Below are 1,153,433 nucleotides of genomic sequence, written 5' to 3' on the forward strand. Positions count from 1 at the left end.
CTCTTCCTCACATATCAAATGTGTCACCACTGCCTGACACAAGGTTACATGGCTGTGCCAGGTCAGAGGTGGCAGCCAAACCCATAGGTGTGGGGAGAAGAGGCTGCAGAGCCTGCAGGTGCAGTCAAGGCGATCGCAAGCTGGACAAAATGGAGATAGATATGAAGCTTTTTAGCTATCACACTGGATAAAGGGGACGATAATGATAGTGTCTACTGGGGTGAGAACGGCTGGGCTGAAAGAAGGATGTGAGAAGAATCAGGTAAGGACTCATCCGGGAACCAATATCATTTAATATTTTCATGACCTTTGAATAAAAGTGAGAGGGTTTTTTAATGATATTTTCTGATAAAATAATATCAGGGAAGACCAATGTATATATTATACATTTATACATTTATGTATATGTATATACATTGTGAATGTAAACAATTTTTATTCTTAATGACTGACGTATAGAAAATTAGAAATTCCTAAATACCACAAGATTCAGGGTGATGAATATAAGGACTAACGGTAACAGTTTCTTATGAGAATTAATGATAGAGATTATGACCCAGATCTCCTGAGTGGAAGTCAGTGAGTCACATGGCATTTTTGAGTCACCAGAGTGACGCAGCTATGAAATAGGCAAGTAGTGCCTAGGATACAAAGGCCTAGGATCAGAAAAAATATTTCCAGTGAAGATCTGAAAATTAATACTGTTGTACTGTTGCATCCCACCTAGGATATAATGGGGAATTATGATCATGCATGCTGAAGAAGAATTAATTTGGACTTAAACAGAGCAGACACCTCTAGGGTATGGAGAGCTTGAGACACATAGATTTGAAGGGTTTGATTTGTTTAACCTAGGAAAATAAGATGTGAGATGGTTCTAAGCATATGACAGATGTCAATGGATGGAATTGTCACAAAAGGAAATGAGGGTAACCAAGATACAAATCAATATAGGCTGGAAAACTAGAAGATGGTTTCTAAACATTGTGTAAAAACAGCCTTCTGTTAGGAGAGCAGAGTGAGAAAATTTAATTTTAAATTTTTAAAAGTTAAGCTTGGCAGGTTTGTGAAAGTGGTTCCATGATAAACTTGCCTGCAAAATACAGGAAGAGTGGATTTGATGACTTGTGCAAACCTGTCCAATGTTCTTAAGAGGACTGTAATCAAACTATAAAGCAAATAAACATGAAAAGGAGATTTAAAGCATAAAGAGAAGAATCATATACAGCACTTAGAAAGAATTGAAATATATGAATCATAATAATCAAAGAATTAACCCATTTTAGGGGCAAGATGAGACATGGTGTCTGATTTGGACCCAAATCAGGAGGAACCAGAAGTGTCCTTGTGCCAGAGTTGTGTTCATCCAAAGCAGGCATTAGGGAAGAGGCTGGCAAAAGACAAGATAAAGAAAGACAAGAAATAAAAAATTGAAATACATAATTAGGAATCAATATCAAAGCAGGGAACAGAACTCATGATCAAAATAGTCAAATGAGACATGATGAGAAGGAAGAATCTTAACATTGATAGAAAGGCATTCTTGTGAGGCCCTCTGTTTCTGGGGTCACTAAATATTGTCGTTTAAGGCTGATGCCTTATGCTAGCGTATGCAGATAACTCCTGCTCAGGAAGCGATCCTGTAAAATTAAAGGGGGAAAGAAAGGAAAAATAATCAAAAGAATGCGGGGAGAATAGGATACACCTGGGTCTAGGTAATAAAGAGCAGGTAAATACAATAATTTGACAGGACAGGCTGCGAAGAGAAGGATGACAACAATAGCAGTCACTGCATCCTGAAGAAGATAAAAGTCAAGAGCAGAGTTGTTAGTTTGATGAGCTACAAATGGCATCAGGATGGAACGCATTTCAGAACCCAGCTCATTCTGTTTCAAACCCTCTATTTTGCCTTGCTCACCACCCCTGTAATTAGTCTGACTGAATCTCATGCACCCAACCCGCCTACTGCCATTGTGTTGCATATTAACTCTTACAAAGCTAAATACTCATCTATTAATACCTTGCTATTGGTACTTAGGCATAAGGAACAGGTAGGAGTTACGGTCTTGTTTGATACTGGATTCTATGTGTCATTTGCAAGCATCACTAATTTCTTGTCTTGACTTCCAATTTCCTTTTAAGCCATTGTCCTTTCTGACTATGCTGCTATTTTAAGTGGCTTTTGTTTTAATTTTGGTCCCATGAGAAGAAACAATTTGGAGAGAAATGGCAGCAACGTTATGTTAGTTTATGTTTAGCTAAGAATATGAAGCAGAAAGCAAATAGAGTTGTTCAGCCCATAATTAATTTTTACAGCCAAAGCCTTTATATATTCTCCATAAATAATGTACCTGTTGCAAAGCATTTTGTAGCTCTATTTTCAGAGAATCGGAGAGCTGCCAAAAAAGATTTACTGATTTTAATAGCTAGTCATTACCAAAAACCTAGAACTTACTCTGAAATGGCACGTAATTGTTTCAGTTTTAGAATGCATTTAAAAATAGTCTTTATCATTCATTTATTTAGGACGTCTGTTGCGTGTGAGAAACTGCCAATATTGTTAGAACCGATAAATAAGAAGAGTTAATATCTACTAATTTTGCCCTGAAGTATAACTTTGCCTCTCATGGAACGGAGATGAGGATTGTTTGGCTGAATCATCAGTGTGGGTTTTATGTTTCCCTGCCAGTCGTTAATGAATTGTAAAAAATAAAAATTAAATAATAATAATAAAACAGAAGATTAAACCAATTCTGTAGAATTAGATTGACTTGCCTTCCTAAAAATGGATATTACTGCAAAATATGCAGACAGGGAGAGAAACAGATGGATGATATCTGACAAATAAAATTTCCAGATACTGCTCCATCTGTTTGCTTCTACACATTTCAGCTATAAGCTTTTTAGCATTATAGGGTTGCTTAGGTGATATTCCTCTTTGCGACAACATCACACCCAAAGACTAGCAAAAGCAGGTTGATGCAGTAATATGAGAGCAAGGATCAGTTCACCAGATTATTACCAATTTATATCCTGAAAAATACAGGCATTAAATTTCCTTCTTTTGTAATGGAAAGTCTTTATCTTAATAAATTGTTTGGTAAACTCTTTGGTTTGCTTTTGAAATTGTTTTCCAGAAATAGTAAGACCAGCAAAATTAGAAAAATATCAAAATGTGCAGAAAATATTGCTTCACAGAAATAGTAAAAAATATGTGCTTATAAGTGCATTGGAGACATTAGATAATTGTTGGACAACATGTGAGGCATTTCTCATGATCTGTAGATTTGAAGGCCATATTACTTTACCTGATAATACCTAAATTTTTAGCTCCTCTGCCTAAAGTTTATTATGTTTTCTTCACTCCCTGGTACATTTCTAAACAAAGTTTAGGTTTCCTCTCTGAGACTCTCAGTGACTTCATTTATGAAAGAAACATGTGTTATGAATACTGCTACATTTTACAAAACCAGAATTCATTAACTAGGAAGTATCATGGCCCTAAGGAGGATAACCATACAGACTATCCAAAAGGCAACAGTCCATACTCATCCCACTGACTCTGATGAACCTAAAATGAGCTTCAGTCTCGCAAATTGTTTAGAGATTTATCTTTCAGCACCTGGGTATTCATGGAGACAACAGAAATGAGTATGAAGTGTTAGAAGCAGTAAAATCAGATATATGATTAAAGTTACACATCTTACTGAGCTCACTGTACTGTGGTTTGGTACACTAAGGAAAAACCTATGGCATTTTTCTGGATCAAGGCTTTTAGAACTCTGTATCATAGTGTAACTGAAACTGATGACAATTTTGGCTTAGAATAGAGAAGCTTGTAAATAACTAGAAAGCAAGTTATCAAAAAAGAAAGAGAAAGAAAGAAAGGAAAGGAAGGGAAGGAAGGGAGGAAGGAAACAAATACCTTAAAATACTGCTGAGTTTTTCTCAGCTATTTTACTCCCAAATATAAAGGGCCAAACAAGAAATCGTCTTTAAAAAGTTATTTCATGCAGCTGCTCTGCAAAGTGACAGACACTAAGTGTATTCTTCCCTATTTTGAAGAAAACTCAATCTGTATATTTTGTTCATTAGGAAACCCTGGAGAATATCATAAAAGAGGAGTGAAGGTGACATTTTCTTCAAATTATATATTTGTGTACATGGCTAAAAGTGAACTGCTTAATTTAAGATGTAGCATAATTCAATAAAGAAGCCTCTAGGTCTCATCCACAGCCTTAAAATGGGACTTTAGAAGTAGTTGCAGAGTAGAGGTTTTTTGACTCACTTGAGTTTTAGTTCCTATTCCTGGAGTAAAAAATGTGAAAATCTAGAAACCAGAAATGCACAAAAGGAAGACTTTTTTGTCACGTACTATCTAGCAATTGCTTCTGTGTACATCTACAAAAACATCTGTCAAAGGCTCAGTATCTGTACTGATTGAATACTTTCCTTTTAGCAATCTTAAAATGTAAAATTAAAGGATATTTCTAATGTGTATGTATACCTCAAAAAGACATGCAACTTGGTGCCATCAGTAAATTATTTTTTTACAATTTTATAATCTTTTTGAAATACAATTTGAAATGGCCAGGGTAAACAAGCATCTAATTTAAACAAATATCTAATTACCCAATATTATTGATAGGTTCACTGTATCATTGTGGGCTGGACAATTATTTTAGTAAAAATTAGTCTGTGGCATGAACTCTAAATGCTTTCGTTACTGGCATACCTTTCCATCCGTTATCCTGCATACACTGTGCATACTGTGCATACACTACAGAAGTATATCCTACCTATTCCAGACATCCAAAATACCACTTCTGAACAGAACCAATAAAACATAGGAAGAAACAGGCACATGGAAAGTAATTCTGTTAATAAAACAGTTGCTCTTGTTCTATCTTTATAGGCAAGCAACTGAATGTCTTACTGATCATCTCTCATCAAGCTTTAACTTGACAGCTTGACTAAGATAAACAAGATACGTTCCTACATTTGTTTTATATGAGGCTGGTGACTGCATGTTCAGAAGAACAGAAGGCTTTTCATTATGTTTCTTCTCCTCAGTCCAAGGTTGTAGCCTTCTAGATCTTGCTCCAAAATCTGCTTCTTCATGAAAGAAATGAGAAAAAAATGAGAAGAAATCTGTTTTACCTTTAACCTGGACAAAATATATTTTGTATATTTTATATCAGACATTTTTTTGCTGTCTTTTCAGATTATTATCCGAAAGTTGTTGAGCTACCATTATTTGACTTCTTTGCCATGCGCAGCTGGCTTGCAGAGAGTTCATTTGCTTGAGCATTTGTTTCAATTTTAGACACTATATTTGTTTATAGATAGTAAGGAATTGCTTGACACATAGGGAGTAACACGGTAAAATATGACTATATGCACTGGGCAATTGCAGGTATTTTTACTTCTCTTTGCTGTCATTTGTTGACATTTGTTGGATGTTACATACTTTCATTAAGTAAGACTTTTGACATCATCTCCTACAGGGTTCTTAATGGAAACCTGAAGACATATGAGGTGGAAGAATCGACAGTTAGATGGGCTGAGAATTGCCTGGACTTAATAATTGATTGGTTTAAACTGAAGGATTTGAGGGGGAGGGATCCAATGTGGCACCGCTCATACTAACTGGGGAATAAGCCAGGACAACCAGAGCAGCGATACAAGATCCTTAGCTGCCTCCCAAGATGAGTATCAATAAGGCCAGCTACCTCAGGGGTGTGTGGGACTATGGTGGATCGTCTTGCACCCCTCCTGCAGAACCTGTGTGCTTGATTACCTCTCTGAAATGCCTGTACACCAATGCAAGCAAAATGAGGAATAAACAGGAAGAATTATATCTGTGTGCAGTCCCAGGGACATGTTCTCATTGCACTTACAGACACCTGGTAGGACAGCTCACATGACTGGAATGTTGTCATGGATGGCTAGGTACTTTTTAGGAAAGACAGGTCAGTAAGGAGAGGTGGTGGAGTTGGTCTTTATGTGAGGGAGCGACGGGAATGTGTTGACCTGTCCCTCGGGGTGGATTCAGAATGAGTGGAGAGCTTATGGGTAAAGATTAAGGGGCAGGCCAACGTGGGGGACACTGTGGTGGGTGTTTACTACAGGCCACGTGATCAGGAAGAGGAAGTCGATGAGGCCTCCTACAGGCCTCACGGTCCCAGGCCCCGTTTCTCGTGGGGGACTTCAACCTCCTTGATGTCTGCGGGAAAGACGGCTCAGCTAGGCTAGTGCCGTGCAGGAGGTTCCTGCAGAGCATTGCTCTCTTTTTGACACAGGTGGTGGAGTTGGTGGAATTCAGGATCCTGCATGGAGGAAGCAGGGCAACAAGTAGGATTGCAAGCCTGGACTTCAGCAGAGCTAATTTTGTCCTGTTCAGGGACCTACTTGGAGGAATGCCACACGTTAGGGCTCGAGAAGGGAGGGGGGTCTAAGAGAGTGGGCTGATGTTCAAGCATCGCTTCCTCCAGGCTCAGGATAGGTGCATCCCTATGAATAAGAAACAAGGCAAGGGGGGCAGGAGGCCTGCACGGATGAGCAAGGAGCTTGTGGCAAAACTCAAACAGAAGAAGGAAGTTGATGGGATGTGGAAAAAGGGACAGGCCACTTGGGAGGTATATGGGGATGTTGTCAGAACATGGAGAGAGGCGATGAGGATGGGTAACGCCCGTTTGGAATTACATCTGATGAGGGATGTGAAGGACAACGAGAAAGCCTTCTTCAAGTACATCAGCAGGAAAAGGATGACTAGGAAAAATGTGGGTCCGCTGCTGAATGAGGTGGATGGCCTGGTGATGAAGGACGCAGGGACTCAGAGTTACTGAATGCCGCCTTTTCTTCAGTTTTTACTGCCAGAGTCGGCCCTCAGGTTTCCCAGAGCCTGGAGGCAAGAGAGGAAGTCTGGAGAATGGAAACCTTTCTCTTGCTTAGAGGAGGATCGTGTTAGAGATCACTTAAACCTGACATTCGCAACTCCATGGGCCCCAATGGGATGCATCCCTGAGTGCTGAGGGATCTGGCAGATGTTACTGCCAAGCCACTCTCCATCATTTTTTAAAAGGTCATGGAGGACAGGAGAGGTGCCTGAGGACTGGAGGAAAGGCAGTGTCACTGCAGTCTTCACAAAGAAAAGAAGACTGAGAGGGGACCTTATCAATGCATACAAATATCTTAAGGGTGAGTGTCAAGAGGATGGAGCTGGGCTCTTTTCAGTGGTGCCCAGCGAGAGGACAAGGGCCAATGGGCACAAACTGCAGCACAGAAAGTTCCATCTGAACGTGAGGAAAATCTGCTTTACCTTGAGGGTGACAGAGCCCTGGCACAGGCTGCCTGGAGAGGCTGTGGGGCCTCCTTCTCCAGAGACTTTCAAACCCCACCTGGATGTGACTCTGCAACCTGCTGTAGGTGCACCTGCTTTGGCAGGAGGCTGGAGTTGGTGATCTCCAGAGGTGCCTTCCAACCCTGACCGTTCTGTGATTCTGTGGACTGCCAGGCTCAGTATGTTGCAGTCAGTGGCTTGGCTCCAAATGGCTTCCAGTAGCAAAATAAGCAAGGGGTTGCAACTGGGGCATATAATGCTTAATTCATTCATCAAAATAGATTTGCAGATGACACTAAACTAGTTGAAGTGCCTGACAAAACAGCTGGTAGAGCTCCAGTACAGAGGGACTTGGAGAAATTCAGGGTCTAACAAAGGCTGGACAGAGCCACAGCAGATAACATTCGCAAAAGGGCTCCATCAGGCAGGAGGCTGGACTAATGGACCTCTGAGCATCTCATCCAACGAAAATTTCTGTCTGTGATTTCTGTGACCTTTGTATGGCATGCTTTCTGTTGCTCAAAGAATATGATTCTTTCCTTTATAAATTATGAATGATCTTGTAAAAAAATAGAGAGACTCATAAATTGAGAGAGGCAGGAAAAAGTACTTTTCCTTGGCAGATTTTAGTTAATGTATTGCAAACCATTCCCTTTATAACTAGTTTTCAAACTTGTATTTTCCATCATCTTATCCAGTTACTGCATTTGTAAGAGACTTGTTTTTACAAATGGATAATGAGGTATTTGACATAACTGTTTGCTGTGTTTGGAATATTAAACTCAATATAATCTTAAAATACATATGAAATTAGTATTAAAACCATGCATTATGCTTTAATAACATCAAATATAATACTAAAATAACAATATTAAAAGTGTACATATAAATGTGCTTCTAACAGGTGCTATATATGGTTTCAATTTTCTGCTGATATGTATACACCCACTTGCTGTATGTTGAATACTACTTTTTAATGAAAGTCACATCCATTAATTTATGTAAATTAATTATATATATTTGTCATAAACACTATCCATAGTATTAAATTACTATAGATTACTATATAAAAATAGATAAATTAAAATTTAGTAATATCATTGGTGTAAAATTTACTTGAGTGGAATTGGAAAAAAACTTAAAGTTGTTTGAAAACTACCTGCAATTCCAGACTTAAGGAGGCTGATAAATTAGTGCAGGCAACTGTCTCCTAGCCCCATATTTTTATTTTCTTCTATAAACTTTAAAACATCTCACTAGGGACTCGTCAAGATTAATCTATTGTTTATGAAATCACTTCAAGCCTCCCAGTTCAGATTATTAAATATAAATAAATAAAAAACCAATTTCATATGTTAAAACATAAATCCTATCTCAAAACTCTAAGAGGAGATTGCTCATTCCTTACTGCTACGGTAAAGAATATTGAAGTAATATTTAGGATGTCCTTTTCTGCGGGATGTACATACATACAGAATGCAACAACACTGTCAGGTCAGTTCAGCTTCCTAATCTCTGGATTAATATGAAATGGGTTCACACTCCAAAATGGACTAAATCTGTTAATTCCAAGGACAGCTGGAAACTACCAGCATGCACTCTCCCCCATCCTGAGAATCTGGCTGCCTGGATTCAGGGCCAGCTCTGATACGGTGAAGCCTTGTGGAAAGCTGTGAGAAGCCTCTTTGGGAAGTCTTCCCCCACTTCTCCTGGGACCAGGACTTAAGCTTAGGCTGTTGTCCTGGTTCTGTGCCTGAGTCATGCTGCAGGTATGGTTGCGCATACCTCTCCGATTCTGACCCTGACCTGCAGACTTGGCTCTCTGGCCTGGTCCCAGACCTGTCTTGGCACTACAGACTTGTTCAGTGATCACTGGACTGTCTGGCCATGGCTACAGTCACAGGACCTAATCTGCTTTCCTTGTTCAGGTACTTGGTTCTTGTCAATAAAGCCGTTGCTCTCCCTGCCTTGGTGTTGTCCTCAGCTTCAGGACTGCCTTTCCTTGAAGCCACCTCACCTTCTGCTGCTTCCTAACACTGATAGGATAACGTGCATAAGGATTCAAACTCTGCATACAGGAGGAAAGTGACCTGGGAAAGCCCAGCCCACTATGGTTCTCCAAGGATGTCCCGGGAAGCCTTGTATCTCCAAATCAGGGATTAGGAACAGGTCACAATACACTTCCATGGATGGAATACCTATATTGTTGCAGTGCAGGGGACGATGAAGCAGCCCTTGAATCACAGTGCTCTCCTGCTGTTACATCCTACTGGAATGGATGTGGATCCTTAATCCAAAGGACTTGAACGATAAACAGTATAGATACAAACTCATTTACATTACTCAGCATAGAGAGTGTTTTCCAGCATGATGACTGAAGGCAGTACAGCTTTGATGAGAGACAGCCTTTACCTTCTAGACTTTATGAATGAAGAGAGGTAAGATAAAAAGAGATGGGGAAAAGGAAAAAAAAAAAGCCTCGCATTTTGCCAAAGCAGATTCTTAACAGCTGAGACCTTTGAAGTATTTTTAAATATATGTATTTACCGCCATAGCAATTTGTTGCAGAATATATCGTATGCATTTGCCAGGTACTATCAATAGCCAGTGCTGCAGTCATTTAGGGCAGTCTATGCTAGCTTTAACCCTCAGCAAGAGCTGTTCAGACAGCCTAAACATTATTGGAAGTCTCAAAATATGTTTTTTTCTTTAAAGGTCCACTTCCTGGAGGTAAGCAATTTCCTGTGCCTATCAGCTTAATTTTATAAACAAAATATTAATTTATAGGCATATTGATTGCAGAGGAAAACTTGATCTAGGTGCTTGATCTGAAAGAATGAGAAAAAAAGTAAAGGAAATAACACAATAAAATCTTGGATTCTTATAAGTTTGGAATTTGGTTGTGAATGCCGGGTGCTTATAATTGAGCCTTTTTTCAATCAAAATGTATTTGGGTTAGGATTTGGGGACTGGGATTGGATGTGAAGAAGCAAGACAAAGCATTCTTCAAGCAGGCAAATGTTCCAGTTGAAAAACTTGGTCCTCGCTCGTGCTTAAAAAAAATTGAGTAGGATCAGAGATTTACCGGGAAGACATTCAACTTAACTCCTTTCTCCCTTGTGCAGTAACCAGGAGAGCTTCTCCCAGCTCACACAGCACCATCACCATCATCTGACCCAAGGTGACATGCCTGCATCATGTCAGAGCTAGCCTTGAGCACAGGCAGCCTACTGCCTAGGAAGGTGTGTGGCAGGCTGCACTCAGAGCTTTGACAAGGACTGAGAAAAGATGTTGCCTTTTTCTATTTGGTGCATGTAGTCTAACTGTGTGTCAGCACAATTAACTTGTTTCAGGGTTTTCTTTAGTGTGGTTTGACACTGAGATTTTTGGGGGGCTTTGTGCGTAGGACTGTTAAGTACTGAATAAAGGCTCTTGATCTGTACTAAAGTGTCACGGCAGAAATCACAGAGGTTTTGCAAAGGATAGCAAAAAAAACCCTTTTTGATTTACTGTCACTGTTACTATCAATAAAGGAAATATGAAATCTATGAAAAATATATGTTGATTTCTACCCACAGATATAATGAAATTGCAAAATAAGACTTACACTGGTATGTCACCTGAAATCACCAGGCCTTTTTCATTTCTTAATCATGGAATCCAGTAGCCTGAATCATCAATAAAACAGATGAAAGAAAATCAGAGTGAAATTAGCACTGTCAAAAATAAAGAAAATTTGGCTTTGTTTTATCCCTGTGTCACCTGTGAACCTGATTCTGAAAAACTAATTCTCTTAGTAGGATCAGAATGAACAACATTAAAGGTTACAATCAGTATAAGTAAAAAAATACTAAATTTTTTGCCTTCCCTCATAAATGAAAAAGAAAAATATGGTTTAGAAAGTACACATACGAAAGTTTAGGTTTCTGAGTAGCAAGCAAGGATTACTTTGGCAAGATGTGTAGGCATTTATATCTGAAAAGCAAATGGAATTTAATTGTTTTGACAAGCCACGGTGGTTTTCAAAATTCATTGCTCATGAAGAAAAGTTAATATGCTTAATGAGTGATCATTCTTGTTCCAGCCTAGTAGTTCCCAACTTGTAAGTGCTCTTTCCTTAATTCTAGTTAGCATATTAAGCATGGAATTATTTGATTTTCAAAATATCATTTGATCTATAGTTATTTATTTAGGAAATGTGTTGTGGTCCTGATATGAGCTGTTTCATCTTCTCTGCTACCAGGTGTTAGTCTTAGCTTCAGCTGTGTTTTCAAGCAATGTGAATTCCCTCATTGTCTGGATGCATTTCACCTCAGTCTTTGTCACGGTGAGCTCCTACCTCACCTTCCATTGTGGCACAGCCTACTGTTGGTGCTCCTCAACAGTTCTTATCAGAAAGCTACTGTATTTTGTAGCTAGATTGTGTGACACTTGAACAACTGCAACACAGAGATCTATGTCTACATTTACAGTGTTCTCCTGGATCTGTTCCAATGGCTGTCCTAACAAGAATATTTTGGGGGACTGACAGCTTCATTCACATCCATACTTGACATTTCTGGGGCCTCTCTGTGTATCATACCTGATGTGACTTCACAGTCCTGATTGATAGGAACTGTCCTGGTTTCAGCTGAGGTAAAATTAATTTTCTTCTTAGTAGCTGGTGCAGTCCTGTGTTTTGGATTTGGTATGAGAGTAATGTTGATGGTAACACACTGATGTCTTAGTTGCTGCTAAATAGTGCTTACTCTAAATCAAGGACCTTTCAAGTTTTCCACACTCTGCCAATGAGGAGGTGGACAAGAAGCTGGGAGGGAATGTAGCCAGGCCAGCTGACCTGAACTAGCCAAAGGGATATTCCATACCACAGAATGTCATGCTCAGTATATAAACAGAGGGGACATTTGGAGTCATGGTGTGTGCCTTCCCAAATAATGGTTATGCGTGATGGAGCCCTGCTTTCTTGGAGGTGGCTGAACACCTGCCTGCCAATGGGAAGTAATGAATTCATCATTTTGCTTTGCTTGCACAGACAGCTTTTGCTTTACCTATGAAACAGTCTCTATCTCAGCCCACGAGTTTTCTCACTTTTACTCTTCTGATTATCTCCCCAGTCCCAACAGGGAGGAGTGAGCGAGCAGCTGGGTGGTGCTTAGTCTCTGGCTGGGGCCAACCCATGACAGAAGCTAAAGTATTAAAGTTTACTGATAGTACCATTTCATTTTCGGAATTCTGAGGTGATCAACAGTGAGCTAATAATTTCAATATATCCAGCTCCCTCTTCCTTTAATACTAGGTCTGGTTATTTCTGGTCCCCCATTTGAAACCTAAGACAACGTTATCATGTTCCAATGCGGAAACATGCCCAGCTGTTCTCAGCTTTAGGCAGATACACATTCCTTCCAACATCCATGGGGAAGAATCTATATGACTAGTATAACTAACTGAGAGACAGCTGCTCACTATACTCAGTCACATCCCATCAGCATTACACACGTCAGCCATGTTTATGATGCCCAAGATTTTTGAAATGCCAGACACCCTACTGTGTTGATATTCATTGCATGACAGTTCTTACCTTCATTGCCATCATTGATACTTATTTGCCATTGCTGAATATTTAAAGTGTTAATGTCCACTAGAGCTGCATGTGATATTAGTTTGATGACAAAGTCCTTTACAACCTACAGAAAGCAAATGAGTCATTCTCACTCATAGTTCCAGTAAGAATGAACATTTCCCAGATCTTTTCCTACCTGATGCTGTATTAATTGCCTTGTGCATCTGGTTCCGTGAGGAAAACACTATCCATAACATCATTTGCACTTACACTGATTCCGCATGCCCTAAATTACTATAGAGGCCTCCTATTTCCTTCTTTTCCATATCTCTCCTCCTATCCTTTATCACTCTCTCTTCCTGAAGACACTAAATTTATTTATTTCTTCTCCTTATAACAGGCAGTAAATTGACTGGGCTGGCTAGAGTAGGGGAAAACCACTTCTATCCTAAGTGATAACTCTCTGCTTTACTCTCACTTGTAAAATAAGTTTCACAGCACCAAGTCCAAAGTCCCTCTTACATCCATATGTAGCATCCTGCTGTTGCGCATGCCCTTTAGAGTCTTTTTGGAGAAGCCCAGGTCCTATGAGAGTTGAATGAAAAATGTCATTCTATTCAGTGCCTAACATAAGGCATAGTGGGTGGCTGCCCACACATGCAGCAAGTGCAAAAATCTGTCCACAGGATGCTTCCCACACATTTCCCAATCTTCCCTTGCTCCCCTGCTACTACCCTGAACCTGGAGCCTAGAGTCAGGACATGTTACCCTACCTTCTATTCTTTTATCACCATCTCTGAGGTCTCTACTTCCAGGCTAAAAACTGCTAGAATGTGCAGAGCTTTCCATCACTCAGCAAAAAGCCATGGAAGACTTGTCTCCTGTTGCAGGGACTACAAGAAGGGACAGAGAGATGAGCTTTTAAGCATCAGTGCAGGAATTGCAGGCTTACGTCCCTTTTCTGTCTCCAGGTAATCTGTTTCATTTTATAGCACCTCTCTACATAAGCACAGAACAGTTGTTAGTGTTAGAATCCCTTCCTCTGCTAAAACTTGTCTCCTCAGAAGAACAAATTACTTTCCGTATCAGTCTATGCATGCAATTTGAAAGAAGAGACAGCAACCCAAGACGCAGCAGTGGTGCCTCACTTTCTCTTGGGGGCCTTCTGATGGAAAGAGAATATTTGCCTGCTTAAAAGCCCAGTTTCAGGCTGGTGGCAATTGTCCTTAATGGGTATTGGCAGAGTAACAGCTCTGGAAAGATGATGATTTCTGGCCATCAAATGTCAGCCTGGCTTTGGTAGTGAATTACCTCTAGTGACTGAAGGCCTGAGGAACTTGGTTCCTTTCTTCTCTACATTTCCTTTTGGGTGCTTTTCTGGGATGGCCTGACACTCTTACACAGCGTACCAAGAAATAAACACTTGATGAGTGGAGTGAGGAGGAGGATGATCTCCTCATCATCTGCTTGACAGGGAAATGGAAGGGTTGAAGAAATACAGGTTTCCAAGGCAGAAGACAGCTCCGTTAAGGACTGTGAAAAAAATGTCAGAAACATCTTTCTGTCTTTCTGTGCAGGACAACGGTAGGTGTCTACTAGCCCAGTTCATGCTTATGGTGTGGTATTTTAAGCAAGAATCAGTAGCGAGGTGTTTCTTCTCTGGCACAGAAAAGTAACTTTATGTTAGGCTGTGTAGCGGCAGCTCACAACCATTTCTTCAGGAAAAAGAAAACCATCTTATTTTGTGAAATAAGAAACTCAGTGGGACAAGAATGAACATCAGAAACAAATGATTTATATGAATTTTAATTTGTCACTAACTTCTATATTGTTTCCATGTGTTAAATGAACTAAATCATATCATAAATAAATGATTGGGTTACCATGATCCATCTCTGCCTTGCTTTAGAAGCAGTACTGTGAAGGGAATATTCAGCCTCCTTTTAAAAGGAAGTTTCTAGCCCAATTGTTTGCAATGATAGAGTTTAAAATATGTTTAGGTGCTACTACTGAATCACTAGATTTAAGGAAACGAGCAACCAAACTTTACCTCTGTGTCAAGATACAATTAATTTTACCCTTGTGTCAAGATACAGTACATACAGCTTTGTGTGAGGTCAGAAGTACCTCTGGACACATCTTATTTCTAATCCCTAGTCCTCTTCAGAAGAAGATCTTTAGCCAGGTCTTTTCATAATTAGCATTATAGGTGAGCAGGAGTTGCTGAGGGGGGAATAGTGAGAGCAGAACACACAGAAATTATTAGAGAGGGGAAAAATGTTTGCTTTGCAAATCCATCTCAGAAGGCCAGATTTTACTGTAAAGTAAACAGACATTGTATGACCTATACCAACACAACCATTTTTAGTAAAAGTAAATATTTTTCCTGGTCTCTGTCTAGGAGAAGATAGTTGGGTTATTCACATTGTATTTTCAGTATTCATGACTTACTCTTTTCCAGTGAAAATCCATGATACAGATAATAGGGATACTTACACTATGCTGTGGTTTTATTACCTTAAATCAACAGCAATTTACTTTAACAACTTTTCATTATAGATTTTCTGCATACACCAGGAAATCTTCCCTTTGTTACAAATCAATAATAAGAAGTGTCTTATTAAAAATCTGAGAAATTGAGAATATCTGCCAGACAAAACAGCCATATGTCCTGATCATGTCAATAGGTAATTTTTTCCTATTCCTCTCGTTTAAATGAAACATTTTGTGAAACCAAATATTGCTTTTCAACCCTTCTTCCTCTTGGTTGCAGCTAACAATCTCTGGTTGGGAAAACTGATGACGGTAACATTTAAGGATTTTTGTGTATTGTGCTCATCAGTTCTTAATTCTCTTGTCTTCTCTCTTGTCTTCTTTTTTCTCAGCATGCAGTGCTTCTTGCTCAACTTTGCCTATCTCTATCAGCAAACGCTTTGTGGGAGACATGCAACACACAAATTCAGTCCTGTTATAACTATGGTAGTAACAGTTGGAGTTCTTGCTAGAATATATGTTTTAACTTTACATTTTTTATTTCCACATAAGGAAGAAGCTAAAAGGTTCTGGCTGTGATTTTTCATTAATCCATCAGTTCCTTGCTGTAAAGCAAGTGCTGTTTGAAAAGTAATATGTGTCTTTAAAAGCAAACAAAAAAAGGTCTTTTGTGCTTGTTGAAATACTGATTTTTACAATATAGACCAGTTACGAGTATATAACAAAGAGTTGTAATCTGGGTAATATAAATTAAATGCATCTATTGTTGTGCATATATCATCTATGTAGCTACTGAAATGATTATTAATCTGCAAACCAAGAACACATACAAAAACTGAAAATTAAAATCATCAGGGTAACAAAAATGCACTAAGAAAGGCTTTATGTATCTTAAAGGATGAAACACATGAATTTGAAGACAGGGTTAACAGAAATGGAGTGGAACTTGAGTATGAAGTACAGTGTTATGCACATAGGGCTAACAAAAATGTCTGCAGTGAGAGAGTTGAAGAATACAACGGAAATGGTGAGACAGTTGTACATGTTAGTCAGTCATATGATGTATATGATTCACAGATGTGATGACATCACAAAAAAGAAAAATATAGCCTTCTGTCTCAAACATTTCCCACAAAAGAAGGCAAGATTGGCAGCACTGTTCAAGCTTTGAGAGATTTCATGTGAGGTACTGTGTACAATTCTGATTATCCACGTTCCAAAAATATTAATTCAAAATGCAATGAGACAAAAGATTATTAGATTAATCTATGGGAAAATACTTAAGAGACACTGATTTCTTTAAGGAAAAATAATTTAAAAGCTGTATGACTTCTGTCTAAGAAAACATTTGTGTTAGGGCAAAAGCACGCAGCTGATTCTTGTTACTATAAATTGGTATAAGTTAAGTAAAAATAAATGTAAGGTAGAAATAACAGTGCAATTTCAGTGCAATACCCATTAAGGACAATTGCCGCCAGCCTGAAACTGGGCTTTCAAACAGGCAGATATTCTCTTTCCATCAGAAGGCCCCCAAGAGATAGTAAGGCACCACTACTTCATCTTGGGGTGTCATTTCTTCTTCCAAATTACACAATTGAACTGATATGGAAAATAACTTGTTCTTCTCAGGAGGCAAAAGGAAGACTCGGAAAAATATAGGCCCATTACTCAATGAGACAGGGGACCTGGTCACATAGGACACGGAAAACGCTGAAATAATGCGTCCCACCTTTGCCTCAGTCTTTTACTAGCAAGGCCAGCCTTCAGGAGTCCCAGGTCTCAGAGATGATGTGAAGAGGCTGGAGCAAAAAAGGTCTGTCATTGGTGGAGGAGGATCAGGTCAAGCAATACTTAAGAAAACTGGACATGCATAAGTCCATGGGCCCTGATGAGGTGTACCCACAAATTCTGAGGGAGCTGGCTGATGCCATTGCAAAGTCTCTTGAAAATCTTTGATTAATCACAGTAACAGTGAGAAGTACCTGAAGACTGGAGGAAAGCACATGTCACCTGTATCTTCAAGAAGAGCAAGGGGGACCCAGGCAACCACAGGCCAATCAGCCTCATCTTGATCCCTGCAAAGACAGTGCAGTAGTTAATCCTGGAAACTATTTCCAGGCACATGAACAAGAAAATCATCAGGAGGAGTCAGCATGGCTTCACCAAGTGCAAGTCATGCTTGACCAACTTGATACAGTTCTACAGTGAAATGTCTGGCCTGATAGATGGGGTAGAGCAGTAGATATTGTCTACCTGGACTTTAGTAAGACCTTAGACACTGTCTCCTGCAAGATACTCATAAGTAGACTGTTGGTGTACAAGGTGGATGAGCAGACAGTGAGCTGGATTGAAAACTGACTGAATGGACACAGCCAGAGGGTGCTGGTGACTAGAACAAAGTCTAGTTGATGGTATCCCAGGGGTCCAGTACCTTTTAACATCTTCAATAATGATCTCCATGATGGGGCAGAGAGTATCCTCAGCAAGTTTGCTGATCACACCAAACTGGGAGGAGTGGCTGATACACCAGAGAAACATGCTGCCATCCAGAGGCTCCTCAACAGACTGGAGAAATGAGGTGATAGGAACCTCACAAAGCTCAACAAGGAGAAGTGTCAAGTTCTGCACCTGGGGAGGAACAACCCTATGCATTGCAATACACTAGGAGCCACCCAGCTGGACCATGTTGAACATGAGTTAGCAATGTGCCCTGGGGGCAAAAAAAAAAAAGGCTAATGTTATCCTGGACTACATTAGACAAAGTATTGCCAGCAGGTCAAGGGAAGCCATCCTTCCCCTTTATTCAGCACTGGTGAGGGCAAACCTGGAGAGCTGGGACTGTTTAGCCTGGTGAAGAGAAGGCTCAGGGGGGATCTTGTTAATGTATATAAATACCTAAAAAAAGGGTGCAAAGAGGATGGAGCTAGGTTCTTTTCAGTGGTGCCCAATGAAAGGATCAGAGGCAATGGGCAAGAACTGAAACACAGCAGGTTCCATCAGAACATCAGGAAACACTTTTTTACCATAAGGGTGACCAAGCACTGGCACAGGTTGCCCAGGAGTCTCTATCCTTGGAGATATTCAGAAGCCATCTGAACATGATCCTGGGCAACTGGCTGTAGATGGCTCTGCTTGAGCAGTGGGGTCTAACCCAGTGATCTCCAGAGGTCCACTCCAACCTCAACCATTCTGTAATTCTGTGATTCTTCTCAGAGGAATAATTTAGACAAGAAACCTTAGAAGTTTAAAATCAAATTTGATCAACAGATTACATGAGAAATTTGTCCATAATAAGACTAGTACTGATCATAGTGGAAGTCTCCCATTCATATATGTCCTACTTTGAAGTTGCCCTAAAAAATTCAGTAATACCTCTCATTGAAAATACTGATAGAAGCAGAGATAAGATATTGCAAACATTAGGAACTTATTTGTGTTGTTTAATCATGCAGTGATATGTGTGCTATGCATAGTTTAGGATGCTTTTTTACCTAACAAATAATGAGCTAGGTATTTTACACACACAGCCACAAGAAATCTTCCCTGTAATCAAACCACTATGTCAACTCTGTTTACATTTAATGAGCTGGTTCACTTAGAATATACAGCAATATCCTTTTTATGGCTAGATATATAATATAAAGGATCTTGATAACAAAGAAAAAGCTGCAGGAGTTGGCCAAATGTGAGTTTCAGCAGAGGGACTCACTGTAGGGACTGTTACTTCCATTCTTAGTTCTAACTTCCAATGCTATCCCTCCTACCCTGCTCAGATTCAGAGCTTGTTCAGCTCCCTTCTATAAATCTGGAGTCAGAAGATGTATGTTGTATATACCCAGCCCTCTCATGAGCCTTGATTATTTTATCATCTTATGGACTGACCCTAAGTGTCATGTGCTTGTGACTCAAAGGGAATTGTTCATGAGGGTCTGCAATCTAGCAAAAAGTGCTCAGTAATTCTGTGTTTAAAATATGAATAACTTCTTTATGCACAATCTTAGAATTAACAATAAGTCTATTGTATTGTTATTACAATGTGTTGTAACACAGCTGTTCTTGTTTACAACATGAGAAAAACTTTCATAAAGGCTTATGTTTAAACAGAAAACATATCATATATTCCGCTCATGCTATAAACACGTAATTCTTATGAACGATCATATGAGCTAACCATACTATTTGATGATCACTTAGATCTAATTAGGTTGTGGTTAAATAAACCTTGATCTTATATTCTCCATATATATCTGTGCATGTCTATATATATATATACATTTACAGATTTAACTTAGAAATAATGTTTATTACTATGCTTGCTCTACTAAACAAGTAGTAAGGTGCTAATATCACTATGTAGAATTAATTGCTTTGGTTTAATTAACCAAGTTAATTTGCATCTTCTTCTGTTTTCTCAAAATCAGCCTACTTTTTTATCTAAAAGACTGTCGACATGTGCAATATGTAGAGTGCCCTACTATTTATGTAATACTGGTAATAAGCCACCACACAATTCCTCTTAAGTTCTCAGTAATGAAGTGCTGGCATGTGTCTGATTTTTCTCCACATGATTCTAACGAAGAGCTTTTCAGTTTTACTAGTACATAATTAGAATATATGCATAAATTCCACTCTATTGCTCCAATGTAATTAAAGATCTTTCTTCAAGAAGAAAATTGTAAAGCTTTTTTAAACAGAGTTGCTGAAACTTGAAATCCTTGACTAAATGTATTTTTATGCATGATTCTAGCTTCTGAAATAGTTTTGAAAATAATTAATAATGGTCTGCTTAAGAGAAACCTCAGTTTTTTAATGTGAGAAAGGAGTTTCTCAACATTGTCTTCTACACAACTTTTTTAACAGTGTTGAGGCATTCTGCTCATGTAGAAGATGCAAAATCCCTTTGTCATAATTAACTTAATTAAATCTTACAGGTGAAGTTATTTACCTATCTGGATGCCTCACACTGTATAGTCCAGTAAAATATAAAGCAGAAGACTAAATCTTACCCAAAAAATAGGTATTATAGGGCTATAGAAGTAATAATAATTTATTTAAACTTCATGTCCTTTGCCCAGGATGCAGCAAACAGACGCAGCTAACAGACACAACACTTTGCACAGCAATTTCTGGGCTTCTTTTACTGCCTGGGATTGTTAGAGGACTTCCTTTGTCTTAAGAATTTTGGAGTGCCTACTGCTCCTGGAAAAGTGTGGGTACTAGAAGCTTTTGCTTCTGGCAAACTCAGCTTGTAAAAATGTCTGCTTGTCTTTCCTGCTTGAAAGGTGCTTAGCCTTTTCTGTCTGCAGCTGACTCCTGGTTACGGAGCGTGAAACATCACTGAGCTAGTGCTGGCAAAAGATCTCTATATAACTACATATATATATATATATATGTACATATACTACTACATATATATCTAACTACAACACCTACAGTGCCTACAGTGCAGCAAGGAGTAGCTGATAGACACAGTAGTTTGTGCAGAAGAGTGATGGAAGGGAGCTGGAAGGCTGCTTAAAACAGCGTAAATCTACTCTATGAACATGGGCATGTGCCACAAGCCGCAGTCCCTAGCATCAGCTGGGCCAACTGGTGGTGCAGCAGAGGCCTTGACTCAGAGCTCTGAAGGGCAGATATGGGCATCCAAGTCTGGGACTACTGGAAGGGTCTGGTGCCTCTCCCTGGGCTGGGGCAGGAGAAGATGGTGTCCTTGCCTCCAGGGTGCATGCCCTGGCTGAAGACCTGTGTTGGCAATAGGAGAAGATAAAAAGACTGTGTAGTATCAGAAAATGTGAAAAGGATTGACAGGATCTTCACAGAGATCCTGCAGAGACAAAGGCTCAAATCATCCAGCTGCACAAGAGAAACAGCAGCCAGAGACCTGTACTTGTTTAAGCAGGAAATGAGACTTCCAAGATAGAGACTAATTGGGGAGCAGCTCTGCAAGGAGGGCTTGAGCATCCTGGTGGGCAGCAAACTGAACATGAGCCAAGTGGCTGAGGGAGCAGGGCCTGTTAAGTCTGGAAAAGGGAAAGCTCCATAGGTTCTGGGGAGAGGGAGAGCCTATCAGTAGACTTCCCATGCCTATGGGGAGATTATCAAGAAGATGAAGGCAGTCTCTTTGCTGTGTTACGTGACGGGAAGTCAACAGGCATAAAATGAAACAAGAAAATATCTTCAAACTGGCTATAAAGAGGAACTTTCCTCCCATGAAGAAAGTTTAGCAGTGGAGTAGGTTGCCCAGAGAGGTTATGTAGTCTCCATCTTTTTAGCCTCAGCTGGAAAGAGCCCCAAGCAATCTTGTCTGACCTAACAGCTGACCTGACTTTGAGCAGTAGTTTGGACTAGAGACCTCCTGAAGTCCCTTCTGACCTAAATTATTATAGAATCATGGAATCATGGAATAGTTGGGGTTGGAAGGGACCTCAAAGTTCCAAACCCCCTGCCATGGTCACGGACACCTTCCACTAGACCAAGTTGCTCAAAGCCACAGCCAACCTGGCCTGGAACACTTCCAGGGATGGGGCATCCACAGCTTCTCTAGGAAACCTGTTCCAATGCCTCACCACCCTCACAGGAAAGAATTTCTCCCTAATATGCAATCTAAATCTACCCACTTTCAGTTTAAAGCCATTCCGCCTTGTCCTATCACTACAGGCCCTTGCAAAAAGTCCCTCTCCTGCTTCTTGTAGGTCCCCTTTAGGTACTAGAAGCTGCTATAAGGTCTCCCCAGAGCCTTCTCTTCTCCAGGCTGAACAATGGCAACTCTCTCAGGCTGTCTTCACAGGAGGGGCTCCAGCCCATTGATTGTTTTTGTAGCCCTCCTCTGGACTTGTTCCAACAGATCCATGTCCTTTTTCATGTAGGGGGCCCCAGAGCTGAATGCAGTACTCCGGGTGCGATCTCACAAAAGTGGAGTATAGGGCAAAAATCACCTCCCTCAGCCTGCTGGTCACGCTTCTTCTGATGCAGCCCAGGGTACAGTTGGTTTTATGAGCTTGCAAGCACACGTTGCTGGGTCATGTTGAGCTTCTCATCTACTAACACCCTCAAGTCCTTCTCCTCAAGCTGCTCTCAGTGCATTCTCTGCCCATCCTGTATTTGTGCTTGGGATTGCCCTGACCCGCATGCAGGACGTTGCACTTGGCTTTGTTGAACTTCATGAGATTCACATGGGCCCACCTCTCAAGCCTGTCAAAGCCCCTGTCAATGGCATCCCTTCCCTCCAGTGTGTCAACCACACCACGCAGCTTGGTGTTGTTGGCAAACTTGCTGAGGGTGCACTCAATCACACTGTCTGTGTCACCGACAAAGATGTTAAACAGCACCAGTCCCATACTGACCCCTGAGGAGCACCACTCATCACTGGTCTCCACTTGGACATCAAGCTGTTGAGGGCAACACTTTGAGGGTGACCATCTGGCCAATTCCTTCTCCACCAAGTGGTCCATCCGTCAAATCCACATCTCTCTAAATTTAGAGACAAGGATGTTGTGCCGGACAGTTTTTGTGATTTAATCCCAGATAGTAGCTAAGTACTATCCAGCCATTTGCTCACTCCTTCCTCACCCAGAGGGGTGAGGAGGAGAATTGGAAAGGAACGTAAAACTCAAGGGTTGAGATAAGAATAATTTAATAAGTAACCAAAGCAAAACAAGGAATTAATTCACTACTTCCCATTGGCAGGGAGATATTCAGCCATCTGCAGGAAAGCAAGGCTCCATCACACTTAATGGTTACTTGGGGAGACTAATGCCATAATGCCAGATGTCCCCACCTTCTTTCTTCTCCCCCCAGCTTATATACTCAGCATGACATTATATGGTATGGAATATCCCTTTGTCTAGTTCAGGTCAGCTGTCCTGGCTGTGTCCCCTCCCAATTTCCCATGTCCCTCCAGCCCTCTTGCTGGTAGGGCCTGAGAACCTGAAAAATTTTTGACTTACTATAAACATTACCTAATTACAAAAACATCAGCATTGTTCTCACACTAAATCCAAAACACAGCACAGAAGAAAATTAACCAGACTGCCATGACTTCCCAAAATTATGGATACTGGCATAGCAACCTCATCCGTCATTTCCTTCAGAGCCTGCAGAGGCATCTCATCAGGTCCTATGGCCTTGTGCACCTTCATGTTCCTTAAGTGGTCTCAAATCTCATCTCCTGCAGTGGGTGGTTCTTCATTCTTCCAGCCTGTGCCTTTGCCTTCTGGAAATTGGGTGGTGTGGCTGGAGTGCTTGCCATGAAGGCAAAAAAGGTCATTGAGTACCTCAGCCTTCTCCATATCCTGGGTAACCAGGTCTCCCATTTCCTTCCAGAGAGGGCTCACATTTTCCCTAGTCTTTTATCACTGATGTACCTATAGAAGCTTTTCTTGTTGCCCTTGACAACCCTGGCCAGATTTAATTCTCTCAGGGCTTTAGCTTTCCTAATCTGATCCCTGGCTGCTCGAACAATTTCTCTGTATTCTTTCCAGGCTACCTGTCCAGGTTGTTTCCAACCTCTGCAGGCTTTTTTTTTTTGTGTTTGAGTTTATCCAGGAGCTCCTTGTTCATCCCTGCAGGCCTCCTAGCATTTTTGCCCATCTTCCTCTTTGTTGGGATGCATTGCTTCTGAGCTTGGAGGAGGTGATCCTTGAATATTAATGAGCTTTCTTGAGCCCCTCTTCCCTCTAGGGCTTTATCGCATGGTACTCTGCCAAGCAGATCCCTGAAGAGGCCAAAGCCTGTTCTCTTAAAATCCAAGATTATGAGCTTGCTGTGCACCCTCCTTGCTGCTCTAACGGTCTTGAAGTCCCCCATTTAAAGGTCACTGCAGCCAGGGATGCCCCTGAGCTTCACATTCCCTACCAGCCCCTCTTTGATAGTGAGAGCATGGTCCAACATAGCACCTCTCCTTGTTGGGTCCTCTATCACTTAGAGAAGGAAGTTATTATCAATTTATTCCAGGAACCTTCTGGATTGCTTATGCCCTGCTGTATTGTCACTCCAACAGGTATTGGGGTGGTTGAAGTTCTCCCTGAGAACCAGGACTTGTGAACACGAGGCTGCTCCTATTTGTCTATAGAGGGCCTCAACCACTTGGTCTTCCTGGTTGGGCAGCCTGTAGCTGTCCCTGCCCTCCCTTTAATCCTGACCCATAAGATCTCGGTCAGCTCCTCATTCATCCCCAGGTGAAGATCCATGCACTCCAGCTGGTCATTGACATAGGGGACAACACCTGCTCCTTGTCTCCCCTGCCTGTCCTTCCTGAAGACTGTTCATTCCAACACTCCGGTTACAGAAGCCATGCCACCACATCTCTGTGATGCCAGCAAGATCACAGCCCTGCAGGCGTGCACACATTTCTTAGCTCCTCTTGTTTATACCCCATGCTACGTGCATTTGCATAGAAGCATTTAAGTTGGACCCCGATGAAGCTGATGTACTGGCTGGAGTGGCTGGGATTTCTTTGTGCTGCCCTTCAGGTGTTCTCCTGCTGACCTGCGATCCCTCTTCAGGCTCTGGGCATCTATTGCTGGCACTAGCATCAAAACAGGAGTGAGGTGGATTGAGGCTCCCCTCATCTGGCAGCTTTAGTTTAAGTTACTTTAGAATTTAGTTTGAGTTAGTTAAATTTAGATTCAATTATTCTATGCTCCCATTTTGAATAAAATATTTCATTTGTCATGTGCTCTGACCATTACTTGCACAAAATGTGAAAATATGAAGATTTCATATGGTAACTCTTCAAGCACAGATACTTCAATGGTCCTGCATTTGGTGTTTATATTTAATCAGAAATGCCTCTTGGCATTGGACACTGTCACTTCCCAAAGGAGCAGTGGTTTAAAAAAAAAAAAAATCATTAAAAGCTTAAAAGATGAGATAAAAAGAAATAAAATACATTGGTTTTTACTTGAGTTCTTGAAGAAAGATCACTGCTGAAAGGAAAAAACAAAAGATATGAATGACCTATGAAGCTTGATATATTTCTAATCTAAAGCCCAGAGCACAGCAGTTTTATTTTAAGGAACAACAGAGGTCTATTCAGCTGTTTTCTGCACCTTTTGTTTTCTCTGTTTATTCTGATTTAACTAGCCGTAACATTTTCTATTATTTTGATTTAATTACTGCATACTGTTTATTCTAATCTGGAGAAGCTGATATTTAATCTCTTTTGGAAAATACAATCAAGCTTACAGCCTCAGAGCCTTTGTTTACCTGTGAAAGAAAAGGACGATTATATGTTTTACAGGTTTTTTATTTCTTCATATTTTACATTTTTATTTCTTCATATATATCTACAATGATGGATGTCTATGTTGTGATATTATATGATTTCACAATTTATCTACATATTTTAAATTGGTATCAAAAAAGTAAATGTAAGAGACTGTGAGAAAAGTCACAGGACTAGACTAACGTTTCACCTAATCATCCTTCAAAGTCTAAGATGCATCTTACCAAAAATGAGAATAAAATATTTTGTTTCCAAATGACTGTAAGCATCACAACACTAAGTCATCTCCTCTGTTAACTGCAGCTACTCCTAAAAGTAACAGTTTCCATGGATAACACTAAATGAAATGCACAGACAGATGACAATAATGCTATGCATATAAATTACACCTGTATCTTCCTGTATAGGATTTCTTGAAGAAAATACCTATAATGAAGACATATAATAACTGAAGAACCTCTTCCTCTAAATAATGAATTCTTGAATATAGAGGCTATAGATGAGAACTGAGGGAGCAGAACTTGCTAATGAAGCAATACAGTTGGGCCTGTGAGACTACAAATAAACACAGAAAATTGCAGTTCTGATGGAGACATATTTTCTTTCCTGAAGGCAAAGTAAAAAACCTATTATGCTGTGGAACATATGTAAAAAAATATCTAGCAAGGTTTTCATGTTGTACATCTCAATTATTTCTAAAGAAGTGGAAATAATAATGTTATGTGCTACATAAGGAATTGCTTATGTCTGCTTGTCTTCATTATCATGACAATTTTTTTTCTCAACAACTGTCTCAACTTGAATCATAGACATCAGCTTCACCTTTTATCTGTAGGTATGCTTCACCCTAAGCAGCAGATTACTTCATCTGGATGTTACATTTTCAGTTAGCAAACTCTTGATCTTTTCCTCTTCACAGTTCATTTCATAAGGAAGTGGAGCCGTGGATATTAGTATCTATCCACTGTCCGCTCACCTACATCACTGAATTTTTTCAGACATGACAGACTGTGTATTAGTCTTTGTGTGTGCCATTATTATATGGGTTGCTGGATAAAAGGGCAGAAAGTTGGGCTTGATAGTTCTTTTACCATTAGAATATAAATACTTATCTGTAAAACTGTCATTTGAATTCAGCAGAACAAGAACAAACCTGAGTTAACTTACTTCCTACTATTGTGACTAAAGTTTAAATTGAAATTTGTGTTATTTTATCTATCCAGTAAAGGAATTATGCCACTGAATCACTGTATAGGTACAGTTTTTTGCATGAGCTGTATGACAGATGCTTGGCATATTCCCCAAAACTTGAGATCCTTTTCTAGTTCTATGAAGACAAGTGCACCTCTGCAGGATGGTGTATGCTGAGAATTGTTTAAAAAGTAAACCTGAAAAGGGAATGCTGAAGAGCTGTAAATAGTATTTATTATTTGCTATTGTAATCCTAATTTAGCTCCTTTAAGCATCATTATGATAGTAATTTACCACATAATCATGTATTTTCACCCTTATCTTACCTTGTGCTCAAGGGATGGTCTCAACATAACAGACATAACATTCAGAATCTCTTTTTAACTCTCTTTCTCACTGTGGAACCTCATTCAGAACAGAGTGCACTACCTGAAATATGCACCCTGAACACAGAATCATAAAATTCCTACTATCCATAAGGCTATAATTTAAGAAATGTAAGCATCTAACTTTCTATATCAATAAGAGCAAACTACTTCAAAATAAATCAGGTTTAAAAACTCAACCTTATTTCTTTAAAAAAGGAGTAATCTCTTTCCACTATAATATTTAGCAAGAGGGTTAATTATTTTCATTTACATATATATTTGCATGTCTGAAAAAAAGCACAGTTTATCAGCAAAAAATGCCAAATATGGTGATGAATTTGAATGCCAAATTTAATCAGTATCTGGTGAGAGCATTAATATGGGCTACATTGCAGCAGCAGTTATTCACAAATTGAAATGAGCATTCAGGAAATGTGTAGTATGGGATCCACCTCACCTACCCTCACGTGACTATAGTACAGATAGGTATATAACTCCACGCGGGTGATCCCACATTTCCCTTTTCGTCTGTATATGAGGGGGGAAATGGTCAATTTTATGGCACTGACCTATGTATGGCACCTGACCTTCTTCAGATGTCAGCTGTAGGCTGAGACAAACCATTCTCTAGAAGCACCTGCTTTATTCTACTATGTATATGAAAGAGGCTTAAATGGGTAGCTCAGAAAATTTCTCTGCTGCTCAGAGGAATCTAATCCATATTAAACCGTGTAAAAACTATGGTGCAAATCACCAAGCTGTAACTTGGTGTTGCAATCAGAAAGAAAACACGTTTCTCTATTAGGTACAAGACTACCTTGTCTTGATCACCAATCATCTTAGCGCCATAATACTAATTCATTCCTACATAATGGTGATTTCTCTTCAATGAGCTAGCCGATGGGAAGAAATAAACCTCTATACAGTTAAGGACTACATCATAATGCATGTGTACAAATGGCCTGAATTAAGGTTAATGCCTCCTTCTGGAATTTGCATCTTCTGTGAGCTTGACTTGGAGACCATATATTCCTTGAGGGTCATCTCTGGGATATGTTTAAATAGCCACTCCTGATGAAGTATCTTTCTGTCTTTTTCCTTGGTACTCTCTGATCCTCAAAAATTACCTTTCTTTTTCCAACAGAATATCCTTAACTGAAAATTGCCAGAACTGATTCTCTTTCCCTCTATTGCAAGAAATAGAAATAATCTCAGCATAACGCAATTTTGAGAAACTCGGAAAAGAATTCACAATTCCGGTTACATATGGAGATTTTTGTGACATGTCGTAGGCAGTATTCTATGTAAATAAGTGATAAAGTTCTTCATACTATGACATCCTGCCTTTGAACTTGATCTTTCCAGTTTCCTTTCTGTCTCTATGCCTGTTCTTATTTTCTCTTACCTATACCACGCAGATACATGTTTCTTACAATCCTCTTTCCTACTGTTTTCTTTATCCCTCCAGTATTGGCTTAATTCCTTTCATGTCCCTTAGGCTTTGAATAGCTCCTTCTGCTTCTTTGGCAAGAACTGTTCTCTACAAAATCTGGCCAATGATCAAATTATTTCAATAAACTTTCCAGTACTGATCTGTTCAGTGTTAACCACTTCATTCTTTCCTTTTTGTTTTAAATCAATACCACATTAATTCTTTTCTGTCTGGATTAGAGTATGTCTTCTTAGGGGATGGAACTTATCTTCCATGCACCTCTAAAGTGTTACACACATTTCCAGTCATACATATATTTGCATGCATGATCATAATTTTTAATAACTGTTTAAAGAGTTGTCAGAGTAATATTCATAGAGCAAGCAACAATACAGAAAAACTTACAAAAGCATACAAATTAAGTGAATGCAAAGAAACCTTTCCACAAACATACAATCAACTACTAATATTATCTTTCATCATGGACTATGCCTTCTCTGTGTCTGCTTTTCAAATTTGTACAATTGGCAGAAATGCCTGGAGAAGATGTATTTTGGTAAGAAACCTGAGCATTCATAAGAAGCATCAGGTACAAGTGTGAAAAAATGTTGTGATGTTTGTATTAGGGATCCATAGTACCAAAACTTGAATCCTTATTTCACTACAAAAGAATTACTTATCTCAGTCACCATTAACCTACACAAGGCAAAGAGTTGCTGGGTAGTCTGGAATATATTTTCTGGATATGCCTGTCAAACTGAACACTGTTTAGCTTCAGGTATTTTCTCATTTTGCACTGTCATCTCTGTTTTAGTTTATAGTCATTCAGGCAGTACTGAAAGCTAAATTAATACCAAAAAAAGAGCTTCTGTACCAAAAAGGACCCTATTGAGTTTGTGCTGGAGGGTAGGATAGCCACGATGGTCTTAAACTGTGCACCATGAGCACTCAGCAGTGCACCTTCATTCCTGGTTGCTCCATCATACAGCTTCAGGGTTCTGTGGGGATACACCACAGTGGCATCTCTGCCAAATTCTCAAATTTTCATGCTCTTGGACCCGGGTTTGCACATAGGCCTAGTGCATTGACATGGAAAGACTGAAAAAGCCTTTTAGTTTTAAACTGATCCCATTATGGGAAGCAATAGCAGTGCATATCCTCTAAGCAGACATTTATTCTAGAGAAAATGTCTTACACTCCTAGAAGTGCTATTACTTGCCCCAGCTAGCCTTATGACTAAGAATGGTGACTAGTTAGCATACCTTTCTTGCGGAGAGAGATCTTCCCTGTGAAAGAGTATGCTAAGCAGCTGTAACATGCTACTACTCCAGTCCTAGAACCAAACCATGTCCTACGGTGACAGTAAGATTATAAAGAAGAGATAGGTTTGAACATTATATAAAAAGATCTGTAAATACATTGCTATGTAAGATAAAAGCACACAGGGTTGAGAAACTATTTTGTTGACCTGCTTTTCATTGCTGTTCTGAAACACTGTCCTTGAAGTGTGTAACTGAGGGCTCCTACAGTCAAATACATTTTGAAGAGAGCATGGCCAAAGCAAGTGGCAGCTCTGAAGACCACATTCCCTCAGGTATAAGCAGCTGCACTATGAAATCTGACTGACCAAGAAAGCTGTCTTTTCCAAGCCTGTCCACCCAATCTTCCTGTTCCTGAAATTCAGCCCTGTCAAGCTTATGAATCACAGTGACAGTCTGCTGCTTTAGAAGGAGAAAATTTTAATCTCAATTTAGGTACTGAAATAGAAATTAGGTGAATAGGTGATGAGGACAATGATAACCATGCCTACAGACCTACCATGAATGAGAATGTTTTACCTAAGACAAGATATAAAGTTTAATTAAATATGTAATATTGGCTTGTGTGGATAAAGAACATCTGTAGAAAGAATGTCTAGCAGAAGTAGTGCATGGGAAAAATGAAGAACTGGAGTACACTTTGACTGAATCCAGTTCTCATTTCTTGCCTTTACTGTTTATTTCCGATGGCCTGGAAGTAGCACAATAAATATGAAATTTGCTGCAGTCATCTAGACAGCAGTTTTTAATGCAATAATAAAACAAGATTTGATATATCTTCCTTTGCTCATTATTTATGTCAGTGAAACAGCCAGTAGATATACAGTGATGTAACTAAGATCATAATTTGTCCTACTGACTGCAAAAATCAAAGCTGCAGATAATATACAGAATGAAAAATCCATGCCCAGTAGACACAGAGGGATAGAGTCCCAGATTGCCGAGTCTCTGCCTGTCTTCTCTTGTTAAACTGCAAAGCTTCTATAAAGAAGCTGTCTCCTACTATTTGATTTTAAGACACTTAATCCAAAGGTGGCTGCTAGGATCTCTAAGCAGTATTATAAATAAATAATCATAAATATTGTTCAATTATAATCTGTGTTGTCCTGTGCTATGCTGTATGTCAGAGATTAATAATGATATTTCATTGAAACAAATAGTCCCAACAGTATACTAAGCTTGGGAGTTCTAACATAAAATTCAGATATTTCTGGAAACTTACAGACTTACTTGCATTTATATTTGGTAGTTATCAGTGAAGTGGGGAATTTAAAGCAACAAAAAGTTATTTTTTAGACTAGATTTTATATTAGTTTTGAAGTTATTTTGTGTAACGGTGAAAGAACATTTTAAACTATTATTTAATTTTTCTGACTTCCAGATGTGATGTGTCTGGCAGGTAAGAGACCTGAAAATGGGATTCTTTTCATTGCTGTTAGAGGGCCTTGGGTGAAACTGGACAATTCCTCTCTAACCATGTACAGGCAAATGAAATGGTTCTATAACCAGAGGTATCCCTCTGTTCCTAAACTTTTTTACACTTCCCTTGATTAAGACAGCTGCATGCAGCCCTAACTAATTTACGAGGAAAACCAAACAAGCAAAAACCCACCACAAAAGAACACAAAACACACCAAGCAGCACTGATTGCCGACTCAATAAATTCTTTTAGATAGAAAAATATTCAACAAACACCAGATAAACAATACAGTTTCTTATGTAGTGCACCATTTGTAAAAGAACAACTTTTGCATTTGATGTAATTCAGTCCCTCAGGATGTCAAAATTGTTATCTGTATTTAATAAATTGCAAAATGGCTTTTGAAATGCTAGTTGTGTGTCCCATAAGGTTACACCTTTCACATAGAATAAAGTCAATGACAACAATGTTTGTGTCCAGAAATGTAAACATCTACAGAAGTAAGGCTTAAGAATAGACCAAAAGTACATAGTAATATTTACCACTTCCCATGGTTCCATTTGTGTATGCCAGACCATTCTTTATATATTAGCAAAACCAACCTTGTCAGTTTTATGTTATCATTTTCACTCTGTAGATATTGTTACTAGGCTTACTGAATGTGAGCAATACATGCACCTATCACAGTTCCCTTCAGAAATCTGCCTGAAGCTTTCTTTTGGAATGGCTTTGATGAGAGTAGGACTAAACTGAGGTCAAAATTTGCCGTAAAAGCCATTGTTTTATTTTCAAGCACCTTCCAGATCACTCCAGGAGATCATGATATGTTTGTGGGATTAGTAACATTCACTTTGGTCTTCAGAAATACCAGTAAATGGATATTTTGACAAGCAAGAGCCACTTGTTGTTCAGCTCGAGTCAACATTAGTAGATTTCACGATGTATAAAATAACTACTCTAGAGCATCCAGCAATTAACCCATGGACCTGGCACATACAGGTGTAAGTGATGAAGCTTGAAGAAGGTAGGCACAGGAACATAATGGTAGATTTTGGAAAGATTTCTACTTCTTAAAACAGATGGATAAACTGTGAAGAACTTCAGAATATTAGGTATGTGATGAGAACAAAAGAATTTTCAGTGGCTGATCATAAAAGAACAGTGAAGGGTGTCTCCATGTTTGTTTAATCCTGAGCACTTAAGAAAAAACAGACAGCAAGGCCTGCATGAAGGATGTTTAATTTTGGAAATGGGCAAGACCTGAGAGTTGCTAGTGAGTCGGCAGTTCATATATCTGGCAGAGAAGTCATCAGTTCAGAATTCTAGTTCAGAAATATGAGTTTCTAAATTTATTTTGAGAATTCCTGAAATTTCAGCTAACAGGAAGCTTGTACATGCTAGTACAAGCAAGGACTACAATTGATCTCTTATGGTCCAATTTAGACCCTTTATAAGCAAATAATTTTTTAAACATGATCAGCAGTGTTGTACCAGTTATTCTGTTGTTAATGTAGAAATATAGCTGTTTAAACCCAGTAATCATAATGAAGAACCAAAGATGGAAGAGGAACATAGGGCAGGCAGGGAAAAAACAAAAGAAAATGGGCATAAATAATGCTACAAGTATGCAACTCAGCTCTCTCTCTTTACCTTTATTTCACAAATTCCATGGCCCATACAAGGAAAGGATACTTCTGTAAACATTATTTTTAGGATTTTGCAGTGTGAATAATCATAATGTATCACCATTTACATCCATACAGTAAACACATAATCACAGCTCTATATCATTCCCCTGACACCAGCATATAGTTATCAACAAGCTACTTTTTTGTTTTCTTGAAACTCTGAGCTTTTTTAAGAACATTTTTAAAGTTCTACTGACCTCTGTAGACACTAAAACACAGCAGAAAATTCTCACATCTGGAAAAATGAACTTGTTTGCATGCATTTACTTAGCAGTCAGTCCATCAGCTCTAGTTTTTAATGAAGCATTTTTTTGCCTTTTGGCAGAACTGTATATTTGTATTAGAAGCATGTATAATTTCTGGGAAGAGATTCTTGCAGCCACCTGTAGATGCTTCATGAATGACTGATCCACATAAATACCATAGGTAAAAGGAAAAGGAACTGAATTGTAAATTGCAGCTTGCAGACTACTGGATCTCACTGCAGACTACTCTGGGCAGTATGTTGAAGATCCTGGAGATATTTCTTCAGCTGGCATATGAAAATAGCACAAATAAATGAAGTGAGGACCACAAATTCTGTTAATCACAGCTACAATATCAAGGGTAACTTAACAAAAGGGTTAACAATGTACAACTGCTGAAAAAAAAATAAAGACAAGTAAGGGAAGATTTTATTTTAATATTCAATATTCAGGATGGCTCACCTGAAGCAGACTTTTTCATCTCTTTTCAACTGCTTTAAGGAAACACCATCTCTCTTTTGGGGAATGATGAGATGGGATAGCTGCCTAGACACCGATGAAGAACACGTGAATTTTGCTAAAAGAGATGAACTGAACAGAGCTCACAGTGAGGAGAGAGAGGAACCAGATGGACTCCTGAACTTTGAGCTCGATGTTTGCCACCAGGATCCAGAATACAAGTCCCCAGCTTCCCTGCCACGTGCCCAGGTTAAACTGATTACCAGCTGGGAAGCAGGATGGAATGTAACAAATGCCATTCAGGTAACATTTTAATTCCCCACTCATTAAAAGTATCTTTGAAAAAACTGGTCATCATTTAGCCTGCTTTATTTTACTTAAGTGTACCATCATTGTGCAATATTCTAAAAGATTTCTATTAATTTAATGTTAGCATATTTCAACCTTTCTGCATAAGAATAGCACTCAAACAATAAAGTTCCAAAGGGAAAAAAAAGAGGTAGACACGTTAGCTGAAGTTTAAAAACTATTTCAACTAGGTGAAAATTAAAAGGTGGTGATTGCACCTGTTTTGGAAGTGCAGACATTTTCTTAAGTAAGTATATTTTAATTCAGTGACAGAGATGTTTGATAGAAATGTGAGGTAAACAACTAATAAAAAGTGGATAGCAAGAGCCAGACTGACATCAGACATAAATTTACTGACATGTATAGACTAGATATAAACTGGAGCATGAGGCACAAAAAGTGTAATAATACTTGTCAGTGTTAAAGAAAATAGTCAGATTGAGAAGACTGAAAGCATTTGGTCCCAGCATTCTGTGTGGAATTTTAGTCTCTTTCTGATTCCTTAAATTTAGCACTAAATGTTTCAGATTCTTTTTCTCACTTTTCATGATTCATTTCCTTACATAATTCTATCGTTACCACTAACTTTCTGTCTGACATGGTAAGAAGAAAGCAGCATCCACAGACACATCTAGTCCCAGTAACTGTTACTTAAACACTTTTTATACCACTTTAATTATAGAAAAGTAATCTTTCCAGTGTCACACGTCTGTGATTATGCTGATGAACAGTTGTTTATTGTATCCAGTTCATCCCTCAGCTCTGTAAAGGAGGAGAAAAAGGACATATTCCTAACCCTGCTGTATTTTCAAACATGAGCACTACCACACAAGAGCCAATGCAACAACGGGGCACAGTACCATATCATACTTGGAAAGGATTCAGCTGTGAATAAAAGCGTGAAGTCCTAAAATACCCCAACTGCATTCTAGTAACACATTTTATCTTCAGTCTCCCTCAGCAGCATCTAATCAGGACAAGAGTCTGGGATGAGAGCCCGTTCTTGTCTCTGCGTTTTGCCTTTGATTTCACCAAAGCCAAGATTTTGTTCTGGAAGTCAATTTTGTCAATATTTGCTCTATGACTTTTTGGCAAGTCACATCCTCTCTCACCCATTGTTTTCCTTTCTGAAAAACAAAAGTAATAATGCCTCTGTAAATACACCAAAGTGCCTAAAAATTCCTGAATGTCATTATGTACACAATTACGATTAATTATTAATATTATAGCTTCCAGTTAAAAAATAGACTGGTAACACAGTGTAAAAGCACAATCAAACATGCAGTTGCCTATTTAAAAACAGAACAAATTTAAGCTAAATTATCCAATCAGATCAGTAACTATGGTCTTAGTCAAAACTCTCAGCATGCTGAGTGTTGCATGCTGCTATTTGATCTCATTTGGTCAAATGTTTTAGAAATCACCATTTAAAGAGCAGTTGGCTACAGCTGCATTGAGCTTTCCTCCTAAGGCAAGCTGAGGATGTCAACGCCTGGGAGCTGTAGTTCTGTTAATAGTACAAATGAAATGTCCTAATAAAACATTGTGAAACTGGGTGGATATATGAGCACATACATGAATCTATGTACACATGTGTGTATTTTTCCTATTTCCCAATACCTTGGCATTTGGTTTAGGAACGAGGACAGAGAGCAGAGAAAGGGAAGGGGAAAGGCAGGAAAGGAGAATAGAATACTGAATGGGCACCTGTCAGTAAAAATCCAACAGTTTGAGGAAATTTCTATGAATAGCTTTGAAGGGCAAGTCAGAGTTATGAACAGAATGATTAAAACAATCGAAACATTCTTGATTGGTGAAGAAAATCTATGCTAAAATGACAGTTGGTTTTGCCCTACCCAGAGGAAAGTGCAGAAGTGTTTTGCATGGCAATTAGAGGTAAACATTTCATCAGAATTCTGAAATGTTCTAAACAGTTATTCCAGTGAATACAATTAGTCTAAAAGTGAAATGATTTCACAATCCAGATTTATTATGGGAACAATTAATTCTGTGATCTCTGAAATTAAATGCAAGGTTTTCTTACACTGTTTTAAATGAAAGTATTTTCAAACAAACAGGTAGAGATTTTTATGTTGTTTTTAACTTCAACTGAAAAAATGTGTACTTTTGGTGATGATACTGTATGTGTAAATGATTGCTTCAGTCATTTAAAGTTTCCAGGGAAACATGCTTTGTATTCCAACACCACACAGGCAAATGAAAACCTATATCCAGTTAATCTAGGTAAGGACAGAGACCATAAAGCTGACTTAATTCAAAAGGGAAAATAAACAGCATCATCTGGCAGAGCGAGGCAAGTTGCATTTGTTTGTATATAGCAGTGAAAGGCCAAAAAAATTTGGTACTGACTTCTACAGTAGTGCTGCATAGAGAAGCAAAGCAACAGTCACAAGGAAGAAGGTAGCTAAATTCTAATGGTACATCATTTCACAGTAGAACCAAAGGACAATAAAGTTTATTTATTTGTCAGCCATATGTGGGAGGATTGTTGCAAACAGTATGACAAACGTTTGTCCAGGAAAGAAAAAGCCAAGGTAAAAGAAAATGGCATTCAGTCTATTGCATCATGAAGGGGTACAAGACAACAACAAATGGAAAAAATCCAAGAGAGAGAAAGAGAAGGAATAAAATAACAGCAAGAAGTGAAATAATCTTCATCTCAGAATAACTGTATTCTACACCACTGTGAGTCTATCTCCACTTAGGTCTCAAGAGCACAAACAAGTTTAACAGTGCAAAAAAGTCAGCCACTTTACCAGGCAGCTTTCAACTTTACCAAAGTGCTTTCAGTATTATGATGCTTGTACAGTCTTTAAAGTACACTGTAATATAAGTGCACAATTCATCCAGTAAAATATGATGTGTAAAAGCATAATGAATATGACGTTTGATTCGATGCATCTGATACCTAATGTAGCCATCGTTTGTCTCCTGTCTTTATGAGAGATTAAGCTGTACAAAGATTAGAAATACCTACAGCAGAGACAATTTTCTTGTTTCATGATCAGAATAATACAATAAAGTGCTTGTCTATTGTGAGTGCTTCTAGGAATACAGTAATGTAATTAGTATTATTAATAATTATTTTAAAATGTGTCGATAATAAGTTAATAATTGTTACACTAGTGATCATACATATGCTCATTATATTTATATTCTGTATATTACACATTAATTTAGAAAAAAACTCATCACTTCAATAATCACCATTTTTAAAAATGAAAGCGTATATCTGTATATCCTTGATGCTGTGCCATTATAGATAGATTTCCATATTGGGTTCCAGTTTGGCTCCTTTTTATTTATGTAACTCTAAAAGATTCACTTGAGAATGTCTCATAGTCAATATTTATTTTTCTATGATGTTTTCTCTGAGTTACCTGCCTTCATCTCCCTAATACAGACTGAATCATTCAAGTGCTTACTGAGTGTCAACAACTCCCAAAGTTTTAAGTGGAAAACAGCGCGGCTGAGAAACAGAATGAGCAGACATACCCTTAAAGATATAAAGGCAAACATGTTTTTAAGGTGTCTAAACACCCCTCCCATTAAGCTTTACTGACACCATATTTTACCATTTTCTAAATGTAAATATGTACATGCTAGTGTGCTTAGAAAGCTAAACGTTTTTGCCATCATGTCATTAGATGTTCCACAATACAAATCTTCCCATCCTCAACCTTAAACAATTTAGTCACATTTAACTAAATAATAATTTCGATCTTAACTGCAGTACTTGATCTTAAGTATTTATTTTCCAGACTTGAGAACAAGGGTCAATCATTTCTGGTGCTCAGAGCAGTAACTTCCTTGAATTATACATTGAAGCTAAAGTCATACTCTGAACTAAATTACAGACATCTAAGGGAAACAAACTCCCACATTTCATATCAAGAAGTGGAACTAAGAATTAGAGATGCCCAGTGCTGATATTTAATCTAGGAACAGTAAGTAATTCAAGTTTCCAAATGCAGCTAGTCAAAAAATGACAGCACAAAGTAAAATTCCAAGACTGTAGGACTATTGTGGTGCACATAAAAATGCTAATTAATATGATATTAGCTGAAATATACCTTCAATACTGGACAAATTAATTTTTCATAGGTTTGCAACCACAAAGCCTTATAGCCACAACTGGAGACCCCCCCAAAAAAAAAGCCTAGAGCCTGGTGAGAGCCATCTAAACTCAGATCTGTTTTGCTTATGACAAAATGTCACCATTATGCAATGCAATTGATAGAAGATGTATTTTAGGGAAGAAGACTCTGTAACTAATGTTTGTCCTCTGGTTTTCTCCTTGGATTTTCTCTTGAGGGAAAAAAACATTCCAGACATATGTCACTACTTTGTATAACATTTTATTTCAGCTCAGAGCCTGCAGTAGATTTCTTTAGTTTTGTGCATCTATTCATATAGCCAGAGAAGGCTGCATACAGGATATATATTCTTTCTTTTCCCAACCCTACTTTTTATCACATAACCTTTTTATCAAAAATGTGTTATCTTGCAACAATGAAATTATATCTACTTCACAAAAATCTCTTTATTTGACATGTGAGCACTGTGCAGTGGACTGATTTTAACTAACTGCCATTCCCATAAATCTCATTAGAGAACGCACTGTATCAGTCTACCTTTCCCTTGGTCAGCTGCCAACACTAAAAATGTTATGAAGACAGAACTCCTAAACATAGAGAGGTGGATCATCTAAAATTGTTTCATGTTCCAGGAGAAATATTTCGTTTGTTTTCATAGGATTCAAGTTGCTCTTTGCATTTTATATTGCTTGTTATATCATTTGTGCAATGAACAGATGGAGGGTGCACTGAATGGATTTACATCGGTATATTCTACTGTGACTATTATGGAAATGTTAGGAGTGGCAAACCAGTTTTTCATAGCCCCTCTGTGTCAGATTTTCCAATAAGTAGGAGCTGTGATATAACATAACCACTCCACAGATTATTCCCTGGACGTACAGACCGACCCAACATATGGACAATTGGTTCAGAAAGAACCATGCTAGCTCTTGAAGCATCCCAGAAACAAGTACGTGGGTTACACAAGTAATGGAACAAAGTATTGCAGTTATAGCATCCTTCTAGATATTAAATTGACATGAAAAATCTTTAGAAGTTAAAGCTGTCCTTAGATTATGCTTGCCCACACTATGGGCCCAAAATTACAGTTCCTAATAAATGAGTTGCAAGAGTTACACGAGGTATCCGTCTCTGTCTCCTTCATAAATGACTCTAATAGCCTCAGTAGTTTGGCTATTACTGATATACAGTGGTCTATAATTTATTATGTTGATATATTTTAAGCTAATTACCATATGAGATAATTATCTTCTTCAAGATGAGAGAGACATTCTGAAGCATAATATGCAACACAAACATAGAATTCAACATGCAACCTCAGCCTTAAATCTGAGTATGTTGATTACACTGGGTAGAAGATAGATATATTTTTAAATATTTATTCTTAACCAATATCTTTCTTTTATATCTTTAACTGATTTTTACCTGAGCTTTACTGCCTCTAATATTATATCCTTTTTATAACAGTAACGAGAAGTGCTGCGGTGTTTAAAGAAATCAGAACAATTCTGTTCAGAACCTCAAATTATAACCTTACATTTCAAGAAAGTATTTATTTGACACTTGATTTTTAGCAGTGCCAATTATCTATAATTTCCAACAACTTTAGCTGAAACTCTTCTTGGCTAGTACTTTTCAAATCTGTATATTTCTAAATGTCAAAACCACCGTATTATCTTACAATTTATTTTTAGAAACAGTAGTTAAATCACTGCAATGCTTAGTAAACTTATCCTGGGGTTGATGTCCAGTTTATCACAGTCTGGTCAGGAAGGTCTGGCAGAATTTGCAAGTGTCTGTTCTTGTAAGCGGAGACTTCCTGATTGTTCACTTGCCATGTATGTTTGAAATATTTTTCATCTGGAAAATCTGCTATTATTAATCTTTTAGAATAGTTATTTTATAGGTGTGAGCCTACAGTCTTCCTACATGAAATAGCTGGTAGTTGGAATTTGTGCATGTAAAAGGACAAATGAACTAGCAAGTAAGCACCGAGAAGTGTGGCAGGTTAGCCTTGGCTAACAGCCATGCTCCCACCCAGCTGCTCACTCATTCCCACCCACCCCCAGCTGGGCAAGGCAGAGCACATAGGACAGGAACGAGAAGGCGTGTGGGCTGAGATAAGGACAGGGAACTCGCTTACCAGTTACACTTGTGGGCAAAACAGACACAAGTTGGGGAAAAATTAACTTTATTGCTAATTAATATATGTATGCTTAATTACTGTATCTGGTAATGGGAAACAAAAAGAGAAATGCTAGAGTAATACCCTTCCGCCTGCCTTTCCCATGCTCGACTTCACTCTCTCGCTCCAGACTCCTCCATGGCCCCCTTCCTTCTCTCTCTCTGTGACATTTCCAGCCCTTTTTTACACAGGCTTTCCCTGAGGCGCTGCCATCTTGTCTGAGTGGCCCAGGCTGCCCTGCAGCGGGTCTGCTGGAGCCGGCGGGAGCCGGCTGTGCCTGGCACAGGGCAGCCCCGACCGCTCCTCACAGAGCCGGCCCTGCAGCCCCTGCCAGCTCCTGGGCATGGGCACCCCATGCGAGTAGTAGAGCACATTGATCTTGATGGTGCTTTTCCTAACTGCAGCACTCCGGATCAAAATGGCAGTTTTGTCGCTACCCAGTGTGTGTTTGAGGACAGAGCAGAGGAGAAGTGCACAGACACAGCTCAGTACTTGGGCACTGATTTTCAACCACCTTTCTAACTCATTTGCCAGTAAAGGCCATAAATAAAGCTTTCATGGTCAAAGGCAAACCTGGCAGTTGCTAACCCTGAGCTGTTTGCCCTTGAAATGTGTATAGCTATTCTTTTAATAAGAATGTTTTAATCACATTTTTAAATGTAATAATTGGATCATGCACAATCAGGGCATGTCTGCACTAAGCAGCCTTTTGAACCCCCTGCCTGTAAGGCAGGTGGCTGCTTTCCAAGCTGTAGGAGGTAGCAGAGCAGACTCGCTTAAGGGGCAGGAGCTGTGACCTGTGTACTGCATGGTCCTCACGCTGCAGACCCTCCCACTTGCTCTCTCTGGCCCTTCTCCTCCTGCCCCACAGCAAGGGGGGGCTCCCCAGGGTCTGAGGGAGCCAGAGCAGTTAATGGGCACCAAGGTCCTGGTGTGGTGTTCAGTGGAGGAGCTGGGAGAGATCAACCCACATCTTACAGTGGTGCTTCTGGCCAGTAATAACATGAACCTTTGCATTAATTGGAATTTGCAAGTTGGTTTGGCATGCTGCCCAACAGGGACCCTTATGGGGACATCAGTATTTCTACTATTTTATATCTTAGTCGCCTTAAGTATAGTTACATGAATGAAGTAAAAGCACATCTCCACCTAAAAGCTTTAAACCCTGCCATTCTTCATAGGCCAACTACTAGCAATGGTGTTGCTAGAGTTTAATATTGTCACACTCAAAGTGTTACTATTAACAGCTCAATGTCCAAGTGGAGACCAGTGATGAGTGGTGTTCCTCAGGGGTCAGTATGGGACTGGTGCTGTTTAACATCTTTGCCGGTGACACAGACAGTGTGATTGAGTGCACCCTCAGCAAGTTTGCCAACAACACCAAGCTGCGTGGTGTGGTTGACACACTGGAGGGAAGGGATGCCATTGACAGGGGCCTTGACAGGCTTGAGAGGTGGGCCCATGTGAATCTCATGAAGTTCAACAAAGCCAAGTGCAACGTCCTGCATGCGGGTCAGGGCAATCCCAAGCACAAATACAGGATGGGCAGAGAATGCACTGAGAGCAGCTTGAGGAGAAGGACTTGAGGGTGTTAGTAGATGAGAAGCTCAACATGACCCAGCAACGTGTGCTTGCAAGCTCATAAAGCCAACTGTACCCTGGGCTGCATCAGAAGAAGCGTGACCAGCAGGCTGAGGGAGGTGATTTTTGCCCTATACTCCGCTCTCGTGAGATCCCACATGGAGTACTATGTCCAGGTACGGGGCTGTCAACACAAGAATGACATGGACCTGTTGGAGTGAGTCTAGAGGAAGGCCATAAAGATGATCATAGGGCTGGAGCCCCTCTCCTGTGAAGACAGCCTGAGAGAGTTGCCATTGTTCAGCCTGGAGAAGAGAAGGCTCTGGGGAGACCTTATAGCAGCTTCTAGTACCTAAAGGGGACCTACAAGAAGCAGGAGAGGGACTTTTTGCAAGGGCCTGTAGTGATAGGACAAGGGGGAATGGTTTTAAACTGAAAGTGGGTAGATTTAGATTGGATATTAGGGAGAAATTTTTTCCTGTGAGGATGGCAAGGCACTGGCACAGGTTTCCTAGAGAAGCTGTGGATGCCCCATCCCTGGAAGTGTTCCAGGCCAGGTTGGCTGTGGCTTTGAGCAACTTGGTCTAGTGGAAAGTGTCCCTGCCCGTGGCAGGGGGATTGGAACTAAATGATCTTTAAGGCCCTTTCCAACCCAGACCATTCTATGATTCTATGATCGTAATAGACATCCTGCTGAGTGACAGAGTTGTGATTTACATGCACATTTACATGTATTTGTAAAAAGGTTGTGTCAGTTTGCATTTCTCCCATGACATTTAAAAAATAAATGGAATGTGCGACTAACATTTCAGAAACCTCAGTATTGTGTTTCTGCCTCCCAGACCTTTTTTTCTTTCACTTCATCATTAGGAAACCTTCAGATCACCCAGGAGATGGCCTGCTCTGGCGGGTGTTAATGCCTAAAAACCTATTTTGTATCGATGGGTAGATAACTACAAGCACACACATACTACACCACTTTATCTGTATTTTTCATTGAAACATTTTTTTTTAAGGAAATTTATTACATTAATTGATATACATCTTCCTCTGCTCTATACTGCTGTCCATAATCCTGCACACAGCAAAAGCTGGTGATCCCTCCTGAATGTTTGCCTCGCACCTTCCTCCCTGAGGTCATCACTTGCAGCAGACTCAGGCTCTCAGGGCTGCTGATAGACATCCTTCACCACCTGTGGGAGGGTGTGATGACACAGAGTGTGTTTTCCTTGGCTGGTTCAAATTCACATCTTATTTAGATCCCTCTGCTGCCCATATAAAATACTGGTGTGTCTGTTCAGCATCAGTAGAAGCAGCTAAACAGAACTCCTTGTCTTCCATCCAGAGGCTGCCCATATCAACCTTTCTTCACTGCCTGTGAATGGCTTTGTCCTTGCTGCCATGCAAGCCTATCATCTAGCATCATCTTTCAATCAGGCCTCTGTCTAAATTCTCACACTCAGACTACATCCATATTCTGCTTATTTTTACTGTAAAACCTCACTAATACATACTCCGATTTACCAATCCACACAAGGCTAAAACTCTTATCTGAGTAATAAGAATTCCCCATCTAGGTCATAGTAGTCTTCCTTGACCTTACTAAGCTCACCCCATGACACCCACCTGGAAAGCTGGTGCAGTTCCATACCCTGTATGTGCACCAGCTCTTGCAAGCACTTCTTCAACCATCAAATCAAATGTAAGCTGCTCATCTCTTCTTTAACAGTCTACCATGTGTCTTTCTGCATCTATTGACTCTGATCTCTGTTCTTCCAGTTACAATTACCATTGTCAATTTTTTAAATATTTAATCAAGCATTCCCATGAACTTATATGAAGATATTTATTTGTACTCCTCTGCTCCTCTTAGAAATGTCCTTTTGCTGAAAATTTCACAGTTACAAGCTACATTGAAACCATTTACTCTCTACTCACAGTTTCCGGTATTGACTCAAGGTTTGCTTCATTCCCCTGCCTACCTATATTTGTTTCCCTTTGTCTTACCCCTAGATTTTAAATTCTTTGGAGAAGAGACCATCTTTTTGTACTTTGTTTGCACAGTGCCCTACACAATGGAATTCCAATCAAGGACTTCCAGGTGCTCCAATAATGAAAACAATTTTGAAAGTAAGTCTCAAAATGTTTTGTGTTTTACAGAAACTCTTTACAAACTAATGATTGTTTAAATGTGGCCTGTGATAAATTAGCTTGACATTTGATTTAATTTCCTTTCTTTTTTTCTGTATAGAATGGATCCTCCTTGCTATTAAGACCCATTATAGGGTCTGAGCCCAAGATAAATCAGCAGATGAATGTGATAAAAGTACCTTTAGAATATTCAGCCATTAAAATTGGCATCCTATCTTAAAAATCCAGATGGTCAAGAAAGAGAATGACAGAACCATAATATCAAAGATAAATGGATAGTAGCATTATGAAAATTATACCCTTTGAAATAGTAAATGTTACCAAATAGGATCAAGTAACTGTCAGCTGCTTGAAAGCAACGATCAGTTTATTCCATGGAAGAACCCAATGCACCACAACTTGCTGCAGAACAAGGATCTCTGGCTCCCTCCGGTGAAGGGAACAGCTGATGTACTTTTCCGCTACACTAAAACCAAATTAATCTACCATGGTTTTTGGTCTCATCAATCCCTGAGAGCATTTTTAACAAACTGAATGAAAACAGATGGTATAATTTCTCCTTTTTTAATTCATGGCAGGTCACATGGTATTTAAAAATACTATTGTTAGGCAACTTTAAATTTCTATAGCTCTTATATATTCTTACTTTATTGTTGTAGCATTATGTTTGACAGTTACCTTTCAAAACAAAGCCCAAATTACCTATTATAATTATTTACCATCCTTCTGTGGATCAGATCATTTGTACACTTGTGTCTTTCTATAGCACATGACATTAAGCAGCTATTACTGATGCAAAATACTCTTCTTGAAAACATCCTTTTTGTCCCTATTCTTAAACTCATGAGGTGTGTAACCTCAGTGAATTTTCTTTTATATACCATATTTAGACATATAACTCCTTCCAAGACAACATTCCTCCCAAGACAGCAAGAACACAGTGATAGGCAGCAGAAAGTAAAATATTTTGTCAGATACCATTCCTTTCCTGTTTTTTCTAAACGTCCTTCACTTCCATTGGCAAATTTTCAGAAGAGAGCTAATTTTTTTTAAAAAAAGAAAGAGTGAGCCTTAGGGTTCATCAAGGAATAAAGGTCAACAAGCTCAACTTCTGCAGGTGTATTTCATAATTTCATGTTGAAAGTAAAGGACATATGAAATGTTATAATGTACTGATAAAATGAGAAATAGTAATGTTTCTGTAGCAGACTTTCCAAATGGTAAAGCTTGTTCCACACAATCCATAGATGGTTAATCTACAGTTTACTTGAATGTGTGTAATTCCTGACAGCAGGAGATTCACTGAAACGGCACAAGCTCTGTCTGAATGAGCAAACGGAGCTATTTGAGAAAATAAAAAGCCCTAAACACTGATTACACACAGTGCTGAAGATGATGTATTGTAACCTAGTTTTAGCACAGTAAGCTCTAGAAAACGTTTTGCCCCTAAAGCTAAATTAAAGAAATTGACTTATATTTGCATGTATTCTCCCTCTTCTCCCCACACACACCATGTTTCCTGGAAGGCAATGTTTCTCTGTATTCTTGGCCAGTGGCACTAGTTTTGCCATATGTACAATACTGTGTTCACTAAATTGCTAACAAAAAAAATTTCAAATTTAATATTTACTTCTCAAAAATGTAAACATATGAGTCAAAGTGAGGAAACATTCACTTCAGCTCATACACACATAGTCTGCTATCCATTTCAATTTTTCTCCGTCCATTTCTTGAATTGACACAAATAACAGCATCAGCAGATTATGTTTTGTAGGTCCCTAGAGCAAGCATTTTTGGTTGTTTTATGTGATCAATAGCAAGGGTAGCTTCAGCCTTTGCCTTTACTGTACATGAGTATTTCCATTCATGATAGGTTTTTTTATTGCTGTTTTCCCCTCCAGAAATATTTTTGATTCAGGCTAGTTCCTCCCTGATAAGTAGAGGATTTTTTTTTCGGTTTTAAAGCCCATTCTAGTTTGATTACTTCAAACTAAATCTGGATATTTCAGAAATTACAAATAGTTCTACTGAGTCTTGAAAAAAATGTGAGTATAAGAATTACATGATGCAAGATATTTTCTATTATAAGAAAGTTATCTTCTTTATATTTATAAGAAATTATTTTTTCTTTTAACATGATTTAATTCTTTCATTTTATGGGTTGTGTCATATTTAGAAGTTGACACTGAGGTCTATTCTATTTCGCTACATTTTAAAGCCATTCTCTTTTCTCATTGTCTGCATGATTTCTGCAACTCCAAATGACATCTCCTCAGCCATATTCCCTTAAGGGACTTAAAAATCTTTTTCCAAGCTTTAATTGGGATCTGGAGTTTAAAAGGAGTTCTCCACTCCTGCTCTTGTTGCTTTTGCTTGCCTGCTGACTTTTTTCACTTTTGCTGGGAAACCAGCTGCTCTCAGAGCTTTTCCTTTTGTACTTTTTATTGTTGTCATCTCAAGTTAAAAATAAATTCCTGCACAAAACTGTAGGCTTCCTTCTGCTGCTTGGATGGGATTTCAGAGACTCTTTACTGTGTCCTAAATTCTGAGGAGCTGCCATTCCACCCCTGAAGGTTTCCTTTCCTAATCAGAAAGGATAACCAACTGCATAATGCATACTTTCCCCTCTAGCTTTTTACTTGCTCATGTCTTATGCCTATAGTTAGATATTTCTCATATCCAATCATTTTTTCTCAGAGCCTCTTGCCCATCATATTCTCCTACTCCTTGTTTCTACCTCATATGGTTCACAACCTTCTGTTCTGGTGTCTTCCAGTTTAACTAATGACTTTTCCTGCCTCCCCCGGTGCAGTCATGTTCCTAAGTTATCCAGCTCCCTGTTCTTCCTTTGCTCTTCCCAGGCACTCACAGTCTCATGGTCTTCGTAAAGGAATTCATCTGACTCTACAGATGACATAGAGAGATAGGCATCTCTGGTGGAGATTCACAAATCCTAAAATAAGTGCCCTACACTGTTGGAATGAATAGTCTTCTGGTGATTCTTATTTCTATCCATACTTTCCAGAGCTAGCAGCTTAATTTGACTTTTTGCTGTATTTAGATAGGGAAAGTTAGGAACCTCATTCCTAGTAAGTGTGCATCACAGCGAGGTAGATTTGTCATGAATGTCTTTTCTGCTAGTGTGTGTCTGTTATAGACAGAAGTTTGGTGAGGTTAATCCAATTCATAGATGTTAAGGAGCGATCATTTCTCCGGGTACCAAAGAAAGTTTTAAAAAGTAGTCACTTTAGTAACATTAGTAATAAACACTGTGCTTTCAACTAAAATCCATTTTTTTTACCTCATGAAAAAATTGGAATTTTGCCTAAAAATCTGAATGTGAGAAATGAAAGTTAAGAGAAAGGAACAGAAACTAAATGTAGGCCTAAAATAAATTTCTCAAATATGAAAGCACTACAGCTCTCAACACTGAGTTATGAACAAAGGAAATATCCACTAGAGCTGAGAAATTTTCCCTGCACTGTCAGAATGGCTCAGGTTAAGAAAAAAGAAATTAAACTAATTTTTAAAATATACAAACTTTTACAGCAATTACTTAAATAACTTTGGTTTAATAATGGAAGAAGTGTTCTTATCTCTATCCATGCAGACAGTATTTGTATCTGAAAGTTAAGAATAATCCTGAAGTCTTTATCAAAAGTCAAGAATAATCAAGGTTCTCAGTTTGTTTATCCAGAGATCCTCAGCTGTTGTTTCCAGACAGTATCCTGTCTCCAAATCTTTCCAGTGTGGCTGCAGACCAAGAATTTTTTTTTAAAAAAAAAAAAAAGAGGAAAATAAAAAGGGAAAAAAAAACCCCACAGAAAAGGAATATGACTTCCTCTATAACTCCAGTACTTTTGTTTGTGGGCCAGTAGAGGTCAAGAACCACTGTGTCACAATCTGTACAAACAGAATGAGAAATACCTCCTCAAGTAGTAATACTTTAAGTATTTTACATCTACAGACCTTAAAAAGACATCTTCAGCATGCATTTTATATGCCATATGCTGTGTTTCACAATGCATAACTATATTCAAAATCTAAGTGTTTTTTAAAATAGGAGAGCCTAAATAACTTTGTTTTTATGCTGAGTACTCAGGGCATGCCAGAAAATTCAGTCACATTTCTTTTCTGATCTTTAGTTTTTTCTTTTTGTTATTAATTATACACATTTAGGAATGTTTGTCTAATCTACTTGGAGTTAGAGGAATTATTCTACTTTGTTGAATTTTAAGAATGATATCCCCTTTTATGTCATTGTAGGAGAGAGCTTCCTTCATTATGGGAATACATTTGCAACCTCAACTTTCCGTGTATCTGTGCATGATGAAATATCAGCGGTAAAATCAGTTGCTGCTTCTTGTATCCTAAAGGTAGTAGCCTCCAGGGCTGTCACTTTAGTTTAACTGAGGTTAAGAGAGGAAAAGCAGTAGAGATTTGTGCCTATACACAGCCTAATTTTAAGACAGCATCTTCTCTCACGTATTCCGGAAGAACATACTATGATACTCTGTATCAGTTTGCTGATTCCTAGAGACCAAAAATAATAGTATACCACTATATACGTCTTTCATCCAGACTATCAACTGTATTGTCTCCAGGCAGTGCTCTAAAACAAATTTCCGGTTTATATGCCGAGCTCTGGGAGTCATTATAGCTTGAGCGAGAGTCCACCTAAAACTCGTAGTTGGGTCTGTGCAGAGGAAAGAACAGGACAGTATTAGCCAGGGGAGGTTTCAGTCACTTTTTATTCCACATGCAATCACGACAAATCCTACACCAGTTTTCAGAAAAGATAACCCAGCTTCCAGAAGATGTAACTTGGCTTCCTTTTCCCCTCTCAGAAGTGCATAAGGTTTGTCCTAGTGGAAGTTCTTTGTAGTATGACTCTGTGTTATTCCATTTCTTCTTCAGCCTTACTTGTTAAAAGTAACAAGAACTGTGTCTTGTCCCATGCAGGCAGCATTCAAGAAAAACTCCTAACAAGCCAAATACTTTCTCCCAGCCTGAGTTTGAACTTTCTCTGCACTTAACTCTTCCTTTTGTTATGTCAGTGCACACTCAAATAAAGTTATTTGGCTCCCCCCTGCTTTGCTTTGCTTCTAGTCTCCCGAAGTCCTCTGTCTGCCTCCCCTCAAGCTCTTTTGACTACATTTTCATGTAAACTCACTCTCATGTTGATGTACTGGACATTTTGAGTACTTGCCTGCCTTCAGGTGAAAACCTGAGAATCTGTGATGAGCTATAATGTGAGAAACAGGTAAGCAGCCAGTGAGTCCATGTTGCTCACTACTACTAACTTCCAAATTAATATTTGTTTTAGTTTTGATTGCCTGACTTTTTTCCATCTTTTCCTTCTCTGCTACATAACACATAATAAAAGCCCTCATTCTTTTACCAAAGCCTGCTTTCTCCTTTGGGATCAAGCAAAATAGTATGTTTTCTTAAAAGGTAATTTGCTTGGGAGATTTACTTTGTGTGATTCAGTGTATTCTTGCAGAAAGCTCTGAATTTGTGCAAACTAACATTTTCTGTTAAACCATGCAGAGAATTAAACATCAAGCATATTATTCCAGTTATGGAACAAATATTTAAACCAGTAGCAAAGCCAGTGGGATCAGCTTTGACACTCAATAGCAGCAATTCCTTTTTGTTGAGACATTTTCTTTCCTCTGTTTCCTTTTCTAATCTTTAGAAGATTCTGAAGACTAACCTGGCCACTAAAAGGAGAATAAAATCAGTAGCTTCTGTAAGTCAAGTGGACACATACATTTTGTAGTGCAGGCCATGCAACTTCCTTACTTGTTTATCAGCATGTTCTGAACAGTCTATCTTCCTTATCATCTGCTTATGAGACCTGAAGCATTGACAGAACACTTCTAAAGTTTCTTTCAGTATATAAGGTGATTGCAGGCATTAACCACAGAATAAACACCTTAGCCACTATCCTCCCTGCAGCTAAACCAGGCTGGCATAAGGAAAACCAACTGAATAAAGTTGATAGAGAAGGTATGTGTTAACTGCTACAGAGTATCATATATGTGATTTCATTCAAATGGAAAGGTAGAAAAACTGACCTATAGGTAAGCGTTAAGGGAATGATGTAGGGGACAGTATCTATAAAACACAGGTAAGAAAAGCAAGAGTACTTAAAATTCAGGAATTTCACCTAATATTTATGAAGGATGAGACAAAATAATGAGGAAAAAGATCCAAAACTGCATCCATTCCAGAAGTGTATAGAAGGTAAATCCAGAATCTGTCATCAATAGTCAAGATGAACAGCAGGGACATAGTGAGTTCTTGACTGCCACATCCCTTGTCCTTCTTGGTGCACACAAGTGATGCTGGCCAAGCCCCTAGGACACACACCCCCCAGTGCTGTTGAGTATGTGGATATGAGGGTGGGAATAATCGACTTTCATTTCTAATGTGAGTTCACCTTCCTTTTATCTGGGATCTCTCACTGAACTTTGCTACACTTTTCCTACATTAACAGTAGAGGGAGGTTCTTACATTGTTCTTAACTCTGAAAAAAAGGATGCAACTGTTCATAAGTAGTCTCTGTAGAGAATCAGGAGGATGTGCTTATAGTACAGAACAGTGGGCCATTTCGTAATTTTTCAGGATGGGCATCATGCCATTCTGCATAAGACATAAGGCATTCAAAAGTTAGCTCTCAGAGTTTCTAAGCTGTGTGTCTGCACTCCATTTTGTATATATTCTCTTGCCCAGCAAAGAGAAACAAGCATCTCTGAAAGGAAATTCACCTCAGCTCTACTAATGACCTATCCTATTTTAAGATGGGTGTGAGTTATAAATTGAGGTGCCTATTTTTTCCAAGCTTAGACTTGGACAATTAACTATTAGATAACTATAATTACTATTTAAAATGAATGTTAAAATGTATCTCACTGATATTTTCAAAGCAGAATGCCCAGCAAATTTGCAGTTGAGTGGTGTAACATAAGATACATCTGACCTGATAATACTCTTACTCAATCAGTATTACATGTGGAATTTTCAGTGGATTGTGGATATCATTCCAATATTTTAAAAGCCAGTTAAATCCTCACTAGTGAAACCTGGCAACAGTTCTGAGGAAAAGAATGTTATTGTTAATAAAGGTTTTAATTGACACAGAATAAAAAGCTAGGAATATAATTAGTGTCAATCGTTATGGGTTTGGAGAAAGAGTCCTTATAATTCTTATTAAACACACTTGATATAATTCTTTTATGATATTGTGATATAGGCAGTGAAAGATAAATAATATATTTAGACATTCAAAAGGAATTTTGACACATTAATACACAACATTCTGATTTAAAAATTAGTGCAACAATAGAATACATTTTAAATGGATTAACAACTACCTAAGTGACAGATCCCAAGAAAGTAACTGTCAATGTGGATCTGTTGTCAAAGGAATGAGTTTCTAGTAGGGTTAGGAGGTTATCTAGTAGAATAATTGGCATCTGGTCCAGTATTAGTCAATGTAGTCAACAGTGATCTGGAAGAAGATATAAAATCACCATTGATCACAGTGTTGGCTGAGAAAGAAAAAAGACGGTGGAGGTCAACAAGCAAGGTCTGTTATCATGGTATGAGATTAAGGGATTTGCTATATTTTTTAATTTAGTGTTAATAAAGTTGTATCTTCATATAAATACTATGGCAACACAAGCTTGCGTTGCTTCAGGAAAATTATTTATTTTAAATTACAACAAATACACAACATATTTAAATATTTTGTGAAAGTATACCGAAAGGCAGGGTTCTTGAATTTATCTCTCTACTTTTCCAAGAAGATCCGTAAAGGAGGCTTTTCTGCAGTTTCTATGCCTAACCCAAGTTCATGCAGGGAATCAAATACAAAGTTGGGAGGAAAGTTAGGCTTCCAGTGGAGCAAGTACAGATGGTGAGAAAGGCAATCAGAGCTAATTCAGTGGTCTGGCATATTAGCATGTGTTCTGCATATAGGACACCTGTGCTAACTGAATAATTTTCAGTTAAATTCTTCTTAATTTATTTTTCCATCTCATTAAGTCTTAAGGTGAAATTTTTCTCTCTCTCTTTTCTTTTAACTTTGCTTTTTACTCTATTTTATTTAATTGTCTTTTGGCACGTCTCAACTCTGACCATAATTTGATCTTACTTTTTAATTACTGTTCAATCTGCTTTGTTTTTCAAAGTCTCATATTTCAGCTTAAAACAGCCTGTGAAATGAAGCATTTTACCTGGGACTAAAAAGTCTTAAAATTGAACATTAAGGTATTTTGATATTTTCTCAGAGTGCTTGACTGTGCTCATTTGTGCATTTTTCTAATCACATTTTATTCCTTGGGGGGTGATTGCCTTGAGGGGAAGTAGTGTCTAACAGTGGTATGGTAGCAGAAGGCCTGCTTTTTGCATTCTACACTAATCGGGATGCCTAGTAGTTTTAAACAAGCAGCCACCCTTGCTGGTGTGAGAAACACTCCCATGCAGTTCAAATATTGCAGTCAAACCACTGACAAATGCAAAAATGTTTTAACGTACAGATGTAATTTGGAAATCCGGATCTGCTGGTTTTGTATTGTAGGTAGAATAGTAATTTTTTTGTGGTAGCTGTCATACCTGGCTGCTTCCGCTTGGGGGTATTCTGACAAGGCTAATAAATAGCTTCTAGCTGAGACTGACCTTTCTTTACATGCCCTTTCTACTTTTTTTCCTTGCATTTCTTCAAAGGCTGACCACCATTTCAGCCCTTAGTCCTTGCTTCTTTCTAGGCCCAGGTGCCTATGATTAAGCCTGCTCTGGATGTTTGACAAGGACCTCCACCCAAACACCTGTATTCACTCATTGACAAAGAACAGTAAGTCTGCTTCCATCCTCATTCTAGTGTGTAAATACCCAAGTCTTGAAAACGTCTTGAGAGACAAGGGAAGATGCAGCCCACTGGGCAACCTTGGGCCCCTCCCTGTACAAGGTGGATGGAGTGATGGCAAATGACAGAACTGCTCAAGCTGAGCCATGATAGAAGACTGTTGCAAAAACTCCGTCTTTCCTGTACTCAACTGTCTGAGTGTTTTTGCCCTGTACTATTCTATTTTGTAAACAGAGCACCTTAAAACAGCATATTTAGAACTAACATATTTGACTTTGCACTAGAACGGCTGGAAATAAAACCACTCATACAGGAATACTTCCCAGTCAGAATGCTAAAACCAAGAGCTGGGAGGCAACTTAAGAAACAGTTCCTTTTGTTGCTCATTTTTAATTGATGCCTGACAGCTAAGGCTGGCTGTGCCATAATTTGGACATGAGAACACAGGATAAGAAGGCTCAATAAAAGCAAGAGCTGGGGCCAAGCTGGACCAAATGTGCATTGACAAATGGTACAGGAATTACCTGTGTCCCTCTTCCACTAGCAAAGAATCAGTGAAATGTTGACATGTTCTGCCTATATTCTCTGTACACTGACTCTTCATGAAAGGGGCACAAAAGCCACCTTCAGCAACATCCGTGAAAGGATTTCTGTATGGAGGCAGAATTTTCCACAGGTAAGTCATCTGAAGCAATGCTCTAAAATCGCTCAGCAGCTTTAAACCGGAGAACTCTGCTTGATACCTGTACTGTTACATTACATTAGCAGCAAAATAAATGCTTATTAAAGATATCTTTTTCTTTGAAACTGAACTATTTAAACTTGTTGACATTCAGGAAATGGAACAGCAAGTATTGCTTTTGGAAAGGTAAAACCAGAAGATGAAATCAAAAATGGGTTTTGAAGTATGACAAATGGTCTCTTGTTCTTTGAATTCTCATGGCCATCACTTTTTTGTGTAGAAACTTGTCAATGTGATGATACATGAAACCATATCTTTCCCCGCCGCCACCACCCCCCCCCCACCCCCCCCCTTTTAAATGGGAAAACATTTCTGTCAAGGCAGGAAAAGCACTGTCGTTTTACCATATACACACTTACCATATTGGCACATTCAGAGTTCTCCCATTTCTGTCTAGTAACCATGCTTTGCATCCAAAAAGCTGTAAAACCAGTTATGTCCACAATGTTTGCTTTCTATTATTAACTGAAAGGTGAATTTTACAAACTCGGGGTAAAAGATGTCAAAGACATCAGGTGAAAGGCAATCTTTCACTTTCTGTAGAAAGATTCAGTTTAGAAATGCTAAACTCTAAACTTTGAAATTGGCAGTCACTGATACATAATTTTAAGAAAGAATATATCTAATGCAAAAATATATTTGTTTAATAAGGTCTGAATTCAGAAGATGAAAAAAAAGAAAATCAAGCCAAGAAATCCCACCTCTATCATTCTGTGGTCTGTGTTAGGTACCAAGCAAAATTATTTGATATGAACAACAGCAAGGAGTTGTTACAGGTTAGAATTATGTTATGCTCTGATTAAACTAACAATTAAGCATGGAAAAGCAGACACCTGTGGGGAGGACTGTAAATGGCTGTCTAATGTGATAACATCTCTGAAAGACTTATGCTTTGGTTTAGGTTGAGGCTAGTCATATAAACGTTAATAGACCAAATTCAGCAGGGGAGAAGCCATTGTGTGGGTAACACTTGTGCTGACACCTTCAGTTTAATTATACAGTGACCCTCTGGGTCAGCAGACATCGTTAGAATTCCCAAATGCAGGTTAAGGGACAAAATAATAATGCTGTGAGTACAGAACAAATGAGATGAGCTTGCTACAAACTGCAAGGAACTAAGAAAGCATCATTGTTCTTATGTTAATATGGAAGATGACTCTGTGGCTTTTATCTTCCCGATTTTTTCATAGATTTGGTTTATTTATGATGCTCTTGAACTCAGTCTGTTATGTAAATATTCTCCAAGGATTGTTTTCATAGGAAATAAATCATCACATTTTGTTCTTTAGGCAACTACCTAACTTGCCAGTTGGTGAAAGCCACAATTAAAAATGGCATGATATCAAAAGCTACTCTTAGATGTGTGCTACCTGCAGTCTGGATACAGCCAGATGTCTAGTGTTTTTGAGAAAGTAGACAGTTAGATGGTAGAAATTATAGAGTTTTGAACACTTCTGTGAAGCTCATATACAAAAGAAATGCTAATGACACTGCAAGCTAATTGGATCATGAGACCTGTATTAGAAGGAGCTAAGCCATTGGGGTGGGGAGACTTGGGTGACTGAAGTACCACAGGCTGTGCAGCTGAACGTCCCAGCTCCTAAATGTAATGGTACCTGTGACTTATATGAAACCATTACTGTAAATTAAGTCATTGACAACAACCAAAAAGTGGTACCCAGTCAGTAGCTTTATTATTATATCAGTAACAATAACTGAGGACCTTTTTAATCAAAATGTACTAAAGCATGTATTTAATATGATTATTTCAGCTCTCATTCAGCTGAAAGCTGAAGATATCTGCATCTACAGTGAAGCCTGGTGAAACAGGTAGTGCAGCTTGTTCATATGAGGGGCACTTTGCTTTTCTCATTCACTTAGAGAAAAAATATTACTCTAATTTAAGGACTTAAAACCTTTCTTTTCTGGCTGATGCTCATCCCACAATATGCCCAAAAAAGACTGCTATTTTGTGGCTGGAAGAAAAGGAGAATACTTTTTATACACTGATAATTATTTAGAGTTTGAAAAGTTGCCTCTCTTCAGAACCTTCCTTATGAATCAGGCCTGGCAGTACTTGTATCACTTAGAAGCGGGGTGCTAGGTATAAACCCTACAAAGCTGAGATAGGCAACTGCCTTCTTGATGACCTCCAGCAGAGCTGGGCTCCTAGACTGCCCTCACAGAAACTGTCTGCCGGGTATAAAACCTGGGGGAGTTGATACAAAACACCAAAGACAGAAACATGTCTGAAACACTTGTCTTCTGCATGACCTCATGTCCACGATTGTGGATGGAAAAGTCTGAAATTAGGATTTAGGCCATTAAACTCACCTCTTCTGCTTTGGCGCCTGAAAGCAGTCAGTGGCAGTACCCACTCAGGACATGAGAGAAGAAGAGTGGGTCGCCCCTTCTGCAAGGAGGCCTGTTTTTCTCAGGATTCATGAGTTTTGCAGAGCAGATGGGGTTGCTCAGGTTTGGTCAGAAATAGAGTTGAGATGGGTTTGATCCAAATCAAGTCCTTCTGCCAGGCCAGAATAGCAAACATGAGCACATGTAAAAAATATTCAAGTAAAAATTTCTGTGGAACTAGTTAACTGTGTTCTGTTTCCTCCCTACTGTTCTTCAGTCATCAAGAACAAAAATGCCTGACCAGCCTGACTGATTTGCATTGCTTAATTTCAGCTTTGTAGCATAAAAGGAGAAATGTCAGAGAAGCATCTTTCCTAAATTGGATCTTTTTATGAATAACTGTTGTTCAAGAGTTTTGTTGGGTTTGTGCTGATGGAAATTAAACCACATGAAAGTGTTGTTTGCCCTTAAATATAGAGAAGAAAGAGGAAAAAGACAAAGAAATACACACAGTATTCTGTGAAAGTAAAATGTCTTTTTTTTTTTTTACTGGATAAATGAAGTATAATTCTTCTCCCTTCAGAAACAGTTTAGAAAAAGGTATGTTTATATGTTTTACATGTATTTTTAAACACCTAAATAAGTTTTCGCACTCTAGAATCTCAGCTGAAGGAACAATCACTTTATCAGTGGGCTTAATAAGAGCAAAGGCTGCATGAGACATACAGAAGCCACAGAGGAAACACAAGCAAAGTCTGATGTCACTCAAATGCCGTTTCTTTCCAGAGGTCTGTTAACAATTGTTAGACTGAAGAAAATCATCATTACTGGATCTGTCTACAGTGTTATTTTTAATTTGAATGAAGCTTGTACAGATGATACTACAGTTGATTAATTTTACTGATATTGAACCTGTTTCATTAATATGCATGTTGACTGAATAACTGCCTAAGAACCTTCTAAAATGTGCTTCTAATCACATCAGCGTTAAATATTAACTAGGAACCTGACTATATCATTCAGTCACGTTCTCTTTTTCCTAGCTTATCATTACATGTGTGTCGATAGGAGCCATAATTTTTTGCCAATAATTTCATTTATCATAAATAAACACATTTCTTATGATTGTTCCTTACTTAGCTGAATGTAGCAGTACTTCCACCATGCAGTTAGGTGAAAGCAATATTCACTGGAGGGTAGGTTTGGGAGCATGGCTTCTAGTAAACATTTTGCCTCGGGGATTTTGTGCTATCTTTTCTTTCTCTTTTTTCTCTTCAGGGAATATTTGTCCTAGGATTGCCGTATGCTCTTCTCCACAGTGGATACAGTGGCCTATTTCTTATTATCTTGGCTGCAGCATTATGCTGTTACACAGGCAAAATTCTAATTGCTTGCCTGTATGAAGAAAATGAAGATGGACAGCTTATAAGAGTGAGACACACATATGAAGATATTGCGAATGCCTGCTGCAAAAAAATATCTCCCAGACTAGGTGGCATCATTGTCAACATGACCCAAGTGATGGAACTGATCATGACATGTGTTTTGTACCTGGTTGTTAGTGGGAACTTGCTGTCACATAGTTTTCCATATGTACCAGTGACTGAGAAAACTTGGTCTGTAATTGCATTTGTTATACTGCTGCCTTGTGTATTTATCAAGACTCTCAAAATTGTTTCCAAACTCAGCCAGCTTTGCTCCTTGGTCCATTTCATTATCATCCTTGTAGTGATGACTTACTGTCTCACGCAAATGCATCAGTGGTCCTGGGCAAAATTCAGACTCTCCATTGAGTTTGAGGACTTCTTAGTCTCTGTAGGGGTGATCATTTTCAGTTACACTTCGCAAATATTTCTTCCCACACTCGAAGGTAACATGAAAAACCCGGGGGAATTTAGGTGTATGATGAATTGGACTCACTTTTTTGCTTGTGTCTTGAAAACAACCTTTGCACTGACTGCATTCTTGACCTGGGGTGAAGAGACAAAGGAAGTTATTACTGACAACCTGCCATCATTTCTTGAAACCCTAGTGAATTTGTGTCTCTTAACCAAGGCTCTTCTTTCTTACCCTTTGCCCTTTTTTGCAGCCACAGAAATTTTGTATGCTTGTATTTCTAGAGGCAACCATTCTAATTACACATCTCCACTGTTTGCTCTGGGTGTAAGAGGCTCATTTCTCTTGTTAACTCTGCTGATGGCCATGTTCATACCACATTTTGCCTTGTTGATGGGTTTCACAGGCAGTATAACAGGTGCTGCTATGACTTTTCTTCTTCCTTCTCTCTTCCATTTAAAACTGAAATGGAAAAAACTATCCTTCTTAGAGATATGTGCAGATATCTCTGTTTTTATTTTGGGTTTCCTTTGTAGTCTTGCAGGCATAGTTTGCTCAATAAAAGGGCTGCTTGAGGTATTTGGAGGAGTGTAAAAATATTTCCTAAAAGCCAAATAAGGCCCAAATCTTATAAACATTTTACCCCTTTAGTCAGTATATAACAGATTTTGTCACTAGGTAACATTAAGCATATGCTTAAATATTTGCAGGATTAGGGTTTCAACTGTAAAAATATGTGACTCTAAGCAAATTGGAAAATAACCTTTATAGCCAAAAAGTACAAAATTATCCTTATTTAAAATGTTGAGAGAAAAAGTGTGAGAGATGGTTTAGCATGAAAGTAATTTGAAACTAATCCTATATGGTTTTGTTCATATATGACATGCACATCCTAAAATGGTTAGTGCAAGTGATTCCACCAACTTAACCAGAATTTCTCATGGGGTTAGGTGCTGTTCAGCCTCAAAGGTATCAAATCTAGCTTACAGGATATGGTAGAGTTTGAGAGAGCTATCATTGCAAAGGGATGAAATGTAATCTCACATTATTGGCAGAATGTAATTCAACATGTGAACAGAACAAATCAGTGTATTTCATTATTTATGTAAGACGAGTTCTACTAGTTGTTTTTTAAATGAGTAGGCCAAAAGAGAACTCAGTTTACAACAGCTTTGAAAGCCTGCTTTTATCATGAGTTCAACTGGGAATATAGTTTGAGTTGAACAGGCATTCTAACAGCTCACAGTCATGGAAAAGGGAATTTGTTCTGAAAGAAGCTATAGCCAATGACTGCAGCGTTTCTGCAAGTCTTAATTCCTAAGATTCATGCCTCTGCAATGCAGTTATTCTATTGGTTGGGTTACAAGAAGTCTCACTGGTAACATGAAAAAGTTAATATGCAGTTCACTTTCCCTCTTAGGCAGGAAATTTCTTTGATCTGTGTATTTTATCTGATGATATTAAAAGCTCAATGAAGTAAATCAAGTTCAATAAGCAGACACACAGTTAACTTCCTGTATGACTTGATAGATCTTTAGCTTTAAAAGATATTGGCTTAATAAAAAGATCAACTTTGCAATGTATTTCACATTAGTGATAAAACATTGACAAGAAGCAATCTAATCAGAGTACTCTAATGAATACATATCATCTTATTGTACTAAATCTATGTTATATTAGGTAAAGTAATGATTTGAAAGAATAAAGTTTACGTTTTTGTAATGAACAATTACACACAAATTCCTACTGTGTCATATGAAAAATTCTTTGCATGTCAACATAAGACTAGATTATAGAGTAAAAAGCCTAGAGGTAACTGCTTGACTAAACAATTTTTCTAGGTAGTACCTTAGCATTAATGCTTCCGTCCTGCATGAGCAACAGTGACCTCTCAAGGCTAATTTGCTGAATGATAAATAACATGCAATTAAGAGAGGAGTTCTGCTAAGCCTTGTATGTCACCCTGTTCCTTTCTTTGTTTCCTAATGTACGTTTGTCATGTGGAATAGTGATGAAAAATTTATTACAACAGATTAATTGTGTAATAACAAAACTATTAAGAAAACTGAGGAAATAACTATTATCTTAGAATTTCTATTACTTCTTTGGTACAATGGGTCAAATTCTGCACTCAAATCCACAACAGTTTAATTTATTGATATTAAGGTTTGTACTGGAACAAACAGGAGGCATGTACTTTTTTAAAGAGTCTTTATTTTTATGTAAAATATCAAAAATACATTACTCATTGAAGTACATGAAAGCTTGTTATTACCCTACGACACAGTCAGAAGGATATTATTACTTGGATGATGTCAATGAAAGGGTATCATTATTTTTTGTGTGGAGAAGTTTCACAGACAAACAAACATGCAAGAACAGTATTTGTTCTATTTAACCTATATAAACATCCGAGGACAGAGGGAGGTTGTCCAAAGAGTTTTGCAAAAGCTCTCAGATACTTAAAAACTTTCCACAAACAATTCACCATTTTTTCCCATCTCCTACTTTTATTTAATGTATTTTCTTTCAAACTCTTCAGAAACTCTTGGGTTTGCCCCAGTGCATTTGCTGTTGAGGACAGCCTGGAATCAGGATATAGACTTTATTGCATGACAGTTTTAGGGATTCCCTGGCTCATCAGTGTCATTGAGAACTGGCTTCAGCTGGACTTTCTTCTCTCAACCTTTTCAAGAAGCCAATGCCTATTTCTTTTAAGCCAAGGATGGTCATTCCACCCCACAATCATGCTCTCTCACTTATGTAAGATCTTTCCTACAAAGGAAGATGATTCATGCTTAATAAGACATACAGTATTAATGTTCTTATTTAATCATTTACATAATCACAGTTAACATCAGGGAACAGCGAGGACTATGATTAACAATGCAACTGTAAATCCACGAAACTGAAAGTCATCCAAGTGCAAGGCCTTGAGAAGTCACTTAGCAGAGGCCACTTGATTAAGAGAGAAAACATAGTTCAAGATTCCTTTTTTGTGGCCAGCACTCAGCAATTTTGAAGTATGTCATTGCTGTGGGACACAAAAGCTGTATGAGCTTCCTTTTAAAGCCATGGCCAGACATCTTCATGAGAAACTATCTTCTGGGGTCAAGATTAATTGAACCTTCCGACTCAGACAGGCAGAGATACACTTACACACCCTACAGTTCAAACCTGAATGTCGTGCTCAGCACATGATAAAGACAAAAATAAATATTCATGATATCAGGCTGACTCACTGGATTTCATTTCCTAAAACAGACAACAGCATATTCTATTAATAACATGTATAAAATATTTGAAGTGTCTATATTAGACATTAAAAGATACCATCTATAGAATATGTTCAGAAAACCTGGAAAGGTGGCATTACTATCAATTACAAACCAGGAGGCACTGTATTTATCAGTATAATGACTATTGGGAACTTTTGTCACTAGATTCATACTACCAATTGTTAGAATCACTGAAGGTAGAAAAGTAAAAGACTGGCTAAATATTTATTATGTTGGCCATTCATGGATTATTCATTGTAATATGATAGTATTTTATCAAAATTAATTCTGAAAGCAAACAACCAACAGTAGTGAACATGAAGAAGATGCTAAGGAACAAATTACGTGCTGAAATAAAACATATTCAAACAGTCTTGCTTCATTTATTGTGCCAGCAAAAGTATGAGTAAAGGAACCTGCTTCCTTTCAGCAAGAATATCACAGGCATTGCTCAAAGTGCTTCTTCCATTCTATAGGGATTGTAGCATCAACACCAAACCCTAAATTTCTAGTTTTGACAGTCGGTATGCAGATTTAAGTCAGGTTACTCTAAAATTAAAATGCAGGCTTAACTAAAGTATCTCTTGCAGGTAAACTGAGAAACTTCAAGTGTTTATTTATGAAGGATTTCAAAAGCTTAATTCTGAAGTTAGTGTGAAAACCTTGCTCTCACTGACTCGGTGGGAGTATAATCATTGACTTCAGGCTTTAACATCTGACCAAGGCTTTAACATCTATAGTCCATTAACAATGCCTAATTTACTTTTACACCAAAGCTTGGCTGTCACTTTAGTTTGTAACTAGAGGGGTTTTTCCACATTATCACATCCTTTCCTTTTTTTCCAGCAGTGAGATAAATGTTTTCCTTGTTGATACTACTAAAATGTTAGAGACATATCAGAAAAGCTATTGGAATAAGTTCTTGAGGCTGACACTGTTTCATTAACTCTTTGTCCTTGATTATTCACTTAATTTTTATTTTGTGAAGTAAATTCTGAAATACATATACAAAATTCATTTTGCATTAGCTAGTTAGTCTGCATATGTGGTTGTACAAAAATGGAACAAATAAGATGCCCTGCAGACATTTCATTAAATCAATTTTCAATTTTCAGTATTTCTTTTCAGAACTGCAGTGTTTTAAGAAACTGATAGCTGATTTCTAGAAATCATTTATCCAGTTCTTCTGCATTATAATTAATTATCTGGATGATATATTGGTCTTAGAAAATATTTATCTTCCAAAATTGAGTAGAAAAGGGAATGTATCTCAAAAAATATTTTGATGGTATGATGAGATTCAGTTGTCCCAAGAGCTCATGTGTTGGAAAATTTGTGTTCTGTAGTAGCTAGCAATTAATTTGAAATACACAGTTTGAAAACTGAAAACTACTGAAGTATTTTTTTCCACTGGTAAAGTATTTGTCAAGACATTGCCACTTTGAAGTTAACTGTTTTTCATTCTTCCATGGTGTCATTATATTTTTATGTGGTCACCCCTCAATCTGCTATTATATTTGTCTTCACACTGTCTCTTTGAGGGAGGGAGATTCCAGAATCTTCATTTTACAGTTACAAAGCCAATACTCAGAGCATAGATTAACCCACAAGGGAATCCCAAGGAAGTTCTAGGTTACTACTGTAGCTTAATAACATAGCACACCTTCCTGGTGATCCTGACAGTCAACACTTGGGTTTTTTTCTCTTTCATCCTTCATTTTATCTGCTCTGTCAGTTTGTGCCAGGATAACATGAACATGTATAACACAGCAAGCAGCCCATTACGCAGCTTAAATATTTAACTGAAACCTGCCTTTCCCATGTAACTTTTTTGTCTTTCAAGGTACAAATATAAAGAGATTCAGGTAAATGAAGTAGCTAAATAAGTATATGTAGAGGGAAGAAGCAAGTGATATGAAAGAAAAAAGGCACATTGGAGAGGAATTATAGAGTAAATGCAGCAAAAAGGCAAAAGGGGAGAGGAGGAGAGAAAGTGTGGCGAGGGAGTGGAAGAGGAAAACTGGGGACTAGTAAAATTGAGAAGTTGCCAGCAAGTAAAAAGGAAAAGAAAGATCATAGAAAAGAAAAAGCTCAGAAGGAGAGAAAGGGAAGGCAAAGCAGGGGAAATCATCTGATGTAAGAATAACATTGCCTGTAAACATTTTCCAGTTTTGCACAAGCAGTAATTCAAGCTCCTCTAGTTGATGTAAGTCGATATATTCTGTGCATGAACAGTTTTCATTGCTTTCACTTGCCCAAACCTCTCATGAATTCAAAACATTTAAAATAAAATCCTTCTCATTTCTCTGGAATTATCACTATGCTTAATGTTTTCTGTTTCCCAAAGGAATTTGAAAAAAATGCTAAATATATAATATTATAAACAAATTCTATTTCTCTGCGTATCCTTATCTATTCCTATTTCTAACCTCTCCCACAGCACTGTTTCAAAGATATGCACTGCTCCTAGGCAGTTATTGCCTTGCAGCCCCAAAGCCAGTGCAAAAAGACCTTAAAATGGAGAAAGTCCTCTTACAATGATCACCACAGAGGTGGTGACCTGACCCTCAGGCCAGGATCGAAGCTACTGTCCCTGCAGAACTCCCAGTTTGGGAATAGTTTAGATCCACTTAGGTGTCTGTTACCAAATCTGGTCAAACAGGAGTTGGGAAAAGGTAACACTGTACCTTACCTCTCTTGCTCCTCAGGTAACCCAACACGTAAAATGGCAATTTCTACTAGGCTACAATTTAAAGTATCCCTGTGAGCTCCTTCATATGGTAATAGGGACCTAATTAGCCTGTCAGTTCCCCCAAAATCAGGAATGTGTGGGAGCAAGATCCAGTTCCCTCCAGAGAGTATGGAATACACCAGCAGGAGATCAGGCTGCCTTTGGATATAACCTGTGTACTAATCCAAATTCTGCATGGATGCTTCAGAGAAAAGATTTGCTCCAACCTCAAGAGGTTTTACTGCACACTTTCTGTGCTAAAGCACTAATAATGGCATAATGATAAAAGAGAAAGGATTTATTAATATCTAATTAAATAAATAAATGCAATAGGAAAAAGGGTGGGCTAAGGAACCTGAGGAACAAACTTGGAATTGACTGGAGAAACAAAGCAGAAGAAGAAAAAAGAAACACTAAGAGTGCAATGGAAAAGAAATGGAAAGGTATAAGGTTAATCTTAATTTCACTCTGTGCAAAACTGAACGTAATTTAAATAATAGCTGAAATTTAAGTATTCCATCAAGGTTCTTTTACCTTTGTCTTCTGGCTTCAGCAATAGATTCGAAAGGGACTGAGTTCAATAATTAAGCCTTGCATCAGGTTCTTGTGTCATGGGCTACCATTTAAAATGCTATTTACCCACAAGGCTCTTGACACCGTAAAATTGTTCCTACTCAAAGTGGAAAGCAAAGCAAAAACAAAACAAAAAAGAAAAGTAATAATTAGCAATGAGTGCAGAGTGTAGTCTACATTAGGCCAGGAACCCAGAGAACACAGGACATAGGGCTACAACAACAGGTTGCTGTATTGTCAGTGCTTTAGCAATGATCATCAGTTGTAATAATAATGTAATGAGCAAAGAGAAGGTGAAGGCAGAAGGATTAAAGGAGAGCACTCAGCACACATAAGCCATGCTACATCTACCAAATTCCCAGTGCAGCTGCTTCAGGGATACTAAGCCTCATGCAGACAGCTGCAACCCCTTGGTGCCATCTGTGGCTCGCATCTCTGGTGCTACTACTCATGACAATCTGCACAGTTGCGAAGGCATAACCCTCCATCAGCAGAAAATATCTGCTCCCACACCTGCTTGCAGGGAGCATGGCTATCACCCAATCCATAGGATACAAGGGCTTTCCTGAGATTTAATCAGTTGTTAACTAATCCTAGGAGTGATGGCTAGAGAGAGGAATGTCTTGCCAGCTGAGGCATCAGATGGGAACCCAATGCAGGCATTAAGTTATCAGTTTTATTAGACAACACTAATCTCATTGGTACAGACTTGCTAATTACACTTCAGGAGAAAGTTTTATTAGGAATGGTGTGATGGGAATCTGAAATGGGTCAAATTTTAAAGGTGGGTCAACATAAAGCAATCCAAATCAAAGCTGGGTCAAGCTTTGTGTGAGTGTTCCCAGAACTCCTGGAGCACCAGTTTCCAAAAGCTGTCTTATTGGAGAGCAGGAACTTAAACAAACAGTGAAGTAGATCAGAAACAGATTTATAAGCAAATTTCTCCTCTGCCTCAGATGTCATCAGTGGGTAGACCCATTCCTTCAGTCTCATCCTCAGTCCTGAAAATAAGAGCCTTACTTGGTTGCAACAAATTCCACTGTCTCTCCTTGTTCCCCAGCAAAAAAATTTTCCACCACAGTTAAGTCCCAGTGAGATGTCTGCTCCCTGTTCTTGCTGGATATCCCCTCATTCTCTGCTTGTGCTGTTCATCCCTGCCTCTCTCACTTGCACGTCACGTGTGTTTTCAGCAGCTTTCACGAAAGAAACAATTTCCCCAAACCTCCACAGCTGCTCTTAACCTGGTGTAGCAGCCAGGGCAAGGGAAAAGTCAGTGGGCAGCCTTCTCTCCTAGTTCAATGGTGCCAGTTCAATGTGCTGCTTTTACATGATGATCTGCAAACAGCTAACTAAAGTCATAGGCTGCTTAACACAGGTGGTGCATTTGAATTAAAACAAAAAAGAAGTGAATGCTCCCATCTTCTTTCTGATCATATCAGTCATACACCTTGTTATTGTAGGCCTAAAGTTAATCCTCTAGGAATGGAAGTCATGCAAAATGAGAGAAGTTGCTACCAAATAAAATATATCTGCTTTAGTTATTGCAGGTAAACCCAGTCTGAGCTTGATACATTTCACAGTGACTATGTGAATGAAACATGAGACAGACATGTGAGACAATTCAAATCAGTTAAGCATCAGGGGTTTTTATGCTTTCAAACTCTGTTAGTCACCCAAACAAACAAACAAACAAACAAAAATCAACATCATGGAAGTCTAATTGTGAATCTTGCCATACAGAGATCTCCAGGCCAGTGTGTAACGCGTTAGTGGAGTCAGGAGTACAGCACAGCTATTTTCAGAGCACTGGAGCAGCACCAAACAGAATGAGACAACACAAATTACAGGAGTTTTGAGAGCTGTTAAGGCTATAGATCTCAAAGAGGGAAGGGCTAGATCAGAAGACCTGAAGAGGTCCTATACTCCTATGATGAATGAACAGCTCTGAAGGACACTTCTTAAATAAATGTCTAATGCAAAGCGCCATCCCTGGATATTGTCCACCCAGGCTCATCTTGCAGATCCAAACCCTTGAATTCAAGGCTCCAAGCTAAGACTTACTTGCAGGCCTAACTTGATTGCCTACCTGGGAACAAAAGACTAATCTTGATTTTCAATGACACTTCTATTTTAACTCCAGCAGTTGGAAATGCAGTTATTTGGCGAGGCTATCCACTGAAATGTGACATCTTACTTGCTGTCCGGCTTTTCTGTCAATGCAGCATTTTATCCTAAGGCCTGATTAGGATTCTTTTAGGGTGATTGGACACGCTAAGCTTCTGGAATAGTGTTAAGCCAGTACAATTGAAAGATGTTCTTAGAAGAGATCTAGCCTCTTAAAGACATATGGTTAAAAGGTTACATTGAAAACCAAAAAGTCTTTCTGCCTTCATTTTTCAGGTCTATGGGTTTCTTCTTGGCTGAACCTGGGGATGTGGCTCTGAGACTTTGTTCTAAAGATAGAAGGGAAGCAAAGCCTTTGCATACTGACTTTGTATGGTAGAAATGGTGTATTACAGTTGAACATAGCATTTTAATGCCTGGCTGTACTGTATTTTACTGCTTAATGTTATTAAAACTACTGATAAAAGATTGCCTGATCTCAATGGTTAATTTCTAATATATATTACATAATATATCATATATAAGAACCAGTACTTCATTCACCATTGAACTGAAACAATCTTAGAATATGTAAAGTGCAGGATGGAATTGGATAAGACAGGACAGGTAAGAAAAAATAGTTTTGTGTCATCCTGAAACTGGACACCATTGATATTTTAGGAAGGGGCAATTGTAAGACAATGAGTATTGCTAACATCGATCACATTGAAAAGTATGATTGAATCACAATATGATCAGAAGCTTGTTTTTATGCAAGAATGGCTGTGTAGAGTAAAATTCAGAAATTATTATTTAATTACTATTTAGATAATTATTTAATTACTATTTAGAAATTATAGACCTAAGTCACATTTATTTCACTGAAGGCTCCCACCACCTCCACCCCCTTCCCCCCCGCCCAATTAAATAGCAGAAGCAGGGAGCTCTGGAGGGAGAAAGGTACAACAAATCCATAAACCAAGGCAGAGGACTTTGAGGGAATATGGAATTTCCCTGCCCACAGTACAAATCATAATCTTTGAAAACCTTAGCTTTATGGAAAAATACTAATTCATTCCATATAAGAAACCTATAATATATTCTACTTTTAAGCTCTTGAACAAAAACAGGTGACAAAATCATCCAGAGCTGTTTTGTGATACAGCCTACTATATGAAAGGCAAAACAGGGAGCAATCTGCTGTTTTAATGACATGCTCAGAGCAAATGCAATATCTGCAGCTTTAATAAACATTGACCCTTTAACTGAATGTGCCCTACAAACACATTAATGCCCATCTGGGAAATAATCCAATGAAATAATCCAATCATACCAACAGGGAACGACTGTTAGATTGGCAAGTGAGGGCTCATATACTTTGGGCTGTAGCAGACTGTTCCCTATTAGCTTGTTGCCAGAGCTGTCCACCTTTCAAAGAATTTTTCATCTTTTAAAAGCAACTTGAAAAAACAGTTGCCATTAAATGAGTCAAACCAACATCACTGTGAAACTAAGCCCTCTTGGGCTGCACAGGCCTTAGTTGGAAGAGAAAAATGTAAACTGAATTCCTCTTTCCTATCTTCACCTTTTGCTTCAGAGTGCTTTTTTCCCAGCAAAAGAGAGTTTTGTTGCTATTGTTTGCCTTCTCTTTAGCAAGTATGCTGAATAGGGGCTGTGGTTAGAGAGAAAAAATAAATTTAATTGAGGAGATTTTTCAGAAAATTTATTGAATCCAGAAAATATCCCAACTGCCTGGAAGGACCCAGCCTGGCCTCAGGAGCAAAGGCTTACCCACTTATCCCCTCTGAGACTCAGAAACCATGATGAAAATTTTCTCTCCGTTTACCACACTGATGCTTATTGCCATCAGTTGTGACCAAACCACACTGAGAGATTCAAAACTTCTAATTTTGATGTTATAATGGGATACAAGGTTGTATCTGGCTAGCGTCTCATAGCTGGGTGAAATCTCTCTGAATCACTGAGACCCAGCCAGACCAATATTGATCATTGTATTAATTTAGAGCTACTGCATCCTGATAGGTATCAGGAATTTTTGAAGTGCAGAGAAGGGGTTATGCTGCTGGCAATATAGATCTACTGGCATAAATATAAAGGTGGCAAAAAAGTAAAGAGAAAAAGAGATTAACAGATAGGTGATTTGCCCAGAGTTGGAGAAAGAAATTTTTTCTATTTCCTGCCCAAATAATCTATTCATTCTTCCTATAATAGAATACTTTGAAACTGCATGTATGGGTCACTACCTACTGGTCCATGTAACTTTTTTTTAATATGGATTGTCACCAATGAAAAAAGTGAGATCAGACTCTAGTGATTTGATCCACAGCAACTGGGGGCTGCTAGAAAAGTTTGCATTCATGCTAGGTTTTTTTGTTTGATTGTTTGAATGTTGATTTTAGGAACTAAAAAACATGCAATTAATTCCTGTAAGTATTCAAGCAACGTCCGGAAGGTAGTAGTTTGCATTCATTTTTACCCTTAAAAAAGCAAGGCTTGTCATGAACGTTAAATGCTTACCAGCAAAGTGCCAACTTGTGAGGGAGCATTTTATACCTACTACCTTCATCAGGAACTCTGTGTGGAAGATGGCCATGCTTAAGGCACATGAAGATCACTTTCTAATTTAAAATTCCAGCCCTGGTCTGGCACTCATAAATCCCTTTCCTGTTAAGAGTGGAACTGTGTAATGTGTACAGATACTGTGCCTTAAAAGAGAACTAATTTTGTTCCATGTTGAAAAGAAATCCAACTACAGGAAAGATTTAAAATTTTTGATTTCTTCTTATTTTTCACCCTCACTCAAATGATACCTGGGCACAGATTTTCCTTATGGAGATTTTGGAATATTTTATTTTTGCTCTATCTTCTCTTCAAAATAATTCCACAGAATTTCACACATTTCCTCAGAGATATGGTTTTGTGTGCAATTAATAAAAGAATTAATGTATTATTTCAGGCCAACACTTTTTTTTCCCCATTTCCTCAAGATCTGATGAAGTAGTTGCCTTCTTGAGAGGCCAAATATTAGTAGCAGCCATGCCATTCCCTTCATACCTAAAATCTAGTCACAGTCATGCCTAAGAGAAACAGAAGATTCTGGCTGAGACTCTGCCCACACACCAGGGCGTAAAGGACTTCAGAAATCAACCTTGAGATCCCTTATAAGCTTGCATGTGGTATTCCTATATGGAAATGAGGGACTATAAGTATAGCTTACTGTATAAGATCAGAAGTCCATCCAGAAATGTAACACCTCTTTGACAGTGGCCAAAAACAGATATCTTGGCAATGACAACAATGGAAAAACAAAGCCAGAATACTCCAATACTACCCCACAATTATTTTTCAATCTCCAGTGACTAGCAGTTCATCAAATTCCTGAATAAGAGGTATTATCTTTATATGTATAGTATCTGGTAGATTTTTCCTATGTTAATTAGCTTTCCAAACAGCTGTACAACTGTAATATCAAAATATCCTATGGGAAAGAGTTCCACAGTATATCTAATTTCATTCATTTTCAGCTTACCCTTCAAAAATATCATCTGAGCTCTCACTAGCTATTGTAGGAAAAACTTCGTTGGCTGTTCACCTTCTCCAGGCCATGTAAAAGCTGTAAAAAATTGTCTCTCTCTGGCTGAACAATTTAGCTGTTCCTCTTATGGAAGTTGTTTCATCTTTTTGACCACTGTTTTTGTCCTTCTTTAAATCTTTTCTAGTCCTGCCCTATCCCTTCTGGGGATGAGAGATAGGAGGGAAGACCAGAAACGTAACACAGTATTTGGAAGTGGACATAGCTTGACATGCTTTTTTGTTCTCTAGTCCTGCAGTAAAAATTTCCTTCTCTCATATTGGTAGCATTGTTCTTGCTGTGGTGGCCCAAGGACATATCAAAGCAAGTGGCTTGGAAATAGAAGTAATATGTCTATCAGAATAAATGGAAAAAAACCCCAACCCAAAACAAACAACTCTTGGCATGTGTTTTGCAAAGGAACACATATGCTGAAGAACAAGTGCAAAACCTAAAAATTGTCTTATTTTGTAGCTGCTTCTAACTTTTACTGAACATGAAGCTGATGTCTTTACAGAATTATGTTACATGTCCAAGACCTTTCTTTTCTGAGCGGTAGCAGCTAGTACCGAGTTATCACCCTGCATGTAAATTAGGATTAGTTTTCCACACGGTGTGTTACTTACCTAAATCAAAAGAACTGGTCTATAATCCCAGAATCTCTAATTGAGTTTGTAAAAAGTTATTGTCAATAGTTGCCACCTTCTACATCTTTAGTATAGAGGCAGTTTTCAGGAAGACAGTAGTTCAGCTATTTCATCCTCAGTCTCCTGTAGATCTCCTGGGGAAATACCATATGGTCCTGGCAGTTTGCTACTGTTCATTTTGTAAATTTGTTCTATAACCTCCTCCACAGACATTTCAGTTTAAAACAGCTCTTCTGATACGTCCTTGTAAAGACGACTTCTGGAGTGTGAATCTCTTCGATCTTCCAGGAGGAGGAAACTTGCAAAAAACCCTTTGTCTTTTCTGCGGTAATTTATCCTTTCATTGATATGCCAATTGACCTTAATGACTCCAGGGGAGCCTCCCTACTCCCCGTGGCTTTGAGGAAGAGTTTGCTGTTAGTTTTTATGCATTTAGCAAATAGTCCCTAAAACATTTATTGTTGGCCTTTGATTTGTGTCGTTATACTTAATTTGCCACTTTTGACTCCTCTTCTCTTTTGCTTGCTTGGACAGGGATTCAGGTTTTTTGAAGGATACTTTCTTACCTATTTCAGCGTTTTTTAGAATCACTTTCTGTCCAAATCAAGATAATAAAACTATATATTTAGAGGGAAAAAAGGACAAAACTATTTTGTGACTCATTGTTTTAAAAAAATATTTTAAACTCTTTCTTTTATTGTCTTCACCACTTTTTAAAGACTGATTTATTAATTGCTTTCCTTTTTGCCATGTCATATACTTACTCTCAGCTCATTTATTGTTCTGTACATGCTTTCTGTCCCTCTGAATTCTTCCTGGTCGTAATTTCGTATAAACTGCTGCATCTCTTTAGTCTCTGGCTTATTTTTTTCCATTGGCTGGAATCCATGAGGCACATTTTTAGGTTCACCTGTCTCACATGCTGACTGCAAATGCTAAAAAGTCAGATAATTGTAATTAGCATGCAAACATTAATGCATCAGAAGAAAAATGCATCATGTAAGCAATAATTTTTCTGAGCTGATCTACAGAGTTTAAGTATATGCTATGATCTACACACGTAAATGAAAATCGATAGACAGCAATGAAAAGAAAATACCTCCGGGAGATTCAGGTTATACTGAGAGCATTCTCTTGGGGGAATGCAAACATTTCAGACACGAACAAAAGCCATTAACTGAGAGCTGAAAAGGAACAGAAGTACCAAAAGTTCTTTATAGGAGGCTTATTCTGTCCTGTATCCTGAGCACCCTACAGATAAGCATCGGGTAGCTTAACGTTTTTCTTCAATTGGCTTAGCCACAGAGAAGAATCGCTGTCCCAAGAAAACATGTGTGAAATGTCCAGCATAAGATGACTCACCTACTTCGAAGAGAAGACCTATAGATCTTACCTTTATCAGAGCAACAGAAAACAAATTTTCAAAGGATGGAGTGTCTTGGATGACTGATGTAATGAATTACTTAATTTTCTGCTGAAGGACAAGGCAATTTCCTGTCTAGACTGTATTGTAGAAGTTTTAATTTTCAGCAAGCAAAAGAATGGCTGTCTGTGACTATTTTCTGTTCACACAAAGCCTGCAGAAGGCTCTGCAAGTTTTTAGAAGTAATACTGAGCTGACTAAAAAACAGGATGCACAATAAAACCCAACATCCTGCTCTCTTCAGTGTTTCTGTTGAGAGCAGACAGCATTTATTTCCAACTTATAAATTGAAAAAAAAAAAAGTGATACTACAGCTAACCTTGCCTCAGGCCTTCACTCACAACCTCAAGGCTGCATGACTTAATTGTGATACTCTCCTATCTGTTATATCAAATTAATAGAACTATTTGTGAAATAAAGTGGCTTTTGAAAGTAAAGTTATCACAATTTGACTGATAGGTTGCTTCCCTTGGTTGGCCGTTTTTGTCTTTGTTGTTAAACTACAATTTGAAGGATAAACTGAAACAATTACTTTTGTTTCTGGACTGGATTTGATTCACTAAATATGCTATTACTTTGCTAACAAGTTCATTATTTGCCATATACTTGTTACCACTATATATTTGTTATTAGGTACTTGATGCATCTCTGGTATAGGGAAATCACCTTTTTTAACGTTAGTCTTGGTAGTTTCTTGGAACTATTGATTCAAAAATTGCAGCACTCCAATATATCTTTGTTGGTAACATATGTTCTCCTAATGGCATAACATAAAAAATGCCTCAAAAGCCAGGTGGCTTAGGAGCACTGTGGTCTTGCTTAAAGACATGCATACTCCATTTCATTCAGACTTCAGGAGCTGATTTTTATGTCAAACCAGTAAGATTTTCAGAAGAAAAGGCAAAGAGAAATATTTGCCATTAATCTAGGGCTGAAGAACTGAGCAGTAGAAATGCTCTGAAATTTCTTTTGAATGCTGATAATATCCAATAACTATAAGTAGGTGCTACATGGGAAATTGTTCATGCTTTTCAAATGAATCACACTGCAAAGCAGTTTTTTGCATAAACCCAAGAAGTCATAAGCAACCTGCGTTGGAAGAGGCGTTGTCCAGTCTCCTGCTCAAAGCAGGGCCAAAGTGGATCTCACTCTATCTTTTCTGCATCCTGAGCTGACGTACTCAGCTCTTCATCGCCTCTGCCCTTCTGGCCTCGCAGCTCTGCCCCCTGAAAGGACGGGCTTGGGGACACAAAGCACTGAGATGGGGATCATGAATGGAAAGGGAAGAGGGACCAGACGGGATGGCAGATTCTGCCAAACTCTGCAGTCCTGGGAACAACAACCTTTGTCTCAGGATCCAAGGAAACCTGCGCCAGGGCTGCCTCAGAGCTGTGCTGGAGAACCTCCCCACAATCTAAAACGTGGTAAGGAGGTAATTTTTTTCATTGCTTCAGGGATCTTTCTTTTTCTAGCATATTACTTTATTTAAATCCTTAGTAGCACAGTGTCACATACGCTTTGTTAAGTGAACTTCATATGAGATGAACTGACAGGTTTATAATTTAAGTTTTGAGTTCATTTTCCATAGGAAGATTTTTGCTATTCAGTAGGTTCTGAATTTCAGCTTTTGTTTCCTTGTTTTTGCAATAATTTAATTTCACAATTAGAAAAAAGAAATCCCACCTAGGGTTTCATTGTAGTACCAAGTGAGGAGGGGGGGGGGGGGGGCAGGGAAGAGCGAGAGAGAGATCACTGTTCATCAAGGTTTTGAAATCCCATCCTGAAATTATGGTTATTGCTATGCCGCTACAAAAAATCTGAAAGAGTCTTTCATCAAAAAATGTGGAGTTATTGGAGTTAGTCTATAGACACTGGACTATCCAAAACATTTTAAATGTTTGAGATGGAAACAATTACATACTTGACAGTACTGAACACACATTTGGCACTAAACAAATACAGATCTAATTCTTGACATGTTTCATCAGTCCTATTCAGAAAAAATCTTTTGACTTTAGGGAGAAACGTACTGGAATAAAAAGCATGTACAGACTTCAGGGTCTAACCTTATATTAACAAACAGATAAAATGTCCACCGTGTAGCCATTGGTACACTAGGACAGCTGGAAGGCGAGTAGCTCTCTACTATCTCAGCACAAGCAAAGAAGCTGGATTTCTGACTGTAAAAGTATTTCTGCAGCTCTAAAGATCAAGTTGAAAGAGAATCTGAGGTTTTCCAAACTTAATTACTTTGTTTGGTTATGACAGAAGGGGTAACATAGGCTGTCAGCATACATCTCAAAATTAAATCTGCATGCTATGTAAAATAATACTCTCCTGCTTCCATGACACTACTGTGGACTTCCTGAAATAAGATATGACAGAAATAGCACAGTTAATCGTATTCTGATGTCAGAATTTTTCAGAAGAGGTGATTTTAAGAGTCAGACTTTCGACACTGTGTACATAGTGAAAATCCTTTCCTAGTTATAACTTTCCTTTTAAAAAGAGAGATCACACTAACGAGCTACCTATACACATCTCACCCTTGTATCACAGGTGCAGGAACGGTAGTTGCTTAATGCCAGAATGAACGTGGCTGCAATTACCTGTGGAATGAAAGCTGAACTATGGTTGACTGGTACAGCTCAGATTTCTACCCATCTTCAGGCCAAACCTGTTCAAGGCAAATTGATTTCAAATTTCAGAGTTTGTAGGTTTACAGGTCTTTCAAATATTATTTCAAACTGCCTGCCTGCTAATGCAGTGGTGATACAGCATGCCAGAACATACTCCACTTGCTGAAAGGTGGCAGGGGTGTTAAAAATATGGTGCTGTGTACGCAGAAGGCAAATTGGCTGGTAAGTCAGTGCCAATGACAAGGCTTTACCTTGCATTTAGCACATCGAGACCTTGCCTGGGCTTAGCAGTGCTGCAGCAGCTCCAGCATTCCAGTGGCAATGGTATGTTTTGCAGCTTATGATCACAAGAAATAGTTAAATTATCCTTTTGTCTTGGTGCCTTATGCAGTCATTTAAATCCGCTCCATTGAGCACAAACCCGAATTAGAGCAGTGGTGGTGCAAGTACACACACCTGCACCAGAGCAGGGCAGTTAGAAAGTTTGCATCCGCTGAGTCATCTCAAGAAGCTGCCACCCCTTCCTCCCCAGGTGCTTGCTCCCAACCCCTTGACTTTCCCACCACCACGCTGGCATGAGTATTTCTACAGCCCAAGGATCCAGGAATCTGTGCTGGATCCAGCTAAAAAAATGGGCCTTTGATGCTGGGGTGGGATTTATTTTTAAACCAGGTCAGTTCCCCCCACCGTTCCCATGCAGAGCTGTGCAGGCTCCGGCGTTCGCACAGAAAGCAGAGGCAGCAGCACTGCCGCAGACTGTCAGATCGCAGCCTGAGGGGCAGTGCCTTGTTCCAGCAAAAGGTGCGTCCAATAGTCGAATACCAATTACAGAAAAACCTGTCAAAACTGGAATTACATATGACATTTCCCATAACAGCAGGGAAAATTACTGGAATCTCTCACCGCAGGCAGTAGTCATGCGGCCGATACCATCGCCCCTCACATCTCCAGACCTGCATTCCTGCAGGCTGGCATCACTGAACTTACATTCATGTGTCGAAAATCTTGTAAAACTGCCTTAGGAGAACAGGCATGCACGTGTGCACACACATACATGCAAATATGTGCATGCTTTCCACCAGAGGAAGACACCATACAAAACCTTTGAGAGCTGCAAAGCTCTGTAAGACTGTTGACGAAAGGTTGGAAAACAAACCTCAGTCACTTGTCCACTTTAGCCTTTGCATTCTGACTGACTGGTTGCGAATTTCTGCACTTTTAGAAGGAGGAAAGGCATAGCATTTTTTGTTGCCAAAAACCAGTGCAATGCTCATACTTAACTGCCGTTTCCCTGACCGCACCAAGTATTTTATCCTCTCTGCATGAAACAGTAGTAGTACATTAGGTGTGTTAGTACAACACCTGTCTTCAGTAGGAGGGAATATAGGCTCTTGTCTTGCGTTGGGAAAAGGCTATAAATTAAGCTATTTTAACTACCAGCCAGCCAGTTTGAAGAAAATACCTGTTATATAAGTAAAAACAGAAACTAAGGAATAACCAGTGCATTATCATGTATACAGAATTTTTCAGCCATCAGTATTCATTTTATTCTGTACTAGTTAGTTTTCTCTTCTATGTTAATGCAATTCTGTGTCTTTGTCAGATACAAAGCTATATGCAGACATATATGTTTCATCCTGATGGCAGTACAGATGATACTAGATGATACTAGTATAGATAGCAGTATACGATATCTCTGGGCCAGATCAGAAGCTGGAGGAAATTGGCCTCAATGTATCCCTGACAGTTTATACCAGCTGAGAATCAAGATTGTTATTTCTATGTGAAATGGAGTTTCAAAGACACATCAGAGCACTTTTATAAAATGGTTTAAGTTCCTTCAGCAAAGAATAGTCTTTATACTCACCAGCTCTCCAGTAGGTAGTTTCCTGCTTTTTCTTCCACTTATTCTACGCTGATCTTTTTCTCTTCAGTTTTTGTGATACAAAGTTGAATTTGACTTGCCGTGTTAAGATGGTTACTTCAGGCACTTACAAATAGATGTAAAAAATTATTTAGGCATCAGCAAGTAAGACACGTACCCAGAACTGTACTCTCTATAGCCTACACAGGATCATTATACACTCCAGATGATTATCAAGAGATGTCATACACTGAACCTGGAATTGTCTATACACCAAAACCCACTAAGTCCTAAGGAGTATCTGAAATACCCACCTCTCTAACCATAGAATTATAGAATGGTTTGGGTTGGAAAGGACCTCAAAGATCAGCTAGTTCCAAACCTCCTGCCATGGGCAGGGACACCTTCCACTAGACCAGGTTGCTCAAAGCCCCATCCAGCCTGGCCTGGAACACTTCCAGGGATGGGGCATCCATAACTTCTCTGGGAAACTTGTTCCAGTGCCTCACCACCCTCACAGTAAATAATTTCTGCCTTATATCTAATCTAAATCTACCCTCTTCCAGTTTGAAGCCATTCCCCCTTGTCCTATCACTACAGGCCCTTGTAAAAAGTCCATCTCCTGCTTCTTGTAGGCCCCATTTAGGTACTAGAAGCTGCTATAAGGTCTCCCTGGAGCCTTCTCTTCTCCAGGCTGAACAATACCAAGACTCTCAGGCTGTCTTCATAGGAGAGGTGCTCCAGCCCTCTTATCATTTTCATGGCCCTCCTCTGGACTTGTTCCAACAGATCCATGTCCTTTTTATGTTGGGGGCTCCAGAGCTGAATGCAGTACTCCAGGTGGGGTCTCATGAGAGCGGAGCAGAGGGGGAACACCACCTCCCTTGACCTAAATGTTCAGGATCTAACCAGGACTCACAGTCTCAAAACCTCCACAAGAAGAAGCCCTTACTTGTAGGTTTCTTAAATAACTCATTCTCTCAGGAAATAGACATATTTGGTGTGACACCTCCTCAGTTAGAGGTTTCAGACCTGCAACTCCCACCACTAAAGGAAGTGCTCTGGTCAGGCTAGCGAGGCTGGATGGTGCAGCTGGGATGGCTGTGTGTCCCCTGCACTGCTGGTGGAAGCGGGGCACTACACTAAGGGACACACAGTCCCTGTGGGGCTGGGGGCACATTGCTCTATAGTTGAGAGGTAAGGCACACAACTGTGGGAGAGGGTCCAGGGGAATTTCCTCCTTCCTGAATCAGTGATTCCTCATTTTGTGAGGGACTCCCAGCCTGCCAGACGTGCCTATTCAATGGGGTACCTCAAGGCAGCAGGTCCTGGAGCCTGGCTCACTCTGCCTAGAGCACGGCTGCTCCAGAGCAGAAGTACAGGACTCTGTGCTATTTCCAGGTCTAACAGAAAGACAGGAACTCACACTATATTGGGTGCCTTCAGAACTAGGAAGCAGTCTGCACAGGAATGTTTCTGAAGCAAGATTTTCAATTTGAGCTTTCTCATTTGAGACCTATTCACTTTCCATAGGTAGATACCTTCATGTAACAGGAGACTGAACGGCTTGTTTTATGATCTAGATTAAAGAATTTTATTTGTCCATCACACATGATTTTACTACCTTTGGTACCACATTTCTAAAAAAAGATTCAGTGTTTTATTTTTTATTGGCCTATGCTCGTTACATGAGAGAGCCATTTCTCAAATGCAATTAATGACTTGCCCAAATCCTTCTAATTTCTGGACTTATGCCAAAATGTTTTAAATTCTTTAAAGTACTAAGGTTCACCAAAGTACTTGAGCACATTTGAACCTTAAGCATACTCTCAAGGCAATCTCTCTTTAGACACACTCTTAAACAACACCTTTTAAGTGTATGTTAACAACTGGTTTGCTGACAAGAGGATATACTGCATCAGATCCCATCCTGATCTGGTTGAATCCAGTATAAAAGGAGATCATAAAAAGCAGTGACTATTGGATTAGGCTGTAACCTCGCTGCTTTGAGACTAATCTGGGAAAAAGTCTGATGCGTTTAGTTCTATAGTAACTTCTTCCTTACATGTTAAAATACAAGGTATTTTATATTACAAAAAAGAATTTGTACCCTCAATTTCTTTAATGCAATTTCATTACTAAAAAGAAATAAAACCAGCAACAATATACAGGGAAGCTTCTTTCACTTTGGAGGTCTAAAACCACTTAAAATAATTAATGATATTAATTTATGTCATCTTTGTCAAACATATATATTAGAACAAATTATGTGCCGTGGCCTGTTTGGAACAGAATGATTAATCTCAGGCACACTGGCTGAGATCACTGACACAAGCTGCACTGACAGTACAGCACCATTTATGACTTGAGAACATTTAAAGGCTTCTGATAAATAAATGGGGTGTTAGATTAATTAATACTTGTGAAGAGCTTTGACTTCCTAAGATGAAATGTGTCAAAAGTGCACATGCTTATTTCTTATTATTTTGCACTAATGAAAGGCAAAGAAATTTACAGAATTGCAAAGAAGTGGCTGTTAAGCAAGGGTTTTAATTAATGCAAAATAATGGGAATTTTCTGTACTATGTCTGGAAATATCTGCACATGCACCAAACATTTGGGTTTCTATGCACAGCTGTTGATCTCTGACTGGTGCTGGGCAAGCACTGTGCTGGAAGGCAAGCTCAGAGGGAAGGCTTCCTAGTGAGGAGGCTGCTGCCCTGGTACGTGATGCTAAACCTGGATCCTGCACCATGGACTCTGGTGCTACCAGAGGTGTCATGGGCTTCTTAGGTCTACCCTCATTTCTCCTTAGCTACAGCCTGGTTTTCAGAGGAAGTGTAAGAGGTTCCAAGTCTGAATTAAAGAGACTGACCTCTGTATCTGAGTGTGCAGTTTTCACCGCAGGGTATGTGGATTTAAGGTATGGATTTTACAGTCATTTTATGTTTGTCTACGGCCAAGTCCAAAGAACTATTTTTGTCAGTCTTCTCAATGCATTAATAATGTCTGTTTTATTTTTGTAAAAGATTAGATTTTCTCTGGAGAACATAGTCACATGTTCTTTTTCCCTTTCCCCACCCCCTCATTTCAAGGTTCAGACAATAGGCTTCACCTTAGAGTGCCTGTTTTGTACACACAGATAAGATATACTAAAAAGATAACAGACCATCACATCATATCATCTAATCTTGTCATCATTCTTTGAATTCTACAGGATGAAGGTGAGAATGGCTGTAAAGCAGGCTGCCTGTGAACCTGCAGTCCACCTCAGAACTGATAGTCTGTGCATCTGGATTCTGAGACAAATGTGGCGTGGTTTTTTTTTTTATTTTTAAAGTTTTTCTTAGACTATACGAGAGACATAGTACTCAATCTTCAATGCTGGCTCTCTTCGACCAACACCACAGAAGTTATGGAAACCTCCTGTCCTTGACAGCACATACCACTGATGTGGTCTCTGTTTCTTTACCGTGATGTGTATGAGATACAATAGAGATTGTAACCACTGATAGGAAGCAGACCTTGCTTTTGTTCACTGCTATTATGCTTGGTCTTCCAAGAACGGTGCAGATTATTATGCTGCATTTAAACTTGAAGAGGTATTTTTTCCAGAATTTAGGAAGGTAACAGGTGGCCAGTGCAGTCTACTAGACAATAGAGTTTTGCTCTAGACACAATCTACCTCCTAACTGCAACAGTCTGGGGAAGATCAAAATAAAGGTGAAAAAATTCCTAATACTCACTGTAGAGGGAGAAAAAAGGCTACAACTGCTTTTCTCAAAATACCACAGATACGTTTTTATCTCTGTTAGTTAGGAAGAGGGAAGAATTTGGCAAGCTAGTGTACAATGGCCTGCAAAGAATTTACTGCCTGTACAGAAATTTCCCACAGGGAAAGTTCAGACTTTCAAGAAGAAATCCTGCAGGAAATAGCTCCTTATCCGCCACAAGCACCACTCACAAAGTGACGCTCTGTTGCCAAAGGAATCCAACAGTAGAGAGAAATTTCACTTTTATAGAGATTTTCTTACCTCTTACTGTTTTCTGCAGATCTGTGCAACTTTTTGTGTATCTGTGGGTTAAAGGAATCTTGGCACTTGCTGTACCAACAGCCTAACTTTCAAGCTTCAGCTCTGTTATCTAAAACCCATTTTCTAACTGCAACCTAGCTATTTATATATATATTGATCCTATATGGGAAGAAAAATGGCCAGTGTAGTTTCAAATAGCGCAAGTGCTCCTTCCTTTGATAGATTAGTCAACAGAATAGTAGATTGCAATGTAAGATCTTTTTTTTTTTTTTTTCTCCTGTGGGTTAATTTTGCTCAGTTTTGTTCAATATTATTAGTATTGTTACCACTGCATCTGATGTATGGTCTGTGATAGCTCACTAACAGAGTGCCTATCATGTGTGTATGTGTGCATGAAGATTGGCTACTTTATCTACTGTTGCATATCAGATTTAAAAATAAACATGGAGCATTGCTTCTCTTGCAGCTGCATGGACCACAGGCTCTTATTTCATCCTGAAATCTTTGGAAAGGTGAAGTCAACAGAAGGTTTAACCTTCTGAAGTTAGGAATCTTGATTTCACAGCCTCATTGCTTATAAACTGTGTTTGGAGCATGTAGGGTTGCACTCTGAGCCGCTCTGCAATCATAATGTTGAGATTATATTAGGGTTTGGTGAGCACAAGATTTGGCTGCAAAATTCCAAAATCTTTAGCAGCCTTTAGCTCTAGTAAGACACGGTAACATTAGCAATGACTTTCCACCGTTATATTGGAAGCAGGTTCTCCCTTGTGTGTCTTATTAAAATAATATATAACCAGACATAGCCTCGCTTGCAGAATTTCATTGCCACCTTGTTCATGCTTTTTCATGTCAGTCCATTTTCTCTCATGCCACTGGAACTCATTACTTAGATTTTTTTCTACAAGTTGAGTGTTTATGAGGTGAGATACACTTCAGATTTTAAGTGGGAAATTAATTAATTAAGAATATTCTGCTTTTGAAAAAACACTGCTTTTTTTATCTGGTTTTATGTCCATGTTTTAGACCCTCTTTTCTCTTGTAGTGTAATTACCAAGACCCGAGGGTGTCACTTTAGTTCAACTAAGGATGCTGGAGGGTACCACTTAGTTCAACTTTTAAGCATGAAGATCACTTACACTCTCTCATCCTATCCACTTAAAGTCTGTGGCAAAACTCTTTGTTTTCTACAAAAATCAGTAGAATTTGAAAGTCAGGTGTTCCCTGTCCCAAATTATGGCTTTTACTAAGCCTGATCACGTTGGTTTTCTGGAATTGTGTCTAATGCAAGCAACAGGCAAAGGAGAGACAGAAGTGATCCCTCTAATTACATCATTAGTGCCATTAGAACATTTACCTGCAAGGAAGGCACAGGCCTGGGTACAATCTTGATCTCCATGGGAAACTGGCAGCTCCAACTGCACTTGGCAATACCAGGATATATGCCACGCCCCTGGCAGTAAGGGGAGAAGCTATTTCCCACTACTAACTCTCTTAACGCCCAGTAAGTCAACATACTTAAAATGCACAGAGAACTTTCATTCTTGCTTGATTGTTGGTCTCTTAATTTGTCATTAAGCATATTTTTCACTAGGCTATAGTGGTTTCCAAAGTTGGTCTCTCCTGCTCTCTTGCTTGAAGATTTTCTTTTGTGCATAGATGTGGAAATGTGTTTGGTCAGAGAGCATGAACTGCAGCCCACCTGACAGGACCCATAGACCTCCTTGCCTGGGAGGTTTGGATCGCTCTATAGCCCGTGGTTAACACATTTATCTGAGAAACTGAAACAACCTTCAGGTTCCTGCTTCAGCCCAGGCAGACAACTGATCTGTACGTTGCGTGCTGTCCCCAGTGATTACCCTCATCACAGTACCATCAGCTCGCAGATGTAGTAAAGAGGGAAACAGCACATCTCTGCTTTCTCTGACATAGTGAAGGGCTTGGTTCCCAGGTCCTTACCATTGTGCAGGATTTCTAGCTGGGAAAAATGCTCATCTCTGTGAAAGAAGGAAAGAGTAAGTCCTATTTCTGTCTTTGAGATTTCCTTCCAGTTAAGTTTTGTGACTGTACAGCGAGCCAAGGCATCTTAGAGCTGCTGCTTTCCCCAGGTTACAGCCATGTTACCGTTACTGCAGGCACCCCCCAAGCACCGCTCACACTGTGCTCCTCGAGTCCCTCTGCGAGTGGGGCTCTCAATCTCTTCAATTCTCTGCTGTGTTAGAAGTCACTGAAAATTATAGGCTTCAGATTTCTTCAGGAAGTTATGAAATGTTTTGGATGTCATGTTGCTCATCATAGGCAAAACCTTTGGGACTCAAAACAGAGTAGCAATAAAAAAGATGTTTTACGCTCCATGTTCTCTAATAAAAAAAGAGGTAATATCTGCTTTGGAATTAAGGTTTCAGAGAAGTAACCTGAGATGCTTCAGGGAAGGAATACAGATAGAGGCATGTTGCTCGTTGGTAAGGTCCAATTTAAGCCGCAAGAGCAGTCTCACCACCGCAACAATTCCCAACACGAATGAGCTTCTTGACAGAGGATGGGTGAGGCCACAAGAATCACCATCTGCTGTCTCTCCACAAGGCAGTTTACAAACCCTTTTGGGAGTCCTAGACTCCTTGAAGGCACACGACACTCCTCCTGACCTGGGGAAAGCCTCAGTGGAATATATTTGAGTCAAGACTGGCCTAGATTTCTCTCTGGTGCTTTCACTGTATGATTTTGTCTCAAATGGAATTCATGGGAGAATGAGCTATACTCCTTCTCCCTTCTGTCTGAGATAATATCCAGGCCTATTTCCTTTAGCAAATAACTTCACAGAGGGAGCTCAACTTCCTTGTTTTCCAGATTAACTCAGGTTAATTAATAACAAATTCTTAGTCATTAAACTGAGGATAATTCCTTAGGGAAAAATCCCCTTTTGTTTCATCTCATTCTTTTATCATCGTCCAAAGAGAATTTCCGTTTCGTAATGACAAACTCCAAATAATTCTCTTTCAATTAAAATCAAAAAATCTTACCATACATATTTTCATACATTTGCCATTCCTGCAAAACTCTGCAGGTACCACCCCCCACCTCCCCCCGCCTCCCTCAAACAGCCCCAACCCCAACAAATGGTGAAATCTACTTCTTTCACCTCCCCCTTCTCTCCTTACACAGACTGAGGACTATTCGTATCTGACATGTCAGCACAGGCTATGAATCAGGTGTTCAGAGATCTGAATCTAGATTTTGTATTCAGAGGCAACTCATTAGGGGAACCAGGGCATTCAGTTTCAAAACATACATTTTTCCCTACAGTACTTTTGGAGGATCACAATCAGGGAATACTTATGGAGTACCTCAAGTGAGTTAAAGTGTCCCAAGTTGCTTATTTGTGATCTCAGTTCAATAGATTTAGTGACAATTTGGCAGTGACTGACAATCTAGGTATTTAACCTGTCTAGACAGAGCATGGCGAAGGTCATGTTAATCAGCAAGGTAAATGGTGAATTTGATGCACTATAGGGGCTGCAAATATGTTATTGACTAAAAGATGCCAGCCTTAGTTTATTTTAAATTACTCCAGTTCCAGGAACCTCCAGCAACAGGGATATGGCTGTACATAGATAGGTATGTGTGTTTGTAGAGGAGGATCAGAAACATTGCGTTAAAGCAGGCTGTCTCCTACTACAGTGTACCTTAATGCTCAGGAGCATATAAAACAGAGCCCTGTTCCTAATGGCTTTATCCACAAAAACCCCCCCAAAAAACAACAAACAAACAAAAAAATCTAATCACTTTGTGTTGATTGCTTGCTCCAGACACCAAAACTCCCTCTAAAAAGAAGCAATTAAAGTTTTCGATTTTTGTGTTTCCTGTCAAGGCACCAAGGGAGGAGGTGAACTGTCTCAAAGCTTGTTACATAGGAAGTGAGGCAATTCACAGGGCAGAATACTTTGTACCTCCTAGCAGCTCTATCTTTCCTTGTTTAAAACTGCCTTGTTTGCAAAAGGGCTACGCATGGGTGTACATGAAAGCAGCCAAAGCTGCTGTTCACAAGGTTCCCTAAATACATTAACCTTGTCTTGGAATGGGGCAGGGATTTAGTTTAATGGTTACAGCAGGGGCAATGAGATTCTTGAATTGAACTGTAGCTTACATCAATATTTAACTTTGAGGAAGGCTAGAATTCAAAGAGCTATTGCTTTTTTCCCCTTGGTTTAATTGGTATCATCCTCCTCTCCCAAGATATTTGAAGGTTGTAAAGAGAAATATTTAGATCCCTCTTTCCATATTCATTGAATATACTGATATTATATTTTATTAAAGAATCTCAAATAGCTTACAACCCACTCTTAATAACCCTATGCATTACAAGCTTCTGTTTCCTCAAGCTACAGACAAATCCTATTACAGGGAGTAGATTAAACTGGGCCTTGACAGATCTTTGCAATTCACTGACAAAAAAGGACAAGTTGTCTTACTAATAAGACGACATCATGATCACACTAATATGCATCTCAGTGCTCTCAGATGCAAAAACTTTTATGCACACATCCTCCAGCAGGCACATTACCCAAATAACACTGAAGCAATTTTCTTTTAACAATAAGCTAAACTATCTGGTAGAAAGAATTAGTTCAGATTCACATTGTGCGAACGAGCCATCAGTCAACAACTGCATGCTTGATCATGCCCTCTGGCTCCACATCCACAAGGGACCTAGCTCATCCAGATTTGCTTCTGCCACTGTGAATTATGTGTATGCTTTTGTGTACAAACACGAGCCTGGAACAGAGGGCAGAGCCAGGGCTGAAGGCAGAGAGCACAAAGGAGCATTTTGTTCGACTTTCTCTTAGGCTTCACAGTGTAGCAGACGATGGACCTCGAGTTATGAATGCAAGGGAAAAGGATCACAGTGCATAGAAAAACAGTTGTATCCCTTTAAAATGCCCTGAGCTCTCTAATCATCCCAAATACACAGCCATATTTTTAATCAAAAGAAACTAGCCTGAGTGGTCAGGTGCTTGTAATCAGATTTTAAAAGGGGCCATGTGATTTTTTCACATTATTTTGATGAGTGAAAGGATAAAGGAAACTGGTGGCACCACCAACAGAGTAGCAGACCAGCATTCAAGACTACAGCCTGAGAAGAATATGCCCTCCAGCAGCAGCCATGTTATCCAGGATTTCCCACTCTTGGAGAACACCCATGATGATTAGTAATCCTAGATTCCTTGGATACTGCTGCAGAAAAGTTTATAAAACCATCAACAGCATGTACTGAACTGGGAAACTGGAACTCTTACTGTTTCCCCAAAGACAGATTTATCAACAGACTTACTAAAAAATACCTGAAAATTATTCTTGCTCTGTTTCTTGGTAAAGGTAGCTTACAACAAAACCTTAAATGTTATGCTGTCCAAGAGAAAGTAACAGAATAGATCAATCACAAGTGGTTGCCTGGAAGAGGGAATTTAAAATCTTGCCCAGGCTTGTTTAAGTACAGTCTTAAGATGGATGTTCTTCAAGGAGAAATGTGACCACAAGGCTAACCATGGTTAGACACTGCTGCACAGCCTGCATGGGAAAGAAAGGGTCTTAGACAGCAAACGTGACCATGGTTCATGGGTATCTTGAATGGTTGCAATAGATTACTTCAGCTTTATACCAGACAAAACTGGCACTGTCCCTTTCGTTCACATAGAGATCTGTTCCTAGAGAAAACATGAAGAGATAAGCACAGTACTGGATATTATTTGTGTATTTTTTATGTACTCAACCTACAGTATACTTGCCAAAATAGATCCATGATGCCACTAAAGAAATGTAGAACCCAGTAGCTATTGCATGTGACCTAAACTCTTCAGAGTGTTTGGTACAGACATGCAATATCTGCATATTCTCCCAAATACTATTTTGATACTAATAAACTGTTGTCCACAAAAATGTTATAATGCATTTCTCAGCTTTGTAAGCAGACCATGCATATTTTCCAGTAACCTTTAAGCACATTTAAGTTTTTGTATTGTTTTATATTAAAGGTTGTGTTTATCTCCAAGGATTTGGTGACACCACCATCCAGCAAAGCACAGAAGTAATAAAGCACTAGTTTTCTGTGATCTGTCAGTTATAGTCATGCAGTATAGAGGGATCAACTAGTATGTTTCTGATAGTTTGTAAAATAGCTTATTCACTGTAAATAGTTATTCACTGTGTTTCACAAACTCTCAGAAACCAGACAAAGCACAGCAAGGTCACTGCATGTTTGTCCAGTGTTTGTAAATAACATCTTCTGAGATACTACGTCAGACTTTCTTCATGTCGCTGTCAACTCTATAAGGCATAAAAATCACACAGATGGAGTTATGTCAGTCAGGGATTATGGCTTGATGGAAATCAAAGACCCAGCAATGAACTTTCTCCATCGGTATAAGCCCCTTCCTTTGGAGAGATTAGAGACGTTATAGGTCTCAGGTACTATTTCCCTGGAGCCCACAGGATGGTAGTGAAACCTCCAATTTCCAGACAGTCTGAATATGCAGCTGAAAGAAGAATCTCCTCCTTAATGACCAACAGCAAGTGTAAAAGTGTCTATTAATCTATCTACTGCTGTGTCTTTATTTTTGTAGTTACAAAATGGTACAGCAGTCATAACACTCTTTCTTTACATGCTACAGTGTAGACTGTGCAATAAAGACAGAATAGACTGCCTCAGGATAAATACGTTTTGACAGAGAAAAAAGAATTTTTTTAAAAATCAACATATATAAAATTAACCTTTTACCATGTTCAGCAGTTAGGGCTCAATCTCCACACAGGAGTATAGATCAATTTTTTCTGTTCCTTTTGATAGCTATTTGTTTTGCCATTGCAACAGACTGGCAGAAAAATGGTCACGCTCAGGTGCTAGTTCAATAAAATTTGGGGCAGATATATAAAATCTGAGACATATATATGCAGCAGCATAGGATCCTGTTGCCAGATCCATTTAGTTGTATTCCAGTTCATCATGTTTTGTCAAGTATAATTTTGTTTACTAATTAAAAGTGATAATATTTTAGATTAGTTATTCTCCTCCTGATGCTCATCATACCAGTGTAGCACTGACTAGAGTTTTGTCCAATGTTTTTTTGTCCATGATCTTTCTGTACATTTTTTTTTTTTGATAAAACATAGTAGGACAAAAAAAGAATGCATAAAAAGTCAGGAATTCAAAGTTATGGTTCCCATGGCAACATTAAGTCCCTCATGTTGCGTTGTACATGCACTAAAAATAAACATGTAATGAAGTACCATATTTTGTATGTCAAGGGGAGCAAGTGACTGCGACTTTAATTTTACTTGCCCGAGTTTCATAGTTTTAAGTTCTCAGCCCCAATATTGCAGGAATGTGGTTTTACACTGACAGAGATGTAACGCCCAGCATCTATTTACAGCAAGTACATACAGTCTGCCGGATGGGCAGCACTGATTTACACCAGCTGAGCTTGGGGCCATCTGTGTGTATACATTTGGGGGTGCACTGAGTCTGTGGAGGGGTGGGAACAGCATGTTCCTGTGTGCTGCACAGACATGCTGGGGGGTTCCCTTACAGCTTCAGCAGTGCCAGAAAGAGGGGGCAGGGGCACCACAGACCTTACCCAACCTGTTATTGGCGTCTCATCACAAATACCAGCAGGAACAGCAACAAACTGATATGCCATCCTGCTTTTCTCTACAATTTGCAGACCATTCCTTGGCAATTTGAACATTTTTCTATACGGAAAAGTATTTTTTAAAAAAAAATTCCATGTAAATCGAAAGCTAAAGCGACTGGGAGTGCAAAATAAGGAACAGCAGCACAAGCAAAGAGCTCCCTTTCATATTAGGAAATGAAGTATTTTGTAAATACTTCTGTTCTTCAAAGGAATGTAAATGCAATCAAGAACTTGTAGGTGCAGATAAATCTGCTTCTAAGCTATTTTTCCCCTCCAGAGAATGTGAAAACCAGAACTCAAAGTACATAAGCAGTTCCAAAATTTCTTTGATATGAAGGTCTCCTCAAAACCAACTGGGCAACTGGTGTTCAGTCACTAAGACATTTCCTTTTACCTCCAGACCTGTTTGTACGTGATTGGTGTCCTTCGTCCTAGACCATCTCATCTTCGAAGGAGGGATTATTTTCTCCTGCACTGAGCATGCAGCGTGAAACACCACATGGCTGTAACTCATGATCAGGCTGCAACACTACTAATGCATCCCACAAGCCACAATAATACAGTTTTGTTCGACCTGTAGTTACTAAATTAATAATATCCCCTACATAGCTCAATTTAAAACAAATGGATATCTGATGGGTAACTGTGGCATGAGATGAGTTTAGCTAAAAAACAAATAACTCTTTGGGTTTGAGGATGGTTTTTGGTTGGTTGGTTTGTTTCAAATGATCCTAAAAACCAGCATTCAAAGAAAGACATACAAATATGCATGGCGTAAATGCTTGCAGTAAGGATCACAGGCAACAGGCAGAAAAACTGGTTATGTTTGATTCTGGAAGAGGACAGAGGCAATAGCTCTATTACTGCACCTTTTCCTGCATTTTGGAAGGAGAAAATCCAGATGTACCTCTAACTTCCCTAATACTTACATAATGAAATTAGTTTAATGTAATGACTGTGTCTTAAAAATATGATTTCAGTCCTACAGGGTAAAAAGTTTCTGAAACATTTTCATATGAATGGTATGATGTTTGTATGTTTAGTAAGTTGTGATTTACTAAATACTGTAATGTGTGAAATTTAAATGCAGGAAATCCTTTGCTCTGAGTCATCAGAAAAGAGAACTGACTTTGGAGTCACCCATCAGTGGGTGCTTGTGCTAATGATGGTGGGAGATCCTCTCTCAGAATGTGTTGAGGTGGCACACCTGTGAAACAATACATTTCAACAGAAAAAAAGTAATGTTGAAATGCTGTGACCAGCTCAATTGAAGAACCATGACATCCACTTCTACGGTAATTCTAAAACTACTCCTTATACGGTAATCCTTATCATAAAAACTTGAATTCTGGAAAGTTCATGACTTTTCACAATCTTTGTCATTTAATTTATTTAACTTAAGTTTATTATCCCTTCCATGAAACCACAGAATTCTCTGATCAGTTTTATATGACAGTAAAAATTGAGCGAGGACAGGAATGCCAGGAGCATATGTCTATGTCATCTAAACCTATGGGGTCAAAAATTTCATTTGTTTCATGGAAAGCACACACCAAATACTTAGTGCAGTGTCACTCTATATAGCGAACTTTACTGATACATCTGAGGTCTTACTGATGATTGGCATAAGTTTTCAGAAAAAATAATGCTAGAACTGGCCCCTCTGGAGTGCATACCTCAGGTGAACTAAGATGTAGAAACATATTTTTCTATTTCCAAAGAGAAAACTGTAATGGCAGCTGGATGGCAGAGCTGTTTCATACAGATGTTATTGAAGGCAGGGTTTGCATCCTAGCTGCAAATCAACATATGGTATACTGACTACAATTTTATTTTTTGATCTTTACTGCTACTGACTAATGTTATTTAATACTGGCTATTGCAAGACTGAAAGAGGAACAAACCAGAAAGTATTCCACCACCACAACTACCGTGTAAGACACAGATATACATTCACTTTCAAATGGTTGAATTATTTTAAGACACCTCCTGGCACCCTACAGAGCTGGTGCCATGGATCAAGGGGACATGCCTCACCTGCTTCCCTGCAAACTGGGTCTGCTTCAGGTGACTATGAGATAAGACTTACCTGAATGCCTTTGGACTGCAGTGAAGTAGAGAATGCAGTTATTTTCTGTTAGTGTTTGGCAGTGGGTAGCGAGAAGTGGTGTTATCTTTCTGCTCCAGTTAGGTATGTCCTGACAGAGGTCCATGCAAGCAGCCACTTAAGCAGAGTAAAACTCAAAAAACACGAGAATGTTTTGTGTTTATCTGTCAGATTTTTTTAACTGTATGACCTCTATCAGGCTAACTGTAGGTGTAAATGCAGTGTAATTAAATGCATTTTAACACTTCTCACTTAATACTTTTACATCCTCTAGAACAAGGATATCACCAGTTGGAGGGATGGAGGGAAAATGAACACAAAAGCCTATGCAGTCAGGATGTTTCTGTCAGTTAAGGCAGTGCAAACACTTGACACAGAGACAGGTTTCTGACAGGACTAATCAGTCTGAACTTGGCTTGCAATTCCCTTGATTAACCATAGACAAAATGACATCTTAACAAACTCTTTGCACAGTTCTTTGGAAGGGCAATTCTCCATCCAGTGCTCCCCCACCACTACAGCATACACATCAGCTATAGGGCATTCCCGCTGTCCCTGTGTCCTGTTCTGCTCTTAAGTACTCTGTCACAACAGGTCTTTTCAATCTTTTGACTTCCTGGTTATTCCACATGAAATTCTCCAGGCCTTTCCCCTTGGAAATTATCTCATTTGTCTCTTCTTTGCACCCAGGCCCTCAGTCCTTACTGGCCATCCAGCTCCACAGCAGAAAAAGAGTGAAAAGCCACAGGTTGACACTCTGCCCTCATCTTGCTGCAGCCTTCCCAACTTCTGCTGTTTGCTGCCATTTCATTTTCTTCCATCCCTCTGGAAAATCTGGTAAGCTTTTTTTGTTTCTTCCAGCTCTCATTTTTTTATGGCGTCCTATCTATTCAGATAGAACATCCTTTAGAAGACTCTTGCAAACATCTCAGTCTCTTACTCCCAAGTTCCTTACAATTCCTAGTAAGAAAATGTGTGCATTAGAGCATATACTTATCAATTCACTGATGCCTGTGCACTTTTAATTCTTTTGTACATTTAATTCTTTCTTTCTGTATATCTAACCGTCTCTTTTCTCTGTAGTTCTTAAGGAATATCTCATTTTTTATGAGATCTGTACCAAGGACTACTTATTCTAGTTCAGATCAGCTGATGCTTGCTAATTACTTAAGGGTAAGTGATCATGTAAGAAACACTTGGAAAGAGGCAGAGATGAACTACTGGACCCCAAACGAATATTTCAGAATATTATAATTAAGCAATGTACATTTGTGACATATCAATCCTAGTAATTATGTAAGTGCCAAAGTTAGATCCTTTTACATAAAAAGGACTAATACAAATGTTACACGTTTTTCATTTCAAAATAGTTGAGGAAATACATGTTCTTTGCACCACATACAAAGAATGAGAAACCTCTAAAGGAAGAGATAAGTGGCAGAATCAAAGTTTCTGTATTGAGGATTAGCTGCTGTTACAGAGATTCAGACTGGAGTAATAAGGTCATTAATGCTATCTTTCTTCAGTTTCTATGCTTTGTGGGTTCGTGTTTTCATACAGATTTGCACAGTAGCCAGGACCAGTGGGTGCTTCTACAAAACAGTTTACTATTCATAATGGATACCTGAGGGGAGGGCAATGTAGAGAGAAGAAATTATAAACAACTCATGCATCTAATATGTTGACTATTAATTAACATGAGTGATTCATACAGTGCTATATCCAGACAGAAAACCAGGCTGAAAGATGAAGGGGCAATTTAGAAAAAGACTCTGACTTGCACAGTTATCAGCTGCAGTATCTGAGACCTCAAATAATGGACTAATTACAGCCCATCTGAAAGGTGTCAGGGCCTTATCCTCTATGGGAAGTATTAATGGAAAATTACTTCATTTTCAAAACCAATAAACCCATCTGCAGGTTCCATATCAGCTCCTGCCAGACATATATCTTTTTACACATGGGTGGTCTGTCACATAATGATTGACTCAATCTTGACAGGAAAAGGGATAGAAAAATTATCATTTTGTGCAGATATGACCACTTCTAACTTTGCCAAGTGAGGCAGTCAGGATTGCCCAACACCAACCTAATTACAGAAGATAATATTTTCTTCAGTTCTTCCATTTTTATAAGCACCAGTTGACACATCTACCCTCCCTGTGTTAACTAATCCCCTCTCAGATTATGACTTCTCCCATATTTTGTCCATTGGGACCCACCATATAGGTAACACTTTTATTCAGTAGTACTAAATGCTACTGAGTATTCCTTTGCATAGCAAAGCAGTGCTGAGTAGCACTTTGCTACACAAATGCAGCTATTTGTAGCTTAAGGTACTTGTCATTGTAAGCAAGTACATCACATTTCTGCCCTTTTACTAAGGTGATATGTATGATCAAAGACAAATGAAATACTGTTCTGCCAGGATACTAGGGATTATAAGCAGAAATAGTGATGCACAGGTGGTTTGAATACAAAGATGTGAGCAAGCTCAAAAATAAAAATAAAAATAATATATATATATTTGCCCAGGATTAGCATGTTAAAAACAGTTACCAAGGCTGACAGTCCCTAGGACCTTGGGATGCAATCCAATTCTGAAGTGAGTCACTAGGGTATTCAAATATCCTCAGACAATAAGTTGATCGCATTCTCCTGCCCTCCCACAAAGGCTGGCCATTCACCATTTGATCAAGGCGTTCGATACAGTGGTGTAGCTGGTCACACAAATTATGACTAAACTTGCTCAACCTTGATTCTGTTGTGAAGGAATTCATGCCTTGTGAATACAGAATTCATTGGAAACCCAAAGCAGGAGGTGCTGCTACCCTGAACGGCTCCAATGCTTAGTCACGTGTATTTATTTACAAAACAGATGCTTTCCAAAAGGAAGGTACAAGAAGGAATACAACTAGTTACCAGATCAGTCTCTAGGCTATGTTTTAAAATACCTTTCAGTGCACCTGAATGTCACTGAAGCTGGAAAAAAAATAATAAATCAACGACTACAGCCTCACTTGAATAGTAAAGAGCCGTCAGATGTGGAAACTGAATATTCAGTAACTACTAAGCAGAAACAGTAAGTCTCTCAGTGTGGGACGTTTTTTTGTTTGTGTTAATTATACTAATTAGAATTAGAACTTCCACCACTCCAATTTCGTGCAGCTGTGTGGTGCTAGCTATTGTTAGCACTCATGGAAAATACTCCAACAGAGGGCACCAAGAAAATTACGAACACCCACACAATCCTGTCACATTGGAAAGACTGCAGACAGCATAACTAATAAAGTTATTGTGCTATTTTGAAAGAATAATAGCATGTTTGAAGAGACCATATTAACCCTGTTGTAAAGTATTGATTGCACTCTGTAGTAAAGGAAATGAAACAACAAAGACATAGTGTTTTAATTCTTTTCCTGTTTGCTCTTGCTAGTTTTACTCTGTTTCAATTTACACCTATGTTTGAGAATACAGAAAATGTATCACCTATGGTTCACAAAGACAGTTTTATTTTCATAGACACTCTTTCAGCAGCTTGATGTTCTTGAGATTGTACTGCTTGCTATTCAAGCAATCGGTTGTGAATATGAAAGAAATCCCCATGTAAAACTGCTTGAATCTTGTTTGTCAGGTTTATTTCTGTGTTAAAAAAAATAATTGACAAAAATGTCAAATGATGGCACCTGACTGGCTCCGGATATTTCAGTTTAAACATGTCACCAAAAAAAAAGGTATAGTTATCATTTCAGTCTCTAAGGAAATGCTTTAATTCCATACCGGTGCAATACAAACAAGCAAAACAAGTAGTGTGTCTTTGTTAACAATTTGCTGTTGTTTTGAAAGCACATCTGTGTGTGTACATCTAACAATACAATGCCACTGTATAAAGCTGTTCTAGATGAGGCTGAGGCAAATATTTACTAAGATTTTAAGATTTAACATTTTCACAGCATTTAAAGTACTCCTAAATAATCCAAAAAAGTCCACTCACGAAAGTAATCGGTCTCAGTTAGTTCTACTAGATTAGTTGAAACTTGATTAAAGCTGTCTTCTTATTCTGTGCTAAACTGTAAGTTTAAAGGCAAGAGGACAGCTGAATTAGTAGAGAATGATGGACATTTCAAGCATCATCTTTTATACACACCAATACATAAAAATCAGTTATCACTCTTTTCTATTGTAAATGAACATAATTTGTAATCATTCTCTAAGGTGATCTAGTATATATAAAATCACTTCACCTTTTTTTTTTTTTTTCTCAAATACTGCTTTTAAGAGCATGAATCCTGTAACTGCATTTCCTTCCTTTTCTATGAGAGTATCTGTAAAGACATTTGGCATCTCATCGGCAAAAACAGCAGATGGAGAAAGGCCTTCCTACGTGCTCTGTCAAGGGAATTGCAAGTTTAGGTGGGGTTTTAATAGACATCAAGGATTTAGTGACATGCCAAAAATTGCATGCCTTTACTGTACCTATTATTTGTGCCTTTCTCTTTTAATAGAAATGAAAACAATTACTGTGCAGAAAAGGTTTAGCTTCTCTTTGGGAGTATCATACCATATGGTATGGGGGATGTATAGCTGACAATATGAGGTACATACACTTCAGATGATGCTAGTTGAACTAAATTTATGTTGCAAATTGTAACTGAACTGATAGAGAAGTTTACAAATAGCAAAAAGCTTCATATGCTAATAGCAATTAAAAAAAGACATAAAAATACTTGTTACTGACTTTGACTTTATATAAAAATGGCCTTGGGGACCAAAGAACATTTCAGCAGACAACTAAGCACTGTAATGATAAGAATGAAAATCAACAGTTTTTCCACATAACAGTACTGTTATCACATGATAGCACATGAAATGGCAAACAGAGCAAATATTTTTCTCGGTTACTGAGAAAAGAGATTTTCCTGGTAGGATGTGATGTTAATAGATGAGGCATGAAGATATTTATACTGGGCATTCACGTAGGAAAAAAATTTTGGTAGGAGAACAAACTCATAGTCTGTGTCTTGCATAGTTCTCAGGGAACCATTAAGAAAAGCTGTATCTGATGAGTTAAATCCTCAGCAAAACCAAAAAATAAACCCCCAGCTATCCTGAATTTGCACTTTTTGTGAGTAACTAAATGTGCTCCCAGAAAGCTCCTTAATATTCTCAAAATCCTGGAGTACATGAAAGCAGTGTCAAAATTCTCTGTCAGGCATATATGTGAAATGTCTGGGCTTGCACAGATTCTAGAGCTGGATGAAAAGATTTTGTAAAGGTCCTTCGACAGCCCAAACTGTTTCAATCTTTCATGGTATGAGTTCCCTCCTTGTCTTGGAGGACAGAGGGAATGGTCATCATGCTCTAGAATTCAGTGTGGAAATACAGAAATAACAGCTCAGCATTAGGTAGACCTTCATTGAAACGGAGAGAATATTCACATCCTTGCAGCAAACGTTATTTGTAGAACATGGGAAAAAAAGAAAAAAAAAAGGTTGACATAAGATTTGGGGACTTTGGGAACAGAAGAGCATTGAAATATTAGTTACGGTGTTATAAAAGCACAGGGGAGTTGTACCAAGAACACTGCAGCTGCAGCAAGATCGCTTGAATCAGGTTTCAGACAGCTCAGTATCTGGGTGCACAGGGGAGAAACATGAGCTATTAATTGCAATATTAATCATATACTGCCACCGTAGCAGTGCAAGGTAGCACTTCACTGCGTGATCACAAAGACCAAATGTCCCCTCAGTAATTTCTGCATCTGCTGAATTCCTTGCACCAGGCCTCTACAGAACCTTATTTTCACGAGGGGAAAAAAAAAGTTAAAAAAGTGTATTTCACTTGGGCTGCCTGAGCAGATCCCTGACCAAAATTCATTACAGTCACATAATGTTAAATTCACTTTCTGAGTACTAAACACTGGGCGCAGGACATGAAGAAAGACCCTGAGGATTTTCTTTGGTCACCTTTCCTCTGCGTGTTTTTTCCACATTGACTTTTTTTTCTCTTTGATCATAAAAGTATTCCTGCCCCAATCTCATCCTCTCTCTCACCAACACCTGCTGTCTTGAGACAGCCGTATGCCCAGCCAATGTGCTCCTTTTCCTATCCCCACCACAGAATGCTGGTTTAATTTTGGCTTCCTTGAAACAGGAATGTGCCAAGAAACCAATCATTAACAATATCCCCTCATTTACATCTCCAGTGTACCACTTCCCAAAATGGTACTAAAGCATTTTACAACCTATAATCCTCCTAGTCTGCATCTGTGAAAATCTCTTCCAGTAATCAGTGTGCAAATAACCGCCCATTCTCTATGTTATTCACTGTCACATGCTCAGGATGCTCCCCTAGCTATGCTGTCTGAACTCACTGAATTTTATAGTCACGCAAGAAGAGTCGTAAAAACCTCATGGCGTATCCCCATCAGTTTCAAAGAGGCACCAAAGCACTGGAATGAATATGATCAGCCCCATATATCATCAGCTAAGATCCCTTTCCCCAGTCAAACAAATGCAAAATATAACCTCTTTTTCTTTCAAGCAAGGAGCATTCAGAGTAGCTGGAAGGCTCAGATGATTGGAAACAAGACATTAAGGCATTTATCTATGAAACACAGTTCAAATTCAGACCAGTTCAGTCTTAAATGAAAGTCACTACCATGTGATGACTGCTCAATGGAAGCCGATGTTCTCAGATGTCCAGATCACAGAAACTGCCATCACAATGGTGGGTAGCATTGGCAAAGACAAAGGACTGTATAGCCTGTATAACTAAAATAACCCCTAGTGTCCTGAATATTTCCCTGGCCACGTACATCGGGGCTGAAATACATTGGCAGGGTAGCTCATGGAAAGTTGCATTTTTAGTAGTTGAGCTGTATCTGTACTGGGGATAAACAGAGGGCTTTCAGTCTCCCAGGGCTGTCAATCTGTCATCTTACACACACACAGAGAACAGGTTTTGCCTTTTAAAAGAAAGAACACTGTGAACAGAAACTCATCATTAATCAAGGCTTATTTCTCCCTGTGATAAAAAAAAAAAAAAAAAAAAAAAAGCAGAGTCAAGTCACCATCTCCACATTTGGAACTCTATTCCACTTCACAAGCTGTGGATAAAGAATATAAAGTAGAATCCAAAAGTTTGTCCTTAGAGAAAGGAAAAAAACACACTTCGGTCTCTGTGTGGGATATGCTGGTCTGTGGAAGTTGAATAAACTGGTACAATATACAGTGCTATGTATGACTCACAGTGCTGGATGGAAGAGCATTGTATGCTATCCATCAAACATTTGCTTCAAGACAATCCTTAAAACTTTGAACACAGCAGGATGAGAAGATCACAAACCTCTCTGGAATCCATGCATGCTGCTAGGCACTCTACCTGCCTTGTAGCAACCATGGTTATGAAAACGCCTTCATGTGCTAACCTGAAATAAATTAATGAGACGACTTATAATTTATGACTGGATTGGTAGGCTTCAACTTTGTGATCCCAAAGACTTGCTGGAGTACTCTTTGTTAGCATAAGCCAATCGAATAACCTATCTTCTCCCGGTGTTAGAAATGCAGATTTCCTTGTAAATCAGGGATGACTCAAATCCCTGACAGCTGAATGATTAAAGAATCACAGAAAAAATAATTTTAACTTAAATGCTTGCTTACAATATATTTTTAATAATTTTATTACTGACAACCCCCTCTGAGATTTATAGTATATAGATAAAATAATAATCAGTATAGCCAAAAGTAAAAATTAATTTAGGGAGTTATTGTCAAGAACAATTTTCAGAACTTAAAGCTTGACACATTTTCAAAATTAAGTTGCTTAGTCATTGAAATCCATTGCGAGGCAAAGAGTTGAGTAAAGACTTAGACTCTTCAAAAATAAAGACTGAATGAATTTTCAGACCTTTGATTTAGTTCAGCACAAGTGTGGTCACTTTACAGATGGTATTGTTGGATGAGACTTACTGACCATGTTATACAGAAAGCCAACAAACGATCCCTTCTAGTAGCCTTAAAAGCAAAATCTTGACATCTCATCAATTTTTATGGGTACTTTGTATTTTTATCAGTTTGAGTGTTTTGGTATACATTTTTCTCTTCCAAATGGTTTGAAAACACCCTCAGAATGTAGGTGGGTGGGTGGGGGAGGGTAAATATGAGATCTAACCCAATCTAGCAAGCCGTTATCATCAGGCATGATGAATGAGCCTCTGATTTCAGTGGGACTATTCACAGTACCACGTGGAAAGCCAGTGTTGCTGGACAGGGCTCTCATTGATTATATAAAGAAAACAACCAAATAACTAGACCTGAAGTGCTTATAAATGCATCATGTGAGCACACCGAAAAATCAGGGGAACACATACTCTTTAATCTCTCAGGTACAATAATTTGTAGATTGTAACTTGTAACCTCAAGTGTAAAAATGTAGGCAGCAGTGAGAATTTAAGCAGACTATACTCCTTATTAAATGAAATATTTAGCAATTTAGAATTAACAATTCTAATCATAAATGCCAGGCAACCACTTTTGAACTGCTACCATAGCTAATTACTCCAGTGGGAAAGGAAACAGGAGAAAGGGCATTTCAGCTGTGCAAGGACAGATTCTCTCTGAACTATATTTTGTCCAAATAAAACTTGTAGTTAGATGGACTTTGTGGGAATCTTAACCCTTTATTTGTAGGAACTGCAGGGTTTCTGATAATTGTTGTCTTTTTCTTCCTGCTGAATAAACTAGCGATTTTCTGCAAGACTAGCATCATTTATATTTACAGTTTTCTTCTTTTACTTCATCATTGTCTATCATCTCCTCTGGGAAAATGATTTAATGATATTGTTGTTTTAGTGCTGTTATTGCCAGTGCTGTCATTATAGTGGTGCCACGTAGTCAGCAGTCCTTAAGTGCTGGCACTCAGGTGGGCACTGTAAGAGGAGTAAAAAGGTAGCCACTGCCTCTCATTTGGACACCAAAAATTAGACAAACCTGCCAAATTATTATGAACAGGACCTAAAATGTATTTTGGGATTTCCTGGAGACAAAAATCTTTCCTGGAGATCAAAGGCTCTGCAGAGGGATCTGGGCAGGCTGGACTGATGGGCTGAGGCCCGTTGTGCGAGGTTCAACAAGGAGAAGTGCCGGGTCCTGCACTTGGGTCACAACAACCCCACGCAGCGCTACAGGCTTGGGGAAGAACTGGCTGGAAAGCTGCCTGGTGGAAAAGGACCTGGGGGTGCTGGTCAACAGCCGGCTGAGTATGAGCCAGCAGTGTGCCCAGGTGGACAAGAAGGCCAGCAGCACCCTGGCTTGTGTCAGAACCAGTGTGGCCAGCAGGACTGGGGAAGGGATCGTCCCCCTGTACCCAGCACTGGTGAAGCTGCCCCTCAGATACTGTGTTCAGTTTTGGGCCTCTCACTGCAAGACAGACATTGAGGTGCTGGAATGTGTTGAGAGAAGGGCGACAAAGCTGGTGAAGGGTCTGGAGCACAAGTGTTAAGAGGAACAGCTGAGGGAACTGGGGTTGTTTATCCTGGAGAGGAGTTGGCTCAGGGAAGACTTTATTGCTCTCTACAACTACATGAAAGGAGATTGTAGGCAGATGGAGGTAGGTCTCCTCCCAAATTAACAAGTGACAGGACAAGAGGAAATGGCCTCAAGTTTTACCAAGGGAGATTTAGATTGGATGTTAGGAAAAATTTCTTCATTGAAAGGGTGGTCAAGTGTTGGAACAGGCTGCCCAGGGAGGTGGTGAAATCATCATCCCTGGAAGTGTTCAAAAAATGCATAGATGTGGTGCTTAGGGACATGGTTTAGTGATGGACATGGCAGTCCTGGGTTAATGGTTGGACTTGATGATCTCAAAGATCTTTTCCAACCTAAAAGATTCTATGATTCTATCTTGCTGACTTAGAAAGACTCGAGATCAGGTCCAGTAGAAGTTATGATGATACAGTTTTTTGGGATCAGATTAATTCTTAAACATCTCGTTGAGGGTCTGAGCCTAGAAGAGAACCCTGCCCTTCTTCTCTGGAGGATGAGCAGCCAAGAGGGGAGAGGAATAGACTAGAATGTGGAGAAAAACAGGCTCAGCTCCCACAGATTCCCTCAGGTCTCCGGGGTGGTTTTGATTTAGGATGATAATAAGCTACCCAAACACAAGCTCAAGGTGAAAAATGGCCAGCCCTTTAGACAGGAACACCACTTTGAAAACTGTATCCATACTACTACTGCTATCAGTACTACAAAGATGTAGGGTTCCTGTTTGTGTCTGAAATCCCCCTATCCAGAAGAGATGGCAGTTCAAGAGCAGCACGGGGTAATGCAGAGTGCAACAATAAAATGTATCAATCCAGTTGTTTAACCTGGAGAAACTACCTTCTGGGAGGTTAAAGGAAGATCCATAAATATATTTCAATCTGCAAGCAAATATTGCTGAGAAGCTGAGGACTGTGATTTGATTGAGGGAAGTGACATCTGGAAGGAGTTAGGCAAAACAAAGGATGTGGGCTTATACACAGCACATAAGAGGATGGTGGTGTGGTACAATTTATTTTTCACAGCTGGTGAAGGTTGGCATTGCATTTGCCATAAGTATTTTTGAACTGTTCTTCTGTCCCCTAATCTGTCATCATTGAGATAAAATGGACAGTAATATGGCTCAGCTGAGTAAGCGATAGCCATGATAATAAAGAATCAGCCCAGTACAGACAGAAAAAAAGCAGCCAAGTTCATTACAAAAGCTGCCTGATTATTCTACATAAAATGTAAAGACATTTTTCTTGGACCTGCATTAAAATGAAAAGAATTTCAGAAGCCAGTGGAGATATATTTTTAAAATGAAAAAGAACAATCAGGCCAGGTAAAACATTTTTCTCACATAAATGTCTGTGTGAACCTTTTTTTCAGGAAATAACAAATTCTATAACAAGCTTCCAGGTAAACCCCACTAATTCTGCTCTACAAAGTTTTTACTTTCCAACACTCTCCAGACTCTAATTAAAATTATTATTAAATGTATTTACAGTATCCTGTCTCAGATAGCATTGTCTTTTGCAGTGCTCTTTTCTCTAACTTTTATGATTTGCTCCTATAAACTTATCCTAGAGAAAGACAAAATATTCGAGGTATTACACAACTGTCATGGTTTAACCTCAGCCGGCAGCGAGCACCGCCCAGCCTCTCACTCGCTCCCCCTGCGGTGGGATGGGGGACAGAATCGAAGGAGTAAAAGTGAGGAAACTCGTGGGCTGAGATAAAGACAGTTTAATAGGTAAAGCCAAAGCCGTGCACGCAAGCAAAGCAAAAGAAGGAATTGATTCACCACTTCCCATGGGCAGGCAGGTGTTCAGCCATCCCCAGGAAGGCAGGGCTCCGTCATGTGTAACGGTTACTTGGGAAGGCAAAAGGCTGTAACTCTAAATGTGTCCCACTTCCTTCTTCTTCCCCCAGATTTATATGCTGAGCATGACATCATAGGGTACGGAATATCCCTTTGGCCGGTCGGGGTCAGCTGTCCCGGCTGTGTCCCCTCCCCACCTCTTGTGCACCCCCAGCCTCCTCGCTGGCGGGGTGGGGTGAGGAGCAGAAAAGCCCTTGGCCCTGCGTAAGCGCTGCCCAGCAACAGCTAAAACATCCCTGTGTTATCAGCACTGTTTTCAGCACAAATCCAAAACATAGCCCCATACCAGCTACTATGAAGAAAATTAACTTCAAATCCTGCCAAACCCAGCACAACTTAAAGAACATATAAGAAATGCAAGTTTTAAATTTAGAACTAAAAAAAGGGGAAAAAAAGAACAGAATAACTTTACACATGGCTCCAACATCCTGACATACAGTAATTCAGAGTGAGTCACTTGCCATCCAGCAAAGACAGAGTATGGTAATTCAGCTGCCGGTAAACTCTCCGGGCAGAAGTTAACCTACTTTGGATAAGATATATACACATCTATTCTTGGAGTAAGTAGCCTTTTCCATTTTAGTAACTTATTTTAAAAACTGGGAATTGAAAAGAATACTTCAGCTCTGAGATGAAGGAATGTAAAAGTGGAAACATAGGGCTTTATGGAAGATATCAGAAAGTCACACTGAAATCTTGGAGTTAAAGTACACAGAACTGAGGCAGTAATATTCTAAGAGTAACCAGAAAATAGCTGTTGGACCCCAGAGACAAAGTCTTTATGAGTTCGTAAGATTTATCTGATGAGACTTTACACTTTGGAAGAGAAGTTTAGTAGCAGCTTATGAAAGACTGTTCTAATAGAGAAAGCTTTTGTGGAATGACATGAGCAATCACTATACCAGACGTCAGTTATGACTTGTGAGTCTGCTGAGTGTGTATTAATGTGGCTTGATTAATTTCCCTCGGGGACAAAATGTGCCTAGGACAAGATGGCACCCATGAATTTTTAGCAATTGTTTCTGCAAAAGTATCTTCAGAGCGTTAACAGTTCCTCAGTTTTATATGAGATCAAGAAATAATTCAATATCTATTCCTCTTTCTTTGAGAGGTCATATATCCCTACCCCAGCCAAGAAATTATGGTAGGCTGAAGAAGAGAGAGCTTTGTTTAGTGTCTTTCCCTGCCCTGTTGCAGGTCATGCCAGAAAATCTCTGCCAGATGTGACCTTTCCTTTTCAGGTGGGCTGTCACTGATCAGCAGTGTAGCCACAGGTATGAAGTGCACATAACAGGCCCCCAGTTTTGCTTTCAGTTAGTAGCCAGTGAAATTGCAAAAATAAATGTGAGTATAGTGCTGGACTTGAAATGTCTTTAATCACATTCTCATTCCCTTGAGTATAGACGGATTGATTGCAGATTCCAATTTTCATTCCAGGCTATCATTAAAATTTGTGAAGGTAAGGCTGAATCATGTACTGGGCTTCTTGAGCTTCTTTTTCTTATTCAAATCATAGCCATCTCTTGGTTAACAGCAAGAACCTGAATATATTCCTTTTTAATGGATAAATGTGCCGGAGGAATGGGTAATGTTTTTTATATTGTCACTTAACTTGTGCTTGTTTATGCTTAGGGTTGTTTTCTTTAGATCATTTTATATTCAGGCAGACTCCTCAGCTACCCGCATATGTATCAATTTCCAATTAACAAGAAGAGGTGGAAACATGTAAGAATTCGGGTCTCATAAAAGTTTTGAATACACCACTGTAATACCAACAATTATTACAGGGAGAGTAATTGCTCTCCTCCAAGCCAAGCCTAGCTTTCTTTAATTTCAGTAACAGGTTTTGCAGTAATCTATATTGGACATTTATGCCTGGATAAACCAAACAAAGTCACTACCAATCCCAGCAGACCTGCTAAACACTACAGAGCTCTACGTTACTTAAAAGTAGTTTTTGATTTATAAGCTTTATTTATTTCACTTCAAGGTTTTCTCAAACAGGTCTTCTTTCAGATAAGAGTTCAGCAATGCCTGGTATTGAGGACTTAATGGTAATCTCAAGAACGTTACTTCCATTAAGGGAGGGAAGACTGAATTCTCAATTTATTCTACTTCTAAATAATTAATTTGCCTCCAAGGCCCCTTAATAAACTGATCACTGGATGCAGCACAACTGGATGTAACAGCACCGTGAAAGGTCTTGAGGCTATGGACAACTTGCATGTCATTACTCTCCCTAGATGAATCACACCAGTCAAATGAACTTGTTGAATTTTTTGTCGGTAATGGGGCCAGGGGTTTGACATTTACAAATGCATTTCTGATGTCTGTTTTGTATTAGATGTCTCCTCTGTGACCTCCAAATCACTTAAACCTTGTAAAAAAAATTCTAGGAAAGAGATATTTAAGTGTTTCCAGGCCTACGACTTGACAATGTTCACAAACTGCATGCTCTTTAAAGGTTCTCAAGAGGAAATTACCCAGCTCGGCATTTCTTTTTATGTAAAAAATATCGCCATGTTGCTAGTGCCAATGACAACATGCTAAGACTGGGTAAAAGCTGGATGAAAACTACAATGTGTTTTTGCATCACATTGGTTTTACTTTCAGTTTCTTTCTTTAATCCATTAGCATTTTACGAACATTCCACTCACTGAATTTTGAATGTGCATTTATCCAATTAAGCCACAAATATATGCAGATTTACCTAATATGGGAACAGAAGCAAAACATTGTGATTTATCTACTGATTAGCCAACTATTTAGCCCCAAAAGCCCCTGCTAAAATGATCTCTTTAGATGGCTGATCTATATGTTATCCTTTTATATTAATTTTTCTATCAGTCTCTAGTTTTCACTGCATCAGATTAACACTGGCAAGACCTCATCCAACTCAACTGTTCTCTACTGCCGGATCTCTTGGTCTGCTCTACTTCAGTGACAATGCGTGCCCAGAGGTCATGTGTCCATTTTTCTCCCATTTTCTTATAAATCTTTGAAGAACAGCCTTTGGATGAATCTTTGGAACAGCCTTTCAGAGCTGTTCCAAAATCTGAAGGAACACCTTCAACTGAGTTCAAGATCAGCTTTAGTGTTGTGGACTTTAAAGCTCTACATGCTTTCAAACCATTGCAAGCAGCAGGTACAGGTACAACAATCTAAAAAGAATTGGCTAATCAGTACAGAAATGCAATGTACCTCTGCAAGTCCTTAGAAACTTCTTAGGTCTTGTTGGCATCTTCCCCAATGGCACAAAATCATGTTTCCTCCCATGCTTCATTCATTCATGATGCATTCATAATCACTGATATGCTGTGCTTCACCTATAAGCTGCCTCCTACAGATCAGCTCTTGATGTCCCTTGCTTTAGCCAAATAGTGTCATACAGAACCAGACTCTATTAAAATAGAGACTTTTACAGAACATTTTCTTTGATGTTTAGACAAATTGAGAGACCTTTTTTTTTTTTTCTGGGCTGGACCCTGACATAAAGAATGCACACTACAATGTAATTTTGAAGGGATGGAATTCAGTAAAACAATTTATTTCAGAGTAAGACCATGCCTCAGTCCTTCTTGAAGGCTATTCGCATGCTAGATTTCAGTTGTTAACTCTTTTGTCTGCTCAAAGGAAAAATAAGACAGGATTTGGTCAATAATAGGGAATGAGCTCTTTTTTAAAAAATCAATGGCTCTTTTATCAAAACTGCAGAAATGACAAACAGACCAAAGTAATACCCCATCTCTGGGTAAAGAATGGAAAATTCTAGCCTGAAGGGTGGACACTGTCGAGAATGGTGGTCAAGTGAGAACAGGAGGCTCAGGATGGGAAACGCCACACAGCTCTCTGTAATCACACACCTGCCACCAGCTCTGATGACAAGGGGGCTGGAGAATGTGAGCAAGAGCTGCGAAGGTGCCCCTGGGGACCAACAGTCACAGGACAGTTCTCCTGTTGCGTGCCTTCTTCCCACCATATACCACAAGTAGCTGGGTGAATGTGGGGTGCTCCTTTTTGGAAGCTATAACCCTAGTCCACCTCACGATATGCAGCAGTGAATCCCCGTCCTTTTTAGACCCTCTACCTGCCCCACATTTGCATCAGACAAGCAGCTGTATGAGGTGGGACTGTTCAAAGGCATCAGTAAGACTCTCATCATTGTCTCCTTCTTTCCAGTCCATGGGCAGATGGTTTGTTACAACAAGAGCATTGGCTGCTGGTTCTCTCTGGAATTAGTATGGTCTAAAAAAGCCTCTGTGAGCACTAGACAGTAAAACAATATGTTTAATTGAATTTTACATGGCATTTTACTGAGGTATTTTTTTCAGAAGTCAAAACACAATGCAGACCCTGCCGTGGGCATTATTGGATAACACCAAGAAAACCTGAGTCAATACAATGCTCAATTTTGTCTAGGATCTCCAACCTTGAAGAGCCAGATCGTCAAGGCCTTGGATCTTGCTAAGGCTCATAAAATAAGCGAGCAGATTTTTACAAAGGAAGCAAAAGTACAGAGCAGTGGAAAGTTGGATGGGAGAAGCAGGACAATAAGAATCCTTGACTATCTGATCTTTTGGCTAGAAAAATATCATTTAAATCTCTCAAAATCCCTTTGTGCTCTAGCAGAATGGTTAAAAGTTCCTGAAAAAAAAGAGGGAAGAGGGAAATATTTTTGCTGGTTAGGAATATGTATTTCACTATAACATATTTTACATACTATTTAAACCCACGGGAAAATACCATGTTAGAAATGAATTATATCATACAGCACTGAAATATTGCTAATTTAAGATATTTTACTGTGAGATGATATATTATGCTAGACATCTGTCAGTCATTATGAACAAAATTAAATGATAGCCTGTGTTTAAAAATATGTTATGAAGGGCTTGGCAACATCCAAAAGTATAATGGGAAAGTTTTAAAAGGGAATGCAAAGAGGGTAGAGGCACCTAGCAGAGTTTCAGAACCAAATTTTCTTGAATTTGACAGAGATTTATTTGACACTTTGAGGTTTTAATTATCAGGATAAAGACACTACCTTAAGTTCCAAATACCCCTTGGACTGCAGGGAAAGATGACATTACCATGGGGTCTCTCCATCTTGTTGCTGTTAAATATGGCTTGCATTTAGCATACATATTGTTAGCTCAGACAGTTTTTAAAAGATGTACGAGAGGTAATATAAATATGCTTTGCTCTTAATTGAAAATGCAAAAGACTGTAAAACATTCAGAGCTCTGAAAATGTAAAAGCTGGAACAAAAATAAATCCATTCATGTCACGTATCATAAAAATGATCTCAAACCTGATGTGTAAGTTTAAGTATTTGTCAGGCTGCCAAGTATGGTAGAACATATAGAGTGAACTACACTTAAGAGTCCAACAGACACATACCTGAAGGAAAAGTGGGGTCACGTGCGCATCTCGCCTATACCTCTCAAGCCTGAAGTTTCCAGTCCAGAAAAGAACAGCAATCAAAATCCTCTTTGTTGCTTTTTTTAAATAGGAATGTGAATAATGGGAAAGGATGAAATCCCAGGAGACTCTCAGTGGAAGATACAGAAACTGTCTGGGTTGCCTGTGCATCAGTGGGACCCATCACCTCGCAGCAGTGCAATGGAGCAGCGACCTGATGCTGCACATCCGCCACCACCTGACAACCTCTCACACTCTGGACGTGGCAATCTGTAGTGGCGGCCACTGTGAGACTGCCGGGGAGGTTAAGGGGAAGCAGGCATTAGTCCTCCTCCCCCTTGCCCTCCCAAACCATTCACAAGTTATCTGGCTTGAAGTCGTTTTTACAGTGTTAGTTCTATAGCTCCCAGCACGAAGGACAGCATCAGATACCCGTGTACTCCCCCACCCCAACACCAAGATGACTTGGTATGGCTTTTTCATTAAAACTTTCCACATAACGACAGAAATTACGATATAGCCTAACACATCAGAAGCTGGGCCAGCACACAGCTTTAGTTCACCTTGCTCGGAAGGATTTCCCTTGTTTACTTGGACCCAGTACGTGGCCCATCCTTCCTGAAACACCAGGTGTCACGAGATCCGCCTCGCACAGCTCCCATCCTTCTCCACGTTCAAACAAAGAGCCAGTGTTCACTGAAGCACATCGCTTTATAGTTCACAGTACGCATGCAAGTTGGTTTTCAACCATTCCACCCAAATGAAGTACAGGGGTTTCCAGGCGTAGAGCTCCTGTAGTGTTTGTTGTTTGGGTTTTTTTGGGTTTGTTTGTTTTGGGTTTTTTTGGGGTGGCGAAGTACATGTCAGTTTGTATGACAAATCAAACTGTTGTGTTTAATCCTTTTCTTTTTTTTTTTTTTTTCCCCTGTGAAAGCATGAGGGTTGGTGGGGTTTGGAGGCAAACCTATCACTTACCAGACACTACCTGGAAAGGATTTTGAATCACAGCAAACCTTTGGTGAACCTGGGTTGAATTTCGAATTTGCAATGAAACCTGTGAGCTTCCAGTGGTTTCAGGTTCTGTTGTAATCATTATACAACATCTCTAATTACAAGTTGCCACGCAAAAAAACCCCAAACCAAAAACACTACTAAAAAACAGGTTAAAAACTGTGGAGGAGATTATGCTTATCTAGTGCCTTATCTGTTATTCCAAATGCTTTTTAGGGCCCTAAGCCCTGGAAGCACACGGACCTGCAGTGCTTTCAGAGGTGGAGAATGGGGACTTTATTATATCGCATACCTGGGGTCTGGGTCCGGCGAGGTCCTGCTGCACCGCCCACGGTGCCGGAGCCACACAGCCGCGTACAGACCGCTCTGAAAATGTGTTACGTGTGGAAATGACAGCGGTAACGGCAATACTGTTTATTGCAATTTCAGTTCCGATCACTGAGACCTTACAGGCATTGCGAGCCAGGCAAGTGTTGCCAAAGAAAGGGGAGCAGCGGAAAAACACAGACCCCGACTCGAAGATGCAGCCAGGCTGCCTGATGCACGATGATAAGGCAACGCTGGCCGCCCGACCTGTAACGCGTCTGTGACACCGGGAGCAGCCGGCAAATCCCACCCGGGGCGGCCGGGCTTTTCCCCGCAAACACCGCCCGGGACCCGCCGCCGCCGACCCCGCGCCCTGCCCCGACCTCCCCGCCCCGCCAGCGCAGCCGGCGCCGGCTCCCGTTCGCCCCTCTTCGCCTCCTCCGCCTCCTCCAGGAGCGGCAGGTTCCCCCGGGCGGGGGGCTCGCAGCGCCGCCGGTAGCGGCCCCAGGGCCGTGCGTGCCGAGCCGCTCCGCGCCGCGCCAGGCTGCGCTGTGCCGGAGGGAGCGGAGAAGAGAAGCGCCGCGCCGAGCCGTGCCGTGCCGGGGAAAGCCGCGCCAGGGAGAGCGGCGCCGAGCCGAGCCGAGCCGCGCCGCGCCGATCCGAGGCGGTGCTGGCCCCCGCGCCTGCAGCAGGAGGCGCTGCCGGGCGCCGCTGCGCCCGCGCCGGGCTGCGGGCCGGAGTCCCACATTCCCCCTGCCAAGTGCCGGGGAGCGGGGGTTGGCCGCGCGCGCTCGGCTCCTCCCCCCCTCCCCGCTCGCCCAGCAGCAAAGTAACTCCGGAGTGCGGAGGGAGCCGGTGCCGCCGCGCTCCTCGCGCCGCAGACGGCTGCCCCAGCGGGCGGCCCCGGGGCCAGCGGGCGCCCCTCGGCGCGGGGGTCTCCCGGCGAGGCGCCGGAGCGGGAGGGGCGGGCGAGGCGAGCTCCGCCCGCCGCCGCGGGCCGGGGCAGCCCCGGCCTCTTTCGGAAACTTCTCCGCAAGTCGGCATGGGCAGGGGGGCCGGCGCCGCCGCCTCGCTGCCGCTGCTGGCGGCGCTCGCCCTGCTGGCCGGCCGCTCGCCCGCTCTGCTCGGAGCGGCCCGGGCCCAGCTCTCCGCAGGTGAGTGGTCGCTCGGCGCCCAGGTGAGGGCGGGCGGCGCGGCGGGGTCGCGGCGCGCGCGGGGTGCCCGCCGGGGACGGGAGGCGGGGTCGCTGGGGTGGCGGCGGCACCGCGCCGGGCCCCGGCTCCGGGCCCCGAGGAGCGGCGGAGGGGCCGCCCCGTGGGGCGCGGGGCGGCGGGGGGACCCGCCTGTGCCCGCGGGCTGCCGGCGTGGGGCTCGCAGGGCGGGCAGGGCGCGGGCTCCGGGCGCCTCACGAGCTCCCCTTCCTCCTCCTGCTCTTAACTCCTTCTCTGCCCCGGCCGCTTCCCAGGTGGCGGCGGTGCCGGCGGCGGTGCCGCGCTGCTGCCGCCCCTTCCCCCGCTCAAACTTTTCCCGGCGTTTCCGTGCCCGGCGCGGGGGGCGCAGCCTCGGGGCGCCCCGGCCGCTTCCCCGTCCGAGCGGGGCGCGGCGCTGAGCTCCCCTCGCCCCCGGCGCGGGGCGGCATGCACGGCCGGCACGGCGCCGGCTACCGGGATCCCCCCGCCCCCCCCCCCCCCCCCGGTAAACGCGCGGTGGGCGAGAAAGGGGAGGGAAAGCAGCATATGGGGCCGGCGTCTGTTTTGTTTGAAATCCGCGAATTTCTCGCCCCTGCCTCCCCCCCCCCGCCCCACGCCGCGGGGTTTCGCTGATAAAAGCCGGCGGGGCCGGGCGGTGGGAGCTGCGGCCGGTGCGGCGGTGAGTTGTTGGCCGGGGGGCGCGGGGCAGAGCCCGCGGCGGGGCCGGGGCGGGCGGTGGCGGCGGTGGGGCCGGGGCAGCGCCTCGCCGTGCCGGACCCCGGACCTTCCCTCCGCTGCGGTTTGCGGAGCGTCCTGCCTTCGCTGGGCGTGAAGCGGTGTCGGGAACGTGGTCGTGTTTGCGGTGCGAAGTATTCCGTGAAGGACTAGCTGAAGTAGACTTTGGGCTTTTTTTTTTTTTTTTTAAAGTAGTACTTGCAATTGCACCGGGTGCATCAGTTGGATAAATGTTCGAAGCTTTTCTCATAGGAAACTGATTAGAAAACTGCCATTAATGAAAGTATCTACATTCGTGAGACCTGGAAGCACGATTTTGTAAGAACCGATGTGTAGTTAGGCGGCTTTTATTTCCCCCCCCTCCCTAGTCCGTCTGAAATTAGTTTTTAATTGAGACATTTCAGATGTGTCGTCGATTAAGAAATGTCCTGAAGCAGTAAGAGAAATTGTGCTGGTCTGAACAGATTACATTCCCCCTATGTGGCTGACTTCGGTGTGTGTAATTTAATGTCTGCGTATCAGAATTGTAAGATTACGTAAGCACCTACCAGCCTTTTACCAGGGGAAGGGAAGTGTACCGTATATGCAGCTGTTAAGTCGTGTGAATAGCTAAAAAAATAAGCCCAACTGTAATATCTTTTCATTCAAAATCATACTGAAATCAGACAAGTGATTTTTGCTTTACTGTAATTTGTCAGGCTAATGTGGACACCAAAAGTAACTCTTACATAAAAGATTTTTTATGCACTTATTCACTGTTGTAAGATGAGTAGGAAGTCCTGATAACTTATATGGTCCATGGTATTTTATGTTGAAAATATGGCATGCAGCCCTCTTTGGAATTGCAAGTACAAGAAGCCAGGTTGGTACCATGGGGTACATTAGGTAAGTGGAGAAGAACATTCGATATCCTTCTGACCAGAGTAGATTAAGCTTGTCAAGGAGTTGAACATTGCATCTAGGAAACATGATTATTATTATTTTTTTTTATTAGCACGTTAGCAGCTAGAGAGTTTAGTTTCTATTACCAAGCATCAAAAATACTGATGTGTTGTATTAGTCAGAGGTTCATTAATTGGAGACTAGCTCAGACTTTCTTGAAGGTTTGGAGAAACAAATTCCTTAGTAGCTGGTGCTTTTGGTGTACTTGGTTCGAGGTATGGTGCTCGGGCTCTTACTAAATACATTGAATATCCACATGTAGAGCTGAACACTTAGGGTTTATCTTGGTTTGAAGGCTCAGGTTTTGATAACCATCAGAAACTTGTATTTTTTTTCCTTATTCTAAACCAGTCCCTGAAGCAGGCGTGTGTGTCTCTGTTAATGAGACATCTTTATCCTGGTGTCAGTAGATGCAGGACACAAAAGTTGGGGTTCGATGTCTGTTCCAGTAAGGGCCTTTCTGCAGCCTACAATGAGATATTTCTGTTCGGTGCACACAGAAGCATCTGTTTTCTTCATAGTGGTCACCTCTTGTTTAACAGGGGTACCTGTTCTTCAAGCATCCTCCTTGGACTGCTTTCCCTCCTCACCTTAATACAATGACCTGTACTTTTCCATGTTAAACTGAACCTAACTAATTTTCAGCTTCATCTTTATTAGTATTCTTATTGTCTGAATTGTAAGAATTTAAATCTGTTAATTTTTCTTTGCCATTAATGAGGCTATTAATTCAGTCTGGACCTTTCACAAATCTCTCTCATTGTAATTTGATTTTAATTTCCTTTTCACTATGCTTTGTCCTACTCCTGAGTGTGAACACTGGCCATATCCAAAATTCTTCATAAAATTTTTTGTATGTTTATTAAGGATCTAATCAAATTACAGGGTATGAATTTCTTGAAAGTTGGCCTTCTTCAGGAGCGTGTGTGTCAGGGTTATCTATCTCATAACATTCTATGAAAGCAAATGAGAAGGCAAGAGAAGGAGCAGCAGCAAGTTAGGAAAAGGAACCAGATACATCTTGTAATTTGTTGCTGTCTTGAAAATTGTGCTTGTATATCCGTTCGACCCCCTTTGCACATAATTGAAACACTGTGTATTTTGTCTTTCCCCACAGATCTCAAATGAAAAAAAAACCCCGAGCAGCTTCTCTCTGCCTCCTCAACCCAGCCATAATCCACAGTGTAATCTTTTCTGGTCTCTGTAGATTGTTTCTTTACACCGCTGCTTTCCATGACCCTTCAACTTGGGTGCGTGCCTGTCAGAATCTAGGCCAAAATGTTTTGGCAGTGTGTTCTCTGTTGAAGTCTAGCTATTCCTTATATAGCACCTTCTTTCATCTACAACTCCTACAGTTCGATAAAGAACAAGTTCAGCTTGTTTTCACAACTTGATCACTTTAAACTTGTATTTTTGAATATTATATTTAGCAATTTGCATGTTTGCAGATTTTTTTTGAGAAAAAAAGCAAAGGAAATATTTCAAAATTTTGTTTTTGAGGAGCGCTGCTGGCTCATCAGCTAGCTGATGGAAATATGCATTGCACTGCCTCTGATGGTGTCTGTGCAAGTGTGTGGGTTTTTTTAATACTAAATGAAAAGTATGAGGCTAAAAATTCTAGTAATGCATCAGCTTACCTGAAGTTATTTAAGTGTGGTATTTCACACTGTAGGGATAGTTAATCATAAAAAGGAGGACTGTATGTTTTACAAGTGGAAGTCTGCTATTAGAGTAGTTATTCCTCAGGCTTTCTCATGCAAAGCGGTTACGGTGTCACAAATGAACAGGCAAGAGTAAATATTTCTGGTTTAACACCCCCCACCCCCCCACGCCCCCTAAAGCAGTTATAGTCTGTCTTTTGGAGAGAATCTAACTCAGAAATTTGGTATTTTAAAGTAGAAGGTATTATTTGTTTTATAAGGATTTTGTAAGTTAACTTACTTAAAATATATGAAAATCATAATAAGCATAACTAGTTTTTTTCATTTGTAGTAGAAGAAATAAAGGGTTTTTTGAAAATGTTTAAAAATACTTTTAAGTAATTAAAATCAAATTAGCCCTTTGCTGTCAGAACAGCAAAAGTGCTTCAGTCATATTTCATCCTTGGATGTGCTACAATTTGTATGTGGTATACAAGAGACACTTGTGCAGGTAGGCGTGTATGGATAAGAGACTTCTCAGTAGCTATTTTTTCCACCAAGCTGTTAAAATGTATTGACAAATTGTATGGAAGATGAGTGGAATGAAAAGTAAAGTTCTTTTCTCACTTTCACCCCCTCCTTCCCAAACATTTTCCTTTCCTTTAAACATTCATCTCCTTCCTTGGCACTGTTGGTTCACTGATCACTTGTCTATTTGTATTTTCAGATGCACTATTACAGTTATAAATCATATATAAATTTTCAAAGTGGCACTTGACTGGTTGAGATGGAATTGAAAGCACCCAGAACACAGTGATGACAGAAAGCTTGTTTGGTCCCTTTTGTCTGAGAAATCATGGTACTGCTTGATCAGCTTGGTAGTGATGTAAACAGGGCATCTTAAACCAGGTAGATGTCTTGCCCTTAAGATCTGCTTAAGATAACTAAAAATAAATAAATAAAACTCCAAAACAAACAAAGAAAAAGTGGGGGTTCGGGGTAGGTAAGCAGTCTGCACAAGGTCAGGGCATAGGTCTACCTAGCTCAGTATCTGACAAGGGACACTCGGGGAAGAGGGATTTTGGCAAGGTGAGTGACTTCCTCTGGGTACTGTCTGTCCACAGAGGCAATATGTTGGTATTTAATGTTGCAACTGGATTTTTGTGACCATGATTGTGCCTAATAACATCTTCAGCTTGTATTGGTTTTAGCATTTGCTTTACTTTGTGACAAGGAATCTATATGTTGTATGGAAAAAGATATGGCCTTTTGTTCTTTGAAATTGCTGGTTGGATTTTATGTCTCCTAGCTCTTACATTAAGAGATTGTTAATAATTTCTCCCAACTTACCTTCTTCATGTCATGCAGGACTTTTCCACCCTCTCTCAACTGTTCCTTTTCTAGTTGGGAAAGTCCAGTTGTAGCCACTTGCTAAAAAGGTACCATTCCATATCTTCTTTTCATCATTTATCAGCCTTCTCTTTTCCAGTTCTACACTACACAGAGTATCCAAGAGACAGCTGCCTGATGTATTTATGCAGTGCTTAATGATGATTTCTGTAGTGTTCCCTATCCATAGTGTGATCCTGACATTTGCTTTGCTTTTTTTGACCATTTGTCCCACTCCTGGTTGTGAGCGGATGCTTTGTTGGAACTATGTATTTCATTACTGGCCAGCTGAGATCTTGCAGTTAAATGATGGTCTGTGGGGTGTCTGTGTCAGTGAACAGCAGGACTCTTGAAAAGGAGAGTCCGTAACCAGCCCTTTTGGGGTGGGGAGAACTTTTAAGCAAGGCTCTTGAGGGACCTGTGACCTTGTGTTGGAAGTCTAGGGGAGTTAACCTGTTTAATACTCACCACTGTGATTTGTCCTCTTTCTGAAATGGTGTTAATACAAGTGAGTTAAAAAGAGTTTATCCCCTTAAATGTAAAGATGGGCAGTATCTGGATTAACATGCAGAGTTCTGCAATGCTGCTATATAGTTGTTGCTTGCTCTGAAGTCTTTTTGATGTCTTTGTATGACCTCTAGCTGGAAGACCTTTAGGTCATCTTACCTCTCAGGAGTTGGATACATCACTGTCAGCTTTGCTTTGTTTTGGTGAAATCCCAGCTCTACCTTTTGCAACACAAATCCTGTTGGTTGTGTAATAGGAAGCTTCCAAAACTATTGCTTTAGTCCTGATAACTGAGTCAGTCGGGACCTTCCTTGTGTTTTCATGTGCTGATGGTATCCCATCTGTCATAGGTTATTACTGTCATGGAAAGATGCCTTTGGACTGCTGCTCCCAGAAGTGCGCACTCGGATTTGGAGCTTCAATTACAATCTGCCAATGCCATTAAGCTAACTTAACTTACTGCTGCTGCAGAAGGGGGCATTTTCATTACTTGAATGGCTCTTGGGTCTTTGCCTGTGCTAGATCTGGCCACCGTGTGGCCTGTGGGTGAGTTGGTTTAGCTTTATGTCAGTTGTCTTGGAGGAAAGATAAGTTTCCTTTAGCTGACTTGCATATGTGTGGCCACATGAATTTGATGTATGAGAGGATGAGGGCTGGTGGTGGGATGGCTCGGTTTGACAGCAAGCTGTAATTGCAGTGCAGCTCATGTCAGGTGAACCTGTGCTGTTTTGAGTCACGTTGGCTCTACACTCTGCTCTCCATGCAGCACTTTGTTCACCTGAGGAAGTGTAAAGAGCGGGAGGGCACGGAGCGGGGTGGGAAGAGAGGCCCAGCGTTCCCTCTGGAGCTGGAGGGGTTAGGCTGGGTGAAGGTGGCTGAGGCTTCGTTCCGGCTGACTGCATGCAAACTGATGACACAGTGCTAGTGTCTCTTGCTGACACACATCTTTGAGTAAACTGGCCTTAAACATGTTATTTCATTATAATAGATAGCTCAGGCATTTGTTACATAAATTTATAAGCAAGAAGTGGCCTTCTAATGGCACGTAATAGAGAGCAGGTGTGATGGCAGGCAGTAGAGGGCTCGGAGGAGGTGACGCCTGGCTAGAATTAGAGGATGTTGTGACACCTGGTTTTAAGGTGCAGCAGGAACTGGTTTAAAGCCAGGTTCTGCAGTTTCACTTTTTAGTCTGTGTGATCTGTCCTTCCCCATCCTGTGGGCTGTTTAAGAAGGATTGCCCATGAGATGTGGATGTGGCTAGAAGAGGAAAAATGGTCATGGTTTCCAAAGGCCAGAATGAGCCGGAGTGGTAAATGGCACCAGTGACAATGTTGTAGCATCTGGCTGAGCATAAAGTCTTGCTGCACATAGTTTTGTAGGTCAGAAAGGCCTTGTGCTGCTTCTTGGTAAGCCTTGACTACAGGTGACTTTAAAGTATGCAGTCTAAAACTATGCAAACTACCCACTTTGTAGTCACCTATAGTGCATGCTTGCCATGTAGTTTAGAGTCACTTACAGTCTGTTCCTTCACTAGGAAGCTCTATAATTGAAAGTCATGTTTGCATTTTCCAGAAGTTTCATAAATATCAGAGCTAACAGAAACATACTGAAATCTTTTCCTGAGCGAGAAGTTATTAGTATTTGTGTCAACTCAGTGGTGTGTCTAAACAAAGAAACAAGCAAAAAAGTTGCATGCTGCCCCAGCCCCCAAAACACTGAATACGACAAAAGACAGCTTTTTATTCTAGAGTTTTTTGTACGTACATGCACATACACCCCTCAGATTTCAAAAGCTGACGTTCGTGGCATGTGAAACGACTTGATATCTTTTTTTTTCTTTCTGAATATTGACCTGCTTATAACCATTAAAGTTGTGGAAATAAGCTTAAAATTATCCAGTATAAAGAATATTTATGCATTTAAGGAGCTCCTTTTAGTTGACTTAGTATCTGATGTATTTCTCTGGAAATAAGCTGCATTTTCAATTTGCATTGAAAGGCAAAACCTAAATATTGACCAGTGAATTTGAAACAACAAAAGTTTTTAGGTTTGCATTTTGTTACTGAAATTTAATTTCTATAAAAGTTGGGGTTTTTATTAACAAACCTCAACTCTTATTTTAGTTAGGAACCATTTATTTGTTGACCTAACCAAATCTATTTTGTGATTTCTGTCATGGCCAAATCTTTGCCTTGACAGTCTTTGCACTGTTTTATTTGAAACAGTCTAAAAATATTCATCAGCAGCTAATAGATTACCTAGTATGAAAACAATGAACTAATGGCACAGTGCTGCAACTTGGTTTATTTGAAGGACTGCAGATGAAAAGTTCTGTGAAATTTGTTAATCAAGGTAATTTCTGCTGTTGATAAAGTGGTTGTAGAATTCGGGCTGCTGAATTGAGCCTCAACGGGGCCATGTGTCCTTAAAGCACTGAGTGGATGATCGGGGATTTGAGTAAATGTATTCGTTGAAACATCTGTAACATGTAGCTGTATTCTGGGGTAAGAACATAGCATAAGCATATAGCAGCAGGACTTGCTATAGAGCAATAACACAATGTATAAATGATACACTAGTCTGGTTAAAAACATTTGAGGCTCCTTATAGAGGAGGGAGAGGTGCTGGCCACTGCCGAAAGGAAGGAGGCCCTCCCAAAAGTCACAGCAAATGTTGCAGCAATGGGGCAACCTTGTGCTGATAACGTTGAACTGCTCTCTCAAGCAGAATAAGCCATAATTGTAAACTTTTTTCCCTGTATGTTTAAAACTTGGGATTGCATTAGGATTTCTTGCTGGCATAGCTATATTTACTAGTAAGTTTGTGTGGGTGTTTTTCTTCCCCCCCAAATTACTTAATGGTAGGCATGCAAACAAAAGGAACCTTTGAGTGTGAATGAGGTCTGAAAGAGATTCGCTGCTCTAATAAGTACGGAGAACCCCCTCCCCCCACGAGTATTTTCCAAAAGCATGAATTAACTTTAACATGTAAAAACTTGTTTTAAGCTAGAAAGCACTGTGTGCATGGGCTTGTCAGGCATTTGTTCTTTTTAAGAAGATTGTATGTATATGGAATTGGCTGATATTTACAGTAATACATAAAGTATATGCTTCAGTAAAAGATTTGAGAGACTTAATTGCTTGAGGATTGGTGCTGTGTAAAGATTAAATTTGTTGCTCAGTACTGTGGGTAATATGAGGCTATTTGCATTAGCCAGTGTATGAAAGATTGGACCCTTCAATTTGTCGGCAAGTCATTTATTTCTGCTACCACTTACTAAAAACATGTGATTATATTTATTAAGTAGCAACATAAGCCATTTCTCAATTACCATGTCATGAACTTAATTCTACTGACTTACAAGACACTGTTGTATGCTTTAAAACCAAGTTCTGCTGCAATTAAATTATGGTATGTTCATTCTAATTATTACACACTGGTTACTCTATTCTGAGTTGGAATTGTATACTTTCTTTTGTAAACACTTCTTCTCTAACAGTAAAAATGACTGATGAATATTAACCAAAAGAGAAAAATGTTATGAAGAATAATCGTGGCTGTAGTTCGAATGAATTCAGAGGAGCTCAGAATGAAAATTTTGATGGATAGCTACTTAATTGAACTACAATTTATGTTTTTTTTGGTTACTTCCAAATACAGGTCATGTTTGTGAATCCTATAGTGTGATTTAGGATACCTGTTGCTTTTAAAATAATTTAAGGATTTAAGTAATTAAAGAAAAAAATACATTGAAGTTCTGAAACTTAAGGCTGCTTTTGTTATCTTTGATACAGTTAAAATTTGAAATTATAAGACCTAGTAGAGCCTTGCCCAATAGCTATTAATTAGAAGAATGTTCTGATTTGATATTTTATCACTTCACTATATCTGTATCATCTCTGTGTGGTATTAGGCTGAAATAAGATCAAAATGGGGAACATAATTTGTCTTGGTTCTCCTCGTCTTACTCTGCCTGTTCTCTGTAAATTTGAAAGCACTTATCAGCCATGAGAGTGCTGAAGAAAGAAAGCTGAGTTCATGACTTCATGCAGCAGAGATAAGTTCTGAGTGCTGACTGTCACCACTGTACTTAAAATGCTTTAAAGGGACAATTTGTTAAAACCTATTAACCCAAAATACTGATGATAGTTTTATATTTCGTTCAATCTCTGATTCCTTTGAAGAAATGCTTTTTTATATTTGCAGAAGAAATTTCTTCGGTTATCTCTAAAATTAGTCTGCTGAAATCTGAGTATTGTATATGTATTAAGGAGACAATACATTAAAACATGGGGGTATTAGCTTTTCAGTGCTTTCTGTCATAGGTTTTACAGAGGAGATAAGTGTTCGTTTAAAAATAATATGAAATAAACAAAAAACCCCAAACCAAACTCAGAACCACAGAACCATCCCATAATCCCTTCCCTTGTCCCTGAAAAAAAGACATGGATTGTCATTTGCCCACTATTCTTCTTATCCTACATCTTGCTGTCAAGTTGTCCCGTGTCGTGTCCCCCCCGCCCCATCTCTTTGACTCTTCTTTTTTCTTGGGCGAGTTTTAAGTCAATGTTAGGGGTTTCATGCCATAATTGAAGGTGTATGAGGTAAGTTATATGAGATTCCTTTCTCAAGAATGGTTAATGAGTATAAATATCATTAGACTTTTCAGGAAGCTTTAATATGTTTTTGTATGTTCTTTCACTGAACTACAGACTTCATCTGTCTTCACGTGGCAGCATTGTTTGATGTGTTCAGCGTTCAGTTTTTTCAGGCTAGAAAATTTCCAGTGAAAGAGGCTTTCCTCTTTTTCTCAACAGAAATGCAATAAAATTGACTTTCCTTATTAAATTCGGATTGACAAACAAATACTCTTTTTGCAGTTTTTACTAGTAATCCATGCTGACCCAACTTGTGAAAATACTAGAAATTGCAAACTACTTCCACAGGCTTTCCAGCTCTTCAGCATATGAATACTTTGTGTGTGTGATCTTTTTTTAGTGCAAAAGGTCTATTTAGGCTTCTTGCATTTGTGTATCTGTGGCGTGTGCTTTCCAATTCCTTACTACCTTTTCTTTCAGATACTATGACAAACTATTAACGACCCCCACCCCCAAGAAAACCCTTCACCTCCTTGTTGCATACATGCATAAAGCTATAATGTGTTACTATTTCCAGGTGAGAGCAAAACCTGTAGTGTGTAATGGTTTGGATTTCTGAATCTGTTGAAACAAAGCTTGGTAATTAAAGGGAATATAATTTCCCTGGTAAACACAGACTAAATAGATGGGTGTAATGCTATAGAATGTAAAGATGACTCCCCCCCCCCCAGCTAAGGTGGCTGAAATACGGCAATGAGAAGTTGTCAGTCAAATAACTTTTCTTTTAAATATCAAGTTTTAATATTTTTAAAACAATTCTGTTAGTAGTTGCTGAGTCTGAATGCTGTTAATAGCCCAACTGTTTAGCCTTTTTCTTTGATAAAGTGGGTTTAACACTTTGATTCATCTTGCCTAAGTGGGAAGGTGTTGCATTATTAGGTGGTGTGTTATTCTCGGTACTTTTTTTTCCCCCTTCCCTTTCCTTTTGAAACCCCTGTGTACTGATTTGGTTAAATACTGCAGGGTAGGTTAACAGCTCCTTCTGAGTCATATGGAAGGCATGAAGTGCTTCCAGGTCTGCAGTCCTTTCCAGGGATGAGTGAGGAGTTCTTCATCCTTTGTGTATCCTGTGTCTGCACAGCAGCAAACTACCAGGTTCAGTTTATAGGTTGTTTTAAACACATTGCAGTAGATAGACTAAACGGCTTTTTTGGGGGGTGGTGGTTGTTCCCCCTGGCTTGCTCCTTTGTATTTCTTTGAGTTTATACTCCAGATGTTCAGTTCTTCTGGTGATTCATTGGTGTTTCTGTCAACTGTTGAACAAGGAGCTGTGTTAAGTGACCGGCACTGGGGAAGGGCAAGATTATGCTCTCGTTTAGACAGACTGCACAGATGTTCTTTATGACCGTTCAGAAGGGGGGAGACTGTACATTACTTTCAATTTGACAGAAACCATGCATTTGAAAATCTTCGGTCTGAGCTTTATGAGCTACGTGATGAGGCTGTGAACCTGGAAGGAGTAGCATTTGTGATTAATAGTGACATTTGCAGACCCTAGGAATACTGAAATAATCTGTTGGATGGCTTTGCTTGGATATTGATAGTATCTAGATGCAAACTATAAACACCTCTCTCTGTTTACTTGATCATGGAAAGGGGAATGAAAACAAGTGTTAGATAGTTTGTGTTTCAGGGAAATAATTTGTCCATCCCTCTCTTAAAACACCTATTTTTTACTTGTCACCTGAAAGCAACCTTAAGTAATTTATAGGTTAGTCTTACTCTATGACGTTGGAGTTAAACAGATTTTTTTCCTCATTCTCTTAATGGAAGTGAATGCATGATTAAAAACCAAACACACACACGGAGCACTTGGGTGTGAAGTGTCTGCATTGTGAGCCGAAACCTGAAAAAAAAACATTAGGCCAAATGCCGAAGAAAATGTTCAAATTACTTAGTAAGTTTATGTATTAGGCAGTCCCTAAAGGACACAGGCACAGGTGAATGAAATTGGCAAATGTTTATTTGTCTTTGAAACAAAGTAGCAGTATGTTTCACTTTGGGGGCCAATGTTGATGACCAAATGGATACTTTGTTACATTTTTGCTAAATACTGTTCCCTGGGCAGGGCAGGAGCCATACTGGCAACAAAACTGTAATGAAGGCAGTTTTTGCCCTGAATGCTACTTTTAAAAGGGGGGAGGGGGAATTATATAATCTTACTTTGATTTATGAAATATAGGAGAGGCATAAGTGCACTACTTGTTTTCATGTTTTGGCCACAAAATCCATGTAATAATAATAATAATTATTCATTATATAATACAGAATAACATATGTAATATGGCACCATATATTAATATTTCTATTATACAATAATATATTATTGTTTTTAAAGGACTTCTGTCAAAGGAAAAAAATAGGTCCTGGGATCAAAATTTTATCATTAAAAAAATGCCCTTAAACCATAAAGATCTTAAATCCTTTTCCATATTCTTCCACATTGCAGAAGTTACTGTCTTGCAGTTGAGATTTGAGTCGTGAGATGGTGGCAGCCTTGCAGCTACACAGCCAAACCAAAGGTTTGAAGAAGGAAGTGTCATATTAAAAAGTGGCAGAAGGGTCTGGAAATCTATTGACAAAGTCTTGAAGCCGATGAGTTTTTCTTCAGCAGCGTGCCGTCCGTGAGGAGGATGGCATTATTCTGTGAGACGCAAAATGTGGACTGACAATCAAAAGAAGTGAAACTCATGCTTGTTGCTGCTCTTCAGCTTTTGGTACTTGAAGAATAACTCCTGTTTTATCATCATTATGTTACTCTGACAGTTGTAGGTGTGTGGGCAGTAATAAGTTAAATTCCAAACCACTCTACTCATGCTGTGTGTTGACTGTATTGCCAGATGAAACGGGACACAAAACCAAACCAGTGTACTCGCCTGGTGGATGAATACCTTCTTGCAGAGATCTCACTTTTTTTTGCTCTCAGCTGCAAGTCAGGGGGTTTTGGTAACTTTCCTGATAATTCTCTAGTTTTGCCCTTGCTTCTGCTCAGCCTTTGTTTTATTGGTGCGGGGTTTTTTGAACTCCCAGATCATGATATCTGTATCTTCCAGTTTACTGTATTAAAAAGGCTTCGTTGAGGAGGAATCCAGGTGAAACTGGTTTCTGTTTACTTCCTAATCCTTTTCTGAGAAATTCTGCATCACAGCTGACTGTCATTTGTCACAGTATCCTTCCTGCCTTTCTTTTAAGTTCTCTCACCTGCTTGTTTACTGTATTCCAACTATAGTAATCAAGCATCTGATTAAATTTACATTTCTTTGTGTAAGGATTAAGAAAGAGAAGGCTGCATGTGGCCTTGGTATTTAAGCAAAATGGGGCCTTCTTATGTGAAAGATTACTTTGGCTATGTTTAGCCCCAGAGAAGCTGCTATTTCCTTACACTTCTGAGGTTCAGAGCCCAATTTAAAAAGGAAAAAAGACGGAGATTGGACCTCAGAATTTCTGTCATTTTGGGAAGGGGAAAAAAGTGTAACAACTTTAAGAACATTGGAGCTGCACATATTGAAAATTTCTAAATAAGTTATAATAAAGAGGATTTGCCTTTAGCAGTATATAAGATAAACTACCAATGATTTTATCTCCTATGTAAATGTTCAGTAATTGATGTATAGCTCATAAATGGACCCAATGGCTGTTTGAGGAATGTGTTTATACATGGCAAAATATATAAACACTTCTAGGTTCCCTGGAGTATTTTTGATTTCTTTCATACATGACTCATCAGTTTACCTAAGACAGAGTAGTTTGTTCTCAGACACAGTTTACAGATTCTGGCATGATGGAATGTTATAATAGCAGGAGATGAAGCACATGGGCAAAGAAGATTTTCTTAAAGGGAGACTGTAATCAGTGTTTGAAAACAGGCTAATGGATTGCAGAAGATAGTAGCATAGCAGCCAGCCAGCCATAAGGACTGTGTATATAAATGAAAATGCATGGTAAAATTAAATGAAATCAAAGCTCGGATAAGTGTTCTGAAGTGTTAATTCAGTTTGCTTTCCAAAAAGTTTTGAATAGAAGACTTGGAAAATCCACTCAGCTGGATAAGTAGGAAGGCTTCCTTTTTTAATTTAAGCTTTTAATTTGAATGGCTGTGAATAGAAACATTTTAAAAAATCTTTTTCCAAAGGCAAAATAAGGTTATGTTTGGGTGGATTTCTCTGCACATTTAGCTGCACTGCCTTTTTGCTGCTGAAGTTTTATGACCTGCTATGGTGAGAACTTTAGAAGGATCTTGGCAGTTTTATCTGTGACACTAGTAACTGTCATACAATTCTGCTTTGCTGTGTCTTAGGAGGACTGTGGCTGTATCTACGTTGGCAAGCAATTCGGTGCAATAAATGCTGGTCAATGAACTGAAGCGTTATGAAAAGTGAAGCTCTTGCTTAAAGATTGCTTACCTCAGATTAGATGTTTCTTTCCTATAGGCCAGCTGTCACTGCTGTGTTGCATTCCTTGGAATCTCACTGTACATAGTCTACTAACTCCAAGCCAAGCTTCCCCTTGGAGCACTTCAGGTGTGGAGCTTCTGGTTTGATCTCTGAATGTGGTGCTGTAGCTCATTTGTATAAGAACTGTGCTGAGAAACAAACTAGTGCTTGGTAAATGGAAGCAACCAGGGCATTCATTTTTTTACCTGCTCTTTTGAACCAAATTCCTAACACAGGTACAGCTTATTTTAAAAAAAAAAAATGATAGGACATTAGAAAGGCTTCCTGCAAGAGAGTGTATAAAAATACAGTGGGACAAAAAAATGAAGAGTAACATATTCTGAAACAGTAGTGATATTTTTGAAATTATGTCTGTTGCCCTTTTTAAAAACATGGCCTCTATGTGTTGTGGATTTAACCATCAGTGTTAACAGTGGTGTTTCCCAGGGCTCAGTATTGGGGACAGTTCTGTTCAATATTTTTGGCAGTGATGAGGATGAGGGGATTGAGTGCACCTTCAGTAAGTTTCCAGGTGATACCAAGCTGGGGGGGAGTGTTGATCTGCTGGAGGGCAGGAAGCCTATGCAGAGGGATCTGGGCAGAGGGACAGGACAAGAGGAAATGGCCTCGAGTTTTACCAAGGGAGATTTAGATTGGATGTTAGGAAAAATTTCTTCATCGAAAGGGTGGTCAAGCGTTGGAACAGGCTGCCCAGGGAGGTGGCGGAATCACCATCCCTGGAAGTGTTTAAAAAAAATGCATAGATGTGGTGCTTAGGGACGTAGTTTTGTGATGGACATGGCAGTCCTGGGTAAGTGGTTGGACTTGATCTCAAAGACCTTTTCCAACCTAAAAGATTTTATGATTCTATTCTATGATTCTCTGATTTGGTAGTAGTTTTTTCAAGTGGTAACAAATGGGAGATGAAGAGGATGTTTATATGGTAATCTGTTGATGAGAAGCAAACCTAGCAGGGAAAACTGAAAGCTTGTTTAGATAGTGAAATTGGATACTGTATTCATACAGCAGTCTATATTCAGTGGGAAGAACAAAGATAGGGTGTCAAACATTTTGAGGCCAGATATCATACAGGCTGAAGATCTCTGGTTCTGTCTTGTTCCAAGATTCTGTTGCCCCTGTTGCCTGACTAATATTTGAGAGACCTGAACTACTTTAGCCTCATGATGTTCCTGTGAAGCCTGTTTACTACACCCCTTATTTTGCAGGAAGACTGTGTGCCCAGAGACCTGACTGTCAATCAGAAAGTCTATGATAAGGCATTATACTTTAAATTCTATTGTTTTAACTAGTATGTTACCTAGGTGTGGCTTATCCCATCCTGAAACAGGCAAGTGAAATTTTATATGAAGCAAGGCTGCATAATTAAACCCCACTGAGGAAACTAGTCCTTAATAAGGCAAGCATTATCAGTATGTTTGCAAGTAATATTGATGGTAAGACGCTTACTAACGATAATACCAATAACATCTGCACCTGTCAGTAACACCAAAAACATCTACCATGGTTCTGAGTTTTCCTGTGGAAAATTTCTGAAGAGAAGCAGGAGACTTGTTGAGAAGAGCAAAGTAGAATATTTTAAGCTTGAAAGAGGAATATAAATCACAGGAAATTGGAATTAAAATAAGAATTGACCAGAAGGGGGGGAGCTGTGCACTAAGGCCAGCTGAGATGTCTGCCCCTATAGAGATTAATACCTTGCGATGTGTGAAGGCTCTGATCTGGAAATGAGATTAAAACAAGAATTGACCAGAACCAGGAGATGAACCATTGCATCTTCACAGAGGTGTCCACCCCATGGAGATTAATGTCACGCAGAATAACGAAAATCTGATTTGGAAAGAAGATAAACATGCATTCTCCATACCAAGGGGATGATCTTATAGCACTTGCATAGTAAATAGCCCTGACTTTCTTTCGGAGACTAATGCTCTGTTGTCAAATAGATTCTTCCAAGGCCATTTGAACATTTTACTTCAGCAGACTTAGCAACAAAACTACTATTGAACGCTTTATTAATGTAGCAGAACAAATCATGGCAAGCTCACTCTTCTCATATTTAATCCTCTTTGTTACATAGTAAGTAATAAGCAAATAAGGTTTCTGCTTAAGCAATGGAGGATCAATGTCATTATTGACATATCAAACAGTTCTTTCTACCTCTGTCGTTTCAACAGCTCCTGAAAGCATAGAGTTTCAGAAGTTAGGCTTCCCTTGGGGAGGAGGGAACTGCAAACTCGCAGTCTATGTTTATCTGTTAGAAAACTGTATAATATATTTCTGTATTTAAACACTTCAATGTTAAGGCACAACCTTTTTTTAGGAAAAAGGTGGGTGTGTGCTTATGCTTGGTTTTCCTTAAACTTTAGCTTATTAGGATGAATGTGTTCCTTTGATACTTTTCTTTAAATGCTTGCAGAAATTGACTTTGAGCCAGCTCTTATTCAAAATATTAATATTACGGTTCATATTATGGATGAATCAGGTTAGGAATGCTGATCACTTGAAAGACACTTCTTAAAAATCCAGACTCTAAAGATTAGTTGTCCCTGTTTCTCCAAGTTCTCCCTAGAGCGTGTTTTCACTCAAAAAGTCAGGGAAGTATTAGTATATCAAACTAGTGATCTCAAAGTACAGTTCCAGTTGAGATATATTTGATTGCACACTGTGCAAATCTGAAGACGTGGAAAAATTTTGAAATCCTCCTCTAGGCCCTGAACTTTTAATTGCAATACTGTCAGGTGTCTAGCTTTGGTTTTGCTAGAAGTCATGCAGATGTCAGTTCTCAAAGGTATGCATCTTACTAGGCACTCAGAAGAAAAGCGTGATGGTAATTCATGTTATAGTAACAATACCTACTCTACCACTTCATTTTCAATACCAGTTTCTTAACAGAGTATGACCAGTGCTCCTAACTGTTTCTGATAGGGACTGTCTGTTGTTGAAATTGCATGATTTGCAAAGTGAGCTATGGCGTCTTGTTGTTCTGCTATGGTAGTCATGACACATGATATGTTACCATGAGCCAGAATAGTTTGGGGTTGATAATTTAATTTTTAATGGAGTCGTGAAGGGCATCTGGACCAAGTGCATGGGCCAGTCTCAGCAGAAGGAATACCCCTGCCTGGGTGCAGGCTGGATAGTAGCCCTGCCAGAAAGGGATATGGGATCGATACCTGGCTGTGTATGAGCCAGTTCTGTTGGTTTTTGGTTGCTTGTGTGTGTGTGGTTTTACAAAGCAAATGGCATACCGGGCTGCACTGGGAGGAGTCTAGCCAACAGATTGGGGGAAGCTGTTGTCCCCTGCTACTCGGTGTTAGTGAGATATTTCTGAAGTATTTTGTTGGGTATTGGGCCTCTTGGTCTCTCCCAGGTCATGAAGAATGTGGGGAAACTGGAGTGTGTTGAGAAGCTGATGAGGCTGAGAAGCCAGGATAGTTGGGGCCTGGATGGTGTGACCTACAAGGGGTACCTGATGGGACCTGGATTTGTTTGGTCCCAAGATGAAGAGTAAGGCGATAGTCTTGAGACGAGCTTGCAAGAACTTGAAGGGCAGTTATGAAGATGACAGAACTGATCTCTTGTTTGATAGCAGCAAACCATACAGCAAGGGGTAGTAGGCCCAAATTGCAGCTTGGGAGACACAGACTGGTGCTATGAAACAGTGCTCATGTGGAGTATGGTGGTGGAGCAGAACAGGCTGCCCTGGGGAATACCTGTCCATGCAGGCTTCCAAGTCTCAGCTAGACAAAGCCACGGCTGATGTTATGGTGTTGGTGGTAGCTCTGCTTTGAAGAGGGTATTTGGCCTAGATGGCCTCCAGAGGTTCCTTACAAGCAATGCTTCTTTGATTCTGGTAGAACTGTAGCCTGCAGCTTCATGGGGTGTGGGAACAGGTCGATGCAGGCTGAAAATGCTCCAGCTTGGCAGAATGGCAGGTTGGTCTTTGCTCCAGAGAGACTTTTTCATAAACTTCATAACCTTTGCTCCTTCTATGAACAGTCAGACCAGATTTTTTGTGTGTGTGAAGTGGTGCGTTTCCAGCTAGCCCAGTATCAAAGAATATTGAAAAGTTTTGTTGCTGATAGGGAATGGCTTTGCAGAAATATTGACACTTGTTTCCTTTTTTTCTTTCGTGCTGTGAATTGGGCAGGACTTATGGTTCTTAATTCAGACTGATTCACAAACTTACATTACTCTGCAAGTCAAGCATGAAGTCAGCTAGGATTTGGAGTTGAACTGCTTATTTCTGTTCTTTAATAAGCGTAGCTAGGAAGGGGATGTCTGCAAGTTCTTCCATATGACTTTCACTGTTCCACAAAAAAGGAGTCTTACAGTTGAATACAACTGTAAATTGAGGTGAAACCCCTCATGGCTGTTTAACCATTGGCTTTGTAAGGAGGTGGCCAAATGAGAAGCTGCCTTTGTGAAGTTTTCTGCCTGGCTTAGCAGTGTCTGTAGATACGTTGTCCCATGTTGTCAGGTCTTTTTTCAAAGTATGGGTGAAGGTAACTTGTCTATATATGACAATAAGGTCACATTCAAATTAAAAATTTAAAACAGTTAAATAGTGTTAAACTTTTGTGTGGGTTGCTTTCATTCAGTATTAAAACGACATATTAAAATTCAGTTTAGTATAATTCACCTTAGGAATGGATTAGGGTAAATTGGATTAAAGAAGACTAATTCTGAAAAAAGCTACACAAATTTTTCAAAGTGAAATAAATGATATTAGAGTTAATTCAGAGTAATTTTCATTGTTCCAATGTGTCACCCTAAGGTATATATACGTTATTTTAATCTTGATGAAAGAGTGTTTATGATCTAGCCCTTCCTTGCCTCTGCTGGACATAAATCTCAAATCACTTTTTTTAATGTTGAGCCTCAGTTTTATCACTTCTCTGTTGGGAAGCCCCTGAAGGCCCTGTTGAGCCACCACCTTCGGTGTATCAGGGAGGTACATTTTAATGTTTAAAGTTAAGGTTAGTTTGGAGGAAGAATGAACTCAGTTGATATATTTCACTTATTCATGTTGAGCTGGGTAGCTTTCAGGACAAAGCTGCTTTTCAGGATATCAGTAAGGAAATATGTATGAAGGGGTATCCCCAACAAAACAAGTCACTTAACTAAAGATACGGCATTAAGGTCTGTCAGCAAGGGTGCATTACGTGTTTGTGCATGCTGTGATTGAGACTTGGTTGACTCTAGCCTCAGAGGTAATTCAGGTAGTGAGGCTTCCCGAGGTGTCTGGGGATTTGTTCTGGGGCGATTTAAGGAGCTGTTATCCTTGACTGTCTGATCCAGTAACCCCCATCAGAGCTTGAAACTAAAATGCAGATCACAGAGGGAAGTGCTTCCACTCCTTGGTGGCTGCAGTTGACAGCCCAGGAGGGGTGATGGTTACAGGTGATGTGCTGGGCTGTGGCCTCTCAGGCTCCTGTTCCCAATTTCTGTGGGCCTTTGCTCAGCAAAGGAGGGAATTAACTCCTTCAGCTGCTTTAACCAAATCCAGTGGGAGCTGGAGAGTGCACTGTGTTGGCAGATTCTGAAAGGGATTAGTTCAAGTCTCCTTGAAGCTGTGTGCTCTGAACTTATTATAGGCAACCTTCTTACGGTTAAAAACCAAGAAACAGGCTGCTGCTTACCAAGGAAAACATGCCCCCTTTCCCAAACCCTCAAAACTGAACAACCCACAGAATAGCAGCTTTGTATGCGATGCATTTGATGTGATGTATACTAATATTTGGGAAACAAGCTTTATTCATAATGCCAAAACCTTTTGAGCTAGTATATTCAGAATATTTGATATCTGGGAAAAGTAGTTTACCTGTTTATATTGGTTTTGATTTATGATAAATTGAGTAATTTTTTGTTTAAAGTTAGAAACAGAAGCAGTTTCTGTTCTAAAAGTGTGGGGTACAGGTTTTTAATTTTTTTTTTTAAAGGAAGCCCCTCTCATGGTGTTAACTTTAAGCATGCATTAAGTATGTGTTAGGGTACTGACATCTTGTTCCAGCTGCGTTGCAACTTAATTCACTAGTTCAGATAGAAGCTGATTCTAAACGGTACCATAGCTAAGACTGCAAATTATTTCATGGTGCTTTTTTTTTTTAACAGAAGCATTCAACTTTTAACCATTTTATGATCCCAAAATCCTATCCTTGTACCAGAATTCTGAGCTGTTCCTAGAGCAACCAAAGCTTCAGTCGTTGTTTTGTATAAGATCAGTACAAAACTTTGTAGTGTACGGACAATTCGGTGTAAATTCAGTGTGTAGTTTTAGTATCAGAGCAAGTAATTTTGAGTGGTTATTGTATTGCTTGGTGCTTAATTAGAATATTAAAAAAGCGGATTAAGACTTCTCTTTTGTTTAGCTGGCACAGAATTCTTCAGCAATTTCTATGGACAAGATGCCTTCTGTCATGAGACACTTGCTATATGTAAAGATCACTCTTAATGTCATTAAGACTGCAATTAATCTTGTATTTACCATATTTGAAGGACTATTATGTCACTTATAAAACTCATTTGGTTCAGGGTTACATAATGCTAGTCTTGATACCACTGTGACTGCAGGGTTTTGCTCTTACTTTTGTATCCCCTGTATATATTGTGTGTTGCCTTGCTTTGTTGCTCTCTGTCCTCATTTGTGTGCTGCATTTTCAGCCTGATAAGGAATTTGATGCATACTCCAGAAAACTGCACAGGACTAGCAACCTGTTGTCGTAAAAATATACTCTGAAAGCTAATATGTAGATAATCACAAAATGCTTGCTTTAAAGTTTTGCCTTGAGAGATAAGGAGCTTTAGCTGTTTTAGATGTAGACACCACCCCCACCCCCCGCCCCACCCTTGTTGCTAACATCTCTCTTTGAAATGATAGTGCAGTTGACTCAGATATGTTTTATGGGTTTTTTTTTTGGTTTTTGTACAAGTACGTCACTCCTGATGACTCCTTGCCATTACAAAATCCAGGAATAATTATTATTGAAATTATTTTTAAATAGGAAAGCCACAGTATTAATGGAAACGAAAGAAAGAGAAGCCAACAAACAATGGAAGCACCAAAGCAAAGAGATTGTGTTTAGTAAGGTGGTTGATTACCGCTTCCCCCCCCACCCCCCTTCTGTTTTTCAGATACATGACATAGCACTGTAAGAGGAAGATTTAAAAAAAAAATAAAATGTTGGCTTAGATCTCTGAATCCCACTTGAAAATACTGGCAGTGTTAAATCTTGTTGAACATACTTGAAACTTTTACAGTTCTCTGGGATTTCTGGGAAAATGCTTCAGCTGTTAAGGGTGTTTATTACTTATTCTTTTTAAATCGGCTGTGCTTAGGAAAGTTAAGCAACCCTATTCAGAGAATACTTCAGGACTACCCAAAGCAATTAACGTAAAGTTTGTGGTTTCCAGTTAAACCTTCTCTTCCTGTTCCCAAGAAAATCTAAACCCGTTTTGGCTTACTATTTTGAGTGAAACAAAAATTCTTAAGCCTTCAGGACTGCATTTGTAAAATAATTTCAAATATAGTGTGCAGGCTTCCAACTTGCTAGTGGAAGCTGGTTTGTTTAGAGGATATCAAAACCAATTAAATTTAAATTCTCTGTGGTTTTTTTATTGGAGAATGTCCTGTGTAGGATCTAGAGCTTTCCTTGGATTCTCTAGTGGTAATATGTGCTGCTTGAATGAGTTGATTAACACTGCTGGTAGTTCAAGTAGGGAAAAAAAAAAACCTGAGGAGAAATTATGTTCAAGTGGGTAGCCACTTGCAATATGATACCAGTCTTTAAATTCCTAGAGCCAGATTAGTATGATCTGCTTTATTCTTACAAATGCGGGCCTTGGGGCTTTCTTCGTTGTCAAGTAAGTAGGTTAAAGTCACAGTTCACTGCGGAGCCATGTGTTATGGATATTGTATACTTCCAACTTGAATGAGGAGGGGAAGAATGAGAAGTGTGAATATTGTTTTCAGGCTAGGTTGATGCAAGCTTCTAATGTAGAGAGAGGCAATTTTATAGAGCATTTGGCACTGTTAGATGAAAACCTCAAAAATCTGCTTACATTCAGAGAAATTAGTACTTTTATTTCCCTCTTTGTGTTTCTAGGAACGCCTTAATTAAGCAAGAAATCTTTCAAGCGTTGCCGAAGCAATGCTGCAAGATTGTTATACCTGTTTTCAGTGAAGCTATGCCTGCCTCTCTGAAGCAAATTTGTGAATTAAACATGACTCACTCTCCTCTTCTTAGGTGAGACAAGGGCCGTTTTAGAAGTCATCAGTAAAGTGCATGTATGTATCACTATATAATTTTTTCTTATTTTTGCATAGTTGATTATTATTAAGACCCTCCCTTTGTTTTCTAATTCTTGCACACTCATTCCAGTTGCTTTTACTAATGCAAACAGAAGGGAAACTGGGAGAGAAACCATGAGTAAATTGGAAGTGTTACTTTTCATGCTGGCAGGTTGAAATAATTTTACTCGGGGGCTGTATTTCTCAGTTTTTCTGGTATAATCAACTGCAAGATGGACTCCATCGTGTGATTATAGATTTGTCTGGCCTAACGTAGAATTTGGAGCTGATGTTTTACAGTGCTTCTTTGGGGGGCTAGTTGGACAGTTGCTCCAGCCAGGCTTAAGTTTTCCAGCTCCTGGAGGCAAGTGCTTGAGGGTCTTGGAGTTCCTCTGAAACAGAAACTCCAGGAGGTGTGGGGCTGCCCTGGGACCAGGAGTTTGTGCTTTTGCCTGTCTCCTTCAGTATTTCTGTGACCTTCCTGCTCGACCTGCTCTGAGGATGGTAACCAACTTCCCTGTTGAAGGCTCTGGAAAAAAGTGGGAAGAGACTGACTGAAGCTTCTGACTTGAGCTGTGGAAGACAATATTACTCATGGTAGCTTTAGGCTGTCATGGGATAGAGTTTGGGCTGAACTTTACATAAAAGTTTAGTGCTCTGAAGAGTAGGTGGTTATGGTAATTGCGTCTCCAAGTCTACTTCATTTCTATGAATGGAGTGTGGAAGTAAGGGTATTTTTTACTTCTCATGCTTGAGTAGGTTTTGTCTGTTGTCTAAAAAACTTAAAAAAATTTTAGTAACACATTTGGGTTAAGATGGCAAGCAGTTTTTCTTTTCCTGGTTTCAGTGAGGTAAAGTTAGGAGTTGGTTCCTCGCCAGCTGACCTGAATTGACGCTTCCCTGGTGCCTTTCTTCTCCTTTCCTTGGCATGAACCTGCCTGTTCCTGGTTTGCCAGTCCAGCCTGATAATCCAGCAGGAAACTATTCCCCAAGGTGCCACGCAGGTGGAAGGAAGGGCCAGGAGAAGTGCTGAGCTGCAGGAAGGCACTGGGGCCAGCGGTAATCCTGGGAGCACGGGGTCAAGCCCTGATCTTGGCGAGCTCTGGAACCCTGGCTTTGTGACTGAGGTGAGCACGAGTACTGGCACGAAGGGTAGAGGCCAAAGCTGAGGTGGCCACTAGGTAAGGGTGATCAATGTTAAATCGTGCCCCTAGGGTTTCCCTCCATCTGGCTGCCTGTTTACTGACAACTTTCAATTTTTTCCTCATCAAACATGGCTGGGTAGCTTTTTAGGGCTTCAGTTTATGCCGTGTGTGTTGGTTGGCAAGGGTGAATTGCCTACTCCTTGTCCGTGGGCTCCCCACAGTTACAGCTGCAGCTGAAAGGTTGGAAATCCTCCAGAATCCTCCATCCACTTCTGGGGAAAGGATGCTATTTATTTCGTCCTGAAACACTGTGCAGTGCGTGTTGCCACCAGTCCTACATGCACATCAATAAACTGTTTGCTCCCATATTAAGCCGTATGCTGGCTTGACCAACTCAAATGCCATATCCTCTGTAAGCCCCCTCTATGAAAAGATCCCCTAGTTCCTGTGTTATGTCTCCTGTGGCCTCTTTGACACTTATTAATAAATCTGTTTTCAACTGCTTACAAAGGTTATAATGTTACCTTAAGGTTTTGCATGCTTGTAGTTGTAATGCTATTTTTCTTCTGTGATTTGAAGTGGTAAAAGGTCAGAATTGGTAATCAAATCCGCATCCCTTTCTGGACTCAAAATGTATGCTTCCCCTATTATAAATCATTTAGTAGTCAGACTGTTTGTAACTTTCCTTGGATAGTATCTGGAAACCTTTTTATAAACATGAGCACGCTATAGTTACTACGTCAGCATGTTGGATGCATTTTTCCTATCGCAATTTTAGTTTTTTTCCCCTGAAGTAGTCCTCTTTTAGTGTTAGGGAAATAGGGGGGGCATTCTCTTACTGATGTTACTAATTTCATGCTGAAAGACTTGAAAAGGGCAGGCTAATGAAATAGTGAAAGTAAAAATTTTAGTGTGTGTTGTGGGTTTTTTTGGGGTTTTTTTTTTAGTTAAGGTAACTGAGATCCCTCTGGATGGCATTAGTCCAATCTGAAGGTTTCCACGGTGATTTCTGTTCAGAAATTTGAAGTGAGAGCATTCTTGTAAAAGCACATCTGTAGTTTGCCATTGTAGGTTAGTACCTTCTTTTTCATAAAAGTTGAAAAATGCTACCTATTCTAGATAAATCATCCTAATTATATCCTTCGACTATAATTATATGTGTAGTACTGTTAGGTGGCATTAAAGATGTAAATGACCAATGTTTGTCTGCAGATTTATTCTTTTTATTGTCATTTCAAGGCTCTGTTTTCTGAATTGTTGGTCCTGACAGTGTCGTGTGGTGGTATAGTCTGCTTCTTCTAATCAGAGTTGTATTTTATGGGTTTCATGTACCACTTGATATAGATACAAACCAAGCTGTAACTCCTGTAACACTTTGAACAGGTCTGTATTTTTATTGGAGGGATCAAGGAGGGGTAGTGTCATGCGATTAAAACCCCAGAGCTTATTAGCTACACAGTGCAGAAACTGTGACTGTCTCTAACTGTAGGATTTTATCCATGACATTCTGGCTCTTTGAAGTGGGTTGGAGCAGACAAGTGATACTAATTAAAGTAATCTTGATAGTCCTATTAACGGGAATACGTGGTTAGGGAATGCTCTATACAGCCTTTTTGTGTTACCAGCAGCAGTATTACCCATTAATATGTTACCACATTTGCATTTACTAGAGCTACGGGGTTTTCTGTTGTTGTTTATTTTATTTATTTTTTAAATAAAAAAGCCATTTGCCACTGGCCGCTGTGGCCTTTAAAGTTTACTTTGTAGAAGATTAGTCAGGAAATAACTTGTGTCATATTCAGTACTGACCTTGGGGTTGTAAATATACAAGTATCTGATTTTGACCAACTGCTGCTATTTTTTTAAATCTCTTTTTTTCCCCTGACTTAATCACCTAGATTTTAGCATTGTATGTTCTTATGTCTAAGCTCAGAATCATATTTTGTTCTTCAAGGGCATTTAGAAAAGAATCCTTTTGTAGAAACTTCCCAATGACCTCATTGCAAATAGGGAAGGTGGAATTGAAGATGCAGATTTGAAACTCTTCTCACTTTTTTGTTTTGTTTAACTAGTGCTGGCTGTATCTAGAACAAACAGTAGAAAGATTTCATGTTATCATTCTGTATTGTGCAGGTGAACTAGAATCTGTGGTGTTGACTTATTTTTATGGTTGAGTCATTCATCTCCAGTTTGCAGTTGTGGAAAATAAAGGGGTTCTCTGGGAGGAGATAAACTTAGCTTGGAGAGGTTGCTATGCTTGTCAGTACAGTCTGGTTTTTGGCTGTCTTTACAGGAGGGACAGGGAGCACTGTGATGTGTCTGAGAGGTGTTGAGTTTGTGACAGTCTGTTCCACAGCAGCAATAGTATATTCATGTGCTGTTAAATATGGTTTTGCCCATAACTGTTTCAAGACACAATGCTTGGTTGATGTTTAGTCCTTATAATGCCTGAAGACTTAACTCTGAGTTAGTTAACTCAGTGTTCATCAGAACATTAATTGTTCTACCAGTTGGACTCCTAAGAAAACGGGCTCTCGGGCAACAGTTGCAAAAGGGCTGTGAGGTAGGTGAGGTCAGTCTGGGTAGACAGAACAGCAAGCATTTTGAGTATGACCTTGTTAACTAATATTTTGCTACAAAATTACTTCTAGAGGTAAAATTTTAGACTGTCATCATCTTGAATCTTGTTGAAAGGTCAAAATTGGCTCTAGATCTTGTAAGAGTTAAGTTTTACAATATTGTCTGCTACTACTAAGTAAGGTGTTTAATGCTCCTGGGAGATCTCAGAAGAGATACCTGCATTTTTTCACCCTTCCTGTTTAATTAATTTTTGTTGGTCATTAAGTTATGTAGTTCCCTTTGTTCAGGTCCTAGAAGGAGGATGAGACCAGTAGGATTTACTTGAATTATTTGTAGTGTTCCCATGGCCATCAATATAATAGCTTTATAAAGCTATGAAATTTGATGTTACATCTTCCCTGTTTTTAAATAAGGGTTATGGGATTTAGTATCTTCTCTTAGAAAATGTCTGCAAATGAGTAGTAGAATGCATGGCAGAAATAAATAAAATTGATCACACTTTACACAAATGCATTTTGTAATCTCACACATTACAAATGCAAAGTGTTTGTTGGAGGCAAGAGAAAACATAAAATTGCAGGTGCTTACAAGCCTTGGTTACAAACTTTGGAATTTAGAAGCAAAGGCTATTTATCTTTTTTGAAAAGTAGTCACTTTAAGATACCTAATTTTGATTAATGTGCTGGTGCTGTGCTTAATGGTAGGCAGGCCATTCTCTCTTATGGGTCTGCAGTGGGAAAACCTCTAACTGAGACCACTGAAGAAGTAATCTTCCTCTTCACTGACTGCTACACTTTATCTGTGGAAGAAACCCTTCGAGAACATGCTTTTTATGTTCCTCTTGATTTATGTATCTTTTGACCCATCCATTTGACATCTGTTCTTGCAGATAATGGAGTAAAATTTTCAAGTTACCAAGTTTCATAACTTCTGAGCAGTAGTACAAAATCTGAGGACTTAACTATTAGTGGTGATGACAGCAAAGAGTGAACCTAAACTGCATTAATACTAAGTTTTGGCACAGATTGAGACTTGTAATTTGTTTAAACCTTTGTTTAAAGCAATTTGTGAGGGGAATTTGTATGCATGCTGTTTGTTGTTTCTGTAGAGCTGTGAATGTGAATGGCACTCTTTTCTATACAACAAATGAGTCTAATTTCACTTCTCTAAAAAGCTTACTATCTGAGACACAGGGCAAACTGTGGACCAGTAGGTTAAATTGAGGTAAAAGAGTGAGCAGGAAAAAAGTTACATTTTGCATCTGAGTTAAGAGATTATTTTATTTTCAGTTTTATTTATTTTTTTTTTTTAAATCAAAGCTTAGTGGAAAACCTCTACCTGCCCATTATAAGTAACAATTTTTATGGGAAATGGGAAAGCCAGACATACAGCAGGTTATGAGCCAATGATTTATGATCCAGTGTGCAAGCACATACAACGGCAAAAGTGCCATCTTTCATAGTGGTTGAATCTACAGGATAGCATTAACTTTGTAAACATTTTAGTGAAGGTCAATGTTAACTAAGCAGTGATTTATAAGGAGTGGCATAATTTTTTTGGTCAACACCCAAAGTAAGGTTTAACTTCAATCCACATTCACTTATTACTTGCTGGTGTTTCTTCCACTCCCTTCTGGTCCCTCACCCCCCTCCCCACAAGCATTCCAAAGATAGCCCAGAAATACTTTTGGGTAAAATCAAATTGAAGGCTCTGGAGCACTTGTTGTAAGGAAGAGATTAGATTTGTTTGGACAGGAATGTAGAGTTGAGTTGCTCATAGTGTGGTGTCACGCAAGTGCATGTAAATTGTTCTAACAAACAAAGTTGGTCACATTTTATTTTGCATGCAATGTTGTTATACGATCTGTTTCTATAAGCAGCCTATGTTGGAGTTACTAGAAAACATTAGGCAATTTCAGATGCTTGTAAACCATGTTTATAAATGGGTTTTTTTTGTGAGTAGTGGGTAATTTATTTTTTTTAAAAAACCTCTTTTGTGTAATTATATGTGCACTAATTATAAATGCAACATTAACTTGAAATGTAACCACAAAATAAATGTTTTGCCAGATGTTTAAATAGTGTGATTTCACAGGTGTTGCACATGTGAATTCACATCTTCTTTCTGTTGACATAAGGTCTTGGGTGGTAGTCTAAAGTACAATTAGGTACAACCACAAGAAATGTGTCAGAAAAACTTTGTTCTTGATTTTTGTACATAGCACATACAATTTCATAGATTAATTTTTTGACTGTGAGCTTTAATTTGTCTTGGAATTTCAAGCTTCATACATGCTGCAATTTTCTTTAAAGCTGTGCCCGGCTTATTTGCAGAAGCACATCCTTTTTGTCAATAACCAGTAACCAAGTGTAAGGAAGTAAAATGTTTAAAAAGCATTGGAGAAGAAGCCTTAAGAAAAGACTTGAGGTGAATGCTTTGTTTCTCCCCACCTTGCACAAGAGTACTTATTTCTTCTCTAGCCATTTGAGTATGGGCCTGAAGGGACTCGTGGTGTTTCCAGATTCTTACCCCACCAAGCTGGGACCTATCTGAAGGATGGGGGAGATGTTTCCTGCTACTGTGAGGTTTACACTGTCTGCTGGATGATCTCGTGTAGCCATGAAGTTGGTGGAAGGTGTGGAGGTTGTCAGCGTACGGTATCTCCTCCTGGTAGTGCAACCCATGAAGATGCTGTGTGAGGGGGCACTTTTGGGTCCTTCAGGAAGACAGGTGGCAAGATGACTCAGCAGATGGGTTAATGTTCAGGTGAGCTCTCCCCAGCTTGCAGAGCTGAGGCTCTTAGGCAGGAATTTTGTAGGTACTTCATACCTATATTTTTGGGGGGACGCGGATGAAGATGCTTTATTGTTTTCCATTTCAATAAAAACTAACGCAGTCTGGGGGAGACTGTTGTGGTCTTACGCTTTGCTGCCTCGCCGCGGTGTTGGGACTTGGCCGGCCTGAGGCGGTCAGGTCCCAGGCTCTGAGTCTCTGCTTCCCTCAGCCTGGCAGCGTCTCCTCCGGCCTCCGCCGAGGCTTTTTTACCCTCTTTGGTGGGGGGAGCAAAAGAAACTTAAAAAACCCAACGTTCGAACTCCCTCAAATATTGGTGTGGGTTTTGGGGTTTTCTTGTGGGTTGTTTTTTTTCCTTCCGTTTGGCTTTGTGCTCGCTGCTCTTGAGTTTCTCTCCAGACCGCCCTGCACGCCCCCTCCCTTCACCCGCCGCCCCCCAGCCACCCGCCTTCTGAGCCGCTCCGGGTGCCGCAGGCCCGGCCTCGGCCGGCAGGTGGCGGTAGAGGACACGCGCGGCGCCGCCGGTTCCCCAGGCCCCGAGCCCGGCGCTGCGACGGGGCCTGAGCCCCGCACGGACCGTGCCCGTTCAGTTCAGCCCGTGTCCTTTCGCTTACCTCTGCGCCTGAGAACCGCTGTTTAAGTGGTGTATGCATGAAAGGCATTTTTTTGTTTGTTTTGAGATTTTTACTAGCCTAGACTTAGGGAGGAGAGAGGCGATAAAGCAGCGGTGCGTGTGTCTGGATTTTAACACGTGCGTTCCGTCGCAGCCGGAGCGTGGTGTGGGCAGGTAGTGACTGATCTGCTGAAGGCTCTGTGAACTTCCCTAAATTCCTTATCTATCGCCTGCAAAATTACAATATTTTGAATTTCATTTTACCAGGCATCCTCTTTTCCCAAAGGTTTATAGGAATTCATGCGTCTGAGGTGCGAAGAAATACTAAAAAAAAAAAAAAAAAAAAAAAGGAAAGCCTATTAGTTTTATTAAAAGGCTGATGGAGCTCAAATTGGGAGTTTGAATGTGGTAACACAGCAGTGAAATACCTCCTCCCCTCCCACTCCTATCTCCACATTGTCATGAAAGCATAAATTTTATTTGACCAGTTTACAAGCCTGTGCAACTACTTTGTGCTGTACGAGTAGAAGTTCGTGCACCCTGGCTTTCCCAAGCCCCCAGCGTGCCTGGCAAGCGTCATCTTGGGTGTGATTTTTACCAGCTCAGGCTGACAACTCCCGTCAGTCAGTCAAAGGTGTGCCTGGCTGGTGGCAGGGGCTCCCTGTGCAAATGTGCCTGGTAAAGGAGAGCATCACACTGTCCTGCTGCTAAATTCGAATTTCTGAGTTCTGCAGCTGGTCTGGGGACGGGCATGAGGGAGGTGACACGGGTGGCACCAGGCTCGCTGCCCTCGGTGTGGTGAGGCGCCCGCAGCCTCAGGTATGTGCCTGTGCCTCCCAAGCCTGGGGGGGCTGCGGCCGACCTCCAACTCTTGGTGGGTGAATTGCAAAGGCATCCCCTCCGGCTGCCCAAGTACTTCTTAATTATCTTAGTTATTAGATATTGGGACCACATGCGCTAATTTTTAAAAAAGTTGTGCATATCAAATGATATCAGTCATTTACAATCACTTCAAGGAAACAGTATGTACAAACAATAACTTCAGTACTAACTTCCATAGAAATGTTACTTTAAGCAGTATGTCTGTTTGACTCCTGGGACTCTGGAAGTACTTTCCTATTCAAAGTCATAATTAGCATAACCTGTTGTTATTAAATAATTGTGATGTCTTATGTTTTCTCTGTCATCTGTATCTCTAGTGTTGAATCACTTATCTGCAGAAGAGCAAAGCAGTTCAGTTTTCATAGTTCCCCTTTCCTGCCTCTTTCCCTCAATGCTGAAGTTCCAAAATGCTCTAAAAGGCTCTTCTGGAAAATCGATTTGCTCTTTGTGTTGGTTTAATGCTTAACACTCACTGCGTGTCCTTTGTACCAGCAGCTGTGGAATGCTTTGCTGCACTTGAATTTGTGTGTTTTCTGACATGTAAATGCAGTGAGAAACTTCCTTATGAGAGGAAGGAATTTAGATCTGTTTTCAGTACTTAAATTTTTTTTGAAAGATTAGTGTTTCAAGAGTAACTTTTCCATAGATCTGTTCACAAACATTTTATGCATTCATGTACAACTTTTCCTATGTTGCACTTCGATAATTAATTTTATATTGCACTTAGTAAGCCTGCAACTATTTTAAAACAATTTAAAGCAGAACTGCATTTATATTGCTGCCTGGGAAGCCTGAGATAGGAAGGAACAGAAGTTGAAATGTACCAGGTATTGTAGACATTGTATATAGCTTATTTTCTTGACTGTTATTTATGTTTGTTTTCCACACTGTAGGGAAGAGTTACTGTCCTGAAAACTTACCAATTAATACTTCTATACTTAGTATAGTACAGCAAGTCTGACAGGCCTCTTTGTGAACTTTCTATGCATCTTTAGTAGATGTTTTCAGGAGTCTTGCTCATGTAGAATCTACTTTGTGAAAAGGAGTAAAGGGAGTTCAGGGAGGTATTAGGAATACTTCATGGTTATCTTGAGCTGCAGTCACTATTCAGCTGGAAAAAAGTCCCCTAACTTTTTTTTTTTTTTTTTTTGGGGGGGGGGGGGGGGAGAGGAGGATTTTGTTTTCCTTAGTAATCTTGTTTTACAAAGTAGGAAAATAATCTAGCAGCTTTTTTTCCTTAGCTGTATTTTCCAAACTTCTTTCTCAGCAGCTTCTAAATATGAATCTTGCTGATGATTTCAGAAGGACCATCAACTGTCCTTTAGAAAACTGTACAAGGAGTAATGTTAGGTTAGGAGACCACAAAAGGAAACCTTGTAGTTATTGGCACGCTTCTCAGGACTAGCTGAATATGTAACTGGGAGGGACAATGCCTAGTGGCAAGGCTTTGAATAATATTGTGAGAAGTTAGTTTAATTTAAATTGGAATTTAATTTGGCAATTGATAAGGGACATCCACAAATCTTGATAAGAAAACAAGCTTTCTTTACAGGGAGGTATGCAAAATTGCAAGTAGAGAAATTAAAATTAAGTTTTTTTTTAAAAGGGGGGAAAAAAGCTGGATACTAACTGACTCTAATTACTTTAAGGAATTTAGTGAAATTGATAAAAATAAGAGACATGCTTTTAAGCCACTGGGAAGAATTCTGTGGGTCAGAGATGGTCTTCTGGGTGCTCTTAGGCCAGATGAAACTTTCAGGGTAGAAGCAAAGACCATGAAGGTAAAACTGCCCATAGAGAAGTTTTACCAGTAAAACAAATTTTGAGCTGAGGGCTATTATCAGCAGCCACTAACAAAAAAGAAGAGTATGTATTTGAGACATGACTGGAAAATTTCCAAAGCCTTCTGGTGTGGATGTGTGTGTACGGGAAATGTACCATAGACATTAGTTGGTTTCAGTGCTGGCAGCTGAGATCAAAACAAAGAATTTGTGATTTATTTTTTTTTTTTCTTGATGCTTGTAGTGACTGGCATTTTCAAGGGTTGTATCTGGAGTTTAATCCAGTATGCGCAAGAGGTCCTAGGGTATAAATAGAACGATTGTGTGGTATTGAGACACAGAGCTGCATGCTAATAAGGGCAAGCTTGGACTTTGAAGGACCATTTTTGTGACCTCTGATGTGCCTGTAGGGAGATGCTACACATATTTGTGCAGTGTTTTGAACTAATCAGGCCTGTGCAATAAGACCTTCTAAAGCATTACACTGTTGTAGTGAACCTGCCAGGATGTTTCAGTCCTGAAATGCCTTGTCAGCATTGTTTAGTGGAGCTCTGGTGCTAGGAGAAAAACAGGTTTTGGCTGAGAGCAATTATAACATAGTTAACAAGGAGGGTGCAGTTTAAACCCAGACCTTGAGGGTACAGTCCACTGTAAAAAGATTTTGAAAGTTTGTCAGAAGATACGAGATGAAAAGGTATCCTATTGATGGAGGCTTTTGTAGCAGTTAATCAAAGGAGGTAGTTGCCATGAAGAGCAGCTGCATATACAGAATGAGCTCAGAGACAAATGAAGAGGTCAAACTGTGCTATGAAGGGTAATGTACCCTTTAAGCTGGGCAAGTGGTTCCTTCAAGACATTATTACCAGTCCTGGGTTAGATAGTGGAGAAAAAGTGTTAAACCGAAGATGGCCTAGTTCAGCAATATTCACCATATTCACATGCCATGGAGTTTGGAGACTTTAATATATTTTGGGTGTGAAATGATACCTAGGTACTTTTTCTCTGAAGACATACTTCATGAAGTGCAAGGAGCAAAACATTTATCAAGTTTTTGTTTATTCCAGTTTAGAATATCCTCAGAAGTGTTTTCATAGCATGGAGGGAGGACTAAAGCAAGAACCTGGGTTATCTGTGTATGCAGTGACTTCATTTTTTGGCATGAGATGAATAACATAGAGTTTCAGGGTTATTTAAAAAGGTTTTGTGGTAGGGGCTGCCTTTTGCTTCCTGTAAACTAAGTTGCCATAGTTTGCTCTCATTATTAGTGAGATGAGTCTGTTTTACCACTGAATGTGAGAAAGTTTTGTTTCTCATAAACCTGGAGAAAGTATGTAGCTAGTGAATTCACAAATCTGTGTGTTTCAAAGCCTAGGAGCAGTGAGTGACTTAGAGGAGGGGAGCACTGAAAGGCTTTTAACCCCTGGGAGAAGACTTCATGGCAGCATTTGCCAATGTTGTGCTAGTCCACTCGTAGTCATCAGTGCTGCTTTAAAGGCTGCTGAAAACATGTTGCACAGATTTTAATGAGACCATAAATTAAATGGGCAAAATTATACTTGGAATCAGTTGTGGAGGCAGAGTAGATCTGCTGTGTTCTGTCTCCTAGAAAGTGAAGTTTAGTTGTAGAGCACTGTTTTCTTGTAGAGCCTACAGCCGCAGGGAGAAGGCCTTGTTAGTGCCAAAGGATTCATAGTTCAGAGTTACGTTTACAGGTGAAATATAGTTACAGATCTCTTTGACTGTAGGAGTTCAGCTGTGTGAAAACAATAAGAAGCAGCAATTTTGATACCAGACAGCATCACATCAGAAGAGTGATAACTCAGCATCTCTGAAAAAGAAAGGCCGAGAGCGAGATGGTGCAGAGCAGTCTTAGTTATTCTTAGTACATTTGGTGACAGGATGTCCACATATTTGTCACTTCAACTACTATTTCAGTGGAAAAAGTAGCTCACTATTTTTGAGAAAATATTTTTAACATATCCACAAAATTATTGCCACTAGGGTGACTCTGTAGGTTTAAGCCTTGGGTATGTAAAGTTGGCTTTCATATTTGCCCAATATATGGAAAACCCTGTACACATGGGTTTACAATGCAATCAGACAAATCGTTCTGTGGTTGGTCATGTTGCGTTATTCTGTGCTTGCAACAGTGTTTGGTGGTATGTCCCAATCTCGTTGGTTCTCCTAAAAGGAGAAAAAAATTGATGGAATTAGGAGTGAAGTGGTAGCTCTCTTCCAATAAAGTTTACCATAGTCCGTTTAGAAGAATTTAATTCAAATGCTTGTTGTATGTAGCAGAACATGTAAACAGACAGGATTACCAGGCCTGTTTCATCGGTGGGCGATAGCATGTCTCAGTATAAGAATGAATTCTTGAAATTCCTTTGCTAGTCACTGTGAAAATATGAAAAAATATGGTGCTTAGTAACCAAGCAACATAAAGTTGACATCCTGTTATTTGTACTTTGATCTATTATATAAGCTGGTTGATTGTAATAGGAAATGAAGTAAAGTTGTTTAAAACTTAATCCCAGAGAGACTATACCTTGTTCCAGAGACAGTCTTCAAGGATTGTCAGCAATGTTTCTGCTTTGTCACCTGACAGAGGAAGCAATGTAATGAAATGGCTGAAAACAGTGTATCTCTTCTGTGATCAGTTAAGTCTCAGGCCATTGAAATATAAAAAGATTTGTGTTAGTGTTGCTCATCTTTTTGAAAAGGGTAAGCGATGTACTTAATTTTTAAAATATGGTAAGCCTAAAATTTTTTGAGCTTGGACCAAGAATCATAGGTAGTTGACAATGTAATGCACAGGAGATAGTTTCTTGTCTACAAATTAATGGAAAACAAGAGTGACTTCGGTAAACAAGAGTGTTGTACAGCACAGTACAGCAAAACATGCTATAGAGCAGCAGACATTTGATTGCAACTTACAGGAGATGATTGCTTTTGTCAGTCTTGAGTATATGGAAATACAGAGGTGTACTTCAATAAGCTGTATGTATCCTGCAACTGAAAGGCTTTTATTAGATAGTCCAGATAACAATTACTTTTGTACCTGATAGGAGAGCCTTCCAATTATGGCTTCTAACAGCCTTTTAAAAAACAAGTGAAATTAGAATAATAATGGGTAGAAAAATTGATTGACCAAATACTATTTTTTATTATTATGGTGCACTAATTTTATAGTCTTAAGTGATGTATACTGAAACATGACATACAAAGATTGCTTGTTGTGTTACTTGAGAGGTGAAACAGGTGATTAAGTCAGAAATGTAACTGTTCTGTCATGCTGTATTTCCAAGGTAAAACAAAAAAGAGAGGGCTCATCAGTAAAAAACAAACAAAACCCAAAAATTAACTGTTGTCATAGTTTGATTCTAGTAAAACAAACCAACAAAACCCCAAACCTACTGTGACCTTACTCAGTCACCTCCTCTAAACGATTTTTTTATTACATGCATTATTGAAGGGCTGAAGTCTGATATACCTCTGATGTACCTTTAGATACAGATTTTTAGAGTGATATTGGAAGACTCGCAAAAAAGTTTATGCAACCTTCAAAAACGTTGTCTTGGGAAGTACCTTGGTGTTGTGTATTTGAATAATAGTTCTTTTAATTTGTCATGTCCTTTTCTACCCTGGATGCATCGGTCAATCATATTTGTGTAAATATATGGGAACAGACTGCAGCAATTTGTTACCTATAGGTTAAGGTTTAGCTTTAAATTACTGATTTTAAATTGCATCTTTGAACAGATGAAAAAAAATCTTTAAAACAAAACAAAAAAATGTGAACACAATCCGTATATGAATTGGAATGCCTCAATAGTTATGTTTATCACTGTAGACCATATATCTTTATCATCCTCAGTTATATAGATGGTAAGCTAGGAAAATAATGTTGCATTGGTACCTCCATTTAGGAAAAAAGACCTTTCCCCCTGTCCTGCCCTCACTCCATCACACCCCCAAATATGTCTCCTGTCCATTATGTTAATATGTAAAATTAATCATTGGATGTAGATTTGCAGAGAGCATTCTGCCTGTGATGAAGCAGTAGACATTCTTTACCTGGAAGGAATGAAGATGGAAGATACCTGGAAAGAAAAGTGTATTCAGGTTCAAGTTCTGTACTGAAGTCAGCTTCAAACTGGGTTGAGGTTTTTAATTGCTTGCTCTGAATTTTATTTAATTATGTTAGTCAAGGAATAACTGAAGAATAGCTAACTATTAAGCTGACCTAATGGCTATTCTACTAATAACTAAGGGCTAACAGCAGTTAGCTTGCTGATTTATTTTTTCTTATTTTTCTCGCCAAGCTGTGTCTCTTTCCCCTTGCTTCTTTTGTGCTCTATGTGGCTAGTCCCACTAGAGATAGTGCTTAGAAAATTTTAAAGAAGCCTAGAACCAGATTTCTACATTGTATAAATCAACCCTTTAAAATTAGCAGAATGTTTTCCAATAGAATTGAAATACCTGTCACAATTGCCTGAGTGTGTAGATATACTTATCTCCCTGTAACTACAAAAGATGAGTCATAGGTCAAAAAGGTGCTTGTATATGCTGTGCATGTGGTTCACGGGCTTGTTATAAAATGGAGAAAGCATAAACCAAGAAATGTTGTTGATGGTACTCTTAAATACTGAGTTTTCTCTTTGTATTTCTTAGACTTTTGTTAGCTTGTTGGTTAGTGAATCAGATTCCCATTCTGTGCTCAAGCTAAAATCTTTGGATCTTGAAAAATAATCTTTCAGTATACCAGTAATGGGCTTGTCCTTCCTATGGATGCTTTAAAAATGCATTTTTAAAATTTGTGGGATCTTTAATATAGCATCACTGCTGTTGAGCCAATTGTTGAGCAAGAGTTAGGAAACTTTACACATTCTGTTACCGGTGCAGTTAAGCCTTTTGATGCTTGGATTATCAGAACAAGGAAATTGTCTGATTCCATTTGTAAAATAGCCGTGACTAAAGGCTGGCTTTTGGGAAAAGGTTAAAGTTCTTTAGCATTAGGAAGTGTTGTGCCCTTCAACACAGATGTAATATTTGCTGAAAGGAATTAATGTTTGCTTCTGGTGGAATCCTCAGCTAGGCTGAAGTCCACTTACACTCATGGTGGATTAAGAAGGAGTCTGGGAGACTAGTCTGGCTGCTACTTATCACAGTTGGATGAATACAATCTCCAGATGTTAGTTCCACCTTCCAACTCTCAAATCCTCTGGTGTTACTTGGCTGCTTGTGCACTAATCTTGTGAAATATAGATTTTAAAAAAAAAAAAGTTGTTTCTTTAAGAAAATCTGGTGTAGGGAACACTCAGCTTTGTTCTTCTTGTGATATAGATTAGGAAATGAGACTTAAGTGATTTATTAACTCAGCCAAGGGCCAGTGATGAAGATAGGCTTGGCAGTCCACAATCCAGGTGTAGAGTATGTAGAGTCAGGTATGCTGAAATCGGGCCACCTTCCTCACTATCTCTTGGAGCTGTCTACTCCCAGTGATTATCTTTCAGATGACTTTGCTGTTCTGTACTTGCATGTACGTGACTTGTGTTTTTCCCTTAATAAAAAACATGAAAGAACTTGTAGGCCTACAAAAGGAAAGCTTTGTGTTGTTTGTAAGTGGCTCTTTCCTCTTTATAACAACAAACCCAACATAGGAGGTTTTATGGGATCAGGAAATTTACTGGGAACATGGTGGTACTGGTGGAGAAGGAGCCCGAAGGATGTTTTCTGTTCTTATTGTGTAATAAAAACTTGTTGTTTCCTCATACTGTGTATTGCTGCCAGGAGGGGAGGATTTTGACTTCTGTCCTGATCATTCGTATCACTTCTCTGATGCCCATGAAAGGATGGATGTCTGAGGACAGGGCTACCATTTCAGGATAATACTTTTTTATGCTTGTTGGCTTTGCCAGAACCAAAGTGTAGGTCTTGTGTAGACAAATGCAACTTGTGTATAGGTCTTGACAGGCTTGAATGCTTGTCACTGATTTCCTTTTATTCAGATTTGGCAACTAATGCATTAGAAGATATGCTGGCAGATCATCTAATTGAGAGTTCTGTATTTGCTTGGTTATAAAGACTTGCTGCAATAGGATATGTTTGTCGTATTGGTTGCAGACCTCCTAGAGGGAGAGATGCCATTATCAGTGGTTTAAATGCCAAGATGTAAGAGTGTATAGGGTAGCTGTAAATACTGATGTATTTTTATCACATCTTGTATTAAGAAGGATTTAGGCCATGATTTCAGTCAGAAATTAAAAAAGAAAATATTGGCATTTTCCTGATAAAATGGGAAATTTTAACTATTCAGATCTATAGTAATTAAGTTTAACCTGTGCTATTTCCATTATTTTGTGCTCAGGATGAGTGAATATTGCAAATTGGGAATCAGAAGTGGTAGTTGTAGGTATTTTAATGGCTTTAGTCATGGTCTTCAAGCATACAAAATACAGTCTAAATTTATCTGATTGTATTTCAGTTTGGTGACTTCAGGGAAGTTGAGGAACTGTTTGAGGATTAAGACAAAGTTTGGTAAAACACCTTTGGAGGCAGAATCTCCCTTTTTTGTAGACTGCAGTTATTTCACTTCTGTCACATAGTTTCAAAGGAGAACCGGTATGCTTAGCTTGACAGCCAATTATTTGCTTTTGTGGGATTGCTAAGTAAAATTGACTAATTGTTAATGAGACTACTTATTCTTGCCTATACAGTTGCTCTGTAATAACTGTTGTAAGAGGTTTGGGACGTTTAATTCTTGTAATGAATATAGATAAGAAGGTACTTGCCGTTCTTGCTTCAAATGCTGTCAGTCTTCAGAAACTACTTTTTCAGTAATCATAGATGTGAGACCAGGGTGTAGCAAAGCTACTTTGTGTAAATCTGAGACTTAATTTCAATAGACAAAAGCAACTAAACAAAACTATGGTGAACTATTGTGAAATTTGCTTACAGTAAATTTTCATGAAAACATACAGGTAATGGGTTATTTGGCTTTTCACTTTGAGGTCAAAGCTGCTTATGTGGTTCTGGTTCAGGAGTCCAAAAGTCATTGACATATGACATGGAAAATGAGGTAATGCAAAATGCTGAAATGGTTAATCCAAATTTGTTTAATTGCTGAAGAATGGAAGAACAAATACACAAAGAGAGGCTGAATCATCCTCTTGGTTTTGTGAGTAGCCTCTTCCCAGAAGCCATATTAGCACAATCACACATGGAGTTCCCATGTTGTTTTAGTTTTTAAGGAAAGTATGAATGAATCTCACTGTCACTCTCATGACTGGAAATACTAAATTACAATTTAAAAGGTTTCTTGTGTAAACAAACACATTTGGACACTAGCGGATAACGCGATGTCCAACCTTACAATAAACTTTTATCATATTATTGTTGAAATCTGTATTAAATTTTTCTGATACCACATACCATGAACTATTAAAACCTGGTTTTTTTCCTCTAGTTTTTTCCTTTTGAGTCTAGGAGGAGGAATCAATTAATAATCACGTGCTGTCAAAAAATTCAAGGCAGAATGCAGTTATGAAAGCCTTCTGTATAGATATTTAGAGAGTGAAGAGGCACTAGTGTTGCCTCACAGATAGCATAATTGACTCTCACATAACACAATTTTCCTCTTTTTTTCATTCCCCCAGGCCTTGCAAAATTATTTTGTATCTTGAAACATGTTTAATGGAGCTATTAAAAAGTAATATTTTTTTTTAGGAGCTGCACTGGTATCCTGGGTTGCCACCAATGAACCAAAATCGTGAAGATCAGAGTCTAGTCCTAAATATTTAAAAACAACTACTAAGATCATTGATTTTCTTCTTTTTTTTTGAGATGATTTAATATACAGAAGATCTTACTGGGTCAAAATGTCAGTTTGAGGCTTTGTGGATAAATTTAGGCTCTTAGAATCACAGTTTCTCAAATCGTAAAATATTCTGGTGTCACAGCTGTAGTAATGCTTTGGCCAAAATAAAGTCATTAGAGATGATTAGACCTCAAACTGTGAATGTAGTACTAGACACACTGTTCCTCATTGTGATGCCCTTTTGGAAGAGGAAAAGGCCAATTCTAAATGTTTACATGCTTACACAAAAAAAAAAAAAAAAAAAAAGTGGGATGAGGGAATTGTGCCTTGATACTGCATTTGATGTTTGACTGTTCTTCTAGCAATTACTGAGTACAAGTGGGTTAGGTTGTGTCCCATTTGTTTAAAGGTAAGTGCTGATTTCTGTTTGAGTGTTCAGATTGCCCTGACTGGGTTTGCTTTCAGCATTTAGGCATCAGGGAAGTGCAAGCCAACCATGTTTTTGTCACTAGATAGGCTTGAATAAAAAATATGTAGGGTTTTCTTTCTACTCACCTGTCTGAGAGGCAGAGAGGTGCTGTAGTGGGAAAGGGCAGCATCTGCCAAGCACTGCGTTCTGCATATCTGTGGTAACTTGTATTGTGGATCAGTACAGCTTGAATTCTATATAACTTTCTCAGGTAAAAAGAAATGATTAGTAAATTAAGTTAAGTTTCTTTTTTTTTATCTCCCTCCTTAGTAGCACTTCATTTCCAACTTCCCTGTGTAGCTAAAGGCATAGGTATTTGAACAAGTTGCCACAGGATAAGGTAGGGCACGAACTTAAAGCATGCCAATGACTGTAGCAACTATCAACTCTGTGTATGTTGTGATACATGTGGAAAGAACCTAGTGCTTAAGTTACAGAATCATGAGAGTTTTTCAGGTTGGAAAAGACCTTTGACATCATTGAGTCCAACATGTTGAAATAGGATTTAATGGATAGTCGAGGAAGCAGGAACAGAAGCACTGGGAACTGTTTTCTTCATTGCAGTGTAGCATGAAGTTGAACAGGAGCTACTAAGCAGCGGCAGCGGTAGATAAGGGGAAGGCCTGGGACTGTACTTGCTGTGCCTGATCCTGCATTGGGGGTAGTAGCAGTGCCCCCAATTATTGCAGCTGTGAAATGGAGGTTATTTGAAGACATGGGTTTAAAAACAGTTGGATGCTTCCATAATCAAATACAAAATGGCATTGCCTTTGTGGTCTACTAAGGAAATGGTTGGGGAAGGAGGTCTGTTAGAAAGTAACCTGGGTAAAATATCTTTCAAGTTCTTTGGGATGCATTGAAAACGGGGAGAAAAATAGTGTGAATTTATATGATAGTTATAGGTGTCAGCAGAAAGACTTGTGTCTGTCCTCTTGGACCCAAAATACTTAGATATGGAATGTTTTTTATAGTACAAGATTGATTTGTAAAACACAGCGGGGGGAAAAAAATGCAAGTGATCATTAACACATGTTTCTAAGTGCTTGTAATCTCTCCTTTATCTCACCAGTGTGCTTGGATAAAGTAACTACAGCTCTACTTCCTCATATGTAAGAAAACGTGAGGTGTGAAGAAATAAGTGTAGTGGTGATAGCAGAAGGGGATGGTGTGTGGCTTCAAAAAAAGTCTTCTGAGCAACCTGTAATGTGTACAAAAAATTCGGTGTTACAAAGTCTTGATGTAGCTACATCTGTGATGTAAATTCAGACTTCTCAGAAGGTAATTTAAAACAGCCTTGTATCTGGACAGTATTTCATGTGAGGATTTGCTTTTAAAGTGTAAATTCACATGTCTTTGTCACACTTGTCCTGTTACTTTTCCACCAGATTACTGGAAGATGATTTTGACTGTTTGTTTCTTGGAAGAACTGATGCTGTGCTTAGCTGTTGGTTTTTTATTTTGGTTTTTTGGGGTTTGGTTTTTGTGTTGGGTTTTTTTTTTTGGTTTTTGTTTGGGTTTTTTGTGTTTTGTTTGGCGTTTTCCCCGCTACTGACAGTTTAAACTTTCAGAGTAGTTAAAACCAACCTTTTTTGGTGGCCTTTCCAAGCCAGGAAGTGTTACTAGATTAGATTGACTCTTGTCAGGTTACCAAATCTTTTTTGTCAGGATGCATACATTTGTTTGTTGTAAAAAATGGTTAGGTTTGTTTTCATCAAAAGGTCTTTAATACTTAAGAGTTATGGTACTGCTGCCAGTAGGAAAAGCTTAGAGAACTCTTGTGCATAGAAACTTAACATAATCTCAGAGAACAACAGCAAATGGGATGTTTTTTCATTGCTGTTTGTTACATCCTTCCCTTCTCTAGTGGTCCTCAATCAATTTTATGATGCCTACGCTAAGTCAGTGTCTCCTATCTTGTCTTAGTTGACTTGTTACCAAAATGTCTGGCTACTAGCAAGGCTGAGTGTTATTTTCCAGGTAGGAAAACATAATTCAATATGCATTTCTATAATAGGTGTTTGAATTCTAAGGACTGTAGAAATTTGGCAAGTGCTTTCCTGTGTTTTGCCTTGAACCCTAATTATTGTACCTTTTCTGAAAGGAGTCTTCCTGAAAGACTCAGTGATGCGCTAGCAGATAATGTTGAGTGAAAATTTGCTGTTGAAGTGGTAGGATTTTACTTTATGTACAGAATCTTGAAAAGCATCAAGACTTGTACTGCTTTCACTGCTGAGTATATTTCTCTTCTATTTTCTGGTTCACTGAGAGACCTTGATACTTTACAGTGCTTAAGTACAGTTCAAATATTTTGTCAAGAATTTTGAGTTCTGTTTTAAATTCAAATATTAATGGATACTTGCTTTCAAAATCAAGCAGTGCAAGATTACGTGTTGTATGGCGCTGTGTGTTGGGGAGATAATGAAATACTAAAGAGATGCTTAGCATTCCATGTATACTTACTTAATCAGACTGTATGACTGCCAAATGTTTCAAGGGAATAATCTTTCTGAAGTTTGACTTCTCTAGTTAGCTTTTGGGGTGAGAGGAAATGGTCTATGTTGTTAACCTTTGATGGTATGTATTACACTTGACATAACAAGGCAGTTAAGTTATTGACAATGCTTTTTTAATGCCAGAGATGTGTGCCACCCAGAAACAAAACCTCTCTGTTTGGGGATATAGATATGTTTCTTTGCAAGGTAGCACAAGAGTGTCAGTACACAGAGCTATACTGTCTGTAGGAGCTTGTGGAAATCCTGGAGGGTGCATGCCAGCATTTTTCTACACTTGGTCAACAGGAGGTAAATAACAGTTAGAAGGAAGAGTGGTTTTATAGGCATAAAAACCAGTGGTGGTAGTTTTCATGCTATGTGTAACAGAAGGCGTTTAATTAGATTGCAAGTTTGCACTGGGGTTTTTGGCAATTTGTTTCTCATCAAGCCATAAATCCCTTTCTTCATGTAAAACTAAAGCGAGTTTCGTTTGTGCTTTAATGAGCTACAGTTTATGCGACAACAAAACTGCCTTGGTTCACTTACTTCTGAATGACAATGTTCTCGAAGGGGAGAGGGGAAGAATTGTTCTCTCTCTTTTTTTCTTTTTTTTTTAAGAATTACTGATGCTGGGATACCTGGTTTATACCAAGTATATACTGGCTACAGGATTTGTGTGTGGACTGTTTTTGTGAGCAAATGGGAGGTACATATGGGGAAGGGTGCACTGCTGCAGGGATCTGCCTCTTAAGCAAACACAACTGTTATTTTACTAGTAAAATATAAATATTTTGTTTATGTTAACTATAAAGATTTGTGTTATAAATGGAAGTAAGAGAAATAATAGGATAGTTAGTAAACTTTCTCTTACGTTATGGAACACACTTGGTTTTGCAGCATTTATTTTTCATATATTTGTTGGAGATAATCTCGCAACACTTTCAGGCTTGTGGTGTCAAAATGGCTTTTGAAAGGAAAAGAGTCTGCTGAACACCTCTACATAATTGATAAATACAGATTATGTACTTTCTGTCCTACAACTTAAGTTAATGGATTGCCTGGTTAATAAAGTTACCTAATGACTTACCCTGGCCTTGCTGTTGACCATGAGTGGAAGGGAACATGTTAAATGACAGCAGTCATTGTGTGAGATCCTCCTCTCTGTGGGCTAGTGTTGATGTTTGGTACTTTTCCATGAGCTGGAAGGGCAGTTACGGCTGTCATAGCACTGAATGCTGGGCTATACATTTTTATGTCAATGATAGGAAAGCGCCTCAGAGAATAGAAACAAGTGCAGTGCTACATGAAGTGTCTTGCTCAGTGTATCCCTGACCTTACTGCCTAGGAGTCCCTGAATCGGAGCCAGCCTCCTCCTCTGGTAGTTTCACTGAGCTGTGGCTGTATTAAGGTTTGTTCTGCATAGGCAAGGTTTGTGTAAGGCACTACTGAATAGTGGGATGAAATCTGGATGGTGTTGGCCAAGCATTTAGCATTTCTTCATTTGCAGTTACCTAATTGAAGTAACTTAATGCTTTTTTTTTTTTTTTCCTTCCCCTTTGAGTCGTTTTTTTTTTTTGCTAAAAAGGTCAGGAGAAATGTAGTGATGTTTCTAACTTCTGTATGAATGCTAAGAATACCTGTGTAGTTTGTTCCTAAATTTTAAATGATAAGCAAAGGTAAGTGTAACGTTTTAGTAAAGAAAGCATGTAATAGTTTTATTTTTGTCCATATCCCATCCACACGTCCTGGTGTTGATTTTTGATGGGGAGCTGAGGGCAGAGATATTGACAGTAATTGGGCTCAACTCACCTTTGCTTTCTTCCTTTCCTCTGTGTCCCAGTTTGTTCCCTGTGACCTGTGCTTTTGCTGTTCTACAGATGAACAGAAATGTCCTTTTGAGCAGTGTCTGTAAGATGAAGTATTCTCTTATTTCTGGCTCTCCCCTTTCCAGCCTCCACCATGCCTTGTTTAAAAAAAAAAATGACAAAAAACAACAACAATAAAAAAAAAACCCAAACCAAAAAATAAGATTAAACCTAAGCCTATGACATATAGCAGAAACAGGAATCTATAAATAAGCGTTAATAAAACTATCTGGCTGAGCAATGTGAAGTGATAAATGTGTAAGGATTTTTTCTTTCACTTTGGTGTAATGGTTATGAGTAGCAAGTACTTTTTTTAATGAAAACAATTTCTAAACTGGAATGTGCCTTTGTAATAGGGATTTTGTATCACAGCGTTACAAATGAGAATGCTTCTAAAGGGGAAGAGGGGAGGGAAATACAAAACATCCCAGATGTGTTTAAAGTTAGATACAAGTTTTCTAACTTTTAAAGCTGTAAAAGAAAATCCTTAAAAGTTGTGAGGATCCAGACAAGTGTTCCCTTCTTGCTGAAGCTTTGCTAGCTGAAGAGGCTGCTGCATGTAACTGCTGCCATGCAGAGATGGCTGCCCTCTCATGTCTTCTGCTTCCCTTCTTCATGTGTTCAGTCTTCAGTTCACTTGTTGATATTAGCTGGGTGAATGGCTTTCTATGCAATTTTATCTGAGAGATAGAAGTTAAATAACCTTATCGTTTGATGGATCTGGGAGGGAGCAGGGAATGATGGTCTTCAGTGGAAAGGTGCAAACTCTTGAACCCAGGCTGTTGACATTGAGCAAGATAGTGCAGGGCTTGGACAAAGTCCTGCGCTGTCTGCCTGCTCCTGAAGTACTTCGTGCCCCAAAGTGACTGTTTTATTTTTAGTTGGGAAAAGCAAACAAGGAATTTGAAGTGGCAATGTTCTTAAATGTTCTGCCTTATTTGGGGGTGGGGGTGGTGTGGGGGGGGAAGAAGAGGGTTTGGGGATCTTGTGAAGACCTTTCCCAGCACATGTGGTACCTACTGGGTAGTGTCTCCCACCTGGGGGACAGATGGTAGTTTGTGTGCTGTCTAGTCTAGTAGATGGGCCAGGGTGTGTTTGCTTTAGAGAAGTGGAAGGGGTGCAAGGGGGTGTTCTGTTTTCCAAAAGCTGGAGAAACCCTGCTTTTGAACGCAAGGCTGTATATCTCCTGTTTCTCAAGGAAGGCTTTAACTCGAGATTCAGCGATTTCTGACCGCTGTGGAGAGACGCAGCATGCTTGATACAAGCGGTGCTAAGTTGCATAGACTGCCTCCTCCTTTGTGTGCGTGCCCATGATTGATGTTTTTCATTGCTGATCCTGACAACTGGCACTATTGTACAGAGGTGAGGTAGAGAGAAGTTGTCAGATTGCTTAAATCCCCGTGAAGCCTGGCAGCAGAGCTGTGGTGGAGGAAGAGGGAATACAAATAATGTGAGGCTCGTTTCCACCCCCCCCACCCCCACCTTCTGCCCAGCCTGTGTCTTGCCAGTACGAGGGCAACACAAGGCAGTTCCATGTGGGAAAGTTAAGGAATTAATGTGCCATGTCTCAGTGTTACTGTACTGGGGCTAAACAGATGGTGTAATTAGCCTACAGCGGTGAAGAGCTATTTTTCTGATAAGATAAAAGGAAGTAGTTGTGGGTGGTAGAAGAAGTGTCTCTTAAATTGGCAGGGTTTACAATGTGTTTATACAAATGTATGAAGTGTATGGGTATTATAGTTCCTTCCCAAGTGCAGTCCTTTCTTCTTTATATTTTTGTTTATTGAGTAGCTTGTAAAAGAAAAATATTTTGTTGAATTATTTTTCAACACTTTTACCAAGCTTATTTGGAAGAGTGAAGGAATCAAAACCAGGCATTCTCTTTTCTTGGCTGACAGTGATTGTATCGCTTTGGAGCAATAGGGAAAGAAATCTCCCTTTCATTTCTTCCCACCATATGTACTGGGACGCTGTTGGAGGATGGTGAGAGTCTAATTAAGAGGTCTGTTCTTGACTAGCCCCACATGTTCTAGGATTTTAACTTGTTCACTTTTCATCTCTGTTTCTGGCTCCCCCTTAATTTATTTTGCTTGTGATATATCAGAAAGGATAGGTGCAATTATAAGCAAAAGTTACAAGAAATAAATGATACTAAACTTGGCTTGCACTGTTTGAAAAAGAAAGCTTAAATGAAATCAGTGGAAAAATGAAGGCATGGCAACAGGAAGAGAGGCTAAAAAGGGTTATACTGGGAGAAAAGACATGTACAAGTGGATCAAGGTTCAGGTTCTGTTCATTTAAGTCCTTTGAATCACTTCTGCTTCCTTATGAAAGGATAACAGGTATGCTTGCTTTATAAGCTTAGCTGTTCATCTTTTGACCCTAAATGAGTAGTATCTGGTCTACTAATGGGTTCGTAATTCTGAGTTTTGGATGGTTTGGTTAAAAATGGCTTCTCAGATGTATTTTATAGAACACATAGTATTGGTGAATAGAAAATGTAGGAAAAGCAGTTGCTTTGCAGATATATTTCCCCTTAATATTTTAATGTTCTTTTTCCCAGGAAGCAGTTAGGTTTGGTACATTAGTTTTATTTGCCTTTGCTGATACAGGCTGCTTTCTGTTGTGCAGTTGTAGGTCCTGCCTGTCTTCAGAGGATTTAGTTTCTCCTGTTTACTTGCAGGAATCTGCACCCTTCTTCATCCACTTGAGAGAATATTAAGTCTCTCAATATGTTGGATTTTTTATTTTTCACCCAAAAAATCCCAAACCCAACCCAAACAACACTCCAATCTAATTGTAAGCCTTATTTCACAGGTTTCCTTTTATGCATCCTCTTTCCTGGGAGAGGAGGTGCGTGGGGAGGGCTGTGTTTGGGTGGTGGTCTGTATTAAAGCTTAAAATATGTAGCCGTGGAAAAACGGGCACACCTGAGTGGATGCAGCCTCTCGGCACCACTTACTAAGAAAATTTCGTCTAGTTTTGAGTGCTCCCAAACAGGCAAAGGAGCCAAAGGATCCAAGAAGCAGCCTTAAGGTCAAACTGCAGCCCCTCACTGTAGCAGGTGCCAGCTGCCTGCTTTCCTTGGCTTGGCTGTATTCTGTGAATGCCTTGCTCCTGGAAGGTGAGACAGGTTAGAGCACTTAGGGGTAATGGAAGTAGTTTTTAAAATTTACCACTCCCCTATACTGACTCAATTGCTCCTTCAGGAAGCACTAAAGGTTAAATAGGATGAGGATGGATGAATAGGAAAGAGAGTAAGAATGCAGTTTTTCTTCCCTGAAATACCTGTTGTTTTCAGGGAATTATATATAAAGTAATAATGTTATGGATGTTTTTGAGAATTTACTTAATTCTTAGTTTTGGAGAAGGCTTTAGCGCTGCAGCTGACATTTAAGTACAGAGTTTTAATGAAAAAGAGGTGGTTGGATTTAGGTTAAATATCATTCCAAGTCAGCTCCTCTATTCGTTTAACAAAAGCACGTGTGTTTATATAAATAAATATATGTGCATTTCTTTTTATTTTTTTTTTACCATAATACATGTTACAGTATGTTTCGGGGAGGGAGTCTACTCCTCCACCCCCTGGGCTTGATCTCAGTATTGCAAACACTCTGTTCATATTGCTGAACCTGCAGTTCTCAAACTACACAAAAAATTCAGAGAATATTTTTTCCACCACTGGATATATATTAGGTTGTGCCCCTATTTCAGCTATTGAATTTTATTTTATACTGTGTGTAGCTGCTTCAAATGAAGATTATTATGAATGAGAAAAAGTTTTAATTGATAAGTCTGGCTTTGAATCCCTTCTAGACTGAAAAAAAAACATTTAGGAAAAACCAAATATTTTTGAGTTCAGAATTCTCCAGTGTTCAAACCTGCAAGAAAATACGCAGTGGCATTATCCTTCTCGCTTGAAGGTGTATGGACTAGAGGCTTACAGACAGATAATGGATATATGGTGAAAAAGGAACCTGTTAGTGTAGTTGTATTCTCTGTGAAGAATAGAATAGTCTGATTAGTTTATATTTTTGGCCTCAAATAGTGTCCCTATTTCTCTTTTTATTTGCCTGAGAAGTGTTTCTATATTAGTGTCTTTCCACTAAAAAGCAAGTCTTTAGAAAGCAGTAGTAAAAACTAGTCTCTATTACATTTCTCTAGAACTGAACAAATTCTTTAATTCACTAGAAACTGCCTTTCCTTATATCTTAATGCTCTCCAGATAAGCCTTCCTGCTTGTCATGAAATAGAGGGATAGCAGACCCAAGTTCGAAAAACTTTTTCCCCCCCTTCCATGGAATGATTCTTAGCAGCACTTAAAAAATCTGAAGCTGAATCTTGGAGGTTTATGGCACATAGGAAGCAATAGGAAGGCAAAAAATATTGCTTTTTGGTATGTAACACAACTATTCAGAAAAATTTATGGACTGAGGCATGTAGTATCTTCTTATCAAAAAGTGCTCCTAAAGGTGAATGGTAGTCATGTTTTATGATGGAATATGGAAACTTTCTTTTTGTAGACAACTAAAGTTGTATGACAGTGACTTAAATGTTTATTACATTTTTTCAAGTAACTATAATGTTTACTTCATTGGATTTCTGCTTGGTTCCATATGAGATATATTTATCCTTTTTTTGAAATGTGTTTTTTGATTTTCAGCCCATGGGGCATAACTTGGGATATGACTTGACTACTTATCTCATTGCAGACGACAAATACTTTTGTGGACTGGAGTAGGTCCTCTGCAGTAACTCTACAGCACTCTTAATGTTGTTTTAGAATGAGGTTGTTTTCTCTGCTGCCCATTTTGGACAAGGCTGAAGAGTGTTGTGGAAGCTTTTGTGTGTCTGAGTTAATGAGGTCATTGAGAGGTGATATGCTTAGGCTGGAGAGATCAGAATTAATCCTTGCCTAATCATTTATTGTTTAAATGCATCTTTCAAGCTTATCTGAAATTAATAGAATCTCTTGATTTAAATATTGTGTAACTGTTGTCTTTTCTTTTTCTTCCTTAATTCAGTAAAAGACAGGTGTCTGCTTTGACAAACAGAAAAAAATTAAAGCAAATTTTCAAGGCTGAAGGACTGTCCTTAAGTTGATCTGTTCTGCATTTGATTGTGTAGTGCTTTTTGTGGCACTACAATGAAACTGTCAGCTTTTGGGTAGCAAATACCCTGGCTGTCTTTTTCAAAACACAAATACATACCACCTTGCAAATCATACAGTCTTACATGAGTTTAGAGATACTGAATGGTAATTCCAGTGTTACTTTTGTTTGATGTCTTTTTATCTTTAAATAGATTGAGGGGCGGGACCAGATCACAACTGGCTGCGATAGCGTGATGCACTGGAAACACTCATTGAAGCCCTATATTAGGCCATAGTTGAAGACAATGTATTTCCTTTTTAGTAGCTATTGCACGCTCTTAAGTATGTGTACAAGCTAGTTTGGAGCAAATGTTTCCATTTTGTTGCTGTTTTGATATATTTACCTTGGGGTAGTTTCTCTGCCTGGGGAGTCTTCCCTCCCACCCCGGCTAACACGAGAAGAAAATTATAGTCACAAAACCAACTTTGTAGTTAAATATATTTGCCTGTAGAGGAAGTAACTTAAGTGTGATAAATGTTTGTTGCATAATGCTTGATTTATTTCACAAAAATTACTGTATCCCTGTGCAGCTTTGCTCAAGTTAGCAAAGCTGTGTTTGGAGGCCACGGTGGTCCCAGAAAGTTAGAGGTCATCTGCAGCTGGCAGATGTGGACATGCTTTTACCAGTATTGTACAGCATCCTTTCATCAGCACATGGACAACAGAAAAGGTTTAGAAGGTTTTAATTTACAAATGTCCTCTCCCTAGAAAGGCACCAAGATTACCTACCTTGGCAGAAATTCCCCAATATATTGGGATGTAACTGTGTGACAGATTATTTAAGGCACTTTGAAGAGATTTAAGATCACTTGGTGGTAAATTTCTCATATCTTTAAACTTTAGTTGAGAATTGAAGCAAGTGCTGATCTTCTGTGGTATATATCTTGTGTTCTCATTCACACCTAAAGGTGCATCTCAAAGGAAAACCTGAAGCTTTGCTATGGTTGTGTATCAAATAGACTGAACACTCTGCTTTCTGTCCTCCCCTGACAAAGTATTTTAGGAATTTTGAGTAATCAGCCATGATTCATTCAAAAAATTGCTTGTAAACGTCTGGGATTATCATATTTGAGAGGATAACAGAGATGGTGGTGTGTTAATCTAGGACTACCCAACTAACTTTTATATAAAGCAATGCAGTAGCTCTCATTTTAGCTGGGCTGTCACTGCTATTTGCTGTTCTCCTGTCTGGGCACCTGCAGCAGCACATTGTTACTGTTCTCCAAGAGACTGGGAAATGTTAAAAGAATTCTTGGAAAAATGTGGAAAACGCTGGCTGCAGTCTTGCGTAGAAGACTGACAAAATCTCCAAGGTCCAAATGGCCTGAGCATTTGAATTGCCCAGGTTTTAAAATGTGATACTTTTAAAAAATGTGGGTTTTTTTTGTTTTAGAACCAACTCATATTTTCTAAACAAAATGCTCCTGCCACCCAACACCCCCTTCCCTGTAGTCAGTTTAAAGCCTCAGAAAAAACAGAACACCAGACCAGGATGTTGATGCTAAGCTTTCATCATTGTAACTGTCTTTTTTTTTTTTTTTTTTTTTTTTTTTGTGGGGGACACAAATGTAACATAGCCTTTCAATGCAACATCAGGCCTGTTTAAAAACATATGTGATGGACCACTTGTGGGGTAAAGATTTTAGTTCTTATTCATATTTATAAATATTTCAATTTAAATGATGGTGGTGATAATGTGTTTTTTCATCTTTGCATGCACTGAAAGCAGTTGGGAGGGAGCTTTTCATGTGACTTGAACTCTTCTTCCCCTGTTGGTTTGTGGTTGATGTGTTGCTTAAACATTGCTGAGGAGGGAGTGGGTTGGAGTGAATGATTGTGCCGCAGGACACCTGTATATCCCAATCCCTCATTCTAATTAGGTTTTAAAGTATTGATACACTGAATTTCATAAACTAAAAACAACTGATGGGTGGCAGGGGGAGTGTGTGAGATAAAGCATGAACTTCTTTTGTGTCTTGAGGGTAGGGAATAAGGGTGTTAAATTTTGGGCAGACCCCAGAAATGTGGACAACTGGAACAGCAAGATTTTTTGAGACAGAAATAAAAAGAGGATGATTCATAGGGCAGGTTGTCTGGAATAGAGAACAAAAAGGATGAATCAGCAGGAAAAAGAAAAGCGATGAGGTTTACAGAGATCACAGCTTTAGAGTGAATGTCATGGGGATTATAAGGAAGTTTGGGCTGGGAGGGAGGAGAAGTAATATAGCCAGGTATATAGTATTGACTTTATCAACAGAAATTATGAAAGAACAATCTGGCCTTGTAAGCACTCGGCTAAAGTATTGCCTATTTTTCTAACACAGAAAAGGAAGCATTTCTCCCCCACCTCCTCCTGCTCCCCTTCTGTGTGCCTGTTGTCTTTGCAGATAGTGCACTGGGCTTCCAGTCAACCTTAGTAGTCACTGGCAGGATGCCAGAATTTCCTTAGGAGCTTTAATAGTGATGTCATAGTGTCTTGAAAGTAGGTATACCTATTTATGGAAATTCTAAAATAGGCTCAGGGTTTGACAAAGGGAAGTTTGTAATTTGTGTGTTAGCTTTGGGTTGAACAAACAGTGAGAAACAGTCTTGCAGGTACTCATTTGGTACTAAAAGGCCTTCTTGAACTTAATTTAGACACGTGTCTAATGTTTGAACTAAGGACACTTCAAACCTATAGAAACATCTGTACAGATTTAATTTATTTGAGATTTGTGTTCAGAATTGTGCATTCTATTTTCTAAGTATCTTGGGTAGGAGCAGCTTGATGGGTGGGTAGAGTATAGTAATCTTGGTTTGAATGGCTGTAGTTTACAGTGATGCTCTTGCTATTTTTGGTTGGAGGCAGATTTCTGTATAAGTGGCTTAAAAACACAACATTGCACATGTTCACATTTTGAATGCTGTTTGCATTTTTCATATTCTTTTTATATCATCTTCTATCTTGCAAAATCGAATGCTTTCGCTTTTCTTGAGACTACGTAGGAAAACTATTTTTAAAACTTACTTTCCATCTGTTGGTTTCTCTTATTAATAGAGAAGAGACAGTGAGGGAGGTGGAAGAAGCTGCAGCAGTGCAAGCTGGTATTTAATTGAGCTCAACAAATAAGAAAATTTTTAATTATTTGTATGTAGCTACTTCATTCAAAATTCTCTTAAACAAAAGCTTCCTTCTGTTTTGAAAAGCCTAAAATTGTCGAAGCATGTCAGTGCCGTCTTGACTTACATTAGTGGTTGTTAAAATAAGAAGTGAGACTACTTTACTGGTGATTCTTCCTCTTCCTCTCTGTGGGGAACATAGGAACAAAACTGTTCCTAATCCTCCAGGATTTTTTTGTTGTAGAAGAGAAAGGTCCTTTTAGGTGACATTTCATGACAATTTAAATTGAATTAATAGCAAACATGCTGAAAGTTTGCCTCTAGGTATTTTCTGGCAGAATTTCAGAATGCTGTTTAGAACGAGGGGAAAGCAAGTCACTAAACCTTTCCTGTTAAAATTGGCTGATGTTGATTTACCCCCATCTTAAGCCAATATGTGTATGCATGCAAGATGGAAGCAATATTTGCGTTTCTACTAATTCTGTATAGTGACAGATTTTAAGTGAGTGTAATTTCAGCGAGTTGTTGAGCACTCATCCACTTCAGCCTTGTTTAAAATTTGAATTAATGATGGAAAAAGGGACTGTGTGCTTGTTGACATATGGTAGTTTTCTCAGTGCCCCTTCACAGTGCTTCTTATCATTAACGCTAGTGTGCTGATTTTGGTTTCCTGGGGGAAGATACAGTCATATTTGTGAGTCAATATGTTTGCTTGTTTTTAGATAAGTCAAAGGAAATGGGGAAGGCCTTGGAAGTTGATTAATTGACAGAAACTGGGGGGAAATGGTCTGCAGCAAGAGCTTCGTCATTTTCCTATGGTGAGTGCCAGTGGGCTAGCTCTTTCCCCCCCAGGTTCTGCTGGATTCCTTGGCAGGAACTGGATAGCCTGCTTTTGGACTATTGAAGCAGTATACAACGGGTATTACGTAGAAGCAGGATGACAGCTGAGCATGTGTGTGCGCCTGGAGGTGGGAAAGGACTGCACTGGGTTAAACAACCTTTGATCAAGCCAGGCCTTTTATTTTTTGTTACTGGAAGCTAGTCGAGTCTATGCACTATTATATGTATAGCACGTATGTTGCTAGTCAAACAGTGTTTATGAGATGGAATCCTTAAATTAAGGAAAGAAAGTAATTCTACATCTTGTAATAAATATTGGAAAATGGTAGGATTTGGGAAATTACATTCTATTCCTGGAGATACATCAAAATCTAATGTCTTGATGCTTTTAACTAACGCCTGGGAATGGTGATGTGAAGGTGGCAAGTGTTGTAGAGTGTATAGTTGGGCACATTTTGGGTTCCCTCCCCCACCCCACCCCCAGCGACTTGCATTTAGTCAAAATATTTCTGAGAAACACTGAGCTTAAAATTACATGGCTCTCTCTAAACTGGTGATGAAAACTCTACATGTGCTGCTATCAGAAGGTGCATTTTAATTATACTGCCTGCCTGTCCCCAGTTTCGAATAGCATAGCTGGGAGATAAGTGGGAGTAAGGCAAATGGGAGGTAGGTGGTTGTCACAGAAGTTTGTGAGACTTTTTCCTGGAAACTGTTTTGCAGAATTCTTCACATCAATAGTAAAGATGGAAAACTTCTGTCTCCTGTTTGAGATCCTGCATCCTTTCTGTGGTAGTGAGGAGCAGCTTCCATGACTGAGGGAAGTTGCTTGCTAGGTGAGGGCTTTTTCCATGTTCTCCTGTCTGTGTGTTAGTGCCTTGTTCAGAGGGGCCGTGCTCCCCTAGATGTTACTGCTCCAAGTGGTATCCGTTCTGGCACCAGGATGACCCCTACTCTAATGGGGCTCTCTTCAGGCACTGCCAGAACGGTGTCTTTTTTTGTTGTGACAAAGTAATGGCACTACGGGTTTTCTTATTATTCCTTGATCTTTATCTATTTCACTTTGGATGTCTTCATGTGTGTTCTGAGTTACTGTCTGTTCAGCTTAGTCCTTTATGATGTGCCAGAAGCTTCTGTAAAAGTTTGTTTAATCACACTGGAAAGATAATTGTATGAAATTATGAAGATGTAGTTAAATGTCTTCACCCACCCACCCCCCACATAGCCACCCCTACCAATTTTTTTCATGCTTTTTCTTTCTAACGTGTTTTTTGAAATACAAAACCTAAAGAAAGCACCAGCAGGGTGGATGCTCATGGAGCAGCAATATGTAGTATATGGAGGCGGACCCATTCGGGTTAGGTCATAGTTTGCAATACAGTACACAGATTGTGGGAGTGGAGTGGGTCTGTGCTTAGGGGTGTGTGCTCTCACAAACTCTGGGTTAGCACAATATAATTAAAAGTGAGTGTGTAGTCAACCCCTTCATTTACAATAGTTTGTATCATTTTCTGCATAGAGCAGCCTTTTAATAGGGTGAATCAGCTGAGTGCAAGATTAGTGTTCAGGGAAGGTGAAGGTTGTGAAGTCACTGCTCTTCCTCTGCCTGTCCTGTTGATGCTCTTTGTGTAGTTTGATCCATTCCATCAGGCCTAAGACAGCTTTTACAGAACTCTAGAAAACTAGAAAGCATTTACATTGCACAGACTTCCTCTTATGGAGTAAGTATATCTAAAGTAAAACTTTGTGATAGTGATTGTGGAAGATGAGATTTGTAAACCTAGTTATTTGAGGTCACTTGGAAAATCTTCCCCCAGTTTTGTGTGTCTGTTACCATCTGAATGTAGAATTTACTCTTAAGTAAAACAAGGCCTCTCTATAAAGATCTAAATGGACGACTTAGTCTAGTTTTGCATCTGGTTATTTACAAGTTACAATTTACAGGTATTAAAGTTGATGGGGAATAACTTCAGGGTCACAAAATGTGGCTAACTTCAAACCTTGTAACTTAGTTTAAACTGAACTTAACTGCATTTAGGTAGATGGGCTTCCAATTTATTTTCTATCAGAGACATAGCAGCCTTCTGCTATTTGTTGCCTGTATTAAAGCTTTCTCGGTGCTGGAGTTTGACAGCTTGCTTGCATGTGGCCAGCATAGTGCAGCATTACTTGCTTACAAGCCTTTCTTCTCGATGCAGCTATGTGAAGTATTCTACACGTGTTCAGTAACTTAGAATTTGGTTTTTGTAGGATTAATCATCGTAGGTTAAAATTCAGGCCTGTGCATGCTTTGCTTTCTCTGTCACTGTGCAAAGTGGCACTTCTTTGTGAAGGAGAGGGTACAGGCTATGGATGCTGGAGGGATGGCCGGGGGGAGGCCAGGGTTGGGGGATGCTGAGCACCCACAGCTGCCTTTCCAGTGCAGAAGGATCTAGAGGGACTTTAGGAAGTTCAGATTGCAAATTTGTACTGCAGCAGCAGCAGAGGCTGTTGAAGCCTTGTGGGGTTTTTGTTCTGGGTGGTCAGGAATTGCGTGTGGATTCCCCCTCTCAGATCAAGTCTGGTCTGGTCACCTGGCCAGACTCTGGAGGCTCCACAAATGTGCCAACATTTCTGCACAAGTTTTTGTTGCCACAGCTCCAGTGCCTGCAGCCTTAGCATAGGGTTGTCTCCCCCACAATGGTTTCTTAAAAAATTTGCAAGTGGCCAATGTGTATTGGTGCCAGCCCTCAGTAGCCTTCAGGCTCATTGAGAAGGAAATGTTAAGCAAAACACCACCCTAGATGATTACTATGTACAAGACAGTGGTGGAGGTGAATACCTGCTATGGGGGAAGGAGTGGCTCATCACACAGTAAAAGTTTTCTGAAGAGCCGAGAGGCTTAGATTTCAAGTACTGTTTGTCTTTGTTTCAGGGCTACATCCTCCCTTAAGTTTAATCACTTACTGTACGAATACAAGTAGAGGGCACTTTCAAAACAAAGATGATTCTCTAAATGAAGAAACATGCTATTTCAGTTTCTTAATATAGAATTTTTTTTCTTTTCTTGTACTTAATGTTCTCTCAAGAACACTTGCCTGCTGCACTTTGCCAGTTCCTGTTCCTTGCAGTTGATTTTTGGATTAAAAAAAAGTATGTTCAGATATATTAAAAAAATCAGGATGGAAAAATAATTCTGATGCCTGCTAGCTTAATATTTGAGTTTGCTAGAACAGTGAAAAATATCTGTGCTGCCTTTGCGGTATATACTGTATGCTTGCAGTGTTTTCTAATAGGCTTGAAGCTTTGAGCTTGTGAAATAACTTTGAGTGACTAGTGATCTCTAAAAAGTTCATGTGTATCCTGCTGGTATGAGTTTAAACTGATACCAGTATAAATGAATACTGTTGTGAGTATTGGTTTTTTTTCCCCATACAAAAATAAGGATGCCTTATCTGAGCTTAACTTTTGATTTATAATATTGATATTAATTTTGATGTGGTTTTTTTGCAGTTGAGCATTTGAAAATAAACTTGGACTAAATAAGTCCTGATTTTACTCAGGCCAAAAGCCTCTGTGTTCTGTCGTCTCCCCCTTTCTCCCTCCCTTTGCCCATACTGGCAGTTCAAGGCTTTACTCTGTCCCTTGTGATAAAGGTAGTCTTTTTAGTACTTCATGTGGGTTTTCTGCATTTCCTCCCATTGCCTCCAGACTTCTATAATTTTTTTCTATCCTGTACTACTTTCTCAAACTTACGCTTTTCTTGTCTATTCCTACATTGTTGTCAGAGTAGCACATTCTAATACTTCTCTTTGTCATTTATAGAACAAAGCATGTCATGTTATATATTAAACAGTTATGCTTGTCATTTAATATGAGCTTTATATATAGGAAGGAAAAAAAAAAAACATTTCAAGGAATCTTACCCTTGCTTGTATTGGGAGGAGCATAGCTCTTGCATGTGCGTGCTTATGACTTGACCCTTCTGACTTAAAAGACTGTATTCTCAAGTTTGGGTATGTAGGTGTTTAATGAATGTAAATCCTATACAGATGAAAGCTGAAGAAATGTACATGAAGATGAGCCCGTAATTCATATTTCATCTCGGGAAAGGCTTGCACAGGCCCTTGAGAAATTTGTTACTCGCTATTACGCTTAATGGGAATACAACAGACTTCAACTAGCTTGCTTTGTTAGCTGTTCTGTGATGTATTCACTGCAATATGGAAAACAGATACATAGAGCTGGCCAAGTCTGATCTGGAGTTTGTAATATCTATCTTAATTTCATCCTGAGCCTTAAAGATAGGACTCCGTGTTTCACAGTCATGTGGACTCAGCTGTTTAACCGGAAAAGGTAGTCCGTCATGTCAAAGATAAATCGGTCTTGTATCTTTTACTAGTGAGTTAAGGATGATGTTTTTCTCGGTGTGCTTCTAGTTCCTCTTTGCTTTTAGTAGCAGGGGACTGTCATGGTACTTAATTTTCTTTCCCTTCCTAGTTAAAACGACTCTATTTAGTTGAGAATTGTGAAGTCATGTTCACTAAGCAAAGCAGCATTTTTATTTTTATTTTTTTAAGACTGGTACTGGATGGAATCCTTTGTTGGGGTTCTCTTTGCTAGTCTGCTGCAAAGAGACAGCTTTGTTAGAACCTGGTTATGGATAGAAATTGTTGGGAAGGTTTGCATGCTTTTAAGGGTATGTGAGTTAGGCTTTGAAGGAACTTTTACTAAATGAGTTCATTTTCTTAGACACAATAGGCTGGCTTAAATGCATTTTTGTTTTCCTGCGTTATTCTTCCGAGTAAAATTTTAATGCTGAAAATGGATTATTCGACCACAGAAAGAGATGATGTGGTCAGTTGGCTTCCAGGTGGAGTTGCTGTTACCAGGGTTATATGAGTGCATGAAGTGGTGGTACACAGTCACAACAGTGTCTTTTGAGTTGGAGTATTCCACAGCGCCAATACCAAATACACTGCTGAGGTGCTGCCATCCCTGCTGGGTGAGGAGGCAACAGGAACGGGCTTTGAAGATGCATGCTATGGGTAACGTGGGGGCTTTGTGAGTGGGCCTTCAGGAACCCAGGAACCCTCCTGGTTTCCTGCTTTTCTCCCCCCTCCCCCCCGCCCCTTTACTTTGCTTTCTGTCTCAGCGTAATCCTCAGGCCCCTCACGTGGCAAACATCAGTGTTTTTTCCAGAGAGGGGGGCAGTGAGCATTACTTGCCCTGAACCTGTGCCCTCCCTTGGGCCCAAAAGAGGTAAGGGCACAGTCAGACCCTGGGGCTGGAGGGGCAGGAGTTTGAGGGAGTAGCGCTGCATGCAGCTGCGAGTGCTGCAAATCCTTACTATCCTTTATGTCCTGAATCATACTAGTACAGGGGTATTGATGTATAATCACCCATAGAGCAGGAAACAGTGTTAATGTTTATTGGCTTTGTCTTTACTCAGTTTGTTCGTGCCAATTCTCATCTATAATATAGCATGCATAAAGACGTAAAAATGCGTAATGAATACTGAACATCTGTACAGAGTGCTTTTGAGCACTTCTGGTGAGAGCATTTGAAATGCTGGCTGACTATTTAAAATACCCACAAAGGAATCTTGTGATCTTACAATGTTTTATATGTCCTAAATATTTAAAGACAATTTTGGCCTTTGCAAAATAGCTTTATCTGGTGTTAGTTCAACTTCTGGGTTTGAAATATGTTTTTTCCAGTAAGCATGCATTTGAGAAAAAAAAGTAAGCCAAAATGATTATTTGTGACAAAACTTACCTTAGCTGTAACATGTTCAGTATTTTTCCTTTGCTCACTTGAATTTGAATCCCTTCCACAATAAATCTTTTTTTTTTTCCTTCCCAATTAGCCATTAGGCGTACAGATCATTATTTAATGGACAGTGTATTAATGGACTTCCCACCCTAATTACTAAAATGAGTGCCTTGCAAATGCACTAGTCAATCAATGATTGAATGTGTGTGCTGGATCTTGAGCTCTCTTCTTTTTCACTGAACTGCCTCAGCTGTTTAGAACAGAGATATCCTGGGAATCTGTCTTCTGAATTTGTCACACCTCAATGATACATAGACATAGCAGTTGTAAACATTTTGTCATTGAACTCAATGCTATTGTGAAGTTGTTACTATTAACTGGGGTTTTTTTCTTATGCTAATTGGAGATGGTGATTTTGTTGAATGAATACAGCCTTTTTTGGTCCTGTCCCATAGGTCTTAAAATTCTATTATTAATGGTAAGGTATGAGTTGGAAATGTGTGAATGTATGTATTGGTATCTCTGTCAATTAGATACATATAAAGGCACTCATCTATATGTTTATATACAATGTTTAAGGCTTTGGCCTTAATTGTTTTAAGCTGCATTAATGTAAAACCCTTACTCTAAACTCGAATAAGATACGCAACTTGACAAAAATGTGTTGCGTTTATATCAAGGTTCAAGCTGCAGAATAGTTGTTTTAAGCTATTTTATTGAAATCAATCAAAAGATGCACATCAGACGTGGTAGCAATAACACATGATCAGGGCTATTGTTCTGAGTGCTTTTCTCCTTCTAAATGCTTAGGTTATATGCCAGAGACCAGGCTTGAAAACTCATCTTCCAGGAACTGGAACGAGGAAAGTGGAAGCTCATTGAAGAACTTGAAATTCAGTATGAGGCTTAGTAGTGTGGCTTGTAAACAGCAATAACAACAAAAAATGGTGTGTTACTTAAGCAACCTGTGCTGCTTTTGACTTTGCATACTAAAGCTGTTGTCTCTTCTGAATGCTCTTGGCTCATCCCAAGGTTTGGGCAGTGAGAGGCTGTTGCGTGTATACTGCCTGCAATGAGCCTATTCGGCTCATTAGTCTTCTGGGTCAGGTGTCTGGCTGGAAAATCGCAGTGCAAACTGGATCAAAGAAAAAAATCTGTTTTAAGTTGAAATCATTGAGTGATAAAACACTGTGAATATAATAAACTTGCTGGTGAAAATACTGGGAGCTGGTAAAGCCTTGTTTTCACCTGTGTCCTTGCTGCTGAGCCAGTGGCCACACAGGTAGCTAAAGAGGTGTGGGTTTTGTGTAGGGCCTTGTGTATTAAGTTGCTGAACACTTCTGTCTTTTTTTTTTTTTTTTCCTCATTGCTAAGAATGTTAATAATCGTTGCGGAAGAGTTACTGACACACACATGCACACACCCCCACCCCCACCCCCCAACAATTCCAGGTAAACAGACTTAAAAGAGGCTAGCTATGGTGCAAGGCTGGATGACAATAGTGCAGTGAGGCTGTATAATCCTAGCTTTCAAAAGACATCCATTTTCTGTCCCTCTCATGTGGATTGCTCTAAAGTGCTGAATAGCTTCTTAATGAGTCAGAGGTTGCAACCCAGGCTGTGCTGTGTGCGTAACCCTCTTTCTCCCTTTGGCCACTTTATCACAGAGCTGACACAACATGACTCTTTCAACATAGCTTCCAGTCAATTATTTTGAGGCCTTGGAGACAGCCAATATCAAGAGATACTGATAAGAGTGCAGGCATTGCAAAAAACATTAATGGTAGATAGGAGTGCATGTTTTCCCCTCCAGGCAACCTGCCTCCTTCAACCCCTGCTGTCTTCTGCTGCTGCTACTAGGAAGGAGAAAATGACCCTTGTAATTTACCGAGTTTTTGTTACTGAAGTTATGTGTTTATGTTTCGCTTCTTAGGCAAGCTTTTGAATTTAGAATAAGCATGCTAGTGTTTCATAAGCAGGCTTCAAAGACTCTGTTGGTTTTAGAAATGAAATGTTTCCAGTGTTTGGCTCTTCTGTGTGCACTGTTGAGTCTAGTCTCTAAAATTACTATACCTAGCTAGCATGGCCCAGCCAGAGTTAACTTGATGTATCTATCGGCAGCTCCTTTTTTTTTTCTTTTTTTTTTTTCTTTTTTTTTAAGGAACACATTAAGGTGATATTTAGGTGTTTTTGCATGTTCTGAGGTTTTCCTTTTAGAACAGGACTACCTACCAATAGCACTGGAGACAGTAATATCTCTTAATATTATCAAGAAGTTACATCTCTGTATCCTAAATAAATATGATAACCACTTTCAGTGGCTTTGATAGGCCAGTTGAAAAAAATATGCATGTAACATTACAGACTAAAAAGATTATGCATATAGCTACATAGTCTGAACAAATGTGAAAGAAAAACATCGGTGTTGCAGTAAGTAATCTGCTATTGGTTCGTTGGCTTCTTGTAGTTCCAGAATCAAGGGTTTGTGTACATGAAACAAGCAGACCTGCACTGAGGAGTTTAAACTGTTGTAAAAGCTACTTAATTTTTTGGCATTAATCTGTTGGAGAAAATACCTAGTAAGTTGAACTTCTGGACTTCATGTAAGTAAAAAATAATAATCACATATTGTGAAACATGGATATAAAGTTGAAAAACATTCATGTATATGTAAAGTAAGCAGGTTTATTCAATAAGAATATCGTGGAAGGAGATTAACTTTTGATGTGAATACAAAGAACAATGCCAGGATAAAGCAGTTTGGCAGAGTTGTAGTATAAACCTTTTGTGATTCAAGGTGGGCATTTTCATTTGTGATCCTCTATGCATGGCTGATGGCTTCTGTTGCAGTGAAGCTCCCCAGATTTTACACTTGTGTTATAGGGGATACTGTTGTATGACCATTTAACTCAATCTTCTCCAGCTGGTTTTAGAAGTAGTTTGTGTGAGATAAGGTAGTCTCTTATACCAACAGCAATATACCAGATGACAAAGTGTGCACAGTTATAGAGACTTGCCATGCTAAGGTGATTATCATCTCAGAGTGTTACTTAACCCCTGTAGGCTACTTTTTAATAATCTTTTTAATGGTTTAATCTGAATGTTTCTCATCAGATTCCTTTGCTTACATGAAGAAAGTCTGGTTTACTCTGAGATGGAAATGACAAGGAAGGGCTTCTTCATCTAAGATCACAACAACCTAGTGGAAGGAAATGTAACTATATATGGAAAGGTTTAGTGACATAACTGTGACAAAAATGTCGTGGACCTTGATTAGGGTCTAATGTACTAATTAAATATTTGAAGCATGTTTTGACATAGAGCAAAAGTTTAAATAAACTACAAATCTTTTCTGCAAATCTCTTCTGCATTGTTCCCCCCCCCCCCCCCCCCCCCCGTGTCCTTCAAGGAGTGTCGTTGGCTTTCAAAATACTTCAGCTTTCTGAAGTTTGATTACCTGCTATGAAAGTGGTATTTGCTCTGAAAAAATCTCCTGTGAGACTTGTAGTGACAGTATGTTGGACAAGGAACTGACTGTCAGCTGTGCAGACTTCAATAACTGCTTCTTAGGTACTGCAGTTCTAGACACGTTATTTAAGAAATACAAGAAGCATGGAAAGGCAATTTTTTAAAGCCATGGTGAAGTCCAAAAATTATATGCTTCAAAGTTTTCTGTTGTCAACAGGACAAAATTGAATTATTCCATGTAAAGAGCTGTAAATCATATCTTCTTCCCCCTTCCCCCCATTTTGAGGCACAGAACACTTTGAAATTTAATTGTCATTTTAAGGTGCTCAGTGTAGTTTTATATCTCTGTATTTAATGTTGTATGGTGAATCTTCTGATGGTTTTTAAGTTTTGTCTGGTTTTTTTTTGTTGTTGTCATGAGAATCTCTTCTCTATTCTCGTTACATGTACCAGCAGGGCTGGGTTTGGGGATCTCTGGCTGGTGCCAGAAGCAGCAGCTGAATATCACTTTTTAATTTCTTCCCAGGGCATCTGAGATGGCTTATTTTGCCTTTGGGGCTGTATGCATTGAGAATTTTCCAACCAGTTTTAAAACTGGTTGGAGCAGTAGTGTAGATCACCCTCTCTTTTCTTCAACAGTGCTGGTTTGTCTGACCTGTTTTCTGTTGAAATAGCTCAGTAAAATGCCCACAGACTACAGGGTTAATACACTGCTTACTGCTCTTCAAAGGCATTAGGAGTTTCTTGTTCTACTTAGAGCTGTTCATATACAATTTTAGGTTTGAAATCACTTTGCATTTATTTCTTTTGTTTCAGTAAAGTATGCTGTTGTCAAGCTTGCCGCCTTAAAGGTCAAAATGATTTGTGGGTGTGAGCACAAATTTGAGACTGGTAATTTGGGAAACAAATGTAGAAGATGTCTATTTGATGCATTTATCTGCTACTAAATTTAGCTTGAGTTGCGTTGAATTGCATATAAATTTAGGTCAGACCTGCAAAACTACTGACAAAAGGTTTGTTCATAAATCTGGTATTTAACTGATAGTATAGTACTCTGTATTGGGAGGTCAGGGTTCACTTCTCTCCAATGTCATTTATTGCTAATGTAAACCTGGTCGTTTTTCTATGTCATGTTGTCCATTTGCTCTGGTTAAACTTTTTTTTTTCCACCTGAAGTTGCAGCCTGCATCAGAACGTTTTACAACTTCGAGCAGAATGCTCTAAGCTTGTGTCTCCTGCTGACAGGGAAGGATACTTCCCATTGAGTCCTCATGGCAAGGAAGCATCATGGCTTTTGAGGCTTTTTCTCGGTTCCTTCTCCATGGAAAACAAAGCGCAAGAAGTCACTGTGACTATAAACGTTTTGGGCTAGGCTCTGATATAAAACTATTGTTGTGTACTGGTTTTACGGTTTCATCTGAAGCACTTAAAATGCTGTCTTATTTAGGAGTGTTTAACATACCGCATAAGAACTGAACGCTCGCCCGCCCGCCCGCCCCCACTTTAATTTCTAGTATTTACCTCCTTATGGCCGTTTTTCAGAAGTGCCTACAGCTCTCTGCTGCAGCGTTGGCCATGCAGGTGACTGATAACACTGGCCACGGCGGGTGGGGTGTGAGAGCTGGCCGGGCAGCGGTTGCGGAGGTCAGCCGGAGGAGCCTGGGCTGTGAGGACTCCTTGCCCAGCAGAGCTTGTCACTTCAGGCTGGCCGCCACGTTAACGCAGCTACAAACCTTTCCAGCGGTTCGGAACGCTGGTGGGGCAAACCTGCATCTGCTGTGGAGCTGGGGCAGAGAGAGGCCCTCTGCCCGGTGTGGATGTGCTGACGGTGTTTGGCGAGCCTGACACATCACTGCTTTCTGTAACCTCATGTTCTGCGGTTGCACCGAATAGCAGAAGCTGGAGGAGAGCCTGCAGGGACGAGGCTGAAGCGACAGCAGCAGTTTCATCCCTTGAATAGTTAATGGACAGCCCACCTACTTTTGGAGAAGCAGGGATTAATTTTGTGTGTGTTACTTAGGATGCAATAACTGGAACACTTGATAATGGGAAGATGGTTTTTCGCATTAGAAAAGGGAATCTTTTATGTTTGTGCTCGTTAGAGAAAGATTTTACTGTTCTTTCTGGACTTGGCTTTGTTTCTTTGAAAAGACTGTAGAATTCAGTAATTAGTGGGATTTGCACATTAATGTGAGTAGATGGCTTTCAGGTAACGGTGACAAACCTTTATCATTCTAATTAATAAAGGACATAATTAGGCTCTGTTCTTTAGTCCATTAGCCAAGTTCTAGCCTCAGAAACCAAAGTGGGGAAGCTGCTCCTGTTCCTTAAACATGGGCTGTCAAAGAAAATAAATGTAACAAGTCATCACTACAGTACTTGTACTGCATGCTTTCATTGTTGGTTGCTTTTATTTTTGATATTTATAAATATTCCCCCCTCCCCCCCCCCAGCAGGTTTTTGGAGCATTCCACCCCCCACCCAAGCAACACCATAAACCCCCCACTTTACTTTAAAAACTTCAGAGTTTTGCAATTGGAAAAGTACTAACACGGAGCTGCTGAGAGACCAAATTTGCTTTCATCACAGGACAAAGCACAAAAATACCTTCTGGAGAAGTGATAAACATCAATAAACACTTCTATAGTTCACAAAAAGTCTTAGAAATATTGTGTAGAACTCATTTGTTTGTCATAGGAGAACTTTCTTGCTCATTGCTATTTGTTAGCAGTAGGTCAATGTATCTTCACTTCTAGGCTGACTTGATACTAACCTTTTAATCAAAAGCTAATGCCAGCTGATAATATGCTCTAGAATGAGAGATTGCTGTTCTGGGTGCCCACATTTTGCTTGTAGGACAAAATAAACTCCAGGTATTATCTGTTTTGTAGTTTTGCATTTAATTTGCTGCTATTTAAAGAATAAATTATAGAAGGAAAATTACAGTTCTTAGCATACAGACAAAAAAGATGAAAGACAATTACAAGTGCTAGGAGTAGAGGAAAAAGTCAAATTGGAGAAAACTATAAGAGGGATGGATATGTTATCAAAGCTCTTTGACCCCCCTGTCAGCTCATGTATTATAGAGAGATTGTGAAACACTGTTAGAAAGTAATGGCTACTCCCTGGTGCTCACTTCCCTTCCAAATTTATGCTTTCCTTTCTCTGCTTAGTAAGCAAGAAGGAAGTGCTGAGTGCAGAGCAAGTTTGGTTTGAGTCCTTTAATGACCAGTCAGTTGCTTTGACTTACTGACCAGAAGAGTGGGTGGTGAAGGAGGAGGTGGTTATATTGATACTACTGTATGTAGTGAAGCTTCATGTTCTCACTTTCTTCCAGGAAGGTTTTATACTTGTGACATGATATCCAAGCATCCTGATCATCTAGAATATATAAAAAAAATTATGTGGTTCCATAAAAATATAAAAAATATTTGGTCCTGTTTTTCTGTCAATTTAAAGCTGACTATCTGCTGCTCTTTTCTCAGCTAGCAAATTGTGAAGCTGTAATAAATGACTGATGCATAGCTGAAAGTGTGGCAGTGACAATCATCACTGGAAATTTAATGTTCTGACGCTCCAGAAAACCTGATTAGTAACAGCAGTGGCCCAGCAAGGAGCTGTTGCAGTAGTTAAAGGCAGCAAACCTCATGATGTATCATAGGCTCAGAGACAAACTGTGAGTCAAAACTTTGGTTGTTTAGGAATTGTTAACCCATCCTATCTTAGAGCTTCCTCGGAAGCAGATAGTGCCTACCAATTTCCCAAGAGAGATTCTGAAGACAACTGAATCTGAAAGAATAACTTTTTTTTTTTAAGCACAGTGCTATGTTATTGTAGCTGGAAAACTGTGGTACAGGTAGTGCTTAATAAAAGCTGGAACTGTTCTGTTTTTTACTGTACTTGGTTTTCAAGAAAATAAAATGAAGTAGAAAGAATTAGAACAGTGTGCTTCAAATGGGGAAGGTGAAAATTTCCAAGCCTTTTACAGTAAAGCCCAAATAAGAGTAGTGCTATATCGCACCAAAGCAGTAGCTGCTCTTGTCTGATCACCAGCCCTTTATGTTACAGAGCAAGGGGAGCGAAACATTGAGCAGTGGCATTTGTCAGGGCTACAAAACGTGACTTATTGCCAGTGCCCTTGAGTGTATTCTGTTCTGTTGAGTATATAAGTGTTAAGTGTATTTGTAAATATTTCTATTAATTCTAATATTATATATTTGATTAACAAAAGCATAAATTTTACAGCTATTTGATACCCTGTTTATATTAGGAGGATATACAAAGGATTTCTTTCTGCAGAACAGTACTTGAAGACTTCTTAGTATAAATGAGTTGGCCTAAACTTGACTAAAGCTATTTATTACTTTTGTAGTTGGTATCTTTAGGCACTGAATGACTTCAGACTTGCTCCCTGAATTGGAAGTTTGATGTTTTACCATGATAATTTGTCATGAAGTAATTAGCAACAGCAATTCTAACTAGAAATATTCTTTATTGATTTTTTCCAAGTATTCATTCTCCTTGATTTGTATTGATGGTTTCTATAAAAATAACTCAATAACAAGTCTTTTTTTTTTCTTGGAGAAAAATAATAGTATAATATGTAATGCTTATTCACTGTTATCCTTCTTTTTCACATTTAATACTTAATTTTCCTTTTTTCCTTTCATCCTACCCATTTAAAGTAAGATGCTGTTGAGAAAGAGGGGCACCTCCCCTACCCATTCCCTTCTATTTTTAACAGCCTGAGTTGAAAAACTCAGCATTAACATGTGTGTAAATAGCCCTTGTATGCATAACTTCATGACTCAAAAAACCCAAAAAATCTGTGTTATAAAGTTCTTGTAAATTTAGCATCAGTCTGCACTTCTATATTACTACTGTATTTAATCCTCAGTAACAGCTAAAGTTTGCTTCATGTTTCTTGTACATATTTCAGGCACAGGTGATGAGAAGAGAGTGTGAGAGGGTTCTGTCCTAGGGCAGAACTGTGTCACTCCAGTGCTGCTCCTTGGCTTCTTACGCTTCTTGAACTGATCTTTTAACTTCTTCAATTCTTTACATCAGCAACAATATTCAGTGGTTCTTCCCATAGGCCAAGTAGTATATTTGTCCAGAATTCAGACTACTTTGTCAGCTAGTTGCTAAAAGATTAGAGCACTGATGTTTGCATCTTGTAGAAATGTAAAAGCATTTAATTTTAATGATTAAATAACAGTGTGAAGTGCCAGCTGGTAAGAGGTCTAAACTATAGGTATTCTGGCAGTTACCTCAGACTATGCTGCGTGATAATTCACTAATGAGTTTTGGATGTCAGTGGGGTGGCAGTTTTGGGGGCTTACATAGTCAGTGGCCAGCTGGAATAATTTATCTGTCACTACTTACTGTGTGGGCTTTGAAGATGATGATATCATTTGCAGTTCTTAAATGACAGGTTTTTTAATAGAGTTTTGTCTTCCCATTACTTTTATCATATTAATCTTGTCTGATGTAATATTTAAAAGTGCTTAAAAGTATAAATTGACAATAAGATTTTAAATTGCAACTTGTGTGGATTTAATAGAAACATTAGAAACTTAAGGTTTGGTTTTTTTGGTTGGTTTTTTTTTTTTTTTTTTCTTTCCCCTGGAAAGAGTACAAACTGAATACTGTTTTGAGGCTTTAAAAGAAGCAAAAATGAGTTCATCCTCCTTCTGTTTTTCAAGGTCTACAGCAACAATTATGAATTTCCTCTTCAGAGGAAAGAAAAATGAAACTGAAGCAATTAGTCTAGCATAAGAATTGGTAGCAGGAGGTTTAAAGGTGACCTGAAAATGTTGATTGAATAAACATAGTCTTAATTCATTTAGGGCTGTTTAATTTAAAACCAACTCAAATTAGATCCTCCTCTGCTTATTTTCTGAAATTGGAGTTGTGAATTTCTTGTTTGCTAGACCTAAAAGCAGCAAATTAATGTATCAAAGGTTGAAGACGTCCGCTTGATCCTGAGGGCAACAAAACACAGGATTTTGAACCTTCATCAGAGTAGCATTGATACTAAAACCTATTTGGCATGAGGTAAAATGTCCTTAGTTCCACTACTTGTTGTCTTCTATCTTACCTGTTTCTAATTGTATTTCAAAATTTCTAAAAAATGATTATTTTTGGTGGTACAGCATTAGTATATTCTTTTCTATTTCCTCTGTACAATATACGGATATAAAGATGATGGGATGAGGTGGGGGGAATTGTCTTGCCTTATCAACCTGCTGAAAGCTGCTTTTTCTAAAACGCGCTGTATCCTAGTAGTGCTATTCCTACTGTGGCAAAGGAGTTCTGAGGACTGGATGAAATCTGAGTTTTTAGTGGTTGTTATTTGCTGTTTAATTCAGAGTCAGTGAAGACTCTCTCTTTTGTTATTTTTGGTATTATTAATTGCGTAATTGAAAGTGAAAGGTAGTTACTTGTTTTGAATAATATTTGAGAACACTTGCCTTGCCTAATATTTTCTTTACAAAGTATGGCAGTGGAGTATGAGCCTTTCTTTAACTGAATGCTGAAGGGATTAAAATGTTTTCTGGAAGTCAGTTGTCTTAATTTTGTGTTTCCTGTTAACTAGTATTTTTTTTTATTTCTAACATTTTTCTTCTTTGATATTTTCTAGTTTATGGATTGAATATAGTAGTATTGAGTGGTTTGAAGTAGATAGATTAGGAGGGAGGTAGCAAAATATGTCTGTTAATGAAGTTTCAGATTTTATTACTACTGCTGTTGATGTATGTACGAAAACCAAGCCACAGCAGTTTTGAAAATGAAATTTCTTGCATTAGCTTGTGACTGCCTTGGGTTGAAGCCTGCCTTCTGTGAGGCTGCCACTCACCTTATCTGCATGTAGATGTGCTGGGAATCCAGCCGGCTTCTGCACTGCCTCCTTGCACCAAGGGCCGCTCTAGCTGGCACGCAGGCAATTTGGAAGTATCCTGAATTAGTGAGGCAGAGAAAAACTTGGTTTCTGATTGGTATGTTATCCTCTTCTAGTGAGATGCCTCTGAGAAACAGCAATGCAACAAAGCTGGCGGTGAGAAAAAATTGAGGTTTGATACCAAAACAGATATGGGTACAATAAGTCAGATGAGCTTTCAGTCTCTGTGACTATTTTAGCAAATGCGTATTCAAAGTGAACAAATGGCAGAGCAGTATGACTCAGCAGTGGCAGCTGGGGTAGAGATGCCATCTGTAGTCTGAAATGACACTCCATAGTAGTGTGGAGTTGCATGACAGCAAACTACATGTAAGGTAGGTAGGCCCAGAGTGATACGTAATATTGAGGCTGTGGAGTAGCAGCACTCAAGAGCAGATGTCCAGAGCGTATGAGTGATCCCTGGGTAGGTCCAATATTGCTGCTGTGTAGACTATTATTGTGATTTTTTTGGGCTTGCGTGAAGGGTGTTGCATCCAGTTTTATCAGATGGCCATGGTAAGTCAGAGACCTACTGAGAGTGATGCTGAGAGAGAACAGATGTGGATTGTTTTGGTAGAGCTCTTTTTTGGAAACGCTCTGCTATCGAGTCGCAAAAGCATTACCAGAGATGGAAAATATGCCAGCTGCAGTAAGAGTCTGCTGTAATTGCCAGTTTGCAATTCCTGGTTCCCTCAGGATTAGAAAAGGATTGAGATTAGGTACCCAGGCAGCTGTCATCAGCATCATAGGTGTTACAACACATGTCTTCCTGAGTAACCATTGCATGTGATGCAGGCCTGCTTTCCTGAAGATGGCTAAAAACCTGCTTGCCCATGGGAAGCAGTGGACAAATTCCTTGTTCTTTGTTTTACTTTGCTTGTGTGTGCAGCTTTTTCTTTACTAATTGAATTGCTCTTATCTCAACCCTTGAGTTTTACATTCCTTTCTGATTCTCCTCCCCATGCCTCTGGCTGAGGGGTCAGTGAGTTAGTGGCTGTGTGGTACTTAGTTACTGACTGGGGTTAAACCGTGACATACATGTATATAATACAAATTGAGACATTCAGAACAAAGCCAGTACTAAAAACTAGTTCTGTCTTGTTGGCTACTCCATGAGATGGGTTGTTAAGGGTACCTTGCAGCAAATTCTGAGCAGTGATTTAGTTTTACGAAATATAACTGATCCTTATCCTGATTTGAAGGTGATTATTTCTGTTGCCAGAAGGTGATTGCTCGGTGTAGTGAGGGCTGTGGACAAGCAAGAAGTTGAGCTAATGAGATCAAAATGGTGTTGATACAGCCCAACTTCCCCCTGCTCCTATGCAGCATAGATTCCTCCCTGGATCACAAAAATGAAGACTGTCTCTCAGAGCTTGCATATGTAATGCTGTGTCTGCCAGCTTAACTCTAGGAGGAACTAATTTGTACTGGAAGATGAAGAGTGTTTTCCATATAACTGGACTATACAAGGAAGAAGACAAAGGTGTCGTGGTCCTTGGGTGCCACAGTCACTGCTAGGCAGAAGACCTCACTTGCTATCCAAGGACAGACTGATTACTGTTGAATTGTGCCTTCCCTGAAATCTGATATGTGAGCATTAAATGAATGTAAACATTACAAGGATTTGTCTTGTATGAGAAGGTGCTGACAATGTCTCTCCCTTGTCTTTGCCTAGTGAAAAACATGTGCTGGCAAAGTTGGTCTTTTCTGGTTCCCTTTGCTCTGTAGCTGGTAGGAGATGCAAGCAGCACAAGACTACAGAATAATGCTATTGTGCTGCGGGCATTTCGGGCGAGCGGGAGTCAGATTCAAATACTCACAGAGTTCAAGATCTGATCCGTTTATTGTACAAACCAGGTAGACTTTTATAAGGCATTCTATAAGCGTGCAATAATGTGGTTGGCTATTTTACAAGCGTATAATAATATGATTGGTTAACAATTGTTTACTGGGAAGATTTCTGTTTCTGCTTGTTCTGGCACGTAGGCTCCTTTCTGCGGTTTCCCAGCTCCTCTTATCACGTCCCGTTGGCCTTGGTTTTGAGCAAACATCTGCAATTTGCTCCTTTTTCTTCATCCCACTGTTCTGGCCGTAACCTCGTCTTATTTCTTCAGTATTTTTCCACTTGCTTCAGAGTTCAGTATAATCATTCAATACAGCAAGAGCCCCAACACTATTGGCCTTTCAACTTGGCTCTGAGTTTTGAGATAGACTAGCACTTCTCCGTGCTCAACCTCAGAGATGGTATCACGGCACCTATAAATAAATTCTCTCTTTAAAGAACAAGTTGTAGTTTGCTAGCTACCTGCAACACTTGTGCCTTTGCCAGACTGGCCATTCTTATTCTAAGTAGGTGGTGTTGGCAACTTAGATGAGTGGGGTAGTGTGTGATTTTTTTTCTATTTTTTTTTTTTTCATTGGAGACCTATGGGCAGCCAAAAGCAGAAACCCAGCCAATCAAATGGTTTGCTTGCCCATGCTCAGTACTCCATGTTTTCTCATTTTCCTCTGCACACATCTGCCTTACTTCTTTATTCTAGCAATGAACTCATGATCTCATTTTTTTGGTACTTGTTTGACCCCTCAATCCCCTCCCCCCTTAACGCTCTGGGTTGTTTTAACCAGCTAAACCAGAGGAAACCAAATCCAACAGCAACAAAGGAATATGTTTCTGCCAGTTGCTGCCATGAGTTCTGTTGAGTTGAATTGGCTGGCTTTCCAGAAATGGGCATAAACAGTGAATGGTTACAAAAATAAGTTTGTTCTGTGAAAATGGAGAGAGAGGAAGTAAAAGTGGAAGGCAGCCAAAGCGATGGGCTGTAAGAGAGTCTTTTCAGCAGTACTGTGAATAGATAACAGTGGGAGAAGACTGATTTGTCAAGGGCAGAGAGGAGACACCAAAATGATTGGGTTAAGGGGAGATGAAAGCTGGGAAAGACTTGCAGAGAAAGTGTGTCTCGGAAGGTTTTTAGTTACCCTTCAAAAATCAGGCAGAGTTGTAGTGAAGGACACAAGAAGAGGCTTGAATGCGAATGTGAATGATGGATGATGGTGTCTGTAATACTTGAAAAGAGGTGCTGACCTGAGATCAAGATTGGAGTGAAAAAGTAAAAGGGTTATTGTAACTGGGTTGAGCTGTTCATGATAGCCAGACATCAGAAAGGTAGGCTGACGCTCAGTTTAGGCAGAATTGACACCACTTTAGATCACTGGTGTGATGGAGTAAACCCTGCAGAGAAAATATCTGCAAATGCATTTGTAGGTAAGGATACCCAGAGAAGTGATGCAGATGAGATGACCTGGAGTCCCATCTTTGTGCCTTTTTAAGTGTATGCAAATATTAACAATTACAGGGATCAAAAGAGGACAGAACCTCGCTGTGCCAGTTGGTGACATGAATTTGTGCTTGAACTTAAACCAGCAATTCTCAATAGTATATACCTGTTACTTCTTGTTCCTTATGAAATTGTGATTGCCTACTGGTGTGGGTGATATGAACAAAACATTTCTTTTTTTCCACTGTCTCAGACTTTTGTGGGGTGGACTATGATATGGCAAAAAATAGGAGGGGGCAGGGGAGTGCTTTTGGTCACACCTTGAGGCTGTTATTTTATTACAAATTACATATACCCCCCTGGTACTACCGTGTTTCAGTTCAAAATCAGCAAAATTTTATTATGCTTGTTGCTTTATTCATTGCATCCAGATTATGTGTGTGTTATTAAATATTGATTAAATATTTATTTAATTAAATTTAATTAATTTAATTAAATATTGATTTAAATATTAAATATTGATTTTTATATTGTATTAAACATATTTATGTTTGGGGGGGGGCTCTTGGTATTTATGAAGTATTTTCTTCTGACTGTATTGCTCTGCATTGTATTTTGTATTTTAATTTCAAAATGTTAACTTGGTAGCATAGAGCCAATTCTTAGCTTTTTTTTTTTGCTATCGTACAGAAAAAAAACCCAAAATGGCCAGAGAAGGATGCTTCTTTTGTGGAGGGGTTGGGATTGATTTTTGTGTGTGTCTCACATTGCCCACTGAAAAAAAATAATCACATTTATTCTCCTGGTTTTAAAAACCGAAACAACCTCCAAATACAAAACTTTAGATGTTTTCATTGTCAGATGAGATATACTACGAATTTTAATTTAGCTGATATTCTTTAGAAGCTTATCCTGCTGCCATCTCTTTCCTTTCGCTAGCACACTGCCCCTTTTCAGGTAATGGCATACCAAAAAGTGAGTACTTTGTCATATACACGTGTTTGTGTCTACACTAGCAAAGGTTGACTGAAAAGGTGTTGTGGAAACATGTGCATGTAATATTTGCACAAGTTCTAGTTGCATGTGTAAATGCCTTGAAAAAGAGAAGCTAGTATAAGAGCAAAGTTTAAGACTTCCCTGCCTCCCACCCCAGGAATGGGGAGTACCGAACACACTTTAGTCCTCTGAAGAGTGAATCATAAAATGCATCTCTTCCAGAGTCTAGTTTGATTGCAGCCTCAGTTGCTAAGTTTTCAAGTGCTGTGTAAGGAAAAAAAAATTACTAGGGGGTTTATACATATGTGGTTGACAATTGCTGAGAAAACCACTGCATGCATAACTTTTATCACATCAGGAGTACATCTGCATTGTTAACTTATTCTCAGAGCTCTGCATTTCCTCGCAGAGACCCGCATGCGCTTCCCTGGTCAATACTTGGACTAATGGAGCCCATTGGTGATTGCATATGGTAGGAGAGAGTAGAGCAATGGGGAGTTACCAGCCCAAACCTTCCCATATTTGGCTACTTATAACAGTGCATATTCAGGATGTGATGTCTTGAGGCTCTTTCACTACTGATTTGCATTGTAGTCCTCCTTTTAGTGTATCTTGTTCTCTTCCATTCAAAATAATATCCATCCCTTTCCCTACTTAATTCTTAGTGTCCAGTTTTTAGCCTCCGAGATAGCTTAGCCTCATAATTACATCAAATAGTTATGGCTTTATTTTGTTGTACATCTTATGTGTTTACTTCTTATTTGATACAGTGTGACGGTCCAAAGACTGATAAGAGCTCAGTATCTTTTCTCCCAATGCCCTGATTTTATTCTTTCTTCTAGTCATTGGCAAGTCTGTAGGTATGCTTCGCCAAAATACTGTCTTAGCAGCAAGTAGCCACATGAGCCAAAGGTGCGCAGTTAGTATTTCTCAGCAGATACCAGTGATTCCGTCCAGACCCCACCCCCACATATCTGTAGCAGCCATAGCATCCTGTGGCAAGGAGTCCCACAACCAAACGCTGTGGTGTTTAATTTGATCATGATACCCCATTGCCTCATTTGAAGGCCCATAATGTTTTCACAGACAAAAAAGTGATTAATATCTATTCTTCTCTTCATGTTGCTAAGGATGCAGCTGTCCTATTTCCTATGTCATCTCTGGCTGGAAATTCCTAGTCTGTTCAGTTATATTTATTACTTTAAGCATCCTATGATCATCTTTATTGGATGTTCTCTAAGCCTTTTTAATTTATGCTATAACCATTAGGAGGTGGAAAACCAGAACAGCACATAGTGTCTGGATGTGGCTTATAATGTTGCAAAGAAATGTTGACTATTCTTTTCTAATTTTTTTTCCTTGTAACTCTAACTTTTGAATTACCTTCTAACTGCTGTTTAGCATCAAGCTGATGTTTTCATGAAAATATCCAATTCTGTCTTAAAATCTTCAGTCTAAATGGTCAATATCTGCAAAGGCTTATTGGCACCCTATCAGTGTCTACTCGGAACAGTTTTCAGCTATAGTTTTTCCTGTACTTGATTTCTGTGAAATGTATAACATCAAGGGATGCATTTTTGCTTGTGTGCTGAAACTGTAAAGATTGTAGGAATTGTGTTTCTCTGTTCTCCATAGTGTGCTTTGGGCAGCATGCCTTCAGGAGACGGACCAGGTGGTTGGCTCCAAAATGCTACAACTTCATTGCACAGTCTGAAGTAGGATTCATCTGACCTTCAGGCTTATCTATTGCATCATTTCACAAAGCCATCTCAAATAAAGAAATACTCTCACTAAGAAGTGGAGGGATTAAATACAACTTGAATCTGCTTGAAAAATACTATAATACACCTAAGTATTCTTGCAGTAGTTACTTCTATTGAAAGTAAAGTGCAGATTTGCAGATAAAAATAAGAGTTTCAAGTCCTTGAGCTCAGTTCCCTGAGGACTCGGGAAATAACATTTCCTCTGTTTGTTAAATTGTAGTAGAAATAGAATTCTGATTGTAAATATTTCTACCCTAAAATAGTGATTTCTTGCTACAGCTTTACATGGCTATTGCACTTAGTCTGGAGAGGGTATTTTTATGGCACAAATAAAGCTGTTTGATGCCATATCAGTAAGCTTTGCCCAAAATGATGTGATGACTTGTTTTGTTGTTTGTTCATCAGAGGTCTTGTTGAGGACTTAATTGTGGATGAGAGAAGAGACACATTATATGTTTATATGCACAATTTATATGTTAAATCATTTCAACTGTAAGCAGTGATTTACCTGCAAGATGTGAAGGGAGTTGTTAGCGTCTTCTTTTTATGTGTGTGCGCTCTGAGTGTGTTAAATAGCTCTGCTGTCAGATGGCTCTTTCCTAATGAAATCTATCTAAAATATTTTCCTGATATTCTATGAAATATTTTGATAAATCTTACTGTGCTGAAGAATGAAGTAGAAACCAATACAAAGAATAGCATGTGAAATGAATCATCTGTTTAACGTTCATTTGATTCTATGGAGCACCTTTAACTAAAGGCTTAGATTTGTAAGACTAAAGAGGAAAGGTAAGACATATCAGAAAGACAGATCTCTCTTTCTGTGTGTTTGCAGCTCTCCGTTTATTGTATATGAAAACTTTTCATATTATTCTGGTTTTTATCTCAGCTTTTCCTCTGATACTTTATAGTCCGTGTTTACGCATGATATTGCAGAGGGCAATGTTATACTTGCCTGTGTGATTGAATAGAAGGTGAGCTTCATTTTGATAACAGAAAATATGAAGTATTTCATACTGAAATGCTCTGAAAAAGTTTGAGATGATATCTGAATATGAGGTTGGGCAAGACTGAGAACCTAGGGGAGGACAGGCTAGTCAGTCTAACTTTGGTCTTGGGAAGGTAGTAGCTCATCCTTGAAACCATTTCCAGGCACATAAAGGACAGCAGCAAGTATCATCTGCCTAGATATCAGTAAGACTTTTGACACTGTCTCCCACACAATGAGGGTCCCTCTCTGAACATCAGGGAACACTTGTTTTTGGTGTGTATGGTTTTTTTGTTTTGTTTTTGTTGTGTTTTTTTTTTTTTTTTTTTTAAACTGTGCAAATGGCTGAGCATTGGTGCAGGTTGCCCAGGGAGGTTGTGGAGTCTCCGTCCTTGGAGATACTTGAAACTGTCTGGACATGGTTCTGGGCAACCATCTGTAGATAGCCCTGCTTGAACAGAGGGGCTGGAGCAGATGACCTCCAGAGGTCCCTTCCAAACTCAACTGTTCTCTGATTCTGTAGATTGTGGGCCAGTACATCTGAAATCTGTTGTTTGTTGGTCTGTATCTCGGCAGGTCTTTAAGTTGGGGAGCTTTGTTGTCTCCTATGGGTACAGAAACCTTCACTGAGTTTTCAAAATACATTTACATTGTTCTTCTTTCTGGCCTTCCTTTCATGAGTTTTTCTAGATTGCATGAAATGATATGACAGTTATTAAAATGCTTGTGACTCTTTTCTTAGTATAAAATAAGAAACTAGAGCAGTAGCTGCACTTCTGATACAAAAGGATTTGGCTTGTAGTTCATCAGTGCCTGTATGTGTGAAGATATATTTTTGTTCTCGATACTGCATGTTACCGCTCTCATTCATGTGCCAGAGTTGTGTATTCACCAGCAGCTTAATTCATATACCTTGATGTCAATGCTTGAAAGAACTCTTCTGAGAAGTTCTTGTCATCCTCTGGTGACTCTGGATTTATACCATGACTGAACTCTTCAATCATCTCTCCACCTTCTTGGACTTATCTCTTTCTGTGGCTTCAAAAATGACCTTTTGTAACAGCTTCTGTCATTTTTCAACATCACAGCTTTTCCCATTTCCTTGCATTTAATTTGATCTTCCTTTTTGCATGACCATTTAAAATTTTATGCACAGTCTTAAGCTCACCTCCCCCTAGGAAATCCTCAGCTTTCATGTTGGCCGTATTCCTCTTTGGCCCCCTGTTCCTTGAGCTCCTTTTATAGTTTAGTCTGTAACTTACACACTCTTCCCTCATTTCCTTATTTGTTTGTCCAGCTTTTGAGGTGGTAACTTGCAATAATTTATTGTCCTCAAATGAGACTCCTTTTAATTTTTTAATGGCTGCTCCTACTGTGCAGCTGGAAACTCTCACTTTCATCTGCTGAACAAAATTGATACCTGATATTGAGAGATGGTTTTCAGAACAGACTTTGAATACCTGTCCTGGTTTTGGTGGGAATAGAGTTCATTTTCTTCCTAGTAGCAGGTGCAATGCTGTGTTCTGGATTTAGTATGGGAATAATGTTGATACTAAACTGATGTTGTAGTTGTTGCAAAGTAGTACTTACCCTAAGTCAAGGACATTTCGGTTTCCCATGCTCTGCCAGCGAGCAAGTGCACAAGAAGTCGGGAGGGAGCAGAACCAGGGCAGCTGACCCCAACTAGCCAAAGGGATATTCCATACCATGGAAGGTCATGCCAACTGTATATAAACTGGGGGAAGTTGGCTGGGAGCTACTGATGGTGCTTCAGGATCTGGCTGGGCATTGGTAAGCAGTTGTATTGTGCACCTCTTGTCTTTTTTCTTTTTTTTTTCTCTCCTGTCTCTTCTTAGTTACAATTGTTATTATTATTGTTATTGTCGTTATATTTCAATTATTAAACTGTTATCTCAACCCATGAGTTGGACCTTCTTTCCTGTTCTGCTCCCCATCCACTGGGGGTGGGGCTGGGTAGTGAGCGAGTGGCTGTGTGGTACTTCAGTTGCTGGCTGGTGTTAAACCCTGACAATAACCTGTTTTTCCCAGTCATCTCGTTTTATGGTTAAACTGTCAAAGTTGTAGTAGGGTGGCTAGTGTAGTTGTTAGGCCTCTTTTTGTGGTTGAATGGCTGATGTGATTAGTAGAGATAAAAGTTTAGCCGTAAACTTTTTTCTTCCAAGTCCTTGTTTCAGCTTTTTTTTTCCTCTTTTTTTTTTTTTTTTTTTTTTCTTCTCCTTTTGGAGAGTAGGTTACACAATAACCTAGCATTCTGAAACTATAGAAAATTTAGTGATTTAATGTAATGGTTGTAGGGCTGTCTTCATTCAGCACTCCTACTGAGTTTAATCGCATTCTTATCCATTAACTTTTAACAGCATATTGTAAGAACATCTAGGAGAAATGCCAGTGATTGTGGTATCTACATAAGAATTTCTATAAATAAGCACTATCAGTGTCTTGGAAAAAGGTGTTTTCAGAAGCTGTGTTGTAGGACCACATATCCATAAATAATCAAAGTGATTAATTCTGGAGCTCTCAATTGTGTCCTTGAAATCATAGAATGTGCTTGCTAGTGTTTTCGTTTAGTCATGAAAATATTTATTAATCTCAGGTACATGATTCTACCTGTCACCACCACCTCCCCCCCCCCCCCCCCCTTATTGGTATTCAAACGGTGTAACGCCTTGTCACCAGTGCAATTGGTCAGAAGTCTGCTCAGTGCACCAGAAGAATACTAAAGTTTGCAGCCTATGAGCTGAAATATGAAATAGCTTTTGGTGTTTTGTGGATGTTGCCGCTGGTGTATTGATGAAGGTCTGTCCAGAATTTCACAAAACTGCTGAATCTCTTAATGATTTCAGAAATATCTTGTGAACTGAAATGGAATTTGCCTTGGTAGCTTCAGTTATAAAAAGTAATCTGCATATACAGGGGGCAGTTTACTCTCTATGCTTTGCCCATGCCAAGGAAGGATGAAGAATCTGTGAAAAAGGCATTCAGCAACCGTGACTCTTCACAGCTACCTGTTGTCACCTCTCCAGTAAAGAAGAGAAAACCTCCCTTTCCCTGGAGAACGGGAGGAAATGTAAGGACACTTTTGTTTAGATTTTGCTTAGTTTGGAAACTGGAAGACAGTGTAATAGAGAATGATCTCCTCCTTTCATCTCTTTCCTTCTTCCATCCTGTTCACTGCTGGTAAAGCACGGAAAGGTCTCCTGTTGCCCACCAATACAAAGCTTTATGAAATCAGAGATGAAGAAGCCTTTTCCAGGCCTGGTATAGAGGGAATGAACCTAATTTAGTAGAAGAAATCTAATAAATGGCATGGCCAGGTAGACCACATCTAATTGTGCATATTTATGCTCTCACAAAATCTGGCATTAGGATAAATGCTGAGATTAAAAGCAAGGTCTTTCCCTGAAGATTGCAGGAAAGCATGTCCACATGAGGCTTCCTGCATTCTTGGTAACTTATACCTAATATTTTTCAAGTTTCCATCTTCCCATTCTAAAATAAGCTACTATGTTTTATTAATAAGAAATATGGAACACAGATACAAAATGGAAAAAAAAACCCAAACAGTATAGATTGGACTTGATTATGACCTGTTCAGTTTCTTGGATATGGTACTACTGTATGGCTATTGAGGGGTGGGATTGGTTTTTAATGCCAGGGTGATCTATAGCATGTAGTGATTTAGGAGCAGTTTTGTCCACTTCCTTTTCAGAAAAGTTTATATTTATAGGTATGTTTAGATTATTTGACTGTTCTAACAGTACCAACAAAAGACCTACAATGAAAATAATGCTAATTTAGGAGTAATCAGGCATATTTCCTATTAAATTGTTGGTGTTTTCACTCCATTGGTGCTTTTGGATGAGGCTTGGAGTTCCATGTAAGTTAATAAGCTAAGAGGATGATTAAAACATACTGATAGAGGGAACAAGGCTAGAAATTTTTTAATAGGTGTTTGGAGGTAATTGAATTTGCTTGGCTTTTATATTGCTCTTAACTATAATCAGTTGTGTTTCGTGTAATGAATTCTAGTACTACAAAATAAGATACCACTGCAAAAAAAGATAAATATTCTTAGTATGCTTTCTCCCTGTAGTGAAGGACAATCTGTCATTTTCCTAAGTGCTGCTGTTTTCATGGTTATGTTTTTAAAATTAAACAGTGCCTCTGACTTTTTGCTTTTCTAGATTCCATAGGTTAATTAAGGTTATTTCAGAGTTAAATTTCAGTAGGCAATACTGAACATAAGCATTTTAACATAAGTCATTAAAATTTATTCTCAAACTGCATTGATAGCAGTTCATAGTATATTCTTAATAGGTATCTGAATGCTCTGCAATCAATGTGTGTTAAAGTGCTCGTAACAGGAATAACGTAGTGCCTGTGGAAGATAAAAACATCCTGTGCTTCGAGGCATGCTGTGATAGAAACAGATAAATTAATGCAGTAGGTGGGTGATTTTACAAGCAGAACCTGTTCCTGGATATATGACTGACAAGAGACCTGCTGTAGCACCTTTATACTCTTCAAGCTTTGAATTCACCAATCAACATGAGGAGAAAAATTAAATTTTCACAGGACTTTTACCTGACATCCCAGACAAACATAATTTTGTACTGGGTTCCTACCATGGAGCTATCTACTTTGATAGATTTAGAGCTAGTCATTATGCTTTTACAGCAGGTGGTGCAGCAAAATAAAAGCATGCTGTTGAATAAAAGGAGCAGATTGTTCCGACTAGTCATTTGAGCTGGATGAGAAAATTGTATTTCATTTCTGGTGTGACACCTTCATAAATATGAGCCCCAGAGAAACCATTGGTAATGGAGCCCTGTGTAAGGGGAAAGTTGTGATGACAGAAGTTTGTTGTGTGCCTGTAGTACAACTCTCATGCTAGACTTGATTTTTTTTTTTTTTCCTCCTGTATTTGTCGTCTGCTCGTTCTTAGTGGATGAATTTCTGGGCTTATAACCAGATCCTTAAAAGGGAGGAGCATGAAATTTAGGATGTTACTAGTGTGTTTTGCATTTTGTATAACTCCAGAAGTAGTCAGGTGCAAGAACAGATCTGGGAAATGAACTGTAAAGTTGTGTTCTTTCAACTGTCCTTCTATACATGCCGCTCTGTGGCTGAAAAAAATCCTTTGCAATGCTGACAGGTTATAGAAATAGAATTCGGGAATGAGAACACTTGTAAAATAAATTTGTTTCAGAAACCTAATCAGGTACTGCAGTTTCCCTTCTCTCTACCTCTGCTCCAAACCCAGAAGATGCAGATCTTTCACTGCTTTCCCTTATTGGTTTCTGAAACTTAGTGCCAGATTTTGGTAAGAATGTACTTGGGAGTTCTGTAGGATAGATATTGTAACTATAGGAGACTTAAAAGTGCGTGCCTTGTTCCTATTGTTGCATATAATTTGTTATACTATTTTTTTCTTTATTTTTAATTATGTAGAAAGTGTGACGTAAGAGAAAGAAATAGATTCTTTGTTGCATTTAGAAAAGTGAATGCCAGCTGTTCCCTTCTCATACCCCTGATGTTGTCTTTTTGTAAAGATGGTATAAGGCATGGCCAGTAAATATGTGTTATTCTTCATCAGCTAGTTTTATCAATAGGTATTTAATTTTTTGCAATTTAGTAGTTTTCTGAACATTTTAAATTGTTTTTTTACTGTCATTTTTCTGAGTGTGTTTTAAGGGGCACTGGAGTTACTGAGGTCTAATAAAATTGACATACAGAATTTTTAGGTGATATGTGGAAAGTGTCTTTTATCAGGAAGTCAGTAGATCTCCAGTATCACATCCCTATAATGCCATTCATAATAAATGTTATGGATATCCTAAATTTCATGTAATATTTGTGTGCAATTGACAGTTTCCATTCTAAACGGTAAAAGTGGCATGATCTCTAGGAAGTATAGTGAGAGCACTGGTTATAATAATTGTAATGATTAAAGATAATTAGTTCAAACTCTGAATCAGTTTTCCTTTCTGTCCTGAGCTGATGAGCTGGGAGGCCACCCCAAAGTTGTAGTGGATGTCAATTTATCAGTGGGAGTTTGACACATGCTTTTCTTAGGCTTAATCTTTTTTATAATTTAACCTGGTGGGGAAAAATCCATTCAGCTCTTTTTCCTGGGTTTGTATGAAAGGATGTAGGATAATGCCAGAATCAGAGCAGTGTCAGTAACTGAGTGTTGGTGCTAAGGAAATAATCATGATAACATTTCAAAACATACAGTTTGTCTTTAAATTCAAGCATCTTCCAAATAACTTCTTATGGATGTACTGAGTTTCCATTTCAAGTTTTTGGTAGCAGGGGGGCTTACAGGGGTGGCTTCCATGAGGAGGTGCCAGAAGCTTCCCCCACGTCCAGTGGAGCCAATGCCAGCCGGCTCCAAGAGGGACCCACTGCTGGCCAAGGCTGAGCCCATCAGTGATGGTGCTAGCACCTCTGGGATAATGTGTTTAAGAAAGGGGGGGGGAAACTGTGTGACTGCAGCCAGAGAGGAGTGAGACTCTGTGAGAGCAACAGCTCTGCAGACACCCAGGGCAGTGACAAAGGAGAGGGGATGAGGTGCTCCAGGCGCCAGAGCAGAGATGCCCCTGCAGCCTGTGGTGAAGCCCATGGTGAGGCAGGCTGTGCCCCTCAGCCCACGGAGGGTAACGCTGGAGCAGGTACCCACCTGCAGCCCGTGGAGGACCCCGCGCTGGAGCAGGGGGATGTCCGAAGGAGGCTGTGACCCGTGGGAAGCCTGTGCTGGAGCAGGCTCCTGGCAGGACCTGTGGATGCCCAGAGAGAGGATCACGCGCTATGGAGTGGGTTTGCTGGCAGGACTTGTGACCCCACGGGGGACCTACGCTGGAGCAGTCTGTTCCTGAAGGACTGAGCTCCATGGAAGGGGAACCCACGCTGGAGCGGTTTGTGTAGAACTGCAGCCCACGGGAAGGACTCATGTTGGAGGATTCCATGGAGAGCTGCCTCCTGTGGGAGGGAGGGAACCCACACTGGAGCAGGGGGAGCGTGTAAGGAGTCCTCCCCGTGAGGAGGAAGGAGAGGCAGAGACTACGTGTGATGAATTGACCAGAACCCCCTTTCCCCATCCCCCTGTGCAGCTTGGCAGGAGGAGGTAGAGAATTCGGGAATGAAGTTGAGCCCAGGAAGAAGGGAGGGGTGGAGGGAAGGTGTTTTAATGTATAGGTTTTTTTATCATTATCTTACTGTAGTTTCACTGGTAATAAATCAAACTGATTTTCCCCAAGTCAGAGTCTGTTTTGCCCATGACTAATCAGTAAGTGATCTTGCTGTCCTTGTCTTGACCCATAGGTGTATAGTTACATTTTCTCTCCCCTGTCCAGCCAAGGAGGGGAGTGATGGAGTGGCTTTGTTGGACACCTGGCATCCAGCAGGGTCAACCCACCACAACAGGTGATGTGTAAACATTGACTATGTGATCTTTATTAAATTTAGGTTAATCTTAATGACCTTGTTATTTAGTGGAGCTTTAATTTCTGAAAGTTTGGTGTGGGATATTCATATGTTTGTTTTTATAATGAACACTTAAGATTGTTTCTTTTATGAATGAAAGTGCATGTCAGGAAATTTTTATGAGGCTAGTATGATTTGTCACTTACCATTTAGAAGGATGTGGAAGAAGAATGCATGAGAGTTCTAGGTGTGTTTAAGCTGATGTTAATAATGTCGTGAAGAGTATGGGAAAAGATAGTGGAAACAGTCCATGGTTTGTGTAGAATGTGTTTCCCAAATACTACTTCCAACAGCTGAACAAATTTGATTGACCCAAAATACAGTTATGTTTGACAAAATGACCATACAGACTTAAAATTACTTCTGTTTTCCTAGTTTACAATTTCAGCTGTCTGTAGGGTGTTTTTTTCTGATGGATCACCTGATTTTTCTTTTGAAGTTGATTGTTGAGGCTTACTTGATGGCTGCTGCAGGTGTGGCAAGTCATGGCTCTGGTTGGTGTTGCCTTTCAGCAGAGTGTGCTGCTTATTCCCATCTGGCCCTTCTGGGCCATGTTTGATGGCAGCATTATTTTGAAGGGATGAAATGCTGGCTGCCTTGCATGCCAGTCCCCAAGCTCACATCAGGCTGTTGGGGTTGGACCAGTCTGGTGTATTGCTTTGGATGTCATAGCATCATAGAGTCATTTAATTTGGAAAAGACCTTTGAGACTGTCAAGTCCAGCCGTTAACCCAGTACTGCCAAGGCCACCACTAAACCATGTCCCTAAGCACCACATCCACACATTTATTTTAAACATGTCCAGGGATGGTGATTTCACCACATCAGATGGGCAGCCTGTTCCAATGCTTGAGCACCTTTTCAGTAGACAATTTTTTCCTAACATCCGATCTAAACCTTCCCTGGTATAAATTGAGGCCATTTCTTCTTCTCCTATTGCTTGTTACATGGGAGATGAGACCAACCCCTGCCTGTCTACAACCTCCTTTCAGGTTGTGGTAAAGAGCAATAAGATCCCACTGGAGTCTTCTCCAGGCTAAACAACCCTAGTTCCCTTAGCTGCTTCTCTTAACACATGTGCTCCAGACGCTTCACCAGCTCCGTTCCCCATCTGTGGACACGCTCCAGCACCTCAATGTCTGTCTGGCAGTGAGGGGCCCAAAACTGAACACAGGATTCAAGGTGTGCCATCACCAGTGCTCAGTAGAGCAGAACAATCCTTTTCCTAGTCATGCTGGCCACACTGTTTCTGATGCAAGCCAGGATGCTGTTGGCCTTCCTGGCCACCTGGGCACACTGCTGGCTCATGTTCAGCTGGCCATGAACTAGCATCCCCAGGTCCTTTTCCACTGGGAAGCTTCCCAGCTACTCTTCTCCAAGTCTGTAGTGTTGCATGGGGTTGCTGTGACCCAAATGCAAATGTGACCCGGTGCTTCTTGTTTAACTTCATACAACTGGCCTCGGCCCATGGGTCCAGATCCCTCTGCAGAGCCTTCTTGCCCTCCAGCACATCAACACTCCCCCTCAACTTGGTGTTGTCTGCAAACTTACTGAGGGTGCGCTTGATCCTCTTGTCCAGATTATCAGTGTCAGTGTGGTGTGCTTCCAGCTGGGAGATTGACCAGATGGGCAGAAATTGCTTTTAGTGGCATGGCATGTGTTGGTAGTTAACGCACAAATTCCAGTGGCGGGGTAGTGTTGAAGATAAATTTCAGGTTATGTATCACCTGTACCTAAAGGAGTGTGATGGTGATACCTAACAGGGCAGTGGTTGTTACTGAAGTACCTTTTTATTTGGTTTTGGTTTGTAGTTACAAATGGCTGAGTTGGAGATTCCTAACTCATTGTTTGTTGGGTATTAGCAGACTGTTCTCAAAATGTTGGGCAACAAATGTGAACATGTATTTGAGATGAGCTGCTGAACCTCGTTGGAAGGTACTAAACATTCATCAAGCCAATCCATGTTCTTCCTTGAACAGTGCTGTTAGGTTATTGTGGGGAGTGGCCCAGTAGCTGAGTGAGGGTGCTAACCAGTCCTAGTCCTGACCTACAGTGTACTTTTCAGATGTTTGAGTGGTTGAAGACTGATTTAAAATACATATAGTTTTGAAAAAATGACTGGGAATAAAATACATTACTGCAGATTTCACCCACTCACCATCTCTTCTTGTGTTTTCCACACAGCATGTCACACTAGTTTGGTCTCTTAGTACCCAGAGTTACTGAAATAGCATGCAGGCAGTTGACTGTTAAAACAGAGGAGAGATCCAGATTTGCTCATGTTTTAAGTCATAAAGAGTAGTCTGCAGGCAGTTTAAAATGCTTAGTCTGTCTCATTTTCTTAAACCGGATGAATCACTACAGCATTGGCTTTTACTTTACTTGCCTTTAAATGTCACGATACATTGGTAAGAGGTGGTGTGCTCCGTGATTTAAGCAGTTGTTACAGGGTTGATTTTGTTTAGGGTTGATAATCTGTCCTGATAATCTTTGTTCAATGTGCATGCAATAAATGGGCACTTGCTTGTTCTATGGATGCAGCACTGATGCACTATGCACAAGGAGGTTTGGATTTCTTGTTCTATATTAACAGGCATGTTGTTAGTGCTAATCAGAACCCTGATAACTAAAATTAATAGTGGGAGCAAAGATGAGCAATTAAGGACATTCATCTTCCAAATGAGTCCACAAGATTCATTGGTAGTTTAAATTTATATACTGAGGGCACTTAAACCATTAAAAAGGGTAATGGGTGCCCTGCAGGCGTGTGCTTCAAAGCCATATGTCATTTTGGTGCTGGGACAACAGACAGTGATAGCTTCCCTTTAAGGGAAACTGCTATTCATTTATCAATTAAATGTCAAAGGAAACGTACATTTTTGCTGTAGAGTGATCATAGCAGGGTATTGTAAGTTAAATCAAACCCCAAGTTTTACGTTTTAAGCCCTTCTGGCTTTATCACAATATATGTTAATTAGAAGAGTCTCCCAGTGGTAATAGGGCATTGGAGTTGGGACTTTTAAAGGCATAAATATTTCTTTGATGCACAAATACTTCTTTTTTTTTGTGCCTTGCAGGCTTCAGCAGTGATGTAGTAACAAACGCAGTGCTGACTATGAAATGTTGGGACTTTGGTGCTGTTGGTGATGCTGTGCTTATGTTGTCACAGGGGTATCATTTGAGAAGGTTTTGCGAACATGGAGCTGAATATGATGCTTCAAGGTTTTATGGAACAAGGACTCAGCAGAGATTTTGCTACAGTGTAGAGTTCTCTTTGGCTGTTGTTCTTGGCAGCCAAAGCACTGGTTAAGAAGTGGTTCTGGAAGTGCTTGGGAATGAGTATCTGGCAACGGTTTTTAGTGAAGCAGAATTAGCTAAAACTTGTTTTTGTCATTTATTTAAAATGACAAATACTTAATGCAGAACTATGAGAATTATTTGAGTTGTCTGTAACTGAAGATGAAACAGTCTGTTTGGGACACAGTCTAGATTTGCTGATGAAATTTTGTAAAAGGGACTTCTTCCCCAAATATGAGCACTGTTTTTACAAACTCTGCCTGTTGTGTAACATTTGAATATTCCATTCTGGGTAGGTAAAAAAAAAAATAAAAATTATCCTCAATTTGTTTACGTACATGCCTGTTCCTCCTTTCCTTATCCTCTGGTCTGCCCTAGTTACAGGCCACGTATGTCTTGTATGGTCTTCAGTCTCCTGTTCCCCACCTCCAGCCCATTCTCCTCCAGGGTGTAGTGTGGGCTGCTGAGAGCCTGGCAGGCTTGGGAGGGTGTTTGCTGTTGATGTGGTGCTGTTGACTCATGGTGACACTAGAATGTATCACCGTGAGGGTTTTTCATTTGTTCTTCGGACTTGCAGTATTTGTCCCATATTTTGTTTTCACAAAGTCAGACAATAATGTCAACAAAAATGCTCCTGTCTAGAGATGTCTTCGTAATGAGGAATTTTTGTTGTAATGACAGTTGTTAATTGGACTGATAGGCCCAAACTACTTAGGACTGGGAGGATGTGAGAAATATCTTCCTTGATTTCCAAGGGTTGTTCATAATCTAATACTTGAGTTCTTATGTAACTTCTATTCTGGATTTAAATATACTGCATAAATAAAGATGAATGCACTGTGTTCTCGCTCTTTTCATTCTTTCCTGGTCTTGCCTTTTATTTTTGAGCAGAAGGAAACTCATGGACTGTGTGCCATAAATGGAGATAACTGATACCGCAGTTGTATGCGTGACATCTGTGTTTTCTTGTATTTATGCTTTACTTTTTCTTTGACCAGGATCTTTTGATTCCTTTGTTTCTTCTTTCTGAAACCTTGATCTCTTTCCATGATCATCAGGTTTTCTTCTCTTTCTTCCCCAGCCTTCTTAATTGCCTTGAGTTAAGAATGCAATAAAAATTTACTGAATGAGACAGGGCAGATGTTGCTGTGTTACATAGCAATTTTGTGTGTCTGTCCGTCTGTGTCCCTGTCGTTCCCTCCCCCCCCCCTTTACATTCCTCCCATTCTTATTTCTCCCTGTCACTTCTCACAACTTTTCTTGCAAGGTTTTTGTATCCATTGTTTTTGTCACTCAGAAAAAGCACCCTGAATTTGTGTACTGTTATGCTAGACTTAACAAAGCAAGATTATCCAATTCTGCAGCAATTGTTTCATTTCTAAGTAATTTTAATTATTTTGTTTTGGGCACATTATTTATGCTCGTTGTTGGTTTTAGGACAACTTATGCATTCAGTGCATCAGACTTGTTGATTTCCAGCTTTTATTTTTGAGCCTAGTCCACTATTTTCTGTTTCCTTCTTGGTTTAGATAGTGTGTTGCTTTTTGTCACAGAGGCACTGGGCCAGGTTTCACTTGGGCTGAGTGACTCATCCTGTGATCTCCTGCTCTGAAAGAAGGTGCTCTTGGGGGAAATTGGTTGTGTGAAGCACAGACATTTTAAAAAAGAGGGGAACAATGATGGGTGAGCTCCTTGTGAGTTTTAACTTTGCACAGGCAAGCCTGTGAACTATGCCACAGGTTGCTTGGGCTTTGTAGGTGTGGTATGCTCAGGAGGAATACCTCTGCTTTTTAAATAAACTAATTACGAGTTTCTTTCCTAGGGGGATGCACGTTTGATGATGGTCCTGGACCCTGCGACTACCACCAAGACTTGTACGATGACTTCGACTGGGTACATGTCAGTGCTCAGGAGCCTCACTATTTGCCACCCGAGATGCCTCAAGGTGAGAAACTCCACAGATACTAGAGGGATAAGTTTATTAAGAAACTCTAAGCCTCACTGAATATGGCCTCAAGGCCATACTCTGTGATCTCCACTTTAACCTTTATAACAGAGGTAATAAAAAGAAAAAAAAATTAGAAATGTAACAGGCTTGGTAATGGAGACACCTTCTTAGATCAAATTTGCCTTTGAAGTTGTGGGGCATAAGGGGAGAAAGGGAGCCATAACCTCTTTTTCATTCTGCATGGAATTCCTGTTGACTCACAGTGAAATTCTGCATCTTAAATGACAGCTACTATATCGATTGAATTATTCAGGTTTGCATTAGAAGAAATGGTGAAAAAAAGGATACATGCAAAACCCCATATGCTAATTCCTTCCTTTCCCACTCCCCAACCGCGCATCATCTGAAGGTAATCAGAAAAACTTTGATTTATGGAAATATTGCTGCTGTTAATTACTATTTAGGACAGGTAATGAATAACTGAAGAGGTGCAGCCTACATGACCTTGCCTGCTCACCTTTGATGAACAGCTTAATCGTCGCTTCCCAGACAGCATGATATGCTGAGAAAATGAAAGCATTTGAAATTCAGCTACATTTTCCAATTAATAATACACTAAGTAATTAATCATGCAGAGGAGGAAAAAAGGTCGTGGCTATTTTATTTGTATGTAAAAGGTTTTGTGAAGTGAGGTGTGTGTGTGGAGAAGGAGGGGGAAATGTTGCCACACAGAAGTAACCTAACCTCTTTGCTGTTCCTTCCCCTGCCTTTTATACATTATTGTGCATTAATAGTGGTGGTTAGCGTATGTAATTCTACTTAACTGCTAACTAGCTGAGTTCCCCCTACTTTGGAGTCACTGATATGAGCAGCTGTTACTATGCCCTGTGTCTGAAAGTAGGTTAATTAAGATCTACACTTTATTTAATGGACTGCTTGGTGCTTCAAGTTCGCATACGGAAGAGTAAATTTAAGCCCTGAAGTCTCAGCATTCATGATGGTCTTGTATTAATAAATCCAAAACAGTATCTCTCCTAGAAAGGCTGAAATGAGCTACTTTTCAGTTTGCATTTCGCAGAGCCTATGTGGGTTGTTAAAATTCTTGGAGGTATTTTAATTGTGATGGAAGCACCATTTTGTATAAATTTGGGTGTTCTCAGACCTCAGGCACACCTTGTATAGGGAGAACAGCAATCTGAGGAACTGTATTTTGAATGGATCTAAATGACAAGATAGCTGCTTCTTCCTTCTCCCAGATAACATACCTGTCATCCTTAGGCAGATTTCAGAGTTAAATGACACAATGCTTTCTGACTTTGGCACCTGGTTTCTGTTCAGTTCTGCTACAGATCCTTTTCCTCTGAGTGTAACACGTGGACTCTTCTAGAAGACATTCTCTTTTCACATCTGTGTGAAATTGTGGCTGCCAAATAAAATCTAGCAGAATAAAGGGATGTTTCAGAGATAGTCCAAAACAAATACAGAAGCAGCTCTGATTACTATTATTATTTTTAATACCTCTGGTTAGAATTCTAGACTACGTGGATCACTGTTCAAAAGCTTAATGTTTGGTAATTGAGATCTAGACTAAAAGTGAGCAGTCTCATCTGATGAGCTGCCCTTAAGAAGTTCAGTCTTCATATTCTGAACATCTGTACTGTATCTAAATACTTAGAGTTGTGCTATTTCAAACACAAAAGTGCTCGAGTCTAAGAATGTAACAGTTCTAAAATGAGTGCTGAATTCCTCTGGTGGTTCTGCAGGAAGTGGAGCAGCAAAAGGTTCATACAAAAGCAGAAGGGAAATAACTGTGTGCTGTCATCTGTTGTGCAGTTTTTTAATACTGCTGACCCTGCCTTATTGCTGTTGAAACTGTAGGTTAGAAAGCGGTCCACTGCTCGTGGAGAAGTTATCCAAGTAGAATAAGATGTGGTAATGAAGGTATTAGTGAAATTAAACTACTGCTGTTTCCACTTTGGAAAATGCTGGCTTTCCTAACTTGTAGAAGCCGGGGATCTCCTAGGGACCAGAGTCAGCCCACTTTTTCCTGCTCTGTCAAACAACAATAGGAGAGAAAAGGTACCCAGAAAAACGCAGAGGCACAGAAACTGAAGTGCTGGGGCAGGGACTGTTTTCTCTCCATCTCTTCTTCTCAGGCTGTATAATCCTTCAGCTAGGCATAAGTCTCAGTGCATCTAACGCACGTGTTGATGTCTTCTCTGTGGACACCCTTTGTAGTGTTTGCAGCCCTTGTCTCTTACATTTCTCTGGAATACAATACAATGTCCTGCCTTGACCTTAGTAAGGGAAATGTGTATTCCAGTACAGCTTTGTCGCAGAAGGAACACTGTTTTACCAGTATGCCGAAAAGATAATTCCCTTATGCTTAGTGTGTGGCTTTCAGGACTCTAACTTTACCAGATTCACCCAGAACCATCTTAGTCATAAAGGATTATATTCAGTTTTCAAATGTGAATTTTTAGACTTCAGTAGCTTTGGAAAGTGGGGGTTTTGTTTGGTTTGTTTGGCAGTTAAAAATAGGGAAAAAATGACAACTGACTTCAAGTTTTACTCTTGATTCAAGGGAGGAGTTTAACTTAACATTGTGCTTTGGACAGGGACAAATCATGGGAAATTTCGGACCTAATGGCACATGCTTTGAAGTGCTATGAAAATGTGAAAACTTGTCCTAATGGAAAGCATTTTGCAGGTATAGCGATAGTAAATACTATTGGTAAGGCAAGTGTAATTACCTCTGAGTAATTAATGCGACTTCAGAATTTTTTTATACTGACATAAATTGTATTTCTCAAATTATGAGCAGAGGCAAAAGCCACTTATGTTCTGTTATGGGAAAAATAAATGCAGTACATAATGATTAATTTTGAAATAAAGTGAACACTTAGAGCAGGTGCTTGTGTACAGCTTTAAATACCAACTTGTAAATTGTTTGAACTGCAGCTTACATGATAAAACCTTTGGATTACTTATTAAAACCTTGGAAAACACCTGGTGTCCAACATGAGGTTTCTAAGAGCATATAAAAGTGACTGTACTAGATCAAGCTAAAGGTCCGGTTGTTTTGAGAATAGCCATTAGCAGTTGTCCAGGGAAAAATGCAGAGGTAGGACAAATGAGTGGTGATCATGCCCTCAGCACTCTTCCAGTTTCAGGCTGTTTGGCCTTTAGGAATCTCCTCAGCTAGAAGAAGCCTTTATTTGTGATGTTCTCAATGAATTCATGTTCTTGCCCTGTCAGCTTTGTCTTTATTGTGTGTGGGCTCCTTGAAGACTTCTCGTATCTGCTGTGTCCTATAACAGTGCCAATGTTTGTTACAAGTCATGGGAAGACGCAGCTATTCTTGTTCTGAATTTGTGCATGACTTCTGTTTGGTACATGTTGGTCTTCTGTACAGGAAGTGAGCAAAGCAGATTCCTTGTCACCTTCCCCAACCCATTCAAATTCTTTTTGTACACCAAAAGTAAAACTGCACCCTTCTTCTGACATCATTCTAGGTCGAATGGTCCAAGACTATTGAGTTGTTCCTTATGTAGAAATGATTCTGCAGCTGTGGGATTTGCATTTTGTGTGGGGCACAGTTGGTAATCAAGTGTTACTTTTGTAGACATGGTGACAAAACTTAAGTCAAAATATTTACCTGAGGGGTCTTTGTACCTCTGAAGACAGGCATATATATCTTGAAGCAAACTCTTTAAACTTGCATTATGTTTTCCAGTGTATGATTTTTATACATTATACAATACAAAATAGAAATTAGAGAATGCTATTAAGATGAAGTTCAATTCTGGCTATGGATTTTTTCAGTTATTTTAGGGGACTATTCATTGTGTGTCGATAACTTTGTTTTGCAGAACACAAAGCAAATAATAGTGCTTTCTTATATCACTGAGAACATGCAAAGGGGTGATTTTATCCATATTAGTAATACATTTACTGGTGTTTTTACCCTTTGATAGAGAAGATAGTTTATTTACTGTGTTTGATTTGCCTGTTAAAAGCAGCATTATTTTGAGGCTATGCAGGGCTGGGGCGTGAGAGCCTGTAATGGGCTGTGTGATGGGGAGCCACTTAATGAAGGGCGTTTTTAATACAAGGGCTATTACCCTCCTGGATACAAATGCATTTTGAAGAATGTCTAAATTACAGTGGACAATAGTGACATGCTGAGATGGACATCTTGTTTCTGATCTCTCAGATGGATAATGTGCCCAGAGTGGATGTGTGCTATTTTTTTTTAATTGGTTTTCTAGAAATCTGAGGAAAATAAATTAACAGTACTGGGGTAAGTCCTTACTTGTCATGACTTAAAGTCATCTAGCATGACTGAAGGAGAACAGATTAAATCTGTAAAGATGTTCCTTAGTATTAGAGTGTGTTTTGCAAACGCAAACTTTAATTTTTTTACAGTGAAGAGTATTGCAGAAATTATTTTTTTTTTTACTTTGCAGAAATTACGTATATGACCTTACCTGTTGCCCCACTTTAAAGGATAAAACTAAGCTCACGACTCCGAAAAAAAGGAAAAGAAACAGTCCTGAAAAGAAAAGTGTTACGTATTCTGGTTTAGGCTGACATTTTTGGGTTGCTAATGGAAGACTATACGGTTATTTCAGAGTGGAGAACATACATGGTGATAGGTAATGGAGGTGAGAGAAGTGTGTTGACAAGTAATCTTAGGCCACACTTTGATGGAAGTTTCTTCTATATGGGTTTTAGACAGACTGTCTCTGACTGCTCTTTCCCGTGTCCTGTCTTTCCCAGGGGCATATTGTTATCTTGCTGCCTCTTCCCAGTTGCTCTGATGTGCCTGTGTTTGCGAACTGGTGTGGATTGAAATTAATGACACGGGGAAAACAAAAGTATGCAGCATGGGTCACTTTGTTAATCCTGCTCATCGTGCAGCACTAAGAGTTGTTATACTGGTGCAACTGATGAGGACCATGGGAGCTAATGGCATGGGTGGGTACGGGGGTGGTATAAAAATCTGGGGCATCTGAAAGTAATATGAAAATTACACCCTTAGGTTGGTGTGCAGCTTTAATTTTCCTGTACAAATAGTGCTGAGTATTTGTTGCGTCTGAAAGGTCAGTTGTGCACTATATAAATTTTAACTTGTACAGAAAAGAAATAACTTTTGTGTCACCTGCATGACCCAAAATGAATTTCAGCACAGGTCCAATATAAGTGTTTATGAAGTGTATGAATGAGAGAGGAGAGCCAGGTGGTCATGAAATTTGTGTTTTAATATAGATTTCCTGTGAGTGTGGCTCAGGAAGGAAAGCTGTAATGTAGGTGTCATATAGATGAGACTTTGGGCTTTTTACTTCACTTACACTTGAATTTTTCTCCTGGAGAAATGAAGCCACCATCCCATGAATAAATTTAAATTCTATGAATGCATATGGGTACAGTCAGACAGAAGTTACCGGGGAAGCAGTGTCTGGTGAAAGATGGGTGTTTCTTGAGGTGTTGGAAAGATGAGATCTTGTCGAACAGCAGGAGAACCCTCACCATGTCTGGACTTACTGAGCTCTTGTACAGACATGCTGCTCCACACATGATGCACCAGCTTATTGTTTTGCACTGCAGAAGGGTGAAGTTTAAATAGAATGCTTTCTGGGTCTCTTTATTTTAATAGACTAATAATGTTTACCAGTCTAGTGAACAGCGGAGAACGCGCTTTTCAAAGTTTTGCTTGCATGGCTGTATGACTTGCATTGCTAGTATAAAGGTACTAGATCAGAGAAACTGTGCACAAGGGGAATTTGTTGACTAGTTCATGGATTGGCAAATGCAATTCAGGAAGGTAGTATTTTAAAGTTTGATCATTGAAAGCTTATCTGGGTTATTACATTACGAAAATAATTGTGAAAGCTTGGATATGTGTTTGGGGCCACTAAAGGAATGTGAAAGGAAGTGAGACAACCAGAATTTCTTATGTGATGGTCTAGATGAGTTTTATTTAAGGTGACTGAGCGAATTTTTTTTTCTCCTCTTTAGATACTTCAGTTTTCATATACTCCTTGGCCCCAGAAGGTGACTGATACTGTTTCCTGTTAAACTTGTCAATATATTACAGGGCTGAATTTATTTGAAGTACTTCCCTGATCAGAAAAACATATTTTACTGCTTTTCTTGTTCAGTAAGCCTTGTGGCTGGTTTCTTGTCTCTGGTATTTGTAGCATCTTTAACAGAAAGAAGCCTACCTTGTTAGTGCAGTGCAATTATTGTCTACCTTAAAAGAACAGCTGTAAACATCCTAATCCTAGTTGGCTGGCTCAGTACAGTGTACTGATCAATCTATTGACTAATTCCAAGGATTCCCTGTTGTTCCCAAGCACACTTCACTTGGTATAAAGTGAAGCGAGGAGGGGGTGCAGGGGAAAGCTTTTTAGATAATGCACAGTGCAGCAGTGCTTTTGTACATTCAGATAAGCCATTTTTTAAAATCAAGAAATTTAGGCACAGGGTTAGTAAAAGCAAGTTTTTTGTATAAATAGAGATGACTTTCTCATATAATACTGATGTGTTGGTTTTTCATTCATTGGCATGGATGGATTTATTCTGTTTCGTTTGGGTGGTGAAAGACTGAACACTTAAAAGATTACTTGCTGTATTTGCACAAAATATACTTCACCTTCAAGGCTAGCTGCTATACTTGATTACATAGACTGATATTTGGCTGGTTGTGGTTTGGTTTGTCCCCGTCCCCCCGCCCTTGAAAATTCTAATACTATTTTGTTCAGCCATATCTCTTATATGCAATATAGATTTCCAAAAAGCTGCTCATTTCTTCTTGAATAGCTTATCTTTTTAATGGCTTGTACATGTCAAATGAGTGTATTTTATTGATATCAATTATGTTTTAGAAAATCTGTCAGATTATTGTTTTGAGTATAGCATATCCAAACTCCAGTGGAAGCTGTATAAAATGCTGCCTACTGAGAAACTGTTCCCTCTGTTTCTTTTTTTTTTCTTTCCTAGTTTAGTATTTGAAGCCTATTAGTTTATTACTCTTAATCGGGAGTAGTAAATCAAAGCAAGGTGAGAAATCCATTTGCTATAGATAAAGTTCCAAAGTAGTAGGTGTGTTTTGAGCAAATCCACCTTTGCCGTGCTGGTACCATCAGAGCATTCATAATAGTATTCTTGCTCATGATGCAGCCGCCTTTGCATGGTGCAGCTTTCTAGCCTCCAGTATCTGCATTGTGAGATGTTCAAATGGTATTGGCACAGTGTAGCACTGTTGCGGGGTGAGGAAATGTCTAATTCTTGTCAACCCTTACCACAATTAGTCAGGAGCCCGGGCTGTAAGTGGAAGTGTTCCGTTGCTTATATGAAGTCAGCTGCTCCTCGAGGAACTCTGAATGTCAGCAAGAGGCATTACCTGAAGCTGCTGTTTAGGTAGCATTGTGAAGAATGTACAAAAAGCGAGATGGTACTATGCTAGTCTTTCAGAGTTGCAGGGAAAACAGGGTTTAAATAACACCTTGTTAGCGTGGAAGGTGTTCCAGATTATTTGATTTATTTAGCGTTCAGAGTGTGCAAGTCTGGAAGCCTGAAGCACAGCTGAGGAGTAGGGCTTGTTTGATTTCTCCCAGCTTCCCTGTGTGGACAGGAGCAAGCTAGCCCTGCTTTTGAGTACTGTATCTGCATGCTGTGTCATTGTCCTACCATTGTTTTCAGTCTCAGCCTGTGCACGTGTGTCTGTGTGTATCTGTGTGTCCCACCCCCGAGATAACAGCAGTTGGCCTTGTCTTCAAATTTTCTGGCTATCTTAGAGTGTAGTGGAGGGCCAGACGTGAGCTCATGTACTTCTGCTGCTCATGTGGCTTCATCCGGCTCAGAGCATGGACACTGCTCATGTGCTTCTGCCCATAGAGCGTGCCATAGGGTCAGCCCATCTGGTGACTTTGTACCCTCTGTTTGGCATCCTTTGGCTGGACCCTTTCACAGAAAAGATAAAAAGCAGACAAGTGTACGTGAACTTATTTTATGTTTATATGGTTGCTTCAATTTGCTACAAGTGTAGGTGGCTCCCTTCCCCATATTTCTGGCTGCTCCTATTCTTTAGCTTTGACATTTTTGTTGGTTGCCCTTACTGGAAACCTTATCGCTCTGGTTTCCACTCCCTCTCGCCTGTGTGCAATTTTTAGCAGTCCAATGGATGAATGCCAGGTTCAAGCAACAATATAACTACAGGCTGTCATGCAGGAGCTGTAGAAGAGGCCATCTTAGAAGTAGGGGGGAAAAAGTAAAAAAAATTTACTACTTAGAAGAGGGAAATTAAAAACAGGGCCTTGGAATTATTTGGGGGAGTAAGTGAAGGAAGAACATCATGGCATATGAAAAGAATGGTGTTCAGACAAGATGGAAAAAAGCCCCATAATAGAATGAGGAATGTACAGTGGTGGTTAATGCAGATTATTATTTCTGAAGCAATAAGCTTCAGAAATACTATGTATTTCTGCAGTCAGAGTGCTGTGGTAACTCTTTGTGCATGAGTAGCTCATGATCTGAGAGACTATCTCCCCTTCCCCATACTATATTCTCACTTTTGTCACATTGGAAGCAAAGCCTCTTATTAGTGGAAGCGAATCAGTGAGATGCCTTGAATTCACTGCACAGTAAGGGTATTCCCAGTCCCACTTTTAATACAGGACCTATTATACAACTGGAAACTAGTATCTGAATTACCTACACCTCTATAACCTGAGCAATGACAACCCCAACAACAGAAGCAATGCCTGTAAAAACAAACAAAAAACCTTGGAAGTAAGATGAGGTGAAATTCAGTAAGCCACATAATGGCAAGAAAACCAAGGCAAGTGATGCTTTCATCCATATTTTTTTCACGTAGAGCGCCTGAAATTTTCCTGTCTGCTTAAATATGGATTTTTGAGCTCTCACCCTTTTGCTGCTCTGTATGTAATTTATGTTCCCTTATTGTGCTTTTGCTGCAAGTCTGTGCTGATGCAGCAGTCATTGACGTTTGTTCATAGTGATTAAAGCTGTGGTAATAATAAAACTTATATTATTTTCAGAACAGTTTTGAATCAACTGAATAGATTCAAACATATTTCTTAAGTTGTGGTGAACTAATGTAACAACTGTGTTGAGGAAACAGTAAGATTTTTTTAATTTGGCCATTTCTATCATTTACTTGTAGAGATACTTGTTCAAGTTGCTGTTACTGAGCTAATTATGATCAGTAAGGCTTGTTTCATATCTCCCCCCTGTTCCCATCCTTGCTGGGATTATTTTGTTTCCTTTCCCACCTCTCTTTATAGAGATTCTTTGAAAAGACAAGTGTTGAGGGTCACACAAACCTCATTTACAAGTATGTAGGCTGTGAAGAGGCAATTGCTTAGGTGGATGTATTAGAGGAGGAGGTTTATGTCAGGTGTGGGAACAGGTTCAGTTGTGTTACTTTGCCTCATAGGTGATGTTTTGTGTTTGTTTATGAATCTTGCTTAATCATTAGCATGGGTAATGTTGCTGCCACGGTTACGGTGTCATCTGAAGCTGTCTTCATTTCTTCTCATCTCCTCCTGAACTTGAAAGTGTAGTCTCCTTTAAACATGTTTTAGTGTAGATTTTAGATTATTATTCAGAAATTAAACCCATGATGAACATGACCCGCTTGAAAAACATAGTCCTTTAAAAATGTATTGCATTATTTTATTCCAAAATATGTTGCTTCTGTCCACAAGTGGGTGGATTTTAAACGGATTTGAACTGTAGTTAAAACTAGCAAGCAAGATAACTTGAATTAGATCATACATTTTAAACTTTGATTTGCATTTTATATAGTATATGTTTTGGACAAGACAAAAGTAACTTTGTGGGTTTTTTCCCATTGTATCCTTTCTCTTAAAGGACTTTTTGTCTCCTTCAAGAGGTCATTCACCAGAGCTGTCAGCCATGTCACAGGCTCAGATAGCTTAGCTATCACAAGTTACGTGGTCTTCTGCTTTCCTGGGGGAGGTACAAGTGGGATTATGTGCTGTACAGTGGGCCAGCACTTGCAGCTATACAAAGGGAGATGATGCGTGTTTTACAGGGCAGCTTGTGTGTGATTTGGGAAAGGATATGTACCTCTTTGCATCCCCTCTTTTCAGTTTGCATACTCACAGTGTTAGTTTGGTTTACTCCCATTTCCCTACAAGAGCTTGAGCCCTTTTCATTGTCAACATAGCAGACATGCTGGTTTCTTCAGGGTTTATGGCTGGAGTGAGCCATTGAGTTTCTTCTGAGAAGAAACCTGGGTCTAGGTGCTGACAACTTGGGATATTTAGGTAGCGACCATGTTGCCTCAAATTTACTGCTTCTCAAATTGGGCCATCTTCTAATGCTATTGCAGCTTTGCTTGTGCTGTGTCCCCTCATGTCCTGCAGTTTACAATGCATGTGCTGTGCCTGAGACATTACGCTGTAAATACATTTCTCAGGTGGATGCAGAATGTCCCTTTTACTATTTCTGGTAGTGTAAACCGAAGGAAAAATGTAATGTGGACAGCAGTTGTTAACAGGGCTCCAGAGGAGAGCTGGGGCAGGTATGATGAGGTGCAGGTGTGTGCCAGGTATGAGCCTGTCTTCTCCAGAAGGTGTTGAACCTGGTCTACATGGGCAAAGCCAGCTGTCACCAGCTGGCTTGGAAACTGAGGCTCATTCTCCTTGCCATCCACAATAGCAGAATAGACGCAGTGATACTGAATCCAGGTCAAGTTACCAAGAACAGAAAGAACAGAGGTTCCAGGTAAGCTGGGGAATAAATTGCTTGTAGCAGTGTCTGTGCGTCAGTGGAAAAGTATAGAGAAGGCAGATGTCCTACCAGACAGCTATGGAAACACCAGTCTGCTTTTTCACTGAATGTTTTACACTTGTCCTACTGGACTTGAAAAAAAAAAACCAACACCTATCAGGACTCTACTTTGGCGAGGTGTAATTACAAAATACTCTTGACTAATAAAAGCCCAAGGGCATGATTCCTTTCCTTTTTTCCACTTTTTTTTTTTTTGTGCACTCTTGATTTTGTTCTTTGTTTCATGAAGCGAAGATGCATTTAGCTCTTATTTTGTTTCAGAGGAAATAGCTTTTAAAGCTCACAGTCTATTCTACAGTATAATCACAGCTTCAGAAAAAATGGATAGAAGTGCAGAACTTAAACATACACTTACAATGTACAGTGCTGGACTATCTGGAGATATTCCAGCTAACCTTGTGTTCCTGAGGTAGGAAAGATGGCCCCACTCTCTCCCTGGGTTTGAGTTAGCTTGGTTGTATGCTGCACTGGGGCAGCTGTTACTGGTTTAGGGACATGTGTATTTCACAGCGCTGGGAAGACCTGCTTGTGTTCACGCATCTAATGTAATGTTAGAACCATGTATGCACCAAAATGGTGATTAACAGGGGATTAGTGAGTACTTTCTCAATGCTTCAGTATTTTGCCATTCAAAAATTCACAAAACACCATCTTAAAAACCCAAATATAAATTTCTTCCTTCTCTTTTGTCTTCCTAAAGAGCAGCTGTCAGGATATAACAGCTTTTTACTCCATTTTGGATCAAACCATTTTTAACTCCCTTGAGGAAGAAAACCTAGCTATATATAAACATAGATCAGACATACCTTACTACTATAGAGAAAGTCAACAAACAGTATGAACTAAGCATTTCTGATGTGCATTTGGTTTCTCTTAACTAATTCCCATGAATGAGGGATCAGCAAGCACATAGCATTCACACAGAAGAAACTGTTGTCAGCTATACCAAAGAGGAAAGTTAATGACATCTGCCAACCTAGCCTTTACCTTCTATTGGCTTTTCCCACTGCGTGTATGTTTGTGCCAAGCTTATGGATTGCTTTGAGATCTCCAAACTTGTGGACTTCCTTAAAAGAAATAAAGAAAATGTGCAGCTGAGTGACATCTGTAGTGCCAGCATGTGTCCCTTGTGTAGGCAGTAGAGCGCTCTTTGTGCCTGTTGGTCTCAGTGACTTGGGAACAGGTTACTTAGGCTCCAGGTTTTGTAGGTGGGCTCCTACCACTTTCCTCCAGACTGGTGGTAACAGCTCTGCCTTCTAATTAGGCTGTGGTTGCAGGTAGATATTAAGCCAATATAAGTTCCCAAATAGGCTGCAGTTTCACAGGTCACAGTGAGCCAGCGTAATACCTTGCTGTTGAGTAAAGGGATTATTCTGCTCTTCTTTACTCACTCTCCTCCCTTGCTTTCATGCTTCAGCTAGCTTACCTAGCTAGCTTTACTCACTAGAACTTACTGAGAGCTGATACAACTCATTATCCCAGAGAAAATATTGTTGTTTTTCTGGATTTGGCTGGCTTAGCGAATTGGGTTGACTCATGGAAAGGTCTGACAAGTGTCAGAGCCAGCAGCACACAGGAATGAAAGAGCTGGAAGGAGGAGTGGCATGAAATAAGAGGAGAAGCAGGCAGGGAAGTTTAGGTCATGACACCTGTAAGCTGTGAACAGCAGCTTATGTTTTGGGTTCTGTGATAAATACCATCTAATTTCCACCCAGTCAGCCCCAGGCTTTTCATTGCATGGTCCTGCCAATGCCCTTGTATTGGATCTTGTGTTGAAACCAAGAGATGAGCCTGTCCGTCTTGTGAGTCAGACAATGGATATATGCATTTGTGTGTAAGTGCCCTCTCCAAACATAGAGAACCATGTAAGTAGCTTCTTTGGAGGTTTCAGTCAGGTATGTAGTCCAGACCTTTTGAGTGTATTGATAGCGCATTGTTGCAAAACTTTCTCCACTGGACTTCATTTTGTATATCAGGAAGATGAGGTTATCGCCAATTAAAAAGTGATCATTACCTAGGAGCAGGTGATTGCACAGAGAGGACTGCTACATCAAGCAAATGCAGCCTACTCAATAAAAAGGTTAGTGTACCATAGCTTAAAGCAATCATGGACAAAAGTGTACAAGGAACTTTTTAGACAAAAAAAACCCACACCCAAATTTGTTTCCTTAAGAATAAATAGATGTTGCAATCTGATCAGCTGATCTAGTATCAAAAAAAACCCATCCTTAAAATTACCATGTAAATTTACTTACACTTTGTATAAAAAGCATATTACTCATAATATACACAGTTCAATTTACATATATAATTTATATTTATATAAAATTATATTCATGCAATATTCATGTAGAATTTATATAAAGATTTTAAGGAGGCTAAAAGAATCAAAGCTACAAAACAGTAGACAGTTTGTGGGTAAGGATCAGAGGATAAGTCAGCACAGGTGCTATTGCAGTAAGTGACTGCTACAGCCTGTCAAGAGCATGAGATAGATGAAGTCCTCTTTATGCAGCTGGTGAAAGCTCACAGGATCTGAGAAGTGCTGCCTCCACAAACAAGAACTGTTGGAGTATGGTTGAGGGCAGCCTCAGCTGATATGCCCATGAGACTTGAGGTTAAGATCCTGAGAGGAGTCACCAAGATGAACAGCAGAATTACAGCCTTGGACTTTGGAAGAACAGATTTTGACCTGTTCAGGGACCTGCTTGGCAGCATCCCACTGGGAGGTGCCCTGAAGGGCAAAGGGGCCCAGGAGAGCTGGTTGATCAAGAGAAGCCTCTTGGAGCACAAGGATGGACTGCTGCATTGTGTGAAGAGTTGAGCAGGTATGGGAGAAAGTCATGATGTGTGAACATGGTGACCCTGGCTGAGCCCAAGTACAAAAACAGAGTGCACTAAAATGGAAGCAGGGACAGGCTGCTTGGGAGAATACAAAGGCATTGCCTGTTTGTGTAGGGACAGAGCCAGGAAAGCAAAGCTCATCTGGAATTGAAGCTAGCAAGGGAGGTGGAGGGCTACAGGAAATGTTTCCTCCATAAATATGCTGGCAGCAAGAGGGAGGCTAGGGAGGGTGTGCGTTGGTTGCCTAGTGAGATTGGGGACCTAGTAACCAAGGAAAAGTGGATACACTTGATGCCTTTTTTGTCACAATTTTTGCAGGTAAGGCTTATTCCCAAACCTGGCAGTGTCTGTGGAAGTGAGGCCACACTTGTAGGAGAGGAGGACAGAGTTAGGGATCGCTTACCCACTTAGATATGCACAAGTTTGTGGGACCAGCTGGGATGCATCCAAGAGCTTGCTGATGTCATTGTGAGGCTGCTCTTTGTTATCTTCAAAAGGTCATGGCACTTGGGAGAGGCTTCTCAGAACTGGAAGAAGGCAGTACAACACCAGTCATCAAGGTGGATGAGAAAAAGGATACAGGGAACTGGTCTGCAGCTTTCCACTATGAAGATAATGGAGCAGATCATTGGAGAAATGATATAGTTGCCAAACACATGAAGGACGAGGAAGGGGTTGGTGGGAGCAGCCAAAATGGGTTTGAAAAGGGCAGATCATACCTGATCAGCCTTACTGCTTTCTGTGATGTGAGATGGAGAAGGAAAAGGTAGTCTGTGTTGTATACCTTGGCTTTAGCTAGGCCTTTGACACAGTCTCTCATAGCTTACTTATCACTGAATTGTGAGATAGGGGCTCTGCAAGCAGATGATTAATGGAAAATTGGCTGGATTCTCGGACTCCAAGTTGTGATCAGGGGTGCAAAGTCTTGCTGGTGGTCAGTTTAATGTCTTCAGCATGCTGGAGGGCAGGGCTGTGCTTGGAGGGTCGTGGGCAGTTGCAGCAGGAACAGGTTGCAGAGACGGGCTGATGGGCCATCCAGAGATGGGCAGGAACTTCATGAAGTTTAACAAAGGGAGATGGGAGGTTCTGGCCGTGGGGAGGAGTAGCATCTTCATACACCAGTATGTGCTGGAGCCAGCTAGCTGGAAATCAGTTTTGCAGAACCTGGGAGTCCTGGTGGACTATGAGCCGGCAATGCATCTTTGCAACAAAGGTGCCTAACAGCCCTTTGGGCAGGTGATCCATTCTCCCCTGCTCAGCACTGGTGAGACACATCTGGAGTGCTGTCTGGTTCTGGGCTTGCCAGCAGAAGAGGCATGGACATACTGGGATGAGTCCAGCAAACTGCTACCAAGCTGGTCAGGGACTGAAGTGCAGGACATCTAAGGAGAGACTGAGAGCACTGGGCCTTTTCAGCCTGGAGAAGAGAAGGCCCAGGGGACACCTTGTTTGCTGTCTAGAGCTGCCTGATTGGAAGATACAGAAAAGGTGGAGCCACGCTCTTTTCTCATGGTGATGGGATGAGGGTCAGTGGATGTAAATTGGAATATGGGTAATTCTGGTTAGATACTAGAAGATACTTTTTACTATCAGAGTGGTCAAATACTGGAGCAGGTGCTTAGAGAGGTTGTGGCACCTTTATCCTTGGAGGTGTCAAAGACCTGATAGGCCTGCTGTGTAATTTAGCCCGATTTGAGCAGTGAGTTGGATGAGAATGACCTCCAAAGATCCCTTCTGACCTGAACTCTGTGATTGCATGAAAGCAGGTATGTGAGGATGCTGATTAAGAATGAATATAAACCAATGATTAGGTAATTGAGATGATGAAAACTAAATGGGGAAAAATAGACTAGCAAGTTGGACAAAATAGAAGGAAAACGATGTGGGTTTCTGCCTGCCACAAATCAGTACAGATCTGAGCAAGTTGGGAGTTCTGCTCAGGAACAAGCAGGGTGCGGTACTCCTTAGTTGGGTAATAACATACTTCTCCCATGGGTAACTGGGATATCAGATGGAAACTGCTGAAAGATAAATACGTTAAATCATTTGCATGCAGGACCCCTTGAATCAAACCCTTGATACAAGACTTTTCCAAACAATTGGTACTAATTTTTTAAGATGATCTAGTTTTTTTTTTTTTTAAAAGACCGTTTATTATTCCAAGTTTTTGTACTTATCTCTTTAAATCTGATTGTGAGCTTGTTAATGTGATGTTGTCATTGTATTAGCTAGGCTTCTGTGTTTTGGTTGTTTTTTTAAGACTAGAAATGAAGCAAAACTTTTGGTGCCATTAAAATAATCTGCTTGGGAGGCAGTTGATATACTGTCAGCAGAACAATATCATCGGATGAATGAGGCTTGAAGGTGGTAGTATAAGTAGATATTATTTTTTGTAAATGAAGGTAGTGCTTTATTCACAGGGTATTCTTTGTTTTGGTACCTGTGCTCAGTCAGCCATTTGTGACTAAATGCATTTGTGGGACTATGGCTTGACAAGCAATGGCTCAAAAGACTTTGGCGGTCACAGGCAGTCTTACAGATATAAGTACAGTTGGAGTATAAATTGTTGGTGGGCAGATGCAGTTGTGTCTGCAGTGAGTGTTTGCCCTTGTGATACTGTCCTTTTCAAAACCAGATGCTGACAAATGGGAAAGAACAGAGAACAGAGCAGTGAGCAAGGTTAAGGGTTTAGTAAGTGCTTCTTGGTGAAATGGAAGTGTGTTGGTCTCCAGTCGATCTGAAAGAAATTTCAGCTTTTGTGAGGATGGCCAGAAAGTGGCTGCATGAGGAAAAAGTTTAATTTGGGATAGCTATTTAAGCCAGCCAACAAAGAGATTGTAGTATCTAGTGGTGGTAAGCAGAAGTGATATAAATTATCCTCAGCGCTATTTTAAACATTTCTGCTCCTATAGAGGGAAGCTAACATTAAAACAATTCTGGTTAGTTTAGATTTTCTTTTGTTGCTTGTTTTGTCACTTTTTAGTTTTCAGTGACTGTAATTGGCCTACTTCGGATCTTGTTTTTGTAGCTTGTTTACGTATTTACTAGTTTCCACATGTGCAATCTGAAAACAGCTACCTGTTCAGTCTGAAGCAGGGAAGTGATTGCCTCAGTGCGTGCTATGAAGGTGCAGGATGAGTAATGAGCTGGAATGCAAAACCCTGAAGGCGGCTAGGCCTGTCCTTGTCTGTCTTGGTGAGAATTTAGTTTATTCAGTTTCCAGGAAGTTGCTTGGTTGAAAGATTTATTTTTTTCTTTTACCTATTTTTATATATTCAGGGTCTGGCAGCCTGTTAAAATCCGCACTGGGGATGTCCAAAATTTTCAGATTTGCAAGTTGGGAAGTTGTGGTATGGCCAAGAGTTCAGCACCATCTCCCTGGGCCAGGATTCACCCCTCACCAGCCCAGCACTCCTCCACTCTGCCAGCCTGTCCCTCCCATCTCCTAAAACCAACCACCCCCTCCATATTCCTTCGCCACTTCACTGAGACTGGTTCCTTTTGCTCCAAGCCTTATTCAGGTTGAAGGTCTCAGAGAACGGCACTACCTGCTCAGTCATGTACCAGCAAGCAGGTCCTGAGAGTGGGGTCTGGACCTAGTGCTACAGCTGTGGTCACTCTTGAAACCATATATAGTTTGAAACTGTATAGCGTTTCAGCTGCTCTTTCTCCATGATCCAGTGTAGCTGGCCATTACAGGTGTGATCCCCAGATGTGGGAGGTTGCAGCGCTGCTGGAGGGAGACATGCATGTGTCCTTAAGGGACCTGCAATATTTGTATGTTGTTATATATTATTTGAATAACATCTATATAAATAAAGGCATGCTCTGGTAGGATTTTAATAAAGAAACATCATATGAAACTGCTTATTAAACCTATACAAAATTGTTCAAGCAGTACTCCTAGCTTTTTGGTTCTGGAGCTTCACGTACAATAGAGAGTCTGTTTTAGACGTAGTAATATTTTTCAATTTCAACGTTTTTAAGATAGAGGAGCAAGCAGAGTATTTTATTTGCCTTCATGACAGCTGTGGCAGGTGTGTATTTTGGTGAGCAGGCCTTTAAGTCAGGGATTTTACGAGATCTCTCAGGTAGGGTTCCCAGTGTCAGCTTACTGGTTACAAGAAAGCAGGTGACAATTGCAGTCAGGGGTTAGCAAGGGTTGTAATTTTCCATGAATGAATCAGAAATAGTAGCTTTGGATGGAGAGCAACATGTTGCTGCAATGCAGCATTCGGTGTTTTCTGCTTAATGTGAGCAACAAACAGTGATAGCATTAAGAAGAGGGAAACAGTACTGGTACAGATCTTTGCTAAGTGTTTCCTATTGACTTGTGAAAAGGCAACTGGGAAAAATCTTTGTTGCTCTTTGAGTCATGTGCTGACTGTTACTGGATTGCTTGCAGACTTTAGTTGACTCTCCTGCTGGGAGAAACTTTCAAATAGATCTGACTTAAATAGATGAACACTTATCTTCCATGTGCTCTGATAGGTCCTGTTAAGTTTCCTGTTAACAAAGATATTTGCATTTAAATATTTGTCTCTTGCATCCCATCTGCTCCATCTCTTTGATCCTTAACTGAAGTTGTAATTATGGTAGCATTTATGATTGTTCCCCAAGTAAAGTGTGATATCACTCATGCAGGATTCTAACATCACTACAGCAACATTTGAAAAGGTAAAGTTGAAGTTTTGCTTGTTTGTTTTTTTTAATAAAAATTTGATCTCTACAAGGAATCAAATCTCATGTTTAAGAATGTAAACGGGGAATATAAAAGTATTGATTCAACATTCACCTTTATTCAACAGTATTTTACTGAACTGGAGAGGGATGTAGTGTAATGCATGGTTGCTATAATGAATAGGTACTGAATTTAACAGATGAATGAAGTTTGTTCATTACCAATCTTAATGTTTTTGAAGTGCGGAGTAGGTTACCTTGTTTTATTCAGGTGTGCTGCATTGAGTCTTCACTTAGAAAGTTAAGTAAAAAAGAAAAAAAACAATAAAGAATTAGTTGTAAAAACAATGAGTAACACCCCCCCCCCTTTCTTTTTTTGGGGGGGAAATAAAATAAAACTATGCAAGCCAGAATCTTGTGGAACTAAAACCTGTGATACTTTCAGAGTAGCCTAGAAAATGATAATTTGTTTAAAGATTTGCATAAGGGTTTTTATAATTTAGCTACCCACAATCCTATAGATGACTGCTCAGGGTACTGCAGCATGTTTGCAGAAGATATCATATAGCCTTTAGAATGTAATTTCCTTTTTTTTTTGGTCACTGTGTTAGTCCTGTTGAAGATGAACAAATATGAAAACACCTATCCCAAAATCAGTGATATATAAAATCTGTTGGGGGTATAGAGGATGTTACATCTGCATGGTCTGCTTGTCTTCCTTCGATTTGAGACTCAGCATGACTTGTTAGAAATGTACTGAAATCTTTTGGGGGTATGTGGGAGTTACAATGAAGAAAATTAGAAGAACAGAAAACTAAGTATCAGCTGAAAGTTAAGTGCTCTCATTCTTTCCTCCAAACAGAGACTGTAAATGTGGGACTAAAACCTCTTTGGTGATTTACTTGTTGTGGTGGGTTGACCCTGGCTGAATGCCAGGTGCCCACCAGAACTGCTCTGTCACTCCCCTCCTCAGCTGCACAAGGGAGAGAAAATACAACAAAAGGTTCAGGGGTGGTGATAAGGACAGGGAGATCACGCAGCAATTACTGTCACAGACAAAACAGACTTGACTTGGGGAATTGAATTTAATTTATTTTTACCATTCAAATCAGAAAAAAAACACCTTCCCTCCACCCCTCCCTTCTTCCTGGGCTCAACTTCATTCCCGAATTCTCTACCTCCTCCTGCCAAGCTGCACAGGGGGATGGGGAAAGGGGGTTCTGGTCAATTCATCACACGTAGTCTCTGCCGCTCCTTCCTCCTCACGGGGAGGACTCCTTACACGCTCCCGCTGCTCCAGTGTGGGTTCCCTCCCTCCCACAGGAGGCAGCTCTCCATGGAATCCTCCAACATGAGTCCTTCCCGTGGGCTGCAGTTCTACACAAACCGCTCCAGCGTGGGTTCCCCTTCCATGGAGCTCAGTCCTTCAGGAACAGACTGCTCCAGCGTAGGTCCCCCGTGGGGTCACAAGTCCTGCCAGCAAACCCACTCCATAGCGCGTGATCCTCTCTCCGGGCATCCACAGGTCCTGCCAGGAGCCTGCTCCAGCACAGGCTTCCCACGGGTCACAGCCTCCTTCGGACATCCCCCTGCTCCAGCGCGGGGTCCTCCACGGGCTGCAGGTGGGTACCTGCTCCAGCGTTACCCTCCGTGGGCTGAGGGGCACAGCCTGCCTCACCATGGGCTTCACTGTGGGCTGCAGGGGCATCTCTGCTCTGGCGCCTGGAGCACCTCATCCCCTCTCCTTTGTCACTGCCCTGGGTGTCTGCAGAGCTGTTGCTCTCACAGAGTCTCACTCCTCTCTGGCTGCAGTCACACAGTTTCTCCCCCCCGTTCTTAAACACATTATCCCAGAGGTACTAGCACCATCACTGATGGGCTCAGCCTTGGCCAGCAGTGGGTCCCTCTTGGAGCCGGCTGGCATTGGCTCCACTGGACGTGGGGGAAGCTTCTGGCACCTCCTCATGGAAGCCACCCCCTGTAAGCCCCCCTGCTACCAAAAACTTGAAATGGAAACCCAGTACGTAAGTAGGAAAAGAAAATCCAGAGTTAATGTGGAAGTAGTTAGGTAATTTTATTGACAAGATTATAAGATATGAAGCTGATGGACTGAATGTTTAAATTATTTGTCATGTTTCATAAATTTTATAATTTTTTTAACGTTTTTAAATATACTTTGTATTTTTTTTATTTTAGAAGTGCTCAACTTTTGTATGTTTCATTACTAAATTCAGCTCCTATACCAGTCAGCACTCACATCATTTCCAAGAATATTAGGGAATATTTTATGCTGAATATTGGACAAAAGTTGCTTTTAATTCATAATTTACCACAACAAAGTTTTCATTCTGTAATGTCATCAGCATATTAGTTTTCTGTAAGATCTTAAATTCTATGGAAAAGCAGACTTTGGTCAGAGATCTTAACTTGAAATATGTATATAATCCTTCCCATGTTTGGAGTTGATAGGATAGTGAACATTTTTTGCATTAAATAAGCATGTAAATTTTAATATTTTTAAAAACCTACGGTAATTTGCATGCTTATATAACGCCTCTGTAGTTGATTGACATTTGTAACAGGAAGAAAAACTACATATAATGACGTTTCTTTGACCTTCCATGTTAATTAAAATGGTGACTATCTCTAGTTCTATTTCATCACCTAAATGATGAAAAACATTGATTTTGTACGTTGTCAGTCCCTAGCCATTCTTCCCCGTTTTTGCTCTGACTCTTCTCTGTTCCTCTTCCACTCAGCTGAAAAGCTTTAACCTAACCTTACATATATAGGTACAAAGTCATACAATGAAAGGACATCGAAAACATTGGCAACATGCCTTTAGTGGTTTACAGTCAGCTTGTTTGCTTACATTAATACATAATTACATTAATACATATGCAGAAGATCTTTAAGGATTCTGCTGTTGCCTTCATGTCTTTCCCTCCCCCAAGTTCCTTCCTATGTGCTAAACGAGACTAAGTGATGCACTAAGGAAGCCTGAGGCAAAAGAACAAGCAAGCATCTTTCATACATATTTGCACTGCTTATAAAAAAAAAAAAAATGTAATGACTCAAGTTTTAATCATCTCTCAATTTGATGAGATGCCAGCCATTTGCACAACTCTTAATTGACCTTTGAGATATAAATCAAGCAGTTATTCACTAAATGATTTCTTCTGAAAAGAAGTCCTGAAGGCGAAAGTTTCCATAGAGTAGGTGGGCATGTTGGAATACAGTATAAATAAGGAGTACGTAAAAAGACCCAGTGTTTGTTTGTTTGCTTTTTACTTACAGAAGACTGACTTAACATATAATGTTACAGAATTGCTCTTGTTGTTTTACAAACCAGAGCGTAAAGAGCATTAATGTTGCCATGTTATAAGGCAAAATTTAGGTCAAATGTATTTGATTTGCAATTTGTGGCCCTATCGTGAGGGAGAACAGAGACTGAATGTCTCTGATTTTGTTCTGGTAAAATTGGTGCAATGAATGCTAAGACTCCTGATGCTTTGAGCTTCAGAAGATCACAGCTGATCTTCTACATCTGAACGAAATAAAAGCTAGATCAGCAATGAAAACAACTGTGTGTTTTTAGCAAAAGATATTTTTGCTTTTAAAAGTGTTTTTCTACGCAAGGGTTTTCTCTTGATGGCCTTCTTAAATATACAGTTTTTACATGATGCTTCATTTTCAGTTCTGGGCTTTCTTTCATTTGGCAGGCTCCATGCCAAACAGTAGTGCTATGTTACTTTTCTCTAAATCTGGCTAAATGTGTAGTCTTGCGCATCAGTGACCTAGAAAATTGGGGAATCTTATTGATAGATGTAAATACCTGCAGGGAGAGTGTAACGACTAAGCCAGGCTCTTTGTGGTGGTGCCCACTTGACAGGAGGCAGTGGGCACAAACTGCAATGCAGGAGGTTCTATGGGAACATCAGGAAACACTTTTTTACTGTGGCGGTGACTGAGCAGTCAGGTACAGGTTGCCTAGGGAGGCTGCGAGGTCTCCATTCTTGGATAATACTCAGAAGCTGTCTGAACACATGGCCCTGGGCAAGTAGCTCTCTCTAGCCCTGCATGCATGGGAGATCTGGACCACATGAACTCCTGAAGTCCCTTCCAACCTCGACCTTCTCTTATTCTGTGAAATCTTTGAATGGTTTTCTTATTTTCTGTAACCGTGGAGTGCTTTTAAAATAAGAATTTCTGCTTATGAGCAGCAAGACAAAGGAACTTCCCAGCTCTGAAATTACTGTCCAGCTTTTTTTATTGTTTTCATCTGTATGTATGTAAGCAGATTTGGTTTCGTCTAGACTTCTCTTGGGAAGAAAACTAGAAGATCATTGGAAAAGCCATTCCCTTCTTAATATTGTGAAACTATTATGATTCCTGTGTTACTTCTATCAGATACAGGCACTATTGCTCACAGTAAGCGTAACTCAAGAAAAACGTCTTTATCTTAGACTTTTTTTTTTTAATAATCACAAGTTCAGCATGATTTTTATGATGGATTTCTCATGTTGGCAGTGTTAATTTATATACAGTTTCCTGGGGCAACACAGACTGTTTTATTACTGTAACAGCTTTTCATTATACTGAAAATTCTACAAATAAGTACCATGCATGTCAATATTGGAGTTTTATGAGACAGAGAGAAAGGAGGAAAGAGTAGATTTGTTGAAATTTTCTTCAATTTTTGACTTTTTAAAAATTAAATATAGCTGTAAAATTTTCAAAGATTTAATCTAATCTGAGATAGTACAAGTTTGTAAAATAGCAGAAGGTAAGTATAATTTATTTTAGTGTTTTTAAAGTTTGAGGTTTATGATTTGCCATATTGTATTAAGTGCAGGCATAAATTGCAGTGCATTGTGCTGTTAACTGGCACAATACGGTAATTTCAACTCTTTAAGCACTTTGTTAAGGGATGGAGAAACTGGAGATTTTTTTGCTATCCTAGAGAAGAGAACATAATTAAAGGAGGTGTGCAAACCCACATTTATAAGATATATGGCACATCTGGCAGCTTGTGTGAAGATAATATGTTTGTTTAGCTGTGGGAATGTCTGCAATTGTATCTGCCAACCTGACACAGTAGGAGTTTAGCTAATGAGGTTGCCTAGCAAAAAGTGCATCAGGAGGAAGTCAGGGTTAAAAATAAGCATACATATGAAGAGGGAAAAAAGATTTATAATGGATGTAGGACTGTTCCAAGTTGTTATGGCAACTAACATTTTAGACCCATAACTACATAATAACAATGCTGCCAATCCTAAATAGATTGCGTTTTTGTTACATGGCTGTGTTCAATATTTTTTTAAATTTTCAAAATTTTTAAAAATCACTATTTGAAATACTTCATCAATGATTACATAAAGTCCATATATTTTAATTTCTTTAGAATTACAGTGAACAGAGTAATAAAATACAGAAAAACTACGTATGATTTTGTACCAAAGCAATTTTTTTACTAAAACATGCAAAATATATATAAAGGTTAAATCCTAGTACTATTTATTAGTTTAGACTTAAAGCATGGATTTTTCTAACTTTTTAAAATCAAGCTAATAATGCTGTTTACTCTCTTGGGACTATTTGTAGGAAAATCTTTGGAAACATACAGAAATAATAACCACAATGCCTAGTGTAGTTATTTGCCGTAATGGTCCCGAAAGGGAGAATAAATCTAATTTGTTCCTGCCACCTCTTGAAGCCATTTTTTTCAGAAAGTCTATGTAACAGATGATATGAGAAATTAAATATAATAGAGTTAGAGTTGCAGCTCTTCCAAGAGTGAAGAAAAAAATTAAGTATGAGGTTTTTTTCATAGAAGGATTCAACTGTTCCTTGTCTCTTAAGAGCTTACTGTGCCATAGCATTGTTTTAAGATTTGGTATAAAAATTACTAGGTTTGATGAAATCATAATAGAAGTAATAATGACATAGACATTTACTATATAGAACCCACCTTGGAGTGGTCATAATGTGGCAGGCGTAGTCTGCCTCGAAGCTGTTCTCATTTTAGGGTTTATTTTTTAGTTGAGGGAAGCAGAATTCTAGCTCCCCTTCCCTCTGGTGCAATATAGAAAACCTCCTGCATCATTTGTGTAAAGAGATGAGACAAAAGAAGGTAGTTGCTGTAATTCAGAATTTGCAATTTTTATATAATCAAGTGGGCTTAAGCAAGATGGTACTTCAGTTATTTGAAAAGTGTGTGAAGGTGTTGAAGACCACCCAAGGAAAGTAAATTGTTCCAAAATCACACCTAGGTACAGCCCTCTAAATTTCCTCCAGGAGGAGCTCTGACAAAGCACTGGATATTTAAGGAAAGGTGTCATTCTGCCCATCTCAAAAATTGTCTCAGCTTAATTAAGTGCTTTTGTGACACTTGGAGCACTGCCTTGCTCACTGTCTGGCAAGTTTTTCTTGACTAAGAAACAAGCAACACAGGTGGTGTTAATTCATCTTCCAGCTTGCATTACCCCATGGTGGTGTGTCTTCAGTTCTTTAACCCTTCCGTTTTTCACATGCATGCAAGGACTGAGTTGTGTAAGTTGCTTCGAAAATCAGTGGGACTTAAATTATTTAAGCCTTGCATAAAATTCATGTACTGTCGAAGGAGACTGGATCATCTTCTGTGATTTGTGAAGGTCTTTACTAGTGTTGCTGAACTATTGGTTTTACAGTCATTCCTGCCATGGCAAGGACAAGCATTTGCTTAATAATCCTGAGTCCAGATTCATAAGCATTACTTAATATAATGCGAAGGCTATTTACTTTCCTACCTTTCTAACAAGGGCATATTTACAATAAGATTAAGAGATTTGCTGTTGGTAAGGGTGGTGTTTGTCATGTCGTAGGTATGTGTGCATAAAATGGTGACATCAGGTTTTCTGATAATTTGAGAAGTGGGAAACTAAGCTGGAAAGAAAGCTGACAGCCTAACAGAAGGCTTGAGGTGCGAATTCAGGCTTTGTTAGCCATAATTGAGGAATGAGGTTACCGGTAATTCTCAAGGTCTCATTTTTTTTTTTTTTTTAATCAAATATATTAGGAGCGTAAATTTTGTGCCAACGAGGAAAGCAGGAAAGAGTACAAAGCCTGGAACATTAAATGCAATGCTGCAATATGGCTGTCCAAGAGATTTTTAGTAGGAACTTGCTAAAAGCTTAGTATTTAATTAAAATCCCAACTTTTTGTGAGACATTAGAAGCTAAGAGCTTGGAGGTGGCTGTGGGGGGAAGAGATATTGAAGGATTAAAAAGAACGTTCCTGGTCACCTTATTACAGGGAAGCTGAATGTGTTATTTGAATGGTATATACATAGCAGAGGAACTATTTTGTCTGAGAACATCTATGGGTGTGTTTGTAGGAAGTCTTCATAGCAGATACTGTCGATTGCAAGGAATCACTGGCAGCAGCCAATAATGTTCCAGACATCTGAAAGAAACTCGAGTGTGAAATTGTGCAAGTATCAGCCAGTGTCCTGACCACTGGTGACACTGCAGCGTGACAAGTCTGGTGCTAGCCTTTGGAAAGGGCTGGAGTAGGAAGTAGAAAAAATATCCAGTCTTCACAGTGGGAGAAGTTATCAGTAATAATTCTGAAGTACATCCTGTGATCTTTACTGTCCCATGTCAGAAGTGTTTTGCGAAATGGTGTGTATTCTGGGACTTAAAAGTTACTGTGTAAAATAAAGTTATTTAGGATATTTAAACTTGTAGCTTACTCCAGAGAGCTGCTGAAGACTTTCATTGAGTGGCTGGATGATAGCAAACAAAGTATTAAAGTGTGTGAAGCACAATGCACTGATTTATCCGAACTATGGAATAAGACTTCATTCACTGTAAAAAGTGCCAGGCAAACAGTCAAATAGTGTGTTACTGTGGAAGTTATTAGGTGGAAAAATGGAAAGCATTTGTAAGCTACAAGGAAACTGCAGTCTTGTGCTGCACGTGGACCTTGCCCAGTGCAGGGTAGATGCAGTGGAGACTGATTGTGTTAGAACTTCTTTTGCTAGACAGGGGGGGCGGGAAACCTGATGGTTGCTGGTACTCCCTTGTCTAGGCAATTTTAGGTAGTTCTTCTGTGCATGTCAGTATGTCCGTGGTCAATGCTTGCTTACGCAGATGGCATGATCTTCCAGTCCAACTCAGTTTTAGTAGAATTACCTTTGCAGATACACATTGGTATGCATACTGCTAATACAGATCTGTTAAAATACTGCTCTTTGAAAGAGCCTTAGCTTTGCAGTAGTTTGTAAACCTTCTTGCCCAGCGTTTGTTTTTGCTAATTTGCTCTGTTATTGTGAATGTTCAGGAGATTTATTATATGCTTAAGGAGAGTGTGATCACGTGATAGGCCTGGGTTGATGGAATTTTCTTTACCAAAGTGGTTGTATAATGCAGTGGTGCTTTCGTCTGTTCACATGATCAGGACTGGATTGAGTAGTATTTGAAAGGATATAACACATCTGAAAAAGAGGCAGAATTTAGAATGAAAAAGGGATAGAGAGTGATGGCTCTGTTCCTGCCATTCCCGGAAACGCGATGCATTTTGAAAAACAGCAAGTTGTGTAGAACAGCTTGAACAAGAGAGTGAGAGAGCATGTATGTTAGACAATACATACAATCATGAAGCAAACAGTATATCTGAATACAGAATATTTTTTCTTAGAATACTGGTAATAGGATGAGACAATGGAAACAAGCGGCACATCATAATGAAGGTTGATACATATGTTTCAACATAATGACTTTTTTTTTTTTTTTTGACAGATGAAAGTACAGGTAGATTAAAACAAGTGCTGGATAAATTAATGAATGATAGGACTCTTAACACAAGAATTCAGTTATAAAGTGTGGCTAGTGAAGTTCCTGATCTGCTTTCTGGAAGAATGAACATGGGAAAAGATCAGTCCTTTTCTTGTGCTATTCCTTAAACATCCCAAATGGCCACTGTCACAATATGTTCTTTTTATGAAAGGATGTAGGTGATTTCAGAAGCTCCTGCCTACTGCTTTCTCCAGCTCTGTCCTGACATGACTTGGAGAGAAAGTGGCTGGTTCTGTATTACCTTTGAGAAACAGGCATTGGCATGATGGGTTAGCATTCAACTTTTGATTTTTACCAGGAGATGGACCTGGTGTGGAGCCTGGCCCGCAAATGTTATCAAAGGGTATGAAAAATAGCTTTTAAGTAGCTTGTGAAGCTGCCCCTTTAAGCACCTTCCTGCAAGTTCTGCTCTTTTCCGAACAAGAGGGATGGATATTATTGTAAAACTATGAGTGTTTCTGTGGTAGGTAATAAGAGGACCGGAGTATTCTCAGTTTCATGCTGAAGGGTTTAGTGGCAGCTGGAAGAGGTGTGCTGCCAACTAGCTTGTAGTCACAGATGTTGCTGAAAAGGTTGGCTGTTACAGTTAAGTAAGGAGAACTGACTCGGATTCTGCTCTTTAGAGGAAACCTGGATTATTGCAGGACTGGTTTTGTTTGAACACACCTTCTGAAAGGTGTGGAGCCTTTTTGGATTTAGTGATTGTTAATTTGCGTAACAGCTTTCGCATGTTGGATTAGGATTTCTTCAAGTAGAAGAAGCTCAGAAGGGAACTGTGAGGCTGCATTCATTTTATGAAACAACCTGTCATTTATTTCCAGAGTGGGTGAGTTATGTAGTTCTGTGGTGTCTTCTTCAAATTAGAAGGAATCATGTTGAGTAATCAGAAAAATGTGAATCACTGATTAGCATCTTTATATAGTCAAGAGTACTGTTTTCTGTCTAGAACTGATTAAAAATATATTTTTACGGTAACAGGATGTAATTGAAACAAAACATAATTAATTTCTAAAGTGCATTTAAAAGCATTCTCTTTCTGTCTTTCTCTTTTTGCACTGGAAAGCAGGAAAGCAACACTCAGCTTTGTTTTTCATTCCTTTAAGCTGTGAATTTTGATTCAGACAAAAAATATTCTATAAAAAAGTAACAAACAGAAGTGTTGACAAGCTGTCTAGCTGTAAATGGACAATCATGGTTTTGCATCCCATTCTACTAAATGAAATATTTGATTGTCTTATAAAGGGTTTATGGGAAATAACTCCGGATGCTGTTTTTCTGCCTGTGAGCGTTCTCCAGAAACAGACAGGTCTTGAAATTAGGAATGCTGGAGATACGCATCTTTAATCTCGGCATTGCTAGCAGTAGAGTTACCAACAAGGGAGAGGAGTCTGGTAGCCAGTTTGTAGGAAGCAGTGCACAGTGTAGTCAGCTCATTTATATATCTCAGGCATTTCCCTTCGTAGGCTTTCAAAAATGGGGGTCTTCTGTGGATATACTACCTATTCTTTTGCACTGAGGAAACAAAAAATAGTATCTTTCCCTTGTAAGTTATATGGTCTTCCTAAATAATGCTTTTATCTCTTTGTTTTGGTACATTTTTCCTGTTACTACACTTCTCCCTATATTTAGACTGTAGTTTCTTTAGGTTAAGGAACAAGTTTATATGTACAGAAATAGCATATCCACTCAGACTCTCATGTAATTAATTTTCTAAATAAATATTTTTAAGCTGAGTTGCGTGGACTGGAGAGGATACCTCGTTAAAATGTGGGAAACTGTTAGCAAACATCTTAAGCGTAGAACTAGCAAGCTGAATGGTAACTCACTGGAGATGATTCTCTAGTAAATCTGCTTAGTAACATGAGCTCAAGCAGCTCATTGCTTTTAGACACGTGCATGTGTGTTATGAAGGATTTGTCTCGTTTCTTAACTTATTAAAACATATTGATTGGTCAACTGGAAGTACTAAATTGTATGGAAAAGTAAATTAAAATACACAGCTTTTTGCGTTCAGTGAGCACTTGAAAAACTGGAATGTTTTCCTTCCTTATCATTTGTAGCAGTTTGGAGGGTGTTCGTGCTCGACAAGATTTATTTTTTATATTTTTCTTTTACAAATGGTAATTTCACAGGTTCTTAGTTTCACTATTTTTGCAAAAAGACTTTATCCAGTAATAAAATTAAGCTGTAATCAGTTATTCTATTAGATCCAAAGGTTTTTATAGACTTGGTCAATGTCTTGTTCTGCCCCCACTTTCCACTGAGGTGCAATTTCTTACATAGTCTTGAGAGGACAAATTCTTCAATATTTTTCAGAAGGAGCTGAATTTCAGCAGGGAGTCCATTTTTGGCAAAACAGTTTGAAGTTTAATGTGAATAGTCTTTTATGCGTTTTATGGCTAGGATGGATATGGGCTAATATTTGTCTAGCCTTGTGTGGAATACATTTTTCAAGGGATGCTAATAATTTGATTTATTTGTTGAATGTAGGGCCCTGTTCAGTGCCATATTGCATCTGCCTTCACAAGAAAAGCACTGTGTATTGAGCAGGCTGTATTAGGGAAGCAGCGTACATGGACAAAATCTTTTTGTAAGAGACCTGGTGCAATTTGTAAGAACCAGAAAGGAGGTGTGGCAGGTTGAATCACTTCAGCAGCATGGCACAGCATTGCTTAGCAAAAAATGGTAGCACGATGTATTTGCTGGAGAGCAGGAAGAAGGTGTAAGAGAAAACTGAAACTTTGTCAGTGGTGGAAGAGATTTTATCTGTCTCACAAAAAGGGAATCTAGGAGTAAGTGGGAAAGGTCGCATTAATAGTCAAAGGTCTGGTGACAAACAGAATTAAGGGGACCAGGGCTGTGTTTGCTGGGCCGTGCTGTCCATTTCTCCAACTGCAGTTCCTGTGTATTTCACTATTAGTGCTCACAGGTCTCACTGTTGTTGACATTTACTTTTTCTTGGTGGAAGGTGAATGATAGCATAGTTTAAAGGCTTGGTAGTGTTTCAGTAGGATTGGTTGATGTTGGAGGAATGAACAATGAGTTTTCATTACTGCCACCCCCCATCCAAAGCTGGATATGGGGATTTCTTGTGAATGTGTGTTGGGTATAAGGCATGTTAAATTTGAAGAATTTACAACAAATAACACCCCTCATTCCCCTCACATCCCTTCCCCACCAGACCCAGAAAAAAAAGGCAGTTCCTCAAGATCTGATTTATTATAGTGTCTTAATCAAGAATTTAAAATTACACATTTTTATGGAAAATATTCATCATACAGGAGGGTGCCAGTTTGCTTCATAAAATTCATTTAATACTGCACATCATAACTGTATCAAATGTGTGATTTGGTTACACATCCACCAAGGGTCTTTTTTCTGTTGTTATTTTCCCTTGGCATTTACAAGACTGAACCTTCTTTCTAAACCCTCAGAATTATTAAAACTCCAATACTCAGAATTATTTCTGGATGTGGTGAAAGTTTCTCTTCGGCCATGCAGTTAACTCCTGTTCTCTGCCCTCTGTTGTAGCCTGTTCTACTTACTGGACACTTCTTTACCTCTCTACGTTTTGGATTTACAGTTTTATTTTGTATGATTATCAAATCTTAAAAGGAGACATAAGACACTGGAGAGGCAAACTGGGAATCTTTGTGATTTTATTTCAACAATGTTAAACACTTTATTTCTCCCCTACTACTCTGTTAAGATATCCATACCCTCCTTTTATATATTCTCTATAGCTAAGCCCTTTATAGAAGTATATATCAACATCAGTTAATATGAAAACCAAGAAATTGTTTGGGGTTTTTTTCTTCCTAAAACGGAGCTAGAAGTGGAATAAATGATGAAATTTTTCACTTGCACATGTACCCCCAAAATAAATTACGTACCCCTGAAATAAATCCACAGGAATGTTACAGGCTTTGCTTATCTGTATCTGAACAAGCAGATCAGAGATTCTTAAGAGAAATAGAAACAGTTTAGTGAGGAGAGAAAAAATAAAAAAGAAAATCTCCAAATGTCATGTTAATCTCCAAATGAGGTGCTGCAAAGCAAGCCTGGCAGCCTTTCAACAATTGCTTCTGCAGCCTTTTCACAAGGACTTGGAGAGGGACAGAGAGCTTCAGAAAACCTGCATCTATGTCAGTGTGTACGTTCTCATCCATTCAGTCCTTCCTCGGGGAAGGTTGAGGAGAGCTCCAAGTGGGGCGCTTATTTTTTTTTTTTTTTTTTTTAAGGCTGTTTTTACTGCTTGTGAAATACTTGAAGTTTTTCGTAGTCTGAAGGCCTAATTATCTAGCTATCCACAGATACAGACTGGAAGAGTTGTTCCCAGTCTAGACTTCTGTGTGTTGCTTGTGTGCCTACTTACGTGGAACAAAACCCCTTAAGTACTTCATTCTTATTGCTTATTCACTTAATGACTTCTGTTCTGAAATTAAAGTAATAGTGGTTTTTTGTGAGCAGATACTGGCTGTAAGTGTATTGAATTCAATAAATTGATGCTATTTATTGAAGGATTATATTATCAGAGATTTGCTACAACAACAATCCTGTTCTTGAATTGGTAGTCTAAAAGCGGAAGGTTTTGCTTTCTAAACATGAGCAAGATCTATGTATAAGAAAAATGTATCCTGGAACTCTTAGAGTGTTCCAAGGGCATGTTGTTCTGGGGAAGAGATCCTCCCCAGGTTTAATGAACTTTAACTAAATGATTTTGCAGTGAAGCCAGAACTTCAGGATCATGTAGCATCATCTCTCAGCCACCCATAGTGTCTAGCTGGACTTTGAAGTTGTACACTGGTTAGCGCTGTTTGTACTATAGCTGGCTCTCTCTGCAGCCCCTCTTTTCCTGCTTCTCTGTCATTTCAGCTGCTGGAGTCTTACATCTGAAGTCTTTAATTCCTGACATCTCATGTTTTACAACTGTGTTTCTCTCCTCTACTTCGATACCCCTTCTTTGGTTGTAATGTTGCTGTTCTCCGTTACTTTGAAATGTCTCCCAATGTTGTATTGCAAGCAGTCTTGCAGAACATTACTGCTTTTTTTTTTTTCTTGCAGATATATTCTGGAGCTGTTGTTAGAACAGCTCTTTAGAGCCTTTAGAACTCTGTTGTTAACCTCTTTGTAGCCTAATGGTTGCCCTTTTAACAAAGTGTAGTGTTTTTTAGTCTACCTGTTCTTCCCTTTCACATATTTATATTAATTTTCATCTCGGCTGTTCCATCTGGGTTTGTGATACTTTTTTTCCACCAGTATATTTGGTGTGATTTTTATGAAGAGTTTCAGGGTGATGAAAGCCATATTTATATGTTAATGTCTACAGAATTTGCTCTTCAGTTTTGTGTCCCCCCCCCCCCCCTTGCATTTATTTTGTTCTGGGCCATAAGGTTTCTGCCATAGGAATGTGAACTAGGTAGCAGAATAGGGTTTAAATGTAAAGAAGAATTTTTTGCCTACTTAACTCGTAGTGATAAGTGGTCCTGAGTAGAAATGAATAAACCTAAGAGAGAATAGTGTAGCATTACATTTGTCTATTAAATTGGCTAACTCGGAAATAATTCAGAGCAATATTGAAGTGTCTGCCTATGTAATTGTGTGTAGGTATGTATGTTACTGTCTTGTTCCTTCCTCAACTTAATTATACAGCACCCAAAATGATTCATGGAAGGTGAAGATGGTTTCTGTTGAATCTGATGGGGCAATTACATGTTTGGAGGTGATGTAGGATTACTCCAGCGCTTCTCATTACATTGGGTACCACACGTTAGTGTGTATTTAGTTTGAAATGAAAGGGTAAGAGTAAGAGCCTTGTTATATGACTCACTATTAAATCAAATGGAAATTTTCCAGTATGCCACTTAAAGTGAATCTCTCTGGCAGCACAGCACTTACAATAGTGTTATGATTTGTCAGTATAGAATCCTCTTATCATACCAATGTGATGTCCCTATCAGTCTGGAGTAAGTAATCAAATTTTTAAGGCTTTGACTGGAGGTGAAACTTTATAACCTTTGCTTCTTTGAAGACTGAAGCAATTTTTTTAATTGTTAGAGATGATAAATAGCTGTCCAAGTAATTGTACCTTATAAAGACAGTAAGGCACTGATCACTCAGGGTAGCAAATGTGCTTGCTGACCTTTGAATTAAAGACATTGTGGCAGATATTAAAAATTATGGTCTGTTGGTAGTTTTCCTTCTCCAAAGTTATACCTATCTGTGATTTTAAACTCGAGTAGCATGGTTTCGATAACATTATCATTCTTTCTTTTCACGGAAACTGTTGATTCATTGGATATCATGTAATGTGAAAGTGCTAGCACTTTCAAGCAAATGCTAATTTGCCAAAAATTAATATATTCTCTGAATATAAATTACAAAAATAAACTGGCAGTTCATTAGTTGCTATGAAACACAGAACAGAATAAGTTCTGGCAAAGGAGAAGCGTAAAATTAAGGACAGTTTGGAGTAATTGTTTGAGAGAGACTACTGATGTCTGGCATTACATAGGTGTAGATATTATGTGAATTCAGTATATGCTTTTATTTGTTTCTGTTGGCTTCGCCCTCCCCATATATCCCTGTATACCCACAATCTCTAAAGGTGCCTTTTGTGGAGAAAAATGAAACCTTGCAGGAGAGAGGCATTTCTCTTGATAATTCCAGCAATATGCATCATTTTATATGCTGATTTTATCCTACATTGTTCAAATTGGTTCATTAAAATTAAACATTATTGAATACTTCCGTAGCCACCTGCACTGCCTTAATTCGTGTTTTGCTAAACAACTGAGCCATACAGTTGCTGCAAGCCTTGCCTCACTGTTATGTTGCATATTACAAAAATGCTTGATTATATTAAAGAAAAAAAATATTTGCTTTCAAAATATAACTTGCATTTCTCAATGTATTATTTTTATTCTGATAAGTTTCTTAGTAGATTTACACTGAAATGGTGATTAGTACCTGACACTGAAAGAAATAAATGGTCTCTATTAGCTATGTAGACTTCAAAAAGTATTTTTAGCTTTTAAAGGTATTTTAAGTGTTTACTTGTTTTGCTTTTTGTTCAGACAAAGGACTTATCCCAACCCAGGCTGTGCAGCCTAATTGTTCCTGTAGGTCCCTGAATTGCTGGGCATTTATTTATTTGTGTTTCATGTAATAATCGGAACATTGCAGAAGGGAATGGGGGAAATTGAGATTGCAGATTTATAGAGTCAGAATGGCTTTTTGCATTTATAGTCACTGGAATCCTTTTCCACCTTGCCTTTCTCAGCCTGTACTTAATGCACTTGGCTACTAGTAGTTTTCCTGAAACCAACCAAATAATAAGTCCCAAACCCAACAGCTGATTCCTATATGAAGTAGATGATGAGAATGTATAACGAGCTTCTGTTGTTGGTCTCTAATTTTTGCTTGATGAATTAACATTCAAAATAGAGATAGCTGTGTCACAGTAAACTTCGCTTTAATAGGGGCAAACACTTTCCATATCTGTGGGTGTCTTCACTTGCATTCATACTGTAGTCTGTAGTTGAGTAAGATGCACCTAAAGATGATGTGGTGTGTTTATGCTGTCAGCTGACCTCCTTCCCTCGTGGTTCCTGGCTGTGCAGCCCTTTGCGCTGGCCTGGTGTTACCTGACCCCCAAGTCCTCGAGGTGCAGTTCTGGGCACTGCTTGGCTGGCAGCACGGGTGTTGTGCTCTCTTGCAGTTCATGCCTCATGTTGCCTTCCAGCATTTCATCATGTCTTCTCCTTCCAAAAGGCTAGCCTGAGTTGTGCAGCCGTAGCCTTTGCATCATGCTACAAAAGCTACTGAATTGCAGCCCCCCTTCCTTCCATCCCCTACCCTTAGTATTTTGAAGCACAAAGAGGGATGTGGGGGCAGTTGTGTCTTGGAGTTGTGGAGGTTACACACAGGGCTTGGGGGGCGAGCAAGCCAGGTGTGCAGAAACTGGATAGCCTGGATGGAGTTACCTGTGGGTGTCCTGGCTGGGCCCTGGGGGACAGGGCGTAGCTGCTTCTGCTGCTGACCTGACTGGACAGCTGAGAGCTAGGCACTGAAACAGTGTCTTCTGTCCAGCAAAGCTGATGATCTTCAGCTCCTTAACCACCTCTCAATGTGACGGTATATTTGTTGTGGTAGTGAGCCAGTGTACACATGCTGGGGAGTATGGAGAAGGAAGTTCCATAATATTTAATGAAGTGCAGATGTATTTCTCTAAATATATGAGGAGAAAAGAGGGAAGCAGTACATACAACATGTCACTCTGCAATGCTTGCTCTATTAAGCTTAGGGAAGAAACTCCTTGATGAAACGGAAACTGCTTTATGGTAGGTGAAAAGCTGTTTCAAAAACACATAGTATCCAGCCGTTCTTAATATTTTTGTCAGTGCCACGGTTGATGGAAGAACAAGTGTCATTTGAACTTGCTGAAAATATCGAGGTTACTGCGCCTGTGAACCTGTTTGAGGGTAATCTGGGTTCAAAATGACTGTGGTGTATTGGGGTACCACTAATCAAGAAGAACTGAAAGAAAAATGAAAAAGAAATTATTTTGTGAAACTGTGCATGCAGGCTTGCAACTAAACTTGAGTGGAATGATCCGCAGCTTGAGTGTAAGGTGAAGCAGTAGATTTGCAGTGGATGGTTTTTGTGGTTGCAGTGAACAACTGATCAAATGTGAATCCGCATTGTTGCACTGTTGTAGAAAAGGCAGCTGTTGTGACTGCTTTGTGTAGGATATTCTGTATTAAAATTACATAAAGTAGTCTTACTGGTTTGTTGTTTTTTTTCCTTAGTGCAGTTAGAAGAATAGGTACCTGTATTCAGTTTGGAGCATGGAAGGAGCATTCCTATTCTGGGAAAGCTCAGAGGAAAGCAGCAGAAATTACAGAGGGCTGGATAGCAACATATCCTTTCTGGAAAGCCTAAAGAAATTATGATTGTATTTTCTACAGGAGAGAAAAAGGAAATGGAAGCTTTCAAAAGGTAAAAGGTTAGTGTAAAGAAGGTGGTAACCTAGTCTTCATGTTGGCTGGTAATAGGTTAAGCAGTAATAATCTTAAATTGCAGTAAGAGAGATTCAGGTTGGTGATTAGCTAAAATGTTAATTGGATCCTGGAATTGATGCTTAATAACTGTCTCTTACCAGAATCTAAGTGCTCTCCTGTCTACTGTCACAGTTTTCCCCTCTGCAATGTCCGTATGTGCATAAATGCCAGGAAAAGTTGTGTGTCTTCTGTCTGTGAGAGAAGAACCTGTCAGCTAACAATACTCATACTTTATTTCCTATTTTTATCTCTTTGTTGGAAAGAGTCTACATTTCTTTTTCTTTCCCTATTTGTTGTGGATTTCCATTCTGAATAGGGGAGATTCTGGTTAGCTCTTAATCAGTCTTAGGAGCACTGATAGGTAAAGCATAAGAAGAAATAAATATTTTATCTTTATTTTAAAAGCTTTTTTTTTTTAAAAAAAAAACAACAAAACCCCAGAAACAACCCACAACCTACTTTGTTGTGATTAATACTTGTGCTTGTTTTCTAAATTTGTTTGATATTGCCTTCGTAGGAAGAGATGTTTTTTTTTAAAAAAAAAGTTTAGTGTTAGAAGATGATGCTATAAAATTTATCTCTTTGTTTTCTGAGATGCTTCTTGACACTTGACTCTATATATCTTACTTGGACATTTAAGATATTTGAAGACAGAATTAAGAGCTATCAGATTTTCTTTACAGTTTCAGCAAATTCTAATGCTGGAAGAAAAGTTTTAGAGACTGGAATTACACTTTTAGTTGAGGATAAATTATACATTCCCTTAGGAAGCACAAGTGCAAAAACTTCTTTTAAAAGATTAATTGTAGTTCAAAAAATTAAATAGCTCTTTCGATGACTTTGTACCATGGTATCTGTACTGTCATTGGAGAAACAAAATGTGAAATAACTCAATTGCAAAAGAAATTTGGAACATGGGTTCAATTCCTAGTTCTTACGATTAAGTACAGTGTTTGACTAATGAATATTAGTGTTTGGTTAATGAATATCAGTGTTAAAAGTTCACAAGTTCTTTGAAACGGAGACTAGGTTCTCGTCCATCATATGGTATATCTTTGGTAGATTTCTTAGTTTTGTATTTTTTAGACCTTTATGTTAATCACATTAGTTGGTGTCTAGCATTAGCTAGTAACCTCATGCAGGTAGGATAATGTTTTAAGGGCTTGGATGAATATGCTTAGTGTTTTTGTTGGCATTGTGTACTTCAGTATTCAAAACAGGAGGATTTAAATAGCATTAGCATGTATGAACTAGCTATTTGGAAGCAAAAAGCTGTTTCAAATCTTATTAATTGGAAAGTGTGCTATCAAGAGGAAAGATGCTGATCTTCATAAACCGAGATGTGTTCTGAGACCAAAACAAAAATCCCCCGAACAACAAGGAAAACTACCAAACCGCGTTAATAGCTGTGAACTTCCAAGTTTTCTGTAAAACAGCAGTCCTAGTTTATATGCAGTCTTTCTCCTTGCTGCTGTTCCTATTGCTGAACACTGAGCCCAATTATTTCTTTCAAAACACCATAAAAAAATGCTAGTATGTTAGCATGAGTGATTTTTATAATAGATAGGGTTGTTTCCATCCATCTCAAAAGTATTTCCCTGTAGAAGAAAGATGGTGTGTACTAGAGTGTAAACCCAATTGAGCTGCTAATATAATTTGAAAGGCAAGGATTTTATATGGAGAGCTTATTTATTTATCTATTCATTTTTTTAAAACAACTAATTCTGCTGGAAAATGTGATGACCTCTCAGATGTCCTAGCCTCCATCATGCCTGATGGAGATGCAGCAAACATCAGACTAAGCACAGGTTATAATCATTGCTCTGGATGTAATGTTTTAATGCTAATCAGTTTAAGCATTTGGGAGAGAAGAGTAGTTGACGTGTGGAACGGAGGGCTGTTAGCAAGAGGTGAAGCATGACGAGAGTTGTCACACACCATAAAACCCGTGTGTCTGTTTTAACTGTGAGCTCCAGCATCTAAGAGAGAAAGGAATTCTAATTTCTGAACTTAAGTTTTTGTATGTATTTTCTAAGCCTGCTTAGAGGATCAAGACAAATGCTTCAACTGTGTTTTGGGTGGGTTTCTTGTCTGTTTCAGTTAGTTTTATTGCCTGTATGAATTTTTTCTGGTGTACAGCAGATATTTAGGATTTTTCATCTTGTTTCCATGGTATTTAATGTGATGGATTATGAATCCCTCTTATTCTTGGATAGGATTCCTCAATGCATTTTTTGGATATGTAGGATCTGTGGATTTTTCCTGTTCTCGTTACGTGGTGTTGAGTATTTATTACGGTTATCATAGAGATGCATTATAGGGTTGCTTGCACTTGCAATATCAACATCACAGTCAGTAACTGGAAAATGAAAAGAAATTCCAAAAGTAGCTGTCTGTAGATGTTCCTTTTTTAACCTTTTCCTTTCCATCTCTAAAATTCGTACCTTTCTGGGGCATTCAGTTTTATTGTACCACACTTGTTAAATTGCTTGAGATTTTATTTCAGTTATATGCATATCTGTATGTAGTTGGTGGTATGAAGAGAGACTGAAGACTTCAAATAATAAACTTAAAGGTTTCCAGCTTTTTTTTCTTAGGCAAGTACTTAAGTTCACTAAATAGTACTGCAGTGGTATTGATAAAGACATGACTGCTGGTTATTCTCAACTGGAGCATGAATCAAGGCAAAGTAAGATACGTACTTCAGAGGGGGCGATGGATGGGTGATATTCTGAAGAAGAGGTAGTAATTTGCTGTTAGACCTATCTTCTGAATATATAAGTAAGTATTATTTCCACAACTTAAATATTGTTCTATATTGTTTCTCAAAACTCTTATCAGTGGTAACTCTTAGCAGTTGCTGGTTCTTAATTCATGTCATGCATTTAATCAAGGGATATACAGCTCCTTAAGTGTAAGTCCTACACCTGTAAAAGGAATAAAACCTGAAAGTAAAAGATGATTCTTCAGGTTGCTGTTGCATAAAGCAAAGGTCTGAGGAAAATTGTTTTAATAGCAGGAAAAACTATTATTTGTTGCCAAGAAAAAGTGATCCAAAGTAAAGGAATGCATATTCTTCCACTTACCAACCCCCCCCCCCCCCCCCCCCCCCGCAAAACCTAATGAAACTTATTTTATAAACCTCCCATGCTTTAAGTAAATTCTAACACTGCTTTCAAGAAATACAGGGCATAAAATGGCCTCTTTTAAAAGGTCTATAATAACAATTATAATCTGCTATCATATATGGTAATGTTACAGCTTTTGAGCCCTTACTTAACTGTTGGTGATCCGTGGGAGTGGTATTCTCATCAGATTGTTAATTCTTATTGTCTGCTGTCACACCCTCATCCAAGGAACGACTACTTTAATTTCTGTCTTAACATGCTCTAAATAATGTTTCTTTTGGAAGAATGATTAGTATGTTAAAGACACTCTGAATATGAATGCTGCAGTTTCCTCTGGTATCTCCACCTTGCTGTGGTGCTTGTTGGCCCATTCCAGGAGTCAGTTATTTTCCTCACCTGGGAAGAAATCAAACTTTGCTGTCCCCTTACTTCTCTCAAGAGGGGACAAGAAACTCTTGATGATTTTTTCTGGATCAGATGTTGATTTGCCTGATGCAAGGGTCCAGTGAGCACAGATGGAGGAGGATATGGGGTGTATCTGTGTGCTGGGAGGAAAAGCCTTTTGTGTTTCAGTGGCAGTGAGCTTCCAGGTCACCCCGGCTGACATTGGTGAACGTGAACTCCATGAACTTGCTTTTGTGCACCACAGCAAACACACGTTACACCGAAGGCTTACGCAAATGCTCAGCACTTATATTTTCTATAAGACTGTCTACCTTCAGAATACATATATTATTTTGAAATTTCAATTTATTTCCAAATAAATAATATTCTTCAGAGGAAGTGGCTAATTTGATCTTTGCTTGTAACCATCTCAGTAAAGAAAAGTGTGTCCCTTTAACCAGCATTTGAAAAATCTAAATACCCCTTGGGCTGAAGGTCTGTTTGGGTGATCAGTTTACGTTTAGTAGTGGTGATGATATGGTGTGATTGTAGTCCTATAGGTGGACACAGAACAGCTAACATTGGCCTTTCATCCTGGAAAGTTTGCCACAAAAATAGGTGGAACAAAACTAACGTGCAGGGAGATGATGTCTGTCTGTGCATTATGGCTCATCTTATCCAGTCAAGTAATATCAGAACAGTTTACAGCCATGGTGGAGCAAAATGGCTTTCAACTCTTTTCTGCACCTGTATTTCATACAGTGAAGTTGTTGCAAGTGTTTGTAGGTGTCTGTGTCTTCATGGGACTGAATTTTCCCCAGGAGGTGCAGAATGCCATGAGGTTTGGCAGTGTCAGCTGCCACTCTGGGAGCAGCTGCACATTGGAACATCTTACTGGCTTTAGGCTGTGCAGACCCAGTTATTTGATGTCCCAGTTGGCTAACTTTCTATTGAGTTGGTACTGTTGTAGAGTTAGTAGGTTTTTTGGAAGTTTTGCTTAAAATACACATTTTCTTCCAGACAGATAGCTGACCAATATATGCTGCTTTTTGGGCAGCAAAAAACAGCCCCTTGGGTGATTTAAGTGTCATAGAGTTGCTGTGCCACGACTTGTGCAATATTTACGAGTTTACAACAACATTTCAGATGGCTTGAAGCTGCTGTTACTTTCATCTTAGCCATCCATTCACAGATGCTGATGTTACAAATGCATGATCGAGTGCCTTGATTAATTCTCCCAAAAATATGAAATGATTCTATGTGCCTTTTGGTTACTTAAATGCAGCTTACTGTTCAGTAACATTGTCCTTTCGTAAACTTGCCTGATGCACCGTATCAAATGTCATTTTCTGAATACTTTTTTGGAAGAGACTGTTCAAAGGAGCACACTGTAAGATAAATGCTCTTTTGTATACATGCTGCAAACTTGCATTACAAATTTTGGTTGCTGACGTTTTTCTGTCTCAGATTTTGGAGTGCTTAAAGCCTATGTATTTGCTAAAGATCTATCAAAAGAAAAAAACAGGGTGAAAAGACTTAAATTATCCTACTCAGAAACTTCTCTCTCATAGTTTTCTTTATCTGCATCAGTACAAACAAATCCACAGGAAGCTGCCATTATGTATAAGAAAACCAGAAATTCAAACACTTCAAAAGTGTGTATTTTTCATGTTTATTCATATGTAAAATGTTGATAAGGGGAGCAGAACTTTTGTAGCTGCTTATAGCCTGAGGAATGATTTTCAGTCAAAACTTTATTAATAAATTTTGTTCCAAATAGTAGCATACCTTTGAAGCGTGGGGTTTTGGGTTTTTTCTTTCCCTTTTTCCCCTTTTAATCGGTAAACATTTTGTTGTTACAGAATAGACAAGTCATGAGTGATAATAGTATGCCAGTAGTATCATAATTGTGAATTATGTGAAAAAAGTGAACTGTTGTGGCACCTGTGATACTAATTCTGTGGCTGACCTGGTGCTGCTTTTATTTACCTTGCTTACATTGGTCTTATCCTGTGCTGCCTTGTCAAGCTGTCTCCCTGTTGCTTGACTTCCATGGATGTGAAAACTGGGGGAATCCCAGTTACTTGACCTTGCTGGAGAGTAGTGCTTTTGGCATCATCAAGTACGAGCTGGAAGGCAGGACACCTTTTCTTGTCAGATGATTGCAGTGTCTGTGCAAAACTAATGAGCTATTGCAGTCCATTAGGCTGAGTTTCTGACTGAATGAGTAAGTACTCGCCTTTATTTACGTGATGTAGCTTAAATGGCCTGTTTGGGGTTGGTTATTCTAATAATTCTCATTCTCTAAGGGAAGTAGAAAAAAAGCGCCTTCCGTTCTCAAGAAAAGATTCACGTGTCTTCATGTTGTGTTTGTTGGTTTTTTTAATCTTTGTAGTAAATTCAGACTTGTCTGTCTTGCATTTGAGTTGTGTTGCACTGGCAACGAAATATGCAGGGAAGTTGAAATTGGTGATCCTTATTTTTTCCTTCTTTCATTTTGACAGTTTCTAAAGGAACTGAAACAAGCCTTCAACAATTTGAGTCTTGTGTAGGGAATAATACTGCAAGCAAGTGAAGTGTGTGGAAAGACACCTCTGAATTGTAGCCATTTAGAGAGATTTTGGAGAACTGTGTTGTTGTTAATACCAGTAATGTTATTTTGGAAGTTTTTTAAATGAAGGCAGCTGACTGTCAAAGAAACCAGACAAGAATGATATTGCATGTTTTGTACATGTATGGAGTAATGCATTTTAAGTGGGATTATAGTGTCTTTGTGTTTAAGTTCTAGATATATTCCTTAAGGCGTGAAACTGAACTGATGGGGCAGGGCACTAAAATTGGAAAGCTTAATGTTGTCTCTAGTTTTTCTTCATAATTTCTTTGATACTGTTTTTAATCTGTCCTAGGGTGGCAGATGTTCACTATGTGTTGGGTAATGGAAGGAGAAAGGAAGAGGAGGAGGGTATAATGGTGAAGTGTTGGTGTGTGGGTTTTTTTGGTTGGTTGTTTTTTTAGTTTTTTTTTTTGTTTGTTTTAACCCAAACAGATGGAGTTTTACTTTGAGTATATTTAATTTACTCATTGGGGTTTTTTTCTTTCTCTTTTTATTTTTTTTTAATAATATCCTTCCTGCAAGAAGAAAAAAATAATAGCTTTTGAGGTTTTATCATAAGCCTTTACTTTTTGCCTTCTTGCAAATTACAGAAATACATGCAAAGTGCCTTCTGTGAAATGATCAGTGTTCTCTGAAGAACAAAATAAGCATAGATACTAGTGTGTGGAGAAAGTAAATTTTCTGTGAGTTAATATAGATGTTTCTGAACTTTTTCTGCTTGCGGTCTACTACCAGTTTCAAGCTTATTTCTGTGTTTTGGTGCCAGTTTATTGCCCACTGTCTCCATAAAGGTTGCCTGAAACCTAATTGGGGACTATAACATTACATAGTTGTGAAAAAATTAAATAAAAAGATTATATAGCCCTAAGCTTTAGGATAATGCACTTAAGTACCTTGACTCTCCACCTCATGCCATTGACAGTTGTCATGAAGTAAACACAACCCCTTCTTTTAACTTTATGGGGAAGACTTCTTTTTCCATGATCTTTTTCTATGAATCTATTTAAGCATTTTCATATTACTCCCTTCTGCAGCGGGTCGTGTATTGGAGTTTTTTCCCCCATCAGCAAACCATGAAGTTGAAGCCACTTCTGTAGCCATAAATCTAGTTGCATATAAAATTAAGAACTTGCTGAATTCTTCCTCCCGCCCCCTCCACCTGAAGGTGACATGATTGTGCCCTAGTAACTGAAGGAGCATACCTACAGGCAGAGAAGTTACCACAGTGTGCACTCAAAAAGGAGATGGTTTGACAGTAAGTACTACTTTGGAGAAAAGAAGATTTGCAGGAGCTGAAGACCAGCCTGCTGAAAATTGCAAGTTTCACACTTCAAATAGAAACCTGTTTTTCAGGGAGCAAGGAAGTGAGAGAAAATAATTTTATTGGGAAACTGATCTGCCACATTGATATATTACAGCAGGCATATTTTATTTAAGGATTATTAATTTTTAAAAAATCTTAGCATGATTTCTTACCTGCAATTAACTGCTAGATGATAAGCGTGGTTTTCAGTAGGGGATAAAAACTAAGGCTTTTCACAACTAATTAGTTAAGGATTTAATTTATTCTGAAATGATCTGTCCTTGCCACTGAGCTAGGACATCAAATGCAATGCTTATCAAAATAAACAACACATGGTGAAAGCTGGGAGGGTTATAAAGATATATTTAATAATAAGGCTAAGGAAAAGTCTGTCTTGTGTTTACTTTTAGCGAGTTCATGAATAAGCGCTGAATAGGCATCAAAATTTCCCTGAAAATCAGATCCTAAAGTTAAATGCTTGACATGAGCTGGGTAAGGGCATAGGAAGCAGTGCTGTTTAGCTGTTTCATACTCTGATGTTTCTATTCTGTGCAGGAGAGAATTGGATTGACCTTTTACATCAGGAGTAATACTAGGATCTCTTAACTGGCAAATAAATAGCAGGCACTTCAGAGAAGAAAAGCAAAAATGAGAAGGTGGAATTTGATTTGGATTAAAGATTAATCCATTAAAGATGGATTATAGATAAACTATAACTAGGAAAAATTAAAACATGTTGGGGGGAAGAGAACGTGCTTTATAGATTTTAAAGATTGTAAACTCACAAGGATAAGGAAGACTCTTTTGGGAATTATTGAAAGGAGAGTGAAGCAACATCAGTGTCAAACTGCATGTTTCAAGAAAAACATGACTGATGAGTTGTGAAGCGTTTGGAGCTGCCCTACTACCAGAGTAACTAAAGACTGTGCTTAGGCATGGTGAAAAAATAGACTGAAAAGAATAGCTAAGAGCTCTGGCTCTTTGTCCAGGTATAAACAATGGGTTTGGATACATTTCACCCTGAATTTCTTACAGCAAATTCATCCTTTCTGCCTTGTAAGAAGAAAAAAAAACCATATGTACTTTTGCTTTTTCATGTTAAGTTTCTTTTTCTTCATTGCCCAAGATATAAGCAGACCTCCCCTTCCACCCCTTTTTGCTTTTAACAAGGCAACTCACTTGCATTGACTTCTTGTAAATTCCTAGTGGAAACAGAGCACAGGTCAGTGGTTTTGTTTTTTATTTTTCTTGTCTGCAAAAAACACAGGTGTGCATAGTGTAATACATCTGTTTGTTCTTGATCTGTTAGGCCAGCAACAATGGGGAAAAAAAAATCACAGAGCCGTCTTCACTGATTTAATAAAACATATATATGCAGTATCTAACACTATCTAACTGCTACTCTTTACCTTTTTGGCAATCACCTTTTGTGGTGGGTTGACCTTGGCCAAACCCCCACCCTGCTGCTCTTTTGCTCCCTTCCTCAACAGCACAAGGGGAGAAAATAAGGTGGAAAATCTCAGGGATCAAGGCAGAGACAGGGTGATCATTTCTTTGCTGTATCACCAGTTACTGTCACAGGCAAAACAGACTCAACTTGGGGGAAAATTAACTTCATTTCCACCTGGCTCCAGCCCACAGCATGAGGGAATGGGTACTGGGGGCTGTGGGCAATCCATGACACTTGTTCTCTGCTGCCCTTTCCTCCTCAGTCTGTTCCCCTGCTCCAGCCTGGAGCGCCACTGTGAATACTTAGCTCTAACATTTAGAGCAAATGTTTGAAAATATCAAATAGCTAGTTAATCTTGGGGATTAATAAGATTGTGAGCATTTCCCTCATTTATATTTTGCATTTCTGCAAAGTCCAACAATATCTTACTGTCTAGCTTAAGACTGACTGTCCTCTCATTATTTCCCTTTGTTTTAACATTAAATACTTGGCTGATTGTTCCCTGTTGCTTGAAGTTTGATGAGGTTTGCACACCACTTCTTGATTGTGTACCTTGCCCATATTACAAATAATAACGATCAAAGTTGTTGGTTAGCTCTGCCAAGTGGCCTCTTGTCTGCTTTGTAATGTCTTTATTAAATACAGCTATTAATGGAAAACTTTTGACTTGGTAATAATACAGTATTACAGATTTATTTCCTGTGTGTGATCCTCTTCCCACTCCCCACCCCTCCCGCAGTTATGCCTATTTTTCATAATTTGTACATACATGTTCTCTGCCTGTTTTACGCGGTCAGCTGGGCGTTGCATTAGCTGTACGTGACAACAGGTCAGATGTTTGCCTGACCACCTGGGACCTGGGATCTCTGTGTGGCCATATCTGCATACGCTTGGAGTGTACATTACCTGTGAAAGTCTTGTTTTTAATACCCATATATTTTGACGTTTATTTGGATAGTGTTATAAATTGCTTTCTACCTCAAATCAACACAGTTTCTGTTTTCTGTAGCTAATGAATTATTTAAAAAACAAAGGCAAATCTTCTGGCACTGGTTTATTTCTTTTACTTCATATCTAATAACATTTATGAAATATGTGTATTTTGGTATGTGAAAGGAATATCTGGTGCTAATACTGTGAGTACTTATTTTCATAGGGGTGCATCCCCACTGTGATCCTTCTTCTACTGGGTGCTACTTTATAGAAGTAAACTAGCATCAGTCAATACCTTTCAAATGTGAAAACTTTATAGCTTAGTCTTATCAATGCTATGCTACCTTCAACCTTGCTGGATATCTAATTATAAAGCTTTTGTTTCTAACACTATCCTTTCTAAAATGTCTACTGTTTGTCTTTGAGGCCTCTTTTTTTTTTTTTTTTTTTTTTTTTTTAAGATTGCACAGAAACTTGTGCTACATGCATAGTACTACAAAATAGTTTTCAATGTCAAAGGAAATACTGGCTTCAAAAAAACACCGGAGAGTATTTAGAGTTTAAGTTCTGCTTAAGGTTTTAAATTTTTGGCTTAAGATATTACAGGCATGTATAAATTGGGGGAAACTCGCTAACTCTTTCAATCCTATAGTATTTCTTTACAAATAAAGAATTACTTTTATAAGCAAGCTATTAGAAAATATTTTTTTGTCACTTTCAGCTACATAAATTTGATGTACGCCTTACTTTGGCTTTGGCTTTTGATTTTGTTGGAGTAGGTAGACAACTGAGGAAGGAGTGGAGTTGTGTACATTCATCAGATATAGCCTTTTAAGTTTAGAAAAAAAGGGGAGTGAGGGAAATAGTTTGTGAGATGCTGAACAGATGCTTTGGCTTTGTGATAAATGGTTTATGAATGTTGTCTGGAGCATTTAATGAAATGCTGTAGGACTAACACATGTAGATATATGCAAATTTACTGCTAAGTATTTTTAAATGATGAAAAATGAGCCTGAAAAAGTGGAGTACTATAAAATGTGTTGATGCAGAGAAAAATGTATGTTGGAGCTTCCAAAGACTACAGCAGATTACCTTACTATAGGAACAAGATCTTGAAATAATTCTAGTTCATTTGTTATAATTTATTGTGGTTTTATTTTCTTCCCAATGGTTTTATCTTAAGATAAGTTGAAAGAAAAAACATTTCAAAAGTTCTGCAAAGGTCAATTTTTACATTTAGTTCCTTTCTTCCCCCACCCCAGATTCCCTTCAGAAAAAGTTGTGAGGTTTATCAGCTTCCTGATCTTAGCTTTAGAAATGTTAAAAGTAACTTTATTTTGTATAGGGAAAGATCAGTTTCTTTCTGTGTATTGCTTAAAAATGTTTGTAAGATAAATTTAACAAAGGCTACGAGGCAATGTAGACAGCTGTGGAGAATCAGTGCTAACAGCGTGGAAAGGACTCTTCGTAATTTTTCCCTCATCCTTTTCAGTTTTCTAAATTATTTAGGAAAAAATCCTGATTTGCTGACATGCAGCTTTCCCCTGCCATATGCGTAGTATTTATTAAGAAAAAATTGAAAATACTGTCCTGTAGTGTGTCAGTTATGAATAATCAGGTGCTTAGAAGAGCATATGTATTAAGATAGAGCTCACCACAAGCATACTACCAAGTTTATTGTAGAGTTGAGGGGCATAAAAACGGCACACCAGTGGACATGGTTTACAAATGCTTTTCTGAGCAGCTATCGTGAAATCATCAATTGATTCTAGACCGTAATCATTAAAGAATTCTGATAGCAGCAAACCTAAATAGTATAATGATTCCTTTGTGTCTTCATAAATGGGTATTAATGATGAAGAGATGATCCTGTGCCAAATTTTCTAATAAAAATATCAATCAAATAATGGATTCTGCATGTAATTCTAAGTACGAACTAGTTATGTTACATTGTAGTAGAATTTTCTTTAAGCACCACCCCCTTTTTTTAAGATTGGTATCAAAAATGAAGATCTCAGCACTGTACTTCCTTTCTGTAATGTTGCCTTTTCTTGCGTTATAAATTTTTTAGCACAGAATTGCTTTACAGACTACTAAATTAGCATGTCACACAGATAACTTAATCCACATACATAAATTTTCATCTTTTCCTGAGCAACAGCTTGTCAGCAATTTTCAGAATGGTTAATACAACTGTTTAGAACATAGTGGAACACAGTAGTTCCTTGTTGCCTAAAAATCAAATGACAATGCTCAATATACAGAATGGTAATAATTTATACAAATATATTAGGTGCAACCTAAGAGTTTTTGCACCAATGAATGCTCATTCATGTACATACTCGCAGGACTTCTGTGAGAGTACTCATTTGGGCAAGTTCTCACAGACCTATGATTTCTGTAAAATTTAAGTTAATTTTTGAACTGTTTTTTGATGGATCTCATCTGAATCTTCTTCAGGAGGAATGTTTCTTTATTGTGGTGCTCTTTAGGCCTGAAAGTAGAACAGAAATTTGTCAACACAAAGCTGCTCAAATCGTTAAGCGGAGGGTAGGTAAGTTGAGGTTAGGAAACTTTTCTGCAGCAAGGATTCAGATTATATACAGAGTTGGGTTTTCTCACTTGTTTGTAAAGTTTTGCTTGGCATGCTGTCTTGGAAGCTTTGTTCTGTGGGGTTCATTCGTTAGGTAGTACCTAGTGCGGAGTTGTTGCTCTTGAAGAAATGGGGCTGCTCTAGGGCTGGGATAGCTGGTAGCCCTTTCTTTACAGTCCATTCTGCAGAACAGCAGGACAAACTGTTTTATCACTATGTCCTGTGTAACCTGTTTAAATATCTGATTTCTGCTTTCTACCTTTGTAGCTGGACAGGCTCAGCTTGTTCTTTCTTCTGTATACTTGTAAAATAAATTTACAAGGTGGGCTGTCTTCCAGCTATAGAAACTTCTGTTATCCCCTCAAATCCATTGGCAAACAGAGCAGCAAACCCAACTTTTCAGGACAAATGTGGTTTGGTGTCCTAAGTGAGCTATTTCTATTGCTAATGTATCTAAAATCAAGTCTGTCTCGCTTTCTGGGTAGAAGAAGGTGTGGTAAAGCTGCATTGAAGAATGTCGACTTCATTATTCCATATTTTTCATTTTCAGGAAACCTGTGGAGCAAGTTGAGAGAATTGTAGCCTCAGTGATCTCAGGATAATGATGATGCTTTGCTCCTCATTATTCTTATTCAGTCCATCTGTGATCATATTTCCAATTATCTTATCCTAAAGCAGGAGAGAGAAAAGTTTGTAGGTGGAAACATCTATGTAGGTCCTCAGAGATATGTAATGTCTTCTGTAGATACTGCTTCAGTGTTGTTCCTAGATATTTTATAGCTTGCTGGATTTTCTTGGATTTTGAGGTTTTGGGATATGAAAGCCTATGCATTCCATCTTTTTTCACAGTGAACAATCAGTTTCTTAGGATTTATTTTTTTCTTTACTACTGTTGTGTGTCTTTTTTCCTTTCCCACTCCCTCCTTGTTTAGGATCATACATGATAGTGATTTCTTCAGACCATGACCCTGGAGAAAAGACTCGACTCCAGCTTCCAACGATGAAAGAAAATGATACTCACTGCATCGATTTCAGCTACCTTCTGTACAGCAAGAATGGAGCAAACCCAGGCACTTTGAACATCCTGGTTAGGGTGAACAAGGGGCCGCTGGCAAATCCCATCTGGAACGTCACTGGCTCCACTGGCAAAGACTGGCTTCGAGCAGAGTTGGCTGTCAGCACTTTCTGGCCTAACGAGTATCAGGTAAGCTTGCAATAAGTTCTCACCGCTTTATAACGTTTACGGCGAGGTCCTATACAGTTTGTGTTCATTTTGGTCGATTCTGAGAGTATTTTCCCAATGTTCTTAACTAAAGTGTTCTGTTCAGAATAAATAATTATTTGGGATTGGATATTTTATATAGGAGTGATTGTTTAAAGTTACCTGTTACTGTATAATAGGAAAAAAATAAGATGAAAACAAGACTAATTAAAAGAAATGGTAAGGTTAAAGTCCAGGAACATAAAAAAAAAATGATAAAAACCCTCCCAGAAATAAATTGCCTGTGTAACTGTAATTTGTACCTGTGTTCCCTCCTCTTTTGGATATGCCTGTGTTACCATGTATAATTACATGACCGTAAACTCTGGGTTTTTTTCCACATGACATTTGCTTCATTTGCTGTGCAGGCAGAATGGTGCTCACCTAATGAGCAGCTGCTCAGGATGTGTTTTTCTCCTGTTTGCTTGCTATGGGACAAAACCACCTGCAGTGTAGGGCTGTTGTTTAGAGAGAGAAATTGTCTTGTTATTACTAGATGCTGTTATTTGATTTGTTTGATTAACCTGAGAAGGTACCTGCAGCTGTTTTGCTCAGTGGGTATTTGATGTGAAGGATGAATCTCACATGCAGGCATTTTTGTCCTGGTGTATAGGAGTGGGAAGAGTTGGATTAGATGCAGTCATCTGTGTTGTTACACCATGAGGTGTTGTCATTGTTGTATCTAGTGCTTACAGGCCCCTCTCTAAGGATGCTTCAGTTCATTAGGGTTCTTGCAAACAGTTTGGATGTCCAGACTAATTATCAAATAAAGCAAAGTGGCCTCTTTATTAATGGTTTTCCCGAATAGTGATATTGTAGGAAGGTTTTGTAAAGTGCCTTTTCTAAAGTTCTTTGCAATTGTCCACCATCAAAATAATGTCCATAAAAAACCAAATATCATTGCAAGCAGCTTTACTTATGTAGTGAAACTGATGTCATTTACTATAATTTTATGGTTTTCTTCGGTTTTTGTTTCCCTGTTTTTAATATTTTTATTTATAAAGGAATTGAATCTATCAGTGACACTGAAACTGGGTAAAATTTGATTTAAAATTCTGAAACTTGGTTTCATAAAGCTTGGCTTCTGAGGAGGTGTTTTATTAACCCTTTTATGTTGCTAGAAAGTAGCTTTTGGTGTGCTTAGAAAAACAGGAGCCTTCTATAGCAGTACAGTAGTAATCAAATATAGTAGTATTATATGCAGTAAATCAGGTTTCTGCTGACAGATGGCTGGGCTTGACAACGAAATTGGTGGTTGGGGCCTTATCTTAGCAACATGGCCATTTTTCACATATGTTATAGCCTTCACGTTATCTCTCTATAGACTGCACTTAAATTCATTCTTTCCCTTGCTTGGTCATCCAGCAGAATATTGAAATCACGTGTAACAGAGTTTATTTTTAAATTAAAAATAAATCTGGAGTAGGACTGGAGAACTGCTAATGGAACTTGCTGTTTTGAGTATAACGCGCACAATTGCTTCTATAAACAGGGTGGGAAATCTGCATGCTCTTCATGCACACCTGCTTGTTTGCACGAAGAGGGCTAGTATTTTTGTGGGTTTAGATGGTCCTTTGAGGTCTTAAAGTCAATATTGCTCTTCATTATTCCTTTTTTTTTTTTTAATGTCTAATGTTAGTTTTGAGTTGAGGGTTTTTTTGGCATGGAAATATTTTTTTTCATTTTTCTCATAGGAATTTTTTGCTATAGACCTCTAGCTCATGATTTTGGCTCTTTGATCTACCTATTGGTCAATGAGGCTAGCTAGCACTGGTTTTTATAACAAGATGGAAGTGGTTCTTTACTAAACTGGGAATTGGATCCTGGCCTGTACAAGCAAACTCACTGCTAAAGATCACTGTGGAGCACAACTGTTTGCATATACTTTGTTATTCAGGTCAACTTCATTGCCATTTCCTTCACTTGTAAGTGAGGGAAGAGAGTGGAGATGAGTGGGGGCTGCATAGCATGGGTTAAATTATAAGGAAGTCTCATATGGTGACTTGGAAGTTAGCAGGATGGCCATGTTAATAGTACTAATGAAGTGCTGCACCTAGGCTAATTAGCTTCTGAACAGCATTTCTGTGTTCTGCTGTGCTCTGTTGAAGCTTTATTGCTTCCTGTTCAAAACTAGCACAGTGTTTTTGCATGTTGCTGTAATATATATTTATATATACAGTAATAAGTATATAAAGAGTTTATGCGTTTTTGGATGGACATAACATTTCCCTTTACTTCCAGGATTACTATTTTTTTAATCCATTTACTTGCCTTTCTTTAACTGTGTTCTGTTGAATGATTATTTTTTTTTTAAATTTCCTCTCTCTGTTTTTAAAAAATACTTGTTTTATGACAAAACATAGTACAGTTTATTACAGTAGCTTTGCTGGATCAAGCTGAATTTTTGTTTAGCTTCGTATCCTGTCTCTCATGGCAGATGACAGTGGAAGCTTGTGGAAGAGTTCACAAACAGGACAAACTCATGGTCATACCTTCCCCAGAATATGCTTCCAGCCTTAAGCCTATTCGTGGTTCAAAATCTTTGAACTTCAGAACCACTGTGGTGCCTTTCTATATTCCTGGTAGTCCATGGATTTTTTGTGGTGGTGGGTTTTTTTTTCCTTCTTTTTTTTCTTTGTTTGGGGGTTTTGTTGGTTTTTTTTTTGTTTTGGTTTTTTTTTTTTTTTTTTTGTGGGGGTGGGGAATGATTTAAACTTCTAGTGTCTACAGTATATATGACTTGAAATTCTAATGTCAGTTCAATGTTAGGACCATTCCTGTGGGTTTCTCCAAGCATAGGGCCTGCAATTCTTCAATTGTCATATTTTGCACTTGGGGAGTTTTGGCAGCCCTGTAATGATACAATCTGTCTTTTCTCTCCTGCCAGCAAGGCATCTGCATCTTCTATTCTGCTTGTTTTAACATGTGGATGAACTGTTGAGCAATAGGGTTTCATTAGAGAATCCCTTGTGATCAAGGTTATGATTTGATTTTGATCCTTGTTAATTCTGGAATCTTTTTTTTATCACTGTGTTGGAAATATTGCCAGGTTTGACCTGCTTTAAGTTTGCTTCAAAGGAAAAAATATTTGGGACTTGTGTTTAAACTTTGTAACTGGCTGGGAGTTTTGTGTCTCTGTTGTCTGTGTTGGTTACTATTATAACTCATCAATTTATTTTGATGAGTTACAGGATGCTTATTCCTGTCTAGATGCATTGTTTTGTCTAATGCTTCTTTTCATTTCCCTGTTCTTTCCTGCTTTGCACAGTAGGAGTTATCCAACTGCTGAAGGCTGTCTCTTCCTTTCTGGCTCTGTCACTTCCCTTGCTACCTATGTCATCCTTTTTGAATTTGGGGTTTGGGCTTGTGTGAAGTTTTTTGTTTGTTTGTTTTTGAACACTGTGTCGCAAAAGTCCCTTATATCCTATTTTTTGTGTTTCCCTCCAGCAATTTTTTTTTTGCTCCCACAGGGTCACATCCTTGCTTAATCAAGCATGCGGTCCACTTTGCAATGTGCACCATGGGCTTTCCAGTTTTGGTTTTTTGTTACACCACTCTGTTTTTTGTAGCCTTTGAGCAGAAACTGGTAAAGAAACTCTGACTTGGAACTATAAATCTCAAACTTGTAAAAAATTAATTATTTGGTTTCTTTATGGCTCTCTGAAATGTCATTATGCAGTAACAGTGCTCTGTAGTTTAAAAAAATAGGCTGACTAGTATACAGGCTTGATAGGAGTGATGGTTACACTTTAAAGTATATCAAAGTAAGAACGGTGAACTGCACCACACAGAAGTTTTTATCAGTTCAGAAAGGCTAATGATGCATAACAATTTAAAAAACTAACAGAAGACTCTAGGAAGCCAAATAATTTTCTTGCTGAATTGTGAATCCTCATTTGGGTAATTAATCTGTTCTTTATTTTAATATTGATAATTTACAGGTTTCATAAAAGTTTGAATTGCTCAAAGATTTTGGAAGGTTATTTTCCTTTATGAAAGGTCTGAAAAATGTAATAGAAGTACTACAGGAGTATGGTAGGCTGATTGAAGAATCAATAATGGTGTGTACATATGTCGGATAAAGTACTAAATATTTCTTGAGAAATAAGAGGATTTGTTGCCTTTTTGGATATCAGATCACTTCTAAACTTGCAGACATGAGGCTGTAAACAACCTGCATGCAGAAAAGTTGGGAAAGCAGGGGATTAGGTTTGGTTTAGTCAGTTGGTAATAGCTAAGAAAGGAATGGAACAAGTTAAATGCTAGCGGAAAACACAGAAAGTATGTACAACCTGTGTGAACTTGATAGAACTGAGTTACAGGCCAACTTAAGAAGAAAAACCCATCCTCCCAACATCTCACTGCCTATTTACAAGACAAATGTCCTTGATTGTATATGGCCTGTAACCTTGAAACACTATGTAGCACCACAAAAATGCAAAGAAGCTCTTTAAAACCAGAAGGCAGTAAAATGTCTTAGGAAAAGATTGGCTAGCTTTATAATTAAAGAAAGCTAAGTTAATATTTATTCAACTGAGACAGCTTTTTTTTCTTCCCCCTTAAACTTGGAACAGTTTGTGTTTGGTAGGTAGTATAAGTCACCAAAATGCTCCTTGTATAGGTGCATCATTCTTTACCACTCCTTTTGGGAATAACTCCTTTGAGAATACTTTGTGGCTTTTAAGAACTTAAGGTGACAATTTATAACCTATTTTGTACCTAGATCATTAGTACACGATGAAAGGGCTTATACATCCATTTCTTTCTGTCTTTCTCCATCTTTCCCTCATAGTTTTCACCAGTTAAAAGCACTTTTGACTGTCTTGTTGCTTACCGGTATCACTAATGCTTGAAAATTGGAACCCTTTGGAAATATCTCCAAATAGGAATGATGTTGCTTTCTTGTCAGAAATGCTTTGTAAACCCCAAAGTGTTCTCCTGACTGTTACTTGCTAGACAGCACTTAATCAATAAAATGTATAATGAAAGAAAATCTTCTGAAGACTTAGTCAGATAAATGCTTTTTTTATAATGAACTTTCTTATTGCTTCTCTAAGACTTGTTAGTACAAACAAGACACCATCTCCATCTTTTTTTTTTTTTTTTAAACTGTTAGGATAAACATGGAAATGTGCAAGCATATCTGTCACATTTCTGTCTAATTTCTTCTGAGATGTTTGTCAATTCGCTAAGGACAAAGAAAAATTTTAAGTTCCAACAGAGTGATTAGCAGCCACATTTTAATAATTTAGTTTTGTAGATCACAAAGCACTTGCAGCTCTCAAGGGACTGCTACAAATACTGTCTTGTTCCAGTCTTCAAACTGGAAAATCATAGTGCACAGAGTCAAAGTGAGCATTGCTCAGACAGGCCCCCTCATGGCTGAGGTGCCAGCTTCCAGGTTTCCAGTCCCACCGTAAGTATTGGAGATTTCATGGAAGCTCGCTCTTGTTTCTTAGAAACAGTGCTGGTTTTGCCTGTTAGTTCTGGGCTGTGACATTGTTTCAGTAAGGTATGTCCTGCAGGTTGGCCACAATGTGTTTTTTTTCCCATCCAGTTTGTTCATTTATGCGCACAGGAAGTTCCTGAGGGATAGGGGAATGATGGTGGTGGGAGAGCAAAGAAATGTTGGTGATACAAGCTGTTGTCTTCTCCCCTGTCTGTTGTGTCTCCCCCCCCCCCCCCCCCCCCCCCTTGTTTTTTTTTCTTGCCTTTCTTTTTTTCTTAAGAACTTTTACATTGTCATATGGAGATGTATATAATATTTTTCCTAGATTGGTGGATTCAATTTTTCTTACCCTGTTTTGGAGATAATTTGTTTTGGGGTCTGCTACATTAAAAAAGGTGAAATATAATACATTAGTATCAAAATTTTTTTACAATTAGAAATAGCAGAGATTATTTTTAATCAGGTAAAAGCTGTCAACCTTGTCTAAATCAGTGACCCAAGCCATATTCCTCCGTTGCAAGCAGAGAACACTGAGAACACCATCCCAGCATTCCAGGGGCATAGAAGAAATGACTTTGGACACCTTGGATTTCACAGGCTAAGGAACCTATGGAGTCTGAGCAATCACTTAAATTGATCTATCCTTAGTACTGTGCTGAAGAAAATGATATTGCAGGACTTTGAAGCTAAATGGCTTGTATGTCTAAAAGGCAACTTTTAGCTGTAATGTAGCTCTTCAGAAATAACATGCTTTTCTAAGTTTGCTCCTTTCCTTTTCCTTTGTTTAAGTTTTCAACACTGTCTTTTCCACTGCTTTGCTTTCTGTTATATTACAGTCTGTGAACAACTTTATTTTGTTCTGCTGTTTTCTGGATTTCCTTTGTTAAATGTATGATCTGAACTTAAAACTAAGGTAGAAATGTCATACTTGATGCACTGGAGTATTGTAAGGAACTGCATGGCTATACATGCAAGTGTTCAGTTTTCTTTCTTCTGAGTAATGTAGTGTCAATGAAGCTAATGAGCATTTTGACTTTATTCTCTGCAAGGTAGTCGTTATCTTCAGGGTGAGATGACAAAACTTTAGTAGGTCTGTGGCATTTCCAGAGGCAGTGAAAGGTTTGGAGTTAATGTGCTGTATGAGTCCATGTTATAAATTATCTTTAATTACCTGAGAGTCTCAGGTGGAAAAGTGACTGACTGTAAACTCATAGTTACTCTGAAATAAATATGCAAAATTTTTAGCCAGTGCTTAATTTCTGATGAAATATATGTGACTAACCTCAGTGCTTTTCTAGGAAACATTCTACTCATCAACAAGGTGGTATGCAAATTTTATTAACCTTGATTACGAAGATTGTGAAAAGCCTGTAGCATTCCCCTCCCCATCATACAGCAGGCACTGTCAGGCAGTGAAGTATAAAACACACTATTGCTAATCAGCCACCTTGGTGTGCTTAATTCACTTCCCTTTTTCAGAAACAGAAGATTGACTTAAATCACGGTGTGTAAATAGAGAAGTTCTGGATGGTTCCTTTTGTCAAGGCTTCTTTTTTTTTAGGATTTTTGTATATAGTTGGAAAGCATAATTGTTATGTAAGAACCTCAGATTTTGTCATATTTTTGTCAGCTTCTGCAAGATCCCATCCCTTTCTGAGAAAAACTGTGAATATCATGTTATCAAGGAGTTGGCAATGATACACTCTTCCACTCAGCTTGTCTTAAAATATGTTTTTATTCACGTGAAAAGTGAAATGAATGAAAGAGGGTTATGGCAGAGATCAGTGATACATGCTTGAAGAAGATGCTTAAAGGAAAACAGAAGTTGATAATACTTTATTTCATTATACAGGTTCTGAAAAGATTGAGTAATGAATTGTGCTCTGCTAGGGGTTTCCAGATTACCCCTAAGTGAAAGTAAATAAAAGGAAAAGTTTAGTAGTGCAGTATTACATCATTATCAAAAAGTTTACTAAAATCTCCGCAATTCAAAAATTGGAAACCAATTAACCTCCAAATTTGTGGCCTTGACGAGTCAGGGACTTAAAAGACCGAACTCGTCAATTCATCACTAGTAAGGTGTATTGTTAAGTAATTTCTGCTGTGAAGCATTGTATGATGTCTGGATTTTTTCCTGACACTCCGTCTCCCACCAACAATGCCTATGTTGATAAAAAGTAATACTGAGAATTATGCAGCCACTTTAACTTTCTCTTTGTCCTTTTCTGCCTTTTATTATTAGGGCAAGATGAAATGCTCTAGAAGAATTTTTTTTTGTAGTCTGTGCACACTATACTGCAATATGTTGGTTGTTTTGATGGATTTTTTGAATATTTTCTTTTTCTAATGCTAAATGGTGAACAAGCCTGAGGCTTGGAGTAAAGTCAAAAGGTTTTCTTCATCCAGAGTAATATGTAATAGGAATCCCATGTTGACTGGTGATACGACCTCCTCATAGGGAAATAAATGAATGCCTTTATAATTCTTTCTACCCTGTATGTACTTCTTTTCTTTAGTTTAGACTTTGTTTGAGGTGACATTGAAAAAACAGCTGAGATGGTTGCTCTGAAGGAAAAAATTGTCAAAATTCAAAGATGGGGGAGAAGTGTATCAATTATTTTGCATGAGTATCCCATTCTGATAATTATGCAAGGTATGTGTATTAAAACAAATAAACGAGCAAGCAAACAGACCAGTATTGTTGAATTTTCCCCTTTGACCAAAAGATATTACAAAGCATTTTACAGACGCCCTCACCCTCCTTGCCCGCTTCTGCTAGAGTGAAGTAAATTTTACCCCTATTCTGGATATTCTGAAAATTCATCTAAAGCAGAATAATCTGGCTGTAAGGTAGTAATGGGAAGTTTGCAAACTAGTAATTGCCCTGCGGGATGCAGGGTGATGGTGCAATCAGGCAGATAGTGCTCTGGGCTCAAAGCCAGGGACTGTTGCATTGTAGTCTTTGCAGACATATTTTTTTCTTCTTTGAGAGCTCTCCGAGTCAGTTGTGGAGCTCCTTCGCTATTTGCTTTAAATGTCTTTATGTGCAACTCCCAGAAGATTTAAAGAATTGGTATAGAACTTGTTGGAGTGGATTACTTCAGCAAAGTACTTTGGCTGTCTAGAAGAAACCCTCTGCAATCCTGTGAGCCAAGCTGGTTTTTTTCCTGGTGTGTGGTGGTTGGTGGGGTGGTTCTGTTTGTTTTGGTTTTGTTTGTTTCCCCCGTTGGTTTTTTGTTTGGTTGGGTTTTTTTGTATTTTTGTCGGGGTGGGAGCCCAGGGTCTTGAGTCTTTTTTGCATGTGGTCCACGAGACCTTTTCTCATACCGTTGATTTGCTGGAATGGGTTCTGTGGCTGGAAACCTTTTTGGTTTTAGGGTTTAAAGTTGCTCTCTGAGGTTTTGTTGCTGCACATAACAGGATCACTGCATCTCTGTCAGCATCAGAAACAAGCAACAGCAAATGGAAACGCAGCCAAGACAGTGGATTAGCACTTGTTCACTGCAAGGCAGAGCGAAGACATGTTTTCCACCGCAGTGGAGGGGACAGATCATGTGGGCATCCCTGCTAATGCAGAGCAGAGGAATTCATGGGGTTGTGGCAGTGTCATTTTACTGTCTTGTTACAGTATGAACATTGCATTTACTGGGGGTGGTTGTGTGTGCCAGTTTGGTCCTTTGTGTGAATTACCTGTAAAATTTCATAATGTTGATTTTTAGTCTTGAGTCAACTTTTTGGCTTGAGTAACAAGATTGACAATTACGGCACAATGTAGTCTTTGCTATGCTTGCCAGGCAATGAATGCATCTCACAGGCTGTGCACTCTTCAGTAGGTGTTGTCTTTTGGAAGAAAATAACTTGTCAATTCTCTTCTTAAAACTGTGGTGATGATGATGATGATGATGATGATGATTATTATTATTATTATTATTGTGCTGTATTCGGTGATTAAATGCTGCAAGTTTTTAGCTCTTCAAATATAAGAGACATGCATCTGTCACCTGGAAGTAATAGAGGTTTTCTGCTGTTTATGGAATGAAGTAATTTACAAGCAAGGAAAAGATACTTGTTCAATTTGAATGATTTTATGATAAGCCTTTAACAACAACAACAACAAAAAAAAAATAATCCTGTAATGCCAGCATTCCCAGTGCATTGTTGAAGTACTGGAAGAGGAATCAAGTATTAGGGATTTTGGGGGAACACTCAAGTGGTGGTGGTCTTGAGCTGTAAGACAGAACAAGCTTTATAACTCAGTGCAGATGTTGGTTTCTGTGGGGGGTGTGTGTATCATCCTGTCACTGGCTTATGGGAAAGGGGGAAGAAAGAAGCAGTGGTTGTGCCAGATTCAGAAGGAGATACCTGAAGGAGCTGCCTGCTAGAGCATTTCTAGATTGCTCTGCCAGCAACAGAAGAGAAGGAGAAAGGAACTAGTGAGTATACTGTATCATCCAGCTGCCAAACAGCAGCCAAATACCTTTTATCTGGAGCATGTATGTGGCTGCCCTTTGGGCATGCATTGTGCTAATGTCATGTAAATATGGTAGGCCTGATTGTTAGTTGACTTGGTTGGACCTGATTAGCTTCAAATTTGGGAGCTGAAGGGTTAACTTCAGAGTAGGATTTTACCTGGAAATGCAAAAAAACCCCACACTAACTTTGTGGAATGGAGACAGATAATCTTTCTTTCCTCTGACCTTTTTCTTTCTTTTTGTGAATATAAAGGCACACATGCTCATGTACACCACCTTCTCTCATGTGAGTGAACCCTTGTTTTTCACCCCCATCTTCTCTACCATGTTTAGGTGATGACTGTAAACTTTCCAGCCTTCACAAAATGAATTAACAAACAGTTGTAACCAGTCCCTTTACACGACCCCCCCCCTTTTTTTTTCTTCCTTTTGACCTGTGTTACCTTTTGTATCAAATACAGACACACAAGGGTGCACTTGTGTTGCCAATTGGTTCACTCTTTCAGAGGTTTTGTGGTTTAAAAAAAAAGAATCAATTTCAGCTAGTGATGTGCTTGAATTGCCATGTTGAACTTTTGAGTTGAACTTTGGCATTTCTCTAATTCTGGTTCTTTACAGCACAGCCACTGTGTGGTGAGTCTGAAAAGGAAGCCAAGGAGCACTGAAGTCTTCCCTTAATTTCAGACTTGCCTTCAGAAGGGCAGGGAGGGCTCGGCACTGTGGTCCTTGCTTCCATCTCCTGCTGCACCCATGGCTGCAGGCAAGAGGACTACAACGCTGGTTGTCCCCCTGCTGCCACCCCTTTTCCAGCTCTTCCCGCTGCTGCCCTTGGAAAGGGTCTAGGGAAGTCAGCGTCAGTCTTAGCTCTTCACTAGCACAAATCCCTACCCTGCTGTGTAAGTGCACACTTCCAGGGTGATATTTGGTCTTCTCCTTTGGCAGAATGAATATGTGCTGCCCTTTACACTGCACTTGTACTTGTGAAGAACACATGAACCCGAATAACATCATGTTTCTTAAAAACAAATAAAATAATAATTAATAATACTACCAACAAAATAAACCACCCACGTCCCTTTTTCCATAATGGTAAGCCAAGGGGATGACAAGTTCCTGTTAACATGCTTCCAGTGTTTTTTAATGTAAATTTTAAAAATGTGATATCAATCTGTTGTTCGGTTTTATACTGCTTTTAATGATAGAAGTGTGAGCCTACCATGCTGAACAAATTTCTCTCCGATGTGAAGTGAATTATTAAACTATTTTGTAATGTACTGCAGACTGTGGTAAGTTATCAAAATATGGTGAAGTTTTTTGGTTTTGTTTTGGTTGTGTGTTTTTTTTTTTTATACAGGTAAAAATATTAAGCAGATTGCAATGCATTTGCAAGTTACAAAGAATATTTGCTGTCATAGATCTTGAACAAGAAATGAGTTGGTTTTTGTGCAGCTGAGCATAGGAATCTGAACAAATGTGGAATTTGCTTGGTTGGCACATTTCTATTTTAACCAAAAGTGGATAACACCAAACCTGACAGTAGGTGTACATGGGATGGTGTTTGTGTGTCTGTGAGCATGTGTCTGCCTGTGCCTAGGTTTTTTGCTTCTGTTTTCATAAGGATAAAAATGAACCTTGAAGTGTCATCTTTGGTCCTGGATTTAATTATGAGATCTTAACAGCAGATATTTTAGAACAATGAAAGGGTATAGAGTTTAGCAGCACCTGTCTGGTTTTCCATTAAGAGATGGAACATCAAATATACTTCTTTCAGTAGCATTGAAATCAGTCTGAATTACATTGCTGAACTGTTGATTTATTACTAATTTGTCTGAAGTATAATGTGCAGTATAACCAATATTTTTCAAAAAAACTGTAAGTAGTTTCAGTTTTATGTTTGCCTTCATTCAGAATGCCTGGTGAAATAGAACATGGCATGCATTTCAGTACATTATTTATTTACATGTTAGATAAGTACTGCATAGTGGTTGAAATGGAAAAATATTTAAGTGGGTATTTTGTCACAACAAAACAGTTAAACCAGACACACACGCTTTCTTTGGCTGCAGCTTTACAGAACCATCAGTTAGGTTCAGTGTATTTGACTGAAGAACTGCCCTCCAAATTAGAAAGAATTTGTTCTTTTATTTTTAAAATTGTAACAGTAAAGCTTTCATTTTCAATAAATTTACTTTCTCTTTTTTCCTTTCTTTAACCCTATGTTTTTCTCTTGTCGAGGGTATTGTGTGGCAAGATAGGACTGAAAAAATTATGTGCTTCAAGATCTTGTTGACTGTGGTCAGATCTGTAATGGGGAATTCTGCTGAAATACTGTTAGTGTGTTTTATTCTGAGCATATGTGTGTGTTGCTCGTTCTCAAAAAGGGGTGGCAAGATCAGTAGTACAGGCAATAAGCTTAGTTTCTCTTTCTGAATCTGAAAATGACAGTGTAATCCAGGTACAGATATTCTTAGTAACCACATAGAGGGTTATAATTTTACTCAAAAAGTAAAGTCATAACAAAGATAGTTTTCTTCTCCAGTTTAATTAGATCCTTAATTAAATTGGTAAAACTAGCTTGTCCAGTTTTAAATCCATAGTAATTTTGCTGCGGTAAGCCTGCTGTAGTGTTAAAACTGGTTCTGCAAGTGCTGTGTACTGGCTGAGATTGCAGAGTAGTTTTCCTGCTACAGAACACCTCTGATGCAAACTCTGCAGAAACCACCTTGGTAGCTTCATTTAACAGACGGTATTTGGCTACTGCATACCAAACAACTGCACTTTCACAACAATCTTTTCTGACAGATGTGAGGAAAAAATACTTCAGGTTTGGCCAGGATGGGGGCAAAGCACAACACAAGAAAAATACATTAATTGTGTCATTTTGCAAATGCTGCCTCTTCCCCTTGGTGCTCCTTGGCTGCTTTCTCCCGGAGCAGGTTCTTGTTATGTCACTGGGGAAAAAAAAAATAAAAAAAAGATATGAAGAACTAAAAAACTGCAAGCCCCCAAACAAAGCCTAACCAAACTACGCAGCAAAAATCAAAATCTTTGCACATGAGGCTGGTGAGTTGCCTAGGGTCACTGAGGAGTGTGATGCTTCCCTGCATTCCCTTCCTGCTTCCCTACAGAAGAGGGGGAAGGGGGGATGTGAGGAGGCAGTTGGGGGACCAGGAGGCTCCATCACTTTTTAGCCCATAGGTCTGCACAGCGCAGTGCTGCCTTTGATGCTGTGACCTGCACTTTCTTAACCAGGGCTGCAGCAAAACTACGTGGGACTTTTAACTTGATGCACCCTGCAAGCCAGCCCTATTGATTAGTGGGGAAACAAATTTCCATTTAAGATCTGGGAGGTTTTTTTTAGTGGTGGCTGGGAGAAAAGCTTGCACCTGGAGTCTTTAGGCAGGTTTCCTGTCTTCATGTTCGGGAAAGGAAATTTTCTGAACCCATAATAAATGCAAAGTGTTGTAGGGCCTTTTTCTTGGAAATTTGCAGGTGGACCTGAGAGGGATAAATTGGAGAGAAGGCTCCAAATGTGAGCATCAGCAGAGCACAAGCTGCTGGAGCAGTCAACACCAAGAAGGCAAAGGCTGGGAGGATGGTGGGAAGTTGTCACTTCAGATGCGACTTTCTGGATCTTGGACATCAGTAATAGGCAACAAATCTTTCTGGAGCCATTATTTAATGGCGAGTTAAGTTGCCTCTGGAACACTGATGGTGAGAGGAGGTGAATGGACAAATATTTCTATGGAGAATTTATTTTTGGCAAAAATTATTAACTATTAGATACTTGTTTTCAGAAAATAGATGTCAAAATAAGAGCAGGATCTGCTTCCTTAGCTGTAGTCAACAGGTTCAGTGTGTTCGTTTGGCAAAAGAAGGAATTTTAATGTTTTTTTAAATAGTAACAAAAAAATCAAGTACATTTTTTTCATAAAATGGAAAACCAGTTTAGTTTTAAGTTACATAAATTGGGAAATTTAATCATTTGAGTGTTGTTTGGTAGAATAAATTTATTCCCCAGAGAGAATAGGGCCAAATACTTAATGTCTCCAAAGATCACGTAGGAGAGGGGTGCAGCTCCAAATGGAACTTGTCTGTGGAAAAGCTGTAAGCTGAAATAGTAGTGTTTTTTGGTGTTTTGTTGTTGGTTTTTTTTCCTAGCACTTCTCTGACAGTGCTAGATGAGGCTAAAGCTGAACATCTGAAAAATGATCGAAGAAAACTTACCAAGCATAGAAACTGGACTTCAGATTTTCCATTGATATCACTCATATAGTTTAAAATCAGAGTAGTATATTAAAGAAAATGAAACGGTTTTTAAGTTAAATGTGCCTTCATGTGACTGCTTCAATTTTATTAGTTCAAATACTGTAATTGTAAATGTAGTAAATTTTCATGGGGTACAAAGGAGCATTATAGCAGATCTTATTTGCTTTTCTAAATTCTTTAGTTTCATATAAATATTATGATTCAAGTTGATAAGTAATTTTTATCTGTTATTTAATGTTGAGGCTTTTACAGGTGTTTCCTCCTTTAGTTCCACAGTGATGATATTTAAGATATAATTAAAGTTTACAATTTAGAGCTGTAGGAGCTGTTTTATCTTTGCTCTAATATAGTTACAAAATAAAGTTGGCTGTGTAGAGAATAGGAGTAAAATTTGGTTGCAAAATTGGTACAGATTGCCTGCAGAACTATGCTGGAGTATTCAGGAAAGAAAGTTTTGTAGAATTTATTGTGTACAGTATCTTCAAATAAGTAATGAAGAAATGGTGCTAAATGAATCTGTAGCCTAGAAGCTGTTCTGGTATAAAATTTTTCAGGAAAGGGTTGATGTTCTTCTGACATTACCCAGGGAGAATTTTCACACACCCTATTTAAAATAAAGCTAGGATCTGTGGGTTTTGTTAGTAAATGCAGATGTGGTTATTAGTGGGCTTTAATATGTTTTAATTTACTGTTGTTTCTTATGCTAGCTAATGTACTTAAGTCTTCCTAAAACTAAGAGAATCAAAGCTTATCAAGTGGCTGCCACTGAATGCAAGTTTCCACATAGCAGTGGGAATAGTATTTCCTATTTACTTACTCTTATTGCCATGGCAGGTAACAGTAATTAAAGGCCACTTTAAAAGATGGTGTTTTAGTTTCTCTTTCAAGTTTTCTTTCCCAAGCTAATTAAAATGACAAATAGCCCCTCCCCTCCATTCTGCAATTGTGAGTTTGCTTTTATGCCTCTTCTCTTCCACAGTGCTTGGTAGTAGCTTTGTAGGCAGCATGAGACACCTCTTCTGCCACATTACAGAAGATTCATGCTTCTGGCAACTTTCTTCTACCCCATCATCATCTACTCAATATGTAAATTCATCATCCGTGTCACAGTGCTTATTATTTTAAATTTACAAATTAATCTTTGCTATTTTTCTCAAAGAAGTAATTGGTTCTTTCAGACTTGTTTCCTTTCCTGTAAATGAGCTGTTGGTATTGTGCTGGTTGTAAATTGTGCTTTCTAAGGATGATTGATATTGAGCCAATATGCCATGGCTGGTGCAGACCAAGGAAAACAGTGGTCCTGAAAACAAGTAACAATGACTTAGTTTGAACATGAATTGGTCTGTCTCTTCTGGTTAGCTGCAGCATCCCAGGACATGTATTTCCTGAAGTGAAATTGCAAACAGTTTTTCAGAACAGGTTCTTGATAACTGATTTGGGTATTTTGTGCACCATTAATCTTTGTCATGTCTTGCAGGCATGTATCCATCACAGAAATCAGCCCATTAAGAGTTTTGGTAACAGAGATGCAGTATCTACATGTGTCACTGCAGCAGCTCTGTGTTGTCAGCGTTACACAGAAAAGAGGATGAGGTCTATTAAGTAAGCAGTGTACTATGAAGTTAAAGATCATTTGTGTGTGGTGTGTTAAAAGTGATCTACTGGCACCTTCAAACCTGACCACTTAGGTGTATATAAGCCCAAGTCAGCAATAAAAACACGGCCAGAATGCAGTACAGTGACTGCTGACAGACAGTTGTAGTTGTACAGTGGAACTGTAGGCTCATGAAGTCCACTGCGCTCTGTTCAGCCTCTTGGGTGCAAATTTGTAAAGCAGTCAGCAGTTTCAGTTTGCTTAGCATCACAGTGGAGGTGGAGATACTGTCCATGCTACATGGACAGTCTCAGTCTGTCAAAGGACTCAGGTACGGATGTAATGAGCGTAATGCACAGCTGGTGAATAAAGGGATTATTCATAATGCTAAGGCAAACCTGCACAATTTTTTTTGGTAATAGACATCATGTTAACTTTGCATGCATACAATAAACAATGAGAATTCGTGAGATACTTTACTTGAAAATAACACGATGGGCCTGTTTTATATGTTCAGCTGCTGTATGGAACTGGAGTCCGAGGAACGAAGCTAATACTGCCATACGTAATGTCAGTTAGCAGTGTGAGGCTTTTTTTTGTTGTCTTCAGCGATTATTTCTCATACAAGAATTAAAGTTAAACAATATTTGTTTGTATTAGTCTACTAATGTATTTTCCTCACTTATGAACATTTGAGACAAACGTAATTCACACTTAGCAGGTATATACTTTAAACTACTATGTAGTCTGATATTCCTGTGTGCCTTTTGAACATGCAGATGTTAAAAATAGTTAGCCTTCCTGTCCAGATAGGCTGTTTCTGGGCTGCTTTCAGGAGAGGCTGACTTTGTGAGTCAGGGCCATATTGACTGACTTTTACTTGGGATGAGTTTACCCCAGCAGTGCTCTCTGTTGTGGCTTTTGTTGTTCTTGTTGAACGGCAATTTCAGGAGAAAACTGAAAAGAATCTCACAAGGCTGCAATTGTCATCTTTCATCTTAAAATCACTTCAACCAGAAATAAAAGGTCGTTACTCCCAGTATGTAGTTATAGGTAGTATACTATCATGTCATCTTACTTCAGAGTATTTTCACTTATTCAAGAGGCCAAGGCAGGAAGAATCCAAGATGATAGTGGTGCTAAACTGAGCTCATTGAAGCTGTGAAATTTTTAGTTGTTCTGCCAAAAAGGCAGCTGAACTACAGTGAAAAAGCAATTACATTTCTCAGGAGAAAACAGTCTTTTGATAGAGATGTGGTTTAATCCAGCTTCCTAAATTAATATGAAACATAACAGTAAAAAGGTTCTGCATCTGTCTGCCTAGCTACACTTGTTAGACATGTAATTTCTTCTTCTCCTTCTGATCTCTGAAGGACAGGACTGTGCTAGCAGATTCTGCATTGTGTAGATAGCCGTGAGCATATAAGTAGACTCTATTGTGATGAATCCTCTGGACTGGTTCATGTTTAGTTATTCGTAAGCACCCGCTGTTGAATAGTTCTTTATTTAGATGTTCTCATTTCAAAATACCGTATTTCTGTGGACTCTTAACTACTGGTTCTGTAAGAATGCTCTTACCTTGGATTTGTTCATGAGCAGCTGTACTGAGTAACTGCATGTAGACAAGACTGTAATCTTTCCTGGTGAGTATAAATACATATTTATTCAAGTAGCTGAAACTGTTAACAGATGGCAGATGGAAGTAAAAACATACTGTGTGCACTGCTCCTTCTTTCTGCATTTCTTCCCCCCTCCTCTATTTGGGGAAACCAGAGAGAGAATTATCATGTATTCTTGAAAAGTGGATGTAACTGCTCTGCCAATGAGCTTTCAAACATTCTGCTTCCAACAAAAGAGTTTTAATGTTCTCATGCCTTTGTGGAGTTGGAACATGTTTAACAGTTCTGAGAAAACCATCATAGCAACTTCTTGTCATCTATTTAGAGCAGAACATAGGTATTTGCAAGGCAGAATGTCAATCAGCATTTGAAGTGATTTTTTTTTGTCCATTTGAATAGAGAAGTTCTTAGTTCTGCTGATGTTATAAAGATCTTAAAACACTTAGCTTACTATGTAGAACAGTGATTTTTAAACAATTTTGAGGGTGTTACAGAATCTTAAACCACTGATTATTTTTGTAAGATGATAAGAGAAAACCTTCCTTCCTTGCAATATACCTGCTCCTTAATTACTCAGCCCAAAGGGTCATTTTTCTGTACCTTGCAGCAACTCAATGAAATCCTCTACAATTTTGGAATTTTTCATTTTTTTATTTTTGTTAATTATTATTTTTATTAAACATTTGCCCCAGTAAAAACTAGGGAAATACTTTCTGTTTTCAAGGTATATCTGAAGCCATTGGTTGTTTAGAAGTATGTCTGTCTTTTTTAAAGTTAGAGCGAGGTACAGTAACAGTAGTTAATTTTCAGCAAGTTGCATAGGGTTAGCTGTCAGAGGTGAGGTGTGGAAACCCTGTCACTTCCATGCAGTTCTTCTTTTTCGATTTTTACTAGGGATTCATTTGCTTTTTTGGAAGTATTTCGGGTTTATATTGCCTTATTATTCTCTCCCCATGGTAACCTTTTTCATTTGAAGTTAGGGTTAGTAATGGGTTCAGTATATGATACTGGGTAAAAATGGTAGGAAACATTCAATGATTTATCTGCTCAGCTTCTTACCTGAATTTCAGCACATCTTCAGAGGAGTAACTATATTCTGTTGGAAGAACTCATTCACCCACTTTCTGCATCTGAAGAATAGGAAACCTTGTGCGTAGGATCTACAGGAGGGCAGTACAGACAGATTAAAACTGTCAGAAGACTGATATTTGGAAATTCCAGGAACTACAGTTTGAACTGGAGACAATAAAATAACTTCACTTAACTGAAGAAGTGGAAAATGGAAAATGGTTGTAAGATGAGGCAGTCAAGCTTGCCTGCAGTTTCACACAAGTTTATGAATGTGTTCCCCTCTCCACTGTCCCTAGTGCAGATCAGTCAGAGTCCCCTTGGCCCCAGCTTCCCACTGTTTAGTAGAGGAGATACTACCTGGTCACAGGAAAATATGAAGTATGATTTCGGTTTTGTTATTGCCCTGAGAATATGAGCTTGTTACAATTCTAATGTATTTAATGTACTTTTTTCCTACATGGGTAGACCTGTATTTGCGTAAGCGTTGAAAGAAAGCAGGGCTGGAGATGAGGGCATTGTTGTCAGCCCTGGAGCCCCGTGAGGGTGTCTCCCTGTGTTTGTGTCTGTGCAAGGCCACTGTGTGCACTCTGCGCGTTTTAGGACTCATTGGACCAACCAACTGGTTTAACCCATTAGCCTGGCAGAAAAACCTAACTCTGCAATAAAAGTCAGTAGAGCGGAGCTCCCTTGGCTCCTGGAAAGATCTGATGAGGTTTGATGCTGGGAGAAGGCCAGACATGGACCGTGCAGGTAGGGGCAGTGAGATTAAGAGGGAAACCTGCTCATGCTGATGGGAAAGTGCTAATTTGGTCAGCTGCTTGTTAAAATGTTGCCAAAGCTATCCAAATTTCAGGAAAGTAATCTTTCCTGCCTTTGAAGTTTGTGTGTTATAAATTATTAGCCCATTTAAAACACTTATCATGAGGTATCTGTGAACCCCAAATGTTTCTTAACATGATCAAAAGCTGAAAATTATGAATTGTTGCAATACAGATGCTTGTTAAAAACCAAATGTATGAGGAATCTGAAAACAACCCTATGATTAGCATCTGTGTTTTTTTCATAGTTCTTTACAGTGTTTCTGGAAGAAGTAGGGATCTGTTCTTGGGGTTCTGAAAGAAAATGAAATGTGATTTCATGAATTTATGTTTTAAACCCTGAGCATTCTGTGTTGACTTAAAAGAAGGAAGTCACCTGTCATGTGTGCTGTGTCGCAGAGATCCCTTTAATCAATCAGTGTCAGCCACTGTTTATTGTAGAGTGCTCGCTTTCAAAATATGGCTCATTGTTTAAATGGGTTTCACAATGCAGTTTGACTGGTTACTCTAAAAAAATTTCATTTACATCTGCTGCATCAAATTGATACCAAATTGTGTATATTGGTCTGGAAAAACATAGTCTTCACTTTCCACTTTGAAGCTCAAATCCTCATTACCCTCTAGTAACTACCCTAATAGTAACCACTACTATCTAAATATGGTTATTTTTTTTAAAAAAAAGTTATTTAAATTGATTATTTTTATATATTTTTAAATTATAAATATAATTTAAATTTTAAAATTCAAATTATAAATAAATATAAAAAAATAATTTAAATAGAAATTAAATTATTGAAAAACTGAAAACCTTTTAAAGCATTTGGAAGTAGCACTTACTATGTACTAAAGATGTGAAATCCGATATGGAATAAGCTATAATTAACAGCTTATTCTGTAAGTTTTCAAAAGACAGCTTTAAGTACGTTTTTCGTATTAGAATGTAAAGAGACAATCCCCAATGATAAAGCCAATTTATTAAATGTAGAGAAATTGCATTCCTGTTCTGTGAGGAATACTTGAAGGATTGAAAACCAGAGTTTTGCACTGGACAGCTGTTTTGTCTTGCTTGTGGTAGATGAGACATCAAGTCGAGTTTAGTGTAAGCATCACTGGTGATTCAAGGAATGTTAGAGAATACAACTGAAAAGCAGCTTTTGTTGTGACCTTTCAGAGAAGTTAATTATTATTAGCTATGGTATCTAATGACCTTTTATCATTGTGGCCTGTTATGCTACCTTCTCCAGTGCACAGCAGTTTTTATTTTGCTTCCAACCATATTAATTATAATAATCTTTGTCATAGCAACCAAGTCTTACAGTGTTTGGTTGCCAAGGGTTTTGTTAAAATGAAGATTAAGTACACTTAATTGGGGGATTTTTTTTTTTGTGAAAATGAAGGCAAAGTACACTTAATTGGAGATTTTTTTTTTAATTAGTGTGACTACATGAGGTTTTTTTCCTGAGTCTTCTGACAAGCTCAGAATCTTCTATTCTGCTGAATCTGTAGGTTCATTTGTATTGTTTATTTCCTGTAGTAAAGTTTTAATAAAAGGTAAGATATGCAGAAGAGGAAAAAAATTAAAGTTTTTAAGAAATATTCCAGTAATATTTTGTCTTTGGGGATACTGGAAGAATCTTTTGCTTTGAAGCAAATAACTCACCAAAGGCGTGTAACTGGGTGCAGGGGTTCTGTACCAGTTTCTTCACAGGGCAGAATCAGGCCCTTAAAAAAACTGAGTCAAACCCATAAAAGCATGAAAACTGTGATTATTTTTTTTTTTTCAGAGAAAATCCCTCAAAAAAATGAAAGACATTGTGAACCTGATCAGAAGTATTATCCTGGGACTGTGCTCCTGACCTGGCCAGGATGGTAACTCTTCATAGGTTATACCTATGCCAGTAATACTGGTTGGTGGAGTAAATATTAAGGTGCAATGTGGAGAATAAGGTTTCACTTCAGTTATTGTTTGAGGTAACTAGCTAGGAAACCTACCGAAAAGAAACCTCTGTCTGGTAGAGGAAAATACAAATTATCTCTATAGCTTTTCCATAGGAGCGATCCTGTTGCATTCCACAGGAGAAGTCTCAGAAGTCTCAGAAGTAGAGACGTTTCTACAGCAAAACAAAAAAAGAGATTGAAAGGAGCAGCTGAAAGGCTGAAGCAGTTGTGTGTAACATGGAATGACCTTCCTGTATAAAGTGGGTCAGGAAGAATAAATGTAAGAGGACCAAGAACATCCCAACACCACTAAAACCAAAAGCTGATGAGATATAAGACCAGAGTGAAGGTGACTATTACAAGGAGAGGACATCTTTTAAACAGTGAAAGTCATGTTCTAATGAGAGTAATAAAAAAGGGGCTTGAGAATGTAAAACAGTAACACACCAGGTGCAAAACATTGATTAGTGAAACAAAAATAAAGCTACTTCCCCGCATCCCGGACCTTCCCCCTTCTTGCCCCCAGCTTTTGTTACTGAGGATGATGTCATGTGACATGCGATATCCCTTTGGTCATCGGGGGTCAGCTCTCCTGGTCATAGCCCCTCCAAACCTCACCTACTCGCTGGTGTGACAGCATGAGAAACAGAGAAAGCCTTGATACTGCGCAAGCACTGCTCATCAACAGCTAAAACATTCTTGTGTAATCAACACTGGTTTGGTTACAAATGCAAAATGCAGCACTATATGAGCTACTATGAAGAAAATAAACTTCATCCTCACCAAAGCCGGTACGTGTGTTGTGTACAAAAATGGAGTATGCCAAAGTCTTCATCCACTTTATGGAAATCAGTGATTCTTCATAGATCCTTGAGTTCCTAGAAAAGAATCTTGCGAGGAAATGTGTAAGGATGATTCAGTTGATATTTTTGGGGATTCAGTATGAAAAGTTTTGACTAAAGTTTCTTTGCCAAGGCTTAGATTTGCATCTTGAAATATGTCAAAAAGGTAACTTACAGGTCAGTTCCTTCTAAAATAGGAAATCATGGATAGGAGTAAAATTTGTGGTCGTGGATTGTGAAGGTGAAAGAAAAACTGTTACTGGAGCTTTTAAAAGATCTCTTCTGGAAGGTGTATAATTCAATATCTTCACAAATGAATTAGAAAATGGATGGTTAAGTGAGTGGTAATCTTTTCCAGATTTTTTTGGATAGTCAAAACTATAATTGTCTACAAAGAGATATGAGTCTCTTCCAGGGCAAGAGTGAACCATATAAATTTAATAAGAAAAGTATTATAGAATAAATAATGAGTTTGAGGGGGAATTCCAACTAATCATTTGTATCTCCTGATGATCATGGATGATGGAAAAGAAAGTGTTGCAAGGAGGAAAGATATTGCTATCATTGTGGACAGTTATGGGGAATTTCATTGCTCAAAAAGGTAATCATAAAGAAAAATGGAACATGAGAAATTGATGAGAGGAACAATACATAAAGAATGAAGCAGAAAGCATTATAGGAATAGTCCTAATAGTATCAGATTTTGGCTATCCTGAAATAGTGCCTGCCATACAGCTACGTAAACTCTGGGTTTTTTATTGGTTTTGTTTTGGTTCTTTTTTTTTATTTTTTTTTTAAAGGTAACTGTACAAAGAGAAAACTCCCTGAACTTTCAGGATAGGAAAAGATCCTTAAAGAGCAGGAAATAATGTGAATATATGGTTTCATGAAATATACATTTCATGAATGTATGTCATGAAATATATATTTCATGATAATTGAAAAAAGAGTATTTTCTTACTGTTTATTGTACATCGGGTAAACGCTCCTATAAATATATTTTGGTGTAGTATTGTGTAATACAGGACAATTGAATTCAAGGTAGGTGTCCTGGCCCCCCCCCCCCCCTTAATATTTTGTAACTTTAACAACAGTTGGTTAACTCACAGTTTTATGAATAAATGTAACGTTGGTCAAAGTGTTAAAAGCGATGTTAAAATCCATATTTAATTTTGGAATACAGATTTTGACAATGAAACTGATACTTTGGGTCAAAATACAAGAATTTTGGAGCTTCTGCTTCAGAAAGAACATAATAGGATACTTTCTTTTATAAAATGATATTCTTACAGAGGTAAGAGACACCAATGCCATAGGTATTGCAGTGATACAAACGGGGGTACTTTAGCATAGTTTTTTGGTTTTAAGCTGTGTAGAGGAAAGGCAAGGTTGTCTACTCTCAATCTATTCAACTTTCCAACGCTTCAGAATAACTTCTAATCTAAGGGGTTCTTCAGATATCAGATGCTATCTATGTTGCTAAGTGTTATCATTTCTTCCTAACTTTTCTTTAGTACATTAAAGAAGTCTTCTTACAGACTATAGGTTTTGGTCTTCTGTTTTAGCTATCTTTGACCCTGAGAGGGCAAGCAATAAAATGGAGGTTCCTATCATTTAGTGGCCCTTAAATAATCATGCCAAGAAGGAAAAAAAATGTATGGATATCATCAACTCTTCTCACTGTCATCTTGTTGACAATGTTTTCTGGCTAAGGAAACATGCATCTCATTAGGTAGAAGATGGAAACGACTGAACTGCTGCTTGAAAAGGCACATGTTATTAAAAAATTAATCTAACTTGGAACTCTTCTTCTAATAATGAGAAATCTGTGGACAGAAGGCTTCCTTTTTCTTGTGGGTAGAATTGGATTCTGACCATCTTTTCCTCTTTCTGCGATGGGCTTTCATGAAGTATACCTGTGAGTGGATAAGCATATAGATATATGGCATACTTGCCAAAAGTATGTGGAAAAGCAAGCTGCAAGTCAAATAGATGTAAGTATCTAAAGTTCCCAGTGCTGACCTTGAACCTACTGCCTGAAGGATGTTAAAGAGAAGATGAAACTGTATTCTTCTGAGAGGTTCATGGTAAGGTGATAAGAGGCAGCTGTTATGAGTTTCTGACTGGGTGTAGTGAGAAATGAGCAGTTAAGTGGTGGAGCAAGTAGCCTGGAGTGGTGGTGGAAAATGTCTCAAAACTTGATTGCATGATCAGGTTGCTTGTGTCCTAAACTTTGAAGTTGGCTTGCTTTGAGCATGTGGTTGGACTAGATAATCTCCAGAGGTCCCTTCTGACATAAATTATTCTATGAATTATAGAAACAAGTCTACTTACAGCACCTCTGTCTACCTGCACTTTTATTTTTGTGGGAGGAGGCAGTGACATACAAAATGATAAACTTGCAAGTACTGTGTTCTAGTAGAACATTCTTAAATAAGTAAGGTCAAAATAAGATACTATAAGATCTTAAATAAGATAGTCAAAAGCAACTACGGTTTGGCTTTGGAAGCTTTTATAAGGAATACTGTCACTCTTCTACCCGTTAATGGGCAGTCTGTTGGTGGATTAGACAATTCCTTGTATTGTCCCAGCATTTCATGTATGGAGTCTCATGCCCTGCTACTGAAGTCACCCAAAGGCAGCTATTTGCTGCAGAAAATTTTGTCTGCTTAGTTTTGGGTGAAATGAAAATGGGATGATTATATAGGGTGCATGGTTGGAAGCAGTGGAGGAAATTTTTATGAAATGTTTACATTTGGGAATAATCCCATTCATTTCTTTATGGGACTGTGTTAGCATCAGAATGGTTCAGTTCTAGACTTGTTACATTCATGCCAGCATTTATATATTTAACTATATCAATTTCCCAGTTTGCACTTTGCACACCATCCTGACTGTACAGATGCGGTGCGTCACTGGGACATATTTCACAAGCACAGCTTGTCCTGTAAAAGCAAGGGCCAACTCTTAACACATGAACAAAAGCAGCTGCTCTTACCTGCAGGGGAATGACTCAAAGCTTTCAGGGCAGCTTTCAAGGAAGAAGAAATCAAGGAGTTCCTCACTTGCGTGATGGATTTAAAAAATAGAAAGGGGAGGAAAATAATGAAGGCAAAAGACCTCTTTATGTATGGAATGTAGCAATTGAAAAAGAGGTGCAAAAGCACTAGCTGACTCGTAAAAAGTAGTAGTTTACAACAGACATGTTTGAGCAGGGTATGAGGTGGCAAGAGTGCAAGCTGTGTGTGGTCTTTGTGGGTGGGCTGAAAACGGAAATGCGAGACAGTGCTCTTCGCAGTTGTTGACACGTGATGGCTCTTTGATTTATATAAAATAGATGTATATTTTATTGATTCATAGCAGGCATGTTGTTATAGCAGCAAGCAGCTTATTCACAAAGGGAAAATGTGTAATGTAAATGACATTGAATCAAAAGAAGCATTACAGAAACGTGAGCAGCCTGATATTGCTAAGTAAACACTGAAACAAACAAAGCAATGCCAGGAAAATAAATACTGTCGTGTTTGCTTGCAGTATATTCTGAAGCGTACACATTAGACCTTTGGAGGTAAGGAGGAAAAATTCTGGATAGGTGGTATTCCACACAGATTATGAACTGTTCTTTAAAGAATGTGATCTGGGATTTAAAAGTAAGAGCAAACCCAATATTTGAACAAACTTCAGTGATTTAACTGATAATATGGTCGTTAATATGCATATGTATATTTATAGCACTCTAAAAACTGTATCACTTACGGATAAATGTTACCAAGTAAAATAATTGCTCTCTTAGATAGAGGCATTGTGAATTCTTTTATGATAAAAAATACTCTTTATTTTCAAGAATAATTATGTACTTCTGGAAAGATAGGTGATTTGGTGCATCAAGTATGAATTTCTATAAAGATTTTTGCTTGGACTCTACTTTTGAAAGGCTTCGTATCAGTGTGATTGCCTTCCATGTTTCTTCTTTTCTAGTTGTTTTTTTATTATTTTTTTTAATTTTAAAATGCCTTTTTAGTGATTATTGTGAAGTACAATTAGACTGTATGATTTGACTCAGTACTCTAACCCAATGACTCTGGCAGATCAGTTTCCATTTTGGAGGGAGAAATATGGCACTTGTTAGATTCTTTGCTGCTATAGTAATGCTATCTGATCACTTCCTCTTTATCCCAGTTTTATTTTTTTTAACCTGTATGTAGGAGAGATTTGAAAAATTCAGCATTAAGTTAGTGTCACAGCTAAGTTCGGTACATTTATTTCAAATGGCAAAATATGCTACATCTAGGGTGGGAAAGTATATTTCCTTGCCTGTAGTGCAATACTTATCTTTGAAACACAGACTGAAATAAGTATATTAAATAATCTCACTTTTTTCTGGCTTGCAGGTGCAATACTTGAGGAGATGAAGCATTCTTTATGTAACTTGTAATTCAAAAGCAGAGTGCATGAGGGTTATTTAAAGGATCAAGGAAGACTTTATGGTCCAGAATACAACAAATGTCATGCTTCATCACATATGTTCTCTGTGTCTGTGGGCAAAGTGGCAGACCTGCTCCTTTAACAAATCCTGCCCCGTCTATCAGCAGCAGTGTCCGAGGCTGCATTTTCAAGCCTTAGCCAGGCAAACTGCTTAGTGTCCTGCTAAGCAAGTCTGAATTTCAGACCTGTCTTAAGAAGCGTTATCATGTTTGGTGAATGTGAGCATGGATAATAGATGCGAAATCAGAACAAACAAAAAAGATAATTGAAAGGTCCTGTTTGTACAAACCTGTGTAGTTCTAGAAGGTAGGACTACAAAGCAAACCAGTGATAGTTGCAGATATAGCCAGGATAAGCGCAAAAAAGGTTTTAAGATTTGACTGTAAACAGAGGTGTGAATATCTGACTATGCACCAGTGAGAAAAAAGTGGAGAATATGGTCATCCTTGTGTCATGTCAACAGGTGATGCACAACAGGTGGTGTAGAAGGAGGGAAAAAATTGTTTCAAATCCTGTGAGATTTTGCTGCAGTTGTACAAGTTTGTTATGCTTAGCAAGATCCTTTAATTAACAACATAAGGAAATGGCTAAGAAATGCTTGCCCAACATTCAGTCATACTGCATGCACATTGCTTTTTGTTTTGCATGTGTTTTATTTTGTCTTTTAGAAGTGGGTTAAGTGCTTTGGTCTTGGAGATGTATGTAATTGCTGGATTTGCTGAAGTCACTTAGTGAATTGGTTGTTCAGTCATTTAGAAATTTGCCCAGTAAACACTGAAGGCTTTTTATTTCAGTGGAGTATTTAGCAACATCTGTCTTTGAAAAGTAACTTTAAGGTAAATTGGTTTTACTGGTTAGATCAGACAAAGCATATGCTTTGCTGTGAGGGACAACCACAAATTATAAATTACAAAACTTCCTCACCTCCCAAGGAGAAAGGTGGGGTTTTTTTAGCAAAGATGCTTAACTTTTATACACATACTCCAGTCTCAGTGAATTAAAGTGACATTAAACCAGGTATTTTCAGATAAGCATGTGACTTAAAAGTATTGATTTATTTTGGCTTTAAGTAATTTAAGTTTCTGTTCCAGACTTTTGCTGCCAGCTGTGGGACATTTTCAGCTTCTGGCTTTATTTTTATTGTACTATCTTACAAATTATGATATTGTCTATGTAAGAAGATTTCATGCATCTATTTAAAATATATATCAGTAGCCTTGGATAGAAGTCTCATGGCTTTTTATGAATGAAGTGGAACACTTTAAATGGAGGGAATCAAACTACTACCCTTGAAGATGTTTTCAGAGGATAGCAAAAGATACTTTATCTTATGCAGAAAGGAGAAGAGAGAGAGGAGATGGTCAGGGAAATTTTAGAGAGGGAAAAAAAAAGATAAAGAACATTTTGGGAAGTAATCTTTCTTAAAAAAATAATATGTACATCTCTCTTTGTGCACTTTGACTTGTTGAACTGGGCAAAATTACATATGAAGACTTCATCTTGAATATAACTGTTGCTTTTCTTATGGAATGTTTTTATGAAGTGACTACAATTGATTTGGCCACTAACCTATGAAAAGGGATGATAACAAATTGTCAAGTGACTTGATCTTTTTTTTATTGCCAAAAGTATTTATTAATGGTCTAGGTGTTTTGTTTCTTTTCCCGCTTTAGTCATAGTGGTCAAAAAGGCAGCTAAGTAGAAAGAGACAACAAATTATGGACTGTGCAAATTCAGTATAAGAAATGTTCATTTTTGAGTGTTAGATATTATTTAAATTTTAAAAGATCTTGTAAATCTGTCTATTAGTATTGAAGTTGTTACTTCATGTAGTTTAGTTCAGGTGTAAAATTCTTTGTATCGATCTGTGTTGGTAGCCCTTGTTATAAACAGGGCTATTAAAATGGTGTTTTCCTCAACTTTTAGATGTTGTATAAAGCGTAGTATTTACTTGTCTAGCCCCTGTTACCTGACATGAGTAATAGTCTTACTCACATGTTAAGTACTGGAATACGCTCTTCATTGGTTAGTTTTTAGAGATGACATCAAAATCTGTATAGGTGTAATATTTCATTTCTTCTTTATTTTCTGCTTTCCTCGGGGCATGTTCACTAAAAAACTTAATTTCAGCTAACTGCTGTGAGCTTGATTTCACATTGCATCAATTTTTAAGAACTGTTGCTGCAGAGACAATTTCTATCCAATCTGCTCATTATCTTTTTTTCAGTAAAAGCACTGCTGGAAATATGGAAAAAATAAAAAACAACTCACGCTAACCCCAACCCTCTAAAACCCCTCAAAACACAAACACTGAATTTTTTTTCTGAGTTATCTTTGATTACCACGTCCTCTGTTCACTGAGTAGGAGAAGGGTTTGAAACTAAATAAAAATTGAACAGCTGAGATGACATAGTAAATATTTACTGGTTTTGATGTATGGATGTTTAAGAGCATGTGTTTGAGTATGCACTGGAAGAAGCACCTCAAAAATTGTCTTCAGAATGAATGAGCTGTTTTTGCATGCTGGTTAGTGTAATGGTTTATGTTACAGCTCTCTAAACTGGTAAATGCATGAGATGCTGAGTAACTTAATCACAGAGGCACAGTGGTTTGCTGAAGAAAAGCTGCATGGAAATAAGCACACTGTGTCTGTCAGGAATGTTCCCTTTTCTAAAAAAATTACTTTTTTTTTTTTGTATCATTAAAAATGGCATTACTAAATGAAGGGTTTTCCCTCTTTTAAAAAGTTTGGTAATTATAAATCGGCTTTTTTTGTATTTCTTACGTATTTCCATTACAGTTAAGTACTTCTACATCACCAGTTGTCTGGTTTTGGTACCTGGTAAGTATATATTCAGTTAGTTTCTTTCATGTGGATCAAAAATAGCCTTTTAACGTATGTCCAGCTTATCTATTTTTGTATTTCTTTAACTTGTAATAGCAGCAGAATGGTATTTGAGGCATAGTGAGAGATGCTGGTAAATCTCTGTTTTTTGCAGTCTGTAGAATTGTCCTTTAAAGCCGTAGAACTTCTTAATGACTTTCAACTGAGTACCTCAGTCTTACCTTCTGGAACTCATGAAAAGTTTTCTTTGGATATAAGATAGAAAGTTTTTTGTGGGTGGAAATCAGACATTTCTAAAACGTCCTACTATAAATGAATTGTACTTGATTATTATATACTGCCTGTTCATGTTTCCTTGTATTCAGAAAGTTAATTTTGATTAAAACGGTGTACTTTCTTTTTCCTCTGGACCTTTATATAGTGTATGGATGAAATTTTTAGAACAAACACAGAAATCTTCCTTGAAGCTCTCTTGAATTGTCTTGGAATCTTCTGTCTTGCCAGGGACAGTGGCAGTAAGACAGTAAGGGGGGGAAAAGGAAACACCTGTGTTCACCTGGACACATGTGTCTTAATACCTGGACACATATGTAATAAATTACTAAGCTTACAACAAAAGTGTGGTGGGTTTTTTTGTTTGTTTGTTTTTTTTTTTTTCAGAAATGCATCCTGGCTTTAAATATTGAGACATTCAGCAGCTTACAGTAAGGTAGTAAAAGATAAAGAGGAAGGAGGAAAAAAAGTCATGACTGTAAGGGATTGTTCTACATACCTTTCAGGTACAAGATGAATAGCACCTGAGTTGCCTAGACATTCTGACATCCACAAAATTTATTGTTCTACAAATACCTTGAATTTTTTCACATCCAAAGACCTGTTTACAGCGCAGAGATGGATCACTCGGGTTTTTCTCCTTTAGTTTGTATTGTCCTTATTCATCACTTACTTTTGTCAGGACCATGATGTTTGACTTTCTTTGTGCACAGGATTGCCTAAACTTAAAGCAAGGATGGCTGGATATGCCAAAGGACAAAATGACTATTACTCAGTTTGTCATGTTTGCCATTATTAAACAGTAATCATTGTAAGGGAGCATAACAGAAATGCTTTGGATAGCTCTGTCCTATCACAGTTTGCCATGATGGAAATGGAAGTCAGCTTTACAGAGGTACACTGCTGATTTCCCATTCAAATTACAGAGGAGAAACCATCTTCTGGAATATCACTGTGTTATAGGCATTAGCAAATGCTGATAAAGTAAAGGTGATCTTTGAACGTTTTGTAGTATTTTGGTGTGTTAGTCTATGAAACATTTTCCCTTTACCGTGTGTAAAGGAGCCAGCCATAAAAGTTATTGAATCATATTTATGGTTCTCTAAGCAAAGTGTGCAAAAGCACATTATGAAATAAATTAAAAAGGATAGGTTTTGTGTGGCGTTTGTTTTAAAATAATTAAATCTGGGTAGAGCCTTCTGTGCTCAAATGTCAGGAGTTGAGGTCTAAAGTAAACCTGGGCAATGAGCTAAATCTGCTGTTCAGGTTTACAGTTCCAGATTGCTTTTCAGAAGTAATAAAGTCTTGCTGCTTTAGCTGATGCATGACTGACTTGAATCTCTCTTGAGCATTACACCACCATGAGACAGAAAATCTAATCACACCAGTTTTATTAAATCTCCCAAGTGCTTCTAATTTTAATATTTTAGAAGTATTTGGTTACTCTTTGTGTTATGTGTTATGTTTCCTTAACCAAAACAGAATTTACCTGAGTGATTAAATACAAAATTTAATGGTTGGCATTTCAGGTCACATTAGTTGAGGAAAAAGTGCAATGCAGGAGACTGCATGTTTCCCATGCAAGTGTGTGTGTGTTCTGGTATCAGGTTTCCAATAATGGAGACTTTATCAACCTTCTGCAATTGACACTCTCAAGCCCTCGTTTGTGACAGGACGGTGTAGACAAACTCCTGAGCCAATATAATTGTTAGTGCTGTATAAACACCTCGAGGAGATAAGATCTGTTTGGAGGCTCTGGAATCCAAAAAGATGGGGGAGGTAACCGGAAAGTCTTAAACCTCAGGCTGAGGTTTGGATAAGGAGGTTGGCACATCTGGTCTGCAACCACAGGAAGAGAGGGTCTGAAATGCAGGGGTGAGGTACTTGGAAGCAAAGAGAAGTCCTGGAAGTCTTATTTATCAAACTGTTTTTTTCAGATTATTCTGCTATGTTAAGTTTTATCCTCGTGGTCTGATCATATCAAGTGAGGGTAGAATTTGCTTTTCTTATATGCAGTGTATAGTGGGGTGAATTCAGGTTACATTTGTGGATGAAATAGAAATGGGCAGAATAACTTAGAAAAGTACCATCATTTGAGAAAGTGTTAGAGAAGCAGCAGCAAAATAAGTACAGCATTTTGATTTCCAAACTGTTTTGAGACAGATCATTAGAAAGGAATCTGAAGAATGTGAACAAAAAAGAACTGGTGCAATCTGTGGCTATCTTTTTCCAAAAATTCTTTAGGTACTGAATATTGTATTAATGGATGTTTTGGAAGTGAAGTAAAACCTTGGACTATCTCTAGTGTGATCTGGGGATGTTCTGTGTGTATCTTTTTCCACCCTATTTAGTGATGCACGTTTTCATGACAGCAGTGGATGTCACCAGATGTGATGGTGATGCCCATCACACCACATGTGACACTAATTAGTTGCAGTTTGGGATTAGTGCTAACTGCATCTTACTTTGTTGCCTTGTGATGCCTCAGTGCTCGTGTTTCTGGTCTCATTGTCCCATTTATTTTATTCATGCACTGGCCTTTCGCTTAGCTGCTTGAGATGGAACAAGCTCGTTTACTGCACGAGAAACTTCCCCACTATTTTAGTTTTCTGTTTCAAAATTACTAGAAATACATTCCAGTATATAACTACTTTAGTGCCTGAGGGTGTCAGTACTCTAACAGTTGATGTGCCTGTTTCATTGGCTGTTCTCAGCAATGTGGTCCAACTGATGGAGCACATCTCTTTGATAGAGCTCTGCACTTTGACTAGTTTGCCACGTTTTCCTCAGAGAAGGTAGCAAATGGCTTTTCAGTCAGTGTGTGCTGACAATGAGCTAATACTTTCTGTAGTTCTTTCTGGGATTTATCACCATATCAAGGTGGTTCATCAGAGGTAGGAAATGGAAGGAATGTTAAAAGAAGGAAGTTGTGCTGCAACTGTCCAGATTGTATGTATCTCACGGATGGTACTCAATCTTCAGCTTTGCTACTGCTGCATTCTATCTCATAGTTTATGCTTCTAAGCTAGACATTTGTTCCCACTTAAATACTTCAGGAGCTTATGCTGTTACATAAGTTCTATTTCCATCTGGATATAAACTTAAGTTCTAGATTTTCCATTGCCTTCTCTTGATAGAGGCGGAATAACATGTACCCCCTGTCAAAGGTAGGAAGGAAATTGGGGGGTGTGGGGGGGTGAGAAAGGAATGAATAAGACTGACAAAGGCTTAATAAAGCTTCTGTGAAGCCCCAGTGCTACAGGAGCAAGAGAAACCTCAGGTGATATCCGAAGAGAAGACCTAAAAGAAAATAATGCTGCGGGAGCCAAGTGCAGTCAATTTTTGAAGAGAGGACAGTAAGACAACTTGTCAGATGAGGTTGAAAGTTGATTTTTTTCATTGGAAGATAGATTTTATTGATGGTGTTTTTGCTGGGAAAGATGAACCAAGGAAATGGAGTTGTGAAATGACACATTTGGAGACAACTTCATTGAAAAAAGAAACTGAGAGAATTATGGAAGATGGAGCTATAGTTGGAGGGAGCCTTGTTTTCAATTGGGCAAACTGAGTGTATTCTTTTGGGAAAGAGCAAGGAGGACAAGATGGGTGAGTTAGCAGGTAAAGGCAGATGAGGAGAGAGTCAGGAAAACACAAGAAATGTCTGATAGATGGGAATACTGTGATTAGGAAAGGAAAAAAGAGGAGAAATAAAGTTTGCATAAGGCAAAAGTTGTACATTATTTTTCCCCCTGAAATTCTCCTATTTCCTAGGAAGGCTGTTGGGAAACCTGATTTTTACTAATTTTTAAAAATAAAATTTTTAAATTAAAATTTAAAACTAAAAGAAATAAATAATTGAGGATGTATTAAAGGTTGTATTGATATAAAGCATGCATGGAAGGTTACTTTAGGATCATACAATCATAGAATAGTTTGGGTTGGAAGGGACCTTAAAGATCATCTAGATCCAACCCCTGCCATGGGCAGGGACACCTTCCTTCACATTGCTCAAAGCCCCATCCAGCCTGGCCTGGAACACTTCCGGGGATCGGGCAACCACAGATGCTCTGGGTAACCTGTTCCAGTGTGGCACCACCCTCACAGAAAAGATTTTCTTCTTAATATACAATCTAAATCTACACCCTTTCAGTTTAAAAACATTCGCCCTTGTCCTATGACTACATGATAGAATCCACATGTTTATTTTGGTAGACTATTGTGCAATGTGCCTTTGAGTTAAGTGAGTGTTACTTTTGTGGAGTGGAAGAGCTTACTCAGTGCTGTAGGTCAAACACAGGTATAAAACCATACAATGCGTAGTCATTAATCCAAAGCTGCCAGGATGTGAGGCGAGGAGAGCCGGGAGTTAGGTGGAAAAGGACTGGGTCTGCTGTAACTGAGGGAGAGGAGAGAGGAACCTGAGAATTCCATGTGGATCAGTTGAGCAATTAGAGAAAGCTTGATTTTGATACCTCTTTACGGAAGGCTTTTATGAAATCCACATTACTTGCTGCAGTTGCCATGCTGCTGAATGTATAAGACAATATCTGAAACTGTTGCTACCTAAGAATGGTATCAGTAGTCCGACAGTTTATCAGTGTTCTTTGGACAGACACTGTTAATGTTTGCTAGGACACAATGCCCTGTTAAATGTGTGTGATCAATACCTTGTCAAAATTCAGAGTACGTATAGGCACATGTAAGCACATGCATGCATACATCTATATATCAATTACTAAATGCAGAAATGTTTTAGATGCTATAATCAGGTGCCTTGTTCTTCTCTAATATATAGATGTTGCATGTATATATATATCTTGTTGAACTTTGCATTACGGTTTTGGCTTGTGCTTTTATTTAAAGGTTTTGTGAGACTTGGTGTCCAGAAGAAATTTTGTAAGCAGATGAAGGCCTGTGGTCTTTCACACAGAGACAGATTAAGCATTGTTTTTGTAGCTTGTCTTAAGCAAAAATAATTATTTTCACAATTTTTATCTGTTTAAGTGTGAGCATAAAGTAAATGTGTATTCTGTGATGGTCATTGTTACTTTAAATTTACATTGATTTTCCAGTAGGAAACAGTAGAGAATTTATCACAGAGACATTGGCGCTACCTTCAGTATCTATAGTGGTGGAGCAACGTACTCTTGGCGCTTGCCTGGGATTTGTCTGTGGTTGTTAATGTTGTGGTTTAATGTTGGGAATTTCTTGTGGCCTGTGGTGAGTGTAACAGATGATCTGCTAAGCTTTGTGAAATTAATGGAATGGTAGTTGCCTGTGACTGGAGAAGCCTGAATCTGTTGAGGAGGGAATCACCATTTCAAGCCCGATCTCTTATTTACTCCCACTTAAGAATCATCATTGTCATCTTTCATAAAATACCGTGTGACAGGTGCCATGTTAACATAATGCAGCATGCTGTGATATGGATATAAGTGGGTCCTCTGGTGGGACAGTGCCTCTGCCCTCCTGTTGGAAAGAAGAGCAGCTTAAATAGGTTTTTACTCTCCTGTAATTGTCAGTAGCACATTCTTTAATAACTTAACAATGGTTTGCAATAGTCAACAATGAACTTTGAGAGCAGAGATCGTAAAATGTGTTTGTTTTGGGATTGAAGTTTATCTTTAGAAGGTTACTTGTAAGGATGTCCTTCTCTCTTATCTGCTTATTGTAGATAAAAATTGTAATTTTATGAGGTGAAGGGTTAGTATTCATCTGTGCAATCTTTTTCTGCCATTTAATAATTCATCTGTTAGAAAATGATTTTATAGGAACATTAAAAATGGATGTCTCAAATTAAAAGAAGATACGGTAGGTTTGTTTGGCTAGTTATAAAACCTAAGCTGTTTTAGGATAGTAATTGCTTGGTGCTTCATAGCTATTTTTCTGAACAATTTAAAAAAAATTTTTGTGCTTTATCCTGAAAAAGTTTAAAGAATGTGTGTATGAATGCTTATTTATGTATTTCCAGAGGCAGTATTCATTCTGGTGATGAGTATTTTTGCCTTCCTCTTTCTATGGAGAAAAATGATAAATTTATGCACAGTACCAGAAATTATAAGCATTAATCTCTTTGGTAGCCAAAATGGCTGAAATAGCTTATGTGGTATACCCATAGAAGAAAAAAAGAATGTCTGCTCTGTATAAGTCTTCAGCACTTAAAAAATGAAAATGTATTTGTTTCAGAATGGAGAGACCATGTTCTCTTGAATTTAGGTATCATCGTTCCTTTGTTTGACTTTTTAGTTTATTTGCTCAAAGACCAGTTGATGTATCAATGTCTTTGCAGATTGATCAATAGAGGGGAAAAGGACTAATAAGATTTTAGTAGGTATATTCAAGGTAAGGGTTTTAAGGGGGACAGAGGACAATCCTTGCCCCCAAGTCTCTGTCTTGTTGATTTTTATCTTCCTGTGATGTGCCTGACTTGATTTGTCAGTAACTTGTCATCTCTGCTCTGATCCAGTTGCATTTGTTCAGTTCCTTAATAGTATCTAGGTCTTTTGTACTTCTTCCTGCAAACTGAGAATATAAGATGAACAACTGTAGCTTTCTGCTCCAAATAAATGTAAGAAACTATAAAGATTCTGTATTTAATTATTTTACTATTAATTTTATTATTATTCATATATAATATGTTATATAATATTAGTAAAATATTATTGATTATGTAATGCCTGAAAGCTCTGAAATATCCCAGAAAAGTATATCTGGAAAATCCCTTCTCAGTTAATATAACATACTGGCCTCTGCCACTGCTGGGGTAAACTAAATCTGTATCACTCCTTACTGATGTTTATCTTCTTGATATTACGGAGAGATTCCACAGCCATTACTTTTTGTCCTTCATCATCTTTACTACTCTTTTCTGATGTAGCACTTCGAAAAGGAAATATTTCACTGTCACAATTTCAAATGCAAGTTTCTGCGTTAACTGGGAAATTAGGAAATTAATCTGACTTGTCTGGTTTCATTAAGCAAGGCATGGGATATTACTTACAACCAAATAATACTGACAGTTTAAATGGTTTCAATGTTACTGGTCTGATGTTTACAGAAGTAGGAAGATAATTTTCAGAGAGACTTATTGAAATTCAATCTGAGTATCTGGAGGTCTAGCATATCTGGTATATACCTGGAGGCCTTTTCAAGGTCTTTCTCTTTGTAGTCTTGCTGAATGCAGAATTCCCAAGATTTTGTCCCAGGTATATACCCTAGACATGACACGTACAAGAATGTCAGTTAATATACTTTGTAAGATTTAATTAGTGATTTTATTTTGGTGATTGTGGTTTGGTTTTTTGTTTTTTTTTTTTCTGTTGGGTTGGTTGGTGGCTTTTTTGGTTCTTTGGTCTTGGAGGTGTATTTTTTATTTTGGGTGTTGTGGGATTTTTGATGTGGGTTTTTTGGGGGGTTTTGGGTTTTTTTGTGTGTGTAGTCTACAAAGCCATCTTATATTTAAACAGAAAAAAGTTGTGGATACCATTGTGTATCTATGGAGATGTATTGTGATTTTTTTTTAAAGGGATATTAGCAGAAGTTAAAGGTCTTTCTTCTGTTTCTCGTATTTTCAATGCATTATGCTTTTCAGAACCACTTGTTCTTTTGCTTTTTCACTCACAGATGTGAATGTGATAGGCTTCATTGTCACTTTGCTATCCATGAGCAATTTATTTCTTTCAGTTGTGGTGGGAACAGAAAAAAGGAGTCAAACCAGTTATTATGTTGTTCTATCCCAACCCTATGTGGCAATTATGCTACTTGTGCTAAAGGTGTTGCTTGTCGAACTGATTTGTGCAAAACTACTATGTAGCAATTAATTAGTGTTGGCATGGGTAACAGAATTTAGCTTGCATTCTGTTGCCTCACTGTGACAAAAGCCATTTTATACTTGATTGCTTTGCTGTAATGTGCTTCTAGAGACCTTGTATGTGCTGACTTCTCCATGCAATTGTTCCACCTGTAAGCTACAGTCCTGTGATTATCCTTCATATATATATTTGGGTTTCTTGGGTCTGTAGTCGTTACTGATAAATGGTTGTCTCAGAAAAGGTAGTAACAACTGCTCTCTTAAACTTTTGGTGCATTAAGCCAAAATGCAGAATAGCTTTGATGTGCAAATAACAAGCAAGAAGTTATCAAAAAGAGCATACAAGGTGATTTAGGAGGTACTGTAGGTACAGTAGGTCTGCATTCTCACATGGAAACAAATGGGAATCAACACAATAGGTTTTGGGCTTTTTGTTTTAAAACCCCTGCCTTATAATGGCTATGCAGATGTCAGCATTTGGCAACCAAGTCTCTGGGAGCTCACTCAATGAGCACAGAGGGTAGGGAAGATTGTCAGAGGTATATCGCATTGTCCCTAGAAAGAGGCTCTTCTCCATGGACTTCAGCTGTTAAGTCTGAGTGGTTATGGACAACACCTGTTGTGGCTAAAAATGGTTGCTGGTGAATCTCTCATAGCTCAAAACTTTTCTTTCTTGATACATTATACCATGTTTTTACTAGGTTTTAGTGTAATGGAATAGCAAACGTTTCTGAGTTTGGTAGTCCAGTTGGCTTATACAAATAGTGCTTCTATCACCCCACAAATTATTCATCAGCAGGAATTATCCTAAATGAGCAGGTATTAGTCAGGGGCTGGCATTCTGGCAGAATAGATCTAGGAAGTATTAATAACTGTAAAATGCGTACATGAAAATCTTCTATTTACACTTTCTAAAGAGAAAGGGGTTATATGCAATCCAAGCTGCAGTGAATGTCTGGAAGGAATATCAGCCTTTTATTTAATATCAAGTGAAATCAAATGATTTTGGGGGTCGACAGTTTCACAAAACCACAGAATGGTCATGGTTGAAGGTACTTCTGGAGGTCATTTGGTCCAGCTCTCCTGCTGAAGCAGGGCCACCTAGATCCAGCTGCCCAGGACCGTGTCCACATGGCTTTTGAATATCTTCAAGGATGGAGACTCCATAACCTCCCTGGGCAACCTGTGCCAGTGCTTGGTCACCTTCATAGTAAAGAGTGTTTCCTGATGTTTGGAGGGAACTTGCCATCTTTCAGTTTGTGTTCATTGCCTCTGATACTGGCACTGGGCACCACTGAAAAGAGCCTGGCTCTGTCCTCTTTGCACCCTCCCTTCAGGTATTTATACATACTGATGGAATCTCCCTGAGCCTCCTCTTCTCCAGGCTGACTGGTCCCAGCTCTCTCAGCCTTTCCTCACAGGAGAGGTGTTCCAGTCGCTTCATCATCTTTGTGGTCCCTTCACTGGACTCTATCCAGTATGTTCATGTCTCTTGTACTGGGGAGCTCAGCAGTGGACCCAGCCCTCCATGTGTGGCCTCAGCAGTGCTGAGTAGAGGGAAAGGATCACCTCCCTCAGCCCACTAGCAACACTTTATCTTATGCAGCCCAGGATACCATTAGCTTTCTTTGCCACAAGGGCACATTGCTCGCTCATGTTCAACATGGTGTCTACCAGGACCCGCAGGTCTTTTTCTGTCAACTGCTTCCCATCTGGGTGGCCCCCAGTATACGCTGGTCCTCAGGCATGTCTTCCGTGCTCCAGACTTTCCTCTTGGTCTCTGGGTCCTTGGATTTCTGAAGGTTGGTCTTGCTAGCAAAGACTGAGGTGATGAAGGCAATCAGTATTTCAGTTTTTCCATGTCTTGTGCCACCAGGGCCCTTGTCCCTTCTCCCATTTAGTAGCAAACCAACATTTTCCGTAGTCTTCCTTTTGCTATATACTTACAGAAGTCTTTCTTGTTGCCCTTGACATCTCTTGCCAGCTTGAGCTCTGCCAGATTCAGTTCAGCTTAGTGGATATTGTAGAAGGCTGAGAGCAAGGAAATGTTTTGATATCATACCTCCTCAGTCTTTAGACATGAGCTGTTTGGACAGATGGCTGTCGTCATTTGTGTTTGCCCAGCACCAACGTGTTGTGATTAATGCAAAAATAGAGAAGGTGAAATAGGGTGGTATACAGAATTTGTGGATAGAACTACTGCTGTTGCATCTTGAAGTACAGTTTGGAAAGAACATGTCAGAATAATTTTCTACACAAACAGTGCTAGTTTCAGTATTGGTGTAGGCAGGTGCTGATGAATGTCTCCACAGTACAGTTTGACATAATCTGTCTGTTACTTTGAGTTGATTTTTTAATATTTTTTTCCCTTGGCATTATTTGATGTGTATTTATTAAATATCTTAGTGCCCTCCACTTGCGTTAGAACATAGTTTGTCCTAACTTTCCTGAGTTGAAGATGTGTTGACATTATTCCGTACTGTTCGTGGTGACACAGAATTAGGAGATACTGTGTGGTTTTGCCATTTTTTGATTTTTTATTTTTTCCAATTTACTTCCTTCCTGATGCTAGCAACTGTTGTAATTTAGAACTACTGGATGTCTTTGGCCACTGAATTCTGCTTGCAGCTGTTCTCATATCAGGAAAAGCTTATGCTCAGGGCTTTTAAAAAATATCTTTTTAAAGTATTTTTGTCAAGATATGTCTCTGAAATATCCTAGGTACTATTTTATTTTCTGAAAAAAAGCTCGTATTCTTCTGCATTCTGATGTGAATAGACCCCTTAGAATTTGAATGAGCAATCATTCTTGTATCTTCTCACTGTGTGTTTTTATACTTTAATTCCTTTCTGGGAGCAAGCAGGCTGAATGTGAACCCTTTTGGAAGAAGTGGCAGTGTGAAAGCTTCAGTTATAGCTCACGTGAGTTTTATTATGGAGGAGCAGAAGAGAAAAAGGAGAGGAAAGGAAGCAAGGTGCCTGTCAGCACCCTGATTGGTCATTGCTGAAATTAAAAACATTTTAAGCACCATCTTTTTCTAGAGCAAGGAAATGCAAGGATATGGATTGGACTCTCTGCATAGGTGCTTCAGATTGTTTTGGCTGCTGTTATGAAAATACAAAATTTTAGATATTTTTCTCTGATACGGACTGGAAACAGTTGCTTTAGAAAGCAATATGTAGCATGCAACATGCCCCAATGAATTTTGTCTGCTGTTTTTAGTCTGCCCTGCTTAGCTTGTTTTTTGCAGTTCTTTATATCTAGTCCTATTAAGTTGATTTCATTTTTGGTTTTGGTTTTTTTTGTGGATTTTTATTTTTTGTGGTGTTTGGTTTGGGGTTTTTTTGTGTTGTTGTGGTGTTTGGTTTGGGTTTTTTTCGGGGTTTTTTTTTGTCTTTGGATTGAATATGGAAAAGATCCTGTGGTTAGAAAACTGAGAATTTTATTTATCTGTATATTATTAATGCAGATATTACTTTAAAGGATAATGGTTATCATTACTATGTGTCTTAAAATGTATCAGTAATTTGGCTGGGCATATATTTGGTTTGAGATGCAGCATATTAAAAAAAATAGATAAAATTTCTCACATGGTAGAGAATTTGCAAGGGTCACTGGAAGTGAAAAAGGACTGACCTCTCCTCTAGGTTTAGAAAAGTACGTGGCATCATGCCAGACTTGTACTGCTGTGTTTTCTAGTAACTACCTGCGTTCAAAAGGACTGCATCTGTCTACTGGAAAGTACATTCTGAGTCTATCACAAAAATAAGTGAAGCTTTAAGTATTTCATATTGATTCTTAACTTGTCTCTTATTGCGACTGTCCCAGTTTTAGCATTTAAACATCATGATCTACAATGCTATCAAGGTTTATGTTTCCCATAGTTAAAAGTCTTGCCTTTGCATGCAGTCTTATTATTTTTAAATCTCAATCATTTAAGAACTTTCACGCTTGGGAAACAAATGTTTTGGTTTATTGAAGATCTTGTGTTCACAAACTATGTAAGAATGTTTTTTCTTCAACTTAGTTAATCAAGAGCAGGGTAGGTTTTTGATGAACTACCACTGCTCCAAAGCCAGAGCAGCTGTAACTTTTCTGTGTGGTGTTTCGTCAAGACATTTTCTAGGCATTAGCTTAGAAACATTTGGCATAAGCAATTGGAAAGAAGTGATCACAGATAAGTGGAAGGATGCAAGTATTTTCCTGGTGTTCCTAACTAACATAGGGGTCTCCAGGGTCACTGTGTCTAGTCTCTAGCTTCCTCCTCATCAGATAACTGTGTCATACAGGCCTTTTCAAAGGTTTATTATGCTTCATTTTAATTATGTTTTTTCCTGCAACATGTATGTCATTGAAGTATAATATTGTTACTAACTCCTCTTGTGTTTAAATGGTGTAGCTCAACTAAAGCTCACCTACAGTTCTTGCTTACGTGTGAAGAGACAGTTTCAGGGTTGGGGTGGTTGGGTTTTTTTCCCTGCACCCCATTCCAGTTCCCTCATCCCCCTCCCCTGGGAATTGAGTAGTGGAGCTAGCTCGCTTACAAATAATAAATTTGCTGAACCATTACCATTTGGGACCCTTGATAAGCATGTTTTCTGGGTGGTTCCTCACCAGAGAGTGTGAACTGAGGTGAATCTTGGGAGTATGTTGGGTAGACCTTTAAATAGGAATTTGGGGATGAGAAAAGGTCTGTCTGTCAGGCTTTCCTGCGGGTGACTGCGATGGTTGAGGAATCTGTGAGCTGTCCAGCTCTGCTGGTAGGGATACTAATGACAAGATAGCCTTAACTCCTTTGGTTTTCAATCCCAGGAGGTGTGTTATTGAGGAAAAAAGAACTATAATAAGGTGTTAGCTGCCTTGGCAGAATTGAGATCCCGATAATTCTCCTGGGTCCTGTCGGCAGCAAAGGCTGCCTCACAGCATTACTTAACTATTTGAATGGAAGTAATTATGTTTTCATGGTTTCTGAATTAGTTCAGAAAAATTATCTATAACTTTCACAAGGGAAATGCTTTTTATTATGTCAACAACATTTTTGTTAGGTAAAAATTCATTTAGCTGTCCCTTTCAGCTAGCTTCAATTAAGTATTTCTTTTGTAACATGATGCTATTTCCATGTTTATGTTAATTTTTAGTTTCTTGGTAAGTAAAAACTTTGCTTTAGTATTATAAAATGCCTTCACTGCAAAAACATTGGATAGAAATAGATAGATAGAAACTTGTCAGTGAATGATTCATTAGTGTTTTATCTTATGTATAGCTGGTCTTGCTGTTCATGGCTTTTCATTTGCAGAAAGTTATTTTACTACAAAACGAACTTGCCTCTATGTGCTGTTTAGCCTTAAACAATTCTAGTGTAAGTATGTCACAAAAGGAGTGGTAGGTTAAAGAGTTTAAAGAATGATCACTGAAGAGTTTAAGGGAAATAGCTTTAATATGAATGTGTGGAAGTACAACTACACAAGATTCGATGGCAAGACTCTGTTACTTGGAGTAAATGCACAGAGTTATATCAAGTTAAAAACAAATTAAACTAAAGGTAGATAGAAACGTTCATAAAGATCAAAGTTATAAAAGATAAAGGAGATCCTCCCGCTGAGTCACAAGGTTCAGAGTATACCCCCTTGCTTTCTAAACTCTCACAGCATTTAGGAGTGGCTGGATCAATTCCTTGTCTCAGACTTGGACAATGGATTAGATCTAAAGGTGGGAGGAGGGCAGGAAGAAAGTTTATTAACATTTCTTAAGATTTTAGCAGGAAATTAATTGGTTTCATATCAAAAATTACATAATTAACCCAACTATTTCAAGTTTGCAATATATATTACAGCAAAGGTAATACCTACTGAAAGTTTGCCCTCGAGTTCAGTGAAATACTCACGTGTTATGCCTTTGCTTTCCCCGGTGGGCGATGGGTTGAGCCTTGAGGAGCAGGGGTAGCAGCCCAGGCCCCGCTGTCGGCTTTCACTGGCAGTCCCCCAGTACCACTGACTTACTGGTGTTGTGAGCGAGACGCCGCTCAGAGCTCAAGAGTGATGCTGGCCACAGCCTACTGCTGCCCACAGCTCAAAAAAGTCTCACTTTTATGACTGCTCTTTATAAGGCTGTAAGATCATTGGCTTTAGTCACCAGCAAATTCCCATCCCAACTGCAAGCTGACCTGATAATTTTCTACAAAATTCCAGGGACAATGTATTTTTCCACTTTGTTGCCACTCAGGCTGTGATCTGGTGAGAACATTCCAGGGTTGTCAGGGAATAACTGATTATTTCCATTCTTCTTTTCTGATTTGACCAGTTAACAGGAGTTCCAGCATAGGCAGTGCCATTCTCTGCCTCAGTCGAGTAGGAGTTACTGGTACAGTCGAGGGGTGCTCAACTGCCCAACTCATCCCTCAGGGTGTCGAGCTGACAGTTCCCAGTACAGGCAGTGCTGTTATCCACCTTAACTGAGCAAGAGCTGCTCATCAGCCAAGGGGTGCTTGGCTGTTGGACTCACTGAAGCTGGCACCAAGGCATAGCCAGCAGCTCCTGAGGTCATAGGACAGCCCAGAGAAGGGGGAGAGCTGCACCACCACCAAATATTAGGTTCAAGTATACTTGGAGTCATCCTACTGTGCTTTTACAAAAATTAAAATGAATCAGTGAAGGAGGTGTATATGAGAAAGAACCGAAAGAAGCGGCGGAGTTCTACTATTTAAACTCACCAGATGTGAAGTGTTAAAGTCTTTCATAAGAATATAAAAAGAAAACATTTTTAATAATTTATTTTTTCTAAGTAATGTATTCTTTTATTTTATTCACAAGTTGAATAGAAATTGTGGGAGGTGCCAAAAACAGATCAAGATGCACAGCATCAGGGTTATGCATACTGGAACAGTGAGGGAAGAGCACAAAGTTTCCAGTAATTCTGGACTCTAGTTGAAGTTTTGGTGTTTTTGTTGTTGAGTTTGGAGGGGGTTTTTGCACTGCAGTTTCACAGACATGATACCTTCTGTTTGCTTATAGCTCTCTAATACACCTTTCCACCAAACCTTGGAACGGATGTATTTACAGATTTGATTTCAGATAATTAAACCAGTGGACCCCCTCCTATAGCTGAACAGAGATGTGTTGCAAGTTGAATGATCTAGACAAATTACAAGATAAACTATTTTTTTTCCTATTTCCATCTCAAATGTCTTTTAATATCTCTCTAATTATGTGTATTAGAGCCTAACAGGGGAAAAAAAAAGGAAGTGAAACACTACATTTCTGTTGTAACTAAACCTTTTAATGTTTGCTTTATATATGTGATGGTCTGACGTGACTACTGTCAGAACTATGAAAGATTCTCACCTTCTTCAGTACCACGAGTAGTCAGAACTAGGCAAGCAGGGGAAGGACAAGGAAAGGTCTCAAGCTGTACTGAAAATACCATGCTTGGTGACAGTGGTTTATAGTTTACAAAAAACCAGCTTTTATAAAATGTAGGGAGACTTATGGTCTAAGGGTAGGCTTTGGGCTACAGAATTGGTCTCCCTCTTTCCTGGCCACATTTTGTTCTTAATTGACTAAGTAAGTATTCTTTGGAAATGCTTGCTTTGATCAGTGACTCAGTTGAGCTAGTAATGAGGATACACTTTTGGATCCTGACAAGAATTAAGAATTCAGTGAAGTTGTATATTTTGTGTATTCCTGTAAGTGCAGCTTAGTCTTCATGGTGATTACAGGATGCAATTTTAGGTCTGTGTAGAAGTGTGAAGATTTGAGTATTTCTTAAGCATGAAACTTCAGCAACTAAATCCTTTAGTGGTCTCTGCTGTAATAATTCCTACTTTTTCCGTTGCAGTCAAATACTGTTGACTATTTAAGTTGTTCACAAACATTTATTTCTGCAACAATATTAGGTGAAGAGTGATCGGCATAATCTGCATCTTGGAGCTCAGATGTTAAAATGAAGTATGTGCTGTTTTGCAGTGCTTGACACAAAACAATCAGATACTTCCTTTCCACCCCCACCCCCTTTTTTTCTGTATGTTGCATGTCATACACTTAATTCGCAACCTTGGAGCCCTTTAGAGGGGTCAGCAAGCATATAAATGAGTGATTTGCTTTGATACAGGCTAATTAGGTTTCCAAAAGGCTTTTGACCATGTCCTTCAACAAAAGCTTGTAGTGAAGCTAAGCTGCCATTGTGTGAGAAGAAAGGTACTTCCATAGATAAATAATCATTTAAGATGAAAAATGAAAGTAGGAATAAATTCTTGACATGTCCAGAAGTAGCCACCAAGGCGTTCTGCAGAGATTTTTGCCTTTCAGCATGTTCATAAGGTACCAGAGTGGGGGCCAAGAACAGTGTGAAGACAGAAGTTTGTAGGTGCAGGCTACTTTGGAATAGCAGGGACATTATGTGATTTTGAGGACCTGTAGAAGGACCATTACAGTATCGCCAACTGTGAATGATTTGCAGTAAAGTAGCAGGCACATTTTAGTGTCGATAATAAGATACAAAACAATGCACAGTGCGTAAAATCCTAATTTCACACGCAGAACGATGGACTCTGAGCTTGCCATTGGCACTCTGCAGTATGATCGTGGTTCATAAAAATATCAGCTTAGAGCCCAGTGATGGTCAAAAAAAGTAAATGAAGTTTTAAGAGTGGTTAAGGAAGTTTGGTATAAATTAGATAATGGTATTATGCTGTTGTATAAATTATGTCTCACCCACAGCTTGATTACTCGGTGCCAGCTCTGCTCTTGTTATCTTCAAAGAATATAGCATGGTTAGAAAGAGCTTTAGAGAAGGATAATGAAAGAATAGGGAATGGTTTCTATACAAGATTGACTGAATAATCTGGGCCTCTTCAAATGCAAGGCAATATTACTTGGGGACATACAGTAGAGGTCTACAAAGTTGTGACTAATATAGCAAGATGATTGGGATTCATTTGTTACTTATTTGGGTCATTGAAGGAAGCCAGGTACAAAACAGACAAATGGAAATGGCTCTTAATGCTGCCAGTAGGAAACCCATGGATTTTTCCCAAATGGTACTGCATTCACTAAAAGCTTGCGTGATTTTAGGGGGGAAATGGACAAATGATGCATTAGGGTTAGCTAATTACGTAGGAGCATGTCCAGTTCAAAGAGTTCTGACCCTGATACTTCATTTGCATCTGAATGGAGGTGCTTCATGAACAAGGACATGGCATTAATTTGGAGAAGTAACTAAATTTTGGAGTATCACCTTTGAACTGTGTAGAAAATTCAGGGATCAAATCTAATTCTCCTCAGTAGCATTTGAGTTACCTGAGCTATTCAGCATTTTCCATTCTCATTCATTGTGGTGATGCTGGTACAAACGAGACAGGATAGCCGTCTCCACAGCCCTGCTCTGTGCAAGCCCAATTCATCCCCCAAAACAGTCTCTCCATTAAGGGAGGCAAGCATCTCTCAGAAGTGCACTAGATGAGCATGCAATTAAATTGTAATAACGGGAAGGACATTTACAGTTGCACAGACAACTAATATTTCCTGGCTACAGTGATAATCTGAATTATTTTCCAGCTAAAATGAAAACATTTAAGCCATTCTTTCTAGGACTGTAAACTGAACAGCAGTGCAGGCCAAGTGCAGGATTCACTCCCAGAGCACCGGTGTCTTGTTGGGATAAATCTTCTCTGGTGAAAGGAATAGCCCAATAGTCTGTTTTTTCTCAGAAGCAGTGTGTGCATATGTGAGGAAAAGAACTACCTCAGGTTCTGGTCTGACTTGTCAGCATTTTCAATTGCTGTTTGCATCTATACACAATTCCCTTTTTCCATTTCCCCTTTTAAATGTGAACAGATGTTATCAAATTAAAGCCTGATAAGAATTTTTTTTAACTGAGCTGCACCTTTTGCTTTAAAGTCTCTATAGTTATGAATGCTTCATAGCTGTATTTATACCAGTTATGAATGTAAATAAAAATATTTTAGCATTACATATATGAAATCTCAACTCTCTAATATATCTGGTTTTTTAATTGCTTTATTTTTCCTTTATTTACCTGATCAACATTGCTCGTTATAACACTTTGTAGGCTTCTTACATTTCTGTATTTCTTCATGTTTTTTTGTTTTGTTGTGCTGTGGGGTTTTTTTTCCTACTCATGGATCTCCATGCCTTAATCTCACTCTCTCCTGTGAACTTCTCTTTTTTGATAACTTCCTACTCTTGGAGGGTGGGAATTAATTAAATTAATCTGGAAGAGGTATAAAAAACCCAAGCAAATTCATTCCTAGATCTGTCCCAAGAAAGGTAACTTTCTCCCCTCTGCCCCTGGTGCAAGAAGGTATCAGTATCCAAGGGAAGAACACACTTACATGAGGTCAAGCTTCAGTGGAAATTGAATATAATTTATTTACAAATGAATTAATAACAGCACAATTCAGAGTCCAGTTCTTAACACTGATGCTCAGACTTCTTATCTGGACTTTGAGAAGCAAAGTGTTTTCAGAGTTTGTGTATGTGGTAGAAGTGTATTGCGTTGTACAAAAATTGGTCTGTCAGAAAGACTTTAAATATCATATTTATTTTTTACTGAGTTGTTAGTCTTCCACACCAGACAAGCATTTAAAAATTAATCCAAATTATTCAAGAATTGAAGATATTCATGGTGATGTTCCTTACTGGGAATGACAGCCGGCTCTCTGAAGATGCCTGAGGAGCTGGTAGACATTGTCAAATAGTGCTCTGTTCAGAGATGTCATTAGTCAAGGGAGTGTAGGTAGGACCCCCAGACACTAAATTCTTTTCTTTCAAGCTATTGTTGGCCAAGGCAGGATGAGGAAGTAGAGAATTAAATGGTTTCTGCAACTTAAATATATTGAGGTGCACATAAAATTAAAAGGGGGGTGGGGGGGGGGGGGTGGGGAAAGAAGTGCGGAACTTTTGGAGAGGTCAGAAGAGGGATTGTAGCCTGGTGCTGCCGAAGTATATATTTGCTCCACAGGCTTCCTCTTTCTGTACTTATAGCACAAGCTGTGTGACCCTGTGAACCACATCATGAACATCCCCATATCCACCTTTCCTTGAAAGTTTTCCTTACTTTTTCGCTCTTTGAGGTTGTGGAACTAGTTCTGAGTATAAACAGACAACCTGGGATCCCTGTCTCCTTTGGTGGGAAGATAAAATGTGCTTTGTGTCTGGGTGGGATGTAAGGGTAAGGAAATGTAGTGAGTGGAGCATATGCACACAGATGCGTTCCTGGTGCAGCATTCAGAGCCAAGCTGTGTGAATGCCAGGTGTCTTGCCAAAGAGGGTACTTTTTATGAATTCTCAGGTCCCAAAGGAGCTCTGGACAGAGGTGGGAGCTGCTTGCTCCCAGTACTCCCTTGAGACAGAAGAATGCAGTGGTCATTACTTCCTAGCAAGGTGCCACGCAGATCCCCTAGTAAGAAGACCTGAGAAAGTGCTTGATGGAGACAGCGTTCTCCCACTCACCTGCAGGAACGTTGGGTTGTTAATCCACTGCCTTTGCTGCTCCCTTACATTGTCCGCAGGAATGGGAAATGAAAGTGCTTGAAAAGGTTTATGTATAGAGCAGCTGACTTGCTCTAAGCCTGTCTTGCGCAGAAGACCCCAACAGACAGTTATTTTGGGCAGTCACGACTGCAAGTTTATATCATATCACTTGACTCAGTCTTTACCCGTATGCTTTCCTCTTTCATATATTCCTTTTAGTTTAGACATTCATGCTTCATCTCTTATCTTTTTTTCTTCTAATTGTTTTCCTTTTACTGTCACTATATTCTGCCTCTTTTCGTGCATACAAAGAAGCATGGATCTCGATGATAAACGTGTTCTGGTCAGCTGGCATTATTTTGCAGCATCAGTACCAAAAGACAGCTCTGTGCTCTGGAGCACTCCAAGATCAACTCTTTGTGGTTACTGCCCATTTGGGGTGGGACAAGAAGGTGGATGTGAAGACACTCTCTACTTTTCCTTCAGACAGCAATTTCCCCATTGCCTTTCAAGAATGAAGAATGAAGTTCACGACTACTACATAAATCTCATGCTACAGCTGTTCTTTTCGTTGCCACTGGGGAGTGCTGCACTATTTCTGTGCTGCTGCGTGTTTTCCTGTGCAATTATGCTGCAGAAGGTTACAGGAGACTTTGGACTATGCTGTGACCCCTGACAAGAATATAAATTTTGTTAAAATTGGCTGATCAGTTGTGTGCTGTGATGTTGAATCTGTGTGAAAGTAATGGCATTTTTTCCAGAATTGAATCATGTTTATACATTTAGCAGAGTGAAAGCAGTATGCTGTTAATTGAGGTAATAAACATGCTTTTCTGGTGTGCCATAAGCAGCAAATCCAAAGAAAGTCATGTATATGAATGGTATGGAACTGCAATACATTGAGTAATAAATATTCCATTCGGTCGTCAAACCTTGTAGGAACTTCAACTAAATGAAAAAGGCAATGTGTCTTATATCTACACGCTTGCCACTGTGGGAATTCTGTAGAAATGAGTCTTGCAAACATTTTTTCTTACATTTTGACAGGTAATATTTGAAGCTGAAGTCTCAGATGGGAGAAATGGCTACATTGCCATTGATGACATCCAGGTTCTGAGTTACCCTTGTGGTAAGTAATGATTAAGAGCTGCATTTTTCTCTGTCTTTTCAGGACATATTTGATATCATTGTAGACTGCTGAGGTTTCATCACTTTATCACTGATGTTCTTTGTTCTTTCAATAGTATTTTTGTTGCAGTTTCCAGGGGAAAATGTAGTGTTGCAATAGTGATTTACCTGGGTAAAATCTGTGTTGCCAGAAATGAAGTATACAGGAGTACAAAAGCAGAAATTCTTCAGTATCTTTTTAGTCATACTGTAGTCAGTGTACATGATCAAAATGGGTGTTAATGTGTATACTCACTGATTAAAGAAAACTGAATTGACAGATGCATGTAGGAATTTTATCAGATTTCATGGCTTTGTTCTTCTTTCTCTCTTTTTTTTTTTTCCCCTCCTTCCCTCAAACACAACAGATTAAAAAAAAAAAGGCATCTGGCTATTGAACTACTGAAGGATTGGGTTTTGTTGTTTGCTGTTCTGTTTTTTGTGGACAGACTTCAGGCATTTGTTTGCCTTTCCCTGCTTAATCCTGGTAAAGAATTACATACATGCAAACACAAGTTGTGATAAAGAATATTCTACAAATAAAAAGTTGTGAGGAAGAAATTATTACTGTGCATTTCTGTCATTTGTTACCACATTTTTTTTTGGTAATTTGACTCTATTAAATTCTTCTGATCTTCCTCTAGACACCCAGACTTCCCTGTTCTAAAATGTGATTTCATTGTAATGTATGCTATGGCTGATAATTTAATTGCTTTCTGAAATCATCAAGTTTTAACAACTCTCTCCTGCAAATTTGCAAAACTATGCCAACTCACAAAGTTGCAATGGCAACCTTACATTTTGTTTTCTTCTACCCCGAACCCGTTAAGACCATAGCTCTTAGGGGCTAGCAAGCTTACAGGATATTTGAGTGAGTTACCTCTTCATATTTCAACCAGCCCAGCTATCTGATGTCTCTATTCAGCAAAGCTCTGCTCAGATTCAGTATCTGGCTTTCATTTTCTTTTCTTCTATTGCTGGTTGCGTTGTTGTGTCCCCTTCACCTTTGTGGTTTGGTTTTTTGTGTTTTGTTTTGTTTGTTTTTTTTAAGTGTCAAAACAAAAGACACTTGGTACAGCCATGGTGGCAGATTATCAGCATGATACAGTATTCAGATAAGATCTTTTTCGTTACTGATGTTTAAAAAACATGTTTGTTCAAATTTGCTGTTTTTTCCTCCATGGTTGGCGCTTTTGTTTGTTTGGGGGTTTTAGTAAGCACAAAGAAGTAACAGTTCAGCTACTGTTTTCATTAGCAGCTCTTAAGAAAGAAATGGACGAGAGCTGTGTAAGGTACCTATTCCTCATGTGTCTGTCAGCATGTCTAATAAATCCTTCAGGTGGTTGTGCCACTGAGCTTTCCTAGGGGCTTTGTCAGTGCAGGAAATAGATTTGTCAGCTCCTGAAATGCTATATTCAACAGCACAGATGATTTAATACAGTAAAACAATAGACTTTGAATTACATTGCAAATAATCTGAATAGTATACCCCTATCTGCCTGAACAGTATCCTGTTAATTGGGTTTTTTCTCAGTATGCTGGGTTTCACACAATAGAAAGTGTTTGGAATAATTTTTGTAAAGTGCTGCTGACATTCTGGTGTTTGATCTCCTTCTCTTGGCTTTGATTTTTAAAAGACTTCATTATAACTCATGTATAACATAAAGTTAGAAGAATGACCAGAGTAGAAGGGAAAGGACTGAAAGCACTCTTTCGTCTCGAAGAGAGATGAAACAAATAATTTTCTCTCTTCTGTTCCTGTTTTTTAGCCAAAGGCAGTTAAAATATGCATCTTCAGGGAGACAATAATGTTACTGGCACCTTTTTTAGCAATAAGCGTTACTTATAATTTTTGTTTTCCCCCTCTGCAGATAAATCTCCACATTTCTTGAGGCTGGGGGATGTAGAGGTCAATGCAGGGCAGAATGCTACGTTTCAATGCATCGCTACGGGGAGAGATGCAGTGAATAACAAGTTATGGCTCCAGGTAAGGCTAACTCATGCAAGTCTATTTGGCTAGAGGACAAGCTGCTTTCTGGAGGTGAAATATTTAATTTCCTAAGCCTTTTTTCCTACTGCATGCAAAATATTTAGTTTAAATACAGTTTTATCTCTGTTAAATGGAGAAACTTGTAATCAATTTTGTAATTTTAAAAAACTTGGATTAAAAATTCGAACAACCGGTGTGGACAGTGGAGGAGCATTGGTCTTTAAGGTACTGTGGGCCTTCTCTCCTTGTAAACCAGCTCTTCTGTATCAAAATTTATTAACATTAAGTGGAGATAATTGGCATTTGGGATCTAGTAAAACGCAGATATAACACAGCTGTCATAAATTTTGAGGATTATTTTTGTCATATAAATTGCAACTAATTCTTTGTTCAAGCAGGTGGCTGGAGGGTTGTAGCTGTACTTCTGTGTGCATAGCAGTTTTACTCAGCAGCATAATTAATGGGACAACATAAAAGGACTGTTGCATGTCCTTTTTCTCTGTTTCCGTAATAGGAGGGACTTCAACTTTTATGTGTGTAATTGTGAGTAGCATGTATGTTAGAATCTAAGCAAAGACTAAAACCAGAAAATAACCCTTCTCATAAAAAAAAAACCAAAAAAACCCAACACAAAACACAAAAAACAAAACACCATGAAGAAAGAAGACATTAACACCACCGTCCCCCCCAAAAAACCACTTTGTTTTGTGATGTGGTGAAGACCACCAGTTAAGTAGAAGGATGGCAAAGTTTCACAGTTGCTCCTTAAAAAAAAATAAATTTTGCCATTTAATAAGGATTAAAATAATCACTGTAGTTGTATGTGTACCTTTTATGCATATGCTTTAGTTTATACAAAAACTTAAGCACCAACAGTCCTCTAGAATGGTTTCTAAATATGCCCTTTAAAACTTTATTTTTGTAAAGCGTTTATTTCAGTAAATTTTCAGAACTGTAAAGTAAATACTTTTTGGGAAACATTGTACTTTGAACTATAATCAGAACTTCAAAATAATCTTTTTTTGGCAAGCATTGTACTTTGAAATGAACTATAAACAGTTAGTTCAGTCCATTTGATTTTTCTTTTAATAGAGAGCGGAGCTGACAAACCTTGAGTAACAGTTGCATATAGGCATGAGATAAAATTTAAAGAGATTTTTTTAATAGATAGAATGAGATTAGAAAAACCCCAATATTCAAAATGGTATTACTGGACAAATATGCCACAATATTAAAAAAGGAACAGAAATCCAGCAGCAACTGCATTGCATTTAGTGAAAAGGTATCATAGCAGTAGGACTGATTTGTACTTCATGTCTTTGAGTAGTAACTTGTTTAAAATGAGCAAACATGTAATGTATTCATTGAGGAAGAGGAGTTTGATTTCAGAAACTTGCCAAATAGAGCGCACTAAGAACATAAAATGAAGGTGAGCTGGGCTTTGCTTTATCAAAGGCAGGACTACAGCAATAGAAGCATACTGGCAAACCTGTGAAGCACCGCCTGCAGCTGATCATGGGGTCAGAAGGGCCCGATGGAGACAGCCAGCTGGAAATCTTCCCTATCACTCACTCCTTGGCATCAGATAACTTTGACAGATTATCCTTTCTAACTTTCACTCCCCTGAGAAGCCTGGTTAGCAGCCAGAGCAACTCAGAAAACATATGTTTTGTCCCTCCATATACTTTCATAGGTGGTCTGTTTATCACAGATGTGGTAGTTGCTCACAGTGGGAAAGGTAAGGTACCTTTAAGGTTATAACTCTGCTTGCTTGTGCTTATGAAGTGCCTTGATAGTCTTGAAGATACCTTGCTACTAAAATTGTATACTTTAACTTCTGTTCCATTTCTCGTTCTCCCTTAAACAGTGCCAAATTTTCACCAATTTAAAGGTGACTCATTTTTTTCTTTCTCCGTCGTCATTCCACCCCTCCATCCTACTTGCCTAACATAAGCATTAATCAGCAACTATCCCTCTCTGAATTCTCTTCTTTAGATAACACAGCAAGTTATGTGCAGCTAATAGTGAATTTAATACTTTGCCTTAAAACATGGGGTGGGTATGTATGTGCCTCGTGAGGCTCCAGAGTGTGACTTGAAAAAGGTTCACTTTAACCTTTGACCAAACTGGAGATTCATAAAGCCCAGATACCCAGAAAGGAAGAACTGGCAGATCAAATCAAATGCCTAAGTAATTGTTTTTGAGAGCCCTGAGCTGAAACATTCCAGGAATGTATTTTTGTCATAACAAGAAAGGCCATTGGAAAAAAAAAAAAAGTGCAAAAATGAAAAATGTAGGAGTGGGGGAGAAGACACTTTCCAAGTACACTGTGTTAGAGAAAATAGCTTTTGGTTATATCCTTATTGAAAAAGAAAAGATATTTCCTTGGAAAACAAGAATAAAAAGCAGCAAACAATTTGCTATTAAAACCCGTTCTTTAATAAGGAAAGATCTGAGGTGCAATTGGAGATACTAGGGCTTTTTGTGTCTGAGATAATGTAAGATCTCATTTGCTTACACTGAAGTAATAGAGATTTGCAGGCACAGATTTTCTTATGGGCTCTACCAGCGCTCTCTGGCTCCCTCAGACCTCAGTTTTAGAGAAGGGCTACAGTATATTCAGCAGCAGGAGGAAAAAAAAACCAACAAAACCCCACTGCATTCTGTGCTCAGTCGTGCGGTCCCACAGCTGCTTCAGCCAGGCTTGGTGTGAGCTACCGTGACCTGGCTTCGGCCTCCTCATGCCTCTGCAATGATGCTGGAGTTTTTGCAGCTTGCCAGTAAGTCAGTTCAGAAAAGTGATCTGGCTGAAAAAGATTTTGGTCCAAATTGGATTTTTGTTGTTGGGGATGAGGAGGACTGTTTGGTGAGGGTTTGTTTTGGTTTGTTTTTTATTTATTGGGTTTTTTTTAGCTTGATTCATGTCTGAATTACCTATGTACATAGTCCCAGCAGGTAGAAGAAGGTGAGGATGTATGGTTAAAAGCAGGCAAGAGGGAAAGATTATAACGATCTGAAGTAAAAGTGGCTCTTGGTAGCATGTCTCATTGTGGTGTCCTGTGTAAACTTCAATTTTATTTGATTTTTTAGATATTGGGGAAAAAGCCCTGATCATATACTAGATGATTTATGTGCATGCGCATTTCCATGCTTATGTTTTTATTAATGTATATATAATTAAGTACACCACATATTTTTGCCTGTCTGAAAATAAAAATGGATAAAAATAGGCACAGCATTTCAATAGTTTCCTGTGTGTTTACTGCTGTAATGACAGTCTTTTCATCAACTCAATTTTCTATAAATGTATGTCTGTAAACATTTCAGACAAATAGGAATTAACATTGAATTGAACTTCTCCTGACTTTCATGGCTGCAGATTTTGCTCTTGTTTGCCTTTAGATTATATGTGATCTCTTGTCCCCTTTCATACCCCTCCCTCCCAACCCTGCATATTGCAGCCCCACTGGACCAGGGTCTGGAACAGTCAGAGCTCTGGCACTGAAAGATAAACAGTAAAGATAACACAAGTCTTTAAAAATTACAGCTGCATTAATACAAAACAAATATTTGTGTAGATCAAGAGATTTAACTGGTTGAACAAGATGATCTGAAACACACCTTTTGTGACTGTGGGAGCAGGACAGAAATGCAGCTATCACATTTTTTTGTTCTTCACCTTTTCAACCTAACCTGCCATTGAATCTATTATGGTTGTGAGCTGAAGAATTCTCTTTGTGACCTGCAATTATTAGCAAATTCTAAAACAGTTTCAAAATCCTTAGTTTTTTAAGGTGAGCATTAGTGGTGTTTCCAAAATACGTGCAGTCTTGGTGTGGTGTTTTTTTGGTTTTTTTGTTGTGGTTTTTTTTTTCCCCTCCCATCCCCTTCTGAATGTAATGCTGTGGAGTTTTTTTCTCGGTATTTCCTCCCCTCCTCTTAAAATTTCCACTGCAATATGCCACATACCAACAGCTGTAGTTTGGTGCCACTGTACACACTGCAGCAGTTGGGTTGTGTGATAGGAATCTCCAAACCCAAGGTGGTAAGGTAGCTTTTCTGCCTGTTAAGCTTTGATATGCTCTGTCTTATAGGTTTCAGGAGTTAGCAGAAGTTCTTGCTGAAAAATTCTTCCCTGTAGGAGGTGAACATGTTTGTGTGTGTGTGTGTGTAATTTTAGAAGATTGAATATGGCATATATAGACGTCATAATTGATCAGTTGTTGCCTACTTTGCTGATTTTCTTTTCTCTAAAGTCTATGAATTGTCTCTTTGAAAAGACACTTCAAGAATAAGGATTCTTTGATTTATTAATGTTTGATGCACCTTGCTGCTTTGTGCACGTTGATTTGCTGAATTAGTATAAATAGGACCTCTTTTTTACTCTGTTTTTTCCTCTGTGAAATGCCATGCATTCCAGTGGAGTTATGTCAGTAAATAACCTTGCGAACAAGTCACTTATGCATGTTAATCCTGTGCTTGGGGTGGATACGTGTTAAGTATTAAATATTTGAAAGAATAGTGCACACGGGGCTTTGTACACATGAAATGCAAGGCTGGAGTGGGGGCATCTGTTTTCTCATTTGATTTGGATTTTTCCAAATGTGGAGAAAGCTTCCACCATTTTAAGCTTCATTTCTTTGCTAAGACAGTGGAGAAATAGAATTGACTGAATAGAATAAATAACATTTGGGTACACAAAGACTTCAGAAAGCAGTGTATGTATTGTCCAGCATTTGTTCTGTGGATCTAATTGGGATATCACAGCAATCGGGTTTTTTGCATAATCAGGCTGTGTTTAACAGCTTCCTGAGCTGGGAACAATTGTGGCTCCCAGCAGCCCAATACGATTTTCAGTGTCTTATCAATGTCCAGTTTAACTGGACACTTGCACAGTGCAGAGAATAGAGCTTTTTGCTACAACATCTGTTAAACCATATGTCTTGGCACCTGGTTCAGATGGCGATAACTGCAGCACTAATGAATCCATCCATCATGGCTGAGCTTTGCATTAACATAGCATTGGATTAGGGAAAGCGGCTTGTCCTGGCTTTTCAGTCGGATGTGTTTTGCTGCTGCGGTCTGCAGTGGTACCATTTGCTTGGGCGAATCTGAAATTCAAAGGGGGGACCGCATGCATTTAAAATTTCAATACATGCCTGGTAATCCTGTGCAGATTGCCATCAGAGTGGTGGCGAGCAGGCCAATCTGTCAGCAATAGCTGTGGGTGCTGGCTAACCGCCGCTCCACTTGGGCTGCCAAGGCTGGCAAGGCAGCCCCGCTCTCGCCCGTGGAGAGGCTTGTCAGCGTTAATGCGGTCTGATGCAGCCCCTCTCTCCGCCAGAGGAAAATGTCGTTCCTTGTGGAATAACAGATAATTAAAGCAATTGCCTGAGAGTAATAATTGAAAAAGTGAAATTAAACAGCATTATGGAAAATAAAATGCAAATTGCTGTAAAAACAATGGAGTTGGGCTGACCTCCCAGTGGTACCAACTGTTACCAGAGGATGAACAAGTGTCTGCGCAGTTCTCTGTTCAGGCTCAACAACTGGCCGTTTCCTGCTCCGCTTCTTGAGGAAACCGCCATAACCCTTAATGCCCTGTTTAGCAGCATCTTGGGTTTTGGTGCTGGTTGCCATGGAATGTAATCTGATATTTAGCATTCCTTTTTCTTGCTAGATACTGTGCCTGCATGCTCTTTAACAAGTCTTTGGACTGGGTGCATGCAGATGGTGTCCTGTGATCATGCATTTGGGCAGAACGTTGTGCAGGATCTGTACAGTATTTCAGGAATTTCGACTGGAGAGTGTATATGAGATCGGTGCCTCTGGCAGGGGGCTGAGGGACGCAACACTGACTGTTTTGTTTTGCTTTTGGAAGGGGAGTGTTTTCTCTCAGAGGAAAGAAGTTGTGCCGTACAAGTCCTTTCTTCCCGCTGTACCTAGAAGGTGAAGGCAGGGATCAATATTCAGCAGGAGGGTTTGAGTATGGGCTGTGGGCCTTTGGGGTAAACCATTTAGCTGCAGTGAAGTGCCGAGAGGCTCGCTCATGGTCTCACAAACAAATGTATCTGTAATAGGAGAGTCATGTCCAGTTTAACTTTGGTTTAGGTAGTATGCATGTTTTTTCTACTTTGATTTTTTTTCACCGTTTTCTTAATGTAACCTTGCCTTTTGAGATCCTGTTACATTTTGATACAGTTAATTAACTGCTAAAGATACCGTTTCTTTAGTTTGATGATAAAATATTTGCTGTTCTAGTGCACCTGCCTGTTCACCATTTTCAATGTATTTGAAGAATGTTTTTTGTTGGTTTGCACAGATTTTATGATCCCTGAAAGTTAAAGGGAGCTGAGTATACCATGGATGTTAGAAAAGCTTTGTTATTTTGCTTTTTCTTTTGTGGGCCCTAGAGAAATTTCAGAGAAGGTGCCTTGTTGGCACGTGCAGAGTTTCAGCCATGGAACTGTGATGGAGAATTTTGGTCCCCTTTTTTGGTTTTAGTCAACTGTCAGGTTTGATGCTTTTTGGTATTGAACTGAAAGAAGTCACTCAGTCCTGCTTGCCCTAAGGAGGAGTTGAAGGTATGATGTGTGGAGGCTGTGTGAGGGGAGAGGACCGATCGCTCTGGGGTTGTTCTTCTTTGGTGGCAGGAGTGACGGGTGAACCTTGGACAAGCCTCTGGGGAGACAGCAGGCTTTTTGGATCATCAGGATCATCTGCCCAAAACAAGTACTAATTTGTACAACAAATTGGGCTGTTTATACCAAACCCTCTTTCCTCAGCCAGTAAAATGCTGCTTAAGCCTACATTTTACTTTATCATGATTAACACTAATAGCCATACAGCATGTAAGTTCTTTGCACTTGAGGCTTTTACAGAAACTTCACTTCACTCATTTATCTCATCATTGGTTGTTTTTACTTACAGAAAATATGTTTTTGAAAGTGAGCAACAGAATAGGGTAGAATAGAGGACAAGGCTCCTCTTTTGCTATTACTTGTCTATTTTACCTGCACTTTCACCTCATCGTATTTATGTTCTGTGATAGATGTTCTAATTTTCCAAACATTTTTTCAAAAATATATGAAAAACTGCCTTTAAGTGATATATCAAGCTCCTTGTAAATGACTCGACTTTTAGCTTATTCTGTATCACACACTACTGACTCTGACACGGTAATAAAGAATATTCACCAAAGAAAAATACAGTATTCATAACTTCATATTTGAGATTCTCCTTCTAACTTGTTTGTTTCACAAAGGTTTTTCCCTGCCTTTTTTTTTTTTTTTACTCTGTATTCACCTTTGATGCTATCTGTGTCATTTAACTCTGTTCTCTCTCTCTCACTCCTCAATTTATCAGTTTCTTCCATAAATATGGCAGTTCTCCCTAGATCCCCAGTCATTTTAGGTTTCGGCAACATGAAGCACTGTAATCCTTCTGGTTTTAATTTAATTCTGCCCTAGTTAACTACATCCTCCAGCCTGCATAGCTACTAGTCATATAGTTTACATGGCAGCCTTTGGGATTGTCATCCCTGTAGGTCTTCCTTGGGGATGCTGCTGCTCCTGAGGCAGCTGGAGCATCATCAGGTGCTGTGGCCTGTGCCACTGCCTGTGCCCTCGGTGGTGCTGGGGGCAGCTCGCTGACCACTGTGACACTGGGCACCGCCTGCTCCTGCTGCTGTTTTGTAGTTTACAGCTGGACCAGCTGTGGTGGAAGCTTGGTCACTCGGTGAAGTCCTGGTAGTATTTCCTCAGCCAGCCAGTGGCTTAAACCCATAATATGGGTTTAAGAAATAAGACATAAATGAGACATCTGAAATTAAAGTGATGTTTATAAAAACATATATTGCTATAAATTCCTACTGTTGACTCCTGTGAGTCATGTCTATTAATGACTGTGTTCAGGTCTGCATGTGAGACTTGATGAATTACAGAAGAATAAGAGCAGCTGGTGTACTTGGCTGCTTTTAGAAAAGGGTAAAGTTGTCTGCTGAGAAGTGTCTGAGGAACTGTCTTGTGTGGTGTTGGTCTTCAGTAATTGCTTTTTTCTGCAACATTTTTCCTTCATTTTCTTCTCTGAACAAATCAGATTTTTTTGTTTTGAGCTGCAGAATGAATGCTGGAGTTCAACGTGCACTGCTCAAGGTGATAGAGATCTTTAATCACTGTGTTCCCCAATTTGTATTTTTGTGAATTGTGATTGGGTTTTTTTTGTTTCTGGTTTTGTTTTTGTTTTGTTTTGTTTTTGTTTTTTTTTTTTAATTGACAACACTGCATTCAAGAACAATGGGTTTATGAAAAGCTTGAAAAGCTTATTTATTTTTTTTTTTTTATGTAGATACCTTTTTTTTTTGGTAGCATGTGTTACATGCTTAGGTTCAAAATAACAGGCTTTGAAACATCCAGAGAAAGAGTGCGTCATTTTTATTTGTGTAGAGGAATGGCCAGGGACACTGTAGTATTGCTACTTTACCTCTGGTGGATTTTATTATAATAAAATAAATTAGAATGGCCACCTCTGAAGGGCTAGCTGGCTCTCAATTAGATTATTTCTTGAGAACCCTTGCTTTCTTCAGTAGGAGTCTCAGTGCAGTGTGAGAGCAACTGAGCTACCTCAATGCGGACAAGTAATGTAACCAAGACATGTAAAGTAATAATGAATTTTACTGTACTGTAGGGCTGCATGCAGGATAAAACTTGGCTTGTCACATTTATTCAAGATCTTCAATATATGTTTGCGTGGGAAAAGCTGTGTTACTTTTCCTGCTAATAAAATGAATGTTTAATTCATTGGAAAGTAGAATCTGTCTGCTTTGCCGTGCATGTAGGGAAACCAGTAAGTTCAAGCAAGTTGTATTAATTTCTTATTAAAAAATAAAGTTTAACTACATGCTTTCTCATAAAAATCAATCAAACAAAAGAAATTGCTACTTCACCTTCTTGTGTACTAAGAACAAGATAGGACTATGTAGGCATATTATTTAAGGTATAGATCTAAGTCATGCTGTGTTTGAAAAAATATTACTTAGGCTTAAATCATGTATTAGTAAATAAAATTTACTAGAAAAAACATCCCACTTGCTCAGTCATTTGCTTTTTTGTGGGTGGGGAAAAAATTGAAATTTCACTTATAGTGTCTTATGATAAATAATGTCATGTTTTATTATGTTTCTAGTACATCTAATAAGTTTTCAAGTCACAATAATATATTGAGACGCTTGTGTAAAAGAATAAAAATAAAATTAATAATAAAGAATTTTTTTTAGAAAGGTAGATTTTTCTCCATTTGGAATTGTGTCCCAAATGCTGTAAAAGCATATGCTATGTGTGCTGAAAAGTGCCAGACTTCTATGTAAGTAAAATTTTAAAAGTACAGTTATTTGTTATTCTCATGTTTTTTTATTTTTTTAAAACATCTTTTGGCAGAGATTGCCTGTTATCGCTGCTATTCAAACTATTCACATTCAACCCTTTTCCCTCTTGCAAAAAATGACATTTCTCCCTTTACATGATGAGTAAAACCAGGAATGTTTTGGAGCATTTGATTTACAAATGCCTTTTTCCTTAGGGCAGCAGAGGTTTAATTCCCTGGGCTGCTGGGGACAATCCTTCCAGCCCTTCTGCTGGCCAGTGAGGTTTTGATTGCACCTTTGGGGACCGAGTTGCTTATACAAAGTCTCTGCTAGCACTCTGCTCCCCGTATGGATCCTGCCCTCTCCTCTGCTTCCTGTGGCTGTGCAGTGAATCTGATCACGAGCTAATCCGTTTGGTGGTGAAAGTACATGGGGAAGAAACAAGTTTTCCAGGAAGGTGGTGTTTTGTGGGTTTTTGTTTGTTTGTTTGTTTTTAAATTCCAGGTCAGTTTTCTGCATGAATACAAGAATGAAGGTGAGGAGGGGGCAAGTGGGGGCCAGCAGAAGTGGGCGCTGCTGCCAGAGTAATGTGTGTGTCAATGCAGCCAAAGTGTTGACATCTTTTGATCTCTGGAGGCATCCTGGCATCCAGCTGAGAGCTAGAGAAGGCAACTAGAGTTGACTGTAATTATTAGCAGTGGAGTGGACTTACTTTAAGGTGTTTATACTAAGAAAGGGATGGGGATGTGTAAGGTTGAACTGTCCAGGCTGATAAAAATCACAGGTATGGAAAAAAAAAAAAAAGTTCAGGAAAATTTAGAGGGTATATCACTGCAGAAAGTTATGGCATCTTATTGCTGTTTAAACAAAAAAGCAAACACCACCACTTTTTAACGTGAAAAGCTGAGAAAGAAATGCAGATAAATTTTAAATTTGTATTACGTAATAAGAAATGCACCTAAATTCTACCAATTAAATAAGATGCTGGGGTATAAATGTTTCTGGTTCTATTCAGGTTCTGGAAGATCACTAAAATTTCATTTCATATTTATTGAATGCTTGATTTCTTTCATGAGACAGAAAAGAGAAGTTTAAGGCTAATTGTTAATTTGCCTATGATTGTTTTTTAAGCTGCATAGGCTTTATTGTTGACTTTGTTTAAAATATAGATGAAGTAATTTCATTGCCTGAATGTTTTTTAATAAAATCATGTTCCTATCAAATTAAAAATAACCTTGAAGTCATAGGGGCTTATTTAAGATAATAATTTTAAATGCCTGAAATACCAGAATTAAGGAGCGTTTTCCACATGCTTGTATTTCTTTTAATCAAGTGTTTATAGAGGGTAGTTCTCTGTGAAGCCCAGAGTTATTTTCACAAAAGGAGAACTGCCTGATGGTGACCTCTCCTAAATGAGCAATTTAGGGTTATCAAATCAGACAGCAAGGGACTTGGAGGAACCAAGGATCACACAGGGTACAGCCATTACCTATTAGTATAACCTCACATTAATTTTAAATTGAATTTTTAAAACCTAATTGAGCAGCATTTTCAAGCTCTGTTCAGTGTGAGCAGGACATAAATTGAAACAGTATGTACCAGGAACCATCTAATAAGCAGAGAGCACTGCTGCCTTTCTTTCCTTTCTTTTAAAATTAGTAGTAATGCCCTGACATTAAAAAGAAGAATTTAATTAAGAGATCATGGCAGTGCATCTGAACTCTGACTGGCTAATGGCTTACCAGTGTAAAGGATATGCATGAAAATGAATGCAGAGTATTTTCTTTAACATTCATTTTTAAGTGAGAACTCTCTTCTGTTTGAACTTGTCATCATTTTAATGATGGGAAAATATTTTAATGGATAAGCTGTACGTGAAGATAGACTTTGAAGATGTAATTGTGCAGTTGGACTCCCAAGAAACAAATCCTAATACAGAGAAATTTGAGCAACTACTCTAAGCCTTATAAGATAAAGTGGTAGGAAATCACTGATGTAAATAGAAAAGAAAATCTTAGGCTTTGTTGTTGGAGTAGAACTGTAAAGCTTGTTAAATTTCATTTTGATTAATTGCTCTGAAAGTACATTAATATTTCATTTTAAGTAGTAGCCCCGTTCACTTTGTTTCTCACGGTGAAGCATGCAGACGAGCTTAAGTAAGCAAGTTCCGAGCTTTGGAGGGTAAATTATTTCACACAGCAAGCTTGGATGTGCTTCTCTGCTGCAGATTGAGCACTTGGCATTCAAATTTAAAGCGCTGGACTTACTGAAGGGGTGGGGGGGGGGGTGGGGGGTGGGGTGGGGAGTCCTTCATTTTAGAAAACTCCCTAATATTTATTTTTCCCTTCACAACAGAGCAGGAATGACTGCATAGGTTACATAGGTTACTTGTCAAGTCTGCTGTCATACTATTTTTAAAAATATGCCTTCCATTTGTTATATGCTGTTTGGTCAATTTTAACGATTACATGGCGAGTTTGTGTTTAGTGGGGGAGCCTGGCTTTCCCTGGCTGGCTGGGAGTGGTGATGAGTGCACGTGCTGTGCGAGGGCACAGACAAGCACAAGAGGAAGAAAGTGCCATGAAGTCTGCTTATTTTGGTTACTTCAAGGCACTAGATACAAGTTTTATATTAAGATATCGTTCCAGAGAGTTCAAGTCTTTGGTCAAGACTGAACCGGGGCCAGGGGGGGGAAAGTAGCTTTGACAATCCTGCTTTAGGATTTTCTGGCCTGGCCCTGCAGGCAGAGCTCACCTCTGGGCAGCAGCTCCCTGATGTTTCAGCTGTAATAGCAAAGAGGGTGGGTGGAGGGAAAAAAATGGCTGGTGTCCTCATGAAATAAGGAAGAGTCACACCAATAAGCCTGATGCTGATAAAGGTGATGGCATGGTCTTTGTAGTGGAATACCAGTGACTAAAATCTGCCAGGTTTGTGTAAATGAATGTTTTCACCCAAGGCTTGCAGTGAGGTATTGGATGGTGCTTTGACTGCTGCAAGAAGGATGGCAGAAACTAAAATTCATCTGTTAAAACATATTAATAGTTAAATTATAATTTATTATATATATATATATATATATAAAAGAAGTTAATAGTTAAAATGAATATTTGTTTCGGTGAGTTTGAAGCTGTGCTGCCCCCCTGGCTAATCTACTGCAAAACTGTTTAGAGACTGACTAACCCATGCTAAGATCATGAAGGGTAGATGTAAAATGAAGTGTCTGAGTATTATGAAGTACTCCTGCCTGTGACAGGAGGCCGGCTAATACACACATACAGCATTAAATCATCTCCTTTTTCTCCCCTTTGTATTTTGCCACAGGCTTTCAGGTTATTAAATTCTGTGGCTCAGCAGTAGTGCCTCTTGTGTTAGAGAGAAAGCTCGTAGCATATAGACCTCAATGAAGTTTCTCATTCCAGGGATTGATTAGAGCTAAAAATGTCTGTGGAGGTCGCATTTTGCTATGTATCAAGCAGAGCAGGTGATGTAGTTACAAAGAAATTATCATGTCTTTCTAGGGACTGAGCAAAGCTGAGTGCTCAGAAACTGTATCCTGATCAGGGAATAACATGAGGCTGGTCCATGAGAGAGTGCAGTGACACAGGTTGTTCACCTGGTGCATGTTTCTGCATTATTTTTTTTTTTTTAAATACTAAATTTTGGTGTAAGGTCTGGTTTTTGATTAAAATCAAAATTGAGCATTTAATGTGAATGGTAATAATGAAAAAGGATCACAAAACAGCTCAAACTGTTCCTACCTTACTGACCTCTTACCCTGCCCTGCAGCTCCAGACAGATTAAATTTTTCAGTGATTTGTGATAGCTATGATTTTTTTTTTTGGAACTCTTTAAGCTCCTTCCTTTAAATGAGGTATATATTATTCCTCTTTTAGCAGCTTCCTTCCCTTCCCTTTTTATTTCAACTAGCTTTAGGTAGATAGGTAGTGCTTAGTATAATAAAAGGTACAATTTTAGAAGGTATTGAATTTGGACAGATAAGAGCTTGCATTAAAAAGGAAACATTGTCTGTTTGCTAAAAAAGAGTTGCTGAAAACTTGTGAAATCCCTCAATGCCAGGCTTGTTTAAATATTTCTTACAATACACCTGGTGTATCTGTTATAATTCTACTTAAATTTGAATGACTCTCTATAGGAGTTCAACTGCTACTGCTGGGCTCTCCTAGGATGGTTCCAGCTATGAAGCAGGGGTAATTGAGTATGCTGTGGTGCTGATGTGAGCCTGGTGGTGCTTTTCACCCCCAAACTTGAGTCTGAAATGCTTTGGAGTACTGCTTGTCTTTTGATGGGACCTCAGCACTCAGCTCTTCTACCATGAAAATTCAGCATGGGCTGAATGCATTTAGGTTTGTTCTTTTTTAGTGTATTATCATGAGATAACTCTGCCTTGGTTACTCTTATTTTCAGAGAAGAAATGGGGAAGATATACCAGTTGCTCAGACTAAAAACATCAACCACAGAAGATTTGCTGCTACCTTTAAGTTGCAAGAGGTGACAAAAACCGACCAGGATTTATACCGCTGTGTAACTCAATCAGAGAGAGGTTCTGGAGTGTCAAATTTTGCTCAACTCATTGTTCGAGGTAAAGTTTGAATTGCTTTCATTTTATCCAGCGAAATGCTCCTAATACTAGTGCTTTCTACTTAAGTCTTTTATTTAGCCTACAGGTGCCTGATCTGAAATGTTCATACAAAGATAGCTCTGTGAAGCTTCTGAAGTTGTTGTAAAATGAAAGACTGGTTTGCCAAACTTCATACGATTGCTTTCCATAGAATGCATATGAGTAAAAGCTCTGATCCTGCAATGTGTGTAACATGCCTGTATGATTTTCTTTGGATGCTGTTTGTTGAACTTAAGGTGTAAACTGTTTAACTTGTCATAAATGGTTTTACAGATAAGAGAGATTCTACTGTACTTAGTTAACAACCCCTTTTAAAATCTGTTGCCTCAAGCAGCCTGGCTGTACAGCAAATAATATGTTGTTCTGTTACCTGGGAGACAGGTACATAAAAAATAGTTGCAAATTTTCACCTGCCCAAGGACTGAGAGTATTATGGAGATGTTCTGTGGTGATTTCAACCTTTGAAGTAGGAGGAAGAAAAAGAAAATCTTGCTTCTTTCCACTTTTTGTTGTTGTTGTTGTTTTTGTTGTAACTTATTCAGAAGTCTGTTGAGGTGCAACCATAGCTTGTGTGTGGCAATGTCGAGTTGGTGATTTTTTTAATTTGTGCATTTTGTGTTCGGGAAGCATGTGATCTTGACTGGCAAAGGATGTGGTTGAATATTAGTGTTCATTTTTCACCTCCAAAAGTCGCTTGCTGTTTGGCCTCAGGTAAGCTATTAAGCCTCTCCTTGCTTAATTGTGTCACTTGTAAAATTGCCCGTTTCACTTTTAGTTGTGATGAGGATTAATGCTTTTAAATTGGGAAAATTAGTTGTACAAAATCTGTCTGTGGTGCTGCTGCCCATCGCAGGGGCTGTTTTGGCCAGTAAGCGCAGGAGTCAGGCACACAGTGGGCTCTTGCTTGACTCGTTGGTCCAGCAATGGGCTGTTTGGTCAGTTGGCATCTAGAAGTCAGCCACTGCTTTTGGAGCCAGGACAGGGACAGCAAGTTTGTCCCCAGTTTGTAGAAATAAAAGTAGCATAGGAAATTCTCGGAGGTATGTGGTATCTGGCATTTGCTGGCAGAGGTCTTTTCCCTGGGAGACCAGTTGATTGGGGTCAACTAGGTTTTATGTCTTCCATGTAACACCAATAAAAATGTGTTTTGCTGACCATACGAGGATTTAGACTGTATGTTAACAGCTTTTTTTTTTCTTTTACTCTTTCACATGTACATTTTGTCTAGCAAAGTGCAAGACTCATCCTAATAAAATTAAATTAGTCCTGTTACAGCATGAAAACAGACTTTGTTTTGTTGTTAGAAAAGCAGGGCAAATCAATGTATTTATCCAACAAATGAGTTGTGCTGGTTTTTTTCTAGTATAATAGAGCAGTAAAATGGTGTTTAAAACACGATTCCTCTCAAAAACTGAGATAACAGTATCAAACTTCATAGTACTCTGTTTTTAAATGCAATGTATTGTCCTGCTGAGAAGCTTAGGTCATTTGATAGAGAATACCATCTTTATGGCTTGAAACATAAACTTGATAACTAGCTATCTATGCAACTGCTATATAGGTTTTATATTTTAAGGTTATGTTAATTTTACTTTTTGTGAGATTTTTGGATTGGAAGCCCAAGAATTTTAATTCTTAAAAAAAAAAGAAAAGAACAGGTAGGTTTGTGTGTAGATATATATAAATATAGATATATAAATAAAAAAAAAATAAAAAGGTTAGTCTTCTAAAAACATTTTCATCTATTTGACATCATGGTAGAAAACAGATTTATGTTTTATAATAGGATTTATCGCTTGCTGTTATATTTGAAAAGCAATATACAGTAATATATTTTCTTGTTTGTCTGGATAACCACTAAATAAATCTTGTTAGCCAAAAAAGCATACCCATACCCTTAGGGATCAGCTACCCCGGTGTTAAAACTGTACTGAAAATTAACCATAATGACAGGTCCTATATCTCAGTGGCACTTTAAAGCTGACATCCTGCTATATGGATACAAAAGATGATAATTTTAAAGGAAATTTTTGGGCCACTGATACGAATTGCCTTTAATAAGAGCTGGCATAGTATTGCCCGTTGTCAAAGATGACCCGGGGGAAGAGTTTATTAGTGCATTTTCTTCTAAACTGGAAGTGACAGGGCATGCTTGGGGCCCTTTTGTTACTGTTTGTAACAAATGAAAATTTCGCTGCAGAATTCTCATGCTGAAGTGTATTGATCTGTGTGTTCTCACAGCCAGAGGAGGGGAAAAAAAAATGATGAAACACAATTTACTTTGTCATGGCTTTAGTATTGCTTCCAGATCATTTTGAGTAATGATAAGGTCTTCAGTTTGTAGAAGCCAAACCTTATTGACAGCACTGGTTATTAGAGAGCGAGGGATGAGGAACAATTGTTGCCCAGTAATTCAAAACCTGGGTGTTTAGGTATGTGGCAGAGATCCTTACATCTTCCACGTCTACAGACCCATGGTACCATAATATAGGTGTAGAGGCATCTGATACTTTTCTGATTGGCAGTCCATAAATTACTCTTGGTAATGAAAATTTCCGGCTGTATAATGTACATCATGTTGAATCATCATTATTTCATTCTGAGCTGCAACAAAAGAATTACTTTTAGTGGAGTTCTGAACTTTATTACAAATGTAGTTACCTGGGAGGGATGGCGTACATTTAAAGACCCTGAGAGGGGATAACTCAATCACTGTGATAAAATTTTTTTTGTAGAAAAATCAGACTAGGGTAGGATTTGCAATTCACTTACGACATTTTACCAAAAGTAGTTCCAGTCAATGTTGTAATGTCTCATCTTTGCTTAGAGCTGGTTTTCAGCTTCCAACTCAGTGGCTGCATTGTAGTGATTGTTTTTACATGGTTTCTATGGCATTGCTGTCATTCTTGGATAGTGTAGAAGCACGTTCCCTTTCCCATTCCCTTTACAAGAAGCTTGGTGCTGCCATTACTGACTTATCCTCCTGAATATGTCCATCTAATTAATCATCTATTTGTATTTTCCCTTGGTGGCTGTAAAATTGGGGATTTCTGGGAAGGTAACTTCTTGAAGTCTTCAGAGTTGTCTGCACTGGAACTTGAGGGAGATGCTGGGAGGAACAGTAGCTGTGATGGGCAAGAGTGAACAAGAAGACACTGACAGTTCTTTTTACTGGTTTCTTACTTCCTTTTGAAAACAAGTGTATCACGATCTCAAAGTCCTTAAAGTCTTCTAAAACTTCTAAAAAGTCCTTTTGCTACCTAACATGGAATTGTAGAAATTAAGTGCCCAAAGACAACACCTGTTCCCCGGCTCATGTGTTTACTTGATATATACAGTTGTGTACACATTCCAAGTTACAGTACCAAATGCGGTAATCCTCAATCAGTTAAGAACTTAGCCCTGTAATCAGTTCTTTTACTCTGTCATTGCTCAGAGCTCTTAAACACAGACTAGAATATTTGTCTAAAGTTGGCAATATTTATCAGAAAAGTAGTCTTGTGCATCAGGAAGCGAGGTAGTTTTAATCACAGCAATTGTGGTCAATTTCTGGATTGACTTGGCATGTTAAAAGTGGCTGTCAGGAGGAGATGAAGCTGATGTTGCATTGTTGTGTTGTTTGTTATCAGAACTTTGTAAAATAATCCAAATTCAGTTTGTCTCTGATTGGAACCTCTTAAACTCTGGCAGTCCTGCAGGGACCATGAATAAAATCACTATTTACTTTGGCTGCAGTGTACCTGGAAGATCCACATGAGTCATAATTTTCTATTTTGTTTTATTTTCAGAAAACAGCACTTTGTTGCTTCGATTGTCAAAAAAAAAAAGCAGCAGACCAGTCTCTCAAATGATATGATAATGGATTATGCTTTGTCAAGTGTTTGTATGCTTTCCCGAGTTTCTTTTCCTTTAAAGTAGCTACATGTTGTTAGCAGACTAATTGTACAAAACCTTATATTATGCCATTAAATACTACAATATCAGCAGGAAATGTGGTGTGTTTTATGTAGTGGATCTTACATAGATACTTGGAAGAAAATGTGGATTAGTGTTAAAGACAGGGAAGAAAAATAAGGGGGAAAAAATATCCGTGAATAGCTCTACCATGTGTCTGGTTCCACTGGTAAGTTCCTAAGTTTTATTTGAGTTGTAAATTATAAATTGTTTTTAATGTTTTTACTAGGTGGATGTGGCTTTTCTTTTTAAATTTTCTTCATCCAACCCAAACAGCTCTTTTGTGGTGGTGTCAAAGCAAGGGGAGGCCTACACCTTGTTTTATCATTCCAGTATGGAATTATATTCATGTCCCTGATGAATGCAAGTTAGAAACAGAAAGGAAAAGAAAAGCAGTTTTTCTCTACTGTCTTCTGACTGTTCTTCCAGAAATCACAAGTTCTGGTAAACTGACCTGTTTCTATGAGTTTATTAACGCGAAAGGGGCTATTTTGTTTCTTGTATTTGCTTTGACGTGGCAAGCACTCTCTCCTCTACGGCTGTTTTAGGGGCCAGGCATGTGTGTGTGTGTCATTATATTCTTCTTGGTTTCCCTTCCTGGACTTAGTTTGCCATCAGGAGCAGTTCTTACTATGTAAGTCTGTCAGTGACATTTCTGCCTTTCGTGTTAGAAATCCTTTTAGGGATTTTATATAGGAAAACCAACAATTTGGCTGGTCCCTGGTGATGCCAGAACACTGTGAAGATGGAGCTTGCCCCGGCGGCAAGTATTTCTCACAGGAGCATTATTTTTTTATCTTACAAGAAGTCTCTGAAGTACTTCCATTTGAGAAAGTTGTGGACCAAAGTTCACTTTCCAAATTTCACTAATACTTATTTTGTTTGGGAAAAAACTTGAACTCTCCAGACTTGCTCCAGATAAGTGTCCTCAGTTTTGATACCTGGTTTATTTGTTCAGTATAATAGCAGACTAAAAAATATGCCAAGGAGAGCACTAGGTGGAAGATAAAAGTAAATAAAATTCAGTAGTCTGAATATATACTCTCTTCTTGCAAATACGCTGGCTCTTTCTGTACCAGTTTTGCAAAATGACCCACGTCTGTTATCCAGTATTAAGTTCTCTGAATAGTAGATTTTATGTTTTTTGCACTTCTGATCATATCAGCTGCCATCATAAATGCTAGACAGATCAGGTTATTAGTGATACTTTGTAACGTGTTCAGAAATTCAGTCTCCAGAGACTGGTGATAGGTAACAGGGCTTTGGACTGTATCTTTGAAGAGTCTTAAGCTGCATCTTTGGGTGTGCATGTCTCTGAATTGACTAAATTTCAGAGCAAAGGGGAAACTAGAGAGAGAGAGATTCCACAGTCCAAGTTGTTGAAATCTGTGGCATTTACATCATTATCTTGGCTAAGTGCCCCTTTGAATCATCACCAGACTTCTATAGGAGTAAGCAAACATTTCAATTGTGACTTGGAAAATGCATGTGGTTGCTATGCTTGGTTAAGAAGATGCATTCCTGGAGTACAAATTTTAATACTGTTACTTATTTTGGACCCCCAGCCCACCTTCAGTACTATTTTATATTCCAAGTTTTCCCATTAGTGGAAGCCTAATGCTCTCACGATTGTACCCCTGTAGGAAAAGCAGATGTCAATGTCTTAATGACTTTGCTGCAGTTGAAAAAATAATGAAATGACTTTGTGGAGGTTTTCTAAACTTTGCTGATACACACCTGAAATATAACTTGTGTTTTAAAGTGTAAGCATCCTTCAGAGAGTCCAGGATCCAATTAACTTAATCTCTTTGTGGCATTGTCTGGTTTTCATTTCGCTACTGTATTAAGATCTTATCCTCCTTAAACAGGTTTAACACAGGAATCTTCCTATTTTCAATCCTCTGTTTCTTAAGCTGGTAAGGAGGGACTGTCACCCTGAAGTCAAGTCCTGCCTCCTTTACATAAGAAGAATGAAACAAGAATGTAGGAAAATACTTCGGTAAGTCTATACGTTCACAGATAATAAATTGAGCCAGATAGTAGTCCCAAGCTCTTCATAAATCTACCATACCAGAAAGAGTAGCAGCCTCACTTTCTTCTCAGGCAACTCTTCAGTGCAAGTAACTCTGCTTGCCCTAAGGCAACTTTGTCTCTGGTTTATGTAATTAATAGGTGCATTGCTTATTTTCTTTAGAAAGCATGGGAAAGTTGCTTTTCCTGGAGAAACACAAGGAAATACTTTTCTACTAGATTTTTGAAAGAAGCCGAAGAGACTTAGATTTGGGGTTATACTTGAAATGATGGAATTGGGGAATGGTTGCGGTGGAAGGGATCTCTGGAGGTCATCTGGTCCAGCCCCCTTGCTTAAGCAGAACCACCTAGGGACAGTTTCTTGGGACTGTGTGACTTCTGAATATCTCCAAGGATGGAGACTCAACAACCTCCCTGGGGCATTCTGTGCCAGTGCTTGGTCACCCTTACAGTGGAAAAGCATTTTTTTGGTGTTCAGACAACCCTCCCATGTTCCAGTTTATGCCCATTGCCACTGGCACTGGGCACTACTGAAAAGAGTGTAGCTCCGTCTTCTTTGCACCCTTCCTTCAGATGTTTATACATATTGGCACCCCCTGAGTCTTTTCTTCTACAAGCTGACCAGTACCAGCTCTCTCAGCCTTTCCTCACAGGAGAGGTGCTCCAGCCCTTCAGCATCTTTGGACATCCCTTCACTGGACTCCCTTCAGTATGTCCATGTCTCTCTTGTAGTGGGGAGTTCAGCACTGGAACCAGCACTTGATCTGTAGCCTCACCAGTGCTGAGAGGATCACCTCCCTCAACTTGCTGGCAATAGTTTCTCTAAGGCACCCCAGGATACCATTAGCCTTTTTTTTTTCTGCCCCAAGCGGCACATTGCTGGCTCATGTTCAACATGGTGTCTACCAGAACCCCTGGGTCGTCTTCTGTCAACTGCTTTCCAGCCGGGTGGCCCCCAGCATATGCTGGTGCATGGGGTTGTTCCTCCCCTGGTATAGGACTTTGCACTTACCCTTGCTGAACTTTAACTCTTCTCAACCCATTTCTCCAGCCTGTCGAGATCCCTCTGGATGACAGTGTGACCCTCTGGCTTATCAGCCACTCCTCCCAGTTTGACGTCAAATTTGTTGAGGGTGTACTGTGTCCCATCATCCAGATCACTAATGGACATGTTAAACATGATATGCTGCAACGCTTTGTGGCAGTCAGTTTGATTGTTTACTTTTTTACAAGGGAGGAGCAAGGTGCTTTCATTTCAAAGTCCTTTCATATGTATATGACTTTTCAAAGTTTGTGTGGTACTGTCACTAAAAGTAAAACCTTGTATTCTTGACAAAGATTAGTCTCCTGTTTGGTGTGGTGGACTCTGCTTAGCCAACAGATTCATTGCAGTGTTGGCTTAGTTTGGGTGGAGAGTGTTTCTATGTCCTCATAATCCTCTTGAAGTCTTTAATATGAATTGTTGCTTTATTGTAGTGCTGTGATTTGTTCTCCAGGAAGATCTGAAACATGTAAGGTAAAGCACACATTTTGCTTTTCTCTCATAAGACATGAGTTTTTTACTGCTTGATGTAGTCTAAATCAATATTCTCATTAGGCAAAAGCTAGCCTTTTCACTGCTGGTACACATCGTTTTACTGTATTGCCTGAACTTTAAGGTGACTGATCTGGATCAGAGCAAAAGCCAAAGTCCTGTAGCCCAGTGTCCTGCCTGTGGCTGAGCTCAGTAGCTGGTGTTTGGGGCAGGGTATCAGAGAAGAGCATACGTAGAGGTGTCCCTTGTTGGCACAGGAGTGTACCTTTGCAGGGGTCTGTGCTTCAGACATCTTTCAAGGAAGGGGCAATACTTTCTGAGCTTAGACGTCAGCATTATGCCTCAGTTTCTCATTCAGGGAGATGGGCGAGTGTAGAGCAGAGGGGCGAAGTACAGAGGCAGAGATTACTGCTTGTCTTAACTCGTTTCTTCTTGAAAGTATGTTGTTTGCTCTACAGATGAAACCACAGAGCCTGTGAAAAGCGTTAAGCAGATACTAACAAAATACAAAATTAATGGTTACATCAAAAAGTGACCGTGCAAGGTGATTGAGCTGATATGAGGTGCCTTTTTTCAATCATTATTTTAATTAGATCCTCTCCTAACCAGTCAAACTCAATCCTGTTATCACTCACAGGTAGGAGTGGATAATGTATAACCTCTTGCGTTAAAGCATAGATTTATGACCTCTGTAGAGTTTTGCATAACTGCTGAATTTCTTTGCATATCGATCATAACTTAAAAAGTGCCTAATAAAAAAATAACCGTGCAGAAACCAAACTAGACTCACAGTTAACTAATTAACTGATTTGGTGCAAGGGACATTATTTACATTTTTCATTGCCTGATGTATACTGTCTCCTGACATCTGTGGTGGATGCTGATGCTGTGTGGCACTTTGGTTTGTGAGTGCAAGCAACGAGCAGTTCCTTTTGTGTTTCTTCCAAGGCTTCATCCCACCTGTATGAGAGCACGTGGGATAGCAAACCCTGTGGAAGTCCTCTTACCTTCTCTCTCCTCCATGCGCTTCTCAGTGGACACCATGATGGGAACTCTTTTTCCATAGGGTCTGAGTGGGAACCAGCAGGACAAAGGGAAAAAAGATGAGGAGGAAGACTGGGGATGCTGGTAATTAGCCAGACCAATGTTTACTGGGATATTTTTATTTATTTTTTGAGTATTGCTTTTGTATACCTTAAGCTGATACGTTTCTAGGCATTTGACCACTTTTCGAACTACAAAAAGTGTTTCTTATCTATTTCCTAATTATTAGGTGCAACACTATTTTGTGTGCCATTAGGTGTGACGCTGTTTTATGTCCAAGAATGAACATGTAGTTAGGCCTGACTGGTTTTCTGATGGTTGTCTTTGACCGGGTACATTAATGAACATTCAGACAGGAATGTGCTTTCAAAGCAAATCTTCAGATTGTCCCAACTTCCTGACCCTCAGCTCTTGTCAGACCAAGGGAACTACCTTTCAGAGGGAAGTAAACCAAAAGGCAGGCGCACGTAATGCTTTCCAGCTGCCGGTAGGCTTTCAGTCATGACTAATGCTCATCTCTGGCAAAACTAACTGAAGCACCATAGAGGGGGTTGCTGGGTCCTTATCACTGACTCCTTCGCTCTGCAGGTCTGCTCCTGTTCTCCCACACCACTTGCTGACACAGTATTAGAGAAATCCCACCAGTTCATGAAACGTTTTTTTTTTTCTCGCCTCCACCAAGATTAACCCAGAAAAAGAACTTTTGAAGTTAGGTTTGTAATCCTGGTCCCTCTTGCCACGTGGAGGAGGAATGCCTATGCTGGCCCAAGAGGTAGCTGTCCAGGACCAGGGAGGGCTGAGGCTGGGCAGGGCTTCAAGGGATCACTGGTCATTTTTCAGGTGAAGTGACGGTGAAAGGGCAGCTGTTGGCAGGAGCCTTTGCTCCTCTCCCGTGTCCCTAGCCGTGCACAATCCCTCTCCTCCTTCTCTTGGCTCTAGGGCTCATGTCACTTCAGTGGCCTGGTTCAACAAGCAAAATGGGCATCGAGCTACTCCCTCTCAGCCTGGCTGGGACACCTGTGCCTTACTGGGGAGCACAGTCAGCTCGCCAGAGCTGGGCCGGGAGCCCAGAGTGGGAAGAGGGCAGGAAAAGGCTCTGTGCCTGCTTACCAGGCAATGGGCTGCTACTTGTCCTTGTCAGGTCTTGTGGAGACCTCACCATGGTTTGGCAGTAAAATAAATACAGCTGTAGGGTTAATCAAAGTCAGTGGAAGCCTATAATAGGAAGTAGTGACCTGGGATGAACTTGGCCAGGCAGCTCGTGGTTGCAGAGGAGTTAACTGTGTGCAGCAGGCTTAGTGCCGGCTTTAGGTAATGGGTCTTCTTCCTCTGTGGCAGAGCAGGTATTATCAGCCCCTCTACAGGCAGCATAAGCTGGGTATCACCTGCTCTGCCTAATCCAGCAAAGCCAAGATACGATGCGGCTTCAACTCAACCCTGTTCAAAATTGTGTTGCTGGTGATACCACATGTGGTATTAATGATTTATTGCGTGAGTATGGTCTCACCATTTAGGTGTTGTCCTGTACCGCTGTCATTTTCTTATGTGCTGCTTTATTAGGAAAGTACACAGGTGAATCCAACCAGCAAATAAAACATTTGGGAAATTAAAATGTAATCACTCTCAACAGTGGGATCCCTGTTTGCCTTTAGATTTGATGGGAGGAAGTGCAAAGAAAAGAAAGAGGCGAAGAAAAAACACTTGGCAGGTGTCACTTCAGGGAAGAAATGAGAGGGTTTCTTTGTTTCTTATATCTCCGTTCTATCCAAGTACAATGATATGAAAATCGTTTGCAGTAACGTGATTTTTCTCATCTTAATTAGAGGTGTCTCCAGACTGCCCCACCACATCAGTGCTGTATTTCACTTGGATAATTTCCCTTCCAGTATCTGGTCTGTCTCTACGTTTGTTTAAATCAAATGTTTCATTTGAATACTGCAGCTCAGGATGGTCTGTCTCAGTTTAAATGCCATTGACGTTAGCAGGGAGGTTAAGCAAATATTTACTTAAGGGTAGACAAAGTTCCCTTACCTGCCATCATTTTCCAGTTTGGGGGAGGGGAAAACCCCTCTAGGTTTGACATCTCTGTGTATTGTGCAGGGTTTTTAAAAAGTGTGCCGATGAGTAGATGCATGGTAATGATGAAAAGGAGTGCATTTGGAATTCAACATAGATGGCAGAAAATGCAGGATGTCAGCGAAGCCATATATTAAAGGGAATTTGAATTGGAAACTGAATCCCAGCCTGCCACTGGGGGCATTTTGATCATTTTGATTTATTAAACTTTTATAGCAGCATTCAGATGAAGCTGAATTAAAACGCTTAGTCTTGGGTGGTTTATGGTACACAAGTCATCATGCTAGTGAAGTCTTGCCATGATCAATGGAGAGTTAATCTAAGTTCCTTTTTGAATGCAGGTGCACCTGTGTGCTTTAGTATGTATTTAAAAATCTAATAGTGTTCTGATACTGAATCACTTAACAAAAATACAAAGTGAAGCCACCACTGACATTAATTTTCAGCTGCATTTGAGTGAATCTTGCTATTAAATTGTAGATGAACTGCAGAAACACAAACTGCATATATATTCCTATACCGATTTTATATTTTAATAATTATGAGTTGTGAAATACCTAGCTATGGAAAAATAGCAATATTTCCTTGGAAATGGATCATATTCCTAAAGGCATAAGATGCCTGCACTGTAGTACTGTCCTGACCATCTGCCGGCTTCAGCAGCTGTACATAGTCTTACTGAGCACTGTCTCTGCAATAAAAAGAGATCAATTACTATTAGAGTGGCACTGCAGGTTAAAGGCATTACAGGTTCGCACTCAGTTTTCCAGCAGAGAGATGATGCTTAGCTGCAAATGGGGAATGATGCAAAAGATGGATGAGGCAGAGTTCAAGGAGCAGTAATGTGAGGGTCCGGCACTATCATTCCAAGCTGTCTCAGAGACATGATGGATGGTTCAGTGGCAAGAAGCAATAATACCAGGTGATGAGAGATTCATCTCCAGATCTTGAGCCCACTGCATGCTGTCTACCTGTTGGTGTTCTAGTGGCATAATGATTCCTGATGCGTTATGAAGAGCTAAATTACTGTACTTAAGCAACTAAACTGGTATGTTGAATTTAGTAACCCAGATTTTTTGGCAGCTGCTAGAAAAGCAAGTAGCATATCAAATGCTCCTGCACATTGTAAATTTAATTACCTCATATTTATGCATAGTACTTGTTGACAGGATCTTGTAAGCTATGCTAATATGGTAGGTAATTTGTTACCTCCAGAAATCACTTTCCATGTGCCTTCTGATCATTATCATGAAACATGATAAATGATCTAGCCCATGAGGTGTAAAGGAAAATGAAATGGATAATTAGATTCTATGTCTAAATTGTAGCTGGAATAGTTGTTGCAATTATTGGAATTTATCTCATAAAAATATGCTTTGCGATATACTAGTGACCTTCAATCATCTTGGTTGGGGCATTATTTGAGGATAATTTTAAAGAGATTACAAAAAGTTTACTCAGAGTAGTTTGGATATAAGTGTTTTTTCTTTCCTAAAGAGTTTTAAATATTTGTCTGTTTAATAAATCATATCACAGGATTATCCTGCAGTGTTAACTGCTAGAAGATAGTCTATTTGCAGAATTCTACAGAAAATGGTGAGAACCTTATCTGCCCCTCCTGAAGAAGAGGGAAGCTTAGTTACGTAGAGAAAGGAAGTTTTCTTCCTGCTGAGATGCAGTGTTGAATTTGAATGTGATGGTTTGCTAGAGAGCTTGTCATTGAGACTGATAGAACTGCAAACAGGCACGTCTTGGAGAAGGTTTAAGGAGTGTTATAAGGAAAATGAATGTGTTTCCCCTGTTCCCCAGGTATGGGAATGCTGCTAGTGGCAAGAGTTTGTGCCCTGCCTTCTTGGAGAGGAAGGATGACACTGTTGTGCGGGGACTGAAATTTGAGTTTTCAGCTCTTCCCTAAATGTAGTGTGATTTTGAAGTGTGTGTGTTATTTTTGGTTGGTTGGTTAGTTTGGGTTTTTTAAACTGCTTTGTGCCCAGGACCTCTTCTGTAACTTTTCATGTAGTTATTCTCTGTCCCTTTTTCTTAGCCATTTAACTTCTATAACTTGTAGTGTATATTGTATTGCCAAACATTTTGAGTTTACCATCCCAGTTGATATCTGTATGTGGTAATAAGTGCAGTTTTTCACTTTCCAGATTGTTTATTAGTAAATGAAAGAGAAAATTTCCACTCATGAGCTTGTGGACCAAACAGATGCAAACCTCAGTGAACCGTGTTAGCAAAAAGTGAGAGTACCTTCTTAGGAATCAAAAACTGCATAGAATTTGCCTATATTAGAAACCTTACAGCCTAATAAAAATGATTAGTAGGGATAGTAGGGAAAATCTTTCAACACTCACTTTACATGCATTACCTTTATCCTCCTGGAAAGGAGGATTTAAGTACAAAATATGTTCTTAAACAATGTGATCTGAAAGGCTCAGATCTTGCATGTTGTTGGGTCAAGGCTTGTAAAATAGGGTTGACATCCAATGAGGACTTCTTGTATTATTAAGAATTATAGTCCTAACTTTGTGTAAATTACTGAATTTGAATAAAGAAATAACAGTAAAGATACTTTGCTCAATTTAGAGGTTTTGTTTAGCTATTTTCCCCAAATAAATTAATTATACCTTCACTGAATTTAAGCTTTTTTTGTAATTGCCAAGCATCTTATAAGTTAGTTTCTGTAGCCCAGTGCAATGTTTTATTCAGTTTTTTCAGTATTTATATTAACTTTTTGCTCCTTGTGTCTGTTTTGTAGTAGATTCCGTAAGCCATATGGAACTGTACCTGTTTGTGGACACGGAAGAATACTACAAAGTGTCAATGCCATACATGTTTTTTGTAAAGCTGTCTGTAGACCAGCTTACTCATTTCCTGGGGAAATCAAGATTAGTGTATTGTATTGATTTCCAGATCTATTTCACTATCTAATTCTTATATATATATATATATACACATACATATATATATATATGTGTGTGTGTATATATATATATACACTTTTTTTTTTTACCCTGAAGTTGTAGTTCACAGTTTATGTGGAAATCTCAGGTTTATTCTTACATTTACAACCTTGTGGTAACATAAGGTGATTGTTAGGTGTTTTTTTTTGTTTTTGAGGTTTCTTCAAACAACTAGAGATGTAAAGGCTACTGCTTTTGAAGGGAGATATGAGTAAACCAGATACTTTGCTTTGGCTTAAAAGTTGAGATTGTAGTCTCATGATTGTTTGTGCTTGCTTTGAACTTCACTCTAACTTTGAAATGTGGTGACAGTAGTTAGAATTATCTTGACTAATGATATATTCTTTGAATTTCCACTTCTCTTGGACTGGGTGACTTGTATGTCCTAGAGAAAACAAGATACACTCAGTGTGATCAAGCTTCTGATCTATGGGTTGCATCACCAGCCATGGGAGTATTTTCCCCTTCTCTTTATTGGGAATAGAAAGGAGCAGCTGTCTGGGAGTATACAAAGCACTGCTTCATGATGGCAAACATATACTTCCAAGGTTCATTTGTAGGGTGGATTTATTTTAATATGTGGGGTTGTGGCACAGTTCTTCCTTTGGACATACGCAGCGTAGCACTTGGTCACCTTAGTGGACTGAGGAAGAGGTCTCTTGTATTTCTGTAGCTGAAGGCTTGGGTCATCTTACAGTATAGAGGTTTTCCCCTTGCAAGCCAGACAGGAACATCCTGTAGCATTTCTGTGTCTTTTTGCCCCTTTCTAGTCTAGTCCACCCCTGTCCCAAGGCAAGGGGAAAGGTGTTGATTCAGAATATAAGAAGAAAAGCAGCATTTCTGCAGGTGACCCTCCCATGCTCTCAAACCAGCTTCTGATTTCTGTGGTGTCTGAAGACAAAAGAGTGAGCAAAGCCAGTACAGTTTTTCCAAGTATAGTGGTGACTGAAGCAACAACTGCTTAGTTCTTTAACAAGTTAAAGGAGTTTGGGTGAAATCAATGGAGCTCGACATTTTTATAGTGGACAAGCCAGAGTCGTGCCTGTGATGTTTTTTTCCATTTTGCTTTTACTTAGGTGAAACATGGCATATGTTCCAAGAAGCTGGTAAAGTAGACAACTGTGGGGAAAAAACCTTGCTGCAAACTCACTATTGGTATTTCTGCAGAGATACTTTTCTTCCCGTTGTTCCAGGAGCAGCTTTAGACTGTTATTTGAAGCAAGGGACTCAAACCTTACTCCTGTGATGACTCTGCTAGCTCACTGCCTGCTGCCTGCAAAGTTCACTTGTCCTCTCAAACCAAGGCATTTGGCCTATGCTCCCATCCAAGAAACCAAATCAGCTTTGCTACTAATTTTTTAGTTGGCATCATGTTAATGCATCGTCCAGACTATGTGCCTCTCCTCTGTCTGGTTCTGCAGGGGAGCAACTTGTCTCGCCAGATTTCTCATGCCTCTTGACTCTTGCGTTGGCTGTCCTTCAGCAAGTTAACGAAGTGATGTGACACACATTCACAGGTTGCCATTAATACCCTTCTCTGCTAGTTCTCATGAGTATGGCATGCTGCAATCCTCTCTTTTGACATTGCCTTCTCTCTCTGATTTTTTAATTTTGTACCAGTAGACCCTCTGTTAGACTTTCTGCAATATGATTTAACTCTGCCATCTTTTGTGCGCTACCTGCAGGTTGTCACTTTCATCAGTGGAGCTGCAAAAAAGCTGTCAGGTTGAATGCGCCAATAAATGACAATGAGGTAATTGAAAGATGGTTAAAAAGTCTATTTTACTAGAAAGAGTAACTTGTTTCCTAAAAGGTTTTGTAAAAGCCATATAATTGGACACTTCAAGAAAAAGATAGAACTGTGCCAACTTTCTCGCTGGCTGTAGACATGTTCACGATATATTTTGAGTTCAGGCTTAGAGACTGCTCTTCTTCCCTGAGATTTGTCTTTGGTTTATGTGAGAACCTGCCTCCACCTTCTCATTTTTTCTTTTCACTGCTGAAGTTCTTTAATTTCAGCTATTTCTTAATGCCGTTTTAGGAATCTGTTTGACCTTCCTCTTGCATTTTTCATTCAACATGGCTGCTTAAAGAAATATTTCATGAGTTTTATTTTTCCTGGGAACACCTCCAATACTTGACCTCCAAGTATGTGGACTTTGCAACAGAAAGAATTGTGCCCCAGTGACACTTCTCTTCCCCCTAAATTACCCTTGTTATCAGTGACATTTTCACGAGTAGAAACAAAGTGATCCTCCTGTTTTACTTATAGTTGTTCCAGGAGCAGCTTTAGCCTGTTCTTTGAATAATATAAAAGGTTAAAGAATTGATTGAGAGAGCGCAGGCTGTTTTTTTTGTTCAGGCCAAGCCAAATGGCTTTCAAAAGTTTATCAAGCAACTTTTTGGAGTTGCAGACAGATAAGAAGGGTTTAATTCATGTTTTGTTTTGACCACATTTTGTTGCCCTTTATGTATAAACAAAATGAACCCCAAAAGAGTAATTTAATGGTATGTCAGTGCTTCCAGGCTGGAACAAAGAGTTTGTTAAAAATATGTAATGAAAGGAGGAGAATGCTCTTGCTTTGAAGCTGAACGTTTGTACAGCTGCTAGTGCTTACATCAAAAAGGTGAGATGCAGGGGGGCTGGGAATTGTGTTCCAAACAGTACATGGTATGTGCAAACTGTCACCTTTATTAAGGAGACTGTCCCCTAAGACATTTGCACCATTAGGACTTCTGATAATTAAAACGAACTATATTTCAGCAAAAAGACAACCTTCTGGCCAACTGACTAAGCAGATGCCAAGTGGAAGCAAATGAAACTAAGTTGAGCTCTCAGGCAATTAACAAAAATTAATGGACCAGGTACCTACAGTCTGTTTCCTGCGGATGTCGGTTCGGTGTCCTTGCACTTCCAGCTCTGCTGACTTTCAGGGGTTTGGTACCTGAGGTTTCCTTACTGAAACTTGCTGGGATTTATCACCTCCTTAGCAAAGCTCATGGGATTCCTGTGGGGGATTAAAAACTTGACAGGATTCCGGAATTTTAAGCAATTGAGGAGGAAATATTGAAGTGATCCTTTGATAGCAAGAATCCTGTTTTGACTCACAGCGTTGGGGTACGGAGGAGGCCTTCCAGAGGCACTTGTGCTCATTAAAGAGCTGAAGCATATCAGTCACTCTTTGGTCTCGTTTCAACGTGAATTCTGAAAGGTGCATCTCCATACTGCTGTAATTAATGAAGTTTTCTAATCTGTGAAGGATTTTTTTGCCTATTCTGTTTTTGACTGATTCTGTGCCTCTTGAACAGATTCATACACTGATTGTTTATTTGTTGGACCTTTCATGAAATATTTATGTAGGCATGGACAACTGCTCTATGCGTGCATCACTGTTTGATGCAGATACACCAAAAGGCACGGTCCTACTTCTCTTTTCCCTCTCCCACTCCCAGTGACACTATTCCTGCTTCTTTGCCAGCACAACTGTATTTGTATTTCTCTGCAGTGAGCTGACCGAGGCCCTAAACTAACAAAACCCCCCAGACATGGTAGGAAGAACTGGGTATTTCATGTTTGGGTGGTTTTCTAACAGTGGAACCACTGGTCTGGAAAAGATGGAAAGACAAGGGAAGAGGTGATAGTTCGCTCCCAGCGGTGGCATGGTCGTGTTAGGTTGGCTTAGCTATAATGTGAAACTGCATCCTCAATCTGCTTTGCAAGTGTATTACACTACACTGCAAAAATCTTCATGCCTACAGGGAACTGTGGTGTGGAATGGTTCCTGAGATAAACACCGGTGTCTTGGTGGTTTTGGTTGTGGGTTTGTTTTTTTGGGTTTTTTTTTTCTGTAGCAGCTTCCTTGTATGAACATGCCCTTAGAGGAGTTGATATGACAGAAGGGGGTTGACAGGAGATACTAGTATGTTCCCTCAAGCCCACATTATCTTGTCATAGTAGAGGAGATAACCAGATACCAGAATGATGTGCCTTAATGTCATAGCCCTGAACAGAAAAACCTGCAGTAAACCTCATCTTCAGATTGTTAAGAAGAACAGTTGGACTTGGTATGGAAGAGGAGACAATCTACCAAACCCCTAAAAGTAAATAAAAAGAAAAAAAAAAAAAAAAAAGTTAGGTAAGTAAAATATCTCTTTCAAACTGAATGTCTGATTCAATTCCAGTTCAAAATGCTAATCAGGACATTTGAATACATAAATACAATACACTTGGAGTGACTTTTCCACAGTATACTAATGAAGTAAGCTAGTATGATTTGTGTGGGTATAATTAAAGTGTAAAAAAGCAAACATGTGTAGTTGTTGTGCCAGTAGTAACCAACGAATAATAGGATAGTGCAGTGATGTGTGCATAGCTGTTTGCTATGAAGTGTATTTGAAATATTCACCCACAATAAACCCTTAAAAAGAAAAAAAAAGTAGGGATGAAATGCACTCTTGTCAAATGATCTGTTGAGTCTAAATTAAAAATTTTCTTCTGCTGAAGAAAAAGTGACTTGCGACATTAGAAGTAATTAAAGTTGCTCAAAAGACTTTTAAAAGGAGGGAGGCAACCAGAGAGCAAAAGTAGTATACTGAAAAGCAAAGGATTATGAACCTGGATGACAAAAGTGCCACTAAAGACTCTTAGGTGGAATTACAGGTGGTGGTGGTGTTTGGGGTTTTTTAATATTCAGTTAATATATGGTGTAAATGACATAGGACATGAGCAGAAACACTTTATTAAATAAATTGAGTAAATTAGACAACATATCAAGGGATAATATCTAGGTTGCTTTAGTGTTTTCAAAGGGTACCTTGAGCTGCAGCAATGTTACTGGCCCCCTTCCATTACCCGTTTTTTTCTTTTATGTGTTGTTGAGAAAGAAATGATAAGTAATTCAGACCAAGGAAAGTATAAACACCACAGGGTTAGAATACTTTACCAGTGGGGGTACTGTTTATACTGACTGTGAAACAAAGGGAGACAGCAGGGCAAAACATTTTGGCTTGGCAGGAGAGGCTGTGTAGGCAAGTGGTAATTTTATCTTCTTTTAAGGTATTTAAGAATTGTAAGCCCCAGTAATACTCATGGATTGGTCTGCGGTGAGAGGAAGAGTTAAAGAGTTCAAACAAGCTATTTTACTTGCTGACTTTGTTTATTTTCCCTGTTTATTTTCCCACACACATTAAAGGGGTGATAGGATGGGAGAAAGATTTTTATACTATGTACATGGGATGACTTAGTGCAGGTACAATATAATTATACCCTTCATATTACATCTGTATTATGTTAACTTTCAGGAGTGTATATCAACAGAAAATTAGTATTTTTTTTTCAATTGGTTAGCTTATACTGCTTTAATTTGGTGAAGTAGCTTTCCATACAAGCATTGCAAAAAAAGAAACTTGATCATCTGTAATGAAATGGAAAGGAAATGTGGCTGTAAAACCATGCACCATTCACACCCTGAAATAAGAGGTGAGTTGGAGCATTTATAGTTTTATGCAGAGGGCACTCACCTAGCATTAATTGAAGCCAGTGTTTGTCTCTTTGTCCAACATTCAATCGGTAACGTGACCACTGCTGGTTTGGTTTTGGTTGTTATTTTTTCCTTCTGGAGAACACGATAATAACCTCAGAAAACACTGCTACTGGGCCAAAAATCTACTTACTTTAGTATATAAGCTTAGGGGAGGATGTAAGAATGGGAGAGGCGCACAGTGATATACAACCTTTATACATCATCATAGCATCTAGCAATCTGCAGCTCAAGATTTATCAAGCCAAAGACTATACCAACGTATTTGTGTGTAATATCCTTGATGAACCTTGTATGAATTTGTCAAACGATTTTTGAACTTGTGTTTTTGCCCATCATCCTGCAGCTATGAATTCCCATGCTTAACTCAAGTTAAAGTACTTCCCTCTGAAGCTGCAGGCCACTTTTTTTTTTTTTTAAAATTATTATTCACCATCTTTTTTCCAGTGGAAGATATAGCAAAAGTAGTTCTATATTAATCTTTTTTATGCCACTTGTCATTTCATAAACATCTAGCATGTATTCCTTCAATCATTATTATTTCATGTTAAGTAATCCAAAGTTATTTAGTAACTCCACAAACTGAAGTTGTCCTAGGTCTTTAATAACTTCCCTTTGGCCTTTTCTGTGTCTTGTCTTCTAGCCCATCCAGCAGGAGATAGAAAGAGCAGATCTATGTCTTTTAGTTTAGATGAGAGAACATACACAGTAGCACAAGATACTGTATTTTCTTTTGTGTTCTTTTCCTAATAACCACTGATACCTTATCTGTCTGGGGTTTTGTCTGAATTGAGGTGATATGGTTATGAAATTCCCCACAGAGATATTATTCCTGTCTGATTGTACTGATTTAGAGTCCATAAGGGATTTACCCGCCTCACATGCACTGCTTTGTGTTTATCAGCTTTGACTATTTGCCATTTTATTTCTTAAATCTTTAGTATCTTAAGGGAAACGAGATAAGCTGGATGCATCTATTCACAAAATACTACCACTGCAGATAAAAACATTGCTGTGCTAATTGGAGCCATGACTAAACCCTATGTTTTCTTCCTGACCTTCTAGGTGGACACATGACTTAATGAATGTGTTGCAGGAAACGGTTCAGCTTCAATAGGAGGGATGTAGAGACTCTCCTGAGAATCCCTGAACCTGTAGGTTAAGGTGCTGTCCTGGGAAATGGGAAGTCTTTGCTCAAATCTTTGTTCCAGTTCAGTCAGACAAGAGGAATGGGTATGGAATGCCCTTCTGCTGAGAGACTGAACAAGCCACTTCTCTATAGACACGATCCTGAACTACGCTCGGAATGCCCCGTGTTATTATCTAGTGCCCCCATGCAGCTAGGCTGAAAACTCAAAACATGTCATTTTGGCAATGCTATCATAAATGCTTTTTATTGCAGCTATTTGTTGAATTTGGATTAATTATTAATTTTTTTTATCTTAACCCTCTCAACTTATAATGAGTGCTTTGCTTTCCCACTCCCAGAAAACAACCAACCTCAGCCTATATAGCCATTTCATTCCTAGAGAGAAGGAAGATTTATTTTATTTTTTTATGTGGAGTTATTCTGTTTTCAGTTCCTAAGCCTCCACACTTAGGAAGGTATGAAATATGTGTGTGTGAGAGATTGGTTTGTGGTACCCTATATTCTTGACTGTAACTAAAGTTAACTATAAAATAGGTTTCCTGCACTTGTGTGGCCCTGAGAAAGGGATTATTTGAGGGCTGGAGAAAAAGCTGGAATTGGCTTTGTGCTCAGAGTTGTTTAGCCTCTGAATTTTCACCAGCTGGATGTGGGTACTAAAAAGAAGGATTTGCACCCTGGGAACATGCCTCAGAAGTCAGGAAAACAGCCTGTGCCAGCATGTCAGTGGTGAGAGCTTAGAGATATACATCTAGCGGATCGCTGACAGTTCTCAGTTCGGTGGCCAAAGTAAAACTCATGTGGATTTTGGAAGGAAAAACTATTTTAAATAAAAAGGGGAAGGTTTAGGGGACTTTTAAAATGTCAAAATGCTGTGTTGTGGCTTGTTATGTTTGGAAAAAAGTTGTGTACACCTATTCTGAATGTTTCTGTAAACCCAGCTTGCCTTTCCTGTTACAGGGTGGGGAGAGGAGGGTGAATACCAGGCAGAGACTTTCTTGAAAGCAGGCAAGATAATTATTTGGATCCAGAGGTAGAAGCTTAAATACAGTTCACTGGGGCAACTTCACCAGTCCTCTGACTGAATTGGCAGAACTGCTTTCTTTTCTTGAAACCACATTTATCAGAAGAGTAGCGAGTCCCAGGAGAGAGGTTTCCTGGTGTTTGCAGTTATTTAAAACCAACCAACCAAACAAAAAAAATCTTTCAAAGAATACTCACATCAAAAGTTTGAGGCAGGACTTTGGGATCTGGCAGGAAGAGTCATGACATTCCTTGTCATGACATTCATGAAAAGCAGCATTTAAAGTTCCTGAAAAAGTGCTACTAGCTTTGTGTACTGCGGCCAGCAGAGTTTGCTGATAAAATTATGCAACATTTGTTCTCCATGGTTACATGTTTTTGTTACCAATACTTATGTTAAATGTGAAGGCTTCTTTAAGGTAGCGATCCCATTTGTTTAATTGGTAATATAGTGACATCTGATTTATTTTTGTCTCCAAATACTATTGTAACGTGTTCTTAGCAGCTTGGTTCAACTTGCAGATCCAGCAAACAGTCTCAGACAAAATGCCCATATACACAGGCAATCTGAATTTAATAATGAATATAGTTTACTTGTGTAATCTTTGAAGGTAGCAATCTCCATAATGGTGTATTATTTTAAACTTTATTATTAGCAGCAATCTTGTATTGGGAGAGGAAAGCTGTACTGTCCAATTTCTGCTCTAGTAATTTTTTTCTCTCATTTTTTTCTGTAGTGTTGTTGATTTTGTTTGCCTTTCCTATGTGAATACACAAGCCTAGTTACTGAACTTTCAATGTCCTAGCTCAGCGTGAAGAGATGTTGATTAGCATCATAATCAAGAATTAAAACATGCAGTAGTAGAATAGGAAGCTGTATGTTCTCAGGTTTGTTCATCAAAAAAATAATAAGAGAACTTAAAGTGATTAAGGTAGCAAAAAATAATGGAATTATTCTTTTAATTTTACTATTATAGAAGCATATTTTATTTCAGGTATTAAAACTTTGATGAGATGGGAATCAGCTCAGTTGCCTGAATTAGGGCAGTGTATAAAAATTATCATTTATCTTGCCCCATATTTGATATCCCTGTCTTTGGTTTAGCCATTAACTATCAAAATTCCTGAATTTAAATAGAGAATAACAGAATACAGGAGCACAACAAGGGACAGTGACAACTGTTCAAACCAAGGATTCGACTAAATCAGGATTCTTAAGCAGTGGCCAGAGGAGGACTTCTCAGGAGGAGAAAAAGCTTAATAAGCATACATGACCTCCCCTGATACCTTCTTAGTATCTGATTCCTCTCAGCAATGGTGCTGAGCCTGGTGGGTGTCTGATTAGTAAGGAGTAACCTTCATTTGCCCACAGCACAATTTAGTAATGAGTCTGCTACTTTTTTCAGCATGAAGAGTGCTTCCTTCCTCCTTTAATTTTTAGTCTGCCTTCTGCTAGCTTCACTTAATGATGTGTATTTGCTCTATTGGAAAAGGCAAAGATTAATTGAATCCTAACGTCTCTCTGGTGTGTCATTTTTGTAGAGCTCTGTCACAATATTACCCCTAGATCATCTCTTTTCCAACATGAAGATCCCTACCCTGCTCAGTTGTTTCTCGTATCAGGGGTGTTCCATGTTTTCAGCCACCAGTGTTGCCTTTTACTGAAACCCAACCATAAATAGGCAGATGCCTCGACGTTAACAGGCAGATCGGGAGGGTGTTCAGGAGGGTACTCTTTAGCTGATGAGCACAGTGTTTAACAACAGTGTTGCCACATCCTCCCACCTGGTGGACGTGCAGACTGGATTTCAAAGCCAAGCTTCCCCAGTTGTCTGCCATCATGTTGTCCATTTGTTCTGAGGGTACACTTCTATAAACTCAAGTGCAAGAGCTTCTGCCTCTCAGTTGAGTGGTATACTATGGTATGCAACCCGTATCTTAAGGTACAGTTAACTTTTAATTGCTAATTAGTGAACGTCAAGCACTGTGGATTAGTTGTGCTGTGTAGATCTACAGACACTTAAGCTGGCTTTTATTGATTGTCCTCTTAAGTTATGATTGAATGGGTCTATTTCTTGTGAAATGAGAAAGACAATCAGTGACTTCCGATTCAGATTTTTCCCAGTGTAAGCAGTCATGCTAATCACCTAAATGTTACTACAGAAAAGCAAATGTTTGTGTCAGTAGAAATAAGCTGCAACACTTGGACTCTGTTACTGTACTCAGGGAGCTAGTATTCCAGAGTAAATGGTGGGGTTTTGTCATATTGGTACTTCCAATCTTTGTGGTAACAAAGTGAAGATAACAGGATGTTATCAACTCATAAGAAGCATCTATGAACTGTTCTTCAAAACATAGTTTTATAATCCAAATCACCTAATGCACATGCTCATTTTTAAGATGTCTATGCTTTTATGTCCTGTAGTGAACTTGGGATTCAGTGCACTGGGTATCAATTATAAGGACACCTCTTCATAGCAATACTATCATACTTTACATTATACATATTTTCAAACTCTTTAACAGAACACCTCCACTGAAAAGTACATTATAAAAACATGGTAGTGAAACCAGTCTAAATACTTTTTAGGTCAAAAAGCTACCCTATTTTTCATTGATCTAGTGTGCTGCTTTTTCTTTCAAAGGCCAATATTCTCATTCCCCTTTTTTTGTTGTACCAGCTGAGAAAAAGGTCCTTAACCCTGGCCTCTCAGAAGGGAAGCTTGATTCATTCATGATATAAATAAAATGGTCACCCCTCTCTGTGGACTACGTAAGAATTTCATCATCATCTTCACTCTTCCTTTTCTACTTCACAACACTGCATTATCAAAACTCTTACTAAATCATTATATTATGTTCATTCCTTTAAAGAAATGTATATCATGACAACATATAATAACAATACCATAATTCTTATTATCATGCAGAAGAAGTGCTGAGGATTTTTGTTCTGGTTTGTTTTTCTGGAAAGATCTTCCAGGCTTTTCATCACAGTCAAAAATCCATTTGGAAGCAGGACGCTGTTACCTATTCACTTCATTTCACAGATACTTCTTACCATCTCTCTAGATGCTGTGGCAAGGACGTTGGTTACTTTTGGCTGCTTCTGTCCTCCCTGCCCCTTTCTGAAGGTGGCTTTTGTGGTAAAAAGCTAAGTGAGTTTAATGGCCAGCGCCTACTGAAAAGGCAGTCTCAGTCCTTGCTTTCCCTTTACCTCTCCCTCAAGCACCTGGACTTGTGCTCCTGCTTCTGGGCTGACACCAGCTCGTGCCTGAAGCCACTGAGAGCTGCTTCAGGCACCCAGGAAAGCAGGAAACCTCTATGCACGCACCCCCAAGATCAGTCTTAAACCTAAACAGCCTTGCATGCGTGATAGATGACTGGCCCTGCAAGCAACACTGACAGTGAGAAGTGGAGGAGCAGGCTTGCCCTTTCAGGTGGGCGTTAGATGATGTGTAATTCACATCTGTGATGTAAAACTGGTGTAAAAATTGACAAAGTGGGTTTCCATTTTGGTTTCTGTTGGTTCATTGCATAGATTGAGGGAAGTGTCTCATTGCCTCCTAAAATTAGTCCCCTTCTCTGTCATTCCAGTGGGCTGCCTTCTGGGATTTTTGGCAAGAAATATTTGGGCGTGCTGTAATAAAAAAATGTGAAGACATTGCCGATGGGAACATGTAAATGTGTCTTGGAAAAGGTTATGAATAGAAATACAGGGATTTAAATACAGGGATTTGAGCAAGGAGACAGTCGCTCAAAAGTAAGTTTGCTCAGAAGTGATGGATTCTGTCATTTTCCCCGTAGACTTGAATAGTCTGAGAGCACACAAAATCTCTAGATAATCATTAATGTGTAACCCATATACTAAATTGTATCCGTTTTTGCTTTGATGATACGTTTGAAGTGCTGACAGAAAGCTTTCAACTTCAATGAAATGGAATACCTGAGGAAGAACTTTGAAGAAGGGAGACATTATTTATCTTGTTCTACAGGCATTCCTGGATGACCTGCTGATCTGAACGGGAAGGTTTTAAGTTCATCTCTGTCCTCTGTGCATTTGTAAAGGTCTTGCTACAATAATTTGGTGTGTGAGCTGCTTGCTTGCTTTCCTTCTCCCACCTCCGTGCATCAAGCCCATGTTTTGGGTTAACGCTTACAGTAAAATCAGTCCTTAAAAGTCTGTAACTTCCTTCAATTGATGGATGAAATGATCAGAAATAGAAGCAGAGACACAGGAGGAAGAATTGGGGCTGTCTAGATGGGTCCCAGGGTACTGCTGGGCAGTTGAGGGAGAATGATGCAAGGTGATGGGGTAGGAGCAGCCTTAAGCAGGTGATTTGGCATGTGGCTCTGTAGGTGTGCATCAGCCTGCAGCAGCTTGGCTGTCATACTGAAAAACCTGCACGAGTACTATGTGGCAGTGAGCAGTTCTGGGAATAATAATGGTATCTCCAGTGCCAGGTGAGCAGGTATATTACAGAGGATGGGCAAGGCTGGGAAGCTATGTCCGTGACTCACCTCTTACAAGCTTGAAATTTCTGTAATTACCAATAAATAAAACTAAATGCTTGGAAACCAAGGCCGTGCCAGCTATTCCTCTTAGCTGCAGGTACTTTGTATTTCAGTACCCTCACGATTACAGCAACGTGTACAGCTCATTACACTTAAAGACCGTGATACAGTTTTGAATTTTGCCTGGCCATGATACTCTTCCAACAGCACATGAAACGTATTTCTCTGTCATTTAAAAGGCATGCAGGAAAGCCGATGATAAAAATTCAAATTAGCGCCAGCTGGATATAATGTGACTTCCAAAGTGAAGGAGTCTTCCCCGACAGACAAACACCCCGGGAGGAGGGTCAGTCAGTACAGGACAGTGCAGATCTTGCAGGTGACACAGTCATGTCACCACTTGACAAAAGCTCCACCACCTTACCCTGAGAGAGAGATGGGCTGTGTGTAGCCTTGTGCAGGTAGGGTAGATGGCTTTCACGGAACTCCAGGAGTGCCTTCTAGGGTGAAGTATTTTTACCTTTCAAGTTTTATAGAGATGTAGAGCTAGTAAGGTGTAAACCTGTGGGTTTTTTTTTTTTTTTTATTGTTCCCCCCCTCCTTTTTGTCACTGAATTCTACTGAATTATTCTAGTTTTATTGCAGGATGTTTGAAGTATTTGAGTTTGATTATAAATATGTCACTGTAACATTTGTCTAACAAAGTTGCTGTGCTTTGTTTAGGCGGTAAACTGAACGTGAGTGTGACTATAGCATCAACAGATATAACAACAATGCAAAGATCTTTGCAATATCAGTTTATTTGGCCCATTTAAACCTGAATAAAAAAAAAAAAAAAAAACCAACGAAAACCAAAAAACCACAAAAACAACAAACCCACCAAAATAAATCCAAGTACTTAAGAAGCAGGAAGAAAACCAAAATTACGTTCTCATTACATAACCATGTAAAAGAAAAACCTGGAGCTCCTAAATATTATTTTGTCTTTTTTCAGGCACTCTTTCTCTAATCTCTAGTTTTATTCCTTTTCATCATTGACAGCATGTGGATGTGCATGTGGAATGCAGTATTGTCAAACATCCCATTGCGTTGAGAGTAGTTCTTTCTGAATGCCTTCTTCAAAAATTACTTCTCAATTTTGTTCTTAACCTGCTGGTTCCTGACAATGAAGCAGATAAAATAATTTCTTTCCAACAATAATCTCAGCATTGAGATCTCAAGGGAATTACTGATACATGTAGATAATGAAACCGTTTTTATCAGGTCCTTGCCTGAGATGTTTCTATACCTGACTCATTTATATTGAGCAGGGTTTTTCTCTGTGTTTCATTGTTTTTTTTGGTTTTGTGTTTTGTTTTTTTTTAAGATTTGAATGTTTTCTGATTACAGGCACCTCTTTTTCTTACATCAATTCATTTTTCCTGTAGGAGTGTACTGCAGAAATGTCTGTAGCACAATGCAATCTTTTTGAGAAAATATGTCATACTTGTCTAATTGATTCCCAAAGCAGCATGGCCTACCATCATTCAATAATTAGGCATGTGTTCTGTTTATGAATTGTGTAGCGTGATGACATGCTCCAATTTTTAGAAAGACCTTTTTTTTTTCTTTACATGTAAGCTGGGCATGAGCTTAACCTTGTTTACAGTTTGTGCTGACAATGCTAAAGCTGCACACTGGTCCTTTAATTTAAAGGAAGTTAATAAAGTGAATGCATTGGTGTTTCAAATCAAGGTGAATAAAATGCCACAGTGATGCATAGGATATAAAATCACTATGCAGAAGTTAGCAGTTTTCACTGTTGAAATAATTCTTATTTCAGCTCTTCAGATGGTCAGTAACTGCCACGTCACTTAAATTAAATACATTTTAGCTGCATGAGCTTGCAGATTTTGTTGTACAAACCACGCAAATTTGATATATTAGGCAGATGCTTAGAGATAAATCAGTAGTTTGAGGTGAGCTTGCGGCAGAGCATGCCTGTTTGCAGACCCAAAATTAGAGATGATATTACAGTGAAATATGTCGGTATCCTACCTAAGCCAGTGTCATGAGCTCGCTGTTCAATTTGCCATTTCTGTTTGTTGCTGGTTTTTTTCTCCCGTAACTGATCCTCTAGGTAATAACCTGAATCTCACTGTGTTATAGTTATTTATTTTGAATGTTTGTTTAAAATAGATTCTTTCAGTTCTTCAATTCCAAGTTATAAAAGACAATGAAAATAGTCTTGCAGACTCTCCAAAGTGAGTTGGATAAATCACTTGATATGACCCGGTCACTAAGCTATTGCTTGGAATGAGTTCTTTTGTTCCAGACAACTAACTCTCTTAATTAAAATGTAACATTTTGTAGGTATTGTATCTCAACCTTGGGACTAGCAACTAGTGCCAGATAACAAGCATTTGTGATAAATTGTATTTTAAAGTTACAGAGAGAATGTTTCTGGAGTCACAGGTATTAAGTCTGCATAAGCATCATTAAAAAGATAAAGAGGTGGAGAAAAAGCTTTGTGTCAGAATACTAGTTCACAAAGCTGTTCAAGTTTCTCCGTGCTGCCACCATCGCTTACAGTCACAGGACAGCAGCTGAGATAAGTCTGAATTAGCTTTTGATTGTTTTTTTGAAAAAAGTATAAAGGGAGGGTTATGGCTATTCGGAATGCTTAACTATAAAAACCTGCCAATTTCTGCATGATTTCCTACATGAAGTCATTACATGGTGTAATATATAAAGGCCAGTTATTCGCTGACAAGGTTTTTGCTGCCTTCTCAGTATACGTTTAGGGGGGAGATGATAACTTACATGAGCAGCAGGAACCCACAATAAATGCTTCCTCCAGGTTATCTGCAGAAGACAAGGGTGGTGGAAGCAAGAGAAACTTTTCTATTTAGAAAAAAACACAGCACCCTAACAACGTAGAAAAATAAAGCAGCTGTTCAAATGAGTTGAAACTTAATGAACAGAAAGAAGTTTTTGACCATTGGGGAAAACAAAATCATTTCTTGCAAAAATGGTAAATGAGTTTATGAACAAATAGAGAAGCCAAGCAATGACTTGGGGAAATATTTATTAAATTTGAAGAATGGTCAAGGCTTGTGGCAACTTCAAAGGGCTTGCAGCTGGCGGGGTTTTTATCGTATGAATCTACAACCAGTACCTGGTCTTGGAGTAGAGGTGGTGATTCTAAAACTCCTCTGAGGTTTCTGTGTGTTCTTTTGAGTGTTACAGCTGGTTTAAGCATGCAGCCTTCACAATACGTGCTGCTTACAATCAAGCTCATCCTGCTGAAACCAGTTTCCGACTGCCACTGTGCCTGGGTATCTTTTAAGGTGAGACACAGGACCAAGCGTGTGGGTTGTGGTGGTTTGTGCCTAGCTGGTGGTATGTAACCAGTACAATCTTCCCAACTGGGTGTAAGAAGGTGGTAGATCAAAGTGTAATCCGTGGGGGAAAAAAGAGGTTAGGAGCTGGCTGGGAACAGAAAAGGTTGCTGTGGCAGCTGCCTGTCACTCCAACCCTCCTTTTCCATGGGCAACCCTACAGCAATTGGAGACTTGCTTATGCATCTGTTCCTTTATTGTGATTTTCAGATGCATCATGTGTTTGGGGCAGGAGTAATCTCTGTAGCTGATGCATAGTATGTCTGGCCAAGAACAGGCTTACATTTACTCTCCTCCTTTTCCACAAGAATAAGCTGGGCTGCTCAGCTAAGAAAATCAAGTAGCACTGTACAGTGAGCAAGCAAGAATCCCATGCACTAAGCCCTTAACAACAGCATTTCTCTATTTAAGCTTATGTGTGTGTCTGCATCTTTGAATTGGTTAGTTAAGGTTGTCCTGATGTCACTTTTGTTTGTTGAACTTCCCACATGAAGTTTTGGCTAGAGGTTAGAAGGTCTCAGAACAATGTACATCTAGAGATATGTTTTTAGTAATGCAGAAAAATGAGTGACTGGGTTTTTTCTATTTTTTTTTCTCTCTTTTCTTTGTTCTTCTTTCTTTTCAGAAGCCCAGTAGAGTACTCAAGTCCCATTAATGAACTGTCCTCAGTGTGCTGGGCAGTCTTGTTGATGAATAGGCTGTTGGAATTTTTTATGTGTCTTCTGTGTGTTATACAACAAAACCATTAAGGACCTAACTACTCACTAGAGATGCCATGTATAGGGTGACAGACTGAGCTGTGAGTGTAGTCTGTCATACAGAGGAAGTGAAAATTTGAGATCTTGTTGGAAATTTAAAAATAAACTGCAGAGGGTTTCTGTGACTCTGAGATTCATGATACCTGTGCTTTCAGCTTGGGATCATTCAATCCTCTGCATTAACCTGCTTTTTTAACTGAGTAGAATTTCTCATCAGGCAAGTACTGCTGTCGGTAATGCTTCTCCCCTTAGTTGGCAAAGCCCCCTGTTTATGTTAATACAGCTTCTGTTGGCGCTGAGGGTGACAGGTCTTGTCAGGCTGCTGTCAGCACAGAAGACAGCCAGGTGTCCTTTCAGGCAGGCACAAGTCCAAAATAAACCTTTTTATCTTAAATTCTGATTTTTTTTATTTTTTTTTTCCTAGCAGAGCAGTACTTCCTAACTGTTTTGGAGAGCTGAATGAAAATATTTCTAGTTCCCATTAAGGATATGCCACATGTAGAATGATATTTCCAGAAATAAAAGAAACCCAGTATTTGTGCTGAAAGTCTCCATGGTTTGTTTTTATCCTCAAACTTTTCATAGCTCATTTTGTGACCACCTTCATGACTGCATAATTGCTTTCAGTTGTACCTCTTCAGAGCCTTATGTATTGTTATCATCTTCTATTTTTTCCCCCTAACATATAATTTATAAGACGACATCCAGCCTTGACTGAAAACACTCAGAGATTGCAGAATTTCTTACAGCATTACCAGTTATTGTTCTTCAGTTGCTATTCTCACTGTTAAATTTGTGACTTAATACCATATTTGAATTTAAGCTTTCAGGCTCTGTTTCCTGCTAATTCTTTTTTTTTTCCATTGGATTAACCAGCTTTTAAGACCAAGAATTTTGTTTCTCTGCTAGTACTTGACTGCCATAATTCCTTCTGCTAAATCTCATACATTTTTCCCAACTTTTAAACAGATGTTCCTGGTTCTTTATTTTTTCAATATTTTTTAAAATGTGTGAATCCCTAAAGTCATATGTAATCTTCCAGTACAGGAAGAGTACTGAAGCAGTATAGCTGTTGCATGGGCTCGGCAGCCTGCTTTTGCCCACACTTTTCTGGCTCCGTGCTGTGGGTCTTCTGCTGCAGCTTTGCCACATCTCCGTGTACATTCCGGAGCCCAGCGTAGAGGCAGCAGCATGCTTCTGCATAGGTCCAGCTCCTGGCAAGCAGGGTTCTCCGCTTGGCCTATATGCCTTGGGTGTCTCAGGCTGTACTCCCTAGGGCCCCTGCTCCCAGGGGGCTTCGTATGGCCAGGGCTGCACTCTAACAATGCATAGCCAGTGTAAGCCAGGCACTGAACCTCAACTGGAAACCCAGAGTACTTGAGGAAATGTGCAGACATACTTAAACAGCTTTCCAAGAAATTTCCCCAGAAGAGGAAATGAGTGATCTAGATAGGAGCTGAGTCAGTCTTGAGTCATTTGTGGAGGCTTCTCTGCTGTGCTCCCTGCAACATCCAGTATTAACTCTATTTATGTGATTTATTTGTTTGTTTCTCTGCATTGCGAAAAACTTTAAAGGAAATGTGTATTCTTTTGATTTATCTGCTTTCATGACAGTTTATGGAGTAGTTAAGACATACTGGTTTTAATTTCTGGAGGTGTGAGACTGATGTTGGGCTTTTACTGAATGAATGCTTTGTTATACTTGTAAAAATTAAGGTTTTTTATGATTACCCCTGTTGTATGTATTGGGTTAGACTGTTGATACCAACTATATAGCTTTGTGTAAGGTATTTGACAGAGAAGGTTGAACGCGCCCTCAGCAGAGGGAAGCACATTGAGCTTACAGGCTATTAGTGCAGAGTGTTAACATGTGGAGGCTCCGTACGAGGCAGGGGTGGGATGGAGAGTAGCAAGAATGAGGGTTTGCACCTGTCTTCCGTGTTCGGGCTCTGTGGTGACCAGTCCTCTCCTCCCTGTCTCCCCAGCTCCTTCTGCTGTGAGCAAGGCAACAGTCTCCTGTGACTGGTGCATGTTATGCTCAGTAAAACATGACTTCATGTAAATAAATAAGATTTTATCAAACATGCATCCAGTGTCAGCTTTTCCTCCAGATTGGAACAACTTGTAGGATTCTGGTTTCTTTCGATCTTTTTCATTACTTTTTTTCCTTCCCTGTTTTGAACTGATCTTTAACAGTGTATGATAGCCACTAAGGTACTAATGAAACTCCCTTCCTTTATTTTAGACTAAGCAAGGTGTTTAGTCTTGGAGGGCAGCATAACAGGCATATTGTCACTCAGGCTTGGTAAATAGTATTAAGCAACATAGTATGCATATGTTACTTGGGAATATAAGAAGTTTTATGCTAATAGTTATTGTAGTAATAATACTAGTGGCCTTTTCTGGTGTTTTTTTTTACTGTCTATGAATATGTAAGTATTTGCATGCAAAGTTAATATTAAGAATATGACACAACTACTTAACTGTAGGAAGACTTATAGCTGGGATTGATGCTGCATGCTTATTCTAGTCATTGGTGCCTAAATATCACAGTACATTTAATATATAATGTCATATACATACTGATGTGAGTAATGTACTGCTAGTAGCTCAGCAGAATGGGAACTTTGTACTGATGAAATGTCAGTCTTAATTTTTTATTAACTTAGCTGTGGGCATTTTATGTCAAAACCAGAAATGACCAAATACTGCAAAATGCTATGCATGAAAATAGTTTCATTTCTTTAATGTCTTGCAGATGTACAAGTGGTCTTTTTATATGGTCTTTCAGAGATCCTAGTGACCGTGCATACTGGAAGGGACTTCATCAGATTTAACACTTTCAAGCAGTGGCTAAAATATATAGTCAGAACATGAGTCAGTAATTAAACTAGTTACACTGGAAAAGGAATTCTAAATTTTGTGCTTAGCAAAGGAAGAAATGAAACTCACCATGCAAGGCCTTCATTCAAACTGTTTAGTGTGTTTTAAACACTTATTGAAATAGTGATTCTACTAATGAGCTAATAAACCATCCATGGGTTGAAATATTTTTTCATAAAATGTTGTTTAGAACCTTTATGGCTGGCTATTCATAGAGGGGTTCATGGCCAGGAGAACCGTGCTCAATGAAAATTGCTTGCTGGGAATACTATGTGCCTTAGCTACATCTGCTTGTAACAATTGAGAGGGGTAGGTAGTTTTTTGGCAGAAATGGAAGGTGCAGTTCCCCAGCTGAGTTGCAGTGAGGAGGACAGTGAGGGATGGAGGGACGTCACCGTGCTGCCTCACCTGGCTGGCGGTCTGGCTGACTGAAAGCCACAAAATGCCTTTTGAGTGGCAGCCGCCCACAGGCAGTGGGGTGGCAGGGCCAGGCAGGAGGGGGCTGCCGGGCTGGGGAACCTTGAGGCCCTGGCTCCGGAGCTGTCACTCGGCTTGGCTGAAGCTGAGTTTTTATATTGTTTCTAAACCACACTGAAGTGTAGGAGTCATTTTCTTTGGGGTTCCCTTTCATGCATCTTCTTTTTTCATCTTCCTTCCCCCCACACCCACACCCCTACTCCCCATATAAGAGGTCTTTCATTTTTGGTAGACTGTCTTCTCAGGACACTCTGAAAACGTATTATTTACCACAAGGTGGATCCAGGTTGCTAGAGTGAAAAGCTGGCAATATCACTTCCTTGATGGATTTAAATGTCATTTAAAAACTCACTGAAAGAGGGCTACTGTCGGTACGTGTTATATTTGCTACAGGAATGGCACCCAAAACATTAACAATGACTTTATTTTGTCTTCTACTTATCAATGGCAATTTTTAAACAGTAGAAGTTTCAGGTTGCTGTATATATAAAAGGAAATGATGTGATTTCAAATTATAATTGGGGAATATTTGATGTATGCGGTTATGGAATAACAAATGAGAATAATTAATAGAAAGTTAATTGGGTAACATCAGAAAAGTTTATCCTGGTGTATTGGGATTGCATGCTTCAGTTGATACTTAGTGTACTTTTGGGATTTCTGGTTGCACCTCACCTCTGGTTCTGATAGTATCTTGTATTATGAAGAATATTAATAATGCTGCAGAACAATTACTTGTTCATTTGCTGACTGATTAAAATTCATGCATAATTTATTGTAACTGGAAGAGACTTTATAAATAAGTCTCCTTGTCCTCAAGAGCTTAAAAACAAAATGCATATGCTAATATAAGAATATGCTTTACCTCTTAACATAAAAATTTAATATGCAATGGTATATTAGTCTCATTAATGTGAGGTTTTATTTGTGATAATCGTGCTCTTAATCAAAGTGTAGACTTCTAAACATAGCCTTATGCTTTAGACGTTTATAACTCGGAGTTGGTAGTGAATCATGCTCATCAACATTTATGTTTTCTGCCGTGATATACACTGGCCTTAGAATTCATTAGTTTGACATTTAATGTGTTAATTCCACAGCAAATAAACTGCCCTCGTTAAAACCAGCTGCATTTCTGAGCTTTGATGCAGGTAGGGATCTAAATTAGTTCATATGCACTTTTCTTGCCAAAATGAGGTAAAACATGTTAATAATTAATTGAGATACTTTCTAGAGTTTTGTATATCCCCAAGCAGAAACGGGAACACCTCAGAGTGTTCACCTTTTCACTCTGGGAGGAGAAAATCACCTCTGCTTGCAGCCACTATAGCACGTTTACAGATCCCCTGGTCTCCAAACTGAGTGGCTTGAGATGCAGCTAATTCAGAAAAAAATCTGCAAGAAATCCTGTTGCACCAAAATGTGGGAAAATTTGTTGGTTACAGAGCTCATAATTATACTGTTGGGAGCCAGCTCTGGTATCTGGAGGCTGAACTTTACTACTGGATGTAGAGAACCAGGGAGCTGTTAGCCAAACCACCATGCAGGGAAGGTGAGATGTCAAAGGTGGTCTGGAGGCCCCTGCGAGCCCCTCCATCACGACTCCCCCTCCACAGGCACTGTCTGTGACACTGGTGGGGTCATTCCCAGGAGGCAGAATATATGCAGTGCTTCTGTGTCTTAACTTCCCTTGTGTGGAGGTGTGAGGGGAGCCATGATAAGAAGACACCACCGCCACCACCCCCTGGAAATCTTACGGTCTGTGGTTAAATGCTATTTTTAATGTACTGGCCATCAGATCCCCTCTACCTGCTCAAGAGTTGCTGCGTTGTTAGTTCTGCATCGTTGCTGTGTGAAACCCCTGTGTGCATTGAATTTAGCATTGTTGCCTAATTAACTGAAACAAATTAGTTGAAATATGAGCCATCTGGAATGAAAATGAACCTTCCATGTTTATCAGTGGGTTCATTTTACTGGAAAAGTACATGTTGCTTGTGATTTGTTTCTTAAAATAAATCACGCCAATGCAATGTGCTGCTTCTCTACATAAACATTTCTCAGGGTAAGGGGGACCTCACCTTCCCATTTGGTCCATCGTTACCTTTTCACTTTGCAGCTGTGTTGAAATATTTAGGCAGCCAGAAGAGAAAGACAAAAGGCAACTTACATCCTATTGTTTGAGTTTCTAAATCAGTATTAAGTTACTGAAGAATAAAATATTGTATGTCGGTGCTATACATCTTTATTTGGTCATTCTCCTGGCAATTTTGCTCAGTTCTGAGTATTCTGAATGCCCGTAATAAGCACTTGTATCTTTTATCCTAATTGCTTCGGGTAGGTTTCAAATGAACTGCAGCGATACGCATTTTTAAAAATCTGTGGAGGACAAGTGTATCAATTATTGCAACTGTCAATAAAAGAAAATCAGTTATGTTTATGAAAATCTCAAGTTATTGCCAGAGTTAATGATATAAATGAGCATGAACCCAGATTTTTTTCAGAAAAAATGTTAAGAAGTAGCAATGTATAAGTGAGGTAGGATTTTGTGATCCCTCGCTGAGATTTTTAAATTGAAAAAACTAGCATTGGGCAGATGCCAGTGGTGCACCACTTGCTTCCATCAGCTGAAATTCTCCTCAGCTCTTCTTCACTGATGCCAGTTTGATTTTGCTTTTGAGTTTTGAAATCTTTGCTGACCAAAACCAGACAACTTTCTATAGAAAGAGCCCTCTACTTAATGGGTTTTGCAGCTTTTGTTTTATCACTGGCTTTTTTATGTGTGTGTCTTCCTTACAGAGCCACCTCGGCCAATAGCACCCCCACAGCTGCTGGGTGTCGGGCCCACGTACTTGCTCATCCAGCTGAATGCCAACTCAATCATTGGGGATGGACCCATCATCCTGAAAGAAGTGGAGTACCGAATGACATCTGGGACCTGGACCGAAACACATGCTGTGAATGCACCGACTTACAAGCTCTGGCACTTGGACCCCGACACCGAATATGAGATTCGGGTCCTGCTCACCAGACCGGGTGAAGGTGGAACTGGACAGCCAGGACCACCACTCATCACCAGGACCAAATGTGCTGGTAAGTGCTACTTTGGAAAAATGAAGAAACAAAACTATTTAATTATTTCGTTGGTTGGCAGGCTTGTTGGCTGTAATTAAATTTAGCAGAACTGAAGGTTTCCCTTGGCAGCCACAGGATCCCTACATTTCTGAGCCAATAAGGATTTGCTGTGTCCACTTCTTTGCCTGGTCACTGTCTAGGTGGCTCTTTACTACCCCTGGGAGGGTATGTTAGGAGACGGGAAGTCAGAAAGCTAAGAAAACATTTTACTTCTCCTCACGCAAGGAAGGAGACCTCATTATTTCTGGAAAGAACAAACCACCTGTTTTTTCACTTAGATTTTAAACAAACTTGCACATAAAGAAGCTTGCATGAGGGGAAAAAAAAAAAAGATCTGTTTAAGAAATAGAATTTTACAAAATTGTGGTGTACTTCTGCAAAATATTTCTTTTTCCAAGTAGACATGCATGGCCTGCCAGAGTCTCCAAGAAGTAAAATAAAACTACTTAAATCTCTAACTCCTAACATAAAATTGCAAATATTAATATAGAGTGGGTTTTTTCCATTTTTCGATTACCACCACCAAAATCATGTGCTGCTGAATCCTGCAGTCTGCTTCTGGTTTTTCAGAGTTCCCCTGCCTGGCCAGCACCAAGAAGATTTAAGCGTTACCAACTTGTGTTATATGCTGTTCCTTCTAAAACTATTTAAAGTTATTTTAATCTCAGCTTTCATAAGAAGAAAGATAATACCTATGTCTCATAGTTGCAGAGGAGAAAAATTATAGATTTGAACATCAGACTGGGAGGCAAATAAGCGGAAATTAAATTGTGTGGGTTTTTTCCCCTAATCTCAGGACTTTTAGAGCCTGACAGTATTTTAAAGTTTGTACTATATTAGATTTAGCACAGAGTGCTGATAACCATCTATTCAAAACTGAATAAAAAGAAAGAACTGCAGTTGCAGATTTCCATGTGTCATGTATATGTGTGCATATATAAATGAATTTTTTTTTCACGAATAGCTGTCCCACTGAAGTCTGTCACCAATTTAAGTGCTCATCTAAGCACGGATGACCACTCATTTTGTTTGGTTAAGGAAGAGGGCCAGGGTCTGGATCAGAAGTCAGAACTTCAGGTGGATTAGGTCAATAGGTATGAATCCCAGAAAATTAGATAGTCTTTTCTGAAACTGGGCCATAGTACTGTCAGAAGCTGAGGCACACAGCTGGAGCAAGACTAAAGCGAAGGAGGTTTTTTTGAATTTGTGGTCTTATTTATAATTTAGTCTGTCTTTCCTGTGAAATAAAAAGATCTGTGTGTCCATCTCAGTTAAGATGACAGTTGTTGAGATCTAAGTAAGGTTAAAACATTGATTCATTGTAGTGAATTGGTTTAGACATTGTTCTGAAAAAGTAGGAATTTGAAAACAGCTTCTCTTTTGAAGAGACTGAGCGGAGACTAACAAATCCCAAATGTTCAGGTTCTTTTTCCCAGCTCTTGAAAAAACATGCTTTCATTTACCCAGTTGTGACAGACTAAAGCTTTTTAATGGGAAAGGAAAAGAAAGGAAGTCATGTTTATGTGACTTATTTTTAGAAACCAGTTAAGGGAAATGTTATTGTGGGTGTGATTTTATTTTTAATTTGTTTTTAACTTAACACTCACATATAAGGCTTCAAAATCTAGTCTGGCTTGAGACAAATTTTCCACTCAATTTAATCCACTATGAAATGAACCAGATCATAAAAATACTTGAAAAGAAAATTCTGAACTTCCATGACAATATTACTTTAATAATAATAATAAAGTTCCAAGCTGTTTGCCTTGTAATAACACTGGTTCTTTTTATTTCATGGAAGTGAAGGCAAATAAATGTTGCTATTAAACAGTTTCAATTAGAAAAACGTGAATCAGCAAGGGTTTTTAGAGACTAAAGGATTTACTCATCCCTGATGCTGGGCTCAGGGACAGTACCAGGCTGAGCAGCAGGTCACTCTGCTGCCACCTCACCTGTCTGGAAAATGGGGACAGACCTTTCTTTTCCACAGTGTTCTCCCAAGGTTTCTGTAAGCTAACTGCAAGCCCAAGTCAATATGAATATTATTTTTATAAAATATTTTGCTTGTAAAAGGCAAACTGTAAACATAAAAATTAGTCTTCTCCGAAGAGAAGATTGATAAGGTAAAGGTAGTAATGGAATAGCTCACCCTGCACTCTCTGCTGCTGCTGGTGTTATACGAGTGACTGGCAGGTGATTTACAGTGCTATATTAGAAGACATCTCTGTGACAGTATCTTCCTTCTGGAGATTCTTAAATTATTCCTAATTCTTGTTTCTGACAAGATCACTTATTTTCCAGACAGATACTCTCTTTTCTGTCAATGTTCTTTGTCAATTTTGTCTTCCCATAAGTTTTGAATGTATTAGTTCAAATTCTGAAACAAGTTATAATTGATTATCTGCTCAGCATCAAATGGAGTGGCGGGAAACAAATGAATTTTCAGCATGAAGTTTGACTGCTCTCTGTATGGATTAAAAAGCACACATTAGCAAACGTTGATCTGATGAGTTTTTAATGTTTATGTTCCAAGTAGCAGCAATAGCAAACTCGGTGACACATCAATAAGAATAGGTTACTGTTCTGCTTTCTGTTTGTTTGATATCTAAGCAAGTACTAGTGTTGTTTTCAGAGGAAGATTGAAAATTATTTTTTCCGTAATTCCTTCAGTATTTATAATTTCATGACATTTCTTAATAACATGGTATTGATCAGTTGACCTGTCCTTTGCTGGAGATGTATCCTACTTCTGAACAATTTTTGTGATGATTGTACTTACCCTCAGTATAAGACATGCACTTTTATTATTAGGTATTTAAATCATTTTCTGACTTTCTCATAGCAAAACCAGTGCCTGGTGACTCATTTAATAAATGTTTCCGCTAATTCTAAACAAAATTTTTTTTCTAATGAGGAAATAATTCTTCCACTAATTAAAAGTCCTCTGACAGGACTGATTGTCTACCTGGCATTTCCTAGGTAGCCTGTCCTGTGCTGAAGCTGGTGATGGCATTTTGCTAGAAAACTTGCATGTTGTTTTATCAGTCTGCAATTAAAGATAGTGCTGAGCAGTCAGATATGTGAAATCACTGAGTGTTTTTAAACAACTGAAGTAAGGCTAAAAGATGTGAAGCAAAACATTATTTTCTGACGTTATCCTCCTTAATATCCAGGTGTTTGCTTTGTGTTTCCATTCCTAAGCACAGCTGATGTCAGTGCCGACTGCAGCATTGTGTTCCTGGCTGCATGTGGTTAGGCAGAAATAATTTCAAGCTGCTGATGCTGAAGGCATCTTCCTCCCCATCAGTTCTCACGAGGCACCTGGGCTTTATTTCAGTATGACTATGCCTCTTGTCTGGTGTCATTGCTCAAATTATTCACATCTCAGGCATTTTTAAAACCAAAACAAAAGGCAGAGGGTAACACCTTAATCAGAAGTAATCCTTAAGGCGGTTTTCTGTGTCTTAGGGGTATGTTGTCCTTCTGAGCATATCCTCTGTGTTGTGATTGTCTTTCCTTTGAGGGGGTGTATAAAATATGTGGCAATCTAAAATTGTCCACTTAGCCTGCTTTATCAACTGTAAGTTAGAAGTTACTCTCTTACATAGGCTGCTGTTTCTGAGTAACAGCTCACAGCTCAGTTTTATGATTAACTGATATTTTAGTGGGAAAGGAGGTCAATAGTTCAGCCTGTCCAGAGCTTAATATATGTACACAGTGGAATTGCTTGTTCCTACTTTACTGAAGTTAAGTGCAAGGATGTGATTTTCAGTAAAACATGAAGAATTGTAGAGCAGTTGGAGGAGGAGTCCTGTGTGGTTTCAGTTTTTTTTTCCAAAGGACTGAATTTTAGGAAACTGTTGCCTGTATTATTTGATTTTGATAATAAAATAAGTAAGGGGGAGGGGAAGCTTTTACAGCTTTATCAGAGTTGAGGATGGAACAATATACATTGGTGATTATGATATTGTTATTATTGTTACTGTTATTATATTTCATTGTTCAAAACCATTATCTGTCACAGAGACCTAGCTATTAGTAACAGTTAGGCTCAAGCCATGATATTGGAGATGCTGGTTCAGCGGTGCAGCACTGGTGTTGATCGCCTGCAGTTGAAGACTTGGGAGCTGGCCTGCTTTTTGCCTGCCTTTTACAAATGCAGAATGTTTGTTTCAGTTTGCCCGTCTATGACATTTAGAAACAATATACACAGAATATAGGATACTGCTGAATTCACCTCTGGGGGGGTGGGGGGAAAGCAAAACATGGGGAAACACTGAAAACAAAAACAAGGTTAAGGTTTTTGTTAATTTTCTTGGGATTTTAAAGAGAGAGACCCCAGTGATGTAGCCATTGAGAAAGTGACCTTGCATGGCCATCGGGAGAATTAAAATCTTGTTCTGGTTACATAAAAACTGTAATTGATGTTTTTAAAGGAGTGGAATGAAAGGAACGGTGCAGTATAGAATTTGCGTGTGCTGATGTGGAATGCGTACAGTGATACTTCTTCACTCGGTGTTGTTTGCCTTTTACACTTGCAGAGTGGAGGTGGAGGGTCAAAGTGGGGAGCTGGATTTATAGGCTTTGCTGTATGCTGTACGTGAGAATTTAGGATGTCGGTATGTGTGGAAATGGGCTTATAAAATTTGGTACAGTGAACATCGCAAGAGGGTTCTGGAAAATATGGCACTGAATGGATGAGCTGTGGTCTTTGTGTCTCTTGCAGTAGTGCATCTGAAATTATTTAAATCTTTGAAAGCTAATAAAAGTACAGCTACATGTGCAATTTTCATTATTTTTTTTTAAAGTGGACAGAGAAAAAATATATACCTTTATTTATATTTACTTGACAAGAAAGCAGTTACCTTAATGTTTCAAACAGAATCTTCACATTTTTCCCTCAAAATAGATATCATTAGAGACTTACAATACATATAGCTTAAATACATTTTGAGTACTTAAATTACATGGTTTTGTTACTCATATTTTTTGTTTACAAGTCAACTGCTTTTTTTTAGAAAAAAAAAAAAAAACGAACCCGAACAATTCAAACTAAATTAATGTGATACTTTTAAAATTTAAATTATTTTACATTTGTCATTGCAGAAGAATCCACATTACACCAATATTTGTAAGTTGCTGCTGTTTTTACAGGTGCGTTTGGCACTCGTGATCGTTTCTGAGCTTTTGGCCAGGTAGTGATTGAAAACTTTAAGCAGACACCAAATGCACCAGTCTCTTGTTCCATATAGGTTTACCAGTTGACTATGGTATGGGGATATAATGCCAAACAAACTTATTTAAACAATGGAGAAAGTCTGGACTAAGGAACTTCATTGTGCTCCCTTTAGGACTGAATAGCGGAATTGTTATTGAGAGAGCATCCTGTAGAAGAGCTGTCTGATTTGGGCCATTGGTTGGCACATGTGACCATGCTCTGTTTATTGTGCTGCTTTGCACTATTCAGATACTCATACCACATATAGAATCCTAATGGTGCTTATATCCATAAGAAAGAACTGTAGCGCAGCTGACTTACCTAGCAGGAGACCAGGCAGACTGCCTAGCCAAGTTTTTGTCAGATTGTGTAAAATTAAGCGTGGTATCCTCTTTTTCAAAGGAGCACAATGCTGATGAGTCAGTTGAATTGGCAGTAACTGCAAGTTCAGACATTGACCTCCTCTAAATTAGTTTTCAACTTTTTTTGTTTGCTATATTCAGCCTTGCTTAGTATCATTTTTTTGCTATTTGCAGCTGCAAGCTCCCTCTGCACTAACTGGAAACTTTCTTCCTGCGACGTTGTGAGTGCCATGTTGTACAATGAGACACGGGCTTTCTGAATTCTTTCATGCTTTATTTTTGGGATAAGCTTTGTTCATGGCTAGTTCTTTATTGTGTGGTGTTGTATGCGGCAGTAAATCACACCGATGCTCTTCACTTAGAGTTAGGGTAGCAGACCTGGGTCAGTGGGTTCCTCTAATGTGGCCACCCACTTTTCAAAGCCTCTGCTGTGTGCAGTGACCTCTTCCTTTGCTTGCTTTCTGAAGTCTCTACCAACAGGCAGGGCAGGACAAGTTACCTACAGCAAGATATGGTTATGGTCATTGACTCCTAACATGCTGGTGGGTCAGGGCTTCAGTGCAAAGTCCACTGAGTTGAGTGAGGTCCTTCAGTTGAAGTTAGTAGCTCTCTTTCTAGTGGAGGAGATTAGGTGAGGATACCACTTTGGCTGTGTGATGGAGGCTGGGGGAGGAAAAGGAGCAGTTGCCAGCCCCAGCCAGGGCTTCTGTCTTGCAAGTGATTCTTCCATCTGTCTCACCTCGGCTTGTTCGGCAGTTTTTCCCACAGCAGAGCATGCCACAGCACTGAGACCGTCATGATTTATCCAAAGTGCATGTAACTAGTCAATAGATCACACTTGCGAGAGAAGCACTGTCTGTGGCAAGAAAACGTATTGCAGTACATTAATCCACGGCACCCATTCCAGCTGTAAAAGAATGGACATGGGCAATAATTCATATTGCAGCACTTGAAAATGCTATGGGTGCACCCAGGCCAGATAATTCAGAGCCTGGTTATAGCTTCTGCAGAGTCTGCAGGCTGATGTTCACAGATTTTTGGTCTGTTTGCTTCCAAAGAATGTGACTGCAGGTTGAGATGATCTTACTCTTTCAGAAGACTGGAGCTCTTTTTTGAACTGCAACTTCTATTTTTAATTTCAACTGAAATACATATTTTCTAGTACGATTCATTAGTGTGCTTGATACTTTAATTGAGTTTGCTTTCATAATTAAGGTCTCTCAACTGTTTAGAAGCGCAGTGCTACTTTTATAGTGTTTGAGAATTGGCAAGTACCTAAACAAAACAAAGTTTTATAGAGCTGTCTTTTATTGTACTTTCCTTTGTCATTCTATTAAAAAATCAACGGAAATTTTTAGTAAGGTTTTGAAAGTTGCTCTGGTCATTGCAGCACTTAAGTGTATGCTTTTGGAAGCACACCAATTTTTCACTATTGGCAGAATAGTGCGGAGTAGGTAGGAAAGGCTGTGAGTAGCAGGACTGGTGATCTGAAAGGGTGGAAGTGGAAAGCAGTACCAGCAGCCTGTGCTGCAGGGAGGGATGTTGATGAGATTTCCCAAATCCATTCGTTATTCTTTCTCTCTCTCCCCCATATGGCTTTCCCCTCCAAAACCATAACAGAGAAACAGCATGTCATTCATACTAGTGTGAGATCTGGATAAAGTTCAGATGAACATCCTCCCAAGGTTAGGACACACTTCCCAAAAGTCCTGGTTCTTCTTGGCAAACTGATTGTTTGCTTTTTTATTTTTTTCACCTTTGTTTAATTTTAAAAGTGAGCAGCATAATTTTTTTCCTCCTACTTTTTGACTGTGTGAGGCAGAACTGAGTGAATTTAACTTTATTCATTTTATTTCTCAGTAAATCCTCCTGCTGGTGCTGAGAGGGGAAAATGGACCACGTGATGCTTTTGTATGGTATGATAATGAAATAGCTTCCTTTATAACAATAAGCTGCAGAGCATATTAAGCAGCAGCTAATGTCAAGTTATACCTCAGGTGATTAGTAGGTCCAGAATCGTAAAATGGCTTGTCAAGACTCTTAAAGTTACCTGGTTTTGTTTGCTGTTTAAAAAAAAAAAATTAATCTGGAGCGTCTCAGAAAGTTCTGGATTACTTGAAAACAAATATTGAAAATACTGACATGAAGGATCAGGATCAGCCTATTAATTAAAAGCTTGTCATCTTGACTTTAATTCTAAACAGAATAATGGAACAGCCAATACAGGGGTTGATTAATGAAGAATTAAGAAAGTAATATAATTAGAGACAGTCAACAGGTTTATAGACTACTGATCTTGTCAGAATAACTTGATTTTTTTTAAATTAGATTACAGATTTGGTTAATAAAGGCGATATTGTTCTTCTTTAATGCATTTAATTTGACACAAAGCATTTTGATTAAGAAACCAGAATAAAATCAACTCAAATGGAGAAGAACTGGCTGATATATTTAAAACTGTTTTTATGAATTAATTGAATAAACATTTGTAGTTGGGTCCTATCAGGAACAGTTCCATGTGATTTATAAGGAAAATGTAACTGTGATAAAGCTGGCAAATTGCAAAAGATTATGAAAGTGGTAGGGGAAAAAACACTCCAAAAAAGAATTGGGTTGCTCTTTTACAGTGGTTTGAATTGAGCAATACTAATTTATGTGTCAGGTAGGCCAGCTGCAGTATAATAAAAACAAAGTAGCTTTTGTACAGTGGGATAAGGAGGGGCTCAGGCCCTAGGCATGGGCTGACACAACGTAGACATCACTGACTGTTGGGGCTGTCTGTTTTTTTTTTTTTTTTTAGGGCACTGAAACTAAAAAGAGCTCCCGTAGTCCCTGGCTGTGTAAACCAGAGCAAAATTTCTTACCCTTTCCTTAGTTTTGGAGAATGTTCTAAAGGTTTTGAAGGTGCATATTTGAAGTTGCTTACCAAATCAATTTCCTCCTGACTCAAGCCCTTTATCCCCATCTCTCCAACTCCTCCCCAAATCTGTGTAGCATCCTGTTCTATAGAATTAAAGGTATAATGTTGTACAAGAGGTTGTTCTCAAGAGGATTAGGAAACCAAAATAAAAGAATTCTGGCAAAAACTTAAAATCTGGAAACAAAATAATGTTGTTAAGGTGTGACATGATCAGAATTAATACCGGTTCTAGAGATGCGGATGTGATTTAGGCGATGGTTTCTCATGTGATTGAAACTTATTTTCCTTGTTTCACATCTCCAACCGCACTGCATAAACAGCCTACCATTTCATTTTTTATACTAGTATTTTCCATTTCATATTACCTTTTAAATTTATTTTATTTTATACATTTTTTTCCAGGTCATTAATTGCTGAAAGCTATTTCATTACTCTTGGAAATGGCAACATGTTTAATTATCATTCAGATAATTAAACATTTCAGATACTAACAGCACACATTTTTCAGTTTATTACCTTTATTTTAGAGAATTATGCTCAGTGTGAGAGACTGGTGAAAATATATTTGGCAATGTACGAGTACCTTTTTTGTCTGTAAAATGAACTCTACCAATTAGGCTGAAATGTCAGAGCATGGGCTCCCACTGGGAATGCAATGTGCTGCATTCACAGTTTACAACTTGTAGCAGCTTAGATGATTACAAATAAGTAAACTAGTTCAGTGACACTGTATTTCCTTCAAGTAATGACCTTCGAAGACAGTGCTGAACTGCAATTCAAGAAACCTGCTTTTTGTTTGTGGCTGGTTTGTCACCTTTGGCAAATCAGTTCTCAAATTAGTGTCTCAGTGCCATTGGAAAAGCAGGGTTAATATGCATGTTTCCCCAGCAATTTCTCTCATGTTCATTTACCACATGGTTTTTCTTTTGTTGGGTGTTTTTTGAGTTGGTTTGGGTTTTTTTCAGAGCAAACGCTTCTCTTACTGTGCTGGCTGCAATGAGATCTTGGTTTTATCTGTCTAAATGCTTTCCACAGATATATAGTTTGTAATCAGTGTTTAGTATAATAAAGATCATATGTTAGAGAAGAAATTTTTATTTGTTCAGTGACAAATTTTGTTACTGATATGATTTTGTGGTCTTGTGGACAGATACACTCCCCCCACTCCTACCCCCCGTGAAAATAAACAAGTACAAGGGCTCTACATTCAGGTCTTAAGGGTGACCAACATTGCCTTGCGTCTGTCCACGCAGAGCCTACTCTTGGTGTTCACTTGATACAGTAGGGAGTGGGATGGGGAGTGGGAAGAATGCAGCCATCATTCTGTAGAGAAGTCAGTGGAGATCAATTTATTCTTGAACTTCATTTTCTTTTGGCTGTCTTAGCACTTGTATCTTATCCTCTGAACAGCCATAATTAAGGAATATGCTATCTGAGCATATGCCGTGTGTGTGTGTGCACCACTTCACCTCTAAGACTTCTTAGGTTGCCATTACCAAGTTTTTTTTTCCTGTTGCTTAGCTTTTTCTTTTTCTGAAATACAACCATACCCACAACCCCAGCTAGTCCTTTCCTTCAGCCATGAAATGCAATTTAAAAGTTAGAAGCAGAAATACATGTCTGAAATGTTCTGTCTAAACATTCGATGAGGGAATGAATAATAGGTTGTAGAAATTATTCACCTTGAGTAATGTGCTTGTAGAAGGTTCATAGATTATACAGTGATGAATACAGTATAAGAACCTATACAGAAAAGAAGTAAAAAGGTTCATAGATATGACTTATCTTGACTAGTGATAATTGGAAAAGGTGGTGAATGCATATTTGAAAGACAGATTAAGATGGTAGACATTTTTCATTGTCAGTTTACTGATGGTCGTATTCAGAGCATATACCCGTAGTTTATACAATGAGAAAAAAAAATACAACAGTAATATTGTATAGAAATCAGTAAACATATATAACCATGATCTTTATGTCTTACTGTGAATTATTTAGTCCTGAATTTACTAGTTGCCATGTGCTTTAAATAAAGTCAGTTCACTAACTTAGGCTTTTTTCCCCTGTGTTAATTTGATCTGGCTCCCGTGGTGGAAACAAAAGTGCTACCACTCCTCAGTATTGCCTTCACAAATCAGCTTACTGTCTCTATGTTTAAGAAAGGATTTGCAAGTTTAAGGTGGGAATTCTGAGTCTGTACAGTGATTTCTGCGATGACTCTAGGTGATTTAAAGATCTCTAGGAAACGGCTGTGCTGTGCGTTCCAAGGGGTGAGGCTTCAGCTGGGCTGCTGCACCCCACGGGGAGCAGTTTCTGTGGAAGCCGTGCTCTTTCAGCACACTCTGGAAGTCTGCCTTGTGGACAGACTTAAATTAGTAAGTGTCAGGTGCTTCTGTTGTACACTTTGTTCTCCTAAAACTAATCTCTTAGATGGTTTACATATTTTCTCAGTGGACACATATGTGCCTATGTGTGTTTTTTTCCAGCCTCTGAAGAGCAGCCATCCCACACCAGTAGTTCCATGTAAGGCTCTCAGGTGTGGTGGGAATACTTCCTTCCACCTGTCTATAAAGTAATTCAGGCTCGGAAGCAAATACACAGCAATTGTAGTAAAGAACAACAACTACAAAAAACTTGTGGCCTTTACAATATGGTTTTTCAACCCTGGGTTGCAAAAAATCTGGTTTTAAATATCCTACTATTACTCTCACCACCCTTCTTTCTGCATTTCATCCTGAGCCTTACTCCAGCTGCTGTGGGCTTGTAGGGGAGGTTAAAGTACTGCATAGCACTGACAGCTTGTGATGAAACTATTTTGTCTCTGGTGCTGAAAGTCTATTTTTTTGGAATGGGGTTTGTTGGTTCGTTTTATGCATAAGATAATTGATGGTGAGAGAAAATGGGGTACTCGAAGCCGTGCAACTTCTGTAGTAGAAGTTTTTCTCAGTGGATGTGATGGCATTTAAAATAACGTGGAAGTTGTGTATCATTTTTCAGTTTGTTTGAAATTTTAATAATTGAATCCATCTCTTTGAATTTAGCCATGTTAGGGGTTAGTCCTCTTAATGAGGAACAAGAACACAAAGGAAGGCACAAGCCTGGGTTGCTACAGAGTAAGATGCCTTGATGCTGGGGCGCTCAGCTTCCTTGCAGATGGGCAGTGTTGGGAAGCAGAGCTCTAACACAGTGGCCAGCCTGTAATGTTTTAATTTCTGCAAGTGTAACTTTTCATCCTTGGTAAAGTGTCTAGCTATTTAGCAAGGGACAAAGCATAATGTCATCATTGGAGAGATGTATTGTCAACTTGGACAGGTGATATTTAAGGAGCCTGAAGAGAGAGATGACCTGGCAGGGTAACAAGACATATCACAAGTGACTGTCTCGGAAAGAATGAGAACAAGACAGACAATTTCCATTACTTCTCAGTGTTAAGGTGCTAGCGTTATCCCCTAAACAACCACATGCTCCAAGCAATAATCATGCACTGTCTTCTTCTGTACTAATATGAAAGTGGAATTCAATCTCTTTGACACATATTGCTTCAGCTTCTGACTTGTCAAGTTGTTTCTCTGGTGGAGCTCAGCTGATATATAGTGAATGAGCTCTGTATACTGACTGAAATGGGGAGATAGTTATCCAGTTTCCTTTGAAGCTGGCTGCAGAGGTGCCTAGAATATGCGAGAAGAGAGAGGCTTTGTTCCCGGTAGCGTGTAAGTTACTGTCGGTTAGAAAACTGTGAAACCTCAAGCCCTTCTTCAAACTGGCTGCTTCTTTTGGAGTCTGTTGTCCAGTCTGAACTGCGTAGCCTGTTAGCTGTGTGCTAATTCCCATCATAGCTTGGAGAGAGGCAGTCATTCTTTTTCCACTGTCTTCCCAGGAGGGAGGGGTGGGGGAAAGAGAGAGTGAAAGCTTGTGTGTGTGTGCGTGCGCTGGCGTTTATGGCAGAATTTCATGCCTTTTTTTTTTCTTTTTTTTTTTTTTTTCTTTGCTTCTGAATATGAACCTATGTTTGCAGTAGCTGGTAGAGAGGCTCTGCATGTTTTGTATTGGTCAAGTCCTGTCCTTCAATGGCAATATTCGCTATCATTATGATATTCTGCATATTGATGAAATACATTTTATAGTAAACTTGCCTTAATCACGAACTAATAGATACTACTGTTGCAATTGCTAGATTTCTGTATATGTCAGAAAAAATTATCCTCTATAAAAAAAGAGGAAAATAAAAAACATCCTTCAGTAATAGTCATCGCCATCCTGGAACTTGCTGCTTTTTTTTAACCTGTGGTGTGGTGGAACAACCCACTACTTCAATTTTTGAAGAATTTAAAAATTTAAAATACTTGATCTGATTCAGATAAAAGGAAACTTAAATAAATCAGTATCTTATGCATAACCAGATTAAGTTTTCTAATAACCTAATATCTAGTATGCCTGTGTCTCTGTTCTTTTCATTTTAAAGCAGTAGTGTAAGCTTTTCTTAGCTGCAATTACAACCTCAATTTGTTAGGATAACTGGATTTTTTTTAGATTTACAGAACAAACTGAGGACACTTTTTCTATGGTGTGACTGCATCAGTACAGGATATGGATAAACTACCCTAGCATGGGCTGTATCAAATGGTGGGTTGTGAAGCTAATGTTATGACAAACATCAGTAGCTCACAGACCAGGCAAACCTTTCAGGATATTCTCTGATGAATGCGTAGTGGACTATGTGTGCCTATGTACAAAATGTGTGTGAGGGCTCATGCGGTAAGATGCCGATGCTGCTGCACTTAATTTTTCCTACAGTTATCAGCAATGCGTGTTCTCTGATATGCCTTTTGTGATCTAGTTTGATTATTTAAAAGCTGTGTATAAGGAATACAGGGAAACTACATACATAGCTGTATTTATTGCTTTTTTTCAGCCTGTGCCACCTGCATTAGTTGATATTACATTTTATGTATAGATTTTCTCATGTTGCCTTAAGGAAAATCATGTGTTTAAACATAATAATCATAATGCATATGTATAAGGAAATTGAATTAAGCTTGCTACTGATACCTCAAAGGGGGCAATTTTAACTTTTGAATATTTTGTTTTGCTCTCTTACTGTAATATACCTTTTGTGCATATAATTTGCTATAAACAGCAGAAAAGAACATCCTTCAAATTCTTTCACCTGAAAAGTTTCTGCTGGCAGTTAGAGAAAAAGAAAATTAATAAAAAATGCATTTTGACATTTAAAAGAGAATTATTTGCCTTAAAATACATAAAACATGCAAGCACTTAGGTTGCTTGAGTTTTCACATTTTAGAGCATTTACTCTGGCTGATGTTTAGTAGCTAGGTTAAAGCATGTGTAGCAGATTTCTGTGCTTCACCATTGTTTCATAAGCTAAATTGCATTATAAGCAATAGCTTTCCAATTCTGTGAAGGCAACAGAAATTTTTTTGTCATCAACATGTCTTTCCCTATCTTATTTAGATCTTGATTGTAAAGCCAGACACAACCAAGTCTGTTTCCCTGTGTCCTCTTACCTTTTGAACTTGCATCATCAGGGCCCACCTCATTAATCCCTAGTTCTTTTGTTGCTGTTTTGTCCTGTTCTTGGAGCAGCTGTAAATCAGTTTCTTTGTAGCAGTCAGTAACCTCTGGGTTTGTATTTGTGGTATTGCTGTGTGTGTGCTAAGAGTTAACAGCCTGCATGCTCTGTAGCTGCTGGCCCACAGGCCTTTTGCTTTGTCTGAAGGATCCTTCTGCTCCCTTGACAGTTACACACTGACAGAGCAAATCTCAGAAGTGGTGAGGCCAGCGTTTGCTTACCAAAAATCCTTCCTCCCCATCCTCTACTATGTCAGCATCAACTGAAGTCCTTATACAAGAGGACAGCTTTTCGTATTTAAAAATAAAAATAATAAAAAAGGGGGGGGGGGGGGGGCGGAGAGGAGGGAGAGAGAGGTCTTGAAATGCTCACTGCTCTGTTAGATTTTCTTAGGAATGAAGTAGTTGATAGACTTTACCATCAAATAGCTACTGAAACTCTCCTTTCCCAGCTGCTTCTAGACCAGGTAGTTCAGCTCAGGTTGCCTGACAAGGTGAACTCCGTTTCTTCCTCCACGAGGCCACTAACATGAAGAGGCAGTTCTGGCTTTCCAGGTTCTTCATGGGAAGATACATAAGGTACAGACTCATATAGGCTGAAGGGATCAGAGGAGGTGAAGAAGGCAAGACCCAGATTTAGCAGCTAAGATCTACTGTATTGGAAAGCAGGAGAAAGAGATCAAGGCACTGCAGGACACAAGAACAAACCTGTCCCTTGCAAATCCTTGCTGCTCTCTTGCTGTTGAAAGTCTGGCGTGCACTGCTGTGAGTGAGTGACAGGAGCAGGTGAGGGGCAGCTCATCCTGCTGGTAGGTTCATGTCAGGAAACAGCACGTGGCAATGAGGGATGGTATGTTTTCTCATCTGCCTTTTGCATGGAAATTGTCCAAGGTGCAGAGAGAAGAACCAGCGTGAACAATTCCTGAAGGAGTCATGGTGAAATACATATTTCAAAATCAGTCATTCTTTCTCAGCTGCTTTTAAAAAACCACAAAAAAACCAAAACAAACAAAATAAAACCAAACCCCCAAAACAATATTCTGTGCTGTGTTCAAGGACAGGAAAAGATCTAGCTTTGTTTGGACTTTGGTGTTGAATTGAAATCTTGTGATCCCCGATTGCTTACAGCAATGTCCATCACCGTTCATAAGTGTTGCTAGCAATGTTCTCTGCAAAAAGATTTGAAAGAAATAGAGAAACTTCTGCTTTGAGATTTAAAACTGTATATGTACACAAACACATAGATGTGTTGAAATATATACTAATTTCAAGAAAAAATTCTGATAGCTTTGTAAAAAAAACCAACCACTTGGTTTCAGCTTACTGAAACATTTTTATAATATTTTTCATAACTACTCAGATGGTTAGAATTATTTTCTTCAGTGTGTTACAATAGATATGAGGGGGAAAAATCCACACCTGCAGTATTTTATGAATTTGAAAAAAATAGACAAAACTGTATGTTCCTGCCAGGTATTATTTGCAAAGAAGCAGCCACTTATTTTCAGTGCGTTTTTCCAAATTGTCGTCTCTGCATCATAGTCATGTCTTGGTCTCAGTCACTCATGGGAGAGGGGTACATAAATTACACCAGCTACCTCGATGTTTGCAGCAACCTGAATTCACCTTGCTATTTCGAAACCCCTGCATTGTAAGGATAGGTGAGAGAAACAGCTACTTATTCTTAACAGTTGTGTCAGAGAATTACATTAGGAGTAAAAAGAAAACAACAGCAACAAAAAAAAGGTCATATAGATTATAAATAAATGTCTAGTAGTTATAAAAAATTCATATAAGCATCCAAGAAACAGAATTCAAAATTTGTTTTTCCAATTAAAGATGGGGATGGAAGGAACCTACCTTTTTTTTAAGATCTTTTTAAAGTTTATGGAAAGGATTTTGGAGAAAACTTACAAGAATTGCTTAAGATAGAAAATTATGCTTGTGGCCTGACTGTTTGGATATCCCAGTCAGATACCAAAGAGACTGGCTTTCCTTGCATTATACATGTGTTGTAGCAATCCCGTGTGTCAAGATTGCTGCTCATCTCTGCTGGGGCCAAGCGTGTCTGCCCTTTCTCCTCCCCTCAGCCCCCTTCGTGCATAATTTGCTTTTTAGGTGTTCTGCTTTTAATCTTTCCCAGTAGTATTTGTCACTGGTTTTCTGTTCCCATCTGGCATCGTTGGGACTGAACCAGTCTTTGGATCTATGGTCAGAAGGTCAAACTGTTATTAAGGGTAGACTCAAGTATTCCATCGGTGGTATAGCTGGTAGCTCCTGAATGCTTACTGAAAGGCACCTGCTTCTGTCTGGAGGGTAAATGGGTCAAGGCGGGCTAGCAGAATTTTTTAGTTGTTGCTATTGCGAGTAATTTCAGTTTTCCAAGTACATGTTTAATGATGTTTCCCTTGTGAGTGGTGTTTAGTGATCTCAAAACCAAGCTCCCACTGAGGCATGGCCAGTGAAAACCTGACCTTGAAATGATAATGCAAGCTGTGCTGAAAATTAATTGCTGGTAGCATTCTCTCTGCTGTTTGATTTTTAATGAATAAAGAGTTGCTGCACTTTTTAAAGTTTTTATAGACAGGATGCAAATTTGCTCTTTTTTATTTTTTTTTTATTTCAAATTGATAGCTTGGTTGCTCTTGGTGCAGATTATTGAAGACCTCTTTTAAGAAGTGTTTTGCTTTTTAAACTATCATTATAAAATAAAAAGGAAATGCAATGGTTTAATGGCCTTTAGAAGCTTACTTTATCAGTTTACAATTATACTTTCAAAACACATAAACACAATACCAATTTTGCATTACTGTAAATTTAATTTAACAGTGTTCTTAGAAAAAATTGTGCAAGTCTAATTTATGTTGACAAAGGCAATACAAAAGTATTTTGTAATAAGCAAGGCACTAATACAGCACACAAGAAATCGATTTCATATTACACTTTTGTATAATTAAGTAAAGTGCTAACTTCAAGCTATTTCTTACGACAGCCCATAAGGCCGTATTTTTTTGCACTCTTGCAGTTAGTGTTTATGTCGAAAAGCACATTTCATTTAAAAATGTTTGTTACCAAGTATGCTAATATAATTGGCACTGAAGTAATTTATCTTTATATATTTTATTATTAAGTAGAAATAATTCTGTATAGATTTTGTTTCCTTGTTGCTGTAATTTTAATTACAGTATTGCAAATATCCCACACTTGAAACATTACTCAACTTTATCTCGTCCAGACTGAAGGGATGTAAGATAAAGTCATCTGCACTTTGTTTCACCCTGTATTCCTCTCAAGCATTTGTGTTACCACACAGCCTTTTCCTCTTACTCAGTGTTGCTTGTTTTCATATACTTCCCTATTTCTTTTAAGAGTAGATTTATTAACTTCATAAATTTATCTCCCAGAAGTGAGTTAAGGAAGCCTTTGGGAAGGTCTTATCCCAAACACCCAGTCCTTTGTCCCTTTTGCCTGGAAGATAAAAGTTGAGGCGTTTTGCGATGAGTGGGTTAGTGGTTTCTCTGGGGAGGCTGTGTTTTTTGTTATTTTGTTTTTCATTTGAAAATACAAAACAAGGCAGAGGATGGAAGGCTTTTGGACTTTTCTTCCTTTCAGCCATTTTTTCCTAGTGCTGATGGCAATGAATTGGACGTGCTTTACCACTTCACATGTATTTCTCATCAGCTGGCTGAGCCTCGGGTATTCACTTTCCACCTTTCTGTTGTATCAGAATTTCAATTTCCAGTTAAGAACCTGGAAATTGAAATACGTCTATGGATGTGGACTACTGTGAATCAAAGGAAGGCTGTAGTTCTGTACTACCAGCATCAGTGTCTGCGTTTATTCCTCTCGTACCCACTCTTCTCTGTAACACCTGTCCCAAACCTTGGCATTACATATAATTTTATGGTTGTGTTTTTCTTGTGCATGTATGTCTTTTGTCCTCTGCTGACAAGGCAGAAAAAAACAAATTATTGGAAGAAGATGGGAGGCCAACCCTATCATTTCTCGTTAATAAACTTCCAGTGAAAAAGAAACAAAGAAATAACCATATTCAACATGAAATACTGAACGGAGATTTACTGTTCATTTTATTATTCAGTCGGAGTATCTTAAGTTGTGCCTGATTTTTAATGGATGTGTTCAGCACTTGTTGAAAATAAAGAGAAGAAGCTTCCCAAGGCACAACTTCCTGAGCTTCTTGTAACATGATTCTTATTTTTATTACTTGCTTTAAGCATCAATAGGATAAAAACACATGCTTGGTTTAAAATCTGACATAAACCTATTGGACACTTTATGCCCTGCAGTGGCCACAGAATTCTTGGTGTAACCAAAGCTCTGGCAAATTGGGATGACGTCAGTGCATAACAGTGCCATCAGGTATTACCTGTTAGTTTTCAAATTTTATTTAGAAACACAATCTCATTATATTTGGACTAGGTAGAAAACTTAGTATGTGGAGAATATTGCATTCCTTGGGTAGAACGTTCAGCCGATGATTTAGGCTTATTATTAATATTTAAGTCTGTTCAGCAGTTCAGCTTTCAGCATGCAAACCTTGGGTCAGAAAATTGCATATATTCTCAAAATGTAGAGACTGAACCACCAGGATTACTCGAGATGTACTATCCTATGTTTCCTGTTAGGAAGAAGATACTCTGTAATGGTATGAATTTTACTTCTGTGTTGTCTCCATATATACACAATGAAGAAATTTTACCTTAGTATGCTTCTGAAAAACCATTGGCTCTGCTATTTATAATTGTAAAATCTTTGTGTTAAGTTGGTAAGTTCCAAAAAGCCATTTTTTGCCTTTCTAAATAACTCAGTTCAGGCTGTTGAAAGAAAATCTTAAAGATAACTAGTTTGTTTTTCCTAAAGTTCCCATTGCTGCAGTGCTATTTCCACAGAAGTGCTGAAACAAGGGCATAGAACAACACCAAGGTTCAGTTATCTCAAGAAACTAATAATGCAGATAATTGAAAGAGAACAGATTGAATTACTGTAGATGTGATATAGGTAATAAATGAGTGCAGTCATTTCCTGCATAAGAAGCCTACCTTTTGAAAGACAAAGTTTGCTTATTCTACTGAAAAGTGAAAATAGCAAAAGTTAAATAACACCTTTGAGTCACATTTCCTTTTGTCAAAAATGAAAAAAACCCAGTATTCTCAAGTGTCATAAAAACAAAATAGCTGGAAAAATCAACTTCCAAGTTATTACCAGGACCTAACAACAAGTACTAATAATATTTGATGCCTAGAAAAAGTGGAAAATGCATAATAAAGTACTGTATGATATTATTGTACCAATGTACCTGATGTTTGAGAATTTAAATACTCAAATATTTTGAGCTTTTTAATTAAATTTTCTCCTTTCCAATCCCAAAGAGCTAGAGTGCTTGCAAAGCCTTATGACAGCAGCATGATGTACACCACATAAAATGGTCCCTGAGTTCTGTAATGAAAGAAGTAATGTGGGATTTGCCACATGAGTGCTTGAGGCAGCCTAACTCAGTCCAGGGGCCTCCAGAGTGTGATATTTTTTTTTTTAGAAGTGTGGAGGTACATCAATTGGATGGACATAATTAGAATTATGTGTTTTTTAAAGACTTCTGAAAATCCCATTGTGTTCCTGTACACTATTTTATCTCAGAATATTTTTCTGAGTACTGGTGAGTTTGTTCCTTAAAACCAGACAACATTTTACATGACTTAACTTGCTTCTAATAATTTTACCTTATTTTGTTGCTGTATGTTGATTGCAAGTTTTGCCTTATATCTGGATGGCCTGAGGCATCATTGACCCTCATCTTACCATTGCATCTCTCATGGATGGTATGGTACCACCTTGGCTTCGCCAGCCTTCCCTTTGGCAGGGAGAGTGGAAAAGATCACATGAGGCCTCTTTGCCTACTGCCATGCAAAGCCAGTCATGCATATTAACTGGAATCCCCCTTGTAGGCAATTTAATTGGAGCTGCTTGACTTTTTCACTGAAGAAAATGAGATCTCCTCATTGTACTGGCGGAGGTTTTTGGGGAGAGAATTGCTGGCTGACAGGCATTAATTAACTAACTGCTGGAGTGCTAATACTTTCAAGGCAATACCAAGTTTTTGATTATCTGTCTGTCCTTACCTTGGACATATATCTGCAAAAGTATATTCTGTCTATATTGTGAGATGTAACTATTTTAAAATTACCTGTGAGAGAGCAGTACAGGCCAACTTGCCTGTAAACACTAAACAAACACTAAAACTGGAATTACAGGTCAGGCTTCTTGTTCCCAGCTTCATGCTGAATCCACCAGCAGAAGTAAGTTATATTAATGTTAATATAAGGCATAAGGTCAGATTCTTTCATAACCATTAACTACTGTGTTGGGTTTTTGATGTGTTTGCAGTGATGCTAAGCCTCCTGCCTTAAGGTAACTGCAGAATCTTCCCAAGAGAGCTGGTGTCTTGACATGCACTGCAAAACCCAGAAAATTATTTGGCTGGGTAAAGAAATGTCATATTTGTGAAACAGGATCTGATGTCTAAGCTGTAGACATCCAGCTCGTATCAAACCATCTGATTTAGTCTGTAAACCAGCCACTGCCCCTGAAACTGTTCAAAGTTAATGATTGTCTGTAATTTTTTCACTGCTAGTTTAAAAATAATAAATGCACAGTGCTTAGAAACAATTAGCTGCGTAATGCTGAACTTTACTACTTTCATTTCTGTAGCATGTAGGAGATGATTTGTTTTTTTCTTGGGTTGAATTATGCTGTGCCATAAAGGACTATAATAGTACTAATTTGCTTGAAATGTAGTTGAATTTATCACAGCCAGCACAAGCTTGTATGTTTTCTTTCCTGTCTGATTTCACAAACACAAAAGCAAATAAGAATTAATTTCCCCCCTCTGTTTTTGCAGTTTCTCCCTCTCCAACCTGTATGAAAAGTTGTCTTTTGGAGCATGTTCTAAATTCACATTAGTAATACAACTTACTGTGTGTTTTATTCTTAAATACATAACAAAAAGGCTGGGTGGGTGTCTGGTGTGTATGGGGGTTGTTTATTTTATTTAGCTATAAGAGAAACTATAAAAGCATTTTTCTAATGGGTGGCATATGAAGAAAGAGTATTTCTGAAAGCCAGCCTCTTCGGTATCCACCCCAGCAGTCTGTGACAGCACACTGTCGTTTAACTATCTAACCTGCTTCCCCTTCTCACTGTAGACATTAACCTTTATCAGCCTGTAGTATTTAGAAGTTAATGGCCTGTTATACAAGTCTAAGCATTCATGGTGATGGGATATTAAGTTATTAAATGTATTTTGCTGTGTAACTAAACCTCAAGTCGTGCTCGTAAATAATCGCTTAATTTGTTAGTTTAAATTGAGCGCATCTATTTTTCTGCTTCTGTAGTCCTTGTTGTTTTAGGAGTAGTATTAAAATGCAAGTCTGGTAAACATCAGCATAAATCTCTTACCTTCCCAGAGATAGTGAAAGAAGTGTGTATCATCAGGTTTTTCCCCCTGAGAACAGAAATTTCAAAATTAACAGATTAAAGAAGATAAATTCAGTAGCAGTTTGTTCTGTCAAGACCCTTGCATGTCCCCCTCAAGCCTCACTGAATTTCATTTTACATTTTGAAAATTTTGAAGAGTTAAATTTGAATTGAAGCTAATGTTACTGACAAGAGGAAAATAGAAGCAATTGGTTTGCACTAAACAAGTTTGAATGGTTGTTAATGTGAATGACTTTCAGGCAGCGAATGTCAGAGAACAGTAGATTACTTTCTTTACCTCGGGCACTTTAAACCATCTCCTGTGGTAAGCCTGACATATTTTTTTTTCTCTTGAACATGGGAAGCAAAGTAATTGGAGTCTGGTAATTTCAGCCCGTGGCTGATGAAGATAAATCATAACGAGCTACTGGAATGCACGGTGACAATCCACATAGGGCTACTAGAACATGAACTCTCACTAATGCATTATTCAGATTTTGTTTCCTTCTGATTCATATTATAGAAGGCCCCTGAAACTGTTAATTATGAAGCCAATTGTCATTTGTTATTCTGCAGAAATTTCATGCCAGAAACCAATTGCTTCAAAATATCTTCGCTTTGTTTCCAGGACTTGGGCACCTGAGCAGCGTGCTGCTTACTTGCCGGTGCCAGGGCAGGTGCGCAGGCTTGGCTTATTTATCTGCAGGGAGCGAGAGCTCATTTGGTTGCTTCTGAGCAAGGTTGCCCTCCACCCAAAACTGGCCAACTGCTCCTCCTGGCAAATGGTGACATCATTCCATCCTGGCATTTGTTTCCATTAAGGTGTTAACTGGCGGGCTGCAGAAACTCATCCCAGGCAACACAGCTAAAGGCTAGCCGTGCAGCCTCCCCTCCCTGGGCTTCAGCTGGATTCACCTGGTCACTTGGGATTAATGCTTGACCCAAGGGAAGGAATGTGAAACTGGCTGCAGGGCGGGAATGTGGCAGTGCAGTTTTAGGTTGGGTTCTGCTTCCAGGGAACTGCAGCCTTTGTGACTTTGTGCCTTCTCAACCCTTCTAGCTGACAATCCTGTCCTAGCCTTGATCTTCATGGCTGCTCTGGGAAGTCTTCAGTAGTAGGGATTTTCCAACAGTATATGATGGTTCTGGCTCTGTCCTTCTTTGGGAAGAAAAAGCAGATACATCCCAAATATTTTCCACATAAAAACTCTCCATCCTGTTGTTTCAGCTAGTTAAAGCAGACACTGAATGACAGTGCTGCATCAAAGCGGATGGGGGGAAGGTGAGGGGTGGGGACCAGTTTGAATGTCATTGTCTCTTCGACTGCTCCATCTCTGGTCCCTGCATTTAAGCAATGGCATAGTTTGCATCCCACAGCAAATTACCCAGTAGGCAACTGGCTTAGTTCTGTGGTCTCGATTGCACTCATAGTAATGCTTGCTGAAATTGTTTATGCAAATAGTGTATTAACCAAAAGACACGGTGCTGTATTGATCAAAGCTATTTTCTTGTTTTGATGCAACTCATGCAGTAGTTTCAGCTGAGGAGGATTATTGGGAGCCTAAATATTTCATTTCAGTGGTTTCAAAATGAAATGGCTTCACTTCTGTGATTTTGACACAATGTTTTGTTTTGAAATTGAGCTAAGCTAAATTTTTAAAAGGATAAAAACTACCTGGCAACAATAATATTATGAGACATACAGAGAAAAAGTTATACTACACGTTTACTGAAAGAAGTTTTTCCTCCCCCCCCTTTTTCTTTCTTTTTCTAATTTTTTTTGGCTTTTGAACTGAAAGTACCTCACAACTCTGTATGTGAGCATTCCTTAGGGTTGCACAGAGAATAGTTTCATTTGACATCACAGTACCTTGTTTCCTTCCACTGCATTTCACAGCTAGGGAATAGTTCACTGCCACTGGTAATTTTCAGGAGACCTGAAAACACAGAGGAGGAGAATGAGTGCGTTTCTCTCAGGGGAAGCCTTCTCCTCTGATTGAGGACCAAGTGTGTCTCTGTTTCTGATTTAAGATTTTACCTGCCACTTGCTATCAAAAGCCCTATCTATATCCAAAGAAGATATTTACATGAAGAACTACTTTTCTTTTGAAAGAAAAGAAGGAAATCACCCATCGTGTTTCACAAAAATACTGAGAAATGCTTTACAAGTCTGCTGACTTCCCTGCCAAATTTGGCATTTCACTTGTGCCTGGGTAATTTGGCCATGAGCCTTGCGAGATTTGTTCTCCCAGGGGAGCTGTGCTGGTGCAGAACAGCTCTCCCAGTTAGTTTGTCCCTTTCCAACACCACTGTTTTGTGGCTGAGAAGTTGAAATTTGGTATTGAACTCTTGATCTTGCCTGTAGAATCACACTGTGTTTGCTTCTGATGTTGCCATGTGCTTCAGGGGACCACTTGTACCTATGTGAACCTGGATTTCCAGGCTTGTGGTAGGAAAAGGAAGACCCTGGAGCAGCAGGAGGGGAGATTTTGGGGGATTCTGAAGCCTAAAAGGTTTTTCAGCATCAGAGGTCATGTACCAGGGGGAAGAGTGCATGCTGACTGGAGCATTCAGCCTAGGCCTTGAAAATGTTAGCTAAGTAGCGAATTTTCCTCATAGCTCTGTGTTTATAAACCTTATTACAGTTGCAGAGGTTGTACGCAGGCTAATTCAGTGGTCATGTTCCATTAGTGGTCTCTGACCATGAAACCAATGTTTAACTGGTAGTAAAAATTTGGTGCTTCCATGTAGATCTAGTATTGCTTTCTGGCTAATAATTAATTGATAGCTTCATCTGACATGTATCTGAGGATGTTTTATTACTCCAGCATGGATAGCTTGCCAAGTGAGATAAGGGACTCTGACCAGAAAGAAATTTGGTCTTAACATTTGCAGCTTTTCTCTGCAGAGATCTTAAGACCATCTGGACAATGAGTATGATTTTATAGCCCTTTTGGTTGAATCATTTTATTTGAAGCCTTCGAACTTCAAATTGTTGTGAAGGACTGCTGCTTGCTAGAAAAAAAATCATATTTTAACTGCCAGTATTTTAACAGTTGCTAAAAAATGTCATGTGAACCAAGAATAGTCAAGGCCCATTTTCAAAGTGACTGTCATCAGGAGGGAAATTTGCATCATAAATCTCAAATGTGCTTTTGTCTAGCCAACAATTTCTTCAAAATGTTTCACTGTATCATATTGAAAAGAAATCAGTATTTTTAAACAGTATGTAATTAACACTGTATTGACTACTTCTTGAGAGGTTCTAAAGGCCCTTTTAAAAGTTTTTTCTAGTATATTACTTTTAAAATTATTTGTTATGTTATGAAAATTTGGGAAAATCGGCTCATTATATGGGAAGACATGAATTAATGCAAATTTTAATGCCAGGCTCATGAGCCTGTATTGCTTCATGCTTAGCCAAACACTTTAGTGCTTAAGAACAACATTACAGTGAACACAAAAACAAACATAAAGGGAAGAAGTTAGAAAAAGAAACAATAATTAACAAACAAACCATGTGTCTCGTAATTCAGTAATGGATTCACTTTCTTAATGGCTGGTACTAGGCTAAATGATTATAACAAACCCCAGTAAACAATGAGGACACTGTACCATTTAAAACAAAAGATAAAATATAGTAGTGTTTTAAATTGCTTCTGACTGTAATCAGAAAGCATAATTATCTAGTAGGCATACATGGAGAAGTAGGGTGAGTGAAAAATGGGAAAAATATTTTTTGCTTGCGTTTGTGTACAAACTGGGGATTTCCAAAATCTATCATATCAATTGTCAGCCTTCAAAAGGAGGCTTTTATCATAAGACCTACTGCTCACACATGCAGAAAAGGATAATCACAAGTTGATTAGATCGTCTCAGTCTTTGGTTTTTATTCTGTTATTCTAAAATGTTGGATCTGAATAAGGGAGCTTCTGGATTATATGTGTAGTAGTAGTAGTAAGAGTATTTTATGTATTTATTATTTATTATCATAATTATTATTATGGGGGTGGTTAGGTTTGGGGTTTTTTTTTATTTACCCTGGTCTCTTCTACTGTATAAATTTAACTGGCAATGGAAAGTCTTGTGTTTGATCTCTCATCTATTGCTATGGTAATGAAGGGTATTTCAGAAATTCTAGCTTTCTGCTTTTGTTGACTGATTCAGAAGGGAGAAAAGGTGAAAAAACCCATATCTTTGATAAAGAAGGGGGAGAAAGATTGTTGGAAGTGTGGTATTAAGGTGACTATTTTGCATTTTTAAAAACACTGCATTTAAATTCACATGTGGTTTTTAGTGCTATGTGTAGTACCGATTCTAACTTTTAAATTATATTTTAACATTAGCTGATAGTGGAATTTCAGCATTAATTGTGCATTCATTCGTGACTTTTAATACGTGATTAACTACTTCACTCATGCATTTGAGTGCTAGTCAGCATTTGAGTCAGCAGAAATATTAAAGATTTGTAATGATGTCTGACTTCTAAGGTAACTAGCTAGAATTAGTCACGTTATACAACTTCTTATGTTAAGCAGGGCTTCAGTTAAACTTCAGCATTAAGTGATGCCTATTTCTCCCAAATTTCTTGATTCCAAGCAATTTCTGCATAGAATGGGAAATCATGAGTGAACTCAGTCAGCATAAATAATAGAAAAATTCAGATCTTACAAGTCCAGCCCAGACAAAGGCTAATGGAAATGGAGACAACTAGCAGGTTTCAAGCATTTTGTTTTATAACTGCAGTCAAGGGTTGCAGTAGGAAGCAGTCATGGAGATGGGGAATTACGGAGAAAAAGTGTATTTCAGGAACATGGAGTACCCAGCACTCATACAAGATATGCTGCAGCTCCGAAAGAGAGCACAGCAGGAAGGCAAAGCGTAGAGGATTTGGCTGTACTTAGCTGCCTACTTTTTTTCTTTTTACATAGTGGAGAAGAATATCACAAGAGGGAAATGGGCTTTGACTAGAAACCACAGACCACGGCCAGCTTAGACTGGTAAACTATTAGGCAACTTGCAGTTAACCCCAGATAAAGTAGCAAATGTGTCAAATAAAATATGACACTGTGAGCAAACCAAAACTTGTGGACAGTGCTAGAGAAAACCCCAAGTTTTGGTGGTTCTTGAGAAAGAAAGGCAAGCAGGCTCTTAGGTCCAGTTCCCAGAAACAGCAAGGACAGTTGTGTGCAAGCGGTATTACCTGTAAGTGTAGTGGTAGACCAGAACTGTGGTTGCGAAGACATGCAAAAACATTTCTTCCATCTACCTTTGGAGCACTGTGGGATACTGCAAAGCGCACTCCAGACATTAACAGCAAAGTCAAAAAGAGGGAAACACGATTATATAATACATAGGTGCTTCCTCCTACACTGGGCTAGCAATCAAAATCCGAAAGTAGAAAAAAGCAAACAATACCTGAAGTTTAGCCTGCTTTGCATATCAGAGTGAGCAGGAGTCCTAGCACAGTACCATGTGCAAAGCAGTCTGTAGAGGTTTCCCTGTCCCCGGTCTCCTCCCTGCAAGAGTCCAGGGAATTTTTGGATAATCTAATTAAAAAACCTTTCCTCTTAGCCTCAAGCATTTGATAAAAATTCAGGACAGTGAAATCTGGCACTAAATGACACAAAGATAAATTTGGGAAGAGGTAGCTACAGTTGTGATTTCTCTCAAGTAGCTGCTGATCATTTCTTCATGCTGTGTCCACAGTCAGGGTTTTGTGGGATAGCCTGTGTGTTGTACGATGCTGCTCTCAGGCTGATGGCCTCACAGGATGCATGTTGGAACTAAGTTCTAAAGAGACAGATAAATACTGCACAGCTATGTTCACGGGGATAACAGTGGTGTGTGGAAGAGATCGGTGTGATAATTGTTTGGCAGCACCTATTCCTGAACAGACTAGTGGATTAAGGAAAAGCTGTGGATTTTGTCTACCTGGACCTTAGTAAAGCCTTTGACACAGTCTCCCACAGCATTCTCCTGGAGAAACTGACTGCTTATGGTTTAGACAGGTGTACTCTTTACTGGGTAAAAAGCTGGCTGGTCAGCTGAGCCCAAAGAGTGGTGGTGAATGGAGTTACATCCAGCTGGTGGCTGGTCACAAGTGATGTTTCCCAGGGCTCAGTACTGGCACCAGTTCTGTTCAATATCTTTATTAATGGCCTGGATGAGGGAATCAAGTGCACCCTCAGTAAGTCTGCAGATGACACCAAGTTGGGTGGGGATGCTGATCTGCTTGAGGGCAGGAAGGTTCTGCAGAGGGATCTGGACAAGCTGGATTGATGGATTGAGGCCAGTTGTGTGAGGTTCAACAAGGAGAAGTGCTGGGTCCTGCACTTGGGTCACAACAACCCCACGCAGCGCTACAGGCTTGGGGAAGGGTGGCTGGAAAGCTGCTGAGTGGAAAATGGACCTGGGAGTGCTGGTCGACAACTGGCTGAATATAAGCCAGTAGTGTGCCCAGGTGGCTAAGAAGGCCAACATGCAGCATCCTGGCTTGTGTCAGAAAACCAGTGTGGCCAGCAGGACTAGGGAAGGGATCGTCCCCCTGTACCCAGCACTGGTGAAGCTGCTCCTCAGATACTGCGTTCAGTTTTGGGTCCCTCACTGCAAGACAGACATTGAGGTGCTGGAGTGTGTCCCAGAGAAGGGCAACGAAGCTGTTGGAAGGTCTGGAGCACAAGTGTTAAGAGGAGCAGTTGAGGGAACCGGAGTTGTTTAGCTCAGGGGAGACCTTATTGCTCTCTACAATGACCTGAAAGGAAGGTACAGACAGGTGAGGGTGGGTCCCTTCTCTCGGATAAGAAGTGACAGGACAAGAGTGAATGGCCTTAAGTACACCGGGGGAGGTTTAGATTGGATATTGGGAAAAATTTGTCCACTGAAAGGGTGGGCAAACATTGCAACAGGCTGCCCAGGGAGGTGTTGGAGTCACCATCCCTGGACATGTTTAAAAAATGCATAGATGTGGTGCTTAAGGATGTGGTTCAGTGGTGGACTTGGCAGTCCTGGCTTAACGGTTGGACTTGATGGTCTTAAAGCTCTTTTCCAACCTAAATGGTTCTATGATTCTATGATTTGTTCAGTAAGCAGCCTCATTCCTAGGCAATGCCTGACTTGCTCTATTTGTGAGGTCTTTCTCCCTCCCTGTTCTTTTTGTCTTTGTGTATCTCTTTTGCTATCCAGCCAGGGAATTGCTGTGAATAAAGGGTCATAAGAGAAGAGAACCTAATTTGCTCTGCCCACAAGAGATGCTCTGTGTAAATAAAGAGAGATAATGGAAAACTACCTTCTGTCCTGAAAAGTTAATGTGAATGACTCACAGGTGGAAACACAACCAGTATTTGAAAGAGAATTTTGTGACAGTGACTAATCTTCTTTTCCTTGTGTAGGAAGACAGGGATGCCATACAGAATACTGAGGCTCCCTCAGAATTTTTCTATTTTTTTTTTTTCTTTCTTCTTGTTTAGTTCTAAAGTGAGGAGGACTGGAAGACTGGAACATAAACCTTTTGTAAACTGTTGTTATTAAGCCCTGGCAAAGTGCTGTTTTGATTATGCTGGTGCTTCTTCTTTTCAAAATTGAATGCGTTGTGTTTCAGAGCCCCACGTTACATGCTTACACTGAGGAATAAGAAATACATGGGGAACTTGCAAGGTCAGACACAGTACAGTGTAGAAATCTGCTGGTTTCGTTTCAGAATCTTAAGTATATATTTCCTGCCTCTTCTGCCTCTTTCCTTATTCAGGGGAGATACATAAAAGCTAAAATTAGCAGAAATTGAGCTTAGAGCAAGCTTCAAACATAAAAACACAGATTTATAATAGAACTTGGCAAGTGGATGTTATCTTTCATCCAGAGATCACAATCTACAATATGTACTTTGGGGATTGCAGCCGTGTCTGGCCGGACAGAGGATTCAGAGTTCTCCTCTGTCTTTCCTCTTTTTTAAGAAAGCCCTCATCGGTTTGATTGCTTTTGACCAAAGGATACATGTGTAAAAACTTTCACTTTTTTTTGAGAGGGAAAAAAAAGGTACTCAAAGGCTAGTGGCTACACTACTTGCATTTGAAGAAAAAAGGAAGGAAATTCATTTCACTTGCTGCAAAACACACATCAGCCAGACATTAAATCCGCTTTCTTTTCCTAATCCTGCCATGAGCATCAGGCACACTGCATGCTTTATATACGTATGAACAATGTATTTGATGTAGCAGGAGCAGCAAGCTGCCATTTTTACCTCAGTTAAAACCAGAATGCCAATATTAAAACTGCTTTATGGCTAGCAGGCACCTATATTGTTTGCAAAGCAGCAGTTACTATAAACCCACATTGGGGAGGTGGCGGGGGGGGGGTGCTTTAGCTTTGTGATTTTGGTTCTGAGGTTCGCTTGTGGAATTGAGAGGTTTGTTAGTAAGTAGCACAGTATACTGAGTATGTATCTTACTATTTGGAAGGCTGTCGATGTTGAGCTGAGCAAAGAAAAACTTGCGGTGAGTTCCTGGCTCCCAGCCACGATTTTTTTAAAGTGGCTCTGTAATTTCTAAATATGCTTATGCTACTCCCTGAACTGATTGTTCTGAAGTTTTTAGTTTATCTGTTTCCAACAGATTCCTTAGATGGAGATATTATCTGAATGGTCTGTTAGATGTCCTCTTCCCTGGTAAGTAACTCCAGAAATCTCTGACTTTCAGCAGGGAGGAGGAAGAGAGCAGCTTGGTCTGTGCGTAAGCCAGGATCAAAGGCAGGTCAGTTGCTCAGGACCGCGCATGCTCATCCAAGCTGAACTGCCTTGAGGTCTGCCAGGGCTCGTCTCATCCTCCATCTGGGGGACAGGGGGAAGCTGCCTGTTTAGTGGGTTTCTTGGCATACAAATGAAGTTTGGTGAAACTGCATTGTGTTAGGAGCAGGTACTGGGGCCAATTATAGCATGGCCATGGAATTAATATTTAAAGTTGTCAACGCAGCCTGTTTTTCAGCGTTCATCACTATATTGGGATTTTGCCCCTGCCAAAGGAGGTCGGACTTCAAACCAATTGATACACACTGTATACTGGTGCAAACTGCCCAAGGAATCAGCAGAAGAAAGTGACCTCCTTTACCATGCATTGCAGGTGTATCTTAAATGATTGTTCTCTGACACAGTGTTCCAAGCATTTATTGATGAGTCTGCAAAATTTTGATCACATAGTGTTTTACAGGAGGAAACATTTCTCAGGAACAGACTTTAGGGGCCAGCCAGTGATTTAAATACCTTCTTGGCTGGCAACATTCTAAAAATATTGTTTATTTCTTGAGATTTTTCACCTGTATTGTGTAATATCAGTTATGCTGGCTGTAACATAATTGAGTGTCACAGTAATTCTTGTATATCTAGTCCATGAGGCATGCTAGTATGCAATTTTTTTTGAGAAATCTTTTATAATTGCAAGACATTATTTCCATTAGATCATGGTTCTGAAACATTTTTTAAGCCTTGAAGTCAGTCTACAAGTGTAGGTAATTTCTGTCAGGGTGGGGGTGCTACAGGGGTGAAGGCTGGAGCAGTAGGAATGGGACAGCCATGCAGAAGGTGAAACTAGCGTTGCCCTCAGACGCTTTTGATATTTGTGCAAATATCTGCCCAAGAGAACTGAAGTCCTTTCTCCATTGTCATAGCTGTATGCTTGGCTCTGAGACCAAAATGAAGCCCTGTATTTCTACCATAGAATAGGTAAAGTCCGTGAGGAGCTGTAAGTCATTAGAAAGTTCTTTCCAGGGAGCAAATAATCGGTTCTTCAGCTGCAGGTTGTTGTTCTGGTTGTGGTGGCTGGTCTGTTTTAAGGAGGCCATGACCTGCTCCAGGAGCAATAGAGCAAAGAATACTTTGATGCTCTTGTCTGAACTGTAATGAAACGCAACCTTCTGCAGGTTGCTGCTTTTGGAGAGAGAGATACATAAAAGTGAACATCTCCCAGGTGCTATAGATACTGTGCTGGATTGTTGAGGGATTTGAATGTCTTGTGCATAAGCTGGCTTCAAAATTATCCCTTTGTTCAGTAATCACACACGTCTGAGCAAAAGGGAATTGAAGGACAAATATGCAGAAGGTGGCCTGGTGGTGGAGTTTCATAGCAAAGTGTTTGGTGTCAATACTCTTTAAGGTACAGGAGTGCAGGTCTTTGATTACTGATTTTTAAAAGTCAGACGAGTTCCTTGACTGGGTTTGCAGCACAACATAAACACAGTTATATCAGCACCTCGCAGAGTGGGGAGTGATTTCTGAAATGCAGGAACTGTGGTGGGTGGCCATGTGTGCAGGCAAGATCTCTGTAGACTTGTATCAGGCTGAAGGTCCATGTAGCATTTCACCCTGAGTGTGGAGGGACAGAACAAGAGCAGACATTTACAAACTCCCATGGGAAAGAAAAGTGGGAGATGTTCAATATTCCCAATTAGTTTTCTGTTTTAGGAACAACCTGAGGTACAGAATCTCAGTTATTGCTACAAAACCTTTCCTGGAAGGAAAACAGCCTTGCGGGTGGGCAGAGGGAGTTGTTGCGGAGGGAGGAGCTGAAGGAAGGAGACTGAGAAAATGGTTATGGGTGTTTACCTGCAGTTTTCACAACTAGTTTTTACAACTAGTTATACACAGCACAAGTAATTTTTTAAAAATCTGGTATTCCAGCAGCAGTGCTTATTACATAGGTGGATATCTCGTGGTGCCTTTTTCAGGTGGGTGAAAACTTCTGAGTTGAGCTGAACAATGAACCATTAGTACGTTCCTGGAAAGTGATTATTCACCAAAATGCCCAGTGAAACTGTATTTGGCAGTATGCAAACCTATTTTTTGTTGTTGTTTTGTTTTGTTCAGAGGTCCCTTATTCTGAGACGAGTAAAATCTTATTTTGTTCAACTGTTGCTATTGCAATATTGCTGCTGCTTGATCTTGATCTGCTTAGAAGTTACTTTTCTTCAGAAACGTGCCAGAGCTACAGAAGCTTAAACCTAAATTGCAACATACAGAGTAATAACTTTGCAGTAGAATTTAAATTGGTTGAGTTATAATGAACAATTGCTGCTCACTTGTATCAAATGAAACTACAAAGCGTAGCACTGAGCGTATTTGAAGAAGAAAATGCCTTACTGTTGTTTTCATTCTTTCAGCTGGACCTACGGAGAAAACACTCTGGTGTTTTTTCCTGTGCGCGGTGTGGTCGGCTGGCCATCTGCTGTTAGGAGAGTCACAAAATGGTTACAGGATGGGACAGAGGACTTTTCAACCTTAAAAATTTGTCAGTCTGTGTTTAGTGAATGCTAAAGTTTACTTTTATCACCCATAATGCTTAACTTAATAAAAGGATTACAGGGATCTCAACAGAGAAGATTCTGCCTTTTGGATCATCTTCAGAACTGGTGAACTGGCCTTGATTTATGCACAAGAAATAGTTACGGACTTATAGGATATGACTGGACATAGCTTCGTGCAGCAGAGTGAATGTATATTGTGCATGCTGAGAGTAGTTGTAGGAGAGCTGTACAACTGCAATAAATAACAAGTAAATCCATGGGGGTTTTTGTTTTGGTTTGGTTTTTCTACTGAAAGCTACACTGTTTTCTGACTGTTCAGAAACCAATGCCTGGCATGTGTTATTGCTTAATTATATCCTGTTGGGTGATTTACAATACACACAACCTGATCCTGGAAAGAAATGGTCTTTCAAAATTATACCGTGTTCCTCATCCTTATTAAATCTTTGGATTTTATTGGAATGTGAGTATGGCCTGCTTTCACTCTATTCCATTTGCCCTTGTAAAAATTAAAACATTTTTTTGTAGTCTGGTTCTAATGGTAGATCTTCCCTTATCGGGCTGTCAGCTATTCCAAACCCTTAAAATCCCTGAACAAATTTAATTACAAATGTTTCTGTGATTGTTCATTTCCAACATGCTTCTGTTATCTTTCCATCTGTAACTTTATTAAGGGACATTACCCTGTAATTCCTTGCTTCTTGCTCCCCCTCTGGCTGAGTCAGAATCTTAGAGGTGCAAAAATGTGTAACCCCTTCTCTGCTGAATCTTTTGAGGAGATTTTGAAAAACTATGACATTAAGGTGGAATACATAAACAGTTTCTTTCTAAAAACAAACAAAAAAAATCAAAAAACGCCACCCCCAAAAAACCCACATGAAAAATCCAAACAAAAAAACACCCAAAACTCAAACAAAAACTCTCTGAAACTCCGAAGACCTTTTACTCGACTGTTGAGTGTTGTAATGCTTTTAGCAGTATTTTGAATAGGATTTTATAGCTTCTTAGTAGTATCTTTGGCTCTTACAGGCTACTTCTAAGGCTACCAACAGTGCAGTTTGAGTATTTGCTATGTTACGGAAACTAGGCTAGCTGTTATGTTCTGCAGGCTATTTTCCTTCATGTTTCTTAATTGTGAATGGTTAGCTTGAGTGGGCTGTGTTTTTCACAGCCTTCAGAAGAATATTGCAAAAAAGTCATTCCAAAGTCCCTGTCTGAATGTGGTACAGACTACAGGGATACGACTTCTCTTTTGTGTTGTTTGTTATTGAATTTCTCAGCCTTCACTAACTGATCCTGTTTTTCACGGTGCAGGCAACTTTGATGTGGTCTCTGTCATATAAAACAAAAGTATAGAATTTAATACAAAAGCTGTAGGGTAGCTGAAAAAGCACCTTCGTGACACCAAAGCCCCAAGTGTCTGAACTGCTTTTGAAATATTTTTTCACGTTTGTCAGACTTTCTTTAGTGTTAGCTCTGATTATTCTAAAAATTCAGGTGACATTATCGTTACATCCCAGCCCTCCAAATAAAAATGTCCGTAACTATTCATTTCAGTATTCCCAACAGAATTACAGCAATTCAGCTGAACCGTGTTTGCGTGCAAGGTTAAGGCCAAAGAGACTAAAGATGTTGCTAGCCATGTTGAAGGGTTTATTTTATGGACCAAGAAATGGATTATGAAAGGGTAAACCTTCATTTAGGATCCTATCAGGGTTGTCTGAATGACAATCTGCATAAATAAGAAATCGTGGACACACTCAAAATGAAAGAAGAAAAGGTAGATACTAATAGTATGTATCAGTTTCCTAATCTCTTTTTCATGCTGCGGCACTGACTTTTTGTTCTGGTCCTTGGCCATCCTTAAATGCCAAACTGGCAAGTTTTATCATGGTTTTACTTTGCACATGAAATGGTGACTAAGTTACCTAAATGGTGACTAAACAGTAGCATTTTTCATGAGATCTATGTTTTGTAACATTACTTTCTGAAAATGTTCTAACAAATGTTACTTCTTGAAGACAGTGCGCAGTATTTGAGAGATAGGAGAGAGCACACACAGCCTGCCCCAGGGGGTCAGGAGAAGCCCATGAGATTTTTCTCTTGCACTTCCTCCTGTGCTGTTACTACCAGAGAACAGAACATCTGTACAGGGGTTTTCATGGGAAAAGGAGGAGGTGGGCGGTCTTCTCTGGGTTTGCCAATATTTTCATGGTATTAGTTTAATTTTATTTTCATGGTATTTCACTACTTTCTTTCAGACCTCAAAGGCATAAAATACAGTTGTGAAAGTACAAAAGACGGGAAAAAATGATATTATGCCAAGCTTTTCAGAAGCGAACATCTAGACCATGTTTGCTGCTTCTTTCACCTCTGCCCCAAATTGCACGGCTCATCGTTGCTTTAAAATGTCTTCTGTGTCTGCTATTCCTAATTTGGTTTAAGTAGCCCAGATTAACTTCAAGCACCAACATCAGACTTTTGGGGGACTGCACATAGTGTGGAGCTGGGAAGGAAACCCCCCTTTGGTCTGCCCTGCCTGCCCAGCCTCCATTACACAGGGCCCCTTCTCCTTTCCGCTGGATACTGGAAAAAGCTGTGCTGCAGGGCTACTGCCAGGGACGTGGTGAAACATACCAACCTGCTTCAGAGTGCCCTTGGCTTTTTTGTGGTTTTGGAGCCGGCTTATCAGATCCAGCTGGTTAATGGGCTAATGAGTCTGTGAAGTGAGAGTCGGGAGAATGAGCAAGCTGCTTCTGTTGTGGCAAGAGAGGAGGAAATAAGACCCAAGGGAAGGCTAAGCTTCCTGCGCTGGAGTCATGCCTGCCTTGGATTACACGTTTTAGTTTAACAGTCCTGTAGATCAGGCTTAAGGTTCAGCAGGCTTGGTAATTTTTGGTCCAGTCGAGTTTGAAAGCAGTATGAAATTCTGTGTTACAGAGGTTGGATGATCCATAAAGGATAGAATTATAGTTTTCTGTACATAAAGCCTAAACAACCTTTTTTAATATATACAGTTGTTACTGAGTGTGACATTTGGGTAAATTCAGAAACCACTGGGCACAAAAAAAGACATTATACAAAGGATTTTAACATTATGTTTTGCACTGAGTGTCCCAATTTGTCTGCTTAAAGAGCGAAAAGAATGAAAATAGGGTAAGAAATGTGGAACTTAATGAATATTTAGGCTCTTTAACCTATTTTGTTGGCTGACTGCTGAGAATTTTCTCTGTCTTAATCTGAGATCTGTAACTTGCGTCCATCTTCTTTCCTGCACTTTTTGTTATTTTGGAATATGGTTTACGGTCATGCTTTGGACTGTATAGTTGCAAACAGGTCCACAGGGAGGAATGGTCTTGGTACAGAATTGTTGATGGTTTGTTTTCGTAATGATTACTAGAACTACAAAAAGATCTGAGACAGGATAGTCTCTCCATTTTTTTCCTTCATCATTCCTTGCAAAATACACCCTTTCCACTGCAACCTTTGTCCTTCTGTTGAGTTTATAACATTTGGGGAGCCACTAAATTGCTTTACGTTGTCTAGCATTCTTTCTTTTTTCCTTCTTACATTGTAAGTAACAGTTTTCTATATGGCTGCACATAACTAACCTCAGCTAGATGTGCATGGCAGGTCAGACAGTCATGCAGACCAACTTTGGCCAAACCTCCCATGGCCTTTTGCTGTTGCCCAACACAGATCTCTGATTTCATTAGTCTCTGAAATACCTATGTGTTGTCTCACCATCAAAACCAGAGCTGGTGACTCCCCATGTTTTTGTGCCACCTAGTTCTCAGGTTTACGTTTCAAGTTATTTTATCAGTATCTTTTGACCTAGACTCTTAAGGGAAAGCAGAAACAAAGACTGAGGTCACTTCAGGGAGAACAACTTTCTTGTAATGATAGCACATACGCAGGCAACTGGTGCCAAGCAGAGCTTATGTCTGAGTAGTATTTCGGAAATCATGGCCTCATGTAAAATGTGGAGGCAGGAGTCCAGAGTTGTCCTGCAAGGAAAGGACATGATGGATCTCTGTTCTCAGAAATCAGGGAGAAATGCTGCCAGGTTGTCGGCACAACCCCTCTGCAGAATACAGGCAGCTGCAAGTAATTTGCTTCGCCAAAGGGGATGGATGCACTTGCTGATTGAGCTACAGAGCTGTATTTACCATGACTAGAGCTGTTAGTTAAGCCAAAATCCTGTGCAAAAAAAAAAAGTGTATTAGCACACTGAACTCACTGGGAGAGAAGAGAAAGGTTAAGGCTGGTTATGAGGCATAAACATAGTATGTGCCCCTACAGACCACATCATATTTCAGGGTAACTTAAGAAAGCCTGAAGGTTTGGGAATGCTTAGAAGTATTGACTGTTAAGTAGAGAGAAATTCTTAACCTTCGTATTAAAGGAAACTATAACACACTAAAATGAATATTATACTTAAGTGTGGTTGCCATCCTTTCAGGGCTTTCTCTCCAGGTTCTTATTCAGGATATATCTGCCTGGCAGACATACGTAATGTTGAAACTTGTGTAAATCTGTGCAGATTTTGAACTAGCCGCCTTACATACTCGTATGAGTATTGCTAAAGGAGCAGAGCGCTCTGCAAAAGCTGGAAAACCTGCCTGGGTATCTGAGCAAGCTCGGAGGGTCCCTGCCTGCTCTGAGCTCAGTGCTGCCTCACCTCTGGCCCTACATAAATACTTGTGCTGCTGGCATAAAAATAGGATGTAGCCAAGCAGCATCACGTGTTTTATTGTGGCATGGATATTACCTGAGTTTTCAAATAAAGATGAGCTATTATTAATGTTTTATATGGAAACTATTAAGATAACTTGAGGCCCCCCAAAACATTCATGATCTTAACCTTCCATCTAAATCTTCAATCCACAACTTATAATCATGAAAGTCTTTTCTGTCACACTCACCAACATCTTTCTGATGCAAGAATTATCTTGGTGTTTATTACTTTTTTTAAAATCTATTCACTATTGGGCCATTCTTAGAACAGGTGTTTTTAAGTAGTGCCAATACCTTTCCATTGCCAATACCTTTCCACTTAATTATGTCTAATTTGGGAGGGAAAAGGGCAGTTTATGAGGCGAATGAAAATTGTGAATATACGCTAAAACAGAATTGATTCAGAGCTGAGAATCTGAAACCCAAATCTGCTCTTTTGGTGAACTTCTGGAGTATTTGCTCATTTGTATGCAACAGTTAAATTTCAGCTTAGATTGAAGGAACACAAAAACTGTATCTCAAAAGGTAACAGTGGTACTGAGCTAAAGTAAGTGATTTGCTAATTATAACAAAACAGGGAGAATGTTTCCATTTTGCCCCTCTGGTAAATGTTTCTTAAACTGTTCATTTGTATTGAAAAATGTTCATTTGCATTTGCAATTGCACCACTGCAGGTAGATTTTGTAAATAAGATATGAAACTAGTTTCACTGCTGAAGAAAGAATATTAAAGTATTAATTTTACAGCTTGCCATTGCTCCAGTACACATTTGCAAATGCAGCAGTAAAGAAGCACTAGTTTTCTGAGAATTTGCCCATATGTAGTGAGCCCAAAATAACAAATTTAATGCAACAGAATTACAGCCGATGCTAATTTAGACTCAGACTCACTTACCATATAATTTTTTCCTGAAATGTATTCCTATTTTTGAAATGGCTTAAGAGTATCAAAATACTTTAGAGTATTTGCTAATATGCTGTGAATTATCACAGTGAACAACATTCACTAATGTTTATTCCAACTAATTATACATATTTTTTCTTTTTTAACTCATTTGCTTCCAGTGTTAAGATATTTAAAAATTGTCTCATCCATGTTGCACAAAATCACCAGTTTTCCTCTGAAATAGCATAGGGCTCATCTCTGCTGTATTCAGTGTAAGGGGTGGGAAGGCGGAAAGGCAATCTTTGCTGTAAATAATTTAGAAGCTGAGATTAAAACAAGGGACTGACAGAAATGGAGGTCAAAATACAAGGAAACATGGGCCATTGTTGGATTAGCCACCTTATCTTAATGGTTGATTTTTAATTTTTATTATTATTATTATTATTATTATTATTATTATTATTTAGTCATTGTGGTCAGGAAAGGTTTTTAGATAAGGATTAAAGAGCTGTAAATTTCTTCAGGAGGAACTGGACCAAAGCCAACAGGAGAAAGCACCCAGAAATTTGAATAACACTGTCACCTCCATCATGGCTGTGGTCCTGCCAGAGACAGAGGTGTTACATGAAAGTGCATGACAATCTTGAATGTATACGAGTTGCAATAAATAAGCATTTATTCAAGCAGGCCAGAGTGAGATCGAGTTTTTTGTTAGTTTGGAGGAGTTGTCCTAAGAGTGAGGTGCAGACCAACAAGCAACAAGATGGGGCGTCTGCAAACAAACTGGGATCATCAGGGCAGGCTTCTCTAGTCCCAGGAGCCTTCCTGGTCCCCCTCCACCCTCAACAGCAGCAACAGCAGCTTCACTGTTTGGGATAGGCCTCACCTGCCTCTTCCTCTCCTGTTTTATAACTCCTGGGCCTTGGTAAGTGCAGTGATGCTGGGTTAGATGGGGCAGCTTCAAGTGTGTGCAGTGAGGATGGACCGGTGCTGGTTAAAGGACTGGAGAGGACAAGCTGCCATTGGTAGAGGGGCAGGATGAGATGAGGAGGAGAGATGCAAAGGGAAGTACACCTTCATTAAAACACCAATCCAATCCTTCTGACGCATTAGACTGGACCACTTTCTTAGAGTTATAATTACTCTGGTTTTATTGCCAGTTCCCAAAGCTCTCACAGTATAATTGGTGTTCAGCAGACAAAGCAGCACCTCTACATGGCGTAATTGCAGGGCGCTTTTTAGAAATTCTCTCCAGTTTTGTGGAAGAAGGGATGAATGTGACTATTCATTCCTTGATTCCATTGCACTTTGGTGTGTTAGCAATTTGCTGTAGTGCATTTCACTCCAGTGTTGATCAGATGAAATACAATAGCAAAAAATATGCAAAATATAGCACTGTTTTAATATTAGAAAAACCTGGATTTGTTAACATTTAGTCTTCTTGCCATGCTACAGCAAATTAACAAAAAATGGTGTTTATTATGACGTTTGTTGATTTAAAGTAAGAAATCCATTATTAAAACTATTTTGATCTTGAAAAATACCATGTGAGACACTCTTGAGTTTGACTAATACGTTCTTCACGTTACTTGATAAATCAGAATTCCCCCAGAATTTTTGCAGGATTTACCATGGACATTACATATTTTCCTATTGTCAAACTGTAATCTGTTACTGGAAAAAAACCCCAAACTCAACCAAACATGGAAATACAAATACTGAAACAGTTGTTCTTCCAGATTTTAAAAATTTCGTTTATATACATACGCAGTATGATACACGTGCCTGGGATACTGGGTCTTTTTCAGATCTAAGCTCTGGTTCAACATTCATATTTTCATGGAGCAAAGAAGTTTAGGACATTGTCAGATTGTCATGTGTACAACTTGGCAACTGTATAGAATGAATATTAATGTTTCTTCTTGGTTGATTGCTGTAGCTTAGCCTATTAGCTGTAATTAAAAAGAAACAAACAAAAACTAAACAAACACCAACAAACCCTACATCAAACAAAACCCCAAAATCAAACACATTTTTAATTCATTTTTCAACTAACTCATCTATAAAGTGGGAATGTAAGCACTGATTCTGAAGAAATCCAGTGTTTTGAAATAAATTAAGAGTGATTTATCTTGGTCTAAAGATAAATGCTGTGCAGAAGTTATATGAGTACTGACTGTTATGGCTGATTGGCTAACAGACTGCTTGTAGAAAAAGACAGAGTGACCACCTCTTTCTCATGTTTGGGTTTTTGGGGTTTTTTTCCTTAAAAAAATGCTGAGAACTGTGTCATTTTATGCTCCTCAACTTACCTCTTTTAAAAAATTTCCTTACTGCTGCTTGTCAGTCTTTGTTAACCCAACAGTTGAAGAAGACTCCTTACCTTTTGCTTTATGTTCTCCTAAAAATATAATGTGTACCGTAGAACTCCATTTTACTCAGAACTCTAAGGCAAATTCTTGTAAATGTAATGTTTGTATACTCTTTGAGATATTTATATTCATAACTCTGGCTGCATTTTGTGCTTTGTTTTGCTTGCATGGGTAAGAGTTGTGATGGATTCGTTCACCCTAGATGGTATTTATTCCTTTTACTTCATTACACATAATCCACCTGTGCTAGATCTTAAGGTCTGTGTACACTTTATACTCTACTAGAGAGCTTATCAGCTTCTCTGCAGGCAGTTCAATTTGAATTTTAAAACTAAAAATGAATGAATTTGTGTTGCTTCTTGAGCTTCTGCACAGAGCTGCTCTTGCGCCCTCCTATTGGTGTGTTAACTGGAGGATATCAAGCTTGCAGGCTGTTGTTGATTTTGGCTGAAGGGTTTGTGATTTCATTCTCATCAGCAGCTACTTCTACTATTATTTTTTCTGGACTCCCCCACATCTTTCCCCTGATGAGAAAGTCTGAGATTAGCCAGCTGGAATAAAGACATCAGAAAGAACAAGAGCAATTGGTACTTTTCATTTTAGACAGAATTGAAGTCCAGACCCAAGGGTACAAATAATGTCCATGTAAATACTTCATTGTCCTGTAAGACAAATGTGGACTCACACTTGGCTTCCAAGTCAGGTAGGTGTTTAAGAAGTTACTGAACATTGTTGGAATTTCTTACTGGTAGCCTAAGTTTATGCACTTTCTTTACAAGGCACATCTAAAGTCACGATAACACCAGATTTTAAAATCAAGTCAAATTCCATCTATGAATGCATCTTTTTTTTTTTTTTTTTTTAACTTGTCAGTGTACCATGATCCACTCAAGCTAATCTTCCTTAAAACATCCTAGAGGTTGTATATATTCTAGCATTCTACAGCATATAGTGGACAAGTACCTTTCCTGGTAAATCAGGTGTTTCAAGAAAGGAATAATTGATCAAACCAGTACATACAATTCTTTTTAAAAATGACTTTTTCTGCCTAACCTTATTGCATATAAAGTATACGGCTTAATTGGACTCATAAAATATTTGTTCTTTGCCCTGACAATATCAGTGTTACGCTGTCTTTACTAAGGAGTCGGGTTGTTTTTTTAATATGTATTTTCTAAGAAAATGCGACTAATTTATCCTGATCTTTCACTTCATAAATTTAAAGCTACAAAGACAGTTATAGAAGGCAGATGCTTGTTCTTGATGGTGGTTTTTGGGGGTTGATTTTTCGGTAGACTTTTTGTTTGTTTTCCAGTGGTGTCTAACTTTTTTAGCTAGTTGTCCAGAACTTGGGTTTGTGTCCTTGAGGAACTGGAATACTGGTACTTCCTTTTTTGTTCTGATGGGCTTCCTAGTGCTCATGAATGGGTTTCCCACTCCAGTCAATGTGCACTAAGCAAGGGAGAGAGAAGTCTGCTACAAAACGTTTTTTTGCTCTTCTTCAACATCTACAATCTAATAACTGAGCTGCAAGCATTATTTTTAGTGTATGGTTTGCTATATAGAGTGATCCTTATTGAGTGAATGTCAGTCAAATAGCACTGTCTGTTTGGGTCAACCTATTCTGTGAATATAGAGTCACAGAATGATTTGGGTTGAAAGAGACCTAAAAAGATCATCTATTCCAACCCCCCTGCCAAGGGCAGGGACATCTTTCACTACGTCAGGTTTCTCAAAGCCCCTTCCAGCCTGGCCTTGAACACAGCCACGGATGGGGTATCCACAACTCTGGGGAACCTGTGCCAATGTCTCACCACCCTTTCAATATTGAAAGAAGCATTTGCAAACTATTGCTCCTCCTATGGGTTAGACAATGACTCTCTTCCTACAGAAATTTTAAGTTACTTAAAGGAGGGTGGTGTTCAAGTATAAAATTTTCTGTAGTCCCTTATTTTGATTCCTAAAAAAAGATACTTCTATCAACTCTTAGGAGACACTATAAAACAATGGGCAGAGAGAAACAGGGAGAAGATAGACCATGAGAATGAAAGATACATAGTAAGCATCCAGTTCTTTTCATAGCAAATTGTAATATCTTGAAGAAATACAGAAGTAGAGATAAGTGCTTTTTTGTTTAACTAGAAATTATTTTTATCATCAAATATTCTGTCCAATATGTTTGGACACTGTAAAATTCATGGCTTTGTTTCCAGTTTTCTCAAATAACATATCCATTATTTTGAAATACATTTTTAGTTTTATATTGTCTAAATTTGTTTCTTAAAACATCTAAAGCTCTATTAAATACAGACCTGACTATAACCAAAGCTACTTATGATGAAGGGTAACAATTATGTTTTTGTTGGAATTAATGGAATTAATACAACTGTTTCCTTACCTGTAGTTGTGGGAAAGGTGGAAGATGACATTTCTTGACAATTATTATCAATTCTTTCTTACAGAGCCACGCTACTTCTGTTTCTTGACTCCAGTTTTTATCTACTATGGACATAGTTTTGAGGTTTTCACTTAAATTAAATCTTTCCCTTCTTTTTCATCTTGGTGCTCAGACAATTTTTCTTTCAGTGTTTAACTTGGTTTACACTCATCAATACACTTGCATATGTTAACTAGTGATATTCTTCCTTTTTTGTCATGTTAAGGTGAAAGCAAGAAATGTTAAAGAAATGTAGACACATTTTATGGTGCCCTTTTAAACTTTGCTTCTTGGAGGTTTGTGTATATTTCTTATTGTTTTAATCCTAATCCCATTAATGTATTTGAAGGTGCAGCTGGATATTTTTTTCTTCACATTTGAAACCTATACCATTTTATTTGAGCTGCAAATAATAGCTATCCTGTTTCTCTTTTACATTACAGAACTTAGAAAGATACAAAATCATAGGATAGAGATCAATCGGTTTACATTCATGTTAATGCCTAAAAGAGGCTATGTGTATGGTGTCTGTTTCATCTTAAGTGGCTAATGATTGAAGGAATCTGCAGTAACTGAAGGAACTTCTTTAACTTGGTGCACCAGTGCTGAGTTACGTGATGGAATACCTTCCCTTTTGTACAGCATAATTTTGTTGAGGAGATAAATTGCAGGGTACATTTTGTCATGTTGTGTTTTCATGTTAGTTGATTATAATTATTGTTCATGGGGTTACTGAAGTTAATTTTTATATGAGAGAGATATGTAATTTTCCTAGCTATATAATGCAAAACATGTTCAGCTGTCACTAATACATTTAAGTTTCATTAGAGTGAATTGTTTATCCTGATTAGACAGAACCATAGCATGCTGAAAGATAAGCGGAGAGGTTATAGGATATGATTATAGCTATGCACCCTGCAATGGCACAAGTTTTTAAAACAAAACATTCTCCAAAGTTTAAATAAATCAAGTGGCCAACATTGACCTTTCCAGCTGTCCACAGTCGTAGTGTGCTTTCATTGATTTTTTTATTACTTTTTTTTTCCGCTCCTACTTTCCTTTTGACTGCTGGCTACCAGTTGCTTTCCATGCCATACATAAATAGGAAGATGATGCATTAGTTCTTGGACATTTCTGGTGTCACTCTCTTTTTATGCCCTTATTTTCTGAGCACTGTGGCTTGTACCTTCTGATATTAGATCTGTAGAATTTGAAGAACAAATTACACAGCTGTTGGCAAAATAAATTGGGTGTGACGCAGGCTGCACATAAGATGCCTCAGAATTTTCCTTCTAGACCGAAAGGGAATCTAAAATAATGGTGGCCTTCAAGTAAAATCACAAGCACCTGTTTGGGGAATACAAAGAGCTTTTGAGAGAGTGAACTTAAATTTAAAACTAAGTTGCATTAGCCAATGCTAGATGGCAGTTGCAAGCAGTTATGTATTATTTGCACAGCCATGGCATTCAAGAATCCTGATCACAGGTTGTCTACCCTGCTACCTGCCATACAAGCATGCGTACAACATGGTGCATATTCTTTGAAAATTAAGAGAAGGATGAGTCTGATTTCTGCTTTTCCCCAGTGCACTCATGTTTATCCCCTGAAGAGGTGAGACATACTTTTCCCGAGGAAAGCAAAAATCCTGACATGGTGGATATTTGAACAAAAGGGACTCATTGTAGTATCCCTTGGTAGCTACTAGGGGTTGCTGTGGTGGACGTGCTGATATGAACAGCTATGGAAATCTGTTTGGACTATATGGCGTTAGCTTTTTTGGAAGCCTAGCAGCTGTCTAGATGTTATAGTTGGCCTTATGGTGAGTCAGTTCTGTATTGGAAGAGTTCTTCCTCCCTGGTGAGTAGAAAGTGAGAAGAAAGTTAATAAAGGAAATGCTGTTCCCTTTTTCTGCAGGTCACATTTCCATTAAAAAGAACTGTATTTGTATCATTTTGTAACAAGATCTTTGAAGGGAGCATTTTGTTTACTCAAAATGTAGTAGAGCTCTATAATTTTGTTGATGTTTTCTGTCAACAGGGAAAGCTCCGCAGGCACTTCAAATGTCACATGCTACACTTGCCTCTTAAACAGCAGGCCAAGGGAGGGGATCAAATCTTAACATCTTTCTTACGGACCTTTGTTTAATATCACTGTTTCCTATGTCTTTGTTATTTTGGCAATAAGGCAGGTTTTTGGCTGATTGGTGGGACTCCAAGGTAAAAATGAAATTGCCGTTCTAAGTAAATCTACCTTTTTACTCAAGAATGTTGAGGTAATGAAGTAAAAAGTCTGCTCTGGTCAGAATAATTACAAATATTACTTGTACATATCTATCAAGCCCAGACTCATTATAGTTGCACTGTAAATGTCAGCAAAGGGTTTTTCAGTTATTTCTCTCTGCACTCTTGTCATGTTGACTCTGCATCTGGTTATAGACCTGTTTCTTCTTCATTAGTCATGCAATAACACTGAAAATAAATCCATGTTAAAACTTCAAGCAGTCTGGTGCCAAACATTAACTTTCAGGAAAACCACATGTATAGAGTTTAACCAGTGGGTGAACTTAAGTATTAGCCAGCATCCCTCTCTGTCCTTCCTTACCCCTATCCAAAATCATGTAGTCATGGTTTATTTTTCCTTAGTTTTTCAAGTTCTATGGGGAAATATACCTTTGAAAAATACACTTTAAGGATTTTAAACATCTGTAACATTGTCCTTTAACTGTGCACAAATTCTGTTGTGGGATTCTGTTGGGGTTTTTTGCATTGTCTTAAATTACCATAGTAAATTATAACAACATAAGTGCTTTATCATTTTTGAATGAATAAAAGCCCTAATTTTATCCTTAGAGAAAGGATGCATATGCATAAATGAGTGATTTATTTAAATGTTTTGTGTATGAACTACACAGCGTAATTATCTACTTTGGGGAAAAGATCAGAATAAAAAAAAGAGTAGCTAATAACAGCACTTACAACTTCTGAATCACAGCATTAGTTACCACTAATTTGACGTAATGAGGAAGTGGTAGAGAGAAATTCTTTGTGTTTAAATGGTTAACTAGACTTTGTTTGTAAGAGAAGAGGAAGGAAATTGTCGTCTTTGTACAGAATTCAGTTACATGCATATTGCTTATGTATACACTATATAGGCATTTTTATCACAAAATTGTGCTGTGGCACCTTCCTGTCAAGTTCCTTTTTTTTCTTTTTTTTTTTTTTTTTAATCCCTTAGTAACTGGAAGCTCTTCAACTCTATCTTCAATGAGATAGGAATGCTGTTATCTATTACAGAGGTCAGAGTTGAAAGAAGTTTTCAGGAGAAAACCAGTGAATTTCAACAGTGCTGCCTAATTGATTACGTGTATCTAAATGACTGTCCATCCTGACAAGGACAGAGCACAACGCATACCTAATCTACCAAAGTTTCCTATTGATCTCCATTAGGTCAGGTTTCCTTTCAAAACCCCACCATTACTAGTTCATGTTTAGTTTAGTTACCAAGCCAAGGAGTTATTCCTGTCAGGCACAGCTCGAATTTGGAAAACTGCCATAATTACAGACACTTGCTCGTCTTCCAGTGCTTGAAAGAATGCCAGAATTAGATCTGCTTTTAATTATACAAAGGGTGCTGTGATTGCTTGTTCTTTTGCATAGCATATCCATTGTAGATTTCTACTTTAAAGTAGCATGGAGTTTCTCCAAAGAGGAGGAGGTTTTACTCATCACTGTATTTCCTAATTTATCCGTGCGGAGCAGTAAACTGTCCTTACCTCTGAGCAAAGATTTAATGGTGAATGACTGACATGAAAGTTCCTATTATTGCAAGATTTTCTGGCTCTTCCAAAATACTCTACAAACTTTCTTTGGAACTTAAAGCTATGCTGTATTTGTTCAGTGAGAACAGTATATTTTATGATGCATTACCCCTGCTGCTTCATTAATTTTAGGACTGCTTCCCCAAAACGTAGCTTGAGTGAGTAAGATTCTGCTAAGGTCCATTTTAGTGAAAAGTATAAATGTATTTATTTATGCAAGCTCGAAGGAAGCTGAAAAGTGAAAGTTAGTGCAACAGCTCTTCTAAAATAGCACTTCCACCTTCAGTCCCATGAATAACACTGATTTATGAATCTGTAAGATTATATGAGGGCAAATATTAATAAACACTTTGTTAATTCTTAGGTGTATATTCTCACACCTCTAAATTTCTTCCTTTCCCTTGCTTCTTGCAGTTTATTCTGATGATAAATTAAGACAGTAACTTGTGGAATAATCCATTCTGCAGCTTTTTTTAATGGTGATATTGGAAAGTATTTTTCCACTGATCAAATCATACTCACAAAAAGCAGCGTTTAGGCTGTGATGTCAGTTAGTTAGAAATGGATCCTCAGTGGTGATAAAAAGCAGGTGGATGAAAAAGTTCCTATTCTCTTAAATATACTCAAGAAACTTGGTACGTAAATTTAAGTTAAAAACCAAACTGCATTGAGAAAGTACTACTGAATGGTTCCAACCTCTTTCAGGGCAGCTGGTGTCAAGCTCTATATTCAGGATTGGCAAGACAATTGTCTGGATGTGGCATTATCTGATGACACTCAGTAAACCCTTACACATGAAAAGATATGAAGAAATGTTTCACTGGTTGTCTTTGATGGTGGGGGTTTTTTCTTCTTTCAGTGTGAACATGATTAAAGTACTCAACTAACTTGTCTAACATCAGAAAACATCAAGACAAAAGGGAAGATAGGTGTGGGCAAAAGAGGTGTAACAGATCTTGAAAAAATATACAGACTTTTCCTAGCATTCCTGGTTTTTACTATAGATCATGAAACTTGATTTAGAATTCTGTGTGGTAGTATCTGCGTGTGAGAAGTTACAGGTCTTGATTGAACTTGATAAAACTCAATTTTATAAATGGAGACCATTTATTTAACAAGACTGAGAGTAGAATTGTGCAGACTGTGGGATTGGCTGTGTTTACCAAGCTTGCTGCCCTTTCCTATTAGTTACAGAAATGTGTATTGCTTGCCCTGTTCTCAGATGCATGTAACATTCACTTGAAATTTTCAGTACCCGGCATTAGAGTTTTAAGTGTCCTTAGCATGGGAAGAAACTCAACACAAAAATCTCAGAGATTTCTGAAAGCAACAGCTAAGGGTTATATATTTTGTCTGCATTAAAAATACAGAAACAGTGTGATGTCCCTAAGCTTTCAAGCAAGGACTTGACTCTTCACGAGGAATTTGTGTCAAGGGATTGGCTTTTTCTATTCCTGTGAGAATCCTGTAGGAGTTGTAAGCCTTTGAAATATCACATCTCAGCAAAGACTTGTTAAGAGCTCAAAGTCTAATTCCCTGTAGATTCTGTCTACTTTAGCACATTGCTGACCAGTACTGTAAGAGGCTGAGCAGATCTTTATTGCTGTCGTTCTGGACTGTTAAAAGCAGTTTCCATGTAGACACCAGAGCAGAGCAGGACACGTGTGCCCCTCTGTGCTCTTCATAGTCTGGTAATTTTCTGGCATCATGGGAAGGGAGTGAAAAAAGGAAAAAGAGATGAACCTGCAAAATGGGAAAAAAACTTGGCAGAAAGTGTATGAGGGAGAGAACAGAGACTGAAGGTCAGTTCAACAGTGTAGGTTGAATAGGATCTGGAAAGCAGCCAGGGGTAGGGGCTGGAAACAGCTGGACAAGAGCCAAAGGGAGTGGGATCTGCTAGGAAAGAAAAAACGGTTATAGAATTGGGGCAGACAGCAAAGATGAGAGTAAAAAGAGGAAGCTCATGGGATGGCTAGTGCCACAAAGACTGGAGTATCTGAGAGAGCAGGCAGTATTTAGTCTGGAGAAGTGAAGGTTCAGGGGGGTCTTACCCATGTCTACCAGCAATACCTGCTGGGGGGAATGAAGATGATGGAGCCAGGCTCTTTTCAGTGGTGTGCATTGAAAGTGCAAGAGACAGTAGGCACAAACTGCAATAAAGGAAATACATAAGAAGAAGCTTTACTGTGAGAGGGATTGAACATGCAGATATTGCACACGTGACTGGATAGCGCCCTGAACAACCTGCTCCAGCTGACCCCACTTCAGCCAGAGAGGTTGGACTAGATGACCTCCAGAGGTGCCTTCTGACCTCAGCCATCCTGTGATTTCGTGAGTTGGGCAGACTGGGAAGTAAGTACTGTGAGGAGAAGCCTGGAATCAAAACAAAGGAACCTATGTGGAAGAAGTAATACTGGTAAGAGGAGTGAAGTCAGGGGAAAATTAGATGTGGGTCATGGACAGCCTAGAGGGTAGATAAGAAAGGACCAGATTTAGAGAAAGCTGAGAATTGAGCCTGAAGTGTAGTCCAGGATCACTGCATGTCACTACTTTTTAAAATGCCAGCATAAACCTGCAAAACTGACAACAAAATATTTCATCCCTCCAAAGTGATGTTCCATGTATCTGCTCTAGGTTGTCAATCCTTCCCTGTTACCCCATTGCCTCAATGCTGCAGTTGTCCCTGCTGGGGACTGGAAAGCTCAAAAGCTATTGATAATTCTGGTGGATATCTGCATAATAGCACAAATTGTTCTGTGAAGGAAAAGAAGTTGCACACAGATGTCAGAGTCAAGCCTTTGTTAGTTAGGAAATGCCAGGTGTTGATTGCCAGTGCAATCTCTGATTGGTTCCTCTTCAAGGTATGCACTGAGATAATGTGCAGTTGTCTCATTAGCAGTAATCTTTAGCTCATTCAGTGAAGAGGATGGTTGTGCTCTGGGGTGTCTCATAAAGAATCAGTTATTTAATAAGGGGTCTCTTGGCAAAAAAACCCTTACTGGATTTGCAGAAAGTTGAGACTCACTGGCAAACAAGGCAAAAAACTTCAGGAAGAGAAAGACTCCCTTTTTGATGAAAGAAATTGAGCTCTGCTCTCAAAAACCTTGATTCTCTGGAAATTTCTGAGTGTTTCTAGGTACGTCCTATTAAACCAGATATTTCACAAGTGGCCATTGATAGAATTTAATCTGGGCCCCTGCACTGCGGTCCTGGGGAGCAACCTACAGACTGCTTGTTTTTCTCAGCTACGACTGGAGTCAATGGGAACTTTACTCTGCAAAATATTTAGGAATAGTAGCACTGCTGTATTAGTGATGGCAAATGATATAAGGGAGGTAGCTTTATGGGGGAAACTGATATAATTTATTAGAGTCAGTGGTGCACCTGAAAAAAAAGCAAGCAAACTTTAGGGCATGGAGGCCCATGCTGAAAATGAGCAGCTTTGTCTGCAGAACAGCCCTTGGACCACGTGCGGCTCGCCAGGCCAGGCAAAAGGCATGGCTCAGCCCACACAAGCTGTGAGGGAGGTGTATGCTGGGAAAAAAGGAGTTCTTGAGTGGAAAATTAGTGATATTGCTAGTGTGTTTAATACACTATTGATATGGTTAGTTATGTGCCTGCATGACTTGCAAATGTGAGAGTAATGCATAGTTATCTGCTTTGGCATATGGAAGGAAATAATAGGCAATAAGCAGTTTAGCATCAAATTTAGTTATTGATTACCAAGATGTCTAAGCAGAGAAAGTAGTTCAATTCTAAGCTCAATAACTTTTCTTGAATTCATTTACAGTTTTATTGTCTTTAACAATATGAAAAATACTCATGGTGATTCGTGATCAAAACTTGTCTACTTTCACTTGAGCTACTTGTGTGTACTGTAAGTATATTTAAATGGATCCTGTGGTTCTATCCGTGCCACACTGATTTTTGCCCGCCTTCCCTGAATCTCCAGTTTTGAGGCAGTTTTCTTTTTTCTCCTTCTGAATCGGTGTTCAGACCATTGCCTTTTTCTCTTTCTCAGCTGCCTCTGAGCATTCATAGCCCTTGGCAGAGTGCCTGGCAGTGCTTGTCCTCTCTAAATACCGTTTGCATGCTTTTAAAGTGACACTTGCTTGAGAAAAAGGGAAAAATAGTATAAAAATAAATGCTAAGATCAATACGGGCATAGCTAGAATATTAGATCTTGAGCCCGTAGCTCTTGATGATATATCTATGCCTCCTGATGAAATCCTCTTAATTTTTTTAATCCTTGCTGAAAAAGTCACAGTGTGTGACTTCGATTTATTTCTCAGTTCTCTAGAGAAAGTTGATGTTTTAGCAGGTTGCCTTTACATAGGGAACCTCCAAGCAATGGGGAGAGACAGTTATGGTCTAGGGTTTGTTTTACACCCAGGCATCCCTTCAACGCATTTTTTTAAGTTACTTGCTGGCCTCTTTAGTAATTGCAACATTTGAGTTAATCATAACTGATTCAAATAAAATGTACTTATTTTTCTTCTAATTTCTATAGAGACATCATTTGCCTATCTAAAGAAGTTTTCAAAGGTATCTGAGGTCTCTCCTGCGTGCACAGAAAGATGGCGTCTGTGTGCTTGGGGGCCTAAGCTGTGAGGCCTCGCCCAGTCCTCCCCAGGAGTTCCCCACCACTCTGAGCCCTCAGACCCCCTAACACCCTGATGTGACCACAGGTAGCTTTTCGTTGACTTTTTTCAAGGACAGCATCCCCTATCCTGCCTTTTCTAGTCCCTTTCCTCCTCCTGGAAGAAGGGGGATGGATGTGTGTTTCAACTGACCCTTGGCTCCAGCCCCATGCGTTGCTGTTCTGCCTGGGAAGTGCGATGGCGTATTGCTGCTACTTCCCAGAAGAAGTGAGGAAGCTTGAGCAATACAGGGTCCTCACTAGAAATGAAGTAGATACCACATGTCTTTTGTCTTTCCAAGCAAAAAATGCACTTGTGGTCCTCATCTAAGCAAGATTCTGTTTTTTGTAGCCCATTTCTGGGTATTATGAACAATAAAATAACTCGCTGCATTTTCTGTCTAGAGGATTCAACAGATATTATTAATCAATCAGGAGATATGCAAAGTAGCCACAAATTAGAGTAAGGAGATTTCTCTGAACTTGTTTCTTGTAGTTATGAATTGAATTGTTAGAAAAAAACTACTTTTACATTACAAGAACATCTCGGCTTGTGTCCAGCCTAAGGGTGCTGCTGATTTTCTGCAAGCTGTATTTGCATTTGTCACACCAAATATACCACGATTTCCCAGTTAGGCAGAGCTGCTCTCTTGTAGGGTAGCAATGACCATGAGTTGTACCTGTCCCAGTGTCTCCCGGGTTTCTGAGGCCAACCAGGTTATATTCCCTGAGTCTGTGCAGCTGCTATCCCACCACCACCACCACACCAGGATGGAAACATTGTCCCAGTTATTTGAACCTGATCACCAGCAGTGTCCAGCTGTGAGTTCCGGATTAATGTTCAAGCAGCAGAGGAAATTTTTAGGCAGCTTTAGGAAAGGTCAGCAGTTTTGAGCAGTGTGGAATATAACCAGCTGTGAAGACGAAGAGATAAGATGGGGCTCACTTTGTTATACCAGGTTATAAATTGATTTTGGTGAGATGACAGCTATCCTCACGCTTGCATGAATTTTTATGCATGTTTCTTACCTGCTTTTAGTTTTAATGATACACTGATACAAAGGTGTTTTTTTAAAAAAGTTGTATTTTCCTTAATTAAAGATCAGGGGTTTTTCTCCAAGATAGAAAGAAGTGAGGATATGTGCATATGCATGAAAATACTACCTGTTAAAATAGTTTTTTAAATGTGTAAATTATAAGAGCCTGCCTTAAGTTTTGTTTGTTTGTTTGTTTTTTACTTGGGGACACCTTTTCTTGCAGTGCTGTGTAAGCAGCAGTGCTTTGGTTTGCATTGTAATGGTTCTGTATTTGCAGCAGAAACTCTTAAGAGGTAATCTTGGAGACATTAAAATTTGCATCAAAAGTTTCAGAGTAATGTAGGCTGCTGATCTCCAAAATATGCATGCACAGCACCATTTTCTTCTGTCCCTGATATTAAAGCAATTTCCAGGAAAATCATGCTACATGTTCCAGCAAGTTGTTTTGTTTTCTTTTTTGCTAGATTCATGTAGCCGGACAGTTTGCTAGTGACAAGACGGCTGCAGATGCAGGCAGGGTAGGAAGCTGTCTAAAACATCTTGGAAACCTGGTGTGGTTGTGGAATTACTATCTTCATTCCCTCCTTTGCTTCAGTTACTATCCAAGGCTGAGAGCATGAGTTGTGTTAATGGGGGGAACCTTGGCTTACGTGTCCTTTCTCCCTCCCTTACTCAGAGCACAGGGAGACAGGTCAGGGTCTGCTTTTCCTTCCTCCTACCTTGCTCATGCTTTTAGTACCACTGGGAGCCAGAGGGAAGCAGAATGGAGCTTATTAGGATAGGAAGATGCTTGTGTCAAGTCAGTAAGCTGTAGGAAGTCTGAAGGAACTTGCTCTGAGGTCCGAGGGAGGTGTTCTCATTGGAGATCGCCTCCAAAGGCCCCCTCCACCGCTACAGCAAGGGTGATGCAAGTTGTACCTCCTCTTATCCTTGGAGAACAGCAAAAATTCAGTTTTGTCTGCAGTTCTGTGATGTTTTAAAGCAGCCTCACCTGGACAACACTGGTAGGTGCTTTAGAAGCACTAGAGAGGACAGAGAGCTCAGTGCCAAAGCCATGATGTGGTTCATATGTTGTGGACATACCGCTTAACGTTTTGCACGGGTGCCTTATCTCTCGGTGTTCAGAAGCAGCAATGATTAACCTAAAGAACACTTGGGCAGCTTTCTTAGTAAGCCAGGCTGTACTGTCACTCCCTCCACATCCCAACCTGCCAGCTTCTTCCCTTCTCCCCTGGGTCTTCACTCCAGCCATTCTTGTTGCTGGCAAACGATGGCCCCGCTTCCACTGGTAACCCCCCCCGCTGGTCCCTGCAGCTGTTCGCCAGCACGGGCAGGCTGGGGAGATGCCTGGCACTAACTGCCTGCCTGCTCATCTCATCGAGCTGCTGCAAAATCTGGCCTCGTGTATAACTGTCATTTCCTTGTGGGACACATAAACAGTGACTTAGTTCTGCCTGAGCGCCAGGATAGCTTTTGTATAAGCTATTTAAAAGTTTGTAGATGTCAAGTAAATGTATATGATTAAATAAGCGATTCAACTAGTATAATTAACAGATGGCAGGAACAATTATATATTCATATTTCAGGCCAACAACATTTGGTGGATATAATTACTTTACAGGTGTTAACTGCCCTTTATCGTGAAACGAGGTGTCTCTAAACACTAGAGGTACTCTGCAAAGTGACTTGTGGTTATGAACCTACAAGGAGGTTAATGGCTCACCTTTACTATGTGATGTAGGAAAGCTAAATTGAGCTCCTTGATCTGATACCAAGCCTAAGAAAGTCGAGGGAAAGATAGGAGCAGGTGTTATATAATCTGATTTCTGGAAAAAGCCACCAAACATTACAATGGGTTTAAAATTCACTTTGACGTTTGAGAGAACCAAAGTCCAGATAGGCAGGCATTCAGGGAGAAAGAGACAGCCGGTAGGAAGAACTCCTTTGATTTTTTTCAAAATTACTTCTTCCCCCCCCTCCTCCCCCATATGTAGAAGAGTAAATTGCATGTAATTTGGATTGGATTCCAGTACAGATTGTGATGACTTGTGGCCAGAAGAGCAAAAAGGAATAAGCAGGTTGTAAGTTTATGCTCATTTTGTAACTGATTTTTTTTTAATAGAACCAAAAAGTGTTAATTCACTGTAAGCTTTACATAACAAGTGCTGCCAAAGATGTTAAGTTGCATATACAGAATTACAGAAACAATAAATTGTATTTTTTGAAGGTTCTTTGTTTTATGCCTTACATCTAACATTTGCATTAAAAAAAAAAACTAAAAGAATCCATGGAAAATGAAATACTGTTCATTGGCAGATAAATAGGAAGTTAATAGAATTTTAACATTTTCACAGATGAAGGGGTTAAGGTATGAAATCAAGAGCAAAGGCTAAGCCCTAATTTTCACCTACCTAGAACTATCATAACCTAAAATTTATTTCAATATTATTAGTTCAGCATTGCATTATTTTGATTAGGGCAGTTAGGTTTGTAGCCTAATTTATTTTTGTTTGGCATCAAAGACTGTGCTTCGTTAAACAATGTAGCTTAAACATGAGCTTACAAGATCATGCTTGATATGTCCACATTGAAAGTCATATATACAAAGTTTTTCTTCTTGTATTGATGCTGGTCATGGATACCCACTGCATTTGTCAGGGACACCAGTTGTTCTCTTCAAGGTGCCAGAAGATGCATGTTAGGGGAGAAGGAGCAGAAAGAGTGTTGAAGGGGGGAAAGAAACAAGTCTGGGAACTTTTCTCTGATATAAACTGAAATAAAGTGGGAAACTTTAATGTCTCTAGGCACTCCCAGCTGAATTCTGTAGCACAGGTTGCATACATTTGTGCAGTATAAAAAGCCTGCTGTGATGCTTACAAGAATTGGGAGGGCCTGGGTGGTGTGCAGCGCTCAAGATATGGGCTCTGCTGCCTATGCTGGGCATGGTATGTGTTGCATGGCCACAGTCATGTCCTTCTCAATGGGTGCTCGAATCTCAAGACCTGGAGCGTAAAGAAACCTTCCTAATCAATAAAATGTTTATCTCTTTCGTTAAGTTTTCCTGTAGTAAAAATGTCACATGAATTATTTTTGTTATGCAAAATCCCAGCAAATGGCAAAAGGTCAACAGTAGCTGTCAAAATTATCAGAGAGTAATTGTAGCAGCTTCATGGTGTATCAGATGTGAAGGCTTTTGTTTAATAATAATTCACATGGAGTTGCTGGGAAGTAAATATCAAATAACAAATGCTATGCGAAAGGGATGTAAGAGGTTTATTTTTTGCACTTTGTGGTTTTATTTCTCTTGCTCACTCAATCATTTTGAGTCCCTCTTGCTGCAGCAGAGTTTTCATCCTCCCCATCTCTGATTATGTATTTTTGACAGTTTTGAAATCTCTGAACGTGAGCACTGATTATATCTTAATTTCTTTTATAACCTTCAAACAATTTTTTCTTTTTCAATTTAGAGTGTGGAAATACACCATTTCAGCAAAAAGACGTTCTATACTGAAGTGGTTTTATAACATGGCATACTTCAAAAATGAAAGGCTGTCCTGAGCATACAGAATTAGATCTTCTTGGAACAGTTTTGACAAATGCTGCTTGACTTACTAGTTGTGCATAGGAGGCAAACAGGATTGTTGATAGTTTGCTGTTTTCTTACTGAAGTGTCATATATGCAAGAATAAAATAATGCTGTGGACTTGATCCTATATGGCTGAGGGAAGGGAAAGAATCCTAAAAATACAGGACATGAAATAAAAGGAAAACCTGAAAAAAATAATTTAAAATAAAATACGCCATGTGCATCCCAAAGTTTAGTAAAAATAAGAAATGTATAAAACATTTTCCTCTTTTTTCCTGTTTTCTATTAAGAAAGTATGAAATTAAATATTTGGATTGCTTTTTAAATTTATTCATTTACTATCATAAGTGATGATAAACTGTTGATGGCAGCTGGTTCATTATGCAGTGGGTAGATAGAATTAACCAGTTAAAGCTTGGTTTAAGCAACTTGGCTTGCTGTGTGCTAATTGTTTCCTACTGTTTTAGCATTGAGTCCATCTGTTGAACCCACTTGCAGGGTCAGGAAGCACTTTCCTGCTTTTCAGTACTGTATATCCTGAACTGCAGATTTTGCCTTATATGGATTGTACTTTTACCTCTTTCATAATTCCAGTAATTATTTTGTTTTAAAATTAGTTTAGGTGGAGGTCTCTTGCAATAGAAAACAGCGTTCAGCCTTTCACTTCTGAGTTTATTGGGCTGGTTTTCAGAGACAGAATTGGCTAGCAAAACATAACCGGTTTTAGAAAAACAATACCAGAGCTTTAACAGTGATTTATTAATTCTGACACTATCCCAGGGAATTAATGAATTTTCTATAACTGTTATGTAATATGGGTTGCTGTCTATGTTGTGCGTTATTGCTATTAGGAAATTTAGAACCTGCTTGCATTTCTGAAAGTATCTTTACCATTTTCTTACCAAAACATTCTTTTTGCAAAGTATTATTTTGTTCTGTGTGTTTGTCGGGGGGCAGGTGGTGGAAAGATGTAATTCTCATGTTTTCCTTATTTAGTGTACATCACACCTGAGAAGGAAGCTAACTGTACAATATTTGTGTACAGAACTGGGGGCTGATATTGCAGTGACAAATGCAGAAGTGTGTTGGAGAAGGCTTTCCAGGACATTTGATAACTGTGACTTGAGATACATCTGTTAACAGCTGAACGATACAGATGGAAATATATACCTCACCTTTATATAGCAAGAAGTTGATTCTGAAATGTGTTAATTAATAAATTTGATAATAAGTGTTCAATACACTGATTACCTACAGAGGAATTGTAAAAGCTTACTTTTAAAGGTTAGCTGTTATCAGTATATCAACAAATGAAGTTCAAAGGTAGGGGGGAAATAAAGTACAACGAATAATTTAAAGGACTTGTATGCTGTGTTATGTATTTAGCCATAACCACAACTCACAGAATTTTCCTTCAGGTACTTGGAAAGTTTATAGTGTGCCATTATTATGGATTTTGTCTTGATGTACCTGGACTTCAGCTTCTAGTGTAAAGTAAGAGAGTGAAAATTTGGGGAACCTTTTCACTGTGTTAATTCAATTCAGACTGTGAAATTTCCGCTGCTGGATTTCTGTTTTATTGAAGGCTTAGTTAATTCAGCACCTAATGTCTTGACCAAAACAAAAAAAAAAATTCACAGCTTGTCTATTGATTTATAGTATTCAATTGCAAGACTGAAGGAAAATGGATGAGGAGGCAGTCCACTCCATCACACAGCATGGACCTAAGGCTGGCTGGACCCAAGATGTTTCCTCTCGGTTAGCATGTCTCATTTTAATGTGGAAGGGAGATTGGCAGAAGGGAATGGTAGGCTGGCATCCTAGTTGGAATTGTGGGTGGTGCTGCACCCCATCTGTTTTTGTCTGTACAAGACATGAGCTTTTTAGTGATGCCCCATTCAGGTCAAAGCCTGGGCAACACAGAGAAGGTAGGAGAGGTCCTAGCAGTGGTGGAGAGCAGGTAGAGAGTCTGAAGTATATTAATCCTGATTTTTAAATTTTATTTTTTTTATTGTTGTGAAGTCTATAAGCACATTTTGTGACATCTTTGTCTTCACAATGAATGCCTCAGTTCTGTATCTCTTGTTTGCAAGTAATAAAATGCAAGATACCTTAGATTTTTGCCTTGGTGGGGGACGCAAGTATCTGGAATTGCTGTACCTGTATTTGGAGCAAAACAAGGGCAGGAAAATATTTTTTCAGCTATGGTAGGAGAATTCAACACACCTGAGACTTTGATGGAGCATTTTGGGAGTGTAGGGATAAAGGGAGCCAGGTGGAGCAGGGGAAAGAAGAGTGTTTAAGGAGAAAGTGAAGAGAGATCAGGTACGTGGAGTCTGCTGGAGACCCCAGTGAGCTATTAGATGTGTCCAGAAAGACCCTGAACAGTTCCTTCTTCTGTGATGGGCAAAGACTCTGGTAAAATGGTTTTCTGAATTAAGTCTTTTTTTGGTTTTGTCCAGATGATGTATAAATGCTTTCCTTGCTCTAATTATTTACTGCTTCAATTTTTCTGTAGAACTAATCTACGAACAAATTTGGCTGGGTCTTATAGGGTACTAGTGTCAGCAAATGTGTTATGCTTTCAGACTCAGCCTAAGTCTGAAAAGACATGGGGGTCATTCTTAATACCTAAATCCATGCCTGGCAGGAGTATCTCAGAAGGATGGTGGAAAAGCAAGCAACTAGGAATCCACTTTTGTATAAACCCACAGAAGTAACACTTAAATTTCCAATGCATTTTTGTCTTTTAAATACTGTTATGTTGATGGTGCCAGAAGATAGTATTTTGGAAGGGAAAAAATCTGATCTAGAGTGGCAAAAGCTGTTTTTGATTTAAGTGTATTGGTACCTGTTCAGATATTTGAGTGAGTTGGTTTTGAAAACACTCAAGAAAACCAAGCGAAACTGCCTGTGCAATCCCAGTGGTGTGTTTTCCTGAGCAGAAGCTGCAGGAGCATTTCAAATGGGCAAGAGGTTTAAGTTTGAGAGGTGTCTTTATGTTTGGCCTCTGACTCTAATTCGAGTTGTCCTTGGGGAAGATTCAGTGACTTTCAGTAAGACGCTAGTCTTTAAGAAAAAATTGTATGATTATTGTTTGTAGTCAAGCAAAACATGTGTGTATGGTTTATATAGGGAGATAGTGTAACCCACTTTCCCGCTGCATTGGCATTCTTTTCTGGTTTTGTTTTATTTTTCTCTGCAGTTGATAATATGACATAATTGTCACTTTAATTCAGACAAACACATGCGTACATAGTCTTCATTTAGGGCAACGAGCAAAGTCAGTTAGTAAAGATGTTTGCAGATGAGGTTTACTGCCCTTCACTTCAGTCTGTTGTGTTTACCTTTAAAATTTTGCATCTTTTGATTGTAAAATGCAATCAAAATTGTATTTTGAGCTATGACGTGAGAATCTGTAAAGGCGAGATAGCTTATATGTAAGTTTATGATGTTACACTTGTTAGAATTTTGTACGTGCTTTGAGATTTAAACTTGGGGTTTGATTTTTGCTCTGATAGTTTAGAGATCATATGGATAATATGGCTTACTGTCTACACACAAATGTAAATAAATGCATGTATTTGGAAGAAGTAGTACAGAAGCACAAAAAAAATTCAGGGAACAAAGGCCAGCAATCAGCAGTAGTTCTTTGTGTGTAGCCCTATGACAAAAACCAGGGTCATAGCTAGGAGGAAAGATGTGATTTTGTGAGTATGACCAATATTGATATACTGTACGCACATCTGGTGTCCGTGCTTTCAATACACTGATGAAGATTTGGGAGAACTGGAGAAAAAATGCCACAGAAAGTCGTGGCTTAAGATGCAGTCTTACAAAAGATGACTTAAAGATCTCAGTCATTTAAGTCTATCAGAGGGAAGGTGGGAGGTGAATATACAGTACGTATGTAAGGGAAAAATAAAACCCGGTACAAAAGGCCTCTTCCCTCTACAGGAAGAAAAACGTAAGAACCTCAAACGGCTGCATGCTGAGGTCAGGCTCATTTAAATTAGAAGGAAGGCACAATTATTTATCTTTAGGAGTGAAGCTATTAATCACTGGAACAAATTACTGAGAAAAGTGGTGGGAACAGACAATTGCCATAAATTATAACTCCCTGAGGAATTACCACTGGATTCAGTTATTGGTTTCACCAAAGAGGCATATTATGGAATCCAAATACCTTATCTGAAGGAAATCGAACTCAAGCAGCAGCACAAGCCACGTAACACTAGGATATTATCAGCTGTGCAGTACCAACGCATAGTCATAATTGTAATCGTAGCTGCAGCTCCATCATTTGTTTTTACTTCATAACAGTATCATTAACATGATTTCTCACCCTCTTGTCTTTTTTCAAGGAAAATTAAGGAAATGAAAGGTGTTGGATTTTCATACTCTAATGAAGATGAGGGTAACACAAATTTTACAACTTTACTATCTTTGCAAGGAGTCAGTATCATGTTGTTGTCAATATAATCTGGTTTCTTTTGGCTTTATTACATGTCATTCTCAAATGCCAAATGCTGATTGTTATAATCGAGCTCTTAATCCACTGTATAAACAGCAAGCTGCACAGAACTCTGTTTCCAACCAGTTCTGTTAAAGACAAAATAGTTTCATTTGTGGGCTATTTGATTTAATTTCTTACAAGTCTATGGATAACTTCTTCTTCTGATAGTTTATATTTAGGTAAATTTGCATTTATGTAGGATCTGTTATAATGATAAAAATAATTAAAACTAACTCAGCATATTTTGGATCCTTTCTAAGATAGCAGTTTTCCTAGCATGCTACTCAGTCATGACCTGATCAAGATAGCTAGGCAAGAATGAGGATTCAGAGCCAGCAACAACAAAGAAACCAACCAGACATATCGAATAAACTTCCTTGAGGATTTTTGTGTCTAGAAAAAAAATATCTGAATTTAAATCGTGAGGAGCTTAAAAACAAATGCACCAAACTCCTTAGCAACTGAAGGGAACTTCATTTTGTACGGCCTGCTTTAATTAGGCAGTAGCATTTGTGTCCAAAAGAAGACAAGCAGTCTGTTGTCCCTTTGGGATGAATGCCTACTGGGCGGGTTTCTTGAGGGACACATTCCTCGGAAGCCAAACTGCAAGTAGAGCATGGATTACATTCTTTGCTTAGAAATTTCTATAGTTGTGGTAACTCGTTCTCTGAAACCACTCAGGAGTTTTATGCTTGAAAAACAGCCTGTGCTCTTTCTTTTCAGATTATGTTCCCCCTTTGCTGCAGACTGTGTGTCACTTAGATAAGCTAGTCCTGCAGCCCTGGCAGAAATATCTGATGATAGACCTCATTATTAAATAAACCAATTCACCCTCTCAGTAACTGGCTTGATTTAAATGCTTAGCTGTGAAAATCATATATTCTATCAGCCTTTTCAATCACTGCATAAAGCCTTCGCTCAAAGCTAGTTAATACAGATTACTCATTTTGTTGTAATGCTGAAAATAGCACTGCACTACCATGGTACTATAGCAGTTAGAACAGAGACTGAAAGCATTAATTTCATTAATCGTACAGGTGATTACAATGGCAGTACAGATGACAGAAGTGTAAGGATGTTAGCCAGTTTCTTACAAGACTTGGATATGCATGATTTTGTCTAGATGTCAAAACATTGGCTTCTGTGCAATGTACGTTCAAATTTAAACTGTTGGCCTTTCCCATCTTTCTTTCAATTTCATTAAGAAGCAAAGGCAATGAACTTAGATCCATCACTGCACACTTGTGATGATTCAGTTCTGTTCTTGGATTCTATTATAATGTCCAGTAGAAGTAAAATCCAACCCAGTCCCTCTAAACAAAACAAAACAGTGACAAATTTCTAGTAGATACGTATAGTAACTTAAGGGTCATTAAACAGGAAAACCCCAACCCATTTTGTTTAGACAGCGGCCCCTTGCCAACTGTCTCTAAATGATGGTGGGAAATAAGCAGAACAGACTACAGTAGATTGGTTGGTTCTGTTCTCTAGCATCAGGTGATTTGCAAAGAGCAGAGCTGAATTCCTCTTTTCAACATTATTTTTTTTTGCAGATTTAACTTAAATACTGCAGTTAAAAATAATACATTTTTATAGGAAGCAATGCTTCTGATATTCTGCAAACTGCAAAGCTGTATGTCAAACAAAGTGAAGCAAGATGAAATTTAGGTGAAGTGCTTGCAGCTAACAGAGGTCAGTGCCAGATGCTGTGAAGCAAAATTGAAAAAAATTTTTTTAGGGAGTTGTGGCATTCTCTGATTTTCTGTCTTGTTGCAAACACCAAATAATTAGATATCAGCTCAAGACTTGAAGTTGCATGTATATCTCCTATATATCTTCCATGCCTGCGGTCCTGAGAGGATGTAGAATTCCCTTCTTTGGAGATACCCAGAAATAGGCTGGACAAGTTCCTGAGCAACCTAATATAATAGCTTTGAGCAGGAGGTTGGGTTATATGAGCTCCAGAGGTTTCTTCCAAGCTGAATTGTTCTGTGATGCTGTGATTCAACCTGCCTTCCAGATACCCAAGTCAAAAGCAGCAAGTGAAGGGCTGCTGGGAAAGGCAAACATGTACTTGGTTGTTTTGCTTGGGTTTTGCCTGTTAGCACATGTCCTTGTTGCAGCTCAAATGGATAAAAATATTAGAATTTTGCCTAAATATTAAAGTAGCAGGGGAATTTGGGAAGGCAAGAGCTGCTACAATTTAAAGGTTCGAATCAAGGAGAAAGGGAAAAGATGGTTATCGAGAACATGGCCAGTGGGAGATTAAGGCTGGCATCACTAGCTGCTGTGAATGAATATGAATATGAATGGAATGACCACAAAAGGAAATGCAAAAGCTGTCAAGAATCAGGTATATTTGGAATTTAAGTAAAAAATAGCTTCATTACCAGTCATAAAAGTCTTCAACTCTGAGGAATTTTATATTTCTAGGCATTGTACAGCAGATTCATAATCCTGCAAACTATCATGTTGTCATGGTTGTCAGTAAAGGTTATGAGCTAGTGGGTTGGTTGTGATGACAAGAAGGGATGGTAATAGATTACATGTGTGCTCATTAGCCACTCTCCAAAAGGTTAACAGTTAGATGGGGGATGGAAACAAAAAAATAGACTTTTACCAGTCCTTTGGTAGTAAGTTAGGAGGAAGGGTTGTTTGTTCTTTGTATTTTTAAGCATTTATTACACTCGGCAGTAAATCTGGTTTAAGTGACTTAATGCTGGTATCCAGCAATTAGCCTGCACTTGCAAATTAATACTGTGTTTGCCAGTGTGGCCTTGACTTGACTAATTGGCTGCCTTTCCTTTTTGTATTCTGTTGTGATTGTATGATGACAGTGATTCAGCATGTACAACATAGGCATAAAAAAAATAATTTAATGCTCCACTTAGCGAGTGTGATTGACACTCTTGGGCGACTGTTACGGTAGTGCTGGTTGTAGAGGCACGTTGGCAGTTGCTTTGCAGTAACAGTGAAGCCAAGCGAACTGTGCTAGAACAATATCTTTTTGTAAGTCACAATGTGGTAAAATTATTGAATATGATTGGCAGCTTGAACTAGATCAATCTCTATAAGAGAACACATAGTAAAGAGTGGTGCCTCCTGCAAGTGAAGAGCTAATCCTTTACATTTGCATGAGTGAAAAGTAGGTTTGTTGGGTTTGCATTTAACACCACCATCTGTTCTGTGTAAGGCAAGATCAATTGCTCATTATTAATCACTTCTTATAAACCCACCTTATTTTAAAACAAGTATAAGTTATTATCAACAACATCTAAATTTATTTTTTTCTTTTGCTGCTCCCAGTAAGCTGCTGGGTTTGCCACCTTTTTCTGTTATCACTCATCCAGCTTTGCTGTTGACTGAAAATACTATGGGATCATTTTTCAGGCACATTTTTGTGTCTTGGAATCATGGAATAAACCAGAAACGTTCAGAGGAATTTTGCAAAGAGAAAATTGCTTCTAGAATAAATTACCTTCTTTTACTGTAGGGTGAGTTATTTTATGTTTTCCAAGTTTCTGCTTAGACAGGAAACAATAGCTTTGCAAAACACTAGCTGGCTCAAAGTGAAGCAGCAGGGCAATTTCTTTAGAGTATGTTATGTAGCTAAATGTTAAATGGAAATGTATTCTTTAGATTTCATGGTCTATTTTAGAAAGCACTTTCCCAGCTTCCTAGTGCCTCCATTTGCAAGCAAGGCCTTTTTTGTCACAAGGATTCTGTTTCATGGTAAAGGTGCTCGTGAGCTCACTTCTGCGCAGCATTGCTCCTTTTGAGCAAAGGCAAGTCCAGGAACAAAAGGTTTGCAGGATTAGGTCCCCATTCCCAAAATGGCCTTGCAAACCTTCACAGTCAGATGGTGGTGGGAAAAGAATTGCTAGCATGTGCTTTCAACCCAGACTGGGCGAGTTGACCTGAAGAGCAAATATGCCTTATCATGCCTTTCCTTTCTGAAAGCAAGCATTTTAAAGAACTTCTGAGCAAAAAACTTGTCTTTGGGAGTTAACCTTGGACTGTAGTTTCTAATGACAATTTCACAACTGTTCCATTAGTAAATCAAACAGTGCTTTGCCTCTTTACCCAAGAATACTTTTTTTTACTCATAGTTAGGTCAAGGGACAGTTGGATGGAAATTGGACTGCTTAAAAATGCGCAGAAAGTTTTTTGTTTTGTTAAAATATCTGTAAAGAAATGCCAGCTTAAGATGTGCTAGAAGCATAAGGACAAAGGATTCTTTATACTGGGACACGTAGTGCATTTCGATAGTTACATGGCATTGGTCATTGACCTATAGATTGAGAAGTTTTTTTAGTCACATTTAGTCAGGTTTTCGCAGGTGGCTGAGTGACACAAGTAACAGAATTTCATCAAAATTCAAAGGTGGTAAAAATTTATGGTAATCCGATATCCAAATTAAAAATTATTTGCCTGTTGGTACTGTACCAGCATTTTCAGAGTATTAAGTAGCTTTGAAAATGATTTCTGATTTTCTTCAAGATTTTAATGTCAGACGAATTCTTCTTTGCCCACCTTTGTTATTTTTGTCTGTATTTTTGATGAAAGCAAGCTTGCTTATTTTTTCAGCTTGTGTTCTTAACTTTTTATTAACCAATAAAGAAAATTAAGCCAATTTACTAATTAAATATCCAAGTGCTTAAGGAAGACTTTTCTGTACAATAGAAGCTACAGATTTGTTCATTTGGAGTAAAAAAGAAAACAAAAGGGATAAAACACCAGGATTTTTTCACTGACAAGTCAAGAGGCATACAACAGATGCATTGTATGATCCAGTGTCATTTCTGGTTTTAAGCCACTTAATGAATTTGTGTTTCAGCCAAGGTTTATCATATACATTATATATCACTATACAATATATACATTGTATGATATATAATGGTATATATTGAGTTTGTGGAAGGGGCAGAGCCAGAGCCACTGTAACATGCAATTACTTGGCTTTACCACACAAACACAGCACTGGAAGGGCAGGTCTGTGGGGTGTGACCCCAGTTGAAATGCAAGGCTTTGCTGGTTGCGGGGAGAGGACTGGAGGATAGGTGGTTTCAGCCAGGGCCCCAGGGGATACAGAAACCAGATGGGCTGAAATGGGAACAGAGGGAAGTCAGATCATCGAGAACATTTCAGTAGCTGCGCAAAGAGAGAGGATGCGTTTTGATGTGTATTTTATCTCCATGTGGGGAAATGCCTGTATGGGCACAAGTATCTGTGTGTATGTGTGTGTACCTAAACACGGACATATGAATATGTAAAAGTTTTTAGTGGGTATCATAATTACTGCTTGCAATTTTCATTTCCTGGTCATCAGAGATGAATGTGGCCCTAACTTTATTCACAGTTTGAGTCTCTCTTCTGTGCTTACTATTTATTTATTATAGACTGTGTTCCACATTTGGTCACTTTATTTCGTATGGTGGTATTTATACTTTCTGACTTGGAGGACTGACATTTTTATATACAGGAAAAAGAAACTGAAGCTTTAACGATATCCATAGAAAATCCTTGTTTTGCTTATTCACTCTACTCCAACTTAGGCATTCTGCATAATACTCATAATGTCCTAAGCTCCCAAATATATTGTTTGTAAACAACACCATAAAAAGATGTTTATGAATGTGCATTGGAGAGAAATGAAAAATGTATCATCTCAACAAACCGATGACTTATATTCAAATAAATGTTCATAAATGCTCTCTTCGTAGTATTGAATGGTTAGGTTCCCTGTTAAGGTGGATAAAAAGTGTATATGTATGTATAAATTCATATTATAGTTTCTCTTTTAATATATTCTTTATAATAGAATTGTTACTGGTTTTGATTATGGATCTTCTGTTCTTAAGAGATCCATGCCACTAATACTGTAATCAAAGCTTCATTTTTTCCCCCCCATCACTATTAATTTTGTAATTGACTACACAATTAAACTTCACCATTGCAGTCCTGGACAGATTTCCTAGGAATTTTGTAATGTCAGGCTTTCCCTGTGTTTACTTGCGCACTCTTATGCTTGTTGACATGCTGATTCACGTTTTACACCACCAGAGAGGTTTTGCTCATGTAGAGGAATGAGGGTGAAGAGGTCATGCCAGCTTTTCCTCTCTCCTTCTAGACAATATATCTCCTTTTAATTTAAACTGGGGGGGGGGTGGGGTGGGAAATGTATTTCTGCAGCTAACCTAAGATGGAGAAATCAGTAGAATTTATTATCAAGAGATGTCTAATCTCTAAAGCTAATACAAGACTTCACAGCTATTGATTACATGCTAAGGATACACAAACTGTTAATCATGCATGGAGGCAAAAGAATAAACATACTATCAAGAGGGAATGGGCAAATAATTGTGAGTAGTGCAGGTATATTCATCTCCTCATTATATCTCTGAAGCAGGGACAGCTATATTTTGCATCCAAAAAGATACGTCCTAAAGTACATTGCTACTGAAACTAGTAGAGTACAGCTGATTATCTATGTCATAATTCACGTGTTTTCTTCAGCTCCCTGAGGTATGTGGTCAGTAAGAAGTTTGTAAGCTGTCTTAAGTCAGTTGCTAGATGAAATGAAAAGAGAAAAGGCTCATAGATTTTCATGCAATTGCATTACAACCTTCATTTGCAACAGAATGAATCTGTAGTGCTAGTACAGTATAAATGCCATTGTTTCATTTATTCTGGGTTCATATTTCACATTGCAAATAGATGGACATACACAGTCTGGGTTCTTTTTGTGTTTGGATCCAAATTTGTTTTGTATTCTGTATGTGTTGCATGTGGAAAAGGAGATTCCCAGTAATCCCTTCAATTTTTATTATGGGAATACGTACCTGGTAATTTTTCATTTTCTGTCAGACTGCTGATATGACTTCAAATTTTGTGACTTCTGTCAATTTAATTTGATTTCTCTTTCTTTGATATTCACTAATTTTTAATGCTTCTATGTTTAAAAAGATTGAAGCCTGAGGTTTCAAATTTGGCTGCCTGAAGTCAGGCCTCTAAACTGCTGACATGGATTTGGAAAAACAAACAAAAAACCAACCCCCCAAAAAAAGAGTACCTCAGACTTTCCAACCCCTTTTTACATACATGGCAGGTGTCCTGTTTTTTGTATGTTCTGAGTATGAGGGAATGCAGATACTTCAACACTGGAATATCTGGAGTAATAACTTATTCCAGTAACATACAGAAAGTCTATATTGATCCAGATCCAGTTGGTAATATGATGTTGTGTAGATTTGTCTTGCAATGTGCATAAGTAGGAGGAAAGAGTCTCTGACTGAAGATAAATAGTTATGAATTGTCATTAAGTAGTCGTTAAAGGATTGAGGCCAGTGCTGTTAACTGATTTTTGCCTTTAACTCTAAGCTGGCCTTTAACTCTATTTAGAAATGGTCAAAAATCTGCCAGTTACAGACAGGAAACTTGAGTAGGATTTACAAGAATTGTTCTGTCATAAAGGCAGATTGGTTCAAAGAAATTGGACTGAAATGCACATCGTTCTTGGGATGTCTGAGTAAATTGGATAGTCCTGTATTATCATCATCTTGTTAAATAATGGACTTACTGGGAGAAAGTGTGAACTAAATTCTTTTGGATTTGTAGACTAATAATCCTTGACACACAGGAGTTTCATCATGGATATTCTAGGACAGCTTGCCTCATCTAGGGATCGTTGTTACCTTTGTTCATAACATAACTTAATTATAGGGTGTTCCTTTGACAGGCAACAAAGCACCTGCAGAAGTGCAGAAGTGATCATAATGTGTATAGTTCTTGCTCAGACTTGGGTTTTCTTTTGAAATGTGTAACTCTAGCCCACTCCTTTTCAGTGAGAGATACACTTATATATACAGCAATCTTAGCCAAGTTTATGGTGAGGGAACTTGGTATCTATATAAAACCTTTCTATGTGATTCATCGTTCACTAATAAAGGAAGTAATAATTGGGAGTAATGCAACTGAAACGAGCAAGTGAGGAACCTTTGTTTATTTTTTTCTTACTGCACATTGACAGTTATTCTGATTTTGGTTGTACTTTCTTTGGTGTTCTTCACTATTTCCATTCTTCCATGTGCTTATCAGGGGTCTTTTTAGAAGAGTTCTTTACAGCAGCAGGACTGTAACTTTTTTTTTTTTTTTTAAGTTTTGGGAACACTTTGTTTTTGTAGGACCTTGTATGAACTGACAAAACAGCAGGAGCCACACTAACATCTTCGAATAATCCTCTTATTTCCCACACGCCAAAGAGAGACCTATTCTGGAAAGGTCAGGAAAAGCCACATGACAGAGAGGTTCATGTTCTCATAGAAGTAAAGTCTGGGGAATTCCAGTGGCTGTTCAGACTGAGAATATTAGCAGAAAAATGAGGACTTCCCCCCCCCCCCCCCCCCCCATGTCTTTTGTTTTAAAATGTTAGGGTAAGATAATTAAAGGAGCCTCTGCGAGAAACACTGTTTTAAATTACAGCATTACTATCTTAAACCAAATTTACTCTACTTCTTTAATATACATTTGCTTTTGTATATCAGAGGGTTTATGTAATATAAACCCAGCATCTCTCTGCAGTTCCCAAAACCTTATGCAAATTTATGCCTTATCTCACCCTCCAAGTCCAGTTAGTTTTCACCTTCTGTCACCAATGGAGGCAACCTGGGTCACTCTTAAACTTGATATGAATTTCAGTCAGCGTGGTTAAAGCAGAAATTTGAAGTAATCTCCTCAGTGTAATGCCATACTAAGAGTTCAAGGGTGTGGTGGGGAAGGGTCCAAAAGTCTACTCCGATTAAAGAACTGTATATAGAAACAGTAGACAGTATATGGTGGTGTTCAAGAAGCACTCTCTTTATCGGTAATGTTTGTGCTTTAAAGTTTCTCTGATTGTTTTCCATTTTGTGCGAATCAATGTGTGTTCTGTCTGCTGATCAGAAGATGCAATTCTCCCTCCCCTATCAGGTTTTACCTGGAAATGAAAATGGAAATGAAACTCTGTCCTGCAATCAACGTTTAGGATATCTAAGGAAAAGCAGTGTGATGGGTTGACCTTGGCTGGATGCCAGGTCCCCACCAAGCCTCTGTATTGCTCCGCTCCTCAGCAGAAGGGGTGGGGGGCATTAGGGCGCAGAAAATAAGATGTAAAAACCCCAAACTTGTGGGTCAAGGTAAAGGCAGTTTAATGAAGTGATAGCAAAAGCCATGCATGCAGAAGTGAAGGAAAACAAAAGATGTTCTCTACTCCTCATCAGCAGGCGATGTTCAGCTGCTTCCCAGGAGGCCGGGCTTCAGTATGCGTAGCCCACTAGTAGGAGTGGGCTAGATGTTTGTTATGACAAACAATTGTCATAAATAATTAATGCCCCGCTTCCTCCTTCCTTCTCTTAGGTTTAATATCTGAGCAGGCATCATGGTATCGAATATCCCTTTGGTTGCTTTGGGTCAGCTGTCCTGGCTCTGTCCCTTCCCAAGACCTTGCCACCCCCAGGCTGCTGGTGAGGAGGAAGGTTTTACAGCCGTGATGCTGTGAGCTCTGCTCAGCAGGAGCCAAACCCCCGGGGTGTTATCACCACCTTTCCAGATGCCAATGCAAGTGCAGCACTGTGAGGGCAGCGGTGGGGCTCAGCCAGACCCAATACAGGCAGCAAAAGCAAAGGACTTGTTATGCCTTACTAGCTGCCTCCTGTGGGATATTTTGTCACAGTTTCAGGACAGCTGTTTGTTTCTGACATACCTATTATCATTAAGAATAGGTTCTGAGGAAGTGCATTCTCTCACCTTGCTGCTTCTGCAAATGGGAAGACTTGTTTTCACTGCCATCTCTGTGTAAGTGAAGATAATCTCTACAAAGAGGCTCTATATTCAGCTGTCATATCACATGTTGCTTATCAAGCAATAAAGAAATTGAGCTTCATTTTATCTGTTATCTGGAGTGTCTTACTAAATCATCCTGCAGTTGGGAGGTGGTATGGGGTCAACAGGTTCTGTCTCTTTTGCCATCTATCCCTAGATTATTAACCTTTGGAGAATTACTAAAGCTATTCTTTATTTTATCCCATAAAGTTAGGTTAAATCTTCTTGATCCATAAACTGTTGCGAGTGAATGTGCATGTAATTCTTTTACTTAATGCAGTTTCTAGATAAAGAATGAGGCCTTCATAATCTGCATAAGTGTAGACACCTCTCATTATTCTGATCTTTTCTGTTCTTTTGTTATTTTCCCTGTGCCTCTGGTTTTAATTGGTTCAGTGAAGAGTAAAAAGCAGTCAGATCAGATGATGGATTTGTGTCAGCAAGTGCTTGGAATTATTCGTTTGCCAAGAGATAAAGGGAGGGTGAGGAGAAGGAAGATAACAGAGCTTGGTATTGCCAAGCATTGAGAGCAAAAGGCAGAGAGAAAAGCCGGTGGCCATAAGCAGAAGTGGGAATGGAGTGGATGTTGTAGCAACAGCCCATGGGCAGAAAGGGTCTGGGAGAAGGGAGCCTACCATCAGCAGACGGGCTCAGGAGTAGCTAAAGGTCAACCTTGCTGCCACCACCCCCAAATCCGCCATATGACTTGTATTTCTGTTGAATGATGTGACTCTGCCAGTCAGGATGTTCACATTTAAGAGCTTGATACTGTCACAGGATATTGAATTTTGCGCAAAAGCAGAAGCCCTGGGTACTTTCTGCTATCACCACAAGGAAACTCCTGCAGTCTTAAATATATTTTCCACTCAAGAAAAAGGCTTAAAAAAATAAATTATGAATACCTCCTCCCCAAAATTTTAGCTTTAAATACAAGATTTAATGCAAAAATCACACTGTTTCACTCAAACTTGAAGCTCTCAACCAAGAAATCTTTTTAAATGAATAAGCCACACTATTGTTTTTCAAACAACTTGTCCTTATGCTCAGATATTCACTTAGCGTCTGGGCACTGTTATGCTTTTTTCAAACATTTTCTAAGAAAACCTGCAAAAAAGTCTTTCAAAAAAGAACTGAAGCTGAAAAGTAGAGTTAGCATTTTGGTGGAGGCGTTGGCAAATAGTATAAAAGAACTCTCTGAATTGCTGCTGCTAGCTGATGCTGTCTGGTGGCCAGAGCACCAGTGACCTGGTCGCTGCTTACCACTTGGTGTTCTTGTGGCCCTGGCAGTAAATCACCCTGTAGCTCTGAACAAGCTGTTAAACTTTTTGTGTCTTTTTCTCCTCACAGAAGTAGTTTAACACCACTTACCTGTCTCACATTGGTAATTGGTAGATTAATATTTGGAAAATATTAAGTGCTTTCTGCAATTATTATTGAAACCCCAGCTCATGTGTTAAGGAATGAATAGATATTTTGAAAGTGCCTTATTTGCTCCCTCTGACGTAGGATGTCAATTTGGCCATGAGTAATTCAACTAAGAGTTGAGAAGTCATGGGCTTTAATGTCCATGTATTTTGGATAAAAGTTCTAGCTGTAACTGAAAGAGAAAAGGTGGGAAGACAACAACTGGGAAGACAACATGCGAATCGATGAACTGGGGTTAGCAGTACTGAAAAAGTATGCAAAGATCAGAAGAGAATGCATAAACTGAAATTAAATCCCAGTAGGATTAAGGAAATGTTTTAATGAAATGCAAACCCTGAAGTGTGATGGGGAAAGGGAAAAATGGCAGATGAACACTTCTTTTTGCCCCCATTGAGAACAAAGTTATTCTTAATAAGATGATGAGAATTTTGGGAAGCCTACTCAAAAATTCAATAGTGTTGTATCTGAGAAAAATAATTATTTGAAGATTGTTTTCTACTGAGGTGTTACAGATGGAGGCTTTGTGGTGTGGTAGTTTAAAACAATTGGTCTTTACCTCTAGAGATCGCTGAGATGAATGTCGCCCAGAAGCGAGAGTAAAATTGTGTTTTTAAAGCATCATTTTAGGAGCAGTGGGGACAGTTGGCAGCATTTGCCAAAGCTGTTGAGAGACTCTGCAGACTTTAATTACCATCTCAATATTGCAGAAGTTGTTTAATTTCTGCCAAAGAAGGGAATAGTTGTGAGAAAGCGAGATCACACTCTGTCTTTCATTCTTTTCTTTTTGACAGGTGAATAAAGGATGCTTTTCAGTATCTCCTCTGATACTGTGACACATTTGTAAAATTTGCATAGAATTGTAAAATAATTTTTCTTTAAGATTAACAACGCTTTTTTTTCTTCTCTTTTGAAAGTACCATACAGCATAGTGTGAATGCAGTTTAAGTCTTGCCATGAAAGAAGCAAGATGCAAATGCAGTGCATTTTCTGTTACTGATTAGTCAGCTTCAGACATTAATTGTTTCAACCTTCATGGCCAGACAACGTGTCTGTGTTTATGTTTTTATGTTGTGTTTGTTTTAGAGACTCCAACAAATTTTAAATTCAGGTTTGAGTTCCATCTCTGATGTGGGTGGTTGAAGGCACAACCTGGATTAGTAGAATAAAGACAAAATTATTAAAATGAGAAGCAGCGTTCCATTTTAGAACTAAAATTAAGCCTATAATACAAAACTTCCTTGGTGAAAGATATGTTTACTCTTTTAGGCCTCAAACTCTAAATCAGAGTACGTGTTTTCACTGTCACCCATGTGAGAAAAAGGCTGATATTATGTATATTTTTTCTCTTTTAGCAGGCCTCTTCCTTTGCGACACACACACACACACAGCCAAGGAAATACTGATTCTTTGAAGACTCTTACCAGCTCCTTCAGTAAATCTACTGTGTTGCTACTTTTTTTTTTTTGACTGCCTCACACCTGTCTGTACTTGCTAAAGCACCAGCCATTGTTTACGCTATAAAACCCCTTTTTTTCCTCCTTCTCTTCAAGTCTCTTAAGTCTCAAGAACCTTTTCAATGCTACGTTTCAGCTTCAGATCTCTATTGTCACAGTATACAATATGTTCAGAAAGCTACTGCCCAGGAAGTCTACTTATTCATTTGTATTTTTTGCCATATATATGATAAATCAGTACTTTAGGGCAAAGGGAACATGGTTGTTCAAAATCCAGAAAGGGAAGTATAGGTCATGGCAACAAATAGGCACAATGTTTAATCCTTAACACTCATCATGTTACTAGGAATACCTTTATGTTATATTTAGAATTTGGTTGTTTTGATGTTTGAAACTAACTGTTTGCGGTTTGTCTGGCAAACTGCGTGCTGAATAGATTACACTGATTCACATTTCCTTATTTCAATATACCATCTGTGCTTTTGGCTGAGTGTTAGCCTGGTTGGGACTCATCATTTCATAAATGCAAGTTACAAAGAACTGTTATGCTCAGAAAGAGAAATCCTATATTTCACTTCCTTGCATAATCTCAATTGTTTTGAACTTACATCCGCAAGGACACAAAGCTGAAGCTGTACCTACAGCAGACTTTATTTTCTCTGGTGAAGAAGGATGTATTAGCAGGGTATAAAGATCCCCTTGGTATATTTCCAGTGAAACTCTAGTATATATAGTCATGGTCATGATTTTCATTGTGTAATCATTTTAATTAAGTTCAACAATAAAAGTTAGTCTTGCATGAGGAATGAATGCACTAGAGAGACAATGAAAGATTGATGACAGCTTGGGGAGCATCACGTACTGTGCTGGTGGATATGCATATGTGGAGAGCAGCTGAGCTTGGGTAGCAGGTCACAGATTACCCATGCAGAGCAATGTCCAGGCAAAGTTTTGGGGATCCAAAAGAAGTAGGATACAATGGGAATATCCAAAAGCTCTTGTTGTACTATTTCAAAGGGGGTTTGCTTGAATGAATAGCTTCATTACTAAAATAATAAACATTAATATCTGCATCATTTTTGTAAATGCTAGCTTTGTAAGGTAATTAGTATACAGCATTGCTTGGTGGCATGATAAATCATAGTGTAGTGAATGTTGACTCTTTACCACTATGATGTATTATCTAATTTATGCAGGTAAAAAAAGGGGGGGGGCGGGGGCGGGGAGGGAATTAGGAAGGGAAGCCAGCGGTGACAGCTGGGTGGCCTTTTGGTCACTCTTCTTGCATCTGCTGGCTGTATTCTCAATTGCTTTGAATCACTGAACTGTTAATTAACAATTCTTTTTCTCACTGTTGTGAAGTCTTAATCACTGATTGAAATCTGCAAAGAGAGAAACCAGAGAGAAGAATGAAGTAAAAAAACAGAGACTGGTGGTTTTTTTCCCTGTAGGGTACCTGCACAAATGATGATACTTCTAGTAATAAGTCTGTCTTTGTTGGGTGCCTCCTTTACTTTCACGTTCCTGGAGGTATTATCTACCAGCTATGGTTCAGTGCAAGAATGAAGAATGTTAATGATGTTTTTCTTTATTATACTCTGTTTTCTAGAACCTATGAGAACACCGAAAACACTGAAGATTGCTGAGATCCAGGCCAGACACATTGCTGTGGATTGGGAGTCTCTGGGTTACAACATCACTCGTTGCCATACTTTCAATGTCACTATATGCTACCACTACTTCTGCGGACACAATGAGAGCAAGGCGGACTGCTTGGACATGGATCCCAAAGCACCCCAGCATGTCGTGGATCACTTGCCTCCCTACACAAATGTCAGCCTCAAAATGATCCTAACCAACCCAGAAGGGAGGAAGGAGAGTGAGGAGACCATTATCCAGACAGATGAAGACGGTATGCATAAATGCTGTTACGGAAATTACATCCAAGTGCAGTGTAGACAGGTGGAAGGAAGTGACTTTGTGTGGTACAATATGTGTATGTCCCAAAGGATGGAAGTTCTCTTCTATTCATGTATTAATTACCCCCAAAATGGTAGCTATAGTAGCATTATAGCTGTCACCCTGCACATACAGCCAAAACTGTCCGTGTAGCACAAATCAAACTGAATCTCTCTCTTGCAAGAAAAAGGAGGGTGGCTTCTCAGTCATCCCAAAAATGTGCTAATGCAGGTGATGAGAAATACATGGTGATGTTAGGTGAAGGCTTCTTCACAGTATCAGGTGTAGTATTTGAAAATTAATTCAGTACTGTTAATTATATGTAAATACCAAGTTCAGTGCTTAAAGACTCTATTCAAGGTTTAAAACCTCCTTGGCAAGTACATTTGCCCAATAACTTATGTTGCAAGTTATAGTAGATAGTATCTGTTAATTATGTGAAAGCCACCCGTCAGACTGAAGAATTATTTTGACAAGTTGGGCATTGGACTTGATCATCCTTATGGGTCCTTTCCAACTCACGATATTCTATGATCCTTCTTTAAAATGCTTTTGATGAAGTTTCATTGACAAGACAGTTGAACTTAACTTGGGAAGAAATAAATAATAGATGTAGATGTGTTAAGGTGACATTCAGTGGTTAGGTTATGAATCTTGGTATGAAAGAGATTAAAATAGGTATTTTTCCCTAATAGTATTTAAAATGTGGTAGTAAAGAGACATTTTAGTCTCCTTTCCTTATATTTAGATTTCATGAAAATATTGACAACAACAACGTGAAAATAGATACAGCTATAGGTAACCAAAAATAAAAAGAATACTACTTGGATTAATGTAAGACTGTAGATACAGAAAAAGGTAAAATGGTTTGTTTACCTGTGAAATAAAGGATTGGGGAGTATAGCTTTATATATGGATAGCAGTGAAGATCAGAATCTAGAGGCACTTTTTTTTTTCATGTATTTTCAATTGTACAAGAAGTAGAAAAGGAATATGCTTACTCTTGCAATAAAGGAGAACAGTATTAAATAGGTAGAATACAAGGAGCTGTAGGAAACTATAGAAACATAGATGCATCGTGTGAAGATTTATTAACATACAGAATTACAATATTTCATGCACTTCAAATTTTAGCATTACTTTTTAAAAAACATATAAATATAATCCATGATTAATTATTTCTGTATCTGTGTTTATATTAGAAATATTTGTGATTGCTCTTTTTTCCCTGAGGTTAAAAAAATATTAGTAATATTGTTATGTACGTGGAGAATGCATTTCTTTTCCTTTTTAACTGAGTTTTCAAGAAATGTTATGGTTTCTGATAGCTGTTATCTAGTTAGATGTGGGGATGCAGGGATGGTGGCTGGTCACTATAGCAGTGCTTGTCAGGAGCCAAGTCAAGTGCATAAATTTTGTCTTCTGGTTTTGTTGAAGATTATTCTTGGAAAATGATGCACACAACATAGGTTTTGGTCTCAGGGTGGCACACCAGTGTACTCTTAGTGAACTTGTTTAGACTCAGCTTTAGTGTCAGAGGTACAATAGTGTAGAAGAAGCCTCATCCAGTGAACAAAAGTTGCTAAGCAAACTATGTCAAGCAGATGTTGTTTTTAAGGAGGCATTAATACTTTTTTAAAAGTACCTATATTTAGACACATTACTGGTAGCAGTGCTTGTGCCCTGAAAATAGCCTCTTGTGAGATCCATCCAGTGATACTGATGGGTTTTTAATTATACGCTACTGATTTACTTTAAAGTCTAGGTCCGTTTTGTCGTGTATTCCAAAATACAGGGCATGCAGGCAATGTGCAATACTGAGGGCTTTCAGCCATCTTGGAGGACCAAGGTGCATTCACACCTATGGCTTTCCTTGAGCTGTCATTCTGTAGTTGACTGCTTATGTGTATGATGCTAGTTTAGTCTCATGTCCGAGTGACCAAGAATCTGATGAAACTGTTTTAGTGTACATGGTTCGCAACCTAAAGCAGGAACTCAGGATGAGAGCTGCACTAAGATACGTGATCCTGTGCTCCGCATTGCACGTGTGGTCAGATGTAGCCTCATTATCTTCATGATTTTTGCAGGTTTTGTGGAATAAGCATATTAATTACGTTGTGGGAGTGTTATCAGTGATTCATTTAGGAGATGAAAAATAGACAGATTGCAGTATTTTCCTACATTTTTGAAAATAACATTAATTGGAAATAGCCACTAATCACATGGTTAACGGAAACTGTGCACTTTTCATAAATAGAAACTTTGAAAACTCCAGATGACAGGCAGATACTGACTTTTTGATAGCTTTTCTGTAGTGCAGTATTCTTTCCAATACCATCCTTTCTTACAAGGATCCGCTAATCAAGTAAAAACTTCATAGACTGTTGGAGTTAGAGGTGTCTACCCCACATTTTTTTGTTTCTCTTCCTCTCTGCCATTGTGCCCTCATCTTCCTCACTTTATCCATCTTCCTCATGCTTCCAGCACTCTGTCCCTTTCTTCCCTTTTGTTGCTGTTTTGTTTTAATCTTTCTCTTCACTGCTCTACTTCTATAGTCTCACCTCCAACCTTCTGCCAGGAGCTTTACACATTTTTGAACTTCTGGGATTCCCTAAATGCAGAGGAACTCAGACTTCTGTGAGGCTCTAGTTTGAGACGGTGAGGACTTCTGGTTGCCTTTCACAAAGGCTCACACTTACGTAAGGCTGCACAAATGGATTGGGGTCTTCCAGAAATGGCCAGACCTGCCAAAGAGCTAACTGAGCCATGTATGGTACCAGGAGCAGAATTAACTGAAGAAACAATTAGTAGAGGAACGGGGTAAGATTCAAGAAGCTATGCTTCAGTCCTTTGGAGCCATAACTAACAAATGAAGGTTTTAATAGCTTGTAATTCAGTACCTGCAAGAAAGCAAAGCCCAGGAATATTAAACAGTCGGAAAATAGCCTCTTTTTTGACCAGAGCTAGATCTGAATACTTGGTGGTTTAAGTATTTCTATTTAACTTGGGTAGATGGAATTAATAATTTGGATAAAGCTGTATTCCACATAAAAATAAAGCCCTTGAGCAATATGCTCTTAAACAAGGTGAGCAAAGAGAAGATGAAAACAAGGGACTTTGTGTTTTATAGATGAAACTCCATTATGCACTTTGGGGAGAGACCACACCGTTATTAAGGTTTGGAAGAAAGCTCTTCTGAGTGCCCAGAGAAAGCAAATCACGAAGCTCAAAGTGTTCAGTGATTTTGTAACTAGTAAGTGAGTGTGTCAGCTAACTGCAGGCAAACAAATAATTAAAGAGATTACTTGGAATAGGATAAGTACCCATTTTGGGGCTAAAAGTATACCAAAGCTTTGGTCTGAGCCAAAGGACATGCTCACTGGGCACAAATGAGATCCCCTGATCTTCAGAGAGAGTGGCTCACTCAGCTCCATGCAGAGATACCTGGAGCTACAAGGCAGGGTTGAGGCACCAACTGTCCAACCATCATTACTTATGCTCCTGGGAAAACTTCAGCAGGCTTAGGCTTACCACTCTGCAGAACAGCCGAGGAAGGGGAAAAGTTATTAGAGCACCAAAAAAAAAATATAAAAAATCAAAAGTTAAATACTTTGTGTACTGACTAAATGTGTGAAGAGGAAATATCTTCCACCAACTTCACAAGAGAGGATTTTATGGAAATAATTGACATTTAGTGTTTTTCTGTGATGGACAGTAGTATGTTCTGTTAGTTGCCTTTACACATACACACCCCTCCCTTGTTATTTGCAATGAGAACCGTTTTTTCCTTTGTGCTTTTTCAAGTTGTTCTGGCACTCTAGGAGAGTACTGGGAGGTGGAAGAAAAGGTAGAAAATATGCTTCATCAAAGGAAACAAACAAACAATGCTTCAAGGAGCTCTGAAAATCATACACATAAAACTCTTCTAGTAGCATTTTTAAAGTAACAAAAATAGCCCACCTGGGAGCATGCAGCAAGATGAGCAGGCGCTATGTCCAATGCAGCAAAGGAGGGCTGCAGAGATTGCCTGAAATGTCAAACTGTCTCAAAAAATATGTAACTGCTGTAGCTAAGTGACACATGTGTAGATGTCAAGTGAACCAGGTATACTAATCCTGTCAGGAAAATGGTTACAGTTAATAAAGAGAAACCCATGATTAAGATAAAAGTTTCAATGTGAAGTTGCCCATAAATGCTGCTGCTAAAGGGGTTGACCTCAGTCCTTACTCTAGAATGTGAGACTAGTGACCTATGTGTCATGAGCAGCAGCAAAATTTAGTGTTAATATAGTCAAATAAGGGAGGAATTTTTATGTCTTTAGTGGCAGTGAACTGAAAATTATTATAACTGACCTACTGTCATTGATAAAAGGAGCCTTGAAAAACCTATTTGTCATTCAGCTTGTGAAAATAATCCCAATTCTTTTTTTTAGATGCTAGGTAAGATTTGCTATCAGCATATCATCGAGTGAGAGAAAAAGTGGTTGCAGAAAGGCATGTGAGCACTTTTTGTTAAAGACATCAGAAAAGTTAGTTTGTGAGAAAGTAAGAAAAAAAATGAAATCATTAGCAGAGATCTATTTTAAGCTTACACTGAACAAATGACAAATGAAGTAAGATGTTTTAAGGTATTGCAGAGATTAGAAATACAAGCTAGATTTTATGTTAATAGGGAGAAAAGTTCATGCCGCAAGATAAGCAGGAAAAATTGGCCCTGAAATGCAGAATTATTCACCCTGGCTGAAACAACTTTCTACTTTGATTCCCTTTCAGTCTCTATATTAGAAGCTTTAGAGCTGAAAAGTGATATTGCATATGACATTCTTTGTTGAAACAGTGTGTTTGGACATAATGATCCCTGCAAATAGGCCAGAATTAGTGGCTATTTCAGCAGTTTGCCGTGGAATGAGGGTTTACATGTGGGCCCCCATGAGTTTCCACTATTCCCAAGACATGCAGTAGCTGAAACCTCTCTTCGAATATTGATTTGCATATTTTTAGAACGGTGTAAATGTATGTGAGTACGTGAGGTTATTTCATCCTGACATGGAGAAACATTTTGAAATCCCACAAATGAGGAGTACTAAAGTCAGCATTTGGTGTAAAAAAGGCTTTAAACAAAATACCAGTGTTAGGTGCCTGAGCCCCGAAATTCAGCAAATCCAGAACTCGTGGATTTAACCCCACTTTATATTCGCACCAATATCTACAGTGATTGCTGCCGCTGCTGAGACTTATTAGCCTCTGTCAGCTTGCTTAATAGCTTGATTGTACGCATTTGTTTGTTATGTTAGTAATTTTATACAGGCTGGAAGGTACGGGGACCTTCACAGGCACGAGCGGGTCAGCGCCTGTGCAGTGCAGCAGTGGCCAGGGGGACACGCAGACCTGTGCAGGGCTTTTGCCTGGGGCACAGGACCCAGCCTGGCAGCAGCCCTGCCACCTCCCGCAGCGCCCACCCTGGGGAACACCTGTGTCAAAAGAGACTGTTAGCATGCAATCGGTTTTCTTCACAGTACCACTCAATAACATTTTGTTCCTGGCTGCAAATGGTCCAACTTGAGCAATTGCCAAAGAAATTGGTTTTGTCACCACCTTTGGTATAAATACCCTTTACGGTAAAGACTAGTAATAGCACTTCTGATATTTTCTTTCCTTTTTATTATATGAAATTTCCTTCTGTTTAAGCCTTAGTCTTGAGTTGTAACAAAGCATAAAGTGAAAAAGGTAGATCCCTCAGGAAAAGCCAATGGCAAGGTGGGCCATTTTAATTGATTGTAACGTTTAAACAGTAGAAGAGATTGACTGTCACCATCTCCTGAAAATGAGCATCTGCCTTTGGACAAAGGCTGTAAGTTTGCTGCTGATACATTTTACTTTGAGTACCACAAAGGAATTCTTCCCAGTAGAACTGCATATATCTGCACATAGCCTTTACCTATATAGGATAAGAATACTGTGCACGGCTTTCACATAATAAAAAAAAATACTCTGTTTACATGCACTTTCATTATTTTGTAGCAGGAAAACTGAAGCAATATAAATTCATTTTTATAGTGGTTGGTGTCAGTTAATACATTGTTCTTCCAGTAGTAATGTATTGTAATATAAATTTCCCATTAAGTTAGCGCAGAACAAGGTTTAAGTGACACTATTTGTGAATAACAATTTATTTGTGACTGTGGTATAATTTAATGCAAATATTGCTCTAAAATGAATTGGTCTGATGTCAGATTGACGGTTTGTACTTTTGTTAGGCACAGCATTTATAGAAGTCCACTATTCCACACGTATGTGGAAGAAAAGGTTATCAGCTATTCACTATATGAATATATAGCTTCATTAAAAGGGCTCTGAAGATGCGTGTAAATCATGAAAGAAGAGTTTGTGATGTTTCCACACTAAAACCTTGCTGAAATTCCCTTCAAATTTGTTTTATGTTACTTTTAAATACATGTGTGGTTTATGTTTTTATACTTTTTTATAGGAAAATTTCTTTTTTTTCCCCCTTGAAGTTCAAAATCTCTTCTGAAACCCATACAGTAAAACCCACCTAAATGATTTCACTTCTGCAGATAAGTGTAAATCTTGACTTGTTGGAACTTTAGCGTAGAATAGTGCATGTGAAAGAAAGACTGTTTACTGTTATCATCACTGAGGGATGGTGGGGTCACACTTCACAAGGCCAGCAGATGGAAGGAAAATCAATGGGACCAGAATCTTTCTAAGGAGAGGATGCAGAGGCCAAAAGGTCTGAGTCCAACCCCTCTAGCAGCTACTTACGCTTTTTGAATTATTCAAATACTTGGCCATTGATAGAGAATCTTAAATAACATACTTTACCTTAATATACGCTTGTAATAGTCTTGAGTGTTTTGATTGAGTGTAGACTGTCCATCAATCCAGTGGGGAGACTGAGAGCTCACATAGGAACAATGGGAGTTGAGAAGACAGCAGAGAGTCACTGTGGTGAGCAATGAGGCTTCTGGAGATGTGCACATAACCCTGAAGAAAGCCTTTGGGGCTGTTCACGAGGTTTCCAAAAGCCGTTATTGAACACAAGGATGATGCTTACCTGGCTGTTTTCCACCTGTGTCCTTGCTAAATATTGTGTAAAAGGGAAGACTCTGAACACTGCTTTGGAAAGAGGACATTTAAGGTATTTCTTAAGTCCTTAGAGTCCTGCTGGGAGTTGTAGGGAATAGACAGCAACGGCTGTCTACATGGAGAGATGCAGTTTGAGTCTTCAAAGTAGTGTTATCAACAGTTTACTTTGCTGTTTGTTCTTTTGTTGTTGGGGTTTTGTTTGGTTGGGGTTTTTTTTTACTAATATCATCTCTTTTAAAATTTCTGTTTGTAACTAATAGTGACCTGGAAAAAAGACATAAAAACAGAAATGAGGATGTTTAGGCATTATTTTGAATAACCTGACTGATGAATCCATGGGCCTGCTCACAGATAATCTGTTCTTTAATTCCTTTGCTTCTGCTTTTCTCTTTCCTTGTTTCCCTTTGCCCATTTGCTAAAACTATGGAATTAGAAGACATTTTTACTGCAGTTGAACTGTCAAATGGGAAAAAATAATTTCAAAACATATCCTTCAAACTACAATTAATTTATTTTCCTTTTTCTAGGCATTTGAACTTTTATTTGTTTCTTTGTTGTTATTCCAGTTCAGCTCTCAAATACTTTAAGCTGAGCCCAGGCTTCATTTTTGGTGAATTTCTGGGAGTGGGTGAGATTTGTGGGAATTACTGTTGTCTTTTTATAGATGCTCTCCTTTACTTTCTGACCTTATTTTTACTGGGATTCCCAGCAAGCCCCTCATAGCTTTGCGAGCTTCTGCTCTTGTGCCCTTCCCATGCCAGTGGGAAGAGAAGCATGAAACTAACTGGGTTCATGTAGTTTAGTCAGTTTAACACAGCTGCTGCTGCTACAAGCAACAAATTTTATATTGCAGAAGAAAACACAGTCATGCAACGTGATGAGCCTAGAGGCTTCTCCCACTTGGGTATTTTAACAGAAAATGTAGGTTTTTTGCAACCCTCAAAAGTAGAGCCCTGCACCCAGCTGCAATTGAATATGAAACACGTTTTTTAAAAGCACCACATAAAAAGTATTTCACAGGTTTTTGAGTAATTGTGTCTGTTTTCTTCTTACCTTGCATGTTTTAATATGCTTTAATGTCAGGTGTCATATTCTGTGTACCTGCTTTGGTGCATTCCTCTGTTCTCTGCAAACACATGTACATTCACTTGCATACACACAAAGATGTATGTGTTTTACAGGGAAAATGTGTGCATAGGGGTATATTCAAACCTCATTTGAGATGCAAAGAAGAAAAACAGCAGAGCATTCCCATGAAAAACAAAGTGTTGCCTACAGCAAGTCTCTCAGTGCCTTGAACATCACACGGGCTGTCATGATTTGTCAGCCTTAATCCATTGCCCCCTCTGTATTGGGACACTTTAGCAAAGCAACAGTCTGTGATTTTAGTTAACTTCTCCTAAGTCTATGTTTGACAGATCATAGAATGGTTGGGGTTGGAAGGGACCTTAAAGATCATTTAGTTCCAACCCACCTGCCATGGGCAGGGACACCTTCCACTAGACCAGGTTGCTCACAGCCCCATCCAGCCTGGCCTGGAACACTGCCAGGGATGGGGCATCCACAGCTCCTCTGGGCAGCCTACGCCAGTGCCTCACTGCCCTCACAGGAAAGAATTTCTTCCTAATATCTAATCTAAATCTACCCTCTTTCAGTTTAAAACCATTCCCCCTTGTCCTATCACTACAGGCCCTTGTAAAAAGTTCCTCTGCTGCTTCTTTAGGTCCCCTTTAGGTACTAGAAGGCTGCTATAAGGTCTCCCTGGAGCCTTCTCTTCTCCAGGCTGAACAACGCCAACTCTCTCTTCATAGGAGAGGTGCTCCAGCCCAATGGTCATCTTTATGGTCCTCCTCTAGACTCACTCCGACAGGTCCGTGTCATTCTTGTGTTGAGCCCCCCGTACCTGGACATAGTACTCCGGGTGGGATATCATGAGAGTGGAGTATAGGGCAAAAATCACCTCCCTCAGCCTGCTGGTCACGCTTCTTCTGATGCAGCCCAGGGTACAGTTGGCTTTATGAGCTTGCAAGCACATGTTGCTGGGTCATGTTGAGCTTCTCGTCCACCAACACCCCCAAGTCCTTCTCCTCAGGCTGCTCTCAGTACATTCTCTGCCCATCCTGTATTTGTGCTTGGGATTGCCCTGACCCGCATGCAGGACCTTGCACTTGGCTTTGTTGAACTTCAGGAGATTCACGTGGACCCACCTCTCAAGCCTGTCAAGGTCCCTCTTGATGGCACCCCTTCCCTCCAGTGTTGACCACACCACGCAGCTTGGTGTTGTTGGCAAACTTGCTGAGGGTGCGCTCAATCACACTGTCTGTGTCACCAACAAAGATGTTAAACAGCACCAGTCCCATACTGACCCCTGAGGGTGGATGAGCAGTTTCTGTGAAACTCTGTCTGACAGTTTACTTGCTTTTTTGACTCCATGAATTTATTATGCCAAATTGTGTTGTTTGTACCAAGGGTCAGACCGTCATTTATAGCTTCCATGTAGATGGAAATATATCCCACTGTTGGGACAAACCACTCACTTCTTGGTGCTGCTAGCACAGTGCCTGGCACTTCCTTTGATCCAGCAGATTTTAATTTGTTTTTACTTTTTGTAAAACTTTAGTCTGCTTTGGTAATGAATACCCAAGAAATGTCATGCATGAGATTCACAGAAAGTTGCGTTGAAGAAAACGGGCTGATTAAGAAGGGAGAGAAATAAATGTCAATACATTAAGTAGAAGTAACATTTCAGCTTGAGAGACTGCAGATTTAGGCAACTTTGGCTTTTTGAAGGAGGAGGGTATTTCTTTGGATTTAGGGTTTCTTCAGGCACTCTCTTATCCTCATCCTCTTCTTTCAGCATGTACGTGTTCACATCTAGGTGAACTGCTGTGATTAAAAAGGAACTGTATATGTAGGCAAAAATATCTTGTAAGCTGAAATGGGAGATAACTAAGCGCTCCTGCCTGCTGTTGATGGGATTACCAGGTACTGTGAATCATTCAGGTAAAGAGGCCTGAGGTGGCGCTTCAGACTTGTTATTACACCAGGGATATTGGTTCCATTTCAAATAAGAAAGTAGGTTCATCTCAGTGTGGTTCAGTTCAAAGTCTGAAAATGTCTCTTATTGGAAAGATTTGAAGTGAGCAGTTTTGATCCCTCTGCAGCAACAAGACGTCGGTGGCGGAAAGAAGTGGCAGCTGAGCTGGTGTGTTCGCTCTGTGCCCAGCCCCCTCTTTAAATGAGGATTTATTTTGAAACAACAAATCATGAGAAGGGGTGACTGAAAACTATTTTGTAAGCATGTATCTCGTTTGGAAGATGCTGTATAACAGAGGCTCTTCCTTGCCTTTGATTTTTCATTTTAAAAGGATTTTAAAACCATGTAGTCCTTGTCCTAAGATAGGCTTATTACAGAGTTCAGTGATGTTCCCTGAAGTCAGAGTCTAGCTTGAACTGTTTCCCCTGGCTATATTATGAGACAATTTGACTTTGCGTGAAGTTTTGAAAACCGTATGTGAGGGTAACGTTTCAACTTCATGCTCTCTTTGCACTGTGAATGACAAAATACACTTTGAAGTGCTTTTTCATACTCTGTACTACTGCCTTTTGCATGGAAATGAATATTAATAAAAGTAGACCGGTGCTCCCTTTTGGTTTTAATGGGTTGTTCTGTCATTTCTTTAATTTTTCTGTCTCTTGAATTTCATATTTTTAAAAGTTTTATTTTGTTTGTAGTGCCAGGCCCTATACCTGCCAAGTCAGTGAAAGGCACTCCTTTTGAAGATAAGATCTTCCTCAACTGGAAGGAACCTGTGGATCCAAATGGCATCATCACTCAGTATGAGGTAATTATTAAGCAGGTAACAAGCATAGGGTAGGGCAAGGGAAGTACGGCAAGAGGGGTGGTTGATGGTGAATATTTAGCCTCTGTAGGCAGCTATTCAATTATATGCTGCTTTCATTTACAGCACACAAGGTTTTGTGTATTGATTAGATATCAAAAATCATAATTGTGATGTGTATGTTGTTGGCTGGTTGGCCCTGTCAAGTGGCTTTGGCATGCGAGTATAACAATACTGCAGGAGCATAACAATACTGCAGTCCACATGGGAGGTGCTAGTTTTAAAAACCTTGCATCATTACTATACACCCTTCCAAGGCCATGACAGCCATGATCTATGAAATCTTCCTTGTTGGAAGTAGAGGTTACATGAAAAGTAAGGCAGTTATTTAAATTTGGAGCAGTGTTTTTTAGCTTTGTCAGATCTTTAGATATCACCCTTCAAGGAAACCTCCATACATATTCTGTTTAAAATGTATTTAATATAAGAGCTTTCTGGGGACCTCCCCAGGAGGTTGGCAGGAAACAAAGGCTGATTTAGGAACAAATGCCACCCTCTCCAGCACTCCTTTTTTAAAGGAACAGAGGGTATAATTTTGTGTGCTATAGTGAATTATAGGACAAAGACAAACCAACTAAGCAAACAAAACCCCTGAAACCAGTATTTTTTATCTAGTTAACACTAAAAAAGTTCTTTAAATAGTGTGGGTTAACCCTGGTGGGCAGCTGAGCCCCACCCAGCGACTTGCTCACTCCCCTGCAGTGGGATGGGGGGAGAATCGAAAGGGCAAATGTGTGAGCTTTTGTGTTTTAATCACAAATCTAATAAAACACAGCACTATACAAGCTGCTATGAAGAAAATTAACTCCATCCCAATCAAACCCAGTACATTAAGATATCGTTGCTGGCTTTAAATATATTAGTTCGGTTTGGACAGCATTTGAATATGAACTTTAGAAGAGGAAAGGGTAATGTATTACAGAAAATTAAAAATAAATGGTTTTGGTGGAGATGGGGAGGATGGTGGGGGAGCCCTACCTTTAAATTGAATAGTGACGTTTTCCATATGTGAACTAAAATCACAAAGAAAGAGAGGTGAAGAGCACCTGAATAGCCTTTTAATAATATATATATATATGTAATAATATATATATACCATAATACACATCAAGTCCTCATGGTATCGCCAAGATAACTGGGTAACTAGATGAGCATGTGTCTTTTGTTTCCTTTCCAGTCAAGCTAATCTAATACCCTAGTGCCAAAACCTGTAACAATTGTTACAAAAATAATTGTTTTCACAGGTCAGCTATAGCAGTATACGGTCGTTTGATCCTGCAGTTCCAGTCGCAGGGCCTCCACAAACCGTGTCGAAGCTGTGGAACAGCACGCACCACGTCTTCTCACACTTGCATCCTGGTACTACTTACCAGTTCTTTATACGTGCAAGCACTGTTAAAGGGTTTGGACCAGCAACCACAATCAATGTAACAACCAACATCTCAGGTAAAACCAACAAAACAACAACTGCAAAAAATTAAAAGGGCAGGAATGTTTTTTCAATTTTTTTTTTTTTAAACTTGGAAAATCATGAAATGGGAAAGAACCCCCCCCCCCCCCAAAAAAAAAAAAAAAAATCCTATCATGTTGTGAAACTATTACTGAAAATGCTTTTGAGTGTATTTGCCAAACAGTAGCATAAACTCAGGGGTAAATCCTTGCATGAGGTGGAAATTGCATACCTGTAGTTGTTAACTGTTTGGTTTTGTGTAATCTTGTACTTTCATCAAAAGGTTTTGAAGTGCTGTATAAACCTTAACTAATTAAGCCTTACAGCACTCTATAGGTCACTAAGTACTGTATTTGTTTTGCAGATTACTAAAGGCAGATGCAGAAAATTAACTGACTTACTCAAGGTGACATCACTTAGCTATAACAGAATTGGAGTGGTTGAGAGCAAGTGTGAATTTCTTTTGCCAGATTCATATAGGTCTGCTTTCTTGTGCCTTTCTTCACTTACTGCAATGCACCAAGATTGACAGTATTTGTCTTAATAATGCACTGCAAACTCTAGAAGAAAGTAACATCAAATGGAATGCTTTAGTATTTTTATTTTCTTAAATTTCAGTATTAATGTTGAAAGATAAGATAGTAGCTTATACAGTTGGTAGCAGAAGATAAGTTGATGCTATATCTAGAGAGGCTGCTGATTTTATGACATGGCGACTTCAGAGCTTGGCGGAGATCAAAGAAATCAGTCATTTAGAAATTTAAAAAGCACCAAGCAAGCTATTTTCCTTATTATCTGCCATAATGAAACTTAAATTGTCCTGTAAAGGGAAGTTAAAAGTATATTTGGAATGCACCTACCATTTCTATGGAGACCTACTCACACATTCTCCTCACCCCATTCTCAAAAATGTGCACATAAATCAAAATATGCATGAATTCAAGGCAAAACTCTTTGAATTATGTAGCAAATGAAACGCTGTAGTCATAGTTAACTGGAACAATTGGTTGAATTCCATTCCAGCACATAAGCACTAGCACTGCTCATACCGCAGCCCCTTCAAAAAAAACCAACCAAACCGCCAAAAACCCCCAACCGACATGTCCCATTCTGTTTGCCTAAATATGAGGTTGTTTTTAAGTCTAATATTTTACTCAGGTTGATTTAAGGTCCTTTCACTAGAAATTCCAGTTCATAAATTTTCAGGGATAAAGGTGATGTAGCACTTGCATTCTTGTCTTCTAACTTCTTTGCAGGAGGAAAAAAAAGGTGTAACTATGTAATATCTTGCTAGTATGTCTACCCCCCGGACATTTCAATATTTTGAGAAATAAGTACCTCAACGTGTCCGGATTATTTAGGACTACAGTGTGTTCAAGCTTCTTCAGATATGTCCTCTTTTTCCACCCAGAAATTCTGGGAATTTCACCCAGAATCCAGTCTACCACACTTTCTATACACAGTATGGGTCTCTTAGTTGGCAAAACACAGTTAATACTGGGATAGCTTAAAGGCAGGCTGTGACACCTCTTGTGTCTGAAATTCCGCCTGGTGTTCTGTGGTTTTTTTTCATCTTGCTTTATGCTGAATTGTTGTCTAGTTTTGCTCAGCATAACTGATACTTTGTACGAAGCAATGCCTATGTTTCAGGAAATGCTAGCTTTATTTTAATGGAGTGAAATTATTCCTTTTAACCAAGCTTACAAGTGGTTGCTGTAATCCTGTGGAATATGGTGTAAACAGTAATTTATAAATGAACATTAAATGAACATTATTTCTATAAAATAATATTTCCAGAAATAAGAGCAATTTTTGCATTCATCTAGGATCTAGGATGAATCTTACAGTGTCCTTCAATTGATATATTCTTGTAAAATTATTGCCACTTAAATGATTGACATCCTGCTAGGAAACATCTTTATTGTGAAAGTACATTTTGAAATATACAGGCGTCATTAATGATTTTATAAAGGTACAGCCACATATAAAAAAATCCCACACAGATAGTTTTCAAGCTTAAAGATTAGTAATTAACAGGAATTACTATTTTCTGAATCACAGAAAATCCTTTTTCTTTCTTTGCACTAGAGTTGAAGTCAGCAACAGTATTCCAGTGAGGACTGTGACAGGTTTGTGGCAGCAGACTGAAGTGGGGTGGTTGAAGCAATCGCCACCACCAGGCATCCAACCCACAACAAACATTGCTGCCATGAAGGCCTGACAGCCAGTCCAGTAGTGAATCAGTTCCTGAACTTCATATAGTTTTGACTTAGATTTTGTATTTTCTTAATACCCTGGGCTGAAAACTACTGTTGTTCAGAAACTGATTAATGAGCAGCTTGGCCATCCGTTTTTAGAAATGGAAGGAGGAATGGACATGGGAATAGACTCTCCTATCCAGTTCTAGCCCACAGATGTATGTCTATCCAAACCCAATTTTCCTGCACCATCATTAGTATTGGCAAGGTCTCTCATTATGTTTAAAAGGAAATGTGGAAGGTTCTTAAATTGTTAGAGGAGGAAGAATAGAGGTAGTAGAGGTTGGGTCTTCAAGATGGTGAATATAGTTGTAAGGTCGAAAAAGCAAAGCCAAAATGGGTTTTTGTAGTCTTAGGGTTTCTTGGCAGTCACCTCCTCCCTCTATTTCTGTCCTTCTTGAATAAACCTGTTTAACTTGATAGGTATCATGATTTGAGGGGGAGCAGTTAGGGGTGGAGTTACCAATTTCTATTGAAGTTCCATTGATGCTCTGGTAAAAGATTGTGCCTGACTGGAAAATCATTCAGACAGACTCATGTAGCTGATGAAGATTGTGGGTTTGTACTATACTGCAAGCAGCCACAATCTCATGAATATTCAGAATGTTTTCACTGATTTGTTTCTCGTTCTTTTCCTTCTCACTAAACATTAATCAGCTCCCACTTTACCGGACTACGAAGGAGTTGATGCATCTCTCAATGAAACTGCTACTACAATAACTGTACTCTTGAGACCGGCACAGGCCAAAGGTGCACCTATCAGGTAAAAAACAAAACAACAAAAACCCAAAACCCAAAATTAACAAAAAATCAAGAAGATGTTTTAGAGTTGATTATATGCCATCTCGCAGCTCATAGAGCTGTTAATTTGCAAGCGATATTCATTTGACATTGCTACTGTTTCTCTTAGCTAGACTGAGCTTGCCAATAGATCTGTAATTAAAAAGAAAATAATCTTTGGTTTATTTTATTGTGGTTTTGTTTTGTGGTTTTTTAATGGTAGTCATGACCTGAATCATCCAGCTGTCTGTCCTGTTTGATTTAGGGTCCCAAGGACCACCTCCTGTCCGTTATGATTTCATTTTACTTTCTCATAGTGTCTTTGAAATAAGAGTTTGAGAGTTGTTTGTCAGAAAGTGGATTTGAAAATAACTCTTCCTCTCCAGTGCTTCAAATCAGCTATTCTATAGCATATATGTATGATTGGAAAATTGGAAGCTCAGAGGAAATGGGAGAATAATAGTGATGAATACAAACTATTTGACCTTTTTCCTCTCAGAGTGCTTCTTACTAGAAATCATGTAGCAAGCTATTAAATTTTATTTGGCATGTCCCATAATCATATTAAAATGTTTCATTTATGTTAACTTGAAGGGGTCTTTCCCTTTTTGCTCTCCATCAAGAGATAATTTAATTCTGTTTGCAAAGATTAGTCCACATCCTGCTCTTCACTTGTTAGTGCAAAAATTCTGTGATATTATTTTCTTCCATTTGTGTTTTAATGATGTGGCTGCATCAGCAATATTCAGGGACAGGGTTGACTAGTTGGTGGTTAATTAGCTGCTGAGCATCAGAACGTTTTCATGCACTTAGCCTTGTGATATTTTAGAGAAATACGAGCTAATGCATTTCTTTCTGTGCTACATTAGGTCAGTTACAGTGGCTCAGCTGATGTCAAGTAATATACCCGAGCCCAAAAAGTAGAGAAAAAATAACTATTATTTAAGCCTGTTTCCATTAAGAGGAATGTATGTTTGACATGGATGTTGTGGGGATGAGTCACGTACCTATAAGCATTTATATATGCTTATCACATAGTTACCCTTATGATTGATATGATCTAATTATTTATTTATCTTCCGTCATAGAATCCAGATTTGTCCCCTTTATAGGAGATATTAATGGTTTATATTCACAAATAAAATTGTACCCCCATATATCATTAGTTTCTGAATGATTGCCCTGGAGAAAATTTTGGATTTTTTGGGGTGTGAAGAGTGGTAAAATGTACAGGACTACATTTAGTACAAGACATGGATTCCTAAAATAGGGGGTTTGTTGAATTAATACAGTAGAAGCCAGACCTGTGATCTGAAAATGCTCCCAAGTTATTCAGGTGCTTAACCTCACTATACACCTTTGCAGGTGCTTTTAAAGCCTTCCAGGCATCCTGCTGCTGGCCATGCTCAAAGCTCCCTGTTGGAGAAATGTGATACCCATCTCTCATCTAATCCATGCCAAATCCTTTCAGTTTGTGCTTGGTCCCCCAAGGAGGCTGACGCGTAGGCTGGCCCAGAGCACGCCTGCCAGACACCACTGGGATCTGCTGACAGTGGTGCACATCTGCTTTACAGCAGCTGTCACAGGGCAGCTACATCCATGTAGACAGCAGCAGGGTCCTGCCACTGACCCTGACGGGGGTCAGTCTCACATGCTGGGATTCTCTCCTGGGGGTTCTCTTCCGTGAACTGGTAGTGTGATGGGATGTGGCTAGAGGATTACTGGTAGCTAGCTCAGGGAGCTCTTGTTCCTCTGCACTGTACTGGCAAGTGAGTAACTTGCTGTGGAGTAGATCTGCACCGCACCCCTCACATTTATTCTCTCAGTTTTCCTTACAGCATCCTCAGTTCTATGGCATGAGCTTGCCACTGTGGCCTATGAAGGTGGCAAAAAGGATGTATGTACTAAATGTTAATAGACAGTTTGATAGGGACAGTTTGATAAAGTATTAGTAACTATTGTTTCAGTATGTTCTCAAAAAAGTGTATGTCTGGCTTCCTGTCTCCCACCTTCCCACTCCACTTTAATTGATTTCTAAAACCTAAGAGATTTCATTAAATTTCTAACATCTAGAGGCCAAGGAAATAAGTCCTTCACCATGACCGGAAAGCTGGGTTTTATTCTTAAAACGAACCAGGTGTTTTATTCTTTAATGGGAGTGAGGAGCATTCTCCAGGGGAATGCAGAAGACAGGGTCCTGTTCCCTTTCCCAAAGTTATGTGTATTGCAGTCAGGTATTTTTCAGCAGCTTCTTAATAGGAGAGATAAATGTAGCACACTGAAATTCTGAATTGACTGAATGCATTCCGCTAAACGTTATGATGTGTTTTAGTGAAGCTTCGCTCCTTCCATGCTGCAGTTGTGTTTCTGCTGCAAGCTGGCTTGCTGCCGTAATGAATGTTACAATGTAGGTGGGAAAAAATGCATCACCATGCCTGCAGCTGTGATTGAGTAGAACAGATGTTCAAATGCTGTCCCTTAGCCTGACACTGAAGAATACAATTTTCTTTTTGAAAAAGTCTGTTTGCACCCAGTCCTCTAATCCCTGGAGCTGTCGATGGTCAAAAAAATAATTTTAATTAATAGCAGTAGATCCATGATTTAAAAACAAACAAAACACAAACAAAGAAGACAACTTAGTCTGATACTCTTTTGCTTTTACAAACAGAATTTTACTATGATCAGCCTCTCCATCAGCGCACACCCCCAGGAAACAGGTGTTCCTTAACTCAAGTATAATCTACATGTGGCTGTCAATCATTTCTTTAAGACACTGGATGCCATAGTCATCACAATTTAAACATGATTCTAATCATATCTTCCCTGTCAAGTGTTATTGTATAATCTCTAGCATTCTTTATGGCCTCCTGGAGTTTTAAACCAAATTGCAAACTAGAAATGCAGAGGAAGACAGGGCTGGATGGCTCGGGCTCACTGTGAAGCGCATACCGTGTCACCATCAACCTCATGGCTGAGATCCCAGTCAGTAGAATCGACGGTGCTTCAGTGATTCACTGGGAGATGTGATTTGTTACTGTAGTTTTTCTGAAGGATCCTAACTGAGCACCAGCAAAACAGTCTTGTTTTTGAAATCCTACTGCAGATGAGGATTAGAGAGAGCATATGTCAGAATCGGCATAGACAACTTTTTAATGATAAAATTTATTTTATTTGACTGCTAAATTGTTTTTCTTATACTGCCATATGCAAAATCAGGTTGGTTTTGGTTTGCAACAAGGATAATTAAGTGAAACATGGCAGGGAGCAGCTAAGACTTCGTTGTCAGTCAGAATTCCAAGAGCTGGGTTTGTGACTTGGGCTGTCAGTCCAGCTGGCACCTGTCAGAGGACTCTGTGTCTCCACGAGATGTATAGAAGGAAATCTCTAGCTGGTATTGCAGCCTAGTCAGAATAGCACTGAAGTATGAACAACATGTTCATGACTGCCATACCTCTCTGGGAGCCTGAATTTTTAGGGAGAGGTGAAAAGGCAGATCTGTTGGCACGTGCCTCCTTTGGCTGTTTATGATTGTCTTGGTCAATAGGGAGGTACTGTGATGGTTTCTTAGGTAAAAACCAACCAAACAAAAAACAAAACAAAACATAAAAAATATTTTCAGACCTGAAAAGTAATTTCTTCATGCAAAATATTAGCTGAGGAGCTCTTCACCTGCTATCTTCAACACTTTGTCTGCTTACCTGGCTGTCTTAGGCAACTGTTTGGCCTTTATGATCCTGATGACTTACGTAGCAGGTTCTGAAATTTGTATTACACTTCAGAATAGCTTAGAATTTATTTTAGTTGTCAGGGAGAAGGGATATTGTCATCTAGGTTTTTCACTCCTCTCTATTTATTTCTCTCTTTTATTACTACTTCGTTGTATGCGAAGACTGGAAAAAAATTGCTATTGCAGGAATTCCGTCAGCTCTGGTCACAAGAAGGCTCTCTCAGTAATTGAATTCCCACCATTACATAAAAAACGTGCAGAAAACATAAGATAATTGAAACTAGGATTAGTAATATGTAAAAATGCAAGGATAAGCAGAGTACATAGTCTTTAATTTGTCACTTATGGCCTGATACCAAACCACATTTGCAGCCAGTGAACACCCTGCTTAACAAGTTGCAAATTTAACTTTTGCTGCTTTGTTCACATCTTACAGCTGGGTGTCCTTTCCGAATGCTATTATGTGTACATAGAGTAACAGTGCTGCTGTGGAGCCTCTATGTTGTTCCGTAAATGGGTTTAAACAGATGGTATCACAAAGGGCCCAGAGGTAAATGACTGTCTTCCTCCGTGTCTTGTTAGCCTATAATGTTGCACAAAAAATACTGCCAGATCCCCTTTCCAAAGTGGGTAGGAGGCACATCTTTTATTTTAAAAAATACTTTGTGAAAAATTATATATAAATAAATATATGTCTATAAGAAATAGAACCTCGTTGGAGACTAAAGATTTTCTGTTATTTGCTATTTTTTCTTTAGCTAAAAGTAATTGTATAAATGCAGATGGCTACAATGTGTGTATCTGTTTCTTATTGCCACATTTTGTAGCTTTTCAGATGTAGGGGCCCAAAAAGCATTTATTTTGAAAGCACATTTTATGCAAATTAGTGTATTTGAAAATTTTTCAGAACTGTCACATTTTATTGTGATATGCTTAAAATTTTGCCTTACCTTTTATATTACATTCAAAAATTACTGTGTTTTTAAAGAATACTATGAGAAGAGACTTTCCTAATATTTAACTCTCATGCTATTAACCTTTGATTTTTGGTTGATTTTGTCTTCAGAGAGACTTGACCCTTACAAAAGATATGTGCCTTAAAAAATAGATACCTCATTTACCTCTTCTTCTATAACATGGGGTAGAGGGGAGTTAATTTGATAACTGTGGTGGACTCAGCTTGTGAGCTGGGTGACAAATTGTGCTGTTCTAGAGGATGGTTGCAGGCGTTGCATTATCCTTCTGCTCTCCCTGCTGGCTTTCTTCTCCTTAGATGGCAGGGTGTCATGGATGACAAGCTTCCTGCTTTCCTGGCACTTTGGAGAGCAGAACTTGTGTCGGTCACAGTCCTTTGGCAGCTCGTGAGAGAAGACTGCAGGATGGAGGGAGCAGAGACCCAGTCTCTGTGGTTGGCTGCCCAGCTCAGGAGTGGTGGGGTTAACCCTGCCTGGGGCCAGGGCCACACCGCGGGTGGGGAATGAGTGCCCATAGTAATTTCATCCCTTGGGACAGTATAAACAAAAATTATTTTAAATATTTTTATATCCTTTCAAGTTTGTAAAATATCGATGCTTTTAGGGTTTTTTGCTAGTACATTAATTGTGAAGCATAAAGAAAGATTCTGGGTGCACAGGGGTCTTGTGGAAGTGATTTGTTGGTGCAGGTCACGTTAACTGGACATGATTAATAAACAGAGTTTGCCACAGAAGGTGATTTATAACCAAGCTCAGTTCACAGATGGTTTACGAGAAACAGAGATCCCTGGAACTAACTCATCATTTTTGTTGTTTACATTCTTCTTTTTACCTGGAGTTTCAAAAATGAGGTGACTTTGTATATTCCTCTTGGACACTTTGAAAGGGAAGAGGCTTTCCTCAAGTATTTAGGTGCTAGGAAAAGGGGATGCTAACTTTTTTGTTCAGCTCAAGAAAAATGTGAAACCAATTTTGTATTTTTTCATCTCTCCTTTCTTCTTTTCCCCAGTATCGTACTTCATCTCTGCCAATACAGTTACTGTGTTTTCTGGGTAGTAGTTGCAGAGAAAATGTTTTAAAGCTGCCCCATAAGTTCTGAAAGAAGGAGGATTGTCTTTGTCTTTGCCTTTTGAAGTCCCTGCAGCAATGCAATGGCTCTTCAAGAGCTCCATTCAATTTTACTTTTTCTGTTCAGAAAGCTTTAAAATGAAATCAAGACAGGCAATTCTGCCAGTCTAGTTGAATAACTTCAGGTCTTGCTTATATGCATAGGCATATTTTTTTGCTAACCTTTCATAAGGTCATGAAACGTATCTGCATATAAACGAAAAATTGTGTACATGTAAACATGTGTGTGTATACATGCATATGCATACATATAGTTCTTAAAACTTAAAAAACTCTCTTTTTTTTATAAACCGAAGAGTTGCATCCTGCTCTCAGTATGTAAGTTCTGTACTTCTGCAGAGCAGAGGAAGCTGATAATGAGTTGGTAGCATCCTGCAGTTAGGTAGTTCCCCTAAAGGAGAAAGAAGAATTATAATTACCTGTTCTATTTTGAGCAGGTGATTTTGAAAAGTGACCAAGCCATGGACCATTTCAAGAGAGGTATTGGGAGGTTGGGATAGGGTTTTAATAGGCCAAATGCCATCTGCTTCAGCAATTTGTAATGTTCTATCATTGACAACTGTAGAGGAATGAGGCAGTCTATTTTAGTGGAATGGACAGATTTCTGTCCATCTGTGCTTGTATTACAGCATGTCACTTGTACTTTAGATCTGCATAGCTCTGAGCCAAGATAGAAGCCACAGCAAGGTCAAGAGGTGGAGAAGCCTGTCAGCACATTCTGTCTCTAATGATATGACAACTGCAAATTGGTGCTTCAAGCACAGCCTGGAGGCAGTCATTACATTGGGCCTTGAAGCTCAGCTTTCTCTAATACCATTTCAAGGAAAACGCTAACTTCAGATGCTTCCGATTAGCCAAGAGTTTAATTTATTGTAGTTTAAAGTCAGATCCATTCCTGTGTTTTGTCAAAAGAAAAAAGCCTGGGGGGAAAAATAATAATAGTTAGATTGTGTATAGGTTTGTATTGTTTGTTTTTCCTGAAAAAAATGGGTGCTGCTTCTTTCCAGTGGCTGAATTAGATAGCTTTGCTGTATTTCAAGCCTTTGTTTCTTCACTACATCCATGCATTTGCTGTCTTTTCCTTTTTTTCTTTTCTTTGTTTTCTTGTTAAGAATTGCAATTGGGTTCATATTTTTATGAGACTAGAGATTTGACCCTAGCAGGTGACTTCAAAGTTATGCTGGTTTTCATTTGTCTCTAGTGCTTACCAGATTGTTGTTGAGGAGCTGCATCCACACCGAACAAAGCGAGAAACAGGTGCCATGGAGTGCTACCAAATCCCTGTCACCTATCAGACCGCTCTTAGCGGAGGGTCACCGTATTACTTTGCTGCTGAGCTGCCCCCAGGAAACCTGCCGGAGCCAGCCCCCTTTACTGTGGGTGACAACAGGACATACCAGGGTTTCTGGAACCCGCCACTGGCTCCTCGGAAAGGCTACAACATCTATTTCCAGGCCATGAGCAGCGTCGAGAAGGTAAGTGCCAACCACACCTTTTTCCTGGAAGGAGTCAAAGACGTGGCCATGGTGACAATTAGGACTGTCGGGGTTGGATGTAGTGGATGTTGGCAATGGCATGGCTGTGATGCCTTCCATGCTGTGACAGCATGGCAGTACGCCATTCACATTTCACACCGCCCTTGTATCATAGTAACTGCTACTAGATGAGAGTTCAATACATCTCGTAGTAATTGTCTGAGCAAAGTAATTTCAGTGCTGTGACTCTGCCTCCTCAGTAAATAACATCCACAGTCCTTTCCCCAGTTCTCAGTACTTGTACACTTCAGAAGATTAAATTACCGTAGGATAAACAGAATGCGGGCTGCTCAGCAGGCTAATAAAAAAACATCCCAAACTTTTTGAGACTCTCACACTGAACGTTGAATAAAAAACAAAAGTTTGCTTGAGCAAAAGTAACCCCAGGCCCGTGCTGTGTTTACCAGAGCCCTTGTGTAAAGGTGGACCTCAGGCTTGCTCCACTGCTGTGCAGTAGTAGAAGTATGGGTCTCGGTCACCTTTATTACCTCCTTGGTGTTTCATTTTTAACTCCATCACTGACTACTGCTGCTGGCTCTGTATGCATATGAAAGAGGGAAAAGCACCAGGGAGGAAGGTTCCAGGTGGGAAGAACTGTGGCTCTGCAAGTCCTGTGCTGTTGCTCTTGAGTGGATCTTCCTCTTCCAAATGAAAAATGAGGGACGGGGAAATGTTCAGTGAGGAGGGAAAACGTGGTAGACACAGATGATTCAGATGTTTAAACATTTAAAATTTTGATTTCTAGTTTAGAAAATGGAAGGAAATTGCAGGATTATGTCTGTAGGAGTGTCCATACAAAATGTTCAGTCAGGTCAGAAAGGAACCAGAAAGGACAGTCTGATAGATGCTGAGATGAACCAGAGCCATCAGAAAGGAGCAGAAGCTGTTTACCCTTCCTTACATTTGGGTCTCTGCAGTGAGTAAACAAATCCTAGCGAACAGGTAGCCTTGCCTTAGAGCCTTTTGAAGAAAATCTCACCTTCTACCTATGGTTTTGAAAATTGCATATGCATCGAGTCTGAATGGGGACAAAGCAGGAGCTAATGAAACTGCATTGGAGCTGCTTGAGAACTGGATGCTTTTTCTGATGAAGGGCCCATTCCCTCTTTTTAGTTCTTATCTAAAGACTGCTATGAAGCAAACAAAGCAAAATAAATGTAACTGCTAGGCACTCATTCATATTTCCGTCACCTGCTACAAATAATTCCTTTTGCTTTTGTTGGCTTCCAGCAGACTAAATTGTAAGGAAATTTGTTTCATACCCAAAGAAATAAGTGGGAGGGAAAAGTAAAATAAAAATATTAAATAGAAAAATACATCTTTAATTTAGCTTTTACATTTTGACAGATAAGTAGTTGAGGGTAGAACACATTGTTTTTTACTTTACCTTGATTTCAGTTTGTGAGAGAGTTTAATCCTACAGTGTTTTTTTCTGGTATGATTTAAAACTTTGGATCAAATTTCTGTTCCTAGAGGGATTTTGGGGGAAGTTTTGGGAGGACTACACTGCATTCTGCTGGAACAGAGATCTCATGGTTGTAAGAGAACCTCTGAGCTGCAGAATATTTAAACAGGTGTTTTACTATAAACTAGTGGGACCACCAAAATAGTCGAGGGAAAGTTAAGTATGCTCTGAAATACACTGTAGGGTTGGGTTGAGGGTTACTTTGTGATCCTCACAGACATTTTGAATATGAAAGTGGAGAAGTAAAACCGGTAACTGGGGAGAATGCTAATTAGGTAAGATTATATCGATAAACTTTGTGAAGCTTTCATTTAATTTGAAAAATTGTCCTCATGGAACACTTATGGGAAGCCTCAACTCACAGCTTTGCTCATTCTTTACAAGCTGTGTTTACAAAATAGCATCGACATATTTTACAGGTTGCTCGGGAATCTTCAGGAGGAGAGAGATCCCAGGGGATATATTTGGGGATGGCGTGCTGGTGGGTGCAGGACTAGAGGGAGCATATTTTAAAAATGAAACTGTCATTATTATATTTTCTAATTATATTCTAATATTGTTTAGAGTGATCTAATTAATACAACAGCAGCTGCATCCTCTCATGCAACCTTATGCTGTTTCAATATGTTTGCCTTTAAAATGACTGCACATTGTACAAAAAGGTCAGAAAAACTATTTATGACTGACCCTCGTCTGTTCAAGATGTCCAAACTGTGCCTAACCAAGTCATTTTTCTGTTCATTTCTTTCAATTGCTGACCAAACTTCTGAAGGAGCTTGGGGGATGGGGGGAGTAAAATACATGTAAATTGGCTTTGCTTGTGCGACTCCTTCTGAAGCACATCACTGTCAAATCACTGTCTTACCTGGGCAGATTATGTAGGTTTATCTGTGTGCGTCACGTGTGAAGGGATACCTGAGCGGCTTTGGTGCTCATTCCACGCTCAGAAGCATGAGGGAGCGCATTGCTGATGTGCTTCAGGTGACTGTTCAAGACTGTCAGGATGCAGCAAGAGATAAGTTTGGAGACAGTGCTGAGCAAATGTACCTTCTTTGCTGCACAGTGCTGTTGGAGCTCAACTAGCTCAGGATTTCTGTGCCGTGACATAAATAGGAGCAGCAGTCCTCCCCTTTTCTTCCAGTACACCCTCTGTCTGCATTCTAATGGCATGCTTCCCATTTGATTTGAATAATCTGAAATTTTTCTGCATTTGGGCTGTCCTGCACTTTTTCTCCTCATTGTTATCCTGGGTAGTACAGACCAATATCTAGGTTTCATCCAGCTTTTTTAAAGGCAAAATCACACAGCCTCCACCCCTGCTAAACCCAGAGCCCTGAGCCACCTTGTTGGGTTGCCCCAGCTGATCAGCAGATCTAGATGAATTTATGGAGCGGGGAGGACAAGAAAAAGCAATCTGGTCTGACTGGTTTCTTTACTTTGCTCTCAACAGGAAACCAAAACTCAGTGTGTCCGAATAGCTACAAAAGGTAAGAGGTTCATCCCTTCATGCAAAGTAGTTTTTCTGATGAAATGTGGCATTTCTATTAAATGTCTGAACCAAAGCCAGTACAATCCCTCTATTTTGAACCATTTGATTGTCTTATAATGTAATGGGCTACTGCCTTTTATTCTTTGATATTTGGCTAAGAGAGTACTGTTCTAGCAATACTTAGAATTTGGACAAAATAAGTAAAGCTTTTTTTGTTCCCCTGTCATTTTCAAGCTCTGTTTTAGGCTGCTGGAGCGTTGCAGGTGGCGGATAGATGGACTTGAGACTAGAAAGCACACTTGGTTAAACCGTCTGTTATCCTAACAATTATTTCCAAGCAGAAGTGGAAATAATTTAAATGAAGGACATGACAGTTAATTTTCCTAAGAGCTCTGAATGTTAGCTAGACATAGGGGAGGGATGATTTGAGGAAGGCACGTGTCTTTGATAGCAAGCAAGGCCCAGGGCTAAGGCTGACTGCATAGCTGTGAGAATAAATCATATTGACCCTACATACAGCAGGTTAATCACATACCACTCACTCAAATATGCTGTTTCATCTTGAAATTAGGACTTAGTTGTTCTGCTTGTTGTTATCTCTTGCTTTGACTGTAGTTGTAGCCATTCATTTTGGTTGCTTGATTGTGTCATCATGAGAGTTGTTTGATAGTCTCTGGCAGCATAAACAAGAAGGGAGCTTACAAATGCTGAAAGGGTACTCTGCAGAGGCCCAGCACTACTTACATTGTCTCTTTCTAATTGCATGTTGATATTCAGTGTAAAAACAACTTTAGATATGAGCAAGCAGGCATTTAAAGACTGCAGTGGCACATCAGCACCATTTTTTCAATTGCTTCTTTCAATTTAAAACTTGTTCCAATTAAAAGCTGATGCCTCTAATGAGGTAGTAGCAACCAAACGTTTTCTTGAGAAACCAGAAAATAAAATGTAGTTCTCAAGATGTGTTAACATTTTCGTCAAGTGAGGTAAGCTAATAAAAAAACGGAACTTAAAACCGTGAGCTAAGTCTTCTGTGAAAAGTACATCAGCATTATCTTCCTTATGTTTACCTGGCAAGATTAAATGTTTGAATTAAAATATATTTGCATAAACAAATATTTATGTACCACAAGCCTGTATTGCTAGGATTTGAGTCAAGGGAGAGTCTTGAAAGGCTCAGAAATTACTTAAAATATTACAGGAATGAGGAAGTGGAAAGCAGTGGTCTCTCATCATAAATTTTCTGCATAGTAATAACCAAACAGGGAAGGAATTCACCTGGCTTATGAGGAAATAATTTTTTACTTAACTATACTCAGTCCATTGATCTCGAAGTAATGTTCACAAGAGCAATAGTCCCGTGGGTGATTGTTTGTATGCCTTCCTCTGCTGTAACAGTCAAGTTCACTCCAGTGGCTGTAGTCTGAAGGAAGGGGGAAATGAGTAGCCGGTTTCTTACCACCGTGCCATAAATCTTGTCTTTACCACTCTGGCTAAAGACGGGCTTTCCTGAAGTAACTGCATTGCCTGATGTATCAGTGCTATACTCCTTGAATTTGGAACTAAAACCTGAAATATTTTCTCTAACTTTATTTTAATTGATAGGTGGGAAATGTGGAGGGAGGCAACATTAGGAGCAAATGCTTTCTGTTGCTCTGAAGGAATGCATTTAATAGGACATCATCGCTTCAAAGTCATAGAGATACATTCATGTCTTTTAAACGAGTTATACTGGTATTCTGAATAATTTTTTAAAACCTGATACTGAAATTTTCTCCCATGTTTTCATTGTAAAAATAATACCACAATTTGTTGTGCTTGAAGAAAAGTATACTGCATATATTGGTTTATGTATGTGTTCATCTGGTTATGCTGGCGTTTTTTCATAGCGTGTACGTTTGCTTTGACCTAGGAGACATCTGGTTACATTTGTAATATATTCATAAGGGAAAAGAGGACTGTCTTACCTTACCTAATGCATCCCAGTAAAGCAAACATAACCTTTTAAAATCCAGCGAATTGTCTAAACTATGTATTCAGTTATAAAAGTAGTGTGTAGTTCTGTGTCATCTTCTGTGACCTGAAGCAGCCTACAGCTGGCCAAACTGAATCTTGTCATGAACACGTTGAAAAGGCATTAAAAACCATAAAGACCTGGCAGGGAAGGGGGTGAGGTAACAACATTAAAGGCGCATGTAAAAGCAAGAAGAAATTTCCCTGGTAGTGAAGTTCAGTATTACCAGCAAAGGTATTCTCTCATTTTTGTCTTATTCAAGGGTCTGGTGTTATCTACTACATATATTCACACCGCTAAGATGTAAAGATAGAAAAAGATATGGTAGTAATGTCATGGTTTGGTGCTTGAGAAGTTCATGTCCTTGAAAGCATAACCTTGATAACTTAACTTTCTTAGATGCATTATTTCCCTGACTAATTTTTTGTTTGCTTGGACAGTTCCCTATTAACATAATTTAAATGTATTTTAATGCTTAAGGGGTTTTGAACATATCATTCCCATGGGTTGCCTTCTACTTTTGAGAACTGATGGAATAGTTTGTTTATTGGTGTCAAGGTAATGAAAGTCAGCAAATTTTAATTGAAGCACTCATACTTTCCAGTCTGTGTACTCCAGGTGCAATCTTCTCATGCACTTTTGGTAACAAAATGCACTGAAGTGTGAACTCATCTAAGAGATCGTGCCAAATCATGACTAAAGTATGTTGCTGCTTTTGGTGCGTTTTGAAAAAATGTTTTTAGAGTAAGCTGAGATGCTTACTAATGTCTAGTATATTAAAATACACAGAGTAAATTCTTCATGGAAGCGAATATTGGAACAGCACCATATTAAAAAGTAGTCTCCTGAACAGTTCCTGCATACTTGCAGCTGAAGGATGAATGTCAGAGTGATTCTTTGATGGCCCTGTTTTAGTGTAATAATAGGATTCCTTCTTTATCTGGACACCCAGTTGCACAAAGCTTGTAATAGTTTAATGGCATTGTGACTTTGCCCTTCTGCAGATTGGACTGAATTGGCCAAGAGCATCCCAAGTTATTTAATGTGGCGAGAGGGTATGAAAGTTGCACACATATACACAGTCTGTTCACATAAGCTTTGATTCTTGAGGAAACCAGGTTAAAAATAACTGCTTGTCACAGTTATTCCTTGGATACTTTTAACCAATATTGCCTTCCTCTGTCAACCTGAATTCCCTTCCCATTCAGATCCTCTTAGTAACCAGTGATCAGTATCAATTTAAAAAAAAAAAACAAAAAAACAACCAACAACAAACAGTTAACTTTCTCTACCTCATTATTTTTCGAGTCTAGGTAGTAGCTTTACCCAGTCAATAATAATCTGGCTTCCCACACATAGTAACTGAAGAAGGAGAAAAAAGTCGTTTTCTGAAGTGCAGAGAAGAGTACAGGGGCTGAGGTAATAGGTCAGATTTCCATTAGGAATGGGAAGAAGGCATTATGCTAGAAAATGTGGGTTTTTGACAAAAACGTGTTACATATAATTTCCTAAAGAAAGTTCTCAAACTTCCTGAAAAGTGATTTGGGAAGGCAAAGTTCAACCAATCCATAACATTCTCATGTAACGGTGAATACATGATAACGTAACCTGCCCAAGAAAAGTATTGACACAGGAGTGTGTAAAAGATGCACAGTTTCTATAGCATGTACTTCAGAGTAACACACGATGTTGGTGACTGATCAGTCACATCTTGGAGTCGACTTTGACTGTGTAAAATTCTGAATGGCTTTCCACTTGCACACAACATTGGCATTTCATTTTACAGTCTAAAATGTTATCAACTGCTGAGGGAATGAAACTAGATTAACATGGTCAGAGAAGAGTGATGCTTCAAATTATTTAGCATGTAAATAGACATTTAAGAGGACAGAAGGGACAGCAGAGCTGTTATTAAGCAGTGAGTATATGAAGCTGACATTTCTGACAGTTTTTAGGCTGCCAAGTTTGGGGCTAATGCTGATTTACATGTATTCTTTTGTTTTGTTTAGGAGACCAGAGAAAAATACTGAAAATTTAATTAGAAGTAATCTACTGTGGCAGTAAATAAAGAAGTGGTGGGCCTGGCAGCTCTGTCCCAGAGTAGTTGGAAGGAATAAATGAAGTCCAAGGTTTCTCATTCTGCATTTAAAACATGAACTTCATCACCTCCAAAATTATTTTCCCTTGTGGTTTTCATTTGTATGATTAGTTCAGGCAGTGTAGAACCTCTGTGTCTCTGTGCACGTTTGGTTCATACAGATGGATGAAAATGCCATTTGAGATGATGCGCATCTGGAAGTAATTGTGAAATAGCAGAAAATGACTTTTTAATCTGATTTGAGGAATAAAAAGGTCTGGGTGGTAACATTTCAACTGCAAGTGTGCATTTAGTCCACCATCATTATTGCTCTGAATTCATTCCCACAGCAGTTGGGGATTGATCCAAAGGCCTTTGATGTCAATGGAAGTCCTTCCACTGACATTAATGTGCTTTGGATTAGGTCTTTAGAAGTCGTAAATCTGTCTAGACCATAATTATTTCCTTGAAATTGTTCCTGATGATGTTTCTGCTTTAGGGAAATTTGTGAAAGTCAAATCACCTCCTGTAGCAGGATGCTCAAATATGTCTGCTACTGATTAATGCACAAATGAAGGGAAGATGTCAGATGTTAAATGTATATGAAACAAACTTTCTCTTATGTTGTTTTTATGTTTGGATCAATGCTCCTACAAGGTCTTTTAGCCATACCATCATAATAGGCACTGGAGGCCTAAGTGGCAATATAAATTCAGAGAAGAATGCAAGAGTTGCCTAAGTCACATCTATCTTTTCACTCATTCACAGGAAAAAGCTATTAATATGTTTAAACTTCAGTGGTCTTTTGCGTAACGTCTTTTATCTCACAGAGAGGAGATGTTAACTGACTTGCTGAGCTTTCCAAAGGTGGCAACAGGATATTAGCATGGCATATTTTCCTCTTTTGTATGTGAAATTGCAGTAGCTCACTGAGCAACCACATCTGCTAGTTCCGATAAGTGATACCTTTGGTTGTAAGTAAAAAATTGAATGATCTTTTGATGGAATATTTGATGATGGTTGTAAAAAAAGCAGTTTGCTGAGGAACACCTCCATATTTCCAGACACAAAACCTATAATGTGGGTATTTCTGTATATGTGCAGAGAGTAACAAAGTCATGGAATTCAATTACAGAAATTTGATTTGAGTAAAAAGGAATTCAAGGTAACAACATAATTTATTAGGTGAAGCTACCTGATTGATATGCATGGGACAACAATTTTCAGAGGACGTGTTTCCCATTCTGTATTATAAGGCACCAAAGAGAAGTACCCTTTTCTCCTTGTTGCTTGGCATGTCTAAGAAATAAGGGGTATCTCAGAGTAACAGTAAAAAACTCTGAATTACCTAGTATTTTTTTATGTTTAAGACATGGCCTGAGCTGAATCATTTTTTTTAACTATATCTGAAGATAATTTTGATCAGAAGTATTTTCCAGTTTCTAGCCCCTTTCCTAAGTCTTCAGGATTTCAGGTTTATTACTATGTTTTGAAAGAGTAGTTGACTGCTTTTGAAAAGAAAAGTTTCATGGATGAGTAAATCTAGTAAATAAAATGAGTAAATCTAATTGCTTTACTAAAGAACTTTATTTTTAAATACATGGCTTAATGAATAAGTTTATTACATGCAAATATTCTTATTAAATTCAGTTTGGTTCTGAAAGTTGGCTATTTTAAAATTCATAAGTTTTTAAGAGGAAATGGTAATGATAGGTATGTTTCAGTGTTTTTAAAAAAATCAGCCATTGGAATGACGAAATTTTGAGGGCAAAGATATAATAAATATTAGCTTTTCTTGATTTTGAAATGGTTCGATATGTCTTTTGGCCTAGATAATTAACAGATTATTTTGTGCAGATGCTATAAGCAGATTGAAATCTTAAGAACCTTAAAGAATTCCTACAGAATAAGAATTTTAAAAGTAAGAATTTAGGTAGAGGATTCCATTTAAATATTAGAGAATGAATGTTGGTAAGTTACCTGCTCTAAGTGAAGGGTCAGCATCTTGGCATGCTTTTGAGCAATAAAGCTGCTCACGGTTTACCTGGACAGGAAGGACAAGCAGGAATTTATCTCAGAAAAGAATGATGCCCAAGGAACACAGAAGGACTTCAGCAACATCTAAATCAGGAATGTGCTTATTGATTTTTATGAAAACCATTTATGGCCCTAAAATCAGCATCACTGTGTTTCTCTGTATGTAATCAAATGCTTTTAACTAAATGAAAAGAAGTTCCACCTCATTGTCTTGAACATTACAAGGGTTTATTAAACCATTTGCTTGTCATCTCTGACAGCATGCTAAGTGAAGTTCTACAGCTAGTCATCTAGAAACAAGGAGCAGCATTGCCAAGCATAGTAGCACTTTCCAAACACTGTCAAATGTGTTGCAGAGCAAGTCAGTATGGTTGATTGGCACTGCTGCCAAATCACTCGAATACAGAGATTGATGCTTTGTCAGCTGTGTAAGGAGACAAGGGCTCTGAAGTTTAGGAGCACAAACTGCTTTCTGCTCTGATGGGAAGGTTTGTGTGAACCACTCTATTTCTGGAAAGATCCTGGCCAGAAGGGTATGCAGACAGACATTGCAGGAGGGACAACTTTTCTAAAAATCATGTGGTTATCGCACATCTGTCTGTCAGAGCAGGAGGTAGTTACAGACACTGTTAAAGAGATTTTTGTAGCCAGGTAAATTCAAAGCATAGGGAACAGAATTACAACCCTGTGTGTGGTTTTCAACACTATTGCCTTTGGAAGGGTGTGGAGGCTCTAGTGCAAATTCAGCAGTCTGAAAAGGACTGGGAATATTCTCCGTGCTTCACATGATGAAGGTTCTCGATCAGGATGGACTCCCAGAAAGCTTTGCTGTCAAAGAGGTCATGAAACAGATTGCATCCTTTGCCGCTTCTGATTAACATTTACTTTGTTGAGTCAACAGGAAAGGTAACCACATTCAATACCATATAGATGCCAGAATGTTTAACCTGAACATTAAATCAGAGGTCCCATATCTGCTGACTTGTGTTACTTGCTCTTTGCTGATGACTGAGTATTGGTTATTCATATATATGTAAGCAGACTACATATTATTGACTGTTTCAGCCCCTCTGCCAAGTGGTTTGGCCAGACCATTAGCATAGAGGAAAAAGAGGTCCTGCTCTAACCTTGCTGTGGTGGAAAATAGCCTGAGGCAGTAGTCTGCACTGACAATACACTACTGAAATTTGTGAGAACAGCAATGCTACTTCAGCAACATACTTTTTCCAAAATGCCACAGTTAATAGCGAAGTCATGCAGGGAACAGCAAAAGCCAATACAGTATTTAGGACATTAAAGCAGCATGTCTGAAATAAGAGACATCTGGATTCAAATAAAAGTAAACATCTATTGTGCATTAGTTGTTGCCACTCTTTGTAAGGCTACAAAACTTGGACTGTTTATGGTCTCCACATCAAGCATCCAAACCATTTCCAACACACTACTTTCATGCCCTTGCTGCCATAAAACTACAGGATGTTACCTTGAATGCTGCAATCCTACATTGCTGTCACATTGTCAGCAATGAAGCAGGATTACAGGATGCCCAGTTATGCCAGACCTAGTTCTTATGTTGGACAACATACTGCCAAAAGCAGGTTTTCTATGGGCAGTTGAAATGCAGAGAAAAGCTCAGAGGTAGCATAATGAGGTGGTTAATGGGCAAGTTTAAGGCAAATCCTCAGTTATATAAGATTTTCTGCTCCGGCAAAGAATAGGTGCTTATGCCATCATAACATGCATATAAAGTCAGAATGGTGCTATATGGTATAAGTGAGGGGTCCTCAAACTACAGCCCGTGGGCCGGATACAGCCCCCGAGGGTCCTCAATCCGGCCCCCGGTATTTACAGACCCCCCTGCCCCGCCCCCGCCGGGGATTGGGGGGGAAACCAAGCAGCCGCAGATGGCTGCCTGCCACTGCATCCGCGCGCCGGCCCCCTGGTTAAAAAGTTTGAGGACCCCTGGTATAAGTGAATATGGTAGCAAAACAAATTATAAGCGTGCCTCACAGTATCGTGAAAATGGGCATCTTTCTGGGACAGTAAAACCAAGTCCTGATATACTAGTGGAAAACAGGTGTCATAATCACTCTCTTTCCATCCTTGGTGCAATTATATTTCTGACTTCGCCATTTTAAAGGGCTACTTATGGAAGATGTAAATCATATATTTTGTAAATACTGGCACAGGTTGCCCAGAGAGGTGGTAGATGCCCCATCCCTGGGAACATTCAAGGTTTATTCAAGGACCGCAGGATATGGCCCCTGTCACTGCTGAGGTGGGGTCATGCTGCCAGAGCAATAGAGCCTTGATTGCTACAATTGCTCGTTCTGAGATCTGGGGAAATTAGAATGTGTTGGACAAGGCTTTGAGCAACCTGATCTCACTGAAGGTGTCCGTGCTCATTGCAGGGGGGTTGGACTAGCTGACCTTTAAAGGTCCCTTCCAACCCAAACTATTTGATGATATGAAGATACATTTTTTGGTACATCTTTTTTACATCTTATTGTTGGGACCATTAGATAGTGACAGGAGAAACAATTGTTGACTATTTGCTGGAACTGTTGCAGGAGTTTTTGCTATTATATCCATGTTTTTAACAACAGTGAAAGGATGAGTCTTTTTCCGTATGAGAGAGAGGGTAGGATTCTACAATTACTGTAATTGGCATTCAAATTGCCTCAACATATGGAAGGCAGTTGATTTGCACAAGTAGAGGCATTTTTTAATGTGAACCTTAATTTTTATGTGCACTAACACCATCCAGATTGTCTGAATTGCCTGCTTGTTTTGTTGACCCATTACAATAGAAAATATGTAGTGAAGCAAATCTCAAATTAATCCCTGATCTGTTTCTAATTTCTCAGATTTTGCTGAATTCAGACTGTCGTTCCTGTTTTGAAATGACAGGGCTGCATTCCCTAGAATTTTGTAACAGATTTTATAAGGACTGGTAATTCAATATGCTGACATTATTTTCTGCAGATGTAAACAGATTTTTTCATAGTTCTTTAGTGTTTTTCACTTCTGCTAGTTCATAAAGATGTAATCCTGAAGGGCTTAGTATCTGATATTATTCCAAAATTTGGAAAGGTTGTCAGCTAGTTCCCATTCTGTTTGAAATCACTGAGCCATAATGTTTATACATGAATTTACATCCATGTGTTCATCTTTTGTAGTACTTCCTTTTGTACACCTAATGGAAAAGGGGTACCATTCCTTGCTCTGGTTGTAAAGTTTTTTAAGATACTGGACTGTGAAATTTGGCCACCGGGTGCTTCGTCTGCTCTGTGAAACCTCTAGAAGAAGCTTCTGTCCTCTGTATCTCAGATGTGATCAAAGATGATGATTGCTGTATGTAAGAATGCATTTAATTTTCTACTCACACATTTACAGAAAATGTTGCTATAGATATCAGATAGGAAGGTTGATTTTTTTTTTTCCTGATTACTGTGTTTATTGAGGAATATATGTCACAAGTCCCCACAAATAGCCATCAGATATTAACCATCAGGGTTAGAATGGATTTGTGATCAGTAACTTGTACTGCAGAGCATGCCATTGCTGTTACCAACCGCTTGCGTGATTCAGCCTAGATCATGCACTAAAATGGGAAAGGCTGGTGGCTATTTGCAGCAGTCACTACCTATTTGTAAATCTACCAAGTTCTTATTTTTGCTTTTGAACAGAATTTAGAAGCCCTCATTGTCTGTAAGTAGCTGGCAGTTTAGGGACTGAGAGATGGCAAACTGAATCTCATTATATGCTTGTCCAAACATGAAAGCTGGTAATCTGGTTGCCTTTGTCTAAAAGGATATTGCTTACTCGGCGTAAGCTCTGAAGCATGATGCTACTTAGCCAAATCAAGTAGCTTTACTCATATGGATTGAATTCATACTGAACTGAAGAGTTTTCTCGGACTCGGAAAGTGAAATAGATTTGTGCATGAGAATTGAGCAACAGAAGCCATAACTTCCTGGGCGTCCCCTTCTGAGCAGTGGTGGTGAAATTTATTCATTTTATACCCTTGGAACAGAACCAGCTGAAAGTACTTTTCCAGATCATTTCAGGAAGCAGACATCTTTTATACTTTATTTTTAGTAACTCATTCAAGGAATCGTTTTGGATGAATGCAAACAATTAGGTGAAACAATTTGGTTTGCTGGAGGAGGAGATCTGCAGTGCTTGGGTAGATCATAGTGTGGCGTAATAGATGGGAGGTATGGAGTGCTGCAGTGCTTGGAGGACAGTGGGTTGACTTTCAGAAGCTCAGCTGAAAGAAAGCCTGTTTAGTTGTTCATGGCAGGCCTCCTGAGTCGTCTTCTGTTTGTGATCAGAAAAGCTCAGCAGAACCTTTGTTCTTCGGAGACAGCACAGCTGCATTGTGTTTCGAGTGCAGTCTGAGGATCTGGCACTTCTGGATATAACGGCTGACTGCCGACCCAGCTGTTGGACAAGAACCTGATGGACTTTCATATGAACTAATGCCTAGAACTTGGAGGAGAAGAGGAGCAGCCACCTGGGTACTGTTGCTGCCTGAGCCTACAGCAAGTGTGTGCTGCCTCGCCTGCTGCCAGCCAGCCCGTAGAGGGGACAGACTGGGCAGATATGCAGCACGTTGTAGGTAGTTGGGCCCCGGTCAGGGACCCGACCGCAGGATATGGCCCCTGTCACTGCTGAGGTGGGGTCATGCTGCCAGAGCAATAGAGCCCTGATTGCTACAATTGCTCGTTCTGAGATCTGGGGAAATTAGAATGTATCCATATGCTGATCAAGACACTTCGCTAGTATGTCAAAACTATAAAACCAAGTGACAGCTGCTTTTTATCAAGTGATAAAATTTCTTAAAATATTACTCCTTCCACATTTGAGGTTTTTGCTCAACCTCTCTTCAAAGCAAAACACATCAGCTGTATGGCATACTCCATTCACTGGTGTATGGAGGCTCCTTGAGCCCTACCCAACACAGAAGTGTTTAATCAGGCTAAATTTTGTCATTGCCATACATGGCCATGATATAAGAAGAAATGCAAGATTTGCAACAAATCATCTTAACACTTGTTAGGCTAAAGGGGAAATATATTCATGGAGGATAAGCTGACTGTAAGTCTTTTATCTTTTTCTCTCCCTTCTCAAAACATAGCTACTCCCTGTTTGAACACAGTTAAGGTAGTTGGAACCAATTTGTACGACGGTATAAGTGTATGAGACAGAAACATATACGAAACATCCCTAAACCATAAGCTTCTCATTTTTTATGAGAACAAATACTGTCAGTCATTTTCCTATCCTGCTGGTGTTTGTATAACATTAATTTTGAGAACTATGTGATCTTTGTCTCCTGATTGAATGTCTAACTAGAGGTTTTACAGCAAAGTGAAAAAAAGATATCATCATCATGAACACTGAAAAATACTTCATCTGTAAGCATAATGGGTAGCTTGTGAAATTTACAGTCTCGCAATTTTTACCTTGGTTAAAAAAACTTTGAGAACTTGTTTCCGGTTTGGGGTAGGGCATATGAAATATGAATGCGTGCTTTCATGTTCGTGCTGAGGCCTTTCCACTGTCTCTTCCATTTTGTTATTATTACTGTCCAGTTTAATATGAGGTATTCCAACTTTTCTGGTGGGGAGACCTTTTTTAAGGAGAAAGGTCTTGGTTCCTCTGTGATGTACAGCATTGCCTTTGCTAGTTGTGCCTGTGCTGTCTGCATAGTGTATCAGAGCTGCTTTTCTGCAAACAGCATAGCTCATTTCTTTAGCAGCACAGTCATACAAAAATTAATATTTTAACTTTCAGCAAGCAAACAATGGCAAATGAACAAGTGTTCAATTCACAAATCTTGCCCCATTTCTCTGTGTAGCTATAGATTTCTGTCTTGGAACCAGGCATCTCATTGGGATCAGAGTGTGAGATTTTGGTTGGAGGATTGCTCTCCTCTGTTTTTTAACTATGGAGTAAAGGGAAGAAATGCAGATATTTCATCTGTATAGAGTAAGCATAGTTATTGCAGTTGTGTATATGTTTGTTAAAGAGTAACTTGCAAAAAAAAGAATAACCAAATGGTTTTTTTCTATGTTCTGAGGACTTTTTTTCATTTTAAAGACTGGCTTTTATTCCACATACTCAATTTCTCTACTATCCTCTAAAAATGTGATTATTAGTAAATTCCCATGAGTAGTGTTGAAGGAAGATGCTGTCTTAGGGATATTCTAAGTTTTTCAAGACAAAAAGGACTAGGTATCAGAATTATTATTGATTTCCAGTCACTGTAAAGTACACACACATCACAATAAAGGTTAAGTGCCTAGAAGAATGTAAAAGAGCAGAGACTTTAAGTAAAAAGAAATTCCAGATTAAAAAGAAATCAGATTAAAGTAAATGCAGTGAACTACTTTCTTTATGAGTAAGTCTGGAATGTTTTCTTATACAGCTACTGTAAACAGGATGTTTTCTCTTTTTCTTCTTAATGCAGACATGAATGCATCAATATTTAATTTGACCACAAACAGTATATTTTTTGCTTTTAACCCCAAATATATTTCAGACTTTGTGTGTTTTTATAACGATGATACAAATTTATAAATCCTTAATGCCTTTAATGCTGCCCATATGTTGTGCTGAAATCCTTAGGAATCTGTAAAAATAAAAATCAAGAAGATAGTTATGGACTCTGAAAGCTGAAAACAGACCTAAGCCAGTCTAACAGCTAAAGATTTGTCAGCTGGATCCTAATGCTCCTAAACCTTTAGCATAACAAATGCTGCGTTTGAGAACTTATCCCATTATATCTGGGCATCTTAAATCACTCCACAGAAAAAATATAAAATAAAACAAAATAAAATGCTCTACGAAGGCATGATCTGGCATCTGTGCTTCTGCCCCAAGTGCTGTCCTTCTGTGCCACAATCAGCATGAGCTGTTCTTAGGTTTATGCTTGTGGGCATATGGACAACTGGAAGTCATTTGGAGATGTCAGTTGTCCTCTTTTCTTTTTTTTTTTTTTTTTTTTTCTTTTACCCTTATCCACTGTGAATTGCTAAGGATGCTGCTAGTTTTACTCCAAAGCAGTATGCACTCCGATTGCTTCATGTGTGGTTTTGAATTTCAGAAGCAGAGAGCAAGACAAAGCCATTCTAAGGACGAGCGTGTGTGCATATACAGGTATCTTCCACCAACAGAATAGAGAGTTGATTCCTCAGCCTGTGCAAAAGCTCTGTCTCAGGGTTTTACACACACTTGCCCCATACCTGCCAAAGATTAATCAGGCAGAAGCAATTGGAGGCTCTCATCAATGTATAGACTTTCCATGCCCATTTGAAACCCAAGACTTTTAAAAGCTAGGGGTCATTACTAGTTCGGAGGCTACCCTGCCCGTGGGACCAAGAAATTCTGCTAGTCGGCCTATCTTTTGTTGGTAGCCTTTTGTTAAGTGACAATTGCTTTCCTCCTTTCACAGCAACTATTCATGTTGCTGGGTTTTGTTTTCCCATCCACTCATAGTAAACTGATGCACCAGCACAGCATTATAATGAATTTCTATTTGGTTAGGCAAAAGTTGGATTATCGTGAGTAATCAAATTACTCCTCTGGAGACAGGATTTCTAAGTGAAGTGATGAGGTGAAGCGATTACAGCTGTAACCCTTACAAGCATAAAAAGATGTGTTATGCTAATCCTTTGTGAATGGATTGAATTGAAAGTGAGGGGAATAAAAAAGAATGCTCTTGGAAGAAGAAGGGGGTATGAAAGGACTACTGTGTCATTTATTCCCTTTTCATTCATCCTTTGTTGCTATAGAGAAAAAAAAGTAGTGGTAAACTGGAGTGCTTTACCTTTCAACTCTGTCATTCAAATCATTTAATCTTAAGCTGCCTGAAATACTGTGTAAAAAAATCAAGGCAGGGAGAAGTAAGGAGGAAGGATAGGTACAGTGAAAAGAAATGTGTGGGGGAAGTGCCAGTAAGTGTAGGTTTTAAGATTTCTAGACCTGGTATGACCTTATCTTACTTTACTGTAAAACCAGCAGAGTGAGGAGGGGGAAGAAGACACTGCAGAAAGTAAGTTATGCCAAACATTGCCTTTATCTGCAAACATTTATAGCTCAACTGTGAGGTCCTTGTTACCCCTAGGCTTGTTTATTTTCTGTTTCAGCTTTTTTCAGCTGTAAGATAGGAGTGTTCTGTTTCAAATTAATACCTGAAAAGACTTGTAAAGGCTTAGCTAGAAGGAGAGATGGCATGCAAATTACAGTGTAGTAATTAACTGAATAGAGCAGCATAAATATGTTTTCTTAATTGGAGAAGAAGAAATAATTTACTTGGTTTTAGTTGACCAACCTGAATAAAAATGGCCAATGGTGTAAGTTGTTTCTTCTTTTGTTTTGTTTTGTTTTTTAAGATTTCAGGTAGTTCTCATTGTTGCTTTTTTTTTCCCCTTTCTGTATACTTTTTGGAGGGTGGGGACATTGACCCTGGCCAGCAACCAAGCACCCACCCAGCCACTCACTCACTGCCCACCAGCAAAACAGGGAAGAGAATCAGCTAAAAAACTAATTCTTCTAGGGCTACAGGATGAGGAATATGTGGCGGCTTAAAAAATAAAAAAAAAATAGTTTTAATTGGGCTGTTGCTGTCACTGGGTTTTCAATCAGCAATTGTAATTAAAGTTTCCTAAATATTAATGGCACTTTTTACCAAAAAGTCAAGATCAGTGTAAGATGGTTCAATGCAATGAAACTTCTTTTGAATTTACAGTCACTAAGTAAACATTAAGTCAATGAGCTGAGTAAGAATGAAATTTAGTTAGTGTATTGCTATGCAGTAAAACATTTCATGTATCCTGCTGTTTCCTGAAAAGGGTTTTATAAGCACTCAATAAACAGATAGAAAATTGATATTATATAAAAAAATCTTTTGGTGATGGAACTGATTTAATAAATACCTGCAATATCTATGAATATTTAATAAAGTGGGGTTTTGTTAGTAGGCATAAATACATTTTGCTGTAAATGAATGAAAATAAGTTTTTTTATGTGTGTGTATTGTTCTGCTGGGAGCTTAGAGCCAATACATCTAACAAATTGTTGGAAAATTTTCCAGTAGGTATTGCTTTTATGTAAACTGAAAGTCCTTAAATTGTCATCTTTATTCACTACGGTTCATGAAGCAGAAGACAAAGAGACTTGAAATAAGGGTTTTCTTTCAGTAGTTTGTATTAAGATTGGTTGAACTACTATTCCGTTTGTCCATCCGGGCTAGCCCTGCTGATTTCACCTGCAGGTCCGCTCTCAGATGCATATGGAGTTCTTTGATTTTGCAGGTCTCAACAGTAGCTGAAGGTACAGAAGATTTGAAGCAAACGAAAACATTTTTAGTTTAAAAATCTGTTCACGCTTTCTAAAAAACACCTGTGTTAACAGTACTAATAACAAAAAAAATTAAAAGGAAGAAATGGACTCTGAAATTTGGTCCTTGCTTTGCTTATATTTAGGCTTAATCTGATTTCAAGTCATTTATATGGTCAGTGAAGATTACTTTAAGAAGTAATTCTTTATGCTTAGGAAAAATTTCAGGCTTAAAAATCTTATAAGAAGCATTAAGAGTATAGAAACAGCGCAATAGTTTGAAACAGGAATTGATTGATTTGGAGGGGGGGAAGGCAGTTGAATGATGATGTTTGCACTGGTATTTTTCTGTCAAGTAGGTGACACCACTTCCCTCACTTCAGTGACGTTGGTTAGTTTGTTTTTACCTGCACAGTAAGAAATCAAAAGGAACGTATTTGCTACAACTAGAGTTGAAGACTTAGTATCACTGACCCAAGATAATATATATCACAAGGAGGTTGATCTGTAAATCACTCCGTGCAGATTTGACAGTGCATTTCAGTCATGATTTGTAATGCTATTTACGTTCTCGTTCTGCCCATCTCACAAAAAGGCAGGCAGTTTATGCAGAGTTATATGGTACTTTTGTGTGGTGGCAGCACATGTAGGAGTTCCATTGCTGACCAGCACAGGGAATGGCCTTTCTAGAGTGCGCAAAGTAGTGTTTGTAAGAGGTCTGGGATTCTGCCTTTGGAAAGAAGGAAGGAATGAAGCCATCTCTTTTGCTCACAAAGATCCACATTTGGGTTTGCTCCACTTTTTGTTGGCATGTATCACTCAGATTCATGCAGCAAGGGAGCAGAATTCAAGTCCAATGTAAATTGACATTTACAAGCAAAAATTATTGATTTCATAAAAAGTCATTTATTTTCAGTGATAATTTTAAACACTTTCTATATCAACCATAATGATTTCTTCTTTTTTTTATGTATTTTATGCTCCCTTTTTTTTATTTTCTTTTTTGCTGGTTTTTTTTTTCAATTTTTGTTTTCCTAATACTCCAAGTCTTTTTTCATTGTGTTTTTCCTGTTCTCTGCATGTCTGTTTTCCAGACCCTTTTGCTTTTCATTTCTCATTTTCCTTGCCACGTCTCTGTATTTTGATTCTCCTGTCAGACCTAGGGCAGCTCTTTTAAGACAAGCTGTCTTTCTGCTGCTAAACCCTGAATCATCCCTCTTCTATATCCGCACTCTTTCTTACAGCAGGGTTTCTCCAGCCCTGGTGGGGGGCTGGGGAGAGGGCCACAAGCAAATGAGGGGAGTGTTTCAGGGAGGAAAGCAATCACATGCTATATATTTGTTTACCCAGTATGTAGCCATATTAATAGCAGCTTGAAAGGGTGCTCTTTATCCCTTCTCTCAGTTAATGAAACGTCAGCTGATCCAGATGCTTTCTGGTAAGCAAGGACTGGCTCATCTAATGTCTCTTCTCCACTGGGTTGAGAGGCAGTACCTGAAAAGCAGTCTTCATTTTTATAGGCAATCAGTGGTCGCTGAGATTCTTTCAGCGAAGCAGAGCATGAGCTTTTTTCTTAAATACTCAGGGCCATGTGCTTAAAGCTAAATCAACTCTAAAAAGTGCTTGGGAGCCAGCTCCAGTTGAATCTCAGGGGGGTGTTTTTGAAATTGCAATAGCCTTAGAAAAAAAGCCTCAAACGTGAATCTCAGTGAAATACTGAAACCGGAAGAAATACAGAGTTAAAACTGCATTCCTTGCATTTCAGAAAATACTGCTTCATGAATTTATTGACTTATGAGAACAAGGCAATAATAACTACTTAGAGTGATGAGATTAACAGAGTCTTAGTTGGTGTCTTCATGTATGAAGTAGGAATCTTGGAATAATTCAGGTTGAAAGGGACGTCTGGAGATTACCTGGTCACACTCTTACTCAGAGCAGGTGCAGCTTAGTTGGATCTAAATTGCAAGTTAAATTAGGTTGTTCAGGGCCTTGTGAAGCAGAGTTTTTAATGTCTCCAAGGACAGAGATTCCTCTTTGGGCACCTGTCCCGGCATTTGACCACCCTCATTGTGATTTTTCATTGTGATTTTTTTTTTTTTTTTGTGCACCCCTATGCTATCTGCTTTGTGATTTCCCTCGTTGCAAGTTGTGTCTGTTGCCCCTAGTCCTTTTCCTGTGTATCTTTCCAAGCAGAGTCTGGCTGTGCCTTCTCTACATCCATCCATCCATGAGGCAGCTGAAGATGGCAACAACATCAATTCTCTCCTTCCTCGTTTTCTGCAAAGCTGCTTTCTGCACCCAGGCTGTACTGTGTTATGGTATTACCATGCCAAGTACAGGGTGTTGCACTTGTCTTTGTAGGTGAAAGAAGGTAGAGTTATTTTCCAGAGAATGTCATATGTAGCTGAGTGGAATTATATCAGCCCCAGTGCAAGATTGAGAGCACAGAATCAAACATTTATTTTTACCAGTAAACACCCTATGGTCTACAAAATTGCATGACTAGGTCCCTTCTCCTTTCTCAGTGCGGTAGTGGTAGGTGTATTTACCCCTAAGTGATCATTGAGATAACAGAGACTGTTGACCCTTAATACTTCAGATTTTCTAATATTTATGTTTATTGCATGGTAAAACAAGTTAGTGTTATGTGTGATTTTAGATCAAATTATATTCTGTTTCTTGCTTTTCCTTTTCAGCATTTTTACCTGCTAAAAAAGTGATAAATATTTACCTTCTGAAGTGTTTTAGTGATCAAAAAACACCTTTATAGTTTTCTTATGAAGTTTAATGTAATACCAAGGTTTTTTAATTTTGGTTCAGAAATACTTTATTATTCTCCACTTTGTTTCTTAAATGCTGGAGGTATGCAAATAGTTTTGTATTTAACTTTACTTTGGGGATTTTTTGTAAGTAGTAGACATGACGATACAGGATTGCTTTATGTTTTCATGCAATAATTTCTAGCCTTGTTATTACACAGAATCAGGCAAGAGGACATCTTATCTGGAGACATTGTCATTGCATTGATGGGCTAATGTTTCTTTTCAAGCACTTTAACAGTACTTTTGATTTATGAGAGGTGCTCATTCCATCTGAAATTCATCCGTATTGGTGCTGCCTGAATATGTCAGGGTGACTTCCTCTACCCAAGTTTGAAAATTTTGGCTAGCTGTCTCTAAGAAAGCTGATGGATAAAACTGCCTGAGTTTTAAGGAATACGAAGCTGAAGTGAGTCATTCATTAAAGTCATATCAAGTTAGTCACCAAGGAGGTGAAAAATGGCTTTATTTGAAGAGAAGAAAGGCCATTTTCACTGTGGACAGTCAGGAATACCTGCTTATAAATGGGAGCTTGCGCTGTGGAGTAGCCTGTGTGTTTCAAATTGCAATTCACATTTTGCCGAAGGGGCAATTTAAATGAGATAACATACAGATGTGTCTTAGCCTGTGTCTCTGAACAATAGAGCACTTTGTTTTCATGTCAGTCAATGTTTAGTTCAATTTTTTTCTTATTTTAAAATGCAAATTTGTTTTTGCTTGTTGTTAGGCAAAGCTTGTGTAGATATTTTTGCCACCTCATCTGCAAGAGTTCTTGGCACTCCTTCAGTTTAAGGTGATTTTCTCTTCCAAATCAGTCACATTTTAATCAGATCACAACTGACTCAAAACCTTAAAACCGGATTTAAAGCATAAATACCAGTACAGTAATCTTCTTTGCCAGCAACCCATTACATAAATCATAATACAACATTTGCATGTTATAGTTGGCTTCATTTATTTTGACTTCCATGTGAATTTGAACCTTTGTTAGTAGTATTCTTTTTTTCCTTTGGTACAGTTGTATTTTCCTGGAGAAGCTAGCTGGGAAAGCAACAGCCCAAGGCATATCCAATACAGAGCAACTGATTTCATCCTCTGGATAAAACCAAGTAGATGCTTCACTACCCACAAAACATGCAGCCAAGGGGGGCCACAAATCCACTTTTAAACTGATACTTTTTAGTTCTGCATACTACTTTTCCTACAGCCTGGCTTCCTTCTGTCAGAGTAAAGCTTTTTGCAAGTAAAAACAGATTCATCTTTACTTTTTATGAACCACTGTAATACCAGATATAAAAAGTTCATCTAACTTTAATCATGGAGGATTTGTATTACATCTCGTTCCCCCATCACAGTTTTGTGTATTTACTTGAATAATGGAAATAACAGCAAGTCCTTTATTTCTCTGAGAAGAGAGAAACTGATTAGAGTTTAAGGTTTGAAAGCAACAAGACTTCTGTATGAAAAGAGAAAAATGTGAAAAAGCGAAGACAAATGTTCAGAAAGTGGCAATACACATTAACAGTCTTTCTTGCAGGCATGTTTCATCCTGTAGTCTGCAGGGCTGCCACCTCTGCCTCCTGCCTTAAAGTTTCTTTGAAATACTAGTAATATAGGAATATGTAGAAAGAGAGGCAATGACACAATATGAAAGGCTTTTAATGTCATTACAGGTCCTGATTTGAACTCGGTCGTCAATGGCAATCAACCCAGAGCTGCGAACATCAATGTGGTTTTTTCCTACCATTGTCATTGCATTAGCTGCATGTTGTTGCAGTGCCATTACAGCTGTGTTTCTAGATGTCAGATGTGGTAAACAAGCCTATAAACAGGCTCGTGACTTACACAGGGTTTAAGGCTTAGGTAATGTATTTGTGTTGCAAATGGTTGGTGTAGCAGAAGATGTCAAAGCTTTCAGTCAGCTAAAGGCTGTTGCCTTCATCTCGCAGCTGGTAGACTAACATGGATAAGCACCGCCGCTTTGATGTTTCAATGCAAAATCGGGTGGCCTAGCTTAAAGCGCTGCCATAAGACCTTTCAGATGTATTTGGATAAGTAGATTTAGGAGCGACTGCAAAATTAGGGTAATGACTGAGACAGTACTTGCAGCCCACTGCAGTGTGTGGCTGGGTGATACCCAGCTGGTTTGGAAGAGGATATTTGCCTTTCCTTCATGCTCCCAGATCTCCAGTTGTTTGGATACCTATTAGAGCTAAGGAGTTCAGGAGAACCTCGAGAGTGTTGACCCATGTAGCTTTCTGAGAGTGGATGCTCTTCAGATGGGAAGATTTTAAAGAGAAGGAAAGCTTTCTGCCATGGGTGTTGCACACTAGTGTATTCTGTGTTGGTGCCCAGCTAGTCCAGCGGACTCCTGGAGACACAGAATCATGTCAGGAAAGTATGATATACCTGAAGAAGTTGCAAAAAAATTCTCTAGATGGAAGAGTAGAGTTCATGAGAAAGCATTTTTCTTCTTTTGGGAGATATATATATATATTTTTACTCTTTCACTTTATTTGAAAAAGGACCAAATTTTACAGTAAACAAAATATTGAAGACTGGCAGTCATGACAGTAAGAATCTGGGATACTAATAACAGCTGATGGGTGCTGTTAAAGACTAGGTTTTGCACTGTTACAAACTCTTATCTACATGGGTTTGGAAAAACTGGGACCTAACTCCAAAGGAAGAATTAACCATTTGTTTTCTTGTAGGGGATTCTGTGTATTTTCTCAACTTTTGCCATTCTGAAGGGCAAATAATAAGTGATGGGTGCTATTAAAGACTAGTTTTAGCACTGTGTAAGGATGAAGGAAAAACTATTTCAGTTCCTCCTCATTGCCTTTGTCTTTTGATTCTGTCCTCAGTGTTATTAGCACTGCATTTCATCTAAGATAATTTTTCATCTTGGGAGTTTCTGTGTTTTGAGCTAGTGTGAGTGTAGTTTGGGTTGCGTTTGCAGTTTTGTGGTGGAGGAGAGTTGCTTCCTTCAGTGTAATTGCACAGGTCTGCAATAACTCTGCAACTCCTACGCTACCAGTAAATTCTCACTTATGATTTTATAGTTGCTTAAATTAGCAGAAGTTATTCACAGAATATTATTTTCAATAAATATAGCAAAATGGAACTTCAGACATTTGAGAGTAATATTTTTGCCCATAAACCATGTTGTGTGCATATATAAATGAGAACGCTCATTATAATGTACTTTGTCTGCTAAACTTCTTAACTGTTACCTGGTGGAAAGGCACATAAAGATGAAGTATTTTGTATATTTCTTACCAAACACTGATAGTAATTTTCTTTTCAGGTTTAATTCTGAGCTAACAAGCCATATAGGAGTCATTGTCAAAACCAGAGTATTTCTTAATGCAGTGTTCTGCATAGCTGAAATTTTATAACTAACATGAAGTGAGAATTTATTTTTTAAAATGCATGTTTTCAAAAGCAGGCTGTTTGTTCAGACTAAAACTTGAAAGTTGATTAATTTGTAATGTGGCCAAAAAGTAACACTTTTTTTCCTCTCCCTAAAAAAACTTCATAAATGATCTCATTACCAAAAGGCTGGCTGGCTTTATATGTTCTCAGGAAAATATACTACAACAGGTCTGACAACAGACCCATTGTACTTAGGAAGTAATCGCAGTGACTTTGAGAAATGGTAACAGTCCATCCAACAGGTCATTGCTAAATGGTTGTGATCAGGTGGCTCAGAGGGTTAGGGGACCATTCTCAACCAATAGCCATTTCCAGAAGATCAGGGAGAAAGTGGCTTAGATATCGTTGTTTCAGTTCATACTTTACAGCATGCATGTTATGTATTTCTGCAACTTTTTTTTTTTTTTTTACATACCCTTTCAGGGTCTGTTAGTGCACATGCAATGAAAAACTTGGTTTGAGTCTTTAGATCTTTTCTTCCATATTGGCTACTGAAAGAAGTGCATCAAGTGGCTCCAAGAAAGTCTTACTGTGAAAACTGATTTTTTTTCCAAGACATAGAAAATTAACCAGATTTCAAAATAAAAGTAGATTGCATTAGGTATTTCTCTCAATTTTTCCAACATTTCAAACGTTCACCTGTTATGGGATGAGATGTGGTGTTTTGAAACAAGTATATAGTATTGTCCACTATTTATATTTTGAGGGATCCTGTAGCTTTCTAAAACCTGAGTTCTCACACAGATTAGGATTTTTTCAGGGTAAGTCTCTAACTTTTGCACTGTTGGTGACAATTTTGAAATGGTGACCTGAGAGGGAACTTGTAATATTTTAAAAACACAGTGCCAAACCCTTGAAATACAGTATTCCAATTCCTGTCAAATATTTCTCATTTGTTTTGAAGATAAGGGAGGCCAGAGGGAGAGGGGAGAAAAAAAGTTGTCATGGATTTTTAAGTCTCAAACAGACTAATGTATAGACACTAATTATCCATGGAATATATTTCCGGTGCATAAACCAAACAACATCATTTGTTCTGTGCTTTTTGGAGTTGATGGTTCCCGAGGCAAGCACAGCTCTGCTACCTGGACCTGTCATGGGCCACAGCCAGGAGGAGCCTCCTCTCCCTTGGGCAGTGCTGCTGCAACACGGGGAAGGGACATGTTCCTCTGGCCTTGCAGTTTGCTCTTTGCTTGGAGAGGTGCCTTTTCAGAAGCCTTAGCCCACATTTTTAATTTGTGTCCTGTTGTGGTTAAAACAGCTAAACTGGAAGCTGACAGTGTAACTTCAGCTTACACCCCTGTGTAAAATACTTCGTCACTGTCGCCATCCGCATTCACCCAGAGCTTTTTGTGTCCTGGGGGCACAGTTGCATCACTGAGCTAGCACACTTAAAGCTAGCTTAGTTATCTCTACCTAAACAGCTGTTTCTTGCATGACGATGGTAACTTGCAAATCAAAAGCCGTACAACAGCTGTAGATTATAAGATGCACATTCCCTATAGCTGAATCCTATCCTTGCCATACTTTGAAAGACAGTGAAGTGCCTACAAAGTACACACACAAGTAGAACATCTTAGTGGCAGGAGAAATGCACTGAAGGCCCTAGTCTGCTCTTTCAGTGTGACCTGTGGACAGCAGGGCAGAGTGCTGCTGGAACATTGTCTCCTCAGCATTGTTCCTGCTTTGGCTTTCTTCTTCTGCACATGTCCAAGGTCTCACAGCTAGTGAGGTAAACGGATTCAGCAATTTCTTCACTTGATACTTCTGAATCTTTTAAGGTCAACTCTTTTATAATTGGTTATAAATTCATGGATGTTACTGCTTGCAGAGTAGTCGTTGTGAATTTAAATTGCTTCTCAGTGGAACATTGCAAAAGTCCTCATTAATTTCAGTTTCGGTCCCTAGTAGCAGCAGACACTTGGTTCACCTGATTCTGTTTTCCTTGTAGTTTCCTACCAAAGTAGTACCACTCAATGGACTGATTTGAAAGTTCCGGAGAGTAGTAAAGATGGGGTTGATTTTTTTTATTATATATGATTTAGGTACACTTGTGAAGGCTTAACAATACCACTCAGGAACTGATGATTTTATATAAATGTATATAATATACTGGAATTTCCAGGTAGCATTCTCATTATTATATGGCAAGATATGCTGTGCTAGTTGGCTTAATTAATTAAAATGCATATGAATATTTATAAGCTGCATTTTCATAATTTAAAAAAACATCCAGTAGCATAAGCTCAGGATATTTTTCTGTGCTATCTGGAAGCAGGATCTGTGAGCAGGTGTTCACAGTATAAGCTGTTTACCTGGTACCATATCTGCATGCAGAGCCACCTGTGGGACTTCCTGTGCTTAACTTCCATAGCATCTCATACCATCCCAAATCTGACTAGAGATTAGCCTGAAGCTATATTTATTTCATTTTGGTACATAAGCCATCCTTTGAGAGGGATGCTCTTTCAGAAGCTCTTTCAGAAGGAGCTGTAGGGGCCCATGAAACAGGTCTCTATCCATTTCTGTGGCAATGACCTTTTATGTAGAGAACTAATTTTTTTCGTACAAGGGCTTAACTTGTAATAACACAAAGCTCTGGGGCATGGAGGACCCCCCCCTGTTAGGCATAGCTGGTAGTATCTGTGATGCCTCCCCATTTCCTCCAGCGAGGGACACACATGAGGACAAAGATGGGTGCAGTATGTTGCAACACAAAGTGAGGCAGCAGATTTTACCTACGCATCACCTCGCTACCCTCCTCTTTTAGGACGGGTGTGCAGAAGAGGCTGGTGGTGCCGGGCAGCCTGCTTTTCACCAGCAGAGCCTGTTAAATGCTGCTCCTTGGGGCAGCTGCGGACCCTGGTTACCATGGCGACAGGGATGCACCTGACACTTCAAAGCACAGCTCAGGCAATCACGTTTTTGGTTCATAATCAAATAGAAGTTTTCTTTTTAATAATGCTACCCTAAAAAGCTGTAATTTAGAGTCTTGGAAGCAACAGCTTAGATTACCCAAACTCTAGTGAATTTCTGGCGTGCCTTCATCTCCCAGAAGCTGTACTCCGAGAGAAGAAGCTCTTCTGGAAGATGTAGAGAAGGGAGAATTGTGGGGATTCCTTTCCCTGTAAATGTATCTCCAGCTTTCAAGCTCAAAAAGAAAATCTTAGAGAGGCCAGCAGCATACCAACGTGACTCACATGCGGACATCTCTAAGACCTCATGAATCATGTGCATTGCTTGCTGGAACAAGTTGCACATCTCCTCTCCCCCATCCCTGCAAAAGCACATTCAAGTGTTTTCATCAAATAGAATCAGCAGAGAATTTGGGGGTTTTTAACATAATTAAGCTAAAAGGGGTTACGGATCTTCTCTCTCTGAACTTGAATTAATTAACTTTCAGACTTCTAAAAATTTCCTTAATTGCACAATGATTATCATTCTAGCAAAGCAGTAACAAAACTGATGGAGATGGAATGGTCTTTCTGGGTAGATGATTAAAACACAGGGCAGACCAGTCTAAAAGAAAATATTCATCAGAGAATCTTGCTTAGTTTCTCAAAGAGCCCTTTTCTCAGGTGGTAGACTGACATATCTCCAGAGCTGGCTGGAACTCCAGTTTCATTTGATGTTATCCTGATGTTACTTTGCTTAGCTCATTCAGACATCATTCCAGGTTTTAATTAAAAGTTTTTGAATGCCACATAACAAAGGTGCAGAACAGATTATCTTGAGCAGAGCTATTTTGAATATCAAGCTATGCAGCAATAACATCAGTTTGTGAGAATTCAAAGATTTGCCATAAACAGAAATTAACGTTCAAAGAAAATGCAGTATAATAAAATAGCAGCTTTAATCATGCATAAAACAGCTTCTTCCCTTGCTCACACAAAGGAAACCCAGCATAAAATGCTGTGAATGTTAAGAGAGTCAAATGGTGTGGTGAGAAGGTTACGTATAATATCGTGTTCAGGACTTCTGATCTAAAAGCTGTGTTTTAGAAGGCTGGCTGTTCTCTAAGTGGTACCATACAAGCAGCCCTGTGAAATCCTATCAGAATCTTCTGCTTGAAGAATTTTGTTTGGATGAGCAAGTAGAATGTGATTATCTTGATTCCAACACCATCTCCTTAGGAAAGTATAGGTGAATAAATTTTGTGCTGAATCTCATAAATTCTCTGACAATTTTGCAAGGTTGTGTGTAAATTCTGAACCACAGAAGGAAGAAGACAGGAAAGCAGTATGTGCCACTACTGGATTCCTTATGCCACAGTCTGTTAAGAATTAAGTATGAATACTATGCATACACTCAAATTAGAAGTGGGTGTTGGATTTTTAGGTGTATTTGATTAAAAACAATAATAAAAAAGAGGAATTAAGTACATCAGGAAACTGTGAGAATAAGATGGAATCTACCTCACTAACTGTTTAGGTTATTACTGTCCCTGAGAGTGTTAGCAATCCTAGCCTAATTTAGAGCTGTTCACAGCTGAACTTCATGCTATTGATCATAGAAGTCAACTGGTTGAATATTGTCCTTTAGTTTCTATGAAAACAAGGAAAACAAGTTTATATATGGTACCTGTTACTGGCAATGTGCAGAGCCAGAATCACTGGATTGAGTTGTTTTATGAACTTTGTGAATGGGACTGTGGAATATGATTGCTGTTACTGCTCATTAGTTCAGAAGAAAGGGGAGTGGATAAGTTGCTAAATCCAGTGTTCTCCTACAAATCTAGCTCATAAATCTTCTGTGTATGCAGCTGTTTTTATGGGGGTAAAAAATGTAGTTAACTCTCAGTTTCAGATGAGAAACTCTTCTTGCAAATTTTATGCAAAATTGGTTTGCACTGGTTGAAAACTGTAGAATTATCTCTTAGACTTACAGGAACAAATTGTGAAAAACATAGTAATATGCATGGATATTGTAAAAATTAACACTTAATTGAACATCTATTAGAGTAAGAACTGGCCAGAGGAATGAACAGCCAACAGAGTCCATTTTCATACGATCATCATTCTGTTACCACACAAGGTGGTTCTTCAAATCAGTAAATTACCTTTTACTTTTTTAATTACTGTAGCTCTCCAATTTAGAGAAAAGGATATTGAGGGGGACCATGTCAAAGACTTAGAGAAGTCAAGGCAGATTACATCAGAAGGTCTTCCTTTGTCCGCTGATGTAGTCACTCCATCATAGAAGGCCACTAGGCTGGTTAGGAAAGGTTTGCCATTGCTGAAGCCTTGGTTAGTTGAGTTGCTAGCTTTGGCAAAACCAGCAGTTCAGCCTATAGAAGAACCAATTCAGAGAAAGAAACATCCTGACAATCTTGTAGTCTAGAGGATAGAAAAGGCATATTCTCAGAGTAAGCAGAATTTTGCTTGCTACTGCAGTCCTTGTGCAATCAGCAACCAGGAGACACTGGTTTACGCACATAAGTTTAACCCATAGGTTCAAGGTTTCTGTGGTTTTGTTCTTTCATCATGTATGTGTAAGCTCACACCTGCATACTACAATACACTTTGAACTATCAAAATTAAAACACAAGTAATATCAGATACTTTCAAATTCATAAGTTTTGTTAAATGGTTCTGTGCTACATTCAATGGCTTCCTCAAGATAATATACTTTATTGCATACAGTGCACATATACATAAATAATAGATTACAGTGTGATTTATACCTGTAATTGCTGTTGTATAGTCCCCATATGTAACATTTAGTCTAGAGAATGCATATATTATCGGTTGCTGGAAACATACATACAATAATCCTGGCTTCATTTAAGTCAACAACAATTTTTCTGTTGCTAGTAGGGAGAGTGGTAGTGTTTTGCCCATAGAGTTTAGCATTTCAGATATAGGAGGCTCAACTACTGGTTATGCACTTGCTTAGTCTATGACTACTCAATATAATTTTTCTCCACTAATTTAGGACTCTATGGTATGTTTCTAGTGGGCACCAGCTTTATCTCATAAGCAACGTTAAAGTTCATAGAATGAGTTACTGTCTCTTGTAAGGAACCGAGCAAAAATGGACAAGCAGGTTATATCCTCCTGTCTTTTCACCGTTGTTCTAAAAACTTGGTCAGAGCGCTGCATTTTGAACAGTTACTGGTAATGCAAACTCAATAATTTCTCACAGAATACATGATAAAGCACCAGTGCCTAAGTTAGGTGAATAACTCCCTCAGTAACCTTTCCTTCAGATTTTCTGAGAAGTGTATAGTTGTTCCTCTAAAGTAACTTTTCTGAATGAAATAAGATTGTGAGTAGCCAAGCAATAATTTTAAACACGACTCTGAGAAGCACTTGCATTGCAGCTTGCTCTATCAAGTAGTAGGGTCCTATTTTTCTCCCGGGAAGTGAGAGACAGGTCTCTCATTCTTTCCTTTCTGCTCCCATCTCTCACTAATGCTCCTGTGAAAATACCACCGTCCTGATCAAGGCTCAAAGGCTGTACTTTTGGATGTATTTTTGAGTTTTCAACTTTTGAAGCGCATCTTCAGGTCACATCCAATCCTTGTGATTTGTATTTTGAAGTCTCTCAAAGACCTGGCCTTAAATCTCCATCCACTCAACTAAATCTCTTGCTTGAGCCTTAGTTATTTTGCAGCTTGAGCAGTTCTTACCTTTGCTAGGTCAGAGCTACCCAACTGTGCTCACATTGTACTCATGGTGATTCCACACAGTGACTATCCCACTCCTGCATGTTCCCCTCTCCACCCTTCCTTGTCCTTGCTTTTTCTCAGTACCCCATGTAGCAAATGTGAGGTTTTTTTCCCATTGGCATATAAAGCCATTTATATTTTAGCTTCGACTGGTCTTTTGACTTGACTGATTGGCCTTTTGGCTTTACTGCTCATCAAATGTTCATTCGTATTTGTCACATCCAGCCCAGCTAATAGTAGACTGGGAGTTGATTCATTTTTTAAGCATTAGGAATCTCAAACACCTTCTTCTTCCAGTTCCATCTCAAAAGTCATCCCCCTCATTTCCTTTGTTAGTGTCATATGTGTATCTTTACATTAATTGTGGCTTATGTGTGAATGTGTGGTGTGTATGCAACTACACATGCACACACCACTTACCTGATCCTGACGCTTACCCCTAGACATTTTAACAACACACATAATAATAATTAAAAATAATAATAATATATATAGTATTGAATCCATGCATGTTATGTATGCAAGTGTGTGTGCAGGCACATATTTACACAAAGGAGGAAGCATTTACTATTTCTCAGCAGATAGTTCAAGCCTTAGTGGAGAGGGATGATTATGATGATGAAGTCTTATGATGATGATTAAGTTTTATGATTAAAGCACTGCCTGATCTCTCACTGTCTGCCTAGCTCTTGCATGGGTGTCTGGAAGAGAGCACGTTCCTGACTCAGAAGGTTGTTCTGTGGGTAAATTGTTAGTAAGTGGTTCAGACACTGCTGAGATGAGAGGTACAGAAACAAGTAATAAAGAGTGATTTTTAAACAGTAGCATGATCCTTTCCTCAAAAGATGATATGGGTTCCTGCATATGGAACCTGAATAGAAACAGTCTGAGTAACACAGTTAAAACCAGAATGTATTAGATACCAGTTACCGCTGGTACTGACTACACTGGCTTTCTGAAAGGCCTATGGAACAGGTTTTCAGGGGATCAGTAGTGTGTTTCTATGGTGTGGCTTCACCTCAGTTTTTGTTCTGCATTTTTTTGGTGGTCTGTTCAGAAGCATCCTAGTTTCAGAGTAAAGGACATTTTCTGTGTAACGACATAGGCAGGATGATACCAACATCTTGTAGCTACTCCACATGCAGCTGCTGTGAGGGGGGAGAGGTTAAGTGGCATGTGCTGCATGCTGGTGGAAAGTGAGGGGAGAAGGGTCAGAGGGAAAGCAAGCACATGTACCCATCTATGCTTGTGAGCAGGGGAAAGGCAAAATGCTAAGCCACAGCCTTAGAAAGTAAGAACTAGAGAACTGAAGAGCCGTTTCCTGTCTTACAAGTAAACAACTCATGTGATTTTACCCCCGGCTGAAACCTATTTATATTTTCTGATGTTTTTGCCAGGCCTGGAAACCCCCATGTTCCTGATCCTTTGTACACCAGGCTGTGATGCAGAGAGGTGCAGACTGAACGGCTGTGCGTTTCCATAAATATTCCATAAATATTCTGTTTTCCTCTCTGCTGTAACCTGTGGCCTCAGCCCACTCAGCTGTGTTGCGGAGTGGTTCCATCTCTGTGTAGAACAGCAATTTTTAATTATTTTTTTTTTTCAGGGCCTATAACCAGAAATAAAACTACTGCTGACTTTAGGCTTGGCGTTGTGGATAACCTTATTTGGAGAATCAAAATTCCCAGTAGAATGCAAATCTCAGGCCAGATGCTGTGAGGTGAATTAATATACAAGGGTGGACTGAAACTGAGTGAAGGAGAGAAGGACTAAAGTTTAGAGTGCCGGCTGTGGCTTGGAAAAGAGAGTTTAATTTACTGTTTGTGAGTTAATTTCACTAGTCAGTGTTAAATACTCGGTATTTAGTATGTGAAAAAATAACATTAAAGGAAGTAATGGTGATTTAGTTGATAGTATCTGCTTTGTCTTCTGCTTTGTAATACAGTAACTTGTTTGGAAATGCAGGTGCATATACACCTGCGTTCATGAAGTTTTATATATATGTATATGCACCTGTATACACACATATGTAGTCATATACTTGGTGTTGAAAATGTATGGCACAGATTGAAATTTATAGTGTGTCTATATACATATGTGTACATGTATAAACACATGATATATGTATCTGTATCCTGGCTACTGTATTAAAACACCCATGTGTTTGGAAATTATCTGGAAATTATCACCAATTATGATATTCTTGTCTCTAGTGCTTACACATTTAAGCAATTTCTTTTTTGATTCGTTTAGCAGCAGCAACAGAAGAACCTGAGGTGATTCCAGATCCAGCTAAACAAACGGATCGAGTGGTGAAAATAGCAGGAATAAGTGCTGGAATTCTGGTATTCATCCTACTTCTCCTTGTTGTTGTATTGATCGTCAAAAAAAGGTAAGAAAATGATCTGTGCTGATCCCTCTTTTTTTTTTTTTTTTTCCCCTCCATATCAAACAATAACTAAATGGGTATTTTTTACAGGTCTTTAAAAATAAAAGTTTCAGATCCGGTAGCTTACATCAGTTTTTGTATGAGTTCTTTGTGTTTCATGTTGGTTTTGCTGTGATTCTTATGATGGATTTAAAGAGAGGATTTCTTTGTGTTTGGGCTCCAGTAGCAATACATTTTCTCATACTGACTTATTTCCAAGTAGTTTTAAGTTGCAGTTGGAAGAATATACAGAATATTAAAGTGGGTGGTGTTGAAATTCATGGAGTTGTTTGGTTGTTTTTTGTTTGTTTTTTTTTTTAAAGCAAAGCAAGAAAGAATAACTTATGGCACTTTTCATGTTGTAATCAATTTAATGAATTTGATTTTCTATATGCAGCTCTAACAAGTCATTTGTATCTGTATGTTATCCAACTTGCAAAATAATGTAATTTTATACCTCTATTTATGCTCTTGTAAACCTGGAGTTTTTCCTTAAAAGTCATACCACATCACTGTAAAATTATCTAGCGACTCCTTAGTGCATGAAATTGTTTGGAAGTGTATTAATTTGAATGAATTTTAATTTTTTCAGTGCTTTCTTAGACAGTAAGCAATATCGCCATCTTCTGGCGTTGTACAATGCTAACTCCGCATGCCAATGCTCCTACCTATAGTAAATTGTGCTACCCTATTGCTCAGTTTTTAAGTCTCGACTTCTCAGTGGTTGCAACTCTTTTAACCTGGCATGAAAGTTCATCATATGGCTCCATAAATCCGTAGTTATAGCACTGAAACCAATTCGTCTCTTTCTGTGCCCTCCCCTCCCTGACGGGTCCCCTTCACAGAGCACAAGCTGCTTTCTCTTGGGTAGAATGAGATCTTTGTCTTCCAGTGGTGTGTGCATTGCGTTCCCTTGCCTTTTGCAGAAGTCTTAATGAAAAGTGTATTTGTAAATGTTGCAAATGTTCCTCTGAAACGCAGCTCGCTAGTATTTTTAAAGATTAAAAAAAAAAATTAGAATTGTGCCTAAGATCATTCTATATGTTATAATTACTGGTTTGCATTAGATTTTTTTAATTTATTGCCTCTTTACAATTATTCCTGGAGATATATAACTTGGAGGAGAAACGTCTGCATTAGAAACATTAGGTATGCTTATAGTGTTCTGTGTTAGTTAGCTACATATGTGATTTTTCCCAAAAGTGCTTTTACTTTTCTCTGTTGTTTACCTCTGTGATTGAGAATTAACACATATGCAAAAGGTCCAACTCATCATATACAAAAAAGACATACAGTCAGACAATTTTCTTTATTTACACAATTTTTGAAAAACAACAAAAAAAATGGTTTTCAGCTTTTAGGAAGAAATCTCTATTTTATAGCTTTATTGCAAGATATGTGCTGGGAAGTACCATCTTCTCAGTGCGTGTTGCAGTGGTCCCGTTATTTTTAATAGAAGACTCTGTGTGTGTGCACGTATGTGTGTGTGAGAGAGAGACTGTCTACCACTACGTAATGTCGGTCACTTCCAGATGGGATTGACTAGTTTTGCAGGCAACAACAACAACAAAAGCTTTAAATTCAATGTGTTCATTTTTCCTATCCTTTTTACCTCTTGCATTCAGAGTCCTTTATACTCGTACTTTCACTATTGAATTGTTTGATGTAAGTAAGTTAATGACGTCCATGAAATGATATTTTAAAATTTCCCCTTTTTCCCCCTTCCCTCCTGAACCTGTGAAGGCAGTACCCTCTTAGGAATGATACTTGATCACCATTCTAAAGCAGATAACATTTCTAAACTCCTGTACTATTTTATATTCAAAATAGGTCAGAAATTAACCTGTTTAATGAATCTTTAATGTTTGGCAATTTTTCATCATGATAGTTTAATTGGTTGTCTATTGCGTATGTTATAGGTGTGCCATTCTCCCTTCCTCACCTCCCTCCACTTAGGGGAAGTGGGCAAGTTTGTTTTTTTTAATATCAGGTTTAGTCAAGGTCTCTTACAAAAAGCGTAGAAAACCTTTGTATACCCGAGTTAATTCAGTCCATCTAGTGAATCAGGGCAATTCATGTCACAAAGCCAGGAACAGCTGTAAAAACCCTGACACATTCACACATACATAAGCACACTTCACTTAGTTGTGGTGGGACTGAAAACCGATCCGTTTGAATCATCTTCTGTAGTGTACATATTTAGTGATCCATTATGTAGTATCCCTTTTGGTATCTGAATTGACCACAGCTTATTACATGGAAAAGTCGATAAAACAATGGTTTCCGCATTTTCATTGGTTTATTAAAACGTATGCACAGCCATCACTATCTCAAACTGATTAAATGCCAACATTACATTTTATTGAAAAATGGAGTGCTAAGCAGTTTTGTTCATGAGCTTGAGATGTTTTAGGCTTTGCCTGATCATTTTGTACAAATTGGTTTGAAGTTTTCCCAAATGAAGCTCTTAACAGCTCTTACAGAGTTTTACTGGAGTAATCAAACCAGCTAAGAAAAGGGATACTGCATCTTTAACAAGCAATGCCATTTTTATTTTCAAAGTCATTGTTGGACTATTGCCAAATGTCCTTCATTTCCTTCCATTTGTTTACGTTCCATGTTTTTAATGCTTAGCATGACTACATCAGCATTTCCAATTGTAAGATTTTAAAATAGAAAGCATATGTTTGCATTCAGGAAATGTGTGGTATATATGTCAGTACACACATATCTGTTGTAAATGTGCATTCTTTAAAATGTGTGTACTCATATAGCTACACATAGTACACATACAAACATATATGTATACACCTGTGTACCGATAAAGATGTTAAAATGAATGACCTAAAATTTGTTTCCTGATTAAACGTATTTATTAATGGAATCTTTAGTTTTTGTAACTGAAAAGTAAAAAGCCTATTTACTGCACAAGATTTGTACACAGCTGTTCATTTGTCATGACATCTAGGTGGTAATCACTATATTATGCTGAAGTGCATGTTGAAAATACACAATCCATTTAATTTTCAAAATTTTTTGCAATAAATGAAATCTCAGCATGTAATTTTCTCAAGTGATCTTTCTAAAAAACAAATCATTTTTATATGCTAGTGTATTTTTTTTTAATTGCATGGCAAAGTAAGGCTAGTTTGTGCATGAGCAAGTTGAAATGCTAACCAAAGAAACATAATTTTTTCAATTTTTTTTTTTTTTAAATGCACATTTCTCTGCTTTATTGAATGTGACAGAGTCACGCTTTTCATTCACCATTGCTTCTCTTTTTCCACTGTCTGTGATTTGCTTGCCAGGAGGAGCTACTATTCTTACTCCTACTATCTGTAAGTAGAATATGGGTGACTTACTATTTTACATGTTTTAAAGATGCAGTATCCCTTTTTAAAAAAGAAAAAACAGTCTCTATAATTTTCCTGAACTTTTATTGATACTTTTCTTTATCCTCAGGCTTGAAAAATTGCTTGTATCATTGTTCATGTTATTCTTACCCTGTTTTTTTTTAAAGGGATATTGTATTTCTAACTGTATATTGAGACTTTTGCTTTTTGCTACAGTTCTTCCCATAACTATCATTTTACTTTATTGTAATCATAATTTATTTGCGTTATGATTCACAGTGACACATCACACTACAGAAAAAAACTCTTTTCCCATTTCCTGGCTAGGGAACTGTGCTCGTAAATCACAAATTGTTCTTTCCTAACATATCAGCTCAGGAGTGATCCTATGCACTACTTCTCCTACGCGGATCGTAGACAGATGCCAAACCTTTAAAAAATAGGTCTGTGCCCTACAAGTGACAGAGCAACCCATCTGCCTCTGCACTACCAACCTTTTTTTTTATTCAGAGAAATATTTTTTGTGAAGTGGTCTGCATTTGTTGTTTGTGAGGTGCTTTGCATATACATTTTAAAGTGTGGATCTTTATGACATTGGTTTGCACGAGCAAAACTGACTTTTTTTTATACATCTTGACCAAGTGAGTTTTTGTGAGGTCTGCAGCAGTTTTGGCTGTGCTTGAGCAAAGGAGTTACACACGTTCTTAATTTTAAATAAATGCATAAAGCCCTTGACTTCAGAGGGGATCTAAGAGTGTACTCAAGTGCCTTGATGAACTGGTGGTGTCTGATGATGCTTTTCCACATTTTTAAGCAGATTAGTTGACTTCTTTAAACAAACTTAAAATAAAATATTTTAAAAAAAAAAGCTAAGCTGGCTTAGCTATCTGCCATTCTCCAGCTTATTGTGATAAATTATAATTTCCTTGTTAAATTTGCTTCAGCTCAAGATAATTAACCGCACGGTTTCATCCTATGATGGAGCACTTTTCCCCTCCAGCTCCCACTGAAACACCCACCTGCACAGGTTCACCCAACTGGATCCTTTAGCAGATAATGAGAATCATTTAAGCTTTCTGTCAGCCTCGAGTACTTTAACCTAACCATTTGCTTAACTATCATGAAGCATAGATTGTATGTGCCTTTGGCTGAGTGAGGAAAGGAAAAAGAAGTCAAACCCCGAGGGAGCCTGGTGCTGTTGAACAATAAAGCTGTCCTCCCATTTCGCAGCAGCTTTGGGTTGCGGTGCTACAGCACAATGGGCCCTTTTAGGAGTTGAAGCAGAGCATAAGAAACTAGCTACTGTAATAAGCTAATCGCTTGAAAGTCTTAATAGCTGTTGATCTATTTAGCATAGCTAGCAAGTTCGATTACAAATTGATGCTTCAAAGTAAGGCTTAATATAGTCAAGAGATGAGATGTAATAGTCTTTTGTTCCATTTCTGAGGTGGCTAGAAAAAGGTGATCTTTAGTGTATAGAGACTGAAATACTTTGAAGTATAGTGACTGAAAGGCTTTGAAACTTAAAAAACCAGTTTGAACTAGCAATGCCGGTTTTGTGAAAGCTTTGATAGTATTGGGAACGAGTTATAAAGCTCAAGCAGTTTCACTTCTGGAAGTTCTGATGGTCTTCATTTGTTTGACCAGAGTATTGTTTTAAACCAGCTTTTCTTAAGTAATCTTTGGAGTAAGTTTATAAAATAAAGCATTTTAGTGAGGGCATCCCACTGTCACTGTTGGTTTTTTTTCAGTTCTTACTGAACAGCTGATACACACAGAACCCTCATGCATACCACAAGGGTTTGATAAAAAAAAAAGATAGTTATAGAGACCACCTTTGGGATTTTTGTAGTGAGGGCATTATTGAGTAGTAATTTTCCAACTAATCAATTTGTAAATGGGGAGGGGGGGGAAGTGGGGGGTGGAGTGGACAGTAGACAGGACAACAACATAAGGAGATGAGTCTGGTGAAAGAATCTTTGTTATTTTCCAAAGTGCTTTGTCCCTCTATATCCAACTTTGTGGTCCCTTACTGTGAGCCAAGACTATTAAGAAACAGTCCTCTAACATTTTCTTAAATATGAAACAACATGAAGTGTTCCTGCCCTAGAGAGTGGTGTAGGTCTTTTCTGGTAGATGTTCCCAAGACTTAACAGGTAAATGGATGGGTAATTTACACTAATATTCCTCTTATCTACTATTAGAATGCAGTACAGAATATCAAAAGTTATTGGAGAATAGAGGAAGAACAAGCAGTCTGTTTAGTCAGAAAAACGTAAGATAAAAACTGTCTAAAGAGTTAACAGGACATTTGATGATATTTTATGCAGAAAAAGCTTGTGAAGCTAAGCTATGGTTTAAACATACATTTTCAAGAACCCGGTATTTTCAATGATGATTGTGCCTCTCCCACTTGGTGTCAGATTTATCCAAATAAGCAGGTTGGCTACCGACTATATTGCAGTCACAACTTCAGATGAAAACAAGGAGATTTCAGAACAGTCTAATATATGTCAGAGGTTCCTGCAGAACCAAGGTGCACTTCATGCTGCTCTGCATACTTCTTATTACTTGAGATATATGCTTTAAGAGGAGTAGACTTTAACTGATAATTAAAATATATTATCTGCTTCCGTCTGACTTTTGGAGACAGTGAAAATCACTTCAAGTTCTTTGTCAAAAGGAAAGCATAAAGATATATTTCTGAAGCGTGCACTTTAAGGGCATTGGCTGTTAATTTGGGGATTTAGTCATACAGATTAGGTTGCTGTTTAACTGTGATACATTCAGAGTGTAAGACTGTTAATGTCAAAATTTAAGATGTTCCCAACTGCATGCAAGGATGGAGTAGTGAGGAGGTGTGTGTTCATTTTTTAAAGAACCAAAGTTTAGTGTCGGGAACAAAGTATGGTATCATGTTGTATCTTGTGTACTGAATGGGAAGAACAACTTTTAACATAAAAGGTAATATGAATCCGTATTAAATAATTATGTTTCTTTTGTTATTTCATAGAGGTTTTGCCTAACAAAGTAATTCAGAAGGTTAAATAATTTCTTCCTAACAAGGCAAGCAAGGGGAATGAATTATCCATTTATGAAATCAAAACATGATTTAAATGGAGATGGTTGATAAAACTGCATGCGCAGATGCTTGTTATTTATCATTTCAGTTAAAATGTAATTATATTCTGTAATTTGTTTATATTAGTGTAATTACACTGCAGGAAAAAAAAATATCACCAGGGTACAGAAGCTAGCACTTCTATTACAGCATTTGTGTATGTACAGAAAACACACAATTGTGACTTTTTCATAGCAGGGTGCGGAGTTTTATCAATTTCACTCTGGAAAAGTTGTACACAGGAAAATCAGCCAAATTTTTCAGTCACTCAGGATTGTAGATAATGATTACTGTAGACATCAATGTTCATCAAATATTAAGGTGGTTTGGGTGTTTGTTTTTTTTTGGCTGGGCAGCAAACTTGCAAAGAAGCGCAAGGATGCCATGGGGACCACCCGCCAGGAGATGACACACATGGTGAATGCAATGGATCGGAGTTACGCTGACCAGAGCACCCTGCATGCAGAGGATCCCCTTTCAATCACATTTATGGACTCTCATAACTTCAGCCCCAGATGTAAGTATGACAGTGGCAGATTTTCTGGAGTGCAGGTGAATTTGGAAACATGGAAAACAATTATACTCTTTAAGGAAAATTATTGTAAGCTCCAGGTTTTCTAGAAACACTGGTAAACCCACAGGTTGAGTAGAGATGTTCTTATGTTATCCTTATTGGTATGTGACCAATTATTTAAATGTTTACATGTACTTCAGTATGCATTGATACATGTCCTAGGGAAAATATTACACCTCTAGAGTATCTCAATTAAAATCTGAAATTGAGTTTTCCATCATGAGGATTTTTAATACCAACATGTGAAATATTACAACATAACACCATGTCTGCAATGAATAATAATATGAAGTCCAAATTAATTTCTTTCTTTTGGCAGTAAGAATGTTATAACAGAAGGAAACATTGACAATTTTCATTGCTGTTTGTGAAGTTTAGGAACAAGCTTGTTAATGTATCTGCAAATTTGCTCTATATTTGTATCCCTTTTTTGTAGATTTTCCAACTGTCTGGTTTTTACAAAGTTTGGCAGTTTGGATTGCTGACTGTTAAGTGTCTGAATTATAACTAGCACTGTCCAGTATGCTTGCCTGCTAGCATCTGCACTGTGCCTTGCACAAAGACAAGATACTCCACTGGCAGACTCTAAATATCTCAAAACTAGTGTGTTTTGATTTAACAAAGGGACACAGTTCTGCCATGGAGCTGGCGGGAAGCTGACCTTCTCAGAGCCACATGGCCTTGTGGCTTGGCTTCAAACAGATCTGGGCAGCTTGAGCCGCTTCTGAATTGCCATCTTTTGGGAATGGCACTCCATCTCCCTTCTCTTGCCTCCCAATACTGCTTACCATGCTTGAGCAGAATAAACCCCTTAAGGCTCTTAAGTTCTTTCCTGATTGTTATAAGGGAAATGGATTTTGGAGGAGGATTTATTGCTCAGTTTATTGAAGCTTACCAAACTGTGGTGCGCTAACATTTTAAGTGTCTCGTAACCAATTATAAATAGGAGTTTAATATCAGCCGGTGAGTTTTTCTCCACAGTTTTGGCTGGAGTCATTTGAAAGTTCTCCGAAGTTTGATGTCTTATTGGTGTTGAAATTTGTGGAGGCAGGTTTGCAAAGACAGCTTGTTTTGGACTAAGTTATGGTGAATCCCAGGGAAAGTACCCATCAGGAACCTACAGGGCTATTAGTGAGCCCTGGCTGCCAGGCACTTGGACAGTTTTCCAAGTAGCCTGACGTGATGTCAAGAGCCCATGAGCCCCAGCCACCACAGCTGTCCTAGTTGGTTGGCAAAGAAGTATGGCATCACTGTTTTCCAGTATCTGATTTTTTGGGTGTTGGAGGATTCAGTCCTGACCATCATCTGTGCTGAAGCAAAGAACCTTCCAAGCTTACGGAGTTTCCTGCTATGCAACAAACTTCTAGACAGATTGCTTGAGAACGGGAGCTCAGTTTTGTCACAGAGCTGTTGATATTTTAAATTTATGTTCCAGGTTGGAACAAAAACAAATTTTGGATTCTGCCATTTCCTGCCCAAAACTACATTTGTCTCTGCACAGTTCTAGTGATAACTTAATTCTATTAATTCTATTAATTTCATTTGAACATCTGCATCTCTATATCTGTAATTTTGCTCTACTCATTAAGAGTAATATCTTTGGCACTGCACATAAAAAAGCTATTAACTGTAAATATGTATATTTTTTTAATTACCTGAAGACTTTAAAGAAATACCATTCTCTTTTGAGATGAGCTATTCAAGTACATGAGAGAATGGGTTTAAAAATAAAGAGTTGGTTCTATGAAAGTGAATCTTTACTGTGAAGCAACCGAACTATAGTGAAAGAGGAGCCCTTTCATAAACTAAATTGCATGTAATGGATTCTTTATTTCATTTCAGTAAGAATCTCTTTGCCTTTATCATTACATTTCTGAAGTCCAAAATCATTGCCTTTCATTCCTCTTTTATTCAGGATGCTTTCTGGAACTGTGTATTCATTCTGTTTTCTGTTGTAACAAAATTAATGGGTTTTAGTTATCATTTGGTTATATTGTGAAGTATATTGGTTTTATTCATAAAAATACACAAATTGAGGGTAATGTATTTCTTCATGAGCTTTGTTTTCCTACAGTGCCCAATGATCCACTTGTGCCGACAGCTGTGTTAGGTGAGGACCCTAGTCCTTCATTATCCATTCCTGCATGAGTTTCATCTCCTTGCATGGCTGAACGTTGAAACAGCTTTTTTTTTTATGTAAGAGATAGCTATGCTGTTGTCAGGAAATAACTCTACACTCAGTTTATCAATTCAGAATTAAACTGACACTGCTTTTAGAATAAAAATTATTTTATGTTCTCATTAGGAAGTTTTTCCTAGTCCATGCTAACTGAAGAGTAAATAAGGAAATAGGTAAATGGAAAATACTAAAACTTTTCTCCCTAGAGCGTTCAAACTGAGTTCCAATGAACTGACATGTGAAACTAGACCTCTGTTGAGATACATAAAAATAAAATTCAGATCCTTATTAGCATTATTTGACACAGAAAGCTCAATTTTCTAATGAAGTAACAAGAATTAAAAGAAAAATAGAAAAGTGAAAAAATTCCATAATATCCAAGAAGAAACAACTTTGTAAATTCTGTACAAATATTCCCATATACCTATATTAATTACATATTTCAATTGACCTTAACTAGTAAGTTTTTCAGCTTGTGCCTACTTTAAAAAGAACCGATGTTGGGAGTGGCCAAGCTGCTTATTTCTGTTGCATCTACACTAAATGCATGTATTGGGTGGGGTTTAAAAAAAAAAAAATAAATACAAAGATAAAAGTATCATTTGTGCCCGAGTTCTTGGTTTGAGAAACACAATGTGCAGTACTGAGTTTCAGTCAGTTGCTGAGGTTGGTTTAGGATAAAAGACAAGTATCAAGAAGTGGACATAAATATAAACTAAAGCTGAAAATTAGATTCCTAGAAGTAAAGCTTAAAGGGACCTGAGGCAATTTAATCCCTCCTCTTTTTTTGAGATGAGACATTATATGTATAATGCGGACTCTTCCGGCAGTTGATTGTCTATTGTGTTTTAAAAATTCATAGTGAAGAGAATTCTGTTCTTGCAGTGGTATGTTCCAGTGCCTTACTTCTCCTAAGTAAAAATAAAATTCACATGCATATTAGTGTTAATGGGGACCCAAAGCTCAATTTTCTGAATATTAATTACTACTAAGTGGGTGTTACGACTGAGTATTAGCACTGCTCACTCCTAGTTTTTCCTAACTAGACTAATCTAGACTAAATCTTCTTTGCTATGGATTGAGACATTTGCTTTTGAGACACTCATAGAAAATATGGAGAACTGAGTCACTCTTGTCCTTTTAAAACAGTCTTTTAACCATCAAAAGGCTTATGTGTCCTCAGTTGTCTCTCTTCTAGTTGAGTTTAACTGAGTTCTTTCACTCGCGTCTTGTAGCTGACATTTTCTAAACTTGTTATCATTCTTTTCCTCTAAACACTTTCCAACTCATAGGTTGAATTTTTAAATAGTGGTGCCCCAAATCACATACAGTTCTTAGAAGTTGTTTCAATGCTGAGATGAATGGAATAGGTACCTCCATGCCCTACTTGTAGCGTTCCTGCTACCTGAACTGTATTTTGTCCTTTTTATTGCACTCATATTGCTGATTTGTATTGAGTTACCCGCTAAAATCCCAGTTATCATTACTCAGTCCATTACTCCATTTTGTAGTTATGTATTTGACTTCCCTTTCCTACATACAGTATGTTGCATTCACTGTTTAATGCACCTTGTTGAGTTTTGCATTGTCTCCCAAATAATCATGATAACTTTGAAATCTGATCCTGTACTTGTGAAGTGCGTGTGAGGCTTTACCACTCAGTGCCCTCTGCCCGTACTGTCAGGGCATTTTCTATCCCACTGTGCGAGCTGTGGGTAAAAATATTGATAAAAATATACCCAGGAGGAGTCTTTGCAGATCTTCATGTAAAGCGTCCTCTGAGACCAACAGCAAATTGCTATTTGTGAGTAGTCTTTGGTCTTTGTCAGGCTGGGTATACTCAGCATGTAAGAGATTTATCAAGTCATATTCTGCCCATTTCCTTTTGATAATGTTGCAAATGCCATTCTCTTGACTACAGTAGTGTCTTAGAAAGTTTATAACCATCAGAGCAGTTAGATGCTGGAGCCTTCCACTTTGGGTCCAAGGAAGCCTAACCAGGTGGTTTAAGAAGTTTATGAGGGGTGGTGGAATAGATGACTCTGAAAGAGCAAAGGGTTAGACTCAGTAATTCTGAATACTTACTGAAAGTAAATCAATGGATTTATAAAAAATGGATGTTTTCCTGAAGTTCTTCTAAGATCTTCTTGTCTCTTTTAGCTTCATTTCAGGCACTTACAAGCTACAGAGATACTATCTGGTGATACTTGTCAAGCTATTCCTAATAGCTCATTCAGGCTATAAGCATATTCCAAAGGTCAGTGTGTTGCCACTACATTGTGGCAGATGCAGATACAGGCAGCTGTGCACAGCAAGGGCAAGGAATTAATTGAAGAACATTTTAATAGTTCCTGTCTGCATTTCCATCTACTGGTAATGGTGTTTTGGGCATGACAGTCTCCTGGAATAAGCAGAACAATGCTAGTTGGAAGAAGTAATATTTTTCATGGCATGGACTGAAATAGTGGAGAGAAGTAGATGAGCTTTTGGACACACCACAGAGAAGGGGTTGGGTACCCACCTGCAATCTTGTTCCATTGGAACTAGACCATTCAGCCTACTCTATCTCCACATAGCTCTCACTTGGCCCAGCATCACCAAACAGTTTTCCTCTGTTTTATTTAGAGATGAACAAAATTTTATGGGCACTACATTGTAGAACATGTTATTTATATGAAGCTCTTATTTGTAGCTGTACCAGGTTCCTTTTTCTTCCTGTATAGGTTATTAATGCTACTTTCCATTCTGTGTACATTAGCACTAAGTTAGTATGACAATTTTGTTTTTCTCAACTCCCTGTCATTTCAGTGATGGCATAATAATGTGGCCCTTATATTTTTAAAATGGCTTTCATTGTTACCTATTGTGAAGCTTTAACAATTTTTAATGACATTTTTTTTAGTCATTTTCTAATATAGTCCTGAAATAAATTTCTTATGTTCTGTTCACTCACTGTTTTTTGCTGCTTCAATGGGTTAAAGTGCCTATTACTGGTAAGTATTCTGCGAGGAATGGGGAGAACTGCAAATCCTGAAGTAGTTTAGAATGTGTATGTTTTAATATGGGTTACACTACAATAAAAAGTGACTGCTGCATGCCACTCACATTATTAAGCAGTTTAGTGAGGCATGCATGTACTGAAATTAGCAACTTGTGTGACAGCTTAAAGAGTCTTTACTCCTAGTCTTTACTAGGAGATCTCATTTCAGAAAGCATTAATGGGGTTTGCATTTGGCGAACTGTAGAAAACACAACCCTTGAGGTGTTCATTTTTTTCCTAGAGTGTTTTACTTCCTAATCTGAATCCTTTGCAAGGAAGACGGTAGACTGATTTCAAAGAAGTGTAGGAGGGGTCAGCTATCCAATTCTAATTTCAGTAGGTACTTTCCAAAAAGGCTTCAATTAGATTTTTTTTTTATCTCTTTAAGTTCATTTGAACTGCTGATTGCTAATTTAAACAAACAAACAACACCCCCACCCCCCCCCAAAAAAAAAAAAAAAACCAACCAAAAAAAACCACAAACAAACACTGTTTCACAGAAAGGATTGACAAAATGTAATCACTTCATGCCGTTTTGACATTTGGTTTTGATAACAGGATTGGTGTAGCATAGGGCATTAGTAGATACTTCTTTGTTTATACAGAGCAAAAACTGCAGCTGAAATCAGCACACTCAACATTTTCATTTCTCTACTAAAATACCTGGGTTAAAATGACCACTCTGAAGTGCTGATTCGTCTTCCTAAATGGAGGTGGTGTTCTGAAGCAGTAACGCAATTGCTTCTCTTTTTTACTGGGATCTCAATTTACTGTTTGTTGGCTTCAGACAAATGATGTGCTGATACCACTACAGAGTTATTCTAATTTATTGTTTAAGGTGTAGTATTGCTGTTGATACATATTAGCTATTAAAAGAGTTACTTTAGGTGATAGAGGCTGGAGTTCCCATGTACATTAACGTCATAAAGTTTTGTAGCTTCAAATAAAATGCCCTTCAGACATCTTTATTGCGGGATGAAGGATTGCAAACTTTTGTATGTGTTTGCAGTTAAATTCCTTTATGTACTTCACAGTGTTTATGTGCTTGAGAGTAAGTGCTCTGCATTCTCAGAAATTAGACATGTTTTTGAAGGAAGACGTTGAAAATAGATGGTGATATGTGTAGCAGCAGGTGTTATTGCTCTGCAGGTACCTAACGCATTGATTTCTTGTGAATACAGATGAAAACCACAGTGCAACAGCAGAGTCCAGCCGGCTCCTGGATGTCCCTCGTTACCTCTGCGAAGGCACAGAATCCCCATACCAGACTGGGCAGCTGCACCCTGCCATCAGGGTGGCTGATCTCCTGCAGCATATTAACCTGATGAAGACCTCTGACAGCTATGGATTTAAAGAGGAGTATGAGGTGAGATCTTCAGTGGTGGATTTTTGCTAGGAAAAATCCCTTTGAAAGGGGCATCCTTTTGTTTGCATTGCATTGCAAAAGGATGCAACTAAATGTCATGGTTTTAAGTGAAAAACAGAGAAAAATAAGCAGGCATAAGATTCCTATGCATGTAACCCAAAAGTGAAATAGTGAAGTAGTCTAATGGTCTGAGCCTTTACAAATGCCTGGAGAAAGAACTACGTATGTTCCCTAGGGTATAAGAACATGTGCCCTGCTGAATTTTTTCAACATACTGTAAGAAGTTGCCACCCTTTTATTGCTGCTTTTTAGTTGAAATGCTGTAATTAGTTATGTGAGCTTTCTGAGCCACCTTCAGTGCAGATATCCTGGATTAGGTTAAAGATTTAACCTGGCTGGTTTTGCGCAAAGCACTGACTGGAAGCACTCTCATGATTTATTATAGCATCCCAGTAGGACAATACTGGGACTAAACTCCAGCTAAGAAGTAGTGAAAACATGCTGAGGGTAGTAACATCTTGGAAGTTCTAATTAGACCTGCCTGAGCATGTCTACTTACAACTTTAATGTTAAAATGAAGCAAAAAATTCCCTGCACGGGATGTAGAAGATGAGTACAGATTCATTTTGCTTCTGATCTCTGAATCTGTTGTGATTCTTTGGGATTAGAGTATCAGGCAGGACACACAGTAAAGATGGGAATGGTAATGGCAAGGTCACTTGCAATACAGCTAGGTTTAAAATGAGTTTTCTCTGAGTAAGTAATCTCTTCTGACTCAGTTTTCAACCTTCTCTCCTTTCTGCAGCTGTCTCTACTGTAACATAATCACTGGAATAAATAAATGTGTGGTTTTTAAAAGAATATTCTCTTTTCCTCTCTTTTACTTAAATACGCTTTGTTATGCTCTGCCTAACTTCAGGGCTGAGCCCAAGTGTCAACCAGTGCTGGGGGGAGGGTGGTCCCTGGTGCCACATCAGGTGCTTTCCTGCTTGCTGCTGCTTCTATTACCATATACGACATCTTTGCCCGGGCTTGGGCTTCTGAATGTACATTAAAGTTTTGTTTCCATGGCTACTGTGTACTTTCTGGAGGTAACTTACCCAGATCAGGATAAGAGAGCATCTGGAAGGAAAGAATAGCATAGACATGCAACAGCTGTACAATATCTACGGGCAATGAAGAAAAAGCCGAGGAGGAATAAAAGCTGCTTCTATCACTTCTGAGACTTCAAACTCTTAAGAAGGGTTTAAAAATGTAGAATAATTTTGCTAGTGGCCAGAGGGAGGGATATGAGGAAAACTAACATTAACAATAAACATTGGCAGAGTAGGCTTCCTGAGGGTTCTGTAGGAAGAAAAGCCATTTTACTAAGCAATATGAGGAAAGCAATGTAATGCTGTAGTAAGCAGGCTGTATATTATGGTGCCTTGTAAGAAAGGTGGTCGGTCTCCCTGTGCTTTCACAGCTTACTGTTGTTCCTCCATAGCAAGTATGTCCAAGCAAGTTTAGCCTTCCAGCGTTTCCAGGATTTGAAATCCCTCTGGAGTCCCTCAGTGACATGCCCATTTGACCTGTAGCAGTCAGAGGGAGAGGGCCTCCCTTCTTCTCTAGATACGTTTCTGCACCATGGTCCCGCCTGGGTGACCAGAGTGGACGAGCAAAGCTGAGCTGACTTTGTGGTAGGGCAGTTCTTTTAAACTGTTATTTTTGGAGATAAATTAATGGTCAGAATGTTTTCTTTCGGAACATTTTTATTTATAGAGTTTCTTTGAGGGGCAGTCAGCTTCTTGGGATGTCGCTAAGAAGGATCAAAACAGAACAAAGAACCGCTATGGAAACATTATAGCATGTGAGTATCGGTGTGCTTGGTTTGAGCGATATAGCTGTAGTCATGTGTTACTTGTGCCGTGTTCTCTCTTTCTTTACAAGTCTCCAGTGGCGTGCTGCTTAATACCCCAAGCGGACGAGGAGGACAGTGCCTTTTCCAGCATGTTTTTGTCCTTCACAGTTCAACTTTCTTCCTTTTATAACTCAGACTGAATTTCACATTTGCATCTCTGTTGTGCAAGCTGTGGTAAGCATGTTAACAGCGACAAGCTAGCACTCATTTGGATGTTAATTCTGTAATTCGCAATTTGTTACTGTTTTACAAATGCAATTGAACACGCAGGAATGAAGCTACCGGAGAAGTGCGTGTAGAGTTACCTCTTCATCAAATCCCAAGTGCATTGTTAACCTCTATGTTGTGACTTCCTTGGTTTTCTTATTGTCTCAGTATGAACTTATGCAGGCTGGGTCAGAAATAAGGAAACAGTAATCAGGATTTTTGTTTTTCTAGATTACCATCAGTGGAGCTGATGTTAAAAGGGACTTTGAGCAAGTAACCTGGTTTCTTTGTGTCTTTTTAACCATGTGTAACAGTGTGATACCTTTCAGGTAACTTAATGAAGTTTAGTGAATGTTTTTGAAGTAATTGGAGACCTCAGACAAACTGGTTCTTTGTAATTCTGTGTAAACGCTTACTACTTAAGGGTTGTAAATGGTGAGGTGCTTGTGCCAGCCGATTTTGCTTTTCTAGATGACTTACCGTAAAATCTTACTTAAAATCACACTTCAAAAAGGCACCGTAACCACTTGGTTTTTACAGATGACCACTCCAGGGTGATTTTGCAACCTGTTGAAGATGACCCATCTTCAGATTACATTAATGCCAACTACATAGATGTGAGTGGATTGCACAGCTTTCTCCCTCTCAATTTACCAGCTTCTCTATGTGAAACTATTGCATGTTATGCCTACAAAGTTATTGAAAGCTTTCTTTTATTAAGAACAAAATGTACACTTTCCTTGTTCTACGTCCTAGTACTCACTGACATTGTTGTGCTTTCTTTCACATCTGACTTTGGTTTGGGCTGTAGATTTGGCTGTACAGGGATGTAAGTACCACTATATGTGAATAACAGCATCCTATTGTAAATATGTAATATAGATATTGTAATTAATTAATTTCCTCTTCTATTTTTATCAGTTGATAACTATGCATGCCTCATCTAATTTCTCTCATCTGTTCCTTTAAAAATTTCCTTTTGTGTGAATATTTTTTGTATCTGTTTTGAAAAAATAATTTAGCCTTTTAACATAGCTCTGAATATTATTAGATATTGTTACATACCTCAGATGAACCTGTCTGTTAAAGAGAATTTGCTGTTTGCTTTTTTTTTTTTTATGATGATTTTGGCCACTAGCTTTTCTTTTCCCCTTCTCATTTATATGTGAGAAGCTGGATAGTGTGCTGTACTGTAGTTGTCTGAAAATGTACCTGTGAAGTAGTCTTAATATATGTTTGGCAAAAAGGGAAGGATGATGGCCTTTGGCAGGGGGGTGGTGTTTGTTTTTAACAATGATTTAGACAAACAATATTTAGCTGACGTTTCTCTTCAGGTGCTAATTTAGGTATTACAAAGTATATACACGTATATAGATAGATAAAAATATTTTAATTTAGTAGAAATTTCCTCATTACTGCAGAAAGCCTCTAAAGTTTGAAACTCCAGACTTTGATTAAAATAGAAATTAAATTATAAACTTAAAAAAAATTGGTATAAACAGGAAATCTGAACAAATTCTGCCAGGTGTTTTGATTAACAAAATACAACTTTTACCTAATTAACACCATAGAAATAAATAAATTGTTGTATTCAAAGTAATTCGAAAGATACTGGAATAGCCAGTACAAGCATTTCTAAAATACATGGCTTTGGTTACCTTTCCTTATAATTACACCTTACTAATTTTTCCTGTCCACTGTTAGTTGTTAAATTATTTAAGACCCTCTCAACTTTCCAGGATATAAGGATTTAGCTCCAGGTATATTGCTTTCTTTTTATTTCGATATTTTAACATGGCCATCTGTGTGAAGTGTTAGGCCTGTGATACTTTGCCTGGGGCCTTAAAAAAGAAAACTCTCCCAGATTTGTAATATATCCAGTACCTTGAGGATGTTGTTTCTCTTATTTAGGAGTGAATTTAATCTCATTATAACCAGACAGGAAAGCTACAAGTTAAAACTGGCACTTTGCAATTTTAAAGTGACACTTTTACCTTCTTCTGGAAAGCATTACTGAGTTTAAAACAGTGTAGCACAGGTTCCACTTGCATAATTTGAAGCTGGGACTTGATATTAAGGACTCCAGGAGAAATTTTTGAGCCATCTGATACAATTTTGGTCTCTTGTAAAGCCAAGAGTGAGATACTCAGAAGTTTTTTTTCATAAGCCCCAGAGGAAGGTGCTCTCACTCTAGATAGGATAATGAAGCAGTCTGTGGAAAAGGATATAAACTCCTTGGGTACATCGAAATCCTTCACTTTAATAGCGCCCTGTGAATACCAGGAATCCAAGGACTTGTGCTCCCCTGTAATATGATACTTGAATCAAGTGGCCTAATAAAACTGTAACCTAGAAAATAATTGGAGTTATTTCTTCACTATTTGCACATTGTTGAATTCTGTATTGTCTTCCCACCAGCAATACTCAAGTTTCCTTCCTCTTTGTAGCTAATGTTGCTGGCACTGGTCAAAATATATTCTGAATTATTTCCTCAAGGGCAGCAGCTTTGTGTCTTGTAGTTTGCATGCAGACAAGTAATGCTGTACAGTACCGATAGCACTACTAGAGACCCAACTAACTGGAAAGGTTTAGTTGTGTAGAGTAATCTATCTATATATGTATGTGTATATACTTCTGTGCATCATGTCCAGTATAACTGATGTGCACTTTGTGCAGTAGCACAAAATATTTTCAGAAGAATCCACTGCGGTAGGACCTCGATTCTGTACGCACACCGCAGTGTCCAGCTCTGTTCCCATTAGTTATGGCTCGAGTACATACCTCTTTGTGCCTTGCAATTGCTCTGTTTAGAAGAAAACAAAAGGTGTGTACTTTTCCATATCAAATAAGCTGGGAACACAGATGAACTATTGAGATAATTTGGTGGCAAAGACAAGTTTTACAAAATCTCAAATAATGTATTTGGCTGGGGAGAGAATATCAATAGAGAACTAATTTTTAGGCCCAAGGGACCCCTCTAGAATACTCCTTCCCGGTACACTGCAATGTCTGTTCAAGTCAGATGTTCTTATTTCCATTTTATCTGTTATCATTCAAACCTTTTCAGTATTAACCGTTTTTTTAGGTTTTGAGCTTCATGCTGCTCTTAAATATTGGTTTGTTCTAAAAATTTTGTCTAGAGATAAGAATTCTGTAGTACCGTTATGCTTGTATTTTCCCCTTTCTGTTAGTAATATGGTACTCAAACCAACTTACATTGCTGTTTTAGGGATATCAGAGACCAAGTCACTACATCGCAACCCAAGGTAAGAATCTGCCAGCGTGAAGTATTCTCGGTAGTGTCCAGCAGTGTTTTTGTAAAATGGAAGTAGATGAAAATAAAGCATATCCAATATTGTGAGTTGTCATCTTGTGTTATGGTAAATTAACATAGCATGTTCAGGTGGAATGTGAATAAATGCAAAAATAGCACTAATTTGTCATGTTGATTAGCTATTGAGCAATTCTTTCAGTGATAAATTCAGCTGAAAAAGACAGAAGCTACTACCATGATTTCCAGTTATGAAGATGAATAGAGAAAAGTGGCGTGTGGACAGAGAAGAGAACAGTTTCAAGCTGCCTTGAGGCATTTTTCTTTCCATATTACAATATGTTAGAGTATTGTTAGGGTTTAGTCCGGGATGCAGACAGTGAAGATAGTAATGATAAATTAAATGCTATCTGAGAAAATCTGGGTAAAGTAAGGCCAGAGAAAGACAAAGCCTCTTTGTAGGAAGAGGTGTGGAAAATCTTTATCATATAACATCTTGCTAATAAAAAGGGGAGTTAGAGGAAAAAATTGAATTTCTATGGAAATTATTCATTGTGTATTTCTGATAAAACTCCTCACTGAGGAAAAACAAATAGATTAGTCTAAGATTGCACTGAAATATCAAAGGCCATGAATTAAAGTAAAAATAACTAGATTTAGATGTGTCATTATTTGATCTGTGAGTATAATCAGACAGCTGGCTGGAAACATCCAGTTATTTGTGCCCTTGGTTGATTGTAGCTGCACACAGGAAAGACAAACTAAAGGCTTGTTTTAAAGCAGGATGCTCGAATTTCTGTCCACGTTTTTTTTATTTTTGTGTAAGAGCTGTCTAAACAGGTCTCTCTGTGGCAGTTAAGTCCACATTTGTATTTTATTTCTGGTTTACTATGTAAATCATTGCACATAATAGTGCGTAAAGGACGCAAAAATGTATTGCTGCTTTTGTATGCAGCCTTCGATCAAGCATAAGGAATATGGTTGAGTCTTCAGATGTGTGTTATATACAGTAATATTTATGCTGCTGCTGGACCATGGTCAGGGAGCTGTTTCTGAGATGAATGTAACAGGGTAAAAGCCTCTGTTACTCAATGGAATGTGTCTCATCTCTGCAGAAGAGCAGGAGGCAAAGCTTAAACAAGTGCTTCTTGTCTGCTTCACAGAAAAGTAGTTTAGTTTAAATGTCCTTCAGTGGGAAGTTTATGGCTCAGCACCTATTCATGCTTGTGCAATTTGATGGGAGCTAGATGGTAAGTGTGCCGGATCTGTACCACCGGCCCTCCTGACTGATGCTTCACCCCAGTGTGGGCATCTCCTCAGTGAACATCTGAAGAAACTCAAGCTCAACGCATTATATTTAACAAATGTAAAACAAACCTAGAAATGTGACTACAGATGTAGTCACACATTGCTGTGTCCTTGTAGTTTTCAAGCAATCTGGCATTTCGCTACATGAAACACGTGCTATTAATTTATTTCAAGTGGCAATTCTGTTAAACTAAGAAGATTCAGCATTGGTTAGCAATAACAATAGTCTGGAAACTTGCATAATGGAATGATGATGTGGTTTCATGAAGCTTTCATCTTTAAGCAAGTGTGTATCAGCTCTGTAAAGCACTGGATTTTATTTTTTGTGTTTGCTTTGACTGTTATTCTTTTGCAGAGCATTACCTGGAATCTTTTCTTACAGGTCCAGTTCATGAAACTGTGTATGACTTTTGGAGAATGATATGGCAGGAGCAATCAGCTTGTGTTGTCATGGTCACAAATTTAGTGGAAGTTGGGAGAGTAAGTTTTTGGTTTGATTTTCTTTTAAAGCTACAAACCTAAAAAACCTGTTGCCAAGACACACTATCAGCAGAATGTAGAAGAGTCTTGCTGAAAGACAACCCTGCATCCTGAGAGCAGGGGAAGGGGGACAGTCTAGACATTGTTGCAGTCGCAGTATTGTATAAAACCAAAGCTAACTTCTGAAATAGACTGGTGCTGTGTTGCTTTCATGAGTAGTGACAAATTGTCTGAATCCAAAATTCATATTTCAGCAAAATAGATTTTTATATTGTCACTCAAATGAGCAGAGTAAGTGGACTAGTGAGCAAATATCCTTCTATATCGGTGGCTAGAAATCAGCAAATTATTTACAGTTTAGCAGTAACACATCCCTCAGGGAGAAATATAAAGTGTCTGGGATTACTTGCAACAGTTTGATTGCTGATATGAAATGCATCCCAGTTTAACATAAGTGGAAATGTATTCCTAGCTCAGCACTAAAAAAAATATAAATGCTCATTTAGAAATGAATTTGACTTCTAAGTACAGCTGTGTAAAGCAGTGAAAACTCCTTTTAGCTAGCGCTTAACTTGACAGCACAGCCATTAGCCATGACAAGGTACACGAGTGCCTGGTCATTCTGGAAATAAATGTGGTGTAATGCAGTACGTGCAGTAGTGTATCCTCAAGCTTTTATTTTCCTTTGGTGTAAAATGCATTTCCGTTTTGTATTTAGGTCAAGTGTTACAAGTACTGGCCTGATGACACAGAAGTTTATGGGGACTTCAAAGTGACTTGTGTAGAGATGGAACCCCTTGCAGAGTATGTCGTCAGGACCTTCACTCTCGGAAGGGTGAGTACATTTTGAAAGGGCTCAGCAAAACACTATTCCCTGGTACCAAGGGGTATGGAGGAGGCTGTGCTCGCACGTGTTGCTGTACAATACCAAATGCCTCTTTCTGGTTAGCAGGTCCACAGTGTGTAGGCAGCCTTACCTCACCATGGGAGTGATGCATTGCATCAGCACTACCCAAGCATGTGTCTGACTGTGGGATTTTGAATTTCCCCAGAAATGTTATTGACTGCTACCCTCCCCTCTCTGTCTCCTCTTCTCTGTAGCCACACTTCTGAGCTGACTCAAACACTGGATTATGAATCATGGCTGGCATTCATCTCTGTTCACTCCGTCCTGAATGCCGCTAAGTCAATCTCACTTAAAGAATAAAGTCTGTGAATGCAATATATGCGATACAGTTGTGGTCTTCTGGTAAATCATTATACTTGCCTGTAAATGTAGCAGGCCATTGCCTTAATTAGCAAAACTTCTGAAAGTTGATGCAAATTGCATCTAAGACTATGAAAAAAAATTAGAGGCAAAACTAGCATACTTAATGATAAAAGTAAAACTTACAAAATTCAAAAGGGAAAAAAACCCAGAATGACATCTTTAAGCTTCGTACATTCATTGCTTTAAATAATTGGTGAAATGATGAAACCAGCATGTAGATCCTATCAGTGTGATAATGATTTGACTCAGAGAATATCTAGTCTATGAAATATTTGAATTTCATAAGTTATTTATTTTTTCCTTTTACAGAGGGGCTACAACGAAATCCGTGAAGTTAAACAGTTTCATTTTACTGGCTGGCCAGATCATGGAGTTCCTTACAATGCCACAGGCCTGCTTTCCTTTATACGGAGAGTCAAATTATCCAACCCTCCTAGTGCAGGGCCTATTGTTGTCCATTGCAGGTGTGTACAAAAGAGGTAGATTGTTTTTTTCCACAACTATGTAGGTGATTATTTACAGTAGTCTCTTGTGAAACATCCATCACTTTGAAGTGTTTTGGTTTTGTTGTTCCCTTTTTGAATTGCCTAATTCACACTGCGGTAGAATTTGCCTGTCTACAGCAGTGTTTGGAAATAACCAGATTCTAGTGCACTTTTCCTAAATAGAATAGGCAGAGATTTTCTTTTTCCTGCAAGAGCAGCACCAGCTAAATCATATGATACTTCAAGTTATCATTTTAGGTAGCCTACAACATTTTGTGACAGCATTCGAGAATAAGTGTAGTTACAGCTGCTTTGACAGCTTGGTGTTGCATATAATGTCTGTTCAGATTATTAATTATGAAAATCTGTTCAGATTATTAATTTAAATCAAAGTAAGCAAGTAAATACAGAATGTTGGTTTTCCTCTGCAAGTTTTGCAAGGTTTGCGTTGTTGGGACACAGTCCCTTAAAAAATAAAATTTTCTTTCAGCATCATCAGATGTTTAATTGTATTCTGTAGATATTCGGCCTTTACAGATTTTAAGAATTCACTGTGCAAAACCTGTCCGTGGCTTTATTTAAAAATGAAATAAATCAAGAAAGATTCTTCTGGATACTGTTGAATGTGCTGCCTGAACCAGCTTAAAGCTTGGCTGGTAACACACGCTTCAGTTTCTTACTGTAATATATCACTTAAAAAACATCTTTAATCTTATTAAAAAAAAAAAAAAAAAAACAAGATCTGTCTTTATTTTGAAGTGCGTAAGCTTAATCTTCCTCCAGATTTCAGTTTAACTTTTCTGTTTTACTTGAAGTATTGATCACATGAAGGGTGATAAAAGGAGAAAAGAAATTTATTGGGGTTTTTTGCTGTTAGTAGGTCAGATCTGATGGGAAAAAGTTGTTTGGGGCACATTGAAAGGTTTAAAGGACATTACGAAGAGGAAAGAAGATAAAAATTAGATGATGGTTGTGATGAAAGAACTTAGTGACTTTATAAAAATGCTGTCAGTAATGAGTTTTGAAAGTTTGAGTCTATTCCTAACAGTATTCACTAATTTTTTGTAGTGCTGGTGCTGGACGGACAGGTTGTTATATTGTGATTGATATCATGTTAGATATGGCAGAAAGAGAAGGTGTTGTGGATATCTACAACTGTGTCAAAGCCTTACGGTCCCGTCGCATCAACATGGTACAGACAGAGGTATGGAAGTTTACCTTCAAAGCGCCTGATGCTTTCTGAAACGTGCGAGGTCAGAATTTCACTGTTACTCCGAAAAGCCCTGTTGAGGGGTTATGTCCACTGGGGAGCATAGCTCAATGCAGACAGTGCCCAGGACCAGGATGGTGCAACAAACCTGCCAGCTCTTTCATTCTTCACACAAACAAGTGCTCACCTAATTTTGTACCAAAAGGAAAGCAAAGGTGATTTTTTAGGGAGCACCTAAAAAGTGCTCCTTTTTAGGTAGGAGCAAAAAAAATACTTTTACAGTAGGCCTGTCTGGCATGTCTCTCTCCAGCTCTGGTATCAGCAATTCCAAGGACCCAAAGTTGGAATTTCAACAAGTTGCCACTGGTTTTAGATTGTCTCAAATCACTTTGTCCATAATTTGACTTACCTGTGGAACTTTATGTCCATTTCACTCTCCCTTTTCAACTCTGCTTTTATTTGCTTTATTAACCTCATCACCAAGCCTTTTCCTTTTTCTATCCTTTTTGTCTTTTGTCATGCCTTCAGCAACTCCACAGTAAAACTATTGTCTTAGTGATGAAGCTAGAACAGCTCCCATTCTGCCACCTGAGAGTCATTGAGCTTCCACAGAAACATAGTTTATTGATACATATTAAGACAGGTTACCTGAAGTGGTTTGCCAGACCTCTCTCCTGTCCTCCATGTGGACATCTGCCTGAGAAGTTATTTCACCTGTGACCATGTGGAAATCTCTGCAGCTGGCAGCCAGGCATATCAATGCAATTTGGTGCAGGTTTTATTCCATGCTGCAGCCTGTGGCCGTTGAACAAATCAATGTTCCTGATCAACTACGGGGCCTTTGGGAAGTGCCTGTGGTGGAGCGTTTCAGTGCGACTGCTTCAACCATCCCAGTTTAATTTGCTCTTGCATGTGAATTAACACCCCTGCTGCAGTTCCTTTCTCTTTGTCGCACTTTTGCCTCTTACCTCTCATCATCTCTCAGGAGTTCATACTCACGCAGCTAAATAAAGCTGTAATTGCAGCAAATTCTTGTGATGCTCATCTAGACAACAGTGATGGCGATAGCTCCATAGCTGTGGCAATAGCTCCATAGCTATGAGGGTAAGGCGGCACAGGCTGTAAAGCCAGAATATGACCATGGTCCCTGGGCATGTGCTGTTGTTACAGGCACATGTTAAATTTTGTGCTGTTAATAACCTCATTGGTATCCACAATAGCTAGGTGAGGCTGGCACAGTTCTCGCAAGTTGCTGTGTAGACACAATTTACATCTATTACTCTTGGGGTAAATATAATAGGTGTTGTGTAAAAATTGACAGGAGGCCTGACTGAAATAGTAATGCAATTGTCTAGGGCTCAGGATATCTCAAGGCAAGTCAAAGGAAAAAAAAAAAATAGGAAAAAATGTTGTTCCTGTTGGGACGCACTTGAATTTATTACTGGCCTGGAGCCCGCTATCAGACAATTGGTGTACTAGCTTGCACACGCATAAGGAAAACGCAGTGTGCCAAATAATTGCTAATCACACTAATAGTGCTTGAAGCAATTTACACTTTCTGCTAGTATTGTAAGACTGAAAGCTATTTTTAAAAGAACAAAATGAGTAAAGCCAACAAGTCACTGGCATACACACAGAAACCTTCGAGCACCACAACTGAAAACCTCCCATTAAATAAATTGCTATGCCTGTTCTGTTAAGTTTTACTGAATTTAAATTAGTTCTGAACTAAACATCCTTGTTAACTGCATACCAATTAGGACAAGATTGTGTTTGTACTAAAGTGTTACTTAATGGGTTGATGGACACTACCTTGAATGACTCTTACAGTGTGCAGGAGATCTGTTTATCCTAAAAGAAGGAAAAATCAGTTGGTTTTAAATGGCTATAATTTCTGTTTCTTTGCCTAATTTGGTAGGAGCAGTACATCTTTATTCATGATGCCATTCTAGAAGCTTGCCTGTGTGGAGAAACTGCCATTCCTGTCTGCGAATTCAAAGCTGCTTATTTTGATATGATTAGAATAGACTCTCAGACAAACTCTTCACATCTCAAAGATGAGTTTCAGGTATTCACAGTTCCTACTAACTCTTCATGTGACAACAGTGTTTTTGCCTCTAGATACATTTAATTTAATTGAAGGGAAAGGGTTTTCATATCATATTTATAACATTTGGTCCCTTTTAGTCCACAAAATAAAGCATCCATGTTTACATCCTTTGCAAAGTTGTTTTAAGTATGGAGTATCATCCTTTGAATAAAATAGCAGTAAATATTTGGAATAAAGAGCTCTAACTGGGAACCGCAGAGAGTATTGTTTTCATTTGCACAGCTCTTTAGAGGTCCAAAGTATCCTCTTTGTTTTATTCCTTTTGGAGAGGATAGTGTCATGTGGAATCTGTTCAGTGGTACATGGAGCTCCTTTTACACCTGCAGCTTAACCCGCCTTGAAAAGACTCAGCACATCCATCAGATAGATAGGAGCTCTTATTTGCTAATGTCTTCTTGCTAATGTCTCATGTTTTTCCATATTGCAATATTTTAAATGAAAACGTGGGGAATCTAGAGTCCATTGTTTGTTAGTTCAGTGTGCTAAAGCAAGCATCCTCTCTCCCTTAGACCCTGAATTCTGTGACCCCTCGCCTGCAAGCAGAGGACTGCAGCATAGCCTGCTTGCCAAGGAACCATGACAAGAACCGCTTCATGGATATGCTGCCACCTGACAGATGTCTGCCTTTCCTAATTACTATTGATGGGGAGAGCAGCAACTACATCAATGCTGCTCTTATGGACGTAAGAGACTATCTTCTTTGTCTGCATAGTGTGCTATGAAAAACTGTGTAACATGAGAGAGAGCACTTGCTGATTTAGGAAAGGGTAATTCTTTCTTAGTGTAGTGCCCAGTAAAACTGTCCTAACAAGGAAGGGTGGAGCGAATGGGTAAGAAACCCCACCAGCTTGTGTTGCTTGTTCAGAAGGTTTGTTATCTTTAGTCTTCTGCATCCTTGTGGGACCCACTGGAAATCTCCCCTTTTCAACAGCATTATGTAAAGCTCTAGTCTCCAGTCCTCCAAATCTCAGCAGAATCTCAAAAGTCTGCTCGTTGTTGAGAAGTGAATGTTACATACTTGAGCATGAGGTTACTATTGCTATTTTAGGAAAAAGCCTACATATATCAAAGCAGGAGAGACAGGGGAAGAATGAAGCAAAAAAATGTTTCTTTGGCATATTTGGGGGTAGAGTTGGGGGTTTTTTTGTTCATATTTTGAGTTGCAGCTCTTTAAAGTTGAAGTTTGAGCGACAGATATACTGTCAGGGGAAAAGGTGAATTAATGGGAAAAATACAGGTGAACCTGCTTATAGGTGTCTGATTGATAAAGCAGTTAATCATATGTGCTGTCATATACCTGCCTGTGCCTGCCATTAGCATTTCCAAAGTTAGGCCCCTAAAGCCACCTTTACAGTAAATATTTAAATTAAATTAAAAAAATAGCCTGATTTTCAGGACCATCTCCTTTCCTCAAAAATGAAGCACTGTCAGAAACTGCAGTGTCAAGAAGAGATGCTGGAATAAAATGGCAAATAGCAGCACAAATCATCAGGACTGAATGATGTATTCATCCCAGAGCTCTGCCTGAGCTAGTGCAGGAAACATTTGAACTGCTAGCAAAATGCAGTCCCTAATCTCACAATTAGCTATTGTGCCAGAAAAATAGAGGACTAGCATTGTGTGAGACTAATCTATTATGGAGTCACTGGGGCTGAATGGATAAATTAGAGCAGTGAGCAGAATTTTGGTAGCAACTAAAATTGTTTAGAATTGCAGTTAAAATCACATTAAGCACCTGGATAAATTTGATGTGCTGTGGACCAACCAACACAGCTGCATAGAGGAGTGTGGTTTGGGGAGGAAGGAAGACGATGCAGGCTGAACGGCTGGGTGGCAGGAGGGCTCTGAGTGCGTAGCAGCGTGTGGCAGGCAGCGACAGGAACCAAGCAATGTATTAATGGATGAGCAGTCAGAGGCAAGTAAGGAAAGGCAGAAATGGTAGTAATAAAAGGAAAAAAGCAGCAGAAAAAAAGTAATATACTACAATGAAGTCATGTACCAAGGCTGATAGTACAGCGTTAAAACTGGAGGATAAAAGCTTTTTCTTGTCCTTTCTCTTCTGGGTTTTTTTTGGTTTTATTTTTAAGACCGATTTATTCAGAGAGGGGGACCCCACTGCTGGGCAAGGAAAGGGACTTTCAATAACAAAACAGAAATGGAAACTTTCCCCTTTCCACAATGTACTTGTCCCTGTGTTCCCACAAGGTGTCTGCTTCCCAGTGTGACAGTGGGTCTCCTGCCTCTTCTTTTTGAAAACCTCATCATCTCAGAACTCAGTACATTCTCTCATCTCAGAAAAGACCAGAAATCATGGGGAAGAGGGTCAGGAAACATGTACAAAACTAGTACAAAACTAGTACATAATTTATTTCTTAAAAATACAAGGGAAGAACCGATATTGGTTGTTACTCTTCGCTTCCTGGGCAGATCTAGGAAGTAGGACACAAGCCACTACTACCCCAATATGCTGCTTCCCACATTAAAAAAGCATAGCAAACATAGATTAAAAATTTGTCAGCCACCTTTTTCTGTTGTCAAACAAGTACTGATGCTCAAGACATTCATTTTTTTTATCTTCACAATTTACAGCAAGTAGAAGGGTGAAAAGAATTGTATTTTTTCCTTCTGGGCCTCGCACTATGCTCTTCAAGGGTATGTCAATATATCGCACATGAAGATCCCTCATATCAATCTTCAAACAAGCAAGTTTCCATACCAAAAGTGGTTTAGCTGTGCTACCAGGTCTTTCTCCTAGGATAATTTACTTAATTCAATAAAAAACAGCCAAAGTGCTTTTGGTACCAGCATGGGTGCTAAACACAGGGATCTTTGCATTGCATACAGCAGTCCTAGCACTTCATCTTCAAACTGGTGACTTACAATCCCATCCACCTACAGGGATATTCACCATCTTACTATGTTTCTCAGATGAACCTGTTGGTGCTTCCTTGCCTGTTCATACCTGTATTCCTTCACCGCAGAACTCTTCGGTGCATAGTTGCAAACTGGCTGAAAACAACCTTCTGATATCTTCTTTTCTGCTTGGTGCTCATAACATATGTGCTGCAGGGAATTAGCCCCGCTGCTATTAGTTGCATCTCAGCTAACCTAAAGGCTGGAAGTCCCTATGTGCAGTTGTGTCTAACACAGCACACAGAAAATGGAATCTCCTGCCATGACAGGAAATACTATTTTCCTGTTTAACTTCTCCTTTCAGCTAGAAATGGGCCCCAGTAATCCTGAAGGTCAGTTCCATGGGTGACCTTGTGGCCGTGGCACTGAAAAAGAATTTGGGATTGAACATAGTCCCAGCTTCAGTTACAGAGCTCACGTGTAACCTGCTGTGGATGGGGTGACCTGAGACCTCTGCTCCCCTCTCTGCAACATAGGGAGAAGGCTTCCTGCTCGGTCTCTGGGACATTGTGCCTGGAGCGGAGTTGCTTGAGCCTCAGGTCAATGGAGTCCTGAAGAGCATCTTCAGTGCCCCGTGCATGTCTGAACTGAAACAGGGCTTGGCCTGTGACAAAGCAGAAGGTAGATGTGAGCAGAGTAACCTCTTTGTTCTTACCGGAGATGATAATGTATTTTTAACTTCAACAGCTTTGGTGAAATCTTGTGCAATTGATGTCACAGCTTTGTTTTATTTTTAAGTTTTTTTCTGTTGCAGTGTTTGAGTGGAAGTTATTAAGTACTTCCTCTACCAGTGCTAATAAAATCGTTTGTGTTTACAGAGCTACAGGCAGCCAGCAGCTTTTATTGTCACACAACATCCTTTACCAAACACTGTGAAAGATTTCTGGAGATTAGTATACGACTACGGCTGTACTTCTCTTGTGATGTTAAATGAAGTCGACTTAGCACAGGTTAGTTTGGGGCTGGAGTTTTCCACATACCGTCGCATGCTTTAATCACTCTGGATCCACTACATGATCAAAATGTAGAGCAGTGCCATGACTTTACAGTTATTCTCTGCTTTACAGCAACTAATTAACACTAGTTGCTCAGTAAAGTTTAGGTGAGAGATCTGCAGTGGAATAAGGCAGCGCTCCAGTTGTAACATACCATTTAATTATGCCTGTTTTGCTTTGGTGCAGGGCTGCCCGCAATACTGGCCTGAGGAAGGGATACTGCGGTACGGTCCCATCCAAGTGGAATGCATGTCGTGTTCAATGGACTGCGATGTCATAAACCGAATTTTCAGGATATGCAATCTAACAAGAGTGAGCATTTTCATAACAATATATAATGGAAGAATATGTCATTTCTAATGCTCTCTAGGCTCTTGTGGGTTTTAATTTGGAATAATGGTAAAATAACTAATGTTCTTAAGATATTACCCAGAAAAGAAGCAGTCGGGCATCAATATCTAATACTAATTTCTAGTACTTTTCTATAGCTACACACTAAGCAGAGAGCAGTAAGGTGAATGGCTGTTGTTCTGTGGTGTTCTCCCGGATGAGTAGAAAATGTATGACAAGTACACTGTTTGCTCTGTGTGCAGGGAAAGAAATATCCTTGTAAGGAACATATAGTGACAGGTATTTAATTCATAGCTTCTGTAAGACATTTTCTGTGGTGAATCAGAAACAGGAGCACTGGGGCTGGTTATGCAGCCAGCACCTTCTCAGCTTAAGGTGCAAGAACCGCAACATAAAAGGAGGATTATGGCACCCTGCAAAGCGGGGTATGAAAAAAAACTCCAAAAGCTCCTCTGCCTCTGAAGGGCTCTGCACCACTGTGCCTCGACCTACATTTCTCATCTTTTTCTCAACTTCAGTAGCAGTGGCGGTCTTGAGCTCTTGTCTGCTCTTTCACACTTTACACCATCTTGTCATTTTGCTGTTCTGTAGCGTCTTACACGGTCACAGCATCTTCTCAAACCCTGTTTGCCATGCAGTGTTTCCTCCTTTAGCTCACCCCTATAAATCATTTATGTTGCCTGCGTGTAAAGAGTTACAGATGTTTGTGCCACCATTGTATGTACAGTTAAGCAGCAGCCCCTGTTTTACTTACAACTTTGTATCTTTCATGCAATACTGTACTTCCACGCCACCAAGTACTACTTGGAGTGTCCGTTTAACTTTCATTAATGCTGAAGAACAGTTGTGGGGAAAATGGATTACAGAGCATACGAAGATTTATTTATTTTTTCTTTTCCTTTGGTCACATTTTCATTTTTCAAAGGGGAAAGATCAGTTTGCATACGACGAATATTTTATCCAAACTTATTTTGCTTATATTCAGAGATAAGAAAAACATTTTCAACTCTCCATACCTTGTTTGGTAACTACAGGAAGCTAAGATGTAGGCACACTGAACCATAGTGTGCTTTTTTTGTTGTATTTTGAGACTTCCTCTCTTTTTTTGGGGGGGTTGTGTGGGGAGTGTTGTGTCTAATGTCTTATTTTCACTTTTTCCATTTCTCCTTTCTTACAATGTTTTGGTTTTCTACTTCTCTACTTCTCTTTGCCTCCCATGCCTTTTCACCTTTATGTCTTGCTTCTGAATATCTCTCTGCTCTGTTCTTCCTTTTCTAAAATCCACATTCCTACTCCTTTTTGAATACTTCAGTTCCAAGAAACTGAAACATTCTTCCAAATATTGAGGCCTTTCTTGTGACAGTCTAATTCTATTCAAAGCTCTCCCTGTGTAGCATCTAGCACATGGAAGACTCAGAGACTGGCAGCAAGGCTCTCATTATCAGTCTGGCAAAAAAGGAAGACTTCAAGGAAAATAGTCATATTTGTCCACCAATATTACTTGTTTATTTATAATGGGGTCAGTTTATGCATGGGAGCCAAAGCTATGTCTCTTCCATTCTGTAGGTCTAAGAATTTAACAGTGATATTTTTAATTGACGGTTGATGTTAAGAATAAAAACCCTTGACACGTAGAATCTGGGGGATTTGTCCATTTAGAAGTCAGGATAGGTTACCTTAGTGATTGATAAACTGATGTTGTCTTCAATGTAGCTCCCTTTTTTTCCTTTTTTGACACCTTCCTTGAGCTCAAGTGATACAAATTAATGGTGACCCTACGGTGGAATGTATATACATGTTGGAATCTGTCCATAACATAAACACTTAGGGTTTGTGTCAGTTTTATATTTTGGTTTTCTAAACCAAGATGTAAAGGTGCCATATTTACCTAAAGCTCTTTGGTTTCCCTCAGCCACAAGAGGGCTATCTGATGGTGCAGCAGTTCCAGTATTTGGGTTGGGCTTCTCACAGAGATGTGCCAGCTTCCAAGAGATCATTTTTGAAGTTGATTCTCCAAGTTGAAAAATGGCAAGAGGAATGTGAAGAGGGGGAGGGCCGGACCATCATCCATTGCCTGTGAGTAACTGGGAGAAAGTCAAATTGTTGTTATTTCAAATAAATGCTTATAAACTCTTGTTCTAAGTTGAAGCAGCATTCTTACAGCTACATTCTTTTGCACATGTCCTTGTTTCTTTTATAAAAACCAAACAAACAAAATGTACCACTTCTACTGTGGGTTGGCTTTTGGTCAACTTTCTGATTTGTCTCTGTTGGGTCAAGGTACCATGGGAACGAGCATTTTGGGCATGATACTACAGTGATACAGCGTATTGTCTCCCTCTGTACATAATAGCATGTTTTCCAGGTAGAAAATATGTACAGATCAATTTCTTCTGTATGGTTTCAGTAAGGAAGTCTTTTATGCTGGCTGCCAAATAATTATTTCCTATGTATCTCTTGCATGTCGTGTGTTGCATTTTTTTCCAGAAGGTCTACTATATTTTGAATGTTTTAGATTGAAAACTATGGATATAGGAAATCAGATAAAAGTTCTGTGATACAGTACATGATCCTAAAACTTGTTGATAAATGACCGCTGGCTGCTTATCTGAGCCTGATATTTAAATTGGAGCTGGTTTGTGAGTTTTGCAAAGGCAGCATCTTTGTCTCCGTAAGCAGAGAATGACCAACCTCTATCCTACCTTATTTAAATATAAAATTTAAAACTTAGAAATTTAATTATCATTTCTCCTTACTTTTTAAAAAAGCTTCTGTTTAAATGTTCAGGATTAACTTTTGGCCCCTTTCTGCCCACCCCTCCTCATTATCCATGGAACCTTCTGCCTAATTTACACTTAATAAGAAGAAATGCCTGCCTTAATTTCTTTGAAATGAAGATTAAAATACTTCAGAAGTGTCCCCAGAGGTCAACAAGATATCAAATCAGTGATGCCTTGGCATTACTCTGGCTTAGATAATACTCATACTGTAGGATAACTCGAGTCTCTTTCCAGAACTAAGTGGAAATTATTTTACTTGCATTTCAACTTATTTTTTTATTTCTAATGTTGTAATTGCCATTGAACTTAGGGTTTTATTTCTAATGCCTATGTAAATTAAGCTATAGCATAGCTGGGTGGCGTGGTGGGCTGTAAGGGCAGAATTCAAAAGAAGTAATTGAGAGGAAGGTCAGGAACAGCAAACATCTCAGACCAAACCCACTGGAGCTGCAAGGAGATTGCTAAAGCCTGGTCTCCCCGTGGGACTCGGGAATCAGTCGTGCTCACAGAGTGAAAGAACAGAAACACATTTTGGATGCTCTCATACACCATAGTGACATTTAACCAGCTCTTTTTCTTGCACACAGAAATGGCGGTGGCCGTAGCGGGATGTTCTGTGCCATCGGCATTGTGGTTGAGATGGTGAAAAGGCAGAACGTGGTGGATGTTTTCCACGCCGTCAAGACTTTGCGGAACAGTAAGCCCAACATGGTAGAAACTCCGGTAAGCATGAGCCCTTTGGGGCTACTGCAAACAACCAGGGAGCCAGAGGCTCTCTTGTGTGAGTTGCATTCTCAGTCCTGAGCCCACAAAACAGAGCAAACTGATGTTGTGCCACAAGAGGAAAGGGACACTTTTGAGTCACACACATCAGCATTGTGAGAGGCCAGGCTAAGCATTTTATGCTACTTTTCTTGTAGAAGTACTGTGGCTTTTCACAGAAAACGTTCTGAGTGAACAGAATGCACTTTAAACTCCAAAAATAACCTATCTATTTGAAGAGAAGTTGCAGCAGGTTGTGTTCACACAAACCATCCTGAAATTTTACAGAGCAAGGCAGATCTTGGTAGGAATAAGCTATGAAGTCCAGATTAGTAGCTGGAGATGTGAACATTTTGCTTCTTAATAACAACTGCTGCTTTGGAAGCTGTATTGAATAATGATAATGTTTGTTATTCAGACTTGTAGTAATCAAAATGATACCTCAGAACTTTAAAAATCAAAGACTTGGATCTAGTATGTTGCATATTAACACATAGTATCATAGAACCATTTGGGTTGGAAAAAAACATTAAGATCATTGAGTCCAACAGTTAACCTAAATAATAAAGCAATATAAAAAATAAACTAATATAAACTATATGAGCCTGAGTTAGCAAAACTACAAGACCAAATATTTGCACGTACATTGCCAGAACTTAAAATAACCTTCACTCTTCTGGTCAGTCTTTATGTGTACAGTATGAGCGCATATCCATTTGAGTGATCTGTCATGAAAGCTGAATATTGTGGGAAGTCCTTAAAAAAATTCTCCCAAGTGGATTTTTTTTTTCCTTTCTGTAGGTGAATGTGAAAGCAGGTTAGACACTGTTAGGGAGTTTCTGCCACTTGACTCTCACACTGCCAGCAGCCAGTGTCACTTTTCAGCCAGATGGCTGCCTACAGCATAAAAATCAGGGATGCCAATTGAAATTAAAAATGTTTTGCAGTGTATGCACAGTGAAAATTGCTTCCGACCTTGTGAACTTGCGTATTGAGCAAAATGGCTGTAGCTGCCTCTTCCCATATTGCCCTTTTTTCCAGGTGTCAGTGTTTGCTTAGGATCAAGGAGCTTCTGTGGCATGATTTGCCTAATTATTGTGCCTCGCTTCCATCCCTTGCGACCACATAAATTAGGAAGATGGTTAAAATATTAATAGATAGAGCATCCTGTAGCAGCAGTGACATGGGGCTATGTATTGCTGGTTTTGCCGCAAGTACTTTGCAGTCTGCTGTGCCATAGATGTCTGAGACACAACATATTGAATTGCTGCCTGGATTTCAGTTCACTGCTGTGAAGAAAACAGGTCAGATCACATGGAAAATTACTTGTGTCACTGTAAAGGGAGGCCAAGGTAGATTGTGTGTGTTTCTGATAAATGGGCTGTAAACTTACATTTCATTTCAAAATGCCCCTGAATTCCATTGTAGCTTTAATCTGCAATTACTGAATTTCCATAGTTCTGTGTTTCTGTTGTGTGGGTTTTTATTCAGAACTCTTGAACAGCAGCAGCTGTTGAGTCGTTAGTTAGAGCACAAACCAGGAAAACCAATATATAACACTGTCATGTGCCCTACATTCAGCAACATGATCAGATAACAAAAATGAGCAGCGCAATAAAGCCTTTAAGATATCCCCACCACTTCCTGCTAATGGATCACGCTGGCTTCCTTTGCGAACAAAAATAAATCACAAAAGCAAATTTGTTTTGTTAGGTTACAAGGACAATAGAGATCGAATTAGTTTTGTTGTTTCCTCTTCTTGCCCTCTCCTCCTTCCTCCTCCTTCTCCCCCAGTATCAGCTCTGAACAGCAGCCTTGTTACGGAGAAATACTAACCACGATGGAGTTTGAGCTTTAACGTCTCTTTTAAATGTGCATCTGATCTCTTGGACATTGCATCGACATGACTGTACAAATGGGCTGTGAGCCCAGAGCAGCTTTGTGTCACAGCTCAGTATTCCTGAGGCATTCACTGGCTGTCCGAGCAGCAGGCGCGAGTTAACTGCTCAGTATCAGCTAACTTAAATATAAATGTTATATCAGAGTCAAGGTGCTTTCACTGCAAGAATGCTCTGACTGACAGAACTTTTCATGTTTGATAAACCAGTTTGTTCAGAAGCTGAAAAAATCAGAGAATCAAATCATTGCATTTCATGGTCAGAGTTTTTTTCCAGTTCATTGGTTAGGATGAGATTTTAAATCAGAGCTGGTAATATATTTTACTTGTGTAGTAGGAAAAAAAAAAAAAACAAACAGAAACAAAACCCAAAGCATGTCAGGCTTGAGGTTAAAATTGCGTAGTAGTTAGCAACTACTATTCTTGTTTGTAGATATTGCTGCTAAGACTTTAGAATCGTAGTTTAACTTCTCTTCCTGTCCCCAACCCCCTTTTGCCTTTACAGGAGCAATATCGCTTCTGCTATGATGTTGCACTGGAGTACCTGGAATCCTCTTAGTCGGAATGGATGTGACAAAGTTCACCAAATACATGAATCTCAATAAGCTGTTTTGACAACAGTTCTTGATCCTGTGAAGAAAGATTTTAGGGGAAAAGGGGGGTGGGAGGGATTTTAAATTTTAAATGCAAAGTATTTTTCTTATGAAGTTGTGTATCTTAATAAAATAACTCAATCTGTTTCTATGCTTGTATACAGTATCAACATTTAGTGCCACAGAAATACTATTTAATGAAAACCAGAGTCAGAAGAGATTTGCGCAAATTAGGACTTTTCAGTGTTTGTATATGCAGCCGTCTCTCAATTACAGTAAAGCGACCATCTGTTGCATGTATCAATATTTCCTATATGGTATTAATTTTTCTTTTTTTTTTCTTTTGATACATTGTTGAAGTACAATAACAGTGCAAATTGATAGTAAGGTTCATTCTTTATACGTTTCAAGTGTTGCATATATATACTATATATAGTAAAACAAACTGGCTTATTTTGTTTTAATGTGCAATGATGGCTGGATCACATAAAGGTCTTTATAAAGAAACTTAAACATAAGCCAAAGACTCAAGTGTAAATATGTCTATATGGAGAAAGCACATGTATTTATTGTTTACTTGCATTCCTTTTTTGATGGCTGAAAAAAGAAGAATCATTTTTCTTGAAGAAAGCTTTTTTTGCTGAAATCAAGTGTAAACAATTTTTGTAGTTTATTTTTTGTATGTTTTAGTGTAAGTAGAAGACATACTTTTTATGCATAGACCAAGAAACATTGGTATAGTGGTTTTGTTGTGTACATGCTTGTGATTCAAATCCATGTAAACAACTCAGTTATAGAAGGTCTTTAACTACAAGACCAAAATCAAAACATTTTCCTGAAAATGTATAGTTTTTCACAGTTGCATTAGTTATGTACTGATCAAAAAAATATGTAAGGAAGGGCACACATCAGAATGGCCTTGCCTATGACTTGCACAATATTGGAAGAAATTCTTAAGCACCATTAAAAAGGTAAAGGAACCAATTGTTTTCAAAAATATTGAAGCACAGGTCAACAGGAGAACTGTAAGACATATAGATGGCTCTGCGTATGCCCTTCAGGGTAAAAAAGTATTTGTTTAGCAAATTGTACAATTAAGCAATGTTTACTTTTATGTTTACGGACATGTAAGCTTTGCTTCCAAGAAAGCAAAATTTGAATAAACCAATGCCAGATTCTGACTATAGTTGTGGTCTACAAAATACTACTGTGCTTTCACTTAGCTTGTATCCATTTGTTCGGAAGGTTTCCTAGATTTTACCAGCTAAAATCATATTCTGGTCACTTGGTCTTTTTTAGAACTGACAGTAAAATGATAAGGTGCTTTTAAACATTCTGTAAAGTAAGAGTGAATTAAACTTTTATTTAAAGATTAATTTATATTATTTCCTATTTTGATACCCTCTCACTTACTGTCCTTGTTAGGGAGTCATTCTTGTCTGGAAGACTGATATATTTGGGTAAGGAAAATCTCAAAAGGATATTGTTTGTGAAGGTTCCATGTCATCTGCATGCTCTAGTTTCTTCCGTCAGACACATGGAATTACCCATCCATCACTATAAATGACAGAAACGTTTAAAGAAATTCTGCTTCTCAGACTTTTTTGAGTGCCTCCATCCATATTGCATAGCTCCACCTCTTCCAGATTTTAAAAAAGTGTTTTTCTTTTGTCACCCATTGTTAGTTTCTACCTATGAGCAGCAAGGTAAACAAATCAAGTTTAAAAATGTTCACTGGGTCTGGATTCTTAATACTCAAAATTGCTCTTTTTTCCTTTTGCCACGTTGGAAAAGGGATTGTAAGCTGCATGCAACAGCACTGCAACATTCCCAGATTTCTCTGTGAGGTCATGGCATTCAGCTACCTCTGGCGTGCATCATCTACAGCTCACTATCTGGTCACCATGTTTTATGGAAACAACACACCATCTCCACAGACTGATGCGTCCTGCCTGTTAGACCTGTGTCTGGGACGAAATGGATTGGACTCTGGAAGAGCCTTACTCTGTTGTCCATAAGGGGTGTTTGGAAGATTAGTCTAGAAATCTAGATACAATTTTTGACAGATGAGTAGCTCTTAGAGTTGTAGAATTTGAAAGCCACATTCCATTCTGACCAGAGTGATTTTAATGTGGGGTTTGTGGGGGCTTTTTCCTGATCAAAAATGTATCATTACCATTAGGCTGAATTAATAGTTATTTTCAGGGAGGGCTGCTGTGCTGGTGGCAGTGGGGTTCATCCCCATCAGTATTTCATAATCCTTGGTAAGATCTTTATGCCCTGTTTCCCCTATGCGGTAAGTATGACTGGTGCAAATGCCGGTATGAATCCTGGCATTGCAGCACACTGTGCCTGAGCATCCCCTGCAGCTAGAAGGTATTGTAGCTGCCGGTGGTTATTCTGCAAATGGGAACTACTCTGCCTGTTGTTCACGTAGCTGACTGTGCTGACCTAATGAGTTTTTGCAATAGCTCATGACTGAAAAAGCTTGTGGGAAGTTCTTGCAAGGCCAGGGAAAAGTATGCAGAGGGAATGTGATGTGTAAGAAGCAGATCAGAAATATCATTCTCCAGTAATGGTATACCTTGGGGATCTCTTAGGCAAAAGACAATAACAGAACCAGCTTTTTAGTATAAAGTCAGGAAGAGACAGTTGGCTTTCCTTGTGGCAGCTCTTTCCCCTCCCTTACCTCATCCCGTGGCAGCAAATGCCAGCTTTGTTTTCTGGGAGCACTAGCTCTGTTCCCCTTAATAGGTGCTGCCCTAGTGTCCTTTCCTTACACTTGTGCACAAAGAAAGAGAAGTGGAGGGACTATGAAAACCTGCCCCAGAGGTATTTCTCATAAAGAGAGTGTGCAGTGGAGGGAGAGAAGTATTCCCAACCTTGGGCACTCAAAGAGGGAAATATTTTACTCCCTGAGGAAGTGAAAAACCACCGGCACCAGTATTGCAATGTGTCAGCTCCAGCTCCGGCCCTGGAGCAGTCCATAGTTGTTTCCAGACTCCTCAAAATCTTTCTGCTGGCTACCACCCTTGCTGAAATATTAGCACAGACTCAGTCAAGTGGCTTCAGCCTGCAAGGTACACAGGTTCTGCCTTCCTCAGCAGCATAAACATAAACTGGACCAACAGAAGCAGTAAATACAGAGAGAGCAAATGGGCATCAAGTCAGAATACAAAGAAGTGTGAAAGAGTTCATCCACGGAGGAGTGTGAGATGATTCAAATTTGGAATGAATTAAGTTGAAACTGGTCTAATGTCACATAATGAAAGGAACTAAAGGAGTGTAAAAATTTCCAAAAGTTTTTTAGAGCTCTGTGCTCTAAAACTGAGAAGTGATGACTCATGTCCTAGTCTCCATAGCCACTAGTGGAAGGAGTTCCAAGTGTCGCTTTGATGGCTTTAGTTCATTTTCTATAGAACAGTAATCAAAGAGGTACCTTACAGATGTGTTCGAACTATCTAAATTTTCTCTAAATAAACAGAGCTTAGGATCCAACACTGAATGACTGTATCAGACCCTGATATCCTTGGAATCACCTTAAATCCTTGGAAGTGTCTAAAGCAATATCATGGAGACTGAAGTTTGCTAAAACAAGAGCTACTAAACCTCAGCACCCTGTATGGAGAGAGGTTGCATGCTCTTTTTTTTTTTTTTTTTTTTTTTTTTTTTTAGACCTGGAATCTGCCTTCCCTGTTCATAGTGATCCAGCTCCAGCAGATGGAGGTGTGAAGAGACCCAGTTTTTGAACTTTTATCTGGGTCCTGAGAGATCAGACCCTAGCTGGTCGATGAGATTCTAGAATTTATGTTTCCTGCTTCTTGGGCTAATTCTGCTGTCAGGAAACAACAGCTTTGAAAGAGGCTTTGCCTTCCTGGGTAAGTCACAGACATGAGTGAAGCTCGAAGCTTAGTATCCTCAGTATATGCAAGCAGTTACTGGTATTTATTTCACTCAAGAAGTTGCTCAGATAATAGAATTATGTAGTTTATGGTACATCCTAGCCTTGCACAATGTGCTACATTAAGAAACACAACATTCCTTAGAGGAACGTGAAAGCAAAAGCTACTGCAGGAGTGTGCTCTTGCAAAGGAGTTAACAATTTCCAAAATCAAAGGTCTGAAAAAGCAAAGTGGGGAAGCAATGGTAGGCAAGTGCTATGTGTTTGAGACTCCGATGCAAATTGAAATGTTAAAGGACAAGGAAGGAGCAGCCCGAGAAAAAATGTTGCAGAATCATTGCGTGGCCAGGCCACCTGGACTGACAAATGACTGCATAAAGGGCCTCTTTTAAGCTTCATTCTGCTGCTGTGTCAGATGAAACCCTGAGATCTTGAAATAAATGTAAAAGCTGCTTTTATAGTGCCCTGCTTCTGTACTGAAAAGAAAAGTAACTCATTTTCTGCTGCACTTTCCTGTGTCACCTAGAAGTCTGAATTGAGTTAAGTGATCCTAATCTCACAAAGGAACCTTTGTGGTGGTTTATTGCTAGTGCTCTTGCTTTGTTAAACAGTCAAAGGTCTTGTAACCTCTGCAGATCCAGGATAGTCAAGGATATCTGTGAATTTTCACTTATGTCTTTCCCTTCTGGGGTGAATAACCTGCTAGGAACAGATTGTGTATACTGAGGATGAGACTTTCAGAATATGCAGAGGTTTAGTCCCATAAATGTCCCCTCAACTTTAGGCAGCAAAACCTTGTCTTTGTTTATTTTTTAACTAGAGGCTGTGTTTGAGCAAAATTTGAGATGCTGATAATATAGAAGTGTTTCTAAATTATTTTAAGCTTGCTGGATGCTTTTTCTTTAAGACTGAGTAAAAGAATGCTGTGAGATGTGGTGGTGGTTGACAGGCATAAGCATTGTTTTGGCCCATACTTCTCAGAAATTAATGCTTTCCCTGCTGTTGGGTTTAGAGTCCTAATTTATGCAGAGATTGACATGTATGATGACAGGCACAATAGGATGCTTACCTAATAATAATGTTTATTAACTGTGCCTTGGCCAACAATGAACAGATGTTTTTGTGCCTTGTTGATATACAAAAGCTTGATTTCAACAGTCTTTTGTAACCCCATCTAGCTTCCATCTGGATCAGAAAATAGTCCTGACTTCACAAATTACATCAAGATAAATTTGAAATCCTCATATGCTCAGAGATTTTTCAATGTCCACTAAGCAAGCAGAAAAAAATTAAGTCTATGTTAAAAAAAAAGAAACAAACAAACAAAAAAAAAACCTCTTTCCTGGACATGGAACCAAAACATGATCTTTCTGCAAGCTTTGGAATACCCTGGAGCTTTTTGGTAATGAGCACAAAAATGGCATCTGGCAAAACACGATATCTCCAGATTGTGATACTATGTGATAATATTTTCCTGCCAGGTGCAAACCAGTGCGAGCTCTTTCCATTTCATGGTGGAAAACTTTTGTCTCTCTTTTGTGTATCTAATCTTTTGTAGACTGGTAACTGAAAGGGCACGGTATTTTTCCAAGTCCCAACATTTTGAAGAAAGTTGCTGTCTTTTTGCACTCCTATAGCAAACACGAAACCAAAGATTTTAGTGTCCATAGAGTTTCTCTCTCAAAGTAAACAGAGCGAGTTGTTTTCTGTAGTGGCCATAAAGCCAAACTGGTAAGTTTCAGAAAAGGCTTGAAAGATATTTCTTTTGCTGAAGTCCCAGCAGGTGAAATCCCAGTCCATTTGCAGCCAAGAACAATAAGTCTCGCTGCTCGTGTGTTGTTATTCTTTCTGATCCACTTGCTGTGTCCATGAGTGGGCACAAATAGCCCATTTGGACTCACAGTCCAAACTCCCTTCAGCACAGAACCTGCTGCTGTAGTCTTTTCCTCCAGCTTCAGGATGAAGTTATGAAACTTGCTGATGATACAGATTAGCAACACAAAATTGCCTCTATTTACTGAAAATGGTTGAAACCACCTGCTGAAGCAGTGTGTGCCTTCATTTTGTGTGAGGTAGAAATCATAGACTTAGGAAGCTGTGGCACTGCTGCAACCTTTTCTGTTGCACAAAATCGTATCATTGAAGCTTCAGTTGATGCAGTTTAACCTGTACAAATAGGTTGCTGCCTAGTTTCATCTTCTGAAACGATCAAGGTTTCCAGCTTACCTTGTATTAAGAAACACAACAGTGTTTGAGCAGTAGTTCTCACAGGTCAGACAGCTTCAGGGATGGGGATAAAAATGGAGCATAAAAGCACTAGGCACAGTATAGGTTTTTCTAATATTTCCTCTCCAGCATGACAAGCTGGTTCAGCTAGTGTGACAATGAGCTGTAATTACAGCTGTGAGAAAATAGCAGTGTGGTTCTGTCTGTGGCAAAGGCTTTTAAAAATGCCTTTTAAAAAAACTGGGAAGAAGTGCGGGCTTTGTTTCTGCTTCAGTGTGTCTTCCTTTCAGGCACTTGTTTACTTCAAATAATAGCCCTGCTTAACACAGACCCTTTCGAAGGTGATAGTCCTTCCAGCAGTCAGTCACAGCCTGCAGCACTCTCTGGCCTTAAATACAAGTAAACTGTTGGTATGTGGGTTAAAGGTAGCAGGTACAGGTACGATGGATGCTATAGTGCATTAAGGTAGGGGAACTGCAAAGGGCAGAGGCCTGAGGAATACGCCTCTTGCTTTTGCACAGGGGGATTTATAAACTTTGTGCAAGAGAAAGAGAATGAAACACTCAGTGAACTGACTGGGACCAGCATGAAGATAGGAATCTTGTTTGCTGGTTATTTGGGCAACAACATAGAAAGAACAGGCTTTGGATGTAAGAATAGGCAGGATGGACAGTACAAAAAATCTAGGCAAGATGGGAACTTCCCAAAAAAGCATGCAGTTATGAAATATATGGAAGGAAATAAAAATCCTAAAAGCCCCAGTCAGTGAAATAGTTTCAAATATTGAGTATATGTCGTGCCTGTGGTCAAGCAAGGTTGTTGAATAGATGGTTTAGGCCACTGAGGATGAAAGAAACTGAGCAAGGGCCAGTGTCAAAGAACTGGGCAGTTTATGTGAGCAGCTCCTTCAATAAAGGAGAGATATAACTATGAGTAGGTCTCATGAAAGATTTAAAAAATTATAATCCCTCAAAACCAGGCTTAGTACAGGCAAGAGACTTAGGATCAGCTCACTTACCTCATTTTATGACCTCTAAACTCCACTTGATTTTTGGACTCCAGCAGTTAGCTGCCTCAAAGCCCAAGAAGTGCAGCTTTGGTGGTACCATATTTATCATTGCTGATCAAGAAAATGAGAACAATACTGCTGCAGTGCTGAACATGATCATTCAGATAGTCCTTATCTTAGTTTTGAGGACAAGCAACAAATGAGAAGTAAAGTAAATGTGACAGTAAGTGACAGGTGTGATTTCACAGGCATCTCAGCCCCCACTCCACTGTTAATCGAGAGCCAAATGCTACTTTGCAGATTTCTTTCTGATGCTTGGTTTTTGAAATTATGGTTTGGTTTTGGTTTTCCTTTCTTAGAAGAAGAAAATTTATACTGAGAAAAGCAACGTTAGACATTGTGGGGGTGAAATGAGAAGCATTGTGGGACAGTGTGAGGGGCAGCTGCCTGGCTATGGCCAAGGGGAGCCACTGTAAAGGAAGATTTTGAAGACTGAAAAGAGTTCTGAGTGTCTTGAAAATGTAAGTCAACTTGACAAATGAAATAGCTTCAGAGTCCTACACCATTTAGTGTTTGGGGAAAACTGCAAAAAATGGGTGGGAGAAGAGCACATGCCCTGCAAGCTTTTATCTGTGTTTACAATCCAGCGTGGCAAAACAAAAATTGAATTAGCAGATGGGCTTGGGAAAATCAGAGAACAAAACATGACAATTACTTTGATAATACACACATTCAAGCATGCATTTTCCACATTCTTCACTTGTAAGGCTTTAAGTAACACACTTACTTGGTCATGAAAAGTCTCATCACGGTATCGTGATGTCCTGATCTTGCTCATTACTTAGAGTTTGCTGGTGAGGTGTCTATTCTGGACTTGGCACAGGCCACACAAACATTTAAGGAAGACAGATACTCATCTTTTTTCAGGACTGTGTTGTTCAGATTAGACGCTCTACTCTTACCTGATTATTTTTCTTCTTCTTCCAGTGGTCTTTCCCTTTCCAAAACACAGTACAGATTGTGCAGTTTTGTTGTTTTCATTGGGATTTTTTAATTCTTGTTTTCACCCACATTTTTTTCCTCTACTCTTTCATCTTCTACATCTTAGCACAGGCTGAAGCTAAGCAGGCAGGGATGGGATGTGGTATTATTTCCATAACACATTTCAACTTTTCAGCAGAACGGACCTCAAGGAGTAGTTTCAAATTCACACTAAATGGCTGGACCAGCACATCCCGCCCTCTGATCTCGCCTGAGCCAGGATCAGCTGGCATCTCTGAAAGCAAGCTTATTGCTGTTTGTCACTCAAAGTCTGCTGAGTGCGTTAAGCAGGATGACAGTGACTTAGTTACAAAGTGAAACAACTGCAACTGCTCTTTTGTTCCTTCCAGTGCTTCTCTGGGGTGGGGAGGAGGTGAAAAACCTGCTCCCTTCCAATTCTTTCAAGGTCTGTGGGCCTTAAAAGCAATGTGAAACAGCACAGGAAGAGATTTGGTTAGTGATGTGTTTAGGCGTGTTTGATTTGTGAAAGATTAACACAACAATGTATGGGAGGGGTTGGTTAACTTAGTAGAAGGTCCTAGGTGTTAAGGGAAGGGAAATAGGAATATCTGGGTGTATAGTATGTACACCCGTGTGTTTGGTGTAACTGACTTTCTGTCGTGGCAGGTCCTGAAATGTGCTACCATGATGTGAATTTGAAATGAGACTTAAACATGCACTAGTAAAGGAAGAATGGCAAAAATCAGTTTTCCCACACCCAACTTCCAATAACATTACCGTAGCTGATGTCCACATGGAAGTGGGGAGGCATGCTCTTGACTCTTTGGCATGAAGCTGGGTTAAAACACATGGCCTAGGGACAGTATTCAGAAATACAATGTTCTGAGAAGACCAGAACCGAGCAAATTGAGGTTAAGCACCCCAAGTTACAAGCATCTCTTGAGCCAGTTCTTATTTTTGCAAGCAAGAAGAAAGAACAAGTCCAGGAAGCAGCATCTTGATGAATGCCTGTCCTAGGGCAGGCTTGGATGAGCAAGGGGCTCTCGTTATCTGCTAGTTTTAGGATGCTGTACAGCATCCTCAGCTGCGTGTTAAAACAAGAATCAGCAAATTTTCTCCAGCATTTTTGTTCAATCTTTGTGCTGTTTTTTGCTGCTGCTCTACTTGCTTTGATTTGATTTTGTTCTCTTTTCTATGAAGACTTTGAGTATTTGGATTGGATGTGGTTTTTTCCCCCTTTTTAAAGTCCTTTCTGTTATATGTTGTATTAAATCTTCTTTGGCAAGCATACTGTGTTCCCGGGTTTTGTAGGTGAGCAGAGAGCAGAATGCAGAAGAAGAAATAAGCAAAATATGTTTGTGAAACTGACTTTGGTGCAAGTGATGGCTTTGCAGATTGCAGATTTCATCCTCTAGCCATGGCAAGTCTGTTTGAATTAATTTGTTGACATAATTCTGCAAGAACACTTATAAATACATTCCTCAGATAGATGTGAAGGGAGCTGTAAACTTTCATTTTTCAAAATGTATCTGTCTATTCATGCTGGCTGATTGTTAGATCTCACAATGTGCTCAGCACCAGAAGGTCCAGGATGCTGTAGTGCCCCCACAGGCTCTCAACACCCTCTGGCTTGGGGTCTCTGGCAGTATGGTGAGGAGAAGGAAGGAGAAGGGTCTAACTGCTGCACTGTATGCTTCACCCAGGAGAACATGTGCTAGGAACACATTGAAGGAGATGCCCAAGGGACACAAATGCTCTTGTATGTCAAATAAATGTAGATGCAACAAACTGAAAAAAAGATGAAAGGCTGGCAGAAGGACTTAAACTCCGAAGTGAGAACCCAAGGATGTTTCTTACAGACTCTTTGATATCTTAGATAATTTAAATTAAGTTTGCAGAGAAGGACAAGTTTAAAGAGCCTTGGCTGGATCATAGCACATGTTCCATACTGCCAGGCTGCCTACAAGAAGAAATGGATGCTCAGTGTTACCACTCTACATGAGAAGTAACGAGATTTATTTAGCTTTGAAAAAGCAGACAAAATAGGTAAGAAAACACATGGTGAAGCTTCTGGATTGAGCATTTTAACAGGAAAGGGCTAAAATACACACTAGAAAAAATAAAATAAATGCTACCTATAGGTTCTTCTTTTGCAGTGTTTTTACAGGTTGTTCTGGAGAAGAGCTCCTGTGCTCTTTCCTCCTCCACAGCTGGGAAGACAGGCTTATTGACCAAATTGATAAAGAAATACAGTTGTTTTCCAGCACTTTTCCAAAGCAAGTCTCTAAAGGCATAGCTTGTCAGAGTGGGAAGTGTGCTGCATGCTCTTAGTGATCTCACTGTTTGTTGCAGTCTACCACAAAGATGGTGAAGGGTGTGGAGGATTCAAAATAGATGTTGGCCAGCAGCTACTGAAAGTACTGCATTTGTCTCTTGTGTGAGGTAGAGGATGGGACGTGTGCTGCCCTCAAGGGCATTAGAGGGATCTTGGTGACCACCCTGTTTATGTTCATGATACCAGGCATGGTGCAAAAGGCAACACTCTGCTCTTGGGAAAGGAGAAATAGGACTGGAAGAGGAAAAGAGTGGGATGCTTATCTTTGCTTCATATGAAGCAAATGTACATTGCTTATGCTGCTCACAGAATTTTTTATGGCCAAGTGTACCAGATTCTGCATTAATCAACAAAACCAATCTCTATTTAAATTGCACTTTCCTGGAACCAAATAACTTTATGGCTAGTAAGTAAAAACAAACAAACAAATAAAAAAAAAATCCAACAACATAAATAGTGCACTAGTTGTATCTTTGCCTGTGATGAAATGCAGATGTGTACTGGCCTCCAACCCCACCATCCCTAGGGATGAGGGATCATGAGGGAAGGCTGAGAACTCCCTGGGCACCGTCTTCTCCCACGGGCTGAAACTCTGGCGGGTGCCAGCCCAGGAGTCTGGCTGCCTCTGCAAATAAAATGACCCTTTATTTCAGATCTTAGCTTTCCCACAGCTTGCTCAGACTTTTTCAAATCCCTTCATCTAAGTTCAATTCTCCTGTGTATTTCCAAAAAATACCCACAACCCTCCAAGAAAGAGGTCCAATTACTGAAATCTTTATACTGCTTCTCCTTAAGAAAAAGCAAGGGACACCTGGAACAAGCCCATAAACGCAGATCCCTTAAGCAGCAAATGCATCTAAGCTTTCATATAGGAAAATAACAATGATAACCAAAATGCCTTGCAGCAAGGTAATATCAATGCCTTGAAAAAGGTAGGAAATCAGAATCAATTTAACTGATATGTTGGCAAGTGTTAACTGCATTTCATCTGGAGTCTTTATTCTTTGAAGAAACTCAATTTTCCTGCAGAAACACTTTGCATATAGATTCAACTTCATACACTGAGTAGAAGTAACTGCAATTAAGTTTGTTCTCAAACTTTCTGAAGCTGTTTCTGAAAATCAGGCCAATTGGATTGTGTGCTTGGCAGACTATCTTTCTGTGTACCTTTTTAGAAAGGTTCCTATTAATGGTTTTAAAAAAAGCAACAAAAAAAAAAAAAAAAAGAGAGGAATGCTTGGTTCTGTATGTATTTTAAAATGACAGCTGATATTTCAGTTGCAATAAGAACAGGAAAACATATTCAGTGCCACTGCTTTATCATTAATTTGAAAGTCAGACAACATATCTGTCATTTAAAATAAATATTAAGGATGACAAAAAAATTCAAGGTAACCATTATTAAAATAAATGTTTTGTTGATTTCTTTTCCCAGCTGCTTAGACTAAACTCTGGGTTCTAATGCTCACATAAAAAGGGATTATTAGTGCTCGTTCTTCTGGTAACGTAGACATTAGAGAGTTAAGGAGTGCAAGATGCCAGTTTTAATTCTAGTTCTGTTAAAGCTCTTTGCTGTCAGGGAAAGTCAAACTGTTTTGCTTCTCTTATGTAGAAAATTGTGAGTTGATAGGTGAAACTTCAGGAATAATTAGTGAAAGTAGATGTGTAAATTCCATTGGGGGAATCAATCTTTCCAAAATATATTTAAATTAATTCAGTGTCCTATTCTTTGAACAGTGGCATGGTGCAAAAAAAAATTATTTTGGATTCCTTTAACAGCATCTAGAAACCTACATTGCCTCTTTAAAAATAAATTACAGCACACCCCACTCAAGAAATCACAAAGGGAGAAAGTGATATTTAAAATTAATTCAAAAAAAATCTGCAACATGTCTTCAACTGTCAAAAATGCACTGAAGATATGCCAACCATATTTCAAAACACTTTTTGTAATTTGAAGATATCTCAAGTAATTTTGACTCCCAAAGTAAATCTTTAATGGACCTGTACTTCTCCCTAAAACTGTGGGATTTCTTTTTTTTTTTTTTTTTTTTTTGTGTCCCTGCCTTCCTTTCTTTTACCTCCTCAAAGAAACCAACAACCCACAGAAACTAGGTATTTAATGAAATCTGCAGAGATGGTTAGGTTTGACTTTTTTCTTTTACTTTTTCTTTTTTTTTTCAGAGAGAGTAGATAGTTCTGTGCTAGGAGTAGTCAAGTTGGGCTTTGGAGATTTGGACCTAAGCCAGGGCTTTGCCATAGATAATCCATGTAGCCCTGGATAAATTGTAAATTCTCTGCTTTCAGTCTGCTTTGGCAAAATGATGGAAGATAGAGACCGAAATTGCTTAATATTCGCTTAGCTATTGGAATGCTCCAGGTTGGTCAACTGCCTGGATTGACTTTACAGTGTGACACCATGTACAGAGATATTAATATTCTCATGGGAATACTGAATTCATGTTCTGTGCTGTTAAATTAAAAGCCTTAACACCAGCTGAGGATCACCAGGATGGCTCATTTTGTATAAGCACCCATTTTGACAGGTTCCTCTTTGTATTGTAAAGGCCCAGAGCTCCTACTGTATTAAACATTTGCAACTGGCTTTACTTTCAAAATATTTTATAAACATTTAAGGATCAATCATCTTAATATATTTATAAAGATAGGTGCCATTAATTAATACCTGTCAACAGACGGAGGAATTTTTAGCTTGAGCTTTTGAGTCTATACTAGTGCAGAACTTAGAAATCTCAGATCATGTCCTTTTCTCTGTGGTTGAACAAAACAGCAGCACTTGAACCTTTCAGGGCTTTGAATGTCCAATTCATACACAGTACCAAAACTTTAAATGTATTTATTAAGGCCATGGTGTTAATCCCACTTACCGGCAGCTGGAGAGAGAGTTCTGGAAATACATTTCCTATAGTTTACTGCTGTATGTAAACCTATTACTCTTTCTTGAAGAAGTTTGGGAAAGATGCATGTCAATATTCTTTGCAAGACTGTAACTTAAAATGCCATTATCAGCACAGTGTTTATATGGGAAGCCACAACCAACCGAAAGCCATAACTCTTCCTTATTAAAAGCCTACTCCAACCCCTGTTAAAATCAATGGAGGGACCTTTCTGACTCCAACAGGTACAGAACTGCTCAATAAAATGTAGAAAATCCCCACAGGTTATTGTTTAGTCCATAAAAAGTCAGCCAAAAACTTACTGTTTTTCAAAATCTGATGTGTGTACATATGCTTCGGTTCTTTTAAAAGCACTAGGGGATCCTGGTTCTTCAATAGACCATTCACTCGAGTCAAACACTGGCAAACAACCCTCTGGGCTCAGGAGCTTTTTACTAACAGCCTTTTGTTCACACCTGCTAAGCCATTTAAATTTCATATGAAGAGCACGTCTAAGATCTCTCTGCCGAGCTGTAAGGAAATGTCAAAGAACCCAAAACGTAGTTCCTGGAAACGTAAAGGAAAGTTCACAGTACAATCACAGGGCATTAAAATGTTCCAAGATTTTAAAGCCAGGAGCTATCACAATTCACTGGGGTGAGCGCCTGCTTTGTGAGGGTGTTAGGATTTTCAACCCAATCATTTTTGTACCAGGTCCAAAAACTTGGAGCTGAGCAAGATAATATCTTTAGAAGGGCAGATTTTATCTTTATCTATGGGCTTCAGCGGATGGTGAAATAGTATAAATATCTGTGGGTAATCATCCTTACTTTTTAACACAGCTCCTTATTTTAAATTTCAGCAGAATCTTGCTATGCTTTTGTCTGCAGGATTAAAAAGTCGTCTAACCACACTGACTCATACTAGGGGGAGTTTGAGCAGAGGCTGCCCATGGAAGCCAGAATGCTAAAAAAACCCCATCTTTAGGGGGTTATTGAAATATGCTGTGCAATTAGTGCTTTCTATTTTCAGGTGACATTAGAAGAAATTGTTGCAGGTGCTGGAGGATAAGTTATGCAAATATTAGGCTAACAAAGCTAGGTTCCTTTGGAAGGAATGATTTCAATGTTTAAGAGGTGATCATTTTGGCTTTACTGGGCAATTGATCCCATCCACCTATAGCAGTAAAACAAGCTTTTACACAAAGATCTACCCATCACATTGCAACTCATGTTTTGTTTCATTTAGGTCTTTGGCCAATTGAAACCCTGTCTCTGTGGAGATAAATCCAGGGGTACTATTGTAGGGGTTGGATTTTTTTGCTCGTGATGGGACAACTTGTTCAAGCTGCTGAGACCATCAGTTTACATCCCAAAGGCCAATGAAAATGCATGGTTGTCAGCAGAGGGTCAGGTGCTTCTTGAGTGAGTTGTCCAAAACCTGAGTGACGCTACTACAGGGGTCCTCAAACTTTTTAACCAGGGGGCCGGCGCGCGGATGCAGTGGCAGGCAGCCATCTGCGGCTGCTTGGTTTTTCCCCCCCCCCAACCCCCGGCGGGGGGATCTGTAAATACCGGGGGCCAGATTGAGGACCCTGGGGGGCCGTATCCGGCCCGTGGGCCATAGTTTGAGGACCCCTGCGCTACTAGAACTGGTGCTGACTAGGAGAGGAAGATCCCAGCTCCTGAAGTCTTCACAGCTTCTTTTCATGCTAGGGTTCACCTCTGGAGCAGTTTCAGTATAACACTGTTCACCTGACTTAGTTATTGAGCCAGTAGATTCCTATAATGAAGGGTGACATTACAGCCCATCACCTATAGGAATAGATGACCTATCTCCCTTTCTTTATCATAATTGTTCTTGATGTGTCCTATAGTCCTATATTTATTCAGAGCCTAAACATCCCAAGTGTCCACTTGTTCCCCTGGGAGATTATTTCACAGCTCAATGCACCTGTGTCAGGGAGGATTCCCTACAGTTTAGCCTGACTTTATTTTTAATGACAGGTGGAGTTCCCACCTTACACTGGAAAAAATATGTAAGTGAATTGAACTTCCTGCAGTACCTTGAGTTTGATTCAAAGACAGCATAACCATTCAATATAAACCTCACTCACACCCGCCTTCCAGGGCTTCATTGTTCCCAGTTTCCCTAAAGCATCTTCCTCTCTGGAATTACAGTTCTGCCAGCTCAAGCATCAAATATATTTCCCTTGTGTATATAAGCTCAATAAATGGGGCGTGTCTTCCTGTAGACATAATGCTTGGTTTCATATTTACAAGATCGTTTTAAAAAGTCCCTTCAACCAGCGCAACTAATGGCTGCATTTATCTGGAGAATGGTCTGAGCTTAAAAAAAAACCAACAAACCTTCACAGGCTTATTTGGAAACTTGAAACACTTTATTGGCTTCCTGAAAACCAGTGAGTAAAACAAGTGAGTATTCATCAGCATGGTAGAAAAATATTCTTAGAAATAGTTTTCAGAATTCTCTGTTTTGCCATTCATCCATTCTTCTGAATTAGCTGATGTCACTTTTCAGGCACATTCCCCTACAGCTGCTCCCTGGCCACCCCCGTGGGGGAATGCGCAGGGGCTTTTCCACGTGGGGAGATGTGGGTCCCTGTTTGTGCACGTCTTTCAGAGCAGCTGGAGCTGCTGGCACCATGGCTGCATGAGGGCTTATGGCCGCTTTGGCTTTTGCAGATTTCCCTGCCTGGCTTCACCTTCAGCCCGTTGTTGGCGGTAGGAGGTGCGGTGGCCAAACCAAATGCTGCCTGCAGACTCCTGCAGGGCATAGGTAATGTGGAGGTCCCGGTAAGCTCTCTGTCAATAACACAGTAACTCAGAAATGGAGGTGTGGTAAGGAGAGGTTTGTGGTCTCTGGTGTTTCAGTATGGGAAGAACAAGCTCAGATACCGCATCCTTTTAGTACAGTATACATGCATTTTTCAGCAGCTTGTCTTCATCTTCAATACTGAAACTTGGAGGAAGCAAAGGGAATTTTTCCAAGTCAAGATCCTCCTGAGGATTTAATCTCCAATAGAATAATCCCCGCAAATGGTCCCTTATTACCAGCAGTCCATGATGGGGTGTGTTAATCTTCCATTACGGGATTAAGGATGGTTTGGAGATGGCAAATTATTTTTCTCTGCACTTAGCATTGCACATCAAACTGGAAAAAGCTCCTGCAGAGCATTTGGGAGAACAAATCAGTGGTTCTCACTTACCAGTCTAGGTGCTAGCAGAGACACGGATGGCTCTGATAACGTGTGAGCAGCGGGTAGCATTCCTGATTTGGACTGCAATTTCAGACAACTGCATATAATGCTCCTTCATTGCACCTAAGACGACTGGTTTTGCTGGGTTGTGTGATAAAAAGCTGATCTCTGCACACACAGAGGGGCTCAAAGGAACAACAGCAGGTGGGGGAACCCCAGAGGTACCCTGCCCAGGGTACTTCCAGGCACGTTACAGGAGAGCCATCAGCCCATTAATGGCTCATCTGAGGAAGCACAGAGGCATGGCACCAGCAGGGCACCCCGATAACCCATCAGAGAAAGGGGCCCTTCCCAGAGCCCCCCAGGGCATTGCAGAAGGGTGATCACATCTTGAGCTGGCCATGACACCCAGCACATGAGTTGAGGGGAGAGGCTTTCCAGAGCACCTTACAGACTGACAGGGACTATACTTAGAGTTATGGGACTCATTATGGGATGCAGGGCTATAGCCAAGTATAAGACTTGCTATGGGATGTTTGGGAGATGAACCAAAGATGGGGAAAGGGAGGGATGATGATAGTTTTGGGAGGAACGAGGGTGGGAAAATACCTTAAGGGCTTAAGGGGATAAAAGGAGCTTGTCACACATAAGCAGGCTGGGGGTCAGTACGCTTGTCTGGCCATGCCCTGTGCCACATCAGCACAGCCCACCCTGGCTTCTTATTCAGCTCCATTCCTGATTATTTTCCTGTGTGCACATGCACGCTGTGTGTATGGGGGTCTGAGTGCCAGCAGCTGGAGTGGGATGATGGGTCACAGGGCCATGTGGGTGCCAGCAGGGCAAGTGGCTTGGGAGCCAGGGGGTGTGGGGTGGGGAAGGGTGCTTACGTGTGCTAGGGGACTTTGTACCAGCCACGGTCATGGGGCTCTGGGCCCTGAGGGCTGCTGACATGCCCAGTGGCAGGAGGATGAGAGGCCAGTTACCAGGTGCACTGTGCCTAAGCCCAGCTCCTGGAAGGATCCCCACCGCATCTATACATATGTGTATGTTTCCCACTAACAGACTCATCCAGATCAGCCAGAGGGGGGCACAGGATGAGGCTGTTGGTGGTTGTGTAAGTGCTGTGGTTTCTCCATAGGTTGAGCTGATTTATGTGTATAGGTGCTGTATACGTGCGTGTGCATCCGTGCCTATAGGGAACACATGCTGCTGGTTGACCCTGGGAACATGGAGCTGCAGCTGCCTTCTCCATGCTGTTGGGCTGCTGCATTCAGCAACATAAAACAAGTTTTGTTCTGATTTTTCTTGTATGAAATCCACACCTGGTTGGATTCAAGCAAATTTGAAAGCAGTTATTAATTTTTATGTGTGTTTGCAGTTTATGTTAAATGTTTTTTGTGGTACTGTTCCTGGCAACCTTATCAAAGTGAAGAGCCAAATACAAGTGAATTCAGGAGCAGTAGAAATGGGCTTAAAGGCTTTTTATCCATAGGCCAAAATGACCAAACCAATGTGGACAGGTAAAGTCCAGCTGCCATCACCAACACAATACCTGATAATTTGGGGAGCTGGTACATGAAGAAAATTTGCTGTGATTTCCTAGAGTAACACACATCATTTTAAAATGTATAAAGATGTCCCACTGAAATAGCTGGAACCACTCACACATTTCAATGCTCTGTGCCCTGTAAGAACCAGCTTTTTACAATATGGCTCTTTTGATTACCACTGAATGCATGTGATTTCCCCAGCTCTCTCCCAGATCAATCATATTTGCTTAGTTTCAAGTATGTGTTGTTGGGAGTAGAGAAGGAAGGATCTTTTATATTAAAATACTTGATGAGTCGTTGGCTGTGCATGTTCTCTAGTATGGCTTTCAATAACACCTGTCACACTGAGACCCAAAGTCCTGTTATTCAGCTTGCCTGCAGCACCTGCAACATTAACAAAAGGTAATAGTGAGCTCTGCACCTGCAGGCTCCCCCCTTATAAAACCTATTTCACATTCCCTAGAGCAATATTTGTTAAGCCCAAGCTAACAAACTCTTCAAACCCCATAGCTAGCCTGGCACCTCAAAAGCCCGGACACCCACTCCGTTTTGAATTTTAATATGTGAGTTATATTGTCTCCTGTAAATTAATAAATACAGATGAAATGCAGCTACCATGCTTTTTGAAAACAAACACTTGGTTATCTCACTCACTGTTTTGTCCCAGCATCATGCTTCCTACTTTTCCTGACACCTTAGGGAAGCACGAGACCAGTGTAAGGGAACATGAAATCACAGTCACTTCAGTTTTCCTGGTGATCTGAGTCTGCTGCTTGTTTGCTCTTTGGTCTTGCTTTTCAGAAGACTGCTGCTGCAATAACAGCACTTGATCAGGCTCAGAACAGCAGAGTTGGGACCAGTGCTGGGGATCTGCCCTCAGCACAATCTGATTTTCACTTGGTACCATGCAGTAGCCTCTTGAAATTCATTCCCAGTTGCAGCATCTCAAATTCAAATCTCCACTGGTGACATTAACAGATCTTGGCCGTTTTGCATAACACCATGGTGGTTTAATGTCCATTTACATGATGAAGTAATTTGTATTCTATTTCTATGTCTTAAATCCAGGTACAATTTTTAAGACAGCAAAAAACATCAGAACAAAATGGTTTAATTTCTTTTCTTCCAAGGTTGTTTGTGGTTTTGAAGAGAACAGACACCAAACTATTTTGCTGTGCTCCAAGGGAAAAAAAGAAAAACCCACCCCCCACCCAGACATAATGTCTTCCCCCTCTTTAGGCAGGGCTGATATTCATGAAATATCTTCTTTTCACAGGGTCAATAACCATCACCAATGAGATGGAGTTTTGTGACAGATCCTCTGGCCCCCTCCGAAGCCCAGCACCACAGCACCCCCTACACCTCTCCCAGCTTGGCACAGACCCTCAGCGGGTACGGGTACCCCAACCTGGTGGCAGGGCCACCTGCTCAGCATCCCCCTGCCTCACCCCACTCCAGCTGCAGCCGTGGGAGGAAGTGGCCATTAAGGGGAAAAAGCAGAAGTACCGCCCCGTGCCACTCCCCCCGGGTGCAGCATGCACCAGGCTGCAAGAGTTGCTGCTTCGAAAGCTTTTCACTCGTCTTTATGTGCCAAACCCACATGCTGCCTTGCTGCAGACCATGGCATCTACTCTGGAGAAGTTCATTCATTCTCTGGACCCCAGAGCCCTTCCCAGGGTCCTCCAAATCCAGGCAGGCATCTATTTCCAAGGTGAGCATTGGGTACTTTCTGGCAGGGCTTTGCAAGTCCCTCTGACAACAGGTCTCCATTGGGACTGGGATGGGGGGGGCAGCAGGAGGATGGTGACAGAGCTGTCTCCCAGCAGTTTCCCACCAGCTGCAATTTTCCCTGTGAAGAACTAGCATAATGATCAATGGCTTTGAAAATATCTTTGGTATGGTGTGCATCTGGTTTTGTCACAGGCAGTGAGCAAGGAGCTGTAATTAGTCCTCATCATATCCTGGAAAGAATACTGGAATGAGTCATGAATTTGGTTTGCACTCATGCAGAGCCATCAGTCCAGCAATCACAAATCACCTCACAGAGGTTAATTGCTTAAGCCTAGCTCTGCTCTTCTGGGGTTGGCATGGAGAGGTGCTGTCTCAGAAATAAAGAACCAGGGAGTCTGGAAAGTGACTGTGAGGGACCATAACGTTTTCCTGAAGTTCTGCCCTGCATTTGGGGATACTTCAAGCGGTGCAACAATACAAAGGGATGGGTATGAGCCAGACAGGGTTTTCCTGCTGTGAATCTTTTTCTGATGTTTTTAGTTCTAGGCTTTCCTTGTGCTCAAAACACAGTGGAAGGGTGGTAAAGAGGCTTGCACTGGAGGGAAAAGTTCTGCACTCGGTCAGGGCATGGACTTTGTTTAATGACAGTGAAAACAGCATGTCAAGCCCATGTACCAACCTATGAAAAGAAAGTTACCTCCCTGCCATGGCAAGGGAAAATGTGGGGTCACATTAAATAAAACAGAGAGGGCTTCATGAAATGAACTGAAGCCTGTTTCAGCTTCAGCCAAATACCCACTTCAGGATCCACAATATCTATCTTTACATTAGTCTAAAAATCCCCATAGTGCCTCATAGTAGGAAAAGAGAGGAGGTGGCCGCTGTTCGCTGTGGCCGTGGAAGGTTTGAGCTGTGATCAGCAGCTGTGGCCGGAGTGGGTGATTCTTCCCTGTATAAGAACAACCTCTTGGGATGGAAAGAAAATGGGAATGGGCAGAATTAAGCTGAGATGGTAGCGTACTGTCCATGTTCTCCTGATTGCCCATCCTGGCTGCTCTGGAAACTGCCTAGGATGCACGAATAGTACTGATACACAAAAATACATTCTGGGAAATAAACAGCCAAAATTACCAAAAACTTTTGAAAATATGCTTTTCCCAACCTTTGACATGTGGCCTGTCTAAATTTTACATTTTAAACTGGCCCGAGAACTTGAACAGAATTAAGTTCTTGGTAAGGAGGCTATTACCTCAGTGATGAAGAGGGGAATTTAAAAAATAGGAAGATCACCTCCTTAAGTTAGAGTAGCCACCATATTTGTCTCTTTCCACACACCTAGGAAGCAGAGGTAATATAAATAGAGACTGTATGTATATGTACATGTATATATGTGTATATGTGTACACAAAATACTGTGAGATATATATGTATATACAAAATGCTATGACAAAATTATGGTAGCCCAGCTGTCGTCAGGTTTCTGAGTTCCTACAGTCTGCATCCTACTGCTAGTGGATGGTAAAACTCATACCAGTGCATCTGTGGAGCCAGGGTATTCAGCTTGTGGTTCAATTTACTGTGTAAACCCTTACACACAAGCCAAAAAAAACCCCCAGTGAAGACAGCCCACAGATCATTCTGCAGCAATGTCCTTGCATGTGAGAGACAGCTGATGAATGTCTACAATAAAAGAGCCTGCACAGCCCTGGGAGGGGGTGGTATGTGCTCTAGAGCCAGGAAAGTTTGCACTAAAAGCCAGAGCCATTGTGCTGCCCCGATGCTTCTTCAGTCTTCAGCAGCACACCTCTTCCTGTCCTCTGCTCCTGGTGGCTTCCTCTCAGCTGTGCTCCTAGGTGTTTTCACCAGCAGGCTAGATGCAGCACTAACATACATGCAAGTGTTTCTTGCTTATACAACGAGTAAGGCTGAATCAGACATGTCACTTGGGCCTTTGCCCTCACAGTCTGTGTATCCCCAGAATGCTTGCAAGTACCTAGAAACACCAACATCCACTAGCAGGTTGTGTTGGTTCCTCTCTCTTCTTCTTTGCTTCAGAGGAAGCTTGAGATGCTTGAGGCACTGTGCCTGATAAGTTTGCAGGATCTAGGGCTGCAGAAGACCTTCTCAGGCCAAACTCTCCCTTTTCCTCCCTTCCTCCTTCCCTGAGATCTCTGTCCATGTCAGACCTCTCCCGAACACTTTTCTCCCCTCCATACCTGGCAGCAGGGGTGAACACACTGTTCTGTGATTGCATTATGATTTATGTTGCATTTGCTGAAGCGAGAGTAGTACTTCAGACAGAGTCTGAGGTAACTCCTGTTATATTGCTAAACAGCAGAGTGGACCACTTTGTGCACTTTGAATTTCCATTAGGACCATTCTTTGGTCCTTCCTCAGGCAGATCCTCCTGTGCCCCCAACAACCCTTTTGATTTCTCTTACCACATGCAGTACACCGGCAATCACATTGCGGGTAATGGCAGGTCTATTGACAGAGAACACAGGTTTATTGCTATGGTTGCAGGGACCAAATCAGAGCATTTGTGCACTGATTGTAGTAGCTCCCACACAGCTACAAAGTCAGCCTTGTCAGCTGAGTCCTACTTGGATTAGTGGTTTTATCAAGTTGGATTTCATAGGAATCTTTAACCATTCTTAGCACAACAGGCAGATAGTGAGGGAGAATATTCATTTTTAAAGCATTACATGGGATTTTTTGAAACTGGTCAGTCACAAGAGATAATTAATTTTCTGGTGTAAGAATTTAAAATAGCGAGAATTTTTACATATGTACATGCTATGTATATTCCCCTCTCAACAACCCCAGAAAAAAAGTGCTAGGTTTCTTAATGTCAGCTTAACCAGGTCCATAGAATGGCTAATGGAGTAAATAACGGTCTACTAAATCCATTAGAGCTGTCACGTCAAAGTTGTACAGCCAACCAAAGAAAGCTATAGTAATTATGTGGTAAGATGACAGCAGTGTAATTCATTCACTGGTCTTCTGTGGTGGACTATGTCCTGTGGGGATGAAACTCTTCATTTACTCTATCTGGAAGCAACATTTTGCACACGCTGCACTTAGGTCTAAATGAATTTGCAAATATAGGACCTGCAAATTAGCCACACTTTTCTTGATAGTTTTTCAGTACCTCTGGAAGCATAAGGAAAGCATAATGCTGGAAGTCTTTGTAAGGATGGATGCATCTTTTTCCGTGTGGTGAGGTATTTTTATTAGAAGCTGCAAAGTCAAGCTCTAGGGAAAGAGTGGGAATTTGCTTGCTTTGGGCAAGGTGAAAGGTCTAAAAGATCCTATTCTTCCTTCATACCCATGTCACACCAAATGTAATCCAGGACTCTGTTTTGAGACCCAAGTCTTCCTGATGCAGTTCCTGGTGGAGAGTAAGTTGAAAACATATTGCTGCATGCACCCATTCCACCATTAATCTACTGGCCAACAAAAAATTATGTTCCTGCTGCTATTAATGGAATTGTGATATATTTAACTGTAGCTCCCCAAACTGCAAATGCACAGGACTTGTTTCCATTCAAAACACTTTCAGCTAGAGAAGCTGCAGGCAATTGACCTTTTGCTGTTGGTAGTGAATACTATGACCAAGACACCTTTCTGAGGAAGTTCTGTTCCTGTTCACCTCGCTGTTCCTGCCCTGAAACAGAGGAAAGGGTTTCTCTAGGATGACATCAGTGTTTTTCAAGCTATGCCTGGACTTTGGGGGTTGGTTAAATCCTTATCCTTGTCTCAGGCAGGATAGTCAAGGTTTGAGAAGATTCTTCATACTCCCATGTTCCTCCTCCCCTTTCCATCCAGCGGTGTGTGGCTGCATAGTCAGTGCCCCAGCCTGCAGTCACCACCTACAACTGTCTGACACTATGCAGAGTCAGGAGCATGGAAGGTTAGTAATAGCCCCAAGTTCTTCTGAAGTGCTTTTCATTCATCACACTCAAAGGACCATACAGAAGTAGAGAAATTATTGTCATCTCTGGTTTGAAAGCAGAAACATGGGTGAAAGAATAGGGTGGTTCTGCAAACACCAGGGATGCCTCTCAGAGCAGTTGTTTAGGACTTTGCAGTCATAACATCATTGCTACAGAAACTGGACTGTTGAATTTCTGGAGGGAATAGGGAGTCTGATTATAAAATGAGAGCTAGTTTGCCAGATACAAATATCTTGGTAATCAGCACTGATTAGAAAAGAACTACAGTGCAGACTGAAGTACGTGACAATTTAATAGCTCATTAGAATATATTATTAAAAAAATTAAACTACTGAAAATCCATTGGAAACTGATTTGATTGATTGAATATCTTTCTTTGAACATTTTAGTAAATATTGATGCTTAGTGAGCTGAGTACTGTATGACCACTGATTTTTACAGATAGCATGCAAATATAGGCTTTCATCTTTATGTTGCAAAAATTATGTCTGTTTTAATACTGATATAATTATTTTATGGGTAATTGAATTTAATATTATGCAGGCTTAATTTAACCAGTGGCAGGACAGTAAAGAGTGTCAGATTTTAATCGTGAAAAATGCAAAACTGCTCAAGGTACCTATTCTGTTGGTGTTTCTTGCCATTAGCCATGTTCCCTACCCACAGCCTTCCCATTTTTGCTCCACCTAAATAGAAATCCCACATTGCCTTTTTTTATTCCCCTAAAGCTAAATGCACACATCAGCAATGGGATTAGGGCCCCAAGGACTGGGGCTTGCCAGAGTACAGCAAGATTTGGTAGCTCCTCTCTGCAGTTCAGCTGTTCAAAACCAGCATGTGTTGTGTAAATCCCAGTGCCAGGACATGTCCTTATGACAGCCCCGTGAAGCACATCAGGAAGGCGTACGCTCTGCCCTCGTTCTCTGAGGAGAAGGGAACTCTAAGCCAGCATGCTCCACCTCTGCAGGTTGGGAGTGCAGTGAAGCAGCATGCTGCGAATGTGGTGTTCCCCTCTCTGCTGCATCTCCTGGGGCTCTGGAAAGTGCCAGGTCTCTCCACACAGGGAGAAAATGGTGGGAAGAGGCAACAGTGGGGTCACATGCACACCTCTGGTTAATGACCTTCCAGACCTAAGGGAGTTAAAGATGCTTAGTATTGCCAGGTGGGGATCCCCCCTCTGGGCAGCTGCTTGGTGCTCTCTGACAGCTGCGTGAGGGGCAATGCCAAACAAAACCGCTTGGTATTTTCTCCTTCTTTGGTAACAATGAACAGTTCCATTTCAAAACTCCCTTTGGTGAACCATAAAGAACATGAACATGCTTAGGCTCGTGGTTCCTCTTGACTCTCCTTTGCTGGCTGTGTATCCATGTCTGCTCACCCTCTCTGCAGTTTCAATTTCACTCTTTCTGCTTCTGTTACTGGGAAATGGCATCTTTCCAGCATGTGCTTCTGTGAGCCTTTCAGGGGAGTGATGGGTTCTGCTGGCCATCAGCAGACTGCAGGAACCACTTGCGAAAGTCCTGTTAACCCTGTGACTGCAGCTAGGCAAACTGAATAGAAGAACACTTGTATATCAGGTCCCAGCTGCCCAAGTCCTAATTTAGACAAGAATAGCTCTCAACACTAGAAAACGATCATGTACGATTGTTGCGACGGAGGGAAGACACAGTCACTCAATATGAGTGATCAGCAGACTTCGTTTATTGTCTCTTACAGTCACCTTTTATGCCTTGTTATAATTAGCTCATACATATTACAAAAGTTAAGCTCATTATTGGTTAGTTGCCTAAATACCAAGACCGCCCCTAGTTTCTCTTCTGTAGTTATCTGTTCCCACCTGCAACATTCTTTTCCCACCGCAATCTTCCTGTTACTGTGTAACAAGAACAGCCAGGGATAGTGTATTTTTGCTTTACTTCAGATAAGCTGAGAGCGATGTGCATTTTTGCCCAGCCAGCTGGACTATGTCTATGTGACCCTTTTCAGCTAGCCAGTTACCCACATACGATGGAATGATGTTTTACTGTTTTTAAGACAACCTGAAGGGAACAAATTCTGCTCCCTTATCAGTGTGAAAAGCCAGTGAGTCAATGACAGCTAGAATATGCACTCTGTAATACATACGAATATAACAAGCAAGCTGCCTCTTTAGGATTAATAAAGGCACTTTTACTTATAAAAAGCAACAAGATAATTTAAATATAGGCTAAGGCATGGACAACTTTGAATGGCTTTGATGAAGATAGTTAGGGTTATATTCCTTAGAGGTGGAAGATCAGTAAAAATGACCTATGCATTTACTGGGGGAACTCTCAGCTGAATGCATGCCAAAGGGAGAATTGCACATGAAATTGGTGACATTTGTGATACAATGTTTGCACTTGCTAATTTGTCTCATTTTTTTAGAGACAGAAGCCAAATGTGTCTGTAAAAATGAAAGGGTTTTTCCCTTGAACATAGTTGTTTCCCTTCCTCTTGATTGAGCAGTTAGGAGCAAGAGTTCTAGGTACAGTCAGAGTAACAGATAGTTTGGATTCTTTTTTGCGGTCAGCAGCTGGAACATATTGGTAAATTTTCTCTATTAATATGTACCACTGAAACTCTCCTGCACTTTTTCAGGCTGATTCAAAAACATGTTTTATTCTGAACAAGAAGGAAAGTGCCCTTCAGTGAATGCAATATGAGAACAAAACCTGACTTTTATGGGTCAAATATTGCTCGTTTTATTCATGCCGCTGCCCTCAATGGATGACTCATCCAGACACAGTGAGAAAAATCTGACCCTGGGTAGCTGGTGCTGAGGGCAAAGCTGTTTCGAGGATCTCCTTGTGGGGATTTCCTTTCTGTGACATTAAACTTTGGGCCTTTCTGTGGATAGCATAGGAGATGGGCAGAATACCCAAACTGCCTGGCTTGCCTCAAAGCAGGGGTCAATCCTCTGCCTTGGCTTACTGAAGCTGCCCTCAATGTCCTGGGTTCCTGCAGTGCAGACGGCTCCCCAGCTGTTGCACTTTGGCCTCCAGGGATGCAAGGAAGAGGTCTGCAGCAGGAGGAGCCATGTTTTCCTACACATGAACCTGCTATTCTATAAAACCACCAAGACAATTTTCACAGACTTGGGCTCTAGGAAGATAAGGGGACAACTATATCAAATGACAGAGTAGGGAAGATCCTGGGATAAACATCTCATGATACACAAGCCTATGACCATGCACCATTTCTGAGTCTCAGGGCTTTTTGTAGGGTATTTTTTTCTTCCGTTACCTGGAGATCTATGCACATTGGAACATGGCATTAATCCAGGTTCACTGTTTCTGGTTAGCTCTGTTGGACGCACAGTAATGGTACAAGAGGCAGCATGCTGTGACCTCAGAAGGGCAAGATGCTTAAATATATTTCCAGTTCTGGGCTTCACGTGTGAAGTGCTCAACACTCTGGTCTGATCCTGCAACTTAATTTAAGCAGTCTTCTTAAACCTAGTACAACAAATCACAGATTTTCTGTTAAACATATACTTCAATAAACATCCTTTAGGTCAAAGTAATCAACGCTGCAATGAAAATGAAGAAAACTAAATAAATCACAAACAGTGAAAACAGTGACTAATGCTGTTCAAAATCAGCTTTTAGCATTCTCTTGTCTGCTGCAGTAATTCTGACTTGTGTGGGTAAACCCAAACAAAAGGTCAAGGGTGTTGCATTTGGAGTTGTGGTTTCACTTGCTCTTTCTATTATAGTGGGTGCTGCACGCACAGAGTTCTGCTGCCACATGCAGAGTGTGAGCCCTCTGGATAGATGAGAATCAGAAGGAAGTATAAAAAAAAAAAAGCATAAACCTATCAGGAAAGCAATAAATCAGAAACTGCAGAAGTAATTTTTTAAAAAATTCCATTATGATTGAAATGGCTTAAAGCACTTGACATTTAAAGTTTGACTCTATATGGCTAAAGATAAATCTTACAGCTTTTGTTTTTTGATGGTTTCGTGCTGGCAAAAATCAGACCCTCTGCAGCCTAATTAGATATGATCAAGACAAGATGCCTTCTTTGCGCAGAGCCTTTTGAAGGGAGTTTACCCCCATGGCAATTCAGCAGCTGAACTCCTCGGAGGATTTGTGTCCCAGACTGACCAAACCTGCACATTTTTGTTGCTTAGGACATGTTAGAGAGAGGAGAGCTGTTACAAACCCCAGTAAGTTGCTCTGTCACTTGATCGAGGATCTTGACGCAGATTCCTACCGACTTCATGACCACTGCTAGCCCTGGGCCTCTGGAGCACCATGTGGGCATGGGGCAGCTGGGCTCACTGGGGTCTGGATGGGTGCACCTTCTAGGAGTAGGGAGGAAGGGGTGGATAAGAGCCATACACGTACTTTATACTATTTGCAGCCACCCTCACAGCCTGGAATTGGAGAAAGAAGCTAGGGCATGCTTCCTGCTTTGCCTGCCTTGTGCGTGTGATAGTCAGCTTCTTTGTATCTTCCCCACAAGGTGTTAGTTCATTCAAGTTTAGTGGGGAAAGGCCAGTGTGCTGATTAGCATCTTTGGTTCGCAGGAGGTATCTGACTGAAAAACAAGGACACCTAACTTCTCACCATCAGACATCGGTTGCTTTTCCCTACTGCTTAATCACAGGATAATATGATTAAAGTTATTAAGCAAAACTCTCCTCCCTGAAACTTTAAAATAGGTCTCTCTTCTTGCCAAAGAGCATAAACTCTGAACAACTGGCTAACCCCCAAATAATGTCCATAAAGAATGATATCTTTTTTATTGACGCTAATTATAGATACATTATGCCCTTCATATTACTTTGGGAGCCTGCAGCAGCCTCAATAAAACTGTGATTTCAGCTGAGCTACGTCGTAGGGGAAAGCATGCTATTGCAATTCTGGCTGAATGGCTGCACCAGTGGGTCGTGCCTTTATGCCAAAGCAGAACCATTTCACCAGCCCCTGAAACAAAGCCATCTCTGATCTGGGAATACAGCACCCATATGGGCAACCGATGACAACTTAATAGTGGAGAAAGGAGCACTGGGAAACGGATGTTGGGACAAAGTTCTACTCTTTCAGGACACAGAGGGAGATCTTTCATCTCCCTGCAAAGCAGCCAGGTTCCCGATTCTTTGGATCTTTTTTCAAAGACCGCTCAGCCTGCCAGCTGCAATGAATTCAGTGGGTGCTACCGAGAGATGAAAGGGAGAATTTTCTCCTTCAAGGATTCAAGCTCACGGGGCTAGGGAGTCAATGCCTAGTGTTTGGCCTGCAAAGTCATTTGTTTTTGTTAGGAGAAAAGCTTGGTCTTTGTTAAAAAAGAAAAAGAGAACGGGGGATATTTGGAAGTGCTTAGCAGTACCCTGTAGCAGACAGATGGTTAGACTGGGAGTCAGCCAGCCTGGGCTTGAGCTGCTCCAGCCCTGCTGAATGATCCTCTGTGCCACCTTAGTCAAGCCTTTTGTCTTGTTTGCATTGCTCTCCCCAGCCCTCCTCGCTAAACTGCCCAGAGGCGTGCAGCGCGAGAGGGATATATTATTGCTGTTTAGTCATGGGCCTGATTTTGAGCCATACTTGCTATCAGCATCAGTGAAGCGTTCACTCTGAGAGCAGTCACCGAATGGGCCTCTAAGCTTCTGCAAAGGAAAAGGGCCATATGACTGATATATTTGCTGTTCTATCAACCATTATAAAATATTTCTTTCAATGGTACTGTCATCCGCCCTGACATGAAGAATGACATTCTCCATCTCAGGCTTTCACTGTATTTTTGTTTTATATTGTTGTTTTTAATACAGAAAGACCCTTCTCGTACCTATAATGAGAAATAAAGGCTCATGTTAGGGCTCATGTTAGGGAGCATGGTGGTATGGCTGCTTAGCATTTTAGGAAAGATGGAGGAAAAAAGTATTGAACAAATTGTTATGGTTGCTTTGATGTGATCACAGCAGTTGCTAATATGGATTGTCAAAGTAGAGATGAGCTTATGAAGGGATAGAAATGTGTTTTTTATTGAACAAAGTAGCAATCCAGAAAAGGTGGTTTCAAAGGCAACAAACTCTTTAATTACAGCCTTCAGGGGCATTGCTTGATCATTGTAAATAAGCTGCTTTATTCTGGGTTCTGCTAAGATGTTTTTTTTGCATTACATTGCATACCTCTTTCTCAAATCAAAAAGATTCAGTCCTTAAGGTTACTCGATTTACATTTTCAACATCTTACACTTTCTTTGTGGCTTGAGTGGGAAAAACAACAGTTACCATTGTGCAACAACAAATATATGTGCTAAAAGGTCCGTTTTGATTTTAATTTTATTTTTCATTATATTGTGTTTATCAGTCCACGTCACACAGCTGAAGTAAAATCTTTCAGGGTCACATTGTCACACAGTGGGTATTTTCACAATGTTTTAAGACTAATTATCATGGTTCTTAAAGGAAAAAGAATTTTTATTGTCTCTTTTGAAAATCATGCAATTTCCCTCCTTCTCTTTTATCAGCAGAAATATCTGCTGCAAATGCCTAGATGACAAATCACACAGGTAACATTTTTCTTGTCTGAATGTAATCTTCATTGTACTATTCCAGGCAAACTGCCAAGCAATGGCTAAAATAAGGGCTAAGGCAAGCTAGCTGCAGAAAAATACATAATTACAATCAATAATGTAAGTGAAATTGCACCCCAAAAAATGAATCTGTTCTAGTATGGCTAGCAGAGTTTCATTTTTTAATGGGGGGGGGGTGTGTGTGTTGGTTTTTTTTGTCATTGTTGTTTTGTTATCCTGGTATGGTTAAAAATGAGGCTTCTGCAGTCACGGTCTCAGGCCATTAGCCATCCTCCTCCCAATCTCGCACCCTCATAATCTTTCAAACTTTTGGTCTATTTCAAATGAATCTAATAAAGGAGGAGGTAATTAAAACACTACAAATTGCCCATGAAAATGGTCATCTAGGTAGATATCTATCTACGTGTATATATATATACATCTATCTGTCTGTCTGTCCACTCATATGTATGTTTTACTTCTGATAAGCTGTTGGAGGTTGGTCTCTGACTCCTTTAATTGGATGAAAAATGTGGTGGCATACCTCTGTTACTCAGTGGTTATATGAATAATTTGTCCAATTTCTCTTCTGGGATGAAAATTACCATCCTATGTCCATGAGTCCTGGGATTCTTGGGCACTCTCCGTTTGTATTCTGCTAAAAGCTTTCCTCTCTGCTAGAAGACTTAAAACATCCTTCCTAGCTGCTTAATACCATTTCCCTTCTTGATGATGCCAAAATATGCATATTTTTTTTCTTTCTTCTTCTTCTTTTAATTCTAGAAGGCGTTCACTTTCCTTGGTATTATTACAAAGCATTATCTCAGCCAGTGCATTATGTACCCATATAATAGTTTGCAATGTAATTTCTTTGACGGTAAGACAACCAGCTCCCTCGATTTACTTTTTTTGTTTCATTTTAATCAAAACCATGACTTTCTTTTGTAAGTTCTAATTTTATCTCACTTTTTCCTAGAACTGATACTTTTAGATATATGATCCATTTGTTTTCCTCAACAATGTTATGTTTTGTTCTCATGAAAGACCCTGAGAGTTAAGGTGCTGTGACAGCCTTGTGTGTCTATTCTGTGCACACTCTTCTGTGGCTTGCAGTGTGGCATTTATAATCCATCTTTTTTCTGAATGCATTATCTTGGCCCTTGATGTTTCAAACAGAGCCTGCAGCTCCATGTAATGCTTTTTGTAGACTCCAGCTTGCACTCCATATGCTTGCCTGCCTCAGGTACTTTCTCTCTTTTATGAGTGCAGATTTTCTTTTCTTGTGTATTTTACCCTTTTCTTGTAGTGTTTTAGATTCCCCATCATCTGTACAGTGCTAGGCTACTGTTTACCCTGTGTAGGTTGTTACCTGCATTTCTCATGGTTCGCAAATTTGGATTGCTTTGTCAAAAGCTAATTTTGGTGTCATCCAATCATCTATTTTTGAGCGTTTAGCAGAGCTAGTCTCTTCTCATGCGTATTGCCAGGCTGGATCTTCAGTCTTGGACCTGTCACTAACTGATCAGTGTTTTTACTTTTCTGCAAACTCCATTTATACTTTTTAATTTGCAATGGAGAGCAGGACTACTCAAACTCTCTGCCGTACAATTTGTAGTTAAGCTATTGTGTCTGAGGAAAAGTAAATCTGATAGAAGCAGTAAGTCCTTCAGAACCATCCATGATCAGAGACAGGGTACTCCTCTGATTTCTCTATTTAGAGGAGTCTATATAGAGATGACCACTCTGCTGCAGGTATAGACTGAAGTAGTGGCTAAGTATTCTTCAATCACACCATTGTTTTGAGTGGTGCAGCCTCTTAACTGCTCCCTTCTTCCCCTCGGGGCCGTTGCTTGGGTTGCTCTGCTCCAATTACCATGTTATTTGGAAATCAGCCAGAGCAGGGAGGTGGGGAACCCGCCTGGCTCAGTGCCTGTGTGGTATGGAGCAGCACCGCCTGCACCCAGCTGCATCAAGGGGAAAGCTTGCAAAGTCTGTCTAGCAGAGATGAAAGCAAACGTGCCCGAAACCCATAATTAGCGTAGCTACTGTCACATGTTAAATGATTTCTAGGGGTCTATTTTCAAGTGAGGTGATCTGGAGAAACTGCATCTAAACCTGCACTGAAGAAAAAAAGCCTCTAGAAGCCATGAGCTCCCATTTTGACTAGATTTTCACAAATGTTTTTTCAGAGGTGAGAATATTGGAATTCTTTGCTCATCTCTCCATGTTTCTATAATGCAGAGCTCATTGCGCTGGGTCCTCTGGGATTCCCTAATAATATGGTTGCTTGTGATCTCTACTGTGTCTGATGTGAGGAGCGAGGTGGTTCAGCACAAAAGGAATATTACCCTCTTCACGGCTGCTCAATCTTTATCTCCCTCTCACTCTAATATGAAATCAGTATTGCACATACACTTTTCTGACTGTCATAAAATATCCTACAGAGCTCAGCTAAAGCAATGAGAGCTATGATAATTCCTCATGTGTTTATTAGAGCAGCAGCCAGCCTACTGATGGGAGCTGCAGCAATATCCAGTGGAGACATCTGAGTTACTCAATGTTGAATTGCTCAGGGACCAAAGGGAGAGCAAACAACTATGCACTATCTTTACAATAAGAAAACCAGGCTGTTCTTTTTTAGTTAAAGGGAAGCAGCAATCTTGTCTTCTGCTGAGGTACCAGATTGGTTGGAAGCATGGATAAACAGCGTATTTCTTCACCTGGCTGTGGTTAATATTTGCGTGGCACTATAATCCAGAATACCTCTGTGCTAATCATCATCCTGCTGTGCAACAGAAAGTCAGTAGCCTGGTGTGGGAGTTCAGAGCCTAAGTACAGAAGTCCCCTTGATCCTATGTAGGGTTCTCAGCAAGTGAAACCAGGCAATGTTGTCACATCCAGCCTGCCAAAAGCATCTGCCACACGATATTTAAAAAAAAAAAAAATTAACTGGGATTCCTTCGACACAGGGTTTCAAACCTACATCAGTACCTGTCTTCTACAGGGGAGCAGCTGGGGATTTCCTGGCATCCGTCTCATTTGTGAGAGCATCGCACAAGTAACAGACAGGTTTGCCTTGGCATGTCTTCACAACAGACTACACAACCTGTTGATCATTGTTACCCTCCTTCACCTTCCTGTCCTGACACAAACCCATTGTTCTGTGGTGCCCTACTGATGCTTTGAGTTTAGCCTAAAACCAGAGCAACTTATGCTCAGGTCAGACTCCCAGTGACTTCCAGTGAGGCTGGGATGGTAACCAAGTGGTTGTCACCTGCAAGTGCTGCAGCAGAATTGATAAATATATCCCAGACTCAGTAGGAGATGCTTATTAGCCCAAGCTGTGGTCATGAGTGGAATTGATCTAATCTTGAGTAAGCATTAGGAAAATCATTCAGCTATTAGTTGCATTTCTGATATGACACTTGGAAAAAAAAAAAAAAAAAAGGTGCCTTTTTTTTTCTCCCCACCAACTCAAGGAGAGCTGTGAGGTAAAGAATGTTACTTTCTGTGGGAAGTGAGTTCTGCAGGCAGTGGCAATACTTCAGTACAGGCCATCTCAACTATTAGTTGCTACTACACAACCAGAGGTCAGGTTTTAAATATTTCATTGCCTGAGACTGTTCTGGTTACTTACGTTAAAAGGAAAATAATAAGAAAAGACTTCAAACTGAACAAGATTTGAGAGAGGACTACTAAAGGTATTGTGAGAAGGGAAATTGGTCTTCTTAGCAGGTGAAAGGAATACGTTTCTTCTAAATTTTTGTCAAAAATGTGACCAGAGAAGGGCAAAACTAACCTTGCAAACCCTTTGGGAAAGGGAGAAATGAAAATGAGAAAAAGAGCATTTTCAGTAGCAGAGCAACATTAGTAGCAGAGCAAATGAATACACCCACCAATACACTGGGAGAGGAAATGAGAATAAGGTTTCTCACCACAAGGGAAATGAAATTCTGAGACGGGATTCCAGAAAGGGTACTTCTGTACTTCCACGTCACTTCAGGACCAGGCTCGATAAGTTCTTGGAATGAACTGCACGGTATTGCAAGAGCAGCAGCTATCATTAAAATCAACATTCTGATTTTCTGGGCTCAATGCAATTCTACCTACAAATGGAACACCATTTGTAGGCTGCTCTGCCTTTATATATAGTTAGTTGATCCCATGCCTCAAAGCTGCTGCTAACCTCCTGCAGCAACCAGGATGCATTTTCCTTCTGCACAGCTTGGCTTTTGGTTTGGTTTTGCTTTGTTCTTCTCCCCCTGCCCCCACTTCCGAAACAGCAGAGACTAACCACAGCTAGAATGGAGAAGGGAGAGTTCTTTTTGGCAGGGCAAGCTGCAGTCCCAGGTTTTGCTGGGGAAGCTCTGAAATACTTGATTGGATTGCCTTGTTCCTGCTCTCAAACTTCTGAACATCACAGACAAAAACCAAATTTTTTTGCTGCTGGGTCAGAATCAGTAGGCTTGTTTCAGTATGGGGCAGGGATTACCACTGTTAATTTGCCAGTTTTCCAATTTCTTATTCTTCAGGTTTTCAATTCTTCAGGTTTTCTGTTCCTACAGAAAGCTCAAATGCTGGTTGCACTTTGATGCCTCCTGGCTTCTCCCTGGGCACCTTCTAAGGTCTATTGGTTTTTGTCTTCTGATACAGTCTGTTGTTTCCTATGGGATATATTATGCCCTGCACCTTTCCTGCCCAAGTTCCACTGCCTGCTGATTTCAGGAGGCAGCTCCTGATGACCCAGGTGAACCTATGCTCTACCTCATTCTGTTTTGGTCTAAAGCTTGGAAATGCAGGTTTTTCAGACTTTCTCCTTACATGAATCAAAGAACAGTGTACACACAGAGCTGACCTAGAGATCACTGAAGCCACAAGATGGATTTTCTCATGACACTAAGGAAGAAATGAAAATTAGGTTAGTTATCACAGATAAATATTATTTCACATAACTTATTTTAAGTATTTTTTGCTTTCATTCAAAGAGGTAAAGACACTTGACAAAGTGAGAAAAAGCCAAATAATGCTTTTCTTTCCTTTTGTATTCCTTTTCAGGCTCCATCTATGAAATGTTTGGAAATGAATGCTGCCTGTCAACAGGAGAAGTCATTAAAGTTATTGGCTTCAAAATTAATAAGCTCATAGCAAGTATCTGTGAGAATAATGAAGTCAGCCGGTTTTCAGCCAAAGTGGAATTACCACTAAATTTTCCTGGTACAGTATTTCATCAATACGTGTTTTTGAGGAATCATAACCCTGAGTAATCACCTTTGTTAATTATACTGATTTGCTGTCTTGATTTATATTTTTTCGACGTTACAACTCAGCTGTCAAGGATACAACTTTATCAGATGGCACAGGACACAATGAACTCATTCGTAAATTTCAACTTTTACGGTTCTTTTCAAGCCTGGATAGAAATTATTAATGTTATAGTGTTTGGTAGTAATGCTTTCTATATTTGAGGTCACTGTGTAAGAATTACTACAAAAATCTTCTTTTCAGTTCTTACGACTTTGCAGAACCTTGTCTGAGCTGAAATCTTCCTTTCTGTGTGCACAGACTAAAATTTCTTTATTATTACTATATTTTTATTTTATTATTTTGGTTATAAAACATTTTTAATGCTTTCTTACATTTTGTTTTTATTTTAATGATTTATTTTCATTCCAGTGGCCAAAGTGGCTGCTCTGTGCCTGGAAGAAGTATTAGAGGAAAATGGATGTGGTTTTCTGATTAAAAAACACTTCAGTTGTTCCACAGAGAAGTCCAAAAATATTCTTATATTGGTCTTGAAACCTGGCGTGTGGTACTGACTTGTTATTTGAAACAGATCTTCCTCTGTTCGTGTGGCCTTGTTAGGGAGAGCTTACCAAGCACTGTACCTAGTTCATCACATGTCATATTTATTCATTTTTCAGTTCTGCTCTCATCTCAATTCCTCTGCTGTTAGGGCCCAGCTGTGTTAAATAGGGAAGTGATTGGAGTGCAGAGGGAAAAGTGCTGGACTGTGATTATCCATGTCTAGGTTAGGAAACTGATAGAAAAAGACTGGACCTCAGAGCAGGGCAGAAGCATGAAGATTTGACATGCAAAGATCAGGGACTGGAGTTGTTGGTGGAGGTGGTTACTGGCACCAGAGCAGGACTACACTCACACAGAAATAAATACGTAGGGCAATTCCTATGCTGGGATTCTTGCAGGCAGCAGAGGTAATGGGAGCCCCTCAGGGAAAGGAGAGGAGCGGGCTGGAAAATAGCATGAGGAGGCCAGTGGGATGTGGGAGGGAGCCTGTACAGTAGGAAACACTGGGACAGAGCACACACAGGACACAGCAGCCCTCAAGAGACTGCATCCAGAACTCACTTTGGCCAGCAGTCTAGCTAATGCACTGAATGAGACTACAGTTTTGTAGATAAAGCAGAATGTAAACACTTAATTGACACTGTATTGTACTGTAAGCACATGGGAGGTTAAAATGACACTGCACAGGGAAACATAATATGAGTGTTTTCTAGTGTTTGAGTGCTTGACTTAGTAACCTCATAGATGTTCTTCTAACATATTGCTGGGCATATGAGAATCTGTGCACATGCATAAAATATATATTAGGTTATACCACTGCCCAAACTGGTACGTGCTTTTTCTGCAGAGGGAGACAAGACACACTTCTTGAAGCAAATAAAATGTCAAAGCACATGGGAATGCGATGTTTCATCTGAATTCCACAGGAAAATACCTTCTACCATGCCTTCATTTTCCATCTCCAAAATACAGATTTCTCTCTGAAACAGTCCTATATATCTTTTTCTTTTCCCCAGAAGATCCTCAATTTACTTTCATGTTTTTCTTACTCACTGAATCAGAACCATTTGTATGACCACTTATTAAAAGACTTTTTTGGAATGCCATTTTCAAGTGCTAGTAGGGCCCAAATGTAGCGATCAAAGACATTTTAATTATCTATGGCTATCTAGAGATATTGAAGTACTGCTGTACTGTGAACTCTCAAGATACTTGGTATTTTTCTTGAAATCCAAGCTTCTTTGCTATTATTAAAATTTCTTCTACCTCTAAAATATTTACACATATAGGAAGTAATATTCTAAATCTTGATTGGCAGATGACTTAACATTTTAAGCCTAAAATATCCAACACAACTGAGTGATAAAAATAATCCTATATTTATTAATGTTGAATCTCCCGATTTTTAAAACACAATGACTTGTGATTTCGGGTGCTTGAATCTGGATTTGTTTGTATTCAAGTGATCAGTTTTACAACCTGGCACGTGAATGTTGTTGCCCTACTGAACACATTTTCAAATTCGGTCTAATTGCTACAATTTGTATGCATTCTTATGAACTTTCCCAACCACTGTTCTAGAAAACTAGGGTTTTTTCACTAGAAAAATAAACTCGGAGTTCATTTCACTGAAATTTATCATTATCATCCTCTATATGACATGTATTACTGCACATCAGCACTGAAAAGGGGCATAACAACACTTCTTATTAGCCCAACAGGGACCACTACTCTCGTTTCTCTCTTTTTATGTACTCTTACACATTCCAGAGCTTTTTTGTAAGATGTAAATGTCATTTCTCTAATTCAGTTCTTAGCAAAGAATGATTCTGCTTTACAAAAAGTCAAGATGTCCCTGTCTGCTTTTTCTCAACCTTCTTCCTTTTCACTTTATTACATACACATGCTAAGCTCTGAATGAAACATCATATTAGAGCATTGCTGGTTTGCCCCTGTCTCCAGAACAAAGCACAGAACCAAACCGCAGATGATCTTTTTCACACTGCCATTGACTTACTTCAATAAAAATATTCACAGGTCTCTAGGAGGCTGGCACTGTATTTACATTGCATGTACAGCACTCTCTTGTCAGCATTGATGCAAAGAAATCTGTTGCTTTGATGTTATTTTCCATTTTCTCTCTTGTGAGTTATCATTTGCATGTGATGGGCTCATGTATCCTTTCACCATGTGCATACTGGCATAAGTAAGTAACGCTTCTATTTAGGTTACTCTGGGGACAGCATCTCTGCAAGTGAAGAACTGGGCTCACTGGCTTTAAATGAGCCTTACCCTTTGTCTTTTTGAATGCATTTGCAGTCTACAGAATTCTTTTTTTTCCTGCTCTGGCAAATCACATCCTTGATAAAAGCCTAATCTGCCCTTTGCATTAGAGAAACCACTGCAACCGCAAGTTCACTGTATTATTTCATTTGATCCTCATTCTAATTTGTTCTTTTTCATGCCTCGGAGGGCCAGGCTGTTCTTTCTATGCTCATACACTGGGTAAAATGGCTACGTGTAACAGCCTTTTGAACCACAATTTTCACTAACAAGTTAGCAGACAGATAATTTGCACAACACCTGAACTGTGTGCCAGCACAGTTTTTCATGTTGCTCTGTTATATTCCTTCTTCTGCCAAAGTATTGCTGGACTGTCCCTGTTCTCAGGGGGTCCCTGGCAGCTGCTGCTGCTCATTCCTACATGGTCTGACAGACACATAGCTGAGCACAACTGTCCCTTTGAGATCTCAGCCTCTGCGAGCCACAAGACAAGACACTTGCCTGTGGCCATGCAGCACATACATGGAGGAATAGGGGTTAAGTGCTAGAAGGCTCATCAGGATAGGAGATGGAGAGAGGGCCTTTGGGGCAGGGTGGGGAAGAGGAGGATGCTGGAGCAGAGGAGGTAGCAGAGTGCATGGTACAGGTAAGGGAAAGAGAAGAGTAGCAATCTAGTCAGCTCCAAAGAAGTTGGGAACTGAGCTCTTCCCTGTCTTTTGCATTACTTTGGGGAACAGAAACTGCTAGTCAGGGACAGAAGGTTGTCATGGTTTAACCCCAGCTGGTAACTAAGTACCATGCAGCTGCTTGTTTACTCTCCCCAGCCCCCTCAGTGGGCTGGGGAGGAGAATCAGGGAAAAAGGTAAGACTCATGCATTAAGATAAGACCAATTTAATAATTGAAAAAATATAACAGTAATAATAACAAAAATAATTGTAATGAAAAGGGAAGAGAAAGAGATAGGAATAAAACCCAAGGGGAAAAGACCCAAGGGATGTACAATACAGTTTCTCACCACCTGCTGACCAATGCCCAGCCAGTCACCCAAGAAGCAATCAGCAGCTCCCAGCTGTCACAGCACTATCAAAACTACCCAGCTACAACAAGGCTTTTACCATCCCACACCAGGTTAACTTCAATAAGTAGCTCCCACACCTTGCCTCAGTGCAGCCACCAATACCCCATAAGGTTTCAAAAGTTCATCTACTGTCCATGCTGTTTCTTCATCCTCTTCAGGCCAGTCCACCCTGTTCTTGCCTCTGTTGCATCTGGATTCTTCTTCTCCAGGCTCCTCTTCCAGCCAGCCTCTCCTCATCCAGGCCTCCTTCTTCTCCCACAGCCTCTCCTTCGTCCAGGGTGTGGGCTCCCTCTGCTTCCCCCAGGCCTTTCTTCATCCAGTGCTCCTTTTTCATGCCCCTTAGAGCCATTTAACTACTTAGCAGGAACCAGCCACAGCTGCACCTTATCCACGTCAGCCAACCCACTGCCCCTGATGCCAGCCCACAGCTGTATATTATCACTGTTAATTAACCTGCCTTCAGTCCTCTACAATTCCTCTACACCTGGCAAACTCCCCCAGATTATATACTGAGCATGACATTCTGTGGTATGGAATATCCCTTTGGTAGTTGAGGTCAGCTGTCCTGGATCTGTTCCCTCCCTTCTCACTGGCAGAGCATGGGAAACTGAAAAGTCCTTGATCTAGAGTAAGTACTACTTAGCAACAACTAAAATGTCAGTGTGTTATCAATATTATTCTTGTACTAAATCCAAAACACAGCATTGTACCAGCTACTGAGAAGAAAATTAACTCTATCTCAGCTGTAAACCAGGACAAGATCTTTCTGCTGTTTTTCTTCCTTGAAGGCTACTTGCTGGTATACTAGGTGAGCCTAACTACCGGCTTTCTCAGTTTTCTGTGGGGAAAAGAGGAAAAAAATAATAATGAAAAGGATACTCCTTTCCTTCAGGACTCTTAAGACTAACAATGCACAGTTTATAAAGCTACAGGGAAGTATACTTTATCAGTCCATAACCGTTAAAAAAAGAGAGCTGAATATACTGTTCTGTAAAAAGGTGGTAAAAACATCTGTCAAAACATGCTTTCCTCAGCATTAAATGGGTGATCCTTGGGCTATATTTTTTCGCCCATAACGATTCAGAGTCCCAAATCCTCTCTCTCTAGCAATGTGTATGTCAATGCCTCAAACTTTTCTTGGAAATGATGGGCTGATTAGGCTTGGGGCTTACTGATTACCAAATTATGGCTAGGTAGACACTTCACCTAGAGATATACCCCTAGGTGCAGAGGGTTCATTGAGTGTGACAAGTATTATACATTCCTGTAATAATTATGTATGCATAGTTATTCTTGTCTCTATCTGAAATTTTCCCCAAAACTATTGGGCATCAGTGCCCTTTGGTTGTAGACCAGATTACACTTAGAAAGTGCATCTATGAGCCATAATGCCAGCTCTCAGTAAACCAGATGGACTTTTTTCCAGGTTTGCTATTGCCATCTGTCTTTCTCCCCAGTAGTCCATCAAGCTCTCTTAGAGAAGTCTGAGTGAATTTAAATCAGTCACTTTATGATTTATGAAAAAGTACAAAAATATTTGTGTTTGACCTCAAAATGTCCAAACTTTAGCATCTCAAACTTACCATACGTCTCCTACTCTAGATATTTCCTTGCTGTCTTAGGTTTGGAAAACATTTGGGTTTGTAACTTGATTCATATTGATTTTAGTAAGGTTCTGAATGGTTCCAGAAAATATTGTTTGGGGTTTGTGTTTTGGGTTTTCTTTTTTGGGTTCTTTTAAATATATATCATAGCAAGGAGACCATTTATGAGAAAATACCATGGCAGATTATGGCAGTTAAATAGGACCCACAGTGGTTTTCACCCATCATACCAAAACAACTTTTTATATATTCACCTATTTTCTGTATAGAAAGAAGCATATGGAACTTAACATACTCATAAGCATGCCCCTGCTTCGAGTATCATCAATACAGAAGCTAAGCACGCAAGGCCACATGGCTTTTTAGTTGGCTATGCAAGCATTCTGTTACCGAAATTAAGAAAACCAGCAGAATGGAAGGTGAAGACTTTTCTGCTCCCAACTCCGACAAAATCAGTCTGCCTGGGCCCATGGGGAAAATCAGTTGTCTCATTTTGTATGAGATCTTGTAATTATGCTTCCATGTAAAACCTGCTTTCCAACACAGGATGCTCATCAGTTTGTTGCCGCAATAACTGGCTTTCAGATAGCTCCATAGTCCCAGCAAAATTAGTAGAGCCTGAGTCTACTGTCAAACTCATAGAAGAGAAGAATATTTATCATAGCTGTACATTGCCATTTTGTTGTATTTTCAACTAAGAAGGCTTTTTTGACATAGTTTATGAAGGCTTTTTAATGCAATTCTGGATGTTTTCTAGGGGCAGTACATGTGCTCCTGTGTCACAGATGGGTAAACATAGTTATTGCCCTTGGGATACATCATATGTAGTTTGAATACATTTTTTAATGAAGAATATTCCTATTTGCTTTTTCCCAGCACTGCCAGAAGACGATGCCCATCTTGTGCTTGCAAAGCATGACACCAGAACGCTGTTTGGGGGATGCTGTCTTTTCCGCAATTTCAGTTTGTCGTTGCTGCCTTGTCACTGTGATGTTTTCTAAATGCTGGTGAACCAGTTTGTCTTGATCTGCACTGACAGCTCCAGTGGTGATTAGGACTGCGGTAGCTAACTTCCTTAATAATTGTGTTAGAAAGGGCTGTGAGGAACATTGTAAATACTAGTAAATAAGAGGTGCGTTGAAATTGTACTTTGTACTTGAGCAGCTACATTCATGGATGTGGCTTCCTTGCAGACAAGAAAAAAAGCCTGGAGACTTTCCCACAGTGCTGCAGTGAGGACATAATACATAGAGGATGTATTTGCAAAAAGGTACTAATTTCACAGAGGAAAAGCTAGCTGTCATATGCACAACTGTGAAGGAACAGACTGCAGAAAGCAGTTACATAGGCACAACTAGTGACTATTTCTGCAGTAGATCAAATAGACTATTACTGTTTAGGCTGCTGACAAGCCCTCAGAGCTGTTAGTTCCCACAGTTACTAGTGGCATTACAGGATACCTAGAACCAAACATGCATAATCTGGTGATAAATTCAGTAAAAAGCTACTCAACAGACAGAATCTTAATAATATCTCCTGTAACAAGAAGGGTGTTAAAGCTGTGAAGTTAAAGCAGCAGGTTGTGTTACAGTGAAGCCAGAACCACAGTAATCTGTGGCCAAAAAAAATATGGCTTTGTGGAGAGGGGAATGCTTTGATATATACTTTTTAAAGGATACAATCTTAAGGAACCCCTGCTTCCATGCAGGCCCCTCCGTTGTGTTGATTGTGGTCAGTGGTGAAAGTTAGTAAGGGAAAAGGTATAGGAGAAAATAAGCAATTTGGAGGTTATTTTTAATGGAAGCAATCCCCCACTCTAATTTGTTAAACAATCCCACAGTCAGGGGAGGCCTAGAGAAGGGAGTGAGTGTCTTTTCAGCATCCAGCAGGAACTGTGTTCTGGCAGAATCCCACCTTCCTGAGAGCCGGGTATCTGCTGGGTCTTCCTTACAGTCTGGTTCCCACAAGAAGAGAGCCATAGCCAGTGTGGGCTCGGTTCCCACACTGAATCACTGGGGGAAGTTGAATGGGACACATAAACCCCTGCAGACATGGCAGGAACCACTCATGGGAAGCGGAGCTGCCATGAAAGAGTTTCTAGTGCTGCCAAGCAGCACTCCTTGCGTGTCTATCCCGTGCCTTCTCCATAACTGGCAAGGTGGGAGTATTCCTTTACCACAGAGACACAGTGCCCTTTGTGTGGGCCAGGGGAGGCAGGAGTGTGGGACAGCAGGGACGTAGGATTTCTGCTAGTTGGCTTCAGGGGAAGGAAGGCAAAAAGGCATTGTATCTCCCAGGGAGCTTGGCTTCTTTGCCACTGTAGCTACTGATTAATTTGTGGCTAGCAAACCTGGCCTAAAAATAACCTCTACATTCAGTTACGTTCACTGGGAAGCAAGCCTTAGTCAATGCCTATCCCAGGAAACTGCGCGTAATTCCTTGAGGCAGCATTCACACTGCTGTGCCTTGGGAAGAAGACAGCTGAATCACACAGTTCAGCTAAACCCTACTGTTTAGTCCTCTAAACCATCCACTTCATCTTCTGCTATGAAAACACTTACGCAAACGTAGAAATGTACACGTTTTTCTTGTGATGTGAACTCCTAATGAGACAGCTCCAAGGGGCATGATTAACATGAAATAATCATGTCCCTAGGGGATAGGGAAGCTCAGATGCAGCTTCTGCCTTGTAGAACTTGACCACCTTAATTGCCTTGCGATGGCCAGAGTGCTACAACACCCAAACTTTGAATTACTCCATCTGGTGGTCTGGACTATCAGATATGCTAAAAACTACTTCTTTTGCTCATTCTTATCTGTAGGTGCTACTTTTTCTTTTGTGGTGTATATTTAAATATACTTGGTCTAGGAATCCCCAGTCTTGTGTGTGGAAGATATATAGCACTGATGTTTAGGCAGAAACATCCTGCATTTCACTGATAACAGTAGTCTTGCTCTTCTTCATACCATGTCTGCAATTATTTCTTAAGGGTTGTTTTCCTGAGAGGAACAGGTAAGAATTTAAGATGATTTTTCTTTTTTGTGTGGTAAAGAAAAATGTTAACGTGGACATAAAAATGTTGGATGTCAGAAATTAGATGCAGAGTAGAAAGGGCTAATTCCAGCCACCTATACATTGTATCACATAGTTGATTTTATCTTCGTAGAGTCACATTTCTAGCAACCAAACTATCAGCTATGAATTGTTTGATGTGCTTTGCTCCCCATTTTTATTGCATTCACAGTCTAAAAATTTGTCATGGCTTGCTTTGTATGTTTCCCTTTTTATAATGCAAGTTTTCTATTCTTAGGTCTTTATAAAGTTGTGGCAGATAAAACTCCATATGTCAGCATTGAAGAAATTACAACAAAAGTCTTTATTGGGCCAACAAGATTTGGCCATCCGTGTTTCTACAGCCCTGAGGATATAAAACTGACAAACCTCACTATCAAACACGGTGAGCAGATCACCTTCAACTCAGTGGAAGAGGTCAATGGAACGATGTCTGTGAACTGTGGCATAGTCAGAAATAACCAGTCTCATTCATTTACTTTGCCCCTTTCACAAGAAGGAAAATTCTATGAGTGTGAAGATGACCAGATATACACCCTAAAAGAGATTGCAGAATGGAAAATCCCTAAGTCCAGAGACCGGATTGTCAAACTTTCCAATACTTTACACATATGGGACTCCTCTAATCCACTTCCTGAGAATTTTGATGGCTGCTTGATTCTCACACCTGTCTATGAAGTGCAGGCAGTAATGAAATGTAAGTAGGAATCAAAGTCAATGTTCTGTTAAACTCAGTATAACAAAGTCCCCTTAAAGACACAAAACTTGCTTAAAATAGTCAGGAAAGATTCGGTTTGGTCAAGGATTCCTGATCTGTATTTGCCACTGATGCTAGTTTCAAGATGAAGAAAAAGAAAAATAATATTCCCTTTTTTATTCCTTTATCATCTGTTAATTCATATAGTTACCTTGCATTTCTTTCTGTTGCCATTTTATTAACCACTACATTTAAGTCATTATTGCAAATAAAATATATTGCATAGTGAAAAAGTGCAGCTTAGGAATTCTGTTCAGTTCTCAGATTCTGTTTCTCAGACTTTGGCCACAGAAAAGCCACTTGATCATTTATGGTTATGGCTAGGAGGTAGAAAAAGCATATAGATATACATGTTGTAACACACTCAACTACTGTTTATTTTTCAGGAGAAAGCAAACTCATATTTTTTTTACTCTATTGCAGAAAAAAATAGCAATAGAATATAAACAGAAAAGACTCATGGATAATTTCTGAAACTCCTAGGTTTGAGGAAACAGGAAGATATTAGAAAACCAATATATTTAAAAGGTGTAATTTGTGTTATCAGTTTTGATTAATATGTAAATAAATTATTTTTTCCATGTCACATTAACACTGTTCTGGTTGTTCCACCAAAACATTGAACCTGCTGGATACTGTTCTTAACAATGTCTATAACTATGTCTTACTTTAAACCTGGTTGTGAAATTAGTCATGGGAATAAAATTAGAAGGTGTGCAAGAGTAAAGATACACAGTGGAAGGCTCCTGAGTTATGGTGGCTTGAATAGCCGAGCTGCAGTAATAACCCGTGTGTGCATGTGTAGCATAACCCTCTCTGAACTGAGATATCTACCTAAGCAAAAAAACTTAAGCTAAAATGTTTGACCTTGCTTGAGGACAGCCTAGGCAGTAGCTGGAAATGTGATGCAATTCTACTTGTGATGCAACCATCCTGTTAAAAGTTTGCAGGATAGGAGCTTAACTCTTGGGAAGGTTTTGTTGTCTGTTACATTTACTAGAAGCAAACCAATGAGCTCCATAGAAGTGAAATCCTAACAGAAATATGCCATTCATGGGGATATCAAGCAAGAAATCTTTTCACAGTCGAGCTTTCTCTGATGATTGTTGTAAGTAAATGGATAAAAGAGAAAGAAGTAAAAGTGGATAAAGACTGTTAGCACAATACACTATAGCTGTTAAATGCTTATCATGAGACATTCAGCTGTGCTTGCTATGCAATTTAATGTATGAGTTCGGAAAGTATACCTTGCAAGATAAAATACTTTGTTTTCTACAACACTAGCTACATTCAGGAATCTAGCCCATCTCCTGAAGCTGGGTTCACTTAGGTGTGTATTCCTATGCCTACTTAGATATCTGTGTAGAATCAATAAGAATTCAATGTTTCTAAAAAGCTTTCTGAAGGTTCAGAAATGTTTGGTATTCACTTGTCTTCCAGATATTCCAGTAAAAGTTGCATTTGTTGATTTCATTTTCTGTTTCACAGTGCGTTCAACATTTAAGCAGCATTAAATATGTCCTAAATAATTATTTAATGCAAACTTGAAAAGTAGGCTTCATGGTACATCATTAACTATTTTCTTGTGGACCATGAAAAACAGATTTTCACCATTTTTAGAAGACCTATAAATAGACACAAGCAAAAATATAAGAAATACTATCCATGATTCAATAAAAAAGATTCCTGATAAGAGGGATAGCAAACTACATTTTCACAGGCTGTGTGCAGGAAGCCTCTATACTTCTCATTCTTAATAATGCACAAATTATGTGTGTGAAACTCCCTCAAACACCCATAGAAAACTTTCATTTTCACTAGTTATTCCTCCTTTATTGGCTTCCCTTGTGTACTAAAGATGCTTGTCACCTGAAGGTGTCCAATAGGATAAAAGCAGAGCTGGAATAAACAGATCCTGAATCACTTATAAAAATCTGTCATAAAATACAACTGATACTGACTTTTAAGCGTAAAATATTGGTATGTCCTGCTACAAAGAAGTGTGAATCCAGGATATACTATCCTTGTGCGCGGGTCTATGCAGAATAAGTCTAACTGAAGAGAGTCCTTAAATATTATTTGCTTGTTAAATCTTACTGCCCTGGTCAGTGATCTGTGATGTCACTGATTTGGAGCCAGATTCTTAAACAAGTCTTAATTGCATAGTCAGATTTGTGCTTGGAAGTTTTACATACAAAATTTTGCAGGTTTGGTTGTGATAAAAAAGTTGTTGCTCCCTGTCAGACTGTTAAATGCAATGGCATGGTTCTGATAGTGAATAAAACCAGGTGCCACAGAAAAAGATGTAAGACTTCCACAGAGGGCCATCATAGCAGAAATTTCTTCATTCATTAACAATAAGCTTATGCTTTGTTATACAAAGGTTTTGCCTTTTTTTCTAAAGTGATATTATTTCCTCTTTCTTATGAGGAAAGGCTGAGAGAGCAGGGCCTGTTTAGCCTGGAGAATAAAAGGCTCAGGGGGACCTTATCAATGCATACCAGTATCTTAAGGACAAGTATATCAAGAGGACGGGGCTGGGCTCTTTTCAGTGGTGCCCAGTGACAGGACAAGGGGCAACGGGCACAAACTGCAGCACATGAAGTTCCACCTGAACAGGAGGAAAAACTTCTTTACTTTGAGGGTGACAGAGAGTCTGTGGAGCCTCCTCTGGAGATATTCAAAACCCACCTGGACATAACTCTATTCAACCTGCTGCAGGTGAATCTGCTTTTGCAGGAGGTTGGACTAGATGATCTCCAGAGGTGCCTTCCAACCCTGACTGATCTGTGACTCTGTGACATTAATAATTATAAATGTTTTCATTATTAGATATCAGAATAACTTATTTCTCCCAGACTGGCCACAGCAACAACATCTGTTAACAACCGGTTCAAAAGCTATTTATTTGTTAAAAATGTTCCCCCCCCCCATTTCTTTGGAGAAACCATAAATTACTGTGAAATAAAGGAACAGAACTACATCTTGTACTCAAGTAAAAGTTGATACAATAAACAGCTGATTAAACTTGGAGGTGCTGTGAGAAAGATAGTGAACTTGATATTTTACCCTCTCCTCTTTTTTTAAATTTTATTCACTTGCACACATTATTCTTATCTTGTTTCTCCTTTCCTTTGTGAGGTCTCCTGCATATCTGATAGCCATATATCTCAAGTTAAAAATTATATTTTGATTGGCCCTATTAATTGTGCTGGTTTACATATGAACGTGCATGCCCCAGGGAAGGTATTTTTAGTATCTGGCCAACAGGCCATGTGTATTTTATTCCAACGTCAGTTTGAAAATAAAAATTCATGTATTTCTTTTTCTTTTCAGTTCGAAAGGACATAGTTCATATCCTCTCAGATCTAGATATTGAGGTCAAGGATATAACAGACTGTTATGATATTAGCTCTTTCCTTCAGCCACTGTCTTTGGAAGATGTATTTGAGAGAACAAGCAAGGAATTTCCTATGACTGCTGAAATAATGGACGGGCCTTCAGGAAGCCAAAAACCTTGTAACTTACTGCATACAGGGAAAGAGATCGTCATCTACAAAAAGTACCAGGCAACAAGAGTCCTAGCCTCTGAGATCAGAAGCAATTCCCCGAAAAGACATTTTTTAATCCCTATGAGCTACAAAGGAAAGTTTAAGAGAAGACCTCGGGAGTTTCCAACAGCCTATGACTTAGAGATAGCAAAAAGTGAAAAGGAACAGCTTCATGTTGTAGCAACTAAAGCCTTTGATTCCCCTCATAAAGAGCTTTATTCTGTTTCTGTTGGAGATCAATTTTTAGTCCAGCAATGCCAGACTAGTGAAGTTCTGTATGAAGGAAGAAAGAAACTCATAGATGTTTTAGCTTGTGAACAAATACTGAGTGATACATACAAGAAAGTGCTCCTCCCTATGTACATGGAAGGTGGCTTTGTGGAAGTGATTCATGACAAGAAACGGTACCAGCTTTCTGAGATTTGCAAAGAATTTCGTCTGCCTTTTAATGTCAAAGTGTCCGTGAGGGACCTTTCTGTTGAGGAAGACATCTTGGCTGCCGTGCCGGGTCTGCAGTTAGAAGAAGAAATCACAGACTCTTATCTGCTGATCAGTAGTGCCAGCAGTCCAGTGGAAAGCTGGGAGATTCCTGTATATCGTTTAAACATGTCAGTCCATTTGCTCAGCAAAGATGTCCAGACAGTCGTCCCACCTGTGACTAAGACAACAGTGGAAGAAATCAGCGACGAGCAATACTATATGGTGCGAAGATATGAAAACCAAACCCTTCATCCACCACCCAGGCCTCCCAAAAAGCCAACAACACTTGCACCAAAACCTGTTTTTGCAGTGCCTAGGCAAGGTGTGTCTGATGTACTACAGGCTCCAAAGGTAAGGTATCACACCTTGTCTTCAAATGTCTTACAAGCATAGGTCATGTTCTGTGGGTTTACAGTCTCCATTTCACTGGCGTATCCCTATGGCATGTACACAGATGGCTCTCAGTTCTCTTTAATAGGCAAATTAGCCATTATAGACAACAATGGCTAAAATCTCCAGTGTGTGTTAATTGATCCATGAAAAACAACGGAACCATGCCAACTCACAGCAGAAAGCTTGGCCGTATAGTTTTGTGTGGATAATCCTTTACTGCACCAACGCAAAAGTGAAGGGGAGAGACTTGAAGTGGCCATGTTCAAATCTTTATTAAGAGAAAGCATATGTTTTCATATTGTAAAGATAATATTGCTCAGCTGGAAACAGTAGAATTAAATTCACAGAAAGTCAGGTTGTATAGATATTTTTGACTATATGGTTTTGCACTTACCCAAGTGGCAAACAGATCGGAAGCAAAAAGGGCAGCTGTTTTAGAATAGCACTTGATGTGAAGAAAGAAGTGCCCCTTCTAGGACAATTTTCTTTGTGGTTAACCTAACACAATGCATTTGTTCATAAATTTTTGTGTTGGATCTGGCTGAGATGGAGTTGATTTTCTTCACAGCAACCTGTAAGATATTGTGTTTTGGATTTGTGGCTAAACCAGCTTTGATAACAGAGTAGTGTTTTGGCTGTTGCACAGCAGCTTACTCACAGTGTCAGGGCCTCCTCTTTTTCCCAGGCTGCCCCACTCCTAGCCAGTAGGCTAGGGGTGGAAAAGGGGTTGGGAAGGGACATAGATGGGACAGTTGACCCCAGCAGAACAAAAGGATATTCCATGATGTACCATGCCATGCTCAGCAATAAAAACTGAGGGGGTGGTTGGTATGGGAAGGTGGCCATAGCTCAGAGGCTGGCTGGACATCAGTCTGTTTGTGGGAGGTGGTGACTGACTGCCCTTGCATCACTGGGGCGGGGGGGGTCCCCTTTTTCCTTCATTTACTAAACTGCCTTTATCTCAACCCATGAGTTTTCTGGCTTTTGCTTTTACTATTTTCACTCTGAAGAGATCATCAACTTGATGTCAAGGGGGAGTGAGCAAACACCTGGATGGGTGCTTAGCTGCTGACTGGGGTCAACCCACCACAATTTTCTTGCATACATTGAAAGAATCAAAGAAAAGCATCTTGATGGACTTTAATGAGAGATCAGGAGATATTTAATTTGGGTTGCAGTTGCGGTCATGTGCAAATACAAATTCCCTACAGGGAAAGAAGGAAAAACATTGGAAATACTTTCAGGTCTCTGTACTGTGATTTTGCTGCACTTTAATTGCAATGTAAGTAATGGAATTATATTTTGGGGAGTTCAGGAAAAGTTATTTTTTTGTGTTGCTATCAAATTAAGTTCCAGTTGTAGCTACCCTGGAAGGGGAGCTTTTGTGAGTACCCCTCCTTGCCTGCTGTTCCTCCCCTGAGTGCCAATTCCAAGCCTACACGTGGGCCCGCAGCTCCACATAGTCTGGGAGATGGTTACAATAGACCATAGGAGGAGTGAATGGGTAAGGCAGGTCACTCAGATAAGGGTAATACAGCAAAAAGCTGCATAATTTTCTTGTGTCTTTACATGTACTGTGGAAACTTCTTTTCTGCTAATTTGTACAGTGAACTTTGCGGCAGCTTTTAAGCCATCCTGTTAGGCTAGGGAGGATATGCAATAAACTGGCTCCTGGAGCTAACAGGCAAGCTGTCAGCCTGGTACTGGCCTGGGGTACAGAACTGGGGAAGAATTCCCTAAAGTTGTGTTTCAGGTGAACCCATACCCTAGTCAGGAGGACTCAGACCTCCTGCAGTTACTGATAGCTGTGTGGAGAACAACAGGTAGATGCTCACTCTAGACTAGACATGCAAAAGATATTATTTTCCTGAAGTGAGGAGGGAACAATAAGGGCAGAAGAGGGATGATCTGAGGTTCCTTTGCACATCAATGAGCCAGAGCAACCTTAGACTGCAGCTGTCCAGACAAGAAGCACATTTAAGTAGCCTGTTCCAGAAGACTTTTTTTTGTCACATGCTTGTTATAAATAAGTAATAAACTGCTTAGTTACACAGATTTGTAAATCTCCTTCCTTGGAAAGGTGACACAAGTAGAGATCCCTTATTCATAAGATTAAACATCCTGAGCTGTAACATAACAGGTTTAAAGTTGCACAGAACGCATTATCTTTTCTAGCCCAAGCACCATGAATCCTCTGAGAGGATGTGGATGGTAGCAGATAGGCTTTGCCTTGGCCTCTTTGCCAGCAGTAGTGACAGGGAAGACTGCATTTTCTTCTACATGTATCAGGGATGTCTGAAGGGTTCAGAAAATTGGAAATTGTGCCAAAATGATAAATGGTCCTCTTTGCATATTTTGTGACTATGCATAGACTTATTTGCATAAATAACAGACGAATGTCCTAATGAGCTGAACTTAAGCCTGACAAGGTGGCAGCCTGGAATAAGCTTTAGTGCTGCATGAATGCCCATGCTCCTCCTGCAGGCAGCTCCCTGCCTGGTGCTTAGGGACTCTGGCTGCTTGCTGGAGGATGGTGAATGTCTTCCTTGCCCAATACTTGGGAAGCTCTGCTTGGCTTGGTGCTCCAGGATTAAATGCTGCTGCTGCTGCATGAGTCCACAGAGGGCTAAGATCTGGCTGGTTTATGCCAATACCTGAGGATGCTCTGCAAGGGTGGGTCACCTCTAGCTACAGCTTGTGCTTTGATCGCCTCTTTGCTCACAGCAAGGCTGTGAGGGCAGAGAGGCTCCAGCTGTCTCTGCCTGCTGTTCTCTGACCTTGGTAAAAGGGAACGCTAGGGCCAGGAGCAAGACTTATGTTCCACTGTGTACTTCTGGTCATGTTAGTCACTGAATTGTATGAGATTAGCAGCCAGCACGGACTGGAACCTCAGATGAGTGTAAGAATGGCCTCCGCTTGCATGCAAGGTGCAATGCTGCAGAGACATGGATATTTGCACAGTTCAGCAAAGTCCAGAGACAACAGATGAATTCTCAAATATAATATAGCTGCATGAACCAAGCACTCTGCCCAGTCTCTTCACAGGGCTAATTAAGTTGTCTTGGCTCCTGCTGACACAGCTTTCACTTCCACAGCCTGGGGATCTCTCCTCTTTCCTCCACAGTACACTGTAGACTTTCCCTCTCATCTGATCATTTTGTTTGGGTAAGAAACCTCCAGACCACATATGTTTGCAATTTTGTATTATTTACTAATTAAATAAACAAAGACAAACCCCAAGAAACTATATGCAAACTAAACAAATAAAACAAAATAGTATGTATCAAATGATGAAATTAATCTGCTATTTCAGATATCAGATATCTATCTAATATCAAGACCAGATGGCAGATATCTGTCTAATAACCAATACCACCTGTACCCACAGGCACCCTCAGCTGAGGACAGTAATGACAAAACAATTGTACCCTTTGTCTAATGGTAAAATGTAGGATAAAAGCAGTCATTCACAAGAAATCCACATTTTCCTCACTGGAATCATTGGAATAAAGTCCTCAGGGGGCTCTAACTGCCATGTTGAATTAAATAGCTTAAGCCATTCAGTTTCTGATTTGTGAGCTTAGCTAGAAAGTGAGAAAGACCTAATAAAACCCTAGAAGTTAATGCTACTGACTTGATAATGGAGCGCCTCACTCTCTTGCCAAATTGTTCCTGGAGAGAAGCTCGGGTGGGAGGAACCAGTCAGGACCTTCTTGAAATTAAAATTATTTTTAAAACAAGCCAGAAGTGCCTGTTCTTTCCACAGTTAGAACCACCATGGTGAATATAACAAACTAAGTTTCCACTTAGTAACTCCAGAGTAATGTTTCAGGTGGGACCCTGAACGAGAGAGGCATGAAATTTTTTTTCTAAAATTTCCTTAGGCTTTTTAACTGCTATCTACTGTTTCTTACCCTTCCAGGGGAATAAAGCAGCAAAAGTTTTCTAGCTTTATTTTTGCCTATCACTTCAAGCAGTAAATATCCTACAGATTTAAGGTAATATATGTCCCTCGATGGCTTTGCTTTAAATTGAAACAATCAAACAAGGGCTCGTGCCAAATATTGCTCAGTGCATGTTAATACTGGGGGGACCGTAATCAAGGCATGGAAGGCCACAGTTCAGTCCTGCTACTCCTAATACCCTGAGGGCACTAAGTGCACTGCTTAAGGAATGAAAAAAAGGCAGGTTTTGGCTCCTGATCAACAGGAAAACAGGTTAGCTCCCTCCAATGCTATTTTCAGTGGCCTGCTTAGGCACGTATCCAGCCTGAGCAACAGTAGAATCAGTAAAATACTCACCAGCTTCAAGTTAGGATTGCTGCTAAATATCTTTATGAATGTGGAACTAGGAAAGTCAGTCACAGACAGTAACCTGCTCGGCGCTGGCAAGAAAGCTGAGAGAATTCCAGCCAGGGAAACAGGAATTCAATAAAATGGCAAGTATCAGAGCATGATAGTTAATAGTCATTCTGTGCTAAGGTCTATTATCCTTCAAAAAGTCATTACAGTGTTACGATATCAGGAACTTTCTTGCTTTCTTGCTTTGTATTTCAAAATTAAAATGAAAGAAAAATTATCACTTCCATCTGGCTTTGCAATTCTACAAACTGAACTATCGAAATCTTCCATTAACATATTTATCGCATCTGTCTTCACAGCAAAATGAAGACTTATCTGGAATTAAATTGATAAGACATAAGCTGCATTTTTCAGCAAATGAGTTTTCCTGCAGCGCCTCCTTTCCTTCCTCCTATTTCTTTTCTGCTTCCAGAGCATTTTTCATGTTTTTAGGGCCTTCATAGGGTAGATTTAACACAACTATTTCTGCTGTGTAGCAAGAAACTAACCTTCCTAAATAAATACATATTAGAAAATGCATATAGGACAGCCAGGAAGAAATAGGTAAGAGCAAGACTTCAGGAATTAATAATCTTTGGCACTGGAAATGAGGGAGGAAAGTGTGGTTCATTAGCAGATGCAAAAATGTGCATATGCAAATGTAAGAAAAAGGGTTTCTCTCTGACAGGTGCAGCACTGTGGATGCTGAGGTTGCAGCTGTGTTTCTTCCTGTCTCTTTTTCTTTGTCCTCACTGAAGAGGTTTCCTCTCTCCCTGGAGTCTCACCTCCCACCCCCTCTGTCCCGCTCCTTCCTCACATCCCATGTACTCTTTCTCCCTGTTACTTCCCAATAGATTTGTAAGCCCCTAATAAACAGCATGGCAAGGCTGGAAGTGCAGCCCTTACAGATTAATGACCACCTCATGTTACCATTTTCTTGAAGTCTTTCAAAATCCCACCCCCACCACTGCCTCACCCAGGAGTCAGGCCCCCAAACCCTCCAAATTCTTGTGCTGCAGCTTCTTGCTCTCTGACCACCACATCCACACTGTGCCATAGGGTCCTTTTCATCCTAACACCTATCCTGTGCCACCTGTGCCTGATTTCCCCCAAACCCATGTGCCCTGGGTACCCCAACACTACGTTTGTCCTGTGCCCTTCAGCCTCCCCCAGCTTATATGACCTTGGTTCTCCAGTCTTCTCTATTGCTTTCCAACAGGCTTTTCTTTTCCTCTTCCTTGTTTCTTCCCAGCACATCTCCCCTGCTTGCTCTTCTCTCATGCAGTGAGATGAAGCCAAAGACACAGGCATCATCAGGTAGTAGCTGCAGGGACATCCCAAGTTGCACATCGATTTTCATCTCTTTCCCCAGCAGCACCTGTTCCAAACCTCAGCAGAGCATCAGTCTTCATCTGGGTTTTGGGGAGTAAAACTGGAGCAGGCTGTAGGTGCTGACAAGTGTCAAGCCATTTAATTCTCTTGTAGGCTGGACAGTCAGAGCTGAAGGACTTTGTATTGATGCTTTGTTGCAGAGATCCTTATAGTTATGTCCATAGCTGGGGGCCATATTCTGGCAACCTTTTATGCATCCAGATACTGTGCTGGGCTGAAGCCTGCATGTGTGCCATCCCACCTCATGTCCTGGGTTTTTCTGTGGCAGAAACTGAGCAGTGCTGGCTGAAGAAGCACTCTAACCTGGATGATGGGGGACCAGTACTGCTGGCTACCCTATGGACTCTGTATGAACCAAGTGGGAAAAGCAGGAAGCACTAAAGCCCCAGCTAATAAATGACTGGAGTTTTCCTGATATTCTCAGCATGGAGAGCAGGCATTAAGACCTCCTTCTCTCTTAAACGATATGACAAGCTTAAAATTTCCATAGAGAAGTCTGTATTAGGCACTTACTGTGGGTTGATGTTTCTCTCAAAACCATAATACAGTGAAGATAGCAATGTGCCTGCCAGAAGGACAGGCAGTAGATAATTGCCTGAAAAACCAGCAGGGCAATCTGAGGTGTAAGTCTCATTGCAGAAAGCCATTACTGTTACAGGAAATGCTGATATAGTACATGAAATTAAGGAAGGTACAGATGAACATTTGGATATGCTGACTGATGAAAATGCCAACTGGTTAAAAGCAAATTGCTTAATTTAGAGGTAAAAATGAATTACTCTGAGAGCAAAGAGAAAGGAAATATCAAAATAAAAAGGATGCCCAGAAGAAATAAAAAATTGGACTGTGTGAAAATATGGAACCCTTGATAAGAAGAAAGAAAACCCTGCACAGAGTGTGTGAGCCAAAACCCATTGATGTCAGTAAGAACAGAACTGGCTGGTACATTTTTTTCTCTCTTGCAGAAAGTACATATTATAACAAAACACATAACACAACAAAATAACATCATTATGTTTAATTATGAAGCAGGCTAAAAAAGTAAAAAAATAAATCAAAAATTCTAGGAAGCACTGCAGGAGAATAACGCCTCAAAAACATTATTTGGGGGAGGACCCGAAATGGCTTTTTATCAGCTGGGGTTCCAAGCAGCCTGACTTCCCATGAGACTATTCTCCAGGCTGCATTCTATCACTTGCCCTTCTCCTGATGGCAAGAAGGTTGTAAAATTAAGTTTGTGGATAGCTGATCAGTGAAGCGCTTCCTATTATGGCCTGTATTTTGGTCTGCTTGGAAGTTGTCAAAGAGTTTTCCAGTTTAAACTGGCCAGAGATAATCTAGACCACAATGGATTTCCAGCAGGAAGCACAGTCCCTGCAGTGCGATGCCCACCCGCAGCAGCAGCAGTGACCTGCCCGGCAGCTCCCAAGGCTCCCACAGAGCCAAATGCTGGAACTCCAGGCAGCTCCCGGGCTCTCTGACTCCATCCCTGCCCAAACACCTCCCTCCAGGGACCTTTCTGGGCTCTGGAGGCCAACTAGCATGAGGTGGCTGATGTCTCTGCTAGTAACCCTTTTGGTCTCCTTACTTGTGGACCTGCTTGCAAACTGTGTACGGGGAATGGGCCTTGAGGTGCTCCAACCCCCAGATCACGCCTAGGAGCTGTTTGGGAAAGCACTAGTTGGCACAGGCTGCAACTGAGCCCAGGGGTGTTTACAGGCGCTGTGTAATCAGCTAATGTTTCCACAGCCTCTGCTAAAAAAGAAAAAAGAAAAAAAAAAGAAGGATGCTCATCAGAGTCAGCAGTGTTGTATGTGGTCAATGTAAAAGAAAGCACTGACAATGCCCATTTATGTTATGCCTTCCCTCATGAAATTCAAACTTTTGCAGCAGTCAGCCAGGCATCCTGGAAGTGAAAGCATCCCAGAAGGCTGGGATTATGCTTTGAAATATATTGTTCCATGAAATGAAATAAGGAAGTTTCTGTCAGTGTGACAGCAGGGTCAAATCCCAAAGGACCTGAAGGCATGACTCACATTTTCCAGAGAGTCCTTGCAGTGAGGAATTGAGTGATTATGAAGAAACAGAGAGTATTGTGGAGGGGCTCATTAAATCCATTAAAATTTGTAAAGACAGCGTGAGCCCTGGGAATTCCCTCTCTGCTTTTTTAATGTATTAGTCCATAGCCATGACATGAGAAAGCATGTTGATAATGAAATGAATACTGAAGTTTATCAATTATTGTATGAGGGAGCTTTTAAAGGCTGAAAAATAATGTATATCGTTTCTATACTGAGAAAATTAATTGCCCTTCTTTATGGATATAGAGGTGTATAATTCACACTGAACTTTGTCAAGGTACTTCACAGCATTATGTTCTTGTTCTATCTCAGGACATGAAATCATTTTACCGATAAATATTTTAAATGGCAAGATGTGATGCTGTTGTTTAGGTTTTCCTACCATAGGGTTCTTTTTCTTTTTCTTTTTTCTTTCTCTTTCTCTTTTTTCAATAACAAGTAACAAGGGATTTGAGGAGACACTGGGTATTCAATTATATTGTGATTCCCATGGTGCCACTGAAAAATCAGAGCAATGATCCCAGGCTTGCAATGACTGTAGGCAGTCTTGTATCAATGGTCCACCTGAACTAGTGTGATGGAGTCTTAGTAGAGTATCACTTGATAGAGGTCACTGGAGAAAAAAAAGGAAAAAAAACCTCTTTTCTAGCTGGTGTCATGCCAACTCTGGCTGTAAACCGCTTACACTCCGCACTAATTTGGACTCTAGATTAGCTAGAGTTGAAATCTGATGAATAAAACTAGATAAAGCTATTCCCAAAGCATCGCTTTCTTTTAAACTTTAAATTTAAGTGTCTTAGAAAAAGTAAATAATATTTTATGTGTGAAATGAGGAAACCGTATCTGGAAGCTATTTTTACTGACCCATCTGTTTTGCATAAGTGGTATATGCATGCTCTGCAGTATTAATGAGGAAAAGAGTAGCTGAGTTTGCTTGTGAGTTGCTCTCATTTGAAGGTAGATGTGCCAAGCAGTTGAACAGTAGCTCTAAAAGAAAATTCTGACCGTGCAAGGAGTGGGGTTTGCTGGAGCTCAGTGGGTCTGGTTTACATTCCCACTTCTGTCACATGCTGCTTCAATGACGCCAGACAAATCACATAAATATCACTGTCTCCAGAAACATGAAGAAACTGCTGTGTGTGAAGACAGAGTGTGGATTTACAGCTCATTAGTTACTTTATATGGATGCTTAAATCTCAGGTAAATGCAAGATACATTGCCTCACTTTCAGTAAGGGTCAGAGCTACCTCACATTTACTCTGGTGCAATAATCACACAGACAGTTGCCATGGAGTAGTTAATGAGCTGTAAATCCATGCTCATTTACTTGGTGGCAACTTGTTCATGTAGCTGTCTCCTCTGTATGAAACGGGACACAACGCTTCATTTTCCTATCTTGGATATTTCTAGAGACAAGCATCATTTTTGCATGCACGCAGCATTTTGTGCACTGGCTACTGCAATAGGAACAAAGGTATCAACATACAAAAAAAATATCAACAATGAAATTCCTGGACACTAGTACATTTTAACCGTGTTTAAAAGTTTTCAGCTGAATGTTAATGTACAGAAGAGGTGCAAAAAGCAAGTGACTTGTCTAGGACAGCTGGATTCTGAAGTGTGGATATTTGAAAGAGGAAGAAACAAGAGAAAAGAACTTGTGCCTTTTAACATTGAAAGATGTTAACCTTGAGGCTCACTAATGCCTTTGTAAGCCTGGTCTTTTGTTAACCACTTCACAGTTTATTCTTATAGTAGACATCAGCCTTTGTGCTTGCCTTCTGCACCTGCTGTGGTATATCCAGTGTCTTAAGCCTTGCCTTCACCTGTTGGCTTACAGAAGGTAGCAGTTAGTTTCAAGACATAAAGGGTTATGGATGGAAACTCCGACGCTTCTCAGAATGACTCCATAAATTTACCCAGTCTGTGGAACTTAGACAGATGATAACATTAAGCTAAAAGGTGTATGTTAAAGGTTAGTTTGTGCAAGCATGCAAGGTGTCAGCAAGGGAAGAAAATAAGGAAAGAGACTACTACAGTATGGGTTATATATGTGGTTTTTTATATTGATAGATTATATTTGGGTAAAAAGTAAAAAGTAGTGGGACATAACTGATGATGTATAAAGGAATGCTGGACTAAAAGGCCATTTTTCGAAGTCAACCCTAGCATACAGCTTTTACAGCCAAATCATTTATACTGCTTGCGGTGATGGAGCAGCACCACCATTTGGATGGAAGAGTGGATTAAGGAGGTAGGCTAGGAAGGTAAAATTGAGAACTAGTGAAACAGAAAAATGGAATATCCAGTTATCTTCTATCAAACTGTGAAATGGGATGGGAAAGCAGAATTTATGTAAGATGGAGGGAATTGCATTTTTGTTATAGAAAGCCTTCTCTGAGGGGAACAATTTTTCTTTCTAAGTATGTTCTTTTTCCTTTGTGAATATCCTAATTCACAACTATCTTGCCCTCATTGTCTCTCACATAAAAATGAAAATTAGTGTACTGTAAAAAATATCTGCTCTGCTTGAACCACACAAAGTTATTTTAAATTGCATATGGCAGTGGTGGTGCATTCCCATGCAAGCCACAGTTTGTTAAGGACACAAAAGCCACAGGGCAAGTATAACTTAGACTCAATTTAAAATGCATACATACATGGTGGTTAATGTGAAATACCAGCTGTTTATCTGCTGCTTTGCACCTTGCTGAACACAGATGCACTGGAGAGGTTTGCCTCCTACTTGTACTCTATACGGTCAACATCTGATGATTTGGACACCCAGGCTGCTAGCCTTCTAACACCACTGATATTCCCTCACTGTTCTCATGGTTCAAGGTTCAATAGGAATGTGGATGCAAAAATATGGAAGCTAGAAGGAAAATAGAAACTAAATCCTTAAACAGCAGGGCTTAGATTTTGCATAAGGCTTTTTGTTAGTTTACAACTTCAGAAAACACAGAGATAAAATCCTCTCGTGAAATATTGAAGCCCTTGCTGCCCCATACAAATAGCTGAATGTGAGAGATCTCCCTCTACCCTCCAAAATGGGAAGCAAACCTTCTTATGAATGTTATGAGTTATTGAATAATAATATGGCAGTGGTCTGATGCTGCTATTGTTGAGCCTAAATGAAAAACCTTATTAATCATGGATTTGACAGCTCATTCAGTTATAATAATGTTTCCTGTCAATCCAAGCTCTCATTATAATTGGATCTTACTTAGACAGGAAGATGCTCCATTGACTGCTCGAATGGAGGAAAATACAGGTTTGAAAATGAAAATATCAGTCTGAATGCTGTTTCCAGGGAGCCTGCTTATGCATGTACAAGTTGGATAACACTTTAATCCTTGCTGTGTGTCACATTTGGACGTTGCTATAATAAGATTCTCTCATTGACTAGACACTAGCTCTAGAGTCATGACAGTGAAAGTGAAAGGAGGAAGAGTAAATGAAACTTCTCAGGGATGCTGGTATATCATCACTATGACCTAGTTGCAAAGAATTAACTGAAATAGATGGCTTGTCTACATAAAGAACTGTGCTAGGCTGTGAAATTACAGTTAATTTGGTTTTCTGCATGGCCTCTTTTGTGGTTACTCAGTATGCAGAAAGTATTAGATATTTCATGTGGCATTGAGAGAGGATTAAGTTGCTTCAAACCAAAGCAATTTAGTGTGCTGTAGGAGTGTTTACAAAGAGAGTTAGTGGCAAGGAGCTGTCAATTCTTACCCTAACTTACAGCACCCTATCTTTATAAACGAGGCCAGAGACAGGACAAGCAGCTGAGAAAGTTATAAAGGCAGATGAACATTCAGGCTGAGACTGAAAGCACTTGGAAAAGCATCTCAACCAAATGTCATTTAGAAAAGACTCTGGGCAAAATCTATAAACCGCATCTTGGAGGGGCAGATTCCATGGGTGTAAGAGGGAGGTGGTGCATTCCCATGCAAGCCATGGTTTGTTAAGGCCACAGAGCAAGTATAACTTAGACCAGAGGTCCTCAAACTGTTTAACCAGGGGGCCGGCGCGCGGATGCAGTGGCAGGCAGCCATCTGCGGCTGCTTGGTTTCCCGCCCCAACCCCCGGCGGGGGGGTCTGTAAGTACCGGGGGCCAGACTGAGGACCCTGGGGGGCCGTATCCGGCCCGCGGGCCATAGTTGGAGGACCCCTGACTTAGACTCAACTTAAAAAATAAAGATTTTACAGAAAAAACTTTTCAAGGCCAGCTGAAATTATAAGTCCCAGAAAGTGTTCTTGTTAACTGATAAACTAATGTCATTACAATAAATGGGAGCTTAAGTAGCTTTCTAATGAGTAGTATAATGCCAGCAAACATAGAGATACCAAACTATTTTCACTGTCTAGCAGGACAAGAAGCAAACAGTCTGGTAACATCAAGCATATGTACAGATCAGAAAATGGTTACGAACTAGGAAAGAAACTTGTTTATAGATATGAATAGTAAGCACTCTCTACAAGAAATCATAGAGGGACCTGAAAAGGTAATTTTTGATGCAGCTTCTTTTGAGGAAAACAGAAGTTGGAAAAAGTCACCAATCTGCTACAGCAGAAAATAGAGAGGCAAAGTAGCCGATGGGAAGCTGTTGCAGATGGTGTAATGAGTATGGCAAGTCCTTTTTCAGCTCTCATTTGGGCATGCATGTGTCTGACTAATTAACTGAGGAGAAGCAAATTTCTGTCAGCTTCAAGCAGCCCTCATCTCTCCTTCAAAACACACAGTTTAGGGTCACCAGTGTGCTAGGATATAAAAGCCATTTGAGTATTTGAAGTAATGGCAATGAAAGCTTTCTTATTATGTCCCAAGAGCTTTTTACTCATGACATGACATACAAGTGTAGTGGGGCTAGAAGGCAAGTGGTCCTAACTGCAGCAAAACCAGTCTTCCTCAATATACTTGTTGAGAAAGGTTTTCCTAAGAAACCAAATGATAAGAAGTAGTATTCTGATGCAGAATTAGAATGATTTTGTAATAAACATTCAATAATGCTGTTAACATCTAGTAGGCTTTGCATGTGAAAAAGAAATCATTAAATTAATTACTTAATTCTCAATTTTCACCTATATCCTGGTTTTAGCTGGGCTAGAGTTAATTTTCTTCTCAATAGCTGGTACAATGCTGTGTTTTGGTATTAGTATGAGAATAATGTTGATAACAACTTTAGCTGTTGCTAAGTAGTGCTCAGTCGAAATGAAGGACTTTTCAGTTTCCCCATGCTCTGCCAGTGAGGAGGTGCACAAGAAGCCAGGAGGGAGCAGAGCCAGGGCAGCTGACCCCAACTAGCCAAAGGGATATTCCATACCACAGAACAGTATATAAACTGGGGGAAGTTGGCTGGGAGCCACTGATCGCTGCTCAGGGACTGACTGGGAATCAGTCAGCGGATGGTGAGAAATTGTATTGGGCATCGCTTATTTTTTTTGTTTTAATTTTTCCCTTGAATTTTATTCCTGTCCCTCCCTCTCCTCTTTGCTACAATTATTATTGTTGCTGTTGTTGTTATTATATTTTAGTTCAATTAATAAACTGGTTTTATCTCAACACATGAGTTTTTACCTTTTTCCAATTCTCCTTCCCATCCCACAGTGGGGTGGGGGGGGTGGGGGAGGTGGGCAGTGGGAGCGAGTGTCTGTGTGGTACTTAGTTGCTGGCTGGGGTTAAAGCATGACAGTCCTTTCTGACATTCCACATTGGGTGCCAAAAAGGAATGTCATGGTTTAACCCCAGCAGGCAACTAAGCACCACCCAGCTGCTCACTCACTCCCGCTCCAGTGGGATGGGGGAGAGAATCAGAAGGGTAAATGTGAGAAAAGTCATGGGCTGAGATAAAGACAGTTTAATAGGTAAAGCCAAAGCCGTGCACGCAAGCAAAGCAAAAGAAGGAATTGATTCACCACTTCCCATGGGCAGGCAGGTGTTCAGCCATCCCCAGGAAGGCAGGGCTCCGTCATGTGTAACGGTTACTTGGGAAGGCAAAAGGCTGTAACTCTAAATGTGTCCCACTTCCTTCTTCTTCCCCCAGATTTATATGCTGAGCATGACATCATAGGGTATGGAATATCCCTTTGGCCGGTCGGGGTCAGCTGTCCCGGCTGTGTCCCCTCCCCACCTCTTGTGCACCCCCAGCCTCCTCGCTGGCGGGGTGGGGTGAGGAGCAGAAAAGCCCTTGGCCCTGCGTAAGCGCTGCCCAGCAACAGCTAAAACATCCCTGTGTTATCAGCACTGTTTTCAGCACAAATCCAAAACATAGCCCCATACCAGCTACTATGAAGAAAATTAACTTTACCCCAACCAAAACTAGCACAACCTAAAACCTAGCCAAAATTCTGAAATATCTAGCATTTTGTGAATTAATATGCCATTCTTGGAGATTCATTTGCAGTGGTGGATATCTGTTTTTCAGAGTACATAGGAACTTTATCTTGTAAGACTTACGTAAGTTTAATTTAATGTAATTCTTTGCATGAGTGTAAGGGCTTACTGTTTGTGTGCTTGATCCTATGGCAGATATAAGCACTGGGAAGAAAACAGTAAGCAATCTTTTCTCCCTCAGTGACCCAATCAGTTGAGACACAGAAGACAGAATAAGCTGCAACCCATACCAGAATTTAGTAGCCATACTGAGACAATATGCTTTCTTCCATTATTTGTCTTTAATCATTGCACCTCAGCACTATCTCTTACTGTACTTTATGCCAAGCAGAGACAACTTAGTCTTCACTGATATTGCGGTGCCTGAGAGAAATAAGGCCAAGGCTAAGAGTGAAATGCTGCAAATGTGAACAGGAATAAAATTGCAAGGGAAAGTCAAAGGTGCTTATTTTGATTTTGTTGTGCATTAATTTTTAAAGTTTTATGCATGAATAGCTTACTGATTTCTCATCTCTGAATGAATAAATAAAAGTCAGGATTTGTTTTGGGTGAAAAGTTGATATCAAAGGGGATTTCTTGTATCATTGAAGTGCAAAGATCATCCAGTCATAGACCAGAAGTTGTCATACGCCTCTACAACCACTCATGTAGTGTAAATTTGTGGAGGTTATGCAATGGTTTGTAGAGTGCTTATTAACATAAAAAAACATAAGATTTGCCACGGCAATATGTAATTTGTATGGTGGCATAATATTTCAAACAATGCGTTTCACAATATGTAACTTGATCAGCAGCTGTTGAATACATAAAATTAATATTTATATTGATGGCATATCTGTGAAAAGGTCAAGTAGGTGACGTTTTAATTCATGATTTCAATTTGTAGCTATGTTTTTAGGGTAATAAATCATAGTAGCTTTCAAAAATAACAGCAGCAACAATAATATATGACTCTAAAATTTCTATGGACTGTAAATTAAACTACTTTGCTTTTCCTGAGCACCTAAACACATTTTATTTATTTGTTGGTTGTGAACTCTTATGTAATTACAAAAAGAGATTTGATACTTAGTGGCAAAAACATTATACTAACCATTTCAGATTAATGGGAACTCCCAGTTTATTTCAAGGGACACATTGTCAAGTACTGCCGTCATATTTTTCGTAACTTTTTAAAATGTAAATAAATTTTCAAATGTAGAAATGTAATTTGTGTTTACAATTTTCAGTTTAAGTGTTTTTACCCTGACTGCAGGTACAGCACAGTTGTAATCACACTGCAGTATGCAACACAAATTCATTGATTTAAAAAATTCTTTACAAATGTTTTACATGCTTACACATTGTACGCACCCCTAACCAATATGTCGCGCTTGTGTTTGTCTCAATATATAGTGTCATTCAGATGTAACCACAAAAACCTCTGCTCCAATATGAAAATGCTTGTCAGAGCATTTGGTTTTTCTAGCTAGCTAGCCATTAGGCAGCACCAAATGGTTTCCTTTCCAAAACCTGCACTGCAAGTGCTCCTTCAGCTGCTCTGCCGTTTGCCTAGCTGCTCAGCTGTGACTATGTTTTGATGCCTATGTTCTGTCTTAGGCTGTCTGTGCTTGGATAGATGGACCTCACAGGACACATGCAGACATGGTTTAAGGAAATACAGCTCCATTCACTTTAATGGAACTGAAACTTCTTCCAAGAATTTGGAAGATTTGTTCCGGGAGAGGAAGGTGGCATGTGTCTTCCTTCAGAGCTTGGCCAGCATGCTGCAGCAACTGACGGGCTGGGACAGCTCTGCTCCAGAGAAAGGCACCTTTGCTTAGGTGGCCATGTGTGCTGTATCTCTAAGCTCCTGTTATGGCCTGTACCGTCAGCAGTACCTCAAAAGACAAGTAGACACTGTGGTTAGCTGAATCACTTTTTAACTGTATTGATGAGGTTTTCTGACTGCAGTCAGAGCGAGCACATGTGGAGCATGCAGAGAGGTACATGTAGTTACATCTGGTTTTGTGACTCCCAGAGCTGAACTCAATCCATGGTGTAGTAATTAACCCAAACTGAATGATTGGTGTCTTTTTTTATGATAGAGCTGTGACTAGTACATTTACATAGAGAAAAGCTCACCACATGATGGCTGCTGGTACGCACAAAGCCCATCAGCGGTTCAAGCGAAGCCCTGATGCCATGGCTGTGTTGACTGGAACACTGCAGTGTTGTGTGAGTACAAGGCCTGAGGGATGAGGTGCAACCCTGGTTCAGAAGAAAGCACTCTGGCAGGGAAGGATGAGGTTTAGGAGTCCCTGTTTCATCCAGGAACTTACAACACAGCCATCTGTAGAGGAAAAATCACATTCTCAGGGAACTGTTTTCATCCCCAGCCTACAAGCTTGCCTTTTGGCTCTCCTGAGTACGTGGCATGTGTCTTTCAGCCTTGTTCAGGAGTCTAGAAGTTTGACCATATGCATATTGAGGATGAAGTTCATTCCTGAACAGAAACAAGCATAAACACAATTTAATTTACAAGTAGATCCTCAAAATAAAGGTTTGAGGAGCCATGCTTTCCTGTTGTGCACATTTCATTCCTACCAAAGTGTGAAGCTGTTCAGAGAAAATGCATAAGTAAGCATTTAACAGAATTACGCAGTAGGGTTGGAAACATTTTGGGTTTCTCAGATTTGTTTCTCTTACAATCCTTCCTGAACAAAGAGATAAAGTAAGAATTCAGATGTAAGCTAGTCCTCCTGTTCCCACAGCTCTTGCAGTGCCACAAATTGAAGGGCACACTGGATTGTGGGATGCCTAACAGATCCTTGTTTTCATCCACCACTTTGCTTTAGTAGTATTTTTTATAACAGGAACAGATGAGAAGACCCATGCATGTTTCAAAGGCATAAGAAACACTGACCACTCAGAAGTGACAGCTGTGGCTTTTTTCCTTCAAACTCTTGTTTGTTTTTGCTTAGTGGTCACATCTTTGAAGTATTGAAATTCTTGAAAAGCGTCCTTTGCCCTCTGCAAACATGCAAGCACACAGTAAGTCAGAAAAGATGACAAGTGTTTATTCTGACAATCTAAGCCTATAGCATGCCCCACGCTTTTCTTACAACAAGGTGAGAAATGGCGAGTTCTGAAGACTTCATCTTCACTGTTGGTGGAGGTGTAAAAGTACCAGCTTGAATTAAAAAAAAACAATCAACATAATTCCAGAAAGTTTTAACACCTTTATTGTGACAAAGAAAACTTTAATTACATGACTTTACATTTAAAAAATCAATTTAAACTGGAAGAAATGTGTATGGTTTATACTCTTGCCATAAATTTTGACTCATATACTGAAACATTGCACTTGTCAATGTGTCTGTTCAGCTTCTATTTCAGGTGTAAGAGAGTGCCCATGTGCCATGGTTTTCCTTTCCTCAACGGTACAAAAACTGTAACCATTTGCTAAAATTCTGCCCCACACATATAGGGCTGTATAATTGAATATGTCCTCTCCCTCTCCCTCTACTTCTCCTTCCTCACTGGATATTGTCAAATGCATGAAAGAAGTACACAATTTTTGAGCTTTCCTTTTCTTTCTGAACCGTTTCATTCATGCTTATTACACAAGCATCTCACTGTACTGAACTTCTGTCCTAGATAATTTTCAATGGCAGATAAAAGGAATCATCCACAGAATAATTTTGTACTGAAATTCTTTTTTTCTTCAGTATTTAATAAATGTGTCCCCAGCTACTAGTCACACAGGGTCCATATTTTCATTAATAGGTGCAATAAAGCAAATTTATATCTCTTTCATGTTACTTTCTGATCTTTATTTCACTAAAATTTCTCTTTCATCTGGAAGATGTATGTGAATAGATTTAATTTATAGAGAATTACAATTTACAAAACACCACACCATATTGCGAGCCCTCACCTAAAGCCTAATAAGTTAGGGTTTTCTATTAATTTATCTGAAATGGTCATAATTTACAGACTGAGACAGACTTGGACAAGGCTTTTTTTCAAATCTGAAAGGATTATCTACTGATACACAACTACTAAGAGCATTTTTGTGCAGCTATCATTACATTACATTTTAAAGCTTGTTCAGTTAAGGAAAGATTCCATCTCTACTGTTTCAAACAACACTTTTGTGGAGAAAGAAATCAAACCAAGAAAAAGCAGACTTTTTCACATTAGAGTTTGATTCACTTCTGCCTAGTCTAATAATAAATGAATATTCATCTGCAAAAAAAAATTTTAGTCACTTAGCCTGTGTTCCACACTTTACAATAAATGGGGTGATATAAAATCCCTATTTTGTAAATTGATCAGTCTGAGAAAACATTGCTGTCCTTCAACTTGCAGAACATGACTGATGAGTAAAATGTTCATAGCGAAGTGTATTCAGTAGAAGTTCAGAGGATGAAGCACTTGCTAATGCCTCTGTTCACACCATTACCTAGTCTCCTGCCCACAAATTTTTTTCTCTTTAAACAATTAAAGGTATATTTTTAACATCACATGCTTCTTGCTTTTTTGATTTGCTTTTTGTGGACCCGTTTGGATATATTCCTTGAGAAGACAGGATGCATCATCAGTATTTTGAAATAAATGAAATTAGTGCTGAGAAAATAGGAGCATAGCCGTCGGCTTCCTAATATTCCACAAGTGAACTGTCTTGATGCATGTCAGCAGGTAAAAGTACCATTACTTAATGTCTCCTGAGAAGAAAAAAAAAACAAACAAAAACACAAAAAAACAAATCAGCAATATTACATCAGTTTTGAAGGACCATCAATGTATCACTGAAAGATGAATAGCCCAGTTGTCCCTTTGTTTGAAGGGATCATAACTGGTTGTAATAAAGTACAAATGCTTTGGCTCCAAGGCAATGCTGAATGCAGCCACGTCATTGAGTTCAGTGATCTTGGCGGACAGTATCTCAGATCCTCTTCTCAGAGTTTAGAGGCACAAATCTTTCTGGCTGTAATTTGTACCACTTTAAATTTATTTTTGACAAGGCTTTACATTCCATTACAGCAAAAATTTATTTTTTACCACTCTTTTGTGACTGATACACATTCAGGCAGGAGATTACTTCCCATGTGTGGATGTTAACAGCATGTACTGTACCAGTGACATGAGGAGTGTGCTCATGCCTACCCTACTGCTTGTTACTTCTCTTCAGAAAGATCTAAGTTCTCCACCCAGGGACCTGAAAGCCCAGAGAATACACTGGCTCTGACAATATTTAATAGTCAAGGAATATTTTTGCTTTAAATGTGAGCATATCTAAAGTCTATGACCATTTTCCTTGCTGGTGTTCGTGGTCTTTAAAGTCGAAATTACAGGAGTTTTACATAAGCAGCCTAGAAGCCTTGGTTATAGAATTCCCTCATTCTTCATGGTTCATCCCTCTGTTTCCACTTCTTCAGAGCTGAAAGGACTGTTCCTATCGCTTTATGAATCTATATATGGATTCTCCAGATGTACAAATGTAAAATCATTGAGTCACTGGAGATTCCCAGAGGATTAATAATTTAAATAAAAACAATCAGGACTGACTTGGTGTTTTACAGTCAAAAAATGTCTTTTCCCCATACTATTTCCTGTTCTGGTGCATAAATAATTCCTCTAGCATTAGCGGAGCTATGCTAATTTATACCCACAGAGGACTTAGTTTCAAAAGTCTGATTTAGATGACAACACTGAACTGCAGGGACTTGCCATTTTTATTTGTATGTAAAGTACCAGGCACTTAAGCAGTCATATGTCATTAAATTATTTCTAGAAAATAAACTGTCATTTGGAAGGCTTGCTCTTAGGTGAAATTACATCTTTTTGTATGACTTAAGACAGATGCAATGAGTTAATTTGAACCACCCCTCTTCACTTTCCTAATTTTGTTCTCTTTCCTATCTCCTGTCTCTCCTCTGCTAAGCATGCCTTCTTCACTACATCTGACTGGAACAAATACATCCTTGGGTGGTAGCTCGTGTACTTCATTGCAATGTTCCCTTTGTTCTGAATGGCCTTGTGAAAAATGAAGTAGTAGGGCATAAAAGTGGTCGATGTCAGCTATAGCTCCTGGGGCAGCTAAAAGTTGGATGATAAGAAGACTGTTTTAAGCCATCAAAGCTCCCTCTTCCTCAGCTGTAAGTTTTTTGTTGCACAGCACAGAATTTCACCCTAGGGTTTTTGACTGAATAGTGATGGATTTGACAACAGTCTCACCTGCACACTGGACATGTAATCATTAATGGGGCACTTCACTTCAGAAGAACCATGCAATTAAGATAGCTGATGTGCTTCTACTCTTCAAGTCTCATGTTAGTAATTTCATAAAGGCTGTATTCTGGTTTTGGCAGTCAGTTTTCTCCTCAGCATAAATTGCTGGAGTATTTGCCTTAGCTGTACCTGAGGCATGCTTCTGTGTAGCCCTGGTTGAGCTCTGATGCTGCCATTCTTGCACATTAGTCTTTCCTTCTGACAAAATTAATTTGGAGTCAGCAGGACAGCCACGTACATAGGTAAACACTGCTAAACATGAGAAAGGGCTGCTTTGTTTGCAAACGGAGATGAGATGATCTTTGCCGAAAGAGCTTGCCATCCAAAAAAACCAAATATATGCAAAAAACCTGTGTCAAGGTTAAGGCTGATGTTACATTTGATGTAATTAACATGGAAAGCTTATGTGACCTGTAAAGAGATTACAGGCAGTGGGGTAAGCTATGAACTGATCCTATTGCTTACTGGTATATGATTCTGTGCCTGTCATTTAATCTCAATAGTCATCGATGCTTACCTGCCTCGTGTATTCCTAGTGGAATACAGTGTACTGCATTCTGCTTTCAATTTCGTGTAAGACAGGTCCCCATGGTGTCTCAGATAACCTTGTAAGCCAGCTGGTAATTATTGTCATGGTGACCAGGATATACGGTGAACTCTCACAAAAGGCAACTCTTTGTCTTGAGGAACCAGTTTGACATTTTCTCAGAGGTTTTAATATATTTGGGTTCAGATAAGCACACTTTTGCAAGAACACTGTTTTTTGATGATAGACCAGTAGGTTGCTGGAGACAGAAGTCTTTCAATAGTATATGTAGATAAAAATAGTTTCCTTTATTGACAGACTATATTTAAATCAACTCATCTTTGCATCCTTAACCATAACTTCACGGAATTTTTCTGACCTCAGACCTCCGCTTCATTTAGACAGTTTCCGGCTTTCTATATTCAAAAAATATATATATTATAAATATAAAAATATTTGTGTGTGTGTGTGTCTGTTTGGTCAAGACTAAGGCAAGCTTGATTTTTTTCACATTTTTCATGTTAGTATTGGCTATACAAGAGGACTGTATAAGGGTAGTATGAAAAGAGACAAGAACAAAAGGCTACTGCTAGCTGTAAGGATCCTGGGGAGGTATTTAATGCTATTGTAACTGTCTGTATCTTCAGTTTCTAGGCAGCTGGAGGGCTTCTTACACCTGGGGACATGCCTTGGCCAATCACTGGAAAATAAGAGTAGGATATTTGGATGAAGTGAAATACCACTAGGAAATGGTGTGCTGGTAAAGATCCCTTCACTGATATTTACAGTCATTGTATCACCTACAGGCCCATGTGGAAGGAGGGTCTTGGGGTCTCCGAGCGCTGCAGAAACATGCACTGAGTGGCAGTCCCAGCAGACACGCTTATGCACTAAATAGATGGAGAACGCATGGCAGAGGGAACAGACAGCAGACGACTTGCCGGCAGTCACTCAGCAGGTTAGCAGCTAGGTTTCTTGGCTAGCAGACCTGTTTTGTCCTGAACTAAATCCCTTGACAGGAATTTTTCTCTCCAGTTTTTGGGGAGAAAAATAAACTGAGATCCCAGATACAAAGTTTGTCAAATCATCAGCCTACAAACTGCATTCATAACAATTGCGTAGTATTTTTTATGTCAATAGTTTGTTGCTCAGGTTGAATTGATGCTGTCCTTGGAAGGATGCACTTGTCACAAGGGTGTAATGTGTCCCTATACATCTACATCAAAGCCTAGCAAGAAGTTCTGTGTTAGAATAACCTTGTAAAACACTGTTAGGTGTTATTTTTGTAAAATGATTCTAAAGTAGTTGGAGATCATCACCAGACAGCTTGTTCTTGAAAGACACCCATTTTTGTAGTTGTAGCAGGAATAAATTTTCCACCTTACTCTTCTGGAAGCCACTCCTCTTCCTCTCTTTACAGTGGAAGGATGAAATATAGGCAGGTAAAGAAGAAATCCTGGAGCAAGTGACTACTGCATTCAGTTCTCCTCTGGAGCAAAACCCTCAAGGGACCCTTTTGTAACAAGTGTGTGTTACAACTGTTTTCCTGGCCCAGAACATTGAAATCCACCATGGCCATGAGAGAGCTGAAGTCAGAGGACTACCTAAAATGAAGGATTTTGGTCAGGAATGCAATAAATGTTTTGGAAAGGCTAATTTTAAAAGGAAATATTTGAGATGGGCAAAAAACTTTGTTTTAACAAAGGGTAAAGTCTACTCTCCTGTACTACTGCTTTAAATCTTTAAATGACTTTGCAGCCATTGATAATGAGCTGCAGTGACAAAGCGTGTGGCTCCATTCCTCACTCCATGTGTTATCTGCTAAAATCTGATCAATTATTGAGGAACAGTGTCGGGGCTTGACCAGCCGCTTGATTTTATGGCTCTGTAACGCTACCATGCTCAGTAAAGTAACACCTGCCTACAAAGGAAATCCACTACAGACCTTTGGTTTTGCTTTGTTTTCCACTTAGGGCTGTGACCTAATAATTACCAAGTAAAAGCAGAAAGAAACTGGTTGATTTTATTAAATAGCCATGTGATACATTTCTAACAAATAATAAATAATCAAACAAACCTTTTCATCTATGAAAAGGAAAGCATCACTGATCTTAATGTATTTACTGGAACCTGGATTGATCGTCCTACTTTTATCACTAGCAAGACAAAAGTAGCCATCAGGAGGAAGAGATGTGCAAGATTCTAGCAGAAAACAGAGTATATTAATGAAATGTACTCAGCAGAGAGCCTATTATGGTATCTGTCCTCTCTCCTGTGCCACTGCAGAGCTAAAAGTGATTGATAATAACCTTGTAGTTACTGTACAATTTGCCTACAATTTTATAGTTGCAGTCATGGCATTGATCTACAGTTAAATGAGATAATTCCTGTGTGCTATCTTGCCAGTCTGCCAGGAGCAATGTACCAATTGTACCTGTAAAGTCATAAAAAATGAATACCTGCTTGAATCCAGGGCTTAATATAGAAGTTTTAGATAGCTACATTAGGAAATTGCTATAAAGAATATTCTCAAGTTTGTAAGAGAAATGTGATGAGGACTATTTAAACCTAGAAATTTCTATCCGTAATACTGCTTTTATCAGCAGAGTCTTTTATAGCCTCTGCTTTCTTCTTCTCACTATATGAATGTTGCAAACCATTTTTTCGGGGAGTGGGGGTGTGGGGTAAAAAAAAAAAGAAAAAAGAAAGTAAACTTTGCAACTGTAGTCTTACTGATATTAAGTTCTAAGACATTAGAAAATGCTTATGCAGCATTTAATAAATTAATCTGGAAGACTGGTAGACTACTACAAATACTGAGATAAACTGGTTTAAAATACAAGATCTTTTCCTTCTGCTTTTTCTTTAATCTCACACTTGCATACAATGGATCAAAATTCAACCTCTTAGAAATTTTACTGGAAAATTCCATGGAAATCCTACTTTGGACTAGAAACCAGGCAGTTCAATGAACACTTCCTGAAGCTTTCAAATACATATGTACATCTTTCACTTGATTTCTTCCAAAATGCCTTATTTCACCCAACCCCCAAAACTTAAAATGAAACTTTTGGGTCATAAAACCACACAGATCACCTCCTGCAAAGGTTTGCTGAAAACAGAGCATGGTGAAACTCAGTGGCTTCACAGAGCTCTACACCGCAAACGTGGCTTCTTACTCCTCCCTGGGTCTAGCTCTTGGCTTGCACTGAAGCCTCTTTGAGCTATGCCGATATAAAACAGGGCCTCAAAAGGGAGCTGGTTACTGTCATGGGGAGTATGTTTCCCTGTTGCTAACATGCTGGTTACACAGGTGGCCAAATGGGCTATTAGGAGTCAGAAGTTGCTGACCCAATAAATTCTGACTCAGAAAGAGGCACTGGGGGTAACCTCAGGTTGCCTGTGACAGCTTTTTAATCCACGGCACTTTGTTTCTATGATTTCAGTCAGGAATGCAGAATTTGGGACTGTATGTCTTAGGAGTGCTGAAGGGAAGGCTTCTGCTGGCAAGCAGGGTTGTGTCATCCACAAACTGCTGCTACCTTACAGATGCTCCCGAATGATCCATGTGAAATTAATGAGAGACTTTAGTCCAACTACAGGTAGATTAGGGAATTTTCTCCCAAAAGCCATTGTCACAGGCAGTGTCGCCTGCTGCTGATCTTATTAGTTATCCAAGAAGCTGAAATAAGTGTTGGAGGGTGAGGCTAACCTGAGATCTGCATTACTTACATAAGCTTTCAAATGTCACCAGGCACTCAAAACATAGATTTGTTAGTTTTGAAGTTTTATACACCTAAGTAAATAAAAGACTGTTAAACCACAGACCTAAAGATAACAAGCTGTACATTCGTATTTTATTCTTGTTAACCTTCTTCTAAATCCCCAGAGAAGCAAATAAATAAATTATGCCAAATTATTTTCTCTATTTATTATTTGAATTTCGGTAGCACCCACAATATGTTTAACACTGACTCCATCTGTGGAAAAATATAGTTCCTTCCCTGAATACTTTTCAGCTTAAGAAATACAGGATTTGTGTATCTGATAGATTATTTGGCTACATTTTGTCATTTTCTTAGTGCCAAAAATATGCTTTGCTGTAAAAAACATTGAGTCCAAGGTCCTGATCTTGCCAACTGTTAGGCTTGTACAATACCATGGTGAGATTTCCCGTGTGCCAAATGGGATTGTTCACTATAGTAAACTTAAGTATGTGTGAACGTATTGGCAGGGTCAAAGCCTCTAAGGCTCTGCTCCTGTAAACACTTAATGCATGTTCATAGCTGTACTCACATGAGGATGCACACTGATTTTAATAGTCTAATTTACTCCAGCTGATTAGATATTTTTCTTGCATTAAGCTGTTTCTCACTGGGTCGAGAAGACAACAATGGCCAAAACCAGCCAAACACTATTGAGAATTTGTGTTGCTTTCATTAAACTCTCAGCAAGCCGTTTTTCAACCAACTTGCAACAGCACCGGCCACCTCATCTTTCTGTGACTTGGCTGGGGTCATTTCAGGTTTGCCATTTTATTTCAGCTCAGACAACTTCTGCCACATGCCTCTTTGTATGCATGATCTACAGCAGTCCTGATCTGCTCATGGATGCTGGCTGAAGGCACAGCTGGGAGACAGCCCAGTCTTTCTGGTACTGGAACATTTTTGTATGTGCTCCGTGCCATGCCTCTCTGCAGCACTGTACTTCCACAAACTGTGTTTCTGGTGAAAGACATAGAAAAGAACAGCTCTGGAGGGAGAAATACCTCCTCACAGCTGGCTGTGGTGAGTGTCTTTTCCTCAAGCCCCACATTTCTGGCTGGCTGCACCGGGGAGTTTCCTGAGGCAGCAACAACTAACTCCTGCCACCTCAGCCAAGAGCTCAGCCTCCTCCTCTCCTGCTTGCCGCCATTTTGCAAACCAGAGGAAGGAAATGAGGGGAAGTTGGAGATCAGCAGTCATTTCAGCTGAGGAAGAAAAGTCCTGCTGCTGTTAACACTGTCAGTTGGAACAGACACACTCTCCTTTCTGCTCCTGGAGCTAAAGCATGAGAGCAGTGTTGGTAGATCTGGGAGACCAGCCTGTGATACTGCTTGTAAGATCCTCTGCCATGTGGGGCATGAAAGCTCTAATAATGTGACACGTGACATATACCATTGAGGGAAGATGTAGTCTGCATGTTTGAACTACTTGCTATTGGTAAGAGTGAGAAAGTTGTCTTTCTTGTGCAGGTGATAGGAGGACATGTATTACCTCTCAAGACTGGCACAAGATTAATTCATAATAATATTTTTTAAAACCTTCTGTGACTTGCTTGGGGTCATCTCAATTTCCATGTCCTTAGAAGAAAGTATTCACACCAGAAAAAAAGACCCAGCTGGCCATCTGAATGTTGAGCACGAAGCCTCAGGAGAAGACAGAATTATATTTTTAAAGGCTGGCTGCTGAACTGAAAAGCAAATGAACAATTAAGCTTGGTTCAAAGGTTGAATAAGATCAAACTTTAGGCTGCAGAAATAAAACGTTTTCTGAATTCCCAAGGTAATCCAGTGGACTGAGGAAACCAAAGGAGTCCTGTGTGATTAAACTTATGAGAGTTACACAGGTTTTTGTCCTCAGAGCATACTGAAAAGCACTTTCTTGTCAATAGTTTGAAGCATTGTCTACCAAACAATTATTTATTTGCTCAAAGAATCTTCTGTATGGTATATATCTGTGATCATCATGGCAAAGCCCTCTGAAGATGCATGTAGTTGCACTGACAGCTCAGAATTTAACAGCTGTGTGTCTATACCTAGACACAGGACACAGCAGGACTATCCATGCCAACAGCTATTTAATGCATTGGTCCACTGCAACAGTGCTTAAATACCCACCAATGTGGATGTCTTCTTGGGCTTTGTAAATGTAGTATGGGAATCATTTAATTCATTATTTTGGTTAGGAAATGCAGATATTTATAATTTTGACTATCTTCTGCACATAGGTCTTCCAGAAAAATCTTAAAGTGATTTAAAAGGCCTGGTTTAGTACACTGAGACTATATGCAAAGTTCAGACAATATTTCATGAAGTTGGACATACTCTGTACATAAATGAATGTGTACTGGGGAGCAGCAACATCCACTATCAGGGCTGCATAATCATTAGTGTCATCTGCAGAACAGCAGAACTAACAACTGAGGTTCTATCATGGTATCATTAGTTTTTCAGACAAATGCATACTTAACATAGCTGAAATTTCATGCTCTCCTTTTGAGCTACTACATTCAATGAACAGATGTGAGAAAAAACCTTCAGTGAGATTACTGTAATCTTGATTCTCCTATTTTTAATCCAAGCAAGCCAACCACTACTATAGCTGAAGTATTATTATATAACAAAGAGATTGCCCTATATCAGAAAAAGATAACCAGTGAAAGGAAAGGAGACTTATTTGTCAAGCATGCTGTCTGAATAAGGGTAAAATCTGTCATAAAGGTCTAAAAATTACCTAAACATTTAAATACCTTAAACCACAGGTGCTTGCTCCTGTAAAAACATGATTGTCTTAATTATACTTGCAAAACATCAATATTTACTTAACAGACTGTTCACATTCAATCTTCCATAGCTGTAATAAGAACATCATCATGGATAGGTGAGCTACAAAGAAACTATGCTCAAGACAAGTGACTGGGAACATGACTGTGCCTGTAAAGCAGGCAGTGGTAACCAGTTTGCTGAAATATGCTTGATTTGAACACATTTTTGTCAGCTTCACCATCAGCGCCAGAGGAGCTCACCAGGAGTCAAGGGGGGTCCTGATAACGCCACGAACTGAGAACATAAGAGGTTGCCCCAGGGACCAAGAATGAAAGAGATCTTTTGGTCCTTCCTGTAGGCTTGATGACTGGTATTTCCCCCAGAATGTGTGAGAACATTAACAAGATCATTAAACACAGACCATATATTCACCATGTGACTCACCCAGGCCTTTTGTCACAGCTGGGAGTACTTGCCCGCCCTGCGTGACACATCCAAAAGATGAAAGCAATTAAGACACGCTGTTTATATTTTCAAGCTTCCCTTAATTTCCTTGGTGGTCTGCAGGAGCTGACCTGTTTCCACTGACCAGCCAGGGGCACCCTCCCCTGTCTCACCACAGGGCATGCTATCTTGAGGCTGGCAGTCTTGACAAATGAAGTGATCCATGCTGAAGGCTGGCTACAGCTCAAAGCTCCTCAGACGGCTTGTTACCTGCTTGCAAAAGACTGTACCATTACCGATCCCCTCCACAGTCCTGCAGAGGTGTAGAGGAATGAAGGCAGTGGGGTGATTAGCATTGATAACATGCAGTTGTGGCCTGTGGAGCAGGAGCAGGAGCAGGAGCAGGAGCAGGATGGTCTGACCTCGGAGGAAGGAGATACAGCACAGACAGTAGAATCTGACCAATGGTAAAGCCTTGTTGCAGTCTACTAGTTTGTGCTGCAACACAGAGGGAGTTTGAACTGAGGTTCAGCAGTAGCTATGAAGGCTTGAGGTGTCATTGCCCAACATTCACGATCGGATGCTTCCACACCCCAGTTCCAATAGTTCCAAGAGCTTAAAACATTGGTCCCTGATCCTCTCCAAGAGCAGTAGTATGATAGCTTGGAGTAACAGGCTACAAAATGGCCACACGGCTTTAGCCAGGCCACTTGAGCTGCTGGCCTGTGTCCTCATAGACTTGCTGAAGAGATCTGCTTGCTGTAGGTCCCATGTTGGCAGCTCCTCAAGAGATCTGCTTGCTGTAGGTCCCATGTTGGCAGCTCCTCACAGCACACACAGCCTTTGCTTTTCACCATGAGCTCGGGGAGGGACTGTGGTGCTTCTGACAAGCCACTGTGCTGTCTCCTTGTTAGGCATGCTGTTTGCTGATCGTGCAACACAATTAATATGTAGCATCTGCAGGGGATGGAGGGAGGAGGAGGTGGTGAGCAGTTTGGAGGTCCATTTTCCGCTCCCTTTTTGAAATGTTCAGTTCCAAACATGGAATAGTATGCATGTTTGGTTAACAAAAGAGCATTCCCGTTCACAAAAATGTGATCTATTTCCAGTTGAAACAACTTTGAGGAATTGTGTAAAAGCAAAAACTTTTCTTTCCTAACTTCTTCTTTCTTCTCTCCTGTATAGTTTTTCCATTGTTTTATGTGCTTTGTTGTGAAACAATTTTGATTTAGATTGGGCTTAATCCTTTGTCACCTGATTTATCTCCAGTTTAAGTGCAAAAGCCAGTATAATTTTAAGAGGCAATACTGGGAGAATTTTAGTTTACCTGTATTTTACTTTAGCTATAACTTAAACCACAGTTCTTCAGTACAGATGGTAGGTACATTTTTATGCTCGTATTTTTAACAGTATACCAAATAAATTGAATACATTGAAAATTAGTAACTACTGTCTCCAGAACAGTTCCTTTGGAAGCAACAGAAATGCGTGTCAAGGATACCATCACAGTCACGCAAGGCAAGAAAATTGCCACGTAATCTCCAGGAAGAAGATACAGGAAACAAAGCACAGTGGTGCTGTGTTGGAAGAAGCCTGTGGTATGGCACATCCATCTGTCCTATGAACTAACCCACTATGTATAAATATGAGCACATGCATTACAGGCCTTGACTTCCACAATACAATGTGAAATGGCAACGTCATATGAACCTTCTTCTGCTACTCAGTATTTCTTAGTGTACGAGCGAAGTACCACCACCACTGTTTTCCACATTGCTTACTGAGATGACTTCTGCAAGCCAAGAAATAACAGGTTGGGATTTGTACAGATCCTGTCTTCTCAGCTGTCTTCTTTTGATTGGGCTTTAAAGGCCTTATAAATGCCACGGAGGCATAGCTCTGAAGACCACCAGAGTGTCAGGTCTGTCCTACCAACCCAGCTCTCTGGAGAGGAGCTAGAAAAGGAACGATGTAATAAAAGTGCTGGAAAACAGTTATAAGCAGAGGAGGACGTTTAACTGTCATCCTCACAGCTTGGTATTGAGGCAGCTCATGGTTTGAATCTATAGCCTGGCTCTGAAGTGAGCTGGTGACCAGGGTCTGCCATTTGCCGTAGAGAGAACTCAGGGAGACACCTCAGACCTCCCGCAGCCTCAGCCTGCTCCAGTGCCCAGGAGGGAGCATGGATCAGGGTGGGAGGCAGGAGGCAGGAGTGGGCGCATTGTATTAAACAGTTTCATTTTGCTACTGGGGAGCAAATGCCCTTGCATGCCTTCCCTCCCCTTATTTTTTGTTCCCTGCACTGAATTGAGGAATTTCAAAATCTAAAAGGCCAACAAACCGAAACAGACCAAGAAGTCCACTTTTAATAGTTTTGTAAGTACTTGTAATTAGAAGTGAAGCTTTTCTCGGAGGTAGGTACTTCCCAGTTTGCCAGAAGTTCTTGGATGCAAACATCCTTTCTGATGAGGAAGAATGCAGCTCCTCCCCAGGACATTTTTCAGTATTGCCAACAAACCAAAACCCCCTGTGACTTGACCAGTTTTGCTAACCACTGGTGTGCAGTTTAACACAGCTGTGAGTGAATTTAGTGTCAGAGGTTCAAAATTATGTCAGAGAAAAAGAACAAAGAGGGAAGTGAAAAATGGGGCAGAATAGTTTCTTTCTGCCAAAACAGACCAGCTTCTAGTGGGCAAGCTGAAATATTTATACACTCATACCTCTGTGTACTTTTATATGTGTATATGTGTGTGTGAAGGCAAAATTCTTGACGGGATCCAAACGTTGCAGAAATACCTGTTAAAGCAGGAATGCATTTTACTAATGAAATAACCCATTTTTTCTTTTACTCCTGCTGTTACATTCCCCACTATGGCCTGGAAACCAGATGATTTTGAAAAACAAGAAGCCTGATGCTGAGCTCAGGCATGACTGAGTAAATCCAGAATAATGCTTCCAAACTGCAGGGAGTGACTCCAGATTTACACCAGGTTTCTGAGATCTGAATCTGGTCTGAAGTATTTAATTCCTACCAATGCGGTGTCCTGCTGCTTTCCTGAGGCTGCTGTCTGCCACGCAGAGCGTTTGCTGTCATGCAGTAAGAGGAAGCGCAGCGTGAGCTCTGCAGCTGGACTTGCAGACTCATGCTAGGAAGGGCAGCACAGCAGTAAGAACTTGAAAACAATTCATTTTAAACATCTTGCCCCCACCCCCTCCCCCCTCTCTGCAGGACCACAATTAGAGGAAATGGGGCAGGATGCAGTCAGACCAAGGGGAGCCAGGACAAGGCTGGGAGTGGACCAGGAGTTCAAGGGGACACTGGACAACTACTTGGAAGAGAGGCATTTTGAGGGTCACTAATAGGCAAACCACGTCAAACTCAGGAAATTCCACAAGATTAAAATAGTAAGAGGCTGAGAGTGTATTCAGAAGTAGCAGATCGCCTTGCTCTGTTCTTATTCTTCCTTGGTGTCTGCTTAGGGCAATGGTGAAGAAAAAGGACTGACTGAGATGCATTTTGACCTGACACAGTGTGGCAGTTATTTCATTTTTTAGGGGCAGAGAAGTCCTGAGGACTGAGTGAGGGACAGCCAGGGGAACGGTGCAGCAAGGGGTGCTTTGCTTGAGGTTCTGCATCAGGAGTTACAGGAAATTTCGTTCCTCTCTTCATTTGGTTTCAATTCAAATTTTCCCCACGGTAAACTGCACTTATGTTCACATTCAGCTTCAACATTCAGATTTCATTCTGTTGAGTAGATTCCATCTGCAGTTTGGCAAACCCGCAGATAATTAGCTCTCCCTTGTAATTATATTTCCAGTTAATGTCCCATTAAGATAAATGAGAAGAATTCGCATCTTCTGCTTAAGTGGTGATTTCAGAAAACGCAACATTTCATAGTCTTTGAACAAACAATCCCCTCCATTTGTTGTGGTGAGGTGTGTTTGTAGTACAGAAGCAGATCTTAATAATTTACATCTTCAGATGTACACCTTTTTTCTCCTGAGAACTTCGGTGCTTAGTGGGTGAATAGCCCAGGAGAAGAGCAAAGCCTGCCTTGGGGTTAAGGCATCAGACTCTCCCTCAGACAACGGGGTCCACTTCTCGCTTCCTTTTGCGGTTGCCTTCTCACACCGTGAGTACCATGCAAACCAGGCTTTTCACAGGTTGCTACTAACTGTGTTTCATTGCCCAAAGTGAGACAGCTCATGCCTAATTCCTGTAGCTGCACACTCATGAGCATGACTGCAGTCACCGAGCAGGGTGGGCTGGCAGCGAAGGCAGTGTGGCGAGGAGTCAGGGTACATGGAAAGGTGACAGCTGGGGGCACCTCGCCGGTTCCTACCCACTTCCTGAAGCTACATGGAAAAGAGCACATTTCAGTTTGCCAGCTTGTAAAATGCAGAAAACAATACTTACCTTTCACTGCACAGTGTGTTGAATAAAGAAAGTGCTGTTTAAGACCAAGTCCTCAGAAAAAGGCAGGCCTTAAGATAAAGGCATATCTGCAAAAATAAATGTAATGCTAACTTCATATAGATTACAGTGAAGATGAAAAAACTGTTCTCTGCTCTGAGGCTCTGGGGATCAAGTGCTCCCCGGGGAAGAAATGGGGCTGGAAGGACACTGTGCAGTTCCGTATTTTGCATTTGAACTATTGCTAAAAAGATTTTAAAATACCCTTTTTGATTTGCAACACCAATATCTGAAGGCGTAACCCTGGTGATTTTGCGCTGGCTAATACAGCATTGTTTTGTCCCAGGGCGCTCAGGGGTGCCCAACATCATTTTCTGTTCTCTTTTGCTTGTACACACAGGAACAGGAGAAAAATGTCTGGGAAAAGAGGCTGACAGCTCTGGTTACCCATTGACATAAAAGACCCTTTGGTAGCAAAGCTTCATTTTAAAGTCTCTTGAGACGTACTCTGCATTATTCTGGGGCAGATTTTGGAAAAGAAAAAGATCTCATTCAACAAGAAATGATTAAATGAGTACTGTGAGCAGTGAATAAGTGCACAAAAGTCATTGGATTAAGAACAAAAAGCTCGGGGCTCTGAATTTCTGGAGCAAGCAAAGAATTTTAGCTGAATGTAATGGCAGTACATTCTTGCATGTATTTATTGATAACATAAGGCAGCCCGTTTTGTCTCCATCAGCTGTAGAAGATTTACCTGAACTGTGGGAACAGTCAGTGCAGTGGCTGCGTTTCATTACCTCCCCAAAGCCCCCATGAAATTGCATTGAAAAGCCCGTAACCGCGGCCGCACGGCAGCCCCTCCTCAAAGGTCACCGCGGCGGCCGCCCCCCTTCTGCCCCCCGTTTGCTACGTCCCCCACGTTAACCTCACGCCGCTCACGCGGCAGATTCTAGCATTTCACCCCGCAGAGCCGCCCCGAGAAGCCAGCAGGCCCGCCCCGGGGCACCTGCCCTCGGCCCGGCCGCGGGAACCACCGCGGCGCTCGCTGCGCTGCTGGTTACGCGCGGGGGCAGGGGCGGCCCGGCAGGCGCGACCCCCGCTCGCCGCTCCCGCCCCCCGCCCCGCCCCCGCCGCGCGGGCTGCACGGCGCATCCGGCGGGGCAGGCAGCCCCCTAGCGGCAGCCGCGCGCCGCCCGCCGCCCGAGCCCCCGCCGCCCGCCCGCGGGCCGCTCCCGCCGCCGCCTGCGCTCGGTCACCCGCCGTGTCCCCGGGACGTTTGCGCCCGTCGGGCAGAAGGCCGGGCCGCCCGCGTGCCGCTGAGTGCTCGGGGGCCGCCATTTGCTGTCACTGTTGGGGAAAGGGCCGTAGCTAGCGCACGGCTTGCTGCGCGGCTCGCTAGCTTCAATCCAAATACTCTTCCTCGGGCTCCGAACAAGGATGAATTAATTCTGCCCCTACCGCAGGGAAAATACCGCTTTTTAAATACGTTATCTGAACCCGACGAATGAGCCTACCGTGGGGTCTGCCTGCCATCTGTCCCGACTCTCTCATGACACAGCCACCTGCTTTTTAACCCTTGAGAAATCCCAGACTAATGACGACGAAAGTCAAATTAATTGTCTTACTGGCGGCATGTACAGAAAGTACCTTGTGAGGGGGGAACCCGTTAAGAGTTTGAACCTTGATCAAAAAAACTTAATTTGATCAGATGTTTCGTGTCCCTTTTAGGCAAAGGCTAATGTGATTTTGTTCCTGTCTTTGAAATGATATAACCTTGACCCCTTCTTCGGCAAAAAATAATTCATCTGTAGTTTATAGTACCTGAAAAGTTCTGCAGGCAAATAGTAATTCTCCAAAGTGCTCCCATCCGGTATGTTAATGAGGCTAAATGAGGATCCTCTTTATTGCCCATGGCCTTTCTGAAGCATCTTCTAACTAGCTCTTCTACTTTTCCACACTCCAATGGACTGTGGAAAATGAAGGCTTGGTATCATCTACGGGAATCAGCGCAATGGGGAAGACCGTTAAAATTCTTTACTACAAAATCATAGGCCCTTGTCAGTATCCTTAGCTGTGGGTATTCTGTGCCCTTGCAAAAATCACCCTGACGTGCAAGATAAGTTGGCTTGCCCATAGATCATACAAGAAGCCTATCCTGGGATACCGATGAGTAATAATCTAAAGGTAATTGTTTCCTTTCAAGTGGAATGAATCAGTCCTAACTTTCTGCCACAGTGATGCAAATTTCCTGAGAGGTGTCAGCAGTTTCCATGTGTGTGTTCCCATTACTTAAATTTGTGTTCCCCATCTGTTAGGTGGAAGTACCCGTTTCTACTTCTAATCATACAGTGGGTGAAATTCTGCTTTGACTAACACCGGTCTAAATCTGGCCGACATAGCCCAGAACGTAGTAAAAGAAATTTTACTTTTACTGACTCCAAAAGCATTACTTTTGCTGACTCCAAAGTAATTCAGATCTGTGTTTCGGTGTGGCCTGTGGCTCTGATTGTCATAGCACTTACCCTGCTTCTGTATTGATACAATACGGAAATTAAAACCTGTGATTCTTCACTGATTCGCTGCAGTTCCAAACTGTCCCTGCAGAAAGGCACGCACGTATAAGGAAGGTTGGGACAAAATTATATAGGTAGGTTGTCATTCTATAGGTTGCTCTGAAACTCATGAAGTTTTCTCTATAAAGCAGCAACTACAATACACTGTCTCACTTAGACAGATACATATCCCTCTCTACCTGTCTCATAATTTCCTTAAAATATTCTTCAAAATATTAAAAGCTAAAAGCTTTATTCAGCTTTGTTTGGGAAGTTTGGGCTTCCCCATGATACAGTGCTGTGTGAATATCAGTTTGGGCTTCCCCATGATACAGTGCTGTGCGAATATCTTGAAGAATCTTCATCTGTAACTTGCGGGGATAAATTGCCTTTTTTGTCTGGAAACAGTGAAGTGTGTTTGGACTGCAAAATCATTCATCACACTTTCATTCTATGTATACAGGCTTTTTTCTGGTGGAAAGATGCATGCAGCAATTAAGCATTTTACAGATAAATATACCTGTGCAGTATATGTCAAAGCAAAGATATGTATCTAGAGCTTTGGCTTGGGTTTCTGAAAGCAGCAAAGAGTGCCACTCCAAGCTGTCTTCGAAGATTGCAGTAAAAGGTTTATGATCTGTATCTACTAGCATGGGTGACTCATAATAAATGTACTCCAAAGGTGTAGTGCCATGTCCAGCACTGATTGCTCTGACAAATGAGTACTCCTCTTCACTAGAGTAATTTGTAATCATATAACAGCTTGACTTTCTGTCTCCAAAAGCATAGTTTTGTCAGATTGGTTTATGCCACTACATCTCTCACAGCATTTTCAGAGACTATGACAGCTTTTGGTTTCATATTTACTCCCACATTTTTCTGTACTTTAAACAAATGTTATTTCACCTTCTTTACTCTGAATGTTCTAGATGCCGTTGAAGTTTTCTTTCCTTAAATAAAAAAAAAGTAAAGAAAAAAGAAAAGCAACTGAAACAATAATGTGTATTATGAAACATGTATTAGCTTCTCTTTTTTTTTTTTTTAGCAGTCTTTTTTTTTACTCACTTCTTTAAGAGCTTCTTTCTGCTGTTCTGTCTCAGAGGTTACGCTACTTTTGCTGGGCAGCTCCGAAGTGGTGGTGGTTGTTTTAATTGTAAGAACTCCTGTGCTATTTTGGCTTAATGAGTAGTTGTGACCAAATGCTGCTGTCTGAAGTCCGTGTGGTATATGGACTGCCTTCAGTAGTTTTGGATTCTATCCTGCAAAGAAGCAAGAATTTCAAGAGCTGGTGCATCATGGATTACTTATTTGAATCCTGTAAGAGGAAAGATTAAATAGACCAGAAACGCTTCAGCCTGAAGAAGAAGTGACTCAGCAAAAAGAGTAAAAACCGGAATGCAAGGAGAAAATTAACTGTGAGGAATTATAGCAGCAGCATGAAATTCTGAGGTAGGGCAGTAAAAAAAAAAAAAAAAAAAAAAAAAAAAAACAACACCAAAGGAGATGGAGATTTTACACAATGAAGAAGTAAACTCTAGAACTCATTGACACATGATGTTGATAACAGAAATATAAATGAGTTCCAAAAGCAATTAGACACAGAAAGGAAAGAAATATTCACAGGGAGACAACTGTTAATAACCCAAATTTCTGAAGGCAGAGGAGAATGCACCTTGGAACTGTGAGAAGGGGAAGCTAGCATACACTTAAATTGCAGGGGTAGTTGGCACTTTTGGAACAGGTTTTGTGTAGCCGGGGCTGAAGACAGGAAAACCGTTACTATTTGTGCAGTGCCATTCGTAAGAATAAAAACTGCTGTCGGATTTCACTGCTTCTGGAGCCGACAAATGGAGGGAAGGAAGCCTTGCTTGCAGAAGAGAGCTCAGGCACACATGCACACAAATGCAGTGCATTAAGCTCTTCAGGTAATCAAAGGAAATAAATTCAAACCGTTCACTCTGAAACTCAGTTTGCTACTGCAGTGTTTTCAGTTCGTGCATCTTCGATAAACTCTGCACTCACTCAAACTTCTGCAGAATGCTGAAACTTCTGTTCTTACTAGAGTGATTTTTCTCACCTTAGCTCTCACACTTTTTTGCATCCTGTTTGATGTAACTCCTGCTATTTCCTGAGAGGGACTGTGCAGACTTAGGCTACCTTACCTCTTACAGCTTTGTGCTTGGTCTTCTGAGTTGTTTCTGGCCAATAAGTGAACCTAGAGATGTGATGGACAATGCTTAGACATGAGGTAAAATTTCAAGTTCATGCACCTGTAGCTGTTGGTTGGATTTTCCATATGCTGAGATTTGGGGTTTTCTCATTAGTAGTCTGTTATAACAAATTACTGTAGTTCAGATCATGAGTTTTTACCTGAATTAGCGTTTGTTGTGGCCTTAACTGAAAACCATGGCTGATATCTTGACGTCTTTAAATTAGTGGAACAATGACTCCATGTAGATGGAAACCCTATGCTCTTAAGCCTGCCAATTATTTGAAAGACAGCTGTAAGACTTCACTCATATAGTTTAACAAAGCATCTTATCTCTGTTGGTGTCTAGTATAATTGTTATTGATAGTGGTATTAAGAATGTTAAAGTGATACCAGATTTCAGCATATAGTGAAGTGACAGTTCAGTTTCTGTAATCCTGTTTCGTTTTAAATATTTGAGTTCTGCATATTTTAATTTGTTTGCAAGGTGCCCCAGGTAACCACTGTATCACAGTGTGTGATTTTGCTGATGACTCTTAAGATTAGCACAAATTTCAGCTGCCTTCTTCATAACGAGGGGATCTTTCTGTTTTGATACCAAGGCTTGGTTTTAGTTAGTTAAGGCAATGCAAAATAAACAATCTCAACATGCTTGTTCATTATATCGATTGCTATGATTAATATATTAAATAATAAACTGACCAGAAAATAAGAGAATTCATTATATTAAAAAAAAAACTTTTTTATATCAACCATTTAAATTAAGGTTCCCTTGTTACCTGAAATCTGACTTTTAAGTAAAAGCTTTCTGTGTGCTAAGTGTGCCACGTAACCTGGAGACAGGAAGAATTTGCTTATGAATAATAATGCTTCCCTGCCCTTCCCAAGACCTTTCATTTGTGATAAACAGGTATGACTGGTACTGAGGATAGGACAAGTTTAGTGACAGCTTTGAAAAATGGTTATTTAAGCATGTATTTTCCTTGAGCAGAAGTGGACATTTCTCAGTAACTATCTGTAAAGTGTGTGTTCATATTACCGGGCCAGAATGGCAACAAACAGGTGGTGCACAGGGGCATGTTTAGGTGCAGATGATCGAGAAAAGAACTGGAGAAGAAAGAAAGGCCACGCTGAGCTGGTGGAAGAAAGGAAACGGTCCTGTAACCTCAGTGAAGCTATTCCACAACACACCAGCCGAGTATCGTCCTAGTTTGAACTGTGCCTTTTCCATTGGGTTATTTTAATTCTCTTCTGTGAAGAACTTCTTCTGACATTTCTGCCCTCATTGCAAAATGTTTGTCAGCTGTGTTTCTTTTTGTACAAATCCCTGAGGTTTTGTGAATGACATCACTGCTTAAAGCTTTGCTTGACCTCAGAGGCTTTTCTGCAATCAAGAGCGCTAGCCAGCATTGCACAACCTGTACTGCACAAACATGCATTGAACACTCAGTCAACCCCTGCGATCGAGCTTGCAGTGTTCATGTCAGAAAACAGAGAAAACTACCATAGATTCTTCTAACTGAAAAATGAGGGTCTTCTGCTTACATCACATTGTGACCCACCCACTGAGGAAAATTGTCCATCCATTTTACAGATTTCGTCCTCATCTGTTCTTAACATACTCTCTCAAATTTTCTATTTCAATTACCAGTGACTTTCTTGTTGCTCACTGATCTTTTTTCAAAGGGGGCAGATTTTCATAACATGTGGGCTTGTGCTGTGCTTTTGCAAATTGTGGGTTGATTCTGAAAAGATCAGGCACTATTACTGCGTAGCTACTGTCAGTTTTACCAACACGACCTCTCTCTGAATACGATGTTCTTTGTCATTGCTGAAGAAAATCTACATTTGATTTTGAATGGAAAATCTATACTGATTATTTTTTAAAATATATACTTTCTGGTATAATTATGGTAATTGGACTGTACCTGCACTGCAGCTACTATATAGCTTCACTGAAGGTATACTTTTTGACACTTCAATTGACTCTTATTTATCAGTTGAAAAATATGTATTTGATGGAAAGTAATTATGACATAAATACCTCAGAATTAAAAAAAACCACAGAATTATGGAAATGTATGTATCAACCCTGAATTTCAAGGGGTGCAAGTATTGCAGCCATATAACTTACTTTCTGCAATGTAATAACTCTATAGTTAATTATTGCATAATTGTCTGTTCATATCATCTAACTATACTCACTATGCTGTGAATGCTACTGGATAAATGTAATTGAAATGTCAGACTTTATATGAATTTGTGATGTAATATGTAGCAGAACTCATTAAATGAACAATTGATACAATAAAAATAGTTAATTGGAAAGAAATCTGTATCGACCAAAAGGGATACATAAATCTCCCTCCTTGTGTTTGCATGACTCCATATACCCAGAAAAAGAAAAAGAAAAGAAAGACTGGAGACATGTTTTAAAGGTAATTTCTTCACCTAGAGTGCCTTCTGGTCATGTTGGTTTGTGAGGTACCTACCTGAAAAAGAAGCACTATGGTAAACATGATTAATGACTTTGTCAAACAGAAGATTTGTGGTTAAAATGCACAGAGGTAACCCAAAGAATGTTGCTTTTGAGTGTTACATTTCTGAAAGCATCCAGTTTGGAGTAAAAATTTACATGTAAAGTCAATGTGCTTTTCTATGTAATTTCAGAATTTCGGTGTAGACACCACCAAGAAATTGTGCTCAAATCAAGCTGCCGATGTTTCAGAATTACAATTTAGTTGTCAAAATGATTTGGTGCATCGTGAGAATAAGAAGGACATGACTGGGAAAGCTACATTAGTGGAAACCAGTGTGATTAAAGGTCAGTTAAGCCTTATGATTTGAGTTATTAATATAACAAAGCTTAACCCCAGCCCTGATAAATAATTTACATACAGGATTATCTTGTGTGATTTCACTTGGAATCTGTGGCTTGATCAAAAGAGATGAAAAGTGAACATTTCTGTTCTTCCTCCATAAGTGCCTAAGGCAAATTCACCCAAGCTCTCAAGAGCAGCGTGGTATTAAACTTTGTTTGACATTGCAGTATGAATATTCAGTAGTTTTTTGGAACAGATGTGTGGAAAAGATGTGCTTCCCTTTTACTTTAGGATGATGCTTACACATCATCTGTTATAAAAAACACTGATTCCAACAGGTTTTAACGATGAACAAGCAATTTACATTAAAGATATGAAGATGTCGTCAACTCAGATTTTTGTATTTTGAAGAAAAAAGTAATATTGAGCAAATTACTTGACAGATAATTGTTTTTAAAGTCACCATTTGTTTGGATTCCCCAAGCATTTTTGATAGCTGGTTAGTTTTTCTACTTATCTTTCAAGTTTTTTCCTTTTTCAGAAATGAAACATACTGAAGCTGAGAAGCTAGATGATAAAAGGACAAATCCAAAAGACTTTGCAGTTAATATAAAAAATTCAATTGATTTTATTAATCTGTCAGTCATGGGCTATATCTGAAATATGAACACATCACATCAATTACAACACTGGAAAATTTGGAAGACTGAAGCACAAATACTCATCCTCACAGCATTTGTTAACAGATAACTGATACCCATATAAGAACATCCTATAAAGTTTCCCTTTATTGTCTTGTCATTCAGTGTGTGAGACTCCTAAAAAGGACTGCCTATTTGAAACTATACATATTGAAACTTCCAAATGCAACATACACAATGTTTATAGTGAAGAATTACTGTGGCATGTTGAATATTCACTAATCCTTATTGCTGTGGAAATTATTCTTTGGGAACTGGTTTTTGAAAGGCATTTTGGTATCTGGCTGCTTTGAAAGATAATTCCAAATTTGTTATTTTGTGGCTTTGAAAAATATCCCTGCAGGCTCCATTTTGTCACTGTTTAATGATTTTATTAGATTTTATAGGGTTAAATGGTGAAGCTTCCATATTGGCAGCTACAAAGTATGGTATCCTCTGTTTAAACCCCAGAAAAAAGAAAAAAAAAAGAAAAAAAAAAAGAATACGAAGATGGGTTAGTGTTATACTCTTTTGTACCAAGGGAACTACCAGCAAATCACTGCGGTCTGACTTTGAAAACCTCTGTCCACACTACAGGGATCAGTTGGATCACTTGCATGGGTTACTGTCTGTGGGGTGAGGCAGGCAGAGGAAGCAGGGGGGATGCTCCTGAAGAAAACATGACTAAGGTACCCTTGCTGAAGTAACCCAGGCATAAAATTTATGCTGAGCACTGGTTCACTCACATGCACAGGAGTCAATGCCTGTGTAGGTGCTTTACTTAATGGATCTAGACTCCTCACACACAGGGAAAGCCACACGGGTTAAAGTCATATAATAGTTTTACAGCCAAGTTTTTTCAATTATTATTTTCTAAACACAGCCACTCTGTGCAGCAAGAAGTGGAGTCATACTGTGTCGTCCTGTGCCTTTTACAGGAACTGTGCAGTAGCTTCTGAAGTGAGATCCTTGGCTGAGAAAAGAAGTTTGCAGCTGCTGTTACTAAAGCTTCAGCTCAATAACAGAATCGGGGCATCACCCAGTCTCTCCATTCTTTGTGTTGGAACCATTTTCCTACTGTGAGAGTATTTGCTCCTGCTTGTGTTTCTTTTGTCACTGGGCACCACTGAGAAGAGTCTGGCTCCATCTTCTTCACATCATCCCATCAGGAGCTTATACCTAGTGATAAGATCCTCCCTGAGCCTTCTCTTCAGCAGGCTGAACAGTCCCAGCCCTCTCAGCCTCCCCTTCTATTTCAGATGCTCCAGTCCCTTGATCACCTTCATGGCCCTATGCTGGACTCATTCCAGAATGTCCATGTCCTTCTTGTACTGGGGAGCCCAGATGTGGACTCAGCACTCTAGGTGTGCTCTCACCAGTGCTGAGTAGAGGGGGAAGAATCTCTGCTGGCACCAGCTTCCCTAATGAAGCCTAGGAGGTTGCTGGACTTCTTTACCACAAGGACACATTGCTGGCTCATGGTCAACTTCTTTACCAGGACCCCCATGTTTTTATCTGCAAAGCTCCTTTCCAGGCAGTCAGCCCCAGCCTGTACTAGTGCGTGGGATTATTCTTCTCCAAGTGCAGGACCTTGTGTTTTCTTTCACTGAATTTCATAACATTCCTCTGCCGAGTCCTCGAGCCTGTCCTGGTCCCTCTGAATGGCAACACAACTATCTCAGCCATTCCTCCCAGTTTTGTATCATTTGCAGACTTATTGAGGGTACACTCTGCCCCATCACCCATGCCATTAATGAATCCCTGTGTTCTTAACAGACACCCACAAAAACATCACCCATGTTGATCTGTCCACTAAACCCTGACTCAGAAGTTCTCAGTGGGCTCTTCACCTGTCCCTAGGTAGAGGGCTGCCTCTGTTAGCTGTGCTACCAGCAAAGTTTCTGCCTTCTCCTTCACACTGTTTGTTAACTCATGCAGTTTGCAGTTCTGGACACTAGAAAACAGACTTGGACTTCTTGCAACTGTTCTTGATTTGGACCTTCTGCTGAACATGTTTTGGCACTGCTGTGAAACAAGGCAATGTTGCTGACTGTCTCATCTGCTCCAGTTGGAGTGTGCTTGCCTTCTCTCCCTTTATTCATTCCAAGCCAGAAGCAATATTTTATCCACCTCATTATGCCTTATTTTTATGTCCTTGATAAACCTTTTTCGGCATCTCCAGGAGCACTTGATTTTCATTTGCTATTTTTTCACTTTCTATCACAAGTCTATTTTTCTCAGCCAATTCTTCATTTGCTTTTAATTCTGAAACACTCTAATTGAGGAGAAAGCTTTCTCTAGGGACTTTTTCAAGTTTTAAATTATCTTCTCTTAGCTATTCTTGCTCTATTTCCTTTGGCCTTCATTCCATTAAGATCTTAACCTTTGTTGTGGTATCCCTTCTGTGAAAGTAGAGTTTTCTTTTCTGCTGGTTGAGAGCCACACATCAATCACAATGGTAGATTACTGATCTAATTCTTCCTGCTTCCAGTAGATGCATTTCTTTTAAACTTCAGGTATCCATCAGGCTTGGTTTTTTCCCATCTGTTTCCCTGAGTTTATGGCTAGAGATCTGTGCTTTGCAGGTAGCCCTAGGTGTATGGCCAAGAGTATTAGAGTATTTTGGAGAAAAAATGGTGTTAGGGCTGCTGAGGGCTTGCCTGCCTCTGGTCCTTCAAAGATTCACAGCACTAACTTCCCAGCTATCCCAGCTCTTAGCCATGTTTCTGATTTATAAGCTCATTGATCACATATCTCCTGCCTCATTTCTCATGAAAGCTGCAATTAGTTAATTTGAAGTTCATCCTACGTACTGCTAAACTTAGACTACTCACAGATGAGATAAAGAATAGACTTTGTTACTGAGCGTTTCAAACAAACTCTGTTCAGTACACACGTGGAAAATCAAAAGGTCGTATCATGTTTCTTCCTTTGCAAGGCTAAGAAATTGCTTCATGTTTAATTGCCTTGCACTATATCCTTGTATAAACTCTGTCTAAATTTGAGTATAGTGTGAGTTTGACCCAGGCAGATTTGACCTAGACCAAAGAACAGTGATGGATTGTATGCCGACATACCCAAATCAAAGCTAAAGGTTTTTCTGAAAGATGTGTGTTAGTATAGTCCAGAATTATTTGGCTTAATTCAAAGATAACTGCAGAATTATACAGAAGATTGGATTAGATGATATAGCAGTTCTTCCTGGCCAGCCAAGGGATCCCCATGAGTCCACTGTTGCGTGCAGCAAGCTTGTCTGTTCCAGAGAGTATACTCTGCTCTGCTAATTCACAAGATAACGGATTAGAAAATATGTCAAGACTAATAACACAGACACACTCCTGTGGGTTTTGAGTGGGAGGAAATGCACCATTCACTGACTAATCTTTAAACTTCCACTGATGAATGTTAAGCCACCCTCCAAAGCACAAACCTGTTTCAAATTCCTAATAAGGTTGTTGAATCTGTGCTTTCAAAAAAACCGGTTACAGAGACAACTACTATTTCTTACCAAAGGCCAGATAGTTCTGAAAAGAAAAACAACATGTTTTTATTTCATTTTTAAAGCCTCTATTGTCTTTCCTTACAGTGTTCATGTTAATAAAGATAGGATTTATTATCTTTGTTTCTAAAGAAATTGAACCTTTTTCCTCTGTTGCAATTAAATCTGAATTGGCCACTGAAAATATTATCTTATTTTCTTATATTTGACTGAGTTTGAATTCAGTAGAAACAGCAGCAATATCTGCAGGATAATAAGTTTCATCAGAAATTTGCTGCATGGGTTTTTCTTTAACCTTGAAATTTGTTTTAAGTGCAGTTTCTAACACATTACCTAATCTTGTTGCTTATGGCTTAGGTTTCTGGAATTGTTACAATCTGCAATAAAAGTGTTTATGTTGATTTTGTTTATTAATGTCAGGACATTTTAAGGAAGATATTTATATATTCTGACTTCAGGCACTTGATTTAGCAGGCTAGTGGGCTGGAGAAATAAAAAAAGGAGTGGGCCTTCTGACTGCAATTTAGGATGCATGTATAATGTCTACAAAATTTGGCAAGGGGGATGCTTTAAGAAATTTCCACCCCTGTGTTGTAGCTTGCTGTCCCATCAGTTAGGGCAACACATTTGGTTACAGGGCTGTGCTCTAAACCAAATATTAAAATGAATTAAACATAATACCCCCAAAAAATTAAAGCAAAACGTAGAATTCTGAATTATTTTTGGAAAAAAACCCTGTTTATTCTTTGGTGACATCACAGGGCTTTCATATTAGTGTTCTGAATTAGATGCATAGGGATAAGCAATATGAATTAGGAATCCTTTACTGTATGCATGTATGAAAACTCTCCAGCTTCCACACTTTATCTCGGTCTTTGATTAGGGCAAAACTATTATTAGAACCTTTGGCCTCTATGGTCCTGTAACTATCTTTAAAAAAAAAAAATGGACTTTTTTGGGCTGTGAACAGAAAACTTACTCTTCACTGACACATCTCCAGAGATAAGTTTAAAAAAAGAGAAGAAAATTATTTAAAATGTGGAGATCACATCATTTCATAGGACAGACAGTACACTTTAGTAAATGATATTAAAACATTTTCAGCCAGCTTTGTTCTTAACCAAACTCTAACTTGTTGCATGGCAGGGGAAAGAAAGCATAGCTCTGAATCTTTACATATTTTGCTCGCTTATTAGGTGTGACTGATTCTAATTGCAGTAATATGCAGAGGATCCAGGCAGGAGTTTGTGGAAGTGGTTGTAAGGAGGAGGCATTACAGTGGTATATTTAGGGTAATTAAAGGGAACTTCAAATGAGTCACCTCTCTTGCTCTCTGGCAGCTCTGCCCCACCAGCCCTGTGCAGAGCCGCACCTGGGAGCCTGGGGGGTGCGTAGCGGTGCCCTGAGCCTTTCTTCTTGCCCCCTTGCAGGAAGGTATGATGGGGCCTGAAATATGTGATTGCTTAAAACTTGTGGCAACCATTTCTCATCTGCAAGAGCTGTTAATACACTGAGGATTTATTTTACAAAAAGGAGTAGTGCAACAGCAGAATTCATTGTCTCTAAGAATTTAATAAACCCAGCAAGATAGACTGGAAAAGAAGTGTCAAAGAAGATTTTTTTTAAAAAAAAGGACAGTGAAAGAGGTCAACAGATGTCTGTCTCAAATTTAAGATTAAACATTTCCCAACAATGTCTTAGTAGATTGCAGAGGGAGACAAACATTACCCATACATTAATTTGTAACCCTACAGTGCATATGAAATATTTTGATTGTGGCACTTAACAGTTTTTAAAGATATGCTACATCATCATGCGAAGGAATGGTTGATGGATACCAGCTCAAGGAACAGTCCATTAGTTTTATGGACCCTGATTGTGCTATCACTGAATAGTTTTCGGTGGCACTCCCTAAGGAACTGGTTCTCATTAACACTGAGGAGCATCAGAACCAGGCCCACAGCAAAGAGAATGCTACTGTTCATAAAACCACTTTGGCTTATGCATATGCCTTCAGCTCTGTGCATTTTTGCTTAAGTGACGCAGAAATAAAGATGTGGTTCTACCATGTTTAGTTCGCAATATTATTGCACATAATTCACAACTATTGTTTTCAAGTTAGGCATAAATAAATACTAAATGTTAGTATGTGGTTGAATGTTAATTTATGTAGCATAAATCCTGAACTATTTACGACAACTATAAAACTGTGTTATGGTCATGGCCAGGGGCCTTTAAGTATGCAGCCTTGTATGTATGTGAGCCAGGGTTTCTAGCACTGGTTTCCTTCAAGCAAGGGTCCTGATGGATTGGGTTAGTTCTGTTGCCTACATTTTGAAGGAGGGCAGAATGGAGAGTTACGACACCTGTTTGTGACCTTGAAATTTGTACAAAACCAGCAAGTATATTCCAAGGAAAAAAAAAAAATCCTACTCACTCGAGAATACAAGTGAGATAAATGGAAATTTTTAGTCTGCAGAGCACTACCCTTCCACTCTAAAGGCAAATGTAATTATACAAATTGTTCCAGGAAGCACAGAATTAATGAAATTTGGTTTAAGTATTCAGGTCTGTTGTCCCCTACTGCTCCTCTTCCCTTTCCCTGATAATAACCAAAACTCTCCTTATGGCACTCCTATCAAATAAAAAAGAGCAGGTCTGGAGCTACGTGTGTGTTGAGTGGCCAGCCAATATGCACATGCTGATTTATCCTGCTGTCTGCTGCCAAATGGAGTGTATAACAGCTGTGTTCTGCATGCTTTTCTTTCAGTAGAGGAACTAATTCAACTCTCGCTTTTGTAACCACGTTGAGACTTCTGCCCCTTTTCAAATCTAACTGAAACTGGCAAAAAAACTTTTAAAAGTACTGGACAGATTGACAGATGGATGGATAGACAGCACGATGACATAAACCTTGTTTTCTTAGCAGGCTGAGATGGCATATCTGATTCAGTAATTCAGTGTTGAGACTAATAGATATTTTTTTTCAAACAGGGAAGCAAATTGCATTGATTTCATTGTTCAGAATCCCCTTGGGATTGTTCAGCTTGTCCCATTCATTGCTTAATGCTTTATTGAAGTGTAAATATATACATTTCGGAAGGAATCCTACACAGGTTTGGGACTGGGGACAGCTGTGATTTAGTCTGGCCTGATGACATTAGTTTCCTTTCTCCTTGAGTGTCTTCCTTAGAAGTGTATCATTTTGTTTGCATGTGTTTGGTAAAGAAGAAAGTCTAGCTATGCCATCCATGAGCAACCTGTACTTTATAGCCGCATTAGCAAATCTGAGCACACAAACATTATTTCCTTTGCCAAATCACAAGGATTAGCTTATTCTTTCAGTGCCTGTTTTATTTATTAGTTTACTTTTACTAACATGAAACACAGCCAACTTGCAAATTAACTACAAACCTGAAAATGCTTATTAACATGATAGTGGCCACAGGTGTGAGTAAGATCTTCATTAAATAACTCATCATAGGTTTGGGTTTTAGGGTTTGGGGTTTTTTTTTCATTTTGATGCTTAGATGTTGAAATAGCTTGCTAATTTACTCATTCCTAAAAAGTAGCAGGGGGGGGCTTGTAGGTAAATCAGTTTATGATAAACCTCTGTACTAGTATGGCCAGACAGCTGCTTGATTAACAATGGTTATTTCTGGCCTTTAAAAATCTGTAAAGGAAAAGATCACAACTTCAGAAAAAAAATGAGTCCTACTCAGTTTTTCAGGGAGAGACACCTCAGGCATGGAGAGTCTCAGGAGGAACACAAGTGGGGTTTGGAGACTGCCAGGGGGCAGTCAAGTTCAGGAACTTGAGCAAGTCATTTAAAATCTCTGTGAAAATCAGAACAGTGAGAAGAATGTTGCTTTCTTTGCTTTTTGCTTTTGTGGTTGTCTGTATGAACTGTATATTTTTTCACAGCAAGGATAGAGTCTTCCATTTCCTTACAGTTATTTTTTGCTAATTGCTCAGGTCTAACAAACAAGGCACTTGGAAAGTGTGAGGCAGAAAAGGAAGAGGAAGAAGAGCATGACTACAACTATGTGGATGAACACATAATTGAAAACATAACAAAAATATTTCAAGGCACCACTGTTAGAAATAAGCATGCACTCTGAAGGAAGAAGGTGAGTGTGACCTATGATCACTTGTGAATGCAAACAAGGGCTGGCAGAGTGATTTTTCAGACTGGCCGGTAACCTTCACTCCCCAAAATGAGGGAGGGTGTCTCCTGGGAGCTGCTGCTGTTGCCCCAAGTGTTCTGTGAATAGTGCAGGAGGGGCACCTCTGAGCTGCTGCCTGTGACCCCCTGTCACTCTTAGGGATGCCACCTTTGTCAAAGCCATACCTATCATCGTTCTGGTGATAAAGTTCACAGGCAAGCTCAGGTTTACAGATAGAGACAAAACCTTGATTAGACCAACAGTCATCCTTACAAAAACACACAGCAACCCAGAGAAAGGCTTTGTATTCTGAAAGCCTGTCTAATTTTTCTGATTTGTGCCAGTGTGCTGGAACAAATTATAGTACTCTAAATGCAATTCTTTTCCTCTTTTTAGAAGTGGATGCCTTGTTGTGCATGACTAAGGTTTGTCTCTTAAAAAGCTTTCAGGAATTATCTGTGTTTTCACTAAATCCTTGAGGTTCTGCTCTGGCAGTCTGCAGACACTTAAAGTGCTGGTGAAGAGGGCCTTTGCTTCTAAAAAGCTCCAAGCATCATTTCCAGCTAAACACAGATTAGACTTTTTTTTTCTATATCTGAGTGAAGCTGTGTAGTCCCAGATCTTTTCACTCACAGCTGAACCTTCTATGAACTTCACTTGAGTTGGCTGAATTGCTTCTTTTGTTAAGAGAAACCCCTGAAAACCCAGAAAAACTTGAAATGTTGTGTTTTAAAGATTTTTTAAAAAAAATCTATTATGAAGTGGTATTTTATTTTCAAATGCATTTTGTATTTATTTTAAAATGGCGTGCAACACTTCTATTTGAGTTAAGCAGGCACTGAATCTGAAACAAGTGGTGTTTTTCTGAAATGCTCAGACTCCTCAGAAACATGACATCCACAGCAGTGTGTGGTATCACTGCAGCCATCTCCTCCCCCGCTCACAGCCACAGAAATTCAAAAGTTACAGAAAAAACTGAAAAATGAAACAAAGTAGGGCGTTTCACATAATGCATTACTTCCTCAATCCACTTGCCAAGGAGGATGGGAACTTGCTCTATTGCAATAAAGAGAGAATGAATCTCTCTCTTGATTAAAATAGTCCTTTTGACTATAGGCATTAAGGGTAAAACCTAGTTTCAAGAAGCAATGCCAGCCTAGAGGATCTACATCTAATTTTACTACTTACTGTTGTGGCATCAGTGCGCTTAAGTCTTTATCCACCTGCCTTTTAAACTCCCTATTAGTAAAGGCAAGGTTTCACCTTATTAGTTGTTGTCTTTGAGGGCTCTAGCAAAACATGAAAGGACAGACCTTTGCCACCTTGAGGGAGATCACTGTCTGTCTTGGATTATGAAGCAATACCATAAATTATCATCCTCAGTGGATGACAGAGGTATCCACCCTCGTAAATCATTAGCTAGCCAAGGAGTACATAGCTCCTTCAGCCTGCTGGTGTCTCCCCAGCCATTAGAAATCGTCCATTATGGCTTTTATCTAGCACTTAAAACTTCTGTCAAGCTTCTATGCTTGCACTTGTGAGCATTTTGAGAAATGTGGATTTGATGTGGGTACATGAAATTAACCTTTAATGTGGGCAAAAACCCTATAAAATATCTTGCCAGGTAAAATGATTGATGAAACTTAATCAGCTTTTGAGCATGTATGCTACATAACTCGTTGAAGAGGCTATTAAAAATAACCAAGTAGCTGTTTTAGGCTTACTTAAAAGCAAATAATGTACAAAAATGTGTTGCCTCTTGCATCTGTGCCAAAAAAAGCCTAACATCTGATCTTGTTAGTTCTACTTCAAGAATTCATCACTCAACTATTTCCCACCCATGGTCCCTCCCTTTGTCAGGACATGTATGGTATTTATGAATATCCACTTTTAATTATTTACTATATATGGCCTATCAAAATTAAGTCTATTAATCCAAATTACTTTTAAATGGAGTCGTTAAGGGGAAAAAATAGTTTCCATGAAATACAGAAGTAAGCCTTAACAGTCAGGTGTACTTTGAGAAAATCAGTATTTATTTTTTGCAGTGTTCACCAGTACACCCCAAAAAAGTCTTTCCACAACCAGGGTCAAAGCATGCCAGGAAGATACTAGTAAGAGCAAGTCCTCACCCTAAGCAGAAGGGAGAAAGAACAGAGATTTGCCTCAGGTCATTGCTATGTTAATTTTGACAGAATAAATGTGCCCAGAGGGTCAATGATGTTAACATGACCTCATCACTCCAGAACAATAAGCAATTAAACAAAAGACTTCACTACAGATGCCTGGAGCTTGCTATAGCAACAACTATCATTAACATATTTTAACCTTTCATTAAAGATTCACAGAAAGTAGGAAAAAACCCTGAAAACATTTAAAATGTATGGCTTTCTTTTTAACAACACAAGTTTCTTTCCTTTTACTGCCATGAGCTGGTTTTGGGGGGATTTTTTTTTTTTTTTAAGGAGAAAAGCCCTCAGTTTGACAGTCTTTTAGAAGACATTAAAGATGTAAATAGTGCTTTTTCTTAGCTGTGAAAAAAAAGAGGAGAGAGAAGGTTCATTGCAATGAACTGGAGTACCTCTGGTGCTGCTATAATGTCTTACCCCACATCCATGCAAACCAAAATGAGATGGAAGCATGCAGAAGCAGCAACATCAAAAAAATACCAACAGCAAAACCAGAGAAGGCAGCTTCTGTTTCCAGTGCTGAGAGCTGCTTGTAACCTCCTGGCTGGAAAATGACGGAAACAACATGGTCCAGACACCTGGAGAGCTGAAAACGACTACTGGTGTCAGGCTCTTTGAGGACATTGCTTTCTGGGCTTGAACTTCACACAAGTGCTGGAAAAGCAATGGTCTCAGCTGACTAAGCCTGTGTGCTTATTAAACGGGAGCCAAAAAAAGGAAAAGTAGACGAGAGAGAGAGATGCTGTAGGGAATGAAAAACATACGCAGCTGTGTTTTCCTCTTGTCACAAACTCAACAGCTAAGGTGGGTTTTTTTGGACAAAGTAGTTTGCTTTGTTTTCGGTTTGCACCATTTTTTTTTAATGTATTTGGATGAAACAGATTGAGGTGCAACTTTTCCTTTTTTTTTTTTTATTTTACCTTGGCTGTGCTGAGATACAGATTCCTGCATGACTGAAAGCTAGAGACAGTGCTACAAATGAAAACCAACCTTTCTGACCCACCACATCTTCATTAATCCTTTTGTACTGTTTTTCTAAGACATCTCACTGGAGCTTTCATACCACTGACCCTCTAAGCTAGCTGTTCCTTTCATAGCTCCCCTTGCCTCCTGCTGAGGCAAACTTTGTAGCCTCAGGGATATTGGAGTAAGGAACCCAAATCCATGACTGGAGTTGTATATTCTCAGCACTTTTGAAAGTTCCCCTCCTCTTAAGTATTTTTCAATGCAGATTTGGAGGTATCGCCTACTTTGCCAATTTTCATCGTTAGATAATTTTTCTACTGCCTGGTGTTTTCACTTTTCCCTAATGTGCAAACTGAAGCTTTTTTCCCAGGATGCAATCAATAGTGATTACTGAAGGAAGGAAGAGTCAAGAGGGAGCAAATGAATTGTGTGCTGCTCTGAGAGCTATGATTCAGTTCTTAGCTTTGACACAGGCAGGACTTCAGACAGCCTGTCTCAAAGCAGTTGCAGGTTCAGAGACCCTAAGGGCAGGGAAGAGTACCAAACCACCATGGTTATCTAGATATTCTTCCTATATGCACAGGTCTTGTCATTGCCCTAAAGGGCAGATTAAAACGTAGTTTTGTGGGGTGGCAAAGCTGGGAACAGAGCCTGCTGGTGAAGTATCAGCATGATGGCATACTGCCATTAAATATTAACTAAATTATTAATTAACTTCCCTCCAGGCCTGTAACTCTGTTACCCCAGCCCCAGGGAACACCCATTAGAAGATTGTCTCCAAGAGGAGGGTATCTGTTCTCCCACATCTGCCAGATCAGCAACACAGCACAGACATCATGGGCATAATCACACTGGAGAACCAACAAGAAAAACTTTTTGCTGGAGTCATACCTTACACTGACTAAATGAGTTCTTTCACCCTGTATAGGTCAAACTTTTCCCTAAACTGCATGAACTATACTAGTAAATGAAAAATTTACTGGTATGAATTTCACACACTTAGGCAAAGTTGCTGGCACAGCTGTGTTGGAGTCATATATTAACTGTATTTTTGCTGTAGTCTTGGGGTTGCTGGTATAATTGTACTGACAAACCATTTTATGGCACAGACAAGCCCCGACTCACAGCCGTTAATTTGACTCAAGACCTCCTTCAGCTGCACTCTCTGTGTAATTTTTAAATCCAAATGTAAAGGTTTCCTGTTTCACCCTATCATTTTGTTTTGTTTGTTTTCAGAGACATCTGAAGCAAAAGAATTCTGAAATTAACTGGAATGAAATAGGAAACTGTGTCCTTCACACATTAAGAAGAAAAAGCTGCTCAGGAAAATGTCCTTCTTGTCTCATGAAGAGCATATGAGGCTGTAATTTAACTATAATAATCCCCTGAGAAACTAAACTGCTTACTTGTCCTAAATAAGAAGTCAAACCAGCTAATGTCTTGTGACCCTTTGGAGGGACAAAGTTCTTCTGTACATATTTATTCATGAGTTTAGATAATGATGCCAAGTCTAATCCTTCATTCATATTGCACTGAAATTCCAGTTGATTTTCTCAACCGCTGTAGGGCATACGCAAAAGGAATACCCCTTCCTGAAACAGCTGCATGGTAGTTTCCTTTGTTTTTGGAGAAGGGAAGGGTAGGGAGGGGAATGAAGGGTTGTCTAAGGCGAACGTCCATTTTTTAACCAGTCTCATATGCTTCAGGTTAAGGCTTAAAACTGGAAACAGCCAGATTATGCCACTCTTTCAGGCAACGATCAATGCTTTATTGCACAAGTAGTACTGTTGCACAAGTCATTCACCCTGGAAAGCAATGCCACTCCTCCCATAGGGAAGTGCTACTTAGAAAAATTGGGAGCACCTAAATTAGATAGCATTGCCATCTCCATAACCCCTTGCACAGCTTAAGTTATGTAGACTCATGCTAGAGCTGTATATTTTGCTATTATGTTTGGCAATTTGCTGCAAACGCAACCAGGAAAGGACAGAAGCTGGAGCTGAAAGAGTAGTGTTTGTGCTAGCCCTCCTCATTGGGAAAAAGGCACATGCTGCCCTCTTTAAGACGTCTGGGGAAAGCAGTGTTGAAGAACTTCACCTGCAACTTGTGGTACCTCGTATTCCCACACAAGCGTCTGGGGGCAGAGGCAGCCTCAGGTGCCTCTCCGCATCACACATGAATGGCCAACTCTACCCCACTGGAGAGAGGGCACGGGAAGGGCAGCACAATCTCTTCTCCTTTTTTAAAGAAAACAAGTGTTTGCTTTGAAGGATTTTCTTTTACTTTATGCTTCTGAAAATGAAAAATGAGAGCTAAATGCTTACATGGTATCTGAAAGGACACAAGACCTCCTTGGCCTTGAAGGAGGGACCTCCTTTGTGCCCTGCTCCTTGTCTGTGAGTGCCGAGCAGCGGCAGGGAGAGCCTCTGCTCACACAGAAAAACATCTCAGTGGGCTTGGCAGTGAGCATGCAATTGGTGCTGATATTAGAGCTGCCATATTCCTGTCTGGGATCGCTGTATGCAATCACACAAGGTGCACAGGTGAAGTGTGCTCAACATCTTTGGGTGGCACTGGACCTAGTCCTCATGTTCTGGTCTGATACTGGTCATTTATGGCATATAAGAATAAGAAGTGGGCAGCACATGCATAGTGAGCACTGTGTGTCTAAAAGTGTTGGATCTAGGGCAACTGCATGTCCCTCTGGCAGTGGTTTGACTCTCAGGGAAAACTGAGAACTGATGTGTAAACAGACAGTTTGTGTGCCAAGAGTTTACAGACTCAACAGCAGCTTGATCAGAGTGGCATATCCAGAAATCCCAGACAGCAGGATGGAGAAAGGGAACATGTCTAGAAAGCCTAGACATACCATATTTTCAGTCCTACTGAGGACTTAAAAAGCAAATGCTCACAAAAATGCCTTAATATACTTTAAAGAAAAAGTCTTTTCATACATACAGTACAGTGTCTTCAGACTTCCCTATTAAAATTCTACTGAATGATTAATTTTCACTAATTAATTTAGAAGTTCTCAATATTGTCTCACATTAATTTATTCAAGATAAATGTTCATCCTCATTAAAATCAGTTGCAATTTAAGTATTAAGAATGTAGCTCAGAGTGCTTTGATTCCATGCATATGTAGCATGCAGCATTTTGCATATCACTAGTTAATACGGAGGCTTGCAGGCATGTACAAAACTTGTAACTAGCTGACATGACTTGTGGGTATTTGAAATATGTTTTAAGCCTTTTACACAAAAATCCTTATTTCTTTTTGTGGCATCTCAAAACTGTCCCATTCATTATGGTAGCAAATGCAATCTGGTATTTGAATAAAAGGAATTTGTTGTGTATTTTATTGACTTCTTTTTCTACTGAATGTGATGTTGTCCTCTGCTGGATGTCTGAAAGATATGATATGTTACTACCACAATTTTCTTTCACAAAGGTACCAGAAGCCTGACTTCTGCAGCTAGAAAGGAGGAGAGGAAAGCCTACAGCCTCCTGGGCTGCGTTGGGAGAGCGCTGCCAGAAGGTGGAGGGAGTCTGCTCAGCAGTGGGGAGGCCACATTCGGACTGCTGTGCCCAGTTCTGGACTCCCCAGTACAAGAAGGACATGGACACACTGGAGTGAGTCCAATAAAGGGCATAAAGATGACTGAGCACTTGGAGCATCTGGCATACAAGGAGAGAGCTAGAAAAAACAAGGCACTCGTTAGTTGCTCTAGGTGTTAGGATGGGTGTAAACAGGGTGGAATGCAGTTACTTTCCCAAAAAAACCAAGCTTCTTTCAGACATTCTATAAAAAAAACAAACCTTGGATTTAGTTTGTGAACAAAACCAAGACTTATCATCCTTTTTTTCATGTTCTTCCCTTTAAAATGCTTCCAAAGAAGCAATTTCTCTTCTCTGCATAGATCCTGTCACATAAGGAATCGGGTTCTGCCACCCTTGTCATGCGCAACAATCCTGTCTTGTACATTCAGCCTCATTGAATTCAATGAGTTTTATGCATCTGAGTAAAAGTGGCAGATTTTATGAACCCTGTAAATATATTAGTAGCAGAGATGTCTCTGGTATCTTTTCCTCAGGCACATGAGCCAACATCATATCCTATCACAGACATGAGAGCTAGCCTGGCTGTTCAGTTTACATGATGCAGAAGGACAGTGGCATTTGCATTCAGTTCTTGGCATGGAAGGGAGGCCATGGTGCTCTTCTGTGAGGACAGGACATCCAGTCTTGCTGGGGAAAGTGAAGGGGAGGGAGGAGGCATGAAGTAAGAGCCTAGTAAAAGGTTTGTGTTTGATGTTTAAGACTTTGTAAGTATTGTGACTCCCTTATGTCATACAGATGACCACAGTGATTTCGCACTGTTTGCTAATACATGTTTGACAAAGCTATAATGTCATCACAATCCTTGAGGGATCTGGTTATCGTTCCCAGACATTAATGCTCAGGAAGACGATGTTTCAGAGGGGAAAGCCATTTTCAGCTGAACACAGACTGCAATTGCTATGCCAAGAGAATACAAGTGTATTTCAATAATAAGATATTTGCTTTGCAAAAGACTGGCACAGCAAAAGCTTTTGCACAGACTTGTTAGCTTAAAGGCTTATCTCTTTTAATGCTAAGAAGTATTTCCAGAGAGTTCTCACTGAAGGCCTGCTCAGGAGCAGCTGCTTCCGCAGCACTCCATGTGTGCATAAGCCCTTAGTGAGATGGCATTTTCTGTTTGAATGATCAACATGCACATTTTTTATATATCCAGCCTTTGTGCCTGGGAAGATAAGAAGAATCTTCTCCCTGCATTCTTCTTTAAATGCCAAAAGCTCTTTTGTTTAAATACAAAGTGTCAAACAAATGCTTATCTATCCCACTCCTCCCAATAAGAAGCCACTGTTTATTCTTGTTATCTTTTCACTTAACGTGTATGATACTTCTCCTACCTCTGCTAAGACTGCCCAAGTGTTTTGCTAACATTTTTTCACTTTGATGCGCCTGTACCATGTTAACTTTCAACTTCTTGACACCATATTAAAACTGATAGTACAGTCTCCAAAGAGAAAGATTTTTCTTGCTTCGACTTCATGTATTAGTGGCAGGTTGTTGCTGCTGTTTTCTTTAATTTTCCTCTCCTCTCTTTTTTTTTTAATGTGCCTGTGTGCTGGGAGTCTTCCTGTGCTTTGCAGTAATACACCTCTTTGATGAGCTTACTCTGTCTCTTTTCTTGGGTTTCTGTATTTTCTAGGATAGCCTTTTACTCTGAAGTAAAGATAGACTCTTTCTCTGGGACTGATGAACCATGTGGGTCTGGTCTAAGCGCAGGCTGCCAGCTGCCAGCAGGCTGGGTGGGAGGAGGGGGTACCCTGCCTTTGCCTGGCTGCTGCTGCTGCTCTTGCCCCAGTCCACTGCTGCCAGCCACCGCCAGGGAGGGGGTACCAGGACGGATAGCTCAGTCCAGCCATTTTTATGTTCTCATGTAACTTTAAATCCCTCCTGTATGTTTAGATTTGGGAGTATGTGGAAGTGGCTACATGGTGTTTCGAGGGCTTGAATCTGCCAGGATTTAAGAAATGCCTGTACGTACAAGTGCCTTATCCACAAGTTCTCAGTGACGCTGTCCTTGAGGCTCTGGGCACAGCAGTGCTGGCAGCTGGTGGCTCAGGCCAGCCTCAGAAAGCAGTAGCTCTTCCTAGGGCAGCCTCAGAAGTTACAATCTTTCTTTCTTGCAAGTACACTGCTCCTCCATCACCTCCCTGGTCCCCATGGTGCAGAGGAAGGGTGTGAGTGGGGCTCAGGGGGTTGCCCCATGGGGTACATTCTCAGCAAAAAGACTTTTCTCCTTTTTCTGCCTTATTCCAGGTGCCTGTTCTCCTTAGGTTCAGTGATCACTTCTGTTAGTATTTTGGGGCCTAACATCACACATTTCTAAACTGCTGCTTTTTCCCAGTTTGCAGTCCTTCCCTGCAAACGTACACAAAAAGCAGTTCATTCAACTCTTGCACAGCTACAAACGATTTGCGAAGGAAGTGAAAGACATAAAGGATTTTATTTCATTGCATTTTATGTCCTGGAGAGTTTGGTTAGGCATGAATCAGTTAAAAAACATTTTAAAATTATCATGGGTTTTCTAGATAAACATGTGACATGAGTCATATTTTAAGTAGGTATAAACACCTCGTAACAAATCTTTATCTGATACTGCCTCCATTCCTTGTCTTCCAAACCCTATTTTGAGTTTGACTAACCTGATCTCCTTCTATGGCAAGGTGACCTGCTTAGTAGATATGAAGGAAAGGCTGTGGATATTTTTTACTTAGACTTTAATAAAGCCTTTGACACTGCTTTCCCACAGCATTCTTCTGGAGAAACTGGTTGCTCATGGCTTGGACAGGTGTAGTCCTCACTAGGTAAAAAACTGGCTGGATGGCTGAGCCTAAAGAGTGGTTGGGGATGGAGTTAGATCTAGTTGGTGGCCAATCACAAGTGGTGTTCCCTGGGGCTCAGTACTGAGTCCAGTCCTGTTTAATATCTGTGTCAGTGATCTGGATGAGGGGATCAAGTGCACCCTCAGTAAGTTTGCAGATGACACCTGTGGTATAAGAAGGCACAGACCTCAAGTGAGATCCTTTATTGCATACATAATTGCTGGTTATATACAATCACTTATCCACCCAGGTTCTGCCCCAGAATGTGCTTATGTGTAGTGAAATACCTTTCCAGCCAGTTCACACCCCACTGAACTGTTCACTTTCTCCATGCTCATTTGACAATATCTCTTCTTCCCAGATCAGGATTTAAGGTGTGGGAGGCTTTGGGCACACCCTCATTGCAGACAGGTGTGCACAGAATTGATTTGCAGGTGAGTTCAGAGAGCCAGATTTAGTGCCAGTTGTTTCCTCACTACATTTTAAGGTATAATCACTCTGCAGCCTGGCACCCAGACAATGAACAAAGCCTTTTCTTTATCTCCACATCCAAGGCTTGGGAGCAAGCCGGAAAAGCCTGCACAGGTTTAAGAAAGAGCCCTTATAGACACCAAGCTGGAGAGGAGCGCTGATCTACTTGAAGGTAGGAAGGCTCTGCAGAGGGATCTGGAGAGGCTGGACTGATGGCCCGAGGCCAGTTGTATGAGGTTCAACAAGGAGAAGTGCCAGGCCCTGCACTTGGGGCACAACAACCCCACGCAGCGCTACAGGCTTGGGGAAGAACTGGCTGGAAAGCTGCTGAGTGGAAAAGGACCTGGGGGTGCTGGTCAACAGCTGGCTGAGTATGAGCCAGCAGTGTGCCCAGGTGGCCAAGGGGGCCAAAAGCACCCTGGCTTGTGTCAGACACAGTGTGGCCAGCAGGACTAGGGAAGGGATTGTCTGTCTGTACTCAGCACTGGTGAGGCTGCACCTCAAACACTGTGTTCAGTTTTGGGCCCCTCGCTGCAAGACAGACATTGAGGTGCTGGAGCATGCCCACAGAAGGCCACAGAGCTGGGGAAGGGTCTGGAGCACAAGTCTGATGAGAAGCAGCTGAGGGAACTGGAGCTGTTTAGCCTGGAGAGGAGGAGACTCAGGGGAGACCTTACTGCTCTCTACAGCTGCCTGAAAAGAGGTTGGAGCAAGGCAGATGTTGGTCTCTTCTCCCAAATAACAAGTGATAGGACGCGAGGAAACAGCCTCAAGTTGCACCAGGGGAGGTTTAGATTGGATATTAGGAAAAATTTCTTCACTGGAAGAGTTTTCAAACATTGGAAGAGGCTGCCCAGGGAAGTGGTTAAGTCACCATTCCTGGAGGTATTTAAAGTATGTGTAGATGTGGTACTTAGGGATATGGTTTAGTGGTGGACTTGGCAGTGCTGGGTTAATGTTTGGAGTTAATGATATTAAAGGTCTTTTCCAACCTAAATGATTCTAAGATTCTACTGTTCTACAATTCTATGACGTCCATACCTGTAGGCCCTGTAAGTTCTATGTATTGATAACTAAGAAAGCTAAAGAAGTGACTGCTGATACCTGCTTGCAGCTCTGTGAAGACAGAGGCATGTTTCCTAGAGAAAGGGAAGGGTGCCATTCCTCTTATGGAAAAAAAGAGAGATTGCTGAAGAAGTCAGCCCTTACATGTCTATTAATATGACAGTGTAGGACAGTGTTTGGTAAAGCACAGGTCCATTTTACAGTGGCTGCACTGCCAGTTGCAAACATGTAGACAAGGACAAGAACCTCACTTCTGACCGTTCCTCATAAACGTGATTATCTCAGAAATAAGGAGCTGATGTGCCTAAAATAATCGTGGATGAACTTGGGTGTGAGTAGAGTAGACTGAAGAGGGGAAGGCCATGGTTCCCCCATCAGCCCTGCAGAGCTGTGGGAGGAGCATGGGGTTCAGTACCATTGCCCAAGCTTTCAGGATGGACAGGCTCCTTCCTGAGATTGTTATTCTCCCAAGTTCTTTCTTCATTGTGTACTACATTTCATTTCTAACTTTCCCTCCCAAATGCTGTTTGTTTCAATTCCCTTAGACTTGCAATTTGCAAACATGTACAGAAGTTTAATTTCTTGGCTTTCCAGAGCTGCAGCCAGTTGTATTTATGCTTTCTTCTAACAGCACCTCTGTCAAATAGGACCTGGCCCTGCTTAAGGCTAAGCAGCCCTCAGCAAAGAGATTACACGTGTAAAAGGCATGAGAACAGGACTGCAAACCCCAGACTAATGCTTAATAGGAAATGCCCTTCTGTTTTGTGAGTCCTCCTTGCTGGACAAACCCCTGCTTTGGTAGATATCTTTTGTTAGCTCTAACTAATAAGCAGACTCCTCCAGTGCTTTCCGATCCTTTTCCAGAGACATCCTGCCATACCTGCTCAGCCTCCTGTTGATAATTTTCTCTCTGCTTAGTTTCTGATACCTGCATGTTTTCTTACGAGGATGCATCTATTCTGTTTCAAGATACCTGGCTCTGCTCTACTTGTAAGAACCTACCATCCTGTGTTTTGCCTGAGCATTTATATGTCCTTCAACATCCAAAGCACAATTGCTGGCCAGTTTCTAAAGCCTTTACCTGGCTGGCTGGCATGCTGGATTAGGACAAAGTGGCAATACATAAATGATCAGTGCTGTGTTAAGAAAGATGGTTCTTTATCAAATTATTGAAGTATTTCCTAATATTGTCATAAATTCAGGTAAGGAGATACTTGCTTTTTGAAAATGTGTTTTACAAATATCCCCTCAAATGCAGCAGTTTACAGTTTATAAATTTGTTTTCCCTATTTGTGTTAATGGCTCTTCTTTTTTTCTCAAAGTGTGTCTTAGATTAAATCCAAGTTAACCACAGAAAAGGTGAAAAAAAATTTCAAACTTTTCTGGAGCACAGCTAACTTAATATTTTAACAGCTGGCAGCTGTTGTAATTACTTCTAGATTATACCTAAAGTCTGTTGGAATCTAATTACTCTGATCTATGAACCAGGTAATTAAGGTAAAACCTCCCATATTTTCTTAGACCTCATTAATGCATTTCCTTTGAAAATTATTAGCTAATGATGGTACATTAAGAGTTTATCCATAAAATGACAATGAGTAATTAAAACCTTTGTCCTGGGACAAAATAGTGTTTAACTATTAAATAGTGTTTAAGGACAGAATAGTGTTTAACTGCTCAAGGTGTTGATAATTATTTCTTAATTTGCCATGCAAATACTATGCAAGTTCAGGGAGAAAGGACCAGTCAAACTGGGAAAGTGGCACGGGAAAACACACATCACTTTCTTTTCCTTCGTTTTCTTGGTTAATGGGTCAGGAGGCGTGGGGGCTCCCGAGGAGCTGATGTTCCTCGGCTGCCTGGAGCTGCGGAGCTGCACTTGCAGCACAGAGACGCCGCGGGCTGGTGCCCGGCGGGCGCGCAGCGGCGGAACGCTGCACACGGAAAGCGCTACCGGCGGCAGCAGCCCCTTCCCGGCTGCCTGGGCACAGCCGCCCCGGCACGGCCGCCCCGAGAGCTGCTCTGGGGGCCGCTCCCCCGACCCGGGGTGCGCCCTGCCAGGGGCCTTGCTGGAAGTGCCATCGCGCAGCTGCTAACAAGGCTGAGGGAGCTTCTATCAGCCATTCTGGCGCTGGAGGAAGAGTCTAAATCTCACCCCTGACGTCTGTGGGAAACCTTTGACTGCTGTACGCGTTTCAGAAGAGCTGTTGCTACAATGGCTACAGATGTACGTGAGCACAACAGGGCGGAACCGTGTGCTCCAGCAGAAGAGCGAGTGGCACTTGCCTTTCTCCTTCCAAGCGAGGTGTGTGGGGCACAGTTACCAACAGAGATGCTAGGTGCAACAGAAAATGTGGGGCAGACCTAAACTGGTGGCTGAGTGCTTTCCTCTATTTTGACTTATGAGTCTAAGGCTTGTGTTATTTTTAACTATGCTGTACTGCAGGATATAATGTGATAGGATGCAGAGGCCATCCACTGCTCACCACAGAAAGGGAGCTCCAGCCATGCCTGGTCTCTAGGGGAAGTTTTCATAAGGATGGATGATCAAAGTCAGCAGATTTCCTAAGAATTTTCAACCCCTGTCTGCCTGCAGGACTCCTGTCCTTCTTCCCCACAACCTCTGATGCCAAGTTATTACAATAAACTCCCAATATGTCTTATCACCCAGAAGACTGGGATCAGCACTTGGGTCTGAGTGTGCCAGGTGCTGGGAGTGCGAACAGTATGAATGCGTCTCTTCCTCAGTAATCAAATGTAACATATGACACGCTGCAAGAAGAAGGTATAGATATGGGGAATGGAAAAACAGCCCCTGGCTATACAAACTATGTAATCACATAAATTGATAGATCAATGCTTTCTTGAGGTAAGGGAAATTAATCAAATACCAGAAATCTCTGTTGGTCATGTCCGAGCTGCTACAGAACAAGCTCGTTTGCTTCAGGACTTCTCAAGGCTGGCTCCACAGTACCACAGGAGGCACACACTTGTTGCAAATCAGCATACGGAGAGGATCCATCTATACTCTAGTACTTGATCTGAACAGCCCAAAACCTTCAAATTTGATTGCCGCTGGTCTGCAAAATAACAGCTGTGGTAGGAAACAGTCAAGGCATTGGTCTGGGATCAGAACTTCAAAGAAAAGTTTCTGATGTTCACCTGTTAGACCATCAAGGACCTGAGTAATTACGTATCTGGTGTGATCCTTGTATACAAGGGGCAAACCAGTCTGAAACAGAATATAAGTTGCCTTTATTTAATTTTGTCTCCAATAACGATACATTATATAGAAAGTCAAAAAAAGTAATAAAGTAAGATTTTCTGTGAGGTCTTTTATTTATAAGGAATTGATTTAAAGAAATAAGTTAATTAGAAAAATTAAGGATAAAAATATTGATTCAGTGTGAGAGAGATGCGCGCATGGCTACTCAGGAAATCCTGCTGTAAGGAATTACCAAGGCCAGATTACCAGACACATATCTGCTAAAAGATTAAATCAATCAATGTTGGAACTGCTTTTCCTCAAGAAGCTGGGCACTGTCAAATCGGCTCCTTTCAAATCATTATGTATTCCCACTAGGTCAAACTTCTGGCTCATAGCCAATTCTTCAATCAGTTTGCGGCCCATTTTTCTTCCTGCTTCGGTAGACATAGCCTTTTGCCAGAGCTTCAACAGCAGTCCTCCTTGGAAAGAAACACAACATGACATTGTCAAATTAACATGGAGCACACACAGCTCGTGGCACACCAGGGACGAAGCGCATGTCTGGCAACAAACACCCAATGCTCTCCTGTAGACAGTGAAATGTAGACAAAGCTGGAGCATGCCGATGGAGTAAGAACTATCTACAAATGTGTAGGGAGAAGCAGGCCATTCATTTCGCTTGGGATGCTTTGTATTGACAGACAACTGGGCTTGTTCCCTTGTCAACAGTGTTGCAAGTCAAAATGATTGAAGATGTGTGTTAAGGTCTTGGTCTGCAATTGTACATAGCTTCATGTCTTATGAAGCAGTAGCCTGGTAGTTATAATCACACACATCTTTTTTTTCACTCTAAAGCAACCAAGAATTTGCACTTTCTGCCAGCTAAGGCCTCAAGCTAAAGAAGCAAATCCTAATACTTTCATCCAAGAAATAAGCAGTGGGTCTCTAGGAAGCATGCCTGACCAGTCCAGCATTAGCACCAGTTCACAGGGTAGTTATTACTGGCTCCCCACCCCTCTCAGTGCTGACCTTTATGGTAGATAAAGGGCCCACAGAGGAAATCTGAAAGTAAAAAACGGCCTGCTAGAAAAGCAAGAGGAGTTTATTCTCCTGCACAGTATACTTTTATATAAAATTGGCAACAATGAAGAACTGAATTTGCACAGTATTGTACTGCGGAGATGAGGAGTTAAGAGGAGGCAACAAACAGCCCTCTTGCCTAGGCAAGATGGACCACAGGAAAGATGACAACAGCGGGAAAGGTCTTGAATAGCAAGGCATCTGCTGTTCTGCCTGTGGATGTCAGTGAGGGGCAGAGCATAAAAAGTAAAGCTTCTGACTGCCCTTAAGTTGAGAAGCTTTAGAGGTAGCACAGCACTCTCTCAGTACTGGTCCCTGCAGGACTGGCAGAAGCATCTAGATGAAAAAGGAGAGTAATTAAACTCTGAATCAAGAGATTAATCTCACTCTGGTTTGGACAGGGTCCCATCCTATGAGGTACTGAGATGCTCTATCTGCTGTTGAAGTTTGTAGTACCAGAAGAGCACTTCACATGTCACAGGATATATTTAAAAGTTTGAGGGATCCAACTCTAAAAAAATGGTATGTCACGTTACATAAGTTTTTGTAGCAATAGGAACTAGTGTTTCAGGTCCCTGCTGAAGCTGTGGATCCAGACTTAAGTAAAATTTACTTTAAAGCTCCTTTTCTGATCTGCAAATCAGTCACCAGGTCAAGTTAGCTGGCATTTGACTCTCAGCTGAATGCAAAGCCCATCCCTTCAGAGTAAGGGAAACCTCCCACCTGCAAAGCAAGGTATTTCAGCTACGGACATCATTATTATGGCGGCACCTGCATGAAACTTCTTCATCCCTCTGTTTGCTTCCCTCTACCGTGTTCAGCATCATGTCTCTTTTCCTTTCTCCCTCCAGTGCTGCTCTCATCTGCTTTGCTGCTCTGGAGCTCTGCTTGCTCCGCGGAACCCACAGGTTGGGGTTTTCCTTGCTGTGTCCCCCTCCCCCCCGGAGGCAGGTCAGGAAGCCCTGACTGTGGCATAGACTGCCAGGCATGGGACAGAGGTGTTAAGGCCCCTATTCAAACTGCGAGAAATAATGCTGTGTGGAGGGTATGAGGTATGTTCTCACTGTGATGCTCTTTTGTAAGGCTGAATAGCTTCATTACGTGTCTTTTCCAGCTACAAATACAGTTAGTGAGGGAATTTTCACTGAAACGTATGGACAGGAGAGGATCACCCAAACAAATTGCGTAGCTCAGGATACTAGTTTTTCAGTGTATTTTTGTATTGTATTTTCATTTAAAGGTTCAAAATAACTTTCCTTCATAAAGGACAGACAAAAGTATCGACCCCAGCAGTACCGACGACTGAACTGAAACCTCAGAAGAGTGTCATTCTGTGTGTCACCGCTGGATGGTGATGCACAACTTATTTTAGTGAACGCGATGAAGCCAGTATTGTTTAAGGACACAGTTTTGCCGGGACAGGTGCTATTCTCTGTTAAACAACAGGCTGAGACAAAACAAAACAAAAACAAAAAACCCACAACCCCCAGGACACACACAAACTGTTTTCATGATTATTTGCCCATTTGTTTGCAAAGACCTCAACTGATCTAATAACTTAATTTACAGCTTTTATGGTTTCAGATTTAACTGGCAAAACACAAACTGGTGTCTGTGTCCTGTGAAAACTACAGGAAAAAAAGTAAGATCATCTGCTCCAGCAAACGATGCATTTGCCTCGTGTGAAATCCTCACTGTGCATCATCAGTGTTATCCCATTGCTGCATTTGCTCTCTCCTGTGGTGTTTACTTATGGTTGTATTCTTACTGTTAGTCTCTAGGAAGTGTTTATACTATTTTATATCAAAAATCCCTGTGTTTGTATGGAGAAACTATAGGAAGAGAGAGCAAGATATTGAATATTTACAGACTACAGACATTTGTAAGTGAGGCTCGTACCTGTTAATCGATTTGCTTTGTGAAGAGCTCTCAGCGAAAGCAGGACACTATTTTGCTGTGGACTGAAGTCACTAATGGATGGGAGGGCATCCCCTTCAATGAGCATCCTCTGGGGCAGGAAGGCCTGGAAGCTGTGTGTAGTCAGTAAATCTGTAGAGAAGTGTGTGGCTGCAATGAAATCTACAGCATTAGCCCAGTCTTCACCGAAATTTGCTTCTGGATCAGAGAGATATTTTAAGCTGAAAGAGATCAGAATAAAGATGTAATAGGTAATTGAAACCCTTTGTAGAACACATTAGTCGATCTTTTATCCCAAGTGTATTTTGTTCAGTATAAAATCCTGAGTGGTTTCAGTGCCACAGTGACTTAAAGTCTCCTTCAGCACTTCACACCTAATTTCTCCTGGCATCGCTGCCCCTGCCCAGACTAAACAGAGCTCCTGGCTCCCCGAGAGGAATCAGCATCTCATTTTAAGCCCACGCAGCCTGGGCAGCCACCTCTCACTGGTCATCCCGTGTTCCCAGAGCATGGAAGGAAGAGCAGAGCCTGAAGAGTAGAGGCCTAACGTAAGAAAGCTCATGCAGGCTTTGTTGTGGTACAGTCCTTCCAAAGAGGCATGTAGGTGGGAAGATCCCCCTTGGCCACCTCTCTTGTAGCCGTACCTGTCCTGAAACTTGGGCAGTGCATAAGCAATGGAGGCAACATGCGCCTTCCACATGAGATGGAGGGCACCATCCAGGCTGAAGGAGGAGAAGGTTGCAGAGCTCACGGCTTTGTGTTCTGTAGATAACAGGTACTGCAGCAACAGGGAGGAAACAAGGTAGAGAAGTGGGGGGAGGTTTAGACACAATGAATTTTTTAGACTTATGTACATACCTCATAAAATAGTAAGTTTGCAAGCTAAAGGAAAATGTTTTTGAGTAGTTAGAATGTGCTGCTTTGTAAGTAACTGTAATGTCTGACATAGGGACAAATAGATGATAAGCACAGATTATTTATCAAGTGAATACATATCCCCACTGAAGTTAACGGGAGTTGCTGTTCTTTGACTTCAACAGAGCAAGGGCTTTATCCACATAGTTTAGGTATTCTGTCACAATAATTCAGTGGACTTTTGTATCTCAGTGCTGTGGATGCTTCCATGCTGAAACACTAGATTCCTTGAAAACATGTTTATACTGTTTTTTGCCACAGTTTTCTGAGGGTTTTCAAAAAATAAGAAAATGGTCCTTAATGTTTATCATTATGGCTATTTAAGGAGTGGGTCTTTTATAATGACTTCTGAAACATACTGCTTAGGAAAAATCTTAGAGAAAACAAATCCAGTCTTGCACCTGAAACCTCTACCTTCACTCACAGTTGCCAAGAGTTGCTTATGGTTTAAACTTTCTAATCATTATCAATTATTTAAATACTAACAAAAACATTGAATATAGAAGTCTACCTATGAAAATAGTATTGAATCTATGAAGTTACAAATCTTGTCATCTTTGGGATAGGGAATGGCTGAATGAGGAGGAAAGAGAGTATCTACTTGCATATATAAGTGTCCTTCTGAATGAAGCTTCCACATTCTCAGTTTTTCAGATGTTCAAAGGAATAAATGGACCCTATAAAACCAACACAAGGCCTTTCTCAAAGGTAGTGTTCTATCTCACATGCTTATTTTGCATTTCTAACATAAGCAGTATAGGAAGAATACAAATATAACTGTTAACAAAACACTCTCTTGGGAAAGAGTCCAAAATACAGAATTATCTTAAAGGAAGGAAATAAAAAGCCATAACCTGTAAAAATCCTGGCCTTCTAATCCCTGACTCACTTTATGTTATGCTTTTCATTTTTTCCTGCTTGTTACTTTTATACCAAGCTGTTATTGAAAGGAAACCAAGCCGTCTGAATCTTACAAATAACAGTAATAATAGTTGTAAAAGGTAATATTCTGGTATCTTTTCTTACAAAATATGAAAAAAAAAAGTAAAATTATGTACTTCAAAATAGGCCTTCCAGTCATCCATGAGCTTGGGAATGTGAGACCGGCAGTCAGCAACACTGTAACAGAAATCAGCTCTTCGCTCCTCTGGTGGCAATATTTCTATCTCGTAGGGCAGCTGCCCAAACAGGCCAGCCTCCACTGCCCCCAGAAAGGGGATGACAGCCAGGTAGTAATTCATACCTGAAAGAATAATTGAAAAGGAGGAGGTGTTAACCACAAGCAAATGAAAAATTCCCGCAGAGAAAAATGAACACCCTCCCAAGCCAAATACAACCTTGCACTGATTGCCACTGATACAACTGCATTCAGCAGTGGGACGTGTAGTGAAACACATTAATGATGATCTCTGTATCGACTGAGATATGATCTGTAATATTAATTTATATATTTTCTGTTAATAGCCTTGTATGAGCTGGCAGTGTGCTATACTTTGCAGGAAATGACAAACAACTGACAGAAGTTAGATCTTTATAGGTTGTCACGGACAGGACATCAGAAGTCTCTCAAATATTAGTTGCAAACTAAGTACAGAAAGACTAAGGGGTACTCCATGAGTATTGGTTTCCTACAAAACCCTCTTCTATGTATCCTAGGCATATAAGAAAGGAAAAGGCTATACTAAAATACTAGTGATGTTTTACTGTAAAATAGTAATTTTCCTTTGAAAAAAGTTTTTTCTCACTGAAAAGTGTTTGGAAGTTACCCCTGTGTGTTTGTTTACATTTATTTTAGGATGATGGCTTCCTTTGGTCTGGTCCGTAAGTTGGAGCACTCAGACCCAGCACGTAGGAACCCAGGTTCAGTTCTCACCTGTGGCAGACCACATCTCCAGTGAGAGTGCCCATAGGGTTATTTGATATTCCTCATTTGAAAGGAGGGTTTTAAATTCTCCTCTTAATTTTGCTTGTTTCATAGAAATAAAGTTTAATAACTATAAGTGAAGAAGGTCTTGGAAATGAGCTGCTCTCCCTCTCGAGTGGGTACTCCTGACCTGTCGTGCTGAGAAGTCATTTGCTCACGTTTGGTCTCAGGGCCACGGACTGCCTAGGTATTTTGTATACAGTCCCAGCAGTGAGGACCAAAATCAACAAAACCTGACCATCTACCATGTATCTCTGTCCTTACTCATGGGAAACCGTTGTTCCACCTCCTGTAAGTGGCCCTGGCTGGGAATTCAGTAGGAAACGTGTGGCCAGTCAGAAGTGCAAAGGAGAAGTCTCAAGTGATGAGAAGTGTCATGCTGGGAGTCGTTGCTAAGGTGGGGCTTACTTCTTCACTGTTTTCATGAGAAGTGTTGAAACCTGGATTTCACATCAGAAAGTACGTACATTCTTTTAAGTGGGCTTGCATATATTACTTATTTGTACCTGCTTGGGTGACTCAGAGGGCAAAAAACAATGCAGGAGAGGACTATACTGAATATGATTCTAGGCAAAAAGGACAGCAGGTCTTAAGCACAGAGTGTCTCATACACCTTGGGGCATATTAAATGTGAGTTACTGGTCAAGCTCATTCCTGGCCTCACAAAACTACTCATGCCATAGAGGGCTGCCCTGAAGGCCAGCCAAAACTCCTTACATGCTCAGAACAGAACGACTTTTTTGTGCACTCTGAAAGGCTTTTTGCACATTGCTGCTGCAATAGGGTAAATCAAGGCTGAGTTTATACATATTCTGGAGGCAACAAAATAAGTATCAAGCAAATGTGCAGTGTTTAGAAGTAAGTGAGGAGCAGGAATGCAAACACCGAGAAAGTAGGGGTGGTGGTTTGCATTCCAGGAAGGTCCCCTGCTTGCACAGGGCTATGCAATGACCCTTGTTACTCATCACTGCTTGGGACACCTTCGCACAGAGCACCTAGTGCTAGCCACCCAGAGACTGGAAACTGAAGTTGGAGTATCACAGTGAGCTTTCATTTTACTTTACATTTACATTTTAAATTTAATCTATGCTTACGCTTTTGTTTGCTTGAAGATGTATACATTTAATTGCTGACTCACAGCCAGAAGCTTCATTCAGAGGGCCTCTACAACAAAGTGCTTATGTCACAGGGAAGGAACGGAGCAGGTCTGGTGGAAAGGGGGACTTGTTACAGGACAGCAGGGAAGCTGATGGAGCGAGGGACAGAAGTGATGGAGGGAAAATATGCTATAAGAAGAAGGACATGAGGCTTTCCCTTCCCTAGGAAGGGAAAGAATATTTAAACTAAAAAAATCCATCATTTTATTGCCTTTAGATGTAAGTAGGGATTGTAATCTATAGGTTGGTCTTGTCTTTCTTCCCCCCATCCTATCTATCAGTTCCATTTCTTTAAAAATAAACCTTCTAAAATAGTCAGAGTTCCAGTTTCAGAAAAAAGTCTGAAATTGAGTCTCTAAAAATACTGACTTTGATGCAAATCAGAGAAAAAGGGTGTGTTGTTTTTTGTAATAATGTGTTCATTCAGCTTTTGAAAAACGGAAACAAAAACATCGTTTGGAAGATTCTATTTGGACTGGTTAGGATAGGTTGTTCAATTTGTGTAGGCAAATTAATCAAATATTTTTGATTAATCAAATGAGAAAATTTAACACTTTTTTATGTTTTTTCATGGGCTCAGAAAAAAATTGCCTTGTAAGATGAACTCTGTGGAAATCTAGGTATGCATTGTTGTTTGAGGAGCCTGTTTCCATATCAACAGTAGCTGTAAAAATACCAGAGGGAAATAGGCTACACATGTTCTTGCAGTTGAGACAAAGAGCATTGTAGTATCAGTCCTTTTTCTATTAATGTTACAAGTGTTATTCATTGGATTGCTCTGTGCGACAATAAATGGATACCCTTGAGTTGCATGTAGCATTCCAGATTCCTTCCTTTCCTCTTCTGCAAAGCTCTTAGCTAGAAGTGGATGTAAATGTTTTTTTCCTTTCTGTTTAAAAACCTGGTTATAGTATCCTGTCTTACACACTGTTATTTCTCCCATCATCCTGGCAGTGGACCTACCCTCACGTCCCACAGGAGGATAAGGTGCTCTGCCACATCTACCAGGAGTGATGCCAACAGCACCTATGGCTGAGTTAGTTCACAGCTGGTCCTTCAGCAGGCTTTGTCACTTTGCCTTTTCTCTGCGCTGCCTAGTGCAAAAGTGGTTCCAAATCTGATACCACTGTGATTGAGATGGCACTGCTTCCTGCAATGTATATTTGCTTTGGTGTAATGGATAGACCCTTTCTCCTGTTACACCTGTGATACGCATTTTCACAAATGAAATTCTAGTGTCTCTCAGGCTAAGAGAAATCATGTATTAACTGGAGGGATCCAGTTCAACAGAGTAGCATATGAGTGGCCTGAATTGGCAAAATTAACAGGAATTTTGGATGTTTCCATTTTGGGGAAGACTGAGTTTTCTGGAAGTGTATTTTTAGAGATATTGAGGAAAACACTGAAAATGTCAGGGGCATTGACACTGGAAACTCAAATCTTTACACTTCTCTCTCTTTCTGCCATTGTCTTCGGTTTGTTGTTACTTACTAGAATAATGAAAAAAAAATTAAACAACATTTTAACCTACCAGAACTCCAGTGCCAGTACTGAAGTGAACAGAAATTGCCTCATAGCTCATGTACACCAGGCCAAAGGATTAACTAAGTTCTAGCTGAATATTGAAGGCCTGATGGGTAAATGTCAGTGTAATGAAGGTAGTGAATTTATTTGGACATCATGGGCACAGCCTCCCTTTATTTCATTCTGTGTAGCCTACCGACCACAGTGAAGTTGTGGAGGTGCAACTGAAGGCAGAAAGATCCTGTCAGATTTGTATTACCAAGTGTGATGCAAGAACCACAAAGATTCCTGCTTGATATTCTCACACTTAAGTTTTAGTTTGAAGTACCAGCATCTAAACCAAATAAATCTGCTCTGGAGTAATTCAAAACTAATTTCTACTAATGTCTACCCATATAAACACTCATCATGGTGTTTCCCACACATTATTACATGTATTTTTGCAGTGTAAACATTTTTAAGGCTGCAAATTTGCATTTCAATCCTTCCTCAAATAAGTTATTGAAGTCAATTAACTTTCATTTACTCACACTTAAGTGTCTTGCTGCAAGTTTTTGATGGAGAATTATGTAGCACTGAAATTACTTTGTAATACTGAAGTCTAAGGGGAAGAAAGATTCTAAATTGCCTTCTAGGACACTAATCATATCTTGGAGAAGAACATTGTAATAGCATATACTTACAGGACCACCAGCTTCTTACAGATATGCACAAGAGGTCTCCATCTTCATAGCCACAGGAAGTCACGCTGGAAGGATCTGCTAATCTGCCTGAATCAAATGAAATAATACACCAAATACTTCTCAGTCTTTTTCACACAAGAAATCCCAATGTGGTAAAAAAAATGTATAGGAGTAAAGCATGCAGAATTTTGCTCAGAGAAGCAGAACAATTACTGTTGCTTTGCTTCATGAACTACTGTTCCTAGAGCAGTTGAATTTCTCAGTCAATACTTCATGCAGTGCATAGTAATTTGATTGTGTTTTACAGTTCAATTTATTCCTCACTGTAAATGTATTCTAAGAATTTATGGAACTGTCTGAAAGTAGGACATTGCAGTGATATTTTTATGGAGATATAAATATACATGCACATACGGACATGAACACATGCACAGCTGATGCAACATTCTCAATAGATGCAAGGCTGCTGGTGTAGGAGAGCTGCGTAATGAGCAGAATAGCACAAATTAAATGTGCTAGTAATTGTGTCTCACCTAGCTGGGTTGTGTGGTACAGAATCCCTTCCTGTTCAATGACGCATACAGACATGCCTTACTGTGAAGCTAAGCATGTAAACGTTGTTGTATCTCATTAGCAGGGTTCTCAAGCATGTGTGCTTTAGCAAACATGCAAGACATTTCACAATTATTCATGACAGCATGTAAGGCATATTTTACTTTAAGCACGTGACCTGGAGAAACAGCCTAATTCCTGAAAGCATAATGTACATGTACATTATGTGGTAAGTAATCATGTAGTGAGTCAGAAAGTCTGCTCTAAGTGTATGACATGAAATTACCATGGTCAGGTCCAATGACCTGAGTTACTCCAGAAGTTTCCAAGCTCGGCACTGCAGAACACACTCTCTGATGAGTCAGCTGAATAACGACTGTGTCGTTTCTGACATCTAAACCTCATTACAGTCTTTAAAAGCCAAACCAAATTTTCTGATACTTTTTACTTGACAAGAAGAGATGATCATGAAGCATGTGCATACAGATTATCCTAATTATCTTCTCTAGCTGACTGGACAGAGCTTGTTCTTTGGGGTATGCCAGCTGCTCAAGGCTGTATCTTTCAGTGGCAGAATGCTGAGAACATGAACTTGCAGTGGTGAGGAATGCAGTTCAACAGGATGGGGTTTTTAAATGAAAAATGGTATTTTTTAGTATTTACAGAAAGACAATTTTTTTTTCCAAGATCCTGCTTCCACAAAAGGAGTCAGAAATAGGCAGCAGTAGTTCACTGGTGTACAAAGGAGATGAATGGGAAGGATAAAGGAAAAGAAGAAAAAGACGAAATGTTGCAGAAGAATTGTATGCGAGATTTACCAAAAACTGTTAGCATACGTGTTTTGGGAAAATGAGGAGTCCCAGGCAGTATTAGTGATAATTATAAGACATGTATGAATTACTTGGAGCTGAGAGCACTAACTCCAGTTTCAGGTCTACACTCCAGTTTTGTTCTCTCCTCCCTCCTATTCCCTGTGCTTACACAATCGTTAACTTCAGCCTTCAGGTACACCAAAGCTATTTGTGTCTTTCTTTATACTGACAGTCCCTCCCAGCTGTATGTTCTTAGCAACTATGTGCAACGTCATCAGCAAGATTTCTGTGCTTTTTTTTTGTGGCAAGGTTGTAATGAGAAAGCTAAACGCAGCTGTTGTGCTTTGATTTTACAAAGGGAGGAAATGCATTTCTGGACTTTGATAAAAAACCACTTATATCATAAAAGAAGATATCAAGTTAGTCTGACACAACCTACCTTTGATTCACATAAGCTATGCTTTATCCCTTTTTCTCCATTTAGCTCCATTTCTTTAAATATTCTTTCCTCTATAGTTGTTCTAATGTATCATCTACTGCTGACGCAAGAGAAAAAATGTTTTTATGTCCTTATCCCTTTTTTCCTTTTTCTTAAATATAGGTACAACCTTTCCCACTCTTCAGACATACAATATGACCTGAGTCTTTCTTAAAGTTCTTGCTCCTGGATTTGCACTTCTGTATGTCAATTCTTCCAAGTGGGGATACAGACTATCCAGTCTCCTCAGTCTGTACTCTCACACTCCTAAGTGACAATTTCTACTTCCACAGTCTCATTTCTGTCAGCCATAGGTGTCTCAACATTATTCTCTATTGTAAATTTAGGAAAATTACTGATTTAATTTTATTTCCATGAGTGGATTATCAAAAATCTTTGCACCACTCTTATTAAATAGCAGCTTCACTTGCTCTTTATGGTTTACATAGGGCCATATCCCTAAAAATATTTTCTCAGCACCATAACTGACAGACATAACCAGACAGAATTGTTAATTCAACAGCTTTTGTAGTATTTTGAAGGACCTTTTGTCTTGCACCATGAATTCAAATCCTGCTTTTGTTTGCCAAAGTTTATTATGTCAATATACAAGTGCTTTGTTCATTCCTCACTAATCTAGTCCAGCTGCCTATTTGTATTAGGTTTAGCTAGTTGCTAACCTCATTACTGTATGCACCAAAATTACGTCTTCCTTTCCCCCTTGCCCATTTATCTTTCAACTTCTCATATTTTTACTGTAAAACTCTTTCCAACCATGTGATATTTTTCCTTCTACTAATTTTTTAACCTTCTGATCACGTAATTTCAAAAATATATCTCCTTGTCTAAGGACCAGCCCTATGACTCTTTGGCAGGTCACAGTAAGTTTTTACCTGTCTGTGCAAACAGGTGCAGATCTTCCTGTCACCTACCGTATCCCTCATCTCTATTTGGGAACCGTCACTGCCACCAGGCATATCTTCGCTTTGTGGATGAGTCTATGCTACATAACTAGACCCTTTCCAGCAGGTCACCACTCAAGTGTAGTTCTGCATCCAGTCATCTTTGCCTCTGCCACACATTGGGTCAACTCTCCTGCTGCACCAGCCATCCTCTTCATCTCCTTTCTTTTCCTGTACATAAAGGAGGGAAAGAGGAAAAAGCTTGCCTAAACTCCACCAAATTCTTCTTGCTGCTATATGTTTGCCAGCTAGTTGCCTGCTTGGATTTTGCTTACTCTACCTCCTTTTCCTCCTTTTGACTTAGCAGTTAATTTTCCATTAGGTGTGACTAAATGCTGGCAGACTTCCTTCACCACCAGCTGTGGCACCTCTGTCTTCTTCCAAATGTACAGCTTCAGCCAAACCACCACCTCATGAAACTACAGATTACAACCAATAAAGAAAACAACAGGTGGACAGATGCATTTGCTCATGCTTCATTACCACCAGGCGCAAGTTCCTGAAAACATCATTGATTCTTATTCCCTTCTTCCCACCTCTCATGGTTGCTAGAACAAGGCAAGTCAACTCTAGCTTTGAATGGAAAGCTTCACTGGCTCCTGCATGTGAAGTAGCGTGTGGGAGAAATGTTCTCTGATAAAGTCCCTGATAAAATATTGCAGCCTTAGCCTCAAGGGACTTTTCACATGTGTTTCTGTTTCTGCTTGCCTGGCACGGCCAACAAGCAAACATGCATGACTGCCCCAGATAACAACTGGCTTTTGGGGGATGAGACATTAGAATTCAAACATCATTAAAAAGAAAAAAAAAAACCCACAAAAAAACCCCACAAAATCCAAACAAAACAACCCCCCAACAAACAGAACAAAATTTATTTTTTTGTAAAAAACATATTTTGAAAATAATGAGGCTCCTCCTAAACTGATCAAAAAGGGCAAATGGAAACAAATTGTCAGAGGGAGAGGTGGACTTCCAACAATCAAATCACCAATAGAAGATCATAACATTAACAATTTAATTAGTTAACAATTTAAAAACAGCACTGCAGAGTGCAGGCCCTGAAATATACCTACTATAAAGTGGAGCAACTGGGAATATCTTTTCAAAGATTTTTAGTTAAGCAAAATATTGCCATTCTAAACCACAGATCTTCTGGATTCTGACCAGTCCTATGTGGAGCAATACCTTTTCCTGTCAGGAAGTTTAATTGCTATTGCTCAACAAGGCAAGGGTGTTCCCTTCATTCAGAATTCCTTTTTCAAATAGGCGTCTTATCTCAGTATCCCAAAATTTACACTGTCTGAGACTATCCTGGGCTTGCAAGGCAGAACCCTTGGAAAGGATGACCCAAAGTGGGTCTGGTAAACACTTTGTTGTTTCAGCAGCATAAGGACATAACTCATACCTGTACGAAATTGCCACCCATGCTGCAACGGTAATCCCCAGAGAATATTGCCAAAATTTTGGGATCCAAAGGCAGTAAAATATTTGGTTGAAGAGTTTAGCAAATTCTTATACAGCCCCAGTCGTTCTTGATAGTTCCAAGCATTGATGACAATTTTGTTGTCCTTTACTAGGAAATTCAGCAGGCTTTCAGGGGCAAGGTCCCACAGAGGGGGATAGACATCTTCTCTGGTGGCATCATTTTTACTCTGTCCTGCAGCAGTCACTGGACTCAGGGTAACAGTCACTATAAGAAGAGCATGTATGCTGAAGTAGGGCTGCATTGCGGAGGTTTGTGAGCCAGCTGTTTGTGGCTGCAGGGCTTTTATCATGAAAGGTGAGGGCTGGGCAAAAAAGGGTGACTCAAATGCACAGGTCTTTGTTTCCCTTCCCTCTTTTCAGTGACCCTGAGGTGGAGCTGCCAGATTAGCAAACTGTGAGTAATGCTTTGTCCTCCCAGTTGGATGTGGGGAGCAGCAGCAGATGTCTAAGAGGGATCAATCTGACCAGAAAACGTCCAAGTCTATGCTGCCTGTGGCACATACCCACTCTCCCAAAAGGCTGAGGTGCTGCAGTAGGGATTATACAGTTGTGTTATCAACCTTTTTGTCCCTGTGTTTCTTACTAGCTGTCATCTTCCCTTTCCCTGCTTACTTCCTTTGGATAAAGAAGGGACAGCAATGCCACAGAGCTCACACCACAACAGGCACAGGCAGGGTTAGGTCAGGACTGAGGTACCCTGAGGAAGGCTCCAGGTTCTGACCAAGGGGCAGCAGTGACCATACCGCACCTTTGCTTTTTGGCCTTTGGACAGCTGCCTGCAAGCTTCAGGTCGTAAGAGTGCTGGAAGCAGCCAAATCGGGCTGGCTGCAGGCTGTGCAGCACCTGGCTGGCTAGCTGTATTTTTAGTGTTTGTTTGTCTTGTGTGGAAATGGTCATTATAAAGATCTAAAGTCTCCCACTAAACCTCCATGATCTTGTAGACTCCGAAGGGAATACAAAGGCCACCCCTTCACTGATAAAATCAGTGTCAAAGTTATACTCCAGCAAAAATAAAACTGTCCAGCTACCTTCACCTCACCTAATTCTAGGACTTTATAACCTTCAGCTGCTTTTTCTCAGATAAGCAGTGGTTACAAAAGAGCACTTGGCAAACAAACACATCATTCATTATCTCTGTGGTCTCCCTTTCGCATGGGAAAAATCACAAGTGCCTGTTTTCTTTGAAGTGAGTGAGTTTTGGTTGTGCTTAAAGAACTTTAAACCCTGGATCAAAGCTAGTCCAAATTGGCTGCAAATATTTGACAGTAAATTTAAGATAAATGTATCAGCTCAGTTCAAACTGTTTCCATCTTCTCTATTTATTAAGGATACTTTCTAGTAAATAACAATTTTTCAATAGTTACTTTTTATTTTTGGCTCCACTCTGTTGAGAAACAAACCCAAAGGCTTTTAAAAAACAGTGTTCAACAGAGATTAGCACAGATCTGAAAACACTTTTCCTAATCATGCCGCCTCACAGAGGTTTCAAATAATCAAGTTGTTCTTTCATTAACTTCCTACAGATGGCATTTATCTAACCTAACCGTGGACATTTCAACATTAACCTAGCTGTGTAGATTCCTTTGATAGCTAAAGCGGAGAATCAGGCGTGTCCAGAATGTAACTCATTTAAAATACACCAAGATGTATTGCTCTTGGCTGACTGTAGAGGGAGTTGAAATTTCAAGTTTAGCTTTAGACACAGAAAAATACTTCTAAATAAAATCAGTATTATTTTTACCTACTTTTATATAATGATTTCTGAAATGTTTCCAAAGGTACTTGTTTTTTCTTGAACGAAGACATTCTATAAAATAATCCTGAGGATAAAAGCCAAGAATTGTGTTTTTATATATATATATATATATATATATGGCTCTAATTGAGGTAATGGGCAGTAAGGCTCGCCTCAAAAGCAAAGATTCTGAAAGGCACTAGTTAGGGCACAAGGCATATAGAAGAAACCTGTGATTCTATGAAACAAGAGGCACAAAGGTCATAATCACACTAGGGCAGAAATTGGGGACACAAAGGAGTGAGTAAAGGTGGGGGTTATTTTTACCACCACTGAAAGAAGTGTCCAATTTGGAAGTCTAAACTCTCTCTGCCTTTCTATAATCAAGGAGGAGTGTTTGAATTCTCCTAGTGAGAAGTACCAGCCATTTGTGTTTCATGAGTGATTTCACTTTAGGTCCCTAAGGTAAAGAGACGTGAACAAACATCTTAATTTTTCACAGAGGTACTATACATTTACATCCTCATGGCAGATTATATGTAATACATTGACTGGTTTCATGTTTGTGCGAAACTTCATCGTGCATGAAAAACTGTCCTCCTGCTCTGCCATCTAGAAAGGCAGACTCCTTTAACACCAGTCTGGGCAGGCATACAAATATGAATTACTAGTCTGGGTGCAAAAAGATACTTTCTCAAAAGACTTATAATAAAGAATTAAGATAAATTAATGATATAATGCTTGCCTTATGTCATTTTTGAGCCATCTGATAAAAAAAAGGTTTGTGCTATATACCAAATGTTAAGTAATGCACGACAGACTCTGCTGAATTCTTTCACTTTTTGAAGTTTGAGCCTTTTGCCTTATTATGGTAACAAAAGGACTTCAGCATCTCAGATAATCTTTAAAGAGTCAAAATAACTCTTTAGATTAACATAATAAAAAAATATTCCTGCAAAATATTATAATTCGTTTTATAGCTCTGACACCATTTCCCCACTTACCTGTATGGGCAAATAAGTTGAAGTTTTTGTAAGACTTTAAGGACAACATCTTTCCTTCAAGAAAGTTTGGCACTGGTGTTTCCAGCTTGGAATCCAGTCCTGTTAGTTTGCTGCCTTGAGCAGGGCAAGGGGAGAATTCATGTGAAGTCATCTGGACTTGAGTGGTGTTGGTGTCAGGTTTTGAGTCATAGCATTCCTTAAGGGATGTCAGCATTTTAAGTAAGTGGAAGATTAAAGAAGACAATTAGTGATGTCAGCATCACTATTCTGTTCACCACTCTCTTAGTAAGTGCTCTACTGATTACTCAGTACAGCTGTGCTCTTACAGACCAGCAAGTCCTGGAAAAGACTTTAGATAGTGACAGATCGTAAATTCAGGTCTCAATAGTTGTTGCCCAGTTTGAAGAGACAACACTAGCTGTCAGCTGGGTTGCAGAGTTTGCTTCAAGGTAACTGCAGAAAATCTAACAAACATCATATTAGTTGAGGTGGTTATAAGAAGAAACGGCAGCCAATGTTTAAGTCCCCAAACTATCAAAACATAAAGTTCCTTAGTTCTGATGGGACATGCTGAGGAAGGAACTGGCAAGCCACTGAGGAAGAGGCATCAGTACCCTCACTGGAATGAACTCAGAACAGACGCAGAGCTTTGCAGGTGAGAAACCTTCAGGTAGTCAGGGGTGTCACTATCCTACAGTCATGTAAAACAGCACTAAAAGGAAGGGTTTGTTACCGACATCTCAGAATGAAAAACTTATTGACACCAATGTGATGTAGATAAGCAGACACTTCTTTATTAACGGCCGGGTGCGTGAGCGAGTCCTCTCACGATCAACGCACACCAGGTCTCAAAATTAGACACCATATATAAAACGTATTCATACATATTCATTAAGTATTCATGCATAACCGTGATATTTCCCGTAAATCGTTAACAAATTCTCCTCCTATATCCGATTCTGTGCAGTACAGCTTAGAAAGGTCCAGAAATGGGTCTGGGGTACGATTTGGGTAGGTGGTATATGAGTCGGTGGTCGCGATCTCCCCCTGCCGGAATTACCTTTTACTAAAGTTCACGGTTTCTTGGCAGGTAACTACAAGCTGTTCCAGTCGACTCTCCCCAGTTTCCATTAATCTCATATTCTGACATTTCAATACACGTCTACATACAGAAGACTGGTCAAATACAAAGAAACCTTTCAAACCCTAAAGTTATTACCTAAGTTTTGACAATGGTTCCAGGCCCTTCTTCTAGCCTTGGTACAGGATGTACAGAAGATCTCATAGCAGCTTTTACTGTGCAACTATAAGTTTCATTAAAAATATTTCTTATCCTTCTATTTTTCAATTTTATAAAATTATTTTATAAAATCAATTAATCAAAGTCAGTCAATCTTAACTTATTAACAAATCAATAACAGGTTCACCCACTTTCTTTTAGGGCAAATGTCCTAAGGGGAAGAAGAATGAGTCTTCATTTAGATGGGATGTTGGTCTGAATGAGCCTCCCTGGCACCCCTTTTTTCATGCCCTGACACTTCCATCAGAGATTGTGAGCCATTCCAGAGTGAACAAGACCACACTGTAGCTTAAAGTTATTCTTCACGTATTGGACTGGATAAATTTGTAGCAGTGAATATATTTAGGTTGCTTACCAACCTCTGTTGCTATTGTCTGCAGCTTCTGCTTTGAACAGACTTTCTCTTTGTCACAGACCTTTCATATTTGTCAGGGAGGGTCTCTCTGGCTGCAGTATCCTCCAGCAAAACCACATGATGGGGCTATAAAAGGGACTTTAAACTGCTACTTCACCTCTTTTAGGTGTGGTTGGAAGTAAAGGTCATCAGCCAAAGCCCATGGCCACGTGAGTGGACTCTACCACTAATGCAGCAGCACATGTTGTGGTAAGAGCATCAGGCATCTGAGGGGAACCTACATTGTACGTGTGGTGGACCTAGCAGGAGGTGCTGTGACCTCATATCCTGGCTTCTCCATATATCCATGGACATAAAGTTTCTCCTTCTTTAGAAAACATCATTCTCATGTTAGCTACTAATCCTGTTCTCCTCACTGCAGAAGCCTTCCCATGTTATCTGCCAATCATGCCTCATCAGAAAGAGTAACTGAGTAACCTGCGCTGCAGATCCCAACAATGCAGGCTTTAAATTGTGCTAATTAAACTTGTTGATGAAGAATGTTCACAATAAAATATTTTTCTTTTGTTTTGTTTTTATCAACAGAAACAATCTACTGAATTGGGCATACAGCAGCACAAGAAATTATTACATTTAAATAAATTGATAATGAATAATGTTCCAAATCCAGTCCAATCGCTCCTATTTTAGGAAATATCAGATTCATAGCTGTGGGGGGATATTTACCATATACAGTTTTTCTTTCCTGGATGAAGCAGTCATTTCTGCATGAGGCTGACTGGATAAATGGCTGCAAAAACAAGTGTAGATCCAGTGTTTCCATGTCACAGCACTCTCCAAACTATCAAGCTACAACAAGGTCTTTTACCACCTCATACCAGCGTACTCTTCATGCCAGTCCCTCTGCTGCCTTCACCTCACCTTATCGAGGGCGTGTGCTCTCCCTGCTTCTTCCTCTCTCTCCCCTTCTCTTCCTCAGCTGCTCTCTCTTCATTGGCTCTCAACCACTTAACTTAACCAGCCACACCTGCACCCCATCTACATCAGCCAACCTGCCGCCCCTGAGGCCAACCCACGGTTGTATATTATCAATGCTATATTAACCCAGCTTCATTCCATTACATTTCCAGAGTTCTGATTCCTAATATTAAAAGAAGATCAACTACCAGCAAGGTAAAGATACAGATTTAGGGGCAAGCCTACACATGAGATGTGTAATGAGTACCTGATGCTGTCCCAGATGTACTCTTTCAGACCAGAGTGCTCCAGAGCAGTAGTACAGGCAGCACTCAAATTTCCTGAGCAGGCTTGCTTGCAGGACCAGTGTTAAGGTATATATACATAAAACCAACCAACCAACCAAGCTCCTCTCCATCAGTCCTGAAAGAGGAAAAACTGAATTAATGTATATTTTTCATTTTCACAGTGATATTATGGAGGTATATTTACCTTATAGGTTATTTCAAATGGTACTATAACCTTTTTGTTATCCTTAGCTCAGAAGGTGAAGGTGAACTGATCATGGAGTTGGATATCTTTAGTACTTATCACCTACAGATACATGATCTTCATCATCGCCTTTTTAACAACACTAACCACAAAAGACATCAACTTTATTTTCATAACATGATGGAATTCCTTCCTTTGAGGCAGACCACACAAAACCACCGCTCACTGAAACACATATTTAAAATTTGGTGAAACCAAAATAGGTAGATATATTCCTGAGAACATCAGGGTTGTAAACAATTGTCTAATGTAGGAAAAGGATAGTAAATTTTTAATATAATATGTCTATTTTCTCTTGGAGATAGTTACTCAAATACAGCCTTAAGTCTGCATGTAAATTCAAGGAAATCTTTTCGCTGTTTATTTGTATAACACTCAGGAAAGAGCAAACTGCAGAAAAAAGTACCAGAATCACATTATGAGTTGGCTTTTTTCAATCTTTCATTAATTATGCATCCATTTATAAGACAAATTAACTGAATCTTCACTTATATTTTTAGCATGGCATTTTAATTACATGAAAATGAGAATAAGTGGGAATAACTAATTATAAAAATCAGCATAATGGCAAAGATTCATTAGAAAAAAGGCACAAACATCCAAAGCAGTAAATCTGTAGCTAGATGCTAGCGCCCAGATTAACTGATGTGAAGTATGTAAAATGACAGCATCAACTAGGAATTTGGACCAAAACAGCTTTTTTGCCATTTGGAAGAAATAAACAATTAATTCTGAAATTTAAGTCAGGAGATATTTTCATCACTTGAAACTCAGAGACTGCAGAGAATATTTTCAGAGGACTGTGATCCACCTTCTTCCAGCTGCAGCCATTTTCCTTAGAATGAAAAAATAAAAGGGAGGGGGAGGGGAGAAGCTCCCTTGCAAGAAAGAAAAGGGGAGCTAGGAAAAATGCTTCTCAAAGAAGCAGATTTGTCTTTATTCTGTAAGCAGGAAAAATAAATTTGGTACAAGACAACTGGAAAGAAATGTAGTAAGATAAAAGACGGGAGATATAAATTATCCTTACATTTATTGTGTAATTTTGCTTCTGTCATGGGAAAGAATAACACTTTTGTTGCTTCTAATTGATATTCTGTGTTGGTATACAACACAGTAGTTTTGTTCTGCTGTTTCATTCACAATGACAGAGGAAATAAGGAAGATTTTCAAGAAAAAAGAAGATTTCAGTCTTGTTTAGAGAAGTGTGAATATCTCACTAGAAACAAATCCCAATCCTATTTTATTAAATTAAGATGTATATTTAACATATACTTCCTACAACAAATCAGTCGTTTCTGAAACGTAATCATAGTACTGTAGGCCTAGGAAAGGTTTCTAAGAAGGAAGCAGACATGCATGAACAGATACTAAGAGAGAAATGACTGGGTATTGACACATACTTGCACAGCAAGGCTAGCGTTGTTTTGAATTGAGACCTAATGATAGTATATGTTGTGATGTCACATCAGAGACATGACAGAAAATACATTTTTTAAAACATAATATTTTTCTGGAAACATACTAAATATTTCCATTGTCCATCTTTTCATGCTTCTGTTTCACTTCACTTTTATTTCTTTTTAGATCGCAACCCAAACTCTGGATGCTCCCCAAGGACTCTGCTTACGAGATTTCTTACGACATAGTTTCATACACACCAACATCAATTCCGTAATACAAGTGTCCAATGCATAAAGATTCATGTGAAATATATTTCCTGTAGCTGACTGCTATCTGCTGACGTTACACAGCAAACATAAACATGATTAAGTGCCACAAGGGCCGCCAAGCTTGGGACCTTAATGCAAACCCTGAGGCGCACAACTGGGCAACTGTCGTGGGGCAGGGCTTTCTAGTCCATCGCCCTGCGACACCAAAAATTAGGTCTTGGATTATCAAAGGGATGCAAGAGAAACACAGATTTTTGAATGGAAACATTTTGCTGGAAAAAATGTCCAAATTCCTAATTTTTTCTGGCCTAATCCAAAGAGCCATTTCCTCAAATGAATGTGGCACATGACCTTATTCAGCTTGAGTAATTTAATTGCCACGTTTTATTCTCATCAGGAAGATGAGAAAAGTCTTTGTTGAAAAAAAATATGTCTCCCTCAGCTTTCCATCCTGCTCTCTGTCCTGTTGCCACCTTGGTTCCCAATATAACCTGTCTTCATCTTCTCCCTGCCTGCACTGCCACATGGGTCATGCTCTGTGGTCTTTGTGGGGGGCCACAACACAGTGCTCACTCACTGTGGGTGGCGTAACATGGGAAACCATCCAGCAGAAGCAGCTGGGGAACTAAGGTCTGAGTTTTTTTCTGCAGTTCAGGTAGTGAAGAGAGCTGCTGTGCTCCCTAGGAATAATGAAGATTGCCTTTTCTGAAGAGTGATGAGACCTGTTAGAGATGACTAGGAATACCATGGACACAGATATAGGAAAGACTTACACTATAGCCTAGATTTAAATGAAAGACCAGGGGTAATTTTACTATGGGTTAATTTACACATGCTAACACAGTACACAGTTAAGAGCAACCAATATTAAAATCTTGAAATCTTAAGATGTTAAGGAGGCAGAAGACAGAACCCCTCCAGAACAGTGAACACAAACAGCCAAGTTTTGCAGAAGGCAGGTTTCTGAAGTCTGTGACTTCCTCATGGATATCTGTTGCATTTTCTTCTAATTAATCTCATTAAAATATCTCAGCCTCAGAGCCAGAAGATTTGGATTCGTCTTCTGATACTCTGCCTTTGAACAAGTAATTAAAAAGTAAAGTATTACGGCTTATTTTTTCAAATCTGACTGTGTACACCAGGCTCTGATCCCGAGCTTTCACCATCCTTATACTAAAATTGCACACCAAAATTCTTTGGCTTAACCTCACCTGCAAAAAGCTTGTAACAAGGTATTTGATGTTCTTGTTCCACAACTATGAAAGCGAACGGTGTAAGCATAACACAGCCTCTAACCCAATGCACGATTTTGGTTTTTTTTCTTACGGTCCGCAGGCTGCCTGCTAGAAATAAGGAATTTACCTCAGTTTTTCCGTTGGAGTCGGCACTGGTGCCAGGTACTCTGAATAAGGGTGGTGAAACTGCAGGCTCCTGTAAATTTGTATATGACCACTAGATGATGCTATATAACTTTTAAATCTCTATTTCTCTCTCTCTCTCTCTCTCTCTCTCTCTCTCTCTCACACAGACACACACACACAGACAGACACAGACAGACACAGACACAGACACACATCACACAGACACACACACAGACACACACAGACAGACACACACACAGACACAGACACAGACACACACAGACACACACAGACACACACACAGACACACACAGACACACACACACACAGACACACACACACAGACACAGACACACACAGACACACACAGACATACACAGACAGACACACAGACACACACAGACACAGACACACACAGACACACACAGACACACAGACACAGACACACAGACAGACACAGACACAGACACAGACACAGACACACACAGACACACACAGACACACACAGACACACACAGACACACAGACAGACACAGACAGACAGACACAGACACAGACACACAGACACACACAGACACACACAGACACAGAGACAGACAGCCAGACAGACAGAGAGACAGACAGACAGAGACACAGAGACACAGAGACACAGAGACAGACACACACACACAGACACACACACAGACACAGACACACAGACACAGACAGACAGACACAGACACAGACAGACACAGACAGACACAGACACACACACAGACACACACACAGACACACAGACACAGACACACAGACACAGACACACAGACACACACAGACACACAGACACAGACACACAGACACAGACACACAGACACAGACACAGACACAGACACACAGACACAGACACACACAGACACACACAGACACACAGACAGAGACAGAGACAGACAGAGAGACAGACAGAGAGACAGACAGACAGAGACACAGAGACACAGAGACAGAGACAGACAGACACACACACACACACACACACCACACACTCTCTCTCTCTCTCTCTCTCTCTCAGAAGACTGGGATAGAACTTGATTTTAATGCACTGGCAAATATGTACATCAGCCAAATCTTAGCACTTCAGTAAAAAAAATCTACATTCCTCTCCCAGTCAGCAGTTGTTGTCAGATGGATGCAACAAGGGGGTACATCTGATTTTAGAGCTCCCTGTGACAGACCAAAAGTATTGTGGCAATGTGATACAGAATGATTTTAAACAAACCTTTAACAGCAAAGATGCTTTCAAAAATTGGTAAAAAAGTAACTTTGCCTTGCAGTTTTTATACTGGATCAGGTATCAGCTCTTTTTCTGCAGTCAGGATAATGCCTTAAACTGGCATAAACATCATGTGCTATATTTGGACTAAGTCAGCTTGGGTTCGATCCAGATGAAGCTTGTGCTGCCAGGTAATGTGTACAGAAAAAGGCTGTGGCTCAGAGTCGTTCTGACTTTTTTTCCTATAAGAAAATAGCTCCTCTTATTTTCCTCTATAAGCTATAAGAAAATAGCTCCTTCCTGTTTTTCCTATAAGAAATAACTCCTCTGGTCTCTATGACTCTTGTATGTATGATGTCTTTTATACATGTCACATCCCTGTGTCACACTAACCAACCAGTGAATCTAAGTCTCAGGATGGATGTAGTTATAGATACAGACAAGTCCCTGTCCACATATTCCTGAGTTTTTCATCATTTGCAGAAATACTGAAGGGGAGGCTCAAAATTTGCTGTCTGGGAGGCAGACTAGCAGCTGCTCTTGCCCCAGGGAGGTATTGATCTGTGCGGTTTCTAGAACTCCCTGGTCAGGGGACACTGCCTATGCACTAAATGTGCTCACCAGGCAGTCATGGAAATAACTGCTGTCATAAATGTGCTCATTTCACATCACTGATGCATCTCACCAGTATCTGAATGGCTTGAAACAGACTAATTGGAAGGGTAACTGATGAGGGCACAAGGGCTTGAGTTGTGCTTTAAACTTGCTTGAAGAATTAGTTTGATCCTTTGCCAAAGCTTTCGTAGTGATTACAAGATATAGCTCTAAAAGATTCTTCACCAAGAGCTGTAAAACCCTTCCAAAATGTGAGTTGAATGGCTAAATCTAATTGCTCTTCTTCTTTTTGGTCATTTTTTAGGGCTGTTGCAGTGGTGAAAAGTAGTCTTGTACCTCTGTAAAGTCTTCTGGATTTTACAATCCACGATGCAGAGACAAACTCTGTCGACTAGGTAGATGCCCAATAAATTCCTCATTTTCAGGAATGTGACTAAGCCAAGTTGTATAAACCACTGATTAAGTATTAGAGGTCCTAGTGGATAAAATTACCTGTTCCTTCATACAAAAATATATTCAGTCAATCTGCTCATTTGCTGAAGGTTGAAATGTACGAATGCCCTTGGATTATGTTTATTTTGCTTGGCACAATTTACCCATTGCATGCTCTCAAGCAACACCAGATAACATGATTAGGTAAGCATCATCCCTACACTCTGCTTGTCATATGCCATTCCTAGCAGTGTCCCCCTACTCCTGTTCCCCTTCTTCAAAGGAAGCTGTTCAGTTTTGCCCCTATATGACAGAGGTGAGAGACAACATGCCTCCCATACTGTTTCTATCCCAGTCTGGAACAGAACGAGGTTCAGGAAGAACTGAGGTCCTAATTTTCCCCAAGAACTGAGAGGGACACATATGGAGCAGTGAAGGTCTGTGCTGGGCTTTGCCTTGCCCCTGCAAGGCTTGCATTTCATCCCCTGGCTCTGGCAGGCTCTGGCTCACCATTGCTGCTCTGGTCTTTCTTTAAAGGTTTGCCCACCAAGGTACATGGTGGAATGGGGTGACTATGCTTACTTGGTTCTTGACTTGGCAAAGAACAGAGGGATGGTGCTAAATAACAGCCACATGTCCCCCATTCCTAGATAATAATGTCACCTGACAGATGTCTTGAGTCTTCTGTTGCTATATAAAAAAACCCCAAAACCTACCCAATGTATTAACTCCATTAATTACAGCATAATGTTAATAAAACCATTCATTAACACCACTGAAATTTTACACTGAAATGACAGAAGGTGTTTCCACTGCCTAGTCATTCAAACATCGAAATGTCTAGCTGCACTTTTCTGTTGCTTTATATGTGGGAAAGCAGTCATACTTTTTGGAAATGATAAAAGTATTATGGCATTTTTACTAATTTGAGACCTAGTAATCATAGTGTTCACTTAATTCTGATCTAAAATAAAGAGAAAAAACCAGGAAGTATTTGTAATGTCTGAGAAAATATATATATTATTGAACACACCCTGATATGAATACAGGAAGAAAAAGGTACAGCAATTCCACTTGCATGCAACTTACCCTCTCTTCTAAAATGTAAATTTCTGACTGTGTTTATACCCTGTTCTTGCAACTCTTTTCATTTACGGTCTATGTTGAAGAAGAAAAGACATGAAAAATGTAAACTGCAGGGCTGGGTTTAGCAATCCTCCAGTGTTGGACTCTTGGCAGAATCCAATTCTGTTGTGGGACAATTTGCATGGCCCTTGCTTGCAGGGCCTTGGAGCATCACGCTCCTGCCTGCAAAGGTCTGTAGGTCCTCAGTGTCCCAAGAGGTACAGAGCAGACTGTGGCAAGATTATTGAGTAGAGCACAGAAAAAAAGGAGGTTAAAATTACCCAGCAGGCTTCTGCAAAAATGAGTGAATTTCACAGAAATCGTTGAGTAAATACAGCAAAGCATCATTGAGAAATCCTGTCCAAGGCAACCACCACTGTAGCAGAGATGTACGCTCTTAGATAACACACAGCACAGCAGCTGTGAAGGCTGTTTTTGTTGTTGTAGAAGAGAGATTTGTGGTGGTAAAACCTTAACATACTTGAATTTTAGCATTATCCAAGCTAGAGCACAAGGGTTTGTAATGCTCTTCTAGAGCCTGAGAGCGACTCTGGTCCCTGCCAATTGAGTATGATTACAAGTATGATGATGAGTGTAACTGGGGAACAGAAGCTGTTACCTCTTTTACACACACTAGAGTCTGACTTAATGACGTTTTCATTCTCAGCAAGACTTTTCTGTTATGTATTAAGCTCATGAACTCATTAAAAATATTTTAACATACAACTGAACCTTTGTAATTACTCCCTGTACACACCTTCAGCTTCCAGTGATAGGAAATAAAGCTTCCCTGCACTTGGGCCCATCGTTTTCTGTTTCATCACTATTACTTCAACGACAGTATACATCAAACACCTATCTATATATGTCTCCAATTGCTTTATAGAGAGATCAACATCCTCCTTTATGCATGTGAGGAAACTATTCAGTTTATCTAGTACGGCAAGAAGGATGCTAGTAGAAGCATTCCTTACTCTGGGAAGTCATAAAATGAGATTGTTTCCCAGCTCCTCAGTTTCTTGTCTTTGCAGGAGCACAACACTTTTTGGGGGTACAAGTCCCTGTTGCATTATAAAGACAGTACCCAACGTGCAATCCAGTCTAACTGCTTTATTATAATTATGAAATTCTCACATACAGCTTAGAAAATGGGGCTGAGAGTTTATAAAAACAAACATAATCAAATCAGGTTCATACTTCAGTGTGCAGACTCCCAATGGCTCATGAAAATCCTGCAACAAGAGAGAATGTCACCACAGCAGTCGCTGAAGAAGCCACTTATTCTTGCTGAAAGAGGGATATTTTGGGCTCAAAATTTTTTTTCACGTGTGTCTTTTTATGGGCTTTAATGGTAGTGAAGCCTTCAGCACTGGAGTTTTTGGTATTGCAAGCTTAAGAGTATGATAAACAAAAAGAAAGATGGAATTGTGCTTTGACTCGGTCATTTTTTAAATTATTATGGGTTAATGGAAAGTGCATGCAAATGAAAAGTGGACAAAAATGCCTTTTGTTTTTTTCCCCTCAAAAAAATGAATTCAGTCCTTTCTAAGAGAAGGGACTTAACTTCCCTGAGTTAATCTGTTTTTCATAGCTCGTTCCAGGATTAGATCTGAAGGTCAGGGAGGGAAGAGGTAGCAGCAAATATTGTCATGACCTTAGGAGACTGTGACACTGAAAGTCATGTGGTCCCATGGCCAGCATCAAGCAGGAGTTTGGAGTGCACCGCCTTGCTCTTTGCCAGAGCCTCGGCAGCCCCAGCTGAGCACACAGACCCTTCATTTCCAGTAACCACAGTACTTCCTCTTGAAAGAAAATCTGCATTATAAAACTGACATCTGCTTTACTGCATTGAGTTTTATTTTGATTATATTTTTTTTCTGTCACACAGAAATTTGTTACATGCAAAGACAGCAAAGACAACTGCTGTTTTAATAAAGTCTGCTCCTAAAATCTCGTTGTAGTACAATTATTACAATTCCCAGAATACCTCCGGTTATTTGAAGTATTTCAAGTGAACAGAACATTGTATTTTTCTAATCATGGCAAAAAATAAGCAGTGATTTGAAAAGGTGTGTTTGCTTTATAGCAATTTATTTAGTAAAGTTCCTAAATTAAATCTGTCAGTACTCAAATCACTGTATACAATCCTGTGCCAGCTTACAGGAGACATTAAGTAAAATGGCCAAGGAATCGTGACATTTGGGGCTGGCCATTTTAATGACAATGTGAGATTTGCTGTTGACCTCAGTGGAGCCAAAATTTAGTCCCAGAAGATTTTAAGGGCTATCCCTGTAATATGAGGCTTTGCTGCTTCCTGTACATGCCTCTTCCACAATTACAAGACAACTGGGAGCACAGGAAGAGGGTGAGTCTGGAAAAAGCGGAACACAGCTCTTCTGAGCAAGTATAGGTTTCCAGCAGGGCAAGTCTGTGTGCCTTCCTTGGACTTGCCCCATCACTAACGAATGAAACCTGTGAGGCATCCTCTGCAGTATATATATTGCATTAATAACTGACCGGTTATTAATGAAACACAGAAACACTTGGATTTATTGCTGACTTTGCTGGGATAGATACCCAGTTAAGCCCACACTCAGACTCAGGGAAGAGGGAGACAGAAAGATTCTCTCGGCAGCACGCTTTCCAGCCCAAAGGCGTTACCTTAAGCTTAAAGGTGCAGTTCAACAGTCTCTAGCACCCCAGATCAATAAAGGATTATCTCAGATCTGTCCTGCAGCATCCTGATTCTCTGTGGACAGTGGCATCAGCTGTCCAGGGTTCATGTGTTGCTATGCCAGTGTGACTCAGAGCCTGGTCGCTGGACTCCAACGTCACCTGCCCTGCCCTTACTCCACAAAGCCTGATTGTTATTTCACTTGTAATATAATTACACCAGAGTAGATGCGCTGTGCTGAATAACACTGCTTCACTGGGACTCCAAACACGATCAGGCTGTCAGCACCTTGTCTCTGCTGTGCTTCTGCCAGATGCAAAGTGTGCAGGAGGGAGTTAGGGCGGAGGAGCCCAGCAGCTCCCCAGAGTTTGCCCTGCAGGAATGACATCTCTACCATAAAGGCTACAGAGGTAATGTTCCAACTTTGATTTCCCAGGCTTCTCCTTGGAAATGCTCCTTCCTTGTCTCCACCTCCTCTCCCTCCCCACCACCAGGCACTGAAAAGGGGCCGCTTGACGGGGTGATGGGAAAAGTCACCATAGAAACAGGGACTCGGGCCTCATTCGCACACCGAGCTGCGCTCCCGCAGCCCGGGGAGAGCACAGCAGCTGTGGTAGGTACAGTCACAGCTGATCCACACTGCCTGTCATTCAAAACCCCGTAAAGCGTATCGGCACACACAAGGAAGGGTATTTGGGGCAAATAATTTTCTCACTTGCTCTTCAAATATGCGGTCCCTGAATCAAAAGCCATGCAACTAACCTGTTATATATATTTCTTAATACACCTACAGAGCTTTTTCCATGCACACGTACCAGGCAGAAAACCCAATATCCTGATTTTACTATTTTGATGCGCGCCAGAAGTCCTCTAATTTCTCCAAAAGCACTAGGGCATTATGTAAGAAGCTTGGATATGATCCAGGATGCAGATAACAGCGTAACAGGCATGACAGAAAGCCCAACAAATTGGTGAACAAAGGATCTAATTCCACTATTGATTTATTAATTTTCAGCTTGCCTAAGTACAGTGATTTTTCCCTAGCTTTTGCAAGTGTAAATTAACAAATAAAATGTCAGCTATCATATTTAAGATCCATTAAGACACAGGAATGAAAAAATATTTTAAAAATTACTCATGTTGAGGTCTCACAGGCATTTAGGAGAACAAAGGGCAGAGATACGTTTGTCATCGTTTTCAAAAGTTCCTAGTCCAAGAGTTATCTCTGAAAATGGCATTAAGCTCACAAACAACTTAGATCTGCACAAAAAGCCTCTGACCCTGAAATACGAGTTATAGTAAATAATTATCAGAGAGACTAAAGACAAAATAAAAAGGCAGATTATGAGTAAGAAGATGACAAGAAGGCAGAGAGTAATTCAGGAGGCACCACAGGTGGGAAGGCAACCAGTTGTCTAACGCCAGCTCTTGGAAAATATATATTGAATTTTGCATCTGGAAGCTCATGTGTATAGTAATGTGATGCCACCTGGAAGTCAATGTAGCAAGATGGAATTTCAACCTAAACAATTATACACATCCATAAATTATCAAAACAAGCATCCCAAATTAGCAAGGAGGAAATAAAAATTTAATTAACATTAAGTGTGGAATAAATAAAAAATAAAACACTCTTCAGCCTCTCAGCTAACAAAACACACACTGTTTCATCACCTGTTTCCTCACTTCAGCCCCTGCCATTTCAAGGAAAGGGCCTAAGGCCCCCAGCAGTCAAAGTGAACTGGGCAGCTTCATTTATACTTGCCTGTATGATGCAATGGGCAACTGCTGGGCTGTAGAGGATTAATGACAAAAAATTCCTTACTGTGGAGATCCCTAGAAAGGACTTTGCCTTGTTAGTCACCAGATGTATGAGACTGGGATGGCCCTGCTTCTCCCAAACTCTCTTTAGGCACAGAGGAATGAGTCTGTAAATGCCCTAGGATGTCATTTGCTTTAAGCTGTGGTGGAGCACAATATGGTAAGAAGCTTTCCAACTTGCAGGTCATACTGAGAATTTTAAAGATTAAGATGAGCAACAAAACCTTCATACTGACTGTGGGCCACCACTCAGTGCAATGCACAAGTTGTTGCACAGCCTCCCTCGTGGGAGGAAGCAGGCAGACCCCAGAGAATGCTCTGTTGATGACTAACTTCTTTTAAAACCACCCATTTAATGCTAAAGAAGAGCTCTGAAGTTACCTGCAATTGTTGTCCTTCATATTTGAAATCTCTCTGGCAATGACTGTTGGAACATATCGGTGCTGTGTTAGTGCCCAAACATGAATACTGGTTTTCTTCAGCAGACAGTGAGCATGTTATATAAAATGCAATGAGACAGGGTACAAGACTGCTTAATCCAGAGAAATTCTGTATTTTGGCTTTCATTCCTTCAGTCTTAGCTATAAAATCTTCTGTACTGTTCCTCTCCCATTATCCCCATTAAGTAATCAATGAGCTTTAGATACTAATGCAATATATATAGACTATGCAGATATATATGCATGCATGATTTATGCAAGTTTGGTATAATCCTATCCTTTGAATGTGAAAAAGTAGAGTGCAGAAAATATTGCGATACAAATAGACTTTTCCCCACGTAAATAATGTCTTAAGTTCCAAATCCATTTTATTTTCCTTTTAAATTATTCTAGTAACATAAAGTATAGAAACTCCAGGAGAAACAAAGACTGGTAGAGGTCATTTTTTCATTAGAAATGGTTGAGTGGCACTGGCGTGTTTCAAGGCATGCTCAGTTCTGTCATTCTCTCTGCACAGTAGGGACAATTGATTGCTGTAGGGATAAAAAGCAGGAGTATAAAACTTCCTGAAGCCTTCAGAAGGGCAGAATGAAGTGTCTGACAGCAACAGTAGAACCAAGACTTTATTTTGTAAGAATTGAGTTCTATTAAACAACAGACCTAATTTCAGTTAGATTTATTCTCCATTGACAGAGCCAAAGATTCCTCTGATTTTCATTACAATTTCTTTTTTTTTTTTTTTACTTCTCACCCCCTGTGAGGCTCAGAAACCAGCCACATGTTGGAATGGAAGGATTAAACCAAGACAGGTATGACACAGTGTATGACATACAGACTTCCTAACCTGGGATATAGGAGATCCCTTACAGCTATGAAGGCTGAAGCTTTTTCCTTTACATAGTGGTGAAAACCAGCATGGCTTACTTCTCCCGTTGGGTTGAATTGTCAGGGAGGGTGCAGGTGCCATTGCTGTCCCTTTGGTGGGGCATTCCGTCTCCTCAATAGGGTCTGTGGGTATGAGGACATGGATGAACAGAAGGTGCAGCCTCAGCTGTCTTTGGCTGAGGAGCAGCTGCTAAAGAGGAGGAGGAAGAAAAAGGAGAGAGACATGACACCCAGGACCACCATGATTTTATATAATGATCCAGTTGAACACGTATGCCAAAAATATGACTTTTAACAAACTGTTTGTTGCTTTGATGACTTGTATGAACTTAAAATGTTACTTGTTTCTTAGCTTTGCTTTTTCACCCAAGCATTAGTCCTCTTTAACATAAAGCTTTCCTCTTTTTGAAATACCATGATTTGGTGCTGTGTGGTTCTGCTATCCAGTATGTCTGGAAAGCAGCTCCATTTTCAAGTAAATAAGAAAAAAGAACAGTTAAAAAGTATTCATTGTTTATTCTCAAATTGCTGCTTGGTACAATAGACATCAGGGCCATTTAGTCAACATATTAGAAATAGGTGAATTAAAGTCTCAAACTTCCAATTTTGCATGGACAGAGAGAAAGGGCTCTGGTCTGGTATATAATTAGCTGTGTCCAGCACATCTCCTTGGGCAGGGAGACAAGCTGCAGCCCACGCCAGATGGGTCAGTGCCAGTACCATGAACGAGCACAGCACGCTCCAGCAGCTCCTCTTTCTGTCCCAGCAAAACCCAGCATATTCCCGAGAGGGCAGAGGAGGTGAGTAAGCAAAGTGGTAGAAGTACAGCAAGTGCATGCCACCCAGGCATCCCTCTGGAAAAGTGTCCTGTCCAACCCGCTTCCAAAATCTGCTATTAAAGTGTTCTCTACTGAAAGCTAGGAGGTCATGCTTGGCTCATGCTTTTAGGGTGTTATGTAAAGGAATTCTCATCTTAACTTAGGAAAAGAAACCTATAGGACTTAAATGAAACTCTGCTTGGAGGAGAAATTCTTCCTCTTCTCTTTCAGTCTGGCATCCTTTCGTCTCTTGCACAACTACAGACAACAAAGTGCAATTGTAGGCTGAATAAAAAAACATGTCTCTACGTGAGCAAGCAATAATGAGGACTAGAAAACAAGGTGTTCACAGCTCTAATTTGAGTCAAAATACTTTTAGCTACTGAAGAAAAAAAGCACTGAAAAAGTCATAGGTATGCTTTCCCAGGGTGCAGCAAGTTACCAATGCTCTGTATGACAAGAAATCTAAGGCGGGAGAATGAAAAAGAAATGAAGAAAATAAAAGAAGGTGGGAAGGAGAGAAGCAAAACTAGAGGGTGATGCTAACAGGATAAGGATTTACATACAGAGCAAGACCAAGATCTTTTAGCCTACTGATAGGTATCAGATGATGGTCAACAGTGGATGCTGGAAGAGGACACAAAAACACATACTGATAGCTCTCCCGGACAATTTCCCAGGTCAAAAAAATTGTCAGTGGAGAGATTTTTCAGCTATATGCTTGTCCTTTGTTGTCCCTGACTGACTTTTTGTCTTCTTCAAAAAAAGAAGTTCAATCACTTTTTAAACCCTCATAGACCCTTACATTCATAGACCCTGTGGCAGGGAGTTGAATTGCTTAACCAGAAGGACTGTGGGGGGGGTTTTGGGTTTTTTTGTTGGTTTGTTTTTTTTTTTTTTATACATCACTTGCTTGTTTATTTAATTCACATCTGCACCTTTGCAACTACTTGTATGGGAAGAGACTGTGAGTAACAGTGAAACCTTTACTCTTGTTTACCTTCCTTACTAAAGGTTGTAGAGACCTGTGCATTTCTCCTCAGTCACCCCATTACCAGCCTGAAGACTCCTACCATACCTAGTCATTCCTTGAGCAAAGCCACTTCAGACCCTGGCCACCCTTCTCTGTACCTCCTGCCTTCCACCATGCCTGGCTTGAGATGGGGGACCGCAGCTGCTCTCAGTAATCAAAATCTGTCTGTACCATGGAATTATACTGGAGCAATAATGATGTTTTCTGGATTGTTCTCTACTTTTCCCTAAATATTTTCAAATATTTGATTTCCATTGTTTTGCTTACCAGTGATATATGAGCCAATGTATTTATACAACTGTTCAGCATCATGTCAGTGCTTCATCTCTGAATGATAGTAGTCAGCTGAGAGCCTCTTGTTTTCTATGTAAAGTTAAGACCTTTCTTTCAATGTATTGTTTCCATCCACAGGTTTTTAGAGACACTACAAAAAAATCTGATCGTGAATGGAACTTTCACTGTATTGACTTCTCTGTATAGGTCTCTTCATACTGGACTTATTCTAGGCTAGATATGATTATTGTATCTATTATATCATGACCTGCTGGTGATGTAAAATGCCTACAGAGATCTGGCAGTAAACTTCCTAATGGAAATACAGCTTTTATAAGCAAAAGAGTGCTTTAGCTTGTGTAGATTATACTCATTTCCCCCAAAAGAGTAAATTACATGAGTAGAAGCATTTTTGTGCCCATGTCAATTTTTACAACTGGCAGCACTGAAGTTTTAGCCAGAACAGAGGTTTTGAGAATAAAATCAACAATCCCAAATGACACTGAGAGATGGGCAAATTTTTCTACAGTAAGATTGGTCTCTACTATCAGACATAAGGCCTGACAGTATGAGTGAAGATAATCTGATGACTTGTTTTCATTTGGACACTACTGGGAGAAAAAAAGGATCTGTATCTTTCCAAAAGCACAATAAAGCTTGTTGTAGGTGGTATGAGATGTCACCACATCCCATTTTTGTTTTACTCTGGCAAGTCCATCCAGGGAACTCGTCTACTGAGGGAGCAGAAAGGATGCTAGTTTCTGTCCAGTGCTTAAAGGTAGGGACTGCTGTGCTTGTCCTTCTGGAGTATATTGTGTAGGCTAAATGTTATATTACTGTGATGACCTCATTATTGCTGTCCTGTGCATTCACCTAGATAAGGAGCCTAGGTATTCTTCTAGCAGAATCTATCCACCACTTTCATAGGAAAATTTCTCAGGTCCAACTCCAGAAATATTTTGTGTTTTCATTCCTCACGTTTTCAATCAATTATTCTGTGTAGTTGGTATGACTGCAGTCAATATTTATGAGTTTCAAAGGCCTAACAAATCATTAAATATTACGACCTTAAAAAGTAGCTTTTCATCAATGTTTTGATGAAAAAACAGTGGTTTTCTTCTTCAGCATAAATGTTCCATTTCCTATTTTCTGATTGTCCTCAACTCATCACATCTATATATATATCCAGTTCATGCAGTCCCTGGGCTCAAGGCTGGAGGACATTTATCTGCATGGGGGGCAGTACCTTTCCACATCCCAGGATGTGCAGTTTCACATGTGTTGGGTCCTGCTTGTCATATCAGAGAAGGTGGAGAGGACTGTGAGACAGGGACAGCTGGAAAGGGGGCAGCTGGTCTCCCCTGGGCTTGCCCTCATCCAAGGGCTGCACAAGGACCTCACAGATATGTATATATATGTACATACAATATATGAAACCATGCATATTTTATATGCATGCTCACACATTTATGTATATAAGTATGTACAGTGAATTTATGTATATCTATCTTGCATACAGATGTACGTACAGATGTATGCATGTATGTATATGCTGGTATACCTACAGGCATGAAATCCTCAGTTAATTGTCCTTCAAGAGGAATTTCCATCCCCGAAACCCTGTTTTCCCTCGTTTGGAGCAAAGTGCTGGGCCAGGCCCCCCCTGCCAAGAAAGCACTGTGGGGAGCTGAGGCAGAGGCCAGGCCCTCACCTCGACCTGCCAGCTGCTGCAGAGGGGTGAGCAGGACCCCGGCCCCGACCCCAGCACTGCCTCCTCGAGCCTGTGGATGCCGGGGGGTCGCGCAGGCACAGGTGGGTCCAGGGCACTCCCCACCCACGGCCGTCCATGGAAATGCTCCCTCCTCGGAGGGCAGGGGAAGGGACAAAAGCCTTTCCTCGGCTTTTCTTTGTCTCTTAATTGGGAAAGACTTCAAGCGCGAAGTCTTAAGAGCCCTCTAAGGTGCTTCAGAGCAAAGGTAAATTCACCTCGTGATAAACAGGTGAAATAGATGACCACCTCTGGGGTTTGCCCACGGCACGGGGGAACGGTCTGTGGCCCGGTAGTCCCCGTGCTGAGGCGAACGAGTAACACCGGGGGCTGACGCTCAGCGGAGCGGAGCGGGCTGCCTTTGTTTCTGCCCTTCCCGGGCGCAGCGGGCTCTTGCCAAGGGGACACAGCGGGGACCCGCCGCGCTCCCGGCGCCGGTGAAGGCAGCGAACAAAGGAAAATCCTGCTCCAGTCCCGCTGCCGGTGCGGAAGGCGCCCGGCATCCCTGCCTGGCCGGAGCAGGCTCCCCTGAAGGGGACACTAAATAATTGATCAGAATCGATTGCCCGCATGCATTGGGAAGGGAAACCGGGCGCACCCCTCGCACGCAGCCTGCTCCTTCCCGTTTGCGCCGCAATCCTGTTCCACCATGTGCGGGGACGCAACTCAGCCTTCAGGCCTGGGCGGGGTTCTTGCCGTTTAATCTTTTCTTTTCTCTTCCCTTCGCTGCTTTTCTCCCTCCCCCCTCTCCGTCTCCCCGGCCCAGTGAGGTCAGCTCATGAATATTGCTTCATTTTCCTGAGAGGCTCTGGCAGCGGCGGGTACCTCGTGCGCGGTGCCCGGCTCCCTGTGCATGCATTTCGCCAGCCCGGCAGCAGACAAAGTGGTGGTGAGTAATGCGGACGATTTAGATCCAAGCCTTTTTTTTTTTCCCCCCTTTTTTTTCTTTTTCTTTTCCCTCCCCAAAAAGGGAATGTCACTCGGGGTTCAGATGCAACAAACCCGCCAGGTATGAAGGGGGACCTGAGACAATCCTCCCTTTAAAACCCGGACAAAAGGCAGAAGCGCTCCAAACCTTAAAGCCGCCTTTGGCATTGGGGGTCTGGGGGAGGGAGAGGCGGGCGCCTGGCGAGGGAGGGGGCCGGGGGAGGCCCTGCCTGGTGCCCCGGGCAGTGGAGATCCCCGCGCCGGCGGGTGGAGCCACCGGACCGCTCCCTTTTGTTGCTGCCGCTTATTTACGCATTTTTCCGCCTGGACAGCTGTTCCCGACAGGAAAACCTGCGGAGACCCACGTCCTGGCGCCACGTGGGTTTGCCTGGGAGGAGGGGAGGTTATGTCGCGGAGTTTGGTGAGACGGAGATTTCGGACTTGGGCTCAAACAGGGCTTTCGTTGTACCAGTTAAAAGGAAAAAGAAAAAAAAAAAATAATCAGCCAACTGAACCGTAGGCGGCAGCTGGGGCTGGAATTGGGGGCACGTACGGTGGGGGCACGGTGCGGGTTGTGTTCCCGGCAGGTCGCGGCTGAGCCTGATGACCTCGCTGCAGTGAAACTTCCCGAAAAGATCCAGGTATAGCGTTGGGTTCCCGATTACTATTTTTAATTTCATTTTGAACAGTAGGTAAAAGGAAGAGTAATGAGTAAGGTACGGGATCTAAACTGAGTCCTGGCGTTTTGCAGTTTCTTTAGGTCTGGATTTCAAGAGTGACATTTTGTACCTGTATAGCTCTGAACAACAGCAGTGTGGGAATCCTGTTTGTGATGGTTAATAGAGATGCAAACCAAAATTTTTATAAAGTGTTGTGATACAAATGTAAGTGTTGATGGGTTTACACTCCCGTGCTCTCGTTTTACTAATTAATGCCTGGGAAGTTTCTGGAAAATTGTGTTCTTTTGAGCTTTAATTTCCAGGATATTGGTTAAAATCAGGGTGATAATGACAGTGCATTTGAGAGGAAACCCTGCGCTTCTGCCAATGAGAGCACAGCAAACACAGTTTCATTGTCTAGTATGTTCCAGGGAGTAAACCAATTGTCAGGGTACAGTATAATGTCTACATTGACTTTGCCCAGTCGTGTTCCTTCCTTTATTCCCTTTTCTAGCAGGGAATGGTTAAGCCGTGTTCTAGGAGGGAATTGTTAGGCCATGTTAGGAATGCTGTCGTTTCTACTTTTGCCTATGTTTTCCCTTTAAGGACGGCTGAATAAAGGCTATGTGAAAACAGTTTGTGGATCATAGCCATTATTTTCAGAATATGTTAAGGAACATTAGCAGGAAGATATGGCTTCTAGAAGCCCTTTTAACTGCCGTTTTAAATAATCTGTTGTGGCCATGAAAACACAAGTTTTGTTGCTATGGGGGAAAATTGCCATGTGAGCACACTTCAGCGAATACCACATAACATCTTGTACTGACGGTGAGGGTCTAATCCTTGCTTCCTCTGTTTTGAGAATCTGCTGGAGCCATTACGCCTCAGTCCTATGTCGGCACAACCAGTAGTAAACCTGAATCAGTCTGAAGTCCTGACAATGCCTCTGGAAAACAAACTGGGGCAAATCTGGGTTTGGAAGCTGATAGAAGGGCCCCTTTCCTTTATGGCCCTCGATCCCCGAGTTTCGAAGGCCTAACCTTGTCCTGGAAGAGTCCCTGTCAAAGCTGAAGGGGAATCTGTTCTTGCTTCCACGTGTGCAGCCCTTTGTACAGCGGCCTTTCCCCACTCGGCTGTGACAGGCAACCTGGACGGGGTCCCCGGGGAGGCAGGCAGGTGCAGCAGCGACCCAGCGCGGCACCCGGCGTGGCAGCGCGGGGAGCGGGCGGGAAGGCTGCGCGCGGGTGGGACCGTACGGTGATGCGGCAGCCCGCAGGGGGAAGGGGTCGGCATCGGGGGGGTGAAAGCGCCCCTAGATGCAAGCGGAGTGGGAACGGATCCCAGCCTCAGCCGTGCAGCGTGGACTCCCCCCCGAAAGGCGCTCCGGACCGGCTTCGGGCTTCGGGCTCGGCCCCGGCCGGCTCGGCCCGGAGGTGCCCGCGGGGCCGCGCTCGGGAGCGGACGGGGCACGGCGGCGGCAGGGAGCGGGCGCGCTGGCCGCTGGCGCTGCCAGAGAGCCCGTCTTCCAGCCGCCCCCCGGCCGTCCTCCCCGTCCCCACCCCGACCGTCTTCTCCGCTTCTCCTCCCCCAGCTCTCGGGGCGGCGGCGGCGGCGGAGGCGGAGGACGCCGCCCGTGATGGACGTCTCCCTGAGATAGCCGCCGCCATGAGCCAGCCGCCTGCAGGGGGCGCCGCCGCCGCCGAGCCTCGCCTCCATCCCGAGGGCAGCAGCGGCAGGAAGCAGCAGCGAGCCTCCTCTCCGGCCAGGGCCCGCGACACCGCCCCGCGCCCGCCGCCCGCCGCCGCCGCCGCCGCCTCCCGTGCCCCGGCCGCCGCCGCCAAAGCCGCCTCTGCGCGGCCGCCCCAGAGCCAGGCCCCCAGGGCCGCCCGCGGCCGCGCTGCCGACAAGCCACCGCGCGGCGCGGCGCCGGCGGGAGCTGTCCAGCCCGGCGCCGGTGCTGAACCGCCGCCGGCCGCCGCCGCCGGGAGAGCCGCCGCCGAGGAGCCGCCGCCGCGCGCCGCCGAACCCGCCGCGCCGCGGGCCGCCGAGGAGGCGCCCCCTGCAGGAGGCGGCGGCGGCGGGGGGGAGCGGGAGGGGGCAGTGGCGCCGCAGCCGCCGCCGCCCAAGCACTGGCGGGGGAAAGCGGGGCGGGCTCCGCTGAGGGGCGCGGGGGAGGCGTCCCCGGCGCCTCCATCTTCCTCGGGCGCGGGGAAGGGCCGCGGGGCGGCGGGCGGCGGCGGGTACTGGAAGGAAGGATGCCTGCAGAGTGAGCTCATCCAGTTCCACCTCAGGAAAGGGCTGGCGGCGGCCGCCCAGATGCAAACCAAGGGCAGCAACCACAGCAGCAGCGGCAGCGCCTCCTCCGCCTCCGCCGCCTCCGCGGCCGCCGCCCCGGCCGAGCCTCCCCCGGCCGCCTCCGCCTCCTCACCTTCTGCCATGGCGGAGGCCGGGGCGGAGGGGCTGCGGCAGGGCGAGGCCGGCGGCGGCGGCAGGAGCGGCGCCCCCGAGGGCTCCCTGAGCCCGCAGCTGCAGGAGGAGATGCAGGAAGAGATGGACAAGCTGCGGGAGGAGAACGAGACCCTCAAGGTGAGGGGCCGGCGCGGCGGCGGGGCTGGGGGTGAGGTGGAGGGGAACAGGGGCCGGGTGGCTCCGCACCCCCGCGCCCCGAGGGGGCTTCCCGGCCGCCCTCTGCCCCGGCGCTGGGGCTGGCGGCAGGGTTAAGATGGCCCTGTCGCGGGGCAGGCCGGCAGCGACGCTTCCCCGCTTCGTTGCGGTGCTTTTAATTGAAAGAGCTGGGTTGTATTTAGCTGGTGCCCCTGCGGGAGGAGCTCCATTTTGGCAGCCTTCCCCCAAGCCTGCTGACATTTGTGCTTTTGACCCACCTGTTGCGCCCCTGTCCCCTTGTCGCCCTGGTGCCAGAACGAGATAGATGAGCTGAGGACAGAAATGGACGAGATGAGGGACAGTTTCTTCGAGGAGGACGCTTGTCAGCTTCAGGAGATGCGCCATGAGCTGGAGCGAGCCAACAAGAACTGCCGGATCCTTCAGTACCGGCTGCGCAAGGCCGAGCGCAAGAGGCTGCGCTACGCCCAGACCGGCGAGATCGATGGCGAGCTCCTGCGCAGCATGGAGCAGGACCTCAAGGTACAGATGTGAGCAGGTGTCAAGGGGAGGGTGTGCCTCAGGCAGAGACCTGACCTTCTCGCTGTTTCTGTTTGATGTGCCTTTTCTGTACATACTCAAAACCCGCGTTTGCTGTTGTGGCCGTGACGGTTCTGTAAGTACAGGTGTTCATGTGGCTCTTGACAAAATAGAGTCTTCCCGGTCAGAAGCAAAACCACCCCTTTGTCAGGGGAACTTCTGATCAAAACAAGGGATATTTCGTACACTCAGAATGATGCTTAGGCGAATAGTTCAGGCACGTACCTTTGCAGGAATGTGAGCCTTCATGTCCCAAGTGAATATTGTGATTACAGCTTACAAAGTTGATTTCGCTGTTGGCTCAATGTTACTTTGTATTAGTGAGCCATACATGCACAGGGTGTGGGAGGGAAATGGTGAGGGCACCTCTGGTGTGGTGCTCGCCCGCACTTTAGGAGATAGCAGCTAAGGCCTTAGGTTGAGCTAGACAAAGGGCTTACTTTAATTAAGCTTTCTCCTATGTCTATCCCAGTATCCATACGACTGACTCTTTGGAAAGGCATAGTGTTTTTATAAAGCGTTCCCACAGATCATGAATGTGTTCTGCTTTGAGTAGGGATGAATGTCTAATGCCAAATTTCTGCCTAATTGAATTCCAGGTGCTGGCTGATCATAATTGTAACTCGTGCAGTTCTTTGTAGTGTTCCCAAGTCCTCTTCTGAAGAATTTATACCCAAAAGAACTTTGTTCATTTTCCATGGGTAATAAATCAGGGGACTTAATCCTTCAGAGATACAGTCTTGCATATAGCTGTATTAAAATGCATCTTGTGTAAGTGAGTCCCATTCCCCATGTGATCTAGAACACTCTGTGGGATTTTCCCGCATTAATTGCTACTCCACCAAATTTTGTGTCAAAAAATCACTACCTGTAACAATGGGTTACTGTATTTGTTTGTATCTGTTATTTGGTTGTATGTACTGATGCAGACTGTATCTACAGCCTGAAGACAGATCGTGATAGGATGCTGTTAAAACTGGTTCCCATGATTTTCCATTTACTTTGGTTGGACAACCAGAGGAGCAGTTTAATACTGAGCGTAGGAAAAGACATCAAGCTATAGCCCTGTGGTGTGATTCTCGGCTTATCCTGCAGTCTCTTTGGAGTGTGGTTATAATTGAAATTCCCCTCCACTCGCTCTTTCTGTTGGGCATTATGTGTCTTGAGTGTGTGTGCAGTGGGGGAGGTTATTGAATGATCTTGTGCTACACTGCAGTGTTGTATCTGTAATTCACACACAGGGTTTCTTGTCAGGGGAGGCTGAGTCACTAGCTGCTGCTGTTTTCTGATAGATCGGATTCTTCTAGACTGCTTGCTTACAATTATTATTTTCTTTAGAGTTTTGGTATGTCAAAGAGAGTTCTTTGACATACAAACATAAAGATCGTTCTAGTGAAAGCCATAAAGGATAGCTCTCTGAGCTCCTCTAGCTAATGCTAAGAAGGATTAATTATACTTTCCAATGTTTTAAAAAAAGCAGGAAATTAGGCTTTTCAAACTGTGTGTCTAAATCACCATCATAACAGTGATTAGTGTATATTTAAATATTTTTGGTGCATGATTATAGTTTCTGCTGGTTTCACAAAATACAATGCAGGTGGCTTGAATGGCAAAATTCTCGTTACATGAAAAAGAATTAGATCTTGACGTGTGCCTTTTAACTCTATTCCTGTGAAAGTGCATTAAAAAAGAAAACCAAAAACCCGAGTGTTCATTTTCATTTAAAATATTGGACATCATTTGGGTGAACACAAGGCCAGTAAAAATGTTGTTTTTTCATATTTTGCTCTTTAAAGGAACCAATAGAAATAAATACCAGATATTTAGATTAACTGTCCCTGAAGGAGAGAGAAATGGGCAGGGTCAAAATAAAGATGTATTCATTTGTGGTCCTGTACAAGGCACAGGTAGGGAAGGCCTGGAGAAGGTGAGCCGTGCTTTTAGATGCTTCTGCATGTCAAGTATTTGAAGGGCATATGCCTTAGTGCATTGAAAAACATAAGCTAGCAGTGGTTGAGAGAAAATAGATGCTGCACTGTCTTCAGGAATAATGAAGGTCCTGTTTCGCTTTTGACATAACAGAGCCTAGGAAGGTGATGGGATTTAGTTTCTGTGTGGTTTCCAGTGAAGTCCACAGGAATAATGTACCATTTTTGGAAAGAATTGGCTTGAATTTGGAATAATTTAGAATTATGCCTGTAGATATCCTTGTCTACATGTTTCCTTACGTACTGTTTCCATCAAAACATCCAGAATTAACCTCTAAATGGCTGTTTAGGCACTAAGCACTGCAGCAGTAATTCTTGTTCTTAATCTTTCTTTCGGTATACTATTTCATTTAGGTTGCAAAAGATGTATCGGTGAGACTTCATCATGAGTTAGAAAATGTGGAAGAAAAACGTACTGTAACAGAAGATGAAAATGAAAAATTAAGGCAGCAGCTTATAGAAGTTGAAATTGCCAAACAAGCACTGCAGAATGAACTGGAAAAAATGAAAGAGGTTAGTGTTGCTATTTACTTACACAGAAAGTATTTGAAGTTCTCAAATTCTCATTGCTGAACTAACTGATGTTCTTGTTTTGGGGGCACAAAATATGGCAGGCAAAAAAGTACACTTTGGTGATTAGGAAGCTGAGAACAAACTCAAATATTTGGTGTTTCCTAGGTGAAACAGACAGCAAATTGTGGCGCTTTTTTTTCCTATGCAAGAAGGGAAATGTGGAACTGATGGTAGCAGAGTTTAGAGGCTTTGAGACATTGTACTTACATTAAGATACATGCAGGCAGAGTGCTGAAAGAAGTCAGACACATCTAACTTTGCAGATTATGTTCCCCCCCATGTTTTTACAAAATCTAGTATTTCTTCCCTTTCTAAGTACTACTAGGGACTAGCAGGCACACGGAGACTGGGGATCTAGCACCTCCCCATCTTTAGTCGTGCTCTTTGAAGTATTGGGAAGTGAGAGACTCTACCTGGCCTTTCAGTCAAAGTATAATTTTACATTATATCTAATTAATCTTCAAAATTACTGTAGCCATTATATAGATGCAAGATACTGTGCCATTAAGTAAGCAGAAAATTGTATTACAGCAGTAATAGCCTGGCTGACAGAGATAACACAGCATGCAGTAAAAAGAGAAACTGTTGACTAAAAATGACTTCTCAGACCAGAATTGAGAAACAGCTCTCCAGTATTTAAAATGCAATGAATGCCACTGATTTTCACTTTTAGTAACATTCCCTAGTAGGAATGCCTCTGTCTACTTTGATCTTGTATGAAGCAGAAGAGAAAGGCAGGAAAGTAGAAGAGATGTATTTCAGTTGTTAAGAAAGGCAGGAAAGCAGAAGAGATGTAATTCAGTTGTTAAGAAAGGCAGGAAATTTTCAGTTGTATGATAAATTACAGTATTTTTAGGAACTGCAAGTCCTTACTTTAAGTGATGTAGTATTAAAAATATTCATATGTTTTCTTTACAGGAATTTAATTTCAAACATGTTAGTAGAGGATAAACAGGTAGTTTTTTCCACTGTCTACTGCTTTTCCAGATAATTGCAGATTTGAAAAGGGCATGAAATCTGAGCGTCATTCAGCTTCCCTCTCCTCTGCCGGAGACTTTCTTCTGTTTTCACTCTGCTTTCTACCAGCAAATGCAACTCAGTTTCTCAGACCATCTTCTCTGTGAGAGCACGATCTTTCTGTAATGATCCTTAGAACTTGTTAAGCTTGGCTTATTCTTGTCCATTCAGACTCTGCTTTCTTGTAGATTCCCATTCCTGGATCCTTTCCTCCTGCCCTCTGCTAGGCTGTACCACTGTAAGCTTCTTTTGCCTTCTTTCTTCTTATGTGTCTTCAGATGATAGCGAAGTGTAGTGGCAATTTAATAGCTTATGTTCTTTGGGAGCTGTGTACCTGCAGGAAATTAATCCAATAAATAGGCTTCTTCATCTCTGTCATCAGCAGTTGCTTTCTCCTTACTCTGATTCTTCCCTCTGGCCCACTGTGCTGAGCTATGGTTCTGTTGCTCTCACACTGCTCTCCACTTCTCTCTTTGGCCTAGGTATTTGCCCCTTTCTGTCTTTGATGTTGGTATCAATGGAAGGATACTGGAGGCTCAGAAGGGAGTGTCATGTTTAAACTAGGGGCTTTTCTACACAATATTCTTTTCATGAAGCTGAAACAGATGGATGATTCCCACTAGCATAGAATGGAGCTCCCACTGACCAGAATGGAAAAATGTAGTAAAACTTTACACCAGAGTAAAGCTGGAGTGGACAAAGAGTCAGAAATACACCCTTCTACTAAACTGGAGAGGAGGACTGGCATACCCAGTTATTTATGCATCATAATTAGGCAGGAGTTTTCATTTATGCATTTCAAACCAGCTGCTGAGTCCCTTTCAGTAGGAGAAGGCTGCTTTTTAGTCTAGGACTTTGAACACAGCATGGGGGAAGCTGGAGGATGGTTGAGGAGGTGCAAGTCAGAGAAAAGCAAGTTTGAAGTGAAGCCAAATTATTATGCACTCTGCAAGCGTGCCATGACTTGGGAGACCAATGGAAGGATGCTGGTGAAGAATGCTAATTCTTACAGATTTGAAATGTAGAATTTGTGAAGAAGCTATGAAAATGTTAACATCAAACAACCATGAAAACAACCCAAAGCAGTCTGAAGTGCATTAGAATTTCTCTGTGACAAATACCTTTTCTTCTGCTCGGGCAATCAAAGTTTTCATGCATCTTAAATGTCAATTTTCTGTTTGCTTGTGAATTATTCCTCTAGTTTCATGGGTTTACAACCCTTTCTCCTTTCAGTACAGCCATTATAACCAATGGAAACTCCTGTTTAAGGAAGTTCTACTCAGCATAAATAGAAATGCAGAGTCAAGACCTTTTGTCTGGGTTGTGATCTTTACTTTATTGCGCTTAGAATTAATGGGAGAGTTAATCTCCAAAGACAATGAAGCATTTTTGTTTTACAGCATAACAGTGCCCAGAGTATGTAATGACTGATTTCTGTACTTTATATCATTAAATGTACTGAAAAAACACAAAACTTTCCATTCTTCTTAAAATCTACTTATGTATAACTGTTATGGGAAATTTGTTCTCCTTTTACAATGAACAGTGTGAGATAGCAGAGAATGGTTACAAGTCTTAATAGAAAATATTGGAGGCAGAAGCATAATTTTTTGTTAGGTAGTCTCTAGAGCAGGACCAAAGCCAAAGTTCTTTCTGTATAGATTCTAGATTGTTTTAAAAAAACATATTAGACTTGACTGGAAACATGTGTCAAAGATAAATGCTAGCAGGTGTGTTTGTGGGGAGACAAATAGTTCTGCAGTGAATACAGACTTGTGCTTGTATTTGTCCATTAATTAATATAGAGAGATAGTTGCTGCTTGCTTTCTTGGTTTGGAGCTTTTGAAAAAAATAATTATGATATATTCCATGAGAAATAGAAGCTATTGTGATGGTAGCAGAAGTTTGCAGGCATTCGGGATTTGGAAGGTGTTCCAACAAAGCATACTTTTTCTATCAGTTACTTTTACTTGCTGTTTCATTTAATGTTGTTCCTGCATAGGTCCACACAGAAACACATGTTTTTTGACCTGCATTGTCAGTTTTTGGAATTCATTTGTAGCAACAGCTGCTGATTTCCTCTTTATTATTTGTTATTATTAATTGAAATGCTTTTGGCTTTTGGGGAAGCTGGAAACAAAGTAGGGAATTTGTTTCCTAGAAGAAAGAGAAACCAACTTTAGCTAGTTGTGATTTTTTCAGATATTAAAAACAAATGTTAATTTGTTGTTAACCATTTGTTAAAGCCTAGCTAATTCTTGTAGAACTTTTCATGATCATAGTATAAACTAAGAATTCATACATTTGCTGTAGCTGTGTGGGAAATGCCCAGTTAGCCATGCTTTAGATGGTTTGTGAGACAAGTGAAGCAGGGGGAAAATGTGGCAGATGTACTAGACCCTGGGCTTTCAAATCCTCATTGCAATGCAGATATGTAGTTGCAAGAGGCACAGTGATTTTCGGAGTCATATGCCTTTCTGGGTAGAAATAGATTGCTCTGCTAGTGCTCCAAGCTGGACAGATGCAAGACAGTTCGGTTCTTACAGCTACATTAGGGTGATATTGTCTACCATTTTCTTCTTCTAAGCATAGGTTATTAGCTCAGATACAGAGCTTGTGATAACCATGGCTATATGGCCCATGAACCCAAATTCAGGCAGAGGAGTTTATGCCAGCCCACTTGGGGCTGTGTTTTGTTGGAGTTGTGCCTGTCTCGTCAGTCAGTCAGTTTTCCATGTTTTTCCAGCCATGGAAATGGAAGAAGGCAGCAGGGTCTGGGGAACTGGGCACTGGAGCTGGGAGCTGGAATCTGAATTCTGTTCCTGATTTTTATAGTATCCTGCTGTGTGACCACAGGAAAGTAATTACACTTTTCTGCTTACACTTGCAATCTTTGCTTGCCCCATTTATGCACAGATTAGCTCTCTATACATCTCTTGAGTGCTCAGGCTCCACAGAAGTCAGGAAGGTAGCTGGAAATCTCATTACAAAAGCTGCTGCAAAAACCAACCCAACAAACCAAAAACTGGATAGCTGTGAAAAGAGCTGGTAAGAGACAATCCCGTCCCAGCCCCCTTGATCAACAATATCAGCTTGCCCATTTATGTCTCTCTGATAAAAAGCCAATGTCTGTCCCTGGCCACAGCCCTTTCTCCCTTTAAGCCCATTCTCCTGCCATTTAACCACAACCACTTATTTTTGGTCTTTCTACTATAAATCACAAAGTCTCAGATTCTCCAGGTTCTCTCTCTCAGTCTTGATCCTGTGTCTTGGGGGTGGGTGTGGAGGGGGTGAGATTGGTGTGTCTTGTGGTATTGGCTGTTTTGTTGTCTTCTGATTCCCAAGTCCCAGTCTCGTCCTTCTCCGTCCCATTCCCTTCTTTCCTGCATCCCTTCCACTTTTCATGAGCGTCCAATCTCCTCTCTGCATTTCAAGTCTTTTGGAGCTCATTTTCCTCTTATTCTACTCCAAATATATTATCCTCATTTCTTAGTTACTGCTTCTCTCTTTGGAAAAATGTGTTCTTTTCCCCTGATTCTTTCACCCCCTAATACAAATATGTCAGCTTCCTTGGTTTGTTCTATTTCTTTCCTTGCTTCCAAGCTTTAGCTCTTCACTTTTGCAACTGGACTGAGAGCAGTGGAGTATCGCTTTACTGTGCTAGGAAACGGCAACTGTATCACTGTAACCACTAGAGAAACGGTTTCTGATTCTAATACCTACCCTCAGCTTTATCTAAACCTACATGGAGCAACAACTGCAGGACTAGTTAGGCTTTGCCTTCTGGTCTGGAGTTAGAACATAATCTGTCAGCTGGAGAAAATGTGCAGATGGATAGCTGGGGTAGGAGAGGATGTGGTAGTTTGTAAATATGGAATATTTAATTTAGACTGGTAAACTCCAAGAAATAATTACCTAATGTATAAGAATGGAAGACTTCTGAAAGGTTGCAGTTTGGCAGTCATGATTTGGATGAATTAGAAAAGTATGAGGTGTATATCATATACAGACACAAAAATGTGCCAGAGGACAAGCTCAAAAGAACAGTTTCTAGAATAATTTAATATGACAAAACGGGGATATTCTCTTATTGGAAAGAGCCGAATAATTTTACTGAAATTTTCCAAAATATTAACAATGTTGGTGCTTGGCATGGAAAATCTGCAGCACCTAAAATGTGGTGACGTTGTAAGAAACTGGAAACAAGTCTCATAATGGGTGGTGGTTTGCAGCATTTCTCATAGGCAAGGCAACCATATCCAACAGCAACATTACATTTTTGGATGCCTTCATAATCAAAACTTTGTCTTGGTCCCTTCTCTCAGGACCTTAAACTTCACCATCTCACCATTGGCCATCAGCCCCCTGACGAATGCTTCCTTATCTGGAGGATGCCCATCAAAGAGATCCCCACAGTTGACTTGTTTATCACCTATGGCAAAAAATATCTTCAATCCATTGCAGAAATCATGTGACTTCTTCTAGTTGTCTGAAATCATGCAGTATTTATTTATAAACTACTTCTAGTTTCTTCATCAGATGGTCTGTAGAAGGTATCCCAAATGATACCACCCGTGCTTCTCTGTCTTCTGATTTTTACCCATAGCTCACAGCTGGCCCATCACCTGTTACAAGGCAACACTGCATGCAACTGAAATGCTCTTTTGTGCAGAGCACAACTCTTCTTCTTCACCTTTAGAGTTTTTATCAATCCATGGCTACACTCCAGGCATGTGAGCTATTCTGTCATGTCTCTGTGATCCCAGTGAGGCCGTAGCTCTAAATGCTCATGGACTTCTGGCTTCTGTTTGTTGCCCATGCTGCGTGCACTGCAAGTCACTGGAGATGGATACTTAGTTTGTGTTGCTTTGACAGGGAAAGTTTAATTCTCCTCCATGATACTGTCCCCCAAGCACTTCTTAATTGCACCTCAGGTTTTCATTTCTCTTCAGAGTTTCAGCCTCATTTCAAACATCTGGTAATGGAGGGATTAGGGACAAGGCAGAGAGAGAGATGAGATGCTAGTACGCCTGCTGATATAGCTGATGAGCTTCACAGGATCAGTACTCTTCGAAGAGTTACAGTAATTTACTTGCTCCTGGCACCAGATGGCAGCAGGGGAGGATTTAATAGGTCTCTCACAAGCCTGGTTCCTCCCTGGGTCTTTCGGAGGACCCAAAGAACAAGTCTATCAGCAACACTTCTGCTAAAAGTACCTTTAAGCAGAGGGTTTCTGTGATCTGGAATCTCAGTTTGTCACCTCATAAAAATTCAATTTGCTTTGGTGAAAAGAACAACAGGATAATGAGGAGGCTTTTTAAAAAAGGTATGAGAAACAAGTCTTTGCCTGAGTTTATACAGGAAAAAACAAAAAAGTCCTCTGTCTCCAAGCATGGCTCAGTGGTTCCCTAAGTGCCACATCCCAGCAGATGCAGAACCCCCAGTTATTTCTGTCAGCATTGCTTGTGTGAAATTCTGTTACCTTTGGTATCCCGCCCAAATATTTTGTTCTTTTAAAAACAGTACTCAGCAGGGATGCTGTTCATAATCTGTGAGGGTGTGATTCTGACATCTTTGCCCAGAGCACGCTGCAATTTCATGGGGAGCAGGACAGGCAGTTTGCTTTAGTTCAGTTCTTTGAATATGAGAAAAGAATCATAATGGAGAAAGAAAACAATGTCTGCACCAAAATCTGTTGTAGTAATTCTCTGAAAATGTCAGCTATAAACAGGAAATTTTTTTTGGTGCATTTAAGAAGTAGTTTACACTTAAACCTCATAAAATTGCATTTTAATTATGTGTCAACCATCAGCAATTCACAAGTCATTTGCTTCAAGGGAGTTTTATCAAAACTGAAAATAAACAGCCTGATGGTCAATAATAATATGGCTCAAAAACATATGTAATAAATACTGCATGATTTCAAAAGAAAAAAGCTCCATAAATATCCTATTGTGAAGAAGCTTTGTGAGTAAAGATGCCTAAAGGAGATTTTTTCCAGAGTCATTGAAGCTGCTTTGCTGCTTTGTGGACTCCTGTTGAATTGTCTTAAAATTTTCAAAGATGTGTAAAAAGAGTGGCAGGATTGCCTGCTAATGGGGAAGTAATAATGAAAGAGTGGCAACTGTAGTGAAAAAGTGTGTATCTGGAATACGTTTAAAACAGAAAAGAATTTAGCAATTACAGTTAATACAGTTAAGTTTGGTCAGTTCTTTTGAATGTGTAAACATATTGCTACTACTCTGGTTTGATGGGAGCATGGAAGTTCCTTGTGGCAGAATGTTACCTTGTTTTCCTTCCTTTCTGTGTTGGATATCAGCAGCCTTGGATTTGCAAGTTCCCTTGATGGAGTTGTTACTGATACTACATACAGTCTACAGATAAAATCAGAGTCTTTTTAAAGTAAGCTCTATTTTAAAGGGAAAAAAAGTAATGACCATCTTAAAAAAGAAACTGATCAGAACAGGAGCACAGAATAAGGGCTGAACTTCCAAATGCATAGAAACTACATTTCAGAGAAAGGACATGAGTCCCTACATCCTGGTCTCAAGCCAGCACCTGAAACTCTTTTTTTGCTCAGATCACACTTAAAGTTGTCCTGTGCTACAGAATTGCTTCCATTAGTCAAAAACCGTATTTGTGAAGTAAGTCAGGCTAAGGAAAGGCCCACATACTGACAAGCGATTGCTAGCACATCCCACGTGATTTTGGCCTGGATCAGCTACCACTGCTTCAGTGCTTGGGCATGATTTGGGGTCTAGCCTGGGTCAGAGCTTATTCCTGATTGACAGTTTGGATGTGGTCCTGCTTGTTTAGAAGGAAACTGTAGGGAAGTTTAGCTGTATTGTCATTGTAGCTGAAAAGAGACTGAATTGTGGAGTGCCAGCTGGCATCAGGTCTTGAGAACGGTCTCTGACCATTTCATTTAAAAAACCCAACAAACAAAAAACTAGGCAAAGGGTCTCTGACTTGGTATAGAGCCAGATGAGATGGCAAATGAGACACAGAACAGCAAGTCCAGTCTGTTGCTGTATGTGAATTCCTACTGCTGAGAATTACTGACAAGGGACGATCACCAGCGGTGACAAAGACAACATAACTGGCATGTCCAGTTGTCTGTGGGAGTAATGGACAGTTGGTAGCTGTGGCTTAGGTGGTGGATGGTAACTGGTTACCAGAAATATGGCCTGTGAGCATGAACTCACAGTGGGGCAGGCTGGAAGAGACATCTCTGTTGCTACAGACTTCAGGGTATGACCTGCTTGAGATCTAAAGAAGAAAGAAGACCCTTTTATATCTCACTACTGAAGTAGGCAATCTTGCTACTGACTTCAGTAAATGCCCTTTAAAGACAATAGCACATTAACAAATGGAGGAAAGTTTGGGAAATCCAGTATTGCTTGGCTTATATTCAGTCATCTCCTAACCATTTGTTGGCAGTGCTGTTGGTAAGTCTGAGAAGTTTACTTATTTTCTAGGAAAAGACAAAGTTTTTAGAACTCTGTAATGGTCCTCAATCATGGAAGACAAGTTTTTATTTTTGCACTTCCCGATTTCAGTATTTCTTTACTCGAATTGACATTCAAGTGTCCATATACATAATTTAGATATAGTGGTACCTGCTCAAATGAAAGAAAAAGTAGCCAGATAACTTAGAAGTGTACAAATGAGCTCCCTGTTTTAGCTGGCTTTTTGATAGCTGTCATGCTACCTGTCACAGTTGTATCCATAGACCGTACATAATCCATACTGGTTCTTTTGTTCTTTTGCTTAAGTTTTTTAAAATAATATATTATGCTTTTTAAATTCCAACTATAATTTTATTTATGCCCATTTGGTAATTTTTGGCAGGTCTCTGGCATTTTTTGGTAAGACACTGTGTATGATTTGCTTAGTTTCTTAAAGAAAGATTGCAGGATAGAGAGGACAATTTTGACATCTTTGTATTGCTACAAAAGCATGAATGGGAGTATAAAGGTGGGCTGGGATTCTCCAGATTTAGAGGAAATCCAGATGAGTTTGAAAAATTGCTTTCTATCAGCTGGAAGGCTTTATGGAGGCAGAACAGTGACATTTTCTAAGTGCTGAACAAGAGGTGTAGATGCATGTTTTCGTATGGAATCAATATACACCAAATGTCATAATCTTCTTGGAAGTCTCACCAAGGCTTTGATGAATAATAGTAACACATAATTTCTGTCCCTTATACCACTGTGTTCAGTTCACTGCTTAAGTGGACTTGTCCCTTCAAAGAAACATCTGGAAAAAACAGCATTTGCAATGTGCTGATACAGGTCAAAGCTGAGCTTGCTTCTGATTGAAAGGAAAGCTTTTTTTATCTTGTTCATGTGCTCACTGCTGCCTTCAGGGCTGTCTTTCTCATAGTCTTAAATTGAGCTCTTCAGCAACCCCACATGAAACAATTTTCTGTGTTTACGTTCTCTGGTGTTGCTAGCAAGTCTACAGTTGAAAAAAACAGACCATGCTGTAGCCTGGTAGATTTATTAGCTATTCTGCACATAGAATTTCCCAATGAGTCTTTCAGGTGCTGAGCCACACAGCCCTAGGTAGTTTGTCCTGGCTTTAGGAGAGTAAGCAGAAAGTAGCACCATGGAGGTAATCACTGTCCTGTGTTTTGCTGAACTCAGCTGCCAGTGTGAGGAAGGAAAACCATGTCATGTCATAGCACAGATGGCTGTTCTGGAGCACTCCATGGGCCCTCAGGGAGTCACCTCAGTGCATTTTCCAGTGTAAAGGCAGGTGAAAGAGACTGGCAAGACCTCAAATGGGAACACAGACAACAGAGCCATATGCAACAAAACTATCACAGGAATTGCTATATTTATTATTCAATATATTACTCATTTCTTTTTCGGGATGATGGTTCTGAGAAGCTAAGCTAACATAAAGTACCCAGTACATACAGAATCAGAAAAGCCAAGTGAAGCAAGTATAGATTCTTTATGTGCTGCTATACATGATTAATAAGTAGTTCCTGAAGGGGAGATGATACTGCTTGATAAACTAGTATACTAATGGAAAACAGTAGGATGCACAAGATATAGTGCGATACTCTGGGCATTTGATGGGGCTGTAAATCTTGGTCCTTTTCTTTCAAAGCTGTTGCTTAAGCCATCTTTCCCTGCTCCAGCCCCACCCCCCCCCCCCCCCCCAAAAAAAAAAAAAAAAAAAAAAGTGTTTGTCTCCAGTGCACTTAAAAGATTATGCAGTGTGGTAGGTCTATAGGTTGCAGCATTGTGAATTTTTGAATGGTCCGTCCCAGCGTGCAGGAAATCAAGTATCAAGTGAAGTTGATCCTAGAGGAGTGTAGAGACACTGTCAGAACATACAGGGATGGGGTTAGAAAAGTGAGGACCCACTCAGAACTGAATCTGGTGAGAGATGTTAAAGGGCAACAAGAAGGGCTTGTACAGGTATATCAGCAGTAAAATGAAGACAAGGGAAAATGTGTGCACACTGGGGAATGGTGCAGGGAACTTCTTTCATAACATTCTCAGAGACAAGCTGATGAAGTCTGGGTTAAATAACTGGACAGCAAGGTAGACTGAAAACTGGCTGATGAACTACCAGTTCAAACAGTTGTGATCAGCAGTGCAAAGTCCATCTGGAGGCTGGTGACTAGTGGTGTACCTGTCAGGGAACAGCAAGGGCCAGCTGCTCTGAAGGACTCCGAGCTGGGAGCCGAGCACAGTAATACAGCCCATAGGGCAGGGGCCCCACCAGCCAGGGCGCATTTCAGCAGTACCTGGGCAAAGTGACCAGAAGGAGCCTGGGAACAGCAGCTGGGATCAACCAAGAGTCCAGATCATCTGACAGGTTTGTGGTGTTGAGGCAGGTCTGAGATTAAGCTGGGAAGTCAATCCACAGGTCTAGTGATCATGAGGCAAGTGATGAGACAAGTGGAAGGTCAAACCATGCAGTCAGGCCACAGATGAGGGTTAAGATCAAGAGGATCCATGGCCATGCCCAGCTATGACAGCTGGATACAGCTCCAACATATTTCAGGCAGGAACTCAGTGCCCATATCGGAGGTTAGGTTGAGCTGGCTCCATGTGCAGGGCTGTAGGCTTAAACCCCTGGTGAAGCTCATCAGGGTAATGAAGGCCTATTAATACACACAGGCCTCTGATAGGACCCCAGGGGTCAACACTTGGCTGATTGTGTTTAACATCTTGGTTACTGACCTGAACAAGGGAGGTGATCCTTTCCCTCTACTCAACACTGGTGACACCACAACCGGAGTGCTGGGCTCCTCAGTGCAAGACAGACATGGACATACTGGAGCAAGGGCTGTGAAGATGATTAAGGGATTAGATCGTGTGTCAAATGAGGTGGGGCTGAGAGAGCTGGGGCTGTTCAGCCTGGAGACATTGGGAAGCCACCAGGGCTGGCTGCTTCCTGCGGGATGGGGAGTTCTGGGGGATAACACAGCTGGCAGGGCAGGGGTGCTGCCAGCCCAGGCCCAGCCCTGCAGTACCCCAGCAGGATGAGCAGGGCAGACCCAGAGATCATGGTCTGGTTCAAACAAGAGTCCAGATTGTCAGGCAGGTTCACGGTGATGTGGCAGGTCTGAGGTAAAGCTGGGAAGCCAGTCCACAGGTGGATCAACAAAGTCCGTAGCTGGGCACAGGAACAATTGGAGTGAGCTGGAGACCAGTACTCCTCTCACATAGCTCAAGCATGACCTGAAGCCCCCTGGGCTGAGCTGAAATGGGGCTCCTGGGCCCATGGGCAGGGTGTGTGTGGAGGCCCCAGGTGATGCTGGTCAGGGTCACTAAGTAAGGCCTGTGGATGCCTTCAAGGCCCTGGCAGGAGAAGAGCCTGCTCTGTGTGTGTGTGTACGTGTGAATCTTATCAATGTGCCTAAATAGGCTAATGCATTAGTCAGGCCAACCAGAGCAGTGACAAATGTTCCTTAGCTGGCTCCCAAGATGAGAACCAGAAAACCAATCTCCCCAAGTGTGTGTATACTGATACACACAATCTGGGGGAAAAAAACAGGAGGAACTGGAGCTCCATGCCCAGTGGGAAAGTTATGATATCATATGAATAACTGAAACATGGTCAGACAAATCACACGACTGGAGGATTGCCATGAATGGCTATTTGTAAAAGCAGGCAAGGAAGAGAAGGAGTTGCACTCTATTTTAAGGAGAACCTTGAATGTAGAGATTTCAACTACAGCGGATGTGGAAGCCCTATCAAATGCCTCTTGGGTGAAGTTCAGAGGGGTCATGTCCAAAGGGTATCTTACAGAAGGCATCTGCTACCAATGTCCAAAACAAGACAATGAGGCCAATGAAGCAATACTTGGGTCACTTCAACAAGCATTGGGTCAACAAACCCTAGTTCTTACAGGTAACTTAAACTACCAAGACATTTGTTGGAAGAACAATACAGTAGCTCACATGAACATGACATGTTCACATCATCCACCAAGTTCTTGGAATGTGTAGAGAACTGCTGCCTCATACAAATGTTAGATGTGCCAACCAGGAGTGAGGCACTACAGGAATTGCTACTCACAAACAAAGAAAACTTGTGTTGTCATACCTTGGTTAGTGATAGCCTTGGCTGCAGTGATTACAATATTTTGGAGTTTGGGATCCTGCAGAGCATACCAAAGGTTAGTACTTTGACAAAGGGTTTAGATTTCAGAAAAGCAAACTTCAGCTCACTCAGAGCTCAGTTGGGGTTCTGTGGGAGGCATCTGTGAAGGATAAAGGAGCTAGCAAGTGCTGGGAGATTTTTCAAGAATGCTTTCCTCGAAGCACAGAAACATTTCGTCCCCTTTAAAGGTAAGGGAAGTAGGTGGAGCAGGAGACCCCCTTGATTTAGCTATGAGCTTCTGAGTCTGCTCAAAGCCAGAAGAGAACATAGCAGAGATGGAAAAGCAGATGAATACCCATGGAGAACTACAAGGGCATTGCCAGGGTGTGCAAAGTTGTAGTTAGAAAAGCAAAAGCTCAGCTTGAATTGAAATTGGCCATAGATGTCAAAAACTACAAGAGCGTTCTTCAGGTATGTAAACAACAAGCAGAAACAGAAGAAAAATATCAGCCTGCTGTTAAACAGGAGGCATCAATTAGTCACCAACAACCATGAAAAGTCCCAGAAGACTGAAAAAAGGCTAATGTCACCCCCATCTACAAAAAGGGGTTAAAGGAGGATCCAGGAAATTGTAGGCCCATTGGTTTTACTTCAGTCCCTGGGCAAGTTTTGGAATGAATCCTCCTGGGGGCTATCATAAGTCAAATGAAGCATGTGATTGGGAAAAAAAAAAGCCAGCATGGATTCACAAAGTTGACTCAGCTCCGAGCAGGGGGCTAGATCTCCAGAGGTCCCTTTAAGGCTCAACTGATCTGTACTTGTTAATAGCAAGTAGAATCTAATTTCTTATTTTGCAGCAGAGCATACAGGGGTTAGACAAGGCCACTTTTGGAAGGATAAAAATGAAACGGTTTCCAGGTTATTTCTGTTAAACAGGGAGGGTTCAGGGTCTGTCCAAGCTGTTTTTCTTCTCAGGCAAAATACAGTGAGTGAACAGGAGGTCAGAGGTAGGTACCTGCTATCAAGCAGGGTGTTGTGTTCAGTGCAATATAGCTGTACATGTTTGTGTGTCTGTGTGCAAAGTACTAAACCTCCATTAGGCAAATACTCGCATGAAGTAAGGGGAGTATTGATAAAAAAACAAAGCACAACAAAGTATTATACATGATACAGTGGTGGGGATTACTGCCCAACAAATGGCTTCTGTGGCTAGTGTGGACAGGAGTAGAGACTGTACATGACTGTGCAAGGCAGCTGGCTGATTCTTCATTGACTACCAGTGTGCTGGTTGTGCTCTACCTCTGAGCTTCTCTGAAGTATATATGCTACACTGCAGAGAGCAGAATGGCACATTTTGAGCCACCTTCGTCTTTCAGACCCTCTTATTTACACACATATATAGCCATATTCTATGTCTATACTACTGCATATTACATAGAGATTAATCACTTACCTGGGTGTTCTCCCTGTTATAGGGTGTGCTGGATGCTGGGGTCAGCCCAGCTGCTCTTCTGAATTGCGTGGAATCAATAATGCTAGCTAGGAACAAGAGCACCTGGCTTTTGATGTTTTTTCCACTACAACCTGGAGATTTATTTTTCAATTACTGCAGTGTTCATATTATCAAGAAATGTTCCCCACCCCTGGCATTTTAGCAGATTCAGGTTTTGATAACACTCCATAGTTAAGAGTTCCAAGCACGGCATTTCATATATTGAAGTAAAGGGCAGTGGATTAACCTTTAAATGTGCATGTGCGCTTTTCTGAAGTGCTTGTTTCTGCTGAGATGTTTTGACATATTATGTAATTTTTTCTCCCCATTGCTTGTATTAACAACAGCATATATCAAGATGTGTAGAATGAGACCTGTTCTGCTTTGTCTGATCCTAGTTGTATGATTGGCTTAATTGACTTTGGCTATCTCAGCAATGAATCCAGGTTAGGATAATAAGTAAGTTCTTTGCTTAGGTCACAGATGAGTACTTAGAAGGTATTTGGTATTTGCCATGCATCTGTTTCCATCAGCGTTGCTTGTCATGAGAGGCTTCTACATCCCTGTAAAGCATGACTGAAGATGACATCCAACTGGCCTAATTACAAAGAGTGTTTTATATTACAGTCTTGGCTGAACTATTTTAATTTTTACAGACGCTAGCATTTTAGATTTTTGATTAAATGATTAATTAGAAGCACCAGTAACAGCGCCCCAGAAAGGGTTTTGAACTGGAACATTGCCTTGACAGTACATATAGATACACTCAAAGGTTCGTTTTTCTTGTGGTGCGCTTCTAGTATTGTTGCAGAGTTCCTGTATGTTGGCCAGGTTTCATGCATTCAGAAATTACGAGGCCAGAACAAAACAATCAACCAGTCTGGCCTCCTGAATAACATGGACTGTAAACCACCCCTAGCTATTTTATTTAACTTATGTCTACTTTTCAGAAAAGGGTGCTGGTTTGTATTAAAAATCGACAGCTAAGAACAGTCTACCACAACTTTTCCTGAACTGCCCTAGGAACAGTTAAAAATTTGCACCTCTCTTCTCATCTGAATTTCCTGAAAACTAGTTATCAGCCAGGAAATGTATGTTATTACCATGCTACATTCAAGAGTCCATCATTAATACTGTCATGGTGTGTTGTTGGTGTTTTTTTGGTGTTTTTTTTTTTTAAATATCTGCATGCTTAGGGTTGATATCATTTAGCTATCTAAAACTTAAGCATTTAACCTAAGTTAGAAATTTGACCTCCCTCAAAGGAGAAAGATGGGCACTACTTGGAATTGATTCATTCCACTTGTCTGGGGGTGGTTTGACTCCATGCAGAGGCACATCCCTTTCTAGATATTGCACAGTGAACCTCAGTTTTGACGTCTACATCCTAGGAATAAATTAAGCTTTTTGGTCACAAAATTACACATGGACAGACATTATTCTCTATGATCCTTTAGTCTTTTTTTAGAGATGTGGCTTTTAAAGACATTGTTCTCTATTCTCTAGGCTGTTTTCCTGTTGTCTTAGCATAGCTTTTAATCCTTGTTTTTTACATGTGTATCTTCATATTTAGTCATATAAAAACAGATATTATTTGATTGCACCAAGGTTTGTAGCAATGGCTATCCTTTTCAGTGTTTAACATTTCTCCTACCTTTACTCTGTCTGCAATCTTTATCCAATATTATTTTATGTTTTTTCCAGGCAGCAGCAGCAAGATATGTCAATTAGTGTAGGACCAAGAACTGATGCATGCATAGCCCCATTAGGACTGATGTAGCATTAATTTGCAGGTGATTTGCTGGTTCAGTGACATTTATGATAAATGCTGAAGAGTGGGATGTTTGTTCATAATAGCTAGTTAAAAATGCATTCCAGTAATCAAGTATTTATAATGAGCTGAAGACCGTAGACTTCGTTTCAGAATGAGATTTTCACATTTCTAGCAAAGGGAACCTTTAAATAACAGTCTTAAGTCAATCTCTGCATGAAGGTTTTAAATCAGCCTGAGAGCTGCAGCCCCTTCCCTTGCTGGGAATAAGCATTTCCCTTAAGAACCTGAGCAAGTGTCATTTAGAGGGAAGAGTCATCATTTCGGAGGATAAGGAAGAGGGATCAGTCACAGGTCTTCTGAGCCTTTTGTAGTCAGTGAAGCTGCTGGACTCTTTGTTCCTGTTCCCGCTGCAATATTCTGCTTCCCTTCATCTCCATCTTTGCATAGTTGAAGTACCAGGAAAAGCACTGGCTGTAGGCTCATGGGAGAGCAGGCTGGTGCCAGAGTGAGAAAGGTAAATGTCCAAACTGCTAGAATGTCTTCCTTCCATTTTAGCTTCTAACTTCCGTGGTTTATTTTTCCAGAGCACCTTCTTCACATGAGCTGTTCAATAAAGTTTAGATTAAAACTTTGATTTAATTTGGGGCAGGATCACACTGGCATAACTTCAGAGCACTGCAGATTCTGGTCCTCTGTTTTCAATAACCTAAGTTCCCAAACACCTTTGAAACTTCCCCATATGTTATATTACAGAAAATATTTTCCAGCCAATTTACAAACAGCTAGCTTTACAATAGAACCTTCCCAAGTCAACACAGACAAAAGAAGAGATGAAAAGTAACAGGCGACCATTCCTTGTAGTCAAGAGGACAAAGTGGTGATTGCTGACATGTGAGATGGATTTCTTTCTCCTGTTAACTGTAAACCTGCTCACTGCTCAGGCTTCTAGACCAAGGCAGATTTCAGATCTTTTCCAACATTAATTCATCTTAAATCTTTGCATCCTCTCAAATGAACTCTAAAATCTGATGTTTTGGTGAGATGTCCCTGTAACTGGAGCTGTTGTCAGAGGTGCAAAGTCTCATAGGGCAAGCTGCAAAGCTCCTTTCTCTGCTGTGTGCCTACAAACCTACACAGATGTGCATGTTCTTGATGCCATCCTACCTATGAAGCCAGGTGAGGGACTCTTAAGAGGTGTCTGTGCCTTTAATACAGCTGTTCACGATGAAATGAGCTTGAACATAAATGTACATGTGTGATCAGCCCACAACTTTGCAGAACTGGCTTTGAATAAATTTCCATTGAGCAGTGTAGAGGTGCACTCTAAGATATGAATCATTCTTATGTTCCTTCTCATTACTTTCTATTTGCAGGCTAACCTTTGTTGTTGGGATATGGGTACTATGCTTTGGTTTATATAAAGGCATTTTTGTAACCAAGACAATGAACCTTATCTGGTTGCGTGCACTTCTCTGTTCTTGAGAAAATTTATTTGGAATCTCTTCTAAGAGGAATGAAAATCTCTACATGTGATAATAGGTGTGAGAAAAAACTTTTATATTTGGCAAAATCTGCTATGTACTTAGTTCATAATTGCTATATCCATGTCTGTGTCTGTGATTATTGCTGTTGTTATGTGGTGGTGTTTTGAACTATGTTGACATACTGTCTGTCATACTGATGGTCCCAAATAAGGGCTGGGACAGTGTGTTATACTAGGCTTTGTGCACACCCTGACAAAAAGACTGTCTTCTCCCAAAAAAGACAAATAGCTGAGCTGACAAATAAACAGCAACTTAGGATGCCCTAGGAAATTGGTTTAACTAATGTTAGTATGCAACAAAACACCTTATTCCTGCATTTTCACTCCAAAATATTCATGGTGTTCTGAGATTTGCTTTTGCATTTCAGGATTAGGGAGCTGCGTGTAAGCTGACTGTGATTTCTGCATCTGTAAACCTAGCTGGATAGTGCTGGGGAGCTAAGCATGTCTAGCTCTTCTGTCTTTTGAAAGGTTCAAATGGCAGGAAACTCATCCTCTTTAAAGAAGTTGCTTCCACTATTTTATGATGTCTTGGTGGATGAAGGAGTGTATAATCACAGAAAGCAAAGTATCCAGATTTGGCCAGCTATTCAACCAGGCCATATGGAGAACTTTGAAAAGGCAGCTTTCATCTTCTGCTGCTCAGGACTTTTTTCAAATAAGAAAAAAATGGAAGCAAATGTAAAGGAAGCATAAATGTGCTGCTTCATTTTATGCATTGCAAAGAATGCTTTTACCTGATTATATCACATAGTTATTATTTGCTCTAGCAATGTGGTTTTGGTTCAAAATGCAAAAGGTTTCTACAGGTAAAGTACAAATATTGTGCATCTTTTTCTCCCCTTTTATTTTTTTTTCCCTCCTTTAATTGGCAAATGGATAATGGTAAAGAATCTGAAAATGGTAACTGAAGTAACTCCTAAATAAATGCAAACGAAATAATACAAATATTGGAGGGTAGCTCCTCTTTTCTCTTCTACAATATGAAGACATTCAAAAGACTCCGTAAGAACTATTTTTCTCTCCATGGTGAAGTAGTAAAGATTGCTTTAATTCTGTATCATTCCTCAGTAATTATTTTCAAATATGCCAGTTTTAATATGAAGAAAGCATTGCTAGAGCTGGTAGGGATATGCTTGGTGTTTGCTTCATGCATAGGGGTGCTGTGCTTCTTTGTGTTTCACTTATCCCCTGCTTTTTGTTTTCTGCTTTAATTTTGCAAGAAATCAGAACAATGAACTACTGAGGACTCCTCCATCCCACGAAGTGGGGTGGGAGGAGTAAAGGGAGTAAAGTGTATCACTCTATATACTTGTGCCAGTGACAGACAATGACAGTGTCTTGAGTTGGTTACTGGCAAATTGCACTGACTGAGCTGCATAATAAGAGAGATATTTTTAAGAAGTTTTTTTTTTAGAAGAATATGCATTTTCAATTTGCCAGCATGGATAGTGTCCATTGAGTTTTTACTACATAGTTTAATACATTGAATTTGAGTTGGTGGCAGTAAACAAAAAAAAATATCTGTGTTGTGTCTGTTTTGATCCAGCTCCATGAGCTGCCAACTGTATTGACTGAAGGGAAAAAATGCAAAGAGTCTTAGGGCAAAATTCCATATCCCTTGTCATAGTCACTCTGTGCCAGACAGAGACAAGTTTATGCAACCCCAGAGTTGTTCAATATATAGTGATTTTTCAAGACTATAAAGATGGTGTTAGGTTTGCTCTGATTTTTTAAAGCTCTGCAGACCTGTCACAGTAGTTGGGAGGCAGCTAACAGTAACTACAGCACAGTTGTGTGCAGGTGAGAAGATTCAGTTACAGCTGTGGAGATTAAAGAAGCTGCACACCCTTTCCCTTAGCCTACTGTGTGAGGAGGGATAAGGGCTCTTATGGGGGCTCTGGTGCAGCCATGAATCAATCCCTTTACATGTCAGGAATTCCTCTTGTGGTTGTCTACATTGATTTTTAAATCATACAACCCCAGCTCAGGCTTGAAATAATCAAACCTAAGTGTCTTGAAAAATCTTGGTAAGTTTTGCTTAGGGCTTCTTTATTAATTGCTGAGAGATTTTGTAGCTTTGGATCAGGTAGGGAGAATTTGAGTTCAGTGAGTAAGAAAGCTGTAAAATGGAGTGTGATGCTATTATTTCTGTATTGTGCTACTCTCAGAGTAGACTTCAGGTCTTTTTACACTTGAGAAGCACTGAGCATCCCAGGTGATGTTAGGACTATACATTTGGCTTGCAGTTTAGGGCTGGCAAGAGAAGGATTATACCATCTGGTCTTAAGAAGTGCTTAGCATCTCCAGCAAGACATTGGATAAACTCCAGTGAAAGTCACTGGAGAATGATGCTGCTTAGCATCTCTACAGAATTGCCTGTTGCATGTGATCTAGTGTGCATATAATATGAATGTTATCTGTCGTCTTATCTAGACTGTGGAAGCTTCTCAGCATTGCCAGAACACACATGCAGCCCCACGTGTGCTGGCTACAGTGAATGCTAGAATAGTGAGGTCAAACCCAGTTTTACCTCCTAGACTTTCAGAGGTAAGCAGAGATTACACAACATAATGATACATGCCCCAGTTGCTGGTCTTATTATTCCCAGTGCTGTTGAAATATTTCATTAGTACTTGAGCAGTTTAACAAACTCCCCATTGTAGAAACAGTGTCATGTGCATTTTTTTGCTTATTCTTTTCTTCTGCAGATGGGTAACTTGGTTCAAGGTTATTAAAACTGTAACACTATCTGGTAAGCATTGCTGATCAGGTAATGCAAAAGCAGTCTTACGTTTCTTACTTTACATTTGTCTTTTTTTAACTCATAATCATTAAACTAAGTGAACTGGTTATGAGTTTTAAGATTGTATGGAAGAAAAATTATCTGAGCCCCCAAATTATCCTTCAGAACAAACTCTCAAAACCAATTCTAGAATTTGAGGGATTTTTCTGCTACAGTTGTGAAAACAGCAGAGGTGACTCTTAGTGGCACTATAGTATGCTTTACGGTACCTTGTGACATGGGGAAAGGATCAGCAAGCCGTCAATTATACTAAAAGGTCATCTAACACAAAAATTTTTGAACAAACAAGTTTTATATATGAAGGTGGCTGAATAACTCACTCTGTCTAACATTTGTTAGACTGTCAAAACAAGCAACATGCAGATAGTTTTAATAGCGTCCAATCGCAGAGATCATATGAAGACCCACTTGCAGGAGTCTGGGTTGCTATTTGTGTTTTTGCCATTTGATTTTTTTTTTCCTTTTTGCATTTTGCTTTGATGAATTTATTTTCATTAGCAGCAATAAATTATTTGATGATGAAAATTGGATTGGAAGAGTGGACTAGTACAAGGCTTGAGAGAAATCATAGAAAGAGTAGCCACTGTAAATTGTGAAATGTACCTCTGGAAAAAACTCAAAAATTTATTATTTATAGGCAGATATATTGCTTGATATGTGGCATTCTTTGTTCAGTGTAAGTATTGCCTTGGTGCCCTAACGTGTTGTTATGGGACACTGTGATTTTGCAGATGTCATCTGTCAGCCGAGATGAGCAAGTGAGATCTTAACCTCTAGTGATCAGAAATCATCTCATGGTGTTTTTCACAAGAAAAGAGATCATACCAATTCCAGCTGGGCCTAATCCACTTACCCAAATCATCCTGCGAATTGAATTATGCATGTTCTTCATTGCTTTCTGCTATAAAATTTTGCTGCTAAACACCATCATTTCATTGTTGAGTAATACAAGCTCCATGAATGGTTTGTTGTAATTTGTATAGAGCAAAACAGAAAGTAGTGCCTAGTCATTGCATAGCCACAACTATTGTTGTAATTAAAATGTTGCTATGCTGACTACCAAAAGGTACACAGAAAGTAGAAAGGAAAAAATGAGATGTTTTGCTTTATGTCAAACTTAGAAAAATACTTGTGTCCTGGGAGAGTTTTTTATATGTCTTGTATCTTATTCCAAGTTTTAGGGTAAACAGGAAGTTGCAGCTCAACGTTTCAGAACCTCATTATATCTGAAGAGATGCTGAGCTTGGCGGGGTGAATAGAAGGCATTTAGATAGTCAAGCAGAAATACAGATTAACTGTCCCTTAGTTATTTTATCTGTGGGTGGTATTGGCAGAATACTGGAGCAAAGAGAAGGTTGCAGTGCTAACTGATTTGAAAAGGTTTTTTTCAGAGTGGTAATACATAGTGGTATAATTAATGGTAATACAGAGGAGGAAGCTGCTCCTCTGAAAGTTTAATGCTTTATAAATTTGCCAATTCAAAAAGAAAAACAACAAATAAACCTCCACATGCATATACTATTTCTGCAATAGGATAACTGATGGGTGACCCTGGAGAAGAATAATATTGTTTGTTTGTAGAATGGATCCTAAAGTTGTTGTCTTTATAGTTGAATTAACTTACTTTTTCCCTTTAAATATTTTTTGTGTCTTTTCTGGATTCTTTTATAAGCCTGTGATTCACAGCTATCTAGTTATCACAGCTAATCATCTTTGATTTGTTTTATTGTTTTGTCTACTGAGAGCATTCAATGTTTCTGCAAGAGACATAAAAATTTTCATTTTGGCTCTTGGTGGACCCATCTGTGAATTTTAATTCTGATTCTGAACCTGAATCATTTTTCTTTATTCTTGCATAACTCTATAGTAGATTTGAGCAAAAAGCCGCCTGAGAAATCATCTCTTGTGTTTCCTCAGATTCATATGTGAGTCATTTCTATGGTGTTAACTTTTCCTTTGGAATGAGCAGTCCAGGAGCATAGTATTTGTTATGGGGGTGATCTGCACAAGAGACCAATTGGTACCAGCAGGCGAATAGTGCACAGGATTATTGTGTACAGCATACTCACCCACTGTACTCTGCTCCTTGAGGATAATCAACATATTTTAACTCCCACTGTATGGAACTGGATGGCTTTTAGATGCAGTGGATAATCCCCTGGCTGGTGCAGGGAGATGCATGTTTCTCAGTGGCACAAAAGATCCTTCTACCAGAGAATAATCTCAGAGGGAGACGGTGTTGCTTCTACTACTACATTTTACCTGGGGAACATGAAAACTGGGAACAGCTGCAAGTGGGATGTTATGCATTAATGTATTCTCTCACTCACTTTCCTCTCTCCTGCTGTTTTCTTGATGATCTGTGTTGAGTGTTGACAGTGGGATAGTTGCAGTTGTTCTCCGCGGCTACTGCTTGCCCACGAATAAACTTTCTACTGTTAGTAATTATGAGATTTTTCCTGCTTATGGTAATAGGCTTCAGTCCCAGTGCATCCTGCTCTAAAAACAGGAGTTTCTTTTCTGCTTGCCTGGGCTATGTAGCAGAGGAGAAGAAACCAAAGAAGCTTGCTTATATGGTGGTTCATACATGTGTTTGTGTGGTGCTGTTCTTAAGCTAATATGCTTTGTTTCTCACTAGGAGGACTTTGTAGTCCAAGCAGATTTAAATTCTATTTACTTGAATATGTTCTGAAAACAGAAGAAACCTAGTGACCAGATCTATGTTTGAGTTTGTCTGTTCAGAGTTTATCTACAGCGTGTACCTGCAGAGGTGTGACCACAATACACAGTGAGCTTGAAGCCTGTGGGTGGGACACAGAGAAAGGTGTGCTTGTAGATGTACGCTCACATCAGCTGATGGGATCTCAGTGACACTGTTTCATGTAGCTTGCCTACCATGAAGGCTAAAGCTACGTGTCTGGCTAGATGCATCTTTAAGTGCCTTGCCTCATTAGGGTTAATATCAAATGAGCAAGCTGCTTGCCTCAGCTTTCCTATCTGTAAGTTGCTGCTTGGGATACCTGCTTTCTTATCTCTCGTATCATGTGTTAAACATTCAGTATGCACTATTCTCAAAATGTGATGAATAAAAAAGGTAACAGACTGGTTAAATGAATACTTGTATAGCATTGCTGTGTCACTTTTGGGCAGCTGTGTCTCCCCTCTGTATTTGGTTTCTCAAGGATTACAAGAAATTAATTGCCTTTATATTTGCATTTGACTTGCTGTGTCTTAAAATGAATGAAATATGACTTATATACCTCTTCAGTGAAATATTCAGTGCATCTCATCTTGTTGCTGCAGCAATCACTGAAAAGAAGAGGGAGCAAAGACCTGCCAAAATCAGAAAAAAAGTCACAGCAGACACCAACAGAGGTATGTTGCAGTGACTGTAGCTTGGATTCTCATGTGGAGGCTTCAGGGACGCTATGGAAATGATGTACATGATTTGTAGATTCGCACTTTGCCTTCTTGTTTGCTTTGCACTTTGTTTTTCTCTATGCTTTAAAACGGAGAGCTCTTACCCCACATCTGCCATCAGACAACACTATGTCAAGGACCACCTAAAAAACTGCTGGTGCTGCAATAGAACCCACCAGCTTTTGTGCATCCTATATTTTAGGCAAAATAAGTAAATGGGAGCACCAGTGAAACAAGCTTATAGGTGCTTTGATTGCTGACCTCAGGATTTTTGAATACTGTAAGGTCTATTACAGCGTTGCAAAGCTAGAAAAGGTAAGGATTTTTTTACAAGCCCCATGCCCCTCCACAATGTATTTTCTGGGGACTGTGCAAAATTTAGTCACAAGAAAAATAGTTTTTCCCCCCTCTTTTAGGCATTTATCTCTCTCTTTCATTTATTGATCAGTGAAAAAATGATTGCAGGAAAATCTCTTAGCATCTAAAGCTATGTACCTGTGATTGTTAATCTTGCAATTTAAGACCATCCACTGGAGGTCTCCTGTTTTACATCAAGTTTCTTCAAATTTTACTTTTTGCTTTTTCTAAGGAGGACAATGAAGACCTGAAATGTCAGCTACAGTTTGTCAAAGAAGAAGCAGCCTTGATGAGGAAGAAAATGGCTAAAATCGATAAAGAGAAAGACAGATTTGAACATGAGCTGCAAAAATACAGGTCGTTTTATGGAGATTTGGACAGTCCCTTGCCAAAAGGTGAAGCAGGTGGGCCACCTACCACAAGAGAAGCTGAACTCAAGCTTCGATTGAGACTTGTGGAGGAGGAAGCTAACATTCTTGGGAGGAAAATAGTGGAGCTAGAAGTAGAAAACAGAGGACTGAAAGCAGAGCTTGATGATTTAAGAGGCGATGATTTCTCAGGGACTGCTAACCCACTCCTGGGAGAGCAGAGTGAATCCCTGTCAGAATTACGACAGCATTTGCAGCTAGTAGAAGATGAAACAGAATTGCTGAGGAGAAATCTAGCCGATTTGGAAGAACAAAACAAGCGTGTAACAGCTGAACTGAACAAATACAAGTACAAATCTGGGGCCCATGAGAGCTCTAGGCACCATGACAATGCCAAGACAGAAGCATTACAGGAGGAGCTAAAAGCTGCACGAATGCAGATCAACGAGCTGAGTGGCAAAGTCATGCAACTCCAGTATGAGAACAGAGTCTTAATGTCCAACATGCAACGCTATGACCTGGCCTCTCATCTTGGGATCCGTGGCAGTCCCAGAGACAGTGATGCAGAAAGTGATGCAGGCAAAAAAGAGAGCGATGATGATTCCCGCCCCCCTCACCGCAAAAGGGAAGGCCCCATCGGTGGGGAAAGCGACTCCGAAGAGGTACGCAACATTCGGTGCCTGACACCCACGAGGTCTTTTTATCCAACACCATCTGGGTGGCAGAAAAGCTTCACTGACAGGCAGCAGATGAAGGACATTCGCTCTGAAGCTGAGCGGCTGGGCAAGACAATAGATCGCTTAATTTCTGACACGAGCACTATCATAACAGAGGCAAGAATTTATGTAGCTAATGGAGACCTCTTTGGACTGATGGATGAGGAAGATGATGGGAGCAGAATACGTGAGCATGAGCTTCTTTACCGGATCAATGCACAGATGAAGGCCTTCAGGAAAGAGCTCCAGGCTTTCATCGACAGACTTGAAGTTCCAAAGTCTTCGGACGATCGAAGTGCAGATGAACCTTTGTCAGTGAGTCAGGTAGACTTTTACTTATTACGGCCTACAGGTAAAAAGGCTCTGCCAAGTGAATTAAACCTCAAATTTGATGTATGGCACATGAAAATTCTATAGACAGTGAACAAAAATCATTATTTCTTAAATTATTTTAAATCCTCCTTTGGCCATATGAAACTTGTTCTACCAATGGGGCTGTTTGTGAACAGTGAATAAGTCTGGTCTCCTGGAAATTGAAAGTATTATGGTCTAGGAGGTGGAAGATTTTACTTCTTTCTGGCTTTGTACCTGCATTTGCCAGAGTTGTGCCTTCATCACCAGTAAAGGTGGTGCAGCATTTTTGGCACATAAATGAACACAATTGTTTTCATAGTGGTTGGGTTCCTGTTAAATGAATAGAAAGAAAATCTTATTGATTTAAACAGGAGGAAACATTAAATTTTTGAAATTATAGAGAATATGTCAAACCACATAGAAAAATAAAACATGCAGATCTACTTTATGCAATCACAGAGCCACACACACACAGAGTAGTGTGAATATTGGAATTGCTGTAATTGATTGTATCTTGTTGAAGGCTTATGGGTCACTGCTTACGTGCAGCAGTGACTAGCATCTTTTGTGTAGTCCATTTTTATGCAGAATTGTTCCAGAGGGGTTTTGGGGAGCAAATTCCTTGCTGACTCAAGATCTTTTGCCATGAAAAATGGAAACTACCTACTGTTATCTTACCATGCAATCCTAAAGTTGGCAAATCTTGTTATTGCTTGTGGTATTATCCAATGTTTTAGTAAGTCTTTTGCTGTGTTACTTTACTTTATGTTGTCCTGCTGGTTTACAGTCAAAGTAGTTGCCAGGTGAAGCTGAAATCTATTATTTCTTATTCCTATGCTGACTAATTAGTCTTTTGTTTCCTTGTATCAGAAAGTCACAGACGCAGTGAGTTTAAAGCTAATCAATTACTATACGTGTATTGCATGCAATCAAACAGAAACATTTAGCATGCTCACTTTCTGATCTAGCAAAGCTCTGGGCTTGTAGAGCTCCCATTAGCTTAAAGGCAGAGTACTGCATAGGTGTGTACAAATTTAAAGCAAACTAATTAGTATTTTCTCTAAACAAATAACAATGGTAGTTAAATTGGACATTTCAGGGCTTGATCATGCAGAACTCCTACTGAAGTCAATGGGAGGTGGGCTTTTGGTCCCTCCACAAGCATAGTCTGATTCACTATTTATTTTGTTGAAACTTTGGACTTGCTATTCCATTAATTGACTGTTCTCTTTGTCTTTGTATTTACTTTCCCAGATGTTCCAGCCTATCATTTTACTTATTCTCATCCTTGTATTATTTTCATCTCTTTCCTACACAACAATATTTAAACTTGTCTTCCTTTTTACACTGTTTTTTGTACTGTAAGCCATTCATCATTTACTGTTCATTGTAGTATTATTTTCAGTTTGTTTATTTTGTCCACCCTCCAAGATAAGAAGTGCAAGAGACATAGTTTCTGTAATAGCCACTGCTGTAAAAACACTGAAGACTACTTGTTTGCCAAAACCAAAACAAAACCAAAAAAACCTGCAAAAAGCATACCAAAAAGTCAACTGGTTGAATAGAAAACCCACTCACCGTGTTCTTCCAGGTAAGCAGAGAACTATTCACTTTGTCTGGTTTTATCATTTTTGAAGAAAAATTTCCCGAGTGACTGGAACCGATTTACTATTCATTAATTTGCACTAAATCAGAAGCAAAGCAGAATTATGCAGAGTGGGTGTGAGGAGTCTGTTCCTTTCCTCTTCCCACTCCCAGAAAAAGAATGTGTTCTAGCCACATAGGAATACTATAACCACATTCAATTTGTCTTCTGCAATTGTATGTCGCAGCTTGTATATATTTTGCATGATTGTAATGATAATGCTTTTCAGCACTGTATTATGTGGATTAGACACCATGGAGGGGACAAAATCAGAATGGTTGGTATATAGAGCACTATATCTGGAAATGTGGGCAAGAAGCTGGAGCCCCTGGGAATGAGGTGTACAAGGAGGAGGTATCAGCGTAGGCAAGGAGTCTTCTGAGAGATGTAGGCTGGCTGGATTCTTTCTGTGCTCTGGAAAAATGGCCATGCTGCATTCTGACTTGAATTTAAGAAAGTGATGCTAGTCACCTTGTCTGATGTCAAATATCTTTTCTTAACAACCGAGTTTATTAGATAACATCTTCCAGTCTGTAGCCACCAGGGCTCTGGATTCTCTCTTCAGATTTCAGAATGAGTTTTGAATGACTCTTGGCTTTCTGAGTGACCCCTGTCTAACCATGCCGTTGGTAGTGAGTGACCGTAGGTGAGGGAAGCTTGTGTCCATAGGTGTGCATCAATAGTCGCTGAATATTCCTGTCATGCCTACTAGAGGATGCACTGAGAACACAGGCGACTCAAGATCTTTCTATCACACTGAACACAGGCAGCTCCTACAAACAGTAGATCTCCCACTATGAAAAACTCATCTGAAATGCCCAATGGAGCTCAGTTTTCTTTTCTGTTTTATTCAACCCATGCTGAAATCACTGAGTCTCACAAATGTGAATATTCCAAAGGTGATATTTTACAAATAAGTGTATTAATGACATTTTTTGTGCAGGTACCATGATAAAAAAATGTAGTAATACATTCTGTTTTGAGAGAAGCACCTCAGAGGGAAGTAAAGGTTGGGCAATAAAATTTATTTCATGAGGATGAAAAAAATAGTAAACTCACAACATTTAGTATTAAACCTTGTTTTTCTAGCTTCCTCTCAGCAAACTCTGCAGGTGTAGTAACCTTGATAAATTAAATCACTTAACCTTCGTTTAATCCAAATACTTATTCCTACCAGGGGATGTTGTCATCTATACTTATTTTGTAGCTAGCAAGATATGTCTAAAGGAAATGATAACCAATATATTTGAGATTAGTAGATAGCCTTGGTGTCCTGATTAAGGAGAAAGTCAGGCCCAAAGTAATTCTGAGGAGTTTCTAAGCTGCTCTAATTTACTCTCAGTTGCCTAAAAGTTAAGTTCCATACGTTAGGAACTATTATGGCAAGATATGGTCAAACATATAATCCCTTCACAGTGAATTTCTGTAACTATAAAGACAATTCTCAAATCACTGGGAAAAGACCCTTTTGCTGCTTTTCTCTTGGCAACTGTTGTAAGAAATTTTTCAGCACCTGCTAGAGAAATTTTTTTTTTTCTCCCATGGATTTGCATTTTGGACATTAATAGTATAATAATTCAAGGCTTAAACCTGTCATTTCAAATCTTAGTACGAGACTGACTTTTTTAGTTTCTTTCTGTTTTATTGTCTCCCTTGGGGGAAGAAAAGATCATTTGCATTTTCTTAAATGTTATTGGCTCAATCCCATAACAGAGGAAAAATCCTAAGTAAATCTAATCTGAAGTTCTGGGCTTTCAGATCTTAACCCACACTTGTTTACACCTTTCTCAGCCTTGTATGTAGTAAAGATAAGTAGAGAGGGTTTGATTTACACTGTGTGTATCAGTAACAGTATAGTAACAGTCACTGTATCGGTAACACTGAATTTATACATTGAATACATCTTGGAAGTAACTGGCAAAGATTTGCAGCTTAGAAATCAGAAAAGGTGTGGATGAACCTCTTGAGACAAAAGGTGGAGCCAACCTCTGCACAGGACTGGAAATTATAACCCCATTGATTACTCTCTGTTTTTTCTTGCATATAGCTGGAGGTTTCCTCATCCTGATTCTGTCAAGCATCAACAAGGCAAACCAAAGCTGAGACCTTTTGGGACATTTAGTGAGTTATTACACAGGCTACGATCTGAAATTAAAGGATACTGAAGTGTACAAAATCATTTTAGAAGCTTCCCACAGTCTCTGAATCTGTGATGAGCAAGGAGAATGGTGAGGACCCCTGCAAACCTCAGTACAGAGAAAGCTCAGTGAGAAATGAGATGTGTTTTTCATGTCCTGCATTTGGGGACATGAAAGGGAGCTGTTTATCTGTTTGGCACCAGATATTGCAGAGAAGTTCACAGCCTTCCATTTTTCACTATTTTAAAAGCTGCTGAGAAAGCTAGCAAAATCAAAAGTGACATCTATCCATAGCCAAAAGATAACCTTTAGCCAAAGAAATTAGATTTCCATGCCTTGCTAAATTGAAATAGCTTGGTCTCACAAAGAAATGCAATGATTATATTTGCCAAGAAAGGAAGCACATTCTCCCTACTCAGTTACTGGCCTGGTGGGCAAAGTCCACCTCACAGGTGTGTGAGTAAGTGCAGCTGAACATGTCCACATCCTCTGTCAGGAGTGCGTGGGAGTCGGGCAGGGCAGACACAGACAGAACACAGCTGATTCACTAGATTCTGTCTGCCACATGGCTTGTAATTCTGAAGAACGGTAATATGAAAAATATAATATTTTGCTTTTACGTGGCAACAAGATGGATATGCCAGGTTACTTATCAGTTCCAATCTCTGTTATACTGATAGCAGATTTACAGTTCCCATTTTGGAATATTCTGGGGTAATATTAATATTCTGGCAAAAATGTCATTGACTTTGAACACCAAGATTGCCTTAATTTCACATTTCTCTGAAAGTTTAAGTTTGTTTCCTGTGTTCCCAAGGAATTCATTCCATGTTCTTTCAGAAAGAACAGATCTTGCATCTATAGATCTAATTCTGACATATTTACGCTTGTGTAAATCAGCAGTAACTCCAATGAATTTCTATGTAATTTAGAAAAATAGATGCATTTTTTCATTTAATGCAACCAGACACATCCAACAAAATTTCCTACCTGTATAGAGTTGGCTCTGAATGCCCTGACAAAATACCTCTACAAATATTTTCTTTACTGTTACAGAACAATTCCCACGATACTAGAATGATCATCTTCTCTAGGATCAGAGATACATCTTTCAACTAAAAATATCCATGCCTGAAGCTCCAGTTAGAGATAGAATAAGTGTCTGCTGACATGTGTCACCAGTGTTTCAGAATCAAAACTAGAACAGAGCAGGTGCTACAGTGCAGAAATATGCCTGGCAGTCGGAAAATAGAAAATTGCCAAAAACATGGCTGTCTAAATATGTGTTATAAAAAGAGATGAACTGCAAATGAACTTTGGGAGTTGTTTACAAAAACAAGCAGAGCTTTAGGATATTAGATGCCCTTCCCCTTAATCACCCCAGAATTTGATAGGTGAGTAGGAGACTTCTAAAGGCATCAGTATCGGGGACATAATTCCCATTGGCTTACATTTCTGTCTCTGATTTAATGCCAGGGGAAGTGATATTCAAACTCAACTTTTGCCATTACCCATGCAGTTGCCTATGGGGAAAATTACAGTGGCTCTATTTAAAGTAAACATCTAAAGTATCTGCCACCGATTTCCAATGTAACCTTGGAGAACTGACATGACATAACACTTTGTTGACTCTATTTCTCCACTAAGTTATATACTATTGCAGAAGTGCACAATAGTAAGAGGAGGCAGAATTTGTATTGCCTTCTGCCCGTTTCTCAATTTGTATATCTGCCTCTGAGATGTATTTGCCAGGATTATCAAGGTGTACATCATTCAGGAATCTGATGTTGTGGTTTGGTTGATTACAGGGGCGGCAGTGCTGTTCTTCCTTTTTGTTACCAGATTTCTGTGGGCACAACAAAATGGGTGTGCCATAACCAAGCTAGTACAGCAGAATTGAAGATGCTCTAATATGGTCTTGAGCACGGACTATTAACCAGAATACACACTACCCTGAGTGTATAATCAGATTGTAGCCCATGCTGAAACTTATACTCCTTTGTCTTCAGTTTTGCATGATGAAGAGAGAGTCAGTGGAGGGCTTGTTTAAAATGCCTTTGCACCTTTCTTGTTGAGGTGCTGACTTTTGACACAAGCAGAGCTGATACCAGGTATGGACAAAGTACACTTTGCCTGTGGAAGCAGTGTGTCAGATGTAGTAAACCTACAATAGCCTTCCTGTTTATTTTGCCTGTGCCAGAGGCTAGAAAGCCACATTTGCTGCTTTGTCTGCTACTGTTGGAGGAGGAACAGTCTCTGATGGATAACTTTTTTTTCCTACTGCTACACTTAAGGGTGTCTGGAACAATGACCCCAGGTTTTTAGAGCTCTCTTTATGCTTTCTTTGTCCCAATTTTTCTCTGCCTTTCCCGTATTAGAATTAGTTTAACATGGCCTTTTGACCTAAGAGTGGGGTCCCATTCTTCTCTCCTAATGAGCCCCTCAGTCTCACACATTTTTGATTCCTTACATTAGCAGAAAAGTAAGATTTTGACTGCGTAAAAACTCATCCCTGAAATTTAGTCCATTGTTTTCTTTAATTTTACTTTGTTTTACTTCAAAGAGTTTACATAACAAGATGAGGGGCATTGAGTAAGCAACATTAAAGACACAAGAATAATATAGCCTGTGCTGATGGATAAGAGTAAAAAAACATAGGTCTTTAGAGTCTGTCTTCATTAGCAGCAGCGCAGCTGCGCTGGCTTTGGAGAGGAGGCACCACTGTGGCACCCAGCCCGCAGCTGTGGGGTCAGTTCTGCTCCTGGGCACTCAGGCTTTGCTCCCAGCCACGTCAGCTCACATGTTGGGATGTAACCTCCCAAAAGAAAGTCACACTGTTGCTTTATTTTTAAATCCTTAGAGTTCAGAGACTGGGATTTTCTTCAGGGACATTCAGTCGTGTACTTGGGCATCTTTGTTCAATTTTTAGATCATCTTTGAAATTTTCACAAATAACCCAATTCCCATTATTTATGTTACATGGGAGCAAAATAACCACCCCAGTAATGTATCCACTGAGACTTACAGTTAGACCATATAAGGTAAAAAAATGTATTTTCCCTGAAACCTGCTTTGGTATTTGCTATAAAATGCACCGAGAGCTAAAATCTTTATGCTGTGTATGGATTTTATCACATAAAACCCAATTGTTTTAAAGAGGAGAGTGCTGAGTAAGCAAAGCATGTGTGAATCTTCGTATCATGTTCTTCGTCCCATTGATCCTCTTGTCATCAGCTGCTTGCCCACAAAAATATACATCACTCCTGCTTAGTGCATTTGAAGATGCCCATCTGATAGCAGAGTTTGTCCAAGTACTTTGTGGCCCTTCCTCAGGTACAGGTGTGGACAAGTGTTCCCTGAAATGTGAATTTTCTTGACTATGAGTGCTCTAAATTACTGTTCACAGACACATCCAGGCACACGTACCCAGCAGGGCAGTGGTATGTACGTGAAGCTTCTGCTGAGAGTCCCTCTCAGTGTGCTAAATGAAAGCAATTTAACACATAGTGCAAGGGGAGGGTTACTGTGGTGGGCAGAGATGCAGAGCTCCTCATGGCTGCAGCTCAGCAGGGGGAGCAGCTAAATTTTGCTATCCTGGCTTCAGGGTGTACTCTGGACTTACTTGCTGGATCATTTCTGTCACATAAGCTCCCTTCTCTCACCCCATGCCAATACTTGCTATGGGCACTCCCAGTGCTTTAAATCCAGACCGACTTGGGTTTGGACCTTCCTTGCTAGCCTTATGCCAGGTATGAGTTTCCCTGCACAAAGGAGGCTCTCCATCCACTCTAAAGTGCTTTGCTTTGCTTTGCTGAGACACAAAGTATCTTAACAGACTGGAGAATCTGATCCAGAAACTTTATAAAGTAGCAGAAATATTTGGGAATATCCCAAAGAAACCATTATCACCCGTCCCAGAATGCAAGACAGTAGGATTATACAGTGCCCAATAATTCTGCACTTCATAAGTGATAGCATATTTAGAGTACAGAAAAAGATTTTAGGGAGGAGTCGTTTGCCTTTAGCTATTTAAGATAGCTGTTAACCAACAAAACTGCTGCTTTAAACAAACTCCCTTTACAAAACAATTTACGAGGATTAAGTTGCAAAGCTCAAAATGATCATACTGAAGAATATAACCCTGAAAACTAGGTCTGGAAGGCAGCAAAGAATCTTCCTTTACAATACGGACGCTAATAAAAGAAACCTAAAATTGCCTATTGTCATAGCTTTAATATTAACACTGGCTGTTTTGGCAAGCTTTAAAGACTGGACTGCACTATAAAACCTAAAAATGTCCTGGACTTGGAGTTGTTTACACAAAATATGAGGAGATATAAAGTTACAGAGCTGGGGGTTGGAAGAGATGGCTTTAAAACCATCCTCCGTGCACTGACGTCACGTGGAAGCCAGCTGCTGGGATGATGCTGAACGGAACTGTTTTTCAGTTTGCAAAAGTTGCGGAGTTATTCGAAGAGAGTTTCAAATGCTGCCCCAGTTGAAAGGTTGTCTCTTGCTTAGCTTTCTTATTTCTTTTAAAGATCAAGATTTGCAGAACTGGATCCCAGCTAGCTATGCATTTCATTGCTTTCACTGCTGTTTAGAAATGGACTGAAAAACTTGCAAAGGATTTCTTATTCCATGAAAGGTATGGTTACAGTTTATTTTAAATCAGTGGGTTTGAGCAGTTAAGATTAAAATAAAAAGCAAATCACTAATATGGCAAACAGTTATTTAAACATCTCTAATGTTATTTATATGTAATCTGGTGTTCATGTATGTTATAGATGGTCGTTATTCATTAATTCAGTGAGTTTCTTCCGAGCAGGCACAGATATATCAACAGAGCAGGGATGACAGGTAGCATTGTGAACACTCAAGTCTCTTTCCTTCTTTCTTTCTCTCTCTCTCTCTCTCCCCCTCTCCCCCTCTCCCTTCCTTCCTTCCTTCCTTTTTCCCCCTTTCTTCCCTCCCTTCTTTCTTTCTTCTTCATATGTTTTCTTTCTCTTCTCTCTCTCTTTGACTCTATAACTCAATTGCCTTTTTCTAATGTATGAAGTGCACAGTATTGTGACACATGGCACAATTTTATAATTGAACCAATACATAAATTTACAATTTCCTTAGCCATCAAAAATACAGAACTTTGTTGGAAATATGATTTAATCGTGCTTTTTTCCTGTAAAATTAAGAGAAGTTTTGTGTATTTGAATGGTTGTGCACATCCAATCCAATTAACTGTTGAAAAATTAACTCTCAGCTGATGTCACTGGAGATTATTTTCAGAAATTATAGAAGTTGGTTGCAAACTATTTTGCATTTTTAATATGCAGATAGAAAGGGCATGGGTAAGACATGAGGGAATAATAACATTAACATCAAATAGTCACTTAAAACATTTTTTGCTTGAGAGGAGGGAGGGCTAAAGGAAACGTTAAGGGAAAATGCAGCTGATGTCAACAAAATTGATTATTTGCTTGAATTTGATTGCTGTAATGAGCTTCTGACCTTGTGTAGGACACGCAGAAAGTGCCAATACTGCAAGAGCACAGATACTGTTCTGATACACACAGCAAATTATAATGTGGCATTTTACATCCCTTTGGGTTGCTTAAGTCATGTGAAATACTCATAAGGACATCTCAGTGCACTATACAGACAGAGGGTATACTACTAGGACTACAACTTGGGTTTTATTGCTAGTAGGGAAAAAACCAAGCTCACCCACCCCCATCTACCCCCAAAAAAAGGGGTGGGGGTGGGGGTGTCATAGGAGTTAAAACTCTCTGAGGAATTTATCCACTGTACAATAGCAGCAAAACTGTATAGTCACCCAGCTGCAAACATCAATAAACATGAGTTTTCTTCTCAGAATTTGTGTCAAGAGGAAATTGGGGAAGGATAAGAAGCAATACAAGCTTTTTGTGGATCTTAAAGCTACAAATAAATGACTACCTGTAACTAACCTCTTCTAAGATCTGATTTCATTTTGATAGTCTCCAGTCTCATTTTTTAGTCAGAGTCCTGTATGAAACAACTTGGAAATTGTTAAGATCCATGCAAACATGGCAATAGTAGTTCCCTGTACTAAGAAACCACCAGGGGCCTTTTCAATGCTATATGCATGCTTGAAAGGAGTACATATTATATATCTATTCTTACATGTGTAAAAAAAAAAAGCTGTATAGTACTGACATTCTAATAATACACTGCTGATTGAAGCATGGTCATTATTACTAATAGTGCACTAGCAAAATTTGAGCAAGTTATTGACAGTTTATGCATGCCTGTCTTGTTCATGACTTTACAGTGTTTATACATTTTTAAAATTTTTCTGACATGTATTTGAAGGATTCTAGTGGAGTAGAGAGTTGATTTTTATTTCTCAAAGATGTCTTGGAAGGTTATAAAGACATAAATGTAGGCAAAAAAAGGGAAGAAAGCAAATGACTGTGCTAAAAATCAGAATCTTTGAATTAGCAAAGTGAGAAAATATTGGAATAGTTTTAAAGTTCATTAGCAATAGATACTTAGATTGCAATAGGTCTTCACTGCAGAAAAAAAAAAAAAAAATTTATTATTTGGTTTTGGTCAACACTTAATGAAATACAAAGCTGAAAGGCTGGCCTGGAGAGATGCAGTCCCTATAGCCTGGCTATCTTCCCTAAGAAACCATGAGCAAACCAGGGTTTGACTTCTTCTGTGATGAGAATGCTGTGCTGTCTTTCAGCAGCTCTTGTTTTCAAGGAGTTTTATGTTTTCATAAGGCTGCCCTGTATGGTTTTAGGCAGGTGTAAGAATGGTCTGAAATCTGTAGATAGTTGAGGGCCAGATTGCCATTTCAGAGGTCTAAGGCAGGTCTGAGTCAGAGTTTGGAACAGTGAGCTCCAATACCACGTTACATGGTGAGATGGTTACACTGTTGTGAAATGGGCTAACAGAGATGTTTGAAGCATAGTCAGCTTGTTCTCTAGGTCCTCCACCCAAAATTGCTTGGGGTAAACAGTTTTGCAGCCGCTTAATTAGGATTGGGGCTATGATGGCTGTCAGCTCAGAGATCCTGTAGCAGGAATTCCTATGACCCAAAGACCTGGGTAACCCACTGGGCTTCAGCTGAGCCCTTCTGCTTACTTGTTCATAAAAGAAGCTGACTCCAAGTGTGGATCAGCTTCCCAGTCAGCTGAAATAACGCAGACACTGGTAAGCAGTGATTACACAGTAGCCACAGCTGAATCAACAAGACTTGTCCAATAAAATACAGGTTGGGGAAGAACTTTGCATGAAGCTCAAGAATTTTGACTATATCAAAGCAAATATGGGCAATAAAATGGGCAGTTCCTGTGAGCTGACAATCACTGACCATCAGCCAGGGAAATGAACAAATTCCAGGAAGGTAAACTGGGCTTACCCCTAGTTAACTCTCTGGTGATTTATTTGCCTGCCCATACGCTGAGTTTCTGTCAGGAGACCAAAGCAATGCAGAGGCATTTTGTGACTAGAACTAGATTCCATGGCCACCAAAGTTAACACAACAGCTGGATTTGGGAGGCAGAGTTAACAAACTCAAGTATGGGTGTGTACCAGCCATTACACCACAGGAACCATCATAACTAAATGAAGGAGTGTTGTTTTGGCCTTGCTGGCACAGTAAATGTACTGATGGTAGTGGAGTTTCTATTGTAAAGCCTAAGAAAGCAAGAGTAACTCCAGGCCCATAAAATCTGTTTTGCTCCACAGTCAGCTGAGCAGATCCAAAATATTTCCGTTAAAATATACATTTTTAGTGGTTCAATTAATAATTTTTCATTCACAGATACTAAGATACTAAAGACTTCTGAAGGGGAAGGAGAAACTGCAGTGCAAATCAGTTAAATATTTTTGAGCTAGATTTGAGTTAGTGCTAAGGTTTTGAACTAGATTTGAGTTAGTGCTATTGGAGAATAGTTTCTAGTTTTCCCTATGCTGGTCCTAGCACTAACATTTATAGATTTAGTTTTGTAAATCCAAAACACACAAACTCTTTATATTGACCTATAGTCCTTTATATAATAGAATGATCCTTTCTAGTGTATATGTATGCTTGTTACCTGTTACTAGCTTTCCTGTCCTGTTTTCCTTCATGTATTCTAAAGCATTCATATAGCAATGAGAACTTTCTGCATGTATCAAGTTTACAGCCTTCAACTGCCAAAAGACTGTCACGGTCTTTGTCGTGCTACATGCATGTGTAAAAGGGGTGCATGAGCAAACATGATACCTTTACGCTTCCAGTTGTCTTTTGAACAAATGTAAAAATAGCTTTCGCCCTGAAGGACAGACATTGCAGGATCCCAAGGTCCTGAAGTGCCATTCAGTATTATGCAGACTCACATTTCACTGAAAACAGGTTTATAGTGAAGAGTAATGGCAAAGATGCAAAGTGGCCACAGTACAAAGCCTACTGTGGCAGACGTTCCTGAATTCTATGATGCTGGATGCGTGTCCCTCCCTGCTTTGCAGGCTGGGCCTCTCTGCCCTCTGGGTTGTGTCCTATGATGCTTAGTTTCTCCATATTTCAGTCACAGTCCAGATATATATCGTGCAATCATACGATGCTGTCTTCTGCAAGGACATTTTGGTTAATTATTTTGGGGTTTTGCTTAGTTATTTTTTTCCCTGAAAGCTAGAATCAAACACAAGACTTATTCTGATAAACTTCCAGGAAACATTCAGGGAAGAAAGAACAAAAGCAGAGCTATCCTCTTGCTGTCACACAGACTGTAACCATGGACCTGCGTAAACAGCTGGAGAATACTGAAAGGAACTGGAATAAAGAGAAGATGGAATTGCTGGAGAGATTTGACAATGAAAGGAAAGAATGGGAATGTCAATGGAAGGTCATGCAGAAGAAAATAGAAGAGGTACTTTTAAACAAAACTCTGAACACTAACATTTTCACTTGGGGTGAAGTGACTTGACATCACTTCAATGTATTTTTTTTCTGAATTATATCCTATTTCTTATCTGTCACTGGAAGTTTCTAATAGCTGATGGTAGGATGCAAAGCCAAGGGTTAAACAGTATTTGTGAGTGCTTATTTACTAGTCATGGATATGAAGCAGGAGGTTAAATGTCACCTTGTGTGAAGTTTGCTATGGTATTGTTGGCGGTATATACTACTGCCAGTTCTGCTGGGCGTGAGCCACGCTGTTGTATTATACATGCTTTTTTCAAGTATATGCTAAACAACTGCATATACGGGGTTTAGGAAAATGCATACTTGGTAACAAAAACTGTAGGTATTACAGTGCACTGGCAAAAAGGAATTAGATGGCACAGATCTGCTGAGGTAAATAGTAATGTTAACACAAGAGCATACATTAAACATACAATAAAACATATGTATCATGTGTAAAATCATACATTAAACACTGCATGATGCAGAATCATTCTGACTAAAACCTGCTCCATTTATGGACAGCCTTTAGTAAAGGAAACAGCTATAGTATATAGCATGAGAGTCCTGACACCACTTGTGTTTATACATACTAATAAACACTCACTCCCTGCCATTTGTAATGCATCTCCTTTCAGAAATAGCTAAGGAAATTATTTATTATTCTTTTGTCCCCAAATTGTCCCTGCAGCAGAACCCTCTGGCACCCTGTAATGCATAAATTGGATCTGCCTTGGCAACATCTAGAAGCAAGTTTTTTCACCACTGAGCTTTCCACATTTTCCATAATATACACATGGACTAGTTTTGCTTGTTCTCTGCCAACACTGTCCTGTGGCTGGGTGACACAGGAATGTATGGCAGAGATTGCTCACATGAAATTATGAGAAGGAAAATGATCAGAGCCAAATGAATTGCAGCCATATACTGCCCGTTAATCCAGCCTGCAGCATAATTCCAAAATGTCAGCTCTCTTATATTTTACCTGCAGTTCTTTCAGACATTGGTATTATAGTCTTTGCCACATTTTGTCTTTTGTGTTAGGACTTTTCTGCCCAGTCTTAACCTAACTTCACCGCCAAGGTGAGAGTGCTTCAAGAGCTAGTAATGTTCCATGTGTGTAGTTGAATTTGCATTTTTTTAGGTGTATAAGCTGTTTTGGACTGAGAATGTGTTGTGAAAAGGTACCCTGGCTATCAATAGTCCTGACAATGGCAGCGAAGACCATGTTTTTAACATGTTCTTTATTAGCATATGGATTAGGAAAGCATGACAGAGACAGAAAAAGAGATTAAGAATGGAAGGGGGCTGAGGGGAAGAGAATGAAGCAAATGGGTGCTGCAGGACCAGACAGAACTGCATGTGATACCCCAAGGTTATCAATATCCTAAGGTCCCCTCTTAAGCTGTGTCTATAGCTGCCCGGGATTTCAGTTGCCTGACATTTCTTTCCCCAAAGCCACATGGCTGGAAAAAAGGGGAGATACCTTTTAAATGCCATCATCTGTAGAGGAATTTCCTCAACAAAACTTGTGCCACCTTACCAGCTTGTCTTTTATTTGGTAGTTTTCTCTAGCCCACCAAAACCTAACTTAATTCCTGGATACCTCCAGGAAGACTTACATGTTTTAGGAGATGACTTTGTTGAGTTATGAGGTGGTATCCTTCCTTCTTACTGCTATCCTGAGTCCATGTGAGGCCCTCATTTCTTGGAAATTACAAAGTTCAACCCTCGGGTTCCATGAGCAGCTGGGCTTTGAGAGTGAAATCTGAAAACCCAGGATGAGGTCAAGTGTCAAGTCTCTGAACGTGAGAACACTTCTAATCCACAGCACTACCCATGAAATGGCCACATGTTCTTCATGTTGTTATTCTTCTTCACTGTCCTTCCAAACACTGTTGTGATGGCCTTGTGCACTGCAAGAGAGCAGGCAGATGGCTGTTCCGAGGTGCCTGCTCTGGGCTTTCTTTGTAAGTGCAAGAATGAAAGTTTATAAAGAGCTGTGGGATTCTTGGCACTGGAAATGATACTGTAAGCAGAAGAGGGGTTTATGATGTTGCTATTTTTTCTAATTATAATTTCTCACAGTTCCCTAGTTTGAATGTGCTGGGTGACAGGAATTAACACCTTTTCATTTACTAATGTAGCCACTGGATCTCAGCAGATAGCATGAAAGAAGAGGGTAACAGCGCATTGCCAAATGATACCATTCTGCAGTACTGATGTATCACTCCACTCATAGTGAAGAATTTCACTTGCCTGAGAACCAGAAGTCTGCTCTAGTCAGATGGCGCTGTATATGATGAAAATTCACTTCCCCTCATTAAACTAATATAAACACCCTGTAATATAGCCAGAGCCCTCCCCTCCTTCACATCCCCTCACATTCTCCATCCATCAGATCAATGCTGTGTCCAATATACTTTAAACACCCTGTAATATAGCCAGAGCCCTCCCCTCCTTCACATTCCCTCACATTCTCCATCCATCAGATCAATGCTGTGTCCACCACACTGTGTGCTGATATTACTTGGAAGACAACCATACAACTTCTGTCTCAAGGCAGGGCCGTTGACCTTGTGTGATCTCTTCCAGTCCCATCCTATGGGTGGAAGCCATACATTAAAACCATGGCAAAGAGTTTGTGAATGGTAACAGCTCTGTCCTCATCCTGTGACAATAATGGTCTGTGAACTATCACACTGTGTGACTCAACACTTCTACTAACACATGTATAAAATCTTTCTACTTGGTGCTACTGACTGAAGCGTCATTCAAAACAGAAGCCAAATATGTTCTTTTATCATAAAGTTCATCACAGTACCAGGATTTAATAGAAGGTTCTATTGGTTTTTCAGCTTTACCAGGAGGTAAAACTTAGAAGGGAGAGCAATATGAGTGTCCATGATAATAAGGCCATTCAGAGCAAGATGCTGCAGCTGTCCATGCATTCCCCTACTTTGGAAGAGAGTGACACAGTGGAGCTAAACTATCAACACAGTGTGGCAAATGACAGGATGGAAAAAAGGAATTTGCTCAGTAAAACAGGACATGAATGTAAAGAAAACAGAGCCAAGAGCAGAAACAATACTCTGTTAATGGACAATCTGGCCTTTGAGAACTGTGAGAAACCTGAAGACAGCCTCAGCATCAAAACTTCCAAGAAAAATGCCAAGAATTATATTGGTGATCTCAATTTAGTAAGTAAAGTATGAGCATGTTTCAGTTACAAGAGTGAGGAAAATACTGAGGCTTTGGCCTGCCAGGCTAACCTAAAGAACTGATCTTCCTGATTTTAGCTTTCCAACAAGTCACTGTCTCTACCGCCTCCTCTGTTTGCTGTGGATGAGTGTCCTCTCTCACTGTTTAAATGTGTTAAAATGTGTTAACAGCATGCTTTTTACCTCCATTCATAACCTGGGAGCATTTTTATATCTTTCCTTGTGCTGCTTTCCTCTGCTGTGAGTCTTAAATGCAAATCACCACAAGTTTAAAAATAATTCTGGAGATACCATTTAAAAGGCTTCTGTTAAAGGACTGTTTTTATATTTATAAAGGCTCTTAAAGAACTTGCCAGAGTCAGTGAAGAACTATGCAGCTATCAAGAGGAAATTCGAAAGAAGTCCAACCACAGAAGGTAGAAACATATTTGGATTCTTTATATTAGAGGGAAAAAATGAATAATGAGACTGTGCTCCTGTTCACTTTGAAGCGGGGGGATGCTGTTGAATTTATTAGGACTTGGGCAGTTCCTATCCTCCTAATGTTTAGTGCTCAGCACAAAACATTCAAATGAAATATACTGAAATATGATACAAGGGTACATTTTGCTAGCAAAAGGGAGTTTATCTGTAGAACTTACAAAATGAAATTAGTATTTATACAAGATTAAATTGTACTTGTTTCTAATGGCTATATAGAGGATTGGGAAAGTGAACAGATATTTCTGATTGCCCTGGTCCCATTTCCATGCAGTTCTATACAACACCTTATGGGTTTGTTAGGCTGGGAGGTTTCTTACATTAAGCCCAGATCTAGCCTTCATGTGTCAAAATCTAAAAGGGGATGTGTCGGGGACTGATAATCCAAGAGTGCAAAGAAGGCAAGAGAAGGAAGAACAACCATACATTTTTACTAACAGAAACCTGGTAAGCCAGACCCTGAAAAGTATGGCAAATGAATGTTCCACCATCTGCTAAAGATTCAATGTTCATGGTCTCCTTTAGCAAGCTAAACACTAGTCTTCCTCTCAAGTTGTGCAGAAATTCTCAGAAGGTAAGACTGAACCTGGGTGTCACAGGGTGCATACCATGAAAGAGACAGAAAAGCTGTGTCTCAGCTATGCTGAGACCCCCATGGAAGTCTGCATCATGACAGGGTCTTCTCAGATGCTCTTAAAGAGCAGAGGGACTTTTTACACTCTCCTGTGCAATCAGTTGGCTGTCTGTCACCAAGTTATTACGTAGCATGGTTAGTGTTTGTATCTTTAAAGCAAATAGAGTCATAGCTGATGCACAGTTTCTAAATCCTGGCTGAGAAAAGTGAGTTTTTAACAGATCTCAAAAGACACATTTTTACTGTCATATGTAATGTTAGGAAACCTACACTATGTCCTAAAGTTTTCTTAATTTGCTTCATAGTCAGGTAGACTCTCACTGGAGTTGTCAGAACTCACAAGATCCCACTGTCCTTACTGTAAGGCAGTAAGAAAACAATCTACAAAAACAAGGAAAAAGGATTTTAGTGGCAAGGGAAAGGAATACAAGATTCGCTTTGTTGAGCTTTCTTCAAATTCTTTGTTTACGTTTCAAATATGCTGGATGTATCAGCTGCAGTAAAACTGCTCCCAAATCTTTTTAAGCAACCAGTGTTAAAACACCTGCTCATGGGGAAGATGAATCCATGCTGAGGTCTCCGGGGGAATACCCTTGTTGCTCATCCCTAAAACACCTCTCCTTTTATTTCCAGAATGAAGTCACTTCCTTTCCTGGGGGAATTTGAGGAAACTCAAAACACAGTTATTCTGCCTGAAATGAACCATGTGTCCAGCAGTGAATCACAGGCATTAGTTGCTTCTGAAACAGAGGAACATAATAATAGGAAGAATCTGATGAGCTCCACCAAGGCTTTGAAGGACATGTCCTATGGTGGTCTTACTGGTGCTGACAGAGGAACAGAATTCAGACCTTGGCACAAGAAAGAAGCTCCACCAGTTCCTCCACGGAGCACTTCTCGGCACCTAACAAATTCACTTTCTGCAGTTGTACAGCTTTCTGAAGCATCAATAAGAGATCCAGGCATCAAAAGCAATTGCAAGGCTCAGGACTGTAGGAGTGGACAGAAACTGATGAAGCCTTCACCTATAAACCAGAATGAAACTGCAGCAGCCTGTGCAAATGAAGGGCAGGCTGTGAAAGGTCCTGTGATGGCAACTGCTGCAATACTTGTAACCAAAAATGAGTGCAATGTACCAACAAATTTCTGCCACAACACGTGGGCATATGATGTGGGCAAACTCGGAAAAGACAATAAAAGTGAACCTTCCTCACTGTCAGCCCAAAAGAGTTGTTCAGATGGAAATATGGCCCAGAGCAACAAGAAGCACCAGAAACAAAATCCCAAGTCTCACAGCAGTCCTTATTACAGCAATGACTTTTATGCCCCTGCTACCCTGCACAGTGATCTTTTGGAAGACTCTAGGTATACTTTGGGAAAGACCCAAAGAAATGAAACTTTAGCAGCAAAGATCGATGAGTTTAACCGGACTGTATTTCACACAGATAAACGTAACAATGCTTTGCAAGAAAACCAGGTGCCTCGAACAGTATCAGAAGATCACAAACCTTGTGGCCCACTGTGTGACTCTGCTATTAGCAGGACAGAAACTGTAAATGCATCTTGCATTTCAAATCCCAAATTCTCTGCAGCAAAGGAGCAGGAAACTAGCAATCCCAGCAAAGCTGTCAGAACAGCAGGGCAACAAAAGCAAATAAATGGACTTCCAAATACTAGTGGTTATAGGCACATGCTTCACGAGCATGACTGGAGACCAAGTAATCTATCCGGTCGCCCGCGTTCAGCTGACTCAAGGTCGAACTATGGTGTTGTTGAAAAGCTTTTGAAAAACTATGAAAAATCAACAGTGACTTCTCCATGTAATGCAAAATGCTCCAAAGATAAGTGGACACGAGCAAATTGTGAATTCACCGATGGGGGTTGCGAAACATTGAGTCAGTATTTAGAAATGCTCCAAATTGAGCAAGGAAAGCAAGAATTGCCAAGGAATTCAGCCAGGCATATTGGGCAGCAACTCAAGCAAGGGAAAGAGCGACAGAAGTTACCAGAGGTAAGGTTCATAAGAATGACAAGAACAAAATAATTCAGTTTCATACCAAGTTTCAGATTCTAAAATGAGGCAGGCTAATGCGCTATTGTAAATAATATGCAGCGATAGACACTTTGAGCCAGGATTTGGATGAATCAGGAATATTTCCTCTGAAGGGCAGAAGAGTTTGAGTAAGTATGACTAGCGAATATGTGTGCCAGATTCTGATCTCTGCTGCTGTTGTGTAAAGCTAGATTTTAGCTGCAGTGCAGTTATTCAAGGACCAAAGTAGTGAGAACTGCAATCAGGTTTTAACTCCCTCCCTCGTTCCTGTAGCTGATGAGGTATTTCACAAGCCTCCCCAATAGCACACTTGGCCATGTCAAAATGCTAGAGGGCTTAGATAGCATTCTTCAGCATCCAGGGTGCTGCTTGGTTCAGGATTTCCTTGGAACTCTCTATGAAAAGGGGTATTGTAGCTCCATAAACTTTCCAGTAATAAAATGACGTCCTCTTACTCTTGTCTCAGTTCCAGGCTTCTCCTATATATTCAAGCATAGGCTTAAAGTAACAGAAGAGTATGGCATGACTAATTAATTTATATTTGGCTGAATTTTATTTGCAGAACTTTAGTAATATTGCCTTTGCCAACATTCTTTCTTAATGAAAAGAGAAACAGATGGTTTTGAAAATACACTATAAATTGCAGGTTCTGTAAAAGACCTGCAAAGAAAGAAAAATCACTTTTCCTGAAGAGCTCCTTGGCCAACAATCACGAAGAGATGTGCTCCTTAGTGTCTCAGAAAAGAGAAGACAAATGTATTTTGAGCTGAGAAACTTAAATGGGTTCAGACTGTCAGCTGTTATGCTTTAAACTCTCACAAATTCACAGACTTCAGTGAAGCTATGTGGATTTAAACAGCTGAGAATCCAACCATGCAGATTTTCTTTTGCACGTCTTTCCGACAGCCTTGCAGTGATGCAACATCTTGCTTAGCAGATGCTTAGCTTTACTACAGCACAGAAAGAAAAAACTATGAAGCTTCCGATTTCCTTTTCATCCCATCAGCTTTTGATAGGAAAACAAATTTTCATCTGTGAATACATAAGGAAGAAATAATGACTAGATAATGATTGAATTTACATTGGTGTAAAGCCAAAATAACTTTACTAAACCAACTGGATTTTTTTTCTCCATAGGTTTACACTTCGTGTTGTCATTTCTAGCCACACAAACTAAGTGTAGAATATTGTCTAATTAGGGAGCACCGTTTTAGGTCCAGCAGCATTCATGTCTCTAAAGACATAAAGAACTACACATGGCATGAGGCATTTGATTTATTTTCAGTATTTCCAAATTACATCGCTGTGGTTATGATCAAAATCTGTTGGTTTTCTAGTGTATATAAGGCTCTGCATGTAGACATGACACTGCATTAATACACAACCACACTGAATTAGTTACTAAGTGTAAACAGCATCATGTTGCACTAATGGAAACAGAGTTCTTAGCAAGATGTGACTGCTGAAATAGGATCTATCAAAAAATACCTGAAAAGTATGTAGCTCATACCCCAGTAATGTTAAGATGGTATCCTGAGTTCTACTTTTAGAACAGTACACAGTGTTCATTGACAAAAAAACTTCCAAAAATGAAAAGAAATGAGAACTGAATGCCACCTTTCCTTGTGTCTGACACTTGTCTCCATATATTTTAAGCTGCAACCGATGTGAGAATCCCTATACATAGAAATAGCTGTTCTTTTGCATTCTGCGCATTACTGTGCTCCTTTTAATAGCTGGAGACCACCTGTTCTGAGGTCACCCCAAATGTCTTCCTGCATTCCCGCTGCATTCCACAAAAGCCGTAACTTGTTAAAGCGAGAAATTGCCTTTGTGTTCTAGATATCTGTGCCAGCTAAATGTTTGAGTGGGAAGGGTTTCTCCCGGCCCGCTCGGCCAGCAAATCGACGCTTACCTTCCAGATGGGCATCCAGATCACCGTCAGCACCGCCTGCTGTGAGAAGAACAGCATACAACTGCTCTGTCTCCTTTCGGTCAGAGACCTCCGTAGTCTGAACCCAGAGCTGGGTCGGATGGTGTTGTGAAAGCTCTACGCCTCATTATTAACTGTGTTCGGTATGTGCTATAACAACCACTTCCACACTGTTGTATCTTGTCCAAAAGTGACCCCCACCACATGCCGGACAAAGCGTTTTGAATCTTAGGTCATCATCACCATGGTCTTCAGTGTTTTTATTGAAATGAAATAACTATACCCCTGGTTTTCTCTGGTTTTTTTGGTAATAGCTCACAAGGAATTTCTTTTGAATGGCATCTTCCTTAATTTGCCAATCAGTTTTGAGTTGAAACAATGTATAGTGCTGTATATTCTGACTCTTCTGCAAACAGCAGAATGTAAAGCTGTATGCATGATCATGTGTTTGTAGGTGCATGTGTTGGACTAGGAAGTATACAGGTCTGTATTTAGAAGAGACAAACTGTGCTAGTGTTGACATTGAAATTACAACCTATATGCCTACATATATATATATACTTTGTGTTTATTTTAAAAAGTTTGAAATATACAGTCCTGATGACATTTATATTTTGTATCTCTTTTACATAGGTTCACAGGTGTAGTATTTAATGTACAAAAACTAAATATGCATTTTTGTGACTGATTGCAGCGATAATGCCTTGCACAATATGTATCTGAAGCAGACTAGCTCGACTGATGCATCAGTCATGCTTCACGGCATCCTCGTTCGGTTTCCTAACCCTTATGATGCTAGGACAAAATACCCAAACATATTTTTTTTTAATTAAAATATTATATGATTTGTAATACATTAGCCTTTTTCAGCACCAGAGACATTTCTGAAATGTTCCAATCCCTTTTAAAAGCTTAAATGTGCCATTATATATTTAGCATACTGTAAACACTTCGCTAATTTCGACTAGTGTAATATAGTTTACGAAGGGAAGAAAAGGGTTGTATGTACTCAATTCTGTAAAACTTATTTTTCCTTCTAGCATTATACTTTGAGGTTTGGCAAAGTCAGATAACAATGGACTTGTTTACTTTCACTCAAGGCAGGAGAACAAGGACCATTGTTCCCAGTGCTGCAGCCACACTCCTTTTTTACTCTTCTCCTAGACTAGAGTGCCTCAGCCACTTGCTAATTTACTGCTCCTGGACTGACTCGTGGCAGTCAGTTACGAAGTTTACTTGCACTCTGGCAACAAGCTGCATCTAGTATGGAAATATTGCATCGAGGTATGATCACAATGCTGCCTGAAATCCTAGACACATGGCGTTGGAAGTATGTTTTTGCCATCGCATGAATTGGTATTATGGGCCGTCTGAATGACATGCACAGAGCCTGGCTTGTTCCTTCCCCCAACGTGAAAGAAATCCAGATGCTACCCAGACTCTTGCTGAACTTTCAGAAAGACAGTGTCCTTCATCCTGGAATTTTTGCACCCTTCTCTAGGCTGTTGCTGGAGGCATAGTGCGGTAACAATGACAAATGTTACCTTTAAACAGCACGTCTATGATAAAAGGAGTAGAGAGGCACTTCTATATCAGCCGGGTCTTGTCTTGCAACTTTTCTGCTGCTGCTGGAGAAACAGTGTGTATTCAAAGGAATTTCAAAAATCACCCCAGGATCCATTAATGTGCACATCTTCTTATGTGAATGTAAAAAGGATTTCAGAGAGAGTGTAGGCTTTTGTCCTAGTGAATTGTATATGTGGCAATATAGGGAAAATTAATTGTGCTTAATTTGATAGTGATCTGTTGTCCTACTCCAGTCATGTTGAGAATCCATGCCTTTTTCCTTCTTTTTAGGGCCTTATTCTTCTTTCTTCCGCACAACTTTGGTTTTGCAGAGCAAGAAGACAGGAGGCCATGTGTTCTGAGCAATACGGCCTGTATGGTAGTACCAGTAATTGTTCAGGCATGCCACCATGGGAGGGAGCAGGCATTAGAGCCATAAATCCCACTTTATCATGCCTTTATGGCTGCCTGCATGGCAAAACCATGCTCAGAGTACTTTGCCCAATCTAGACTTCCGGTCTTTTTGAGGTATAAGTGGTGGGAAAATCCCACAGACAGATCAACAATTAATCAAAATTTACTCAGACATTATTGCAGTTATTACCGAAAAATATACAAGGACAGAAAATATTGAAGGAAATTTTGAGGAAAATTTATACAGTTTGGTTAGAGACAAAAATCTGTGTGCTTGAGTAAAAAATCAAGAGTACTATAAATTTGCCTGTTTGCCCTAATTTAGAGATTGCACTCCATCAGCTTCCTTAGACCTAGAAAAATCAGAGGTGATTCATGGTGATTTTGGAACATGGCTTAAGAGTCTAGCTAACTGGAAATCAGCAAACCAAAATGCCTTGCCAATTGACCTTTTAAATGCCTAAGTAGCTGAGCAGGTTTAAATGCCTAAGGCTAAGGAAAGGGTAATATGAGAAATTGTAAAAAAATGTGGTTCTTAATTTCAGTCAGTGTTGACTTCAATAAAACTCCTTTAAATTACCTTCATGGTAAAGTTTAGCAGTTTTGTTCTGAAAAATGGTGGTGCACTTTCGTTTGAAGTCTGTAACTACAAAAGCGTTTCCCTTGATTAGTCAGTGAAGGTGTTTAATTCCCATCAGTTCCTTTGATCACCTTTGACATATATCACATTGTTGAATAACAGAGAAAGGATCAAATATCTACAACATTCCCTGATGTATGTAAGTTTAATGAACAGAAGGTTTTTGAAATAAACTAATAGGTCAAGGACAAGCCCATTTTGTCTAGACTTTCTGTGTCCGTCTAATTACAGACATTGGTTCTGGCGCCCAAAACTGTCAAAACTGGTGATTTTGGTCTGCAGGTGGCTAGCTGGACATACCAATTTTAGGAAATTGCCACTGACATTGTTTAAATATTCTCTTCAACTGCACCTGTACGGCCAGTGCACTGTGGTGAATTTTTTAGTTCCCAGAATTGTGATTACTGAACCATAGTAAGGGCCTTATTGCACTTACTTGCTAGCAGGGGAAGAGCTCCATTGGACTTCAGGGTTCTTCCATGTTATCTTTGGCAAGGAAATACAGTTACCGTGGAAGCTCTGAAGCCAGAGTTTTTATACACGCACACACATATGCACACACACACTCATGCAAGAACCACAAATAATCAAGTATAACTTGACCTTTCTATTAATCTTAGTGTCACCAATGGAAGCGGTGAGTTTTGTAAGCCTGTTTTTAAAATAGGTTTTTAATATTATTCCTCTATATGCTGTCTAAGGTCTTAATGCAGATGCAGACTTGTTCAGATTGTGCTTTGAACAAATCTGAGACTCTCCTTATTGCATGTTTATGGGCTTTAGTACTGAAATAAATGCAAAACTCCCAGCACACATGGAATCACCTGTCCATTGAAATGGGGGTGTCACTAGGAATCAGCTGGCTGGTACTTAGTTGACAGAAAGCATCATTCTCCCTCCTGATGGAAGATGGAGCCATAATCTTTCCCCGAGACCCTTTTAGGGAGGAGTGCAGCAGAGTAGAAAACCAGAGAAGGGTCAGTTGGAGCTTATCTACATATGCAACAGAGCAGGCCACCTGAAGGCTAGGAAACTGGCCCGACTCAGAGCCTCTGCTAGAAGCAGGAGGAGTACAACTTTTGTATTTTCTTTTTCCTTTAAAATCTCTGGATATCATTCTTCAAAGTGAGAGCACATTTCCACTAAATGTTTTGCCTTCCCAGTGCTAGCAGTAGACTTCTTGTGTATCTTTAAAATGTTGCTGAAAGGATGAACTTTGCTTTTTCTCCAGCAACAATTATTTTTCACTATTAGGCATTCTGTAAGGGAATTAGCTGTTATATATAGCAAAGAATTGGCAATGTAACATCATTTTCCAGAGCATTCAGAGCACCGATTTATTTCTCCAGTTGTCTATTTAAAAAATTCTTTCTGTAAGTAGGGATTTTGTATCCAAATGGCTTCAACAGCATTTTAGCAAAGATCTACAGCAACCCAGCAGGGCAGGCCATTTGCCTTAGAGTTTTGTTATTTCTGGACCAAGCCTATATTTCCGAGCATGCAAGAACTTATGCAATTCTCACAGTGTTGCTATGCAAAGAATTTCTTTGGCTTTGAGATCTGTAATATACAACTCTAGCTATTATACTGCTGGTATTCTCTATTGCACTGAGCTGTAATGGTGTCTTTGGTTGTATACACGGTCTTTAAACTGGAAGGCAGAACACATTTGTTCCAAATGCACTACATCAACCCCCTTGTTGCCTCTAGCCTTTCTACTCCTCCTCAGTTCCCAGCGGATGTATATTTTTATGTGGTTTATTGCCATTGGTCTATATGTATATGCCATACCACTGGGCTTTCTATCTGTACTGCAGTCAAAATATTTTTTGGACAGCCTGTTCTAAAAAGTGCTGGTGTTACTATTGCCATTCACAAATGTATTAGATCTTGATCTATTGTTTTGCATCACTGAAAATGCACTTCCTTCATCAGCTGTTAGTGGCATACATTACACCAAATTTGTGCTCTTGTTTTCTGAAATTATGATTAATCTGCTTTTGGGGTTTGCTTCTACCCCTCTCCCTTATATCTTTTCTGTTTGGCAAAGTACTTGCATCAGCAGAGATGTGTTTCTGATGCGTGTGGTTGACCCAGTTGCTGTGTGGCTATGGGAGCTCATACCCAAGGTTGCCTTGCTAACTCTGTTTCTCTAAAAAGAATTGTATCAGAATTTCCATGGGGTAAGAGAAACCAAACCCTCAATATGATGCAAGTGAAAGTGTGCAAATAAAAATCAGAAAGAAAACAGAGAATCAAAGAGGAGGGTGCAACACTTGTAGTAAATGCTCTGGCTAGTTCTTTGCTTCTAATAGAAGATCCCTCTGTGCTGCCTACTTCATACCACCTGAAACTTCCAGGAACGTACTGTCTTTTTTCAGTCAGCATCTTTGTATGTATGCTCTTCCTGCTCTGTGAGCCCATAATAGCAGGAGATACTGAAAGACTGATGTTAGTAATGTCAGATTAACACCAGTCCTTCCTCTTCCCATATTTGATGGTATGGTGGTAATTGAAGTCTCAGTTGTTAATCCTTGCTGTGGCAGCAGCCAGTTTTACTAGGAGATGCATGATGGTACACACAGCACAGACATTATGGAATGCACAATATATTGTGTCTTTCACCCACGCTGCACAAGGGCACACTCTGTCACACTGCTGAAATGGGGACATTCCTGGAAGATAAATGTGAACCAGCCATGTGTTTGAGGACAACAAGAGCAAAAGTATACTTCAAGTCCAGTGATCGTGCCAGGCAGTGTGACCAGAGTACAAGTAACTTCAGTCCTCAGTATAGGATGCTTCCTTCCATGCTTGGACAAAAATACAGTCTTATGGTCTTCTCTGGAGGAATGGGTGTTTTTTACCACGCTGCAACAAATTTACAGTCTTATGCTCTTTTGCAGAGGGATGCCCCTCTCTAGGGACAGCTGGGGAGCAAAGCAGAAGTAGAACCTGTCCTAGGATGGGGCATCTCCTGAATTTTGATCAGATCATGTAGTGTTACATTCCTTACTAATTTTGAAGGGGGAAAAAAATGAAGGAAAAAGAAAAAATAGTGCAATATCCCAAGTAGTGTTTATTCTTACAGTTTTCCTAGTACCTATCAAAGGGCTGCTGGTTTATGCCTTTTCTCTAGTAACCGCAGTCCACAATGTTTCTGTTTAAGGGTCCAGACTTTGATTCCTTCTAGTGGTGCGTGTTTGTGTGTGTATGGCCAAGATTCACTGAAAAATTACACTGTAGGGGAGAGTCCATACATTTTACATTTTTAAATCAGATAATCAATGTGTGACCCCAAAATATATGGCTATATTGCATGAGATAATGTTTCCCTTTACTACAGAGCAGACGCAATCCCAACATGATTGGGGGGAAGAGAGCAGGCACCACACAGATATGTCCAAGGCATGTAAGACAAGTAAGCAAACCGTACTCGTGATATTAATGGGTGAGCTAAAATCCTTTGACTAGTCACTGCAGTAAAGCCAGAAGCTCTTTAATATTCATTCTTAGTAGATGCATAGACTTATACTAACTTGCTAACATGTCACAGGGATCTTAATGCTAAGGAGTCTGGTTTTGATTGCCCCTCTGACTGGAGCTATGCAACTGCCTGTGGCAGATGTGCCTGGATAGTCTTTTACCAATGCCCCTCAAATTTCCATAGTTTACTGCAGCTAAAAATTTCTAAACCATATTCACAGTAGAAAAGGACTTTCATTAAAGGAAATTGCATTCATGTGTGAACTCTGCAAAGATGACACTGCCAGCTGGCATGGCGACACAGAAAATCGTTCTGAGTTTTAGTTCTACATCACGAGATATATGCAGCAAGTCAGCTGTTCTTGTACCATATAAGATGCAGAGCTGCTAAAGATATTATTGATGGAAGTGCAGCACAGACAGATACATAGGTACATATGGTCTGCTTGCTTCTTTGCAGAATCTTTCTGTTTTTCACAGAGATATTCTGACTGGTTTGGGAGTTTGAGATTTTTTTTCCAAATTCATCTCAAGGCGGTTGAGCTGCTCAAGCTATTGCTGGTAGGAATACACAGGGAGTTCTGCAACCAAAATGTCTACTCAGAGAAGTAGCTGGCTACCAAAGGAGGTAAGATGTTCACAAACTGGCTCGTTCATTGTCACATCTCATCTGTGTGTATGTGTGTAAATATATATGACACATCTTAGGAACTTTTCCTCCAGGAAGTCCCACAGTGTCCAGTGCAGGTCTCTTTGCTGTAAGACACCATTTACTGTGTATATGAGTACCACAGTCAGACACCTAGTACATACAGAAAAATTATGTCTAATATTGTATGCAAACAGACTCCTCCCAAGGAATGGTACTGAAATGCTTTACATTAAAAACAGCATGAAACTTAATGGGATCCAGCAGTTTCTGAAAGCCCATTTTCATATAAGTAAGTACAATTGAATTTTTTAATTAAAAAAATGTGCTTATGCATGTTGTCTTTTCCTTCCAAATACTGTAAGTCTACCTTACAGCTCTGATCCTGATTTTGCCTCTTGCACTGCAGGGAAAAATAAAAAGAAAATGGAAATAGAAATAGTCAGAAAAATCCTCTAGCTTAGGCATTGCAGAATGACGGGTACTGGTCTCCCTATACATGGCTATGAGACTTTGACACTTAAGATCATGCAGACCGGTATGGTCCGTGCAGAGAAGCTAACCTTCCATTTCTCCTCTCTGTAGTTTTACTCCCTCCTTCCCTCTCCTTCCATAGGGAGATGAAGATTCAGCCACCCAAGAAGAGAAATAGGCTGGTAACAATGGCTGCCTGGAAGCTTCTCTTCACTTTCCAGCTTTAATTCTGCAGGCTTCCAGACCTGAAAAACACATGACGTTTCCACGGACCAGCTGTGAGAAGCCAGAGGAAGATGCCTTTTGTGGTCTTTCTGCAACAAGCACTAAAGCAGCCAGTTTTGGGCTTAATAGTTTTATGGAGTTTTTTTGCAGTTGTAGTGTGGAGAAATCTTTTGCCTCTTCTGTGCAGGAGTTTGTTTCCCTCTCAATCACCTCTTGGAAGGGTTTCTGCAATTTTAATTCATTTTACAGCAAAATTTCACAGCAGTTTGGACAGAAAGTGAAGAATCCCTCATTCCCTATTGGAAGGTAGCCAACAGCTGAACTAGATGTACAAGGGGCCAAGAAGAATTTAAAACTGTTTAAAGATCTCCAGCCAAAGTGATCTGCAGTCAGGCCACCAAGGTTTTTAGAACTGAACTGTCTCTTTAAGCTTGGCACTGGGAAATAAACCAACTTGTTTCAGTTGCAGTGAGTGGAAAGTGGATGATGAAAGTAATTTGCAACATTCAGAAATTAAGATAAGAGTGGTTTGGTGATGTAAGGAGCACTATGCTGCTTGTACAGTCTCCTTTAAGTAGTTATGTGTTATATATTCTGTTTTTCCTAGGATGCCATTCAGTGCCAGCCCATATGTCTTTTGGTCTAGACTGCTGTGTTTCATAGGAGTTTCACATTTAAATACGTCTGGGAGAACCAGGCTGATCTAATGCTGGAGACACCGTCTCTGATCTGCAGCATTTGAGAAGCTCACTAATTGAGTGCTTGCTTTCCTTTCACGTCTATACACACACAAATATGTACACATCATGTGTATATATACACTGATCAATTCTTTTACTGCTCCCTTCTTGCTTTTGCACTGTCACTCCACTGTATGGAAAGGGCAACAGTGGGGCCTGTACGCAGTTGCAATCAGTCTTAGCTAAACTGGAACAAACAGTGGCACTGCACTGGACTTGGGATCCCAACCAAAATCCCAGTGAAAAGAAATCTTGGGACATTTTAGGATGGTGTGTTGAAACAAGGCATTTATCATTCATCTCAGCTCAAGCAGTCCTAAACCCTTCTCATGCTATTCTTTTCAAACTGTATAGGTCTGCAGCTGTCTTTACAGGGTCAGTTTGCGTATATTCATATTTTTCCCTACCTACATTTTCCTATGACTTGGAGAAAGGCTGTAGAAAAAGGACTTTGAATAAGACTGAAGGTTTCCCAAATTTGGGATGATTGGATTCAGTTCATTCACTTGGCACACAAGGGTCAAATGTAAACTGTGCCTGATCAGAATTTATCAAAATTTGGAGAGGAACCAAGTCTTCAATTCAGACCCTTGGTTTAGTCTAATTGCTGCTTGAGCCTCCCTAAAATCCAAAAGCAAATCTCAAATTAATCTACCAGTCCTCATACCTCCCACAGAGGTCAAATTTTGAAGACTGCAGAGAGAAACTTCAAATTTTACATGCACATATAAGTATTATCAGTGTGTAGAGACTATAATGGATCCCAAAGCACTTCATGCAGCTCAAAATTTCCTGCCGATATTTCACATGGGTGATCTCCACTCTAGCCTGTAAGACCAACTGTGTACGAGCCATGAGCCCCAACATCCACAGGAGAAAGAACACAAGTAAGAGAAACTACCAGAGAAAACACAAAAAAAGTCCAAGCTGCAGCCACACCTAAGACATCTCTACTAAAACAAGGAAGCAGATACCAGCCTTGCTGCACAGGCTTCATTCAGCATTGACGACTTATTGCCACAGATGGATGTGGAAAAGGAATGGTCTCTTCCTCTTGTACAGAGGATCGTTACAGGGACTTCTATGTTCGTAGCTGGATCCCCAGCTTTGCACCGACTTTCCTGAAAAAGCAACTGGCCGAGTTGAAATTAAATAAGCTTTTGTGCAGGGAGTATATACTGATGTCATTAGTCATCACCTTTGTTCCAGAACTCCTTGCTGTTACTTCTGACCAAGAAAGGCTGGAGGAAAGAGGGGTCTTCTTGCCACCCGTAGCAAGTTGAGGATTGCCAAAGTGTGAATTTTCCTAAACACAGTGAAAAATCCAACAGCCTCACTTCTGCTCTTTCTAAAATGCTATATGTACACACCTAGTCACTGTTGACTAAAACTGTTTTGCATGACAGTGATATTACCCACCGTTGACTAATTGAGCATTACAAGAAAGGCCAGCTGCAGCAGGCCAGGAATAAGGAAATGCCGTTCTTGAATTTCTTATTTCTTTGGCAGAGACACAGAGATTTTGGTTTACATTACTCATGTAGCTTTTAGCTTTCAGTTGGATCAAGAGGGGAGGGATTCGTCCATCTCCATTGTTCAGACAGGTCTTGATCTGCAAATTTATTTAATGCTATCAGACAAGAACTTCTGATCACTGCACTTTGTTTGGAGGTAGAATAAATGACTGAGCCAGCTAAGTCATAAATTTGGGGGATGGGAAGACCATTCTTCTCCCCACAGGCAGCTTACAGGGTGAGAGCATGCTAGATACGAGATGTTAAATCTTAAAGCACTGGCACATGTTTATCTTCTAGCTGTGTAGCTGCAGCCCTGTGGAGCAAGCATTAACATTCCTATTTTTGAAGTGAAGGAAAATGAAGCAGAAAAAACAGCAGGAAACTCTTGGCTTTCTAGGGGCAAGTGGGAAGAAGTGAAGCAGAAGATCAGAGCAGAAACAGCTGTAGCAATATGATGTGCCATGCTCTTTTTTACTGCCCTTTCCAGAGGGAAAGAGTGAAACCTCCACCACCTTACAAGCCAAACACTCAGACTGATGGCAGCTCCGCTAATGCTGGGGAAGGCAAAATCTAGCTGATTTTGCATTGAAATGGGTGAGGCACTTGTATGATTCATTCCAGTAGATCTTCTTGAGAAGGTGGGTGCCTCCTACAGAGGGAGGGGAGGCAACTGGTGAGTGAGGGCACCTACTACTGAGCCAGCATCATTGTGCCACTGTTAAGTAGTTCACAGCTATATTATATGAATGCTGGATCTCACCGAAGACTGAGGAGGTACCATGTGTTCTGCTTAGACTCAGTTCACAGTGAGTAACTGTTGAGTTGGGTACAGTCTTTAGTCACTTTCATAGATTAGCAAGGAAAGATTTTTTTAGAGATTTGGTCACTATCTCAAGTAATTTGATAGCTCTGCCAAGCTTATTCTAGCCAGTGAACTGTGTAGCACTTGCGTAATTAATTCTGTAAATCTGTATACACAATATTAAGTCTTTTTTTTTTTTTTTTCAAAATGGATTTATGTTCTACAGAGGCTCATCCTTGTGCATACATTTCTGGCCTAACAACTGCATGTTTACTATTAGTTTTCTGTATCTGTAGGAAGTTAATCCAAAGAACAGAAATGGCAGCAAGATGGATTGTGGGACTGGGACTTGGGAGATCTGTACTCAGGTTTTTTGATCCACCAGGACACCTTAGCTGATCTTGCTCAAACCACTGGGTGAGATTCTCCAACAGGGACCTAGTGCTACAGGACTGAGTGAGGGACTTGCATAATTCTGCAGGCCTCAGTTTTCATTCCCCTTATGCAAAATAACGGTTATAATAATACTTTCTTTGGCTGACTAGTCTGTTTAGATTATGTTAGTCACTTTGCAGGCATAGCAGAGAGACAACAGAAACTCCCTTTCAGTGTGGAAGAAATAGTAACAAACCCAAAAGCCACTGAAATCATTAGAAGTCTTTTCTATCTTGGATCAGGCCCTGTGTGCCTAAGACCAATTTTCAGCTAACACTTTCTATCACTGAATTTGTGAGACTACTGAGGAAAGGAGCCATGACAGAAGGACCTTTTGCATCTGCAAAGAGAATTCTTTTCTTTGATTAACAAGTATCTCCCAATTACACTCTGGCCAAATTTGCTAAGTGTTAGTCCTAATTCTGGGAAAATGTGGGTATACCAAAGGCCAGCTGACAGTCTTGCAGACTGTCATCCAGAAGAACTTCTTATTATCAAGGTAGTGGATAAAGTTATTGAAATATTGCTGAATTTACCATATAAGGCATATTGGATTCAAAACCAGACTGGTCTGTGACTGTCAGTATGATTTAACAGATTCCATGCAGCAGGTTCCAAATCTGCAATACTTTATTCTCCTGCCCCTGATTAAGGTCTTGGATCCATACAGCTCTCACATTTAATTGCAGTCTTCTGCAGTTAAAAACACATCTTTAATCAAGTGCTGGGCAGCCACAGTTAGCACAATCAAGTATTCTAATGAAAGAAAGAAGTTGTAGGTATTGCCAGCAGAGCTCACACAAAGCACGCTGAAAAGGCAGGCAAGCTGACGGCTGGGAAAGTTTCTCCTTAATCACCCCTCCCCTCTCCTGCTGACATTTTCTAACTCAGTAGAAGCTGCCAAATCGCAGATGTCTGTGGGGCCTGCATGAATCAGAATAAAACAAGGAAGCTAGTATTTGTAGGAGAGATGGGAGCAGCAACAAATAATACTGACCCGATTATTCAAGCATGGTCAGACATAATGCCAAACTGCGTCTTCTGATATTTGCTGTGTGATTTATATACCAGTATATATTGCGGAAGTCAGTCAAAAAGTACTGCATCCCCTTTTTTCTCCTCTGGTGTGAATCTCGTAGCTTTTTGGTCCTCTGAACCTGCTGACTTCTGAATTTTGCTATACCAAATTCCTCAAACACAGTTTACAGGGGGGCAGCAATCCCAAATGAGATAATGTTTGCTCACATGGTCATAAGTGTAGATATTTTGTTATCAAGATTTTTAATTGCTAGGCAACAAATATTCCATTTTGATGAAGATGTGATATTGCATGCTGGGACTTGTAGTTTCAGCACTGTATCAGTGTATGGAAGTAAAGGGTCAACACATTGTTCACAGAAGTTGGTTCCTAGATTCACTCTGAGGTCACTTTTGCTACCCTTTCTGATGCTTTCTTGTTGAAGGTCCATGCTGAAGAAAAAGTATCGATACAGGTTCAGTTGCTGAAGTTTAAAGAACATGGGAAGAGGAGAGGAATGCTGAGTCACAGGCAAGACTCATCAAGCACTGCTGCTGTGCTCCGGACTCACTGGCATTAGAATAACCTCCTCCAGGAGCACGACTGCTGCTGCAGTCCAAGCCCAGCTAGACTTTGGTAGCACTCAGCAGTGTCATGTACTTTGCAGGAAGGAGAGAGAAAAAAAACAGCCAACCAACCAAAAAAGCCAGAAGTAGGAACATGAGTTAATTTGTTCTGGAAATAAAATTTTTTCAGTTCACAGGAATACGTATCTGTGCACACTGATGGATTGGCCCTTTTGTTTTTTGGATGGAGTGCAATGCCATTGTTCCCACTTTGTAGCTGGAGAGCAGAGGCACAGAGAGACCTATGCTTTAAAGGCATTGAACTGTGTAATTCCAGAGACATCTCATGGGAATTAGGCTTCCAAACCAAGTTTCGGCATCTGGCCAGCTATTGTCTTTCCTCCCTCCCTGGCCAAGCTGAGATTACAGGGTAGAGAAGGAAATTGAACCCACACCTCTCACATCCACCATTATAGCTACACCCCCACCAACTAGGATGGTTATTTGGGCCCTGTTTACTTGTACTGTTAAAACTCTGGAAACTGCTTTAAGCTGTAAGCATACATAACTTGCATTTCTGCCTTAATAAGTACCTGTTTGAATGGCAACATAGGTTAGCTGTGCATTTAGTGAAAATACATTTTTCAGCCTGCTTTTCTGTCATTCCTCCTCCTGCTCTTATGAATGAGCGCAACCTCCTGATGTACTTTCCCTGTCTGGGTCATTTTATGTGCTTTGAGTCTTTTTTCTTTTTTATTCAGTCTAAGAAAATGGTTGCAAACTTTTCAAGCATGCTTTAAGGGGAATTTTGCCTTACCTCTAACTCCACTTTGGAATTGCCTCCAATACCATTCTGTCCTCTCAAAAAAGGTAGGAGTAAAAAAATGTGTTTTGGATAAGAAACTCCAGGGATTATCAATGACACAAAGCATATTTCATACTGTTCTCCATCCCCTTCTTTTTGTTTTGACATGTATCAGTGCTTTTCACCACTACTGCAAATTGGGCAGAGAGGTTTTTTTGTGGTTCTCTATGTCAACACCAAATTAATTCCTAACAAAGATTACAGATGCCCTGGGGCACACCCACCCAACAAAGTGGAGCTGGAGCACGCGCTGACCTGAGGGATGCTAAGCCACCAAATGTCACTTTGTGGTTGTCTCTGAGTCACTTTAACACAGCTTAGTCATGGAATTAGTACCTGGGTCCCAGCTAGCGAGCCCTGCAGATTCTCGTGGTGCCTCTGTAAGATTATTTTCAAGAGGCTCCAGATGTTCACTTGCAGGCAGTGAAATTACCATCTCTATTTTGTTACTTGTGTGGTTAGAAAATATACATACAAAAGAATAATCTTTCCTTGTAGAAGCTTGTAATTTTGTTTTGTATAGCAGTAGGCGGCAAATGGTAATGAGAGACCAAAACCCATCACACAGACTAAATGACATGTCTCTTTCTGCAGCCAAATTTAACTTGTATTGAAGTCCACGGGATTTTTGCCAACGACAAGTAGGAATCCTACAAGTTCCTCAGGGTCAGTCAAACGGTAAAATTATATAGGAAAAAACACAGCTGAAAGCTGTACTTCAAGTATATATATATATATATAAAGTTAGTCCTGCTCTTAAGAAGTTCACTGGCTGGGCTTGCACAGCTGCTCAGAAACAGCCCCCAGACTAGCCATGCGGCTGAGTTCACCCTGCCAACACCACTTGCCAGTGGGAGCTCCTTGGGATGTGGCTCCAGGGAGAGCCAAAAGATGCTCCTTGATGTGAGCCCTGCACTAAAGCAGCTTCCCTGGCATACCTCCCTGCTGTGCAAAGCATCCCATGGCCCCATTGCCTCTGGCACCGGCAGACCACAGGTGGAAAGGAGTTAATCCTGGATCCTGCCTAGGAATAATCTCCTTAGCTTTTCCTAGAAGACCCACTTGACTTGGGGAAAGTGACAGTTGAAAGGAGCCTCATTTTAAGCCAAAGGCATGGATGCAAGTTCAGCTTGCACAGATACAAAGTAGGTGAAGCCCTGCTCTGAAACACACTTTTAGGAATTTTTTGTGGTACAGTCTCATTAAAGTTGCTAGTTTTCTACTCTCTCTCCCTTTACAGAAGATGATAATTAAGGCACATAAATGTAGTACACAGAATCCTGTTGCTTAGACTTTGATACTGTTTTGTGCTTCTGATCCCTGGCTTCATTAAAGAAGTGTAAAAGAATTTTGTTTCAGTAAGTGAATTGTTCCCTTAGATTACCAGAGAGTATTTAGTGTTATGCTAAGATAGGATTCAGAAAAAGACATCCTTTCAAAAGGGTAGACAAAATAAAGTAGGAGGGTAATCATATGCTGGGTAATTGTTTAAAAACATCAGAATACTAAGAGACATGCAGTTTAAAGTGAGAAACGCAGATCTAGCTGAGTACTTTTTGGAGGCACCAGGGGAGATTTGGACTGCCTTGTGCCAGACACAAACTCACATTGATCAGAACTTATGGGCATTAAATGGATGAGATGAAAAGACAAGAAAAAGAAGAATGTTTATCCTTGTGCTTGAAATTTCCTACTGTAGGCAGAATCAGATAGAAAGAAACTATTGCTGGAAATGCTATAACCAAAGCACAGTTACTGCATCTTCAAATACTCTAGTGTAATTTATCACACAAGAAGCATCCTACACCCTGCATTTCTTACAACTGTTCAGGCAAATACTAAAAGACATTTTACTGCAAAATGAGATAAATCTTCCACATGAACTCACAGACTCACCAAGTTCAGGAGATCAGCAGTGGCTCATTTCTGAACAACTAGGTCATAGCACAGGTACTGACTAGGAGGCCTGGTATTGAAAGTATCAGGTGTGACCACCTCCTAACTTTGTGTGTTTACATATTTATCCTGGTGATGCTATTACACAGCTGTAGTCATTCTGTTCCTACGGGCCTCAGCAGTGCCTGTGAAGCTGGATAGCACTGCCAGCAACGGAGGAGGAGGAGGATATCACCAACTGATCATGATAGTTTAGCACACCTGGTGCTTATGTGGTATGTTACATCCCCAAAGCACTGGGCAAGCAGTGATCCGGTAATGTGAATTCACATTTTATGTCAGAGTAACCACTGAACAGGCCTAGTAAAAATCTAACTTGGCACCTGTGCTTGCTTTGGGTACTTGAGTGCTACCAAGACTTTACAAAGGGGGAAAACCAACTTGTAGCAAAATATACATCCCAATAATGCACAGTTTCTCTGGAAATCAAGCTCCAGACATCAGCAATACCCCATGACACAGTCCATAATCCTAACAGTCAAGACATACACACTAAAAGCAAGCCAATGTCGTCTTTCTCAAAGGCAAAGCTATTTTGGGATCCAGCCTGCCAATAGTATACTAATAGATATTTTCAGGTCCTGGCTTCTGATGTCTATAACTCACCGACAGCAGTGAATTTCCTCTCACCAAAGGGTAACTATGTTCTAGAGAGAAATGAATCTGATTTACCTCTGAGGCTATCTTACATTTTGGTCTGGACTGCTACCTATTTCTTTCACTGCCTCTCAATATCTCTCTCCATGCTTCTCTCCTTGCCTGGCAGTTGAAAAAAAAAAAAAGCAAGAAAGCACAAGCAGTGTCTTAAAAATTGCCACTTTAGGGAGATAAAAAGAATGTTATACTATTAGTTGCTGTAGGCAACTTCCACGTAGACGTGAATGCTCTCCTGGAACACCAAATGCATTCTGCCTCCCTGCTTTCCATTTTCCAACAAGCCATCCTCACCAGCTTTCAGAAAGTGTTAAGTGCTCTGGAGAAACCAGGGATGTAAATGCTGCTATGGAAAGTAGATATATGAAATTATAATAACTACCATTGTACTTACTATATTGAGGTATATAATTGAAGAGGGGTTTTTTTAAAGCATTAGTCAAGCTTTTAAGCCTGTTAGGAAAGAAAGATAAAACAGGCACCATTTTCAGTATTTCTCATCATTTCTGAGGAGAGAAAATGAATGAAAGTTGAAACTATGTGCTTCTCCCAGGTCCAGTTCTCATTAAGTGTTAGTACATAGTATTTGGATTTTATTTGCTCATGTTGTGAGTATTCAAAGTCTGCAGATTGATCGTGTTCTGTGAAGGTTTTCCTCAAGCTCATATGGATATATGAGGTCCCTGCCACATGACTAAATTGTTGACTAATTGCCATGTGCCACCTAAGTCCTGGGTATCCCTAATAATCCTCTGTGCACCAGCTGCTAGTCTGCCATAGATACAAGGTAATGCAACATAGCTCTGTCTGTTGTGAAAATAAAACACGGGACCCAAGGACTGCAGTCAGGCTTAAAAATGCAGGGATTAGGAAACCTGTGTCTGCCACTCATCTACTGGGCAGTTTGGGGCAAATCACTTTGACCTGTCATCTTCCTCTGTTGCCTTTTACTTCTCTTGCTTACTTAGGGTAAAAGAACTTGAAGGATCATGTGCTCTTGGGATCTCTAGACTTCCCCATACAAAGGATTCTTATGTTTGTTTGGTTTGCATCCATCTAGGATATGAACCTTTTGGTTCATATGAACTTAGAGAACACTCTCGTGAAGACAGCTGTGTATGTAAGTAGTGTGAGTTCAACGAGGTGATTAAATATCAAGTGCAGCAACACCAGGGAACGGTACAGTGCCTGAGTGCAGGAAACAATACCCTTTAGTCTGAAATATTCCTAATTGAATCTGACTCCTAACTAAATCACTGCTGTGAGTCACAGCAGTTCTGCAATGTAAATACCTTTTTTCAGACACAATAAAATACAATCGGAATCAGCTTGTTCTTATTGATTAGAACATAATGCATTAGAGATCATCCTTTCCTATACTCTCTATTTATAGTGTCTGCACCATGGAACAGTCATTACAGCTTTTCCATTCTCATTGCACAATCATGAGCAAAGCATTAAATGTTCATTCCTGTTAGCACAAATCAGGCCTGTCAAAAATGACAGGGGCTAAAGTCAGTCAGAGAATAACGTGAGGGGATTACATATTAACTTCAGCAAACCCAGGGAATGGTACAGTGTCTAAGTGCAGAAAACAATAGCCATTAGTGTGAAATATTCTCAATTGAATCTGACTTCTAACTAAACCACTGCTGTGAGTCACAGCAGTTCTGCAATATAAATACTTTTCTCTGAGACAATAAAATATTATTGTTGTTATTGATTAAAACATAATGCATTAGAAAGCATCCTTTTTCATACACTCTATTTATAGTGTCTGCATCACGGGACAGTCATTGCAGCTTTTCCATTCTCATTGTGCAATCATGAACAAAGCATTAAACAGCATTAAGCAATCTGAACACAACCATGAACAGCGACGCATTAAGCATGCATTCCTGTTAGCGCGCTAACTCCGGCCTCCCAAAAATGACAGGGACTAAAGTCAGTTGGAGAATTTAAGCATTTGTGTAAGAATCTATGCAAGTCAAGTGAAACCCAGGGAAAAAGGGGTGTGATTTAGCAGGGGATGTTAGCTTTCTCTGTACGGGGTGTGTTACGCATTGAAGACATGGTATATATGTTTACACTGTCAAAAACGTTTACAAGGCAGATGGCACTACGTGAGTATTTTGTCCCTGCAAAAGTGGTTCTGTGCCCAGTTCTGCAGCTTTTTCTCCACTCCCTCCAGGAACCTGCAATCCCAAGACAGCTTTTCTTAAAGAAGCTTGCAGTGGAAAGCAGGGCTTGTGTTCTGCCAGACCCAATTCACCTTAACCTGTAGTCAGTTGAATGAGGTACGTATTAACTGGCACTAAGCAGGAAAGTACCTTTAGGTTAACGCAGTGCAACTGCAGGCACAATTAGAGAGAAAGCAATGTGCTGGAAAAATACTCCTCCTACCCCTGGCTTTGAATGCCATGGAGGGTTCAACTTTGAAACTGCTGTCTTCAGTGCTTTTGCTGCAGGGTGCAGGCACAGCATCACACAAAGCCTCTGATTTAGAGTCTGCTTTCTGCAGAGGACACAGAAAAGTTACCATCTCAAGAAAGATGTACACAGGCCGAGATTGATGCTATGACAGCATGGTGTGTTCCCAGGGAAAACAGCAACTGTAATGTTCTTAAAAAAATCCATTTGGTCTAATGTTTGGAGTAACCTCACAGAGCTCCAAAGGGGAGGTTAGCGGATGCTTACTATCGTACAGAGCCCTCCTTCGTGATATGAAGCAGGTAGTTAATAATCAGCCTCCCAACTGAGCAAAGCACATAAGCACATAATTTAACTGCTTGAAGTTAGACCTGTGCCCAAGTAGTTTGCTGAACTGGAGCCAAAGGATGGAAAATGTGATATCAAAGGGAACATTCAGCTGAAAAAGAAGACGTGTATTACTGGAACTGCTTGTGACAATTCTTTCAAGTCCCTATACTCTAATATAGGTTTTATTTTGTTCCTGCTTGCATCCTAGCACAGCTATGCAGAGCTAAGCTGGAGTGATTCACCCTGAAGGGTCTCTATTTCAGTGGAAATCACTTTGTGTGATTTATTCTAATTGTTAGTAGTAATTGTGTACTTTTCTGGCAGAAAAAGTGAGTAGTATTTAAAAGTGAGCAGCAAACAGCAGTGGAAGACTTACAATAAACTGTTGTTCACTAGCCATGAACAAACACAGCTTGCTCCAGATTGTACATCCTTCTGCTACAGGTGACCCTGAACCTCAGAGCACCACAGAGCAATGTGCACCTGCTATAAATAGCCACAGAGGGCTGTTTGAGAGTCCTCTGATGGTACTAAATATTTTTGCAGGACTAGGTCTTTCATTTGTCCTTCATGGTATGACACAATGTGAAATTCTATTGCTATGATATATTAACTTGGATATTTTGGGCCTGGCTGTCATTTAGAGCAAAATGGGCAGTAAAAGCACCAATCAAGTTTACACAGTTTATGTCTACCTCAAGGTCTTTCACACTTTCTTCATCATGTAAAATGTGCCAAAGGCAGCCACATTCCTCAGGGATGTGCTTGTCACACTCTGACTTCCCCGTGGCCTCAGTAGCACCTGTGAGCAGGACCATGAACAATGAAGCGCTGCTCCTGCCTCCTCCCTGTAAGAGCTTTCATCCCACACCTTCAGTGACCATGGTCCATCACGAGCTGCTAGCTGTTAAAGTGTCTCCAGGGTGAAAGCAAAATATATGTCCAGAGGAAAGAATGGATGTTGTTCCCAATGTACAGTGCAAAATGCAGGAGGGGGTACAGGAGCAGGTAAAGCCTACGTATGGGGCTATGTTTTGGATTTGTGCTGAAAACAGTGCTGATAACACAGGGATGTTTTAGCTGTTGCTGGGCAGCGCTTACACAGGGCCAAGGGCTTTTCTGCTCCTCACCCCACCCCGCCAGCGAGGAGGCTGGGGGTGCACAAGAGGTGGGGAGGGGACACAGCCGGGACAGCTGACCCCGACCGGCCAAAGGGATATTCCGTACCCTATGATGTCATGCTCAGCATATAAATCTGGGGGAAGAAGAAGGATGTGGGGGGATGTTCAGAGTTATGGTGTATGTCTTCCCAAGTAATGGTTATGCATGGTGGAGCCCTGCTTTCCTGGGGATGGCTGAACACCTGCCTGCTGATGGGAAGCAGTGAATGAATTCCTTGGTTTGCTTTGCTTGCACATGCAGCTTTTGCTTTATTTATTAAACTGTCTTTATCTCAACCCACGAGTTTTCTATTTTACCTTTCTGATTCTCTCCCCCATCCCACTGGTGGGGAGTGAGTGGCTGGGTGGTGCTTAGTTGTGGCAGGGGTTAAACCACAATGTGGACCATCGCATGTCAGATTCCTGTGAGTCCCACTCCACACTACGTGTTGTTCATGAACTTATGCTGATCACCTTGCAGACTGATGTGAAAGAATAGTATCTGTTGCATCTGCAGGGAATGGTTTGATGCTAGCAGTGTCTTGTGGTTTTTGAAAAGGTAGGCACTATCTTTTGCTCCACATGCTGTGGGACATAATTTGATCTTAAGCACTATATTGTGTCAAGAGGTGGCCTACAGGAGCATGAGAGTATGCTAGAAAGCACATCCAAATTGCTGTACAGCAAGGGTAGGGCCTGTACAAACACACCAACTTTCACAGGGCCACTAGCCAAAGGATATATATTGTCTCCAAGGGATCAAAAGAGCTCCCGCTGGTTTTTATGGGCCAGAGCTGGGCTGACTGTATGGCTGTTAACTCAGACAAGCCAAAGCTGTCAAACCCAGAAGCTCTTGCTGGCCCACTGCTTGACACAGAGAACATTGTCCAACAAGAACTGAGTTGTTCATAAGCTGTTCCTCATGAACCTCCTTGTAGTTCCTGAACTCATGTGGAAAGGGCAAATACATCCTTGGAGCATTCCTGTCCTGCTTCTGCTTCCCCGCCACCTGACAGACTGATGGGCATCAGAGCATGCAGCGTTTGAACGAAAGAGAAGGTCACCATGATAGGAAGCCAAAAAGATCAGGCGCTGTTCCAGGCACGGCTGCTGATATATAAAATATAATCCAATTGGCATGCAAACCCTCGTAGCTGCCAAACATATCCCATGAAGAGCTCAGGGTGGTCTCCAGGGCTGGACCACTGAGAGGAAAAAATGTACTAATGGCAGTGAAGTGGGGAAGCCTTGCCAAGTCAGGACAAAAATCATGCGTGTACCTGTTTCCATGCCTGTGAAGACAGCTCTGTTATGCCTATGAGAAAGGACCTACACATGAACATGGTCACACATACATAGGCACACGCTCAGCTCAGGCACACGTGGCCCAAGACAGCTCACACTAGTGTCACCCTGCAATGCCATCACCATCAGACAGTGCTGCTTACTCAGACTGCACTGTGCACTGCTGCCCAGGGGGACTTCACTGCCAGCCACACATTCCCAGCACTAATCCCTGTGCCCCAGCCTGGCAGGCAGGATCTGGGGAGAGGTCCAGCTGAAAACCAACCCAGAGGAAAAAAAAAGATTCATGTCCAGTCTGAGACACTCCCTGACTCAGTTTGCCATGGGTCCCTACGTCTGCTGGTGACAGTGCAAGGGAGGCTTTGGACATGCGCAGCAGGGCCAGTCTTGTCCCTTTTGATGACGGTGTGAAATCAGATCTGTGTAATTGCACATGAAACCCCAGGCTGGTTCATGCAGGTCAGACTTGGAGGAGCATTCAAGGATTTGTTTCAAAGAGACTGTTTGTTTATCTGGACTGTCCTTTTAGATTAAAATAGAAATGAGCATTGAGCATAAAGAATTTTATCCCCCTGGGTACTTAGATGAATTTAGGCCACTTGACAGCCCAGTTGCTGGCTGACCTGGCTTCTGTCCCTTTACCCCTTCACCCACCTCTTCCCAGCTGTAGCCTGCCCTCTTGCTGTAATGGCTCTGGAACCCTGTGCTGAGTGGTTCAGCATGTTAAATCCTCAGCACATTAACCCATTAAAAGAAAATGAATTCTCCACTAGTAGTCCAGGGTACTGGCATGCCTTTTGCACAGCCTCTGACAACCACCAGAAAGGCATGGAAACATGGGGGTAAGAGCAGTGGTGGTGGCAGTCTGCGGGTAAACCAGCGTAGGCTCCTCCTTTGGGACAACAACCCCAGAAGGTAACAGTCACCTTTTGGTCTGAAACAGTGCATTTCCTGACTTGTTTTGTGAACACCAAAACCAGTGAAAGGCAACTTAAAGTCTGGCCTTTGATCACAGCAGTAGTTTGCATTTGGTTTTGAGTGGAACAATAGTAATTTAAAAATGTAGTGGATTTGCTTTCTTGGCTTTATTTCTCTTGGTGGCCAGCAGGAAGGAGGTGTTGAAGTAAGAGATGTCTTGTCCAGCTGGAGCAGTTGATTGATGTTCAGGATCATTTCCATGTGGAGAAATAATCGACTACATGAATCACGTGTCCTTCAGTGTGAACATACTTAGCCTACAAAACACAAAGCCTTGATGTCCTGAGCACAGTTGGAAGGAGTGGGCATTTCCCATGCTCAGCACCCCCTAGCCTGGCACGCCAGCCAGCTCTGTGCCCATGAACCCCAGTTTCTGTTGCCTCCCAGGAAGACCTGTGATGGTTTCTCTTTGGTTTTTGCTGTCAACACACATTTGTCTTTAGCTCATATGCTCATCCCAGGCTTGTGACTCAGCAGACTTCAGCACCACAACACACTGTGCAGCCTTCGCTGGTTGCTGCTCTTCTTGTCATGAGGTTTTGCTAATGGCAGCTGGTGGCTGCTCCCATTGAGTCAGAAGAAGTACACATCACACCTCTGATTTGCAGTCATGTCTCTCATGTAGTCTTGTTTTAGGACAGGCAAAACTGTCAGCATTTCTGCACTCTTGAAGACAGCTCTTCAAGAGTTTGATTTCCTGATGTCTTTTCTCTGCATACGTACCCTATAGTGGGAGGGGGAAGAGCCAGGTACAGCCCTCTCTCCCTTTCAAATATAAGGCAGCAATTCATTCTAATGCAACAAATCCGTTTGTGGTCTGCACGAGTATTAGTTCTGCAAGTATCTCATGTCTGCACTGGGCAACACTGAGGTTAGTACTTGTATTTGTATTTGTGTATTTTCTTCTGCTCTTCTGCTTTTATGTTCTCGTTCTCTCTTTCATTTGTTCATGTGTGGTCCAGTAATTTTCTCCTTACACTACACTTTCCATTATGTTTTTGTCTACCAGGATGATGTTGTTTTCAGTTGCTCCTTTCCCTAATTCCACATGCAGCCCTGCATACCCCTCTCCCTGTACAACTGTTCATTTGCTACTAGTTTGACCCAGACTGGTAACGCAGTTTCTGGGATCTGTTTTGAACTGCAGCAAAACACTCTGTACAGACTCGAAATGTTAGTACATGCAGAGACTGGAGATCACCAGTAATGGGCATTCAGAGGCCAGGGAACTTCCCTGAAACTCAAACCAACTTTGAGCCAATAGTTTTTGACAATAAATATGTCAATAAATAAAACAATACTGGAAATTTAAACACACGTACATTTACTTTTCCAGTATCTTCCTTTTACTTTAATTTTTTTTCTGCTCTCTTCTAGAAAGACATAAATCTATGAATTAATGATCAGTTCTGGCCCTGCAAACACCAGAAATTAACATTTTGGGGGGTGCTGAGTGCATTATCTATGAGTACTCTGTGTGTGCACGCGTGCCTATGCATGTGACAGGTATATGACATGGTGGCTTCACCAAAGGTGGCAGATGCAAGCTCTGTATTGTAACAGAGCTTAATTTTTCCTAAAAAATGATTCAGTTCTTGAACATAGAGATATCCTAAATACAGACATCTTCACTTTCAGGTTTTGTCAGTATTCATGCTCATAAAAAATAAAAGATCCCCAAATCTCTAAACCGAAAATACTGTTACAAAAAATGCATTTTAATTTTCTGAGTGCTCCAGTGACCGGCCAGTGTCCCACTATCCTGGCTTATCAAGCCTCACACCAACCTGCTAGACTATCTTTCTTGTACCCAAAGGATGTGAGAATGAAGGTGGCGAGTGGAAATACATACTGTGCCTCAACTGAACCCTTGTGTGTGAGAAAATAATGAAAATATTTATCTGCTCTCAGTGTTCTGATAATTCATTAATTAGCAATTGTATTGCACTCCAAAATTCTCTGGTGGGAGGCAGGACTCTGGGGTTACCCTTAGCAGTAGTAGCAGGAGTGGTTTTAGCTGTGCAGGCAGGACTGGTTTGGTTCTGAATGCAACACTGTGCCCGCCACTGTCAGGCCAAAAAACTCAGAAGTTCAAAGGTATTTTGTAGGTCATGTTACTTTGGCCACTTCTCCTATTTAATATGGAAATCTGATGTGTTTTTTGGAAGAGGCAACTTCCTCTGATCCAGCAGGGCTGTTTTCATTATAAACAAACCTCTCACAGTAGGGCTGGAGCCCGCACTGCTTTGTGCCTGTTGGCTCTGACAGCATTTCCCTCGGGAGGCATGGAGGTGGAAAGCAAGTGCCAACATCTTCAGCCAGTGGTGCTTGCTCTGGGGGCATGGCAGCAGCCCACCAGCAAAACCATCCAGACCCCATGGCCCCATGCAAGTCCTGTGCCACATTGGTGCCAGCCCCAACGGAGCATGAGTAATGAGGGAGGAGAGTGATGAAGCACTGCTCGATGGGGACCACGGCTCTGGCAGCACCCAAAGGAGGCAAAGAGGGGATGGGGTGGTGAATGGAGGCAATGGGGAGTGGGAGGGAAAGCCCTGCAAGGAAAGCCTGCAGGAAAATAAATGGGGATAGAGAGGGATGTTGGAGGGTGGCTGAGCAGAAGGACAGGGTAAGGACTAGGAAGGGGAAAAGATGATGACAGTGAAACCATGGAAACAAAGACATAAGAGGGAAAATAAGGAGTGAGCATGATTTCAGACTCCTGGGAGGGAAATCAGGTGTTGGGAAATGGAAAGAACTGTCTGAGGGGACAGAGGAACACAGGGAGCAGCCCAGCATTGGGGACAGCATAAGGACTGATGGGAAAACTGTGGGCAAAAGAGAGACAGGGCAAGGAAAAGTTAATGGGGAAAGGCAAAGGGAGGCTGGACTTGAGGCAAGAAGAATCAGAAGAAAGAGGGAAAGAAAACAGGCAGAAGATTAATGTAATAAGGAGAAATAAAGAATGAAAGTGAAGAAGCAAAAAAGTGCCCAGGACTTTTAGAAACTTGAGTTCATTCAGACTTGCTCCAGCTCAGGTTTTAGGGGTGACTCTTGGGATAGGCTCAGGAACCTGTGTTAAACAAACTCTGCTTTTTGGAAATTTTCTTCCAATACTAGTGAAGCAGGATGTTTGAAAACTGGCATGTTTCCTATGACACAGAGGAGATGGAAAGAAAGAAAAATAATAGACTTGTCCACAAAGACAGTAATTACAATCACATGCTCTTATAGCATAACTATTTTTAAGGGATCATTCTAGTAGTTTTGTTCATTAACTGTCACTGGGGAGGAGAAGGACCATAGCGTAGTAAGGAATTAACCAACCTGTGTTTACAGCACTGCCTGCTGCTGGGTGGAGTAGTGCTTGGATGCTGTAGGATACCTGCCTATGCTGTACATCATGGGGCAGCAGGTGGGGAGGCAAGATGCAGTTTCACCAGTGGTTTTAGCCAGCCTGGTATTGCAGTGCTGCTGGATGGGCTGTGCTCCCAGCGTGGAGAGACCCTTTCCTGGCCAGGCAGTGATGCCACTCTTCTCTGCCTGGGGGACCCCGGCTCCCTGTTGGGCACTGGCTGCCTGTGAAGGGGCTGGATTCTGGCCAGCTCCCAGTGGCTTGGCTCCTGCCTCAAAGGCTGAACAAAAGCATGGGAACTCAGCCCTGAAAGCAGCCAAGTCTCTGCGTCCTCTGATACTGCCAAATTCTCGGAGCAGAGAGTTTAATTGCATGCAAGCCGTGCTGTAAGAGCAAGGCTGAGACTGGAGGGCAGTCTTTCCATCAGATGTCTTGCTGCTGTCATGAGCTTCACAAGATGCCTACCTGATAGCATGATGTTGCTTTTTCATCTTTAGTATGCTACTCAACCCTGAGCGTTTGAATTTCGCCTATTCAATTCACAGTGTGTAATGTTCCTGGCACAGGGAGAAAAAGGCCACACACAGAGAGGAGATGCACGTGGCATTCATTGCCTGTGGATTTTTGGCTCATTTCTGCAGCTGCTGTCCCTGGAGGCTCTTGGCTGAAGGCTGGGACGAGAGGGCTGGCAGCAGGAGGGCGCAGCCATGCCAGGCTGTGCCGAGGCAGGTTAGCCAGGTGGGCTGCAGGCACCGGCACCAGCTGGTGCCATGGGTGCTCCCACCCCCTACCCTGCAACCCATCCTCTCCGTGCCCCCACCCCGTCATCAGGAGTATGTCTATCCTGATATGTGTACCAAGGAAAGACAGCAATCATGGCTGACCACAGGGTGGAAGAATACTTCCCCATCTGGTACCACCAATTGTGTGGAAAGCCACCCCCCAGCTGTGCCAGTGCCTTGCTCCTAGTGCCCATGGAGATGCACAAGCCTAATAAAGGCCACTGTGTTTTAGCAGCCCAGAGCAGAAGCTGCTGATCAACAAGTTCAGCAGACGGCACAGGCTGGCACCGTGCAGTGGAGCTCTCCTCCTAAGGAATTTCTCTGTGCTGAAAGGTGTTGAAAGCTTTAAAAAGTATTAGCAAATATAGTGGTTAAGTACTCTCCTGCATGTTAAATATCTGGTTTACTGTATGTGACATTAGAGAGCCACATTTAATGTCATGTTCAAAGAGATATATGTCAGTGTGCACCCAGGGAACTGCTGTGTGGTAGCCCTGCAAATGCACTAGAGGGGTGGTGAGAAGCCTGCCTGCAATGCTGCGGGGTAGGGGGGCATTTGCCAGCGGCAACAACTCCATTAAGACAGCGGTAAAGTTGAAATTCTGTAAAAATCAAGAGGTGCCAAAGCAGCAAGCTCTTTTGGAAATCCAGCTGGAGGAAATGGCATTTGTTCCATGAAGATGTAATGAGAAGTGCTTAAAAACATAGAAACAGAGGTTGCATTTGATGAATTCTATTGAACAAGAAAAAATAGTACAAATACCTGGCACTAAGAGTAAAAATTCTCAGCATATTTGACTCTTCAAAATCTCTGCTTACAGGTGTGAAAACAGCTTTGCTTACTTCATAACTGTCAAGGGTATAATGCCTTAAAACAACCCTCCTGAGATCTTCATCTGGTTTTATAGGTGTTTTCTTACTGATGTAAGTTTTCTTGGGAAATGGTCTGGGCTCTGGCATCTCGTTAGAAATAGAATTGTATTGACTGAAACAGACTGTAAAAAAACCTGCTTACAAACAGGTTGCTTCTTGCCATGGTCCATATCCTGATACTGTGTCCATGTACACACTTGATAGGTCCTTCTTTTTCAGAGGTGGTGACGCATGCAATTCCTGCTCATGTCAGGAATGTTTCTGGATGCAGCAACCTTTTAAAAATTAAAAATCGGGTCAAATGTAGTTTTCCATTCTGCTGGTTACATTTCAGCATCTCAAGAACATCACATGAGTATGGTGTGGACAACGTGAACCTTCTTCTTGCTTCTCTGCTCTGTGGTAACAAATCGTTACTTGTTACTATTATTATATTGATTTTTTTTAATAGGGTGGTGAATTTCCATGGAAACTGCCAGTACATTTCTTCTCCTTCTGCATCCTGGTGTTCAAATTAGCTCAGAAATGTAGTCTGAACTAGCTGTCTCCCATAGCAGGATCTATGGTCAACTGTGAGCATGGGCTGATTCTGGAAGGGTTCATAGAAGGAAAAGCAAACTGAGGGAAGTGAGGAAAAAGGTCTCCTTCTCCTCTGGGAAATGCCTGGCACTCTGAAAACAAAGGAAGTTGGAAAGCACTCAGCTAGTTTAGCTTCTCTTCAGCAAGGGCTGCCTGTGGGTTTACACGCTTGTGGATTTCCCAGAGCGTGCTATAGAGCTGCCATTGCTTCTCTGTCTCTCTCCCCCAGCTCTCCCTCCCTCCCTCCCTCCCCATATCAGCTATACTGTCATATATAGGTGGCATGGACATGGACTTCATATTGCTTTTGCTTATTGGCTAATGCAGGACTACCTGCTCAGGCAGGAATTCCCAGGGAATTATGGGCATTTATGCACATAAGCAATTGACACTAAAACTGTTCGCAAAGGGATTAGCCTGGGAAACTCCCAGATGCCCTAAGGTTTAATGATAGAAAAATTGTATTTGTATGATGCAAGGCCTGAAACTGAGGACAACTTCACTGGTCAGGCTCATTTAATCCCAGGTAAAGGTCTTTGCTTTCTGGAATAGCTCATAAAATAATAGGAAATAGGGATGGAAGCAGCTTCAGGAAGAGTCTCAAATATCAAGGCAAGACCAGCCAGACTTGAACTGCCTCCAAGAGCTCCCTTCCCATGCCTTGTTCTCCCTGATGTCAGGAGAGCTTTCTCCAAAGGCTAAACAGGACATCTGATGTTGTCCTTCATTTAGAACGCTGTCTTCTTGTCTTACCCACTATTGCCATGGAGAATTGGTTTTCTCTTTCTCCTTGAAGCATTTGCTTTCACGTCTACCAGGCCTTTGCATCAAAAACCCTACTCCAGGGCTGTCCTGTCCGTGTGGGTTGGCCCTCTGTAGAAAATGGTTGCCAGAAGGGTCCCTGCTGTAGAAAGCCTGAACATGGTTCTGCACAAGCTTTAGACAAGACCTTTGTTCAGACTTGTTTACTGCATTTAAGCCATCAGTGCTGTCAGAGCGCAAGCAGAGCCAGAGGGACATAAAAAACTGTCTGTTCAGGATAGCCTTTGGGTGGGCACACCCCTCCCACCCCACACACACTGCACTTTCTCTACCAAAGCAACCCACACTTTTGGTGGCTTTTGGCATCTTTGCAGAAAAATTGTAAAGCGACTTTCACAGGTCAGGAAAATGGGGAGGGAGTGCATAGAACCAGATAAAGCGGTGGCTTATTCTCTTGGGTTATCATGAAATGGTGCTTTTCAGTATTTTCACTGTGATAAATGTATCAGGATATCTGAAACAGATGTGAATAACTTAAAATTTAACTCAGACACAGCCAGACCAACTTGCAACACACAAATTGTTTCTTATTGTCAAAATGTGATTGGATACCTTATTTTATTTCTGGGAAAGGGCTGTGTGCATCTTGAATTTGTTAATTTCACTTCTTACACAAACCTACAAAACTGCCCACAGACCTAATCTATGTGAAAATTGTTCTCTTGGTAAACAACCCTTTCCCTTAAATTCCATCCCTTTTTAATTCTAAAAATTCATCTTTACAATAAATCTGAGCTGTGTGGTTGTGAAATTTTGGGTTTCCTTTTAACTGCAAATAAGTTTTCAGGACTTATAAAATGGCAGCGTGTATGAACTCTCCTTCTGCAATGTTTGACTGACAGTGTTAGTCCCAGAGCTATCCTGCCACCAGAGAAAACAAATTGCTTTTAATGCATGGGAATAATAGGCTTCCCAATGCCAGACTTTCCAAAGAGGCAACATAGGGGAAGCTGACAGTCTGACCTTTCTTCACACAATCCTCCAGGTGGATATAAGGGCCACACATGGTGGCCAACAAGGCATGTCAGCTTGGCACAGCACCAGCAGCTCCGGGATGCCTGCCCAGCCAGCCTCACTGCTGGGACAGTTACACACAGTGGCAAGCCTGGAGTGTAAGAGCAGCCCTCGCACGTATGCAGTGACCTGGGAGCTAACTAGCAAGTGCAGTGCCTCAGGGTGGGCAAAGGCTTTCATGCACGCACTCTCTTCCACAAACCAGTACAGCGCTTGCTTTGACCAATGCTATTTTATCCAATGCACCGACCCTTTTTATTTATTTATATACGTATATATCTATTGCTAAATAAAAGTTCACATTACACCATCAGTGAAAGCCTTTCCATTGCCCTCTGCCCTGCATTGCTTTTCCTCACTCCCCCTTCTCATTCCTGCACCAGCAAAGCCAGGCTGGGGTATGGGAAAACACACAGCCCATCGATGTGAGGCCTATATTTAGAAGCTGCAGATTAATTTGCAATAATTTGATCACTTCAGCTCACTTCCTAGGGCATTGATCACAAAATCCCAAAGACCTACATGTCATACAAGTGCTTATTCTTATTTTTCTCATACTGAGGTCTTTGCTGATCTGGACTTCCTCTGGGGATACAAAAGGAAATTACCAGTGGTAAGGGGCAAGGAGAGGAGATGAAAGGGCTGGTGGGTTTACACATGCAAGGCTGCACTTTGGTAATACAAGACCTTTAAGACTAGGAAAGTTAGGGTTCCTAGTGCTGGATCAAAACCTCTCCAGCCCCCTGAAACCAATCTGACAGCAATAAACTCTGCCATCTCCCATTTGTTCAAAGAACACTGACCGGTTCAGCTTTCATCAGCCAGCTTTATATCAACGTTTCAACTTCACACCCCATCAGGTACTGCCTGTTCTCCAGCAGCTTGTGTGAAAGCTTCAGGCTGCCACAAACTGCTGCTACGGGCTTGGGTTAATTCAGCAGGAACATGATTGTTTGATCTCATTTGTCCTCTTAGGTCAGCTAGCACTCAGGTTTGGTACTAATTATCATGAAACCACAGTCTTGAGAGATGGCACAGGCAATGATTGGAGAGTAAGAGCAGAAGGTAATTATGAGAGAGAATGAGGGAATAAAATGGGGGGGGGGGGGCGCGGGGGAAGCGCAGGGAATGATGTAACTCTCCAGGGAATAAGTAAAAGCAAAAACCCAATAAAATCCAGATACAATTCTTCAGGGAAAAGCCAAAACAGGCATGGTAAGGGGAAAGGATAAGGCCTGACGTTTTGGTAAACCCTTCATCCAAAGTGCTTTCTAGTCACCACTGACTTAAAAAGAGGCAGTGTATGAGGTGGGTAAACACTCCTCCTATTTTACATGTGGGGAGGTGAAGATGGGCATACGTGGGTGGAAACCTTGGCAAACCCCAGGCAGCTCTCTCTAGCCCTAGCAGCAGACAGTGCCTCACCTCCAGCTGGGAGCTGAGCTGTGGCGAGTGGTCGCAGCTTCCTGCAGGAAGGTGTCTGGTTGCTGGGGTGGCCAGAGGGGGCACAGCCAAGAGTGAAGAGCTGGAGGAACCAAAGAATCAGTGTTTCCCTCTCCTGCATGAGCACAACTTCTGGCAGGCCTTCCCAGTGAGCTTTCTGTATCTTCTAGCAAAGACAAACTCTGTGTCAAAGGGAAAACAGCTTCACAGGTAAATGAGCAGTACATTTTTCAAGATAACCTCATCCAAAATGTGTTCTGGCCACGGGCTTTTTTCTTTCTTCACATGCTTCTGCTCCTGAGGACCTCCTATGGCAGAATCAGAAACAGCAGTGAAAACAAGCTCTTCAGGCTCCGATTTAAGCACACCATGGTGTTGTCTTAAAGGACTTTGTCCCATAGTAACAGTAAGCTTAAGTGCACATGAAACTACTTTTCATTTTAGTGCTTCTCTGTCTCAGACCTTTCTGCCTGTGAATTTTGTAGGCAGGGCTCAGAAGGTGAGATCCCAGCACGGCATGGGCCAAAGTGAAAAAGAACAGCTGAGTCTACCAGTAAAACAAAAATAGACATGGTGGTCATGCCGAAAGGGGCAAGGCTCTGCAACCACACAGTCCAGCTCAGCATTCCCCTTGAATCAGAAAAACTGGAATAGGATGGGAAGACTCACTCTTCTTATACAGCTTCACCCACATCCTGCTGAGGACAGATCCCATTTCTTTAACAATGTGGACCAGGCTAAGGAGGAGCCAGAACAGTAAATATTGATGAGGGCAGAGTTCATAAAGCCCTGCTCATTTTTGTTTTCTTGAAGTATTATGTAGCAGCAATAGTAAGTGAGTCTCTCTTCTTTTTTAGATGTCTTCAGGGAAATGTGAGGGTTTTCTGATTTATTTTTTTAATTGGGTGAAGCAAAAATATGGAAGGTGGAGTTAATAGTCTGAAACTCAACATGCTTGAAACTATTCCAGAGCATTTCTGGGCTGGGATGTTCTGGGGAGAGCACCTCTGGGTACCAGGAAGTTGTTCAAGGTGTTTATTTGGAATTTGCCTTTCCTCCTTTAATCTTGTTCCCTTTGGGGAGGTTTTCACAGAATTGTATCAGCGATTCTGATAGGAGAGCTAAAGTAATTTCTTTCTGCTTCTTTTATGTAGCAGGCAGGACATCCAGTCATTTGATTGTCATTGATTTCCTTGGGAATTAGGCATCTAAGTATTTTTGGGATTTGAGCCAAACCTCCATGAAGAGCTCTCCTTTTTTCACCTCTAAAATTTCTGGTCAGTCTGTCCACAGCTAAGTGCCATAATCTGCCTTGAATCTTAGTGTTCTCAGCCATACATCCCATATTCCTTTGCTGAGTTTGCAAGGACAAAGTCTACCCTCCGTTAGAGCTATAAGCTGCACAGCTGGGTGAGAAATGGTGCATGGGTAGAAGGGCCTTCCTCTGCTCCCATCCAGGTTGGGGGGTGGAGAGCTGCTCTGTGTGCTGACAGCTCAGGGAGGATAAAATGGGGTTATGTGGGGATGTTCCTCAGAGGATGAAATTTGCTCACATATAAAAGTTATGTCAAACAGAAGGCTAAAATACATATCCCCAAAGAAAAGAAAATGCAGCTGGATGCAGTTACTAGCATGAGCTCTGTCCATTCTCTGGCTGCTTTGGGTTTTTACACCAGAAGTAGCCACTAATGGAGCTATTTTGACAACAGAAAAGAAACTGGTATTTTGGTGCTACCTTGGCTGGCTTTAAAGCATGTGCTTTCTTGCACTGTTTTTGCATAGCAGATTTTGGAAGACGGTTCAGCTTTGATAGTGTGTCCTTTCTGAAGGGCTTTGCCGACCTTTCCTGAAAGCTAACAAGACAGAAGTGAGCTGCCTGCATCATTTCCCTCTCACTCCTTGACAGCTCCATATAAATAATAACACTTACAACTGGCAGCTGACATTTACATGGTCTAAAGAAAATGACCTCAAAGGACTGAGGCCCCCTGACATGTGAAGTTTATAAAATGATAGTGAACTTGTGTGTTCTGCAAAGTAAAATATAAAAATCAGTGGGACCCAGTGAAGGTGGAATAGCTCAAGTGGAGTTTGAGAGTTTTATTATGTATCTGTGTTTCATCATAACCCAAATTCTCTTTTCTGCCTCTGACTGCTGGATTAGGTTCCTCACCAGCATTTCTACTGCAGCCAGCAGCCAGGAACACCAGGGCATGCAGAAGCAGGCTCTGAACTTGCTCTGTCTCCTGGCTGCTGGGTTTTCCTGCCTGCCTCTGAAGGCCAACTTCAGCTGTGGGCTTTCCTTGCTCATTCATTTCCTACCCTGCTAAAGTCTTTCAAATGCTGGTATCATATTCTGGATAATCCCATCAAGCCAGACCCCTCTAGCACTGCCAAATCTAAAGCAGTGCCAAGGCAATATCTGAAGACACTAGCAGGTGTTGGAGTACATGATGGCCTGGATTTCTAGATGAAGGCAGCTGCTGCACTTGCAGTCATGTTGCCTACATGAAGAAAGGCTCTGGTCTCTTTCTGCACATGGGATTTTCCTAGAAATTACATTTCGGCCTTCTTGTGTCCATCATTTCTGTGTACCGCACTGAGGGACAGTCACCTGACAGCAGCTTTCCCAGCCTTCTACACACAATGCTGCAAATAGGTATCACCAAGTATTCACTTGCAGCTGGGTATGGTAGTTGGAGAAGAGCTGTCCTGAATGCTGGGGAGCTTCCTTATTCCAAGAGGCACAAGCATTTTTGGGTGCTCCTATTGTGCTGTGATTGGCTTTATATACTCTAAAGATAAAAGTCACCAAGCCCTAACGACTCATTATGCTCCTACTGCCTTAAGCAGTGTGTATTAACCTAGGGTTTGTATACTACTTCTAAAAGGTTTGTGAGAAGTCATTAAGAAAGGCAAGCCTATTATCACTAGGCTAGATGCTTAAAAAAATAAAGTCAGCAAGTCAAAAAAGGCTTCAACACACTGCTCTTGGATATATTATTTTGCTTCTGAAATGTGCAAGTTGAATATCAGTACCAAACTATAAGGTCCATTGTCAGCCCCTAAGTAGGTGTAATGAAGATTTCTGTTCTTAAGGGTTACTTACTGTTACTATTGCAAATCATGAAGGTAACAGGCATGAAGGACCCTGGCAGAAATTTTTAGTAACATACTGAGTGATATACTTTATCTTCTCCTTTGATTTTTATCTTTTGTCTTTCTCCACGTCTCTGCTCCTCAAGCGTCTAAATAGGAAACCTGTTTAGATTCTACAAAATGTGTTTGGGTCTGCTTTTCACATGTAACTTTCTTTTGTTGAATCAATATGTATGAATAATATCTACAAGAAACAAATTCTTGTAAAAAGCTGCGTGCAGCCTTCTGCCATGCAGCAGGCAGTCCCTTGGCCCACTCAGTCTACACTGCTTCCCCAAGTCGCTTCATAAGCCACAGTAAAAAAGACACACCAACAAAAAAAGGATGGCAGATCTGTGAGTTAATCCCTCAGCGGACACAGAGACATCGAGGCTCTCTGAACATGTGGCCACAATCTCCCATGTCATAGTCTTTCCAGAGATTAATTTTGGGGCATCAGTGCAAAATATGACCATTTGTGCTGACTGAATATTTTGCTTGGGACTATTCTTTTTGAATAATTTTTCCAATACTCTTGCTAATGATGCTGGTTTGTTGCTTCAGTGATTTAATGAAATCATTAGATCTTCAAATCTGCCTTCTTGTAAAACAACAGGTCATTACACTTCAGCCAGCTGTTCCTGTACCGAGTACAATAATTCATTTCTGACCCAAAAGTAATATGCTTAGCTAAGGCATATTGAAAGAAACTAAAACCAACAGCGATGAAGTATGTTCTGGATTGCTGGGTTTATATATGCATGTGCACAAACATACACACACATATACACAAAGTCAATTCATAGATATATGTCTGATTTCTCACATTAGTTAGACTTCATTTTCCAGCCACTATTCTTGTAACACCATATCTTTACGATTAGAGATATTTTAAACCCTATGCATTTACTCATTAAATGTCACCACATAACCATGTCATCTTTTTTTTCATTCTTGAACTCCTTAGGTCATTTTGTTTGTTTGCTTGTTTATTTCCTAGGATAGTGCCTTTCAGTCTGCTAGCCTGGCTTATATCTCTTCTTCCCCAATGTGAAACTTTGCAGGTTTGTTTTGAAGCCATTTTCACTGAATAGTTACAGTTTATCAGATGATCAAGATCATTATGGTTAACAGTCTTAGTCTGATCTCATCTATTTCTTTCATCTTGTCTCAGCCACCAGTTTTAGCATCAGTGATTTTTTATTTACTTCTTGGTCCACACAAAAATGATGACTATTGCTAGACTTGAGCCAAGGTCTGCAGAAGCTCCCCAGATACATCCTCTTTCAATGATGATACCTCACTAACAACCAGTTTCGAGATATGGGGTCACATTTCTCTTTGCCACAGAGTACTCATTTTTAAAACAAGAATGTTGTGTGTTTTAAAGATGATTGCATTACACAATTGGACAAAGTTTTAGGTTAAGGTCATATGTCTCATTAGAGTATCCAAAGTCATGAAAAGTTATATATGTTCAATATCTGTATCAACGATCTGGATGAGGGGATCAACTGCATCCTCATTAAGTTTGCAGACAACACCAAGCTGGGTGGTAGTGTTGATCTGCTGGAGGGCAGGAGATCTCTGCAGAGGGATCTGGACAGTCTGGACCGGTGGGCCAAGGCCAGTTGTATGAGGTTCAACAAGGAGAAGTGCCAGATCCTGCACTTGGGTCACAACAACCCCATATAACACTACAGGCTTGGGACAGAGTGGCTGGAAAGCTGCCTGGTGGCAAAGGACCTGGGGGTGCTGGTCAACAGCTGGCTGAGTATGAGCCAGCAGTGTGCCCAGGTGGCCAAGAAGGCCAACAGCATCCTGGACTGTATCAGAAACGGTGTGGCCAGCATGACTAGGGAAGGATCATCCCCTTGTACCCAGCACTGGTGAGGCTGCTCCTCAAACACTGTTCAGTTTTGGGCCCCTCACTGCAAGACAGACATTGAGGTGCTGGAGCATCTCCAGAGAACACAACAAAGCTGGTGAAGGGTCTGGAGCGCAAGTCTTACGAGGAGCGGCTGAGGGAACTGGGGTTGTTTAGCCTGGAGAAGAGAAGGGTAAGGTGAGACCTTATAGCAGCCTTCCCTAAAGGGAACCTGCAAGAAAGCTGTAGAGGGACTTTTTTCAAGGGCCTGTAGTGATAGGAGAAGGGGCAATGGATTTAAACTGAAAGAGGGTAGATTTAGATTAGACCTAAGGAAGAAATTCTTTACTGTGAGGCTGGTGAGAACTGGCACAGGTTGCCCAGAGCATCTGTGGGTGCCCCATCCCTGGAAGTGTTCCAGGCCAGGCTGGATGGGGCTTTGAGCAACCTGGTCTAGTGGAAGGTGTCCCTGCCCACAGCATGGGGGTTGGAATGGGATGATATTTAAAGTCCTTTCCAACCCAAACAATTCAATAATGTTATGTGGCACTTAAGGACATGGTTTGGTGGTGGACTTGGCAGTGTTGGATTAACACTTGGACTCAATTATCTTAAAGGTCCTTTCCAACCTAAATGATTCATTGGTTATATGATCCTACATGTGCAAGCTACTTTTATCAACCAAACTCTTCAATAGGTGAAACCAGGACTGTCTTACACTAAATATTTTCCATAAACTATGTGTCTTGATACTGTCCACACATACTACATTGAATGTGATATCAGGGTAGATGATCTGTAATTAACTGAGTTTTCTTTTGTGTTCTGTTTCAATACTTCCAGACTTGGGATTTCCTCAAGGATACTACAATTTATCAGAAATAATGATAGAAGGCCATTGATCTTTTTAGCTTAATTTTCTGTGACTTCTGGATGCAAGCCATCTAGACTCAGGCTGTATTGCATATTCAGATTTTTAAAAGTTCTATTTAAATCTTTTTAAGAAAAATAGACTATTTTCTGGAATATTTTGTGCATATATTGATTGCAAAGTCATGTGGGCTTTTTTAAGCAGAGCTGATTGTAGTTTAAAAAATGTCCTTTTCATTGGTTTAAGTAAATTGAGTTCACTTATAGTAACATATTTCAAAGCAGGATCACTGAATCCAAATCCATGACATCAGAGAAATGTAATTTGTGGGCAAGTACTGCTTATTACTTCAGCTGGTGCCATGGATTAGCTTTAAAAGAAAGGTGTGGCCTGAGGAAACTAAGAAAAAAGAAGTTCCCATTTTTTAATAGCTTTCCCATGCAAATCAATGCACTTAACTCACACTTACCATTTAACACGATAGCACAGTACCTAAATTCAGCAGTGTAGGTGAGACCATGTAATCTTTTGGTTGCACTGCCATTAGAAGATGTAAAACTTGTGAAACATTGCATTTACAGTAATTATGAGCCTTGTACTCCTGCGAAATCACAGCTCCAACTTGTAGTTGGGGATCCTTTGAATAAACGCTGGAGAGAAGGGAATCTCAGAAATATTTCAGGAAATTTCAGGAACATTCTCACTTTCCCCAATACATTATTCTGGGTTTACATTTCTCAAAAGAAGAATGTAAACCCAAATTTTAACTGCAACTTCCCTTGTCTTCTTTCCTGCTGACAGTTATTTATTCACTATGTGTGAATAATTGCTAGTGACCAAACTGCTCTGTGGATTTGATCTTTATTTGACTGCAGTACAGGTGTATTTCTTAAAGTGTGTTTCTTGGCTAAATTCACCCATGTGCGGGAATTATTAGAGCTTGCGAAGTGGACACAGAAGCCATTCCCCCTGATGCTCGTTCTTGCTGTGCTTGCTCTCAGGAGGACATGATCGCTTCTGATGGCTGGCTGGTTGATTCCAACTCTGGCTTAAAAATTCCACTAGAATTTTGATTGGGTTTTTTTTCTTTCTTTTTTTTTTTTTTTTTTCTGGGAGACAATGACATAAACAGGAAAAAGGAACTCCAGAAACTATGAAATCATTTCTTTTCCACCCAAACAGGCTCTATGTGGGACAGGTTTCCAACGCAAAGAGGGTTCTGTCAGATTTATTGCCTGGGCGCACCATTTGCATTTAATTTTCCCTTCTCATCATCACACATGTATATTGCCATGTCCATACGGAATAAACACCAGAACTGGAGATCCAGACCACTAACATGCCTTCTACCACTGAGGCAACTCCTCCTATTCAAAGGGGACTTAAAACATCTTTAATCCCTGCGTGGACACAGGACACTTAACCAGAAGACTTTCTTGAATGACAAAGAGGAAGCAGATCCAGACTGGAAGATGGACAAGCCAAAATCCCACACAACCCATCTGTTCTGGTTAGTGAGATACTTCCTTGGTTATATAAGTCAATGTTTTACTGTATTGGCACCCTAAGGCTAGTCTGGTTTGTGCCAGAGGTTGGTTTGTCTTCTGCATACTTCAGTGTGATGGACTGGAAATGGAAAGTGCTCCTTGGTGAGCCAGGAGACAGCTTTCAAAATAGAGGCTGAACCACTGCTCAAAAGAAGGGGCAAGTCTCATTCTGTTGATTTCCTAATTGTAGAATTGGGCTAAAATCCTCTTTTGGCATGTTCGTATCTTCTTTTTAAGGGAGGGCACATCAGAGACACTCTGTACTAGCTTGGAAAGCTATGTCCCACCTAATTTGACTTTCCACACAGTCACTGAGGGTGAAGTCTGTTTTCTGGAATTCTCCTGCAAGAAGAAATATTTCTTCATTGAAAATGGACCTTCCAGGACCACAGGAACAGCTGGAGTTCATTGATTTTTAACTTACGACAAACATTCCTCATTATGTTTTGCAGTATGAACTCAGCTTTCGTTACTTCCTGAGGAGAGAAAACGTTAAGTCTGCCTTCCTGATAGGGCTGCAACAGTTTATTCATTTCCCAGGAATGCTAATTCAGTGCCTCTCTTCTTTTTCTTCTTATAGTCAGACCACTCAGGCAAAAGTATGGAAGCATCCAAGATTATTTTAAAGCCATTCACACTCTGTATTTCATTATGCTGTCTCATTGAACTGCTCAGCTAAGAGCATCCAAATGACGACATCATGCAAGCACGTCTTCATTATGTCAATCCATGAGCACAACGATGCTCATGTATGTATACATACATTTATAGCACTTACAGCTTGTAGGTTGTACAGCTGATGCATTAATCTGAAGCAGAAGGTTGTTTTGGCCTCCGCTTTTCTCTAAAAACCCAGCACCGCATCGTCATACAGATGTGCGTGAGTGCAGTGTTAGTACAACGTGCAGCTCCGCTTGCTAAACAAGCACTGCTGCCTTGAAACGAACCTGAAATGTATGGCTGGGATTTTAGTTTTCCACCAAGGTGCTTAGACACCATTAGAGTGACGAGGAAAAAAACTTTTTAAAATGAGAATCATACCCAGCGAGCATACAGGCACTTTGACTAGCCATGCTGCCATAGCCTCTGTCAACCTTATTGGGGCTGGTTTCAGTGCTTTATTATTAAAACCAGAGAAGTACTGTCAGTTGTAGAACTGGACAATCTGAACCCTTATAATCAACAGATTAATGGAAAAGTTAAGCAAAAGCAGTTTGCCTAAGAGCCAAATTATGTCTGCTTTTGAAAGGGATTGATTTTGCATGGGCCAGACTTCCCCCCCCCACACACACACACAGCCAGTATGATGCAAGACTTCAGTTTGCCCTGTCTGGGTACAAAACCAGAGCTGTATGAAGAGTTTGACTGAGTTTTCCTCAGGTCTTAGGGATTTGTTTTGTCCTATCCTTTCTCCTCTTTCCCTCCCTGCCTCACCCAACAAAAGGTTTCTAGAGTAATTTCAGTCTTAATTTGACTGAACAAACCAAATGTTTTAAAAGGAATTCTGCCCTGTAAATAACACAACTCTTCCCCCTTGTGGCATTTCTAGCAAAAATCAGAATTTGTGATGTTTACGGTAAATATTTTGTAAAGCTGATAGATACAAACCATTGTGTTTCATTTGTAGCTACAGGCAAGGAGAGGGAGGAGCACAGCAGATGTCTGAAGCAGCACTTGAAGGTGACTTGTGTCACTTTTGACATGAGTTCAGGGTACAGCAGTGCTGCACCTCAAGGTACAGTGGTGACATCAGCTGCCCTGCAGTGCATGGCCTGACAGGACAGTGTCAGGCTCTGCCAAGAGGCTATTCTGTTTTCAGGCATCTTGTACTCTTCCAGTGACAGACACTATTTAACTCCACACTACCCCGGTCATAATGGGAGTCAGCCAAGGTAGCATGTCCTTCAGAGAAGAGTCACTCCTTGGCAGTATATGATAAACAACCTGTTCTTCTTTAGCTTAATCTCCCATAGTTTGTTCAAATAGATGCTCTGGCTCTCACCAAGGACTTCTGGCATTCTATACACTGTCAATGCAGTGAAGACGTGGTTCCTCACAGGAGATCATTCATTCCTCTGATGGAGTAGCAATGGCAGAGGATGCATTTTTCATGTGCCATTGCAGAGAACACAGGAAATTTCAGAGCAACTGCATGTGGATTTCAGGATGTTACACCATGTCATTAATTTTATGAAGTTACAAAAATATAACTTAGGGGAGGGTTTTGCTTGCCACTGCTCTGCCTGTAGTGACTTGGAGCTATCAGTCTGTACAGCAAATAACTCTGCTTCTCCCCTTTTATCCTCAGTTTAATGCCAGACCCTGCATCAATATGCACTTGAGTTTTTTTAGGTTCATGATGAAAAAGAAACCAGACTTCCTGGAGAGGGGAGGGAATGCTCTTGGGTCATGTCACAGAAATTCCTGTTTGAAGCTCTGGTTTTTACTTCAGCCCCAGCACATCTTTGAGCCCTGTGAGCGGCATTCAGCCTCTCTTGCAGACTTTCTTCTGTCAGTGTGTAGCTGTCAGAGTAACTACCAGGGGTTACAGATGAGTCATAGTGGTAATTTAACAGCAGAAAAACACTCCTCCCATCGAAGTCTTTGCAACACCTTTAACAAAGGCAGAGCTGGGCTTCACTGAATAGCATCTGTACATTTAACTTCTTTCATTCCATACTGCAGGCAAGGCAAGGGGCACGTTTCCACTACAATTTTTCCTCCTTGGAAAATCAGAGCCTAAGTCTGCTTTTGACATGAAAAATGTGTGTTTCAACAGCCTGGTCTGGAGACTCCCTGTAAATTCACGCTGCTGCAACAAACCAGCACTTTTATTTTTCATTCCGAGTCTTGAAATAGTAGCAGTTTCCTCTTTAATTTACCTGCTAACTGTATGGAAGAGAATAGACCATTCCCTGGCATAGATCTGCAGAGCAATAGCCGAACTTCATGATGAGCAATTTCAAAATATCATCAGTGTTTGCCACTGCAGAGTATTTTTTCCTCAATTCTCCCACAAAACTCTGGCTACAGTCAATTGTTTTTACACTATTCCATTTGCTCCCACACAGTTTCACAAGTATTTGATTACTGTGTTGGTCAGATGCATCAGTCTGCTGCAGCTGTTTTGTAGCACCACAGGTACACAGTGGCCATAATCCTGAAATGTGCTTTGTAGCCGCTGTGTGTTAGTGGAAGTCTCTCAGGTCACTAACTGAATACAGCTGCAGACACAGAGGCACTGGGATGTGGTCCTAATGTGGCAGCTTGGAAAATCCAGGCTTAAAATGACAGATATGTGTGTTCTGCATAAAATGTTAGAAAATTGGCTCTTTGGTCAGCCTCTCTGGTCAAATCACTTAGGCACCATGAGGAGCTGGATCACTAAGGAAAAAGCCAAGGCTGGGCTGAGGTAGCTCCATCTAGGATGGTAGAACCAGCTGCTCAAACCACGGTCATTTTGCAAATCCCTAATAAAAGCTAACTTCAGCAGGGTTATGCAGCACCAGCTTCCCTGTGCTATCGGCCAGAGCTGGTCACCTCTTCTATATATATATATGTAGTACCTTGGAAAAGCAGCTTGTGGCCAGCAGGCAGCTGATTCCTTCCCACAACAGGGCTGGGAAACAGTCTCCTGCAAGACAGCTGAAAACACATTTACGGAGTATGTGTTAGATTATATCACAGTGAGACGGACACATATCTGCCTCTCCCTGATGAGTGTGTCCAGGCCGTTTTATAATGACGGTGATGTAATTTCTGCTGCCTGCCTGTGATGGCAGGAGTGGAGGCAGGCCAGCTGCAGGGTGTGATACTAGATTGTTGGATTATAAAGAAACAGCTGGCAGTTCCCACTCTGTCAGCTGCAGCTGTACGTAGGCTTCGTGGGACAGTTACACTTTGTAGTTCGGGATGCCATTGACTGAAGATTAGGTTATGTCATCACATATTCCCCAGCCCACACTGATATTTTTTAAAATGCTTGGGTTTATCCCCAGGGAGCATTTACTCTTCTGTAACACAGTGTACTCAAGATGGCACTTTGTACTGGACACTGATTTATAAACTCCGAGACCAGGACAAACTGGGAACCATCTCACTCGATTGCCTGAACAAAACAGGGTATTGCATTTCATCCATTTATTCCTACACTGAGAGTAGGTATTTGGGTATTTGATGGGAGGCCATTTGAGCCAAATGAACACCCAGAGCTAAAAACCTGCTGGTTCTCTTAGAATTTATTCCCATAGTTAATTCCCCGTTCCATCCCTGCGCTTAAAAAATGGGCGTCTATTTTCTCGCTTGAAAGCATGAAAGATTTCTCCCCTGGTATTAACTCGTTCACATCATGACTTCTTCTCCGCTGGTACAAAGGGCCGTGTAGATGCTGGTACCTCCTCCTGGCGCAGGCATAAGGATGACAAAATCGAGCCAAGGCATAGGTGATGCACTCACCTGCCTCCCCTCGTGCAGACAAGTGCTGCAGGCATGAACTGCCTGCCTTGCCTGCTCACCCTCACCCGGCACACACGTGAGGGCCTGCCTGTCTGTACAATTACACTGGCATCTCCACCGCAGGAAGCATGGCCACCCCTCACAGGTAGGTGAGGGCAGCAGTAAACAAGGAGCTGAAGTGCTTTCCTACCAAGAAGCTGCAACCCCTGAAGTCTCCTCTCTGAGGTAAGCCTCAGGTGTAAGGCTTCATGTTAGTTGCTTCTTGAAGTCGAGCCCATCTTGTGAATACCAGGCCAAACTAAAATGCATATTGATTCCCCAGAGTTGTATCATTAATATCATTGAAGTGCCAGCTATGTTGCCCTATGTTCCTCTGTCCTGCTGTAAACATCGGGTTTCCTCATTTGTCTAATCCTACAGGCAATTTGAATTGGCTTATTATTGTAAGAAAACATCCATTTTGTTTTGTTGCAGTATTGCTCAGTTACTTCAGGAATATATATAACTACTAGTAATGTTTAATAGCACTGTTTAATCTGGAAGAGATTCTGAGACAACCAGCAGCTCCTCCATTACTTGTTTTAAAGTAAACCCAGTGGCTGTCCCAGACCCAGGTCCCAGGTTGTCCCAGGTAGCAGCAGAGGCACCACAGCTTGCAGCCTCTGCTTGTGGCCTCCAGGTGCTGCAGGCCACCATGCTGCAAGCTCGCCTCCCATCTGCCATGGCTGCAGCAACTCTTGCTGGGAAAAGAAGGAACAATTCCACCCCTGTGCTGGGACAAATGTAGGCTGAGTCTGGGACCAGTCTGCATGGTGTATGTTGCCATGAATCACACTGTTTCTATGACTTTTGAGTCCCTGGGACTAAATGGAGCCCCTCATTGCATTTTCCTCTAGAAACTGAGTGCAGAACCTGAACCTGAGGCTGAAGGATATCCTTGGACAATAATTCTGTGTCTGGTCTCAGCATCCACCCTTAACTCAAAAGACGTCTCTTCAGAGTAGGGTAGTCTTGCTGCTAAAACTATAATTCTTGTTTTATGCTGAGGCACGTAGTCAAAGATTATCAAAATACACCATTATTTCAAACAGCACGGTGAGGTCAAACTGGACCAGTATCATTTGTATACACACACATCTATCTATCTATCTATCTATCTATCTATCTATCTATCTATCTATCTATCTATCTATCTATCTATTTATCTATCTATCTATCTATCTGTCTGCCTACCTATAACACGGATCGCTTCCTGGTTTCTTCTCCAGCTGGGTCACCATGAAACGTTACAGGCTAGAGAAATTAATTTTGGTTTTCTCACCCAAGCCTCAGTAAATGGTTTATGACCTGTGTGATACAGCCACCCCAGGCAGGATGGCACCTGAGCTTTGATATACAACACAGTCAGTGTCTACCTATCAGCACAAGCCCTGCAGCTGCAAAGCTCAAAAAGCATGGCCACACCAAGGGATCCTTCTGCTTCATGTCAAAAGCATTGACCACCCAATACTGTCTTTGCTAAGAGATTTGGTTGTCTCCTGTCTTGGTGAGGCCAAGTAAGCTCTCTGTGTACAACACCTTACCCGCCTGCCTTCCCTCCTCCTTCTTCTTGTTACTCTTCTGACGCTTACCTTCTGCCTTCACTGTATAAACTTGCCATTGTTATTAATGCCTTGCTCCTTGTTCCTTCCTGTCTTGACTTTATATGGCAAGAAGAGAGGAGCAGCCCCCTTGGAAAGAAATAAATGTTATTACAATGCGGGGATGAAAACTCCACTGCTCCTGGTTTGTAGGCTCCCCCATTGCCATTGTGTTCCTGGAAGAGCCAGAAAAGGTAGCTAAACTCCTTAAACTACCCATATCACATGAGCTGTAAATCCTGGGAAAGTGTGCCAGGGAGCCCTGAACATCTTGGGCCGATGATCCTGTTACAACATTAAATTTCATCTCTGAGTTCATCCTGCTTGCAGGTGACAGGTATGTGTGCAGTCCCATGATTTAGTGCAGGCCATATGTGTGTAAGTCTGATGTCAGAGGAAAGCTGTATTTACCAAAAATGGTGTTAGTATCTGGTGTATCTGGTTGCCAGTGTAGGAAAAAGCAGAGGTTTCCTGATGTGAACTGCTGTAAGGTACACGCAGCCTCATGTGTCTGACTGGATCTGGAAAGGGAACTCAGAGCACAGGGCAATACAGATGAAATGTCAAAAAGACATTAACGTACTAGGGAATGGAGAAAACAGGAAATTTTATTTTTCTTCTGTTACGACAGCTCAGATGTATACCCTGGCTATGTTGTGTCATTGTACAGACATTACTGTTGAAACATTTTATTTTTAAAAAGACAGAAAAGCTGCCAAGAAGGGCTAGTGTGTCTATACCTTATTGAAGCAGGAGATAATACTTGGTGTAGGAATGATCACAATTATAGTTTCTGCTAAAGCAGCCTGGGTTATAGCTCCACGGACCTTTACTACCTTGCTGAAGTGGCTTCTTCTTCCTTGTCACCTTGGCATCTTGTTTCTATACTGCACTTCCTTCCTTCATTTGCCTAGCATTGTATGCTCAGTCACACAATGAACTAGATCAGAGAACTTACCTGCCTGAAAGTGAACTTGCATTTCCTTGGCCATGCTACTTTTCAGCCAAATCAAAACATCATTTTGGTTCGTGATCTGGATGCACAAGCCCTTGTGCCAGCATGATGGAAGAGGCTTGGGTTAGGAATGAGCTCCTAGAGGAAGGTAGGGTACTACAGAAACTGCAGCAGCACTGCTATCAAGTGTGGGGAAACTACTATTGTGATGTCTCTAGTTCCTCAGCCACAGTTAGTGGTCACTTCAGGCCAACACATCAAGGACACAAGTCTGTAGCCCAAGCCAACATGTACTGAGAGGTGTTAATGGCCCCCATTCTTTGGCCTTGCTTCTTTCGCTGCGTCGTGATTAGCTCTGAAGTTATTATGCTGTAAACAAGTAATGTATTCAAATCCATGTATGTTCAGAGAGTAGTGTAATCAGGTAGTCTGACAATTTGTGTTTGCTTGCTGAAGCGCTAAGACTAGCAGCAGCCATTTGGACAGGTGGGGTCATACAAAACCTTCTTTATGCTTAAAAATGGAAGCAAAGACAGACAAACCTCCTTTACTGCAGGAGCCAGGAGAAAAACTAATGCCATAATTAGATCAGTTATCAAGAAGAGAAGGGTAGAAGTGGGGCAAAACCACATAAAGAAAATTTCTACTCCATGTGATCTGGCTCACTTCAAGGCTTCCCCTTCTTTTACAGGTTACTGGTCCACCCTTGCAGCTGACCTACTCTCACAGCACCAAATATTGCATCAGGAAGTCCTCGAAGTCATGAACATTTGTCACTCTACCAGACTGCAGGACAGCAGCCTCAGGGACTGCCAGCAAGGTTGTCAGCCCAAAAGAAACATCCTTACCTGTAAAATGGGGTGGTGCTTGGCCACCAGGATTTCCCTGAACCTACAGCATCTGTTAGAGGTAGGCAAACTTTAATGTGCACTTACCCTTACCTACCCAAGGATTTTATTTCAAAGGAATTTTGCCAGTTAAAATTTCCAAACATAAGTAAAATAATTATGTGAGAATATCCATTTTTTAATTTTAAGTTTGTTTTTAGTCCTTCTTCAGCAGTCTCAAAACTGTGATCCAAATTATCATGACTCCAAAGAATCCAGATAAGAAATACAATTTATGTGTGAACATCACACTTATTGCTATGATTTTTAGCCTGAAAATTAGTTCTGTGGGATTATGTGATCTGTACATCAGTCATGTCCCTTACAGTTTCTGAATCCTTTGCTCTATGTCAGCCAAGTCTGACCAAGGTCTCCAGGTCTCTAAAGGTGATGAGATTCCTGACAGTTTCATTTAAATCAGGTCAGTGGACTCAAATGAATTTCCCTTCAAGGGAAAGTTAAGCAAAACAACCACTACTCCCTCTTTCTGGCAGTGGTCACCCACTGCACTGGCAGCTTGCCAGCCAGCACACATACTGGGGTGTGCTGCCTCTGCCTTGGGGTGCCCTATGGGAAACACTGGGTTGTTGCAGAGGAGCTAGACGAGCCACCAGGCAGGCACAAATCCATAGGAAAGTACATCTCCTTGTTTTTCTCACTCACAGAAAAAACTTTTCAGTCAGTCCCAGGACTAAGTCTCCTGGGCTTGGAGTGTGGACGGTAATGAATGCTGGTCTTGCTGTGGTCTGCTGTCTTCTCTCACCCTACAGCCTTAGATACACATTAGAATTTAGTAAACTAAGACGGAATTTCAGTGCTGTTTGAAACAGTATTGATTTCACTTCAAACGCAATGTACAGAGTAGAGGCACGGTAGTATATAAGGGACCTGAGAAGTTCCAGGCTGTTATGTGGTGACAGGGCACGGCAGGAAAAGGAATGAGCTCACATGACAGCTAATGCAGAGAAAATTTTGTTGAAACACTTACAGTGTTTTCTACATTTTATTTGTCATATTTGACAAAAAATAATCCTGAAAAAAAGGTCTTTTGAAATAAATGTTCCTAGGCCAATAAACCCTCCCTCCATCTTCCTGTATTGAAGAGCTTATTTGCATCAGTAACTTATATTGATAAAGGCTTTACAAGTTATAGCAGGACAGATCTTATTATAGCATGGAAAAAGCCTTTATCTCTTCAGAAAAACCTTTGTAAGAAGCAGTGACTCAGCTTCTGGTTCTGAATCAGTCAGGACCCATAGCAGGAGCTGGGCACCACTGCAAGGACCCACCAGTCAGCTGCACTGGAGCCCACCAAGAGATGGGATCAGCCAGCTGCCACTGCATTTTTGGTGTAACACTTTTCCCACCTTCCTCTCAAAGACCTGTATCCCATTCATTTCAGGCAGTACTTTGGTCTCTCTTCTACTTGGTAAGGATGTGTTGTAGCTGTTTGACAAATGCCTGTGATGCACCAGAGAGCAACAGAGGAAGAGACTGAAGTGCTGGGGGAGTGGCACAAGTACATGTGAGTGCTGATGCTACTTAAGGAGGTCTTTGCTGTGTGACCTGGCACATGATAGACAGAGCATGTCTCATGCACTGGATCCTGAAAGAAATTTCTGGGTCTCCTGTCCTCCCTCAGTAACACTTAGAGCACAGCAGCTGCTCTGAGGCTCCCAAACAGTTGCAGACAGGTTGGATACCAGGTTCCCAGGAGGATTTTAACCTAGGGCTTGAGATGAGGTTAATTCCTTATGCGGCATCTCTGTGTCAAGTCTGTAGAAAGATTCATTACTGTTATTTTTGTTTGCAGTTGTTTTGTTTGTTTTGGGTTTTTTTTAAAGATGTGATTATGCTCCCTACCCATGTCTTCCTGTCTGGATGAGGAAACAGCAAATGGAATACTGCACAGCATGCCAGATTAGACGCTGCTAAAATATACATGGCCACAAGCATCTGATCACATTTGATGAATAATATCAATACCTAGTGTTACAAAGCATTCTATAAAGGATGTGTGTCTAGCCATCCATCATTCTGTAGAAGCAGAGGTAAATGGAAAGGTAGGATGCTCCCCTTGCCAGTGTCCATTGTCTTTATCGATGACGAATATTTGCTTCCTCTCAGCAGAGGTGTTCACCCAACCCCATGGGCAGAGCGTCCCCCACCACCAGCTCATGTAGCTCCTCTGCCTTCCTGTGAAAGTGCACCGAGGTCTGCGCTCAACACTGCGCCATTGTGCACACATGCACGCGTGTGGGCCAGCTACCCTCTGAGCTGGCCAACCCAGCCTTCCAGTAATGCCTGGCTAACAAGTGCAGAGGGAAAACCAACAGAAATGCTAAACACGTATTCAAATGATGACATGGTACCTCATCACCAGCTTTATAGGAACAGAAAAATAAATTTGTCTGCACTAAATAAATTATTGTGATTTATTCACTTGATTCAGCAGCTAAAAGCTTGTAAAATTGGTTTTCTTGGTATATTACTGGGAAGTACATGTTGTTTAAACACTAGAAAGACAGAAAGGCATTCTGTGAAGATTCAGGTTTTTGTTGATATTTTAGATACTATTTTATTCCCATGTATATGAAAGGTGATCGAGAGAATGATAAAATCGATGAAGTGTTATTTTCATTTCTTTATGTTATTTCTTGTTGAGGTAGGCTGGTGATATTTTCAGATGTATTCCACAGCAGCATCCTGAAATAAATATGTCTGAATGTACAACCAGATTATGCACAACCAATGCAAGCAGGAGCAGCCCTGCCTCAGGGACACAGATCACATAAATTTACTCTCAGGCTGACTCCAGCCTGCCGTCCCCTGGTTACCTTTGATAGTCCAGGGATTTTGCATCCCTGTTACTTTAGGCCATCTGGCAATATGCACCTATCTAGATCAACTTAAATAAAATAAGGTCTGACTGTGTTGCTAGTGAAAACACAGCAAGAATGATAAGCTAACTCACAGATGTTCATGTTCAAGTGTTATCCATTAGGTGTTATTTTAGGCTGAAATTATTTATTTTAAAAAACCATACAGTTAATTGAGATTTTGTACATTGTTTGCCCAGTTGTCATCTGTTGATGGGGGGAAATGGGTCAGCACAGGAAGGATGAGTGACATAACAGGAAGCTTAAGGGTTTTATTTTGCTTCCAAATCTCCCTGCATTTGCTTTTAGCTTTGAATTAAACCACAAAAGCAGTACGTTTTGATACTGTAATAAGGGTGATGAGTTAGAACATTAGACCTGCACAGGATTATGCTTTCAATGGAGGAAAAGTGTAGAGTCTGGTTAAACTTTAAAGGCTTTAAGAACAGTAGATATTCAAGAATTTTAATGTGAAAACCAAAAAAATATACAAAATCAGCGTTTTACAATATTAAATAAATAATAACATTTAGGTACAAATGAATTTATTCCTAAATTAACTACTTCAGAGACATGATCACAACCATTAACGGTTCTTCAGTACTGTTAAAATATCTAGATTTAGTACCATGAAATCTCTGATGGCAGAAGAGTCTTTTTATTAATTATCCCTTTTACCATTACAGTATTTTTATATGCTTGGTATTTCTATTTAATGTGGTCTACAACAAGATAAGCTCTAACCTTGGTCTGCTTTCCCTTGTCAAGCCCAGTAGCCCCAGTGAAACTGGCGCCACAGGATTCAGCCAGCTGCTCTGCCCTGACCCAGCTGAGAACCTCATTATCCATCTTTTGGAATATTTCAGCTGTGGAAGTGATACACTTACGTAATGCGTACTTCAGACAAATAAAACCATCCCTGCTTTTAAAATGGAACACTCTGCAGCTCCTGCTACCACTAAATTCTCACAATTTCCTTTTTCTGTGTGAAGTGTGAACTAGAAAAATATCATAAGCAAAAAGTAGTGATGACCAGAAAAGATGGAAGAGAAACGATGAAAAGACAGATGAAAGCAGGGAATAAAGCTACCTGAAAAAAAGGTACCTGAAAATATTCCCATTCTTCTCATTCAGCAACAACCTTCATGTCGCATCACAGCATTTTCCATCTCACCTGGAACTACTTAATATCTCCTCGCATCTGAAGGGGAACTGGACCCACGTATTGAACAAAACCGACATGGATTCTGTGTTTCTGCAGCCAGTGACCACAGGAGCCGGGGCCGAGGGGCTGGCGGGCAGAGTGCCGGCCCGATGGGTGCCCAAGCCAGCATCTGGGCCCGCTCCCTGCCTGCCCGGCTGGTCCCAGTGGCTGTGCGCACCCACGCACCGCGCAGGCCCCTCTGGCACGGCCGATACTGGGCCTTCTCCTCAATCAACAGCCAGGTTTCCAAAGATCCATCCCGAATCATGCACTTGGCTCCGCTTTAGCTACAGAGCCACGGCTGCTCTGTAGAGGAAGGCCTTGCCCTTGCTGCAGACGCGGTGGTTGGAGCCTGCTGCCTGTGCTCAGCGTCGCTCCACCGAAATGCAGCAACACGGCTGGGAGAGGCTGGCATCTTGAGCCAGACCTCTGCAGAGTTTCTCATAGATGGATCTCCTGCACAGGCACCAGGCATGAAAGTGCCAACACCTACCGTGATTTCACGTTACAGCTACTGACACCAACTGGAACTGTTCTTCCAAAACCTGCAGTACACTGTGAGGCCAGAAGGAATGTGGCTTGGCAGGCAGAGAGAGCCTGATTCAGCCAACTGCTTTATGTGTCACCGAAATCTATGGGACTGTTTAGGGGCTTAATTGCTTTGCTGAATCCAGGCCAAAGAGATGAAAAGCAAGACAGTTGAGTTGCAAGGCTCATATATATATATCTTTAGTCTGGAACACTTAGATACTTTATCAATACTATGATTCTCCCTAATAATTCATGGTGGTTTAGAAAAGTTTCAAAGGAAACACATGCCTTATTTTCTGGCCCTGATTTAGCAAACACTTTTGTGTCTGTGTAACATTATTCATGCAGACAGTGCCATTTTCTGAAGAACAGAAAGACACAAGTGAAGTACCACAACAGGCTGTTTTCGCAGGTCAGAGCTGTATTTTAATATCTACAGCATTTAAGCATTCCTACCAAGGTTATACAACTGCTAGAGACATCTGGACCTAATATTCAAATGTTCCCTGTTGCAATCTGTGTACGTGTGAATATTCTTGTGCCAGAATATTTATTTTAATCTGTCTTTAAAAGAAAGAACAATAAGTTCAGGGAGTTATGATTTTTTTCAGTTGTTTTTCTTTCAATAGTAAACACACCTCAGAAAATGAAAATTAACAATTCCAGTACTAATGTTGAAATAATGCTTTTACTCACTGGTTAGTTGCCCTAATTAATGGCCCATTTTCAGGAGAGGCTTTAATTAACAGCTGACATTTAAGCAGCACTACAATGTGCTGTGCAATTATCACCTGGCCTACTTCTGTGTGATTCAAATGCTCTTGGAGAAAAAGGCACAATGCCTTTTTTTCCTGAAAGTTTTATAGAACAGGGTGGGGACAGATACTAGGAGGGAGGAGACACAGCTGGATCTTCAAAGGGATTTAGGTTTGGGTTTTCCAGTACAATTTCCTGACCCAGTGACCGCCCCCTCAAAAGAGGGGCACCCACTCACACATCTCTCAGCTTTGCCCTGGGATGCATAATTCTCACCCACTCCCTCTCCTCAACTGGCAATGCCCTGAGCACCATGGGGAGAGTCAGGAAGAATAATAATACAGCTGAGCCCATTTGATAGCTCAATGCTGCTAAAATGGAATGGCCTTCCCTCCTATGGTTTCCTCCATCTTCTTTCTCCTGTTTTGTATCCCTGAGGCTCACCTGGTAGCAAGGCAGGTTGATTCAGTTCCTTAGCCCTGGAATCAAAACAACCAGCAGCTGCTGTACTAAAGCAGTTTCCTGCCAGTTCGGTGAGCTCAGCCAGCTCACTGTGCCATCACCCAGCTCACTGTGCGATCACCCTTGGTCCTCGCTCCCAGGAAGGAGGAGGTAGAAGTGTGGGACCACCACCCCTCAGTGGAGATGAGCTGGTATTTTAAGCTGTACTGTAAATCGAGCAGTCTTGTGAAATCAGATCTTATCTTGTGTAGGAAAGTAAACCACCCACAAGCATATTTTTGTACTGTATACATCTCCTGCCAGAAAATTAATGTCTAGCCAAATGTAAAGGTGGGAGCACTTGGCAGGGGCCTGCCAGGCCTTTTGGCTGGACTGAGCCCGTTCTTCCAGTGGCAAGCTGTAACCAAAGGACTTTGCAGAGCAAGAACATGCTTTACCCTACGTGTTCAAACTGCTCTATGTAGCATGCAACAACTCAAGTAGCCACTAACGTTTAAATACATCAGTATTTGCTGGGTCACTGAAAGTATGAGCAAACACCAAGCTGTGGTTATGCCGAACCTCTTTCCTGCTCTCTAGCCTGATGAATATTTCATTATGCTATACCCAGTGAAACAGTTTTTGGTATGGGGGCCAGGGCTCCTTTCCCTCAGCTTCCCCAGAATACAACCACACAGCCTGCTGGTCAGAGCACCTTCCCCAGAGAAATGAGCTGGTCTGCTTGGGCAGAAGAGGGCATTCAGCCCATCTGGGTGACATTTCCCATGCTGTGCTAGAGAGGCGGGTGTTTCTTTGCCTCCTCTTCCAGCCATGTGTTGGTGGAGCCCGGGGTCAGCTGTGTTGGTTCTCACTGGGCCTGCAGGAAGAGACCTCTAAACAACATGGGCAGAGAACATAAAATCAACACATGGTGGTGGGATGGGTATGGATCTACCTGGGAAGAGCAGAGCCCTTTGCAGACATGTCCAGTGACTGAATATTGTGTAGGAAATAACCCCAGTCTTGCATACTGGCAGCTTCAATTCATGGGCTGACGTACGAGTGCCTGATAAGGTTGCAGTCCTGAGGCATGCACAGTGACTGTCTGTCCCCAGCCAGCCCCTGCCTAACAAAATCAAATTTATCTTGACATGCAGGGCTGTGTTTAGAAAGCTGCGGCAGCTCAGGGGTATTTCAGATATCTGCAGTGGGGACAGGAGAGACAGCTGTGGTGGTAGTCTTGTTAGCTAGCCTGATATAAATTGTCTCTTCCCATGAATCACCGCTGCCAGGCAGCAATGGGATTTGGGAACCTCGAGGGTTAGACTGTGAGGAGAAACTGAATATCATGATTTTGGGTCCAGAAATCTAAATTTTAGAAAGACGTCAGAAATTTAGAAATAGAATGCAGGTATCTGTGTTTTGGGGGGCTTTTTTTATAGACCTAGTCTTTGGAGCATGCATTAGGCCATCCTTTAGCCTGTTACACTTCCACACAGAATTGATGATATTTGCCTCCTAAAAATTGCAGTCAAGTGACCCTTTATGAACTGACTGTGGAGTTATGTGTTGGTTAGTATCGAGTAATTTCTGAGATCTAAGCCCGGATCGGTCATCAGTTTGTTCCATGGCTCTGAAAGGAGTTTGTAAAAATAGCACCAGGGAGCTCTATATCTATCGGAATTCAATATTTCAGTCTGGCAGCCTTGGATCTGAGAGTGAAGCATTGCTCTTTTAGCCAGTACACCGTCACCAGCTTCTGGGTCAATGATAGGGAATGGGAACATACTAAATAATTCAGGTGGTGACCTGACTGTCCTAGGGCAGCAGTGCTTTAGCAGTGCAAGGAGGAAGTGTTACTGAAATCAGTGGGATGATTTTAATGAATAAGAAACTTTCAAGGATAGTGCTTTTTTTTTTTTTTTTTGTTATTATTGTAGTGAAATATGCAGGGACTAGCATTACCATCTTGCTGAAGGTTACTACCCATAAGGGAAATTTAGTGTCTGTTTTTAGAGAGAATCCCATTTGTCTGTTCATTTTCCTGCAGTTCTCATTCTGCAATCTGAGTATATCTTATTCTAATCATCACATCGTATACGATACAATGCAATGAAACCAAAAGTGAGGCAAGCTGCGGTTCATGGAAGTGGTCAGGTTTGTGCTACTCCTGCTAAGTGCTGCTAGGTGGCAATATGTTACCTAGAAAACTACGAGCTTCCAGCCACCACCAATCTCCTCAGCTTCAGACCTAGCTGGGATGTGTCCGGGCATTGCTTGGCTCAAAAAGGCAGGGAGGCCTTGGAGCAGGACCTGGTGGAGAGCTGCTTCACTCACACAGATTTCTAACTCGGTACTGAGGTTTTCCAGAAACAAATGCAGGACTGAATCCTACCGGAAAAAATGTCTCCTCTGTGAACCCGAGAGAAAAAATAAGAGGCAAGCCTGCCTGTTGCAATACTTCTGTTTATACTGGGGGCATTTTGTAAGGGAATGAATCTTTCTGTTGTATAAAGATATTGCCATCTGGACTAGAATATTTCGTATAATCACAGGTTTCTCTTAAGAATACAAAATAGAAAATATCTTTTCAGAGTGCAAAGATATTTTATTTCCAAATGTATGACTAATTGCAATCCTCTACATGTTCAATCAAAATGTTTAATCAGCTCAACCAACATCAGGACATATGTATTGACAGCTGGGTTGAAAACCAGCTTTAATAAAGGTGGAGAAGATGTATTTCCAGTTACGTCTTTCAGCCATGCTACAAACACTTAGAACTGAGTCATCTTATGTATGTGTATTAACAATGACATAGTAATAATGACTGGCGCATATTTGCATATTGCTTTGAATACAGAAAGTGATCTGGATTGAAACAAGCATTTATTTCCCTTGGCCTGACTCCTGGCATGGCAGCGTATGTTCCTTCAAGGAGGAAAACCAAGGGCTGGGGAAGGGCAGAGAGGGCAGGGCTCTGTGTGTTGATGCCATTTTATGCCAGCTGTAAGTTTACAAAAAATTACAGCTTAAGAATTACTCCCTTTTGATGCCGGGGTAGTTTGCAGCTGGCTCAGCACTTTATCTCAGCTGCCAGAGCGTGGGCACAGGTGAGCAGCACCTGGAGCTGGGGAGGCAGTGGCCGGGAGCACGCCTGCGGGAAAGGGCTTGCGCTTGGGCTGGCAGGTAACGTGGATACATGTGAACATGGGGGGCCCGCGTCTGTCCTTGTGGTGGCACGGGTAGGCCATTAATGTCTCTCCTGGCAGCGCAACACCAGGGAGAGCAAGTGGGGCCGGAGCAGCTGCTCTGTTCCAGGCTGGATCCTCCCGGCAGCGGTGCCTACCCCTTCTCAACCTGAGGCGAGACGTTGTTCTGGCATGGCAGATGAATTAGCATCTTTAATTACACTGGCTTGGATAGAAACACAGGGCTTGCTTCGTAGGCTGCCGGTGCAGGAAACAAAATTCATAATGAACTGTTCACGTGGTGTTTAGCAACCTTGGATCTAACAAGCACCTTCTGCGGCAAAACTGCTTCAATTTAGACCGAGTTTCTGGTGCCTGGGGTCACCCGTAAGCAGACGTGGCACGGAGCAACGGGCACGGCTGCCCCACCGCGGCGGAGGCCACCCGGCTGTCGGCCCCACGGCTCCCTCGAGCTCGCAGCGGCTCAATATGCTCTTTACTCGCCGTAGTCTCGCTCCGGGTGCTGCCCCGGCACCCGCTGCCCCGCACGGCCGGCCGGCTGTAGGCCCGGCACCGCGGCCTGCCCCACCCCGGCCCGGCCCGGCGCGGCGGCGGTTCCCGGCGGGGCCGTTTTCCCCGCGGCACCACCCGCCTGCCGTGCCCGATCGGCGACGGGAAGGGGAGCGGCGGAGCCAGGTCAGTGCCCGGCCGCGGGCCTCTGCCGGGCCCTGGGGCGTGCGGTGGCGAAGAGGAGGGGCAGGGTCTGGCCGGGGCTCGGGGCCGAGGAGCGGGCCCGGTGGCGGCAGCTGCCGCGGTGGCAGGTGGGCGGCGCGGTGTGGCCCGGGCCCCGGGGCGGGCGGAGGCGGGGCGGCCTCGCCGCTGCTGGGGCGGCCGGGGGTGTTTCTGCCTGAACGTGTTAGGCGCTATGAGCGCCCATCGCTTGCTCGGCCTCGGCCCGGAGACCTCGGGTCTTACTTTGGGAACAGCCGGTTACCGCCCCCTTCGGCCCTGTTTGGCATAGGGCCCTCCCTTGCCGGTTGATGTAAAATAAATGATTTTTTTAAAAGAATAGGCCATGCCAGAAATGTTTGCCTAGGTCAGACCGAGTGCTGTGGTGCACTTGTTGGGATTTTGGCGTTGCAGAAGGTCAGCAGCAAGGAACCTCTGCTGGGGAAGGAGTTTCTCCTGCCCTCTTGTAATCATGGTCTTCCCAAGGTGATACCATGCAGGATGCCTTTGCTTCCTGAAATTTAGTTTGTAGAGACAAGGAGCCAGGTGAGGTGCTGTCCTGGTGCGCTGCTGCTAGTTCCCAGTGCTGTTACATGGGAACACTAGGTGCACCCCTGAGAACCGTGCTACGGCCAGTTCTGACATTGGGTGAGGTTTTGCTGTGTTGTCAGCAAGAGCATTTGCTGGTGGTGGTAAGGAGAGCAATAGTAAGGAACAGAGTACTAAATGGACTTCTGAGCACTGCTCGACTGCAAAACTTTTTACAGTTTTCAAGGCAAATTGATCTGTGGGAAAGTATCAAGCTCTGCAGTTAACAGCTAGAACAAATTCATCCTTGCACTTTTTATGGCTTAGGATTTGGTGACTAAAAAGCAAACAGTGAGTTGGTCGCACTATTTCACAGGAATGGGAGTGACCACATCTATTTGTTTTGAAGGGGTCTAAAATACACCTAGCAGGCAGTGAGCTTTATGTGAACTTAAAAGTGTTTTCTGTCACTGTTACAGAGGGTCTTTTGTAACAAAGGCAAAAAGAACCTCTTCAGATCAAAGCATTAAAAAATAAAGGGCATGCGTCCATTTGGGGAAGATAACGGATTCTTGCTCTCACCCTCTGCTGTGAAACTCAAGATCTTGTACTCGCCATCTGACCAGAATCAGGTGGTTTTAGGTAGTGTCACGTATTTGTGGCAAGTCTTCTTTTGTCAGCTGTTTTGCATCCTTGAATGCCGTTATTTTTCACTGAACTTGGATATGCTTCTGTGTGATTTGTTTACTAAGTCTTCAAAATAATTAAAATGTGATTAAAAGAGAATATAATTGGTTAGGAACAGAGAGACAGCTCGCATCTAAACCTTAGCCTGCAGGGACCATTAAAAAATGCAAAACTAAACAAAGGACAAATAATTTGGAAAACACATAGCTTGCTATCTCCGGAGCTGAGCTGCTGAGAAACAAGGGAAAAAAGAGAGATAGAAGCAGAATATAGATGTAAAGTGTAAGCCAGCTTAAAACTGGAACCAAAGACAAGAGGGTTTTTACTTAACACTTCCTTCCCGCCCCCCCCCCCCCCCCCCCCCCCCCCGTTTTTATTTCTGTTTCACATGTACATGATTTGAAGCCATTTCTGTTAGTTAATTTGGACATCTTCTCACTTCTTGTTCTCTCAGCTTCTGGACAGGTAACTAGGAGGCCAAAACTTTTTGTTCTTTTCTCAACAGTAACATAGTGGCTAAAGAACGTGTCCTTTATCATACCAGCTACTTCTAAAGCCCATTTTTAGAGGAGACACAAAACTCTTAGGTATCTTTGCACTGAACTGGAGGACTGTTGACCCCACCTACTTTGTCTACCATGCAGGTACCAGAGACAATGTACTAAAAATTTGAACAGTGTTCAGCAAGTTTGAGAGCCATGACATCTTGAGAAAGGCATGAACTTGAGGTGGCTCCTGCTGAACTTGGTAAGTGTTACTGCTGTGTAGAGATGGCATAGAGGAGGTGCATTTTCCTTCTTGGGGAGGTAGAATTTCCCAAGCTTTGTTTAGTTTCTGTATTTTGAAGTTATGTTTTGTTAGTAGGTTTTCTGCTGCCAATCCCTTAGCACCCTTAAGATCTGCTCGCTGCTTTCTTCCAGCTGAAGGAAAGGCAGCTGGAGAGGGGACTGCCCTCAGCTTACTTCAGCTGATAACTATTAGAGTGGGAAGAACCTGTCAGGTAAGGTGTTTAAGTTAACCTAACCCACGCATTGCTGAATGAAAGAGATGCGTAAGTGGATGAGGTAGATGGAGGGCTCAGTAATCTTTAGCTGAATGGTGGTGACAAGCAGCTGGCCACAGTGGCCTATTCAGCCAGTGCTGGGAACCCTGCAGGTGAGACCTCCCTCCTAGACCTTTCATGTATTTGAAGGCAGGGTCCAAATGACTTCTCTGCACTGAGACCCATGCTCTTGTCTTGTTTTGCATCCAGGCGCTGACCCCCTTTGATCTTGCTGTTTCTGAATTCCTTCTGTCTGTCAACACTGGAATTTCTTTTCTCCTCTACCGCCCCACCCCCCTCCCCCCCGCCAGTCACCCACCAGCCCTCTGTTTCAGGTTCCAGTCAGTTGGTGTTAATGATTTGCACTCATTTTCAACCTACTTTTTTTTTTTTTTTTTTAAATAGATGGACTATTTTCATGCTTTGGTTATATTTCTCTTTCACTCTCTGCTTTTTCATGTGTTTTAGTGTTACAGGGTCAGTTGTGCCAATCCTCAGCATTGGGTTACTACTTGCTTTCCATTCATTAGTCAGGTGCTGCAGGAACCCAGTGAAGCATCCAGCAGTCATGGTCACTGCTCTCTAGTACAGATGAATGCCTTCTACAGTGAATGGTAAGACGCCCACACAGAGTTGAATGTGAATCATATCATCAGCATCTTCAGTTCACATCTTCTACCCTTTGTTCCACCCTGTCTTCATACTTTGATGCTTGTCACTGCAATTGCAGTGGCTGGAGGTCTTCATCAGGTTAAGTTCTCCTATGCTTCTTGACCTGTCAGCTGCCCTTGATGCCTTTGTCAGTGTCGCAGAAGTGTCTGTCTTACTGGTTTTTTGTTATGTCATTTGAATATTTTCTCCTTCTTGAGATTTCATTTGTGGATTTTGTATATTGGATCCCTTTATTTCTGCTTCACTTTATCTCAGGATACCTTCATCCAAAAGCAGAAAATCAGCTGATTTTTTTTTGCAGGTGACTCACAAGTCTGTATCTGCACATCACAACTGTCACTTCCTGCCCTACGTGAAAGGGCACACTTATTTCTCTGATTTATTGGAAACACATCCCTGCATCTTTTCTCCCCATTTCATTTTTCCCTGACTTGTGTCAATAATTCAGGCACCATCTTTGAGTCAGAATTTTCTCAGCTCATGTATTTTAACTTGCTGATTATTTCTGTGTAGCTGCTCTGTAGTGCAGTGTTTCTTATTTGTGCATGCAGCTCTAATGCTTGTTTGGGCTCCCAAGATCTAGTTCTCTGGTTTGTCTTAGTTCTTCTACCCATCCAAGAAGTTGCTACCTATATCCCTTACCCATTGCTCTGGCCAGCTGTGTCTGTGCTCTCTGGCAATAGCAACTGGCAATGCTGTTGATGATTGCTGTTTGATACAGCATGTTTTAAGAGAAAAAAACGGGTTGCAGCAGAATAGTGGTGAACGGCAAGGGCAAATATGCTTGTTCAAGAGCTGGGATTTATTAGTTTCCCAAAGAATCTGCTCAGTTAGGGAATGTTGATGCGGTGTAATCCCAATTACTGATTTTTTTATTAACACCGTGAGAACTGAATTTTAACTAGGCAGTTACTAGAGGCTTTCGGAAGGCCTCTGATACATGTGCAAACACAAAAATACGTAAGTGTGTGAGTGTCTGCATGTAGATGCATATATTGCTCTTGCATAATGTGTGTCATTCCTTTGATACTGAAGTGTTGACATTTGATAAGTGTTCATATTAACCCGCTGTCTGCTAGCCCCACAGGCAAGGCTGTTATAAAATCACTTGAATGCCAAATGGGATTTGAACTGTTGTTTTATGTAAGAGGTATAGTAACTGTGGAATGAACAGCTATTGATGTCCATACTATTGGCTTATCTCTTAGTTGTCACCAGTGGTAAGTAAAGCTGTAGCACTTAAAACATTTGAAAGATGCTGATTGCCCATAGTGTCCGTTATCCCTATACTGTCAGATTTTTTTTTCACTGTAGAAATTGTGCATAAACTGTCTGTGCTACAGATGTTAATGGGTATAGCAGGTCTGACTTTAAAATTAGAATGAGACTTTATTTCTGTAAGTGTATCTAAATAGACGTAATTATGTTAAGCTGTAAATTTTAGTGTAATAAGTATGTCTTGGCTTGTGATACAACTTTGTGCAGGTTACTGCAACATCTCTCTCTTGCACTGCTTTTACTTACAGTACAAAAAAATCAATCTCAGTCGTGCAAGTCTTCTGTACTGATTGAAATTTTGGATGTTGTTTGTCAGAGATCAGCAGAAATCCCTTTAGTCCGAGAGAGCTGTAGCTTAAATATCATGCTTTTCCTGAGTGGTTAGCTTTCTCAGACTGAGCTGTTAAAATAATCTTGTTTTTATTAAAAAAACTACTGGGTACTGACCAGTGCTGTAAGAGATGGTTTTAAAGATAATAATTCAAAGATAATACCTTGCATGAGTCATTAATCATGAGTCATGATCAGCAGGCAGTGATATCCAATTTGTTTTCTAATCCCACACTTGCTGATGCTCTTTATTACCATAGTGATAATATTAAAGAGCTGTTAATGCATATAACCACGCAGCTGAAAATGGCAGACTTTTTTTTTTTTTAGAATAAAATTTCCATATCTTAAATCTGTTTTGCTCTGTACATTTTTTGACATGAAAAATCTCTGTAGTATCGAAGTGATCAAACAAGTATAATTTGGCAGTGAGTTAGGTTAACAGAACAGACTTCCCCCTTCCTCCTTTACTTTCAGGCCAATCACTGTTGCTTCCTAGAGAACTAAATCCAGTCTGTCTTCTTACAAGGACTGGGGGGGGCTTTGTAGCCATTAAAAATTGGGAGCTAACTGTTCAAGCTATGCTTTGCAACAAGAGCCTGCACTATCCGCTTTTAATGTTGGCTCTCTTCTGAGCGAAAACTAGGAGCTGGGTGGGAAGTTTTGTTGCATGAATGTATGTTAGGGAATGACTGCTGAGGTTTAAGAGAAAATGGAAGGCCATTTCTCTTCTGAGAGCCTGAATATAAAAAGAATAATTTAGCTGAGAAATGAGCTTTGGAAACCTGTTTTCACTCTTAAATGAAATTTCACAAAGAAAAGTGATTTTAAAAACTCTGGAAGGTGATGGCTGAACTGTTACAGATGATATTAGAATGTGCATAGATGGGAGAGTGTTGGGGTGCACTTTATGAAGTAATAAAATCCAATTGGAAACAAGATTTAACTTGATTAAATTTTAATTAGTTTTATCGGTTTGTGCTTTAGTGTAGAAAAGTTGATCGTGACAGATTAGAACCTTAAATTTAGTTAGGAGCTCAGAAGACCCTTCAAAGTGTCTCGCCAGATGTTAAAAAATGATCCCTTTACCTATTCCAGTGAATATGTCCTTATAATGCATAATTTGTTACTTCGTTACTACTTACTAGTTTCTTTGTATTGAACTTGTGAGATAGTGCTGTATTGATGGATGCAATGTGGCAGGACAGGTGTGAATCTACTGGCATAGGTGGCTCTTCAAAATTGCCTGGTACGATGCATACTCCTCCACATCCCATAATGTCATTGCTGTGCAGGCGACTTCTCCATTTCGATGGGGATTACACCTGCCCCAAGAGAAGCATTTTCCACTTCAGTGTAGGATGGTACAGCCAGAGACATGATAAGTAAGAGTTCACCTGACAGGATAGTTCACTTCTTTCGTTATAAACTAATTCAGTGTGGGTTTTTTTAATGTGTGTTTGCTTGTTTGTGTGTGTATAATAAAAGTTTTAAAAATTTTGAGTCTGTAAACTGTAAGATGCCCTGAACACAGCATAAAATATGGCTGTTACCAAATTCTATCTTCGTGAATATGTTTCTGTTCTGGGTTCACCTTAGAAAAACTTCCCAGGACTTTCATGCCAATTTTGAAAGAATCTTGGTTTTGCCAAATACGATTAAGAAACAAAGATGGTCTTTTCCCAGTTCTCAAAAAAAAAAAAAAAGCATCTACTGTGTCTTCTGAACAGCTGTATCCATTAAAAAGTGGGTTGGAACAAAGCTTGGAGTACTCTAGCAAACTGCAAGATTTAAATACAACAAACCTTTTCCTGTGTCCTGTGGGGGTTCTTTTGATTCCCACTCTGAGTGGCTTCTAAGATAACTTCTTTTTCAGTTCAGCTGTCTCCAGTTCAGGCTGTACCCTGTTTCTTTCAAATCACATGTAAACCACTTTCTCCAGGAGACCCTTTTCCAAAGTAAATAAAATAAGGCAGAACCACAGATTAAGAATAGTATTTGATAATTACTTTCTTGTCATTTCCTGATATATAGCATGCAGTGTAGAGTGGAAATAGCAGAGGAATAAGCCATGGGTATGCTGGTACATAGAAATAGTTTACCAATATTATGTACCTGTATAAAAGGCAAGTGTGATGCTCAATATATAATACTGTTGTACACTTTTCATCCTTTGGAGTACTGCACAGGTCCTGGTGCTTTGTGTCCAAGTGAGATGAATTCAAAGGGCTACTGGAATGACTGACAAAAGCGTATAGCTACCAGGGGCTAGGCAGACTAACTAGTTTTAAGATGGGTTGTGATAAACGTGTGGTAATGTGAGGAAACAGACCTCAATACAGGAATGGTCTTCAGTTTTTAATTTTTGAGTTCCTCAAGTATTTATCTCAGGGAGGTCTTGCTGTAATAGTTGCTTACAGAAAAGCAGGAGATCCAGATCCTGAAAACTGTGGAGTTTCCTCCAACATACGTGTGGGGTTTGGGAGTTTCGGTATTTTATTTTAGGGGGGAGGATGAGGGAGTGTTTGGAAGACTAGTACAGAGTAAGATGGCTCAATGGAACATGCAGGAGTCTTACTGTAGTTCTTGAGCCTTTTTCATGTTCTGCGTGCAAATGCTTTTGGGTAATTTTTACAAGAAAAGATTTTAAAAGATGCTGATTTCTGGCTTAACTACTAAAATAACTTCATAAAACTCCTGATAACTTTGTGTGGGAGTAGGTTCAAACTAAGAATTTTGCAAATCCAGTCTGCAATGATTTCTGTAGACTTTTATGATTGCATCACCTTTATTTTAGTTTCTGCTGTTACGCTTCCCTCTCGGTCAGAGGACTGAGGTAGATTTTAGTGGAAATTTCCTGATTACTATACCCCCACCCCATTTGTTTCCAGAAATGGCCATTTCTCTGTGGAAGAACTTACTTCAGACTACAAGGGAAAGGATACTTCAGCGGAGAAGGGTGTCACTGTATAATGGTGCTCATGGCTATGAGGAAGAATTGATAAAGAAGAAACTCCAGCAGTTTGCTGGTGGATCCATCAACCTTTCCAAAGAAGACAATGGCATTGGAATACTTACTTTGAACAACCCAAAGCTAATGAATGCCTTTACAGGTATTTGTTGATGGGATTGCTGGGGGTTTTTTTCTTCTTTTTTCCTTCAGTTACCCATTTTAGTGTTTTGCTTAAACAAAATTGCCTTACCATTCCTTAGTTAAAAGAAGAAATGTTTAAGTTTTATTCAGATGTGCAGCAAATGCCCAGTATTCTACATAGTAACTTTGCCATAAACATTGTAAGAATGTAAGAAATTCTCCGTGATACAGGGACTGTCTGGTAGAACATACTTCTCCCCCTCTTTTTTTTCAGTCAGCACAGTTCTGCTACTGTGCTCTTGTATCTCCTTTCATTTTGTCACTATTGCTCTAGAAACATATAGAGTGTTTTTATGGGGGTGGGAAGACTCCATCTTTGTTTTGTAAGTGGTGTAGGAAGGGTGATTTTACTTCTTTGTTCTTTACCTAAAGCCCTTCCTGTAACTTAAGCTTCTGTAATTTGGTCTTTTCCAGTCACCCAGACTGGCTTCCATTTTTTCTTCATTTGCCTTGTGTCTGAAATACCATTGACTGGTTAATTAAAGGTCAGATTAGCTGGGTGTTCTCAGCTGTTGCAGATCAGGGATCAATTTGATATGCTTTCACACTGGACAATGCTTTGCTATCAAAACCAAGTACCCTATTTTATTAATCTTGTATTATGAGAGCTTTTTATCTCCAAGATGGGTATATTTGCTGTCTGTTCTTAACTGTTTAGAATATTTCAGTTTATGCTGTTCTCTTCAGACAGAAGTGGCACGGGTTCAGGGTGTGCATCTGCCTGAGCTGGAGTTGTGCATAAGCCTTTAAGAAAGCCTTTATCTCCTAATATTTTGAAATGGATACATTTGTGTCACCTTCTTAATTTCTTTTTTGCTGTTCTATTTTCCTGCCCAGTTCTCACTGTTCCTTTGCTGTCAGCAAGCATGTTTGCAACACGCTAGCAAAATGTAGAGTTGTTTGTGTGAAGAATCTAAGTCTACTCCTTCCGCTAACGATTATTACCTGAAAGGAAGAGAACCTAACAGAACAACAGAATTAGTGGTAATGCACATAGGTGTGTCTGTGGTTACTCTTTTGCTTCTCTTTAAAAACTGACGTATAAAATCATTACCTAACTTGAGAAGTTGTGGCTAAAACATGTTGGCATAGGCATTGTCCATCTGAACGCCTCACTGTCAGCATACCTGCTATTATGCAATCGTAATTACATTGTTTCCTCTTTTTGTACATATTGATTTTTATTTTTGGCTCAAAACAGAGCTGTGCAATGTACAGCTTGTAGACTGTGTGCTTTTAGCTTATTTGTTGTGGAAGTTGGAAGGAGCATGAGAAATGAGATGTAATGGCAAAAGGAGGACGGACAGATAAGCCCAGTCTGCTATGGAGATCAGATGTAATACAAATCAAATTGCTTGAACGAAACTTTTATAAAAACTTGCAATTATGTTCTCTGTTTTCTAGGTGCTTGACAGAAGAGGCTCGGAACTGATTTGTTGAAGTACTGAGCTGTTGCAGCTGCTATTTAGGCCACTGGTAGCTGTGCTTTGACTATATGAAGCACTATATAATGTTAATGTCATGAAATCATACCACTATCTCAAGTTGAGCACCCAAAAGTAGCAAATATTTTTTCTCTGGCTTAGTTAGTGGTCTGTAAAATAATCTCTCCTCTCCTTATAGGACTACTGTGAAAATAACTTACTGGTGTATGTGGATTAGATACTGTAGTAGCAAAGAGGAGCTACAAAAACCTGTGAGGAAATTAGTAGTTCTGTCTTTGTTGCAGACCCTGATTAGCATATAGCAAATGAGCCGTGGGATCAGGCAGTTCTGTTTTATGGTAGTGTGCAGAGCCCTGTAGAGAGCAGTACTCCATTTTGCTAGGTAATAGCCACAAAAACTTGTTCTGGAAAATCTTACTATGGCAGTTCAAGAGATTACTGCTTCTTTCTACTGTGCACCTCTGCTAGAGACTTTTGTTGTTAGAGGAGGGAGAGCAGAAGTGGTTGTGCTGGCTGGTGCGGTAGATGATATGGCATATTAATTTACACTGCTCTTCATTTCACTTTAACATCACTGTCTGTAAACCACAGTTGCTGAGGAACTAGCAAGCCTTTGATCCTTTTCCTTTTGTCGTGTATCAAAAAGTATCCTTCAGGAGCAGTATTAAAAGGCATGGGATATGCAACCCTTATATTGCCTCAGCAGGACCTGGTTGACTTCATCAGCCAGAGCTTGTAGATACACCCCCTTGCCCCAAATAAATTCTATTGATTCTGTGTCTCAGAGCTTCTGGATAGTGGCAGATGTGAATTTATATATTCATGTACACTGCCTTTAGAAAGCTGCAAAACATCATTAAACTGTTAAGAGAGATCCTATTTGCCAGGCATTTACTTTACACAGCAGCTTTTTCTCTCAAAGGAATTATGTTTATTCTGAGCTTGAGCAACTTGTGGAACTAAAAGCAGAAAAAAATTGTTGGCAAATTGCTAATAGGCAATGTGGAGATTGTTATGCCTTTTTTCTCTTCTTAACTGGAATCTGATAGCCACCTGTTTAAAATGGTCTCTTTGGAAACAAATGCTAATAATGTCCATTTAAGCCTGGTGGAACCAATTTCAGCAGCCCAACCTCTCACTGAACTGAAGTTGAACTTAATTTGAAAGAAGGAAGCCAGCCTGCAGAAATTAGATAATAATGGTGATAATTTTATTTTCTAGAATTGACTTTGAAGCATTTATTCTCAGATTATAATTAAGATTAAAGCAAATTAGTATTCCAAGTAGATTTAGTTCTGTGAAGAGCACAAACTTACTGGTATCAAATACTGAAGGACCAAAACCGATGGAGTGAGGATTTGCTTTAGTATTGTGTGCTTATAATTATATCAAACATCATGGACAATCTTGGTTGGTAAAATAATAGTTCAGTGTTGTTATTAATGGAAGGGATTCTCTCTAGGAGGATGGGACAGGATCTGGCTAGTGTCTCTTGTCCCCTGATATTGCATGTAACTGGCTCATATGGTTGTTTTTTTTTTTTGTAAACTCATTTGTAAACTCAAATTGTCTAGATTTTTGGCTCATAATATACTCTGTGGAAAGACTCTTCAATACCTCACTGCTTTGACTGTTAAAAGTACCACAAACAGTGGTTGTGCTCTTGACTCTGGCATAGATTGGATGCCAGCTGAAATACCTTTCTTGTAAGAAAACTTGACAAACATGCAAAAAGTGAAATCCACAGGGTTGATGTACATCTGTTTAAACAGCATCATTTGCAGAGAAGTCGTTGTTGAGTGTGCAGTCAGGCTGGGAAAGCATTTCAAGTGAAGACCACAAAAATCTTACCTAGTCCTCGTTCTGCTCAATATTTTCATTCATGGCTTGGATGATGAAATAGAAGGTGAACTGCTGAAATTTTCAGATGACCTAAAATTGGAGAGCTGTCAAGAAGATCATTATTTGGAGCAGAGGAGTGGGATTCAAAGTGATCTTGATTAACAAAGAGCTCAAGATCAACAAGGTGTTGTTATTCCTTATTCTATTAGTGATGTGTGATGCCCAGAAAGTATGACCAAATTATAAATACAGAAGGAAAAGGAACCAGTAAAAGTGCTAGGATTTGTTAGAGGATCATAGTCTGGACCTGACATTGGGAAAAATCAACCCAATGTCATTCTTAGATATATAATATGAAATGTCCATTTGATTATTGGCCTCCTCAGGAACATTGTCAAAATGTGCTATTTCACTGGCTGAGACCAAGCTGAAGGATGAAGTGCTTGAGTGAGCATTCACTTTTGGCCTGGTGCTGGGAAGCTTATGTCATAAGAAACTTCAAGGAAAAAAAGCAGGAAGGGTAAAAAAAAATCATCCATGTGAGCACGGCTGCTAACAGGCAGTTTCTCTACAGGATGCATTCTGTGCATGCAGGCATAGGGTCAAAAGAACAACTCTCTTGGCAGAAGAGGAAAGAGCCCATGAGGGTTTTGGGGGATATTTTTGAATGTAACATAAATATTCTTCACAGAGAATATCCTTCAGAATTTTGGGAAGTGCGTCCTTCAGGAAAAAATGTATTGTCAGTGCTTGTGTGCAGCATCTAAAGTGATGCTTTTCCTTGTGTTTTTAAGCTCATCACTTGTTAATGATAACTTCGTTTTGGTGGTGAAAAATGTAATGTAAAACATGATGGTGGTGATAATTTCCTGTTAAAAATTTTGCTTCTCCCCTCTTGTGACAGGGACTATGATGCTAGAACTCCAGGAGAGGGTAACTGAACTGGAAAACTGGAAGGATGGGAAAGGCCTTATCATCTATGGTGCAGGAAACACCTTCTGCTCAGGATCTGATTTGAATGCCGTCAAAGCAATATCTAACTCCCAGGCAAGTAGTGATACAAATCAAGGCGTTGGAGAATAACGGGCTTACTGATAGTCTGAGTTTTGAGCTTTTCAGACAGAGGTGTTGCACTATGCTTCTGCTACAATTTTATGTGCAAGTCACAGAATGGAGCTTTTAATGGTTGAAAAAATGCTGGCAGCCCCTTTAAACCGTGGCTCAGGTGTTACTGTAATTGATTCGTAACTCTGAATTCTACATTACATATTCTTTCAGCCTTTTCTTTTAAAAACGTCATTTCAGTTTCTCAGCAGTATATGGTGAATTTATACATCAAATAAGCTGTGCTTCAGTAGTTTGACCTTTAGAAACAGATACAAGTAATAATTTCTCATATATTCTAAAGTCAGAAACAAATTTAAGTAGCATGACTGCTATTCCAGAAAGGTTTCGGTTTTGTCAAAGCTGTGTTTGGAGCTACATAAAATGGAAGGACAGGTGCAGTTTTTGTGCTGTGGTCCAGTCAGGTGCGTATTGTGTAACTATGGGCAAGAAGTCAGGGTTTGATGGCAATTTCTCACTCATGCCACACTTCTTGACAACTTTCACATGTGCTGCAATTCTATTTGTGGATTAACATGTGTTCCTTGGCCATGTGTGAAATAGGGCTTTGTTAACTGCAGAGGAAGAGGGTCTTCCTATGCTGCTCCTGCATCCTGGGTTGCAGTTGTGGTAACTGGCATCCTTTTTTGTTGTCAGTTCAAGTTTCAGGATTTAACCACACAAATTAAACATTTCATTGAGCTTTCCAGTAAGAATGCCAACTCAAAAACTGGTGAATCTGTTACTAGTGGTAATTTCTTTCTGTTGATGAAACTGAACTTCATTAAAAACATAATCTTAAGTATTTCTGGGCTGATAAACGAATACGATGGTCCAGTTTTCAAAAGGTATGAGAGGCTTTGTTTCCTATGTGGAACACCATGAGAGGTATGCTTTCCTTAACGTGCAGACAGCATGCTTTATGGATATAAGTTTTTGGGGGGAGTTTTCATTTGGACGCTTTATAAGCACTGGTTACTTAAAAAATATAGATGTATCTGATTTTGGGGGCGTGGGTATTTGATTGTTGTTATTTTTAAATCTGAAATTTTAAGCGTATTTTAGCATGGTAGGAACAGAAGAGGAGCTGAAACCAAGCATGGGCCAGTTCTTATCTGCAGTCTAAGCTTTCCTTCAGAGTTCTGCATTCAATAATTCTCAGTGATTCTGCTTCCATACTTTGTTTGACATTTAGTATTCTGTATGTTTATGCAAATTACTTGGAGCCACTGCAGTGGCAGAGAGGGCTGTTGTAAACATTAGGGTCCATAACAGATATACTGAGCAGAATTAAATTTGTAGGTATTAATTATAATTTTGCCAAAAATTCTCTGCAAAGAATCTAGATCTTATGCTAGTACTGAAATGTAAGTCTAAAAGTCACCAGAAATGCTCCAAGAATAGTTAAATATGGTTGCTTTCTATTTCCTTGGGAGACTTCAAACTATTTATCCTGAACTGAGAGTTTCTTTACAATAGCCACTCCTAAACCATCTGTTTGGTGGGATTTAATAGTCTTTATTAAATAAAACTTTAATAGAATAAGGAATAACATTTGTTGTTCTTTAGTCTTGCAGAACTCTGTGCTCTAACACACTGCAGATGAGAGAGTTTTGTTTGGTTTCAGGTTAAAAGAGCGTTAGGTTAAGTTTTCTGTCCACAGGCATGCCTAAGGCAAAAAAAAGTGAATAGCCTCATGCCTGAACTGATGTGGTTTTCCTTTATTTTTTGCAAGGCTGCTTTAGCCCATAGCTTTTAGTAATTACAGTAAACACTTTTATCTTATTCAACCAGTTGGTTGAGGGAAGATTGTTTTTTTCATAATCTAGCATACACTTTGGCTTTCCCTGTGGTGTAGGAAAAGCAGAATAATGGCCAAGGTGCTGAAGGTTTTTCATGCCCTCTAGTGGCTCCTCTTCCTCCTCCTCCTCTTCCTCTCTCATGTTCAGTTGTTCCTAATGCTGAAACAAACCCAGGTCCCTTGCCTGTTCTCCTTTGGCAAGTGCTAACATTACATGACCAAATCACAGAAGGCAAATAGTGAAACTAGAAAAAAAAAAAAAAAAGTGTTTTTCTTTCTGTCGTTGTAAGCCTGGTTCCCAAAAGCAATAACCCCAGTCTGGAGCGAGACTTGAGAAGCTGACTAGCTGAAAAGCAGGAGAGGCTGTTGAAAGGGCAGCTGAGAGGAAGGAGAGACACAGAAGAATTTCACTTTCTTTGGTTCCTTTCTAGAAGCCCTAGGACAGAGGTTTCAGAAGCCCTAGGACAGACTGCAGCAGTAAGCTGCAGAGGGAGGACTTCTGAGCAGTTGGAGGTGGTCTGGAAATACTGTTCTGTCTGTAGTGAATGTGGAGTCTAAGCTCTTGCAGCCAAAAGAGCCAGTGGTGCAGTTTTCCACTTTATGAAGGTGACTTTCTTCTTCCCTGCACCCCTAGCCTCATGGCAAACTATTAATCCTTTCCTTCCATACGTAATGCATACTGTATTTTACCTTACTTTCTGTTTGTTAGACTTCTTCTTACTCCAAGGACAGTATTAGAGCTGAAAATGTGATTATTCCACTAGACTCCGGTGAACACCTCTTTTATTCAGATAAAATACTCTGACTAGTAGCCTTATTTTGCTTGTTGGGAAGGTTTGAATGGTATGTTGGCCAAGACACACGTAATTGTGATTTTATTTTTTTTTTCAGAATGTTTTCTGTGCAGCCATTTTTTCCATGTGAAACACAGTAATCTCTCTACCACCTGAGAATATATACACCTTTTTTTTTTTTTTTTTTTTTTTGGTCTGCTTAGTCATAACTGTATTTGTCAAGCCGGTCTGTTCTGGCATTAATCTTTAATTACCATTTTGGATTTTGTTGTGAATTGAGAGACAGTCTGTTTGAATGCAAGGACTCTGCTGTGATGAAGTGAAAAATTACTTTCTCTGAAGAGCTTTTTTGCAGCTTCATCCTGATGATCATAGTGTGGGAATTGTGCAAGTCCAGGTCTGAGAACTGATACCTTGTATGTTTGTGTGGGTTTTGAACTTAGCTGCTAAGACAGCTATCATGGAGGATCTGAATGTTCTTTAATTTGGGATGGAAATATTGCTGTTGGTCTAAACAGATGTCGGAAGGGGCTACAGTGATTACTAAAAGCCTCATTGTAAATCAAGATGTACTGAAATTTTCAAGCAGGCCTTTAATGTAATGAAACTGAGTTCACTGGTTCCTGTGTAGTGATTGTCATGGCAGTTTATATCTGCCTGGGCAGAGCAGGTCTTAGGAATGCATGAGTAAATAGACAATAAATTAGCTGAAGTTGACCTACCATTATTTCAAGGTCCTATTCCAAGCTTCTAATTAAGGCAGATTCTTTATCTTGCCAACCCCTGCAAAACTGTGCTTTAGAAATCAGTAAATGCTAATAAAGAGGTATTTGTTCTTTTTCTTCCTACCATTTGTTTGGGAGGGTTTTTTTGTTTGTTCGGTTTGGTTTGGTTTTTGGTGTGGTTTTGTTTTGGGTTTTTTTTTTGAACTTGCTCAAATTGTTACCTATTGGGTTTTTATTTCTGTGGTGTCCAAACATTTAATTTGTTTTTTGATCAGGATTAAACATCACATGTAGTTCAGTGTATGCAGTTCAGTATGCATATGAACATGGTCGTGCTGGGTCATTTAGACCAAGAACTCGACAAATAACTGGGCAATACTAGATGTCTGAGAAAGAGAATGATTTTGCTTTAAAATATTCTCTTAGTCCTCGTGTCGATTTTTCTCATGTCATGAGTTTATCTAGTTGTTCTTGAATTTGTGTAGGGGTTGCAATGCCCTGCTGCAAAGCATTCCAGAGCTTAACGACATGTAGGAAGAAATACTTGTTTTGAACCTAGCAGCAACAGATGTTATTTGGAGCCCCTTAGTTCTTGTACTGGAAGAGAAGGGAACAATTGTACCCTATTCACTATTGTTTGCAAGCTGATGTAAAACATGGAGGAGAGAAATAAAAATATTCTTTCTGTTTTTTATGGAGGGGAGGAGGTTTTGGTCGTTTGTTGTTGTTGCTCTTGCTGTGGTTTTTGGCTGAAATGCTTTTGGCCCAAACAATAAAATATGCAGTTGATAAATTGTATCTTGTCTAAGACTTTATGGATTTGGAACAGCAAAAGTTCCAGCAGCACTCTATGGTCCTGCACAGACTCTTAAAACTCAGCTTTATGGGTGTTTTAACTGGGAGTGAGAAGAGGAAATTAGGAGGAATCTATGTAAATTCACATCATAGAAATTCAATATGGCGATTAACAGTGGCTTAATTATAACTGAAATGAATATAAATTGATTGAGTTCTGTGTTTTGGTTTGTTTGTTGTTTTTTATTTTAATCTGATTTATACTAGGTTTTCTGTTTGTGCATAGTGGGGTTGGGCTGGAAGTCAGGCAAGATTAACCAAAGAGAAAAACCCCAGCTAGAGTAAATACAATGAATACTTCTGTGTACTCCATCTGTGTGTTTAATTGCTTCTCATTAGGATCAATTAACATTTTTTAATTTCCTATTCTTTGTAGGATGGGATGAATATGTGCATGTTTATGCAAAACACCCTAACGAGACTTATGAGGTAATATATTTTATTTATCCTTCTTTATGAAGTAATTATAAGTATTGGAATATGTTTTGGCTAACTCTTTAACAAGATGTTTAAAGTTAAATGCATAGTTTTAAGTATGTAATTTTAAATCCCAGACCTTGTGTTTGCACATGTTAATTAGGTATTTATGGATTTAAGTTAGGTAGGCCTTGACATTTTGCAACTATTAGACTTTCCAGAAACTAGAACAGAAAAAAAATGTAAAGGCTTATATGTGGAGGTCCAGGAGGTACCTATACAGTTAAGGAAATCTAGGCCTTTGAAATGTCTGAAGCTGGCTTCTGTTACTCAGTGGAAATCGGTAGCTCTTAAAAAACAAGCAGGGCCAGCTTTTGCAGCCTACGCAGGTAACATTGATTTAATATATTTATTTAATCTTCCCACTTCATAAGAGGAATGTATTCAGTTTTACCATCTGGTACTTCTGAAAAACATTTTTTCTGTTCCTTTAGATTTAGCTTCCCTTAAGAAATCACATTTCTATTAAATCCATGTGTGGTAGAGTCTGTCTTTGTTTTTTTTCCTGCTCATAGCTCTTTGAAGATAAATAGCCTTTGTTTTCATATAATCTATATGAGAAAGTATTATGAATTAATATTATTCTGTAAAACTGCTCATGAGATTGGAGACCGAAATAGTAGTAATACTGTAAGGAATCCTTAGGATGGGTATCCATTTGTAGGAGTTGGTTTCCATATGATCAAAATTGATGGGGCAAAGCAAAGACAAGGAGGATGTATGAAAATTAAGCCATCACCTCAGCTGTCTTAAGAGTATGTTGAAGCTATGGTTCAGGGGGAGCACTGAACTTCTGTCAGGGAACGTCTACTGCAGATGGGATCAGCCTCCCTCAGAGGGAAGGTGACTGTGATTCTGAAGGAGATGCCTCAAATGGATCAGAGCGTGGGTGTGTGGGTCTTGTACCCTTATCTTTTAGATCCCCGTGGACCACAGGAAAAATAAGGTTACCTTCTTCCAGCGGGTTCAGTTGTGCTATGTGTTGTGTGTAGTGTGCTGCAGCTGGTAAGTGAAGTTGGGCCATAAGCAATTGTTGGTGCTTCTGTTGAAGTTAAACCAAGCATGTGGTCCTGATTGGGAAGCTGACTTCTGAATGCGGTTTCAAAACTGCTCAATGAGTTAAATGTCTCTTTGTAGTAAAAGACAAAACAGCTGTTATCAGCCTGCAGATTCTGGGACAAACCAATTGTCTTAATTTCTTAGGGAACTTGGTTTATCCTGAGTCAGTCACTATTCGTGAGTATTTATTTCACAGTGGCTGTGGTGAAAGAGATTCTCCCTACATACTCTTCCTTCCCTCTGTCCTTTGAATTACCTTGAACATGATTAAATACCTTGAGCATGATTAAATACAACACCATCAAAGGTAATGGATTGTTGCTATCCTCAAAGGATGTTTTTGTCCTGAAAAAGAAAAGAAGTTCTGTTGATGACTGACATGGTAGCAAAGCTGCTGAAGGTGTCTTGCTAAATCTCATTATTTTTAGATAACCCAGCCCTTCAGTTCTTTGTGTCCCTTTCCACTGCTTTCTGTAGTGTACTGGCTTAAGGTAGAGTCTTGTGTTGCTGTCCTGTCACTCCTTGCAGATAGTCTTTTTTAAGGTATAATCTATAGCAGGTATTTTTCATAACACAGTACATGACCTTCTTTACTTTGATTCTGTTTGACATATCTGTCTTGCTGTTTCATTTTGGCATTCCATTTCAATTATGGAATAATCATTTTGGCATAAGTAAAATTGGTTTTGTGCTGGTTACCCACAAAGATGTGGTTATTTGAATGAATTGGAACAGTATATTTTTCTGAACTTTTACTGTAGAGGTGGTTTACTTGAATTCTTTTGTCATTTCTAAAAGACTAAAAGCATGAATTTTGCTTACAAAACTCACTTGTGTAGGTTGCCTCTGATCAGTGTTGCACTAGTACAAGGAAAAGCTATTGGAGGAGGAGCAGAGCTTACCACAGCATGTGATTTCAGGTAAGATCAATGATTTGAGTAGCTGTCATGCTGGGTTGGTGATTTAATGACTTTACCTATGAAATGTGGGAAGCTAGAGGAACCACTTCTACCAGGAGTCATGTCCCTGAATTCCAAGGCATTTAGAAGTGAGTTTTGTCAGCAGACTTCACAGGAAAATAAGTTTGGGTTTCCTGAAAGTACAGAGGAAAGATTATTTACTGCCAGTTATACAGTTTGAATCACTGTGTAAAACAAGAGCAGTAAGGAGCTTTAGCAACCTTGTTATATACTAGGTGGGTCCAATTTCTCACCCCTAAGTGAGAAGTAGGAGGACTGCAAAATTGTGTATTCCCTTATGTCTATTTATGTGGCCATCGTAAGTAAAAACAAATAAATAAAACTCTCTATTAGTCTCGTATTTCATGTTCTGGGTTTATTATTTGTGATATAACTTCATGCTGTACAGTTTTTGAAACAAAAGTTTGAGATGCAGAGGAAAGCAAATGGGGTTCTTCCCTGTTTTTTTCCATGCAGGTGCAGGGATTTGCCAGCATGAAACAACTAGCAAAAACCAGAGGGCTTTAATTAAGGAGGCTGAATGCAGAACAGGAACTGGAAGAAACTAAAATAATAAAATATCACTTTATTTAAACAGTTGCTAATGTGCCAACAGCTTACAGATGTTAACAGGATAAGCACTGTGCGCAGCCTCTCTGGAAATGTGGAGTTTTCAGTGAAGTTTTTCTCTAAGAGAAGAAAATGGGCTCTTTAAGAGGGCCTTAACATCTGAAGTGAGAAGGGAATTGTCCAGAGCAGGCTGGAAGTACTTGCATTGAAAAGTAATACTAAGCAAAGTAAACTAGGCTATTACAGTGCTGTTCCAGGTATCAGGAACAGGGTTTGGATAGAGGAGAGGGTATCTGCATTGTCTGAGCCACTCAGAAGCAGTCCTCCTTTGCTTCAAAACTAGATGTGGCCAGATCTTTCTTCGTATCTACACAGCACCTGGTGAGCTGAAACCTCAGCCCTGACTATGGCCTCCGAATACAGGCTGTACTATTAAGTGCCTAGTAAACATGCGGAGAGGTGCCCTGTTTGACAGCTGCAGTGCTGACAGGGGAATGCACCTGGGAGACATAGCAGACCTTTCTGTATCTGCAGGTCTGTTGACTGAATCTTGTTATCCCTAAACAGGAGTGTAGGGAATGTGAACAAAATGAAACGGAAATCTTTCGGCTTCCTAAAATATGTAGTCTCTACTTTTACTTCAGCTATGCTGTTTGACATACTGTGTAATTATAGTCATTGTCAAGTAGCTCTTATTTGCATGAATTGAGCAGCTGCAATTCCTCTGATGTACTGCCATAATTTTCATAATAACTACAGCTGTTGATCCATCTTCCATTACTTTCGAACACACCCATCCAGTGCAACTAAATAATTGCAATTCAGGAGCAGCAAATGGGACTTAATTAATAACAACAACAAGATACAGAAACATACTCTGTGCTGCTATTGCTCTTGAATTTGATGATTTTAATACTGGGGGACAAAATCTGGGCTTTTTTGAAGTCTGCGAGTCGATATTAGTGGAACAGGTATTCTGTCCGGAGTCATTAGATGCTAAAAAAGGAATGTGAGAACAGAAATCAAAGAGGTTTGTTTTCTTCCTTGAATAAACTGTTTGTTTATTGAAAAATTTTATTTTATTTTATTTTTTAAGAACAAAATGAGTGAGTTGTGGCTGCTTTCAATTCTAGATTTTCAAATCCACTTCTGTTTTTCACAGTTACTGTGTAAACTACCAAACTGCTTGGTATTGCCACAAAAGATTCTCTTATTTTTCTCTCTGCCTGTTTGTACTGCATTAACTATATTGATATTCTTGAAGTGATTCACTTAAACCAAAATGGCTTACGTACTTTTTTTGAAATGTGCTCTGGCAGCATGATGCATCTTTACTAAAGCAGAGGTGTGGAGAAATCCGATTTTAAAATAGCACAGGTGATTTAAGACAATACTGATGTATTTATTCTTCCAATAGCAGTTCTTGTGGCTAATTGTCCCTTACTTTGTTTTAAGCCAGTTTATTTAAAATTGGATTAGGGAGGGCTTGCATGAACTCTTGCACATTTATTGCTGACGTAAGGGCAGTGGTGAAAAGTGAAAGCATCTTAGGTCACTCGACCTTGGATCTGGAGGAGGAGGTCTTAAAACATCTTCAATCTTAGCTGCTTTATGGATTGTTGGATTGTTGCAGTATTAGTCTCTATAGGAGCAACATCCTTATAATGATCATAAACATCTGAGTGGAAACAGAATAAATCATTGTCCAGACAAGTGCAAGGTGATTAAAATCCTTTCAGACTTTTTCTGACATGAAAATTGGGAAGATAAGGCTTCTGACACTGTAATTATTTATCTCAGTTATTTCTGTAAAACTGAGTAATGTAAAACCATGTGGGTATGAAACTTGTTTGGACAACTGCACTTTTTAGTACAGTTTCAGGAAAACTAGATTTTTTTTTCAGTGTGCTGCAGATGAATATTCTCTCTGTGCCTGTGAAGATGGCTCGTGGGTTCTGCTGCCAAATGTTAGTGCATGTTGTGGTTTTGCATGACACTGCAGCCATTTCAATGAAGTGCACAAATGAGTGTGATGTTGGATTCAGTGATGCAATTTTACAAATAATTGAGGTACCTGTTCTCAGTTTCCTGTATGCAGAATCTTGAAGTGTATCTTGTACTTGCACAATGCATAAAGTTAAGTAGAATTGAGTTGGCAGGGTTGGTTAAGGATTTTGGATAAGAATTGTAGTGGGTTGTTGGGCAGTAAGCTAACAGTTAGATATGGGGCAGAGATGGTTTGGTAATTAATCTGTTTGTGCAATTAGTAGATCACAGTAACCTCTGAGTGCAGTATCTGCAGTGTGCCACCAGCCAATAGCCAGAATAACTAACTTTGAATTCTGAGCTGTCTTTTCTTCTATTTCATGTTGATACCTTTGAGAAATCTCACTGGAGCAGCGTCTGTGTAGGTCCTTTAGACACATCTACAGCTTTGCTGCTGCAGTCAAAACAGGTGTGTGTTGCTGCGATGTGAATCCAGTTTAAAAGGTGGTGTTTCCAGGCAAAGGATGAGACTGCAAAGATGGAAAGCTACCTGTTTCTCTTACCACTGACCTCAAAATGGGCTTATAGGTAAAGGCAGCAGCTCCTTTTCTTTTTCAGAAAATGAATTAACTATAATTTCTTCAGCTGTAGTTGATGTCGCAGAGTTAAAATGCAAAGGGCCAGTTTCATTACTCTTGTTGCTGCTGAGCAGTATCCTACCTCATAAAAAGCACCATTGATTTAGAGGTACTTGCTTTCTGAGGAGACTTCTACCCTGTATCTGTAGGAATGGCAGAATCAAGCTTTTAACAAGGGAAAAAGCTTGTACTGCTAATACTGCATTCATCAGATTGGCCTTGCTGCATTTTATTTGGATGTTTTCTATATTTTTGTGAAATATGTAGGCATGCTTAGTGTTCCATTTTAAGGTGTTAGGCATGTTCCATAAAATGCCTAATAAGAGATACAATGAAATACACTGCTATTCAAGAGCTTATTGTGTGTGTTCTTGTAATGACTTGTCTTTATTTACTTTTACAAGTATGTGTCTAGTGCATTAAATGTAATTTATATAAAATGAAATGAGCCGAAGATAATATAACCACTACATAGGTGTAGGCCCACTGTGACCAACTTTTTGGTTGCTCCTTTCAAAAAGAAAGGGGGGGGGGGGGGGGGGGGGCGAAGCTGTAAAGATATTAGTATTCTACAGTAAGCTTTCCAAGAATAGGTTTCAGAACATAGAGCACAACATGCTAGCTTCTTTAGAAATATTTCACTGTACGCAAGGATTTGGGCTTTTAGTTTTATCAGGAGGAGCTTTTTGGTACATGAGCTGCTGCTGTTTGAAGTAAGGGTGCCTCAGTACATAGTAGCTCCTTTCACTGGGCAAAGCATGATATGAATGTAACAGGATGGGATTCACATATTTGTGAGTTCGTGTAATGTCCAGGCTGACAAAGCACTTTTCATTAGATGCAACTCCGTAACGTTGCTACACATCATCAGGAGAAGTATCAGCAGCCAGATCTGAGAGTGGGTTCTCACAGCTTCAGGTGCTTGCTATATGCCACAGATCACTTTTTTTTTAAGTATATAAAATTTTCCTCTCTAAAATATGTATGTGTGTGTGTGTCTGTATGTATATACCTGTATATAAAACCTTCAAATCAGCTGGCAATTTTAGAATTTCATTGCAGTCATGCATCACTTCACATTTTTAGAGCCTGGGAGGTTTGTTAGTACAATTTTCTGACAGCTTTTCAGGGAGATGGATTATGGTTTTTAAAGTTTCCCATTGCCTGCCTTTGAGAAGGCTGTTCTCATTTTTGACCTAGCACACTTGACATCTGGTTAAGTAATTGCAGCACTACTAGAAATGGACTTGAGAGCTTGTATTTTGGGGCTTGTATTTATGGACTAGTATTGTTTCCTTTCTGAATTACCAGTTTTCATTTGGGTTTGAATTTCATGTGTTTACAGCCTTCCAAGCAGAGGATTTTTTATATGGTTCAAATTTATTACTGTTTGATTTTACTGGAAATATAAATAACAGCAGCAAAGCATGAATTTAAGTTGATGTTTTCCTTCTGAGGTTGTCTTTTTGTAGGAATTTACTTAATTCCAAATTTTTTTTTTTCTTTGAGAGGCCAAACCATCTTATCTTGGATGAATGAGATTTTTGTTATCAGCATTTGTCTACATTTCGGACAACTTCTACCATGTAGTCTTACATCCTTTCTGTTGAACAATCCTGTCTGCAGCTGATTCTGTACCACACAGTAACAATAAACAGAGATAGCCCAGATAATGGAAAACTTAGATAAGACAGATTTTAGGGAACGCAAAGCTGGACCCACATCGATTCTTGCAGAGACAGTGGGCTGTTGATACACTGTAGGGAAACATTCAAGGTTCCAGGAGAATTTGTTTACGAAGAGTACAAATGTACTGAAAATATCCCTTATGCTTGCATCTGTAAAGTGACTAATCCCCAGTTTAGGTAACCTGCCTGCAGGTATTTGAGTTTGACATTCCATTGCTGATCTTTGCTACCAAAATAATATTTTTTAAAATGTATGTCTGTATAGTCAGCTAGCTCCACAAGCTGGTGTGTGTATTCCAGTCTGCTGATTCTGAGGTGGGATTATGTTGTGCTGTGGCTTCATGAGAAGGACAGACTGGCTGGCTGTCCTGCGTACAGCTCACCTTTATGTGGGAGAAGGGTGTCTCTGCTGCCCATTCCCATCTCACTGCTTACCCCTGGTTTGCCAAGCACCAGTGAAGGTGCCTGTATGAGTTAATTATCTCACTAAAAAGCAACAGCAAGCCCAGATACTTCTTGTTCGTACAGCGGGTTAGAGTGTTTTGTAAAGGGATATAGTATTGGCTAGAGCTAGAGTAAAGGAGGAAGATGATAACAGGAGGGGATGGGAATACAGTCTTCTCGTTTTGGCTCTAGGGAGCTGTTTGATAGCATCAGTTTCCCCTGAAGCCACAGCTTTCAACTGCCTGACTTTGCATTGGCTCAGCTTCTGGAGAACGTCTTCCAGAGTCCCTGTTAACCATCTCCTTTTTCAGTCCTGTCACGTGCTATTGAAGACTACGAAAAGAACTTTTCCTCTCTTTATCACTCCAGGTAGCAATGTAGTTAACATTGTAGATACCTGAAGGGTAGGTAATCTTCCATGTCAGTTACTGTTCACTGAAGTGACTGAATGTTGCCCAAAGAACTTAATTCTCCTGCATTTTTGCAAGTGTGAGCAGACATTGCTCTGTGGATCTCAACCTACTTTCATTGTAAGCATTGCCTTCACAATTGCAACTTCCAGTCTTCTCCTTCACCCACTGTATCATTTTTGCCGTCTAATCCAAAGCAACTCAATGTCTTAGTGAGTATTTGGAGCCCTGCAGGCTGGATCTTTGTGTTCCTTTTCCTTCCAGACTTGGCCATAATTGTGTGAAACAAGACTGCAGACTTCGAACCTGTAAACCCTGGTGGCTTCAACTTCCTACTTCCTCCTGGATTCTGTAGTTAGTAAGAAATGAATTGCTACTGCTGTAACTCTGCAGTCACAGTAAGAATAAATCAAATTATGAATTCTTGCATTAAATTCCTACTGTGCTTAAACTGTTGTATGTGTAAGAACTTCCACTGTATCTATGGTCTGTTACTAGGTGTTATTCTCCAGTTCTGTTTTGTGTGCTGATGCATTCATATTCATAAACAAAAAGCAAATGTATAGACTGAGGAAAAAACAATAACTTCAAATAGTGTGGAATTGTGTGTGTGTGTGAAAGAGAAAGATTGTAAATAAAAAGATACCAGGGAAAATTATATTTTTGGTGATAACTGGTCACACTCTTAGGCATATTTATGGAGAATCTGTTACAGTTTGATGAAAATGTTCCTATTTCTTGTCCAGCTTGTCTGAACATACTATCAGTTAGTGATTTGAAGCTGGCTTTAGTTCCCTGTCAACATAATGTGCTGTATTAAAAAGTAAAGCGGTGAAGAAGCTAACTTACGATTTAAATGTTGAATTTCAATGGTAAATTCTCTATCCTATTTATGTCTTTTTTTGAGATATTTCATTGTGCTCCCCCCTCCCCCCCAAAACCAACAACAACCCCCCCCCCAAAACACCAAATCAACAAAAAGCTCTGAGTTCTGAAATCTTGTATCGTACCTGGAAAACTTAAACCTTAGGTCACAGCCACTGTGATAATTTACAAAAAAACCCCCACAACCCTCAGCATGTTTTGTTTGAAACTATTAACCTGGTATCCTGACAAAATGGCAACATTTCATTATAATTTAATCACCAGTGATTTCAAATAAGTGTATGATCTCACTTTGCTTTAGTCAGAAGTTATGTAGGATGTGCAAATGCAGCATCAGTAGCACTGCGTGCGGAGACAGCTGAATTTCAAAGTGTGTCTTGTTACCCTAGGTCTTGTGAAGGGTTGTTAGGTAGTGTGATGTTATGATGTATTTAAAATCCTTTAATGCTGTGGGTTGCAGAAATATGATATATCAAATCCATCATAAAGTATTAGAGCAACTCGAACCTTGCATCTCTTAGGGTTGATGTTGGGAAAGGCAGTTCCTTTCCAGTTGGCTGAGTTCAGATGATTGAGGCAATCTTTGCCTTTTTGACATTTTAGATGCCAAGCTCTGAGACAGTGTTGGGAAGCTTCCCTTCCCTTTTCGGTATCAGCAGCAGAGATGAGCAGAGAACATGACTGAAATGTTGCTGCTTTAAGAGACTCTTGAATTTGGTCCAGAATTTTGTTGTTTTCTTTGGTCTTGATAAGCATATGTGATGGAAATAAAGATATGGGAAATTGAAGTTATAAACATGGGTGTATATGCGGCATGCAAGTGTGCACATAATTTAAAAAACACATTATTTTCCATTTGAAAGAAGCTCCAGTGTACTTTTTGATTTCCAGATAAATACTGGCATTCAGATTTGACTGAAGATTTCAATTATCAAACAGCTTTACCTCCAAGGTAAAAAACCTCTACCTTTTTTCATTGAATAATCTGGTAAAATATCACTGATCTTTTCTAATGGAAATTTTTGCTTTAGTCTAAAAGTGATATCTGTTGTTGAAACTGTTTGCTTGAATGAAATCCAAATAGCTGTAGTTCCTTTTTTGGAAGGAAGGACTCATGTAACATTTTAGATTTCCAGCATGAGTAATTTTTATGTGAGCATTATTTTGGCGTTCACTCACTCGTGTATGGAGAATCTGGCAGTCTGTAAAGAATAGCTAAAACCTGCTTTATGGGTAAGACCCAAGTGCTATGTCAAGAGGAGAACTACTCTGAAAATAAGTGTATGGTAATGGAGGTTGCAGTGTGCGTGGGACCCATTGGTGCTAGGGTAATACAAAATAAAGTCATGGCTGGGAGTCAGAAGAGGAGAAGGATGTAAGAAAGACATCGGTCATTGGCAGGGGAAGAGAAATGGAGTGGTACCCTGTGGGTTGCTGTCGTACAACTGCGGGGAGAAAGGAGGATCCAAGCACTATATTTTGAACAATGGGGCTTTAGTCCCGCTTTATGGCTCTGGTGATTCATGCCGTTTTCAGAGTTTATACTACACACTTCAGGGGAATTACAGCTCCCTGGTGTAGCTGTCTGCTTTATTCTCTTGGTTCTGTACTCTTAAATTGTGATATGAGCCCTGTGTGCATTCATTAGCCTTTGTAAAGCCATACTGTTCCTTCCTTGTGTGTGCACAGTGGGTGTCGTCAGATGGATCCAAGGCAGCATCCATAGACTGGGGACTGTTGCAAACTGTGTAATTGTAAAAAGTCCATGTCTCTCCCACTTGGGAAAGGCCTTTAATTTACTTTTTCTGCTCTTCTCTGGGTCTTCTCAGCTCACTGGAATGCTTAGGCACGGGAATGGGGACAAGGGAACGTGTGTGGCTCACATAGCTTTTATGTTGCTTGGCAGCTTGCAAAGGGGCTGTGCAGTGTGTGCATGCCTTATGTGCCAGCAGTGGGGGTCTGCATGAGCCCCCCGGCCAATCCTGTCCCCATCTCTGCAGTCCCCCTGTGCTGTGCTGCCCACCCCCACGCACCCCCAGCCCACTGTGGGGCAGATAGTACCCCTGGCTGCGGGAACTCCTGTGAGCATCACATGTGGACCTCGGGATGCATCATCCTGGGAACGGACAGATTTGCTTTGCGGTTTGGCCAAATAATTTTCTTTCCTGTCAGTCTGTTGAAAAATAACCAGGAAAAAAAAACCAGGCTCATCTTACTTCCATTTAATACTGCTTGTGGAGTTTTAAGCAGTCATGCGTTTTTGGGCCCCTGTTTCTTTCCCTGTGTTCTGTTGTCTAATTCAATTTTTCATTCCTGCTACAGAAAAAGTCTTTTTGTAATTTCCAATATTCAGCTTTGTTTATCCCTTTTAGAAGAAATGTAGCTTTTTATAGCATGCTTTTCTCTCTCCAGCTTCTGTGAAGCCACCAGTGGGAAAGTGTTGAGCCTGAGGTAAAAAATTAGATTTAAACCCCTTAATCCAGGTCTGCTGGGTGCACCTCCATCTGTAGCTGACTTCTGGGAGATTCTGGTCCAGAATGAGATTGGAAGAGCCATCTGCATGGATGGCAGTCAGTATGACAGCGAGCATCACCTGCAGGAGCCTTTTGGGGGGCCTTACCTACCTTGTCTTGTCTGAGACTGCCCTGCTCCCCTTGCAGGGTACTAGCAACAGCTTCTTTCCCTGTGTTTCTTTCCTTCCATAATCCCTCTCTCAAACTAACAGTCTTTCTGGCCCTCTTTTAGCTCCTATCCTTTGATCAGGGAAGTGCTTAAGAAATAAACCTTTTTTCACTTCTCTGGTTATTCTTACACAGTCATGCCTGGACCAGTTTTAGTCTGGGCCTGGCCAGATCACAGAGGGTGTGCTCTGCTGCTTTACCGTGCTCCTGCTTGCTGCTGACAGGCCTTTTCTTAATTTTTCTCAGTGCAGACTTTGCTGATGGTGAGGTGCTGTTTCTTGGGGCATGCAGATTTCTGTACCTATTATAATTCAATTCCTGTTATCCAAAGGATCTTCTAGTAACAGTATTGTTTCTGTTCTTCTTCCCTGGAGTGGCTTCTTTTGAAACTGATAATCTTGCAGCTTGTTTGAACTGACACTGTCGCTTTTGGAGGCTCATCTTCCACTGAATGTCCTGGTGTTTGGGCAACACACGGTGAAGTTATCCACACTTGAAGCTCCTGTTTATTTTTGGAGACCATATTTCTCCTTAAACGGCTCATGTCTGTTCAGCGGTTTCTGCTCCAATGTCCCTGCATTCCATCTCTGCCTCCAACTCTTCTCTTTTTACTACATCTTCCCTTTTTGATTCAGGGCTCCACTTCTCAGAATTTTAGCATCAGCCAAATGTTTTGTGTCTTTAGATGAAAATAAGAGTTTGTCGTTCTTTCTTCTGCTTTTCATTTGACTCTGGGTGATATGAGAAAGCATGATGGAGTTGTGTTATAAGTGATTATTTTAAGGTTTCCTTTGAAGAGATCATCTCTCACTGTTTAGGTCCATCTGTTCCCCTCTGGAAGGGGCCCTGGAGCTTCCCAGCCAACCCAGAAGAACATTTAACTCCAGCTAAAGAAAATACATCTGTACTTAGGAGTCTATTTCTTGGATCTGCTTTTGACCCTGATCTTTAGGGTTCCACAAAATGCGTTGGTAAATCGGGCTGGAGGGCAGCGAACACAGGTGGTAAAGGCAAGACGTGCAAGGGAGACTTGAGATATTTGTCCATGCTATTTTATGTAGAGTTTGATTCTTAGCTTTTTGGGGGAATGGGGGGGGGGGATGGATTCACTAAGAGTATTATAAAATAATTAAGTAACTGTGAATAAAAATCCATATGATCTGTAAGGCAGTTTGAAAAGAGCTGTGAGAAAAGTGAGCTCTTGGTGGGATTTTTTAAGGCTGGCATCAAGCCTACTCCTTTGACACAGAGTTATAGAGTGTGCCTAGAACACTCTGTACTTGGGAGGCTTGGTAGGATGATTTTATTATTATTTTTAGTTCTTGAGTATAATTTTGATTAATTTAAACCTCAAGTAAAGAAGGTATGTTGTTTTGGTTTGTTTGGTATTTTTTTAATCGCTGAAAAGATTTGAAAGGAGTGAATTTCTGATGGGCTTATTAAGATAGTAACTGGACTTTCTTTGCATTACGTTCCTGTCACAAAGGTTACAAATTAAAGATCATGAATAGGAAAGAACATTAATGTGCAGAGTCTTCTCTTACCCTATTGGAATTTGGGATTGCAGAGCAGCTTTGTGCAATGCATCTAGGATATTTTAAGACAAGGGACGTAGTTTCCCCAGGAAACTTAAACCATTTTGTCTTCATTTTTATATTCTTTAGTGGTTACCATTTAAGCATCTGTCAAGTGAATATCTTTGACTAAAAGGTTTTCAGGAAGAGAAAAGATTTGGGGGTTTGTTTTTATGATGCCAGTCTGCACAGACTATCACCAAAAGTATGTAGGACAAATCCTTAGTGTTACTGGTTTTACAGTATTTTCTATTTGGAGGTCTCATTTCATGGTGCCACAGCTCTGAAGCAGCAATTGCTGTGATGTCTAAAGGTCTTACTCTTTCTCTGCATAGAGCAGAAACATGAGCAGCTCTCCATGAGAGAGAAGATACGGGAGAGGATCAGGGGGAATCAACACTAGCAAGATGTGCTGGGAAAGCGCAGAACAGTTGTGGCTGGCCAATATTCGCTGCATTGCTACAGTTCAAAAATCTGCTAAATATAATTAGCAAGGAGTTATTAATTAAATGTTTAATTCGGGTTTTTTGATCCTTTAAGGCCTATACAATTAATCTGAGATTGAAAGATAAGTGAAATGATGACTAACTCTTCTCTGGATGAAGCTACTTGTTAATATTTTCAGAGAATTGGGGGAGGGGGAGAGAGTTCAGCAACAGAGGATATAGTAACATAGCTGAACTTCAGAAAAATCTTTAGCTGTTTTGTCTAGATAATCCCTTTATGGATTACAGAGTTAATTATTTGATGGTATAGCAATAAAAAGAGACTGATGAGACACTGCACTGGATAGCCAGAGATGGATTAATTAATCCCAACTTGCTTTTTGGAGGATGCTGTCTTATTTTTGAGGGTCTAATTCCAACAGTGTCTGTCACGAAAATTGAAGTAAGGACTGGGAACTGCTCATCAGCAGCTTTGTTGACTAGCTAAATTGTTTTTGTGTAGTACCGCATATTTCTTCTGCAGAACGTTCTTCCCACAGTACCTTGCTGCTTCAAAATTCATTTTTATTGCAAAAATGACTGGTTAATGCAGTTGTTTCAAGATGAATTTCTGTAATAACCATGGAAGGCTTGTGTACTGGAATATTGAACAAGGCTAGAACTGGGGTTTTTTTTAATTAAAATAAACCCCTGTACACTTTGCAGTTAAAGACTAATGAAAGTATTCCTAGCCTTTCCAATAAGATTTATGGTCCTAAGAATATTTTGAGAGACTAAATACTTGCACAAGACAAGTTGTCACTATTAGAACACAATTTTGTCATGTAATTAAATATCAGTATTTAGGTTTCCAGGTTAGGTCTCTGCAGGGATGAACTGCAGCCTTTATTTTAGTCGGTACTCTTAATTTCAGGCTTTCTGTGGCTTTGTGACAGTGTCAGGGCAGTGGTTCATATTCAGGTCTTGTTTTCAAGGCTATACTCAGGAGTTACTTTTGTTGTTAAAAGATTTTTGAAAAGGTAAGGATGAGTTTTGCAGCAAATGGCCAAGGAGCATTCATATAAAGGGCCTCACAAATTTGTATCTTAATGCTAAGGAAGTTCTGCAGTTTCTCAAACATACATTAACATCTGTCTGTGCATAGTGGAGAGGATACGTTTTAGATATATTAAATGGGAAGGTACATGATATCTGGTATATCTTTCTGGCTCTTAAGATTCAGAATGCAGCTATCAGAGCTGGATTGAGCATTAAGTACATTTCAAAACTTGCAGGGCCACCTGCCATGCTAAAGAAAATGGGGAGAAGGCAGTGAGCCTGGAGACTTCCAAACAGCAGCGAGTGCCGCAAGAACCTTTGAAGACAGCACGCATGTGCAGCAGTGCTTGACTACTTGTGCAATGGTCCTTGCCCAAGCTGCAGGCTAACAGCGCCTGGAGTCCCAGTTAATGCTCTTATGGCCCAGCTTGTAGGGCTCCCACTTGCCTGAGGCATGATCCCTCAGCACCCCTGCCCGAGCCGAGGAACTGAAGGTCCTAGAATTAATTGGCTGGCTGCATTTGCAGCACAGGTGCTGGAAGCATCAGAGGACACCACCAGGACTTGGGTTCTTGGGCAGGGTAGGCGCTCCCAGCATGTGCTGCAGCCACTGATCATAGGTTTGCTTAGGCTTTTTGTGGCTGTAGGAAGAGCTTTATCCTGCTGTTGGCTGAAGATGCTTTCAGAGGTTTGCATCTCCTCAGGCACAGATGGACTTTGATTTTCATGTGCCATGATGGACAATACAGGGGATCCCAGCTACTCAGATCCTATAATTGTACTGAACTCTAGATGCCTATGGCAATACTTTTGCCTCCAGTGAAAGATTCAAGGTGACTTCTCACTTCTGTGGAAATGCTTTCACATCCAGCTACCCACTTCTGCCTCATCTGAACGGTTAACAATTACTGTGTTTCAGCCATACACTGTCACGCTTGTTTTTTGTGGTTTGTTTTTTTTTTGCTCCAAAGCCAGAGATGTAGTATGCTGTCTAGAAAATATTACTTCATTTTTGTGGTACACTGAACCAACCTGAAATAATAGACTTCTGTTTAATCACAAATCAGGGCTTTTGTTGTGCAGATAAAGGAATGGGTAGCTCTTACTCTGATGCAATAAATTCAATAATCACAACTCTCCCTTGCTTGATTTTAACTTTTTGTAACACTTTAGTTGACTGAAAACATCCCATCTACTACATGTGCTCAGCAGCACTTTGTGTATAAGAGCAGCACATTTGGTTTTTCAGTTGGGTTTTGCATGCATCTGCAAGAGGAGAAGGGAGATCAGATTCTAGCTATTACCTGTGTAACTCTCTCTCAGCTGCCCGAGTCACAGTCACTTGCTGCAAGAGCCCACCACCAACACTGGGATCTCCTGTGCCCCTTTGGATGCTGGGGAAGTGTAAGGAAGATGGAGTGAGACAATGAGGTGCAACGTGCAGGTAAAGTGATGGGACAGGGATTATATTTGGAGTGTTGAGAAGGTAAAGTAGGAAGACAGGGAAGAAGTGGACAACAGACTGGCTTTCTTGCTCACTTAAGATCCAGCATGCATTTGGGAGCTGCTGCCACTGTGGATTGTCCTGGCAGAACTTACCAAGCAAAGTTTTAAAATCCTAAACTAGTTACACCTGAGCTTTTGCTACTTGCAAGCAAGATCATCAAATTTTCATGCCCAGCTGACAGTTTCATGTGTGTGATAAAAACACGTATCCACAGGCAGTGTCATACCTGACCTCTAACAAATTCTTGAACTTGCACTCCCCAGCAGTGATTGTTTTAAAAAGCTGGTTTGGCCACATGTCAGCATAGCATGGCTGTTTCTTAATTTAACAAGTTAATTAACCTGATGCCATATTGATGAGTATATTAGAAAAACATATGTTTGGGAAAGTATATGATGGGATTGTACGTCAACTTTGTTCTTCTTTTCTTTGCTGGTTAAAACAAAGGTTTGGCCCTTGACAACCTTTTTTCTGTTACCATTTTACTGGTGGTTTTCTTTTTTCTTTAACGTCTCTTCTTTCCTGTGCCTAAAATAATTGCATGTTTGGTCTGGATGGTTGGTTGAAAGCCTTTAATATCGATACTGTATTCTTGCTGTCTTCACTAAGTAATGACATGGCAGTCGGCCAAAATACACATGAGGCTGACCATGGCCATTGCTTCTCATGTGTCTGAATGTCTTGCATCTATGTTTTGCAAGAATGTCTAGTTCTATTTGAAGATTTCTTATTATTTCTATAACTTTTCTCTACAGCGTGGTAAAATTATGGATGTCTTCTAATTGTATCCCAAGGCCTTTGGCTCTTGTTTTTGGAGAATTTTCTATTTTGCTTTGATTCAATCCCCTCATATTTACCAAAATTTATAGAAGAAGGTAGCAGATTTGGTGTGGGAACTTATATGACCCAAAGGCAGAAGGTTTGCTTATTATTTATGTTGATTGGTGGCTTGAGAACAGGAGGCCAAAGTATTTGTTGGGGAGGTAAGTCATCTGCAGTTCTGGCTGCCCTTTCTCAGTATAACTATAGCTGAGAACCAGGTTCTGCACCACTGTGTGATGCCGGCTGCCTCCCTCCGTGGTGTGCCAGTCTCACGCCAGCCAAAAGAAGATTGGAAGTCAGGAGCTGTGTCCTTATGTGACACTGGGAGTCAAACAGGGATGGGAATAAACTCCAGGTTGCTGACAGCATGTTTAATGTTTTAGGCATCCTTTTTTTTCCATCATGGGTTTCAGAAGCATAGTGGTAGGAGCTTTTAAAATGCATAAAATAGAGGATGGTATTTGTTCCTCCCTAGTAAACTTCACCAGTGCCTTTGCCTTGTCAGAATGCTGAATATAATTGAAACCCCAAAGTCCAGGAAATGATGAGGTAAGGGCCAGCACAGTTCTTAATTCTGCCCAGGGAACTGATTATACCTGTTGAAACAGTTCAGTAACATGAGTACTATAAAACCAGGTATGAAAAACTGAGAAATTACATTTTTGTTTGCATTTTCCGCTTTCACTGTATCTGCTCCAGCTTCAAGTAGCTGTGAGATACGCTAGCAAAGGAAAGCGTAACTGTTAGCTCACAGCAAGTGTTGCCTTTGAGGAAGCAAGCATACATGTTTAACGGGTGGGATTTGTTAGGTTGCATTGTTATGGCAAACAAGGTTTTCTTCTCATGTGCGTTGCTGCTGGTGATGTGATGCGATGTGACAGTTGGTAGTTTGTGGGCGCAGTGAGATGTCACAGAGCGAAGGAATCCTCTGATCAAAGGTGGAGGGTTTGTAACATGTAGTGCATCTGAGAACATTTTAAAATGTACAGCAAGAACATTTGCTGTAGCTCTTGTTTGCTTTGGATGACTAACACAAAATTGGATGTGGCCCATGGTGGCTGTGATTTCTTACTAGGGGTGGTGTTGTGGTTGTAACATGGAAATAAAGTGTTCTTAAGGTTTCAGCTACACTTTGGTGCTTATATTACCTACCTTAACCTCTTATTTCCAATTTAAGTTGTGAGGATTTTGCTGCCCTTCAAACTTCTAAATTTTTTCTGCTTGTTAAGTCTTCAGTTACTTTGTACATTAATTACATTTAATACATATTTTTTCAGTATTGCCATGCAACAGATTTTTTTTTTAAGGGCAGGGATGGCATGTGTCTAGGAGCCTAGGAGTATGACCTTCCTCTGGAATACAGGAGACCCAGATTTTAATTCTCTTGACCTGGAAGACAAAAACAGGCATACTGAGTCAAATCGGGGTTCATTTTGTATTCATCTACTATTCTGTCTCAGGCAGGGCCAGTACAAGGTGAATAAGGTATAAACAGCTCAGGAATAGAATAGTAGTTCGGTCTTTTCAGCTTTTTGATGTCTGCCTCTTTATGTTTAGTAATGCTTTATGTACTTTTCTTACATAAATTCATCTAATGGGAGATCGGATCTGTTATGTCTCAGAAGGTAGACTCAATTAATTTCATAAAATGAAAAGGGAAACATTTATGCAAGGCTGCAGCTGATGTTCAGAGGCTGATCCCGGGCTAGCTTGGCAGCAGTGTATGCCTCTTCAGATCTGAGCTCAGGTCTCCACTGCTTCCTTGGGCATGGGGACTGGAAGTGAGTGGTATACCTAAGACAGTGATGGATGGTTTCTGTGTGTGGTGTGACTTCAGGAGAGGATTCATAGTTGAGAAGTCTGAAAAAACACAGATACCTTTCTTAAGCCTGAAGGCAGTCCAAGACTACTTTTATACCTTCTACTGATCACCACTTACCTCGGTATTTTCTGTGGAGCTTTTTCAAAGGAGCATTGTAGGGAGGGGTGAATCGTGATGAGATCCTATTCTAGAAGTTACAGTCTCATGGCCTCTCTGGGTTTAGCTGTCAGTCGTTTGTTCTCCTTTCATCATGTTTGGTTCCATTTTTCTCAGAGGGAGGTGAAGACATTCTAGGGTAACAGAGCCTTTCCTACATACTGCGCGTTTTCAACTTTTTTCATGTTGGTGCTGAGGGATGGGCTGTGTTTCTAACGTAAAATTGGACTTCCCATGCAAACTTCAGACTGTGTTGACCCAGCTTCCCCTATAAGTCCATGGACTGCCCTCAGGATGTTCCCTGAAATGCCCGTCCTTAAGGCCTGAACCCAGGTGCCTGGGACAGTCTCAGATTCAATGTATAAACACAACATTGTCTTACCAACCTCTGGCGTCTGCCTTAGGAGACTGCCTACAGACTGTCTAGCATCGGATACCTGGCTGTGTATGACCGCTCCTTTGTTAATGCTTCACAGTGCTCAGCACAGTTAGAATTAAACCCTTAATAATGTTTTCATTACTGCTTTCCCAGTGGGACACTGAGTATTAGCAAATTGCAAAGTGAGCTGAGCCAGTAAAGGAGTTCTGGAATACTTGCAGAGCCCTTTTGGAGAGGAGAGGCCTGAGCTCCCTGGGATTTGCTGGGTTTGGGAAGCACTTGCTAATAATGTTAGCTAAAAGCCTTTCCTCCCCTGCAGTACTCTGCTCTCCTCCTTTTGTCACACAACCTTCCTCCACTATCTCTACAAAAAGGCTTTCATGCAATCTGGCATGTCAGCTGTTGCCTTTGTGCATTGTGTTGGGTCTGGGATACAGCCTAATCTCTTCAGCCCTGGTGATTTGTAGTACGGCATGAATGCTGATGGTGCTCTGGTTAAGTAAAAAGCAACCAAGCAAACTTACAATTAACAATAACTAAGCAGATTTGAGAAGTGAGTTCCTAGAAGTAGTTGCATTTTTAAAGGTTTTCCTTTTCTTTCCCCTTTTAAAGTTGTTCACCTTGGTATTTTCATTATGGAAACCTGCATTATTAGGAAACACACTTGTGTGTAGATCTCAGTATTACAAGATATATCTTCAGAAAGCCAATTAGTGCTTGAAGTAGAAGCTGATCTACTTCACAAGTGTAATTTACATCCCTTGCCTTATAAACAGCAGCATGAAACCACACCACAGAACATCATCTTCAGAAAGAGCAAGTATTGCTCTATTTCTGTACATCTTTTCTATATGTTTCTATTTGTAGGGGCTTTTTCTACTATCCTAATGCGTGTCTGTGTGAACACTATGTGAAGACAGTACAATCTGCTGCAGCAGAGCTCCTCTGGGGAGATAGCTTAATCAGCCCTAGGGTGTGTTCTTAAATAAGGGAGGTGACAGGCTGTAGAGAAGAAGCAAAGATGTGAAATGTTTGAAAAGAGAAACGTGATTTTACCTTCTGGAGGGGGGCAATTCTATTACGCACTGTAAGCATGAATAGAAAGCAATTCTATTGTACATTGTGAGCCATAAGTCGAGCATTCCTCCTGACTTGCATTGCTGTAGTGAGCAGTTAGAAATCAAACTCTCAAGGACCTTCTAAAGCACGGAACAAAAAACAACAAAAAAATCCGATTGTGCTAATCAAGCACCAGGGTGCTGACAGAACCTTCCTGGTGCAGATCGGTACTAAGATCATGATCCACCCCTTTGAGAACTAAGTTTTGTGCGTTAGTTTGCTTGGTGTTTACCAAAACCCTTTTTGGTTTAGACAGGAATTAACAAGGCAGTGTTGACACTGTGAATAAGTGTAATGTACCCTCCGCTTGCAATTCTCTTTTCAAATGCTGTTTAGAACTGACTGCAGGTATCAGTGTGGGCACTAAGCATCTTCACTTGTGGCAGCCTATGTATCTGATTTTGAGAAGTGCCAAAAAGCTGCGGCTAAGGTGCTGGGTGACGTAAAAATTGAGGCACTCCAGCTCTGGCTGTAGTCGAAGTGCTGTCAAGTTGTATCAGCCTTTGGAAGCAGAGGGGAAGAGAAAATAGAAAATCGGGTGCCGGTGAGCAGAAAGCGGAAGCCGTGCATGGGTTGAGCTCTGCGTGTTTGTTCTTCATTGACAGGTTGATGACACCTGGGAGTGAAATTCGATTCGTCCACAAGCACATGGGTCTGGTGCCCGGCTGGGGAGGAGCTGCCCGGCTGGTGCGGATCGTGGGCAGCGGGGCTGCCCTCCGGCTGCTGAGCGGGGCTGCCCGGGTGGATCCCGAGGGAGCCTTGCGCCTTGGGCTCTCGGAGGAGACGCTGTCATCTTCAGACGGAACCGCAGCGTTAGAAGAAGCCCAAGCCTGGCTGAGTCAGTACACAGAGGGTCCAGCCAGCGTGATTCGGGCTGTGAAAAAGGTGGTGTCAGCGGGAAGAGAGCTACCAGTGGAAGCTGCCCTAAGGACAGAGAAGGACATTTTTGGAACTGTATGGGGTGGGCCTGCTAATTTGCAGGCATTGCTTAAAAGACCAAAACATAAATGATGGTCAGATGCGTAAGAAATGTTCTTGATGTTTTTGCAGACAAAGCTTTCACTAAGCAGGCATTAAACGGAATCATCTAAGGACCTGCTCATTTAAATGGGCATTAACATTCTTGCTCATGTCAGGCAGACATATTTGGTGTGTAACCACAGAGAAATCCCTGGCACATTCTTTACTTCCTAATTACCCACTGAATGGAGATTAGTGAAATTACTATGTAAAGGTAAATACTGTGCTGAGAATAGAACAATAATTCTTTTGGAATGAGGCTGAAGATTATTTTCTTCGGAGTTAATTTTGTTTTTCTAACTGGTAAGGAAATGAATTGCTTGAAATATATGAGATTTATTTGCGAAACAGGTGCATCTAAAGCTGCAAAATCCGAGTTCCCCCACATAAGACCAGTGTCTTTAAGCAGCTTGGAAGGGATGATAAATGGTGAGATGACTGGTTTTATTTCTTCATCTTGTCAGTTCTTTGTGTAATTGCTGAGTGTATCCAATGATACTTCAATTTTAATGGTGATTTTTACAGGACAATTTCTACTTTACTGAGAAGCTTGCAGCCCTCGTTCACTGACACTGATTAAAGTCCTCAAATGTATTTAGGTATCTTCTCACTGCTCAAGGAACCAACAACCTACATATGCATCCACACATTCCCATAGCCTGGACCTATGCTGCTGAGCATGTGCAAAGCTGCTGACCTGATTCTTTACATAGAGTCTTGGATTACGTGAAATCTTGGAAGGCTGTGATGTATCGTGCCCCAAAATGGGATGTCCTTGACCAACTGGGTGCTCTGAGTGCTTCAGCATTCTGGAAGGATTTGTGTGTGGATCTGTCTTACTTCAGAGTATTTTTACTGGTAGGGCATATTTGGGCAAACCAGAAGATTTGGAACTCAGTCTGCACTTCATGCTGGTGACTGTGCAAGTAATTAGACAACTCGGTGGGAAGGGCTTTCCCTTTAGAAATGAGGAACTGACACTGCGTCCCTGCTTCGGCAGATTATTCTTAAAATGAAATATCTGTGAGAGCAAGAACATGCAGACATATCCGTGACTGGGAGTTTCCTATACTGGTAGTTAGGATGCACTTGTCTCTACATGCAGCAAGGGGCTGAGATCTGAGCCCAGGACCGAATAACTCTAGGGGAGCATATTAAGGAGGAAGCTTTGGGCTATGTGCCACTGACATGCATTCTCACTCTGACCAAGCGTAAGATATGTGGAACAAAATCCCTTAGGAAAAGGAGGCAGTTCTTGGATGGAAATACATGTTATGGTTTCTACAGTGTGGCAAGATTCCAGAGTTTTAGACAGTGAGGTAACTGTACACACCTGTGAGGATCTTGGGACAGATCAATGATGGGAATTAGACCTGAATTGCCTGTTAAAATTCTGCAGCTTTCAAGCAGATGCTGTGCTCTGCTGGAGATGTTTTACTATATGGCTTTCGCAGCAGGGAGCATGTATAGCCTGAAGCAACCAAAAGAAATGCTGAAGAAAGAGATGTGTTCTGAGCTGGCACCTCAGGCAGGAATAGGGGGTTACTCTGCCCTGTTGGTCCTGCGTGTTTGCCTACACAGCTGAAGCTGCTGCTGGAGGAAGATTTCAAATCTCTGTTCCCCAAAAATATAACTCAAGTTTTTACTTCCAGGTTAGAGAAGAGTCAGGAACAGGAACACGAGGAGAGAGTAGCGCTCTGGTTTGTGCCTCTTTCCTCCTGCCCAGCCCCTTTTTTTCCAGTAGCTCAGTTAGTCCCCTGTGCAGCTGAATTCTGTCCCATGCTCTAAAGGACTTCAAAACCCACTACTTCTGAAGTACAGATGTTTTAATATAGCCAGGCAGAATTTGACCATTTCCTAATGAAGTTGTTCTGCTTTTCATGAAGTTCCCCAAGACTTACGAGGGATTCCAGACTGCCAGCATCACTGAACCTACAAAGCACACTCCAGTCCACATTCATCAAACTTTTTGAAGCAACAGCACATCATGTTGTTGTGAGTCAAAAAAGTTGTGCTTTAAAGGGCAACTGGTTATGTCTTTGCTAGTAACGAGAATAAACTTGCCATTACTAACACTGTGGTTATGTTTTTAAAATGGGTGTGAAAATTGCTTAGAACCTGAGCAAGACCCATAAATGATTTTATTTATTTTTCAGGTGACAGGCTGTAAGACTCAGTGTATTCTGTGCGCTGGGTGGTATATATTTAAAAGGGAGGAGCTTGTAGCAGGGAAGCAGAATCTGTTTTACTTGCATGTTTTGAACTAGACCTGTGCTGCCAGTAAGTGAAACTCTGCATGTACACATATTGGGGACCTCTTTCCATTTTCACTTGTAGACAATGAGCTTGCTTCTCCTTTCAGCAAGTGCATTCCCCAGGCATCCTCATCAGTTTGTATCAAAGGCCAACATTTGCTTCTAAGAATAGGACAAATTAACTCCCACTGAGTAAGGCACTTTTGGAAAAGTTTCAGAAAAGGTTACAGAAACTAATTTTGTTGGAATCACAAATATACCACACATAGCTACAGGAGATTCTGAAGATAATTATAGGTGTTTGTTTTGATCAAGGATTTTGTGAGCAGCCTAACACCATATTCTCTGGTTTCTTTTCTGTTCAAAAAGTACAGCCCTTTGTATGAAAACAAGCCTAACTAAATTACCATTAGCGCTAGGACAAGAGATCCAGACTGAGTGAGATGAAATGGAATCCCATTTTACCAATTTAAAACCTGAATGCTTTATTTCATAGAATACTTGCTTATCATCTTAAAGCAACAAACACCTGTAACCAGCAGCTGATAAGCATTTATATTTTCTTTGCAATTGTTAAAAACTGTAAGCTTTATCTCAGCTTTTGTGCCCTTTCAGAAATGACCTAAAAACAAGCAAGCACTAAATGCACAAAATAAATTAGAAACCTCAAAACTGATATACTCCCAGTCTCCTAATTAAACGGCGTGCTAGCTTTTGTATTTCCTAGGGGCTCATTTGCCAGCTCCCCCCTCAGCGAGCTAGATTTCCTATGACATTGTGCAATGCCTGGCTTACTCCCTTTCCTGTGACCCAGGACAGCATGAGTGCTCGATGGGGGCATGGATTCTGCACCCAGTATCTGAAGGCTGGATACTGGTGATCACTGGTGATTAGCCATATAGATATTTTATCGTATTTGCTGCTGACAGAAGTACACTTACCCAACGGGCAATCTAGGTAAGCTGGATGTTCTTGCTCAATGCTTGGTTCATCATGGGTTTTTGGGGTTTTTTTACCATGACATAGGATTCCTGTATCTGTGGTTATCTGTTCCGGAAATGAAGATGTGCTGTATATTTTATAGCATTTTAATTTCCTTTTTTCTTTCCATTCTGCTCCACGGTGCATTTCTCTTAGCTATGCTGTACAAGTTGAAAATTACTTAATGCATGGCGTTACAGAAAACCACATAATGCCATGTGGCTGTGGCTTAGCTAAAATTGACGGAGAAGATGTCTCCTACTGAAGGTAATGGTTTAAATATGAGAATTGCCCATTACTACTTTTTGCTAGCTTGATTTGGGGAGTGCATTTGCCGCTCTGCTGATTGGCTATTAAGCTCTCACCAGCCTTACTTTTAACTAATTTTAGTACTTTAATAATTTTAGTACTTCACAGCTGCAGTCAGCCAGCAGGAGCCAAAAGCAGCACCACGGGTGTTTAGCTAAAGAGGTCTGCCTACTTTGGTCAAGAACCTCCAAGAATAATCACTGAAAAGTAGTTGTAGACTATTTGGGCAGAAAATAACGAAATGATGTATCTAACAAGTCAAATTCTTGTATTTTGCTTCTTGCTTTCTTCAACAGCAGATACCCTCACATGAAGTAAAATGTGTGCACACAGCAGAAGCGTTCTTACTGAAAGCTTTTGCAGCACGAAGTCAGACTTTGATGAGAGTCACTGTGTGTGCTAACTCGAAACAGAGAAATAAGACAGCTGGCAAATAACAAAAAAAAACCCCATTCCATCCTGTTTCCTTTAAGTCCATGCTCCTTATGGAACTGGAAGATGACAGTAAAAATCTGTGAGCAAGAGCATCCATTCCTAGCTGAGAAAGAAGGAAATCTTCTTTATTCCATCCTAATCTCCTCTGCATTTTTCTGTGTTGACTGATCTCATCTGTGGGCAGAGGAAACAAACTGGAGGGCTGGCACAGCTTTGCCCAAGAGTAGAGCTATCAGCCATCATTACAGTTTAAATCTTACCATTTTTATAAATCGGCCCTTTTAATTCCCTTCAAATGATTGTTTGCTACAGCAACTTTTGTCTGAAGATGTGTACTACCTATGTATCAGCTACTGTCCCTTTCTATTCAGGGATACATATACTAAGAATTGGAGTATAAGCTTTATTTTAAAGATTGAGTCCATAAATCAACTAATGCTGTTTTTCAAATTGAGAAATTATACAACAACTGCTATACACAGAAAAGACAAGCTGTGCTTTTCAAGATCTGGCTTCTAACCTTCTTTAATACACAGAAGTCAGTTTATGGAAGATTGCTAATACAAGCACAAAACTACCTTTTCTAGGCTGCGACTAGTTTTCCTGTGAAGAACAGAGGAACAGCAATGCAGTCCTTAACATCAGTGTTCTTTGTTATAGGGTTAGGTTTGATAACTTCCTTACACTCTTTTATTTCAGCATTTCTGCTGTTAAAATAAGGCTGTGTGTGGTACTTCTGCCTGCTGTAACACTGAAGTGCGTTGATCAGCTCTTCAGATGAGAAGTGACCGTTAAAGCTTGTGTGAGTGTGACGCCTGAAACTCATGATTTTTCAGTAGAAAGACATATTTCTACAGTGTTGGTTTTGAGAGACAGCCAGTCAGGGATGCAAGAACATCAAGATACCACCCAGAGCCAGTCCTCCCTTTTGGCAAACACGGGAAGCTGCTTCATGATAGTTTTCTTTAAAGTTCCTCCAGTGAAGGTCAATTAAACTGGAGACTTATCTGAGATGATTACTGATAAAATGTAGTTTTATTAAATTATAAATTCCGTAACAAAAACGAGACAGATCAAGAAAGACCTCAAAAACAAAACTACAAGGACTAGATGGCAAAGCCAGTGAAAATGCCATGAAGAGTGTATATAGGTAAGGATTTGCAACAAAAGTTAACAGCATTTTTACATTTCCATTGAAGGAAGGTAAATGATTGCTCTTGTCTAGTAAAAACACATTTTAATTCCAAACTCACATCTATTTCCTCACATTAAATGAAGCATCCTGCTCACACCCAACATCTTGCCTGCTCCCACATTGCTTTAGTGTTCTTTTCATACATCAATCCATGCAGAAAGTAGTAAGACACTTAATGCAACAGTCAGATAATGAAGACAATTCAAGTTGTACAGTAGATATACATTGGCCAAAAAGGGATTGAGTATCTCCAAGGGGAAAATGCTACAAAATAAACACAAGACGTTTCCAAGAAAACTGGGCATTGCTAAGCAGCTTTCAAACCACTAACAGGACAACCCAGTTTCCTACAGTTAGAGTCTTCCAGCTGAGACATGTTAAGAGACTTAAGTTAAACAGGCCAAATCTGTTTCTCCCCTTCACCCCACCCTCCCACCAAACACACTGCTAGGTTTAAGTGCAATGCCAATGTGGACAGAAAATTTACAGATACAGGACTGAGTTTTTAATCACATGGCTCTAGATTTACACTTCAGTGACTGTGCACTGTCCATCTGGCCTTCTAGATCTTACACTTGTGTTTACCACCCCACCACCTCCCACTGGTCTATCTGCTCCTGACTGGCTTGCATTTGCGTTCAAGTGTCTCTGCTGGACAGAGGTTGGGCGTTGCTGAATGTGGGCAGACACATCCTCGCTATCGCTGCTGGCATCTGATTCGGTCTCCTCAACAGAGGTGTCGGGGGCTGGCACCCTACCAGAAGATGATGATTCATGGTCTTCTTCTCCCTCTCCCCTATGACTCCTTTCAGCCATACTGTCTCCATTTATTTGCAAGTGGGCAAAAGAGTTCTCTAGAGAATTACTTGCATCAGGCGATGGCGTTGAAGGACTCACCAGCTGACCATCTAGTGACGGCAGGGGCCTAGCAGAAATGGATGCTAGAGGCTGCAGAGCTGCAGCCCCCAGAGTCGGTGTGCTGTCTGCACCATCAGCAGAGCTCTCTCTTGCCAGGTTGACAGTGTTAGCATCACAATCCAACCTCAGCCCAGCCACTCCCTTCTTTGGTATATCTATTATGTCCCGTTTTATTTTTCTGCGGCGTCCATGCTCGTTTCTCCTATACTGAACCATATTTTCAAGATCTGCTACGTATAAAAACCCAGCAATTAGCATTTCAGTGCTCTTTTTACCCTTGGAAAAGGCATCTTCCAGCTCTCTGCTGGTACGTTCATCATACTGCCACCAACCATTTCTACCTTCATAGTACCAAGCATATTCTCCATTGCCTCTGCTTGCCGCTTTGAGTTCTTCTGGTGACAATAAGGTTGGCTTGTCAAGAAAATCCTCTGGAATCTCCTGCCGGCAGAGTGCACATCGTTTCCCAAGCCAAGAAGCTCCCTTCACGCAGAGATAGCAGAAAACATGTTTACAAGGCAGACTTACTGGATGGACACATGTTTGCAGGCAGATAGCACATTCGGGGACTGTCAGGGAAGGTGCTGCATTAGCACACGACTCATTTGTCTTCCGATTTGTGGGAAGCATGTTGATCGAATGATCTATTTCACCACAGCCAGCCATCCTGCAAAGGATCAAAGACAGATTTAAATCAGCTAATTGTGTAATCTAAACTGGCACCTTGCATCACTTTTGACCTCCACATCCACAGAATGAGACTCTTACCTTAAGGTAAGTTATCATTTATGAAGCTCAACTCAAAGAAACTGACAGGTTAACATTCCGTTTCCTGAGCTGACAGACTAAATAGGGTACTGGGAGAATTTATTTTGCTAATGACCAATCTTCATCTGTTTAATTTTCAGCCCATTATCATGCCAAGTCAGAAAGCAAATTTTGGAATTTCCTCTATTCTTTGTCTAAAGTAGTGTTGATTAATGAACCTCCAGCCAGCCAGTTACTTCAGAGCCTCCTCAGGAAATTTAAAGAAGCTATAGTTCTTTCCTCAAGAGGTGATACAGCTGCAAACACTGAACTTAAAACACTCTCTCTTCACACTACTGGTGGTAACTCGTTTGATTAAGGGACTGCCTAAACAGTACCTCAGTCTAGGCTTCCACAGAAGAAATATGCCTGGCAGCAGCACCTGGGTGAAGTATTTTCCACTGTTTCTTAGTCCCCATACACCATGGTATACCATCCCTCCAACTGGGCTCAGAACAACCACAGGAATGCAGAAAGAACCAGATTTGAGAACTGAGGCAAAAGCATCAAGTGAACTGCCTGATGTAGCCGTGTGCATCTCAAAAGGAATCGCTGCAGCACAGCATAAGGAGCAGTGTATCACAGAAGACACACAACTGATTTGCTTAGTTTGTGAAGTCATTGCCTTTACCTTTTCTGGCCATATCTTATTTCTGTCATTAAAGATGGTTTTGTAACCAACTGTAAGAGAACAGGGAATGTAAAACTGTGTCACTTTGGTGTTGTGTAGGATTTCAGTAGCTGAAAATTCTAGTCTAAATTTGCAAATGCCTTCTCAACTACATTTTTGCCATGGGAATCTTTTCACAGTCTGTTTCATGGTAGTTTTCTTTTCATGTTTTTATTTATTAGAAATCAAAACCAAACACCAGATACCAAATGAGGGTGAAGAATGGGATTTGGGGTATGGGGCTTAAAGAGGTGCCTTTTTTCATTTAAATCCCCAAGGAACTTGGAGGCTTCGGCAAAATACCCTTTCAGTGAAAGTAGTTTTTGTTGTACAAGCACCTAGGAACAGTTTGTGCAGAACTGTAACACGTGCATGTGGGCCAAAAGGGACCCTTAGAGGTCATGTAGTCCAGTCTCCTCCACATGACAGTGCCACCAATACTATCAGCTGTGGCTCTGTCTGGCTGAGGTTTGTTTTGAAGCGTGCAAGGATGGAGATACCACAGCCTCCTTGGATGGCCTGTTCTAGTGTTGCACACATTTCTAGCAGAATGTGTTACCTTAAGAGAAAACGCCAAGGGTTACTGTAAAAGCCTCCACTGCTTTAAACATCTTATGAATACATTGCTGGGATTGACAAAAAAAAATATTTATGCTTCAGTATCTGTATTTATCTTTAGAATAATGTATTAAGTGCTGTTTACTTAAAAATTTATTTCTGTATGCTGTCTGTTCCCTTCTATCACTACAATTTCCTCCTGAAAGACCAATGCCTCTAATCCTTTTTTATCAAATCATTCTTGTAAAAGCTCTACTGCTCAAATATTTTTTCCTGAAGTAGCACATTAATTGTATCCACCTATGTTTCAGTTTCATATCTGAATTTCTTTCTCTGAGATTAAAGACAAATCTGCATACTAGCTCTTAAATCAGCATGCCAGATACAGACAGAGCATTACCTACCACTTGGTAAAAGTCTTTTCACTGTACAAACATCTATCTACAAGATCCATGCTAATAATGCTGGAATACGTTTCTTTCCTCGCATCTTTGAGGCTGTATTTTGCAACAGAATTTTACACCAAAACTAGGGGTTTATAATAAGAAACTTGCTAGAAAAAGAGGAGAAGAAAAGCTACTGAGATTTCAGAATACCTATGAATACAACCCAACCAGTATCTCACGACAGAAGAATTAGAAGAGAAATCCATGTATTGATTAATTTGCACTAACCACAGCTGAGGTAAAGGATCTGAATTTTCAAGTGCTCCTATAATGAGATACTACTGTGCAAAAAGGCACAGCAGCGGAGATGTTTACTTCCATGCTACAATTTTACAAGAAGCTGCTTCTCCCTGAATATACTTTTTTAAGGTTATCCTTTTCAGTGAAAAAAAAAAAGGATTAAAACAACCTGTAGATAAGTAACTTCTATACAGTTAGTTGCGTATTGTAATTAAGATTTTGGAGGGGATTAAAATGCAACGCTGGGGTTAAGAACGCAATGCATTTTGACAAACCAAATTCTGATACCATAAACTAACTTATTCATAAGCTAAAAGCAGAGTGAACCTCCTCACCTGTTCACTGAAAGCACAAAAACGTTAACATTTGAACTATGCTCAATAGGTCACCCATTAATTTGGGGGTTCTTTGATTCCTTACTACAGTGAGACAATAAATGAAAGAAAGGAGTAAATGCCTTATCTTGAAATTCCTATGTGATTTTTAATGACTCGGATGAAAATGTTATGTGTAAAATGAATACAGCTGGAGGAGTAAACCCTTATCTCTAAGCTAGTGCTACACAGCAACATAAAACATAAAAAAGATAAGCACAACTGCAGTTGCATGTGCTCAGAATGCAGGACAATTATGCACTTGAAGATTCATATCAACTAAGGCAATGCTGTCTCACTTTTTGTTTCTAAAGGAAGATCCTAATTAATCCCTTTCTGTTTACCTTTTTAAGTATCGAATGTAGGTCATAGAGTTTGTTTATAAGCTGGTATGAGGATGTGTATGTAGACTTTTATTGAAGAGGTAATCCTTCAGAAAGGAGGAAAAACATCTAGGCCTATGTTCACTGTAACTTCATGGTATTAAGAACTAAAAACCAATCACAGAATATTTTTCCTCCAATTAGGAGTAATATTTTAGAACAAGGTTTAATCAAAATAAGCTGCATATTAGAACTGATATCAAAGAGTAAAGCTCTGGTTTCTTGGAGGGTTGGTTTCCCTTAAGTCAATTCTGGTAACAGGGAAAATTACATTATTGATTAGTGAGGCTAACAATTTATCAAACTCAAGGACAAGTTCTAAAAATAAATTTATTTGAAGTATTTAGATCTTCAATTCAGGTATAAATAAGGGAAAAATAAGCATCTGAATACTGCATTTTAACATAAATAAAGCCTAAAGCCAACTGAAAAGGTGCTAGTCCACAACCCTGCCAGATCCACGCTCTCTATTATCCTTTTGTGGATTTTCTTAATCTTTTAATATTAAAACATCTATTTAATTTGTAAGCTTAGGGTGCGCAGCCTAGAGCGCCTTCATCAACACATAAAATATGGAAGAGGTAAAGTATAAATCTATATGAAAAGACCCCAGGCATTCTATGACTCTACTGGAACAAAAAGTAATTCCCCACAAAACCATCTCAATCTCAAAGTGGAGTAATTTTTCAAACTCCAGGTCAAATTCTAACTGCAACTAAGCAGTCTTGTCAAGGGGTTGACAAGTATAAGCCCAGTAACAAAAAAGCAGCTTACTTTTTCTGAGTAATTTCTACTGAAGCATGCCACAAGACTAAAATGTCCTCTCTTCAGATGTCTCCAGCTAGGACGGCAGGTCCTCTTCCCCAAGGCTGGCTCATTCCTTACTTGTCCTGCCCAATGGTACACTACAGTGTTTCAGCTTCTCTGCAAGCTAATTGAAAGCAAATAATATCACCATTACAATTGCATACAGAGGTATGAGGAAGCAAAACACAATGCCATGGTCCCGTTACAGAAAACAAATTATTATTTCATTTACCTGATTGCAGGCTATCTTCAACAAAAATAGCATCAGAATTATTTTTTTCCACTTATCAATTTTGGCCCACAGTTTTGATGTCAATTATTTTGATGTCTTACTTAAGCAAATTATCTTTTTCTGAAGTATTGTAAAAGGCAATTTTCTTTAAGTGAATAGCTTATTTCCATAAAATGACCATGTACACAAAAAGAGAAACAAGACCAAACTTAAAAGCATGTTACGTTTATGCAAATCTAATCTCTAATAAATTACTCCTTATATTCAGAGAGTTTAAAAAGTCACAATGGCTTCCTAAAGCTGTTCATAAAATCATCAATATCATATAATTCCAAAGGACTATCTAGGCTTGTCATCTTGTCTCTTAACAGGGACTAGTATCAAATGCTTGAAGAGAAAACGGCATGCAAACAGGTGATTTCCCCTAGGTCCTTCATATTTCAAGCAGCCTGTAGCTCCGAGCCTTGCATCCTTGTCCTCTTTTTTAGAGATTACGTGCATTCATTTAATGAACGAACCTCAGAAGCGTTCAGCACTTTTATTTATAAATCTACGTATGTATGTCCTCATACTGGCTTATAACCAAACTCTATGACCTAGACTTGATATTTTACAAGGTAAACAAAAAAAGGAATAATTAGGATCTTCCTTTATTTCTTTATAAAGTGCTGAAAGGCTCTGAGGTTCATTCATGGAATGAATGCATGCGATCTTTGAAAAAGTGGACAAGGATGCAACCCAGCTTCCACACCTCTGAGGTAATATACCCCTCTTCAGGCCAACAGGTAACATCAGTCACAATACATTTTGCATATGTCATCAAGCAGAATCTAAGCTGTTTCACAAATACATCGCAATCACTAGAAACCAATTAAGTGTCTAACAAATACTTAAATAACTCTACCGTAGCGAAGTATGAATCTGCAATCTCAATGAGAAGGGGAACATCAAGATTTCAACTGTCCCATTTTCACACCCTAAACATGAAGGTCTTGGCCTAAAAGGGCCACCCTTAGTTACAGGAAGTATTTGGGAATCCTCTGTAAAAAGACTTGATAAGCTACGGAGTTTATATCTTCCTTCTGGGCCGTAGGTTTCAAGATTCTTAAGCATTTTTAACTACAATTTCCAGCTGCTGCAAAACATTACATACAGGAATGATCTGAAGCCGACCCAAGAATGTAAGGTCTTGGATTTCAATTTGCTCAAGGAAAGAATCATTTCTGTATAAATACAGTGCAGAGCAGACGTGTAAGAGTAAAGTCAAGGAGCGGTATGTCCCTGAAAGAGCATGGAGCATTTCGTATCATAGTATTCTGTGCTATAGTCCTTCATCGAACGATTGAATATTTTTCATTACTAACATCAGAGTGAAATGTTCAGATGACTTCAGTATAAGACACATCACTCAAATGTGTTATTTTCTTTATAGCTGAGCTCCATGTAACGTTCCATGCAGCTATTTTTAGAAAGAGTTCCTAAGGAAAAATGCAAAAATTAACAAGCCTATCCACACCTTTTCTCCCCTCATCGTTCTAGCAGCTTCCCCTTTCTTCACACATCAATCTGAAACCAAGAGCTGCAATCACCATTAAAATTTTGGCTCTTCTAATCTACTCAGAAAAGATACTACGTTTGCTATGATCAAAGAGAAGGTTGCAACAAACTGGATGCTGTGGGTGTGGTGGTCAGTCCTTCATTTTAGGAGCTGGCTTTTCTGTTACTTCTGTAGGTATCACTTGAAGCCTTTTATCTACTACCTCTTGCAGTCTACTACCTCTCCCAATACACTATTAGAGGTAGCACATCATAAAATCAAAAGTTAGGTGGTGATGGGAGAAAAAAGTTGGGTCACTTCTGACAGATTTCTTAGGAAATAAAAATGCATGCACATGTCCAAGGTATGTAATTATACCTAGAAGAATCCAATTAGGGCGTAATTATAGGATTATGGTAAGGCAACTTTCTAATTGCTGCACTGCTCTTAAGAAGAGCTAGTTCACAAACTGACTTCAGGTAACTTCTACATTTCATGACATTGTTATTTATTTAATAAGCCAGTTCTGAAAATTTTAGTAAATGGGCTAAAAGACACTTGTGGTTACACACACCCCCTTTCCTGGCCAATGACGGCTCCTTTAAAGCCAAGTGGGCAAGAGCTGTGTCCTATAGTTGGCAATTAATTGTCTATGCTAGAAAAGCATGTAGTATGAGGAGTTACGCTATCTACAACAACTTGCAAGTATCCCTTCATTGTGTACACTCACAATCCATGTATCCTATCATCACACACTGATTTTAAATCTTTCATTCAAGATGCAACAGATGAAAGACAATCCCACTGATTGGAAGAAAGCGTTGAAACTGGGCAACATCCCCTCCCAAATGGAGGCTCTGCCAGTATTTAACTGTTCTTTTTGTCCTTTTGAAAATCTCTCAGAATGCTTGCTGGGAGAAGTCACATCCGCTTCTTCCACGCAACCTGAAACTTTTGAAGTCGTGGACTTCCTACCAGACCTATCTCCCACAATGATTTCAGGTTCTTCTTAAGAAGAATGTCAAGCTTTTACTAGACCAAGATGGAATGAAACCATTTCTTGTCAGTTCCATCAAATGTGCCCACTGGATCCCAAGTAAACTATCTGACCCAACACAGCTTTTCCCACTTTCCTATTTCCTTACAAAAACAGCAACAGTAACAAAAATAATCCCAACAACGTAAATATGTAAGAAGCCAGCTCCTAAATGTTGATGAAGTGCTACCTACAGTCTTAAGAAATCTTCCAAGTAAAAGCTTAGCTTTTTAAAAACAAAAAAGAACAAACCACTGCTATATTCAGCTAACACCAGCTTCTAACCAAACCAGCCCAGTGTCTATTATTTGAGTCTTATCGCAAATGACAGATGTTCTCACAAATTCTGCAACTCTGTACAGACTACTCTAAAATAGCTATCACAAATTCATCATCATCACCCCACCCCCCATAGAAAACTCAGAAGCTACAGTATTACTTCAAAAAGAGTAAATGCTCTTCTGCAGTTAAATACTTGGATTTTTCCATCAAGCTCCCTAACTCGTAACTCAATTATTGGGGGGGCAGGAGGGGAAAAAGGACCCCAGAATTCTGCCCTTCCCTACAAGTCACTATGAGCCAAACACTGTGGGAAGAAGGAAGGTGGCTGTTTGTTTTTTTTTAAACAGGAGGGGGGAATAAATCACTCTCCCATCTGAAGATCTGCTACTGTCAATACACTATCAGCTCAAGGTACTGAGCCTATCAGTTATTTTTTACCCTGTCCCTGGGCACTGGAGAGCACTACAGATAAATAACCTCATTGTTTCCTGTTCTCATCTACTTTTCTGTATGCTTCTTAAACTCAGAATATCTTCAGGAAATACTGATTATGATGAGGCCTGTCATACCTTATCCTTTGCTATTACACATCAATAAAAAAACCCCAACCCTTATATGCACAATATGAACTGAATCACAGGGGAATAGTCAAGTGCAGAACAGAACAGTCAACCATTTCAGTACTGAACTGCTACATATTTATTCAAAATGAGGTGGTTTTCCTATGCTACAATTGAAGCACTGAATTTGCATTTCAAGCATATAGCCTATTTCAATTTATTTAACAGCGCAAAATACTAGTTTCTCACTGAAATATAATGCTATTGTGTGGAAAATTAATTAGAAACCAGTTCATCTTAAAGTGATCAATGCTTTAGAAACAAAGGAAGTACAGGAACATTTCTTCAGATATATATAGACTTGATTAATATGTGGTGCGGGGGTGGGCATCAACTTCAACAAAACGATTCTCCCCCACTAATTCCAGGAATCTACTATTCAACAGCCTTTAAAAATACTGCAGTTCCAGCTCTCTAAATAAATGGCAATTCAATTACATCTACTTGACGCAATATTTTTTGAAGGAAACAAGAACAACAGAACTTTTTCTTTCACTCATACATATTCTGTATTATAGCAATTTAAACAACTGGTATGTTGATTCACTTGGAAAGAAACTACAGTGGTAACCACACAAGACTATCAAGTAAGTTATTGCAAACATTCAATATTTAAGATTTACTCAGAATGACCAAATCGATGTTCAGATTTCACTGTGTCTTCAACACTACTACAAACTGTAATTTTTGGTAATGCATTTTTAGAGATGCTTTAGGAACTATTTTTAAGTACCCTGCTGTCCAGAGACAGCAGATACCAAAGCAGGAGGGCTGTATTTTTAGTGTTACAAATCTGATGAAAGCAGAACATCTCAGAACTCCACTCCCTACTTCTCCTTGTACTTCTTCAATGTACACTTGCACACTTCACCAGCATTATCAAAATCTACGGTATTTCAATTCGTATCACAGAAAAGTCATGCTAAGATTTAAATCCCCACGCTTTTATTTGGCTTTCACTATTTTACCACATTGATTCTCCCATCTGTATAAGAAAACGCGTATTTACTAAGTATTTTGTAATAATTTCTCAGTGGTGGCAACATGCATTGCACCACAAGCTGGACCTATTTTCATGTCCCATTTTAACATTCTGAAGGGATGCAACCCCAACACTTGAGCCGAGGCCATCAACCACAAAGAAAACAAAAGCCCTTCCATTGAAAAACACCAGTTACTTGGTTTTCCAGGCTTTGCGCTGGGCTCCGGCGCCTGTTCGTGCGACTCCCACCCCAGCCTCACGCAGCTCCTCACAGCGAGCGGGGCACGCCAGCCGCGGCAATGACATTTTGAAAGGCGAGTGACAACGGCCAGCGCACCATCATTTAAAGCGCTGCACATCGGTCTAAGAATTAAAGCGCTGAGCTCGGTCGGTCAGGGGATTCTGCCACGCGTGACGCCGCCGCAGCTAATGCTCCTGACCTATTTTAGTAACGAACAAAACGAAACCGGAGCCCCGGGGCCCCGGCCCGCAGCACGCACCGGCCGAGCGCGGGGAGCCGCCGAACCGCCCCCGGGGCCGAACCGCCGGCCGCAGGCGGGCCCCGGCCCGGCGCAGGGGACCCGCGAGGCTCTACGGGCGGACCAGCAGGCTGGCCGCGGGGCCGGGGCCTGCTGGGTGCCCTGCCGCGCCGCGGGGCGGGGGCGGGGGCAGGGGCAGGCCCGCCGGCGGGGCACCGGGGGCGGCCGGCAGCGCCCTGCGCCGCCGCGGCCCCAGCGCCCGTCACGTGACCCCGCGGGCGGGGCGGGTGCTCCCCCCACCCCCCGCCAAAACAATACCGGGCCCGACTGCCCGCCGGGACGGCCGTCCCTCAGCGCCGCCGGGGAGCCGCGCCAGGCCCGCGCCGCTCCGCCCCGCTCGCCGGCCTTTTGTTCAGGGCGCCCGCCCGCGCGGCGAGGCCTCGGCACCCGCCCCGGCTCGCCCGCCCGCTCCCCGCCGCGGGCAGCGCCGCCCCGGGCGGCCGCGGCGGAGGGGCGCTGCTGGAGCCGCCGTCGGTGGCGGCGGAGCCGCCGCCTCTCCCCATCCCCGCGGCGGCGCCAGGGCCGGGGCCGCGGCCTCCCGCCCGGTCGGTCGGTCAGGCACTTACCCGCCGGGCCGGCCGGCTCGCGCCGCTCAACTCGCCGCCGTCACCTGCCGCCTCCTCCGGCCCCGCCGCCGGGACAGCGGGACGCGCCGACGTCACGCGCGGGACTTGGGGGGGGGGGGGGGGGAGGGCGGGCAACGCGCCACTGTGACGCGCCGGCCGGGGAGGGGCAGCGGGAGAGGGTGGGGCGACCTCACCGGCGCGGGGAGGGCCGCGCCCGCGCGTGTGTGACGCCACGGCGTGACGTCGCCTCGCCCGGTGCCGGCGGGGCGCGCCATGGCGGCGGGGTCTGCAGCGCCTGCGCCGCCCGGCTGCCGCTGGGCTAACGGCGGGCGGGGGGGCGCCGGGGGGCCTCGGCGGGCCTCGGCGCACGGCTGAGCGCGGCGGGAGGTGGGGGCGTCCGGCCCGGCCTTCCCGGGGCCCCTGCTCTGATAGAAGCCGCCGTGTGGCGCGTTGGCCCCGGCCGGACGCCCGGTGCCCGCCGAGGCCGCCCTGTCACCGCCCTCCCCGGCCGGACGGGGCGGAGAAAACGGCGAGAGGTCGAGATAAGGGCGGGGAGGGCTCCCCTCCCTCACCGGTTACCGGCAGGAGCAAAACAGGCTAGACCTGGAGAAATTACCTCGTTACCAATCCAGTCAGAGCAGGATAATGCGAAATAAAAAGTAAATCGTGACGCGGTAGGGGTATCCCCTCTGCTACCAAAAGCTTGCCAGCAAGCCCTGAAACACCCCTCCAGGCAGCAGAGGTCTGGAAGTGGTGGAGCCTCCCTATGCGTGTTTCTGGACCTTTCTGCCCAGACAGTAGACGGGCACGCTTCCTTGGGGTTTGTCGTTCAAGTGGCACGGCATCAGTGACCTGGGCTGGTGACAGCACTGGGGAAAAATGAGCTAGCGCAGCTCTATCATGCTTGATTATCTTGAAGGCTGATTGCAGTTGCACCTGTCCCCACTGCTGAGGCCAGGGAGTAGATCCAGCAGGAGGTGAGAAGGGTTGCTGGCCTTTCCAAGAGCACATTCTGCAGCTCATTTGCCTGGAAATTTCTATGGCTTGGCAGCCAGGCAGAGTCACAGAACGGTCAGGGTTGGAAGGCACCTCTGGAGATCATCTAGTCCAACCCGCTGACAAAGCAGGTTCACCTACAGCAGGTTACACAGAATCGTGTCCAGGCAGGTTCTGAATATCTCCAGAGCAGGAGACTCCACAACCTCTCCGAGCAGCCTGTTCCAGGGCTCTGTCACCCTCAGAGTAAAGGAGCTTTTATTTCTGTTTAGATGGAACTTCCTCTGTTGCTGTTTATGCCCGTTGCCCCTTGTCCTGTCGCTGGGCTCCACTGGAAAGAGCCTGGACCCGTCCTCTTGACGTTTGCCCTTAAGATATTTGTATACACTGATAAGCCACTGCTCCAACTACAGGCCAATGATTTGTGCTGTGTGTTGCCCAGCTGTGTTTGGGTGGCTGGTGGAGGTCTGGCCGCTTGGTGGTCTCCCACAGGTGGAGATGGACCTGGGCATGACCCAAGCGTAACTGCAGGGAGCTGGACAGTCCAGAAGCTGAGTTAGTCCCGTTGAGATGGGGTGCACGGGGGAGGCTTATGTTGCCCGCTGTTGTCAAACAATTGAAAAGTCTGCTGTATTAATTCTTGAGTAAACCAGAGTGGGAAACAATAACCCACACATCATTTAAGATGGAATGATATTTAGATGAGGGAAGAAAGACCAGGTACTTGTTACACAGGAATGGAAAACTAAGCATTTCAACATGACTAGAGGTGTAAACTGTCTAGCCAAGGGCTTGATGGATCTAGAAGTACTGTTGGCTGCTCTTTTTGGTATTTTAACACTTAATCATCAGCATCACAACACAGAAATCACAAGCATCAGAGAATATAAAAGATCAAAAATCTACAGAACACTAAATTCTAAATGCAGTCAGGAATAATAAAACAAATACATTTGGTAAAACTGCTAAGTTTTTCTACAAGTCTGGAAGAACCTACCCATAATTAGCACTGGTTTTAACAAACGTGACATGATTGCATCCAAGGAAAAACATTTACATGACCACGTATACTGCTATCTGAAAAGGTCTGTGAGGCTGGGTCAAAGAGTGGGGATTAGAGAAAAGGAAAGGTCCCTTACTGGCAGTATGTGTAAGCAACAATAGGCTTAATCCTTTACTGAACCAGACCTTGATCCTGTGGAAACTATTGAGGCCAAATTCCTGTCAGGTTTGGTTAGAATCTGACCTAAAACAGGAATGCAGGCCTGGACTCTTAAGGGATCCAAAGAGTTCAAGCGAAGTTACTCTCAATGCATGCAGCTTCATAAGAGAAGCAGCATCTTGGAAAACTGTACTTAGCAAAAAAGAAATCCATGCCTGTGTTTGGATAGGTTTGTGACTGTTGACTGCAGCTGCAGGTCAACTGAGAAAATGAACTAGTGAATGCAAGATTTTATTTTATGCTCCATGAGTTATGGAGCAAGTGTGGCAGTTAAAGGGAATATCAGATAGTGCCAAAGCTAGTAACCAAAAAATTAAATGCATTGCACCTTACTGGACTAAAGAAATAAGAAGCACAAAGATATCTAGTTGAATAGATTGGAATAAGGGGATCAGAAATTGTCTGCTTAAGTTCTAGTAAGATTATACCTTCTAAAATGTTGCCTACACTATCATCAATCCTTATTAACAGCTCTTATTTCAGTCAGAATGGGTATTATTTGCATATCTTTTTTTGTGTTTCTGTTTTTGGCATGAACACAACCCATCTTGTTCAACGATGACTTCCTTTATGCATATTAGTTTATATCTGTCTGTTAAAGTTGACACCACCTCATTTGTATCTTTTCTACCTCTGCTTGCTTCACAGTTCTGTTGTGTTCTATTGTTTCTCCTTGCTTATTTTTACTGTTGTCTACAATGTCAACAGTCTGGAATATGTCTGATGCTTGCTACTAAATTATTAATTAATACAGTGGATCCAAAAGTAAAGATTAACCAGACTAATCCTTAAAAGAAACCACTTCCCCTGTTAAGTGTTCCAGTCCCACCATTAATATTTTGCTGATGCTTTGACAATGGAGAACTATTAATCCATATTTCCGTATTTCTATTTATGAGGCATTTTTCCTGCTTCTTCAAACGTATGTGATACTATATAAATCTTTGAAGATATGACAATGTCTTATATTCATCAGGAGCTCAATCTTTGCTGCACTTGGCATGCTTAAGGAGAAAGGGGAGAAAAACAGTCTCCTTCTGCTGTGGTTTTGAGTCAGTTTATATCAAAGCCATTTGGGGAGTTAGTGTGGAGACCCTCAGAACTGCTGCCAAGTTACACTAGCAGTAAAGGAGTGGAGGATGTGTGGCATCATGCTGTTTCCACACTCCTGCACCTTCAACAAACTCTATACTGAGCAGAGAAGGTGTAAAGTTGGAATGAGCCAAGCATATCTTTGGCTCTTCCATGCTAGCAGAGAGGGGCTGGGGATCAAGTTCCAAATAAATATACTAAACACAAATCCTGATTTTGTTTCAGTGGCACGTCTTTTCCGTGAACCCCTGTTGCTTATCACTTACTGCATTCCTTTCCTGTAAGCTGTCATAGAGCTTAAGATCCCCATGTTACACTACCGTTAATGTAACCATTAAAGCGTTACATTTTTTACTGCCATTAAAGACTAACATACACAAATTTTCTAGAATTATTTCTGTTTTAAAATGATACTTATGGTTTTTACAGTCCATGACACAACCTTGTTCCTTGTGCTACAAGTGTTTTAAGCATGCTAACAGTGCAGAGCGGCCTGAGCCACGTGGGCTAGCCAGGGACGACTGGCAGCTTACAGCCAGCATCAGGCTGCCTCCCTCATTCTCTGGCCCTGGCACGTGGTAGTCATGGCTCTCTACAGCCAGGCAGAGTGTAAGAGCAGTGCCCAAGACTGTAGCAGTGAGACAAAATGACATTTGCTTCAACGCCCTTGAAATGCAATTGCAGTTGTTCCAGTGACGTACAAAAGGTAAGTTGATCAATGCGAGTCCAAAGCCTCATCTTGGGTTTGCAAGAGGTTTTCCATTTTGACTTGCTGGAAACTGTTGAGGTTCATGACTATCTCAGCAATCTACGCTTGTAGTCCTGCTGCACTGTAGCTAAATCAATTTCCAGTCACTATTTGTAGATTCAGAGCAAAGTGTTAGTTAAGGCCTGAATTGGCATATGAAAATGCAACTACTGTATTATTATAGTATCTGTGTTTTGCTTACATAATCTAGATACATAGCAATCTCTGCCAAAAATGCTGTTATTTAACAGTTTGGAAGGATTGTGCTAGTTAGTCATGAGAACAATCACATTTTGCTTTAAAAACAAAGTTAAATGATGCTGAGGGGGAGAAGTGGGAGAAGTGGAGCTGAGGGCAAGTTCTCTTTCTCAGTTCTCTCAATCTGTTCCTTTCACTGGATCTGTACCCATTCTGTCTGTGAACTCCCAGGGAGAGATCCTGATTGTTTTGCTTTCATTTAGTGGCAGTAAAAAATTCCATGCAGCATACAAAACAAATTTATTTTATTGCCCCAGTTGGCAGGCAAGGTAAAGTTTTCTTCTGCCAATAAGTAAACATTGACTTTTTCCATTATCCCAGCTGTCAGAATCATATCACAGTGTATGTTGCTGTTGAATTGAAGTCATCCATATGGTAATGCAGACAAGCAGAAAAAAACTGCCACAAAACAGTCACTGCCTTACAACACAGTATGTTTAAATCTTTTAGTTTCCCAGGCAGAGAATTTCCAGGATTAAAGCCTTCCTTTCCCCAGAGTGAATCTTGTGCCTTAGTCTCACAACCACTAGAATCTCTTTCTCTTTTACTTCCTCCCCATCAACAGGGAACATTAACCTTATATTTTTTTTTTTTAAAAAAAAAGTATTTGGGGTCTTCAAAATCATGAGATTTACAAAAAATTACAAGGTTTTGGGTTTCTTTCACATTTAGCCTTGAGTTTTACATCTGTAAGGCTTATAGTAACTTATAGCTACATATATAATGTAGGTCTATAGCTATAAGGCAGACTTTATTTTAGCTTTATTGAAGCTGAAATTTTTGTATAACCATACATCTTCAGAAATTAAATCTTGAAAACTAGCTGGAGTCACAAGATTCTTGATAGATGGAAAAACTGTTAATCACAGAGAGGAGGTAGCGCACTCATGACTGCATTTTGTTTTAGTGGAAAGCAAGCAAAATATCAAAAATACGTTATTGCCATCTTTGTCTTTAAAGAATAATGAATTAGAAATTGCAATTTCCTTTCGTATCACTAGATGGTATATGGTAACTGTACGGAAGCTGAGCTGTTCAAAAAAATTTTGATAGAGTATAGGTACTGCTGTCTTTCCTGATCCAGCTATTGCACTGACCAGACTCCTGACTTGCAGAGGAAATGCATGTTCCTGTTCCTGACAACTAAAACTGCTTGTTGTTGTACCAAAACCCTGGTCCTATTGCAGTCAGTGGCAAAACTTGCAGAGTGTTTCTGTGCTCATGTTTTCTGGGAAACCACACACTAGTTAGGCCTCTAACTCTGGGTTGTATTTATAAAAGAGACACCCTGAAACGCTTGGGAACACCCACACTTTCTCCCCAGATTTGGCTGGGTAGTGCTGTCAGATGGCATGTCCTTTCTACCCCAACAGCAGAGAGAAAGAGTGAGATGAAGCAGGTCTCAGGAGGGAAGGGAGTGAGGAACAGAGCTGTGCCATGTGCTGCGTACTTCCCCAGCATTGCACCAAGGCGGCGAACGAGAAGAGTCTCGGACACACAGCACCATCCTCCATTACATTCTCCATGGCAGAAGGGGACCCCCCCCAAAAGCAGGTCCCACTTTCCAGCTTCGGGGACCAGATCTATTTTTGTAGTACTTAAGACCAGCAAGAAGAAATGTTTTGTGAAGTATAGAGCTCCGGTACTGAAAAGTGAGAGTGAGTAGCAATGCCACCCAAAAGAAGCATTCATCTTGGCTGCAACAGGTAGCTGTGTTGTGTGGCAGCATCTCTTTCTTTCTTGAGTGAGGAATAACAACACAATGTAAAGAAAACAACTGGGTTAAATGTTCCCATTTGAAGTCTAGTTTCTTTCTCTGTACGCTCACATCTCCCAGTGAGATGCCTATCATGGCTGATACTACAAAGAATACAGGATTAGGTCAGACTTGTAATGCACTTTTCAACTACACAGTTAAAGTAGTACTGCCATGGATAAATGCTTCTTAATATTATTTGAAATTTTTAATGCCAATAATTTAGACTAAATAAGTGTCTGTGAGAGCGGGTTTCTTTCTATGGCTTTACCAGACTTTTGAAAAGAAGATGGAGTCATTATCATGGCAAAATCTTAGAAGGAAATTAATGTCAATCAATGCTTAAATAATTATTATAATTCCAATTTTAATGTCTGTCTTCTCCAAGAGCCATGCAGGGTGGAACAGTTAACACAAGGGTGATGTTGCAGACGGAAGCAACACAGTATCACTTGCTTTTGCAACTATTTTATAAAGTGTTCTCAGACAGTGTGACAGCATGGCACAGAAAAGTGCATTTCTTAGTGACATGAACTCTGAGCTGACAGGAGTTCATTGAGGATTTGAGGCATGAATTAATCAGTAATGCCACACTGCCTGTTATATCTTAGAGTTTAATTAACAAAATCAGTGAAGGGAAATAGCATCCATAAGCATTGATAAAGGGATATTCAACATAGCTTGCAACATAAACGTTTGAATGTTAAAAAGAACAAAGTCAAAAGTTATTAATTCTCACTGCCCACATAGCCCCCAAACCAGTACTTACACACAGCCTTCCATTTTGCAAGTAGTTTCACTAGATTCAGCAGGATAGACTGCCCACCTTGCAATCTGCTTGGATTGGCCCAGGCACATATGAAGGGTTTTATGCCTTCTCCTACAGAAAGGGACAATGAGGGGTTTGAAACCATGAGAGTGCAATTAACCCTTGTGTAGATCTTCTCCAAGGGGAAGAGAGGGACAAAACTACATCCTGGTTGAGTTTGCTGACATACTGGTTGCACCATTTGTCAGGAAGAGGTGCTCCAGAAGATAAATGACGTCATCTTGAGGGAGAACAGTTGCATTTTCTGCAGCCTAGAGTGCAATACCCTTTCCTTCTGTATGCTTAATGCCTTAACTTCAGCCATTTCCTGCTCATCCTGTTAGCTTTAGTAGTCCCAATTGTTCTGATTCTGTGCATTTCACAGGAGGACAAAAATTAGCTGCAGCAACACTATATTCCCTCTCTGGGCCCAAAGGAAGAGAGCAGGCAAATGGAAGTAGAAGGCAGGGAAGAGGAGTTCACAGAAGGATTTGAAACGTCAAATTCAGAAAGTTGAACATCAAATCTCTTCTCTGGCATAAGCTTTACCAAAGCAGTAGTGAACTTCTCTACCTGTGAGATGGATTATAATACTTGCCTGTTTCACAGGGGCCTTGTGAGGACTCATTAGTTAGAATCCTCTGAAGATGGAAAGTACAAAGTGGTAGTATTCTGCTGATACCATAAGCATCTCCAGGTTCTTATGTGTCATCAGGGGACCCTCTGAGGAAAGCAGTTGTTTCCAAACTCCAGTTACAATTTATTGTGTATTATGTATGCTTGAGTTTATATTCTGCTTGGATTTTCTTTACTGCGGTTTTTTTTTTCTCTTTAGTTTGATTGATAGGATATCAAGATGAAAGTAATTTATTCAGTTTGTGGTGATGTACCCTGGGGATGGCTACACCTGAGCCTTAGCCTTTGTGTGCACCAGTTCATAATTACTGGTCTTGCTGGAATTTAAGTGAGATAAAAAGTGCTGTTCTGGGGCTTCTTGTGTGAATTATTTCTCTTGGTACATCTGTAATGTTAGGTTGGAGTTTGTTGTGGCTCAGGTCTGTTTTAATAATTCTGAAAAGCTTCTGATGTATTAATGCATCATTAATTTGCAAGAATGTGTATTCTTTTAAAGGGCTAAGATAAATAAATCAGGCTTTTTGTTGTTTTATTCAAAGTTCTCGCATAAGCTGCATTTTTAAATGTGTTCTGATTATGTAGAGGTTTGAAAGCTGGAGGATAAAGCAATGGAATAAAGTGTTCTTGCTTCTTGACTTCCAACAGTGCTGATAAAAGCTATGAGAGATTCCTATTAGAAACAGATGAGGAGTCTCAGTTCACCACCCTCCCTAGTTTTAAGATGTTAGTTTGGGCTCAGTTCTGGCCCTTGTTCTTGCTGGATAGCATTTTACTGTAGAATTAGTTTCACTGATTTCAGTTAATTCATTCAGATGTACTATGATCACTTCTTCCACTGTTGTCCTCTCCCCAAGGGAGCTGTGATAGGCTTCTTTAAATTCAGGTAAAGGAAATGGCTACACAATTTCCATTAACTTTGAAATGAGGTCTGAAAAAACCTCATTTTGCATGTCACCATTTGAGACTGCTGACTTCAGCTGAGTATTGGGTAATGTGACAGGGACACACTCAGCCAGCATAGCTCAGTGCCATTCCGTGGAGTTTAGTAGACTTTCAGCTACACACATCAGGAATGAATAGTGTGTAAACTCTGAACTACAGAGCATCTGAACAGCAAGATGACTAGGCTGCATCAATACCCAGTATAAATTCTTGGATTTATACAAAGACTGAATTTATGGCATCTATTTACCTGGGGCTCAAAGCTGCCCCCATTATTCACTTTGAGCAGGATGCTGCAACTATGTTATTCCACTGCTCATGGATTAAATTGCTGTTGTAAGAACATCTAACTCCTTGAGTTCCAGTGAAGTGATGCTGGGTTACACTGATCACAAATTCATTCATATGATTTCATTCAAAACTCCAACTAAATTATATAGTGTAACAAAGTTGAATGAGACTGTAATGTCTTAAAGAGTGAGCAATAAGAGGTGATCATATATGGATGAATGAACTAACTTCTGATTTATATTACAGACTCTGCAAGGCTATAGTTCTCAAAGATTAAGCAGTACATTTTATAGGAGGCATAGCGTACTTGGTTTGAGAGATGAATGGACCTGCACTTTCATTTACATTTCCATAGCATGGAAGGTATCAATGGTTTTTTAAGGAATGAGTGTAGTTGTATACATCCTCACGTATACAGTTGTGGATGCTTCATGCTTTGTGTCTGTGGCAGATTTCTGTGATGCTCAGGCCCAGCAAAGTAGATATGCTGTGTATGTTCAGGTAAATTAGCACTGGTGGTTTTGGTTCAGCTTGATGTCATGTTGAGTAATTGTGTTGATGGAGCAGTTATTTGCATTATCTCACTTGTTATACCTCCATTAATCCCACTTCAGTTTCTACTTTGCTGTAAAATCAGGAGGAATAAATTACAGAACTCTGCTGGAGGAGTGGAAAGCTTTGCCAGCTCTGCAGAGGAGTATGGGGAATTCACTGTATCTGGACAGATGTGGTGGACAGTTTGTGATTGCTAGGTAAGTGCAGAAGCCGGATATTTTTGCTGAAAAGTTTAGCAGTAGTATGATTACTCATTCTATAGTTTTACTTGATATCATCAGACTTCATTCTTCAGTGAGGTGCATGGCATCTATCATCATTCCTCTTTAATTAGCTGAAGAGCTGCTGAATCTTTTTTAGAAGCCCAGATTCTGTGGAGTTGTTTTTTTCATTAAGATTATCTCCAGCAATGGGGTAGAAAGCTCTTGTAGCTAAAATAAGGGTGTGAGAGAGCCTGCAGCTTTACACTATAAGGAACTTTCTTTAACCGGTCACCCAGCTAAAATGCAGTAGCAGTCAAGATCTCCCAGGAAAACATGAAAGCTCATATTGGAGAGGTACCTGGGATGGTTAGTAGACTGAGAAAGGTAGGGAAGGGGCAGCTCAAATCTTAAAACTCATTTAAAATTGTTAACTTGGTTTAGACTAGACACAGTTTAAGAGCTGATGCTCTTAGTTGAGTGCCCACAACTATCTTTGTATAAACTTTTAAACCAGAGGAAATAGGTCATAGCTAGGCCATGCTGCACAAGATTCAATACAAGTCTTAAACACACCTCAGCCTCTGTGTGTAGGTGTCTATACATATGCTACCCATTGAAATCTATGAAGGTAGGATTCAGGGACACACATACAAGTGTCTCCTTGTTGTAATCAGAGCCCAACTCAGCCTCACACAAGGCACCAATTGTTGCAGCACAAACAAACTAGTAGGCTGCAACAAGGCTTTTACCATCAGTCAGATTCTACTGTCCATGCTGTTTCTCCTTCCTCCAGAAGTCACACCACACTGCTCCTCCTCCATCCAACTCCCTCTCCCCCAATCCTCAGGGCTATTTAACCACTTAGCGGGAGCGAGCTACACCTGCACATCATCCATGTGAATCAACCTACTGCCTCTGAGGCAAGGCCACAGCTGCATGTTATCAATGCTGATCAACCCACTGCCTTCATTCCTCTACATCTTGTGCCTCTTCAGATGCTGTAGGGCAGGGGTCCTCAAACTATGGCCCACGGGCCAGATATGGCCCCCCAGTGTCCTCAGTCCGGCCCCCGGTATTTACAGAAACCCCCTGCTCCCTCCCGCTGGGGGCTGGGGGGGGAAACCAAGCAGCCGCAGATGGCTGCCTGCCACTGCATCCATGCGCCAGCCCCTGTTTAAAAAGTTTGAGGACCCCTGCTGTAGGGTTTCTGAGACACCCACCTGGGGCTGGTATGTCTGACACAGCACTTTTGGGACACCCATGTCCTTCTGCAGTGTAGCTGGGCTCCAGGCAGGCTGTCCCAGGGCATCTCAGATGGCACTCCACGCAGTGCTCAGGCAGCTGCGCCGAGCTCTTGGGCAGTACAGTCAGAAGAGTCTCTGGATCAAATCAGTTTACCCTAAAGTAGGCACCAAAGGTGGGAAACAGTTGCTGTGACTTCTAGTACCATTTCAGAGGTGTCCTGGTTTCAGCTGGGATAATTTTCTTCTTAGTAGTTACAAGAAGCCTTACAAGAAGCAGTGCTAGTGGAACAGTGACCCGACCTGAGCTGGCTTTGATGCCCGATAACCCCACTTAAAACACAACCTCTCTTCTTCTGAGTGACTACTGTAAGAGATCACGTTCATGGACTAAATGAACTCAATGGCCATTCTGTGGACATTTTATAGACATTTTTACAGTGGTGGTGCACAGACTAGGGGAATGATGTCTGTGTATTATGTCAAAGGGTGTGAAGGGTGATGGTGGTTAATGAGGTTGTATCGGAGAGTGTGGCATGATGTAAATGGTATGGAATAAGGGGTGAATACTGTCCTGGTTTAGGCTGGGATAGAGTTCATTTTCTTCTTAGTAGCTAGTACAGTGCTGTGCTTTGGCTGTGATGTAAGAACAATGTTGATAGGACACTGATGTTTTTAGCTGTTGCTGGGTAACGTTTATACTAAATCAAGGACTTTTCAGTTCCTTGGGCCCTGCCAGCCAGAGGGCTGGAGGGGCACGGGAAACTGGGAGGGGACACAGCCAGGACAGGTGACCCAAGCTAGCCAAAGAGGTATTCCATACCATATGACATCATGCTGAGTATATAAGCTGGGGGAAGAAGAAGGAAGGGGGGGGACATCTGGCATTATGGTGTTTGTCTTCCTGAGTAATCATTACACGTGATGGAGCCTGGCTGCCCTGGGGATGGCTGAACACCTGCCTGCCCATGGGAAGTGGTGAATGAATCCTTTGCTTTGCTTTCTTTGCATGCAAGGCTTTTGCTTTACCTATTAAATTGTTCTTATCTCAACCCTTGAGTTTTACATTCCGATCCTCCTTCCCACCCCTCTGGGTGGGGGGGGGAGTGAGCAAGCGACTGTGTGGTGCTTGGTTGCCAACCAGGGTTCAACCACAACAAGAGGGTAGGTGAGAACCATGTATCATTGCAGGTATGACACAGGCCTTACAGGAGGCCTATGCCCTTTTTGAAGTACTGTTTGGAAGTCAGAAGGGATATGATAGGGAATGTAAAATGGCCATGGGCACTTGCCTTTGGACAGCTGAATCACCTTCCAGGCTCTACTGGCTGTATTCATCAATTCTCCATCGACAGAAACACTTTAGACACCTAAGCTGTGCAGACATCTCCATGGAGGCAGTGAAAATTAGGCATGTTCATCTCAGGCTGAACCTCACCCTTTACCTCAGAGCTGAAACACACAGGTCTGGTGCAGAGGCTGACTCAACCAACAGGCTGTGTCCCAGTAAGTCACCAGCTCCTGTGCCTGCGACTGTCCTTTCTTGCGGGGAATTAACGCTTGGTATGCCCAAGCATGCATCTGCTAGTAGAAGCCAAAGGTCTTGAGGGCAGCTGTGAGCAAAAGGAGGCTGTTGCTAACAGGGCTGATTGATAGCTGCACTGGTCAAGGCTGCCAAGGCTTTTTTGCCCTGATGGCAGGTGCTGAAGAATTGCATCACATGGGCTTACACTTGTGATCTTTTTCATGTATGATGAGCTATACAGAAAAATTCCTGTGTTATGATGGCAGCAAAGAGACTGTACAACATAAAAAAGAGACACCAAAGTTTCTACCATTCCACTGTCTGTCTGTGGGTAGTAAGGTGGAATAACACCATAATAGAATAATTACCATAATATTCTTTAACAATGGAAGTCTTGCTGACAGTTGCACACATTTAAATTAGGAGGTGCCGTTTCTCATGATGCAGTGAAAGACAGTATTGTTGACTGCCAGTACCCGTAACTTTATAGGTAATTGCAGCTATGTATGAGCCATACTTTTGTTTGATTAAATTGGTTTACCCAATAATTGAGGCTTATTGTAATATAATTGTAATTGTAATATACTGTGTTATTTCTGAGCAGTGGAGAAGTAAAGGCTAAAGTGTATCCAGTGGAACAAACTACCTCCTGCATGCAAATAAATTGCCCAGTTGCTGTTATAAACAAGAAGCATTGTGTTCTGCCAGACTTGCAACAAAGAAATCATTATCTGTCTGGCCTGTGCGTTGAAGAACAATAGTCTGTATTTCCAAAATGAAAACCATAATTAACCTATTATTATGAGTCCACCACACAAGAATGAAGAAAATGATAGTGTTAGGCCCCTCTGAGTCTCAGATCCCCAATTAGCAACCCCTGAATCAGTGGTTCAGATTTTTCCCACATAAAGATTGCTTCACCTGACTCTCTGTTGGTTATGGAGGCAACACCCCATGGGCCAGCTGAGTCACTATAACACTTCTCTCATCACCCACCTGCCAGGCAGGACATTGCCAGGAAAGACAAAATCTCATTGGGATGTACTTCGAATACCCTGGGAGGTGACAGGCTCTGTTAGTTACTGGAAACCAGAAAACTATACAGAAGCCCTCTGACTGGTAAACAGTGGTCACAGATATTTTTTTAGCTAATAAAAATAGGCCGAAATCAATTCTCATGCCCTTCTTCAGGGTTGCATTTCACTTTCCTTTGGGTGCAGCTGGGAGTCTTGGTCTTGGTCATTATGTCTAAACAGAGTAATGCGAAATAGAGTAAAAAAAGACAAAGATGATCTTTCAAGGTTTCTACCACGAAGCAGGCCCTCTAAATTACAATTAAGAATATACAAGTGTCTGTGTATGTATGTGTTTGTCCACATCCTTATTATCATCAGATGTTAAGGCCAAGATCTTAAAAAAATCTTACATTTCGTATGTGTTATTAATGTGCCATTGAATTTAAAAGGAGACATTATTCAGATCATCTGGGCGTGATGACAAATACAAAGATTAAGAAGTCCCTTGGTAGATCTTCAGTATGGCCTAAGCTTCTACAGAAAGTAAATGAGCGAGGACACTGTAGCTAAGGAATTTGCTACGTTAACTGAGATGGCTGATGGTGCAAAAACTACTTCAAATTTTGAAATGCAAAACTTCAATGAGCCGGAAAATACAGAGAACAACGTTAACATGGCGCACTCACATCCTATCTTCAGGTTTGAGGCTAAAACTGATTGAGCAGAGTCTGGAATCCCCTGCATGGGTAGGGTCAAAACAAGTGCAAGACGACTAGTTTTCTTTTCTTTTTGTAGTAGAAACTTTGAGAGGAAAATATGATCCAGAGCAAGTGGTGAAGAAGTTCCAGGTGCAATAGGTTCTACTGGCATATTATCATTAAATTTTCTATCCCATCTGTTATTCATGTAGCTTCATTCTTCCTTGATACTTCCTCTTTTTTTGCCTTTGAAATGGCTCCTTTAACCACTGCCTTCCTCAAAACTGCTCCTTCCTCATGCCCAGATCAGTTCTCCAGCTGCATCGCTTTCTGCCCTGCACACCCATGTTTTGCCAGTGAGCATGTATAATGCTGCTCAGGCGCTGAGGCCACCCACATGTCCAAGAGGTCCTGAAACAGGTGTTTTTTAAGTAGATGTACCTTTACCTGAATATTCCTGCTCATGTCATCCTAATTGCTTTAGCATGGCATGGCCTAAACTGGGACAGCTGCATGATAGGAATGCTGCTGGGCTCCAGTGTCTGCTGCAGATGGGGACATCCAGCTGTGAACCCAGCTCTCTGCTAGTCCAGTGAAATGTTGCTGTCCTGGATCTTGGTATTTGGAGAAGTCTGTCCCTGTCCCTTTGCGTGTGTTTCTTTGACTTCCAGATCGCAACATACACATGAACTGGCACACCTGCTTAGGTGGATGTAGGCATTGATACACACAGCTGGGGACTCAGTCCCAAAATTCACTGTTTAATCTTGACTCCATTAGGTTGCTTTTTGCTCTGTTTTCTGAAGATCCCCATATGGACCTTGTTTTCAGGGTACCCTTGGGGCCGAGCAGGAGAGTACGATCTTGATATTGGGAAGTGCTGTGTGTGACAGGGAAGGAAGGAATTGGATTTCTAATCTAGCTCCAAGGCTCTGAAGAAATCCAGGATAGTCCTTCATTTTCATTAATTTTAGATATAAATGTAGATAGGCATATCTCAAGATGGCAGAATCAACTGTTCTCAAAATCTCATCTGTCCACCTTAAGAGGGACGACTGGGGTGGCCCTGCATTACCATACCCCATTGGCTCCTCCGCCAAGCAGCACCGGGGGGATGGCACACAGAGGTGGGTGCCCAGGAGAGCTGGTGGAGTGGTGATGTGAGTGTGCTCCCTGCCTTGTCTCTTCCCTCACACTCACGCTGGCTGGAGTGACCTGCAGTACTCGGCTGCCTTCTGTGCACAAGCCCACGCTGGAGAAACCTTCCCTGAGCTAGACAGGGCTGCAGCATGTGTGGCACAAGGTGTGTACAGTTCAGCTGCTTTGGTCATTAGCAGGATCCTCTAGGGACCGCTCGCCTGTTGCTGAACATGGGGGCAGGCACGTGTATAATGTTAGCGGGGGCTCTGCCCTTCCAAGCAGCATCCTTCAGATGCAATGTCAAGCAGCAATCCTGGCTGCTAACAGGTACCACTGACCTGGTGGTACATTTTCTGTATGGACATAGTACTGTCCTACCAAGGATTTAAGAAATCCTAAGTTTCTTGTCTGCTCCCTTCCTCCCCCTAAAATCCTGAAGATAAACTAAAAATGTTAAGTTTAGGAAGTAAAACAAGTCATTTGAACAGCAAACAAGGAAGCCAGTTTTCCTTTGAATTTGTGTCATTGGACCCCCCAGCCCTTCCCTTTTCCCCCCAGTGACCCTGACCCTGCTGCACTCCCCACAGCTCCCTCGCAGACAGATCTAGAAGCCTGTACCTGCTGACAGGCAGCCCAGAAAATGTTTATCAAATGCCTACCTTGTACATGATTAATTTTGTTGGATTTTTGTTTGTTTTTTGTTTTTCCAAAACAGGGTGAAACTGGCCAGCAAGCTGAAAAGTTGCTGGGACAGCTAGCTGCCAGATGGCCACCATGACAGCACAAGTTTTCTTCCTCTAAGAAAGGAGATGATAAAATTTTTGTCAGAGACTCTAGTGCCTGAGACACTGGAAAACAAGGAGGGTAAATTTTGTTTCAAAAATAATAGGAAAGGTGTTACTCTTTTTAGTCTAAATGTATGAAAACAGTAGCTAAGAAGCACTGTGAATCCTGAGAAACAGTGAAATTATGAACTGGCTACAGATGGGATGGAAGAGATATTTTAGTTTTACCTACCTAGATTTCTCAGTCAGCCATGTGCTGCCTTTTCTTTTTTTTCTCTCTTTTTTTTTTTCTTTCTGTGCTACCTGCCATCAATGAGTATTATTGTTTATTATATCCGGAAAGGAGGATATTTATATCTATAAATAATTCCTTAGTTCTGTTTCCTTCAGCTGATTCCCATTTGTGGCCATATCCCTCTCATCTTTGGCAGTGTTGCTGTACGTCTGTTACCTGCTTCATAGACACCATTAGGTATGGGAACGTTCTTCTGGAGCTTTGACCATTCTCAGTGCTTTTGCCTGAACTGTTTCTGGTTAGACCACCTCTTTCTTGAACTGTGGTACCTTAATGGGACACTACTTGAGCTGAGACTTCTAGCAGCACTGAGTAGAACAGGATTGCTTCATATACATTACAGGCTATATTCCTGCATGTGTCCCCCAGTATGTTTGTTTTCTTTGTGATATCATGGCACTGTCTGCATTCAGCTGTGAATTATCACTGCTGTCCAAGGGGTCGTTTCTTATTACTCTGTGAATTTTTATATTCGTGCCTTCGTGTAGCGCTCTGCGTTCTCCCCTTGGAATTTCATCTTGCTGCTTCACAGAAGCCCGTGGGAACCATCTCAGCCTTTGGCTGCAGCCTTCTGAGAGACTTGTTCTTGTGCTTAGCTAAGCAAAGAGACTGCGTGAGCTTCAGACTGGCTTCAGCAGAGCTCACGCCAGGGAACGTGTGTTTGTGCCAACAGTTTCATATGGAATTATAAGTCACTGTTATTGCTTACACAAAAAATTATATGCAAAGATACCTTGACTACAGATCTGTGTCACTGTATTTAAAAAATCAAGCTAAAAGCTGTTTAAGAAAATACACAGTGGTGTTAATGCATCATCTCAATAATCCTCTAAGTTCTTTGCACTGCCTGTTGCCTTACAGCAAGCCAAGAATGTCCACTTTTGAAATTAATATTGAAATTCCTTGTGATACTGTCAACTATTTTTCAAAACACGGCAGTTACTGCTCTCCCCCAGGGGGAGATAGATAGCTGAAGGATGATGAGGATACCTCTGCAGCTCCCACTTATAGTAATAAATAATACAATGCATGGTGCTGCTAGCATGATTTTTTTATAAAGTAACATTTCAGTAAAAGCTGGTTACAAAACACACTAAGTATGATTTATAGGCCTGAAATTATAACTATCCAGCATTCCTGAGCAATGACTTATTTATTCTTGTAGACAGAAGACAAAGCTTTCTATATTGAAAAATACTTGATGCCTCTTTAATTACAGCTTAGGTACAATGTCAACATTGTGCTTTTTAACCACCCACTGACAGTCACTAAAGTGCAGTGGACCTGCATTTCCTAATTTATGAAATTGCTCCTAGGATTCTGCAGGATCCATGAGAAAATTGCAAAGAATTCTTACTTATCCCTGAGCAAGTGTGTCTCGGCTGAATAAAACTTCTTTCTAAAAGCTTCATTCTTAAAGATCTCATGTTGAGATGGCCCCCTAATGGTGTACCAGAATCTCAGCTTAAGATACCCAGCTGACTTTCAAATACTCACTTTTAATTATCATTCTTTTCTTTCCCCTGGGATTAATGTTGAAAATGTAAGTCTCAGGGTGCATGTGCTTAAGAAATTGTCTTAAGAAAAAGGACATTTCTCACTTATCTAAAAAGGCAAACCAAACTGCAACAAGACATTGATCTCTCAAGCAAGATTTCCACTACCATGAAAATACTTGGTTCTCTTTTCCTCTTCCCTCTAAGCAGCAAGCACAATATGCTTAGACTTCAGTAATGCGTTAGACACAGCAAATATAAGGTCATGGGAAACAGTATGTAAAAAGAAACCACAGATGAGAAATGCTAATTGCATCATTTGACGTGCTACTGGAGCTTAAGTAATGCCAGTAAGGTAAAAGGACTCATAAAGAGTAGAATATGTACTTGTACTTAAGATGATCTGGAGAGCTATCACTAAAAGATGCTCCAAAGAGAGGATTTGTTAGGATTGAAAAACAGAGGGTGACTCAGCCTTCACTATTAATTAACAATAATGTAAACAATTAACATTTAGGAAGACTGTTCATTTATTACAAATCCCATTAAGAAATGAGCTGAGCATCTGTGGTGAGGAGAATGATACAGAAATAACACAATATATTGCAAACGTAGAAATGGGCCAAACCTGTAGCCCAAGAGGTCAGGCTGTGCTCTCAGGATTCGTTTCAGGGATGACTACAAGAGACTAAGCTGTGTGAATGCTCCCTCCCAGGCTTTCAAGGTGTTTAAAACTATCATGGTGGCTCATCTACTTACTTCTCTCTTTTAGAGGGTTTTGATCCAAAATCCAGCCTCCTCCAGCCTTCTATCCCTGACCCCAATGCACATACACATGCACATAGGATGTCCAAATCACATGATCTTGTTCTCAGCAGAACTGTGTTAGTTATCCTACATGTGGCCCACTTACTGAACAGAAGGCAGGGGCTGGTGGGTAGAAATGTGTTTCAGAAAGAATTAACTAGAATCTGGAAAAAATAGAAGCTTATTATATCTGGGAGTAGTCAAAAGACACTGCAATGGAAGGGAGACACTGGAAGAGCAGTAATATCTCAGATACTGTAAGCAGATAGGTTGACAGCAAGACATAAGTATCTGACATGGAGGCACCATCACCAAAAGTGACAGAATTGTGCATGTGAGCCGCTGTTCAAGAACTCTCCTTGTTTAAAAACAGAGTGAGTGACAGCTCCTTGCCCAGCTATTCAGTCTCTGGCTTACAGAACCAGATGCTTTTCTATCAACTCGTTAAGGATTAACAGTGGGGAGAAAGGGGTGGTAAAAGGATAACCTTGGGTTTGTTTATTATTTTGGACATTACTTTTCCAATAACTAGTGCACTGGTATCTGTCAGTGTCATGTGGAAATAATTTTCCCATTTTTAGTCCCCTCCTGCTGTCTGAAACTGTAAATCCTGTTTCCAGAGAGCAGAATTATTAGTGTAGCTATATGACAGATTTTGTTGTCATTTACTTGCTGAAGGATTTTATTATGAACAAAGCATCACTGTGAAAAACAACTTCCTTTATAATTTTGAATTACGCTTTTGCTGTAAGATGTTTTTCAAAGTTTCTACCATGTTCAACTTTGACAGGGGAAGAAAACAGTATGGGGTTTTTTTTCTAAAAAAGAAACATACCCTTGAGCACATTGTGTTGATTTGCCTAAGAAATTTTATCCACATTTTCCTTTTTCATAGCAGCTTATTTTATGGACTGATGTATATTTATACGGGGCATGATAATATAGCAAGTATCAAACCATTTGTGAAACTAGGTGTTTTGTGCTATAGCATGAAGTAGAAAGGGGAACTTCCCTCCCGTCTTTCAGCCACAAGCAAAACCCCAAAATCACAAAAGCAGTTCCTTAATCCAGTGCTCTGGGAAAATACCTGTTGCACTAGTGCAAGGTATTGGTTGTTGCACTGGCTCCCCCTGGATAATGGCTGTACAAACATCTGTAGGGCTTTATTAACCTGTTTAGCTATAGATGCACTGGAGTAGACTATGAATGACTAGAGATTATTTCATGCATAGGTTAAATAATAGTGTCAGTGTGTTTTTCAGCTTCTTACTTATCTGCAGCCATCCACCCCTCTGTTCCCATCTGTGCATTAATTTATCTCATCTCTGGTTTCCTCCTATAGGCACATCAAGAACTAACTAAATTGAAACCTAATGGCTTAATTCTGGGGTCATTTGTCCTGGTTCTTCATTCTCTTTATACAAGAAAAAGCGGTTGCTGTTGCTAGTTTAATTTTATTCACATCACCCTTTATAAGGCCGCGAACTACCTGACAACTATTTTCCCTCCTGTCCTTGTTATATTGCATCCTATTTTTGTGGTACTTGCAGAATTTCTTGTGTCTCCACAGTACCGATTACAGAAAAAGTAGTGCTGACAATTTTATCCAAGAGAGGCTGCTTACCTTATCCCCCTTTCCCCAGGCTGAGGTTCCATGACTGCAAGTGAATCTGGTGGTAAGGCAGTTGGGTTTCACTTTACTTCATAGCCTTCATAAGAAGAAACAACTGCATTAATATAAGCAAGGGAGAGGTGTGAAGAGAAGGAAAAAGAGGAGACGAAAGTCAAATGCACTCAGCGTGACACTCGGATTTGTCAGTTAGATTTGTCAGTGAGGAAACCCAAAGCACATCAGAAGAAGGAAAGAAATGGTGGCCGTGCAGAAGAAAGGGGGAGTAAAGGACCCTTAGGCAGAAAGGGGAGAGGATGGGAGGAAGAAGGAAGAGTAGAGGTGAGTGTGAGACCACTCTTCCCTTCTATGTGTGACCACAATGACCAGAGCTTCCAAAATACAGCTGGAGACAGGCAATTCAGAAAAAAATGTGTGCCTAACTGAAGAAAAGCCAGTCAGAAAGGATAATGGTTAGTGACCCAAACCCAAATCCACCTACAGCATCTATGTGAGCCAAGCAGGACAGAGTAATTTAGATGTATGGAGTGTAAGAGCAGACGTGTGTGTGCACTGAGAAAGTGGAGAGTACCGTACCTGTCATTAACCTTTCCAGCAACAGCCCAGATTGGATGACATAAGGTTGAGATGGAAACAGAGCCACAAGATGCTGAAATACATTTTAAGACTATTCCTAGGAACTACTTAGTAAATTCTAAAAAACAGCACCAGATGGCCAATTTCAAAGATCCTTAAAGGCCCATTTTCTTGCTGACATATGCATGATCATTCTCAGACAGCTTTATATCTAAAAAAATGTTTAACAAATGTTCCTCAGGCAAGATGCCCTTCCAGTCAGCCTTCTGCAGGAGTGCAGAGGTTGATTTTTAAGAAACGGAATGATTGTCTTGTGTATGAGGGATTGATATGGCCATTAAATGCTCTAGAGAACAGTGTCAACAAAAATTTCATCTACCCATGAAAATTCAGAAGTTTCTGTGCCAAACCAATCAATGGGTAATCTTGTTTCTCAAGGGCAAATGCAATTAGCATTCCAGATCTGGAAAAGCAGGCCTAAATCCACTAGGAATATCACAGCTAAGTTAGGAGAGGAAGATGTAAGGGAAAGACAGGTTGTTGTAATGGTGAACAAACATCCTGATTTGTCTTTAAATTATGCCAATTAATTACAAAATAGTATGAAAAATGTAATCCTCCATTAACAAGAGGCCATATGGGAGAAGTATTTGAGGATGTGTAACTGCAGAGTACACTTGCCGCATAAGAGTACAGGGTCTTTACTGTGTAAGCTTTGTGCTAAGTGATGGCAGTGAAGTAGCAGATCTGAACCTGGAAATGTGACAATACCACCCAAGCCCTAGCTGTTGGACTTAGGAAAGCCTGAAACTGCACCTTCACTGACACTTGCAGAATGTCACTGTGAAGAATGGCTCCCGTGATCAGCTGTTATGTCATGCTGTGCAGATTTTTTTGTTTGAACGCTTGCAACTTCATGTGAAACATGCAAATGAAACCCAGTGCTGTCTCTGAAAATAACAGTGCATAGCAATTAAGTGCAAGAGTCATGGTACATTCATGCTGCGTCATAAAATTAAGCCTTCAGTAAGTTTCAGAGCCTAAAACCACAGAAACAAAAAATACAGTGACTCACGAGGTCCATAGAGAAATACTTCTGAATTAATAGCAATATTCATGTGCTGCTTTCCCATCAGTATATCAACCACAAGTATCCAGCGGCAGCTCTTAGAGGGTATGACACAAGGCCTTCATTGTGGGGGATAACTGGTGATGGTGATGGTCTCATTCTGCCAGTGTGTCCTCCTGCTGCCACTTTGCTACAGGGTACAGCAAAACCTGTCGTTCATTTAGTGCATTGATCAGCCTGGCAACTCTGCTCTGGTGGCTCAGAATAAAGCTACTGGGACAATTTCAATGAAGGGTTCAGCAGTTCAGAGCTTAAACTGTTTCTGACACCTTAACACTGGATTCCCTCATTCAAGTCTTCGCTAACATGGAGCCACATGAGAGAACAAGCTACAGCTTGATCTGACAGATCTGAAGCCTGAACCATAACACTTGCTTTTTTGCATTTTTCTGTGTCTTTGTTGCTGATTATAATTCCCTGAGCAGCTTAACTGTCAGAAATAGCACCTCATTTGTGTTTATCTACTGACCATAACTTATTTAGCATTTTATTCCAGTTCTGCTGGTTAATAATTAACACACTATGCATTTGGCTGAAAATTAGCACCCTTTCAACTTAGTTACCATTTTAAGAAAAGTTGTTCATAATCCTACTCTGTTCATCATCCTCTGGAAATTACTTAAAATTTACTCTTAAGGTTTTGAGGTGTTTTGTAACTGGGAAGCAATTGTCAGGGAAGAAGTTTCACACAAATTTAGTCAGAGCTACTTGCAGTACTGAATCAGATCTTTTCCAGTAAGGTCATATGAGTCGCCATTCGCTCTTAGCATGTGAGATCATCAGCTCCCGATTTTACATATTTATTACTGGGTGGGCAAGAAGTGTCATTGCAATACATATTTGGCCTGCAAAGGCCCATATTCTTCTTCAGTTTCTTGGGAGTCCCAATAGAGTAGTTCACCTACAATCAGGGTAGTCTATATTCAGTGCCAGAACTGGAGAAAATATTAGTTGCCCAGACGAATTGGATGTACTTTTTAGTGCTTCACCATGGCTACAGGAATATATTATCAAACATTATTCTGTGTGGGAGGGAACAACATGACGGCATCTTTCTTGATCATTTCCAGGAAAAGTTATATCATAGTTTGTCAGGTGCTATTGCTATGAATTATTGCTGTCACAATCCAGATTCCTTTTACATTTTTATCCCTGGCTGAAAGGTGATAGTATTTCAAGTCTTGCTCTTGGTAAGACAAACCATCTCTCTTGTCACTGCCACTTGCGTAAGCAGGGAGAGGCATGTTGGAGTTTGTAATAAAGGTTTATGTGGCAGTGTATAACAAAGCTTACATTTGTACCTTATATTCTCTTTTTTTCCTTTCACCCCCTTTTTTTTTCTTCAGTCTGTAGCTCTCGAACTACTTGATACTGCTTTTCCAGTCTTCTATGCCAGATAAATGGCATTCCTTTGACACCTCCCAGTGTTGTAGTAAAGAATAACAGATTAAGGACATTCTGGGTTTAGCTCCTTGTTTTGCTTTTTCCTCTTTTTAATTTCCCTCTGAACACTCTTTTTCATTTTTATAGTTTTACTTGTGCTTTTATCAAAAGCCATTCTTCCATTTGAAAACCCCTTGCCATTTAACTCCTATATTTAATTAAGGCAGGGAAAAGACACAATCCTACTAGTTAGTTTTAAGAGTTGCAGACAAAGCTTCTCTGGGTTCTTTTATCCATGTGGTCCAGCCAGTGGTCTAGTTTGGTGAATCCAACTAGGGATACTTTGTCTGGCCAACAGCCTGTCCCTGGAGGAAGTAAAGTGAGCAGTAAATTCTTCCTGAGCAGCTGAAAATCCCTGTCTACCCACCAGCACCCCAGACAGATGGATGACTGCGGCTGCAGGAAAGGGTTTGAAGCACCAAAGCGCTGCTTTCTGTTGTAACGCCAGACCCTCTCAACCCAGAACTGCGGCTCGCACCTCATCTTTTGGCGCCAATCACTGAGTCTGGCAGCAGGAGGATTTCTCCTTTCCTCTCTGTGCATTCAGCATCACCCAAAGCCTCAGTGCTGAGCACAGGTCCTGCATCCTCCATTTCTTTCAGACAAGCTTCTCCTCAGTTGCTGCTGCCAAAAAGGCGGGAAGATGTTGGTGGAGGAAGATGGCTGCTGCTGCCAGGGTCAGCAGTGGGAGATTGAGACCAGCTCACTCTGGAGAAGGGTGTAGACAAGTTATGTGGTGGAGCTGGAAGCCCATGGGTAGCCACCCCCACTCCAGTTTCCCACTGTCAAGTGCCTCTCACAGGCAGTCAGCACAGCCTGCTTTTTTCTCTCACCCATTCAAACTTTGTTGTATGTGATGAGCACTACATGCATATGAAGCTTATCTCTGTAAAAATTCTCCTTTAGCATTTAGGTCTTCTTACCAGCAAAAATATCATATATGCATATAATCAGTTACCGATTACAGAAAGTTTTTCACTAGTGCTCATCAAAGTTGGAGGCAAGCTGTGGGAGACTTAAACACCCATGTTATTAGACCACTGCATCAATAGTTATATCGTTAAGAGACAAAGCTCTCACAAAGCAAAATGTAGGAAACCATCATTTATTGCTATCCGGATGATGAGGATGTTCCTCCAAAAGTCACTGAAGCCTGTTGCTCACACTTCTTCAACCTGAGAGACAGGCTGCAGTGTGGGGCAAAGTCTTTTTTAAGGTCAAACTCACTGTAAGAAACAGTAATAGTGAACAGGGATGAGAACTGCCTGGGAAGGCTCGCCTGCCACATTTTCTAGTCCATGAGCTGCAGTGGGCAGGCTGTTACCCCTGTGACAACTGCCCTGGGGGAAAGCGTGGCAGCAAAACACATGCTGTGAAGCAGGCTGGTTCCTCAGCGTATTACTGTAAAGGGTAAATCCATTTCTGAGCAGAGTCAGTGTATAGCATAGCCTGTGCTTCATTCATGGGTCACTCTAACCACTAATACAGCCAGGATAGTACCAAGGGGGTTGGTTTGTCCTCTGATCAGTGGAGATTTTCACCTCTGCTGTGTCAGAGAGAACTAAACCAAGAATTTAACTAAAATTGTACAGAAGTTTGTAGTTTCTGTCCTTCAATAGACTTAGTTGTGGATACTCTTTCACTTGATGCGCATTGTGGATGTAAGTTGTGTCCTCTTCTGTCTGTGAAGCTATGAAATTATTCCCTTCCCCAGTAGAAAAGGCGACACCATCACTGTGAAAAACACATGATTTACATGATCTATTTTTCTGGTTTTTATTAACTCAACATTGTTTCCTACAAATACGATTTGTCATTCACCAGAAAATTTGAAATGTAGACTTAAGTTACACATAGGTATAAAAAGCATAAAACAGCACACACGGTACCACTGTTTAGAACAGAAAACATTATGTTGTCCCACAGATAAGAGTGCTACTCAAGCTCAGCTCCATCACCTTCTGCCTCAGGGATTTAGTGTTCAAAGCTGCAGATGCTTCTGCTTCTTTTCCCTCAGCTTGCGAAGCCCTGCTGGCTTTCCCCTGGTGTTTCTCACCCATGTCTGGAGCATGGACCAGGGAACCACAAGGCAATCCCATCCTGCTCCACCAGAGGTTATAAAACCTTGGGTTCCTACTGGTTCTTCAGAAATGTTTTCCTCTTTTCTTAATATTTACGTACAATATATGAAGGGATACGATTTGCATCTTTGATTTAGACATATCTCTTGCCTCATACTTAAACAATAACTTGAAAAATATTTTACAAAGGAAAAGAACATTGTTCATCTGAATGTCATTCATTATTATATTGCTATATTTTATACCCTATTATTAATATATACAAAATTTCTTAATTGCCTTTTACAGATGCATGGAAGCATATAATATAACAGTTTTAAAGTATCCCATTTTTAGATTATTTTTTTTTCTTGGCTCATGTCAATCTCTTTAATAAACTATGGTTGCTTGGAGAATATAGGAAGTACTTGGAATGTTGTTTAAAGTTTAATAATAACTGGTAGCATTGTCCATTTGCGGCCTGAAGGCTTGGAGCACCTGTCAGGGCGATCTGGTAGAGATAGCAGCATCATAAGACTTAAACAATCATGGAGGGCTGTTAATGTGCAGTGTCGACGGGTGCCAGGTTCTGTTCTTTATTTGGGGCTTTTCTTTTCTTCGGCTGCGTTTTGTTGTTGTTTTCTCTCTGTTCTCGGTTTTGTCTCCGGGCTGCTCGCCCTTTGCTTTCCTGTCTTGTCTCCTTGCTTTCATCTTTGTTGGACTTTTTTCTTTTCTCCTCCCTATTTTTTTTCCCTGAAATAAAAATGATGGCATGTTAGAAGATTTGCTCAGGCTGATGCAATTTCTGACTCCCTCACTTTGTTGCAGCCTGTAAAACCAGCCCTGGATTAGCACCTCCTGTTAGAAGCTGGGCACTAGCACTAGTGTTTAGAAATGTCCAGCTCTTCATCGAACTACTAAATTGGGCCACTGGACTAGCACCTCCCATCAGTCTGACTGAGCAGAAAACTGAGAACTCCCTGAAGAATCCTGGTGCTTTAGAACTGGTATAAATATCTCACACAGTCATAGCCTGTCTCCCACAGCCAGGGGCACAGCTCCATGTGGTCCACCGAAACACAGCTGGTTTGGGGACATCTATGGCTGAAGCCAGGTAGCATTAACTATTGACTGGTCTAAATTTACCTTGGGCTGGGACCCCGAGCTTACGGTGGAAGGAAATTAGCCATCATGTTACTCCCCTTCAGTGCCAATGCTCAGCATCTACATCTTTTAAAAATCCCTCTCCCCTCCCCTAATATCCACCAAACCATCCTGGGGGGTTCTTAATATTGCAGCGTGAATCCCATGACAAAGTGTGAGCTCCAGCATGGGTACGTGACCCTCTTCAGACTAAAACGTAGTGTTTCAAGTCTCAAGTCAAGCTTTAGACCATCATTACAAAATTAGGTATTCAAGTACTTTATTGTTTTATATGCGTATAAAGGTGAGGCGTTGAGGATTTTGTTACTGCTACAGACCTCTCCAATAAAGCTTCCTGCCCCCTTAGAAACATTAAAACTTTGTGTACTGGCTGTGGGGAGATAATATTGCATAGTGCATTTCTGCTTGGGTGTAAGGAAGAAATTCTTAATGTTTCATCATTGCAAGTGTTCAAGGCCAGGCTGGGTGGGTTTTTGAGCAACCTGATCTAGTGAAAGATGTCCCTGCTCATGGCAGGGGGGCGTCAGACTAGATGAATTTAGAAGGAAATATTCTCCCAAAATTTGTTTCCCTTGTGAAGAATGTTAGAAAATCCTTGTGTGTTTGAACATGTAACATTTGATCTCTCCGTCTATCTATCTATCTATCTATCTATCTATCTATCTATCTATCTATCTATCTATCTATCTATCTATCTATCTATCTATCTATCTATCTATCTATCTATCTATCTATCTACCTACCTACCCATCCGTCCGTCCGTCTGTCTATCTATCTATCTACCTACCTACCCATCCGTCCGTCCGTCTATCTATCTATCTATCTATCTATCTATCTATCTATCTACCTACCTACCTACCTACCTACCTACCTACCGTCCGTCTGTCTATCTATCTATCTATCTATCTATCTATCTATCTATCTATCTATCTATCTATCTATCTATCTATCTATCTATCTATCTATCTATCTATCTATCTATCTATCTATCTACCTACCTACCTACCTACCTACCTACCTACCCGTCCGTCCGTCCGTCCGTCCGTCCGTCTGTCTGTCTGTCTGTCTGTCTGTCTGTCTATCTCCCTCCCTCCCTCCCTCCCTTCCCCTCTCCTTCAGCGCCTTTTCCCGTGGCTACACCGCATTTAACCCAAGGTCTCCCCGGGCCATGGCCGGTGCCAGTTTCGGCCGCGCGGGGGCGCCGCAGTGCCGCGCCAGGCCGGTGCGGACGCGGAGGCCGGCGGGGCAGCCCGGGGCGGGGGCGCGGGCGGGCGGGGCCGGCCCCTGGGAGCCGGGGGGAGCCAAGGGCTCCGCATGCGTAGAGGTTTCCTACTCCCTGCCTTGCAGTTATTTTTCCAGGAGTTAGCAACGGGTGTTTCCTGCCCAGTTCCCTTCCTCTGCGTTTTGTCTGCTGCTACGTCTTCGGTCTTTGCTCTGTATTGCAAACACGATGAACTGTTTCCAGTGTGCCGGGAAGAGGGTGTAGAAAAAGGCAGCGTGATGTGCCACAGCGTGCAAATATCGCTATTGCCGGGCAGGTTACTCTCTTACGGTGATGCACTAACGCTACTAATGTATATGTCTTCTCATGGATTCAGTAAAACCTTTCAATAGCAAAAAAAAAAAACAAACCCAAAAAACCAACAACAAAACAAAACCCCAAAAAACCCAAAACCCAAGGAAAAAGAGGATAAGTCTTTTTACATAGGAGATAGTAAAACGTTTTCCAAGAGATTATTTTGCTCATGAAGATGTCGATTCATGAGATTCTAATAATTCTGTGAAGTAATTATTTGTCACTAAGAAAGCTTTTATTCCAGAACCAAAACTTTGTACAGCCAACTGTACTGGAAGAATTAGTCTGTAGGCACCGTCCAGTGAATTTTCTTGCAGATAGGGGATACTTTACTACTTCTAATTATAGCAACTTTGTATATTGAAGAAAATCTAACGACATGCTATAATTTTGAGAAGTGCAGTAGTTGAAATTAAACTTAGATGTGAAATTAATTCAGACAGTAATGTAATTACATGTCAAATCAGCTTAAAGATGCTGAGTTCTTGTTAATCTAATTTATAGCCCCTGGTTGAAGAAATCCCTGTGTCTGTATTTATGCAATCCATGTCTGAATACATCTTTAAGTATGCAAGTATTTCAGAGAAATCTTTGCATTATCACATCAGATGTGGTGTTTCTACTAGACCAGGTGTTTTATGGAGTAAAGGGAGGAAGGGTTGGTCACAACTTGGGAGAACTTGGTACTTAAAAACACCATGTAGGAGAGAGTTACTGAAAAAAATCACAGTTGACATGGATTAACTCCTGCATGGTCCAGATTTGATCTACTTTAGGCATTGTCACTTAGTCCCACCCTTATACTCAGCTGTAATTACTACAGGGAACTCAGAGCAGCGTATTTGTTCACTTCTCCTTCCGTGGGCACTGAAACCCCAAACCACTACAGGAAGGCATAAAATCTGATTGTGCAATCTTCTTCGCTTTGATGGGGGCAGTTTCACGAGGTAGGTCTCAAGGAAATCCCAGAGGGATGAGACTGGTGTCAGGCATTTGGGATTATTATATTTATTTTGGAGAGGTCACTCCCATGATTTGCCCTCAGAGAGCAGAAAGGGCAAGAGGAGTCACTGAGTGGCGCCTGTTGGGGTTGCAAGCACCGACGTAATAGGCTTCTATCTGAAAGGGTCCTGACGCTTCTATTGTGCATGTCACCACGGACCGCAAAATCCTCCCCACTACACTGTAATAAGCTGAATAGCTATAATAAAAGACCACAAGCCACAGCTGTAATGTGCCACAGTGTTCTTTCACACCCCTCACAGCCTCAGCTGACCTCTCAGCACTTTCCCAGCCACTGGAGCAATGTCAGCACTGGTGCACTGGTGTCATTGCCCCAATACCTCCATACCCCATGAGGTATGGGGACAAAACTTGGGGGCTGACTGCCACCACCCTACATCACCCTTCTTCCCACCTATCCACAACCTTCTCAGAGACTTTTTAGTTCTCTGAGACTGTCCATCACCCTTTCCTCATGATGTGACCTGGACAACAATAGCATGACATGTGCTGAGCAAAAATACCAGTAGAAGGAGGATGCCCCAGGCTCTAAATCCACTTACTACAGCTCCATCTACAATACAGTTGTGTCATATCACGCAAATGAGTAGATCACTCTCATTTTCAAGAAGAGTGACACTTTTTTTTCTGGAACACGGGCTGTAGCACGTACTCACACTACTTGCCAAGATAACAACCCCCTAAACCCGCAACTGCCCAGTGATGCAAAGGGCATTCTCCTTTCATTCACAAGCCACAAGCAGCTGATTCATCTGGTACGTCTTTGAAATTTAAACAGCATAATTTTCTTAGCAGCAATTATTATTTTCTTAGTTGTAGTGGCCCTATTTCATAATCACTAGATTTCCAGGTGACCAAAGTGGTGAGGGCCAACAACTTCAGAATTACCTACGTGCTACACAGCTCAGTGTATCTCCTGGCCTCACTTACTCTTGAAGATGCACCAATGGAAGTAAATATGGTTAAAAATTTTAAAGGAGCTAAGGTCCAAAGGCATCCAAGGAGCAATTAATTTGGTATAATGTAGGTTCAAGTTCTCCTGCTGTTGAGATGCGTGAGGACAGCCTACCTGGCTTCCACATACCGGTCCAGACAGATTCAGGTCTTAAGGCATGTGTCATATCCACAGTCCTATGTGGTGATCATAGACAATCCAAGATATCTCAAATTATATCGACACTTTTAGCTGAGCAACTGCATGACTGAGTAACTACCCTATACTTATGTGCTCTGTCTTCTCTTGGGAATGTAGACTTCTCTTCTCTACATGTAGACTCTAGGTGATGTTGGAGCTTGAGATCCACAGAAATCTTTCTCTGAGATTTAGGATCCTTGAGCTTCATTTTCCTCTGAAAATAGGATCTAGGCTACTAGATTGCATTCATTTGAAGAATGTTTTTATTTATGATGTGTGTGGTAGCCTGTCCATGCAAGGAGAGGACGATGCTGAGGTGGGTATATTAGGTGGAATGAGAATGTTGTGCCTAAATACAGGAATAAATCTGATCTGTGCAACAGCCTTTTGCATAAAGCAGGCAAAGAGGAAAGAGAGGAGGCTGAGCAGATCAGCTGTGCCAGGACAGGAGATACAGGCTTTGCTGCTGTAGCAGATAAAGAGTAAGTTGTATCCCATTAGGTGTATGGGAAGTAAGAAGGGATGATTTCTTGTGTGGGCTGCTTGGAAAAAGATACTGCTACACTCATGATCTCCTAAGCAAGGCTTATGGAAATACTTAACTGTATTGTGATGATCTCTTTGCAATAGAAATTAGTTGGGTCTGCCTTTCCTGTGCCATAGAAAAGACACTGCCAGTGCCTGAAAATACCAGAATATCCTCCAGTCAAAGCAGCAGACCGAGGAGGATGGTTTCGATAATGAGTTCTGTTTGCTGTTTGTGGAGACATTTACTGCTGTCTTTTCAAGTCAGAGCTTGTGGGGATTTTTTTCCTTTGCACTTGTCTGTTGGGACTAAGGGAATTTGTTAGCAGCCTTGATTTAATCAGGACTAATGTGCTAACAACAATTTTATAATTACATAACAGGTTTCATCTTATAAGAACCCGCAGCTTATAAACTCCAAACACAGCTTCCAAAGACAGGAAAGTAATGGCTGTTTAGCAGAGCAGAAAACCACTCTACAGTGCTTAGGGTGAGAAGTGACATACACCACGCCAGCATCTAGGAAAGTGGTGTTTCCTCACCGAGCTTGCTTTGAGATTTTTAACAGTGGCTTCTGAATAGGTTTTGATTTTTACAGCTCTCCTAAAAGTGGCAAAAGGTAGATCAGTGTCCAAATCCACCTTACACACCTCTTTTAAGACTAACGGAATCAGATGCCAATACAAAGATTGGCAATAGTAGTGATTGGTACCAATAAGCCTTACCCTGTTGTTAGAACATCAGAATATTGGCAGAAATCTATAATAGCTTGTTTTCCTTTTAGGCACCAATAATCCAAGACTTCCCATTAGCCCAGATTGAGGTAATAAATACAGTCCTTTTTTGAGACTTGGTTCAGCTGGTGCAGGCTTTTGAGCAAACCAGAAATAAAAATGTGATGCTGCATTATGTCAGAGCTGCATGTTTAGTCTGCCTCTCTAGAAATAATCAAGAAAAGTTATACATGATAAGAGACAGATGCTGGTGCCTCAGCAGACATTTGAACTCTTTCTAGTAAAATAGTAAAAAAGAGAAAACACCCAAAGAATCTTGTTGCTTTAGTTCTCAAATTTGTACTTGGAGTGCTCTGGAGAGATAAACCAGAAAAGATGTTTTCCTTGGCTTTATTTAAACTGATTGTATTAATGTAACCTGATAATTCAGAAGATACTTATACGATCCCAATGTTGGGATGCATCCGTAAGAATGCCTTTTCCCCTAAGCATCCACGGCTTGGAGCTGGGTTAATCTGATGATTGAGTACAGATCCTGGAGGGTATTTGCAAGTGCCAACTCTAACACTTTGGCCAGGCCAGCAGTTCCTACCCCGGTATTAGGTGCCAGGGCCAGGGAACCCAGGCATCTTCCACTGTTTCATTTGCTGGTGTAGCTGAAGCTATACACTCCCCCTGGAGCCCCTCCTTACATCTTCTTAAGTTTCCTGATGTGCCAGGAAGGTAAAGGAAGGCAAGGAATCATCAACAGGATGCACCTCTGGCCCTGCTCTGCATGGTTCACTTGTCCCCTTCGCTCTAAGCGCAGTTTGTTTACATTCCCACCTGGGGTGCCACCTGTGCTGACAGGTAGATGGGAGCCCCTGCACGTCCCACAGCTAACCCAGGCCAGCCCGACAGATGGATCAGCAGTAGCTAACACGAAGGGGAATGGCAGCCCCTGACGGATCCACTCAGCAAAACCATCAGCCCAAAGCCAGGATGCTACTACTCAAATTCACTGAAGGCCCAATTCTGCCCTCTGTTGTACTTGCCTAAACATGTGGAGGTCACCAAGGTTAGTCTCTGGTATAAATGGAGAATTTACTTCAAGGATACTTCTCAAAACAAGGTATTGAAAAATTATCGTTTGTTTCTGTTTCGTGTCTCCAATGAGTGTGCTCTTTCAGCTGGCCAAAGCATTGATTCTCCTCTCTCTAGGTAGTGCTAATATTTCCAAATACATTTTCATGCTGATTAAAATGACAGGTCAGGTTTCTAAATTTCATACAGATCAGAGACTGAAAAGGTCTCCTTTCAAAAATGTGACATGACATTTCACTTTGGCCATCTCCATGTTTCTGAAGACTTTTTCTCACCTACCAAGAGGACACCTGGCAGTTCACCAGGCAGGGAGCAGCTTGTGGAGAATGGGACTAGGATCACCAAGACTCTTAGGCTGCTTCTGAAAAAGGCTGAGGAAGGTTTTATGACAAAGTGATTCACAGCTTAGCTCTAGGAAGCTCGGGGAGGTTGGGTGGCCCAGATCAAGATACTGTCAAGGGGAGTTCAGGTTTTCAGGCTCTCAGGTCCTTGTCAGCCTGCCAGGTAGCTTGCCAAAGGCCAACCCAATGGACAATCTGGCAGGATACTAGGCAGAAACCTAACACAAAGGCAAAGTAGTCTCAAAACCTGCCTACTTTCCACTGGTGCTTCACTGAAATCAACAAGTTTCTGGGAAATGTGATGACTTTGATAATCTGGTATTTTCCATTCCTTTGCAAAATTCTACCCCATAAAATATATATTAAAAAAAAAAAAAAAAAGGATTTCTAAGTTGGGGTCATGGAGGACATGCATGAAAAAAAGCTTGAACGCAAATATTTTAACATTACCAGTAAGTCTTTAGTTTAGAATGAATCACAGATAGAAATTGTCCATGTAAATTTTATCCAGGCTGTCTTGTCTTTCTTTTTTTTCCCCCAAGAATGTGATAAGTTTATTCTTTTTAAATCCCTCTGGGAATGAACTGTGCATTTAGAGCTGTTTGTAGTAACACAGGCTTTGCACACTGAAATGAGCAGCCAGCTTTATGAGTAGCTTGAACTGGAATGTGAAGAATGAGTATGCCATGTGACAGTGCATCACTGGTGTCCACTTCACTTAGTATACTTTATAAAGTGACCACCATGCCATTTAGATGGGATATGAAAGAGGTCACGTGGCCTGAAGGTTAGAGGAGATGCAGCCCCACTCAGATAAGAAAGCAGGCTTTCGTGACAGAGGGCACCACCAAATGCTAAGGAAAGTCTGTATCCCCTCAGCCACTCCACCAGGAGATCTGCCCTGCATCCTGTCTAGCACAGTTCCTACCAATAACATACAATGGAAGTTCAGCAGAACTTGCTGTAGGCATGTTTTATTTTCCTGCTTCTTGCTTGGCTGGTGTCTTAAGAGTGCCACAGCAAGTGCTGTTAAATTGGTAACAGTCCCAGGCTTTGCACTTCCTGGTGTGCCTGCGGGGTGTGCGCAGCCCATACGGCAGGGCTGGTGAAAGGAACCAAGTTGTAGGGATGAAAAAAGGTTCTAAGGAACCCAAAGCAAAAGTTCAGTGAGTGACATCTGCTGTATTATGATGTACTGCAAGACATCAGGATCTTCTCCAGCCTCCGAAAACTGAGGACTGTGGGGACCAGCAGTCTCTCTTTCCAACTGCCTTCTGCCTCCGGTTGAAGCAGCCCATTCTACACTAGTCAACTAGTATGTTTATGCTTCTCTTTAAAACCGTAGCTAATCACCTTTCTGCCTGCTCCAAGAACATTTACATTAGTCAAATGGAGAAACTTCTCACAATTTCTACAGATCTGAGTGCCACCTGCTTTTGCTAGCCAACTCCTTAGATACTCTTATAACATCTGAGGCCAACCCTGTAGCCACTAAAACCAATAATATTTTGCAAGGGTCTGGTATGTCGTGCTTAGAAACATTTTACAGACTGTCATGCAGAAGTGTAGAAATTTCAGGGGCATGAAAACAGCAAAGCTGGTGCACACATACTACAGTAAGATACTAAAAGCAGTGGGATGCTTTGTCCAAAGATTCCAGAGCAAATAGACCCTTATTCCAATCTCAACCAGAAACTATAAGAAGTTACTTAAAATTATTCATGAACTTTTGAAAATGTTACCCAAGATGTCTCTATGTCCAAGAAGTGCTCTGAAAGAGTGAGTTGCTTTCAGTTAGAAAACAGAGGTTCCATCAACCTTAAGCCTGTAGCATTCAGAAGGATTCACAGAGACTCCTCCACCTCCATATTGCATCTTTCACTGTGTCACATTTAAAGTTAAGAGATTTATCCATTGTAGCTATAGACCACTAGGTTAAAAAAAAATAAAAATCCAGCAACATAAAATGTACTGTGCCTGGGAATGTGATCCTCCATCTCAGTGACAAACCTTTTTTTCCTTTATAATACAGTCTTTTTGTATGACTTCCTCAGGTTCCACAACTGTAAAATGGTGATAAGAGTTCCCTACGTTTGGTAAGTGCTTTGGGATCTATGGATAAATCCATTGCTGCTTCAAATCAAAGTCACAGAAGTGGACAGAGTCCTCCTTACTTCAATGATTTTTTTTGGAGAACCAAACATGATTCTTCAATCAAATAGAGAGCTCAGGATCCTTCTTTACAGAGTATCGTTTTCTCGCTCATGCTTAAAGGTAGCAGGGGCTGGATCACCCACAGGCATGCCCTCCCACCACCCACATCCGTACAAGAAATAAAGTCAGTTCCTCTGGATTTAAATAAATTCTTCTGGTTTAGCAATGCACATTTCTCCTTAAGTAATAAACATCTGTCGTCTGCTATTCATTAATATTAATTATAAATGGTCACTAACTCATGGGATCCAAGTCCACCAGCTGAGATTTTTCCAACCTTGACCTTGTTAGGGTTTGTATAAAAAGTGTTCGGAAGGATCCTTCAAAGCTCAAAGCCAACAATATGTGTAATTTGCAGAGTACAGTGTTTAGATCATGCACTTAGAACAAGGGCAGTCAGGAGGGGTGATGGGGAGCAGGGGAGGGAGGGAAGGAGGGAACACCGAGCCTGAAACAGCGTTCCTTTAAATGCTTAAGAGTTTTAGGCCTTTCTGCAGGCTAATGACAGGGAGAAACAATGTCCATGATGAAACTGTCCCATTCATTAAACATTACTGTAAATGAAAGGTTGCATGAATTAAAGGTTGTTCATCTCAAGTTTCAGGAATGTAGCTGTGTTTCATGTCTGAAGCCTGTTTTCCTTTTAAATGGAGTTCTTCAGATGACAAATGAGAGAATTTCAGAAAGCAAATGCATGCTAAAGAACAAAGCAGAGACATAACTGTAGCTGTAAATCTTTATCCTGGGGCTACTGTTTGCCATATTGGAGAGGACTGGATTAGAATTGAGAAATTTCCTTACTGGGTCATTTTGCTTGTAAACCAAACAACAACAGAAAAATCCCCACAGTTAATTGTTACATTCTAACCTTTATATCACCTGTACATATTTTACTCATGTGTTTTGCTACCATTTGGGATTTCAAGGAACTAAAAATAGAAAATTTACGAAATGCTTCTTCTCAATTTTGCATGGTCACCACATCTTTAAATGATAAGGGTTGTTTTTCTCCCCTTTAATTTCTTGCCACTGCAAAACTGCTTCAACAAAAATTACTGAAAAATTACTGAAATTAATTTCAGAATTACTGAAAAATAGTATTTGTTTGCATCAGTCCTGAAAATGAGCTCTTTGTTTTCAGGCCTACGCATACAGGAATATGCCTCTCACGGACCACATCTTCATCTGCTCTTAAAATATACATAGCTTCATTGGCAGAGGGGTACTAGCTTCTCTCTCTGATGAATCAGTGTAACAAGTTCACTTAAATTTTCTGTAAGAAAATCAAGCCTTATACTCCTTCTATCACAATGATTCAAAGCTGATGAATGCAAAGAGGAGCGTGAACCAATATCTCAGCAATGCAAATGACTAAACCGGACGGAATGAAAGGAAAGTTGTTTTCAGTTCTTTGACTCAGGCCCAAATAAAAGTCTGAGCTTAGTAAAGACAGCAGGAGGCCTTATATTGATGTAAATGGACAGAGATACTTGGATTTGTGCTCTGTGAATGTGCAGTATGCTGTCTCTCTGGAAGTCTTACAGAAGGCAACAGGCAAGAAAGAATTTTGTGGAAAATCTTTAGCAATTTTAGAAAGTGTTATGTAGTCCCTTACTGGGCTGTGAAGCTGAAGTACTATACTTAGACTGTCTCTGATGGATGTTTGTCTAACCTCCTTAAAAATCTTCCATGATGGAGATTCCCACAACCTCTTTCCTGATCTTTACAATCTCTGATAATAACATTGGACATTCTCATCTCATTGGGAATGCTCTGAAGCTCCTTTGGACCTTTATAAAGGAAAGCTATGGCAGTGAGTGTTTTCTTTTTCAAAGTTAGAGAGCTGGGAGGTGGCAGCCGAAGCGGCCTAAGGCTGCATCAGGTGTCAGAGCTGGCAGGAAGAGTGAGCTGAGAAGAGATGATGAGACTGGAGATGCAGAGACCTGGGTGGGGAAAAGCAAACAGAGCTGCCTGGGTGGGGAAGAACAGGCAAATATGCAGAAAGATGAGGAGAAACAGCAGCCAAAAAGTGCTCCTTTGTTTTCACCTTGTTACAAAGGAATGCTGAAATCCCTTCTTTACAGCTAGATCCGAAGTACTCTGAAGTCAATGGGATTTTAGTGGGTCTTGGATCAGGCTCTTAAAAAGAAGGGCAGCTGAAACACAGTCATGAATGGGTGCCATTGCTGTCCACGGCTGGCAGTGTTGTAACAGCATTGCTATACATGGAAGTGTTCCACAGACTGGGATTTAGCTGATTAAACAGCGCTGCATGTGTCACCATTAGACTTGAAACAACCACTGCCAGATTTACTCTGTAGCTCACATACCCCAAATGTTTTGCATTCTTGGGCTAAATTAGATAGACGTGTTAGCAAACTTCTCTCTTGCATTTGTTCTTCTTTTGAGGACACAGAGGCCAAACTAGTGAGAGGTTTAGATGTCCAGGTGGCAAAGGCTGGGTCAGCCCTGCTGTCAGCAGTCACTTCACTTTTACTTTATGGTAATATTGCCCAAAGGTGAGAAAACAGCTCAATGTGGTCTTCTGGAGAGTCACGAGAAAGAAGCTATGGATACATTTTCCTGTGGCACGCAGCCTGGAAGGGGCTCATTTCCTCTTCTGGCTGTGACTAACATGTCTGTCCCTCAGAAAGAGCTCCTTCAGGCACTAGGGGTTAGGGCAAGGGCTTTGGAAGCATTAGCTGTGAGAAGTGATAGGAAGACCGTGTGGAGAGAAAGATGGGTACGTGAAGATTGCAGGCAGAGCAAGGAAGTGATGTGGTGTCAGAGGGAACAATGCTCTGCTCTTTCACACGCGGTCTCTGCCCTGGGCTGGGAAGGGAGAACAGCCACAGTTCCCTGTTTGCCTCTCCCTGAAACTCAACAACACGAAGTTACCAAAAGTGAAGGTGCCATGGATGAGTAAAGTGCAGCTGTACCAGGGAAGAAGGCCAGACACCAGGCAGACCCCCGCGTGTTTGCACAGCACAACTGATAGTTTGTTTCAGGACTCTCTTTGACCTGCAAGAGCCACCCCTCATCCCCAGTCCTATCTGCTATGCAGGGAATAGCCCCAGCTAGTCTGGCTGCAAGCCAGAAGGTGGCCCATGGCCTTGTGGCCAAGGAGTGGATCTTTGCCTGCTTTCCTTTAGTAGTATAGACATAGCTGTGGATTTCACTTTCTAAAGCTGGAGCTGCTCCTCCCTATCCCAAATACTTTTATTCAAGAGGGAAGATTTTAGGCAGGTGCTGGAAATTTGGTGCTGAATGAATGCCTGGTGGGCACTTTGAAAGGGGAAGGAAGAGGAGTTCATGAGGGGTTTGTATTCCCTCCTGTTTTTCCAACAGAACTCAGGCATCTAAAAGATAGTCAGCCAGCCAATTCTGGAGCACAAGGAGAGACCAGAAGGGAAGAGCATAAAGAGAAAAAGAACTAATTTTTATCCCTTATTTGGTTTAGTGATCTGAGGAGAACAGCTCTCACATCGTTCGCATTTCAATAGAAGATTGCAATCAGCTTTTTTCTGATTCACTTCACTTAAGGGAACAATGGACCACCCATTTCTTTCTCATCTTTGACATCATTCCTGTTAATTTAAGGTTGATGTTTACCAACAGCATGTCCAGCACATCATTTATAGCAAGCTCCAGGGAACCTCAGGGCAGCTGAGCAACCTCCCCTCTGCTACCAGGCCCCCCAGGACAAGGAGGAGACAGAAGGTGGGAAGAGAAGATCTGGCAGTAGGAGAGAACATCTCCTGAGGAGCACAGAGACGGTGTCAACCCAGCACCTTGTGAGGCTAAAACTGATTTTGACACCTGAGGGCCTGGCAGGCTCAGCCTGACTGTTCATCGAGATGCATGGTATTCAGAGAATACAACCTTGTCACGTTACACATATACACACTGCGTGCAAATGTGTGTAATACCAGCACACCGTGTGTATGTGTTACTTGCTTGCATGGCTGATACTCGTCTGTCAGAACTGGGAGGTATGGTAAGAATTTAATGTTCACACTAACACAAACAAAATAAACATACTTGTAGCAAACCACAATATTACTATTAATTAGTTCAGATTTTAAGGTCTTAGATTGCAGGGAGGAACCTAATAAGACTTTCAAAACTTCCCGTGGTTAAATTTTGAAAATGCTATGATTAAAATTTAAAAATGGCTTTTCCCAACCTTTTCAGCCCTTGAACTGTAGAGCCAGTGCATTCCTCTACTATTAGCTATTTGGGATTCACAAATTGCTCCGATTCATATTCACCCTAATTTTTCCCACTTAATCCTTCCCACCCAGGTCTCTTTTCTGGACTGTGCCCATGTCTGCCAGCCTGTGGCGGTGGGCAGCCCCGTGCTGTCCGTGCCCGGCCTGGCTCAGGGTATCCCCAGGACGCCATTTCACTTCATGTTGCAGCTGGAGATTCCCAGTCTCAACAGCCCCACTCTTGGAGGCTGGAAATGTGTTAAAGTTAAAGAGTCAAAACCCCTGCAAGGAAAGGAAATGAGAGGTCCTCTTGGCAGCAACAAACAGAAAATAAACAGCCAAACTCTTCACAAGACAGATTCCTCAATTATAGTAACTCAAGCTTACAAAGGCCAGAGTTACGACCCATTGGCGTATGCAGTATATAAACACAGGGATGCAGTAATTAGCTTTGTGTTCATTTTGAGGCTTCAGAAGTCCTGTGACCTGCCATGGAGTAAGGTCGTTAACCATAACCACACTGGTGACCTTCACACAGGACACCCCGTGTCTCACAGTTATACGAGCGAACTGTGCACTGTGATGTCTCCGCAGCTCACATGCTCCAGCCCTCTTGTTTTAAATGCCACTGAGCTATACACATAGAGGAGAGGATGTGACTTGGGATGAGATGTGCGTAGAGTATCTTACTTTCCCACATAGTAACACTTAGGACTAAATGTGATTAAGTAAAAAGACTCAGTATCAAAAATATCCAGAATTTCCCCCATTTATTTTTTTTTTTAATCAGAAGATATTGTTTCAAAACAGTAAACTGAGGAACTACTGGACTGGTCTGGGCCTCCATTGCTCTGGGAAGAGACTTTTGTCTTTGATGTGGGGACTGTATAGGGACATACTATTCAAAGCTTGTTCTGTAAAGGGCAGTTCACCTTTGAATAAGCAGGTGTACAACCATTACTAGATGTTTATCAAGAAACACAACACTGCTTTAACACTGATTTTGCCAACACTAAATGTAATTAGTATTGGGAATGAGTATTTTTCAACTCTGCTTTTTGTGTTACTGTGGCTGACCTATGGATCCCCTGAAACACCCTTGTCTTGCTTACAGAGTCAGCCTGGGTGAACCTTGGTTTAGATTTTGCTGTGTTGCGAAGTCATTACTGTGCAGATGGAGAAAATGTGCCCTTTAATTTAAAAGTTAGCAGGTAAAAGTCCAGATCATTCATACTAGGCTGTCCTTAACAGTCGTTGGAAAAAAACAGGCACTTTAGGAAGGAAATTAATTTGCCCTTCTTAGAATCCATCTTACAGTGTCATGGATCCCCCTTCCCCAGGTGCAGTATTAATCCCACCATTAAAATGACCCTTGCTTTGACAAAAACAACTAATTTTTAGCTGTCCAGCTTAAGTGCAGTGAATCCCATCATGCTCTTGCAAAGCCTATGGAGGCTTGCCATTCCTTGTCTGAATACTTGGATAGCAAAACCCTCTCAGAAAATCATGTCCATGTCAAATTCATATCATCCAGTGCGACAACAGAGCCCCACAAAATGCACAAGCAACTCTTCCAGATGCCTGGAGGTCCAGAATTTTTGTGGAAAGATGGGTATTATCCCATGAATAAGCACATTGATGTGGCATATATTTATGCAAGTCTAAAGTGGCTACATAGGAGCTTCTATGGGTTGTGAAGATCATGAAACACTGATTTTGTGTGCCATGATTCAAAGCCTATACAAAAATGTGGTGAAGAAACTCCCACTGATTTCAAATGGCTTCCTTCAGTATTGTACTTCCATGTACATTTTAAAATGTAATGCAACTTACACATCTTTTATTTTAGTAGGGGCTTTCTCTTCCTCTGTTTTGCCTGGGACATTTTAACTGACTGTTAATGAAATTGTGCACCTCAACCAGAGACCAACTGCAGAAACTTTTCTTTGTGAAAAATACTAAAGGGGCAACTTCACTTTAGATTCCAGAGCCCTCTGTTCTCCATTGTTACATGGATCCATATGGCATCAGAGTGTGTACATTAGGGTGGGTAATTTAATGAGTTTAAGTGAGTGAGTGAAATTAGTTTGTTGCCTAATGGTTTAAGTTTGTTAGTATTAAGTTACATTGTTTTTAGCTAAAGACAATTCTTGATGAATGGCTTGGGATTTTTAGCTGAGTGGTAGTTTTGGAAATCTGATGCATGCCTGATAGAATTCCTTCCTTACACCATAGACAACTGACAATATTTTCAGACATGATCTGATTAATACGCTTGAAGCATTATGTGGACATGTAGCAATAAAGGGTAGAGGAATTAGCTCAAAGGAACAACAGAGAGTACCTGAGACTCAGTTCTCTAAGCTATTCAAATCAAATCCGGATTTTTATATTCACACATATGCAGTGCAGGATAGAAGCATCTATTTTACTTTATTTCCAAAAAATATATCCATTCACTGATTAGAACTGCTCAACACCAAATCCTGTTCCCTTGGTTCCTTTCTGTTCACCAGTTTGCATCTAGAACTCATCTCAAAAATACTGCTTTCTCTCTTGTTCTTGCTGTACACTACAAAAAATACCACAGCATAATGTCTGTATTCTCCTTACAGCACAATTAACTGACAAGCTACCTTGCCTCCAGAGGGTTGTAATCTTGTGAATTTTGACAAAAATTGCCCCTCTTCCTTTCATAACACTATCCTGCTTTTAGACTCTACAAGGTGGCAATTCCTAACTCCACCGTGAAAAAGAAATACACTGTTCTACATTCATCCCACTATGTCTTCATGTCTAATGCTTGAATTTTTGCCAGTCAGGAACAGGAACTTTCTTTGGCCGGTGTTTGCATTTAACATTGATTCTCTTCATTGAACATCCAAATGCCATCCACATTCAAATGAATCAATGTATGAACAAGCAACAATTGAAATGTATTGTTTATTCGTTTACAACAATACAAGTGTGTAACCAATGTAGCCTATCTATTGCCTTGCATAATACCCAGCTTTCTAAGTTGTCTTCCTTGTTCATAACCACACAGTCTTTTGGTGAGTGGTTTTAATCTCTTCAAAGTGATCAGAACATGTTCTCTGAAAGCACTTAAAACTGTCTGCTGTCCGTGGGGTTTAGTTGGGACTCAACAGAAAGTCATATGGTGAATGTTCTCTTCCTGGCAGAATTACTCATGCATGAAAACATGCAATTCCTTCCCCACAAATACTTTTGTATGCAATTCTGATATTTGTCTGTTGGCTAGTAAAGGTCAGTCTCACACATTTGCAGACGGCCGTCCAAAGGGACTTGTGTTTGGCCAGAGCACATTTGAGGCAAAGAAATAATATTGATGGATGATTTGCAGTGTTTCAAGAGCTCTGTAAGTTATGCTTTTCCAGTACATCTATTGGCCATTAATGGACATGGCTACAGGAAACATGTGACTCTTGAGGTATGTCTAGCAGTGAAAGGAAGGAACCAAAAAGATGTTAAGTGTGGGAAGGTAAAGGTAACAGTGCATTGCACTGGGAGAACAAAACAAAAAGTGTGAGGGAAAGAAAGAAAGAGGAAGAAACTGGAACTTGAAATCATACAGTCATGCAGACTAAGAAGAACTCACTATCATAGGATTAAAAAAGGAAAATCATGAAATATATTGCACTGAGGTTTGGACGAGGCTGAACTATAAAAGGAGCCTGTATGTCAAACACATAGGAATTGTCAGAACACACTGGAATCAACTGATTTAGTGCTAATATGAGTAAAAAGAACCTTTTAGGCTAGTCAAGCTATTTGTAGCCTCATTATTCCCATTTGTTTGTATCAATACTGAAAATACTAGCACCTTCTTCCAGTAAAACTTAACTTTATAGCTAGTGAAGGAAAAAAATAAGAGTTGTAATAGGTCTCGCCAGCTTTAATGACACACCAGCAGATGGAAACAAACAAAAAAAACCCTCTTCATCTGTTTTATCTTGTTTTGCATAGCAGTTCCAGAAACATTTCCTTGCTTCTGTGCGATAGCAGAGACTTAACTGACTAACATCCTGTCTCTGACCTCAACTCCTTGAGCAAAGTCATTGAGGTATCTGTGATGAGCATACCCCATCATCATGTGGTCTTAGCCCTAACTCCCTCGGCCACAGACATCTATTCAACATGGAAATGGCAGAGGCTAACCAAGCTAACTCTGTCTTCATGGCTGTAGAGAAAAGATTAGCAGCACTGTTAGTAACTGCTGGGTGTGCTGCTAGACTGCAAAAGCTGATGCTGTGAAAGCTAAACTCCAAAGTAATGCCTGAGCAGCAATGGGGAGTTGTACAATACAAAAGACCATTTTCAATACAAGCATATTTACTTTCCCTTCCCTTTCCCAAAGTGGTTTTTTTTTATTACCTCCTTCTGCACTCACTGACTGGACGCAGCTAGAAATAAGAACAGAGCCTGGCTTGGTTTTTCGTTGAATTATTCTGTTGTTCAAAGAGCACAGCAGTTTCTGTCTGTGTAATAAGGGACAGTGGCAGTAGAGAAGACGTTGCCTGAGGGTTAAGCTGGGAAGCTTCATTTCCCTATTCCAGTAGGAACAGAAGGAAAACTTTTAGCTTAATTTTCGGTTTTGTGGTTTGTCACCATAATCTATACCTTAAAGCTGTTTTAACCTAATGTTTTATGTATTAATTTCCTCAGGTTTATTAATTTTTTTTCTACTTTTTAATTTATCTCCCTGTGAAGGTGTATGAAAATGAATAGGACAGACTTTTGTGGATATTGAGGAGTATATAGCAGTGGATTCCAGAATATTTTTTTTTTTAAAAAAAAAGGCTCTCAGACATAGACATACAAATCCCAAGGCCATGGGTAGACTTGAAAAATAGGTTCCATCTGCCTGCATTGGTTTCAAAGGAACTGTCTACTGAATGTAAAACAGGCTAGAATACAGTCTGTGACTTGCTCAAAAGGAAGGGAAAAAACCTCCACCTTTAGGCACACTGCAGAAAAAGAAAGCAGAAGATTCATGATTGTGAAGAAATTCTTGCGGTGCACAGTATTTTTCAGCTATGGTTTGGCTCAGATCCCATAAAACAAGAACTGACAGTAAAATACGTGAGTAGTTTCTTCTAAAGTACTTACTACGCAGGAACAGCAGGCATTTCTAGAGAGAAATGTCCAATCTGAAGAGATTACCTTTTTTGCCATAAGCAAATATACAACATTGTTGTCACCTCAAAAAAAATTTCACAGTTCCAAAATTACAGTTCAGTCCTATATTTTTAGCTCTGGCAAAATTAGTTTTGGTAGAAAAAAAAGACTCTTCTCCCAGTTACAGTGGGCTAATAAGAGGCTCTGTTTCAAGTTGTGCCACTGCGCAGGAGCAGAAGCATGCATGGACATTTTGGACATAAGGGTACCTGTAAATAGCTTGCCATGGCTGCTCCTCTGAGGCAGATACACCTCTGTAGCTCTTCAAAGCACTGCCTTACAGAAGGCGGAGGAGGTGACATCTACCCTATATATTCCCATAAATTGGTAATCTACCCAGTTCTTGGGTGAGGGGGAGACACCTGTAGCTATCTCATTCTAATGTTATTTCCCTTCTCATGAGTTATATCCCTAAGGAATAAGCCAACTTTCAAAAGGGCTACAAGCTCCAAACACCTTTAACATTTTGATAAGTAGTCTGCAGCAACCCTAGTGATCATTTAACAATGAAACAGTAAGTTACTACTTGGTACCAGCACCTCGTGCTGGCTCACAGATGTTCACACCGTGGGCAGCTGCTCCACTTGTTCCAGTCACCTGCAAAAGGAGTGAAGCCTTGCTTTTGGGTTGGGAGAAAAGTGGGGAATAGAAAGGATGGGGAAATGGGAGGGATGGGGAAAAGGAAATATTCCATCAACACTCCTGTGCCCACCACAGTAACTGTGCTGCTGACAGAGCAAGAAACTTCCATGCTGCAACAGGGGGAGAAAAGGGAACAACAGAACAACTATCTCTGGTGGAATTTTTATAAATTATTATTTCATAGACTTCTTAAGCATCTCCCATTCTTAACATGTGGGATGCCATTCACTAGGTGCTGTGATCGTGAATAAGTCCAACAAGCTGGCTTGCATGGAGGGGCAGTTCTGCTGGCACCCTTGCTTATTGGGTGAAACCAAGTGGAGTTTCCCTTGGCTGCCATGCAGTGTTGTGGTCTTTCTCCCATGTAGGGATTCCATGAGCCAGATTCAGGTGGCAGGACCAGGCCACATTTTTCAGCCAGAGCTAGCAGAAAGAGTTCAAGGTGGGAGAGAGGCCACAGTGCTGCAATTGCAAGAGTTATGGGTCTTACCTGTAGGGAAGCATAAAATAGGAATCAGTTTGGAGTAATCCCATGGCTGAAGCATGAAACCTGGTTGCCTGATACCCAACAAACAACTCCCACCATGACATGTTTTACAAGGATCTTTTGGTTCTGACCTCCACATGCAACCCCTCATCTTAGTAGCTCTTTCAGCAGAATCAAGAGAGAATGTGCCTTCCCATCCAGCCCACCCTGTCCTCTCTAGATCACACAATGCGCATTTTTTGAGCAGCATTAGGACTTTATTTACTCCAGGCAAGGGCACAGTTTTCTCCAGCCCAAAGAACGCCACATCACTGGGAGTTTTAGTGATGCCTTCGATCGAGGCCTGGGGATTCAGAGTTATTAAACAAGCACAATACCAATCTCATATTATGATGATGATAACGTGGTACCTTTTCCTTCCTTCTGACATCTCTTTCTTTGTACAATACATTTTCTGCTCTCGCTTGTAGCTGGGCAAGGATTGCCCCTTGCTGACGGATGCTGTACGATCTCTCTGACCCTTACTTCATTTCCTCTTTTGAAACCACATGTTTTTCCTTTCTTTGTGCAAGGGCTCCATGGACTCCACTCACTAGCTTCACAGTGCACTGCAATAAACATAGGACAAGCTGAGCCTGGCCAATATCTTTTTTGTATACACAATGCATACGGTACATTAATTTAATTCTTCATCAGCCGAAAGGTGGCAAAAATTAATGGAATTAATCAGGATTTGCAGCATTGAATTGACAGAAATTGGACTGCTGAGGATATACTGTACAAAATAATGTCAAATAATTATGTCAGTTACTATTTTGTACATGCTGTTTCATATTTCCATTCCTAAAATGGGGCAACAACACAATTGGTCTCAATGAAATCAGTTACTGGGGCTTGTTCTGAGGTTGCTTTGGTTTTGTGGAATTAAACATTATTCATGCCTATGTGAGAGTGCAGTCACTGGGTCAAGCTGCTGCAGCTGGTCTCAACATTATTGAATTTGGAAATCAATAGAGTTATAAAGGACCAACTGATAGCAAAAGGCATTACATTAAGAATCAAGTATCTTTGGTGATTTGCTGCTTGGTACTCAGCTTAAATAGTGAAAGAGCCATCATCTGTAGCATATACAAGCTGTAAGTAGGCAAAGCAGAGGAGAATTTGGGTCAGGGGGGTGCAAGCTTTTCAGAAGAGTGTGGGTTACAGTTTCTAAACCACAGTGGTCTGAATGCACATCCCATACTATTGGGAATTCAAAAGATGTGCAGCTGGACATTTGTCCAAACAGTGTAGACAAAAATGGGAGTAACCTTGGAAGCTTGAAAACGTGCTCTTAATAACTATCCTTCCTTTGTGCCATCTCCTCAGTATCCTTCTCTTGATAAAAGACAGGGAGCATTTATATTTACTTTATGTTCACATGCGTGCTTAAGACTATAACCACCACTGCAGAAGGAAAGGCTTCCAGACCCTCTATAAGGAGGAATATGTAAGTTAACAGTTTTCTGGCTCCAGAATTTACTTCCAAATTTTTCAAAACCTGAAAATATAACTGACCTTGGGCAATCTCTGAGCCTTTCTCCAGTGAATTGTCATGTGGGTAGTTTTGTTTTTCATATTACGCTGGAGCTCTCCTGTTAAAATAATTGGCCTTCACGTGTACAAAAAAGTTCTGTTATTCCTCCATAGCTTTAAATGGCTTTTCCTATTTGAGACTGACTCATTGTTAAAGCAGCTAAGTCTACAGCACTTGGAAAAAGCCATCAAGAAACAAAAATGATCCCTTGAATTCCTTTCAAAGATGAAAGTCTTTGCTTGAAAATAAAACCGTAAAAAACATCACTACCACCTGAACTAATATATATTTGAGAAGGAAAATGCCAAACCACTTTGGCATTATTTTTATTCCTGCATTGCTTCCCCTCTAAAACACGCGATACCAGGGAGAGCTATATGCATGATACTGTGGGGGAGGAGATTTCCATCATAGCCAGACTGTGCCTAAGTGCTCCCTGGTTGCTGGTGGCTGAAGAGGTTACCGCTTCCACCGCAGTTCACAGCCCTCAGCCACCACAATTCACAGCTGGCATACTAAAATAAGCTGAACCTTGCCGCAGCTGCAGCATGCCCATGGCGGGGATGCCAACTGCACCAGCCCAGAGGCAAATATATCACTAGTTCTGCTTTCAGCCAGAGGGATGGCAGAGGGATGGAGCAGACAGTTAGGTGTGGTGACCTCCAAAATTGCCCCGGAGTGAATAATTGGAGCTTGTGAGTCAGAGACTGAAGAGATACAAAAGCAGGTCTCTTCTCTGCAGCCAGTGAGTCATAGGACCAGTGTTGCCAATCTCGTTCCTGCAGTGACAGTGCCACACTATTTGGTGTTTTATTTTAATCCTCAGTTTCTGGAGTCAGGTGATTATGCACATATACCATTTTGGGTTTTTTGTGGGTGTTTGGTTGGGTTTTTTTTCTTAAAGTTTTAGTTTCTAGCCTTCGCCTTTGTGAAGGTAAGCTTCAAAATGTTGATGCACGCATGCTTTGAAAGCTCAGGTAGTACAAGGGAGCTAAAGCAAAGCAGTTAGTGTTTTAATCTTTTGACTACATGTGGAGTCTGGCTCAGGATTTCTGAACCTTTGATGTTAGCGGTACTGCGTAACACTGCAACAGAGCAAGTAAGACATGGATGTCGTTCTACCTCAGGGAAGACCAAACAGGCCATATTTCCTGAGGCAGAATTGCCCTTAGTGTCAAGGCTGCGTTTGTGGGGCACAGCCAAGCTTGTGCCTCTTGTGAAATGTTTGGAAAGACTTGGAAAATACCGTGAGTTTGTTGTGCTGGGGAATACATCTTCTGATACAGAACATTTTCATTTTAAGTTAAGGATTCCTTGGTTGTGTAACTGATCTTTGGACTCCTGCTCTCCCTAGATCCCCCATCCCCTGTCAGAAAACCAGGCAGGACATGAGGGGACAGGACTTACCGATGCTAGTGCACTCCATTGTGTGATTGTTGGCTTCCAGCCCATCAGGGCATTTTTCAAGGCACTTTCCACTGTATAAGTAAAACCCACTTTTACACTTTGTGCAGAAGTTTCTGGTGAAGCAGGTATCACAGTCAGCTTTACATTCTGAAATGCAAACAGTAAACGACAATGCTGTTACTCTTTGCCATGAAACACCATGGGCTCTCTCACATATACCAGAACCACACAATTCTAGCAATGTTAAAGAATCTTCAAAGGAAGCAAATTATATTTAGATCTTCTTCATGGCCTTTGCACACAGTGATGCCAGCCACAAGTGACCTGGGCACCAGTGAGGGTTTTATAAGGGTGGCCTGATGCTGAACGGCCTCACACTGCTTGTCTTCTTGAAGACCTATGCAAATGGAAGACAGAGCACAGCATGTCAGAATAACAGCATACTGCTGCTGCCCTACACTGACACAGCACAGGTACTAATTAACCCCACAGGGTACGGTACTGGGCCAGTTCCATGCTATCTGTCTCCATTCATCCGGGAGGAATAAAAATATGCCAGAATTTAGGATCTGCTTAAGACTGTTTTGCATCAACATCTTTTTCTTTTTTTAAATGAATCCCTGATGTTCAATCAGATGTCCTGTAGTTTTCATGTATTCTCCATATAACTACCCCAAATTGGCATTAGTGGTGTATTTCCCAGTTCTTAGATATTTTTAAAAGAAATACATAAAAACTTGTGTATGGCACAGCTCATGTCTGAAATGCAAGGCCACACACTGCTAAAAAGTGAGCAAATACTTTACAGTGTCAAGTTACTCTGTAAGACTTTACTCTGGGGTCCATTCATTAAATAATTTTTATTACCAGGTAAAAACTGGGAGAGTTGCTTGGCCATCATTCTTATGTTTTTATATCACCTGTGGGATTAAAAATAGTTAATTCAACAACAAAAAGAGGAGTGGGGAGGACATTACAATATTTTCCAAGTCATTTATGGTTCAAAATACATAGTAAGGTCAAAATGTTGCCCAAGCAGTAAAGAACAGAGCTGGGTTCTCTGTCTCCCAGCCCAGAGGCAACATGAATCAGTAACTTCCCCAAATCAGGGTGACACCTGGTCAGCTGCTACAGGCATTCAGAGGACTACACTGAGTGTGAGACACGCTATAAAGAAACCAGGGCAAACTGCATCCTCAAAGAATGACACCTGCTGTCTTGTCCCCTTGTCGCAAGGGTCAGGAGGCTAAGGGCTGTAGGTTAAATGGCTCCAGCCACCGAGATTCATCATCTCTCTGCCCTCACTCTTCAGAGCTGCCACCACTCCCTCTTGCTGCTGGAGGGCAGCGCCTGGTGCCCGCTGGCGCATCCCTTTCACATGGGATACAGAGGAGGAGACCATCACCTGGGTCTTAGGCAGGTCATTCCTGCAGAGTCAGGATGCCTGAGCTTTAGGCTGTTTTGTGATCTTTCACCTTAACTTCTTGCTCAGGTTAATATTTACTATACTATTATAAAAGAACTGAACAAATAAAGACACAGCCTGTCCATCTGCTTCTCTGTTGACTTGACTTCTAAGGGAATGCAGCATTCAAGAGAGAACAAACAAATCCATGAATCCATTTCCCCTTTCCCCAGCACTTACTTGCACACTTATTAATGTCGGGATACCGTGTCCCGTAGTATCCGCTTGGACACGAGGAAAGACATACTCCAATCTGTTTCATGCCAATCCTTTCCAGAACAAAAAAGAGCCTGGGCTTACATGACAGGCATCCGTTGTAGTCAGAACACGTAGCACACCCTCCTTGGCAACCCTGGCTCACATTAGGATGCACTGAGAAGGCAAAGATTAAAAAGGAAAAAATAATGGTGAGAGAACAAGATATTAGACAAGACCGTGAAATAATGATTTCTCTGTACTTGGAAGGGTGGACCATCTACCCCTCTGACAGCTCTTAAAGATTGCTTCATTTTTTTCTTGGGTCTCTTATGACCTGACATTTCATTTCAGTGATTATTTCACCTGCATAAAAATGAGAAACTCAGCTGATGTGCTCACATCTTGCAGAAATAGTTAACAGTAAATTACATTTGAAATAGATTTTATGGAATGGCAGCATCCTCGAGAACAGTTATTTTTCTTTTAGTTATTTTCAGTGGCTTTTCTGACTTGTATGCACTTGGTTCAGCAGGAAATACATGTTAACTTATCTTTGCTTTTCCTAGATGGATGATTAAAAATCAACCTAGTGTGTAATTTCTTTCATTGGCTAAATGCCATTTGATTGAGTTCTGCTGTGCAGGAATATGCCCTTGTAAGATCTGATGCTAATTTGCCTTAACAAAAAGACACAGGAGAGCCATCCTTCTCACCCTCCTTCTTTCCCTGGAATGTTCTCTCTGGCATGTTTTTAATCTCTAACAATTAAAACCTGATGTTCAGACTTAACTGTGGCATTTACCCTGCTGCAGTCCCAGCATGGAGCATAGGTAGGATTATATTTGCCTTTCAGTTGAATTGTTCTAATTCTTCAGACAAGGAAAGGAAAACTTATTACACTCACTGCTTAAGACTATTCAGCTCTTTAGGGGCTTGGGGGTAGCAGAAAAGAGGATGCTATTGCAGACTATCTTTTCAGTAGCAAACATTAATCAGTGTATTCCTTCTCAGAGGTAGAGCCTAATGTTGTGCATCCTCAGGTACTTTAGAAGCCGTTACCTACTTTTAATTCCTTCTTGGTTGCATTCTTAAATAAGTGTTGGATCTGAAAAATACTTCAGCATCAAATAACTCCAGACCCCGTGCCCCCTTTTTTTTGGCCTCGTGTTATATGAAAAACCCAGGCATTTTTCTAAGTGTAAGCTTTCATCTCTCAGCCTGAGACACCTGGTTATATTTCATATGTAAGAGAAACCAGTCTTCATTTACATTTGTAAATACTATTCGTAAAAACTGTTAGGTTCCTGTTCTGCCTTCTGCTCAGTCCAGTGATAATTTTATAAATACATACATGCCATACAGTTTGATTGCCCATTTTAGTGTTTTGATCTTATTTTTATCTGCAGATATTGCTAAATGGCTTGCATATGCAATGAGCCTGCTTTTGTCAGGTCCCTTCTGTGGATCCCTTGGAGGCAGAGCAGAAGCCCATATGAATTCATGGCTTGAAGGCTGGTTGAAAGCCACCACTCTCTGCTACCTCAGGGGCATTTACCTGGTGGCAGGGAAGTTCAGGAATACCTCTGTACTTTGTTCCTTTACAGTTTTGGCAGAAAAGACATGGCCCATGAACAGGAAAAGCACTCCTCTATGCTCTGAGGTTTTGATGACCAGTTCCTCAACCTGAGAATCCTCACAGGGAGGTCAAGTTCACTTTTCCTCTTTCATTAACAGAATGAGGAATGAGGGCTATTTCTCTCAGTAGGGCTGAACATGTAGGAGAAGAGCAAACTTTGGCCTTGCTGCAGACAAACAATTTAAATGAGAATATAAGAACCCAATTCTCTGTGCTGCCCAAGGCACTCACTTTATGCAAAACCTGGAGGAACGTGTTTTTACCACCAAGACACCACTACTATGAGAATAAACAGCATTCTGCATAGTCAGAAACTGCAATCTCAATTCAGTTATCAGACTTGCTTTCAAGACTCTCAAAAGACTGAGTTCTCAGTAAGTATGGCATATTTTTTTCTGAGAAGATTCCAAAGATACAGAGTATATTGATTTTGAAATTAAGATCCTGAAGAATTGGCTTTCTTTTAAAATTTAAGTAAATGAAAATGTCCGTGTCTCTCTCTCCCCTGTCTTTTGGCTCTTGTATGAAGCTACTTTCAAAGGCAGGCACAGTAATGTGATCTAAGAAGCTGACATTATTTAAAAACTACCTGTGACTTTCCTTCATTAAGTCTGACAGAGGGAAGAAAAAGCAGCTGAAGTACAAAATATTTGTCGTCAAAGCTGCTGTATAAAATATGGATGATAACTTTTGATGGGAAACATATTATGTGTGAGCACCTGTGACACATCGTTATGAGTAGATTCTTTTGACAGAGAAAACATTATGTGCAACTTCTCTGAGGTCAAGCTGTGTGTATTGAGCCCTTGAGACAGGCAATACTTAATTATTGAAAGATGATAATTCTCTGTAGCTAAGATCTATTACATGGCCAACTTCCATCTCCTTTTCAACTCCAGAAGTATTAAGTATAAAATAAAATGTACTCCCAGCCATTTTCATAATTTCTGCCTCCTTTCATGCATCCCAGATACATCCCATACAAATAACATGGCAAAAAAGGAAGCCTGTAGATCTAAATGGAGAATCACATTGTCAGTATTACAGAGCAAGAAGTTAAAATATGTAAGTCAAGCTCCATTTAGAAGTTGATTTCATGCCATGTTACAACTCAATGTGTGAAGCAAAACAAGCTTATGTTCTTGAAAATGTATAAAACAAAAGCCTCGTTGAAGAGTCAGAATTGACATTTTAAATGAAGAAAGAATTTTTTTCTCTTGAAAGCTAATAAAGGGATCCTTTTTTGATAGTCCCCTATTGTGCCTGGCATTTCTTTGACCCCTATACCTGTGTAATAAAACTGTCTCTCATTGTGCTTGCTCTGAACGCTAGGAAGACCCTTATTCTGGCTCAGGCAAGGAGCAAAGCAGAGACAGCTGAGTCCAGAAACTGGTACTGTTTGACAGCACAGCACTGGGCTTTGTCATTGAACCTGGGAGAAAATAAATGGTGGAGGAGAAATATTCAGACAATGAGATAGCATGTTTGAAATAAGGCATCTCCAAGCTCCAGCTGAAACTCTCGTTCTCATTACCTCTCAGTCTCCTCCCTCTCTGGCTGAGATCCAGGCATTTTCCTGATCCCTGCAATGTAGGGGCCAGTCCCTCTCCTCCTGCAGAGGCCAAGTGGGGTCAGAGGGATTCCAGAAGGAAACGGGGCAAACTCAGGCTCTGAAACATCTTCCTGCCACAGGGAGGGAATTTATCACTGCTGGCTACAGAACTGGCCCTTACTATTCGTCCCTCATTGCAGCGAGGTGTTAGTTGCCTGCAGATCTCAAGCACTCCAGCAATTGCACACCATAACCATAAGGAAGCAACCAGAAGTTTTGCCCCTTGTTTCCCCCCATATCAGACAGTGTGAGCTCAGAGTTTAAGTGATGTGCCACAACAAGCTGGGAACACAAACCCCATCTGGTGAAATCCAGCCACAGTACACCTGGTATAAGCATGCATTACTTCAAATTTCTACACTTAAGTCAACAGTAGAAATGGGTAAGTAATGTATATCCACTTTAAGAAACACTTTGAAGTCCACAGGTGAAAAAGCACTAGGGAAGGGCAGACTGCTCCTGTTAGCCAAAAGTTTAGATGTGGTAAGAGGGACAGAGAGGTCCCGTCTCTTGGCAGAGGGGCAGGTGCTGTGGCCTCGTGGGTTAGGCTCTGGCTGCAGAACCAGATCTGGGCTTTAGCATTGCGAATAGGTCCAAGAAATGCTCTTGCTTGTAACCACTTGGTCTTTGATGCAACCTGCTCCACTATAAAGACAAAAAAAAATGAAATAGAAAAAATTCTCCACAACCCTCAAAACTGACTTCGATGAGGATGAAATATTTTATGCATGGGCTGCTAGAAGCAGTGTCTTCCATTAGACATAACCCTACCAGCCACCAAGCAGTCTGCCCTCTTGTATTCGAACACTTTTTGAGCACGGTGAAAACCTAGGCTCTCAAGGATGAAAAATACAGCACAGCAATAGGCAAAGCAAGTGGTGGGAGCACAGAGACCCACAGACAAGCTCTTCCCCGTTGCTTACAAGTGGGTCAGCCAGGCCTGCTGACTCATCAGGTACAAAGGATGTATGTGCAGGCTCGTGGCTGGCTTTAGGTCTGGAATCCATCCCTCCATTTTTCTTCTTATAAAGTCTAAATACTGGGGATCAGAGAAGACACTAAGGTAATCTTGAACTATTCTCTTCCCCTTGCTGGCATTAAGCCTTTTTTGGCTTGGAGGCCTTTTTTTGTGCAAGCTGTTTGTCCAGATATTAGTTTTAAGCCTAATTAGCAAATGCAATCACTGGGGATTTTCCTTTCTCAGAATATTTTCCAAAGCCCTGCTCTGGAAACAATGAGCTGTGGTCTCTCTGTTAAAAATAGAAAGTTAGGGACAAGGAGCTGAAGTTGAATCTGAATTTATAATGATGAGACAACAGAAGATTTTGATGGCATGCAGCAAATAAATTCTACAACATTTGCAATGACATTTTTCTAGCAGCTACACTTTATATATAGATTTAAATTTATGGGATCAAACATGAAACTAAGGAAACGCAGGAGGAACCTGGCTGGGTGTATGTTCTGACAGCCAGGGGAAAAGCTTGGGGCAGAAGAATATTCTTTGCCCATTTGCTGCAGCTGAGATGCACTGTCTCATCACCAGTCTTCAATGACCAAGACGTCCATTTAGAGCTTTGTTCTTGAAATGGATGTGATAGACAAGCGAGATCCATCCCTGCTCAAAAGCTGCCACTACTCCTGGTTTCTTGGGCTTGTGCATTCTCACAGGAAATATTTTCACAGCAGAGCTGCTCTGGAATTCAGCCTCACTGGTTGGGCTGCCCCTTGCTGCAGGACCCAGGCCCTGCCTTGGCTTTACCCACCATGCTGCACCCATGTAGGCACTAGCCCTTGTGGTGGAGGAGATTTGGGACAGGATATCCCACGGGTTCTCATGTCACTTGATCACTCCATGCATTCACTGGCATTCAGTTCGCTCTCTTTCACCTAGTGTGAAGCAGCTGCCTGTGGCAGTGGCTTGAAAACAATACTTCATCTAAAGCAGAGCTACTCTTAATCATGCAGACCATCCTCTAGGCAAAGGCAAACAGCATTTGGCAGTGAGCTGTTCTAATGAGGAAGTCATTAAGGAATTCAGATTGCAAACCACAGTGTATTTCCTCAGACTCTTTCTTGGACAGCATTTCTCTGTGTGGAAATGCATTAGAAGCAGAATGGACAATGGTGGGGCAAAACCACTGAACCAACGTGTAGGCAACGTGCGGCACAGAGCAAGGAGAAAGCCCAGGAGTGGTGGGACAGCACTGGGAGAGCACATACACATGGGTTTGATAAGTTTGTGTTATCACTGCTAAACAGATTGGCAGCCTGGGCCAAGATGAAACCTGAGCTCAGTCTTGCAGACTAAGCTCTGCTTGATTGCTTGGCCTTAAATCATCCACAGGGAAGCAAGGGACTTCATGTGTTGTGATGGGGCAGCAGCTGGGCTCTGCGGGGAAGACAGACCCATACATGGCAATTGCTGCATTGGATTTGCCATTTGTTTTCTGGGATGCAACTGAACTAGTGGTGATAGCTGAGGGATGTAGACTCCCCGTCCAGCCTCACCTGGATCTACAGGAGTCTGAGGTGGCCTTGAAAGCAAAAGAGGGAGCAAAAGCGGAAAAGAGGAAAAATCAGTCTAAAAGTCTGCTGTTAAAGGCTTAACATATTCTGTTTCTCTTTGTGATCTGTGCTTCACAAATACTTTGAGATTTCTTTCTATGAGGATGGTAACTCCTCTAGAGATTTGTCTGACTTTAATTTTACTTCAGAACATTGCTGCCTTCTGTGGTACAAAACACATTAACAAAGAAGATCCTCAAGTGTTCTCCGGTGTTTGGAAGGAAAAAGATCCCATAAGGACTGAAAAAAAAAAATTTCTTCAAGCATCTGCCTAGATTGACAGAGTATTTTCTTCCTCAAGAGGCACTTCCCATCTGAGGGAAAAGAAACCAACCTATTTTGTTCACCAAGTGTCAACAGTTCTAAAAAGCAACAGCAACATGAGTATGGGACAGTCCCACAGTCTCAGGGAGTATCCATAACCGTTTTGTAGTGGTGTCTGTGAGCAAGAAGGCCATCAGCCCAAGTGGCCAAGATCTCACTGGGGAATGCCTCATCATTATTAAACACATCTGGCAAAGTCATCCTGAAAATTAAGTATACTGGCTGCCAGAACACACTTCCCTTGAATTTGGTTAGAAAGACCATCAACAGGCTGAAAAACCTCACCAGGGGTGCAGAGTTTTATGCAGTCTCTTAGCATCTTCAGCACAACAAAAATCAGCCACAGCAACCACAAATAGCTCCTTCTCATTCCAGAGAGTTTTGTAAATACACTGAAAAATTCTTTTCATGGAGAGAGAAGGGAAATTGACTTTTTTTTCCCATGTACTATGGAGCACCACCAGAATTCAGGCATCCAGGAAGTTTAACCAGTATAGGAACCAAAGAGGAACCCTGAGGCAAGTTGCCTTTGATAGCAAAGGTAGGACCAGGTCATTCAATACCTTCACGCATCAAGTTCTAAATCCTATAAGCAACTACAGGTCTTACTTTTAAAGTCAACTGTAGCTGTTTCCAAATACCCAGCCTTCAAGACTATACTTTATAAATCTCCTTTAAAAATAGAAAAGTGAATTACATATCTCGTCCTCATTGCCTAGATAGGAAGACCTGTTATAGAAGGGAAAGTTTGGGATCTATAAAGAGTAGTAACCTAGCAGTTGTATAAACTAATACTTGCATAACCAATGTGTCATGACATTTGTCAGACTCAGCTACTTGCAAATAAAGCACCTGTGCCAAGATGAAAAAAGGAGGTGTGAGTTTGGAAAGAGATTATATTTGATGCACATATATTTAGACAGTATTTTAATAATCAAATCCTGCAACACGCCATCATGAAGATCCTCAGCTGATTTTACACTTTGCATGCACACAGAATTCGAAAAACAAAGGTGTCAACGTCACTGTGACTCCCCTGACCCCCCAGTCTCTTCCCTACAAGATATACATACTTCTATCCAGTAAAAAAGCACAGCTGTATATTGCACATGCTCATTCTTTGAAATATGCAGTCTTTCTGCTTGATTTTCTGCTTGATGCTAGCATTCCATCTATTGTTTATGCTTTTCTAACAAAGTTCACTGGTGCTCAGGTTGTGCTGGTGGCACCAGAGCCTTCCTCCCCCCCACACTCACACCCCCCAGCTTGCTTCTCCTGCTTCGTTCCTTTAACATACTAGAGGCTTTTATTGTTGCGTATTACAGAGATGCTCGTGTACTTCCAAGCTGTATAAGGATCACTCAGCTTGTACTGTCAACATTACACAACTACAGTAGCATTTGCAAGTTTCTCGTTTCCCACAGGGTCTTTTGAGACCGGAGTTTTTCTCTCAAAGTTTTGTTTCAGAAACCACAGAAAGAACAGCAGGATGTAACAGATTTTACTTTCCATGCTGGGGACTAGGGAGAAGGGTTTAGACAGCGAAAGCCTGTAATCCCGTGTCAAAGCTATGATTTTCTACTACCATGTTTACAGCGTTAAAAAATTAATAAACCAGACAGCAAGCCAGCCCACTGCCTTGGCATTGCTCAGATGTGCCTTTGGTCAATTACTTAATATCCTCTCAATTTTGTGTATTTTCCTGAGTGGAACTGATCAAAAGTTTGTACTGAATGAAATATTTTTTTTCTGTGTAATGATTAAATTCATACCATACTGAAGCTAACTAACTAAAAGCCCTGAAGTATGTTGTTTGCAGTGGAACTGGTCTGGACTGATGCCTGCAGACATTAAAGCAGAACCTATCTCTTTAAATTCAAGTTTCACGTGAAGATTTGAACCCAGATTATAGACACTAAGGCGTATCACAGTGCTTGAAGGTCTTTAAAAGTTGTTTTCTACAATTTGTAACAAGCCGAAACTCTGATACCAATTTTTCAAAAACTAAATACGGTAAATTCTTCAGGCTGACCAGACCATCTATCTGTCAGTGACAAAAAATACTGTCCAAAATTCCAAGTTTAAATTAATGATGAAAATCCTAGATCTAGTGACTGTTTGTCTGCTGTAGTGCTGTGTAGCTGTGTAGCAATGTATTTGCTCTCAACACTCCACAACTGATGACCCAACTATTTTCACCTTTCCCTCATGCCACTGGGACCCATCACAGTGTGGAAAAAAATAAAAAAAAAAGATAAGTCAAAGGTTTTTGAGTGCAAAGCATGAACAGTATGACATGAAATCAAATTCAGGTCTGATGGAAAACAGACTAAAGACATCATCACCAGCCACCTCGGACTCACTAAGTCCTGGCCCACCAAAATCAATGGCAAAACTGTGAGGAGATGGGGGTGAGGATTTCACTGGTTTGTTAATTGGTGTTAGGGTAGTCCATGGTTCAGAGTACAGTTATCTGATTTTTAGAGGGCAGTGTGATCAGTTGGCCTGTTTTGACTGGGATTAAGTAGTAGGATGGGCAAGATTTAAGTAGGCGTCTGATTCCTGAGAAACACTGTTCAACAGCTTGGTGTGCCTGGCTCTTCTTGTGAAGTAACTATGAATGGCACGTAGTTAGGGCTTGTTTCATCACCCCTTCTGCGCACTACCCTCTCTTTGAAGTCTGAGCCTTCCCCTCCCAACCAGCTTCACTGCCTCACATGCTGACCCACATGAAAGAAATTTAGCACTCACACCAAGCACCATTCACTTCCCCCAAACCGTAATACATCTAACATCACTGCAGTGATGCACAGCAGGCAGTTTGAGCTAAAGCCGCACTAGGAAGTATTTGAGCTGAATTCTTGGGGTACTGGTGATGAAGTCAAGGTTATCATCCATTTTGTGTTTAAGCAGGGAGACGGTTCTTTTTTATGTGTGGATGTACCATCACTCCACCACTTCTCCGAGGATTTGCGTGCCAATCAGTTCAGTTGATTGCAAGAGAAAATGTATTAAGATGAATTAAAAATGCTTGGGTGTTGGGTTTTTTTTTTAATGTAATATCTGTAAAAGTATGTTCTTTATCCCCAAACCAATTAACAGTATAGCACTGACACATCAAACTTTCCAGATAGTCAAATTAATTGAAAGCTGGTGCACAGACTGTATTTGAAAATAGAAATTGCGTACCGCTTGGGGCTGTTAGTGACTGTGGTAGCCAGAGGCTGCACAGCCCTGGCGAGCTCTGTGCAGCTGCGCAGGTACATGGCAGGCAGCACCGCTATGGCATCAACAGTCAGTAGCCGTTCGGTCACAGCTTTCCCTCTAAAGCTAGTTTGCCTGCAGCAATCCTATCATGCGTGTTAGTGGCCTGAAGAGGTTTGGGCAGAGACCAAAATGCTCTGTTCTCCCCTTGTTGCCACCTCCAGTGTAGAGGACACCCCTCACGGCTGCTGGGTCAATGCAGGAGGAAGCCAGGTCCCCCGCACCCACCTTCACCAGCACTCGTCCTGCTAAGAGGAGCCCCATGGCCACCACCTCCCTTGTATCCTAAGGCTGAAAGCTGCCAGGCTGCTCCAGCCTCTTGAGGATGCCCTGAAGAGGATGTGCAGCAACTGGGAAATCAGTTTAATTGATTAAAGGTCTCTATGAATGTTCTGCTCAGCTCCAATGCCTGCCCGTAAGGATCACACCTATAGGGGATAATGGGAATGCTATTTCACAAAGAGGAGATTTAAAAAGTCTGATTTGTGTAAAATTGCCATAAAATGCAAAAATTTATGAAATATTCCACAAAAGATTAGAAGATAATCTGTTTCACTTCATTGGGAATAATTGGTTTCCATTATTTAAAGAATAAAAAAAAAAAGAAAAGACAAAATTATGACAAGGCTTTTTTACAAAATACTTCTATTTTTAAAAAGTGGGCAGGTTCTAATGGAATTATGTTCTGTCGATGATCCTCTGAGTGACTTTGATTTGAAATAACAATAGTAACAACATAAAGGTGGTAAGGAATGGTAAAATTTAGAATTTCAATTTGAAAGAAAAAGGAAATTCTAAAGTAAAAAAATAAACTGAGGCCACGTATTGACCACGTATAGCCAATACTAGGTACAGAAAGACAAACAAAGTTATATAAACCCAAGAATTAAATATCTAGGATATTTAGGGTCAGTGTTACGAGTGTTATTGAACATTGTATAGTAAGGACTGTAAAGTCAAAAGTTTTGAAGGGACTTTAATTTTTTTTTCTCAATTGCAGAAAAGTATGAAAAAGAGCCTTTTGTGTCTTTAAAACCAGTTTAGCCTAAACTTAAAAATATTTGGAAAGATTAATGGTTAATCTATGAAGTACAACTTTTAGGGATGACTGGGTTTTATTTCTCTGATATGTTATTTAATATTGCTGATGCAGACCCAAAGTGATATCTGACACTTTTGATGCACAGTTGAACAAGTCATCTTAAAAATATACTTTTGCTAAAGTATTTCACCAATAACAATGTTCGGAGTCACATCATTTAGGCTGGATCACAGCAGCATCCCAAAGGCACATGTTTAACCTTATGCTGCACATGCAAGTACAAATTTGTGAGACACCTCTTCCTACCCAACCTGCTGCACAACTAAATGATCCGTTTGCTGTTTCATGACATGAGAGAGCTGTTTTTTCAGGTGGCAGATGCCTTAGCTAGCTTGCAAAATATCCTTGGCACTTTGCAGCAGTGCTCTGTTGAACTTTTTTCTACTAACTACAGTAATGAGGAAGAGAAAGGACTGTTCAGTTCTATTTTGTCATGCTGTAAAATAATTAAGTTAATTTGATGCAGAATAAATGATAGAAATAGAATCTGTTACTCCAAATAGAACTGTCTAATAGAAGTTATACCAACAATTAGTTAGGCTTCAGTGAAAACCAAACATCCCCCAGATATTAGAAAAACATGAGATCACAGCAGTTATTTTTAAAGCATCCAATATGATGAATATTTGGCAGCTGGACTGGTGGCTAGTGGCTTGCGGCACCACGTTGGGCTGCCATGAGACAGGGCTTGGATACGGGATGACCGCAACAACACCACTCCAAATGCCGGGCTGCTGCAGCAAAAATTGTGATAAAAAATGACACAAGCAGATGCCAAAATGCAATATGCAAAAGGAAAGGTTGAACTGTGCCCTAGTATGAAAAATCCTTCTTAACTGACTCCTTGACCCCATGGAGTTGCATGGAGCGAGTCAAGCAACTTGCTCTCACAGAGAGGTAGCCGTTCCCTGCAAGTACTTGCCCCCAGTGATGGCAAGCAAAATTGTATGTGTAGGGGATTCTGTCCTGGGGTAGAGTGACAGACTCGATTACCAACCTGTAATCTGTAGACCACCAGAGGTCTGTATAATGTTAGAAATAAGGAAAAATGATTGTGATGGTGTCAGTTCCCTACCCCCAAAGCAAACATACACACAGTCCAGTACAGATAAAAAAGAAATAAACAGCGTGGAATGAGAGCAATAGGTGAACATTCAACATCTAGTTAGCTTATCTTTCCCTATATTTGAATCTGTCCTAACAGCACCACCAAGTTATGGGCTTTTGGAGAAAGGTAGGGGTTCTTGGATTTGAAGGTTGGTGAAGTTGCCAGCTTATGGTCCCCTTCTAGCATCGGAAAGTTAAAAGTATTAGCTAATTTTCAAATCCAGGGCCTCCAGTGAGACAACTAACCTTCTGCTTCATTCCTATGTACATAACCTGATTTTCAGAGTGCCTGTGGAAGATGCAGATGGTCAGAGGTCTGAAAATGCAGCTATTTATTTAGGAGTCCAATCAAAGGATTTCTGCTTCACTTCTAGTGCCAAACTTAAAAGTTTTGGCCTTGTCACCTTTGGGCTTCAGTTTCTTCATCTGCAAAGGAGAAATGATACCTATCTCTTAGGAGTGTTGAGGTGTTTAATTCATGGATGTTTACAATATGTCCTCAGCTTTGGCCGAAATTCCTGGCTTTGCACACGCAAGCCTTCATGTGCGATTCTGTTCCTGGCACTGCATTAAACCTTGCTTTATACGGGAGTCTCTCATATACATCACATTGTTACGAACACAACTACTGAGTCATGGGTGCAAATGTGGTAACAATTTACTGTAGTCACTCACACAACCTTTCCATGCACACATTTCAAAGGTGGACCGAGACAAGTTGAGAAGCCAGTTCTTTTAACTTTCTGATTTCTGCTCTGTGGCTGAAGAGATTAGATTATTGGAAAACATGCTATTAACACTGGCTTGAGGCCAAAGGATCTGCTATGCATTCGGCAAGGGGTGCTGTACTTGCTGTAAATTAAGGAAAAGAGCTGGGTAAGTTGCTCCAGCAAGGAATGTTCCCTTTGGGAATTGTCCACAGCAAACGAGAGCTGTGGTTGGTGAGCAAAGAGCAACAGGGAGAAGAAAAATAACAAAAAAGGTCAGAAATTTCAGGGAAATAAAAGGCCCTTTTCCTCCTCTATACTGAGCACCAAGTTAACAAGCTTTAATGTTTGTTGATCCCTTTTATGCTACTTTCTGCATGCCCAGACCCAGCTGATAAAAACCCCGAACAATTACCATGTAAGCCCACGCTTAAATTCTTCTCCATTTGAAAAAGCACATCAGCATATGGTTACCTTCACACATGTGTTACAGACCCCTTGACTTCAATTAGACTTAAATACCTGATTAAAATTAAGGACACATTCTTGAATACAGGCTCTTGTGCTTGGAGCAGACACCTATCTTCCTGAAGTAGGCAAAAGTGTAACTCTAACATGCTAACTTTGAAACCAATGCCTTGAACTTCTCAGGTGTTAACTAATTTGAAGTTTAAACTATTTTTCATTTTTTAACTTCTCAATATTTTTAGGTAATTTTGTAGTAGAGAAAATAAAATATCAAATATTTTCAATAGAATGACTATGTTTTCACGGTGTTCCAGAGAGAAAAACCATTATTCTTTTCTCCTTTTTTAAAAGATTTAAAAAATAAATTATCTTCCCCAATTCTGCAGAGAAAAGCACAGCTATGTGAATTCAAAAGGCTTATGAAAGGTTTCTGGAACTACTTTAATTTATCAACTTTCTTAAATTAATGTTCATATATTTTAAATCACTGCCATTATATCTGGGACTAAGATTCCTACAGTGCTTGGAGTTAGCAGTCCTGTTTCTTTGTGTCTCAGAAAGAGATCCAACACAGATGATAATTCCATTGCTTTTTTAATATAAAGATTAGATTTTCAACTTTGAGATTATTAAATGATAGTGTAAGGGGCTACCAAACTATGTTCTGATAGGAAGGAAAACTGATTGCTTTGATTTCGTTAAGAATCAAACTGGTGTCTTATAAAAGGAGAGACTCAAAGTCTGTTCATTAATCTCTAAAATATCTTTTTCAGCTTAAATCTGCTGTTTACTGTGTAATACTTTCCATACCAACATCATATGTAACACTCCATATGGAAAAAAGCCAGTACAACAAAGGTGTTCACACAGAAAATTAGAAAGAGGTGTTCAAAGGGAAGCGAAGTGAAAAGGAGGCCAAATGATCAGAGAAAAATTATTATGATTGCAAAGTTTTTCACAGGCATGTGAAAAAGAGAATAAATATAATTATTCCAAACTGCATTGTGATTTCAGCCATCCTTAAAAAAAAACCAAGAACACAATATAATCAAATAGCAACAGCAGCAGTAACAGTAAGACTGCAAATACATGTTGTCCAGTTCTGTAGGACCTTTCACCCTGTGGTCCTCCAGGCACTTTACAGCCATGAAGCAAGATGAAGCTCCATGATGTAAGTAAATACATTAGGCGTTACATTATCTTTCTCTTAGGTGAATGTAGCAGCTCTTTAACAACAGGTTTTGAGAAGACAGGGAATGCACCACATGTTTGACACTGTTTGATTGCTATTGGCCTTTTTCTGCTTTATATTGCAAGGGGGAGGTGCAGCCATCCCAGTGCCCATGCTGAAGCAATAGTTCAGTACTAAGGATTCAGAAGGGCCAGTGCGTCACCTCACTGCTGTTTTCTTCCTCTGAAGATCTCTAAGCTTTGAAGTGTCTTATACTACATCATGCCTGAGAACTACTAGTGGCAGGTGGGGCACAGCCATGAGGGAATATGGCAGCTGGATGTCTTCATGGCCTTCACTTCCATCAGGAACACAGTTGCTTGGTCACAACATAGGAACAACACTGTCATAGACCCTGCTCCAATTCTTTTGTTATGATTTTATGAGCAAAGAACAGCTCCATGGAAATTCAGCACCAAAAGAGTTACACCTGCATAGAATGGGGCTGAGATCAGATACATTAAAGCCTCAGTCATGCCTGTTCTTATTGATAAAAAAGCATACTAAAATCTGCATCTACCCCAGTGGAGTGTTTTGTCCAAAACCAGTCTTGCCTGAGGCACACTTTACAGCAACACCTCTTTCTTTAGGTGGAAAAAGAAATCAGTCTGTAATTAAGCATTGTCCCTAAAGTATCTGATGCTATAAAGCTATCTGCTACTGGAAGTAAAGGTATGACAGATCAGTGGTTGGACATGGGAATCACTGATTCTCAACTGCATTATGCAAGACAAATTTCAGAAAGCCTTGGTAGTTAAATCATTGGAATAGTCTTAGGGAGGCAGTATAATCTCAGTTGCGTGCATGCTTCAAATGAGAGGTCAAACATCTTTCTAAAAGTGTGCTATAGGTTATTGTGCCTGAGAAAGGAACCATTGAGTAGGTCCTACAGTTTCTGCTAGGCACCTTCAGACATCCCTCACAGCTGTACCCCTGACTAGGGGCTGCACATGCTGGTGAGCCAGACATTTGTTAACATTTTGCCTTAAGATAGCATCAGCAACATCATAATTTTCTTACTCACAGTGAGTTGTATTATGCTCATCAATCTGATTCTGATGTCATAAAAAAAGTGAATGAAGTAATTGTGGATAAAACAAATAAAATTGCCATATTTTTAATATAGGGTGATGATCCAATATTTTCTTTGTGATTTGAGAACTACTTGCTTCACAGGAGTTTTCAGAAATAAAATAAACTTCAGTTTCCTTAAAACAAACTCCACATTGTTGCCTTATGAACAAAATTGGATTTTTATGTCTCATAAGGTTTCAATGTAGCATATCTGCTGGATGAGGCATCAGTGTAAGCAAACAGATGGTAGGAGACTTGTTGATTTTGCCATGATAAATTTGTGCAGGATAGAGAAGGGGAGAATCTCAAGAAAGTATCCTTTTGATTTCACATAATTTTGTCTTGCTGTGTCTTAGCCACTTGTCTAATGCAGTGTAACATTCATATGAAATTACTGGCAAAACAAAAGAAAATTAACAGTACTGTTTCATTTTTTAAAGCCTAAACATGTATATAATGTTCTTCAGCAGTCAGTTTGTTTATTTTTTATATCAAAGAAAATTAAGAATGCACTAATAAATTAGTATTTTAAAGAGGATGTAAAGATGGAAGGTTGTCTCATGTAAAAAATGGAGTGAAATGACGGAATACTCCTCTTTCAAAAAGCAGAAGGAATAACAAGCCAAGTTATACGCTGCTCCTGGTTTTTCTGAACTACAGCATGTATTCCACTTAGTTTCTTCAAACTAGCATCTCAGAGCAGTGTCTAAGGTGCTGTCCTATACAGACATTAAACAGCATTTCCCCTTATTACCTTAAACAGCATATTCCCTCAGCCAGTATAGCTGTAAGCAAAAGAAGAAAAATTACCTTTATTATTATAGCCTCTCTTTTTACACTTTTCTTTCATTCCCATTGCCTGTGGCTCCTGCTCTGAAAGTGTGAAGCTGGATCCCCCCTCCCACTGAAGACACTGACCTCCCACTGGGGTATGCATTCACATCTGGGCTAGGTGGCTGTAAAGTGCTTCTACTCTCAATCAGCACTTTCACACTCAAATTCTATGTGCTTACACTGTACCGATGGCAATGGAATAGCAAATTTTGAGAAACAATTGTTTTCATCATGATCATTACTGTTGTGAGATAAGTGGAAATGGCCCACAGCATCCCAGACTTGAGGGGAAATGATATCCCAGCAATCCCCCTGAAACGATGTACAATTAAAATATCTGCTGCCCTGAAAATTCAAGCATGGCTCCAGAGTGTGAGCTGAGAGCTCTGGAAGTTCATTTCCCTTTCAACTACATTTTAGCACCTCTGAAAGATTTTTATCCTATTTTAAACATTAAGGTGCCTGCACATAAGGACCCATGCTGGGATTCATCTCCCCTTGTTGTAGGCACTGAGGATTTGGATACCTATGATCGACCCATCTGTCCAGGCTCCTCCCACCAACATGGGGCTTGTCAGGTTTAACTCTTCTATGGATGGAGTGGGGAAAATCCTCTGGCTTGAAGACACCAGACTTTGTAGTCATTGGAAGCAAATAGACACTTCTAGGGCTCAGCCCATCAGAACTATCTTAAACCCCTGCCTAGGGATGAGGTGGCCTGGGAGTTGCTGGTTTACGTACAATGACTGGTTCAGTTGTTGGTGTTTATGCTTTCAATGCCTGCAGTCAAGGGAGATAGTAAAATTATTTATTTGGGTCAAATGTCTCTGTCCTGTAAAAATCAACAGGTCCCTGCCAAATCATCCAGTGGTTTTTCCTCCTTGAGATAAAGAGGTCTGACTACCTGGACTTCAGCAACATTTGCAAGTAAGTGGTCTGTGCGTCTTAAAATGAGATCACTGCTGTTGGCTAGTCTTAGAAAAGAACCCATTTGCCTCCTTTTCACTTTTTGAAAATTATGACAATGCCCTCCTGCAAACCTCTCAAGGGGATTAATATAAAAAATGAACTGACATTGGTACAGGTTTTGAAAGGTGCATTCTTGCTGCTGCTTCTTACTGTTGTTATTTTAAGGTGAATACAGTCACTTAGGGGAGTTTTGTGCAGAACAAGTCTAGTTCCTTTCAACTATCCAAGCCCACTAGTTCAGAAACACCGCTTACTAATGTTCCTCTTCCTGGAAGAGACCATCTAGTCTGCCCCTCTGTAACTTTTCTAGAGCATGAGCATCTCTTCTGCCTGACTTCCTGAAGCTCTCATATATGCACACATGGACACAGAAGATAAATCGCCTTACATTCTACCTGGCATTCATCAGCCTTGCCACTGTCAAGAAGCTCAAGATAGTTCCCTCACCCTCCCCCCCCCGCTGGCTACTGACTCTAGAGGTGAAAGACTGCCAGCACCTGGAAGCCTATAAACAAGTTCAGAAAGACTAAGGCCTAAAGAAGACTTCATGTCTTTCTGTCTCCTGCTTTTGGATGTGACCATTGTGTGCAAGGCCAGATCCAGCCAGTAGCCATCATTCTCTGGCAGATGGCTACTAACTTCAGCAAAATGTCAGAGCTGGCCCTGCCTTAGCAGCACTGTGAAATATGCACTGCACCCACTGGAGTCAGACACACCACTGCCTGTGCTTTGAGTCCATCTCATGCTTGGGAACTGGTACTATCAACACACTGTTTCATTTGAGCTGGGTACTAGTTGACCATGCAGAGGGGAAGCTGGAGCAGACATTACCCTTTCGCTCTTGACACCAGCTCAACATCTGAACTACTGAGGAGACCGTTAGTAACTTCTTTTGCCACCTCCCTTTCTGCTTAACTTGCTGAGGGCTGCTTCAGGTGATCACAAGCACTGTATCTTCCCCTTTTCTTTCTCTGGGGAACCTGCAGCACCAAACTTTACCTTAACAAGTTTCATCCTCCTTCCCTGCTGCTGAAGCCAGCAACTCCATAAGGCACCACAGTCAGTGATGGGAGTACTCAAGTCAGCATGTTCCTGCTTAGCACTCATACAACTCTCCCAGTTGCCTAGCTTGCTTTTATTTCTTCAGTAAAGATCTAAACTCACATACAGAAAATGGCCACTCTAAATTTGAAAAGTCAGATGTGGCTATGAAACTAAAATGAAAGTATGAACATAGATAAAACCTAGAGACTATCCAGACATTTTCTTTAAGGTAGGGGGAAAGGAAAGGAGAAGGAGACTGACAGCTTCAAAAATTAGGTAAGGTGCTAAGAAGTCTGCCTTACATGCATTATTTCTGAGAACCAGACATTACCACCCTAGGAGAGCATCACAAGTGGCTTGGAGAAGCCCCAGGCCTCTTTGTTTGTAGGACTTCACCAGTGCAAGGTGGATACTGGAGTCTTTCGATGCATTTTTTACCCCTTCTGTATTGGAACCAACACACTCACTGCAAACTCACAATAAATAATGTAATTAACATGAAAAAGAACAGTATCACAAATCTTCGTTAGGATAGAAAACTCTGCTGTGGTATGCAATGCATAGATGTATACCTGCTGTTCACTGTGTTCCTAGAATATCGTATTTTTTCAGGAAAAAAATTGGCTAGCATGTAGATGCATTTATACATCTTCATTCAATTTATTTTAAATGTGGCCTTTTTTATCCTCAGAATTGTGCCCACTGGAAAGTGACTTCTGTCAGCATTACTTAAATATCTCACTGTCAGCCCCAGACCACTGTTAGTGTTCATCCCTTCTCTGCTACAGATACCACACTGCACAATGGACACTTAAGACATGTAAGACACTGTATAGTCAGGATAATTTTTGAATACAGTAAAAGTTACAAATTCCACCAGAGCAGTGCTTGTCTTTTCGCCTGTAACACATGATTGCTCTTCATACATTTTGTGGTGGGAGGGGCTGGGGGGGGTTGGTTTGTTTTTTGGTTTTATTTTTTTATATATATTTTTGGGACAGACCAGAGAAATGCAAAGACATCTAAACTGGGGCTCTGAGTACTTTTGTGGGCTTAGACATAATTTAGACATAAACTTAGAGTGGCCATACACATAATTTAAAATACATTGGTCAGGATAGCACATGCTACCTGTTGCTGTCTAGAAGATTTGCAAGCATGGTGCACACATTACAGAATGCTGTCTCTGCACTGATTATTTATAATGATAACACAGTGACACTCAAATTACACGGTATTCTGGCTCTTGCCTTCTATTCTGCCCTTTCCTACAAGCAGCCTAGAAGTAGGACGTTCATAAGCATTTGTAAACCACCTATTGGTGCAAACATTAATAAGAGGATCACTTAGGAGCAGTTACTTACACTTTGTTTAATCTCCAATGGTTTTTTCTAAATATTTATGGTAAAACAGTTGCCAGACCAAATGTTGGAAATTACTGGCAACCTACCAGCAGCCAAGAAGGAAAGGGAAGAGAACAGAAGGGAAGAGAAAAGAAAAGAGAAAAGAGGAAAGAGAGAAAAGAGGAAAGAGAAAAGAGGAAGGGAGGGGAAGGGAAGGGAAGGGAAGGGAAGGGAAGGGAAGGGAAGGGAAGGGAAGGGAAGGGAAGGGAAGGGAAGGGAAGGGAAGGGAAGGGAAGGGAAGGGAAGGGAAGGGAAGGGAAGGGAAGGGAAGGGAAGGGAAGGGAAGGGAAGGGAAGGGAAGGGAAGGGAAGGGAAGGGAAGGGAAGGGAAGGGAAGGGAAGGGAAGGGAAGGGAAGGGAAGGGAAGGGAAGGGAAGGGAAGGGAAGGGAAGGGGAGAAGAGGAACTCGTTGCATTATTCTGTAGGGTTTTAGTAAGTCAGGGTCTACATTCTGTAACTTGGTGGCACTGAGCAAGGATGGTCCAGAGAAGTGTGCATGCACTGGCCTTGAGTTGTGCTTCAGCCATGTAAATCTGCCTCTATTCTTGCTTATCTTGAGGGAACTGACTGTTTGCTTTGCAGGCCTTGAAGTAAATAAACTGTCTGAAAGGCCAGTGGCTGCTGCAAGAGGTGGTAGAGCTCCAGACTATTTGGGGGTGTCAGTGCAGGGCCCGGTGCTGTTTGCTGTTGGTTGCATTGTGCCCTGCACTTGTCCAATGTCTTGGCTGTTAGATCTGGAGCCTGAGTATTCCACTGTTGTTGTGGCTCCCAGGCACAGCCTGATTGCAGGCATACAGTCTATAAAAAGAAAAAAGAAAAAATCTAAGCCTGTGAGGCTGGAAGAAAGCCTTTGGTGGCCTTCATCTCCACATTCTCTGAAGTTGCCTTGGCTCTGATGTGCAAGATGTGTGTGAAGGAGGTGTGGAGGAGGAACAAGAGGACGGGCAGCAGTGGGAGCCTGTGACTCCTGGAAGGAACCCGTGTGCCAGCAGCAGCTGTCTGGCAGATCACCCACCAGGCTGTCCAGCTGTGCCCAACAAGTGGGGCCCCAGGCAGGCAGGAGGAGGGGATGGCAGTTGCATCGCTGCTTTACAGCTGGCAGAAGTGCCGGCACATGGGAGGGGGACCTGAGACAGGAGGCACTTGTGTGGCTCGCTATCTCCCACTGTGACACAGCAGGTCTGTACTGACACAAAGAGGCTTCAAGGATTGTTGTCTCGCTTTGGAAAAATTTCCATTGATTTGAAAATGAGAGCTTTGCCTGAATAAGGATCTGTGGATTTATCCAGATATAGAAGTTTTCTGCAGTATTTGCTATTGTAAGGGCCTGTCCTAATTTTGAGATGTGTGTGTGTGTGCATGTGTGTCTGTGAATGTGTATGTGTATGAATGTGTGTGAGAGGGAGAGAAATCTCACTGCCTGAAACTGTTCTGCCAAGATAAACTTTGGAGCATTTTACAAATTAAGTCTGCTCTATGTGTTTATTTTTCTTTTGGAGATTCTAAAAGGAGACTGTTCAACTCATCTTATTAGGGGCAGCATATTTTTTTAAAGAGAAAAATAAGTTCCTACTCTGCACTGGAAAGTATTTGCTATTTTCAGCTAAAAGTATTCTTTCCTTCTGACCTGGTATATTAGATAAGATTTATATTTCTGACCTGACATTAGGTAGTTAAGATTTATTCTTCTATATTAACTTTAGTGAGCTTGCAAGCTATTCATTTACAGCATAGGGAATATATTTATGGCAGAAGCAAAGAAAGTTCACTACAAAGTAGTAAAATATGTTATTAGGAGTGTCCCGTAGACTGATGAAAATTGTGAGTACCCTTGCAGCTGGCTCCCTTCTGGCTCTTTTTTCCTTCTTTGTTATTTCAACTTTAAAACTTGAATTTGAAGTCAGTTTCGATGGTGAATAACTTATAAGAGTCCAGCTGATTCCAATATATTCTCATATATATACGTACATATATGCTGTGATTGAGAGGTGCAGGGAAGGGGATAACAAGTGACTTGAATTCTCTCCGTGTTCTGCTGGCAATGACCCAGGCATAAGTAACATTGGACCTTACTCTCCTGCCAGTATAAATCAGGAGGAACTCCACAGAGGTATAAAGCTGGTGTGTGAGTGAGAGCTGAATCAGATCTAGAGCTTTCCTATATCCAAAGGTGTGGGTCCAGGCAATCCATTAATGTCCAATTGACTTAAAGAGAGGAACCACAGACTATGATGGAAACCTGGAAGCACTTCAAGACTCTATAGACAGAAAGTTGGAAGGTTAAAGGCCTTCTATTGAAATCAGTGACAAAACCTCCCATTAACTTCAATAGGAACAGAATCAGGCCCTAGAAATGGCTGAAAGCCAAAGAACTGGATGGCTTAAGAAATAGGTAATAGGAGCTGATGATTTTTACCAATAAATCAACAATGCAAACCTGGCCATGCTCAGTTTAGACTCAAAATTGCTTTCATCTGATGTTTATTTGAAACTGTATGCATTGTAAAACCTTCAAGAAGAACTGGCAGTCATGATCGCTGTCTCAGCAAGAGGCCAACGGCTGGATGGGGTGTGGTATCCCCTCTGTCCCCACGTCATCGGAGGGAGTCCATCTTAAAGAGGGGCAAGAAGCACTGGCCTGACTATAGACAGAGCAGTCCTTGGGCTCCATTGCTAACTAGAGGTTTTCTATTTCAGAAACTGTCAGACTAACCCTATGAATCCACTTACACTGAATATATTGGGGGAGGGGGTTATAGCTCCACAGCCAGCCAAGAGTAGATATTTCCATTTGTAGACATTATTCAACTGCTGTCACAAGAAAGAACAGAGATATGCAGAGCTTTCAGGAATTAAATGTGTCAGAGAAAGGGCTTGGCATAAGGAAACTTAGGGCTATCAGGCATTACAGAAGCTGGGAATTGCTTAGAGTGCAGCAAGCAGTGCTGTGTGTTACAGTTTGGCTGATGAACTCCGCTGCCCATCTCTTCTGCAATGCTGCGTCACTCTGCAGCTGAGGAGGATGATTGTGTAAGTTGTACTAAATTGAGGCCAGTTGCCCTGCCACCCATCGTGGCACTCCCTGACAAAGTTGTGGTGCAATGCAAAGCATTATGCAGGGGACAAACTGAACTTTTCCTGCTGGTCCCTGAAGGGTCCTGAGCTGCTGCTTGCAAAGCAGTAGACAAACTTGGTGAATATTTTGGTATCTGTGCTTGGTCAAACAGCCATAGCCATGTTTCATGGCAACAGAACCATTCAAAATAGTTCACCTCCCTTCATATTCTTGTAATTGATAGACCTCAGGACTATGTACTCTATTACAGTATGCAAACCTTTCCAGCTCCTTCCTTACTTCTACCAGACCATGTCTGATAAAGGCTCCAAGGGTTCACATCTTTTTGTATATGCAAAGATCCTTAGCTTATTTTTACAATGTATCTTTGTAAATCAAAGAATCTGTTCAGTGCTTCTTTTCTCTCACTAAGAAATCTACTGCTATCATCAAGTCATCACACCACAGCACAAGGGCATCCATACAGTTTCCACCATTTCTCCTCAAAACCCTGGGCTCAGAACCATAAGTTGCAATAACTTCTGGCTTGGCAACAAAAGGGAAAAGTATGCTGAGAAGAAAACTTGCTTATAGGTACAAATAGAGGACTGAGGGAGAGAGAACACTAAGGGAGTGTTTCTTTGGGACGAGACTAAGGAAGAATAGGAATTGATAGGATGATGAGGAAAAAAATGAAAAAAAAAATCATTCGGCAAAGGGTACATTATCATATACCATATGTAACCCTGTCACGTGTGAATTCTGGTCTGTCGTCTCTGGTTCATCACATTACCTGATAGTTCTTGTTTCCAGTGGGCTTGGGTTGGATCCAGGCATGTTATGGATAGTGAGGAGGACATGGACCATGCCTGTATTAAATCAGGCAGGCTAACAGAGCTGATCTAGAGTTCCTCTATCACTTGCCACTTCAGAAAATGCAGTATTTTGGTTCTATCCCTGTGCTTACTTATTTAGCTAGTCTGTTTTGATGTATGTTCTCACTCTGCAAATTACTTCAGTCGCTACTTTGAGAAAGTGCCTGAGTTCAATACCTGTAGGAAGAGCGGGGAAGAGGGAAGCATAACTGAGCAGATGGCAAAGTAGTGGAAAGCTCATGAATATGCAGTGCTGGGCAGGGTGAGTAAGTACAGGATGGGGAAAGCAGTAAAAGTATCCCTCCCACACTTTAAAGTGGAAAACTGCAGCTGTTCTCTGACAAAGATGGTAGAATACCCCCACGCCCTTTACCAGCATCTTGCAAAGAGAAGCGAAGATTGCATTGCTGCTTCTTTTCTTGGTGAGTGAGAACAAAAATCCCCCACCAACTATCGTGTTTTTTTAATAGCCTGTGTAAACATTTAGGCTGGATTCTGAGCACATGCAAATTTTATGCTGGCAGAGCTCCGTGAGTTACTTGCTTCCTGACACGAGTTGTAACTAGAAGCAGAATCAATCCCTTAACCTTTATGAGATGTTTATTCTGCCTAAACCAAGTCCCATTAAAAACAACGCACAGGCTCTAATTGAAAACCTCGTGTTAGTCTGCCATGTTCCTTATGACCATGACATGTCTGCTGATAGAAGAGAGGAGTATTCATTCTCCTTGCTGTTCCTTCATGTGCAGATGCAGGTACACCCCCCCCACACCCCATATGCATGGACATTCCCCAGGGAATGTCGGCAGTGCTGCTGGGCTGTCACAAGCGCAAGGAAAGTAGACTCTTCTTTGCTAGCACCACCAATTTCCCCTGTCCAGAGCTCAGCCTAAGGAACATTATACTCTTCCTCAGTGGCTGAATAAAATTTCCAGCCTACTGATACACATCATGTGAAAAGCCAGAAAGGTTTCACCCGTACACAACCAAAAAGGGAAGGGTCCATATAACTTTCTGGTGTAGTTTTAAGCATGCTAAGCTCAACAGAAAGAGCAGAGGGCCCCCTACCAAGCTTTCCATGCAAATTTTTATTTTTAATTTATGTTTAACCTGTATAAAACTAATAAATCTTTTTTTTCTGTGACCAAACAGACCATAAGAACAGTGGGAGAAGAGATGGAGTTTTCAGACAAAGGGCTTTGTGTGGCTTGAAACAAAACTTGTTCTCTGGAGTTATCAGTATCCTTTTTACCTATATTTTAAGACAACTTCAAAGTGAAAATACTTTAAGAACATATCAAAGACCTTTAATTCTTGCTTCTGTCTATATGAATTTGTATGTATGTATGTGAATATGTATACACAAATATAGATACGATTGAGTAGGGGAGAAGGGAGAGATTACAATGTATGAGCATTTATATTATTTTTACTTATTATTTATAGTGTTGTTATTTATATGTCTATGTTTTATAAAATATTGTATTTTCCATCAAAATTATGAATTTTTTCAGTACTTTGTGAACAGTTTTAAACATCACCCTGCACTTTTTTGTAGGTTCACCATTTTCTGACACCTTTGTCAAGTGTTATATATGCTGATGGTCAAAAAGATCTTTTTAGCAGATCATGGGCACAGACTGTGTAAAGGAGTTTTTCCAACTCTAGGGCTACAGCTGTAGGCTTAGGGGATTCCAGGAGACAAAGTACATAACCCAGAGAAGGCTTATGTAGGAGTGTGGGAGTATGAGATGGAAGATCTTTCTTCTATATAAGTTCTCTTACATGCAGTACTGCAATTTCTGTGGCTGATCTCTTTTGGACAAGATGTGTCCAAGGTCTCTGCATACTTCCAGATCAAAAACACAGGCCATTTTTGAAGTACACAGCAGTAACCACAGTCAGTCATGGAACTGAACTGGAATGCTCAACCAGCAAGTTCCATAGATGAATAACTTATTTTTCAACAAATTATGCAAGGCTTCAGAAAGGATTATGGATTGAATTCCATAATGCTTGGTAGCTATGGTTAGAATCCTACTTTTTTGCATAATCAATGAAACATGAAAATGCAGGACAAGACTACTCCTTTGATTGATTTATTTTATCTGCACTTGGGTATGATTTATACTGAGGAAGAAACTAACTTCTCCGCTCACTGGGTAGCTGAGAAATGATGCAATTTCAGGAAGAGGTGAATAACAGCCTGTCCTCATCTTGAAAAGGTACAGTTTAGTTTCCTCCGTGGCCAGCCAGATCTTGGCAAATAGGAATAAGACCCCCTATGCCAGTAGATTCCCTTCCAGCGCTTCTAACCTCCATAAAGCTTGGGAAGACTTGCATTCATCAGAATGTCCAGCCACAATACGTAGGCAAATTGTAAGAGAAAGCCTATTTGAAACCACCTCCGAAATTTTCACATCCATGGAGTGATCAAAGCCACTTTGACCTCGAAGAGACCACACAACCATAACATATGTCACCACTTGTCACATTATATCCTGAAAAATACTGAACACAGTTAGTAATGGAGCAGCTTACTTGTTCTAAATCATACATTTGAAAGAAGCTGGTGGTTTAAAGCATGATTAGTATCTCAGTGAATTACTCAGGTGAAAGAACATGGTACTCAGTCATGGAAGAGAATAAGCATTCTCAAATTATACTGGATTTGTAGGTTGTTAGCAGAAATAAATAGTGCCAACAGAGAAAAAGAAATATTTTTGTCCACAACTTGTCCAGGGGAACTTGTTTTAATATTTAACTGTTCCTCAATATGACCTTGGTCTTTTCTTGGGAAATAACACACAACCTAAGCAGCAACGTGGATGTCTTCTTGCTAACATTCACTCACAACTGAATGCTACTGATAAATTCTTCCACCACTCAAGCTTCCCTTCAATGGGTAGCTTACATAGCACTTTTATTTCATTCCTAAAGCCAGGGCCTTAGGCTTAACAATGCTTGCCCAGGACATAGCACAACTTACATATTCTACACTCCCACACAGAATTGTACTTTCACTTTTAATACGCCTTCAGCTTGAAACTTGTTAATTGCTCAACTCTTCGTAAAACATAAACACAAAAGACAAATGTGACTTCTTTTTGGACAGCAAAAAGAAGCTGAGTTTTTTTGCAAAACACCAAATTGTGTCATTTATTTACCTTTCCTGCCTACAAGATCTTGTCTATTAGATTTTATGACATCTGTGGCCATCATGCCCAGCACAAGCAGATCTCATCATAGTTGATTATTTTCAGTTCTATGTTATACTAAAACATTCTGGAATCTTCATCCATCTCTGTGTATTTGCTAAATACATGCACTTAACGTGTCCTGACTCCCATGTTAAATAAATATCCTTTGGTCCCATTTGGTTCTATTTTGGAGGGGTAATTCTTCACTCGGCAGTGTAACATAAAGTAAAATAAAGCCAGCAACTCCTTGTTCAGTGGCATAGAAAAAAGTGAATTATGAACATTCTAGGAAAAGGAAACAAGGTTATGAAACACTTGCCGACACTGATGTTTGTAATCTTTATGAATAAGCAATGCAATAATGCTGGGCAAGTGTGCGTGGGAGGCATGCTCTGAAGAAACTGGCTGTTTTCCTCTCTCTGACCAGTTGAGCTGTTATGATAAAAAATGTTGTTACTAAAGAAACCTGTAATAAATCCTGTTGGGAGTATTGCATGTGCTGATAACATACATCAGCTTTGTAAACATATTAAAATGTCAGGGTTTAGTAGCTCTGGTTCATGTGGATGTTTGCAAATGTTAGTTGAGAAATGCAATGGAAATCTTGTTCCACCAGCTGGTTGCTTCCACATTCCTGTTCACATGAGAGCCTTTTCTTCCTTCCCCTTGAAACAGAACCTCGCTTTGTAGAGATGAGGAAAAAGAGCTCAAGCCCTACCTCTGCTGTAACTTCCCATGAAAACACTCTCACCAGAGAACCTGTGCACCTGGTGAGCTATTTGGAGAGAAGTGTGGTGGATGAGCTGGTGCTTAATACAGAACTTAGGCTATTCTGAACATCCCTGCTTTGTGTAGCAATGCCCTCCATTGACGCCTCCATCAAAGTACAGTTGGGAGCCCTGAGCAAGACATTTGAGTTGCCTTTCAGTACGTGGGAAGAGCTGGCTGCCTCCAAAAGGGACTGACAAAAACCAGCATGCTGAACAGGGGATTCTCAGCCTAGTCAGAGGGAAATGCTGGGGTCAGAAACTGTCTCAAATCCTGGCTGACTAGGGGTTTAGATGCCCTGGCACTGCTACGCAGCCCTGCAAGTCAATATGTTCTTTAGCAAAAGAAGGAAGACCTCTTTTGCTTTGAAACACACCAAGAAGGGTGCAGCAGCCTTGCTGCCTTTGACGTATCCAAAACCTTAGCAGCTAAAATATTCAGCCAGGAGTTGAAAATCTAAGTTAAATTAATTCTTCTATCCAGCATGACTCTAGCCTGCATTAATCTGCTCTAATAAACTGATTTTTTATCACCTGGATTTGCATGTAATCTCAGGTCATTTGCTTGCACTCAGTTAGCAGAGAACAGGAAAAGGCTCGGGGGGCCTGGGTATGGGAGCAGGGATGCATGTGGCTGTATTCCAGTGTCAGCAAGCAACAGCCTGCAGAGCCCTGTGCTCCTTGTGGAAGAACTTTGTATTGTTATTTTATTATTTGTTATGATGTATTTATGGCCTTTTTTTGCCCAGAGTTTCTTTAAGAGAAAATCTCAGTCTTTGTGGAAAGGACCTGAGTTCAGAAGCCTCCCATGCCAGGTGGATGCTCAATGTCAGTAAACTGAAGTCTCATGTTAGAAACGACAAAACATCTGAGAAATGCTCATGCATCAAGATTGAGGTGGCAATTAAGCAGGACTTTGAAGGTGAGGGACTCATGTTTAAATCCTGCCCCAGATACACCTTGGGCACCTAAGTCCTGTTCTTGGATCTGAGCCTTGCTGTGTCTGCGCTAGCACTTTACAGGAAGCCACAGGAATCACACGTCGTTGCTATTCCAACACCCATCAATGAGCTCCTGTTTTATTTTACAGTGCCCCAAAATCTGCTTTACCCTGCAGGAAATATCAAACATCTGAAATCCCATCTAGGACCTTTCAAGTTTAAACATGAAACGTGTCAGGATATAAAATTGACACACAATAAGAAGCTTGAAAGAATAAAGTTTATAACAGCGCTACCAGAACTTGGTGTAGACCTGTGATTCAGGGCTTTACTTTCATTTAAAAGTATCACTACATGCATTCCTTTATGTTCTTCCTCCTAATTACTGTGTTGTGTGGAGCCAAAGTATCGGTGCAAGGCTGGGGTGCTGCTTGGAGCAGGCAGAACCTCGGTGCTGTTGCTGCAGCCAAAGGGGAGATTCCCCTTCGTGGCTTTCCCAATTCAGCTCTGGTCTCAATAGCTGAGTTCTTGCCTAGCAGCACTGGAGGGAAATAAGTTTGGTGGCTCTGCTATTTTTAATTATATGAATAAATAACACTAACATTTTAAAATGCATGGTCTATAGCTCATGGTCTAGAAATTGATGATAGAAGAAAAAAAATGTTTATTATTCAGCTACTATATAACTGTAGAACAATCGTTCCTTCTTTTTAAGTAGTGTTGCTCATCGCAATGTCCACTGCTAACAACAGAAATAGGGTTAAAGTAATCATTAACAAAATCTGTTGGATTTTATTATGACAAGGAGTCTAATAACTAAGCGTTCTGCCATTGCCAGAGACTCAGTTATTCAATTATTTATAAGAAAGTTGTAGCTGGGTTTTTGTTTGTTTGGTTGGGGTTTTTTTTTGAGAGGCATAACATGTTTTGCATGAATAAATATTGTCTGAATATTTTTATCTGTGGCATTGTTTGTGGTAATAGCAGACAGACTTCTGTATAAAAACGTACATGGTTTCAGCTGCCTTTTGTTATCTGATAAGATTGCTTTTTCTGAATTATTTTGGTAAAAAAATGGCAAAGTGATTTTGAGTAGTTCAGACTCCAAAATTAGGAATGAGACAAAAATATTTTTTTATTAGCTTTTATATCTCCTCCACCAGGCTTTTGCAACTTGTAATTTAATTTCAAGAGCAAAAAGGACAATTTACTGTAGGGGGAAAAAGTTCTTAAAGAACCTCCATAGTTTTAACGGATAGGTGTTCTTAGTAGTCACTGTCTATAAAAGTTTGGATATGAAAATCATGGACAGCTTATTAATGTGAGCAATAAACAGCAGTGGTCAAGCCAGCACTCTAGCTTTATTAACCAGAAAGCAAAATGAGCACGCTAAGCAAGAGGTAACGAGTAAGTCTGATTTTAAGTCCTAGCTCAGATTTTATCAGGCATAACTTCCATTATCTTCAACGAAAAATTTACAGCAAGAAGCAGAAGACTGGGGATTTGCAAAGGCTTAATACACTAACAACAAAGATTAAAAGAAGAAATTAATCTCAGAGTTAACTTCACTGACTTCAGTCAGCTCAATAGGTGCAAGTAGCAAAATAGCTGTTCTTTTCATACGCTTAAGAAAGCAGTTGCCTCCCAAGCAGGCTATATATTATAGTTTTGAAAGGTACGCGGCATTGTTTTATCCTATATAGGGGTTGTACATATTTGGATCGTGCAATTTTGCAAGTACGCTAGCGTAGGAATTCTTCCAAACTCAAAATATTTCCTGAGGTCCCACAGAAAAACAGCCCTTTCCAACTCCAGTGAAGTCCATGGGACTTTCTCCACTGAAAGCAGGTTCAAGCTCTCAAACCATCTCATTAATAATAGCAATATTTTATTCTGCCTGCAAAAAGAAATAGGACTTTTTCTATATTTGCTGATATACCATCCTACATCAATGTATTTGAGAAGTTGTGGTAATATATGTATTTACCATTTAACATGAATTTTATGGAGTGTAAAAAATGTCTTCAGCAACTGAAAGAAACAAAATTTGAAATTACCACCCTTCCAGATGTCAGATATGAAATAGGAACTGGTCTGTAACATCCTGTAGTCTCTTGGGATAATAACACATATCATTCCACATGCAGCTGGTATGCTTCAAGCACAGATGTACACACACACAGAGTCATTAAAAAAACAACGCAATCAGGCTATCCCTGTAATACTTCTAATGTTTTCAGCAATTGGTAGTGATTTTCTAATATTTAATTATTTAAGATATTGCTACAACTGCTTGCAGTTCATGAAAATACAATGAAACGGTTCTTCCTCTGCTTTTGTTTCTAATGACTGCAATAGGAATTTTACAGTCTATTTTGAAATAAACAGGATCTCATCCAAAAAAGAGAAATATAGTTTCATTGCAGAAAAGATGCACTTGTCACCAGCAAAGCATTTAAGCTGACAATACTAATACGAAAATATCACAGAAAAAAAAATTATCAGTGGAATACAGATACTTTGAAAGAGAACTAACACTGAATAATTTAATCCCACCCAAGGCCAGATTCAGCTTACTTGACGTCTGCTTGCTTGGTGAGCTTCTGCTTTAAATTATTGCACTCAGATATTAAACTATTTATTTTTTTAAAACCATGGTAACAGCACCTATATCATAATATAGAATATGTAGCGTTACCACCTGTGCCATGCCAACCCTAAACATACATGTAGATCAGTAATATGCATATTGATGGTGAACTACTAAAAAAAATGCTTCCAAAATGCAGTGTTATTTTAACTAATAATGTAATTCCTCTTTTCTTGTTGATGTTTTACCTCCGTGTGAATGACGCCACCCATGAAGGTATAAAAAACCTGAAGACATAGTTTTACCGATTTCTGTTTTGTCAGTTCTTTCCTGTTTCGTTTTATTTTATATAGCTATGTTTTCAAATGGACTGTTACGCATCTACTTAATTTTGTGTTTGTATGTAGTTGTATGCAAACCAAGCTCAGGCAGAGTGTTTGCTGAGCAGAGCCCTCCACTCATGGCCGTGACCAGAAGCAGATGCTGGAAGACCTGCTGTCCCACATGAGTAGAGGAACTGACGGAGCAGCGACCAAAAGAACAAACGCCAGGTATTGTGAGTGTGCCCTTACAGTGAAAGGCAGGAGGCAATTGCCAATATCAGATGCTGATGGACTACCAGTAATATACGCTATGGAAGCTCTACGTCCAAATTGCAGTTCCATTAAGTCCTACCGATAGTTTTACTCGCAGATGTAGTTGTGGTACATGCACAGAATTTTCTATCACTTTGCTTATCCTAGTGATTTCCAGATTTAGTCTGTGGCTCACTGGTAGTCCGCAGGGTCATGGCAAATGATCTGCCGGTCATTCACAGACCCATAGCAAATAATGCTTCATTTCTGTCCGTTAAAAGGTCAATGAGAAATGTGTATAACTGTCAGTACTATGTTTCGAGGGTTGGTGGTGGCCTGCAGAGCCAAAATATTTTGGAACTATTGACTTAATCCTACTTTTTTTCTAAGCAAGCCGTAATCCCTGGCAGATACATAGATTTTCTTATTTATTGTATGCTAGTCTATACTTGGGCTGCATATTAATCTCTCTTGTAGGACCCAAACAAGCCACTTAATTTGTTAATCTTAATTGTTCTTATCAGAATAAAATAAGTAAATCTCTTTGTGAATTATATGTTTGCTTTTGAACTTTTATTGATCTTGTGCTATGTCTAATTCTGGACTCGATCCTCTGTCTTCACTCCATTGATTACTTCAGAGGAGTTTTGCTTCTGCACAGCCAGCTACGCATTTGCTGCTGATCATGAGACAAATTTAGGATGCTTAAACTGGAAACTTCAGTAGGCGTTTGGGGAGTGAAAGGACTGCAGCCCAGACTTTTCTCCTAGTAGAGATTACTTTGGCAACAGGTACAAAATAAGTAATGCTTCAGGACCAGGTCCTTCTGATGGGGTAAATTAACAAAGAAACTTCAGTTTATATGGACTGAGAGTCCGGCCCAGCATATTCTGAATTAGTCGGTTCAGGCTTCATTATTCCTTTGTCTTAAAATGTGGGAGTCTAAGATATAATACATAGAACATGGGACTCTGATAATAAAAAAAATGAAGTAATGGGGGCTCTCTAACTGCTTGATGGCAAGTGGTTTGTGCTGTATTTAAAAATACATAGGTTAAATGGAAATTCAAAAACACTTCCCTAGCAATGGGTTTAGGATTTAAAGGAGACTATCTGGGCAAAAGAAACAGAAATCCAGAGAAAGTCTTCCATGTAGATGAATTTGACAGGTGCCTTCTTTATCTACACACTGTCATTTTTTTTTCAAGTTCCAGTATTCACTAATAGTGATTCATAGATTTTTTAAAGCCAAAATAATCAGTGTAAGTGGTGACCATAACTTCTTCTATAATAACTTTCATAAACACACTCTAATTTTTGCTTCACACCAAATAACCACTAGTTACACCAAAGCATGTTTTACAACCAGCCCGATTTGAAGACCTCAGCCAGAGGACCATGTCCAGGTGAAGTGTTCTGATGGTTGTTTGTCTTCACCGCCAAAATAATGTGCCAGATTTCCTTCCACTCTGACTTTCTAGCTGTAGATTTTTCAGCCACTTGTTCTGCTGTGAATTTAACTTAACTCTTGCATTTTAACCAGAAAACCTTGAGCAAGTGCTCAGTACCTCTTCCACGTTGTACCGACCGTCTGATTAGCCGCAGCCAACACTTCCACCTCTGTTTCCCGAAAATTACGCCACTGAACAGGGCGTCTAAGGAAGACCGAAGTGGGACGGCGCCCGCAGGAGGAGCCCACCGCACCGGGCGCAGCAGCCACGACGCCGGGGCACCGCGGCTGCCCTGCGCCCAGCACCGAGGCGGGCCGTGGGCAGCAGGGAGGGCGGCCCCGGCCGGGGGCAGCGGCAGTGCAGTGCCGTGCCGTGCCGTGCCGTGCCGTGCCGAGCACCTGCCGCCCGGGCTGCCCGCTGCGGCACAGGACAGCAGAGGTCGCCGCCGGCCCGGCTCTGGCCCGGCGCGGTGCGCACCAGGTGCCGGAGCACGGACGGGAGGAGGAGGGCCCGGTCTCCGACCCTCGCCCCACGGGGGGGGTCCTCCCCTCCCCCTGCTGTGCCCCAGACCCGGGGCTGAACCCCCACACCGCGCCCGTCGGGGTGCTCTCATGGAGGGGAGGGGAGGGGGGGAGGGGACGGGGTGCAGCCGCAGCTTGTGGGCCAGCGGCTGCCAGGGGTTAAAGGAGTGGGTGGGAAGTGATGGAGGCTGCGGAGCCCTCCTTTGCCAAGAATAATAAATCGGATGCCCTGACATGTTTTACTTCGCCCTTAGCGCTCCCTCGCTGCGCGGCCGTGGGGATCGGAGGGCTGGAGCCCCGGTCTCTCTCATCCTTGGCACCGCTTTAGGGGCACGTTAGGTGAATCAGACCTTGTGTGCGGGAGGCAAACCGTACAAAGGAGGCTTTCAAGGACTAGCCATGCCAAGCAGGGGAAGGGAGCAAGGGCTGAGCAAAAAAATTTAAAATAATAGTAACGTCCCGTCCCCTCCCTGAGGAAGTAACTCAGTTACTTCTTGCTGATTAAATGCAGGCTGCCGTCTTTTATGACATTTCCTCGGTATCTGCAGCTGTCAGGGAAGGAGGACAGGCATGAGCAGCCCCTCCACGGTAGGTGCGCAGAAGATGCCTCACTCCCCAGGAACGGCGACGGGCCCGATGCGGGCGGGGTGGCGGGGCCGGACCGGGGGCACACGTCCCGGTGCCCCCTGCTGATGCATCCCGCCGCCGTCGGCGGCCCCTTGCGGCGCCCCGCGGGGCTCTGACCGGCGGTCCTGCCGGGCGGGTCACCGCGGACCCGGGTCCTCGGAGCTGCCCGACGGTGCCGGCCACGCCGGAGCCGGAGCCGGAGCCCGCCCGCCCGCCCGCCGCTGCGCCCCGCGCCTGGACAGCGCCTTCCCGAGGGACCATCGCGTCTGCCTCGCTTTTCCTCCTGCCCCGGTGCCGGGGGGTCTCCCCGCCTCTCACCTCCCGCATCGCCTCCTCCAGACGGCAGCGCTCACGAAGCTGCTGCCAGCACCCCCGGGTACAGCCCCTCGGCCCTCCCGGCTCCCTCCTGCCGCCGCCCCGGGCCCAGGCGGCGTTGGCCAGGGGCTGGCTAAGTCGGAAGGGACGAACTCCCCTCATCCCATGACTTTAAAAAAAAACAAACCAAATAAACCAAACCTAAAACAAAATCCCAAACATAAAAAAACGGGGGCCACAGCCTCAAGGCAGTGCCGCTGGATGACCCAGTGGCTTCCCGGAGGGTGCCACCGAGGTAACCAGTGACGGGTGGCGGCTGGAAGCCAGCGGGCCGGACAGCGCCGCGACACGCCAGCTCCCCACTCGGCACCGCCGGGCTCCAGGCTTCACCTACAGCGGTATCTGTGCTGCTGCTTCTTGGGGTGGGGGCTTCTTGACCGGGGTGGAGAAAGGCGCTTAAAGCGTCGCGGCAAAAAGTTACCTGTCGTGTCATCGCGCTTTCCCTTTGGGAAGTGGAAAGAGCTAAGAAAGGACGTTCCCCTTTACCAGACATTAAAATACAAAGGAGCAGACGCAGGTCTTCCCGGAGCCAGCTCTGCTCATCCCGGTGAGGTGAGAAAGAAGAGCAGAAAGAGAGAAAAAAATCGCCTTCATCCCTCCAGCTCAATGAAACCGCCTGCAAACCAGCCCGGCCGGCCGCGGGCGGGGGGCTGGCTCCCTCGCGCACCCGCCCGGGCACCAGGGCACGAGCACCCCCCGGACAGGTGAACAGCGCGCGGCAGGGAGGAGAAGTTATCAAAGTATAAATCTCTTCGCACTTACTTCTTCCCTGTCGCCGTACCCTGGAGGCGTGCTGGCTGCCGATGTATTCCATAAAGTTCAAAGTGATAAAAAACCAAGAAATCAGTCGCAATTGCATAGTAACCCTTTGAGAGTTCGACTTCTCTTTTTCCTTCTTTTTTTCTTTCCTTTAAAAAAAAAATAAACCGGGGTGGTAGGCGGCAAGGGATGAACACAGCAGCAGAAATACCTGCACTGAGATCCAAAGCTGGGCTTGGCCGGCTTGATGGCTTTTGCCTTTTTTTTCCTTTTTTTTTCTTCCCTTTTTTTTTTTTTTTTTTTTTCCTCCCTTCCCCTCCGCTTTTCCTATTGCACTTTCCAACTGTCCGCCCCGCTACCTGCCGCAAACCTCAGAGGGCAGTCAGCAGCGGAGAGGAGCCGAGCAGCCGCCGCCGGGGTCCATGCCGGGCCGGCGGCCGGCAGCATGTTGTGGGGGTGCCGGGGTGGTGCGGCTGTGCGCGCCCGTGTGTGCGCCGGGCGGGCGAGGTGCCGACAGGACGGATGGATGGATGGCGGTGGGAGAGGAGTGTGCGAGGGCGGGAGCGGCGGGGGGGCAGGAGGAGGACCCAGCCCCGCCGCCGCCGCTCCGGAGCAGCCGCGCTCTGCGCCGCGGGCACCGCCAGCCGCCGGGCGCAGGTGGGCCGGGCCCCCCCGGCTCTCCCGCCCGCCGAGCAGGAGCCCCCGGGCTTCATGCGGGAGCTGCTCCGGAGCGGGGCCCCGGGGGAGAGGCCCCGGGGCGGGGCGGGGCGGGAGGCGGCGAGCCCCAGTGCCCCGGCACGGCGGGGGGAGGCTCCCCGCGCCCGGCCGGGGCCCCCTCGGGGCATCAGCGCCAGAGCATCCTCCAGCGGCGGGGCCGGGCGGGGGGCGCCGCTCCGCGCTGGCCCCGCGGCTGCGCTGCCCCCTGCGGCGCGGCGGGGCGGGCCCGCAGCCGGGGCCGGGGCGGTCGGCGGGGCTCTGCGGCCTCGCTAGCTGCCCCCACCCGGAGGTCTGCGCTCGCCTCCCCTCCGCCGCCGGCCTTCCCGAGGCCCCCGCGGAGATGCCGCTGCCCCCCGCGCCCCGGTCCCTCGGCGGGGGGGAACCCCTCCACCCCACCCCTCCGGCACTGGCCGAGGGGACGGGGCGATGTGCTCGGCCCCTGCGCCGCGGAGGGCGACACAGCGGCACCCCCGTTAGCCTGAATCTGCCCCTCACAACCCCGCTCCACATGGAGATGGGATGGTGGGAGCGGGGCGCGGGCCCCCAGCCTCTCCCTTTCTGGGGATGGGTTTTATCTGTTGTTGCTTCTCCTCCCGGGACAGGGATTTTCCGGGGCCGCTTCCCGGCGGGACGGGTCAGAGCAAAGCCGCGTGTCTTGTGTGGCGGGGGCCGTGCCCACGGCCGGATGGCAGCGGGGCAGGCAGGCGCCGGGCCGGGCCGCAGCGCCCGGGGGTGCCCGCAGCCGCCGCCCCGCCGGGACCCTCCCCGGAGCCGTGGCAGCTCGGCCGCAGCGCGGCTGCACCTCGGCGGGGCACGGCCGCCTGTTTGACAGAAGGGTATCGCCTTTCCTTTCTCCGGCAAGCGTCTCTTTCTGGGGAGAAGGGGAGGGCTGGAAAGGGGAGGTGAGGCTGGTTATGGGGAAAAACCCGGCAACTTCACTGAACCCTTCCTTGCTTCGCTTCTTATCTCAGCGGCTATCGCTGGGATGAGAGAAAGCCGGATAACACGGCGCTGATCGCATCAGGAACCTCAGCGGTGTGAGGAGCAGCCACTCTATTTGTAACTGTTTTCCTCAGTCTCTCCCCCCCGCTGCCCCTCTCGGAGCTGTTAAATATCTGTACCATAAAATGTGGGGGATTTAAAGGTCTGTGGGAGGCTCCCTTTGAAAAGGACTCTGGGGAAAGTCTTTCTAATCCAGGATACTTGAGCCGGATGGGGTGGAATTGCCAGAAAGGCATAAAATAAAAGTCATTCGGCAGACAAGCCGAGGGGCTACGCTGACATGAAGAAAGCTCGTTCGCCTTGCTGTTCTGTTTTGTTTTGTTTTGTTGGAGTTTGAGACTTCTTGTGTGCTGGTGTGTGTGTGTAAATTTCTGAGCGAGCCAGGCGAGTGGCACAAATAAACAAGGCTGTGGGAAAAGGACGGGATACACATGTGAGCCAACCTGCAGCCAGCCCACTCGAGCAGGATTAGCACCAGTGGGCAGAGAAAGCATGTCAAAAAATAAACGCTCCGCGAGAAACATAAGGAAAACATTAAACAAACAGGGAGTGCACTCCCCCTCCTTGCCCCTGACAAAGCACGGCTGAGAAACTCCACTCGCTGCCTCTCCAGCCCCTTCTCTTCCATGTGTCCCTGCTACAGAGGGGATGTGTGGGGCAGATGTGTTGGGAGATGGTCCTGGGGACCGCGTAGGTAACCCCACAGCCTCAGCAAAACTGACGTGTGGGGTGTGTGCCAACCGAGGGCCAAGCAGAAGGGCAGGGTATGCTTCACCAGCTGCAGGCGGAGGAGGAGGGGGAGAGGTCGCTTATTTGCTGTGGAAGAGGGGCAGAGGCATAGGCTGGGAAGAAAATAAAAGCTTTGCCTTGACTCAAGATGGGATCTGGAAAGAGGCAGGGCAAGAAGATGTTGGAAAGGCAGGTTATCCCCCAAACCAGGTCTGCTGCAGGGGGGCGGGGGGAAACACCCAACAACAATAACAAACCGAACCCATAAACAGTTACTGCGCTTCTGTGGTATAAGGAGGAGATTTGTATTGCTGAAATGTGTGGAAGGAGCTTGTTCCAGAGTGAAACTCTGGCGTGCAATTCTGTGTTTATGTCGCTCATCCCGATGAGATATCAGTGGCAAAGTTCAGGCTGACATCAGCCCTCGGGAGACAGAGCCAGGGCTGGGCTGCGTGGGGCCGCACAGCTGCACGGGCCTGTGGCCGGTGGGCTGCCGGCACCGGGGATCGGGAGTGCAAAAAGCCTCCTCCCGCCAGGCCCGGGGACGTGAGGAGCCAGCAGCAGTGCACACGGTGAAGGAAGCTGGATGTAGTATTTCCTTGCAACTGAAACGAGTGAATCGGGAGCAGCTCCCAGGGCGGTTTTGTGCACCTCTCTGTTTGGGGGTTTATGAAAAAGACGGGGAGGGGGAGAAGGGCTGATGGTCCGTGTTGTTGCCAGAAAGTCACAGACATCTGAGCCCTCTGTTTTACTGAACTACATTAAAACCAGCAGCAGGAGAGTGTAAGATCAGCTATGTATTGTGTTTTCTTGTAAGGAAAATATTCCTTTAGTTAAAGAGGAATCGTGTAAGGTGGTTTCACTATTGTAATTCCTGCCCAGCGGTTTCTCTGTGTAACTTCCCATAGCTAGGAAATGTTAATTTCATTTTATGAATAGTTAAAACATTGTGGGGAGAAGAAGACAGCCTCAAGATGCCCAGATTATATCCAAAATAAGATAATAATATTCAATTAATAACTGATATTGTGCTTGCTTAAAATGGCACTCTACCCATAAAAACTAGCCATGTGAACAGGACAGCTGAATGCTTACCCTTTGTCATTCTTCTCTAGACTGGAAATAGTTTGTGTAACTGAACAAAAGGGTCACTAATTTGCCTTTTCAACTTGGGAAACACAGTAAAGAAATAAAGGCCTTGGATTGCTTCTGGTACATAACTTGAAAGTGAAGTATACCATGTCCAATACATATCCTTATTTTTCAGCTGTTGCTCAGGGCATAGATGGCATAGGTCAGACTTCATCACCAAGGAGGTACCACGGTAGCATCCCCACAGACCTAGGTCAGCAACATTTGCTGAAGGGAGAAGGGTTTGAGGACAGGAGCAGGCATCCTGAGTAAAGGTTGCATGATCTGACACATCTACTATTTGTTAAATACCAACAGTGTTCTTGGCACTGCACAGGACCCCAGATCATGATAGTCTTTGCCCCGAATTTTCCTTTTCCTGTACAAACTGAGGCAATCAGAGTGGGCAAGGTATGCAGAGAAGCCCAAATGTATAAGAAATTACCCAAACCCACACCCCTCCACCCCCTATATATATGTAACTATGTGCGTGTGTCTGTGTTACTATTCTTTTCCGTATTTCCCAATCTGACAGTTGTTACATTTCTCTGTGTTTTCTAACATACCCCATTCGTTCTTCATAGTCATATTCAGTTTCGGAGGTTAATCTTCTGTAACATTATGAGCATTTTCAAAAGCTGTTAATATCACAGACAGAAGATTATAATTGCATAGTCTAAATAAACCAAAAGGAGTGAGTGGTGAGAAATGTTTTACTCACAGTAAGTTGAACCTATGAGAATATGTATACTTTTTAAAAAATGAACTGATTCATAAAGATCCAGTCCCAATATCTTTAATAATGTCTTTATGCTTCAGATACTTAAAATATGTAATGGCAGAACATTAACAAAATGTGCAATAGAGAACTATCCTACACTGGCAGCAAATAGACTAGATGACCTAATTGATTTTTCCCATCTCCGACTCATGCAATTCTCTCATTGTAATAAAATCTCAGTATAATCAAAGTCTGTAGGATCAGGCCCTAAATTAGCATGTCGGTCTGGACTGTCCCTCAGCCTGGGCCAGGTCCAAAGCCTGCTGCTGTCAGCTTGACCCTTCATCAGTCCGAGAGAGGTTTGGATCTGGCCTATTTATTGTACGTAGGAAAAAAAGAAGTATATTTGTGGAAAAAACATGTGGGCAAATTCTGCAGCACAAACCTTCCAGATGCAGTTCAGTTAAGAAAGTCGACCAGGAAAACCTCAAAATGAGAACTTTTTGGCACAGAGGAAATTCTAGCAGTTAATTCGAGGATGATCAAACTGCTAAGTCATTGTTTCCCTGTATTCATCTATCAGTTGGTTGTCTCTTGGACTTGTGATCAGATTGTAAAACCTTTGGGATGCAGACCAACTTTCTATTCTATGTTTGCAGATCCTGTGCCTAGGGCAACTGTATCTACATGAAAAAAAATCTCAGCATTGCCATGGAAGTATCTATGCTTTTTGGGTATAAATACTCAACCTAGAACAGAATTGATTAACATAAATGGTTTTGTAATGTATACAAAGTTGAAAAAAAAATGCTTTTGGTCTAGATGAACTTTAACCACCCAAAGGCAATACCAGAATAACTGCACTGGTTTAAACTCACTCATCAGTTTTTTCAAGTGTACTTCTGGGGTGAGAGTCCGTAAGGTGCAACTATAACTGGGTAAAGCTGGAGGATGTGAGTAATCAACAACAAAGGTTTCACAGGACTCTGACACATCCATTTGTCTAGGCATTGACTTTACTATGATTTAAGTATTTGAGAGGGTGATTCACAACTCCTAAGTTAGGAGCTGTTTTCTCACTTTGGCAGTGTTTCCTGTGAATTTCTTTGGTGGTAATGTCAGCCTAAGCAGATCCCACAGCTGCCCAAGCAGCTTGCTCATTCCCATTTCCTGGGCTGTGCTGGTCCAAGCATTAGCAGTCCTACACTGGATTAGGAAAAGTTTGGACTGAAAAAATGAAATCCTGAAAAAAAGAAAAAGGAGTTTTTTTTTCCAGCAGATTCGGTTCCCTGATGTGGTTCACCATGAGGAAACGGGAATGAAAAGCCTGACAGTAAGGGCAGGGAGTGTCTCAAAGGGGTCAGTGAAGCAGTCTCACTACTGAAGGTGAAATTACAGAGGCAGGGTCCTTTGGAAAGGCAGGGAGCAGAGATGAATCCTGTTTAATGCGTGTGCTCACACCCTACCATGGGTGATGGGCTTGTTGTCTAGTGTGCATATAGAGGAACAGGCGGTCATGAAGAGAGATATAGTGCACAATGTGGGTGGAATTCAGGTACTGCGGTTCCGGCTGTCCTCAGTAACTCCATCCCATTGCCAGGAAATCCTGAAGCGGTTCAGCTCTGGTGACGTGAATGCATAGGAAGTACTACAGGGCTGGCAGTAGCTGTAGATGAGGAACTGGGCAGCCATTGTCACAGCATGTGGCACAGAGTGTGCAAGCATGGGGTACTTTGCCCTGTGCTAGCAGGGAAGGGGCAACAGGAATCCAGCTGAGCCACACAAAATGGGCCTATGCTAATAAATACAGTGAAACAACAGCACTGCCCCTCCTAAACAAGCACGTCAGTGTTGGCACAGGGGGAAAAGCTGTTCCACTGACCATACTTTGTGGCACTTATTTAGAAATTTATCAGGTGAAGACAACTATTATGCTATTTAGTGTTACAAAAAATAACTAAATATTGGTGAATGTGTCGTTGACACTTATTCAATGAGACATTTCAGTAACATGATTATATGAGGCGAATAATGCTGATCAATCAAGAAATACTTCTGTATCCAAATGCTCTTGTTGCTTATTTCAAGGTGTAAATTGAAGGTCCTGAAAAACAGCAAAATGGTAGTCCTGAAGAAGGATGCTCTCTGCTTGACCCTGGTGTACCCGAGACATGGTACTTTCTAGGAGAACTTTTCGTCACAAGCTGATGTTAGTCCCTATGCCTGGAGAGCTTGAAGCAGATGCATATGTTGCACTGACATCATCAGAACTGAAATAAGCCCTTGCGCTTGTCCAAAGAGATACACTTTCCTCAGTAAGAGCCTTACAATTTCCGTGTACCTTCTAGAATATTTCTGACCATTATTCATGACTGGAAAGAACTACTCTGGATTTTAATTCTGGACTTAGTTGTTTTTCATATGAGGCTGGTAGCTGGTAGTGGAATGACAATGATTTAGGGATGTGGAGCTTCTGCTAAGCTAATATCAACATTACTACACTGAACAAGTTACAAACCAGGCATTGGACAGCTACAGCTTGAAAGCCCAGATGTAATGAAATATGGAGGCATCTTCGATTTAGGAATAACAAATCTTACCTTGCAGGTACATGACTTTGCAAGTGACATCCAACACTCCACAGATATCTAAATTCCCCAAATAAAGTGTGGGAATAGGTGCATCCCTCCCAAATGCTATCAGAACCAACATTCATCCTGAACGGAGAGTCAGCAGGAGCCGGCAATACGGAAACACCCAGCCCAGCTGGAGTTTTCTGGCCAGCTGAAGATGTGTCCATGCCTGATCCAGCCAGCCTCCTCCACCAGGGGAGGAATTCAGATCCTTTCTTTCAACATGGTCAGCTTTCTCTTCTTTTTCAGCATCCCCTTTAGATTAACAGCCCAATGGAAATGAAAGCTGGCCGGCCTGCAGACCCATGCTCCCTCCATGTGTGCCTTCCATATGAGTAAGATTCAGGGAGCAATCACACCCCACACCCCAGGCTCCCAGTTATGGGATTCTTCAGCTGGGGTCACTCCACAGCCTGCTTGTTGCATCTGTTCCACCATATAGCAAAGTAGGCCAGATCCTTGGTGTCAGACCATAAGAAGGAGCTGATTTTAAGGCACATGAAGGGAAGTCTTAATTTCTGTCTCCTTTTTTAAAGATTGCTTGCACATTTCACATTAAGTGGAAATTTATGAGCAGAAACTAGTATCTCCTGGCTGCATATGTCCTAACCACTAAGCAAAGGCATTATCTGTACCTTTTCTTTTTTTTCTGGCCCTGTTCTGTAAAGAAGATGTTGCACTCTGCTTGCTGAGAGGGGTCTGGTTCCGCTGGTGCCTGGATCTAGCTTGTCAGTGAATTTAGCTCTGTTACACTCGGCTTTGGCCCACAAGCTGCTCACGCAGGAGTCCTGCCTGGGCTGGCTCTGGGTCTCTGCAGGGGCTGAACCCTGAGGAGCATTCACCCCAAACAAGGAAGAACATTGTGAATTTAATTAGGTGCTTCCAGGCTAAGCTGCTGCTGAAGACAATTCTTAGATCACAGCTTTCTGCACAGCCATCAAAGTCCCCGTTTGGATCAAACTCTTGTACCAACCTGCTTTTCATGTGCCTGCAGAGTTACATACACTAATATAAGTCAGGACATTGCAGGGAATAGTTTCACTCTTCCTGACATGATACTGTCCCACCAACCTGCCATCTAAAAGTGAAATAATATCTCCAGCTGCTTAATCTGTTATTTGCCTATCTTTAATAGTTAACTGTTTGAGAGGGTTTTAGTACCCACAGACCCACAGAAGAGTATCTAGCAGGACTTCATCATCATTGTTTAGAAATTTTATCTTCCTGCATAAAACATTTATTTGTATCGTGGAGTTAAGAGGGTTTTTTATCTCCAACAGTAGCTTCTACAGTTGTTGCTGGCAGGCTGTTTAATGGAACCAGGCTGTTTATCCATGGGATATGGATATAAAGAGCGCATGTCTATGTATTTCAGGAGCTAGAAAGCTAATTTTGTAATATGGAGTCAAGCAGGGCATATGGTAGATAGCAGTCCCCTTTCACATTCTAACACAGGACTGAGATTTCTTAACAAAGGCAATAGAGTTGCAAAACAGCATGACTTTGTTGCAGTTAGTAATTAATGAGGTGCTAAAAGTGCCTAAACAGAGGATCCCAGACAGAGAATGCATGACTCAAGAGGATAAGAAGCCCCCATCATTTCAAACAACAGTGTCATTTAAATAAACAAGCAGCAAGTCCCTGGGTGTGTGAGGTGGGAAGGGTGCATCAGCAGCCAGCGCGGCAGGAGCATGCATGGCCGCCAGCGCTCGCCTGCCTGCGAGAAACCAGTTGTGCTTTTCCAAATGCAGCCAGAGCTGTAAAGTCTGAAACATTTGTTTAATCCATTATTGGGGTGTGTGTGTTGGGGGGGATGATCACACACTCGTCGTTGCTGCTGCTTTTCTGGTGGCAATTCCCCTTACAATCTAACAGCACTGATTGCCCTGAAAGCTGTTACCAGCTACATACTGTGCAGGATGGAGTCTACCTGGCAGGACTTTTTTTTTTTTTTTTTTTTCTTTTGTGTGTGTTATTTTCTTCTTATAAAAGACATAATTTCTGCGTTTTCAGATAAGATATAAATAATTTCGCTTATGCTTTTTGATTTTTTTCCTTCTTGCATTTTAACAAGCATGGGAGATTTTATGTCATTCTGCACAGCACTCCAGGATTATTATTTTTTTAAGCAAAACCAATTCCAGTTCGAGTATTATATGAAAATAGCAAAGGTTTATAAAGTGTTTGTCCTGTAATATTTACTTTTTTTCCAACCAAACATTTATAAATAGATTGAGAGAAATGTGGCAAAGCACCAAAGTCATCCACTAAAATATTTCATAAGAAACTATAATGTGAAAGGGGAATAAAGGAGCACTTTTGGAAGTGATGTTTGTTAGTGAATTCTTTTTTGTGTAGGGGGATATGATGCAATATGTCATGTTGACCCTTTGGAGTCTATGGCATAGTGATCCAAATTTATTCCTGGAGGGACTGTAGCGCAGTACATGTGTTGTAGTCAGACTGAATTTATCTACACATTTCTGCAGCTAAAAAAATGCTAGGCTTTGGGTTTTCTTCCCCTTTCTTTTGTGTCTTTAGAAAACTAGCAGCTGAGAATTCATCACATGTTGGGAAGTGATTGAGCTAGTAAGAAAGAAATCCTGTTTCTCTATTTTCAGATCCAGGCAGCTACAGTATATTTCACTTTTTTTTTTTTTTTTTTTTTTTCTTCCTCTCCAGGTATCTTTCCATCTTACTGCCTGGCAAAGAGAGAAGAAAAATTGTGCATATCCTTTATTCCCTCTTCATTTTTACATATGGAACTTACGGAATGTATTTGATGTTCTGTTTGTTTTTCATTAGAAACTGAGATATAAATGCTTTGGAAGACTCCATGTCTTGTTTCCACTTGGGCTCTTTCCTGAAAGTTCAGTTGCTTTTTCTGTGCTGCCTTTTCTTCTGTTCAATATCTCACAACTTCTTGTAACCCTTTGTGGCTCTCCCAGCATGAGTGGCAGTGGGAGCATTGGTGGATGCACGGCTGAACTGGTGTTTCTTGTGTTGTGCACAACGGGACTGGGACTGAGGGAGTTTAACTGAAAGGGTTCTGAAGACATCTGCAGCTACTTTGGCCCTGCTCTTTTTGAAATAGGTGACTGATCCTCCTTTAGAAAAAGATAGACATTTGGGATCTGCAGATGTTGCGACACTGTGTTTGAATCCCCAAGAGTCAAAGTGAGTGAAGGTCCTGTACTACAACAGGGCCCTACAGACATGGGTGCACTCTGTTCTGACTCACCACTACAGACCAAAGGAAAGCCCTCCTGCTACCTTCGGTTGACGAACACAGGCAGAATTTGGTCTCCTTTCTGGAAAATGTAGGCATGTGCTATTACGGCTTTTTCACCTCTTATTAAAAATCTTTCTTTGTTTTCTGGTCTCAGTGAGGCACTGAGGCACCCTGGTCTGAGCCCTGCAGAGGCCTGGCTGGGATGGCACCCAGCAGAGAGCTCTGCTGAGGTGAGGCTGCCGGGCACAGAGGGATTCTTGCATTTGGAGAGAAGTGCATTTCAGTGGTATTGTTGTGAGAGAGTTTCTGCAACAAAAAAGGAATCTCCCGTGTCAAGCTTTTCCTGAAAAATACTCTAGAGGGAGTCAAATCTAAAAGTTTATTTATCTTTAAAGTATTTCAACTGCAGCTTTTTCTTCTAAAAAGTTCTGTTTGTTTCCTGTTTATTTATTTTAGACCTGTCTATTAATACAGCATTTTTGTTTGAATGTGTTTGCACACTTTCAGATCAGATATGTGCTAATAGTACTTAACAGGCTTTACTTGGAGTGATATGTCACTGTCACAGCAAATAAATAGCCCTTGAAACCAGCAAATACCAGTTTTAGCTTTGAAGGAAACAGAGCCCCAGGAAACAAAAGCAGAAAAGAAAGTGAAAGAGTTTCACATCCCAAAGAAGTAGAGGTATTGCTTATATTGAAGATTGTTTTCTCAAGTACTTAGTATGACTTCAGTATCTGGTGACACACTAAGACTATTACATGGTAACCTCCTGTTAGAAATGCAGCTCTGAATCAGATACAACATCCCACTGATTACACGCTAGTATCTTGGATGAAGGCTATGGACGTACTCTATTTTAAAAAGTGAGTCCACTTTTAACATTGATTCGTGGTTTGAATATGCAATTATCCATGCTTTGCAGTGGTCACTGGACTGTGTTTTTAAGAATTAAACTTATATCGAGGTGGGAGGGGAGTGGGGCCTGTGCTACTTCAAAAATTATCCTAGGTGACAGTTTCTCCTGGAGCAGAGCTACGTCTCTTTAACCTCACTTTGCATATGTATCCAATGTAGCAGCAGACTGGAAATTTTCTGCTTTTATTTAGCTTCCACTGTTACAGCTGCTAAATGTCTCCTGGCTTTCTGACAACAGCAGAAAACAAGAATTTGTCAGAAAACCATGAATTCAGTTTCTTTCCTTAGAGGAGAAAGTGAGCAATGCTCATGAGGTTCCCTTCTAGAGGTTCCTCCATAATCATTGAAGGAATTACACCCACTGCCTCATGGAAGACTATCTGCTATCTGGAAACCCAGAAACTCTACAAATTCCCTGAGATCTAAACACGCAGCAGAGATAATGTGTGGGAGGTCAGAGCTAGCAGCTGAATTTCAACCTGGTTTCACTCATCAATGAACACTACCTGTTCATCTGCAAGCAGAGCCCTGCTTGTGCTGAGCCTTGGGCTGTGGCGGAATCCATACTTTTTCATGGGGGAAATGGGAAGGATGGGGGGGGGGGAATAGTCGCGGGGTTAGAATTGATCTGACCTCATCTCTGCATATGAACTTGTCATTTAGACTGCTTTTGTAGTCAGTGGAGAGACACAGGTATTTTATAACTGATCTATTTGCCTTGTGATAGACGGACGTCTAAAAGAGCTGAGTTGAATTGTGTCCTAAAATATGTAAATGCCTGAAGTTAGATGAAATAGCTCTCCTTTTGTGCTGTTGTGTATAGACAAAAAAACATATTGAGGGAAGGTCAGGCAGCTGGTAGAGTATGAGAAATTAAATCCTAGCTCATTGATAGTTTTGATTTCCAAAATTATTCTTGTTGGCTTTGTTTCACACAAGTCTGAGGCATTTTTAAGAAACCTCTGGGAAGCACTGCTCCCTTCCACTCTTATGCCTGTGCCTCCAAGGGTGATGAGGGCGCTTGTCTATTCTGTGGGAAAACCATGCTTGTCTCCCTCTTTGCCATTACCTTTGCTGTGGACCTTGCAGCAAGAAATTGAATGGGACATCTTACCTAACAGTGTTCATCATGTGGACACAGTACTTTCCAGCCCATCATCTGCAGCTTACCATCAATGCTTTTACCAGCTTTTGAGCTCTGGAGTAGCACATTTCTCAAGTTGCTCTCACTGCCTGTCTGACCAGCATCAGGGATGGGTGACCAGGTCTCTGCACAGTAGCTGAGCATCCCTGTCAGTGCAGGCTGGAAGGTCTTCCTTACTCTGTGACAGCCTTCCTGTCAGAAAAGTCCAAGCTAATTTGGGGAAAAAAGGAAGTAATTGATCAGAAATCACTGGTTACAGCAGGGAAGAGCCACCTTTTTATTTCTGTTTGGAGCTAGGAGGGACAGGGTTTTGAGTTCTAGCTCTCCATGTCCTCAGATGGTACACTGCCCTACTCTATATAACTCAATCCAACTGAACCCAACCTGGTACAATCCAACAATTTCTGTCTGGTCCTGGCTGGTAATTGTCCAACTTTCCCTGGTAGTATCAATAAAGAAGCTACGATTTCCATGAGAAACTTTTGCTTTGTTGCATCCCCTTTTCTTACAAAGCTAGATTGAAAAGTCTGTTTAAACTTCTCAGTGATATTTTTCCTTTAGCTCTTTCTAACCATAACATTGAACCTCCCTGAAGAGCAACATGGGCCACCAGACCAGTGGATGAACTATGGCTGTGTTTTTCAAAGAAATCAGCTGGATGAAGAGGAAGCTGGGGTTAATATGAAACATTGCCCTACACCTCACATTAGCCCAAAGGACGTATTTTCCTTCTCTGTCTCTCTCTTTCTCTCCTTTCCTTATTTTTCTTTTCATTATTAAATGAGATGGATCAGGTTTTCCAAAGTTCATGAGGAGGAAGTGCATCTCCTGGTGTTATTATGTACAGAGACTGACTGCCCTCTGTCACATTCAAAAACCAGCATCACTAGAACATTACAAAAGGACATTTTATTTAAATTAGATGGTTCACTGCTACATTTGACTCATCAATGATTATAGAACTAAACAGAATACTTCACACTTTTCATCTGCAAAGCACTTTACAAGCGTTTACTCATTAGTCTTCATAGTAACCTTGAGAAATAGCATTGCTGTTATCATGTCTATGAAGAAAGCAGACAGAGAGGACCTGATGAAAATTACGTTTTACTTACAAGTTGCCCATCAGCAGAACTTCTGTTGTGGTACTGATGATGGGAGGTCTGGTGTGGACAAGCCAGCAGCAGCCACCAGCATGGACTGCAAACAATACAGTCTACCCTGGGCCATGATTAGATGGTATGGTTGTTGAATTAACAGTGATCATTTGCAAAAGCTTTGCAATTATTCCTACCTATTGGTGGAACTGCAGCAGTGGGAATGTTCTTTGGACCAAAACCAGCACAGACACAGCAAAACAGACTTGCCCACAACCCAGCCTATTAGCTATTGCAACATAATTCTTGTGTAAATACTCCCATTAAGTTCAGCTGGAATTCTGAACTCTTAACTCAGGATGCTCTGTAAGTCATGGCTAGGTTGTGGAGAGGTGAAAATAGTAGTGCCAGTAATTCAGTTTAAATGGCTTTTCCTGCTTGCCTTTTTTTATTTTTTGTTTCTTTTTCTTTTTTCTTTCTCCCAAAGCAATTGTTGATCTTGAAAGCAGATGCCTCCAAGCCTGTCTTCCCCTTCCTGGAGAAGTGTGTTGCAAACACTCTTACATGGCAATGGGGTCTGCCTCCCACAGGCCGTTGGAGGGGGAAAAAGGCAGAGGACATGTGGCAAAAGCTAGGGGTGTGAGGCAGTTCTCAAAGGACAATGAGTAGCATTAGCCCCAAGAGATGCTAGTTAATGATAGAAATGCAATGCTGTCATCAGAAGTACTGTGGCCCAGATTTGTACTCTCAGGTGATCCAGCCTGCAGAGTCTTTCCAGTCATCTGCCTCAGAGCAAGAATGTCCATATATAAACCCCTTCAGGGATAGCTAATTAACTTTAGATTTATAACCAGTCTTCATCCAGATTATTTTGCAATAATCATCCGTCTCCGGCATTTTGGCTTCGCCTAATTTAGTTAAAGATGTGAAGTCAAACCCATCCAAGCCCTTACATAAATATTTTTGTTTCATTTCTTAAAACTATCTAATTTTAATTCACTTAACAGCTTTTCTTGACAATTAAAAAGAGATGGAACTACCTCACCATTTGGGATTTATGCCAGCTATTAAAACCATGGAGAATGTAGCACTGGGGCAGATTAAGTTGCATCTGCCCTCCTGGGAATTCTTGTTCCCGTCTCTGCAGTGCCTTTTCCAAATTACTGCCAAAGATAAACTCTGCAGTATTGGCAGATCCAGGGTGTTATGCCTCTGCTGCACCAGAACTCCCTGGTTCAGCTAAACCACTTACACACAGCACCCTAAGAGCCTGTTTCATGTGCAGGCTTAAAGAGGAAAGTTCTCATTTTTTGTCCTTGCTTGTCTGACTCATCACTAAAAACACTGAGGAGCTCTCCTTCTGTCCTTTGCAAAATCTCACATAAGCAACATGTCCCCTGGCAGTCAGTGCTTGTGTGAAAGCGAGAAGCACAAGGAGAGAGAACTAAAATAAACTTAACTTGAAGGAAGAAGAAAAAAAACCCTGAAGAAACAGAAGGGGTGAAAAAAAAGCATATGCAATCTGAGTTCTTTTGCAAATGCCGTTCTTACTAGTGGCATTGAGTTTTTATGGGGGACTTTGGTGGAACTGGGTCCTGAGTGACTGTAAGAGGGGTATTAAACATGATTCTGCAATCTCACCCAGTGATGCCAGCATTAACGTCTGCATAGTTATTTGTTAGTGGTGTGCAGTTTGTGTGGATAGCAGGATACCTGTGCCCTGGTTAACGAGAGACACAAGCAAACACTATGCTAAAGTTTTGTAACTCAGGTGTAATTTAACAAGAATAGGGCACCTGCTGGGATCCAGAAGCAAAGTAGTTGCTTTGGTTGAGGATGAACCCCAAGGTAGGAAGCCTGGGCTGAGTGGAGCCTGCTTGAAGAGCCTCATGCAGACCCAGGACACCAGGGGATGTGGTGCCTTAAGCACAAGGTCACACACAGGCAGATGTTCATCTGAAGCCTGGCCCAGTGCAAAAGCTCTCGTCTCCTCCCAGATGCCCATGTACTCATGGGGTAGGTGTGTGCAGAGGCAGCTCGGGTCTGGGATAGCTGGCACTGCCCTGAAGGACCTGAGCTGACTCTGTGCTGCACATACCCTCGCTCATCTCTGTCTTCCTGTATTATTTGAGCCTCACCCTGGGTCCCTGCCCTCTGCAGCCCCGACTCCACACTCCAGAAAACACAAGGTTAACTGGATCGATTGGAACAACTGAGCCTAAACCTTGGTTTTCTCCCACAAAAAAAGGCCACATAAAAGTCTTTGGTAGAGATTGGTTCGACTACGAAATGATGTGTCCGTCTGAAAACTAAGAATAAAAGTGCCACCCTAAAATTAAAACCCCAGAAAAGACAGAGGAAACAGGAGAAATACATCCACTTAATGATGCTCCAAACTGTCTAGGTGGCAGCCTGCTGGGGCAAATGCGCTGGGTTAACGGAATAACCTCTCACCCCTGGAAACTAGTTTAAATCTTGCCTTAGGGTAATAAAGGAAAACTGCATCTGACGGTGTCAAATTAGTCCCTAGTGGACTTTTCTCCACATCACAAATTCACCACAAATTTCACACCATTTGTCATGATTGGCAGAATCTGCTGTGGAGAAGTTTAGGATGAGAATAACTTGGGTTTTGTCGTCTGGAAGTCAGGGGCTGTTTGCAAATGGCTTTGGCACTATCAGGCCTTCTCTGTCAGAACAAAGCCCTGGATTCATCCCCACCCTTCAAACCAAGGGAAACAAATAGAGGGACCATCATCTCATGACAGAATTAAACGATTATTCACCTCCAGAGCTGAGGAGGTTTGTCAGAGACAGATCTGGCTTATCCCAGATTGACATCAATGTCTCATTCGGTGAAGTTATTTGGGGGTCACATCAGTCTACGTGATATTAAAAAATATAATCACATGCTATAATTTAAAATAATCAAGTATTTTAAAAGTCAGTGGCCTTGGCATGAAGAAAACTCCAGGTTCTGATGAAATTTGGACATTTCACATGGACCATGGTGTGTGAAAAAACAGTTTGGAGACCCCCCCTTGCACAAGTCTGCAGGCATACATCTGCTTTGTGCGCAACATGTGTCTGAGCCTCATGCTTGCCCTGTACACACAGGGCTTGAGGATAGATGACTTAAAAAGCATATCCTGTGCATTAGAATGTCAAACAAATGATTTCTAAAGAAATGAAAAGACCCTTTTAGAAGGCTTCCAGGAAGAATTATGAGGATAGGGGAACAAACAGGAAATAAAAATGAATGCAAAAAAGCAGCAGGAAGGTCAGGTCTGGATTCATTCTCAGAGCTGATGGGATGTCAGGTCCACAGCAAAACCACCTCTGATGGAGCTGGGAGCCTGCTAAGAAATGGACTGGAAAATTTAGCCCAAAGTCACTTCATTCAACACTGTAATTTGAGAAATAAAGTCCTTATCTCTGGATGCTGTGAGAAAGAGGCAGCGTGCTGGCCCACATGGGTGTTGCAGTAATAACACTACCTACTGACAGTCTGGTGTTACTGTACACTGCCTTTGAAAGCACCTTTTTGTGTTATTACTCAATGGCCTTACTGCAAGTTGTAGGACTTGTTAAATGGCTGCTTTCCAGATTTATTGACTTTGCTCATACCCTGTTGAAGATTCTTAATAATGGTGCTGAATTAGATATAAACATGTGCTTAATGTCTTTGAACAAAACTTAAGCACTCTGCAAAGATTAGCTGAAATAAGTGGCAATAACATGAGGTTTTCTTTTAAACAACAGGCAGAAAGGCTATGGCTGTTTTTTAATGAACAGGTTCTCTTGACAAAATATACTTTAGAAACCTTGAACTACCCCGTCCTGTTAGTCATGTTGGCTGGTCCTTGCAGCAGTGCCCTGCTGCAAGCTTGGCGCTTGTCTGTGATTGCAGCGGGCCCATGCATGGGCAGGGGGGGTGGCCACCAGTGAGCAAGTGGAAAAGGTCTAGAAGCCCTTGCTCTAGAAGTTAGGGCTGCGTCTAGGGGTGTGGGAGCATGAGGGCAGCACTAAATCCAGTTCATGACCTGTTGTGTGCCCCACAGACGGTGTGGTTTCATGGATGCCTTTCACAGCAGGGCCAGCTCAGGGAGCTGTTTCACTGCCTCTACTGCCCAACCCTCTTCCCCAGCCTGCCAGGCTGTGCTGGCATGGCATTTTGTGGAGACCCTTCAGTACAGTGCCTGTGTCTGCTACAGGGGGTGGCCACAGCATTATGCAAATGAATGGTATGGTGGACAACCTAAAATAATATTTTTTAAATATATGAATATATAATTTTTTTAAGTAATCATATAAGTTTTGGCTGAAAAGTAAAATTCTTACGTCCATTTCCACCTGTTCACATCCTTACCATCTCCCTTTGAATGATCAATATCACAATTTCGCATCAAGCTTTTCTTTAGCATAGTCTGTTGTATTGCAGATCCCTATCTAGCTCTCTAATATGAGCAAGTGTTAACATTTAAACATAATAAATCTATTTTCTGATGGAAGTGATTAGGTGGATCATGCTTTGAAGGAAGTGAGCTTTTGTAACTCTAAAGGCCAACCACAAAGCTGAGTTAAGAAGTGCATTAAAGTGAAATATATGGGCTCAAGTCATAGCGTTATAGCATCATAGAGTCATAGAATAGTTTGAGTTGGAAGGGACCTTTAAAGATCACCTAATTCCAAGCCCCTTGCGATGAGCAGAGACATCTTCACCTAGCTCAGTTTACTGAAAGCCCCATCCAACCTGGTCTTGAACGCTTCCAGGGATGGGGCATCCACCACCTCTCTGAGCAACGTGTGCTAGTGTTTCACCACCCACACTGTAAAAAATGTCTTTCTTATATCTAGTCTCAATCTAACCTTTTTTAATTTAAAACCATAACCCCTTGCCCTATCACAACAAGCCCTGCTAAAAAGTTTGTCCCCACCTTTCTTGTAAGCACCCTTTAAGTACTGAACAGCTGCTATAAGTCTCCCTGGAGCCCTCTCTTCTCCAGGCTGAATAACCCCAACTCTCTCAGCCTGTCTTCATAGGAGAGCTGTTCCATACCTCTGATATGTTTTTGTGGCCCTCCTCTGGACTTGCTCCAACAGGTCCACGTCCTTCTTATTTTGGGAACCCCAGAGCTGCATGCAGTACTCCAGGTGAGGTCTCACAAGAGCAGCGCAGAGGGACAGAATCACCTTCCTCAACTTGCTGGTCATGCTTCTTTTGATGCAGCCCACGATTCAGCTGGCCGCCTGGGCTGCAAGCACACCTTGCCAGCTCATGTCTAACTTTTAATCCACCAGTACCCCTAAGTCCTTCCGCTCAAGGCTGCTCCCAAGCCCTACATCTCGAGCCTGTATTGATACCAGGGGCTGCCCTGACCTGGGTTCAGGACCTTACACTTAGTCTTGTTGAACCTCATGAGGTTCACACAGGCCTACTTCTTGAGCTTGTCCAGATTCCTCTGGATGGCATCCCTTCCCTCAGCCATCTCAACTGCACCACTCGGCTTGCTGGTGTCTGCAAAGTTGATGAGGGTGCACTTGAACCCTTTATGTCATTGATGAAGATAATAAACAGTCCCAGTATGGCTCCCTGAAGGAAACTACTTGTCAGTGATCTCCATCTGCATATTGAGCCATTGACCACTACTCTCTGAATGTGACCATCCAACTAGCTCCTCATCCACCTAAAAGTCCACCCATTAAATCCACACCTCTCCATGAGTACATATTTAGAGGGAAGGATGTTGTGTGGGACCAAGTTGAAGCCTTACAGAAGTCCAGATAGATGACATCCATAGCTCTTCCCTTTTCCACTGATGTAGTCACTGTATCATAGGCAGCCACTAGGTTGGTCAGGCAGGGTTTGTCCTTGGTGAAGCCATGCTACCTGTCTCAAACCACCTCCCAGGCCTCCACGTGCCTTTGCATAACTTCTCGGAGGATTTGTTCGATGATCTTTCCAGGTACAGAGGTGAGACTGAGAGGTCGCTAGTTCCCAGTGTCCTCCTTTCTACCCTTTACAAAAATGGGTGCAATATTCCCCCTTTTTCAGTCACCAGGAACTCTGGGATGCATCTCGTCAGGTCCCATAGACTTATGCATGCTTAGGTCTCTCAGGTGAACATGAACCTGATCTTCTTTTATAGTGGGAGGTACTCTGCTCCTCCAGTCCCCATCTTGTAGTCCATCCACTCAAGAGGTGTGGGAAGAGAGATTGCCAGTGAAGACCGAGGCACAAAAATTGTTGAGCACATCAGCCTTCTCTTTGTCTGTTGTTAGCAGTTTGCCAGCCTTGCTCATTAGGGGGGTACGCTTTCTTTGACCTTCCTTTTCTGGCTGACATACCTGTAAAAGACCTTCTTGTTATTCTTTGCATCCCTTGCCAAGTTCAGTTCCAGCTGCACCCTGGCCTTCCTGACTGCAACCCTGCACAACCAGGCAGCATCCCTATGTTCCTCCCAGGATACCTGTCCCTGCTTCCACTGCCTGTGCATGTCCTTCTTGCCCTTTAGTTTGACCAGTCGGTCTTGACTCATCCATGCCAGTCTCTTGCCTTACCTTTCCTGGTTTCTTACACCTGGGGACTGAGAGCTCTTCCATGGAAAGTGTCTTTAAAGATCTGACAGCTCTGTTCTGCTTCTTTGTCCCTGAGGGCAGCTTCCCAGGAGGTCCTACTGACTACTCCTAGAGGAGCTGGAAGTTTGCTTTCCTAAAATTCAGGGTCCTGACTTTACTCTTCACCTGACCCATACCCTTCAGGACTGGGGACTCCACCAGCGCACGACCACTGCAGCCCAGGCTGCCTCCAACCTTGACGTCACCGATTAGCTCACTTGTGCTGGGGGCCAGCAGGTCCAATATTGCAGCCCCTCTGGTAGGGCTGTCTATTACCTGGCCTAAGAAGTTATGCTCAGTGCATTTCAGGAGTCCCCTGGATCGCCTGTAGCTCACCATACTACTTTTCCAGCAGATATCAGGGCGATTGAGTCCCCCATCAGGGCGAGAGCCTGTGAGCATGGTGCCTGCTGTAGCTGGAATGAGAAGGCTTCGTCCATAGGCTCCCCTTGATGAGGTGACCTGTCGTACTCACCAGCCACAAGGTTCCCTTTGTTGCCACAGTCTCTGATTCTTACCCATAAGCTTTTGACCTGTTATTCTTCAGAGACAGCTCTTCACACTCTGCTCACTTCTTGACATAGAGGGCAACACGTCCACCCCTTCTTGCTCATCTGTTCCTTCTGAATAGCCTGGAGCCACCGATAGCTGCACCCCAGTCATGGGATTTGTGCCACCAAGTTTCAGCAATGGCAGCTAGGTCGTAGCTTCGTAGCAGGATGGTGGCTTCCAACTCCTCCTTTTTGTCCTCCCTCAATACTGGGAAGGTGAGGAAGGGAGACAGTACTCAGAACTAAAATATATTTAATTTGATTATAAAAAATGAGCCTTTTTCTAAAGTACTCTTTCATTTCCTGTTTTTCTAAAAATTAAAAATCAGTCACAAAACCTCCTACACTTTCTGCCACTACTTAGGAGTAATGCTGACCTGAAATTCAACTTCAGGTCAGTTTTGTCTTCCATATAAGCAAAAGAACAAATGATTCTCAGCACGGGAGCGGATGAATGCAGACATGTCTATCCCCTGTCACACATACCCTGTGCTAACCTGTTCATGTTATACTTTCATCAAAAACTACAGATAGAGGGGAAGGTCATGGGATATGATGTAGAATGGGTAGCTGAAGACAACCACAGATGGTGTCCTGGGCAAGATATGACAGCAGAGGAAGGATGCAGTTCTATAGTTACTTTAGTAATGGTTTCTGTACAAATCCATGTATAAAGGTTTTTTTTCCTTCAAAAAGATACATCCCTTAACTATTTTGATTTAAAACAGCATTCTTTTAGCTAATAAAAACAGTTAGGTCTCATCTTTATTGCTGGCTACTTGATAAGAGCATAAATTAGACTTAGAAAATTCTGCTGTGGGTGTCTGAGGCATAAATAACACCATATGTTCAGCAGCGGTTTAAATAAAATATCATTCTTACCTTGACAATAACACTCTAATTTAGGAGCCATGGCTGTAACCATAATGCAACAGTGAAGTGTTCTTAATCTTTGTAAAATGCTGTATTACTTTTGCACTGCCCTTAAAGGATATAAAATATTGCATTATATTTGCAAGGGGAAATCCCCATCATCTTCTAGCTCTGTGCTGCCAATATATACCAATCAGAAAATCTAAATGTCATCAGGAATGACCCACAGAGTGAAAATCTTGTTCTTAAGAACATATGGACCCCACTGGCCTCAGGAAATATTTGAAGAGTGAACACACATTTCGTCAAGATTTTTGAAATCCCAGGGGCAAAGGAAGGAATGAAAACATGACAGAGTAATTTAAAATGGCAGGTATTGCACTTTTCTTGTTCAACACTAGAAATTGGATACCTAATATTAATAGAAGTCATTATTTTTATTAATCCTATTAAAGAAGCTAAAACTTGCCATCTCCCAGATTTCTTAGGGTGGTTTAATTTTTCCTTCCTCTCTGCAGTGGTGGTTATACTGCTCCGGGTACAGGCAAAGGCCATTACTTTGAAGACTGGCATCTATTTTATCTTCCCAGGACACTGTACCTGGAACAGTCTGTTCTGAGCAAAGGGAGAAATAAACCCTCATTGCTGAAGCAGAAGTGGAGGCAGCAGTCTCTGAACCCAGCAGGACCAGAATTTCCCTTTGGGGAGGGCAGGAGGCAGCTGCCCTGATGCCTACCTGTCCTGAGGATGCCGTGCCCTGCTGCAGCCCAGCTGCTGGAGATGGTGGAGACACAACCCTGCGTCTGGATGCTCAGTGCTGAGCCCTGGCAGTCTGCTTTCCCCTTAGCAATTCTGCTATCCCACAGCTTGCCTTTGGGAAAGTCATTCACCTCTCCTGTTTCCCTCTGCCCTTTGTGGGGGTTATTTAAATAGCAAGGAATGAGCTCCTTTTCCCATTCAGGACTGAGCAGTTTTTTAAACCCATTTCCGTAAATAAAAGTGGGAACAACTTACAGTTGGTGACAGGCAGTTGAATTCCTCCTCTTCCTAAGTACTTTTTACCGTCTGCTCCAGCCACTTTGCCTGCTCATTGGTTCCACATTCTCAGGACCCTGCTGGAGAATAATTTCTTTTACTTCCAAAGTCCTGGAATAAAACTTTTAAAACACTTAAGTCTTGCAACTAAAGTGTCCTTTTAAAGGCTAGATATAATAATCTCTCTCTCTCTTTTTCTTTTTCTTTTTCTTTTTTTTTTTTCCTACTGGTAAGACAGACTTCATAAACATAAACCTTTTTACCTTTTGATTATATGCAAAAATGGGGAGTCTGATATAAGGCTTGATACCAAGCAATTTTTGCACTTGCTGCTGTTGTAGTAACTTCCAGCACAGGCAGGTAGCCACATAGGATGGCGGTGAGAAATTTTCTACCAACCCTCAACCACAGGATTTTCAAAGGCATTGCACATATTTTTCAGGCTACTGCATGAAACATTCCCTTGAGAGCACACAGGGCTTGGATTTACTGCTGCTGGCACAGAGTGTGTGTTGCACTCATCTAGTTAGAGCTTTCCCTATAAATCACACACAAGTTACCTACTTCTGCCTTTGCAGCAAAGGAATGGGAAGCCTGCCCTCGGTGATGTATGGGTTATTATTAGATCTTTTCTAGCAGTGTGTAGCTGAAATATTGTTAAGTTGGAACATTTTACAGAGATGAGTTTTCTGTGCTGGCATTCAATGCCACAAAACACTACCACCGCTTCTGAATTTCTCAGAGGTTTTCACAGTTTGTTTGCCCTCAGGTTCAAGGACATGGGAGTCATGTCACCATCAAAAGGTAAAATAAAGCTTTGGTGATAGAGTCCACCTCAAGACTGCTGCTTCACCTGGGATTGTGCGGTTGCTGGGTTCCTCAGAGGGGCAGTAAACCAGTGAGGTTCTCACACAGGAGATGTAATATATTCCTTCAACTTTTAGGCCTTTACTGCTGCCAAAACCCCCTAGGGAGGTGTTTTGTGGCATAATGGTGCTGAGCACCGCACTGGGCACAGATGCATTTTCAGTGGGTGTTGCAGAGAAAAGAATTTGCCTTGGTAAAATGAATGTGTGCTATTAAAAGCCCAGAAAAAAGCAACAGAAGCTGCTAAGATTGACCAGGCCGGTACAGATTTTCCGTGACCATACTGGTTGCTGGTGCTGCTGTGTGTAGAAGCAGACCAGTCAGCCTTGCAAAGTCTATGAACAACTGCAATTGGTGCCTCTTGCACGCTTTGTGCCTATATGGGAAGATCTGGCCAGCACATGCTGGCAGAAGGAAGAAGCAGTGAAGAGGAAATATGAGAGACATTAACAGACAAGAACCTTCATTGTGTGTATCAGACTCCAGGTTCAGAGATGTGAGGCCAACTTCAGCCCTTCCATGGGGGCCTATGGTTAACCCTCTTTAGTTTTTAGTGGACACATAAGTAGTAAAGGGAATTAGAAATGTGGACTGGTAATTACCATTCATAAATTTCACAGTTAACACAAGCCTGTGTGATGAGACTCGGTGCCAAATTTCTGGGCTGGCACTGGCTGAAGTTGCTCCAGGAACAGAAAGAACGTCACCACATCGGTATGGCACGGGACTCAAGCAAATGAGCTGCGCTGGGAGAAGCTGCTCAGTGCAGTTCTGCACCGCTCTGGTTAGGTTGTTTCTGGTGTTGTCGCTCACCTCTTTGCTTGGTGCTGCATGGTGCCAGGTAGCAATGAGAGTGTGCTCTAAGATACTGTAGGGACATAGGGTCTGGCTGGGAGTTGCCATTCCCAGGGCACAACTGTAGAGGAAACAGCCCTCATCATTGCCAGTGCAAAATCAACAGGGGACTTTAAACAATCTTTGCTGTAAGATGCAGAGGGATTTGTTTCCTTTCTCTTCTTGTCTTCTCTTTCATTACACAAAACCCAAATCTTCATTTAGTAAGCTTTTGCTTTTTGGCTCTGCTCTAACATGTAGAGCAGGGATGCTCAGCCAGAGGCTTGCAGGCAGAATCTGGACTGTAGGTTTGATCATGCCTTCCCAAAAAGTGTAGACAGAGCCAACACAGCAAGTACCAAAGTAATCCTTTCCTTTTTCTCAGGGAAGACGTGGCTGGAGAGGAAGCTTATGCTGTGTGGCTGTCTTTTCCCACTCAGCCTCTTTCTCTAATATACCAAGGACATTGCATTGTGTGCTGCACATGCCTGCATTAGAAATGCAGGAGGGTGGGGAAGGGAGGGGAAATATCAAGCAACTGATGAGTAGGAAGGTAGAGATTGCAGGAGTTTGAACTGGGTACTTCTGACTTTGTCAGTCTTTATCTATGGATGGTCTTTATCTAGGGACTATTAATTAGCCATGCCGTGGGTGCAGATACCCTAGAATAGACCCATGCCTCACTAATTTCAATTTAGCAGGATTTACTAAGTCAGGCTTCAAAATATGTAAGTCACCTATGCTACTTCCAAGGCCAGTCAGCCACTTTCCAATGTTGTCCAGGCTAATAAATGCTGACAAGCTTGTTCTGATTCCATGCAGGAGGAAAATGGAAGCTTCTGGTCTGCAAACCTGGCATAGTGGGGTCCAGAAGGTTTATTATGGCTTGGACACTACCAAGGGCATTGCTTGAGGCTGGGATTCACCAAAACAGCAACTTCATCATAAGGGCTCTTCCTACCAGATCAAGAAGTTCCACAAAAACATGATGCAAAGTATTTACGAACCTTGCTAGTGAATAAAATAATTTTGCTAGTACTAATTTGTTGAGTTGATTGCACTGGCTTATCTCTCCATCAGTTATGTTATGTGTCTCAGGCATTGTCTGTCCTGTGGTTGCTGCCTTGGAAGCATAAAATTAACAAATTTTAAATAATGTGCTCTGGTTTATGTGCAGAAAGAAAGGTTGCGTGTCCACAATGTATCCAGATGAGATGTTTGTGTCTGGGTCACTGTGGACCCATGGCAAGGCACAGTAGGAGCTTGGTAGGGAATGGAGGAGCAGGAGCTGGCTCCAGTTCCAGACAGACACCATGGTCAGTGTCTCAGTGCTGCTCACTCTGCTGCCCCCCCCCCCCCCCCTTGCTCAGTCAGGGCTTTTATATTAGCTGGGGAAATTCCAGCCTTGCAATCATCCTGTTACACCCCTTGTGAAAAAACCTGAAACCAAAGCATAATCAAAACAGCCGCTTCTGTATTACGTGGTATTTCTCCCATAATTAAAGCCCACTACCCAGGTGTTGGATTCCCCACAGAACAGTAACAGTCCTCAACAGCTGAGAAGTTGTTATGAAGGTGGGAAGAAGACTCCAGAGATATAAAGCTATTACTATCAAAGAACACATCCCTCATGAACAAAGGCTTCTTGCTGGCCTAGAAATTCAACCTAAAATCTTCCAAAGCCTTTGGTTGTTTTCACTGCACATTCTCTGAAAGCACATGGGATGAGGATGCTTTGCACTCTTGCCACAGTTGCTGTAGCATGCATAAATTCTGTTTTATGATAGCACAACAGGACTGGTTAGCATGCACATGATTTTAGGAGGTGGGTGGCAAGAACACTCAGTGCACATGCACTGTTTCTGTACAGGTGATAGAGTGCTGGGGTGATGACAGCACTGGATTTTCTTTCTGCTGGCTTAGAATTTATTTCACATATGTTTTGCTTTCTGCTTTAACCAGATGATTTCATTGATTTGATTGCTGTCTCATGAAACCCATATCATCTTACAACACCATGACTGCCTACAATGAAACAGTTCTCCTATGTGAGAAACAAAATGCCAGGTCAACTTGTACGTGTACTGCTGATAGTGATATGTGCCTTACTGACAAATAGCAGAAGAGAATAAAACAGTGTGAGTGGGATAACAAGTTTTAGAGTGACAAGGGGTGTTTCCAAGGGTTGGGCAACCATGTTGCATATCTTGATCAGTAGCCTTTACTGCTGTGACTCAAAATACATTTTTGTCAAAGTTTCACAGTGGCACATCCCTGGTTTACATGTCTTGCTTAAGAAGAGGTAAAAGTCAGTTGATACTAGACCTTCGTATTATAATTGTGTATGCAGACTATCAACTCTCTTTTCTATATTTGAGAATTTGAGATTTAATTAATTATACAGCTTTCTGCAACTTGATTCTTGTATGATTTTAAACCAGATCTTTTTAGTTTCCAAAAAAGCAAGCATATGTCTTCCAGCCAAGTCTTCACAACGCGGAACTCTCAGTATAGTAAATTACCACTGACAGTGATACCTTACCTCCTTTTACCCACGAGGTGGGATTCACTTTTGCTCTTCAGGGGGAGGGTTTTTTTTTCATCAGTCTGTAGATCTGGTTTGAAGCAGCCCATAGTGATTTGCTCGTCTCACTAAGCCACCTTTCAGAATAGGTATGTGTTTTGGTTTCATGGCTAATTAGTATTAGTGTCTGCAGGAAAAATTGGCCGACTGGAGCTAGGCCCCAGGGCACCATATCCCCCATTCAGCTACTTAAGGGAATGCAATGGGCTCTTTCCTTATTAACCTACTCCTCCTGAAACAAGGGCACACCAGGGAGCAATCATGAGGTAAAAGGGCTTGATATTTTGGCAGGTACCCCATTTACTTTGGAATAGCCCTGGAAATAGTACCTGCCCAAATTAGCATAGGTAGGACTAAATTCTGCCTCTTATTTAGCACAGACTTTGTTACTGAAGTTGGTGGGAACTGAACGAACTCCCAGGAAAAGGTGTTTTTGCAGAAGCTCCATCATTTCCTTTGTCTGGCCAAAGCGAGCAAGGCTGACAGGATCAAGGGGCTTCACAGAACACAGCTTTTGCTACAGCTATGAAGTACACAGCTGGCTTTCAGATAGCCCCAGCCAGGCCATTGCTGTGGGGTAGATGTGTGCCATGAGGCAGTGCCACCCGAGGCTCAGGGATGTCACCTCAGCTGTCTGCAGCACGGGAGCTGTTGCACAGTGCTGTTGATCCACAAAACCTGTCACTGGGAGGGATGAGCAGTCAAGATAGCCAGCTCAGAAACCTGCTCAAGGAGAAGTCCTTGCCAGCACTTGCCCAGAAAGTGCTCTGCTCCCATCAGCCCTAATTTCCTGCCTCTTCTTCCCAGGGCACTGCAGTCAGTGATGCTCAGGGGAGAGCAGAGATCTTCAGTTCCTTCATCTTCTTGCAGGCTGGAGTTTCTGAGCCATGTTTTGCTCTTTTCTATTGCTGGCAGCAGCACAGCTTTGTGTTTCTGAAGCTGTAAGGAAGGAGTTGGTTCAGCAATAAGCGTAGCCTGTGCTGATTTGTTTTTTCAGTGGCTGTGAGCAGTGGGTATTACTCATGCCATATCTCCAGGATCATTTTAATCTGGTATAAATCTAATCTGCTGCTGAAATTGGTGGTCTCATCCTGTCCTATGGGCTCAGTCTTTCCCTCCCACAGCCTTCCCTAGTGTTGTTACTAGCACTTATGTGGGCCTGTGGTGAGCTGGATGAAAGAGGGCATCCCACTGCAAACTAAACTCTTCCACCCACTCCTTTGACCATGAAAAACTCCATACTGATATAAACAAGTGCTGCCTCGGAAGTGCTCAATCTGTCTGCTAGGAGTTTCCCTCCCTCAAATGGCTCGGAATACCAAAGGAGGAAATTAAAGTGGCAGGGAGAAACTTCTTGTTGCTTTCCAGCAGCCATGGCATTAGTGTTATACTTGTTTTTAGACTCTCTCCAAATGCCAAAATGGGATAAGACAGATCAAAAATAACTTGGAATAACTCAAACCACTTGTGAATTCACAACACCTCTGAGTACAGGCCATGAAAGTTGCACCTGCTTAGTCCACACTGCGTTATTTTGTTTCATGTAGTGCTTCAAAGTTCTCTGCTATTTGAGAAAACTATATTTAAAGTGCCAGGAAACCTGATTGAAAATATGTTCAATAAAATCCCTAGGGCAGTTTGTGAAAAAGACAGTGTAGTTCAAGTAGCATCACACATGTTTAAAATTGCAACAGACACTTTGAAACCATGTGTTGTGTAATGATCAGGGTGCTAAATCATGTGTCAAAGCTGAGGGATCTGGTTTCTCTGAAAAGTGCTAATGTTTTTGATGCTGAATAGAAGCTGTGTTTAAAAGAAATGATCAGAAAGCACAAGCCAGTTTATGAGAGCATTAGTGCTTCAGATGTGGTTTATCTACTTAGCAGCGAACCCAGCCTGCAGCAAACATATTTTGGACATACGATACAAATCATCCTATCTGAACACAAACCTCATATAACAGTTTGCTTTGGTAGTAAAAGTAACCAGTGATTAAATTTCTGCAACAGTGAAGTTGGTAAAAAGTGATGTGTCAGAGAGAACATGTTTAATGGTAGGTGCCCTTCTGTTGAAAATGAAGGCTAAATGCCACTTCTTGGCCAAATCTGAAATGCGTTAGTCATTTCAGTGATTTGAACTTCATCCAAGACTTTCTCAGAACTGTTCATAACAATCTGTCTGCAGTGTTTTGCACTTGGAGTTGCCCCAGTAAGTCTCTGAAAATCTGTTGCACCTGACATTCTTGGTGTCCTTAAGCCAAACCAATGTTTTCATCTGGTAGCTCACTAAGAACCTGTCCATACTATGATGACTTGGACCAATTACTTACCATTTCCCAAGAAGAAAGTCCATTTTCATAACGAAAAATGGAAGCTATTAAAGCTCATCTAGGAGCAGAAAGGCAAGTAGAGCTGGAGCAGTCATTAGCAGCTTTGGGACCAGAGGGAAGTAAACAGCTTTCAGCCAAGAAGACCTCAAACTGGGATTCTTTGACCTCCGTAAGGATAAGAAGGAAGACCAGACTGGAGAGGACAACAGAGAAAAGGCAACCACACAGCAACCCATGGACTGCTGTCTTTACTTTTACTGTGGGGCCATTAACTGGTCCAGCTTTTGTCTAGTACTGACAAATCACTTACCTAAGTGTAAAATATTCACTGAGCTGAAGTGAGATTTTTCACATAAAGCTTTAGTTGAGGGCAAGACCTCTATTTTCTTTATTTTACTTTTGGTCTCCAGCAGATGTGACTCAGGACAGCCTCTACGTAGAGAAACTGCATTTTCATATATGTAAAAAGTGGTTCACGGTACCAAATGGGGCACAGCACAGGCACTAGGGATAAAAATCCAGCAATTCTTGCAAGTGAAATTGTAGGATGCACAGGCATAAGTATATTGATCTATATGGGTTTGCTTTACCTCTTGAATTTTCAGAGGAAATTGAAATTTGCATTGGAAGCCCAGTGTGTAACTTCAATCTCCTGGCTCTCCTGAGATCCTTTTAAGCCTCAAGCACTTGCGAAGTGTACAGATCCCACAGCAGCTTGCAGTGAACAGGGGTCCTGCAACCTCACTTAGCATCCTGTTCCTATTAGTCCAAATTTCAATCTCTGCTGGCACAGTGGTGCAGAGTGATTTCCTTTGTGACAGAAATTTGAATGCAGTGTGAGAAGGCAGGAGAATTAACTTCTAGTGTTTTATTGTAACACACAAATTTCCTCAGTCTTCAATGTATTTTTTTGTCACCAAAGCTTAAAGAAGGTCATAAACACAGGCAAATATACTCCTACCAAGGTTCTACTCCTTAGCCAAGTTCAGCTCTTCCAGTGCTACCTGGGCCTCAAAATATGTTAGCACTAAAAGCTAATAAAAGATTACTAGCCTACAGTGTCTTTTTTCTCTTTCCTTACAATGACCAACTCAACAAACCAGATGGAAGCCCCAATATTTGATTTGTTAGAGGATTTAAGGGATTTTAGAAGTCTTCAACAGTACCGATACAGCAGCAACAGCTCACCTTTCATTATATTGTCCACAACTGTCAGCATTAAACTGTTTTAAACCACAGACCTTTGGCCATTTAAAGGTCAAGTTAATAACAACCCATTTCTGGCTTGATAAGGTCTTTCTGATTTCTATGTGTCCTTATCTGGGTTGGAGCATATCCCTCATGCAAGTTCATAAAGGCTACCTCAGAAAGCATGGTGTTACTGTCCTAGAACTCTGTTCCAGTACTGACAATCAGCATGAGAAAATGCTGTAGTTATTAAAACCTGCTGTATCCACTTGTAATTTGTGTGATCTTCTTAACAAAGCCAAGCTGTCTTCCTCAGCTGCCAGGTTGCTCTGCTGTACACATCGTCACAAAATCTGTTCTGGGGCTACAAAATGGAAGGAAACTGGATTAATGTCTACAGCTAGAACAGGTCTGTAGCGTCTGTGTCTTGCCATCTGTTAGAATAAAGATCCTAGACAGAATTATGTAGCATAACAAATAGGAAGGAAATGTAACTGAGTTGGTGGGCTGTGAGCACTTCGGAGTAGGCATCTGGAAAGGAACAGGGTCTCCTAAAATGTAATGAAAATGATTCAGAGTAGTGCCACTTCATGCAGCACCGTGAGTCACAGGATATGTCCTTACGAGTGCTAGCACCTCATATGAGAGGTGTTTACATCTGGATGCAGTAACGGCAGGATGGCTTTCTGCTGTTGCCATTCACCTCCACACCCAGCTAACCCAGATGCCAGGGAGCACCTGAATTAAATCCACCAGGGGCGACATATTCTGAAACACTTCATGAAGACATGAGACCCTTAAGATTTACTGTCCACGCTTGAAAAATGTAACACATGACCTTTGCTTAAGCAATAGGACACACATGGGCCAAGTCAGTGTTTAGGATGAAGATCTGGATTCAAGGACCAAACCAAAGTCAGTAGCAAAAAGCTGAGCTGAAGGTCAGGGGAAGGGCCAGCAACAGCAGGCTGCAGTTGTCAGCCAGCTGCCAGCCCAGGAGCAACTGCAAGTTCTGGCTGCTCCCCCCAGCCAGCGGCCAGTGTTACTTTAGCATGACCCAAAGCGGTTGCTTATTCAGTCATTCCTGCCAGGCCTCACTGGCAGGGAGGTCTGGTCCAAACCTAGGGCCCAGAAACATGCACTTGGGTTTTATTTGAGAAAACAAACAGAGCTAAAGTTTCAAACTGTGGGTGTTAAACGCCCATGAAGAACTTGCACGGTACAGGTCATTCTCCCTCCTCAGCTTGAAATATTCCACATGAAAATCTGGCAGACCATATCTAAGCAACAAACACATTTGTCCCACTGTGGGATCTATTTTGAGACAATACTTAACCAAAGAAGGGCTCAGCCTGAGGAAAGCATTTTTCCCAGTCACTAGTAACTTGCAGAAGCTATTTTCAAACGTGCCTAACATTGGACACAGTCTGCTATTGAAGTGAATGTCTGAATTCATGGGCATCAATAGGAGCCAATTAAGAGCAGACAGAAAACACTTTCAACAATCTCCCCCACATAATTGTCTGTGTTGGAAACACTGTAGGAAGTTTAATATCCAATGAAGATAATATGAGGCAATAAAGAAAGTGACCATCCTTTCAGCTTCCTGCATTCATATAATTCTCTTCTTGCAAATTGTGATCCTGTCAAATGTCATGACAGTTTTGTGATTTTGATTATTTTAAAATGACATGATACTTTAACAGCCATTACTAATATCTTTTGGTATGCAAAGCATGACCATGATACAATGCAGAAAAACTTCACAATTCAGAGAGCAAAATGATTAAATGCAAACCTTGAAAATCTTTTCCAGTTGTGTATAGATTTTTATAAATAGATTTTTTAGAAGACACTTGCAGATTGTGGACAATATTATGTTCCACATGAGTGAAAACTGAGTGATGATATCAATTGCGTCATGGTGCAACTTCTTTGGGGAGCTAAAGTAATTTGATTGACTGTAACTGGAATCATTCTGGATTTCTATAAATATACCTAGGAACAGAATTCAGTATTTCTTTAGTCAGTGAAGTAGCTCCCACTGTTATAGAAAGTTTCACTGAAGCTGATGAAATATCTATTTGTCATGCATTGCATGACATGATTTATTAGGTTTACAACAATTACAGATGGCACTGAGGTTTGTCATGTGTTGCCCAAACTCAAGATTTAGTAAAGTTTTCAAAAATTCTTGCACTTCTGATATGACATTTAACCATGCTGATAAAGTAAATATCACAATATTTTTTTAAAATTGCATTTCATAGGAAATTGAAAAATACATTTGTTGCAACTCTAAATTAAAACTAATAACAGAACTTTTACATTTCTTATAAAGCAGAAATACCATTTTTTTTCTCAGCTTTATTCATTAGAGCAAGAATGGGATTAATTTAGAACAGGTGATTCCAAGTTTTCCAGGAGGTTGTGTGTGGATTCATTTGTAGCTCTGGAAATTTCAAGAGAATGGAACTGAAAATAACAACGCAAACAACAGCTTCTTCAGAAAAGTTTTAAGGATCTCTGAAATGTATAGTTAGAATATCCTATTTCCTCAGCACAGTTAGATGAACAACAACTTTGATGGCAGAGTCAGTGTATGCACACTACCTCCTTTCCCCGACTTCATTACTTCACTACAACTTCTCATCCTGCACTGCAGGTCATGACTCTTTCAGGCAGACCAGGGAAAGCTGCTTGTGGGTCCATGCTATAAACCAAGCTCCTGTCATAAAATTGGGTAACAAGGATAGGAAAACCCAAAATTCTCGCAGACATGTGGCTGCTTTCTTCCATAAGATGCTTGTTAAAGATGACGCTGGGAATTCTAGCAAAAGTTCCAAATTTTCCCTTTCTGTTTTATATATTTTAATTTCATTTTGTTATTTCATTGTTTCATTTTTCCTCTTTCCTCCTCTTTTTGCTAAACCAGATGAAGAGGTTAACCAGGCCCTCATACATTTGCTGAGATGGAAACAATTATATGTAAAAGCACAGTTTTTATCCATTGGGGTTCCTGGCTCCTTTGTTGCAGAATATGACAATAGCGAACAAGGCAGGGGATTACAAGGAAGCACAATCTCACAGGAAAGGAAGCCAAGTGCTCTCCCAGACAGCCTTTATTCTATCACAGCACACTTTCCTGCACAGAGATTTGCAAAACTTACTCATATTATAATTCATTGCATACAAAGATGGTATATTAGCTTGGAAGCAATACATTCTTCAGGACTTCTCATGGGTATGGAGTCCAAACACTAATATATAGAAGAGGTAAACCTAAGTCTTTCACAAATATCTTTGCATATTTTGTCTGGGTTTTTTGGGAAGTACAGTGAGATCTTATTTCCTGGAAGCTTTTTTCCATGTCTATAGTTTGGAAGTATTCAGAAAGCCACAGTCTAGCTGACAAATATGCTATACATTTCCAATGTATTCTCTGCTGTTTGCTACTAAATCCACCATAACAACGTTAATTCGGTTTAGTAGTGTGACCTGAGTTGTCTCCAGTATTTGTGATTCCAGTAAACATAGGCAGGCTTTGATGTCTTGTTTAGATCATTTTCTAGGCAATTTAGTAAGGTACTGTAGTAGTGATAGCAATGGAAAAACACTCTTATTTTTTCATTTAAGTGTCAGTTCTTTTTTCAGCATCCAAATATAAACATGAGATTTATTTATACTTTGTGTTAATGCAATTTAATTTATTAGTCTCTATTTGCTTGACTTATTTACATAAACTATCACTCTTCAGCTCTTCCTTCTTGCTAGAAACCAGTCTGTTACATGGCAGAAAGCTTCCCTGGCACTTCTGCTTTCTGTTCTGTGCAAGAGATCATTTTAGTTGTTTTCTTGCTGATTTTTCTGGTCAAAAATATTTCTTCTGTCTCATGCCATTTTATTGTTAGCATCTGTTAGCATCTCAAAGATTCTCTCAGAATATTCAGTCTGTAAGGATTTGTGGGGAAGGGCTATTTGTTTCCATGATTTTTTAATTTGCTGTTTTAAACACAAGAAAATAATTTCTTATTCTTAGAATATGGATAGAGCTGATGCCAAGGAATTTCCCCAGAGCAGGGAATTTTTGCTTCTTTGTCCAGACTTGCAGCACATCCAAATTGATGTAAATTAATCTGAGACAATGAATTAGTAATAATTTATATGGTGATAATCTAATGCAGTTTAATTATTTTATAACATAGAAGGTTGGTGTGTATGTATCATTTTGATCAATTCATATGTCCCATGTTAAATATCCAAGGAAGGGGGATTGAGGAATAAATTCAGAGGTGTCAAAAACTGTAGTCTTACAGTTATTTATCTTTGGAAATATAGATGGAAGGCTGGTTGCCATACAAGATTATTTTCTGCGCAACATTGTTCTACCTTGGCATCAACAGGTATCTGCTTTGCTTTATGGCTGCTAAATTCAATCCTTATCTAAACGTTTTTTTTGGGAGGCCTTGATGTCTAAAAATATAGGCAATAATGGTAATTTATATAAAATGGAAAATTAAAGAAAAAAAGCTCCCAACTTTTTGATAGAAAGATTATTAATGATATTCATATAATCTGTTATTCATATTGCTGTGCACATGGTTCTGATCAAATCCCTTTTTTCTCTCCATTTCACACATCAGATGAACAAAATGGCACATTAAGTTGGCATTTGCAGGATGGAACAATTGTCACTAGGATTTTCTGAAATTAGCTTTGCTCTTTTCATATATCCTTTTCCAGTTTTGCCAGTAAACAAAGCAACCTCAACAAACTTGAACACAACTTTGCAATCTGTTGTGGGCTATGCCAAGCATACTGACTTGAATGCTTCTTTTAAGGAGCATGGATTCGCTAAAAGCAATTATGACCATATGGGAACATTCAAGGCAGGCAAGGAAGAGAATGAATTAAAAATGAAAGAACCTGGAAAAGCGTCTTGCAACAAATCAATGTCAAGAACCACTCGTGTTTTGTAGGAACGAAACTATGCAGATATTAACCAAACTGCCACAGTGAGAAAGGACAGTAAGTGACACTGCCATATAGATGATGTGGAGAAGAGTCAGGCCAAATAATGATTCCTGGATAATGCCAACAGCAAACACAACTGTGCAGTGCTGTGCTGTGGCAACCTGTCACCCTTGTTACACATACATTTTTTGTTCTTTTTATTTGCAAACTGCTATGATTCAGGACACTTAACTTTTTTGATTTGCTTCAGGCATTTGCTGCTTCCTGGGAGCCAAGACTGACCATTTGTCCAAGGCTATCCAGGTCACATAGGAGGAAAGTGGAAGCCTGGGCACAGATGGGGAAACATGGGCTTGCCCTGCTTTTTGAGACTGATACTGGTCCATGCAAACAGCTGGGTGCTTCCAGAAACGGAAGCTTGATCATTTCCAGCCTCAGAGGATAGACTGGAAATACTCCAGTGCCTGCTGCCATTGTGAAAAAAGAAACACTATGAGAAGGATATGTGTCTTAAGAAAATCAGAAAGCCCAAATGGGTGATGCTCTGAGTGATCCTGGGATCCGCAGGCTGGACATTGTTTTGCCTTCCTCACTCAAAGGTTAGAAAATGCCTACACGAACCAGGTCTGTGCAGGGCAGTGTCATTAGCCATTCCCCCTCACAACAACTGGAAGAGATAACTGTCCTCACCCTTTTCAGAGAATGTGCTGTGGGTGACAATTTAAGAAGTGAGAGCATTACTGAGTACCCTCCTGCCCCCGAGAAAGTTCTTACTCTCCATCATCAAGGGAGAGGCACTAAACCACAGAGATGCACTCACACTGGCTCCTTCTCACTATGTTCATGAATATTTCATTCCTAAAATGAAAAGTTAAACCACTGCAGCTAAAGCGAAATGATATGTTGCATTCCCCTCATTAGTTCCTCAGAAAAGAAGAATTGCAGGAATGTGGGAGATGTAGCGTGACCTTTTTTCAGCCAGGGCAAGAAACCAAGCCCAGAAGGACACCTGTGCTGCAGTAGTGCTGAGCTGAGAGTCTAGAATGGAGAGAGAAGGAGCATTTACAGTGTTCTACTGCTTCCTACATTTCATAGTAGTCACAATGGATACATCTATATGGAGCAAACTGGCTCCTCCAAACTCCCTGCAGATGTCCCTTATTTCCTTTGTAGCTATAGACTGGTAGAGCCTGGGACCTTCACTTCAGGCTGTCAGCTGTGAGTAGCAGGGACTGTCTGCATAAAAAAAGCTGGCAGGCAGCATACAGACCAAACAGACTTGGAGAGCTAATCTTTGGTCTCATTAAGGTTTAGTTACCCATCTGTAAGATAACTAGTTTTCAACTCTCAACTGACCAGTGGAAATATCTCTTGTTAAAGATAATAAGAAACCAAAAGGTACCCTTATACTCACACAAAAACTTATATTTGTACAGATCTCTTCTCAAATGAAATTGTGCTTGCAGTACTAGGAAGACAACAATAGCTCTTATGGCAGCTGGAAATTCCTCAAATAGCACTTAGGACTTCTAGAATTAGCAGAAGTTCTCCTTAGACACAGCAGATAAAAGCCTGGCTCCTGGTATTCAGTGGGAGTTTCATCATCAGTTTCAGTGGAGTCTGGATTTCAACACACAAGTATGAAGTCATAGAAATTAGAGATGGAAAAAGCTGCTTAATCATTCAGACCAGACCCGAAATATTTCTCTTTTTTTTTTTTTTTGTCTTTATTTTTTTCCCTCAAGGACTTCTTTGGTGCCTGAGAACAATTCATAGACTCTTTTGTTCTGAGATGTTCCTTTCCTTCCTTTCTAAACATCTCAGATCTCTTATTTAGCTGGGGAGCTGAGGAGCAGGGCCAGCAGCTTGGAGCTCCTGATGTTCCTGACCGATGGGTCTATCCTCCTCCTTTCCATACCTTATCGGCCCCAATACCTCCTCATGGTCCCAGAAGGATGGGAAGAGCTTCTGTCCCCCGACATCACCTGTAGGATGCTTTCCTGCTGTAATGTACACATGAATAACCCACAGCAGCGACCAGGAGTGCAGCTTTGGCCACTATGACTTTAATCTGTCCTGTGCCAGTTCAGCATCATACCCTACAATGGAGCTTCTCTGTTCTTTGTAGGCTTTACACACCTAATTTTTGACATGATCTAAAAAATCTCTGTTAAGGCAAACCCTTAACAGTCAGCGTGCAAAAGTAAGAAGAAAACTAAGATGGTGTTCTTCAAGTAGGAGAAAGATGACACCTACTCATAAAATATTGTTTGAAAGCTTAGTAGATTTGGTCTGCACAATTTAAAATGATATCTTCAATCAGGCAGCTTTCCTAAAAGGGGAGGATAACTCAGAGAGGGAGCATGAGAGTCAGGACATATTTATTCATATCTAAGTAACTTTGTGGAAAGCAGTAATTTAATGAGCTTCACAGGAGATTGTGTGAAGAGAGTTGAGCAGATGCACTATTACGGTTACAGAAGGTGGAGCAAAGCGCCAGATAACTAAAGTTACTAAAGTAGCTAAAGCAGCACATTACCTGCAGGGTTATTTTCAGAAGTGTCAAGGGACCTCACATCTTTTGATCACAACCAAGTATGGGAATCTGTGAGTGTGCTGTGTGGCTGTCTGCTGCATAACACTTTTGATGGTCAGGCTTGAAGACACTGAAAAAAATGTCTGTAAGAGATGAGCTGCTTCTCTTTTATGACTGCTGAGAGTTCAGTGTTAGGAAGCTTTAGGAAACTTCTTTTTTTCCTTATACCTATTCTGTTTATTCTTATTTCTACTTCATTATATGTAGCTACATGTCTTAGCACAGCCTGATGATGTAACACAAAGGTGCTGAAACACAAGATATATGCAGGAGCAATGGTGAAAGGGGGTTTCCAGGAGTGGGTGCGAGGACAAGAGGTGGCAGTGGCTCCTACAGGGCCTGGTGGCTACATTACAGTGGAGGCGGGATGCTGGTGCCCTCTGGTCTCTTTCCTTCCACATTCAGATTCTGGGTTGTTCCAGCAGTCTGCTGGCAAGCTCAGTCTTACTGCTAGTCAGCTGAAAGCTGGGCAACCCCACCACATGGAAGATTTCTTTTTTTTTCTTCTTGTTGTTTGTGATGCTGAAGAACACAAAGGAGGGCCTGTGTAACAGGTTAACCAGTCTATATTAATGTGTTAGCATTTCTACTCTTTACTCCTAAATTGACCCTCTCGCTTCTGCTTTTTAAACTTGGTTGTGTTTCATCAGACCTGTGGGTTAGTACACAAGGGGTGTGCAGTATCTACTATGCAGATGTCTGCATGGGGCTATTTCCCTACCTTCTCTTTATTGGCAATGTCAAAAGAAAAATAAAATTTAGGTGTGGTTGACAGATCTATTTTAGAAATCTACTTCAGGAAGAGATGAGCAGTGCCTTCCATGAATTTCTTCCTCTAACTGTCTGAAAGGAGAGCTTAGATGACCAGCTCAGATGTACACTTTTACACTGCTGACACACACATGAAGTAAGAGGAAGCCCAACTAGGTACTCATTAAGATGTCTGTATATGTGGGTGACATCTTTATTTGGAGGTGCTGAAATTGTCTTACAAACCTGAAATAAGCTAAAAGCTAGAAATGGGTTTATGGGTTCTAGATATTTAAATGTGAAAATTGGGTCTTTCAAGTTTGCAATGAAGAACTGTATCAGTCTTTTCACCATATTCTAGTTCCTCTAAGACAAAATTCTATAGTTTTATCCTCATAGGGCTACATCTTATATCTACAGATCAAGACCTAAGAATCTGGTGATCTCAACATCTGTAAAATCTTAGATAGGGTCTAGGAGATGCAAACCATATGTTTGTCATGCCCATCAAATCCTGGAATTGGACTCATCTGTAGATCTGTGTTTTATCCACTGCCATATGGGAGGGGTATATTGTACAAAGTACAGATGAAGATACAGGTCTAGGTGGAGACGAAAAGTACCTGGTAAGAGCACTTTGCGTTGGAGAAGGAATGCATTAGTGAATATATTGCTTGCTTTTTATGCTGAATACGTGCATTACATTTTGCATGCGCTTATCTAAGGGCCCAAACTGCAGCCCAGTGTAAATCATTTCCCAGTTTTTGTCTCTTCTTATCAACAATTGTGTTCTGTGGAGCTTTGTAGTTTAATGTGTGATTGTTGGAGAGGCAGATCACATTCTCCGAAGTTTCCTTCATGTGAAAAAAATAGCATAGCATCTGATTTTAAAAACTACTTGTCAAGAACTGCATAGCAAATCACACATGATCTCTTCCTTTTCCAATTAAAAGCCTACCTTTAAGAAATGTGGCAAAAAGCAGAGGCACATGAGCTGTTTGGCAACCTTCCTGTAAATCCCTGCAGCCAATGAATAACGATTACACTACAGAGCATCTGCCATCCAGAAATAGACTGTACAGTCTCTTGAATCTGCTATTGTGTCTTCGTACACAACATGGTGGAGGTGAACCTATTTTCTCTTCTGAATGCAGTGAGGAGCCAGATTTTCATTTAAATTTGATATGTGATTAAACAAGCCCCAGTAATACATAATGGCAGCAAAATATTAAAATATATCATCTATTCTGCTTCAGATTTTTCCATATGAAAGTTAAGTATTTTGTGGCTTTTTATGTAAAGTTAGAACAGTACTAACAGAAAGTTGTTCTCCAGCAGTCTCCATTAAAAATTTCAGCACTGATTGAGATAAATGGCTGACATCCCAAAACAAATGTTTCAGCCAAGTTACTAAACACAGAGAGCTGTCAGAGCAGATCAAGCCATTGCAAGCACTCCTTCTCCACCCGCAACAGAAAAAGCATTTTCATTCTCATCAGGTACTGAGCTGATAAATGAAAAGCCAACCCTACCTTTCCTTACAGGCAGAGGCATCCAGAGAGAGCTGAAGGATGATGAGGAAAAAAAAAATGCCTCCAGAAGGTTGAGTGGAAAGAACAAGACATAAATAGCTGGAACAGTTATGAATTGGAGAGAATGAAGAAAAGATCTACTTTTCTGCTTTTTTTTTTTTTTGAAGCCCTGGTGCATCTTTTCTAGAAATTAATAGGCATGCAGCACCTTGATATTGGTACCATTCTTTCATCAAACCAGATCCACTTGTATCACATAACATTAAAAATGCATTAATATCAAACAGTGGCACTTCTTTTTCTTCTCTATGTTTCAGTGACTTGGGTAGAAGCCACAGGGTTTTTCTTTGATTGCTGAGCAAGGAAAATAATTATTTTTCTTAGTTCTTAGGACTTTCAAAAAAGAATATGATGTTACCAACTGAATGGGAATTTAGGAAGTTTCCACATTGAGAGTCTATTCAAATCTATGCCTGGGTTTAACAGTCACACAGAATTCAAACAGCAAAAGGTTGCATGTTAGGAACTTGTCAGTACTGCAGCAGCATTAATAGGCATGCCAGCTCAACTCTCCCATGTGCTTTGAGGTTGATTCATTTAAAAACTTGTGGGTTTAGGATATAAAACTGAATATAACACATGTGAAAATAAATGACTGAACTAGGAAATGGTTTCAGAAATTGTGGAATTGGTGGATTCAGATTTTTTCCAGAAATCCTGAAGACAAAAAATTAACTATTCTGAGCAAAGTTTCACTTTTGTTTGCTTTCTGATGTCTTAGAAAGTATGCTGATTTTAGTCAGGTTATCACAACTTGAAAAGGTGAACAAAGGTGAGAAGGATGATCTCTGCTTTGCTGTGACACTGATTCAGATGAGAATCTGCAATTGGTTATGCATTAGCTACATCTTCTTTGTCATGAGCTGCACGAAGGTCAAAATACATAAAATTATACATAGCTGTAGACATTAGCTGGACCAAAGTCACAGCTGAAGTAACCAGACAGCTCTGGAATCATGGATCCAAAACTTTACTTGGATAATTTATATTAATTTTCTTCTTTCTCTTTTATAAAAAAAAAAAACAAAAAAAAACAAAAAACCAAAACAAAACCAAAAAATGTTGACCTGATCTTTCAGGGCTGGATGTCTAGCCCCCAAGAAATTGCCATGGTATTGTAAACCTATAAAGACAGCTACAAATTTCTTTATTTGTTATTAAAGTCAAAGAAAGTGGAATGATAGCTGTAATTTTAATATACAAAGTGAAATTAATCCTCTACATACAAGCTATTGCTAAAGTGAAAGAGCATTTAAAATGTTAAGATTGTGTGTAGTTTTCTGATTTGTTTCCTTATGAGGAAAGTTACTTATTGGAATTGTTTCCTCTGGACATCATTCTCTTATTATGTATCAACCTTGGTTCAAGCATCTTGATACTATTGTCACACATCAAACCAAACATTACTTGGCAACAGGCAAGGACAAACAGATAGGCTTACAGTTTGCTTTTATAATTAGCTACTATGTCAGTGTGAAAGCTAGGAAAAAGTCTTAGGATATGTGTCCAAGGTACATGATCATGAAGTGCCTTGCAAGATTACCTGCTAGGGTCTTTTGCAGCATTGACTGTCATGATCAAACACGTATGTTGCAGTGTGTAATGTCAGGCAGGGCAAGGACATTCCCAATGATTAAAATGCCTCATTACTGAAGCTGCATCTAGAAATTTAAGTAGAGATGGACCATGGCAGGTAATTCCAGAAACCTGGAATCATCTCACCTAATTTTAAGTCCTTGGCAATGGTGCTTAAGTTATGGGCAGAGACTTGCTAAATTTCCTTCTTGGTCAGTGGAGAAAGGATCACTGCCAGAGGCAGATGTCTAACGTTAGGGAAGATGAGTGAAAGCACAACTGTTTCTAGACATAAGGAAGGTGGCATGTATTGTCTTCACATCTTTCCACATATATTGCTATAGAAGGTTAGTTTATGTAACGTATAACTGAGCTGTGGCTGCTGCAATACAGACTTCCTCCCCCCACTCCCATCCCTTCCCACAATAAGTAGATGCTACCCATGGTAGGAAAACTTAAGAGTTTATGGGTTACATGAGTACCATCTCCTTACAGTACTTTCCTTTGTAGACTGGAAGTCATACTAGAGTGTTCTTCAAACATTATAACATAGTAAAAGGAATTGTCTGGAAGTAGAGGAAAGATGACTGTGTGGTGTGCAGATGTGGTGGAAGCAAGTAAGCTGATCAGTGGCATGGCTGGTACCCTGGGAAACACCACTCAAGGTGCTGGTGCAAGAGGAATTTTATGACCTTCTTAGGTCCCCACTAGCCTTCCCAGGAAATTCACCACTGAATAAAGAGTGAAGCTATGCTGCAGCTTTTAATTATGCCACATTCTGTTTGATAGAGGGATGTGCTATGGTGGGCTATTTGACTGTGTTGTCCCCTTATGCCTTGCAGCAGCTTAGGAAGTAACACAAACACATTTAGACTGTGCATGTGTGTAGATGAGTGTATACACATATATGCATGCAAAAACTGTTTGCTGAGCTTGATAATTTCTGTGGGTTGAAATTGCATGTTAAATGCAACTGTTCTCATCTGACAGAGGTTTTGTACTGTATTAAGCTATGTGGTTGATACAACTGCACATGCAAGGAAACCAGAACCACATTGTCTAACTTCACTTCTAGAAAAAGAAGTTGTTTTTTTTTATTTTGGATGCACTTGAACGAAGTGATTATGAAGATGTTTTACTCTGAACACATACCTCAGAATGTTGAAATACTTTTCTTTGTCAGGGTCTTGTTTATCTTTATGCCTTTATTCTTTAATGTGAATACATCCGGTCAACATTTTCCTGATGGCAGAACATTCTCTGTGTAATGTGTGCATTTGTTTTCTTGAAAATGTAATGCATTTGGGACACTTTCAGAAAAACAAAGAAATGTTCTGCAAATTCTCTTCATTCTTGACAGCTCTGCCCCAAGGACAGGACCGTTGGGTCCTCATTCTTGGGTTTTGTCTGAGAACAGTGAACCATCAGAACCTCCTGTTAGCACTCAGGAAAAGTGTTGATTTCTCTAAATAGCTGCAGGATAGAGGAAAAGGTGATTTGGGATTAACCATTATTTGGCCCAGTATGGGCCAAACGCTAAAGGAAATCTTGCCCCCTTCCCTCCATCACATTTTCTTAAAAAGCAGTAAATCTATTTCCTTATTGACTCTATTTGCAAATATTTGTGTTTTTTTAAATAAATCCAGACTTATAGCTAAAAGTTTCAGAACATTCACTCAGTCATTTTGATCCTCAGCACGATGGAGATAAGGGGTTAGGTGTTTAAATGCTTTAGTAATAACAGGAGGGGTGCAGAGTATCCAGATCTATTTCACTGAGCACAACAGAAAGCAGAACATTTTCCTGGAGCCCAGAAAAGATCTATAAATACTGTGCTATTATGTGTCAAAATAGACACCTCTGTTTTGTAAGTTGATTCAAGTTACTTGGCTATTTCTATAACCAGACACTTATCACAACATATCTTTTGTTTCTCTGATGTAAAGCTGCCATAACTTGCAAGCATGGATTTATTACAGAGGGGAGAGGGGAGAACTTTAGTTCCCTGAGCCATAAGCCAGCACAATATGTGCTTCTGTCTTACATGAGGCACTTGTGGCTACATGGCTGTGCAGCCCCTCCGTTCAGATCAGGGCTTCAGCTACCTCTGCCTTAAAATCACTGCCCCTCCAAGAGCCTCACCCCAGCCGCCTCTGTGAGTAAGATTTGAATAATAAAATAAAGACAACTGCCAGCTAATTTCTGTACACTCTTACCCCTCCTTGCAGAAGGGATTTGGGCAATTTTAAAGTATGTCATTAAAAAATTCCATTGTAAACATTTTTCTTTTCTCCCAAATGGCTGTGAAGGGAAGAAAGAATGGGCAACTCAGGGACTGGTATCTGCTGTGTAGAAATTTATAGTCAAATGACTAGAGTTTCATGACCTCCAGAAACTTCTAATATTTATGACGGGATAATAGGGCCTGAAAATGAGGGTGCTGTTAATGTGATGAGAATTAGTTGAATTCAGAGTACTGAAAATTTGGCCTCAAAAATGTGGGGGCTAGTGGCTGTGAAGAAATGTACTTCTTCAGAAGTGAGCATGATCCCTGTTCCTGTACAGAACCTCCACAGGCGTCAATGTGTGTTAGAGGGGAAAATGACATAATTCCTATTTATGCTTGAAGAACCAAGGATATGGGCAGATACACTTTTACCTAACTATCCAGAGCAGTTTATGAGTTTGCTGCCCTGTTGGTTTGTTACTGCAAACCCAGCAGAGCTTATTGCCACATCCGTTGCTGGGATGACATGACCATCCATGTGAGCTCTTGTAGTTTGTCTCAGAGCCTGCTCAGCCCTGCTAACTCAGTCCTTATTTGCAGTTTTCAAACAAAACTCACAAGTGCTGCAAGGGCACATCTATCCTCTGAGGCAGCAGCAGTGGTTGCATCTTCAAAATGGAGAAGCCAGAGGCCTTCAACTCGTGTAATGCCAGGAGGAGGACAACAACGGTGCAAGAGAAAAGGGCAACACTTTCCATCCTGGGCAACACTTTCCATTCTCCCCATCTCTGCCCATGCCCTTAGAGATAGAGGAATTTCCTCCAGGCTATACAAGTGGGCTATTTAAGAGTCTGGGAGTTAGGTCCAGGTCTTTTGAGCTTTAGGCTGGTGGCTTCAAATCTAGACCTCTCAAGCTAAAATAAAGGAAAAGAAAGAAGACAGTTTATGGAGAAATTAATCAGTAAAAATGGTTTGTTTGATGTAAAACCAAGTAATGTTCCCTATTAAAAACTCAGCAAGAAAGAATATTAAACAGAAAAAGATTTAGTCCAGAATATAGGTTGAATGCAGACTCTGCAATGCCTGGGATAAATTTATCCTCTAGTGTTCTTTTTCACTTCACTAACTTCACCATATTCGCGACATAGGGGATAAGGCAAAAGAAATGTGGCAAAATAGATGGGGCTTTTGCAAGGTAAGATGCTGCCTTGTACCTTTGTTGGAACAGAACTGGTCCATAATGCCTTCTTCAGTGCAGGGCAGTTCTGGGCTATTCCAAATAGATCAGGCTTACTTATTTATGATATTCAATATTCTGGCTTTTGCCAAGATTAATAAAAGTATCAAAACTTGCATAAAATGGCAAATAGATGCAGCAGAAGGAAAAAACAAACAAACAAAAAAACCCCAATCAAAAACCCCCAACAAATTACATGAATGCTGAGCAAAGTAATGGAAATTCTTAAGAACAGATGTTACTTAAAATTCACAAGCACAGATCAACATTTCGGAGTAAGGAAATTTATCATTTAAAGATTGTGTTGGAATTCAGGAGCCAAGCAACAGCAAGCAAAAGAGATGCTATATTAGGATCTGGTGAGGCTATATGTCTGGATTCATAGATGGCAATTCCTATGTACTCATTAAATGTTCTTTAAAAAGTTACAGGCTGTATAGGACATCCAGAGTCATTTTCTGTGGTCATAGGCAAACAGCACAACTAGTTTGCTGGCATTTCAGATCTTCTGCATCTTGTTTTAAATACTTTAGATTCACTGTACTGTATAAAAATGTGATAGTTTGCATATAGGGAGTTGTGGTTTTGTTCAGATCTGTGGTTTTTGCATCCTGGAAGTCTTGTTTTGAGAGCAAATCTAGTCATTCCAAATTGATTACACAAAAGCTATAGAGTAGGTTATAATTTCCATGGTGTGTGTAATATGTGGTGTAGCTGATTGGGCACTGAGAAATTGTGGTAGACCCTCCAGCTTGCTAACTTCCTAACTCAGCAGATCACAAGCCTTTAGATATATGTGTCCCATAACAAAGATGGTGATGTTATTACTGTAGGTCTAATTAGATATCCTTTAATGTTACTTTCACTCAAAAGTCTTGGAGATGCATTTCATCTGGATCTGGTTCTTTCGCAGATTAGTTAAAAAAAAAAGGAAGAAAACCCAAGATATTTATTTTGTAGCTCTGCCACAATTTAAAAAATATCACTAAATACTTGTAAGAGATTGCAGACTGAAGGGAATTAAAATAAAACCTCATCAGGAAAAGGAAACTTACACCAAGTTACAAGAAAAAACAACCCCTCTGTATGAGTAATTGGATCCCAAAACGTAATGAAATGTTGGCTGAATGTTGTGCTGCATACCGAATACTCCCTTTAACAAGCTCAAATCTGAAAACAGTGGAAACATAGGTCAGAATTTCTGCTCAGAAATTATAGTGCAAGAACAGGGAGCTGTATTAGAAATAGGTTTCCCATTCATAAATATCTTTATGTTAAGCTCTGTTTTGAAGAAACTTTTTTTCATGAACAGCTAGAATCAGAAAGGAACAAAAGCATCAAATAAAAACCTACCACATCTTAAGGGAACTTATATCCCTTTAGGGTAGAATATCCGATTAGGAGAGTGACATTTTTCCTCTAGAGAGAGTATTGTCACTTGGCAGAAATCAAGAGGAGAGAGAGAGGAAATAGAAAATGTAATTTATACTCTGGCAATAAATTTGACTTGGAGAATTTTTAACGGAAATATTTGCTCTCACAAAAATAAAATAAAATAATGAGTGCGTTTGTTTGCAGTCACTGGATCTATTAATAATACAGACTCAGGTTGTCACCACCCTGGAAAAAAAAGTCAAGGATATGATACTGCATGACTGCACTTGCAAGTGATCTCTCTCTCCTTTCCCTCTTTCCAGCTCTGGAATTTCCCACACAGAGGGACAAGGATGGATCAGGCAAAATATGAAGCTGGACAAGCTTGCTGTGGCCCAGGCCTTCCTAGGTATCAGCAGAAAGCCACTGAAATCTTAAGACAGCATGAGTATTACTTGACTAACCCTGACACAACACTGGGATGCTGAAAGACAGACAAGGTTTGTAAGCCTTGATTCTGTAAATGCCGAGCAGAAGCATGATGAGCAGTTGCAGGAGTGGAGGAGAAATGCATTCTGTCCTGTGCATTCTGCTCAGTAGTTGCTTCCACACCTATGCCCCAGCTTGCAAAGTACTAACTAGTCCCATGGAACATCACTGTCCTCTCTATAAAGAGGAACTTCAAGATCTTCTGCTGATGCCTGGAGATAGGAATAGGTACAAACATGGGGAGAAACAAGCACTTCAGGTCCGGGTTTGCTTTATAAGGTCCTAAACTTCACTGAGGTCTTAAACTTCACTGTATTAATAGGATGTTATTTAAAACTTGAACTGTATTTTCAAAATTGAGGCAAACACCAAGTCAGAGGAAGTTTCTCCTCATTGTCTACCTGTGTGACAGGTCGAGTGATATTCCATTCTATGAGTTTATATAATTGCAAATATCCCAGGAAGAGGAATCTTGACAGGCTCTTTTCTTAAGTGTAGCAGATTAATATCTCCACACCAAAGTGAGTGGCTCTCCTCTGAATCTTAATGGCTAGCTATGTGGCACCCAAGTTTCTTTTCCACGAGGAAGAGAAGTAAGCAATCCTTTTCCTGCACAATGAAAGCCTCACTTCTTTATCAGAAATTGCCTTTGGGTTGATATTTTGAACTTAAACTTGCTATGATCAGGGGAGGTCAGATCTATAAGCACTGTCAAATATCCAGGGCTCAGTTCTCCTAAACATAGAAGAGTATGCCCACCTCTTCCCTGCTCTTATAAAGATATTCAAGTTGTTTGTCCAGAAATGGATGATAGTCTTGGTGGTCTTATTTATATCTGCCAGTCCTGTGTGGCAAATACCCTTTCCCAGATATTGTAGGGTCTCTGGAGTGACACAAAAATTCTGTGTATGAGCAGCTGAATCAAACCCATCAAGACATTTGTCACAGGGTTTTCAAAAATGTTTTGTCACTTGTTTCTCACTGAAAGTCACTGGAGGTGTATTTGAATCATTATCCTCATTAGCAACCTAAAAAACTTATCTGCAGTACTCTAACCTGTCACTGTGCAGGTGCTGAGTATCTTACAAAATAGCTGGTGCATGTCAACTAGATAATTTGTAAGACACCAGGAAAGGTGTAGAAATGCATCTATGGGCAGGATAAAACACAGGAATTTCAAATCTGCACACAGTTGTGTGTGTTTTAAATTATGTTTAGAAGATTTTTTTATTGCTATATGAAAGCCTTATAAATAGTCATTAGTAATATCAACCTGTAATCAGAGATTTCAAGTAAAAAAAATATTATGTACTGGAAAGTTTGAAACTTATTTTTAACAATGTATTTGAAATACAAGACATATTTTGTCATTTTTTTCACCTGTCTACATCGTCATTTAGCAACTTTTTCACATAATTGGTACAAAATTATCTTATTTTTGTCCAATTCTAGACTAGTAATCTGGGGTTATTGTCCAGATTCTAGTCCAATATTCTCCATCACAGTCTTATAGTTCATAATCCTGTCTTTCAAAGGGTGGTAGTGACACAAGAGAAAATATAAAGCAGCAGATCAAATGGTATAGGATTTTTTCACATCCCAGTCACAGAATCATAGAATCACAGATCGGTTTGGGTTGGAAAGGACCTTAAAGATCATCCAGTTCCAGCCCCCTGCCACGGGCAAGGACACCTTAGACTAGACCAAATTGCTCAAAGTCCCATCCAGCCTGGCATAATCTTTCCTTCCAAAGGAACTGTGGATTGCAGTCTTATTCCTTCTCTGCCTGTGTTTGTTAAATCAAAAACAGAGAAAGAATAAATTCCCAGGGTATCATCACTTAGTGGCATTAGCAAGGTCATCATCTCTACGGTCACTTTCCCATCCCTTTTCCCCTGATTTTCTCTCTGTTTAGTAGCAGGAAGAGATCATCTCCTGTTGATGCAGTAGCAAATCCTTCAGCAGGAACAAAATGATAACCTGTTAAGACTGCCTGGGGAGCTGTGGCACTCATGATAGAGAGCCAAAGGATCTCTCCAGCTGCCATGTCTTCTCCCCTTGCATGTGCTCCACAGATCTGTGAGCTTTCCTGGTATCATGCACTGCTTCTGTGCTCTATCAAACAGCTGCAGCCTTTCTGTCTGGGTACTGAGTTCTTCCCCACCATTTCTCACTGATGCAAGTTCCCCTTGCATAGGCTGGGATGATGCCTTGAAGGTACAGGCATCTTTTGAACGTGCTGAAAGAAGAAAGTGCATTCCCTGGTACAACCCCTGCTTTCTGCCACCCTCTGCCCTACCTGGCTCAGCCCCAGGGGTGCCAAGTGGCCAGCGAACACAGGTCAGGCTTCAGCCCCCCCCGGAAATATGTAAGAAAGGTTGTAGAGACAAGGGAACAAATAACACTGCACAAAAATATGGTTAACAACCCTTCACTTTTGTCCTTACAAGACATTTTTCCCCTGGAATGATGTAGCCATTTACAACCCAGGGATAATACGAAGTGAGCAGACAAAGTCCACCACTCCAACAGATCCCAACATAAGTGACAGACATGTCTTGTTTCTTCACTTTGGCCCTTTAACTGAGATTTCATCTCATGTTGTGACTGACAGGTTGTGCAGTGTGTTGGAAAGCAAGGGCCATCTTGCATAATGGTATCTCCTAGCATCAGCCACTGCTAAATCAGTTTCCCTCGGATAAGGATGACTGGACAGGAAAAAGAAAATCAGGAGTTTTCTCCTCTGTAATAGGCAGAGAACCTTCTCACTCCAGTGAGACCAGGTTCCCTGCTGACATAAAGTCACTGACTTCACTGGGGCTCCACCAATATAACACAGCTGAAAAGCTGGGCCAAAATGGAGTCACACATCCAGATGAATAAATGTTTTAAAATATTTATACCTAGGAGGGAGAAACTGAGGAGAGAGATGACTAGCTGTGCTCCAGGCCTGGAACGGATGGATAAGTAAGAGTTGCTATTAGCATCCCCACCTTTGGGGCTGTAAATAGGGTCTCCCTCACCTCTGGGTTTTATTCTTCTTTCTCTTGTCCTCCCCCCACCTCAACATGTTTGGCATTTGGAAGTTTTGAAGCAATTTCCTCCCTCAGCCTCACCTGGGATCTCTGCTGTCCCAGAACCTCCTCCTGACCTCAGTGTTGTGTTTTCATTTAAAGTCGGGGATGTCTATAAATGTCAGCAGTACAGGGCAATTAGAAGTTTGAAAAAGGCTGTAACATAAACCAGCATTATAGTGAAATGGATACCGCCTTAAGCTGCCTGAAATTCACTTGCTCTTGGAAAGACAATATCCTGCCATTCTCCCATGGTGGCCTTCAATTGAACACATTTGGCTGAGGGTTGACCCATTATTAGGATAAATCTCTGCATGGTTTGAAACAATGAAGAAACACAGGGAGAGAGAAGCCAGCAAATTGGGCTGGTAGTTAGCCAGCACTGGGCAGAAATGTGACACTGGATTAGGCCTTAATAGCTGTCTGTGGTGCTATCTGTGAAATCCAATGCTCTCCTTGTTTCCCTGCGTTCCAGGGCAGAAGCATGTGGTTAGATGTTGAACGAATCCCCCCCTCCCCCTTCTCCTTTTTTTTTTTTTTTTTTTTTGACTAATAGCCTCTAAAACATACCTCCTGTAACTCTAAAAATAAACATTCAATGCAATAACAATTTTGTGCGTTAACAAGGTCCCTTTTTTTCATATGTCATCACACTAGTTAATTTACGATGTTCCTGGGTAGCTCTGTCCTTGTCCCTCCAGTGCACATGTGCTACTTTCCCTCCCTGCTCTAAGTTGCTATATATAAACTCTACTTCTGTCTTTACACTAGCTCCATTAAAGCCATTCAAACACCCTCAAAATTCAACATTCTGCTTGTGAAGAAGGAGAGGAATTTTCTGCACAAAATGTGTTCTGAATTCATCAACAGTACCTTCCCTTTTTTTCATGAGGCAACCTAGTGCAAAAGCAATATGGTAACACTCTCTGAGCACCTGGAGGCAAGTGCTAAAGCCAAGCAGGACAAAAAGAAAAAGGCAAAAAATCCAAAGTGATGTATTCCATGGATTTCTAAGTAAATGTGTATATTTCTTTAGAGGTTTCATGGAACCTGTCTCTCTGTTCCTAAGACAGTATTTAATCTTATTTGTTATAAACAAAAATCCATACAGGCAGGATTCTGCCAATTTTCTGAAAGGGAATTTTGAAAAAAGATGTGTCTGATTTATAAATGTTTGGATTCATACATGATATTTTTTCCTCTTTGAGCCTAGTATGGAAATACAAAGCCAGTTTCTTACCTTGAAACACGTGTCTGAAAATAATCATGCTTTACTGTAACTCCTCAGTTAGTTCACTGCTCCTGCCTACTGCCTAGCAGAGATGGGTGTTCTTTTGTGTGACTTTTCTCGAAGGTTCCATACCACACATTCACCTAAACATATTTAATTCACAATCAGACCAGGGTGTCCTGATACCAAACCCTGAAAGGATTCTCAGCAGACTTTGAGTCAGGCCGTGAAGCTTTTTGGAAGGATGCTCTAGCAAAGTGGTAGGACTTCAGCACAGCCACTGGTACCCACCCTGGGACTGTCTTGGGCTGGTCACTGTGTTTCATGCTGTGCGGTCCCAGAAGTGTCCCTTGTATGTACAGCCATATGCTGCTATGACATACATGCTGAAAAAAGAAGGTATGGAAATTATCTTATAAAGGCTGATTTCAGAGCACATGTCAAAACTTCCTAGTCAAGTATGGTACCATTTTAATGTCTTTAATAAAATTAGTCCTGTACATGAGATACAGAAACAGGTCATGGCTGATGAAAATATTGGAGGTGTCAAGGGAAAACCAAAGTATGAGGCTGATGCTGAAAAAAATATGCCATGTGCAATGGTCAGTGTAAGTTCCTATTCCAAGCAGAGTAATTCTTAGACGCAAAATTTTGTGGCTCTGTAGGGTATAATATGGCTGTTCCAGCACATTTCTAGTCACCCTGAGATGTTTTGCAAACAGCATGGTGTGCAAATTTTATCTCTGACCTTAGCAGTCCTATGATGAAACTTAAAGCATATATAGTCTAAGTATGTTGCTCACACAGCAAGCATGTCTGCACAGCAGTATGAATAGTGTTGTGCTCCCCGTGTACACAAGGGTCAAGTTCACCTTTGGGAAAGAGATAGGGATGTAAAAAGTCTATCAAATTTGTCTAAAAATTTCTGTGTGCTGTCAGCTAAGGAAAGAGAGGTATATGAGATCTGGGACAGGAAAAGATTAACACAGAGGAGTGGATATCTTATATTTTATTTTTCAGATATAAAATATAGGTAAGCCTTTAGTTATTTTTATGGACTCTTGAAAGTTGTATAACCCATTCACTTCTATCTCCAGCCTCCATAGTACCTGGGTTATCTTCCATTATGTAAGATATAATTCCTTGGTTGTATCTCCCACTACCAGTTTTTAGTGATGGGAAAAGATAGGAAGCATGATATTATTGACTACAAACTTTTTCCAGCTGTTGATACACAACTATCCAAGAGTTCAGTCTATGACTCTGCAAAGAGCCATATCTCCCGAACTATACAGACATCCATGGTTCACAGATCTTTGTCAATGAGTTTCAGAGGCTGTACACCGAAAACTGAATGATCCTCGTGATGTGAGTTACACTCTGCAGGGAACATAACATTGCCAGAATCCTGCTCTGATGCAGCTCCTTTCTGAACCCACTTGTCAGGATACCTTAAGGGAAGGATATTTACTGCATACAACCAAACTAAAACCATAGCAAAGCAACAACTTTTTATATGGGCTTGGGTGAACACTGTCCCAGCTGTGTGTCAAAACACGGGCCCGTGGAACCTGGACATTCAGTTTAATACAGCTCCCAGCTCCCACACACCCATACAAAAACTGCCAAATATCCTGTCTGACACAGAGTTTTCCATATTACGCGGCCGAATACCATGTCCTATATGAAAATAAAAAGGACATGGCTTTTGCCACATTTTTGCAGCAGCCACTTTCCCAGGTGCCCAGAAAATGTGGTCTTGGAAAGACACTACAGAGCATAAAGAGACTTTGTAAGGGGACAGAGTAACACCATGCTGAACATACCATGAACTAAATCACTCCCAGTGCAGATGTAAGGCAGAACTCGTGCATGCCACTACTCTGCCCACAGCCTCCAGGGTCTTCCACTGATCCTTCCATGCTTGCAGACTTGGCTGGCTCCCACTGGCATGCGGTTCCTTTGGCCCCTGGTGTTCAGTACAGAGGTTGCTTTGCAGCAGTGGAGGGCAGGCAGTGACCTAACACACTCACCTGATTTCTGTTGCTCTGCAGCACAGGTGGAAGCTCATCAGAAGTCTTCAGTACAAGCATTACGATCTCAGAGGTGTCAGCTTGAAAGTCAGCATGTCTTTTACCTGCTTTACTGCCTGTAAAGTGTGTGAGGTAAAGCTGGTGTGAGATAAGGATATGACCAAATGCTTTCCAGAATGATGGCCTAATATGAAAGACAGTTTTAATTGATATAAACTAACGTGCCTCTGAGGAGTACTCATTTGCTGCTTTGATTTGACTATGTTTAGTCTCTTCACTGGGACAAAGACATTCAACCGTTGGGATAAATTCTGCCCTCAGTTATGATGGTGCAAAACCAGATTACTCCTTCAGAAAAAAGTAATTTCAGCCTTACATAGGCATTGCTGAGAAAAGGATTCAGCTACAATTTACAGTATTTCTCACAATACCAGCTGTGCATTAGCCACAAAAACATCTCCAGGATGCTTGGTTTTGTTTCAGTGGCAAATGAAAACAGGTAATCCCTTCTTTAGAGATGATTGTGTGGGGGAGTTTTTTTTCCCCTTCCATGAGAAAATCTTCATAGGGCTCTAAACCATCTTCTTACTTGAGACTCTGGTTCTAATCCTTCCTACATGACTTTAGACCACAGTGAGTACAAGCCAAGCCCAAATCCGTATATAGCAAGCCACAAGATTGTACAGCAGAACACCACCAGTTTAGAGGCCAAACAGAACAAAATGTGGGATGCCCATAGATCACCTGATTACCTTCTGGAATAACCAACAGAAGGGGCTACAGCATATGGGACTGTGTTCAAGAAAATACTGAGACTACTATTGCCTTTTCAGAGGAATATTTACAAATGCCCCTAAGAAAAAGTGGTCTGATTTTCCTGGGAGTTCAAATTAATTTGATCTCTACTGAAGTCAGCAAAGCTTCTGCTGCTAGGAAGCTACAGTAGTGCTAGGAAGCCACAACTTAGTTGCCATGGCTGAAACTTGGTGGCGCAAATCCCATGACTGGGGTGCAGCTATTGATGGCTCCAGGCTATTCAGAAGGGACAGATGAGCAAGAAGGGGTGGAAGACTATGTCAAGAAGTGAGCAGAGTGTGAAGAGCTGTCTCTGAAGAATAACAGGTCAAAAGCTTATGGGTAAGAATCAGAGACTGTGGCAACAAAGGGAACCTTGTGGCTGGTGAGTACGACAGGTCACCTCATCAAGGGGAGCCTATGGACGAAGCCTTCTCATTCCAGCTACAGCAGGCACCATGCTCACAGGCTCTCGCCCTGATGGGGGACTCAATCGCCCTGATATCTGCTGGAAAAGTAGTATGGTGAGCTACAGGCGATCCAGGGGACTCCTGAAATGCACTGAGCATAACTTCTTAGGCCAGGTAATAGACAGCCCTACCAGAGGGGCTGCAATATTGGACCTGCTGGCCCCCAGCACAAGTGAGCTAATCGGTGACGTCAAGGTTGGAGGCAGCCTGGGCTGCAGTGGTCGTGCGCTGGTGGAGTCCCCAGTCCTGAAGGGTATGGGTCAGGTGAAGAGTAAAGTCAGGACCCTGAATTTTAGGAAAGCAAACTTCCAGCTCCTCTAGGAGTAGTCAGTAGGACCTCCTGGGAAGCTGCCCTCAGGGACAAAGAAGCAGAACAGAGCTGTCAGATCTTTAAAGACACTTTCCATGGAAGAGCTCTCAGTCCCCAGGTGTAAGAAACCAGGAAAGGTAAGGCAAGAGACTGGCATGGATGAGTCAAGACCGACTGGTCAAACTAAAGGGCAAGAAGGACATGCACAGGCAGTGGAAGCAGGGACAGGTATCCTGGGAGGAACATAGGGATGCTGCCTGGTTGTGCAGGGATGCAGTCAGGAAGGCCAAGCCCATTGTTGTCTTGTGGTTAAAAATTACTTGAAGAAGGAAAGTCACATCCATTTCAGTTATGGTCTTGTTTCTGTAAAACCTGCATGGGCATTTGTCAAGTAGACTATTCATAGCAGGTGAACTGATACACAAGAAACAGAAGAATTACCGCTGAGTTTACAATCACATTCGTCATGCTGTTAAATCATCTGTGAGATATACATCTGCATTACTGGACCAAACTGTCAAAGACATGGGGTAATGTGTTTGTGGAAAAGTGTATAAAATGTGACATAAACCACTGATAATTTTATTGGAGGAAATCAATATGTTATATTTGAATATGTTATGCAGAAATAAAATAAATAAATAATTACCTTTACATGCATTTTTCTTGGCTTCTGCATTCTTAACCTGAAGAGTTAATAGTAACCAATTTGTACACATTTTCTCTGGTACCTTTTAAAAAGGCAATTAATGAAAGAGGTAATATACATACTACATTCGCTCAGAAGTCTGACTGCTAGTACTCAAGAATATAAGTGAATGAAAACCTACCCTGGGAACCTCAAGCTAATTACTTGCACACCACACCAGCAGTTTATTGCATAATTAAATTTATTGCAAAGGTACTTTATCTTCATTACACATGACAAGTTTACTTTTTTGCCCTGCAGTCTTCTCTTTAAGTCCCTAAATTCAGAAGTTCTTGCCTCTCCAGACTTATGTGCACATGAACTTTAACAGATTACAGAACTCATAGAATCATTTAAATTGGAAAAGGCCTTTAAGATCAAATCCAATTGTTAACATAACACTGCCAAGTTCATCATTAAACCATGTCTGTAAGTCCGTAATTATCAAGGTAGCACTCTAGCACTATTCAGAAGGCACCCAAACTTCTGTTGTAGTTGGTAAGGTGTAGCAGAATTTGTGGGTCAGCTGCTCTCAGTGAGTGAGGAACTTAAACCAGGGCCAGAGGACTATAGGAACATAAAGAAGGAAATAATCCTCTAGGATCCTTAAAGATAATGGGATGGCTGGAAGGAAGGAAGCTGCAGCCAGGCAGGAGCCTAAGGCCATGCCGTGCAGAGGATAAAGTATGGAGACATACCCCACATTGGAGAGAACATGCCCACTGTGGCTGTCCTGATAAGGGGTGAGGAAAGGGGCACAGACAGGCAAAGAAGGGAATATATGTATCCAAGGGGCATAATCTAGGGAGAGGGCAGCATACAGTAATCCTGGGTCTTTGAAATCTTCTTGGAGTGGACGTAGGAATCGCAGACAGCAGCTGAAGGGAGGAACCCAAGTACAGAGCAGAGGAGCAGAGGCAAAGCACCAGAAAGACAGGTGTGAGGGATGGACATGGCAGAATAGGAAGAAATTGGCAGTTTTGTTTGTTCGAGGTGACAAAGGATCCTGTGAAATAAGGTCTGCAGTTGTGCTGGGGGAGAGGGAAGGAGATTTGGTGGAGAACAGTCTGATGGTAGCATGGTGATGAGGCACAGGGAAGAGTGATGGCAGCTGTGGACTGAGTGTTGAGGATCTCGCAAGGAGTAAATGGGAAATATTTCTAGAAAAAGCTGAATCTGAAAAGTCAGTGAGTTCTTGCAGAAGGAACTCATCATGTTGTGCCACTCCATGAGGAAGGCTGCTTAAGTCTGGCACAGGAAAAACATGGAAGAACAGTATCTCTTCTCTTCTGACAGCTGTCCCTTGCTAAGGCATTAAGTTTCCTAATTTCACTGTTTTTTCAGTGTGTAGGATATGTAATATCAAACACTAGCCTGGCTTTCCCTGGCAAAGGTTCCAATTTCAAGCTTTAATAAATAGCCATGCAGAACTCACAGCTGATTATTTTTTTCCATGCTTTTTAATAAGTTTGACTGGGGTCTTGCAGTTAAAGAAAAGATATGCTCCCTGGTCTGGAGGCCTTATCTTCTAGGTGGGATTTGAGTGGGATTTGCAGTTTCAGAAGAGTCCTACCAGGATTTGCACAGACATTCCTCCCAACCACCACACCACATTTTTCATAGTCCACAGTTCTGGACCAGATTTAAAGTCTGACCCTTAGCTGTGAGTTTCTGGGTTTGGACCAGACCTGGGACATTTTTGGATTTGCCTGACAAACTGTTCTGTCACTTTCTTTTGTCAAAAAAGAAGGACCACAGTGATCAAACCTCCTGCATCTACACTGAAACACAGCCCCATGACTGCATACTTTCCAGCTTGCTGAAATACTAAAGGCAGTTGCAGAGGTCTTAAGAAGAAAGGGCCCCCTCAACTGCTTGTGCCCTGCTTAGCGTCTCCTTTGCCAGTGCTTGTGCTCTGGGAAGAGCAGAGGGGTCACAGGCTGTGAAAATAAAAAAAAATCCAAAAGAGAGAAAGCTACTAGACTGGATTGCTCTGCCCCACTTATGTCCCCCTCTGTCACATGGTGTTCATGGGGGTCATGGTAGTGATGGGGATTGTGGCAGAAAGCAGGAGCATCCCATTCCTTCTTCCACTGCCTCCAAAAAGTAGTAAAATACATTAATGATTTATTCAATGGACTCTGGGGTAAGATTGCAAATTATTGTACATTTGGAATTGTTACACATGAGATGTTAATGGTTTATATTTCAAAGCACATTAAAACCTACAGCAGTGACGTCTGTGGCAGCCCGGACCTCAGTAAGCTCATATTACATTTAGAACTACAGCCTTTCTTTTGTTTCCTTTTTTGTATAGCATATGTTTGACATTTTATTTTTATATTACAGTTCAGGAGGTCTTTTAATGAAGCCTCATGGCTAATTCTGGAGGACTGAAGACATCCAAACACTACGTACCTCACCGCGCCAGCCACCTGCTACATCTACATGACAAGCAGGGAGGTGGTATCAGTCTGGATTTGCTACTTGCCTTTTGTAACCAGTGTGTGAGAATCAGAAGAAACACCCATACAGATCATGTGTGCATGGCATATCAGCAGCCTATCCTGGGAACAAATGTCAGCTCTGTTTATGAACGTAGGTTCAAATGTTGGTTATAATAGCATGGTTGGTATTGCTACTTCAGAGATGAACTCTGATCAAACCTTTTGTGGTTTCCAGTTGCAGCTGGTTTGTGTTCCTTTCTCTTTCACAAAGTCTTGAGAGAGGACAGGTGTGGGACTTTCTACAATGCTCAGCAGTTATAATAACATTTATATGAGAAGGGAGACATTTATTAAAGTGCTCCCACTGCAGCAGCACCTACATAAACAGAAACTCCAGCATGCCAGGAGCTGCAAGAGTAGGTGTCTGAAAATAGTGCCTGTCCCCAGGGAGCCCTCAGCCCAGCCAGGCAAGCAGAAAATGGAGGAGAGGCACAGGAAAAGTCCCTGTGCAGGTCACTGGGAAAGCCAGGATCTGGGGAAGGCAATTCCAGTTCCCCAGACCTTGAGTCACAGCAAGGGTTTACTGTCCCTGGCCAAAGCCAACCAGCCCCTAAATAACTCAAAGAAATTATTTTGTGGGAACCCAAAATAAAACACTTTGCTTTCAGGCAATTGAACGCCTATCTCTTTTACTTAAAATTGTAGCCCAACGCCAAAATAAAATTGGTGTTCTGAAATGAAAAATTAAACTATCTTATTTTAAGGGCACTGAAACAAAACATTTAGACTTTAGAAATGGCTACATCTTCCTCTCATCTTTTTGACTAAAGCAAATCTTTCAGTTCACAGCTGCATTACAAATCAGATATACTTTACATTTGCCAGAAATGTGTTCACTCAAGTCTACACTTAGCCTTCCAGTTTCTGGAGTGAAATAAATGAAATGAAACATTATGCTTAACTTTTTAAACTGTGTAGTATAAAATCAGAATTCATAAAATCATAGAATCACAAAATAGTTTGGGTTGGAAGGGGCCTTAAAGATCACTTAGTTCCAACCCCCCTGCCATGGGCAGGGACACCTTCCACTAGACCAGGTTGCTCAAAGCCCCATCCAGCCTGGCCTGGAACACTGCCAGGGATGGGGCATCCACAGCTCCTCTGGGCAACATGTTCCAGTGCCTCACCATCCTCATAGTGAAGAATTTCTTCCTTATATCTAATCTAAATCTACCCTTTTCAGTTTAAAGTCATTCCCCCTTGTCCTATCACTATGTGTCCTTGTAAAAAATTCCAGTTTTCTTGTAGGTCCCCTTTAGGTACTGGAAGGCTGCTGTAAGGTCGCCCTGGTGCCCTCTCTTCTCCAGGCTGAATAACCCCAACTCTTTCAGCCTGTCTTCATAGGAGAGCTGGTCCATCCCTCTGCTCATTTTTGTGGCCCTCCTCTGGAGTCGCTCCAACAGGTCCATGTGCTTCTTATGTTGGGGTCCCCAGAGCTGGATGCAGTGCTAGAGGTGGGGTCTCACAAGAGCAGAGTAGAGGAGCGAAATCACCTCCCTCAACTTGCTGGTCACTCTTCTTTTGATGCAGCTCATGATATGGTTGACTTTCTGGGCTGTAAACAGACATTGTCAGGTCATGTCTAGCTTCTCATCAACCAACATCTCCAAGCCCTTCTCCTCAGGGCTGCTTTCAATCCATTCCCTGCCCAGTCTGTATTTGTGCTTGGGATTGCCCTGACCTGGGTGCAGGACCTTCCAATTGGCTTTGTTGAACTTCATTGTGTTCTCACGGGCCCACCTCTCAAGCCTGTCAAGGTCCCTCCCAATGGCATCCCTTCCCTCGAGTTGACCACACCACACAGCTTGGTGTTGGCAATCTTGCTGAGGGTGCAGTCAATTTTTGCACTGTCCATGTCACCGATAAAGGTGTTAAACAGCACCAGTCCCAATACTGATCCCTGAGGAAAGCCACTCATCACTGGTCTTCACTTGGACATCGAGTTGTTGACCTCAACTTTTTCAGTGAGACCATCCAGCCAATTCCTTATCCACTATGTTGTCCATCCACCAAATCCATGTCCCTCCAATTCAGAAACAAGGATGTTGTGTAGGGCAGTGTCAAATGCTTTGCACAAACTCAGGTTTTCAGCTGAAATATCTAGTACAACTCAGTTGCTATGCAGGCACCCCAAAGAAACCTCTTTAACAATCTTATAGCCCATCTTCCTTGCTCCTGTCAACAAGGATCTGGTAAGTTTTCTTTTAGCAGCCCTGTAGTTCCATATCACAGCATGAACAGACATCCTCAGCTACAGTAAATGTAGACAAGGTGAGAACAGTCTCTCTCTCTGGTCAAAGGCACTGATTAGCAATGATGGCTGCGTGTAGCTCTCACATGGGGGCTTCAGCTGCTTGCCTTACCTGTCCCCTGCTCTATGGACACTGCTGCATGGTGGGTAGATCCTTAGCAGCACCAGAGGACTGTTTAGCCTTCTGCAGTAGCCTGATCCCCACCTGCTTTCATTGGGTCACAACAACTTGACATGGGAAGGATACTGATAAACTGGGTTCACATGGAGCCCTCTGAAGAGCCCCTTATGAATTTCAGAAGCTGAACCACAGCAGGACATAAGTGGCAATCCAGTGTGCTCTGATAGGATGCAGAGTCTCCCCCTTCTCTCCTTCCCACGTACTTCTTCTCCCCACTACAGCCTGTCTCACTTCTAAAAATAGTTCTAGTGAGGTGATCAGAGGGTGAAATTACTGGGTCTTGATTTTTTAACTTTTCATTGAAGCTGATTTTCTAATAGCTTACAAAAACCATCATTTGAAATATCCATCAAAAAGAGCAATCCAAGCAGATCCATCTTTACCCTGATTCCTGAAGGTGAGAGAAGGCATCCATATTCAGCAAAGTGGCAAATCTGACTAAAACTGGCCTACGATGCAGAGAAGGGCTGTAGCCATGGACCATGCTTTCCCCCAGAGCAGCTCCTCCTCAGCCTCTTGTATTGCTGCACAGTATTTGACATTCTCCATGTGACTAAGCCCCTTGGGGAATACAGCAGGTTCTCTGGCACCAAGAAGGGAGCTCAACCTCTGCTACATCACTGTCGGTGGGTAGAGAAGTGGTTTCTGCTGTGATTTTGTCTCCATGACAGGTCAGAAGATAATGAAGCCTTCAATTAAAACCCTGAGTTTGTGGCAAGCGAACAAGACTGTTTGGGGAAAAAGTGAGAGTTCAATGGAAAATGACTACACAAACAGCCTCATATTTATTAGTGTTTAATGAAGGTACATTTTCAAATGTTGATATTTTTCTAGGGGTGAACTAATCCACATTAAGTTACTGGAAATCAGTAGCGACAAGGATGTCAAAGCCCAGCAGGACAGAGCACAATCAGTTAAGTCCATTTTGTGAGAATTACCAGAAGGCCTTTAGATGGATGATGATTTTGTTTGTGTAAGAGCAGAAAATGCAACAGGTAGCATTTTCTTTGAGGAAGGAGCACAGCTTTCATACATGATTTTATGGAAACGAGAACCCTAGTGTCAGCAGGTAAAGTGCTACAGCAAAGCAGATAAACAGCCCCAAACCCTTCTAATCAGACATACAGCATACTGCTATGTAAATAGGGACCAGTTTATTTCAGGTAAAAGAGAAAAGGTAGAGAAACATATGATGAATAACAGCAGCAATCATTGGGCTGTCAGCTCACCTGTACATGACTAAGGCAGGTTCTGAAGACACCCAGTGATTTAGGCTAGGAGAAGCCAGACTGTGAGCTGCAACAGGCTCACAGGCACATTGAGGGGAACTCCCAGATGTCAAATATGACTTTCAGTATGACTATGCTATCCTGGGTCAGCTGGCTATCCTGAGTCCTCCAGCAAGGATGGAAAATACCTTGTCACAGGGACTGAAACTGGCACCCTCAGGCCTGTTTGGCAGCCAGCTCTCCACTAGTCCAACCTAGTCATATACTGAAGCAGTGTTCTCATTCTGTCTTCATAAAATCCTATGTTATGTCTTCCCTGTGAGCTGGTCTTGAGGCTTTCTCTTCTCATGGTTTCCAGAAACAGATGGTAGATCTTACTGATCTTGATTAGATGGAGATTTGAAAATAGAAGTGGTGAGGACCAGTTTTAGACAGTCCCCTCTGTATAATGCTCTGTAAGGGCCAACACACATGCAACGCTGCAGCTGTCATGTGCTTGTGCTCTAGGTCAGCACGAGAACTGGGCGATGGCATCAAGGGAAAGCAGGGATGAGCAGCGAGGTGCTGCTTGTACCAGGCACCATGCCAGCCCTCTGCACCACTGAGCAGGCTCATGCTGGACTCGGTGCACAAGGAAGGTTTCAAAGGGCTGTTGTGTGACCTGGCTGAGTGCAGCAGTGTGGGTTTGGGTGTAAAGTGGAGTAAGGGTTTCAAACACGAAGGCTTAATCTTATCCACCGAGTGCCTGTCATCCCTCTTCATATCAGATGCTCTTGGCTGATGAATGCAACCCCAAACGTCTCTGCTCTCCCTCTCCCACTGCACACCCCAAATAATGCTGATAATCCAGTTGGCCTCTTCCAGAAATGAGTGTTTTATCAGCCAGATGAAGCTTTCACCCAGGCTGTCTGGTAGAGCGGCAGCCTGCTCCAGGAGCGGCACGGCTCCTCCAGTGCATGGGCTCAGGGTGTTTCTGTGGGAGCTGTTCATCTGGATCCTGTTCATCTTCTCTGCAAATAAGGGAATCCGAGGAGTTTGTCTCTGATTTCTCCAGTGACACCAAGTTATGTAAACATGCTTGCTGCCGTTAACAGCTCGCCATTTTTACTGTTTGAAACATAATCAGTTTGTATAACGATATGGACCGATTTGGATATCCAGTCCAACACACGCTGCCTGCTGGCTAAACATTTCATGGTTGTTAATTTATAGAGACTGTGCTGGCCTCTTCGAAAGACCTTTCAGAATCACAGCAGTTTATAATGATACCACAATGCAATTCAGCATTTCCAAGAATTACTTTTGTTTTCTTTAGAATAGAAAGGAGTTTTAAAATGTTGGGTGGTTGTTGTTTTTTTTTTTTCTATTTCTGACCAAACAGAAATGTTCCTATTTATGTACTTAAATATATATATATATATTTCCCAGTTTCTTTTTTTTCCTTTTCTTCCCGCTCCCCCGCACCCCCCCCCCCCCCCTTGTTGGCCTGACCCTCTGACTCCAGCAGGAGCCAGGGGGGAGTGTGTTAGTACCTTGTTGAAAGGCCAGTCCCAGAGCTGTGTGGGTCCCCAAGCCAGGCTGTGCCACTGTGCCCTGTGCATGCTTTGGAAACCAACCACAGACACTTGGGAGTGTGCGCCTTGGCAAACCGGAGTGCAGAGGAAACTATCAAACATTTAGAGCAATTGTTGACAATTTCCAGTCACCACTAATTGCTTGGGGCTTTCTTGGACCTCAGCCACATCTATACCTTTGTGTCCTTAATCACTAGGCACCCTTTGAATAATATGTCACACCTGGGACATAAGATAATTTATCGCTTGCAGATGGATTAGCATCGCAGCTCGCTTAGATAAATTTTACTTTAGCCTTAGTCCCAGAGGCCCTTCTTTTATAGCACAGTTTTATCCATTAAAATTATGACTTCCAAAATTCTGTTGTATTTTATGGCTTCCATGAGATATTTATGACCCTTACTGTTTAAGTGGACATTTCTAGAGATTTACTGCAGAAATAATTCAGGCAAATAGCTCAGAAGAGGTACTGCCAATAGCTTACAGTTTCAGTTCGGTGTTGTTGAAAGACACACAAAACAGTGTGCATATTTAAGTATAGATTCTTAATGTATAATATTGAAATGCCACTGGTTATGTCTTCAAAAAACCTATCTTTAGGGACTAGTCCTAGCCAAAATCCAAACACTGAATTTTAATCTTTCAAGCTCCCTCTTTCTCTAAAGTTGCAAAGTGTGTGAGATGAAAGCAAAGGAAAATTAAAAAGAATTTGTAGAGTCAGAAGAGCTGAAATAGCATATGCAGGCTACCCCCTTGCTAATGCAATGTTACTCCATAGCATATTTCCGGTGTTTTTACTGCTTTTGCTCTAAGATGTCCCATGAAATTAAATATATGCCTTTTGCCTCGGAAAGCTGTCACACAGTTTATTAGAACATCCCTTTTTTGCTCTTTCTTTGTACCATGGTTGCCTTTAGATATTTTGAAAAGCTAAATATACAACTTACAGTGGCTGCATAGACAGGTCATTTCCCTGAGATTTATTTTTTTCCTAGAAATCCAGAACTCTGTTCATTAAACCTTAGATGTAAAGCAGGAGGTGACTGTGAATGGCTGCAGTTCCCCGAGTCACTGATTATCAGAAAAGCTGAGAGGAAAGATTTTTTTCTATAAGGAGTTGTTTCTTGTAGGTTGTCTTTCACCAGTGATTTTTGATGTCTGTTACAGATACAGTACCTAATTAGGTGAGGCTAGAGGTGTTGCTGAATTTTATGCAGTAACTAAATCAGTTGTACCTTGATGGATTTTGGAAACACAGAGCAAAACCAGACAAGAGGATTCTGAGAGGAATACATGACAGAACAGCTCTTAGCTCAAATATAAAATCTAGTTTATATGTCTAAGAGTGATGCATCAGGTAAAATCCTAGTCACACTGAAGTCAGGCCCTTGTGAGCAAATTTGTAATTATTGTGTATTAATCTCAGCTGGCTCTTCAGATTCCAGGGGGACCCACAAGTTGTCTGGAAGAGATGCATCTCCACAGGCCTTGTGAGGGGGGAAATACGTGAAGTGTTTCTCTTTTCCTAGACACTTAGTTTTGTCCTAATTGTGCTAACACTATGGGTGGCCACGACCCTGAAGGACAGAGCTCAGGCTGCAGTTTGACAGAGCCAGTGGAGGCTCAACCTGACGCGACGGGAAAGCTGAGCTCTGTCTGTTTGGTCCTTGTAGGACTAGAACAAGTCACCTGTTTTATACTATATAGATGAGGATTAGAAAAGTAACCTCCATGGCTTACAATGTATCTCTGCGAGAAGTAACTGGTGCTGTCAGGCAACTTTGTAATATATTCCTAGCTTTTTTCTCCTTGGGGTGAGTGTGAAGCCCTTTACAGCACTGCAGCGCAGGAGCAGAAAGCACTCGTTAGCTTGCCAGCTTCCACGCTTCCGACGTGCACCTATTTTATAGCCTTCAGCATCCTGACCCCTTGGTGAAGCTGCTCTGTTGGGCAACTGAGGGGAACCCCACAGAATGTCTCCAAGCGCCCCTCTTGTTATGGCACATAGGTGATGCAGGTGCTGGGCTCAATGGGTCACAGAACAGCAAGAGGTATTTCACAAAGTGCCTCACTTCCATGGATTTTAAGTGAAAATCAAAAAAGCAGACGTATCCAGATATGTAGGCCTGCAACACATACTTTGTGTTAGGAATCAGATTCCTAAATACTTCTAAAATTTGGCATATATTACTGGTCAAAACACAGAAGTCACTGCAGCATCAATAACTTTTACTCTTTCAGTTAATGCAATTCAAGACAAAAGGCCAAATCCATCCCTTCACCTGGTTCTTCAATAGATTTTACAGCATGACAATATTTCCCCAATGAATCAGCTTGTATGCCCTCACAAATGCTTAAAAGAACCAATTCCAAGAGGGTTTCTCTGTTTACAGGAACAAATTCGTAAGAATTGACAGGAGAAAGACAGCCAGGTTTAACTTCTAGTTAAAGGTAGCCTGTCCTCATCTGTCTGGGAGAGAGATAAATGTACCTGAGGGAAGATATCCTGACTGCATGTTGCATCAGCTCCAGCTATTAAATGTCTCACTTTGGTCCAAGCATCTCTGGCTCTGTCAAGGAACCGCTGCCAATAGCAGAGCTACTGCAGAAAATGAAGGGGTTTAAATTAAAATAATGTGATTTAAGGCTGACATAGGTCTTGGACTGACCTTTACACATGGCAAATTTCATCCTTCAGATTTCTTTCCTCCCACCCCAAAATATGCTCCTTTTCCCTTCACTGCTCTCCCCTGCTGAACTCACTCTATAGAGTTTTATAACAGAACTGAAAAAACAAGAAACAGACACGCTATTGTATGTTCAAGCTCATACAGGACTCTAAAACTAATCTTTGTTCTGGCAAATCTCATGCAGCATTGACTGCTTTGCTGGTTACTTCATTCATCATGTGGAAAATGCATTTTACTGACTACCAATTACAAAAGCCAAACAGTGGCTTTGTCAGTATTACATGGTAACCATTACCTTTGTAATTGCATAGTGACTGATGTACAGTATGATGTAATGACAGGTTAAATAAATGCATACTAATTTGTCCTGCTAAAAGAAAGGAATGCCAGCACGTTAACACAATTGCAAGTTATTTTATATGATTATACATGAAGTAAAGGTATACATTTATCATAAAAGTCACGGGTAACTGCTATGTTTCAACTTCTAAAAATTCTTTTTCACCTTTAAAATATTTAGAGATGTATAATCTCTCTGCACCCTTGTTAATAGTGTTTGAAGAAGAAACATTTCAAAATGTGCTAGAAATGTTGGAGTTCCCTTGTCATAAGAGATGAAATAGGTTTTTGTTTGTTTGTTTTTAATATTCCATTAAAATGTTCCAAATTTTTATTTATTGAAAACTCAGCAACAGAATACATATATTGGTAACTACTTCAAACAATGCAGGCCTATAATTTTAGGTGGTATATGTTGTTATGTGTTAAAGAAAAAATTAACCGAAAATTAATGTGAGGTCAGTTATTTACAAAAAACCCCACCCCATACAGATAAAGAAAAAGATTTCTGACAGATGGTGATGTGAAAAATGTCAGTGAAACAATTGGGAGGCAGGGAATTAATCTAAGTGAAGTTTCATATATGGAGAAATGGAAGTAAAATTAATGGCACAAAATGCAAAAAAAAAATTATGATAGCTGGAAGTAAAACCTGGAGGTTTTCAGTTCTGTGCAGAGAGCACTAAGTCAGGAACCCAAATGAAGAAGGTGAGAGTGCTGTTACCCTGAGCCAGAATGACCAAGCAGTCACAAAACAGGTTTCCTCCGCATCCATATTTCAGTTTGGGTATCCAGGTTAGTTTTTGTCTCAGGTCACCAAAAGCCCAGGCTTTCCAGTTCACAACCTGTAGCTAGGACTGCCTCTACCACAGTGTCAAAATGGCAGGAAAGGAGAGGGTTACGGTTGTCTTGCTTTGGATTTAGCAGGTCCAGAAGAAAAGAAGGAAATCGAGCAATTTGGAAACTTGTGTGCCAGGAAAACCCATGCCTAAAATCTTTAAGGTGCTTTCTCCCATACAGTTCTCTTTCCCACATCTAAATTCACTTTCCAAAACCTATTCTTTTCTCTAGAATTGATGTGTCTTTCCTCCTGTTCTCCAGATTATATCTCTCCTTAGTGCTTTAACATTTCATGCTCTCACTACAGGATGTCTTCTCTTTCCTCAAAATAACCTGATCTGGCTTTGCAATTCACAGACCTTTCACACTCCCAACAAGCTCTGGGGGAAGTAATACTTCATAGAGGGAAAAGGTTAGTTTTTCCCTATGTGAGACAATTCACAATCATCTAAAGCTGTAGTTGAGCTTTTATGTGTTCGATATGTAAAGTTTCTCTGGAAATGATCTTCCTTGCAAATGCAAGGATTTCTGGGAGAGTTTCTTCTGTTGGTGATAATTCCAATAGTAATTATGTAATACAGAGGAAAAGGATCGGGAATGAAAACATGATTTTAAAACCTGTGTGATAGGTTTTGACTAATGGCTCAGGTCTTGAGGATGGTTGGAAGCCTTTCCTTTCTGGTTGGAAGTCAGCAGTGTCCCCATTTTGGTGGAAGTGGTGCCCAAACTGAGAAGTTATATTCCTGTTGTACCCTTATCTTTGCAGAAGTCACAGGGGTAGGCGTCATCGTTTCAGGCTGGCTATGTAATTGTGAGGAGGCTAAATGGGATTTTATGCCAAATTAAGGAACAGAAGTCAGAAGAAATGCACAAGCGTTAGGGCTGTGTTTCTTGCCTGTGTGGCAAGATGCCAGACACGATGAAGCTAAATGCTTTAGAAGTGACAAAATACTCCTGTTGCACAGAGAGGCTTGTGGTAGATCTAAATATCTAAGCATCTAAGCAGATGCACAGGAAAAGTTGTATGAAAGCAGCATCCATCAAGCTGCTCTGTGAAGGGGAGTTCCAGTGGGACCAGCTTTCTGGCATCACCCCTGCTGCTACTGCCATCCAGAAAAACAGGCTTCACACAGCAGTAAAATGTAGCAGTGACAATGATGAAAACGAAGTGAGAAAGGGTGAGGGAACAAAGAGAGTGCAGGAGCTAGAGGACCGAGGAGAAGAAGCTGCTCAGGAAAGAGGTGGGTTTCATGTCATTGTCCTGTGGTTTCTATTCCTAGTTCCTTATTCTAATTTCTTAAAATTAGAAAATTACTGTGCCCTATTATCCTGGGAACAGTAGACGCATGAATCTTGGGAATCTTGTCTATTGTATCTATCTTTTCAGCTGTCTTGGACTAAAACACAAATGAATTAGTGAAATTTTGTAATGACATCTGGAGGACACAACCTTTTTCTGATTCAGAATACAAAGATTCTGTTCTTCTGTAAAGTTACTAGTTCCTCCTTCTTTCTAATCATGCAGTAGATGTTAGAAGTGGTGAGAAACTTAAAGAACCTAGGTTTAAGTTACAGAACAGCAGTATGATGTGAGCAATCTTCAAATTATCATGTCTGGTAAGTCTTCAGAACTGATTGCACAGTACCTTCCATACAGTGGCTAGATGTGGTAATTATTACTGTATCATTACAACATGAATACATGATCTGTCTGTCATCCAAGTCAGGAGTTCAGTTTAGTGAAATTATGCAGTTACCAGGGAGGAGCAATTGCCTAGATTGACACACGATCTGAGTAAATTCTAGTAACTGTGTAAAGTTGCATAATTGCATCCAGTTATTCAGCAATACTTTTTTCTCTAATTTCTGCTTACTGCCATGCAATTATGATATAATTACATGGTTATTTCACCTTATAAAAGAAAGTAAACCACAAAGTTTCAGAGCTTGCTTCACAGGCCCTGCTTAGCTTTACGCAGAGGAATAACCCTAGACAAAGTCAGTGTGGCTTTCCCTGGGCTTGATGCTAAGCAGGGCTAGGGCACAACAACATGCAGCGTGCCAGACTTCTGAATGGCCTTTGAGTCTAAGCAGGGAAAGTCAATCTCACTTGGGAATTTTAGCTTACTTAAATGTATCGATCTCCATATACAGATCTGAGCACAATGAGGTCCACTGCCAATTAGGAACAAACTGGGGAAAAAAGGTGAGGAAAAAAGGAACTGTAGAAAGTACATTGTTAAGACTATTCATATAGGTGTGTGTGTGTTCCTGATTTTAGCTAGACTTTTATTTAAATTAATTCATCTTTGAAATAAAATGTGTTTAAATTACAGAGGGGAAGCACTCGCAAACCCACCACTCACTTTGTGAGTGCTTCAAACCCCAGTGGCTGGGAAGCTGTTTGTTCTGTGCCTCAAGCTGCTCAAGGGACTACAGGTTTTCCTGGTGCTGCGAGGTGCTTATGGCTGCAGTAATGAGTATGTTGGCTTCAGGACTACAGTTCGTTTGAACCACTTTTAGTTTGTCTGAAAGGAATTCCAACAAGTCGATTTGTTACATATGGGCTGGGATGGGGTAGCAGTGGAATCTGGGGGCCCCTCCCTGTCCCCAGACTCGATAAGGCACAGACAGCTGCCTGCCAAGCTATCTCCCCATGTCTGCCAGTGATGGGAGGGCTTTTCCTCTGCAGAACTGGGAGGTAATTCAGTCTTCACACTGGATCAGACCTGTGCCGTGCCCAAGCAGAGGTGGCATGTTGTATTAAATTAATTTGCATTTTGTTTTTGTTATGCTGTATGAACTACTGTTTGGGGAGACTGGAATGAGACCACCTGGCATTCTTTGCTCTGGCACATTGGGGTGGGCAGGGGCTGAAGATATTTTTGACCAAAAGGCAGAGTATTTTCTCCCAGGTCTCACTCGCTTTCCCTATCACCCCTTTTACATGCAGCAGTCTCATGAAATGGATACCTGGAGGCCCAAACACCCTTCTAGCACAATAACCACCCCACAGGCACTGGTTACCCTTGCTACTTCAACCTCTTGGAAGAGCTATGGCTGTCAAAGGTTATTTTTCAAATGCTGCAGATCTAGCCCTGAAAAATCCAGAGTACACCAAAAATTTTTAGATCTGGCACATGGGTGCTGCAGCACTACCAATTACTTGTGACCTAAGTAAGGGTTAATTGGCATAAACAAATACTGAATGGGGTACAAGAAGGCAAGGTTAGGCTGTCCCAGCTGCGTGTGTGGAACACAGTGCAAATACTTGAGAGTTATGAAATGGAATTGTGTATGACTCTTCAGGAAGGCTCATCTGGTTACCCAAGACAAATTATTTAAGAAAATTGAACTGGAGTGAGCACAGACAAAGGGTTCTCTGGCAAAGACACTACTTGGGACTGTGCTTTCCAACAGAGATCATCCGATCACCTACTCTTCAAGGAAGGGACCTCACCTCAGCTTTTCCTCCACAATGCAAACTTTCAGGATCTGAAAAAGCCATAGATAATTGTCTCCAGGGTTCACAATTTTATGGAAAAAGTGAACTCATAGATGTCAATACAGCTACTAAAATGCTGGACCGGGAGTATTCAGTGCTATATGACATACAGTAGGAAACATATACAACTATCTGTTCTCTTTCAATCAGATGGTGAAAGCTAAAAAATAAATATGCTCTAATGAATAGCAGACAATATCAATCAATTAATTTAATCTCCTGTTGTGGTTTAACCCACCAGGCAGTTAAACACCACAGAACCGTGCACTCACTCCTCCCCAGTGGGACAATGGAGAGAATAAAAAAAAAGGTAAAACCTGTGTATTGAGATAAAGACAGTTTAACCAGACAGAAAGGAGTGGAAAATAATAATAATGATAAAAGAATATACAAAACAAGTGATGCACAATGCAATTGCTCAATACCTGCTGACCAATGCCCTGTCTGTCCCCGAGCAGCTTGTTTGCCCCCCCCAGCCAGCTCCCTCCAGTTTTACTGTTCAGCATGATGTCATATGGCCTGGAATATTCCTTTGGCCAGTTGGGGTCAGCTGTCCTCACTGTGTCCCTTCCGAGCTTCTTGGGCACCCCCAGCCTCCTTGCTGGCAGGACAGTATGAGAAAGCTGAAAAAGTCCGTAATGTAAGCACTGCTCAGCAACAACTAAAACATCAGTGTGTTAGCCACACAATTCTCATCCTAAATCCAAAACACCACTTACTAGGAAGAAAACTAACTCTATCTTGGCCAAAGCCAAGACATCTTCAAAGTCAGTATCGAATAATAAGAAATACCTGCTATCAAGTCTATGTGACAATGAACAATGAGATCTTGTCTATAGAGTAACTATTACAGTAGCACTCAGTTGCTCTATTTCAAGGAAAGCTGTTGCCTGTTTAATTTTCTTTAAATTATGTATGTGCATATTTTGAATTAATATAATTTGTAAAGGATTGAAAGCCTAATTGCCTTTATCAAGCATTAAGGCTGCTGAGCTTTCTTTCAAGTTCTGCATACTCCCAGGCCATCACATATGAAAATAAATCCTGTGAATAGTACTTCTAAAAATGTATGGTTTTAAGATAAACATTTTGAAAAGTACTGCTTTCTCAAATCACTGTTCTGTCATTTTAGAAGTGGTAAACTTACCAGTTGATCTCAGTCCTTAGCCCTGCAGCTCTTCTTGGCAACATCTCAAATAAAAGGGGTCTTCTCTTTAGGTGTGTCTATGCACCTCCACTTGATTGCAAAGAGATTTGTTTATGTGTATTGGTGGTTTTTTATATAAAATAAAACTTTTTCTATTAAATGTCTTTAGAAGACAAATTTTCCTCTTTTCCATGTCACAATTTTTTTTGGCCTTGAAGTATGCTAATGGTAAAAATTATAGAAGCAGAAAGCACAATCCTATGTCAAAACAGGACCAACCTGGTAAATTTACAAGCAGTGCAACTTTGTTATTTAAAAATATTTGGTCAAACCAAATTCTCACTAGTGAGTTACATCTACAGAGGGCAGAGATAAAAGTGGAGAAACAGGCAAACGGCAACTGCAAGAAGAACGCAGCAGAATAGGAAAACACTTGAAGGTCATACCACAGAAGGTATTGTCATGATGTTAACAACAGGTATGCCTTGTCATTTAAGGAAACAAGTCCTTTCTTAACTGCACATAGTGCCCTCAGCTTTCAGCACTGGGCAATGTCCTATAATCTTTCAAGCTACTTCTTTGAGATGACAGTGAATTGCCTTTGCTTTCTTGGGCAGCTCACAGATACAGACATTTCCCTTGTGATTCACAGGTATAAGAGCAAGTGGGAATGTCAATCTGGGTTGAGGGAGTTCTGTTCCCTGGCATTTTAATGTGGTTTTTTTTGTTTGGTTTGTTGGGGTTTTTTTTGGGGGGGGGTTTGGTTTGGGTTTTTTTTGTCAGTAATATTATATTTCATTGAGATTTGACCTTTCAGATCAGGAAATACATAAAAACTGAATGTATTAACTATGTCCAGCAAAACAACATTCAGATTTGAGGTGGCCAAGGCTCTTGTTAAAATGGGCTTACTGCCTTCTAGATTCACACAAGGCTACCAAAAAGTCTGTTAGGAACAAGAAACAAGGAGATAGTATTAACTTTCATTTTTTTCCTGAGCTCTGAAGATTTGGAAATAAAATGCTATTTATGATAAAATGCTTTTCTCAAGATAAAGGTGGCACACAGGAGGAATTACTATTTACTGCCTGTACGCTGCTGCCTTGTTACAGTCTCCAGAGGCTGAAGGTACAGGCAGACAAAACTACAGCAAGTGACCAAAAGAAACTAATTCCCAACTATTCTGGAGAAACAGTTTATGACAGGCCAATAACTGCCTATTGCATTTTAAGCCATCCCACTGTGTTGTTTTATGCTTCTTGGTCATGACATTTCTGTGCTGGTGGTCTCAGCTGGAAGATTGAAACAAATAATAAGGGGTGCTCATACCCAGGAGGCAGAGGTGAGCATTCCTTGTTGCAGTATTTTAGGGGTGGTAACAGTTTACCTGGGGCTAGGGATGAAGCTCTACAATGACTCAGTGTCATGAAAAGCAAACCCATCAATTCTGGCTCAGGAAGTCCCTAAGCCACAGATTACTGTAGGCCATTAGAACACCATGGGGAAGTATTTCTAGAGCCTTGGTGTATTATGTTCTACCATCACTCTTGGTGACAGGACGCAGGTTTGGATAAACCTTTGGCCTTGACTTAGTATGGTCATTCTTAGGTTCTTCTGTCCCTGCATTCACCGTTATTACCTCCAGAGAGTCCTTGGTGGAAATAACAGAACAATGTTGAAGAAACTGTTAGCACAAAGCTACCCTGCCTAGTTGAGTCTTGAGAGGACTGGCCACATTCAGGAAAAATTCCAAAATGCTAGATTGAATGGGATATATAAGTGGGATTTCCTGACTCAGTTTTTCAGTTGAATGTGTAAGTTGTTAAGGTGCTCCTTAAACATTGGTTTTGTTTCACAAATTTCAGCAGATATGACTATTCAAAACAGAAAATTTGTGGGGAAAACAAGCACCAAAGCAGTCCAAAGAGACAAAAAGGTTTGGCCTTTGAAAAGTCTAGCTCTTCTCTCCTGAGGAAACGTGTCACACTGGACTTTCTTGCTTGAGTAAACCTTAAGCAAGTATTTTACATGTTAAGGAAGCATTTCAGGGCATCTATCTTTTCTTCTGACATTCTGAACTTTAAAATAAAGGGGAATTCATCTCCATTTTTCTACCATCAGCAGCTGATGTGAATAGCTTGAGATTGCACCAGAGTGCCATAGAAATTGAGAGAACAGTAAACAACATATAGAGATCAGTGTAATCTATTGATTATAACTGACTGGTTACAGCTGTAGAAGACCTTTATTTTAATAGATGTCATCATTCTTCTGTGATCCTCACTTCAGACTGAAACAAGTCTTTTCAGTCCCAAAGTGATAGTGTCTCATTTTAATCATGCATGTAGTTCCAATAGGAATCATGAAGTTCTCTGTATTTTCTTTTGTATGTTACAGAAATTCTTTCCCGACTTGTTTTTGTCTTTAATAAATATTACTTGTTTCTCAGATTTTGCTCAGAGCCATTGGAAGTGAATGGCTCCACCACCACCACACCTCTGCTCCTGCTTCCCGCTACATTAAATCAAAGTGTGTAAAATGGTATAGCAATTTGCTCCTGGGACTGTGATCTTCAGTGTTGCCTCGGAGTGTAGATGAGCTGAGCATGACAGCTGGAAGAAGAAAGCATGAGATGGGATAAAGTCAAATGCTGCATAGGAGCCCAAAAGGAGCTGTAAAAATATGGTCACTTAAAAGTGCAAATCTGGTTTGTTTTCCAAGTATTAAAAACAGACATTGCCTTTGGCAGCACTTTGGAGAAATGTGTCTTAACAAATTTCCTGACTGAACCAAAGGATTATTCAACATTACTTAAAGACTTGAAGCTATGGCCTAAATAGTAATTAGCATACTTGTTATTGGCATTTATGCGTTTCTCTGCAGGAAGCAGATGTAACAGAAAATACGAAAGTGATAAAAGGCTTTGTTTTCCTTTCCACCAGTCCTGAAAGTCATTTGGGGATACTGTTTTTGTTTTCTATTTTACCATCATGTCATTCACTGTTCAGAGCTCTACTAACATTACTCATCCAAATACAGAGAAACAAAACTAGCCAGAGATCCAGGAGCATTTCAGTGCAGTTGGCATGGCAGAAAGCCATTGAGATGCTCTGTAATCCCAAGGAGATGTGCGTTGGTGGAAGCAATGAACCACACTCACATTTTTACTGGTGGTCATGGCTGGCATTCAGAGTATTTAGACTTTGGCAGTGATGAGTGGCCAGCCAAGGTGGCAGTGGAATTTGGAATCATCCGAGATCACCTCCAAGTTAACAATGCACTTCTGTTCCTTGAAGTGCCATGAATCTGAAATTCATGGCTTGCATGGTGATCAGCTTCCTTGAAGGAGGGAAACAAACCAGCCTTTTCCCATGTTGCAGCGTTTTCTTGCATTATATGTGGTCTGTCCTATGGCACTTATTTTCAGACAGTGCTTCAGCCTGACATTCATCTTCTCAAATCCATACCATAGCTTAGACAGATGTCTCATGAGCCTTATCCAGAAATGCTGGAGGAGAAAACAAAGAAAGAAGAAAAAACTTGATTTGTAAAGGAATCTTCCAATCTTTATAGTCTCCACTTTAGAAAGTCTAAGGTAAGCAAATCATAAATGTTTTCAATTTAAAGAAGTAAATATCTTCTTAAATATTCTCACAGCAAGGATTAAGGAATTAATGAAATTCATTAAGAAAAAAGATTAGAAGAATTAAATAGCATCCAGCTTTGTGAAAAGCAGTGAAAAAAAGGGGTGTCCAGAGTATGATGGCCACTCCTTTAGAGGTTTCTGAAGACAATATAGGAGTGAAAACCAAATCTTATGGAAGGTGAGCTATACCAAAACATCTGCTTTCAGGGGAAAAGGTTATTTATCTATTTGACTTTGACATGCAAAATCAGACTCAAGACTTTCCCGTGCCTGATTCAGAGTAGATTTTTCAGGTGAAATTGATCTCAGCACAGGCAGAAAATAATGTCTTGCATCCTGGTACCAAAAACACTGAAAAAAAGTAGTGAGGGATAGAGACGGAGAGTGGGATTTACTTAATCCATTATAGACATTATATATATAGATATCTCTTATATAATATATATATTATATATATAGACCTATAAGGTAGATGTCTTCATGTGAACTAGTGGCTCTCTTTATAGCCAGAAGTGGGTTTAGGAAAAGAGTAATGCAGGTGTTTCTGGGATGCAAGTCACTTGCCATAATTAGGTGTCTATGTTAGGACTTTTGTCTTAGGAACCATATCTACTCTTCAAAAGTGAGCTGGCACTGAGACTCCAGTGTTCATTTTCAATATGCAGTTCCATATCTGAAACGTGAATTTATTTCAAATCCTTTCTTATACTAGTTCATGAACAAAAAGGACTAGATTCTGAAATCTTCCTAAGATCTCATTCCCCTCCCCCCACAAGTAGAAAGAAGTTCACTACTTTAATTTCATTATGTGTTCCTCAGTCTGTGAAAGCACATACATAATTAATTCAGATGGAGACATCTGCTAAGCAAACATCTAAATTTAAGTCAATGTTTAATATCCACAGCTTCTCCTTCAAACCTCTGTAACAAAAATTTATGTTCCATGAATATTGTATTGAAGCCAATACCACTCCAAACAAGGCACCAATGAAAGGGCAAGATTTCGTCCAAGCTTCAGCTTCATGAACATTTTCCAACTATATTGCTTTGAAGAGATGTAATTCTATGAGTTGAAAAAACTCATCTGTGTCCTTCCCCTCAAAAAAACAGGAGTCACTGTCAGTTGAAATACAACATAGTGTATTCTATCACTTAGGGGAAGTATGATGTGTTGAGGTAGTGGGAGGAAAGCAGCTGTGTTGCTCTCTCTGTAGCATTTTACCTATCCTCATGGAAACACCTTTATGAAGGCTGAGTGTCTCCAGGGTTGGGAAAAGATATCAGGCTAGTGCAGAGTGGTTTAAACAAATATAAGACACAGTCCTGCAGTAACTGTCTGCTTTACTACTGCTTACCTACTTCTTCTTCAGTTATGAAGTAAGAGACAGAACATGCTACACCCGTTATTTTATTGCCTTTGCAAGTGATATTTTTTCTGTTTGGTAAAAATGTGTGCTATTGTTTATCTTTAAATTCCTCTGCCAGGGTGACATCATGCTCTGCACATTATGAGAAAAAATACTGCAGGGAGGTTTTGTTTTTTTCTTACTTTTCAGAGAATGTAGTGTTGCAACTACTGGCAAGTTGCATACACAAACAGTGAATGGATGCTACCACATTTAACTCCTCTTTGGACCTTTAATATTCACACAGAAAGATTTTTCCTCTTTTCAGCCCCCGCCCCCCCCCCCCCTTTTTTCTTAAAAGATAGTGTTTGTGCAAGGTGCCAGGCAGCTACCAATGTGTTTTCTGCTCAAAATCTCAGCACCTAGAATATAATCTTTTCATGTGTATACTACCAAGCCCCTAGATTTCTCTGATTTGGCCTCAGGAAACAAATAAATTTGAGGTCTTTAGCTCATAACTCATAATTCATTCCCCTATCCATCTACTCCCTACGGTTGCCTTGGCCTGCTCCCTCTATTCTGGGTACTTCCTCCTGCCTCTGGCTCCCTACAGTCCCGTCTGGCTTTTTCTCTTGCCCCTCAGTGTGCATTATCAGCTTTCCCCTCATTCCAAAACTTGACATCAAAGTTACTTTGTTGAGGGTTGCTTTCTAATTTTAATGTGGACTTGAAAACCATGTGACTTTTACTCTGAGTGGCTTTTATTCGTATCAATGAATATGAAGGACTGAGGAATGAAGGACTGGAAATATTTGGGGCTTTTTTTCTCTGTAATTTGTTGTAATGTAGTCACTGAGCACCACAGATTTTGACCTGGGTTGGTCCTCATGGCTCATTTAGGCATTTAGGAAGGGAAGTGTTTTCCATCTTAGATGCTAACATTCCCTCTGTTTGTTTACCTGGGTCAACCTGTAATCTGTTGGGATTATTTCAAGATTATAATAAAGTCTTTAGGAGTCTGTGCTCCACCTTGTGTGAGCTCAGCTCAAGAAGGTTTCATTCACATGACACACCAAAGTGTATACAAAAGAGACAAATCCCTGAGGCACCTGAAAGGAGAAACTGATAGAGATAGGGCCAGTCACACAAACAGCATCTCAGACTTGGTTTCATCCTTCACTGTTGTGATGTCTTCAGCGTTTAGGAAACAAGCAGTAAAAACCCTGAGGTTTCTATAGAAATTTGACAGAGACTGCTCCCCCTTGCCCACTCAGAGATCAGTTAGCTGTTGTTTTTCAGAGAAGTGACTGAATAGACACAGACCAAGGGAGGAAAAATGCTCCTCTGTGTTCTGATGTCTGTATCTTACCATTTTAAGAAAAGCTTTAGAAAGAAACTTAATAGGTTGGAACAAGCAACCAGATCTTGCAATCCGCTCCACAGTCAGTAAGACCCTGTGTAGGCCCAAGAGGCTAGGGAGGGAACCTCTAATGACCTGGCTGCAGACCAAGATCAAAATACGTTTACCTTTTATTTCATGTGATTTAAACCTAATGAGATGTTTTAGAGATGGTGTTGAACCAAAACATTGGCTCTGTGCCCCATTTAAACATACAAAGAATCAGAATCTAAACTCAGAATTAAGCTCTGAAATTTATGGCTATTTTTTATTGGTATCCTGGAGAGGACAAAAACCCCAGCTATAAACCACTGAGCGCTAGAGGAGAGCTATCTCCCAGATCAAGGCCTTGACTTTGCATCTTGCATGTAGCTCAAAGTTTGCTTGCTCATTTCCCATGAGAGTCATCTTTGGCTTTGTCTGTAATGGTAAATGAAAGGTGCTCCAGATAGTTCTTTGGCACTGAGCCCAACCAACATGTGGAGTCTATGTTCACATCATTAACCGTTCTTGCCCTCCAGAACAGAATGGCTGCATCCCGAACTGTCCATTTGAAATGGTGCTTGGCCAGCTGTGGGGGTGCTTGTACAGCCCACCCTTGGAAAAGAGCCTGGATGACCCCACCTGCTAAGATAAGCATGTGGCTGTAAACATCATGTGCAGATTGAATACACAAAACCACCCCAAAACTCATTGTGTTAAAGAGGAAGATGACCATAAACCAGAGCAAACAGTAACCAAGGAATTGCAAAGAGGAATTTGAAACAAAGAAAGAATCTGCTTGAAAGGAAATATAAAAAAGGGATCTCAGTTTGTAACAGGGGTGGAGATCTTGACGTGAAAACAGCTGTAGCCAAAACTTGATATGCCATCTTCGGAGACACCCTGCAGCACGCTGACCTCAGGCTCCCCACGGAACAGCCAGCAGGCAGCGAGTGGGCAGGCAGTGAGTGGGCAGGCAGTGTGGGACCCCCGCCCGGGCACGCGCCCTCACCTGCTGGGGCAGCAGCGGTGGCAGGGAGCAGCAGGGGTGGGTGCACAGCTGGAGGTGCCCCGTGGCCAAGCATGTGTGCATTTGCGTGCACATGTGAGTTTAAAGCTTCTTGGGATTAGGCCTGGAAGGTCTGAGGTGTTGAGAGGTTTGGAGGTGTTTATTAACATTTTAAAAATGTCTAGCACTCTGATTTATCTGTTGTATTGCGGATGTTGATCCTGAACGTGTAGTTCACTGATAGGTGGTTAATTGCTACCACAAACAGCAACCCACTGCAATCCTGATTTGACTTAAACTCTGAACTGTGACAACTTGTGCTAACCCTTGAACTGTGTGTGAGTGCTGCCTGCAGGAGTGCCAGGCTGTCCCAGTAGAACAGGGCCAGGGACCTTTCTAACCCTTCTAAGAGTATGGACAATCAAATCGCAGTGCCCAGGAACATTTACTGGCCTTACTTAACTTACCAGTGTGGGTGTAGCCTACATTTTTCTCATGAGAGGGCCAGCAACCTATCTGCAACATGTACTTCATCTGCTCTCTTGGAGATGTTCTCCCACTAAATTCTGGGAAATGAGCAGTGCCTGTAAAGGTAACATAAGAACTTCTACGGATATAAGAAAACCTGGAGCACCTTTTTGTTTATGTGAAATGTAGCAACTGTGGGGGAAATCAGCCCACAGTCAGTGAGTAAGCAGTTTGAGAGATTTATATACACTGGTCCTTCATCCTTCTATCCTCACCAGATCTTTATGGTTTTTTACATATTTTTACATTAAAATTATAAGTGCCAGTTTGGATCCATCTGGTATTATGGTGGCTAGAAGTCCACATCTATAACTCCACAAGATTTTGTTTCCAATCCTTGCCCAGTGTCTGCATGGGGATGCAATCTGACAGCAGCAATACAAAGCCCCTGTAACACGGTTAAGAGCAATTTTAATGCAAATTACTCATGGGGAGAGCCAGCTTACCTTGCTTTGGCATGTAGTTCAGTGTGTAGTGAGGTGATGGTAGAAAAGAAATTGCCTTACTCTGCTAATGAGGGAGGAGGCAGCATCTTGGAAAGCCCCCAGAAGAAGACCAGGTACTCAGTTTGGGTGTAGGGGCAGGCAGACAGGGTCTTCCCTGTGGGACCCTCAGAGGTGCTTTCCCTCCACTGGGCAGGCAGTGGTCCTTGACTAGCTTCCTGAAACATCAGTACAAGTTCATTGCAGGCAGACTGGTTCTCAGCCAGTGATTCCTTTGGGCCTGATCTAACACCTAGTAAAGAAATTGGAAATTATCCCACTTGTTCTACTGAGTTTCACAGGCTTCTTTTACACCTGCCTGTCTCCCTTTCTTCTCTCTTGTGATTAATATAGAGTGCACAAGAGGAGGAAACATTTAAATACAAACATTCTCACACGAAGACCAGTATTTTCTTTTTTTTGGGAGGGGCAGAGACAGCAAGATGCCTTTTCAGACTACTTCAGTGACAATTGCTTGCTCTTCAGCCCCATCTATGGAGTACAGGGGTGTGCAGAAATCCCCAGGCTGGCTCTGAGAGAAATATTTGGACTCATAATGGATTAATATTTGTGGTTTCTTTAATTGCACATGATTTACAGTAACAGCCATAAAGCGTAGAACAACAGTCATAAAGTGTAACACAATACTTTAAATCTGGGCATTCTCAGCAGAGACTCAGTGCAGTCTAGGAGAAACAGGTAGAATAAAAAACATACCTTGTGTATACTTTATTGCTGTTCTGTGGCAGGTAAGGCTGCAGTAAGATTCCTCTATTGATCAGGAAAATACAAAAAAATAGGTTCTCAAAATTCTGACTTATTAACTAATGTAAAAAATAGTAGTGCTGAGGTGAAACCACTTCACATGTTATCAGTGACTGTATCGTTAGGTCTGCTTTGGTCTATAGCCTGACCTAAATTCTTTCCACTTGTTGTCTTTATAAATTTAAGGCCAGCTCGACGAGGGGATTTAGGCACGACATCACCACACCTAACCTGCTGTCTGCATCCAGACCCTTGAAGTAGCTACTCACCTAATGGCCACTGAGGAGCACAGCTCCCACTTAAATTGACAAGAGTTAGGCTCCTGAACAGCTTTCTAATGCATACGTTTCAGTGCCACTGGTGATCCTGCTGTAACTTGCAGAGAAGGAGTGCAAGTCAGACGATACACCATGACAATAAAGTCACAGCTAATTCTTGAAGTGATATCATCCTTAAAAAATAATAGTTAACAAATGTTTTGGGCTGTGTCTGAAAAGAAGTTGGACGTTTCCTCATATGGTGAATGGGGGAATTAGAGCTTCATCTGGGATTCACAATGAGCCACTAACTGAGTGGGGACATGCCTACACCATTTATTTGGAAATGCTGACATCTCTGCTATTCAGCAGGCTAGGCACTCCTCCTCAGTCTATGTGGGGCTGAATTTAATAACACAAGACTTCTTTTTAAACCAAGGTATCAAAATCACCTCATTTAGCAGTAAGTGGTTGTCTCACTCTTTTTGTTTAAATTATGGCCTGTGGTGGTGGCACTCATGTTTCATTAGTCTGCATAAAAATCCCTGCTCCCTGGACTATTCCTGTACTTTAGCAAGTGATCATCTACTAAAAAATGCATCAGAAGTCCAGATCACAGTGACCAGGATCGAGTTTGTCCCTCTAGCTGCATGGCTTTTCCACTATGCAACATAGCCAGACTTGTCTCTCTGGAGCATGACTCCTACACTCTTGTGTGAGCCTACACAGTGGCTCAGCTGTAGCAATAAGGCAGTACTGCCTTAAAAATGGGATATAAACTCCATGGGTTCAATCTCAGAAAGCTCGGGAGAGATTAGAGCCCAGGTTTTCCCTTCGACCACTAGAATCATGAGCAAAAGGTATCTTTGCCTGTTTCTTTTAAAAAGGAAGATTGGTAGTGGTGACTCACTTTCAGGGAAAAAGAGAGACATCCAGCGCTGATGTGGACAGCAAAGCTTTGGAGAAGTGCAGGTGCCTAGACTTGACTTTAAGTAGCATGTAAATTTTCTGGATCTTCCCCCCACACACACACTTTACAACCTTTTATGAACTAGTTTGGAGTCTTATATGCATAAACTGGTATTATTGGTATCATATGCCCATCCTCAAGGCATTTTAGTGTTCGGAAGTTTGGAACTTACACATCTTGCCTTAAATTACACAGGAAGGTCTGTGGAAGAGAGAGGATATGGAGCTCTGCAGGTCCTGCAGATTTACCTAACTACTTACCTGTTCTGGCTTCTTATTCAGCTGAAGCAGAGGAGAACTTGCATATTTATTAGAATTTAAAATTCTGTAGCATTGTCTTTCCTGGATTTCTGGGTTTGTGGGTTGGTAACGCAGTAACCATTTGCAAATGTCTATTCATTCTACTTTCAGAAAAGAGAAATAACTGACTGTAGGTGTCTGGCCAATTTTATTTGATTTGAGTTCAGAGATCCATCTCCTAGATATTTGGCTTGGCAAAGCTTAGCAAGCACTGTCATCTCCAGCTTAGAACCACACCACAGTTCCCCTCAAAACCTTGGAAAGTTGTATGGTACAACTCCATCAAAACAGAACTTTTCTTCCCTCCTCCCCCAGCTCGTGATTCTCCTTCTAGGAGTTCAGCTGCCTGTGATCCCAGGCTTAGTTTTGATACAGCCCAGCTGTGCAACCTTAGCTCAAACTTTAGAGAAAATGTTGTTATGAGAAAGAGCTGTGAGAAAATACGTAGACTAGATTCAACCAAATTAAAAGGTAAAATTGGAGGTAGAGGTAAGATCATTGGGACAGGTACAAGTAACACTGAAGGATTCAAGAAGAAAATCACTGACAAGAAAAACTATAAAATCTTACAGGAGAAGACAGTGAGCTGGAAGATGGCAACTCAGTGACACCAAGGACCAGCCTGTTCCCATGAGCAGCAGCAAAGGCTGATGCTTTCCACCTGACAGATGCCTGCCTGGCCAGCAGTGTCCTGCTGGGTGTCTTATTGGGGGTGGGGTAGTGAGCATGTTACTGCTTAGCCTAGTAGCTAATGCTTTGTTCCTTACCTCCTAGCTATCTATTGTGTGTGCTCTCCAACACATCATTGCCTTGTGGTTTTTTTTTGTTGGGTATACCCTATTTGCAGAGTTTGTCTCTTCATACACAGTAAAAGTTGCCTGAATAAAGAGAACCAAGGGGCAGAATAACAACCTGTAAAACCATGGCTTTGTACTGCTGTACCCTGACAGGGTAATATAATATTACACAGGGCACAGTTAAATCATTAAGGGTATTTTTATATTGCATGGTTTTCTTCCCAGTAACTATTACACTTGAGATGTGCTAGTTAACAGTGGGTTAGGAATCTACAGCTGCCTAACTGGAGACACATGCCAGTCTAACTCTGTAACACAAGGAGTGGGAAGTGTCCCAGAGGAGCTCAGTGTTTGAAAAGAAAAAAATTAGGACCAGCACAGCTTTCTCACAGGCAAAACCTACACAGACTTAGCAAAGGAAAGAGGTTGTTGAGACACATTCTCACTTTACTTTTGCTAGCACGGGTAGTGAAGAACAGAAGGCTAAGGCACAACACTGCTAGTGCGGTGTGTGACTGCAGATACCCCTAACACTGGCAACTGAAATATTTTTTGCATGTTTAAACACCAACTTCCACATTACTCTCTGCCGAACAGTGCTGCTACTTAAGGTCTGCGTAAGGTGGCTCAGCACTTCTCAACTCTGGGCATAAAACCTAAGAGGGAAAAATCCTGATATAACAAGAATTATTTACAGAAGAATGGCAAAGTTTTAAAATTTCAGAGTGCCTAAAAATTAGGAATCAAAACTTTTGCAGTGATTGTGAAATTCTATTTCATTTTGCTGTAGTGGGTAAGAAACAGCATAAAGTAACTTTAATAGTCTGTTAAAAAAGGCAACTTGTGATTATTGGCATGTATAAAGTTGTCAAAATGTTCTCTCTCTTGATATAGTGTCAGCAGCTTTTGGATCTTTGTAAATATTCTGCCTTCCTCAGCTGTTTATTCCTGTATTTATTTGAGAGTACTTCCTCTGAGTATAACTCTAGCTATCTGAAGTAGAAGATGGCGAAGTAGAATACTCTGGAAACTGCATATTAATGTATCATGCCTTTTATTTATAAACTCTAGGCTTCTTCAAATTTTTCTTTTACTCCTGTATAAATGTGAACTTTTCAACTTGGATAGTCTCGCAAAGCATTAAAAAAAAGTACAAAAATTGCCAGTAGAAACATATATCTAAAAGTCATTCATGTTCTGGCATATAAAGTTATTTTATAATGGTTACTTTATATTGTTCCCTTTTTTTTGCTTTCTTCTCTTTCTTTCTTTCTTTCCTTCTTTCTTTCTTTCTTTCTTTCTTTCTTTCCTTCTTTCTTTCTTTCCTTCTTTCTTTCTTTCTTACATTCAACTGATTACGTCCATGGAAACTAGCCCTAATTGTAGCTTTACAGGCAGGCCATGTTTTCCATCATTGGCACATACTGATGTAACTCACTGGGGAGTAGCACAGGACTGAGCTGCTGTTTTCTGTTATGCTGCAAATCAGAACAAGATTGGTATTTCTGATTAATCATTTTTGCAAGTGGCCTACCAATTCCCTGCCAGATTATCATGTAATAAATAAAAATATCACCAAAGAACCTAGGCTCAGCACTGATAAAAAAAAAAAAAAAGAAAAAAAAAAAGGATAGTTTTTCAAGGAAGGTGTTTCTAAGTTTGCACTTAGCATAGTGGTCATCATGACTAATGTTCATTTTACCCATAAAAAGCCTGAGCATTCTTCCTGTAGGTGTTGAGACACATATATCATCCTTTCTTTCACCCTTGGTGCAGGGCCATGATGTGGAATCCATGACACCTCTATGAAGGCTGCTACAGTGATGCATGGACCATACCAGTGGTGCAAGGATGCTTCCAAACCCTGTTTTGCTAGATGTCTTTGTGATGGCTGTAAGATTTGGGAAAGCTAGGACACTGCTAACCAAACAGCCTGGGAAAGTCTTTATCACCAGCAAGGCACCATTGAGACCTTCAGGGATGCTGGAGAATGCACCAGCAGAAACCTGGCAGAGGGGCAGCAGCAAAGAGCACTCCCTAGACCCGCTGGCCATGGCTGCCCCCTCACTGGCCTGGGGAGCACTTCTCTTTCCACTGCGAGAGGGGGAAGGTGGGCAGCCTGTATGCACAGGTCCCTCACCCCAGCTCCGGGTAGGGGAGAGAAGGTTCTCAGTGAGCTTCCCTCTCCTGACCAGCCAGGCAGCCACCTACCACAGAGAGGGATGCCAAGGAAGGTGAGCCAAGCCACCTGCTTGGGAGCCAGCGCTTGCTCCGCATGCTGCTGGCCCCTGCACAGCCCCCTGCCGTGCTGGGTGGGAGGGTGAGGGAGGTTTCATCTGCAGCTGGCCTTGGGGAGACCTTGACAATGCCACAGTCAACAGTACTGGGTGGATGCCGAGGTCAGTCTCTAATGACTGCTGCTATTCCTTTCCACTGTAGTCCCTGTTTTGACTGTGGCCTGCATTAATCCCAATTTATTTCTTTAAAGCCAAAGGTCCTTGGAAGAAGACAATACATGTCTCTTAAGGCGAGGGAAATCCAAGCCCTTGTGAGTCAGTGTAAGGATTGAATCAGCTGGAGTACGAGGATCTCAGATGGCGTGCCGATGAGCATGCTGTGCCCAAGCAGATAAGGTGAGGCTGCTGTCAATACAGTTTTGATCTCTGGCCTTTTCCAGCCCACTCTCTTCGGGAACAGATTTATGGAGGGGTAAACTGAAGTGTAAAGCTTCTGTTGTGAAACTCTAATGTACTTTCCTGCAGTTTTCATAGTATGAAAAAAGACACCATTTTGATTAGCAATTACCTCTTGGGTCCATCCATCATGTACTTGTCCTTGGCTGAAGTTTTTGCTGACTTTAAGTACTTTTTTTAAAACATCCATGAGTTTTAAAAAAAAGGGTTTTTTCCACTTTTAGCCTCTGAGTTTTTGAGGTTCTTCTATGTATTCTGTGGCAACTCACGAATTCCAAGAACCAAAAGGTGTATTAAAATGCATTTGCATTTCTTGTTTTTTTATTCTGTTACATTGGATGGTGTTAAACTGACAGACAATCTGGAAATATAATGTCACAACACTGGGCACTGAAAGTGAGCTGTCACAAGCCACCAGAGCTCAGGGACATTTGCTCTAATGACACCACTCATTCAATCACATTTTAGCAGCTTCCCAGCAGGAAGCACTGATTTGTTTAACTCTTTTAAGCTTAGATAAGAAAGGTAAATAATATGTCTACCCAATATAGGACAACCACCCCAAAGTAAGTTTGACATTGGCCAATAATCACTCTAACATTTTTGTGGCTTTAGCAGCTTTGGAGCCTGTTGAATGGCACAATGGGGAGAAAAAGGAGGGCAAGAGAACGGACGTCTGCTTGTTGCTTTAGCCTGTTTGAGATCAATTATTAGGAAGGACAGCCAACACTCAGGCTAAACACTAACAGATGTGGTACTGAGTGTGCCATTCAGATGCTGGTGTTTGCTGTGGAGTGGTAGGAAGTGGCAGCAGTGGGTGGCAATGGGAGTTGGTGCCTGGGCAGCTAGTGGCTGGGATGGCACGGCCCCAGCTTCCCGCAGAAATCCTGCCCTACAGTGGGGCTGACACTGTGTCTAAGGACTTGCTTTAGTCTTTTCACCTGATTTCTGCCAGGAAATGTCTTGTTACCAGGTACATCTTTGACAGTAACTCTGGCCAGGAGGCAGGAGAAAGGTCATTGGGGCACATAGGCAGCTCCAAAAATTGCTCTGTTGGGCAGGAGCTGGTATAGATCAGCCATCAAAGCTATAAGGGCTGAAAAGAGAGGCCTTCCTCAGCTCATTGAACTCACCCAGGATGTGAGGAAGCAATAACTTCACCATTTACATGTGTAGGAAGGGTTTTCACAAAGTCACTGTTGGGTTTTGGTGTAAGATGGGTCTGGTTTACATCAAGTGTGGGTCTGGGATGTGCTGGGCGTCTGTATGGTGAGACAAAAACAGGCTGCCAGCTTCACCTTGCAGACATCTGCCAATTGTTTTCCATCAAGACTGTTTTTCAGCTTCTTGGCATGTAAACTAAAATGACATAGCTGTGTGTTGAAACCTGACAAAGCCATAACAAACTGGTTGAATGCCTTGTGGTGTTAAAAGCTTCAATAAGTGGGACAAAAACGTTTTCAACACAAAACCTAATATTGTGCAGTGATGTAGGAGGTCAGTCAAGGAGTGCAAAGAACAATAGCAAAGACCCACAATGGGAGATGAAATTCACTTATAAGCCGACCACAAGCCAAAGTTTGCTCAGAAAAAAACCACGCCTGAACACATTTGATGAATGAAGGCATTCCTATCGCAAGCAGGTTGAGTAAAAGAACGGAAGATGGCCTGTTGGCCAAGATACTGTGCATCCCCTCCCATGTGCCTGCCTTGAAAAGGCATTGGTGTGAACCCTGATTCATGGAGGGTAAAGAAAGGTGTCAGCCAGTGGCTCAAGTTTTTACCAGAACCACACTCAAGGGACTCATCTTCCTGTGTACAAAGCATGAGAAGTTTCTGACACGGATTATCACTGACTTTTTACTATTTTTTTTAATAGACAACTCAGTTTGATGCAGAAAGAAATGTCATGACTTCTTCTCAACCTCAACACTGACTGAAGACTGGTTATATTCTGCCCTGTACTCTTCCTGGGATGAAGAGTCTTTTCATTAAAAAGTTTAATATTAAACATCTGTTCTTCATCTGCTGTGTCTTCTCACCTTTATTTTTGGGGTCTGAAAAACTGGACCATTGCACTTTTCTTTCTTTTTGCCTGTTTTGACTGGTCAAAGTCATGTTCCTAGGATCAAATCATTGGAAGCTGGATTTCCCATCTGTCACTCTGGTTTCTTGCCTGCCAGTTGAGACAGGACAGAACTGTAGCCAAAACTCTCCTGAAGCCAAAACAACTACATTTTTGAATGATTGCTCACAGTTTGATGAATTTCATAGCTCTTAGGAAAAAAAACAACTTTCCAGTGGACTGGTGGGAGAAGCCCTGGAGTATCTTGTCTGGGGAAGCTGTGGACAGTTCACCAGCAGCAGTCTGTAGGTGCAAGTTAGACAGACGTCTGTCAGGAATGACATAGGCAGGGTTACCTGAGGGTTTGGGGATGGCCCGGAGACCTCCAGACGTCTCTGAACAGCCCGATGGAGAGTCAGAGCCTGCCACATCTCACAGAGAAGAGGCTGCGTGTCACTATGGCTATAGCTCATTAGCTTGATGCTCTACTTATACAGAGGTGAACTTACGAACTTTTTATTTTATGGACATCTTGACAGCGCTGAACAGAAGGTTTTTGGCTTCTCCTTACAGTGTGACAGATTTTGCTGAAGAGACCACAAGAATTGGAGAGGTAGCCTCTATTCCAAGTCCAAGTTTAAGCTGCTCTGAAAACATCTGTTTTAGCTTGACTTTTGCAGGTGGGAATGTCATTCCTAGTACTTTTGTGAAGCTGCTAACATCGAGTTTGAAATAAATTTAATGTTAGAAACACAAATAAAGAACTCATAGACTTTAATGCAATATAAGCCCCTCGGGTGCCTCCCATCTAGGTCCGTTTGTCAAGGGCACAATTATCAGAGCCATTCCTAGCCTGAATTTTATCATGGGGCAAAGTACAACTACAAACTCCATCTTTACAGTGAAAAGGCATCAGATTCAACCCTGTGACTGTTACATAGCAATAATGACAGCAGGGCCAAAAAGCTATTTTCCAAATGCTATTCCAGGGTTCCCTGCCCTTGGTATTGTGTTCACCAAGTCAGCTGGGCTTTAAGGGTGCTTGCCCTTTTTTATGGTCATAGCCTCCCATGACTTGGCCAGACCTGAAAGTGGGTCTCAGTGACTATAGAAAACAAAAAGTAATGCTTCTTCGTGGCCACCACTCAGGCATGGGTTTATCTGTGCATGTGCAGGAGAGCTGGCAGGGATGGGGACAACCCTAAAGCCTTCTCTCCTCGGCAGTGCTGCCTGGGTAGGAACAGACTCTGTGCGATATGACTAAACCCAGCCACTTGCACAGGCTCTTCTAACAGGCCTATGTATTTCAAATACCAGCCTTTGTGGATTTTGGATTTCTTATTTAGACCTTTTTATTTCTCTGCCCCACATTAAACAATCTAGAATATGTTCATTATTATATCACATGCATCACCTGCAGTTGTAAAATGCTGGTAAACCACTGCAACAGGGGCTCAAAAGGCCACAGGTGAATGCCATTTAGAATTACAAATGGGTTTGACTGGGATGAGCTTCACATTTAACTGTTTTATCTCACTTCCTCTCCCTCATGCTGTGAAAATAGAGAGAAACCTGAGTTGCAGAGCTGGCTCCAGACAACATGTCCAAAATTGAGCTAGCTGGAAGCAGGGTTTTTGCATTGGTTTTTGAACAGCTGATATAAATCAGGAGACATCCACTGATTTCGAAACTTCTGCTATTGGTTTATGCCGACTGAACTCTGCCCCATTTTGCATCTTGCCATCCTTCATCACAGTAGGTGGCAAGCACACGAGGCACACACTTTTTTGTTTTAGCCACTCCCAAAAATAGGCCCATTGCCTTAAGGCAATCATGTGAATTTAGGAAATGTTTTTGGAATAGAAATTCATTTGGGAGAGGGAAATAATTCAATAAAAAGGGTGAGTGCATGGATAAAACTTCTCTGTGTTCAGGAGCAAGGTCCTTAAGAGCACGTCTCAGTGTAGCAGCCAGGGCCATGATGCTTATACCATACAAGCTGCCTAAATATTTTTGATTTCTGCTCAGCATTGTTACATTAAGACTTATGAAAAATTAATGAGATCTTTTAATTCTTGTTTTTAAATGCCATTGAAAAGAGAATTACATTTTCTGACAATGACAGAAGACTAGATAAATGATTCATTCTTTCTGCTAAGTTAAAGAGTGTTAACTGCTACAGCGGCTTAACAAGGATTCTCTGTTACTTTAAAATATGTTGTATGTATCCAGTTTTCTGCATTTCTGAACAACTGGTTAGTTAAACATCTCTTTCTTGTTTTTCATGATCAGACATACTGCCTTGTACCTTGCTCTGTTACTTAAAACAACTGGATTTTGGACAAAACTTTAACGAATCCCTGCAAAATCTCTCATACGATGGAAACTTATATTCCACATGATTACCTTAGATATTTTCAGTTACAAGGTATTATTTTAACTGTAAGAGATCATATAGTAAATTAGTCACAGAGCAGAGTACTGAATGCATCATTATTTCCTAAATTTGTCTAAGAAAGAGTTTTCTTGCCCTGCTAGGTTATATGATACTGCAGGCTATTTTTACATCCCAAATCAGAATGAAAAGTCAAATATTTTTGTATCTGAAGAACCCAAAATATGTTCTGACCTGAGTCAAACCATTACTTTTGGTCTAAATTCACATAACCAACTGAAAAGTTCTTAGGGTCCAGAAAATATTTTTTTACTTAGGAAAATATAAAAACAAAACTGTTGAAAGAATTAGAATGTAATAATAATAATAATAACAACAACAATAACAATAACAATAATAATAATAATATGATGATGATGATGTTGCTGTTGTTATTATTATAGGTTCAAGATTCACAAATGCCTGTGTTTTCCTTTTGGCGGCTTTGGTTTTAATTGCCAGGCTTATACCAATTGAATGAGAAGTTTCCTATAAAACATGTATTTGATGCCTAGTTTTACATCTGTGATCTATCCCCCTGTTCCCAGGATTAAACAGCCTCAAGTTTCAGTTACAAAACTAATACAACTCTTTTTTCTCAGTTCTTTAGCAATACAAGCCCACTTGCGACAGTGATGTGCTGGATGCCCCAGCCCTGTAACTCACACACTGATTGGGGCTGCTTGCACAAAGCGTAGCTATGCAGGAATTGGTTCATTGAATGCATATCAAAAGCATTTGCCACAAAGATGAAGGATCTGTAGTTCATTCATTGGGCAAATGGTTTCCGTCTCTTTCCTTCACTTGCATTCATGTTAAACACTAATCTCTTCTGTTGGACTCCCCATTTTTGTTTTTTATTTTTTACATATCCTATGCATCTATGCATTTTCCCTGGCACAAGCCCAGTGCTAAAAGGTATCATACTTTTCTTTTAAGCTCATAAGAATTTTATTTAACAGTTATGCTAAACCATATAGAGAGAATATAAGTTAATTTTCCCAGAATTTAGCCAAAAGACCTAACTAAATAAAACATTTTCTGAAAAAGAAATGTGTCTAACCCACACACCTAGCTGCACATGTCTAGTTTCATAAGTCATCTGCTTTTCCAGTCATTTAAGAATTCATCATGGAGGGAGTTTCTCCCTTAGATGAATACTCTGAGGTAAATGCAATATGAAAAGCAGAAAAAGTCAAACTTCTACAGAGCTGTAGCCTTGAAAGTGTTGGGCTCTTGTAGAGGAAACTGCAGTGCTACAAAAAGGTTACAGTCCTTTATGGGGCTAGCTACACTTTTTTCAACAGATCTGCCCCAGGGATCTGCTTGGCTGATGACTTATGCTTTCCATGTAGATAGCACAAACCCTGCAGTTATTTTTGTCAGCAATTCAGATCATACTGGCACAAGATTTCAGCCTCATGGGAGGAAAGGAAAGGTTGCTGCTGAGCTGGAGACCCTTACCAAGAAGTTACTGATAAGATGGAAGGACCCATTGCTTTCAAGCAAGGTAGTACTCTCCCAGGAAATAGCAAGGGTCTAGGCCTACAAATGCATTTTTTTCATTTCTCAAAAAGTCATTATTCACTGGACTAATCACATTAAAGTCAAGTCTGATGGAGACTTTTACTTTAGAGTTCACGTTTAACCTTTGCTCCCTGCAGGTATGTAGCCAAGCCCAGCCAGTCCATCTGGAAGCCTCAGTGTGTGTCTCTGTTTCATCCATGCAGGGGGGCCACTGCAGGGACTGGCTGATCATGGCTTGGTTTAGGTTTATCTAGATTACCAGAATAAAATTACATTTATTCCCTATTTTTATCAACAGCTTCACTTACTGCCCTGTACTGAAAGATCTAGGTACCTAAACAGTGTAAGTTGCAGTAGCCCTCATGTTGGCAGGGAAGTGGAGGATAGCCAAAGCAGCCAGCAAGAAACATCAAGGGGAGATATGTGTTCAGTCCCTGGGCCAGATACAGTCTAGGGTGAAAAAAACATGGCTGTTTCCAAATGGGCTCCAAAGCATGGCTTCTTTCCTGGGGTCAGATATCTAAAGCACAGGAGTCCTTTCTTGCTAAGATTGAGGGGGATAAATATTGTCTGTATTTGCTGTAGGCAACTACTTAGGGGTGCTTGTCTGAGAAGCGAGATATGGAGATCAAGTGGTTGATTGAAGTGGAGAAGGGAAAGTACGTCTTCAGCCTCCATGGTATTCCACCCTGCTAGTTTAGTCACCAGGAGATAAAGTAGTCTGAGGAGAGGGTGTCTCTGCTTCTCCGAAATGGATGTTGTTGTCCTTTGTATAAGTAATTGGATATTGTCTAGACCAGGGACCTAAGCCCCACTCAACTCTTCCATGTTGTCATAGTTCTGCAATGCAAATAAAAACTTGCAAAAAAAAAAAAAAAGAAGGCTTACTGATGTTATGTTACAATGAGGTATTTTACTATGAATTAAGAGGCATGAGGTAATCCAACTGCAAATATGCTCCTGGGCAGTTAAAATCACAAAGTAGGTGACAGAAAGCCATGCTACTTGGGAGGACGACTGTTTTGCACTCTGTGGGCTGGGGAAGCTGATGTCGCTTAATAATGAGTGAACTTTTTGGCCAAGGAGGGGAGAGTACTGTATTTCCACCCTGAGAAGACCAAAGTGTTAAATCTCACTGTTTCAAATGACGAAACCAGATCAATTGTGAGGAGAGGCTGTAATTCAAACCACTGTGAAGAAGTAATATCTCAGCCTAGAATAAGCAAATAGCAAGTTAGAGAGTTCTTAAATTAGATATTTCAGTCTGAGTAGTCTTAGTGAACTTCATCCTAGAATACTTAAAGAATTCTTTAGCAATCTCAGAAGCATTAGCAGTTACATTTAAGAAATAGTGGAGGAGATACAGCGTACTGAAAAGCTAGAAAATGTCATGCTTAATTTTTTAAAACAAAAGGGAAGGGATAGATTATTCAGTTTAGTTTAAGTATCTGGGAAATACTGGAAATAATGAGCAGACATGTTTTTGCAGGGTAAGTTGAGTAACAAACGGTATCTCATCAGAAGCAGAAGAATCTAATTTCCCTCCACAGAATGGTAATAAAGTTTCTGGACTGTGTAGTAGCAGTAGATACAGAAATATATGTCTTGACTGTAATAAAACTTTTGACACTGTGCTATGCACCAAGCAAGTGGGCTAGGAAAGCACAGCCTTGAGAGTATGTGGAAGCTGTTGAGATAAATCTTCCAAGAGGCTCATAATTTTTCACTCTCCCATGGGAAGAATGAATGGGAGGAGGGGTTGCATGGGAGTGTGTTCTGGTCAGGCTCTGGTCAGTGCTGTTGTAAGCAAGCTGAATGGAAGATAAAACAAGAGTTACTACATTTGTAGATGAGATGATAATTAGAAAGTTCATACATATTATGGAAGCAGAAGTAAAATTCGGAAGGACATAGAATAACTGGAGAAATGGTCGAAAATAGGATAATTCTATGCGAAGACAATAAGCACAAGTACCAATTTCTAAACTTAGGTGGAAAAACAAGTTCACAGTGGGGAACAATAGACACCAGATCTACAGGGGGAAAAAAGGAGTTATGATGAATCAGAAGCTGAACATGCTTGCTGAAAAAATGTGAACGCCACACTGAGGGGTATACACTTGAGTAGAGCCTAAAAGTGATGTGATATGATCCTTCAATTCCATTCAGGTTTGCAAGGCGTTTGCTGGAGTCCAGTCTACAGTTTTGCTCCAAGGAGGATGTGGACCTTCAGGAGAGGGTCCAGAAAGCAGCAGCTTGAACATCCTGAAAGGAATGAATCTTCTTTTACTTCCAAAATGGAAGAAGGTGTTTTCAAGATAAATATCCATGACTAAAGTGTGTTGGGAGGTTCCAGAGCCTCTTTAACTTGAAGTTTTCAGACAAATATCTGCTAGGAGTGATGTAGTTTGTATAGTTTGTTTCTGACATGGGGTAGAAGAGTAGAATATATGATCTTCTGAGGTCCCTTGAAGAGAACCTTGAGATTTTATCATGGCCTTCCTTGATGTAACAGCAAGGTCTGTGTAACAGAAAGGCCAGTTGGGCTGCATCTTGGCTTGACCACACTGCTGAATGCTGAACAAGAAAAGAACAGGGACTCTGACTGCTGGTGCTATGACTGATTATACTGAAGAAGCTAGCAGAAGTGGAGGAGATGCAGGTACACAGACAACTAGTCAACAAGCCCATGAGGCCACATAGATCAAACAAGGCTGGTTCTGCTACATATTGTTCAATTTTACAGGAATAACAGCAAACTAAAATATCAACAGATTTTAGTAGCACAGCTCAGTGGTTTGAAGAATGTATCCTAACTGGTAGAGGTAGATATCAGTTTCAGCCATGTGCAATCTGCAAAGTTCATCATGAACTTATGGAAGTTCATCACTTCCAAAAACAATCAGCAAGGGTAGGTGCATATGGAAAGCCATTTATGAAGATTACACAAATCCATCAAACAGAACCTGGAGTTTAAAAATATTTGTTCACTGTTCAGGATAAGTGATGTGGGCTGTATGTGACTGGAGAGAGGCACTGACGGGAATCCACACAGGAGGAGGGATTTTTTACAGTCACCAATTTAACACTAGGCAGGACCCTTAAAAGAACTAGGCTATCTTTTTATATATTATAATTGTGTGTGGTTGTGGTGTTTTTAACCTGTTAACCCTGTATAAAATCCAATAGCAAGCTTGACTGGAAAAATAGTCTTTATTTGAAACTATTAAGAGATGGAAAAACCACCACTTTTTTCTAATTTTCTTTAATGCTTTAACATTCTTAAGTCTGGGGAGGGAAAAAAACCCAACTCAACCCAACCCAACCCAACCCAAATCAAGCCAAATCAAAGCAAACCAACCCAACTAAAACTACCTCCCTTTCCCCCAGTCTGCATTATTTCTATTCTGAATTTTTGTGGATTTGATTTTTAGCTCTCCTTTATTTTCTCAGTAGATTAAAGAGCCCTTGAGTAACCAATTTTTTCTTTCTCTTTTCTCTTTTTTCCAAAGTGTTGATAAGTTCTTCTTTTTCTCTCTTTGATAAGTAAACAGATAAATTCTTACCAGCAAAGTCTAATCCTAGTCTTTCTGGTGGCTTTTTTTTGTATTCTCTCCAAGTTCTTGACACTCTGTTAAAACTACAGATACCAGAAGTGGATATGATGCTGTAGTATCTTTCTCCCAGTGCTGAATACAAAAGTTAATTTACCTCTCAACGCCTACTCACTGATTGCTTATATATTCAGCCATGAACGGCAGAGAGATGAAGTGACCTCTTGCATCATCAGCCTGGTTGCCTGCTCTTTGAATTGCCTAACCATTTATAAGAAGTAGAACTGTTACAGTGGGTCCAGCCAAAAGTCCATGAAAGGCGCTACAACATCTCTGACAGTAGCTAGTCACAGAGACTTAAGGAAAACCAGAACAAGCTTAGAATGATCTTTTTCCCAGTATATTTCACAATTTTCAGCAGTCTGTAGTTTAAAGACCTCTTAAATAAAAACCTACAATTTGTGTTTAATAATTCTTGATAGATTTTTTCCCCATGAATTTATCTGATACCTGCTAGTCCTTGCACTGTGGAAAATAGTGAATAATCATTCACCATTCATCTTCCCATACTGCTTATGACATTTTATTTTCTATCATAAACCCCTTTAGGCTTCTCTTTTCCAAGATGAATACTACTAGTCTGCCTCACTCTATAGAAGTCATTACTTAATTTTGCACATCACTGTCATTTCTGACATTCTTTTTTCTTTCTACTCTTTTATTTTGATAATGGCGAAAAAGAACTGCACGTAAGGGTTCAAGATGCCAGTTCTATTTTTAATTTGTAAGATCTGGTAAGAGAACTTTGCAAAAGGACTCAGTATCAAGACATAGTTACCAAAATTGACTGGCCAGATTTTCAGGACTGTTGAGTACCCAGTGCCTTCCACTGAGGTAGTGGAAACTGCGGTTTGCTCTTCTGAATATCTGAACCCTGCTGTGGATGTTAAGCACTTTGGAACTAATCTTTATAATACAAATATATCTTGGAAACAGTGTGTTTGCCTGAGCAGCAGCAGAATGAAAAAAATCCTCTAACTCTCTCACATTTTTTAATGCTGAGGTTAAATATGCAATCATGGGTAGGCAGGAAGAGGGTGTGCAAACTCTCTGCAACTGTATCATTTCATCATTTTTATGAGCAATGGGGATTATTTTTTTGCAAGGAACACTATGCGTTATAAAAACATCTGATTTTTTGAAACACATTTCCTGGCATCTTGGACTTCAGCAATATTTCTATTTTTCTTCTTGTGTTTTAAAGACTTTTTTAGAGTTTTGGGGTTTTGGTTTTTTTTTTTCACAAGCAATTTCTTGGGGTAATTATGACTAATTATATCTAACTTAGGCTACATTTATATTGCCCTATGGAAAAAATGTTTATCTTTTACAACAGTGGGAATGCTGAACTGCTTTGCTAATGCTGATTGTAACAGGGGCATAGTTTTTTAATTCTTTTTAAACAGAAGACCTTTTATTGGCACAACACTTACTCTTTGCCATGGATCATAACTTTACTGAAAGGCCCAAATAAAAAGGAAAAGGAAAAAATAATGAAGCAAAATTCATAAATTTTAGTACACCTACCTCTTGTACTGGAAAAGTCCCACGGAAAATAGTTTTGTTCTCTATTATCAACCCATCCCCTTTCATAAGCACTGCACTTTTTTCCTCGACACAGGTGAAAAAAGAGAGCTAGTGTCCTGGGAATTTGTATGCTTCATTTACTAGCACCTGGTGCATCTCTTCCTCTCTTGCCTCTTCTCCCTGCAAACATATATAGTAGATTATATAACACAGAAAAGGTGGGAAAGTCCACACAACTGCTTCTTTCTAGGGAAACATGGCAATGTGGTTTTATTGCATTAAATAATGCAGTCCTCCTTTGTCCTTCATGGGAGTCTTCCAATACGAAATGAACATTTGATGATTGAAGTAAATGGTAATGTTGACTTTTTTGGCCTTCAAATGGTAACTAAAGACCTTTATTGTAGGGATTTCAGATCCTGAAGCAGTAGCGGAAGGTGGACTTTGCTGACAGAGTTCAGACTAATAAATACCAAGTCTCTTTGGTGAGCTCTACCAGAGCTTTGTTGTAGCAAGACAACTCGTCTCACCCTAAGGATGAAAAATGAAAGATTGTCATTATTCCCAAGGCTGCTTAGAGCAGGTTCTGTACACCTTTGTTTCTGGAGTAGAAATCATGGTTCCTGACTTTAGCAGTGGTTCATTGGCCAAAGGAATTTCACCAAAGAGAATCTGCCTCAGTATTTTGCTATTTAAACTATGCCTACACAATGACTTGGTATTAGAGGCAGAGCATTGACGAAGATATGTTTCTCATCTAATTGCAGTTTAAAGATTATATACATTATATATATTATATAGCCTATATTATGTGGTGAACATCTTAAAATTGCACTTTGTTCCCACTACAATAAAATACCTATACAAATGAAGGTCCTGCTGAATTATACATCCATCTAAGTCTTTCAACCGTGCTTTGAATTTCCCTTCATAAGCAAAATGTTCAAATAAAAGAGAATTTTCCTACCAGGACACAAGACACAGCATCATATGTACTGCCCAGAAAAATGAATGCCATCTTGGGAATCAAGAGGCAGGACTTACGGATTCAGCCACGCTTTTGGGTTGCTCGCAAAACCTGGGTAAGTGATTATACTGCCTTATGTTTTTTTAAAAAATGGATAATTGCTGATCTCTAGAGCTGTAAATCTGGACCCATCTTAATGTCTGTCTTCTCACTTCCAATGGCATCCCTCTCCTTGAGCAGTAGTGACACCAGAGGAGATGTCTGTGGCCTCTGATGTGACAGCCTTTGCCTGGCATCACCTCAGAGCATGCTGATGCCACGCATCCTTCTCATCCCACACCTGCTGTGGCTTTCCTTCCATCCTTGGTTGGCTAATTTAAAATCTAACATTTCAAAGTACTGTAGAAGAGTTAGGTCTATGTTATTGTTATGATATGTTAAGATATATGAACATTAGCTCTCACAGCACGTGCCAAGGATATCTTTGGGTAAAGCCTGCATGCAAGAGCTAGCAGCCACTCCCTCTCAAGCCACTGACACAGTTCCTGGTAGCCCAGCTGACCCGTGGTGGCCAGAAGACCACTGGGAGCTGGCTGCAGGAAGGGGAGGGATCAGCTTTGGATCAGCCCCAGGTGAAGACATTACTGGCTTTAGTTTTGCCAGACCTGGAGAAAAGTGAGACCTGGCACTGAGAAGGTATTAGGAAAAGTAGACAAGCGTCACACATCCTCAGATGTAACTTCAGTAACTTAAGTAACTTAACTTGCAACCCTCAGGTGTGTTGTCTTCTGTTACACTGGGGAAGAAAAGTGAGTGAAAACTGTCTACCCATGAATTTGCCTGACAAAAATCTCAGTTCCATTCTCAACCTAGAGATTTTTCAGTGGGATGGTGTGGGATGGGATGGAGATGAAACAGAAAAACACAGTATCCTATTTTCATTGAGTTAAATATTCTATGTTTGTTAAGAAGGAATTATTGAAGTCACAGTTTCAATTTATGGGTCCCCAGAGACCAGTTTCATGTTATATCTCTCTTACTGTCCCTTTTTCAAAGGAAGACTGAAATATCCTTGCACCATCTCAGTGAAGCTGAACTGAGGAAATCTGCAGAAGATGCAGAGTGAAAAGTAGACCCAAACCATTCAACAAAATTGTAAGATTAGATGTTTTTCTTGCTGTTCTGGTGCTGTGTAACTTGTTTCTTGATGTGAACTTTTAACTGCTATAGCAGAATTGTAATGCATTTTTCCTCAATCTCATTTAGTTGTGCTGCTGATTTTTTGGAAAAGAAGAAAACCAAACCACAAACACACAAACAAAAAGAACAAACACCAAGCCCCTCAAATAAAATAAAAAAATAAATAAAAAAAACCCAAACCTAAATGTAACACACAAAAACCCCAGCTAACTGATTTTTCCAAACATTTTGTCCAGCTGTGGTTGTGATCAGAAAAGGATATTGGCAATCACAGCATATTTTATTAAACTGCTAATTGTTCTCATGTCCTGTACAGAACAGCACTGTGCCAGAGTTTGTGTTTGATTGTCAGCATTACTTTTTTTTCACAGGGTGGATGCTGAATCTTTGGGGTTTTTCATGCCATGCCTATTTTCAGATGTTTCAGATACTGAGGCAAGTAGAGCAAAGGAAGAGGTGCTGGATGGAAGTGTTAGTGTTACTATCTAGTGTCTAACACAGGTTCTGCTACGCGAGCAGCTTATTGAGACCCAAATAACCTGTAAGGAGAGTGGAAAGGTGATGGGAAAGAATGAATAAGCTGCGACAAGCGGTACCTGTGGAACCCATTTTTGATTGGGGGTTTACAGTTCACTACTCTGTTTATTGAGATAGAGATCTTTTTATTTCGTAATCAGAAGAAATTACATTAAAAGAAAAGAAACTAATGAGACCAGTGAGGTATCTGGCTGTGAGAAGAGCTGTTTACTCTTACAAGGGTGCCTCCTCAGTCCTCCTAAATGATATTTCTGACTTTAATTTTAGGGACTTAGGGATAAACTTCCTGCCTTACTGAAGTCAAAGCAAATTTTGCTCTGGGCTTCACCAATGCTGCAAATTCAACCTGATCCTTCTGTAGACTAGGCAAACACACCCTGGGCACACACTGAAGCAGCTGCACTGCTGTGACCCTACAACAACAGTGCAGTAGCGCTCTGGCCCTCAGCGAGGGCTGAAGTCTGAGCAAACACCACATTGCAGTCATTCAGGGAGTTGCTGCACCATGGAAGCTACACCAGTCTCAGTGTAGAGGTGCAGAAGTACATCATATATAAAAGCTTCCTGTTCCTTTTGAGGCCCTCAGGATGAATCTGCCACTCTCCTCATGGCTTGGGCCAAATCCAGAGCCCTTCCCACAGCAGCTGATCCTAGCACCAGGTATTTCTCACAGCAAGCAGCTCAGCAGGTTCTGGCTGTGATCAGAATGGTCCCTTGTCCCCCTGGACAGGATTAGTCCTATTGTTTCATGCAACATAGATGTCACTTTTAATATTGCTTCACAGAATCTAACTTTGCATAGTGCAAATAAACTGGCAATGGCACCTTATGTGATGCTAGTGCAGGACACTTTGCATTCAGTGTTGCAAAACAGCCTGGCTGGGCTGTGACCATTTGCTTTTGTCAGACCTCCTGAGTCAAGAATAAGTGGAAAAATCTCACAGATTACTTAGTAATGAATAATACTTCAGATGTTGTTAACGCCATCTTCTGTTGGACATCAGCAGAGGTGGCTGGTGGATGAAGCTCTAATATATCTTTACTCTCAAAGCAAAAAAAAAAAAAAAAAAAAAAAAGCTGAGTCTTGTTCAGAAAGGGAAGAGAAAGGAATCACATGACTAATTTTACTAAAAGAAGTCCATGAAATGTTCCCTCTTCAAATTAATCCTACTGAAATCTTAAAAATCAGAAGGGGTGCCACTGGGTGTTAGGTTAGCAAGCCAGAAGCATTTGCTGTGAACTTCAACTCCTCTCACCACAACTCAAGTCAAACCCATCTCCAAACAAGCAGATTTGTATTCTTGAGAGGTTTGTAACATGGGTGAAATGGCTATGTGCAACTTTCTTCTATGGAGGAGAAAAGAAAGAAAGAAAGAAAACACGGCATCTGCCATCAACCCAGAGACACTGAAGGAGCAAATGAAATGAGAACTACTGGAGAGAGTTCTGTCAGAGCCCAAATGTGCTGCTGGAAAATGCCCGGTGAGAATACCCACATTCCTCTGCAGAGAAAGAAAGGATGCTGGTTAGGATTGGCAACCTACATCAGCCAAGTGGCTAGTCATACTTCAAATTACTATTATTTATTCATTAAATAAACCAATTAAATGTCTCGCCTCACCAAAAAGCCATAAGAAACATGTAATTTATCATAAAGCATAGTTCAACAATACAAACCCTGGTCCAGAGAATCAATCAGCCAACACAGATATGCTATCCAAGTAGGAGAAAGGAACAAAGAAATATCTCCATCTACCTGCTGCTTTCTCCTCAAACGCCTGGGACATTTTGTAGACCTTATCAGCATTCCAGGTTACAAATTCCGAGCAAACTCAAAAATCAGATCCTCATAATCAAAACCAAACCATCAGCAGTTCCTTTGTTTTTCCCTTCCTGAAAGTCTGGTGTAGAGAGTGGCAGAGGCTGAAAAAAAGGTTCATGAATCTTCATGACAATTCTTAAATTGGAGAAGTAAACTATTATAGTGAAGTTAAAAAACCCCCAATCCCACTTATAGTGGAAATAAGGTGCAGGAAAAATCTCAAACTTATTGGACCACCCAACAAGTACCAAACTCAATACTTTCCTTCAAATGCTTTCTGGCTTCTTTCCTGGATAGACATGCCGCAGGCAGTAGGCTGGGACTTAACAAACCCTCTCCACCCTGCCTTCACGGTCAGCAGCTGATAACCAGCCAGAGCCGCTCTGACTCACATTGCAGCAGAGGCGATCCGGAGGGTAACATTAAAGAGCTGCTTCACCTAGGAGAGCACAACTACTAGAGTATTCAGAAGTTTTCATTACCTCTGCAGTGCGGCCACTGGGAAGCATCTCTCATCCTACAGAGCTTGGTTTCCAGCAGAAAGGAAAGTCTTTAACACCAGGAGAAAAATATATTTATTCCATCATGCCCAGAAGCAGAATTCCAAATATAACAGTTCCTTCCTCCTGTGCTCTTGGTGGCTGCAAGGTGCATACCCCATACCTAGCTTTAAGGCAGCTCTGCCAGCCCTCTGTGCATGAGCAAATGTCATCTGAAGGCTAGGTTTTTCCAGAACACTGAGCCCTGGCTTGCTTCTGCTCTCACTGAGGTCATCAAGCATGACTGCCTTCCATCTGAGGAAAGCTGGACAAAATTATAAAGCACCTGAAAACCCCATTTAGAATCTCCCTTTTGCCTAGATTTAGAGATCACTGTAAACATGTTCAATCCATATCTTGTTGTGATAGGTATGTTTTTCTTCTTTTCCTCACAATCTTTTCAATTTTCTATCAACTATTGTCTGTATTAAATGTAAAATAGGACAAATATTTTTGAAACATTCATTCCCCTGCCCCTCTTTCATGGATTTGAGCTGTAGGAAACAGAGTTATGAATCTTACATAAAGAATGGAAAGCAGTAACATGACTCCCTATATTATACATATGTAATAGAATATTATATTAGTGGATAATACAATATATGCTATGTAGTACATTGCTACATTGTAGTTTAGAGAGTATATGATATGTACTATAACATACTGTGTGTATATATATAGCATATATAGAATGTATATATGCACTATATGTATACATGCACATACATATACAGTGTATAGACTATATATAGAATATAAGACTGCCTATTATATGTAGAATATATAATAGAGTATATATGATTGAAATGTGGCATTTATGTGAAACAGTATTAATGCGCATGGTATTCATGTGCAGGTTGTTCTGTGTTGAACAATTAATCAGGCCATATGGACTTATGTGGTATATCTTTCTGTGCACGTACACCACAGTAACCTGACTTTACCTATGACTTCATACTTCTGCAATATATGCAGTTTTCTTCCATGTCACCTATTTTCCCATGCCTCTCTGTCTACTGGATTTTGGTTAGAGAAGCTGAAGTATGAGCTGTACCAGTTGCAATGCTGACTGGCCAGGCAGTGCACGTGTTCCATCTCGCCAGCTGGCAGACCAAACCAAGCAGATAATTACTACTTTCACACTGCAGCTTTTTGTTTAGTCCTTAAAATGATCTAACCTCCATTACCAAGCCACTGACTCCACAAAGTTTGTAGAAATGCAATTTTGTTTGAATCTTCCATCCTTCTGTCAAATTTGGTTGGAGTTAACCAATAGCTGGCAGGAGGAATAAGAGACACATATACAAACTAATGGAGAGACTGAATGTATATGACACACTTTCTTGGGAAAAAGATGAAGGGATTAATATTCTTAGGCACTTCAGAGTTATGTGTCTTGTCTAAATTATTTGCCTTGGTCACTTCTACACTCAATGAAAATGACTGGTGTATTCAGCAGGCATTTGACGCAGTTTAGGACATGTAGAAGAGCACTGCTTGGATAAAACATTTATAGTACTATATAGCATATGGGCAGCTATTGATTAAGGAAGGCTGTTTGTTGGTTTATCACACCCATTAGTTGAAGCAGAAGCTGTGTTCTTCAGTGACCCTAGCAACCAGCCTCCAGCAAGCAGCACATTCCTGAAGAGGAACCAAATCTGTCATTGTGCAGTTACACCTGACCTGTGTTTCTCCAGACACATCCTCTTCTTATAGCTCAAATTTTATTCAGAAAGAAAATAATGACAAAGTTGGACACAATTTTAATTCCTGGCAAAATTACTAGTGACCAGACAGTACTGCTAGGTATACAAAAGATCCATACAAGTGGGCTTTCTGCAAATAGAGAAAATTTGCAACAGGTCCAGTGCAGGCTGGACGTGTCAGGCTTCTTGCACAGGCACACATGAACCACCTGGGCAGCCTTTTTCACCTGGCAGATTCGCTGCAGTTACCTGCAGAGGGCAAGCGTAACTGGTCTGACACAGTCTGGGCACATCGGGCTTTCCATGTGTGCATCACATTTCCCTATTTGGGGAATTCCAAGGGAAACCCTTGTTATAGTTAGAAGTGTTGGAAAACATTAACAAGACTATTTTTCAAACAGTAATTTCAAAATGTGCAAACCCTCACTGGAGTAAAGTAACACAGCACAGAGAATGGCATAAGTGTGGAGCATGAAAGAATTACTGGGTTTGCAAACACATGGCTAAGCAAAGGCTTATTAGGAGAGTGCTGTAAGATTCAGCAGAAAAGGGTGAGGTTTACAGACACGCTCACATCAAAGAAGACTTACCATTTTCAATACCGAAATCACGACCAGTCACAGCTAGTCTCTATGGATGCAAAGAGAAGTTCTGAAAGCAAAGTTCTGATGTAATTTGCTTTTACATCTTGAAATACTGTATTTATGTTCCTTAATTTAAAGTGGTGCTAAATTTTAAAGTATTCTAGACCACTTATGAAGCCAATGCAAGATCTCTATATCGTCAGTAAAGAGAAAAGTAATCTACTAATAGGGAAGCAAACAAGATTTAATCCCTAAAGATGAAATCAGCCCAGCCGTAGTTTCAGGAAGTCTCCCTCTCAAGTGATTCAGTCTGTGGTTCATATTTTGATTCTTGCTCTCAGTTGCCACCTAGAGAAGCTCTTTGTTGACTGGTGACCTGATGAGCTATTCCCATCCCTTGGGCCTATTTCAGCCCCCAAATTCCTGGAGTTGTTTGTTAGTACAAGCAAAAAGTATAAGCATGTCCATTGTCTCTATCACTGCTAGAGTCTCCACAAAACATCATACTCCTTCAGGTCCCTCAAAACCTCCCCTTTGTGGTGGCACCTGCAGTCTGCAGTGCGAATGGACTACAAAAACGTGTAGTTATTATATTAATTACAGCCATTTGGCTGTCCCTTATGATCTTCCCAGATGTATATTGTGTTCATTTGTTGCCTCTGCCTGCGGACTATGAGGTCCTTATAGCAGGAGAACCTTTACTGTTCCTTAGTTGTATGCCCTGTAATTAGCATGGTGGTTGTATCGTGCTACAATCCTAGACTGTAGCTACAAGAAAATGCCTTAAAATGCAGGTTTAGGTCTAGGCAGAAGCCGAGTTTGCCTAGGGACTCTCAGGAAAGATAAACAAGCTGTAGCCAAGCCTGCTTCACCCATAATAAAGCCTGAAAAGCAGGCTAGCAGCTGCTGCTGAAAGAGGGGCAGCAATGTGTGTGGTGGCAGCCTCTTCCAGCAGCCACATTCTCTGCTTGCATCGACTGTGGTCTCCCCATGTACCAGGAGCAGCAAGCTCAGCTCTTAAGGAGTGTTTCCTGGTCCTTCACCACATTGGTCTTTTCTCCATACTTCACTTTGTTTTCCCTGGCAGAAGTTCCCTTGGCCTTGGCAAAAGAAACTGTGTTCTTGCGTGCTGCCTGAGTAGCCTTGAACTGGCACCATCTTTACACATAGAAACATCTACGAATAAATTTCCAATTTTGAGGCTTGCTCAGCTCCTATTCAGCCATTGAACATTGAACTTCAACATATTTTAGTTCATCTTAGGTGGGAGATGAGTATTCAGAAAAGGTGGTGGCTAAATGCCAGTCTTTCTCAATTCTCTCCAAAGCACACATGGAACAAAAATGCAGACATATATAATGCTGTATTTATTAGAGGTAGAAAAATAGAAGGGTATCTGTACAACCATGTCTAATACTTTGGTCAAGCTGTATTCATTCTATACACAATTATTTTTCTATGCATGAATCAAAACAGAGGCTTTTTTCCTTGCTATCAATAAAGGACAATGTCTTATTTATGCAGGTGCAAAGTGCTCCGTGTGTGTGCACCCTGTCCTAGGTGAATGCAGACCCTGACTTGGAAGCCATTTGAAAAATACCACTGATTTGTTTTGATTTTTTTTGCCAGCAAGGATTGGTCATGGGGTCAACATATGGGACTGATTTAGGGCATTATTCAAATGAGCACCCTCTGCCGCTGCTTTCTTGCTCTCCCCCAAACCAGCAGCAAAATATTTCAGCCATCAAAGCACCAGTCATTTTGGTAAAAGATACATCCTAATCCTCAGTCTCTGAGTTACCCCTTGATGATTTATCCAGACTAGCTGCTTCTCTAGTCTCTGAAATCTTCCCCATGTTATTATTTAAAAAGTGTGGAAATACATGTAGCATACAAAACGTGAGCATGCATCTGTCTGCTTTCATTTGTGTGTTTGTGCTGGTGGTGGGAAGTTTAGTGTTAAGGATGACCTCACGTTGCAAAATTCATCTCTGCATATATGTTTTGCTAATGCTCTGGAGTGTTCTGATCAGTGTTCTGGCAAGGTCAGTGGCTGGGATTAAAATGTTCTAAATTGTTAAAATGGACGTGATTTAAAAATATGTCCTCCCTTCTAGCAGTTTTTCAAATACTTCCCAAATGTCTGGGGAAAAAGCAGAAGCAGGAGTGAAAATTTTCAGCAATTATATAAGCTGTTGTACACTAGAGCCACAGCAAGGTCTCCCTCCTGAACACTGAGCATGCCGCTTTGTGCTTACAGCAGAGGGAAAAATGATCTGACAAATTTCAGGTTGTAGCAAAAGCAGTGGAAGAGAGTAGTAAAGATTTAATTCAGGTACTTCGCCACGAAAAGCTAATAGTTACATAGTAACATCTTTCTTGGAAAGTGGTGATGAGTAGCAACTGAGAAACCCAAGGAGAAACTGAAATCTGCTGCTGTCCACTTGCAGGATGAAGCTTGGCCAAACTTTAGAAGAAAACTAGAGCAGCTGGATTTGGTTAGGGCCACAGCAGATAGGTCAGATATCTGTGTGCTGGGGTCTGCCCATGTGATGCAGACACACGCACAAACATGTACAGAAACATGCACACTATGTGCATATTGTATGCATACTGTGAACAAAAGTCCACTGGAGAAATTAATAATCTAGACAGCTAATGTAGCTGCAGTACCTAACTTGCAGATGTCTCAGGTTAGAAGAAATGAATCCCACCTGGAATTACTTTATTTTTATCAATACCCTTCCCTGATCAATTGTACTGGTGCTTATCATTTATAAGCTGTGTTCTGTGCTTCCACAGGTGATATGTTTCTACATTTTCTATGTTTGACTATAAGAAAACTCTTTAAATTATAGCCTTAAATATGTTTGCAGAGAGGAGATGTAAGGTCAGACAAAGAGTACCAGAATTCACAAGGGCCAGAATTCACTGTATTGCCAAGGAAGGCAGCAAACTGGCAACCTTACTGCGTCCGTCATTGCACCCCTATCTAACCTTGCAAGGAGGGTAATCAGAGTCCAGTATTTTAATACTGGGTGCTAGACACTCGGTTTTGTTTATCACTACAGACCTGGGCCCTGGTACAGCCAATGATGCTGCTTCATAGGTCAGCCCCAGCTTCCCTTTGGGAGTATGGCAGCAAGTGCCAGGGCAAGTACTCACATGAGGACATGGACATCATCTGTTTCCTATAATGCCATTCTCCTCTCCTTCAGTCCCTGTTCAGCTTCCAGCACACAAAATAGAGGATTTTTAAGAATTGCCTGGAGTGAATTGCCTGATCACAGGCCTCCTGTCAAGCCACGTACCTACAAGTAGACGAACTGTTTCTGCAGCTTTACAGATGCTTAAAAAGAGATCTTCAAATCTTAGAGGAAAGTGAGAACCTGAGTGTTTTGTTTCTCAGCTTCCCCCACAGAAAAAAGAATAAAGTACACAGGAAAAAACCAACACATTGCTTAGTTTATAAACTTTCACCGTGGGATGGGGCAGCTATAGGCATGCACTTAATTTATGTTCTCCCCCACAATGACTGAACACACAGGGGACAGGAAACTTGACACTGACTGATGTGAAAACTTACAGCATATAAAATAACTAACTGAAAACTCTCCTTCCCTAACTCAGCTAATGTGAGGCTCTCCCAAATGTGCAAGAGCGTAATCAGCTTCTTAATAACTTTATTTGAGCCATGGGACAAGGAGATAGATGATTATTTTCTACCTTGTTTCATTTATGTGGTACCCAATAGTGTGCTCCATCCTATCCCTGAACAGCATGGGGAATGCTGTTGCATAGCTTTTCCTCATACAGGTCTTTGCTTATTACTCCTTCTTTCTCTTTCTTTGTTCTCTCCTTCATCAACTCCAACCAACAGATCTCTCCTACTCTTTCTCACTTTCTGTTTGAAGCTTTATCACTACCTGATTATGTTCAGGTTAGTTTGCTGATATACTGGTCATGTATGTGGAGGAAAAGAAGGTGTAAAGACATGGTGGCAATCTATGGAGATGAGGTTTGGAGGCTTCCCTGGTGGTTCCTGAATAAGACAGCAGTAAAGAAGCCTTTGCTCATACAGAGATGTGTCCAAGACCTCTTGGATATCATCTGTTTCCAGTAATGCCCTGATGGTGATTTCTCACAGGAGGTTTCATTTCCTGCTTGCAGAGGTGCTTGAAGAGGAAGATTTTCTTCAAGCTAAAATGATGGTCCCAGTGAAACCCATCTTGGAAAACAATATAATAATTCCATGAAAGAAAAAAGTCGGTAGGCATCTTGAGGATGGATTTCTTTGATGGTGTTCGGGATTTGTGCATGAGCAGTTTGCTAAAGGTTAACTACGCTCCAGGATCAGTCTTTTTTCAACAGCCATCTGCATTTTGGCCAGAATTAACTAGGATGTCAGGAGTTAAGAGAACAGCTTGTATTTCAAAACACTTCTTCTTACAAAAATGACTTGTGCAGACCACAGCTGACCATTAATGGAGACTTCCATTAAGATTAAAAAACAAATAAGCCACTCTCATTGAACAATGGTACCACGTAGGTGGGAGGGCAAGGTTTGTATGTTTGGCTGTGTCTGTACTGTGGGACCTGGGAGTGCATCCCAGATACAAATTTGGAGCATCTCCATGGGACCATGGATGTGTCTGTCCTTTCCTCTTTCTCTCTCCTGCCAAACTGGCAATCAGGCAGCTGCAAAGCCCCACTCTCTAGATGTGGCCATTGAGTACTTGTCAGGGAATTAAAGGATGGCAATTGTGTGGGATGCAGGACACATACCCTCCTCTTTTAGGAACACAGCTCTAATTATAGGGCTAGGTTTTTTTGTCTTAATTACATGGGTATTTCATTAAGAATAATTCATTTAGCACTGGTAGAGTAGTTCTAAAGTAAAATGTGTAACTGAGAGCAGAATTTAGGATCAGGATTCAATATACAGAAACAACAAATCTGTAACTTACTGTATTTATGGATGTAATTCTCTGAGACCACATTTGTTCCTGTATAACTCTATTCAAATCAATAAAATTACACTGGGGATTAATTCACTCCTTAAATTTAACCACATTGAAAATAATTATAATGTCCTATGACTATAATATTTTCATTTTCCAGGGGAAGAAACTTGCCAATATGTAATATGGTCTCATGTACCTGATTGCACATTACTTTCAAATCTGTGAGAGCCTGCAAGAATGGTAAAGCTGAATAGGTCATGCTGTTTAGGTTGGAAAAGGGCCAGCTGCATCACTGGCTGAACATTGAGGCTGCTTTCAAAATGGATGCACAAAAACGATTTTGAAATGGTACGACATGTGTCGATTACTAAATTTCAAAATGTCTTTGTTGTTTCAGTAAAATTGTTTGTGTGCAGTAAAGGGGGCCCAGCCCTAAGAGGGTCACGGCAGCTGCAATTCATGCTGACCTCATCAGGAGTTGGAAGTGCAGCTCTGGAAGCTAAAGGATTTGTTCGAGTCACATTGGTCTGGTACATGCTTAGAGAAGCATCTTTAGAACCACTAGAATCATAGACATAAAACTCACACAAGCTTGGTACTAACAGAGGTCTTTAAGACTGCATGCTGTATTCATTTTTGGAATTCATGGTCTCTGTATTATATAGGATGATTGGTAATTTTCTGAAAGATAAAAGTAGAAAATACTGAGCTCCTGAGGAAAGGACTGACCTTTATCCCTTTATTTCCATCAGTCAGAACTTCACAAGTATTTTTAATAAAATATAACATCATACACAAATATTTTAAAGAAGTAGAAAAAATTTCCAGTCCCTTAAATTCTTACAATATTTTAGGTGGGTTTTTTTTTTCACAACACCTCTTACAATATTTTAGTTTAGTTTTGTCTTCAACAAGACCTAGAAATTCATAATTTCTTACTTCAAAATACATTTTTGGAAATGGAAGCTTTTCAGGTTTATCAGTAAGAAGTTTTGTTCTCCAGATTTTGATAATCTATTCTCTCCCAAAGTTATCTTTAAAAAATTCAGGGTATTGAAGCCAATTTGTTTCAATTATTTGAAGCGAGTATAAGGTGGTACAAAGAAAAGAAATACAAATAAGAATGTCTCATGAATTTGCTTTCCCTTTCAAAAAAACCCCATTTTTATTTTAAAACCCACAACTTTAAAATCAGGTTTACAAGAACTCAGTAGCACTATCCAGGGAATAATCAGTATTGATAAGCAGGAATTATGTTGAAACAGGTGATTTTAATCTGGGCTTCAAGTGATTATGGGTATTTTTAATGCCTAGTATGCAATGCTAAAAATCCTGTCACCTGAATTTTTGCACCAGCTTTTGTGATCCGCAAAAACATCTTTTCTTTCTTACATACTGTTATATGCTACATCATTACCTTGCAGATTTACTCTCCAGCCAGGTGCCACCACCAGTTTAAGAAAGGTTTGACTTTGTGGTACAAATAGCTCTAGGAGCGTGTAGATCTAAATGTCATCATCTTAGCATAGGGTGATGATATTCTGTTTTGACACAGTGTCATCACGCTGCATCCCAGTAGGAAGATGTTTTGACACAAAGTGCTGACAAAACATCAAAATGTTAACAATTGCTCTTTAATATTCATGTGTTCTGTGATGCCTGGAGCATACTAACTGATAATAGCAAGACACAGGGTCAGTAAAGACTGCTGTTAAATATACTTATTTATTTTTTATACAAACAAGTTCCTATTTAATATTCCTACCCAAGTGAAGGTGAACACATGTCCTCCATAAGGACTACCAAAAAGGATGCTACCAACCTAGCATCTTAATCTAGAGAAAAGGAAAAAAAAAAACCCAAACACACACACACCACACACACACATCCCCCTTTTTTCTAACTTCTTTTTTCTGTTTTCATAATGCACAAAGAAAAACGAACTCATGGTCAAAAATAGCAGTGTAGAGCAAGATTGATATGAGAGACTGCAAGTAACATTTGGTAGAAACTATTAAAACTGCCTACCTGTGAAAGAACAGACCTGTATAAAAGGATTGTCTTCCAAGAAACATCTCAAGATTTTGGGGTGTGAGGCACAGTGAGGGGAAGAAAGATTTCAGGTTGAACAGAGTCAGCAAGGAGCCAGCCTTCTTGGGGTCCCAGTTAGCTAGTCTGCCCAGAAACCCACAGCTCAGCATCTTGGACAGACAAACAGCCAAGCAAGCAAAAGAAATGCAAGAGGTTTGCACACTAAGGCTGGAAGCAGTGACTCTATCAACTAGCTCACCTAAGGCAAAACCTCTCAGGTAAGTTTCACAGTATGCTTCACAGAAGGGATGCAAGCAGCATCCAAACAACCCATTTTACTTAACCAGATGCCAGGTTTAACCTGCATAATAGCCTTGTACAATGCACTGGTCAGCAGTTGGGGCAGAGAAGCCATGAACTGAGGCTGCCCACCAGCCAGGCTGAGAGGAGCAACAGCATGACACTGTGCTGAAGGAAGGACTCGTACAGTCAGCTGTTCTTCCCACTGTCCAGCCTCTGTTCCCACACAGCACAGGCACAGAAAGCTGCACAACAACCACATTATTCATAATATTTCATGATGTTAATTTTATTTTTATCAATCAAAGTGTATTAATATTTTTAGCCACTGCAAACTATTTTAAGGCAATGCTAACAAACCAGTAAAATAATTATTTTACCATATAGAATGAATAGTACATGGTATGACACGTATCTGGCATTTTTAAGATGAACCATTCTGGAAGTATTGACAGTTTTGATAATTTGAGACCTGAAGTTGTTTTCCAGTCTTGAGTTACCCTTTTCTTTATCACTTTATATTTGAGATTATAGGGTTTACCAGAAAGAAGTTGACATACTGAGAAATCAGAAATAACTCTGCAGAAATTTTCAAGCCACAGGTATGCCTAAGTACTGTGAATTAGCATAAATATAAAATTATTCCTCATCGTCTGCAAGTACATAATACTATGCATGCAAATCCATTCTGCTTTGTGAATAGAGCTATTGATTTCTTTGGATTTATCAAATGATTAAAATATACTCACTTGTATAACTGTGTGTGCAGAATCAGATCCTTAATAAAACCTGTGCCTGGACATGTTACTCTTTCCTTATGAATTTTCGCTAGCTGCAACAGCGTAGGCTTGCTATTGTTATAGTATTGAATTACTTGCACTAATGTTCATGAAAGTTAAATTTCTTCTCTTTCTTTAAAAGGTGAGAGCCAAGGAGAGGCTCACATGTTCTCATAGGCTGAAACAAACAATCTTTTATTCTAAAGGATTATCATTAATGTAAAAATTTGGTCCTGAGCCCATTTCTCCAAGGATTAGTCTCTCCAAAGTTTCTGGCACACGTTTAAGTTACATTTGAATATAATGAATGACTGTCATGAAGAATGGCCATAACCAGCAGCCTGTGATCTCCGAGGCTGAATCCTGTAATAGTTCACCACCTTCATTTCTTATTGACTTCACTAGGAGCCAAGGTACTTAGAACAAAACCTGACTGGATGATGACAATTCTCTTTCATGCAGCTTTCAAGGTTTAACATTTTTTTTGGTTTCATGTTGAACTGTCTATTATTGTACTGAAACCTGAACTGTTCAGCTAGGACCCTGAGCGGCATTCCTTGATTTACTTCCACATCACCTTGAATCTGGTAAAAAACTGAAATCAGTTTTCCCAAATGAATGCAGTAAGATGCAAGACAGCCTACTCTTTCTCAAAAAAAAAAAGACCTCAAAAGTGCCTTGCGGCTCAAAACTCCAAAGGAAAAACAATAAACCTGAGGGCTTTTGTCCAAGTAACTCCTAGATGTGAACCTCAGCCCTTCCTTGGCTCTGGGTCCCTGGGTGCTGCACAGTTTTTATGTCACTGGTGCCCAACGCACAGGCCCTTGGGCAATGCCCACATATATTCATGCAGCCAAGGAGTGTTACTGGGGGGGGTGTGCATTAGCCTTGGGTTTCCACTGCAGGCAGTGAGAGCATGAGCGTGCACTACCATCCTGCCCACATGGGCACTCCAGTTTGTTCCACTGTGACAGCATACATGCATTCACAGTACAATTCCAAGTTGTTTCTAGAGGAAATCTGTAGTTAACAGCTGATTGGGCTTTTATAAAAATGTATGTAAGTGGTAAACACATGCTTTAGGGCTGGGTTCCTTAGCAGATGGATATAATTATTGTGCACTGTTAATTTATAGAGCCACGTAGGAGAGTTGCAGTCTGTCCCCCTTTCTTTGCTCCTTCATGCTTCCTGATGCAGCCAAGCATCCAGGCCTGCCTGTGCATGCCACAGAGTTATCTGCATATGCCCAGCAAGCCTGATATGCTCATCACACATGTGCTGGCCATCTGTACGGTGCATGTGCAGGAGGTTCAGCGAGCCACTGCTTTTCTGCCTGTGATTTCCTGGACAAAGGAATGGAAGCCATATCCACACACACTCACACCGCACTGAGGGTGTGTGACCACACACTTGGCCAGCACGCCAGGGGCTGAGTCCAGCCCCCAGAGCACGGCTGACTTCAGCTGTGGGTCCGCCTGTTTGTTGTGAGGTTTTCTCCTTTCATTTCTAGTCATTCTGTCAGTGCCTGCATTGATCTCCATTTGACTTACCTTTCAGAGCCCAGACAGACTGGGGAAGCGATTGGCCTCTACAACTGAAACCATGTGAAAGGTCTCTGAGCAAATCTTCTCACTTACTCAATTATCCCTTCACTGAAGTGATTTGCACCGCCGTGGGCGGGGAGACCTGAACTCCCAGTGCACCATGCTCATTTATCAGGTGAAATGAGGCAAAGAAAGCAAGGTCAGTGAGTGTCCATGCTGCTTACAAGCTGCAGAGCCCTCAAGCCTGTCATTGCCCAGATTATTTAAAAACTCATTCCCTTCCCAGCATATGATCCCCTTTATCAGCAGCTGCTCTCCACTCACTGGCAAGAGAAAGCTTGTTAGCCTTTGTCACCACGTCCAAGAGAGTGATGGGCACTACACACAAAAGCCGCAACAGAGAATGTAGTGCCCATGCTAGTGACAGAGGCTTTCTTCAGTCTTGGAGCATTGGCTGAGAAGATCCTCATTCCTCTGGTATGTTTTGATGGAAATCAGTATTGGCAAGAAGACAACTCAGGAACAGGCAGATGGAAAATGATCACTTAAAGATTGTTTGGCTTTTTCATCCTTGGATAAGTAACAGCAATAAAACGATATTACTCAGCAAGTTTCAGTGAACCATTTTAGCCTGGTTTGTTGTGGAAAGGAACTTCTTATGGCCTTACTGTCTATCTGTTTTCCTTTCTTGTTCCTAACAATTCCCATATCTACCAAGTTTCGGAGAAAACTAGGGATCTTTAAGAGAAAGATTTAATTCCTGGAAGTTTTGTGAAGATAGGTGTCCCCACAGAGAAAAGAAACCCTGTAAGTGTCCCAGCTAATTCTGACCTAGATCTGTAGGACAGCAAACTTCAGTACTTTTGGTGAAACACCAATTACTTGCCACTTTTACAGTCAGTTTTAATAAACAAACTGGGTCTAGGCCAATTACAACAGGCAGCATTTGCGTACCCTCTGAAGCCAGTATGTTAACAAGTAAAAATATTCAACAGGAACACTTGGTGAAGAATTTTTTAATGTTTGTATATGTATTTTTAAAGCCTAAACCCTATCTTTGAGCATTACTCTAATTCTAATTAACCCTAACATGAATGTGATTTGCTCAGACACATTTTCATGCCTACAGGAGATACTCTCATCACCCTATCTAACACAGAAGATTGTTCTGGGATCATGGACTGTCAGTGTTCTCCTTCATGATCAAAGCAGAGCCCTACTAGTAGGACTTTGGAGGAAAATGTATCCTCCCAGCTGTTCCTGCCTCTAGTTTGCACCAGGATTTTACAGATAATCCACCCAGGAGCCCTAGCTTCTCACTAAGTACTTACTGATTATGATTATGCTGTCAGGGTTGTGTTTTCATGTTTGCTGTCCGCATAGTCACCAGTTCTGATTATAAGGGTGCATTTTGAAAGAAAATGGTGCATTTTGTCTACAACAACACGGTAAATCACTGCAGAGCTCCAGTGCTGCTGAGAAATTATTGCTGAGTTTGGGATTTGCTAGAAACCCAATGTTATATTATATAATATACATCCAATAAAAAACAAATATTATATTGTTATAATGTAAGGCTATATTGCAAGCCAGTAGGAGGTTGGCTTGCTGTGGGCCACTAACAGTTCTATTACTGCCTAAGACCATGTTATTTGTTTCTTATGTCTAGTTCTGTGATCTATACAGAAAAAAAACCAAAAACCAAAAAAACCCCAAAAACCAAGTTAGAAATTTACTACATGTTTTAAACTACATTCTTCATCATTTGGAGTGTGATGGCAGCACATGGCGTGAGATTCTTTTTTTTTTTTTTCTCTGATGGGCAGCTCAAAACACATGGGAAAAATCCCTCAGCCAGGTTAGAAGCCACTTTGAGTGGGCGCTGCTGCTGAGGAGGCCAGGTCAGCTTTCAGAACTGATGCTTGAAACATTACCACAGAGCTATGGCATGGTTTTCAGGGACTGAGAAACCCATAGCCTGTAATGCTGTGAGGGCTCTTCACCCAGCTTGGTGCCCACTTGTAGTCAGAGCCTTATGAAAAACCAGTGAGGGACTAATAGTGAAAAGAAAATGTGCCTTCAGCCAGTCTGAGAAGCCTAGATGCCTCTCCTGGATGTCATCTTGATATTTACTTGACAGATTATTGATATTTGGCTATTGAATGGTAATTCTCAGATTATCCATCCCATTATTTGTGTCTAGATTTGGCACTTGGGGCTGTCAGGCAAAGGGATTTCATCAGCTTTCAAGATCAGATAAAACCTGATTATAATCGTATAGACCAAGTTTGGCTCTTCCTCTTTTGCTGTACTTTAGAGGGACATCAGTAGGTCTGCTTATCCTGGCATCAAACCCACCAGATTTCTTTTGATTTAAACGCAAATGCTATTTTCTGCCTTACAAACAAGCAGGATACTCTGGCCTTGATTCTACTGCTCTTGCTCACACCTACATCTTCAAGGTGGGCAGGGTATGAGAATAGCTGAGTATGTATATGCTTCTTTCACAGAAAATCTTGGGCCAGTGGTGAGCACGTTCACCAGCCAAGAAGATGGGTGACATGTGAGGGATGAAGGAATCCTATCGCTACAGTGTGAAGATGGGAAATGTCTGACCAGCAGCTGTTTCAGAAGTGATACACCTTTTTTTTTTGTTTCTTTTAACATAAAACAAATGTTTACTTAACAGAAATTCTGGGGCTTCGGGCTTCATCTATGTAATGGGGTTCCTTTAACAAGATGCTTTGTATTTTACTGCCTTTTTTATTCTTGTCTCTGAACTAGACTTTTCAGTGCAGGGCTGGCATGAAAGCAGTAACTATACTTACATGGGCTTTTCCATGGAGGGCTGGCCAAGCGACTGGCATTGCAGAGGGCACCCCTGAGAAACAGCTTTGGAAAAGGCTCTGGGGCCACGTCCCCACCCCTCCTCATGGAACAATGAAAACATTGCCGATTATCCATTTCTCCAATTTCTTGCATGCTTGAAGTGTGTGAAGCTCACGGTTTAAAGCTCATGTGTTATTTGTGTAACATTTCTGGGGCCAGATTTTGACCCTGTGCCATCGGCTGCATTATGGGTTGGCAAAGAAAAGATCTGATGTCTGCTGATGGTCTCCATTGCCATGGTGAGTTTGGCTGCAGCTCTGCAGAGGCACATGTCTCTTCTGCAGTTTACACATCTCTGCTGGCTGGTGAGGAAAGGGGCAGTATCATAAGGTTTGAAGTTTTCACACAATGCAGCTGCTTCTCACAGGCAGTGTCAGACGAGAAACCGGAATGAGAGCTGTAGGATGGTCCACTTCAGAGTAGCACCCTAAGGCAGCTGAAATTGATGGGAATCTTATTTTTCTTCCTGGTGAGCAATTCCAGGTCAGCTTTGCTCCTCTAGGAATAGCTGTGTGTAACCACAATATAAGGAACAGGCTAAGCAAGCAGGGGAAATGCATGCAGGGCCTTGCTCCATGATCTGGAGTCCATCACCTTTTATCTGTGTCTCATCCTCTTTCTCTTCTATTTAATGGTAAGTATCTCGCAGCTGAGATTGCCTCCTGCCATAGGTACACTCAGTGCACAGCAGTGTGCTGATATCAGAAACTGTTTAATGGTGCAGGTAAAATAATCCAGAGCAAAAGTTTCAGTCTCCTACTGAAACCATATGTTTTGGTGATGATGAAAATATGCCAAAGGCTAAGGTTGCACACAGAGTCAAGCTGAAACCAAAGCAAATACGTGAAGACCGAACATATAACTGCCTTTCCCTTGCTGCAGAGCTGTTGGATTCTCTTCTCCTCGTACATTACATTACAGCTGAGCTTTTTTGTCCTTGACTATAGACTGGATCTACTCTCTTCATTAAAGTACAGTTCTGAAGGCTGTTAATAGGGATGAAACAAAGTTCCCAAGTAAGGGAAAAAGTTATCAGCTGTATTTTCTGAGCTGGCAGGCTCTGAAAAAAAGCATCTATTTTTTATGCATGAGTCAAATACAAGAGCTTGCTTTAAGAAGGGCTTGGGTTTTGATAGAAATCTTAGTCCTAGAGCACTCGCCCTGTTGAGTGCTAAATATCTTTGATGAATATGGAGTGCAATATGGTACACAGATGACAGAGCAGGCGTTTAGAAAGTACAAAACAAGACAAAAAAACCTAACCCTTGGACAGTGAGATTAAGCAGATAGGATGATGCTACACAGAACTCTGAAGATGCTAGATGGGTGGACATGCACTAAATCACAGCCTTTTATAAAGTCATGCAGGCTGCCATTTCAGATCTATCATCAGCTCCAGTGAACATGATGGACTATCTGGTGAGTGGGTGAAGTGCCATGCTAACAGATGGGTATGAAAGTAAGCAGGCAAGAGGCTGCACAGGAGCTTCAGGATGGGCCCACTCAGGTCACAGGTGAGACAGGAACAGGGAAACTTTCATGTTGTTTTTGTGGTTTCTACCTCTTGGTGTCAGCGCATGCCATTTGCATGCCTCTCTGTGGCTGGATTGCTGCTGAAGAGTTATAAAACAGCTCTTGTGTGTGCAGAAGGTGGGATCTTTAAAATCCAGCTACTGTCAGAGCTTCAGGAAAGAAAGTAGAATGAATGTGAAGATGAAAACGTGCACAAAATCTCTTCTCGTTTCATCATCACAAACCCCTTCTGGAGTCAGCAGAAGTCTGGGTGCCTTCAGCCAGCCCAGTGCTGTCTGCATGGAGCAGGTACGGAGAATGTTTCTTCCTCAGAGATGTCATCTTGCAGGCAAACCCTGATGATGAACAGGGCCTTCTGTGTGGTCACAGCATGACCAAGTGATTTTCTTTTAGTGGGTAGAGATTATTCTAGTGGCTTTGGCTTCTCAAATTGAAAGCAACTTTCTTGAGCAGCAATCTGTTTATTTAATCATTTGCCACACAGTATGCATAGCTGTCATGACAAAAATCTGCCTTACTATGTCAGCCAAAACTGATTTTTTGCAAATAATTACTTTTTATCTTGCTTCATGTTTGAGGAATTAAGTCCCCCTTGATATAGCATCTTTTTTCTCTCTCAAGGTTCTTCAGATGAAATACATTGCAGCTTTACAGTGCTTGTCTGTCACTTATATTATTTTTGTTTCAAGGCACCAGGTCAAACTCTGTCCTCACTTACTCTCATGCAACCGCAGAGACTTCAGTGTGGCTGCAATCGAGGATGGAATCTGACCCATTGTGTTTGTTTTTAATTGGAATATGCATGACTTCATGTTGCCTTCTCCTTTATTTTAATCTCCCAGGGCAGTCTGAAAAATCAGATGTTGAATCTCAAGAGATTTCTCCCCAGTGAAATATTCTAAATATGTCAGGAAAAATGTTTTGTCAATTCCAGCTTGTTGATTCACCCCAGCCAGCTGGCTGGGCAGGCTCAGCCACTACATGCTGCCATACAAACTGGGAGGTCGGAGCTGGGCGCATGCAGGCAGGATGGTGGGGCCATGTGCTAGAGCAGATTGGATGGATTCCACATATTGTAGTAGATGATGTGCTTGATCTTCTGAGGGAAGGAGAGGTTGCAGCCAGCTGTTGCTCAGGACTTCATTTAACTGACTGAAGTAGAGAGAAGCTAAGGCTTATCCCTGTGCTTTCACCATTCTTGACTAGATTCTGCCCTGCCCTTTCTACCAAAGGCATCAGTGGTGGTGCGCCTCTGAAGACAGAGGAGCTGGAGGCTCTGCCTTGTCAGCCTCCAGATCCGCTAATATTCACTGAAGGGTTCCACACAGACAAAAAGCACTTCAGAAATTGCCTTTCATGAAGATCTGATATATTTTTTAGCATTATTGAAAATAAAAAGAATTGTTGACTTTTGATGTGGCTAATCATTAGAATTAAGGATAAATTGGCCTTTTTCTTTCTTTTACAAAACTGATCAGAATCCTGCAGATAATCTGGAAAGTTGTCATTTATCTCTGGCACACCAAGAGATTTCCCAAAAGAGGTGGATTTTCATTTTGCAGATTATGTGTATTACAATAGCAAAGGAAAGATGGTAATGACGGTCACCACTGTGGCCATGTTAAGATCATCCCCTTGGTTGGGGATGGCTTGGATAGCCATTTTTTGAGACACATTTTGAGAAAACACTAGTTTCATGTTGACATGTGACCTTGTGGAAAACGAACATCATGCCACTGGTGCCATGGAAGGACACTGAGGTGTTTAACAAATCAGAAGGAAAGTGTGTGTCAAACCAACAAATCCACTTGTCTTCTGGAGGTGCAAGTTCTTTCCTTTGAAACCATGCATTTGTTAGCAGAAGCCCTCTGTGCTAATGAGGTTTTTAATACTAGAGAGTGTTTATGAAATTAAGGCATGGCTGTTTCACTGAGGGTTATATTTTCATAGCACTTCAAGTGTTTAGATCTGCATATTGCCCTTGCCTTGGATCACAGCCCTAAAGACCAAAACAATACTTTAGGTGCCTTAGTGCAAAATGAGCAGGAAACCAACCAAAGCAAAGGAGCAGGCACAGAAAGCAATACACAAAGAGACAAACGATACAAAGCAGAACCAGACTTAGGCATCAGAGTTCAACCCACAAAATATTGTGAGGAGTGAACATGTGAAAGAGAAAATTCTTCCAGGGAAAGTAGTCACAAAATGGTTTCTGAGAAAGCTGCAGGGCTCCCTCATATGGGCTCCTCATGTAATATTTACCCTTTGCTCTTCTGCATTTCGCTTTGGCACACACATGACACAAGAAGGAAGCAGTCATGAACACCTTGGGATATGTTTATCTACAGAAATTTTAATTCAATTCTAATTTTAATGAAGGTTTGTTGTAGGGATTGAGAGGGATCATTATGACTGAAAATAACTAGGAAAAAAAAATTTAAAACCCCACACCTTTCTTTTGACCTTACTATACTAATTGTTATTTCACTTAACAAGAGATACACCAAAATGTCTTACAGAATTACAATCTACAAGAGCAACAGATTGTCAGAATAACAGAAAAAGTGATACACTGAATCATGGATGCCGTCAGAAGTGAAATGTTTTTTATTGCTAAGCTGTCCCATATGCCATAATGTTCTAAACCCAGAAAAATAAACTTCAGTTAATATAATCAATAATGTGATGTTTCCTCATAAAATGCATACGCTGCTTTGTAGATCATTAATGGAAAGAAGGTTTAAAAACACCTGTTCTAGGCCATTGGAATAAATGTCATATTTTGCATATGCTTCTAAAAATTACAGCGCAATATTAGCCCAATTAATTTAAGTGGCTCAAAAGCTACACCACCTACCTTCTCCCTGGATAACTGACAGACTTTCAACTGTCTTCAAGTGGTCCCTTCTGACTTATGCTCAGGGTTGTCACTGTCAGTGTGAACACTGTTAAAGACCCAGAAAGAAGAACTGCTTCTGTTTCTTATAAGAAAACATAGTGAGCAAACTGGGTGCTTAAGTTAGGTATATGGATGTGTGATGTGATATTCAAAAGTAAGTATCCTCCAGAAGGATCCATATTTCTGCAAGAAACGTTATATGGCTCATCCTTGGTGTAAAGGAGAGGCCTCTTCCAGCTCTTTCCTTTCACATCCGTACAATGATTTTTATATGGCTCTAGATATTTCCAGCTTCTCCTAATCTAACCTAAGCTTGCTATGTCTTAGTCCATATTTTTAGTATGAGACTTATATGAATTTCATCCAGGACTTATTTCCAAAGTCCACATCAAAGCTAGGCATGGACTGTCAGAAGGACTCTGAAAGGCAAGTCCCCTCTGGGTGTCCAGGTCCTGGAACACATCGCAGAGGCAGACCCTGCCCCTGGTTACTTCTTGCTGGCTGGCCTTTATTCAGGAAAGCTTCAGTCTTCATGACTGAAACAAAACATCCTCGAGGAACTTATGAATAAGTCCATTTGCTTCCTGCCTCAAACACTTCTAAAACATTAACCTGAAGCATAAACGTTTCTGCCTTTCATTTCCTTGGGGATGACAGGAGAGAGAGACTGAGACTGATTGCAAAAGCTGTAGTGCTTGTCTGAAGTTTTTAGCCTGACTCTGGTCAGGCCCCAGGTGACCAGCTAATGAAAATAATTCAAACTTTACCAAAACAAGAGCCATTTATAATGTGGAAATTCTAGACAGACAGCTCCGCAAAACCCTGGGAACAAACATGGAGATAAATCTTTGCAAGAAAAAACACCCCTACCTCACTTCTCACAAGGTCAATTCTAAACAGTATCATGGGGCACAGCCCCCACATGTGGCAGAAAACCCGTTAGTATTAGTTCTTTTTAAAATACATCCATACCTGTGTGCTTGTTGCTCTGGAGTTATGAGGTACGAGGAAACATTTGGTTTCAGAAGTATTAGCAAGGCTTTTGAAACCCGTGACTTTTAAATAGATAGACTTAGGGACTGTTCTTAAGAACAGTGTCTATAAGTGCAAAAGAAAGAGGAAGAAATGAAGAATGGAAAATGGGTATAAAAGCTTTGATTTCAAATAAACACAACGCAGCCATGAAACAAGAGACAGAACAATATGAGGAACACGCATGAAGGAGGAAATCATCTGGGGCTGGTAACATAACTGGAAGATTTCAGATGTAAAAACCTCCCAGAAACAGGAAAAGGAGGATGGCTTGCATGCCGTGGCACATAGGCTGTGCAAACTTGGAGCAAGCCAGCACCAATGCAGCACAGCTGGAAGTAACCAGTGACAGGGAGTCACGGTATCCCAGGGGAAAGTGTGTGTTGCTTACCCGGGCTCGATGGTCAGCAGCCTGGTCTTGCACTCCAAGCAGCGCAGCCCAGCCCTGCCCTGCGCGAAGGGCTGTGCATCCCGTGCCCCTGCACCTGGAGGAGCTCCCCAGCAGCAAAGCCAGGCCATGGGACCAGCTTGGGGTTAACAGGACTTCCCAGCCAAAAAGGCTGCACCTATGAGGAAATGCACGTTAGCCCTTACAGGATCAGGACCATCCCCAGGGCATGCCTGAAGACCAGGCAATAGGGAACAATTTGGAATCAGTCCCCAGACTGTTCTGTGAGGCCATCCCAGGCTGCACAAAATGATGAAAAGGCTCTTCTCTCCAGGTAAGTCTAATTAAAAACCTTATCTAAGCTGTTATAATTTAAGGTTTTCAACTACATTAGAATGAAATGCTTTTAATGTTGATTTTGTAAATAGAAAGTCTTTAGAGGTACACACCTCAGAGCTAATAATTCTTTATATTAACTTCACACATATAAAAAGCTATATAAAACATTTCTATGTGTGTATATATATATATTTTAATCTTGCCATTTATTAATACTTTATTTTTTAATACCTATCTTCTCAACATTTGGCAAGAAGTCTGCAGAGAGACCAAAATTTCATTTCTGCTTCCTGTGGAAAAACAACAATCTGAAAATTGGCTTTTTAGCAGTTACTGCCTTCTGAGGCATCTTAGATGTGCCCTAGTAAAAAAGGTCGTAAAACTTAAATTATATGAGTTACATTGAATTGTATCCTGATCACACGTACTAAACTAAATAATTTTATCTCAGTGTTTAGTCCCAATGAAACATAGGATTTCCCACACTTGCTGCTTTATAGGGTTAGAGTTGAGCAAAAGTTCTCTCTTACTATGTATCTGTTATCTGGCTGAGCACCATATGCACAGAACATTGTATTAAGGTCATGGAGAGGAGCATTTTTAAAGGTACTTATTATTTCCAAAATAATTAAAAGAGAAGAATATTATATGGAGCTTCTCCATATTAAAGAAAACCTTCAGGGTATGGTTGCTTCCTTCAAGTTCTCACTGCAAAAAGAACATTAATTCTGAAAGTTATGGAGAACTCTCAGTGTGGTTAAAATTCCTAAACGCTGAGTGCCATGTGGTGATGTGCCAAAGTAGCACAGCACATTACTGCCTACACCATCACTTGAAAAGTTTTCAAAACATCTATGAAATCACTGATAGAAGTCAGATCTATGCTTTTTTCCAGGTGTCCAACATTATTTTGATAGGGCTTATTTCAGTACATTATTGAAACTGTCATGAATTAGCAAAATGAAATGATGATAGAAGTAAAAGCCTTGAGAGTGTCTAACAGTATAATTCTGCTGATTTCTGACTTCCCTGAGCACAGCTGTCAAGAAGACATCACAAGTGTAAGAATTCAGGAAAAACAGCCAAAGGCTTTTGGTGTCTGTGCTCGAGGGAAGAAATGTGTTAAACTAAAAAAAAAAAATAATTGTTAAACTGGGCAAAAGAATTTAGAGGAAATTTGGTCAGTCTGTCACTTTTTTGGTACAAGAGGTCTCACGTCTAAATTGCGAGATAACACATAACAGTTTTGTTCTTTACTTAGTACAAATTGTCTTGGCATATATAATTTTTGTGATGAAAATTCATATGAAATATTAAAAATGAAAAAAAAAATTATCCATGAATATTTATAGTTGAATATGTACTACTAGACCCCAAACTGGAAAATGATGGCAGAATCAGCATCATCAGTTGCCGCATTCAGTACCAGTGGCTACTAACAGACCTTCAGGTTTAGGGTGTAAACTCCCATGACCCCAGCTTTATACCCCTCAAACTCACACCATCGCTGGGGGCTTCTTGCAGGCAAAGATGCTGGTGCTGCAGTGATGAAGTGATGATAGGTGAGTTACATCCTTCTCTGTCTCACCAGAAAGCATGGAGGTTAGGAGACACTAATGTCCACCAGCTCAGGATGTGTCTAGGAGGCTGGTGGTAGCTGTTGTATCTCCGAGGGAAGCCCTTGCCCTGGGCAGCCATACCCCCTTCTGCACAGCTATGTTTTCTACCCATGGCTAAGTGGGTGACTGCACAGCTTTCCTGAAAGAGTGTAGATCATCTTCATTGTTTGAGCCAGGCAAAGTGAAGGGAAACACCTTCAGCTGTTCTACAAGCACTTCAGTCTTATCCAAGACACATCTTCAGGGAAGGTTGGGAGAGGTGAGTAGCTTCAGCCCTTCTTCAGCCATCCCTGACAGTCCCTTCAGATGCCTCCAGGGTATCCCATTATGAGCTTATCAGGTCCTTTTGACAACAAGATTGTCAGCTTTGCAATGATAGGCTGAAGTTATCTGAAAATGTTATGCTGCCTTCATGTTATTTTCAGAGCAACCCTGCTACAGAAGTAACTCAACAGAGGCTAGAGTCTTCCAGTAATTTAGCAATCTGCTAATTAGCTCAACAATTGTACAAAGAATTAGCATCCCCTGAAAGAATGTCTCCATGCCTTTGAGACCCATTAGCCTGGTATCCCTATTACAAGAAGATCACACAATAACAAGAAAAGGAAAAACTTGTGTCTATTTATCTGCTTTCTCTCTCTCTATATATATATATATTAATAAATCTTTTGATAAAGAAGAGTCATTTTCAGGGAAATTTTATGGACAAGATAAAGGATAACAATTATTTTTTAAATGACTTGTTAATAATTTCTAGAAAACTAGCCTTTTCACAGACAAATTGTTGAAAGAAGAAAGGGGCCAGGTAGATAGGAAGTGCATAGAGCATTCAATTCATCATGACTAAGTCACTCAGTTGCAGTTTGAAATGAAAATTGAGGTACGGAAAGATATATTCAAATAACATTGAATGTTTGGCCTCATTTCAGATGAACAGGCATGCTGCAGCTGAGTCAAGCTGAAAGTTTTCCCTGTTCCCATGCACTTTAAGCTTTAAAGAATGAGCACCTTGGCATTTTGTATAGGTCAAGCTAAGTGGTATCATAGCTTAAGTTCTGGCATTCAGTCTAAATGCCTTCATGTTTGTACTTCACAGCCAGGTTCTGAACATTACTTGAAAAATTGTCTACATCTGAACCAAGTGGGATTGCTGCACAGGCCGTCTCCAAGAGTTTTCCCCTGTCTCTTGTCTGTGTTCCTGAGTCAGAGAAATGCCATTTCAAAGCTGCAAGTAAAAACATTAGGCATTCTCTGCACTTGGAAAGGATGCTGACTTTTTAGGAAGTTTAGGCTGAAACATCGTGTGTCATGAAACATTTTGATTAAAAAATGTGGTTACTGATACAGGAATTGGAGTGCCCTATTCAGGCTGATGGGGAGAGTCCTCACTGTTCCTTGTGAAATCTATCTTCTAAGGCTTTTTCTTTAACTGTTATAGCAAAGGCTCATCATTCTTATTAAGTCTGTGTGACCCAAGAGACTGCATTAATCACCTTCTAGGAAAGCAACTGCTGTCAGTCGCGTAGGTTGTGTCTCAGCTTTCCATGCTCAGTGTGCTTGGGTAGTCTGCAGCACTGTTTATGTTTGCCACAGCATAATCACTTAGCAGAGCTCCAATAGAGGTATTCTTCAGACCCAGACGATCCAATGTCATCAGCTAGGCTTTTATTTACAGTTCTTTGGTTTTGGAATTTAGCGCAGGATTTAACTGAACGAGACTAAGAAGAACAAGAGAAAGTTAAGAAGCAGAAGGCATAAACTGAACCAAGTCAGATTTTGCAAGTAAGGCTATATGTAGCAGGTGTGCTCAAAAGCTTTCTTCCGGCTTTACAGATTTCAAAGAGTTTCAAGATAACCCCTATTTTTATAAGGAACAATTCTGCTACTTGCCAATATTCCCTTCCAGCACCACAAGGAACGGTCTCTGCACCCTTGCTGCTTAAGCAAACAGAAGACTTCCCTAGCTGAGCCATGCTACAGAACCTGGTGCTAACATGTCTAATCCCTTAGTTGCTTTTCAGCTGGGGTAGGGATATCTGCAGACATATCTCCCATGTATCGCAGAGTGTGGGTCTGAATCCTGTTTGTGCCATTTGTATAAAAAAAATAGATCTCTGATGAACAAGGGGCATACAGGCACACCAGGCACACATGCTCTTTTGGTACCTTTTTCTCTCCTGCTTCTCCTCTCTGGACGGCTGGGTGACTAGTTTTGGTTGTTCACCAGCAGCTGGGGGTGGGGGGCGTGTGTGTGTGCAGGGGGAAGAATCTCTGGTTAAACCCAAAGTGAAACTTGTTCATGTATCCAGTAAAGCAAAGAGTTTAATTTCATAGAATCTTAGAATCATAGAATAGTTTGGGTTGGAAGGGACCTTAGAGATCATCCAGTTTCAGCCCCCTGCCATAGGCAGGAACATCGTCCACTAGACCAGGCTGCTTAAAGCCCCAACCAGTCTGGCCTTGAACAATTCCAGGGATGGGGCATCCACAGCTTCTCTGGGCAACCTGTTCCAGTGCAACACCACCCTCAAATGAAGAACTTCTTCCTTCACATTTCTAAAGAAGTTGATGATATTTGAATTATATTTCAGGCACTCCGAAGGAAAAGGAAAGGGAATTTAGAAACAAGAGGTTGGAAGATCTAAACACTGCATGTTAAGAAAATAGAGCGATGCCCTAATAGTCTAAGGACCACTGGTTAGAGCACTGGGCCATCATAATGGAAACACACATTCCTCTACCACCTGCCTGGAAGCAGGGATGTTACCTTCTTTCATGAGCATCCCCTCTGTCAGGCTGTAGGGTCCCTGTCACTTTATAGCTGTGTCCAAAGACTATATTTTCTCCCTTAGGAAGCTGTTTAAATATATGAAAGCAAAAGTCACTCTATTTCTAAATGAACACTACCAGAGACAGGCTCATTATGTTTTGAGTCCATCAATTTTCTAAATTTGCCTTTGTTTTCCAGACCATCCTTGGGCAGATAAGCTGTTAATACCATATTTAAGATCTTTCTTACTTGTCTCTTTTTGATCAACTGGTATAGAAATCTATTGCTTTTTCATATTTCTAAATTATCTGAAAAATTAGAATATTCTGCTTCATTTGCAACTGCACCACACATGCCTTGGTAATCTTTTGCCTCAGCTACTCCAACCTCTGCCATTTTGACCTTTACATCTCATCACACTTCCCTCTGGTGTATACACAATGCTGTTAAATCCAATTTACCCTTGTCACTTCTTTTCAAACACCTCCAGCAGATTCTGCTGAATTCCTACGTCAGTTGGGAAAGCTTCTTAACAAAAACTTCTTCACATTTTCTGATTCTTAGTCCAATGCAATACCTGACTCATCCATACTGAAACATCCCTTTTATTTTCTTTTCTATTTTTCCTGTAAAAGCCTTGTCTTTTTGCTTCTTCTTTTATGTCAAATGATCAGATTTTCTTCATTACATCCTTTCCTTCCAAGGAGTTTCTTGCAGAAAGCCCTTCACTACTGTTCAGCCAAAGCTTTTACTGTCTGAAAGACTTTGACTATATTATCTATGTTTTATAGACAAACACTAAATGCATTGTAAGCACCAGTAAATTATACTTACCAATATCACTTATGGAAAATAAATTTGAGATTAGTCAGCTCAAACTACAGCTTGGACATTTATGATGAAAAAAATAGAAGTAAAATTTTCACCTTAGGCATAGGAACTGTATCAGAGATGAAGAGAGAGAGGGACCATGTGTACATGTCTTTCTGCCTCAGAGTCTCATCTTTCCCCATTTCAGCCAATGGAAACTTCACCATTAGCCTCAGTGTGCCCAAGACCAAGTCTGTAAAGGGGATACAGCAAAGACAAATGGAGCTCTCAGATTCTGAAAGCCAGCAATGCAAAATACAAAACAGGATCCAGGTACACAAATTCAAATAAAGAGAGTAAGTGTGCAAGGATCTTCCTTTAGAAAAATGTGAAACACCAAATTCCTAAAGCAGAAATTATTGTTTCTGAATCGAACAAGTTAAAAAAATGCTGTTTCTATAGCAATATTGATTCCTCTGGAAATTTGCAAATAATAGTTTGGATAAAATTACGTGCTATCGATTCCTAAAAAATCCCACCAATTACAGATTACGAACAGCCTTTCTTAGCTTGTAAACACGCTGTTTTGCTTGATTTAGGCTAGCTTAGTTTTCTCCCTTCCAGCCTCACTCGCTCTTTCAGGACCCATTGAAATGAATGAGCTTCTGCTATTTACAACAGGGGAGAGGGAGTTAACGTACATAATTGTGGATCTTATGTCAGTACATCTCAGCGTCAAACCAGTTCCCAAGGTAGTCTGAGCAATCAAGAGCCTCGAACCTTTCCTGCAACTGCCCGCTGGATAAGGCTGGCTGCAGCCACCGAGGGCTGCCCTGCACAGCCAAGGCTTGGAGAGGAGAAGGCAACTCAGAGATTATGCCTTGGCAAATCTTCAGTGTCTAAATGATGGCATGGCCTGTTTACACACACAAGGGAGCATAAAGGAATGTAACTAAGCACAGGAAAGATAGGAGGTCATAAAAACATAAGAGGGGACATGGCAGGAGGTGGGAAAGAAGTACATTGTTTTTCCACAGGAGGTGCAATATGAACTAATTCGGTGGAATAGTTGAGATGTGATAGGACTGACACTAGGGCTCAGGTTTTCAGAAGAGCATGTGTATACTCTCACATCTGTTACTCATTTGCACATAAGATGGTACTGTACAATTCCATTGCACATACAGTCCTGGGGAAGACTGACTCAGGTCAAACATGCTACTGAGAACATTTTTAAATGGGTCTAAATATTTCTATATAGGTTTTATACATTGTTGATGATGGCTTCTTGAATATTTTTGTAAGAGTTTTTGTGATGTTGACAGTGGCTCTGAGTCTTTTCATATCTGCTTTGAGTGCATTTGATGGGAAATAAGCATATAGAGACCTCATTTAAACATAACCAGCTTCTTGGGGTGAGGAAGATGTGGCCTGCATTGAGGTTAATGAACTGGCTGGCAGAGAAATCTGTAAGACCCTATTTTAACCCATTTCTTTTTTAGTGAAGATTATGCCCCTGAAGGCTGACTATAGAGAAATTCCCACATACCCCATTAAAATGTTCCCACCTACTGCTTTTCAACAGAAAGAATGCCAGAAAGACCTTTTAAGCCAAAGAGTTCAGTCATGTTATTTCTACCATCCCAACTAAAAATGCTTCCCTGCACTATTGCAACTAGAAATATTGCCACATTATTTGATGCTGAGCTTCTTCCAATAGAAATACCACAAAAATGCCTTTTCTTTGGGGTATTTAGACTATGAAATTCTTACAAATTGTATATATCAACACAGCTCGAATTGGTACCAAGTATTTTTCTTTTTTTAAGATTACCAGTGTTTTGTGGCATGTCTTCCCTTTTCCATTTTGAGAACACATCAGATTCGAGTTCCTGCTGGGAGGAAACTGTTACCAGAATTCGTACTTGGTGAAAGATGAAGAAAATGTAACTTATAAAAACAGCTATAAAACCTCATCTTTGTTTTAAAATTCAGTCAAAATCCTACCTTTCCTAAAGAATGAGATTGGCTGGTGTTTTACAGCAGAAGACACAGTCAAATGGATATCTTTCTTGGTGATTTATGTGTATATATAGTTATATAGGTCTTGCAAATCCTGTTACCACAGTGGGCACTGGCAGGAAAATAATTTCAACTTTTAAAGCTTCATTTAGGATATCTTCTAATTCAGAAATATTTGGTTATGTGAATGAACAGATGTGTCCTTCATGCCTCCTTTTCAGTTTACCACTTGGAAAGATCCAAATGCTGGCCTGAAAGGTCAAAGCAAGGAATGAAAACCTATGACATTCTGCTTCTTTGGTGGCACAGCTGTTGGAGAGCAATGGAATCAAAAAGGCACCTGTCCTCTCTACAGAAACTTTCGAAAGGTTATTTGCAAAAACATTACCTTGGAAGCTTCAGAATTTGGAGGGGAGCAGGCTAAGGTGAGAAATCTTGCAAACAAATATATGGAGAGTCACCCTGTAAGGATTCAAGCCCATAGCAATTTCCTTGGGCAAGGTGCATACCAAGGTTTTGTCACATTGTGTGTGGTTGGTGTGCACTCTCAGGGGCTTACTAGGAGGCAAGGCTTGCCAAAAGTTTGTTGGAGGAGCAATATTGATTGTGATGAGATGGGATGCTAGATTCCCTCTGGTTTGGGAAAGTTTGGATTCAGTCAGGAAGTACCTGCCTTATGCTGCTTGCCGTAAGGGATCAAACTGGGCCACCAGCCCTGAACTGGCTCCCCACCTTCCCAGCACTGTGTTCAAATTAAATTCTGAATGAATGTTATGGCTTAAAGTCTCGTCTAAGTAGCAAAGGTAACAAATGTCTTTGCTTTGACTGCTAGGGGTGAAAGAACCAACCCATAAGGATGAAGAAAAAATGTCTATAGTTTATTAAATACATTTCCATTTTGTGTCCAACACTACAAAAGCTCATCTTAGCACTGGCACTGTCCTTGGTTTCTTTACAGTTACCTTGAGCTGTTCACTCAAATAATGCAGTTCTGCAGCATCCCAGGGCAGCGTCCTAGGAAGGCTGAGGCTCACGGAGGAAGCCAGACCTGATAACTGCACTACAGGTTTCCAGAGAATGATCTTTCAACAGACTACAGAAGAGCAGGAATGACTGCTACCAGTCTCAGCATTTGAAGGCAGTTCCCAGGTCATTGCCGTGGACATAGAGGATGTCGGAAATGGGCCCGTAGAGTAACCACAGAAGCAACCAACATCTAGGTAGGCCCCTTTGCTCCAGCCTTTTTTTTTTTTTTTTTTTTTATTCCCAAAACTATTTGGCACTCCCCTGAGCTGTTGAGTAACTGGGTTAGAATTTTTTGTTTGTTTGCTTTAAACAAAATGGGATTGTTATTGTGCAATAGCATTGTTCTGGGATGCAGACAGATTTTGCAGGCTGTCTGCAGCTTTGTATCTATAAAGTATCTGTGTTTTTAAAACAAAGGGCAGTGATCACGCTATCAGGTCATTACTGTATCTGTGTCACCGTGGGATCAGAGCCTGCTGATAACTGGGCCACCGACCCCCCCACGCTCCCAGAAGCAGCTTCGGTGCAGCCATCTGCAGGGCTGCAGTGTCAATGCAGGTGAGCCCTCGTCCTCCCACCCTGCCCCAGCCACCCTGCAGACCAAGATTTTCTTTCCCAGGTGTTCCCTGTCCAGACAGGCAGGGGAGCTTGATTTAGTAGCGCTAGTAATCAGCACCTTGAGATGAATTAAAAGCAGGACTGTAAATCTCGACATGCTCTTTCATCCATGACTTTTTGGTTCTTAACATCAAAATAGATTGACATTCCTCTACCACATGGCAGGGTTGGGTCTTGTTTTACCGAGAAATTGAAGACTGCAGCCACAGCACTCATGCTGTAACGATATAGCGTGTGGGAAGAGGCTGAGTGACGTGTTGAATAGAGTACTGGCTTTGTTCCTCTGGGACCCAGGTTTTCAGTTGAATCTCAAGTCCTGTGTTAAATGAGTAGTCTCTGCTCCGCTCCTGGGGGAGCAGCAGTCTGCATTAGAAACCACGGTGCATAATTCAGCAGACTCAAAAGCTGAAAGCCAGGAACCAGAATCTCAGAGAAAGTTCAATGTCTTTCTCCTGGACAGAGGATCCCTTCTGCTCCTCTGGGCTCAGGTCAGAAGCCGCCTCGTGGGAATCTTGCCCACAGTGAAGCCAAGGACACTTCTGCCAGAGTTAGTCTCAACCACAAAATGACTGGTGCTGTCTTGTAGCAGTAATGTAAATCTCCAGCTTGAATCTGCTAACACTCCTCCCAGAGACAGCACTATTATTAGTTACAAATGAAATGAGGAACCCTTTGACCAAAAAAAACCCCTTTTATACTATCCCCCTTAAAAGCTGTTGGGCATGCAAGCCCTGGAATAGCTTATACTCTCGAGTTCAGTTCAAGAAATCCCAAAAAGTTACAGCTGTAGTGCCCTGTTAATATCAAACAGATCCTGGTTTTATGAAGGGAAATTATCCCACAACTGATAACATAATCTGGTGATTGATTTGTCTATTCATTTTAATCAGACAGGATTCCAGGAAAAAGACTTTGGAGTCACACATCTTCCCAGGACCCTGACACCAATGTGAACTTTGTGATGAGACTACAAATGACTGAGGGACCTAGACGAAAAAATAAAGGTGTCTCAAGACTGGACAGTGGAGCCGAGCTCCTGGGAAGAGCAACCATCTTCAGCAACCATCTTCAGTGCTGGCTGGAGGCTACCTCAGCCCAGAATACCAACCCTTCAAGATACATTCACAACAATGGTATGGAAATTAGGGGACGGAATAATAAGCACTGAGGGAAACAATAGGATAAAAGCATTTTGACAGGTAAGATGAATAGTAAAAAGGCTTTTTGCATCATATGAGCTGTATCTCATGCTCACTTAATGACGTTGATGTAGTATTACAAACATGGAACAATTTTCATTGGTTTAAGAACCGCTAAGGAACCATGGAAACATTTAGGTTGGAAAAGACCTTTAAGAACACCAAGTCCAACCATTAACCCAGGACTGCCAAGTCCACCACTAAACCATGTCCCTAAGCACTGCATCTACGTGTTTTTTAAACGCTTCCAGGGATGGTGATTCCACCACATCCGTGGGCAGCCTGTTCCAATGCTTGAACAGTCCACAGTCTGATCTTGCTGTTTAACTATGAAGTATTCCACCAATGTCAATAGAATTACTCAGCCTTTATGAAAATTTGAATCTAGCCCAGAGTTGTATGAATGCTGAAATTTCAGCACATTATTCTTAACAGTATGCCAGATCCCACAACACATGATGTCTGCTGATCAGGGGAAGCCAGGCTGTGCCATTTTCTTTTCTGGGAAAAGGCTGTAATAAACAAGAGGCACACAATTCAAGGGCTGTAGTAGGAATACAGAGGTTCGTGTGTGTGCTACAAGGCAGTGCTATGCAGAGATTTGGAAACAGGGTGGACAGAGTAGCAAGACTATATTGCCCATGGGTGGCAATGGTGTTCTGACATGGGAACATGGCTTCCAGGACCAAGTCAGAGTCTCTTTGCTGCCCGATATAGATACGCCAGTTTGACTGGACACTTCTTGCACAGGAATCCTTACACATCACTGGGCTGCCTCATAAAGACATACCTGAGAAAGTTCTATTTCTGTGAGCAGAAGATAAATGAAAAGAGTACTTTCATTGGAACAGCTGTGAGTGGGTCTGGCTGTCTTGATAGGAGCTGCATGGAAGTAAATGTGTACAAAACAGCTGCATAAAATTCTGTGATGTACCAGAAGGCTCCTCTTCCCTCGCAATCAATGAGATGTTAGCCCATCTTTCACAATCTCTGGCACCATCATATCCATTCTCTCCTTCTTTCCTTCAGCTTCTCCTTTCCCATCTCTCTCTGATGACCTGCCTTGAAGCTGGACTGCAGTCCTCCAGGTCTCACCACTCAGCAACACCAGCACCCCAGTCACCTGAAATGACTGTTCTCAAAGCTGTAATTCACTATTATTCTTCATTGTATACACTAGAGTGAACTGTCCCAATTAATAATGCTTTAGATTAAAACTTATCTGGGCTTTCAGCCACTTAAGAGTTGTCAAGCGTTGTACTTACAGTTGTAAGTAAGTCATAAGTAAGGCCAAGCTGGAGTGTGAACAACTGGTTTTTTTTCTCCAGAACACTCATTCGTTATTAATCTCTCAGCTAAAAGTGTGACAACTGGAGTATTACTTCAGGGAGACTGATAAGACTGCTATGTTTTGGGGTAGAGGGTCGATATCTTAGAGCTATTTGTTTTAGATAAGCAATTAGGTCAATGTTATCAAGCTCATGGGAAAAAAAAAAGGCATTTAATTCAGATCCTTCTTTAGCAACTTCAGTGGATTAGCAGGAACATGAAGGCGAATTTGGTTTCTCCTATGTGTACTCCTATGTACGCTCCTATGTAGGCTCCTATGTGTATGAGACCATGTTTGGAAATGTTTGATCTAATTTTCCATAACAGAAACCAAACTGAAAATTACCTAATACTAAATATATAGGAAAGAAGAAAAACTGTTTTGGAAACAGGATGATGTAGCAGAGCAAATGTGTGTACTTATCAGCTGCTGCCGAGGAAGGTGCACACCTGCAGCACCCTGGAAGTCATATCAGTAGTGCTTGAACAAAAGGCCAGAGAGTCCTGTGTTTAAGATAATAATTACAGGGAAAACTGGAGGGGCAGCATGCTGTGGTCCTAATTGCATCTAAATACAAAGCTGAATGTTTTAAAGCTGGTCTTTAAATCAAAGCGTATTCCCCTTTCATTACTGGATCTTCAAGGCAGAGTGAATTCATAGCAAATTCTAAGGCTTTAAAGTCCTTTCCCATACATTAAATCATCAAAGACTTTTGTGTATGTATTTTGGACTGGCTTACAGCCAGTCAGGGGAGCCTTGACCATTTTCACACTATCTGCTTAGTGTTCCCACAGCAAAAGAAAGTATCTTGGGTAGGAACCAATCTACTTACTGTTAAATGCACACTACCTGTGTTTGTCTGAGCACTGAGGAACACAAATCCCCATTATCTCAGGACTGAGATTCCTTTTAAGACTCAAATCACCACTGAGAGGCAAAACCAGAGACAAACTCTGTCCCTGCACTTAGCAACCTAATACCAAACTGCCAGAATAACCAGTTCTTACCAAAAAAAATAATTCCTTAAATAACTACCTCTCTCACCCAAAGAAAAACACCTTGCAACTTAGCCTTGCATTTTCACAGATCTTCTAGCATGGGAAAAGAGGTGGGAATTCCACAGCCGACAGTGTCCTCATAGAAATGGACCACTGAAGATGCCTCACTGATGACCTCATGGCAGAAGTTGCAGCTGCCATGGCACCATCTTACCTCAGGCAGGAGGATTGCAGCCACTCTCTAGCAGGTGTGAAAGGACAAAGCCAGCATCCTTCCAGTTCCCACTGGCAGGTATGAAGGAGAATGAAGCCATCATATTATATACTGAAAAGTGGGGTTCTCCTATTTCTGTGTATGATGCATTTATTACATATGTACTACTCTGCCAAGCTGCCCCTAACGTGCCATTTGTTTGGCACTACCTGTCATCCAGAAAACCAGGTGGAATGTCTTTAATGGAATGGAAAAAGCTTCTAGGCAGAAAAAAGAGCAACCCTACAAAGAAAACAAATCAGCTGCCTACAAGGCAAACACAAAAGTTTAATAAGTGATAAAGGTTTTGTATCAATTGCAGTTTTATATAAACTTCAAGTGTAGCTCTTATGTATGCTCACAGTAGAAGCTTACACAATGTAGTAGGGAACTGAGTTGTGCCTGACTTATTCTATAAAATTTTGCAGCCTCAAGTCACTTTCTACCTGTCTCAATGTAAGTGAAGGACAATTATTTCTATCAACAGTAGGCTGGGTAGGAAATGATAAATACATCTGGTTTCTGAAGAAAAACCACAGTAACTAATGGCAGACACTTCAGCCCAGGGAGAAAATAATTTTTTACTACCTTCCACATCCTTAGTATTGGTGGTCCGATCTTCACTAGACTCTGATTTAGTTGCAATGATTAAAGGAACAACACAAAACTGGCATGTATTGCATGAAGAAAATACCACAATCCATGGCTTTAGGACTCAAATTGCAGCAAGATGATATTGCAAGCACAGGGTCAAACACCTGCTGCAGATTGTCCTGCCTTCCTAATCACTGAACTAAAATGGAGCACCGAGGAATCCAAAGGTATTGACTGCAAGTGACTAATGGCGGGCAGGATTTGTTTCTTTACCTCTGTGTCTAGCCAAAGCCATCCTTTGACACTGGAGAGAAAACCATTTATCTTACAGAAAAGTTCCAGAATGTTTGACGTTTTGTTGGAGTCAAAAGGAATGGGAAACTTTGTGATAGCTGAAAAATGGGAGAGGTAAATTATACCCTTTGGATTTGACCGGTTTCCCCCAAACTAAGGCACAGGTAGACTATCTCAGATGTTCCTCCTTTGCATTAGGACGATAAATCTTAACGTGAGCCTGCCCCATCTGCCCGAATCTCCTACCCACAGAGCCCACAGAACTGGCCCACAGAGCCAGTTTCTCTTTATTCCTCGTGTTAAAAGACTTTTGCCCAGACTGTGCAACTGTCCATAGGTTGAGTTCTGTGGTCGAATCTTCTGATGAAGATAATTCACAGTGAGCTATCACCAGAGATACCCAGGATGTATCAGAAGGAAGCATGACAGGACAGATTCATCAATGATTTTTTCCCGTATCTTTTAACCAGCTCTGTGTTCAGGCTACAATAGGGTCCTACTGCACTCAGTGGCAAAACTTGCAGTAGTTTTAGTCACTTGAACCCAGACAGTCTTTGTGTTCTCAGCTGAAGAAAAAAGACCGAACCCAGCTGCTCAGCAAGGGAATAGCCTGCATGGAATAGAAGGGAAAGCAAAAGGGAAAGCACCATGTGCCTGTTGGCCTCCCCCTCCTCCCACCTCGGCTCTCATGCATCCCCCAAGGTCAGGCACAATCTGTCCCTTTGTATCCAGGAAAGAAATACGGCACAAAGTGTTAGGAATTTCCTAAAACTGTCTCGAATCATGTGCTGTTTAAGTAACTGTCATTTCACTGCCTGGTTCATTGACACTTGGGTCTTAAATGGTGCTTGTGGAGGAGTAATATTTTCAGCTCTGAAGGGGTAAAGAAAACAGTTTTACAGAACCAAAGCCTTTGAACAGTGATATGCAGAGGAGGAATATGTTGATATGCTTATTTCATGTAAAGCCTGCATTCTCTTTGCATGAAATCAACAAGATGTTATAATAAGTATTTCGCTAAAATGTAGCATGTAGGAGAGGTCTATTTTCACAGTAGGAAAACAAGTTAGAACAGATGGTTGAAGGAAAAATTAGTTTAAAGATATCAGAAACAGCTGAATAAACTTTCGGTAGTCCAAGAGAAAAAGAGGCTCAATCTTCTGGTTTATTCTTATTTTCCTATTTACATTCTTTAAATGCACTGGAAATGGCATTCAACTTTTCTAGTACCTCAGCCTTTTTGATTTATTGAGGTTTTTGGGTATGAATCACAATGTTTAAGGTTATGGGGAAGAACACTGTTAAAACATTACTAGATCCAGTATTGCTCTCCGTATGTTAATTTAAAAAGTTATAAACTAAGAGGCACACAAGACACCAGAGCTGTTATTAGTCCACACCTCATGAACACACTGTAACAGAGTTGGAAATAAAAATCAGGTTCATCTATTAAAAGAAAAATTCTCACTTGTGACTTTTGACAGGTTCTGCTGTACATTGTAGCATGCAAATGTATGGTTGTGTGAGAGATCATTGCCAGCTTCACTTGACATGTTCAATGCCAGTGGAAGAAACTTCACTCATGGTGATGAACTGTCTGATGGATTAGACACTGGTTAGAATTTTTCTGGTGTAACGCCACCTTTTAGATTTAAATAGTGAAGAAGGAGGGTGCTGGATACAACCTTTTGAGTGTTAAACAGTAATTTCTGCCTACAGGTATGCCAGAGACATTAAACAACCAGCCCTTTTCAATTATACTAGGTTATATCTGTACATGTCCTGATCTGGATTAAGAACTAAAGAGGAGTGTTGGAATAAGACATAATCTAAAAAGTTATTAGAAATTAGGCAGACCTAGCATTAGATATTGTTATTCATCTTTTCCTGTGGGGGAGAGTTTTTAAAATCTCAATTTGCATGTGAATCCATAATAATTCTATCTATATAATAAAATACTAAATGCTTTTCTGAGACATACAGTGAATTATCTAATTCTGGGACAGGAAGATGAAGAACATGCATTTTTGATAAACAATGTATATATTAAATTTGATGAATGTGAAGCAGTGGTTTGGTAATCCTAAACTAATTTTATGATTGGAGAGGTCTGAGTCCCAGAGATGCTGGGGCTGTTTTGAGCAACAGCAGTGAAACAGAATTTTCATTATTATAACAAAGTTATTATTGTGTTCAAGCAAAATTATCCTCATGATAAAATATATGTAATGTATCCAGAAAAAAATCTTGATTCTCTCATATCAAATAACAGCATAATAGTAGACAGAAATAGTTTAGTCGGGAAGTGTTATGATTGTTGGCATATGAAACTGGTTTGAGTCTTGCTGTAACTCAGGAACATCAACAAGTTATAAACAAAGCAATATTTTTTTTATCCTTAGATTTAAAGTGAGAAAATGTAAGGTAAAATTTACATTTCTGATACAAGGCCTCAGGTTTTCCTGGTGATAGAGCAATATAGCTCCAGGGTAAAACTATAAGAAGGTTGAATTTAATGACCAAGGTCAGAAATATATTTTCCTACCTTTTAATGAGAAGTTGATTTTTCTGCCAAAACAAAGATTGCTAGAAAAATATCTTATTTTTTTAAATTAATATGTAAACTATTTTATAGATAACTAAAAATCAAAGCAAACCCACGGAAAATCAGTATGCTACAGTAACTGCTAGGCAAACAACAAAATGTGGTTAAATGATTTTTTGCTCTTTCATGAGGATGCCAAATTATTTCCAACTGAAATTTGACAAAAATAATTTCTTCAGCATAACCTGTGAAAGATATTTGTCCTGTATCATATCTAACTTTGATCTTTCATGGAAAAAGATGCAAACATTTTGAGCAGCTTTATTTTTAGCCTACAATGGAAGAGTATTTTATCTACTTCCCGTCATAATTCCTAAGAAAACACATTTCTCTTGACTGCATTTTTAGTCTACTAATTTTTAGACCAGTATAGGACTTCTTTTCTGTTCAATGATAGAATGGAGCCAAAGCTGTGTTTGTAACCTGTGTTTATTAAGAGAGATAAGTCGTTCCATAATAAACTTGTTTTACGATTAATCCAGTCTTGTTCCAGTGGCTGAATGAGATGCATAGTCATATCCTTCCAGGACAGGACCCTCAGGAAAGATAAATTTCATTTACTGGTAGAGAAGCACAAGGAGGGTTGAAAGACCAGAGAGGAAACCAGCTGGTAGCAGAACATGATCTAAAAGTCCCTTTTGAAGAAGACTTCAAAAATACAGTTCTTATTAGAACAATCTGAAATTTTTATGGATAAGTTTAACCAATCGATATTTAACCAATCATGGACACACATAAAAAAGCATAATCCAGCTCTTCCCGATTTTTTTGGGTACAATTTGGATGAGGCTTAAATTAAGTCATTACACCTGTACTTCCCCATGTTGTCCTTTAATTTACCATTAGGTCATGCATGCAGTTTGAACTGAACCTGGCCTGTATCTTACAAGAAACATTCAAACCACTTGATGTTGCTATTATAAAGCAGCAATGAAACAACTAGTAAGCCACATCTATCTTTACCACACTGACATTTTCAAAGACATAGTTTATCAGCTTCTTTATGACTATCTAAAGAAATTCCCAACTTTCAAGTATGCAGAATAGTCAAATAAGCATTAGATGATATTCACTTCTCCTTTTATTTGTCACAGGCAAGTTTTCCTTGTGGTCCTTGATGGTTTTGATGGTTTTGAGCAAATTGCTTTGTGAAAGTTGTCTCTTTCCCTTTCATTGCACATGTCATATCAGAAAAGTGCTTTCTGCATCTGCTGTTTAATTAAAACTGTCTTCTACCAACTGCATAAAACTAGAGCTTAAGTCATTAGTCACAGCTAGGAAACAGCTTAGGTGAACATGGATTCACTGTTCAGTTAATATCCCCTTTGAAGTCACAGGGAGATCATCCACAAATTCAGTTAACATTGTAGTAAACCTCTGACATCTGGTTTAACAAAATTTTAAATGTGTTTCTCTTTGAACTCCAGTTTTATTTGTGCTTCCCTGCTGGCTGGATATGTTCCCATGTTGTGTGAAGAATCCATCTTTAGACTCAATGGTGTCCAGAAACCTCTGGAAGACCTCATGGCCAATCAAGGCACTGCAGCTCAGATCTCTGTCTTGTCCTCATTCCTGAGATCTGGGACCACCATTCAACAGCCAGTCTTTGGAGCTCCATACCGACTTTTTGCAGACACTCACAGCTAACACAAATCCTTTCCTAGAAGCCAAGCAGATCCTTCCCTGTTTAATCCCTGGGTGTGATGTATCATATACTCACCTTCAGGCTTTGCACAGCTCCTAAATACAATATAGCTCTTAAAAGGAAAAGTGTGAGAGTTTAAAAACCAACAAATGAACAAGCTGAATACAAGTCCTTTTCTCTGTTATCCATTCTTTCACTGGGAGGCCATCTGCATAGGACATCAGGGTCAGGAAAGCAGCTGTGCCCCAGGGAGTTCCTACCCTGGCACTGCTCAGCCTCACCCTGATCAAGGAACTGCTCTCCATAAACATCTCTCTTTAGTCAGTCTTGAATCAGCAGCCCCTGGAGGTGGTCAGGGACAACGATCAGGTGTACCGCTGATGGGTAATCTTCTCTCCAACGAACTCTCTCACTTGGGTGAAATACCTTCATTTTTGAAGCAAATCAATTATGAGGGAAAAACATGCAAATCATCAAGTCTTGTAGATTTGTTATTCTGTGCCACTAGTGTTGGGAATTTTACTACAGACACAGATAAAATCAAGTAACAAAGACAAAAGTGATAAAAAGAAGTTCCAGCCTCACATTCACATATACAGCAAGTTCATAATTTCCATCAGGACTCATGACTTGTTATAAATAGATTCTTCACATCAATACAAGCATTTGCAAATGTATTGCTGAACTGAGGTCCATGGGATATTGGTGAGCAGCAAGGACTGATTCTTCCATAAATTTTAATGCTGACTGTGAAATTAAATTTTGTTTCTGAAAAGTCAGCTGTGCTTTGATACTGTGCTGTGAGACCCTGCTACAAAAATTAAGTGGTCAAAGGCAGGAACAGAATTGCCAACACTTGTAATTTTATTAGGAGAGAGATTGCTTTTTCTTAAAACCCTAGCTCCTCAAGTCATATGATTACAGGAAACTGTCATGTTTCATTCTTTCAGAAGAAACAGTTTCTACCTTTTGCGGTTGTAAAGAAAAGTTGAAAATATAAATCCAACAGACAGGGCCACCAGACGGCAAAAAGACATCAGCTTTACTGGTATTTTAAGGAACGTGATGGTTTATGAAGGCCTGAAGTTTGGAACACTGAAATAATGTTATTCAAACAAAGAAGGCAGTGAATAATGATGTGAAAGTAAAATCTAAAGAGTCAGAGTGCTTTCCCTATCGTACTAAAGAGAGGAAATAGCATGTATAGTGAAACTCCCCAGCTTCAAAGCTCATCCACATTTTTATCCTAGAGTAGTTGTTTAAAAAAACCCCCATCTTTATTCTTGCAGAATGGAGCACGTACTATGTCAGATGAGAACTGCTAATACACTAATGGAAAGATAAAGCAATGCTTTAGGTCTACATGTTGGAACTTTTCCTGTTTCTCCAGATAAAAATGAGAGAGATATGTTAAATAATATGAAGCCAAGCTATTGCAGAATTTGCAGAAACTGCTTCCTGTGAAACATTAAGGTTTAATTAGCTAAAAAGGAAGTGTACAGAGGGATGATAACTGAGAGTTGGTCACCCTGTCTCTCTGATGAGATTATCCTCTGTACCTCTGAACTTTATTATCCAAACAATACGTCCATGGCGTGATTTGGTGCCTCCAATAATCTTGTGCTAATTTTTACTCATGCTGTCTGTCAGGAGGCCCTGACTTGTTTGCAGAACAGCTCTGGATATAAAGAACAATTGACTGCATTAACTGTGTGTGCAGGAACATTATTATAGACAACAAAAAATAGACACTGTGTCCTGATCCAAGTCCATTGCAATCAACAAATAACTTTTGGTATTTTGATCTTTCTTCACTTTCGCTTACTATGTTTTTGTGCCTTTATTTTAGAATTGGTTTATCTGATCATCCCACAAAGTGCAGTCCTATGTCTCCTATAATGGATGAGAATGTGAAAACAGGGTTGGATTTAACTGGCCACCGAAGCACCACAAGCAGACATTGGCGATGTACTCCTTCAAATACATGCATCACAAGGATACAGGCAGAGCTAAGGACAGGCAACAGGTTACCAGTCTGGATCCACTGCTAAAATCCTTCTCTGCTTCCTCCTGGCCTCATGTACTTTCTGGCTGTGACCTGACCTTGCTCTTTGTCTGAGGAAGATGTCACCATGACAACCTTCTGCAGGGGTCCAGACACTGCCTTGTAACAACCCATGTGCCAACAGACGGACTCTGCTCTCTGTTACAAGTGATGAGACTGGTTGTGTCCCACCTACCGCTTGGTGAACCCCTATTTCCCATGCAAAACGGGGTAGTAAATGCCACTGTTAAGGTCTCATGGTGCTCCACAGCTATGTGGTGCTCCTTACTGCAAACAGAAAGTGATCCTGCCTGGAGCAAAGCTGCAGTCTCAGGCCCAGCTCACTATTAAAGTTAAAAAAGCCAAGAATTAACCCTCTTCACTGCCACAGTCTTGGTATAGGCAGTACTTATTTGGGCTCCCAGTACAGTGACACTGCATTTTCTAGGGAAGCTGTTTAGTGTGAAAATGTGTCAACATTAGTTCAGGTATTCTGAGGCATTCAGGGCTGTGGGGAAGGAAAGCATATAAAAACCTCTGTAAGCTGGTGTGGACAAAAAGCAAGAACAAAATGAGTTGATAAAGGGATTAAAGGATGATATGGGATGAGATGCAAGAGTCATTGGGAGATGTGGATCAAAAGCAGCTGTAGGGATCTTACTGTCATTTGTCCTTTAGCAACAGTTTAAGAACATCGCTGACTGAGGGACCCCACTGTGCTAAAAGTATTGCACAAACTCATTGTAATTTTTACAGGCATGCTCTGCCATGAACCGTTTCTAATCTCAGTTGGTGAGCAAGGGCACAAAGGCACAGAGAAAGGAAGCAGCTTGCCCAAAGTAGGTTAGTAGCAGAAATAAAGATAGGATCCAGATCTCCTGCAGCCAACTGGATGCATCCCATGGAGAAAAGTGTAATCTACCTCCCAAGCCCATGGGGAAGATTCCAGGCAGAAAAATCTGTTCAAATAAAAAAGCAAGGAAAAGGAGAAAGTGTGGGCTTGAGGCGTACGTAGGAACATGCTGACTGACTGTAACTTTCTCACAGTGGAAAGCTCCAAGGAAATAAACAAGCACAGATGATTTAAACAAAAAACAAGACTCAGTAGCTGCGGCACTCAGAACCTCTGCTAATGCTGCAGCCCGTTCTCTCTTTAGAGAAAGTAAAAGAATGGCAAAGACAGCACAGACCTCTCACAAGTGTATTATACAGTGAGGACAAAAAGAGGATAAGTATGTTATTCTAAGCTTTAGTGGTTTGGGGGAAATTCTGAACTAGAACATTTCTTTTTAGCTAAAAAAGCAGATTCATTTCTTCAGATATTTAAGTCTGGGTTTCTTGCTGTTTTGCTTTAGCTTCTGTTCCAAGCTGTTTCTGATCCTCATCTTTTAGCTGTTTAGAGATTTGAGAGACTGAAAAATGGCTCCTGTCCATTGCAGTTCCAACATGGCTGTGAAAAACCATAGTTTTAAAAAAGTGGCCTAACTATTATCAAGGCAAGGTGCAATAAAAATAAACAAATCACATAGTTTCATCCTGTTGCATGCTGCCATTAAGAATTTCCTTTAATTTCCACACAGAAATTGTTAGCAATAGTGTAAGCATGGCATGAAACAAAAATCAAAAATAAAGTAAGATTGCCGGTGTACCTGAGATTTTGTGTAGATGTCAAAGGTTTCAAAACCAAGGAATGAAATTATGAAGGAAAATCTAAGACAACGGAGAAACGTCATGCAGCATAATTTTAATACTAAATTTTAATGCAGTGATCCATTTCTTGTACAGGGAGAACATTACTTTTTTCCTCCAGAAACCTGAAAGCATTTTGTTTAAAGAGGCAGAGCACCTCTGTGAATGAAGTATGATAGTATCCCTGTGTTAAGCCTAAAAGAAAGTAAACCTAAGTACAGAGATGCTAAAGATTAGGCTCTGCTACCTGCACTTCTGATCTGAGTTAAAGGAAATAATCATATTCATCATCTTTGGAGACTTGATTCTGCATAAAGGTGCTCAAAAATGGACGCAAACCCCATGCTTTCGAAATGAAGTGGTTACTTCTTAAAATTTGATCTTCCTACTACACATGATGTATTAGTGCCATAAAGAGTCACAACCCAGACATATAGGCCTCTTGCTTGCTGTGCTAGGCACTCAGGTAGGACATTTTGCCTGCAGAAAAGCACTGCTTGCTTTTTCTCAGATTAATTCCATTTCTTATTCTCTTTGCACACAGATGTTCTTCGTATGTGCACTTCTGTAGCAGGTCAGAGAGAAACTTTCTTTACTTCACATTTAAATATGTTGGATTTGGGGTATTTTATGGTAGTTGCTATCTCCCTTAATGAGAAAAACATTGGTAAAACTCTAAAATCATGAATGACACATGTTACAATGTCAAACCAATTAAGGCAGGGAAGTTGCATGTGCTTTGGTTTCCAGCACTGGATAGGATCATCTTTAAACTGATGTGTTCCCAATGCAGGTTAGCTCATTATCAGCAGAGCTCTGGAAGGTAACCTCTAATGATGAATTCCCTAGCCTCCAAACTGCTCTGAAAGTTTATCTTCACGAGACCTTTTTCAGGCACATGTGAAGGGGATCATTAGTCTGGTCATTAAATCATAGGACAGAGTCTGGCAGCAGGGATACTGGTCTCAACTCTGCTACTAAGCTGCTTTGCTGAATGCAAGCTAGTCTCAATTTTTCCAAATGTCTGCTCGGATTAGAAGATTAGCCTCTACTTTCAAAACCAGCTGAGGGGAAATCCACAAAGAGAGCTGGAGCAGGCAAGAGAGCAAAATTAGATGGTGTGTGTTCACAAACACCAAGCTTGCGCTTTGCTGTGCCTGGCACAGGAGGCAGCAACTGCTGCCCATGCACACACACACAACATGTTGATATAAGCCAACACGGTTGTGCAAAGAGCTCACCTATTCCCAACACACCACCTCTGTGTTCCTCCTGTTTTCCCTGTGTTGATCTGAGCCTCAGTACAGCTCTGACGCGGACAGCTTCAATACTCAAGTTCACAAGGCAGTGAAAAGATGTCGTGAATTGTTTAAGGAAAGGACCATGTCTAAAACCATGCTTTTTTTCTGGCAATCAGAGTTTTAATGCAGATCAGTTCACTGATCTGGATCACCATCACAGATGTTTGTGCCAGCACTGGGAGGTGATGGGACAGAGTTGTGAACAAGGTGCTAGAGGTGGACAATAGCAGTAGCAGTGCTGGTTTATGCTGTCCTAAAGTATATGTGAAACTAACAGCTTTATTCTTTTCTCTTCTGCTTATGGAATTGTTCAGAAGAACAGCATTCTGTACAGTCTACCTGTAGGAAAGATGACTTGATAATGTGATGATGATTATTGTCACTTTTTAAATGGCTCCACTTCCTTTCATTTTGCAACACAAACGTTCTCTCTAGGGATTTAACACTTACAAATTTAAGCACCAAATCCTGTTGATGCGACCTATGCTCAAATAGTCACATTCAAAAGCATTACCCTCTGTACTGCTGAATCCATTTATCTGTTTATAACATATGAATGACATTTATCTACATGGAATTTATCTCTACTCTTGCTGCTCAGTTGCCTGGAAAAAGCAGCAAGGAGGTTGTCAGCTGATAACACATCACATATTTTCTACATTAGGACCTACACATCTGGGATAGTTTCTGGAGTTCACAGATCAGGCTCACTCTGAGGCTGACCTGAACATATTCCACTGGATCAGCCCCTGAAAATGCTGGCTGGGTATGAATGGAATGGATGTTTTAATGGATGCAAGATCAGACTTCGATTAATAAAGTTGAAGGATCTATTAATTCAGGGGGCATCCCTGCCTCTGCTTTTTAATTATACCCACAGGCCTCACAAGGGCCTATAATTAACAGCAACAAAGATGTGAAAGCAGAGAGGGACAGAGGTGTTGTGAGGTGTGTGTATCGCTTCTGTAGCAAGATCTGGAACGGAGACCGAATTCCCTATAGCTTCAGTCTCCAACACCATTTGCTTATGCTCGCCACATCGTTTGGGAAGGAGAACTTTGCAGGGATGTTTCCTGGAGGGTTGTCACCACACCGCTAGGTGCCCTGGGGGGTACACCTCTCTGGGGGGAGCCAGACACAGGGCACAAGGGAAGAGAGGCTATTGCTCACAGCTTGCCAGCAGCTGCGGATGGTGGCTCTCTGCAATGGGCACCTTCCCTCTGAAATGGGTGTTGTAGTCACAGCGTCCTGAATACCTCCTTAGCTCCAATGTTTCTGGGCCAAAAATCCCTACTCATTTCAGTGGAGTAAGCATAGTGAAACCACTTAAAAGAAGCCTGCAGAGCTTGCCCTGCCCTCTGTCTGCAGCCAGCTCCCAAAGAAAGGGCCTGAAAATTCTCCACATAGAAGTATTTCACAATTTTGTCATTTGTATTTTTTGCCTTCACATTGAGGGACACAAGGACAGGAATTGTCCCTGTGCCAGATCATAAGTATGCTGGAGAAGGTAAGGTCTCCTACCACCCAGTGCAGGTGCACGCTCTACTTCTTCCTGCAGAACAGTTTCTGCTAGCACAGCTGTAACTCTTCCCAAGTGACATGTCAGAAAAAGTCCCCTCAGCATATTCTGGGATGGATTTATAGAACGTCTTTAATTGCCTCTCTCTGTGCAACATACCCACACTGTGTCTCAGGAGGCAGCTGGGTCAGGGTAAGATCCCTCCCACTCTCCTGCTTCCCTCCTGCTGCAGCTGTATCCAGTCCTGGTGAGCCCACCTACAAAGGAATTTTGGGGAGAACTTTATTTCTCTTGCCCTCAAATAGGATTTTGTTCCTTTTTTAGTCTGAATGAGGGTAAACCTAGTAACTGAAGAGCTCAGTCATATAGTTAAACTCATACAGAAGTATTTAAACCATCTTTGCTGGGCTGTTCTGGGACCTAAGGTAGCTAACATTCAAAGGACTAAGCTGGAGGTCTCAAGTAACTTGTGTGGATTAACCCTTACAGGATGGGGTTTGTCAATATGATATTAACTTCTCTTTTAATTTATGTCTGCAGTGGTTGATCTCAATTAGTATGAAATAGGGTTAGCTATACTGGGAAAGCTTCTGAGGAGCTGACCCCTCTACATTTCTTATGCAACAGGCAATGTATTTTACATCCAACAGTAAGGTCAAGTATTACCTGTAGGTAAAAGATACTAAACCAGCATCCCTTACCATCTTCTGGACTGGAAGTGGTAGCACAGAACGGTCTGGACTCCTCACAAGCACCTTTGCTAAAACAGTGTGCTGAGTCTTGAAGCACAGCAGAGATGAAGAATCTAAAGCGAAGTGATGCTTGTGGGGATGTGGCTCGTATCTCAGCCCAGGTGCGTACTGCAGCTACAGATACGCTGTCTATGTACCTCAAAGCACCAGAATGTTCCCACTAACAAAGCCACAGAGCAAAAGCCATGTTTAAAGCTGCTGCTGCTTACTCGGTGACGTAGTCACCCAGTATGTCAGACCTCTTGGCATGCAAATGAGACATAAGCCACTCATAACAGGGCTGTTTTTCACATCTTCAGCACTGAGAGCAGGGTGCCCTTGGCTAGAGATGAGGATGCAGCAAAATCAGTTCATTACCAGACTGTATTGTACTCACAGGAGGCAATAGGATTGACAAGTGACAAGCGCTGCACGATGATGTGCACCAAGTGCCAGCTCTGGGCCTCCATCCAAAGTGGCTTTTCTCAAGAAAAAGTACAGCACATCCAGTATCACATTGCTGGCTACATTTGCTCCCTTCTCCTCCTTGCAGTACTTCAGAGATCTGTAGGGGCCGCAGCTGTGGGAGAAGTCTTGCCTTTTTGGCAATTGTGCAGGATGGCTGAGCATATCAAATGAGCTTTCTAAGCTTAACTGATAATGACAACAAGTCTAAGGCAATCACATATAAAATTTTCTCTTCTTTCAGACGTTGCTGGATGAGTGCTGGCACAGCCGCCTTTCCTCACAAACATTTCAGATACTGTTTCTTACTTTTTGGCTAGAGCTTTCAGTAAGACTTGGAAAAAGACCAAGATTAATCATGGGCCTGGGTTACTTCCCCCCCCACCCCCCCAGTCTTTTATCCTTGTTCTGCTCAGACAAAACACTGCTTGATTGACTTAAACCCCCTGTTCTCACTGAGGCTTTGGGGTGGGGTCAGGAATGCTCTGAAGCAGCACCTTTGCAGACAGCATGTTCATGACGCAGAGGTCAGATTCATTTCACTTACACCTTGGCTAATGGGCTTTTTACAGAGTACATACATTCACACACAGAGCTTTCTCTGTCTCCATAAATAAAATCTCCTCCAAGCACAAGTTTGTACCTTTATGGGACTTTTATGAAGTGGCGTTGTTCGGTGAACTTCACCTCAGTACATGTCAACATTATGTCTGGGCCAATGTGCCACAGCAAGAAGCTGGAAATGAAGGCTTCCAAATGTCAGGAGTGTTCATCAGTGGAGTTCTGAAGCCGGCACTTTGCAGACAGTGGAAGGGCACAGGGTGGGGGTGTTGGAGAGAGCTGGAATATCGTCTTCACCCAAACCCAAATACTTCTAAGTCTGAATGGGTGTTTGGAACCAAAGTTTTGGTTTAGCACATTACTGAAACATCAAACATATCCATGGAAGAAGAGATCAGCCATTGAACTTTCCTTGCACATGTGGAGTGTCCTGAACTGTGGCTTGGTTCAGGGTTCAGGGTTCAGGTTCATGCCTAGGTGAAACATTTCTGCTTCACAGTGACCTACATTTTGTGGTTCAAACAGCTTTCCCCTGCAGCCTCTTCCCAGTGTGGTCTGAACTATTGCAATCTCTGTTTCTTCTCCCGCAGCCATACCAGTCTACCTAAGAATATCACCAAACATGCCTCTTGTATCTCCCCTAAGTCCCAAAAGGTAATTAATATATGAAGGCTAGAGTGGTCAGTGACGATATACCTACCAAAGATGACCACCTTGCAACAAGGAGATGCCCACACTAGCTGCAGCCCAGCCAGCCTGCCCATCATTAGTGAGGAACCTGTGGCTGTATGGGCATCAGCCTGGGCTACACAATGACCTGGACCCTCAGGAGGAGTTTGGCTCTTAAAAGCCATGTCACTGGAACTTCACTCATCAAGCATACATACTTCAGTAATACAGAGGAAAGCAGATTCTGAAAGGTGGTCCAAGAGACGACTTATGGTCACATTTCCAGCTATTTACCTTTCAAGGAGTAATAAACACACTTACCACACAAAGGGGAAATAAGAGATATGGGATTTAGGTTGTTCATTTGCAAAGAAACTAGGAAACTAATCTCAGCTCTTTCTTCCTCTCATGTGCTCTCCCAAGTATGACCATTTTATCTGCAAGAGCAGTTTGCTGCAAACCTCCATGTATCATCCCTGCCTGTGTCTCTTCTATTCAGAGATAAATAAGAATAAGATGTCAATGACCCTCTCTTCTCCTCAATTCCCTGGTTTCCCTGTCAGAACAAACAGCTAGGGCTGAGACGCCATCCCAAGTCATCAACTGTCCAGCTCAGCTGAAAACTGCCCATAGCTTTCCACTGCAACATGTCACTCATTGCCTGACTCACTAAAAACCGGTTGCATTTTTTTGTTCTGCTGAAACCTGTACAAAAGAGCCAAAGCCTTGACAAATCTGCAGCAGAAGAGCTATAGCTTTTTATGACCATGACCTTAAGTGACCACGTTAATTTGCTCTTCTTCCTGGCTCCATGCCAAATCCCACTTGCATGATCCACACAATGAGTCCAAGTTGTCCAAAGCAGACAAGAGGGATTTCAGTTTGCTGCTGTGTAATTAGGTTCAGTAAATAACAGTGCTCTTCAGCAGCAAGCCTAGTGCTGTTGGGGCTGAAGCAGGAGTGAGGAGTCGTGGGAACAGGAGAGAAAAGGAAAGAAGGGGAAGAAGGAATGACCCACAGAAACTGCCTCCATAGATGCAGAATTTTTCTCCCCGGAATTGAGAGCAACAAGCAAAGTAGGGACATCTGATCAGCATTACTCAGGTGCACATCTACCTTTTCCCCTTCTTTTCTGGCCAATGCATTTTAGTGTGTGAGCACAGACATCACAGCTGGCTGCCAACCAGGAGCATGTCCCAAGTGGCCTTGGTTCTTGTCTCAGCCATGGAGGCTGGGAGGCAAGACCCAAAGGACTGTGAAAGCATGGGAGCACCAAAAGGCAGTGTGTCTGACCCCACGGGGAGACATAAGATTTTTCCACTGTCAAATGACTGATTAGAATAGCCTGCTCCTCCAGTCTCCTGTGCCAAAGAAAGATGTCCTTTCCTGCACGGTGAATTGTGTATGCATTGCCCAGTCCTGAGGCAGGGCCACCAGTTCCAAAGAGTAGCAGGGTAGGATTGTGCTCTACACATCAGCAGCACACCTGAAAAATCTTGGGAAAGGAAGAGCATGCATTAGCCATGCCTTTTAGATACAGTGACCTGGAGGCCACACACTGAACTCAAGGGGACGTGCATTATACTTAAGTGCCTACTCATGCTCTCCTATCTGCCAGGTTGACTGGGACATGAGTCCCGTGTAGCAGCCAACCTCCAACTGGTTACCAAGAAGGATCCACCGATATTTTCAGCCAGGAAAAGTCTGACGAGGATTAGGTTTCAAAGTCAACTCCTTGGCCTGACCAGCCTACTTGGAACCACTGTAAAGTGGAAAATATAAATGGTTTTAAAATTACTGTTATGCAAAAATGGAAACATGGCAATTTTGCTTTACATTTATTCGTAAATGAAGCTCATTTGTAACAAATTAAGCATGTGCAACTTGGCCTAGATCCCACGGGTCCTAAAGAAAGCATAGGAGACAATCATACTGGGCAATAAAGTGCCAAGCTGAGGTCCCCAGTCCTGTGTGGTTCCTTCCTGCAGCTCATCAGTGGAAGCCATCCTTTTTTTCTTCCCTTTACACCCCGATTTTCCCCTCTTGTGTCTGCTCTCCTTTTCCCATTTTCTCCTTCCTTGCATAACACCTGTGCTGGAAAAAATAATGTTCCAACCTTTCCACATCTCCAAAAGGAATAATTCAATCAAAATATTGTAAAAATTGTTAATGTAAACAGGAAGAGAAGTTTTTAATTAGACATAGGAGAAAAAGCAGATTAGCCCCAGGATCTCTTGTGTGGAGATCATCGGGCCATTACAGCAGCTATTTTCCTGATGTCTGCGTGGATCGAAGCCAACTACTTTTTGCTCCTGCTGAAGAATCAGGTTAATCAAAACGATGACAGCCAAATGGACAGAGAGCAGGATTCATCCAGGCCTCTTTGTCTAAACTCCAGATGGAATTAGAAAGTTAAAGCACAGACAGCATGTCCAGGATGGCCAGGCCCTCATGTGACAAGCCCTGTCTAAAAATCGTTCCCATTAATTTGCAACTGTCAATCACCTCAGCATTCTGCTCTGAAACAATGGCTGGCCCCAGATCACAGCTTCTCTCCATCTCCTCGCACCAGCACAGCAGAGAATTAGGGATTTTTTTTTCCTTCCTGATTAGTAAAGACTTCTTGGTGCACTGCAATTGGCTTGGTACAAGAAAATAAGCTGCTTGAAGGCCAAGGGACACTTTACACAGAACCCCCACCCCCCCACCCCACCCTCTAATAAAGAACTAAAACAATATAATGGATTACATTTAGTGGCTGCGTTTGGTCTGTGTGAATAACAGATTTTTCAGCTTGGCACCCAAATAAAAAAAAAAATGGGAGTGGGAGGGTGGAAGTTGGTTTGAAGCAAAATTAAAAGCAAGGGAAAGAAAAACCCAAGACTTGCCACCCCACTGGAGAAGAAGGAGACAGCGGCATCTCTGTTTCACCCAATAGCTCATGGGTGGCTGCTCTCGCCCAGGATGACCTTACCCACAGAAGAGCTGAAAGTGGGTTCCAGTCACTGCTTCAGTGATTATAAGGAGAAGATCACCAGGAGAAATTGAGAACATCTTTCCTCAGCTGTCTATAACCCACTGTTTTCTGCATTTTCTTGAAGGGGGGTGGCAGCTCTGTTCAAAATCAAACAAGGAGGGAGTGAAGCAGGGTCTTATTCTGGTTTTGGAGAATGCCCTGACTGAAGATATAGAGCATATAGGAGATGACGTATAGCAAGTTCTCCTGCAGTTTTATGCCTTGATCATCTGCATTCTCTGGGAGAAAGCAGTACAGAAATTTTACTCATTCCTAAATGGGTTTAAAATGACTAAAATATATCTATTTGAAGGGACATTTACTATTATCAACAAATCTAATCCCTTGTTCTTCTGCTTGTATAAATTTCATGACAATTAAATTCATATAAATTTCCTGTGCAGAGAATTCACATTTCTTTTTTGCAGCCCACATTACCATTATATTGAATCTAATGTAAGACTCAAGCACATTTTTGAAATCAAATCACATTCATTTAAGTTATGCAGAACCCTTAAGAAAAGGATACAGGAGGAATTTTGAAACTCAGAAGATATTATTTGAAATGGCAGCTTTCTTTTTATTTTTTTTTATGTACTTAGAATAGTATTTTAAAAGGCAAAAAAGTAAACCAAACATTTAAAATTTACTTCAAAGGAGTTTTTTTAAGAAGTTCTAAGAGTTTATATTTCAGTTCCACCTGAACTGAGGATCTTTCTCCAGTTGTTCAGTCCAGCAACCAAACTGAAAACCCTTGTTCTTTCCAGCTCCTACTATAACACAAAATAATTTGTTGCCTGTCTAAAGACACATACACACAATATTTAACACATGTATGATACAGGGATGACATCACATGCTCTTTTAAAGAACCATACAGTAAAGATCATCTATCGTATACCAGATGAAACTTGTGTAACTTGTAGATCCATATTTTCTCTTACTATTTAGACTTTACCTACGAAGTTTGTTGTCATAGGGGAAGAAAGTGTTAGCTACATGAAATTTAATACAAAACCACAGCCTTTTACAACCAATATTTTGCTAGGAGTACAAGAGAAAAGAGGGGAAATAAAATAGATGAAAAAGAAGGACAAGAGGTTTGAAAAATTACACTACTTCGCTCCTGGGGAACGGAGCTTTTGAAAATGAATGCAGTCATTAACCATCTGGCTTACTAAATAGTTAGCAAAAAGTTCCTCTGAAAGAATTGGCTTTACATTCATAACTGCAGTTTATTGGTCCATTGGCACTAGCATGCCTAAACACAAGGGAAAGTCAATACTGTATCATAGCATCGCCTAGCTAACACCTGGAATATATTCTCTGGAGTGAAAACAGCAGGGAACTGACCAGAAATAACCTCTCTCATATTATTCCTTCAATTAGACCAAAACAAGTTTCCCTTTGAAAACTTAATAATAAACACTGCAGGTCATTCACTTGTTTGGGAGCCCCTTTGGGAAAGCTGAGCAGATGGGTCCCCTTATCTAGCCCCCTCGCTGTCACAGAGACAACAGCCGCAAATCAGGACAGATATTGATTTTAATTGGAACCAACAGCATCTACATACCGTCTTAATATCCACATCTTCCTGGAAAAAAATACATCTTTTTAAAAGATTGGTTTGTTTTGTCCCGTCAGGTTGATTAGACAGAATGAGGTAATTCTTCGCAAGATGAACAATTATGCCATTTTTCAGGTTCACTGCTTAAGTAGATACACACAGCAAATCCCTAGGCAAACCCGAGGTCTATTTCAGAGCCTTTGTACATACAAGCAGCACAGATTAAAACATTGTTCATACAAACTGAGGCAGTTATATTCTCATTATCAAACAGATTTGAGGTGTCGTCAGGGCGTCTTCAGTGGTTTTCACTGAGGCGTAAGTATTCCTTAGCTGTGGAAAGGACTAACAACACAAAGTGAACATCTACTTAAAATCAAATTATCTGGGACATTTTCACCACCCTCAGGGTAAAAGAAACTCTCCTCAAAATTCTTGCAAATTCATCAAGCCTGCTATTCCCTGAAGAATCTCAGATGCATTGCTATTTGCCTTTAACAGATGCAAGGAAGCTCTCTCCCCTGCCCGCCCTCCACCACGCAAATCTCTTTCCCATACGGCCTGTTAATTCCTGCGAGGGAGGTGAGATGAACAGGTGCCATGGTTCTTGACTTAATTGCTGCGAAAAGTAGAGCACTAATAACGAGCTGTTCAGTAGAGGCAGTTTCCAGCCTGGCAAAGCAGCCCTGCCAATCTGGGGGGCGTCAGCCAGGCAGTGACACTGCCGGCCGGCTGCTGGGGCTGGGGGGTGGGGGGAGCAGATTGCAGTCTCAGCAGTGTGCCAGCCCCAGTAGACCTTGCAGTGTTGCCATTGTCATCAGCATTGGTGTCGTCCTTCCAAAGCAGCAAACAACATCACCCTCCTTGCCCCTGGGAAGTGTAAGAAATTGCTTTATCACTAAGGGAGTCATCTCAGGGGACCTCTGCGGAGCCTGCAATGAAACGAGCAGTAGCATGAAAAGGACCGGACCCATGCCCACGCATATCCTGATGGAGGCCTTAATGGGGAACAAATTAGACTGGGGAACAATTAGGCATTGCATTAGGAGGCTGGAGTGCAAGCAGAGGGATCACACAGGGCTTTCATTATTCCCTTCAGTACGGGGCAAAGGACTGTCACAACATAGGCTGGAGGCAGCGTAAAGCCTGTTTCTACCCTGTCTCTGCATACTCCATGCACCGATGGCCACATCTGGGCCTTTGTGGGTGTGCACCCTGGAGAAAGGCATTCACAGGCAGCCCAGATGCCAGCGCCTATACGCTCCATGTTCTCCAGCTCATGCAGCCATACTGCAAAAGCAGGAGGGTGCGTGCTGCACCTCCCCAAAGGAGAGTGCTGCCTTCCATGTGCTGGGCAGCTCCAGAAGAAATTCTTCCTCCACTGGAACCATCCTCACTTGGCAACATAATAGCCTCTCAAGGGAACTAGTATAACCCATGGCTTGAATTATTTAAAACTAGATTGTAGCAAGTGCCAGCAGGTGTAGGGGATATAATAATCACAGGGTGTGTGTGGGGGTGGCTGGGGAAGGACTACTGTCCATCTCTGACATTTGTGCTTCCATGATTGATGAAAGCCCCAACAACAGCTGCCCTTTTGGCTAAGACTCAAGAAATCTAAGGGTTATTAGAGCTTTTTTGCAGGGCAGAAGGGAATGCAGAGATGCAGTGGGTCTCTTGCATCTTGAAAATTGTGTAGCATACTCAGATCACTTCTCCCCTTCATTACCTGATATGCCTTTTGATTTCCTCTTGTGCCACTCATCTCCAGTCCCACTGCCAGACTGCCCTGAGAGCTTGGCAAGCTTTGTTTCTTCAAATGCATGCTTACCCTGCATGGAGGTTTTCCCAAGCTCTCACTGCTTCTATTAAAAGCCCCCTTGGAGATAAACTACTAGACTAACACTAATTACCATAATAATTTGTTAGAGCATTGCTTTGATCTTTTCTCACCTACCAAGTCAATCCTGTTCTACTCCATCTCCAAAAGTGTTAGATGTGATTACATAACTAATTAACACAAGAGATTGAATTTTAAAGAATGTATGACAGTAATTCAGATAAAAAAGTTTTGATCTCTTGATAAACAAGGAAGTGGGCAAACTTATCACTTCCCAGGAGACTCATAGCAGGCCAGTTATTGCCAGAAATCTAACGTATAATACAAATGGCTTAGAACAGCATTGCTAAGCCAGCAAGTTGTGCTGTTCCCCCAACACTTTCTGTAGAAAACACCATTACTTTTAAAAACTCACTCACTTGTTTTATTTGCATTTATGAAGCATGAATTCTCTTTGATCAGGAAACCCCCAAACTTTTTCAGAGGTTTTATCACCTTTCAGGATCAATTTCAGTTTGATTTCTACTTCAGAATAAGACAGTTTTGAGTATTTTCAGATTCCTTGGTGTGTCATCACTATTTCATTTTGTAGGATGCTTGGCAAGTTATACAGACGAGCTCTCACTGTATTTCTTTGAATAAATAAGAATGAGGAGAGAGAGATATCAGATATCACACTTTACAACTAGGTCAACTTACACAACTCCTTCTAAAACATGTTAACTAGGTTTTAGGAAACAGAATCAGAGCCCGTTGGATTTATGCACAGGCTTTAGAAATTTTGATATCAAATTATGACAGGTAAAAATAGAACAGGAAACCAGAAGAGTGCCTAGGAGCATCAGGAACTACATAAGCGGGTTTATTAATGCAGTAGGGGTCTCTGCATGACTGCTTCATGTTTTCACCTGCAATATCTTCGACGTCAGAAGCTTCTGTTGGATGTTAGAAGCCAGTGAGAAGCTATTGATCCAGAGTAATTACAGGACAGTGTTATTACTAAGATTTTTTTTTCCAGATTTTCGACACCTAATATTTTGCAGTCATGGTTCCTACTAGGCTGTGGAGAGTTTTCAGGACAGGTGTGGTTGGTATTCAATGGTTAGGAAAACAGTGTTTAAAAAGAGTTATGAACACTACATTTAACTCACTGAATTATACTATGACACTTGAAGTGCAACAATAAAATCAATAAAATAAATAGTTCCTGAAACAGTGGTGTGTTCCAAACAGCCAGAGATGAGGGTGCCCACGTGAAGAGTATACCATGCAGGTCTGCTTTCTTATTGGTTTCAGCACATTTTTTATATTGCTTAGTGTAAAGGAGTGGTCTGCATTGCTGTGGTTGCTAGCAAGGTACATTTCTCCTCAAAGTTTAAAACATTCATAGGGATTTGGCATGGTTCACATGGCCAACTGAGACATGCACGGGATCAATTTTTAGTAAGAACTACAGCCCACAGATGCTGCTGAGGGAAGGAAGGGAGCCTGTGGATGACCGGGGGTAGGAAACGTGTCTCCATGAAATGTTCACAATTGTCTCCTGGTTTTATTTCCTGCATGCTCTCTTTCTATTTCCACCTTCTTTTTTTCTTTCCTCTCCCTTCCCAAAAGCCATGTGTGAGTGTGTGTGCTTGGGCCAAAACTGATAGATTTGATGTTGATGACAGCACTGGACTATGAGATGAAGGGATTCACATAGATTCTAAATAGATTTCAAATATGTGTGTTACAATCCCTTTTCTTTTTACTAAAAAAAGGAGAGGGGAGGGAAAAAAAGAGAAAAGCCTAGCTTTTTGACAATGGAGCTTCTCTCTCATCCTTGGTACTAGCCTTAGCATGGCATGCTACTTCGGGAGCTTCTTGCATGACAAATTGCATAGGAGCAGAGCAATGTATCATCAGATTTGACTCGTCCAGTACATTCATCCAAATGGCCAAGTCTACAGATCATTTCAGGGCTCACTAGTGTTACAGCCTTCAGCATGCAGAGTATGATTTAACAGTCTGAGGTTTGTTTAAATAAATAGACTTGGCAAACTGCCACGTGCAGACAGATCTCTTCACATATAGACTCCACTGTATGGTGCACAAGTGAGAAAGAATTCTTACCCATTTGGCAAATCAGCTGATGTATTTTCTCCTATTGTTCCTTTACCAATGAAAAGTACCAATATAAAACAATTGCTTACTTAAGTCACTCAAATTTACATTTCATCAGCAGTGGCATATTTCTTATATACATCTTTGCAGATGAGTGGCCAGGTCATTTCCTAGTAGTTGAATTACTGGGTTAAAATATAGTTCAGCATCACTGATACAAAGAAGTCATATACCACTTATTAACAACATACTTGAGTTTAGATAGAGCCCTGAGACAAAGAGACAGCCTGTGTGTGGGCAACTTCATTACCACTGCTCGCACCAAATTTGAATTTGACCTCCTGATCTTTGCAGGGCTACAATGCAATTTAATTCAGTCACTTCAGACTTCATTTGAGGTGCCTTTCACTGAGAAAGGAATTTAGTTTCATATGTGCTTGAGTTCAAGCCGCCAAAAGGAAGTCAGGCAAATGTTCCTCTGATTTATTCCAGCCCAGCTTTAACAGAACCCATCAACATAAGCAAGAGGAGAGTTTTGTTCATTGTCTTCCCATACAACTATATGGATCTCATTCTTAATGACTGGAATCAGAAGGAAACTGAGCAAAAGTACAGAAAATTAGTCCCTTGGGTCATTTTTAATGATCTACAAAAATGAAGGCTCTGCTAGCTCTTTCTCAATTCTAACCTGATTGATGGCTGATGCTTTTGGAGGAAGAAAGGTGAAGCCAATGTATTGCACACACTCTGAGGTGAACACTGAGATAATAATGATACACAAGAAACTGTGCTCCCTGTTAGAAAGACCTTTTCCTCAGTAATGTTTTTCCTTATTGGCTTCATTACAACTGTCGAAACACGGCTATCATTCGAGACGGGAGTGAAAAAAGTCCTCATCCTACAAACACTTTTTCCTTTGTCTGGCTACTTTGGGACATTAGGGAGTTCATTTGCAGACAGGGCCAAATCCCAATTTCCCTGTGAAGGAGAAAGTTGACATCAGTGAATGTTTAGTGAGAGAAATGACTGCAGATTTGATCTTCTTGTAAACCCTGCAGCATTACAGAGCAGCAGACCCCATAAAATCAACTTGGCATTACCTTACCAGCTAAGTGCTAACTCCAAAGCTTATTATAGGACACTGTGACCAGTACAGTTCAGTTCATCTGAGCTTCTCTTTTTCTCTGTTCCTTCTAAAGGCTCCCTGCATGATCAAGGAAGAGAAAGAGGTGGAGATTTAGACCTCTCTCTGAATTTAGGTATAGGTTAAGATCTAAGCCACCCTTCTAGCTTTGATCTTCTATGATTGATGGGAGAAAGGGAGGTTCAGTGAGTAGCTCAGGGTATCTATGCCCTCCTCATCCTCTGGAAGCACTTACTCCTAGTTGCTGTATGCTTAAGTAACAAGTATTTATCAGCTAACCAAGTCAGATTTAAATGCCTGTAGGTAAGCAGGCTATTTGACAGCACGGATGGTCCTGATCTCTAGCTGGTTCTTCCCTTTACATGATTTTAACCATAACAATGGTTAAAAGCCTTCCAGAGGCTTTCTTCTCTATCATTTGTATTCTTTTGGTTATCTTTGGAGACCCTAAAGATGCCTTTTCAATCATTTTGTGCTCTTTCTTTCCTTTACCAATGTAGGCTGTATTCTACCTCTGGTGGTTAGTGCCATTTCTGAGAGGAATGCATAATCTTCCCCCATGTACTCTGGTGTGTATTTGAATGTGTGGAAGAACCAGGCTCTTTCATACTTCAGTCCCTGAAGCCTGAGATTTAATTAATCATCTAATTCTTATTTTGAGACTTAATTAATCATCTAGTTTTAGTTCAGATGAGTGAAAATGCCCTGAGTGCTCATTTAGTCATGTTACCTTCTGGCATACTTCCTTCTACCATTCTTCTATACTTCGGAGTGAAATAAAAATGCAGAAAATAATTCTCTGTGCTTTATGACACAGAATTATTTACTTTGATCAGAGACTTCAAAATTTGCTTTCTGGTAAGATACACTTTTATGCTTTTGAAAAATAAATAATGAGACTTTTCAATTTAATTATTTTATCCTGAAGGGGAAATATATATGAAAGTAGGATATTGTGTAGGTCTCTGTGTGTGTGTGGTTATGGGTAATTCATTAAAAACACATTCTTCATCCTGCCTGCCCCTGGAGATGTGAAAGGTTAGCCTTTTTAGACGTGCCACCTGTGAGATGAGGGATCACTATAGTTCCTTCTTCCTCCCAAGGACCCACAGTGCTCATTCTTGCTATAATGAAGAAGTTGATTGATGTATGTCACCCTCCATGCTGTTGACATCCTTATCTCCCTCTGCTTTATACAACAGGCATGACCTCCTTCAGCCAGGTGGTTTCTGAGTGCTGAATCCACTGCTCACTTCCACCACTCCCTCAGCATGCTCACCTTCAGCACACATGCCCACTGGCAGCAACCTATATGTCTGTCTGTCAGTGGCTCTGTAATGAGACCGGTTTATTAGGTTACATAATCCTACCTGTTTAGGGAAGGGGGGAAAAATTGTGCAGCACACTGGAAGAAATCTATCCTTGCTTCTAATTCTCAGGACTGTGGGAGGTAATTTCTTTTTAGTAAAAAAAAAAAATAGAGGTAGGCTGGCATGTTCGAAATTAGTTCACTTCAGGGCAATCTTGCAATACTTTCTTACGGTTATGAGTACATTCAGAAGGGGGTCTGAATCAAAATGCCAGATGCGGACTCCTCTGGACTTTATAGAAGGTCAGGCTCAACCCAACTGTGTCATTGTTTTCCTGGTACAATTGTATTGCAAGTCATTTTATCAGCCACTGTTGTTCCCTTTAGAAAACTTACTATTTTGTTATGCTGAAGAACTCTGTTGCTTCATTTCATATTTCATTACTGGGGATACTTGAGAAAAGAAGAACCTAGATAAATCTTCATTGTGATGCTTATTTTACACATAGGATTGCAACCTTTGGGTTGTAGTGACAATGCAGTGCTAGAGGCTTGGATGTGATACATGAATAGAGAATGAGGACAACAAGCTGGTCTCACTGTATACATGATGGTCACCCTGCATAGACAGGTCCAGCTCCAATAATTTGCAATGTAAGTAGACAAGAGGAAAAAAAAATCAAAAAGACAGAAAGGAATATTCAGGTAAATATTTCAGGAAAAATATTGTTAACAACTTGTATGGCAGAAATGTCCACAGATTCTAGTGAAGTTCTAGATTTTGTTGTGCTAACTGCTTCAGTGAAAGGCAACAAAACCAAAACTACATTAAGATCCAGCCTGTATGTCAGCACCTAAATTTGAAGCATTGTTTCCCTGGGCTGTCCCTGGCAGACAGAGAAGAGCATAGTTCAGAGGTTGGATAGGTTGAAATGCCTTTTAGACGTGTCTAATGCTAAGGTGGATCAACCTAGATCTAAAGGACCCCTATCCTATAAAAAAAATAAATAAAATATATTTTAAATATAATTAAAATTTAAAATGTAAAAATCATAATCAAAACACAATTTAGAAGCACAACTAAATTTAGGTGTTTTTTTTTTTTTTTAAGGGAAAACAAAAGGTAATGGCCATAACTCTTTAAATATATTTGAATATAGATTTAAAACGTGTAATTCCCGAAGTTGGTGGCTCAGAAAAGAAACCTTTCTAGCAATAGCTAGTTGAAAAGGAAAAAGAAAATCCTGTGTGTTTTATGTATTAAGTGCCCAATGCTCTGTTCAAGAACTACATCTCCCTACGAAAGAAAACAGGCTAGGGACCATTCTTCCCAGATGTTATAGCAAAGTGCTTTGTATCCAAAGTTCCTATTGGTAGCAGTCTTTTGCTCATTCCTGCTGACTCCTGAACTGTGTCTGGGAACTGTTTGGAAGAGTGCTTTTTTGGCACAGGCCAAAACTGGGCTAAAAAGCAGGATAACAAATTAACAGTAGAAGTGATCACATGCAAGTGTTCTGGCACTGTTTAATCTACTCGTACAGAGATAGCCAAATTGGCTACAGCTGATTTACCTACAGCTGGCTCAAGATTCAGGTTTTTTACCAAGTCACTCAGCTATAATACTGGTGTATGGAAGCATAGTAAACAGGCCTTTGGATTCCCACAAACCGTCTTGCTGCACAGCACCTAACATAGCAGCTAAACGATCTTGCCTCTACCTAAGTCCAGGGTGTCTTAATATACATAATCCATAACAAAACACTGAATGAATTCACCTCGTGTGCACTTCCTTACTAAGTCCCTTTGCAGGGCAAACACTGAATACAAAGCAACAAGCCTGAATGCAACAAGAAATGCAAAGATGCCGCTCCCGGTGTCACTGCTCAAACCCAGGCTACCAGCTCCCCTAGTGGGAAGTTCTTTACATTTAACTTAAGATTTCATCTATACAAATGCCTGGATAGTGAGCTTACAGAAACACAAAAATAACCAGAGCACTTACTAACCCCAGAGGGCATTGATGCTGCATTACCATCCATTCCTTGTCAGACTTAACATATTTATTATACAGAACATCTTTGGGAAAGGAGCAGACGTCATAGTGATTGGTGAACAAAAGCAGAAAAGCATAAACACAGTACAATGGATATCACTCATGAAGAGTAATTAATCTAACATACAGAAACAAGGGAAATATTCCCAATCAAAACTATCTGCTCCTTAAGCCTAAACATTCAATAACTTCCCAGCTTTGGAATGTATGTGCATCTCCTCCCTGGGTTTCCTGTGGTTTACATTATCATTTGCAAGGTATATTATGACAAGTTATTTACTTTGGGCCATCGCCCTGAGGCATTTGAGTGTCTTTCCTTTCAAAGAATGTCATAAATAAACATGAATAATCTGCATAAAGGGAGATGACTCTATCTTGTAACAAGTCAGAAGAGCAGGCTGTGCTCCTCCACATGCAATTCCCCACATATATTTCCTTTTGTCTGATCATGATGGTGGTAAGTTTTTGCGTGTTTATTAAATAAACAAACCTTTCCTGTTATATTGTACAGCACTACATTCACATTCAAAGACCGAGATGTTCACTTAAGTCAAATTGTTCCTATCAACCAAAGCTACTATTTTACTGTCAATGTTATTTTTTCTGTGCCATGCTAGCAGATGAGTAATTAATTGTGCAGCCAATAAACAAGCAATTCAGTTTAAAACCAGTAGCACTTGTCAAACAACAGTTCCTTAACACCACGCTCTGACGTCCCCCAGCACTACCTCATGAATCTAGAGACAGGGCACAAGAAAGCTTTTAGATTAAACAACAGAGACTTACCATAGCCTAGCTCCCAAAATAGCAGAGAGAAAGGCAAAAATAGTTAGACATGCTGATTGCATTGTTATAACTTAAATTGTATTCAGATGTGAACTCTGACGTGCCAAAAACTGTAAGAGCTGAGCATGAAAGATCAGAAAAGTGACATCTGGTATTGGATGCCACTCCAGACATGACTAATACCATTGGTATTGTGTAGGCTTTGCCCTTCCTAATTTAATAGTCAAATGTAAAGATTAGGCCCCCACAGCTCCTACAGTATCACGAGAGACTGTTTTACTGTATGTCTATATAAAATTCACTACTATCCTTTTCCCTGGCTCTCCACAGATGGGTTGACTTTGAATAGGCATGTATATCTTTCATATTGCTATGGACAGTTCATCTCATTACTTCCAGCTGGTGGATTTACAACTGAACCATATGACTCCATCCATTATTAGTGGGAAACAAGGGGAATTTGACCACTAAACGTTGATTTTATGCAAGAGTAAGTTTTTACTGCACAATTTGTGACATATATATGCAGCTAGGCCTACATTTCACCTTTATTTTCATTAAAGCTGGAGCTAAGCTCTAGATTTCCAGTGCATTATTAACAGCACAGTTCAAGTATTTTTAAGTCTTTAACTTTACTTTCATGAATATCATAAAGCAGCCAGAATTAAGAATTTGAAACTTTCTTCTTCTGTAAAGTTAGTCTCTGAAGTAAGGAAACCTAATCTCATTTTTTTCTAACCAGGATGATTCCTTTTCTGTAACTTTAACTACTTGTTGCTGCCACACCAGTTCACGTAGTGGTATATTTTAGCTTCTCATATAGTAAAGGAAAATAATTATATGCAGCTTTCCTAGAGGTCTTTGCAAATACAGGCTTCAAAATATTTTGACCTAGGAAGTGCATCTACTCATCCTTTACAGATGGATAAATTGTGCCACGCAAAACCAGCAGGCCTATTCCAAGTCACAAAGCAAACTGACACAAAGCTAGCAGCAGAAGATCGTCCTGTCATGTATCCTATTCTGTGTGTGACCCAGCTGTACCAATACACAGGTAGATAAAAGTCTTTGAAGCTGTTAACCATGATTTTGTTACATGTCAAGGCACGTGATGGCAGCCCGGGAGGGACGACAGGGGTGGCATGGATGACAGCACTGAAGGATCATGGAAAAGCTGGTCCACAAGGGAAGCAACATAGAAAATTCTACTATGAAACAACCAGCCAAGGACAGAAACTAAAAAATGCTGGAAATGTAAAGGTCACTGTGACATTTCACATAAAGAAAACTCTATCTATTTTAAAATAAATTTAATATTTATTTACGTTATATTTACTTTATTACTTTTATAACAAAAATATGGGTGCAGCTAATCAGACAAGCTTGGGCACAAAATTAAAAGTGAGTTGAAACACCATGATAACTCTCTGCAAACACTTACTCCACAGTAAGTGGGTGACAGCTTAAAAAAGACCCCAAAACACAAAGGCTCAAATTTTATCACTTCATTTGTTTGTAGTACATCAATTCTAACATATAAGGTACAACACATGAGCCTTGCTCACAGTGTGTTAACATTGTTTTCCTCTAACAAAACAGTGCAATTATTCTTTCTAATATCTGATGTAGGAACAGCTCACATTCACTTGGATATGAATTAGCTCTGTACATGACTGTAAGCCACAGATTTCACACCAAATCTTTTAAAACTGATATCTGAAAGCCTGCTAGCAAACCATAGAAAGTATACATAGAGGAACCAAAACATTATCTACACATCAAATAGAAACTCCATGATGAATCAGGCAGGCTTAACCTGAATATTATACTGAAGGACAGAAGAGAACAAACTTTAGGATTCAGAGGTTCACTTCGGTTTGGCTAAGGATCCAATATTTGAACGTTCATTTTGGTTTCATCCAGACTGTCTGACCATCTTTGATCTTCAGAACTAGCCTGGAAGTCTTGCAAAAACAGGGTATTCTTGTGAAGCTTACAGTAATTTCTCTTTCTGGTCAGACTTGAAATACCATAAAAGTAGCCCCTTTTTTGTGGTATTTCACCGGGTTGTTAAACTCCAAGCACACTGTCAGTGCTTAATAAATAACACATAAGTATAGTCTTTCAACAGTTCCGTTTCCAATCCTGATCAGCCATGGGAAGTGAAGAAGAGTGAAAAACCAAAAGAAATAATAGTCAACTCAATTCTCAAAATGTCTTTAACATTTGGGCTTTTGTAGTTTTGAAGCCAGGAAAGGAGGCCCCATGGCTGCTGTGCAGTACCAGTCACCACCATCACTGGAGGAAGAAAAACAGCCATTGTCAGAAAAGAGAGGGTGGTTGTGTACCACATGGGAAATCCCTTCCAAAATCCATGCTAATAACAGGGTTGAAGTTTTAAGCTAGAGCTCTGAATGACAAAACATATCCCTTATCTTTTAGCACCCCAAAAGTTCTCAAGCTTAAAAGTGAAGCAGAATTTTGGAGTCCTTTAGGTTCTTGATGTTTTGTCCTTTATTTTCAATGCCTTCTATCACATTTTTTTTAAATCTTAGCACAAATCTCTGGCTCCTTGTAAACAAAAAGACAGCCGAGATGGCACTTTACCCTACCCTTATTATTGATAGAGGTAATGGAAGGGGGGAAATGTGTGTGACAGCTGGCCACCACAGCCAACCTGATTTCTAAAGAACAAAACATCTTGAGCTCTCAGACAACAGACATCAGTTTTAGAGAGAGGGGTGTGCAAACTGCCCAGGGAAATACCAGCAATTTACATATAACTCACATGAGAATCAATGCAGCCATTATTAAAACTTAAAGGCATGTGATGATTGCATAGAACAAGCTGCTACTTCTCTAATTTGGAAGTTAGGCACTTTTCATATTATAGATCCTTATCCTAGAATCCAAGCAACAAATATGTCCATTTTTCTTTTAGACTAGAAAATACTGAGCCTAATACTAACTTTTTCTCTGATAATACCTCAAATAAAAAGAAAAAAATGAAAAACTGAATTTTTGCAATTATCTTTCAGGTTACATTAATTTGTTTTTCTGCCTGCCAAAAAAAATCTACATCCAAGGAAAATGAAAAACATATGATTTTAAATAGTTTAAGCCATGAATATGAGTCAGTGCTGCTAAACTTTATGATATGCTTCATCTAATTAATGTGACAGAATATACTGAAGATATACATTTATACATATATTATGGAAAATAAGAAACCACTCCATAGTTATGGTTAACATATGCAGAGATATACACACATAAATACACACACACACGCGTACAAATGCAGGTAAATATTAAACCTGTTTTGTAGGTTACTTAGATATACTTGCATTGCACTGAAAGCAAAAATGCATCATGTTATAATTTTTCTTGTACACAGAGGTTAAAACAAAAATAAATATTCACAAACATACCATTTAATTTTCCCTTTTGTAAATGAAAATTTTGACAAGGTGACTTCTACAGTAACAGGGTCTATGTTAGTGAGTGTTACATATTTTATATACTTGTATCATGACTATCTAACTTTGGTTTTCTGATGCAGCCTATTCATAGTTGTAGCTGAATATTGACATGACTCAACACCCTGGGATAAGTTCTGCTACTGTGTAGCACAGTAGGCTGCTCACAGTCTGTTCCCATGTGAACATAAAAAAATATTCATTAGCTGAATTTTTCACATGCAACAAAAGAAAAGGCTCAGTTCCAAATGCTCTTAGGAAAGGGGCTTCACCTTTCAATATACTGATTATTTAAAAAAACGTGTAAGTGATTTAGTAGTTTGTGTCCTATGGTCTTTTGGAAGGCAAGGATGTGACTAGGTGAACTCCAAGGAATCTATTTACGGGAGTTTAAAATATCGCCATCTTGTCACTTCACCTGTCACCTTGAATTATCCATCCCATGAGAAGGTATGCCATTCTCGAGCCTGTTTATCACAGTGTTTGCTTTCCCAGCCTAAACCCACTGCCATTACAGACTGCTGTTACTAGACTTTGCCCTGTGGCAGGATCGTGCATGTTACCTTACGCTGCTGATTCTGCTGCTGGGGCACTGCACTCAGGCAGGACGGCAGCAACCAGCAGCTGGGAGACAGTCACACCCTGAACCACTTCCAAAAGAGTCCTTGCAGACTCTTCTGGACTGTCCCCTTCGCCTTCTCCATCACAACATTTTGTGATTATGGAATACTATCTTCTTTGTGTCATCTTATTTCTATGCAAAAGAATTTAAATCTGTTTTGTTATTCTTCATTGGAAAAACGTTCTGTGCTTCTGAGCACCCATGTCACCTACCTCCATACCCTACATCCCCTTTGGTGTGGATGAACGGGGCTCCTCATGCTGTTTCAGACAGGGCTACGCCACGATCTTCATCATACATTGGAAGAACAAAGTTGTCTGCTTCATTCTTCTTGAATGAGCGCTGAACTTAAAATTTTCTTTCTCTCAGGATCTCATTTGGTCCTCATTCCTGAATGGAATAATCAACTAGGTTATCATTCTATAAACAAAGTCAGAGTTGTTATTTTTCCATGCACTTTGTTTTAGATTTAGCTATATCAATTTTTTTACTGTGATTCATTTCTCCATCGAGTAGTGTGACCCCTTTTATTTTTTGCAGACAGCTTTTCTAAATTAAATAACTGAGCATCATCAGCAAACTTCGTCATCTCACTGCTCACCTCTTCCCTGATTTATTATTACTGTAGCACTCCATGCTTAAACCCCTTCAGAAGGAAAAGTGATCTTTTATTCCTAACCATTGCTTCCTAACTTTTAACCAGTTTTTCATCTGTGTGAAGACATTCCTTCTTATCCTATTGTAGCTATGTTTCCTTAGAAGCTTTTGGTAAAAGACTCTGTTACAATTGAAGCATGCCAAATAAATAATCCATGCTAAAATAATGTATTTAAATATGTTTTAAATTAACTGAAACTTCAGAAAAGCCTTATTTAGAATTCTGTCCTATTAGCCAATAGCAAAATCATAGTGCCCTACACCACACATTTAGAGCACATTAACACACAACGAGTAATGTACATGAACAGCCATTTTTTTCATCAAGTCTAGACAAAACCTTTTTTTGGAAATGCCACACTAGAATACCAGTCATGGCAACCTCACTACTAACTTGGGATGTGTCCCATAAGGTGATGTGTGTTCATCCTGAACACTTATACCTTTGTCATTTCCAGTGAACGACACCTTTCTGGTTCAGTTTTGTAAGTGCCAGGCTGACTAACGAGTTGAGCAGCTTGTGCCTTGTATCACCCGCTGATTATATAATAAGAAACGCATGAAGTGATTTTAGTTTATTATTTCTTCACTTGCCAACATGACTTTGGTGCAACTAATAAAATAAGGAATATTTCTCTGTGTTCTTTATTGCGAACTAAAAATTTTAAAAAACACTTTTTAATGTCAAATGAAAAAGTTGTTATTCCCTGGCCAAGCTGGCATATACCAACTTGTCTTTCTGCTTCTGGTTTTAATAGAAAGGAAAAGGGACATGTTACTTTCATAATAACTTGATTACCGTATGGTCCAGGTCCTTCCTTCAATTTGTGTAGTATCTACCCAGTAAATGGTTGTAGTGTTTGTTTAGTCAGATGCAGTTAAGTACTAGCGACTTATGTTAGCAGTCACACCAAATCAAGCTACTAATGAAATTCCATTACTAAGAAATGATAAAGGCTGTGAAACACAAACATCTTTAAAAGTGTAAAAATGTGCTACTCTAAGAAGAACTGTACTTGGGCTTTTGCAATACCTCTGTCAAACCCACACACACCCTCAAAAAAAGGCAAAAAGAAAAGCAGGATTTCTTCAGCTCCATAAAACTTATATTCTTTAAATTGGCTTTACTAAACCACTAATCAGTGTTTGTGAAATTTTGCAGGTCTTAGTTATAAGACGTGGTATAAGACTAAGTTATAGTGCCCAGCAAGAGCACAAGGGGCAACGGGCACAAACTGCAGCACAGGAAGTTACTTCTGAATAGAAGGAAAATCTGCTTTACCTTGAGGGTGACAGAGCCCTGGCACAGGCTGCCCAGAGAGGCTGTGGAGCCTCCTGCTCTGGAGACATTCAAACCCCACCTGGACGTGGCCCTGCGCAACCTGCTGCAGGTGAAGCTGCTTTGGCAGGGGCCTGGACTAGATGATCTCCAGAGGTGCCTCCCAACCTGGACTGTTCTGTGACTCTGTGATAATCCTCTTCCTTTGACCCAAACAGCCTGTGAATTTCCACGTTTTCCAGCAGATTTAACTTCTGTGACTAAAGGCAAAGTTACTCATGGGTTTCATGTCACATTGCTACAGTTTCCAAGCAATTGTGATTAACTTGCTGTGATACACAGTTCAATTTTTTTCATAACTTTGCCCTCAGTAGGATAAAACAGCAGAGTGGTCTACACTGCTGAACCATAACCCAGCTATTCCTTCTGGCTGTGCTGATTTTGCATTCATAAGTACCAAAGACCATGGGTTTCTACTTAAAAACGTGGGGTTCTCATAGCTGTAAAGTCCAACACTATTTCAGATAACGCTCATAGTATTTAAATAATGTACAGTGGCTGAATTTGTCTTTCTGAGAGAGCCACGTTCAGAAGTTTCTCATGCAATGTTTACATTTTTACTGCAATCTGAGAAGATATATTAGGTCTGCTACTTTGGGTGAAGGGGATCATTATATCACATTCACATCAAGTTTGCATTTTAGATGAATGCTTTTGGTCTTTCTCCATGGTTGGAAACATAAAATGCTGGATGTCCAGTGGGCCACATGGCCACAAAACCCTCACTATTGACAAAGATGGAAATTAAGTCTAGTTCTTTCACTGCAACAATTATGATCTGATGAAAGAATTACACAGTTTTTCACATGAACTGGGACAGAATTATTTTTAAAAAGGAGCTTCAAAGATATTATAGAGGCCTTCAAACCCTCCATAGACCACTGGCAATCCACAGAGAGTCAGCTGTTATCCTCATTTCCAGCTAAGAGAAACAAAACAGATGGGAGGAGATCAAGAACAAAAGCAGAAAATGCAAGTGTTTTGTTTTTCAGAAAGGGAAAAACATTTATCACACTCAATACAGTACAAATGCATAAATACTTTCCTAGTATTAATTTTCTGTGTAAGCAACCACTGTCACTGCCACAGGGGTATTATATTGAGTGTGCATAACAGAGGCGGCAGCCCACACAGTTCTGAAGGGGAGGGGACCTGGTGCTGGATACCAGCTCTTTCACAAGGAGATCATCCACATTAATAAAGGTTTTAGCACCCCTCCCAATGGAATTTGAAGAGAATTTTTAATATCAGTAAATTTCCAGACAAAATCCTAGTTGCTTACTATGCCCAGTTTGGGGTAATGAAAATTTAATTTCCTTAAATTCTTCTGTGACAAATTTTCCTTCCTCCATACTGAGTAAAAATGAAAACTAAGTAATACTTATGTAAAAGCATTCTGTCACTTTAGCTGTGAGAGTTGTAAAGCCCAAACATTAAATAGCAAATACTATTTAGCAATAAGGAAACCAGTCTAAACAAGTTAATGGAATCTTTTTGCAGTCTCTGACAGAGTGATCAATGGTGAGGATGTGGCATATAAAACTATTTGTTAAAAAATGCAGCTTGCTGGGATTTTGTGTGGGATAGCACGTAAGCTGCAAATATCAAGTGTAACCTCTTGTCTTGGGCTACAGGGCACACGTCCCACTGGGACTTCTGTGTTCAGCTGCCAACCACTCAGACTTTCACATAATAATGCTATCGTGTATCTAAGGCATAGCCCATGTAGGAGTCTCTAAGATACTTCAATTTATTCAAATTGCATTTAGTGGCTGTACAAAGGCACTGCAGCACAAACCAAAGAAAAGAACATAGGTCCTGCAGAGTATGAATACTAATGCCTTCTGTCTTGAATTTTGCAAAAACAATGATAATTCCAAATGACTTTATTTCCGTAAGTATCTATGTTTGGACACTCAGAAGCCAAAGTAGCTTGGGTCATAGGACTCCTCTGAACATCAGCTGAAGCTTTTTTCCTCCAAGCTTCACAAAATAAACTTCTGATTTGATTTTAAAAGATTTGTCACTTTTGGTGTCCTATGAAAGTTTTGATGTCAAGGGAAATCAAAGACTAAGGTATTTTTTTGGGTGTTTTTTTGGTTTTGGTGTTTTTTTCATTTTGGAAACTGGGGTGATGAGTGTTCGTTATGAAGTGAAACATATCATCAGGACTACTGGAGAATGTCAACCAATGTTATTTTGTCTCTGTCTCAGTGAGATGTCACTGCTGGACTCCAGAGTCTCTTGTTTTGGAGCCTGGTTGGTTCATGGGTCTTCCTGCTCTGTGAGGAAGCATGAAACCACTGACCCTGGTGACCCTTGTGATCTCCAGCAGCATACTACTAATGCATCAACTCCAGTGAATCAAACAATGCCAGGAATTGTTCCTGGGCATTGAAACTTGATTGTCCACAAAATAGCAGAAAATCCCAGGAATGTTTTTGCCAGAGACAGCTGTAATTTTTCCAAACAATTCTAGCATATGGTCTGAAAACTAGCATGCCCTACATAGTGATCCCAACAGGTAAGTTGGAGGTAGTTATCCTCCGATGAAGAGTAAGAGATCTTCACCATATGTATATGGGATCCTCCATGCCAATTGGCTTTAACACCAGAGGATGGCCCAGAACAGACTTAGCCAAGGAAACCACTGGTCCCGCTCTGCTGGAATCCTGTCCATGGCTCAATTATAATTCCTCAAAGCTGGGATGTGTTTGCAAAAGATTTTAGCTTCAGTAAATGAGAATTTTCTCATCAAACTATTTCATCAAAGGACTTCCAAACCACTTTAGCAATTTGTATTTTCTTAGCACAGCCCAGGAAGTGCCTTGAATCATTTAACCCCAGGAACTCACAAGCAGATGTGGCCATAGAAAGCAGGTGGTGAGAGTCAGAGGTAGAACGAGTACTTTCTTTGAATTTAGTTAATACTCAGCCACTTAATGTTGTTATAAACATTTTCCTATTAAAAATATCTACCTTCTCTCAGTAATAGTGGGATGGTAGCAAACTACTACCAGACATAAACAAATTAAAATAGGTGGAACTTTAGGGGTTTTTTTGTTAAGGAATCTTCTAGGGTTCTCATAATTCTTACTGTTCTACTTTGACTGTCTTCAGTATGCCAGCTTTCTTCTAGCATCGTTATGATAAAGCCTGAGCACAACAGTCAGTAGCTAATTCAACTAATACAGTTCACATAGGTAATACAATTTCTTATTCTGTCAGAATATCCTCTGGTCAGCACATATAGGCATAATACCCTCTGCCATTGCAATGGTAACTTCTGATCAATGCTTTTCCATATTTTTTTCTAGAATACAGTCCCTTTTTTTACAGGATGCTCTTTGTCCCTAATAAGGCTTTCTGTTCAACTACATGAACAAGTCTGGTGTTTAAATGAACTAACTTCCAACAACACGTGGAGGTCTCTGTTTTTTGGAGTACCACTAATTTTTGTGCTATAAGGTAGTATCACTCGAATCAATTCATTAGTCTTACTTGAAGTAGGATGGTGTCTGCTAAAGACATTTTTATAGAAATAGTTACCAGCCTTACTAGCAGTACTATCTATAGCATATGCACAGGATATTACAGCACTCAGCCCAATAACCAATATTCAAATGCCTCTCACCTTTAACGGAAACAGCAATTTATCATTTTCATTTGTGGTAACAGGGCCTCACTCAGTTCAGTTTATGTTTGGGCTTAAAAGGAAACTACACTGAATTAACACATAGATTTCACACGTTTTGAGAAGAGGGCTCTTCAAATGGATTCTGAAGGAATATAGGAGGTCACTCATGTGTTAATGGAGCAGATACTATCATCTTTAGGAAGGATGGAGGATTCTGAACCTGAACATAACTGAAGAGAACAAAAGCCATGGGGACTCTCACCGCAAATCTCCTAAAAGTGTTATTAAGTACTTATGGTTTTCTTCAGTGACATCTAAGTTTGAGAGCAAACTAAGCAATCTTGGAGAAATAAGCTATTTGCAAGAAGTAAAAGCTTGAAAAAAAAAATTTCAATCACAGCTACGAAAAGTAAATCCTTCCTCCAGGCAGGAAAGTTTCTATAGCTGCTACCATCATCCATTTGCCAGCTCAAACACAATCTCTTCTAAAGATTAACTTAAGTCTGGTCTCTAAATGCTGCCTCAGTAGCGGAATTCTCCAAATGTCCTGATTTTACTACATCTATTCCTGCACCCACCTCTCTCTATTTTTCTGACATCTACAGATGATTTTTCCCTTTTGTAGTACCACTGGTATAGAGGGCCACAGAAACACTCTGAAGCTTGGTTTATCAATGACAATTAACCACTGGTTTCTGGCAACCCGGATTTCCTGGCACAAAACACCCTGTCAGCACCTAATAAACCATTGTTCACTGCAGTCTTCAAAGGTTTACTATCACAGACAATCATCAAACAAGCACTCCATTGGCATCCTGCAATTATTAAAGTTCTACTGTTACAAAATCTTCAGCACCCCAAGCATCTGCCACTGAGGTGTGTGGTTTTGTGCTCTTTGCTTTGTTTCTTGGCATTAACCTCGTGAGTCCTTTAGCAACTTCTCTGCTTTTCAGTAGTTCTGCAGGGTAATAACATTTCTAAGCATATTTTTATATCAGCAAAACTACCTGATGAAGACAGGATAAAACAGTAGAAGGCTATTTTTGCTTATATAGATTCTTTTCTATATTTTTTCCCAAGAAGGACAGAAAAATGTCTACGCACAAAAGGTGAACATGAAGAGAGAATGATAAAGGTCCAACATAGCTTTAATAGATTCAGACATAATAAAAAATATAAGGGGAACTTTGGGGAAGAGCTGAAAGGAGACTTGGTGCTGTAAGAAAGTAGATGCTCTCCAAACTGTTTGCCTTGCCCTCCATCAGAGAAGCAGAACTTCTTGTATTTCAACACGTAAATAAGCAGATCTCCACTGAAGTCATTGATTCATATTATCTTTTTCTTCTCTAACTCGATGACTTTGGACAATTTAGAGTTTTTTGAGTGCTGGTTGAGATAAAAGGATGCTCCTGTGTCAACTTACAGCTGTACAACTAGCTCTTTTGTCATGACCACAGCATCACTCATAGTCAAAAAGAAAGCATGATTTGTGATTAGAATTTCAGAAGCCATCATTTATTCTTTCCTGTTTCCACCCTTCATCATGATATCTAAAGGTGGGTTGCACAAATTACTTCATTTACCAGACCATCTTTGCACTATAATATATCAAACAGTTTGGAGTACAACAACTTCATTATTTCAGGCATTCCTCATCCCATTCATGTGGTTTATTTTAGATGGGTTCGACTGCATCGACAGTCTGCGTGGCTGGAATGTAAACAAGGAGGTCTTGGCGGGCAAGGCAGAGGAAAGTGAAGAAGTAAGCTCCAGAGATTGTGCTGCGTAATATGGAACAGGCCGGATATGATTTTAATTAGAGCACATGCCACAGGATCATTTGCTCACAAAAAATATTCAAGGACTTGTGGGCTAGAAACCTCTGTTTAAAGGAAACTTCTCTGCCCTAGGCTGCTTCAAGATGTCACTACATTAGCTAGATTTAAATATGTGTGGCTCATTCCAGATTCAGTGCCCTCGAGTCTTTCTGGCATGATAGTCACTTTCTGCTCAACTCCTGCCACTAAACAACACAGAAGCTGCTGTAGAGCAGGGCTTGGAGGGTATTTAGAGAGAACAGATTAAATAAAGTGGAATCAGGGCAGCTTGGTTTCAAGTTCAACCTCTTTTGCTAGCTCTTGATGCTACAGCTTGCCACCTAGTTCTGAATTTCTATAAGCGAGTTCCTTCTGTAAATGAGGTTAACACTACTTAATTCAGAAGCACGTTGAGCTGAGGAGCTGAGATGTTAAACAACCCTTCATAAGGGATAGGAAGAACTTTAAGCTTCCTACCTGTCTGCCATAAATTATTGTTATTTGTGTAGCACATAGAAGGCCCATAATTATAAATTATAGATGTATATCAACACACATTATGAAGTTATCCCATTATTTCTGGCATACCAGAAACATGTAAAAATAGGCAGGTTTTTTTTCCGGAAGACCTTATTGAGATGAGAAAAGTGACTAGCAGGCTTCTGCTACAGATAAACTAACTCAGGATCAAATGACTGACCAAGATCAAACAAGAATTCCACGGCAGTTACAAGAACTGAGACCACTTTCCCCCTCCTCCAGCACCATAACCATGAAATCATCTCACTTGTCTAAGACAGCAGCAACTCAAAGAACTTAGTGAAAGGGAGCAGTGTAAAGGGAATTATCCTATTATGCTGCCAGGGTTTAGAAAATGATGACTCTGAAAATAGCAGGCCAGGAAAATGTTTTATTTTTCAAACCCTACACTAATTCAATACTTCTGAAAAACTTTCAAGTAAGTTTTTCTTTTCCATATCCCACAAATAAAGGTCTAGATTCCTGGGAGGTGAAGCTTTTCTGGTAGAACAAGTCTTTACAGAGACCCTAGGCAGAGGAACAACTAACAGCAAATACAGAGGACTTGTGGAGATGTCATTTTCCATGTAATTAAAAGATTTTTTGGAAGGCAGTTTAGTATACAATCTTTAAAACAATTATTTTAACAAGGTCTTATAATTACTAGGGATGTGACTGCTGCAAAGCACACTCAGGGAATTGTAAAAACAGAACACGCTCATGATACATGGCTGTGTCCCTGGGCCCCTCAAATGTCCATGTAAACAAAAAGCAGATCTTTGGAGTTCACTGGGGTCATGTTGTGGTGAAATTCATTGTACTGCATTTGCATGGCAAGCTTTTGGTAGCAGGGGTGTCTTCTGTGAGAAGCTGCTAGAAGCTTCCCCCACATCCAATGTCAGCCAGCTCCAAGACGGACCTGCTACTGGCCAAGGCTGAACCCATCAGTGACAGTGGTAGCACCTCTGGGATAAAATACTTCAGAAGGGGTAAAAAAATCCTGCAGAACTGCAGCTGGAGAGAGGAGTAAGACCATGCAAGAGCAACAACTCTTCAGATAACTAGGTCAGTGAAGAAGGAGGGGAGGAGGTGCTCTAGGTGTGAGAGCAGAGATGCTCCTGCAGCCCATATTGAAGATCATGGTAAAGCACCTTGTCCCCCTGCAACAGATATCCACCTGCAACTTATGGAGGACCCCACACTGGAGCAGGGGGATGCCCAAAGGATGCTGTGACCCTTAGGAAGCCTGCAATGGAGCAGGATACTGGCAGTACCTGTGGACCCATGGAGAGAGGAGCCCATACTGGAGTGGGTTTACTGGCAGGACTTGTGACTCCACGGTGGACCCACGCTGGAGCAGTGTCTGCTCCTGCAGGACTGCACCCCATGGCAGGGACCCATGCTGGAGCAGTTCGTGAAGAACTGTAACCCATAGGAAGGACTCGCATTGGAGAAGTTCACAGAGAGCTGTCTCCCATGGGACGGACCCCAAGCTGGAGCAGAGGAAGACTGTGAGGACCTTACCCCTGAGGAGGAAGGAGGGGCAAAGACAGTATGTGATGGACTGACCCCGTCCCCCTGCTCTGCTGGGGTTGAGGAGGTAGAGAATTTGGAAATGAAGTTTAGCCCAGGAAGAAGGGAAGGGTGAAGGGAAGGTGCTTTTAAGATTCGGTTTTATTTTTCATTATCCTGCTTTGATTTGATTGGTAATAAATTAAATTAATTTTTCCCCAACTTGGGTCTGTTTTTTTGTTCATGATGGTAATCGGTAAGTGATCTCTCGCTGTCCTTATCTCAGCCTTTTCGTTATATTTTCTCCCCTGTCCAGCTGAGGAGGTGAGTGATAGAGCCACTTTGGTGGGCACCAATATCCGCACAGTGTCAACTCACCACACTCATGAGAGTGGCATACATACCTGCTATGGCTCTATCATAATAAACAGCAGCAATTTTAAAATAATAACAGTGAAGTAAAAAACATAGTCATCATATTCTTTTAAAAGATACATATCTGCGATGAAATGTGTTCTCTAGCTCTGGTCTAAGTGTTACAGCATTGCTCTTTGAAAAAAAAGGAACTGGCAGAAACTGAAAAAGTGACACATGCTGCTTGCCTCACTGAATGTTATTTTAATACTAATGTGGAAATTTTGCTTTGTGCACAAACACTTTTCTTTAGGGTGGATAAAAAAAAAAAATGGTTGAAGAATCCTGTATCTATTTCACTGGTGATGACAAGTATGTTAATTGCTTGCAGATAACATCTGCTCTAGTGAAATCAAGATGCAGACTCTCCCTGGACTGGTAGTGCTACACTTTGCACTTTGCCTAGGAGGTCTACTGCTCTTTGCTGAAGTTTGAAGGGAGCTGAAGTGCCTTTGAATTATTTTAGAATCTTCCAGTAACTGAAACCAAATCTGCCAGGAGTCCTGGGTCATCGCAATGTCTCTCTTTGAGCACAGGACTTACCTTTGAAGCTCAGAGACTTTCACTGACCATGACGCTGAAGTGTGCTCTGGCTGAAACAAGTTCATGGTGATCTGCCAACAGCCCTGCATGAGAAAGCCTCTGATTTCTTTCTGTTTACAGTAGAATGTGAAAGGCCTCTCCTGCTGGAAAAGCGTGAGCCTGGTAAATATAATGTCAGATCTAAGGAGCCCTTATCCTCTACAGACCACATTTACAAGTTTACAGTGTGAGTATGCAGACCCTGCCATGAAGTTACTTACCAGATGTGCCTATTGAGTCTGTCAATCATGGTGTTGAAGAAGCAGCTCCAGACTGTTACCATTCTCTACTTCCCACCATGCATTTGCATATGTGTTCTTTAATAAACTTGTAGCTTCTCTAAAATACTTGAATCTTATTAGCTCTCCAACATAAGGGGTTTGCTATTGCAATCTGTTATTGCAATAGCATTTATGAGGGAGCAAGGGACAAACAACTCCCACTCAGCCTTAAGAGCAGACCATTATTAAAATCCTAAAGACACAATGAATAGCAAGTAGAGGTCAATATGCAATTGCACACTTAATAGAGCTTGTTCTGTGCCAGCCGGGTTCCCACCAGGAATAAAGTTCAGCCATATACTGAGGGATGTTGCCAGGAGTTGTGCTGCCTGGGGAGAAAAAAAAAAAAAAAGGCATTTCTTGGTTTTATTGAATTGTTTTCCAAGCTCTCCTCCTGTATAGGAGTAATCAACTATAAAAAACCCCTACAAATCAGCTGAGTTGCAGAACTGGAGCTTATAGCGGATTGTATGTAAGATCTACTCTGTATCTACATATGGAGATAAAGCTATATCAGATTTATCACAGATGATTAAGTGAACATAAGTTAATGGTATTTTCCTATTGTGGCAAATAGTTGCTGAGCTGTATAAAGAAAAGTAATGCCTATAAACCATAGGTTTTTGCTCTTTTCCTTTGTGCGCTGCTGGCAAGGCTGGAGTCGAAGTAAATGCGTTCATCCCGTGGATCATAATTAAAGACAGTTTTGGATTGACTAGAAAGAGTGACTGAGAAACGACAACAAGAATGATCATAGGTTTTTAAACATACAGAAATATTGAAGGAGTTGGATTTATATTCTCCAGAAAGGAAACAACTGAGGGAAACATGATAATGAGTCAAATATATCTAGAACAGCTAAGAAAGGAGAGGTGATATACTGTTCTCCATGTCCAGTAAGGTTAAGACAAGTACGTAAGGCTGCAAGCTAAACTCACAGTAAGGGTGATTTCAGTCCAAACCCAGAGAAAAATTTCTAACAGGAGTAACCGTGAAGCCGTGGAACAAATTGATGTGAAAGAGTGAAATCTTTATCACTGTCTGTTTTTAAGAAGAGGCTGAGCCTGCTCTTTCTGGTGATGCAGCTGTTCCTGCAATGGGTTAAAGAGGTGATATTAAAAGTGTTCTCAAAAGTAATGGCAGACTTTTTTAGTATAACTTGACAAAACAAGAGCCACCTAAGGGAAAATGTCTTTTTTTTTTTTTATAAGGTATTCCTAAAAATGCTAACCAGCGTCAGTCTCAGGAGAAGCTGAGCAGCAAGGTCCCTCCTCATTAAATCACTGTACAAATGGCAACATGATTTCTCTTTTTGACCTTGTGTCAGCCAAAGTTTTTAGGTGGTTCTGGCTATACCTTTTCCTCAAAACAAGCACACAAAGAAGACTTTTAAACTCTAAAACTAAATTTTATTTGACTACACCCTGAAACAAAGTCAGTTTTTGAACAGCAAAAATGTCAATCTTCTGGGAATGACAAAATAAAAAGAATAAATCTCACTCTCTTTCCTTGCCAGCTGTGCCATTGCAGGGGTGTGTATCCTTTCCCCAAGTCTTCTCTCAGCTCAGGAGTGTTTACCAGCTTCCTGGGATGCAATAAATGACACACATTCCCTCTGTGTCCCTAGATAAGGTCGGTCTCCTTCCTCACGACTGAGGCAAGGCTGCGTGTCTGCCCACTGCTCCTCTGAGGACCTGCACAACACCTGCTCATGCTGCTGGTGTCCAGCCACCCCTGTGCCCCTCAGCCCAGCCCTGCACACCCAGCCTTCTCCTCCAGCACAGCTTGGGTTGGCTTGTCCCCAGGGAAGGCTGTCCTCCTACCAGCTGGGGCTCCCATGGGAACCACAACAGCCACCACCAGAACCAGGGAACAGACATCTGTGTCCTGCTGTCAAGTGTAGCCCTTTGAAGGAATACATACCTCACATATGGAAAAAACATAGCTCCTACCCGTCACAGCAAGATCACATCACATCACATCCACTGTCACCAAGAAAAGGCTTTCTGCTATATTTTACCCTTTGCTTTGTTTTCACACTGTTTTTCTTTTGGATTTTCTTTAAAGGAACGTTTCCTTGTACTGCTCTGCTCTCAAAAGGGACAGAGATAACATTTCACAATAATCCCAAATTTGCCAAATATTGCAGAACAGTAACTGTGGAGAGGTGGGACAACTGAATCAATATTTTGGTCCAGTGAGAGACTTCACATTAAGTCAGTCATGTGGTATAGCAACATCCCCTTATCTGCAGAAACCCTCCGCTTCTGCTCAGTAAGCACTGTTTAAGAGCCTTCTCATGAATAAATGAAGACCTCAGGTCTCAACAGTAGAGGGAATCTCAGATAACATTGGAAATTACAAATAAAAAAGAAAAAAAACCCAAATTAATAAAATGAAAGTTCGTAGATTAATCAGAGCCAGATTTCAGAGCTGGTTATACAGTTTGCCAGACAGTCAACAAGGTTTGTCAGCACAGATCACTGAATTCAAGAAGACTGTGGATTTTTTTCAGAAAAGGGCAGTATTAATCAATTCTTGCTCTAGAATGCTGCTCTGGAATTTCTTAGCTGGTTTTGGTACAAGACATACCTCACTGCTAACTGTGTAGTAGCTTAACAACATGAAAATTTCCAGTCTTTACACAGAGGGATGAAGGGTTTAATTTTATTTCATATATTTTAATGTAGTTTCCAAAAATTAATGTCTAAAATTAGGCTTTTCAGTTTATAGACAAAACTCTACTTGATTTTGCAGAACTGCGTAGCACCCAGCAATACCTACCAATGGCATTTGGCATGTATTGGATGCAGAACATTACTTGCCTAAATGTCTGGCCACTTAGAGCCTAAATTAAGGTACTCCCTTCCAAAAATCTTGTAAAAGCTGTTGTAGGTTCCTTGTTTACCTTTCTAGTTCACTCTGGGGTTTTTTTTGCTCAGCTCCATATGGACACAACTGGCTGCAATCACACATTGAAGCTACTTTCTCCAATACTGAGTTTTAATTTCTGTAGTTTCAATCAACTGTTTATTGTTCAGGTTATAAAAATAAATATATTATCTTTAAAGCTTTAATTCCCTGACTCCCTTCTCCCTTCACAACTTTTAACAATAGGAAAGGTTCAGTAACCTCATAGATTTACCTATACACAGAAAGGCTGCATTTATCTACTCCCTAGCACTAGAAAATTTGGAATGTAAAAAAATATTTATATTTTTGTAAAGCATACAGTCCTCCTAATGCTCTTCTTATATTGAATTTTTGCATCATATTGAAACAGAGAAGCACAATCATTTTATTGACTGTGTTATTTCAAACTGATACATACACATGCCTTGAGGCCAGTGTAGCCCTTACTAGTCAAAGGCAAGAGAGAAGAGTAACTGTCATGTTGCAAACAAGCCATAAAAAGACAATACATTTAGTAAAGTTATGCTGCAAAAGAATACGCTGTTTTCCATTGAAACACTGCAAATCCCAAAACCATACAGTCACTTTCAATTATGTCCTTCCACTTGCTTCTTTGTGACAATCTTATAAGATTGATAGAACTGCCTTCGTTTTTATTGTTTGGTTTGGGGTGGTGGGGTGTTTTTTTTTTCTTCCTTCTCTCCTTATCCCTGCCTAGATATTGTAGAGACCTCTCACGTATACAGCTTATTTACTACCATGACCCTAGTCTCTTAATTTGGAAATAAAAAAGCCTGTATTTCAGCAGAACCATTTTGTGAATTATTCTGCTCTAAGATGCCAGTTATTACAGACTAAAATAAATGCAATAGCAGCCATAGTTAGGGAGTCCTCAATTGAAAGAAAATCTACAATACACTGTACCATAAGATTAATTGGTCTAATGAGCCAGCAGACACAGCTCGTTTCTGTGTCTGCCTTGCTCTAACAGTTTACTCGGAGAAATAACCTTTGAAGGAGTTCCTACTGGAACTCAAAACTAAAGAGCTGGGGGCAAATTACACTTGTTATAACAGCCAGGAAAGTTCATGCAAAAACCAGAAAGGAAGGATAGAAGGGAAGGAAGGAAGGAAATAAGGAGCAAATATTCTTTTGGGGAAAACTCCTGCAGACCTAGGTTCATACACTGACCCTCGTGGTATCTGCTTAGAAGGCTGAAAGCAAGACACGTCTAGCAGACTTGCCTAGAAGGTCACTTACATATATGACAGGTGTGGATCCAGAAATCTATGAGTATAATTGAGAAATAAAAATATATTAAAGCTACAGAGCCTTCCCAGAGATTCTGGTGTGTGCCCACCTTTGTGATAGAGGGTGAAAGCACTTGTTTTAAATCTTCCTGATTTAAGAAGGCTGAAGTCTAGACCTTGAAAATCCATTTGAAAGGTGGTGAATGCATTGGGATTTTATTTCCCCTTTCTTGATTGCCTGACAATACGCCTCCTATTAAAGGAAAAATGTCTATTTTTGTTATCAGTTGTTCACTGATAAACTGCTTTACAGATTGTGATGAAACAATTTGGCAATCATTTGCTCTAAGCCACAAAAAGAAGAAAAAAATGCACTGTTCCCAGCTTATTTATGCTTTCAACCATTTCCTCTTGCCAGAAACAGCCCTAGCCACTTGTTTTAAAAGGAAAGAGTCAAGATTTATTTTAGGTGGTGCAAAAGGTTAGAACAGAACATTAAAGAAATCAAGAGGTACCATGGAGCCCAGGAAGAGAAACTGAGACCACCTGAACAGATGGAAGACCAAAAAGAACACACTAGAAAGAAAAGAGGGAAACTTGCATCCTACAGCTATTGTCAGGAAAAGCAAAGATGTCCCACTAACCTCAACTCTTTTACAGTTGGTATTCCAGTCACCTCCATAAGAAGATCTTGAGGACTTGAAAGAAGATATGGTGTTTCTTTGAGCAGAGGTGCAGAATCCATCCCCTGTTAAAAGTAACCATCACCGGGAAAGGGAAAACATAAATGGAAATACTCCTGACCTTCCCAAAAAAGTAGCCCACTCAGGAAAGGTTTGGGAAGTAGGGAGCTAAAAAGAACAGGAAAGGGAACTGATTCAACAAAAATAGGATCTTGGAAATCTGCATATAAAAGAACAAAACAAAAATGGTCAAATTTAAAATTACTAACAAAATTCCTCAGTGAAAGTGTTGAGGATGTCTTTAAGCAATACTTGAATTTATTACCACAAATATTTTTTTCCACAAAAAGATGAGTATCAAAATGGAACTTGCTGACAAAAAATGGGAGGCAATTCCTGGTCACAAGCTGGTTACAATTTACAACAGAAGAATTAAACAATTCAAGAGTAGATAAAGCACTGTTTGGACTAAAGAGAGCTACTTATTAAGTGGACAAACCCTTGACATATGCGTATATATGTATAGACACACATATGCCTATTGGCCTCAACACCATGTTACAACTGCTCTGGTGAAAGTTTTCACCTACCAACAGACAAATATATGCCTGCAAGGGAGCTCCAGGAAAGTCCCATATACAGTCAAACAGGTATCATCTTGTACATGACCATTACCACACTCCACCTAGTTCAGTTAAAATGGCTTCTTTGTTTCAACCTCACTATTTTTACCAGGCAGTTCCTCCAAAACTGTGATTGCCATGCTTAGAAACATACTTTAAGTGTTAGCCTAACATCTTTCCTGATCAATTTTATACCCCCTTTGTCCTTGGACCAATACTTTCACAATAAGCCTGGGCTTATTTCTTCGCTTTCTTCTTAAAACATACCCAAAGATTTTCTATAACATTAAGAACTGAGTGAAGCAGAGTTTTTCTGGGGCTGATCCATTAACACTGTATTTAAGGAAGGCCTGAATAGCTTTGTAGACACAAGTTGGTATTTCCTTTTGTGAGTCTGATTAATATTTCACCTATGTGGAAACACTGCTGTGGCATTACACACAGAACGAGCTAAGATGCTGTTGCCCTACCCAAGATACTGGCTTATAGAAAGGGAATTATGGACAGTGCATCTTGGTACCTATGCAAATGCAAACAATTGTGTAACGGTGACACTTGGACTACCTTATTCTGGTTGTATCGATGAGCCCAACACCATGAGTTGCCAGGAAAAAAAGCATAGAAATTACCTGAAGCTCTCTCCCTGGCTGCCTGGAGCATCTGAGGATGGCTCCCAGCTAACCCTCAGCTGAGAAAATGGTCAAATGTGTGTCATTATCAGTAACACAATGCCTGAAGCATTGCGGCTGGTCTGAAAAAGAATCACTTGGGTTTTTGGGGGTTTCTTTTGATGTGCAAACTATAATCTTCTGGTAACTTTTCCAAGGGCTTTAAAAAGATCACAATTATTTGTCCTGTCAACTAAGGTCTTGTCCAGGTGGCAGACTATGTAGAATTTTTTCCACCACCTTCTGATATACAGCAAAATGTAGACGCAATGCTGAGAGTTAATGTGTACATAAGCAGACCTACACGTCTTTCTTTCAGAATTACTGCAGTTTACCTTGCTGTGTGTTTTCAAATGTGCTTACACTGTTTATTTTATAAAAACTATTACCTTTGCTAAAATCACTGTGGCAAACCTGTATCTGGGCATCAGATATTTCTGATAAATGCAGAGGAGGGCTTGGAAGTGTTTTAGACTTACCCTGGGTCTTCCACCTTTTTGATCTGCAGTCAGAGAAGACCACTTAGCTCTAAAGGGAGCATTCAGTTGTTTGGTCTTTTTCCCAAGTATTTGAATCTCCTTGATTCAGAGCATTCATTAGGGAAACAGAGTAACCAATGAGTGTTAGCATTCACTGCAAACTATATACTTCAGCCAATATATTTTAAACTAGATTCTTTTAATGATACTCTAAGTCATTTGCTTTCAGATGAACAGGGCATAAGCAGCTTCATGATCATTCTCTTTTATGTATGTCAGTTTGATTGTTCAGTAACAGAGATGAAACAAGAAACCTTAATTTGAGCTGGAAACAAACCTCAAATCTCCTGCTTCTCATATTCAAGCTTTAGGCACAGCACTATTTCTCTCTTCATATACATGATGAGTGACTTCCTGCCTTTGCAGAGCCCGATTCCAAAGCCTCCATGGTTTCTAAAAGCCTTTAGATTCACTGTTTCATATTCAGTACAGGGCAAACAAAGAAAATCAGGAGCACATCATGACTGCTGTTCATTTACTAGGTTTCTTAAGATCTTAGGAAAATATTTAATGGACAGTTCTTTCTGGATGATGCTGTACTGACAGGGATTCGGTCAGAAAAGGGATGAAAAATTGCACAAATCTGTACTGCCAGGGTCTGCAGCAGATCACACACACCAACTTTAATGCTGAATATTAACCTTTTGGAGAAAAAATAAACCAGAATAGAGAAAGTGCTGGGGAGAAGGTCTCCCAGTGACAATCCAAGAAGAACAGATATTCCAGACAAGCATCCTTCCTGGAAATCCTTCCATGCAGCATGTGATACTCCCATCCATTACTTTTGCCATAGTATCTCAAAGTTCCCATATAGTTTTTCATCATGAACCATTCCAATTCCCTATTCCTGCTTCTTATGTAAGTAGCGTTGACTGGAGCATGCTCTAGAAAGTCACTGCCACAACAGCATAGGTTACAAATGTCAGAGCTGCTAGTGAAAAGCAGACTTGAGAATTGCAATGCAAAGTCTGCAGCATTGCCTAATTTAAGGCATTTGAGACATTGTGCAAAATAGCCATAGTTCATTAGGCTTGCATGCCAGCATAGTGGAGTGCAACAAGATGGTAAGCTCCCTAATTTCTTGACCTTTAGCTGCCATTCATGATAAAAGCTAAGCTTTTGTTTGCCTTTTTGGTCGTTCATATTTTAAATAAAGCGACCTCTGCAAAACATATACAATGTAATGAAGCATACATCAATACAGCAAACTTCAATCACTTGCATGAAAAATGCATGAAAATAATAATACATGAAAAACAACTAGGACTGACCCTTGTAGGAAGAAAGTTGTTCAGACAAACTTCTCAGGGAATACAAGTAGTGAAGCCATTCTTAAAAATGAACTTAAGTTCAAGAACATTTTACGAACAGGAAGAAAAAAAGGTTTAGTTTTTTAGATACTTTATTCACAACAAGTAATTTAACCACATGTACTTCAAAGACAGTGGTTTGGAACTGTTATTTATACAGTGTGGAATCTATTGCCAAAACCTCATTTAACTTAAGTGCTGTAGCTCATAAACAGGTTTTTTCAGGAACACGAATGAACACACCATGCTCTTAAAGTGTTATTGTGTGTGGCTAATGGTAATAGAGATCTGTGATGCAATCTTCCAAAACACTACTGAAGTCCTGAAGTGCCTGAATTTTGTACTTGGGCTGAGATAACAAAGTGCCCAAGAACATAAAAATTTACTATAAATTTCATCTCAAGAGTGTCTACATTAACAAAATAATGAACTAAAATTCTTTTCTAACGTTGAGCCATTCAAAAGACAATGGATGACAGTGTAGAGCAGAATATTTTAACTTGTCAGCTTATTCTATAACCATACCATTCCTTGAACTGTCTATGTCATATGACATGGTTGCAAAGCATTTGACTGGCAGCAATGTTGCTTGCATAATTAGTGGAATGTCCCTAGTGATGACTTAGGGTTCTCAGCAAAGAAAAAAAAGCCAGGAAGAGTTAAAAAAGTGCTGTAGCAACCACATCACTATAGGAATAGTAATGATAGAAATCTTGCAATAGATGGAGATCTTTCATAAATGCTGAATGGGATTCAGTACTGAAGTACCAGTACATGTAAAGCACATGTTTTTAAAAAGGGCTTCATAGCATTGCCAAGTCATACCTGTGTCACCCTTTAGGTGTAAGTTAACCTATGCAAAAAATAACTAGATATGCCAAAGCCCCAGGAGAATAAATGCTCTGCAGGATGGAGTACTGGGGGGCAGCTGCATTGTTAAAGGAACAACAATCAAATCTCTGTCTTGTGTGTCTGCAGTAGGTGGTACATGTACTAGGCTACTAGTACATTCCTAAAGAAGGCAGAGGTAAGATAGGAAGAGGACTTTTCCTCGTCTACTCACTGTGTTTACTGAAACATAAAGTGGAAAAAAATAAGCACTTCATGGAGCTGGCTCAGAAAGCTACACTTCCCCCAGTGCCTAGATCCTGGTAAATGGCACCCATACACTGCTGTGCTCTCATACATCTTTAACCTCACTGCAGACCTGCTCCTTAATCCATCTCTCACCCACAAGCAGAACTGAACTGTTTGTACAACCAGTATGAGGAAGCTAAGCAGCAGGAGCAAGGGAAGGGTTTAGACAAAATATATGATTTGAAACAGAATACAAGATGCAGAATAGCTCTACTGTTATTATTACAACAAAGTTCCTTATTCAGCATTAGACGAAAGCTACTGACCAATTTTTGTGACGTATTCCAATATAAGAGCATTCTGAACAGCTCCAACCTCCACTGACATAAAACAAATCAGTCTATTAAACCAGCCCCTTGTTTAAGCTCCAGTTTTTAATTTTCTTTCTTAAATGCTATTTCAGTTACAGTCTGTAACAGGTAGGAGCCTGTTATGGACCACTAACTTGTTCCACAGCAAACTTTACAGGATTTTGTGTAATCCAGCAGAAATAAAGCAAAAACTTAAATGGCTATTGCTGGCTTATCACTAGATACCACTTCTAGCCATAGATAAGTCATATTACATTGCACCCAGAGGGTTCTATCAACACTCATGCAGAATAAAACACCTGTTCTGAAAGTAATGAAGAATGAAGCTACCCAAAATTTTTTGAAAACTTTAAGCCATTCATTCCTGAAGTGACTTTTTAAAGCAAAATTTTAAAATTTCTTTTGCTTATACCCAGTACATGACAGTGTGATCTGGGAGGCTGTAAAGATTTGATTAGCATTCTGTGGGAAGGTTTGGATATTTTCTTGATGTGTTTTCTCTTATCTCTGCTTCTAGTTTATCAAGACCCAGATGAGGTAACCTCATACTATACAGTTCAAATATTCTTACATACTGCTGGAGTCCTCAACTAGGTGGAAATTACCACAGGTTGAGAAACACTGTTGTAAGTTTCAGTTTCACAGTTTTTGTTTTGTGATTGCTTGATATTTATTTATTTCTCTGTGAAGAGTTTTCAGAAGGAAAACTAAGAGGCCAGCATATGGGTATGGAAAAGGTTAAATCGGATGTAAAACAAACACCTAAAGTTAGACAAACAACAAAGTTATTATTTCAACATGAACTGCATCCATTCCCATCTCATAGGGATAGAGTAGGACTGGAAGGGATGACCTAGGTCAATGTTTTCTCAGGAAACCATAACATATAATCTAATTCATAAAGTCACAACATTTCATCAGAAATCAATTAGTAGGTTGGCACCTTTCCACACCATTAGAAAGAACAATGTGATAAAATAAAGTGTGCATACTTCAATAAAACATGAGCCACATGGGAAATTATTTCCTAAAATTAAGCTCAGGATTAGAAGTGCTGAATGAAAAGGTTAACATCCAGAAGAGATCAATGACCAGGAAAGCACTTAAGACATCAAAGAGCTGAAAATCACCAGGACGTGTTATCATTCATGTTTTTGGTGTAGTTATTTATGTGTCTGCACAAGGGATTACCACAGCCCCATTACAGAGCTCTGCAAGGAGACAGCGCTGAATGGTGGACACGTAGGAAAACAAAACACATTTTTAAATACCGACCAACCAAACGCTGGCCTCCAGCTGTGAGGAGATCATTAATATTTATGATACCAAACCTAACCTCCTACCATTTAGTCAACAAAAAGGAATAAAAATGAAACGCAGGAAGTGGAATAGCTCAATTTTTGATTCACAGGTTCATTGTGGAGACTGCTAAATGTAAGACCAGAATCCATGGAGTAACGTGGACAGATTAAAAAAGACCTATGATTCAATCCCCTAGTCACAGTTATGGAAAGTTCAGAATTACAAACAGCTTCTATAAATGCCTATGTCCTCTGTTATTTTGTCCTCCAAACCAAACCCACCACTGAAACACTGAAGGGTGCTGAGCTACTGTCATTCCTGGTTCTTACCAGGATCTGGTAATGCGCCATGGCTTGCTCTTTTTATGTGCTTATGCAGACCATTGTTGGCAAATTGTATGTATATTTGTACAACATATGGCTTTTGGTATGTTAAAGACCTACCCCAGCTATCTGCAAGGGGAATGTCTTTCACAAAAACTAAACGGCTTGTTTACAGCCAAGGTAAATAACAACCGAATTTCTTCAGGTTGCCTTTGCTTCCTGGCCAGGAAATGTCCCAGGGGACACTGCTGCCTCCAAACCTGAAGCACTGAAGCCACTTGGGAAATAATTGTTAAAAACTGAGAGCTTGGTTAAGAGTTGAACTTGTGAATGACAAGAAACTCATTCTATGAGCTTTTGGAACTGAATGGATGCCTCCAGGGGAAAAGACACACCAAGTACAAGGTTGTGCTGAAAGCAGGACCATAGGATCTTGCCAGCATATAGATGGGCTTTGCAGCTAAAATGGCTGTGGGGGCATCCTCATATCTTCTCATATGGATGCTACACAGTGGGTCTCCTGGGTTTGAACTGACTTTGTCTGGGAGTCATGAGGGCCAGCAGCTCCTTGGCGTCAGGCACCGAGAGTCATAGGGGCTCCCCAAAACTGGGAGGCAGTTGGGCAGGGCTCTGGTGGTGAGGTCCTGCCTGGCTGCCCCTTGCAAGGGAGCAGGGAAGCTGTGGGGCAGCAGGGACAGCCCCAGCCCCAGACATCAGGCACCTACCTCCCTGAGGACAGCTGAGGATGGGCTGGGATGCAGGTTTTGAGCTGAGCCAGGCTCAGGGGGCCCATGGCTGGGCAGCAAAGGGCTGTAGGGAGTTGGACACCAGCCCTGCTGCAGCACTACTGGGTCAGGGGCTGGTTGCCTGGGGGGCTGAAATAGGGTCCTGGGCTGTGGGCAGGATTGGGGTAGCCGTTGCAGAGCTGGGCAGGGTTAGTAAGAGCTGTGGATGCCTCCATGGCCCTATAATCTTTATTTTTTATATATTTTAATATTTATATATGTAATCTTAAATTTATCTGAGTTTATCTCAATTAATTTTATTTTGATTTTTCAAACTTCTTATTAAATAACATCTTAACAAAATAAGTTGGTTACCTTTCTCTTAATGTTTTCCTGTTTGTATGATATTAGGGTGCCTCAGAAAGTCTAGATAGCTATTTCCCAAAAGACTGGCGGCCCATGGTGGCGATCCACTGCTGTTCTGCTGTTGTACCACCCAGCTCCCACTGTGTGATCAAGGCTATCAAAGAAGCAGCAGGATATTCCTCCACAAACCTGAATTTTAGAGTCAAAAGGAGAGGGAACAGACTGCAGTTCATGCGTGGAAAGGGGAACATAAGCTAAGGAGTATTGGTGAATACGCTTTGTGAGTACTCTTCATGCATCCTGAAGAGTACTGACGAGCACTTGGATCTAGGGAGGGCTGTACTTTCTCAAAACGTTCTCCTAATGTCAAACAAACCCCTGCAGTGACCTTAAAAGAAGTGGGCAAAGACAGAATTTTGGAAAAAGCCACAGAGGAATGGATTATATGAATAAATAAGGATGCATTAGTCTTTCTTCATAAATCTCAAATCATTCAACAACAAATAACAGTAGTCTTGCTCTCTTTTACAAATAGGTGAAAACCTACATCAAACTGATCTCATTCAGGGGTACCTAATCCCCAGCAGCAATACTAGAAACCATGCTGTTCTTTGCACATTACATTGTCCTGTTTTTCCCTTAAAGCTTCTCCTTTTCTACAGAGGGCTCTGTAACATGCAAATTAATGCCATTCAGCACTGATTTTTTTATGAATGCAATACCCTTTTGTGATAGTTCAAAGTTCCAAGAATAGGGTGTATGAACATCTAGACAACCGTGATCTATTTCTGAAGGGCAGACCTACACGGAGCCAAAATACTAGACTCTGAAGGGACTTTATAGTTTTCAAGGCCACCCAGAAGCAGAATTAATCAGTGTTTTCAGTACACCTTCTTATGTGCATCTACAGAAATGGTTCTTCCATGAATGAATAGAAAATAACTCTCAGGCACACTGTAGAAAATCCGCTTCACAAAGAGAGATTAATTTCATATATATTTTTAGATATACCATTTAAAATGAAATTATCTTAATTTTAAACAATTTAGACTTCAAAAGTTAAGTTGCTCATTTTGGAGAACACTGTCACAGTACAAATCCTATTTCATTAATTTAGACAATAATAGATGGCTATAGACTAGAAATAAGTAAATTATATTTATCCAGCAGCTACTGTCCTTTCCTGGCATGTTCTAACTGACTGAAGGTGTTATAAAATATCGCCAGTACTCTTTGGTGATTGTTGTTGTGCTGTACTATTTTCTATCAGCATTACATTTCCTACTGTTATTTTTGACATTTTTTTCCTGTGCTGTAGCCATCTTAGCAGCTGACCTGTCAGAGCATGTATTTTTCTTCTGACTTTCATGTGTGTTAACTATTGTGTAACAAAAGCCTGCTTCACACAGCACTGAGCAACTTTCCCTCATAGAGGCTGTGACAAGAGGTATGGGCTGACAGACCCGTCTCAGTGTCTCCTGATATTATTCATTGTGGAATCCTGGGCCAACGCTAGTCTCCATGGTCTTTTCAGTTTACATTCTTTGTTCTGGAAGATGCCAAGAAACAGCAAGAAAGCATTTATTAAATTAGAGAGGGAGACATTACAAAACAGGAAGGGAGTTGGATGGATGAGTATTTATCTTCAGAAGGTCCCAGCAAAAAGATTTGTTTGAGAGAATGACTGGTTTGGTAAGCTATAGGCTTCTACCACACTTCAGCTGGCTAAGGTCCTCTTGCTAAATTGCTTGTGCACGTGCACCCTTTATGGAGGTACAAAGAAGTATGTTACTTTAAGTGGGACTAAGGTGTAATGGGGTAAACTTATTATTTATCATCTATGGGAAACTTCCTAATGAAATGAAGCTCACAGGGAGGGTGTCAGGCTTTTTGTCACTTAAGATCTTTTTTTCAAAAAAGTAAAAGATGTAACATGTATAACTCCAATTTTGAGCTCAGCTAAAATGAAATATCTGATGCATTCTAAACTCAGAATGAAAGATTACTTTCTATGGGCTCTATTCAGCAAAAAGTCCAATTTTTGTGGTTTTGGCAATAGTTTCATTGTGGGCTTCAATGGTTTAACTTTCACGGGGCTGAAGTCTCAACCAAGAGCCAGAAGTTTCTCCACACCTCCCCCTTGAGAATCAGCCTAGAGGTTCTGGCAGCAGTTCTTTACTAGTATTGAAAAGATGTCATGATCCCAAAGCACATAGTTTTGCTTTATATTTGCTCATATCTGCAGTCTACCTTAACTCTGTCTTGACATTGGTCAAGAGTTAATGTTAGCATATATAAACTTAATTGAAAAGCAAGAAATAACCAGCTACTTTCTTTTTTGAAGTATGGGTAGGAGCGAATATCAGTCACGTAGAGTGGGAGAAAAAAAGTAATTCCACAGGTGAGGCAATTATCTGCAAACTAGTTTTGAAAATACAGAGTTAACATTGAACTTAGGAACCCCAAATACATTAGCACATGGAAATACAGGGGAGATACGAAAGCATCTGTAAGTTTGCTTACTTTATAGGCTTCTACTACACTTCTTTTGGTTATATCTCCTCTCTATACTGAGTACCTGTATACATTGTAATATAAAACGCAGTTGTGACAAAGGTATTCCAGTGTTTCTGATACCAGATTAAAAAGAAAACAATCAAATAGCTTTTAAAAGATGTTCACTTTTCCCAGTGTTGCTTAATTGCAAGAAAAAAAGAAGCATCTTGGTTCTCTCCTTGTAACCTAATATAATAATTCAGCTACTTCATTTCAGTTTCTGAGGTTTGGGGTGATGAGAATTGCATGACGTCCAGGAGCTAATTTATTCTGTGTAGGATATGCAGGCCTTGAACAACAAACTGTAACAATTGTCTGGAGCCATACACTGAGTAGAAAAGATGTAAGTATAAACTGTTTCCCCTAATTTTCGTACTTGTGACTTTGCAACCTAAAAAACATTCAGCATTCTTATATGAATTATATAAACACATCTGTTGTAGACATCCACACATTTTAATGCAGATGGAATATTAGGTGAGTTTGCAATCTTACTACGCCATGGAAAGGAACAGGTAACAGGTATGCGCATTGACAGTGCCCCTAGCCCAATAACTAATATTGATTCAAATGCATATTCTCATAGGGTGTATGGGTAAACAGATGCATAAGGAGTTCCAAAATCCCACTGAAATGAATATAGATTATCTGCCTGGGGACATCATGCATACAGAGTGTTTGTGTGCAACTGTAAATGTCCAAATGGCCTTAAAACGTAGCTGATGTAAATTATGTAAATGATGTAAAACCTGATCCTGATGTGAAAGAAATTCTGAGTGTGAAAGCGGCATGAGAGCACCTCCCAGCCACTAGGCCTAGGTTCTTCCTCTGTTCAGTAACAATGCACAGGTAGGCTGAAATGTGCCTAGTTCTCTAGGTATTTTGAAATAAACTTCAGCTAGTACAAAAATTATGTATTTTCCCAGGTATTCCTAAGTTCATCCCTACAAGCAGACAAATCAGTTCTGTGTGCGAGTCTAAAGGAGAAAGACTTCATGAGATCTTGAAATACATTTTTAACGTTGTAACATGAAGTTAATCAGTTAAAGAAACAATTTTGGTATCTGAAACAACACAATATTTTTCCGTGCGTGCACCGAGAAAGTAGCAGTGGTATCTTAAGATGCAGAAGAACAAATAAATCACCATGTAGGAAGCTCAGACTTAGATCAGTTGCCTTGCAACAATTGCTCTCAAATGTGCACTGTGCATCATCTCACATTTACTCCAGGGTACAAGAACACACATAAACCATTACTGGGAAGAACAGCTTTTGTGCTGCAAATTCCCATCTAACCTTACCATATTTATTGATGTGCCAATGACTTGTTATTGAATGGAAAGAAGTAAGTTGGTTAAGAGTCTGTAAAACCTATTACTTGCCCAGAAATTGATGACATAGATTTATTCAGTTAAGTCCTTTTGGGGATTTTAGGAGCAACATGCATCATTCTAAATTTCTCAATGACCCTTCCCAAGAACAGGCAATTTTTTGTGGTTGCTTCAGGTAGAAGAGGGAAGTGCATCATTATCACTTAAAGGCTAATGGAGAGGTGGAAAATTTACCCTGGTGAGCTATAGGTAGAAGGGGTGCATATTGCAATAGGTCTCATTAGAAGTTCAGGAATATGAAAGAAATGTTGGAAAAAATGCTTACAGTCAAGTCTAAGTACATTGAAGAGATAAACAGTATGGAAATAGAAACTAGGAGGAGATTTTGCCATGAGTGGTAGGTGGATTTATGTCAGTACTAACCACTATGAATCTTTGGTTATGGGTCTAGTTTGGTAGATTCAGGCGAGTTAAACATCTGCCATAATTTAAGTGATAGCCATAAGAAATACATGTGAAAGGAAAAATTTGGGGCACTCTGGCCATAGACACAGATTTATACATGAGGAGGAGAAGGTGGCAGAAATTAGTTTATTTCAACACTGAGGAAGGTGGAAGCACATTTGGTGAGATTTATCTGGGAAAACTGCAGTACGTGATAGGATACACACAGCAGTCATCACATGAGAAGGAGTAACATGTCAGGGGTGCTTATAGCAACAGTTACTGTGGAATTGTAAGGGAATGTCCACCCACGTCACCCATGTACAAAAAAGCTGTAGGAGACGCTGCTCAATTATAAGTGTCCCCACCTCAACTACAGCCTTTTCCAAAGTTCAATATCTTTATCTCCAACAAATACGAAAAAATATGAAATTTGATATCAATTTTAAACATTAAATTTATAACAATTGATAACAAAAATATGAAAATAACAACATAACTTTCTCTAATTCCAGAACACTGTATTACGCCAGTCATATTACCAGTAAAGTGTAGATGGAAGACAAAGCAGTGGAAGTGATCCAGTGAAAGCTAAACACAAGCTTATCACATTAAAGTCTAAATTTCATACACTGTAGAAAGCGAAGTAATGAAACAACCCCCAACAGGAGCATATTGCAATACTGATTGTTCAAGTTCTGATAGAAATGAGTAGACGACATGCTTTGGGTACAAGATGATAAAATAAAAACAGCAGTTAGCCAAATCCCCTAGCAACACATAGGTTCTCCTTCCCTTCCCTCCCCTGCCCTCTCCCCTCCCCTCCCCTCCCCTCCCCTCTCTTCCCCTCCCCTCCCCTCCCTTCTCTCCTTGTGTCTTTCTGAAGTTTTGACATATGGCTTTGGAACTGAGAGCAGAGAGCAGCCCAGGCTGGACCGCATTAGGCTGACCCATTTGTGATAGCCTGGATATTTTCAGTATATGGTTCAGTAGTGGGCACAAGTCTCCATCACCTGGCTCAGCTAAACAGGATGGGAGGGAACCTGTTCACAGGCACACTGGGAGCATAATAGCTTGTCTGACCAAAACCATATACCAAAACTCCTGTCTCAGTGTGGTTGGAAACTGCTGTACATCAGGAGAAATCCAGACAAAAGGGCAGTTCCAAGAGAGACACTACAACGGCAGCCTAATGCAGTGTGACAGACAGAGTGAAATATAATCTATAGTAATATTTTGCTGTATTACAGAAATCCTGCCAGGTATCTGATGGTTCTATTAGAAATGGACAATTTCAAGATACCCACAAGTAATATATTACACATCATCAGTTAACACTTGCTCATCTTTAGTTTTTATAGGACGATTTCCACAATTTAAATATTAAAGAAGGTTCTAGTTTTCCTGCTAGCTAATGAAACAGGTGCTGTGTCCATTTAAAAACAAATATTTTATGCTACTAATTGACTAAAGAGCAGCTAAATCCATCCATCCCAAGAATCTTCATTACTCTTCTTTCGAGTTTTTACAAGAGTTGTAAAAAAGTCATTACTGCTCATAGCATAAAAATATTTTCCCATTAAAACAGTGGCCTGCTTTTAATAAATCCCAAAGTTATTGTTGGCTCTGGATTTCCAACGTGTAACCAAATGAATATTTTTTTTGTGTGCAACTCATGAAACTTAATATACTCTGTAAAACTGTTCAAATCCTTCAACAACTCATTTAGTCTATGCAGATGTCAAGAGAGACGAAGCTGTATTTTAAACTATTATATAGCCGTGAGTGACCTTTCTTTCATTACTGTTATCCCCATAAGTAGGAAAGGTTGTATTAGCAAAAATTCTACTGGGTTGCTCTGGAAAGGGAAATTTGCCTTCTGTGCTATCAAAAGGATAACCCACTTCAGAGCTTTACCTGCAACTCTTTTATATTTTATCAGATAGATAATAGCAGTATATCTAGGGGAACATTTTTCCTTTGTCTTGCAGCTTAGTCAGGTAAGTTGTTGGTAAACTGACAAGTTTCCTTGAGCTAAAATTTGATCCACTGAAGTCAAAGGAAATGTAGGCATTGCATTTGATACTGCTACGATTTTACTCCATGTTTTTAAAGCACAAAAGATATTCCAAAAAAGGTCTGTTTCAGTCAGTCATTTCTGCACCTGAAGGAATATCAGCTTTGTGCTCCCAGCTTCATTCCACATGGAAGGGTCTTCATAAAATCATGGTAAAATATGCCAGTGATGGTTTTTTTCATGACCAAAATATTTCATATTTACAGTGTGAAATATCTTTCATGTAATGCTATTATGGCTTCCATTCAAGAAAGCACCCTTATTCTGAAACAACATACAACCCATAGCTGTCTTGCACCGCACGCCCCACCATTTCCAAGTGCTTCAGCAAATGGCTGGTACTCAGCACTTCCCTGGGAACCCACACTGTAGTGGATTTAACTAAAATTGAGTAATTATCATAAGGGATTTATCTATGCCTAAGTGACATAAATGCACAAAGAATCCCTTCAGCAGTCCCCAGCTTAGATGTAACGACAATTTGGCATACTGAGACACTATTATGACTATCACTTCTTTAGGCTTTCTAAAATGAAAATAGACATGTCTGTTGTGTTTAATGCTGGATTCAATACCATCCCAGGCACAGCCAAAAATTTGACAGCCAGCTCAAAACTAGGCTCCACTTCAGGTACATCTCTGGATTCTCACAATTTAGATAGGACCTATCCGCCTTTTTCCTTGGAGCTGGGAGCTTCTGTACCTTCAAAGGCACCTAGTTTACAGCACCCTGGAAACACACAGGCTGAAAAGGGACATACCAGCTGAGCTTTGACAACATATGGGTTGAGGCTTTCATAGAATTATAGGGTATTCAAATGGCCTCCCCGAGGAAAGGCACCTAAAAATTAGACAGGTCCCATTTTAGGTGTCCAGCAGGCATGCTGCATCTTAACTGACAAGCCTGAAAAGACAGCAGGACTAAATTAGGCATATATCTTTTTAGTTAGCTGTGCTCATGACAACCCCACATTTCCGAAACTGTAAGGCCTAAGGAGATAATCATGATAATCATTATTATAAAATCTTATTTATAGGAAAACAGTGTTAAAGAAATTCACTGGGTAATTTTACATCATAACCCTTCTGTGAACTGCGGTATGTGTTTTAGAAAAGTATTTAAAGGCTTCAGATGATACAGCACATACCAGAAGTGGGAGAGAGCCTCAGAAAATAAGCCTTGCAAGAGTTGTTCTCAGTATAAGGTGGAAAGCTTGAAAGGGTGGTTTATAACAGAAATCTACCTGCAACTTTACAGTACATCTAGGACCACCTGCAGAAGTGTCCATCTGTAAGATGGAAGGTGTACCTTTGAGTTTGGTTGCTGTTGAGTACACCTCCTCTGCCTGACATGGCTGCTCAGTGCTTTCCATCATATATCTGTGTAGAAAAAGGCTGACCAGTTCCTGGATTCAGAAAGGGCATAATTCTGGATCAAATAACCTAAAATGACATTTTGAAAATCAATTTTCCGTTTCTATACTCCCAAAATGCTTCTTACCACCCATGAATATCAGCAAAACCCAGGTGGGTTGCAAGTGCTCAGTACCTTGGGACCAGCTGTGTGATGGCCAGTAGCTCAGAGTGACTTCAGTTTTCTCAGGTGGAAGGGTTTGATGAATAAAGGCAATCTATGGCCCTTAACAGTTATAAAACTTGCCTGCCCTTTGAGCCAATTTTCTGAAATTTTTTTGCAAGTGATGTTGCTGACAGGGCAGAGCAGACATAAAGTATTTTTTAAATAAAACCAGTAGGGCACTGCTGCCCAGACCAGCTTCAGTCACTGGGCAGCCTCTGTGAGCTTCCCTCGTCAGCAGAGCTGGTGGCACTGCTGGTCAAGGCAATGCCCAAGGAGCTGCCATAATGGTTGTCCTTGAAATTCCTCAGCTGGCAGCCATTACAGAGAGGGATGCTTTCTTCTGCTTCTTTCAGAAACTGGTTCCGAGGGTTTCTTTTAACCCCGACCACAGCTTCCCTCCATGTACTAATGAAGTGGAGAGCAAACGAAGCACTCTTCGGTCAGTCAGCTCTGCTCCAAGGAGGAGGCAGAGGTTGTGATGCATAAATGGGGAAAAATGTGCCAGGGGAAACGATGCAGGGTGTGAGCATGCAGGGGACCATGCAAGCCGCAGGGAACCCGCACCAGAAATGTTGGCAGCGCTCCACCCTGAAACCAAACCTGCTGATTTACCTCTTGTTCAAAGCTGCCTAAAAGTGCAAACAAATATCTGGTAAAGGGGTCAAAAGGAAAACCCTGTGTCTCAAATAATGAGAAATAAGACATTGTGACCTTCTCCTACAAATCCTTCTTTAGCATTCTTGTATAAAGTGGTATTATACACATATTTTTAAAGGAATCTTCAGCAAAACGAAGCTCCAGAGTGCAACTAAAGTGATGTTTTACTGACTGCCTCTTTTTTTTTTTTTATAATGAAAAAAATGTGCTATATTTCAACTATACTTCAGGATTATTGGGTTATTGTAAGAATTACTTAAGAAAAATAACATTAGAAATACAGGCAGTTTACAGAAGTGGGTTAAAATTAACATGACTATTTTATGTAAGGACACCTACAAATATAAATTTCATCCTCTAGAATAACTAGGAGGAGAGAATTAGAATCCTTAATGAAGTTGCTTTGATCTAACCCAAGACCATAATTAATAAGATGCCTGATATATATCTAATATATCATGTTACACCAGGGCAGAGGTAAGGTTGTTTGGTAGCTTTTCATGTGAAAATATACACGTTTCTATATTGGGTTTTTTAATCTTATATTCATAATATTTTCTGGTCTTACAATGTTTGTTTTAGGAATACCACAACAGCCTCATAAAAGGATTTCATGCCAAATCACTGCTATGTATGCACTCTCAGCCTCATTGTAGATTTTATCTGGGAATATGTATGTGCATTCAGTCACTTGATGCAGAACAGCTAAACAGCAATCAGGAAATTTATTTTCAGTATCAAAGTAAAGTTACAATCTCTTTCCCTAAAAAGGTGTGTTTTCAGACAGGCATCTGGAGAAGCCCACCACTGCATGAGACATCTGTCAGTGTGTGCCCCTGCAGTTATCTTGGAAGGTGGTATCAGCAAGGTATTTCAGCTGAACAATGATATATACCTCAAAGTTTTCTTGCGTTTTTGACTGATTTTAATTTAATTTGTAAAGCCATACCCCTAAACATTTTGTTTTGTTGCATCATCCTTTAATTTTTAATTTATTTTTTTAGAAACATTGCCTTTTTTCCATTTAAATATGTAGCCATTGCCCATTTCCTTTATTTGACTGTTTTTAGAATATACCATTTTCTACAGTGTTCTCCTTGCCAAAAATAAAAATTACTTTCTCAGCTGACTAATTTCAGTACCTTTGCAATAAATTTCTCCTTCAGAGCATCACAACTCAAATGGCAGCGATGAGTTCAAATCAGCTTTATAAGTGGTGTACGACTAGACAAAAATATTTGTCAGCATAATTTCACATCTCTTTTGGACACAGGCAGGAGATTTATTTTCCAGCAGCATCTGAGGCAATGGCCTCCACTTTGTATGTACGATTATTTGTGTCAAAGCAATTTTGCATGCTTTTCAGCCATTCTGCTTAAGGGTGGCTGAGATCTATGACATTTTGCAGTTGCATGCTGGGAGAAGTAGTCCCCCACAGGGCATACTTCCCATATTAAAGGGATTACAATCTCCCCATTTTCTGCATATCTGATTCAGACCTTCAGCTCCATGTGAGCTGCCAGTGCATTTGCTCAGTTGGGCAACATTTGGATGTTTCTCTCTTAGGTTTTCCAGCCTGTTTTAATATACAATATCTGTTCTGTTCAGATCTTGGCTGTGTTGGACTTTCTTTTCTGGAACTGCAGAATATCATAAGTTTGGCTGCCTAGCACCACTGTCTAATGTAATACTCCCTAACCCGTCTTTAAAAAGCCTGCCAAAGTCAGATTACTGCAAACATGAAGATCAGATATGTCTAATATAACTTTAGAAAAAACATGTGCTGTTTCCGCATTGCTATTATTGTTCTGGAAAGAAAAGCAGCAAAAAGGATTTGACATCTACTGTCTGCTCTGGTAGTTGTGGTGGCTACTTAGAAAAAAAATGAATAATGCATATGGCAGTCCTGCAGGACATCTAACCTTATTTTAATACAAATTCTAATAAGACTCAAGTCTCATTTACAAACCTATATTGCTTTCTCCTTAAAAACAAAACAAAAACTTTCAGAATGAATTATCTTTCTGTATCGAAAGTGTCCATGCCTGACACAACCAAAGACTTTTTCCCCACAGCTAAATGAAATGCCTCCTTCTATTTCTCTGTCAACCTAACAATGATAATGGTCACAGCAGTGGTTCAGGAAAGGTGTGTTTTTCAGATGTATACTTATCTGTTCCTCACTGAGGTACAGCCATTGTAATATTGAAAAAATATTTTGAATTATAAATGTAAAAACAATTGGAAATATATTCTTTGTATCCTCAGTCAGAATTCTCCTGACTTCAAGAATATTTCTCAGGTTAATTAAGTTCAGAGACATCAGTAAACTTGATCAGATAGGGGATTTCTTTCTGAGAGAGGCATAAATACTCCAAATTTCACAGAACTGTGAAAAAAAAATAATCATAGTAATATTGTTACAGCTCATTATAATGTCCACAGAGCAGAAAAAATAACTCTGGAAATCCATTGTGCTAGAGATAAACCTTTTTTTTTTTCATATTATTAAAATGGATATTGCAATGAATCTTCAGTCTATAACCAAGTCACAGCTGTGCAAATTATCTGCAGCCAGTACAGTAATTATCCTACAGCTAGGAGGGCTCCCCAATTTTATTTTCAGGTTCTTCTCCAGAAGCGCTGTCTTTTCATGAAAAGATGAGCTTCAGCAAAGCTAACACAGTGGTGCTGAAGCCAGCAGTGGCAATAGTTACCATGAACCATTTCAGTTTGAAAATTACTGCTATAAAATCAGTGGGACTGACCAAGGGCAAATCAAGTAGACTTTGGCTGAGTTTGTTTGGCACCAGTGAGCTAAAAACTTCACTGAAAAGGAGAATTGTACCTCTGTAATGCTTGGATTCTCTTCCCTTTTGCAATTCTTATGAGCTCTGAACACCATGCCACCAAGTAAAGTGGTGATCTCCACAATGCTTTGGGAGAAACCTCAGCTTTATATGTGGACTTATCTATATCAGAGGGAATCACACCAGAAGTACGACCATCTGTGACGAGTGTACAAAGATGGCAGGCTGAACCAGGTTATTTATTCTTCAAACAGTGTTTGGTCAGCAGTCCTTGAAGGGAAAGAGATGCAAACAAGACATCTCCTGGGAATTTCTGCAGCACAAGATGCCTTCGCTCCTGAAGTACTGGGCATAGTAGTACATGACTGTCTTTCCATGTTTAGTGCTGTTTCTTAAAAAGTTTAAAACTTATTGTAGCCAGAGTGCCTAAAAAGTCCCGTAAAATGGGCATGCAATGACTGAAAAATATGATGCACTGCTAACAGAATAGCCAGCTTTTCAGCTCCCATCCGTCTTCTACCCCAGACCCTGGTGTGTGTCATGCTGACAACACCACAGAAGAAAAATCCTGCATATTTTGTAGTTTGCATTGCCCTAACCTCCTTTTCTCAAATGCTTGCCTTTGCTTGTGGCCTCCTGAGAGGCACGCTGTCAGCAGAGTCTGCCATAGGCTCTGGTGTCCCCTTGTACATCATTAGAAGGTCAGTCACAGCTTATGTTGTGGTTTAACCCCAGCTGGCAACCAAGCATGATGCAGCCACTCACTCACTCCCCTCTCACACAGAGAGATGGGGAGGAGAATCGGAGAGGAATGTAAAACTCGAGGGTTCAGGTAAGAGCGATGTAATAGGTAAAGCAAAAGCCACGCATGCAAGCAAAGCAAAACAAGGAATTCATTCACCATTTTCCATCGGCAGGCAGGTGTTCAGCCATCCCTAGGAAGGCCAGGCTCCAGCATGCGTAACAGTTACTCAGGAACACAAACAGCATAATGCCAGATGTCCCCACCTTCCTTCTTCTTCCCCCAGATTATATACTCAGCATTAATATCATATGTTATGGAATATCCCTTTGGCTAGTTCAGGTCACCTGTCCTGGCTGTGTCCCCTCCCAGTTTCCCGTGCCCCTCCAGCCCTCGTTGGCAGGGCCCAAGAAACCAAAAAAGTCCTTAACTTAGTATAAATATTACCCAGCAACAACTAAAAGCATCAGCGTGCTATCAACATCGTTCTCACACCAAATCCAAAGCACAGCACTGCACCAGCTACTACTAAGAAAATTAACTCTATCCCAGCTGAAACCAGGCCAGCTTATGTGTATCTCAGATGGGTTCCCAGTGGTGAAAAGGCAGCCTCTTCTGCAGCACTAGGAGAACAGCAGCTGTTTGGCTGGAAACAGGCAGTTGCTACACTGGGTGTACCCAGGAAAGGAGTAAGAGCATCTCCTTCGAGCTAATCTGCACGTGCTGCCTGTTCCACAGCCTTTGGTTGAGTCCTTACTTCCAACTACACCAATAGGGACTGATTAGGCACCAATAATTACATCCCTTGGGATGCATTTGTATAATCAATGGAAATAGGTCTGCAGAATTCTCCATGCCTTAGTACTGGCCCTGTAATCTCTAGATAAATACTGTCTCTGCTAGCAAGCTGTCATCAATTAAAACAGTATGCGCAAAAACATCTAATGGTCCCTGTGTTAATCCCAGTCAGAATTCAGTTTCTGAACACTCTCTGGACAAACTAACAGATACAGATAATAAATTAGTCCTTTAAAAATAAATAAATAAATAGCAAAACTACTTCTGTAATTAGACATACAGTTCAGTGGGTATATGAATCTTTTTAACATGACATTCACAGTATAAGACAAGTACGTATTTTTCCACATTAAGGTCTTAAGATAGGATATCCCATCACTCCACTCCTCAGACAATTAGCATATTAGCTAAATTTGCTGACAGGCATTCTGTGTGAGATTTATATCTCCTTTCAGTCCAAGTGAAATATTTGTCTTTCTGCAGTGTTTTCCAAGAACATACAGCATGTTTGAGAGCTTTACTGTCCTGTTTTGATAGCTAAGTCCAAAACTAAGTTTAAAATGAATTGCCTAACCCAGCTCTCATGAAATGTCAAACTGAAGCTGGCAAAGGAAGACAACAGATCATAAAGGTGGCATTCTCAGTGAGCTAACTGGTGCCATTATACTTTAGGCCCTATCCATTGCTACACTATGTACCCTTACTTGGAGGGGTTTATAACTTGGCTGCAAAAATGTTTTCTGGGTGAAACTTGGCAGACAAAGTCTTCACTTGAGAGCAAATACATTTTAAAACAAATATCTGCAGAAAAAAAAAGAGAAACATCTGTCTACAGTAAGTCCTTGAGCAATGCATAGGCAAACTGAGCTGAGCTGGTAAGCTACAATACACCCAGCACAGCCCCATGCCAGTCCAGAGGGCTAGCTCTGCCCAGCTTGCCATCATTTCCACAGAGGAACCAACATGATGTCTCCTTAGAAAAGATAGGTTTCTCCTACCAGCTCAGCTGAATTCGATGTCAGCATTTGGAAGCAGCCACCATGCCTGCAGGAAGAGACAGGGCTGGAAAAACTTGTCCTCGTTGGAGCAGCTGCAGGCACAGGGGTGAAGCTCAGGATCAGTATCTTGCCCCCACCCACAAAAGCCTGTGGCGCAGCTTAGGCCCAGCCCTTCCACAGGAAAGATTTCATGGCTCCTTATTTAGTGGGCTGTTGCAGACACGCTTCTGGCACCCACACCCTCTATGTTCACAGAATGAGTAGAAAAAGTCACAACAGCAGTATCTTCCTGCAGGACTGTCATCAGATACTTCTTAAACCCCTTAAGACTCCTCGTGCAAGACACATTGCAAGCTGTTGCCTGTTTCACAAATTGATCACAACACAGCGAAGTAGTTTCAAGCCCCTCAGACTTTGTCAAAGAGAGAATTAAGTCCTGTCCCACTTTGCTGCTTGAATGACGGTGTGTTTCAGGCTTAGCAGACAGGTTTCAGTTCTCTTAAGATAGGCTATGATTTTCACTGAGTTTAAAAAGGTCATGGATCAGGCCCCAAAAACTATCCCAGAGAGCCTGCAGAGCTAAAAAGCCTCTAATCTCACCTGAATATCTGAAAGATGCAAGAAACTCTGCCCCTTTCCTGATACATCACAGACTACGTGTATTACAGCAGGCATGTATATATGGTATGGCTAAACCATCTGTGTGAGGCTATGCGGAAGATGGGGAAGGACTCATGTGTGCCTCCCAATTGTTTTTATTCACTAAAAGTGGTAATTCTATTTGAACTAAAGCTGTTTCTTAATTATAGTTAAATTCAGGAGAAAAGTTTCTGATTAATAAGAAAGAAATGCAAAAATTTCATTTCAGCATTTCCAGAATGAAGTGTTTTGCTTTTCTGGATTAGTTTCAAAAAGAACATTTAAAAATATTCCATAAAAACCAAAACAAAACAAACCAGCCAGAGAAGAACATGATGGCATGTAGCCCATAGCTGGGCAGTCTGTTTATGTATGAGGAGCATTTTGAACATCCTACCTCCCTGGAGAGGGCACGCACTTACCTTTAAACAAGACAGTCATCCTGACTTGTCCTTTCTGTCCCCATGAAAGTTTATTTGCTTCATCCCACCCTGGAATTCCCAGTATCTGGGTGGTTAGGAGGTACACAGTCTTTGTTTAACATCCCTGCTCTGACTCAAAAAAAAAAAAAAAAAAAAAAAAAAAAAGGCACCTCCACACTTTTCTGCTGAGCTATAAAGTAAGAAAAAGAGCAACAACTGGTAAAAAATCTGAATTCAAACCACGTAACTTTTCTTAGTTTCCATTTTGGCTATTGACCTGAAAAATTAAGTCATGGACTGAATGAATTTACATAGACCAAATGTAAGTTTTAGCAAACCCTGTATACTTCCACAAAAAATATCTATCTTTAGTTCCCCAGTGCTGGCCAATCATTGTGTTAAGTCTGTGAGAAACAAGGCCAAACAATGACTGTCACAGAAGATTTGATCAGGCACCAATGTTACAGAAGAACTCTTCCTGAAAGATCAGAAGCTAAAAACCATGTAAGACAATGTCTAGCCTAAACTTTTGGTTTGGAATTTAAACTTGAATTAACCACTGAAAATATTTCTTTTTCTCATTTTCTTCACTTTCTCTGCCCTAGGGACAGAATAAGGGCAAAGTTTTATTCTCTAGTATTTTTATTGATAACATATGTCACTTCTTTCAAATATATACTTTAATTCATACCTCAAATAACAGTCTAATAAGGACTTGAGCTGGCAATTGAGCATCTATAGTACTGTCAAGAGATTATAAATGTCTAGGAACAGCATATAAATGTGAACAAGAAACATCAAGATCAATGCCTGATTTTACAGTGGGTAGGCAAATGAAGTGCTGATGCTACGAATTCAGCCATTTCTGATCAACACCCAGCTCCTGATGTGTAAACATTATTAAATTAAGCTTCTGACAACATTTGACTGGATCTCTGTATCTGATACATCTTTTGACCCAGTCAACTATTCAAACTAGCTGGCGATAGGAATAACCATTTCATGTATCTTTCAGTGCAAGAGGCCTCAGAGATTTTTTTCTCACCAATTCCCAACACCCAAGCAAACCACAGTCTTTGGAGTTCACCCAGATTTACCTGTTCTTTCAGGTTTTCTGCTTCTTCCTTTTTTGCACACATACTGAAAATGATGCTATATGTATTATACTGAACTATGGGTTTTCCATATTATTGTATTGTTGTACCAAGAAATCCCAAATTTGATTAGAAAATCTCTACAAATAAGTAACCCTCTAGAGCTTATGTAAAGTTGCAAATTTTTCTTGCAGAAGGCACACAAATGTTAAAAAAATGGGCCACCTCAGTTTTCTGGAAACACAATAAAAATTAGCTGAAGCCACAGGTGAAATTAAATCAAACATGTCAATTTAAAAAACTGAATAAAGGAAACCTTGGTATCTTTTATCTAAGGAATTTCATGGATGCCACCCTTGAAGAGAACTGTAATACAGAGAAATAGTGGAGTTAAATGTTGAACATATTATACTTACAAAAAAATTAAGTTGATGTGTAATCTAATATAAACTGTTAATTTTTTGTTTTTCTTTGTTCTCTCATGTTCATTCTCTCTTCAAGTCACTTGGCGTTCATTCCTCAGTAAACTAATTACCTCAGTGCTTTACTATATTTACATTCACTGCTCTCAGTCAACTTATATTCATGAAATCTTATTCATGATGCACCAGAAAAAGCCCCAAAAGAACTGAGATTTAGGGGACTGGCCAGGTTTGATAGAAACTATGGAACTGAACTGCTGCTAAAGTCAGCCCTTTCAAGACTGCAGGGAATTTCTTCAGAGGCACTCAGCACTTAACTTGCGACTGCAGCGGCAGAATTGCAGTATTCCTATGTGTAAGACTGGATGTGGATCTTATATATATTCCTCACCATTTTAGGTTTCTGTACTAGTTTACCATCAGTCTTCTCAGACACTGGACATGGATACATGCCTGCACACAGGTGTCTTGAGCAGAGAGATCAGTGGAGGGTCAGGACATGAAAGCAGATGAGGAGAGCCTCCTGACTTACTAAGACCATTGAAAGCTCAACCATGGTCATCAACTGCATCCTTTAAAAATGCCAAAAGTAATTCTAGCTCCTTTGTAAGAAATTTGTTTCAATCTAGTGATAAGATAACAAACTCATAGTTTAAAATTAGTTATAATTACCTTTAAGGTGGCAGCCATTTTGTCTTCACCAAGTTGAAACAGGAGTGCTCAACACTGGTATTTCTTTTTGCTTTACACTTATCTCATCAGCGTCCCTTTTTCCCACTTTCTCTCTCAATGTAATAAGTTTTGTTACAAACTGTACTATAATTTCTCAGTAATCTGAGAGGATAACCACAGCTGTAGTTTTGAGGTTGCCAGCAATTCCTGCTACTGGCAATTTTCCGTCAGTCTTGTTAAGAAAGTTGCCACAATTTTACCACAAATAGCAAGTCTGTGGCATACTCCAAAATTTGCATACAATTGCCGTTAGCTTAGCAAAATGATCATTTCTGTTAACAATAGGTCTCTAAAACTGCTTGAAAACTGGGCTTCAGCCAAGCCAATCTGGTTTACATTATATAAAGTATTTTAATGTGAAACCTTTTAATAGAAATCATCTCTAAAGTCACTTTGACATTATGCCTGCTATCTGCAAGACTTGAAAAACTAATTGTATACTTGCTTTTTGGATTATTTGTACTGTTTTTTCCACAAAAAATGATTGGACACATGTTTAGCCAAAATTTAAGTACAAGTTATTTTGTTAACATTATTAAAATGCGTATTCAGCAAATTCATTTGGCTGCATTAGCTTGTACATTCATGCAGCTTCTGAGTCCTTACACTGTGTTATTAGTAGCTCAGAAGAAAATCTAAGTTGTGTTTGGGGTGCCTTTTGATTTCATAGGTTAATAAAGAACATTTTTAGCAGTATTTAGAACCAGGTGAAACTGGTTTGGTTAGGGATTTTTAACGAAATGTGATCAAACTTCACCTACATTGATTAACTGGACAAAGTTTCAGTTTGCAATGATTTATTTTGCTAAACACAACTGAAACCCCATGGATTGTCATGGTTTCCATTATATTATTTCCTTTGGTGTATCTGTAGAAGTATAAAATTAATTCTCCAAAACACATTACATTTTAACTAATGATTTTGAGTTGGGACATTCTTTCTGTAATCCACAAGTCTCACATTTTCATTTGAATCAGGTTTTCAAAAGGACTAAACATTACAAAGCTTTCTATAAAAAACTAAAAAAATGAAATTTGTTACCAGAGCTGTCCTTGCAGTAAGTCCCACTATCTGGCATAGAGTTTCTCAGCTGCACATGTAAATCAGGTGTGTCATTGCATGTACATTTTGCTTACACTCATGCTTGATCTTGTTTTATGAGGTAGCGTATCACTGAGAAGGATGGAACAATTTAAACACTCTGAAGGGCTGTGGGTTTGATCTAAAAAAGGATTGTGGTTGGTCATATAGAAAGGACTTTTCCTTCCTAAAATGCTAAGGGAATAATTTTTTTAATAAAAAAAAATCATCTATTCAGCAGGTTTTAATTCTTTCAGAGGAGCCCAGCAGTATATCAAATTGTTCAGTTATTAAATGCTGACACTATAATGAAGCCACCTTCTCTCACGATTATATCATTTTCTCCATTACTGAAAAGACTCTAGCCCAGCCATCCATTTAACGGTGTTTTCTTTACTAAAAAGTAATATGTTTTGCTGATAAAAATGGAACCAGTGTGTTCTTCAAGGTGGAAATTAATTTTCCAAACCTCTGCTATTTTGAAAGTTGGCACAAGGATGATCTACAAATCTTGATTTATTTCACTGGTCGTGGCTGTCCTTGAAACAAAACAGATGCTGATGCTTTTTTTTCTGTACTGCTCAATGTGAATTTTTGGATTCTGGAAACCAATTAAAAGTGATAGGAAAATTATTGGGACCTTTCACTTATATTACCTCTTAATATCTAACCAGCATTACACTGCTTAATTTTGAACGGAGACAGAGCACAGCAAGGCCCAGTGGTCAGGACCACCACTATTCATTCTTTTCCTTCTGACAGTGGAAATCTAATAGATTAAAAGAGTTGTAAATAAATGGACAAACACTGTGCTGAAGAATATGTAAACATTCACTTCCAAAATCTTTAGCTTAGGACTCATCTTTATTTAATATCAAGATTTATAACATTGGTGCCATTCCCACATGTATTTAATCTTGTGACATCCAGCTTGGGCAGGATGATAGGAGAGATTGCTTTCATAAATCTTAGAACTAAATGAATTGATCATCAGGTAATGAAGATCTTGACTACCAGTAAAATATTTCCTCAGAATGACTCCTCTTCATAACAAGTTATTTATTTTTTCCTGACCTGAGGGCAAGTTAAATTTGTCACACCATACAACAGTGTCTAGATTGAACATAGTCTTAATTATCACTCTTAGGACACTTCTATTTGTCTGTGACCATGCTGATGACTTCATAAATCCTCTGACTACTGTTTTTGATATAGTACTGGCTGCCATATGACTAGTACTGTGCTCCTCATTGTTCAGTTTCAGACTGAAAGACTGAGGTACCCTTTTGCCTGTGAACTTGAGCCCATCCCATACTGAAAAAAAAAATAAAATCATCTTAAAATATTAATAAGAAACACTGATTTGGATGACTTTCTTTACCCTAAGAAAGTGAAAATGTTATGAGCATATTAGAGAGTTAAGGGCTTTTCCCCCTCATAGTACTACATTTATAAGCCATAACAGAGTTTCTTAGTAAACTTACAACATGATTATGCACAAAGTGGACAACTAGATTTAAATATGTCTTGTGGATTCTTCTAGACCGAGTGTAATGGTCCTGCTAAGGCATACCACGTTCCAGGCCCCCAGTGAAGTATTTAATCCTTACCTTCTTCCTCTTTTCCATTTTGACCCTTCCTTACAGACACAATATTACACCTATTTATAATCAAGTTTATTTAACTAAAAAGATGTGTTTCAGTAGATCAGCTTTTGGGTCCGTCTCTAAGTTACTCTTCTAATATGGTCTCTCAATCAGACTGCTAGAGCTGCATATGAATTCCATCTCTCCTCAAAATGATCCCATATACATTATTATTATTAAATGTTAAAAGCAGCAATGTAGCATTAAATTAGAAGGGTAACTATTGCAACCATTCAATGTCCATGGAGCAAAATTGCAATCTACAATTGTATTCCTGCAGAAATTATTTCCTTCTTGAAATGCTTGGGCTACTTTTTTGGCATGAAAAAATGCCTGTTGTTTCTTAACATGTCAGCACGCATGAAGTTTAGCACAGTGCAATCACCACAGCCCTTGTTCTAACTCAGCCTGCACAAGCTGACTTTGCAAGGATTTCTGTTAGATTCTGACATGACGCACCAGTGAAAGAGGGTAGTCCCTTCAACCGTGAATCACAGCTCCAGACCTCGCTGCACTCCTGTGAGATGGTTACCACATTTCTCCAGTCCCACACTCAACTCTCTTCTCTTTATCCTGGAAACACAGAAACTTGACTAAACACATCATATTGTACGTGATCTCCTAACCAGATGTAACTATCAACCCAAAGAAAAGTCATGTAACAAACAATAGATGAGGCAAACTTTCTTCTGATTATTCACTCTTATTTCATATTCCTCAACTCAGAAGAATCATTTGCAATTCTTTTCACAAAGGAATTTGTCTCATAATCTGCGCACAATAGCTAAGCACCATTCACCCACTTGGTCAGAGCTCTAGCCATTCATTGTAAGTTTTTAACAAAGAAGTGCATTCAATTTCCAAGGCAACCTGCTGCTTTTACTTTAATTCACGTCATCATTAGGATATTTTAATGGCTACTCCAAATGGATAAACAGTAGAGAAGTTAGACTGAAAGAGATTGCAGAAAAGAAGTTGAGAATCACAGGTAGAAAATAATAGGTAAAGTCTGAAAACTAGTCTCTGATGAGTTCTCATACCTTGCCAGTGTTTACCACGTCTGTGGAAGGTAACATGGGTCTGTACTTCCTCTCAGCTGCTGCTTCAGTCAATGTTTGGGAGAAACTCTTCCTAAGATCGGCTGACACTAGGCAGTTAAGCAGACATGAAAAAGGTTACTTAAGATTACAGAAAGAGATGCTTCTGCATTCTCCAATATGTTTGAGTGAGAAAAAACAATACAGGAGACTCCTTCCACTTCCATGTTTCCATGTCAAACTTTCGTCACTGTTACATATCTGTAACATGTACACCACTTCTGTTTATGTTCATGTAATATCTGCACAAAGATTGTCCACAAATAGAATTCCTAAATGCCCTTATTTGCAAACAGTTAAGAAGTCTATCCCAGAGTGTCACTGGGCCATATTCACCTCTGAAGCATCCAGGTGGGATTGAAAATCAGTCTGAGTTTGCTATTCTTCAAGTGATTCTGTGCTAATCACCGTACCTCCTGTAATTTAAACCGTTTCATAATTGCATTAGGAAGAAATCCAGAGTAAACTCTTTTGCTTGTTGCCATCAGCAGAAACTGTTGATGGAATATGCTCTGTCATAGTGGACTCACCTGAATGAACAGTGGTTTCCTGTTCCAGAGGAAGGAAACAATTTGCTTTTCCCACAAGCCCATAAAAGAGGGTGTTGGTGTGTGTAAATCACATACTTTTGCAGCCAGCTCAATCCTAAAAGACCAAGATTACTCTGCACGTATCTGAAATGAATTCAGGCTCCAGTAACCCAACATGGAACTCCAACTGCTGACAGACTATAGGTCTTAAATACAGACCATGTGTCTATTTTAAACAATGGAAAGTTCACCTGGCAGATGTACAAATTTTGATGGAACCAACAAATAAAGATAACAATACTTAACTCTTACATATCTCCTTTAAGTCTTAGCTATAAAACCTCTTTATAAAGATAGGCAGATGTTTATATTTGTATGCTCCATCTTCAAAAAAATGAAATTGTTTTCTGCTTAAAATTAAAAGCCCAGACAATGAAGCATAAAAAATCAGTAGCAGCTAGATTTTCTAGTGCTGCTGTATCTTCATTAGATGCTTTAAGGTGTACACTGAAAAGCTTTAAAAAAGTGATTATTTCAATGCCCTGATCTAGGCAGCCAATCTTAAAGATATCCCTCTAATTGACATGTTGCATGTCCTTACTATCCAGCTTTGGCAGATCCAAGAAAAAAAACCTCATGGTTCAGTTGCTTTAAATGATCCACACTTCATAACAGATGACTGACAACAACCACTGAATCTATGGAGTTGTGTCCCAACTTTGGATACTCATCTGCTGAACTACAGGTACGTAGAAGGGAGTTTTCTCATTTGCATTTTAACATATTTGAGAAAAATAAACCACAAAAAAATCTATGTGTTCAGCTTTTAATATCCCTCTTTGATTTAGGTTGCTTAATATTGCTGACCATTTGTCATCTTACATTGGTTTTATTGCTTCAAATGTTCAAGATCACCTGAAAAAATAAGGTGCTTGGACTATACACCATCAAAACTCTTGCAGGCCGCATAACTTCTAGGGAAAAAGGGCACAAAATGAATCTGCAACTGATTTCAGGATATTACACATCAAATTTGGGCTTTCTTACATTTTAGGGAGCCAGAGGCAGCTTTGAGTTTCTGTGGGTTTATGCCTGCAAATTGAATTGTTATGGACTTTTCACAATTTATTTTACAAGAGCTTATATAATATTTTTCATTTTCTAGTTTGCCTGTAGTTTGAGAAAAGCACATATAACTTTTACAGCCATTGAAGTACTGTAATAGTAGGTGAAACAGAGGGGTAGAACCAATCCAGGGCTATTTTACTTTAAACAGTATCTTTTCCTGACCCCTTACTGTCATATGGATTTTTCCTCAATACTCCGTGAACGGTACTTTTGGTTTCCTGCACATACTCTTTTTGCTTACTTACCAAAAAGTAAAACACTGGACCCTTACTTGTTTTTATAATTTCCTTCACTCATGTTGTCCCTTTATGGTGATCAGGGACCACAGAGGACCTTGAGCTCTTATGAAACTTTATAAATAACCCACTCAATACAGCAGCATCCCATAGGGCATGCTTCCCCCACGCAGAGCGTAATCCCACCTCCCCACTTAGGTCAACAGAGGTTTGGCCACTGAGTACAGTGGGAGTAGGATAAGGCCCTAATATTTCACCAGTTACCTAGTTGCTCAACTGCTCCAGAGCTGGTAGGGTAGCAGGAGCTCATATGACACTGTGATGTAGAAGTCCCCAGTTTCATACAGCCTTGCAATGCTCTTAGCCTCATCAGAGAGTCTGATACTCCTCAAATGATACTGTTGGCTTCTTGCACTGTTGCCTGGTAATGAAAGCAGAGAAATGCTTCCAGCAGTGAGCCATCACCCTTCAGTCCTTAAGGGAAAACACACATGTGAAGAGAAGCACACAATCATGCATGCATGTGCACGCACACACACATATGGCTCATATATATCACGAAATGACTGGCTGGAGCCATGACTGGCCTGTGGAAAATCTTATCTTGGTTAGATTAAAATACACCTCACTTTTTAAGTATTTTTCCTTCATGAACATAGTCATCTTGTTACCTCAGTGAACCGCATTTTGTCCAATGCCTTGTACATTTGAAAAATTATATGGTTAAGCAAGACATTTCATAATCATTAATCTATAGTTAACTCAGCCTGCTGTATTATGCAATACTATGAGGAACAGCTGGGGCCCCCTAACCAGAAAGCACTTTTATGGTTTCTCCTAAGGGCCATTAAATCAATGTGATGAGAGCACAGCTGGAAAAAATCCTGCAAAAATTTATCAGATCCCACACAATATGTAAAGGGACCACTTGGTGCAATTGCAGACTCAGCACCAAGCCCTCTCAGTTGAAACTGCAGGTGGAAGAACATTTACAACACAGCTCATATATAGTCCTGAAAATGTCTGCTGCCTCTCCCTTTTCTCTCGTCTGTGAGGTTTTCCATTTAGGCCTCACTAACTGCTATGATTGCTGTGGATCCCTTAGGGGTAGATTAATGGGATCATGAGAGCAGCCTTTTCGGCAATTGCCATGTTGCCTGCTTACGTTTGAGATGGAACTTCCTAATGCTAATACAGGGGACACTGGCAGTGCTGTCCCTCTTACCTCAAGCACACTCTGACAGGGGTCTGGAAATCTTACAGTTTCCTCCTTCACATTTTGAAACAGAAGGCAGAAAAGAGGAAAAAGCTATTAATCCCTGAAACCCACATGTGTAACAACTGTTCACACATGATAGATAATTCAAAATAATTAAGAAGGAATGCTGTTACTAACTTATAATGTCCTACAGAATTAACCTCTGATGAAATAAAGCAGATTGGGAAATGAAAGATATATTAATCATAATAGAGCAGACAAAAAGAAATCACAATACCTGCTTCATGGATGTCTAATGGGTTTTAAGCCACAGAGCAATTTCTTTAACACCTTTCTTAAATGCTTTTTAAGGACCTGATACTAGAAGTCTGTTGAAGCCAGTGTAGTTCTGCTGTGGACTTAACAGTCTCTGGACCAGATCCATAAATGAATCAAATGAAAATATAGTAGAAAGGGAAGAGATAAGTATTGAAAGAACTCTAGAGGCAGGGGCAAAAGAGTGGAAATAGAGTTCAAAGGGGCATTACAAAAAAACCCGTGCACACTTCTGGAAGAATCCAAACAGTAGTCCATGGGTATTTTTGCATACTGGTGCGAAAGTAATAATTGCACATGCCTGATAATCTTAAGTTTAAGAGCTATGGTTTAAATGCAGATTAAAAAGCTCAACATTAGAGGCCTTGATTCTACCAGACCTTACATCCTTACATTCAAATTTACGCAAGGCAGTAGACAGGTGTCTTCCTACTGCTTGACACAAGTGGCTGGTGTAGAGCCAGATCATACATCTAGGCTCATCATGAATGTTTTTATTTAGTTTCCTTCCTGTCTTCTCCAGAATGAACAACCCACACAGCCTGCTTCCCCTCTTTGCTTCTCTATTTGTGAGACTGTGCTGCCTTTAAATAAGATGCTCATGAAACAGCTGCTGTGTTCGACACTGCAATATTACCAAATAGCTTAGGGTAGGAACTAAAATGAAGCAAACAAAGAAAAAACAGACTGGAAATGTGCATGTGTGGGAGGGAGGGTTTTGAAGCAGAAACAAAAACCACTGCCAAATTAGAACTTAGTTATATACACCACACTAGCAGCTTTCCATTTGCAAAGGAGCCATGATCTTAAAGGATCACATTTTGGCAGATTGCACATGGACAGTAACTACATAGTAGCACACAGTCAGCATCATGCATATATGAAATATGTACATGCATTTGTATAGTAAGTATGCGTGTATATATGGGGGGGTGGAGGTATAAAAATGTAATGTGCATGATTTCTGTCATATAATTAATCTGTGCTGTATTTCATAGACATATGACACCTAGATATGCACACATACAAAACATATAACTCATAATATCACACTGCATTTTGATTAAAAATCAAGAAAGATCATATCCCACTGAAACATCTTTTTCCCTGTCACCCTTCACAGCCAAAGAATCTGGTTTTATGTAGCTTAGGAAGACTGAAGGACTCCCAGAGCAAAGATGAATAAATCTTTTTCTGAACCACTAAAGTCTATGGAAGATTTCTTACTGTCTTCAGCGCTGCAATATCAAGTCCTTCTAGGACTGAATAGGAAGACCAGAATCAGACATGCGTGCAAAAATCTGTGCTTGACTGGCAAAAGCAGCTCCTTCTGCTCTCTGGGACTTTTTTATAGGATTGTGTACCTATATAGCAGGAGCCACAGGGAAGAATAGCTTGGAGTGAGAAGGGGAGAGATAAAAGTGTGTGACTTAACAAATATCCACCTCCAGGCAATGCACTGAAAAGAAAATTTTGCTTCACACTGTGCTCTCTTTTCCTTCTTAGCCTTACATCTTCTGGAAGTGCATTGAAAAAAGCCAAGGTCATTATGGAAAATCTCCCTTACAGACATGATGCTTGAAGGACAGAAGTGTAACACAAGCAAGAGATCCAGGGCATGGCTGAAGAGAGGGGCAGCTGGTGCTCATATTCAATAATTCTTTAAAATTTTATGTCTCCCCAATGATATCCTTTGTATGTGTGTAAAAGGTTCCACATTATCCACAGAAAAGAGGCTTTTAAAAAGATCCACTTAGTTTTCAAAAGTGCTGTTGGTTCTTAAACATATTTTGACAGGCTTGCTGCTGTTAAAATATCCTGACATAACCAAAGCAGAAATACCCTCTGCAGTAGATCATGGTTCTTTTTACTGAGGAAGTCTGAAATGAGTTTCCAAACCCAAAGCAAGGGAAGGACAGAATTTTTGAATTTTAAAAACACAGAAAGCCAAGATTCCCTAAGGTATACAAAAATGCAGAGGGAGAAATTCTATCTTCCCAAGGTTTGCCAAATGAAATGGGGAAGAGGGGGAATTAATTCTTTTCAGAAACAAAAGAGAAAACAGAGGAGAAAAGCTTGGGTCATGAGCACCAAGCAGGCAACAGAACAGCTTGTTGCAGCACACATCCTCTCCACTGGAAACGAAGTCTAACACAGGATGCTTTCGGACCATGAGAATATTGTACCTTTAGATCAAGACATGACACACAGGAGTGACCAGTAGAAAGCTCTTCTACGATATTACATTGACATGTGGCACACTCAGAACTGTTACGACATCAGGTTTATCAAGTCTGCCAAAAATCACAGAAGAGTCCCAAAGAGTTGCAAATATAATCCAGTTCAGATTCATGTTCTGCTATTAATGGCAACTAATGGAAGAGAAGACAGACCCTGATATTCTTACTACTTCAGCTTCCAAGAGGATGTCTTGCTGTGTTAATTCTTATTCATATCCAGACCACCAGAAAAGCATTATGTGCTCATTTCCCCTTAATTATATCTCAAGATAATATGTGGGTAATGTGGCTCATTCACCTCCACTAAATATGAGCAGTGCTTCAATATTATTTCTTTTAAGATTTCTTTAAAAAATTCATGATCCCTTAGATCAAAACCTGCTCCTTGCAATTTTGATCCTATCTGGTTAATTGCATTCAATTTCTTCAATTCCAAGAAGGGATACTTTCTCTTCTTTAAATCCTTCCTCCTCCTCATCCATCCCAAATCAATGTTTTTAATTAAAAATAAACTTGATTCAGTGTTACTGGCAAACTCCCATATTCATTCTTGATACCTTATTCAAAATGAAAGAAACTCTCAAGGTCCCTGCAGGATTAAATTCCAGAGATAGTAAAAAACTCAGCAGAGATTTCTCATGCTAAAACCTTTTTTGAAGTATTGGCCCAAAAGCAGTGAGATACATGGGTAAGCAAGAGACAAAGGGCATTACAGAAGATAATTTTCCTGAGTTCATTGATTAAAGTTTGGAAAATAAGAGGTGTTACTGGAAGTCTATGAAGAATTGCTTCCAATATAGCTGATAAATAGATCACCTTGCTCATAAAAAACCAACATCGTAAAAGATTTTAAAATGTGATGATAAAAGAAAAACACAACCCAAAACCTGATAGCAAATATATACCTGAGTGGACGAATGCTTATTTGTTGTTAGTGATTTGTACTGACCAACATGTGGTCTCACCTTCTACGGCATAAGTATGACTTACAACTCACTTAAGGCTTAGCCTTCACTTCCATGGAGGCAATACATAAAGTCAGAACTCTGAACAAACTGAATTAAGCAGACCGTTGCAACCAACTACCTGACATCTTCTGATTGTCATGGGTCATGTGTAGATCACAGTTCAATGAGACACTTCTCATATTATCTCTGATGTCATATCAAGCTCTTAGATGTGAAATCTGTGGTCAGTGAAGTTCCCATGGCATCCAACTATCTTGTCAGGGACATTCCCAAAGCACACAGGTCCTTATGGTATATCTAGGACTCACAAAAAAACCCCAAACACAAAACAACAACCCTATTTCCCCTCCCAACTTGGATCAGGTACCACAAAAAAACAAGGCAAGAATAAGTAATTCCCTTTACCTGCTTCTTTTTCTCCTTGAATCCCCTCCTTTTGTCAAGGTACACACACTCAAAACTGAAAACCCAGGGAACAGAGCAGTCAGTTATGATTTAGGGTACCTGTCTTTAGTTGCCAGTTCTCCCTGGAAGGCAGAAGAGAAATCAAGTACCTGGCCACTTTTGATATCATTTCTGATTAAGTTATTACATACCAAATTACATACCAATGCACAAATACTTAGTCTTTGTGCAAAGACACGAAGGAGAGCTGGTAACTCTGCCCCTACAGCATTATGGTGAAGGAACATCAGATTACAGATTAAAGTCATCATCAGATGAACCCTGAAAATAAAATAATTTACTAGACCTCAAATGAATTCCTTAATTGTTATATTATAGCCTTTATTTCTGTTTTCCTTTTTCCTTATCTGGGCCATTGTATGCTTCATCAACTCACCGAAAGGCAAGAGAAGACAGTAGACACCACCATCTTCTCTCACATTTTTATAAGGGCTTAGACAATCCAGACATGTAATTCAAAGTAAAGAAAAGCACTGTATTTCAACTTCAACTCATCTATATTCTCTACATTTCTCACTGATTAATACACTACACAGAATGCTGTTTTCCATAGATGTCACATTTACATATCTCTCCCTCTCTAATGTGCAAAGAGTTGGCTTGGCTAGCTAACTTGGCACTGGTAGGCAGAGAGACACCTAATGAATTCCTCTAAGTAGGTACCATGACTTAGACCACTACTGTGTCAAAATATTATTGTGATGCAAAAGGTCAGATTGATGACCCTTTGAAAATGTCTCCTAAGTCCAAGAATCTGTCTTGGTACATTCCTGATGGCATGCTGTTAACGCACAATGGAAATTTGATCAACTGCCTCCTTCACATCACTTTGCAAATGACCTTCTGCTTGGGAAAGCACTGTGTAAGCAATATTTCTCTCCTTATATATGGAACATTATTCAAAATGAAAGTCCAGTCCTCCCTTTGAAAGGCTTCTGCCTGTGACATTCCCTTTTGAAAAGCACATGAGTACGGTACACTGACAGATTCTCATTTACAAAAGAACTTTGTAAATATTGGCGGAATTGCTATGAATTTATACTGCTGTAAATACTTAAACACCACACTAAACTCTCACTAGAACTGACTTTTTACCCATTAACCTACAAAATATTAGCATGATCTGCTGGTCCTGAATTTACCATGAGATCAGACCAGCAGGGAAGGAGATGATGGAAAAATAACTATCACTTTTACCCACAACTGCCTGCACTCTTCTAATGCCTTACCAAGCGTTTGGTTGTATTTTGACATCTGGTGATAGGGTGATTCCCTGGTATAATTACCATGAAAGATGAATTGCATCACCTATCAATATTCTTTGCTATATATGGGCACATACCTTTGGTGGTTTTAGCAGTAATACACAGAAATACAACTGTGGGGCTTTAAAACAGGTGTGTCCTTCACTAGCTGGACAGAAAACGTGTTATGATTTGTTGCTACTGAATACTTTGGCCACAAAATACTTGCCTACTTCACAAATTGTAACCTAAAAGAAAAGAAGCTGAAAGGAATGAATTAGAAGAAATATGGCTGAAACAAAAAAAACCTAACAAAACTAAATTGAAAGTTTTCTCCTAATTTCAGCAGCTTTGGATCAACTTCCCTTATATAAGTCCAAGTAGCAGAAATGACAAGTTAGTTCAAGAGCTTAGGAGTTGTAAATGTATCTAGATGACAGAAAAAATAGCATTATACATTCACTTCTGAGTAAACCACTCACAAAGACATTTTTTAAGGGACGTTTATACATTCTTGGTTTCTTACATGATGTAAGTATTGAAATAGAAACTTTCCTGAACAAAATGGAAATTACATCAACTATCCAACTGGCCTTTAAAACCTTAGGTTATAGTACTGTGCTTGTATGTGTTTGGGTGTTTACTTCTCCAAAATACTATCAAATGGCATCCAAGGTATAAGATCTACTTCTCTCAGGCTGTCAATCACATAAGAGCTGCCATTCATCTCGAGCATTCCTTTGGAAGGAAAGATTTCTTGTCTGCTTTTTAAACATTGTGTAAATAACTTTTTTTAGACAGGACTAAGAAACACTGAATCAGGAAAAGAAGATAGTTCCCTAATCCATTGGTGTCAGTTACATTACACTATACAGTCATCATCAGGCAAGGAAAGTCAGACAGGCAAAAAAAAAGCCATCTCTCTACAAGCACAACTGCATTTAGAACAAAATTTTCAAGCAGCATTCTGCTCTGCTTCCCTAGCAACTAGGAGAGGGTTTTTTGTCTGGGAACTTCAAAAACCAGATTGCACTGCAATCAATCCCATAGGTAATACTTATAGTATGATTTTGTAGGAAAGTATGGGTGATCATGGTATTGGCCATTAGTCTGAATCTGGTTTGAGTAGTTTTAATCAGAGCAACAGAATTTCAGTGATGGTACGGTAAAAGCCGCTGGTGTTGTCTGGAAAAATATGAGCTGAAGGACTAATGTGAACTGATCAAAGACTGGGAAGCAGGCTGGGACACATTTAGAGCCCAAAAAGGGAAGTGTGTTTTCTCTGAGGACCCTTATCTATAGTTGCACAAACCAGTACCTGAAAATCTGAGCTTATGGAAAATTTTAAAATCTGACACTGAATCTTGCTCTAGGTTTCTTTATGTTTCTGCTTACAGATGTTCAGGTAAACTTTGACAAAACAGGTTTGCAGTCAGAAAATGAAGTTCTATCCAAATAAAAATGTATACTGAAATTTTCATGAAGGAGAAAGGACTTCTAAAAATGTTAAAAAAAACCAACCCAACTTGTTTTGGTATTTTGGGGAAAAAAGTATCAATATTTCTTTTGCAAATTACTTTTTATGTTGTGGTACATCACATGCTTTTAAAGTCAAGATGAAAACAAGCCATTAAAAGTAGGTTTTAGCTTTTTTAATTGACATTTTGGCACTAGAATTTAGAACTAAGTTCTGAAGTTCTCCACGAAACAGAATTTTTTTTCTCCATACTGCTCTAGTTCTGGCCCACACTGACATATAATGATTAGAGCATGTGAAGCAAGTTTAGCTTGCTAATTCTTAATTACAGAAATAATAGCAAAACTTGGAAGAATCTTAGAAATACTTTAGCACATTCAGAAAATTCAAGGAAACATCCACAGCAGTATCAGTTGAAACTAACTAGAAATTAAAATCATTTTAATACCCTAAGACATGACAGACATTTAAATATTTAGAATCATATCTGATTGCAGAAAAAACATTTGAAAGCTAGCTTAAATGCCTATCTTGTTACCAATTATTTTATGTTAATATTTATCATAAGAATGGTTGTATTGCATCAGAACAAAAGACCCTTTCATCCAGCATCATGTGAACAATATTGGCCAGTAATGGATGCAGGAGACATTGTAAGACAGCTTTTTGCCTGGCGTCCCTTCCAGTATACCATAGCTTAGGGACTTCCTGAGGCAGAGGTTGAAGCCTGACCACCAACTGTAAGCTGTGGATAGATCTATCTTCCCTAATAGGTAATTATTTTTGGATTAATTTATACCGTGGGCCTGTACAGCATGCTGTGGCCATGAATGCGAGCATTTGAAAATGTATTTTAATTGACTAGACTCATTATTCTGGCTCAGTTTTGACTTCATTTCATCTCTATCCAAAATGCTTCAGCTGGGGAGGAAGGAGTGTTAGATTTTGGGTTTGTTGTTTTTTTAAGAGCTTATTAGAACAAATAAGGATAGCAACCTAGGATTTTATTTGTGGGTGTTTTCACTTGTAGCCTAAAAGGCTTTGTTGAAAACATCTAATGTAAGATTAATTTTAATGAAAACCAGAACTACAGGAAAGTGAAGTCCTGATTTCAGTTGTATTTTACATCCTACCATGTGTAAAATCATTGGATCACTGGATCTTTAAAATTTTATAGGTAGTGGACCTCAAATATATTCAATTTGGCTTAGCCTAAAATCTTGATAGGCACCAGACATCATTACGATTACGCCAATACAGTCTTGTTTAATCCACCTATGTAGGTGTTAAACACACCTACATAAGAGCTAGAGGGAGAACAAAAAAACAAAAAAAAAAAACCTCAGTCTGTTCAGACAGCAAAGGAGGAAAACTCAATTGACTTCAAAGCCTCCTCTAGGGCTTGAGAAATGGTAGGAAATGTCTAATATAATTTTCATCATATAATTTTCATCATTCTAGAGAGAAAAGAGAGAAGAATGAGAGAGAAGGCAGATACGCTTTCAGAAAAATTGAAATATTTGGATTCATCCCAGTGTGGATAGATTTTCTCTTTTCTTTTTTCTTTTTTTTTTTTTTTTTAATAAAGTTTTACAGAATGTTAGCTTTTTACATGAGAGAATTATTTCCCATGCAGCATTGGCCAGGACTGATTGCAACCAAACTTTTCCCACTTCAGTGTTCTGTGTTCTGTGTTGTTGTTTGTTTTTATTTTCTGTGTAATTAATGGCTGCCTAATTATATCCTACTGCAACAGGTCTAACTTTCCTTCAGTACCACCAAACACAGAAATCAAACCGTTGCTGACAATTCCCTCTTGGTGTCAGAACAGAAACAATCCCAAGGCAATTCTAAGGCATGTGATGTCCCAGTGGAGGAGACATGGGCTGGGTCTGACAGAGGTCAGACATGTTTCCGTGGTGTGAGCAGGCAAAACCACTGTTGAGCCTTTCCAGTCAGCAAGCAGGCTTTTTCTAGCTGTAGGGACACCCATTTGCAGGACTAGGCCATGACTGCACCATCCAAGTCTTCCGTCCTTTATAAGGGAGTACTAGCAAGCTTCAGAACACCAGTCTTCATCTTCCAAGATAATAAGAATTTTACACAGATACCTTCAAACAGGACCTTAACAAAGTTCTATTGCCCACATCATTTACTTCCGACAGCAGACCTGTAAATGGGAAGCAGTAATAACCACTGTCTATCTGAGTAAACTGGATATGTAGGATTTGCTCTGACCACCAGTCTTTGGATGAGTGGTGGGCAAGCCGGTGTATATGATGGACTCAAGCAGTTCAATTACTCAAGGATCTATTGTCTAACTCCTTCGAAAGAATTTGGCACAGCATTTGGTCTGCATCTGTTCTCCCTGCCTCTCTGTGGCCAAGGTATAAAACCTCTGAATGCAAAAACGTATGCTTGGAAAAATTAATTCAAACCAAATCCACTTTGGAGTCAAAGGTCACCATGCAGCAGAAAGGACACTAAGACACTTAAATTTCTTATTATTCTAGCAACTTTGAGAAAGGAGCTTCTACAGTCAGACTATTCATTCAGCTACATGTCACCTAAATAAGATTAGAATACAATAGCTCATTTCAAAAAAACATGGTGAGGGGACAGAAATCCTCAGCTGATACAGTTCTTCAGCTACCTGTAAGTCAGCAACAGCACCAGGGTTAGGAGCAGCTTCTATATAACTTTGTCTAGGCAGACAGTTTGGAAGGTGAGAAGGAAGCCAGGTTAAGAGGGTGTGGGAAGGGACACTGGAAATATGGTAAGGCTGGACGTGAGGGGGCTTGTGCAAAGGACCTAAGAAGAATTTTTGACCTAAGAACAATTTTTGCAAAATGACTCAGTGGTGTGTAGCGAGGGAGGTAGAAGAGGAAGCAATCTAAGGGTAAAAGGATCATATCTTTTGGGCTTTCTTATGGCCATTGGTTTTGCTGTTTATACATGTCTGCTTTTGGATCTCTGTAATGCCTGTCTTATAAACCTGCTTAAAAGCAACTTTGTGGACAGGAAGTCAGCTGTCCATCAGTCTCTTGTAGATGTGTTTGTTTCTTCTCTACTAAATACATTTTTCAATGACCTAAGAATAATTTTCCTATTATTATTATTCATGGAGTATAGGTCAGTGGGAGAATGAGGCATTGCAGTGGGAGACAGAGGGCTTCAGAGAGAGCAAAGCTTACTCTGGTGTAGAGGGAAGGAGATACACTTCCACAGCAGAATAGACTCCACTTGTTCAGCTATTCATGGAATAACATGTTAGATTTGTGGTGGTTTGGAGAGGAGGTGGAGCATTTGGTCCAAGCTTGGAATGGATGTGTGAATCAGGAGCAAATGGAGTTTACAGTCCAGAGAGGGAATATCCTCAGAGCATCCCCAGAAATTTTATTACAGACATCTTTCAATGAGAAGAGTAGTGAAAACTGTCTCCTTGGCTCCTGCTATCTCAAGATATATTCTCCTACTTTCCATTTAGCTCATCAGTTTTGAAGAAAAAACATTAAGCTAAATCAAGCCCTTGCATTTGCCATTTCCAGCTCCTTCTATTCAGAATGCAACTGCAAGAGGAGGACAATGCCATTAAAGTTAACACCTTTTAAATATTTTCTTTCTTTTTTATAGGTCTTATATGCAATAATTGGCAGAACAACACATTTGGAAATGCATAGTGCCAAAGGAAAACATTCAATATCTTTCCATTCAATGCCCTGAGTATTTTCTCACTCCAGGGTGTAAAAACATTTGTTCTTGATTCACATGGTTGTTCCAAATCCTTGCCAAATTATGCAAAGAGCTGTCAGATTTAATAGTGCAAGTGTCTTATTCCTTATTATGGGGCTTGGACAAATAAAAGCAATACATTGTAAAAACAGGTAGTGAAGATACTGCCAAAAGCCATCACACAAAGTTTTTTTAAATAACATTCTGTCCTGTCTGCAGTGCCTCTCCTGGATCTCAATTCTCTTTAAGGTCTGAGTTTAATCTGCAGTGCACCTGTAAAATACAACCAATAAACATTATTTTTGTTTTATAGGTACAAAGACACTCCTTTTGCAGAGGCTGCAGCCTCAATTCAGTAATGGACTGAGCCAGTTGTTTGATATTAAGTACACAATAGACCCCCAAATTCATGTTTTAAAGGTCCTACTGAACTGAAGTTTCAGCAGCTTTCTCCTGCACTCACAACAAAGTGCATAACATGCCAGAAACGGAGTATACACTCCCTTGCCTGGTCAAGTGTAGATTCTTGGAGATAACTTAACCTTTGTTTAAAAAAGAAAACAAAACAACAATTTTGCTTAAATGTAATTTTTCTGGCTTGTTTTCCTTTCCTCCCAAGGCAAATAAGAAAAAAAAAAATTCACTGGAGGATTCAGTCCTTGTGGGAGTATGAACTGTAACCACCCACCACTCCACTGAGTGGCCTGAGCAGCTGCCTGTAGAGTCCTGTCAGGTGGGAAGTTTTAATCCTGCTTTTGGAGACTGTTCCACTTTGTACAAAATACCTTCACGCTTATTTCAACAATCCAAGTGATTTATTTGTTTAACACTATGGACAAAGCACCTTTGACTCTCCAGCCTGCATGACCAGGTAATCATTTACAGCTGGATCATCTTGAAACTGATCTCATCACAAAATCAGTGCAAGACATGAACTGTTGCCGACCACAGAAGATGCCCAAAAGACTGTTATTATGTCCTTTCCCATAATTCCTGCTTCCTGATACTATAAAGTGATTGTTGTGGGCCACATAAAATCAAGCAAATTATTGTAAGTATGTAGAAATTAACAAAAGATAGACAATATCCCTCCCTAAATCAGAATAAACAGCCCATGATTCAGCTTTTAGCCTAAAAAATCTGAAATTATCACAAAAATGTACATCTGGCCTTAAACTGCTAATTGGAACTGTGAAAATTCTCACTTGGACTCTAGTTTGCTTCCTTCCTTCCTTCCTTCCTTCCTTCCTTCCTTCCTTCCTTTCATTCTTTTCTTTCTTTCTTTCTTTCTTTCTTTCTTTCTTTCATACTGTTCTTTCATTCTTTTCTTTCTTTTTCTTTCACAGCTTTACAAGTATGTGATTTGAATTCTGCCATTAGAAATGCATTTCAGAGCAAGACTGCACTGCTCATTAAGTGAATATCACCAGCTTTCAGTTGTTTCACAGTCTTGCTTCCCAACCTGTAGTCATTTGTGTTGGCAGAGAAACGTTTGCAAAATTTGATATGTAATAAAAGTTAAAATAAGGATATTTCTCGGTTTCCACTTGAGTGTGTCAGGAAACTGGGACTGAAAGATTTATAGTTTTGGGTACAAAAACTAGTTAAGAATTAAGCAAGAAGGCACTCTTTCTCCCCAGGAAAAAACCTCTAGTGTTACAGTCAATAGGATTTTTTCCATCTACTTCCATGAGAAGATGATCAGATTTCAAGATGTAAATGGAAAGGGGAAAAACTCAGTGATCCGACTAACTTACTGCTTTTACTGAGAAGGGAGGCACCTCCCAAAGTTATAGCAATTTATTTGCCTTAATTAAGGAAGGTGCAGTAGCCTCCATCAGGTGTCAACACAACTACATCACTTGCACCCCTTCTCCAAATACCCTCTACATGCAGTAACTGAAAGGGCTGCTGAGAGTTGCATTAGTGGTGAGCCTGGAACATAATCTGTCCTTCTCAAACAGAAAGACCACCACAGATAAACATCCTCTATTCCTCTAGCTAACTTGGACCATTAAAAAAACTGCTATCTGTGTAGACTTGGCCTCAGCTGTTGCATGGAAACATTTGAACACTTTTGAATTAATTTAATAGTTCCTCAATCTAGGACAGTCACTGAAGTGCACACCTGAGTATCTCCAGGAATTTACTCCTAAATGAGGATTTTCCAAATCAAAATAAAATCATGCACTTTCCTTTATTCTTTCTACACAATCAAAATGCATTTCATATGATACCAGACAACTGGGGGGCAGGGGTGTTGCATGGCAAGTTATACTAGCAGGTTTTCTTTCTGTTCTTAATACAGGGCATCCTTTCTTCTTATTTACAAGTGCTCAGAGTGCTATTGGTTACAGTGCTAAAGTTTTGCCTTTCCAAGCAGACAGTACACTTTACTCTTTGACCTTTTTCTACCCTCCTGTCCTCAGCTGCAGTGCTATAGTATGACACTGGCTCCCCTTCTCAAAAGAAAGAAAGAGGGAGAGAGGAAAGTATTTTTCACTAAAATAATAGCTCCTCTTTTGGCAACAAACAAAGGAGAGGAAAAAATACATCCAGAGAAACTAAACTCTTTAAAAGTGCTTTTTTGCTGTTTGATGACACAGGCATAAAGCCAAAATTCACCCATTGTACTTCATGTTCAAAATTTCTTCGCACAGCTCTAAATTGCTGACAGCTCTTTAGCTACAGCCACGCTACCGGGCGCCATTATAATAGTTCGCCATACCATTATGATGTGTCAATGTTTATGACCTGTATCCCAAAACTGGATGACACTCAAATCTGTTGACTGCCTCTAAATCACTTTTTTGGAAAAGGCTTAAAGTACTGAGATTGCAACTAGAATTGCTATTGCTCAACTGGCCCCATCTAATCTTTTTTTCATTGAAAACACAAAAAGGTTACAGAATCATAAAGCCCATGTGGAACAAAACACAGGAAAATACTTATTGTTCTCATATAGAGGAACACATATAATACCCACAGCTGTATGAAGGCCCAGAGGGCTTTTTTATTGGTGCATGGATGAATTTTTATTGCTACTGAATAAAGTGTTCTTGACACAAGTATTTGACCTCTGACACTAGCCAGATTCCCTCTTGGTGGCCATTAGAATATAAATCCTACTTCATGTCTTCTGACTTTAAATGATGCACTATCTGCAGGGGTTTTTTAGTATGAATAAAACAAGAGAAACAAGAGTAAGAAAGTGTCTTATTGCCTGGAGATGGGCCAAAGTGGGCTGAGGAGATTTCACTTACCTTAGCCTTGAAAAACTTGAAGGCATGCTAGGCAGATCAACGTGCTTCACAAGCAAGCAAGAAAAATGAGCAAAAAGGGGAAGGCAGGAAAAGCGAAGTGAGAGGTTGCTGACTACTTAGGGCTTGTAGGTGTTCAGTTAGCATGGCTGAGTAATGCCTGTTGTAGTCAGGCAGCTAGGAGAATGATGCGCTTAGCCTTCAGTGATTACCTTTCTTTCATCCTCCAAAGCCTATCCATCTGCATAAAACTAAGCAGGACTAGTAGTCCGTTTTGAAGGAAGGATCAACCTGCCTTTCTCTGTAGTGTGGATGCCCTCTGAATATTTCAGTAGCCACATTAAACTCCCATTGGCTGATAAATATGAAAGTTAGGCTCCCTCTTATCTTAGAGGGAGCCTTTATTGATTTCATTTCTTCATAGATCTTTTTGTACACTTGGTATCTCTGTTCAGCTCATATTAGCATCTGAGGACTTTTAATTAAATCGGGTAACTGACCAGATTAAAAGGCATCCATACCAGTTTTGCTGCATATTTTTCAAGAGAATTCTCTATAGGTACTGACTTAGTGGAAAATTGGCTTCTGATATTTTTCTGAGTCCTTCCTGTGTCTTCTCCATCACACCTCTAGCTCTCTGACACTCTCTGTTTCTTAGATCTGACCTCATGTAAGACATCCCTCATCCTCCTCTACCTTCCCAGGGATGTCCTATGATCTTGTGACCAATAAAGCAGAAAGCCAGGAAAAATAATAGGCAACAATGCATTATCAGAAGTTCAGTCCAAGCAGTTCTAACAAGTTCTGTGCCTTTCGTCCCATTTTTCAATTATAACAGTTGTTAAGTCACACCCCTCTAAGTTATTCTGGTAATAAATAACTTTGTCCATCTGGAAAGTCCCCACTCCCTTCTGGGAAACACTTCCAGCGGCTGTCAGGAGCCCGCACCCTGTTTATGAGATAGTCCCGCTGGACAACAGAAAACATACAGAGCATCAAGCCACCATTGTGACTCTCTGTACAAAGTTCATACTGGTTTAAGTGGCAAATTATACTAAAAGCCCAGAGGAAAAGCCAGGAAAAAGGCAGAATGTGTCCCTTGTTGCTGCCCTTCTGCTGAACAATGGCTAGGGGTACCCACAGCATCTGCTAGTAGGCAGTGTCTAGGATTTCTTCGAGGAGGGAAGTCCCTCAACCTCAGCCAACATATTTGTGTTCAGTATTTGTGAAACAGCTCAAGTTAACAAGGCTTTCTAATAACTGCATCACAGGAGACCAGCTTCTCGAATAAGTTGTTTGAAAGGGTAGTGAAAACTGGCTCCTGGTACCCCATTCCTTCAGCAGGATCTTTCCTTTCACCTTGGCTGTGTCAGGATGCAGACAAAAGGTGGAAGCGCTGACCTGCTGCATGTCTGCTCTGCAGGTGGAGAACTAAAGCCAAAATGGTCTTACAAGGATCTGCTGCTTTTCCTCCACAAGCCTCCTCTGGTAACTTGGACATGTTGGTGAGTGTATCTTAAGAAACAGGAATGAGAAGATTATGAAGCTATGCAACCTCAGAGGTACCAGAGATACAGACTAGTTATCTACCACTTTTCCATCAAGCAGAAAGTAGATATCATGGTGCGAAAAAAAAGAAACAGGAAGAGTGGGCACCAGCTGGAAGAAGTACAGAAACCACTACTATTCACACCACCTACAAATAGCAAATATCTCATTACCTATCGAAAGAGATGGCACTGCAGACAATACAAATGGATTTCTGTGGTGGCACAGTGTGAAACTCGCTTCAGAACCATTTTAGGTATAGGGAATCTGACTCCTCAGGCATGAAGGATAAAGCTAGCTTATTCTGCTGTAGTTATATATTGAATGCAAAATTAATTTATTTTTTTTTATAAATACTATATTTGCACCTAACCTACATATACAGGACAAATGATTCTGAGGACAGGCAAATGTCATCTACTCAGCCACCTACAACATGGAAACAGCAAAGAGACTGAACAAGTCTGATCTGGTCCAAAAGAAACGGACATTTTCAGGGGGTTTCTAACTTTAGTAGAGGACACCACAGGCTTCTAAGATAGCTGCAGGAACATATATGAAGAACAATATACCATGTCATGGCTGGCTGGTGAGAACAAGACAGAGGAAGGCTTGCAACGGAGCAAGTGACGAAGATGGATTGATTTGAGTGATGTTTAAATTTGGTTTATTATGGGGCTGTGGTTGACAATGTTGCAAGCTGCTCACCTCCCAGAGAGATAGGCATGTGGGCCATTCTTTGATTTCATAAATCATCCAGGAACATACCCAGAGCATTGACCTTTTATGGGGAGGGAGCTCAGGGCATTCAGCATAATTTAACACCGGCATGTCGGATGGTGTCCAGCACAGTTTAACACTCCTTAACCTCTGCCTCATTAGACATCTGTCCTGTCATTTATCTTTCTGTTTATTTTCCAAGTGATGTATTATTGGCAATAACTAAGGAATGGGCACTGATGTTACTCTCCATGGAACTGCCATTAGTCAGCTGGAAGTCAGGCCAGCATCACTCTGAAATTGGTACACAAAACAGCTTTTAAAAGATTTCAGATATTTTCTTTGCCAAGCAATTTCCTCCTGGCATGGGCAGCTAGCACCCCTATTATATGATCTTTTATTTATTTTTACTCTGTCCAGACCAGATTTTAGGAGTTTTTAATACCAGCAAGTATTATTACTGTTGGTAATAAGACCTGAATTATTCTTTCTGCACAAGAAACTTCATCCTGTCTGTGACAACCATGGCCAAATAAGAAGCCAGCAGGGAAATGGCAAGGTCTTCCATTCCAACCACATATATATACATACTTGCACACAGAAACAAATACACGTATACACACACACACACACTCACATTCTTCCCTCTTGCCTAGGTCATCACTATAATGGCAGATATTAAGAATCCTTTCCAAATACAAATACTGTAAAATGCCTATATTTGACTGAATATTGGAGGTTCCATTTATGCTGCCTTTCTTTATCAAGTGGCAACTACTTTTCCAATATTTGGTATATTGAGTTACACTCTGGAAGGGGAAAAAAAAAGCAAAGAAAGCATGGGGCCACAGTGAGGGGAAAATGAAATATTACACATTTTTTCTGTGTTGTGTAACATATGTGTTGTGATATTGGATGGGAAGTAAATTCCAACAAAGATTCTTCTATGGTACATATGGTACTAAGCATGAATTTGGATTTCTAGGCAATTATAAAGAAGGTACAAGTCCAGAAGGACCTGTAAATTAAAAAAAGGCATTCCAGATTTGTTTATATTGTGGATATTTGTGAGTCAGCTCCATAATAGAGGTAACACCTTGAGAAAATATTGATCGTGTTTTGTTTAACTGAATAACAATATTTTGCTTTTAAATCCATCATCGCATGAAAGATATTGAAATTTTGAGCAATAACAAACAATTTTATACGAGCAATATTACCACTGAGACACAGATTGAAGTAGTTAAGGAACCCACTGGCTGACCTGAATTGTCCTCTATTTAAACACACACACATACAGAAACCTTTGGCAAAAAAAAAAAAAAAATCCTAAATAATATCAAATGTCCTGAGAAACTGCAAGAGACAGGTATCCCTGAAATCTGGATTATGGTGATGAGAAAGCGCAAAGCGATGGGAGGCAAGCTTGATGCTGGCTTGTGTTGGTTCAGGCAGGTGAGAACAGCCAAGAAGGAATTCAATGGGTGGGAGGGAGTTCGCCAGGGTACCAGAACCTTTACTTTCCAGATGTACTTTATTTATAAAGTACTTAATCCTTTTAAAACTACCTACATCCCCCACAGATTTGGCATTGGTTCATTGCTTAATTAACACCATCATCTCAGTTTTTGTCTGACACCACGGTTGGAGAAAAAAATTACATCTCTGTAAAGGCAATTGCTGCCAGACCTAACATGACACTGAAAGCAATTTTGATACCATAAACAAGACATCTGCTCTTTGACTACTTTGGTTCATGCTCTGCAACTGGGCATTTAGCTGTACTGTTTTGAAAGGTGGGATCACATAACTAGAGTTTAAAAGCTTGAAGGCTACTGTGACCTTCCAGACTCAAACTCTTTGGCTACTTCCTTAGCAGTGGAAAAACAGCATTATTAGTCAGTCACAGGATGCCTACACACCACAGAATGTACTTACGAAAAAGGCAATGTGATCTGAGAATAAATCCAGCAAGGTGTTTCTAGGAGTAAGAAAGCCACTAATACAAGGGCCTTGTGAAACCTTCAAGTGTTGTTGGCTGTTCAGGTCACCCATGTTGACAGATAAGAAACTCTTACCAGAACAGGTGCAGAAATGGCTGCTGGGATGATCCAAGCAATGGAGAGTTTATTTTACAAGAGGAAATTAAAAGACAGTGGCTTATTTAGCCAAGCAGATCCAAGCCTGAGAGGGGATACAGTCACTCTTTGTAAATACAGCTGGAGGATAAACACCAGAAAAGGGAAAGAGCTTTATAAGCTTAAAGACAAAAAGTTGGCATAAAAACAAAGAGATATAAGGCAGTCATTAAGAAATTCATGCTGGATATACTTGTAGGTTTCCACTCTAAGAAAGGTGAATTTCTGGACCTACCATCTTTTTGTAGTGGTGGGGTCAGAATTCAACACTGGTTTGTGTTGGATTATGAAAGATTTTATGTGATAGAGCGTGACAGGCCTAGCACACGCTGTGTGTCGCTGCCCGCAGATCTTCCCACCCTGTCCCTAGCTGCCAGGATTGTGAACCAGTCTGGAGCATGTTTACAGCCCATATTTCTGCATTTTCTTCCTTTGGAAACCAGGTCATGAGAGGCACTAGGATGGAAGTACTTGATATATTGTCTGTACTTCAGTATTGTCCCTGGACAGAAGTAAGGAAGCACTCCCAGCTGTCTAGGTGCGGGGCTGAAAGATCCTGCAAATCTGTCAGTCCTGCAAAATAATTTGTCTAAGGTAAAAGTCTTACAACAACAGGGTAATCTGTGCTTTTCCCACGCTAGCCAGGAAAGGCAAATCTGCCACACACCCTGCTTTACCTCAGTCTGCTGAGGTGCGGAGAGCTGCAGGCTGCCCGGCCTGCAGGCTGCCCAGGCCCCAGCCTCGCAGCAGGCACATGGCCAGGGTCTGAGCAGCCATGAGCCCCTGCCGAAGGAGCCTCCCGAGGTCTGTTTCTGCCCAGTACACATGCTGAACTCTGCACTCGTTGCCTAATCCTGCTTAAGAGCAGCATTTAAATGTTTGTGTGTCTCCTAATTAAGTGCCAAAAAATTTTGAGTTTTCTCCTCAGTGAGGGGAGGTTCAGTCCAGCCCAACTTTGACGTAAATCTGATGACACTAGTGATTCAGTCAAGCTGCATGAGTCAAATTTGTACCAGTTTCCCCCTACACCCCATTAGTAATAAAATGTAAAGCTTTATTTTGAAAGTACGTAATTGATAACACTGTCAACAAAGTTCATCATTTCCTCAGCATCACCCTATAATGAAAAGCAACAATGTTAATACAATGCAGGCCATAAACAAAACCTTGTTTAGCTCTATGGTTTTAGTTAAATTCTAAGGCTTTTAATTTTTGTATATTGAAGTAGAAAATGGAGCATACAGAATATTCCAAATCTATAAATGCATCTAATGAGTTGAAAAAATAAATTTTAGGTTTTATAGTCTTCTGTTATTATTTAAACTCCCAGACAAGGTTACTTTAACATACACAAGATAGATTATGTTTAGTAAGAAATTTAAAGATCAGAATTCCTGTAAACACCAGTGTAACATTTGGGCACAATAAACTCCGCTTCCCTTTCTGTGTTAATGATATTCTGGGTAAATGCCTGCAGATCATTTACTTTGGAAAAAATTTGTATGAAAAAATGTGAGGTTTTAGTTCAGGTTCTCTCAAGATAGAAAGCGTACTTGCTAGCACTTGGACAGACCCTCGCCACACACAGGCACACGCCACAGGACATTAAACCTGAAGAAAACCTCTGTCTGAACCTCCCTCCAGGCTGCAGTGGCAGAGCTTTGAAACCTGATTTGTACCTGTGCCGAGCTGTAAAATGTGTCCCACCCCACCTTGTAACAACAGTATTTTAATGTCCCAGCTAGCTCAGGCAGGAATTTGGGGTGGGTGGGAGGTTTGCTCTCTCTTCAGGAGATCAAAGGCTTCGTCCTCTATGCCATGTGTTTTCTCAGCAGGCTGGGATGTTACCAGCTGACTGGGGGCCCCACAGAACAGGTACTCACCACTGGTCTGAGGAACATGGCGCTCCAGGGATCTCCTTCAAAACTTCACACTGATGCCTGTACTTCACCCTGCAAAACGCTGTGTTGAAAACTGTACTGGAAAACACATTGAGGATGGGTCCCAGAAACAACTTCTTTTAGCCCTAGAAGCGGACACGTAGCCTGAGGATGCAGAAATGGCTCCTCATGGAGTCAGGTGCCTGCCCTGCCCAGCTCAGCAAGGCTGGAAAGCACTGTGTGGGAAGGGGACTGAGCTGGGAGATCCCTCCAGCCCTCCTCACTGAAGGGCTTTGTGCCCCCTCC

General features: G+C 40.3%; 9 protein-coding genes and 2 long non-coding RNA genes across 37 annotated transcripts; 7 read left to right on the forward strand and 4 right to left on the reverse strand.

Annotated features, from left to right (window-relative positions):
- Positions 1-57,324: 57,324 nt before the first annotated feature.
- On the forward strand, positions 57,325-58,630 carry LOC102059268 (vesicular inhibitory amino acid transporter-like; the record flags this gene model as incomplete). The annotated part of the gene is made up of 1 exon (XM_005432868.2): positions 57,325-58,630. A coding segment is annotated over one exon (1,200 nt), but the record flags the coding sequence as incomplete, so codon positions are not given.
- Positions 58,631-109,577: 50,947 nt separating this feature from the next.
- PTPRK (protein tyrosine phosphatase receptor type K) lies at positions 109,578-522,132 on the forward strand. 6 transcript variants are annotated; one of them, XM_055713989.1, is made up of 32 exons: positions 109,578-109,904; positions 199,892-200,014; positions 249,623-249,894; positions 299,973-300,054; positions 301,964-302,079; positions 315,869-316,043; positions 352,207-352,500; positions 427,784-428,086; positions 438,975-439,084; positions 440,386-440,587; positions 443,507-443,612; positions 450,660-450,933; positions 453,909-453,945; positions 484,607-484,745; positions 491,612-491,772; positions 493,904-493,939; positions 498,230-498,414; positions 500,176-500,263; positions 501,062-501,138; positions 501,333-501,350; positions 503,751-503,787; positions 505,483-505,580; positions 506,299-506,415; positions 507,160-507,314; positions 508,404-508,539; positions 510,464-510,613; positions 511,165-511,338; positions 514,387-514,518; positions 514,750-514,875; positions 516,827-516,990; positions 518,282-518,417; positions 520,859-522,132. In XM_055713989.1, the coding sequence occupies exons 1-32, from the start codon at positions 109,793-109,795 to the stop codon at positions 520,910-520,912; spliced, it is 4,389 nt and encodes a 1,462-aa protein (XP_055569964.1). In that variant the 5' UTR covers positions 109,578-109,792; the 3' UTR covers positions 520,913-522,132. The 6 variants fall into 6 exon arrangements, with proteins under 6 accessions (XP_055569964.1, XP_055569965.1, XP_055569966.1 ...); XM_055713990.1 differs by having other exon boundaries at positions 484,610-484,745; XM_055713991.1 differs by lacking the exon at positions 501,333-501,350.
- An 18,483-nt stretch (positions 522,133-540,615) lies between these two features.
- On the forward strand, positions 540,616-625,183 carry THEMIS (thymocyte selection associated). Of its 6 annotated transcripts, XM_005432870.3 has the most exons (7): positions 540,620-540,797; positions 556,367-556,525; positions 565,394-565,852; positions 569,249-570,294; positions 610,167-610,320; positions 618,473-618,627; positions 623,055-625,183. In XM_005432870.3, the coding sequence occupies exons 1-6, from the start codon at positions 540,707-540,709 to the stop codon at positions 618,616-618,618; spliced, it is 2,055 nt and encodes a 684-aa protein (XP_005432927.1). In that variant the 5' UTR covers positions 540,620-540,706; the 3' UTR covers positions 618,619-618,627; positions 623,055-625,183. The 6 variants fall into 6 exon arrangements, with proteins under 6 accessions (XP_055570179.1, XP_055570183.1, XP_055570182.1 ...); XM_055714204.1 differs by lacking the exons at positions 610,167-610,320; positions 618,473-618,627; positions 623,055-625,183 and adding exons at positions 592,158-592,309; positions 592,772-594,024 and having other exon boundaries at positions 540,616-540,797; XM_055714205.1 differs by lacking the exon at positions 556,367-556,525 and having other exon boundaries at positions 540,619-540,797.
- Positions 587,751-610,136, reverse strand: LOC129736356 (uncharacterized). Its single transcript, XR_008732819.1, has 3 exons — positions 603,697-610,136; positions 602,739-602,824; positions 587,751-589,258 (listed from the first exon to the last, which is right to left on the reverse strand). It is a non-coding gene; the product is annotated as an uncharacterized LOC129736356 (long non-coding RNA).
- A 7,875-nt stretch (positions 625,184-633,058) lies between the features above and the next one.
- On the reverse strand, positions 633,059-646,727 carry C6H6orf58 (chromosome 6 C6orf58 homolog). Its single transcript, XM_005432847.3, is given in 7 exon segments — positions 633,059-633,351; positions 633,354-633,475; positions 635,976-636,214; positions 636,638-636,771; positions 637,967-638,151; positions 642,197-642,283; positions 646,406-646,727. Coding segments are annotated over 7 exon segments (1,149 nt in total). The 3' UTR covers positions 633,059-633,291.
- A 22,284-nt stretch (positions 646,728-669,011) lies between these two features.
- SOGA3 (SOGA family member 3) lies at positions 669,012-702,822 on the forward strand. 3 transcript variants are annotated; one of them, XM_055714763.1, is made up of 8 exons: positions 669,012-669,438; positions 671,727-672,721; positions 673,055-673,279; positions 675,679-675,837; positions 699,404-699,475; positions 700,110-701,285; positions 702,186-702,200; positions 702,570-702,822. In XM_055714763.1, the coding sequence occupies exons 1-8, from the start codon at positions 669,120-669,122 to the stop codon at positions 702,678-702,680; spliced, it is 3,072 nt and encodes a 1,023-aa protein (XP_055570738.1). In that variant the 5' UTR covers positions 669,012-669,119; the 3' UTR covers positions 702,681-702,822. The 3 variants fall into 3 exon arrangements, with proteins under 3 accessions (XP_055570738.1, XP_055570740.1, XP_055570739.1); XM_055714765.1 differs by lacking the exon at positions 702,186-702,200 and having other exon boundaries at positions 700,110-701,276; XM_055714764.1 differs by lacking the exon at positions 702,186-702,200 and having other exon boundaries at positions 669,013-669,438.
- KIAA0408 (KIAA0408 ortholog) lies at positions 701,375-724,541 on the forward strand. 5 transcript variants are annotated; one of them, XR_008732923.1, is made up of 8 exons: positions 701,375-702,906; positions 709,640-709,746; positions 713,800-713,998; positions 716,892-717,233; positions 717,591-717,670; positions 719,002-720,379; positions 722,264-722,497; positions 723,455-724,541. XR_008732923.1 is itself a non-coding variant. In XM_027810498.2 (7 exons), the coding sequence occupies exons 3-7, from the start codon at positions 713,864-713,866 to the stop codon at positions 722,435-722,437; spliced, it is 2,109 nt and encodes a 702-aa protein (XP_027666299.2). In that variant the 5' UTR covers positions 701,375-702,906; positions 709,640-709,746; positions 713,800-713,863; the 3' UTR covers positions 722,438-724,541. The 5 variants fall into 5 exon arrangements, 4 of the variants coding, with proteins under 4 accessions (XP_027666299.2, XP_027666310.2, XP_027666347.2 ...); XM_027810498.2 differs by having other exon boundaries at positions 722,264-724,541; XM_027810509.2 differs by having other exon boundaries at positions 713,855-713,998; positions 722,264-724,541.
- Positions 724,542-777,662: 53,121 nt separating this feature from the next.
- ECHDC1 (ethylmalonyl-CoA decarboxylase 1) lies at positions 777,663-819,388 on the forward strand. 9 transcript variants are annotated; one of them, XM_055713535.1, is made up of 7 exons: positions 778,242-778,487; positions 781,246-781,391; positions 785,949-786,170; positions 790,403-790,545; positions 795,154-795,206; positions 797,153-797,233; positions 816,043-819,388. In XM_055713535.1, the coding sequence occupies exons 2-7, from the start codon at positions 781,373-781,375 to the stop codon at positions 816,446-816,448; spliced, it is 924 nt and encodes a 307-aa protein (XP_055569510.1). In that variant the 5' UTR covers positions 778,242-778,487; positions 781,246-781,372; the 3' UTR covers positions 816,449-819,388. The 9 variants fall into 9 exon arrangements, with proteins under 9 accessions (XP_027666367.1, XP_055569517.1, XP_055569510.1 ...); XM_055713539.1 differs by lacking the exon at positions 781,246-781,391 and adding an exon at positions 780,380-780,482 and having other exon boundaries at positions 778,407-778,487; XM_055713537.1 differs by having other exon boundaries at positions 778,407-778,487; positions 781,308-781,391.
- A 2,057-nt stretch (positions 819,389-821,445) lies between these two features.
- Positions 821,446-832,769, reverse strand: RNF146 (ring finger protein 146). 3 transcript variants are annotated; one of them, XM_055713533.1, is made up of 3 exons: positions 832,630-832,769; positions 826,803-826,959; positions 821,446-823,217 (listed from the first exon to the last, which is right to left on the reverse strand). In XM_055713533.1, exon 3 carries the CDS (start codon positions 823,214-823,216, stop codon positions 822,158-822,160), a length of 1,059 nt encoding a protein of 352 aa, XP_055569508.1. In that variant the 5' UTR covers position 823,217; positions 826,803-826,959; positions 832,630-832,769; the 3' UTR covers positions 821,446-822,157. The 3 variants fall into 3 exon arrangements, with proteins under 3 accessions (XP_055569508.1, XP_005432907.1, XP_055569509.1); XM_005432850.4 differs by lacking the exon at positions 832,630-832,769 and adding an exon at positions 831,721-831,845; XM_055713534.1 differs by lacking the exon at positions 826,803-826,959.
- LOC114016838 (uncharacterized) lies at positions 823,214-825,436 on the forward strand. The gene is made up of 2 exons (XR_003561552.2): positions 823,214-823,324; positions 823,459-825,436. It is a non-coding gene; the product is annotated as an uncharacterized LOC114016838 (long non-coding RNA).
- A 24,908-nt stretch (positions 832,770-857,677) lies between the features above and the next one.
- On the reverse strand, positions 857,678-918,790 carry RSPO3 (R-spondin 3). Its single transcript, XM_055714709.1, has 6 exons — positions 918,406-918,790; positions 918,039-918,184; positions 882,940-883,131; positions 881,295-881,441; positions 878,722-878,919; positions 857,678-858,730 (listed from the first exon to the last, which is right to left on the reverse strand). The coding sequence occupies exons 1-6, from the start codon at positions 918,480-918,482 to the stop codon at positions 858,537-858,539; spliced, it is 954 nt and encodes a 317-aa protein (XP_055570684.1). The 5' UTR covers positions 918,483-918,790; the 3' UTR covers positions 857,678-858,536.
- Between the last annotated feature and the right edge of the window lie 234,643 nt (positions 918,791-1,153,433).

This window comes from Falco cherrug, chromosome 6, assembly GCF_023634085.1.
Source record: "Falco cherrug isolate bFalChe1 chromosome 6, bFalChe1.pri, whole genome shotgun sequence".
Taxonomy (NCBI): Eukaryota; Metazoa; Chordata; class Aves; order Falconiformes; family Falconidae; genus Falco; species Falco cherrug.

What these genes read in the sequence shown, in the direction of transcription:
- PTPRK (XM_055713989.1), top strand. Translation starts at nt 109,793, where the DNA reads ATGGGCAGGGGGGCCGGCGCCGCCGCCTCGCTGCCGCTGCTGGCGGCG. An exon ending in TCTGGCCTAACGAGTATCAG is followed by an intron (nt 249,895 to 299,972) that starts GTAAGCTTGCAA and finishes ACATTTTGACAG; the next exon opens with GTAATATTTGAAGCTGAAGT. An exon ending in GCCAAAGGTGCACCTATCAG is followed by an intron (nt 443,613 to 450,659) that starts GTAAAAAACAAA and finishes ATTTGTCTCTAG; the next exon opens with TGCTTACCAGATTGTTGTTG.
- THEMIS (XM_005432870.3), top strand. Translation starts at nt 540,707, where the DNA reads ATGGCATCTACTCTGGAGAAGTTCATTCATTCTCTGGACCCCAGAGCC. An exon ending in GGCAGGCATCTATTTCCAAG is followed by an intron (nt 540,798 to 556,366) that starts GTGAGCATTGGG and finishes ATTCCTTTTCAG; the next exon opens with GCTCCATCTATGAAATGTTT. An exon ending in ATTACCACTAAATTTTCCTG is followed by an intron (nt 556,526 to 565,393) that starts GTACAGTATTTC and finishes TTCTATTCTTAG; the next exon opens with GTCTTTATAAAGTTGTGGCA.
- SOGA3 (XM_055714763.1), top strand. Translation starts at nt 669,120, where the DNA reads ATGCATTGGGAAGGGAAACCGGGCGCACCCCTCGCACGCAGCCTGCTC. An exon ending in GCATGGAGCAGGACCTCAAG is followed by an intron (nt 673,280 to 675,678) that starts GTACAGATGTGA and finishes TATTTCATTTAG; the next exon opens with GTTGCAAAAGATGTATCGGT. An exon ending in CACAGCAGACACCAACAGAG is followed by an intron (nt 699,476 to 700,109) that starts GTATGTTGCAGT and finishes GCTTTTTCTAAG; the next exon opens with GAGGACAATGAAGACCTGAA.
- KIAA0408 (XM_027810498.2), top strand. Translation starts at nt 713,864, where the DNA reads ATGGACCTGCGTAAACAGCTGGAGAATACTGAAAGGAACTGGAATAAA. An exon ending in TGCAGAAGAAAATAGAAGAG is followed by an intron (nt 713,999 to 716,891) that starts GTACTTTTAAAC and finishes TTGGTTTTTCAG; the next exon opens with CTTTACCAGGAGGTAAAACT. An exon ending in AAGAAGTCCAACCACAGAAG is followed by an intron (nt 717,671 to 719,001) that starts GTAGAAACATAT and finishes TTTTATTTCCAG; the next exon opens with AATGAAGTCACTTCCTTTCC.
- ECHDC1 (XM_055713535.1), top strand. An exon ending in GCTAATGAATGCCTTTACAG is followed by an intron (nt 786,171 to 790,402) that starts GTATTTGTTGAT and finishes CTCTTGTGACAG; the next exon opens with GGACTATGATGCTAGAACTC. An exon ending in ACCACAGCATGTGATTTCAG is followed by an intron (nt 797,234 to 816,042) that starts GTAAGATCAATG and finishes CTTCATTGACAG; the next exon opens with GTTGATGACACCTGGGAGTG.
- RNF146 (XM_055713534.1), bottom strand. Translation starts at nt 823,216, where the DNA reads ATGGCTGGCTGTGGTGAAATAGATCATTCGATCAACATGCTTCCCACA.
- RSPO3 (XM_055714709.1), bottom strand. Translation starts at nt 918,482, where the DNA reads ATGCTGCCGGCCGCCGGCCCGGCATGGACCCCGGCGGCGGCTGCTCGG. An exon ending in GGTACGGCGACAGGGAAGAA is followed by an intron (nt 883,132 to 918,038) that starts GTAAGTGCGAAG and finishes TTGCCTTCTCAG; the next exon opens with TGCATCCTAATGTGAGCCAG. An exon ending in ATGTCAGAAGGAAGGAAAAG is followed by an intron (nt 858,731 to 878,721) that starts GTACCACGTTAT and finishes TTTTTATTTCAG; the next exon opens with GGAAAAAAAATAGGGAGGAG.